This window comes from Schistocerca nitens, chromosome 9 (genome assembly GCF_023898315.1).
Source record: "Schistocerca nitens isolate TAMUIC-IGC-003100 chromosome 9, iqSchNite1.1, whole genome shotgun sequence".
In the NCBI taxonomy this organism is placed as follows: domain Eukaryota; kingdom Metazoa; phylum Arthropoda; class Insecta; order Orthoptera; family Acrididae; genus Schistocerca; species Schistocerca nitens.
Window position 1 is genome coordinate 499,762,371 of NC_064622.1, and position 972,543 is coordinate 500,734,913.

The 972,543-nt window shown below is 45.2% G+C and overlaps 1 protein-coding gene across 1 annotated transcript; it reads right to left on the reverse strand.

Moving 5' to 3' along the window:
* Window positions 1-113,043: 113,043 nt before the first annotated feature.
* Window positions 113,044-945,674, reverse strand: LOC126204373 (GAS2-like protein pickled eggs). Its single transcript, XM_049938746.1, has 11 exons — window positions 945,481-945,674; window positions 808,325-808,518; window positions 580,838-581,169; window positions 538,872-539,073; window positions 208,742-208,849; window positions 179,713-179,806; window positions 173,606-173,690; window positions 143,515-144,113; window positions 136,714-136,828; window positions 134,796-135,000; window positions 113,044-119,022 (listed from the first exon to the last, which is right to left on the reverse strand). The coding sequence occupies exons 2-11, from the start codon at window positions 808,502-808,504 to the stop codon at window positions 118,684-118,686; spliced, it is 2,259 nt and encodes a 752-aa protein (XP_049794703.1). The 5' UTR covers window positions 808,505-808,518; window positions 945,481-945,674; the 3' UTR covers window positions 113,044-118,683.
* Between the last annotated feature and the right edge of the window lie 26,869 nt (window positions 945,675-972,543).

Below are 972,543 nucleotides of genomic sequence, written 5' to 3' on the forward strand. Positions count from 1 at the left end.
GAGTACACCATCGCACCATTGCAGGCGCTCCTGTCTGTGATGCAGCGTCAAGGGTAACCGCAGCCATGGTCTCCATGCTGCTGCAAACGTCGTCGAACTGTTCGTGCAGATGGTTGTTGTCTTTCAAACGTCCCCATGTGTTGACTCAGGGATCGAGACGTGGCTGCACGATCCGTTACAGCCACGCGGATAAGATGCCTGTCATCTCGACTGCTAGTGATACGAGGCCGTTGGGATCCAGCACGGCGTTCCGTATTACCCTCCTGAACCCATCGATTCCGTATTCTGCTAACAGTCATAGGATCTCGACCAACGCGAGCAGCGGTGTCGCGATACGATAAACCGCAATCGTGATAGACTACAATCCGACCTTTATCAAAGTCGGAAACGTGAAGGTACGCATTTCTGCTCCTTACACGAGACATCACAACAACGTTTCACCAGGCAACGCAGGTCAACTGCTGTTTGTGTATGAGAAATCGGTTGGAAACTTTCCTCATGTCAGCACGTTGTAGGTGTCGCCACCGGCGCCAATCTTGTGTGAATGCTCTGAAAAGCTTATCATTTGCATATCACAGCATCTTCTTCCTGTCGGTTAAATTTCGCTTCTGTAGCACGTCCCCTTCGTGGTGTAGCAATTTTAATGGCCAGTAATGTCGCTGATTTCATGTGTGCGTCGTCAGAGGAATTATTATTCTCTTCTCTGACTGGCGTTCGAACACATGTCCTCGTTTTTAATAATGAACGGCGTAATTCTTAAGCGCCGTTGACCTGGTGTCTCGACTCCTCCTGTATTTTATTCGTACACACGTTAAGATCGGTCTACGACTGAGAACCTTTCGGCAGCTGCCTTGTCTCTCACATAGTCGCATTTACTCTATCCCATCAGAAGCACCCAGATATTTATGTAATATGTACTGTGTCCTAACATCGCCCTTATGACGGCTTGAACCCCGCTGGAGACAGTTTCAATGTGGGTATCTGAGGAGAAATGGCCGTCCATTCTTCCTCAAGGGTCTAAACCAGAGAAAGTAGTTATGTTGGACGCAGGGGTCTTGAGCGGTCGACTTGCTAACTCATGCCATAGGTGTTCTATCGGGTCCAGGTGGGGGACTCTAGGCAGGCTAGTACATTTCAGGAATGTCACTGTCTTCAGACAATTGCTTCACAGACAGGGTACATTGTCATGTTGAAACAACCACCATTTCAGAATTGCTTCTCTGTTGTACGAAGCAGATAAAGCTGTAAATGTATTCATGTCCTTTTGCAATTAGCGTTTCCTTCAGTGCCATAAAGGGACCATACCATAAGCACAAGTAACACCCCCTTACCTTAACACCACATAGTCTGTACTTCGCTGCTGGCACAATATGTCACGGTGGGTGGCGCTCTTCAGGCATTCGCCAAACCGAAACCCTTTTATCGGATAGTCACAGAATATAGCGTGATTTTTCGCTCCAAATCGCTCGTTTCCATTCATCCACAGTACGACGGCGTCGCTCTTTACACCCCCTCAAGTGTCGCCGAGCACTGACTGGAGGAACGTACGGAGTTGCTCGACCACTGTACCGCATTCCTTCCAACTCCCTACGCACAGCCATTGTGCCAGCTGTGCTTCGGAGCTCACGATTGGTCTCTTCCACTGATTTGATAGTATTTGTTGTAAACACCCTCCGCAACGCTCCACAGCACGTGAAGTCTGCTTCGACTTGGTTTGGCTGTGGTCGGTGCTTCGCGTTCCCACTTTGTAGCCACGTCAGCAACGTTGGCGTGGGCAGCTGTAGGAGGGCTTAAATGTCCGTGGCGGATTTGCTACCCCGGTGACATCCGATGACTAGTCCACATTCGAAGTCACGGCTTTTCTACTGACAACTCAATACTTCCCGCCTTCTAACTGGCGGGTATGCCTCTCGTGATCGCCGTAGGGGTGCTCGGATACTTTTCAAGTTTATTATCGCAACTGGTTATAATTCAGTCACCGAATAACATTGATGTCTGTATGGTTACCAGTCGAAATGTCGGGGGGGGGGGGGGGGGGAGGAGAAATAATTCTGTCCCGGATGGACGAACAGACGACGGGAGGCACAAAATCCGTTCAGAAATGCCTCACGTGTGCTGTGTGTCATTCGGTGGTGTGTTCCACGCACGTGCGTGGGCGTGTGCGCGTGACGTGCCGGCCTTGTCCGTACGCGTAACGCATTCGCAGCCGCACGCAGAGCCGCGTCGTCGTAAAGACGGGCCGGCCCTGTCACGGGAAAACGACTCCGCGGCCGTCACCCGCGGACGTAAATCTTGCCGAGTCCCGGAATAGCAGTGAGCCGGCGCTCCCCCACCCGAGATGACGCGATCGCTTTCGGGAGCGGATGGCCGGAATCTATAAAAGATTCGCGCACTGTCAGCTCGGTTCGGAACACAATTGCTTCGCATTTTTCTAAAATCAGTACGAATTACACCGGGTCGAAGTAGCAACCTCACCACAGTGGCAGCTCCCAACTGTTTACAGGGAGGAGGATCGCGAAGTACGGTAGCACTGGGTTACGGTGTTCTTCTCGCAAGTGGAGCACTGTCACACGCCGCCCATCTGTAACCACGTTCACACGAGACGCGGAAGACGATCATCCAATTCCGAAATCCGAATGCGAGACCCACTGTCGTGTTTACATGTTAAGCCTGAACCTACTTTGCTAACGCTCTGGCCACTACTGGGACATGTGATGTCCTTTCCTGGTCTCGGGACAGTTATCAGAATGTCCTCTTTCCATTAATCGGAGAACTTCCTAGTCTGCCACATTAAGATTAAAACATTCGAGGAGGACTTCCTTTGACGCCGCGGGACAAATGTCGAAACATGCAGTACCAAATTTGGTCGGGACCGGGTGCAATATCACGAGTATAATTCTAACTCCCACATGGCGAAAGTAGAGTTTTAAGACTCAGGATTTTTGGATCTGAAGTCCAACTTGATCCTCCCTGCAGTGGCACGGTGGCGGTGGAATCCTGGATCGTCGCTGGCATCGGCAGTAATTTTCGCTAAATGCTCTGCCAGCGTCTGAGAGACGGCTCCGGACATTGTTCGGAGACACTCCTCTTTCAGCACTGCTGCTTTTTGTAAGCGGCTGTGTTTGCCATAAATCCTCCGGGTGGCTTCTCATATTTCCATAGAACAGTAGAATGATTGAAGGAGTTCATGTGAGCTTACCGTGATCTTCTGTTGACCTCCTTAATTACGCGTCGAGCCTGCCCCTTACGACATGAAGTGCCGTGAGGTTCTCTGCTGTCAGGCGGCACTTAAACCGTCAAGGACCCGCACGCCTGGCCATAATTTCTGAGTGAACTCACTGGTCGACCAAGCTACAGGCTGCCTCATAAGACGACCTGAGGACTTTGGGATGGCATGATGGAAGTTCAAATAGTCAGCCGGATGAACATTGTCCAGTTAGCTATGCTACATCTACATCTAGGTGATTACTCGACTATTCACAATAAAGTGTCTGGCAGAGGGTTCAACGAATGATCCGTCTCTCTACCGTTCCACTCTCAAACGGCGCGCGGGAAAAACGAGCACTTAAATTTTTCTGTGCGAGCCCTGATTTCTCTTATTTTAACATGATGATCATTTCTCCCTGTGTAGGTGGGTGTCAACATAATGTTTTCGCAATTGGAGAAGAAAATTGGTAATTGAAATTTCGTGAGAAGATCCCGTCACGACGAAGACCGCCTTTTTTTTGTATGTCCAAATGGTTCAAATGGCTCTGAGCATTATGGGACTTAACTGCTGAGGTCATCAGTCCCCTGGAACTTAGAACTACTTAAACCTAACTAACCTAAGGATATCACACACATCCATGCCCGAGGCAGGATTTGAAACTGCGACCATAGCGGTCGCCCGGTTCCAGACTATAGCGCCTAGAACCGCTCGGCGACCCCGGCCGGCTTGTGTGTCCATCCTTTTACCAAGACGTCTCTGGAGCAACGGCCTTTTACTATTGTGACAAACATAAAAACACCTACAGCCGTCCTTATGATTTGATTTTATTTTGTCGCTACCATAAGCATTTGATACTTTGACACGAGACATAGGTCATGTTCCTTCCTTTTACTTCTTTGTGATGTATTTTTTCCTTCCCTTCACCACCTTTTACAGTTATTTTGTCTTACAGTAAGTTATTTCAAGGTTGTGCAGATAATGTATGTCCGACTGTCAAATAAAAATCGTGAATACTATTTATAGAAGTTTTAATAGCTAGTATAATTGTACAATGTATTGAGTGGGAATTCGTGATGGTACATTTTAGATATGTGACAATGGATGTATCTGTTCTTTCTGTCAAAATGTTCGGTGTAAATTCATTTGTAGAGTCTTGCCTTTGTTCTCATTCTATTTTAATCTGTTCCTATGCAACTTGACCGATAATTTGATAATGCTATCTCTAATGTTTTATGCATACGGGCCTGAAGATGACACAATGAAGCGTCGAAACTGGTAGTGACAAAATAAAATAAAATCATAAGTTGTCACAAAAAAACCTTTGTTTTAATGATTGCCACTCCAATTCACGTATCATGTCTGTGGCACTTCGCAGTAATACAAAACGAGCTGCCCTTCTTTGTGATTTTTCGATGTCATCCGTCAGTCCCATCTGATGCGGATTCCACACTGCACAGCGGACAAGCGTGGTGTAATCACTCTTTAATAGACCAGTTGCACCTTCTAAGTGTTCTGCCAATGAATCGTAGTCTTTGGTGTGCTTTACCCACAATATTATCTATGTGATCGTTTCAATTTAGGGTATTTGTAATTGTAATCCCCAAATATTACAGCCTTCATATTTGTGTGACTTATCGCGTAATCGAAAATTAGCGGATTTCTTTTAATACTCATGTGAATAACTTCACACTTTTCTTTATTCAGGGTCAATTGCTACTTTTGGCACGATACAGATATCTTATCTAAATCATTTTACAATTCGTTTTGGTCATCTGGTGACTTTACAAGACGGTAAATGACAGCATCGTCTGCAAACAATCTAAGACGGCTACTGAGGTTGTCTTCTGCTGACCATCTTCAGGTAATGCTCCATCCAGTAGGTGAATGTGGGGTGGGAAGTGATTACTAGAATGAAGGTCGTCAATGAACAGAGTCTATGAGGGCTGTGGAGCAGAAAGACAGGTCTGTGCCTGAGAATGACCCAGCAGAAGCGTAGAAATTGGTGGGAGTACATGTAATCAGGATGGACAGCTCGTGAGATGTCACTTAGCGGTCGAGCCTCACAAAATACAATGGACACTGAAGTCTCCTAGTAGGAGAAATGGTCGGGGGAGTTGTTGCATAAGATCATGAGAGCCTCACAGTCTTTTGCTTCTTGCAGAGGTAACTACAGGAAAAAAACAGTGATCCTACGACGCACATGAATTTCAACGGCAGCTGCTTGGAGGTCTATAGCAAGGGACGGAGCAAAGTAGTGCTGTGATTCACAAACACAGCGACCCCTCTCTTGGCCTGTCAGCTCGTCCTTGCAATGGAGAGCATAGCCCGATGGTACAGGGGCATTAGACGCTTTAAAACGCGATTTTTGTGAACGCAAGTACAGGGGCGTTCCTGTGCTCGTATTTTTAGTTCCTCCACATGTGTCTTGGGAGCGATGTATCGTGGACGTTACACTCTCACCCTGTCTTTCCGACAAGGAGAGGGGCATGTAATGGATGGGGGCTCAGTCTTGGAGTGAGATGGTTGCCCCAGTCCAACATCGAGATCCATTAGCTCTACCTAAAAGACAAGAGAGATGTCAGATAGGATTACATCGACGTCATCGGACAGCTTACGATCTGAGTCCGTTGGTGGTGCACGCTTGGCCTTCAATTTTTTGCCTTGAGTAGGCTTCGGAGCCACAACCGTCACAATTCTAGTGACAGCGGTGGACGGTGGGCCAGATTGAACCTTTGGAGGAGCAGGGACCTCCACAACGTTAGCGACCACGGACTCGTTTGATGTTCTGAGAGGAAGTGTCGGCACTGAAGTAACTGCAGCAGCACAAGTACATACGTGTTAGTGCTGACAGCAGCAACCTCCAACTGGCTGTCCAGGTGTGGTTGCAAAGGAAGTAACAAACTCCGCGGGCTGTGTCGCCTTATAGATCGTTTCGGCCTCACCATATGATATAAACTTAGTTATTTTGATCTCCTGTCTCTTCCTTTCTTCAAGGAAGACACTGCAGTCTCTACTCCAGATAGGGTGATCCTTCGGCGGAGACGAACAACCAACACCTTCATGGGCAGCCTTACCACATCTGCCACAAGTGGCTGCTTCCTTACAACCTACGGTAGTGTGCCCAAAGCGCTGGCATGCGAAGCAGCGCATTCGCACAAATGGCTCTGAGCGCTATGGGACTCAACCGCTGTGGTCATCAGTCCCCTAGAACTTAGAACTACTTAAGGGGCTCCGGAAAGGCTCAAAATCATGAAAAGTTCAATTTTTACTTTTTTGCGTTTTCTGAATCTGCAGACTATTACCTTTTAATAGATATATAATTTATTCAATTCCGAAGACTACAACTATTTTTAAATTTTTTTTTGAAATGTGTTCTACATGGGCGTGACCCACTGTGGCGCTGTCAAACTGCTGTCAAATGGTGTTATTATTAACGTCCGTGTTCATCAGGTACATTTTAGTGATGTGAGATAAAGTATGTGTTGTGGCTAACCTGTGATGGTTCAATATATATCGCTGGTGTGATTGTCGATTGTTTCATGTTTATTTACTCTGTCGTTATCTCGAAAATATTCGTAATTAATTCTGTTTCTTGAGTCTCTGTTTTGTTGAAGTATAATAATGAGTGAAAGTAAAGTTATTAGAAATCCTCTGAAGGCTTTTAAGAAAAGGAGAAATGTTGGAAAGCCAAAGGTATGTGTTATTACTGTAAACAATAAAGACGATAACCAAGTGAGTGAACCTAACCCCTCAAGTACACCTGCCCATAGCAGTCAAAGTGGGAAAGAAAATACTTCACAGAAGAAGCTTGGTTCAATGAGGTGATAAAACCTATTTTCAGAGACTTAGCAGCATCTGAACTGTTGAAAAAGTGTATTCACGGAAAAACTCAAAACCCCAATGAAAGTGTAAATAGTGTTATATGGTCGAGAATCCCCAACACTGTATTTGTTGGAATAGAAACACTTCACTTTGGTGTGTATGATGCTGTTGCGACTTTCAATGATGGCAACATTGTAAGGTGCAAGGTATTTAGAAATATGGGAATGAAGATAGGTTCTAACATGGTACGAGCGATGCTTGCTTTACACAAGGAACGCCTTCGGGCTGCAGACAGGGCTGTAAAGAGTCTAGAAATACAAGCAAGAGTAAACAGGAGGAGGAACAAGAGGAAGCTGGAGGAGGAGTTTGCAGAGGATGAAGATAATCCATCCTATGGACCTGGAATGCACTAAAAAGTTAATCCAATCTTTGTCGCTCGATTCCCAAAACTTTTATTTTCTCATACTAATTACATGTTTTCTAAGGATCTTCCAAACATATTTGTTTCAAACTTTCAGTAAATGTTACACAGTACCTTCTGCATAATTTAACACAGCCTTTTTCCAAAAAACTGTATATTTTTGAATATATAAATAAAAATTGCAAAAAAATGTTGTGAATTTTCATTACAATTGAAAAAAAATCATCTTTAATAACTGAACTAAAATTTTGTAAAATCCCTGTGTTAAGTTGTAGCCCATATTCCAATAAATAATCTGTAAAAAGTTCAACTTCCGACCTCAAATACTTTGTGAGGAAAGATGTAATTTATAAGCGTTATTTTAACATTGCAAGTATAGGGCGTTCCGGAGCCCCTTAAACCTAACTAACCTAAGGACATCACGCACATCCATGCCCGAGGCAGGATTCGAACCTGCGACCGTAGCAGCAGCGCGGCTCCATACTGGAGCGCCTAGAACCGCACGGCCACCGAGGCCAGCGCAGCGCATTGGGTTAGGAAAATAAGTGTGCATGCTGAAGTGAAGGAAATCAGGCCTAACGTGCTCTGGAAGTTCCATGCTGCCGAAAGTAACTATACAAGTGTCAGATTTCATGAGACTGAATGGGTTATGTAAATCTGCTGTTCAGATTTAGTAAGTTGTGTGAAGTGTGATTATCAGAACCTTCGAAGATTTTTTTATTTAATAGAGACGGGAGGCTGCTGAAGACGAAATGTTTAAAAGTATTACCTGTGCGAGACTGTTCTGTTACTGCCGCCGGATCATGCCCATTATGGAAAACAATTGCGAAGTGATCTATGGTTTTATTGCAACCAAACGTTTTATATACTCACAGTGTCCAGAGCAGTGGCGTAGTGTAGGAGATATAATATAGGGTGTATCATAATTAAACGTGTAATATAGGGTGTATCATAATTAAACGTGTAAAGGTAAGCAGCTGAAAGCACACAATACTAGGAGCAAACAACTGTCAGAAAACATGGGCTCTAAAATGCATACTTTAGGAGCTCTGCCCACTTGTTCAGTAGGAGAGGAGTTTCACAGTAGGGATATAAAAACGTGCTCATAGCTCTTAAGGTATACATATTAGAGCATGTTTGTTGGACATTTTTTCTTGTTTTAGTCCATACTAACTCCTCTCAAAAATGGAAAGCAAAGAGCTTGCAGCAGAGGAGATTTGTTTCGCAGTATCGAAGTTGAAGAAATGTTTTAGCTGTTAAGACGTGCGTTTCAGAGCCCATATTTAGTAACACTTTTTTGTTAGTAGCATCGTGTCCTATTAAGTGTATACGTATACACCATTGGTTATGATACACCGTGTGTACTCCCGACCAAGAATATCTCTTGAGTAAGAATCGCTTCTAATGATTTGAAATTTTTATTTCTAAATCCGTATCAGAATGACTTTATCACTATTTTTATTCAATTAATTGTATTCGTTTTATTACTAATCCTTTGCCGTATCATTCTAATCAGTATATTAACTTTTTTATTGGTCCAGCACCTTATATATCATCAAAGTCTGTTTTGATACAGACAGTACCCGCAGTCTTATTGCGTGCCCTGAGATCTACAACAACTAAAGTAATTCGCCATGTGTCGGCTGTGGTATGCAGTACAGCAGCAGGCGACCTCTCAGTAGGAAGTCAGTACCTGTGGCCCACCGCGAGGGGTGGCGCAGTGGTTCGACATTGGACTCGCATTCGGGAGGACGACGGTTCAAACCGACCTCCGGCCTTCCTGATTTAGGTTTTCCGTGATTTCCCTAAATCGCCGGGACGGTTCCTTTGCAATGGCACGGCCGACGTCCTTCCACATTCTTCCCTAATCCGATGGGACCGATCACCTCGCAGTTTGATCTCCTCCCCCAAAACAACGAACCAACCAGCCTGTGTCCCAGTGTTCTCTAGTGAGATACACCGAAGACAGTTGTCATTTGCGGACGTTGTATTCAACCAAACAATGCAATGCGACGTCTCAATGCAGTGCAAGGGCAGACTGTTTGATCAAGAAGGATGGACTTTGGGTCGTGTCGCTGCAGATGCCAATGCCTCTCCTTCTCTCATCCACAGGCTGTAGGCGCTTTACAGGAGACACAAGGCAAGTTGTTCAGGGTCACCGACGCAGATGTCTTGTTCGAGTAAACGGCTTGATGAGACGACAACATTTCGCAGCACACCCTCAGTTCTGCCGTTCCCTTGCGAACTAGCAACTTCGCTACTGGTGAAACGAGTTTTTAGAGACATGTCCAGATTTCCTCTTACGCAAAGCGATGACCGTGTTCGTGTGCGAATATGCTGTGGTGAGTAGTACCTGCCAAATGTTATCCAGGAAATCACAGATTCGGCCAAAGTTCTGCTATGGTGTGTGCAGGCATCAGTGTTGACAACGCCGTTGTCCGTGGTCACGTGACAGCTAGGCAGTACATCGAACAGTTCTTGCTGGACCGTGTGGGGGCTGCTGGCGTCCTGATTGCCATCTCGTGCACGATAGCGCCAAGGACGGTGTGTCCAAGGCAGCAGCGGTGTCTTGTGGACCTTGGACAGCTGTGAGTCCCGACCTAAACTCCAATGACCATGTGTGTAACATGTCAAATGGAACATGTTCGTGGTCATCCTGTTCCGCCACACACTCTCCAAGAACTCACGGGTTCTCACTGAAGAATGGAAACTGATACGATAGGCTGACTTCTGTAAGGTTATACGGAGTATGCCACGTAGGTGACAGGCGCTGATAAACGCTCACGCAGGACATACACCTTATTGAATCGCCCGTAGTCCAACTAAAAGCACCCATGCTAACAGGATGACTGTGTCTACTTTAATTTCGACACCTATCGGACATTTCATTTTTTTTATGTAAACGATCGAGGATGTAATGACGTTTTGTTGTCTATTGAATTTATGAAAAATAAAGGTATAATGTGCTAACACACCTGGCCCTCAATTATTGCACAATGTAGTATGGGAGATGCCGAAAATTATGTTCCCCTAATTATTATGACCAGCCTATACAGTTTCAAATGATCGATCCCACCTTTTCCCTTGTGTGTTGCCGAATATTCTGTCACCAACTAATGATTGTAGACGAAAGAGTTTGCCAGTAAGAGAAAGTGGGTATAATAACTCACCAGGTAGCCTGTTACGAAGTACAATACGGTTCCACCAATAAGGATTTTTTTTGTTAATTCAGAAAATAATTCAGCACTTGTTTATCTTGTTCCAGCAAAGAAAAATAAAAAGTGATTCACCTCAAATAAATAAAGACTTCCTGGTCAGCACAATACTTTTTCTCCTTCGCTCCATACATAATCATTTCATCCAAATATTCAACAGTTTAAAAACATCCATTTTAAACCACGTAATTGTCGCATTGTGCTAGAGATCTGCGAGAAGTCGGCGAGTGTCGTAATAGCTTAGAAATTGTTGCCTGAAAAAACATTTATCTGCATTGTCGACGGAATACTTATTCTGAGCACTTTGCTTCTCATTCTCTGACGCAGAAACTTGATCTCCACTATGCCCGGCTTGGAGTCCGCCCTTCCGTAGTTCACAGACCACACTGCTGTTCAACTTCTAACCCTTCGGCTGCGCTTTCCGTCGCCTTCTCCACCGGTGCGAAAAATCCCCCTCCTCTCACTCACTCTCTCTCTCTCTCTCTCTCTCTCTCTCTCTCTCTCTATATATATATATATATATATATATATATATATATATATATATATATATATCGTCAATAAAATGACTCGCTTTAACGGCAAACCGCTGCGCCTGTCCGCGAAGACGTTTGTCCGCACCCACCTCCCACGCTTGCACTGCGACGTAACAACGCCCGCTGCTTCAACCGGAGCCTGGCTCTGCCTGGTCACGTGACCAAGTTAGCTCCTGTTACTTGCCGAACATAAATAGTGTTCACTCGGAAATGCCCGTGTTACTCGAAAATGTGCACGAAGTATGTTCAAAAATAACGAGAACTTTTTTCTTTTCTTCTTTTGAAAAAGAGTTTTATTTCTCTGTCTACTTCAATGTAATCGAAATTACTCAACGGTTAATCCGGTTCATGATGCAAGGTAGCAGTTACAGGTTGACTGTCTAATGCCTTCCAAACGAACAAAAATTTGATTTTCAATATACCATACAGATGTCGACCGAATTAAAAAATTTTAAATGCTATCGTTATCTACTCATTAAGAAGTATAATCTTACGTTAAAGATATAACACACTAAGATCAGAATTACAGTCAGAAACTGTGTCATGAGACATCGCAGATGCTCAGACTTTATTTATCCAGTACTTGAGAATGTGACTAGTGACTTGCAACAAACTTTTCACACAACTCCAAACCTTCCAGAAACTTTTTATAGCCGACACCACCCACAAAATGATGAAAGTGAAAATTTAATACAGTTTCGCTATTCGTGTATTAAAACTGCCGCGTTTTAATCAATCAGTTCTTTACTGCTAATTCTATTCGCAACACATTTTAACAAATAGATTCCTTTATCATTGATTGAACTTGCAAACTGTACGACACATAATTCGGGGATATGACGTCATAAAGATCGAGATAAGTGTCAAACAAGGTTTTTCTTAAAACAAAGCACGAATTACCCATACTGTATTCATCAGGTATTTCATAATGATGGTTCTTAAAGACTTCCAAAAAACCTTAAACAAAATTTCAGACATTTTCCAAAATTTTTCTCGCTTATATGGTTGACGTCATTTAACACATGGACTCATTTGTTAAGTAATCAGATGAGTTGAAGCTGTTTTATACGAGGGACTTCGAATCTTTGAAGAAGGAGTTGGGAGAGACAGATGGAATTTACTGATCCCCTTAAAAGTACTCCCCTTTAAATGTTATATATTTTTGCCAGGGCTTTTTCGAAACCCCCAAAACACCTCCGAAAATGGATCTATGGCAAAGCTTTCAGCTCTATCAGCGATGCGTTTCCGATCTGATCTATGCTTATAAAATGATCCTTCAAGGTTTTCCTTATTTATGTGAACAGCAGGAAGTCACATTGGACCATGTCTCGTGAGCGTGGAGGGTGGTGCATCATCACAGTTCGGTTTGTGGCTAAAATTTCACGAACAAGCAACGAACTGCGGGCATGTAATGACGAGGGGGAAAGCAGTTGTAAACTAAAACCCAGGGTTGGGTCGTGCAAGCAGGCCCAAAAGAATGCAGGATGCGGTATAGTAGCTATGCAGATAAGAAAGGCCTTGAACAAGGTTGGCTAGCTTGGGGAAATGGATCAGCCCAGTCCCTCGCATGAAGCCTGCTACTGCTACTACTACTAATACTACTAAAACTAAACTTCGCCCGAACAGGTCATGAAGACCCAACGGTACCGACCAGCCGCCATGTCATCCTCAGCCCACAGGCGTCACTGGATGCGGGTTTGGATGAGCATGTGGTCAGCATACCAGTCCGCCTGCCGTATGTCAGTTTACGAGACGGGAGCCGCTACTTCTCAGTCAAGTAGCTCCGCAGTCTGCCTCACAAGGGCTGGGTGCACCCCGCTTGCCAACAGCGCTCAGCAGATCAGATGGTCGCTCATACAAACTACTACCACTACTACTACTACTACTATTACTACTGAATGAAATGAAATGATCGTATGGCATTGTTGGCCGGGAGGCCCCATGCGGGGAAGTTCGGCCGCCGTATTGCAAGTCCTTTTTAGCTGACGCCACTTCGGTGACTTGCGAGTCAATGATGATGAAATAATGAGGAACACACAACACCCAGTCATCACGAGACAGAGAAAAATCCCTGACCCCGCCGGGAATCGAACCCGGGACCCCGCGTGCGGGAAGCGAGAACGCTACCGCAAGACCACGAGCTGCGGACACTATTACTACTACACAATATACATGCTTTGCATATCTTTTCTGACCAAAGGTCATACTGGTAACGATAAAGGACATTAATTTTCGTGATGAGCTCTCATCAGTTTGTTTCACAATAAACAATAAGCAGATATAAGCCTTATAATCTCCTTCCATATTCTGAAAATAGTACATCTGTGAATTGAGTTTTCTCACTTTCCTTCTTTTAAATCGTTGTGATTTATATGCAGCCTATATAAAACTGTCTGCTTCCTGTGTTTCATTGTCTGAGTAAACTTGTAGCTTGTGAAGTTCTATGAAAGATACTGAATTGCATGTTTTGTTTTTAGCAGGTATTGTTTAATGGCAGTTCATCTCTTTTGAAGCAATTTTGGTGTTTTCAAATATTTTACCAGTTGCTTTGCTGTAAGAGTACTAACACCACCTTTTATTTCCACGTCATGTCTGCGATATGGCTTTAGAAACGTCACGGACACTCTCCAAATTAATGCGACAAGATACCCGAGAAGATTTTATTGTGATGACTCTTCGTGCACAACTCATTTTCATAACGTGTCTGATTTTTCAATTCCCTGTGCTCGTTGCTATGTTATCGACATGGAACTGATACATTCTGCTTTCTGCGACGCAGATAAGAAAAAAAACCGCGAACCTCTGTAATATTTTGACTCGTTTGTCATGATGATGATGATATCGTTTTTGTATTTGTTGTGTTCAGTCCGAAGACATTGATGCAGTCTATTATCAGCAAGCTCCTCCATTTCCGAATAACTGCCACAGCCTGCGTTTATCTGAAAACCTGCTCACTGTTTTCCTCGTTTAGCCTCCCTCTGCAATGCTTCCCCCTTCCACACTTTCTTCCTCTACCAAACTAACGGTTCCTTCATATCTCAGGATGTGCCCTGTCAATTGATCCCTTCTTTTCCTCAAGTGCTACAAAAAATTTCTTGTTTTTCATCTCGATTCAGTAGCTCCTCGTTAGATACTCGATCTATCCATTTAATCTTGACCACTTTTCTGTAGCGCCACATATCGAAAGCTCCTATTCTCTGTTTGTCTGAACTGCTTATCGTCCAAGTTTCACTTCCACACATGGCTACACTCCAGACTTTTCAGAACTGGCTTCCTAACGTTTAAATTTATATTAGATGTTAGTCCATCTCTCTTTCTCAGAAGCGCTTTACGTGCCACAGTGACTTTGCGTTTCATTAATACTTCGCCCACCATGAGTTACGTTGCTGCCCAAATAGCAAAACACATCTACCACATTCAGTGCCTCATTTTCTACTCTAATTCCTTCAGCATTACCTAATATAACTTGACTACATTCCATTGCCTTTCTTTTACTTTTGTTGATGTTAGCAGTAAAAAGTCTGGGCTAAGTCACAAAATATTCTCAACAATAATAATTTTATATTTTTTTATTCTAGTGTCTCATGTATGAACATAAATGTGCCATATTCAGTTGGACAGTCCCTTTTGAAATCAAAATTCTTTGCTACTGAGAATGTACCTCTGTACCGTTTCATGCTTTAAGACTGTACACAATTTTGACCAGGGACTGGCAAACCGAGTTAGTCCAAAGATAACGTGACTTCAGCACTACTCGTTTAAGGGTACACTCTAAATGAAACTTTATAAAATTAGCGTGTTAATTCATACAAAGTCCCTTGTAAACGATCAAACTTGTCTGTCAATTTTGCAGTTGACTACCAAAGGGTTTGTCAAAGAAAGGTGGAGACGTAACAATCCAGTTTGTCAAATTTAATGTGACTTTTGAAGCAGCTTGCACGTTGTAGGTATTGTGTCGCAAACAATTTAGATGCTAGTAGACAATGTAGGATACAAGCTTTAAATTTTATAGATGTGGTCCAGTTGCCAGATATCTCAAAGTTATAAACAGCATGCGACAAACATATGGCAATTGTTTGATTAACGCATACGTAAATGGTCACTCTTATTTGTCAAATCGGCGATCAATCAAAATTTCTAAACAAAGCAGCACACTGCCAAATTATGTGACAAACACGTCAAGTTTGACAAACTACTAGATCGTCTTTGTGGGTCTTTATGGATATCCGGAAAAGAGGGAAAAGAGACGTCAACACTTTCGTATTCTTTCCCGTTCTGAGACATTCCTGGTCGTACCTGAGGAGAAAGCTGAACGCTGTATGTGGGGGCACTGGCTCAGAGCACAGGCCATTGGGATGCCACGCCGGGACACTGGTATCACGCACCCGAGGCGCATCTCAGACAAGCGTGACGTCACGCGGGTCACCATCAGTCTTCTTATTTTCTCCAGCTGAAGCTCTTCCGAGCCCGTCGCACTTGACTAAAGCAAACTATGGCCGCAGTCTTTGCAGGAATTAAGCTTGGTCATGCATACAGATACATTTGCTTTCAAGACTAATGCAATGTGTGTTGCTACCTCCGCAATAGGCACTGAGTGGATACTGCAGCAAATAAAACGTGTTTTTTACTTTGTTTGTGACTGCGACTGTTGCCAAAAATCTTCAGGCACCAGGAACAATGTCTGAGATAATCGTGGTCCATATGTGCGCGACGAACCTTCTAACAAACAGGTGGATAAATAGAAATTTACAGTCGAGTAGTACGAGATGGGAGAGGAGGAAAACCTGGCGCCGACGATCAGGATCGTTCTCGCCGAGATTGTGTAATATTTACTTTTTGTAATGTTGCCATTGATGTGTGGAAAAAAATCCCGTTACTGATTTAGGGCTGATCCCAGTCTACAGCGCACTGGATTCTCAGTGAACGATGCCAGAACTGCAACCGACGTTGCTTCATCCGCAGCTGTTTTGGGTAATCTAGCATCCGGTTTCTCTGCAGTAGAGCCAGTTTCACGGAATGTCACGAGAACTTTTACCACAAACACTGTGGGTAATGGGTGGTCTGCTTGGCGGAGTTAGTTGAAGTCTTCTGTCATAACACGAGTACTTCCCTCTCCTCATATCACGACTATCCCAGTTCGACTTGCATTATCACCATTGCTTTTCAATGTCATCTGCAAGGAAGAAACTTTAATCAAATCTCGGAAATGAATAAAGCTATACTCAAACGCAGGGCTCCATTCTTTTTCTCATGTAATCCTCTGTCTGTTTGGTATGAAACATGACCACCTTTCCATTTGAAAGTCACATGTTGCTTCCAAAACGGTGTCTTCCAAGTTGGCCGGCTTGTTGATAACATACCTTCACACATTTCTCCCGTCTCCCATCTCATGTTAGTTGACATTAAATTTATATTACACACCTCTTTTAGTTTTAGAAATGCGCTCCTACACCTATTGCTCACCTAGTACCCAAGATGTTGTATGATCGATGTTGGAAGAAACCAAGTATCTAAATATGAGTTCACCTTAACACTGTAAACAGTAGCAAAGGTCGCTATAAAAGGAAAGGCAGTCCAGAAAACTCACTTTATCTATGAGATTCCATTTTAGAAGGTACTGGAGTTGAAGTGATACATCACAACAAGGATAAGATTAACTTCAAGGAAAAACACATGGAAGGTGAACCCACATACTTCATGAGTTGTTGTTTCATGGAATACACTTAATTGCTTAACAACAATATTATAATTACAATTTAAGAAAAACTTGTTAAAAGAATAACAATACTCACAACTTTTTTAAAAATTTGAACAGGCTCAATTCACTAATAACAAACTTTAACAATTTATACCATTAAGAGCAGAGCTTGAAACCAGGAGTATACAATTCTCAAGTACAAGAGAGAAGTCACACCAATTAGGCGTGGCTGCTAGCGCTTTCAACAAAGAGTTTTATCAGTAAAATGAATTGCAATGACAGGCACTAAATTACTAACAATTTCCAAGCGTGGATAACACGTTACACAAGTGGACAAACGCCCATTCAAAATAAAGAAACGAACATTATGCACAGATTCTGGCTATTGTAAACCCCTTAACAATGTATAACCCTTAATAAAAATACCTTAAATAACAAAATACACAATCCCCCAAAATACAGGCAAAACTGGGAAGGCATACAATTAAAATGTGACTCCCAGCTGGTATACACCAGCAGAAACGTTGACACTGACCTTTAATCAATATAAATTGCCCAAAATACAAGGTAAGCTGAGAACTACATCAGACAGCTGTAACAGCCAACAAGGAGCAAGCAGGCAAGTTTCACAATGAGTGGGGTTAGCTAATGACTACGGATCAAAGGAAAGGTTCAACAGTTTATATTGATAAATAAAAGGCCTTAAATCTTAATGAACTCCAGAAGTAGCAATAAGGGTACAAGGTTGAAACGACTAGTTAAAGAGCAGGAACAGCGAGGAGTAATTTCGGTGTTGCAGAACACGCTTTATAAACCTCTCGAGCTTACTGAACTCACCTGTTGATGCTATGATTAAGACATACTCATCTTAAAGGGTGCTTTGCCTCTGACACAGATTATGCTACAAAATTAATTTCGTCATTTCAATTAATAACAGAAAATACTCGTGCACTTGCACGGAATATGGCCTGGAACAACAAATTGCAATCAGTAACACTAACCGATGATGATACACACAATCACTCGGAGACATGTTAAAACAACAGGTCTAGTTTCACCCCCCCCCCCTGCGGGCCCAGAGGTAGAATAAGCCCGAGGTACTTTTATGTGAGGGACCCTTTTAGGGTTTGACCTCCATTTTTCAAAATTTTCCCGAAGAGCGAGCCAACTGGGGAAGGGCGCCCTACATGGTACATCGTGTCGATCGTGCATTGAGATCTTTTGCCCACTTTCTCGTCGTGGCACTGCAGTCCCGCTCCTACTCCATCTCTTGAGCGAGGACACCTTTCTGGGTGCGTTTTCCTCCACCTGCTATTCAGGGTCGTTTTCTTCGCCGACGAGGAACTTGGAATTCTTTGTACCTCATATCCAGCACGGTAGCCAGTCCGTTGTGGTGGGGCCGCCATGTACCCTGTTGGTTGTAGACCCTGAACACACAGGGATCGCTCTACTGATGCCTGCGCCGTTAACTCCCCACATATGCCAAGGAGTAGATGCCCATCACCCTGGGGCTTTGGTACATGGTCTACCACTGTGATGTCAAGCCATATATCCCTAGCCGAATGCCGTGCTTTAAGTGCTGGAAGTTCGGCCATATGTATTCCCGCTGTACTTCCAGCATCACATGTTGAGATTGTGTACGTCCAACCCATCTCAATACTCCACGTGCCCCCCCCCCCCCCCCTCCCTTCCATTTGTGTCAATTGCAGAGAGTACCATTCCCCTTGCTCACCAGACTGTAGGATTTTACAGCAAGAAAGGAAAATCATGGAATACAAGACTGACCTACAATTTGAGCGCCTACATCCTGTGGCTATGACCTCCTCTTATGCTGCCGCTACGAGAACAGTTGTAGCCCCATCAGTTCTGTGAGTTCTAGTCAGGTCTCAGAACCGGAAGGCTACACCTGTCTCCTTGATGGTGGGGGGCACTGCCCTCCCTGTTGCTCCCACACCCCTCCCTCGAGAGCACTATCCCCCCAACCAATGGGGACACCAGTCCCCACTTCTCAGTCAGAGAAGCATAAGTCTTCTTTGGCTCCTCTCACTATGAATGGGTCCCTTGAGTCACTGCCTTACCAGGTTTCTGCTAGTGGGAAATATGACACCTGCCAGTGCCCAAACGCAGCTGGTCATAGGGATTCAGGATCATCCTCAGACATGGAGACTGAGTCAGTGAAGCCCTTCCAGCCCGAGAAACCCAAGGATCAGCGAGAGAAATCCAGAAACAAGATCGCAAAGACCAAGGGAATTGCAGTGGCACCCACACCAGCACTGCCTACAACCTCTGCGTCTGAGAATGAGGTGAAGATTCTGGCGTCTGCGGAGGACCTAGATCTCGCCAGACCCTCAGACACAATGGATATTGCCTGTTCAGGAAATAAGTCGGTGGCAGCAGGTGACCCTGAGGCATAGACTACCTCATTAAGAGTTTCATGCCTTCCCAGTCTCACGATCACGTCATCCTCCACTGGAATTGCAGCGGTTTCTTCCACCACCTGGCTGAGCCATGGCAACTGTTAAGCATTACACCTGCCTTCTGCATTGCCCTCCAGGAAACCTGGTTCCTGGCAATGCGGACCCCTGCCATTCATGGCTACAGGGGATATTTTAAGAACCATAGCGAATATGATAGATTGTTAGGTGGAGTTCGCATTTATGTCCTGAACTCGGTATGTAGTGCACCTGTGCCCCTTCAAAACTCCTCTTGAAGCTGTGGCTGTCAGTATACAGACGACACAGGAAATAACTGTCTGCAACGTATATCTCCCTCCAGATGGTGTGCCACCCCTGAACGTATTGGCTGCACTGATTGATCGTCTCTAAACCTTTCCTACTTTTGGGAGATTTTAACACCCATAATCCCTTGTAGGGCAGCACTGTGCTTATGGCGTGGCAGAGATGTCGAAAATTTACTGTCCCAACTCGACCTCTGCCTCTTAAATACTGGGGCCGCCACACATTTCAGTGTGGCTCATGCTGGTTACTCGGCCATTGATTTATCAATCTGCAGCCCAGGACTTCTCCCATCTATCCAATGGAGAGCACATGAAGACCTGTGCGGTAGTGAGCGCTTCCCCATCTTCCTGTCACTCCCCCGGCGTCATGTCCATGGACGCCAGATTGACTTTAAATAAGGCAGGCTGGGTAGCCTTCTCCTCTGCTGTCACCGTTGAATCTCCCCCACATGGTGCCATCCATGTTGTGATTGAGCAGGTCACTACAATGATAATTTCTGCGGCGGAAAACGCAATCCCTCATTCTCTAGAGTGCCTCTGACGAAAGACAGACCCTTGGTGGTCGCCGAAGATCGCTCAGGAAGTTAAAGAGCGTCGGCGACCTCTACAGCGACATAAGCGGCACCCTTCCCTGGAGTACCTAATAGTCTTTAAGCGGCTCCGTGCCCGCGTTCGCCTGCTTATAAAATGATGGAAACAGGAGTGCTAGGAGAGGTACGTGTCGACCATTGTGTGCCATGCGTCACCTTCCCAAGTCTGGACGAAGATCAGACGTCTTTTTGGGTACCAGACCCCAACAGGTGCCCCTGGCGTTAACATCAATGGCGTGCTCTCTACACGCAAACTTTGCTGACCACTATGCTCGAGCCTCTGCGTCGGAGAACGACCCCCCCCCCCCCCCCCCCGCTCCCCCCACCGTCTTTCGCACCCTCAAACGGCAGATGGAAAGGAAAGTCCTCTCGTTCACTACACGCCACAGTGAACCCATTTACAGAGTGGGAGCTCCTCAGCGCCCTTGCACATTGCCCTGACACAGCTCCTGGGCCGGATCGGATCCACAGTCAGATGATTAAACGTATCTCATCTTACTACAAGCGATATATCCTCGTCGTCTTCACCTGGATCTGCGATGGCTTCTTTACATCGCAATGGCGGGAGAGCACCATCATTCCGGTGCGAAAACCCGGTAAAAATCCGCTTGAGGCAGACAGCTATCGGCCCATCAGCCTCACCAATGTTCTCTGTAAACTGCTGGAACCCACAGTGTGTCGGTGGTTGGGTCGGGTCCTGGAGTCTGGTGGCTTGCGCAAGGGTCGCTCTACCACTAATAATCTCGTGTCCCTCGAGACTGCCAACCGAACATCCTTTTCCAGACGCCAACATCTGGATGCCGTCTTTTTTGAGTTACATAAGGCATACGACTCGACCTGGCGACATCATATTCTTGCCACATTGTATAAGTGGGGTCTCCGAGGCCCACTCCCGATTTGTATACAAAACTTCCTGTCGCTCCGTACTTTCCGTGTCCAGGTGCCTCCCATAGTCCCCCCTGTATTCAGGAGAATGACGTTCCGCATGGTTCCATATTGAGTGTATCTCTATTTGTGGTGGCCATCAACGGCCTAACAGCAGCTGTAGGACCGTCGGTGTCCCCTTCCCGGTATGCGGATGACTTCTGCATTTCGTACTGCTCCTGCAAAACTGGTGTTGCTGAGCGGCGCCTACAAGGAGCCATTCACAAGGCGCAGTCATGGGCTCTAGCCCACGGTTTCCAGTTGACAGCCACGAAGTCGTGTGTCACGCAGTTCTGTCGGCGTCGTACCGTTCATCCAGAACCTGAACTTTATCTTAATGACGATCCACTCATTCATTGTATTGTATCGATTCTTGGAACTGGTTTCCGACGCCAGATTGACTTGGCTACCTCACCTTTGTCAGGTGCTGGCAGCACCTCATGCCCTCCGCTGCCTGAGGAACACCAACTGGGGTGCAGATCGCTCTACGCTGCTGCAGCTCTACAGAGCCCTTGTTGAATCCTGCCTTGACTATGGGAATCTGGTTTATGGTTCGGCGGCACCCTCTGCGTTGCGTTTACTCGACCCAGTGCTCCACTGCGGCTTTCACCTAGCTTTGGAGCATTTGGAATGAGTGGAGGCTGGAGTACCTCCACTGCGGATCCGACATGCACAGCTGAGCACCGGTTATGTCGCACACATTCGTAGTTCTCCTGAGCATCCGAATTACCGTCTCCTTTTCCCACCTGCGGCAGTTCGTCTCCCGCATCGGCGGCCCAGGTCAGGGCTCGCGATTGCAGTTTGCGTGCGATCTCTTCTCTCTGAACTGGATCCTTAGCTTTACCACCTCTACTTAAGGTCTATTCACGTACACCTCTATGGTGTACACCGCGGCCAAAGCATCGTCTGGGCCTTTTGCATGGCCCTAAGGATTCCGTTGACCCCGCCACTCTCCACTGTCACTTACTCTCGATTCTTGACATGTTTCGGGGCTGTGAAGTTGTTTACACTGACAGCTGGATGGCTGATGGTAATGTGGCTTCGCCTATGTCTACAGGGGCCATATTGAGAGGAATTCCTTGCCCGCTGGCTGCAGTGTATTCACTGCAGAGCTCGTGCACCTCAGTACTTCCGCTCCTGTTCTGGAGAGTCGTTTCTTCTCTGTTCTGACTTCCTGAGCAGCTTACAAGCTATCGACCAGTGCTAACCTCACCATCCTTTGCTAGCGAACATCCAGGAGTAATTTCTGTCCTGGAATGGTCCAGTCGTTCAGTGGTGTTTGTGTGGACCCCAGGACACGTCGGAATCTCAGGCAACGAACTTGCTGACAGGCTGGCCAAACAGGCTACGCAGAAACCGCTCCTGGAGATGAGCATCTCTGAAACTGACCTGCCTTGTGTCTTATGCGGTAAGGTTTTTCGGCTTTGGAAGACGGAGTGGCATAAGAGTATGCACAACAAACTGTGCGTCATTAAGGAGACTACAAATATGTGTAAATCTTTCCTGCGGGCTTCTCGCAGGGAATCAGTTGTCCTCTGTCGACTCCGGATTGGCCATACGTGGCTCACACATAGTTACCTCCTCCGTCGCGAGGACCCACCTCAGTGTCGTTGTGGCTCTCAAATGACGGTCGTCCACCTCTTGCTGAACTGCCGACTTTTAGCCAATTTTAGCTTTTCCAGCACCCTACCTTCGGTGTTTGGCGACAATGCCTCAAAAGCAGCTTTAGTTTTATGCTTCATTCGTAAGGGTTGGTTTTATCATTTGATCCGAGTTTTGGCGCATGTCCTTTGTCCTCCCTAGGGCTTATATAGTGGAGGTTTTAATGTGTTGCAGAGTGGCTGGTTTCTCCTTTTTTATTCTCATGGTCAGCCAGCCATGGTAATGTGCTTTCTTGTTTTTTATCTCCTCTCCCTGTTTCTTGCGTCTCTCTATGGATTCTTGTCCTCTTTTGTCCATTGTAGTGTTTGTTGTCTTTCTATCGTTCTTATGGTTCTTCCTTTCTCCTGTTATTGTGCCGCATGTCTTCTTTATTTTCTTCTTTCCCTTGGGTAATTGTTCTACCGGGAACAAGGGACCGATGATCTCTCAGTTTGGTCCCTTTCCCCCCCTTTGAAAGAACCAACCAACCAATTTCACAGACGTGGCCTTGCAATATCAAGTACCCAAAAAGTAAGAAAACAACACTTAACTCCACTGAGCTGTGAAGGAGCTCTGACTTCTAGGATTCCAAGCTGGGGTGTTATTTCCTCGAATCCGTACAGGCGGTCTTCGAGGTGCCGTAAAATTTACGCTTGCAGAGTAGGCCGCGAACTCGCAGGTTGCACGCGGCGTCCGCTGCTCTTCCCGCAGCTCGCCGCTACCAGCCGGCACAGCTTGCCTCCGACCGATGTAACCAGTTGCGGCGTCTCGACGCCCGTGCCGCACATGCGGAGTCCCCCAAAACCAACAAATTGCCAGCCAGGTGTCCGCCAGCTAACTGACTGTCCCAGAACGCGTGAAACCAACAACACACACCCCGATGAAAGACCCTAGCTCGCGACATAATCAGATCCAAATCAGCAACCCTTGTAGTTAGTGGCACCAGAGGATTGCCATTCCGCGAAAATTAAACCCGACACGGTTCAGGTGGCTAAATACAAAAGTCAGGAAGCAGCTGTAAAATGTTACCTTAGCACATGAAAAACCATAAGGCTACAAAACACACTGACAGCCTTTAACAATGTTACTCTTGTTCCATTTCGCCGAAGCACGGCTAGAGACGGCCAGAGATTACAGTAGAGTCGAATCAAAACGATTTGTTCGGCTTTAACAAATTAACGCTCACCAGATTCAACGTAGTCTGGTTGCGTTGATCAAATTTCAGTAAACCATCAGTGAAATATACCCAGGAAGTTTCAGCGAAGAGTTTAAGGCCTGCTAAGTGGTAACCTTCTGTCCACACAGGCATTACTGTGGCCAAATGCCAACCTCCATCGCCGGCCGCTGTGGACGAGCAGTTCTAGGCGCTTCATTCCGGAACCGCGCTGCTGCTACGGTCGCAGATTCGAATCCTGCCTCGGGCATGGATGTGAGTGATGGGTTAGTTAGGTTTAAGTAGTTCTTAGAGGACTGATGAGCTCAGATGTTAAGTCCCATAGTGCCTAGAACCATTTGAACCATTTTCAACCACCCTCCATCCCAGTACCCCACACTCCAACCCACATGGGATGTGATGAGTCCGATGTGCAGCATACTGCCTCAGCCCTGAAGCGCAATCTACACCAAGAGGCGCACCGAACAAAACAGATCTCGGTCTAAATTTTGTTAGCTTCCTCTTCACAGCCACGAAATCCATCACCCAGCGATAAAGTAACGAGGTATCTGGTGGCAGTACACGGTTCAGTTTTAATGTGATGTGGGTTCACATGCTAACAAAACACGTCAAATACTATTCTCCAATCATAACGAAGCACGACGTTTACGTGACGAGTTGTATGTCGTCTCGGACGTGCCCAGTTGTTGTCTGCGCAAGCAGAGTGTGTGTCGTAGCCCGCTACATAAGCGAACGAATCCGTTCAGCACCAGTTAGGAGGTCAGAACGTGTAATGGATATTAAAGAGAAGCGAGTGTTCCCCAGACCATTTGTTGTGAAGTCTCAAAACTGATAGCTGTTCTCCTTGCAATGAAAATTTCAGGTGACACTGCATTCTAAAAGCTTCCACACCTCCAATTTGCGGAGTTGTCTCTCGTGCTACCAGTCATTATGGAAAACTACTAAAATGTGAATATCAGCGTTTTTCTAGAAAAATACTAATATCATCTGCTACATCAACGCATCATGCAGAGCGAAATACGAAAAAACTTAGTTATAATTTACTGTAACTGCATAAAAATATTTTACCACCACTACAGAAGATAAAGGTTATACATTGAAGCGCCAAAGAAATTGGTATAGGCATACGTGTTCAAATACAGAGATATTTAACTGGCAGAATACGGCGCCGCGGTCGACAAAGCTTACATAAGGCAACAAGTGTCTGGGTGCAGTTGTTACATCGGTTACTGCTGTTACAATGGCAGATCATAAGATCAAAGTGAGTTTGAACGTGGCGTTATAGTAGCCGCAAGAGCGATGGGATACAGCATCTCCGAGGTAGCGATGGGATTTTCCCGAACGACCATTTCATGAGTGTACCGTGAATATCAAGAATCCGATAAAACATCAAATCTGCGACATCGCTGCGTCTGGAAAAAAATCCTGCCAGTACGGGACCAACTAAGGCTGAAGAGAATCGTTCAGCCTGACAGAACAACCCTTCCGCAAATTACTGCAGATTTCAGTGCTGGGGCATCAACAAGTGTCAGCGTGAAAACCAACGAAACATCATCGATATGGGCTTTCGAAGCCGAAGGCCCCTCCTGTACCCGTTGATACCGAGCGAGGTGGCGCAGTTGTTAGCACACTGGACTCGCATTCGGGAGGACAACGGTTCAATCCCGTCTCCGGCCATCCTGATTTAGGTTTTCCGTGATTTCCCTAAATCGCTTCAGGCAAATGCCGGGATGATTCCTTTGAAAGGGCACGGCCGATTTCCTTCCCCATCCTTCCCTAACCCGAGCTTGCGCTCCGTCTCTAGTGACCTCGTTGTCGACGGGACGTTAAACACTAATCTCCTCCTCCTCTGTACCCGTTGATGACTGCACGACACATATTTTTACGCCTCGCCTGGGCCAGTCAACACCGACACTGGACTGTTGATGACTGGAAACATGTTGCCTGGTCGGACGAGTCTCGTTTCAAATTGTTTCAAGCGGATGGACGTGTATGGATATGAAGACAACCCCATGAATCCATGGATCCTGGATGTAAGCAGGGAACTGTTCAAGCTGGAGGAGGCTCTGTAATGGTGTGGAGCGTGTGCAGTTGGAGTGATATGGGGCCCCTGATACGTCTAGATACGACTCTGACAGGTGACACGTACGTAAGCATCCTGTCTGATCACCTGCATCCATTCACGTCCATTGTGCACTCCGACGGACGTGTAAAATTCCAGCAGGACAATGGGCCACTCCGCACGTCCAAAAATTAACGGTTCAAATGGCTCTGAGCACTATGGGACTCAACATCTGTGGTCATAAGTCCCCTTGAACTTAGAACTATTTAAATCTAACTAACCTAAGGACATCACACACATCCATGCCCGAGGCAGGATTCGAACCTGCGACCGTAGCAGTCGCGCGGTTCCTGACTGAGCGCCTAGAACCGCTAGACCACCGCGGCCGGCTTCCGCACGTCCAGAATTACTATAGAGTGGCTCCAGGAACTCCCCAGACATGAACATTATTGAGCATATATTAGATGCATTGTAACGTGCTGTTCAGAAGAGATCTCCAACCTTTCGTACTTATACCGATTTATGGACTGCCGTGAAGGATTCATGGTGTCAGTTCCCTCCAGCACTACTTTAGACAGTAGTCGGGTCCATGCCACGTCGTATTGCGGCACTTCTGCGTGCTCGCGTAGGCCCTAAACGATATTAGGCAAGTATACCAGTTTCTTTTGCTCTTCAGTATAAAAGCGTCTTGAGACCCAGAAAGATTTTTGTTTGATGAATGTGCCACACAGGCTTTTCGCGTGGTGTCCGGTTTGCAGTAGTCCGTGGCCCGGTCCTCGCTCTTCACAAGCTCCGTTCTAATGTATGCTCTTTCACAGGTCGCTCGTGTTGACAAAAGCGTTTACCTCCAATGCTGACTCACTGTGACTGGATTCCTGTCGTCTTTTTTGTGATTCTTTGCATGTCTTGTCACCAGAACCGTGATAGTTCCGACCAGAAAGTAAATATGTAAAACCGGATTTCCAAGTCTTTCAGTATTCGTACGTCAGACTGAGTGCTCGGTTTTACTCTTCTTGCAGCACTGTACAATGTGATTTCTGAATGATCAGTCTACTTATTTGTTGCGCAGAGTTATCGCCCGTACATCACAATCGCCAATACCGAAGGTCGCGGAGCTGTATCGTAAACTCCGGTTCGGTGTCCTCGTTAGCTCGCCGCGTGCGACGAGGTTTCTTGTCGCGCGATAGCGATATCTGCGTGAGCTCGGTCCGTAATTTAAGGGCGACATTTACGCTTCGTCAGGCCGGCGAAGATAAAACACCTGCTGACGTTTTACGGCTGGCGCAGGCGCGGGCACTTGCGCCGAAGAAATGCGGCCGCTTTTGTGTGCGCCGGGACTGCGATAGCGCAGCGCGAGTCGCGGTCGGCGTGGCGGGGTTATCGCACAGCATTCACTGGCCGCGGCTGCGTCCCGGACTCGGCCGGGCATTATCTGCGTGTTTTATTCGACACAATAACCACTGTGGCGTTTGTGTGTCAGTTGCGGCTAGTAGTTACTGAAGTGAATTTTGAGTTACCTCCTTCATATTTATCGATTTAGAACGACCTCAGAATAGATGCCGTCGACGTATGTGGTTCAAAATGGCTCGGAGCACTATGGGACTTAACATCTGAGGTCATCAGGCCCCTAGAACTTAGAACTACTTAAACCTAACTAACCTAAGGACATCACACACATCCATGCCCGAGGCAGGATTCGAACCTGCGACGGTAGCGGTCTCGCGGTTCCAGACTGAAGCGCCTAGAACCGCACGGCCACACTGGCCGGCGACGTATATGGCTACGAAGATTATCCTCCTCCTTGTTTGCACTTCGTAGGCACGCAGGTTAGTCGACACCTAGAAATGAGAAGCTCCCGATGAGTAATACCGTTCAGAAGGACTCTCGCGATCAACTATGTTCGGTATTTTGTTTTTTTTATTGCGCTGTCAGACGAGTGTTTCATACTGCCATAACCAGTTTTGAGTAGCTAGTGATTATCTTCATGAGGAGAGATGGGGACTGTGTGGAAGACGTGTAAGGGCTTCCCACTGAAACTTCTGCACTGAAGTCGAAATGACAGGCACTCCAGCTTCGGGAGAAACACAATGACCTTTGACTTCAAGGACTCACTGGGCATTGACTTTCTGGAACACGGGGCCACAATTAACGCACAGCGGTACGTGGACACTTTGCAAAAATTCAACCTTGTCATCAAGTGCAAATGATGAAGAACGTTGTGATTCTTGAGTTTCTCCCGGCGTATTTGATAGTCAAAATATCCACGGGTGTACTGCCGGTCTACAGTGTCCAACGGGCACAATATTTCGGCGATCATACATGTCGCCATCATCAGGTGAACTGACGGACTGAGCTCCTGTGAACGTGCCGGCACGGAGATCCGTACACTATGGCTGCTCAGGTGGAACTGGGTTCGGTCGCGGCGGCGGCGGATTTAAATACCCTCCGCCCGCGGCGCGCTCACTCCGCCGTCCGCGCCCCGCGCCACGGTCGCGCGGTGGAACAGATTGCGACGGCGTCTGAGATGACGTCGGTGTGATGGCTCCGTCCGCCGTGGTCGTCACAACTATACATTTGCTCGATTTACTCTTGATTAACCCAATCGCTGGTTCCCAAGCCCTGCTAAGATTATAGCCACTGTCACGATTTATGAGGTCGTCATTGGTGCGAATTTCGATGGCCTCTCTAACAACGCTGTCCCAGTATCTCGACGTCTGTACCAGAATCCTCGTGCGTTCATACTCCATAGCGTGATTTTCCGACAAACAATGTTCAGCGACCGCCGACTTGCTCGGATACATCAGTCGAGTGTGCCTCTGGTGTTCACGGCATCGATCCTCGACGGTACGCATCGTCTGACCAATATACGACTTGCCACATTGACACGGAATCTGGTACACGCCGGCCTTCCTCAAACCGAGGTCATCTTTGGCGCACCCCACCAGTGCACGAGTTTTATTCGGAGGACAAAACACCGTTCCGACCCGGTGTTTCTTCAAAATGCGGGCGATCTTTCCCGAGAGTGCGCCTGTATATGGGATAAACGCAGTGCCTACCTCCTCCCTCGTGATTTCATCCATATCCACAGGTTGTGCTGTAGTGGTTGGGCGGAGAGCACGTTGAATCTGCCACTCTGAGTACCCATTTTTTCGAAATACAGTTCTCAGATGTTCCAATTCCTGGGGTAGACTCTCTGCGTCAGAGATAGTGCGCGCCCTATGTACTAGAGTTTTAAGTACCCCATTCCTCTGTGAAGGGTGGTGGCAGCTGTCTGCGTGCAAATACAGATCAGTGTGCGTTGTCTTCCGATACACCCCATGACCTAGGGTGCCGTCAGGCCTTCTCTTGACCAAGACGTCAAGGAAAGGTAGTTTACCCTCCGTTTCAGTCTCCATAGTGAATTTGATGTTGGGGTGTATGGAGTTTAGATGTGTAAGGAAGTCAAGGAGTTTATCCATACCATGTGGCCAGATGACGAAAGTGTCGTCCACGTAACGGAAAAAGCAAGTAGGTTTCCATTCGGATGACGACAGGGCTTCCTCCTCGAAGTTCTCCATGTACAAATTCGCTACCACCGGTGAGAGTGGGCTACCCATGGCGACTCCCTCCGTCTGTTCGTAGTATTCTCCATTAAAAAGAAAATACGTGGAAGTCAAGACATGCCTAAAAAGTTCAGTGGTCTTCTCGTCAAACTTCTGACTAATCAATTCTAGTGACTCTCGCAGGGGTACCCTCGTGAACAAGGAAACCGGAAGATCAGCGTTGACCCTACAAAGAAGGTGGACAACAAGACGAGGTCGCTTCTCAAGGACGCAGATTTACCGGAGGGTGACGCTAAGAAATTGTTACCCCAAGGTCCGGTACCGCCTAGACTATATGGACTCCCGAAGGTTCACAAAGAGGGGGTACCATTACGCCCCATTGTCAGCAACATCAGGGCACCTACATATTTGTTGGCCAAATACCTGACGGGAATATTAAGTCCTTACGTGGGTAAATGCCCTCATCACATCCGTAATTCCGTGGATTTTGTTAAACGCCTTGATAGCTTCACGTTGGGTGAGTCAGATATCATGGTGAGTTTTGACGTCGTTTCCTTGTTCACGAGGGTACCCCTGCGAGAGTCACTAGAATTGATTAGTCAGAAGTTTGACGAGAAGACCACTGAACTTTTTAGGCATGTCTTGACTTCCACGTATTTTCTTTTTAATGGAGAATACTACGAACAGACGGAGGGAGTCGCCATGGGTAGCCCACTCTCACCGGTGGTAGCGAATTTGTACATGGAGAACTTCGAGGAGGAAGCCCTGTCGTCATCCGAATGGAAACCTACTTGCTTTTTCCGTTACGTGGACGACACTTTCGTCATCTGGCCACATGGTATGGATAAACTCCTTGACTTCCTTACACATCTAAACTCCATACACCCCAACATCAAATTCACTATGGAGACTGAAACGGAGGGTAAACTACCTTTCCTTGACGTCTTGGTCAAGAGAAGGCCTGACGGCACCCTAGGTCATGGGGTGTATCGGAAGACAACGCACACTGATCTGTATTTGCACGCAGACAGCTGCCACCACCCTTCACAGAGGAATGGGGTACTTAAAACTCTAGTACATAGGGCGCGCACTATCTCTGACGCAGAGAGTCTACCCCAGGAATTGGAACATCTGAGAACTGTATTTCGAAAAAATGGGTACTCAGAGTGGCAGATTCAACGTGCTCTCCGCCCAACCACTACAGCACAACCTGTGGATATGGATGAAATCACGAGGGAGGAGGTAGGCACTGCGTTTATCCCATATACAGGCGCACTCTCGGGAAAGATCGCCCGCATTTTGAAGAAACACCGGGTCGGAACGGTGTTTTGTCCTCCGAATAAAACTCGTGCACTGGTGGGGTGCGCCAAAGATGACCTCGGTTTGAGGAAGGCCGGCGTGTACCAGATTCCGTGTCAATGTGGCAAGTCGTATATTGGTCAGACGATGCGTACCGTCGAGGATCGATGCCGTGAACACCAGAGGCACACTCGACTGATGTATCCGAGCAAGTCGGCGGTCGCTGAACATTGTTTGTCGGAAAATCACGCTATGGAGTATGAACGCACGAGGATTCTGGTACAGACGTCGAGATACTGGGACAGCGTTGTTAGAGAGGCCATCGAAATTCGCACCAATGACGACCTCATAAATCGTGACAGTGGCTATAATCTTAGCAGGGCTTGGGAACCAGCGATTGGGTTAATCAAGAGTAAATCGAGCAAATGTATAGTTGTGACGACCACGGCGGACGGAGCCATCACACCGACGTCATCTCAGACGCCGTCGCAATCTGTTCCACCGCGCGACCGTGGCGCGGGGCGCGGACGGCGGAGTGAGCGCGCCGCGGGCGGAGGGTATTTAAATCCGCCGCCGCCGCGACCGAACCCAGTTCCACCTGAGCAGCCATAGTGTACGGATCTCCGTGCCGGCACGTTCACAGGAGCTCAGTCCGTCAGTTCACCTGATGATGGCGACATGTATGATCGCCGAAATATTGTGCCCGTTGGACACTGTAGACCGGCAGTACACCCGTGGATATTTTGATGAAGAACGTTGTTGGATGACAGTATTCTGTAGCAGGACATTTCCCGCCCACGTTCTGACAAGGTTATTTCGACTTTACTGCAGCAGTTTCAATCTGGAGCCCTTACACATTGCTACTCCCATACGATTTCTATATTTTTGAAGCCCTTGAAAAAGACGTTTGTGCCCGTCGATTTCCTTCAGACGAAGAGGTTTATACCAGAGTGCAGTGATGGTTCAGTAGACAACTGCAAACATTTTTCCATTAGCACACTGAACTCCTTGTCTGACAGTGGGATAAATGTAGTAGTTATGGTGATTACTTTTGAAACAAAAAACACTTTACTTACTTTGAAACTTCCTGGCGAATTAAAACTGTGTGCCGGACCGACACTCGAACTGTGGACCTTTGCCTTTCGCGGGCAAATGCTCTACCAACTTTTTTATTTTTTAACCTTTTTTTTCTTAATCTCATTTTTGTTCGATATTGATCGTTGTATTTGTTCGGGGCGGACGTCCTATGACACTTCTTGAAGTTCATCGTTGATACATTAACTGAGTTTTTTTTAAATTACAGAGGGCAGTCAACCCTCTGACCGAACACGCTGAGCCATGTAGGAGACGAGGTGCTGGCAGAAGTAAAGCTGTGAGGACGGGGCGTGAGTCGTGTTTGGGTAGCTCAGTTGGAAGCCGACACGGTAGCTCAGCGTGTTCGGTCAGAGGGCTGCGTGCTCGCTCTAATAAAAAAACTGAGTCAAGGAACCAACGATCAATTTAAACGGATGTCTTGTGACGTCCGCCCCGACCAAACGCAACGAACTATATCGAACAAAATGAGTAAAAAAAAAAATGTTGGTAGAGCACTTGCCCGCGAAAGGCAAAGGTCCCGAGTTCGAGTCTCGGTCCGGCACACAGTTTTAATCAGCCAGGAAGTTTCGTATCAGTGCACACTCCGCTGCAGAGTGGAAATATCATTCTGGAGTTTACTTATTTTTTTCCATTTGTCCCCTTTTCATCTGATAGTCGCTTATAGTATTATGACTTGGGTAAAGTAACCTGACACGTATCTATTAACACTGTGTTATCACGTATCAGTACCACCCCACGGCATACCGAGGCTGCTAAAGGAATGGCAAGTTTCTGTCTGAAACCAAAAGCGGCAGCACGGAATCTGCTGGACCCAGTGGTGCGCGCCCAGTGAGCCACGCCTACATCAGCCCTGGACTGGAAGCGCCCTCTGCCACCACAACAGAGGACGGCCGGCGGCAGACGCGCAGCCCGGTCACGTTCGGAGCCATTTCATCGCGTGGGGCTACGCAGACACCGTCTACTCGCTGCTCCGACACCGTAGTTCGTACTTAGTACAGCAAGACTCTTCCTTGTTAAAATTGATTAGATGCACTCTGTTTCTTGCTAGCTTATTTGTAATGAGTCTCTATATAAGTCAAGTAAATCTTCTCTCTGCTGTGTTATCTTTTTCACTAACCATTTCTGCTCCTGTCCAGCTTTCCTACGATGACAGTTGCTTCACCACACTGTAGTCCTCCTCTTCTTACCACTGTGTAACAAGTTGTACACAACACACTCAAAACATATAAAAATTATTTACACTTGGGGGACAGTTGCCTAAATTGTACCCTTTTGATGTTTTGTTTATTATAGCCTCAACAATAAATTTCAAAATTATTTAAACAATGCCATCCTCACTTGCAAGATATTCTTGGTACCTAATTTAAAGAATGAGAATTCTCGGAACAATAAACTGACTACACTGGCTTTTGTAAACATCCGCAAGAAGTTGTACTAATGGATGCATAAATGCTACCACCCTTAACCTATGGCTCAGAGCATGAAGATACGTACTAGTCTTTCGTTTAAGAAATGTTCCATAGTTTGTTCTTACATCACTATTTTCAGGCATTACAATATAATCTTTCCTCTCTTTCCGTCGCTCCTGCACACTTTCCACAAATCCACATTTTGTATTTCATGCATCTCATCATTGTTTTCTATTCCATATTCCTCAATGACCTCGCTGTAAATCTTCTTCGCGCAACTCACTATACCATTCCTATATTTCTGTGTATTCCAAATGATTTCCTGCGGTGGTTTCTCCACGACTCCCAAATTCTCCTTTGCTTCGGTTAACATTTTTTTTCCGTAGCCTACTGCTCAGCTCACAGTCTCCTTGATCAAGCCTTGAAGTTTTGCGTGGAGCTTTCGTCATTTCCCTCGTTTTCGAGATATTTTTTCGATGAGCAGCTTTAGCTACTCAAACTTCTCTACCATGGCTTTTTCTGCTTTGAAATTATGGAGCAGTCAGTATCGTTAAACAGTGTCGGAAGCAAGTTTTCTTACATCGACAAACATAACCTGGATATCATCTCTTCAAATGTAAAAACATCCCCTTCCAACTTGTTTTCCACTTCGTTGGAGAACACCTGAAAGTGGGCAAAAATTTTCGTATATCAGTTTACATTTTATCTTCATTTTTAAAGCGCATCTTAATTGTTGGTTTAGGCACATTATATTAAGTGAGCACATTCACTTAATCCATGATCCTTCTTTAGATAAACCGTTACGTCAAAGTGCCATTCATCTATGCTCCTCTTTCGATTATGATTTAGTGCTGCCATACTGTAATATAAAATAATTATTTAATTAATAACTTATGATAAATAACGCATTAGAAAATTTACCACATCTTTTCTAAACACACTGTTGTCCTAATAAAACTAAATGCATTTTCGAAGATCGCTATACGAGCAAGTTTCTAAAACTGTGCCGTTATAATATCGGAAATTTACAGCGGTACATTAGTCGCTATTTTCTCTTTTTGTCAGTTTCCTACAAACGAATCACGACAAAAACAGATTCATCACTGAAAAGAAGATTATTTCATTTATATTCACCCATAAATAAAACATTATGTTAGCACTTCCATTGTAAAAACAACTCTCTTCGTCACACACACAGAATGGTAGATGACAACTCACAACTGACAATATGGCTTCAAGAACCACATATTTCACGCTGACCTCACTAGATGTTGGATAGGACAAGAGGTATGAATTTTATAGCAGTGGTTCAAATTAGAACCTGGTGCAACATAGGTGACTCTCCCTTACATGTTACTTAAAAACTGTCATGCGCGTTTCGTGTAACTGTACATTGTACTTATTATTGTTAGTATTAATACTGGCTGCTAAAAAAGTTTGGAAATAGTCACTTAAGAATGAACTGTAAGTGAAAATCTGTTCTGTTAAAACGTTAAGGTTGAAACTGTTGGTATAACTTTATAAGTTAATATTAATAAAGCCGTGTTCTTGGCAGGCAAAATGTGTCATTGTGTCGAGCATGTGTGGGAAAAGTAATAAGTTTAGCCTCGTGATGTTTAGTTGTACTACAAGAGGAACTGTATAGAAAGCATTAGTAAAATGTGGAGAGTTGTAGAAAAATACAGAAACAGTTCTAAAACCTGGAATAAATATTGCAAGCAGGAATACCAACCCAATTAGACTATAACTGTGCCAAGAGCCATAGTAAGATGAAATGGACGATGGGAAGATGTTAAGTAAACAAAAATTTTATCAATACTGTCAATTTAAAAATAATGGACACTTCAAATAAGTTGTTCTTATTTGCTGTCAAAGTATGACAAAAATATGCTAATAATAACATCACAAAAGCTAATGTGAGGTTCGGTACATAGAAAAACTTAACTAAATCGTTTTCTTTTGGTGGGTAGGAATGGTAAGGTCTGGAACCGTGGCCTGCTTGAAGGCTGGATCTTAATTCATGGATTTCTTCTGGATGTCGAAGTCTCCGGCGCACGGAATAACAACACAGAGTGCAAATTGATTGGTAGCCACTGCTGCCTGCCTGTTTCATTGCACAACAAATAGTAGGGAGATTTGAGAGACAGTGCGGAAAAATTTTTTGCGTCGTTTTAACTCTCACATTGACTCTAGAAGTCGTCACTTTGAACAGCTCAAGTTGTGATTATATGGTGTAACTGCGACCGTTAGTCCCTCACCTCATTGATCTCAGTTTAAGATCCTCTACAACAGGAACGGATCTTAGGGAGAGGGGCATTTAGTGGGGTCATGATACCTGCCCTCCACACCAAAAGAGAAGAAAGAAAACGGCTATTCTCAGATTACTCAGCTATGTTTCGGTGAGTGAAGTAACATGAAAACTGAGTCTAAAAGTCAAGGAATTGTAGAAAATTATAGACTTCATTTGACGCAGGATATTTTTTAGTTTCTTAAATTTATCCGTGTTTTATGGAATTTGTTGAGGTAGGCGACTATATTAACAGAATTTATAAAATAATTTCTTTAACTTATATTAATATGTGATGAGATTTATTTGCAAGGCGTGCAGTGGAGTTACATAACCTTGCAATCAAAGATTAATTTATTTCAGTGCCCACCTCAAGTGAGTTATATGTTTATACATCTCATTGTTGGAATTACTTACATTTTCACTGGATACGTTTTCCTCTGGTGCACAGAGTCCAAGAGTAAACACCGCCATTAAACTCTTTCATAATGAATTTCTTCAAACATGTCCATACTATGGAATGCTTGTTTTATTAATATAAAGAGACTTTTTTAGTCGAAAAAATTGTCAGTAACCCTGAATAACTAAAAAATCTCCATAATGGTGCTATGTAATATGTGTCCTGGCGTGAATCTCCTTACATAAAAAAGACTGTATTTTTGTTGTTTATACTATTTGAGCAACATAAATAAGTTTTATCTTAACAAATAAGAACATTTGTAATGTAACACACTGAATGTAAAAGTATGGTGTGCGTGTTCATGTTTATTCTTATGCTCTTTTGTGCCAGATCAATATAATATATCCAGAAAAAATATATGTGCAGACATAAATGAGATGACATAAACGAACACTAGCTTAAGATGTGCACCGAAATAAATTAATTTCTCTGCACATAAATTAATTTCCTTCCCCATGAACCATGGACCTTGCCGTTGGTGGGGAGGCTTGCGAGCCTCAGCGATACAGATGGCCGTACCGTAGGTGCAACCACAACGGAGGGGTATCTGTTGAGAGGCCAGACAAACATGTGGTTCCTGAAGAGGGGCAGCAGCCTTTTCAGTAGTTGCAGGGGCAACAGTCTGGATGATTGACTGATCTGGCCTTGTAACATTAACCAAAACGGCCTTGCTGTGCTGGTACTGCGAACGGCTGAAAGCAAGGGGAAACTACAGCCGTAATTTTTCCCGAGGACATGCAGCTTTACTCCATGGAGAGCTGCATCAAACCAGTCTCAGGACTGAAGACCACAACAACAACAAATTAATTTCTGTGCATATCATCACTGGCACACCCAGCAAACTGACCTCATCACACTCAAGAAGAATCTGTAAATAAAAATTAATGTAGATGTAACTGTAAAGCAGTTTCTGAAACACACTATGCTATAATTATCATTAAAGTGTGACATAAGCAGTGAAATTAATTTATACATTTTGATAGTGAATGAGACACACTATATACGCTTATGTTCTACAATAATAATTTACTGAGTTAACCGGTTTTTGGCTTACAAAACGATCATCAGACTTAAACAGTCTATCATCACCAAAGGAGTTACAATGTTTGTTAACAGAAAACTGAATGATCCTCTTACCTCTTACTAGAAGTTTGAATCGACTTATAGAGTCAAAAACACAAGTGACCTCATAGAACTTATCAAAGTTATCCACATACCACTGACAGCTAGATTTGCCTCATATATATTAGATATTGTTAACCTTTACACTAATATCCCAGTAGAAGGAACTATTAAAATAACACAAAATAACCTCCTAAAATATAAAAGTTCAACCTACCTGAAATATATGCGTTCATAGAGATCCCAACACTTGTACTGTCTCATAATTATTTCACTTTTAATAACAAAGTGTACAAAAAAATGATGGGCTTGCAATGGGGAGCAGCCTTCCTGGATTGTTAACAGATATCTACATTAACCATCTCGAGCAATAGTTCTTCTCAGCCAAAAACCAAATAAGCAGTAAAATTATTCACTACAAGAGGTATCTAGATGACATTTCTACTGTTTTATGGTAACAGCAGTGAAACTGTCGTCCTAGCTATAGATCTGAGCAAATTACAGGACAACATCAGATTCATGGTCTAATATGAAACAAACAGTGGAATTAACTTCGTAAACCTTAAAATATGCAACATAAATAACAAATATCACTTTGATGTATTTTGCAAGCCAATGACCATGGAGCATTCCATTAGTAGCACATCCTGCCACCTGAACCAGCTTAAGATGGCCAGATTAATGCTTCATCATAAAATCCCACTCGGCCCCAATGAACAGCAAAAGGAAATTAGTATAATTAAATCAGTTGCCCCTAATAATGTACGAGGGTTGTTTTTTAAGTAAGGGCCGTTTTTATTTTTTTTAAAAGATACAAATACTTTTGTAAAAAAAAAACTTTTATTTTCTGATTCTACACACTTTTAGCTATTTTTCTACATAGTTACCTTGTTTATTTAAGCACTTCTCATACCGTACAACTAAGTTTTTAATTCCCTCTTCAAAGAATTCGGGCGCCTGCTCCGGCAGCCAAGAGTTCACGGACGCGTTCACTTCATCGTCGTCATTGAAGCGCTGCCCACCAAGATGGTGTTTCAGGTACCGGAAAAGGTGAAAATCGCTAGGAGCAAGGTCGGGGCTGTATGGTGCATGGTCCAAAACTTCCCAGCCAAAAGAATCAATCAAATCCCGAGTCTTTTGAGAGGTGTGAGACCTAGCGTTATCGTGCAGGAGCAAAACTCCTTTTGCCAGCATGCCGCGCCTTTTGTTTTGAATTGCTCTGCGGAGCTTCTTTAGAATTGCACAGTAGGTATCTGAGTTGATTGTTGTTCCTCGTGGTATAAAGTCCACTAGCAAAACACCGCGCCAGTCCCAGAACACAGTTGCCATAATCTTGCGCTTTGACAGCGTCTGTTTGGCTTTGACCTTGACGGGTCAGGTTGTGGGTCACCATTCCATCGATTGTCGCTTGCTTTCGGGAGTGATATGGGATACCCATGTTTCATCTCCAGTGACAATTTGACTCAACATGTCATCCCCTTCTTCCTCGTAACGAATCAAAAATTCCAATGAAGTGACAAATCTCTTCCCTTTGTGGTCCTCTGTGAGGAGTCTGGGTACACACCGAGAACACAGTTTCTTAAAGTTTAGGTTTTCAGACACAATTTTGTACAAAACCGATCTTGAAACTTGTGGAAATTCCAAAGAAAGAGTGGAAATTGTGAATCTTCTGTCCTCACGAATCTTTGTTTCGACTGCAGCCACCAAATCATCAGTGATCACAGAGGGCCGGCCTGAGCGTTCTTCGTCATGGACGTTTTGACGGCCATTTTTACTCTCTAACCCACTGACGCACTTTACCTTCACTCATTGCATTCAAGCCATAAACTTCTGTTAACTGACGATGAATATCTGCAGCTGATAGGCTTCTCGCGGTCAAAAAACGTATCACTGACCGTATCTCACACGCGGCGGGCGATTCAATAATCGCAAACATCATAAAGTAGCACAGCGATGCGTACACGTCAGCTACAGAGCTGCAACTTGCATCAGTGAGAACGGGAAGGATGCCGGCAAGTGGCGCGGTGGCTTGTTGCGGCGTCCGCGCGAACTACGGGACTATACGCGCGAACGGCCCTTACTTAAAAAACAACCCTCGTATATGATGATTCAATAATAGATCAGCTGTCCCAGAAAATAAAAGAAAGAACTGCTGACAATAAATCTCTCCAACAAACATCTACAGCAACTGTGAAGTACACAAAATCTACAAAGTATGCAGTCATACCATATTTAGGCCCACTTTCATGTAAAATTTCCAACCTGTTCAAAAAGGAGAATGTTAAAATCAACTTTTCCACCAATAACAGACTTCGACAAAGAGTTGTACACACACTTCCACACATTACTATCACCCAAAATAGTCAGGAATCTATAAACTGAATTGTAATAAGTGTCCATAACTTTACATCTGCCAAACTGCTAGAGAATTTGAAACAAGGTTTAAGGAACACCTAGATGCCCTACGACCGAGCAACTTAAGCAAATCAGCCTTTGGCACCCATGTTGCAGAAAATAATCATAGAATAAACAATACAGAAAACAACCTCTAGATCTTAAACCTTACAGATAAGGGTGGCAGAATGAATCTTCTAGAGGAAATTGAGATTTTCCTCATCTCATTCTGAATGAACAGTCATTCAACACCATGTTCCTAAACAATTTCCGAGAGATATTTTCATTGTTTAAGGCAATGTAATTTTCCCATAGTTGAAGATACGCATAGTACATTATAAGTTATACAATTACTGTTAAATTCATATCTAAAAGATTTCCGTAGTTTGATGTCTTAAAACACTAATATTTATAATGTAAAATGGTACCACAAATTCAGGGTTCAAACTAAGCTTCAACACTATAGTAGAAAATGTGTCTCATTGTGCTTACACATATAAACATTGTTTGGTGTTGTTTATATGTAACCCTTTTATGTAGAATCCTAACCATTCAGCATTTTAAAAACTATAGTGTGTAATTTTACTTCTTTTTCGTTTTTTAAATTAATTCCATGGCAGTAGCAAAGACATGTTTTAATAAGCCCACACACTCTCACAAAATCAGTAACCTAACGTCTTTACGGCTGTAAGATCTTTGAAAACATTGTTCATGTTACTCATATGAAGCTGTGAGCCGCGCTTTGTAAACGTTTATCGTGTGTGCTGCCGCTGAACAGAGAATGGAGTGGAGCACAAATGTGTCAATTTCAAAACTCAAATAAAAATCGCATGGCGATTTAGCCACCCAGAAGCATAGGGCACGTAAGTTTACACCAAATTTCACGTTTTAATCACTTAAAAATCTTTCTATAAATGCTCTGATAGAGGTCGTAAGAAATAAATCTATTGTAAACTTAACCTTATAGTATAGCAACAACGCTTCTCTACATGCCAGTATTCGACAAGGTAGCTAAAAGAAAGTATTTATAATCTTAACAATACAATATATGGAGTAAGAGGCAATCGCTATAAGATAAAAAGAAATTAATAAATACGGGAAAATGGAGGAATATGAGATAACACACAGCCGTGCGTGCCTCGTGTTCCCGCCATCATGTATTTTACACTCTGTTTTCAACGTACTTCCACCTCACTACGTTAATTTAAATCACTACTGTCACTGAGTTGCCTGACCGTGAGCGGCGCTAGCAGCGCATATCGATATATCCCCTCCGTGGTATCTTTGCTCGACTGATATGACTTCCCGGTCGCTGTCTGTCGTCAGGGAGGTCGGGTCGCCAGTCCTGGTCTGCCAGTCAGTTGGGACGTGTCTGGAGCGCAGTCCGGACCTGTTAGTCGGGGAGTTGCAATGCGGCACTAGTGCAGTCGGGTTGGAGCAGAAGTGAGGTCTGCGTCGACATGGCTCGCCCGACCATTGCCGCCACGCATCACTTGAGCCGGGCCGCGGTCTTGGTGGATCGTCGGTCGGTCGTCCTACCGGACGACGTGTTTAGGCTCGCCGGTCGTTCATGAGTCGTGTGTGTGTGTGTGTGTGTGTGTGTGTGTGTGTGTGTGTGTGTGTGTGTTCGTGCGTGCTGATTTACTGTTGGGTATCGTTCAGGTCTTCGTACTTTACTTTTCCGTGTCCATTAACTTGATCTGGTGTTAGAAGGATTTGCCGGTGAAATCTTTCACCGTTTCCAGGGTACGCCCGATTGTGCCTGTCTTCAGTCTTTAGGCTCACAATCTTCTAGGAGGCTCCTTCTTTGTACCCCCAGGTCTTCGTACAAGTTTTGTCAGGTTGTGTGTGTAGTTGGCGTTATTTCCATTGACGACTATTTTAGGTGTTGTAGGCATTTTGAGAGGAGGCGGTCGATTGGTGCGGACCAGGGAGGATATTTCCACCCGGTGCAGTCGGCTGGGTCCGCTCGTGGTCCCTGCGCAGTGTCAGAGCGTGTGTGGAGCTGTCCGATCGCTACCAGCTTCGTGGCTCACCAACCCAGGACATCAAAAATGAGTAGTGGTTTCAGCTACCCAAGCCACGTCCATTCTTGTTGTGTGGTTCGTTTCCGTGGTTCGCTGTTGGGGAGCTTTTTCTGTGAGCAACACCGAGTGTTTGTATTGCCGAAATTTAGCCCCCATGCGGTGGAATTAACTATACTGGTTGACTACAATTCAAGTGCACCAGCGGAATTTTCTGCCTTCTGGCCGTTAGTGTACCGGTTACATGCCCTGGACACTAACGTAATTTCAGGCAGTGTCCTTTCCTCACCTGTTGTCGCTGTCCAACACTGTGTGTAGTTTTGACAGCTTAATACATATACATATTTGATTGTGGATAATTACATCCGTAACATTTTGTGTTTGTGTTCTCATGTACCGATTGGTGGCAAGCAAGTCGTTGTGTCGGTCGGTCCGTGGCTGTTCCCTGGTTGGGTTCTGACGGATCAAGTATGGTTGGGCTCACCACCTGTCTCACCTAAGTGAGCGAGGGCAGACCGACCTCCCTGGAGGCTTCTGAGTGCCGTTGTCTTTACTGTCTTCCTCACCGGTGTTTGTCTGTTTATAATCTCTCATAGCCAATGAATTAGAAAAGGCCTTCAGCCGCGTATAAGTAAGTTTGAATTCCGGGAAGTGGATATTTGCTGAAAGGTTATTGTCGTTGTGTTGTCTTTTCTCTTAGTGCCATTTCAGCCACTTAAAACTTAAGTCTTATGGTTACAGTTTTTTTTTTAATTTTGGAGAATTAATTGTGGTCCTTCAGCCCCTTGGAACCTTATTCTTAAAATTACCTTTCAAGCTTACATACTGCGGCCTTCTGTCCTTAAAGTTTTATGGTATTTTTGGATTTTGGAAAATCAATTGTGGGCCTTCAGCCGCTTAAAACCTTATTCTTAAAATTATCCTTTAAGCAAAGCATTGCGGCCTTCTGCCTTTGAAAGTTTATGGTAATTTATTTTAAAATCTTGAAAATTTTGTTGTGGGCCTTCATCCGTTTCTGTTGCATCTTGTTTATGCTTATATATCCACCTTTGCCGTGAGGGTTTCAGCCTAACTGATATATATATATATATATATATATATATATATATATATATATATATATATATATATATATATATACGTTCTTCGCATGTTTTAGCAGACACCACTATTGTAAAGAGAACCAAAACTCGTTTATTTGAGGAGACCTAAATAATTGTTTATCGACAAGCTGTTGGAATTTCAAGAGAGTGCTCTAGCGCAAGAATTCTGGCACATTTATTGATGAAGAAACTATTATTTATATTCATTATAGCTAAACACTGTTGCAATATGTTTGTTAGTGTGGGAAGCGGTCATGTTAGGTCCAATAATGTCTGCAGAACTAACGAATGATGTGTTTTTGGTGGGGCAGTCTTCAGACAATGGAAAAGCAGACAACGGAAGCCACTGCAACCAAGTGGAGAGAAACTTTTTTGGGTGGTATTCTCGGTGGACCGATTGTGGACACTTTATGTCGAATTCTTGAAGAAGACAGACTTGCCTGTGGTAAAGTAACTTATTCGTTTGTTTAGGTGATTGCTTCTGGGCGGTAAGTGGGCGCTATGATATTCTAACGTCTTACAATTGCATTACCGAATTGAGAGTACATGGAGTGAGACATCGTTCTTGTCATCTCGTAAATCATGTTGACCTCTGAAATATTCTGAGGTGGTGGATATTTAGTGTATTGTGGACTTATTTTTGGTGTACCTTGGATGACTATTTGAGTGGGGATTTTGCTACCATTGTCATAACACTCTCAACGTAACTTTACTGCATTTTATAATTTTATTTCCTGTTTGTACTTTAACTGGGTATCGTAGGCCCAATTTCGGTTTGATGTCCTTTGTTGAATAAACATTATTCAACGTAGTTATCTGTCCTCTATATTAGTTACACACGTTACAATAGACTCCTGTTTCTGTGAGGTGTCGGGGTGGAGAAGAGTTTGTACCTCTTTAATTCAAACGAATTTTGCATGAGAACGAGACATGCACTCGACCCCCTCCTTATCTACAACCTAATTAATTATGCACACAACGGCAACGGAGGAAAATGATGGTGGACCCTGCTAGTTGGTAAAATAAGGAGTGCACACTCACAATAATTTAATAAAAATCGTAATCTAGTCAAAAAAAAGAGAACTTTATCACAATAAACAACATGGGATTCTGCATATATCTACGAAACTATGTGCGGATTAAATATTACAATGAGATTTATTATACATCAGAACATAAATGCAGGTCATTATCGACACACGCAGTAGGTTAAAGGATAGGGTATACTGAAATATTATGAGAATAAGAGTTGGCTCGAGAACAAGGGTCTCCTACTCTCTGTGATGCAACAGATTGACAAAAATGACTGGAGGTCCTAAATGAATCAAATGTTAATCTCCCGACTATATAGCAGTATCGCAATGACTAGTGAGAGCTCAAATGGGATAACATGGAGAAACAAGCAGGGTGGACTTGTAGCAAAGCGAACGCGCGTGCTGCTGAGGGATTCAGTATAAAATTGATTAGGTCATACAATGTCGGAGCCGCAAAATACTGTACCAGTACTGAAATCTGCAGCACGTTGTCGGTAGGCAGCGTCCTGATGATGTAGGCGCCGACTTGTGCCGTGCAGCAGCTCCGTGTCAATTCCTGGCCGCAAAGGCTGTCCGAGATTTCCAAGTTTATCCGAAAACAAGCGACCAGGTCGCAAGACCATCCGACTCCGATGAATATCCCGCACAACGCGAAAGCAAAGACAACATTGCTCAATTCTCTATTATTCTCGAAAACCGCGAATCAGCATTTAGTGCTGATTCCAGAATTCCCCCACACTGTCTCAGAACATCATTAGCGCCAATAGCGACAATTTCCTCCAATTTCAAGCAGGGCTTTATGACGTCAACTAAACTCAGTTTAAGTTGACCAATCGTGCCTCTGCTATTGAGCTGAGGGCACTGAACTTGCCGTTTGACCGGCTACAAAAAGAACATGCCTAGACCACCGACCATCTGGTGCCAGACAGTCGCTGCCAGCAGGGCACGGTCCACAAGTATCTCAGAATCAAGAGGACAACGCAGTCAGTTGGTGCCAGGAGTCTTCGTTCCGGACGCGCCGGAGCGGTAAACACATAAACTGTGGCGATACTCAGACGTCTCGCAGGTCGTTTCGCCCTGCGTACAATAGGCGAAACTCGACCGACGTCCGTCGTTCCGCCAGGCGCTTAAGCCTAATGTACGAACCCTTCAGAATTCAGGGAATTGCAGCGTCCAACCGGAAACGCAGTGTGCCGCGTCCTCCGATGCTCACCTCGCACAAGCCACCCACGGAAGTAAAACAATATGTTTCTGAATCGAGTGAAAAGTATTGTAAGTAGGCTGTTTATGTTTTCTTATTGGCAACGTTACGTAGCGCTCTGTGCTGTGTGCAGCCTGTGGCTAGTTTGCATTGTTGTCTGCCATTGTAGTGTTGGGCAGCGGCAGCTGGATGTTAACAGCGCGTAGCGTTGCGCAGTTGGAGGTGAGCCGCCAGCAGTGGTGGATGTGGGGAGAGAAATGGCGGAGTTTTGATATTCGTAAGAATAGATGTTATGAACTCCTATATATATTATGACTTTTGATGACTATTAAAGTAAATACATTGTTTGTTCTCTATCAAAATCTTTCATTTGCTAACTATGCCTATCAGTAGTTAGTGCCTTCCGTAGTTAGAATCTTTTATTTAGCTGGCAGTAGTGGCGCTCACTGTATTGCAGTAGTTCGAGTAACGAAGATTTTTCTGAGGTAAGTGATTTGTGAAAGGTATAGGTTAATGTTAGTCAGGGCCATTCTTTTGTAGGGATTATTGAAAGTCAGATTGCGTTGCGCTAAAAAAGATTGTGTGTCAGTTTAAGCACAGTCAAGTATATTTGTTTAAAGGGGACGTTTCATATGTCGACCCTTAGCTGAGGGTACCTCACTGGAATCTTCTGATTTTTTCCTTGTAGTTTGTGTAATTAGTATAGCTTTTGTTTATTGCTAGCGCGTAATTGTAGACAAAATCTCCTTTGTAGTTGCAGTCTTTCATTGTTGTACAGTAAAACAGTTGTGGCATGCATGTAGATTTGCACCAAGTATTTCGCAGCTGCAATTAACTAGATATTATTTTCAGTCTTATGTTAATGTGTTCTCTTATTTTGCTCTTCAAATTGTGCTTTTCTGTGTTATCGTGTGAAATATTGTGACAATAATGGCGTGTGAAAAACGTAATACTAGGCTCCAAAGTAAACTGAGAAATGACAGTGAAAACGAAAGCAGTGTGTTAGCGCCACCGAGTAATGAATTAACAGATGTTCAAAGTAGTAATTTGGTAATTGTGCATAGGGAAATGGAGCGGGCTGCAAACAATGGTGTAGACAGTGAAACAATTAGTGAACAGGGAAGCATTATCGATCGATCGGTCGGCAACAGCTCGCCTCAGGAATCCGAAATGACAGAACACAATATTGCAAATACTGTAGACTTAGGTTTTGGGTCCTCAACGTTTTCTCAAATGAGTCAAGACACATTTTCTGCTTGTCAAAACGTGAATGTTGCCGGTGAAAATGCACTGCCAAAAAGCATAGAGAAACAGATTCCAGACACTAATACATTATTATTGCAATTAATGCAACAAATGGAACAAAATCAGAGACAAATGGAACAAAATCTTCAAAAGTTAGACACAATGGAACAACACCAGAGACAAACACAGCAACAGTTAGACGCAATGGAAGAAAAGCTTCAAAAGTTAGACTCAGTGGAACATACGCTTGAACAAACACGTGAAGATTTAACTACTGAGTTACATAACATTGAATCGAAATGTCAAAAAGTCTGTAATGACGTAAAAACACAAATTTGTGAGCATTTTCAACCTATTTTTTCGCGGCATGAAAATGCATTACAGAATCACGAAGCAGCCATAAAAGAACTGCAAGTTATTGTTCATGAAAATCATGAGACCTTGCAAGCTAAATTTGACTCAGTTGCATCTACCGATTCGGTTACGCAACTTGCAAAAACTCAGGAAAACTTAAAGGACACAGTAGATATTCTGAAACTTGGTTCAGAAAAACACACTGAGGAAATAAGTACACTATCGGAGAAAGTAGCCGAACTTTCGGATCAGTTCACTAATTTATCTACGAAGGTAGATGATAATCTGAATGACACAAAACCGGTAGTCTTTAATGACACAGAAGAGTGCGAACAAATTAGGAAACTGAAACAAAATCTGAATCAAATTAATACGCAACACCAAAGTGAAATCCCGGAAGTACAAGATCAGCTGACACAGGTAATACAAGAATTACGTATTTCAGAGGACACTCGCGCTCCAATACGGGAAGAGGGACATAGAAATACGGAACAGCCACAAAATAATTACACAGCGCATTTCGGAAGTTATGAAAGAAATTGGCAAGGTGCACCGAATTTTGAAATGGAACCGCCGACATGACGTAACAATGACCGATATGCTACTCGCCGACACGATGATTTTGACTATAAGCTGTTCATTACTACACGTAAATTCAAAACATTTAAGAATTCTGGCAACGACATTCATCCACAAGCATGGCTCCATCAATTCTCTCATTGTTTTCCTCCCAACTGGTCGTTAGAACACAGATTAGAATTTATGTATGGGTACTTAGAGAATGAACCAGCTGTAAGAATGCGATCGGTCATTCACGATTGTCACAGTGAAGGAGAATTTTATCATGCCTTCCTCTCAGCATATTGGTCTCAAGGTACACAAGACCGAGTAAAACATAGCATCATAATGATGAAACATTTCGAACAATCTGAATTCTCCAGTCTTGTGAAATATTTTGAAGACATGTTGCACAAGAATCAGTACCTGTCAAGCCGGCCGAAGTGGCTGCGCGGTTCTGGCGCTGCAGTCTGGAACCGCGAGACCGCTACGGTCGCAGGTTCGAATCCTGCCTCGGGCATGGATGTGTGTGGTGTCCTTAGGTTAGTTAGGTTTAACTAGTTCTAAGTTCTAGGGGACTAATGACCTCAGCAGTTGAGACTCATAGTGCTCAGAGCCATTTAAACCATTTGAATCAGTACCTGTCAAACCCATACAGCCCCTCAGAACTCATCCGCATTTGCTTAATCAAATTACCTGAACATTTACGACACATTATTTTGGCAGGACGTTGCAAAGACGACATTGAAGCTTTTCAGGGACTCTTACAAGAATTAGAAATTGACACTGACAATCGCGGAACGCGAAAACAGGAACACAACAATTACAGGTCACATCCGTCGCAATTCCGCGATGAAAGAAATAATAACTGGACACGACAAGGCTATTCTTACAACGTAAATCGTGACCAAAACAGACACCACCCGTATGCCAACCGTTGGCAGAATAGTAGTTACAGAGAAAGATCGCATTTCCGTAGTAATGAATATGACAGAGATTACCCTAGAAACAGACAATATGGGAACCAAAACAATTATCAAGGGAGACAGAATAACTTCAGACGCAACAGTTCAGCGCGCAGTTACGATTCAGGAAGAAATTCTCCACCACATGACCGACAAGAAAGAAATTATGAAATCTACCGACATGACGACAGACGAGATAATCATAACGACAGACCTGAATTTCATCAGAACTGGCGGGATTCAAACAGAGCAGGGCACTTTCGACAACGTGAATTTGTAGAAGCTAGGTCTCCTAATCCCAATAACGACGTGCGCCAATAAAGGAACAGATAATAACTCGCACCGCAGGCAGCCACCTGCGCCGGCTGGCTCAGAGAAAAATAACACAGACGCTAACCTTGAGAAAAGATTTAGCATTCCCTACCGACGTATAAAACATGACAATTGCTTTTCAGTTCAAACTCTGAGTACTATGAAGAGTAAAGGATTTCACCACACTTCACATATAAAACCGCTTATTGAGAGATAATCTGCTTTTTAACTTAGTCTTTGCCATAAAACTTTTCACTTTACATTACTAGTATGCTTGTCACACTGAGAAACTGTTGACATGCAACAATGTTTGAAGTTAAATATCCAGTCAAGAACCTAGGGAACATTTTTAAACAGAAATTACGAGTGCATTGTTATAGTGAACAGACTACACAGTGTTGTATTTGTACATTCTTGCTTGTTAGTTGCATGATTACGTAACGACCATCAGGCTTACAGACTTAGGACATATACTGGTACTGCTAATGAGATTTTAATGCAACATTTTGGTTTACTTGAAAATACATTCTGGATTTAAAGTACTTTCTGTGAGATACCAGATGACATAGTGGTTAGTTTATGTGACAACTACACGATTTTATCACGGCGCTACTAATGAGTGACAATTTACAATGTTGCTTTTGCAGTGTTTCTGTTTTATATCTTCACAGTTTTCTGTTTTATTCTGGAAAGTAAAACATGTTTTAGTAGTAACTTTTGTGGTATAGCTACAATGAGACAGCCTTTTCCGTAGCACAACAATACGTTACAGTACAATACTTTCTTCATCACAGCAATAAGCGTAATAACTAAGATATCTATACGCAAAGCATTTCACTTTTGTTTATCATGAGGTAAGTACATTGACTTCTGCAGAACTTAGCTTTCGCAGGACGATAACTACGACACTTCCACAGAGATTATCTTACAACAAGACGCACAGTTTAGCGCTACAGTACACGTATTTGAGTGATTAATTTTGTACTTAAATCATTTATTTTTAAAGATATTTGAAGTACAATGATACACAGGTTTTCCGTGATACATTTCATTCCATTGCTGTAATCTGTAACACCTGAGGGTATAATTATATCCTCAGGGGGGTACACGTTTACTTTGTGTACCATGTGTTTGGCAAGCACAAGGAGCCCTAGCTAATATGGTATTTGCTTATACAACTTTACACATCGGTACCATATTTCTCTAACACATAAATTACACAGCTATCTGATTATTTAACAGAGAAACAAACATTTTTTTATTACATCAGTGACAGATGTTTACGCAATTACACAGTTGGATAACTTCACACTTACGAAATTGTATTTTGTCTGCACTGTGTGAACTGTTCATATTTCTTTTTCGGAACCATTGTGATACTATGAGAGCTTTGAATGATGTATTTGGTAAGGGAGCATGATTTTGAAGTACATTTGAGGTAGATGACACTATTGAAATGAGCAGAGAATTTTCTTTAGGTTTTGATATTATTGGAGGAAACTACGACGATTTTGAGATTTGACTGAGGTGTTATGATATTATTATGACGACCATGTGTATTTTGCTGTTGAGGTATGTTTATAATCAATAAGCTGATGCTATATGAGGAATGTTTATTATGATATGTATTTATTATGATGAAATACTGAAGAAGTGTCGACGAATATTTATATGTGTAATAAGGTAAGGAATAATGAGTAGTGGTTAGGGACTCTGATTTATGAAAAGGATGTTGGAAACCAAGAATCGTACTTTAAGAGTTATGAAATGTGTGTAAATGCGTGAATGTATTACAATGCCGACGAAAATTTTTTGGACACTGTTATATTTATAGGATTTTGTTTCTACACATTTGTAACGCAAATTCTCGACCTTTGAAATTTTTATATGAGACTGTCACTGTAGCGGAAACTGCTGTCGTAAATATTTCGGTAAGAAAGCTAAGTGACCTTGATGTAATGCGTTGTGGCGCCCAGCTGGGCCAGCCGCCTGGAGAAAAAGCCATTAGGTGGAGGAAAAGAAAAAGAGGCCATTAACCTCGCTTCTGACATTCCTTTGTAGAAAGCATTGCAAATACGACACGCTCATTACTTGGAAACATATTGTACTTTCTGATATTTACTGAAATGCCTAATGAAATGACAAGAAATAGTTTGTCTACACACCTGATTATGACTACTGTCTTTCTAGATGAGATTTTTTTTTACTACTTATGAAATGCCACATGGCTATTGAACGATGTTCTTATGCTTTGCTTTGTACATAGTTGCTTATTTCATTTGATATCTAGTTTCTAGCTGCACTGCAGCATTGGTTAAAATAAAATTTTATAGATGTACTAATATAAATATTTTCTGTCTACAGATCGAGTAAATAATAATTTTTTTCAAAAAAATGGGGGAGCACAAAAAGACATTTACCTTCACAGGAACTGCATAATTTTCTTTTCAAATACTTGGTAATCTCTTTTGTAGAATAAATTGTGATGCATCACTCTAGTGTTAAGATGTGACATAGGTATTAGACATGGCCATTTTTAGTGTAATATTTTTTCTGCTTGAACTTTGTCATGTTTAGGTATAAGTTATTTCATTTTATGCTGCTGTTTGCCAGGCGTAGTGCTACTAAATTTCACTTTGCATTACTCTGTTAAGCCAGTTTACTACTGATTTATTTTTCTTGTTTGCTGCTCATTGCCTTATATTAGTTGTAATTTATGCTGCTTGCTTTGCCTTTTGTATTTTTTGTAATTGATTTTTGTGTTAATTGTTTTGTGCTGCTGCATTGCCTCGTCCCTTAGTTTAGCATCTGAGCTCAGTAGATTTAAGTTAGCTTAAGAGAGAGTAGCCTATAAGAGAATGAGTTGCAATGAATTTGAAGAAATGCACTGAGAGGCTATACGAGAAAAGTACAGAAAGCAGGTATAGATAGGACTTTTTGGAAATAATGAAGAACGAAGGGAGATCTCCGAGAAGTAAAGAAAGTTTTGTTTGCAAAATACTGCAGTAAAACAAACCCTGCCCTTTTGTGTTATCCCCCTATGTGTTTGTGTACCCTTGTGTATTTGTGTCTTTCCTGTCTTTATGTGTTTAGCTGATGAGAGCTATGTTGTAGAATTTTTCTAATACTATGTTATTTACTTTGTAAAGATGTTTAGACATTATTTATTCTGTTTTGTTGCTCATATGTGAAGGTGATGTTTCAAAAGTTATTCTGATCTTTATGTATGTACTCATGTCATAATTCCTGTAACACTGATGTATATGTTTATTTCGATTCTTTTGTAAAGCCTGTTTTACTACAAATGTTATCTGTATTGTTATGTTCTTTAATGATGTATTTTGTACCTTTGTTATTGTATTCTTATGTTATAAAATTGTAATTGACACCAGTTCATCAAATTAAGTAACTTGTAAGTTAAATTTCACTGCACACAATTTTGTTGTTCATAGTATATGGACAATATGTGAGAAGTAGGGATTGATAGTGTTTGCACATGTGTTAATAATTCAGCAAGGGACTGGATAACAGCATTGCTGGTTCTAAGGACAATTAAAAAACTTTGTGAGTGCACAAGTGGTGGTTTATGGACTTGCTATATTGTCCGCAAGACTCTTCGATGGTGATTGTGCACCTGCACATTTGCAACAGATGGCCGCTGGCCGTCTCTACAAGGACTACAGTGGGTCTGCATCTTTGATGGCCCACCATTACCGTTATTTCTACAAGGACTACAGTGGGTCTACACCTTTGCTGACTCACCAGTACCATTCTTTCTACAAGGACTGCAGTGGGTCTCCACCTCTGGTGGCCCACCAATACCATAATCTCTACCAGGACTACAGTGGGTCTGCTCTGTGATGACCTACCCACCAATACTCTTCAAAATTTCGACTGACACTGCTGTGGGTTTGCTCTGTTGTGGACCAATAGCTGTCTGCATGTCAAGAGTCAGCACTGTCTTTCCGTTGGAAGGACAACACCACTTCTTCAAGACTGCATGGAAATCCACTACTTCCGTGTGCATTTTCTTCTACTGCTCAGACTTTGAGAAAAGAAACGGCAGTTTAACTGTGATGAATTATCAGGACTGTCTTTATGGACTGTGAGAAAATTTTAGCTTTTGACCAACATTGTATCAATAAATGTGTGCATTTGATTTCTTTGTTGTTGTAATTATGAAAAATTTTATCAAATCATTATTGGCCACTGCCCAAAACAATTTGTAAAATTTTTTGTGGGGAGCATGGGGGCTATGGAAGTAGGCTGTTTATGTTTTCTTATTGGCAACGTTACGTAGCGCTCTGTGCTGTGTGCAGTCTGTGGCTAGTTTGCATTGTTGTCTGCCATTGTAGTGTTGGGCAGCGGCAGCTGGATGTTAACAGCGCGTAGCGTTGCGCAGTTGGAGGTGAGCCGCCAGCAGTGGTGGATGTGGGGAGAGAAATGGCGGAGTTTTGATATTTGTAAGAATTGATGTTATGAACTCCTATATATATTATGACTTTTGATGACTATTAAAGTAAATACATTGTTTGTTCTCTATCAAAATCTTTCATTTGCTAACTATGCCTATCAGTAGTTAGTGCCTTCCGTAGTTTGAATCTTTTATTTAGCTGGCAGTAGTGGCGCTCGCTGTATTGCAGTAGTTCGAGTAACGAAGATTTTTGTGGGGTAAGTGATTTGTGAAAGGTATAGGTTAATGTTAGTCAGGGCCATTCTTTTGTAGGGATTATTGAAAGTCAGATTGCGTAGCGCTAAAAAATATTGTGTGTCAGTTTAAGCACAGTCAAGTATATTTGTTTAAAGGGGACGTTTCAGTATTTTTTGAGCTCTCAGTACAAATACTCTCATTACAATAACCTTATTCGGTCTGTTACTACCGTGCAATGACATAGAACATTAATAAAATTGATAAAAGTGGAAGTAGACGTACAGAAGAGGGCATGGAACCTCTCATTTATAAGGTTATTAATTTTTCATTTATTCTTTATTTCTGTAAATTTTATTAATTCGCCATTGTAGCAAAGTCATACACTATTTGACCGCAGGATCACAGCTACAGGTTATTACCTGCAGCGAGCTAGCTGCTGGGCACGAAAGCACATGGGTGCAGCTCGACCCCATGATTACATCAAGCTGTTCTTTTTAAACAGAGCAGTGCATAGCGCAACAACCTCAGGTGCGAGCAACGTCACGTAGAGTCACAACTGGTCTGCACGTCTGGAGTGCTGTTTAGACAGCCACTACTCAGCAGAAAAGCAGCGTCGTAGCGTTGCCATTGCCACATCACAAATGGTGCCTATTTTCATAGCACGTGATGTGCTCTTATGTGTGTCTATTTTGTGTACGTCTTGTAGGTTGCACGCAGTCGTCTTCTGAAACAATGGAGATACTTAAGAATAACCGTGTAGTAACGTACAAGAGAGTACGCGTCTGCACTTGGCGAGCGATGCGGGAAGGACAAATTGGTGAGTCGCTGGTGTGCGTCGCACGGACGTGGATTTACGACCTGCCGCAACGGCTGTAAGTACGTGTGCTGGCAGTGTATTCCGGCTCCTTTCGAAGCGTTTTATGGACCCGGCGTGGAGCTCGCGTGTGCGCCCCCACCTCATGCATAGCCAGGAGCAGCCGCCCGCTGCGGCCGTAGGAAGTGGGTGCGGGGGTGGGGCCCCACGCAATCGACAAATCCTCATTCGCCCAGACAGCCAGGCAGCTGCAGTGGCGGCCACACGACTGCACTGGTGGAGGCCATTGGCACTTCTGTACTGCTAGAGTATCAGTCGTAAATATTTCTTTTTCCCACGGTGAAATATTAATGTCTGATATACACTACTCGCCATTACAATTACTACACCAAGAAGAAATGCAGATGATAAACGGGCATTCATTGGACAAATATATTATACTGGAACTCACATGTGATTATTTTTTCACGCATTTTGGGTGCATAGATCCTGAGAAATCAGTACCCAGAACAACCACCTCTGGCCGTAATAACGGCCTTGATGACGCCTGGGCATTGAGTCAAACAGAGCTCGGATGGCGTGTACAGGTACAGCTGCCCGTGCAGCTTCAACACGATACCACTGTCCGTCAAGAGTAGTGACTGGCGTATTGTGACGAGCCAGTTGATCGGCCACCATTGACCAGACGTTTTCAATTGGTGAGAGATCTCGAGAATGGGCTGGCCATTGCACAAGTCGAACATTTTCTGTATCCAGTAAGGCCCGTACAGGACTTGCAAGATGCGGTCGTGCATTATCCTGCTGAAATGTAGGGTTTCGCAGGGAACGAATGAAGGGTAGAGCCATGGGTCGTAACACATCTGAAACGTTACGTCCACTGTTCAAAGTGCCGTCAATGCGAACAACAGGTGACTGAGACGTGTAACCAATGGCACTCCATACCATCACGCCATGGCGATGACGAATACACGCTTCCAATGTGAGTTCACCGCGATGTCGCCAAACACGGATGCGACCATCATGATGCTGTTAACAGAACCTGGATTCATCCGAAAAAATGACATTTTGCCATTCGTGCACCCAGGTTCGTCGTTGAGTACACCATCGCAGGCTCTCCTGTCTGTCATACAGCGTCAAGGGTAACCGCAGCCATAGTCTCCGAGCTGATAGTCCATGCTGCTGCAAACGTCGTCGAACTCTTCGTGCAGATGTTTGTTGTCTTGCAAATGTCACCATCTGTTGACTCAGGGATCGAGACGTGGCTGCACTATCCGTTACAGCCATGCGGATAAGATGCCTGTCATGTCGACTGCTAGTGATACGAGGGCGTTGGGATCCAGCACGGCGTTCCGTATTACCCTCCTGAACCGATAAATCCCATATTCTGCTAACAGTCATTGGATCGCGAGCATACGATAAACCGCAATCGCGATAGGCTACAATCCGACCTTTATCAATGTCGGAAACGTGATGGTACGCATTTCTCCTCCTTACACGAGGCATCACAACAACGTTTCACCAGGCAACGCCGGTCAACTGCTGTTTGTGTATCAGAAATCGGATGGAAACTTTCCTCATGTCAGTACGTGGTAGGTGTCGCCACCGGCGCCAACCTTGTGTGAATGCTCTGAAAAGCTAATCATTTGCATATCACAGCACCTTCTTCCTGTTGTCCGCAGCTCGTGGTCGTGCGGTAGCGTTCTCGCTTCCTGCGCACGGGGTCCCGGGTTCGATTCCCGGCGGGGTCAGAGATTTTCTCTACCTCGTGATGACTGGGTGTTGTGTGTTCATCATTATCATTTCATCTTCATTGACGTGCAAGTCGCCGAAGTGGCGTCAACTAAAAAGGACTTGCGATACGGCGGCCGAACTTCCCCGCAAGGGGCCTCCCGGCCAACAATGCCATACGATCTTTTCGTTTCATTTTCTTCCTGTTAGTTACATTTCGTGTCTGTAGCACGTCATCTTCATGGTGTAGCAATTTTAATGGCCAGTAGTGTAAGTGAGGAAAAACATTAACTACAGATTGTTGATGAACGATGCGAGAAGAACGATGAGAGAAAAAAAAATCCTTTTTATTAATATTTTTGGAGGACGTCCAATACGTTTCGTCACCTGAGAACTTCCGAGCCACCACCCAGCTTACAAGCCTACTCGTCGTCACCATTTCGTCCAGATTTGCGGATTATGAAACGTTTGCTATGACATGAAATGGGCAGAAATGGCAGCCGCAGATGGCCGTTTAGAAAAAATTGTATGTTTGACGGTGGTCGGGCGCAGCATGAGCAGTTTACATAAACGTTCTTTCCAGGCAGGGCTTGCCATAGCGGAAAGAGTACAGAACGGTAATTCGAGGGTCGTAGGTCGACACCGTATTCAGAATTATTTTATTTTGAATTTTTGCTTTACTTCCACTGCCAATGAACCGAAACAATGTGCAATATGTTGCATCTACTAATATTTTCATATTAGGCATTGGAAGGAAAGACAAAGAAAAATTTGATACTGAAAATAAATTTCCGAGGACGGAGTTTACGACATAACTTTTCGAGAAGGGACCGTAATTAAAGCGGCCGATCCAACAGGTAAGTCGAGAATTCTCAATCGTCACGGTCAATAAAAGTGCTCTCTTTAACGTCAAGTACAATGAAATGTTTACAAAAATTCAAATGGTTCAAATTGCTCCGAGCACTATGGGACTCAACTGCTGTGGTCATCAGTCCCCTAGAACTTAGAACTACTTAAACCTAACTAACCTAAGGACATCACACACATCCATGTCCGAGGCAGGATTCGAACCTGCGACCGTAGCAGTCGCGCGGTTCCGGACTGAGCGCCTAGAACCGCGAGACCACCGCGGCCGGCACAGAAACTTTGAAACTACCTTGTAATCATAGAAATGCATTGTTTATAATAGTGCAACATGCGTCGAAAATTACCGCTTCGGCTGTTTTTATAATGAACATCAGCCAGCATGTGGCAATCATCAACAGTAAAATAATAAAAATATCTAACCTTGTATACGAAATTATCGTGTACAGCTTTCAGTTCCTTCTGGGAAATATATTTCCAATCCAAAATCTTCTTTTGTCTTTTCTTGTCAAGTCTTTTATGAAAATGTTAATAAATACAATACATTAACCATTACTACGGTTTTTTGCAGTGTAAATAGCTCAAAATTGAAAATAAAAACATTCCTTTTATGAAAATATTAATAAATGCACTATATTAATTATTATTAGGGTTTTTTCTGTGTAAATAGCGCAAGAACTGAAAATAAAGTATCTGCACACGGACTCGGCCCTACCGTCCTTCTTTTCCCTAGGTTAACAGCCAAAGTTTCAACACACAGACCATACTGTTTTTTACGACCTGTCGACCTGCAGGCACGCGTTTCATCGCCTTTTTTTAAACCTTACAACGTGCTGCTGAAAAAAGAATAAAACACTATCCAAGTTAATGCTACATGGCGCTGTCGCCGCCCCTGTAGCAAATTTTTTCCCTTTCTAGTCACTGTAGACAAGAATTTTTTGTTGATTTTTGTTAAAAAAAAGGAGCCTAACAGGACCACAAAAATGAATTACACTTTGTGACAATACTGTCGATAAGGGACCAAGACAATAATATCACAAAGACCAAGTAACTCAACCGATACCTTGACGACGAAACACAAGGCAACCGCAAACACTTCCAGTATGCAGTGACCATACAGTGGTGGAAAGGGAGTAGGTCCCTACCGCCCCCTCCATCTACAAAGCAGTGACCCTACGACCATGCAGTCGTATCTGACTTTGCCCTCGGAAAGTAGAAGTCTGGACGCAGTGGGACGCCAGCCGTAAATACAATCTCAGGCAATCGAGCTATACCAGGTAAACGCTAATTGTTTTTTAGCCAGTGCCAGTTAGCTTCGTGGCCATGACAGGTAAATCTATGTTGTGCGTCTCTATGGCGAGACAGTGACTCCACTGATCCGTGACACTAAGTCCAATACGAAATATGCGCTCAGTGGTAGATAACAGGTTTTGTACCAATTGATACCACGAGGAGTCTATCGCCATTGGTAGATCAGGAAAGCTAACACGAAACCATACCTTCTTCCAACAAGGTTTCGCCAATGCCCGTTCAACAGGCGCCCTGCCGCCAATCCCTCTCCCGTGTATTAACAAAAATGTGGTAGTGAAATGCTGCGTCAATAAAATATCAGCCGTGAATGTGTGGACTGTATGAGAGACAGTAGCCCGGTGTGCCGAGCAAATAACACGATACTTCCCTTTGTATATCGTAAAAACCCAAACACCCGAGAGAAGGCAGACGCTTAACCACCTCATATCGTAATGGGAAAATGTGATGTTTCCGTACACAACGACTAGACAGCAGCTTTACCTTCCTACCTATCATCACGGGGGCGCGGAAGGGAAATACGCTTTGCAAAAGAAGTAGGTATTCAGGAACAGAACTTTTCGAAACGGGTTAAGGAAACGCCATTCATATTCCAGGATTGATCATTGTAGCTTCTCCGTAGCCGACTTGGTGTGGAGATCGATCCGTTATTGCTCCCAATGATTTATATCCAGCACTGTCGCCCACAAAATGTCAGCATTATCAAAACCCCGTAATTTTATCGGTCGACATTTACCTTAGTTGTTGCGGACACCAGACACAAGGCAAAAGGCATCCAAAGTAGAGTAGTAACACCTTCACATCATCCGCGTACGGGCACATCTTGAAACTGGGCAACGATTCTTCAAAGAAGTGGCACAAGTGATAAAACAAACTACGACACTGAAAACGGAATCATCCAAGGAAAACATCTGACGATGTTAGTTGGCCATTGACAGCCACAGACGCTTGGATACCCGTAAACAAATTAGACAAGACCGTGGGCACGACGATTGTGAACCCAGTGGCCTCCAGTACCTGCAAAGGGAAGCCACTGCTGGACCGGTCGAACGCCTTGTCAAAATCCAAAAATACTAGAGCTCCGGGAACAGAAGAAACAGCGACCACCGATATGAAATCACGACATACAGCTACCGGGGTGAGAATAGTAAGACCAGGAATAGATCTTTAACGGTCAACAACAACTTTCCCCAGGAACACAAACAGCCTGCTGTTCACCGCCGTCGCCACAGTCTAACAATCAAAATTTAACAATGTAATCGGGACAAATTTATGTTGCTGCCTGACCAGAGCTTTTAGGAATTAAGACAATTTTGCCAACTTTAGACGAATCGGGCACAATCCACGCCCCCCGCAACACTTCGTTCAAAAACAAAAGTAAAAGTAGGACCAGCAAAGGCCAAAACATTAACTCCTTCGGCTGGCCATCCAGCCCCAGCGACTTACGAGGTGGCAATCTGAAAATAAGCTCGTAGACATCATCACATTGAAAAGCATCTAAAAATGCAGCATTGTGAGCAGGTGTAGGTCTACGATCCAGTGCCAGAGCAAAGGAATCGGATGGTATGTCGACAGAAACGGGTACCTCATACAGTCCAACATAGAATTAACGTATAGCATGCAATGTGTCCTTTTGTGGGTCACATCGTAGCCCCCTCTGTCTTGAGAGACGTGATACATGCATGTCGACGACGAGTCTGGTGTCGAATCTGCTGATATAGAGAAATCAGTTCACGCAGTAGCACAGAATGTGTATTGGATCGCATCCTTGAGGTTTCCAATTGACGCTGTTTCAACCGCAACAGTTGCACCTTTACACGCCTGACAGCTGCCGTGCCTGAGCACTTGCACAAAGGTCATGTAAGAGTAGTAAGATTCTTGCGTCGTCTGAAATTAGCGCAGAACCGTATCAACATTTTTTGGAGCCTCGGCTTTGCCAGTTGAACCCACCTTTCCCAAATGGAGGCGTATCATGCAGTTGAACGGAGAGTACGGTCCCGCACTTCTTAAAATTAGGAAACTGGTCTACAGGACCAACACACAGTTAAAGTCACCACCTACCAAAATTGCTGACTTTTCCGTAACAAATAAACCATGCTTTCCTTATAAAATCTGGAACGATCCAAATTGTGTCTGGTACTAGACGGTGCGTGAAGGAGAACCAAGGTCAGGTGAAGAAAAGTACATCCTACTCCTTTACCATGGTCAGAAACTTCTTTCAGTAAGAATGCCATCCCTATAAAACAACGCAGTCCCCGTGGAACATTAGGGAGCTACATAAACACAGTGCAGAGCCAGGGAGAGAAAAGAGTGTAAATTGTACTTCTTATGAGAGTGCGAAATTCGCACAAAAATCACAGATAAATTGACGCAACGAAATGACCACAGGTATAATTCCACACATTCAAAGAAGGAAACGTATAAGCCTGAAAACTTTAACAATAACAAACGAAATTCGATCTGCTCACCAACAGAAATATGTTCTGAACTCGCTAACGATAATGCATCCTATGGGACCAAACTGCTGACGTCATCGGCCCCTAGGCTTACACCCTACTTAAACTAACTTATGCTACGGACAATACACACACACACCCACGCCCCAGGGAGGACTCGAACCTGCGAAGGGGGGAGCCACGCGAGGCGCGGCAAGGTGCCTCAGAGCGAGCGGTTGCCCCGTGCGGCACAATTACGTCGTCAGTGTGTGTCAAGAGCTGTTACTGAGTCCATTGACGAGTCTCAGGGTGGGGGACATGCACCCAAACCTCTGCAATCTTTACGTTTCTTCTATTTAGCAGCCACCGCACACTCAGGTTGCGTGCATTGCTTACAACGGCTACGAGGAAGTATAGTACCGGCAGTTGGGGACGTAGTTGGTTCTTGAACATTCACCAAAGTAGATGACAAACAAGGAGCCGCACGATGAAATCATTGAGATTCATATCGACGGGCAAAAGAGAGGTCAGGCATCACAACAATTGGGTCGACAGCAACGTCTTCCTATCCACCACTCGCCTCCACTTGAGTATCAGCAGTTGGTCGTCACATGAATGGGTAACATCAAGGGAACAGGTAATTTTAGGGGCGCCTCAGTTTGCTGGTGTCGAATCATTGGAACATCAAAAGGCTCGGCAACTTCCCCATCCTAGGGTGGCTCCGGAGAAATTACGCCAACCGCGGGAGAAATAGTAGGAAAAATACTAGAGGTCTCAGCAATTGTTGTCACACCATTGACTTCGTCAGGAATGCAGCGCTCTGCGACACAGGATACATCAATCGACAAAGATACATCAGGGAGGCGTGGGTGAGGGGCAGATATACCCGATTCCTCAACATCCTCCGACGTCTCGGAAGACTCTCGCAACCGAAGTCGGACGTTATGAGCTGACTATGCCGCTACCAACGGACGCACACAACTACTAACGATACGGACCGACACAGAGGAGAACCTGTCCAGGCGCCCGCAACGCAGCGGTGAGACAGGAAAGCTAACAATCTTCTCCCTATGCAGGTAAGGAATTTGATCGAAAAGCTTCAAAAGTGCTCAAGTCTCATCGAAATAAGAAGAGAAATCACATCGGGAGAAGACTGCATCAAAATACATTCCATTGCACAGGACCCGTTATCATCGCGAATACTTAGCGAAATGCTGCGTTACTCGCGGTTTGCGATGAAAGAGAACCTGTTGTACAAGTAAACAAAATTTGTTATTGTATAGAAACTTTAAAACAACCCTCTAATTGCATAAATGCAGCATTTATTACGTGTGCAACATGTCACGAAAATTACTGCCTCTCCAGTTGTTACAATGAATATCAGCCCAGCAAGTGTAAATCATCAATTGTAAAATAATAAAATTATCTGAATTTTCAGTACGAATCTCTCGTGTACGTTTACGTCTTACAATTTCGAATCTAGAATTTTCTTTTGCCTTTTCTCATAATGCCTCTTATGAAAATATTATTAAATGCAACATATTGGCCATTGTTACAATTTATTTGCAGTGTAAGCAGCGTAAAAACTGAAAACAAAAAAATTTCTTCTAAGAGGGTGTTAACTCGACTACCGCTGGATAGCTGCTCTGTACTCTTTCCACTGCATCAACCGCAGCCTGGAAACGACCCTATCAAAAATGGTTCATCCCCCCCCCCCCTACCGGTGTAAAATGGTTCAAATGGCTTTGAGCACTATGAGACTTAACACATCTGTGGTCATCAGTCCCCTAGAACTTAGAACTACTTAAACCTAACTAACCTAAGGACATCACACACATCCATGCCCGAGGCAGGATTCGAACCTGCGACCGTAGCGGTCACGCGGTTCCAGACTGAAGCGCCTAGAACGGCTCGGCCACATCGGCCGGCGAACTGTGTCAAAAATGCTATTTGCTCTAAATACTTGGCCATCTGGATCTCCCACTTCTCACTTTCACTTCTGTCCAAGCCCAGCATACACCACAAATTTTGACGAAATAGGTGTGATTAGTAGGCGCGGTTCCCTTCCAGGCAATACTGTTTTATTTAGTAGCAGCAGCAGCACTTGTAATGGTAGTACAATTAAAGAGCTAAAATAAAATAATTCACTTACACACGGACTTACATACTTACACATCCAGTTTGACAATGGTGTGACAGGTAGTCGGCCGTGACCTTATATCGTACGATCCATCCTTGCTTTTGCCTGAAGTAATTTAGGGAAACAACGGAAAACCAAAATCAGCAAAACGGGATAAAGACTGAAATGCCCATGCTCCTAAATTCACGGTCAGTCTCTGTAAAACAGTGGTACCTCGTTGAGTTTATTTCTAGTCTACAAAACTCTTACTTAACAACGTAAAAGACTATCGCTAGACTTTTCATTCATTTATGACCGAGACACTGCACACATTACGTACACTATACACACATTATCCCGTAGCCGGCCGGTGTGGCCGTGCGGTTGTGGGCGCTTCAGTCTGGAACCGCGTGACCGCTACGGTCGCAGGTTCGAATCCTGCCTCGGGCATGGATGTGTGTGATGTCCTTGGGTTAGTTAGGTTTAAGTAGTTCTAAGTTCTAGGGGACTGATGACCACAGATGTTAAGTCCCATAGTGCTCAGAGCCATTTGAACCATTATCCCCTAATGTAACATTACACCCACTATCGCCTGACGTTCTGACCGTAGCAATTGTATTTGGTTTTGTCATTTTCTGTCCTGAAAAACTGAATCGGCATCAATGCACAATAAGATGTTGAGCTCAGAAAGAGGATAAGTTATTTTATTATACACTGTACAGCTTTGGGAGTAAGGTTTTCCAGAAGAGATAAAGATGATTAATAAAAAAACATACAGTAAAAGCTTTATGCGAAAAGGTAGATATTTTGTTATTACTACAGTTGTTTTCATTCACTTGTCGTGTGTACAACGTCATACACAATTACCTACACAGGTGGGCTACAAAGTGGGGCGGCAAGAGGCATCGTAGGAAAAGTGGACAGGAGCAGAAATGACTAGTGAACAAGTTAACTCAAATAATGCAGCAAGAAACAGAGCCCAGCTCCCACTGTCAATAAGGAAGAGGCTCCTTAAGCCAAAGCCAAAGCGGCGTCTGCGTAGCGTTACGTACCAAAGAGGGTCCGAGTGCGAATGGGCTATGTGGCTGCCACTGGCCATCCTTTGGTGTGGCGGCAGAAAGCATTCGTGGAACGGAGCCGCTGGGCACATCGTGTGCTCCATTGGGTCCACCAGATGCTATCGGCGGCTGACAGATACTTGCAATACAGTTGCCAACTTTGGCATCCTTGGGATGGTATGTGATACTACACTTGTGCTATGAATGTACTGCATGAGAGGTACTTTTTAACTGCATTTTAGTAATCTTGACGACCTCGTGTGCCATTTATTCTACAGTTTTTTCTTTGTTATTTTGAGTTTTATGTTTAATCTTTCTTGGTAAATATGAGGTCAGTTTAGGTGTTATTGCATTGCCGTTGACAGCAGTGTTACTTTTGCTGTGCATGTTGTTGTTGCTGCTGTGATCTTCAGTCCAAAGACTAGTATGTTGCAGCTCCCTGTGCTACTCTATCCTGTGCATGCCTCATCATCTCCGAGTAACTGCTGCAATCTACATGTTTGTCACTCCGCTTATTGTATTCATCTCTTGATCTCCCCTTCCCCCCCCCCCCCCCCACTTCCCTCCAGTACTCAACTGGAGATCCCTTCATGTCTCAGAATGTGTCCTACCAATCGATACCTTCTTCTAGTCAGGTTGTGCCACAAACTTCTTTGCTCCCCAACTCTGTTCGGTACTTCCTCAGTTACGTGATCTTCTCACCCAATCTTCAGCGTTCTTCTGTAGCACCACGTTTCAAAAGCTTCTAATCTCTTCTTGTCTAAACGTTTACTGTCTGTGTTTGACTTCCACACATGGATACACTGCATACCAATACTTTCAGAAAAGACTTCCTGAGACTTAAATCTACACTTGACGCCAACAAATTTCTCTTCTTCAGAAACGCTTTCGTTGCCATCGCCAGTCTACATTTTATATCTTCTCTACTTCGGCCATCATCAGTTATTTTGCTGCCCAAATAGCAGAACTCATCTACCACTCTATGCGTCTCGTTTTTTAATCTAATTACCGCCGTACCACCTGATTTAATTCCACTATGTTCCATTATCCTTGTGTTGTTTTTGTTTATGTTCATGTTATATCCCACTTTCATTTCGTTCAACAGGTCTTCCCAGTCCTTTGCTGTCTTGGCAGTATTACAAGGTCATCAGCAAACCTCAAAGCTTTTGTATCTTCTCCATGAACTTTAATTCCCACTTAAATTTTTCTTGTGTTTCCCTTACTCACTGTACAGATTGTTTAACATCAGGTATTGGCTGCTTCCCTTTCATACCCTTTCATACTGCTATCCGGTCTCTGTACAAGTTGTAAACTTGAGAGATTCCATGCCCTCTTTTGCATATCGCCTCTCATTTTCATAAAATTTTTTTAATGTTTTATGTCATTGCACGGTGGTAACAGGCCGAATAGGGCTATTGTAACTGGAGAATTTGTACTGAGAGCTCAAAATACTTTTCAATTGATCCGTATGCATGTTGGGTTACTCCCTGGGTGGCCTGTGCGAGGCGAGCACCGGAGGACACGGCACACCGCTTCTCATGTTGGGGGCTGCACTTCTGCTAATACTGAGAGGGTCGTACATCAATAGCCTTAAGCGTCTGGCAGAACTACTGAGGACGGTCGAGTTTTGCCTATTGTATGCATGACGAAACGCACTGTGAGACCATTCCGGTGCGTCCACAACGAAGACTGCTGGCACCGACTGACTGCATTGTCCTCATGATTCTGAGAATACTTGTGGACGGTTCCCTGCTGGCCGCGACTGTCTGGCGCCTGATGGCCGCTGGTCTAGGCATGTTGTTTTCGTAGCCGGTCAAATGGCAAGTTCAGTGCCCTCAGCTGAATAGCGGAAGCATGACTGGTCAACTTAAACTGAGGCTAGTTGACGTCATAAAGCCCTGCTTGAAATTGGAGGGAACGGTCGCTATTGGCGCGAATGATGTTCTGAGACAGTGTGGGGGAATTTTGGAATCAGCACTAAATGCTGATTCGCAGTTCTCGAGAATAATAGGGAGTTGATCAATGTTGGCTTTGCTCTTGCGTTGCGTGGGAGCAGGGCATTCGGGTTCTGATCCTCATCGGAGTCGGGGAGTCGGATGGTTTTGCGACTTAGTCGCACTTTTCCGGCACAACAGAATTCTCGGAAAGCCTTCGAGGCCAGGGGTTGAAACAGAGTTGATGCGCAGCAGAAGTCGGCGGCTACATCATCAGGACGCTGCCTACCGACGACCTGCTACAGAAATACTTTAGTATTTTGCAGCTCCGGCATTGTAGAACCTATAAATTACTCAAGTAATCAACAGCACATGTGCTCGCTTTGCTACAAGTCCATCTTGCTTGTTTCTCCATGTGATCCCATTTGAGCTCTCACTTCTAATCGCCATAATGCAATATAGTCAGGAGACCTCCAGTCATTGTCGCCAATTTATTGCATCACAGAGAGTAGGAGCCCCTTGTTCTCAAGCCAACTCTTATTCTCATAATTGCTCAGCATACACTATCCTCTAACCTACTGCTTGTGTCGATAATCATGTGCCTTTATGTTATGATGTAGAATAAATCTCATTGTAATATTTAATCCGCATATCGTTTCGTAGATATATGCAGAATACTATTTCCTGTTGTCTATTATGATAAAATTGTCTTTTTTTTCTCTGAGTAGATTACGATTTTTGTTAAAGTATTGTGAGTGTGCACTCCTTATTTTACCAACCACCATCATTCCGTTAGCGTTGTGCACATAATTAATTAGGTGGTAGGTAAGGAGGGGTCGAGTGTTGTCTTGTTCTCATACAAATTTCCTCAGAGTTAAAGAGGTACAAACACTTCTCCACCCCAGCACCTTACAGGTATTGGGACGACCTGCGTTCAACCCCAAAGTACCGTTATCAGATATGGCGGCGATTATGTCATCCAAGATGGTGGCCTTGATCTCATCCAAGATGGCGGAATTTGGCGGGAAGTTTGAATTTTGGCGGGAAGATAGGTCAATTGTGCTACCTCCACTAACCAAACCCCCCTCCCAACCCCCACTACCAGAAAATTGGAGGGCACATCAACTTCCAACAGGATAATGAATCACACCACAGTTATCTCTATTAACCTAAGAAAATGGTGAGAAACTCATCCAACAGCTACCTAATCCTAGGAATTCATGGGAAATTTGAATTGGCGGGAAGATAGATCAATTGGGCTATCTCTACTAACCTAAGAAAATGGCAGGAAAGAAAAGACAGATGGGCTACCTCCAGTAACTTAAGTCACCCGACCACCACCTCCTTCCTAGGGATTGGTGGGCATAGGACTCGACCTGTGCTGGACATAAGTCTTTATTATTTTGCTTGCACTATTTTATTTAAACAATTAGAGGCACTACCACCATCCAGTGTGGTCACCAAGGGGTCCGGACTCGAACTGACCTAGAACACAGTACCACCGTCTGAGGGCACTGTCATCCATGACGTAATCCAAGATGGGGTGCCATGATGTCAGCTGATGACACAACTACCATTATCCAAGCTGGCGGAAAGCAGTGTGTTCACCACGAGGTCTGAGTCTAGTACACCACCAGAGAGTGCTGTCGTCCATTCCATGAAGTAATCCGAGATGACGGTCTGGGGTGGGGGAAAATGGCGGGAAAAGGACTCTGCCTGTGCTGGACATAAGTCTTTACTTCGCAGACAGTGTCTCCACCACAAGATCTAGAGTCCAATTGATCTAGTACACAGTATTGCCGCCAGAGGGTGCTGTCATCCCTCCTGTTACATAATCCAAGATGGTGGTCTGGAGGGTGAAAATGGCGCGAAAATGATTCAGCCTGCACTGGGCTGCTGGAGAGAGTAAGGAATGAGTGTACTTCATTTATTTTGGAACAATTTATATAGGGATGTAGGATATTTATCACACTGGTACAGAACACATGCTCTGAAATGTTTGGGGTCACACCACACAGCCCACAGACCTGTAAACTACTCCTAAATAACACTCTGCAGATACTCAAAGAACCCTTAAATTACCGAAATAATTTCAGTATGGACATGCAAACTCCTCCTAAATAATGCAGTACACAGATGTGGAGACACGAAATCAACTCGGAAACTGTCCAAATAGCACATAACACAGCCTACAGATCTGTTCGCAAAATAATGCAACAGACACACAATCAATGCATGGAAGCACTGCCTGCCACCCCCTGTCCACTAGAAGGCACTGGAGGCTACCAGCAGCCCCCTGTGAAGCTATGTGGCTGTCAGCTCTCAAACCATGCACAGGTGCCCGTTCCGGTCCTGCAAGCATGAGGTGGTGACATCTCTTTCATACTTGGTACCTGAGAAATTCCTCTCGAAATATGTGTTCACCTAGGCACCGTTGCTGATGCGACTAGATGGGAGGGAAGACCTATTTGTGAAGCGCGCCGACGCCGCTGCGAGCCGCCACTGGATACTAGCCAGTGCGAGCCATCACTCTCACGCTGCTGCAAGTGAAAATTGGGTTAATTTTTGGGTATACAGACATCTTATACTGAGGTAACAGAACTCCAAGGTGCACACACACCAGTCCCATATGCGAGATACCTCTGGGCAGCACGTGTGTTTACCATTGTTCCTAGCTGGACATCCAAGCTGTGTCTAACATGATTAACTGCCCAATGTGAATGACGTAATGATGTGAAGTGCGCACTTGTAGCTACAAACCATCAGAAGCACATCTAACAAGGTTCTCAAGTCACATGGCTATGTAAAATCAGACCCTTAGTAGACCCTAGTTAGCATTCGAAGGTGGATCCATCATGCCTTGTATCCGGAGCGATGTAGGGATGTATCAACAATAAGCCATGTACGGGATAGGGGTTGAAGATGGATCCCCAAGCACAATGTACGAAGTGGTGTTGGGATGCAGATCCACAATATACCAGCGAACGAGCTACTAGTGCGCAAACCATGTGAAAATACATGTGTTCTTGTAATCTCGGAGTCTGGAGATGTGTGTAGAAGCAAGCAAGCAGGTCCGGACCGGAAACAGTAATGCAGTTGTGCTCAGGGAATGAGCCCGAATTTGTAGAACAGTTCTGAGAGTGACTTCTATCTACTGAGAGCGCTTTGGTCACCCATCGGGGGTGGATGACTGCCTACCTTGGCAGGGGGGGGGGGGGGGGAAATCTAGTGCTATGAGTATATGCTGTGCTGTCTGTCTTCACAGTATATGTACGAAAGATGTAAAAAGTCGATTTTGTATGATCACTACATCGACATGGTACATGGTGATATATTTCTGGGTTGGAGTTCAGTTTCATGCTCTAATTTTCAAGCTCCTGTTCTCAGTGGGAGAGCAGTTTAGTTGAGTAAATGTCTTTCCATATTTGACGATATGTAGGGGCACTCTGCTGGGCTTAACTGTCAGTGCAATATGCCTATCTGTGTAAAATAGTTTTTTACCCGCTGAAAGTCCCAACTACAGAAATAGGCGGATGGTGCTTCCACAGTGGTCTCATCAGTAATTTGGAGAGTAAATTCGATAAGAGCCAATCATAATGCTCGATTCATTCACAAGACATTCTTTTATGCTGGGATATAGGAGTCTCCTCAGAGCGAAGAGAACGTTTTTGTGTGATGAAAGCAGGAAGGGTAACTCATCATGGATGGGGTACCGCGTTAGGACCATGAGTAACACTTTTTTCGATGTTATTCTGCGCTATTTTCGTAAACAGGTTCTGTTAGGGCAAGAATTTCCATGTATGCAAGCTGAGACGTCAAGAAAGCGAGCGCTAACTATTTCTGGGACACTATACAATTTCCTAGAGGTCGACTTGGTTTTGATTTTACATAGCCATGTGACTCGAAAACATTGTTAGATGCACTTCTGACAGTTTGTAGCTACGCACGCGCACTTCACTGCATTGCATCAGTCATGCTGGGAAGTTAAGCACGGTTCGGTGCAGCTCACATGTCCATGTCGGTATAACACTGACTGTATACGCAAAAACAGACCCAAATTTCACCAATGTGGCGTGAGAGCGATGGCTCACACTGGCTTGCATCCAGCGGCATCTCATGGTGGCATTGGCATGCTCTGCAAATAGCTCTTCCCTCCTGTCCAGTCGCATCAGCAAAGGTGCCTAGGTGAACAGATATTTTTAGAGGAATTTCTCAGGTACCAAGTATGAAAGGGATGTCACTGCCTCATGGTTATGAAACCTGAACAGGCACCTGTGCATGGTTTGACAGCTGACGGCTGCATCGCTTTGTGTGGGGCTGCCAGTAGCCTTCTCTCATTTTCCCACAATTTCCCCCATCCCGGACTGTCATCTTGGATTACTTCACAGAATGGGTGACAGTGCCCTCTGGCGGTGGTACCGTGTACTAGGTCAGTTGGAGTCCAGACCCCATGGCGACCACACTGTTTCCTATTTACCACCAGAATCTTGGATTACGTCACAGGAGGGATGACAGCAACATCTGGTGGTGGTGATGAGTACTACGTCAGTTTGAGTCTGGACCCCTTGGCTATTACACTGGATGGTGATAGTGCCTCTAATTGCTTAAATAAAATAGTGCATGCAAAATAATAAAGACTTATGTCCAGCACAGGTCGAGTCCTATGCCTGCCAATCCATAGGAGGAGGTGGCGGTCGGGTGACTTAGGTTAGTGGAGGTAGCCCATCTGCCCTTTCTTTCCTGCCATTTTCTTATGTTAGTAGAGATAGCCCAATTGATCTGTCTTGCCACCAAAATTTAAATTTCCCGCGAATTCCTATGATGAGGTGGTGGTCAGATGATTTAGGTTAGTGGGAGCAGCCCAATTGAACTATTTCCCCGCCATTTTCTTAGTTTAGTAGAGATAACTGTGGTGTGATGCATTATCCTGTTGGAATTTAATGTGCCCTCCATTTTTCTGGTAGTGGGGGTTGGGGGTTCGGTTAGTGGAGGTAGTCCAGTTGAGCTATATTCCCACCAAAAGTCAATCTTCCCGCCAAAATCCGCCATCTTGGATGACATCATCACTGCGATCTTGGATAACAGTATTTTGGGGTAGAACACAGGTTGTCCCAATACTCTCGCAAACAGCCTTTCACTCCCAGTATTTTACCCCTGCTACCCTCAGAATTTCAATGAACTGATTGCTAAATGCACTCAGTTGGTGTAGTCATAACCATTGGGGAGTGGTTTGAACAGATCTGTACAATGAGTTTAGTTACTGTTTTTGGTTACTACTCTAATGAGCCTTTTCTGTACAATAGTTTGAAAACTGTGTTCATATTTTCTGCATTTATTCCACAGCTAAGAATGGAGTATATATATGAACAGCATACAATTAGGACACACTGCCCGTTACACAGTGCTGGCAGCGCTGAACGCTGAGAGATCCATCGGATCAGTGATCGGACTGGAGATCACAACAACTGTACTACAGCAAAATCGTATGGCACTATTGGCTGCGTTTCTCTCATGATGATGTTCAGCATTCTATTTGCAAGTTCTTTGAACTGGACGGCATTTTGGCGACTTGTGTGTCCCTAATCTACCCCTGTTACTCAACCGGACAAAAGTGACGTACAGTTGAACGTGGAATTTGAACCACGTGTCCCTCTGGCGAATCTTGAAATCACTGAGAACTGAGGGCTAGCGTGAAGGAAGAGTGATAAATGCTGGTGTCGGACCAGAATCCGTAGCCATGACCTTCTGGCCCCCACGGTCACTGTTAAACACGAGTCCGCAGAGTCCCACGCAACGACGGTGTAAGCTGTGCGGCACTCGCCGTGTCCGGGCAGGTTTCCCGCGGCGGTGCGGCTGGTGACGGCCGCCGGCTGTTACCGATTCGCTGGCGCCAGAGGCAGTGGCGCGCGGGCGCCCATCTGCACACAATGGGGTCGCCAGCTGCCGGAGCGCGCAAGAAGCGCGGCGCCGCCCGATAAATCCCGCCGGTCCCACACGCCGCGCCGCGCCCCGCCGTGGAGCACAAAGGACCGGCGCTGGGCCACGAGCCCGGCCTGCGTGCGCGTCCTGATACCGCGTCTCACCTGTAGCCTGGCAGGAGCCAAGTAATCCTCACTGTCACCTGAGGTGTAAGTATTAATAGAACCTGGCATACTCGTCGTTAGACATGGAAAGCAACACGGGCCAGTTTTTATTCAGGTAAGTACGTATTAATGAGCTGCTCGGGGGAACAAAATGCTAAGCGCCAAAATCACAGTTTCGAGATACAGCATATCTAAAGTTTCAATTGATCTGCAAATCTGAATAATTTTTTTTGAAGAGTCCTTTTATTCTGTAGTGATTCTAACATCTATCTTCTACTATACAGACATAAATGAAACTCAAAACTGACTAAAACAAATGAAATATACAAAAATTATTACATTACCATACACCATTAACAACACATAGTGATAGAACATTACATATTAAATTTTACAGTAATTCTTCAACACTTTACTGAAACTGCAAAAATCATTCATCAGTCTCATTACTAATGTCTTTTTCATCCAAAACTGTTGGCTTTAGTGACAGGATAAATCCATGGTTGACAGGAGGTATGTAATTTAGGAGCGACATGACGTCAGCAACTTTCTTCTTTTCAATAAGCCTTGGCCCATTGTATTTAAGTCGAAGCATAGGAACTGGTCCTTGCCTTCCACGTTTCCTGAAGCTTATTTCATGCCAAATGTCATGACAAGATGTCTCGCTGATGAATAAAGATGATGGATATTCGGAGGTCACCTTCCACCTACACACTTTCCTTAGGTTGACATCTCGAGCATCAACTGTCTTCTTGCTGAAGACAAACGCTTCTTTAGAGTATCGTATTTGATAGAAATCCTCTCTCTTCATATTATATACAAGCAATGGGTTCTTCTTAGCCGACTTCTTGATGATCTCGCACCACTGATCTGGACTGTAGACATCTTGTACTTATCGGCGAACGTAATTTTCAATTGTCGCGAAATCTCTATCGGACGGCGACATTGTGTGGCCGCTCACGGGGAAGTGGTGTTCAATCACACGAAATCTACCAGTTGAAATTGGATATTTCCAAAACAGTACCATGTTCCACTTCTTATTTTGGCCACAGCAGCACCTTTTCCGAGACAAGCTCTTTGTCTGTTCCTGAATGTTTTCTGCAGGAGCGATACACTGTTCGTTGTTTTGGGAAATCTGATCTGATTCGCTATTAACCTGTATAACAACGACACCACTATTACCGTTATCATTACTATTATTACATGTAACAATATAAATGAGAAATGCGCATTCACACACCTCTTAGCCAAAAAAATGTAGCCATTCTAAAATAACCTCAAAATTAACGTACTTGAGGAACATAATGGTATGTACATGCACTTACCATTATGTTCGTGAAACGTACTAAAGACAGTATATTTACAAAATCACATACCTTTGAGTATTCTGAATCGTTAGGAATGTATTCTGGATCCCTCTCGAAGATATTAGTATCATTGGAAGTATATTTCTCGTCTTCTGCCATGTTCACTGTTGCCATAATCTCGGAGATGTTTTTATTTGCCGCCATTCTCTCTGTCACTTACCATTATGTTTCCGCAATAGACGGACAGTGGCGCTTGCCATTAAGCTCGGCCCTGACACCTGTTGAGTGAATTTGGAACTACGAGTACGTTTACTGCATTGTGCATCCCACAGGTGGTGTCATTAGCCATCTGCCGCAAAATACACGGCGATGGCGCTTACCATTGTGTTCCCCCGAGCAGCTCATTTGTATACAAACTAGAGTGATTCTCGGTGTGAAACTAACGTTGACTGCGTTGGAACGCACCACGATAATGTTTCATCCCACTCATCTGTGATACCAAGGACGAGAGTACATGAACTGAGCTTCAAATTGGTACCTCATTCACCCTGTTCCCACGCGTAGTCCCCAGTCACTTCCTGCTGTTCACTACTTGAAACTTTGGCTTACTGGGAAGAAACTTTCATGAAATGATGGAGTCATGTTTCCAGACAACAGTATTTTGCAGAAACTTCCTAGCAGATTAAAACTGTATGCCGCGCCGAGACTCGAACTCGGGACCTTTGCCTTTCGCGGGCAAGTGCTCTACCAACTGAGCCACCCAAACACGACTCACGCCCCATCCTCACAGCCTTACTTCTGCCAGTACCTCGTCTCCTACCTTCCAAACTTTACAGAAGCTCTCCTGCCAACCTTGCAGAAGGTCCCGAGTTCGAGTCTCGGCCCGGCACACAGTTTTAATCTGCTAGGAAGTTTCATATCAGCGCATACTCCGCTGCAGAGTGAAGATCTCATTCTGGAAGTATTTTTCAGAGTTTGACAGAATCCATTTTTCCGATGGCACGAAGAAGTTAGAGGGTCACTAGACCAAGAAAATATCCTTGGACGGAAACTACGTCGAGAAGTGAGTTGTTTACGAAACAAACATTTTTTCTTGAGTTTTAACCAGCCTTAGGCAAACCTGCGTTTCTAGCATTTGTAGACTTACAGAAAGCCCTTGATAATGTTGACTGGAATACTCTCTTTCAAATTCTGAAGGTGGCAAGGGTGAAATACAGGGAGCAAAAGGCTATTTACAATTTGTACAGAAACCAGAAGGCAGTTATAAGAGTCGAGGGGCATGGAAAGGAAGCAGTGGTTGGGAAGGGAGTGAGACAGGGTTGTAGCCTATCCCCGATGTTATTCAATCTGTATTTTGAGCAAGCAGTAAACGAAAAAAAAAGAAAAATTCGGAGTAGGAATTAAAATACATGGAGAAGAAATAAAAACTTTGAGGTTCGCCGATGACATTGTAATTCCGTCAGAGACAACAAGTACCTAAAAGAGCAGTTGAACAGAATGGACACTGTTTTGGAAGGAGGATATAAGATGAACATCAACAAAAGCAAAACGAGGATAATGGAATGTAGTCGAATTAAATCGGGTGATGCTGCGGGAATTACATTAGGAAATGAGACGCTTAAAGTAGTAAAGGAGTTTTGCTATTTGGGGAGCAAAATAACTGATGATGGTCGAAGTAGAGAGGATATAAAATGGAGACTGGCAATGGCAAGGAAAGCGTTTCTGAAGAAGAGAAATTTGTAGCCATCGAGTATAGATTTAAGTGCCAGGAAGTCGTTTCTGAAAGTATTTGTATGGAGTGTAGCCATGTATGGAAGTGAAATGTGGACGATAAATATTTTAGACAAGAAGAGAATAGAAGCTTTCGAAATGTGCAGCTACAGAAGAATGCTGAAGATTAGATGGTTACAGCACATAAATAATGAGGAGGTATTGAATATAATTGAAGAGAAATTGTGGCAAAACTTGACTAGAAGGGATCGGTTGCTAGGGCATATTCTGAGGCATCAAGGGATCACCAGTTTGGTATTGGATGGCAGCGTGGAGGATAGAAATCGTAGAGGGAGACCAAGAGATGAATACACTAAACAGATTCAGAAGGATGTAGGTTGCAGTAGGTACTGAGAGATGTAGAAGCTTGCACAGGATAGAGTACCATACAGAGCTGCATCAAACCAGTCTCAGGACTGAAGACCACACAAACAACATCAAAGCATTCTTTTGATTAGGTGGTCGCTGCATCCGATACTCCAATTCTTGTCTGTCATATCACCACGTGCTGCCCACGTCAAACAGAACGGTCGCGAAATGGTCAAGCGTTGACTGCAGATGTCTTCAGCAATGCCGCGCGGGATTGCCGCGCGGTCTTGGGCGTCATGTCACGGTCAGTGCGGCTCCCCCCGTCGGAGGCTCGAGTCCTCCCTCGGGCATGGGTGTGTGTGTGTTGTACATAGGGTAATTTAGTTTAAGTTAGATTAAGTAGTGTGTAGGCTCAGGGACAGATGACCTAAGTACAGGGTTATTACAAATGATTGAAGCGATTTCACAGCTCTACAATAGCTTTATTATCTGAGATATTTTCACAATGCTTTGCACACACATACAAAAACTCAAAAAGTTTTTTTAGGCATTCACAAATGGTCGGTATGTGCCCCTTTAGTGATTCGGCAGACATCAAGCCGATAATCAAGTAGCCGGCCGTTGTGGCCGCGCGGTTCTAGGCGCTGCAGTCCGGAACCGCGGGACTGCTACGGTCGCAGGTTCGAATCCTGCCTCGGGCATGGATGTGTGTGATGTCCTTAGGTTAGTTAGGTTTAAGTCGTTCTAAGTTCTAGGGGACTGATGACCTAAGATGTTAAGTCCCATAGTGCTCAGAGCCATTTTAACCATTTTACAACAATGTTGTCTAAAATGTATGTCGGTGGCATTCCATGTTTCATTGGAATAAATTGCTACTTTTATGAGTAACAAAATTTTTCTTTTTCTTTGTTTTTTTGTACTACGTAACTCCTATCTCCATCCACTCCCATGTACCTAGCCTACAGTGTTAGTGTAAAGAGAACGTATGTGTTCCGTGGAAAGAGAAAAAATTCAAAATAAGAAATGTTTAATGAAATGAACGCTAGCCCACCATTAACAACGACATTACTGCTCCATGCTTGCTTAAAGATATCTAAGTAATCCGTTGCACAAAACATTACTAAGTTTTTCCGCCATATTCAAAAATATGAATTCGTCTGGCGGAACAAACGTCATAGATGGTGCACATGACGTAACCGGTTCATCATCATCAACTGTGGCTGACATTGACGAAGCTTCACACGCCATTGCTGGTGGTGAACTGCCAACGTCCGAGTGCTTCTCTGCGGATATTTCCGGTGCGGATCTCTTGCTACCTGCGACGATCGCTCACTGCAGCACGGGAAGCCAGGATCCGTTTACCTTGAGGCTTGCTTCTCTCTTGTTGAAGATATTCCCGTGTTTTTGTAATTCTATAGCTTCTCTGAAGAAGCGGGTGTGATAGTGCTCCCCTACAGCCAGAACTTCCGTGTTGGTGAATTTTACTACGTGGTCGGTCTCACACAGTGCGTGCTCTGCCAAGGCTGATTTCTCCGCCTGCTCCAACCTGCAATGTCGCTTATGTTCTGTGATCCTGGTGCTGATTGATCGTCCAGTCATTCCGACACGAACTTTTCCGCACAAGCATGTTATGCGGTATATTCCCGACGTTGCAAATAGGTCCCTTTTCCCCTCTGCCGATCTGAGACAGTCTTTGATCTTCTTTTTCGGTTTGTAAATGGTGTTTACGCCGTGTTTATAGACATGTAGCTACATATGTATATAGACAGTCCAGATGCTTTGTCTCGTGTGCACATTTAAATACCCTGTTCCTCGATAGTTGCTAACGGCTGACCTTGTTTGGACTGCGTCTTGTTCAGTAATAATAGTCGCAGTAATAACAATGGATAGTGAAAGAATTCATAAGAGGAGACGTTGGTGGATACGCGAATTATTTGCAGAGGGCCTCGCTTCGGTTGTGATATTCTTTCGTCTTTGAAAGTAGAAACACTTTTGATGCTTAATTTTCTTTGGCCAGCTCTTTGTTAACCAACTTCTTGTTGCGATTTCTATATTCGGCATAGCTAACTTCCTGTAAACATTACGCCACATGAAAATCTTCAGTTAGGTGCAACATGTTTGATCAGTGATGCTGAACAATAAGAAAACCAAGAACAATAAGAAACCGACGAAGCAAAGAGAATAACTGGAGGCGAAGTCTACCAACACATCCACACTACGAAATGTTGCGCAACATTATCTAACAATTGTCTCACGTCTCCCACTTCTAACTGGGGCCAAAAGTTCTGCGATTTTGTTGCTATGCCTCTCACTTAATCGCTCGATTGTCTGTATACCAAAATCGCTCGACTTTGTATGCCAGTGTGCACAAGGCCTTAGAACGTGTGGCGGTTGCCGTTGCACTATGACCGCCGTCACGAAAATAGGCACCTCAAGGTCATCTCGCGTCTTACAGAATTACCAGTTAATGGCAATTTCAAATGATACTAAAAATTCAGAAAAAAAATATTAGACACCCCTATTTTTGATTCTAGACCATAATGGAGTACTTTTCAAAAGAGATTTCCTGCCAGCTGTTAAAAAAAAATAACGTTACAAGAACTTTGGGAGAAACATGATTTCTTACTTCATTCTGTTGCATAAAACAGAATTACTGACATATGTGGACCTGGAATTGTTCAGCCTGTGTGTCGGAAAATGTCCCTGATGAATTTGCGTTATGTTGGACTTCTTAGAAACTTCCAACGAGAAAAGTGTTAAGAAGACTATGAAATTAATTTTGGTAACATCTAAGAGATCGTTATTGTATCGTGTCTCGTAAGAACGCATTTTATTTATGGGAGAATTGGTGCGCGACAGCGCGTGACTACTCGTGTGCCGCCCCCAGGATTTTAGCTACGACAGCTCGTCTTAATGCGACCGATAATATTCCTTACCTTCCGAAAAAAATTTTATTTGCAGCTCTTACTAACCCTTCGTCACTGCATCCGTTATCCAAATCACCGATACATACTATAAAAAAAAAGTAGATGTGGGTTTACAGGTCACTAATTCCACTGAAGTGAAGCAAAATATTTTTGTGCGTGTGGTGTTGTGAAACCCAAGATTTATCGAAGAAACAAGACTATTGCCCTCAGCACGCAAATAAGCTCACTGTACACATAACTTCGTTCTTTCTGCTGCAATGGCTCCGCATTCCTCTAAAAAGTTTCGTCCACCATTACACGCTCTGAATCAAAAACCAAGTGAGCGGTTTCCATAGATACCGAACTGGTCTACTCATTAACGTTTTGTTACAATCGAAAAATATTTCCTTTTTCATATACATCCCTCTATCGGAGAATATGCTCGTGTCTAGAGATTCCGCCGATGTTACTGCACTATTAATACAGAATACAGTCGATTCGGAAATACCACAAGGTTTTGTTCTCATTTTACGAACCTGGCAAAATTTGTATTATTCCTGGCTTCTTCACTGTTGGCCAGGTAAGTACAAACACACTTTAGTGCGACCGATACGACAGTTTTAGATTGTTTTCGGATGTATTTTCGCCCTTTACGCACTACACTTAGGCCCTGCTTCTGCATTTCGCTCACTACTAAACACACGTCATTGCACCGTTCCACACGATGTCACGCGGACGCACTGAACATTCAGCTGTCGCTGACCCACTTCAGTGTTGACAACGTGCCAGGGGGCGGGCGAACACTGCGTCCGGCGCCTATGGGCTGCAGGCATAGGTGCGACCTTCAAGTGTCTAATATCGTGATGGCCACTCTAGTGATTGCGATTAAAACAAGGTTCTCCCAAGAGACATTCCATGAAATCACTGTTAGCTTTGACTACAACTTGGCAGTCCTGTCGCACGTAAGACGAACCTCATAGTTCCGTTACTGCAAACCCTTCAATAGTCCGTAATAAAACCATAATTTTAACGCATTAGATCCAGACAATAAATCTGTTACACTCACTGCAACTTTTCTTCATAGATTCGATAGCGAAAGTGAAATAACAAAACTATACTGCGTCAAACTAACCAGGGAAAGGGTATCTTAATTTTATTGAACAATTTTCGTAATCAGTACTTACGAGAGTGCGTCGGATTTCACCTACTACGCTAACAGAGGATATACGTAAACAAACGCATGAAGACTGAGTTCATTTGTACCGCTGTATTAAAACAGAAGATTAAGGCGTCTTTATCCCTTCATTAACAATTTGAAAGACAGAACAATATAATGTTTTCATTCCGGTGTAGAAAAGAACTTAAGATCCGTCTGTTTCAGTTGAAATGTTAGTCATTACTGATGTGAAGGATTCCTTGATGTCTTAACATTACCGATTCATTTTTTTTGTCTGTATCCACGGTACTTTTTAAATGCCGGTCTCCAAAAACAATACTCAAGGTACACTTAACGTTACAGTATATTCATTTTTCACAATAATTTAGATATAACTTTCTTGAGTAATAGGTTGATCTACGTCGAGTTCCAGATTACCGCTCACAGATCATAATTTACGCTGCCTCCGATACTGCTCCCTGTTGGTGCAATTCATTCTTTATCTTGCCCACGATATCACACAAGGAACGCGCTTCCATCGACTGGCAAAAGCTTCTCTCGGCATTCCTCGCCGAAACATAGTTACATACAAATAAACAGAAAACGAAACTTTTAATTTGCTTATCGTCCCATCGCTCAGTTTTATTTATTTCGCTTCCATTTCGGTAACTTATTTGTAATGTTCGAACAAATCCACTAGGAACTCGTTCCTATTAGGGACGAAATGTTGTTGTTGTTGTTGTTGTTGTGGTCTTCAGTCCTGAGACTGGTTTGATGCAGCTCTCCATGCCACTCTATCCTATGCAAGCTTCTTCATTTCCCAGTACCTACTGCAACCTACATCCTTCTGAATCTGCTTAGTGTATTCATCTCCTGGTCTCCAGCTACGATTTTTACCGTCCACGCTTCCCTCAAATAATAAATCGGTTATCCCTGGATGCCTCAGAAAGTGTCCTACCAACCAAACCCTTCTTCTAGTTCAGCTGTACCAAAGATTTCTCTTCTCCCCAATTCAGTTCAGTGCCTCCTCATCTTCTTTTTTTTATGTGATCCACCCATCTAATCTTCAGCAGTCTTCTGTAGCACCACGTTTCGAAAGCTTCTATTCACTTCTTGTCGAAACTGTTTATCGTCCATGTTTCACATCCATACATGGCTACACTCCATACAAATACTTTCAGCAAAGACTTCCTACCACTTAAATCTATACTTGATGTTAAGAAATGCCTCTTCTTCAGAAACTCTTTCCTTGCCATAGCCAGTCTACATTTCACATCCTCTCCACTTCGACCATCATCAGTTATTTTGCCGCGTGATCTGGGGCGCCTTACCACGGCTCGTGCGGCTTCCCCCGTGGGAGGGTCGAGTCGTCGGCCATGGGTGTGTATGTTGTCTTTACCGTAAGTTAAAGTTAAATTACGTAGTGTGTAATCCTAGGGACCGATGACATTAACAGTTTGGTCCCAATAAGCTATTTTGTTTCCCAGATGGCAAAACTCATCTACTACTTTAGGTTTCTTACTTCCTAATCTAATTCCCTCAGCATCACCTGATTTAGTTCGACTACATTCCGTTATCCTCGTTTTCCTTTTGCTAATGCTCATCTTAGATCCTCCTTTCAAGACACTGTCCATTCCGTTCACCTGCTCTTCCAGGTTCTTTCTGTCTCCGACCGATATACAACGTCGTCGGCAAACCTCAAAGTTTTTATTTCTTCTTCATGGTTTTTAATTCCTACTACAAATTTCTCTTTTGTTTCCTTTACTGCTTGCTCAAAACACAGACTGAATAATATGAGGGATAGGCTACAACCCTGTCTCACTCCCTTCTCAATTACTGCATCCCTTTCGTACATATCAACTCTTGTAACGGCCATTTCGTTTCTGTACAAATTGTAAATAGCCTTTCGCTCCCTATATTTTACTCCTAACACCTTCAGAATATGAAAAGCATTCCAGTCAACACTGACAAAAGCTTTCTCTAAGTATACAAATGCTAGAAACGTAGGTTTGCCTTTCCGCAACCTATCGTCCAAGATAAGTCGTAGGATCGGTGTTGCCTCGCGTTTTCCAATACTTCTACGGAATCCAAACTGATCTTCCCCGAGGACGGCTTCTACGAACTTTTTCATTCGTCTGTAAGGAATTCGTGTTAGTATTTTGTATCCGTGACTTATTAAACTGACAGTTCGGTAATTTTCAAACCTGTTTCATTGGAATTGGGATTATTATGTTCTTCTTGAAGTCTGAGGGTTTTTCGCCAGTCTCATACATCTTGCACTATACGTGGAAGAGTTTTGTCATGGCTGACTCACCCAAGGCTATTATTAGTTCTAATGGAATGTTGTCTACTCCCGGGGCCTTGTTTCGGCTTAGGTCTTTCAGTGCTCTGTCAAACTCTTCATGCAGTATCACATCCCCATTTCATCTTGACCTATGTCCTCTTCCATTTCCATAATATTGCCCTCAAGTACAGTACCCTTGTATAGACTCTCTATATACTACTTCCACCTTTCTGGTTTCCCCTCTTTGCTTAGGGCTGGTTTCCCCTCTGACCTCTTAATATTCATACAGGTGGTTCTCTTTTTTCGAAAGCCCTCTTCAACTTTCCTGTAAACAGTACCTTACCCCTGGTGATATACCGTTATACATCCTTAAATTTGTCCTCTAGCTATCCCTGCTTAGCCATTTTGCACTTCCTGTCGATCCCATTTTTGAGATGTTCGTATTCCTTTTCGCCTGTTTCTTTTACTGCATTTTTATATTTTCTCCTTTCATCAATTAAATTCAATGTCTCTTGCGTTACACAAGGATTTCTACTAGCACTCGCCTTTCATCTACTTGATTTTTTGCTGCCTGCACTATTTCATCTCTCAAAGCTACCCATTATTCTTGTATTTTATTTCTTTTCCCTGTTGTTGTCAATCGTTCCCTAATACTCTCTCTGAAACTCTTTAGAACCTCTAGTCCTTTCAGTTTATCCAGATCCCAACTTCTTAAATTCCTACCTTTTTGCAGTTTCTTCAGTTTTAGTCTATAGTTCATAACCAATAAATTGTGGTCAGAGTCCACATCTACCCATTGAAATGTGTTACAATTTAAAACGTGGTTCCTAGATCCCTGTCTTACCATTATATAATCTATCTGAAATCTTCCGGTGTCTCCAGGTCTCTTCCATGTATCCAGTCTTCTTTCATGATTCTTAATCCAAGTGTTAGCTATGATTTAATTATGCTCTGCGCAAAATTCTACGAGGTGGCTTCCTCTTTCATTCTTTTCCTCCAGTTCATATTCATCTACTACTTTAGCTTCTCTTCCTTTTCCTACTATCGATTTCCAGTCCCCCATGACTATTAAACTTTCGTCTCCCTTAACTATCTGAATAATTTATTTTAAAGCATCTTACATTTATTCAGTGTCTTCATCATCTGCGGAACTTGTTGGCATATAAACTTGTACTACTGTCGTAGCTATGGGCATGGTGTATGTCTTGGTTACAATAATGCGTTCACTATGCTTTTCGTTGTAGCTTATCGGCGTTCCAATTATTTTATTCATCATTAAACCTACTCCTGCATTACCCATATTAGATTTTGTATTTATAGCCCTTATTCACCTGACCAGAAGTCTTGTTCTTCCTGCCACGGAACTTCACTAATTCCCTCTATATCTAACTATCCTATCCATTTCCCTTTTTAAATTTTATAACTTACCTGCCCGATTAAGGGATCTGACATTCCACTCTCCGATCCGTAGAACGCCGGTTTTGTTTCTCCTGTCAACAATGTCCTCCTGAGAAGTCCACGCTCGGAGATTCGAATGGGAGACTATGTTACCTGCGGAATATTTTATCCAAGAGGAACGATTATCATTGAAGCATACAGTAAAGCTGCATGCTCTCGGAAAAAAATATGGCTGTAGTTTCCTCTTGCTTTCAGCTGTTCACAGTATCAGCACAGCAAGGGCATTTTGTTTATGTTACAAGGCCAGATCCGTCAATCATCCAGGCAATTGTCCTTGCAACTATTGAAAAGGCTGCTGCCCCCATTCAGGAACCACATATTTCTCTGATCTCTCAATAGACACCCCTTCGCTGTGTTTGCACCTACGGTACAGCTATCTGTATCGTTGAGGCACGCAAACCTCCCCACCAACGGCACGGTCCATGGTTCAAGCAACGAGGGGGTGGGGGTTGGAGGGGGGGAATGGAGGGAGGGAGGAGGGGGCGAAATACACTCGGGGGAAGAAAGAAAAGTTACGTTGCGTCTGTTTACATATGTATTATACCATCTGAAAGGTGCCTATTAGTCAGCGCTTTTATTTCCTTACAATAGATTTTGCCTTTTTGTGTATCGTGGTGCTTTTATTTGCTACAGCCTATGAGATCTTGCTCTGATCAGTTTCGACAGATCGGTACAAGCGCTTTCGAAACCTCTTCAGTTGAATCGCTGTGACAAACTAAAGTCTTTGGAGAGTCGATTTTGCTCCTGGTCAGTGTTTCTGATGTTGAAAGGAAACTGCTTTTGCCTGGCCGTGGTGCGCGATGTTGAGCAGACATTAGAATGCATAATATCGAGTGAGCCCAATTCAGTTCATTTACTGTCATGAAAATTAGTTTTACGTGGCTAAATCATTATATGAATATTTGCTTTTACTGCTCCACGCGTAGGAATCTGTCTGTGTGATCGAGCACCGTGCAATAGTTGATTGAAAGTCGCTGTCACCAACTAGAAGCCGGTTATTCTATCAGATATTGCCATACCTCATTCGTGTTAGTATAAAGTTACCTTTCCTGAACGTAATACTAATTTTTCAAAGAATCACAATCATACAATTCAACAACGTTGCTTTGGTCCGCACCTTGGTATTATAGTTTTGAATGCCCCTATGGGGGTGTTAAGTTTTTCTCTCGTCTTCAAGATCAATAATTGCTTGTTAAACTTGCCTCTCGTGATTTCATTTGCCATAACCCTATCATTCTTTGGGTTTGATCTATATGAATGTGCCGTGCTTGTGGAATGCTATCTTGCTGTGCTACAGAAGCTAATTACGCGAGTCGCAGTCACCCTGGCGAATCGCCACTCAACTTAAGAGGTCGCACTGAGAATTGTGAATAATACTAAATATAATTTCCCTGTATGCTAAGAAGGGTTCTTGTGCTGATAAATGGCGCGTCATCGTATGCTAGGCTGCTGGCTACTGGCACGACACATCTTGTTGTCTCCTATCAAATACAACTGAATTAGGACTCCAATTAATCACTTTATAACTGATTGTATTCTGCATGCTCAGTTTATGTTTGCACAAAAGAGAAACCATGGCTGAACACTGTAAGTAGAAACCTAACTCATGTTCAAAGTGAAACATCCTTATAAATTTTTACTTAAACTGAAATAACAGAGAAGGTGAAACTTCTTAATTTAATTCTGAATCTGCTGAGCGAAAATGAAGTACTGTCTGTTTGCTTGACTTTATAATTACATTTCTGACCTACAGAATTGTTACTGACAAATACAACTCAAACTTGTCCTATGCATTTATTGTCCACAATAGACAAGTGCAACTCAGTCTGACTGCTCAAAAAATGATAACCTGACTTCAAATAATTAATACAAAAGAATGGCCCTGCATTGGAAGACATTCTAACAATAACCCATATATATCATAAGTCACTTACCTCACAGAAAATCTTCGTGACCCGAACTACAGCGATACAAGCGCCAGTATTGCCAGCTAAATAAGAGAATCTAACTACTAAAGGCTCTAACTACTAATAGCCATGTAGATAGCAAAGGAAAGATTTTGTTGCAGAGCAAACAATGTATTTAGCAGATGTTCCCTTAATCAAGAGACAACTAGTTCAAAAAATTATATAATCATCACTAATAAATCTCCATGACTGAGACACATTCAGACCATCCGCTCACGTTAATACTGCAAACCTCCAACACTGCTAATTATTAACCTCTAACCTCCATCACTGCTGACTACTCACTCCCAACTTCCATCACTGCTGGCTGTTCACCTCCAAGTGCTAGTCTGACCAGCCACAGAGTCTCTGACAGAGTGTGCACAGTGCTGTCAGAGTTATTACTGCACAGCGCTAAATAGCGCTGCCAACATACAAACACATAAATGGCCTACCTACATGGCTCCCCGCTCCTCTCAAAAAAATTTACGAAATAGTTTTGGCAGTTTGTTAAAAATTTTTTCATATTACCAATATCAAATACATCAAATGCACGCAGTTAGTAATATACTGTTGGTCAAAACCAAAAATTGTCCTCACAGTCTTAGACAGTCCTAATCATTCATCATAGAGTAGTCTATGAGGAGTAAAAGAAAATGCACACACCAGTAGTGGACCTCCATGCAGATTTTAAGAAGTAGAGTTGTCCTCCCAATGGAAACACATTGCTGACTCTTGACATGAAGACTTCTAATGGGCCACGACAGAGCAAACCCACAGGAGAGTCAGTTGAAGTTTTGAAGAATATTGGTAGAATTGGTAGGTCACCACAGAGCAGACCCACAGTATTCCCTGTAGAAATTGTGGCACTAATGGGCCACCAAAGGTGCTGACCCACTGTAGTCCTTGTAGAGATTATGGTAGTATTGGGCCACCAAAGGTGCAGACCCACTGTAGCCCTTGTAGAGACGGCCAGCAGCCATCCATTGCGACTGTGCTGGTGCACAATCACAATTGAATAGTCTTGATGACAATGTAGCAAATCCATGAACCACCATTTGTGTACTCACTAACTTTTTGCAATATCCTTAGAACCAGCAATGCTGTTAACCAGTCCCTTGCTGTATTATCAACACATGTGCAAGCACTAACACAGTAATATAACTTCTGACATTTTATACATATAGTATGACCAACAGAAATGTGTGCAGTAAAATGAATCCCTATTATTTACTTAACTTGAAGACCTGGTGTCTATACACTTTACAGTTTTACAGCATAACAACACAACTACAAAGGTACAGAAAACATCATTAGTCAAGAACATGATAATACTATTAACATTTGTAGTAATACAGGATTAACAAAAAGAATATAAATAAGTGTATATATGAGTTTTACAGGAATTGACATAAGTAAATAAATGAAAAATAGGAATATCCTTTGAAACATTAACTTGACACATGAGCATTGAAGAAAATATAACAGAATAAATAATGTCCAAACATCTTCCCAAACAAAATTAGATTTGAGTATAACAGTATTCCTCATCACAGTGAATGGAGCTTAATAATAGAATTTTTTAAAAACCTACCAAATTTATCTTTTCAGGTAAACACATAGAAAGAACACAGACACACAATGGTGCACAACCATGTAGTGGAATAAAAAAAGGAAAGGACAGGTTCTGTTTTCAGTGTAACATTTAGTACTGCAGTACTTGTGGAACTTCATTAGCAATCAAAACTTCTTATTTCAATATTTGTTACCACAAAAAAGTCCTATCTAAGCATGCTTTCTGGATTTATACTTTCACATATATTTCTTACCTCATCATTCTTTTCTAAGAAAATCCTACCTAAATATGTTGTCATCATATCCTACTTATCTCTGTTCATTTCTTCTTTCAAAACAATTGTTCCTCATTACATAACACTCTTTGGTCAAACCTTTATCATACATCTTCTCAATGCATTTGTTCCCAACTCACCATAACTCATTATATCGCATACCCTCTTTTAAACTAACTTAAATCTACTGCGTTCAGATACATAAACTAAAGAATCAGGCAATGCAGCGGCACAAAACGATTAACACAAACAGCAATGCCAAAAAATGCAAATTGGCAAAGCAAGCAGCAGCATATTTCAATTAGCATAGCAAATCCGACATTACAACTAATATAAGGCAATATGCAGCAAACAAGAAAAATAAATCATTGGTAAAACTGACTTAATAAAGTAATACAACATAACATTCAGTATACCAATGCCTGACAAATAGCAGCAGAAAATGCAATAACTTAAACCTAAACATGAGGAAGCACAAGCAGAAAAAATATTACAGTAAAGACAACAATGCAGAAAGGGAAATGTCTATTCACATTTTAATGTCTATGTCACATCTTAACACTAGAGTGATGCACCACAACAATGTATTCTACCAAAAAATTATTAAGTCCTTGAAAAGAAAATTATGAATGCAATTCCAGTTACTAGTCACTTTTCCTTCTTACTATATTTTTTCCAACTGCTTCCCCTTTCTTAGGAATATGGATCATAAAATTATTATTTAATGGATCTGTAGACAGAAAGTGTTTACATTAGCATATTATTGAATTTTATTTTATAAAACTAATGCTACAGCGCAGCTAGACACCAAATATCAAATAAAAGAAACAAATATGTACAAAGAATAGCATAAAAACGTCATTCACTAGTCATCTGGCATATTCGTTAATGCTTTCTCACAATTTCATCATATTAAACACATAGCATTCAGTAAAAATTCTCTCAACTCTCATAGAAAGACACTTGTCATAATCAGGTGTGTAGACATAAAAATATTCCTCGTCACTTCATAAGCAATTCATTAAGTAGCCCAAAGTATGAGCTCCAAGATGTAATCATAGGTTTCCAAGTAATAATATGTCATGTTTGTGGTGCGTTCTACAAAGAAATGTCAATAGTGAGGCCTACGGCCTCTCTTTCCTACAGCTGTCCAAGCACTTGTGGAAGTGCAGCGAGCTTCAGAGTGGTACAATTAAAGTTGAAAGTCCACACAACAATAGGTTTCCTTCAAAGTGATTAGCGAGTAGCCCAGCACAGCATAATGTCAAGGTCACATACACTTTTTACCAACATATTTATGACAGCAGTTTCAGCTACAATGACAGTTTGATACCAATAAAAAATTCACAGGTTGAAAATTTACAGGAGAAGTGTTTAAAAACGAAATCTCATCAATAACAGTGTCCAAAAACTTCTGTCGGCATTGTAGTACTCACATTCACATATATACTCACATCTCATAACTCTTAAATACAATTCTTGGTTTCCAACATTTTTTTTCACAAACCAGAGTCCCTAACCCCTACTCATTATTCATTGCCTCATTACACATATACATATTCGTTAATACTTCCTCACAATTTCATCATAATAAACACATAGCATAAAAATATTCCTCATATAGCCTGATTTTATTGATCATAAACGTATCTCAACATCATAATACACATCGTCATCATAGCAGCATCATCATAACAGATCAATCAAATCTCAAACTCGTCGTAGAATCATTCAATAATCTGAAAACCTCTAAAAAAAATTCTCTGCTCGTTTCAATAATGTCATCTACCTCAAACGTACTTCAAAAATCGTGATCCCGTGCAAAATACATCTCTCAAAGCTCCCAAAGTATCACAATGGTTCCAAAAATATATGAACAGGTACCAAAACGCAGATAAAGTACAATTTCATAAGTGTGAAGTAATCCAACTTTGTAATTAACTAGACATGTGTCAGAGATGAAGGAAAAAATATCCATTTCTCTCTGCTAATTTATGTCATTGGTTAACGGTAAAAATGTACCAAGTGTCGTAGTTATCGTGGTTCATAAACAAAGTTCTCCAAAAATCGATGTACTTACCTTTGCCATATATAAAAGTAAAGTACTATGCGTATAAATGTAGTTATTATGCTAACTGCTGTGACCCTGAAACTACAGTACTGTAACATATTGTTGTGTTACGAAAATAACTGTCTCATTGTAACTATGCCACAAAAGTCATTACCAAAACATGTTTTAATTTTCAGAATAATGCAGAAATACTGTACTTACATAAAACAGATACAGCATAAAAGCAATAACAAAAATTGTGTCCCTCATAAATACCATCGTAGTATAATCGTATAGCTGTCAAACAGCCCAAATACTGTGTCGTCTGTGGCCTCTCAGATGTACTTTAAATAAAAATGTCTTCAATTAAAAAACAGTAAATCCTCATTAGCAGTATATGTTCCAAGAATGTGGGCTTTATAGTCGTGACGTAATCCTGCAACTAACAAGCAAAAATGTACACACACTGAGACTGTGTCGTCTGTTCTCAATAAAAGTGGTCTCGTGAAATTACTGAATTAATTGCTATTAATGCCAGCTACGTCGTCAGTTCCATAGGTACGTTTTGTGGCTGCCTGTGGTCTGAGTCATTGTCTATTATCTCTTTGTTGTCGCACGTCGTTACTGGGATTTGGAGGTCTAATTTCTACAATGTAAGCTTGTCGAGAGGGCCATGCCCTATTTGAATCACGCCGGTTCTGATTAAATTCTGTCCTGTTGTCATAACTATAGCGTCTGTCGTCATGTCGGAAATTTCTGAAATTTCTTTCTTGTAGATCACGTAGTGGAGAATTTCTCCCGGAATCGTAATTACGAGGTGGACCGTTGCATCTAAAGTTATTTTGCTCCCTTGATAATTATTCTGGTTCCCATATTGCCTACTTCTACGGTTGTCTCTCTCATAGTCGATACCAAGGAGAGGTGACCTTTACCTTAACTATTGTTATTCTGCCAACGGTTGTCATACGGGTGGTGTCTGTTTTGATGACGATTTGCGTTGTAAGAGTAGCCTTGTGTCCGGTTATTATTTCTGTAGCCACGGAATTGTGACGCATGTGACCTGTAATTATTGTTTTCCTGTTTTCGCTTCATGTGATTGTCTGTGTCAATTTCCAGTTCTTGTAACGGACCCTGAAAAGCTCCGATGTCATCTTTGCAACGTCATCTTTGCAATGTTTTATATGTTCAGGCAACTGAATTAAGCAAATGCGCTTGAGTTCCGCGGGGCTGTGTGGGTTTGACAAATACTGATTTTTGTGCAACATATCTTTAAAATATTTTACAGGACTGGAAAATTCAGACTCTTCGAAATGTTTCGTCATTGTAATGCTGTGTTTTACCCGATCTTGAGCAGCCTGAGATCAATACGCAGAAAGGAAGGCATGATAGGGATCTCCTTCATTGTGACAGTCGCGAATAACCGATCGCATCCTTACAGCTGGTTCATTTTCTAAATAGCCACACATAAATTCCGAACTGTGCTCTAATGACCAATTAGGAGAAAAACAATGAGAAAACTGATAAAGCCAAGCTTGTGGATGTATGACATTACTGGAATTCCTCTGAAATATGTAGTTCTTGTATTACGTATGCCGACTGATCTTGTACTTCCCGCATTTCTCTTTTGTGTTGCGTATTAATTTGATTCTGACTTTGTTTAAATTTCCTAATTTCCTTGTACTCTTCTGTGTCAGTAAGGGCTACCGCTCTTGTATCATTCAAATCATCCTCTACATTTGTTGATAAATTTGTTAACTGATCCGAAAGTTCGGCTGCTTTTTCCGATAATGTGTGGCTTTCCTCCATGTGTTTTTCTGAACCAAATTTTAGAGTATCTACTGTGTCCTTTAAGTTTTCCTGATTTTTGCAAGTTGCGTAACAGTATCGGTAGATGTAACTGAGTCAGTTTTGGCCTGCAAGGTGTCGTGATTTTCATGAACAATAATCTGCAGTTCTTTTATGGCTGCTTCATGATACTGTAAAGTTTTTTCATGTCGCGAAAAAATAGGCTGAAAATGCTCACAAATTTGTGTTTTTACATCTGTACAAATTTTTTGAGATTTCAATTCGATTTTAAGTAGCTCAGCAGTTAACCCTTCACCTGTTTGTTCAAGTGTTGTGTCTAACTTTTGAAGTTGTTGCTGTGTTTGTTTTCGATCTTGTTCCACAGTGTCTAACCCTTGATCAATTTTTTTCATGAATTCTAACAACAATGCATTGGTGATTTAAATATGTTGCTTTGTACGTTTTGGCAGTACATTTGCACCGGCAGTGTTCGAATTTTGAAGAGCAAAGGACGAATCTTGACTTGAATGAGAATTTCACTCTGCAGCGGAGAGTGCACTGATATGAAACTTCCTGGCAGATTAAAACTGTGTGCCGGACCGAGACTCGAACTCGGGACCTTTGCCTTTCGCGGGCAAGTGCTCTATCGAGTGAACTACCCAAGCACTACTCACGCCCCGTCCTCACAGCTTTACTTCTGCCAGTACCTCGTCTCCTACATTCCAAACTTTACAGAAGCTCTCCTGCGAAACTTGCAGAACTAGCACTCCTGAAAGAAAGGATATTGCGGAGACATGGCTTAGCCGCAGCCTGGGGGATGTTTCCAGAATGAGATTTTCACTCTGCAGCGAAGTGTGCGTTGATATGAAACTTTTTGGCAGATTAAAACTGTGTGCCAGGTCGAGTCTCAAACTCGGGGCCTTTGTGAGGATGGGGCGTGAGTCGTGCTTGGGTAGCTCAGTTTGATGCCGGCACGATAGCTCAGTGTGTTCGGTCAGAGAGCCGGTACTGGCAGAAGTAAAGCTGTGAGGACGGGGCGCGAGTCGTGCTTGGGTAGCTCTGTGGGTAGAGCACTTGCCCGCCAAAGGCAAAGGTCCCGAATTCGCGTCTCGGTCCGGCACACAGTTTTAATCTGCCAGGAAGTTTCATGAATCTTAATTGAGAAAAGGGTAATGACGCAAAACTTGTATCTACGGCATTTGCAAGATTTTCTTCTGTTGTTTCATGTTCCTTTGTGCTTTTTGGCACCGACAGTACTCATATTTCGAAAAGCAGAAAGTGTGTCTTGACTTAACTGAGGAAAATGTAATGACACAAAACCTGAATTCACAGTATTTGTAAAATTTTGTTCTGTTGTTTCGCATTCCTCAGGCGAACTGTTACGACCGATCGATCGACAATAGTTCCCTGTTCACTGATTCTCTCACTTTCTAGACCGTTATTTATTGCCTGGCCCATGTCCCTATGCACAATTACCAAATTATTTTGGACATTTGTCACTTCATTACAAGGTGGTGCTGACACGTTTCGCTCATCATTACTATCATTATCATTTCTCAATTTGTTTTGCAGCCTAGTGTTGCGCTTTTCACATGCCATGATTATCATAGAATTTCAAACAAAAACAATATCAAAAGCAAAAATAAGAAGTCACACCCATAATAGCACTTAAAATAAACAATATCTAATTAAATGCAAAGACGACTGCGAGGTACTTGGCGCAAACTCACATGCATGCCACAACTGCTTTGCTCATTACAATACAGTAAAACAATGTGAAACTACAACTACAAAATGAAATTCTTTGTACAATTACGTGCTAGCAATAACAATAACTAATTTCTAACAGGTACTAATTATTCAAAGTACATGAAAAATCAGAAGATCCCAGTGTAGTATGCTCGGCTAAGGGTCGACAGGTGAAACGTCTTTATAAATTTAACTTAAACTGAAATAACTGGGAAGGTGAAACTTCTTAATTTAGTTCTGAAACCGTCTCTTTGCTTGAATTTAGCATTACATTTCTGACCTACAGAATTGTTCCTGACAAATACACCTCAAACTTGTCCTATACCATTATTGTCCACAATAGACAAGTGCAACTCAGTCTGACTGCTCAAAAAATGATAACCTGACTTCAAATAATTAATACAAAAGAATGGCCCTGAATTGGAAGACATTCTAACAATAACCCATATACATCATAAGTCACTTACCTCACAGAAAATCTTCGTGACCCGAACTACAGCGATACAAGCGCCAGTATTGCCAGCTAAATAAGAGAATCTAACTACTAAAGGCTCTAACTACTAATAGCCATGTACGAGTAGATAGCAAAGGAAAGATTTTGTTGCAGAGCAAACAATGTATTTAGCAGATGTTCCCTTAATCAAGAGACAACTAGTTCAAAAAATTATATAATCATCACTAATAAATCTCCATGACTGAGACACATTCAGACCATCCGCTCACGTTAATACTGCAAACCTCCAACACTGCTAATTATTAACCTCTAACCTCCATCACTGCTGACTACTCACTCCCAACTTCCATCACTGCTGGCTGTTCACCTCCAAGTGCTAGTCTGACCAGCCACAGAGTCTCCTACAGATTGCACACAGCGTTGTCAGAGTTATTACTGCATAGCACTACACAGCACTGCCAACATACAAACACATAAACAGTCTACTTACAAAAGTAATATCACTGGTGAGCCAAAACAATATGACCACCTACTTAATAGCTTGTTTGTCCACCTCTGGAACAAAATACACCACTGATTCTGTGTATCAGGGGCCCGACAGCTTGTTGGTACGTTTGTGGAGGTATGTGGCATTAGATGTCTACGCAAAGGCTACATAATTCGCGTAAATAACGGCCCTCTGATTTGCGTAAGCGGTGATGGCGCCCGATAGCGATCCTGATGGATTGCATGGGTTTACATCAGGCGAATTTGGTCACTGAGATATCAACGTGAGTTGACTATAATGCTCCTCAAACCATTGTACCACAGTCCTGGCTCCGAGACACAGAAAGTTATACTGCTGATAGATGACATCGCTGTGGAGGAAGACATCAGGCATAAAGGGATGTGGGTGGACTGCAGCTGTCAGCGTGTCTTCTATTGTTACCACAGATCTGATGCAAGTGCAGCAGAATATCTGCCATAGCATAATACTGCTCCCACATGCCTTTGTCCGAGGTGCGCTGCACATTTTGAGCCATCGTTCACTTCGATGAAGTCAGTGAAGTTTGATCCATTGTTGTTGTGGTCCTCAGTCCAGAGACTGGTTTGATGCAGCTCTCCATGCTACTCCATCCCGTGCAGACTTCTTCATCTCCGAGTAACTACTGCAACCTACATCGTTCTGAATCTGATTAGTCTCCCTTAGTCTCCCTTGGTCTCCCTCTACGATTTTTACCCTCCACACATCCCTCCCTCCGTACCGAGCGAGGTGGCGCAGTGGTTAGACACTGGAGTCGCATTCGGAAGGACGACGGTTCAATCCTGCGTCAGGCCATCCTGATTTAGGTTTTCCGTGATTTCGCTAAATCGATCCAGCAAATGCCGGGATGGTTCCTTTCAAAGGGCACGGCCGACTCCCCCGTCCTTCCCTAATCTGGTGAGACCGATGACCTCGCTGTCTGGTCTCCTTCCCAAAAACAACAACAACAACGACAACTAAATTGGTGATTCCTTGATGCCTCTGAACGTGTCCTATCAACCGATCCATTCTTCTAGAAAAATTATGCCACAAATTCCCCTTCTCCCCAGTTCTATTCTGTACCTCCTCATCAGTTACGCGATCGACCCGTCTAATCTTCAGCATTTTTCTATTACAACGCATTCCGAAAGGTTCTATTATTTATCATAAATGTTTCACTTCCATACGTGGCTACAATCCATACTTCAGAAAAGACTTCCTGACACATATTTCTCTTCTTCAGAAACGTTTTCCTTGTCATGGTGAGTCTACATTTTATATCCTACATCGACTACCATCAGTTATTTGTTCCCCACATAGCAAAAGTCATTTACTACTTTAAGTGTCTCATTTCCTTACCTGATTCCCTCAGCATCACCTGGTTTAATTCGACTACATTCTATTATCTTCGTTTTGCTTTTGTTTATGTTCATTCTATATCCTCCTTTCAAAAAACTGTCCATTCCGTTCCATTGCTCTTCCAGGTCCTTTGCTGTCTCTGACAGAATTACAATGTCATTGGCAAACCTCAAAGTTTTTATTTCTTCAACATCGATGTTAATTCCTACTCCAAATTTTTCTTTTGTTTCCTTTACTGCTTGCTCAATTGAATAACATCAGGGTCACTGACTGCACGGCGCCTCCCAACGGAGGTTCGAGTCCTCCCTCGGGCAAGGGTGTGTGAGTTGTTCTTAGCTTAAGTTAGTTTAAGTAGTGTGTAAGTCTAGGGACGTATGACCTCAACAGTTTGGGCCCATAGGAATTCACAGACATCTGAACATTTTTGAATAACATCGAAGACAAGTTACAACCCTGTCTCACTCCCTTCCCAACCACTGCTTCCCTTTCATTCCCCTCAACTCCTATAATTGCCACCTGGTTTCTGTCCAAATTGTAAATAGGCTTTCGCTCCCTGTATTTGACCCCAGACACCTTCAGAATTTGAAAGAGAGTATTCCAGTCAACACTGTCAAAAGCTTTCTCTAACTCTACATATACTAGATATGCAGGTTTGCTTTTCCTTATTGTATCTTCTAAGATAAATCGTAGGGTCAGTATAGCGTCGCGTGTTCCAACATTTCTGCGGAATCCAAACTGATTTTCCCAAAGGTCTGCTTCCACCAACTTTTCCATTCCTCTGTAAAGAATTCGTATTTTGCGCCCGTTACTTATCAAACTGATATCTAAGTAATTTTTACACCTGTCAACGTCTGCTTTTTTGGTATTGGAATTATTATCTATCTAATGTAGCAAAAATGTGATTCACGCGAAGAGCGGACACGTTTCCATTGATCGACGGTCGAATCCCGATGGTGCAGTGCCCACTGCAATCGTAATTGATGATATCGGTTGGTCAACATGTGAACACGCGGGGGTGGTCTGCTATGGAGCTTCGTGTTCAATAATGTATGATGAATGGTGTGCTCCGAAACACTTGTGCTTGCACCAGCATTATGCTCTTTCGGCAGAGATGCTACAGATCACCATCTGTCCTACTTTAAAAAGCAGACAAGCCTCCTAAACCACGTTCTGTGAAGAGTCGTGGACGCCCAGCTATGTAGCGCCGAGTGGTACTTTCACTGTCATACCTCTTTCTGTAGATGCTCATGACAGTAGTACGTGAACATTCGATTATCTTAGACGTTTTTGAGATAATCTGATGTTTGTCAAAATTGTTTATCTCAATGGATTTCCCCATTTGATGGCTTATCTTCGCTAGTGAGATCACCCGTCCATATCTAGTCCGCTTACATACTTATGATACCACGTCAGATGAGATTAAGATGAGAATACCAAGAAATTTACTAATAGATAATCGTAAGAACACTACATTAAATATTTTCAGGAATTAAGGAAAAATATAATATTAATTATTATACACCTTTCACAGAACTAAAAGCTTCTGTTGAATAATTTACTAGAGCCTTAAAACAAAAGATGTGGAAAAAATTTGAGTTACAAAATGAGTTTGTGTAGTTAAAAATCTTGTTGATTAATATAATAACACAAAACAATCAACAATAAAAATGACACTAAAAGACGTAAACAATGAAAATTTATTGAAAACTGTATATGTAAAAATTTGTTAGCCACTAATGCTAAATATAGAATTGGTGACAAAGTAAGAGTAAGTAAATGAAAAAGAATTTTTGAAGCAGGATATACAGCAAATTTTTGAAATTTTGAAATTGGGGATATTGTTCATTCTAATACAATGCCATGTAAACTGTGAGATTTAAAAGGTGAAATATAAAATGAAATTTTTATGAGCAAGAACTACTGAAACGAATTTTCCAGCTGTATATCTAAATGAGGAAGTGTCAAATTAGAAAGGTAATAAAGTAATGATAAATGGTTTGGTTTTGATAATTCACAGAATAGTTGGGTAAATAAAAGAAATATATTTCTTAAAAATATTAATGAAAAGGTGCGCATATACAGATAGTTATTGAAAAGTTAAACTTGTTTGGTGTTGAATAACGAAAGTCGTTATGCTTATTCTTTGTTAAAGAATATAGAGTATATTGTGATAAAAATAGTTGAACAAAAATGAATTACTGCAAGAAATATTTGAAAATTTTAAATTTAAATTAAAGTAAAAAACTCGTTTTTAATGAATTTGTTTATTAGATGTGTATAAAACTCGTTATGAATGGTATTGTAAATATAGTTGGGAAAAAATTCTTGAAAATTTACTTCATCACTTAACTGTTCTCATGAATAATTATTCAAAATATTGAAATAACTTCGACAGCAATTAATTCTTAAAGTTACTTTTATACATTGATATAAACTTTCTGAATTTGGTACATTATTAAATATTTAGATTATTCTCAGTATGGATGTGTTTTTCTAATAATGTTTATTTCTTTTTAACCTTTTAAAACTGTATTCGAATAATGTAGAAAACACGATTATAATCACATAGCTTTAAAATAACAAAAATAGGTCTTCATTTTCTTCAATTGTTTGCAGAAAAATATGGGTTAATAAAGTACTTATTTGTTAATTTTTTCATATACTTTATCTGTTTTTCTTCATAACTACCGTAATTTTATTTAGATCTTTTACATGGTTTATTGTTAAACATTAATCATTATTTATATTAACTACATTTTCCTACTGAAAGCAAAATATTATGAATACTTCAGTTTTTTAAAATTGTTTGTTTCTTCTTTTATGGATTTTAATATTAAAGAATATAATTCAGCTTCATTCATAAATTTTGTTATTGTTCCATTTTTTTAAGCACATCTCCAGAAAATCTTTAAGTTTTCTAATAGCATAATATAATCCATAATATTTTTGCTAATAGTTTGTTCAGTGTTTTTATATTCCAAAATCTCTGCAACGTCTTTGACTTAATACCAAGGATTATTAGTTTCATCTGTTATCATTTAAACAGTTTCCTCTTTATATATAAGTTTGTTATTTTTTTAGATCTAAAACGAATCCATTTACATAGAATAAAATTTAATAGATTCATATCTTTTAAAATGCCACTTTATTTTTTCTTTATAAATGAAAACAAGAAAAAGAATTTAATAAGGAAATAAAAATTACAAATAAGGTACACCTTCAAAAATTCATTGTACCGATTGTATAAAAAGTAACAAAACCAATATAAAGAAAAATTCAGAACATAAAAAAGAGTTTATTAATAAAGCTAGAATAAAAAACATTTACATATGAAAAATGAAAAAAAAAATTACAATTCTTCTAAATATGTACATAAATGTAACTGGAAATCAACTGATGAAAACAAAAAATGTTTTCGATTACAAGCAACATACCAAAGTTAATATCAAAAAGTGTGATATTCTTGAGGAATTTGGGTTTTTAAACTGTATATCTGAAAAGACTTTAAAAATTACTGTATCATGAACAAATATTAAAAACTGTTTAATTTTTATCCATTATTAGTTTAGTTAACCTTCTGTACAACTGTTTAAGCCTTGTAGAAAGGTATCATCTATTTTTTTATTCTATTATAATTTATAATGTCTGTATCGTAAAGCAGTAATTCCACCTTGTAATGTAATATGTGTATTATAGTTTTATTACACTCAACTTATTACATTTTGTGTTTAAATGATACAATAAAATTCATGTTTCTATATTGTTTTACTTTGTCATCTAAACAACTTTTATAATCATCAAAAGCTATTTCCTATTTTACATCAGATATTTCAACTCATTGAAACTTTTTTTCTTCCTGATCTACTTTCTAAGTATATATTTTCACACTTAAACTAACGCTACTCTAATTTCTCCACAACATTCATGTTTCATTTTTCCTAAAACTTTCGTGTTTACTTGTTGAATCCCTAAAATATTATCTTTTCCAAAATCACTTTCTTCAAATTCATCTATCATCGATTTCACATCTTTATAAAAATCTTTAGTTTTTGTATCATAAATAAAAGAATGTACATCCATAAAACAAAAATGTATATTTTCAACATATTTAGGTATCACAACATTATAATAAAATAATAAATTCATATTTTTTAATATCTAAAATACTTCCTCACTTATAACTTGGTTTATTGAAGTTTCCAAATCTTTTTTTCATATGAACTGCAATGAGATTTTCTGAAAATACAGTTGTATGTACATAATTTGGTTTTGAAATATATTACATATATTTTTCTAGATTTGTTATTTTTTTGATATTTTGTCTGTTACCAAAATTTACCATTGTCTTTGCACATACTAAAATCACTAAATTGTATAAATTTAGAGATTTCCCAACCATTCAAATTATTTGCATCCAAATATTCAATATAAAATCACATCATAAGCATATAATAAATCTAATTTAACTTTTTTATTTTTAACATAGTATCCCAAGATAGAGCAGGAACTGTAAAATATGAAGATGGATCAAGAGTGTAAGATTTAAAACAAATTGTCAAAAATATCTGCCAGTATTAAAACATCAGATTTATTACACACTTTTGTATAATCATTTAAATTCTTAATAATGAATTTTTTTCAAACTAGTTTTGTATGAACATAATTTCATTAGAAATGTTTGATTTATCAAGTCTAGAATAAAAAAATGTTTATTAGGTAATTTTGTTTCTTTTAATTTTTCTTCTCAATTCATGTATTTATAAGGATCAAGTCCCTTTTTAATCATCAAAATATTTTGATGCTCTGTAAATTGCTCTTTTGTAAGATTACAAAATAATTTAACAATACTTGGGGCCATAAATTAAAATGTATCTAAAAAATTTAATATTAATCCGTATTCAGTCTCTTTACCAAAAGAAATATAATTTTGTTCATTATTTGGAATGGTGTTATTATCTTGATTATCTACTGCTAATTATATGATAAACAAATGAACATCATAATTTGCTAAATTTTGAATACAAGCGAATAAAATTAGGGGCTTGGTAATTATGATTACAGATTTCGATATTTTCCTGTTAAATGGCATTGATCTCTTACTTTCTCCTCTTTTAGTAATTTCCTTTTCATTAATAAAATAAGTTTTTGAATTTTTAATACTAATTTAACTTCATTTATCATTATTATTGAAATATTTTGGTCACACATTTAAATAATTCCTCTAGATTCTTGTTTTAATATTTCAATCAATTACATATTTTTAATTATCATCATTAGAATATTAAATCTTTTAAGTAAATGAAAGTGGAATATTTTTTATATTAATAACATAAGCTCCTTCAGGATTTGGTTGACATCTTACAGTGCATCACAGGTGTTTTTATAACCATCATTAGCATATTTAACCTGATACTTAAATTCTAGTGGTTTAACAATATTATCGGTATTATTAATTTCAAAAGTTATTTCTCTTGATTTGGTAGCAGAAACTTCTCAATTTAATCGTTTAGGTGATTTATAAAAGAATCATCTTCAACTAGAATATTGTAACCTGAAAAATTGTTCAGATAGTTCTTTTGTTTATTTTGTGATATTTATCTACTAGAATCTTTTGAGAATAATTTCCATTATCGATGTTATTAGTATTACTCTGCAACCTGTTGATAATATTGATTAATTGTTTTTTAAATTGAGAACAATTTTTAAAATTTCTTGTTTTACAGGCATGACAAACTTCTTTTAAATATTTTTTATTCAATTTGACATCAATATTATTAACATTGTTGTCAGATTTTTTCATAAAATCGATTAATTGTCATTTATTATGATTGGCTTATGCTTTAAATTTTTTGTTTTACATATTTCTTAAAGTTCCTAAACAGATTTTTATTCAATTCGTTGTAGTTATTACTAACAATGTCAAGAGGATTTAGAGTAAGATCGATAATTGTTACCTTTATTAAGTGAATTTTTAAATTTCTTGTTTTACAAAATTATCTAAGTTCTTTTATATGTATATAAATCTTAGTTCTCCCTTCCTAATGTCTTTCATATTAAAATAGTAATTAAATTCCACTAGGTCTTATTTAGTTATGATTGAATACCCTTTCTCTTCAGTATAACTTTCATAAGTCAGCTTAACTCAACGGTTTTCTATCAATAACTTTGTTACTTTTGAAATAGCTCGTCTTTGGAGCACATGTTGTTGTCCTTTCATTTATATGGAAAAAAACTCTTATTATTGAAGTGTATCTTTTGCTTTTTAATTGAAATTTGAATTGATGGTACAAATAGATGGGATTTGACAAAACTTATTTATTAAATTTTCCATTATAAAATAAAATGGGTATTTCGTTTGCAGGTATAGATAAACACTACCATTATTCATAGAGAAAAAGTTTATTCGATTTTTTTATTTTGTAAAATACAATGGAGATATCTTTTGTAGACTGAGATAAACATAATCTAGGAGAACTTATAAGGAATAAATAATTATTAGACTTATTATTCTTATAAAGAAATAAAAATCTGGCTCTGGGATGTAGATAAACACAATTTTGGAGAACTTATTTATAAATAATTATTACATTTTTAGTTTTTGAAATAAATGAAAATTTTGTTTGCACATATAGATAAATTATTAAATAGGCTAAACAACAACACTAAAATCTAAGATTTAAATTTGAGTATTTTTTAAAAATATGCTCTTAATGCAAGAGCCATCATATAGATACTACTAATATGAAGTCCCTTCCACAATGAACTGTTATACTTTGTACCTAACCTCACCAGACAACAAGTTAGTAAGCCCTAGAGAAATCATTACAAGCATCGTTTAATACCATCTAATTTGGATAATGGACTTAATTACCACCTGGATTCAGTTAGGAAGTGGGTCCACATGATTGGACAGGTACATTGTACCCAGGTTAAGTGACTAACTGAGGTTTTGATAGTGCAATAGCACCAAATCGCAAAGATGCTAATGTCAGTGTTTTACCCACTGTTCCAGCATGTACCACAGATATTCTATGGACTTCAAATCAGATGGTTTTGCAGCTCAGTCGAGATATAATAGAGTGGGGGAGTGTTCAGAAAACCATTCATAAATTCTGCCAGGCCAATGAACTTTGCTGTAGTTGTCTTTATGTGCCTTTGTGAGCATGTTGCTAGATGACCAACTAAAAATGTCCATTGCATACAGTTCCCCTTGTATTGTTCTGTCACTAACAGATTGAGATGGACCTACATTCATTCACTGCCTGTAGTAACTGCTGACGAGTTTGGAAGGACCACAATTCTGGTGTGTTTCATGGCCACATATGTTACAGTGTTGCTTGTTGACATGGTCAACATTCCACCACAAGACACTAATGAAACCAGCAGCTTAACACAGTATGGCCATGAGCACAGCCAAACATGACAGCCTCTTTTTGCTTTGCATTTAACCATGTTTATCTGCAATGTCCACTTGAAACATAAATGTCTCATAAGACTCATTTCATGAAGAACTGTTTAGTGCAGCAACCAGTTTCTGCAGTTATATAAAGATACAGTCTTGATTGCTAAGTTATTTTTATTACAAGTAAAGCAGTATGCTTGTTTAAGGCTTTCTCAGATTTGCTAAAAGAAAAGGAAAAGCCAGGATGTAATTATACAAAGTTACATATTAAACATATGAAACCAAATTAATAGTCACAAAACGCTATCAAAGTATTACATATTGCCAGCTCCTAGAGCAGTTAGTCAGAACAATGGTAAGAAATCATCAAAAGGAAGAACCCGATGTATGATGAATTGCACTGACTGCAATCAATCACATACATACATTTCTCTCTATGGGGTTGTCCATTATGAATATAACGATTTTGCAGTTTGTTAGCCATTGCAAGTGTAATACTAGTATTGTATTTTTGAAAGGGTTGGCTAAGCCATACAAACGATTCCCTATGAAGTGGATTCTCATGAGATTGGAGACAGGGTTGGAGGTGTAAGAGTTATGTTGTCATTTGGCATAGAATTCTCACTGTATAAATTGGTAACTTCCACCTGGATATAACTGTCACATAAGGCAATGTACCTAAGATTAGACAGCTCTTTCTCTATGGAAGCTGGAGATAATGGCAGTTCAGAGATATGGTGGATCATAACATTCAAGAAAGAAAGTTTGTAATGGAACTGTTCTCAAGATAACAAATGTATCTGGTAAGGTAAAGGTTTAATTAGCAGGGCACATGGGCTGCTGGAGCGGAATGCTGAACCCTTTTGAGGATACAAAAATTTATTTTCGCCACATTAATTAAAACAGAGCACTGGTAACAACTCAATGATTAATTAGTATTTGCAAATTGCAGTGATCTATACCAATTATTCAATTGTATAAAAGCAATGAAAATAATTGAAAAAATTTTAAAAGAACAACATCCCTATGGCCTCAACGTTGTTATCATAAAAATAACTTTACACAAGTATAACTAGTATATAACAGGCGATCTGAGGTCACTAGTCAATTACAATACTAGTATTATCAGTCCCTGTGAATATGAAAATAACGGTTTGTAAAAGCTATTAGATTAAAAAAAATACCCATATAGCAAGATCTCATAAATACGTGAATTAAATATTATGGAAAACATTCGGCAATATGATGTTATGATAGCCTGAAAGATCTACATGGCAATTAACACATTCTCGATATTTTTCGTTCATATCGGCCACCTGTCTGAATTCTGTGCTAGAGATCTCAAGTGACAAAAACAAGCAGGAGGGCCTGCGAACACCATTAACGGCTTCTAGAATGCACAAACCCAGTATTGATACACAGTTCACTAAAATACTAAAACCAACAGCCAAACACTTGGTAGTGACAACCGCAGTTACTATTAAAGCAATAGTTCATTACACAATCTCCAATGACATGAAATTTCACATGATAAATTTATAAACCACAAGTAGTTCAAAGTGATAATACCCAAACAATCCGCACACAACCTTAAATACCAAAGCACTGTTCAACGATGCAAAATTTTTACTCTTACAGTTGCCAACATAAAAGAAGTTAGCAGTTCCAATTTAAATTCGCTGCTGAAGTTTTATGCTGAGAATAAACTCTGATTCATAAAAATGACCACTTAACATATTAACAATAATAATAAAAGAGGAATCGCCGAGTAGCGTCCATACTTGCAACTCAAGATAAATGCAACGACACGAGGGCACAGTGCAGTTACATTGACTTGCAATACCAAATACTCCGGACCCACGTCCAAGTGGTTTAAGGAATGACAAACGAAAATCAAAGTGACTATATGGAGCAGTCACATCCAAAAGTTAGTCCAGTAGTTACCTGTTAACATGAACGCCAGGGAAAAATCTCGCGCTCTGCCCAGGATTAGAGATAGACACGACTCTTAAACAGAGCCTGTGTTGACCGGTGGCTGCTTCCGCACTCGTTCCGCTCGCCGCTAGACCCAGGCGCTGGAATGTCAACACCGTGCGTCCGCCGACTCACTACTCGCAATGTTCCGTGGGCTGTATTCCTTCTGTCACTGCCGCCGACCGAGTATCCTCCTTCCTCGCAAGCCGCGGCCGTCCTAAATAGAGGGCGCTAGCCAACCAGGACGCCGCAGAGACTCCGACAGAGAAACTTATCCTGCCAATAGCATCGCAGGACGTCACGACAGTATCACTATGCTGCTCACAGTAGGTTTTCAGTAAATATCAAAGTGTATACTACCCCCATTGAGCTGTGCTTGCAAACCTAACCTGTAAAATATGTTATCTTTATCAATCAATCCGTGGGTGAATTTCGTTTTGGAATTTAGTTTAATGAAGGCTTTCATTAACACTTTGAATTTAATAGCCTACCTAATGTATCAGATATTATACAAAACATGGCATTTTTACATGTTCAACTGCTGGGGGCAGCCAGTTGTAACTGTAGTTCGTTGAGATTTGTTCAGTTAATTTTTTATCTGTTGTGACATTGTGTTAATGAGTGAAGGCTCATATCCAATGTTTATCGCGGTGTAACTTCTTTTTTAAATTTATTGAAATAATGTTTAAAAGTTTAGCGCCCCTTAACTTGTAATTTCGTATAATAACATCCTTGCTTTTCCTTCTCTTTTAGAAAATCCGAGGACGCCTTAACCAGGTGAAACGCGTTATTTGTAATAAAAATAACTTTACGGTACTGCTTTCATATTTGTTAATTATTTGTATTTTCGGTTATCAGTCACTTTTTATTTTATTTTACACGTCTAGTTCTGCAGGATCAAATTGAGGAGAAAATCTCCATGGTCATGGAAAGTGTCAGTACGTGAAAGTACAACAGTACAGTAATAACAGATAAAATAAAATGTTTATGAATCCTAAAAAGGCGACAAACTGTAAATTTATATAAACGCAATCAACAATGTAACAGAGTAGTTTAATATAACATATGGCAACGTTTCAGGCCGATTCTGGTCATCATAAGGTGTCTATGCATACAGAAAATTATTTCTTAAAGATAAAATGTTAATGTAAATTAACATAAAACTGTTTTGTTCACTGTTTGTGGCTGGAGTGGCTATGGGGTTATTTGGAAGGAGGTGGGGGCAGTGTGTGGCCAGAATCCGATGTCCATTGGTGTCTAATACTGGTATGGAGCTGTTATCTAGCTGTTTCTTGTGTTTGACACCACAGCCTGTGTGGGATGTGGATAGTTTTGCATCAGCTGTTGTGGTTCAGTAATCGTGTAATACACTTTCTATGGTCAATCGTTCACTTACGGTTTTCGCGTGACAAAGTTTGATTAGCATCGCTGGTACACTGGCGGAGCTGATGTGTGAGATTCTACAGTATTTCACATCTCAATGTGACATCTATTTGGACGTAATTCACTGCACAAACATTTCTGCATAGCCGTGATCAGTGCACACGTGCTGTCTCGCAGCGTGTGGATGAGTATCCACTATCGCACCTTTACAGCGATATTCGAGGAACTAGCAGTCTAGTAGTCGTTTGTTTCACACTGGCACATCTTAAATATGTTGCATAAGCTCAACGCTACTGAAGAATTTCGAGTTTTTGAATTCCATGCTCTCGTTAAGAATATTAATCCCATATTATGCACTACGAATAATAATTTCCATTTGTTCGATGATATCCACTGTTTTATTTCTTCCGATTTTGTGCTAAATTTCTAGGTTCTTTTCGATTATCAAAGAGTGGTCTATGTCTTTAATGTGAGGTGCTACTGCTGATTTTTTAAGTTTCTCCAGTCTGTGGCAGTCTACAAGTTCTTTAAATCGATTTCTGAAATTTGTGCCTGTTTCGCTAAGAGTTATTCGTCCATCCTCGAAGGATGTTTGAGTAGCATCCTTAGTTTGGACTCTGCAACGTCTACTGTGGCTTAAAAATCCCACTCGAGAGTGGCAGTCCAAACTGACGTGAGGGATTTCGAACAGAAGCCGCTCTCCCATTCCGTCTTGTCCTGTTCCTTATTTGTCCTTGTGTGCATTCGTCCTCTGCAAGCTTGATCCCATTTCTCACAGAGTCACCACTTCACTCGCTCATCAGCAGTACTTTCCCACCGACTTGGATTAATGCTGGCCTTGATCATGTCTCTCTTGGGACAACCTTGAAGCGAAGGTGCGGTCTTACCCACTCGCCTCACGCGTCCTGAAGTACTTCGTATAACAGTTTTTTTCGGTATTAGCTCAGGATGCATGCGCCTGACATGTCCCAGTTACCTGAGACGTTGTGCTTGCGAGCTGTAAGACGTCGTGGTTGGTTACTCTACTCCTCCAAGAGATCTGAAGGTTCCTCTAGAGACAGCGGAGATGAAAGCTGTTCAGTCGACATTCGTTCTTAGAAAGAGTTGTACATGCCTCACAGCTGTAGAGAACGGTGCAGATAACACAAGCTTTGTATACTTGTAATTTAGTTTTTATTGTGTGCACTCCATTGTTCCATACACTGTTTTTGAATCTAGTCATGATATATGATGCTTTTGCGACTCAGCTAGTAATCTCAGTGTCGACAGATAAGTTGCTACATATTGTAGATCCCAAGTAGGTATAGTGATCACCTACTTCCAGAGAATTTCCGGCAATGCTGATGGATGGAATGTTAGTGGTGTCCTGCAACACGATCTTAGTCTTTTTGAGGCTGATGATCAGACCAATTTCTTCACATGCATGTGATAATTTGTTACTGGAGCTCATCTTCAATGTTTGCTGTGAGAGCTGCATCGTCTGTATATATTAAATTATGAATAACAGTTGTATTTACCTTCTGGTAAACCTTCCGGGATGTAAGGTCGTGGTCCATGAAACTCTTCAGCTCCTGGGAGCTGAAGAGTTTCATGGACCACGACCTTACATCCCGGAAGGTTTACCAGAAGATATGTCATTCGGTCGTGAAAGCCTTCATACTATGAGTTGTATTTACTTTAGTCTTGGCCTTGAGGCGAACAGAGTTGAAAAGATTTCCAGCAGAGTTAGTATATAAATAAACCCCCTCCTCACAGTTTTCAAAGGCAAATCTCGGCAGAAGGAAAAAGAAGATCCCAAATAATGCAGGAGCTAACACACACCTCTGCATTATACCGCTATTAACAGAGTATGCTTCCAATGATTTACCACTGAAGCAGATTGTTGCGTGCCTTTTCTCATGGAAAGAGGCAGTTATTTGTAGTAGTTTAGGTGGGCATCCAGTCTTCTGCAGTAATTAGAAGAGCCCATTTCTGCTCACTACGTTAAATGCTTTAACAAGGTCAATCAAAGCAATATAAATGTGCCTCTGCCGCTCACGGCACTTCGTTTGCAGCCGTCGAAGACTGGCTCTGAGCACCATGGGACTTAACATCTATGGTCATCAGTCCCCTAGAACTTAGAACTACTTAAACCTAACTAACCTAAGGACATCACACAACACCCAGTCATCACGAGGCAGCCGTCGAAGACAAAAGATCATGTCGACTGTTGTCGAGCCAGGTCTGAAGCCGCTTTGAGAATCTGAGTAGACTACGGAAGCTAGGATTTGGATTAAGATGACTCTTGTACATGCCTTCCTGGCTACACTTAGCAGTGAAATGCTTCGAAAATTGTTGCAGCCACTTCTGTCCCCTTTCTGTTTATACAAAGTAACGATCTTCGAATTCCGCATTCTCAGTGGGACGTGACCTTGAACCTGTTGGTTGTGAGAAGTGAGTGCAAGTGATACAGAAGGACAGACTCGTAACTTAATAACCCCTGCAGAGATCCCATCTTCACATGGAGCCCTTAGCAAAGGTATCTATTGCTCTGCTGAGTTCTTCCATAGTAGGCGTTGCATCTAGTTCCTCCATAACTGTTTGATGGCGTCAATTGCGTAGCTGCTAACTTCATTCACAGTTGCTTACAACTCGAGGTAGTTTTTAAGCCGCATTCCATTTACTTGCCTCCATCAGTAGTTACTTTACCTGTCTTGGACTTCAGAGGAGCTGTTTTTCTGACAGCTGGGTCGTTAGCTTTCTTAATACAGCCATAAATTGCCTTTGTGTTCCCAGAAACGGCCGGTTTTCCGAATATCTCCACATAAATTCAGCCAGTATTTATTTGCACATCTCATGGATCTTTGCTGTGCTCTGTTCTTTGCTTCTCGTAAGTCATCCCGAGATCTTCGATTCGGGTTTCTTTTGTAAGCAAGCAAGGCTTTCCGTTTAGCCTTAATGATTGGTTCCATCTCTTCCAGATGTTGCTCGTACCAGTCCTTGGTTCTTTTTATTCCATGGGCCAATACTGCCGAGTTGTTCCGATATGTTATCAGTATTTCTTTATGTTTGTCAATTTTCTGGTAAAGCGCTTTCAAAATTACTGGCAAATTCCTGTTTTCGTTGTGTCATGGACATGATATGTGTTGGTGGGTGATATCTCGGTTTGGTGTGGTGAGCTTCATTGTAGACGCCTCAATCAGCACTATGACAGCAATGTGTCAGTAACACATTTCTGAGATGTGTACGCCTAGTCATGACAAAATAAAGTTGATAACACTGATGAGACAGTGGGCGTCTCCAGAATGCCTTGTGCCGATCCTTAAACTGAAAACACGTGTTTGTAACGCATATTCCATAAAAGCAGCAAACTTCCAGCAGCCATCGGCCATTTTCATTAATTTTTCCCACTCCATGATGACCCAGGCAAGTCGGCCACATTTAATTATCTGATACAGCTCGAGCTTTAAGGTCCCCTAGAATATATTATAGTGACCCAAAGCCAGGTACTTTGGCTAGTCTGTCGCTGAGTAAATCATAAAACACATGCTTCTCTTCCACGCTGGATGATAAAAGTGTGGGTGTACACATTCAAGAGGTTGATAGTGCCACTTGAAGAGCACATTTGTAAAGTAAAAATCTGCCCTGCCCCACCAGATTGTGACACAATACAGTTCACTAGAGTGTTTTTAACAGCGAATGTCATCCCATGAAGTCTTGGCTCGTCTTGAGACTTCCTCTTCCAGAAGAATGTGTAGTTCGCCTGTCTGGTAGAGCCCATGTCTGGAAGCTGAGTCTCTTGCAGCCCCACAGTGTCCAAATTCAAGCAATGGAGCTTGCTGCCAATTACAGCAGTCTTAAAAATGAAATTAACTTCTTGGGCATCATCATCGTACCTTGGACACATCATACGAAATAGTTATTTCTCTGTTATTTTCTCTTTGCTTTTAGCTGGTATACTATTTCAAGCCACTTGCCGAAGAATACTTCTAATCTCCGAACACCCTATGAAGCAGGCGGGAAGTGGAGAAACGGCACCTTATTGACTGGGTTTTGCCCAGCTTGAGGCGTTCAGTAGGTGTCCAATGTGATCCAGTGATCTCTCCGACCGTCTCGTCGGAAGTAGTCCCTGACACTCAAGTCTTACGCCAGTGAGAAAGGGGTTATAACCAGTCACTGCCTCTTTCCGTGTCGTGCCTGTGTTCTTGGATGTCGCTGAAGTGTCCTCTCCAGAATGCTACACGCCTGAGCGATAAATATGACGTGAGCTTCCCAATGATCACAGTCTCCTTCCCAACGTAAGTGATAATCTCCAGAGAAAAGACGAGCCAGTATAGCCCGTATCACTTCGGTTGGAGAAGCTGCTGGGAGGGGACATAGTGCCCCTTTCAGCCTCAGATTTTCTTTCAGGATTTTTCTCCCTTAGCCTTCATCCCTCTCGAGACTAACCATAAGGCAGTGGTGCGTAAAGTAATTAGAGGAGGAAAAGGAATAATAACTGAGGAAAGGAAAGGGAGCAGTATATTAGGGTATAAGATGGGACATAGTGAAGCACTGTCTGGTTCCTCTGCTGAGACCTGTCCAGCTAGACCGGGCCTGCCATTAGCTATGCTAGCGCCAATATAGCTCTCAGCTTCCTTGGAGCGCACAAACTCTCCTGTTCACACGGACAGTGCTACGATAAGGTGGTGCCTCCTAGGACAGATGTTTCACTATACACTGCAGCTATCTGTTGCATTGGCTTCAGATGATTTTGTAAATGTCAGATGAGTCCTCGTCGACTCGCGGTAGCTTTCTCGCTTCCCGAACACGGGGTCCCGGCTCGATTTCTGGAGGGGTCAGGAATTTTCCCTGCCTCCAGATGACTGGGTATTCTTGTGTCGTCTTCATCATCATCATTCATCTCCATTACGGTCGGAGGAAGGCAATGGCAAACCACTTCCACTAGGACCTTGCCTAGTACGGCGGTGCGGGTCTCCTGCATCGTTACCCTACGCTCTGTCACGGAGTATGGGACTTCATCATTAGATGAGTCAAAATGCGTATCTAGCGGTTGTATATTGTGAATAAGCGTCCCACTTAAGTTGTTGTTTTTGCTGTAGCCGATATTTACATCCGTGTGTTTCGATGCAGATACATATTTAACTGCTGGACTGCTGTCAGGTGTTGTTGTAGTTTGTAGCTTGTTTTTCAGTTCATTTTTTATGTTTTGTGACATTGTATTAATGAGTGAAGGCTCTTATCTACTGTTTACTGCGGTACATTTTATGGTTTTCATTCCTTGTTGGAATTCTAGATGTTGAAGTGGGAATTCATGGTCTCTGTATAGCATTGATCTATATGTCTCTTGTATCTTTTTGTGGGTTAGTTTGAAAGTTTGGTGTACTGGTGTCTGTACGAGCAGGTTTTGTTTGAACATTGAGAGACACTTGTCAAGAAAAGGTATCGTGTTGTTTTCTTTATACATAAAACAAGTAAAAGTACCTGGTAGACGAAAACACAGGTAATTATTCGAGCCAGTCACGGTTCCTAAACTTATCCATCATGGCTATAATTAATTACCTATAGAGTGACATTTTTGGAACAGTGTTCGTTGAGTAGGCTCTCATCACATAATGGAAGTAGCGAATGATTTGAGGGGAGAACAATAATCCTATGTGTCAGCTCTAATCTAATTTTACCTCTTTGCTTTTTTCGTGAGATATGAGAAAGCAAAATGGTGCCTGGTTCTTCTAGGAACGTACACCCTTGCAAATTTTAACAGCAAATCACACCATGGTGCAGATAGCCTCTCCTGCATCTGCCACTGAACTTGGATGAACACTTCCTTGACATTCTCGTGCTTACTAAAAGAATCTGTGGCGAACTGTGCTTCTCTTCTTTGGATCCACTTTATTTCCTCTATCAATCATACCCAGTAAGAATTACAGAAATGGAGTAACACTGAAATATTATTCGAAAGGAAGTCTTGTAAGGTACCTGCTTTGTGGATGGATTACTATTCATCAGGTTCTATCAGACACACGCAACGTGACACTTGCCTGTATGCATATTCCCAGTATTTAACCAGTGTGTCTCTCCAGTGACTGTTCAGCCATGGTGTAGTCTGCCGGTCTGTGCATCAACCGTCGAGCCTCGACATATACAGTATTTCTGCATTTATTATTAGTTTTTTTTTAATTCGCAGCATAGAAACAGGTTTATATGGGCACCGGAAAACCCACATTTTCACCAAGAAATTGAGAACAATCCTCTGCACGTCATGCTTTTGGCCTGTATGACCGATGTACGCATCTTTGATCTGTACTTCTTTGAGGAGTTCGTGACGCAGGTTACTTATCTAGAGACGATGAAGGCTGGCTTCTTCCACAGCTACAGATTATGAACTCAGTTGTTCACGAACAAGTTGGAGTTCCCACTCACTTTGCACTTGCTGTTTGAGAATGCCTGAATGAACTGTTCACTGGCCTGTGGCTAGAATGTGGGTCTCCAAATTCATCAGCCCCTTATCCTCAAGCACCTCAAAAGTCTCGGCCTTACAACACCAGGCCATCTCACTGTGAGGGATCATCAAACTGTATATCAGGAAGAATTGGTGAGTGCACGAGGATGCTCTGCAGGCAAGTGTGCTCGAATTATTCCAACATGTGACACTGCAGTTGCTAAAGTGTTTAAGAAGCAGAAAGTGGAGGTGTATCAGGCTGCGCAGGGATAATGGTAGCGCACATGCGGACATTTTGGATAAATAACTGCAAGTTTTATGTAAGGAATACCAACCCATATCATCAGTGAGCAGATTCGTAGAGCTTCTGATATTATCCAGTAATTTATACAAATTCGTAACAGTAATTATACCATAATACTCTTGGGACATGTTCAAGTTTTCTACAAATTATTTACGATTAAGAATGACTAACTCTACTTAAGTGGCTAGGTATTCTTCAGCCAAGCTACAAATCTGGTCAGATATCCTATGTGGTTTTGTTCATAACGTGACAGAGTTGAACTCTAATACATGTCTTCCAGAAGTCAGGGAACATAGCGTTAACCTCACCAGTATCTACTGAAGCTGAGTCTCGTGAACAAACAGAATGTTACTGGACTGATTTCACATGGAAACGCTTTCACCACACGATATTCGACACGTCACAAAATCACTTCCCTCTCAACATTATGAAGGCAGTGATACATTAAATTCACTAATTCTGGACTGATTACAATCCCAGGATGATAAATATGGGGCAGCCAGTTTAAACACATCTCATTCTAAACTACTAAAATTTCCCGGTAAAAAATTGTAGTCATGCAGATTCTTCAGTGTGCAAATTGACATGTTTTCTGAGAAAAAAGAGGCTCTTGCATTTGAGTTGCGCCTCACAAACCGAACTGCTTACCCAAATGGAACTCGAAATTCATAAAAAAAGGGAACTTCATTCAAGTACAAGATACAGTTTCTTTCCTCTATGGTTATTACATAGTCTCCATAAAGAGCAGAAGCAGATTAATTTATAGTGTGAAAATGGGTAATGCAAATGGCAGATTAATGACCTGAAGTATTTTCAACACAGTACACCATTTCTGGGAGAGTTGAAATGTGAAAATGTATCATGCATGGCTAGGTAACTGCTAAACGAGACACGAATTTTGCAGCTTATATCTGAAAGTCCTTATCAGGATTTTTGATTTATTAAACAACCTCGGACAAGAAGGAGTGGTATGAGATGTTATTTGGGACATTCTTTAAAACAATTCCAGAAGCAGCTATGGAAATATTTGCCGATTTTTGAAAACGAGTTCCTCTTTTTTACTTCAGATGAGTCAAATCTTCTGATATACATTTACACCATATTTATGGTCACTAATGTCATGCTGTTATATGAGCTCATCCCTAATCTTTAAAACTGTAACACAGCAGAGAAATCTGTCGACTACATTTCCCAAAGCAGTTTGAGACATTTTTATAGGAATTTTTTATAAATAAATAATATCGAAAGTTCCGTTAACTAAAGCATATTTATTAACATATTTTCGTGGCAAATGCATGGTACAGTATATAACACAAAAAGTAATAGTTACCTGGTTATTTCTTTGCACATTTGACCAAGACATATTAACTGCATAATATAATAAAATATAATAAATACAAAAATATACAACTTTCAATATCTGTTCTGCAAAACTAAGGTTATAGAAACATGGCCACATTTCCTGGCCACTGGAAAGCTGGGAAATCAGTTGATTTTTGCAAAAACCATACTAATAAGGAAGCTCAAAGAAAATATATTTATTACAATCAGCAAACTGGTAGATTCTCCCAGCCTTACATTAGATGTGATGCAATTCCATTTTCTATCAGTTGACTCTTTCTTACACATATATATTCAGTTGCTTATGACTGTAAACTTAGGCACCTGTTACACTTTGTTTTTAAGATAAGATATTTTTGTTAAAATACATTGTCTCACAAATGTAATAAGTTTATGAAACTACAAAATATTGGCCTAGAAATATAATGGGTCATTTTAATTGATACAAATCCTTGAGCATTCCATCCACATAGGACTAAAATTGGGAGCTCTGTTTCTTTAAAAGGAAGAGGTCTCTTATACAAAACCATATATTTTGATAATTCTTGTTTAGTATAAATCTAGGCACAGAACATCAGTCATTTTACATTAGCCGCATCTAATATGCAGAATGCAGCTTAAGGTTTAATTTCAATTTTGTTATCTTTTCTCATTCAGTAAATGAAGCTTGTCTTTCACTTTGGGTGTTATGCAACAACACATAAGAATCAGATTAATCACAACTGAACAAAACAAGCAAAATTTCAATGCTCTGAGAACATATTGTTTATTCAACTGACACTTTTGCATAAGAAATTCTGTAAAGACTTAGACTGTATATTAGAGTAGTTTTAAAAACATTAATTTTGGCAAGTACAAGATAAGGCATCCTATCCTGATGTTAAATGGATCAAAAATTGATTGATATTATGGTAAAAGGTATAAAAGTCTGTACCACAATAGTACAATGGAAATTGCCTTCTAGAAGTGTTATGAAACATCTCATATTACTGGAAGAGTACATGTAACAATCACCAGCATCCTTCTACATAGCTTGCAGTTCATCATGAACATCACTTCATACAAAAATGAAGCCATTCAGCGCCCACTTTCCCTACATTTCAATAAGTCCTGGTGGCATGTGTGTGTGTGTGTGTTTGTTTGTGTGTGTGTGTGTGAGAGAGAGAGAGACACACACAGAGAGAGAGAGAGAGAGAGAGAGAGAGAGACAGACAGAGTGTTTCAGGTTTTGTCTTTTGAATGTCAGTTTAAAAACATTAACACTTATCATCTATCTACATGAGACATTTTAACACATATATTAAAAACATTTTAAATTTATAAAAACGTTTCTCTGCCCTTCATATCTTCCACATAAAAACTGGACATACAAAATACCCAGATACATATAAGAGCGTAACAATACAAGAATGAGTCACAAAACATAATAAAAGATGAAGGAACATGTATTATATAAACATTTTCTTTGTAAATGACTGACATACATTTCTATTTCACACATAACAACAACAAGAAGTTTCAAAGTTTCTTGAAAATTCTGATGAGGTTGTACAAGCAATGGCAAGGTGAAGAACCAAAGTTACAACTCTGCGAAACAATCATTAAAAGGCATTATTTCAGAGTTGTGACTGTTAATCAGGTAACAATAAAAAGTTGGCATAAATCTATTCATAAATCTAACTGTTAATAAAATTAGTTGTATTACAACGATCTGCAAAATAACACGATTAAACATACGAGCGTGCACCATAATTGCAAAACAAGGAACTAAGTTCCGTACACTTCCATGTTTTCCCACTCAACGCACATCTGGAGTCTGCCTCAATGGAAGAATTCCATGAGGTAAATATTACTATGTGATGCTTAATCACCACACAGGTACAAATGCAGGGACTACTGAGTAAATACAAATCTATGAATAACTAACAGCATTAAAACTTAACTAACTTGTGAGTTATACAGATACGAAAGTGTATCAGTAGAAAGCATTTAATGCAAATTTTACATTTCACTTCAAGTATACAGATGGTCTAGGGCTGAAGACCAAGGTTTTCTTCAAAAGCTATTATTTTTTCATAGAGAATGTAGAGAAGTGGTATACATTCTTTGTATTCACGAGCCCCTATTTATAACTAATGACACAGCTAGCACCAAGTATATCAACCATGCAAGGGAATTAAGTTACATATTTGCATTGCATGTAGAAATATTTCTGTGTCTTGTATTGTTTTCTTAAGTGGAAAATCATATTTTTTAGTGAAACTCCAGTGTAGCTGTTACAGTATTTACAATGAGTAGCAGTAAGCAAACTAAAAAATGTTTGTAAGTCTTAGAGATTACAGTAAGAATTATAGCATGTAATATAAAAACAACTGCATATCATTAGGAGGTTAGCGATGAAAATTACTTGTGATAAATTTTGCATCTGGTGCTCATCGAGGAGATATGGCCAGGGCAAAGCATCACTGAGATTCACAGTTCCAGAGTGATAGATATGACATGGGAGGGACAGGAACTGGCTTTCTGCATTTCCCCCGCTTTCCTATGCTAAGAAGTGATGGAGCACTATGGTTTACCAACACACTCAGATATGATTTAACGATACATCGTTCTCTTTTACTGTCTTGTATCACTGCCACACCCACATTACAGTCTTTAGTTAATTCTCCTCATGCCACACGGGAGTGCAGGTTTTGGTAATATTAGACAAATTTCAGTTGGAAAATGGCTGTAGAGTGCTACAAACAGCTGGTAGATTCCTTTCTGCTGCTAACTACATTTCAGATCTGTTGCTTACAAATAGATCAATAATTTATCCAAGTTTTACAAAATCCCTAACTTTCTTGATAATCCACTCTGTACTATGAAGTACTACACAAGACAATATAAATATGAAGACCATGAACAGAATGAGATATGGACTATAAAACAAAATTGGGAGTAAGTCTTCACTATAATGCAAAATATATATCAACTGGCGCAACTGCATTTATGAGTGTTTATTTTCTACTCACTCTGAATAATAATTATGATGCAACATATTAAGATGCTAGTTCTAATTACCGATTGTCTTCATAAAAAGAAAATGACTTACAGAGAATTGTGTTTATTTTAACAGAAATTTGTGTTTCTCAAACTTTGTCTCTTTGGACAAGTACTCAATACAGCTCTTGTAAAGAGAGGCAGAGTGTATACTTACTAACATTATAAAAGTGACTGGTAATCAGCTTTATAGGTCAGGGCAAAACGTATGTTATTTCTGATACACACACTTAGCAAAATACTGTGGTGTTAACACCAGTCTTTGGGTTCACAACAACTGTGCCTTCCTGCAATTTGTGTGACATATCAGATGCTGCAGTGGATCTTAACCATGTGATGAAGACAGTAGTATGCACAATCTTAAATAGTTTAATGCAGCACACTAGAATTGCTAGTTATAAGTGAGTTTTAAACTGTGTGGGATTATCAGTTCAACAGATTACTGCTGAGCGATATGGCGCAGCTAGGAGCCCATAAGCACACAGAAGATACTGTATGGTCACAATATGAAAGATTTCTATGGAGGGCACTAACCAGAGCAGCTAAATCTAAACAAACGGAATAAATCAAGCAGTATCTGCTACAAACTTCAGCTATTCATCAGTTCTGTGTTGAATGTACCATTCTATAAATAGGACATTTTCACAGTCAGTTACATAAAATTTTTTAGCGGCTTTTAACTCTAATTGCAGATATGCAGGCATATTAAATCCAGTGGTGGCCGCTATCTTCAGCTGCTAACAACTAGGAAGCAGACAGCACGAGTTGACTTCATTCAGTTTCTGTCAATTGTGCCACTGTCATCAGCTGCCTCCCCGAGACTCTTCTTGGACTGTGTGCTTGGTACTGTGACGAGTCAGAAAGTGTCAACCATGTTTTGGAATGGAATTTATCTGTCATCCACCCACCCTCAAAAATCTCACCATTACTATGTCAGCTACAGGAAGTGGCTTTACTGGACAGAGGGAAAGTGTTAGTGCTAACTTCACTGGAAACGTTTTTTTCGCTGTGCTGTGTTTGTCATACGTTGAACCCCAGGGTAAACGAAAGCACACTCAGCGGTATCTTGTCACCTGCACTGAAATCCACTGGCCATTTTAACGCCATTGTAAACAGAGCATACTTTTGTATTGGGAATTTTGTTATTCTAGCAGGAATCGTAGAGTAAGGGATGCTGAAGCACTGGAAGTCTACTTTGTGTTTGAGAATGACTGTGTGGAATGTCCAGCCTATGCGGTTCTCATTTAAAATCTCACTCGGCAGTCACTTTGAGTCCCACTGGAGGTATGCATGTAGTATTGTCATTCATATATGTTGTCGAAACGGGAAAATGTGGAAAATCGTCATAAAATGGGGAGTAAAAGACAATTCGTCTTTCTTAATTGTACTGAATGCCAGAATGAGATTTTCACTCTGCAGCGGAGTGTGTACTGATACTAAACTTACTGGCAGATTAAAACTGTGTGCCAGGCCGAGACTCGAACTCGGGACCTTTGCCTTTTGCGGGCAAGTGCTCTACCATCTGAGCTACCCAAGCACGACCCACGCCCCGTCCTCACAGCTTTACTTCTTCCAGGAAGTTTCGTACTGAAGTGCTAGTGTAATTTGTTCCACGACTGTCAGGATACGTCGATGCAGACTAGTCCATATCATTCGCAGGTCGCACTGACTGGTGGAGAGGTGGAGAGGGCAGCACAGCTGCAGGTCTAGTCAGACACACGAATGGTGAATTATGGACAGCGGGGCCACAACGTGGACCTGGTGTTATGTAGCTTTATCCCAAAGTACCTCCACGGTTTCAGAACACGAGTGGACAAAAACTGCAGTACAACCAGAAACTTGACACGTACCAGAGGATAGAGCGTCTAAAAACGTTTCGATTCGTACCACACTCTGTGGAGTAGTTGCCAGTTGCACCACCAGGGGTCAGACACGCCGGAACATGCAGGCAAATCATCCGGTCACACTGACGCGGGCGCAGATAGGCAACCCAGAGAGCATATTTCCAGAGCGGGATGAAGTTGTTACGCCTTCCCAGACAGCGGCACCAGTAACTTCAACGAATTGTACGCAGGTACTGGTGTTATTGGCGTCATAAATGTCGCACATACTCAGTTCGTGTAATGAAGCTGACGAACGCCCTCTTTCCACTGATATGCGGCTATTTTCTGTACGTCTTGTAGTGTACTCATCTTCTGAAGCCTTAGAGGTACGAGTGAATAACTGTGTAGTCGACGGAGAGTGGTTTAGCTTCTGCAGCAACATATGTGGACGAATAACAACACATGTCGAGTTCCGAGTGACACGACGAACAGATTACAGTGGCAAGAGTTGGTGTATGTACGAGCTGTTGTAGCACCCTCGGCAGTGTGGCAGAAGAGAGCTGGGAGGGGACAGGACTGGACACGGGGTACGGGGGACGGGGGAACACGGCCTGGTCTGGCGTCGCCTCCATCAGCGCGCGGCCTTGGCGCTGGCGCCGCGGCGGAGCACGTCCGTCGGCAGTCAGCTGTCGAGCTGGCGGCTGCCGTAGGAGACGAGCGGCAGCGGCAGCTGGAGCGGCAGCGGCGCCGGGATGCGGCTGCCCTTGGAGTCCTTGCGCGGGCTGGGCCCCACGGCCGCCCCCAGGTCGCCCCCGCACACGGAGGCGGCGCGGCGCGGGAGGCTGCCGTTGCCGTGCACCCACGCCGACGTCAGGTCCAGCTCCTCGGAGGGCGGCCGCGCGGCGCCGGCGTCCACGTCGGCGTCGGCGGCGTCGCCCACCAGGTCGGCGTACTGCCGGATGATCTGGCGCATCTTGTTCAGCACCGTGACGTCGTTGTCCAGCTCCTTCACGGACAGCACCTGCCGGCAGCGGTACAACGTAACACGGTGCGAAAGGCAGCTGCGAGCTGCGAGCTGCCAGAAAATACGTCTAACATACAGGGTCGACAATGTTGACTGGAATACTCTCTAATTCTGAAGGTAGCTGTTGTTGTTGTGGTCTTCAGTCCTGAGACTGGTTTGATGCAGCTCTCCGTGTTACTCTATCCTGTGCAAGCTTCTTCATCTCCCAGTACCTACTGCAGCCTACATCCTTCTGAATCTGCTTAGTGTATTCATCTCTTGGTCTCCCTCTACGATTTTTACCCTCCACGCTGTCCTCCAATGCTAAATTTGTGATCCCTCGATGCCTCAGAACATGTCCTACCAACCGGTCCCTTCTTCTTGTTAAGTTGTGCCACAAACTCCTCTTCTCCCCAATTCTATTCAATACCTCCTCATTAGTTATGTCATCTACCCATCTAATTTTCAGCATTCTTCTGTAGCCCCACATTTCGGAAGCTTCTATTCTCTTCTTGTCCAAACTAGTTGTCCATGTTTCACTTCCTTACATGACTACACTCCATACTAATACTTTCAGAAACGACTTCCTGACACTTAAACCTATATTCGATGTTAACAAATTTCTCTTCTTCAGAAACGGTTTCCTTGCCATTGCCAATCTGCTTTTTATATCCTCTCTACTTCGACCATCATCAGTTATTTTGCTCCCCAAATAGCAAAACTCCTTTACTACTTTAAGTGTCTCATTTTCCAATCTAATTCCCTCAGCATCACCCGACTTAATTCGACTACATTCCATTATCCTCGTTTTGCTTTTGTTGAGGCAGGTGTCACAAATACAGGGAGTGAAAAGCTATTTACAATTTGTACAGAAACCAGATGGCAGTTACAAGAGTCGGTGGACATGAAAGGGAAGCAGTGGTTGAGAATGGAGTGAGACAGGGTTGTAGCCTATTACAATCCATGGAGAAAAAATTAAAACTTATTTGCCGACGACATTGTAATTCTGGCAGAGACAGCAAAGGACCTGGAAGAGCAGCTGAACGGGATGGGCAGTGTTTAGAAAGGAGGATATAAGATGAACATCAACAAAAGCAAAACGAGGATAATGGATTGTAGTCAAATTAAATGAGGTGATGCTGAGGGTATTAGATTAGGTTATGAGACACTTAAAGTAGTAAATGAATTTTGCTATTTTAGGCGTAAAATAAATGATGATGGTCGAAGCAGAGAGGATAAGAAAAGCTTTTCCGAAGAAGAGAAATTTGTTAACATTGAATATAGAGTATCAGGAAGTCTTTTCGGAAAGTATTTGTATCGACTGTAGCGGTGTATGGAAGTGAAACAAGGACAAGTTTAGACAAGAAGAGAACAGAAGCTTTCGAAATGTGGTGCTACAGAAGAATGCTGAAGATTAGATGGGTATATCACGTAATTAATGAGAAGGTTCTGAACAGAATTGGAGAGAAGAGGAATTTCTGCCATTAACATGACTACCGTAGCAGCAGCGCGGTTCCGGACTGAAGCGCCTAGAATCGCACAGCCACAGCGACCGGCCTAGAAGAAGGGATCGGTAGCTAAGCACCAAGGGATCACCGGAGGGAAGCGTGGAGGGTAAAAATCGTAGAGACCAAGAGATGAATACACTGAGCAGATTCAGAAGGACGTAGGTTGCAATATTTATTCGGAGATAAAGAAGCTTGCACAGGATAGAGTAGCATCGAGAGCTGCATCAACCAGTCTCTGGACTGAAGGCCACATCAATAACATTCTAAATGATGGACCCATTTTCAAAATTTCGTATGCATTGGAGCAAAAATCCAAAATGAACAAGCTTTATGCCAGTGAAAAGAAGAAGTTTCAAAGCTTTCTTTGGCCCTCCACCGCAAGGAGTCTGGTAGGTATCTTCTCTGTGCCATACTGCAGGGTCTTTGACTGTGTACACAGCGATTGTTATGTGGGGCTACCCGGAAAACACTATCTCGTTTCACAGATGCCCTGCCGTCATTGTTGGCATGGTTTTCCGTTGTCCCGAATGTCATCTTCCGTGCACAACACGATCGTACGGAAATCTGTTGACAGTTTGTATGATTATATTGTGAACTAGAAAATGGACGGGGAAATAGCGGTTTGTTGCTTGTATTTTAGACACCAGCGTAGAAATACGATTTATGAAAAGAACATCTCAGTTACTCACCCATTACGTCAATAGACCTGGGGAGTACTATTACAGCGTAAAAATATCAATTAAATATGTGGGATGGTGTTCAATGAATTTAAAATGTTGAAGAGTGCGATTGAAATTTAGGGTAAACGTGACACCTCCCATGCAGCTGCGGAAACATCGCAGACAGTGTGTACGTCGCAATGCGAGACCTACGGAGTAGCTTCCACTCTGCACATACTGCAACTTCGCAACCGCTGTTCATCCACGTGGTGTGCCTATGCTAACTATGCAAGCGACTGTGTCATTAGACTGAGGTAGTGTCGAACATTTTCGGCAACTTCTGCCAAGCTGTACAAAGTTTGTTCATCCCTTCTTTCCCGTACACAACAGCCGCATGAAGGGCATGTGAATCAGGCATGTGTTTATGGTGGTTTAGCACACATTAGGATTGTGAGTACTGAAAAAAAATTGTAAAATGCCATCAGATGTTTTGTGAACTGATTTATGGAAAAGTAAGAAAAACAAATGCTTAGAAAAATACTTGACACACGTTTGAATGACGCTCGAAATCATGTACAGCCAATGAGAATCACAGTCTACGTAATCTACCAGACAAATATCCGCCAGCATTCTTTAAAATCGTAAAATTTACATAACTTCATCTCTTTAAAGCCAGGTGTTTGCTCATAAAAAGTTACATTGGTGTGATAATTAATTAGCAAATTCTGAAATAAAAAAGGCTCAAAAACTGTGAAATGTGTGAAAGTAAGGAATGAAATATGTTAGAGAAATAATTGATACATCTTTGAATGATGCCCAAAATCACGTAGAACAGATGAAGTGATGATTGAGAATTTAAAGTTCAGTGTCGTTTTACTTGCACACACACGTCATCCACCTCGCCTCACAGGTGGATATTAATGTAAAGTAATAATTTTCCTCCGTCTGATGGAAGAATATTACTTTAAACGAGTACGTTCTTTTTGTGATGTGTTCCTTACTTTACAAATATCTCTTTATTTATGGATGAGTACTAGTTGGTGGATACCTTGTGTGTTACGTGAAGCGAAAGAGTGGTGCAGATAGCTTCAGAGCAGTTCGAGGACTGCGATGATGGTTATCATTCAGACGATTCTTACGTTTCTTAAGATCACCTGTCAGACTCAGACCACGACAGTCAGGTAGATGTGAATGATGTTCTCAACTCGTCCGAGAATGAACAAGTCAGCGATGCCACTGTTCAGAACAGGGCAAATGATGACATCGAAACCGATGTCTTACCATGGCAAAATGAAGTGTTTCACTTGCAGTTCCGGAGCGCCCATTTGCGGTGCTAAGACACATACAAAAATATAATAAAAATTAGATTGTCGTCATGGTTAGTCCCTGCTAGTCAGTTACGTAACGATCCAGGCCAAGAAGAAATATGGCGTTTGTTTTTCAACAGTGAGATTTTCGATGAGATTGTAGTTCTTACCAACTCAAAACTGCAACTCATAAGGAATAAATTAAAGTATTCTTCCTCTTCCAGTTAGAGATACAGACAAAAATGAAATTGAGGCGCTAATTGGTTTGATGCTTCTATGTTTCATTTTCAAGTCTGGATGTAAAAAACTGGTATCACGTTTTGCAAACGACTCTCCCGAACGTCCCATTTTTCGTGCAACCATGTCTCCGAAACGATGTAAAGTTTTACTGGGGACTCTCAGATTTGATGATGCATTGATGCATCTACTCGCGAACAAAGAAAAAGAGATGATCCTGCGGCGGCTGTGATAACATTTTCAACTTCCCTATTCGTGTCAGAAGGTATACTCCGTTGGAACTCATGTTTGTGTTGACGAGACTCTACTCCCATTTTGAGACAGACGATACAGAATACATGGGCCCAAGAAACCTGCTGAATATAGCATAAAGGTCATGTGCCTCACAGATGCACAGTCATCATATTTATACAGAGTGTAACAAAAATGTACTGCACACATTGCAGGACACATTCCTCACACATAGATGAAGAAATTATTGTGCATGAACATGGGTCTGAAAACGCATTGTTTTCATGTTACAGCTCATTTCCTCCAATTCATTATTCATGGGAAACACACAGGAACAGAATGCAGCAGCATACCATATGCTACTCCTTCTCACAGGAGATGTTCAATATGTCCTCCATGGACACTGATAGATGCGTCACACCACTGTCGTACAGAATCTCGGCTGCTCTAATGTATCTCCTGGATTATTGCATATGGTTTCGCAGCTTTCCATAATAAGGGCATGGATTCTCTGAACACCTTATACTGTGATTCTATGTACCAAAGCTTTCAAATGCTCCCCTACCCCACTAACTCTCCCCCCCCCCCCCCGCCCACAAATAAAATGCTAGTGGGTTTAGGTCGGGAGATCGTGGAGGCCAGCCAATTGGTCCATCTATACCTATCCATCTGTCACCGAATCTGTTCTTTATAAGCCAATGGACAGTGACAGTGAAATGAGGAGGTGCTCCATCGTGCAGGAGGTACATGTTTTGTCACACAGTTAAAGGCACATCTACAACAGAACGTTCTCTACGAAACTATAATAACTTTTCAGTTGAAACTTCCGGGCTGAGAGGCCGTGGTCCATGTATAACATTTCCACCTGACGTTTCGTCTCCATCTGCGGGAGACATCTTCTGAGGCCGTCCGGCTACTACCACTGAGGTTCCAGGTACTGCCGCATTTATAGAGCGCATAGAGGGCACCACCATTCGTCACGTGATGCCGACGGTATGCCTATCTTTGGAAGGCGTCATCATTCTCGATTAAGAGTAATCGATTGTCATTCTGCTGGCGCAACGTCGACATCCGTATTTTGTCTAACTTTAAAACTTTCTCTTTTCTATTAAAATTATTACGGTGTTTGTGAATCTCTATTGCTTCTCAATACATGCCCGCATGATAATGGGATGTTCGTGCTAGAACGCTTGTCTCATTAAATTTAATATTCGTGGTTCCCATCTCGAAAAATATGCTCAGCTACGGCTAATTTTTCGATGTGGCCTAAGCGACAGTTTCTTTTATGTTCGGCTAAGCGGGTGTTTACACTTCTTTTGATTGTTACAATATATACTTGTCCACAACTCCATGGAATTTTGTACATTCCAGGAGTTGTTAGGGGGTGTCGGGCGTCTTTTGCAGTAAACGGATATACCAACAAGGAAACTGATCGAGCCCTCAATCAAAGAAGAAAAGAAACCAGTAGTCGAGAGTAACAACGGTCACCTATTGGAAAAGTTTTCCTACCGTTCATTAATAAAGTCAAGGGCCGTATCGGGAAAGTTATGGCCAAGTATGGGATCGAAACAATCTTCAGATCCACCAAGAAGATTAAGGAATATTTAAGAACTGCAAAAGACGCCCGACACCCCCTAGCAACATCTGGGGCAGTTGTGGACAAGTATATATTGGAACAATGAAAAGATGTGTAAACACCCGCTTAGCCGAACATAAAAGAAACTGTCGCTTAGGACACATCGAAAAATTAGCCGTAGCTGAGCATATTTTTCGAGATGGGAACCACGAATATTAAATTTAATGAGACAAGCGTTCTAGCACGAACATCCCATTATCATGCGGGCATGTATTGAGAAGCAATAGAGATTCACAAACACCGTAATAATTTTAATAGAAAAGAGAAAGTTTTAAAGTTAGACAAAATACGGATGTCGACGTTGCGCCAGCAGAATGACAATCGATTACTCTTAATCGAGAATGATGACGCCTTCCAAAGATAGGCATACCGTCGGCATCACGTGACGAATGGTGGTGCCCTCTATGCGCTCTATAAATGCGGCAGTACCTGGAGCCTCAGTGGCAGTAGCCGGACGACCTCAGAAGATGTCTCCCGCAGATGGAGACGAAACGTCAGGTGGAAATTTTATACATCGACCACGGCCTCTCAGCCCGGAAGTTTCAACTGAAGACAACAACGGCCGTGAAAGCCTACATTGTATGATTATAATAACTTCGTCCATTGAGTCTGAGTGAAAGAAAGTGAGGGCCTAGCAAACAGTCACCAACAATGTTGGCGCCAACACTGACAGAAAATCTTTGTTGATGACTTGCTTCAACGGTTGTGTGAAGATTCGCACCTGTCCATACATGCCGATTGTCAAAATTAACAATGTGATCTCGTTGAAACTACGCCTCGTCGCTGAACAGGGCCGTTGCACTAAAATTAGGGTTGACACTTTGCCGAATAAACAATCCCCAGCAGAGTACCCGCGAGGGAACATCAGCTGCTGGTAGTGCCTGCACACGCCACAAATGGCATGGATACAGCTGGTTCTCGTGTAACACTCGCCAGAAAGTCATGTGGCCAACATTCGGCGTTGCAGCTACACGTCTTGTCCTGACACTAGGGCCGTAGTAAACTGCGGTCCTTCAAGGCCTCCCCCAGTCGCGAGAATCACGCTTAAATGACCCGCGTCCCCTAAGTCGACAACCAGTGACTCTAAACATTTTCCTGTCGGGGCACCATCGTCCTGGAAATCTCTCCCGACACAAACGTTGGGCGCGAGCGTCAGTGCCACCAGAGACTCCATGCATCAAATGGTCATCTGCCATCCCTGCTTTTCTGTACACTGCCGCTGCACGGGCCAAGCCTATGATTAACAGTACGTAGCAAACCCTGTGCTTGCAACGGTCGTACTGGTCGCTGGAACTGTTGATGCTACCTCTAAAGAAGCAATGACGGACGCCGCTTGCAAACAGGGACATGCAAAACAAAACACTGGCGCTGCACAACGTAACCAGTCGTCACCAAGAGTGCATGCTCCCCATGATTCTAATGTTCTGTTCTTGTGTTTCCCACGACTAATGAATTGTAGAAAATGAGTTGCAACAAAGTGTTTCCAAACCCGCGTTCATATAATTTCTTCATCAACCTGTGCCGCACATTTTTGTCACATCCTGTATAATGCTTATATTTATTTGGGAAAAGCTAGTGATGGAGCAACACTATCAAAAGAAGAGAAAAAGTTCCAAAAGTCGGCTCAGTGTGTGATTCGTCTTTCCAGATGTACAGCTGGTACAAACAGGAATATCACAGCATACAATTTGTCTTCCTTTAATAAATTGTGTAAGGAAGTGCTGAAAGACACTAAAATCCAACAAAAGAGAAGTTCCAAAAGAGTCTCTTCCCGACCCAAAGAAAGAAGTGGGCTCCAGTGTTAATGGGTCCAGTAAACATCTTACACTACTGTCTTTTGTTCCAAAAAATGTAAGGCAGTTTAATGCTTTCTTCAACTCTTTGTTTACCGATGAAAAAAGCAACAAACCAGAACTTATTAGCTTCTATAATGCCACGAAATCTGGCGTAGACGCTCTAGACATGAAGTGCAGCAACTGTTCAGCTAGTTGGCGAACGAGAAGGTGGCCACTGGCAATATTTCAGTTTCTAATATCACTGAGCTGCGAAAATGCCTATGTTACGCATTTATATAAGGGTACTATGTGAAGATTTGAGTTCACGAAAAGCATAGGAATGAGATTAATAAGAAGACTTACCGCATGAACACGGGAAACCTATTTCATATATATTGGGTGGAAAACAGCGAGTTAGTAATCCAACAAAAAAAGAAAGAAGCGACAAGCTAGAAAAGAGAAAAACCTAATGTTACTCTCCTTACACACACAACAGAATGAAGGCATACAAGCGAGTGAAATATAAAAAGTCCAGTAGCTTACCGTGTTCCATGGAAATATGTGCAGCAAATTTGAGGCTTTTTCTTTGCTTCCAACAGTGTGTGAAACGTGATAAACCCAGAAGCTTACAATGCTCCACGAGAACAGGTAAAATATGTGAAGAAACTTTGTTGTTCTTTCTCTTTACTTCCATATGCAACGTGGGGCAAATAAATGTGACCTGAATGAGTGGATACTATTTGACGTGATTGTATGCATACTGTGCAGTCCTAAAGCATCGACTGCACATTGACCAGCACAGCGCCGCGAAACGGCATCAAGAAGGCGCTGACCCGCGCGCCAGTGGAAAGAGCGGGCAGCGCAACACCTGAAGGAAGACAGAGTTCAACGCCCCCTCTCAACGCTGGTTGGCCCAGTTCGGTCACAGACTTCTAGAGCATCAGTGCCGAGTAATAGGAAGACATAAGCTGTGACATCGTCTCGAATTGAACAGCGACCCGGATACACGAATGGATTTAATTTCCTTTAGTTCACGTCTACGGTCACAAATTTTCTGTCATCAGACTACCGGTTTCGGTCTATAATGACCATCTTCAGATCTGTTTTACAAAAATATGTCCTAATGTACTGTAGCCATTGTGGCATCGTCAACTGCTAATGTGTTAAGCTGTAGTGGCATCGGCAAATGCCAATGTGTTTAGCATTGGACGATGCCACTTTGGCTCCAGTAGATCTCCAGTCGATCTGGAGATGGTCACTATAGACCGAAGCCGGTAGTCTGATGACAAAACATTTGTGACCATAGACGTGAACTAAAGGAAATTTATAATAGGAAGACGATTTTTAGCCTGTCTCAAGCGAGTAGTAATAGCGGATATATGCAATAGCACGTAGGAGACACAAGAAGTTAAGTTTCATTTCCTTTTAGAAATGAAGTACTCAATTACTCTTAAAGTGTTTTGTACAGATGATTTTGGATTCCTGCCGCCGACCATCGCAGCTTCTCTCCTTCTTTGTTTGCGTCGGCACTGACTCCCACAGCAACCAACATAAATGGCGCCGTGGATTCCAGAAGCAACACTGCCTTCGCTCTTCGCCGCTCCGTCACAGCGCGGCACTAATATTTATCTCTTTTGTTTCAGAGGCACCTTGCTCCTAATTGTGTTTTCTTGCAGACTCACTGCAACGATTTCGCTAATTGTCTATCATTACTTTGTTGCGGCGCTCCTTTCATTAAAATCATCTCTAGCCCGCCTCCTACACCACCTGTGCCTACGCCTCCCGCTGCTACTGGCTTCGGTCTAACGCAGTTTATTCGGTTTAACAACCAACAACCGTCGCACTTGGCGTCGGCAGACGAGTAGCTCATTAATGCACAAGCCGCTCCTTCATCGACTCCGCCACAACAGCCAGCCACATCCATGACGCTGCCGACGTCCATTTCGCTGTTCCGAGCTTTCGATGAACAACAAGAAGAATGGTTCGCCAGAAGTGCAAGATACAGTGAAACTTTCTTATTTCCTGTTAACAGCGAACACAAAATTTTACCGCCTGACTTACAAGTTATTCCCAACTAGTAGGCCGGAGTAGCTAATTTTTGAAGAGATACACTACTGGCCATTAAAATTGCTACACCACGACGTGCTACAGACGCGAAATTTAACCGACAGGAAGAAGATGCTGCGATATGCAAATGATTGGCTTTTCAGAGCATTCACACAAGTTTGGCGCCGGTGGCGACGCCTACAACGTGCTGATATGAGGATTGTAGCATATCGCGATTGCGGTTTATCGTATCGCGACATTGATGCTCGCGTTGGTCGAGATGCAACGACTGATAGCAGAATATGGAATCGGTGGGTTCAAAGAGGGTAATACGGAACGCCGTGTTGGATACCAACGGCCTCGTATCACTAGCAGTCGAGACGACAGGCATCTTATCCGCATGGCTGTAACGGATCGTGCAGCCACGTCTCGATCCCTGAGTCAACAGATGGGGACGTTTGCAAGACAACAACCATCTGCACGAACAGTTCGACGACGTTTGCAGCAGCATGGACTATCAGCTCGGAGACCATGGCTGCGGTTACCCTTGACGCTGCATCACAGGCAGGAGCGCCTGCGATGGTGTACTCAACGACGCACCTGGGTGCACGAATGGCAAAACGTCATTTTTTCGGATGAATCCAGATTCTGTTTACAGCATCATGATGGTCGCATCCGTGTTTGGCGACATCGCGGTGAAAGCACATTGGAAGTGTGTATTCGTCATCGCCATACTGGCGTATCACCCGGCGTGATGGTATGGGGTGCCAGTGGTTACACGTCTCGGTCACCTCTTGTTCGCATTGACGGCACTTTGAACGGTGGATGTTACATTTCAGATGTGTTACGACCCGTGGCTCTACCTTTCATTCGATCCCTGCGAAACCCTACATTTCAGCAGAATAATGCACGACCGCATGATGCAGGTCCTGTACGGGCCTTTCTGGATACAGAAAATGTTCGATTGCTGCCCTGGCCAGCACATTCTCCAGATCTCTCACCAACTGAAAACGTCTGTCAATGGTAGCCGAGCAACTGGCTCGTCACAATACGCCAGTCACTAGTCTTGATGAACTGTGGTATCTTGTTGAAGCTTCATGGGCAGCTGTACCTGTACGCGCCATCCAAGCTCTGTTTGATTCAATGCCCAGGCGTGTCAAGGCCGTTATTACGGCCAGAGGGGGCTGTTCTGAGTACAGATTTCTCAGGATCTACGGACCCAAATTTGCGTGAAAATGTACTCACATGTCAGTTCTAGTATAATATATCTGTCCAATTAATACCCGTTTAATATCTGCATTTCTTCTTGGTGTAGCAATTTTAATGGCCAGAGAATCAGCTATAGGCTGTTGCAGCTCGTTACACATTTTTTCGATGGCGGAAAAAGTCAGGACAGACATACCGTCAGTTGGTCACTGAACTTCAGTATTTGACACGACAGTGTCGGTTTCAATGTCTCTGTCTACAGGACTATAGTGACGTTATGATTCGTGACGCAATTACGTAAAATGTGGCACACAGTCGGATTGGTGAACAAGTGCTCAAATATTCTAATCCTACTTTGAAACAAGTGTTACAATTTACTGAACATGAGGGCTCGTGTCATAGTGCAGTGGAAAACTTCGAGGTAGCTCCCATACGTAGTGTAACGCAAAGTGACAAACAAGTACGGCCTTGTGATCGACCAATGCGCGCAAACGGGCAACCGCGCCTTGGCCACAGTAAACCAGCGTCAACGTGTGTGTCTGCTGTGAAATCGTGTCCCCACCGCTTTTCCACTCATGAAAGACAAAACTGTCCTTCACGGAAAGCGACTTTTGTTTGGACCAAAGAGTGCCGGGACGCATCGCAGGAACTTAAAAATTCCTTTTTGAGTGACAGATGTCTTGTTCATTTCGATCCCACTAAGCCTGTGGTTTTGGCAGTGTTCGATTCTTCGTATGGAATCGGAGCTGTGCTCTCGCACAGATTTCGTTCACAGCACACGTCGATTCCTTTCGCTTCCAAGTTATTGACCAAGACTCAATGTAACTCTATATGTATATATGAAGATGGTATCTGTTCTTTCGGACATGTCCGAAAGAACAGATACCATCGGGGACCATGCAGCTCGTTAGAATGAAATTACAATGAAATGAATATCCCTAGCTGCATACAGGCGTTGATATAACTCAACGGAGAACAGTTAAAAATGTGTGCCCCGACAGGGACTCGAACCCGGGATCTCCTACTTACATGGCAGACGCTCTACCCACGTGAGCCACCGAGGCCACAGAGGATAGAGCGACTGGCACGCCTCCCTTGACACCCACATTCCCAACAACTCCGAAAGAACAGATAGTATCTTCATATATAAGGTTCACCGGCCATTTGATCATCTTTTTCTGTGCGGATGCACAAACGGTGCCCGAACTCTAACGGGAATCGGCGAAAAGCCGCGAGTAATGAGTATAATGGGCAGGGGCACTATGAATATAGTGCGGGACAATAAGTTGGGAATGTGGGTCTCACGGGAGGCGTGCCAGAGATAAGTCCCTGCAGTCGCACTATCCTCTGTGTCCTCGGTGGCTCAGATGGATAGCCGGCACGGTAACTCAGCGCGTTCGGTCAGAGAGCTGGTTGGCGTCTGTAATAAAAAAACTGAGTCAAAGGATCAACAATAAACTTGAATGATTGTCATGTGACGTCCGCAACGACCAAACACAACGACGAACAACGAACAAAAAAGAAAAAAAAAGATTGATAGAGCGTCTGCCATGTCATCACGAGATCCCGGGTTCGAGTCCCGGTCAGGGCATACATTTTCAACTGTGCCCGTTGACTTATATCAACGCCTGTATGCAGCTAGGGGTATTCATTTCATTGTAATTTCGGTGTAAGTCGTCGGCTTATTGTTGTGGACTCTCTTAACAAATATCCGTTTGCAGTGTCCATTAACTCGACGATGTCGCATAGTACCATTCAAGCTTTGCCATCTATTTTTTGCCTGGAAGGTTTACCTGTAGTGCTGGTTACGGACAACGGACCACAGTTTACGGCCCAGGACTTTGAGCAGTTTTATACAGCTAGAGGTATCACTCATCTTACCAGTGCTTCATTTCATCCACAGTTGAACGGAGCGGAGCGGCGTCAAGAAGCTGCTGTGCCGTGCACCAATAGAAAGAGCGGGCAGCGCCACACCGCCAGATTTAACCAGCCGCACATCGCTGGTCGCCCCGGTTCCGTAGCAGATTTCGAGAGCTAAGTACTGAGGCTAATATCAAGGCGTGACTGAACCTGCCTTTTGTGAGTAGTAATAGTGGATAGATGTTATCGCACGCAGCAGGCAAGAGAAGTCAAGTTTCATTCCATGTTAAAGTGTGTTGGATTCCTGCCTCCGAGCATCACAACTTCTCTCCTTTCTTGTTCGTATTGGTGCTGACTCCCTCGGTAGCCAACACAACACATATAACTACACACTGTGATGCGCACACCACGTACACGCCCGCCACGTGATCAACTCCAGTTCAGAGGATAGTGCGAGCTGTGTCAGTCTGGGTGGAGCGGTGGAAAGGGGACGTGGTATTCACAGTGGAGCAGCCGGTGTTCGTTGTGGGCAGTCACGCGACAACAAAGTCGTGCAAACGGTGTGGTCAGTTGGTTGCTGAGAAATACAACGCTTCAAAGTGCCAGCAAACAGTGCCATTCAATGCTTAGTACTAAGACGGCGTCCTTTGAACAAGTGAAAAAACATTCCGAAACGTACCCACACACGAGAAAATGTGTCTGCAGTTGACCAGAAAATGCTTCAGACTCCTACCACATATACTGACGCCTGTTGCAAGAGACGGGCATACCTCGTCGACCAAGCAGACGAATATTCCACTTGGACCTGTTCTCCAGGCCGCTTTCATTTGTCCCAACCTGTATATCAATATACCTGAGAAAACTCGTCATATTTACAAACTATTTCATTGGAAACAACAATATTTATAAAATAATTCATAAAGAAAAGATATGTCATTTTTACACATTGTACCGCAAATTATGATTTAAACACAATGAAAATATTAATGGTAATATTTCATCACGCTTTTGAATTGTTATTTATTTTCGATATATACTAAGTGGCCATAAATTGTAAAATTCAGTAGTTTTAGGTTCCCAGAGGTATGTTACCGTTACAGCACATTTTGTACATGTTACTAACTACGGGATAATAAAATTAGATGCTGATAAACCATATTACTTACACTGTGTTGTAGCACATGTCGAAACGTAACAAATACGTGATATGTACACCTGTCATATCCTGTCACAGCACTACACTGCCGTGACTTCAACCATCTACTGTATTCTGGAGCTTACCAGCCCGTCTCGTTGCCTTGCAGAAACAGAGGGCAAATCAGTGCTTAAACGTTCTTCTGCCCTCTCATCAAAACATGAGACGCACTCAGTTCAACTGTACGCCACAGGCACCATTGAATGACTCCATGAGTTAATGTAATGTCTTTTATTCGATGTGAGTCAGGGTACCTTAATTCAATCAGAGTTAATGGTATGAAGTATGCCATGCCTGGATGGTTGACCGAATTTAATTAGTATAATCACACACTTTTTATAGGAATAAAAACAGTGCTGTTAGTCCTGACGACACGATGATGCGTGTGATGTTGAGGAGTGTAAGGATTTTGGTGTTGTCACTTTCGTGAGGAATTTCCGTCAAGGTAAATATTCAGGAGTGTCAAGAGGAGGGATGCGGGTGATATCGGATGTCCACGATCGCAGTTTCGTAGGGAATTGATGGAGCCTTGTTTCGAGAAGGAAGAGGTAGGCTAGGGTCTAGCTGATGCAATGGGTGGACTTCAGAAATAATTTCTTTGCCTGGGAGGACAAGACAGTTGAAATTTCCCTGGTAACTGACAGAGTGTGTGTGTAGATGGCAAGGTGGGGTGTAACGGAACGTCAGAGATCTCAACAGTGGGTGGCAGGAGGTGGCGCTGCAGGGTGTTCGCAATCGGTTTTGTGGGGCAGGTACACTGGAGCGCCAAATAAACTGGTACACGTGCCTAACATCGTGTAGGGCCCCCGCGAGTACGCAGAAGTGCCGTAAAATGACGTGGCATTGACTCGATTTATGTCTGAAGTAGACGAGGGGTGAAGATCTCTTCTGAACAGCACGTTGCCAGGCATCCCAGATATGCTCAATGATCCAGAGTTAAATTTTCAGTCTGCAGCGGCGTTGTTATGAAACTTCCTGGCAGATTAAAACTGTGTGTCGGGACGAGACTCGAATTCGGGACCTTTGCCTTTCGCGGGCAAGTGCTCTACCACTGAGCTACCCAAGCACGACTAGCGACCCGTCCTCACAGCTTTACTTCCGCCAGTACCTCGTCTCCTACCTTCCAAACTTCACAGAAGCTCTCCTGCGAACCTAGCAGAACTAGCACTGCCAGAAGAAAGGATATTCCGGCACACAGTTTTAATATGCCAGCAGGTTTCATAACAGTGCACACTCTGCTGCAAAGTGAAAATTTCATTCTGGAAACATCCCCCAGGCTGTGGCTAAGCCATGTATTCGCAATATCCTTTCTCCCGGGAGTGCTATTTCTGCAAGGTTCGCAGGAGAGCTTCAGTGAAGTTTGGAAGGTAGGAGACGAGGTACTGGCGGAAGTAAAGCTGTGAGGACGGGTCGCGACTCGTGTTTGGGTAGCTCAGTGGTTGAGCACTTGCTCGCGAAAGGCAAAGGTCCCGAGTTCGAGTCTCGGTCCACCACACAGTTTTAATCTGCCAGAAAGTTTCTTGCTCAATAATGTTCATGTCTGGGGAGTTCGGTGGTCAGCGGAAGTGTTTAAACTCAGAAGAGAGTTCCTGGAGCCACTCTGTAGCAAATCTGGACGTTTGGGGTGTCACATTGTCCTGCTGGAATTGCAGAAGTCCGTCGGAATGCATAATGGACAGGAATGGATGCAGATGATGAGACAGGATGCTTCCGCATGTGTCACCTGTTGCGGTACACTCGTGAAATGGTTGTACGGGAAAAACCCCACTTCATCGCTATGTCTGAGATGCTGTGTCCCATCGCTCGTTCGACGACTATAACACCATGCTGAAATTCACTTACATCTAGATAACCTGCCATTGTAGCAGCAGTAACTGATCTAACAACTGCGCCAGATACTTGTTGTCTTAAACAGGCATTGCAGACCGCAGCGCCGTATTCTGCGTGTTTACATATCTCTGCATTTGAGTACGCACTCCAATACCAGTTTCTTTGGCGCTTCAGTGTAGGACTGGGAAAGCGAGGTAGAGAGCGAGACGCTCGAGGACTCAGAGTGAACGGTAAGACTCGAGGTGGTCGAAAATCGACAGTGGTGTGCGTAGGTGAGTGAGAGTCGGCGTGGCGAGCGTACCTGTTCGATGAGCGGCGATATCTTGGTGGGGGAGCCGGACAGGGAGGCGGGCAGGGAGCCCTTGCCGCCCCCAGCGGCGGCGGCGGCGTGGGGCGGCTGCCTGCGGGGGCTGCAGGGGGCGCTGGCGTGCTGGTAGTTGTTGTTGCTGTGGTGCGGGCGGCCGCCGCCGTAGGCGCCCAGGCTGCGCCGCTGCACCGACGACCGGCTGTGGGCAGGCAGGCGCTGCAGTCACACAACTGGCCCAGCCTAGCCTACTGCACGTGGCGCCGTTATCGAACCACAAGCGCCGAGTGGTTTTGGGGTCTACCGATGTTGTTAACATTTTGCACGAGGACCAGAATACCAATATTTCGTGTACTTTTTTTTAGTAACACAAAAGGTGAATAATTTTTCCTTCTATGGATGCAACTCTGAATGTGTTGATAGAGGAACAGTTGCCTTTCAAAGGTAATCAAAAGTGATGTGAACTGGGAGGCAGCACTTATTGAAATATTGTTTTTCAAAATGTGCCATGGTGGGTCAATTTTCTGTCGAAACCAAACGTTTCGTCCGCTTCCTCAGAGGTGTCTTCAGTAGAGGAGAGGTGGCGGATTGTGCCTTTCTCGCAGGTCTAATGCACAATGTGGCTCGCAACTGACTCAGGGCGTCTTTTGAACCTTTGAAAAAGTCATAACATCCCTTGAATATGTCCTCTGAAAAAGGGAATGAAACATTTGGTTTCGAGAAGAAATTCATCCCACCACGGTTTAATATCCTATAATATTTTAATAAGTGTCAAATTTCTGGCCATGGAACTTTATATTTTAGAACTGGAATAAAAGATACGTTGATGACAAATTCCATATTCTCCTAATCCATGTCTGTTTACCAAATTAAGAATTACAGAGACCTGCAAAGTGAAACTTATTTAGTGAAAGACATTCATTATTGCGGTGTTTAGCACACACTCGCATACCCCACCAAAAGAAAGGAACAGTGAAAGATTAATTAATATAATCAGGTAAACTCTTGATAAAAACAGATGAGAGACGTGTGATGTATTTTGTAGGGATGATACATACTAGAGATGATACACACTGCCAGCATCACACTGGAAAGCAGATGCAAAACAGCAGGTCTGATATCCCAACCCAGTCTGGCACACAGTGTAGAAAACTGCAATCCAAAAAAGTAGGTGTTTCATCAAGGCCTACATTGCCAAACAGTGGGTCTGATACCCCAGCTCAGCGCAGCATAGAATGTGGACACCACAAAGCAGAACAGTAAGTGTGATATCCCATCTAGCCCAGAGTGCAGTGTGAACATTACAGTGGAAAATAGTGGGTCTAATGTTCTGAACTACCTCTGCATGCGGCGTGAACAACAAACAGCAAAACACTGTGTTTGATATCATGTCTCGATACAGTGTGCAGTGTGAACACCGCAATGCAAAACAGAGGGACTGTGGATCTGACTCCATGGCCTGGCCCAGCAAACAGTGTAAAACAGTGGGTCTTATATCGTGACCAAGACATGAGCACACTTTTAACATGGGGTTTGATATCCTCGCCTAGGTACGTATTATCAGCACGACAGTGGGCCCAGTATCCCAGCTCAACACAAATTGTGCCAAACAGTGTGTTGGTCCAGACCACCTGACAGTGCGAACACTGCACCGTGGCTCCGACGTCGTGGTCTGGTCCGGAGGTTGAAGGTGGCTATGATGGGTGAGCACGTAAAGTACGGAGTGAGCACGTAGCTGAACACGTTGTGGACGTACCTGAAGGTGTTCTCGGTGAGCGGCGGGCGAGACTTGGGCGCGGCGCGGCCCTGCCGGCCGGACCACGTGTTGTAGGAGGAGGGGTGGGGGGAGGGCGCCGCGCGGCCCTTGCTCCCACTCTGCTGCTGCTGCTGGCGGCGGGAGGCGGCGGGGGCGAACAGCTCGGCGGGGGCGTCGCTGAAGCCGCACTCCACGGCGCCGCACGTCGACCGGCTGCGAGTCATGGGCGCCGCTGCTACCTGCTGCTGCTGCTGCTGCTGCTGCTGAGGGGACTCTGCAGGAGGGCAACGTGTTCTGCCTCTTACAGGCCGCTCTACATAACTCTCTCTCGTGCACACAGGTCCCCAGATCTGATCCGATAATTAATGTCTTAAGAAAAATATTCAGCTGATTACTCTTACCCATTACAAATGTTTAACAACCTGTGACTCTTTATTCAAAACAAATACAGAAAACTGCAACCAGTTGCTTATTTGAAATAGTTATTTATTCCATAAATCTGTTTCCAACCTTTTCAGGCTCATCATCAGATGGTCCACAGGAAGTTACACTACTGGCCATTATAATTGCTACACCACGGAGATGAAGTGTTACAGACGCAAAATTTAACCGACAGGAAGAAGATGCTGTGATATGCAAATGATTACCTTTTCAGAGCATTCACACAAGGTTGGGGCCGGTGGCGACACCCACAACGTGCTGACGTGAGGAAAGTTTACAACTGATTTCTCATACACAAGTAGCACGTGACAGGCGTTGCCTGGTGAAACGTTGTTGTGATGCCTCGTGTAAGGAGGAGAAATGCGTACCATCACGTTTCCGACTTTGATAAAGATCGGATTGCAGCCTATCGTGATTGCGGTTTATCGTATCGCAACATTGCTGCTCGTGTTGGTCGAGATCCAATGACTGTTAGCAGAATGTGGAATCGGTGGGTTCAGGAGGGTAATACGAAACGCCGTGCTGGATCCCAACGGCCTCGTGTCACTAGCAGTCGAGATGACAGGCATCTTATCCGCATGGCTGTAACGGATCGTGCAGCCACGTCTCGATCCCTGAGTCAACAGATGGGGACGTTTGCAAGACAACAACCATCTGCACGAACAGTTCGATGACGTTTGCAGCAGCACGGACTATCAGCTCGGAGACCATGGTCGCGGTTACCCTTGACGCTGCATCACAGACAGGAGCGCCTGCGATGGTGTACTCAACGACGAACCTGCGTGCACGAACGGCAAAACGTCATTTTTTCGGATGAATCCAGGTTCTGTTTACAGCATCATGATGGTCGTATCCGTGTTTGGCGACATCGCCGTGAACGCACAATGGAAGCGTCTATTCGTAATCGCCATACTGGCGTGTCACCCGGCGTGATGGTATGGGGTGCCATTGGTTACACGTCTCGGTCACCTCTTGTTCGCATTGATGGCACTTTGAACAGTGGACGTTACATTTCAGATGTGTTACGACCCGTGGCTCTACATACGATCCTGCGAAACCCAACATTTCAGCAATATAATGCACGACCGCATGTTACAGATCCTGTACGGGACTTTCTGGATACAGAAATTGTTCGACTGCTGCCCTGGCCAGCACATCCTCCAGATCTCTCACCAATTGAAAACGTCTGGTCAACGGTGACCGAGCAACTGGCTCGTCACAATACGCCAGTCACTACTCTTGATGAACTGTGGTATCGCGTTGAAGCTGCATGGGCAGCTGTACCTGTACACGCCATCCAAGCTATGTTTGACCCAATGCCCAGGCGTATCAAGGCCGTTAATACGGCCAGAGGTGATTGTTCTGGGTACTCATTTCTCAGGATCTCTGCACCCAAATTGCGAGAAAATGTAATCACATGTGAGTTCTAGTACAATATATTTGTCAAATGAATACCCGTTTATCATCTGCATTTCTTCTTGGTGTAGGAATTTTAATGGCCAGTAGTGTAGTTATAAAACTTTGCCAGCGTCCAGCATGTGGTGTACAACTGTTGCTTCTTACAAAGATCTTCATACAAATACAAAGATATAGTATAGGACTACTTTGCTCAGAGAGATTATCGTTTTTGTTTGCATGTAATAAAGTTGACGTATGATCAAATACTTAAATCAAAACTGGTGTTAACGTGAATGCCCAGAAATAAAATAATGTAACGTTACGACATTTGCAGAGAATTGGAGCTTTTTGTAAGACCGTTAACATTACAATTAAAAACAACAAGAATAAAACTTCAAATGAACTGCTGACATGTTTCCGTTCTTATGTTAACGTGATCTGGAATATTAGTAACAGCAGGTTCTGTTTATAGCAGCTAAAGGTAATATGTATATAGCACTGATTTATTTTAACAGTATAGACCTTCTTGAAGAAATCTAAATGTTTATCAAGACAAGTACAGCACCTGACTATCTACTGAATGACCCAACTCAACCGAGAAACCAATTTTTACTTCAGAAAGACGAAGACTTGCTAGTTCAAAACAGGCAATCAGTCAACAAGCCCCTTTACCTAGACCTCACCCACCAGTCTCTCCTCCAATGGCCCCCTCTATCCCTCTCATTACACTGATCTCAACGTAAATATGCTACCACAGAACAAATCCTGTACTATATCTCTAAATTTCCAAGTCTTCTGGTGCTTAAATAAATCTATACTTAGCGAGGCACCCATAAATACCTGCTCGTAAACCCTTGCAGAAGGAAGCCATTACAATTATCGTCCTCCCAACTTCCTTCGTTGATACCTGCTAATGCCAATGAATCCTGCCGCCAAACTCTGCCACATCGTTCACCCTGTGAGCAGACATAGGGCCACCAGACTCCGCAAGGCGCAGTCAAAGCCTAGGCCTAGGTTACTGACGGTGGATGGAATGTAGAAGGCACACGATGCTTGGAAACAAAGGGAAACCACCTATACTTTTTCAAAGCCCTATTTGTAATATAACGAACCGTTTGGATGGAAAGGAGCTACCGATAAACTGGGTGGACGTATGCCATTTGGAAAAGCAGTAACGGCTTGTATCATTGGCCATGTTATATCTGACTGTTTCCGGGGCAACTGATCTCTGACCGTTTCGATTGCTCTTCGTTGCCAAGCTCTTCAGACCAAGTGTAGCACTTACCATGTCCACACTGATTTGTCGGCTATATCAAGTTTCTGTATTTCTCTACATGTTTTGCCCTCTGTTTCCCTCTAGTATCAAGGAAGTTAGAATTTAGTTCTCAGTTTCTTAACACATGTCCTGTGTGTGACCAGTGGCGCAAACTGGACGGGAACTGGTGTCCTAGAAAGGAAGCCGTCCGTCATTAGCTGGAGGCACCGTTCTGCAGCACACCACAGTGAAGCACCACTGCCCTACAGCTGTGAGTCGGTTGGCCTTGCAGTGACTTACCGCACGGCAGGCCTCTTTCGATTCAGTAAGGTCGACAAGGAGATCTTAATTTTCGCCAGAGATAACACTTCACTCAGCTGCCCAGTAAATGATATACGTGTAGGGGCAACTTCATTCAGAAGCCCGTTAGCAATAATTAGTGCATACTAAATCTTCCACGAGTGCGCGGCATCATTAGATGTGCAAAGAAATAGTCTACTTTCCTTGTTTTATTGAAAATATACATTAATTATCCATTTGTTTATTTTTCTGTATGCAGTACCTCATTGCTGGTACCCTTCACGTAGCCTGTTTCCACCCCTACGAAACTGATCATATTTGGTTTACTTTTAACAGTCATGAGCAGCAGAGAGCAGCTGCCTCGACAGGGTCGGGGGACGCCACATACACTCCTGCAAATGGAAAAAAGAACACATTGACACCGGTGTGTCAGACCCACCGTACTTGCTCCGGACACTGCGAGAGGGCTGTACAAGCAATGATCACACGCAAGGCACAGCGGACACACCAGGACCCGCGGTGTTGGCCGTCGAATGGCGCTAGCTGCGCAGCATTTGTGCACCGCCGCCGTCAGTGTCAGCCAGTTTGCCGTGGCATACGGAGCTCCATCGCAGTCTTTAACACTGGTAGCATGCCGCGACAGCGTGGACGTGAACCGTATGTGCAGTTGACGGACTTTGAGCTAGGGCGTATAGTGGGCATGCGGGAGGCCGGGTGGACGTACCGCCGAATTGCTCAACACGTGGGGCGTGAGGTCTCCACAGTACATCGATGTTGTCGCCAGTGGTCGGCGGAAGGTGCACGTGCCCGTCGACCTGGGACCGGACCGCAGCGACGCACGGATGCACGCCAAGACCGTAGGATCCTACGCAGTGCCGTAGGGGACCGCACCGCCACTTCCCAGCAAATTAGGGACACTGTTGCTCCTGGGGTATCGGCGAGGACCATTCGCAACCGTCTCCATGAAGCTGGGCTACGGTCCCGCACACCGTTAGGCCGTCTTCCGCTCACGCCCCAACATCGTGCAGCCCGCCTCCAGTGGTGTCGCGACAGGCGTGAATGGAGGGACGAATGGAGACGTGTCGTCTTCAGCGATGAGAGTCGCTTCTGCCTTGGTGCCAATGATGGTCGTATGCGTGTTTGGCGCCGTGCAGGTGAGCGCCACAATCAGGACTGCATACGACCGAGGCACACAGGGCCAACACCCGGCATCATGGTGTGGGGAGCTATCTCCTACACTGGCCGTACACCAGTGGTGATCGTCGAGGGGACACTGAATGGTGCACGGTACATCCAAACCGTCATCGAACCCATCGTTCTACCATTCCTAGACCGGCAAGGGAACTTGCTGTTCCAACAGGACAATGGACGTCCGCATGTATCCCGTGCCACCCAACGTGCTCTAGAAGGTGTAAGTCAACTACCCTGGCCAGCAAGATCTCCGGATCTGTCCCCCATTGAGCATGTTTGGGACTGGATGAAGCGTCGTCTCACGCGGTCTGCACGTCCAGCACGAACGCTGGTCCAACTGAGGCGCCAGGTGGAAATGGCATGGCAAGCCGTTCCACAGGACTACATCCAGCATCTCTACGATCGTCTCCATGGGAGAATAGCAGCCTGCATTGCTGCGAAAGGTGGATATACACTGTACTAGTGCCGACATTGTGCATGCTCTGTTGCCTGTGTCTATGTGCCTGTGGTTCTGTCAGTGTGATCATGTGATGTATCTGACCCCAGGAATGTGTCAATAAAGTTTCCCCTTCCTGGGACAATGAATTCACGGTGTTCTTATTTCAATTTCCAGGAGTGTATATTGGAGTCTGATGGGAGATCCACAAAAATAGCCTTTACAGTATGCCAGCATCTTTCCTCATACTGAAGGCAAAATATGTGAAAAGCTGTTCACCATCAGTGTCTGTGGTTCTGAAACCGTCCTACGCTCACGTTTGGGAAACAGTAGTAGTAAATGGAAATTCTTCTGGTCGATTAGGTTGCATCACGTTCCTCTTCGAGTTTCAGCTCCAAACTTCGCCGTTTGGCCCCATGTTTCGAGCTTAAGTAGCCGTCTTAGGCTAACCTGTAGGAGACACCAACAGACTGCTTATGAAGACCCTAACATAGGAGTCGGGGCGGCGAGTTTTGCAGAGGAAACGAGCGCTCAACTCTGGGCGGGCCGGTACCTTGGTGCGAGGGCCTCCTGTACTGCGACTGCGGCTTGACCTGCAGCGACGCCATGCGGCGCGGCGACAGCGTCACCTCCGGCAGCTGGTCGCGGCTGTCCCTGTCGCTGCTGGCGCTGCTGCAGGCGCTGCCGGGCCGACGCGGGGGCGGCGGCGGGGGCGGCGGCGGCGTGGGGGCGGCGGGGGCGGCAGCGGGCTCGGCCTCCCGCTCCGGCTCCTGCTGGCGCGGGGTCGCCGCCTCCTCGGAGGTGGACACCACCGAGTCTGGCGAGGTCGCGTGGCGGCTCAGCTCCTGACGCTCTGCCAACACAGCCACCCAACGACCCGTCAGTGCCGACTCCTTCCTCGCAAAACCTCCCCCTGCTTCTCTGCACCACACTGACTATGCCGCATGAAGCAGTGGCACACACGAGTTGCAGTTAAGATCGTACCATCTTGCGCTACCTCAGTAGAGCTTTGCACGTGCGTGGTCTGTTGTGAAATCTTAACGCGATTTCAGTTTGCGGGCGAGAAGGCGGATAAACTTTGCATAACTTGGACGAAGTTAACAACGATGATCGACGCTACTTTCACAAGCTGCGACATCGTCGCGAAAAAACAGTGACCCGTATATGTAATAAGTTTCCTTTAATTTACGTCTATGGTCACAAACTTTCTGTTAACAGATTACCGGTTTCGGTCTTTAATGACCATCATGAGATCTGTTTCATAAAAACTAAGTCCTAATGTACTGCAGCCATTTGACGATGGTACTATGGCTGCAGTACATTACGACGTTTTTTTAAGAAACAGATCTGATGATGGTCATTAAAGAGCGAAACCGGTAGTCTGTTAACAAACGTTTGTGACCGTAGACGTAAATTAAAGGAAACTTATTAGATCGACACTACAATGAACGTTTCCAAGATCAGTTTTCAGTTCCTGCAGAAACTTGCGGGTATAAACTTCTTGTATGTGAAACTTTTTTATGCCTGGCGTTTCGCCCACAACTGTAGTGTCCATCTTCAGAGATGCTCATGGTTCCAATAAATGTTGCCGACTGAAGAGCTGGACAAGAGACATAAATATTGTGAAAATGTCTCCATTCTCTCACGTCTGACCTCTCAGTAGACAAGACTTAGCGGAATCGGGATAACGTCTGAAGATGCCCGACGCATCGTGAACAAAACAGTTTTATGCACCGTGAACTACAAACAAAAAATTAACTTTGAATATTTTAGATTCCATTGAAAACATGGGCGTGGTTAAGTTCGTGGGACATACGTGATTTCCAAAATCCCTCAACTTATAATCCTTTTTTGTTAGTTAGGCAGAAAGAGTTTCAGACCTTCTATTTTTTAAATATGTGCAAAATGAGTGTTAACCACGAATGGGTTAAAAGCCTACCTGAGGCTTGCGCGTCGGGCGCGACGCCGCCGTCCTTGCACTCGTCCGCGGCGACCTCCGAGTCTTCGGCGACCGCCTTGACCCCGACGACGCCGTCGTCGACGCCCTGGGCGGGCGGAGAGCTGGCGGCGGCCACGGTGCCCAGACTGCGGTAGCCCTCGTCCGACACCTCGGAGCCCGAGTCGTTGTGGGCGTCGGCGGCTGTGGAGGCGGTGGCGGGGGCGGGGGCGGAAGCCGGCGCCGGCGCCACCGCGGGGCTGGGGTCCCTGTCCTTGCGCTGCAGCGGCTTGCCGGGGCTGGCGTCCCTGCTGCGCTGCGGCCCGGAGCCGCCTCCAGCTCCAGCTCCAGGGGCGAGCGCGTGCGGCTTGGCGCCGCCGGGGGTGGGCGACCTGGAGCGCGAGCGCCCGGCGGCGGGCCGCGGCGCAGCCAGCGACCGGCGGGGCGTGGGCGAGCGCGAGCGCAGGCCCGTGCCGCCCCCGCCGCCGGGCGACAGCGGCTGCGGCTGCGGGGGCGGCGGGGGCGGCGGCGGCACTGCGGCGCTCGGCGGCCCGCCGCTGCCCACGCTCGACGCCGAGGAGCGGCGCGTGCGCGGCGGCGACCTGCCGCAGACACACACACATACTCACCCTCTCCTAGCTACTAGGGTAGCACAGTGGCAACACTATCGTAACATGACCAGTTCGAGCACCCTGATAGTACTTTTTAGGAAACACGAACAATATGCACGGATCGAGGTTGAAGTGGCACGTGGTCGGAGCGCACAACAATGTTTTCAGGAACTGCCTGAGGCGTGTCGTGATGCAGCATTGACATATCGCACAGTGACGAGACCGGTGAAAGAGTTTCGAGGTGCCTGGGATGTCATTCGAGATCGGCGCCGTTTGGAAAGTACCCCCTCGGAAGCGGCGATTTGCATCTACATCTACATTTGTACTCCGAAAGCTATCCAACGGTGTGTGGCGGAGGGCACTTTACGTGCCAGTGTCACTAACTCCCTTTCCTGTTCCAGTCGCGTATGGTTCGCGGGAAGAACGACTGCCGAAAAGCCTCCGTGCGCGATCGAATTTAATTTCACATTCCTGATCTCCTCTGGAGGTATAAGTAGGGGGAAGCAATATACTCTATACCTCATCCAGAAACGCACCCTCTCGAAACCTGGACAGCAAGCTACACCGCGATGCAGAGCACGTCTCTTGCAGAGTCTGCCACTTGAGTTTGATAAACATCTCCGTAACGCTATCACGCTTACCAAATAACCCTGTGACGAAACGCGCCGCTCTTCTTTGGATCTTCTCTATCTCCTCCGTCAACCCGACCTGGTACGGATCCCACACTGATGAGTAATACTCAAGTATAGGTCGAACGAGTGTTTTGTAAGCCACCTTCTTTGTTGATGGACTACATTTTCTAAGGACTCTCCCAATGATTCTCAACCTGGTACCCGCCTTACCAACAATTAATTTTATATGATCATTCCACTTCAAATCGTTGCACACGCACACTCCCAGATATTTTATAGAAGTAACTGCTACCAGTGTTTGTTCCGCTATCATATAATCATACAATAAAGGATCCTTCTTTCTATGTATTCGCAGTACATTGCATTTGTCTATGTTAAGGGTCAGTTGCCACTCCCTGCACCAAGTGCCTATCCGCTGCAGATCTTCCTGCATTTCACTGCAATTTTCTAATGCTGCAACTTCTCTGTATACTACAGCATCACCCGCGAAAAGCCCGCATCTCGTGGTCGTGCGGTAGCGTTCTCGCTTCCCACGCTCGGGTTCCCGGGTTAGATTCCCGGCGGGGTCAGGGATTTTCTCTGCCTCGTGATGGCTGGGTGTTGTGTGCTGTCCTTAGGTTAGTTAGGTTTAAGTAGTTCTAAGTTCTAGGGGACTTATGACCACAGCAGTTGAGTCCCATAGTGCTCAGAGCCATTTGAACCATCACCCGCGAAAAGCCGCATGGAACTTCCAACACTATCTACTAGGTCGATTAATATATATATTGTGAAAATCAATGGTCCCATAACACTCCCCTTTGGCACGCCAGAGGTTATTTTAACGTCTGCAGATGTCTGTCCATTAAGAACAACATGCTGTGTTCTGTTTGCTAAAAACACTTCAATCCAGCCACACAGCTGGTCTGATATTCCGTAGGCTCTTACTATGTTTACTATGTTGTATCGAACGCCTTCCGGAAGTCAAGGAAAATGGCATCTACCTGGGAGCCTGTATCTAATATTTTCTGGGTCTCTGCTGCTTACGGATCATTGCTGGACTGCATCCCATCATCCTTCGTGACAGTGCACGATGCCACACTGTGAATCCAGTGCAGGAGTTCCTGCGTATTTGAGGGTGGTAGATATTGGAACATCCACCGTACTCAGATGGTATGAGTCCGTGCGGTTACGACATATTCGTCGAAATGATGGACGGTCTGACCTACAACACAAGAGATGACATAATCCGTGCCACAGGGAGCTTCCTGTCAGACATCGACTGAGATGGACGCACTGGCCGTGTAGTGCCCCGTCCGTCTGTGTGGCGAAGGGTGAGCGGCGATTATATTGCGAGCATGTAATACGGTGAACGCCTGTCAGTAAAGTCTCGTATGAAGTATAACACTGTTGCCAAATATGATCGATACTACAACGAAGGCTTTCACTTTTTATCCAGCCCATGTATGAATGGTTACAGTGTCTCCCCAAGTGTTCAACTCACATTACACGTGCTCGGTTGTGGATACCGTTTGTGACGCGGCGAATACTAGTACGTGTCTGCAGTGCACTAAGCCACTATTTGTGCAACGACGGCAGGCCGGTTTGGCTTCCCTACCCGCAGGCGCGAACTAATCCGATGCGACTTTACGGAGCACTCGAGTTCTTTGGATGTTACGACACACCCGCCCCTCAGCGGTGCGCCCTGCAATGACGCCACGGCGCGTCCTGCGATCGAAAGTTTGGTAGATGCTGCCATGAATCTAAATTCTGTATGCCTCGTAGTATTCGTGCAGACGTCGAAACCGTAAAGGTACTCATTCATAACACTCTATCCGGGGTTGCCACAGGTATTGCTACAGGTCATTTGCTATTCTTAATCCGTATAAACAATTTACGAGACATTCTGAAGAGCCCTCTTACATTTTTTAAAGGTCATGCTGTCGTTTAACATCTGCTAAAGTCTTCGGAAGATCAAAACGAATTCCTAAATAATTTACGTGAGATATCGGCGACGTACAAATAGTATCAATCGATCCTTTGAGCCCGAAACGTGAAAATCATCAAGTAGTACACACGAGTATAAAAAAAGTTACATTTCAGTTACATACACGATTTCACAAATTTTAAAGTCGTGATTCAAGTAAGTACATGGGGATGACAATTGCGTTTGAGTGGCACAGTACTTAGAAGACGCAACAAATCTACTAAAGAGACTGCCTGCATTACGTTTGTTCGGCCTCTTTTGGAGTACTGTAGTGCTGATGCACGGGATCGGGACCCCAGCCAGAATTGACGGGGGACACTGAAAAAGTTTTAAAAAAGCGTGTTTCGTGTTTTATTATCGCAGCATGTGAAAGTTACTAGATTTGGACGGGTTACTCCGGTAACCGAAATATCAGATCTGAAGATGGTTCTAGTTGAACCGAAACCGGTGATATGAATAAAAATTTTGCAGTCAAGACGGATTATAAGTAACATTGTAAAATTCACTGACTGTGTAAGTAGGCTGTTTAGGTTTTTATGTTGGTAACGCCACGTAGCGCTCTGTATGAAAATCACTGGCTGTGCTGTGTGCAGTCTGTGGCTGGTTTGCATTGTTGTTCGCTATTGTAGTGTTGGGCGGTTGGCTGTTAACAGCGCGTAGCGTTGCCCAGTTGGAGGTGAGCCGCCAGCAGTGGGGGATGTGGGGAGAGAGACGGCGGAGTTTTCAGAGCGGATGATCTGGACAGAAACTTATTTAGCTGGCAGTATTGGCGCTCGCTGTATTGCAGTAGTTAGAGTAACGAAGATTTTTGTGAGGTAAGAATTCATGAAAGGTATAGGATATTGTTAGTTAGGGCCATTCTTTTGTAGGGATTACTGAAAGTCAGATTGCGTTGCGCTAAAAATATTGTGTCACTTTAGTGAATGTCTGAGTACGTTCAGTTTTGGTCAGCTGTTTGAAAATCAAATAATGTAAGAGGTTTATCAGCACGATCATTTTTCTAAGGGATCGTTTCAACTGCTGCTATCCTATCAGACATTATGTCTGTTTTTGCACAGTTGTGGTACGTTTAATGCGCACACAGCTTACGACAACGTAGCCGGATGATATCTTGAACAGCAAGTGATATTTCAACAGGTGAAAGCCCCGTCACTTTCAAGGCACAAACACAACGAAAGAGCGCTTTCTGAGGGAATTTAAACCACTCTACCATCATCGGCTAGACCGACGACGGATCGTAGTGCAGCAGATACAGAAAGACCACACACGTAACGCGAGCTCCGCTACTGCCACTGTGAAAGGTCACAGCAGATTTCCCATTTATTCTTGCAAAATCAGAGCTCGTACTCCATCGTCGACGGCGGGTTAAATTCTACTTTTCCTTTATGAACCATTCACATTGCACAAGAAACGCATCGTACTCCCTAGCAAGACACAGATTTTGATCGTTTGCGCGGAACGCGGCGGGCACAGGAGAGTTACGTACTCAGCCGCCGGGCCTGCAGAAGGCACTCGCTGCCGCGCACCGCTCTCCGCCTCTCTCTGTAATTGCAGGTCAGCAGATTGCGGCCGGGCCGAAGAGGGCGCCCCCGGCCAGCTGGGAACGACCCGAGAGCGGGTCGAGTGCGCTCCAGGCCGGGGCAGCCCACCCCTCGCTCCACCTGGCCCCTGGCACCTCTGCAGCGGCCCGGCTGCCTCGGGGTTGGAACACTTGCACCGACTGACATTCGCACGGAGTTACACTGGCACGGAACCTGGGCCTCTTGCCGCGCTAACCGGCCATTCACAGGTGCAGCCACACTAAGAAGTCCAGCAGTTCAGCACAACTGCTCGTGCGAGCTGGCTCGCGCTCACACCACAGCAGTGAGCAACCTCGCAACGCTTCAGGGGTGGCTCATTAACGCGTTTCGTAGCAAAATTATTTTTTAAGACTGTTGTATTAATGAGAACTGACAATGAAATTCAAGGTCATGAGAAGTGACAATGACATTCAACGTCTCCTTTGTCCGGCAATGTAGCTGAGTCGACAGCGAGCCGGCTTGTCATGCCGGAAGGGCCGGGTTCGATTCCCGGATGGGTTGGCGATTTTCTCCGCGCAAGGATTGGGTTTTTGTGTCGTCATTTCATCCTCATCGACGTGCAACTCGCCGAAGTGCCGTCACATCAAAAGACTTGCACCAGGTGATCGGACCTACCCGCCCGGAGACCCTCGCCACACGACATTTCATTTCAACACCTCTTTTAATATTTCGATGATGCAAAGAACGGGGCTAAGCTAAGTTAGAAACATGATATTTCTTACGACTGTTGCAGCCTTACTATAACTGCTGCTTCAGGACGAAATTTAAATTGACATATTTATATTTCCTTATCATTTTACACTGAAGAGTTAAAGAAACTGGTACATCTTTCTAATATCCTGTTGGCGACCGCGAACACGCAGAAGTGCTCAACACGACGTGGCATGGACTCGACTAATTTCTGCAGTAATGCTGGAGGGAACTGACATCATGAATCCTGCAGGGCTGTCCATATATCCGTAAGAGTACGAGGGGATGGAGATCTCTTCTGAACGTTGCTAGGCATCCCAGATATGCTCAATAATGTTCTTGTCAGGGGAGTTTCGTGACAAGCGGAAGTGTTTAAACTCATAAGACTGTCCCTGGAGTCACTCTGTAGTAATTCTGGACGTGTGGGGTGACACATTGTCCTGCTGGAATTGCCCAAGTACGTCGGAATGCACAATGGACATGAATGGAAACAGGCGATCAGACAGGATGCTTACGTACGTGTCACCTGTCAAAAAATGGCTCAAATGGCTCTGAGCACTATGGGACTTAACTTCTGAGGTCATCAGTCCCCTAGACTGAACTAAGGACATCACACACATCCATCCGCGAGGCAGGATTCGAACCTGCGACCGTAGCGGTCGCACGGTTCCAGACTGTAGTGCCTAGAACCGCTCGGCGTCACCTGTCAAACCCGTATCTAGACGTATCACGGGTCCCATATCGCTCCAACTGCACACGCTCCACACCAACTCCACCAGCTTGACCACTCCCATCCAGACATGGACCATGGATTCAAGAGGTTGTCCCCATACTCGTCCGACCAGGCAACATGTTTCCTGTCATCAACACTCCAATGTCGGTGTTGACGGGCCCAGGAGAGGCGTAATGGTTTGTGTCGTGCAGTCATCAATGATAAAGGAGTGTGCCTTCGATGATGTTTCGTTGAATGGTTCGCACGCTGATGGCCTAGCATCGAAATCTGCAGAGGTTTGCCGAAGGGTTGCACTTCTGCCACATCAAACAATTCTCTTCAGTCGTCGTTGATCCCGTTCTTGTAAGATCTTTTTCTAGCCGCATCGATGTCGGAGATTTGGTGTTTTACCGGATTCCTGATATTCACGCTACACTCGTGTAGTATGGGAGAATCCCCACTTCATCGCTACGTCGGAGATGTTGTGTCCCATCACTCGCGTCCCGACTGTAACACCAGGTTCAAACTCACTTAAATCTTCATAACCTGCCACTGTGTCAGCAGTAACCGATCTAACAACTGCGCCAGACACCTGTCTCATACAGGCGTTTACATGTCTCTGTATTTGAATAAGCATGCCTGTACCAGTTTCTTTCGCACTTCAGTGTATTTAAACGTCAAACATAAATACACAGAATGTCGATGAAGACTACTTAGTTTGCTTTTCACTAAAAGATCACTGTCCGCTACCACTTTTAGAGTAATGTTAATTCGAAGACAAGCTCGTAACTTGAAGTCTGTCAGTGAGCTTCTAAGGGTGTATTTCTTCCCCTTATTTCACCTCAGTTACACTTACGCGTACCGCAAATGATTCTACCACGCAAACATTTGGGGTTACACTCGTCTGGTATGAGATGTTCCCGGTGGGAACCACTGGGGGCCGAACCGCACAATAACCCTGGGTTCGGTGTGGGGCGGTGATTGGGGTGGGTGGACTGCTGTGGCCTGTTGTGGGGTTCTGAACCACTGAGGGCTACGGCGGAACGAAGCCTGTCTGTCGTTTCTAGGTCCCCGGTTTAATACTTACATACATACATACAAGTCTACATATCGACGTAATCGTAGCTGGAGACTTCTAAAGTCGTGAAAATTTATGTTGAGGAAACAGAAGTCTACGAGACTAATTCTGCTGTGAAACTAATCACGCGAACGACACACAGTGGGTATAAAAATTCTAATTGTAGCCGAGTCTGCACACTGTCAACGAACCAGAAAATTAGTGAAACTTCGCAACACTTTCCAAGCCGAAAAGCAGTATGGTAACTTGATCTAACTGGAGATTCATTCGTTGAATTTCGTTGAGTGTTCATCCTGAAAATACAAATATATTCACGTCGGTTTTTCGTTGTTTGCCAAGTGTCCGTAATCTTTCGCATGGAATCTATTGTAATTTTTTGTTGTGCTCAAAGTTTTGAAGCCCATTAATAGAAAGCTAACCGCTTCAAAACACCATCGCATACAATAAACATATAGACTAGCTATCGTGCACTGATACGTTGATGCTGATGTGTCGGAACGCTTTAACTTTTGAAACCCGACCATAAGTTACTTTTATTGCCTTAAAAACAGCTACTCTCCATTTAAAAGTGGAGACCACCCTATAACTTCAATTTAAAAAAATATAATAAAAATAAAACGATGGCTATTTTAGATCTTTAGCGTGTTTACTCTTAGATCCGAAAACGATTTGGCTGTATTCGAATTACAAGTACGTCTAAGAAATTTTTCAAGTACGGATTGCGTAAGTGTCTCTGGCATATCAAAAGATACCAAAACAAATTTTTATTTCTATCACCGTCAAACGGAACCATCTTTACTCCGAACCTGGCATAAGCTGGGAAAAACACGTTGCAACGTTTCCAGGAAAACTGAAGCGAAACAGTTGGCAGCTAGTCATCGGCAATCAATTACTTTGCACGCTGGCTGTGTAAATGTGAATTTAGGGAATACACTGAAGTCCTGTTCGGTACAATCAACAGTCTCCAAAGAAATAGGTATTGACTTACAATAAAATATCCCTACCACTGCCCCTCCTCAAGAAGACTGTGAAATCCAGAATGAGATTTTCACTCTGCAGCGGAGTGTGCGCTGATATGAAACTTCCTGGCAGATTAAAACTGTGTGCCGGAGCGAGACTCGAACTCGGGACCTTTGCCTTTCGCGGCCAAGTGCTCTACCAAAGGTCCCGAGTTCGAATGGTTCAAATGGCTCTGAGCACTATGGGACTCAACTGCTGAGGTCATTAGTCCCCTAGAACTTAGAACTAGTTAAACCTAACTAACCTAAGGACATCACAAACATCCATGCACGAGGCAGGATTCGAACCTGCGACCGTAGCGGTCTTGCGGTTCCAGACTGCAGCGCCTTTAACCGCACGGCCACTTCGGCCGGCCCCGAGTTCGAGTCTCGGTCCAGCACACAGTTTGCCAGGAAGTTTCATATCAGCGCACACTCCGCTGCAGAGTGATAATCTCATTCTGGAAACATCCCCCAGGCTGTGGCTAAGCCATGTCTCCACAATATCCTTTCTTTCAGGAGTGCTAGTTCTGCAAGGTTCGCAGGAGAGCTTCTGTAAAGTATGGAAGGTAGGAGGCGAGGTACTGGCGCAAGTAAAGCTGTGAGAACGGGGCGTGAGTCGTGCTTGGGTAGCTCAGTTGGTAGAGCACTTGCCCGCGAAAGGCAAAGGTCCCGAGTTCGAGTCTCGGTCCGGCACACAGTTTTAATCTGCCAGGAAGTTTCAAGACTGTGAAATCTTTTTTATTCAGAAAATTGAAGAAAAAAGCTATCCTGATCTTGAAATTACAATTTGAAGCTTCATAAAAGCAGGAAGGGACAACTTTCCGGTGCTGGTGAATTTTAATGGGTATGTGTTTCGTAGTAACATTCATTTTTTGATGAAATGTTAAAACCTTTTTACCCTTAGTTTTTTAAGCTCGGCGACAACGTTAATCATAAATATTAACCAATCTGTATGAAATTATTGCAGGAAAGAGTCTTGATCTGTTTGCTTGCTTCTATCCATTAATATTATCGGAAATAATCATCACATTTATGTACCGATAATTAAAGATTATTTACGGCTGAAATTTGAAATAAACACTGAAAACAAAGTATTAACCTTCACATAAAATGAAACCACAGAATCGTTAAACTATGTCTTGTGAATGTGCCTACAAAATCTGGCACATCAAAGTTTTGGTGGGAGTACGAGAAATTGTTTTAAGGAATACCATTAAATGCACGTTAAAAATTGAAAACTAGAAAATCAATGAAGTTATGAATTTCAAAACTTGGATATTTCCACATCTTTACATGACACACACGATTTTGAAATCTGGTCGCTGTCGGCAGGGTAGAAGAAAAGTTAAATTTTTGGGCGGGGTCTTCCATTTGCACTGCGCCCTGTACACTGCGCGTTCGTATCTAAGGCTATGCCGAACCTAATTGTGGTTATTCGTCTGAGGGCAGCACACAGCTTGCTACTCTCCTGCACTACCAGTCGGCCGCGCTGGTCCATGTAACGACAAGCGAGTGCGAGCGTTGTTGCTCGCCTAGCTGCATCAGAAGGCCTGCTCTAGTCTACGGCATGTGTTACTAGAAATTAGTCTTAACATATGCTGAAAGGTTGTAAAATTTCGAAGAGTCACTTTTTATGGTACACTACTGACCGTTAAAATTGCTACACCACGAAGATGACGTGCTACAGACGCGAAATTTCACCGACAGGAAGAGGGTGCTGTGATATGCAAATGATTAGCTTTTCAGAGCATTCACACAAGGTTGGCGCCGGTGGCGACACCTACAACGTGCTGACATGAGGAAAGTTTCCAACCGATTTCTCATACACAAACAGCAGTTGAGCTGCGTTGCCTGGTGAAACGTTGTTGTGATGCCTCGTGTAAGGAGGGCAAATGCGTACCATCACGTTTCCGACTTTGATAAAGGTGGGACTGTAACCTATCGCGATTGCGGCTTATCGTATCGCGACATTGCTGCTCGCGTTGGTCGATATCCAACGGATGTTAGCAGAATATGGAATCGGTGGGTTCAGAAGGGTAATATGGAACGCCGTGCTGGATCCCAACGGCCTTGTATCACTACCAGTCGAGATGACAGGCATCTTATCCCCATGGGTCTAACGGATCGTGCAGCCACGTATCGATCCCAGAGTCAACAGATGGGGGCGTTTGCAAGACGACAACCATCTGCAAGAACAGTTCCACGACGTTTGCAGCAGCATGGACTATCAGCTCGCAGTCCATGGCGGCGGTTACCCTTGACGCTGCATCACTTGACAGGAGCGCCTGCGATGGTGTATTCGACGACGAACCTACGTGCACGAATGGCAAGACGTCATTTTTTCGGATGAATCCAGCTTCTGTTTACAGCATCATGATGGTCGCATCCGTGTTTGGCGACATCGCGGTGAATGCACATTGGAAGCGTGAATTCGTCATCGCCACACTGGGGTATCACCCGGCATGACGGTTACACGTCTCGGTCACCTCTTGTTCGCATTGACGGCACTTTGAACAGTGGATGTTACATTTCAGACGTCCTTCGACCCGTGGCTCTACCCTTCATTCGATACCTGCGAAACCCTACATTTCAGCAGGATAATGCACGACCGCATGTTGCTTGTCCTGTACGAGCCTTTCCGGATACAGAAAACGTACGACTGCTGCCTTGGCCAGCACTTTCTCCTGTTCTCTCACCAATTGAAAACGTCTGGTCAATGGTGGCCGAGCAGCTCGCTCGTCACAATACGCCAGTCGCTACTCTTAATGAACTGTGGTATCGTGTGGAAGCTGCATGGGCAGCTGTACCTGTACACGCCATCCAAGCTCTGTTTGACTCAATGCCCAGGCGTATCAAGGCCGTTATTACGGCGAGAGTTGCCGGCCGCGGTGGTCTCGCGGTTCTAGGCGCGCAGTCCGGAACCGTGCGACTGCTACGGTCGCAGATTCGAATCCTGCCTCGGACATGGATGTGTGTGATGTCTTTAGGTTAGTTAGGTTTAAGAAGTTCTAAGTTCTAGGGGACTGATAACCACAGCAGTTGAGTCCCATAGTGCTCAGAGCCATTTGAACCATTTTGAACGGCCAGAGTAGGTTGTTCTGAGTACTGATTTCTCAGGATCTACGGACCCAAATTGCGTGAAATTGTAATCATATGTCAGTTCTAGTATAATATATTTGTCCAACGAATACCCGTTTATCATCTGCATTTCTTCTTGGGGTAGCAATTTTAATGGCCAGTAGTGTAAATTATTTTGTCTTTACTAGTTTCATGCCGGTTGAGGAAGTATGGATTGAGCTTCATGCCATCTGCTTGCTTTACCACTGACAACATTTTGTATTCGCTGTCTGCCCGTACAAATGTTGAGTCTAAGAATCCCTCAAGGCTAATGCTGCGAATATTCCCTGGAAAAGGCTTGGCCTTTGAAATAGTCTTGTCAGTCTTCACTAGGGATTACTTAACAAATTTGAAGAGACAATTAGTCGATTTTGTGTCGTTTCCAAGAAACAGCACAAGGAGGGAGCCCTTTTCAGTCCCCCATTACATTTATTTACAATATTTACACGATTGACAATGATTACATTAAACTACTTTTCAATAATTCCGACCTTTTCTTCGTCATTGTAACTTCTGTGTGTAGACTACACAAGTCAGACATGATTTTGAGTTCCCATTATTTTTGAGTTTCTTTAAAGCATTTGCATTCTCTTCGTCAGTCTCCATTCGTGATCTTTTCCTTCTTTCCCCCGAAAAGTTTACAATTCGTCGATTATTAATGTATTTATTCTTCGGTTCCATCCTTTTGAGACGTTATTTGCACGATGGCGCCTTCCACTGCGGTTCCAGATGTCTCTTGGCACATGTTCGTTATCGTGCCATTGGTCCAAGGAGTAGTCAGCGACGTATTCTGGAAGGCCAAAGCCCATTTCCCTCCTCCATGTCCATCCGCCCATGTATTTATTCTTCTCCAGCTAGTTCCATAGTAGCCATATTCTCCCCATCCCGTGAACCCCTCTGAGCCATGCCCTCTCCCTGACCTTCTTCCACCACCTGCCAGCGATCTGGCCTTCTCGACGCGTTAAGAGCCCACACCACTTCAATCTTCTCGCTTTAATCACTGCCACAACTCCTGCAGTTCGCGGTTTTTCCTGTCGGCTCTATCTATCCTTCACTGGTTCAAAAATTATCTCAGTGTTCTCAAATGCTAGGATGTTTCCCTATCTTTTTGGTCAGAGTTCATGTTTCTGCTCCATATAGGTCAACAAGCTGTAGATCCCAATCTCCGTGGATCTCGATAGAAGCCGGTAGCTGAGCAGCTTCCCGACTGGAAACCTCCACCTGCATACTACTTTAATTCTCTCCATTATTTCCAGGTCTATCTTATTTCCCTCAGTGAGTACTGCGCCCAAGATATTTGAACTCTTTTACTCTTTCAAAGATTTTCGTCGTTCTCTCTGCTCATTACGAAATATTTCGTTTCACTCATATTCTTCTTCACTATCCCCTGCCGCTCAATAACAGTTTCCAAATAACTATAGTTTTTTCCCAATAAACCAGGCGCTCTGGCCGTTGTACCACATCAGCAGTAATGCATCCGCAGCACGCATTCGATCCAGATCGTGCTCACCTCCCTGTCTCGCGAGCTAGCACGCCGCGTTTTATGTGAGCAGAAAATCTTTCACTCTTTCAAATCGATGTTGCGTAGTTCTTTAAATCTCTCTGATTGAAGGGCAGATGTGTGTGTTGCAACCTTTACTATAGTAATTCGTGACTTCTACATGGTCATAAGACATTTAGTCAATAATGATTCGTCGAAATTTTCGGGTTAGAACTAAGTCAGTTAATAAAATGTTCCACAGATTATTCGCAACGATCCTACTGAAATAGAGTCAACATAGTTATTAAGCTATGTGCATACGATTTGTTTCCTGAATATGGCTCCATGCTAGATATTTACGAACTAAGAAATAGCACAGCGGCTTCTATTTAATAAAAATTAACGTTTTTTTCACCAGTCATGTTCCAAGGTCTAAAATACTGTAATTAAATTTTCGTTTGCGCATTAGAAATACTTGCCCAGAAAATTTACTTCTGATTAGATTTGAGATTTGCTTTGCTATCTATCGGACTTTTTATGTTATTTGGCAGACGGTAAAATGACTTTTGTGTAAATGTCGAACTCCTTTCAGAGTGAACGAAGTTCATTTCTTGTTTTAATGGTGTAAACTGTGAACATCATTATGCATACGTTCAAATGGTTCAAATGGCTCTGAGCACTATGCGACTTAACTTCTGAGGTCATCAGTCGCCTAGAACTTAGAACTAATTAAACCTAACTAACCTAAGGACATCACACACATCCGTGCCCGCGGCAGGATTCGAACCTGCGACCGTAGCGGTCGCTCGGTTCCAGACTGTAGCGCCCAGAACCGCGCGGCCACTCCAGCCGGCTATGCGTACGTAAATCCTTCGAGACGCATTACATAATGTCGTGTTTCAAGCACCAACCTATGATAGGCAGAGTGAGCTTCTAATTAACTCTTCTAAAGTCGACATTCATGGAAAATTGTAATCACACTGATGTTGCAATAAAAGGTGATTTAGTGACATGCCTGGCTTAATGGAAGAATGTACTGTCCCATTTCTATTTAACACTACCAATTTATGAAGATAGCTTAACCGGTACTGGTAGCGACTGCGTTTAACGGATAAGCATATCCGTGGTGATGAATAAGGCGGAATGACTTTGCTGGAAGCTGCTCGGGGACAACACGCGATTTATTATCCACTTTCCGAGTTTACGAGTTTATCAAATAGTGGCTATCTCGCAGGTCGTACTATCGTAGGCGGCTTTCTAGGAGTGTCTTACACTTTAACTACCCGCTCTACTGAGGCGCCCAGCTACTAGATGCTAGATTCTGTTTCAGTGGCGAAAAAAAAAAACAGTACGGGTGATGCTTTCGCGGGAAAAATAGTCAAACTGTAATAGAGTTTTCCTATATTTTCGGACATTTGACACAGAAAAAGAAGTGGACAAATGTGTGGCAGTCAATGACAAGAACACCGAAGGTGCAAATTGTCTACCCAAGTCATTGGCAACCTGTCGTAAACCCCCATGAAACGGCAAGAAGGAAATACACTCCTGGAAATTGAAATAAGAACACCGTGAATTCATTGTCCCAGGAAGGGGAAACTTTGACACATTCCTGGGGTCAGATACATCACATGATCACACTGATAGAACCACAGGCACATAGACACAGGCAACAGAGCATGCACAATGTCGGCACTAGTACAGTGTATATCCACCTTTCGCAGCAATGCAGGCTGCTATTCTCCCATGGAGACGATCGTAGAGATGCTGGATGTAGTCCTGTGGAACGGCTTGCCATGCCATTTCCACCTGGCGCCTCAGTTGGACCAGCGTTCGTGCTGGACGTGCAGACCGCGTGAGACGACGCTTCATCCAGTCCCAAACATGCTCAATGGGGGACAGATCCGGAGATCTTGCTGGCCAGGGTAGTTGACTTACACCTTCTAGAGCACGTTGGGTGGCACGGGATACATGCGGACGTGCATTGTCCTGTTGGAACAGCAAGTTCCCTTGCCGGTCTAGGAATGGTAGAACGATGGGTTCGATGACGGTTTGGATATACCGTGCACTATTCAGTGTCCCCTCGACGATCACCAGTGGTGTACGGCCAGTGTAGGAGATCGCTCCCCACACCATGATGCCGGGTGTTGGCCCTGTGTGCCTCGGTCGTATGCAGTCCTGATTGTGGCGCTCACCTGCACGGCGCCAAACACGCATACGACCATCATTGGCACCAAGGCAGAAGCGACTCTCATCGCTGAAGACGACACGTCTCCATTCGTCCCTCCATTCACGCCTGTCGCGACACCACTGGAGGCGGGCTGCACGATGTTGGGGCGTGAGCGGAAGACGGCCTAACGGTGTGCGGGACCGTAGCCCAGCTTCATGGAGACGGTTGCGAATGGTCCTCGCCGATACCCCAGGAGCAACAGTGTCCCTAATTTGCTGGGAAGTGGCGGTGCGGTCCCCTACGGCACTGCGTAGGATCCTACGGTCTTGGCGTGCATCCGTGCGTCGCTGCGGTCCGGTCCCAGGTTGACGGGCACGTGCACCTTCCGCCGACCACTGGCGACAACATCGATGTACTGTGGAGACCTCACGCCCCACGTGTTGAGCAATTCGGCGGTACGTCCACCCGGCCTCCCGCATGCCCACTATACGCCCTCGCTCAAAGTCCGTCAACTGCACATACGGTTCACGTCCACGCTGTCGCGGCATGCTACCAGTGTTAAAGACTGCGATGGAGCTCCGTATGCCACGGGAAACTGGCTGACACTGACGGCGGCGGTGCACAAATGCTGCGCAGCTAGCGCCATTCGACGGCCAACACCGCGGTTCCTGGTGTGTCCGCTGTGCCGTGCGTGTGATCATTGCTTGTACAGCCCTCTCGCAGTGTCCGGAGCAAGTATGGTGGGTCTGACACACCGGTGTCAATGTGTTCTTTTTTCCATTTCCAGGAGTGTATTTGGGTAAATTTAGACGTACGTGATGAATTTTATATTACCTGTCTTTTCGGTTTATTCAGGTATCCCACGTCGCTTAATCCCGAGTCCGCAGACGGGCTCAGTCCAGCATTTTTCCGGCGCTCTCATGTGAAATGTATATACACCAGTGGCGGCCCCTGTTAAGTGTTTCTTACGTACCCCACTGCTTGTCCAATCCGGAGCAGGTGGCGGCGCCTGGACAATACCAATGAGCGGGCCCAACGTGTGTTTTGTGCAGAAACACAATCCTCAAATAAACGCCGCGCACCAGTATTCTGAGAGTGATTCGGATCGGATGGTTACTAACCCGCATACGCCTTGCAAGGGACAACATAAATCGCGGATTTCAAGTACTAAAGCTGCATATGGCGTGCGAGCGGCCACATAAGGATTTCAGGTATTAAAATACGACCAGCGCTCCCCCACTTATTGTAGAAGGAGACCAAGTCTAAATGCAGTAGTCATGTTCGAGTGGACGTGGGTTGCAGAGTTGAAGGTGGTCTAGCGTGCGCAGCTGTACCAAACCGAACTAAAAACATCAACAACGCAAATGGTGCTCGGGGACTGTAGGTAAAGTTCTCTGATTTTCCGGCCGTGGTCTTTTCGCGACTCGTATGTGGGAGGAAGTGGTATACTGTCTTCCGCTTCTCAAACGTGCCCTCTCTGAATTTTGGCGGCAAACCTCTCCGTAATGCAAAACGCTGTCTTTATGGTGCCCGCCACAGGATTTCGTTAAGCATGTCAGTGGCGCTCTTGTGCTTTCTGAACGACCGCACCGCAAAATCATCCACTCTTCGGTGGATCTGCTCTGTTTCGTCCTTTACTCCAGTGACTGTCCCACACTGCTGGGCTATACTCCAAAGGTCGGTCGAAACAGTGCTTTATACGTCACTTCTTTAGTCAATGCGTTATATTTCCTTGGGGTTCACCCACTTAGTTAGTTAGTTACATGTTCCGTAGATCGCCGGCCGAAGTGGCCGTGCGGTTAAAGGCGCTGCAGTCTGGAACCGCAAGACCGCTACGGTCGCAGGTTCGAATCCTGCCTCGGGCATGGATGTTTGTGATGTCCGTAGGTTAGTAAGGTTGAACTAGTTCTAAGTTCTAGGGGACTAATGACCTCAGAAGTTGAGTCCCATAGTGCTCAGAGCCATTTGAACCATTTTTTTTTGTTCCGTAGATCATTTGAACACTTCTTTTACCGAAATAATATATACACTAGATTTGGAATTACACTTAAAAACTTGGCTTCTGTTTTACAACCACGGCCTTGCATCTGCTTTCTTCTACAACTTGTAGTTACCTAAATTGTACTATTTTCACTTTGAAAAGAGCCTAGATTTTCGAAAGGCATTCGACACGGTAACACATCACTTATATAGCACCTTGCGAACATGTGATTGCCTCGACGAATACTTAACTAAATAGAATCCAGAACGTTATCCTGGACAGAAAATGTTCTACAGGAATAACGGGTGTGCCCCAATCATGCGTAAAAATTTGGAAATTTGTGGTAAGTTCCTACGGGACCAAACTGCTGAGGTCATCGGTCCACAGGCTTACACACTACTTGATCTACCTTCAACTAACTTACGCCAAGGACAACACACACACTCATACCCGAGGGAGGACTCGAACAGTGACTAAGCGCCCTAGAGCGCACGGCTACCCCGCGCGGCAATTACGCGTAACAGGGCGTCAAATGCTTTCAGTATTCTGTACACAAACTATTTATCGGAATGGACCAGCTGTAGAATAAGGTTGTTCATAGACGGTGTACAAGAAACTATCGGCGTTGGACGACTCGGAAAAATTTTGCACTTGGTGTAATGAATGGCTTTTCCCTTTAAATGTGGATAAATGTAAGATCATGTGTCCATAACAAAGAGAAAGGACTGTGTATTATCTAATAACAAGGTTAATTGTGAAAATCTTGAAAATGTCACACCGCGTAAAGATTTGGAATAATACTAAGAAGCGACACGAAACGGGGCGATCGCGAAGAATCTGTATTAGAGAAGTAGAAAGGAAAACTTAAATTTGTTGGAACAGTTATGGTCAAAACGCAATACATTTGTAAAGGAAATACGAAACGAGACGTCAGTGCGAAACAGTTTTACAATATCTCACGTAGGGCGTGACTGATTGATTTACGGACGGAGACAAAACATATGCGGCCTCGGCCCACTGTTGTCTCCACCGCAACTGAGTTTATGAATTTATTGTGCGGTTTCTCTCGCCGTAACTCTGGTAAAGCCAGTCGGTGCCTTTAAAGGGTAGTGAGACAGTTTCTTTATAAGTTAATGACGCGAATATTCTGTGTCCTTAGCCCTCCAACGCTTTGTATTGGAAGATTAAATGTCGTGCGGTTTCATCCCGTAAACCGCATAGTGTGCACTTAGGGGCTCTTTCCTCTATACCCGTTTTGTGAAGGTGTTTCTGGTAGTTCTCGTGGTCAGTGAGCAGTCATACTGCAAGTTTAATCTGTCATCTACTCAGTCTCAGGATTACACAACTTCTCTTGAAACATGGCTTCGCCAGCATTATTCGGGAGGACGACGGTTCAATCCCGTCTCCGGCCATCCTGATTTAGGTTTTCCGTGATTTCCCTAAATCGCTTCTGGCAAATGCCGGGATGGTTCCTTTGAAAGGGCACGGCCGATTTCCTTCCCCATCCTTCCCTCACCCGAGCTTGCGCTCCGTCTCTAATGACCTCGTTGTCGACGGGACGTTAAACACTAATGTCCTCCTCCTCCTCGCCAGCATTAGCTTGCCGGCCATTGTGGCCGAGCGGTTCTAAGCGCTTCAGTCTGGAACCGCACGACCGCTACGGTCGCAGGTTCCAATCCTGCCTCGGGCATGGATGTGTGTGATGTCCTTAGGTGAGTTAGGTTTAAGTATCCCTAAGTTCTAGGGGACTAACGACATCAGATGTTAAATCCCATAGTGCTCAGAGCCATTTGAACCATCATTAGCTTGTCATAAATTTTATTTTCGCACCTTCTTCGAATATTTTACGTGCAGCCTCCTAAACCAGGTACTTGGTTTTATCCTTAGCATCGCCTTAGTGATGCTTAGGACAGGTTCTGTTCCAACAAATCGAGTCGTCACACCTGTCCCGGCCAGCCTGTCACCTTGTTCATAGCCAGTGGTTCCTCAGCGATAAGGGACCCACAACGGATTCGTGGCATTCTGGAACGATGTTCGTTGTCGTTGCAGGGGCTGATAGAGATGTGACAATTGCTTGTCTTGAAAATTCCTGGCAGATTAAAATTGTGTGTCGGACCGAGACTCGAACTCGGGACCTTTGCCTTCGCGGACAAGTGTTCTATCAACTGAGCTACCCAAGCACGACTCACGACCCGCCTTCACAGCTTTAATTCCGCCAGTACCTCGTTACCTTCGCAAGATAACTTCTGTGAAGTCTGCAAGGTAGGAGACGTGGGCCGGCCGCTGGTGGCCGAGCGGTTCTAGGCGCTTCAGTCTGGAACCGCGCGACCGCTGCGGTCGCAGCTTCGAATCCTGCCTCGGGCATGGATGTGTGTGATGTCCTTAGGTTAGTTAGGTTTAAGTAGTTCTAAGTTCTAGGGGACTGATGACCTGAGACGTTAAGTCCCATAGTGCTCAGAGCCATTTGAACCATTTTTAGGAGACGTGGTACTGGCGGAAGTAAAATTGTGAGGACGGGGTGTGAGTCGTGCTTGGGTAGCTCAGCTGGTAAAGCACTTGCCCGTGAAAAGCAAAGGTCCCGAGCTCGAGTCTCGGTCCGGCAAACAATTTTAATCTGCCACGAAGTTTCAAAAGCAGCGCACACTCCGCTGCAGAGTGAAAATTTCATTCTGGAAACTGCTTGTCTGTTTGCATGAATGCCGGTACCAGGCTGTACCCCTACTCCCCGGTGTTTAGGCACTATGAGGATCAGTTAAAGAGCGGCTAGCGCTTGTACAGAGGTATACAGACAGTCATTTTTGCCTCGCTCAGTACGCGAATAGTTCGTTGGTTGATTCGGGGGAGGGGACCAAACAGCGAGGTCATCGGTCTGATCGGATAAGGAAGGTATGGAGAAGGAGCTCGGCCGTTGCCTTTCAAAGGAACCACCCCGGAATTTGCCTGAAGAGATTTTGGGAAATCACGGAAGACTAAATTACGATGGCTGGACGTGTGTTTGAACCGTCGTCCTCCCGAATGCGAGTCTAGTGTGCTAACCACAGCCACCTCGCTCGGTACACGAATGGTCTAAGGGCGAAAAAAACGGTAATAGTTATAGGATAGTTGTGAAATGTAGAGCGGCTTCTGATCTGTAGATATTAAATGTTATATTTTCAATTTTATATTTGCAATTTAGGAGCCGCAAGGCTTGTGGTATCACTCAGTTGATTTCAGCCTTCAGATCCGCGCTGTACGCTGCCATATCCTCTCTTGCTGGATTCTAGAAAATCGTTGTACATATTCTTTTCACCAGTCACCGTGTAAAGCATTCACGTGGATCTGAGCTATACACAGAAGTTACTTTTGAGTTTGTAACTTAGTTTCTTAGTATTTCCTTTTCTTTAAACAGACCATCCGTGCGACGCGGAAGAAAGTAAAGAAGAGCAGGTAGGACGTAACGCCCTGTCGGAAACGACGGATGAGAAGGTCAGACTGGTGAAGGAGATCGGCCGGCACTCTCCATGGGAACCATCCTAGTATTTGCTGAGAACGCTTCAGGAAAGCAACTTAAGGCCTACAATTGGATGGGCAGATGGGTACTTGAAACGACGTTCCCCGCCGCAATGCAAGTCGAGAGTCTTACCACGACCCCAGCCACCTTGCTACCTTCGTGTTGTCAGTGGCTGTAAAGACACAATTAGGGAAGAATTTTGAAAAAAAAAACTCTATTTAGCCGATGTCCAAGATAAATGTGGACGTCAAAATTTTTGTTATTGGAAGTCTGACATCTGTTCAAATGGCTCTGAGCAATATGCGACTTAACGTCTGAGGTCATCAGTCGCCTAGAACTTAGAACTAATTAAACCTAACTAACCTAAGGACATCACACACATCCAAGCCCGAGGCAGGATTCGAACCTGCGACGTTCCAGACTGTAGCGCCCAGAACCGCACGGCCACTTCGGCCGGCTCTGACGTCTGTCAACATGCCGAAAAACTATCTTTTCGTATTTCGCATTTTCTTACACGCAATAATGGGACCACACTCTAACCACGAACTACGCCCCCGTACCGTGACACAAACTACTCCGTACTTAACTATTGGCGCTACACGTGTTGCCAGGTAAGGCTCTCCACCCAATCGCCAAAAGCCAAACGCTTCAATAGCATTGCCACAGAGTATACCGCAGTTCATCACTCAGAATCAATCGCCTCCAGTCATCCACTGCGGCCGGCCGGTGTGGCCATGCGGTTCTAGGCGCTACAGTCTGGAACCGCGTGACCGCTACGGTCGCAGGTTCGAATCCTGCCTCGGGCATGGATGTGTGTGATGTCGTTAGGTTAGTTAGATTTAAGTATTTCTAAGTTATAGGCGACTGATGACCTCAGAAGTTAAGTCGCATAGTGGTCAGAGCCAATTGAACAATCCACTGCGGCCTGATGACTCGTTTAGCGCAGACGACAGAAACGTATGGGTTAGGAGCAGCTGCTCTACCATTGGACCCCATTCTTTTTAATCGTGTACGCACATTCACTGCGCTAGGTCGACTGCCGGCAGCACTACGGGACTCGCGAGAGATTCCTGCCACTGATGTCAAGTGATTTTTTACAGTATCCTTCCGCAACGCTCCACGATCCCTGTTTGTCACCACATTAGCTCTGCCTGGTCTCGGTTTAGCTGTTGTTGTTCCTTCGTGTTTCCATTCCACAGTCACCAACAGTCGACTTGGGAAACTGTAGAAGGGATTAAATGTCGCCGATGAATTTGAGACGCAGGTGACATTCAATGACTGGGCCACGTTCCAAGTCATTGAGCTCTGCTGGCCGACTCATTCCGTCGTTTCTGCGCCTCCAGTGACAGCACAGTAGTTGCAGCCTACTTTTATACTGGCAGGTCCTCCTCCTGCGACGTCTAGAGGACAATTCCACATACAGGGTGTTACAAAAAGGTACGGCCAAACTTTCAGGAAACATTCCTCACACACAAATAAAGAAAAGATGTTATGTGGACATGTGTCCGGAAACGCTTAATTTCCGTGTTAGAGCTCATTTTAGTTTCTTCAGTATGTACTGTACTTCCTCGATTCACCGCCAGTTGGCCCAATTGAAGGAAGGTAATGTTGACTTCGGTGCTTGTGTTGACATGCGACTCATTGCTCTACAGTACTAGCATCAAGCACATCAGTACGTAGCATCAACAGGTTATGTTCATCACGACCGTGGTTTTGCAGTCAGTGCAATGTTTACAAATGCGGAGTTGGCAGATGCCCATTTGATGTATGGCCGGTTGTGTGGTAGCGTTCTCGCTTCCCACGCCCGGGTTCCCGGGTTCGATTCCCGGCGGGGTCAGGGATTTTCTCTGCCTCGTGATGGCTGGGTGTTGTGTGCTGTCCTTAGGTTAGTTAGGTTTAAGTAGTTCTAAGTTCTAGGGGACTTATGACCACAGCAGTTGAGTCCCATAGCGCTCAGAGCCATTTGAACCATTTGATGTATGGCTTAGCACGTGGCAATAGCCGTGGCGCGGTACGTTTTTATCGAGTCAGATTAACAGAATGAAGGTGTCCCGACAGGAAGACGTTCGAAGCAATTCATCGGCGTCTTAGGGATCACGGAACATTCCATCCTATGACTCGCGACTGGGGAAGACGTAGAACGACGAGGACACCTGCAATGGACGAGGCAATTCTCCGTGCAGTTGACGATAACCCTAATGTCAGCGTCATAGAAGCTGCTGCTGTACAAGGTAACGCTGAGTGCTACGGGAGAACCAGTTCTGCGAATGGTTCATCCAACAATATGTCAATCCTCATTTCAGTGCAAATGTTCTCTTTACGGATGAGGCTTCATTCCAACGTGATCAAATTGTAAATCAACGTTTGGGCTGACGAGAATCCGCACGCAATTGTGCAATCACGTCATCAACACAGATTTTCTGTGAACGTTTGTGCAGGCATTGTTGGTGATGTCTCGATTGGGCCCCATGTTCTTCCACTACGCTCAATGGAGCACGTTATCATGATTTCATACGGGATACTCTTTGATTTGAAGAGAAGTAATAAAATGAGCTCTAACATGGAAAGTAAGCGTTTCCGGACACATGTCCACATAACATATTTTCTTTATTTGTGTGTGAGGAATGTTTCCTGAAAGTTTGGCCGTACCTTTTTGTAACACCCTGTATAAAGCGGTGCGGGGATATTTTCGATCAGATATGCTCTCCACACCACGTCACGTGCCAACGGCGCTACCAGGCGGGCAGTGGTCACCGTGTTTTGCTTTGTCGTGCTGGAAAGAAGATTGGAGCGTCGGGTGCCCGGAGCGTCGCACCGACACGGGCAGCGAGGGGAGGCGGAGCCACTTCCGCTGTGTGTATTCGCCGGCGCCGGAAGGGAGCCAGCCGGCTGACAGGTGACAGCGAACGCCACTCTGGGCCGAGGCGCGGCGGCGCGCGTCACCCACCGATACCGCAGGTACACGGCGGCCGGCGACCTCGCCGCCGTCACTAACCTGCCCCGGCTTACGTGTCCGCTAGCGGCACCGCAGCATTCTGTGTCTACAACCAGCTCCGCCTGTCCTTGCCCGCCGGGAAAAAGAGTTCCGTGGGCAGCGCAGGCATCGAGACCAGCTCTGTAAGCCTGTAGGAAGGGAACTCCCGCGAAAATGGAAGAGAAATGCAATCGAAACAGTTTTGTAGAATTCAAGGGACCATTATTTGCTGTGTATTGTGGAACATTTCTGATTCCTGATCATACCGCTGTGGGGACACTGGACACTCGTTTGGGATTCTAAATCCATTCCTACCTCCCCCATTCCACCTCTGTGCCCCCCCCCCCCCCCGCCCCGTCCCGCACGAATCGCGTCATACCTTCTACATCTAGGTCTATACTCCGCAAGCCATCTTGCAGCCAAATGCTTGTCGGCGAACATCAAACGTTCAAATGTTCATATCTGTGTGAATTCCTAAGGAACCAAACTGCTGAGGCCATCGGTTCCTAGTCTCACACACTTATGCTAAGAACAACTCACACGCCCATGCCCGACGGAGGCCTCGAACCTCCGGCCGGACGGGCCGCGCAATCCGTGACATGGTGCCTCAAACATCGCAGCAACACCACGGGGCTCGGCGAACATACGCTTGGAGGTACTAATATGTTACTTTAACGCTTCTTGCAGCGTAATCTCTCGGCTTGCCAACAGTAGACCTCTCCGAGTCGCAGAACACCCCTCTGGTAGCGTCGGCCACTGGGGTTTGTCGAGCATCTCTGTAACGCTCTCCCGCAGAGTAAACGACTAAGTGACGAAACGCGTCGCTCTTCGTTGGATCTCGCCTATCTCTTCTACTGCCAGGGTTGCCCAGAAAGTAATGCGCAGCACAAGTAAAAGAAAACAGCCCTCGGTCACGATTTTTAACGAACTAACCGGGTTTCAACACTGCTAGGAGTGTCTTCCCCAGAATGTAAATCAAAGAATGGTCTATAACATGGTCACAGAAGTATGACTAAAAACGTATGTAGTCACAATTCTGTGACCATGTTATAGACCATTCTCTGATTTAAATTCTGAGGAAGAAATTCCTAGCAGTGTTGAAACCCGGTTAAATCATTAAAAATAGTGACCGAGGGCTGTTTTCTTTCAATTGCAACTATTCCAGGTCTCTGAACGTGCAGCCATGTGCAAAATATTGTAATGTGCAGCATTTTTTTTCTCAGCCGGAAACAATGCTACAAATTCGAAATGTTACGTATGTATTACTTGAAGTCTCCTGAGTGAGCGCGCCAAGTTTGCGTCACTTCCTACAGATAGCGTAGCTGCAGGACAGTTTCAAAATTGTGGCTGTAGGTAATGTTCAAATGTGTGTGAATTGCTGAGACCAAACTGCAGAGGTCATAGGTCCCTAGACTTACACACTACTTAAACCAACTTAAACTAACTTATGCTGAGGTGGCCATGCGGGTCTAGGCGCTACAGTCTGGAACCGCGCGACCGCTACGGTCGCAGGTTCGACTCCTGCCTCGGGCATGGATGTGTGTGATGTCCTTAGGTTCGTTAGGTTTAAGTAGTTCTAAGTTCTAGGGGATTGATGACCTCAGAAGTTAAGTCCCATAGTGCTCAGAGCCATTTTGAGCTAAATTATGCTAACAAGGGAACATCCCCATCGCACCCCCCTCAGATTTAGTTATAAGTTGGCACAGTGGATAGGCCTTGAAAAACTGAACACAGATCAATCGAGAAAACAGGAAGAAGTTGTGTGGAACTATGAAAAAATAAGCAAAATATACAAACTGGGTCGTCCATGCGTAAGTTAGGCAATATCAAGGGCAATCTGAGGTGAGGAGCGCCGTGGTCCCGTGGTTAGCGTGAACAGCTGCGGAACGAGAGATCTTTAGTTCAAATCTACCCTCGACTGAAAATTTTGCTTTATTTTCGCAAAATTATGATCTGTCCGTTCGTTCATTGACGTCTCTGTTCACTGTAATAAGTTTAGTGTCTGTGTTTTGCGACCGCACCGCAAAACCGTGCGATTAGTAGACGAAAGGACGTGCCTCTCCAATGGGAACCGAAAACATTTGATCGCAAGGTCATAGGTCAACCGATTCCTCCACAGGAAAACACGTCTGATATATTCTATACGACACTGGTGACAGCATGTGCGTCACATGACAGGAATATGTTGTCGACCCACCTAACTAGTACACTTGGCGAATGGGTAAAAAGATTCTTCTACCTTGCCCGATTTAGGTTTTCTTGTGGATGTAATAATCACTCCAAAAAAAGTGATGAAAACATAAGAGTTTGTCACATAAACTGAAAATAAAAAGTTAAAATTTTCGGTCGAGTGAAGATTTGAACCAAAGACCTCACGTTCCGCAGCTGTTCACACTAACCACGGGACCACGGCGCTCATCGTCTCACACTGCCCTTAATATTGCCTATATTACACATGGACGACCCAGTTTGTATATTTTGCTTATTTTTTCATAGTTCCACACAACTTCTTCCTGTTTTCTCGATCGATCTGTGTTCAGTTTTTCAAGACCTATCCACTGTGCCAACTTATAACTAAATCTGAGGGGGGTGCGATGGGGAAGTTCCCTTGTAAGAACAACACACACACACCCATGTCCGAGGGAGGACTCGAACCTCCAGAGGGAGGGGCCGCGCAATCCGTGACATGGCGCCTCTAACAACGTGGTCACTCCCCGCGGCTAGGTGACGTATGTTCCGAGCAACGTGCCGTCATTGAATTTCTCACTGCAGAGAGAGAAATTGTGGGGAATATTCACAAACGCTTGTGCAAAGTCTATGGAGCATCTGCTGTCGACGGAAGTACAGTTGGTCGCTCGGCACGGAGGGTGAGGTCATCAGAAGGCGGTTCGGCGGAGCTCTAAGGTTTATAGTGTTAAGGGAGACCATCCACGGCTGTCAGACCTGCCTCGGACTTCCAATTGTTTGGGCCATTAAAGGCTGCCATTCGTGGAAGACATTTTGAGGACGATGAGGAGGTGATTCACACAGTGAAGCAGTGGCTCCGCCACCAGGACAATGATTGGTACCGACAGGGCACACACGCCCTTCTTTCGCGCTGCAGGAAGGCCATAGAAAGGGATGGAGGTTACGTGGAAAAATAGCGTGTGTAGATAAAGCACCATTCTTTCGTGTGTCTAATCCCATTTCGTTCAATAAAGAATTGTTGAACAAAAAATTGCAGTGCCTTACTTTCTGGGCAACCCTCGTAGTACATGGTAAGAATCCCAGACTGAAGAACAGTACTCAGTAACGGGACGAACGAGTGTCCTGTACGCCACATCCTTCGTGGATGAACTATACTTCCTAACGATCCTTCCTATGAATCTCAATCTGCGATCTGCTTTTCCTACTATTTTTTTATGTGGCCATACCTCATCAGCGGCTCCGGATGGCTGTTCTTGCATGTTCTACGGTAGTTGTTTCTAGTGATTTGTCGCTTGTAATATAAGGCAAGATCAGTGGGTCCCTTCGCCTATTTACGCGGCACACCCTACATTAAATACGTTCACCATCAAGCTTGTACCCATCGTCGATCCTCTGCAGACGTCTTCTAGCTCTTTTCCAAGGTCTTCTGCCGTTGCAACCTTCCTGCAACAGATTCACGTCGGCGACATGGGCCTATAGTTAAGCGCGTCTGCCCGACGGTCTTTCATGAAAACGGAAATGTTCGTCTATTTTTTTCCCAATCGTAAGGAACTCTTCGCTGCTCCAATGACCTGCGATAAACGAGTGCTAGAAGGGGAACAAGTTGTTTCGCATATTCTCTTATGAATCTCACAAGTATCTCATGAGTTCCACAGCGCCCATCGAATTCCAGGTTAAAATGACTAATTTTTTTAGCACTTCTGGCCATGTTCAACTTTTAGTGCATTGATGGGTGTGGACACGTTCTCTTACTACGGTACAATCCATCTTTACCCATTTTCTTCCGTATCCTTTCCCAATCCGAAGTTCCAGTCGGGCTCTAACGACCACGTCATCAACGGGACTTTCAATTCTAATTTTCCTGGTATCCTTGTCGGGCTCATACCGCTGTCCTGACGACCAGCGCACTACGCCTTAAGCCATAGTATACGAGCAGATGACGTGGCATCAACCTTCTACGACTTCAATATAATGAACCTTTCGGAAAATGAGAGTAAGGGCGAATGTGTTTCTAGAGGTATACAAACTCAATTTGGCACTCTTCATATGAACATGGAAAAAAACTAGCGATTAACAGTGGTACAAACTACGATGGCTATGCGGTGGACGCCGTGCAGGGTAGCTCTAAACTCCCGTATACACTTTCAGAGATTCTATTGGGAAGCGACTAGGTGCCGTTTCCTATAGAACAAACTGAACATACACATCTTAAATGTTACGTAATACACTGTCTCTGTTCTTTAAGCTGTGTTCCGCATCTTATTCTCTTACTAAATGAGCGGCGCCACGTTCTATTTCTAATGGAATACGACACCGAGCCGCTGACTTAGCAATGAAATAGAACGCGTTCAGCGTCGGCGACGGATGGCACATTAGTTTTTCTTTTATTTATTTATTTTTTTTTTGAGTCAACTGTATTACGACTGGTTTGATGCGGCCCGCCTCATATTGCTCTCCTGTGCTAACCTCTTCATGTCAGAGTAGCACTTGCAACCTACGCCCTCAATTATTTGCTGAATGTATTCCAATCTCTGTCTTCCTCTACAACTTTTGCCTCTACAGCTCCCTCTACTACCATGGAAGTCATTCCTTGATGCCTTTACAGATGTCCTACCATCCTGTGTTTTCCACGTGTTCCTTTCCTCTCAGATTCTGCGCAGAACCTCCTCATTCCTTACCTTATCAGTCCATCCAACTTTCAACATTCGTCTGTAGCACCACATTTCAAATGCTTCGATTCTCCTCTGTTCCGGTTTTCCCACAGTCCATGTTTCCATGTTTCACTACCAAACAATGCTGTGCTCCAGACGTACATTCCCAGAAATTTCTTCCTCAAATTTGATACTAGTAGACTTCTCTTGGTCAATGCTCTTTCTGCCAGTGCTAGTCTGCTTTTACGTCCTCCTTGGTCCGTCCGTCATTGGTTAGTTTGCTGCCTAGATACCAGAATTTCTTAACTTTATCTACTTCATGACCATCAATCCTCATGTTAAGTTTCTCGCTGTTCTCATTTCTGCTACTTCTCATTTCTTTCGTCTTTCTTCGATGTACTCTCAGTCCATAATCTGTACTCATTAAACTGTTCATTACATTCAGCAGATCATGTAATTCTTCTTGCGAATGCAATAATTCCCAAGTTCACAAGGGACTGTCAACGATCTACGGCCCAGCAGACTATATCATTTCTCGTGTCTGTTACTCCAGCTCGGCGTATTCGAGAGGACGACGGTACAACTCTGCATCCAGCCTTCCAGATTTAAGTTATCCGAGATTTCCCTAAATTGCTTCAAACAAATGACAGAATGGTTCCTTTGAGGAAGCACGGCCAGTTTCCTTCCTCATCATAGACACAATCCGAGGCTCCTTCTTCCTTTGCAGTTCGGCACCGTGCACTACCGGGCAGGAGTATCTGTTGCTTTCGTACGCACTATCTGCCCGTTGAAATCCCTTAAAGTGTGTACAGAGAAATTAGAAACACCATACCAATAACGTCAACAAGTAACTGGGGCATGTACACTGACCGTGTGTACTTCCAAAAACTTGTGCATTTTCAGTAAATTGCAAGGATACTGAATGGGATGGCAGAGGCTATCATGAAATATTAATTTCCCACAGTATTCCCCGCAAATTATTCATGGTGCAATCTTCGCAAAAATCACTTTTGTATTCCAGTAAACTTCTTGTAAAACGTATTTTCCACATACTAACGTACGAAATTATCGTTCGATAAGAGAAGGTCTATCTCTATTACTTTGTATGCAGCTGTTCCTTGGTTAAACACAGCACTTTGTTGTGAACAAAACGCGAGTAATGCCATTATGTTCCCCATGAGCTGTACACTTCCCAGTTTAATTAAGCATGGCTCAATTACGTATATTTCCAATTTGGAAACAGCACACATTTTGTCACGGCTTCATTCGTTTTTTTCTTTTTTTTTCTTTTTTTTCCATTCACAACAGCTAACAAGGAGAAGCACAGCCATTCATCATATGACAAGCACACGCATCCTAACAGAAACGCTCCCAAGGAAGCAGTGCGAACAATCGCGGTAACAAAGCATAAAGGTAATACTAAGTAATTACATTACATCTTCTAAGAATTAACGGCAATAACACGTATTCATCAGTCGATTTCCAATATCTACTCCCTGTAAGTTTTCGAATGTAAAGGACGGCAGCTAGTAAACATCATCCTGCTCGCTAAATAAGTTACAGCGAATGCTGGAACAGTAGTTTCATATCACTAGCCGTCACAAGTTCTGATAGCGCTCCATCTCTAATGACCTAGATGTCGACGGTTAGTTAAAGTCTAGCCTTCCTCTTTTCTCGAGCGAAAGATATTCACGCGACTGTAGCATATTTGCATCGTTATAATGCACTCACACATGCACGCTGCAATTCACTTCTAACTGTTTAGGTTTTAGGAGCTCACCTTTCATAGTGGACCAGTGCGTTGTTCAACTCGATTGCTCCCGTCTGCTTGAGGATCAGTTTCGCCGACAGAGGAGACCGATGAGCTGAAACATACCAACAACACCAGGATTATTTTACATCAGTACAAACTTGCGTACCACCTAAAACTGTTCTCTAAACAGGTGTTCAAGCCGACCTGTGTCTAAATGTTCGTCGGTTCTCCGTGCGGCATCCTACGGTGTGCAGGGCAAGGTACTGCAGGTATCACTGTAATACGTTCCCTTTTATGTCGCATTCGTGAATAGTGCTCGGTGAAAGTAGTTGTCGGTTGGTCTCTGTATGAAATGGAATTTCTATGCATTTTTTCCACTATGATCAATTCGCGAGATACATGTGTCGCTTAACTCTCCTTGTGATATATGATTCCGCAAACAGGGACCTTGGGAAAATCAGCTCGCACTGTTGATCCGTGAATCCAGAGCGCAGTAGAGGTCGACGCCGAGGTCAGTGACCTGTCGCTTCACTTCAGGACGGCATTCGATGCAGTTACGCACTGGAGACTGGTGTACAGAATACGAGTTTAGCGAGTATCACGCCTGGGTTTGTGACTGTACTCAGTACTTCCTTGCACACACAACTCAACACAGCGCTCGTCACTGAACAAAGTCGACAGATAAAACAGACACACATCATCACTAATATACTGACAATCATAGTGAACATGGTCTCTAAAATGCATACCTTGACAGCTACAAGCGCTTCTTTATCTTCAGTATTGTGAAGCAAATGTCTGCTATTGCAACCCCTTTGCTTTTGCATTATGAGAGATGTAACACTGGACCGAAACAAGAAAAGATTGTACAGTAAACATGGAATACCTTTTAACACCTACAAGTTCTTGTTTATCTTCGCTACTGTGAAACACATTTCTCTGCTGAACAAGTGCTCACAGCTAGCAAGATATGCATTTCATTCGAATGATCCTTCTCGTTACATACGTGCATATTGAACAATCCTCCTTGGACACTCTATATTTAGAGAGATTGAAGAGAACAGCTGGATGGACACCAAAAGAAACAAAGAGTAAAAAGGACCTAACGTATTTTGGTAAAGTAATAGGGTTTCGCCGGCACGGTAGCTCAGCGTATTCGGTCAGAGGCTTCGCTGCCCTCTGTAATAAAACTGAGTCAACGGTTCAACACTGAACTTGAACTCGTGTCCTCAACAAATACAACGAACAACATATATATATATATATATATATATATATATATATATATATATATATATATATATATATATATATATCATGCGGTAGACCTCTCTGACAAGGCTTCCCCCCATGACCAGATCTGCCGTAAGGCAGAACACAAAGTTTTTTTTTTTTTCTGATGTATGTGAAGATCACTTAATGGCCTGTTCTAAGATGGATTTGTGAAACGAAAACCTCCTGTACGCCGAGGAGGCGCATTTTGATAATTTCCAAGAAAGGCGAAACAGATCGGAGTACAGACTGGAGTGGTTCCGTAATTCTGACTGTAATGAAAATGAAACTGAAGTTGATAGGTAGCCAGGTGAATGGGTGATCGGTCGACCCAAAATGTTCTCTGCACAATACCGACAGGAAGACTGACAGTGAGCTAGTGAAAGCTGGCTGGCTGGCTGGCTGGCTGCCACCAGAAGAGATGACGGATGGGTACAGCTGTAGACGGCAGTCTGAGGGGAGCTGCGGCGGAGGCCTTTGTTCAGCGGCACGTGATGATGGATCTTGCTTTATCCACTACACGGCAGTTTTTTTTTCCAAGAGCTAAACTGAATTACATGCAACGTTGCTTCAATCTTTATCCTCTACAGATGGTATTACTCGAAGGTGCTGATGTCGGTTTTGGAAACTGGAATCCTTAGTTCTCCTGCAAATAGCAATTCACCTGCCATCACAATCCCGATTATACGCCGTTCCACTACCATCAGCAAAATATTCTTTAAATAAACAGTGATAGGTACCAACACATAGGCCCGTCTGTCAGCTACGAAGGCAAAGCCAATTCGTATAGAAAAAGGTATAAAGATGGGCACAGGTGTAATTATGGGGTATAGGAAGTGCTGCATTCTGGCGACCAGGACTGAAAACGGTGCCTGTTGTTGATAGACGGTAGCAGTGAACAGTTGGAAGCATTGGTTCAAGCAGTGTGCTTACACCGTCGGTTACTGTGTGAATTGGTGTTTGTTCAGGACTGCAAACGTTTGGCATGTATGTGAAATCCTTTTCTTTTTATATGCTTCTGATTAGTTTAAAACAATTTATCAACAACATCCGGAATAACGGAATCCTGAGCTACTTTTAGAAGGACGTTTCACGCTTTCTGGTTGACGTGATAGTGGCCATGTTGCTTAAGAATGGTTGGTGTAAATATGGGCCCATTGGGTTGCTGTAAAAATGGGCCCCTATTTAAGCACGGCCCATAATTACACCATCTCTTCTCTTATATATCTTCTCTAACGTCTGCAGAAAGAGGGGCTACAATCACAGCATTTAAATAATTTTATGGGTGTATGGTTAGTCGAATTTTGTTTAAAGTTCATATAAACAACTCACACAGCAACAAACAAACAAATAGAATTTTCAAATTGTGAAAATAGGCCCTAGTGCTTTTGTTCGGCCTTGCGGAATGCCGAGACGGATGAGGCGCTAAGACTGTAAGAATCAGAGGCATCAGTGGGTAAACTTCAGATGGTACGTGCCATAGCAGCTGTGAAAGCAAAGCAGGCTTCTGAGAAAGGTGCTGCAAGAACATTAGGAGTGCCTCGTACCGCTCTGCAGAGATTTCTTAAACCTGATGAAATCCCTGAGCAAGCGGTTCATGAGGCAAAGCCTGGAGGAAACCGATTTTAAATGCAGATCTCGAAAAACAGCTAGTTTCTTATCTCCTTGAGATGGAGCAAAAATTCTTTGGGGGCAATTTGGTGGATCTGAGAAGAAGCAAACAGTTTGACAACCCCTTTCAAAGGAGGAGAAGCAGGACGAGCTTGAGCTGACCTTTTTCTTGAGAGACACGAGGATCAGCTGTCAACTCGCAAACCTTATGGAACTTCATATGCCAGAACGTTAGGCTTCAATAAAGAGAATCAGATGGATTTTTTTTATTTATTGGCAGACGCTTTCAACAACCACTCGTATCCAGCAGACCGAGTGTATAACGTGGACGACACAGGCCTGTCCATTGTCCAAAGCAAAATTCCAAAAGTGATGGGGATGAAAGGGAGGAAACAAATTGCAGCTCTAACGTCTGCAGTTATGTCCCGCCAATGATAATTTTCCCCAGAATCAACATGTCCCAAGCTCTAATGATAGGCTGCCCCCCTGGTGCAATTGGTGGAGCCCATCCTTCGGGATGGATTCAAAACAATTTGTTCACCGAATGGTTCGTTCACTTCATTGAGAAAACACGTCCGACTGAACAAAGGCCTGTTCTCCTGCTCTTGGATAGTTATTATAGTAACATTCGAACTGCAGACGTGAATGGCTTGGCGAAAGAACACCACGTGACTGTGATCTCTCATCCTCCACACTGCAGCCACAACCTGCAACCTCTAGATAAGACGTTCATGGGACCTCTGAAAACGTATTACAGAGAGGCAGTGAGAGTATGGTTGCATAACAATGGCCGTCCTCTCACACCTTACGACCTTATGGAGGTTTGTAGCCAAGCCTACCTTCGTACCCAATCACCTGAGAGAGCAATAAACGGATTCAAAGTAACTCGGTTATACCCTATGAGCCGTTTTCTCCGACGCTGATTTCATAGCTGCTGAGATAGTTTAAGGAAAAACTTGCTCCACAGTGGAACATAGAGCTAACGTTTCCGAACCAAATGCTCCTGTACTTGCTATCTCTGGATCATCGACATCATCTGCTTCTTCTTCGAGTTATCCTGATGAACAGTCACATCAAGCTCTAGCTATGCCAGTTGATCAATCCATCTAAACACCGGGAAGTTCTCCAGGAACTTCAACAAACGCAGTTTCACCATTCGACATATCTGCTGACCCCAACATTAAGAAGAGAACCACAACGCGGGGACGAAAAGCAGCAACCACCTACCACATCAATGGAACGCCATACAAAAGGTCAGTTGACAATAGTGCTGTCAAGAAGAAGTCGTTGAGTTTCTCTGCGGACGGAGGTGCAAAATCCGAAGGCCTTCAAAAAAAGAAAATTTGTTCCACAAGACTATCTGATTTGTCATCGGACTCTTGAGGCTCCTGCAGCCCTCACCTTCTGGACAGCGATAATGACCTTGATGTGAACGATGGGGATACACGAGACTCAAACGATGCAAGTTGCATCTTTTGTGATGAAAAGTTCTCTCAGGACAGGAGAAGAGAAGTGTGGATTAAATGTGCTATGTGTCAAATATGGGCACACTTAGATTGTGCTGGCGCTGAAGGGGCTACTTACGTTCGCGGCTACTGTAAATAATTTCGGATTTCATGCATGAGTGTACGAAAGTTGCTTTTTGTAGATTACTCTACCATTTTGTATTGTTTTTACCCATTTCATTAAAATATTTCAAAAGATTTTCTTGCACCTTTTTGCGGATGCCCGAATTTGCACCCGCTTTTTATGTTCCATTTTACAAGGTTTTTGCAAATCTTTGTTTTCGAATAGAAGTAATATATATTAATCATTGTTTCGCTTCTCATCATGTCTTAAATTTGTTATCGCTGCAAAAGAAGGTATAAAATTTAGAAATAATGTACCTTTAACTCAAAAACAAAAGAGGGATAACTGATTAGTGAAATTTCGGGAATATAGTTGGCTAGATAACATGTTTCGTGATTAATATTGCAAGATCATAGGTTAACGTAAGCACTAGATAAGCCATAGAAAACGTGAAATGTTCGTACATTAATATCCAGTGTATTCCAATCAATGTTGAATGCTAGCACGCAGACGTGCGTACACTGTGTTGTACAAGTGCTGGATGTCAGTTTGTGGAATGGAGCTCCACACCTGTTGCACTTGGTCGGGCAACACAGGGACGGTTAAAGCTGTCTGTATATGACGGTAGAGATCTCGTCCGATAATGTCCCGTACCTACTCGGCTGGAGACAGAACTGGTGACCGAGCAGGCCAGCATGATGGCAGTGTGTGGGTGCGCGTTGAATGACAGCACATCAGGCGTACAAATCTGCAGTCAGGGTGCGTGGGATAACCGCGAGAGTGCTCCTGCTGTCATAGAAAATCGCACCCCAGACCGTAACTCCACTTGTGGATGCAGTGTGTCTAGCACGCAGACAAGCTGGTTGCAGACACTCAACTGGCCACCTTCTAACGCACTGCCATCACTGGCGCCGCGGCACAACCACCTTTCATCAGAAAACACATCTCCACCCTGTCTTCCAACGGGCTCTCGCTAGATACCAATGGTGGTGGTTTGGAGTCAGTGGAATGTACGCTAGAAGGCGTCTGGCTCTACAGCAATCATGTACTATGGCTACAGCCTTGTCAAGTCCTTCTGCAATATGGCAGAAAGAACATTCAGCTTCTTGTAGCCCTGTTACACCATCCTGTTCAAACACAGTGAGGTGTCGACAACGGTGTCTTTGTCGCCTTAAAGGCATCCTTGACTAACAGCAGGTCACCACGCCCAACCTGAAAGGCAGCTAACGCTCACTTTACAGCGTGTATTTAAAGTAAACCTGGTTTGCATCCTCTTAGTGGCGTCTACTACCGCCACTCTTATATGACTGGCGCGAATTTTGACTCGACGTTTATGCCACAGAACTCCTTCTTGGTGTTGCAATTTATTGTCCATCAGTGTATATGCCTACTTCAAATCAAATTTTGTCTTGTTCGACTTTATGTTCTATGAAAGTAGCCTTTGAAACAACACTCCGCAGAGAAAGTTTCGAACACGTTTACAGTGTTGCACTACTCTCACCAAGAACAATTCCTTAAAGTTACGTGGATCAATAACAACAACTTGGAACTATAAGGGCTAAATTTTATGAATCTTTGGAAATGCGAGATTAATTTATTACTCGCTCAACAGTGTCACAGGAGCCTGACAGTGAGACAACCACTGTCGTTTACAGACAGTGCCACGGTGAGGCGCTACTCACCAGTCTTGCAGCGGCAGGGGTCGTGCTTGTCCAGGTAGTGGGACAGCGTGTCCCAGCCACCGCCCACGCGGACCATCACGTGGCTGCGCAGCACCTGCAACACCACACAAATGGTTCAAATGGCTCTGAGCACTGTGGGACTCAACTGCTGTGGTCATCAGTCCCCTAGAACTTAGAATTACTTATACCTAACTAACCTAAGGACATCACATACACCCATGCCCGAGGCAGGATTCGAACCTGCGACCGTAGCAGCAGCGCGGCTCCGGACTGGAGCGCCTAGAACCGCACGGCCACCTCGGCCGGCTAACACCACACACAAACATACATACATACAGTGGCGGCTGACGGCCGAGTGTGTGGAAAGCAAGTGTGGGCTGTTCAGTGCAGGATGATCGGCAGGGAAAATGTGGATGAGTTTGGGGGTGAGACTGTGCTCAACTCGTGTACAATAATCCAAAGAAGTGTCGTGTGATTTGTGTTCGTTTTAGTTGCACTCTGTCACCTTTATTCACCTCAGATAATATTTGATTCACTGAAGATGAAGGTAATCCCTTTTCAGAAAGATGAATGGAATTTTGCTATTTTTGTATCGAACAGCAGATAATAGTGTGAAAAATGTAGTGATACAAATATATTTTTAGCTCTGACACGACTATACTGTGTAACAGTACATTCAAGACGGGCATTTCTGTGCTGTCGGTGCGGCATCGCCTAGAGATTTACATCATTCTCCACATTCTCGGCGAAGCGTGGAGACTAGAATAAATTTCTGTGGCTCGTTAATCGCGTAGACAAAGGCAAAACCTAAACGTTTGGTAAAGTGTTCAATAACTTCACTTTTCTCTATCTTACGAGCAATTTCCCAGTCTTTGAATCAGACTGGTTTTCCTATTCAGACCTCGATGGATGTTATTACAATGTCTACTGCATCACAGACAATTGCGCATATGCTGAAAATTCGGAAAGTAACATTAACCATCAGTTCATTAGCATATAGTCCGCACATTAATTGTGAACTTGCCACAAATGTTTACAGCACATTGGAAATTAGATTTATGTTGGTGATCGTCATCTTGAACGTCGTACGTGTGGACCGGCTCCTCGTTCAAGTGATTAGTGGGGTCTTCTCGCATCCCGTCGTTCTGTCGCCAGCTGCTTCAGCAAAATCTCTGGAGTTTTGTCGTTGTCCATTCGTTCAATATGCTCTTTCCATTACAATTTATTCTTTGGTACTCTGTAATGTATACTGAAAATATCCAGTTCCTTCCGCTAATCATTGTGTTCTTTTCTTGGGGTTCTGTACCTGAATAACTAACACGGCGCCCTTATGGCATCAGTTTGTTGCCCGTTTGTCTTTCCGCCTGTTAACAACCCTTTTTCTCAGGAACCGGTATATGTATCAAGTTACAATTTCTGTCAAATACTAAGGCCTAGAGTCCCTTGACGGTGCAAAAAATACAGGCTTCTAAGTCAATGCAGTCAAAAGATACAGCCATTTATGTTATATATTTTGATACTCGCAAACTCACCCATCAAAACCTGTATATGAACTACTTATATGCATAGTTAAATTTGTACGAAAGCCTCAGAGTGCGAATCCTACATGTACTTATCAGGGCTTTTTTCTATTTTTGCCCCAGGAGAGTATAGTCTTCGATGTATCACAATAATCTAAGCTCGGAGGTCTGTAATTTCCTCTTGCGTGATACGTTTATTGTGCAGTTTTCACTGCAACGTGTTTACACGAACCTAGCGAGGTGACGCGGTGGTATAATACTCGACTCGCATTTGGGAAGACCGAGGTTCAAATATGTATCCAGATTAAGTTGTTCGTGATATCCCTTAGTTCCTTGAGGCAAATGCTGCATTGGTTTCTTCAGAGAAAACAAAACCGATTTCCTTCCTCGAATCTTGCTCTCCGTCTGTAACTACCTCTTTATCGACAGGACTCAGCTACGCACGAACTACCATCATTTCGTATAACTTGATTTGTGTTGATTTCTGGGTTTGCACAATATTTGCAATTTCATCCATCTTATTGAAAGTAAACTTCAAAAAATGAGGAGGTCTTCTTAAAATAAAACTGGTCCAGAAAGTAATTCATGTACCTTAAGATAGGCAACACAAATGCCTGCGCTACAGGTGAAGTAAGTTTGGTTGCCTACGTTAAGGCGCATGAAATACTTTCACAGTTTCATAAAGAATGATCAAAAAGCTTCCGTTTGCTTCAGCGTATATGCAACGTAGTGCCATTCAGATGCGGTTATATGCAGGCAAGCCATTAATGCGGCATTTGTATCTTTTGGAGGTGTGTGCAGTAAAACCGGAAACGTTAACTATGACGACGTTATTACTAAATGCGTCGAAACATGACCAGTGTACTGTTTTTTTTTTTTTTTTTTTTTTTTTTTTTTTTTTTTTTTTTTTTTTTTTTTTTGCTGCCGAAGGACAAACACCGCTTGACATCCATCGGAGACCGAAGAATTTGTATTGGTCTGTCGGAAACCACCTTTGTGGAAGGTGCCCCAAGTTTGTTGCTGGTCGTGAAGGGACACAAGATGCCGGTCGATCTGTGAGGACAGCTTCATCCACTAGGGACAAGTCGGAGACAGTCGAGCACCGCCCCTCCCCCTCCTCTACCCCCCCCCCCCCACAATAGTCTTGATCTCTTCCCTCCCCACGCGATTACCACGCCTTCGGTCCCTTAAAAAAAGGCCTCGAAGGGTCGGACGAGGATCCGCAGCACGCAGTTACGGACTTCTTAATGCAGAAAGACGCGGTTTTACGCCAAACGGGTACCTGCAATCTAGATCATTCGTGGGATGTTTGTCTCAATCTTCACGGCGATTATGTCCGATTGGTATACCGGATCCGGATTGTAGGACCTTCGAACGGAAATTTTTTCATCGTCATAAACAAGGTGAGAATTATTGAACTATATGAAATGCAATCGTCATAACTTGTGAACCATTTGCGTTAGGAGGTTCAAACTGCAGGACTGGACACGGGGCACGATGAGAATTAGTATGCGGATTGTTGCTCGGTTTAGCAACGAAGCCCATTTTCATTTGGATGGGTTCATCAGTAAGCAAGATTGGCGCGTTTGGGGCACTGAGAACGCGCATTTCGCGATCGAGAAGTGTGTTCACCCTCCAATGGGTGACAGTGTGGTGTGCAATGACCAGTCACGGAATAACCGGTGCGATATTCCTTGATGCCAAGGTGACTACCGATCGGTACGTGAAGGTTTTGGAATATGATTTCATCACCTTTATCCAAAGTGACCCTGATTTCGCCAACATGTGGTTCTTGTACGACGGGGATCGACCCCATCGAAGCAGGGGACTGTTTGATGTGAGAGGAGTACTTTGGGGACCACATTCTGGCTCTGGGGCACCCAGAGGCCACTGACATGGGCCTCGATTGGCCGCCATATCTTCCGGATCTGGACACATACGACTCCTTTTTGTGGGACTATTAAAAACAAGGTGTACAGCAAAAACCCCAAAACCATTGCTGAGCTGAAATCAGCCATTCCGGAGGTCATCACCACATCCATGTTCCGACACTTCAGCGGCTCATGCAGAATTTCATTATTCATCTGCGCCACATCATCGCCAATGATGGCAGCCATATGGAACATGTCATAATCTAAATTCGAATATCTCTACTGACATTTAAACGTTGAAGAAAGTGTGTGCACGCCGCAATTTGTAACTAATTGACTGTTTTTCAGATAGTTCAATAATTGTCTCCCTGTAGCACCCGTATGCGGTAGTCGGATTTTATATTTTACGCGGCCTTTGTTGTAATGGTGGAGTCGGAATAATGTACTTTCTAGATTAATTACGTCGGATTGTTTTCTTTCACATTGACAAATATCCTATTTGCATCTCTTTTATATAACCGAAATACGCTTCATCCGAAACCTATAGAAAAAGGCGCGTAGCAGTATTGTTCTGCTGGAGTGAGCTTCCTGCGCTGGAGTTGACCAGTCAGCTCCGCAGACGACTGCGGCCCCTTGGCCCGCGCTACCCCACAGCGGGCGTCTACGCAGCAGGGCTCTCGCCGCCGCCAGCGACTGCGCCTCCTCCGTTTTCGTTTTGCTCCGCCGACGGCTGTCCGCACGTCGGCCGATGGTATCGCACAGAGGCAGGGCTCGCTTAATGAAGAGCCAGTCGCCTCGCCGACTGCGCGGGAAGGCCGCGTCAGCCGGCTGCGTCCTTCACAGGCGCATCGGTGGCTGTCCGTGTCTAAAGACTGGCGTCCCGCGTAAAGACGGAACGAGTGCGGCATCTCGACATTAATGTTACAAATATCCACAATATTTTAAACAATTCCGCCTTACTAAAATCCAAAACTAAGAAAAATGTCCTGTGAACATACGAGGGCGTTCAATAACCAACGCAACACTTTTTTTTCTCGTCCAATTTCGGTTGAAAAAATGCGGAATTTGCTGTGGGACATCGTGGAATATTCCTCCGTCAGCCCCTATACTTTCACGAAGCTCCGATAGGTGGGGCGCTATACGTTCCAAATGTCTATCATTCAGTTTCTTCATGTGGAAAATCACAGCGTTGCAGATATTCGTATGCGCTTGGAGAATGTCTACGGATACCTGGCAGTGAACAAAAGCACGGTGAGTCGTTGGAAAGGCGTCTGTCATCATCGCAACAACGTCGCACAAACATGTCCATTCTCCCAAGTGCCGGCTGGTCACACACAGCTGTGACTACTGCAGTGTTGGAAATTTATGGTACGATCCTATGGAACCAAACTGCTAAGGTCGTCGGTATCTACTTAAACTAACTTACACTAATGACAACACACACACCCATGCCCGAGGGAGGACTCGAACCTCCGACGGCGGGAAGCCGCGCGGACCGTGACAAGGCGCCCGAGACCGCGCGGCTACCCCGCGTCAGTGTTGAAACGCAAGGCCTCAGACAAGCCTGCGCACCAGAGAGGAGCTCACAAAACTTCACTGATTGTTCTCCTTCATCCGCCGTGCAGCCCGTATCTCGTACCTTCCGGTTACCATGTGTTCGGCCCAGTGAAGGGCGCACTCCTCGGAAGCAGTACGTGGACAATGGGGAGGTTGTTGGTGCAGCGAGGCGTTGGCTCCGACGTCGACCAGCAGAGTGGTGCCATACAGGAATACAGGCCCTCCCAGCAATTTGACGTAAAGCCGTCGCAATGTAGATTGTATTGAGAAATAGGGTCTTCTAGCCAAAAGAGTGAGGAGTTACACGGTGCATTAGATCCTGAATAAAACCAACCTGCTTTCAAAGAATGTGTTCCCCTCGTAAACTGACCACCGCCAATCGCGTGAATGAGAGCAGGTTGGTGGCATTGTAGCCGAGTGACGCGGTAAGGAAAGTACGGAACAGGAGGGGGGATTAATGCGGGAATCATTGTAGAGGCGATACGGGTCGCAAAGGGGGAAATCCACTGTCGTAAAAGAGTGTGACAGAGGGCTCGACTCCTGGGACCGGCCATCTCGGAAACAGCGAAGCCTGGTCACCTGTTCGCGCGCCACTGACGTAATCATCAACGGAAACTCGTCGTAGGGCAATAAAACTGGCTGATGGACGCCGACGCCTTATCACATTACGTGATGGTCGAGGGTTTGCCAACTCGATAAACCTCGATAAGCGGCCGTCTGTGGGACATCTGATGACACAGCACAATCCTGGTGCAACCAAAAAGTGCTCCAGATGCGCTGTTCAGGCCATACTGAGGAACGTGGTGTGCCCCACAGCGGGCTACCCCGACGTGTTGATCCTGCCAGATCTTCTATTACTGCTGTACTGGGCTCGAGATCACCGAGACTGGACCCTGCACCAATGTAAACGTGTCGCTTGGTCGGATGAATCACGTTTCTTTGTTCCACCGGGTCAACAGTCGTGTCTTGACGCACCTCAACCAGGAGAACGACTGTGCACCCTGCCACACACGCACGACACTGCTACTGTTATGCTGTAGGGGGCATCCGCCTGGGTTTTCATGCGGTCCGTGGTAGTAACTGAGGGCATACGTCTGCTGTGGATTACGTGAACCTTGTCGCGGACCACCTGCCTGATGTTTACTCCGGCGGAGACGTTATCTTCCAGCAGCATAACTGTCCGCGTCATAAAGCCAGACTAGTGCTACAATGCTGAGCCGTGGTAAACATTGCTGTTGTGAAGAGCGCGCCGCAGCGCGTAGTGTGAAGCAGTCGCCCTCCGTTTCTGGGGTGGCGCCGCTGTGGCAATCGCAGCTTTGGTGTCTCCCTCTGGTGGGAAAGGGGAAAGGTTGCCTGTTCACGGGCATTTAAGCTGCGCCAAGAGTCAGTCTGGGTCAGTCTCTCGTCCCCAGCTTCCTAGTCTGTCTCTCGCATTTGTTAGGCAGTTAGTGTCTGTCTATCGTTCGTAGTATTTCTGTCGTTCGGATCAATCTTTAATGCCGCCAAAATGAGAGTCTTTCCTCTCCGCCAGTAAGAGAACTCAGCGAGTGGTCGCCGGCCGGGGCTTAGTTCCTGCATATGAGTCTGTGCCCAGGCCGCCAGTGTGCTCGAGTTTGCTCAGGCAATGGTCACTGGCGTTTGGATCGATCAGTTGGTCGGTCGCGCACTGAGACACAAGATGACTTGTCCGTCTTGAGCGTCGGCGAATAGGTGGCCACGTGAGTCCAGTGGGCCGCGCCGTATAGCGAGGGGCAGAGGCTTCGCGGTCGGCACGAGAGCAACAGGAGCCAACCCACGACATCGGTATGGCCGGTGCGAGCTGCGACGCCGTGAGACGGGAGATTGGCGCGCCTTCGTGCGTCCGTTGAAGCGGCTGGCAGCGGACGCTTCGGGAGAGCGATTTGGGGGTGCTGCGCCAGGTCTTCTCGAGAAATCGCAGTTTATTACAAGTGACTGGTGATATGTTCCTTCATTTACTCTTGTTAATTCTTCTCCGCTTGCCCACCCACAGGAAGGTGGTTGTTTATAAATTGGGTGGTCCGTTTTTCCCTTGTGGAACAGGGGCGGGTTAGAGCAACCTGTGGTTCGGGTTGTTCGGTAATCTCCCAATCTACGGTACGTTAGTAGCTACCTCCGTCACGTTGAAACATGTTTTGATCTTGTCTATCATCTTGACAGGCGGTATCTGTGTACTGTAGAGCATCTTAACTATTGTTTGGCCAACCTTGTAGAATTTTATATAAGATTTCATTTCATGGGGTTTTATTTAAATGATCATTTTAGTATATAAAGTTGCCACCCTTTCACCATAAGACTTTTCTTAGAAGTTAAAATCAAGTTGCAATTGGTAGTGTTTTGTACGATTTCCATCCCTCCTACGGGGATGCATAGTTTGTATGCTTGTGTAAATTGCTAAAACTCTTAGTTAAAAGTAATCTGGTGTGTTGCAGATTTGCACCAGTGTAGTCTTTCAGAGGCTGTTGTGAGCGGTCGTAACTACGACCGTGTCAAAAGGGAGCGGCAAGGTTCTCTGCCAGAAAGCTCATACAGTCAAAACTTGTTTCTCTCTGTCTCTGAATAAATTGTAACTTGATATTTAGAGGGTGCTTTCTGATTATAATTTTAAATGTTTCTTTTAAAAAAAATGCTTTTAGGCACTAGTAAAGTGAATAAAATTCCCATTTGTTAAAAGCAATTTGGTTATGATTTCATCAGTTACTCCCTGGCAACTACTTCCATGCTTACATAGTGTCATTAAATGTGTTAATGTTCTTGATGAATCGCTAGTAAATAAAATAAACTCTTAAGAATATTTTTTGAAAATAATTCACGTTCAAATGCCTTGAGGAGCATTACAGTGAACTCATGTTGATATCTTAACCATGAAATCCCCTGATCCGAACCGGTAGGAACACATCTGGTATGCCATTGGGTGCCAGCTCCTCGCTCAGAACCAGCGGCCCGTGGCACAGGAATCACGTGACCTGTGTGTATACGTCTGGTACCACACACTTTCGGGAACCTTCCACCGACGACCATTTTACTTCGTTGGATACGACGAATGCGGTTTTTACTTTCATGTCAGCTGTTTGCTGTCACTATATTAGCTACATGGCGTCTGCTCACATGGTGCGTGGAGTGGTGGCTAGTTTTACACCTCCAGATGTATCTGGCATCAGGCTGTTGGGAACTATGTTCCACCGCGTTGCAACTTAACGTTACAGAGTGGGGTTCAACGTACCACAATGCTTGAAAATGACTATGTGTCCAAACTGCAATGGCCATCAAGAAATTCACACCCAAATGCGGAACATTTACATGGAATAATTATGCTAATACTAGGTTGGAGCGTAAGTTCGTAGCGTTTTTGTTTTGTATGTTGGTATTCAGGTGCTACTGGTTTATTTATCGATTGTCATTGTGTATCTGAGATTACATATTCTCATTTTGACATTTAGAAATAGTGAGCGGAGCCGTGGACGCTAGAAAATGGATTGCGAAGTGGGGAGATTGGAACATTTCCGACATATTCTTCTGTCTGAGCACAGTAGAAGAATGACACAAGCGGAGGCAGCCAGAAACATTTGCGCCATGTATCGATATAATGCCACTGGACAGAGTACGGCAAGAAAATGGTTTTCTAGTTTTAAGGGGGATCGTTTTGACATTAACGACTCTCCACGTTTAGGAATATCGTTTAAACAGATTAATTCACTATTATCGATGTCATTGTATTCGAAAAATGGCTAATGTGAAAAACTGTGATCATCCCAACATCGTGCGACATTTGCGTGCAATGGGAAAGGTTCAAGAATCGGGTGTATGGGTACCGCATACTCTGAGATAACATCACAAAAATCAGTGGGTGACCATATGTGCATCTCTGCTTGCTCGTCATCAATTGGCTCCAGAACAACATACACAAATGGTTCAAATGGCTCTGAGCGCTATGGGACTTAACATCTGAGGTCATCAGTCCCCTAGAACTTAGAACTACTTAAACCTAACTAACCTAAGGACATCACACACATCCATGCCCGAGGCAGGATCCGAACCTGCGACTGTAGCGGTCGCGCGGTTCTAGACTGAAGCGCCTAGAACCGCTCGGCCACTTCGGCCGGCCCAACATCCACAGTTCCTGTCCGGTATCGTTACTGGTGGTGAGTAATGGTGTCTTTATATTAACAACACGGAAAGGAAAGCAATAGTTGAGCCCAAACAAAGTAACAACTCCCCATACAAAGACTTTAGCACAACCACAAAAGATAGTGTTGTGCATCTGGTGCAACAGCGACAGTGTGGTGTACTACGATCGTCTGCTCCAGGTGCAACCACCACTGCTGACATTTATTGTCAACAACTGAGACGCCTTGCAGACTCAGTCGAGGAACAACGACCAGGAGGACTGCCTAAAGTGATAATACCCCACGACAGTGCCCGCCCACATTCTGACAGACCGACAAAAAACACTATACTGGAGTTGGGTAGGAAAGCTACTCCGCACCTACCACATTCACCTGATCTTGCGTCCTTACATTTTAAACGTTTCCGTTCTCTATCGAACAACCTTCAAATAAGTTCCTTTCCAGACGAAAACGCGCTCCGAACATGACGTCTACAGTAGCAATGGAATATTTATACCGGCGTTGGCAGAGTGTTTAAATAGTTAAGGAGAACATATTACCGATAACTAAAGTCTCTGTTACGTGTCTCTGTTGTGTTTTAAAAAAACCTATGGAAAAATACTACGAAATATTTGACGCTAATTTCATATTGCAAACGAATGTTCTTGGTCATTTGCAGCATTTCTCACGTTTTTCCACTTTCAGTTCCGTTGCTCAGCTTTGCACTGGGGGAGTCAGGGACGCAGGGATTAAAGCGGCGCCCCATTTGTAAACGACAATTTGGTTTCTCTGTGTTTACGCTGAACGAGGACGGTTACTCCAAAAATGCCGCGGCAGATTTGCTCCATCATCAGCGTCCAACTAAAGTCTGCCGGAATCAGTGTCGACACTATGTTACATTTCACCGCCATTCAATGAACAACACACTTACCTCTAACCAGAGCGTATATTTTACGATTCAGCAACACGTTTCACATTTCCATATAGCTACAACGAGATGAGTATGAAGTCCACTTTCGACTTTATGGTACAACTCACCGTTAATTAGAAAGCATGCCACGTATTTTCCTGCGTACTGGTCGATTCGTGCTAACATTTTGGAGTTACATCGGTACAGACGACAATGAATGCTGGTGCACATGTATCTGAGCTGTGAACAGCTGTGTGTATGTCCAATTTATGGATACGCATTCTGAGGCCGTGTACATCTGCGACTATGCATGAACTCTGGCGTGGCATGTGACAACTGTTACACAGTTTACAACACCTAGTAGTGCTTCATAAAGTCCTATGTTAAAGGAATGCCAGACGGAAACAATGTCATACTTCAAATTTATCGACGCTGTGGCGCCCATCTAAAAGATATCAAAAGTATCTACACTTTATGCATAAAAAAAATCAGCTGCCGCATGTATGGAATATCGTTGTGTTCGTTATTGTCAAGACAAGGTTTGTATGAAAGAAAAGTTTTGTAAAATCCAACGGGAAAGTCGGAAATTAACATCAGTTGCCGCTTGTATAAAATACAGGGTGTTTCAAAAATGACCGGTATATTTGAAACGGCAATAAAAACTAAACGAGCAGCGACAGAAATACACCGTTTGTTGCAATATGCTTGGGACAACAGTACATTTTCAGGCGGACAAACTTTCGAAATTACAGTAGTTACAATTATCAACAACAGATGGCGCTGCAAGTGATGTGAAAGATATAGAAGACAACGCAGTCTGTGGGTGCGCCATTCTGTACGTCGTCTTTCTGCTGTAAGCGTGTGCTGTTCACAACGTGCAAGTGTGCTGTAGACAACATGGTTTATTCCTTAGAACAGAGGATTTTTCTGGTGTTGGAATTCCACCGCCTAGAACACAGTGTTGTTGCAACAAGACGAAGTTTTCAACGGAGGTTTAATGTAACCAAAGGACCGAAAAGCGATACAATAAAGGATCTGTTTGAAAAATTTCAACGGACTGGGAACGTGACGGATGAACGTCCTGGAAAGGTAGGGCGACCGCGTACGGCAACCACAGAGGGCAACGCGCAGCTAGTGCAGCAGGTGATCCAACAGCGGCCTCGGGTTTCCGTTCGCCGTGTTGCAGCTGCGGTCCAAATGACGCCAAAGTCCACGTATCGTCTCATGCGCCAGAGTTTACACCTCTATCCATACAAAATTCAAACGCGGCAACCCCTCAGCGCCGCTACCATTGCTGCACGAGAGACATTCGCTAACGATATATTGCACAGGATTGATGACGGCTATATGCATGTGGGCAGCATTTGGTTTACTGACGAAGCTTATTTTTACCTGGACGGCTTCGTCAATAAACAGAACTGGCGCATATGGGGAACCGAAAAGCCTCATGTTGCAGTCCCATCGTCCCTGCATCCTCAAAAAGTACTGGTCTGGGCCGCCATTTCTTCCAAAGGAATCATTGGCCCATTTTTCAGATCAGACACGATTACTGCATCACGCTATCTGGACATTCTTCGTGAATTTGTGGCGGTACAAGCTGCCTTAGACGACACTGCGAACACCTCGTGGTTTATGCAAGATGGTGCCCGGCCACATCGCACGGCCGACGTCTTTAATTTCCTGAATGAATATTTCGATGATCGTGTGATTGCTTTGGGCTATCCGAAACATACAGGAGGCGGCGTAGATTGGCCTCCCTATTCGTCAGACATGAACCCCTGTGACTGCTTTCTGTGGGGACACTTGAAAGACCAGGTGTACCGCCAGAATCCAGAAACAATTGAACAGCTGAAGCAGTACATCTCATCTGCATGTGAAGCCATTCCGCCAGACACGTTGTCAAAGGTTTCGGGTAATTTCATTCAGAGACTACGCCATATTATTGCTACGCATGGTGGATATGTGGAAAATATCGTACTATAGAGTTTCCCCAGACCGCAGCGCCATCTGTTGTTGAAAATTGTAACTACTGTAATTTCGAAAGTTTGTCTGCCTGAAAATGTACTGTTGTCCCAAGCATATTGCAACAAACGGTGTATTTCTATCGCGGCTCGTTTAGTTTTTATTGCCGTTTCAAATATACCGGGCATTTTTGAAACACCCTGTATGATCAATTGAAGGCGGTTCGACTGTTTTCGTTCATTTTTGTCTTTCTTGTGTTCATAACTGTCAGGACAAAGTTTGTATAAAAGAAAATTATTGGAAACTTCATCAGAAAAGTCGGGAATTAAAATCAGTTGTGAAAGATCATCACTTGAGAACCTCTCGACCGATCTTTGTTTTCGTATCTGTGGATGGTAATGGTATTTCTGGTATGAAGAAGAAAATTAAAAAAAAATTGCGTTCAGTTTGACAATTCTGCTGTCACATGTTTTCATAACAAAAAATAATCAGTCTTACGTTTACATATAATATACAAAGATATGTACAATATATAAAAGGGAAAATGTTACCCAAAATCTCGAAAAGGTCATGGCCGATATACTACAAACTTTTACACGACATTAACGAACGTTCGGAAGGACATAGACTATATATTTTTGTAATATATTATAGATTTAAATGTATATGTAATACATAAAGTGGAAACGCTGTTTGCAAAAATCTCGAAACGATCTTGAGGGATTTACTTCAAATTTTTACACAATACTCTAGTGAACATTCACACGGAAATGGACATAGGGAGGGCGGGAGATGGAGATGGACAGAGCGAGGGGGCAGCAGGTTGTGCATGGCCAGGGAGAGGGAGGGGCAAGGAATTTAGGACGTATATGCAATTCCCATACATAATTAGCAGTTCCGAAGCATTTCCGGGTTCGCTGGTTTATGATATAACTATTCAAGAGCCTACACGTAACGAGAATATTATTTCAGTTAGCAAGGAACCAATGGTCGAATATGAATATTTAGTTATTATTGACATTAGCGTACATCTTGCAGCAAGAAATTAAGCTCATAGCTGCTTCTCATTGTGGTGACCATCAGCCACATTGCACGAATTACAGAATTCACAGACATACCTGAATAATGGGCTCAAAATAGTTTTGGTCCCATAGCCTGCACACGTTGTCTCTGATATGGTACAGCGGTGTAACTGAAGCTCCACCTCGGCTGTCCACGGTGCTTTCTTCAGTCTGTGATGGCTACCTATCGATGGACGATCTCGCACCTGTGTCTCGTTCCTCTGTAGGTGGCCCTTGCAGAGTTTCATTTTCTAGGCGACACGCGCGACGGTGCAGTAAACATCCTAAATGACCAACATGGACGGTAAATTTGGAGTGGCGCTGGTAACCTCCGCAGCGACCGGTTCGATAGCCGCCCGGTGCGTGTAGCAGCCGCTTGCGTGACCGACACACCACACCACACCAGACCACAACCCTAGCGTTAGCGCTACCGTACATCAAAAGGCCAACAATTCACCAGAGGGTGCTCGCTGCCTGCCCGCTGATCGATGTGAATATCATCCACTCCAGCCCCAAAACGTTAAAGGGCCGACTGCAACATTTACAGCACGTTGTAATTTTCCTGTACACTACTGACTCTTTTGCAACGGCATCTATGAGGATTTCTTTCTATCCGTCGAAGGCCTTATATCCAGGGAAAAAGTTATACATCGCGATAACTTAAGCACTCAGTGATCCATGGCAAGAAAGTATAATTCTCTGCTATTCCCTACAAGTCAAACAAGGGCTAGTAATAATGAAAACGAAAGCTACTGTTGAACGTCGTATGCACGTCGCACTAGTACGTAATAGGGATTTTCCGATATTACTGATAGTAGTATAGAAAATAAAAAAGCATTCCGTCTTCAGGCCCGAGTGGCCTACCGGGACCATCCGACCGCCGTGTCATCCTCAACCGAGGATGCGGATAGGAGCGGCGTGGGGTCAGCACTCCGCTCTCCCGGTCGTTATGATAGTATTCTTGACCGAAGTCGCTACTATTCGGTCGAGTAGTTCCTCAATTGGCATCACGAGACTGAGTGCACCCCAAAAATGGCGGCTGGATGGTCACCCATTCAAGTGCCGGCCACACCCAACAGCGCTTAACTTCGGTGATCTCACGGGAACCGGTTTATCCACTGCGGCAAGGCCGTTGCCCCAGTATAGAAAATAAAGAGGGGAAAATGCTGTTTGGTGCAGACATGGTGAAGAGATGAAAAGAATGCATAGAGGAGTTGTATGCCGGAACATCTCTTTCGGAGGAAGTAACAGGGTCCGCAGCTCGTGGTCGTGCGGTAGCGTTCTCGCTTCCCGCGCACGAGTTCCCGGGTTCGATTCCCGGCGGGGTCAGGGATTTTCTCTGCCTCGTGATGACTGGGTGTTGTGTGATGTCATTAGGTTAGTTAGGTTTACGTAGTTCTAAGTTCTAAGGGACTGATGACCATAGATGTTAAGTCCCATAGTGCTCAGAGCCATTTGAACCATTTTTTTGAAGTAACAGGAAGAGAAGAGCAAGAATACGAAGATGACAAGGGAGATGACATTCTGCAAGAAGAATTTGACAGAGCTCTAAAAGAACTACGGGACAACAAAGCAACGGGTATTGATGACATCCCTGCAAAACTAATAAAGAATGCTGGTGACAGCATGAAAGCGATGCTGCTTATGAGGTCCATCTATAACGCAGGAGAGATACCGACAGACTTCCACAAAAGTATCATTGTTCCTATACCAAAGAAGGCAGTAGCGACAAAACGTGAACAGTACCGAACTCTACGCCTAATATCACATGCATCAAAAATTCTCATAAAAATAGTTCTGAAGAGAATTTAACAGAAGGTGGAGGATATGCTGAGTGAAGATCAGTTTGGTTTCAGAAAGGGATTGGGGACAAGAGAGGCGATTCTGGCACTGAGACTCGTTATCGAAAAGCAATTACAGAAATATAACCCAACTTATATTGCTTTTGTAGACATGGAATAGGCATTTGATACCGTTATCTGGCAAGAGATGTTCAGAGTGCTGAGGAAAAGTGGAATAAAGTACAAAAACATCCGTCTGATACTCAGTTTCTATAATAATGAGGTGGCAGTGATAAGTAACTGTAACCAGGAACAAGAAACAAATATTAGAAAAGGGGTAAGACAAGGATGTGCTCTCTCTCCTCTTATATTCAGTGCTTACATCCAGGAAGCTATAGACCAAGTTCGAGAAACTACTGAGGTGGGAATCGAAATTAATGGGCAGAAGATACACAGCCTACGTTATGCAGATAATATTGCTATACTCACGGAGACAAAAGAAGATCTAGAGGAAATCCTCAGAACAATGGAAAAAGTTCTATGCAGTCAGTATGGAATGAGAACAAACAAGAAAAAGACTAAAGTGATGGTATGCAGTACAGAAGCAGAATATGAACCTCTGAGAATGAGAATTGGAAGAGAGGACATGGAAGTGATAGAGGAATTTACTTACATGGGGAGCAAAATCACAAGGGATGGTAGAAGCCGGAAAGAAATTGCGAGCAGAATACAAAAGGCCACAATGGCATTTAATCGGAGGAGGAACCAGCAATAACATCAGTCTGAAAATAAGGAAGCGTATCATGAAAGGTTTCGTTTGGAGTGCGGCCCTATACGGATCTGAAACTTGGACAATTGGAAGGGAAGAGAAAAGAGAGGCCCTGGAGATATGGTGCAATAGAAGGATGATGAGGATCAGCTGGAGAGACAAAGTAACAAATGAAGAGGAGCTTAGAAGAGTACAGGAAATCAGATCTCTGTGGAGGCACATCCAAACAAGAAGAGACAAACTTGTAGGGCACATCCTACGACACAACATCATTGGATCGATAGCAGAAGGAGCTATTGAGGGAAGGAATTGGCGGGGGCGACCAAGGATATCATACATGCAACAGATCATGAATGACGTTGGATGTAACACACAGGTGGAAAAGAAGAGGAAGGCTGAAAGAAGAGGGGAATGGCGCTCTGCTGCAACAAACCAACCTCAGGGTTGAATACTAAAAAAAAAAAAAAAAAAAAAAAAAAATGTTTCGACAGCAAGTATCAGATATTGTTACTGAGGTATCGACAGAAGTTTTTGTCCTCTTTGCGATACCAAATATCGTGTCCAACATGTAACTGGAATAGTGAATCGACGCCAGTGTAACTCTCTCGGCATATAATTCCACGCCTCGCGGTTTAGTGATTTAATGCAATTGCTTCCAGATTCCTAGCCATGTCGGAGAGTTTCTTCGCTCGGGGACTGGGCGTTTGTGTTGTGATCAACATTTCTTCTTATCTTTACTAACGGACAAGTCGTCGAAGTGGCATCAAGTAGAACACTCCGCGGAATTCCGTGAACAGAATCAGTTAACGTGGAAAAAGTTTTCTGCTTATGGTGACCCGACAATAGGGTGACCTTTATTTAGCCTCGACATTGCTTTCGAAAAATTTTTACGTTCACCCATTAAATGTTTTCTGTTTGGTTAGATTTACTCTGCAAAAGTTTCTTCTCAAGAGGATGACGTGAACCCATGCCGACTAAAGCAACAAATTTTAATATTGGAAATTTTAGATTTTGTAGTTTTTAGTCAGTGTAAAAGTTATTGAGAACTGCATAATATCAAAATTAAATACCACTTGCCTTTAAGAATACGCTGGGTATTCTAGTGAACGTTTACTCTTTCTTGCACTTCCGGTACAGTCTACCATGTTCTTGAACATAACGCTCTTCCAGTTTCCTTCACTCAGATGATGAAAAACTGGTTATATCAGGACTACTTTTTACACCATGGTACTTCAAATTCAAATACATTTTTAAAATAAGTTTAAATATTTTATGAAGGCATGGGAAATACAATAACTTCCTGTCTTCTTTATGCTCACATGAGATTCATGCCCCATTAAGAGGGCCAATGGTTGAGGCAGCCCTACCGCTACAGAGATTTTGAGCAATGTCGCCAGTACCCTAATATATTAATGCATTCCAAACAGCATCCGCTTTTTTTTTAACGACCTGTTCACTGTCTCCGAATGTAACAACCCTTCTTTAGGATCCCTAACATTCAGTGCTGGCAACAGTTCACTATCCCAGTGAACTGCAGAGAGATCATTCCTCATCATTCCTCGAGGACGATTTTATTGTTTCAGATCGTTCTCCTATTTTCTTCTGTCTGATTCTACGAAGAGATGATTTATTAATACGGAGCTCTTCAGTATTGTGAACAAGCGCGTCCGCTCTCTCATTAAAAATATACACACAAAACCTCGTACACTCAGCTGGCACCTAGCCACGCCGGCCGCTAATTCTTCACTAATGAAATATTTGTTTCCTCGCCTTGCAGCGTTCTCCAACAAACTACTCTCAGACGTACGTTCCAAAATCTCAGCATCACCAACGTCAATTTCATCTCAACTTGAAAATTTCTTATGTAAATCTTCAGATGACGAATGAGGTGTGCAGTAGAATATGTAGGAGTAGATACTGTGCACTTCTGCTTCTCTTGCCTTTACTCTTCTTCTGGTTTTCTCTTTCTTGCTCTTCCTTCTTTATCAGCAAGATAGTCTTTACGCCCCGGATCTTTCTGTCGAGGTAAAACCATCCCGTTTTCTTCCAGTTTGAATGTTTACTGATCATTGGCATGTGCGATAGCAGAAAAATTGCCCAAATTATCAACTTCTCTTCATGGCGCTTAGACATATTTTGACAGTTTTCTGCGATTTTTGAAAATTTTCTCCACTCCGAATGCAAGTTGTAAACTTCTTATGAACAATGTTGAATAGTTATTGTCCGATTTCTTGCTTTCTCCCAAAACATATGCACTCGCGAGCCACAAGATAAGCACTTTTACAAACGGTTTCCTTTACCTCCCGTATGTTATAAAATAAAACTCCCAGCACTTTTCTATTTTACGGTAACGTGTGTGGAATGATTTGCTGTTTATCTCTTACTAAAAAGACACGTTCCTTGGCACTTCGCAATTGATGTAACATCTTGGGTAGCGACTGTAAAATACGTTCGCCACCATCGTCAACGAATAAACAAGAGACTGCACTGCACACACATGCTCAAAAGCTGAGGTTATGTCACCGCGAAGTCTGCCAACATTCGCGCCCAAGTTAGCACGGGTTACAGAGTATCGATCGTGACAAAATTTTGTACGGACTTATTTCGTAGACATTCAAACCATATTGGAGAGTGAGCGCTCAAAAATATTGAAGTCGGGAAATAGGTGACACCCTATCGACGTAAAATATATATATCACTGAACAAAAGCGCTGTTTCGGCATGAGTCTACTGATTGTTGTCGACGGTCCACCACATTTTCTCATGACTCCTTTAGTGAGTATGCCATTTCCTCACGACTTCAAACCGTTGATATTAGTCTCCTGTGGTGGGAGGAGCTTTATTAAAATTGGTTTACATTGGTGGATGGAGTGCGCACCTGCTGTTGACTATCAACCTTCCCAGTGTGCACCGTGTCTGGCAGTTATCGGCGAATGGGGTGTGGATTCCTGCCCCCCTCAGGCGGGACGTGGGTGGTGCAGCAGCAGTTCGCCGTCGTTAGCGATACATAACAGCAGGTGCCTACTCCTTCCATCAAAGGAGACCAGTCTAACTAAGGTTCCCACTCTTTCAACCACAGGAGACCAAAATATCAAAGGTTTTGTAATTATGACAAAATGGCATGATTTCCTTTGGTTTTCATTTCCGTTGTTAGCTGCATGTGCAAGTACCAAGTAGGCTGCCGCTGCGATACTTTATCATCATTTATACTGCAAGACCGACATACGTGTGGCACAAATTCTGTTGCTTTGGTATAAATTAACCTGCCGCATGCAACATACGCCGCAAGATGTTGCCTTTTGTAGCATGCTGCAAGGCGACGCACGCCACATTTCCGTAGCATGCCACAATGTTGCAAGACGTCGCTCCAGCGTAAACGAGGCTTTAGAGCCAGGTATGTAGTGTATGGTGGATGTGATGTGTTGCTTACGAAACTAAAACCTGCAATCAGATCCAAACGTCGTGGAAAACTGAAGAGGTGTCATCCTGCAGCAAGATAACGCTCGCCCACATTCTGCTAAACGGACAGCCGTCGCAGAAAGAAGTTGAGATTCGAGGTGCTGGAACATCCGCCATACAGTACAGACCTGGCTCCAAGTGATTTTCACATGTTTGGACCCTTAACGGAAGATTTGAAAGTGATGAAGACGTCATTGCTGCGGTACAAAATTGGTTACAGATGCAACCGAAAAACGTATTTTCTGATGAAATAAAAAAAAAACTCGTAAAACGTCGGGAAAACTACATTAAGTCCAGGGAGGTTACGTAGAAAAATAACGCATGTTTCAGTTTTCTATCATCAGAATAAGTACAGCTTTTCACAAATGTGCCTTTACTTTTTGAATTCCCGTCGTATACCTGTATGTAGATGATTTTGTAAATAAGCTTTACCTATAATGAACTTTTAAAGATATAACAAGGGATGGCTTTTCTGATAGTGCATACGCGTGCTTAGTGAGTTTCGGCATTAACATCTATTTATAAATAACTGTTTAACCATGGGCAACGCCGCGGTCCTAGCTAGTAACATATGTAATTATACTAACCCCCTAAGACATCCCCCCCACTGGTAAAAGCACAAATCGCGCCCTGATGTACGCACGCAAGAAGACCGGCTCCGGACGACCGCGTGGGACTGCCGAGAGGGAAGACCATAGCGTTCAGCCATCGCAGTAGCAATCTGAGCAGCAGTTGGCACCAAAGTGAAGCAACAAACTGTTACAAATCGGCTCCTAGGCACACGACTTGCAGCTTGCATTACACTGACCCGAAGCCACCGTCATTTACGACTTCAGTGGAGGGCAGACTGGTTGATGAAAGCTGGTTGTGCCTCAGTGCGACTGATAACCGACTGTTGGGTACAAGGAGGGCAGTTGAGGGTCCGCAGCCAACCTGTCTGCGTGATAGACACACTGGGTCTACACCTGGATGTATGGTCTAAGGTGCGATTTCGTATGACAGCTATTCGGAAGGAAAGAAAAAAAACGTTTCTTATGAACACGAACAGTAAGCGCTGAGAAACAGGGCGAGCGGAAGTAATGCGAGTGGGAGCATAAAAAGTTCTCGGTTTACTTGCTGCGTCAAATTTGGATAAAATCCCGAGCTTTGGATGACTACCTCCGTCATCTTCGTCAGCGGTCAGTTTCACCCTTGACGAAGATGACGGAGGTAGTCATCGAAAGCTCGGGATTTTATCCAAATTTGACGCGGCAAGTAAACCGAGAACTTTTTATGCAAGGACTCCGTCGAGAAAGACTTCGTAGTCATAATGCGAGTGGGAGAGGGTTTTCCTTCTTCCCGACTGCAGGCCACACAATCCCTGCGGCGCAGCTGAGCTCAGGCGCTTGAGGCGGCTGGCACCACTCCCCCCACCCCCACCCCCACCCTTTCCCTTCCAGCACCCCACGCCATCCTTCCGAGCCGCCTCTTTCAGAACTCGCGAGACCCGTTGTGTAATTATTTAAATTACGCGCTGCGGTGCGGACAGAGTTAATGGCCTAGAGCAGGCTCCCCTAAAACTGCGGCGCCTGGCGGTACTCGGCAGACATTAGCAGCGACGAGAAATCAAACACCAGCTTCTGCGACTCAGGAAGCAATTTACAGTGAGTACTCACGACAAGGGCGGCCGTGTTGTTGCCTTGAAAGAATTCTGCTGGCGCCAACAGCATTTTTTGTTTCAGTGTAGGACTTCCCCGTTGTAGTTAAAACGGGTCACTCACGTTTTATTTACACCTAGTTTGCACACAGTAGCTAGTCCACAACACACATCACTCAGCCATGATAATAATAAACCTCTGGAGAAAGAACGAGCCATCCATTTATTAAGACTATCAGTTTCTCTCTTTTTCCCCGTGAATCAACATGAATGACTGTATTTGAGAGTGAATACATTTTAAAACATCCCACAGGCAACCATAGTTAGCAGCATAGTGGATGAGCATTGCCAACTTAATCTGCTGGAAGGGAACAGCAGCGAGCACAGTAGAAAGGGTAACGTCAGACACGTACGATAGTGCGTTTGCCTCTATTGCCTTTAACGGTGTATCTCCACTCCCGTAGCCTGAGGTGGGAACGGTGCGTTCTGCCCGCTTTTCCCCCACTCTTTCGGAGACTTTGTATTCGTCACGCGGATCTATTACGTCTCGGATCAAGGTGTTCGAATGGAACACTTCACCAGTAATAATGCTTAATCTATTTGTTTCAGCCGCGTTGTATTGGAGCAGACGCTCGCGATCGCTCTTTCTGTATCCATTTATTTGGCTTCTCTACTGAATGTAATTTGAGCTGGTGTGTTTTTTGTTCCTACCGTACCTACTACCCTGTATGGAATTTGTCTGAAGTGCTAGGTTCTCATGAGCTGCCTATCTTTTCCTTTGATTGCTGTTTATTCCTTCAAAAAACCGTTTGATATTTTATAAATAGTGACTGAATTTACTGTATGAGGGTGTTCTGATATGTTTGGAAATTTCTATGAAAGAAGAGAATATTTTTGTTTCCTTCAGGTTGGTAAGCTTTATTATTCCACAGATCGTATAATGTACAGCGTACAGTTCATTGTTGACAGCCGTCTGAACCGACCAGTGTATCATCTGCAATTGAAAATGGACAAAACCGAGTTCTGTGTTGTTACTTAATGTTTTCATCTGCAGGGATGGACAGCCGCCCATATCAAAACGTAACTGAAGACTGTTTACTTCTGAATTAATGAATTTAAACGTCGTCCGGGCATGTACTAAAGACGAAACGAGCTCCGGCCGTCCAATTAACGTCACCACAAAGGAAACCATTGATAAAATCCACGATATGGTAAGGCAAGACCACCAAATAAAAGTTTGTGAGATTGCTGACACTTTGAGTATCTTAACTAAGCGAGTGCATAATATCCTGCACGGAGCATTGGCTATAAACAAGCTGGTGCGAGGTGGGTGCCGCGATTGGTGGCAGTCACCGAAAAATGCGTCGGGGACAACACAATGTCTGGCGATACTTAATCGAGATTTTTTTTGCGCTGACTTGTGACTATTGATGAAAGCTGGGTCCGTCACTAAACACTAGAGTTTACGCGGTAGTCAAAACAATGGACTAAGGCTGCTGAAAGTGCGCCGAAGAAGGCAAAGCATGGATGTGTGTCTTCTCCTTAGGTTAGTTAGGTTTAAGTAGTTCTAAGTCTAGGGGCTGATAACCTCAGATGTTAAGTCCCATAGTGCTTGGAGCCATTTGAACCATTTTTTTGAAGGCAAAGACCATTTTGTCAGCTGGTAAGGTGATGGCCACTGTTTTTTGGAATTCCGAAGGAATAGTCCTCATAGATTACTTGGAAAAAGGAGAACAATAACTCGATCCTCTTATGCTTTATTGTTGGACCGTTTGAAACTTGTGTTGGCTGCGTTGGAACGCACCAGGATAATGCACTATCCCGCACGTCAGGACAACAATGGCGAAAGTGCATGAATTGCGCTTAAAATTGGTTCTTCATCCACCCTATTCACCAGACTTGGCCCCAAGTGACTTCCTACTGTCCACGAACTTGAAACTTTGGGTTACTGGATAGAAATGGTCATGAAATGAAGAAATCATAGTTGCAGTCATCGAGTGTTTTGCTGAGTCTGACAGAACCTATTTCTCCGATGGGATGAAAAAGCTATAGGATCACTGGACCAAGAGTGCATCCATCTTTCGACGAAAACTATATCAAGAAGTAAGGCGAGTTGTTTACGATACAAACATTTATTCTTGCTTTTCAACCAGACTTATAAAATCATTCTTTTGACCGGGTAGCCACTGTATGCAATATTCTAATTTTTGTTCGTCATATCTCCACGTGTTGACCAAGTGGAACAGAACTAATCATGAAAGGGTCAGGTGTTGATTGCAAGTGCCTTTAGCAATATTATGCCTCGCCCACTGACGGTATCTTTTCTCATATTTGGATAACTTGCGGTTTTAGAGAAACAGATGACATATCTTTACTTAGTCACTCTCTGCGATAGCAAACCACGCTACGTCTCCTTGGTTTGATGGCTCCTATTCAGTGCTCTCATGCACATTGTAGAACGCAGAATTACGCACTCAATATTTACCTATATGTTTGGAGAATTTTCTTTCGTCCCCTGTTTTCCCATTTTTAACATTTTTTCCCCTCTGAACGTTTTTACTTGAGTGCTAACTAAGTTCTAGACGTAGATGCTACCTGTTCTCGTTCGATGTGTGCGCGTGAAGTATATGGTCCTCGTACCATCCTTTGTCACGAACACGAGGCTGTTCGGACTTCCAATAGATTCAATGTTTCCGCTGCATCCAATTTTGATATTTATTAGGGCACTCTACATTTAATGAATAAGTGTCACAAAACGGAATCCAATGTTAAATCAGGTGTCCTTTTTGTGCCATAAATACCCTACATCTTGAACTTGTTTTAAAATGTATGTCGGTGGTATTCCGTGCTTCATTAGAATAAATTGCCACTTTTATGAGAGAAAAAATTTTTCTTCTTCGAATTTTTTTTATACTACGTAACTCCTATCTCCATCCGCTCCCATGTAACTTGTCCAAAGTATCAGTATAAACAGAACGTATGTATTCCCTGGAAGAAGAATAAGATTCAAGAAATGTTTAACGAAATGAGTCCTAATACAACATTCACAACGTCATTACTGCTCCATGCTCGCTTAAAGACATCTAAGTAATCCTTCGCACAAAACATTACTGATTTCGTTTTTTCATCATACTCATAAATATGAAATCGTTTAGTAGAAGAAACATCGCAATTGACGTATATGAGGAAGTTCATACGCCGGCTGGTGTGGCCGAGCGGTTCTAGGCGCTTCAGTCTGGAACCGCACGACCGCTACGGTCGCAGGTTCGAATCCTGCCTCGGGCATGGATGTGTGTGATGTCCTTAGGTTAGTCAGGTTTAAGTAGTTCTGAGTTCAAGGGGGCTTATGACCTCAGATGTTAAGTCCTATATTGCTCAGAGCCATTTGAGCCAGAAAATTCATCATCATCAACTGGTTCTTGAATAGAGGCATTATACGTGTAGTCTTTTAAAAAACCAAAAGCACGCTCCTTTCATCATACATCCGTTTCTGGGACCACAAGCGAAGTTAATTAAACGTCGCTACGACGTGTTGTGCTCGAAGAGAACTCGAATCTCGGACTACAGATGCTAGAGGCCCTGTGTGACGTCATTATATTGAAACCATCACTTCGATCAGCACCCATTTGCAGCAGGTGACATCGCATTTCAAATATCTCCACATTTCTATCGACGGCTTAATTTTCTTAGCTCACTAATCCAGTAACGGTCTTGCCCCTGATGCGATGTGACGTGTTGTTTCCACATATAATCTACCGGCCTGGGCATCAAGATTAAGCTATTACTCGCCGATTTCACGACAATATTTCAACAGTCGAATTCGAAAAGAAAGTCTGCACTTTCTCAGACATCGTGGCGTGAAGCTATCAGTACTGGCCACGCCAATTTCTTGTGTCCAGGAACGAGGAAAATGATACCTCGCGGTGCGTTTCAATAAAGTGCCTCTTTGCCCCGAAGCTGCTAGGAGGTTGTTAGTAACACGTTTTATGTTCACATTATACGCGGTGCTTTTTGCGGGAAGAGCACTTGGCTTGCAACTTAATACCCCGTTACAGGCAATATTACCCGATGGAAAATCGTGTAAGGCGCCAGAAGTGGGGAAACGCACACTGTGTAGTGCAGCGCCATGTGTGGGAAGACGCTGCAGCTACGGAGCGAGAGGCGGACGGACGGCTGCCGCCACTGCCACGCCTCAGGCTCGGTGTGACCTCGTGTCCCGACCTGTCGTACCGGCCCGAAACCGCTGCGCCTGGCGCGCGCGCTGCCGCCATTACGCGCTGGGTCGGCACTCATTTGCATGGGGCGTTATTTACGCGCTGCCAAAGCTATTTAATTAACCGCAAGCGCTGATTTTATCGCGTAGTGTTGGCACAGCACGGCGCTTAATGGCTTCCCAATGTACCCCTCCCTCCCCCCCACCCCCATCCATGTCTCTTCACGGCAGCATTCGAATCACAAATTTTCTCAGGGGCAGTTGCGAATTTTTAAATTTTTTCTCAATTTTTTTTATCACTCTATGGTCGCAACTAAGAAAAGTACGGCAGTAATAAAAGGTGCATTTAAATTTAAAAAAAGAGGAACAAGTGCGACTACGGCTCGCGCGCTGAGGATACCGTAAAAGCCGAACTATGTATACTATGCAGATGATAATAATAATAACTTCATGTGGCTGAACGGGCTGATGCAAGTCTTTCTATTGGAATCCGCTTCGGCGACCTGCATATCCTTAACCTACCATAGTTATCGAGCTGACGGAAGAGGACCTATAGTTGATGTGGATTCCCAACAATATGTCGTTTCTGGGAGAATCCTTATATCGTTCAGAAGTGAAGGATAGGTAAAAACGCAATCTGAAAATGCCGTCGGCCGACCGAGATTCCAGCCCAGAAAAGGGCTTCAACGCTGAACAGAACCCCATTATATACATAGTTCATCCACAGGTTTCGGTGCGACAGTTTTGCGAGTATCAAAATATGTGACATTAATCACCGTAACTTGTGACTGCGTTGACTTACAGGCCGAAATTATTTACACTATCAAGGGTAACCAAAAATTTTTTACATAAATTTCAATTTGATATTTCTGCCCGTTCCTCGAGAGAACGGATCTCAACGGAGCTACTGACAGACGAACACCAAACGGAATAAAAGAGTGATACAATACAAATAATCCATTTTCGTATTATTTCATTTACTTGTACTGTGAAACCTTGCCTCTTGTCGTAATTCATGGTTCTAGGTCAATGGGAAGTGCCCTATAGGTTTTGATAACTGAGTTTGCGAGTATTGAAATATCTGACACACACTGGAGTGACCAAAGTCATGGGATAGCGACATGTACATATACAGATGGCGGTTGTATCGCGTACACATAGTATAAAAGGGCAGTATTGGCAGAGTCGTCGTTTGTACTCAGGTTCAAAAATGGTTCAAATGGCTCTGAGCACTATGGGACTTAACATCACTACTACATAATCGCTACTAGTAGTCATTCTCTAGCAGAAGGAGGTTCTTACTCATTGGTCTGAAGATGACCACAGTAGTGGTCGAAACCGATCACCGTACTAAATAAATTGTGATCAAGACTGTTTTTAATAGTAAATATTTGTAACTTATAGATCACTGTCACTCCCATAATGTGTTCAAAAGTGTACCGATCACGGTTATGTTCGGCTACTGGAAGACCATTCATGCACTTCACGTACCCGAAGAACGATGGAATTCTTACAGGCGACAATACTGCATGATACCGGGCCACCGTTGCTCCCGACTGGTTTGTGGACAATTCGAGAGTATGATTTAGGCATCCAGGTCGCCCAACATGAATCCCCTCGAACATTTATGGAACATCGAACAATTCGTGCGGAAAATCCTGCACCGCCAACACTTCCGCAGTTATGGACAGTATCTTTTCACTGTGCTGACTTAAAAGCATTTTTTGTTTTTTTCTTTTTCACGCTGCCAAGGGCTCGTAGCCCTCAGTATGCGGCATAAATTTCAACTTGTTGCCTCTACCCGTCCTTAAGAAAAAGGGATTTGATAGTCGGGCAGACAACAAAGTGATCCCGTAAGGATTCCGTTATTACTGACAGGCACAGAATCCTAAAAAAATGTTAAATAGTATTAAAAAAAAGGAAATTTTGAGAGAGAGCACTTTCCGGGAAGAGTCGGACAGCATATTACTTCCCCCTACATACGTCTCGCGTAATGAGAAGAAAATTGGAGAATTAGAGCAAATACAGAGGCTTACCGACAATCGTTCTTCCAACGCGCTATTCGCGAATGGAACAGGGCTGGACGGCTTAGTTAGTGGTACAAAAAGTACCCTCCGCCACACACCATTAGGTGGCTTGCAGAGTATGATGTAGATGTAGATTAAGCGGTGTCGGAGGGTCACAAGATCTGCAGTTGTGTCCCACCTGCACTGCGTACTATCTTAGTGAACTCTGAATGAACTTTATACACATACCCAGCAGCATTGCTGTACTGCCGAGGGAGACAGTGCAGTAATTTTCACACTGGAGGCACATTCGAGAGTACGTCGGTTCAAATCTGCGTTCGGGCATCCTGAATAAGGTTTTCCGCGATTTCCCTAAATCGCTCCAGGCGAATATCAGGAAGGTTCCTTTGGAAGGGCACCGTCAATTTCCTTCACTATCCCTCCGTAATCCCAGCTTCTGTTTCGTCTCTAATGAACCGAGGTGGCATTAAATGCTAATCTTCCATCCCTTCTGTTCTGTACTGATAGTGAAGGCAGCAATAATGGAATCCGCTACCACTTCGTTAAACTCTCAGACTCGCTGACTGCTGCCCTACGCTGTATATGTCTGAGGAAAGGTGAAGCAGAAAATTGTTTTGGCATTTTCTCTCTATCAGACTTACAAGACTCACTGGAACTGTGTCCGGTTCAACGATATTCGAAACAGAGTTCCCTATTTCTTCCCTTTAGTAACTAAAGAGATTTCTTACCTCGGCAACTGAACGGGTCATGCAGCGTCCCTGACATTTGAAAAGCAATACTTGGGTCGCATAGCGAGGATACACTGCAAATGTCGAGCTTTCATCTTCCTTTTGTGAGTCACTCCTCTGTCATGTGGGCACATGCAGAGGCGTGTGATACCCTCAACAGCGCGCATTCTCTGCCTAATGCTGCGTTGTTGCCTTCAGTCCGTCTCTGGATTGGTGAAGCTTTCCTCGCTAGTCCATCCTGCGCAGGTCTCTTCATTTCTCAACACCCACTGCAAGCTACATCTGTTTGAATCTACTGCCTGCATTTAAGCCTTGGTCTCCTTCAACAATTTTTACACCCTTGCACTTCCCTCCATTACTAAAGTAACTACTACTTGATGAATCAGGATGCATGTTGTCAACCTAGCACTTCTCTTAGTCACGTTGTTCGACAAAGCTCTTTCCTCCTTAGTTCAGTCGAACCATCGAATCTTCCACAGTCTGCCGTAACACGCAATTTCCAAGCATTCTGTTGGCTTCGTCCGTATTTCACTTCTATATTACGCCTTGGTGGCTCAGTGGAAGCCAGACTTCAAAGCACGCCGTCCATCACTCTGTCCCCAACCCCTTTCCCCCGATCTACTTGTAGAAAGAAAAGTTTGCGGATACCACGCTGGCAGTACGAATTCAAATCCTGCCCGTGAACTTCCTCCTTTGTCATTTTCATGGCACAGAATATCATTAAACGGTATATGAGAAAAAGGCGGTAAAGTGATAGACTACAAATCCAAAGATATCGGGTTCGATCCCCAGTGACCCGTCATATTTCTTTACTTGTCACGTACCAGTTCCTTCACCTCTGGCAGTGTCTGTTGATGCGAAAAGTGACGAGATGTACCGTGGTTGGGAATCCACGTAGGACTATAGGTCCCCGGGCAAGTCAGTTCACAGGTCGGAGAAACGTAACGGCAGACCAGTTCCAATAGGACTATGGCGTTCAAAACAGTAATCTTACTGCTGATTGCTTTGCTATTACGACACACTCCAGAAAATTTTTTTGAGAAGAGTCATCCTAACAGGTACATTTGTATACTATGCTAAAAATCTTCTCTTTTTGAGATAAGCTTTCCTTGTTATTGTCAGTCTGCATACTGTAACCTCGTTATTCCTGCTGTTGTCTGATATTCTACTACCCAGATAGCAAACACCATTTAGTGTCTCTAATGTGTTTTCTAATTTAATTTCCCGTGCATCGTCTCATTTACGTCGACTACATTCCATTACCCTCGTTTTGTTTTTGTTGGTGTTCAACTTATAACTTGCAAGACACTTCCTTTTCATTTAGCTAATACTAGACGTCGTTTCTCGTTTCTGACAGAATTACCGAGTCTGTGCGCTACAGGTATGAATCTCCTGTGTGTGTGGTACTCACCCTGACGAAGATTAGCACCTTGGTGTCACCAATGCGGTACTTTCCTTCAGAGACGCGTATCATTGGGAACTGTACGGGACACGAACACCGCTCCACCAAGTCCCGCACCTGGAAAACGAAGAAACACGTGGTTAGCAAGTCCATACGGCACTCTGTCGAAGGTATGAAACTGTGAAAAATCCCCCAAGAAATTACATTTTCAGTCTGAGATATACGGGCATGAAAACTGGCAACTTTAGCAAAACATCGAGCTTACCTCAGAGTCAGAATTACAGCAGGTATACTGTGAGAAATTATACTGCCAGAAAAAGAACAGATAGCAATTTTGTGCATGTAAAGAGCAAAAAAAAAATCTGAAAAAGATGGAACAACAATAAAAATTATGGTGAAAGCAAAACCGCATTATTCACAGAACGTGAGTACGAGGGTGATAGCAGATAATGACAATAATGTTATAATAATGCTCAAATTCACAAGCAAAGGAGGAGGGAAGAAGACATGAAGAACTGCTATAGGTCCATAGTACACTGGGCTACTTGCAGACTGTTCTAGAAAGAAGTAGCTATTACCAAAATCCAGATTGCATGGGGTTTACTCGCATGGACATCAATGACCGTTTGACTCTGTCTCAGTAAAACATGTTTGCTAGCAGCACATTGGAATCAGGGAACATACCCTACCCACACTACTTTGTTGGAGAGGATAAACAGCAAGGCTACTGCTTCTATTAGACCATGTAACGACAGTGAAAAATTGAGGAAGGAATTCACGAAATTTACTTTTTACAGCCTTGACACTAGACTGGGACGGAGAATGAACAGACGTAGATATCATGCCTGAACCGTCTACGATTCGCGGACGGCATTTACTTTGTTTGCTTCGGATCCAGCAAAACTTCATCAAAGGACGGAGGAACCAAAGACAGCAAGTGAGACAGCAGGCCTGAGGGTTAAGAATAGCAAGACGAAAATAGTAAACAAACGGTAAGCCGTTAGGAGACTAAATACACTACTGGCCATTAAAATTGCTACACCACGGAGATGAAGTGTTACAGACGCGAAATTTAAACGACAGGAAGAAGATGCTGTGATATGCAAATGATTAGCTTTTCAGAGCATTCACACAAGGTTGCCGCCGGTGGCGACACCTACAACGTGCTGACTTGAAGAAAGTTTCCAACCGATTTCTCATACACAAACAGCAATTGACCGGCGTTGCCTGGTGAAACGTTGTTGTGATGCCTCGTGTAACGAGGAGAAATGCGTACCATCACCTTTCCGACTTTGATAAAGGTGAGACTGTAACCTATCGCGAACGCGGTTTATCGTATCGCGACATTGCTGCTCGCGTCGTTCGAGATCAAATTACTGTTAGGAGAATACGGAATCGGTGGGTTCAAGAGGGTAATACGGAAGGCCGTGCTGGATCCCAACGGCCTCGTATCACTAGCAGTGGAGATGACAGGCACCTTATCCGCATTGCTGTAACGGATCGTGCAGCCACGTCTCGATCCCTGAGTCAACACATGGGGACGTTTGCAAGACAACAACCACGAACAGTTCGACGAAGTTTGCAGCAGCATGGACTATCAGCTCGGAGACCATGGCTGCGGTTACCCTTGACGCCGCATCACAGACAGGAGCGCCTGCGATGGTGTACTCGACGACGAACCTGGGTGCACGAATGCCAAAACGTCATTTTTTCGGATGAATCCAGGTTCTGTTTACAGCATCATAATGGTCGCATCCGTGTTTGGCGACATCGCGGTGAATGCTCGTTAGAAGCGTGTATTCGTCATCGCCATACTGGCGTATCACCCGGCGTGATGGTATGGGGTGCCATGGGTTACACGTCTCGGTCACCTGTTGTTCGCATTGACGGCACTTTGAACAGTGGACGTTACATTTCAGATGTATTACGACCCGTGGATCTACCCTTCATTCGATCCCTGCGAAACCCTACATTTCAGCAGGATAATGTACGACCGCATGTTGCAGGTCCTGTACGGGCCTTTCTGGATACAGAAAATGTTCGACTGCTGCCCTGGCCAACACATTCTCCAGATCTCTCACCAATTGAAAACGTCTGGTCAATGGTGGCCGAGCAAATGGCTCGTCACAATACGCCTGTAAGTACTCTTGATGAACTGTGGTATCGTGTTGAAGCCGCATGGGCAGCTGTACCTGTACACGCCATCCAAGCTCTGTTTGAGTCAATGCCCAGGCGTATCAAGGCCGTTATTACGACCAGAGGTGGTTGTTCTGTGTACTGATTTCTCAGGATCTATGCACCCAAATTGCGTGAAAATGTAATCGCATGTCAGTTCTAGTATTATATATTCGTGCAATGAATACCCGTTTATCATCTGAATTTCTTCTTGGTGTAGCAATTTTAATGGCCAGTAGTGTATTAATGACGAAGTTAGGGAACAGGTGACGAGTAAACAGGAAGGAGAAAATACAATAATGGAAAAAGTGTTCATACAGCGTTGGTCATGTAAAGTGTCTGCATTTATCAGAACTAAAGACCACACCCAGACATGTCATTTGGTAAACTTACAGTACGAGGTTTCCTTCCTAATCTGTACATTTACGAGCATTAACTAAATCAGCCTTCTGCTGATCTCCGGTCTCCAGCAATGTCATAATACCCGATAATGAGATACGTCTCAAAATGCGACAAATGGGTGACGTCAGAGTTAGAGGGATCAATATCTGTTCAACGACCGTTCTTGAAAACCGGAATGCCGTGTGTTTTGTACCGGTCACTAGAACGTACTTCTTAAAAGGAAGAGGATATGTTCAGTTTGATGAATCGGGTGATTTCCTAGGCCACGAAGTTGCTGGTGTTCCGGCCCCACTCCGCGGAAGGGATGCCAGCTGACACCTGCTGTCCCGCGAGGTATCTCGCGCAGTGTTTAACGGTCGTCCGAGACTGCCTGCACACGACAGAGCGTGGTCGACGCGCGCCAGGGAGAATCCAGCGGCGAGGCGGCGCGGCGAAGCGAAGCGACCCGAGGCGACCCGAACACGGCCGAGCAGACGTGGCGCTTATTTTCCGGCTGTCTGCCCCTGTATGGCCGCCGGCGATCGAGCAGCGCAGCATCTAGGCAGACTCCCGCGGGAGCACTCCGGCGGAAACCGACCACGAGAGCACAGCCGTGCACGAGGGCGCGGCTAAGAGGCGCCGCCGCGGTGGCAGGAGCTCAGAGGCGCGGGGGGCCGCCACTTGGGGCCCGCCGGGGGCCGTAAGGAGCTTAGCGGGCCAGGCAGCAGAGGCGCCGGCCGATCGGCGGGCCCGCATCTCGCAGCAAGAAGGGGGAGGGGGCGAACGAAGACAGCTCTGCTCGGAGGAGCCTACTCTTCTGGAGCACTTACACTTTCCAGGGGGATCGCTACTGAAAATGTGGAGGGGAGACAGAGAGAGAGACAGGTGGAGGGGACACAGTAATACAGACTGAGAAAGAAAGGGGGATCAAGGTTTAACGTCCCGCCACGACGAAGCCATTAGAATCGAATCAAAGAACTCGTCCCTCCCTTCAAACCAACCGCCTAGACACTGACTAAAGCGATGTACGTGTCCAGTGTCTTAGCAGTATCACTTCCACCTTGCTCATAAGAACAGAAACAGAGAAAGACAGAGTACGACAAGTAATTGTAGCATCCACAGTACTCCTCGTTGTATACACTGAGGTGACAAAAGCCGCGCGCTGGCCATAGTGGCCGAGCGGTTCTAGGCGCTACAGTCTGGAACCGTGTGACCGCTACGGTCGCAGGTTCGAATCCTGCCTCGGGCATGGATGTGAGTGTTAGTTAGGTTTAAGTAGTTCTGAGTTCTACGGGACTGATGACCTCAGAAGTTAAGTCCCTTGGTGCTCAGAGCCATTTAAACAAAAAGCCGCGCGACGCCTAGTAATATCGCGTCGAAAGTCCTTTTGGGGGGCGTAGTGCAACAGCTCGACGAGTCATGGACTCAACACATCGATGGAAGAAGCTCCCTGCAGCACAAATATTGAGCCGTGCTACCTCTATAGTCGCCCGTAATGCCGAATCTGTTGCCGGTGCACGAGCTGACCTCTCGATTACATCCCATAAATGTTCGATGGTATTAATGTCGGGCATTATGGGTGGCCAAATCATTCGATCGAATTGTCCAGAAGGTTCTTCCAACCCATCTCGGACACCCGTATCCCGATTACATGGCGCATTGTCATCCATTAAAACTCCATCGTTGTTTGGGAACACGATGTCCCCCAAGAATGGCTGCAAATGCTCTCCAAGTAGCAGAACATAACCATTTCCAATCAATGATCGGTTGGCACCTGAGGACACAGAAACGCAGCCCACACCATCAACGAGCCACCACCAACTTGCACACCGCAATGTTGACAACTTGGGTCCATGACCTTGTGGGGTCTGCGCCATAATCGTACGGGGAAATCCCACTTCATCGCTACCTCGGAGGCGCCGTGTCATATCGCTCGTCCGCCGACTACAAGACCACGTTCAAACTCACTTACATTTTGATAACCTGCCATGGCGGCAGCAGGAACCGTTTTAACAACTGCGCCAGCCACTTGTCATATACAGGCGATTCCGACCGCAGCGCCGTATTCTGCCTGTTTACGTATCTGTGAATGCGCATGCCTATGCCGGTTTCTTTGGCGCTTCAGTTTGCATATAATAAGCACAAAGATAATATGTAATGACATTGTTGTATTATCCGACAGTCCTTTAGTTTGTCATCCACTACTCTGTCGTTCGTCAGTAAATAAGGTCTTTTATTTGTTACGTTCAGCAGCACGGCAACGCATGCCCCTCTGTGATTCGAGGTATCTTACGCTGAAATGGTTCAAACGGCTTTGAGCACTATGGATCTTAACATCTGAGGTCATCAGTCCCCTAGAACTCAGAACTATTTAAACCTAACTAACCTAAGGACATCACACACATCCGTGCCCGAGGCAGGATTCGAACCTGCGACCGTAGCAGTCGCGCGGTTCCGGACTGAAGCGCCTAGAACCGCACGGCCACCGCGGCCGGCTTCTATAGTGCTACTGAGCGTTTTCAGTTTTGCTTAGTTTGGTTGTTGCTATTTGTAGATCTGGCTAAAGCTGTAGACGACAGTTGACGCTGGTAGTTTTATCAAAGCCTGTTTCATCGGCTCTGCGGCAGTGAGCAAGCGTCGAGCCGCGACTGCGCTAAGGGCTGCGCTAGGAGGCGGAAGCGTCGGGCGTCCCCGCGCAGGTTCGAGGATATCGAGGTGCGGTAATGTTTAACCCGGTGGAAGGGACTGTGGATAGCGAGACTAATGTAAGCACACCAGACGTGGGGTTAGTCGTTCCCACCCCGTCCAACATCACCTCCAGCCTTGATAACGGGTTCAGTTCGGCAAGGAAGAGATCCACAATTTTGTTCAGCAGCTGAAATCAGTCACTGATGACTGGATCTTGCGGAGCTGCCAAACTGCAAGAGTTATGCCATTAAGACTGGTTGAGTTTTGGTGCAATGCAATAGGGTGTCTGGGAGTTCGTCACACCAGCAACGAATGCACATCTTTACACGACTGCCGCCACTTTGGAAGAAGGTTGTCCACAGGATACTTACGACGAATATGTACAGCAAAGGACGACGCTTGTCACCGAGAATGTTGCAGCAAACGTCGTGGCTCATCTTCACAGTACCCTGAATGATTGGGCCCGAGTCACTGTGTGAAAAACACTGCAAATACATCACAAAACCACTTCCGCCCTGATCTGTATCTCCCACGCACCGTAGGTTGAACGCCTCATTGGGCCGTTGCTGCCTGCACACACCGCGTTAGTAGGAAATAGGCAAAACAGTTACTTGTCGGACCACGCTACGCGCCGCCAGCCAGCTATTTTTCAGTTCGTGTGTTCTTCGGCCCACTGAAGATGTGCAACTGTCTCTGCTGCTGTGTACAACAGTACTTTTGTCAGGTAAACGACATATGCGTTCACTGACAGCAACGAATAGTTACGAATTTTGGACGCGGTTGCCACTGGTACGGCGCTACAGTCGTCGTCTGGTGCCTGTCAGTTATGAGGTTTCCACGGCCAACATTCTTACGCGATTTAACATCACGGTGAATAGTACGTCGCTCCTCGTGTAGATACGCTGGACAGTCCACGTTGGCACATCAATAAGTCGAGCACCGTCATTCGTGGTACGGTCAAAAGCTCACGCCCCTTTCTCTGCTACGTTACTGCACTGGTTCCTTACAACTTACTGGCACATCCAGTACGCACCACGTCACTGCCACAACTCACGTCAGCGGCTCAGTGTCACGTGACCTCCTGCTATCACCGCTACAGTCTACGGCGCTCCAGGGGCCCAGTGTCCGCTTTTAGGAGGGTGACTAATATTTCCCTGGTGAGCGTAATTCGTGATGACAAAAAACACTCACAAGGTTTTATAGCGCGAGCGTATACGCGTGTGGCGACTTGGCCCTGCCGCTGAGACCCCTCCCCTGCACACACTGCAGTCGCGAGGCGGCGTGGACGGCAGACACGAGCCCCGCTCACGCCCCACTACAGCAGACGGCGGGGAGCAGAGAGAGCACAGTGGAACAAGGCACACATTGTGTCCGCCGGCACTTGACGGAGGCGCGGCAGATGTCAGCATCGAGCTGCGCGCCTCAGCACACGCGTTCGACGCCCCCCCCGCCACGAGCTGGCATTAAAGCGGACCCATCCGGCGACTCCACCTGCCGAGCGTTAACCAACTTGGTCATTCATCTTTCTAAATAAATGAATAATGCTTAGCCTACCGAAAATGTACGAAGGACTACGAAACATCACGAGTGTAAGTACGAGGTACAGGCTGCGCGCCATAGTCCCCAGCCGCTGATGGGGTGCCTTCCGATCTACTTCTGTCGTAAGACCATGCTCTCAGGAAATTGATAGTTTTCACTTAAATTATTATTTATTGTGTCGATATTAACTGGCTAAACGTAGACACATCTGGAGGTTCAGTACTAAGCAGTGGTTCCTGTGCGCATACTCCTGCCATAGTGTGTTGTATACTGTACTATGATAAATTGATAAATAATCTGGTAAAGTCCATTTTCATTTGGCCTCAAAATTCTTATTCATATCAACCATATCACTAACATATGCATTAAAACCTTTACAGAAATTGCGACTTCCGTTGGTGCACTATGAATTAGTACATCTCAGTTATCGACTGAGAGACGAAAGGAGTTAACACTAAAAAAATATTATTGATACTACTTTGTCAACCACATTCTCGCTCATATGGTTTAAAGAACCTGCAGGATGTATTGATATTTAAGCGGCTAATACTGTTCTCCAGTTTTGCATGTAGTACATTATTAATTATATTATAGAAGTTTGTATTATACGCGTCATAGTTTTTTGTCTCTGGTGTTCATTCCGAAGAATGAATGGAGATGCTCTTGGCGTACGTTGTTTCTGTCACGAGACGAAGATCGGAATGATGCAGCTCTGCGTTAATGTCGCTTTAGCAGTACACCTACTGCGTCCGATACCACGTGCGTTCTGATCTGCTCTGCTTACTCATACTTAGGTCAGCTAATGCGATTCTTTCCTTCAGCAAAACGAAATGATGGGAGATGGATAAGCAGATTATGTGTCGTGTTTTTGCCGATTTAATGAAAGCCGTATCGTAAAAATAGCATACGGTCCACAGAGATCCACTCATTAATAGATTAAGTTTTCATTTTTCAAATTATTTTTCATTACGCAATCACATAGGCAACACACAGTGCCGTAACCGACTTCGTCCAGCTAGTGGTCGTCTTCAGGCTATCAGTAGGTAAAAGGAAACAAAGAATCGTTATAGAATATGTAAAATCTGTCAAGCTACTATCTACATAAGGATAAAAAAAGAGTAAAATTATAGCCAAAGCGACATACTACAAGCGGTGACATCGCTCCTGTCGAATAATTTTGCTGTTTAATGTGTTCGCGTCGTCATTTACACTCGTCTACTCACTAAAAATTTCCTCCTTCCCAACTGTTTTACGAATGCTGATATTTAAGAATTTATTTTTCTTATTTTCTTAAAAAATTGTTTACAAAAATCACATCCCATTACAGAAATAAACCACAGATATAAAAAAGCATATATGTATCTGTATATACCGAAGCGCCAAGTGTGTGGCGCAGTTGTTAGATCGGTTACTGCTGTTACAGTGGCAGGTTATCAACATTTAAATGAGTTTGAACGCAGTTTTATAGTGGCGCACGAGCGATGGAACACAGCATCTCCGAGGTAGGGAGGAAGAAGGAATTTTCCCGCACGACAATTTCACGAGTGTACTGTTAGTATCAGGAATCCGGTAAAACATGAAATCTCCGACATCGCTGCAGCCGGAAAAAGATCCTGCAAGAACGGGACCAACGACGATTGAACAGAATCGTTCAGCGTGACAAAGGTGCACCCCTTCCTTAGACTGCTCCAGATTTCAATGCTGGGCCATTAACAAGTGTCAGCGTGCGAACCATTCAACGAAACATCATCAATAGGCGCTTTCGAAGCCGAAGGCCCACTCCTGTACCCTTGATGACTGCACGACACAAAGCTTTACGCCTCGCCTGGGCCCGTCAACACCGACATTGCACTGTTGATGACTGGAAACATGTTGCCTGGTCGGACGAGTCTCGTTTCAAATCGTATGGAACGGATGGACGTGTGTGGGTAGGGAGACAACCTCATGAATCCATCGACCGCCCGCCGGTGTGGCCGTGCGGTTCTAGGCGCGTCAGTCTGGAACCGCGTGACCGCTACGTTCGCAGGATCGAATCCTGCCTCGGGCATGGATGTGTGTGATGTCCGTAGGTTAGTTAGGTTTAAGTAGTTCTAAGTTCTAGGGGACTGATGACCTCAGAAGTTAAGTCCCATAGTGCTCAGAGCCATTCGAACCATTTGAAATCCATGGACCCTGCATGTCAGCAGAGGACTATTCAAGATGGTGGAGGCTACATAATGGTGCGGACTGTGTGCAGTTGGAGTGATATAGCACCCCCGATACTTCTAGATAGGACTCTGACAGGTGACACGTGCGTAAGCATCCTGTCTGATCACGTGCATCCATTCATGTCCATTGTGCATTCCGACGGTCTTGGGCAGTTCCAGGAGGACAATGCGACTCCCCACACGCGTAGAATTGCTACAGAGTGGCTCCAGGAACACTCTTCTGAGTTTAAACACTTCCGCTGCCCACCAAAGTACCCAGACATGAACATTATTGAGCGTATCTGCGATACCGTGCAAAGTGCTGTTCAGAAGGGATCTCCACCTCTTCGTACTCTTGCGAAGTTATGGGCAGCCCTGAAGGATTCACGGTGTCAATTCTCTCCAGAACTACTTCAGACATCAGTCGAGCATCTACGTCGTGTTGCTGCACTTGTGCGTGCTCGCAGGGCTCCTACACGATATTAGGCAGGTGTATGTTTCTTTGGCTCTTCAGTGTATGTATGTTCCACGTGAAGAGGAGGTGGTGGACAGAGAGAGGATGGATATGAAGGTGGAGAGACAAAGGAAAGAGGAGGAGATGGACCGAGACAGGTGGGAGGACCAAGTGACTAAGAGAGGATGGGCAGAGAGTTGCGGAGGAAGAGAGAAAAGCAGTGAGGAGGAGATAGGTAGGCAGCAACATATGTACTCGGAGGGGGAGGGAGGGATGGATAGAAGGGAAAGGAAGAGATGGAGAAAGAGGGGGGAGGGCAGAAAGACATAGACAGGGAGTGGGGGTTGGTGTCTTGTCAAAGACAGGAGGAAGGAAGACATGGGCTAATACAATTGGAATAAATACATAGCCATAAAACTATAAAATCTGCCGAAGTGCTTTCGCGAATACAGGAATAAAAAAAAAGTGTGTGTATAATCTTATGAGACTTAACTGCTAAGGTCATCAGTCCCTAAGCTTACACACTACTTAACGTAAATTATCCTAGGGACAAACGCACACACCCATGCCCGAGGGAGGACTCGAACCTCCGCCGGGACCAGCCGCACAGTCCATGACTGCAGCGCCTTAGACTGAATACAGGCATCCATGAATAGACAAAGGCAGAATTTCACTCTGTCTGCAAAGTCTTATCTTCTTGTCAACTGTTAGCTAGTCTATTCTTGACAGTGCAACGGGAATTTGACATTAGTGCTTGAAGCATGTCCCTTTAGATAGAATTGTATTGTCTTTTCATCATTCCGCAGATTTTACAGACAATGTAATGCTTCTCTGCTCCTCTTTCTACATGTCGGCAGCCTGGAAGAAAGTGGTTAGGGTACTATTTATTGCTCATTTGACTGTATGGTATAAAATGCAAAAAACAAAAAGAAGTTGGACTGAAGCAGGGCACGGAGAAGTTTGGAAAAGCCGGTATCCAGCAGTAGATCAGGAATAATTGATGATGATGACAAAACACTATTCGCCGGCCGATGTGGCCGTGCGATTCTAGGCGCTTCAGTCTGGAACCGCGTGACCGCTACGGTCGCAGGTTCGAATCCTGCCTCTGGCATGGATGTGTGTGATGTCCTTAGTTTAGTTAGGTTTAAGTAGTTCTAAGTTCTAGGGGAATGATGACCACAGATGTTAAGTTCCATAGTGCTCAGAGTCATTTGAACCATTTTTGCATTCACGGTTGCTTTCAGCTGCTGGTTTTGTCGTTGTGGAGCGGGCGAATCCGGACGGCAGCGTGGTGTATAACACCAGCAAACGGCCAGGGGGTGTGTGCGGACGGAGTTCAGTGCCTGCCTATGGCCGCAGACGCAGCCGCCGGCGCCGCTGATGGCGACAGCTTCCACCTGCTGTGGGCAGTCGTGGCCCGCGTATTGTCGTGCCCTGGCCGCCCCTCGCCCCCCGCCCCCGCCCTTATACGGAACGGGACGGGCCCTGCCCGTGGCGCTCCGTGACCGGAGAAAGCCCAGAGAAAAGCCATCCGGAAGGCGGAGTTCCCCAGACCACAGGGGGGAACCGCCGCGACCTCGGCTAACGCCGCGACCCCGGCTAAGCGCCGCGCCGCGCCGGCCCGATAAACGTACGTCGCGCCGTCGGCGTCTGCCGACCGCTTGCGCAACGCGACAGCGCCACACCGGCGCTCTTCTCACTGCGTCCAGACTTCGACCGACTTCACAAAGTGTGAGCGATCGTGGCTGAGCACGTCACCACTGACTAGCGACGTAGCGGACAAGTGACAGGCGACGTAAGCAACGTGCCGACTATAACTCGATCAATTAAGAATGTAAAAAATTGACAGACGGGATGAAGACAAGGAGCTTCAGTGTAGTGTGTTGTGTTTAATCTCGCCCAAGTTAAAGTCGCAAGAGGAAGAGCAAAACGGCTCTGAGCGCTATGGGAGTTAACTACAGAGGTCATCAGTCCCCTAGAACTCAGAACTACTTAAACCTAACTAACCCAAGGACATCACACACATCCATGCCCGAGGCAGGAGTCGAACCTGGGACCGTAGCGGTAGCGCGGTTCCACACTGTGGCGCCTAGAACAGCTCGGCCATTCCGGCCAGCGGAAGAGCAAAATTGAAGAGTGTAATGGCCTACTAATAGGGGGTGGCAGATTTCAGATATTTGCCTACTGAGACTACGTAGCGTATGTGAGCGAGAGCGAACAAAATCTCGGGAAGATGTACAAACCGGTCGCCATAGCAACAAGAAAGCAGCATTACTTACCAATAAACGAAAAACACGACGTATAGAAGTAGGCCACTCTTCACCAGTTCAAGCACCAGAGATGTTGCTACAACTATTACAATCAAATATTGATTAACGTAAGTAAAAGAATTCCTGCTGACTCTGGATGTCTATATACCCTCAGAGATATGTTCGAGTCTAAAACCGCATCACATTCCGCGAAAGCCAAAATCTACAATTATGCTCTACAACTAGTTAGTTAGCAGCACGTTTGTACGATTAATCCAAATGACGTGGCACGAATCATTTTACATTAATTACAGTCATACAATATATGTGGCTGAAAAACCTTCTCCCTGACAAATCCTTCTGCGGCATACATGAATTTCTTACTTTCTAACAAGATGGGTAGCAATCATTAACTCGCAATGGTACTAAAAAAAATTTTAGATCAGCAAGGGGCCAAATTTACACATTAACGTGTAATGTGAATGTAAACTACCTCGTTCCACGTCGTTACTGTTACTCGTACAAATTATCCACGTAACATGAAAGTAACTAACAAACTTACTAGCCGTAGAGACCATGGTTCAGAATCTTGGACACTAACTGAAAGGGAGATGCAAAACACTATAACGTTTGGAAGAAACATGATGTCAAGAATTTAGAACTCGCTGAGGACGTAGATGCCTGGAGAAAAAGGAAGAATACATAGATTTACGAGTTCATGAAACAGCCCAACGTTTTATAATACCGAAAGAGTACACGACTCCAAAAGGTCTGTCTCAATAATCCGTAGTCCAGAGACCCGACTTCCTAAGCGAGCTTTCATTACCCACACGACAACAGACAGACCTCTGTGTAGGTCAAGAATCAGTTGGGAAGACAACCAAAAGAAAGGTGCTGAAACTTTCATGTAATCAGTTGGGACAGCATGGAAACATTGTTCACGCAGCGCAAGGACCAACTGGACGGTGACCGCTGTATAACTCACGATGTACAGTCACCAACGAACAACGGAGCGTGCGACCATGTTGTCAGTCCACTTTTGTATGTGTACACAGTATGCCGCAGTGGTGGGTTTCCTTAGCAGGATGCTAGTAATTCTATCACTTTAATAGTAAATAGTTTAAGACATTCTGCAGAGTAAAATATACCCATCAGCCAGAACATTTCCGGCCGGCGTGGCCGAGCGGTTCTAGGCGCTTCAGTCCAGAACCGCGTGTCTGCTACGGTCGTAGGTTCGAATGCTGCCTCGGGCATGGATGTGTGTGATGTCCTTAGTTTAGTTAGGGTTAAGTAGTTCTAAGTTATATGGGACTGATGACCTCAGAAGTTAAGTCCCATAGTGCTCAGAGCCATTTGAACCATTTGAACCAGAACATTATGACCAGCAAGCGAATAGCCGGTATGTCCCCCTCTGGCATGGATAACAGCGGCGATGCGTCTTGGTATGGAACCAATGAGGCCTTGGGAGGTCGTAGGAGAGAGTCGGCACCACATCTGCACACCCAGGTCACCTAATTCCCGTAAATTCCGGGAAGGCGACCATGAGCTCTGACGCCACGTTCAACCACATCCCAGATGTGTTCGATCGGGTTCAGATCTGTCGAGTTGGAAGGCCAGCACATCAGCTGGAAATCACCACTGTGTTCCTCGAACCACTTCATCACACTCCTGGCCTTGTACAGAACATGGTTCAGAAACTTGGACACTAACTGAAAGGGAGATGCAAAAGATTATAACATTTGGAAGAAACCTGATGTGGAGAATTTCGAGCGCGCTGAGGACGTTTATACCTGGAGAAAAAGGAGTAATACATAGTTTTATGAGTTCATGAAACAGCCCAACGTTTTTGACGAAAAATGCCACTGCCATTGGGAAACATTATCGTCAAGAAGGGGTATACGTGGTCTGCAACGAGTGTACAACACAACTTGGCTATCATGGTCATTTTTATTCGCAAAAAGGAAACTTTAAGTATTTATCAGAAAGAAACCGAACCGAGTATCGTAAAAAAATCAAGCCACAGTTTATTTCCTTATTTTTCAGTTTCACAGTTTTGTATCGTGTCTGCAGACATCACGTCGCATTCAGTGAGTAAAGAGGCACTGTGAAACGCACACCATCGGCAGTAAGGCTTCAGCTGCTACTCTAGCTGAAGGAGCCGGTGGACCATACGACGCTCCCAGTGCAGGGTGGTGTGAGGTATGAGAACACCCTCTACGTCAGCAGCGAGGTACGTACGAAAAGCAGAATTATCCTTGCGCGAAGCAAGTAATCTTGTTTAATAACTATTTGCTAATAAAATTCTCTTTTTCCAATACAGATATAAGCAGAAGCGTACACGTGATAAGTACGTTGTTACAACAGTGGTACAATGTCACAAATCGATAATCTTAACAAATAAACGAGTAATGTCTAAGCTAACGAAAATGTGCGAACGGCTACGAAATGCCACGAGTGTAAGTACAAGGTACAGGCTGTGCGTCATAGTCGCGGATAGGATGCCTTCCCATCTAGTTCTGTCGTAAGACCGTGCTCTCAGGAAATAGTTGTGAGTTAAATCATTACCAACTGTATCTTTATTACTAGTTTATGGAGCTCAGTAAATTAATATGTCATAATGGCATCCGTTTTGAACATTATTCCGAATATTATAGATTACTGATTAATGACTTACAATCACAGGATGCAGAACTACACTTTACAGAGAATCCGACGGCGTTGACATTGCTTCTACTTTGAGAGCTTCTTGGAAAAACAGGTAGAAAGAATCGTTTACGACGACTCACTAAGGTAGTCCAAGGACGGATTGTCTTAACCTCCGCAAAATTCGGATGGATAAGCACGGGGAGTCATAGTGCACGCCTTTTATACCATTCTCTGCGGACTCGTCGGCTAAACTATTTCTGGAGGTTTACTAGAAGTAGGAACGGTTCTTGCAAGTTGTAGTAGGGAGATCAGCGCCTATTAGACACAGGATGCCCGACAGCCGATCAGTTCCAGTCATTCCACCAGGAAGGAGGTACACGGCTCGCGTCCCCATTGTTACTTTGTCCCAGGAAGGGCTCTCAAAAATGGAAGTGTCCAGGCGTCTCGGAGTGAACAAAAGCGATGTTGTTCGGACATGCAGAGAGGCAGGAAATGTCGATGACATGCCTCGCTCAGGTCGCCCAAGGGCTACTACTGCAGTGGATGACCGCTACCTACGGATTATGGCTCGGAGGAAACCTGACAACAGCGCCACCATGTTGAATAATGCTTTTCGTGCAGCCACAGGCCGTCATGTTACTTCTCAAACTGTGCCCAATAGGCTGCATGATGCGCAAGCTTCAATCCCGACGTCCTTGGCGAGGTACATCTTTGCAACCATGACACCACGCAGCGTGGTACAGATGGGTCCAACAAGATGCCGAATGGACCGCTCAGCATTGGCATCACGTTCTCTTCACCGATGAGTGTCGGATATGGCTTCAACCAGACAATCGTCGGAGACGTATTTGGAGGTAACCCTGTCAGGCTGAACGCCTTAGACACACTGTGCAGCAAGGTGGAGGTTCCCTGCTGTTTTGGGGTGGCATTATGTGGGGCCGACGTACGCCACTGGTGGTTATGGAAGGCGCTGTAACGGCTGTACGATACGTTAATGCGATCCTTCGACCGACAGTACAACCATATCGGAAGGTTATTGGCGAGGCATTCGACTTCATGGACGGCAATTCGCGCCTCCATCGTGCACATCTTGTGAATGACTTCCTTCAAGATAACGACATCGCTCGACTCGAGTGGCCAGCATGTTATCCAGTCATGAGCCCTATCGAACATGCCTGGGATACATTGAAAAGGGCTGTTTATAGACGACATGACCCACCAACCACTCTGAGGGAACTACGCCGAATCGCCGTTGAGGAGAGGGAGAATCTTGACCAACAGTGCCTTATGTACTTGAAGATAGTATGCCACAACGAATACAGGCATGTATCAATGCAAGAGGACGTGCTACTGGGTATTAGAGGTACCGGTGTGTACAGCAATCTGGCCCGCCACCTCTGAACGTCTCGCTATATGGTGATGCAACATGCAACGTGCGGTTTTCATAAGCAATGAAAAGGGCGGAAATGATGCTTATGTTGATCTCTATTCCAATTTTCTGTAAAGGTTCCGTAACTCTCGGAACCGAGGTGATGCATAACTTTTTTTGATGTGTGTAGAACACACAGTATGTTGTTTCTCATGCACAGTAGGCATAAAAAACATAATTTCTCTCGAAACCAATGAAAGCAACAAAATGAACAGACAGCACTATAAAGAAAAGCAAAACAAAAAGTGCACCAAGAAGTGACGTCACAGGGGCCGCAGCGATTACGTCGTTGGTGAGAGGCGACGGTTAGCGTCACAAACTGCCGTTGACCTCGACTCATCCCGCATGGCAGCACCGATTAACCGCGCGAGGTGCGAAGGGAGGGAGAGAACAGAAGTCACGAGCGTAGGCGTGTGAGATACGTTTCGGCCCCGAATACTTCGCCGAGGAAAACGTTCGTTTCTCTGCAAAAGGATCAACGTTTGCCGACAAACAGGTACACCAGTTCGTAGAGGGAGAAGGCCGGCCGCGCGCCAGTCCCCTAGGTCCGCCCGCTGCTTACGCTGCAATGCGGTACAATCTCTCAGCAGCCAGAGTACGCCCTCGGCGCCGCAACCTCCGCAGGCAGAAGCCTCTGCGCCCCTACACGCGGTCAGCACCAGACGGTCCGCCCCCGGCCTGGAACCGCCGTGGCTGGCGGTGCGGCAGTAAAGTCGGCACGTTTACGAGCGGAGGAGCCGCTTCCGCTGAATCCGCACGGGCGAGCGCTCTTATCGCAAAGTGCTTTTAGTTTCACACGTGGCACAAATTCGAAGGGTTACGACGCCTGGCGCGCTATGTCTGTATGAGACGCCCCAGATACGCTTTATCGGAAGCTTTTCAAATTATTGAGGACGGCACGTTCACATGTAACAGAACTTCTTTCTGTACATTGTCACTATTCCAGTAGCAGCATGCAACCGAGCGAGGTGGCGCAGTGGTTAGCACACTGGACTTGCATTCGGGAGGACGATGGCTCAAACTCCGTCCAGCCATCCAGATTTAGATTTTCCGTGATTTCCCTAAATCACTTCGGGAAAATCCCAGGATGGTTCCTTTGAAAGGACACGGCCGACTTCCTTCTCCTATCCTTGACCTTGTGCTCCACCTCAGATGATCTCGTGATCTCGATGTCGACGGAACGTTGAACCCAATCTGCCTTCCTTCTTCCTTTCGAAAGTATGCAATTCCTGACAAAACAAATATCTATCACGCCCGTAACAGGAACTAACGATGGACGCGGTATAATGTCCACATCTAAAGTGTTTTTTGTTCATTGTTGTTGCTGTCGTCTTCAGTCCAGAGACTGGTTTGATGCAGCCCTCCATCCTGTGCAAACTTCTTCATCTCCCAGTACCTACTGCAACCTATATCCTTCTGAATCTGCTTAGTGTATTCATCTCTTGGTCTCCCTCTCCGATTTTTACCTTCCACGCTGCCCTCCAGTACTAAATTGGTGATCCCTTGATGCCTCAGAACATGTCCTACCGACCGATCCCTTCTTCTTGTCAAGTTGTGCCACAAGCTCCTCTTCTCCCCAATTCTATTCAGTACCTCCTCATTAGTTATGTGATCGACCCATCTAATCTTCAGCATTCTTCTGTAGCACCACATTTCGAAAGCTTCTATTCTATTCTTCTCCAAACTATTTATCGTCCATGTTTCACTTCCATCCATGGATGGCTACACTCCATACAAATACTTTCAGAAACGACTTCCTGACTCTTAAATCTACACTCGATGTTAACAAATTTCTCTTCTTCAGAAACGCTTTCCTTGCCATTGCCAGTCTACATTTTATATCCTCTCTACTTCGACCATCATCAGTTATTTTACTCCCTAAATAGCAAAACTCCTTTACTACTTTAAGTGTCTCATTTCCTAATCTAATCCCCTCAGCATCACCCGATTTAATTTGACTATATTCCATTATCCTCGTTTTTCTTTTGTTGATGTTCATCTTATATCCTCCTTTCAAGACACAGTCCATTCCCTTCAACTGCTCTTCCAAGTCCTTTGCTGTCTCTGACAGAATTACAATGTCATCAGCGAACCTCAAAGTTTTTATTTCTTCTCATGGGTTTTAATTCCTACTCCGAATTTTTCTTTTGTTTCCTTTACTGCTTGCTCAATATGCAGATTGAATAACTTCAGCGATGGGCTACAACCCTGTCTCACTCCCTTCCCAACCACTGCTTCCCTTTCAAGCCCCTCGACTGTTATAACTGCCACCTGGTTTCTGTACAAATTCTAAATAGCCTTTCGCTTCCTGTATTTTACCCCTGCCACCTTCAGAATTTGAAAGAGAGTATTCCAGTCAGCAAAATAACGACGCTCTTGTCTTCTCTGCGAGTCACTATCTGATTCCGCGCGCAGACATTTCATATCTGGGCACTGTATCGTCCCTTTGCACCATCAAATTACATTGAAACACGTCGTCTCTCACTATGGTGAGATAATTCTGTTCGGTATACATGCGCAAATGGTCCTCCACTGGAAATTTTACACTTCAGCGTATGCTGATATGCTCCTTGTAGCAGACGTTACAACCGATACAGTATCATAGTCCAGTCCTTGCCGTCTTTGACAGAATTACATTGACATCTATGAACCTAAAAATTTATATTTCTTCTCTCTGGACTTCAATTCCCTTTCGAAATTTTTCGTTGATATCTTTTTTATTCTTCATTTCTTCCTGGCTGCTGATGTGCAGATAGAATAACATGGGAGATAGCCTACAACTGTGTCTCACTCCCTCCTCAACTACTTATTCCTTTTATTGTTCTTCAACTGTTATAACTGCAGTCTGGTACGTATAAAAATGTTAATTTGAACATTATGGTCACTGTATTTATCCTCCTTTTTCTATCCTTCTTAGTTTCAAACAGTGTATTGCAGTCAACATTGTCGAAAGCTTTCTCTAAATCAAAAAATGCTAAAAACACAGGTCTGCTCTCTTCCACGAGTCTTCTAAGACATGTGGTAGGGTCACTATTGCTCGCATGTTCCTACATCCGGATCTCCGTTGAGGTCGGCTTCTACCCGTTTTACCAATATTCTGTAAATATGAAACTTCCTGGCATATTAAAACTGTGTGCCCAACCGAGACTCGAACTCGGGACCACTGCCTTTCGCAGGCAAGCGCACTATCGTCTGAGCTACCCAAGCACGACTCACGCCCCGTCCTCACAGCTTTACTTCTGCCAGTACCTGGTCTCCTACCTTCCAAACTTTACAGAAGCTCTCCTGCGAACCCTGCAGAGCTAGCACTCCTGAAAGAAAGGATATTGCGGAGACATGGCTTAGCCAGAGCGTAGGGGATGTTTCCAGAATGAAATTTTCACTCTGCAGCGGAGTGTGCGCTGTTATGAAACCTACTGGCAGATTAAAACTGTGTGCCGGAATATCCTTTCTTCTGGCAGTGCTAGTTCTGCTAAGTTCGCAGGAGAGGTTCTGTGAAGTTTGGAAGGTAGGAGACGAGGTACTGGAGGAAGTAAAGCTGTGAGGACGGGTCGCGATTCATACTTAGGTAACTCAGTGGTAGAGCACTTGCCCGCGAAAGGCAAAGGTCCCGTGTTCGAGTCTCGGTCCGGCAAACACAGTTTTAATCTGCCAGGAAGTTTCATATCAGCGCACACTCCGCTGCAGAGTGAAAATCTCATTCTGGATTCTGTAAATAATTCGTGTCGATATTTCGTTCAGAGGTCTAGCGCGACATCAGATCGGCAGCGTTCAGTAGGCTGCCCCGAGAATTTTGGCCACATGTTGCGTAACGTAAAAAAGCTACTTCTTCGGACACTTCGCGCAAACACGTGTCGGTCTGACAGGCACGAAGTCACTTACTGGCCCTTGCCGCAGAATGGCGTCCAACACGCAGCAGTCGTTACCATCCGAAACGCCGCGTAGAAAGTGAGCGGCGCGGCTTTGGTCGGTGCGCAGGCGGCCACAAGTAACCGCGGAGACCCCTGACCCCGCGCGCTGTTCCCACAGCACCGTCTACTGTCTGCTGTCTAGTGTCTAGTCAGCGGCCGGCGCGCCGCTCCACGAGTTGACGTCGCGGCCGCGGAGGCGTGCGCACGGCGCCGACGCCAGGGGTCATCCGCGGTTCGCTAATGAGCCGCTGCCGGCGCACCTTACGGTAATTACAGCCGCGAGAGCTCCCTGGCGATTGTTCCTCCGCAATATATGAGATAATTAGTCGCGATATTTTTCAGCAGATGCAAATTACACCTCTGCGCGATTAATTTGCGCTCTTTCGTTCCGTCTGGACAATGTTAACGAGCATCTGAGGGGGTGGTTATAGAGGCTTCCCACCACAAAGCGCCTCCCGCTTTCCATTATCAGCTAAGTTCATCGCGGACGCCGTCCGGAGAACACTGCTCTACAAGCTGGGCACTACATACATATGTCGTATTTTCTCGCCCACGTGCGTGACTATACTCCATCTGAACAAATGTCTGGGTCTGTGTCGTATGTGTACAGTGGGTTACTTACGCTGTTAACCTCTTTCATTAGTAATTCTGTTCCTTGTACGGTGAACGTGAAGAAGGGGATTTCTATCGCGTTTCACATTCCCAAATACACTACACAGTGTCGGAGAAACTATAACATTTGGAACTTACAATGTCTCTGTTTTGCACATCAGTCTTATTTATTTAGCGTATGGCTCATAACATCACAGTAAAAATTACAGAAACAACACGATTTAAAAAAAAATCACATATGTATAAACAGAGCAATAAATAACAGTTTGTATATAAGGACACCGCCAATTGTAAATTTACCCTCACAGAAGAGCAATCACAAGCAGACGTCCAGCTTAGATAATAAATAGTCGATTGCCTCTTGGGTCGCCATTAGGAAATCCTGTGGGTCACCCTCATATGCCCTTAGTGGGCACTGCTGCACGATGTGTTTGGCCGTCTGTCTCTCAGCGCCACAGTCGCAAGCGGCCGTAGGAAGTTTACACCATCTGTGTAAGGAGTCGGCGCATCTCCCACAGTTGGTTCTGATGCGATTAAGAGTTGACCAAACTTTGCGAGGGCAATCAAATCGTTTTGGTTTACTAAAGATGCATGGCATACTGTGGCAGTTTACTGCTGTTCTGCTCTCCCATTCCTCTTTCCATCGGTCATTTATTTTAAAGTTGGTTTGGTGCAGAGCCTGTGCGGTCTTTAGTGGAGGATGCCTAGACCTGAGTCGGTTTCCTTGGACGTCGTGAGTATCTTCATGGATTTGTAATTGAGGGTTGGCCATGAATTTTTGAAATACTCTAACCAGAGCGTGTTCACGGCGCAGGTTAGGAGGGGCTATGTTACTGAGAACGGGCAGCCACACTGTAGGAGTTGGCCTGATATAATACGCATTGTTGCATTAAGTTGGCTATCTACCATGTGTGTGTGTTTGCTGTTGAGCCACACTGGGGCACAGTATTCTGCCACTGGATACACCAAGCCAAGTGCGGATGTTCTTAAGGTAGATGCTGTGGAGCCCCAAGTGGTGCCACAGAGCTTCTGCAATATCTTGTTGCGTGTTTTAAGTTTCGCTGCCGTTTTCGTCAGGTGTTCTTTAAATGTTAGTGTCCTATCTAGGGTAACCCCAAGGTACTTTGGGTGTTTGTTGTGATTTAGTAATTTCCCGTCTAGATAGACTTGTAGTTCTCTGTTGGCCATTTTGTTGTTCAAATGGAAGGCAGATACTTCCGTCTTTGTAGCACTAGGTTGTAGCCTCCATTTTCTAAAGTACTCGCTGAGAATCCCTAGGTCACTCGTAAGGATATCTTCGGCAGTTTCTATATTTCTGTGGGCTGTTGCTAGAGCCCAGTCGTCAGCATAACCAAATTTGCGCGATCTGGTTGCAGGCATGTCAGCGATGTAAAGGCAGAAAAGGAGGGGCGCAAGGACAGAGCCTTGTGGGAGTCCATGTCGAGTTTCATCTGTTTACTTCTCTCATTCCCCATTATTACTTGGAAGGTTCTATTTGACAACATATCATCAATGAGGTTGGTTATCTTCTTGCAGGGGACAGCACAGATTAATTTGTACATGAGCCCCTGTTTCCAAACCGTATCATAGGCTGCTGTTAGGTCTATGAATGCTGCAGCTACTTTATGTTTCTTCTGGAACCCCGCCTCTATATATGTTGTCAGTGATAGGACTTGATCTGTACAGCAGCGATATGGACGGAATCCTGCTTGTTCGATAGGGATTTTTTTTAGTTAGTCTGGCCTATTCTGTTGAGGAGCAGTCTTTCTAGTAATTTATAGACCATACTGAGAAGGGCAATGGGGCGGTAACTCTCTGGTCTATCGCCTGGTTTACCAGGTTTCAGGACTGCGATGATCTTTGCTCGTTTAAGTGAGGGAGGAATGTTACCCACTTGGAGAATGTCCGTAAAGAACTTAGCCAACCATTGTTTTGTGTAGGCTCCGACATGTATGAGGAACTCAGGGTGGATACCATCGAAACCCGGAGCTTTGCCTGATTTAACCTACTTCAGGGCATTGGTAACCTCCTCGATGCGAATATCTGATGAATATCCTGAGTCCATTGCACGGGTCCTTTTTAATGTTTTTAAGTCTTTCTTCACTTTTGTTGTGTGCTTTCTATTTGGTGGGGCTCTAGACGCAGAAACTACGCGGGATGCAACCTTGTTGGGAGATATTTCGTCCTTTCTATGTTCAGGTGGATTTGCGCCTCCAAGTTTACGCAGTAGGGACCAGGCTTGTCGGCTTGACTTTGAAAAGTCTAGATTTTCAACAGTATTCTCCCATTTTTGTCGTCTAATAAAGTCGATGTTATATAATAGTTCATCCGCTATTTCCCGGTCCCCATTCTTGATGAACTCCGCGTACAGGTCATCGCATATCCCTGTCCAACCGGGAATGTATTTTTTGCGGTACCCTCTTGAGATTGCTGTTTTCGCAGAGCTAATGACCGCTCCCACAAACCTCTCATAGCTCTTGCTGGTTGGAGGGTCCAGCTCAAGGTATAATCAAGTTGTACAGAGAATTTTGTCCAGTCAGCTTTTGTAAAATTCCACCTTGGTCGAGGGTAAGGCCTTATTATCGGGATGGATATACCCATATTAATAAGCACAGGGCGGTGCTGGCTATGAGGGAAGTTCGTCAGGACCCTTCTAGAGGCTGTCAGTGGTTTATCGTTTGTATCCCTCGAAACAAACCACAGATCCGGGTTATAGTCGCAGTTCCATGCGGCTGATCTGAATGTCCCTCGGTCCTTGGCATCAAAGACCAGATATGTATTTTGTTCCTCGGACTAATCGACCAGCATGTCTCCATTGCTATCATTCGTACTATATCTCCACATTTCGTGGTGATTATTATAGTCCCCAACGTATACGCTTGGGTGTGGGTGGATCTTTATCGCTTCAGCTGGCCATGTAGTAGCAGGAGGTTTATAGATGTTAGTTACTGTAACTTCTTCTATTTTGATGACAACTTCATGGATATCATTTGCAATGGAGGCTTCTCTAGAAAGGCGTCCTCTATGTCCCCACGCACATGTGTCGCAACGCCATAGTGTCTGTCATACGTGGCTCCAAGTAGATCATATCCCAGTATCCTTCCTCCAGTTTCCTGTATGGCTACCAGGTCAATGTCGTTACCGTGTAAAATTCTCTGCAATACTTGACATTTTGCTCTGCTTATGCCCTCAATGTTGAAATGGCAGATTCGGATGCAAGGTCCGAGATCCTTTGTCAGTTGCTTCCTAAAAGGACCGTTGTATGTATCCTGCATAGCGCTTTGTCTGTCGTTCTGTTTCACTGTGTAAAGTTAGTTCGCTTCCACGTGGTGCACCCTGGGTAACGCTAAATGAACTAACACAACTGGCGGCAGACCGAACGAAGAATTCCTGCCCCACATCAGTCTTATTCAAATTCGTTATTTCATACTTAAATAAAGAAGTATGTTGCGTCGGATAGGAAGACACGGAATAAAGGGTAAAATACCAGTATTCTGGGTAATATGGCGCTTCATCTTCCAGCTGAAACTTAAATATGCAGCATCTGGAATGGCGCTTCATCTTCCAGCTGAAACTTGAATATGCAGCATCTGAAACCCGGAACACCCCCCCCCCCCTTTATCGGATCTTTGCTTCGCGGGATTAGCCGAGCGGTCAAAGGCGCTGCAGTCATGGACTGTGCGGATGGTCCTGGGGGAGGTTCGAGTCCTCCCTCGGGCATGGGTGTGTGTGTTTGTCCTTAGGATAATTTAGGTTAAGTAGTGTGGAAGCTTAGGGATTGATGACCTTAGCAGTTAAGTCCCATAAGATTTCACACACATTTGAACATTTTTTCCTCGGATCTTTTGTAGAGTCCCTGCTTGCTTGAACTTACAAGCATAACAGAATGATTCAACTCCGCGATACTGGTATACAAGAGCCTGAGAGAAAAAGCAACTTTCGTCTTCCATGTGCCTTTTCCTTATACGACCTGATTTTTTTTCCGACATGAGCGAATGAAATTCCGCAAGGGAAAACAGTGAGTTCAATTTTCAACAAAACCAATCTTATCCGAAACTACTTGTCTGAGTTGGAAGAATGAAACGCCGTTGAAACCATGTTTTCCAGATGTAGGATACTAGCAACAGAAATTACAGCAGCTCCTTTTGCCGAAACAAGCTGATTTCATCACAGAAGAAGGTTTAGTGTGGACGTCCTTAGAATTTATCAGGGTAACCATATTAAGTGACTCGCCGTCAAAAGAGAGGGAGGGAGGCGGCAAAAGGGAGACACATACCCTCCCCTCCTCTCCCTTGCTGTTGGAAAATTGAGTACGAAGTTTTTATTCACTACACAATTTTCTTATGTTCCTAGAAGTAATATCCCGAGATTCCGATAAAAATTTCGTTTAACCAGTTGGAGCATTATGTGGCTGATCGAAATATTATCGCATCCATATCATGATGATAATACGAGGGTTCTTCAATAAGTAATGCCCCACATTTTTGTAAAAAAAGCCTTTAAACAAACGTCCTTGTTCATGCTTGACATTCGATGTTTGTTCTGTGCGTCGGTGAAGTTTCGAACCGTTCTGGCAGATGTCAGAGACGTAGTACAGCGTTAAAATGGCGTCTATGGAATTCTCGTGTGCAGAAAGACAAACCGTCATGAACATCAATAAACGTTCGTGTGCAGTGTATGGCGATGCAACAGTTGAGAGGAGTACAGTTGGGCGATGGGTAAAGAAAGTCACAGCCTCAGGAAATGCAGTAACAGAACTCCACGCTCAGCCACGCTCGGGACGTCCTGCCACAGCCACTGCTCCAGACATCCTGAATCGTGCGGATACCATCATTCGTGTCGACCGGCGCACCACAACTCGGCAATTGGCTCTACAGCTGTTGGTCAGGATTGGAAGTGCGTGTGGAAGGATCGGGACTCTCGGATATTCAAACACGTGCTCACGATAGGTCCCACGAATGCTCACAGCGGACCACAAGCTTCAAAGAAACACCATTTCATCTGAATTGTCGGAGCTTCGATATTCTCTACAGGGAACACACTTTGAAGATGACGAGAGTGTCAGTCATGCAGTGGAAACATGGCTATGCCTACAGGACAAGAACTTTTACCAGCAGGGAATACATGCTCTCCCACAATGGTGGCGTACGGCCATACAACGTGGTGGAGACTACGTAAAAAAATAGGACGGACAAAACATGTTGATGTATATTGTCTTGACGATAAATACGTTCTGAGACAAAAGTGTACGACCCTCGCCAGAAGAAGATGTACTTTGAAGATAATTATGGACTCTCGCTTACCTTTTATTTAGTGGCACGATATCAAAAATTTCAATTTAGAGTGTTGCCAACCCTTCTTCCCCCACCCTAGATCAACTTCAACTAAATCCCATAGTCACCGTACGCGCACTTGTGTGTGTGTGTGTGTGTGTGTGTGTGTGTGTGTGTGTGCGCGCGCGCGCGCGCGCGCTTGTGTGTAGCGCAACTTGGTACCCAGACGAGTCAGTAAAGTCTCTAGAGAGGTTACAGGCGACTGAGCTACCTGCATGGGCACTTTACGAGGTGCATTAAAGTTCTAAGCCCTCCGATTTTTTTTCTCCGGACTGGAAAGAGATAGAAACATGCGCATTGTTTTAAAATGAGGCCGCGTTCATTGTCAATACGTCCCAGAGATAGCAGCACCGTAGGGCAGGTGGAATTTTACCGCCAGCGGCGAGAATGAGAACATTTTAAATGCTTAAGATGGCGACGTTTTCCTTACTTGAACAGCGTGCAATCATTCGTTTTCTGAATTTGCGTGGTGTGAAACCAATTGAAATTCATCGATAGTTGAAGGAGACATGTGGTGATGGAGTTATGGATGTGTCGAAAGTGCGTTCGTGGGTGCGACAGTTTAATGAAGGCAGAACATCGTCTGACAACAAACCGAAACAACCTCGGGCTCGCACAAGCCGGTCTGACGACATGATCGAGAAAGTGGAGAGAATTGTTTTGGGGGATCGCCTCCAGAGTTGGCATTTCTGTGGGTTCTGTGCACACAATCCTGCATGACGACCTGAAAATGCGAAAAGTGTCATCCAGGTGGGTGCCACGAATGCTGACGGACGACCACATGGCTGCCCGTGTGGCATGTTGCCAAGCAATGTTGACGCGCAACGACAGCATGAATGGGACTTTCTTTTCGTCGGTTGTGACAATGGATGAGACGTGGATGCCATTTTTTAATCCAAAAACAAAGCGCCAGTCAGCTCAATGGAAGCACACAGATTCACCGGCACCAAAAAAATTTCGTTTAACCGCCAGTGCTGAAAAAATGATGGTGCCCATGTTCTGGGACAGCGAGGGCGTAATCCTTACCCATTGCGTTCCAAAGGGCACTACGGTAACAGGTGCATCCTACGAAAATGTTTTTGAAGAACAAATTCCTTCCTGCTTTGCAACAAAAACGTCCGGGAAGGGCTGCGCGTGTGCTGTTTCACCAAGACAACGCACCCGCACATCGAGCTAACGTTACGCAACAGTTTCTTCGTGATAACAACTTTCAAGTGATTCCTCATGCTCCCTACTCACCTGACCTGGCTCCTAGTGACTTTTGGCTTTTTCCAACAATGAAAGAGACTCTCCGTGGCCGCACATTCACCAGCCGTGCTGCTATTGCCTCAGCGATTTTCCAGTGGCCAAAACAGACTCCTCAAGAAGCCTTCGCCGCTGCCATGGAATCATGGCGTCAGCGTTGTGAAAAATGTGTACGTCTGCAGGGCGATTACGTCGAGAAGTAACGCCAGTTTCATCGATTTCGGGTGAGTAGTTAATTAGAAAAAAAATCGGAGGCCTTAGAACTTGAGTGCACCTCGTACTTCGAGCAGTAGCTGTGACCTGACATCCGACGCGTCATCGAACTGGTGACCGCTAGCAAGGTTCAGTTCCACAGTCTGCTCCAAACGAAGGGGGGAAGAGTAGGCCGAGGCGGCGGCGAGCGGCCACCCACAGGACTACTGAGTTCCGCCGTTACAACACCGAAGGCGCTGACCGCAAGGCACTGTGATCATCCAGCCGCCATTTCCTTAATGCGTGCGCCTAATCTCTGAGAGGCATTTACGTTTACCTATTACCTGGAGAAGAAAAGACAGTCGCAGCATCTCTGGTAGAGAAGGGGGGGGGGGGTCATAAGCTAGGTTAAACAATGTCACATATAATTGTGGTACACTCGTAAGTTACTATCTTAAAAAAGTTCTGTGGAAGTAATCCTCTGATAGTGTCAGGCATACTGGGAACAGGACACCTAGAAAAATAAGCATAGGTCTGATACGTTTAGAGCAATCTGAACCACACTTGGTGCACACGATTTACTATCAGTTATGTGCTATACGTTGTTGTCTGGGGATTCAGAACACGACTGCGCGAAAGCGACAAGACGTACAGAAAACAAACACGTTTTAGTGGACTGAGCTTCTCTCCATGTTTCGAATCGTAATGCGAGCCGTGGCGTAGTTGCACTAGGTGGCAGACGAGTCAGGACACGCAGACAAATCCGCTCCGTACTGTCGCACCGAATTTGTTCGCGCCTGCAGGTAGGCAACTCAATGAACAGATTTGTAAAGCGGGCCGCCGTCGCGCCTTCCCGATCAGTTCCTGTCAGCGACTTCAACGAACTGCGTTTCCCGCGTCACAAACGTTCTCCACGCGTAGAACTGTAATGTGAGTTAAAAACTTGAAAAGACGCTCTGTGTACTGATCCTGGAGGCAGCTATGAGTAACGCTGTGCTATAGGAGTTAATCACCCTAGTCCCACTGTGGGTAGTGGTATAGGTGTCAAGAATGTGACACGCACTCGTAAAACTAATCGAGAACTGAGTTGAAACTGCAGTCTTGGACGTCCTTATGATGTGTGGGGACCATTGGGATACCATTTTTTTCCCTTTCACTTACGGTCTGTAGTCTCGTAGATAGTTCACCAGTAATCTGTAATTCCCGTAATGTATATACACGAGCGTTGTGACGTGATTTAGAAGTAAGGAAACGGGGCGCTGGGTGTGCACGCCGTGCAGTGACTCAGCGCATTCGCCGTCATCGGAAGGCTTCCGCCCATTAGGCAGAGTGCTTGCTGTCTGCACAGGCGTGAGCTCGCCCATAGTCTGGCTGCATTCCGCGACTGCGGTCAGCGTCTGCTAGCTGTGACCCCTAACTGAGGCATCTGGTTCCTACAGAGCACTTTCGCGAGATTGACCTTTGGCTGGTTTCTCACGCACTTCTTGTAATGAAAAGTATACACTTGTACTGTAAGAAGTATTGCTTTTCGAGAGCGTTATTATGTTTAATCTTGAATAGTTGCAATTATAAGTCTGTTCTTCCCAAATTTGCTCATCAGTACTACTATAGATCAGTTGTTTCTTGTTCCTTATTTGTGTTCAGGCAACCACGTTTCGTTACTGGTTTCTCACAGTGTTTTTATTGTTTGTCTCGGCTTATACTTCCCGTGCGGTCGTTGAGGCTCAAGACTCAGGTGCGTTTAGACCTGCGCGCCTTACAGATAGTCGCCGTACGGCTGTAGCTTGCCTAACATGGAAGTAGTGGCACCCAGCGTGAATACAGGAGCGAATGGAGTCATTCGCACGCACATGTTGACGAAGACCCAAACGCGTGCCTCTACTTGTGTGTGGGGGGAAGCACAGTCCCACGGCGACTAGGTGTAGGGGTTCAAATGGTTCAAATGGCTCTTTGCACTAAACTTCTGAGGTCTTCAGTCCCCTAGAACTTACAACTACTTAAACCTAACTAACCTAAGGACATCATACACATCCATGCCCGAGGTAGGATTCGAACCTGCGACCGTAGCGGTCGCGCGGTTCCACACTGTAGCGCCTAGAACCGCTCGGCCACTCCGGCCGTCAGGTGTAAGGGCACAGGTGTAAACCCACCGTACTTGTTCAATATGCTGCTAACACCTGTCGTGGGAAGTTCTTTTCGAATACGGGAGAAATACGGAGTGTTTAAGAAAAAATAACACAAGAAGGTGCTGGAGTGCGATCAAACTGAATTTTCGGAGAAAAATCACTTTGTTTCGAATGCCAAATACAAGTAACGTAATAGGTAACGTAACACTTAGTTTTGGCAACGGACTTGCCGCAGTAGTTACACCGATTCCCGTAAGATCACCGAAGTTAAGCGCTGTCGGGCGTGGTCGGCACTTGGATGGGTGACCATCCGGGCCACCATGCGCTGTTGCACTCAGCCTCGTGATGGAAATTAAGGAGCTACTCGACCGAATAGTAGCGGCTTCGGCCAAGAATACCATCATAACGACCGGGAGAGCGGTGTGCTGACCCCCCGCCCCTCCTATCCGCATCCTCCTCAGAGGATGACATGGCGGTCTGGTGGTCCCAGTAGGCCACTCGTGGCCTCAAGACGGAGTGCTGAACACTGAGTTTTAATTTTCTGTTTTTGCCGCACCATTCCGTGCCTGTTATTGATGTACAATGGACAGACAGTAATACGGAAAGGCGCTGCAGTCTGCGGCTGGTCCCGGCGGAGGTTCGAGTCCCCCCTCGGGCATGGGTGTGTGTGTGTTTGTACTTAGGATAATTTAGGTTAAGTAGTGTGTAAGCTTAGGGACTGATGACCTTAGCAGTTAAGCCCCATAAGATTTCACACATATTTGAAACATTTTTAGTAATACGGAAAGACCGCATACACAACGTATTACCAGGCCTAACACGACTTACGAGAGCAGTTGGCATTCAAAACACCTACTAGCCATAGTAACTAAAGGATAAATACAGGTCCTGTATGGTTTTGAAGGGAATCTTACATCATTCTTCCTTCAAAAAAGTGGAAAGATCAGTAATGATGATGGAGATGGATAGCGATCATGCACGCGTCTCTCCAAAGTAGTCGACAATGTCCCAATGACTTTGAGATGCGGTGCTGACGAAACGAGTCCTGTGTGAACAGAGGCCCTGTTGTTTTGGAACACATCATGACCAGTCAGGAACAAACACCGTACCACGGGAAGGACTCATAACCCAAAATTGTCAAACAATCATTGGCACCAGCTGTCTAGGTCATCACGGAACCCCCGCCATGTTTCACTCTCGGCAGCAAGCCACCGTACGCCAGACGTAAGCTGACCCTTAGTTTGGAACAAGACTGAGCCGAGCAAATGACTTGCATCCATTGCTCCACAGTCCAGATTTTATGGCTTCGGCATCATGTTTCCTCTTACGGACATTTGCATCGTTCATGAGTTGCTTTGGAAGTCCAGCTCGTGATGGAATTCCCAACTTACAGAGCTCCCTTCTTGGTGTTGTGCTACTGACAGGGTTCGCGAGAGCGACATTCAGCTCTGCGCTGACTTTTGCAGCTGTCGTCCTCTTGCTTTTCTTCATAATCCTCTTCTATGACCGCCTGTCACGATCACACAACACACATTTCCGATCTTCCGCGTTGTGAATTAGTGGCGTTTTTCCGCTTTCGTGTATACAGTCTAAAGTTTCCATACGCTGGCTATGTTACGGAAGCGCCCACCACAGGAGCACCAACAATTATCCCAAGTTCGGATTCACTTGTTTTCGACACAACGCACTCTCAACTACACAGAACACTGCTGTGACCACGGCTGACGCACGCAGCGCACTGAGCACACGGTGTGCGTGCCGTCCGTGGTCAGACAGAACAGCGCCACCTGCAGGCTTGGACAGCATCTGCATGTATAATCAAGCGTTCACTTCGCTCTGTGTTTCCATATACACTACTGGCCATTAAAATTGTTACACCAAGAAGAAATGCAGATGATAAACGGGTATTCATTGGACAAATATATTATACTAGAACTGACATGTGATTACATTTTCACGCAATTTGGGTGCAAAGATCCTGAGAAATCAGTACCCAAAACAATCACCTCTGGCCGTAATAACGGTCTTCATACGCCTGGGCATTGAGTCAAACAGAGCTTGGATGGCGTGTACAGGTACAGCTGCCCATGCACCTTCAACACGATACCACAGTTCATCAAGAGTAGTGACTGGCGTATTGTGACGAGTCAGTTGCTCGGCCACCATTGACCAGACGTTTTCAGTTGGTGAGAGATCTGGAGATTGTGCTGGCCAGGGCAGCAGTCGAACATTTTCTGTATGCAGATAGGCCCGTACAGGACTTGCAACGTGCGGTCGTGCATTATCCTGCTGAAATGTACGGTTTCGCAGGGATCGAATGAAGGGTACAGCCACGGGTCGTAACAAATCTGAAATGTAACGTCCACTGTTCAAAGTGCTGAGAAGAGGTGACCGAGACGTGTCACCAATGGCACCCCATACCATCACGCCAGTATGTCGATGACGAATACCGCTGCCAATGTGCGTTCACCGCGATGTCGCCAAACACGGATGCGACCATCGTGATGCTGTAAACAGATCCTGGATTCATCCGAAAAAATGACGTTTTGCCATTCATGCAACCAGGTTCGTCGTTGAGTACACCATCGCAAGCGCTCCTGTCTGTGATGCAGCGTCAAGGGCAACCGCAGCCATGGTCTCCGAGCTGATAGTCCATGTTGTTGCAAACGCCATTGAACTGTTCGTGCAGATGGTTGTTGTCTTTCAAACGTCCCTATCTGTTGACTCACGGATCGAGACGTGGCTGCACGATCCGTTACAGCCATGCGGATAAGATGCCTGTCATCTCAACTGCTAGTGATACGAGGCCGTTGGGATCCAGCACGACGTTTCGTATTACCCTCCTGAACCCACCGATTCCACATTTTGCTAACAGTGATTGGATCTCGACCGACGCGAGCAGCAATGTCGCCATACGATAAACCGCAATCGCGATAGGCTACAATCCGAACTTTAGCAAAGTCGGAAACGTGATGGTAAGCATTTCTCCTCCTTACACGAGGCATCACAACAACGTTTTACCAGGCAACACCGGTCAACTGCTGTTTGTGTATGAAAATCGGTTGGAAACTTTCCTCGTGTCAGCACGTTGTAGGTGTCGCCACCGGCGCCAACCTTGTGTGAGTGCTCTGAAAAGCTAATCATTTGCATATCACAGCATCTTCTTTCTGTCGGTTAAATTTCGCGTCTGTAGCACGTCATGTTCGTGGTGTAGCAATTTTAATGGCCAGTAGTGTATTTGTCCAACCCCTGGATGTACTGTACTACTCTATTCGCAACTTCAGCCTTCAACTGACTGGAAAGCCGAAAGCCGGCTCACTATAAAACAAATATTTGTTTTATTTTTGGAACATTAATACTGTGTGTTTCAGGAAAAAAATACATCTGGCTACCGGGTTAATCAACAGTGGCTGCTTTAGTTTTTTTTAACACAAATTCGTTGTTCCTAACCATCCACTTGTATCTGCGTCACTTGCGAGGGAACACAACGGCTAATACACGTAGCAGAACAGTTCGTGTCGTGACCGTCGATGGCGACTTCATAACCGACCCGTTTCTCAACGTCTCGACAGAAACACGTCGTTTACGACAGGATGAAAAGGAGTGTTCTTAGGGGTAATTCCAGGCCTCGTTTTAAAGGCTAATGCAACACGTGGAAGGACCGCGCAGCGATTGTGAAAGCTAACGAGACTAATACGGCGCCTACCGGGTGGTCCTGCGGTACGGAAATTATGCCCGCGGTCGCGACGACAGGGCGCACTTTCTAGGACCATTTTCTCCCCCGGACACTTCCCGGCTCCAGACGTTTACCGTGCAGACCGCAAGGAGGCGGCTGCTGTTACGCAACGAGGCAGCGCGATCGCCTCGCGTGCCGACGGACGCGCGGTTCCGCGGGGAACCTCAGACCGGCCAGAAGCTCCGTCTTATTTCACGCAGCGGAGAAGCATAACGCCGATTTCCCTCACTGTACAGCCGTGACGCATTACCGCTTTCGATTACGACCCAATCGCTACCTTTGAAAACAACTTGCCGACGCATTTGGGCAACTAAAACGTGGTTCTGCGCCCTTCCATTTTTTAAGGGGTTGATGTGTGACGAGAAGGGACGAAAGAGAGTCGCGGAAATACACACTAAAGACTGCAGGATGGTGAACGAGTCAGGCGAAGTATATCAGAGGTGGAAGGAACACTTCGAGTGGTTGTATGAATGGGCAGAAGAAGTCAGGGGATGGAACTATTGGAACAGGAAGTAGCAAGTATAATCAGTGTACAAGAGAACAGACAAAAGATTTTAAGGAGTGAACAACAGCGGATGCAAAACCGAAAGCTACGGGGATTGATGAGCTGCAAGTAGAAAAAATAAAAACCTTAAATGAAATCGGAAACAAACCGCTATTGGGAACATGTTGGGAAATATTCAAACCGAGAGCGTGCTGACGATATCTGGGAATCGACCTCGGTACCCCTCGAAGAGAAAACCAGCGCAAGAAAATGGGGCTTTAAATCCCACACCAAATGCGGCCAATGTTTTACTGGGAGAAGCAGATATAAGGATGTACAGCAAGCTCAAGAGCACCACAAAGGAACACCAAATAGTTGCAGACGCGGGGTAGGCACAAGACTTACTATAAGTATTGCGAGGGAGGTGTATTGAAAACAACATATGCTAGCTTTCGAAAATATTGGTAGTGAACATATCATTACAACTGTTCCGGCGTTAACATCAAGCGACGGCACTTCGGCCCGAAACGTTGAAGCAGAGAAGGCTGTGAGACGACGTCAGCCAGTAGTAAGCTGACTAGGACGACACCACGACAGGAGCGGCCTCTATACGAAGAGAATGTAAGCGCCGCTCCAGGTAGCTTCTGCCGCACTAGAAGAACCGCACTAGAAGGCAGGCACGAAGACCCGCACTAGAAGACGATCAGTAATAAAAAGTCTGTAGCAGTGACTCGTGAATTTGTGTGATTACTTCCATGGAAATTGTATATATCGAAGGACATTGATTATTTACATGTCGCCAATCGCCAGTCGCTTGGGACAACTCTTTATAAAAAGGCAAAGTTAATTATTGTCTATTTACTATCAAAAACAGTCTTGATCACAATTTATTTATTACGGTGACCGGTTTCGACCACTACTGTGGTCATCTTCAGACCAATGAGTATGAACCTCCTTCTGCCGGAAATTTGTAGTGATTTTCCAGAAGAAGGAGGTTCTTACTCATTGGTCTGAAGATGACCACAGTAGTGGTCGAAACCGGTCACCGTAATAAATAAATTGTGATCAAGACTGTTTCTGATAGTAAATATCTGTAACACATTATCTGCCATAATGTGTTCAAAAGTAATTAATTATTGTCAATTTAACTTATTGTAACAAACTCCATTAATAAGATTTGCTTGAATGTTGTCTACATTATAGGCACCCTATAATAGACGAGAATGCAGGATCCCACAACGACATTTTCGAGTACCTTAATCCAACAGACGATAGTTAAAGAATAAAAATATATCATTGTTGACAGTAGAATATAAGATAATAACAGTGTTATAACCTATCGTTAACAAAGCGAAAAAAGCAATAGTTTTGACTGGAGGCCTAACATTTTGGTGAAAATGCTTACCATAATACTGAAAAATTCTGATCAACTGCAGATAACCAACTGGAGCTATACATCACAATGTCACACAGCCTCGTAAACCTCAGCATGTGATACTAAGGATGTCCCGGGTGTTTCAAAGTCTTTGCGACAGACCGCGCCATCCGGAACAGCTTCTGTTCAACACAGTATGTTTGGTGACGCCTCCCAGCGACGCCAGGTGTCCTTCAGTGTTCACCAGTCCTGAGACGGCGAGATTTCACCAAACTAGTAGGGCCTATGAACTAGCTGTGCGGCGTATTGCCTACCCTAATAAACTGGGAGAGTGACTGACAAAGCCGTAAGAGCGAGTTTCTCTAAAATGAGAAAGATATTTAGGAAGTACACCAGGAACGTTGACTGGTTCGCCCTGCCCCCTCTCCAGCGATGCAGGCGACTGATTTTAGGCAACACGCACCGCATACGAATGCAGCAAAGCGACTATGGCCAGCCACCTCTCAGGGGCATAACAAGTCTTAAGGAACCCCTGCAATCGCCGGCAAGCGTCAGCGAACATTGTTCCCTATGAATCCATCTGCCACTCCTAGACGTTAGTCGCAAAGACTTTGAAATATCCTGTATATTTTTTTCTGTTAATAATGTTATAATTATACATATTATGAAGCAGAATTTCTTTGAATGTTATTTGACAGAATGTAAATAAACACACTAGCCTTGATGAAACTTCACTCAAACATGCCTGCGTATTAAACAAGAAGATTTTGTATTTGCTCTACGGAGAATCGCATTTTGCCTAATTATGTATTACGGAGAAAACAGCGACAAAAATTGAGGCTCTACCACAAAATGAACATCTATCGAGATTGAGATAGTGAATGTGTAGGTCGGAACTAACGGGTGATATCGTAACTAAATGGACACCAATGATGTTATACATATTTATTTGCGTCTAAATATTACAAATTCAATGGTAAGGCCCATTATGCACTGATCAGCCAGAGCGTAATGACCACCTACCTAACACCCGGCACGCCCACCTCACGCACGGATAACAATGGCGACGCGTTGTGGAACTGAAGCAGTGTGGGCTCTGTAGTCGCTGGAGGGAGTTGGCACCACATCTGCACACAGGTCACTTAACTGTATAAGGTGCCACGAGTGCTGTACTGGAAGTACTGGAGTTCCAGTACAGTACTCGTGGCTGCCGCATCGCTGTTGCGGAGTGGGGCCTAGGCAGTTTCAGATACGTTTTTACATTCTGACGATAGTTTATGGATTTGTAGTTTTAGCTTGACGATGTCCACTGTGGACAAGCGGTAGTTACTGTTATTCTGAAGAAGGTTGGGTTATCCCGACTGAAACCTAGGTAAACTCTAGGTAAACAGTGCAACTGAGGCTGTTGATTATTAAAATTAAAATTAATAATCCTCGTAAATCCAAGGTGCGAGCGAAGAGCTCTGACGTCACTTTCAATCACATCCCAGATGTGTTCGATCGACTTTACATCTGGCCAGTTGAGAGACCAGTATATCAGGTGGGTGTCTTACACGTGCTCCATCGCACCCATGGAAGCCGACGCGAATGTTCGTCAGAGCATAATGGAGCCGCCGCTAGCTTGTCTTAGTCCCGCAGTACAGGTGTGAAGGAGATTTTCCCCTGGATCACGACGGATTGGCGCCCTCCCATCGGCAGTATGAAGAAGGTACCGCGATTCATCAGAGCAGACCACGTAAAGCTCTGACACTGCGCCCACGTCCAGTGCCGATGGTCCCGTGCCCATTTCAGTGGTGACTGCCGATGTCGTGGCGCTGACATTAGCACAGGCAAGGGTCGTCGTCTGCGGAGAGCTGTTGTTATCGGTGGTCGGTGCACTGTGTGTTAAGACAAACGTGTACACTACCCAGCATTAAAGTCTGATGCCAGTTCCGCCACAGTTGGCCGCCTGTCCTGTTTCACCACTCTGCGCAGCCTACGACGTCCGACATCTGTAATGAGGGGTGGCCGCCCTCCCCTACGACGTCTCCCCTTGCTTTCACCTTGGTCTCGCCACGTGTTGCAGACGCACACCACAGCTCTCCTCGAACACCCGACAAGTCGCGCAGTTTCCGAAATTCTCCTGCCGATGTTCTGTGCCATCACAATGTGACCTCGGTCCAACTCAGACAGACCACGCGGCTTCTACACACGGACAGCACGCTCACAGATACTACATGCACCGTGCGTGTGTCAGACTCGTTGTTCCTCGCGAGGTGCTGCTGTCGCCTCGACGGGTTTATATCGATAGCAGGTCGAGGATCACTATGTTCTGGCTGATCAGCGTATATCTATTTCGTAGAAATACTTCGGTCTTTAGATCTACGACTCGATGAATGAAGAAGATTTTGCGAGAACAAAATACGAACATCTTACTAGCTGAATTTTCAGCACTATGTTCTGCTACTTACAGATGAGTCTTACGTATGTTGCCGGTCTAGAGGGACGTGTCCTCTGTAGCTGGCTGGCGGCTTTCCAAGCGGCGGCCGCCAGTTTGCGAGAAAATCGATACTGACGTTTCATGTGTACCTCCTATAAACGTAACGCTAGTCAGGTTTCGACCGAGCAGCGCAGCGCAGAGACTAAGGTACTTTTCACATGAGCGACTTTCTGGTCAAAATAGAGTAATCGGCCGCTCAAAGTGTGAGCCCCTTTCGTGCCTGCGTGTTAATCAGCACCCGAGCGCGACGGCAGTGTGTCTACGACGTCAGCGATCAGTAGAGTGTGCCGAGTGTGGAGTTCTAAACACCCGAGTATGCGCAGATACACGGGAATTTGGCGGTGTCTGCTAACATCGGAAGTTGGAACCTACTGCGGTCGCTCACTCCTATTAGAGAAATGGTACAAATAATGTAGTTAGACATAAAAAAAAAGCTTGTGGCGCTTACGCCGAGAGAATTACGCCCAGTGGCATATACAGCGAAAATATAAAATTACATTACATATTAGTGAAGCCCACAAACGGTATATATGTCAGAACTTTAAAATTGACAATAATGGCTCTTGTCAAGACAGAATTACGAACACTGGTACACAATCCAGTTAATACACATTCGCAGGGAACCAAAGTTTTAGAGCCAGACAAAATCACATAAGGGCCGATGTAGTGGCAGACATACATCGTGAGAAAACCACAATACATACGGAGTAGAGAGCTTAAAGCATTGAAGGTGCAGCATAGATTCCTGAGGAAATAGACCACTAAGGTCACCAGCATTAATGTTATAACATAAACAGTACAGGTTTAAAGCCTTCCAAAAATTGTCTACAAGCAAGGTTCAACTGGTCGTTCAGTATATATATTACCGTCCTTGAGCTCTAGATGTTTGAAAATTTGTAACCATGGGTAACACAAGAAATACTTCAGTTGATTGATGAAAGGAGAAAGTACAAACATGTTCCAGGAAAATCAGGAATACAGAAATACAAGTCGCTGAGGAATGAAATAAATAGGAAGTGCAGGGAAGCAAAGACGAAATGGCTCCAGGAAAAATGTGAAGACATCGAAAAAGATATGATTGTCGGAAGGACAGACTCAGCATACAGGAAAGCCAAAACAACGTTTGGTGACATTAAAAGCAACGGTGGTAACATTAAGAGTGCAACGGGAATTCCACTGTTAAATGCAGAGGAGAGAGCAGATAGGTGGAAAGAATACATTGAAAGCCTCTATGAGGGTGAAGATTTGTCTGATGTGATAGAAGAAGAAACAGGAGTCGATTTAGAAGAGATAGGGGATCCGGTATTAGAATCGGAATTTAAAAGAGCTTTGGAGGACTTACGGTCAAATAAGGCAGAAGGGATAGATAACATTCCATCAGAATTTCTAAAATCATTGGGGGAAGTGGCAACAAAACGACTATTCACGTTGGTGTGTAGAATATAGGAGTCTGGCGATATACCATCTGACTTTTGGAAAAGCATCATCCACACAATTCCGAAGACGGCAAGAGCTGACAAGTGCGAGAATTATCGCACAATCAGCTTAACAGCTCATGCATCGAAGCTGCTTACAAGAATAATATACAGAAGAATGGAAAAGAAAATTGAGAATGCGCTAGGTGACGATCAGATTGGCTTTAGGAAAAGTAAAGGGACGAGAGAGGCAATTCTGACGTTACGGCTAATAATGGAAGCAAGGCTAAAGAAAAATCAAGACACTTTCATTGGATTTGTCGACCTGGAAAAAGCGTTCGACAATATAAAATGGTGCAAGCTGTTCGAGATTCTGAAAAAAGTAGGGGTAAGCTCTAGGGAGAGACGGGTCATATACAATATGTACAACAACCAAGAGGGAATAATAAGAGTGGACGATCAAGAACGAAGTGCTCGTATTAAGAAGGGTGTGAGACAAGGCTGTAGCCTTTCGCCCCTACTCTTCAATCTGTACATCGAGGAAGCAATGATGGAAATAAAAGAAAGGTTCAGGAGTGGAATTTATATACAAGGTGAAAGGATATCAATGATACGATTCGCTGATGACATTGCTATCCTGAGTGAAAGTGAAGAATAATTAAATGATCTGCTGAACGGAATGAACAGTCTAATGAGTACACAGTATGGTTTGCGAGTAAATCGGAGAAAGACGAAGGTAATGATAAGTAGTAGAAATGGGAACAGCGAGAAACTTAACATCAGGATTGATGGTCACGAATGAAGTTAAGGAATTCTGCTACCTAGGCAGTAAAATAACCAATGACGGACGGAGCAAGGAGGACATCAAAAGCAGACTCGCTATGGCAAAAAAGGCATTTCTGGCCAAGAGAAGCCTACTAATATCAAATACCGGCCTTAATTTGAGGAAGAAATTTCTGAGGATGTACGTCTGGAGTACAGCATTGTATGGTGGTGAAACATGGACTGTGGGAAAACCGGAACAGAAGAGAATCGAAGTATTTGAGATGTGGTGCTATAGACGAATGTTGAAAATTAGGTGGACTGATAAGGTAAGGAATGAGGAGGTTCTACGCAGAATCGGAAAGGAATATGTGGAAAACACTAATAAGAAGAAGGGACAGGATGATAGGACATCTGCTAAGACATGAGGGAATGACTTCCATGGTACTAGAGGGAGCTGTAGAGGGCAAAAACTGTAGAGGAAGACAGAGGGCGGGCCGCATCAAACCAGTCAGTAGATTGACGACCAAAAAAAAAATAAAAAGACCTCTTCCCACAGATCTAATCTACGCCCTTTGACCTCTCTGTGTAGGATAACAGTGTCTTCTACATGTTTAGGCGTATGACCGGCTATAAGGAGGTGTTCAGCAAAAGTAGAGCTGTGTATATTCGCTCCTTTTTTACCTAATAGGTGTTCTTTATATCTTGTTTTCACAGCTCTGCCTATTTGACCAATATAATATGGACAGTTATTACAGGTTAGTTTGTGAATCCCTGAATTGGAAAAGCAATCCCCGGCAATCTCTACTGAATGTACAAGATTTCTTTTTAAACTGTTATCTGTAGAGAAGGAGACGTTAGAGTTATATTTTTTCATTAGAAGACCTTTTATCCTATACGATATATTACCCAAGAAAGGAATAGAAATAAATTTTTTAGCTTCTTTCCTATCAGTGGGGAGGTTGTTGCTCAAAGTCGAACAGTTTTGGGAAGTTTTCTTAGTGAACAAGTAATCAATCACATTCTGATTGTACCCATTATTAACCGCAATCGCTTTGATGACATTCATTTCTTTTTGTTGATCGGCAGGTGATAAAGGAGTAGTTACCATACGGTGAATGGCAGAATGAAAAAATGCCAGTATATGAGCTTTTGGATGAGTTGAGTCAGCAGGGATGACATTGTCCCTATGTTCCGCAGTTCCGGTCGCATGTTCGAATACTGCCTCGGGCATGGATGTGTGTGATGTCTTTAGGTTAGTTAAAGTTTAAGTAGTTCTAAGTTCTAGGGGACTCATGACCACAGAAGTTAAGTCCCATAGTTCTCAGAGCCATTTGAACAATTTTTTTGCCATGCAAAATTATTCAAAAATAGTCCTTGTCGATATACTGACAGTCACGATGGTACTCTTTTTAGATGTCGGTTTCCCACGTTACCACGGCAGCGACGGGGCCGCGTGCGGTCCGTACAGAACGCGACCGCGGCCTGGGGTCGGCGCTGTGACAGACGCTCCGCTGGGCCGCAGCGCCGGCTGCGACAGGCGCGTTCGCTTCCTGGCGGCGCCTCGATGCTATCGGCGGCTGGCATTTCACGGCCGGAACAATGGCGCGGAGAAAACCCGCCGGGCGGCGATTTACATGAGGCCGGCGGCCGGCGCGTCGTGACGCGTCCACACGGCGCTAGACGGGACGAATCGGACGCCGAACAGCCTGGGTCCGGGTGACACCCGACGACGTCTCTCTGCCTTTCCTCCACCAGCCGCGTTTGCTTTCCCTGACGCTACGTCTGGTAGGTGCAGGGTCGCGCGGAAGGGGTAGCGAGGCAGGCGCACGCCAACGGGACACACCAGAAAAACAAACGAGAAAGACAGGAATTAACCGTGGCAGTTCTCGTCCCCCTCGTGTTCCTAGCTGACGCCTGCGGAAAGAAAGAGGCACTCCCTCTGCCCGCGCCGGTAAACGCACACTAGTGTCACAGCGTCATTTCTACTGGCGGGCACGGTGGTCTTGAGGGGAAATGCGTGCCGGTCGAAACCCGGTCGCACCGTCGAAATTTTCAATCACCCTTTGACCTCTACATCTACATCTACAACCATTCTCCGCTAGTCACCTGACGGTGTGTGGCGGAGGGTACCTTGAGTACCTCTATCGGTTCTCCCTTCTAGCCGGCCGCGGTGGTCTAGCGGTTCTAGGCACTCAGTCCGGAACCGCGGGACTGCTACGGTCGCAGGTTCGAATCCTGCCTCGGACATGGATGTGTGTGATGTCCTTAGATTAGTTAGGTTTAAGTAGTTCTAAGTTCTAGGGGACTCATGACCACAGTAGTTAAGTCCCATAGTGCTCAGAGCAATTTAAACCCTCTCCCTTCTATTCCAGTCTCGTATTGTTCGTGGAAAGAAAGATTGTCGGTGTGTGGGCTCGAATCTCTCTGAGTTTATCCTCATGGCCTATTCGACAGATATCCGTACGAGGGAGCTATTACTGCTTCACTCCACCGTGGCCGGCCGGAGTGGCCGTGCGATTCTAGACGCTACAGTCTGGAACCGAGCGACCGCTACGGTCGCAGGTTCGAATCCTGCCTCGGGCATGGATGTGTGTGATGTCCTCAGGTTAGTTAGGTTTAATTAGTTCTAAGTTCTAGGCGACTGATGACCTCAGAAGTTAAGTCGCATAGTGATCAGAGCCATTTGAACCATTTGAACCAACTCCACGGTGAAGGTATGTGCTCGAAACTTCAACAAAAGCCCGTACCGAGCTACTGAGCGTCTCTCTTGCAGAGTCTTTCACTGTAGTTTATCTATCATCTCCGTAACGCTTTCGCAGTTACTAAATGATCCTGTAATGAAGCGCGCTGCTCTCCGTTGGATCTTCTCTAACTCTTCTGTCAACCCTATCTGGTACGGATCCCACACTGGTGCGCAATATTGAAGCAGTGGGCGAACAAGTGTACTGTAACCTACTTCCTTTGTCTTCGGATTGCATTTCCTTAGGATTCTTCCAATGAATGTGAGTCTGGCATCTGCTTTACCGACGACGCCGGCTGGATTGGCCGAGCGGTTCTAGGCGCTACAGTCTGGAACCGCGCGACCGCTACGGTCGCTGGTTCGAATCCTGCCTCGGGCATGGATGTTTGTGATGTCCTTAGGTTGGTTAGGTTTAAGTAGTCCTAAGTTCTAGGGGACTGATGACCTCAGAAGTTAAGTCCCATAGTGCTCAGAGCCATTTGAACCATTTGCTTTACCGACGATCAACTTCATATGATCATTCCATTTTAAATCATCCTAATGCCTACTCCCATATAATTTATGGAATTAACTGCTTCCAGTTGCTGATCTGCTATATTGTAGCTAAATGATAAAGGATCTATCTTTCTATGTATTCGCAGCACATTACAGTTGTCTACAGGGTGACCCTCTTCCCCCTGCGTGGCAGGCATTTCCACAACGGCGACAAGGTTTTTTCGGGGTGGAGCGTTTCCTGAACAGCCAAACTGCTGGCCTACACAACCATGGTCACCGCCAACTCGCTCGTCACTAGGAAAATGTGTCGCATTGCAAGATGAACACGATGAGAACGCGAGCCGTGGACATGTTTCAAGGTCGTAGCTTGATTTGCTCCAGGCGATGATTATAATTGTACGGCTACATGTACTATGCGAATAAGCAGAGGTGGTGTTGGGAAAACCGGCTCTGTGACGTAAACGCACAGCCGCGAGTGTGACCTCGCAGAGTGCTAAGCAGTCCGGGCAAACAGTGAGAGAAGTTCGTTCGACGCGAGCACTGCTTTTAATTTCTAAAAACGACACATTTCCACTGTGTCTACTGAGAAGGGAAGAAAGTGCTGTGGCAGAGTATGCTCTTGGCAGTTGAGTCATTGATAATATTTATTTTTGTTACAATTTTTTCAACATGTTTGCCTGAAAGTGCTTTTTCAGTCAGTTAATGAATGAGAAATTAAAAAGAAGAATATAGGAATAACAACACTTCCAAATAAATACAAACCGTTAGCTATTAATGAAATTGTAGATCTAAACTAATTAATTGTATAAGTTTGTGCTAATATAGTGCACATGACTGCTGGACGTTGTCACCTGTAATCGTGTTATTTGTAGGCCTATGACCAGTAACCCATACCCTGGTTTGATTTTGATTATTATAACTGCGCGTTTTTTATATATTGCAGTAAAATAAAAAAAAACAAAGCAGAACCTGACATATCAAAAACATTACGAAAAAATGGCATAATACAAAGCAATAAACACTTTGAAATGGGAATTATGCCCCGAAATGCGTCGTGTAAAATATGAGTAAAAGAAAATCGTGACTGGGAGCAGAAAGTTATTTACAAACAAACCCATACCCCGATTCTTTAAAGAACTCCTATTTATGAAACAGCATACAAACGATATTGAGAACGATTTACATTTTTCAGAAAACCTAGTTCTTTTCCTGAACTATATGTTATACAATGAATATGTGGTATATGAAGTCGCATAAGGTCTGCAAAAAGGATTGCAGATAGTGTCGGTGGTAAAGAAGTGAGAAATGGAAGAGTTGTGTCCGATACGCTGGAGTTTTATTGCATGAACAGCGAAAATGTAGCAAGAGACAATTCGTTTTCGTCGTTTCGTGAGGGTATCGATGGGAATCAGTTTCGTAGAGGTTTGAAATTGTGAGTAAAGTTTGTTGGAAGTCGCTAAATGCTCTCTCATTCTCAAACACTGGACGAATGTAGTCAGGAAAGTTTGCGCGCCGTGAGTTATGTCGCCTCAAGACATCCAAGTGTAGGAGTTGTCTTACTGTGTTACACCTTCAACACAAGTAGATTATGACGGCATTTTAAATTATTAAATTCGGTCAATAATAACATGAAATACCAAAATGAAATTTTTGTTGCTCCTGGCAGGTGACCTGCAGCTAGGAGCGGTGTTTGTAGCGGTACTCGCCAGTGCATAGACGATGTGTCAAACCTCTTGGATCATACTGAAACAGGTGCGCGTAAGTCCAAAACTGATAATATTGAGACAGGAAACCAATGATCGGAAATGCATATTATTGCGTTACGGACGAACACAGCGTACACCACATAACAACAATGCAGCCAACAGTAATTGGTCAATGGGACGACCGCCAGTCTGAATGCGTGTACTCCAATGGTGCATGGAGTTCTGCCGCGTTCTCCTGCGGAGATATCGGGTGTCTGTTGCACACTGGAGGAGGAAGCGCGCGATAAACAGCGTACGCCCCTAACTACCAGACACAATGTACGCAATTTCGATCCTAGCGCGAGTGTCACGTGACGACCACATTCACCTATGCCACACGCACACCACTATCTGTGGTGCATCAGAGAGCTCGTGATGTGTCGATGGTGAGGAGTTTACTATGTACAGTGTGCATGACGCGTAGTTAAATATGGAACGTTACTCGTCACGGGGGTGGGCAGACACGAAATGACGCGATTTCAAGACGACGGCGCACCATCCAGCCTCATAGCTGGTTTGGAAGCGGAGGTCCCGTCTCGTGGCAGCGCGATCGCCGGATCTCACCCCCCCCCCCCCCCCCCCCGGGCTATTTCCCTTGGAGTGGCGCTCAACATCACACGACCAGTACGCGTTGAGCCAACAAGACCGTGAGTTACGATTGCACTGGGCAACAGCATCACTCAGTTTCCACCGTGGGTCAATAGAAACGTGTCGCCTGTCGAATGAATCGCATCTCTTGTTACACCAGGTCTACGGTTTGGTCCTCACACGCCGTCGTCCAGACTAATGGCTGCAAGAAACATGCACGGCGCCACAGTTGCAGGCCGGACAGGCCAGAATTATGCTATGTGGTGTACTGAGCTTGGCTTCCGTAGCACTCAACTACCCAGTGCGGACGGCCCGCATCGCTTCGTCTTTGAAGTCTGCCCTTACGGCGATGACATCTTGCAGCAGGATATCTGTCCCTGTTGAGGTCGGAATCGTGCTGCAGTGGTTTGAGAGGCATTATGATGAAGTCTTGGCCAGTAAATGCACCTGATCTGTACCCACTGGAACACATGTCGGGCGTCAGCAATGTGCCTGTAAACCACCAACCCATAATTTGCGGGAATGGCTCGACATGTGCGTAGATATCTGATGCCACATACTTCAGGAATCCTGACAAGGACTCGCAAGAATCCATGCCGAGCGGAATCTCTGTTGCACTGCGATTCAAAAGTGGAACAACGCGCCATTAAAGAGGCGGTCTCACAGGTGTTACGTGCAACGAAAACGACAGTGTCAGGAATTTTGGTGTTGTATCTTTTACGTAATGTTGTTTAGCTGCGGTGCGTCGCCAGTGGACTGGGCAGATGGCTGCTGTTGCCGCTTCGGCGGCAGGTTTTTCATTCCGGTTTTGGCGGCGGGGCCCAGCGTGTGGGCGCCTTATATGACGCGCAGAAACGGGCAGACAGCCCGGCGTCTGGCAGCGGCAGCCGGCTGCCCCCCCCCCCCCCCCCCCCCCCCGGCCCAGCACAGTGGCCGGCCGGCCCACCCACGCCGCCTACTGCAGCAGGTTCGTTAGCCCGGCGCAAGCGATCAGCGCAGCCGAGCGTCGCCGCTGCGGCACGTGAGTCGGCCGCTCCACTGGTATCACGGCGACACACACTGCTCCTGCAGCCGAGCGGAGCGTTGCATTCGCTGGCCTGCACGCCTCGCATCATCACGGCCGTAACCCAGAGCTCTCAGCGTCCACGCGCTCTTAGGGCCTCCATACACGGCCGACCGATCTCATGCTATAAGGGTCAGTCAAATGAAAACGAGACACGTGGAAAAACTACGTAAACTGTTGTTGTTGTTGTGGTGGTCTTCAATCCCGAGACTGGTTTGATGCAACTCTCCAAGCTACTCTATCCTGTGCAAGCTTCTTCATCTCCCAGTACTTACTGCAACCTACATTCTTCTGAATTTTCTTAGTGTATTCATCTCTTGGTCTCCCTCTACGATTTTTACCCTCCACGCTGCCCTCCAAAAATAATGGTTCAAATGGCTCTGAGCACTATGGGACAGGTCATCAGCCCCCTAGAACTTAGAACTACTTAAACCTAAGGACATCACACACATTCATGCCCGAGGCAGGATTCCAACCTGTGACCGCAGCGGTCGCGCGGTTCCAGACTGAAGCGCCTAGAGCCGCACGGCCACCAGCGGCCGGCGCTGCCCTCCAATGCTAAATTTGTGATCCCCTGATGCCTCAGAGCATGTCCTACCAACCGATCCCTTCTTCTTGTCAAGTTGTGCCACAAACTCCTCTTCTCCCCAATTCTATTCAATACCTCCTCATTAGCTATGTGATCGACCCATCTAATCTTCAGCATTCTTCTGTATCACCACATTTCGAAAGCTTCTATTCTCTTTTTGTCTAAACTATTTATCGTCCATGTTTCACCTCCATACAAATACTTTCAGAAACGACTTCCTGACTCTTAAATCTACACTCGATGTTAACAAATTTCTCATCTTCAGAAACGCTTACCTTGCCATTGCCAGTCTACATTTTCTATCCCCTCTACTTCGACCATCATCAGTTATTTTGCTCCCCAAATAGCAAAACTCCTTTACTACTTTAAGTGTCTCATTTCCGAATCTAATTCCCTCAGCATCACCCTAGTTAACTCGACCGCATTCCATTATCCTTGTTTTGCTTTTGTTGATGTTCATCTTATATCCTCCTTTCAAGACACTGTCCATTCCCTTCAACGGCTCTTCCAAGTCCTTTGCTGTCTCTGACAGAATTACAGTGTCATCGGCGAACCTCAAAGTTTTTATTCCTTCTCCATGGATTTTAATACCTACTCCGAACTTTTCTTTTGTTTCCTTTACTGCTTGTTCAATATACAGATTGAATAGCATCGGGGAGAGGCTACAACCCTGTCTCACTCCCTTCTCAACCACTGCTACCCTTTCATGCCCCTCGGCACTTATAACTGGCATCTGATTTCTGTACAAATTGTAAACAACCTTTCGCTCCCAGTATTTGACCCCTGCCACCTTCAGAATTTGGAAGAGGGTATTCCAGTGAACAATGTAAAAAGCTTTTTCTAACTCTACAAATGCTAGAAAAGTAGCTTTGCAATTCCTTATTCTATCTTCTAAGATAAGTCGTAAGGTCAGTATTGCCTCACGTGTTCCAACATTTCTACGGAATCCAAACTGATCTTCCCCGAGTTCGGCTTCTGCCAGTTTTTCCATTCGTCTGTAAAGAATTCGCGTTAGTATTTTGCAGCTGTGACTTATTAAACTGATAGTTCGGTAATTATCACATCTGTCAACACCTGCTTTCTTTGGGATTGGAATTATTATATTCTTACAGGTTTATTATTTCAAAAGTAATCGGTATAACACACTTATCCCACGGTGAGACAAGAGGGCCAGTGCCTGCGTAGAAAAATGTTTGTGGTCGACTGCGGAACAGGGACTGTACCCAGGCGTGCACCTCGCCGGCCGCGAATGTCTTTCTTCAAAACTCCAAGAACATGCAAGTCGCATGGGGAGGGAGAGATCAGCACTGTATCACGCCTCGGATAGTCGCGGTTCCGTAAGCAACTGTAAACATTTTCACACGAAGACAGACAGCAAAAGGACATCCTGCACTGTACTGAGAACGTCTGAGCGAGGCACGATCAAATGAATCCATGAAGACTGCGCCCAACCAGAAATCTGTGAAATCTGCGGCCAGTAACTGCTCCCTCTGTACCACGGCTTACCTGCGGCCGTTCCGTCGCAATCACTCTAAACTACCTGCTCCCCAACCATGGCCGAACTGCGCCCCGATAGACCTCCTCTACCACAGTAGCAGACTGAACAAACAGCCTTAGTACCTCTCTAGCTGTCGTAGAGTTGTCATTGTATGAATTGTATTTTTCTGTCACAATAGGTCCGATATGGAAGTTTCAGTGACCATTCGTGGTAAGCCACGTTGCCACTATCAAGGTTATTCTTACATAGTGAAGAGAAGGAAAGAAGATGGGACTGTGGCGCGGCACTGTTCGAGACAGAAAGAAAACCACTGTTGAGGAACGCTTAAAACCAACGATGCGACGGTGCTTTTTTTCACTCGAGCATCAATATGGACCTCCAGATGATGCTCGGTTGGAGGTAAGGAAGACTTTCAACCAGGCAAAGAAAAGGGCACGAGAGGAAGAGACTTATATTTCTAAAATACACACATCACACAAAGTTTCGCATCACCTCGGTTCCAACAGTAAACTGGAATAGAGATCAACATAAACATTATTTCCGCCCTTGTTATTGCTCCTGAAATCCACACACTGCATTATGTACCACCATACAGCGAGAGGTGGTGGTCCAGATTGCTGTACATACCTCTAATACCCAGCAGCATTGATGCATGCCTGTATTCGTCGTGGCATACTATCTCCATCAAGGCACTGTTGGTCCAGGTTGTCGCACTCATTAACGACGATTTGGCGTAGATCCCTCAGAGTGGTTGGTCTATCACGTCGTCCGTAAGCAGCTCTTTTCAATCTATCCGAGATATGTTCCATAGGGTTCATGTCTGGAGAACATGCTGGTCACGCTAGTCGAGCGATGTTATCCTGAAGGAAGTCATTCACAAGATGTGCACGGTGGGGGTGCCAATTGTCGTCCACGAAGACGAATGTCTCGCTAATATGCTGCCGATACGGTTGCACTATCGGTCAGAGGATGGCATTCACGTATCGTACAGCCGTTACGGCGCTTTCCATGACCACCTGCGGTGTACGTCGGCCCCACATAATGCCACCCAGAAACAGCACGGAACCTCCACCTTGCTGCACTCGCTGGACTGTGTGTCTAAGGCGTTCAGCCAGACCGGATTGCGTCCAAACACCTCTGCCAATTGGCTGGTTGAAGGCATACGCGACACTCATCGGTGAAGAGAACGTGATGCCTATCCTGAGCGGTCCGTTTCCTGACAATGGATCTCTTTTGCGGAGAAAACTCAAAGGAGAACAGCCGTCGTGCTATTCTCGCTAGGTATGGCGGATACAAAAAAAGCAACAACAAAGGGACTAAGAGGAGGAAAAAGCACGAAACGCGCTGCTGTCAGGAGTGAACGCCAGCAGACGGCATCATCGTCCTAGCTTTGCTCACGAGAAGTTTGGCGGTGACGTTCCGTGACGATCAGCGTCGATCGACTTTTATGCAAACAGGCCGAGAAGAGCGCATAGGAGAAGGCGGGGGGAGCGGAAACGGGAGGAGCAAAAGCTGCTGGGGGGGGGGGGGGGGGAGCGTGGCGGAAGACCGCAGACAACCGAGTGGTGTCGGCGGGAGTCGATCCGTGGCCCGTGGAGCGCACGCCAGCCGGCCTCCACCAGATCTCGCTCTGCCGCTCTCCACCCTGCGTCCCGGCGGCAAACGAGGTGCAAGTCCAGGTCTCGTTCTTAACAGTGTCCTGCGGAGGAACCAACAGGGATTTTGCAATCAACGATTGTATGAATCACGGCTCGATTCATACACCAGTGCGTGTTCTTCAGTCCAACGACTGGTTTAAAATCTCCGCGCTGAACTATCCTATGCAAGCCTTTTCGTATCTGCATAGCTACTGGCACCTACAACCGACGAATACACACACACACACACACACACACACACACACACACACGACTCCCCTCCACTATCAAACTTATGGTTCCTTGTTGCCTTCTTTTACCCAAGTTTTACAATAAATTCCTTTTTTCCCCTATTTGATTCAGTACCCCCTCATTAATTACACCATCTACTACATATAATTGTCAGTGTACTACTGTACCACAACACTTGTGTTCTCTCCTTGTCAGAGGTGTTTACTTTCCACCTTTCAATTCTGCATATACAGCGTGATTCAGCTGCCCCTGCCATTGGGTTTTATGCAGCCCTCGACGCCTTAAAATACCATGTGCAAGGTTTTCATATTCTCTCAGTCGCTATGCGCAAATTATTAGTCTACAGAAAGAATGAACGACTTTTGTGTAGGAAATTTACTCTAGTTAAGTTCTGTACTAGGATATGTCCTCTTTGGAAGCGACAGTCTTCCATTTATACAAGAAAAACACATTTGAAGGTCATTTTTGTATGTTTTTATTGAAAAATTTGTAAACTACAGCCTCTAGTGAAAACGCATCCCAGTACAAAATGTAATTTAAATTTCCTATAAAAAGATCTTTTTCATTTTCTCTGTATGACCAACAGTTTGCAAATAGCAAGAGGGAGAATACAAAAATCTTGCACATGTTATTTGAAGGCATTGCAGGTTGCATAAAACCCAGCTGTAGGGGCAGCTGCGTCACCTGGTCTAGGGCTATACAGGGCGGTGAGAAGCAGCCTGAAAAGCTTTTAAGGGTGTTGCACGGGAGATTGTGCTGAGAAATAATTGTCAACAACTATTCGGTACTATGTGCCGTTTCCAAGTTACTTAGCACTGAAGTTAACGAATCGTATCGTTGCACACACAAACCCGAGCACTTGCTCGTGCTAAAACGCGATAATGCAGTGTGCATTGGATCCACGAGTTACCACTTATTTTGTTCAAATACTGATACCAGGTAAACTGTGCCTTTTTAGGAACTGCCTCCGCAAACTGCTTGAATTTACGCGTGCGACGACCTGACTGCCCAAAATTTCAGTGCTAAATACCTCGGAAACGGCGAAACGTATCGAACTTTTTTCAAACAATTATTTCTCGGTATAACCTCGCCCCCAACATTGTTAGAAGCTTTTCAGACTGTTTCTGACCACCCCGTACATACGGGGTGAACATTAACAAAACCGACAAACTGCAGCGACGGATTCCTGACTGGAAATGGGCGCAAAAAGGTCCTCAGAAAATGTGTCCGGAAATGTATCGTTGCCACAGTAGATGGCACTGACGAATGGCAGTTCCTCTGACCACGTGCCGCGTCTTCTATGTGTGTTGCAGGCCGTGTGATTGACTCAGCGCACTGTAAGCAGCAGAATGGTCTGCTATTTATATCGGGAACAAGCCGAGATGGTGTTTGTATACGGCCAAGCAGATGGAAACGATCGTGAGGCATCTTGTCTATACCAAAACAAGTACCCTCACAGATATTAACTACATCACATCACACACTTCAAGCCCTTCTTAGGCGATTGTATGATAGTAAGTTCTTTCAAAGACAAGAAAGTACAGGGAAGCGGGGGACACTGAATACACCAGATTTGGAGGAACGGGCTCTGCAGCATATTGAGACGTACCCGAGTACAAGCTCCAAGCAAGTGGCCAACCGACATTTTGTAAGCCAAAGTACGATTATGGATATGCTGCATGACAACGGATACTATCCCTATCAGTTGCAATTCCGTGGAGGCCAGTTTGAACATATTTTGTGAGGTAGATGCGATGCAGCTCTGTACTGTGTTCCGGGCCAGTTAGTTGTCGTTGCACTCAAGTTGTCCATTTCCCGACACATGTTCATAGCAGCTTTTTTCCTCCATTTCCAGTCAGGAATCTGTTCCCGCAGTTAGTCTGTTTTATTAATGTTCGTCCTGTATAAAGTGTCTGGACACCCCCTCACCAATATGTAATGCGGGGCTAACGACTGAAGCTCACAAGAGTCGGAACCTCTATCACAAAAGGATGTGGGGAGCAGCGTGTTGTCGGTGCAGAGCAGTAACAGTGGAATGGGTCGATCAGGAGGGATCGGTGACGTGGATGTAGCATGAGTAACAAATCCATCAGGGACATTTCTAGGCTTCTACAGCTGCACAAGTCGATGTGTCTGTCAAGTGTAAACGTGAAGGAACATCCAACAGGTAAACCAAAATCAGGCAGACCTCGTGCAGCCTCCAACGGACACAGGCTGTCAAGCGCTGTGCATACTGGTTGTAAAATATCGCACGAAATCAGCGACAGGAATCACTCGTGAGTTCCAAAGCGCTACCGGCGGTTCAGCTAGCACAGGGAGTTGAAAACAATAGGGTACAAATTTGCTGCATTCACATCGGGTCTCCAGCCGGAACATCACGTCATTTGGACACAATATTTCGGCGGTCCACCTGCCCGCCATCTTAAGGTGAGGAGGCCGTCGCACTATATCGCCGGAACTGAAATCAAACATGCCGCGGCGGCTGCTTTATACACCGACCGTTGGTCCACCGCACGTGTGTGAACGTAACTGCCCTCTAGTGACAGGTACAACAGCGCACCGGTGGTGAAAGCTCGATATCAAACACTACTGACTGTTTTTGAAGACCTAGACAAGGACCGTTGTTTCTTAATATCAAACAGAACAGGGTTCCAACACTTACTCGGAGGATACCCCTTGTCTATCTGTTGTCAGATAGCCGGATTTCAATGGCTTCTTTCACTGCACAGTCCCAGTGCCGCGACGCAGGGGCGACCACAATCGTACAACATTTTACGTCCTTCCGTAAGACAATGTCCCGCCACCGCAGATTTTTCTCGCTCAAATAAAGGCGTGTGGCGGTGATGCTCCACGCAACGATCTCGTACGAATTGTTTGTCCAATACAGACTTTCCCGCAATGGCAGGCAATCTTGTAGACCCGAGGATTTCTCCAACCTTAATCACCCTTCACTGAGCGCAACAGCGTCTGGTCTTAGCTGGCGGACGGAATACACTTTTAATATTAAATTTCTTTAAAATTCCATCTATTTTTTAATATGCTCCCCGCAAAAGGTAGGAATGGCACCGATTTGCTTGTATACTCCGTTGGTTCCTGCGAAGGTCCAATCTGTAGAGCACCACGGATCAGTAGAACCATTCTGCTTGAACACAGCCTTCAGATGGTCCAGTTCTTGTGTCAAACTATCTCCATCTGAGATGGCGTCAGCTCTTTATACCAATGTACGTAGACCCCGTTGCCTTGGTACGATGGATGACAACTTGATGCATGAAGATATCAGTCCGTATGCGCGCGCTTACGATAAACACTATGCCCTAATGTCTCATCATCCCTCCTGTAGACCAAGACATCGCTTACAGACCCACATCAGAGTACAAACGTCGAAACTAAGCAATAAATTTCTGTAGTGAGTGGTAAGCGACGATTGAGCTGGTGTAAGGGGCGACGCCATTGGACGCTGGACGGTGATTTGGAGTGAAGGACCTCGCTATACGCTGTGGAAATCTGACGGGAGGGTTTGGCTTCGGCGAACCATCAACACGTGTATTGGCAACAGTAAATGATGCAGGAGGTGGCCTTACGGAATTTAGCGGTGTTTTTCTCGGTTAGGGTTGGGTCTCTCCATTGCACTTATGGAAACGCTAAATGTGGAAGGAATGAACGTACTTCACAGCACTGTATGCTGCGTACAGTAGAGGTACAGTTCTGAGGCGGCGACCATTTGCACAGCTGACCGTTGTCATAAAGCAGCATGTGCGACGCGAAGCCGGTCGGAGTGGCCGAGCGGTTCTAGGCGCTACACGCTGGAGCCGGGCGACTGCTTCGGTCGCAGGTTCGAATCCTGCCTCGGGCATGGATGTGGTTGATGTCCTTAGGTTAGTTAGGTTTAACTAGTTCTAAGTTCTAGGGGACTGATGACCTCAGAAGTTAACTCCAATAGTGCTCAGAGCCATTTGAACCATTTTTTGTGAAGCGAAGGTCTGTGGACAGCAACATTCCTGAAACTGACTGGCCTGTCCTTTGTCCCGACCTGAACCAAATGGGACACTTTTGGTGCCAATTATAACGCAGACTTCACTCTGGTTCCGAGCATCAAGCGCCACTACCTTCTCTGGTTTCGGCTCTTGAGGAATAATGGGCAGCCATTCCCCACTAGAGGCCGTCATAAGGGCTGGACAATCCGGATGTTAGTGTCCACTAACAGGTGTCCGGACTATTTTCATGACAGCGTGTATTATTTGTGCTGCCGTAAGCGAACTCTACCTCGGAAACGAATAACGTCGATACTGCTGCGGCGTTACACCTTGACCTCAGGCCCCGTTTCTTTTTGAGCGTATTATTAGCGCGACGCCCTGTGACCGAAGGCGTGCAGGGGCACGGGCAGCTCAAACAGCGACCCGGCCCGTGCCAGCGGCTTTCTCGACTTTCAGTGCGGACAAGAAAGCGCGTGCGCAGACGGAGGCGCGTGCTCAGTCGTGCGGCACGGCGCGCCCGCCGGCCTCAATGGCAGCCACGGCGGGCCGTGACGTCACGTCGCGTAGCGCCGCGTGCTGGCGCTGGCGACACCTGCGATCCACGCATTGCCTGCGTTACACGTCCTCATCAGGATAATCACAACTCCTCCCTGAAGAGACGTTGCCGACGCGACGATTGCTTGCGAGCGTGTCAACAGCTCACGAAGCGTCGGTAAAGAGGTGTTCCATTCGCAAGATGCGGTACGGTGTTTGGTGGCGACTTTCTTGCGCTTTTCAGTCTGAACATTGCTTTGATGCAGTTCTTCAAACAAATCGATCCCTTACAAGTTGAGACATCTGTGAATAACCAAGCCATCCAAAATTCACCTGAACCTGCTTACCGTAGTTCTACAATTTCTGCGTCCACCCCTCTCTACCCTCTCTACACTTCCCTCCGTTAATGTGCGAGTCGGTAACTGTTATGTTCCAAGGAAACAAATATTACGTCCTCGCTGCTAAATATAAGTAGGTGGAATATGACCAGAGGGATCTGTCGCCGTAGGAATGTACAGGGTGTTTCAAAAATGACCGGTATATTTGAAACGGCAATAAAAACTAAACGAGCAGCGATAGAAATACACCGTTTGTTGCAATATGCTTGGGACAACAGTACATTTTCAGGCGAACAAACTTTCGAAATTACAGTAGTTACAATTTTCAACAACAGATGGCGCTGCAAGTGATGTGAAAGATATAGAAGACAACGCAGTCTGTGGGTGCGCCATTCTGTACGTCGTCTTTCTGCTGTAAGCGTGTGCTGTTCACAACGTGCAAGTGTGCTGTAGACAACATGGTTTATTCCTTAGAACAGAGGATTTTTCTGGTGTTGGAATTCCACCGCCTAGAACACAGTGTTGTTGCAACAAGACGAAGTTTTCAACGGAGGTTTAATGTAACCAAAGGACCGAAAAGCGATACAATAAAGGATCTGTTTGACAAATTTCAACGGACTGGGAACGTGACGGATGAACGTGCTGGAAAGGTAGGGCGACCGCGTACGGCAACCACAGAGGGCAACGCGCAGCTAGTGCAGCAGGTGATCCAACAGCGGCCTCGGGTTTCCGTTCGCCGTGTTGCAGCTGCGGTCCAAATGACGCCAACGTCCACGTATCGTCTCATGCGCCAGAGTTTACACCTCTATCCATACAAAATTCAAACGCGGCAACCCCTCAGCGCCGCTACCATTGCTGCACGAGAGACATTCGCTAACGATATAGTGCACAGGATTGATGACGGCGATATGCATGTGGGCAGCATTTGGTTTGCTGACGAAGCTTATTTTTACCTGGGCGGCTTCGTCAATAAACAGAACTGGCGCATATGGGGAACCGAAAAGCCCCATGTTGCAGTCCCATCGTCCCTGCATCCTCAAAAAGTACTGGTCTGGGCCGCCATTTCTTCCAAAGCAATCATTGGCCCATTTTTCAGATCCGAAGCGATTACTGCATCACGTTATCTGGACATTCTTCGTGAATTTGTGGCGGTACAAACCGCCTTAGACGACACTGGTGGTTTATGCAAGATGGTGCCCGGCCACATCGCACGGCCGACGTCTTTAATTTCCTGAATGAATATTTCGATGATCGTGTGATTGCTTTGGGCTATCCGAAACATACAGGAGGCGGCGTGGATTGGCCTCCCTATTCGCCAGACATGATCCCCTGTGACTTTCTGTGGGGACACTTGAAAGACCAGGTGTACCGCCAGAATCCAGAAACAATTGAACAGCTGAAGCAGTACATCTCATCTGCATGTGAAGCCATTCCGCCAGACACGTTGTCAAAGGTTTCGGGTAATTTCATTCAGAGACTACGCCATATTATTGCTACGCATGGTGGCTATGTGGAAAATATCGTACTATAGAGTTTCCCAGACCGCAGCGCCATCTGTTGTTGAAAATTGTAACTACTGTAATTTCGAAAGTTTGTCTGCCTGAAAATGTACTGTTGTGCCAAGCATATTGCAACAAACGGTGTATTTCTATCGCTGCTCGTTTAGTTTTTATTGCCGTTGCAAATATACCGGTCATTTTTGAAACACACTGTAGATAGGCAAGCAACATATTAGTTATTCATGTAATGAAGATAATGGGGAAGGGGCAATACATTAGTACGATGTCGATAACTTGAGAATTTCGGTCCGACGGGAAGCGCATTGCAATGACCACTGTGACCGGATGGCCTAGCGGCCAGTGCAGCTGCCTAGTAAGCAGGATGTCTGGATTCGAATTCCGGTCCGACACAAATTTTCCACTTTCCCCATTGATTTCAATAAATATCCGCTCGCAGCCAATGAAGGTAATTCCTTGTGTCTTAGAAGATTAGTTGGCGAAAGTGCACTTTAAATAAATATATTGTACTCAACTTGTGGATGATGAAATGCTCCTCTTGACAACTTGTGGCAGCCATACGGATGTTGTCTAAGCCGGCCGTGGCTCGTGTTCCCGCCATCATGTATTTTACACCCTGTTTTTAACGTACTTCCACCTCACTACGTTAATTTAAATCACTACTGTCACTGAGTTGCTGCTTTGCCTGACCGTGAGCGGCGCTAGCAGCGCGTATCGATATATCCCCTCTCGTAGTATCTTTGCTCGACTGCTATGACTTCCCGGTCGTTGTTAGTTGGTCGCAGTTAGGATAGCGAGTTCGGGTCGCCAGTTCGGGCGGCCATTCGGTTAAAACGCGTCTGGAGCGCAGTCCGGACCTGCCAGTCGAGGAGTTGCAATGCGGCACTAGTGAAGTCGGGTTGGAGCAGCAGTGAAGTCTGCGTCGACATGGCTCGCCCGACCATTGCCGCCACGCATCACTTGAGCCGGGCCGCGGTCTTGGCGGATCGTCGGTCGGTCGTCCTACCGGACGACGGGTTGTGGCTCGCCGATCGTTCGTGAGTCGGCTGCGTGTGTGTGCATCGACTCCCAATTTGTCTTCGTGCGTGTTATTGTCGCGTATCGTTCAGGTCTTCGTGCATGTGTTTGTCAGGTTGTGTGTGTAGTTGGTGTTATTTGCACTGATGACTGTTTGAGATGTTGTCGGCGTTCTGAGAGGAGTCGGTCGGTTGCCATGGGCCAGGGCTACTAACGTAATTTCAGGCAGCGTCCTTTCCTCACCTGTTATGACTGTCCAACATGGCGTGTAATTTTGACAGCTAATACATACATTTGTAAGACATTCATTTCTTGGATGGATTATCACGTTTGTAAGCCTTTCTGATTTCTCATGAACTGATTGACGGGAAGCAAGTCGTTGTGTCGGTCAGTCCGTGGCTGTCCCCTGGTTGGGTTCCGACGGATCTACTAGAGTTGGGCTCACCATCTGTCTCACCTAAGTGAACGAGGGCAGGCAGACCGACCTCCCTGGAGGCTTTCTGAGTGCCACCGGTGTTTAATTATATGTGGTCCGCTATTTTAAATTGTAGGCTTATGTTTATTTGTTTGTTTTCTTAAAATTTTGCAAAATTAATTTTTAAATTTATCTGTCAAGCTTAAACACTGCGGCCTTCTGCCTTTAAAGATTACGGTAATATATTTTAAAAATTTTAATTTTAATTGTGGCCCTCAGCCATTTGCATTGCACTTTGCGTATGTTGTTTTTTGAATTATTTTATTGCTATCTTAATTGGATTTTTATCTTGTTAAGATTTCTTGTTGGAGGCCTTCAGCCGTGAAAAAGCTGCATTCGTAAAGATTCGGCTATGTGCCGCGTTGTTGTAAGGGTTATTAAACTACAATAAATGACAATTAGAATGTGAAACTGACCCCAACCTTATTTGGCCCTTGCCACAGTCCTAATTACCTGTTCTGCCCAGCGGGTTTAGCGGGCGCTTCATTGTCGACAGTCATTCTGCTGAACGGAACAGGGAAGGAGCCATTAGTTAGTGGTACGAGATGCGCTCTCCGCTACATATGTGTAGGTTAGAGTCATAACTCACATGCTCCAAAATAATGAAAATTGAGATGCCGACATATTCTCATATAGCTTTATACATAGAACATAATTCACGAAACAGTTATTCACACTTGGCACAAGATCCTTGAGAAAACCGGTGTTAAACTTCATCGTCAGTTTGAAAAGTCTCATGATCTGCTGGATCTTGTGGGTTTTGTCCCGTACCTCATCTTGACCAATCAGCGATTAGCTCACTCGGCGCCATTTTCCTGTGTAGCAGTAAATATTGAAGCCAGTGGAGTGTGTTTTCCGTTCTGTTCAGTTACTTTGGGGAATATAATAATACACTGTAGAAGAGAAAGTGGCTTGCGGTCGGAACGAAAAAGTGCTGCATATCGAGTCGCAACACGATAGTTTCCGCGAAACCAACATCGTCCAAACAGCTCAGTACCAAAACTCACAAGATCCAAAATGGGGATTGTCAAAACTAACATGTTCCATAGCTCATTAACAAAACTCACGTGATCCATAATATAACCTTAAATAATTGTAATTTCTAAATAAGCAAACATAATCTGAAATATACATAATGATTTATAGCCATTGTTCTTGCAGATACTGATGTCAATATATGGGACATGAGCATGTCGCATGTAAAACACGTTTTTAGTCATTTGTGAACATTTATGTTTCTGGAGCATGTGAGTTATGCTTCTAACCTACTCATATGTATTAGTAGATGTGTAACAACGTAAACGTTGATTTGCTGCTTACTTGGAACATTTGGATACAAGAAGAATGTCCTGGCGTAAGCTGTCGCTAGCACACTGGTCGGCAAAGAGGTTGCAAGAAGATCGATAATAGGCGTGAATCAAGGGCGCCTATCAGGAGAGGCGCCAAAGCAAACTCGGAGGAACCGCGCCACCAACGCGCCCTCGACCGCCACTATTTGGATCGCCGTCGCGGGCCGGAGGGCAGTCAGTCGCAGCCTGTGTGTCTCAGCCAGAGTCACGGTCTCCAGATCAGAGTCACTCAGCAAATAGCGACCAAAGTAGTTTACACGGCGGGACTTGTACTTCACCAGCAGTGAGACTAACGCGGACTATTACGGAAGAGCTTGTATGTCAACAACTTGCTTAAGATAAGTAGCTCTCTGTTAGGTTGATAAAGGACGCTCTCAATACACGCGTACAGTTGTGTTTTAGAAAGAGGATACCGGCCACCGAACAATATCCTCTCCTCGCTTCCCAGTGCCAACGAGATGACACAAAAGAGAATGTTTGAGAAACTGTTTCTTACAGTCCCACATTTTCGATGCGCCTCTTTCATTTACAGCGGGTACACGATCGGAGCTGACGCCTCTGACAGGTCCGGATTTAGCCCGTCCTCGGGCGGTCGGCGCGTGCAGGAGCGCCGAGTCACCGCCGGTATTAAATAAGCGGGCGCCCGGCGCACGCCATTAGTGAACCGGGCGGGCGGTGAGAGGAGCCAGCCGGCTCCGAGCTCTGCCCCAGGAACGGGCTCGTCAGCGCGAGCCCGGCTGAGCGCCCCGTGACGTAACGACGTTCCGATCGCGCCGTGCGAGATAGCGCCAGCGCGAGGCAATGGAAGGCGCCGAGTCACCGCCGCATCGAGCTATTCCAGCGCGCGTAAGGCTGGCAGCTCAGGCTGCTGATTGACTGACGTGCTCTGTGCGTCGTTAGTGCCGAAATTATAATACTTGTGAAGCGGACTGAGACTCACGCTCACTACCACTGTTATCCCACCAACATCGGCAGCACATTTTTACCACCTATAAAATACTCACTGAAAACGGTATGCTAACGAGGGTCGCATACAGATCCTTCTTCCTACCGCACCTTTTTTTCAATCCAAAGAAGTGACTGGCAATGGCGCAGATTATCGACAATCACTGAAATTTTTCTGTATTCACTGTATATCATACTACAAACAAGTCGCTACCATGTCTTTAAAGTACCTAACGTACGTGACTACAGATAGGAGCAAACAGTCTATTAACAGAGCGGAAAATTTGGAAATTTCATCGATTTTCGTATGTCCTTTCACTCTTTTGCCGCTGTCCGATAATTATTTTTATTCTTTCACTCTGTAATTTCATTTCTTCCTCAGATAAAGCGTCATTTTCCTCTTCTGCAGGTCCTTAACACTCTGTAACAAATCACTATGCGTCATTCTCTTTTGTACCACGCCTTGTCTTTCTACACTCCTGGAAATGGAAAAAAGAACACATTGACACCGGTGTGTCAGACCCACCATACTTGCTCCGGACACTGCGAGAGGGCTGTACAAGCAATGATCACACGCACGGCACAGCGGACACACCAGGACCCGCGGTGTTGGCCGTCGAATGGCGCTAGCTGCGCAGCATTTGTGCACCGCCGCCGTCAGTGTCAGCCAGTTTGCCGTGGCATACGGAGCTCCATCGCAGTCTTTAACACTGGTAGCATGCCGCGACAGCGTGGACGTGAACCGTATGTGCAGTTGACGGACTTTGAGCGAGGGCGTATAGTGCGCATGCGGGAGGCCGGGTGGACGTACCGCCGAATTGCTCAACACGTGGGGCGTGAGGTCTCCACAGTACATCGATGTTGTCGCCAGTGGTCGGCGGAAGGTGCACGTGCCCGTCGACCTGGGACCGGACCGCAGCGACGCACGGATGCACGCCAAGACCGTAGGATCCTACGCAGTGCCGTAGGGGACCGCACCGCCACTTCCCAGCAAATTAGGGACACTGTTGCTCCTGGGGTATCGGCGAGGACCATTCGCAACCGTCTCCATGAAGCTGGGCTACGGTCCCGCACACCGTTAGGCCGTCTTCCGCTCACGCCCCAACATCGTGCAGCCCGCCTCCAGTGGTGTCGCGACAGGCGTGAATGGAGGGACGAATGGAGACGTGTCGTCTTCAGCGATGAGAGTCGCTTCTGCCTTGGTGCCAATGATGGTCGTATGCGTGTTTGGCGCCGTGCAGGTGAGCGTCACAATCAGGACTGCATACGACCGAGGAACACAGAGCCAACACCCGGCATCATGGTGTGGGGAGCGATCTCCTACACTGGCCGTACACCACTGGTGATCGTCGAGGGGACACTGAATAGTGCACGGTACATCCAAACCGTCATCGAACCCATCGTTCTACCATTCCTAGACCGGCAAGGGAATTTGCTGTTCCAACAGGACAATGCACGTCCGCATGTATCCCGTGCCACCCAACGTGCTCTAGAAGGTGTAAGTCAACTACCCTGGCCAGCAAGATCTCCGGATCTGTCCCCCATTGAGCATGTTTGGGACTGGATGAAGCGTCGTCTCACGCGGTCTGCACGTCCAGCACGAACGCTGGTCCAACTGAGGCGCCAGGTGGAAATGGCGTGGCAAGCCGTTCCACAGGACTACATCCAGCATCTCTACGATCGTCTCCATGGGAGAATAGCAGCCTGCATTGCTGCGAAAGGTGGATATACACTGTACTAGTGCCGACATTGTGCATGCTTTCTTGCCTGTGTCTATGTGCCTGTGGTTCTGTCAGTGTGATCATGTGATGTATCTGACCCCAGGAATGTGTCAATAAAGTTTCCCCTTCCTGGGACAATGAATTCACGGTGTTCTTATTTCAATTTCCAGGAGTGTATTATTTCTTTCTTTGCTCTTTGACTGAATTCACTGGTTGCGACTTTTTGATTTTTGACTTCTTACTTCGTCAAACCAATAGAATAATCCAACTAACTGCAAATGTTTAAGTACATACGCATACGTTCCGTCAAGGGAACGTAAACATTATTGTAAAATAATGGGTCATCGTTTAGTTGTGTGCTATATCAGAAAATGGATAGTGCTCCAAATGAAAGTGTAACTAGGCCACCAGGTCAGTGCCCCAGACAGAAAACAACTGACAAATGTCGATAAGATGACAGTTCAGAATGTGTAAGGAATAAAAGACGCTGGTGGCCAAGCGGTTAAAGGCGCTACAGTCTGGAACCGCGCGGCCGCTACGGTCGCAGGTTCGAATCCTGCCTCGGGCATGGATGTGTGTGATGTCCTTAGGTTAATTAGGTTTAATTAGTTCTAAGTTCTAGGCGACTCATGACCGCAGAAGTTAAGTCGCATAGTGCTCAGAGCCATTTGAACCATTTTTGAATAAAAGACGAAAACGGAACTACGGACATTGTCTTAATCCCAAAAATACGTTAAGGCGTGTTCCCGGTCCGACCCGATGGTCTTTTACGAAGTGGTTTTCCTGTCGTTTCGCCAGTACGAGTGGCTCGCATCGTCACAGATTCGTCTCCCAATGCTGGTGGCCGAAGATCCGACAAGAGCACCAACATATCAAGAAGTGGCCCAGTGAGCCGCAACAATTTTGCAAGCACTTGCGCAGACGAACCTAAAACATCTCGACATTAACGAAGTCGTTCCGCATCTGCTTACATTCACGCTCTGATGAAACTTCACTATATTATACAAACATCGTCAGCGAAAGGTAGATGAAGAGAGAGACAAAAAAAGAGACAGAGAGAGAGACTGTGTGATAGGTTTATGACCATTCGAAACATAAAAAAATACACATATCGCATCTCTGCAAGAGCAGTGACAAAATTCAAAAACACAACTCTGATAAAAAAAACTACATAACTAATTCCGCTCAACTTCTATTGAAATAGTATAAGAGTCCTTTAAATTTCAAGTAATTATTTTTGGTAGAAAATTCTACTATATTCTCTACAACAGTAATATTAGTTTGTTCTCATACTCGATTCTTCTCCAGTATTGCATTTTTTAGTTATGTCACAGTTCTTTGCGATGTGCGATATACAGAGGTGATAATAGGATAACTAATATGAAATGTTATAAACGAACATCTGGAGTAGCGATGCAATCTGTCGACTTTCGGGTCGTCAGCAGGAAGTCTTTTCATCCGCCATCTTATGATGTTGCGGGGCATTATTCTGTGATGTGATACCCTGTGGCTCTCAGCACTCACAAAGTGGAGATGGTCGGTTACCCCATTTGTGTAAAGTATATGAGCAGTTGCCATGCTAGGTTCTAATTCTGTTTAGCTCTGACAGTGCTCTGCCTGCCTGGCGAAAACCCGGTGGGTTTTTTTTTTTTTTTTTTTTTTTATACAAGTCATATAGTTATACTGTTGTCCAGTCCATTCTGGAGTGCATGAGTTGGTAAATGTGATCTCACTTTCCACAAGGGACCGATGACCGTTGCAGTCTGGTCCCTTTCATCCCACAAACCAACCAACTTCCCACAGCGGTCCTTGATATTTCTGTTGCTGGTCGTGTGGACAGCAATCGATTATGGTTGGTATCATCACAGATCAATTGCTAGGTTTCTGGTATTTATGATATTTTTGTACTCATTCGTGAGATCACTTATGCTTCGTAATTGAGGGGGTGGAATGTGCCTTAGTACAGGGAGCCGTTGCAATCATTCTCCCGGTCGTATTTAGCTGGACGTCTAACTATCTTCTTCTTCTGCTTTTACGGCCTCATTGGACCACTTCAGTCAATCATTTCTGGTCCTCTTCTTTGGTATTTTCTCCTTCCGAGTGGCCCAGTATCTCTTCATTCGTTCCGATGCTTTTCGTCGTTCCTTATCTGTAAATACCCTTTTCATTGTATGTCGTTTGTCAATTTTTGGTTTAAATCTTATTTGTGTGTCCCTCAACTTCTTTAAATTTGGCGTTTTGTTCTGCAAATCATCCAGAGTTATTTCCAGTTCTTCCAAATCCTCTCTTATTTCCTTAAGCCATCCTCCGTGTTGTTTCAAATTCCAGAGTTTCTCAATAATTTTCCTTGATAATCTGGTTTCTGGTGTCCTCAGAATGTGACCACAAAAAGAGATCCTTTTCTTTCGTATAGTATCAGTGATGGGCTCCAGTTCTCTGTATACCACTTCATTTGGAACTATCCGCCATTGCCCAGCTTTTTGATATTTCTTATTTATGCATGTTCTAGCAATTCTTCTCTCTACTTTTAAAATTTTGTCAATTCTGTTTTTCTGGGTGACTTTAAAAAGAGTTTCACTTCCGTATGTAACCTCTGGTTGAACCACCATCTTGTAATGTTTTAATTTTGTTTTAATTGATAGACATTTTTTATTGTACGTAGACCATGTTAGTTTTTGAGCTTTTATCATTTTATTAGTTCTTGCTCGCCATGCAGGTTTCTCGTCCAATTTATGTGTTATAATTTCACCCAGGTATTTAAATTGTTTCACTATTTTAATTTCCCTATTGTTCACTGTGATGTGATCTATTACAAGTGGATCCGTTACCATTATTTCAGTCTTTTCAAATGATATCTGGAGTCCTAATTTTTGTGCTATATTTTGTAAGCTTGTTATTTGTTTCGTGGCTTCCTGAATATTATTAGCTAGTAATGCTAGGTCATCAGCAAATCCCAAGCAATTTAGGTTTATTTTATCTTTCTTAGTTCCAATTTTAATATTCATAGGATTTTCCTTGTACCATTCTCTCATTACATATTCAAGAGCACAATTGAATAGCAATGGTGATAAACAATCTCCCTGTCTCAACCCTGTTTTAATCGTAAATGGTTCAGATATTTCTCCTCTAAATTTTACTTTGGATTTGGTGTTTGTTAAGGTTAACTGTATCATTTTTATTAATTTAGGATGAAGTCCAAAATTCCTTAATATTTTCATCATTGAAGATCTATGGATGCAATCATACGCCTTTTTGAAATCTACAAAGGTTATGACTAGTTGTTTTTGCCTTCTTTTGTAGACATCCATAACTAACTTCAAGGTGATTATCTGTTCTGGGCAGCTTCTCCAGGGTCTAAATCCTCCTTGATATTCTCCCAGTTCCAGTTCTAGTTGATCTTTACAGCGGTTGTATAGTATTCTTGACATGATCTTATACGTGCAGTCCAAAAGGGAAATTCTTCTATAGTTGTCTGGATTTGATTTTTCTCCTTTCTTATGTAATGGATGTATTATAGCAGTAGTCCAATTTTCTGGTAATTTCTCTTCATTCCAGATTTTTACTATGCATTGGTGTAATGCTATCTTTACTGGTTCTGCTGCATATTTCCAAAGTTCAGCAAACGTTTGATCTTCTCCACTTGCTTTGTAGTTTTTGAGTTATTTCAAAGCTCTGTAGACCTCATTAATTGTAGGTGGATTTATATTTTCTGCTGGTGTTTTAATTGGGGTTTCTGTGTTTATCTGAAGAAGTTCTGTGGGATCTTCACAATTTAGTAACTTGTTAAATGTTTCTGCTAGAATTTCTGTATTTTTACTATTGCTATGGGCTAGGTTATTATCTTTATCTTTTAACATTAATGTTGGAGGATCATATCTTTGTAATTGTCTGCCAAATATTTTGTAATAGTCTCTTGAGTTTGTTTTTTCACTATTTGTTTCTATCATTAGAAGTATATCTTTTTGGTACTGGCGTTTAACTCTCCTTATTATTTTTTGTGTTGTCTTCCTTTGTTTTGTGAGTTCCAAATATGATTTTTCTGTTTTTTCATTTTGATGCCTTAACCAGGCTTGGTGTCGATCCAACACTGCTTCATCACATTCGTCGTTCCACCACTGGTGTTTTTTCCTTGGATTTATAGGGGCAACTTGTTCAGCTATTTGTTTCAATTTGGGAATTATTTCTTCCAGATCATCTGTTATTTTTATATCCCTGGTTTGTGCTTCATAATCCTCATTTGTATCAGTTTATGAGGGTCATAGGTTCTCTTCTTCTTCTGGTGGGATTTTTTCTTTGCTAATGGGGTTAATTTAATTTTAATTTTTATCATGTAATGATCTGATCCGGTATCTGTCCCTCTCAGTACTTTCACATTGTAAATTTCCTTGTGGTAATTCTTATCCATGCAGACATGGTCCAGTTGCCATTCTCCTTTTTTCCAGTCTGGATGTTTCCAAGTTTTTAGTTTACTTGGTCTTCTCTTAAAATACGTCGACTTTGAGATCATGTCATGGTTTCTGCAAAATTCCACTAGTCTTATGCCATTTTGGTTTGTTCTTCTTTGTGCTGTCCATTTCCCTATTATGTCTCTATATCTCTTTTCCCTTCCGAACTGGGCATTGAAGTCTCCAATTAAAATTTTGATGTGATTTTTATTAATGTTATTCGTCGTTTGATCTAAGAGCTCCCAAAATTTTTCTACCTCTTCTCTGTGTTCTTTTTTATTATTTTTATCATTTGTCGGGGCATGGGAATTTATTATTGTGTACATTTTATTTGCAGCTTTTAGAGTTAATGTTGAGAGCCTGGGAGATTGTGCTTTAAATTCTATTATGGACTCTATTATTTTCAGACTCACCACGAATCCTGTTCCAAATTGTGGACACTATTTCATGACTCTTTTCCCTGGTATTCCCTTATAAATCCTATATCCTTGTGATTCTATCGGCTCCTGATCAGTATTTCTCATTTCTTGAAGTCCGGTTATGAGAATCCCCTTGCGATCCATTTCATCCGTCAGAATTTTGAGTTTGCCTGGTTGTATGAGGGAATTTATATTGTGTGTCGCAATGTAGTTTATTTGTCCTGTCTTGAGTTTTGGTCGTCTGTCCGTTTTGGGTATTTTCAGATGCTCCGACTCATCCAAGTTATCTTTCAGGTGACTGCCCACCGTATCCGAGTGCAGTCTTCCTTGGTTATTGCCAAGCGGTGGATTATTCCTTGAAAGATTTCCTTACATGTTTGACTTTCAAAGGTAGTCAACCTTGTATGGAGCAAGCTCCGAGTTACAACTACGGTTGTTAGCCGTAGAGGTTGTTTAGTGTTTGGTCCGCGAGAGCTATTTTATTTCGCTCAAGTCCGCCGGTAAACCGGTGAGGAGCCCCCTATCCGCCACCTGGGACGCGCCACGTCGGAGTATCACCTCTCCGCCTGCTACGACACCGTAGTAGGTTATTTTTTATTTGTATTTTTTTTTTGTGCCTGTGTGCTTTTTAGCCATGCTAGGGCACAATCATCAGCAGTTGAAAAGGTAAGAGCCAGGGCAGAAGAACAGAGATGCCGATGCTCCCCATATTATGCTACATAGCTTTTCGGTGATGTTTCTCGTTATCAGTTTTTCGGCTGTTTTGGGTCAAACGTTTGAGTGGAGATATCCTAGAAATCTCACAATGGACTTTGACCTAACTTTCATAACGAAACAAAGAATGGGAAATATACAACTGGGGTATGAAACCGACCACACAAGGTCTAGTTAAAAAAAAAGTAGCAAGGACATGTTAGCTCCCTTCACACACACACACAGACACACACACACAAAGATAATAACCCTAATTATAATAACATAAATAAATAATTACGAAAGTTAAATAAAGAATAACAAAAAGTATCTTGCAGGAAAAAAGTACTTTACAGGGAAAAATCTCACTCTCTTGCTCGCGCGTATACACATGTATACACGTGCTAAATCTTTCCCTCCCCCACTCCCTCTCTCTCTCTCTCTCTCCACCTTCCTAGTTAGAAAATATAAACGCTAACAGAGCGACAGCAGACGCCACCACCACAATCAAAACGAAAGCATCCCTCAATAGCAAAACAAAGCACGCAAAATGACATGAGGACAGTGCACGGAACTGTAAATGTGTTAAGTACAATGAAAGTGCCGTGTGCAAATGCAGATACTCAACACATATTAGTAGAAGACGAAAAAGAGTGGAATAATTAACAAAAAATCGTAACAAAAAGAATAACAAGTGTCTATAGTAATAAGTAAAGCATATGAACTTGTCAATGGTCAAAACAAACAAAATTGTAAGACAAAAACAATACCGTTACAGTGACCACTGAAGATGCTTTAAAATAAAACGAAAAGCATCTGGTCATAATCTGACTTTCATTACAGTTGCTAAAGAAGGCAATTGACCAATACAACTTGTAAAAAAATTATTTGCTTGAAACTGCTGATTATTTTTTGTTAACTCTCGTGATTAGCGATTTGAGGGCCAATTCGAACATCTCACTAACAGCTCCTGCTAGCTATGTAAACGTAGTGTCGATAACTTCATCTCTTCAAGACCTTTTTACGCATAAGAAGTTACATTGATGCAGAACTTGTGGAATTCTTCCTATCTTGGTAAAAAATAAAATTAATATCAAATTACAGCACAAACTGAACCTTACTTGCTTTCTCTCGATCTATGTACGCTTCATCATAATATAATATCAATCGATATATAACCGTATTATATTTCATCGTTTATGAACAAAACTTATACACTCCTGGAAATGGAAAAAAGAACACATTGACACCGGTGTGTCAGACCCACCATACTTGCTCCGGACACTGCGAGAGGGCTGTACAAGCAATGATCACACGCACGGCACAGCGAACACACCAGGACCCGTGGTGTTGGCCGTCGAATGGCGCTAGCTGCGCAGCATTTGTGCACCGCCGCCGTCAGTGTCAGCCAGTTTGCCGTGCCATACGGAGCTCCATCGCAGTCTTTAACACTGGTAGCATGCCGCAACAGCGTGGACGTGAACCGTATGTGCAGTTGACGGACTTTGAGCGAGGGCGTATAGTGGACATGCGGGAGGCCGGGTGGACGTACCGCCGAATTGCTCAACACGTGGGGCGTGAGGTCTCCACAGTACATCGATGTTGTCGCCAGTGGTCGGCGGAAGGTGCACGTGCCCGTCGACCTGGGACCGGACCGCAGCGACGCACGGATGCACGCCAAGACCGTAGGATCCTACGCAGTGCCGTAGGGGACCGCACCGCCACTTCCCAGCAAATTAGGGACACTGTTGCTCCTGGGGTATCGGCGAGGACCATTCGCAACCGTCTCCATGAAGCTGGGCTACGGTCCCGCACACCGTTAGGCCGTCTTCCGCTCACGCCCCAACATCGTGCAGCCCGCCTCCAGTGGTGTCGCGACAGGCGTGAATGGAGGGACGAATGGAGACGTGTCGTCTTCAGCGATGAGAGTCGCTTCTGCCTTGGAGCCAATGATGGTCGTATGCGTGTTTGGCGCCGTGCAGGTGAGCGCCACAATCAGGACTGCATACGACCGAGGCACACAGGGCCAACACCCGGCATCATGGTGTGGGGAGCGATCTCCTACACTGGCCGTACACCACTGGTGATCGTCGAGGGGACACTGAATAGTGCACGGTACATCCAAACCGTCATCGAACCCATCGTTCTACCATTCCTAGACCGGCAAGGGAACTTGCTGTTCCAACAGGACAATGCACGTCCTCATGTATCCCGTGCCACCCAACGTGCTCTAGAAGGTGTAAGTCAACTACCCTGGCCAGCAAGATCTCTGGATCTGTCCCCCATTGAGCATGTTTGGGACTGGATGAAGCGTCGTCTCACGCGGTATGCACGTCCAGCACGAACGCTGGTCCAACTGAGGCGCCAGGTGGAAATGGCATGGCAAGCCGTTCCACAGGACTACATCCAGCATCTCTATGATCGTCTCCATGGGAGAATAGCAGCCTGCATTGCTGCGAAAGGTGGATATACACTGTACTAGTGCCGACATTGTGCATGCTCTGTTGCCTGTGTCTATGTGCCTGTGGTTCTGTCAGTGTGATCATGTGATGTATCTGACCCCAGGAATGTGTCAATAAAGTTTCCCCTTCCTGGGACAATGAATTCACGGTGTTCTTATTTCAATTTCCAGGAGTGTATATAAGAAAATTTTGAGAAATATTGAGAAATAACTGAGGCGCCCCATTTGTTGTGTATGACTTAGAACCTCATTCAGTGACGTGTCATATGTTTTTCTAATCTATTTTATTTCTTAGCTTTAGTAATTTTGGGGGGGGGGCGGGAGGGGGGGGGGGGGGTAGAGCGTGCGGGTGTTCTCTGACAGAAGTTGTGTGAAGGGCTAATGTCAGCCACTTTGGTTTTTATTGTGTGTATGCGGTGTCTTAAAACTGCATGTTGTGTTTTCTCCCGGCTTGTTTATTATTATGGTGGATGCAGGTGAACTCTGTTTTGAGGGCGTTTGATAGGAGACAGAGATATACAGAAAGAGAGAGAGACGAGCTGTCCAAACACTGATCGAGAAACAGCCGGTCTCAGCCACGTTAGAAACACGGCGGCTGGCTGGGACGCGACTCGACGCGCAGCGTCCGCTGCCTGTCACCTGGGAGACGCAGGTGTGGGTGTGTCGGGGGCGTGGGATCGCAGCCGGGCGTGACCGGCTTCAGCGGCGGCGGGTGGGCCGCTTTCTCGGCCGGCCGTCACCCGCTGGTGCGCCTCATCGACGGCCGGTAGCCATTGTGTGGCGCGTTCCGGCATTCCGGCGCCCGTTATCAGGCGGCGGTGAAAAATGCGCGCCCTTCCTGAGCCGAGCGTACAGATAGGATCGTCTGCGGCCGCGGCTGGAACAGGCGACAAATCACGCTCCTCGTTCTGACGGTCCGACTTTCTAAACAACGCCACACGTGTGACGCAAGCAACACGACACCGTTTCCGGTTGGTGTGGTGTACGTTCGTTTACAACACGGTGGCAGCGTAAACACCACTGTGTTTTCGCTACTTCCGTCGGCAACCAATCGGGAACAGTTTGAGGCGAAACAAGAGCTGCAGCACTGTTAAGAGGTACAGGGGCGATAGAATGTGCCGGGGCTTATCCGAGTTCACTACTACCAGCGCCACGTCATCATAACGCTTCTGCGCTTAACACATAAAGGACTGCACCATACTTTACGAGTGAAATTAAAAATTGAAATAACTTTTCCAGATTTTGTCAATGTATGCATAGGTATATTAATGTCAACATTGCAATCTCAGAATGATCAAATGAATGTTGCGCAAATATTCGATCTTAAGGGAAAAAAAATAAGGGCCGCTGTATAATAAAATTACAAAGCTGAAAATTGCTCAGAATATGCAAATGTATGTCACAATTAAAACTTAGGAGTCTCGCCTTGACGGTCGTTTTTACGAAAAGCTGATGTCACGAAATATTAGACTCAGAAAGCTGAAAATTTGTATGTAGTCTCAGTTTACTGCAAAAGCATTAAATATATGACACCAACAAGCTTCCTCTATTAGTTTTCAAGTAATTTACTAAAACCCAAATTTAGAACGAAAACGTTCTTATTCGTGATAGATTAAGTATAATTTGTATTTGTAACAGAAAGGTCTAATTATAGCACTCGATTACATTAATACAATAATACGGCTGCACCAACTTTCAAGATCTACTATAAGTAACTCCGTTTACAAGGAATCTTAAAGAGCCAGTTCAGAGATCATATTCTACTGCCGGTTCCATTCTAACAATCCTAGCCGGCAAAGTTTAAATGCAGCTGAGTTAAACCTGTTGTTTAACTAAACCATACTTAATTCTATTTGTATAAAAATTAAAATGATTGTACATTGTTAAATGACAGAGCTATTGATTAATACGCGTCAGAGAGAGGGGCTATTTAGATACTGCTACCTTTGTCTAGGACACCTGACAGCAGATGTTCCATTTGGCGGTCCACTGCGCCCCTATATAAAGGCAGCCAGAGAGGCACTGGGAAGAGACACTGCGCATTGAGATATCAAACTGTTCGCGTCTGTCAAAACACCTGCGTGAGTTGTGCCACGGATAACGTCACAGCTGGCGGCAGACTCGAATGCATTTTCGGTAAAAGTAGGAAGTGAACTCGCGAGGACTGTACACAGTCCTGCATCGCTTAGATTTCACGGAGGTAATTGTTTGTATGCCGCCCGTGATGTTGGCAAAAGCGCGTAGCAAGTGGCGAGATTATTTTCCACTTTTAATGCGATCAGATAACTTTTGGTGATTAAAAGTCAGGGCGATAGGCTATTTTACTTGGGACTTCCCGTGGAGGTCGCCTCTGAACTATTAATAGTGCTGTTCCCAATAGGGATATTATTATTATTATTATTATTATTATTATTATTATTATTATTGCAGTTATTCTTAAATTTTGTGTGTGCAAACTTCTACAGAATATATCAGTCAGTTAAAACTCAAAAGTTTTATTTATAGTCATCGTTCCTAATCACGCAGAGTAAATCGTAAGTAGTAACATATCCTTTCAGTGAGTCCAAGGAGTGATGTCGACTTGCAGACTGGAAATTATGGTCAGTATGTTCTCCACCTGTTTCTGGATGACCGCAAAAATAGTTTTCACGCTCTTGTAAACGCCAAAGGCAGGTGTAAGCACGCCGAGACAATTTAAGTGTCTTTTCATAACGGCATAAGGTAAAACCGCCCAATTTTGTTATTCACCCGCCACCCCACAATCAACTGAAGAAATACAGGAGCGACATGCTGTTTACACTTTCATTTGCCCATACGATATTCAGTCTTTGTTCCATCTTTAGCTGCTTTAATCTTGTAATTTAGAGGCGGTTCTTTGTAACACCCCACCCGTCACTTATCTGGTTTTGGTGTGTGTTCACCCCAGGTAATTGACTAACAGATCAACAGAGAGTGCAAAACTGCGGCAATGTCGGATAACGCAAAGAAAGTAATAAGGCCCCGTGACTCCTGATTGAACTGCGGTGGCAGTGTTGACATTAATTTATTCAGAATTGATCGCTTTTAATTAAAAAGGGGTGCACATTGATGTTATATTCAGCTATCGAATACCAGATGCAAATGTTGAACATAAAATTAATTAAGAAAGTGACTTGGGATTTCAACTACTTGATTGAAAACAGATGCAGTCGATTAGCACAGATTTATTTTAACTCACGACCTTCAATCATAACATTACATGACTCTCCTAACAGGAAGTGGTAATAAATTGCATTTGCGTGGAGTAAAGTGCGATAAATCAAAAGTAATTCCTATCGACTGACCCAGGCGTAATGCGAAGTGCGAGAAGAATTCTACAATACACGGCCCATGAAACCCTCGTGGAAACTTTGCCGACGTGATCCAACAAATTAATCAGTGGCCGGAGCGGGCGCAATATCACCGAATTCAGCGTGGCGGAGCGGCGTCGTTGTGTGGACGTCGGCCGACCTTGTGGTGCTGCAAGGCTGCGCTCGTCTATTCACCCCTAGCTATCTTGCTCAGTACATAGCTGAACCAAAACTTCCTATCTCCAAACTCAATCGTTCCCTTAGCTAAGTCCTAAACTGCAGAGATGCTCACTCTTTCTCAGGCAAGCTAAGTCAAGAACGCCACGTCCCCACTCTAGGCAAGCTGGGAACAGAAGACCACGACGGAGACTTCTCACAGTCCACTCTTTGCTTCGGTTTCCCCTCCAGCAAAATCACTTACGCCAATTGCAACGCAAGTCGCGTTAATTATGCGTCACTTCCCAGCGCCAACCAATGCCTGCTCTGGGAAGTGAGCAAATTCCCACAAAATTTCTCTTCCTCTCAACTTCTGTTATTTAGCTCCTCCCAGGCCACCCATCAAGGGTAGTGTCTGCACAAACACCAAGTTTTCCGGAATTCTGACTCCCAGGAGAGTACTTCAAATTCCTCAGTCCTACGTTCCCAGCGGAGGCCGGCGTATTTCATTCTGTCGCTCTTCCCCTGATTTGCTTCAGATTCTGCAGACCGTGAATTCAGCGTGAAGTTGCTATAGTCACATACACACATATTTTGACATCTGTTGACCGCTCCACCGTAGCTTTGCGCAGCTTTCTCGCATGTTTCACAGAAAACGGGACGACGGACATTCATCAACAGGCGTACAAGTTCTCCGTCTGTTTCCTGGTACACCAGCATGGAGTCGGTGTCAACCACCCACTCACTGTCACTCATCTTAAGGCGGTTGGAGGGCGCACCCCGTTACCGCTTTCTCAGAGCTTGAGCCGCCCTAAGCTGCCTATTGTCGCTTCCCTTAGCCGCTCCCCCGGCGACCACGGTCAATTCTGAGTACTTCCCTGGGGTAAACTAGCCTCCAGTAAATCGATGCGTTTCCACAAAGTTTTCATGTCGTATGAATTAGGGTAGACTGGGTACGGTTGTGCCAGGGTACGGTTGTGACAGTCGCCATATTAGCCAAACAAAAAAGAATAACGTGGAGAGTGGGAGGGAGAGAAAAGCGGCGTGCCTGTCTGGACTTGTGTCACAGTATTGCGTCAGCCGTCGCGCGACAATAACGCCAGCAGCGGTCTACATTACTTTTCAACAGTCAAAAGTAAGTTTCTTGATTCCATTTCTTTTCATGATTGTTGCTATATGTGTACTGATACAGTAATGAGAGTTCATTCTCGTTAAACGTTAAACATTAGTAGTTTAATATCAGTGATTACTTCGCACGTAGAAAATTTTGTATTGCCATTGCGATGTTTTTCTTGTGGAGGAGTGCGTTGGGTACGGTTGTGACATATTTCCTGGGTACGGTTGTGACATGTTTTAAGCGTACGGTTGTGACATATTTTCTGGGTACCGTTGTGACACGAAGATAATAATTTTTTTTCTAGATGCCCAGAAAGAAGTTGAGGAAGACTGACAGAGGGCAGTGTGGCATTACAAAATATGAAGACGCTAATAAAGAAGTGAAAAACGGGAGTTCTATACGCAGAGCTGCGGAAAGGCACGAAGTTAATCGCATGTCTTTGCTACGATACATTCGTAAACGCGATGGAGTCACTGCAGGCCAGAATGAAGACAGCGTCAGCATGGGATATGTCGCACATAATAAAGTGTTCTCTGAGGAGCAGGAACTGCAGGTGGCACTTTATATAACACGATGCGCAGAAATGTATTTTGGCCTTTCTCCGAAAGAGGTGCGGAAGCTAGCTTTCGAACTTAGTACTAAATACAATATGAAGCGACCTGCTACTTGGCTCGAGAATGAGATGGTTGGCGAGGAATGGTTTCGTTCATTCATGAATAGAAATCCTTCACCGCGTAGCTCAAGTAACTAGCCTTTCAAGAGCAACGAGCTTTAATAAAACAAATGTAAAAGCTTTTTATGACAATTTGCAAACTGTTATGGACAGACAGAAATATGGCCCACAGGATATATACAATGTTGACGAAACAGGCGTCACTACTGTCCAAAAACCTGACAAGGTAGTAGCAAGACGTGGGGTACGCCACGTGGGAGCTCTTACTTCAGCTGAGCGAGGCACATCAGTCACAGTTGCTTTTGCAGTAAATGCCTTGGGGAATACTATACCTCCTCTATTTATATTTCCACGGGTTCGTTATCGTGATCATTTTGTTAGGGATGGGCCTGTAAGATCAATTGGGACTGCAAATCCTTCAGGATGGATGCAAGATGAATCGTTCTTAGTATTTCTCCAACATTTTAAGAAATTCTCTAATGCTTCTCAAACGCATAAAGTGTTGCTATTGCTGGATAACCATTCCTCACACATCCACATCAACACACTGGATTTTTGTAAAGAAAATGGAATCACATTGCTTTCATATCCTCCACACTGTTCGCACAAACTTCAACCGTTTGATAGATCTGTGTTCGGACCCTTCAAGAAAGCTATAAATGCTGCTTGTGATGGCTGGATGCGGAGTCACCCTGGAAAAACAGTGACAATCTACGATATACCAGGTATTATCAAAACTGCTAGGATTTCACACAATCTAACATTCAGGCTGGTTTTTGCAAAACTGGTATTCACCGCTATAATCGTAATGTATTTCAAGAAACTGACTTTGCATCTTCCTTTGTTACGGACAGAGCAAACCCTGACACAGAAAAGAACACTTGTGCAACACCATCTCTTGAAATGCTCACACCGAACCCTGACACTGGGAAAAACAATGCTGAAGTTAACAATGAAATACCACAGTTTTTAACACAAGAATTTGGCTTATCGCCATCGTCTGAAATAGAAAGACCTGACTCCGGAGACAACAATCCTGAACGCAATGATGAATTGGAGCCACTTTCAGCTTCTTTATTATGCGAATCTTCAATCCCAAGTTCAAGTGCCCGCATCTCGTGGTCGTGCGGTAGCGTTCTCGCTTCCCACACCCGGGTTCCCGGGTTCGATTCCCGGCGGGGTCAGGGATTTTCTCTGCGTCGTGATGGCTGGGTGTTGTGTGCTGTCCTTAGGTTAGTTAGGTTTAAATAGTTCTAAGTTATAGGGGACTGATGACCATAGATGTTAAGTCCCATAGTGCTCAGAGCCATTTGAACCATTTGAACCAAGTTCAAGTAGTATTGAGCTAACTGCGTCATTCTCAGCCACTCCACCTGTTTTCTCGCCTGAAATTGTTCGGCCTTTTCCTAAGGCTCCGCAAAGAAAAACAAGAGGTTCCAGAAATAAAAAGTCAACGACGAAAAAGAAAACCGATTGAAGGCTCAGCAGGTAAAGAAACATCTTACTGAATCAAGAGGAATAAATAAAGGAAAAGGAAAAAACAAAGCAAAGAAAAGGAAGATACCACCATCGTCATCGGATGAAGAAGATTATTTCTGTCTGGTTTGCTTAGGCCCATATTCAAAAAGTAGGCCTGGCAAAAAATGGATGAAATGTCAAGGAAAATGTGAGCTCTGGTCCCACTTGGAGTGCGCAGGTGGCAGTCGGTTTTACATTTGTCACAATTATGATGAGTCACACTAGATCTCAGTGTCGTACTTCTGCACTTTTTGTGGTCATATTTACACAAATGCTTATATTTTCCTTGAATAAGACATTTTAAGATTTCTGTTTCACTGGTTTTTATAATGCCTATTTATTTATATGTTTTGTATTTCAACACATTTATTTATTGTATAGTTTGATATTTTAGTTAAATTCTTTTGCTGATTGTAATATGATGATTGTTATAATAACAGCTATAGATGCTAGAGTTCCTTATTAATTACAAGCTATTAAAGCGTTCCAAGATTATATTTCTTTTGTTGCATAAAAGTTAAATTTTTACAGAAGAAGATTATGTTGCTATTATGTTAGATATTAGTTGCAATAAAACTGATTTTATATTATTTTGATGCAATATTTAACGTGTCACTACCGACCCCAGGTACTGTCACAACCGCCCCTGGGGTGTGGTCGGTTGCGACATTTTTTCATTTTTTTTTTAATTTGCTCCTATGAGATAACCATTGTAACTAGCGACAAAATTTTAATATTTTCATTTAGACAAATGTACACTGTACTATAAAAAACATTTTTACTCCATCTAACTCGCATAGTAACAACAATATAGGGAATCAAATGAAAATTGACACAACCATACCCAGTCTACCCTACTTTAAAAGCATCACCCGACATTAATTATTCCAATACGTCCATACTATACCCTCTACAAGATGCATTGTGCTTTGTCAGTCATTCTTGTTCAGCCCTACTGTTCGCTCAAAGTGAGTTAGGTGATCTTCAATGACTTCATGTAAGGGGCATAGTTCTTGCCATCTTACATCTTATCAACACTGCACTTCGAACTGCGCACTTATCCTTATCCGAGCAGTATCTTCGACCATCCTGTTATTCGGATCATATATTATAAACGATATTGCAAATTATTATGTGTATGCTGCAAATCAAAAGTCAAAGCAGTCCCATTCTCAAGGAGCAGATGCAAGAATCCCGCATCGCTGTTCTAGGCGAAGCCCTAGTTGGTGGTGGACAGCCGTCGCCTGCCTGCGACGGTTTATGAAGTAGTGTCAAGAGCGTACCTGCATTGTGTGGATGGCTGTAACGAGCGCTGGTTCAGTGTAGTGTGGGTGAAGGGAAGGCCTCGCCGGCCAAATGCTGGCAGTGAAAATTTTGCGCCACCAGGATTCGAACCGGCTTACCTCCGAATCGAGCGACACCGGGCAGGCGTCCGTCAGCGATTTCGGCTACCGAAGCATGTAACCTGTAAATGTCGTTAAGCTAAGCTATTAAGATACAATTTACTGTCTCCTTTTCTACGGTCACAAAGATGAAGTTGCTCACATTGCACAACTTCCTCATTAACTTAACTTGCATCTGAAAGAAGGCATTTACGGAAGCGCGCGGCTAATCCTTTTCTCCTTCCGCAGAGAAAGAACCAATGGAAGTACAAATCATCCGTAATCAGAGCGCCATGAGGATGTGCAAATAATCGTGCGTATTTTATGTTTTACAAAACTATAGCTTATACTAAACAGGCACCTTAAAACATGACAATCCAAATGCGGAAAGAGGGATGCCTCCTGCAGCATATTAGGCCGGCGTTTAACAGTTTCGTGACAAATTTGTGTCGTCGTAATTAGGTCGTCCACGAAGGACACTGGAAGGCAGGTTAACGGGCGTCCCACCATTTCTTCCTTGGCATGTATACAAAGGCCCGGCTCACAAAGAAGCCTCTCGGGTCTGTCTCCATCTGGGTATATTTACGCATTTCAGCGTGCTCCGCACTTCTCTGTCCCGAGTTGGAGACTTTCGCATGAGGCCATGCGTCCAACATACTGGGACCGTCTGTTTTTCATTCCGGTGAAAGGCTGAAAGCAATCACCAGTTCCATGTATTTATAGCCTATTGACCACTCCGCGTCTCCTCGTTACTTGCTTTTCTCTGTCACCCAAGGCCAGCCATAAGTATGCTACAATCTTTTTACACAAACAGAATTTTTATCCAGATGTACGAATCATGCTTACAACCCACCAATATCTCACCAAAAACCCACAAACTGCGGTTCTAGGGGCGGATTATCCCTTGTGATAAGCGATTAGTTTAAATTGCTCCAAACTACGCTGATGCGCCAAAACATTCTGCCAATCTGCTTAGTAGCGCGTTGGACCACCTCCGGAATGCCGTACAGTAGTGATCCTGTATGGCATGGAGTCAACACGTCACTGATATGTTTTACGCTCAGGTCAAGCACTTACCGTAAATTATGGGCCGATGGTCGTCTGCGCGGTATGGGCGCCAGATCAGGTTCACATCAGGTGAGTGGCCAAAACATCAACGTGAGTTCACTTTCACGCTCCTCATACCACCGTGCCACCATTCTGGACTTGTAACGCGGTGCCCGCATCTCGTGGTCGTGCGGTAGCGTTCTCGCTTCCCACGCCCGGGTTCCCGGGTTCGATTCCCGGCGGAGTCAGGGATTTTCTCTGCCTCGTGATGGCTGGGTGTTGTGTGATGTCCTTAGGTTAGTTAGGTTTAAGTAGTTCTAAGTTCTAGGGGACTGATGACCATAGATGTTGAGTCCCATAGTGCTCAGAGACATTTGAACCATTTTTTTTGTAACGTGGTCAGTCATCCGGCTGCGGGATACCATCGTCGTCGGGGAAGACACCAAAATGGAGGGATGCAATAATGTTAACGTACTCCATAGCTGTCACGGTGTGTTCGATTGCTACCACAAGTCCCATTACCATGAGTGAATGTTCCCTATGGTATAATGCCTGCATCAGTTTTGATGCCCGTTGTAAATTCAGGCCGGCAGAAGTGGCCGTGCGGTTAAAGGCGCTGCAGTCTGGAGCCGCAAGACCGCTACGGTCGCAGGTTCGAATCCTGCCTCGGGTTTGGATGTTTGTGATGTCCTTAGGTTAGTTAGGTTTAACTAGTTCTAAGTTCTAGGGGACTAATGACCTCAGCAGTTGAGTCCCATAGTGCTCAAAGCCATTTTGGTAAGAGGTCAAGCTTGAGGGCCGGCCGGAGTGGCCGAGCGGTTTTAGGAGCTACAGTCTGGAACCGCGCGACCGCTACGGTCGCCGGTTCGAATCTTGCCTCGGGCATGGATGTGTGTGATGTCCTTAGGTTAGTTAGGTTTAAGTAGTTCTAAGTTCTAGGGGACTGATGACCGTAGAAGTCCCATAGTGCTCAGAGCCATTTGAACAATTTTTGTTCGCTTGAGGCCTTGAACTAACAGCTCGAAATGATTGTCAGAGAATGCGTTTAGCAGAATTTCGAACGATGTTTTACGCTTACTTCCGGATTTAAGCATGTACTTTCGCCAAAATATCGAGGGTCCGCTGCGCAGACCGACATTCGACGACTTGCGCCAAACGGCTTGCTACGAAAATCGCGCGGTCGAACTGCAGGCTGCCGGTGCGGTACCGCTGCACAATTCGCTTGTACCGCGCGACACACAGTCTTCCGATGGCTCTCACCACAACTCGGCCGCTGGGAAACGAACTCGAGGCGTCACCCCAGCATATTTGTCGGTCGACTTACGCAGAGCACCACACAACAGTACTGCGCCTCAATCACGGACCTACCGCCTCGCTGGTCACGTACCACCTCGGAACTGTTGGTGTACAGTTGCGCCGCGCGTGTAGTTTGCCAGCCTTTCGGCCCTGCGTTCGGCTGATGGAAAGTTATTTCCGAGAGTGGACGTCAGCAGTCCAAGCAGACAGGCCACCTCTACTGACCGACGCGCCTGTGCAGGTGCCATACAAGGAGCCGTTCTTGGACTGTTCCTCTACTCTCTCCACAATTCGAGCCTAACCACGAACCTTCAAATTACTCCTTCCGAGAAGTCGATGATGGCCGGTAGTCGTACACCTTCGCTTGCAGGAGGCGTGTTTAGATCTAGACGGCTGGGCAGCGCAGTGGAGGACACGCTTCAATGCGACTAAGAGGCGAGTTGTACTGTTCGTGGTCCAGTGATGCTACAACTGAAGCTCTTTGGCCGGCCTATACAATGGACTGATGACAAAAAGTACTTTGGCGTCACGCTTGACCTTACGCTGACCTGACAAAAGCACGTGCAAGATGTGAAACGGAAGGTGCAGCAACGACGCGGTGTGCTCTCCCCACTCCTGCACGAAGGGTCCACCTCGCCGCCGTCTGCACCGGGAAATGTCTTATAATCTAAAATCTGGTTTCGAACATTCTGTTGCAATATATATTATTCTTTCGTGATTCTTAACCCTCTAGCGGTAAGGTTGGGGTTAGATCCGACCCCAGCGAGTCTGTTTTGTTTATAACTCCCCACTCCCTTTTCTGAGAGCGCTGTGGTTCCCGAGAACGCCGAGGAGGCCACGTCAGTCTGGTGAGTGACCTGCACCTACCCTCTCTATCCGAAACCTACATTACCCGCGCTCCGGTTGGATCCGACCCCACCTTACTGTTTACGTCACACTTATTACTTTCTTTTGTGGGGAGGATTCAACCCCATATTGATGTTTATATTACATCTAAGTTTTGTTTTCTCTCCTAGTATCTTACTAAAATGGCGCATCAACTCTTTAGAACTCCTGAGGAGATATACGAGTTTCTCCGACAGGAGGCTGAGTCAGAGGATGGCGACAATATCGACGCAGAAAACCGTTCAGAAACCACCTATTACATTATGTGTACAAAGACATTTACTATTGAGAAATTTATATTTCGAAACTGCTGACACTATAATTATTTTCTACAAGTAGTAAGAGATGTTTCTCATGTAGTTCCTATCTTTAGAAATTTTAAAGCACTCAAGTTCCTATTTGATGACTGAATCTATTGATTTTTACTATGTTTTCAATTATTTTATAGAGAATATTTCTATTAAGGTATTTTTTTGTAATGAAGTTCCTATTTCTTCCAAAGTACTTTATATTCTTACTTATTGACTATAAAAATAAAAAAAACTTGTTATGACAAATATTATATGTGTTTAATTGATAATAAAACTTTTTCCCATTATTCATTTTTTATTTTACCCCGAAAAATCGATATTTGGAGGGTGGGGCCTGATCCAACCCCACCTTACCGTTTATATCAGGAAACTTCACCTTACCGTTAGAGGGTTAAGCAAGGCGCTGGCGATGATTACATTATGCTCTGTGGGAAATTCTATCAGGTGGCTTCCACTTTCATCCCTTCCCCCAAGCCTTTGTGTTCTTACTGTTTTCGTGTACCTGCTACCGTATCACATTTTAAATTTTTGTCTCGCTTAACTATCTGAATAATCTCTTTTATCGAACACTGTTTCAATGTGTTAGGAGATAGTGAACAATCATGAACGGTAGTCATGAAATCTGTTTATGGTGAAATGAGAAAACTTGAATAATGAAATATGTGAAAGAAAATGAAAATTGGTATGTCTTCACCTTCATGTAGGTGTAAGATATAGTTAATCAAACACACCGGTCGTTTTAGTGGGTCCCGCCCCGTACCTCAGTGGCTGTCCGTCATTGGCTACCACTAGCGTCTGCCGCTTCCAGATGGGAACGCCCATACCGCGGGCCGCCGCGTCAAAGCGGAAAATGCTTGCCGCTGCCGTTGCCGCACGCCGCGCTGTAGTGCGAACCAGCCTTTACGCCTTCGACTCTCTCGGCGGTCATCAGGAGATCCCATCGCTCACTGCGGAGTCCTGCTTCGTGGGGCTCGGCAGCTTCGAACGCTATACGGCAATCCTACTTCAGCGATTAAACCTAGACTCCGAATGAACCTTCTTATTGGTGTATACAATGTAACCTTCTCTGTTGTTCCCTAGAAGCGACTCTTTAGTTTCCTACTACTTGCGTTCCACGTTTACTCCCTTAATAAACTGTTGTTCATCATTACCTGTGGCACATCAATACGTACATATGCAGACTGAAGCGACGAATGAAAATTTTTAGTGAAGCCGGGACTCAAACCCAGATGTCTCGCTCGCTAGACAGATGCACTGACCACTGCTCCGCCTTGGCACAGTGGCTTTGCACAGCTGCCCGTACTACGCTGGCACGACTCCCTTCTCCATCCAAATTGCCGTTCACACCTCATTCCACCCGATAGTCGCCTTAAACTCGAAGTAACTAGGCTGACGTGTCAGTGGACTGAGGAGGGAGGTGTCCTAAGGTAGACCGGGCAAAGCCACTGCGGAAGGACGGTGTAGTGGTTAGCGCATCTGCCTGGTGGGCAGGACACCTGGGATCGAGTCCCGGCCTAGGCACAAATTTTCATTCGTCGTTTCAGTCTGCATGTATACATCGTAGATGTCGGACAATTGAGGAGCTCTCTGGAACCAGATAGTTTCATTACATTAATGAATTTTCCCCCCTTGCGGCCAGAGATATGAAATGATCTAATGTTGCTCTCTGGCATCCAATCTGTCACAGATCTGTCACGCAGTTTGCAGTGGTCACAATATTTTCGCCCATTATTATGTGTGTGTGTGTGTGTGTGTGTGTGTGTGTGTGTGTGTGTGTGTAGTGGCGCAAGCCCATCACCGAACTATTGGCCTCACTGCAGGCAGAGGGGCGTTTCTGCTTGGAGGGGCACAAGGAGGAGGACATGTGACGGGGCCATCGCCCTGGCCACATTACACCCAACCCCGGGAATGATTCCCTTTACACAGCAGTTCGCGTGGATCTGGGGTCGTTCTGGATGGATTGAAACGAGGAAAATTCCCCACCCCAATTCGGGATCGAACCCAGGTCCTCTAGGGTCGGAATCTAGTGCTCTACCCGCTGGACTACAACAGCCACGATACACATTGTTGTACATCCACAATTTTTTTATTGGAAGAATAATTTAAAAATACAGACCGAGTCGGCCGTGCACTTCTCAGCTGAGTGTAAAAGCGTAATACATGTACACGAACCCTCCGCAACAATATTTCCGATTTTCTGTCTTATCATACGAAGGCCATTTCTTCTCAAACTCCGATGGGTCGTGATATTAAAATTACAGCGAAATCCGATCAAGCTTTGTGCAGGTGTGTTGTGGAGGGCCACTACTTTGCTCACAGGTTGCGCCACGTCGCTCTTTTCAGTTCTGATCGAACAGCGAACGAACGTAGCTGTCATGCGGGACCGCGAAGTGCGCCAATGTTGCAGCAAGCCACTGTAGCTGCAACAAAAGCGCTCTTGCAGAATATTCGATGCGAGGTGTTTTGCTTCCCACCGTTCATCTCGGAATTTGCTTCCTCTGATTTTCATATCTTTCCCACACGAGTTGGACTGACACAATTCGTAGAAAGCGCAGGCGGCTCCATTCTATGACGAGGATATTGAAAGGTCTGTACAACGCCACGGCAAATGTGTAAGTCGGAGAGGCGGCTATGTAGAGAATTCGGTAGCTAAATGTTGTAATGAAAAGCACTTTTAATTTTTACTGTGGTTTTCGTTTCGTGACCGATCGGAGGCCGAAAAAAAAAAAAAACCTTGTATTCGGGTACAGAACGGGGTAAGATGAGTGTGTGGACTCCACGGGGTCACGATCCCTAAGCGAGATGTACGATGCTGGCAGCGGAATGGTCACACAGTCTTCTTCGAACAGAGGTTGTTTAAATTGAATGATACTTCCAAGAAATCTCACTTCAGTTCCTCGAACACTGCTGTTACACTCCTATATGGACTGTATCGTGCGCCAGCTTGTTTATCACTGCTGCTCGATAACGGCCCCAGACGCTAGGAGGGCAGTACCCCGGCGCCTCGGGTGCGCCTGCCCTCACAGGGGCGCCGGTCGGGCAGGCCACCGCGGAGCGTCCTCGCTGTGACGTCACGTGAGCGAGCAGAGCAGAGCAGAGCAGGGGACCTGGCGAGGTATCGATCTGCAGCCGCGCGGGCAGCCAGCAGGCGGCAGGGGGGCGGCGCCGGTTAACGACCGGTAAAAGCCCCGAGAGCCGTTCCCGCGCTCAGTTCGACGCCGTTCGCGCCGTTAATTAAGCGGAGCGGGCACTCAGAAACACACCGGCGCCCCGTGCGAGAGGCTTCGGCCTGTGCCGCGCGTCTTCTGACCTTCGCTCCTCTAGTCTTAAGTACTCTCTCAGGGTTTCTGATAGGGTAAATTTTAGGAGGTAGTGCCCCACAGCTTGTAAACATCTGAAAAACGTCACGATTCACTGCAACGAGCTGTCAATAAAAATCTCTCTGCTTTACAACAAGTGTCTGTTCGCACAACATCATCGCCTATCCTGTGAGCCAATGCACAGCACTCGTGAAAAGCACTGTTCAATGTACTGTTAATACACAGCTAACTGATGTACAGCGGCCGTTGTGGCCGTGCGGTTCTAGGCGCTACAGTCTGGAACCGCGCGACCGCTACGGTCGCAGGTTCGAATCCTGCCTCGGGCATTGATGTGTATGATGTCCTAAGGTTAGTTAGGTTTAAGTAGTTCTAAGTTCTAGGAGACTGATGACCTCAGAAGTTAAGTCCCATAGTCCTCAGAGCCATTTGAACCATTTGAAACCTGATGTACATGGCTCTGAACACTATGGGACTCAACATCTGAGGTCATCAGTCCCCCAGAACTTAGAACTACTTAAACCTAACTAACCTAAGGACATGACACACATCCATGCCCGAGGCAGGATTCGAACCTGCGACCGTAGTGGTCGCGCTGTTCCAGACTGTCGCGCGTAGAACCTCTCGGCCACCCTGGCCGGCTGGTGTACATGATTACGAAAAACGCGCATAATAATATGTCATATAGTCATAAACACTGACGAGCCAAAAAATTATGACCACTGCTGAACAGCGTGTTGGGCCATCTTAGTAGCTAAATACATCAGCGACTCGGCGTTATCATCGATTCTACAGTTGGTTAGTAGACTTGCGGAGCTATCTGACACCAGGTGCCCACACACAAGTCGTGTAATTCCCGTCAATAACTGGCCGCTAATTTCCGCACTCGGTGATGGCGCCCGGTAGTGATCCAGATGGGAACCGTCGAATTTGGCGGCCAAGGCATTAACGTGATTTCACTATCACGCTCCTCGAAAGATGGCATCGTCGTCAGGGGAGACATCGAGCGAGAAGGGATGCAGGTAGTTCGCAGCTGACACGGTGTCTTCGATTACCACCACAGGTCCCATGCAAACGCACAAGAATATCTCTCGTAGCACAGCACTGCTCCCACCAATCTGCGTCCGTGGCGCGCTGCACGTTTCGAGCCGCCGTTCACCTCGATGACGACGTTTGTCGACGCGACCATCAACCTAGTGTAGCAAAAATGTGATTCACCTCAAGAGCCGACACGTTTCCAGTGACGCACGATCCAATCTCGATGGTCCCGTGCGCACTACAATCGTAACTGACGAGGTCGTTGGGCCAACATGTGAATACAAAGATTTGGTCTGCTGCAGAGGCCCTTGTTCAATGATGAACGCTGAATGTTGTACTTACGAAACACTTGTGTGTGCACCACCATTGAGCTCCTTTTGGCAGAGATGCCACAGATCGGCTAACCCAACCTTACCTACCATCCATCCTACTTAACGGAGCCTAGTGGTAGTTTCACGGCCCTTCTACTTCTCTCCATCGATGCATACGACAGTAGCACGTGAACATTCGACGAACTTCGCCGTTTCCGAGACACTCGTTCACAGGCTCTGCGTAATAACAATCTGCCCTTTGTCGAAGTCACTTATCGTAATGGATTTCTCCATTTGGAACCCGCATGATGGTTTGGGTGATCCCCCGTCCGTGTCTGCTCCGCTTACATACTTCTGTTACCGCGACACGTGCCTGCAAAGGTACCACTTTGTCTTATCAGTGTATCATATGGTACTGTGAGCATATCTGACAGTCATCAAAGTTTAATGATCTCTATGTTGTATAAGGGACGTTCAAAAAGAAACGAGCCAGAGTCATAATTACAGAAACCAGTACCTGTTTGTTACAAGTATTGACCCTGGCTGTTGAGACACTTCTCTCACTGTGACACAAGGCGGTGAATAGTTTAAAATGGCTCTGAGCACTATGGGACTTAACATCTGAGGTCATCAGTCCCCTAGACTTAGAACTACTTAAACCTAATTAACCTAAGGACAGCACACACATCCATGCCCGAGGCAGGATTCGAACCTGCGACTGTAGCAGCAGCGCGGTTCCGGACTGAAGCGTCGAGAACCACTCGTCCTCAACGGCCGGCGGCGATGAACGGCTGTCTCATACAATTCCCGGGGCTGCGATGTTAACCAGTTCCGCGCGTACAGCTGGACGTCGTCATCAGAGGTGAGTCGTTTGTCCCTCAGAGCCTTTTTAAGGGGAGCAAAAATGGTCTAATAACAGGGAGAAAGGTCCGGACTGTATGGAGGGTGGCCGAGAACCTCCCATTTGAATTTCTGCAGAATTGCCGCGACTACGTTGCCCGTATAAGGCTTCGCATTGTCGTGGAGCAAATGACCCCACGGATGAGACTGCCTGGTCATTTTGATTTGATCGCTTGGCGAAGGGTGGTCAAGGTTTGCGAGTAACGCTGGGCAATCACTGTTGTCGCGTGCTGCAGGAAATGAATCAGAAGGGGCCATCTTAGTCAAAGAAAAACGTCAGGATAAAGGCTCTGAGGGGCAAACGATTCACCTCTGATGACGACGTCCAGGTGTACATGCGGAACTGGTTAACATCGCAGCCCCGGGAATTTTATGAGACAACCATTCACGGCCTAGTGTCGCAGTGGGACAAGTGCCTCAACAGCCAGGGTCAATACTTCTAACATACAGGTACTGGTTCCTGTAATTACGCCTCCGCCTCGTCTCTTTTCGAACGCCCCTTATCTGTAAGAGCACATTATGTGTGCTACAACAACATTTGCGTCGACAGTAATGAAACGCAAGGGAGTGACTATTTTCACTTATACAGGGAAGTAAATCTGTATGTTATACATTGTCGCTGCCTACATACAACATAAAACTACAATAGTTTTAGGGTTCTTGTATAGTAGTTTCGTGTGTGTGTGTGTGTGTGTGTGTGTGTGTGTGTGTGTGTGTGTGTGTGTGTCTACATACAACATAAAACTACAATAGTTTTAGGGTTCTTGTATTGTAGTTTCGTGTCTGGCTGTGTGTGTGTGTGTGTGTGTGTGTGTGTGTGTGTGTGTGTAACTGCTGAGGTCATCGGTCACTACTTAAACTAAACTTATGCTAGTAACAACACACACACCCATGCCAGAGGGAGGACTCGAACCTCCGGCGTGAGGGGCCGCGCAATCCGTGACATGGCGCTTCGAACCACGCGGTCACTCAGCGCGGCTGTAGTTTTATATATTGTTACATCTCTCTGTGTTGCCTGACCAGGAACTCCGTTGCGGACATAAACTCTGCTGTTTAGAAAACGTAGAGGATAGCTACACTGACACGGGTGTGCATCCAAGGAGAGGATCCCAGCTGTCATTTCACTACATTTTTCCGTCTACTAGTTTCCTTGTTTTTCAGCTAATTTTCGGGAAAAGGTAGCACCTTGGAACATTACGTTCCCTGGCGACTGGGGAATATTTTAGGACTGGCTTTTAGCCACAGAATAGCTTAGCCCACCATTTCAAAAGTTGTTGTGGATATATGCACTGTGATTTGCAACACTTTAAAGGACCAGTACTTAAAGGTGAACTTTGTGTAGTTCTTCCAAGTAAGTTTGGACATTATATATATGTGTGTGTGTGTCTGGGGGGGGGGGGGGGGCTACAGAGAACTCAGAATTGTCTGTCGCACGGCCCACACTGCACGAACTTACTCCCCTGTCACTGCCAGTTTCTCTTTTCTGGCATGCTGAAATAAAGCAAGAGATGCAATCAAATCAAACATGAACTTTCGTAAGCTAAGGCATTACGATACCAAAGCAATATCACCATATTACAATTACATTACATGCATACTAATCGGAAAAAAACGATTGCCGACGTACCTTATTATAATAAAGTGGGGTATACATACACCTTTTTTCGCTGTATGCCTGAATTAAGACGCTTAACGCCTCTTTGCTCTATTTCATTTGTAGAATACGAAGCAATCAACAGAAAAAAATAATTTCACAAACAGCTAGTATAAAAGAGAGTCTCCTGACAAATGTTTTTTCTTCATTTATGAAACCTACTTACTGAAAAACGTAAGGAAAATCCCCAACACGAAAATCTGAAATTAGCCATTACCCAGGTAACAATAAGCAAATAACAAGCAGAAAGCACTGCGGTAACGCCTTGTGCGCATGCGCGAGTTATCGCAGCCTTGTGCGCATGCTCGGATTGACGTCAGTTTAAAACTGCTCTCTACTCTGGCACACGGATAATGTGTGTGCTAATTTTCGTAGTTTCACCCGTTCTATCGCTAGACGGCTGTCACGCTAGACCAGTACTATAGAGCCTGTATAGGCAGAGAGTGGCCCCACGGGACGATACGGCGGGCATTTTTCTGCCAAACTGCGGGCGGGACTTTTGAATGGCCAGTAGTGGAGTAGTCGAGTACATACTCACCGAATCAAAAGCACAAGACAATATGGCGAAATCATTCGTTAAATGTCTTTCTTTACAGCTATAATATACTCATAGCAGCCTACTACGTACAGCACAGGAAAATTTGACACAGTGGCTGTAAAAATTATTCGTTACTTGCATTTATCTCCTTTAAAGTTCGTTTACTAGACATATTGCAATCAAAGTAACGTAAATAAAAAAATATAGTGTATAGCATTTGCTTTGTATCGGAAGTGCATAACGCTAAAGATTTGACGTACCTGTATTACGTCAGATGAATGAAAGTCGTAAGCAGTTGTTTACTTGTGACATGCAAAAAGTGTGAGATGTATTAGTTCTTCTTGTCACGTCTTCAAACTTTTTGCATGTCACAAGTAAACAACTGCTTACGACTTTCTTTCATTACTACGAATAATGTTTCAGCAAACACAACAGCGGAAACCGTGCTTACAACTTGCCTGCGTCAACAGTCATGCAATAATACTGAAACCAAAATAATGCCTTGTTTTCTGATTCGGAACGAAATAAAGTTTGACGCTATAAAGTCGAATGAGCATGGCACAACAATTACAGGAATTTCCCATTTTCAGCAAGGACTGTCAGATATTGGCTTCAGAAAAGCTTGTGATGTTACCAGTATGCACGCAAACGCTAATTACGTACTAAAAACGATATACAACTAAATCGAACATGCGTGCACAACGCATAACAAGTCTATCAATAATTCAAATACCTTTTAATCGTTTCCAAAAGTCCTCTGAACTTCAATTCAACTCAAAAGCACGGCGAACATAGGAAGCGCGAGAGACGTTTGGCAGAAACATGGCGCCAAAGCTAATCAACCAATCACGGGCAACTTCACCTATGGCCAGTCTCTCTGTATACAGGCTGTGTAACCAGTACCGTTCGCTGCGTGTCGTCGTGTTAGACCCACTTAACGCTATGCTATCAGGTGCCGATCGGCGTAAATACGTCCAGACCGTTTACCTCGCTTTAGGCGCGCTATAAACAAAAGGGGCCAGGGGAGCGTGCGTGCTTTGGGGGCAGGGGCCGTCCACAAAAGGAGCCGGACTGGCGGCTGTGCGCGTGCGCCGCGCCGCGCCGCGTTGACAAAGCGCGCGCCTAACGGGCAGGCGGGGCCGTTAGCGCGGCCATTGTGTCCCCCCGGCAGGGCAGGTGCCTCAGTCACGCCGCGAAACGTCGCCCTGCAGGCGCCATTCACACGCACCTGTTCCTCGCTGCACAATCACTCGCGGGGCTCGTTGACAATCGTCCCGACGAACCCGCCTAGGCCTAAACAAAGAAAGATTCGTGACGCACTCCGGTATGCAGACAGTGGTCCCACGTTCGCAGGGGTAGCGGATAGTGTCACCGAACGCAGCAGCACGAAGATGAGAAATGTCCACGCGTCGACCGACGGAATTCCCTCGATGCTATCCTTTTAGAATTTTTGGGGGCGTAACGACCAGTAATAGCCACATACGCTGACGACCACAACGTCGTGGCCACTGCACAACGTGAGAAGGATGCCGCCTGGTTGCTCCGCAAGCGCGTGGCGCGATACAGAAAGTTTGTAAGCGGTGCAGAGGCGAATAGGGAATCGCACTAGCGACCAAACGGGCCGCAAATTTGCATCTCCTCTGGGCTCAGCGACGTTCACAGAGCCTGCGAGTAGAGCATCTCAGAAACGGTCAACTCGGTCGGGTCTTTGTGAGCATCTATGGGCGACGAAACCATGACTGGGCGACAAGGTGTTCAAATGGTTCTGAGCACTATGGGACTTAACATCTGAGGTCATCAGTCCCCTAGAACATAGAACTACTTAAACCTAACTAACGTAAGGACATCACACACATCCATGCCCGAGGCAGGATTCGAGCCTGCGCCCGTAGCGGTCGCGCGGTTCCAGACTGAAGCGCCTAGAACCGCTCGGCCACAGCGGCCGGCGATAAGGTGTCGGCCGTCCACTTCTCATTACAAAACGTGGAGGTCGGAGGCTTGCTCACTTTGTAAAGCAGATTCGGCAGCGATCTGTGGCAGATCTGACGACAGAGCACAGTGCTTGTACCGGCGCGCCGTTCAGCGCTCACTGTCGAACGTGGGATTTCGCAGCAGACGACCGCTGCGAGTTGTCGTGTTGACCGGATGACACCGTCAATTACGATTTTAGGGGAAACGGCATCAGTGAGATTGGGCCGTGGACCAGTGGATGCGTGTTACTTGGTCGGACGAACCAGATTTTTTTTTTACATCAGGTCGACGCTCCTGTCCAGATACGCCGTCATCCAGAGGAACGGCTACTCGAAACGTGCACCGCACACTGGACAGGGGATGCTGTAGGCAGTATCGTGCTGTGGGGGGTTGGAACTTGTGGTAGTAATCATAGGAATCGTGGCAGCTCTGGACTACCTACACATTATTGCAGGGTGCATCCTTTCGTGCTTGGTGTTTTCTAAGGAGCATGATAGTCAACTCACTCTGATGTCTTGGCCACTAAATTCGGCTTGTCTGAACCCAATGATCACACCTGCGACTCTACTAGGCTATCCACCAACCCGTAATTTACGGAAGCTGCGTAAGCTGTGCGTAGATATCTTCCCGTGTAGCCCGGCCCGGTCAGTTTAAACACCACGGTGTTTATTGATCCGTCATAGTTACATTTTCCTGTTCTCAGTCTTGATTTTACCTTCAATAAGGACATAAGCTAAAATTTGTGCTATGGTCAGTACTTGAACCCAGGTCTCCTGCTTGCTAGGCCAGATGTGGTGCCCACTACATCAACCTGGTTAAGGTATAAACTTAAGTTTGTGTTAGGGAGGGCATTGGACTTGGGTATTCAGTGCATCTGTACTAGACAAAATACCTGGGTGGTTTAATGGTTGGCACATCTGCGTAGTAAGTAGGAGGCCTGGGTTCATACTCCAGCCTTGGTACAAATCTTAATTCATTACTTCAGCTTCTATCCTTAACCATGGTGTTTACTGCACTGGCTTAGACTTGCCCTCCTCTGGCAGGTACACCCGCCTTAGTCATCCAGCTGTCAGGGAACGCTCAGTTTAACTTTGAATCTGAGCCAAACTACAGGGCGGGATTTTCCATATGTGATACTAAGTAGCGAACCCATATCCAGAAGCGATCTGACATCTAAGTCACAAGATCCATCAACACTGTGGATGTTGAAGAGTGAATGTACTTACAGGAAAGAAACTTATCGACAGGAAAAGTTAATTTGATAATGGCAGAGGTAATTTCTGTAGAGAGACGCAGCGACTGATGGAGTGTTATAGGTGATTGTTTATTTCAGTCACAGTTGCGATTTAATATGAGTGGTTTTCGGTTTAGGCTGTTATCGGCCATCTTTAAACCTACAAAAATTGGAACGAAAGATAATGACAAATATATTGGAAGAGGGAAGATATACTGCTATTTTATTATAGTCGTTTGAAGTACATGTGTATGTATGTATGTGTGTGTGTGTGTGTTCAAAAAATGGTTCTGAGCATTATGGGACTTAAATGCTGAGGTCATCAGTCCCTTAGAACTTAGAACTACTTAAACCTAACTAACCTAAGGACATCACACACATCCATGCCCGAGGCAGGATTCGAACCTGCGACCGTAGCGGTCGCGCGGTTCCAGATTGTAGCGCCTAGAACCGCTCGGCCACCTCGGCCGGCTGTGTGTGTGTGTGTGTGTGTGTGTGTGTGTGTGTGTGTGTGTGTGTGTGTGTGTGTGTTCACGGCCGCTCAATGTCTACATACAAGGCTATGGACCGAAAGGTCTAGGGTTAGACCAGGGTCACCTCTGTTTACGAGAAGAAATGTCGAGCCGCACTGGTTCGGAGGCGACGCTGAAGTGTAATAGCTGACTATAGTCCGATCCACGAACGATGGCGGTTCGCGCAGATCGTGACAAGGACGACGACAACATTGTTTCCGGTGCCAAGCGACAGTTGCGGTACGAACATAGATTTACTCTGCGCTTGATGAAAGCATGTATCCTGCACATTATGTCTCTCGCTTGCATGTGTAGAGTTTAGCGCTCATACCTTCATCTTATTCTGTAGTTGTAAGGACACTGAAACATTATTGTGTCATTGTATCCACCTCACCTTTCTGAGCTTACAGTGGTATTCATATTCTCATTAGTATTTGGCTGAGAGTTGGCTCTGAGCACTATGGGACTCAACTGCTGAGGTCATTAGTCCCCTAGAACTTAAAACTAGTTAAACCTAACTAACCTAAGGACATCACAAACATCCATGCCCGAGGCAGGATTCGAACCTGCGACCGGAGCGGTCTTGCGGTTCCAGACTGCAGCGCCTTTAACCGCACGGCCACTTCGGCCGGCGGCTGAGAGTTATTGTCGAATGTCAGAGAGCTATAAAAAAGTCTCTCAGCTTGTCTGGCACTCCGCCATTTATTGCAGCACTGCCTCCTGCACAAGAGCCACGCGAGCTGCAGCCGCCCAGATTTCCAGCTTACCCATTTCCGGCGACGCTGCTCCTCTCTGCACCTAGCTGGCCAGTACCGGACGCGGATTGAAAGCAAGTCGTAGCAGAGCCATACAAAGAAGAGATTACTAATTTAGATTATACAAAACGTAGAGTGTAGATATTAAAAGACTGACGCTTTAAAAAAATGTGATTCTTTCTTTGGAGTAGCTTAGTTTTAACCAACTGTTGGCGTGACTTTCTGTTAATGTTCTCATCATTCTCTTGGAGTGAATTTGCGAACCTAATAAAACTTAAGTCAGATTGATAACCTTGGATACGAACAAGCCGCTGTAGCTCTCGTCTGCCGTGCATCAGTGCTAATGCATTTCGCTTCTTGGGACTGCAACAAGATCCGATAATCCTGTCAGACATGAAGCACACGTCAATAATTTCTCCGTTGGCGGCACTCTATGGAGGCCAAGAAGCAAACTTACATAACAAGAGAATCGTGTGCCATAAAAGAGGGCTGCACTGTCAGTAAACTGCCAATAAACTATCGAAACGAAGCAACATAAGCGGGATGTAGGACGGGCGCCTTACCTCTATATAGCTCAATTAGCGGGTATGTTCCACTGGCTGCCTAAGGGCCCAGGCGCCATTTCCGATAATCTACTGCCCTAGCGCGTTAAGCCACCTCGTTCTGGCATCGGATTCTCCACAGAGCAGCCATTAAACGGGATTGCTCTCAGCATGATAATGCTCTAGCCATAGTTTAATTAGGACTTATATACCAGGTTCCTGCCCGCCGGCTTGTTGGTATAACACCGAGGAAGCGAGAGATAGTAATGTGTGGGTGTGAGATCAGCATGACAAGCGCATTCATTTGATCAGCAGATATTTCTAGCTTTCTTTCCTACAGTCTGAATGTACACTGGAAAAAAAGGTAACTCGAACAATGTGGTAACATTCAAAAAACATTCATCCGAATTAATTTGTCAAACCGCATAAACGACAAGCTCTGCGTTTCTGTACGGCCAAACTCGAAACGGCTTCGCTCTTTTCACCGTCTGCGAAGACCTACTGGTGGCAGGGTTCAAAGACTTGATTCATAATCGAGTGGACTAGGGTTGAAAAACAGGTGCGAGCAGTGATTGTTTAATTCACAGCTGGTGACTGCCATCGTGGTAAATCACCAATTTTCTCTCTTTAAGACAGACTTTATGATGCCACACCCTGAAAGGGGTAGCGACAGCAAGCTAATAATCAATAAATCAGAGGAAAGTAGAAGATGTTCCTGAGCTAAAAATTAACCGAAAAATACTTAAGTGCGGAATTTCTAATATTAATTTTACGTACGGTCCCGAGGGGACCGAGAGATGATGGTAACATTGTGATATTCCTTAAGTGTTGTTGAGGCATGTCTCTACGTAGTCTAACCTATGAAAGCCCCCTCATCTTCGTGTAACTCCTACGTACATCCCACATCCAGTGCAACCTGTTTACTGCAGTCAAGTCCCGGTCAGTCGCAATTTGTGGCCCACACACTTTCCACCATAATCGACTTAACCGATTTCTTGATGCCACAAAACGTTTCCTGGCCACCGATCCCTTGTTTTATTTAAGTTGTGCCATAAATTCCATGCAGTACTTCCTCATTCGTTATCCGATGTACACATTTAACATTCAGAATTATTCAGGTATAAAGGTCTAATAAGTGCCGGCGTTAGGAAGTTACAAACTATTGCCAACACGGCGATTTCTTTCGAAACGGAACGTCGTTTTCCAGTCTTCACGCGACTTCCTGTAAACTGAAACTGACTGCAAAAAGTCGCCACAGCTCGACAGCAAAACTTCACACAGTTGATCCTTCAGAACTCGTTGCGAAAAGAACCCACTTAGGTTGATCACAAAAAGTAGTTCGACCCTGCCCAATCGATGGCTTAACTTGGAATCGACTCTTTAAATAGCTCTGAGGAAGAAGTGGACCATCGCTTCTGAGCTGGACCTCAGAACACAATACGCCCCTCTGCGATCGGTGTTGTCCGCTACCAGGTGTCTTATCGTGGACATTTTCACTGACTGCGGAAGCTTCGGAAGTACTGGGAACGCAACTCCTGCGACGACCAGTCATTTAGGACGTCTTCGAGTCGCCATAAGTTTTTTCCTAATTTAACGATGGTAGCACGGATGTGCGACCGCAGCTGAGTCTCGAATCGACCGGCCTTCCTCGTTGTAAAACTACTCGCATATCTCTCGCTCGCTCATTTCACTGTCTAATGTCTATTATTAGTTTATAAATTCCTTCTTAAAAAAAATTCGGTTTCCCGATAAACATCTTCCGAAGTTGTTCTTATATTCTTGTTTCATAGACAGGGTTGTAGTCTCTCCCCGATGTTATTCAATCTGTATATTGAGCAAGCAATGAAGGAAACAAAAGAAGAATTCGGAGTAGGTATTAAAATCCATGGAGAAGAAATAAAAACTTTGAGCTTCGCCGATGACATCGTAATTCTGTCAGAGACAGCAAAGGACTTGGAAGAGCAGTTGAACGGAATGGATAGTGTCTTGAAAGAAGGATGTAAGATGAACATCAACAAAAGTAAAACGAGGATAATGGAATGTAGTCGAATTAACTCGGGTGATGCTGAGGGAATTAGATTAGGAAATGAGACACTTAAAGTAGTAAAGGAGTTTTGCTATTTAGGGAGTAAAATAACTGATGATGGTCGAAGTAGAGAGGATATAAAATGGAGACTGGCAATGGCAAGGAAAGCGTTTCTGAAGAAGAGAAATTTGTTAACATCGAGTATAGATTGAAGTGTCAGGAAGTCACTTCTGAAAGTTATTTGTATGGAGTATAGCCATGTATGGAAGTAAAACATGGACGATAAATAGTTTGGACAAGAAGAGAATAGAAGCTTTCGAAATGTGGTGCTACAGAAGAATGCTGAAGATTAGATGGGTAGATCACATAACTAATGAGAAAGTATTGAATAGGATTGGGGAGAAGCGAAGTTTGTGGCACAACTTGACCAGAAGAAGGGATCGGTTGGTAGGACATGTTCTGAGGCATCAAGGGATCACCAATTTAGTATTGGAGGGCAGCGTCGAGGGTAAAAATCGTAGAGGGAGACCAAGAGATGAATACACTAAGCAGATTCAGAAGGATGTAGGTTGCAGTAGGTACTGGGAGATGAAGAAGCTTGCACAGGATAGAGTAGCATGGAGAGCTGCATCAAACCAGTCTCAGGACTGAAGACCACAACAACAACAACAACTTCATTACTCTCTGACAGCTTTTCATTTCGGTTAATACAATTCAATATGTGTGTTCCAATCGTATGTATTTTCCAGAGCCATATTTCTTTTTTTATGCGAGTCTAATTACGACTTTCTTGAGGTCCATTCCTGTTCAGTGAGTTACTTGGAGCTCTAATCGTGTCAAATGTGATTCGGGAGTTCAGTTTTACCGTAGCGTCTATAACGTCGCCAAGCAGCGAATCTTTTCAATTATGTAGTTGAAATGAAGCGAAGACGTGAGTAGAGCAGTCTTCAGCTGCGATTTTAATAAATTTCAAATATGTTTATAAACTTCTCGCTTAGGCCTTCTTTTTTAAAAAAATTAACATTCTTACAGACTAATATGTTAGTATTGTATCCATGGCAGAAATGTACCTTAGGACAGTACGTAAATATTTACATCACAATTTTAAACTTCCAACTAGAAATATTAAGAAATATGACTCCATTTTTAATAAAACAGTTTTATGACATTTTAATAAAAGACCGAAAGACTTATTCTAGCATAGATATATACTTGCACTCGAGTCACAACTCACATATCGATATGATGCACAACATCGTTGACTTTGAAACCATTGTGGTAGTACCACCTCAGCCCATAGAGGACACACTGAGTATACATCGTCTGTACAGTTATCTTAAAGCTTTTACTTGATATTTTATACAATATTTAAATAGTTCTATGGTTGTAAAGAGATTTTATACGTAACTATTTTTATGTTATTATTGTACTTTGTTTTTTCACGTTTTGACGATTATGTGAATCTATTTTATACTGACTGGTTGATGTGAGGTGGAGGGAGAAGAGGTAGGCAAAGCATCTTCGTACTTAAGCGTATGCTCGTCACTTGCTGCCACCAGTTGACATCACAGCAGCTGCGAAGAATGCTCCACCATCTTCGAAGGATGCAATGGGTATAACACGTCTTACTGTATTTTATCCTTATAAGCATTTTGTCTTATTTTATTGTCAATCTAGTAAGGTTTCTATTACTTTCTAAATTAAATTACAGGTCTGACGATGGTCATGTGATATGACCCAAACCGGTCAACTATGTTCTTGTAACATACGTGGTGTGATTAAGACTGAATTTTAGAAACAAAAAATTTTAATTTGTTATCGCTCTCTGGCACTCTGGTGGCGGTAGTAAACAGATGCATCTGCGCGTTCTGGCACTATTCTGGAGAAGCACCTATCGTCCTTCGAATATAGGCCACAAGATGCTTGTATAAAAATGTTATTTATTAATGACAAATACGAAGGATTTCCAAGTACTGTAGTCCTAAAGTTCTAGCACTAGAAAAGAGCAGAGCGTGGCCAGTCGTTTCCTGCCGAGAAGAAAAAGACGACAGTGAGACAAGAGGTAAAATTTTAATTACCATCGAAGTCCTATTGCCTTTGAAGTGTTGACAGAAGAGCCAACACCGTATTGCAAGAGGAGGCCGAAATGCACGCATTTAATTACACGCTGACTGGCGTGAGGTCTGGAACAGGACAATGTCTTGAGAATTGCAAATAAAGTACGTAGATGATGTAATACTTTAATCCATAACTGGTGTACATTGCTCTTGACTGTACATGCTTCAATATAAATATCAATTGAATACGGCGCCTTGCTAGGTCGTAGCAAATGACGTAGCTGAAGGCTATGCTAACTATCGTCTCGGCAAATGAGAGCGTAATTGTCAGTGAACCATTCCTATGAACGTCGGCTGTACAACTGGGCGAGTGCCAGGACGTCTCTCTAGACCTGCCGTGTGGCGGCGCTCGGTCTGCGATCACTGACAGTGGCGACACGCGGGTCCGATGTATACTAATGGACCGCGGTCGATTTAAAGGCTACCACCTAGCAAGTGTGGTGTCTGGCGGTGACACCACAGCCTTCATACAGAGCAGGAATCCAAAGGCAGCAAACACGAGAAAGATGGCACGTTACAAAACGAAATCTGATGTTTTGTTATCAAGGTCCGGAGAGCTGCAAACCCTTCCAAGGGACCACGGAGCATTTTTATTTTCGGTTCCAACGACCGAATACTGGAAAAAGTCCAAAATCTCCCTGCGCAGCCGATTAGGCAACCGTGATGTGTGAATCTTAACTCCACGGAGCTGTGGAGGAACTGAGCAATGTTTCAGCGTGTGTCTGCCGCACCTGAACCCGCAGTCTCGCAGCGCAGAGGAAGCCATTCGCCCGCTTTACGGCCAGCGAGATAACAGCAGGACTCCTGTGCAGAGCGAGCTAACTGCGGGCTTTACGGGCCTATGGGCTGACGCCGCGCATTCCCGCAGCCCTACTCACTGGCATTCCTCACGCGGCCGCTCTTCCCGGAAACCCAGCTCCGTCGCGGGCGAGTCACCCGCCCAGGATAGGCGCGCGAATCGCTTCGGCGCCCGCGACTACCACTCGCAGACGGGCGACTGTCGACGGCGGTCGTGGTGGCTGCTTCGCACTCGTTACTAAAGACGCGTGACCCACGCATTCACCCGCGGCAAAACCAGCAACGATGTCCGTCTGGGGCGTCGCCTTCTACAAAAGTCACGCGATAGCCTTATGCACACATAGAGGTGATGGTAGCATCACGTACACAAGCTACAGAAGGGCAGAGCATTGGTGGAGGTGTTACTTGCACTCAGGTGATTCATGTGTTTCCGACGTAGTTGTGGCCGCACGCCGAGAACTAACAGACTTTGAACGCGGAATGATACACTACTGGCCATTAAAACTGCTACACCAAGAAGGAATGCAGATGATAAACGGGTTTTCATTCGACGAATATATTATACTAGAACTGACATGTGATTACATTTTCACGCAATTTGGGTACATAGATCCTGAAAAATCAGTACCCAGAACCTTGATACGCCTGGACATTGAGTCAAAGAGAGCTTGGATGACGTGTACAGGTACAGCTGCCCATGCAGGTTCAACACGATACCACAGTTCATGAAGAGTAGTGACTGTCGTATTGTGACGAGCCATTTGCTCGGCCACCATTGACCAGACGTTTTCAATTCGTGAGACATCTGGAGAATGTGCTGGGCAGTGCAGCAGTCGAATATTTTCTGTATCCAGAAAGGCCCGTACAGGACCTGCAACAAGCGGTCGTGCATTGTCTTGCTGAAATGTAGGGTTTCGCAGGGATCGAGACGTGGCTGCACGATCCGTTACAGCCATGTCGATAAGATGCCTGTCATCTCGACTGCTAGTGATACGAGGACGCTGGGATCCAGCACGGCGTTCCCTATTACCCTCCTGAACCCACCGATTCCATATTCTGCTAACAGTCATTGGATCTCGACCAACGCGAGCAGCAATGTCGCGATAGGATAAAACGCAATGGCGATAGGCTTCAATCCGACCTTCATCAAAGTCGGAAATGTGATGGTACGCATTTCTCCTCCTTACACGAGGCATCACAACAACGTTTCACCAGGCAACGCCGGTCAACTGCTGTTTGTATATGAGAAATCGGTTGGAAACTTTCCTCATGTCAGCACGTTGTAGGTGTCGCCACCGGTGCCAGCCTTGTGTGAATTCTCTGAAAAGCTAATCATTTGCATGTCACAGTATCTTCTTCCTGTCGGTTAAATTTCGCGTCTGTAGCACGTCATCTTCGTGGTGCAGCAATTTTAATGGCCAGTAGTGAAGTTGGAACTAGACGCAAGGGACATTTCATTTCGGAAATCATTAGAGAAGTCAATACGAAAGCTCAAACCTCTCAGCACGGACAACGCAGTGGCGACGGCCTTCACTAACGGCGGACAGCAGCGGCGTTTGCGTAGAGTTGTCAGTGCTAACAGACAGGCAACTCTATGTAAAGTAACCGCAAAAATCAACATGGGACATACGACGAACTATCCGGTAGGACAGTGCGGCGAAATGTGTCGTTAGTGTGTTGTGGCACCAGACTGTGGCGAGTGCCTTTGCTGAGGGTAAGTCGCCTGCTGAGCCTCTCCTGTTCTCGTGATCATATTGGTTGTTCGCTGGACGACTGGAAAACAATGGCCTGATCAGATGAGTCCAGATTTCAGTTAATAAGAGCTGACGATAGGGTTCGAGTGTGAAGCTGTGGACCCAAGTTGTCAAAAAAGCAGTGTGCAAGTTGGTGGTAGTTCCATAATGGTGTGGACTGGTTTCCTCTGACAATTGGGAGCCATTCATGGACTTTATGTTCCAAAAATAGCGACGGAAATTTCATGGATGATAATGCGCCATATGACGAGATCACAATTCTTCGCTACTGGTTTGAAAAACATTCTGGACAATTCGAGCGAATGTCACCCTGGATGCAGTTACAGTCCCGAATGATCCGCAGCGGTTACGCGACGTTCCGTTTGTAACTATCGAAATTGTACTCTAAGTCAACTTCTACGCGATTTAATACCCTTTCTTTTCTCGTCATGTTATGAAAATACACTCTACGACAAAAAACCGAAAGCTCCACAAGCAAATTATCCGAATGGGACGGAAATCGATAGATGTGATACACATGTAGAGACAAGCAAATGAGTACAGTTTCAGAAAAATTGGATGATTTATTCAAGAGAAAGAGCTTCACAAAATGAGCAAGTTAACAACGCGCCGGTCCACCTGTGGCCGTTACGCAAGCAGTTATTCGGCTTGGCATTGACTGACAGAATCTTTGGATGGCCTTCTGAGGGATATCCTGTCCGATTGGCGCGTTAGATTCTCAAAATCCCGAGCTGGTTGGAGGGCTCTGCCCACAATGGTCCTAACACTCTCAGTTGGGGAGTGATCCAGTGACCTTGCTGGCCAAGGTACTGTTTAGCAAGAACGAAGAGAAGCAATAGAAACTTCCGGCGTGTGCGATCCTGCTTTATATCGCTGAAATATAAGCCCAGGATTGCTTGCAATGAAGGTCAACAGAACGAGACGTTGAACATCGTCGACGAACAGTTTGTGGTCTGAAAAGACATGGCACCCCAGACCATCACTGCCGGTTGTCGGGCTGCATGGCGGACGACAGACAGTTTGGGATCCCATCGCTAGCCGGAGCGCCTCCAGACACATCTTCGGCCAGGAATCTCATTTGTTGGAGTACAATCGTTTACAGTAATGAGTCCCGCTTCGAAATTAGCCCCGATAACTGCCAATCACTTCTGTTGAGGCACTCCGGACAGCAAAGGGGCACCAACCTATCACCCGCCAAACGACCCGACAACCAGGACTGATGGTCCGGAGTGCCATATACACTACCGGCCATTAAAATTGCTACACCACGAAGATGTGCTACAGACGCGAAATTTAACCGACAGAAAGAAGATGCTGTGATATGCAAATGATTAGCTTTTCAGAGCATTCACACAAGGTTGGCGCCGGTGGCGACACCTACAACATGCTGACATGAGGGAAGTTCCCAATCGATTTCTCATACACAAACAGCAGTTGACCGGCGTTGCCTGGTGAAACGTTGCTGTGATGCCTCGTGTAAGGAGGAGAAATGCGTACCATCACGTTTCCGACTTTGATAAAGGTCGGATTGTAGCCTATCGCGATTGCGGTTTATCGTATCGCGGAATTGCTGATCGCGTTCGTTGAGATCCAATGACTGTTAGCAGAATATGGAATTGGTGGGTTCAGGAGGGTAATACGGAACGCCGTCCGGGATCCCAACGGCCTCGTATCACTAGCAGTCGAGATGACAGGCATCTTATCCGCATGGCTGTAACGGATCGTGCAGCCACGTCTCGATCCCTGAGTCAACAGATGGGGACATTTCCAAGACAACAGCCATCTGCACGAACAGTTCGACGACGTTTGCAGCAGCATGGAGTATCAGCTCGGAGACGATGGCTGCGGTTACCCTTGACGCTGTGTCACAGACAGGAGCGCCTGAGATGGTGTACTCAGCGACGAACCTGGGAGCACGAATGGCAAAACGCCATTTTTTCGGATGAATCCAGGTTCTGTTTACAGCATCAAAATGGTCACATCCTTCTTTGGCGACATCGCGGTGAACGCACGCTGGAAGCGTGTATTCTTCATCGCCATACTGGCGTATCACGCGGCGTAATGGTATGGGGTGCCATTGGTTACACGTCTCGGTCACCTCTTGTTCGCATTGGCGGCACTTTGAACAGTGGACGTTACATTTCAGATGTGTTACGATCCGTGGCACTACCCTTCATTCGATCCCTGCGAAACCCTACATTTCAGCAGGATAATGCACGACCGCACGTTGCAGGTCCTGTACGGGCCTTTCTGGATACAGAAAATGTTCGACTGCTGCCCTGGCCAGCACATTCTGCAGATCTCTCAACAACTGAAATCGTCTGGTCAATGGTGGCCGAGTAACTGACTCGTCACAATACGCCAGTCAGTACTCTTGATGAACTGTGGTATCGTGTTGAAGCTGCATGGGCAACTGTACCTGTACACGCCATCCAAGCTCTGACTCAATTGCCAGGCGTACCAGGGCCGTTATTACGGCCCGTGATGGTTTTTCTGGGTACTGATTTCTCAGGATCTATATACCACATGTCAGTTCTAGTATAATATATTTGTCCAATGAACATCCGTTTATCATCTGCATTTCTTCTTGGTGCAGCAACTTTACTGGGCAGTAGTGTATTTTCATAGCAGGACCCCTCTGGTTGTCAACCGCGGCACCCTGGCTACCCATCACTACGTCGACGACACTGTAGGCCCCGTTTTGTTGCCCTTCATGGCACAAGGCGCCCTAGGCTTACATTTCAGCAAGATAATGTCCACCCGCACTCGGCGAGAGTTTCTACTTGTCGTCATGCCTGCCAAGCACCATCCTGGACAGCAAGGTCACCCAATCTCTACTCAACTGAGATCCTGTGGGGTATTATGGGTAAAGCCCTCCAACCAGCTAGGGATTTTGACGAGCTAATGTGCCAATTGCACAGAATTTGGCACGATATCTCACAGTAAGACACCCATCAATCAACGAAAAGACGTTAATTGCTTGCAGAAGGGCCAGATGTGGATCAACGCGTTATAATCATTTGTTTATCTGTACATGTAAATCACATCTACAGATTTCCGTCCCATTTGGATAATTCCTTCGTGGTGCGTCCTTTTGTTTTTGCCTCAGTGTGTAAATCAGAGATGGCCGGAGTGGCCCAGCGGCTCTAGGCGCTACAGTCGAATCCTGCCTCGGGCAGGGATGTGTGTGTTGTCCTTAGCTTAGTTACGTTTCAGTACTTCTAAGTTCTAGGGGACTGATGACCTCAGAAGTTCAGTCCCATAGTGCTCAGAGCCATCTGAACCATTTTTCCACTTCAGACTTGGTGCAACTGTTGATCTGGCAGTATCACATGAAAGCGTATATATTTCTCCTGTGATAAATCACTTTCTATTCGCCAGACAGCATTAACTTGATATTAACGCTGCTGTGAAGTCTCATTGTGGCGCTGTCAAAGCTGTGACCGCGGGAAGAGTTCCCCGCCGCTCAACTAGTGAAGGCTCCGGACTTAAATATTCAAAGATAAAACGACCTCGGAATGAATGCCCACAACATGTCACCACAGATGGTACAGGCCGGGCGTGAAGTCAGCATATCGAAAAAAAAATGTCTCGATCACCTGTTTGGTGTCGGCATTCATTTGCTAAATGGTTCAAATGGCTCTGAGCACTATGGGACTTAACATCTATGGTCATCAGTCCCCTAGACTTAGAACTACTTAAACCTAACTAACCTAAGGACATCACACACATCCATGCCCCAGGCAGGATTCGAACCTGCGACCGTAGCAGTCGCGCGGTTCCGGACTGAGCGCCTAGAACCGCTAGACAACCGCGGCCGGCCATTCATTTGCAGACAACTTCTGGAACACTGTTCAAGTTATCATATTCATAGTATCTTCAGTAAAGATTTCGTTATTACAATGGTCCAATCGTGTACAGGATTTGGCTGCACCGAAAGATATCTGAAAGCAAGCAATTTCACAGATAAATTTGATTTAAGAACAGAAAAAAATCCAAATACATTTTTTAAGTTAGGATATACGTTATCTTCAGTTGTAAAACTTGATGGATGATTAACATTTTGAGTCAATAAAAGTCAGCGTGTTTATGGTTCTTATCTTGATATTGTTTCGGTGTTAAGCAAAGTAATAAAATATTAACGCTTCTTTTTTGTACAGGGTGTATACGGGGACAAGGAAAAAAAATTCCCGGGTTATTCCCGGATTTCTCCCGGATATCCCGTTTAAAAAATACCCTTTTTCCCGGGCGAAAATACACTTTTTCTGTGCTAAGTGACAGTATGTTTTCCGTAGATTTTCCCTCGGAACTGTAAAACTTATCAATTCTTTGAATGGTTAACGTTTTATACAATCGCGTAGAACTTCCCGGAAAAAAAAAAAGAAAAGACGGGCAGAGAAGTTTTGGAGAGACTTTTAATTTAAAAAGAAGGAGAGAAGAGTTGGAAAGATTTGCAGCAACATATACGTTCCATATTTTCGTATTACACCAAACACAGCGCGTTAGTTCGCGGAGCGTTGAAACCGAGGTTGCGATGTCCTTTTGTAAGCGAGTCATATCTCAAGCCACGAGATCTCGTCAGCCGATGGCAGCAGCTATTCAGAGCATAGGACACGTGTTATAGTCAGCCAATAGCAAGATCACTGGTTACATAGCGCGAACACGCAAGAGGAAAAGTTAACGGTTTACATTAATGTACACAGTACCGCATATCTACAAGGAAAGCTAAGCTTTTACATATAATATTAGTCTCTAAGATTAACACGCTACAACAGAAGCTAAGCTTTCACATGTAATATTGATCTTTTTTGCGTGTGTTATGTTTTAAGATACATCACACAAATGTGCCAGTAAATTTAAAATTATGACATAAATGTCTCGGCTCGAAATTCTTGTAAGTGGCTGGTCCTCAAACTGTTCAGTTTCGAACGCTCTGTGATTTAGATATCCATCCCACTTTCTCACACGTAACATAATTCATCTTGCGTAAAAAGAAATTTACTTTGAAAGTAACGCTTTTCTAACCACCGTTCGCAACACTATCCGAAGACTGTTAGAAATAGGTTCGATTTAGGTTTCCAGAGAGCGCCAGAAAACAGGCATTATTGTGCGTGTGCAACTGCAGTGGTGTAGGAAGCCCGTATGTTCGTTTGTATAAAGCGCTAAAAGAGCTTACATTACAATATAAAAGAAACAGGGCATCAGAGGGTGCTCCAAAGAGCATCGGAATTTCGTAAACCATACTAAAATGCATAATTCGGCTTGAAGTGTGAATTGGCTTTTTCCAGATTCACAATGAAGTAGGTCCCATCTGATATTAAGCTTTTCAGTGTGGTTTTTGGGATTTAAATTTTCTTGGAGTACCAGTACTCTACGATCTCATTTTTTGTTCTTTATTACGGCATAATGCCATATATGGCAGAAGATGATAACGTGCACTTGAAATTCAGCGAAAAGTTGGAACTAGCCAATACTGTAGAATGAAACACTTCGTTTCAAATAAAATGACTGCCTCAGCGGAAAGAGTAATAAAGCTAAATTTCTTTAGCAAACTTGCAAAAATAACTTCACTGTTCTGCAAGGCGATTAATGCTTGACTGCTACTAACTTGTAAATAAAATAAAATCAGAAAACTGAAATTAATAATATATTTCTGCCCTCTGTAATTATGTGAATGTATTTTAATTCACTTGATAGCTCCCGGCCACAGAAATCCGTTTTGTTTTCATTTCACTTGGGAGCTGTACACGAAGAGAAGCAGCGAAATCACTTAACGTAAACACGTGTCGCGTGGAGGTTAACCCCCTCCCCACTACAACTCTGTGCAAGCGTGAATCTGGCAGCTAGGGCGCGCGAGAAAAAATTTTCTTGTTTGCATCTGGCTGCTTGCTGCTGCTACCGATACAGCTAACAGCCAAACATCAAGTAGCGGGAGAAGGTACTGCTTATACGCGAGTCAAATGCGCATGCGCAACAGACCACTGGCAATTGGTCAAACGAACCTAATGTGAACAGTTGTGACGTCATGCTCATAGCATGCAGTTTATTGTTACGAAGAATTAGTCTGCGCCCTACGGCCTTTGACATATTTTTGCTATTTGCAAACGCTTGTGCGTGCACGGTTTTTTGTTGTTGTAAATTTCACATTTCCTTTGTCACTAAAGTTTTATTTTTTCCCCTTCTCGTTTATATTTTATTGCTGCAATATAATTCTCCAGCAGCAGGATACAATAACATTCTTTGCTATAGAATCAATTCTGCAGCCAAAAATTTAAAAAATTAACTGAAAGCTAAAACAATGAAAAATTCCCGGAATTCCGAAAAATTCCAGGGTTTTTCCCGGTTTTCTCCCGGATGAAAAAATTCCCGGGTTTTTCCCGGATTTCCCGGGTCGTATACACCCTGCTGTAGAAACCGGGCATTATGGATAAGAATAAAAACCATTTCTCATAAAAGTATAATAAAAGATGTCATACGTATCACTGACGAATTGTCAGGAAACTATATGCTTCTTGGCGAACTGACATATCGTCATCCGCTCCGCAGTGCAACAAAAACAGAATTTCACATAACTACATTTACGTCGTTTGTAAAAAGAAAGAAAGGCCAGTACAATGGTTCCAATAGTTTGATACACTTTCAACTGGCCAAATGCAAGAACTGTAACCATCGAATTAATGTTTAATTTCGAAAAATCAGATTAAGTGTGCTACTACGTGAGTAATATGAACACAAAATGTCGTCCAGTTGTTGAAATCAGTACTGGATTTCACCTATAAAAGAGAAAACCGGAAACTGTAGGCTCGGCTTGGCACAGTGGCTAATGACGCACTCTAGCTGTTTGCCGTCACGTGACTCACATGTTGGTTTCAAGCTTTAACACGGCTACACATAACGCATCTATCGTCTGAGCTTACACCCCAAGGGTTGCTTTTAATAATTCATTTGAGTCTGTATTCGTTCTTATGGAGATATCGATATTCCGCACTACACTGTCGAAGGCTTCGTTGTGGTCCGTAAACGAAAAGAAATGAGACCAAACTGCCGAGGTCATCGGTCCATAGGCTTACACACTACTTAATCAACTTAAACTGACTTATGCTAAGGACAACACACACCCTTGCCCGATGAAGGACTCGAACCTCCGACGGAGGTAGCCGCGCGAACCGTGGCAAGGCGCCCGAGACCGCGCGGCAAACGACAAGAACGGTAAACAGTAATTGACGTGTAGGCAGGATAGTAGACGTAGTAATTGTTGTTAAAAGCTGCGTTCTGAAACTGAGGACACAAAATTTGTTAGAGCAGCGAGACGTCATGATAAAAAAAAATTACTAAAAATAAAAAAGAAGGTGTGAGGTGCGGAAAACGAGACGTACGTTGCATGTATCGCATAATGCTTCGACGGAACTGCAGGTTTTCGCATTTGTCGGGAATCTGCCGGTTCCAGTCCGACTGGCTGAGGCGGAACCGAGCCGAGCCGAGCCGAGCCGTGCAGACATTTGGCTCGGCTGTCTGTTGGACCAAGGCCGGCCGCGGCGTTACGTAACACCAGACGGCTTCCTCGTCCGCGAAGCGCCTGACGTCACGGCAAAGTGCCGCCGATCGGTATTCAGAACGGTCCAGTCTGCCGCCGGCTGACGAAAGACACCTGTTGTGCGGTACTTACTTTCACTGACTGCTGCACCGACGGGAAAAAAAAGGTTCTGCTACCGCGATACCCGCCGCACGCGAGGTCGTGGAACCGGTATTATTTCAGGACTTCCGCAGGTTAAATTACCCCCTCTCAACGTGAGAGATATGGCACGAACGTTTCAGAACCCGCGCAGCGCGAAAAATTGATTTCCCTCGTCACGCCAGTTAGCGTTAGAGGAATCGAAGAACGAACGTAACGGTTGATCAGGTAAGGAGCTTAATTCCAACGCGGCGGTCGAGGAAGAAAACCGGTAGTATTTTTCGTAGCTTTTGCTGAACACGTTACTATGATATCCTCATTGCCAGTGTTGTTTACAGACAGCACCTCACCAATACTTCGGATTGCATGAAAATGTCTTCGCCCTGACACGCAAAACAAATTCACTTCTATACCTACTTATCCGAGGGTCGTTCAATAAGTAATGCTCCACTTTTTTTTTAGCCATTAATATACGAGTACATAGACAAACGTCCTTGTTCGTGCTTCACATCTGATGTTTGTTCTGAGCGCCGATGAGCCATAGTACAGCGTCAAAATGGCGTCAACATACGGCCCACGTTACAACCGTGCTATTATTGAATTCTTGTGTGCAGGAAAAGAAAGCGTTGCGAACATCCACAACCGTTTGTGTGCAGCGTACGGCGATGCTGCAGTTGAGAGGGGTAGAGGTGGGCGGGCGATGGGTAAAGAAAGTCACAGCCTCACGAAATGCGGAAACAGACCTCCACGATCAGCCACGCTCGGGACGTCCTGCCACAGCCACTGCTCCAGACGTGCTGAATCGTGCGGATGCCATTATTCGTGCCGACCGGCGCATCACAACTTGACAACTGGCTCTACAGTTACCGGTCAGCATTGGAACTGTGTCTGCAATGATCGGGACTATCGTATGTTCAAAGGGGTGCTCGCGACGGGTTCTACGAATGCTCACAGCGGATCACAAGATTCACCGAAACGCCATTTCATCTGAATTGTTGTAGCGTTTTGAGACGGACGGAGAGGCCTTTCTGAACACACTTTGAAGATGACGAGAGTGTCAGTCATGCAGTGAGAACAAGAGGACAAGAGCTTTTACCAACAGGGAGTACACGCTCTTCCACACCGTTGGAGTACGGCCGTAGAAAGTGATGGAGACTACGTAGAAAAATAGGATGTAGACAAGACATGTTGATGTATATTGTCACAAAATTCTGTCTTTTAACAACAAATATGTTCTGAGAAAAAAAAATGTGGGGCATTACTTATTGAACGACCCTCGCATATGCATGATCTTAAAATCACGTGAATTGCGTGGCTTAAGATACTTACTGTGGTAAGACAAGTTACTGTTTCCTCCATTCACATTGCGTATGGAGAGTGAAAGATGAATACATAAATGTCTCTGTAATTGGTCTAATTTTGACCATTTTGCACTGCCTGTGTTCTTAAAAAGAACGATGCATAATGAACACTACATCGTTCTTCTTAACAAAGCAGATACTGTAGCATTGTATTTATCCGCCGATGTCAGAGAGCGACTTTCGATTAAAATGTGCTCCGTGTACGGGAACGGCGTGATGGGTGTACGAGCACAGGTTGCGACGCGGGAACGACGACATACGGAAGTCTGGGTCTCGCCGTGGGTCGCGCACGGACAGCCCAAGCGGCTAAGGCGATCGCTCGCGTAAAACGCGGAAGCGGGTTTCGAGTTACCGTCCGGCACAAATTTGCACTGTCGTCATTCCCTTACACAGTTGACGGTTGTTCGTATTCGCAACTGATGATACATATCACGTAGTTTAATTTTGTCTTCACGCTTGCTACGAACCGATACTTCGCAGGTGGAGAATACATTTAGAGTCTTTACTCACCACTGACTCTGAAAACTTTGTAAGTTGGTTTACGCGATTATCTTCAAACGTTTGCCAATTCAGATTTGCTAACATTTCCATGGCGGTCCAGTAAGTCAAATAAACCTGTCACTTTTCCCATCAGTCTTATTCGTATACGTTCAATATCCACTGTTACTCTGCTTCGTATATGTCGCACGCATTTGAGCGATATTCTAAGGTGGGTCGCAAAATGAGATGATGCTTTGTAGCATGACTTCCTGTCCGCAGTATCCTACCTGTACACTGCAGTATGCAACCTGTCTTACCTACCACTGAGTCTATGTGACCATCCCATTTCATATCGCCACCCAGGTATTTGTACCATAATACGATCGTCATTCAATAATTAAAGAGACAAATTGTTCTGGAGAAAAAAAAGCGTTTATTTTTACAAAACATTACTTTTTCTAATTTTCAACATAATCCCCTTGAACATTTACGCACTTGCTCCGACGGGCTACAAGCTTTTTTATTCCAGCTGCAAAGAACTCTTTATCTTGATGTTTGAACCAATTTCCAACAAACTTTTTCACGTCTTCGTTGTCCTGGAACCTCTTTCCACGTAATGCCTCCTTCAGTGCACCAAATAAATGGAAATCACTACGTGCTAAATCAGGACTGTAATGGGGATTATGCCAATGGTTTCACGGGTTAGTTGAGCGATATGAGGGCGTGCGTTGTCTTGCTCGAGAATCACACCTCTCCTCTGAGATCCACGACGTCTCTCTGTCATGGCTGGCTTCACCTTGTACAAAAGCAAATCCGAGTACTATTGGCTGTTCATTGTATGCTGCCCTTCGAGACAATGACAACAAACTGGACCTTCAGAATCCCAAAACAACATCAACATAACGTTTCCTGCTGATGCTTGGGTTTTGAATTTTTTCTTGACCGGAGAGTCGCTGTGCTTCCACACCATGCTTTGCCTTTTTTATCCTGGCTCATAATAGTGAACCCAAGTTTCATCACAAGTTAAAATTTTGTTGGGGATGTGCTCACCTTCTCTTTCATAACGTTCCTTTACCTCTGTGCAGACTCTCATCCTTGCTCCCTTGGGTAGCCGCGTCAACTCCTTTGGGGCCCATCTCGCACATGTTTTGCAGTACTACAGCTTCTTACAGATAATGTTATGAACTGTACCAGAACTAACATGAACCTTATCAACTATCATTTCCACATTCACACGGCGGTCAGCACGAATAATGTCATCACTTCGACGTTCAATTAAGGGAGTTGAAACTGCAACTGGTCCGCCAGAATGGTGTTCGTCAGTCACTGTGTCACAACCATTTTTGAACTGCTCTTTCCACTTGTAAATTCATACAACCTTCACCATAAACCTTCACCATAAACTTTAGACATTCGACAGTATATATTCCCTGGTTTCTCGCCTCCAGCAAGTAAAAAACGAATCACAGAACGTTATCCAACTAATGTGGACGTTTCAAGCAGACTCGCCATCTTGAAATGTATTTTTGACGTCATAAACAAAACAATGTTGATACATCAGCTGATCAGGATTCATCCCAGTGATGCCAACTTAAAGCCATAAAGGTACCAAACGTGCCCTACAAACAGTTTTTTCCCCAAACCAATTTGTCGCATTAATTATCGAATGACCCTCGTAGTTGACTGAATCTAAGATGATTGAAATGGCTCTAAGCACTATGGGACTTAACATATGTCATCAGTCCCCTAGACTTAGAACTACTCAAACCTAACTAACCTAAGGACATCACACACATCCATGCCCGAGGCAGGATTCGAACCTGCGACCATAGCAGCTGCCCGGTTCCGGACTGAAGCGCCTAGAACCGCTCGGTCACAGCGCCCGGCGACTGATTCTAATCCTAAGTCACTGATACTGTAATATTACGATCCTACGGTTTTTTTTTTTTTTTGTGAAGTGCGTAATTTTACATGTATATATAGTCAAAGCAAGTTACCAACCTTTGAATCACTTTGGACTCTTATGAAGGTACGGTTGAAAAATGTGCATCGTTCGTCAGATAATACTTCATTATAGATAACTGCATGACCTGAGAAATGTCTAGGCGCTACAGTCTGGAACCGCGCGGCCGCAGGTCAAATCCTGCCTCGGGCATGGATGTGTGTGATGTCCTTAGGTTAGTTAGGTTTAAGTAGTATTAAGTTCTAGGGGACTGATGACCTCAGAAGTCAAGTCCCATATTGCTCAGAGCCATTTATTGAGAAAAGTCTCAGGTGCCTGTTAATGTTGTCTGCCAGGTCCGTCATATGTAACAGCCGTAGTCGACAACAAAGAAAAGGGCAACACAAAATAAGATGCTGTCTTTTAATGAACTCATTTATTCCGTCTGCCAAATTCGTTTGGAGATAGGAGAGCTTCTGCTGACAATAAATATTGCTCAAACAGAAATGATGTATTTATTTGACCTGAAAAATATTTTTAGTATAAGAAGTGCCACAAGGAATATTTATTGAGTTTAAAATACGAGATAATATTCGTCGCAAATGAATTTTGCTTTAACAGTAAGACATTCGCAAATAACGAATATACGTACATTTTAACGAATTAAATCTAAATATACATTTCCTTCGGTCCTATGAGCAATTGCTAAACTCCATGTGACCGAAGAAATAGAGTTACCAAAAAGGCATTCCACCTGTTACACAAAGTGCTGAAATTATGTGCGCAATTCAGCCTCTGTACCTTCACTTATGTAAATGAGCGCCTTATGAATAATGAATGAAATCCGTGCAGCCATTCATAGAGGAGCTGGTTCCATGCTTCATACATTTCTAACGCAGGTGAACCACTTAATACTGCTCGGATGTGGAGCACCTCAATATTTGGGGGATTTCAGAAAGTTCATTATCGTAGCACGACCCATAACTCTAGCGCGCGATGCCTTTCTTGAGTCGCCCATCGAGTGCAATTTGCGGGTAGTTGCGTTCAGATTTCTATGCAGATGTCCGAGTGGTGGTCATAAAAGCGATGAGACTGCTAGGGCGCTGTCCCCCTGCATGCTTATGTCCACCCAGTTCAGCACAGACCGGTTTGGAACGCTGTCACATGAATCATACTTGGCACAAACTCCTAATTAGTAAACAGCGAAGATCATACACTCCAGCTGAGTCAAGGATTCTTTAAAATATCTTCCCTGCGAACTTAAGCTGAGCTGATTAATTCTTGTTCGCATATAAACAGTAACAATTAGAAACGTCTTCGACAGTTTGGCGCGACCTACGAAATAGTGAGTGTCGTAACAACTCACCCATCTTGTGGAGCGGAACGAGGCTGGGCATGAGAACGATCCATTAAAGTAACTTTTACTGAGGGACTTGCTGAGTAACAACATATTTACGTGTGTGTGTGTGTGTGTGTGTGTGTGTGTGTGTGTGTGTGTGTGTGGGCATGTGTGTGTGCGGGGGGGAGGGGGGGCGTGTGTGTGTGTGTGTGTGTGTGTGTGTGTGTGTGTGTGTGTGTGTGTGTGTGTGTGTGTGTGGTGTGGGTGAGGGGTGGGGGGGGTGGGGGGGAAGCGGTAATACACCTTCCTTGTAACGAATAACACAGGGCCATAATAGATAGTCCATCATTCTATCCAGAGACGTAATTCTACAGAACCTGTTAAAGTGGCAGGTTATCAGGAGTTAAGTGAGTTTGAACGTGGTCGGCGCACGAGCGATGGGACACAGCATCTCCGAGGTCGCGATGAAGTGGGGATTTTCCCGTACAACCATTTCACGAGTGTACCGTGAATATCAGGAATCCGCAAAACATCAAACCTCAGACATCGCTGCTGTCGGAAAAAGATCCTGCAAGGACGGGAACGACGACGACTGAACAGAATCGTTCAACGTGAAACAACTGCAATCCTTCCGTAAACAGCACATTTCAATACTGGGCCGTCAACAAGTGTCAGCGTGCGAACCACTCAAGGAAACATCATCCACATGGGCTTTCGGAGGCGACCGTCCGCTCGTCTACCCTTGATGACTGCACGACACAAAGCTTTGCACCTCGCCTGGGCCCGTAAACGCCGACATTGGACAGTTGATGAACATGTTGACTGATCCGACGAGTCTCATTTCAAATTGCATCGAGCGGATTGACGTGTGTGGGTGTTGAGAACCTCATGAATCCATGGACCCAGCATGGTAGCAGGGGACTGTTCAAGCTGGTGGAGGTTCTGTAATGGTGTGGGGTGTGTGCAGTTGGTGTGGTATGGGAGTCCGGTTACTGCTAGATACGACTCTGACTGGTGACACGTACGTAAGCATCTTGTGTGATCACTTGCATCCTTTCATGTCCACTGTGCTTTCCGACGGGCAGTTCCAGCATGACAATGCGAACAGCCCAAACGTTCAGAATTTCTACAGAGTGCCTCCTGAAACACTCTTCTCAGTATAGACACTTCCGTTGGACACCAAACTCCCCAGACATGGACATTATTCAGCATATCTTGCAACGAGCTGTTCAGAAGAGATCGCCACCCCATCGGATTTATGGACAGCCCTGTAGGATTCACGGTGTCAATTACCTCCAGCTCTACTTCAGACTTTAGTCGAGTCCATCCCATGTCGTGTTGCGGCACTTTTGCGTGCTCGCGGGGGCCCCACACGATATTAGGAAGGTGTACCTGTTTCTTCGGCTCTTCAGTGTTCATAGTGAAGACGCTTTCAGCCTAGGACATAAAGTACTCCTACAAAAAATACAGATATTTCGAGTGCAAGGATATGTGAGACTAGTCGGCAACATGTTACGTAAACATATGTCTCAAATACTATGTTTTTTCGATCAAACTCACACTGAAAAATAAGAAAAGATGAACCAATGGGACAAACAACTATACCACCTTAGTTATTTTGTGCATACGCCCTATTCGGACACTGTGTCTCAAACAGGGAGGACTCAAAGGGTGGCAAATTACTGCTTCTGATAACCGATCTTTAAGAACGTGTAAGAAGGAAGAAAAGCTGCAGTACCTGGCGATAGGGCAGCAGAAGAAGTACTGCGTTTCAGTTGCTTTGTCTGTGAGAGTGGAGATCCGAAAACCTCTCTTATCTGAGCAGCCGACCTGAGGGGAGCTCGCGCTTCGGCAACTTCCGCATTTGCTGTGGCGCGCCTTCCGCTTGTGCACTCTGGAAGGCGTACCTGCAGTGCCCGCCAACACTGGGCACCGTATCTACCGTACCTCACATTCCAAGCTCAGAACGACGCTCCCGGCGTACAGTTCTTTCCGAAGGCGAAAAGGCGAGAAAGGATTGCCATGTACTCGGCAACTCCCTAATGACTTTGTATCTTTGGTTCGATCTCTGTTCTACGATCTTTAGTACGGGGGTCACTCCAAAAGAAATGCACACTATTTTTTTAAAATCCATCTTCTGTTCTACATGTTTCAAAGTTTTACAGTGTGTACATACATCCTTTAGGAACAATATTTTCATTTCTCCACATAATTTCCATCCCTCTCAACTGCCTTACGCCATCTTGGAACCAGCGCCTGTATACCTGCACGGTAAAATTCTGGACCAACCTGTTGGTCTAGCGGTCCTAGGCGCGCAGTCCGGAACCGCGCGACTGCTACGGTCGCAGGTTCGAATCCTGCCTCGGGCAAGGATGTGTGTGATGTCCTTAGGTTAGTTAGGTTTAAGTAGTTCTAAGTTCTAGTGGACTGATGACCACAGATGTTAAGTCCCATAGTGCTCAGAACCATTTGAACCATTTTTTTTTCTCTTGGAGCCACTGTTTGGCAGCGTGTATCATCTTCAAACCTTGTTCCACAAAGAGAGTCTTTCAGTTTCCTAAAGAGATGATAGTCACATGGAGCCAGGTCAGGACTGAAAGGCGGGTGTTTCGGTGTTGTCCATCCGAGTTTTGTGATCGCTTCGATGGTTTTTTGACTGACATGTGTCCGTTCATTGCCGTGCAACAGCAAAACATCATGCTTTTGCCGATGTGGTCGAACACGACTCAGTCGAACTTGAAGTTTCTTCAATGTCGTCACATATGCTTCAGAATTTATGGTGGTTCCACTTGGCATGATGTCCACAAGCAAGAGTCCTTCGGAAACGGAAAACACCGTAGCCATAACTTTTCCAGCAGAAGGTGTGGTTTTGAATTATTTTTCCTTGGGTGAATTTGCATAATGCCACTCCATTGATTGCCTCTTCGTATCTGGTGGATCGTGTACGGCTACCACTGTAAAATAAACCGCATAATTTTCCTTGGTGTTGACGATGGAAAGGACAATTCTCGTGGCGCTGCACGAGCATTAGCACTGTAGGGGGACGTGCTGCACGGCCATTTAGAGCAACAGCAACCTCGTCAATAACTTCCACCTGGATAGGACGCCTTCCTTTTCCAGGTGCCACACCAACCTCACCCGTGGTCACGAATTTCATTATCATTTTCTTCAAACCAATTAATGATATCGTGCCAATCCTCAGGCCTTTCAGTTGACGGTATTCTATTAACGCAGCACTGTGCTGCAGTTCACATAAAACAGTGCACGGTCCCCATTCTCAGTTACCATACTGTTCACTAACGTTATGGCTTGTCAGATGCCAGCGTGGAAATCGTACCGTCATACAAACAGTGTACAGCGCCAGATTTGCACCTGACTTTGAACTAATTTGATTTCCAGCGCATTAGCAGTTCTACTGTGTCGCTACCATGCGATAATTACAGCCCACACTGGACCACCGTGAGTGGCTACACTTTGATGACACTGAGGTGACAAAAGCCATGGGATATCTATTAATGTTGCGTCGGACCTCCTTTTGCTCGGCGCAGCGCAGCAGTTCTACGTGGCGTGGACTCAACGTGTCGCTAGAAGTCCCCTGCAGAAATATTGAGCCGTGCTACCTCTCTACCCGTCCATATCTGCGTGCCGGTGCAGGATTTTGTCCACGAATTCACCTGTCGATTATGTCGCATAAATGTGCGATGGGATTCATGTCGGCCAATATGGGCTAGAGGGTGCTGTCGTCGGTGTCTCTCGTAGAGCCAACCTAGCAGAGCGGACCTACGTTGTGGCATCGTAGCTATTGATACCACACCATTCCCCGTCGTGTGGCCATAATCACGTCGGAAATAGTTTCACATGAATCACGTGAGTACAAAAGACAGCTCCGCCAAAGCACTGCCCTTTTATACTTTCCGTAGGCGATACTACCGTGATCCGCATACGTGCACAGCGCTATCCCAGACTTTCGTCACCTCGGTATATAATCCCCCGGTACGATGACGGCAGGGTTCCAACTCAAAATGTACGCCACCTACTCCAACAACCAGGCCCATTTCACCTTCTCCCGTCTTGACACCGCTCCCTTCCCGCCAACAAGAATCTCTTCCTGCACACCCTTGCCACCCACCGCGTGGATGCCTTCGTCCTCAATGAAACCTTCCTCCAACCCCACCACACTTCGCCCTATCTCCTCCACCGCTCCGATAATCCCCTCCCAATTGCGCGTGGCGGAGTTTCCATTGGTCACCACCGCCAGATCCCCGTTCGGCTCCAACCTCTCCTTCCCGACCCCACCGAACACCTGATCCTTAGTCTCTTCTTCCCCGGACTTACCGTTACCTGCGCCACCATCTATGCCCGCCCCAACGCCCCTATTCCCTTCGACTTCCTCTCCCACATCGACCGTACCTACTCCTCCTACGTGATCGCCGCCGACCTCAACATCCATAGTCGTTCCGCTACCCAGTTACGGCGGTGGCATCGGTTCCTCTCCTCCCTTCAAGGCGACCTCATCCCCATCCCCCAGCACACCCGTCCCGAATCCAACTCCACTCCCGATGTTATCCTCTCCTCCCTCAACCTCCTTGGCCGCATAACCGTGGATGTTCTGGAGCCTATAGGTAGCGACCAACTCCCTGTCCTCCTCACCGTTTCAGACGGTCGTCGCCCCCGCCCCGACCCTCGTAATGACCCTCCCCCTAAGTACGTCCATGACTGTTCCCGTGCCAACTGGAATGCCTACCGGGATACCCTCTCCTCCCAGGTCGATAGCCACCCCTTCACCTACCACCACCCCGACGATGTCACCCATGCCGCCTCCTTTCTCCAGCAGACCTTGTCTGAGGCCGTGGAGGCACACGTCCCTACTGTCGCCATCCACCCCCACCGTCCTACCTCACCCCCACAGGCCATCCTCCTCCTCCGTCTCTACCGTGCCTTCCTCCGCACGCGTGACCCGGACACACTACGACGCCACCGGCAACTCCACCGACACATTCGTAATTTGCTCGCGGCTAGGAAACGCCGGGACTGGCGACAGACATGCACCCGTTTAAATGCTACCCTATCAACTCGTCCAAGTTCTGGTCAGCCTTCCGTCGCCTTACTGGAACTAAACCCTCCCCCTACTATCCTCTTCTCCATGATGATCACCCCTTCCCTGACGCCCTTAGTAAGACCAATCACTTTGCCTCCTACCTGTCCGATGTGTTTTCCATCCCCGATGATCCCCAGTTCGATTACTCCCTCTTCCCGGATATCCGCGAACGAACTGACACCTCTGTCCCTCCCCTCGCTCCTGGTCTCCAGTACTTGGACAACATTGCACACACGGAACTCAATGCCCCTATCACTACACAGGATCTCATTGCTACACTGCGCACAAAACGCAACACCGCTCCTGGTCACTCTCGCGTCACCCACCGTCACCTTCGTGAAGCTCATGTCTCTTTCCTCTCCGTTCTGGCCAGGCTCTACAATGTAGTCCTGTCCACTGGTTACTACCCCGACCTGTGGAAAACCTCCCGCATCCTAATGTTCCTTAAACCTGGCAAACCGCCGTCCGTCGTCCCCTTCTAACGTCCCATCAGCCTTACCTCGGTCTTCAGCAAGGTCCTGGAATCTATCGACGCATCCACCAGCATCTCCGCCAGCACCGCCTCCTTCCCGTTGTCCAGTGTGGCTTTCGGCCGTCCTTCTCTTCCGACGACCTTCTCCTTCACCTTACTCATCTCCTTCAGCTTAATTCCCGTCGCTCCGCAATCTTCCTCTCCCTGGACCTCGAACGTGCTTATGACCGCGTATGGCATTCCGGTCTCCTCTTCAAGCTCCAAACCTTCGCCCTTCCCATTAACTACGTCCGTCTGATCGGCTCCTTTCTCTCCCGCCGTCCTTCCTATGTCACCATCCATAACACAGATTCCTACACTTTTTCCCCTCCGCCGGTGTGCCCCAAGGCTCCGTCCTCTCCCCCCTTCTGTACCTTTTGTACACGGCGGACATGCCTCCGCCGTCACCCCCCGTCCACCTTCTCCTGTTTGCCGATGACACCGCCTTCCTTGCCCTTGCCCTCACCCTGCAGCGCTCCCAACACCTTCTCCAGTCCCATCTTGACCGGTTCACCGCTTGGTGCAACCAGTAGTTGCTCAAGGTCTATCCCCCCAAAACCCAGGCGATCATTGTAGGCAAAACCACCCCTTCCTTCCGCCTCCCTGATTTCTATCTCACCATCTATGGCCGTCCTATCGCCCTCACTCCCACCCTTAAGTACCTTGGCGTCACCCTCGACCGTCGCCTCTCCTGGACTCCCCACCTCCAGACAATCCAAACCAAGGCACGCTCCCACCTCAGTCTCCTCAAGCTCCTCTCCGGCCGTACGTGGGGTCTGGACCCCTCCACCATCCTCTACACCTATAAATCCCTCATCCGCCCTATCCTTTGTTACGCCCATCCAGCCTGGATCTCCGCCCCCCCCCCCCTACCTTTTATAAATCCCTCCAAATCCTTGAACGCCATGCTCTCCGCCTCGCCTATCGCATCCGTCTCCCCTCCCCCACGCGGATCCTGTACGATCTCATCCCCTTTCCCCCACCTCCTCCTTTTCCTTGAAAGGATACGGATTCTATACACCTCCCGCAAACTCGATCCTCCTCACCCGCTGGTCTCCCCGATTCTCTCCCACCCCCGCCCGCTGCCGCGCCTGTATTCCCACATCCCACCCGGTCTCCATCTCTCCACCCTCCTTACCCTCTTCCAAGGTGGCTTCCGCCAGCTCCCTCTCCCTGATGATGCCCTCCTCCCCTCCATCTACCCCTCCTACCAACTTTGATCCTCCCACCCTCCTCCTGTGCTTGCTCCTCTGGGCACCCTCGCTCCCTTCTCTCCCTTTCTCCCCCCTTCTCCCTCGGGCTTTCCCTCCCCTGTCCCTCTCCTCCTGCCCCCGTCTCCTCAGCCATTGGCATCCTTGTTCTCCCCTCTCCCCCAACTCACCCTTGTTCCCCTCTTGGCAGGTCCCCGGACTCGCACACGCTAAGTGGACATTCGCGCGCCGGAGATCATCGCCATGTGTCTCGTGTGTGCCGTCGTGTTTAGTGTTCAGTGTTCACCGTCACACTCCATCGTTCACCAGTGCCATCGTCATCTTCAGTGTTTGTGCTTCGTGTCAACAGTTTGTAGTGTGGATTGTCATCGAGTGTGAACGGCTTCATGTTTTATTATGTTCATGTGTCTACTGTTTTTTCCCGCCGTTTTTCCAAGTGATGCATCTTCTCTGTTTGTATCATTGTACTATCTTCGGCTGAATTCCACAGGTTTTAAACTCTCAATAAAGAAGAAAAATAAAATAAGACGGCAGGGCAGACAGCGTTAGCACTTTGCAGAGACGGCACGGTGTGCTGCCCGCTACTGGAGGCCGGCCGGACTCGCTTCCACGCCGCGCCGGGCAGAACTAATCGGAAGGCGAGGCGGCCGGCGGGCCACGCGCCACGCGGCGCAGATCTGCCGGATAAGCCGGCCGCTTTCACCCGCCGGGGCCGCCGCCACTGTGCACTGTGTGGCGGGATTCGCCACATGCGTGGCCGGCCCTCTGTGAATTCTAAGAGAGCAACTTCCAGCATTGTGGCCAGCGGAGAGGTAACAGTCCTCTGTCAGCGTCCACCAACTGCTGTTAGTGTCCGCCAACTCTAAGAAATACCGGCTGTCGTATGTAAAAGCTGCTCATCGCACGCTACGCAGTAATTACACGACGATCCATCAGCAGCTTTCACCCCCCATGACTCTTTCCTAACAACTCTGAGTCCATCCTATCTAATTATCTAACGCACCACAACACATCAGGGTAATCCTAACGTGCAAACGAGCCAAGCGTAAGCCCAAGGTAGACTAAAACCACTAAAACTGCCGACCTCCACCATCCTGCACACATACTCAGCCTTCATACGTCCTATCCCCCTATCGAACGAGCCTGCATGTTCGCTCACCGACGTTCTGTCACATTCTGCAAATCCTTGAACGTCACGCTCCCTGACTTGCTTTCCGAATCCGTTTAGTCTCCCTTACACGAAACTGTTGCCAGCTAATCACTTCACCATGACACACGTTAAGTGTCTATGTATAACCCACACGACTGTGTAACCTATAAACTGATGAATCAAAGCATTATGACCACCTGCTTAATTATTTGTTTGTACGTCACTGACTCTGCGTATCACGGATCGCACTGATTTGTGTACGCAGTGAAGGCGCCCGATAGCGACCCAGATGGGTTTCATAGGATTTACATTAAGAGAATTTGGTTGCCGCGACATGAACGCGAGTTCACTATAATGTTCCTCAAACCGCTGCAGCATCGTTTTGGCATCGAGTCGCTGACAGTTATACAGCTGAAAGATGACGTGGCCGTCGGGGAAGACATCATGCATGTACAGATGCAAGAGGTTCGCAGCTGCCAGTGTGTCTTCGATCCCATGCAAGCAGGACAATGGCTCCCATAGCATATCTCCCATGTTGCTCCCACCACACTGCGTCCGTGGCGAGCTGCACGTTTCGAGCCGCTCTTCATCACGGTAACGGTGTCTGTGGAAACGACCAGCGACCTAGTGTAGCAAAAAAATGTGACTCACTCGACGGTCGAATCTCGATGGTCCAGCACCCACTGCAGCCGTAACTGACGATGTTGCTGCGTCAACATGTCAACACGTACGGCTGGTCTGCTGCGGAGCTCCATTTTCAATAACATACGATGAACGGTGTGCTCCGAAACACTTCTGCGTGCACCAGCATTTTGCTCATTCCGCAGAGACGTCACAGATCACCTTCTGTCCTACTTTACGGATCAGACAAGCCGCCGAACCCTACGTTCTGTAAAGAGTCGTGGACGTCCAACCATTTAGCGCTTACTAGCAGTTTCACTGTCCTTCTACATCTTTCCGTAGACGCTCACGACAGTAGCAGGTGAACATTCGACCAGTTTCACGCCCCCCCCCCCCCCCCACTCTTCACACCTTGTACACGTCATCCGGCCTCTGGCGATCCTCGCGCCACTGCGTGAGTGTTTTCCGGGTTTCCGCCAGTCAGTCAGACCGTGTCCGGTGCCGCGCGGCTACTCTCAGCCTGCGCGGTCATTGCCGCTTCCATCATTTAAAAAATTAAAAAAAAAAAATTAATTTTAACTACCGCTTTTACCAGATCACGGTATATTGGACGTGAATGGTGGCGAGTGGCTACAAGACAATGTTCAACGTTACCGTCTTATAAATAGCGTATATTGCTTGAGGATGCACCGATAAGTGGTGCGAAACCGGTCGCAGATTTAATAAAAGTCATTGGTACAACCAGTGCGGAATTTTATTTGGAAAACCCCTGTATTTTATTTTCGAAACCCCAAAATTGTTGGAGCTCTCGTTCGGGTTATATATATATATATATATATATATATATATATATATATATATATATATATATATATATATATATATATACTGAAAGCTTCAGTCCTTTAGTGGTGTGAAAATGTTAAGCTTGTAAGTAAATGCGATCAAAAATACGGTAATTTATGTCACGTATTTTGATACTCGAAAACTCACTCCTTGAAATGAAATTCGGCACAAAGAAAGGATTCACAGCAATAGTAGAGGGAAAAACCGGAAAACTTGTTTTCGTCATTTGATGTCCGACTTCAAACTTGAAATCAGAACATTCTCGGAAGTCTTTGAACCTCTGGGGCCGATATCTTGCCAGTACCAATATCGATAAAAGGCAAGAATCTTCAAGATTGTTGATTTCTGGAATCGATTAATTACGTGTACACATAATTAAGTATGTACGGAACTAGCAGTGCGCCAGTTCTGCTCGCATCTGACCATTTTTTCCCTCCGTGGGGTAATAAGTGGAGGAATTCTGAGAAGGCATGAAGGAGCATCATAGTCCATACAGTGAAATAACCATAAGTAAATATACAGGGTGTAAAAGATAACTGTTTAGAGCATAACACAGTGGTGTAGGCAAAGTTGAGGTGGGCAGATCGATATCATATGGGACTCGAGTGGTCTAGCCAGCTGGGAAAAAGACAAGACCTCTAAGCCGTAGCGCATGCGCGCCGCGACAGATTTTCGACAGCCTTTCTCTCTCCCATGGCAACGTTAACATTACTAATTTAAAATTTCCTGTAACGATAATGAAAGAAAAAGACTTTTGTTAACGCTATGCAAAAGCTAATTACTTTTACAATTCTGTCTAAACTTAATCCTTACAAGCACAGTAGTTTCGTAGTGAGAAGACCAGACAAACAAAAAGGATGTAAGTGTTAATTTTATGCTCTGAAAATTTTCAATAATTTTAGGTAAACTGTACACGAAGGTCAATTTTACATTTTGCGAGTGTAAGAACAAAGTGTTTTTAATATCTAAAGAGGACTTTAGTCTGAATTATAAATCAACTCCCATAACGCACACACGGCTTTTGTAGGGCGTGACAGGCCACAAGCGTCCCATATCACTTTATTCGCCCTGACTTTCGCCGCACCATTGTGGCATGTTGTAAACAGGTATCGTCTACACTCGACCATGTACATGTATAGAGTATTGAATTATCTTTAGAACTGAAGAGTTTAAATAACTTAAGTTATTTCCCGTATAAATTTATTTAAGTTAGAACTACAGTATAACATAGGAATCTTGAGAGTTGAAAATATTTACCATTAGGCTATTCTAAGAGTCTATCAGTAGTGTATTGATTTTCGCGTCTGTTCAATTCCTTCTACGACAAATCCTAAGTAACGCAGGAGTTTTAGTTTTTAATTTTTCTATTGAAGTGGGGACATTTATGTTCAATTTTCTGACTGGGTGGTTGAGTTTCCCATTGTGCGTACCTTGCGTGAAAAGGTCGAGGGAAATTTGCAAAAATTGTTTGCTCTAGCTACTCATTGAGACTGTATGGGGCTAATGGACGGAAACGAGACTAAGTGACCAAAAAATGTTCAAATGTGTGTGAAATCTTATGGTACTTAACTGCTAAGGTCATCAGTCCCTAAGCTTACACACTACTTAACCTAAATTATCCTAAGGTCAAACACACACACCCATGCCCGAGGGAGGACTCGAACCTCCGCTGGCACCAGCCACACAGTCCATGACTGCAGCGCCTAGACCGCTCGGCTAATCCCGCGCGGCGACTAAGTGACGTTCCGAAGAACAAATGTAACTGTACATAAGTCATTCGCTTTACTTGTTGCCAATTCTAGCACGTTAGCATGTTTTTCTGCATTACTGAGGTCACCTGAACAGCACGTGAAATTGCGCAAACGACAGAAAGATTCTTATACGGTGCAAGAGCGGATGACGTGCTGCTGTTTGACATAACACTGGAGGAAGACCAGTGTAGGCAACGCGAGATGACATGATATTCCGAAAGCGGGCGTGGCAATAAAACAAAGCTTTTATTGAAAGCCTTTGTGGCTGTCTGTGGTCTCAGTCAACAGTCCTTAATTGAGTAACAATCACGGATTACAGGAAGGAATAGAGTGACATTAAAGCGTTTATTTCAAAGTAAAATATCGGCCTACAGAAGAAAAGGACATGCTTTGAAAACTTTCAGTCTCAGTCTTCTCATCTATTGTCCGACCGAGCGAGGTGGCGCAGTGGCTAGCACACTGGACTCGCATTCGGGAGGACGGCGATTCAATCCCGCGTCCGGCCAACCTGATTTAGGTTTTCCGTGATTTCCCTAAATCGCTCGAGGCAAATGCCGGGATGGTTCCTTTGAAAGGGCACGGCCGACTTCCTTCCCCATCCTTCCCAATCCGATGCGACCGATGACCTCGCTGTTTGGTCTCTTCCCCCAAACAATCCAATACAATCCCAGAAAAGGACTTGCTTTGAAAACTTTGTCTTATCATCTATTGTCCGGTTAAGTACTGTAGTGAGTTGTTGTGACGCGCGTGCAGGCACGTGGCACGTGGCACGTGGGTGGACGAGAGCTGGAAGTGTGGTGAAGCAAGCGTGCGCCGCGCCGGCACGTTACGCCGGTCGCGGGCGGATGCGCGGTGCCAGACGGGGCCGCCGCAGCGCGCCTGCACTCGGCCGCCTGCCTGCCTGCCTGCCTGCCTGCCTGCACCAGTTAGTCACGGCCGGCGCGCGCCGCCGCCGGCTTTCGCGGCCGCTCCGGCGAAACAGAAAGGAAAAGGCGCCGGTTTCGTCAGCGGCGCCGGCAGGTGCCGTTGCGATAGCCAGCCCCCACTGTCTAGCCCACACTAGACCAGCGGCTCGTTCGTCGTACGCCACGGCGGACTCTTCCCCACAACGTGCGGCTTCGGATCAAGTGTCTCACACCTGCCTCTATACTGAAGTGCCAAAGAAACTGCCTAATGCCGTGTAGGGCCCCCGCGAGCACGCACACGTGCCGCAACACGACGTGGCTGTGTGTCAAGTAGAGCTGGAAGGAACTGACACCATGAATCCTGCAGGGCTGTCCATAATTCCGTAAGAGAACGAGGGGGTGGAAATCTCCTCTGAAGAGCACGTTGCAAGCCATCCCAGTTATGCTCAATAATGTCCATGTCTGCGGAGTTTGGTGGCCAGCGGAAGTGTTTAAACTCGGAAGAGTGTTCCTGGAACCACTCTGTAGCAATTTTGGACGTGTGAGGTGTCCCATTGTTCTGCTGACATTGCCCGAGTCCGTCGGAACGCACGATGGACATGAATGGATGCAGATGATCAGACAGGATCCTTACGTACGTGTCACCTGTCACAGTCGTATCTAGACGTATCAGGGGGTCCCATATCACTCCAACAGCACACACCCCGCACCATTACACAGCGTCCACCAGCTTGAACTGTCCCCTGCTGACATGCAGGGTCCGTGGGTTCATCAGCCTGTCTCCACACCCGTACACGATGATCCACTCGAGACAATTTTAAACGAGACTCGTCTGAAAAAAATCTGTGTGAAATCTTATGGAACTTAAGTGCTAAGGTCATCAGTCCCTAAGCTTACACACTACTTAACCTAAATTATCCTAAGGACAAACACACACACCCATGCCCGAAGGAGGACTCGAACCTCCGCCGGGACCACCCGGACTCGTCTGACCAAGCAACATATTTCCAGTCATCAACCGTACAATGTGCGGTTAAAGGCGCTTCAGTCTGGAACCGCGTGACCGCTACGGTCGCAGGTTCGAATCCTGCTTCGGGCATGGATGTGTGTGATGTCCTTAGGTTAGTTAGGTTTAATTAGTTCTAAGTTCTAGGCGACTGATGACCTCAGAAGTTAAGTCGCATAGTGCTCAGAGCCATTTGAACCGTACAATATCGGTATCGACGGATCCAGGACAGCCGTAAAGCATTGTGTCGTGCAGTCATCAACGAAACACGAGTGGTCCATCGCCTCCAAAAGCCCATATCGATGATGTTTCGTCAAATGATTCGCACGCTGAAACTTTTTGATGGTCCAGCATCGAAATCTGCAGCAATTTGCGGGAGGGTTGCACTTCTCTCACGTTGAATGATTCTCTTCAGTCGGCGTTGGTCTCGTTCTTGTAGGATCTTTTTCGGTCGCAGCGATGTCGGAAATTTGATGTTTTACCGAATTCCTGATATTCACGGTACACTCGTGAAATGGTCATACGGCAAAATCCCCACATTCATCGCTACCTCGGAGGTGCTGTGTCCCATCGCTCTTGCACCAACTATAACACCACGTTCAAACTCAGTCAAATCTTGATAATCTGCTATTGTAGAGGCAGTAACCGATCTAACAACTGCGCCAGACACTTATTGTCTTATGTAGACGTTGCGGACTGCAGCACCGTATTTTGCCTGTTTACATATATCTGTATTTGAGTACGCATGCATATAGCAGTTTCTGTGGCGCTTCAGTGTATCTTGTAGTTGGTGGAGATGTGAGACACACATTTTCTGTATGTGGGTTCTGAGACAAACTGGACAGAAACTCAGATGTTCGGTTTACGTTAGTGATTCATATGACTATCACAACAAATTTTTGATGGTGTGCACAGAGGACACATATTAGCCGATAATAGTGCTTCTAGCTTACGGAGTCCTACAATGTACCAAGGACAGTGAACGAAGTGAATCATTGTATTTCCCGTATTCTAATACCTATTTTTAAACATTTTATGCAGTGATTAAACATTTTAAATAATGCCACTTGCACAGCCATTCCACATTTTGTTCATTGCATCTGCGTCACTAAACCAATCGAACTTCACTTCTTCACAACCATAAAAGTGTATTCTAAACAAACGGTGAAAAAAATGGTGCAAAAGGTTCTGAGCACTATGAAACTTAACTTCTGAGGCCATCAGTCCACTAGAACTTAGATCTACGTGAACCTAACTAACCTAAGGACATCAGACACATCCATGCCCGAGGCAGGGTTCGAACCTGCGACCCTATCGGTCGCGCGGTTCCAGACTGTAGCGCCTAGAACCAAACGGTGAAAAAATTTCAACGAGAACATTGGTTGATGACACTGAGACCGTCAGTCAAAGCGAAGAAGAATGAGGGGACACTGTGAGTGAAATGAATCGTGTACTGAGCGTAGAATATGGATTGACGGTAAATCCAAGGAGGAGCAGCAGAAACGAGATTAGTGATACGGTTAATATAAAAACTGCGGACCACAAAGTAGACAAAGTCAAGTCAATCTCGGGCCTTCGAATCGTAATAAAAAATGACGGACGAAGCAAGAAGAGACTAATGGAGGCAAAGAAGTCCTTCTGGCCAAAAGAGTTTTTTACTATCAAACTACGGCCTTAATGCGAGGAAGAAATCTGTCAGAACGCACGTGTAAGGCACAGACTCGTATGGTAAGGGAATCACAAACTGAAGTAAAATCGGAAAAGAAGTCATTCGAAGCGTTTGAGGTACAGTGGTATACAAGAATGATTCTTAGGTGGACTGGTAATAAATAAAGAATCAGTCAGTAGGATCGATGACGACAGACATTTGCGAAAAACTGTGACAAAAAGAATGGAAAGCATCATAGGACATGCGTTAAGACATCGTAATAATTAGATGTTATGGTAATGAAGTAGGAGCAAGGAAAAAATGAACAATTTAACTAGAACGCAGAAAGCACTACGAAAGTGACGCGTGGGTTTTAAGTTAGAATGACGGATAAAAAGTTCAGGGATAACATTTCTAAATATTGCTAATCGATACAACAGATAAAAAAGGAAATTTTAACTTTCGAAAAGTCAGTCTGCAGAAGAAACTGAAAGAAAGTGGAAGAAGTTAGAACTAAAAATGTGATAAACCAGAAGGGGAAAGGGGGGCAGGCAGAGCCGAGAACCGCCGTAAACTTGGAGGTGGCCACCTTTTTACGACCGGCCTGCGGTCAGGTGGCGCCAACCCCCAGCACAGCACGGCACGACGCGCCGGCGCGTCGGAACTTCTCGAGCGGAAACGGAGGAATAAAGTAGGAGCGCAGCACGACCGCCTCTGGCCGGATACCGCACGGCGCCGCGGCCCGGTTCTGCTCGGCCGGCCACGGAGACGCAGGGACCCGCTGATCGGCACCGAGCTAATGGTTGTCACGGTTATTGCAGCCTTCCAGATTCACAAGCTTCTCCGAGAAGCTTATCTGAAGATGGCCTAAGACTAGGCCGATACCACTCATTTTAATAAAATAACCATCGCGATCTACTCTGTTTTCTACTGATTTTACGTACGTTAGAAGATCACTGTTTCCCAAAAATGTTATCAAAAATATTTTTAAATCTATATATACAGAGCAACAAAAAATTCCGGAAAACGTTCTGGGCACATTTGTCACACATACAAGAACAGAAGTGCTGTAATACAGCTGGCCGGGGTGGCCGAGCGGTTCTAGGCGCTACAGTCTGGAACCGCGCGACCGCTACGGTCGCAGGTTCGAACCCTGCCTCGGGCATGGATATGTATGATGTCCTTAGGTTTAACTAGTTCTAAGTTCTAGCGGACTGATGACCTCAGAAGTTAAGTCCCATAGTGCTCAGAGCCATTTGAACCATTTTTTTTGCTGTAATACAGGCCTAAGAAAATTGCAATGCGGGTAATCTTCTATGAATAGCGTAATGGCTGCGTTATCAAGGTACATACAAAGGCCACATGTACCATAGTAGTACAAGTTTATATGTGAATAAGCTCCACTGATGACGAAGAGATTGAATAGGACATTATCAAATAGAAGAAATTATTCGCGTAGTTAAGGGGGACGAAAAGTTAGTTGTGATGGGTGACTAGAATTCGGTAGGAGGGTTAAGGAATAAAATGAAAAATAGTAGGAGAACTTGGAAGGTGAAAGAGATGAAAGGGCAAATCGTCTTTTAGAATTTTCACAGAGCATAATTTAATAGTAGTTAGCTCTTGGTTTAAGAACCACGAAACAAGTTTCTATGCATGGTTATTGCATCCAGCGCTGGAAAACACACACACACACACATACACACACACACACTCACACACATAGGTGCCCACGTACGCACTAACGTACTCTTCGATTTAGTCAGTCTTTTGTTCCCAACCGTGTACCGTCGTTTCGTATACGGTGATTGATTTATTCGTGTACAGCTGTGGATTGTATGTCAAGAGTGTAGCCTTTGGTGACAGGTAAAGCGCTAATTTCCTCTCGGATGCACAGGAGTTTTGGATAAGATGTAAAAGTAGCATGACTGATATGCACAAAGGTACAGTGCTGTGGCTGTATCTATGAATAGTTCTAAATCTTTAGTAGCCATGCGACTCCGAATGAGTGTAGTTTCACTGTATTGCAACGCTGACTCACTGAGGAAGTCTACTTACATTTAAGAGAGCGCCTGGAAACCATAATCTTGTCAGGTGAAATAAACGCGTGAATAAATAAAAATTATGCAGCTTGGCCATGTTTCGGCCGTTGTGAGGCCGGCACCAGATTAGCCGTGACGCGTGCCCCTGTCAGACAGGATGTACGGGGGACCCGCGATCTGGAGCAGACGCCTCCCTATCTGTCGCGATCTGCCCGGCGCGCAGTCACGACGTTTAGCTGCACGATCGCTTTCCCTCTCGACGCAGCCGCGGGGGTTGTTTAGCATTCGCGGAAACTTCGCCGGATCTCCATCACATCTCTCTCTCTCTCTGTCTTCTTGCTCTTCCCGTTTGACACACAGAGTCGCTTCGAGAAAACTTTTGCGCTGAAAAGACCCCACCCGTTGTCCTTGGGACCCTGATTAGACATTTATCAACTATGTAGACATTCCTCTACGACGGAAATAAAATTCTGAATTTTATTCCCGTGCTAAGTATTAAAACAATAAGCAGTTCATTTTCACTTAACGTAATTCCTCACAACTTTGTTAGCTTTTACTGAAAGCAAGAAGAACTACACGTATTTTGTGCCTGAAAGAAAATGTGCTCTCTACTAAACTGAGTGGAAAAGATGAAAACATAAAATTTCTGTTATTGCTTTAGTTCGTTAATGGAAATTTTCAATTCTATAATTCACAAATTACTTCAGTTTCCACAGGAATATACGAGATAGAAATACAAAAAATATTAGCTACTTTTATATTACTGCGTCCAACATAACACACTATTTAACAGCGTGGGTTCTATTTTATAGATGAAAAAATCTCACACGTCTGTATTTACATTTTAGAAAATCTACCATAAAAATAGTTGAAAATCTTGTTATGTATGGAACAAAAAATTAAGACAAAAATGTGTGTGTGATGCGAAAGAGAAATAGTCGTATCGTATTAATGTCGTGTATAATAAATTCTAATGATTTAATCAAAATCACCTAAGTTGTATGCCTTCACGTTTCACGACCGGTCTCGTTCTTAAAGCGTCCTCAGCTTGGGGGTACAGTTGTGCTAAAATGTGCAGATGAAGATGTTTTAAGAACAAAACCGGTCGTAACACACAATACAGCCGAGGTGGTATTTATTAATTACCAAAAAGTAGTGCCAGTTCAGCTATGGCACTCACCATGGTCAAGATTACTGCGTGTATGATTTATACAATTGTTCAGTACATGTTGTTCAGTACATGAACTAACAGTTTTTCCCTTGGATAAGAACACGAAAATTTTCTAGCTTTTCAGTTGGCAAACTGTTTTAAAATACTATCTTCATCTCTGCGTAGCTGCTTCAGCTTCGTCCACTTGAACGTGGTTGCTGTAGTCAGTCCTTGGATTCTCCCTACATTTTCTCATCCCTACCCCTCACTTCCTCCCATTACGAAATTCCTTGTTTTCATCAGGCTCCACCATAAATTTCTTATCCCCCAATTCCATTTCGTACTTCCTCAATAGTTATCTTATCACCCCATCTAATCTTTGGCACTCTTCTGCACTACTACATTGCGAAACCTTCAGCTGTCTACTTGTCTAAATTGCTTATCACACGCGTTTAGGTTCCTTTAAAGACCATACTCCAGGTAAACACGTAAACAATTCTAAAACACTTAAATTTACTTCTACAATCAATATCCATCCTCTGCAAATCACTCGGATATGCGTGGAAGAGGGTTTGTCCCATAGTACCAGTTACTAGGGATTCTTCCCGTTGAATTCACATATGGAGCGAGGGAAGAATGACTGTTCAAATGTTTTTTTGTACGCTGTTACTAGTCTCCTGTTCTCACTATCCCTATGGAAGAAATACGTAGAAGATTGCAACATATTCCTCGAACCATCATTTAATGTTGGCTCTTGAAACTATATAAGTAGACTTTTTCCGTGTAGTTTGCGTGGATCTTGAAGCGTCTGACAATTCAGTTTCTTCAGCATCTCTGTGACACTCTGCGACGGGACAAACAAAAATGTATACGTAGAATGTCTCCTGTTAGTCCTATTGGGTATGGATCCCTCACACTTGAGCAGTATTCTACGATGGGGCACACGAGTGTTTTGTAATCAGTCTCCTTTTCAGACTGTTTTCACCACCCAAGAAACCGAAGTCTGCCACCCGCTTTATCTACGAACGAGCCTTTGTGATCTTTCCATTGCATATCCCTGTTAGTGTTACACGCTAGCATCTGTATGAGTCAAGTGTGATTCGTTGATACTGCAGTCATTGAAAATTACGTTTCTTTCGTTTTGCGAATGGCACAAACTTACATTCCTTAACGTTTAAAGTATGTTGCTAAACTCTGCACCCTTTTTAAACCTTCTCAAGATCTGGTTGAATGTTGATGCAGCTTGTTTGAGACAGTACTTCATTATAATAACTGCATCATTGCTAAAAGTCTGAGATTACTATTAACATTCTCTGCCTCCCTGGGGCACAGCCGAAGTTACTTCTACATCTGTCGATGGGTCTCCATTCAAGATAACATGCTGCGTACTCCCTACCAAAACGTCCTCATGATGATCACGAATCTCGCTTGCTACCTCATAAGATTGTGCTTTTAATAATAAGCGAATGTCTGCTACGGACTCAAATACTTTTCGGAAACGGAAAATACTGCTTTTTCCTGGCTGGTTTCATCCATGGTTTTCTGGGTATCGTGTAAGGATCCTTAATGGGTTTCACATGTTCGAAGTTTTATTGGTCGGCACAAAGGAGGTAATTGTGTTTGAAGTACCTCATTACGTTTGAGCTCAGAATGTGTTCTAAGATTCTACAACAAAAGGATGTCAAGGATACTGGACGGTTGTTTTGCGGATAATTTCAATGTTTACAAATTTATCTTCTTGTGATCTAAAATGTTAGAAAATGCATCGTTTTCTGCGCTCAACCTCCTAATTTACTGTGTATTGTAAAGTAGTATTAATATAATAGGAGCGGTGGGTTGTATAAATAAGAAACAATGACAAACAAACACCGTTGTTCGGAGTCAACGTTAAGCTGTATGTCTGTCTATGGCTGGCTGGAAAAGTCATTTCAAAAGTCGGAGGAAGGTAAAGACGTAGCAGCTGCAGTAGGACCGCGCCTGCGATGCTCAAAGCAACCGCTGGGCTGAGGGCGGCTTCAGTAAATAGGAAATCTGCGAGGCAGCGCGGCGCCTGGGCGACTGAAAACGCCGAACAAGTGGCGGGGTACTCGGAGAGTGCGCATCTCCAACTGAGACGCCATCACTCCGTCTTCCGCGACTGGAAGAGAGGCGGCATTTAGCCCCTCTCGCCGAGTTTATTCCTCAGAGGATTAACGCGACTGCAACGAGACAAAGGAAACAAAGGCCGGCGAAGAGCCGACTGCGCGCGTTTGAAGTCTCGGGCAGGCCATTATCAAAACTTCCACCTTAATGCTTCCGCCAGACGGGCAATAGCGGCCGGCGCGGCAGCAGAGCCCGGCGTTCCTCCCCACGGCGTGCGCGCGCCCCCTGCCACAACTGCCAAAGTATCTCCCCCTCCCTCTCTGCCCCAACAACACTACCTTTCTGTAACTTTTCCCAACGCCATTTTGCGAATTTTGTAGTTCTGTAAGTACGTTTCATAACCTATGATCAGCATAGATAAAGACTTCCTACGCTTTAGGATATGTCAGAGTTCCATTCGCGCTACAATAACTACGAAACACATTATACACAAGTAAGGTGTATTCCTGTCTTACATCAGATACTTGGATAATGCAGCCGTCCACCAATGGCAGAACATAAATTTGTTTACACGAGTATTCAAATTAGACGAACAGAGTATAGTTGTCTGTAGATATACCGACTAACTACTCCCGTTGTATTGTTTATCACCCACAGAAACCTTACTCTTGAATTTTCTTTTATTTAAACAGCTGATCGTACCGACCAAAACTTAAGAACAGCAAAAGTACTGGCTGCAACGGAACGTATGCAACGTATCCCCTCCACCTCCTCTGCTTACTTTATCCACCGTTCCGTCTAGCTGCAATCCTCACTCGGCAAGAATCGGTAAAAATCGAGAGCTTTTGGTCAAATAGAACACTTGATTCAGCACCTGCTCTCTCTCTCGTTTCGGGGCCCACAACACCGTAGCTAAGTAGCAGCAAGAGTTTCGCTCCTGTACATGATAAGAGCTGGTAGGCAGAACTGAATTGTCGTCACAGTACCTCAGAGAGGGACGACAAAATGGAGCTGTACACGTGACACGGTCTCGAACTGAGGGAAACGCTCCTTCTCGTAGGCAGAAGGTAGCGCCCCGAAGGCTAGTAGGTCACCCAGAGAGCGTACAAAAGTCGCCCGTACCTTGGCAAACTTCGCGGTAGATGTGGGAACAACGCTAGTGTATGTGCTGAGGAGGGAGGGGCGGGGAGGGGGATGGGGAGTGAACAGCCACCGCGCAGTGACGGAGTTGCACTCCAGCGTACAAACTATCTTGCATAACTTGAAACCTATAGTTAGTAGTTCTAGAAACGATGGTATGAACGGGTTATGTCAGTAGCACCAATAAGTCGAGCAATATCGATGTTCAGTCAATAGTCTGTCACGAGAGTATCGAAAAAAATAGTCGCACAAAGAAAGGATCAACCAAATCAATATAAGATCGAGCACTTTTTGTTAAAAGAAAATCACATAACAAAAAAGGTAAAAACATAGAGTAATAGACAGTCCGCCATCTTGTGTTAAGTGCATAATGTTTATATGTATGCCGAAACAATCTGTGCAGTGAATTATGTCGGAATACAGTGACAAAATACACAGTGAAATAGTGTGGTTTTATTCCCAGCTCCGCCTTTACACCAGCGATGCAAGTGGATCCACAAGGCGATGAAATCTCTGTGATATCATACATAATCAACTACAAGAAAAAACCAACAGAAGACATCAATTTCTGGCCATCCACTGGACCCCCCCCCCCCCAACATGCCACACCAGTCACTACAGTAACAATGGGCAAAAGTTCTAGGTTAATATAGTTTAAGACAGTTTATTTTTAATCAACACTTCTCTGTATGTATGTATATACAGTTATATACGCCTGAAGATGAACAGATGTTCGAAACGCGTTGTATTATGTTAGGTTAAACAGAAAACAAAAAATAAAAAAGTGACTGGTAGCAGAAATTACAAATAAATAACAGACAGTGTGACTTACCGCGACACTGACGATGCAGACAAAAGAAAATGTGTCACATGGGAATAGTCTGTCAGTCTCCTGACAACCTGTTCATCAATAATACCTAAATACAAAATTTTCTTCTCCTTATTCTGCATCTTTCCGAACCATAGGAGCTTTTTTTCCAACCTACGATCGGTTGCGAAATTATAACCACAGTGAAAATCCGATGAAGCTTTGCGGAGACGTTTTGCGCTGTGTCTCTCGAACGCTTGTCGATCGCGTCACGTGGCAATTTTCAGTTTTGACTGGACAGTGAACACATATAGATGCTTAGAACAACGGAGTCTCCCGCGAAAACCGAGATGTCTGCTGAGGGGTTCCGCATGATTTCGCGAATCCCACATAACGTAAGTCACGCGTTTCCTTCCTCTCGACAATGCTCAGCCGCACATTGTAGGTGCAGCGACGGACCTCCTGCAGCGTTCTGAGTAGGAAGCGGTCGGTCACCCACCGCACGGAAATTCATCTGTTGACTCGCATTAATTGCTGGCTATGAGGAGAGCATTCTGGCACAAATAGCGAACTGCAGATCACCGTAGGGAGTTGGCGGAAAGCATAGGCAGCTGCTTTCTACGACGAGGGTATTGGAAAGTTATAACCACGGTACAACTAAAAGTCTAAGTTGGAACGGAAGGTGTAGCTAAATGTGAGAATAAAACGTCCTTGTAATTTTAAGGCACAACGAAGTTAAAGACATTAGCTGCCAGTGCGCACTCATATCAATGAGGCAAGTTGAAAAGTAGCGCCGGCCCGAGGTCCTACGGCACGTCTCAAACTTACCAGGCAGATGCACCACCCAGAGACAGTGGCCAGCACGACTGCACGCACTACCCCAGTACTCCTCCTGCGAGACCAAAATTCGCAACTGAATCCACACACCACTGAGCAGTGGGCCTGCTCATTAGCAGATAACATTTTTAATTCCTTTGTGTCTTGATTCATAGTGGCCGCTGCATCAAAATTGTCTGAAAGAACAGACACATATATATTATTTTGGCCGTATTTGGCATAAAGAACCGTGTTAATCCACGTGTAGAAAGAGGATACCAGCCACTCATAACAACATCCTCTTGCTTGCTTCCTTACGGTACAAACTCCAGAACTCTACAGGCAGGTGATTGTCAAGAGAGGCAGCCACATCTTCAGAACAAAGGGGTGTGCTCAGGACGAGAATGCGTTTCTGCGCCGATACCATGTTATCTACGTCCTCCGGTTTGTTCCGACTTCCTTCCTCGTTCGTTCTGCGCCCGCCCCGTGACTCCACGGCCCCTCGCTGCGGGCTGACCGCAGCCTCCTGAGGGGTGAGGCGTCGCCTACAAGTGGACGGTGCGCTGGCGGCCACAGGGCCCGGGGGAGGGTCTGGCACGCCCACGCACGCCCACGCACCAGGAGATAACTGCGCCGGAAGGCAGCGCGACGCCGCTTCCTGTGCTAACAGCCCGCGGTCCGAGCACCGGGTTCCGGCCGGGCCGGGATGCGCCCTCGCGGCTGCTTCCCTACCTGCAGAGGCGTCTCTTGTACTGCTGGCGCTCTCCCACAATTTACACTCGCAGCCGATAAGATAAGGGCGGACTGCCTCCTGTCCCGGAGTTCCTCCGTTATTCCGTGTGGTGCCGCTCGGAGGTCAATAGCTGCAACGCTCTGCTGTCCTGCAACGGAATAAGTGTACAGCACAGCAGAACGTGCAGCCCCTGTGGGCCTCAACAGCAACCGCACCACGCAGTACGACACCGCGTGACATCACAGGCCGTCTAAAAAATACACCAACCTCCAGAATGAGATTCTCACTCTGCAGCGGAGTGTGCGTTGATATGAAACTTCCTGGCAGATTAAAACTGTGTGCGGGACTGAGACTCGAAATCGGGACCCTTGTCTTTCGCGGGCAAGTGCTCTACCAACTGAGCTACCCAAGCGTGACTCACGCCCCGTCCTCATATCAGCTCACACTCCGCTGCAGAGTGAAAATCTCATTCTGGAAACATCCCCCAGGCTGTGGCTAAGCCATGTGTCCGCAATATATACTTTCTTTCAGGAGTGCTAGTTCTGAAAGTTTCGCAGGAGACCTTCTGTAATGTTTTCAAAGTAGAAGACGAGGTACAGGCAGAAGTAAAGCTGTGAGGACGGGGCGTGAGTCTGCTTGGGTAGCTCAGCTGGTAGAGCACTTGCCCGCGGAAGGTAAAGGTTCCGAGATCGAGTCACGGTCCAGCACACAGTTTTAATATGTCAGGAAGTTTCAATACACCAACTTGCTAGCTCCCAACACACTTCTCAACCAGATCTCACAAGGCAGGAAGCATTGTTATACTGGACAATCGCGAGCTTCATGTTCATGGGTATATCCCAAGTGCTACATCTGACAGGCTAAAATCCGCCCTACCAGCAACAGAAACTGTCTCAAAAGTTCTTGATGAAGGGTTTGAGATACGCGATGAGGGGGAGGATCTATAGTTCCAGCAAACACCGACGGGGACAAAAGCCGCAGGCCGGGAATTAGATGGAGACAGAAGGCTGCCAAGGATCTCCAGGTAGTGGGAGCAAGAGAAGAAGATGCCGAAGACAGAATACTGTGGAAGAGGCTACTTGACCAGGCCCAAATCCGACTGCGGTTTGAGGGCCAGGAGAGTAAGTAGTTATCGTAGAACACACGGTATTATTATACAGATATAAAAATATAGTAATAATAAAACATAGAGTACAGATATCGTGGATATATAGCAAAGTAGTTTATAATGTTACATTTCATTTCTCAATAAAGTCAATAGCATTCGGAGTCACTGTCAAGCATTCTTTCGCATTTGTTGCGACGCGGCGCTGCCGCAAAACGAGTCGACAATTTTTTCAACTTGCAAGAAAATGTTCGTGCGGTTTTGATTTGCTGGTTTCCAAGTACAGGTGCCAGTCTTGTGCTGGTTTTCAGTACACAATGGAACAGGACGGAACGGCCGATGTTCGACGATTCTTGATGCTGCCACGCATCGCCACGCTGTGTGAAACGTTAAATTAGGTCAAAACGTCGACGAGCGTACAAATTTTCTCGCACCTACGAAACTGATCAAGTATTTGTTCTCCCGAGAAAATGTCGAAGGCAAGTCCCGTCTTTCTACACTTGCGAAGGAATTTGGGCATTTCAGTTCACTGTGAAGTGATAAGGACTGAGGCTTCTTGTCACGGTCCGCGCCGCTGTCCCCGTCGGAGGTTCGAGTCCTGCCTCGGGCATGGAAGTGTGTGTGTGTGTGTGTGTGTGTGTGTGTGTGTGTGTGTGTGTGTGTGTGTGTGTGTGTGTGTGTGTGCCGTCCTTACAGTACAATAGTTTAAGCTAGATTAAATAGTTTGTAAGCTTATGGACCGATGACCGCAGCAGTTTGGTCCCATAAGAGCTTACCACAAATTTCCAAAAATTTTCTCAGAATGTTCAAAATAAAATCTAATGACATCTGGTAGTCCTCAAGAAGCGTAACAAGACTATTAATGCTACTCATTTATACAACGTGTCTGTCACACACCATCTGCAGCACTATGACATTGTCTGACAACAACGCTGTAGTCTATACCATGTTATGATAGTTCAAAAATATTATGAATAGTTCAAAAAAGAAACCAGAACGACTTAGTTGACTATGCCACTCATTGTCAACTACACTGAAACGCCAAAGAAACTAGTACAGACGTGCGTATTCAAATACAGAGATATGTAAACAGGCAGAATACTGCGCTGCGGTTGGCAAAGCCTATATACGGCAACAAGTGTCTGGTGCAGTTGTTAGACCGGTTACTGCTTCTACAATGGCAGGCTACTAAGCTTTAAGTGAGTTTGCATGTGGTGCTATAGTCGACGCATGAGCGATGGAACACAGTATCTCCAAGGCAGCGATGAAGAGGGGATTTTCCATTACGACCATTTCATGAGGGTACCGTGAATATCAGGAATCCGGTAAAACATCAAATCTCAGACATCGCTGCAGTAGGGATAAAGATCCTGCAAGAACGGGACCAACAACGAGTGAAGAGAATCGTTCAACGTGACAGAAGTGCAGCCCTTCCGCAAATTTAAACAGATTTCAATCCTGGGCCCTCAACAAGTGTCAGCGTGCGAAACATCATCGATCTGTGCTTTCAGAGCCGAAGGCCCACTCGTGTACCCTTGATGACTGCACGACACAAAGCTTTACGACTCGCATGGGCCCATCAACACCAACATTGGACTGCTGATGACTGGAAACATGTTGCCTGATCGGACGAGTCTCGTTTCAAATTGTATCTAGTTGATGGAGGTGTACAGGTGTGGAGACAGCCCCATGAATCCACAGACCCAAAGACCCTGCATGTCAGCAGGGCACTGTTCAAGCTGGTGGTGGCTCTGCAATGGCGTGGGGAGAGTGCAGTTGGAGTGATATGGGGCCCCTTATACGCCTTGATACTAGTCTGACAGGTGACACGTACGTAAGCATCCTGTCTTGATCACCTGCATCCATTTATGTCAATTGTGTATTCCGACGGACTTGGGCAATTCCAGCAGCTTAATGCGACACCCCACACGCCCAGAATTGCTACAGAGTGGCTCCAGGAAAATTTTTCTGAGTTTAAACACTTCCGCTGGTCACCAGACTACCCAGACCTGAACATTACTGAGCATATCTGGGATGCCTTGCAACGTGCTGTTCAGAAGAAATCTCCACTCACTCGTACTCTTACGGTTTTATGGACAGCCCTACGGGATTCATGATGTATGTGCAAGTTCCTTTGGCTCTTCAGTGCATGCTGTAGGAACTGCGAGGTTTGGTCTCGATAATAATCTTACAATGTGATTTTGGTGGTAATTCTACTCTTATTACATGGCTGCTTACTTTAGACTTCTATAAATTCCAAATTTCATTCACGGTATCTGTTTGCTGCATGCATGACAAACTTCAGGAACCTGCCACGCTGTTTGAAAGTCGAACTGTAAAATACGGAGCAAAATGAAGTGGAACGAATATTTGGATCTGCTGGGAATATATAAAGCTGTAAGCAGATAATCCGACTCACACATGTATCCATAAAAACAGGAACTGACTAGAAGGAATTTTTCATTCCATTCAGATACAGAATAAGACTTTTGAGTGTTCTAGCCTCACCAAACCGCCAGCTGTCTCCGACTTTCCTGCAAGCTACCTTCGTCTCTCTCAGCGCTTCATTAACGTTGCATTGTACTTGCTCTAGCATACGTTGGGTTACTCGAACTGACGAAGCATGCATGCAAAAAAGAAACTGGTAGGTCTTGTATCTTCTGAATTACGTTCCTCTTCTCCAGCAGTGATCGATAGAAGACACCCGCTTCAACCCCCATCAGCAGGTAGACAGACGTTCACTCCAGCGAGTTAGCGGCGGAGCCAATTAGTGGAGAAATTCCGCAGTTGGGCTCGGGTTCCTGCGGCGTCAAATGGCAGACGGGCCTGAAATTGCCACCGACTGCGTTCTGGAATCTTGCTAATTAATTCGATAAACTAAGCTAGCGTCGGACAGAACTCTGCAGGCGCGCCTCGGAACTCAGCAACCACGAATTGAATGCGTCCTGATTGCGAGCAGAGACGCCACATAAGCTCACATGCGTGGTCCGAAAACTATTTGGTAGGGCTGAGAACAGTAGACGACTGTAGCTACTCGCTTCAATATTTAGCTTGTTCGACTCTCTTAACTCGTAACAGCATTCCACTATGTGTAATGAATAGTGGTGACACCTAAAATTGAAACTGGCAATATGAATGTGCTGTTACTTCTTCCCACGTAAACCTCCACAACGAGAGGATTACAGAAACTGCAGCTAATACTATTCGCGACTGCAGCAGGGGAAGTGATGGTAGCGTCACACCGTAAAGTGGCTTGCGGCATATAGCTGTATGCGGAATGACAACTTCGTCCTGACGGTAACATCATTTTCTCCAAGAGAAGTAGCCCACACAAAGAAATCTGCTAAACCGTCGTTTGCTATAGCTGAGTATGAAGAAGACACGTGGTCGTCGAAGGACGAGGATGGGTTCAGGATCAGTCCTCACACCGCGACGAACCTGCACTCGTCTATATAGGCCTCAGATTACAGTGCTTACCATTCACTACCAATATGACTGACTCTTTGTGCAGTTCCAAGACGATGAATATTGATCATAGGTTGATAGTTAACACTTCATTACCGGAAATTTGTTTCTTCCATCCCACTGAATCTGGTAAAATATTTGAAGTACTTATTTTTGTCCACTTGCATAAAATTTTTAACTAACGTACGCTGCTTCTCGGTGAGAACAAATGCACGATATCGAGAGGTCTCAATACGCCTTCCGCAAGCTCTAACGAGTGGTGGGGAAAACAGAGCGCATGAAAATGAAACCAATATTTTAGTTTCGATAACCGATATTTTTCGGTATTTGTTTGGTTTCGATTGTAACAGTTGCTTTTCATTCTTTACTAACAAGAGAGTATTATTTCTATGAAATAATAAAATAAGAAGGAAATTATGGCAACAAATTAAAAATTTATGAATCATTCATTCATAGTATAAACATAGGAAGTACCTGATTTGCTGCCTGCGTCTACGTAATATTCCTTTTATCAGCTTGTAGGCATTGAAAAGGGACAAACTAACACGAAAAATAAGAGTTCTTCGTCCTCAGTTTCCATTCTTTAGCGCAGACTATTCGCAATGCCCAAATATTGGTATGATCCCCAATTACAATACGATTTGTGTGTAGAGTTTCAAAAAATTAGAAGCAATAGGAGAATACCGGTGAATTTTTGTAATATTCAACGACTTATGACTTTTAGAGAAAAGCAACTGAGTAAAATTTTTTTAATCTTTGTTCGATTTCTAAATTTATTACAAGAAGTAATAGTAATAAACGCGGAAATTCGGTTACTTCAGAGGCTGGTTTTTTGAGCGGATTTAACAGTCAGGTGAAACTGGCGGGAAGAAAAAAACGACAAACCGAAAACCGCTTGTTTCAGCGATAGACGCCATTCCTAGTTCTAAATCCTTCCCTCTTTGTTCTTAACGCTTTATTTCATTGCTCTTTTCTCTTCTTCTATCTGTAGGTTTTTATTGTATTGCGCTTATTATAAGGGCAGCAGATATTATGTGAGACAGTTCAAAAATGGCTGTGAGCACTATGGGACTTAACTTCTGAGGTCATCAGTCCCCTAGAACTACTCAAACCTAACTAACCTAAGGACATCACACACATCCATGCCCGAGGCAGGATTCGAACCTGCGACCGTAGCGGTCACGCGGTTCCAGACTGTAGCGCCTAGAACCGCTCGGCCACTCCGGCCGGCTGTGAGACAGTTACTACAAGTTAAACAATTATCACGCAGAAATACGTAATTCTACACTGTAAATTGTGATGTGTCTGATCCGATGTAAGAGAGAACCTAGCAAAAAAAAATTAAAATCCTTCATTAAAAACGTCACTGTAACTCTGATCCATATTGGCTATGGAACTGCAGCATTCATCCGACCATTTCATATATGTGCTTTCCAATGGATATATTCTTTAAAATCGTAATTTCTTGGGCGTTATGGGCATCTTAAAACCTTATTCGTCTGAGGCACGTCAAATGAGGAGAGGTGACTGCTATGCAGCCCGCCCCCGCCCTACCCCCCTTTCTCCCCCTCCCCAGAACCGAGCTTCCCGTATCCGTCTCTGTTGACGCACAAGGCACACGAAGTCCTAGAGAAAGCAGGGCCACGATGTCCGGTGACTAGGGACCTGCAGGAGACTGGTTAATGAAGCGCTGCATTCCCCCGGCACCGGTAAATCGCCTAATGGACGCGGCGGAGAAAGCGACAATTAAACGCGTGGGAAGGGCAGCTGGGCTGGTGCCTGCCTGACGAATCGACGCCCCCAGCGGAACACAGCAGACCACCCAGCGCCCAGCACCCGGCGCCCGGCTGCAGCGCGTCTTCCAGGGACGCCGACTTCCAGCCTGCTTTTACAGCTGCTCCGCAAGTTACTGCACGGCACTCGCTGGAGCCAGCTTCTCACCGCTTACGTCCACATAGTACGCCAACCGGTTCCCCTAGCCCAACACAAGGCGGGCTTTTACCAAGGCTCATACTCCGTATGTACACTGTATTACTAAAGCGCTATCCCGGTAGCTGGAAACCGGTACCAGTTGCAGAGGTGAGGTCAACAAAAACTCGATTTTCCAAACTCCGCGTAGTTATTGACTGAATTTAAAAATTGTATGTCAAACGGTTAACACAGTAACGACAAATATTATACACTGATGTGACAAAAAGTCGTGGCATAGCAATGTGCAAATATACAGATGGCGGTAGTATCGCGCACACGAAGTATAAAAGGGCAGTGCATTGCCGGAGCCGTCATTGATTCGAGCGAGAGATGTCGAAGCGAACGGAGCTACGTACTGCGAAGGGTGTGGCAGATCGCCGTCCGGCGGAGCCTGCTCCGTCGGCGGCCCCATCTGGCCCCCCACTTATGACGGACCACGCAACGAACGAGGACACGATGGATGTCGCTATGGATGCGCTTACAGTTCCGCTTCCGGAGTCGGAAGAAGACGAACCGTCTGCCGAACCACCACCTCGTCGGCAAACCGGCAAAAGCAGAAGAGGATACAGCCCCTACCGGCGGGCGCAGCTCACCGGCTGAGAAGCGACCGAAACACACGCCTGCTGACGATGCTGACGGATTCACTCGCCCGAAGCGCCGCCATACAGCGCGACGACGGGTGCTGTCCACCCACGAGCCGGCATCCACTGCCAACATTTTTGCTGCCCTTGAGGATGCCCCTCAGGAACCGCCTCGCCCTTCCACGGCGCCAAGGAGGGATGCGCCACTTCCGCCGATCGTTCTGAAATACGAAGGGACCTTCCGGCAGCTGCAACAGCTTCTCAATAGCTGGACGACGGCAGTCTACAATATGAAGGTCGCCGGAAGAGACATGTACAAGATTACGCTGCGCTCAGCCGACGACTACCGACGCGTGACGCACGAGGCGTCTGACAGGGCGATCCCTTTCTTCACTCACGCCACCACACCGGACCGCGTCCTGAAGATTGTCATCCGGCATCTGCCCTTCAACATGGAGCCGGATCACATTAAAGAAGAACTCGAAGAACTCGACTTCAGTGTCAGAACTGTGGTCAAGATGAAGCAGCCCAAATCTCGTGACTACATGCCCCTGTTTCTCGTCATCGCAACCGATACAATCGAGAACAGGAAGCTCTACCAGCTCACCCGACTCGCCAACGTCTCGGTGACCACAGAAGACTTGCGCGAAAAGAGAGGCCCTGTCCAATGCTACCGATGCCAGGGCATCAACCATGTCGCCCGACATTGCTCCATGCCTGAAAAATGTGTGAAATGCGCCGGTGCACACCCAGCGAAGGACTGCCCCATCCCTCGGAAGCAGCAGCCAACGTGCGCTCTCTGTGGGGGCGCTCACGTTGCCAGCTACCGCGGCTGTGTAGCTTGGAGACGCGCCAATGCTCGTCAGCGCGGTCAGCCAGTCGCCGCGAAACAGAAGAAGTCTGCCAAGGCTGAACCTACAATCTCCTACGCCACGGCTGTCGCCAGAGGACGGGCGCCCCGCCGACCCAACAGCGTTGACGCCGACAATGCAGGCCCACGGGCACGTCGCTGCAATGACGACTCTCACACCCGCGATGTTTCTGAAGACGCAGAGGCTCGACATCCACTACTAAAAGGCGCCACTCCACCTGTGCCGAATTCGTCGGAACCGGGCCCCTCCTCTGCTGCTCTACCCGTGACGTCTGATGCACGCCCCCAACGCCGCGGCGGCCGGCGCAAGACGGGGGGTCGCAAAACCGACGCTCCAGAAGAAGCCACATACAATGGCGAAGAGGTGGCCACTTCCATCGGCGCCAGCGAAGTTACGGCTCCTGCCGCCTCCGCCACGGACATCGCCAGTCTGATTACTCAACTAACCGCACTTGTGGCGAGCACGACAAAACTGCTTGCTGTCCTCACGCAGCACCTGACCGCTGCACAGAAGATTGCCGCTCCGGCAGCCACCAGACGCTCCCCCACTACTCACCATGGGAAGTGTTAGAGGACTTACGGTCGTCGCGTGGAACACCCTCTGTCTACGCACACAAGCTGGCGAATTCCGTCAATTTCTTCGCGATGAAGCCGTGGACATCTGTCTGCTCAGCGAAACCCGCCTTAAACCAGGCATTGCAGTCAAAGCGCCGAACTATTCCTGTTACCGTGCTGACAGGCCCACTGCCGGCGGAGGAATGGCCATCTACATACGGAATGGGATCCGTCACCACCAGATTCAACTGCCGCCGCTCGTGACTGGAGGCGATTGGAGTTGTCGCGCACACCTCAGCGGGAGCCATCACCTTCATTGCCATTTACAAACCACCGTCGCATCCATGGGTAGATGCGGACTTAGAATCTCTTCTCCGAGCCGTTAAGGGCGCTACAGTCTGGAACCGCACGACCACTACGGTCGCAGGTTCGAATCCTGCCTCAGGCATGGATGTGTGTGATGTCCTTAGGTTAGTTAGGTTTAAGTAGTTCTAAGTTCTAGGGGACTTATGACCACAGCAGTTGAGTCCCATAGTGCTCAGAGCCATTTGAACCAAGCCAATCTCTTCTCTCCATCGGAGGCAAGCTGTTCATCGCCGGAGACTATAACTCCAAGCACGTCGCTTGGCGTTCACGACTCACCAACAGAGACGGACGCCGCGTCCTGCGAATCGTGGATCGCAATGATGCCGTGGTAGTGGGTCCCTATGATCCCACCATCTTCCCCGCTAATGGCCAACCGGACATCGTCGACTTCGCGGTCGTGAAAGGCATTCCGCACCGCATCCTCGCCTCGACACGGAATGTTCTCTCTTCTGACCATGTGCCAGTTGTCTTTGACGTCGACCTCGACCCACTGCAGCTGCCCAGGCGTGGGGTGCCACTCTCCGGAGTCAACTGGGATCTCTTTCGCCACACCCTGACCGAGTCCCTAGCTGGGATGCCACCTGTCGACGACGCAGAAGCTGAAGATTCCCTCCTCCACTTCACGGACGCCGCCCTCGCCGCAGTCGAAGAAGCGGCTCCGCCCAGACGCGAGCGCCAGGACCACTCTCGACAGCTGCCCCCCGATCTCCTTGCACAAATTGCCGCGAAGAACAGAGTGTACCGCGAATGGCAGCGTACGCGGAACCCCGCCACCAAACGGCAACTTAACCGTATGCGGCGCGAAATCACGGTGGCTGTGGACAATCACCGCAACCGGGAGTGGGCTAGCCGTGTGGCGACTCTCCAGCTTGACGACGGGTCTGCCTGGAGGACCACGAAACATTTCCTACGGCGAACGCAGCGTATGCCGCCTCTCCGAACTGCAACTGGAACTGTCTGCGAACCAAACGCGAAGGCTGATGCACTCGCCGATGTTTTCGAAGCGAACTTCAAGCCTGTAGAGGATACACTGGACGCAGAACATGAAGAGATGGTCGCCGACCGGCTCCCTCGCTACCTGGAAACGGAGGGCGATGACGACATCGAGGCCACAACTCCTGAAGAAGTCTCGACGGCTCTCAAGGCCCTCAACCCAAAGAGAGCTGCAGGCCCTGACGACGTCTCCACTGCCATGCTGAAACAACTGCCTGCGGACGCCTCTACTCACCTGGCTGCAATCTTCAACAAGATCTTTCGGTCCGGCCACTTTCCCCTGCAGTGGAAGCATGCTGAGATTGTGGCCATTCCTAAGATGGGAAAAGATCTCCGGCAGCCGAAGAGCTATCGCCCAATTAGCCTGCTGCCTGCCATCTCGAAAGTTTTCGAGCGCATCTACCTGAAGAGGCTCCAGCAACACGTCACCGCCGAAGCTCTACTCCCAGATGCCCAGTTCGGCTTCCGTAAGGGCCACTCTACGGAGCACCAACTTCTCCGACTCGCGGAAGAAGCCTTCGATTCCCTGGAGAGGCGCGAATACTTCGGAGCAGTCTTCCTTGATGTCTCGCTTTTGACAGCGTCTGGCACGATGGGCTGCTCTTTAAACTTCTTGAAATGGGGGTCCCTGGATCCCACATCCGTCTGCTACGATCCTTCCTCGATGGACGGACTTTTCACGTCCGTGCAGAAACTGGCCTATCAACAGTCCGTCCCATCAGAGCAGGCGTGCCACAAGGGTCGGTCTTGGGGCCGATTCTGTACACGCTCTACACGTCTGATACGCCGACGGTCCCTCGTGTGCACCTAGCGTTGTACGCCGACGACACTGCGCTCTACTCACGAAGTATGCGCGCGGACACACTTCGCCAGAGATTGCAGTACGCTGTCGACACCCTAGCCGATTGGGCCGTCAAGTGGAAACTGCAGTTCAACGGTGCCAAGACGCAATTTCTCATTGCAACCCGTCGTGTCATCCCCGCCGCTCTGCCCCCGCTCGTCGTTGGAGGCAGTCCTGTCAACTGGAGACCGACAGCGCAGTATCTTGGGGTCACCATAGATCGCCGCCTCACCTGGGGCCCACACGTGAAGGGCGTCGTCAACAAAGCAAGGGGTCGACTTCTTCAGCTCTACCCCCTGCTCAACCCGACGTCGACTCTTCCTCCGCGACTGGGCGTCACGTTGTACAGGGCGCTAATCCGCCCTGTCTTCGATTACGCGGCTGTCGTCTGGGGGAATGCGGCAGACGACCACCTGAAGAAGCTACAATCTCTGCAGAACAGGGCTCTCCGCCTCGCGCTGCACCTGCCGAGGGACTTCCCATCTGGACCGCTGCACGACCTCGCTGAGGTCCGCAAAGTCAAGGACCACGTCCGTATGGTTGCCCGCCGCTTCTACGAACAGGCGCGGCGATCCGAGAATCGGCACATACGCTCTCTGGGGCAGAAGATACGGCGCAATGCCAACACACGCTGGCCCCAGCTCCTTACGGCATAGACTGTAACTGAAGAAGAAAACAGAGTGGAAACAACCAGAAGCCAATCGCCTCTAGAAGACGCACCACCAGAATTAATAGGAGGCAAAACATGTATATGTTGCGAACTCCGCCTTACTCGAAGACTGAAGTTTCTTCGCGAAGAAGCCACGCTCGGAGCCGTCATTTGCACTCAGATCATTTCTCTGACAAGGTTTCCGACGTTATTACGGCCACATTATAGAAATTAAAAGACTCTGGACGGGGAATGGCAGTTTTCGCTAGACGCATGGCACATTCTACTTACGAAATCGTTAGGGAATTCAGTACTAAGAGATCCACTGTGCCAAGAGTATGCCGAGAATACCACATTTCAGGCGTTACATATCAGCATCCACAACGCAGTGGCCATCGGCCTTCACTTAATGACCGACATCAGCGGCGTTTCCTTAGAGTTGTCAGTGCTGACAGACAAGCAAAAGTGCGCGAAGCAACCGCAGGAATCAGTGTGGGACGTTCGGCGAACGTATCGGTCAGGACAGTACGGCGAAATCTGGCGTTAAGGATGTGGCGGCGGACGACAGAAGCTACTGGCTTTGCTAAAACAAACCTACGTTTATAGCATATACAGGTTTAGAGGAAGCTCTTGATAATCTTGACTGGAGCACACACTTCAAATTTCTGAACATAGAAGGGGTAATATTTATTTACCACTTGTACCCAAACCAGACTGCAACTATTCGAGTCCATGGACGGGAACCAGCCGTTGAGAAGGGAGCGAGGCGGGATTGTAGCCTATCCCCGATGTTATGCAATCTGTACACTAAGTGAGCGGTAAAGCAAACTGAGGAGAAACTTGGAAAGTGAATTAATGTTCCCTGAGAAAAAATACAGAGTTGGAAGTCTGCCAGTGACATTTTAATTCTGTCAGAGACGGAAAAATACTTGCAATAGTAGCTGAAACGACTGAATATTATAAGATGAACAATAAAATTAAAAAAGGCACTAATGAAGCGTAGTCGAATTAAATTAGTCTAATAACAGCAGTCTTCAGTCCTCAGAAATCATCATCAGACCACCGGCACTGAAGCACTGATACCACCACCACCACGATAGAGCTTCACATTTGTTTTGCCTGTATGTCGCATATCACAGTAAGAGAACAACTCCGCTTCTTTCTTCTTTATCTAGTTTTATCGTCGGTCTGACGACTCCGGCACTGGCGCATTATGATAAAGTCTGTGCAAACGCACTTCCTACGCTTCCTCGTATATGCTCCAGTCGAGATTATCTACTACAGCCTCAATGCAGAAGGCTCATCTCTTATCCACGAACCCGAAATTATTCAAGACACTGACCGTAAAAGGAAATACTCTGAACACTTAGGAGTCCAAGTGAGGTTATTTCCTTTCCTAGTATAAACTTGTTTTGCAACTGATTACATACCGAGGTAAGCAGCACTTACCACGTAGAGCGCTCACAAAGCAGAATGGCAGCGGTATCGTCCCTTACCTGGAAGGAAGAGATAATTGCAATGAACACAGTGAATTCGTATGGCCATTTACACAAAATTCAATCTAGATATCCCGCTGATATACGTTAGGTAAATAAGATTTTTAATCACATCTTTTCGACACAAGTAAACGTATAAAATATGATACATTTTTTTAACTTGGAAAAAACCCATAAAAGATAACAAATTCAAGTGCTTAATTTTAATTTACTATCTGAATATTCCAGTAACAAAGCCATCACTGACTCCTCGACCTGAACGCTCTTTCTGTGCCATTCCCCCGTTCAGCCACTTTCCCGAAGACCTTATCAGCAGGAACCCGACTCCGGCATAGGCTCCCGCATTGTATTAGATAACTGAATAACATCTCCAGCTTCAGAAGACGGGTAATGATATACATGCTAAAGCAACAATAAGGATTACCATTGTCCTCGTACGCGATCGTTGACCTTCTACATAATTCTCAATCCGATCTTTCTTATTTCCCAGTATTCTTAGCGGATGCAGTCTCCTTTAATTTCCTTTCCCGAGAACTCGCAATATCAGAAAACATCTATTTTGTACACTTATACATTTTTCTTACATCTGCCATTATCTTTATTGGTATTATTATTATTTTTATCATTAGTATTATCAATTCTATTGACAGTAGCGCTACTCATCAGGTAGATGAATCTCGTGAGTTTCATTTTTTAGAACTTAATATCTAGATATGTCTTAGTTATATTCAGGGTGAACTCAATAAAAACGACAAACCGCAGGGACGGTCTCCAAACTGGAAATGGAGGAGAAAAGGTCCTATGAACAGGAGTGCGAAAATGGATGGTGTGCGAGCAACGATAAAAAAACGCCCCGGAACACAGTAGAGCTGCATCGCATTCACATCACAACAGATGTTCAAAGTGGCTTCCATGGGACTGCAGGTGATAGAGATGGTAATGATTGTCACACAGTATACACATAATTGTACTCTGGCTTACACACCACGTGAGGGTAGGGGGGGGGGGGCACTTGCCTGGAAACTTGTACTAGGGTTCGTCTCAATACGCTGTAGGACTCGGTCCTCCAAATCTGGTGTACGCACAGTCCGCCGCCTCCTGAAAGGACACATGATCACACAAACACCCAAAGCCGGCTAAAATGTTGTGAGATGTGGCTGGAGCCTGTGAGGGCACTTTTTCTGGTACAGCAGTTCCACCTCTGGACCGTTTCCATCTGCTTGGTCGTACACAAACACCATGTCGGCTTGTTCCCGACATGAATACCAGACCATTCTGCAGCACTCGCACAGCCTCCAGACACAAGGATCACACGGCACGTGGTCAGAGGAACTGTCACCCGCTAGCACCATCTAAAGTGGCAACGACACATTTCCGAACACATGTTCATAGGACCTTTTTCCCTCCATGTCCAGTCAGGAATCCGCCCTTGCAGTTCGTCGGTTTTATTAATGTTCATCATTTTTATGGTGGCCAGTCCCAAATTATTTATCAACGATAAAACGAACACTCGTTCCTAGCTTCTACAGCCCTCGCTGCAACAGAGTATTTACAATGTGGCTATTTTGTGACATCGACAGGTAATGAGCAATAGTTATACCAGTCGTATTAGCTACTATACGAAGTGTTTAAAAGTTTTTGTGACAAACGTCTAGGGCTGATAAGTCACGTCGTAGGGAGCAGTTTTTGTTGAGATGAATCTCTATCTTGTTTATACATTAAGGTGGTTCTTTGTTTAAAAATTACTTTTACTTCTTAATGTTTGTCTAGTTATTGCAGTTCTTCTTTTAATATCCGTTACACTTCAGATGCCATCTCTTATAGTAGTTCCAAAGGAGCAAAATTCATTTGCTGACTTGTATTTTATTTCCGAGCTTAATTTTAGCCATTACCTGTCTGTTAGATTTATATATCACTATTTGTTTTACTCTCAATTGTGTTTATTTTCAGTTTGTCGTTATACAACGCGTCAGACAAAATATTGTAACACACACACAAATATACACTGAGTTGACGAAAGCCATGGGACACTGATATGCTCATACACAGATGGCGGTGTTATCGCGTGCACAAGGCATAAAAGGGCAGTCCACTTCCGGAGCTGTCATTTTCACTTAAGTGATTCGGGATAAAAAGTTTCCGACGTCATTATGGCCGCACGACTAGGGTTTACACACTCTGGACGCGGAATGGTAGTTGGAGCTAGACGCATCGGACATTCCATATCGGAAACCGTTAGGGAATTCAATATTCCGGGATCTACAGAATGCCAGTTTTCCTGCACCACCTCTCACTACGGACAACGCAGTGCCCGACGGCCACTGCTTAATGACCGACAGCAGCGGCCTTTCCCTAGAGTTGTCGGTGTTAACAGACAAGCAACACTGCGTGAAAAATCTGCACAAATCAATATGGGACGTCCGATGAATGTGTCAGTTAGGAAATTACGGTGAAACCTGGCGTTAATGGGCTACGGCAGCGGACGACCGACGCGACTGACTCCGGTAACAACACATCACCTGCAGCGCCTCTCCTGGGCTCTTTACCGTACCAGTTGGATCCTAGACGACTGTAAAACCGTGGCCCTGATCAGAGGAGTCCAGGGTTGGAATGTGGCACAGACCTTACGGAGCCATGGAACCAAGTTGTCAACAAGGCACTGTGGAAGCCGGTGCTGGCTTCACGAGGCTGAGGGCTGAGTTTTCGTGGAATGGAGTGGGTCCTCTGGTCCTACTCAACAGATCAGTGACTGGAAATGGTTATGTTCGGCAACTTGGAGACCATTTGCAACCAAACAACGATGGCGAATGAAGCACTTAATAATTCTTTAAAAAACACTGTTGCTGACTCTCTCACATAATTATAAAACTTATGTAATGTGCAAAAATTAGTAACTTTGGCTGATAAGTGCTACGTATGAGATCAGTAATACACAAAAGGAGTAACTACGTAAACAAAGTGGAATGATGTGATATTTCATGCGTGATTTCTCCTAGTCGCTAAAATTTTCTCCCCTTCTTGTAGCGTTGTTAAAATTACTCAACACTTTTTGCAGAATGGGCATATTATAAGCGAGACGGACCAGTTCAAGTTCCTAGGCGTTCGGATAGATAGTAAGCTGTTGTGGAAAGCTCATGTCCAGGATCTTGTTCAGAAACTAAATGCTGCTTTATTTACCATTAGAATAGTATCTGAAATAAGTGACACTTCAACACGAGAAGTAGTCTACTTCGCATATTTTCATACGCTTATGTCGTATCGTATTATTTTTTGGGGTTGTTCTTCTGATTCGAAAAGGGTAGTTTTGGCTCAAAAACGGGCTGTTCGAGCTATATGTGGTGTAAGTTCGAGAACCTCTTGTCGACCCCTATTCAATAGTCTGGGAATTTTGACATTGCCCTCACAGTATGTATTTTCTTTAATGTCGTTTGTTGTTAGCAATATTAGCCTATTCCCAAGAGTTAGCAGCTTTCACTCAGTTAATACTAGGTAGAAATCAAATCTGCATGTGGAACGCACTTCCTTGACTCTTGTGCAGAAAGAAGTGCAGTATTCTGCTGCATCCATTTTCAATAAGCTACCACAAGAACTCAAAAATCTTAGCAGTAGCCCAAACTCTTTTAAGTCTAAACTGAAGAGTTCATGGCTCACTCCTTCTATTCTGTCGAGGAGCTCCTGGAAGAGCTAAAAAATTAAGCAAATTCTAGTGTTACATTGTTGATTTTCTTTATTTAAACTTACGGCTTGTTGCCTGAATATGTTTTTTATATTTCATTTTATCTGTTTCTAATATCGTGTTATAATTTCATGTATTGACTCGTTCCATGACCATGAAGACTTCTCCTTAATTTGTTCCCACGGAACAATAAATAAATAAATGATTTTATCATAAATTATTGAAATTAGCTGTTTTTCCACGAGAGCATCATCGTCTATAAAAGTAAATGCTTGGGACGGATACAGTACGCCGGCTGGTGGCGTTCTGTTATTAGGGGTTGTATTACGTGGACAGTACAGGTACCCTTCCCAACACGTATCTTTTTCTGAGATCCTGCCACAAGCCAAGATAAAAAGGGGAGTGATGGAGAAGTAACGTCTCCTACAAAAGCTTTGGTCCAACACGTTAGGTGGTCTGTGGGGGCGTATCTTAGCAGGCAGTCGGCAACACCAGGCACAGGATGGAAGCAACAGCCCTCTCTGTAGGGGTTGCTATACAGCGAAACTTCAACGGGGAAGAAACTGACCAGTTCCTGCGTTACCCAACTGTCGCTACCTGAAGCAGTGGTCAGTGTCAATCAGACTATAATTGGTTGATTTGCTTCAGCAGTGAAGAAGTAATAAACTGAAACTCCATCCATGATGCTGATGTTTCACTGCGTGAACAGCGGAACCGTAGTATGCGAGAAACTTTTCCCCTTTCATTATTTTGTGGGGAGTGCCAGCGAGAAAATGTTTCAAAAAGGTTTGGACTTAAGTGTATAGTTCGCTGGTAGTCATTAAGTGCTCTCATTCTCAAATACTGGATCAATATAGTCTGTAATTTCCGCGCCATGAGATACTCTGCCTGAAGACGTTTACAAAATTACTAATACTAGACATATTGTGTTAAACTTTTAACGTAATATTAGACTTCCTCAGCATTTTGTTGTCCCTGGATGCCGTCAGATAGGCAACCTGCATGTGGCTGTGGGTGACCACTTTAGCCCTATGCTGACAGAGACTTGCCTTCCCTTGCACAGAACTGAATGTATACAATCAACAATATGGACAATAAGAAAGTAGAAGCTTCTCAAATGTAGGCCTGCAGAAGAACTGTGAATCTTAAATGCATGGAACTAACAAAGAGGTACTGAACTGAATCGGAAAAAATATTTATGGTACAAGCTAATGAAAATTACCTATACATTGATTCGGTGCATCTTAACTGGTACTGATAGTTAATTCGAAAGGGTGCGGGATGAGAAGGGTGGAGCGGAGCGGGGGGTGTGGGGGTGGGGGGGTGTAGGGTGCAGAATAAAAACTAGAGGACCAAGACTTAGCTACAGTAACCAGGTTCAAGTCCACGTAGGTTCCAGTACTTATTCGGAGATGAAAAGCCTTACACAGGAATGAGTAGCGCGGGACGCTGTACCGCACCAGTGTTCGGACCGAGGAAGGCAGCAACAGCGTTCCATCATTTGTTGCAGTCACTCGAATGATGAAACTATTCCAACAGACCCAAAGAAGGTCGACCTTACGTATAAAAACACGTGTATGTTTATTGGTCAGGTAACTGTTCCTTTTTTTGTTTTTTACTTGATTCATTTCAGCCGTAGGTCACACAAATGGTACTACTGCAGTTTCGATGTATTACGGAGGCGACCTACTTAAAAAGGAAGGAAAAAGTGGTTAGTAAATTACTAGGAGAGGCACTGACAAATCAGATTAACTTCTATACACAACTACAAAAAATTTCAGACATATAGAAGAACCCACAGATAAACATCTTGATATATGATACTATTTCCCTAAGGGATACCATTAGGGTACATTTGAAGAGCTTCAAATTACAGTCATTTTAATAAAGTACCCGCAACAGCTGTTAGATGGACACTGTCATCTCCACTAGAAGGCCTTTTCGAAAGTATTTTCTGATATTTTACGATGTCTCCATCCCCTGTCGTTTGCATTTTCTTTGTTGGCGTTCCTTTTTCTGCTGGACGTCTAATAGTACGACGGTGATTTATCAGTTCTCTCGTAGTAGCAGTTTATTGTAGCAACACTTGTAACCGTCTGTTACCAGTTTTGCACTTGCGGATGGCGTCTGCAAACGGGCGTCGTCGATCCTACTTCTAGTTCACGTCTAGCTTATTTACACAAGTTAGTTAAGTAATTTGTGACTAGTTTTCACATTCGTAAGACTTCCTCTCGCAATTAACTTTATGTCGTGAATATTCTTTATAATATATCTGCGATTTAAGAGTTAACAGCTTTACACTATTACGTAGTCAATGAGAGCGAAGATATGTTTAAACTGTTTCTGGAGGCTTCACCAGACGAATCGCTATGCAACATATTCAAGCACATACAGTTGTGTAAAGGGTTTATTTTGCTTTCTGATTTATTTCCCCATTGTTTTACTATCCCTTTTTTTCAGGAAGATCGTTTGTTTTGGAAATAAATTCTGCCGGCAATACACCATTTGTGTGACCTGGGACTGAAACATACATCGGAAGGTAGACACAGGCGTCATCTCGTTTCCTAAGGCATCAAGCACAGCCGAACTCCGGACTATTCTGGTTACTGCAGACCCAAGACTGCACGGATAACCGAAAGACACTGATAACCCACAATGCCCATGTTCTTACCAGGAACTACTATTTGCTACATTTACAAAACGTGCAACATGTCACATTTGGCAGTCCACTGAATTAGTCACGCGACACTCGCAGGAAACTGATAAATTATTTCGAAAATTACATTTCATTCACATTACATTTAGAATCATTTGCTTTCAGTTCATAATCCTCCATTTCTTCTGTTTCTGTCTTTCCATACATTTCCTTTCCTGAGGACGGTTCTCATTTTCTGTAGAATCAAAAATTGGTATAACGAAACTAACTTTGTCCTGTATACACCAGTAGCAGACTAACGTACTTCAATGTTCGGTAAGAATGATGGAATTCTTACATTGCCTCTTCTTCGCTCTTTTCCTCCAACAATGACACCTTGTTCCACGTCAATTATCTCCTCAAATTCTGGTTCCTGTGCACCGCTACTTAACCATACATGGACGTTTTCGTTATCTACCTCTTCACAACCAGAAATTTGCATTACAAACGCACATATCAGTTCTAAGTATAACAGAATATTGCAGATAAGTTTCTATTTTTTTTTTAAATTTTTGTCAGAACCCATCGAACCTTGCGCAGCAGTTTGCCGTTAATTGTTTCTCTTCTGATGACATAACGTCATCACCATCTGTTAAGTGGTGACCCTGTACTACTTTGCGCTCACTATAACGAACCACTGACGGCGCACCACTTTCTAACGCAGTGTCAACCTTTTAATCCTTTTCGTTTTACTGCCTGTCTGTCATCTGAGCTATCTGAGGTTCTAGCAGGCACAGCTCAGACTGTAGAATGCGTTCTGCTCTGTATTCGTGGCAAAATGGTGAAGGACACTTAATTCTCGACCACGGACAGTATCCGCCTCGGAAACTTTTTATGTAAATTGAAGGTGGAGAGGTAAGAAAAGAAAGGAAAAGGAAGGAACTAAAGATGTCAGCTGTATCTGGACTTTACGTGGAATCAGCAGCGACGATTGAAATGCTTGGGGGACTAAGATTCGAGCCCGGAATGTCCTGCTTACTACACAGCTGCGTTAGCCACTGCGCCATCCAGACTCACTGCTTACTGCAATTGCGAGGACTACCCAAGCGCGCCTCTCGGCCGAAACACACTCCCACCCAGCGGCATCTATCGGCAGCCTTCGTACGTGTCCTCCATGATCGCTAATTTAAGATTCCAGTAAGAGGTCGGAGGTAATTGTGCGTCCGCACTGAAAGTGGTGGATTCATTGCCCATCGAGGCGAATCAATTATATGAATGTCTGTTCTCGTGGACATGTCCCAAACAACACAAATCACGAATTCGTATTTAATCAGAAACTTGTACCGAGGAACTTATTAAAAGGGTGTACCTTTCTATTTGTTCATTTTACTCGTACAGTAGGCTCGTTGCTTTTCAACTAACGTCCCAGGTCTACCCTCATCAGGCTTGTAGTATTTGACCACCAACTGGTGCCATTCATACAAGATGTACGTGTGAATAAGCATCAGACTTAAAGAGTAATGTAATAATGGAAATAAGGTAAAAGCCGACGGCCAGGAATCAGTTTGGGATACAGAGAAGTGTGGGATAATGCGAGGCGATACTGACATCTCAGAAGATACAAGAAACGAAAACGTACGTTTATAGCGTGGGTAGGTTTAGGGAACACTTTTGACAATGTTGTTTCTAGTACATTATTGTAAATCCGGAATGTAGGAGGGATAAAATGCGGGCAAAATAGGCTGTTTACAACTTGTACATAAACCAGACTAACGGATGCACTCAGCTTCGTGAAGCCGTTCGCGAAGCTACTCGACCGAGCGGCAGCGACTCTGCGTCGCGAAAACCGACAACGGCCGAGAGAGCGGCGTCCTGACCGCATATCCGTCCGTACCGCATCCGATGACGCACTGGCGGAGGATGGCACGGCGATCGGTCGGACCGATCGCTCCGTCAAGCGGTGTGGACCGACTTACGTCATATAAACCAACTACAGAAGTCGAGAGACACGAAAGGGAAGCTGTAATGTGGAATGGAGTGAGACAGCGTTGTTCGCTCTTTCCGTGGGTTATTCGAGCTGCACACTGAGCAAGCAGTGAAGAAAAGAGAGGAGCAACTGGGAAAGGGGATCAAATTTCAGAAAGAAGAAATGAAAATTTTGCGGTTTGTAGATGACACTGCATTCTTGGCAGAGACGGGAAAGCACTTAGGAGCAGTTCACCAAAAAGGATAGTGTCTTGAAAACTGGTTGTAATACGATTACTAAAAAAAGGAAAACAGGAATGTAGTCGAATTAAACCGTGTCATGAAAACAGAATTAAATAGGAAAATGAGACAGAAGAAGTAATCGATGAATTTTGGTATTTGGGTAACGGAGTAACATACGATGGCTGAAGTAGAGACGAATGAAATGCACACTGGCAGTCGTAATTAAAAATTTTGAAAAAGGCTACTTTGTAAGCATTTAACAAAAATGGTTCAAATGGCTCTGAGCACTATGGGACAACTTATGAGGTCATCAGTCCTCTAGAACTTAGAACTACGTAAACCTAACTAACCTAAGGACAGCACACACGTCCATGCCCGAGGCAGGATTCGAACCTCCGATCGTAGCGGTCACGCGGTTCCAGACTGTAGCGCCTAGAATCGCACGGCCACCCCGGCCGGCTGCATTTAACACATAAAGAGATGTTAGGAAGTGTTTTCTGAAGGTGTAGACTGGTACGCAAGTGAAACGTGGACGCTGAGCATGTCAGACAATAGAAACTTTTCAGGTGTGGAGCTACGGAAGAACAATGAAAATTAAATGGGTAGATGGAATAACTAATCAGGAAGTAATGAATCAAATTGTGAAGAAAAGAAATTTGTCGTACAACTTGGCTAAACGAAGGGACCAGTTGACACGACACATCCTGAGGCATCGGGGAAATGTCAGTTTGGCAGTGGAGGTAAAAACTGTAGAGGGAGATCAAGGAATGAACACAGCAAGTAGGGTGGAGTGGTTACGCAGAAATGACTCGCGGAGAGGATAGATTGGTACGGAGAGTTCCATCGAGCCAGTGATCGAACTGAAGGCCACAGCAGCAACAATGGCGTTTAGACCCCTGCGAGACACACGTAGAACCACGGAGTGCTGTGCCCACACGGCGGGTACTTTTGCGCCCCGGAGGCAGGTGGTGCCAGACGGGCGGGCAGACGGCGGCGTCGCTGGCGTGCCCGGGGCGCCGCGCGCCGCCAATCGATGCGGCGCGCCGGGCCTGCGGGCCACAGCCACGGCAGGGGCGACGGGACAGGCTGCGCTGCGGGCTGCCGATCAATAGGCGTCGGCCTCGGACAACACGCCGGCCGCGCCGGCTGCCACCGCACGTATAGTGCACACGGCCAATGTCAGCTGGCTCCTGTAGCTCTCGTCCAAAGAATCCGGTCACATATTAGTGGACATTAATACCGAAACATGCCAGACGCAAAATCTCCAAGAATGGCGATCTTTTACAGAAGCTCGAAATTTACCGCGGACTTCAACGCGAGATGCTCATCGTAGTTTCCACAACGAAACTTTGTCTCGAAACCTAGCAGAAAATCCAAAGAGATTCTGGTCGTATGTGAAGTATGCTAGCGGCAAGACACAATCAATGCCTTCTCCACGCTATAGCAACGGAGGTACACTACTGGCCATTAAAATTGCTACACCACGGAGATGAAGTGTTACAGACGCGAAATTTAAACGATAGGAAGCAGATGCTGTGATATGCAAATGATTAGCTTTTCAGAGCATTCAGACAAGGTTGGCGCCGGTGGCGGCCCCTACAACGTGCTGACATGAGGAAAGTTTACAACCGATTTCTCATACACAAACAGCAGTTGACCGGCGTTGCCTGGTGAGACGTTGTTGTGATGCCTCGTGTAAGCAAGAGAAATGCGTACTATCACGTTTCCGACTTTGATAAAGGTCGGATTGTAGCCTATCGCGATTGCGGTTTATCGTATCGTGACATTGCTGCTCGCGTTGGTCGAGATCCAATGACTGTTAGCAGAATATAGAATCCATGGGTTCAGGAGGGTAATACGGAACGCCGTGCAGGAGCCCAACGGCCTCGTATCACTAGCAGTCGAGATGACAGGCATCTTATCCGCATGGCTGTAACGGATCCTGCGGCCACGTCTCGATCCCTCAGTCAACAGATGGGGAAGTTTACAAGACAACAACATTCTGCACGAACAGTTCGATGACGTTTGCAGCAGCATGGACTATCAGCTCGGAGACCATGGCTGCGGTTACCCTTGACGCTGCATCACAGGCGCGCCTGCGATGGTGTACTCAACGACGAACCCGGGTGCACGAATGGCAAAACGTCATTATCTCGGATGAATCTGTTTACAGCATGATGGTCGCATCCGTGTTTGGCGACATGGCGGTGAACGCACATTGGAAGCGTGTATTCGTCATCGCCATACTGGCGTATCACCCGGCATGGTGGTATGGGGTGCCATTGTTTACACGTCTGGGTCACCTCTTCTTCGCATTGACGGCACTTTGAACAGTGGACGTTACATTTCAGATGTGTTACGACCCGTGGCTCTACCCTTCATTCGATCCCTGCGAAACCCTACATTTCAGCAGGATAATGCACGACCGCATGTTGCAGGTCCTGTACGGGTCTTTCTGGATACAGAAAATGTTCGACTGCTGCCCTGGCCAGCACATTCTCCACATCTCTCACCAATTGAAAACGTCTGGTCAATGGTGGCCGAGCAACTGGCTCGTCACAATACGCCATTCACTACTCTTGATGAACTGTGGCATCGTGTTGGAACTGCATGGGCAGCTTTACCTGTACACGCCATCCAAGCTCTGTTTGACTCAATGCCCACGCGTATCAAGGCCGTTATTACGGCCAGAGGTGGTTGTTCTGGGTACTGAATTCTCAGAATCTATGCACCCAAATTGCGTGAAAATGTAATCACATGTCAGTTCTAGTATAATATATTTGTCCAATGAATACCCGTTTATCATCTGCATTTCTTCTTGGTGTAGCAATTTTAATGGCCAGTAGTGTACTTTCGAACACAGTGCAGCCAAGGCAACCCAGCCTTCCGAAATTACTTCGCCAAAGAGGACGAAGTAAATATTCCAGAATTCAAATCAAGAACAGCTGCCAACATGAGTAACCTAGAAGGAGATATGCTTGGAGTAGTGAAGCAAGTTAAATCACTTAATAAAAGCAAGTCTTCCGGTCCAGGCTGTATACCAGTTAGGTTCCTTTCGGAGTATGCTGATGCAATAGGTCCATACTTACCAAGCACACGCAACCGTTCGCTCGACGAAAGATCCGTACCCAAGTCCTGGAAAGTTTCATAGGTCACACCAATATTCAAGAAAGGCAGTAGGAGTAACCCACTAAATTCTAGGCCGATATCATTAGCAACCATATGCAGCAGGATTCTGGAACATATATTGTGTTCGAAAATTATGAATTACTTCGAATAAAACGGCCTATTGACACACAGTCGACACGGATTTAGAAACCAACGTTCTTTTGAAACACAACTATCTCTTTAGTCGCACGAAGTGTTGAGTGCTATTGAAAAGGGATTTAAAATTGATTCCTTATTTGTGGATTTCTGGTAGGCTTTTGACACTGTACCACACAAGCGGCTTGTGATGAAATTGCATGCTTATCGAATACCGTCTCAGTTATGTGATTGGATTCGTGATTTCCTGTCAGAGAGGTCACAGTTCGTAGTAAGGTAATGTTATAGGCCCTTTACTGTTCCTTATGTATATAAACGATTTGGGAGACAATCTGAGCAGGCGTCTTGGGTCGTTTGCAGATAATGCTGTCGTTCATTGTCTAATAAAGTCACCAGAAGATCGAAACGACTTAGAAAAGATATTTGTATGCTGCGAAAATTGGCAATTTGCCCTAAATAACGAAACGTGTGAGCTCAAACACATCAGTGCTAAAAGGAATCCGTTAAACTTCGGTTACACGATGAATCAGTCAAATCTACAGGCCTTAAATTCAACTGAATACCTAGGAATTACAATTACGAACAACTTAAATTGGAAGGAAAACATAGAAAATGTTGTGGGGAAGGCTAACCAAACAGTACGTTTTATTGGACACTTTGAAAATGTAAGAGATCTACTAAGGAAACTGCCTCCACTATGCTTGTCCGTCCTCTTTTAGAATACTGCTGCGCAGTGTGAGACGCTTCCTTGTGGGATTGTCGGATTACATCGAAAAAGTTAAAAGAAGGGCAGCACGTTTTGTATTATCGCGAAATAGAGGAGAGAGTGTCACTAAAATTATACAGGATTTGGGATGGGCATCACTAAAACAAAGACGTTTTTTGTGCAGAGGAATCTTCTCACGAAATTCCGATACATAGGGAGGAACGATCACCACGATAAAATAAGGTAAATCGGAGCTCGTACAGAAAGATATAGGTGTTCGTCCTTTCCTCGCGCTATATGGAATTATAGAGAATTGTGAAGGTGGTTCGATGACCCTTCTGAGGGGCAATTAAATACGATCTGCAGAGTATCGATGTAGATGTAGATGTAATATCAGGTGTGTCCTATGACTCAATAATGGCTTCAACTGTGCTGGAGACACTCCCAGTGAATGCCTGTGGATGAAGGGCAGCACGTTTTTTTGTCAAGAGCCGAAACCGGAGAAGGTACTGATGTCGGACTTTGGGGTCTGCAGTGTAGTGGAAGTTGTAACTTACCCCAAAGGTGTTCCACTGGTTCCAGCTCGGGAGTCCGTTTCAGGAATGTTACTGACCACAAATCATTCCCGCAGTGATTCTGTTTTGTGGGAGGGTACGCTGTCGTGCTGATACAGCCAGTCACCGTCTCGGGACTCTTTCTCTACTGTACGCAGTACACAATACTGTCAAATTATGGATAGGCACCATAGGCGCGGCATAGCAAATGGGACTGCTGACACAGAGCGTCATGCTGAACGTTGATCTGGAAGGCGTTCACCAATTGTACGACACCACCAACGCTTGCGAGCGACAGTCTCACTGGGCAAGAGAGTAGCGGATGGTGGGAGACCACGCGAGTTACGAGTACGTGCTAAAAATGGTTCAAATCGCTCTGAGCACTATGGGACTTAACTTCTGAGGTCATTAGTCCCCTAGAACTTAGAACTACTTAAACCTAACTAACCTAAGGACATCACACACATCCATGCCCGAGGCAGGATTCGAACCTGCGACCGTAGCGATCGCGCGGTTCCAGACTGAAGCGCCTAGAACCGCTCGGCCACACCGGCCGGCCGAGTACGTGCTTCTGAGCTTGAGAAACGGGCTCTTCCTACTACTGATGAAATTCCATGAAACAGTGCGAGAAGAATTGCGAAAAGGGAGGCCCTTAATCACTTTACACGGTTAGGTCTCCAGCATCTCGACAATGTTTCCGAACGGATGGACTTGTCGAGGGGTATCCACTACATGGCAAGTGCGTCGTTTGGGAAATAACTTCCAATATCTGTTTACGAGTCACCACAAGAAGTATGAAATATCCCAGCTGGTACAATTGCACCGGAAATGTATAAACATCCAAGATAAGTCTCTATCCAACTGAGTTCTCACTTCACCCAAGACCTTTGATTGAGGTCTACGGCACATACGTGCTAGGACACAAGCACAATTTGCTGTTGATGTGAGAAATCTGACACGCTAGTACGGTCCGAGATGGATAAATCTGAAATCTGGCGTCCAGAATTACCTGACGTTAATACACTGGATTATTCTTTCTGAGATCATCTCAAAAGTGATGTGTACAGCACTCATTTTCATATGACTGAAGAACGAGTGAGCTTATACTTCATATAAGTGCATGTTTAACCGTTACATGGCGTGTTAGTCTTGTGACTCATTAGCATACTAGTCGTGATACTTGGAACGTTTTAACGTATGTATAACGTTTGCACTCAAAAGTACTAAGCCATACGTCGTGCTCCATATACAACACACGTAAGAGACATGTAGTAAACTTGAGTCCCGGCACTCTACATCCTGTCGCCCCTCTGTCGACAGGCCGCGCCTTCTCTCCCTCTCGATGCGCTCCACGTCCTTTCCCAATGTAACTCCAGTCGCCATCCAGTCCCAGCCCGAGATCTCATTGCCGAGATCTACTCCTCCTTCAGCCATAACATACTCACCATCCGAACACAAATAAAGACTCCAACCAATTCTTTGCTTGCCTACCCATCATTCCACTACCATACCTGTCAACTTTTGAAAAAAGCTGTTAAGTACAACTCACGCGCGACAAAAATCTAACTATTTTCGACATACCCCGGCTTGACGAAAATAATAATACTTCTGGGCTACAAAATGCAATAATTCATGCTTTAAAGCAGGACACTGCTATGAAATTACGTCTACCTATATCATAGGCCACAGATTTGTAGATGAACTTAACAATCAAGAAGAAGTCCTTGTTGAACAGTAGCAAGCGTGGGTAAAAAGTACCAATCATATCAAACAATCAGTTATCGACTATCATAGACATGCCTTCGACCCACGCAAGCAATCGAGTGTATCGAAGTGGGGTGATAATCGAATGATAACGTTCCAAATTTTTGTCCGTGAAGTCGAAAATGTCACCGTTCATGCTGCAATTCCCGTAACTTTTACGGATAAACGGTAAAAAATTGGCAGGTTTGCACTACTGTCCCAACATCTGCATTCCAACTGTCAGTTCTTTCCCACAAATACATCCCTCGTACTTTTACACCCAACATCCTGCCCAATACTTTTCACGCCCCAATTCGTACACACAGTTACCAGGAGTCTACACCACAGATTTCAGGATACACATCACATTATCATCGTCAAACTTCACTGTCTGTAAAGTAATCTCATAAATTGTTCTATTTTTCATTTGTAGCATGTTTATAAAAATCAGCGGCCGAACAGCTACAACATGACGGCTTCCAGTCCTTTTCCCAACCCATTTAGAGAACGTAATTGACTTTTAAATGAAATTGAAGAAAAAAGACGCAGGCAGCTATAGCAATATTTATCACAGAATTTTGACGGCCAAATAGTCAACTAACATTAGTTAAAAATGAGCTAAGACCCAAACTGTGCAATACTGCACAAATAAACGAAATTCAGTAGTTGAAGGCGGCGTGGAGTCATTTGTGCAACCAGTTAGATAAACTTGGTTAGCTTCGCCACCGACATTTTTTAACACTAACGCCGTTCCTCTTCTTGACAACTTGCAATTACATTGTATTAGATCAAAATTCAATTGTTTTAAAAGTTCATAAGCTCATTGTTGCTACGAAAGTCCTTATATGGGAACGCTCTAAGACCTGGCTTGTTTGAACCTCACTAGCGATGCAATCTGTATATGTTCGCATTTAGACAAAGGATGATCTATAACTTGGTCACAGAATAATGACCATGTTATAGAATATAGACCATTCTTTGTTTTAAATTCTGAAGAAGACACTCCTAGCAGTGTTGAAACCAGGGTAATTTGTTAAAAATATTGTGACCGAGGGCTGTTTCTCTTTCCATTGTAGCTATTCACGGTCTCTGAACGTGCAGCCATGTACAAAAGTTTGGAATTCTGACTGGTTTGATGCAGCCTGACATTTTTCAGTTACACGCCACATGTTATGTCTTTAAATCGGTGGTTTCCATTGCCTTCTGCTTCCTCATGCCCTTTATCATTGCTGATTCCTCCTCAATTTATGAGCAGTTTCGCACCCATAGGGTAAAAGGTGCTGTTGTTTAGTTAATGTCGACAGCGAAAAGTTGACATTACGTAAGTGTATCCAGATCTCCATTTTCAGTCTGCGCTATTCATCAGCTACTTTAACGAGGTTCATCTCAAATTTAAGCAAAATACTGATTTATTTTCTCCTCAAAAGCGCATAGAAGAAATATGGTACCTGATTTAAACCAAAAATTACGAAACTGTTTTGACAGAAAATCCACCGATTTCTGATACACAACTCACCGACTTCTGGAAATCCATCATTAAATTCGAAAAGTGACTGAAGTATTCTGTCTACAGTTGTAACGAATGACAGCAAAATTTTGGGGGATTTCACGACTGCAGGAAGCGATTTTCGTTTCACGACAGGAGGAAGGAAAAGTGTAGGAAAGTGCAGGGTGTTGGTTGGTGGGGCGCGCAGTAGTGCGGGCTGCGTGACACACGCCTGGGGATGCGGCCACAGCCACGGCCACGGCCCACACACGCGCGGGCCGCCTGCCTGCCCTGTAATGGACGCCGTGCGGAGCTGCCCGCCTCTCGCCTCGCCTTACCGAGCACAGCGAGCATTCCACCTTCCAGATCCGACACTCCAGATTCCAGGACGAGGCCCGTACCGGCTTTCCTCGCAGCAAGGCCGGACTTCCCTTGTTCGGTCTCTTCCCTCGCTCTTAACACGACGTCCATCACTGTCAGCCGGACGTACAGAGGACGAGGCCGACTGCAAATTCTCGTAGCAGGCCGCAGGTGTGGCTGGAAAAACGGGACTGTTCCGGGTGCCAGTGGAAGGAATGCAGCCCATCAGCCAAACACAACGATTCACGCTGTCGTGGCATAAACGCGTAAGCGAGGCACCTCAACAACTAGTGTTATTAATCACAAAAGGCAGGCTTCCACAAGCGCCGCTTGTATCCTCGGTAATGTTACACGTGGGTTGGTCTTGTTTTTCTGCCTGACGTTGCGTCTGTTGGGTCTGGAGACATCGCCAGGGGCTCACTTAGTAGTTTCAAACTCAAACAAGCTCAACGAGCTGCACTGTTTATACGAAGAGGGCCGTCATGTCATCAGTCGCGAAGCTGACCCGACCTGTGATGTGGAGGGTATAGTGGGGATGAGTTAAAGCTGTTTGCTTTATTATCTACTGAGGACAACAATTTGTCCAACTGAAATCCTTCTTCTTTTCTGTTAAAGTTCTTCTCGTGCTGTACCGTTTCTGTAGCCTCTCTGTAGTAGCGCAATAAGGATTTCATCTTGAAAAAACCGTAGAATCGGAGAAAAAAATTTGGCGTCTGCCTATTCTCACTGTATGACCTGTTGCTGCCGATTTGTCCGTGTTGCTCAAACTGCAGTTGCTAAGATGGCACAGAATTTAAACCAAAAACAAAAGTGCGCGAATACTTCAACATTACAATTAACCATCACCACAGCACTTGCAGTTAAGTGTACATAGCAAATACAAAAAGACGCATGATCACCCGGTTTAAACAACAAAAGAGGAGTTGTTGGCTTGCCAAAAGGGACAAATCGTCAGCAGCAGATCATACAATGGGACAGCAAATTCTTTTCTCCGATTCTACGGTCTTACCAGCTTCCAATCACTGCTATGATACCACGTACAGAGAAGTCACGCAAATTCAAAAGCGCAAAAACAACACTATCAGAAAAGAAGGAACACTGAAATTGGGCAAGTTGTGGGCCTTAGCGATGAATAAAACAGAGAGTAGTCTTCAGTCCGGAGACTGGTCTGACACAACTTTCCATGCTAGTCTATCCTGTGCAATGCTCTTCGTCTCTACACATCTCCCGCAACCGGCATCCGTTTCCACCTCCTTACTGTACTCAAGCCCCACTCTACAGTTTTCACCCACATACCCCATCCACCCAACAGTTCCATCCATTACCAAATTGACGATTCCTTGGCGCCTCAGGACGTGTCCTATCAACCAATCCCTTATTTTAGTCAATCTACGCGATAAATATATTTTTTGACGAATGCGATTAACTACCTTTTCATTAGTTATACAATCCACTCATCAAATCTTCAGCTTTCTTCTATAACGCCTTATTTCAAAAGCATCTATTCTGATCTTGTCTGAACTGCTTATCGTCCAAGATTCACTTGCGTACAACGCTACTCCCGAGCCAAATACCTCCGGAAAAGACTTCCGAACACTGAAACAGATCTTTTTTGCTTATTGTCAGTCTGCATTTTATATCCTCCCTGCTTCGGCCATCATCAATTATTTTACTATCCAAATAGCAAAACTTATCGACTGCTTTAAGTGCCTCGTTTCCTAATTCAATTCCCTCAGCACCGCTTGATTTAATTCGACAACATTCCATTACCCTTGTTTTACTTTTGTTTATTTTCTTCTCATAACTTCTTTCCAAGACAGTATCCATTCCATTCAACTGCTCTTTTAAATCCTTTGCCATCTATGACATAATGTTCCTACTGCATGAATTTTAACGCCCTTTCTAGAATTCTCCTTGGTTTCCCTTCCTGCTAACTCAGTGTACAGTATGAATAACATCTGTGCCAGGCTACAACCCTGTCTCACTCCATTCTCAACCACTTCTTCCCTTTCACTTCCTTCGTCTCTCTTAATTGCAGTCCGATTTCCATACGAATTGTAAGTAACCTTTCACTTCATATATGTTATTCCTGACGCCTCGGATTTTCAAAATTGTCAAAAGCTTTCTCTAAATTTATTGAAGCTATAAATGTAGGTTTGGTTTTTCTTAGCCTATCTTGTAAGATAATTCACAGGGTCAGTATCCCCGAGAACCCAAACTTACGTTCTCTATATTTCGTGTCAATATTGTACAACCATTACATTTAACTGATGGTTCGGTAGTGTTCGCACCTGTTAGCACATGTCTTCTTAGGAGTTGAAAGTATTACGTTCTACCTGAAGTCTGATGGTAATTCCCTCTCTCGTATTTCTTGCACATCATATGGAACAGTTTTACCATGGACGGCTCTCCCAAGAATCCCAGTAAATCTTATGGACTGTCGTCTATTCCACGGGCCTTGTTTCCGCACTACCATCACGACACGACCGTTGCGTATAATCAGTTCGGCTTGCTGAGCTTGTTTGAATTTGAAAATACTTTGTAGACTCTGATGATGTCGACAGCGTTAGGAGGCGAGACAGTAGCCACAATACAGTGGCTTGGTCCACTGCCCATACAACAAAAGTCAAAAAGGGTGAGTATGTCTGGTGCGCGAATTATCGAACGAATGTTAGATTTGTATGTGTGGTAGATCTGACAGTTAGTGTACATACTGCACCACGCAACGACGTGCGGTTGAAAGACCTGGTGTCCCACTACCACTCCCCAACTCCCCTGTTGCACTCGTGATTGGTGCGGTCGGACGAGTGTCGGTAAAGCCTCCGCATGAGTTCCAGTTTCTCCGAGTTTTGCCGTCATTTTCATTCTATACAAATGGGAGGCAATAGTAGCTGCTTCACTCTCCTACGCCCACTCACTTAGGTACATGTTGGACAGGTTTCGTTGTAGGAGGTTACGGCTAAATTGATTCCCCCTTCCTTTTCAAAAAGCTATACTCCGAAATTGTGCTCTGTTTTTTCGTCGTCGAAGAGTGAACACCAGTCTTCACCCATTCCAAAGTGCCACAGTCTACGCGTTTCCACAGCAACATACTCAAGGTCTGGTTTTGGCATGAGAGCCGCGAATTTAACATTTGGAAAAGTGTGTATTCATTGTTATGGATAATTAAAATTCTAATACGAAGCGTGTCCTTCACGTTTTAGCCTAAAAAACTGCAAATAAAACGTATCTTAAAACTAAGAGTTCGGGAACACTTTGTTTGTAACAAATTCAATGAAGAAGAAACTATATTTTCATTGTGTTCTTCAATGTCCTTGTCAAGCCCAAGTGTCATTTCTTTGTTGTGTGTACCTATTTAGAGCGTAACACGAGACAGACTGTCAGTTTAGAACAAATAATGGATGTATTTTATCAACTGACCCATAACAATAGCGGTTGAGCTCCACCGCCCTGGATTGAATTTTTCGAAGAAACACAGCAACCAACTGACCTTTTGTGTAGCTTTATTTTACGCGGACAGGTTTAGGGCTTTCACACATCTTCAACTTGCATTATACCTACACATATTCGTCAGTATACCATATTATCGACTCCTTCTTATTCTATAGGAGTGTTGTGCTGCATCAGTGAACCCAGAGTTGTTTCTGCTATGCACATAAAGGCAGAAAAACAAACCATAAAATGGTTCAAATGGCTCTGAGCACTATGGGACTCAACATCTTAGGTCATAAGTCCCCTAGAACTTAGAACTACTTAAACCTAACTAACCTAAGGACATCACACACACCCATGCCCGAGGCAGGATTCGAACCTGCGACCGTAGCAGTCACGCGGTTCCGGACTGCAGCGCCAGAACCGCTAGATAAATTAGAATAGGCCTTCCCGGATCTTTCTAGGGGGTCCGCGGCCACCTTTCACCAAATCGTGTGAAATAATGAGTAAAATTATTGAATAAAAATGTGAAAAGCAAATTCATCACTTTTTTGTGTGTGAAAAACATGTGTACTTTTACTTCAGGTCGTATTCCCACGCAGCCTTTGCGGTTTCTAAGTAAGAACGGATACACAGTTTAGTGCCGGAGAATGCGGCTTCTCTGATCGACAGTTTCGCAACAATGCGGGGGTAGTTTGTGCGCCGGCTCACGGCGCTAGATGCGCTGAAACCTTTTACGCATGCGCGGAGCGAGCTTTGTCGACCAATCACAGCGCTCGCTGGCACGTATGCGGCCCCAGGCATCATTAAATGTTAAACTTGCTTTGGCAGTGCACTACCTGTTTCATAAGTCGATTTTTGAACAGTTTATTACTTGTAACATGGATCCGTGGCTGAAGTCGGGATCATTGAAGAAGGGTGCAGTTTCTCCATCGCCTTCACAACAAGGGAAGTTTCCAGTTGAAATGAATGAGGAGGGAGGACGACCAAACAATCACAAGAAGCTCCATAGCCGGATTTATTATGTGAAAACGCTGCAAGTACTCCATTGGTTGCAATATCCTGTGGAAGTGGAATAACCAACAAGCGTAAGTACAATGAAAGCTATTTAGAAATGGGCGTTATGGAGACAAAGGAGGGTACAGCTCAGTGTGTAATTTGTGCGCGAGTCCTTCCGAACAGTTCAATGGTTCCAGTTAAATTGCGCCGTCATTCTGAAGGTACTCACCCGGATTTCCAGGCTAAAGACATCGATGTTTTCAAAAGGAAGAGTGCTGAACTAGCTGCTTCTCAGCATTTCATGAAAACTCATGCAGAAAACAATTAATGAAAATTCATTAAAAGCTTCTTTCTTGGTTAGTTATCGAGTGGCTAAAACAGGCAAAGCTCATACCATTGCAGAAAATCTCATAAAGCCGTGTGTTAATGATGTTGTTTCTTGCATGCTATACGAAAATGCAGTAAAGCTTGTATCTTCATTTCCATTATCAAATAATACTGTCAAGAGATGCATTGTTGACATGTCAAATGATGTGAAAAGACACTCTTGTTTCTCGCATCCAAGACAATTCATTTTCTCTGCAGATAGTCGAATCCACTGATGTTGCAGGATTAGCGATTTTATTGCCTTTTGTCCGTTATGAATATTCTGGATGTTTTGAGGAGGACCTCTTATTGTGCAGACCACTACCTGCCAACACAACAGCTGCTGAAATATTCCGTCAATTCTCTATTGGATGATTTTTAAGGACTAACGAAGTTTCACGGTCTAATTGCATAGATGTGTGCACAGATGGTGCAAAAGCTATGATGGGTCCTACAGTCAGAGCAATAACGAAAATAAAAGAAAACGCCAAGAATTGCAGCAGTAGTCATTGTGCTCTTCAGAGATACGCTTTAGCTACGAAACAAATGCCTGTTTCGTTCACGAAAGTTTTAGACGAATCCATTCAAATCATTAACTACACAAAATCAAGGCCGTTGAAGACTTTTCACAATACTGCGTGAAGATATGGGAAGCCTTCACCGTTCCCTGCTTCTCCACACAGAAGTGAGGTGGCTCTCACGTGGGAATGCACTCTCTCGGTTGTACGAATTAGTATTGGAAGTCTTAACTTTCCTTTTGGAGCATAACACCAAATTAGCAGACCTTATTAATGACGAAAATTGGTAGTGTATACTTGCCTATTTGTCATATATTTTCTCCAAAATGAACGAAATGAATATTTCACTTCAAGGGCAAAGTGAAACAAAGGTCACTGCTATTGACAACGAGCATTCAAGAGGAAAATCAATTTTTGGGCAGAGAGTGTCGAAGAGGGGAAGGTCGAGTGTTTTCCTCTTCTCAAGGAGTTTTTGAAAAACAAAACATTGGCACTTGGGAAGAATTTGTTTCATCAAAACCTGGAACATCTCTGAAGGTTGATGTCATTGTTAGAGTATTATTTCCCAACAGCTTAAGATGAGAAGCTGCAAAAATACGAATGGGTGGTCAACCCATTCACTGTATCCAAAAAGCAGAACATTGTATCATCAAATGAATATGAGTTGTTGATAGAAATTGCCACAGACCCTACCTTGAAATCAAGTTTTGACATTGACGCTTACTCACACTTTTTGATCCGTTTGGATAACAAGAAATAGTACCCCCTTGTTGAAAAGGCAAAACGTGTACTTCTTCCGTTTGCCACAACATACATGTGTGAATATGGATTCTCGATGTATGCTGCCCACAAAACTAAGTACCGAAACTGTCTAGACACGGAACCAGACATCTGTCTCCAGTTGTCAAGAATTGAACCCAACTTTTGAAAATTGTGTCAGCAGACGCACCCTCAACTATCACATTAGGATTGCATTATTATTCCTACAGACTCACCTACAGTAAAGAAGAAAGCATTTTTCTTCGTAGATTCTCAGTGAACCTACCTGAACTCTGTACGAATTTTGTTTCTGTCTTCTATCATTTTTAATTATTAATTGAATTTTGTTGGCATTAATATTTTTGTTACGAAAATTAAAATGATCTGTAAGGCTAATTTCTTTTCTTTATAATATATTCCGTCCTCTCAGTTAAAAATATGGCCTGCCTATAATTCAATTACAATTACTCGCTATTACTCTGACACTATATTGTGGCAACTGGCTGCGAGCGTAAACAAATGAGGACTTTTCACGTGCCACCTTGTAAAAGGTAAACCTCCTCTGCCAGAATTGTTTCCTTTGGGAAAAAAAGTCTTACGTTCCGTGAAATGCTTTGTCTTTTTGTATAGAAATAAGAGTCTGTTTGTTTGTTTTCCTAATTTGTTTACAGTCGAGGCTGACTGCCACAGTATAGTGTCCAAGTAGTAGTTGAAGTTATGGCTAAACTGTTGCCACGCCGCCTGCCAGTTGCCAGCTACCAACTGACAGTACACTGTTGCAACGCCGCCTGCTAGCTGCCGGCTATGGACTGACAGCTGCCGTTCAGTAGATACGCAAAGACGTAAAAATAACTAAACTTTCCGAGCTGTTTACTTGGGCACGAAAATCTATTGTGGAACTGGAAAACGGCTTAATAAAAGCAGATTTTGAAGTGTTTACCTGACCAACCAAAAGCGGAACTGGGACATCGGCTTACGAAATCCGGTTTTGGAAACGCATGTAAACTGGGTGAATGTATTCCCACACATTGCACAACAGGTCACAATAGTTCTTTAAAGGCAAGTCCTTGGCCTCTTTTCTTTCATGATGTGTTTGTATCCCGAATCATGGGTCTGCCTCTTTTCTTCACAACCGCGCGCAATGGCAGCGCAGTCTGAGGCGCCATGTAGTCGTGGATTGCGCGGCCGCTCCCGCCGGAGGTTCGAGTCCTCCCTCGGGCATGTGTGTGTGTGTGTGTGTGTGTGTGTGTGTGTGTGTGTGTTTTGTCCTTAGCGGAAGTTAAACTTAGGTCAATAGTGTGTAAGACTAGGGAATTATGACCTCAGCAGTTAAGTCCCATAGACTTTAAATACGTTTGAACACTTTTCTTCGGATTTCACGAAACCCCCTCCCCCCCCCCCACACACACACACACACGACTGTTACGAAATATGCATGCTCCTAACACAACAGTAGCCAAACAGTGGAAGTGAACAGACCACAGGCGGCAGCTTGTGAACAGCGAACAGTTTGGACGTGACGTCGATTGCTCTTGGAGGAAGGCAGCTCCAACGTGTGACATGTCAATTACCAAGTAATATTAATCAGGCTACAGTGTGTTGAACAAAGGAAGTAAATCCACTAATAAGTGTCTCGATATAGTGGAAATTCAAATTGGATCGTTAATTTCAAGTTGTTTTCATTCATCACTAAACCAAAGACTATTGATACTTCGGAAGGGGGGCGGGGGTTCATTGGCAACATGGCACTTGCATTAAGAAGCTTTCAGTTTCCCTGGTTCAGCTCTGAAATTTAAAGTTACTGTGCTCTTGACCGACTAGGGGTCCGCCATGGATTTTCGACTTAAGAAGGGGTCCGCCGGCTGAAAAGGTTGGGAAGCCCTGCATTAGAACATACAGCGGCTGCAGTATTCAAAATGCGCGGCCATACAATAAGCTGCGATATTTGCGTCCCTGGAAACTACCTGCTCACTAAGTCATGGTCTGCCTGCACCCTGAGAGTCTTCGTCCTCCTCAGTGGTCGGACGCTGGAACAATCACGTGTAGTATGACTCTTAAAGTCCGTAGTGTGCAGTTCGTCCAACCTGTGAGTAGTGTACTTAGAGGTGTGGTGTCACGTATTGAGACCACCCCACGTGCGTCTTGTAAGTTGGAAAAGGAACTGCAAGTTCCCGTCAGACGCCGATAGCAGTCGCGCGGGAGCCGCCGGACCCAATGGGGCGCGCCCGATGAGTCACGCCTCCACTGACTCTGGACTAGGAGCGCTGTCTGACGTTCTCTGCAGCCACTCGCACCTGGATCGTGATGCTACGTTGACGCTGCCTAGTCGCGGCTCCGACACCATCGATCGTGTCTTAGTTCAAAGAGCCTCATTCTTGTTAACATTGAGGTTGTTAGAGTCTATTTCTTGATGCATTAATTGTAATGAGTCTTCATACACTTGGAGAAATACAAGATAAGTAAATCTTCTGTCTATTGTGTTAACTTGCTCGCTGATAACTTCTGCTCCTGTCCAGCTTTTCTACGACGACTGTTGCCGCGCCATTCTGTAGCCCACCTTCCCTTAACATGTGTACTAAGTGTTACACTACAAGAGGTTCAATATGCATGTGTCAACTAACGTCGAGGTAAGCCATGTGACATCTATACACGTATATAATAAAATCTTCTTACATCCATATTTAAACTGGATGAAAGTGGGACACAGCTGGTATATTTTTTATTAAAAATGGAATTCCTCCAGCTGTACTTAAGATTTTTTATTTACTTAGCTACTAGTTTCGGCGTTGCGTCAAAGTGCACGGGCCTGAAGATGGCGTTGACGCAACGCCGAAACTAGTAGCGAAGTAAATAAAAAATCTGAAGTACAGCTGGAGGAATTTCATTTTTAATAAAAAAAATATATCATAAAAAGAACTAACGTTGAAGGGACTGCGTTTAGATGCTGCTCAAAACAGAAATGAATGTATTGCTGCGGAATTTTTAAGGGCAAAGACTGTACAATGCTTACCTCAAACGAGCGTCAATGTGAAACTCTAGACGATGGTCGCGTAGAAGTACGTAAGACTCTGAATCAGGCGAAGAAGAGGGCACGAGGAAAGAGACTCGACTTTTTAAAACATATTCCGAGGAGTTAGGTGACGTGCACAATCGACGGTACGATTTTGTTGCTGAAAACTAAGAACATCAAACAACAAAGAGAACGTTATACAGCCACTGGGACAAATGCGTCGGAAATCATAAAGATCCAGAAACCACGGCAAGCAGCTGTGGCGCTAGGAGCAGGAGCAGATGACAGCAGACCTAACTGTTCACCGTTCGCCTCTCCAGCGAACACTTGATTCGATTTGAGCGACCCGCATGTGCGTGACCGGCAGTCGGGCCGCGCGCTGATGGAGGAGCCCTGCTTACAACATTCGATTCTTTACCGTTCGTGCGAATGGGAAGAAAGCGCCCGGAGTGGGAGGAAAGGGGCGGCCTCTGATTGGGAGGCGCTCTGTGATTGCAGTGAGGCTTCGTGACGCGTGTCTGGCCTAACGATGCCGCCGTCCAGCTCTTTCACAGTCAGATACCTGCAGCAGAAGCGCTCACGGCTTATTCAGATATTCCGCGCCACAAGATGTGGTGAGGTCTGAGGAGGTAAGCGGTTCACACAAATCCTTGAATATCTAAATCTCCCCGAATGCGAGTCCGGTGTACGCCGCAGCCATGCCTTAGATCGACAACAATTATTGATTTCGACCCAATTCACTGCCACCAAAACTCACTACATGCAATTAAAAACCTGCAGGAAATTTTCACCCAAACATATAGCCTACATTAAATGCGAATACTGAAGAGGTTGACGTGTTAAATTCTCGGGATTAAAAGATGATAAGAAATTCCGTAGGGAGCAGCATAGCACAAAACTGCTGAATCATCCAATTACATCTTTTTGCTATGTGAGTGCTGGCGGACACAAGTAAAAATTTGAAAGTAACTCGGTTCTCTTCGCTTACTATCATTGCATAATCATACACTGTATCATGTTTTATAATTATTCATCAATCGAAACCAAAATTTCCCAATTGTGACAGCACGTAATATGAATTATTTGTAGTGCGAATTTAAGGACGCTGTCCAAACAAATAGATATACTAACTACTGCTTCTCAGTGTATTTATTAATTAATTGATTTAAACTGAGAACTCACCTGTTGGATCAACACCACGAATAATAACTGTCTTCATAAATGATCACTTACTCTGGCTAAGGCACGTGTCCATTATTCACGATCACATTTTCAGTACCTTCCCAGCAGTTATAAAAAGCTTAGAAGAGTTTAACAGGATCCTAAAGGAGTTACTCGCAGCCCAATTGTTCTACACAATCGACAAATTTCTCACCAGAAGAGACTGTCGTGTACGTTACTAGCGATGCAACACAACATGAATATTATGTAACACATGATTTCGGCATAGCTTTAGTGGGATCTACGTACGTATGCCATGTGAACTGTTTCTGATTTGACTGATAACAACAACACACTCTCTCAAGAACCTCGTATTTAAACATCTGAATCTTTGTGGTGAGGTTTTTAAGAGGGTAGACCAGTGTTGCGCTCTATTTTTGGAACCGATATTCCTGATTTTTTAAAATAAAATAACAAATAAATTACAAAACTGACTTCACACCTTTCTTGTACAGGCTTATGATTGTATTATGTATTTTTAAGTAAACAACTTGCACCCAGAGGACGATACACATCGACGAAAGACCTTCGCCAGTTTGCGGCAGCTCTGACAGCCACAATTTCGAACTTAGAGAAAAATTCTAAAAACTGCTCTGAAACTGATGATACTGTCTAACGTAGTAGGTAGGAATATTTAAAAAATGGTTTTCAATAAAATAGTGGCCCTCACAAATAAAAGTCAAAGTTTTCGGAAAAAAATCGTTATAAAAACGTGCACCAAAACAAGAAATTAAAACATACCGGGAAAGTCCTATGTGCTATAGTAGAAAAGGCGCCGACTCTCAAGTTACGAAAAGGTGAAGGCCTAATGTAAATTCATATATATTTCATGAGTTATGACTCCCGTCAACTTGCAAATGGTGGTTTGAAAAAACAAGTCTTTAAAATTTCAAATCGTATTTTGTAATACTAACATTGAACAAAGAAAGTACTATGAAAAGGATAGATTGCTACTCACCATATAGAGGAAGGCTGAGTCGCAGATAGGCACAACGAAAAGACTGTCCAACAAGTAAGCTTGCGGCCAAAAGGTCTTCTTCCGAATTAGATAACATACAAAATTGAAAAAATGTAACTGGCAACATTTTGAACCAATAAAAATTTGGCTGAAAAAATTTTTATGCAGGTCCGCCATTTAACGAATGTGTAAATTAAAAAATATCATTTTCACTTTTTTCACGTCAGCGAGGACCATCTTAGTTAGAAACTACGGAAGAACGTTAGCACCTCAGTTATTTTGTAAATATGTATTATTTACTTCTGTGTTTGTGACACGTTCCATATGTACTAGTTTCTCCTCTTCGTGTGTCTACGGAGTGAACGGTGTCTCTGATCTAATGTATTCTAATCTAATGTCTGTCTACAGTTGCGGAGAGATGCGATTTTGCTTGTGCCAGCCGTGCAACACGGGGGAAGACTAAGTAAGTTTACTCTGGAAACAAGAGGAAAAGAAGGAAAATTAGTGTCTAACGTCCCGTCGACATCGAGGTCATTAAGAGACGAAGCACGCGCTCGGAGTGTTTCAAGGGTGGGGAAGGAAATCGGTCTTGCTCTTTCAAAGAATCAGTCTCGCCATCGGCCTAATCCGATTCGGACAAAACAAGGCAAACGTAAACGTGGATGTTCGGACGCGGATGTATTCCCTGATGTGAGTCGCCACCGCGATCGCCCGCACAATATCACGCAACACGTCTGCTCAGTTCTGCTATTCACCCAGCACACAAAACGTCGCTAAACATGACGAATACACGACAAGTCTCTCAATATTGTACAGCATCTGTTGCGATTTTCGGATGAGTAACGGATATTTTTCAGTTTTCTCGCTTTAGTCTGATGGTGTTGATCAGCTGTAGGCTTTCAATTACAAATCGCAGCCAAAAGTGGTTCAAGTGGCTCTCAGCACTATGGGACTGAACCTCTCAGGTCATCAGTCCTCTAGAACTTAGAACTACTTAAATCTAACTAACCTAAGGACATCACACACATCCATGCCCGAGGCAGGATTCGAACCTGCGACCGTAGCGGTCGCGCAGTTCAAGACTGTAGCGCCTAGAACCGAATCATAGCCATTCCCAACAGCTGCAATCAATATATAAGAATATACAGCCTACAGTTGCAGGTTAACTTGATCGTTTACCTAGGTTTCAACGTTAGTAATAACGTCTTCTTCCGAACCTGCAAAAAGTTAATACTCTGTGCTAGTAAATTATATTAAATATGGTCATCCTACAGGATGCAACGTGTAGTAGTTACATAAAATATTATTTAAATGTTTGCCTAAAACAAGCCATGTCCTAAGTCAACTTTATAAACTTGATGCATAACCATAAGGTTTTGTCAATTCTATTAAACAAGCTGTAGCAAATTCACTTTGAGCCCGTTGTATGGGCCTCGTCGTGTGACTAGAGACTAGAGACTGCAATCAAGTTTATTCGCCGTATCTGAAGGTGTATATCTTGCACCTTTAGTTCCATAAGAAACCTGCACGCAAAGATCGTTTGAGCTGAGGAACTTGAGCCTCAATACTGAATATTTAGCCAGGCGGCAAAGAGATTTTCAACGAGAAAGAACCTAAAGAAGGATGAATGAGGAAACGGAGGCACCGAGGAAGATTAGAGACACTGTCGTGTCGCCGACTACGTCATCATAGACGAAGCGAGGATGGGAAAGGGAATAAGATGTGCCTTTTGAAAAGAAGTCGTCTTAGTATTCATTTTAATAGAACTAGGGAAGGCACAGAAACGTATATATTGATGGCCGGATTCGGAATCAAACAGCTCCCTTCGAATACGAGTACAGAGGAAGGAAGGGAGGGAGGGAGAGAGAGAGAGAGAGAGAGGCTTTCGCCAGGGCGCGCGCACACACACACACACACACACACACACACACACACACACACACACACACCGTCTGCAGCAGCCGGTGCCCCACTGCTCGGATGCCGACGCGTCACATCCGGCGCCTTAGTCAGCGGCGAGATAGCGGTCTGCCGCTGCAATTACTCGCTGCTCGGCCGCACCGCGGCGGCCTTGGCTCCGTTACGGGGGACAATCGCCGCAATTGTGCAAAAAAGAAAGGAAGCCGCAAACAGCTCCCCTTGACCGCCACTTGCAAAGTTCACTTCACGGAGAATGCACTCTACCTCGAGCGCCATCAAATGTCGGCCTACACGTTATTGTTCCGACACCCGAAAACCCCGCACGTTTGATGCATTACAATCTACATCTACATATACTCTGCAGAACACAACACAGTGCGTGCTGGAATGTAATTCTTACTGAAATCAGCGTGTTGAGCGACGTAAAAACGACGGTCTGTATGCTTCTGTATATACCCTAATTTCTCTTACCTCGTTCTCTTGACCCACACGCGAGTTATACGACAGAATGAAGATATACTGTTTAACGAACACAGGTTCCTTAAATTTGCCTCCAGAGGGTTTCGTGAGCACAACGTCAGATTCCGAGGGCGCCTCTGTTACAGCTTGGTACGGGCAACACTGTCCTGTTACAACCCTAGCTAGGCGTCACTGAATTCTTTGCACTTCTGCTATAACGTGTGCTCTGTAAGGAACAATACTCTGTACTCTCAAGCGGTGTACTCTCAAGGGGCAACTCCTTATTGTGTGTAAGATACTTGCAGAAGACGAACAGCCAAGTTACAGACCACTGCATCGAATGGAAAGGATCTAGCGCTATCACAGGACATCATACTACTGGAGTGCACCCATATATACTTGCACTGCACTGGTATGCTAAACGCACGGTACCGAGCAGATCATACGTAACAGTGGCAAGCCTGAAATTCAGTTACGACGCTTTAACCATCTACATGGACTGGCCACACTGTGAGCGCAGATAGCACGAGTATATCGAGCACGTTGCGCTGGCCTACCAGTGACGAAAGCACGCAGAAGACATGCTACTTCATCAACTGCTGAACACAGGATGCAGCATCACAACGCTTCAGCCTGCCGCAACGATGAACTGCCATCAAACTTCTTTGCTCATCAGTGTGGCATCCGTACCAGGTCGGGTTGACAGAGGAGATAGAGAAGATCTAAAGAAGATCGGCGCGTTTCGTCACAGGGTTATTTGGTAAGCGTGATAGCGTTACGGAGATGTTTAGCAAACTCAAGTGGCAGACTCTGCAAGAGAGGCGCTCTGCATCGCGGTGTAGCTTGCTGTCCAGGTTCCGAGAGGGTGCGTTTCTGGATGAGGTATCGAATATATTGCTTCCCCCTACTTATACCTCCCGAGGAGATCACGAATCTAAAATTAGAGAGATCAGAGCGCGCACGGAGGCTTTCCGGCAGTCGTTCTTCACGCGAACCATACGCGACTGGAACAGGAAAGTGAGGTAATGACAGTGGCACGTAAAGTGCCCTCCGCCACACACCGTTGGGTGGCTTGCGGAGTATAAATGTAGATGTAGAAGTAGACGTACTGTTGATGGTGCGGAGATATGGCAATCAGCCCTTAAAAATATAAAATTTAAAAAAAAGCATGTAAGAAGTTACGCATCGTTGACGCAGCAGATGCAGGCGAGTGAAACACAGAATTTGTAATGTTTGTTCATTAAGTAAATAACTGGCATTTCTCACGATATGATGTGCTGTTCCATGTGATAACTACTCTGTTACCACTACAAGACCAGAAAACGCACAATAGAAAATACATTTCTTGTACTGTTCATTAAGTAAATAAAAGGCATTTATCACGACATGATGTGTTGTTCCATGTGATAGCTACTCTGTTACCACTACAAGACCAGAAAATGCACAATAGAAAATACATTGCTTGTACAGGGTGTTGAAAACATCTAGGGTCAGAATTGTACTTACAGAGTAACAAATGAACGGTCGGCAATGTAGTTGTAGGATAATGGATCAATGGTCAGAAGTGTAATTAGACGATAACACACCAATGAGGAGAATCGTAGTTAGAGTGTAACAAAACCAGTGGGTAGAAATGTAGTTAGAGGATAATGCAACAATGTTCAGTGGTATAGGTGGAGGATGATGCACCAATTGTCGGAAATCTGCTTACAGAATAGCTCAACAGCGCTCGGAAGTGTAGTTAGAAAACAACAATCACTGGTCGGGAGGATTTCGAGGGCAGTGTACATACAGGGCACCACACCAATGACCGCAAATGATTCAAACAGTCAGAGCTTCTGAATGAGTGATTAATCGCAAGACGCATTAGTAAGCTTTTCACGTTTAATAACCAACAATGGCCTTCCTCGTCGACGCCTATGGTGCTATCTTTTAAAAGAATGTACTGTCTTCTGTGATGTGCCCAACACAGTGTTACTCCTGTTTACAATTCACAATGGCTTGTTGAACATTGTACCATTACTTGTTACAGGAATTTCCAGCAAGTATTAAATGTGTGGTGCAATAGGACGTAGTGCGCAGAAAGCCGAACGAATTTGCAGAGAACAGAGAGAAGAATTTATCGACGTGAATAGAAACTTGCGAGAAAGTATGTTATTTAAGCAACGGGGAGCCGCAAGGGTCGGTAACGAGTTGTTCCTTCAGTAGAATTTGAGGAGATATTGTTGAATCGTGTAGCAGAATATTCGCCGTCAACTCTCCCTGGGATCGCATAGTCCCGAGAATACTGTGTGCAAAGTACTAGTGGGGCACCAAGTACACTCCCGTTACAAACAACGGGCGTAAGCCACGAAGGATAAATTATTTTGAAGCCATAATTTAGTGTCTGCCAATGGATTACATCGCAATGCATGGACCGAAATTCGTGGTCTTAACTGAACAGTTTCCATGAGCTAAAATTGCTACTGTAAGCTGTAAGTTGTTTATGTAAGGGAAGAATCAATTTCTCACTATTAGCTCCTTATCTCTTATTACTTAGTGAAGCATCGTGATGATTTGAGCCATTCCGTATGAGACAACTGACTGTGGCAGCGCAACTTTCAGTAAAGTAGGTGCAATTTGGAAACCCGGGCAAATACGGCCTTCTGTACGACGATGTGAATGCAGTCACATAACGCTATCTCTTCTTTGTTGCGCGCACGGTTGGCGTCACAGAAATGTTGTCTGCTACTAAGAAACGTTAGTCGATAAGCGTAGCGCCCACATTCTGCTCACTTGACGAATGATTGGAAACAGCCCGCCTAAACAGCACCAGCTTTCACACAATTTCGTTTCATTGTCTTTTTGTTATTGGAACACCGCACTCACAAATATCATCGAAACTTTTGGTCTAGCTGTGGCCAGCCATACTCACACCCTGCTGTCCCACACCTTGGCTGATTAGAAGAATGAAATGTAAACGAAAATGTGTAGCTGTGGAACTTCTATTTACGAAATCCATTAGCTTTTTTTCCATCCGTCTTCTGGCTTGTTTTGGTTTGATGCGGCCACCACGAACTCCTCTCTTGTGTCAACCTCTTCGTCTCAAGAGTAGAGCTTGCACCCTATGGCACCAGTTATTTGTATATATACCAATCTGTGCCCTCCCCTAGAGCCCCCTCCGGAACCATGGAGGTTATTCCCTCAAGTCTTAACGCATGTCCTACCATTCCGTCCCTTTTTCTTGTCAGTGTTCTCCAGGAGTTCCTTTCTTCGCCGGTTCTTGGGAGATCCACTTGTTTCCTATCCTTATCAGGCCAACTAATTTTCAACATTCGTGTGTAGCGCCACATCTCAAATGCTTCGATTCTCTTGTTTTTTAGTTACGCCGCACTCCACAATTCACTTCCTCACAGTGCAGTGCTCCGAACGTTCATTCACAGAAATTTGTTCCTCAAATTAATACTGCTATCCGGTACAACTACGGACTAGGAAATAAAATTCTCTTTCAGAGATAATGGCGCCTTAATTCACTTAAGGCGAATTCCTGGAGGATTGCTCTGAAAATGACACGGTCGATTTCTTTACACTATCCGAACTTATCGCCCGTCTCTAACGACGTCGTTATCCTCCCGCTTGGACTGTGGGGTACACACCGACGACAGTTTCGTGTACTGTCCCTGGCAGGATCACTAAAACTTCGGTCGTCGCACGCTCAGTGAGCCATGCTTCACCGCCAGACCGTGTCAGGCACAAAAGCATCTCAGCAGAGCTGTCTGCCACTTCCAGCCCAACGTACGCTGCCTCCCAACCGGCAAGAGCAGGGCAGTCAATCTGCACATTTAACACAAACAAAATCCACCTAACCTTACACCCCGTGCGATCAACTTTATGATCAATCGACCGCTCATACGACGACTGTCGCATGTTACAGGCAGCTGGCCCAGAAAACATTAGATGTGCCCAACATCAGCAGTACTTCAGGTCGACACGGACGGATACTCTCTATGACGAGCCTAAGCTACGACACTCGTACCGAATGTTGTACTATACCCTGTAACTAACCACGGTCTGTTGCTACCCGTCCAGACAGTTGCAGAGTATTTTTCCGCCTTGCCGCTCGCCTTGGCACTTTTTTTTCCTCTGCCATAAAACCAGCTACACTTCAAACGCTTTTCATTGACTTGTATCACTTCCATGGGCTCGTGTTAGTGAGCCGCGCGGGGTCGCCGCGCTGTCTTGGGCGCGTTGACACGGTTCGCGCAGCTGCCCCCGTCTGAGGTTCGAGTCCTCACTTGGGCATGGGTGTGTATGTTGTCCTTAGCGTAAGTTAGTTTAAGTAAGACTAAGTAGTGTGTTAGCTAAGGGACCGATGACCTCAGCAGTTTGGTCTCACAGAACTCACCAAAAATTTCCAAATTTTTCGTGTTAGTGGGTAACGGACATCACAAACACGCATCCTGTGAACTGAGCGATTAGTACCAACAAACGCAAATCTTGCAGTACAACTTTTGTGACAGTCATGGTCGCCCCAGGCCACACGGCAGCGAAGATGTTAAGTGCCGACCGGCTGCCGTGTCATCGTCTGCCAATGGCGTCATTCGCATTCGCTCGGGGGGGGGGGGGGGGGGGGGCTACACAAATAAAAAATAAAAAGATTTAAAAATAAATAAATAAAGATGGGGTCAGCACGCCGATCTCCTGGTTGCTGCCTGCTTCCCAGTCCTCGGTGCCGGTAATTCTCGCTCAAGCAGCTCGACAGTTGGCATCACGAACCTGAGTGCAACCCTGTAGCCATTTCATTCAGGAATAAGTCCGTGGCAGTACTGGCCGTAACTGGGTCATCTGCATAACAGACGGACACACCGCGCTTAGCTACGGAGGCGAAGTAAACACTCATCAATCAGAAAATTAAGACCCCCATCGCGATGCGTTGCCGCTGTTATCCGTGACAAAGGTGGCTGTACCCATTGTTAGATATGCAGTGAGGCCCTGGTAGGTTCCTGGCGGGAGTTGGCACCACATCTTCACACACAAGTCTCCCAATTCCCATAAACCCCAGAGAGGGCGGCGATGAGCTCTGACGCCATATGTGTTCGATGGGATTCAGACCTGCCGAGTTGGGGGGGGGGGGGGGAGGAGGAGGGCGAGACATCAGTTGGAATTCGCCAGTGTTCCTCGAACCACTTCATCACACTCTTGGCCTTGTGACATAGCACATTATCTTGCTGAAACATACCACTGCCTACCGAGCGAGGTGGCGCAGTGGTTAGACACTGGACTTGCATTCGGGAGGACGACGGTTCAATCCCGCGTCCGGCCATCCTGATTTAGGTTTTCCGTGATTTTCCTAAATCACTTCAGGCAAATGCCGGGATGGTTCCTTTGAAAAGGCACGGCCGACTTCCTTCCCCGTCCTTCCATAATCCGATGAGACCGATGACCTCGCTGTCTGGTCTCCTTCCCCAAAGAACCCAACCCAACCCCCCATACCATTGCCGTCGAGAAACATGATCGTCCTGAAGGGATGTACGTGGTTTACAACCATGCGTCTCTCCTTGGCCGTCACGGTGTCACGCACGAGCTCCGCTGGACCTATGGATGCCCACGTGAATGGTCCCCAGAGCATAATGGGCAGCCGCCATCTTATTTCTGTCCCACCGTACAGGTGTCCAGTGGCTGTTCCCCTGGAAGACGACGCACTCGCGCCCTTCCATCGGCACGGTCAAGAAGGTACCGTGATCCAGCAGACAGTGCAACGGTCTGCCACTGCGCCAACGTCCAGTGGCGATGGTCACGTGCCTGCCCATTTCAGAAGTGGTTGTCGGTGTCCTGGTGTTAACAACGGCACTTGCCTGGGTCATCGGCTGCGGAGGCACATCATAATGAGTGTTCGGTGCACTCTGTGTTCACATACACTTGTAATCTGCCCAGCATTAAAGTCTGATGTTACACTCCTGGAAATGGAAAAAAGAACACATTGACACCGGTGTGCCAGACCCACCATACTTGCTCCGGACACTGCGAGAGGGCTGTACAAGCAATGATCACACGCACGGCACAGCGGACACACCAGGAACCGCGGTGTTGGCCGTCGAATGGCGCTAGCTGCGCAGCATTTGTGCACCGCCGCCGTCAGTGTCAGCCAGTTTGCCGTGGCATACGGAGCTCCATCGCAGTCTTTAACACTGGTAGCATGCCGCGACAGCGTGGACGTGAACCGTATGTGCAGTTGACGGACTTTGAGCGAGGGCGTATAGTGGGCATGCGGGAGGCCGGGTGGACGTACCGCCGAATTGCTCAACACGTGGGGCGTGAGGTCTCCACAGTACATCGATGTTGTCGCCAGTGGTCGGCGGAAGGTGCACGTGCCCGTCGACCTGGGACCGGACCGCAGCGACGCACGGATGCACGCCAAGACCGTAGGATCCTACGCAGTGCCGTAGGGAACCGCACCGCCACTTCCCAACAAATTAGGGACACTGTTGCTCCTGGGGTATCGGCGAGGACCATTCGCAACCGTCTCCATGAAGCTGGGCTACGGTCCCGCACACCGTTAGGCCGTCTTCCGCTCACGCCCCAACATCGTGCAGCCCGCCTCCAGTGGTGTCGCGACAGGCGTGAATGGAGGGACGAATGGAGACGTGTCGTCTTCAGCGATGAGAGTCGCTTTTGCCTTGGTGCCAATGATGGTCATATGCGTGTTTGGCGCCGTGCAGGTGAGCGCCACAATCAGGACTGCATACGACCGAGGCACACAGGGCCAACACCCGGCATCATGGTGTGGGGAGCGATCTCCTACACTGGCCGTATACCACTGGTGATCGTCGAGGGGACACTGAATAGTGCACGGTACATCCAAACCGTCATCGAACCCATCGTTCTACCATTCCTAGACCGGCAAGGGAACTTGCTGTTCCAACAGGACAATGCACGTCCGCATGTATCCCGTGCCACCCAACGTGCTCTAGAAGGTGTAAGTCAACTACCCTGGCCAGCAAGATCTCCGGATCTGTCCCCCATTGAGCATGTTTGGGACTGGATGAAGCGTCGTCTCACGCGGTCTGCACGTCCAGCACGAACGCTGGTCCAACTGAGGCGCCAGGTGGAAATGGCATGGCAAGCCGTTCCACAGATCCAGCATCTCTACGATCGTCTCCATGGGAGAATAGCAGCCTGCATTGCTGCGAAAGGTGGATATACACTGTACTAGTGCCGACATTGTGCATGCTCTGTTGCCTGTGTCTATGTGCCTGTGGTTCTGTCAGTGTGATCATGTGATGTATCTGACCCCAGGAATGTGTCAATAAAGTTTCCCCTTCCTGGGACAATGAATTCACGGTGTTCTTATTTCAATTTCCAGGAGTGTAGTTCCGCCACAATTCTCCGCCAGTGCTGTTTTACCAGTCTGTCCAGCATACAACGTCCGACGTCTGTAATGAAGTGTGGCCACCCTAGCCCACCATGTCTGGACGCGGTTTTACTTTGGTTTCGCCACGTGTTGAAAACACCACAGCACTCCTCGAACACCCGACAAATGGTGCAGGTTCCGAAATTCTCGTGCCGAGCCTCCGGTCCATCACATCCTGCCCGCAGTCATACTTAGATGCCGCTGTTTTCCCATTCTACAATAAGGCTCTGTATAGGGAAAGTACGGTCAACTTCCCAGTGGCCGTCATTATGGGCCCACTATGCCGCCGGTGATACATTGACTTCTGCAACACCGAGCGAGGTGGCGCAGTGGCTAGCACACTGGACTCGCATTCGGGAGGACGGCGGTTCAATCCAGCGTCCGGTCATCCTCATTTAGGTTTTCCGTGATTTCCCTCAATCGCTCCGGGGAAATGCCGGGATGGTTCCTTTGAAAGGCCATGGCCGACTTCCTTCTCCGTCCATCCCTAATCCGATCACACAGATGACCTCGCTGTCTGGCCTCCTCCCCCAAACAAACCAACCAAACCAACTTCTGCAGCACATTTAGCCGTGTATATTAAAGAAGTGCACTAATAAAACTGATCAGTGGCTTCAAACGGAACATGTCAGATATTTAGTAACAAAAAACTCAACAAATTTAAGTTAAATGAGTCAAAAAGCATTTGCTGTGGCGAGCATGAAACGCAGTTTTTTTTCTCTGCTATCCTTTATTAATAGCGAAAGCAGATTTCGCAGTGCTTATTGCCGTATCGAGTTGGAACACCTGTTTTCGTAATTAGCGTTAAATTGGTCCTATCCAAAAGTCGGCAGGACAAAAGGGAACCAACACTAGTTCGCAAGTGCAAGGAAAAATCCATCGCTAATTTAAAGCTCTATATCGACTTACTTCTTATTCCTGCTACTCGGTACTGCGAAAATTCGACCAATGTATCTTTTGCTATACGAAATAAAGCATTGGATTCAAATATTTATTCGCGGTACCCTAGTAGATAGAATTGTTAGCTGGCCGCTCTGGCTGAGCGGTTCTAGACGCTTCAGTCTGAAACTGCGCGACCGCGTTTGAATCCTGCCTCGGGCATGGATGCGTGTGATGTCCTTAGGTTAGTTAGGTTTAAGTAGTTCTAAGTTCTAGGGGAATGATGATCTCAGATGTTAAGTCCCATAGTGCTCAGAGCCATTTGAACCATTTTAGAATTGTCAAATGTGCCTATATGTTTACGCATACTTTATAATTTTGTCAAATCTATCCCAAAAAATTTTATCTGCAAATTGTTCTATGACATTAGTAGATTACGAAAATGCAACAGAATACCATATTTTTAAAATGTGTTCGAATAAAATTAGGCCTACGGTCAAAAGTAGGCTGTAGGAAACAGTAACAACTGTATTCGTATTAATAAAAAGTAGATTAGCGGACAACTTGGAACAGTAGTAATAGTCTCCTGGTAACGTCAATGATTACTGAATGAAAGGTCGTAGGTTCAGTACCTGCCTAGTGCAATTCTTTTTCTTTTTGTACATTATAGTGTGTGAAAGAATGTACAATTAATTATTTTGAGCATCGTAAGTATAAGTTTAAACCACACTGTACAGTCCATCAGTTCAAATTTTTCACCAGTCATATTAACTTTGTGCGGTACTTCACACTATTTTTCGTTTTATCTGACAGCAAAGGCATTTTTATCTCTAAGATTTCTATTTTGTAATTAAATTACCATTAAACCATCCTATCAGATCTTCTGACTTTTTTTGCTCTTCGAATGGATTGAAAACTAAGTAACAGAAATGTAAAAAGGAGACAAGACAGAAGTCCAGAAATGAATAAAATTAACTGAATGGTTAGGTCGAGTACCTGCAATCTTTCCCACTGCGACCAATACTCTCCTTCTTGTTATATCTCTCCCTTCGGAAAGAATTCGGTACAGTTTTCCTCCCTTTTTGCCACGAAACGAACAGCCAAAAGCACAGCACTGAGGCATTACTCTACTTAAAACTTCGAACATGCACAATACTTGCTACGCTTCACACTTAACGCTTGGGCCCACAATGGCTGCTAATGTCACGTGACGCAGTTTCAGCCAATCCTGAGCTGCGGTAGTTTATATCGGCAGTAGGTCGGTGGTCATAATTTTGTGGCTGACCAGTGTATATACCACTGCAACTTGGAAAATGAAGTCGTGAATCAACAAAATTAAACAGTATTTACACGTGATTCAGCTACTACTGCATATGATCATCATCACAGGAGTTGACACGCTTGAAAAGGTTATCTTGTAGAGGTACAGGACCTTACATAACACCCTTTAGTACCCATCGGCGAAAAATACACACTGTACGACGTTTGACATTGCGGTACTCTGATGGATAACCCACTAACTAAAATGAAGTCTACGTCCCGACTCATGACAGGGCACCAGTTTCTGCTCAATCAATGCTCTGCACAATGTGTCCTTACAAGTGTGCATCTTGTGGACATGTTTTCGGGTACTTACCGACAAATTTTCCACCACGCGCTCTGACAACGCCTTTTAAATTACAAGAGACCACCAGTTTTTAGTGGAGAATCTTGTTCCAGCCTCTGAGGCTTAAATGAGCTAGTTTCCCGCGATTTATTAAACAGTAACTGCTGCAAACCAGAGGAAAATTACTTGTAAGTCCTCTGTAGCCAAAATACATTTGGATACTAGAGTACCTTTGCACTATATAATATAGTGGCTTCCAGGAAGACAGGAAAACCACGGGACAGTTCATTTTTACGTATGGCTGCACCTGAGCGAAAGGTAGCTGTAAACGTGTACTTGGAGCAGTATATCGACAAATTTAACGAACGAGCAGGAGCAGTGGTGCACGCACTGCAATCGCATTCGGGTGATGCGCAGTTCAAACCCACTATAGCAATCTAGATTTAAGAAATATGTTACGGGGAACAGCAGAGTAGCTTCTTGGCCGCTTCCCTGAGTCCACACATTTCCTGCCAGAACGGGTGCTTTGTCATTGGTGATCCCGTCGTCGACTGCAAGCTTGATCTTCTTCTCCTTCATTTCTCAGACAAATTTATCTGTGACTTAGTCTACACTTCGTAACACAGCTCGCTACCTTTTGAGCCTCCTGTTACGCCTCTTGCCTGAGAGACTGAAATCAGAATATGTCTTTCAAGTGGACAAACTTTACGCATTGTTGGACTCGAGTTTCACAATGAACGTTCCTGAGCTTCAGAAACGAGAAAGGTATGTTAAAGCAGTTTTATAATTCCGAACAGCTAAAACGTTAAATCGAGAACGCCAGGGGAGATGCGTGTAGAAAGAAGAACTGGTCTACTTGGCACACTATACTGTGTTCTCGTTCGCGAGTACGAAGAAGGGCAGTGGCTGCGAGAACTTGGAACAAAGGGCCGGAGCGAGCGGACGCGTCTGCGGCCTATCTGCATCGTCTCAGTCCCTTCAAAGGGCCCCACTTGGAGTCTCATAGGTCGGATGAGGCCCTTTGTCAAATATTGGCTCCCTTTTAATATCAAAGCCGTCCAAGAAGGGCCGCGACCTATCGATTCGGCGCGCTACCTTTTGAGGCTCCTGTTACGCCTCTTGCCTGCCTTCGGGCGCACGCCACACAACTAGCGTCTCGGACAACGCAGGGCGCATGTCTTCCTTAGACGTGCCGAGATCACCTTCACGGCGCAAGCATCTCCCTGAGATACGGAACGCAATCACTAACAGGCATAGTCGACAGAGGTGGGGTTAATGTTCGCTCAATTAAATACTAGTATATTAGAGAAGGACGCGGATATTTAACATGTATGAATTAATGATGAGGTAAAATAGATATTTGATGATGATTTTACCTTAAGAATATTAATTAGAGACCGGATTATAAGCAGTTTCATGTTTGATATGTATTTGCATATTTGGCACAATTTCACCAGTTATTGTACGTTTTAACTTAAGACTAGGGCCGGCCGGTGTGGCCGACCGGTTCTAGGCGCTTCAGTCTGGAACCGCGCGACCGCTACGGTCGCAGGTTCGAATCCTGCCTCGGGGATGGATGTGTGTGATGTCCTTAGGTTAGTTAGGTTTAAGTAGTTCTAAGTCACAGCTGCAAAATACTAACGCGAATTCTTTACAGACGAATGGAAAAACTGGTAGAAGCGGACCTCGGGGAAGATCAGTTTGGATTCCGTAGAAATGTTGGAAAACGTGAGGCAATACTAACCTTACGACTTATCTTAGAAGAAAGATTAAGAAAAGGCAAACCTACGTTTCTAGCATTTGTAGACTTACAGAAAGCTTTTGACAACGTTAACTGGAATACTCTCTTTCAAATTCTGAAGGTGGCAGGGGTAAAATACAAGGAGCGAAAGGCTATTGACAATTTGTACAGAAACCAGGTGGCAGTTATAAGAGTCGAGGGGCATGAAAGGGAAGCAGTGGTTGGGAAAGGAGTGAGACAGGGTTGTAGCCTCTCCCCGATGTTATCCAATCTGTATATTGAGCAAGCAGTAAAGGAAACAAAAGAAAAATTCGGAGTAGGTATTAAAATTCATGGAGAAGAAGTAAAAACTTTGAGGTTCGCCGATGACATTGTAATTCTGTCAGAGACAGCAAAGGACTTGGAAGAGCAGTTGAACGGAATGGACAGTGTCTTGAAAGGAGGATATAAGATGAACATCAACAAAAGCAAAACGAGGATAACGGAATGTAGTCAAATTAGTAAAGGAGTTTTGCTATTTGGGGAGCAAAATAACTGATGATGGTCGAAGTAGAGAGGATAGAAAATGTAGACTGGCAATGGCAAGGAAAGCGTTTCTGAAGAAGAGAAATTTGTTAACATCTAGTATAGATTTAAGTGTCAGGAAGTCGTTTCTGAAAGTATTTGTATGGAGTGTAGCCATGTATGGAAGTGAAACATGGACGATAACCAGTTTCGACAAGAACAGAATAGAAGCTTTCAAAATGTGGTGCTACAGAAGAATGCTGAAGATAATGTGGGTAGATCACGTAACTAATGAGGAGGTATTGGAATAGGATTGGGGAGAAGAGAAGTTTGTGGCACAACTTGACTAGAACAAGGGATCGGTTGGTAGGACATGTTTTGAGGCATCAAGGGATCACAAATTTAGCATTGGAGGACAGCGTGGAGGGTAAAAATCGTAGAGGGAGACCAAGAGATCAATACACTAAGCAGATTCAGAAGGATGTAGGTTGCAGTAGGTACTGGGAGATGAAGAAGCTTGCACAGGATAGAGTAGCATGGAGAGCTGCATCAAACCAGTCTCAGGACTGAGGACCTCAACAACAACAACAACAACAAGAATGAGATTTTCACTCTGCAGCGGGGTGTGCGCTGATATGAAACTTCCTGGCAGATTAAAACTGTGTGACCGACCGAGACTCGAACTCGGGACCTTTGCCTTTCGCGGGCAAGTGCTCTACCACTGAGCTACCGAAGCACGACTCACGACCGGTACTTACAGCTTTACTTCTGCCAGTACCTCGTCTCCTACCTTCCAAACTTTACACAAGCTCTCCTGCGAACCTTGCAGAACTAGCACTCCTGAAAGAAAGGATATTGCGGAGACATGGCTTAGCCACAGCCTGGGGGATGTTTCCAGAATGAGATTTTCACTCTGCAGCGGAGTGTGCGCTGATATGAAACTTCCTGGCAGATTAAAACTGTGTGACCGACCGAGACTCGAACTCGGGACCTTTGCCTTTCGCGGGCAAGTGCTCTACCACTGAGCTACCGAAGCACGACTCACGCCCGGTACCCACAGCTTTACTTCTGCCAGTACCTCGTCTCCTACCTTCCAAACTTTACAGAAGCTCTCCTGCGAACCTTGCAGAACTACCACTCCTGAAAGAAAGGATATTGCGGAGACATGGCTTAGCCACAGCCTGGGGGATGTTTCCAGAATGAGATTTTCACTCTGCAGCGGAGTGTGCGCTGATATGAAACTTCCTGGCAGATTAAAACTGTGTGACCGACCGAGACTCAGTGGTAGAGCACTTGCCCGCGAAAGGCAAAGGTCCCGAGTTCGAGTCTCGGTCGGTCACACAGTTTTAATCTGCCAGGAAGTTTCACAACAACAACAAGTCTAGGGGACTGATGACCTCAGAAGTTAAGTCCCATAGTGCTCAGAGCCATTTGAGCCATTTTTAAAACGAGCGATGATGCATATTTTCGCTCAATGTTCACAGTAGTTTAAAAACATAGTCGGGCGGGCTGCAGCTCTTACCTCGTTTCGATGTCTCACAGAGTGACCGCGACCTACAACTGGTTGCGATCCCCAACTGAAAGGCTACTACTGGCTATCGAACCGATTACTGAGCAAGAGCGCGGCCCTCCCGCCGGAGGTTCGAGACCTCCCTCGGGAATGGGTGTTTGAGCGTTGTTCTTAGCATAAGTTAAAGTAGTGTGTTAGTCTAACGACCGATGACCTGAGCAGTTTGGTCCCTTAGGATATCACACACATTTGAACATTTGCACTGAACAAGAAGGCAGAGTCAATGCGCTTAATCCAGTCTCCTGTCATACCGCACGAGTCGGCAACAATTAAGTTGTTAGCTGCACGTCCATTGTTTCAGTTTACTTTTCTTTTTATGCGAACAAAGTTTAACGTATTTACGTATAGTGTGTAAAATGCTGTGCATCATGTCACCAGAAAAAAGAAATGTCGTTTCGTGGATAGCTGACCATAATGGAACATTTACACATGACGGAAATGTTTTATACTGTCGAATCTGCGAGAAAAACGTCTGGTGCGAAAATAAGTTTCAAACAAACCTACGTGTCAGGACAAGTCTTCATATCGCAGGGATGGAAAAAAAGACCTACGACATTCTTTTGACAGAGGTAAGTTGCAGTAGCAGGCATTTAACCTCTAAAGATAACCAAAATAATTGTTCTAACGTGGTCTATGGTTCAAATGGCTCTGAGCACTATGGGACTCAACTGCTGTGGTTATCAGTCCCCTAGAACTTAGAACTACTTAAACCTAACTAACCTAAGGACATCACACACATCAATGCCCGAGGCAGGATTCGAACCTGCGACCGCAGCAGTCGCACGGTTCCGGACTGCGCGCCTAGAACCGCGAGACCACCGAGACGGCCGTGGGTCTATGTGAAGCATTCATAGCAACTAATATTCCTCTTCACAAACTTACAAACCTTATCCTCAAACTTTTCCTGCGCAATTGTTTGTTAAATCACGATATACCACCTAAACTGCGTAAAAAACATACTGAACTCAAGGACAACATTATTTGGATTTCAGTTGACAAAACTACCGACACTTGTAGCCGGAAATTTAATTCTTGGTGCGTTAAAAGGCTTCTTCTTCCTATTTCGTGGCCTGCAAAGAATTCTACGATCGCCAGAATTGTGAATGGTGGTATTAGAAAAATATTTACAGAATGTTCTGCAGACAGGTAGGGTGTTTGTGTTTCTCTCAGGTGCTGCTTCCTATATAATCAAAATAGGAAAAGCCCTTCAAGTATTTTATCCCAATTTGATTCATATGATGCGTTTTGGTTGCGGAGTACATGGAGCTGAAAAAGTGCGATCCGGGTTTCTAAATGTAAATAAATTTATTTCATCCACAAAAGTGTTTCTTAAGGCACCCGCTCGCATCAAGACCTACAAAGAAACACTGCCAAATGTTCCTTTACCTTTAAGCACTGGTAGCTTGTCGGAGTTCGTGGGTCGAAGCTGTGGTGTTTTACAATGAACACTCCGAGGCGATCAGAGGCATAGTAAACGATTTCGGTAGTGCAGAGGCTTTGACAGTTTGCCAGTGCAAGGAAGCAGTTAATGATTCCACATTAAAAATAACCCTGCTGTGATTAGCATTCACTTCTCCCATACACCTGCGACTATTAAAAAGCTTGAAGCACATGATCTGGCATGAAACTTCCTGGCAGATTAAAACTGTGTGCCGGACCGAGACTCGAACTCGGGACCTTTGCCTTTCGCGGGCAAGTGCTCTACCAACTGAGCTACCCAAGCACGACTCACACCCCGTCCTCACAGCTTTACTTCTGCCAGTACCACGTCTCCTACCTTCCAAACTTTACAGAAGCTCTCCTGCGAACCTTGCAGAACTAGCACTCCTGAAAGAAAGGATATTGCGGAGACATGGCTTAGCCACAGCCTGGGGGATGTTTCTAGAATGAAATTTTCACTCTACAGCGGAGTGTGCGCTGATATGAAACTCCCTGGCAGATTAAAACTGTGTGGCGGACCGAGACTCGACCTCGTGCTTGGGTAGCTCAGTTGGTAGAGCACTTGCCCGCGAAAGGCATAGGTCCCGAGTTCGAGTCTCGGTCCGGCACACAGTTTTAATCTGCCAGGAAGTTTCATATCAGCGCACACTCCGCTGTAGAGTGAAAATTTCATTCTAGAAACATGATCTGGCGTTCAATGAATCTATTCGGTTAATGAATAAAATTAGTCCAATGAACTCCTTACTGGCGGATGTGTTCCCGAGAAAACCTAAAGAAAAAGTTTGAAAACATTTTAAACAATCACCCAGCCTTTGAATCTTTGTCCCAAATTGATAGTTTTATTAATAAGACGGGTGGACATCTGGCAGAAACAACAAGTGCCAACATAGCATCCAAATTTAAATACTGCCCAGTTACCTCAGTTGACGTAGAACGGTCGTTTTCTGCTTATAAAAATGTTTTGAGTGATCGAATACGTATTCTTGCTACCCAACATTTGGAACAGTACCTGTTCGTTTATGTTTTTAGTAACAAACGCAAAATAATTCGTAAACGATACTTTGGTCCGATAATATTCATTAAACGTTAATGTTGTTCAAAAATTCCTGGCTGTATGTTGTTTTTGAAATAAAATATTATGCTGTTCCTATGCGTGCTCGTCTGCGTGCGATAAATCTCAAAGTTCAACCTGTGTACATCATTTGTTCTACGGCGACTAACTCGCATTGCATTCGCAGCAATGGCAAAGAAAGAACACTTATTTGAAACACTGTGTGTGTGTCTTCTTTTTGCAATTTTTTTGAAAACTAATCTAAAAAAAACGCCTTATCTCTACCACAAAGTATCAGATCACGACATCAGCATTCTAAATGTTCCGATTCTTCGCGTGGCCGGCGCTCTTCCTCGCAATCTATATGGACTGGTCCACCTTGGAGATATATCGCAGGCAGTAACTACCATGTGTTTTATTATTTGATCTTGCCTGTTTCGACAGTTTTCATACAAAAAAAAAGTTCAAATGTGTGTGAAATCTTATGGGACTTAACTGCTAAGGTCATCAGTCCCTAAGCTTACACACTACTTCACCTAAATTACCCTAAGGACAAACACACACACCCAGGCCCGAGGGAGGACTCGAACATCCGCCGGGACCAGGCACACAGTCCATGAATGATTTTTATTATTTTTCATGCATATTTTCATGTATATTTCGAGCTTTTTATGTTGCATATAATTCGTTCACTAATAATGATTATTTCGACAGAACGATGCTCCCTTTTATGACCTATTTCATGAGATTAAGTTTCCGCCAACTCTTAATTGAAAACAATTGATTTCATTATTTTTGCATAATAGTTTATTCATATTTTTTTAAACTAATTGACTTGGCAGAAAGATAAAACGTTTATTAAATATTAAAATGAGAAAATTAATTATTTATAAAATCATTGAATGTATATACATTCTAGGATAGGAAAAAAATTACGCACCAGGAAGGAATTATTCTAATAGGACGGAATTCGGTAGCTGTGATGCACATGTACAAACAAATGATTACAATTTCAGAAAAAATTGGATGATTTATTCAAGCGAAACCATCTGAAATGTATCGCTCTGCTCTAAGGGTGCCGCGAATGACAACCAAAGGAGTCCTCGTATGTAATGAAATGTCACCATCACTCCTGATTGTTGGGGCTTGTGGCGGGCGAAAGTCACGTTGGTGTCCCACCAGTGTCCCGCGTGTCTTCAGACACGTCTTCGCCGGCCATCGGAGTCCAACTCGAAGGCAGCTCTCCTCCAGTGAATGGGATTCCAAGCCGACGGCATCTGGTGACGCCCCGGACAGCGATGGGATATCGTTCGGACGGCTGGTCGGTGGCGCCTATGTCGCCACGCACGCGGCGCAGGGTCGCCACCGAGAAGGCCCATCACGGGCCAGTTTACAGAGCCTGTGGCAAAGCGCGGCCCGTGGCGAAGTGAGCAGCGTGTGGTGTGTAGCCGCGGGACGATGCCGCTGGCCTTGCCCCTCCCTGCTCTCTAATTGGACGGCAGTTTCACGCCGACCCATTCGATACACCGTTGACGGATTTGTCATGCTTTCGATATTAACAGAAGGAAAGCCGGAGAGGATGTGCCACGTCCCGGTCACGGCAGGCACTCAATTACACGCCGGCTCCGGCACGACACTTCCCCGTGTGGCCCGCTTTCGAGCGAGCCAGACAGGATATAATAAGCGATTTTTAAGAGATTTTTTTAATATCATTTTCGTTAATGTCTTAGAGACAGTGATGTGCAGTCCTGGGAAGGAACCTAATACTATCTTGGGAATCACTCAGCGGAGATGTGGACTTCGTTAATCGGGACGGTCGTATCGTGACTCGAACCCCTTCCCCTCCCTTCACCTGCTGTGCAGGAAGCTCAACCTTTATGATCACCACAGCGGACAATTTTCATGGCCACAACTCGCAGCTTGCCCAGTATGGTGTTCGTACTACAGCATACGAACGCACCTGCTGGTTGAAGAATTACGAGTCCATATTTGCAGAGTATGTAGTAAGTGAGGGCCACGGCTACTAGCCACAGTCCCATCTCCTTCACTTAGTAAACAAAGGCCAAAACTTAACATGTTGGAAGCCCTGGGAATCAACTACTCTGGTCCAGAGTACTGATTTAATATTAAATGACCATACACTGTTCGCCGGCCGCGGTGGTCTAGCGGTTCTAGGCGCTCAGTCCGGAGCCGCGCGACTGCTACGGTCGCAGGTTCGAATCCTGCCTCGGGCATGGATGTGTGTGATGTCCTTAGGTTAGTTAGGTTTAAGTAGTTCTAAGTTCTAGGCGACTTATGACCTCAGCAGTTGAGTCCCATAGTGCTCAGAGCCATTTGAACCATTTTGAACCATACACTCTTCGGTATATCTCCTCTTCAAAGCTTCACTCAATTTTCAGTTTCCTAGTGCCTCCCACACTTTCTGATCCATTCCGTTCCTCCGTTTTTCCTGTATTTATTTTATTTTATTTTTTTTTTTTTGGGGGGGGGAGGGGGAGGTTGATTAGTAGATTTTGGGGAGGAGATCAAACAGCGAGGTCATCGGACTAAGGAAGTATGGGGAAGGAAGTAAGCCGTGCACTTTGAAAGGAACCATCCCGGCATTTGCCTGAAGCGATTTAGGGAAATCACGGAAAACCTACATCAGGATGGCCGGACGCGGGATTGAACCGTTGTCCTCCCGAATGCGAGTCCAGTGTGCTAACCACTGCGCCACCTCGCTCTGTTTTCATTTTGACTCTCTATGTTGTCTACATATTTTGTTGTTACTACTCTCAGTTTTATCGTTTAATCTGATTCTGTATAACTTCTCATATAGCGCTCCAAGCAATTCTTCAGTTCTCTTCTCAGGTATTAATTATATTTTGCTGGGATTCTTAATTTAATTTATATTGCTGTATAGGGATCGTTTTTTCGAGTTTAGTGTTACTGCTTTTTAGTTTTTTCCCTTTACATATATTTATTGTGTAACACTTTAATTGCAAAATGGCTCTGAGCACTATGGGACTCAACTGCTGAGGTCATTAGTCCTCTAGAACTTAGAACTAGTTAAACGTAACTAACCTAAGGACATCACAAACATCCATGCCCGAGGCAGGATTCGAACCTGCGACCGTAGCGGTCTTGCGGTTCCAGACTGCAGCGCCTTTAACCGCATGGCCACTTCGGCAGGCCTTTAATTGCATTTACTGTGCATTCGTACCTCACATTTGATGTCTAACATCTTTTTCAATGGCGTTTACGGATATTGTACTTTCTTTGACGACATCTACAACTACATATATACTCCGCTAGCCACCAATCGGTGTGTTTCGGGGGGCACATATCGCGCCAAAGTCATATCCCCCCCCCCCCCCCCCTCTGTTCCACTCGCGGACCGCATGAAGGAAAAACGACTGTCTGAACGCCTCAGTACGAGCTCTAATATGCCTTATCTTTGAATGGTGATCATTGCGCGAATTGAAAGTTGGTGGTAATAATAGATACTCTACATCCTCGGTGAAGATCGGATTTCGGAATTTAGTGAGCAGCCCCTTTCGTTTAGCGCGTCGACTATCTGTGGGATTTCTAACGCTCTCGCGATGGCTAAATGTACCAGTCACGAATCTTGCTGCTCTTCTTTGGACCTTCTCAATCTCTTGAATCAGACCCAACCGTTAAGGGTCCCATACAGACGAACAATTATCTAAAACTGGACGAACTAACGTATTGTACGCAATTTCTTTTGTTTAACGACTGCATCGCTTCAGGATTCTACCAATAAAACACAATGTAGAGTTCGCTTTCCCCGTTACTTGTGTAATCTGATCATTCCATTTGAGATCATTTCAAATAGTCACACCCAGATACATGACGGACGTTACCGCTTCCAAAGGCTGGGCATTTATTTTGTACTCGTACATCAATGGGGATTTTCGCCTTGTTACACGCAGTAGGTTACACTTACTAATATTGAGAGATAACTGTCAGTCATTACACCACACATTTATTTTCTGCAAATCCTCACTGATTTGTTCACAACTTTCGTGTGATACTACTTTCCTGTAGACCACAGCATCATCGGCAAACAGTCTAATGCCGCTGTCAATACCACGCTGTCACGACCACGAAATTGTAAGTCGGTAACCAAATAAGAATGAAATTAGTAATGTAGAACGTACTTAATAGTGTGCTTCCAGTTCATGATCATAATTAGCTACGTAGCGGAGAAAGGAATTCTGTGGCTCATTTCCATTTAAGTTAGTGTAAGGTATTATTTAAGTGCCATCCACAGTGCTTATGAAATGATTCGTCCAATAAGTATTATCGATTTCCTGACGTGTAGAATGCACAGGGAATCGCAGTAAGTCTAATATTACCAATAACTCTGCTGACACAGATAAAACTGTTTGTGCGCTAATATTAAATAGGTTTTCTACGCTACAAACTTACACGCTATAACTGACCTACCAGTAACTAAGTTAAACTGCTAGAAATGTGTACTCAAGGGCGCTCGAAAACTTGCTATCATCAATTTTTTGAATGTTTTTGGGGATTACATCGAACTGCTTCGAAAAAATGATATCCGGCATTGACGTTAAATTCTAGAAATATGAAGTCGGTATGGTCCCGCTGTCAGTGGATCCACTTGCAGCGCCATCACTACTACTGAGAACATTTACTTCGGGGTAACGGGGAGTCGAACCAGGTTCCCCTGGAAGCCACAACAACCGAACCTCTCAGCCTGTAAGGCTCACTCTTGAGTCCGAGCTGCCGAGCTGCCGAGTCACCCTCAACAACAGCGTCACCGAATACTTTTAGAATTCGTTTCTTTCTTTTGACAGCGATAGGGAGGGGGGGGGGGGGGAGGGACGAGGCAGGGGGGGGGGTTCCCTCTTCGCGGACAGCTTTCAGAGACGGCTGAGTCGTGCTGCTTGTTTACTTTTAATAGAGCGCCAGCTCGGCATTAATTGGGTCAGCAGTGGGCACCACCGGCGCCTTTATTATCTCTCAGAGCTTAATTACACTCCTCGCAAGTGTACCGTCATCGCCCCTCTACATTACTGGATTAGCGCACTTTAATTACGAGACCCAATTAGCATGTTTTTAATTAACTCTGCCGCGAGGGGTCCGTACTTGCCGACTCAGAAATCCGCCTTTAAGAACGAAGAAAGAGCAACGAAATTGGAGTCAAATTCGGAAAGGGTCGCTGTCTAACACCGCAGCTTTGACTAGAAGAACGGTCTAGCCACCGTTCGTTAGGCTTACTCCTGTCCCTATTCTAATGTCTCCCCTTCAAATCAATTTGACTGCTGCACTCTGCAAAGGCCACTGCCGCAGGTTTCTACAGTATTTTTCCTAACTGTGTAGGCCTGTACAGATTCAAGGTTGCACCTCCACTGCTGTCGTTTTGTCACAACACTTTCTGCTGTTTACACAAACATAGAGGCAACGGCAAACGTGTAGCGGCTGAGTTGATGGGATGTGTTGAAGTGGGAGCAGTAGAGTGCAAGAAAAGATTTGGAACTTTGTTGTAAGTTCCTATGGGCCAAACTGCTGAAGTCATTGGTCCCTAGGCCTACACACTACTAATTATAACTAAAACTAACTTATGGTAAGGACAACACATACACTCACGCCCGAGGGAGGTCTCGAACCTCCGCGCGAACCGTGGTAAGGCGCCATAGACCCCACGGCTAAACCGCGCGGCTAGAGTGCAAGGGATGGACACTGGAGGGGAAAGAATGGAGCTTCTGGAGTAGAGTTTGCGAAATATCGAGAATATACGGAGGTGTTGGATGAGTGTGAGGATGTAGGGGAGAGTGATGAGCAGGAGGAGAAGAAAAGGGTGCGGAAGCCAAGGCAGAGTGCGTGGTGTTTAAAGTTTTGGAGTGAGTGGTAGCTGTTCGGCAGGTCGGATATGCAGCCTCATTTTAAACAAGAGGGTGGGACAAATCGAAGAGATTGGTGTAGAGATGCAATCCCCACTTTCGGCCGGCTATTAGTGTTACCTATTGTAGGCTTTCTGTTGGATAATTTATAAGTTGGAACTACGTGTCGAGACTTAATCTGAGATGTTTTAGCACGTTTGTTAGCTGGATACAACAGTCATAAGTGGAAGGAAAAGTCGTAGAGACGGAAACTGCATCGGGAATGCGCACACCATAAGACTCGTAATCTAGCGAAGTAATGGAAGGAAGTATCATTATTAATAACATATATCTGCTGAAGGCAGCGTTTTTGACTGTAACAAAAAACAAAATTAACAATAAATTTAAAACGATAGGCATTTTATTCAGCTGGAACTCTAAGATTCATGTGAATAGGCTGTAAAATGGTTCAAATGGCTCTGAGCACTATGGGACTCAACTGCTGAGGTCATTAGTCCCCTAGAACTTAGAACTAGTGAAACCTAACTAACCTAAGGACATCACAAACATCCATGCCCGAGGCAGGATTCGAACCTGCGACCGTAGCGGTCTTGCGGTTCCAGACTGCAGCGCCTTTAACCGCACGGCCACTTCGGCCGGCTGAATAGGCTGTACTGCTGCTTATTAATACTGCAACACCCCGAACGATACCAAGCAACGAAATAGTAGTTACTGTGCGCCCGTAGTACAGTGGTAAAAGGATTACATTTGGAGGTGATACAGAGTGTAAACTTGGTAGGCTACAAGGAGTGCTAACTCTGGCGCCAACAACGGCTCTAACCTGGATCGGCGTCGAACTGAACTCAGCTTGTATGACAGATACAGGTATGTCATTGGAGAAGGAGGGGTGGGGGAGGTCACAGTTTAACGTCCCGTCGACACCGAGGTCATTAGAGACGGAGCAGAGGCTCGGATTACGGAAGGATGGGGACGGAAATCTACTGTGCCCGATTCAAAGGAACCATCCCGGCGTTTGCCTGGTGCGATATAGGGAAATCGCAAAAACCTAAATCAGAATGGGGATTTGAACCGTCGTCTTAGCGAATTCCGAGTCCAGTGTGCTAACCACTGCTCCACGAGGTACGTCAGTCCATGCTGTTTTATACAAGTGATGAATCGCAGTGGCTGGCGGGTGCTGGCGTGCCAGTCGCTCTGCAACACGTGACCAATTAAATGTGTTTCTCCCGTTCATTTCCTGTCTGGTTCAGCGACAGTAATCAAATTATCAAATAAAATGTTAACTTCCGTTGCAGGTATTTATTTTAAAACTATAGCGTTCTGACCAAGAGTCTATCCAGCGCGTGCTAAATAGCTACTGAGTTTAGTAACTTATAAAAGGAACTTGCCTTAGACAGAGCAAATGTTATCAGTAATTGGCCTGGTGAACGTGCCAGCCAAGGGGGTGAGAAGTCCAAAGCCGTCTGTACCGAGATAGATACGGACATGCGTTATCTTGCTGAAATATAACTTTACAATAATCTCGAAGAGAGTGAGTAACTACTGCCCTTGAGACGTGAGAAATGTACGGGCCGCCGTCAAAATGACCGGCTGTGCGACCTGAAGATGATCTCGATGCGTACCCAAGTGGCACCCCTTAATATCACACCAGATTCTGGGTCTGTAAGACGACGAACAACGCAGTTCGATAACGTATCTTGTGAACAGTGAGACAGAACAAGGTACAAGTGCTGTCTGAAAGTGAAGACATGGTCCAAAACTATAAAAACGACGAACTGTAGAACAATAATAGTTATCTACAGTGGCAAGGAAGTAACTTCAGCGAAACATGTCTGGGTGGAAAAGAAGAAAAAGATTGTCTTCGCTCAAGACGGAATCTATTGGGAACAAACCCACACTACGGGCCATTAAAATCACCAAGAAGATCTGCAGGTGATAAACGGGTATTCATTGGACAAATATATTATACTAGAACTGATATGTCATTACATTTTGACGCAATTTGGGTGCATAGGTCCTGAGAAATCTGTACCCAGAACAACCACCTCTGGCCGTAATAACGGCCTCGATACGTCTGGGCATTGAGTCAAACAGAGCTTGGATGGGGTGTAGAGGTACAGCTGCCCATGCAGCTTCAACACGATACCACAGTTCATCGAGAGTAGTGACTGGCGTATTGTGACGAGCCAGTTCCTGGGCCACCATCGACCAGACATTTTCAGTTGGTGAGAGATCTGGAGAATGTGCTGGCCAGGGCAGTAGTCTACTATTTTCTGTATCCAGAAAGGCCCGTAAAGGACTTGTAACATGCGGTCGTGCATTATCCTGCTGAAATGTAGGGTTTAGCAGGGATCGAGTGAAGGGTAGAGCCACGGGTCGTAACAGATCTGAAATGTAACGTCCACTGTTCAAAGTGCCGTCAATGCCAACAAGAGGTGACCGAGACGTGTAACCAATGGCACCCCATACCATTACGCCGGGTGATACGCCAGTACGGCGATGACGAATATACGCTTCCAATGTGCGTTCACCGTGATGTCGCCAAACACGGATGCGACCATCATGATGCTGTAAACAGAACCTGGATTCATCCGAAAAAAATGACGTTTTGCCATTCGTGCACCCAGGTTCGTTGTTGAGTAGACCGTCGCAGGCGCTCCTGTCTGTGATGCAGCGTCAAGGGTAACCGCAGCCACGGTCTCCGAGCCCATGCTGCTGCAAACGTCGTCTAACTTTTCGTACAGATTGTTGTTGTCTTGCAAACGTCCCCATCTGTTGACTCAGGGATTGAGACGTGGCTGCCCGATCCGTTACAGCCATGCCGATAAGATGCCTGTCATCTCGACTGCTAGTGATACGAGGCCGTTGGGACCCAGCACGGCGTTCCGTATTACCCTCCTGAACCCACCGATTCCATATTCTGCTAACAGTCATTGGATCTGTACCAACGCGAGCAGCAATGTCGCGATACGGTAAACCGCAATCGCGATAGGCTACAATCAGACCTTTATCAAAGTCGGAAACGTGATGGCAAGCATTTCTCCTCCTTACACGAGGCATCACAACAACGTTTCACCAGGCAACGCCTGTCAACTGCTGTTTGTGTATGAGAAATCAGTTGGAAACTTTACTCATGCCAACACGTTATAGGTGTCGCCACCGGCGCCAATCTTGTGTGAATGCTCTGAAAAATTAATCATTTGCATATCACAGCGTCTTCTTTCTGTCGGTTAAATTTCGCGTCTGTAGCACGTCATCTTCGTGGTGTAGCAATTTTAATGGTCAGTAGTGTATTTATCAGACAGAGAAATATATCTTGGTTCAAAATAAAATGGCTCTGAGGACTATGGGACTTAACGTCTAAGGTCATCAGTCCCCTAGACCTTAGAACTACTTAAACGTAACTAACCTACGGATATCACACACATCCATGCCCGAGGCAGGATTCGGACCTGCGACCGTAGTGGTCGCGCGGTTCCAGACTGTAGCGTCTAGAAACCGCGCGGCCACCACGGCCGGCCAATATACAGTATATTGGACCACGGCCTAATTTTTATAATAGAAAAACCACCCAGGACGTTAACGCCCGGCTGCATTGCTACTGGAGCTGTTTTCATGTGCACCAATGCACTCAGAGACGTGCTACCTGCAGGAAGTCAACGGCCGTGCCCGGTGGCGGACCACTCTCCGGGCAGACAGGGACGGCAGGTGAGTCTCGCCTGCCCCGGTGGCCCACAGCGCCCTCGGCCCACCCGCGGCAGGGGAGGGTGCAGCGGCCGCCATAACATCGCAGCTGGCGATCTCCCGAGAGCCCGCCACTGGCGCAATCCGTCATTTTCGCAAGAGGACGCAGTTCGCTGCCCTTCGCTTCCCGCCCCGGGAGCTGCCCCTTTCCAGTTCCAGGCGGCCGGCTGGAGGTTGCCTAGGTCAGCGTAGCCAGCCCGGCGCGATCCGTATCCTCTTGCCCAATAGCTGGCTGTCTGGCTCGCTTTCATCCCCTGCAGTCGGAGAAAGCCGGCGGCGTTAACGAAATTAGATCGCCGGCCAGTTTCCGGCCTAATAAGATAATGAATTCCGTGGTTGCTGCGGGCGTTGCGCAATTGTTCTCCCTGGCGGCTGGCCCCGCGAGCGCAGAAAGCGCACCTCCCACTGGCCCACAATGGACGGCAGCGTCGAGTAATTACGATGTTACTCAACCACCGCGAGCAATTACGTAAAAGTTGGACTTAAACAGTGCGCAAAACAAAGTGAAAAAAAAAGAAAGCATCAAACTTTCGACGCGAATAAGTGTCGCGTGCATGTCCGTCTTCCGACTCATGAGGAAACGTAGAAGTTGCCACGAAAGCTAAAAAATGGCAGTAGGAAACACTTTGTTCATGAAAGACGGAACGACGTGCACTGTGTTTAGCCTCCCATTACTACCGCGAGGTCCCAATTCAAATTGTTCAAATGGCTCTGAGCACTATTGGACTTCTAAGGTCATCAGTCCTCTTGAACTTAGAACTACTTAAACCTAACTAACCTAAGGATATCACACACATCCATGCCCGAGGCAGGATTCGAACCTGCGACCGTAGCGGTCGCGCGGTTCCAGACTGTAGCGCCTAGAACCGCTCGGCCACCCCGGCCGGCGCGAGGTCCCAATTATCCGGCGATTGATTAACCCGCCTACACATTATCCGTCCACAGTTCGGCGATTTAAACAAAACGAAGAACTCTGCTTTAATTATAACTAAAGTAATTGCTTCGAATACACTTTTATGGTTGTGAAGAAGTGAACTTCGATTAGGTAACTGACGCGCATGCAGGGAATTAGGTGTGGAATGGCTGTGCAAGTGCCATTATTTATGAAAAATAATATGTGTGTGAAATCGTATTGGACTTAACTGCTAAGGTCATCAGTCCCTAAGCTTACACACTACTTAACCTAAATTATCCTAAGGACAAACACACACACCCATGCCCGAGGGAGGACTCGAACCTCCGCCGGGACCAGCCGCACAGTCCATGACTGCAGCGCCCTAGACTGCTCGGCTAATCCCGCGCGGCTATGAAAAATAGGTATTAGAATATGAAGAAGTACAATGTCTAAATCTGTTGACTGTACTTGGTACAATTTAGGACATTGTAAACCAAAAGCACTATTACTGGCTACTATGTGCCCTCTCTGTACAGTACCAAAAATTTACTGTGATGATAATATGCATCACTATTGTAAACGGAACATCTGGACACGTTCACACAAATTTTTCTTTCGTTGAAATAAAAAAGGTGTGTAACAAGCATCGTGTACATACTGGACAGCGACCCAGATCTGGACGATTTATTTTACTTGTCAAAAGATGCGGACGGCTGTTGCAAAGTCTCGTATTAAGGCGCCCTCTTCGAGTCTGCCGCCAGCGACAGCGCTGAGACGAACGGCCGGCTGCTAGTTTACGAGCGGACTTCCTGGGGGAGGGCTGGCAGCGCGGCTCGGTGTGTGGAAGCTCCGCGGCCTGGCACCGCTGCCAAGTCCGTAGCGTGACCCCTCCACAGCAAAGGCGACACAGCGCGGCAGAGAGGCGCGGCCGAAAAGTTGGACGCGCCCTCCCCGACTCCAGCCGTTTCCGTTCCTCTTACAGAAAGGAAACAGACCCAGATAAATCTTGCACGAAATTTTACAAGAAAGGCGTACCATCGAGTTCAAAGAGGTGAAGCGGTACACAGCAGTTTGTGAAAGCACCCACTTGACATAGATTCTTATTTGACACTCCGACCTGTAGTCCGATGAAATGAGCCGCAATTGGACGGTCTCCCGGGTTTTCTATTCAACGTAAAAATTGCAATAAATTTGCTCACATTAGTGAGCTTTACTTGTCGGAGAGTGTATAATACTAAGTTTCCTTTAATTTACGTCTATGGTCACAAACGTTTTGTTAACATATTACCGGTTTCGGTGTTTAATGACCATCATCAGATCTGTTTCATAAAAACAAAGCCCTAATGTACTGCAGCCATAGTGGCATCGTCAAATGTAAAATGCGGAATCAGCACCAGCATCGACGATGTCGCAGCTTGTGAAAGTGTATAATACTAATGTGAGAATTTCATGGGCAAGACTCTAGTGCAGACAGTTGACCTGCTTGTACATATATGACACATCCTCTACTACTCACACAAAAAATATTTCGAGATATTTTTGCATAGAGTCACTCAACTTTTCTTTCAATTGACGTGTTTTTATACATGTGAAATAAAGTCTCATATTCCATCTATTCAAAAAATGGTTCAAATGGCTCTGAGCACTATGGGACTTAACATCTTAGGTCATCAGTCCCCTAGAACTTAGAACTACTTAAACCTAACTAACCTAAGGATATCACACACATCCATGCCCGAGACAGGATTCGAACCTGCGACCGTAGCAGTCCCGCGGTTCCGGACTGCAGCGCCTAGAACCGCACGGCCACCACGGCCGGCTCCACCTATTCACTTGCATACCATGCTATTAGGTATTTTCTGCTTCACGTAACTAGCCATTTAGTCGATACCACAATTAACTTCACTATGTACGTGTACGAATTGTTCATCGCAACTGACTTCTGAAATTTTTAGAAGTAAAGGTACTACTTGAAACGTTGTCTTCCTGTACAGCCACACCATTTTTATATAACGACTGATAACACTTGTATAGTACCTAACTACATTTGACAGCCCAGTATCAGATTTTTTAAAGCAGGATTGTTTCCTTTGAAACAACTAACATAATTACAGCAGTTTATCATACGCTCAACAGTGTTCACCCTTTACGCGATACTGCAAGAGCACATTCGTTGACCAGGTGGAACTCAAAGGTTTTCACGAACGAAATGCCACTTTTCCGTTTTATCAATGTATATGAGTTTCCATTTTGGATATAAGTCGACCATCGTCATTTTATTTACTTATTTAATTTTGGAAATGTGGAGGAGAAGTCTAACGGACGAAACTGAAAATTACGTTTGAAGTTCCATGGTACTGTGCCAGTGAAAAGACAATTGCTCTGTTTCAGAAATTAATAAAGACAATTTGACATGCAGAGCGCAGGGCAACAATAGAATCGAATGCGCATAGCACATTAACGACCGTGGATTAACAACATGCGGCTGGTCCCGCCGGAGGTTCGAGTCCTCCCTCGGGCGTGGGTGCGTGTGTTTGTCCTTAGGATAATTTAGGTTAAGCAGTGTGTAAGCTTAGGAACTGATGACCTTAGCAGTTAAGTCCCATAAGATTTCACACATATTTGAACATTAACAACACGGGCTACCCCGGATGTATCTTTTAGGTGGTTTGCTAGGCTAGTTTAGGCCAATATCGGACTGGTTCCCTATCCCGAACCAGAAAACACGGTAGACAAACATTAACGTACGGTAACAGACACAACAATGACTACACGGCTGACAGACAAACTTATCAACCTTTGATCATCCAACGACTGTGGTATTACGGAGCGTAGCTCTGTCCCCAAAATTGCAACAAGCGGTTAATCTATTTTGTGCGTAATAACAGTTTTTGATAAATGGGCTTGTTTCCATGTATTCTGTAATAATGGGAAGAAGACTTCTTGTAATGCAGTAGCTTCGTGTGAAGCACAAACCTTTTAACGTATGACGCCGTTATAGGTTATTTGCGTTGCTGGGTTCATACTAACTAGCGTTACTGTGTGAACACTCAAACGATTACAAGGCTTTAGAAGTGATATTCTAATCTTACCAGTATAAACTGACTGAAAATGGAATGTCTGTCACGATAATATCGTACGAGCAATGATGTTTCGCATACAGCTATTGAGCGATCAAAAATGTCAAACTCTAATTTAAACTTCCAGCTCTGAGATTAGTCAGCTACTGAAAGCGAAACGACAGTAAGCGCAGCAGTGCGTGCATTTTCGCGATGAAATCCGTGAGCGGGTGACGCGGGGAATTTCCTGAGGCGCGCCGACTCAGCGGTTAAATTGGAGCGGCCGGCCCACGACTCAGAGTTCACGGGGAATGCGCGGCTGTGTCTGCAGACGAGGCGCAACTGCCGACTCTCTGCTCTGGCCTCTGCATCTGCCCGCTGCTGTTCCTCCACGTAGGGACTTCTGGGAAGAACCGCAGACAAGTCGAGCTCAATCCATTTTGTGTCATCTGTTCAGACGATTTCCGCGGTTAGTTCACCGTTATGATAAAAAAAAACTGTACTAGAAATACTCCGATGAAGAATAATGCAAGTTTATTGAATAAGCCGCCTGCAGACGAATTCCACGCGTCAGCTGACCTAGATGTCGGTTGCAGTAAGATGACGTCACGCTCGGTCTACGTCACCTCTGGCTCCCAGCTGAGGGCCGGCACGCCAGTCGCAGAGGTCGAAGTGCCCACCGGCCGCCTCTGTCAGTCCCCGGCGGTCCCCGCACAGAAGCCAGCGCCGCGCCGTGCGTGCCTTAATGAGGTATCGACCGGGCCGGGCCGGGCCGGGACGCCTCATTATGCCGACCGCGTCTTCGCCGGCAGTTGTTCCTTCCACCGGAAAATCCAGCCGACTTCAATGTCGCCTGCAGTTGGCAGGTCCAAACCGGGTGCATTTCCTCCACGCAATGTGCGCCGGGCTCTTCAAATCTGAAAACATTCTCTCCATCACAATTCCCAGTTAGATCACTAACTCTTTATCTTTTCGAGCATTATATAGTTCTGTGACTTTCTGCGTGACAGCCCCGTACCAATAACACACGATTTTAAGCGCATTATTTCATTTTAAACGCATTATTTCATCGTGTTTGCTGTTACATCCTCTGATCTGAATATATGAATTTTTTAGCACAACTTATTAATGGATTACTCTTTATAATATTTTCTCCGCATCGTTCCTTCAATACACAGTACTCCTTTCAAACTTTTTTAACTTTATTTGTGACAGCCCAACTAGTAGTGGAAAAATAAAAGAACACATAACAGGGTGAGCCACCTAACATTACCACTGGAAACACCTCCCAAACTACAACAAACACTGAATAACCAATTCCGCAGAACGGAAGTGTGGGGAGGGGCTGACGTAATAGGTTAATACAAACCATTGAGAAACACTTATGTTTTTTTAAAGGGAAACCTGTTATTATTTTTAGCACAACTGAAAATAGAAAAAAGTACTTAATCGATGCCGTTTCTGACGTTGTAAAATGTTAATTATATTCAGAGTAATTTGTAACGTAATGTTGACGCTTGAGTAACACCCCAGCAGTCCAGCCGTGTGTATCGGAGAGAACCGAATTATTTAGGAATACAAAAAGAACAGTGATGTAACGTAGGTACAGAAGAGACATGAGCAGCACGTTACGTCCACATGCTAGCATTTTTATTAGTCTTTTTCTCTGAAGAATACAGTACGGCACTGATTTGTCAGAAAAAAAATGTACATTAAAATGAAAATTTAGTTAAACTTACAAATTTGTTGTCTGTCTACAATTACAGAACGTAAAAGAGTGTGTCCTGACATTTCAGGCCAATAAATGTTCAAAGTGGTGTCCATCATTTGCTGCATACATTTGCAGTCTACCGCGTTCTGAATGTCTTACACGACGCAATACATCTGGTGTAGTGTTGCCACAGGCTGCCTATACACGATGTTTCATATCCTCTGCGGTTGTAGGCACATCACGGTACATGCGCTCCTTTAGCGTACCCCACAGAAAGAAGTTTAAAGGTGTACGATCAGGAAAACGGGCTGGCCAATTTATGCGTCCGCCACGTCCTGTGAAACGCCCGTCGAAAATTCCGTCAAGGGTCGGCCTAGTGTTTATTGCAGAATGTGCAGGAGCGCCATCATGTTTGGGTGCCTTCAGTGGGAAGTGAGGTCCAAGGAGATGGTCGCCAATTACTCGGCACCGTACGTACACATTCCACGGTCGCTCTACTTGTCGAAGCCAGCAAGGATTGTCCACGAGCTAGTAATGCATGTTTCGTAAATTCACTGCACCGTGGTTTGTGAAAACTGCTTCATCGGTAAACAGGTAGAACTGCAACGCATTCTCTGTTAATGCCCATTGACAGAAATTGTCTCGATTATTAAAGTTATCTCCATGCTGATGCAGCGACACATGATACGGGTCAAATTTGTGACGATGAAGTATGCGCATTATACTACTTTGACTCATTGCTCTGTCTCTAGCGATGTCACGTGAACTCATGGGTGGGTTCACGACAACAGCAGCTAACACACCAACTGCACCTGCTTCTCCTGTGATGGGTTTGTTACGGACCCGTTTGCGTGTTACGACCACACCTGTTGCATACAATTGCTTGTAGATGTTTTCAAATGTGCGGCGCGCTGGATGATTTCTGTCCGGGTACTTTTCTACATACAACCTACAGGCTGCAGCTGTATTTTGTCTACACTCGCCAAAGATGAATATCATCTTTGACTTTTCAGAGTTAGAATAAACCATTTTCACAGTTCTTACGACACTGTACACACTGTTGTACTTGCGACCTTCTCACATTGCTACTGTGCGTACTTCTGTTCTTACTTAAACATCGTAGTCTTCGTAAACATACCCCTACTGATCCTGTTTGTTACAACACGCGACAGGAAGTCTGAGGTTTCAAGCGTCAACGTTACGTTACAAATTACTCCGGATGTAATTGACATTTTACAATGTAAGAAACGGCATCGATTAAGTATTTGTTTCTATTTTCAGTTGTGCTAAAAATAATAGCAGGTTTCCAATTAAAAAAAACTTAAGCATGTGTTGAAAATCATACTTCCGTGCATTTCTCAATGGTTTGTATTAACCAATCCCACGAGCCCCTCTCCTCGCTATATATATTCATTCCTTGATTTGAAACTAACGCCTAAATTAAAAAAAAAAAAAAACACTCCCCAGAACCTCACAGTATCCGAACCTCTTACACACCACCATAGCTCAAAATGCTAATCGCAAAATTTATTAAAGCTATGGAACGGCATATACAAAAAAATTGCTTTTGCTCAAACAATGAATGCCATACTGTCAGGCAGAATCTGGGAAATGGGAAGGTAATTCTTCACCTGCTTCCAGATATCGACGAATAGGTCACGAAGCACTTAAAGCCGGCACGAGAATTAGCGTGTTGGCGCAGCGGCTAGTCACCACACCGGACTAATTTAGGTTTCCCGTGATCTCTCTAAATCGCTCTAGGCAAATGCCAGGATGCTTCCTTTGAAAGGGCACGACCGACTTTCTTCCCCATCCTTCTCTGATTCGATGGGACCGATGACCTCGCTGTTTGGTCCCTTCCCCCAAATGAACCAACCAGGCTGAGACGAATTTGCCCATTCTGACAGACAGCTTTGTAGAAAAAAACACAAGTTACCTAGTATATAGCATTAGTTGATGCACTCAATATCTGCACTACAGACTTTTCTTCTCAAGGCTGTTAGATTCAACGGCAGAGTTAGTAACTCTCTCTCTGTTGCACAACACCTGTCTCGTTGTCTCTGCAACTATTCTTTGTTGAGCATCCCCATAACGCTCACTCGCTTACTACAATATCTCATGCCGAAACGTGTCGCTCTTCGGTGCATCTTCTCTGTCTCTTGTAAATTCTATTTCGAAGGGTCCCGCACCGTCGAGCAACACTCAAAATAATTGTTTCGTAAGCCACTTATTTCGTCTATGAATTACATTTCCTCAAGACTCCATTAATAAACCTCAGCCGGCACTTCTTCATACGAGGTATGCTGTGGCAGTTTTTGGAAACTGTGCTACTTTGTCCCTGCAAAAGGATGTGATCTGAATACGACAGTGCGCTAGTCCACAAAGATGTTAAACGTACTGAAAAAGAGACACCCTCATTCTTGTATTGAAAGGGGAGGCCCCTTCCCACGGCCAAGGTGACCATCGGATCTGATCCCTATACATTTTCTCCAGTGAGATTACATCAAGTAGTTGATGTACAAAACCTTATTGTAAATTGAAGAAATTGGTAGAGTCTTAACTCCCTGCCGGCCGATGTGACCGAGCACTTCTAGGCGCTTCAGTCTGGAACCGCGCGACCGCTACGGTCGCAGGTTCGAAACCTGCCTGGGGCATGGATGTGTGTGATGTCCTTAGGTTGGTTAGGTTTAAGTAGCTCTAAGTTGTAGGGGACTGATGACTTCAGATGTTGACTCCCATAGTGGTTCAAATGGCTCTGAGCACTATGGGACTTAACATCTATGGTCATCAGTCCCCTAGAACTTAGAACTACTTAAACCTAACTAACCTAAGGACATCACACAACACCCAGTCATCACGAACTCCCATAGTGCTCAGAGCCATTGGAACCATTTATTTTTTCCTTAACTCCCTGTCTGTTTGCACAACAGGTATATTTAAAGGGCTATAGCAGAATTTTATGTGCCGTCGCACTGCAACCACCAATGTAAAGACACTTATGTTGAAAGAATAATTATGCATGGAGAAAAAATAAAAAGGTGCTGATCATAGAAAGCCATAACACGAAAGCAAATTAGAAGAAAATCGAAATCCTTGTAGTTCCAATAGTAGCAGTCCTACGTCTGGATGGAGAGAATATACATGGGTAGCCATCGTGGCTCATGTCAGGGGATTAATACAGCATTGCACAGCATAAAACAGCACTCAGTAAGAGAAGAAAATACTACAGAGTTCAACAAATACTGGATTAAACACCAGGAAGAAGTATACAAGTACTTTTGTTTGGAGCGTTGTCCTGTATGGCTCGTGTTTGGAGCTTTGTCCTGTATGGCTCGAAGACATGGACAGTACGGTAGCCAGAATGGAAAAGACAATAGGCTATTCAGGCGTTGCGTTTCATCGACAGAGAGGATGATCAAATGAAGAAGTCATCAATAGCACAAGAAATAAAAGATGGTTGTAGAGGACTACCAAGAAACGGACGTCTATGGAGACATTGTCTCCTCGTTGCAAATAGGGGAAAAAAAGAAAGGAACTTGACTGGGAAGAAGGCACGAGAAAGACTAAGACTTCAGTACATCAGGGAGATGAATCTTTAGTTAAGTTATTAAGATACACCCAACAGAACAACTTGTGATAGATAAGGAAAATTGGACAATTGCTGCCGACTAGTCTACGGATTGAGAAGAAAAGAAGAAGTACTGCATGTTTTGGGACTGGTGGGCTTCACTTTGAGCAGCTGCTGTAAGTTTACCTTGTTTCTGCTAACTGTAGACCACTACTCTCTTAGTTTGGGATCCACTGCCACCAGTACAAGTTCGATCCTCACGTGTCGTGGCGCGCTGTCGGTCTGGGCGGCTGTGGAGCGAGTGTCGCGCGTCCGCTTTTGGCTGGGCAGGTGTCGGGTGTCCAGTTGGCGGAGGCGGCCCGCGACTTCCAGAGCACGGCCGGGTCCCGGCGCCCAGCTGGTCGTATATTTAGCGCCGCGGGCGAACCGCCGCTCCAGGACCGCTCGCGCGCCTCTCCTATTGTGACGTGGTCCTGGCAGGCACGTATCTTCCACCACCAATGCACTTCCGAAGGCAAATTTCACCATCGCCCAAATTGTCTCTTTCGGCTCTCCAGAACATCTGGTATTTCAGGGTAGTTAGAGAGTTGCAAAGCTCAGAAAGTACGTACATCAACATCGAGTAGCCGCGCGGGCTGCGGCACCTTGCCACGATTCGCGCGGCTTCCCCCGTCGGAGGTTCGAGTCCTCCCTCGGGTATGGGTGTGTTTACTGTCCTTAGGGTATGTTAGTTTAAGTAGTGTATAAGCCTAGGGACCGATGATCTCACCAGTTTGGTGCCATACGAACTTACCACTAATTTCGAATATCGATATGCATAGTGTGTGTTTCCGGTACCACTGACAATCCCCCCCGCCTCCTTTCCATTCTATCCGCCAACAGTGCGTGGCAAGAACGATCTCTCGTTAAGTTCGAGTTGCGACCTTAATACAGGCACCAGAACCGGCCGCAATCAGCTTGCGACGTTAAATCACAGATTTATGAGTACACACATCATGACCACTTGCTTAACAACGTGTTGGTTCGCTTTCGGACCGCAATACAGAAGCGATACTGCTTGACATGGATTCGACAAGACGTGGATAGGTTTCTGGAGGTGTGTGGTACCAGGTGTCCACGCATGGGTCACGTAATTCCTCTAAATTACCGGTCGGTCGTTTGCGGGGGCGGAGAAGTCGCCAGATAGCGTCTCACATGTCTCCCATCCAGTTGATATCAGGCGAATATGATGAACGAGACAATTGGCTGAGTTCATTATAACGCTCGTCAACCCACTGTTGCAAGAGTAGGTCCTCGTGACTCGGATAATTATTCTGCTGGAAGATCATGTAACTATCGGGAAACACATCAGCACGAAGGGATGCTGGGCACCCGCAGTAATGTTCTGGAAGTCCACAGCCTTCGGTTACTATCACGGGTTCGGTGCAAGGCCAGGTGAATGTGACCCATAGCACAACAAGCCACCAGCCTGACTCCGTGGCGCGACACCTGTTTGGAGGAGCCGTTCGCCTGTATGACGACACATCTCGACACGGTCATCGGCCTGGTGTAACAAGAAACGGGATTCAGTCGACTAAGCGACACGTTTCCAATGATTCACGGAGCAATTTCCAAGGTCCGGCCTGAACTGCAATCGTAACTCACGATGTCAGTGGATCAAGATGGCGACCGTAGTGGTCATCCGTTGCAGAGTTCCACGTTCAACAACGGGCGCCGGACGCTCTGCCCCCAAAACATTTGTGGCAACACCAGGACCGTACTCTGTCGTCAGATCTGCCACGGGTGACGGTCAAGCATCCCGCCTCCACGTTCCGTGGTGAGGGTCGCACGTCCAGCAACTTATCACCTACCCGTGGCTTCGACGTTTATCCTCAGATGCTCGCAGCAGTAGCTCACGAAGAGCAGGACAGCTTCGCCGTTTCCCATTTCCACGTTCCAAATGCTTTAGGTTCATTAGTGTGTATTTAACCATTTTAACTTCGTATTGCTCTTAACACTGATAAAATTGAGAGAACGGGACGAGAATACAGTTCAACACACCTTCGACATCAACGTCATTAGAGACGGAGTACTAATTGCGTTGGACAATAACGTCAAGGAAAAGCGGCTGTGGTGTGTTGACAGCAAGCACCCCAGCATTCTCTTCTGTTTATTTAAGGAAGCTCCAAAAACCGAAATGTGGATGACTGGACATAAATTTGAACCCTGTTTCTCGCAAGTGTGAGTCTGGTGTCTCATTCGCAGTGTATGATCCACTTTCACAACGGATCGTAATTTTTATCACAAACGCTTCAAACACCACAAGGCTCCGAATGCCCTTCGGCATGGGTGTGTGTGTGTGTGTGTGTGTGTGTTGTCCTTAGCCGAAGTTAGTTTAAGTTAGATTAAGTGGTGCGTAAGCTTAGTGACCGCTGACCTCAGCAGTTTGGTCCCATAAGATCTTACCACAAATTTCCAAAATATTTGCTCCCAATGCCAATGTCGTGCGAATCGGGACTTCAACGCCACTACGTTGGTGGTTCGTTCTACCTGCGTTTTAGAATGGGTTCAGAATGACCGTGCCAGACTCTACCTTCTGAAACTTGGTTTTTCATATCTGCGCACTTTATTGTGCGTCAATAACTGGAAAAAAATCCGAAGATGTTCGTCACCAGTAAAAAAAAATACATATTTTTCAGCTTTTAATTAGATACGAAACGGATTCCGTCAAAATCAATATAATAGTATCGCGTTCATTGATTAAACATCGTTTTAGCCTTGTTATAATTGATTGAGGACCTACTTCGGACGAACTTAATGGAACGAAATTGAAAGTTCATACGCACTAGAGGTAAACGGTGGAATGTCTTCAGAAAAATTAATATGGTCAACGAGGTTCCAGCAACACGTATTCTTTCCATGTTTCTGCAGGCCAAGGACCTGAAACCTTCTTCTAGTGCTACTGTGAACCGATATACGATGTGTAATGTCCTCAACTGACTTTTCTCATCAATAAATACAGCGGCATTTTATATTACGACCTGTGTTAAGGGGGCGCAGTATGTCGAAGTGATGTGTGTTTCTGGTAACTATAAAATGTTCAAAGACATAATTGCTTACTAATGCTTTAAATGTCTAAATGTCATTGAAGAAACGTGCTGAGTTACATATTTCGGTTCAAATGCAAGTTGGAGAAGGTCCCGAGTGGAACGTAGGTACTGTCAGGAGGCTTATTAGCAATATCAGTATACTTTCATTTCATTTTACAGTTCTGGTTACATGTCAGAATATTTATCTTCCGAGACTGGTCAAGTATCGCCCACGACTATCGCAACAAAATTCAGTTTATAGTTGCACCATTTTTGAAGTACGTCATCGAACAACGAACGTAATTTTCGATGTACGCTTTAAGTCCATCAACTGAAAGGAAATGTCTGTCTGCAGGTTTCACAATAAGACTCAGTTTATTAAAAAATGCGAAATTCTTAGCGGAAAAAGGAAGGAGATCTCGTCATTAAGGGCCCTGATAACACACGAGTAAGCGTGGTATCGGAAGAAAGAGAGAAATTCTTTTTCGGCTTACAGTTTGGAACTCAGCAAGACTGAGAAGAGCGAGCCAAGACCAGAAGCATTAACCATCCGTCAGAAGCTGTGAGTGAGTTCGGAGCTATCGCGGCGACACCAGACGGGCCTCCACTGGGCTGGCACGGTCGCGCCAGCCTCATACGTTTCGCCGTTCCCGAATCCCCGATTTACTGCCTTTTAGCCTGATGAGATAGCCGAGTGCGCCAGCAATTCCTCTCAGTTTGAAAATAGCTTTCCTTCGAGGGTTAACCGTAAATTTATAAAATGGATGTCACAACTTCAGGTTATACTCGTTTTCAGCAAAGTCAGCATCTAGGTCTCGCTGGGTGTCACTGGGCGCACGGAATCTTCACTTTAAACGCGGAAAAGAGAGCGCTTGCGGGAATGCCGTACACTGGCTTAGAGACGTGCCCGAAAGAAACAGTCGGACATTAATTAGGCTCGACGTCGACTAGTGTGTGGGCGTACATTTCCATCTCGTAGGCGAGCAACCGTCACACAACGACGCAAGACGAACTAGGGCGCGAAACTGCGTTCGTGTGAAAGATATTTGTGCATCAGATTACTTAGACCGCACCGTGCAGCACAGCGGCAAGATACTAGCTGTCAGGAATAATGTTACTATTTTCTTGTACTGCTTGCCAATTTTTGTAGAACCCTCCTCACATTTTTAGATTACCGATGCAGCTCATAACAGATCATAACATGTCTCCCGAGCATAATTTATAACCAGAATCACCTGGCTTAGTGAGGATAAAGAAAAATTGAAATTAAAGAGAAATTGATAGGTTGGGTACCTGTTGTAGAGTGTGTAATGTCCTGTGCATCAGATACGTCGAAACAGAAGAGATGACGGTGAAATGAGCGAGATATTAGTCTTGAAATCTGAACACAAGGTTCATCCGAAGAATTGAAAAAAATATCGAATTATATGAATCCTGATACAATCTACGGTTTATTTTTATTTTCCTTGAAAAGGAATCATAACAAAAGTCGTAAGCGTTAACAGTAAAGAAGGTGGATTTGTCCTCAACTGAAAGGTTAGTTTGAACTAGACGATTCGTGACGAGACGTGGTTCTGTTCGAGATGGCTTCGTCTTGTCTTCCACTAAGCTGTGAGCAAGTCGCCACGCTACGGCAACAGCCACGATTTACAGAACATCGCGGCAGACGAATCTACAATCCCCGAACGCTACTGCTGCACCTAGAATGAAAATTCGCAGAAGAATGCGGAAGTACATCTCGTCACGTGCTAGGCCGATACGTTCGTGGCGAACTATTTCTACCGAAATGCGGTGAGGCACCAGCCGCACAACGCAGCACTTCCGCTGCCGGGACGCTTTTAACGAATCAATTTCATGCAGATGAGGCAGAGGAGACGAGAGCAGCTTCATTTGCGCCGGTAACCAAGGAACCCTCGCTGCTAAAGAGGGCCACCAGGCGTCCGGCAGCGGGGGAGGGGATGTCAGCAGCCTCCTGTCCTCATCCCTGTTGACTGGCCGTGTTCACAGAGTGGCAAGCAGTAACTCAGAAAAAGTCAAGCAAGCGTCCACGTGTTCACAGAGTGGCCAGCAGTAACTCAGAAAAGGTCAAGCAAGCGTCCACCAATCGGATTCCGCTACCTGACCCCCAGACAGAAGAGGGTGTACATAGCGCAAAACGGAGCAGACTGACGATGTTAACGGTTAACCGTTTCTAATTAGTTCATTTTCTGAGGTGGACTGCCTGGCAGAACAAGGAAGCACGCAGAACGCATGGTTGGGTGTCAGTGTAACTTGGACAATGTAACACACCACCAGCGGATGATTAGACCAGCAATCCTCTGTGACGGGTGCAATGGCCACCAGGGGCCACTAGTACGCTTCATGTTTAGTGTTTTTACCAGCCCTGCTAGGGTACATAAGAGGCGAGAACGGGGTCAGATGTCGAGCGATCGGTGTGAAGGATACGCAGATGCACCGTACTCGTGTAGGAGTACTGTACCTGAAACTGTTTGAAAGCAGTCTCACTGTGCGTCTCCACTGGGCCGAGTGGTCCATTCGTGCAATATCCTGATTCCTGGGGCATTCGGATGTGACAGTAGCTCGATATTGGACAGCAGACGAAAAGGGAGGATTACTACATTGTGGACCGAGCATATCGCAGCCCTTCACATCTGTGCCAGCCACCCGAGAGCACGTAATGAACTTCCCGTAACGTTGTGTGTCATCTCGCACATTGGTCGGGGACTTGCAACACCTGGACTCGGGAATTACCGCGTCTCGCGCTGCCATAAATATCTCAACACAAACGGCCGCGTTTAGAATGCCGCAGTCACAAGGAAGCTGGGTTGTATGAACAATGGCGCCGGACTGCGTTCAGCGGTAAATCGCGATTCTGCACTGCTGGCCGGCGGGTGTGGCCGTGCGGTTAAAGGCGCTTCAGTCTGGAACCGCATGACCGCTACGGTCGCAGGTTCGAATCCTGCCTCGGGCATGGATGTGTGTGATGTCCTTAGGTTAGGTTTAATTAGTTCTAGGCGACTGATGACCTCAGAAGTTAAGTCGCATAGTGCTCAGAGCCATTTGAACCATTTTTTGCACTGCTACGGGCGATCACAGTCTGGGAGTGCGCCGACGAGCTGGCGAGGGGTACCGTTCTTCCATTCTTCTGCAGGGGTACTCCGTTGTTGCTCCTCGCGTCATTCTGCGAGGAGCAATTGGTTATAACTTCGAAGCACGACCGGTAAATATTCTGCGAACTCTGATGCCGCAACGGTACGTCACGCGTATCCTGCGATCTCGTGTGTTACCTGTTGTGTGACAGTGCCGTGGTTCCATTTTTCCAGCAGTACAACGCTCCGCCCACATGTGCCACGTATCACTGTGAACTGTCTGCGCGATGGTGAGATACACCTGTGGCCAACAAGGCCTCCGAGCATTTCTTCAGTAGGTGGTCGGTGGTACCAGCTTAGACGTCTGTGGCAGTATGCAGGATATCAAGAACCAGTTGAAACAATTGTGGGCCAGCTTGTCTCAGGGGAGGACACACCAGCTTTATGACACCTGACCAGCGCGGGCCTCCACGTCAGAGGGAGTTAATCGTAAACTTGACTGGAGATTATAATTATACTGAGACGACATCACATATCCTCTCGCCCCACCAATTTTCATTTCGTTTCTTCCTTTCCTTCCGGGTCGTTTAGTTTTGTCGGGCACTGTAGATGTATTTTGTTTACGTGTATTAATAGAATGGCATTTTATTCTATTTTATCAATATTTAAAATTTACGAGGGTCACTCCAAAAGAAATGCACACTATTTTTCTAAAAATACAGTTTTCATTCTGCATGTGTGAAAATTTTACAGTGTGTAGATACATCTTTCCCGCTTGTTTTCAAACTTAGTTCAACCTGTTCCCGTGAGTGGCGCCGTCATAGCATGTCTTCAAGATGGCTGCTACACTTGACGTTCGTCAGAAGCAACGTGCTGTCATAGAATTCCTGTGCTGTGAAAACGAGACAGTGGGAAACATCCACAAGAGGTTGAAAAAGGTGTATGGAGATGCTGCTGTCGATCGCAGTACAGTTAGTCGGCGGGCAAGCAGGTTACGTGATGAAAGCGGGCACGGCAATATTGAGAATTGTCCTCATTGTGGCAGGCCTCGTACTGCAGACACTCCAGACAACGTGCAGAGTTAACGAATTGGTGACTGCTGACAGACACATCACAGAGAACTAATTGGGAAACTGAAACACTCTCTTCGTGGAACAAGGATTGAAGATGATGACTCCCTTGTGCACGCTGCCAAACAGTGGCTCCAAGAGGTTGGTCCAGAATTTTACCGTGCGGGTATACAGGCGCTGGTTCCAAGATGGCGTAAGGCAGTTGACAGGGAAGGAAATTATGTGGAGAAATGAAAATATTGTTTCCAAAGCATGTATCTACATACTGTAAAACTTTCAAGCATGTAGAATAAAAGATGGATTAAAAAATAGTGCCCATTTCCTTTGGAGTCATCCTCGTATTTACTTTAATATAATTACACTTCTTTTGCCAATTTCACAAACTAATAATAAAGTTTCATATTACGCCAGTACTGAGGCAAGACTTATTTTCACCACGGGACAAAATGACAAAATTAATAAATGTCGAACATATTTTTATTCTTAGAATAAAGTACAGTAATACGGCAGTACTGCTATATATTTCTTATTATGTAGTATGTAATGAAGGGATCATTGGGCTTAAAATTAATGCAACTCAAGAACGGTGTGTTTTATCCCCAAAAATCAGACACATATTTTCCCCTTTTAAGTTCTAACAGTCCTCATTCCACTATCTGCTGCATTTGCAACATTATGCTGTCTTCTGGTGTAGGGTTAATGCAAACTTCATAACCTGCAGGACACCGCATTCTATTTTCTTTGGAAGTTTTCCTCTGTTACTTTCGGCACACTTGCCCCTTCTAGTGTGCTTCGCTGTTAACTAACAAAAGTTTCACAAGTGAATTGTCAAACGCGTACTCTTACCATACTGTGGCATTCCCGTTTCCTTTTATTTTTTGTTTTACATCAAAAATACTTAAGTGCAATAGCAGCACCATTTGTTGAAGGTTCTGGTTTTTCATTCTGATGGTCATCACGAGATTTGGGTTGGCCTTCAGGTGCCGCGTCCTGAACAGAAGTATTCTCAGTTTTTGCGTTGTCCGTAACAAGAACACTATATGCGTTTTTCGCCGCGGAAAAATCATGCTCGTTAAATACAAGGGATCAATCATAAGGTTACATGCTACATAGTTCGAACCCATTAACTGCATTATGGACTCCGGCTGCTTAGCAAAACCAGTGATCAAAAAGTAACGGAGTCGTCATCTTGCCCCAGCTGGCTACATTAAAGGCCTTTAATTTTTAGATTAGGATTAACGAGAATACGGCTTGAATGCATCGTGAACGAAACGCACACTGTTTGAGGTTGACATGTATACCAAAGAACAATCAGATATCTACACTGTTATTCCACAAGAGCTTATTTTGTCTTGAAAATAGCAACCCGTCAGCTAACGTGCACTAAGATTACCTCGCGCACACTGAACTGGCGCCACCGGCTTCACTGTGCAGGTTTTTAGCGTCTCAGCTTGTGAAGTGCTCGTAGGACCAGTATGCTGGTGCTACGTATACCCAAGCGTTTAGTCATCTTTCCCTGTTCGTTAACTTGCTCCGGTCTCCACTACATTTGGGCAGACGAATCCGCTTCGTGTTCGTGAACGACAAATGAGCGCGAGAGTGTTCACTCCCGTTTTAACTCCTTGTTTGAATCTGATCACCTGAGCACTTATATTTTTGTGAGAACATAAATCTGGAAAGACACGGGGTGTGTGTGTGTGAACAGTAACGAGAACGCTGTGTCGTTCTGCTAGTGTAGATCGGCGCGATCATCCCTTCTAGATGCTCAGTCCGAGTTTCACCTCCATCAGTGAAGTTCTGTTTTTCATGTGTGTTACAAAAATAGAACAGCGGAATTTAGAGCAACGTTCTGCCATAAAACTTTGTGTTAAACTTGGGGACTCCGCCAGTGCGACCTTTGAAAAGTTGAAACAGACCTATGCGGAACATTCCTTATCAAGAGCACAAGTTTTTCTCTGGCACAAATCATTTTTGGAAGGCTCAGAACACGCTGAAAATTAACCTCTCGCTCAGGGAGAACTTCAACTTAAAAAAGCGACGAAAACGTCAAATGTGTACGTGCTCTTGTGAGAACAGACAGACGTTTCAGAATTAGGATCATGGGTGATCTATTGAACTTAAAACACTTCCATCGTACATGAAATTTTTGACCAAAGATTTGCACATGCGAAAGGTTTGTGCCAAAATGGTGGCTGAAAGTCTCGTAATTGAGCAGGAAAACAGAAGAAATGTGTGCGTTGATATTCTTGAGAGGATTGGCAATGATCACGGATGGTTCAGTCGCGTGACCACATCCTGAATTTTCGAGTACTGTTGAGACAAAACGGTAAAGTTCAGAGTCATACACTGAGACATCTCCTCGACAGCGAAAAAGCTCGAATGAGCAAATCAAGTATCAAAACAATGCTGATTTGCTTTTTGGACACTGGGGATGTCGTGTTCAAAGCTTTGTTCCTCCAGGACAAACTGTCAACCAAATGCTTAACACAGATGTTCTTGAAAGACTCGAGAAAGGCTGAACCGAGTGACTACGAACATTGCAGACAAGTAGATGCTGCATGATGACAGCACCCCACACCACAAGGCTACTTCTACCACGCAATTTTTGACCTAAAAAGGCACTCCTGTTGTTCCACAGCCCCCCATTCATCTCATCTGATTTCTTTTGACCTTTTTCTTTTTCTGAAGTTGAAAAATGTCTTGCAATTGCGTCATTTTAGAATTCTGGAGAACATGTGACTGACGTGTTACAGGCCCTGCCAGTAGAAGCCTTTCAGCGCTGCTACCAAGACTGGCAACGACTCCGCAGGTCTACAGCTGCCGAAGGGGACTACTTTGAAGGGGACAATGTTGGTGTTGAAAGAAAAGCTTTGGTAAACATAAAAATGAGTCTCATTACTTTTCTCACAGATCTCGTGAAACACAACACGACGTGTCATGAACTCGAGTAATGTCTGAAGTAGTGCTGGAGGGAATTGACACCACGAATCCTGCAGGTCTGTCCATAAATTCGTAAGAGTATGAAGGGCGGAAATCTCTTCTGAACAGCGCGTTACAAGGCATCCTAGGTATGCTGAATAATGTTCATGTCTGGGGGGTTTGGTGGCCAGCGGAAGTGTTTAAACTCAGAAGAGTATTTCTGGAGCCACTCTGTAGCAATTCCGGACGTGTAGGGTGTCGCATTGTCCTGCTGGAATTGCCCAAGTCCGTAGGAATGCACGATGGACATGAATGGATGTAGGTGATCAGACAGGATGCTTACGTACGTGTCACCTGTCAGAGTCGTATCTAGACGTACCAAGAGTCCCATATTACTCCAAAATTACAGAGCCTCCACCAGCTTGGACAGTCCTCTGCTGACCTGCAGCGTCCATGAATTCATGACGTTCTCTCCATACCTCTCGATACAATCATCAACAGTCCAATGTCGGTGTTGACGGGCCCAGGCAAGGGAATCATCAAGGGTACACTAGTGGGCCTTCGGCTCCGAAAGCCCATATCGATTATGTTTCATTGAATGGTTCGCATGCTAACACTTGTTGACGGTCCAGCATTGAGATTTGCGGAAGGGTTGCACTTCTGTCACGTTGAACGACTTTCTTCAGTAGTTGTTGGTTCCGTTCTTGCAGGATCTTTTTCCGTTCGCAGCGATGTCGGGGATCTGATGTTTTTCCAGATTCCTGATATTCACGGTACACTCGTGAAATGGTCGTACGGGAAAATCCCCACTTCATCGCTACCACGGAGATGCTGTGTCCCATCGCTCGTGCACCGACTATAGCACCAAACTCACGTAAAGCTTGATAAGCTGCCATCGTGGCAGCAGTAACCGTTCTAACAACTGCACCAGACACTTCTTGTCTTATATAGGCGTTGCCGACTCAGCGCCATATTCTGCCTGTTTACATATCCCAGTATTTGAATACGCATGTCTATACCAGTTTCTTTAGCGATTCAGAGTAATTCCAAATAAAATGTAGTCACCGTCTGTTAACAGCACCACCAAACATAATGTTTAATGCCTGAGTGATTGGCAGGATACGATCGTCAGCTTCTCCCTCCAGAACGGTAGTGCATCACGTCGGTGCCCTCGTCTGCGCGACATCTCTGCTACGTCGTTCCCCCTCCCCCCCCCCCCCCCCCGGCAGAAACTCTTCTCCCTCGGTCTTCGCATTATTCCCTTTTCATACCCGTCGTCTGTGCTACTTAGTTAAGGAGGGCGTATACCATAAAATTTGAAAGAGCGTACTTAATTAATAAGTAGCTAGTGAAAGCGACTTTGTAAACTGCGAAAAGAAAATCCTCTCCAACAAGATATTCTCCTCCGAGCTTTTGAGTAAGAAGGTTGAAGTTTAAAGATAAAGCTGCTTATGTCCACACATACCGCTCCGCGCAAAGAAAAATTGTAGTGGAACGAGTGAATTATTGCGGTAATAAGCCGCTGGAGGATGAATAAATCTTTTTTCTCTTTTTTTCGTGCTCCGCCCGACGAAAGACGTAACGACAATCTGTCCGGTGCAGAGACAAAGGGTTGGACGCGGAAGAAAAACGCGAGCCGTTATGGTAAACAGGTTATTAGGCTGGGCGGACAAGCCAGCACGACAGGCAGAAGCCGGCGCAGAAGTAAGAATACGGCCATGGCGTCTGTCACATTCCCATGCAGCAGGGCACTCCTCACAAAACAACCGTCTGTATGCGTACGTAAAAGTTCGGAGCACATGCATTTCCTTGTGTGCGCCGTACTGCAGCAAACGTAGACGTAACGGCGTGGCATCAGCATTATGGTAATTGATTCTTCATCCTGGTATTTTTGTTTATACAGAAAAAAGCTAGCACCTGTATTGCTACTAAATATTATCAGACCCTCTACAATATTGGGGAAACGTAAGTCATGGTTGAGATTAAATAGAATAATATATTTGATGATTTACCAAGGGCGGCCGCCCGATGAGGCACGCGCACAAAAATATGAACTACCAGTACGAAACGTAGGGCATACCGTACATGGAACAGCAAGACGCTAATGGGAATGCGAATATCATGTGTCGCGAAATACTAACCGAAAATTTCATGAACAAATACAGCCAAACAGTTTTCGAAGCGCTGACTCCACACAGATAAAGCAGAAAAAAGTTTAAGTTCCACAATCCGCAACACATTTAATCACGCGTTATCCCTCAGTCACGTCCATATTATACACGTACGAAACAGTAATACCGCTGAATGAAACGACGTATCAACAGGAGATATAAAACAATTTTATTCGCATGTGGGCTTGATTAAATGAAGTGATCGGTTGATGCGACATCTTATGAGACATCAAGGAGTCGTCAGTTTAGGACTCGAGGCAAGTGTAGAGGGTAAAAACTGCAGAGGTAGACAAAGAGGCGAGTACAGTAAGCAAGTTAAAATGGTTGAGACGGGGTGCAGTGGTTGTTCGGAGATGAAGGGGCTTGCACAGGATAGAGTAGCGTGGAGAGAAATTTAATTTGATATAATCAATCATTCCATAGAGGTATGGCAGTCCTCTTTCATCCAAATTATTCATTAACACTACAAAATGTAGTTTACGTGAAACCTACCTTGTAAAAAAATAAGTACTACCGCAAGTGGGAAAACGCTACCCAATTAATATTCTAAATGGAGAGAGTAAATATTATGTCAGGACTGATTGTGCCTTCAGGAGCTCCAGTTCTTCGCACTATTTAAGCAGTATACCGAGCCTGCAATTTGCTACGCCGATTAATACGGACAACATCTACCTGGTTAACGCTCTTCACACTCCTCAGAATCACTAGTCCTCTTCCCATGCCAGCATAATTTGCAAACGTTACTTGCGAAATAGTGCCACGATATGAGACAGCTATAAGCGCTACCTCTGACAACAGCTTCAGAGACGGGCTACCCACACACAGACACACATTATATATATATATATATATATATATATATATATATATATATATATATATATAGAGAGAGAGAGAGAGAGAGAGAGAGAGAGAGAGAGAGAGAGAGAGAACCACCTGATAATGCCAACGAGTACTGGAATATGCTGAAAGAAGGAATCATTAAAGCAGGACAGCAAAATACAGGATATGTAAAAGGGAAAAGATAAAAAAAACCATGGGTCACACAAGAAATGATTTCCAAGATGGAGGAGAGAAGAAAATTGAAAAACAAGAACACTGAAGATGCAAGAAAGATATACCTAATGTTAAATAATGAACTGCGAAGAGAAACAGAGCAGGCTAGGAAAAAATGGCTAAAAGAGGAATGTGATGAAATTGAAGAACTGGACAGAAAGGGAAGATACGACTTACTATACAACAGAGTAAAGACTATGACATGGGAACAAAACAGAGCAGGAAGTGCTACTATGGAAATTTTGAGTAAAGACGAAGAGGTAGTGTACAAAGATCGTGACGATGTCCTCCAGAGATGGGAAGAATATATAAAAGAGCTATATGACACAAATAGCAAACCAGAAACTCTGGAACTTGAATCACACAACAGTGTAAGTGATGAAGAGAAAGGACCGACCATCATAATGGAAGAAGTAAAGTCTGCCATTGCTGCAATGAAAAATGGCAAAGCAGTAGGTACAGATACAATACCGGGAGAAATACTAAAATGCTTGAAACACAATGGAATAAGAGAAATATTGAGGTTATGTAATAAAATATATGACAGTGGTGAATGGCCTGAGGACTTTCTGACAACAGTAAAAACAAGGAACCAAGAAATGCAGCGAGCACAGGACAATCAGCCTCATTTCACATGCAGCCAAAGTGATGTTAAGAATAATTAATAAAGACTTGAAAAAGTAATAGAGGAGAATCTCGGCGAGGAGCAGTTTGGCTTTAGACGGAATACGGGCACCAGAGATGCAATAGGGCTCCTACGAATCTTGGGAGAAAGGTTTATTGAAAAAGGAAGAGACCTATATATGTGCTTCATCGATTTAGAAAAGGCATTTGACAATGTGGTTTGGGACAAGCTGGCGACTATTATGAGGGAAAAGAGAGTGGACTGGAAAACAAGAAGACTTATAAACTCATTATACTTTAATGAAAAAGTTTCAGTTAAAGTGAGAGGAGAAAGTACAAACTGGATCAGACTATGAAAAGGAGTAAGACAAGGATGCTATCTATCACCTACTCTTTTCAACCTCTACTTGGAAAATATGATTGACCAATGCTCATTAGATGACAAAGGAGTAGAAATTGGAGGAAGAAGAGTAGGGTGCTTGAGATTTGCTGATGACATGGTCATCCTAGCCACAGGGGAAAAAGAATTACAGGATCTGGTGGACACTATTGCAACTCACGGGAAAAAATATGGAATGAAAATTAACACAAATAAAACAAAAGTATTGGCTTGGCAATAGGAGGAAATAAGGAAATAAAAATTGTGCTGAATGGAGAAACACTAGAACAGGTGCAAAATTTTAAGTATCTTGGAAGCAGGATAGACACCGACTGGAAGTGCACCACAGAAATTAAAACAAGGATAGCAATGGCAAAAGAGGCGCTTTATAAGAAAAGAAGAATCTTCTGCAGCGGTCTGGACAGAGAACTCAGAAAGAGACTCATAAAATGTCTTGTATGGAGTGTTCTTCTATATGGCGCTGAAACATGGACTATGAGGAAAAAAGACAGAGAAAGGCTGGAGGCTTTTGAGATCTGGACATGGCGGAGGATGGAAAGAATAAGTTGGACAGAGTAAAAAAATGAAGAGGTACTGAGAAGAGTGGAAGAGAATAGACAGTTACTAGATGTAATAAAGAGAAGAAAAAGAAATTGGATTGGGCATATATTAAGAAAGAATGACGGACTGATAAACACAGTTTTAGAAGGTTATGTAGAAAAGGAAGCGAGGAAGGAAGAGATTCCAGATACTGGATGACATGATGGACGGTACAACATACAGCAGCCTTAAGAAAGAAGCAATGGATCGCAGAAAATGGAGAGGCAAAGGAGCTACTAATATAGTAGATAACTGATGATGAAGATATATGTATGATGAAGATATATGTATACACAAACACAGTAAGAAAGGAACAGTGAAAGTCAGAGGGAAGGCAGGCTAAATTACTGACAATGGCCGTTCTTGGCAGCAGTGAAATGTTCCACTTATCAACAAGTATTCGCTTCTGGGCATATGTTTATAGAACTTATTTTCATATTTTATTGTTTCAAGAATATGGGGCACTTTTTTGCAAACATCCCAGACAGGCGACAGTATTGTATCTAAGTGCTGCTCAATCTTAACCTTTCCCAAGCTATCATGTAACCAGAAGATAATGTCGTGGCAACCCTCCAGAAAAAATTAGAGCGTTTGAACCGAGTTTTATCTTTTAAATCTCTCAATAAACTCACAAAGTTATATTTATGTTCCTTAATGTTTTCCCAGCAGAGAGACTATTCCAATATCTTTCGGAAGCAAGCCAGAGAGATGATGTAATAGAATTATATCAGTTCCACATTATCAACCCAAGGGTGTGCTTGATCAATAGATCTCGTACCCTAGAGTTTAATTAGTAGCCACACAAGTATGTATTTCTTATTTATTTCACAGATTCTGACTTTATGAAAGATACACTGAATTCTAACCACCAGCCAACGACAGGTCACTCAGTTCATCTACTCACGGCCAACGATAGATACCAATCCCATTAATTCAACGACACCGACACGCATGGTTTCTATATTTATGAAAGAGAGACAAATTCTAGACCTCACTCCCCTCCCCCCAGGGAACGTCTGACACCAGACGAGTGTAACCCCTACGTTTGCGTGGTAGAGTAATGGTGGTGTACGCGTACATGGAGAACTTGTCTGCGCAGCAATCGCCGACAAAGTGTAGTTGAGGCGGAACAAGGGGAACCAGCCCGTATTCGCCGAGGCAGATGGAAAACCGCCTAAAAACCATCCGCAGACTGGCCGGCTCACCGGACCTCGACACAAGTCCGCCGGGCGGATTCGTGCTGGGGACCAGGTGCTCCTTCCCAATCCGGAAGGCCGTGCGTTAGAGCGCATGGCTAACCGGGCGGGCTTATACATGGTACTTAGGTTCGATTCCTACAATAATCGGGGCTGCGGACGGGGAGATGGGGGACTTATTTTACACCGAGATGACAAAAGTCGTGGAGTGAATACCTCCTAATATTGTGTCGGACCTCCTTATGCCCGGCTTAGTGCAGCAACTCGAGCGTTGCTGGCGCTTTAGCCGTCCGTAACGGCGAAAATGTTGCCGGTGTAGAATATTCAGCGCGAACTGAACTCTCCCTTCTGTCCCATAAACGTTCGATAGGATTCATGTCGGGCGATTTGCGTGGCCAAATCATTCGCTCGAACTGTCCAGAATGTTCTTCAAACTAATCGCGAACACCTGCGGCCAGGTGACATGGCGCACTGTCACACATAAAAATTCCATCGTTTTTTGGGAACTTGACATCCATGAATGGCTACAAAATAGTGTTCAAGTAGGCGAACATAACTGTTTCCAGTCAATGATCGAGTCCATTCGCACCATAGGACCCAGTCGATCCCATGTAAACACGGCCCACACTGTTGTGGAGCCCTCACCAGCTGGTACAGTTGACAGCATGGGCGCCTGGCTGCGTAGTGTCTGCGCCACACCGGAACCTGACCATCGGCTCTCACCAACTGAAATCGGAACGCCTCACACCAGGCCTCGGTTTTCCAGTCGTCTAGAGTACCGTCGATATGGTCACGAGTCCAGGAGGGGCGCTGCGGGCGATGTCGTGCTGCCACAAAACGCACTCGTGTCGAGCGCCGGCTGCCATAGCGCACTAGCGCCACATTTAGCCGCACTGTCCTAACGGATACATTGGTCGTACGCGTCACATTGATTTCTGTGGTTATTCCACGCAATGTTGCTCGTCTGTTAGCACTGACATCTCTACGCAAATGCCGCTACTCTCGTTCGTTAAGTGAAAGTCGTCGGCTGCCGCGTTATCCATGGTGGGAGGTAATGCTTGAAATGTGGTTCTCATCACACTGTGGATCTCGGAGTATAAATTCCCTAACGATTTCCCAAATGGGTTGCGGCTAGCTCCAATTATCCTCGCCCGTTCAAAGTCTGTTTATTCCGGTCGTGTGGCCATAACCGCGCCGAGAACATTTTTCACATGAATCACGTGAGTACAAATGACGGCTCCGCCAATACGCTGCACTGTTATACCTTGTGCACGCGATGCTGCTGCCGTCTATATATGAAGGGCTTTTTTCCATAGTGGTGCAAGTCCATTTTTGGTCATTTAGAGATACAGAGTCCCAGCGTAAAATGAGCGCTGAAAAATCTGCAGTTGAGATACAGAAATATTCAAGCATATAGCTTCTTGCTACAGATGAACCTTTCTTTCTGTCTGTTTGGACCATTAACGTCAGAAGCATTATAGGCAGAAAAGTGGAGGTAATGGACTTGTACCACTATTGAAATAAGCCCTTCATATGTGGGTATTGCATTCTCACTGCTGTCTGTGAGTCATTATAACTCTGTAGACACAGCATATTCACAAAATCGTTCAAATGGCTGTGAGCACTATGGGACTTAACATCTGAGGTCATCAGTCCCTTACAACTTAGAACTACTTAAACCTAACCAACCGAAGGACATCACACACATCCATGCCCGAGGCAGGATTCGAACCTGCGACCGTAGCGGTCTCGCGGTTCCAAACTGAAGCGCCTAGAACCGCTTGGCCACTCCGGCCGGCAGCATATTCACAACTTGTCAAAATGCGTGTACCACTGTCATCGAACAGGACACGTACGGGGGTTCATTTCGACGAACACGTCCTCCAGCCACAAAGGGCAAGTTGAGCGCAGTGGCATTTTTCGGGCGTTCGCAGTATCGACGAGGCCAGCGGCAGCAGGTAGCTTTTGTTTACGAGGCCGCCGGCGCAGTGCGGCAGACGCCGTTCTGTCGTTTCGACGTCCCCCGCGGCTTAAATGTCGGCCGCGTTCACACAGACGGGAGCGCTTCCAGCCGCCGCGCATCAAAACTAATGGCGGACGTCCAGACCGCCGAGATAGAGGTATCGCCGTGAGCGGCAGCGTGGGGCGAGTTTATCTCCCCGGCTCGGATGACAGGAATTACGCACCTGATTTGTATCTGGCGTACGCGCCGCGATACCATCTTGTTAATTTTATATCCGGTGCTACGTGTTCCAGGTAGGTACTTGACCAGCCGTTTGGACGACGCACACTGTCCGCCTTGTTTTACGTTTAGAGCGAGTCGGGCGCAGAGCAGCCACTTCTCGCTGTTTCTAGGTATTCGAGCCACTGCTTTATTCCCGCGCGCATCACATCCCGGATGAGCGGCGACTCAGTGACACAGGTGTGACTACATAAGGCGGACCGAGGCAGAAAGGAGAGGTGTTGCTACCTGGGAAACCGTGTCATCTGAAGCGACTTGCGTTCCTATTAGCTACTGTAATAAAATGGTAGAGGTATGATCCTCTGGTCTGCGGGTCAAAGCTCTTATTTTATATTATTAATTACAATTAATTTAATATTCTGGCTCTGTTCAAAACTGTATGTGTGAGCCATCTCAATATTGCGATATCATTAGGTAACTGAAACATCATTCCGTAGTGAACTGCATGTAAACAATAGAATTACTTACGAGAGCCGAATCACTTCGGATGTCATCAGCTGAGCCGGAACGGTACCTTAGCCTATTCCCCCACGGGACTGGCCGCCCTGAATATATACAAGGAGAACATAAATTCCGGGAATACTTTCAATTCTTTATTGCACGAAAACCAAACATTGCACAGATACATGTCATTTTGAAGAGATACCTTGAAAGTTTTTTTTTTCCATGTATACCGCCACAGCGTACTTTGGTAATTTGCCGATAGTCAGCGCTAGTCGTAAACATGGCCAGTTCAGGTGCGGAGCGAGTTGTTTCATGAAATGGCCTCCGCGATCACCAGATCTCACTCCGTGTGACTTTTTCTGCGGCGATTCATTAAAGATTTGGTGTATGTAACGCCTCTACCACGTGATGTAGCAGAGCTCCGGTAGAGAATACGGGAAGCGATTGCCTCTGTCAACTCTGGGGGGGGGGGGGGCGGTATGACAAGAATTTGATTACCGTACTGACGTCTGCCGGGTCACTCATGGTTCGCATATCGAACGTGTTGTGAAATAACTTTCAGACATCCGCAAAGAACCACTTAGGACTTGGCAGGTCGAAACAAGAAATGAGACCAATGAAAGCGGTAAAGCGTGTGCCTGAAAACGGAAAAGCCGCAGGACTGATCCCGATCGGTCCACATGTGTTTCCCAGTCTGCCGTTAACCGAACACGCAGCTGTCAATGATGTGAGGATTTGCCAGAAACAACACGCGGTTCAGATACCACGTTGAACTATTTGCCAGAAACGACACGCGCTTACCCACTTGAATACTACACGAAGCTGTTATCAGCTACGTTACGAATGGCTGAGTAGAGAAGTGGTTGGCATCAGACGAGTGCTAACTATTAACTCGGATGGGACGGAGCGCGTATCGTAACATCGGGTACCTGCAAGCAGTGCAGATTATTTTACGAGTTACGTAAAGCGTCGTTTGGTTTGTGATATTTTAATAATATTTGTTATTCATTTGTAAAATAATAAAGAACAGTATTTTTGATTAACGAGAGTGATTGATGAGTTTGCGAGTGATTTGTAGGCGCACACTTGGTTATGCAACGTCGTTGTTCAGCTTGCTATTGTATATAAAGCAATGGCCCAAACGGCTCTGAGCACTATGGGACTTAACATCTGAGGTCATCAGTCCCCTAGAACTTAGAACTACTTAAACCTAACTAACCTAAGGACATCACACACATCCATGCCCGAGGCATCAGTCGAACCTGCGACCGTAGCAGCCGCGTGGTTCCAGACTGAAGCTCCTAGAACCGCTCGACTTAAAACAATGTTTATAGTAGAAAAGATAACATCCCTACAAACTACAGACCTCATTATTTCGGTGAGGTATGAGCCTTAGCTTGTTTCATTCCATGTGTATTACAGCCTCGCAAAGAAGGCACCGTTCTCAAGATCTGCATGCTACCTCTGTGTTGGAACGACAACATCACTTGTAGAGTCCAGGTTGGTCGAAATGTGCTGTGTGCCTTGTTCTGGCGTAGCAAGACAGACCGAGGCCTCTCACACGTCCAGATGGAGACAGGTGCAATCTATGATAACACAGAGAAGGAAATCCACTCTGATTATTTCACTGCGATTAAACGTCGCATGCTGGACTCGTATTTGCGGGACGGCGGTTCCAGTCCCCACCCGTCCACCTAGAGTTAGCTTTTCCCTGATTTCCCGAAATGAGTGAAGGCAAATGCTGTGATGGTTCCTCTGAAGACGGCACGACCGATTTTCTTCCCCATCTTCCCACTTTCTGAACTTCTGCTCTTTCTCTAATAACCTCTACAGTAGACCGACTACGCAAGATCTTTTATCTGAAAGCAACGAGACCTCTTCCAAGAACTGCAATTAGTTTTTATTACTTAGAAAATACATTTCACAACATCATAAGAATCCCAATCGAAATAAGCTACAAAAATTCTGTTAGAGCTACAGACGTTGTTAGCGCTAAACACTAGAGCAAATTATGCATTCTAATCACCTTCTCTTTAACACATGACTGTTGCAAGCAATTCGAAATGAACAATTTAAGTATGATACGAAGAACAACTCAATCATCTCATAAATAAATCAAAAAATTGTGATTTTTTTAAATTTCTACTTGTTCAACACCTTCCACAATTGTTCACGGCAAGAACAAGAACCACAAGAATACATCGATGATGTAGAGACGACATTTTTAAAAACTGCTTAGGCTCAAATGGTTCAAATGGCTCTGAGCACTATGGGACTCAACTGCTGTGATTATCAGTCCCCTAGAACTTAGAACTACTTAAACCTAACTAACCTAAGGACATCACACACATCCATGCCCGAGGCAGGATTCCTGCTTAGGATTCACACAGAAATGTGAATATAAGAAAAGGGATCTGGTTAGTCATCGTGCAAGAAAATCCGACAGAGAACTTATCCAAATTAATTTCAGTCAAACCAAAGAAAAAGTAATGCAATGTTGTCGTATGATGACATGGTTGGAGATTGTCGCTGTTATTTGAAGACAAATGTTGATGGTGTTGAGACAGCACCCAGCCACAAATTTGTTTTCAGTTTCTTTATTCAAAAGGTATCATTACCGTTTTCGAATCGTTATGATTCATCTTCAGACGGTTTTCATGCTTTCATTACAACATGTGGTGCGGTTTTTTTTACAGATTAATTGTCCTAAAATATAAATAATACATGATTATAAGCACGCCACACAGATGGTTGCGTTACAGATTTTCATTGGCTGTGACTTACGTGAAATGTCGGTTTGGAGTGTTTGTTTCATTACATTCGTCGAACCGATGTGAATACAAATTTGTGGCTTGTTGCTGTCTCAACAGCAACATTTGTATTCAAAGAAAAAGTAAATGAGATCTCATGAAATCCAAGAAAAGGACGTGAATAGTAACAGGCAATATGTTGCCTAGTGTGGAAAGTGAAGGGGACGAGGAGCATACGTGAATAAGACAGTGATGCAGGGAAAGGGCTCACAACGCCCGCACTGCGAGGCCGTCTGCCGCCGCTTCTAACGAGTTTCTCCTTCTATCGGAGTAACAACAACGCAAATCCCAGACCTCCGAAACTGATATTTTTCGTAGGATATGTTTCAAACGACAAAGGAATAGAGAGTTCATAGCTCCATGCCCTGAAGTGGCAACAACGGCACCTGCTGCTTGCTTTGGTTTTCAGAAAAGAAACTAGACTTCAGTCCATATTAACTGATACGTTACCGTCCGGTAACTTCATAATAACACTTGCTGAATCACTGCTAAGCCATTCTGATCAATGTGTTATTAATACTCGATTATAAATTTATTAATGCGATAGTGCTGTTTTCACTACCTCTGGTTACTTTGGTTCAAATGGCTCTGAGCACTGTGGGACTTAACATCTATAGTCATCAGTCCCCTAGAACTTAGAACTATTTAAAACTAACTAACCTAAGGACAGCACACAACACCCAGTCATCACGAGGCGGAGAAAATCCCTGACCCCGCCGGGAATCGAACCCGGGAACCCGGGCGCGGACCTCTGGTTACTCCTGTGCTCAGTAAGCTGTCCTAGACGGAGAAGTACCTCCAGTACCTCTTATGATGTGTCACATCCAAGCTATCTCCAGACATATTAATTAATAACGCTACAACAATGTAACTATAGTTGTTGAACAAATATAGCTGAATATAGTTCTGACTACAAGCGTGTTATTTCTTAGAATCATACGATTATAAATGCTGGTGGGCAAAAACTATACTCAATCTTCTTTCTAACGCATCCTTTTGTAACAGGTTAAAGGGGGTCCTTCTGATTCTTATGTGATAATCCATACCAAAAGTTGGAATCATTCCTTGTTGTACATTAGAAGCGTGCATTTTGAGTTCTGGATTTTGTTTCGGTAAAGGAAGCGTATACACACAAATCCTTTTAGATCCAGAGATCTAGGTGGCCAAGAGCAGAATACGGTGACGTCGTGACACAACGGTTCAGAAGATGTCCGATTAAAAATGTGTGAACTTTGTCAGTGAATCACTCTACTTGTGCTACATTGGAAACTGCGAACTTTCTTTTACATTCTCTGTAATTCCTATCTATGGATCGTTACGTATTGAATGGCTACAGCTGTTTCTAATCGCCATTATAATTTTGAATTGCTGTGCATGGTAACGACTGGAGAAGGAAACAAAGTTTTACTTACGTTTCACGAACATTTATCCTAAGTTTCGAATTACAAGCGCATTTTCTAGGATTACATTGCGTAAGAATAACTGAATGTTTTACCAAGGACACTCAGTCAAGTGAATTAAGATGGTTCATGCTAAACCTTCCCCAAAGGACACTGACATGTGTAATACGATCGCAGAGCACGTATTTCCTAGATAAAAGGTTGAGTTCTTGTATATCACTCTGTCGTCGAGTAACAGATCTTCTGAACACTACGTACGAACTTTTACACCGAAATTGGCTGTGCTGTAGTACTTCGTTAACCATACACTGGATAGGTTTTGAGATGGAATACATCTCAGTTTTCTCAAACGTGGTTAGTTTTAGCCAATAATCGGCAACATAATATTTGCATGTTGGCGCCAAACGTGGTAGGTAGCCTCAGAGATAGACGAGTGCTCAACTTCGGGACTTCTCTAGGTGGCGTTACCCTGCACCAAGAACCAAATCGTTCGATTAAGCTTGTTATACCACTGAAGCTACATGTATTTTAAATTTTTGAAAATAGCAACCACTCACCGCCTTATAAATATTCGTGGGAATCTACCGCATGTTACAGCTGAATCAGTAAATGTCTTTCACTTTTTAAGCACGCTCATTTCACTAAGACAACCCGTAACCTTGCAGAAACCAGCCAACCATTCTGTTTACGCACTGAAGATTAATGTTTTAGAGCATCTGTTCCAACTGCGTTCTTCTCCAGGTCAGATGCGAAGTCCACGGCGACTGACGAATGACGCGGTGCCGGCTTGTTCCTGAAGCATCAGGGGTGCACAAAGGAGAATATAGAACAACGCGAGAACCTGCTATCGATCGCTGGAATTACACTGGACATTCCTCTCTCCAGGCAGACAGCCACAAGGACGTCTGCGGCGCAGATAATTAGGTAATTTGTAGGTCAATGCAGAGCCTTAATAGTGTCTCAGCCACTTACTGGGGATCCCGAGCCGTTGTTGCCGGAATAGGAGGCCCCACGCGCCAGATGAGATCGGCCGGCGATGAGTCATGTTCTGGTTTTATGACGCGCAGCCCCGACTTGTCCTGAATGGGGCACATTAGAATGCCATCGGCCCAGGACGGAGCTGCCGATACAGAGGGTCGCAGCGCTTAATTAAACTTATTGTCGCGGTGAAAGTCCGGACCCCCGTCCTGGGCACGGCACCATCGCAGCTGAAAATCAGTTTCACTTCCGAAGCCATATAAATCGTTTCGTCACCTACACTTCGTAGGCCAAAACTCGTGGGAAACATCAACATATGAGGGCTATTCGGAAAGTAAGGTCCCATAGGACGCCAAACGGAAACCGTGGCGAAAATCAAAAACACATTTGTCGTAGCGCTATACCAACGTCATCATAAAAGGCAGCCGCCTGTGCTTTCAGCCAGTTCTCTAGGCTGGTCCACCTTTTCTGTGCCAAAATGTTGTCTTCCTATGCAGTAGTTAATGTGCGCAGAGATTAAACCCAGGGGGAGCCAATTACGGGCTGTATTTTGGGTGATCAAACACTTTGCATCGAAAACGCTGCAGGAGCATCTTCATTGCCCCTCCCGGCCGCGTGTGGCCGAGCGGTTCTAGACGAAATCTTTCACCAGGCCCTGATGCTCGGCAAGAGGCATTATTTTGTAGGCATCTTTGCGTGCTCACTGTACGCTCAGAACCAAAAAGAGTTACGTGACGCGATCGACAGTTATATTAGAGACACTGTCCAACACACCTGTGCAAAGCTTCATCGGATATTCACTGTTGTTTCCATTTTTCGCCACATCGGACCTTATTTTCCGAACAGCCCTTGTAGAAATCATGTATCACAAATGCAACAGAATTTGAGGAGGTAGAGTTGCACTGATAAACAAACGTGTGCTGGTAAAAGTTCCGAAGATTTCGATCTCATAATCTGCTTCTGTGAACAAATAATCCAGCGCAGTATTGCAGTGCTGGACTTGTTTGTGTTCACCGGCACGCCCCATTTTTTGGTGTTTCAATCCAAAACAGCCACATCTCGAAGTGATAAAACTTCATACCTCTCGCTATCAACTTGAGGACTGAAAGTATACGACCTTGATTATAAAATCTTCTGTTAGGCCATGCCGTATTACTTATCAAACTTCTTCACTGCTCGACGTTTCGATCCCTCTACTGGAATCATATTCGGGATTCCACTAGTAACCCTGCACTAGAGATCACTGTCGAAACACATTGTCGCTCTGACTTATCACAGGCACTTCTTCGGAAAAGTGCCCTGATGAGACGCAGTCACTGGTAAATACTGGAAGCAGATACTAACACAGGGGAGGAGGGGGGGAATCCAAACATTATTGCGGTTGTACTGCCTCGCTTGTTTCCCGCAGCTGTGTATGTTCTTCGCAGGCCGTAGTTGGGTGTTTACTTCCGTGACAGCAGACAGCCACGAAGATGGCATTCTGTAGCCGTTATCCCTATTGAAATTATCCTCATTTTTTGATACATGGACTGCTTCGTGGTCTTCCCTTCAACAAATATTACTATGAATAGCATTAGTACGTTCTCAAAATCCGTATGTTGTCAGTTTCTTTCGTTCGAACATAGGCTCACTTTCGAATCTCCAGCTTCACGTTATGCACACTGAGGGCGCCGTCGTGAATCCATGTCGAAATTATGACATCACGTACCATTTTCGCCCGACTACACCAAGGGCTGCGAGAATCTGATTCGTCCGCAACGAGGAGAGCAGACTGTGGTGCTCCAGGGACGCACCGCTGCCTCGATTCGATGAGGCCGCCCTCCATCACGTAAAAGAGAACCCGACGACGACTACTCGAAACACTGGTGATACCGCGGGCTCCCGTACAGTGCACACATCAGACATCATTCTCTGCGCTCTGTGAAGCGAGAGTGTCAAAAGTGATTCGATCTTGAAACTTATTTTACATCCAAACAGTACGTTTCTGGGCATGGGTTCTCTACCAGAAAGTTATCTACAAATTCCGCTCTACGGCGCTTTGAAGTCTGAAATAGTAATGTGAAACAATTTACTTATAATCGCAGAAATATATATAATGAAACCTACGATAGGGTCCTCAAATTTTGAAGTTCAGTTTTGTACAGACTGATGAACGGATGATGTCACAAAATACAGTTGCTAACAGAACTTTCCATTGAACTAAGAGCTACTTTAACAGAAAACTAGTACTTAATTTTTAGAATATGGTACATTCGCGTGTACTGTTAATAAATGTACACAAATTATTTCAATTTATTACCTTCTCGTACTGAGCAACAAATTATTTTTAGAAAGGAGTGTACTCACATTGCAGGTAGGCTAACAGCAGAGAAGATAGGGAAAACTCACCTGTAACAAGAGAAGAAGCACAGATGTTAGCATAGTGTTGCTACAAAATAAAGGTGTGCGTTCTAATGAATGGATATACTCCACAGAGAATGAGGGGCCGCCACGAGGGAAAAATAAGTTCTTGCGTTAATAGAGCTGATACACAGAAAGAACTTGGAATAGCACCAACACCAGTTCCTTAGGGTATTGAACTCCTATGTACAAAACAGCTTCGAATGTCTGATTACTTCGCAGATGAGTTAATGTATTAAATATTTGACGTCAAGCATGTAAAATCTTTGGGTTTTTTTGAGAATCAGCCTTATTCAAACACAAATAGTTTATTTTTATATTTACCCAGACATGTTTCGATACCTATGTGTTATCTTCTGTGGGTCAAATATTTATTTCTTAAAATTACATCGTTAAATGGACTGCATTACTAAACACCAGTTTTTGTGCTCTTTTTCGTCGTTTTTTTTGACAGCATGTCATCTGCAAAATTTTTCGTCCTGTCACGTGTCTGTGGCTGAGGAGACATTTCTGACTCCTTACTCAGTGAGAAGAAGAACATCAAGAGGAGCTTCAAACCTTAGTAAATAGAGGTAAAATCTTTGTTGGCGAAAAATCAAAACAGTAATTTTGTTGGTTTTGTTAGTTTCCGACCATTCACCCATACACTAGCGAAAAGGTCAAAACCAAAACTGGTAAACAAAAACAGTAACATTTATGACGTGATTCTGCAGGTACGTACTGTAGTGTATGTGGGTACTGTCTGCAAAAAGTGTTGTAGATAGTTATTAATAAATAAGTAACAAATTAAAACCTCATGCATCCTACTATAGTTTTACTGCAGGGACAGCGAAACTGTAATAAGCGATAAACTTTCTTCCTTTTATTATTTCGTGGAAGAAGGTTTCGGCGAAAAAAATTTCATAAGATTTGAAACTATGTGTAAAAAAATGGTTCAAATGGCTCTGAGCACTATGGGACTTAACTTCTAAGGTCATCAGTCCCCTAGAACTTAGAACTACTTAAACCTAACTAACCTACGGACATCACACACATCCATGCCCGAGGCAGGATTCGAACCTGCGACCGTAGCGGCCACGCGGTTCCAGACTGTAGCGCCTTTAACCGCTTGGCCACACTGGCCGGCAAACTATGTGTAAAGCTCACAGGAAGTCACTAACTGCTGACAGTCTCAAGTATTGGATGAATATAGTCTGGCTAACTTGCGCGCCTTAGCTTATGCTGCCTCAAGATGTATAGACAAATCTAAGTTTAGAACTTGACTTATTGTGTTGAGCTTTTAACGTTGGATTATACCTCTTAAAGAGTAGATTGTGACAATATTTTAAATATTTAAATTTGGGCAATAATCAAAAATCAAATTTTTGTTTCCCTGGAAGTCGTTAGACAGGCAACCTGGTACTTGGACTGGGTAACGTTTCCCGTTACATAGTAAGTCATGCTGTGATCATTGGCACCTTAATATGTATCCACTTCAGTGTGACAGTCGTTTATTTTCTGCATCTAACAATCCTCCGACAAGAACGTCACAGAATTTGCTACCTCATGTTTTGTGCACGGTCTTAACTGCACCACCAAGTGGACTACGCCCGCTAGTGTAGACGATCCATTTTGTGTGCACGTGTCGACACTTCAGAACCTGAACTGCTGCCCATGGGAAAATAAACATTAACGGTTTCTTGTGCCACTGTACTTGGAGAGCCTAAAACTCACTACACGTAATAACTTTAATTATTAGTTCGCAAATGACGTAAATACTGGTGTCAGGGACAGTTCTAAAATTAACGACATGTGGAGAGAACACGGGGAAGCCTTGATACCGACTCAAGCTCCACACACTATCGACGCTACCTCACCACAACTAAGAATGGAACTGCCTCGCCGCGTATGGAAAACACTCAGCAAAATAAGAAAGTCACATGGCATTTGCCGCGACTCATATTACAAATGAGGAATAACCGATTTACCGAGTTGCAAATGCGGGAAACTTCCTCAGACTGTTCAGCAAACGCTCACCGAATGCACAGCCAGAAGCAAAATGTGATTTCTTTGAAGCCTCGAACTCCGCACTGGACTAGATTAATGATCTCGACATTAAAATATAAATTGATATGTACTCTGCTTTGCCGTTGTGGCTGTATTGTGAAATTATATCGCTTTGTTTTGTACATATTATTTTTATGTATTATATAAAATCCATGTAAGCCACGCGTTAAATAAATAAACAATGTCCAATTAGGGAGCACTCTGTGTTTGTAGATAGTATTAAGTGGACCTGTCGCAAGGCGCTGATAACATTCGGGCCGTTGGATGGCGTCGAAGATGTCCACTGCTGTCAGACGCGGACGGTCAACGCTGGCATACAGGCACCTGTAACGTGTACGCTCTAAGGCATCGCTGGGTGATGTTTCTGGACACGAGTTTCTCTCTTCAACTCGTTTCTCAGGATGTGCTCTACAGCCTTTTGAAATTTGTTGATACCGTATTGTTACATCCTGCCTGGAGTAGCGAGAACATTTTATTTACTCGCGTCCAATTGTACACATTTAAGCATTAGTTCTTTAAGTCAATGATCTCAAATTACGATCCTGTTCCACGTTTTGACCCTAAGGTGGCCGTCACAGAAGCTGCGATTTCGAACGTAACGCGCTACTGACGAGTTTCTAATGTCAGAAAGTGTGAAACGGTCGTTGCAGAGTCTTTCTAAACGTACAATCAATCCGAAGTGTCCGATATTCTCTACGCGCATTCGACACGGACCAGTGAAACGGAAGAATAGCACCTACGTCACACAGTTAACATACCTTTGATTCGTATCAGTACATTGCACAGCTATCTCTGCAGTGCTTGGATGAGATTCAATCACGGCGCCTTCCCCGTTTTTCGCTTTGCTTAAAACTATGAAATCCAGGCACTCGTGAGTGCTATAATTCAGATATTGGAGATTTACTTATTTAATGTTCGCTGGTTGCAAAATTCCAGCAAAGTAGAAAACAATTTCTGTTAGATCGAGAAAATTCAGGATATCATTACCTACGAGCGTTAATAAGACTATACGGTAATTCTCACATGTCCGATAAAATTTACTTTTCGTACATCAATAGCTGAAATGGAGCACAGTGGTACGTCAGCTGGTATAAATTTATATTAAAAATGAAGAAATTCCTCCAGCTGTATTTAAGGTGTCGCTTTTATCTTGGCAACTAGTTTCAACGTTGTAACAACGTCACCTTCAGGCCCATACACTTGTTGATGTGAACTGCGTGCGGCTGATACTAGAAGTCAGTGGTGAGATACGGACGTGCTTCGTGTGGAGGGTGCTTAGTAACTTACCACTAACCACCTTCCACACGGAGCACGTCCGTATCTCTCCACTGACTCCTAGTATCAGCCGCACGCAGTTCACATCAACAAGTGTATGGGCCTGAAGGTGACGTTGTTACAACGTTGAAACTAGTTGCCAAGATAAAAGCGACACCTTAAATACAGCTGGAGGAATTTCTTCATTTTTAATATAAAATTTATTTTAGTTAGGAATTTTCAAATTTGAGCACACACCTACTAAGAATGTGCAATCACCGTTTGTAATGGTTAATTATAACATTGTTTGTAACATTAATGACTATACAAACCTGTTCGTGACCAATATTTTTAGAGGGAAACGCAATTGTTACTTCTGTGTTGAGAAAGTAAGATCCTTTTCTCCTTGGTGAAAGTGAAGAAACATTGTTTAGTTGCAATAAAATAATATGTTCAATTTTACGTTAAAATTTTTCACTATTTGGAATTGTCGGTGGCAAAATAGTGTAATTGTCAAAGGCTACACCGTTGATGGCTAACTAGTGTACTCACGCTGAAGGCCAAATAAAAATAAAAACCCTACGTCCCATGCTGATCTCTTTCCGTTCCGGTACAGACAGGGCATCCTAGATGCTGCCGAATTTTCTCTGTACTGAGGGATACATTTAAAGAAGGGCAGTGTTGTACGATGTGTCAAGGACGAATTACCGACACAAACATTGCCTCACCGGGACTCTATCATAAACAAAAGCAACGTGAAAATGGTTCAAACGGCTCTGAGTACTATGGGACTTAACATCGGAGGTCATCAGTCCCCTAGAACTTAGAACTGCTTAAACCTAAGCTAACATAAGGACATCACTCATATCCATGCCCGAGGCAGGATTCAAACCTGCGACCGTAGCAGTCGCGCGGTTCCAGACTGTAGCGCCTAGAACCGCTCGGGCACACTGGCCTGCAGCAACGTGAATGACCACGTTTTTCATATTTTCTTTAATTTTAGCTAGCATGATAGATACATATCGCACTTGATTGTTTTCAAGGAGTTTTTCGGCGCCTTTCATATGTAATAAAAAAATTATTGTGCTTATTCACTTCTTCCCTGTCTGATGCAAGCATCTAATGAATTTATCGTCTTTCTCACGTCCTTAAATGGACCTTCGAGTCTTTCGGTAGTTTTCTACCAATGGTATTGCTTTTGTATGGGCATTTGTGCTGTGGATCTCTCGAATCCCAGAACAAAGTACGATATCAATGCTCCTCCACATTACATTTCCGTCAGACCACTCAATCTCTTACGCCATTGGCGTCAACGCCGCAAGTGTAGATACGAACGGAGACGAAAACTTTTTGTACTGCTAGCGCGGAAGTGGAGAAGACGCGAACTTCCTTCGATTTTTCATCAAAAGAGCGACGACCAGCGTAACACGAGCGAACGCTAGCGAATGTGAGCCGGAAACGACTGCAGGCCTTACGTTCACGCGTGCCTAGCGTTCGCAGCATGTAGAATTCCGGCGCGCCCGTGTTACGTCAGCCTGAAGAGGCGTGCGCCTGCGACGCTCGGTCTGGTACGTGCCTGCCGGCGCACCTCGCCGGGAGCCTCCGGCCGCCCTCACCTAACACGGCACGTGAGACCCAACGCGCACCCGGCGCCGGACGAGTTTCGCGTTGCCGAGCGCGTGAAACGGACAATCTGGCGCGTTAGGTACTCGCTTCGTGGCTAGGATCGTGGCCTGCGAGTTCGCTTACTACGTCACAAGCAAAACTTGGAAGACGCCGTGCTGGATTACGTCGTTTGCTGTTGAAGCCCGTATCTGGCGGTAACCTACGTGCTATGAATATATTTCTCAACACCGACTTGTCGAGAATTTCTACAAAACGCGACCTTCTTCCTGAGATTAGTTATAATAAAACGACGGAAAACGACATATCGGCGGTTACGGCTTCTCGTATTTGGAGCTTTTCGTATTATAACGTGCACTTTATGAACGTACGCCATTCCGAAGCACCAGCGCACTGAATATTTATCGACTTTTTGAAAAAGTAAAAGTCTTCGGGACATGGTAACATCAAACATAGGCTTAAGGAAGGGACTGTGTTCTGAAATCTGAAGCTTAGTGTCCTGTTTTAAGCCAATATTTTTGTATCCTCTTTAATTTTATCTAAAATAGTTTCACAGTTTCTTATCAATTTCACAGACGTATCTCTGGAATATTCCATGTAATATATAAGTAAGAGCATTATCCGTTCGCCGGCCAGAGTGGCCGAGCGGTTCTAGGCGCTACAGTCGCAGGTTCAAATTCTGCCTCGGGCATGGATGTGTGTGATGTCCTTAGGTTAGTTAGGTTTAAGTATTTCTAAGTTCTAGAGGACTGATGACCTCAGCTGTTAAGTCCCATAGTGGTCAGAACCATTTGAACCATTCTCCGTTCAGGAGTGAATTTGTTCCAGTCTGTGAAGATGCTATGTAACGAGAACCTATGTACTGCAATGTTTGTTGTGTACGTCACTGTGTGATACGTGACAATTCAGTACTGTACTGGAGACAGAAAAACTTCGCTGTCATGTGGGCAACGAGGCAAACGTGTATTTTAATCGAGGAACTGAAAGGGGAGTGGTGTTTGCAAAATGATAAAAGTAACAATTACGACAATAACCACTGCAGAGCCGACACACTTCCCCGCATATTTAAATAAAGTAAAATGCCTTAGGCCATAGTTAACGCCTCGAGAGGAATTTTTAAATACACGTAACAATTCGTTGTTCAGTCCATCGACGGGTCGAAAATCTTTATCGTGATTTTCTCCACCCGTCTTAGCCGATCGCTAACAGAGCTATGATAGTAGTTATTAAATAACGTCCGTTATAATAGGAAGGAAAATACTGCAAACAACATTAAAAGGTCATTTTGTTCAAACTGTACACGCTTTTGTCTACATTTCTACATAATTTCCATCGTTGTTCAAATATTTGTCATGAGGCGCAATATTTTTATTCTGACATTAAAGAAATCTTTAGCTGTGAAGAAACGAAATCCATGGCTGGACTTTTCAGTCCTTCGTTATCACTGAACCGTTTGCCGCCAAGGAAATCCTTCCAGTACCGAAACGAGAGTCTGGACTGTAAGCTGGATGCTCTAGTTGCTCCCATCCAAAAGTCAAAATTACACCTTGTCCTTGCGCAGAACCACTGGGTTTCGCATTGTACGGCACGCTAGGGGTTCTTGAAGTTTCGAATTTCGTATAGTATCTCATAGCCGGCGGGCGACTGAATTTTCTGAAACACTACCAACGTCTAGAGCTCAACACAGAGACACACAATATGGTTGCAAATGTTGTCTAAACGCGGGACAAAGAATGCTGATAGCAGACGTGCATACGCACGGCAACGATAGCATGTCGTTATCACCCTCATTCTAAAAAATAACCTTCGTAGCTATTTTACTTAGGACGATCTTCCCAAACAAATTGCAAGGTTCGTGCGCCTCTGATCGCAAATCACGTTCCAGAGCGTCTTCCGTGTGATGTACCAGCTTTCTTCTGAGCGCGCACCAACCATGATGAAAACCACGCTTGGCTTTCTTCACGATGATAAACACATCCCATATGACGACAGCATTATGTCGGTCAGCAACTCTTCCGTTAAGCCACTTGAGCAGATACAGCAACTAGCTTCTCTTATTTTTCCGTGACGGCCTTTGGTTTCGAAGCAGCGAAGGTTGCTTATGCTTTTCAGCGATTCTCTTTGTATCCTCCTGTGGGGTAATCAGGGCGGGAGGGGTCGGGTGTTGCGACATTGACAAATGCGTGAATAAAACGCCAAAGGGTTCCTCTAAGTCTCCCAGTTCGGCAAAACCCTCGGTGGCACTCGCCCACCTTTATTGAGAATTTTAAAAATGCGGCGAATCCATGGGCGCTTGCAGTCCAGCAACGCCTTCGACACACTCCAATTCTGGATGGCCTACTATGAGGCGCAAGAGCAGCAGCGTAGCCTGCCTGTTGGCGCCTGGACTCTCCTCAAGTCCTCTATCCGTACAGGTATATTTTTAAGGTACTGAACGAAGACAGGTAGGGAGCACCGAGGGTTTTGCTAAGTCGCGGTGTCCTAAGAGGGCTCTTTGCCGTTTTATTCGTGCATGTGCGAATGTCTCATCGCTCTGTGATAGATCCAAAGGAGCACATGAAATAGTGTGAAAGAAAAAGCATGAGCACCCTTTTTCATCAAATGATGTTGAGTGGTCCCTAGTGGTTCAAATCTGTACATGACAGAAAAACTAACGGTCGCACTGCGCTCCAAATGAGCGCGATCAAGTTCGATGGGGATTGCGCCCCACAATGTCCTTAGCGAAGGGCTGCAGTAGTGTCAAAGATTATCAACAACGTCTTCCCGTTGCTCAGCATAATGCGAACTGTCGTTTCCGATCGCGAAATATGTGGGGATCGATGCCCCCAGGAAGAGGGATGTTCTCATTTCATTAAGGTCCTTTATGCCACCCTCTGAGGCCTTTTCGTGTCTCTTCTGCGCGGCGGTGCGTCTGGAATGTTTTCCTCTCCCACTCATAAGAAAACCGCGTGATTACAATGCTGGGCGCCACGGTTGTAGCCCCCATCGTACATGCGTCAAAAGAAGCCGCGATATGTAGATAAGAGGGACTGTGACGACCTTTCCCTCGAGCGACACGTCCACGGTGGCGTTGAGCAGAATTGTGGTGAAGTTTGGTTGCAGTGTGACATATTTTTTTAGAAATTTGTGGTAAGCTTCTTTGGGACCAAACTGCTGAGGTCATCGGTGCCTAGGCTTAACTACTTAATCTAACTTAAACTAACTTACGCTAAGGACAACACACACAGACACAAGCACACAAACACACACACACACACACACACACACACACACACACACACACAAAACCATGCCCGAGGGAGGACTCGAACATCCGACGGAAGGAGCTTTGCGAACCGTTGCAAAGTGCCTAAGACTGTGACATCATTAACCGATAGTACTCATCGCCCGATCTACTGAGCTGTGGCCCTTTTTCCGGCTGTGTCGCCACTCTGCAGTTCGAAGCATCGCCGAACCCGAGGGTGACTCCGCAGGGCGCCACGCTTAACCATTATAGAGAAAGATTGTAGGAACCTTTGAGACAAATTTCAAACTTCTGCATCGCAATGGGTGAGAATTACAAGGTTGTGAAAAGGTCAGCCTTTAATTTTGTTGCCCAATGTAGCTTCGTGGAGTGGTTTAGCAACTCACAAAACCGCGGAGTATGGAGGCAGCTGTCAGAGGGGTTAAAAGTCTAGTGATTTCTGGGGCGGAGGCCGTCGGACTAAACGTGTGTTTCTCAAGTCTTTAACTGGTCATCCTCAGCGATCGAAAACCTTATTTCTTCTCGTAGGGAAACTCTGTAAGAATGGAAAGTGCGTCCCCGCGAGCGAGCGTTGAATCCCGACTAGGGCCTTCGCGCTTTTCTAAAGAAGTGTTGCCTTCAAGTGAGCGTGGACGTGCCCAGCGGGCAGAGCCGTTGCGTCGAATTACCGAGCCAGTGGCGAGCTAGCCGGCAGTACGGTAGTGTTTCGACAAACGAGGCGGACTTGGCGTGGTTTCACAGAAAACAATAAATCATTCTTGAAACTTCCTGGCAGATTAAAACTGTGTGTGCAAGTGCTCTACCAACTGAGCTACCCAAGCACGACTCACGCCTCGTTCTGACAGCTTTACTTCCGCCAGTACCTCGTCTCCTACCTTCCAAACTTTACAGAAGCTCTCCTGCGATCCTTGCAGGACAGCACTCCTGAAAGAAAAGATCGCAAGACAGCTACTGTAAAGTTTGGAAGGTAGGAGACGAGGTACTGGCGGAGTACAGCTGTGAGGAGGGGTCGTGAGTCGTGCTTGGGTAGCTCAGTTGGTTCAGTTCGGAGCTAGCGGCCGTGCGAAGCGGAGGTCCGAAACTTCCGCCTGTGCGGCGTGTGCGAGTGTTTGTTTACTTGTGGACTTAGTCTGCGTGCGGGCTAGTAACAACGATCATGGCGAACAAGTACAGGAAAACTACATTACGATTCAATTTCTGCAAAGACTACGTACGACCAAAGGCTTTAGCAGTGGAACGATTCATTCGAGAGGACGTCAAGATACCGCCAAACGATATTGTCGGAATTCACCTGTCCATCGTTAGTCCCACGGTGTATGTTAAGATGGTAAATGACGCGGCGTATGAGAGAATTCTACAGGCGACAAAAGCAGGTCTCCGATTTTGCCATAGTGACGGGAATGTCGGCACAGTAACTGTAGAACATGCTGGTCTGGGTGTACGGACAATACGTGTTTTAGAGCTACCATTTCAGCTCCCGGCTGACGAAGTTATCGAGGCTTTTAAGCCATACGGCACGGTACATGGTCACACAGCAGAACGCTGGACACAATTCGCCACGTACCCCGTTCTTAACGGAGCGCGACAGATCACTATTGATCTTCAGAAGCATGTACCGTCCTATCTGACAATTGGTGGTTGTCGGGCGGTGGTGATTTACGATGGTCAACCACGTACATGTTCTGGCTGTGGCCAGGAGGGACACCTCAGGTCGAACTGTATGCAACGGCGGATTACGCAACTGCCTTCAGATGTGCGGGAGCCGTCGCCGGCGATGACAGTACTACCGAGCACCTATGCCAAAGCCCTCACTGCATCCGCTGATGACCGAAAGGACGCAGCCCCGGTGGAAGATCAAGATGGCACTCTCCGAAACCTTGTAGCAGACGTCGGGATGACAGAGGATGCTCCTCCATCGAGCATACAATCTACGGCGACAACATCAGATGAGACCGAACTCCCACCAAGCACACCGATAGTACACGAAGCAGTTCCAGCCACTACGGATGCTGTTCCGTCTGGAACGCACTCTGTGACGACAACATCAGTTTCGACCGAACTCCCGCCAAGTACAACGATGGGACTCGAAACACTTCCGGTTCCTACGAATGCTTTTCTGTCGGGCAGCCGTGATTCCCTACAATCTGAGGACACGGAAGGAAGATCACGCAAACAACGTTCCCCGAAAAGGAGGAAACGGCGTCGTCGCACGACATCTCCTAGGGATGACTCCCCTTGCCCCGACGACGATGTGCCTGTGGACCAAGACGACACAACGGCCTCTACGAAACAGGATGAGGCAATGGAAACTGTTCGATCAGACCCGCAGCGGTCTGTCAAATTGACGGTACCGGGACGTGGTGATGCTGAAGAGGAATCACAACCAGTTGGCTCTCCAGACGCAGATGCTGTGGCTATGGACACGAATATATCACTGCCTGCAAAGATGTGGTATGACGATATAGAGGAGGCGCCGGACGTCATACAGAGGCAGCCGGCACTCACGAAGACAGCCTAATAATTGCTGAAGGTGAAGGGAGAGGGGCGAGAGAACGTCTTCTAACTCAGCCCCCAGCGCCGATGCAGGGAGATGTTGTTGCGCATCGACAGAGTGGGATTCAACGCCAAGCGAACCGTATTGCGACATTAAATATAAATGACGTGCGTTCACCGGCCAAAATACACCTACTGAAGGAAACGATTTGGGAATCTGATGTGGATATTGCTTTGCTGAAGGAAGTCCACATAGCTGCACTCCCATACATCGCAGGCTACCAATCCTATTCGTCACATGGAGATCACAATGGGAGTGGGGTGGCAGTTTACGTGCGGGATGGCTTCCCAGTGGAAAACGTGTGTTACCTTCCGTCGGCCAGAGGAATGGCTTTCACGACGTTTGGGACACGCATCATCAATCTTTATGCACCGTCGGGAAACAATCGGCGGCGGGAGAGGGCGCGATTTTATGCAGAAGACATTGCCCCACTTTTCCATGGACGTTATGAATGTGTAATAATTGGTGGAGATTTTAACTGTGTTCTCAGCCAGAAAGACCAATGGCCGCAAGCAAACATCAGCCAGGAGTTGCGAATCGTTGTCAACGACCTTGTACTTAGTGACACGTGGGAATTACGACATGGAGATGCACTGGGATACACCTATGTGACAAGTCATTCGGCGAGCAGGTTAGATCGCATTTATATCTCACGGGCTCATGCAACTGATGTCCAGGACGCGGAACGCTGGCCATTGGCATTTTCCGATCACAGCGCTTACATCTGTACGGTGCTTCTTCCCCGCAGAGAGGTGTGGAACAGTAAGGCCCCGTGGAAATTAAACATTCAACATCTACATGATCCTGAATGCCGTCAACGGATCCTTGAGACATGGACGATGTGCGAGCGAACGGTTGGAAGGTATGCGACGAAGCTTGATTGGTGGCTGACTTGTACTAAACCGGCGCTTCGCCGTACGTTCATCTCATATAGCAGGGAGATGGCAGAATGGCGCCGCCGAACGACCGACTTTTATTTTGCAGCGCTGCGCGACCTGGACGATGGTCCGCCGGGACAGGACGTCTGGATCGAACGCAAAAGGATAAAAGCTAAACTAGTGGCTTTAGCTCTGAAACATCTTCAGGGAACCATGGTGCGCGCCAGATGTCACGATACGATAATGCACGAGATTCCTTCCATGCACCACGTCGTGAATGAACGAAAGCACCGACGACGCGTTTTGGTACGGGAATTAATTACCCGCGAAGACCGAAGAGTGACGCGTCAAGCGGACATTGTCTCTGCATTCGTCGACCATTACCAACACATCTATCAGGAAGAAGCAGCCCCTGTCGATGACCTCGAACGTATAGCCACGTACGTCTCCCGTACACTGACCGTGGAAGCCGCGGGAACCTTACTGGAAGCCATTAGCTGTGAGGAAGTACATGATGCGATCGCAAAGGGCGCGTTGAATCGGTCCCCAGGCATTGATGGACTTCCTGCTGAATTTTATCGAGAATTTCGCAACGAAATGGCACCGCGATGGACGGAAATGTACAACGAGATGTTAAATTCCGATGCGCCTATTCCATCGGCTTTTATGGAAGGCCTCTTGGTGCCAGTACATAAACCGAAACCAGGAATTACGGTCACACATTATCGCCCCATCACCCTGCTTAATGTCGACTATAAGATCTTTGCATGGTTGCTAGCGTCCCGATGTCGTATGTTAATTCGTAGCGTTCTCTCTCCAGAACAGACGACACCGGGTGGATCGGTGAATGTGCAAACAGCTACTGGCGAATGCCGTGATGTGATAGCGCTGGCGGAGGAGTGCCGGCTTAAAGCGGCGATGGTGGCGGTTGATTTTGACAGTGCTTTTGATAAGGTGCGCCACAACTATCTGTACGCTGTATTGGAACAAATGGGATTTCCAGACCGTGTTTCTGGTCTCATTAGAAGGATTTATGGGGGCGCACAATCCTTGGAACAGGTTAATGGGCGTATAGCAGGGCCCATTCAAATTCGACGATCCATTCGCCAGGGCTGCCCTCTTTCGATGCTGCTGTTCGCGATAGCGTTGGAACCATTAATTGGGAGGCTAACCAATTCTCTTTCTGGCATGGAGCTACGGGGCTACACCTTCAAATGTCGTGCCTATGCGGACGACCCCCTGCTGCTCGTTCGTTCTGAGGAAGAGGTGAAGACGGTCCTTGAACTGTTGTTGGACCACAGTGTGACGGCGGGTAGTGCAGTGAACATGAACAAATCGGCGGCAATGCCGGTTGGAAGGGGCCTTACGCCGGAAGAAATCAGTCCGTTTCCTTATGTGCAACGATTCCGCTATCATGGCATAGACTTTACCTCATCTGTAAAACATACTGCGGCAGTTAACTACCGACGTATTTTACAGAAAACACGTACCATGGTCCGACAACATCACCTACGGCGCCTTGATCTTTTGCAGCGAGTCGAATATCTGAACACTTATGTGGTTTCTCGAATGGTGCATATTTCGCAGATCCTGCCCCTACCACTCACGCTCGGACGTCGACTTCAATCAGCACTAGGCTATTTTGTGATGATTGGGTCGCCCCTCAAGGTGCGATACGCAACGCTCACGCTCCCTACGGACAAGGGGGGACTCGGACTTACGAATGTTCACTGCCGAGCGACGGCGCTCCTTCTAGCCACGATGTACAAGCAATGGCGTAGCGGGCGTGATTCCCTTACATCCCACCTACTGTATCTCCTGGTTCCAGCGTCCCTCACACCTCCGGTGGCGGTGGCAACATTACGTCACATTTTGCGCGTGTATCAACATTTATCGTGGAACTTAGTTATATCAGAGACGAGCTTCCGCGCACGAGACCACCGTGCGCGAAGGATTTTTATGTTTGGCTGTTACCACGGATAAGTCGTAATTTGCAGGTTGCATTGGCCGAAGATTTGGAGACATGTGCACCAAAAATTCCTTCCTACCTTCGTTCGGGCACTGTGGTTCTCTGTCGCCTGTGGCAAGTTCAACACCAACCAACGGCTCCATGCAATTGGACTAGTGGAAATGCCCGAAATGTCGCCAAGTGGATGACGACCATCACCGCTTAACTTGTATCGCGGTGGAGGACGTATGGCTCCTAGGAAGACAGATGGTGGCTTGTTACCTCCGTGTGACCCCGCAACATGTTACACCTGCTTCCTTCTTACATCCGGAGAGTAACTACTTTCCGGCGACTAAATCACACTCGATCATCTGGGTCAAAGGTTGGACGATCGCGTACCTCTATAGGGATGCTGCCAAGTCGCGACTTGACTTTTGGTATTTCTTGCAGCAAGCCCACAATGAGGTTCATAGATGGTCACACAATCGGAAAACCTTTGCAAAGTATCTTCAGGCAGTCTTCCTCGACCCCCCACGCAGTTGGGATGTGCCGGGTGCAGTCGGTGTGCACATTTGACAGCTGATAATGAACCTCACGCTTCTCTCGCCGCTCCATATATAATGTACATACTATACCATGAAATGATCTACATGTTCCTTTTAACAGAGTGATCTTTATGGAAAATAAATAAATAAAAACAACATCCCTGTTTCACTGTTCCTTTAAATATGTGATTTGTTTTACAATGATTTTTTATTGCTTTTTTGTTTTTGCAGAGGATGCATTTCATTTAGTGTTTGTGAACTGCCTAATTTTGTATCAAAAAAAAAATGGACTCACTGATGTAATTGCTTCCGCATTTACGAGGGATGTTATAAATCCCAGGTATCCTTAACAGGGAGTAGCATCTTTTTTATTTTTTTTCTTTAAAAAAAAAGTTGGTAGAGCACTTGCCCGCGAAAGGCAAAGATCCCGAGTTCGAGTCTCGGTCCGGCACACAGGTTTAATCTGCCAGGAAGTTTTATATCAGCACACACTCCGCTGCAGAGTGAAAAATCTCATTTTCAATAAATCATTCTTGTTTTACAGGAAATTTTACAATAATGCATTTGTGTCTTTTTTTATTGTCGTTCTTCACACGTGAGTTTTGTAGATACCCTTGGTGATCTCAAATGAGAATCAGTGGAGGGAAGACGAAGCTCTTTTCGCGAAACACAACTGCGAAACTTTAGGGAACCGGCATTTGCAGGTGACTGGAGAACGGTTCTTCTGTCGCCAACGAACATTTCCCGTAACGATCAAGAAGACATCCGAGAAAATAAGGCTTACGGAGGCATAGAGACAGTGTTTTTTCCTTGCTCCATCTGCGAGTGGAACAGGGAAGGACTGTGTCGTAGTGGTACAAGGTATCCTCCACCACGCACCATACATTGGCTCGCGGAGTATGCATGTAGGTGTAGATCTTGTTATGAACCAGCTGAAGACGATTTAGGACCTGTGAGCGGGATACGTTATCCAATCCTGTGATCGGGTCTCGAAGTCTTCTCGAAAGTCTGTTTATTGACACTGGAGTAGTGAGAAGTTTAGCCGCGTCTCGCGCGTCAGAGCGATGCTGATAGTCATTAGTTAGACTAATCTGACACTGGGACTGGGTCCGTCACCAAACGCTTCGAATTAAATACGGAGAACAGAACGTCGCGATGTCAAGTGTGTATTCAGGCTGCGATTGCGACTTCCTGTGATGCTACGACAGCTCCGAAATAAAACGTGAAAAATGTATTTGCAGGGTTGCGCAGAGAGGTTGCATCTTAATCTATCGTGACCAATTTTTGGGAAAAAAAGTTCGTTTTGTATTCGGGCGAATACGGTAATTCTTAGGATACTTGCAGTCGACGTGCGTCTGATGTTTGCCTCTCGCCCACGGCTACATTTCCATTTTGGACTGCTACAGTACAGAGGTTGAACGAAGACAGAATGGGTCATTACGACGAAAGTGGCCTATTAGGCGTTTAAGGAGCTGTTTAGTTTCCTCCCTGCACGCCTCGCACCTGCAGGTTGGTAGGCCTCCCTAATACGAGCAAAGTCCCGAGCTTGGGGGTGCCGGTAGTCTCGCACGTCTGCAGTCGGTCGGTAACTGGAGCCGGCGAAAGGCGGAACGATTGTCGGCCGGCGCTCGCTTTCTGATCGCTTAATAAATGTATTATTGCTTTCACCTGCGCCTTTTGCCATAAAATAGCGGGCGGCGCGCGCGCGTGTAAACCACCCGCCGCGGGGAGCGCGCGCCGTCCATCTCGGAGCAGCCGTGCCCGGCGCGGGCTGTTGCCATTCGGCGCGATAGCATCTGCATCGGCGGGCGGGCGTGTGTGGGGCGTGCTTACGCACCGCCGCCTAACTAGGGGAAAGTTCCGTGACCCGCTCGTAATCTGGGAGGCATCGCCAGGGCGGCCCGCCGGCCGATGCGACCGCCGCAAACCCGCCACGTCCGGAGCTTCGCTGCGCGCATGCGCGTGTTAAAGGTCGCTCCACGAGCCCTGCAAATAGGCGGCGCGCTGCCGATGGGAGATGCCCTGCGAGCGCAGTCGTGTCTGCCAGGTGAAACGAATACCCTATCAGCAGCCACGTGTGTAAGGAAGCTTTCTCTGCTGGAGCGAGGGAATGGCCCCGGCTATCTCATAATGTACGCGGCACGCGAATTTCGTCCGGGAAGTGGCTTCCACGGAGGGAAGATTCTGCACAGTTGAACGTCAGATGGCAATCTGTAGCACCCCCGTCTTCGATTCTTTAAATCGAACTCACCTGTCTTCAAACGTCTGATAACCTTACTATTGATTCAGTCACTTAAATATCTGACGTTAAACACGTAAAACCATTATATCTGAAGATAAAACCGTAATTATGTTGCTGTCATTATTCAATACAGTCAAATAGAAACGAGACAGATGGAAACATGTATATAAAGAGTTTATTTTAAAGGTAATCACCGTAACAGTTGATATACACTATGTGACCAAAATTATCCGGACACCTGGGTGAAAATGACCTACAAGTTCGTGGCGCCCTCCATCGGTAATGCTGGAATTCAGTACGGTATTGGCTCACCCTTAGCATTGATGACAGCGTCCACTCTTCCAGGCATACGTTCAAAGAGGTGCTAGGAGGTTTCTTGGGGAATGGCAGCCCATTCTTCACGGAGTGCTGCACTGAGGAGAGGTATCGATGTCGGTCGGTGAGGCCTGGTACGAAGTCGGCGTTCCAAAACATCCCGAAGGTGTTCTATAGGATTCAGTCAGGACTCTGTGCAGGCCAGTCTATTACAGGGATGTTATTGTCGTGTAACCACTCCGCCACAGCCCGTGCATTATGAACAGGTGCTCGATCGTGTTGAAAGATGCTGTAGGCATACCCGAATTGCTCTTCGACAGTGGGAAGCAAGAGGGAGCTTAAAACGTCATTTTAGGCCTGTGCTGTGATAGTGCCACGCAAAACAACAAGGGATGCAAACCGCCCCCCCCCCCCCCCCCATGAAAAACACGACCACGCTATAACACCACCGACTCCGAATTTTACTGCTGGCACTACACACGCTGGTACATGACGTTCACCGGGCATTCGCCATACCCCCTGCCATCGGATCGCGACATTGTGTAACGTGATTCGTCGCTCCACACAAAGTGTTTCCACTGTTCAGTCGTCCAATGTTTACGCATCTTACACCAAGCGTGGCGTCGTTTGCCATTTACTGGCGTGACGTGTGGCTTATGAGCAGCCGCTCGACCATGAAATCCAAGTTTTCTCACCTCCCGACTGTCATAGTACTTGCAATGGATGCTGATGCAGTTTGGAATTCTTGTGTGATGGTCTGGACAGATGCCTGCCTATTAGGCCTACACTTTACGACTCTCTTCAACTGTCGGCGGTCTCTGTAAGTCAACAGAGGAGGTCGGCCTGTGCGCTTTTGTGCTATACGTGTCCTTTCACGTTTCCACTTCACTATCCCATCGGAAACAATGGACCTTGGGATGTTTAGGAGTGTGGAAATGTCGCGTACAGACGTATGACACAAGTGACACCCAATCATCTGACCACGTTCGAAGTCCGTGAGTTCTGCGTAGCGCCCCATTCTGGTTGACTAGTGAGGCCGCTGATATAGAGTACCTGGCAGTAGGTGGCAGCACAATGCACCTCAACGTATGGTTTTGGGGTGTTCGGATACTGTTGATCACATCAGCAATCAGCACTGTACGGAGGATGTCTAAGGGCTTCCAAACGAAACTTCTACAGCAAGTCGTAACAACCTTGATAACATGTGGGCGGCATTTTGTTGGCAGGTTGTTCCTACCACACTGCAGAAGTTCCGGTGGGAACCTATCACACTCCCACCGTACACTACCGATCTCTTGTCCACGTGATTTTCATATTTTTGCAGCTCTGAAGAACGACATTCGTGGTGTCAGATTTCCTTCGGACAAAGAGGTGCACTATTGGGTACAATCATGGTCCTACAGGCGACCGCAAACATTTTTCCGTGAAAGGACCGACAATATTGTCCCACAGAGCCAATACGTGTAACAGTTACGGCGATTACTTTCGAAATGCTCGTAGCAAACAGTTCACTTACGTGTTTTCCATGTCTCGTATCCATTCCACTGTCCGTCATAATTTTCGGGTTTTTCACTCATACAATAATGGAAAACACAAGACCAAAAGTAGTGAAGGAAAAGACTTAAACTTTTGCTTAATTTGCGCTCCATTTAAAGAGTAGCTAGTTTTTGAAGCATTTCAGTGTTTACGTCATATACGCTGAACTAAGCGTCGAACAATGATATATGTGTAAAACGTATTAGTAGTAAAGAAGTAATAAATTAAAACCTCATTCCTGGTGCTCAAATGTTACAGCATGAACATTATTTTGTGAGTGATATCAACTATAATAAGTTTTGAAATAATGTGTAAGGTTTGTTGCAAGTCGAATAAGTCCTCTCATTCCCAAATACCGCATGAATATAATCTGCGTCATTTGCGAGCCGTGAGTTACAGTCCATCAAGACATGAGCACAGTTTCTGACTTTAATGCTTGCCTTACTGTGTTAGATTATAGCTGGTAATGAGGAGATTATGACTTATGTCAATAATTACATGAAATACTGACAATGAAATTTTCGGATGGGCGCTCTCGCCGCTAAATAACGTACCGCTGCGGCAGCGCGTCTTTGCTCACGTTGGTTGCTAACACATTCACAATGAAAACTAACACACCTCCTTTTACGTCGAAATCGTGATCCCAGTTCTGTGCTTTTCAAACGAGCAACCTGTCCTGGGCGTCAATAAAAAAGAGAATGCGTCTCCTGCTGCAGATATCATTCGACCTTATCCTCACATTTAATGTGGATACAATAAGGACGGAAGGGGACACAACAATTCTGCTTGAATAAGAGCAATCTACAGACAAAATTACATAATATATTTCCAAATACAACCACAAGCATACTAACAAAGATGCCCTCATACCGAATAGAGTAGAAAGGCGCAGAAACAGGTGGCAAAAGTACCTGGACGCCAGAAAGTTATTGCTGGACAGGTAGACAGCGGTAGGTCAATCAACAAAAACTACCCACGTCACGAACAAGACGACACAAATGAAGAAATAGAAACGAAATACGGGGGCGAGCGACAGAGGTACTAATGACGGCAACTGGCAGTGGAACGCGTCAGTTTAGCTCAGCGGCGACTTAGAGGCGTCGCCGATCGTAATAATTACGAGATGATAAAAGATAGATCATCTGACTGTGGCAACTTTCAAGCAAGAAGGTGCGTAGCTACGAGGGTGAGTTAATAAATCAGTCTTTTTAAACTTCGCGCCTCTACATATCTAAAAGATTTCAGCGCACGTCGCATGGAAGGCAGCCGAGACACAGTATTTAGCGGCCAGTCAGATCAAACTGGCAAGTGCGCTACACAGCTAGAACAACGCGATTTCTTTTAGCCGAGGAACTGTTCCCGAAATTCGTCCCACATATGGTTAGAATTTGATTTGATGGAAAGCTGTGTTCAATGAGATACAAGAATTCGGCGAAGGACGGGAAAAAGTCGCAGCGTCCTGGCCGCGCAGGTTACCCAGTGGTGGCACACGGTTTCCGCAAATAGGGGTATTTCGATACCACCAGGACAATTTAAGAACCCAAATAAACTTGTCACATCCCGAGACGTCACTCGTTAGACACTAACACTGCCACACGATTTTTATGCTACAGGCTTCTAACGTCTTGTCAAACGATAAGTGTTTAAGTTTACGCTGAAACAGAAAATAGATTTCACGCTGGTACACGCGGCTCTGATGTCTCTATACCAATCTGCGACTTATTTTTTATTTTTTTAACTGTCCCACACTCGTATTTTTTCGAGTAACCGGCAACCCACTCTCGGCTCTTCTGGTGCTTGTAGCAGTCGACATGGCGCGTGGACGGTCTGGAGACTGACGCAGAACGAGCAGACACGGAATTCCGAAGGAGCCGAGCCGGGTGCCACTGACGCAGAGCTGTTGCTCAGGGGGTTTACTTAACACCTCGGGTTTTTCAAAAGACAAGGAAGTGCCGACTGTGCAGGGGGCTTTAGACGTCATAGCCAGGTCCGCAGCTCGTGGTCGTGCGGTAGCGTTCTCGCTTCCCGCTCCCGGGTTCCCGGTTTCGATTCCCGGCGGGGTCAGGGATTTTCTCTGCCTCGTGATGACTGGGTGTTGTGTGCTGTCCTTAGGTTAGTTAGGTTTAAGTAGTTCTAAGTTATAGGGGACCGATGACTATAGATGTTAAGTCCCATAGTGCTCAGAGCCATTTGAACCGTTTGAACGTCATAGCCAATCTAACTACGCTCATCTGCATAGTTTTGGGAGTTTTGGACAAGCTGATCACCTGTCATAGGTTGTTCTAACGGCCGGGATCGGTTCTGTGGCGCCTTTCTGGTGTATCCAGGCGAGAAGGACCCTTAAAACTTGGCAAAAACAAATTGCTCTCTTACAGCAGAAAAACGCCATCTTAGCAACGATTCTTCTCCGTTAGCGTCAAGTACGAAGAGCAAAACTTACAGCCAATGCCTATAGACCGGGGCATCATTTCTTCTTAGAAGGAAGGTCAGCATTGGCCGTAATTTTGAGCATTTATTAACAGCAAAATCGATTTTCTATCACATAACGATCAGCTTCAGTGCTTTAGCGCACAAATTAAAGCTCGTAGGCACTGATGTCTAGTTATTAGCAGTAACGAAGATATGAAATGATCACAATAACTGGTTAGTTATTGTGATGATTATGTGATCGAAAGTCGATTTTGCTGTTAATAAATCATCAAAATTACGGCCAATGCTCACCTTCCTTCTAATTTTGTTTATCATATGGTCGTTGTGCACACAGCACTCTATGGAGTCGCCAATCACCTCTTCTTATTTGTTAGCTCTTCTTTGACCTCGCAACACACATACAACCAGAAATAAATTTATAGTCAACATTAATTAACACCGTTGCTTGCCTCTAAAGCTTGTTACTATCTGATCAGCCTAATGCTGGGGTGGCGATAATACTTTGTCATCGCTTGAGAATGTGGCATCCCAACCGGACAAAAAATTACCGTCCTTCTCCCCCCTGGACAGGTCACGCTAATACCGCGTAATGCTGCCTGTATCCTCGATATGGCCTCAATTAGGAAAGGGACGGAGTCCGCAAGTGAGCGACAACAGATGAAGCTGGTTACACGTGTTTACGTCCAGTAGAGCAACCGAATTGCGAGGATGTTGATTTCTACTTTTTGTCTGCTCTTAAAGATAATCCTAGATATTTTCTACGGGCTTAAGGTCGGGTAATTCAGCGAGCCAGCCAAGTAGCAATCCGGTGTCTTACTAGGAACGTGAGTGCAGCAGGCCTGGGAAGACGACCGTTGTCTCTGTGGGAGACGGGAGTATCCAGAGCATAGCCATTACGCACAGGAAAGGGCAACACTTTGTAGACGGCATTGCTGAAGTAAACATCGTGGCGCACGTTCACGGTAACACGAATGGGGTTCCAAGCCACGGTACGGAAATCGTTACACGAGAACACCACAGAACCAGCTCCGCCCACAACTACACTCTCCATACAGTGCGGGTTAAATGCGTCATTGTGCAGTTTGTGCAGTCGGCGCCTAGCGTCATTTGCAAGAGAGGTTCAGGATCGCGAATCGTCGGTCCACACTACACAGCTCCATCCGGCCACTGTCCAGTCTCCGTGTTGTTTGACCCACTGAAGTCGCACAGCTTTTAGAGAGATATCAGGCTCCAAATGTCCACTATTCGCGGGTTTTCTTCTTAGTGTTCCCTCGGGAACTGGTTGAGTTGCATCTGTGTTAAGGGGGGTAGGACGTCAAACGGGTCTACTTGGAGCAGGAGAGGCACCACAGGACATTTTAATTTCCACTGTCTATACTTTTACAAATAAATTCATAAAACTTTGAAAGCATGATCAGGAAGGATTCAGGATTCATACTCATAGTAGTGGAAGCTCAAAAACGTAACAAAATACATTTTTTTACATGTGAAATTTCATCATTTTTTCACTTACTACTGGCTATATTTGTTGCTATAGGTATACTTTTCTTCCTAAGTAAGAGAGATTCTTCGATGAATTTTGCACAGCATGCAAACTATAGTTACATGTGTATCAAACTCTAGAGTTTATTTAATTTATGAAAAAATGAATGAACTGTTAAATTTTAAACTTCCTGTTTAGAAAAAACTCAAATTTTGTAGTTAATTATCTCAATTTTTACCCCAGTTTTTAATAGATTTGGAAAATTCTACAGTTTCATACACCTGTAAGTACTGCTTGTATGCTCTGCAAAATTCATCGAAGAATCTCTCTTACTTAGGAAGAAAAGTGTACGTACAGAAACAAATGCAGCCAGTAGCAAGTGAAAAAATGATGAAATTTCACATGCAAAAAAAGGTATTTTCCTACGTTTTTGAACTTCCACTGCTATGAGTGTGAGTCCTCAATCCTTCCTGATCATGCTGACAAAGTTTTATGAATTTATTTGTAAAAGTATAGACAGTAGAAATTAAAATGTCCTGTGGTGTCTCTCCTGCTCCAAGTAGGCCCGTTTGACGTCCTACCCCCCTCAAATGAAAGCCGTAAATCCTGTCGAGTTTGGAACTACTTGTCAGTAGCAAGACGAGACATCTGGTTCCTGTGGCTTAAGATCTTATTGCGAGCACCGTTATTACCCCGTGTCACACGGTTACCAGTGATATATCGTTCCTTAATACACAAGTTGGGCAGTCAATGCCGATATCGCACACCGACACAGCTGACACCTTCATCCACGGTGTGGTTAGTTACGCACACGACAGCTGCTCTCTGCCACTCGGTCACTTCTCCACATCTACCCTGCCTTACTCTGCTGATTTCGTACAGCTGACTGTCGCATTCACACCACGTCACAGCCACTGCTGGAGGGTAAGATGGCCGCCTGGTAAAGACTCTGCACTGCTCCAGAGTGTGATCGTCTAACACGGAGAGTAATGGTTTGTACGGACTTTTATTTATGACTGGCTATAGAGGAATAAAATTCTCGTATTCTTTGCAGAATGAACGCTATATTCATCATTCTCGTTTACCTCCCGAATGGTTTGATGCCTCTCGACCTCCGCACATACACAAAAAAAATTTTATGGACGACACAGTGGAACCACCATACAGTGTAGTATGGCAACTTGTTTCGGTCAGGCCTCCATCTTCGTCTGATTTATCTTTATATATAAAAGACAATGTCCTCACTGACTCACCCACCATCACACGCGCTAACCGCTAAGGACACAAGAAATTCGCAGAGTGCGTTGACCTTATACTGTAAACATCGTTTAAGAAGAGATTTTTTCGAAATTCCACTCCTAAGGAGGTGAAGTAAGGAACTAAAGGTTTAAAAAAAATGCGTCGCTATTAAGGCAATTGGAGCTAAGACTACGAAAATTGGTATTTGGTTTCTCGTTCAGAAATAAATGATTTTTGAACATTCATCCAAAAAAATGGTTCAAATGGCTCTGAGCACTATGGGACTCAACTGCTGAGGTCATTAGTCCCCTAGAACTTAGAACTAGTTAAACCTAACTAACCTAAGGACATCACAAACATCCATGCCCGAGGCAGGATTCGAACCTGCGACCGTAGCGGTCTTGCGGTTCCAGACTGCAGCGCCTTTAACCGCACGGCCACTTCGGCCGGCTCAACATTCATCCATTAACAGGGTAAAACAATTGTCGAATTTTTTAAAATAAATCATTATTAAAGTACTACTAAACCATTTTTAAAGCTATATCTATGAAAACTGGTTTCTCAGTTCTCGCGCAGAAAAAAAACGAGTTTCAGAGTTTTACGAAATTTAACCCATAAGGGGAACAAATACGTGATGGAAATTTTTAAGCACATGTTTCCTCATATTAAGACATTTTTAAAGCTAAATGTATGAAAAATTCCTATTTGATTTCTTGGTTAGAAATAAAGAAATGTGTTAAGGTGATGGAAGTTTCTGTGGAAATATGACCACAGCACTCAGAAGGGAGAATTAACAAAACCCTTAGTAAGTGCGAATAATTTAGAAGGTATTGCAATTTGTGAACAACATAAAAATTCCACTAGACAAAAACAAAAATATCTGTACAGCCCCTTCTGAGGAAAGATAGATGGCGTCTTTTTTTTCTGGCATCAAAATAAGGTAAGTATGGGAACAGCGTTAATTACTTTTGTATAAAGACAGCCTCAGAGGCGTCTCTCTAACTGGAAGGACGGAAGCTGATGGTGAAAGATTCACAAATCTACTGCGACCGGTGATACAGTATTGCTTCCGGCAGGTGAAGGCCTTCACCCGCGCCTGACAGCGCCCGTATGTGGCAGCCAAGGCCTGGTCAAAGGACAAACGCGCCTGCCCTACATGGACACCTCAGCACGTCAATGGCGCACGAGCTACACGGGAAGGCCACGCGACGGGCGAAAGCCTTCACTGCTCCGCCATAAAATTGGCTGTCACTTTCTGACGAAGACTCACTCCGTCCTTAGAGACGAAACTTTATAAGATCATACGCCAAGAAGCAAGATACTGTCGACCAAGAAAACGTGTTCGATAATGTAACAGAAAAATAACTGCTGCATAAGACGCGTAATAAACAACACGCGCAAGAACCAAGATGGAACAATAGCAATGGAAGACCTAGAATAAAGTCCTCCGATTAGAAAAGTTCTAAGATAAGGATCTGGCCTGGTCTGTTCAGTCGATACGTCGAAGAAGTGTTGTCAGAAATAAGAGATTCAGAAGCGGGATTAAAATTCAAAGTGAAAGAAGCGGTAAGATTCGTGACAACTTCGCTATGCTAAGTGAAAGCGAAGTAGAATTATAGGACGTGTTGAATCCACAATCTAGAGACCACAGAATATGGATTGTGAATAAATTGAAGAAAGGCGAAAATAAGAGGATTAGCAGGAATGAGAAGGTGATAAACTGAACGTCAAAACTGATTACCGCGAATTAGAAAAAGAAGGAATTCTGGTACCTTGGAAGCGAAATAAGCCATCATGGACGAGGCAAGGAGGATATAAAATGCATATTAGCACTAACAAAGAGGGCATTCTTAAGCAAGAGAAGTATACCAGTGTAAAATATCGACATAAATCAGATGAAGAAACTTCTGCGAATTTACATTTGGAGCGCAGCATTGTATGATCCGTGGACTGTGAGAAAACCGAAAACGATGGAAGTGGAAGAGTTTGACATGTAATGGTACAGGAAAATTTTGAAAATTCCCCCGAGGGGGAACCTGTTCCCCTACCGGGCGCGTCCCCAGGTGGCGGATAGGGGAAAGCTCTACAGATATGTAGGGTAGGTGGGAAATAAAATACCACCCGTGGACCAACACAGGACCAGAAATCCAAAGGCGACTGTCTCACATTGGGCGGTCTTTGGTCAGCGTCTGTTCCCCAGGTCAGGGGCGGCTGGGAAAAACCTCCAGGGCTAACAACCGTGGTTGTAAATTTGTGGCTCGAAGAGTCACCCCTTACATAATACTATCAATCATGGAAGAGTGTAATGTGAAACAAATTACCCCAGGTGGACAATCCACCGCACCAAGGTGCGCAAGCAGACTATCGGATTCTGGGGAGTCTGCAGCATTGCACAGAGATGAATCGGGACATGATAAGACATCAAGCAAATTGAAATGTAAAAAAAACAAGTTACATAGCTACTTTCAATGTAAACTCTCTTTTAAAAACAGGAAAATTAAAACATCTTACAGATACCCTCAAACATCATAGAATACTCATAACATCACTACAAGAAACTCGATACATAGATGAAAACAATTTTGATTCCGGAGGTTTCAGAATATACAAAGGAAAGGTAGGCAAAAGAATAATGAAAAACACACCCCACCTCGGAACGGGCTTTATAATAGATAAAAGTATTTTAGACTCCATTATCAGCTTTCAATCACAATCGGAAAGACTCTCCACACTCACTTTTAAATCTGCTAATAGAGTATACACAATTGTGAATGCACATGCCCCCATAAATGAAGACAATAGGAAAAATAAGGAAAAGGTGGAACGTTTTTGGGAACAACTAGATGACGCGGTGCAAAAGATCCCAGACAAACACAACATCATACTTACGGGGGACTTCAATGCTCAAGTAGGAAAAGAGAAGAAATACAAAAATATTGTTGGAAACTACCCAGCGCACAATAGAACTAACCAAAATGGAGTCAGATTAGTAGAACTCTGCCAAGCGCATGGCTTGATCCTGAAATCCACAGCCTTTAAGAGACTACCCAGAAAACAGAAGACATGGACCTCACCAAACCCACACTTGGGTGAATTTCAACTTGATCATGTGGCGATAAAATGGAAACACCATACAGAAATACAAAATGTCAAAGTACTCAGAGGAGCAAACTTGGATTCTGATCACTATCTTTCTAAAATAAAACTCAAAATTATCCCCAAAAGGAAAGATAGAAACAGTAAACCCAAAAGCAGAAGATACGATCCAGAAAAGATAATGAATTCGAAGGAGTTTCCCCTCGCGACACAAGATATAAGGAACCAAAATTGGGATCAAATGAAGGAAAGCCTACTAACCAAAGCTGAACAAATAGCACCTATAACCAAAATCAAAAAACACGCATGGTGGACAGAGGAATGTGACAAACTTATTGAGCAAAGAAAGAAAGCATGGCAACAGATGCAATCTCAGAAAAATGAATATAATAGGCAAAATTTCCTGAGTGTAAGAAAACTAGTGAGTAAAAACCTCAAAAGAATTAAAAAAGCACAAGAAGATCAACTCTTTTGCAGATCAACGAAGACTTCAACAAAAACAAGACTAGGAGCTTTTACAGAACTTTTAAACAAAAAATAACCAAGTACAGCCCACCGACACTCCAATTACAAGATAAAAATGGTAATATTGCACACAACAACAGGGATAATTGCAAAATTTTGAGGGAATATTTCAGAAACCTTCTCAACTGTAAAGAACCAATTGAAAAAATGGATTTCAGCAACTCAACTTCAACAAGTCCTAACTCAGAACCACCCACCGTCGAGGAACTACAATCAATCATTTTGAATCTCAAAAACTATAAGGCATCGGGAGAGAACCAAATTACAGCTGAACTGTAGAAAAATGTCAATAGAAATGCCATAGAATCTCTCCAAAACATATTTGAAGAAATATGGAAAACAGAAAGAATTCCGGATGAATGGAAGATGGCCCTCATTCACCCAATTCATAAGAGGGGATCCAGAACAGACCCCAACAATTACAGAGGGATTTCGCTCCTTGACGTAACATACAAAATACTGTCTAAAGTCCTTTTGAACAGAGCAGAACCCCAGCTAGATTGTCAACTTGGAGAATACCAGGCAGGCTTCAGAAAGGGAAGATCCTGCCCAGAACAAATTCTAAACCTCAAAAATCTTATGGCCTACCAAAAATCGAGAGCAAAAGCGTATGTCATCACATTCATTGACTTTCAAAAGGCGTACGACTCCATAGACAGGGAATCTCTAATCTCCATATTAAAAGAATTGAACCTAGACAATAAAACTACAAACCTAATTAGAGAAACCATCACCAACATATACTCCAAAATTAAATTTATGGGAGAACTCTCAGACCTATTTGAGATAAAAACTGGAGTACGACAAGGTGATGGACTCTCTCCATTGTTATTTAACTGTGCCCTAGAAAAAATAGTAAGAGAATGGAACAAGAAAATCAATAGTGGAATCCGACTAGGAACAAAAAACAAAGGCATCAAGGTTAATTGCCTAGCATTTGCAGATGATATGGCCCTACTAGCTGAAACATGGGAAGAAGCCAAAGAACAGATCCTCGAATTACAGAAACAAGCAGAGAAAGTAGGCCTTAAAATTTCTTTTGAAAAAACCAAAATAATCACAAATATAAAAAAGCCAATGAAATATCTTAAAGTAAGAGACCAAAAGATCGAAATTGTTAAAGAATTCAAATATCTTGGTGAATGGATTAGCTGGAACGCCCTTGACAAAAAAGCAATAGAATTAAGAAGAAACAAAGTTGAACTAGCCTTTCAGCTTACTAAAAATACTTATAATAAAAAGTCCCTCTCATGGAATTCAAAAATAAAACATTACAACACTGTCATTAAACCAGAAGCACTATATGCAGCTGAGACATTATCTATCACTAACCATGGCCCAATTGAAAGGCTAGAGATCAAAGAAAGAAAAATATTGAGAAAAATTTTAGGCCCCAAATTTCATAACGACAAACTAATTCATACCAAAAATGAAACACTCTACAAAACCACAGAAAAACTTTCGGATACAATGAGGAAAAGAAGAATTGAGTTTTATGGGCACATTCTCAGAATGAACCCAAATAGACTTACAAAAAGAATGTTTGACTACTTCAGGAATAAAAAATCCAAACCAAATTGGTTTATCCAAACAGAGAAAGACTTAAGAGAACTACACATCACAGAAAAAATGCTCACAGACAGGACCGCAAAAATGATAAGCAAAGACAGAAAAGAGGGATTCCAGCTCCAAAATAGGAAGAAAAGAACGATTGTCATCTCTGATGAGGAAAGAAAAGCAAGATCAGAAAGAATGAAGCAGTACTGGGCGAAAAGAAGGCACAGAACACACAGAAGTGATTGATTCAACGTACCCCAAAGTTGGGTGAAACGAAGAAGAAGAAGAAGAAGAAGAAGAAGTGATAAGGTAAGGAATGAGGAGAATTCCGGCAGAATCGGCCAAGAAAGGAACACATGGAAAGCAGCGACAAGAAGACGGGACACCAAGTCATCAGGGAGTAACTTCCGTGATACTAGAGGGAGCTGCACAGGGTGAAAACTGTAGGGGAAGACAGGAATCGGAATTAATAATAATAATAATAATAATAATAATAACAGTTGAGGGCGTTGGCTGAGGGCGCTGCTATGAGCTGAAGAGGTTGACACCACAGAAGAAGTCGTGGCGTGACAGTCAGTTCACTGACGAAACTCCTCCACGAACGTACAGATATTCGCTGCTTACGACCGCCGTTGATTCTACATTTAAATTTGTCATCATGTTGCTTTGCATGATTCTTCTCAATAAATTAGATGGTACGAGCGTTCCACCGTCGCATTTTAAAGCGGCACTCTGAATATTTTCTTCCTGTCTGTCCTTTAAGCAGCTTTTTTGGCGGCTGAGTCTGGAGCAGGTACACGGGTAGAGCTTTAACGCACTGTCAGCGATGAGATCGTCACAGACGGCGCGCAAGGTCTGGCAGGACAACATTAGAGAAAGGATTTTAGACAGTGATAGTAAATGAGAGCCTAGTGTCTTGATCAGCTGGGTCAGTAGCAAATACAACTTTACACGCAATACGAAAACTTCACTGCAGCTTCCCGACGATAAGTGTGCAGCTTGTGAGTAGCGAATGGTCTGTGGTGCTTCCTTCATACTGTCCTTGAGCGATATAGCAAGATTGTCGGGTCCGTGAAGAAGGAATCTAGACCGCGTCATTCGCCAAGAGCAGAACTACCGAGTAGAAAACTGCAGCCATTATCAGTAATGCACCAGGCTGAAGCCTTTTGCTTACCGTTAGCCTCGGGCGGCCATTGTTCCAGACCGTAATTTCGACGTTACGTTTCCAGCATCACAACTGCCTACGACATATTCGCTAACTGACCGATCAAAAGTTAGCTGAAATTGACGAGAAGCGCGTACATTTTCTCACAAGCTAACGTTGGGCGGAAATGCGGGCAGTGCATTGGTTATCACATACAGTTGTCCATTGATGAAAGGGAAGCCCACTACAGGCATCAAATCTTATTCAGGCAATTCAGGTATTTGATTTTCTCTGTTTCAAATTATTACTGGCCGATATCACAATCTCATTATGAGTTACTATCTTACGTTAAAGATTCAACACACAATTAAAATCAGAAACTGTGTAACTCACGGTGCATAAATTATCGAGACTATTTTAATCCAGTATTTGACAACGAGAGTGCTTAGTGATTTCTGAAAAGCTTTAAATATAATTTCAAACTGTTTCAAATCTTTTTCTCACAGACATCTCCCACTAAATAATGAAAACGAAAACGGTTGTCGCTTAATAAGTTTCCGCTGTTGGTGAAGTAAAACAACAGTATATGCAAGACGTTTTAATTAATTGCTTATTTACTAATCACTAGTTTTGCAACACATTTTGCAGACGTTATTCAAATATACCACTGGATGTACCTGCACAATTGTTTCATTGGACGACAAATAGTTCAGAAGATATGACGTCACAAACATTGAGATGCGTGAAAAATTAGTTTTCGGCTCAATTTCTGATCTTTAAAGCATCGTGGTTGGCGGGTTACTGGTAAATACCTCTATAGCCAAAATGGTTGGTGCGCGATTGTTCTCGGCCCTGCTGGTGCAACGAATTTTCGTCGCGAGTTTATCACCAGACCTATGTCAGTAGCCCGCATTAAATACCAAACCTCTCAAAAATGTCCCATACACTGAGGTCATCTGATACTGGTGGTGGTGTTGTTTGTCGGACGGAGACATTAAGTCCATCGGCGCCGTTCGTACTATGGAAATCAAGTGGTACCGGAGAGCATAGACGAAGTAACAGGTCTACGCAAAGTGCTTATGTACAAGGTGATTGCGCTGCTAGAAGATCCTGCACAAAAAAAATTGAGATTTATTAGCCGAGATCCGGCCAAATGGTGCAATCACTCGGTAGCGTGGTGTAGCTTCACCGTCTGTCTGCTCCACCATTCCGTCAGCCTCTTAGCCATCGCATTCTGCCGACGCGAGTTACACCTTCACAAAACTAACAGGCACAGCATCGGAGTGGGTAGAAATGCTTTACTTCACTTTACCAATGCCCGAAAAAAACGTGCTGTTGTCGAAAAGTAGCACAGAGTTAATGCGACAGATCAAGATACACTTGTTTCTTTACTTGTATTACATTTTATTGGCGTTTGGTTTATCAACCATGGAGGCAGCAGCACATTACTTTGGTAGTACATCTGGAGATTAAAACAAATTTTTGTAAGTACATAGCGCGCACGCCGTAGCAGGTAACATGTCATAACAACACGTCAAGGTAAGGGGCAACAAATACAATTGTTTTAGAATGCTGAGTGTGAAGAAAAAGAAAAAAAAACTCATCCGTGCACTTTCACACGGATACCAAGTACACGCAGACAGATGGGGTACACAAACTGCCTCTTGAGGAGCGGCAGCGAGGTGAAGCGGCAGCGACAAGATGGGCATGCGCCCATCTCATGGGATCAACAATCCACTGCGGCCCCTGCTCCTACCGGATAAAGGCCAAACAAAAAGAAGAATAACAACGCGACTGTGTCTTGCGGTTGTATCATGGCCTGCGAAAGGTGAACACTAGGCAGTAATCTGATATGCAACTGTAGCCTGACGAGGAATTCGTGCTGTGGTACAGAGGTTCTAGTAAATTATACAGCATGTTAAAAAGAAAAGTGTCCCACGTTGTTACAGGGGACATTACTAATCAAAAGTACAATAGAAAAAAAGACCAGTAAACATTCGGAAACGAATACTTATTGAAGTATGGGCCATTCTACTTGGGTCACATTCACTTTAGTTACAGGATTCGACGATGACAGCTGCTGAAGCCTATCAGTAAATGTCACGGGTAAATAAGGTACATTAATCAGTCAGAACATTACGACCACCGACCTGCTATTGATATAAACCCGTCCAGGCGACAGAAGCTTCGCCTGGCGAGGAATCACTGCTAGCATGGTGCATGTAGTATCAGTGAACGCGCAGTCCGTGTATAGAATGGGGAACGCGCGATCTACCTGAGTTCCACCGAGAGCAGATAGCTTGGAGTCTCGGCACGAGTCTTTCCCAAAATGCTTGACGAGGAGGGCTGTGCTGTCTTCAACACGTGGCGAAACGAAGGTGAAACCACGTCCAGAAGTAGCAGCTTGGGCGGCGAACCTTCGTTACAGACGTCAGACGACGTAGGCTGGGCAGACTGGTGAAATAGAACAGGCGGCGAACTGTGGCGGAACTAACATCGGACTTCAATGCTGGGCAGAGTGCGAGAGTGTCTGAACACACAGAGCACCGAACACTCCTACCGTTGGGCCTCCGCAGGCGACGAGCCATGTGTGTGCCGATGTTAACACCACGACACCGGCAACTACCACTGAAATCGGCACGTCACCATCGCATTGGACGTTGGCAGAGTGGCAGAGGGTTGCGCGGTGTTATGAATTCCGATACCTTCTTCCTCATGCCGATGGGAGGGCGCGAATTCGTCGTCTTCCAGGGGAACAGCTGCTTAACACCTGTCCTGCAAGGAAGGAGGCAAAAATGGTTCAAATGGCTCTGAGCACTATGGAGCTTAACATCTAAGGTCATCAGTCCCCTAGAACGTAGAACTATTTAAACCTAACTAACCTAAGGACACCACACACATCCATGCCCGAGGCAGGATTCGAACCTGCGACTGAAGCGGTCGCGCGGTTCCAGACTGAAGCGCCTAGAACCGCTCCGCCACACCGGCCGGCTAAGGAAGGAGACAAGCTGGCAGTGGCTCCATTGTGCTCTGGGGAATATTCACGTGGGCATGCATGGGGTCCAGCGAAGCTCCTACAAGGCACTATGACGGCCAAGGAGTCTCGAACACTGGTTGCAGACCACATACAGCCCTTCATAACGACCATGTTTAGCCGGCCGGTGTGCCTGTACGGCCTAGGCGCTTCAGTCTGGAACCTTGTGACCGCTCCGGTCGCAGGTTCGAATCCTGCCTCGGGCATGGATGTGTGTGATGTCCTTAGGTTAGTTAGGTTTAAGTAGTTCTAAGTTCTACGGGACTGATGACCTAAGATGTTAAGTCCCATAGTGCTCAGAGCCATTTGAACCATTTCGAACGACCACGTTTCCGGACGGCAGTGGCATTTTTCAAGAAGATAATGCGCTATGGCACATGGCCAGGAGTGTGATGGAGTGGTTCAAGGAACACAGTGGCGAATTTCAATTAATGTGCTGGCCCCCCAACTCATCTGATCTGAACCTGAACGAACACATCTGCGATGTGATCGAACGTGGCGTTAGAGATCATCGTCCCGCTCCGCAAATTTAGGGGAAATAGGCGACTTGCGTGTACAGATGTAGTGCCATCTCCCTCATCCATTGCTTCCATACCACGTCGCTGCAGTTATCCGTGCCAGTGATGGACATAGGGGCTGTTAGGTACGTGGTCATAATGTTCTGGCTGATCAGTGTACACGAGCCCGCTGGACGGCATTACTCGTAGCGTACAATGACTGTTAGCAGAGGTCGGCCTGCTGTTTCCACGGCGGTGCGCCCGCTGGCTCGCTCTCCCAGCGCCAGGCAGCCCGGCCCTCGCAGCCTGGGGTGTCCGCGGCGGCAGGTGCGTTGTTAGAGGCGGCTAATTAGCGCCGCTCCGCCACTCGAGGCACGCGCGCTCCTGCCGACACACGGGCTGGAGGCGCGGCACGCGTGCGGGGCGCGTGCCTCGGCCGCCACTTACAGCGAGGGGAGCCGCCGTTCCGCAGCACCTGTCCCCAACAGCTGGCCGCAAGAGCGGGCTTCTACATCCACATACTCCGCAATCCACCATACGCTGCGTGGCGGAGGGTACCTCGTACCACAACTACCATCTTCTCTCCCTGTTCCACTCCCAAACAGAACGAGCGAAAAATGACTGCCTATATGCTTCTGTACGAGCCCTAATCTCATCTTTGTGGTCTTTCCGCGAAATGTAAGTTGGCGGCAGTAAAATCGTACTGCAGTCAGTCTCAAATGCTGGTTCTCTAAATTTCCTCAGTAGCGATTCACGAAAAGAACGCCTCCTTTCCTCTAGAGACTCCCACCGAACTTCCTGAAGCATTTCCGTAACACTCGCGTGATGATCAAAACTATCAGTAACAAATCTGGCAGCCCGCCTCTGATTTGCTTCTATGTCCTCCCTCAATCAGACCTGATAGGGATCCCAAACCCTCGCGCAGTACTCAAAAATAGGTCGTATTAGTGTTTTATAAGCGGTCTCCTTTACAGATGAACCACATCTTCCCAAAATTCTACCAATGAACCGAAGACGACTATCCGCCTTCCCCACTACCGCCATTACATGCTTGTCCCACTTCATATCGCTCTGCATTGCTACGCCCAAATATTTAATCGACACGACTCTGTCAAGCGCTACACTACTAATGGAGTATTCAAACATTACGGGATTCTTTTTGCTATTCATCTGCATTAATTTACATTTATCTATATTTATAGTTAGCTGCCATTCTTTACACCAATCACAAATCCTGCCCAAGTTATCTCGTAACCTCCTACAGTCACTCAACGACGACACCTTCCCGTACACCACAGCATCATCAGCAAACAGCCGCACATTGCTATCCACCCTATCCAAAAGATCATTTATGTAGATAGAGAGCAACAGCGGACCTACCACACTTCCCTGGGGCACTCCAGGCGATACCCTCACCTCCCATGAACACTCACCATCGAGGACACGTACTGGGTTCTATTACTTAAGAAGTCTTCGAGCCACTCACATACTTGGGAACCAATCCCATATGCTCGTACCTTAGTTAGGAGTCTGCAGTGGGGCACCGAGTCAAACGCTTTCCGGAAGTCAAGACTTCTGCCGATCTGATGCCCCGGCCGCCGGATATAGTCTCCCAGATCTGCCCGGAGGCTCGCTACAATTACGCGTTGGTCCTTCTCTGGCCCCTATGCAAGCCGTTACTCCGCATTCATTGATGAAGTTGTTGGATGTCCTCCTGAATGATATCATAACTGGCGCGTTAGATCCTCAAACGCCGAGCTGGTTGGAGGGCGTTGCCCACAAAGCTCCACACTTTCTCAATTGGGGAGAGATCCGGCGACCTTTCCTGGGCATCGTGGGATTTGGCCAGCACGAATAAAAGCAGTAGAAACTGTCGCCGTGTGCAGGCTGCCATTATCTTGCTGAAATGTAAGCCCAAGATGGCTTGCCATGAAGGCCAACAAAACGCTGCGTTGAACATCGTCGACATACCGCTGTCCTGCACCGATCCGCATGTGAACCAAAGGGCTCCTGCCATGGTCATACGGCGGATGACAGTCAAAAGATGGCACCCCACCGATTTCTGGGGCTCTCCACACACGTCTCCGGCCTCACTGGCTCCAGCAGGACTGTCTTCAGCGACGAGTCCCGCTTCCAACTGTCTCCCGATGAGCAACAGAGACGCGTCTCGAGACACCCCGGACAGCCGTGGGAGCCCAACCTATCACCCGTGATATGGGCCGACAACCAGGAGTGTTGGTTCGGGCTGCCATTTACTTTCATAGCAAGTGCCATTTCGTTGTCATCCGCGGCAATCTTACAGCACAGCGTTACGTCGACGGTATTATACGTCCCATTTTGTTGTCCTTCATGGTAAGCCATCCTGGGTTTACATTTCAGCAACATAATGCCCGTCTACACACGGTGAGAATTTCTACTGCTTTTATTCGTGCTGCCCAAACCCTAAATTCGGTTGCAAGGTCGCTGGATCTCTGCCCAAATGCGAAGGTGTGCAGCATTATGTGCGTGGCCTTCCAACTAGCTCGGGATGTCGGCGATCTAAAGCGCCAGTTGGAGAGAATTTGGCACGAAATGCCTTAGGAGGACATCCGACAATTCCATCAATCATTCTGAATCATCAGAGGTGCACCAACGCAATGTTGACATGCTCAATTTGTGGAGGTCTTTCTCTTTGGTGAGTCACCCAATTTTTTTAAACTTGTAATGATTTCTTTTCTGTAAAAATCTTCCGATTTCCGTCCCATTCGGATAATTCCTCCGTGGTGCATCGCTTATTATCATTAGTTTTTTTGTCTTACGGTGTATTTCTCGAATGAAAAATCGCACAAAATTGGTCAAATAATGAACTGCTGAAAAGCAACATTCCAGAATAGGGATCCGACTCAGAATCGTTGACATTCATCTGACACCTGTGAAGGTTCGGCATGTCAGGAAGAAGGCGTTGTTGATCCTTACTAAAGAGAGGTCAGTCGCGATACCCGTAGAAATGCATGTAATACACTTAAGGCTAATACAATAATGAACATAGTCCAAGGAACTTTTTAATGGCACTCATCATAATACTCTTTTGTAGAACTCATCCCCCACTCCCTTTGACACCTTTCTCAAGAGGCTTCCACCTATTTGAGGTATTTTCTGAAATTATTGAAGATATTTTAAATCCGTTTTTGCATCTAAAAGGAAACACGTATTTTGTCAGCAAATGCCTAACTGAAACATTATCAGCGGTTTGTAATGAAACATGAACAGAGTTCGGCTTGCTTGCTAGATCGCTGCACAAGACATTGATTTCACTTACAGTATATTATGTTGGATTTTCGCTCACATTAGGAAACCTCGTCTGCTTGCATGTTCGGCAGCGTTCTTTTCCGTGTAACGCCACATTTCTTTGCAGAAAGGTACATTTACTAATGTGAAATACGACATGCAATCAGACCGCATTTCCTGACAAGAAATACATGTACTGTAAATAAAAAAAGACATCGCCTGCAACGAACTCTTTTTCAGATATAGAAAGCAAAGAAAACGGTAAATATGTTTAGTTACAGATCACTGATTGTGTTTTACTTCAATAAAACAAAACTCATTCAGTGACAAAAATATGCGTTTTTCTGTAATTCCAAAGACGGATTTAAAACATTTACAGTAAGTATAAAGTAATTCCGGGTAGTAAGAGAAGAAGAATTTATTTTTTGAAATCGTGTTTCAAATTTTGTACCTTAGAATTCATTTCACTTTTGTCCACATTGGAATACAGTCTAGAAATGATTCAACCTTTTCTTCGTACACCCTATTTTCCACGTTCCTGCACAACTGTGCGTCCATTTCCACAAACAGATTTTGCGGTCGAATAGTATAAGTTTTTCGATGTAGTTATTGATCTACGACTTGACTGTAGGATCTACGTACTTGTAGCAACTAACACTTGCTGTCACGTGAAGGCCGGCCACTGCGGCACTTCAGTCCGGAACCGCGCTGCTGCTACGGTCGCAGGTTCGAATCCAGCCTCGGGCATGGATGTATGTGATGTCCTTAGGTTAGTTAGGTTTAAGTAGTTCTAAGTTCTAGGGGACTGATGACCTCAGATGTTAAGTCCCATAGTGGCCTCCAGTAAAGAGTAGTCACGGCCTGTAGAATCTGTCAGAAATATCCGCGGGCCGTCACTAAAATCCAGTCGTGTGTGGTCAGCTTATCAAACTACTACAGTCTCTGATGTCAGCAATGGCAAGGAATGCATCGCTTTCTGGAGCAGAGGTTGTGTTATACTGCTCTTAATACGCTCGGAAGGAAATTTATTTCTAAATGAGCGGCTAAAGATGCTTATCAGTACAGCGAAATCTGGTTAATTATGCTTACACGGTGCACACTAAACAAAACAAATTGACGCGTGTCTGCACCGCCGACACAGTAGCGGTGGGGACAATGGTAATTGGGGGTGGTGGCTCCGGCCGTTCCTCAACGGCATACGTTTAAGTTATGGCCTGCACCTAGCGACAAGCGAGACTGCAAAACGATCCAGTTAACAGCTAGTGTCAGTATGACCAATAATTCCACAAATATAGACGTCCATCGCCGGCCAGAGTGGCCGTGCGGTTCTAGGCTCTACAGTCTGGAACCGAGCGACCGCTACGGTCTCAGGTTCGAATCCTGCCTCGGGCATGCATGTGTGTCATGTCCTTAGGTTAGTTAGGTTTAAGTAGTTCTAAGTTCTAGGGGACTGATGACTTCAGCAGTTAAGTCCCATAGTGCTCAGAGCCATTTAGACGTCCAACGCCACAGATGGTCAGTAGCGTACCAAAGACTCAACCACCAACCAATATACGTACAGTCACGCAATGCCAGAAAAAAATTTCATCTAACAAAAAGGAGTAAAATGTAGTGTAAGAGATAACATCACTTACTACAATACTGAAAATGTGAAATAATGAACAAAGATAAAGAGAATGTTGTGTGCCAGTAACCTGACAATCCGTCTGGCAATATCACCCAAAACTTCTTCCACTTCTTTCCCAAGTAGTGAAGTCTTGTGAAATACTTGCAGTTATGTTTCTTATTCTTCTTCTTCAAGTCTAGCTAGCAGTCCCTGTAATCCTCTCAAATACAATTTTTAATGGGATTTTTGCTTGCTCGTTACCTATTCCAACACAAATTTAATGTTACTGCATATAATCACACATGTCTGACTACAGTTTCAACGCTTGGAATTTATCAGCATATCCATTCAGCGAAAACGTATGGCAATACAAAATTAAACTAGAGGTGCTACTATTTTTTCTCTAGGACCAGAAGATCACGCAAAGACAGGGTAAGAATACCGAAAATCTCGCGCAACTTGCGTGCGCTGTACCTTAGGTAATTTCTGTAGGCCAATTTGAAGTAATTTTCTGACGCCATAGACCGCAAGTGTTCAGTATTATATAGTTCTTCTCAACTTCCTCTGCACTTCTGTGGTTCGTTGTTAACAATGACAATGTTTGAATAATGCAGAAAATAAAAAAGCAATGTACATTAGACGTGCTCTATCTCGAGAACCGTTTGTTCACTGTCACTAATTCTATCACCTCCTGACTCACCCTGTGTTTGCAGGTTGGCTCGCATCAGCCAACCTTCGGAACAATGGTGTGCATTCGCCCAGTAGTCAGGAAAAAAATATGTTTCTGTCCAGATGCCACTTCATTTTGCACTAGCTCTAGCCTGTCACAAAGCCTTGTGTAACTTTCCGTTGTCACTTAAAGATGAGTGTCGTGTGACATTTTAGCCACAAGGTAAACATGGTGTAGGTACATGGGTAAAGCACCTTCTTTGTTCCTCTGGTTCTTGTTATGCTTCTTCTTTTCCTTATCCTCTCCTCTTTTCCTTCTCCTCCTCTTCCCTTTCTTCTTCTTTCTTCCCCCTTCTCTTCTTATTTCTCCTTCTACTACCCCCACTTCCTACTCAGACTCCACTCTTTCTCATTTTCTCTTTAGACTTGTCCTCGTGTTTTTCTCCTCATCCTGTTCATTATTCCGATTTCTCTTCATTCTCATACTTTTCTATTGCTCTTTCTCCTGTCCTACTTTCTCCTCTGCTTCTTCTCGTTCTCTGCATCTTCTTTTATTTCTGATACTACCATTTCTGCTCCTACAAATTTTTCCTCATTCTCCTTCTTTTTCCTCTGCGCTTTCTCCTCTTCTTTTTTCGTCTCCATGTGTGTTTCTCCTCATTGTTTCCTCCTTCTTCACACATCATCTCCCCTTCTCTTCATACAAGTTCTTTCTCTTCCTTATCTTTCTTCTTACCTCTAAACTCCAGCTTCTATTTTCAAGTTTTCTCCCGTCATTACTAAGTATTCTCGTAGGTGGACTGTCATAACCGAGATTTACAGAGGCTGTTAAGAGTAGCTATATGTAAAATTGAATGTGCATACAATCTTATTTTCCTTCCAGTCTTTCATGAGGCAGGTAACTTCTGTAAATATTTCGAATCGCGTCGAGTCAGTATTCCAATGTTCTTGTTTTATTGTAGCTTCAACATTCAGTCTTTCCCCCATTCAAATGGTTCAAATGGCTCTGAGCACTATGGGACTCAACTGCTGTGGTCATAAGTCCCCTAGAACTTAGAACTACTTAAACCTAACTAACCTAAGGACAGCACACAACACCCAGCCATCACGAGGCAGAGAAAATCCCTGACCCCGCCGGGAATCGAACCCGGGAACCCGGGCGTGGGAAGCGAGAACGCTACCGCACGACCACGAGATGCGGGCTTTCCCCCATTCTTTTTACAACGTTTACATATTTGATATTTGATTCATTTAAAATATTTGTAGCACTCTTTGATACTGCTACAGTTTCAACGCTTGGAAGTTATCAGCATATCCATTCGTAAGGCTAGTTGACTGTAAAGTACACAAGAGTATTAAGACGATGAAGCATTGCGGCATTTGCATTTCTGTATAGTTCTTTTAATATTCTAGCATCAAAAGAGGACGAGTCTAAATAGAAAATGAGAAACAGTGGAGTATGAGTTGGAATTGGAGGGTAGTAGTAGGAGAAATAAGACAAGGAGGGGAGACGACAGAGGAAGAAGAAGAAGAAGAAGAAGAGGAAAAAGAGGAAAGAATCGCGAAAAGAAGGAGCATAACAAGAACCAGAAGCATTCCAAGTTTATCAATTTAAGAACATTTTATTAGTGTTTTCTGTTCACAAAATTTTTACCAACAATGTAAACATGGTGTAGATACTTTGGTAAAGCACCTTTTTATTCTCATGGTCTTTGTTTTGCTTCTTCTTTTCCTGATCCTTTCCGCTTTTTCCTCCTACGCCCTGTTTTGGGTGATATTTTCTACTGATTCATACACAGCCATAATTGCAAAGTCTATGGGCATGAGAAATTGACGAGCGTAATATCACTTACCCTGTAATAGCAATTCCTGTGGTAGCTGTGTAACATTTGCAAAGCTGTGAACAAGCACATTTTTCCCAAATGGGCAGACATGTTGTCACCGACTGAAGCTCTCCGGTATTGTCTCTTGACTCGTTTTTCTTCAGGTAACAATGAAATTTGATAGGACGTTTGAAGAAGTTAAGCACTTTTACTTTCACTAAAAGTGTGCCACCAGCTGTGCTATCCGAACACGCCTCACACCGCCAGCCTCTCCCTGGCTCCCCTCTAGCATATCTCAGTTCCAAAGAGGTTCTCCAACGATGCTGTACGCCGCGCAGAGGCATGAAGTAGCAGGGAGTTTGCTCACACACAGTCTGAGAACTCTCTTGTTACAACAAGAATGTATGCGGGTCAATTTGAGTATTTCAAAGTTCCAGTCGGTTTGTAAGGCTGTTCGAGTGACGTAAATGCTGACACACTGCTCGTAAAAGGCAGGAATCCCGATACGAGCTGCAGTCCGATACAGCGTCCTTACTTGTTCCATGCCACAAGACAGCGCATCCTCTGTTCAGAATAACACAATTTCATTTCGACATGAATTTTTGCTTGTCCATCACTGTAGGTCATCACATTTTCGGGGTTACATTCATAAACCAACACAGTCCCACCTAAAGAATTTGTAAAGTATGTTGTTTTTAATCCACCAAACAGCAGAAGGCCTATTACAGGACAATTAAAACAATGAACCAATAGCAGAAAAAGATCACACTGCTCCTCGAGTATGTTGGTTATAGAAACAATAAAGACCACTATACGAATAAAAAATGGAATACAAGCTTTCTATGTACTTTCGGTGATGTGCAACATGGAATCAGGAAGGATGACGACGGAATCGGCCGTGTTCTGCTCACAGGAATCAACCTGGCATTTATGTTAAGCAATTTAGAGAAAGCACTGAAAAATCTGGGTGTCTGGACGGAAATCTGACCCGCCGTGCGCCCCATTATTGTACCACATTGCTTTATCGACATCATCTCGTAAAAACTTTTGCGGGCTTCTCATCTTTAAACGTTTTCTTTTAAAGCGAGTCGCAGACCGATTTCCGTTGACAGTACCTGATGATCCATCTTTGTTCACTGTCAAGAGCAGGTGTACAAGCAGCAATAATAACAATACCGGAAAGTGAGAGAAAGCCACTTGATGGCACTTCGCGTGGGATAAATAGTAATGAGTGTTTTACAGTAAAAACCTCCTGCTGTTCGTGGAGTCTTCTAAAGCACCCGCGTGCCTATGTGCCATTTCATCACACGAGCCGCACTGGACAAGACAACCACGAAGGCAGTGCCCGGCTAAGTAACGTGCTTATGTAAACGTCGGCAGGTAGCGAAGGAAATAAAACAATCTGGCTTTAATGGTCAGGACACTCGTTCTTATAAGCCAGCCAGAAGCCACAAGAATTTCCTGCACTGCCAGCATATTGCAGGTAAGCTGACGTGGAAGGTCATTGGTTCGGAGAATTACTTAACACCTAGCGACGTGCCAACGTTGCGATGGTCCGAACTGGCTTCGTCGTTTCCCGTCCATTCACCTCAAGGCATTTCCCCTCACGATGATATCTGATTCAGGTTAGAAAAGTTTTCCTGCAAAGTGTACAGCACGCAATAGAGACGTAACTCCTTAATTAAAAAAAAAAAAAACTTGAGGAAAAGTGCATCAGGGGTCAGTGTGGCAGTGGCCATCACAAGGCCGACGTGACGCTCCTACCAGACAGTCAGCGCTCTCGAAGACTGCCTGGTTGGGATCAACGGTATTTCTGCTACGAAGCCGAAGCTGGTGGCACTTGGCAGTACGTACTTCCCCACCGATCAGTATATGCTAAGCCATTATGAACAGAAGAAAACACTGTTGAAGTAAAACGATGTCTGGCTGTTATTATACTCAGGCTATAGCTGTAAAATTTATGGTTGCTTCAATTTACTTAACTGTAGTAATCGGCATTTATCTTAAAGATACAACAACAAAAACAAAATTACAATGTCGGTCAGTTGCGCCGACGGCATATTAATGGAACTTCACAACAACGTCCAATGTCTCGCCCGAGATCTATTCTACAAAATTATGCCTGGTTAACAAGCTTAACATTTGGTTATTCATTAAACCTTACCATACGACTGACACTGTATCTTAACTATAATGGCATCATATCACAAACTTTTTTTAGGATCGCTGCGTAAAGTTCTCATTTTTAATGTAGATCCCACACTTTTATTTTCTGTCCGCGATGACTATTTAGCAATGACAGTAAAAGCCTGATCCATGTTTAGCACGAAAATGATAAAACTCTATAGCGCAGCTTAAGCTATTGAAGATTGTGTTTCTTAAATAATAATCTTAATTTGTTTGTGTAGTTAAAAAAATTAACTAACTGATGATAGAGCATCATGCAGTGGAATATACACATAATGGATGGCTGAACGGTCGCGAAGGCGAGAGGCAATTTGTAATTTTTTAACAAAGAACTAAAGAAACTTGTACACCAGTCAACAGAAAATTATTGATAATTTATGAACATCTTTTTCACGTGTGTTAACCAATGTACAATTAATTAGTTCCCAGTGTTTGTTCCTATTCGCAGGTTTTCATTTATGTTCAGTAAGTGAAGTGAACGGTTTCGTTTGATTTGACTGTCAGTCATGAGAGTAGACCGATCTTCCCAATTCTAAATTTGAAAGAAATTCTGGGTCTGCTTTGGTTCTGCTGCTTTTATCAGTACACTTGTTACTATTTAATCGTTAAATTCTTTACGTGAAAGCTAAAAGACATTACTCATTCAGTTGAAATACTGGAACAAATTCGGCAGAAGGCAGTAAAAAAGCTTTTCATTCGATGTCTGTTGAATATAAGTAGGCAGTGAAATATCCGTCGTTAATTGTGACATTTACGAAAATCTTCTCATTATTTAACCTGGCTCTGTCGAGAGGACGCTCAAAAAGACCGGACAAAGTAGTCAGGACTTTAATGAGATAAACTGCTGCGTCCGTCCAAATTATGCCGTCGAGTACCTTAAAAGGGGCGCGCCGTGTTTCGTCTGCTCTGTTTGCTCTTCTCCGAGGCTCAACACTCGTTCCAGCATGCTTCAAATCCCCAGCCTCGAGATTAACGGGCCGTGTTGTCGCTTGGACCGTCTGAACCTAATGAAGATCGAAGGAAATTGGATTGCCGTCGAAGGTGATTATCTTAACGGCGGCGCAAGTAAATGGATTTCGCAGCGGCTGTCAGGAGCCTCTGTTCCCCGCGCATGCGCAGATTGCCGCTTATCGCGGAAGCCGGTATGGGCGGCACGTCGCCGCTGTTCATCATCTAAAGTGGGCACAAAAATTCATTCTGCGCTGCTAGAGGTTTCTCCACAAAGAAAAAAAGACCGACGATTTATTAGGGCCCAATCTGCCACATGCTGCAGTTACTCAGAAACCTGCCGGCCACGGTGGTCTCGCGGTTCTAGGCGCGCAGTCCGGAACCGTGCGACTGCTACGGTCGCAGGTTCGAATCCTGCCTCGGGCATGGATGTGTGTGATGTCCTTAGGTTAGTTAGGTTTAAGTAGTTCTAAGTTCTAGGGGACTAATGACCACAGCAGTTGAGTCCCATAGTGCTCAGAGCCATTTTTTTTCAGAAACCTGGTGTGGTTCGGCCGTGTGTCTTTTCCGCCGATCCCTCAACCTCTAGCCAATAAAACTGATTCTACCAACTTCACCACTACGCCGTACCCTCATAAACCTAACGGGCACAGTACAGGGTGTTTCAACATGAACTTTACAACTTTGAAAATTCATGTAAATAATTCATAGTACCTACAGAGATGACTGTATTGTCAATTTGAAGGAAATACATCACGTTTTGTCTCGCGTAGTTCGCTAATGCCGAATCGCACTGTAAGGAGCGCTAGCGGCAGTTGCGTTAAGGTTGGCGCCTTCAGTGGACCGGAGCGTGGTAGCAGTGTGTTTTGGTTTGAAGAATCGAAGTAGGTGACAACAGTGCGACGTAATTTCCGTATCAACACTGCAACATGTTCCTGATAGCCCTAAACTGAACGTTTTTTGTGCACTGAGCAAGAACAAAGTGTATGCCCCCTTTTTTTTCGGCGAGAGAACCATCGACGGGCTAGTGTACCTGGATATGTTACAACAGTTTTCGATATCATGGATCGATTAGGATTACCGAGAACGAAATATCTGCTTCATCGAAGATAGTGCACCACGCCATTGCCTGGTTGACGTCCGGGATTTTCTCAGTGACCCTCTCCAGATCAATGGATTGGCCGTGATGCGCCAATTGCATGGCCCCCCACGTTCCCGAGACCTGACTCCACTCGATATTTTTTTTCATGGGTATTCATCGAGGATATCGTGTTTGTACCTCCTGTGCCGGCTTCTCTACCTGAATTTAGAGCAAGATACACCTGCAATGCTACAGCTAGCTTGGGAAGAAGTTGACTTCTGATGGAATGTGTGCAGAATAGCCAATGGAAGCCACATACAACATCTTTAGTTGAAGGTAAAAAAAAAAACTTTATCTGTTTCCCTACAAAATAACACTAACCCCAACTCTATACCTTCTTTCAATAAATTTATATGAATTTTTAAAGTTGTAAATTTCTTTTTGAAACACCCTTTGCTGGAATCTGACAATGCTTTATTAAATTTACAGAAGCCGGAAAAAAATTAACAGCTATCTAGAAATACTGGCTGATGAGCGCAAGAGATACAAAAGACATATGTTTCTTTCCATTAATTTTATTTTATTGGCATTTGATGTATATACCACGCAGCCCAAACAATCTCGGTTACTGTTTGCCTCGCTGGCAGGTGCTTTTCACGTTCTGGTTCATCAGTTCTGTCTACGCATCAGTGTTATTAACTAATGTTCCGCCAGTTTCTACAAGCCGTCACTGCTCCGACTTGTCGGCAGCTTTCCTCCATCTTTTAGAATCTCGTGCTACTCTTCTCAGGGGTACGTACCCTGCTGTACCAGGGGTGCCGGCACCGAGCTTCACCCTCTCGCTTCTCTCATCAGCAGCATCATCATCATTATCGTCATCAGCAACAACACAAACACGACGACAGACTGTCCTACATTTTTCACAATAATGTCTGCGAAACACCTGCGAGTATCTGTCCATATACTAGCGGACGTTAACACTGGGCGTGTCCGGCCTTAGCCTTTATGACGGCTTGAACTCTGTTGGGGACGCTTCCACTGGGGTGCCTGAGAGTATGTGGAAGGACGGCAGCCCATTCTTCCCCAAGTCGACATTCTAACTCATCCCACCGCCGCTTCACTGGGTTCAGGCCTCCCATTTCGGGAATGTTACAGCCTACAAACTATTGCCTCACACAGGCTGCTTTTATGACAGGGAGATTTGTCATGCTGACATAAACAGTCATCACCTCCAAGCTTCGCCTGTACTGTACGAAGTATATAAGGCTGCACATGTGTCCGTATCCTTCCGTATTTTGCGTTTTCTTAAGTGCAATAAGGGGACCGCGAGAAACATTAGTAATGATACATCCTACATACTTCGCTGTTGCCACTATTCACAATGACAGCTGACGTTCTGCAAACATTCGGCAAATCCAAAGTCTTCCGTCGGATTGCTGCTGGATACAATGTGAATCGTCACTGCCAATGACTTGTTCCTAGTCATCCACTGTCCAATGGCGTCGCTATTTACACCACCTCAAGCGTGACTACAGAAACGTGTAGCCTATGTGAAAAGTCCTGCCATTGTACTCCATTCTTTTTTAATTCCCTGAGCACATCACTGTGCCTGCCGAACTGCTGGTGGCGATTCGGAATTCACGAATGATCCCTTAAGCTGACTTCACGCTATTTCTTGCACCCACCCTCTGCAGTGCTCGACGATTCCTGTCCGCCAGTATTCGAGATTTGGCTGATCTCGATTTAGCTGTGGATGTTCCATCGCGTTCCCATTTTACTCACATCACCAACAGTCGACTTGAGCCGCTTTAGAAGGGTCAAAATGTCCCTGACGCATTTGTTACTCACGTGACATTCAGTGACTAGTCCACGTTTGAAGTCACCAGTCGTCTCCTGATCGGCCCATGCTCCTGTTGCCGCTCCTCTACTGACAACACAATACTCTCCGCCCCATTTTACACTGACGTGTCAGGTTGTCATGAAATGTATTTGTCAGTTTTGCATTACATACGAGTGTCTGGATAATTTGACCAGATAGTGTAAGCAGGGGCAACTGTACCACACAGTGTTTGAATCCGGATTTCCTGTTTATCCCACTAACAAGTGTCCATGTGGCTCAATGGAACTAGTCCACCGCATTGCTATTTCTCTGTGTTGTGCCGTGTCCGTCGCTAAGGAATAGTTATCGATGTTAAAGTGAAGTACATACGCAGGGGATGTGCTATTCTTCAGGATGATTGGTATGATTGAAGTGAGAATCGAAAATCATTAACTGCATTTGATAACAGTTCTTTAGTTGCATGAATTTATTTATTCTGATTTTAGGGCCAATCTATGGCTGCGGAGTGTCAATATGAGCCGCGCGGAATGGCTGCGCGGTTAGAGGCGCCATGCCACGGATTGCATGCCCCTCCTGCCGGATCATAACAAGAAAAAAATGTTCAGTAAACGTGGGGTCTAAAATGCGTTCCTTAAGAGCAATGGCCACTTGTTCCCTAAAAGAAAGGTGCGTCATAGCAGAGAAGATGAACAAGTGCTCATACCTCTTTAAGGTATTAATTTTAGAGCCCATGCCTCTGAAAGTTGCGTGTGCTACTATCCCAGCAACAAGTTTACCGGTACATGTATTCCAATGTCAGAGACAGACTTTCGACTCGGTCGTTTCCGGACCAGGGTCTGTTACCCAAAACTGATACATTTACCGTTCTCCATCATCCCTGAAAGTTGGTAACATCGTTACGGACTTGCCCAGCATTACATATATTATTTACCTTTTTTTTCGCGTAGAATAACGTGAGTTCTCGAAAAAGATTTCAAAACCTGTTGACCAGATGTTTCCACGTGCCCCCTCCTCTCGCCTCGCCTTGAACATACGTGAATAGGACAGCTCCAGTTGTCAGTACATTGCACAGTACTTGGCGCTCGGCTTCGGCTGTAATGGGGGCGGAGTGTGGCAAACAACCGGTTCAAAAGCTGTACATTCAGAAGATCATAACTGCGTACTATCGGAAGTTTTCGCGCAGCGTTACTGCTGGGGCTGACATCTTATAGGTGAACTTTTTCTGTCCTTAAAATACGAGGCGGAGTTGGCGATGTTCCGTTGTAAGAGACAGAGCGGCCACGGGCAGCGCGTAGGCCGGGAGGTGCGTGCCCTGCAGCGTTGGCAGGACTGCGAGATGAAGACGCCGAGGCGGCGCAAGTGGCCTCAACTGCGTACATAACAGCCCGGCCCACCGGCACCGGCAAAAAGGCGGCCCGCCGCCCGCAAAAAGGGCCGGCCGCGGTTTAGTGCGAGCACAGCAGAGCCGGCCTGCGCCGCTCTGCACGGCGGAGGACCGCCGCTAAACGCACGCCAGCAGCGGCGTGCGGGCCGCGCAGCTGCACACCAGGGGGCGACTCCGTTCAAAGGCGACCGCGGCCTGACCCGCACAGTCGCGAAGCTTCTGCTCGTGTGCCGTATAGCGAAGAACACAGACGAAACAGGACATATTGCCGCTACAGATAACGACTTTAAAGTGCAATCAGCCTCAGTAAATAACTGCAACAAGGACATCTTGCCGGCCGCGGTAGCCGAGCGGTTCTAGGCGCTCAGTCCAGAACCGCGCGACTGCTACGGTCGCAGGTTCGAATCCTGCCTCGGGCATGGATGTGTGAGATGTCCTTAGGTTAGTTAGGTTTAAGTAGTTCTTGGTTCTACGGGACTGATGACCTCCGCAGTTAAGTCCCATAGTGCTCAGAGCCATTTGAACCATTTTTTCAGCTGCCCCTACCGGTAGGTTTTATGCAACCCGCAATGCCTTCAAAAACCACTTGCGAGATTATCATATTCTCAAACTATTCTCATGCACTCTTTTAATCGTACAGAAAAATGAACAGGACGTTGCTGTAGTTAAATTTTGTAATGGTAGCATTTTTCCTGGAAGCCACAGTTTTCGAGTTACCTAATAAAAACGCGCTTGAGCATGCCCTTCGTATGTTTTTCTTGAATAATTCGTAACTGTAGTCCTTGGTCGAAATGTATTCTCCTAGAAAATGTAACTACATTAAATTTCCTACAAAAAGATCCTGGTCATTTCTTCTGTAGGACTAATACATTGCCAGAAAAAAATTGGTACACCCTTTTACAGGTTTCCAATCCACTCAAGACTTATTGTTGCAACAGTGCATGAAATGATTACATTTGCAGATCAGTAGCACAAGCGGTTCTGAGGTGCTCATGTTGAAACGCCCATGTCGCCTCTACAGGCGACAATGCAGGCGCTGATTTTGGCATCCAGTCGACCATACAGATGGCGAGTACTGTCCTGGGATACGTCATGCCACGGCTGCTCGACCTGTAGAAGTTGTCGGCTGACCAGCTGCCCAAGTCACTTCTCGTCCCGTCATACGCCTTCACAAGGTAAACAGGAGGCAAGTCCAGAGATTGTCCTGACCAGGGAGCCTCTGGACGTCTGGCAGAGCACGCTGTTTCACAGGCAGACCGTGGGCGAGCATTGTCCTATTGGAACAATACATCTCCTTCCTGTTGCAAGAACGGCAAAAGAAAGGGTCTAATAACTTCCTGCACGTACCGAGTGCTGGTTAGCGTCCCCTCCGGAAACACAAAATGTAAACGAGATTTGTAGCTTATCACACCTCCGCACACGCAATTGATCGTGTAGTCACTGAGGGATTCTCTTCAACGTTGCTGTACGGCCTCCTTCTGCACCACAGTCACGCCTAGTAACAGTGAAGGTACCCCTTTCTCGAAGCTGTTGCATAGCTGTGGCGAGAAGGGTACCCGATGGAGTCAAACGTTGTGGGTAACGACCGCTGTGGATCGATGAAAGCGACGAGCAGCTCTTCCACAGCCGTGAGCTTCGCCTACAGAAGGATCGTGTCAGCGTATGCTGCAAACGTGTAGTTAACTATGTTCGTCTAACACTCACAGGCACGGGGATGAGGCTCGAGCCAGGTCGGAGATATAGGGCAGAATTCAAACGACATCAGCCAATCCCACGTAGCCACCATGACTACCCTGCTGTATACCTACCTAGCAGACATATTTTCAAACGGCTGTAGCACGCAAACGGTACGTTTCCGGACATGGGTTCGATTCAAAATATTATGAACTCAGTCCCCTCTACAAGTCCTACAAGTTTTTGATCGGAATTTCCGAACACCCTGTAGACAAATGCATGATCTAGAAACTGCCTTATGGAGCTTCCGACGACTGCGTTTCATTGGCACAACACTTAGAAAATGTAACAGACCTACTAAGGAGACTGCCTACACTACACTTGTCCATCCTCTTTTAGAATACTGCTGCGCTTTGTGGGATCCTTACCATACAGGACTGACTGAGTACATCGAAAAAGTTCAAAGAAAGGTAGCACGTTTTGTATTATCGCGAAATATGGGAGAGAATGTCAGAGAAATGATACAGAATTTGGGCTGGAAATCGTTAGAAAAAAGGCGTTTTACGTTGCGTCGGAATCTACTCTCGAAATTCCAATCAGCAAATTCCTCCTCCGAATGCGAAAATATTTTGTTGACACCGACCTAGATGGGGAGGAACGAACACCACGATAAAATAAGGGGAATCAGAGCTCGTGCGGAAATATATAGGTGTTCATTCTTTTCGCGCGCTATACGAGATTGGAATAATACAGAATTGTGAAGGTGGTTCGATGAACCCTCTGCCAGGCACTTAAACGTGATTTGCAGAGTATCCATGTAGATGCAGATGTAGATGTACTAAATCGGTTACATGCGCTGTAGACACTAATGGTTCTATCGCACTTCCTCGAGCCAGTCCTGAAATTACCGTTACATGTGTCGATTTTGTGAGCGATGTGTAGAGTATTTAACTGCAATGCAGTCCTGAATCAGGTCATAAATTTGGTCTGATGCTCTGTAAGACGTTAATTTCTAATTCACTTAATTGCAGTGTGCAACTGTATCAAATGCCTTTCTGAAGACAAGAAACGCAGCATCCGTCCGGTCGCCTATATCTACAGAGGTGTGGGTTACGTACGAACACAGCGTACTTGAGTCGGCAAGTTGTTCGTTTGCGGAATGCATGTAAATTTTTGTAGAGGAGATGGCCGTTCACCAAAAACGTCGTAATACGTGGATGTAAAACACTTTTCGCAGCTGTAACCTGAATATACCCTACTGGCCATTAAAATTGCTACACCATGAAGGTGAGGTGCTATAGACGCGAAATTTAACCGACAGGAAGAAGATGCTATAATATGGAAATGATTAGCTTTTCAGACCGTTCACACAAGGTTGGCGCCGGTGGCGACACCTACAACGTGCTGACATGAGGAAAGTTTCCAACCGATTTCTCATAAACAAACAGTAGTTGACCGGCGTTGCCTGGTGAAACGTTGTTGCGATGCCTCATGTAAGGAGGAGAAATGCGTACCATCACGTTTCCGACTTTCATATAGGTCGGATTGTAGCCTATCGCGATTTCGGTTTATCGTATCGTGACATTGCTGCTCGCGTTGGTCGAGATCCAATGACTGTTAGCAGAATATGGAATCGGTGGGTTCAGGAGGGTAATACGGAACGCCGTGCTGGATCCCAACGGCCTCGTATCACTAGCGGTCGAGATGACAGGCATCTTATCCGCATTGCTGTAACTGATCGTGCAGCCACTTCTCGATCCCTGAGTCAACAGATGGGGACGTTTGAAAGACAACGACCATCGGCACGAACAGTTCGACGACGTTTGCAGCTTCATGGACTATCAGCTGGGAGACCATGGCTGCGGTTACCCTTGACGCTGCATCACAGACAGGAGCGGCTGCGATGGTGTACTCAACGACGAACCTGGGTGCACGAATGGCAAAACGTCATTTTTTCGAATGATCCAGGTTCTGTTCACAGCATCTTGATGGTCGCATTCGTGTTTGGCGACATCGCGGTGAGCGCACATTGGAAGCGTGTATTCGTCATCGCCATACTGGCGTATCACCCTGGGTGATGGTATCGGGTGCCATTGGTTACACGTCTCGGTCACCTCCTGTTCGCATTGACGGCACTTTGAACAGTGGACGTTACATTTCAGATGTGTTACGACCCGTGGCTCTACCCTTCATTCGATCCCTGTGAAACTCTACATTTCAGCAGGATAATGCACGACCGCACGGGCCTTTCTTGATACAGAGAATGTTCGACTACTGCCCTGGCCAGCACATTCTCCAGGTCTCTAACCAATTGAAAACGTTTGGTCAATGGTGGATGAGCAACTGGCTCGTCACAATACGCCAGTTACTACTCTTGATGAACTGTGGTATCGTGTTGAAGCTGCATGGGCGGCTGTACCTGTACACGCCATCCAAGCTGTGTTTGACTCAATGCCCAGGCGTATCAAGGCCGTTATTACGGTCAGAGGTGGTTGTTCTGGGTACTGATTTCTCAGGATCTGCTCCCCCAAACTGCGTGAAAATGTATTCTCATGTCAGTTCTAGTGTAATATTGTCCAATGAATACCCGTTTAACATCTCCATTTTTCTTGGTGTAGCAATTTTAATGGCTAGTAGTGTAGTTTCGATACTGTAGCCTTCACGCGGCTAACCGGAAGCGGTATTTGCGAACCGATTTAAGCGAAACTGCAGACGCGGTGACGGAGCCCGCGACCTGAACAGCTGGAGCCGCAGTGGTGCCGTTACTTAACACAAGTCAGCTCAGATCACGGCCCGGCCGGGCACGCTGGGCGATAATTGCCCGGGCTCTGCCAAATACCGCCGGGCCGCACCGCCGCCTCTTACGGTCGGCGCCATTTTTTCTCTCTTGCGGTACAAGCATCTCTGTTCCTGCCAAGTGATCGGGTTCCTATACAGCGTCTCGACGTGTCCCGGAAACCTCAAACATGTGGAGGTACACAGGATCCACCACCACACTTTCAAAATTTCTGCTTCTCTACTTCTGTCGTCTTTCATTACTAAATACGATGATGCCGATTAATCCAATAAATGTGATACTGGCTCGGATATCCAGATGAGGAGCATTTCAGTGTAGACGCATTACGTCGGTAAGAGGGACAACACCGACGCCCACTCAGTATATACGAGAAGATTACGCAGCGCGTTTCTCATTCAGTGACTGTACTTGAAAGTCGCCTATTTGTGACGGGGTCGCGTTACACGTCTAGCGGCAGGAACGAGGCCTGTCCACTGAGCAGTTTATATTTTTGCGATATTGCTGCTCGTGTTCGTCATGACTGCCATCCGAATATGGAATCGATACGTCTACATCTACATCTACATTTATACTCCGCAAGCCACCCAACGGTGTATGGCGGAGGGCACTTTACGTGCCACTGTCATTACCTCCCTTTCCTGTTCCAGTCGCGTATGGTTCGCGGGAAGAACGACTGTCTGAAAGCCTCCGTGCGCGCTCGAATCTCTCTAATTTTACATTCGTGATCTCCTCGGGAGGTATAAGTAGGGGGAAGCAATATATTCGATACCTCATCCAGAAACGCACCCTCTCGAAATCTGGACAGCAAGCTACACCGCGATGCAGAGCGCCTCTCTTGCAGAGTCTGCCACTTGAGTTTGCTAAACATCTCCGTAACGCTATCACGCTTACCAAATAACCCTGTGACGAAACGCGCCGCTCTTCTCTGGATCCTCTCCACTCCTCTGTCAACCCGACCTGGTACGGATCCCACATTGATGAGCAATACTCAAGTATTGGTCGAACGAGTGTTTTCTAAGCCACCTCCTTTGTTGATGGAATACATTTTCTGAGGACTCTCCCAATGAATCTCAACCTGGCACCCGCCTTACCAACAATTCATTTTATATGATCATTCCACTTCAAATCGTTCCGTACGCATACTCCCAGATATTTTACAGAAGTAACTGCTACCAGTGTTTGTTCCGCTATCATATAATCATACAGTAAAGGATCCTTCTTTCTATGTATTCGCAATACATTACACTTGTCTATGTTAAGGGTCAGTTGCCACTCCCTGCACCAAGTGCCTATCCGCTGCAGATCTTCCTGCATTTCGCTACAATTTTCTAATGCTGCAACTTCTCTGTATCCGCGAAAAGCCGCATGGAACTTCCGACACTATCTACTAGGTCGTTTATATATATACTGTGAAAAGCAATACTCTCATAACATTCCCCTGTGTCAAGCCAGAGGTTACTTTAACGTCTGTAGACGTCTCTCCATTGAGAACAACATGCTGTGCTCTGTTTGCTAAAAACTCTTCAATCCAGCCACAGCAGGTCTGATATTGCGTAGGCTCTTACTTTGTTTATCAGGCGGCAGTGCGGAACAGTATCGAACACCTTCCGGAAGTCAAGGAAAATGGCATCTACCTGGGAGCCTGTATCTAATATTTTCTGGGTCTCATGAACAAATAAAGCGAGTTGGGTCTCACACGATCGTCCAGGAGAACTATACTCGATAGGGCACTATATCTCAAATACCAAAGCAGATAGCCACTGACGGGACAAACATATTGTTCGCTAGGCTGCGCACGATCGTCCAATCACTTCACGGACGTTGTTTTAGAAAATAGATTTAGAAAATGGGTTGTTCACCGCAAGACATTGTTATTGTATGTCATGTGATCGGATACATACGACAATCACATCTGTTTCGCGTGGGCGCTAATTTGGACATCAGCTGTTATGTATTAGACGTGTTAAGTGCGGTGGCTGTGCGCTTCCTTTGAGGTCTCCGCAGCGTTATCTTTCAATCAAACATCGCAGGAGCACATTTTGCTCTGGCTGTACCGATCGACGACGACACACAAGCCCTTACACTGTTCTCCTGGCCAGTATCATCTCAATATGTCTCTGAACACGACTAAACTAGCATGGTAATATCCTTAAACGACAGCATCTGATGATGTGTGCCACAGAACTGGAACAAAATAAAATACGCACTGTACTTATATGGACACGGAGGCCAGGCAAGATAGAGCCCTTCTTACTGTCAGAGGTGGCAGCCATTTTCACTAAATTACCTACTCAGCGGGCCAAAATGACGTATACTACAATCGAGCAATAAACAAAATTTGTCGTTTGCTATCCTTCCACATGTTTCAAGTTTGATGCCCAGCAGTGTAAAATGGCACACTTTGTTTCCTCCCTCATGTTGTAAGTTTGATGCCCAGTAGTGTAAAATGGCACACATTGTTTCGGCACAGATGCCACCGCTAGGAGAAGCACAAATGTATTATATTAAATGTTGCCACAGCACACTTTTACTTATAACGCGTGTGTTCTTTCACTCTACTTTGTCACAAGGCTACGAAAATAACAAACATTTCCCAGCGGAGACTTACTAGGCTCTAGAAGACTGTTTAGCATATACTAAATGCTTTTTCTACATGTCTGCCTACCGTTGTCGTCAGACTGTTGTCACAGACAATTACTCAGCCCCACCCAAACGGGGCGACAAGCTGCATTCCACAAGACGTCACCTCGACAGACGAAACAATATATACTCTGCATGTCTACACTGATAAACTGTTCAACCCTGTTCAACACTTGCTTCCAGAAGAAAGTGATTCTTTGATGCCTCACGATATCTCGTATCACCCGATCCCTTATTTTTTTAGCCCAGTTCCGTCACATATTTCTCCTTTCCCAAATCGATTCAGTACCTCCTTGTACTATCCACGCATTTAATTCAAATCAAATGGCTCTGAGCACTATGGGACTTAACATCTGTGGTCATCAGTCCCCTAGAACTTAGAACTACTTAAACCTAACTAACCTAAGGACATCACACACATCCATGCCCGAGGCAGGATTCGAACCTGCGACCGTACCGGTCGCGCGGTTCCAGACAGAAGCGCCTAGAACCGCTCGGCCACAGCAGCCGGCACACGCATTTAATTGCTACCAGTCTTCTGTAGCACCACATTTCGAAAGCTTCTGTTCTCTTGCTGTATGCAGTGCTTGTCGTTAGCGTTTTACCTCCGTACGAAGCTACACTCGACTTCGTAACCCTTAAATCTACATTCGATATCAATTTTTTCTCAATCTGAATTTTACATCCTCTCTTTTTCGTCCATCGTCAGTAATTTTGCTGCCCAAATAACAAAACTCATCTACAGCTTTCTCTCAATTGCTGATATAATTTCCTCTCTCACCCAATTTCGTTGGAGTACATTTCATTACCTTTGTTTTTCATTGCTGTACATACATCTTACAACCTCTTTTCAAGACACTACCGGTACTGCTCCTCCATCTCTAACAGAATTAAAGTGCGAACGGAAAAACTTTTTATTGCTTCTCCCTGAACTACAATGACCATGCGAAATTTCTCATTGGTTTCCTTTAATGTATTCTCAATGTACACTTGCTACAATTGTCGTTTCCTGTCCCGTAAAAGGAAGTTATTCTGCAATGGTGTAGGCTGCGAATTTAACTCTCGCCAAGTGTACGATGGTGAACTTGGGAATGCTCCCTTTCCCACGGTTCTCCAATCGGAGCCTGTGCTCCACCCGTAAAGCCCTCATTGTCGAAGGAGCAATGAAACGTGGATCTTCCTTCCTTCGTTACGAGAGAAATACGGCTGTTTTCCGAGAGACAGCAGACGCTACGCCACACTGCCAGCCACTTTGAGGCGTTCCTTACCGTTGTCTTGCTGATCTGTTCCGCGCCTGTTATTTGTCCGCACCAGTTCGCACCGTGTAAGTTGGTCCGTGCCTTGCGTCCCACCTGCTGGCGCAACTGGTTCGAGAAAAACTCGCGACCTCGGCTGGCGACGCCGTTTCTACGGTTCCGGCAGTGCTGCTGGTGCTACGAGACAGTGGGCGGGCTGGTCCACTGTACTCCGCGTTATCTCGGCCGCGCGGCCGGGTCTCGTTTTTGCGGCCGCGCTCTCAGGAAGCGCGGGTCAGCGGCGGGTCGTCGCGAGAGTATTTTTAGGCTCGCCTTCTCGCCCGCAGCTGGCCACTGCCGCGGTTCCTAGCGCAACACACAGCCGTGTACCGCAAGTCTCTAGAGGAACGGAACGTTGCAAATGATTGGAAAAGAGCACAGGTAGTTCCAGTTTTTGTGGTTGTGCGGTAGCGTTCTCGCTTCCCGTTCCGGGTTCCCGGGTTCGATTCCCGGCGGGGTCAGGGATTTTCTCTGCCTCGTGATGACTGGGTGTTGTGTGATGTCCCTAGGTTAGTTTAAGTAGTTCTAAGTTCTAGGGGACTGATGACCATAGATGTTAAGTCCCATAGTGCTCAGAGCCATTTGAAGTTCCAGTCTTCAAGGTCGTCGAGCAGATACGCAAAACTATAGGCCTATATCTCTGACCTCGATCTGTTGTAGAATTTAGAACATGTTTTTTGCTCGCGTGTCATGTCATTTCTGGAAACCCAGAATCTACTCTGTAGAAATCAACATGGATTCCGGAAACAGCGATCGTGTGAGACCCAACTCGCTTTATTTGTTCACGAGACCCAGAAAATATTTGATACAGGCTCCCAGGTAGATTCCTGTGGTGTGCGTACTGTAGGACCTTCGGTACACACACAATCAGATTATTTGACTTGTCACTCTAACGAAGTAGGCGACTGTCAGCAATATGTCTCGTGGTCCTATCGTGGCGTGTTTATCTTCAGCCGTTAGGTCAAACGATAGAAATGCCACTTGCATGCTTAGAGTAGCAGATTGACGGTGACCAACTTTAAACAGAACTTGCTTAATTTTCACTCACATTTATTAAAATAATAAAAAGCATAGACATTACATAACTTGATTCTGGATGCTGTTTACAATTGACAATCTGAAGTTTCTTTCGTCTTGGTACATTAATCTTATTCTCACATATCTCTGATACTTGACAAAGTTTCTATTCATTTATCTTCATGGCTATGTACAGGAATATGGTAATCTTATTACACTCCTGGAAATGGAATAAAGAACACATTGACACCGGTGTGTCAGACCCACCATACTTGCTCCGGACACTGCGAGACGGCTGTACAAGCAATGATCACACGCACGCCACAGCGGACACACCAGGACCCGCGGTGTTGGCCGTCGAATGGCGCTAGCTGCGCAGCATTTGTGCACCGCCGCCGTCAGTGTCAGCCAGTTTGCCGTGGCATACGGACCTCCATCGCAGGCTTTAACACTGGTAGCATGCCGCGACAGCGTGGACGTGAACCGTATGTGCAGCTGACGGACTTTGAGCGAGGGCGTATAGTGGGCATGTGGGAGGCCGGGTGGACGTACCGCCGAATTGCTCAACACGTGGGGCGTGAGGTCTCCACAGTACATCGATGTTGTCGCCAATGGTCGGCGGAAGGTGCACGTGCCCGTCGACCTGGGACCGGACCGCAGCGACGCACGGATGCACGCCAAGACCGTAGGATCCTACGCAGTGCCGTAGGGGACCGCACCGCCACTTCCCAGCAAATTAGGGACACTGTTGCTCCTGGGGTATCGGCGAGGACCATTCGCAACCGTCTCCATGAAGCTGGGCTACGGTCCCGCACACCGTTAGGCCGTCTTCCGCTCACGCCCCAACATCGTGCAGCCCGCCTCCAGTGGTGTCGCGACAGGCGTGAATGGAGGGACGAATGGAGACGTGTCGTCTTCAGCGATGAGAGTCGCTTCTGCCTTGGTGCCAATGATGGTCGTATGCGTGTTTGGCGCCGTGCAGGTGAGCGCCACAATCAGGACTGCATACGACCGAGGCACACAGGGCCAACACTCGGCATCATGGTGTGGGGAGCGATCTCCTACACTTGCCGTACACCACTGGTGATCGTCGAGGGGACACTGAATAGTGCACGGTACATCCAAACCGTCATCGAACCCATCGTTCTACCATTCCTAGACCGGCAAGGGAACTTGCTGTTCCAACAGGACAATGCACGTCCGCATGTATCCCGTGCCACCCAACGTGCTCTAGAAGGTGTAAGTCAACTACCCTGGCCAGCAAGATCTCCGGATCTGTCCCCCATTGAGCATGTTTGGGACTGGATGAAGCGTCGTCTCACGCGGTCTGCACGTCCAGCACGAACGCTGGTCCAACTGAGGCGCCAGGTGGAAATGGCATGGCAAGCCGTTCCACAGGACTACATCCAGCATCTCTACGATCGTCTCCATGGGAGAATAGCAGCCTGCATTGCTGCGAAAGGTGGATATACACTGTACTAGTGCCGACATTGTGCATGCTCTGTTGCCTGTGTCTATGTGCCTGTGGTTCTGTCAGTGTGATCATGTGATGTATCTGACCCCAGGAATGTGTCAATAAAGTTTCCCCTTCCTGGGACAATGAATTCACGGTGTTCTTATTTCAATTTCCAGGAGTGTAGGTGCAGACTGAAACTTGACCATAGACTGGTACAGACTAATGCAGACTGGTACAGACTGGTGCAGACAAATGCAGACTGACTAATCGGAGGTCTATACACTCGTTATAATAACTCGCGCGTTCAGGTATCACTGCGCGAGTGTGATCCGCGAGGAGAAAAGGTTCTACGTTAGCAGCAGACTCACTGGCTGCGTTAAATATTAATACGCGGATCGGCGGAAGCAGAATTTGGTCCGTCTCTAAGGCAACGCCATCTCGTAGTGCGGAGACGGACGAGCGCTGCGCGTGCGCTGTTGTACTTAGCGCGGCGCGCTCTAGTTGGAAAGTTGTGTACGCGCTGACTACGCGGAACTATGTACGCAACAATGCCATTTTCCTTGACTTTCGGTAGGCGCTCGATACAGCTCCGCACTGTCGCCTGATAAACAAAGTAAGAGGCTACGGAATACCAGACCAGCTGTGTGGCTGGGTTAAAGAGTTTTTAGCAAACAGAACACAGCATGTTGTTCTCAATGGAGAGACGTCTACAGACGTTAAAGTAACCTTTGGCTTGCCACAGGGGAGTGTTATGGGACCATTGCTTTTCACAATATATATAAATGACCTAGTAGGTAGTGTCGGAAGTTCTATGCGGCTTTTTGCGGATGATGCTGTAATATACAGAGAAGCTGCAGCATTAGAAAATTACAGCGAAATGCAGGAAGATCTGCAGCGGATAGGCACTTGGTGCAGGGAGTGGCAACTGACCCTTAACATAGACAAATGTAATGTATTGCGAATACAGGGAAAGAAGGATCCTTTATTGTATGCTTATATGATAGGGGAACAAACACTGGTAGCAGTTACTTCTGCAAAATATCTGGGAGTATGCGTGGGGAACGATTTGAAGTGGAATGATCATATAAAATTAATTGTTGGTAAGGCGGGTGCCAGGTTGAGATTCATTGGGAGAGTCCTTAGAAAATGTAGTCCATCAACAAAGGAGGTGGCTTACGAAACACTCGTTCAACCTATACTTGAGTATTGCTCATCAGTGTGGGATCGGTACCAGGTCTTGTTGACAGAGGATATGGAGAAGATCCAAAGAAGAGCAGCGCGTTTCGTCACAGAGTTATTTGGTAAGCGTGATAGCGTTACGGAAATGTTTAGGAAACTCAAGTGGCAGACTCTGCAAGAGAGGCGCTCTGCATCGCGGTGTAGCTTGCTGTCCAGGTTTCAAGAGGGTGCGTTTCTGGATGAGGTATCGAATATATTGCTTCCCCCTACTTATACCTCCCGAGGAGATCGCGAATGTAAAATTAGAGAGATTCGAGAGCGCACGGAGGCTTTCCGACAGTCGTTCTTCCCGCGAACCAAACGCGACTGGAACAGGAAAGGGAGGTAATGACAGTGGCACGTAAAGTGCCCTCCGCCACACACCGCTGGTGGCATGCGGAGTATGAATGTAGATGTAGACAGCTACCGACACTTCGCGATCCCCTCGAAAACGGGGGCTGTCCTATTAGCCGTGACTATTTTGAGGAAGTTTTGGCATAAATGTGAATGAAACTGCGAATTTGACAATTATACTCAATCTCTACAATATCGATATAATCGTATTCTTTGTTAGACTTTTTGAGACGCGAGATTTTGATCAGAGAGGTTATCTTTGCTTTGTCAGAGTAAGTGAGAGAGTAACGGCAGCAGAGCGTGTCGGTCAGTGTGGCAACGTACTTGGTTAAAAAAGGATGGAAGCTGGCCTGCTATGTTATGGAGGCAGCATTATTTAAAAAGGATTTTCTAATAATATGTTTTCAGCAAATGAGATTTTGTTACTGTAAGAACGATAAAAGCCATCTTTTAAGGTGATTCAGTTCTTTTTTTATATATATTTGTAACTGTGTAGCTTCACATTGTCAGAATATTGCGTATGGTTGCGTGTTTTGTACTGAAGCATACGGTCTTGTCTTAGTTCAAACAAGTCTCAGAGGAGGCAACAGCACACAGGAGAGTTGTTATGAAATGTTTTACTAACCTATCTACCTGTGATAACTTTATGAAAAGGTGTGTTGCTGTTATGGGTTAGTGAAGCATAGTTAAACTTGGAGTCTTTCTTCTCATTTATCAGTCGTTAAGATTATCCCCCGTTTTCATTTACTTTCGTGACTGTTTGCACACTCGCGTTGCACATCCCGAGTAGTGTACTGAGAAGCATTTTATGAAATCTGCTAAGATACCGTCTTGCGCTGCACATGGCAAGTACGGATAGTGAAATTTGATTTTCGACAGTGACATCACTATTCCTACTACCATCAAGTTGCATAGCAGACGAACGTTCCGTGCGCACAGGTAGACCAATAAATTCAATTCCATGAACATGAAGTGACTGATTATCTTACTTTATTATTAGGGTTCAGTGCATCAATCGGCAAAATCCGAATCCTTGTAGGATCACTTTTTGACCGTCTATCTGTATGTTTGCCCGACTGTTCAGAACCCTTTTTCTCAGGAACGAGTACAGCTGTCAATTTGAAATTTGTGTCACTAAAGTGTACGACTTCTTCCCGAAGAAAGAACTTGAAGCTTTCAAGTGAGTGTAATCAGAAGATACGACCACTTATCACATGTTTTGATACTCTCAGACTCACTCATCAAAAGGGGCCTCGCACCTGTCCGGTTTTCTTTATGGTCGCCTGACAAAACATGTGAAGCACCCAGAAGAGTAGGAGGAAACGGAATGGAACTTGACGAGCTGAGAGAGCACGCGATGTGATCGCAGCGCCAACTGTACAAACAAGATGGCAGCACGAGCCCACTTGTCAGAATGACGTTGCACCCCTTCTGGCCTGTATGCACGCACATATTCGGTTACGAAGAGTGTCAGTTAGTCGTTGTATCATCACTGCTGTAACTGCTCCCCCACATTCTGAATACTGACACTGCGATAGAGTTGACGCCCGAGATGTCCGCACGCGTCATCTGGCGTGGAAATATCTGGGCTCCTTGCTGGCCGTCGCAGTACGTCAACATCACGTACACAGTTCATAGACATACGCCATGCGTGAACGAGCATTGTCCTGTTGAAAAATGGAACCATGATACTGTCAAGAGAGAGATCGCAGAATATACGTGACGTAACGTTGTGCCGTCAGAGTTCTCCCGACCTCCACTACCCGTGACCTGAATCTACGCCCGTTTGTTGCTCACACAGTGACGCCAGAAACAACACCACTGCGCCTCTGTGAGACACTGCGAGGCTGGGGCCCCTCCCAGCTCGCCGCCACACCCGCCGACGTCTGCTGTCCGGTGTGGCGCAGAACCAGTGCTCATCGCTCGATACAATGCGACACCGCCCCCGATCACGGGACCGTTCCTAATGTCGCCGTCTGCGCTGTGTGTTAACGACAGCCTACGCACAGGGCGACAGTTCCCTAGTCTGGCTGTTCACAGTCTCCAACCGACGGTGCAGGATGACGCGTAATTTTGCAGGAAGTCCACTGCTCGTTCCGCGATGGGCGGCAGCATGTGGAGAGGTTACGACATGTCTGTTCCACAGTACGGCGCTCATCGCTAATGGTGGTCAGACGCGGTCGACCGGAACCTCGACGACGTGTCTGTCTACCTTTACGTTTCGACCCAGCCCGACATCAGCCAACTGATGCATCCAAATTCCACACAAATCTGGATGTTGCGCGATTCCCCTTGCGAAAACACGGGGACCCACAATGAGACCTCTCTCATATCATATTGGTTCCTGATAGCGCTGTCTCACAAGAGTACGTGGCATCTCCTTGGCCTTCAGTCATAGCTCAACGCCCGTTATACAGCCTACCAGGCCCGTCATACACACTACCTACAATAGTAAACACGAACTACACTCAGATACTTCTACTTCTAACAGAGAATTCCAACTCGTATCACTTACATACCCACCGATGGTGTGTGTAAATTGGAAATCTGCGGTAAGTTCCTATGGGACCAAACTGATGAGGTCATCGGTCCCTAAGCTTACACTACTTAATCTAACTACACTACTTAACCAACACGCACACCCATGTCCGAGGGAGGACTCGAACCTCCGACAGGGGAAGCCACACGGACCGTGACAAGGCGCCAAAGACCGTGCGGCTACCGCGCGCGCGCGCGCGCGCGCGCGCGCGCGCGCGCGTGTGTGTGTGTGTGTGTGTGTGTGTGTGTGTGTGTGTGTGTGTTCTAATTTACACTCACATCCAACCCTCTCTTCTGTGTGTTTCACTTTTCTTATGAGTTGGGTTTGGTTGGGGGGTTGTTTCGGGGAGGAGACCAAACAGCGAGGTCATCGGTCTCATCGGATTAGGGAAGGATAGGAAGTCGGCCGTGCCCTTTCAAAGGAACCATCCCGGCAATTACCTGAAGCGATTTAGGGAAATCACGGAAAACCTAAATCAGGATGGCCGGACGCCGGGTTGAACCTTCGTCCTCCCGAATGCGAGTCCAGTGTGCTAGCCACTGCGCCACCTCGTTCGGTTTTTTCTTATGAGGCTGTGTAGAAGCTAACGTTATTTGCACTTCTCTCTAGTGATTCTACGCTTGGCAAACAAAGGACTGAAACAGATAGCTAGGAAAACCATAAGTACCCTGCATTGCGTACCTCATCTATACCAGTCCGCAGCTCGTGGTCTCGCGGTCGCGTTCTCGCTTCCCGAGCACAGGGTCCCGGGTTCGATTCCCGGCGGGGTCAGATTTTCACCTGCCTCAAGATGACTGGGTGTTTGTGTTGTCCTCATCATTTCATCATCATTCAAGAAAGTGGCGACATTGGGCTGAGCAAAGGTTGAGAATTTGTACGGGCGCTGACAACTGCGCAGTTGAGCGCCCCACAAACCAAACATCATCATCACCATCATCCATAGCAAACATTACAGACGAATCACGAAACAAAAAGAAACATGTCACCTGAAGGCGTGGAGAGGAAGCCAAATTACGCAACATACCAGATGCTGTCTATCGAGACAGACTCGAAAGGAAATGAAATCCCTGCTCCTAAACTAGCATCCGAATCACATATTTATGCCTCTTAACCAAGGCCTTGAAGAGGCTCGAAATTGAATGTTTCAAAACAGCCAAATATTTGGGAACCATTCCATGTATACGGAAGCAGAAGGAAACGTGTTATATGGACTGGGTCTGGAAACGCTTTACTTCCAACCTATAGATGGGTTTCTGCAACACTTGATACTGCACTAATCACGGGAAACACAAAGGAACGGAACGCAGCAGGAAATGTTCATTTGCCCTCCTTTAGCAATGATAAACACACCATCACATTGAATCTCAAATACCTGGAGAATTACGTCTTGTTTTTCATCTCACTATACGGCCACGAAGATACTCCGCACCTTGTTCGATTGCAGAAAAAGCTTTCAAATGCTCGCACAAATAAAAGTCTAGTGAGTTTACATACGGAGGATACGGAGGCCAGAAAATCGATGCACCTTCTTCTGTTATGTAGAAGCTGGCGGGACATCAGTACTGAAATGTGGAGAGGCTCCATCATGCATGAAGCTCATTTTCCATCACACTCATTAAGTCGCATCTTCTAGCACGTCAGGTAGACTATTCTCTGACAAACCATCCTAATTTCGTCTGTTGATCCTTGTTAGAAAAAAAACTACATTGTAACAGCATAGATAATGTCAGCCCAAACATTGGCAGAAACGTTCGGTGCTGACGCACTTCAACAGTTCCGAGAAAGTACTTCCTGATCGTGAAAATTTACAACTTGATTACGGTGAAACGACACCGCATTCTTGAACAATATGGTTGTAGTACAGAAAGTTCGAAGAAGTAAAGTATTTCGTAATAAGTGTCTACGTATTTTTACTTCCATGTGCAGGAATGGGTGCTCAAATTTTGCGAGTATGTTTTCGGTGCACCCTGTTACATCCCGGATGGCTGAAAAAAAAAACCTTTCTCGACAGAAGCTGCATAAGATAATAGGCTCCTGATTTTGGTCCCATAGCGACCAATAGTCGTCAATATTCAACTACTTAATATGATGTTATTAAATACCAAGTATCAAGCACTGGAAAATAAGCGAATAAAAATTATCACAGAAAAAAGAAATAATATCCAAACCTATCACCTTACAAGCTTTGAATGAAACCAATATACCCCAGCGGTACCATGACTGAGAACTACCTCATTTCTTTCGTAAAGAATTGATAGAAGTAGTAAATCTTCCGTAGAAAGGAACGCAGCTGAAGAATAAAAGAGACAGGGAAAAGCGAGAAGAAGCGAAACTACAGCGACTCAATCCACGACAAGGCGTTAAATCACTTGTCACGAAAATGTTGTCACTCTTTGCAAAACCAATTCACGTGGTGCGAGGACGCACAGCATATGGCACTAAGAGAACGGTTTTAAGTATACAGTTTATACATGTTTCCCGTATTCAGCAGTAGTCAGACACACGAAATCAATTGAAACTGTATTGACATAAAGAGGAAATAAAGCCTCTGGAACAAAGCCAGAGAGCACACCGAGGGCCTTGATTCACATCACAGCAACTTTAATGTTACCGGCAATCAGAACTTGTTACATAGCCACAGTCTTTGCTAGTCGCGTCTCTAATAGAGAACGGAACATTGTGTCAAGAGGTAAAAACAGAATCTGTTCAAGGAGCCACTGAAATTTATTTTGTTTTTGGCGCGTAATGCTATCCGAGATGTGCGAACTGTCGGAGGACTTCATTTATCCGTTTCCGGAAGCCAATGTTTGTCTTTATGACACCTTTAACGACAAGACTTTCAAAAAGTAACGTTTTTGTGAATCTTCTTGTGCCCCACGTCTGCAAATGCTTCTTCCGAGTTTGAAAATATTGTGATTCAGGACAAAGAATTAAGAGATACGTCCGTTTCGGACGTATGGCAACATTACAAGTTTAGCCACAATATTATGATTCGTGTTACTAGACAGGAGCTGATGCAGATACCGTGAGGTGACGAAAGTCTTAGGACAACGATACGCACATATACAGATGACGATAGTATCGCGTACACAACGTATCAAAAGGGCAGTTCATTGGCGGAGCTTTCATTTGTACTCATGCGAAAAGGTTTCCAACGTCGATTACGGCGGCGCGACGTGAATTAACAGACTTCGAACGCGTAATAATAGTTGGAGCTAGACGCATGGAATGTTCCATTTCGGAATTCAGTATTCCGAGATCCACGGTGACGACAGTGTGCCGAGGTTACCAAGTTTCAGACATTAGCTCTCACCACGGACAACGCAATGAACGACGGCCTTCACTTACGACCTACAACAGCCCCGTTTGCGTACGGTTGTCACTGATAACAGAAAAGCAAAACTGCGTGAAATCAATGCTGGATGTACGACGAACGTATCCATTAGGACATAGCGGCATTAATGGGCTATGGCGGCAGACGACACAGAGGCGAGTGCCTCTAGTGCATTCGTAACCAAACCGGCTGGACACTAGACGACTGTAAAACCGTGGCCCAGTCAGATGAGTCACGATTTCATTGGAAAGAGCTAATGGTAGGGTTCAAGTGTGGTGCAGACCTCACGAAGCCGCGTCCTAAGTTGTCAACAAGGCAATGTGCAAGCTGGTGGTGGTTCCACAACGGTGTGGGCTGTGTTTACATGGAAACGACTGAGTGCTCTGGTCCAACTGAACCTATCACTGACTGGAAATTGTTATGTTCGTCTACTTGGAGACCAGTTGCAGCCATTTATGGACTTCATGCTCCTAAACAACGATGGAATTTTCATGGATGACAAATGCGACATTTCACTAGGCCAAAATTGTTTGCGACTGCTTTGAAGAACATTCTGGACAATTCGAGAGAATGATTTGCCCACTCAGATTGCCCTACATGAATCACATCGAACCTTTACTGGAAATAATCGAGAGGACTGTTCATGCTAGAGAGGTACCATGGCTCAGTGATTCTGCAGGGGACATCCAAAGACTTGTTGAGTCTATGGCACTTCGAGATGCTGCGCTACGCCGTGAAAAGGGAGGTCCGACACGATATTAGCGGGTTTCCCGTGACTTTTGTCACCTCAGTGTCATGTACGCTACTTAGCGGTGGTCAACAAGTACTGTAGGTAGCAAGTAGGAATCGTGGCAGAACAGGACCTGTCAAAAGAGCTGCGTACGGGACACGGGCGTGCTATCGAACGTCCCAGCTGTAAAGGTTACAAGGAAAAAAAAAATCAGTGCGCGTTTCAGAGGAACGTGCGAGAAGCTATGAAGTTAATGAAAGCCCAGATAATGTTAAATGATAAGATCGGTAAAAGCTGCCAGCTCGGTGGTTTTCGTTTAAAAGGAAGTTCGCTATCGAGCACTCAAGTGCATTTTTTACGAAAAAACACGGAATTTCCAACTAGTATGACGAATGCAGTTGGCAGCTAAGCTGCGCAGCCGACTGAGAAGAAAACTTCAAGTCGAAGCGTCGGGAGAAGATTACATTATAACTATTTCTATCGTTCGACTTTGTGGTACCATGGTGGAAAATGCCCGTCGAATGGAGAGATCACCAAACCGTATACCAACGTCCTAGGTTAACTACTAAACCTAATCAAATTCCATAGAGAGGGTAACTGTAGGTCCGCCTCCCTCGATAGGTTTACTGGAGTATGGTATGAACATGCAAGTCGCCGAACGATTTACGCGAAATTATCATTATTATTATTATTATTATTATTATTAGTAGTAGTAGTAGTAGTAGTAGTAGTATTGTACGTTACCTGACTCGAAACTTCAGCATCTCCTAGTTTTAAAGAGTACAACTTGTAACAGGACACACGTGTCGACTGATTGCAGTTAACACAAATACTCTCTGATTCGGTGTCAGTCCAGCATTTGTCTTTTGTCCAACTGAATTTACGTCCTCAGTCCACCTCATAAACGGTGTGAAGTACTTGGCTATTTGAGTATGACACACGAACAACGATGAAGAGCGGCCATACTGTTTCTAGAAATGTTAAGACTAGCTAAGTAATTAACGCAGCATTTGCGGTCCATACCAAATATAAGGCGAACAACCCGATTAAATTATATTAGTTGAGGCCGACACTATGATTTATTTTATTTCCACAAAAATTCTTTTATTCTGGACCATACTTAACACGACTGTACTTACCGTACGGTTCAAATGGCTCTGAGCACTATGGGACCTAACATCTGAGGTCATCAGTCCCCTAGAACTTAGAACTACATAAACCTAACTAACCGAAGGACATCACACACATCCATGCCCGAGGCAGGATTCGAACCTGCGACCGTAGCAGTCGACTGAAGCGCCTAGAACCGCTCGGCCACTCCGGCCGGCGTACCATTCGGAACCTTTCCCCTAAAAAATTAACATTCTATCATCACACATTAAGATTTCAGGAAAATGGAGTACACACACAGGCAACTGTGACTAGTCAGCTAAGAAATACTTGTTCGTTTCCATTGACCAGTGTTTAATGGATATAAGTCACTGTCGGAGGTATTTGTATATACATTCAATCAACATACAGTAGGGTGTTCTTTATTGTGCGACGTCAGTGCTGTCTGAATGCCTCTGAAAGATGAATGAAAAAAATCTTGAAGCGGTCGAAGCATTGCAACCCTTGGCGACTTAAGCACCGACTCGCGCGAGGATTGTGATCTGGCACACTGTTCGCAGATGTCGGGCTGACGTCATCTCAAGTACAGTGCAGTCTGTTGTTTATTTGTTACCGATCGTGTCGCATTACATTTTTGGAGGAAGCAAAAATTCTGTCTGGAGCTATTCAGTATTGTTGGCAAAAACTTATTAACCTGCATTCGTAATGGAGAAAATTGCAAGAAGCACGAAAAAGTGACAAGAAGTGTGTAAGCGCTGTGTAGTTTATGAATAATTTGGACAATTTATTTGATACCGCACTTGCCAATGCTCCACAGAAAATCAGGTTGGAAGAGGACGGGATGTTGTTACTTCGTCAGAGAGAGCCAGGGCGTAAAAAGCTGCTTTGCAGGAATAGACCGAGTAATTGCCAAGTACAAAAGTAAGAGCGTGTGCAAAGGAAACTGGAAGAAGAAGAAAAAAGGTATGAGAAACACACAGCAGCGTCAATCGAACCTACCGATACTGGATGTCAGCTTTAACCGTGACGTAAATGCGACACGTGACGATAAGCGATGCGAAAAGAGAAAGAGATGCGGCACTGAAAACACTTGCTTTCGCCTTTATTGCTTTTCGGGATGTAGCTTGTGGTGCGAGATTGAGCTACAGCGAGGCCCGAGGACCACGTTAGACTGAAATGTGACAGTTTGGCAGCGAGCCGGTGAAGCGGTATCGAACGCTTCAGTTGACACGCGTGTCACGCATGCCGCCGTGACTGCTGGGCCGGCGAGCTGACGCACGCCGCACGCTGAGTCACGGCCGCGCCGAGCAGCCGGGAAGGAAGGCGGAAGGCCCCGCTGGCCGGCAGTGTACGGAGGAGGGCGCGGATTCTAGTTAGACATCAGAGTTTCAGCAGCACTGCCCGCTGGCGATGCCGCTATCTACAGGGAAGTTTCAACGATTGTTAGACAATGCAAACAGACTTGGATACTATTTCAACTCGGTGTGATGAGTGACAGCTCCTTTTCAGCCTTTCACGGTTGATGGGACAGGTTGTACCATTAAAGTAGTGCACTGTTTTGAGAAGCGGGGCATCTGTATCCCGTATCTGTCCCCTGCCACGACCTAGCGAGAAGCTGAAGGGAATTGCAGAAAAATACTACGCACCAAGGAATATATATATATATATATATATATATATATATATATATATATATATATATAGTACAACATGTCGTGGCCTGCGCGAACAGAAGCCAGTAGTCCACTGGCGCAACCCGAACAGATGCCTGCTGCCTGCCTGGGGGGAGCGTGTTCGATGCCCGCTGCTGACCTTACCAGGCTGGGGCTGCCCCGCCATTGTCCGCCTAATCAGAGCGGTGAATCACACAGCCGCCTGGCTCTGGATTTCCGACGCCGAACGGGAGGGAAGGGAAAAAGAGTGTGCCTGCTGCTCGACTGATGAACAGCTAAGCCCCCGTCCGGGGCTCGGCGAGCAGCGCAAGCAGACGGCAGCCAGGTCGTCCGCACAATGCGTGCTTCATTAGGCCTCGCGGCGCGGCCCGCCTTTACGCATTCGGTAGGCAGGGCCGCGCGCTAAGACGCGACGCATTGTGACGCGCGACGCACAATGGGTGGCTCTGCGTGGGGAGCTCTGACGTCCCGGCAATGAAGCGACACACACGACGGGCGACAGCCCGCTCCGGCGACCATACGGTCGTCCGGGCACGCAACGCGTGTCCGTATGCGTCCGCTGTAAGGCGATCACGTCTCCCCGCCGATTACGTGCCCCTGGAAGCTGCATTTGTTCCGCAGGGTACCGAAGAACTGACGTATAACGGGAAAGAATGAACATTCCGCAATCAATAATCACTTCGTCCGTCGGCGAGATCCGCAAGACAGACTCGTAATAGCATTCCTTGACGTCCAGAACTCGTTCGATACACATACGCACTGTTGCGAAACGAACAAAATTCGAGAGTACGGCGTGCCAGACCAGCTTTGGGATTGGATGGATGAATTCCCATTGGGTAGAACACATCATGTCATTCTCAGCATAAACAAATAGACAGACTTAAAGAAAGCTCTGTGGATACTGTAAAGGACTACACTACTGGCCATTAAAATCTCTACACGAAAAAGAAATGCAAATGATAAACGGGTATCATCGGACAAATATACTAGAACTGACATGGGATTACATTTCCACGCAATTTGGGTCCATATATCCTGAGAAATCAGTACCCAGAACAACCAACTCTGGCCGTAATAACGGCCTTGATACGCCTGGGCATTGAGTCAAACAGAGCTTGGATGCCGTGTACAGGTACAGCTGCCCATGCAGCTTCAACACGATACCACAAGTTCATCGAGAGTAGTGACTGGAGTATTGTGACGAGCCAGTTGGTCGGCCACTATTGACCAGACGTTTTCAATTGGTGAGAGATCTGGAGAATGTGCTGGCCAGGGCAGCAGTCGAACATTTTCTGTATCCAGACTGCGGTCGTGCATTATCCGGCTGAAATGTAGGGTTTCGCAGGGATAGAATGAAGGGTAGAGCCACGGGTCGTAACACATCTGAAATGTAACGTCCACTGTTCAAAGTGCCGTCAATGCGAACAAGAGGTGACCGAGACGTGTAACCAATGGCACCCCATACAATCACGCTTCCAATGTGCGTTCACAACGATGTCGACAAACACGGATGCGACCATCATGATGCTGTAAACAGAACATAGATTCATCCGAAAAAATGACGTTTTGCCATTCGTGCACCCAGGTTCGTCGTTGAGTACACCATCGCAGGCGCGCCTGTGATGCAGCGTCAAGGGTAATCGCAGCCATGGTCTCCGAGCTGATAGTCCATGCTGCCGCAAACGTCGTCGAACTGTTCGTGCAGATGGTTGTTGTCTTACAAACGTCCCCATCTGTTGACTCAGGGATCGAGACGTGGCTGCACGATCCGTTACAGCCATGCGGATAAGATGCCTGTCATCTCGACTGCTAGTGATACGAGGCCGTTGTGATCCAGCACGGCGTTCCGTATTACCCTCCTGAACCCATCGATTCCATATTCTGCTAACAGTCATTGGATCTCGACCAATGCGAGCTGCAATGTCGCGATACGATAAACCGCAATCGCGATAGGCTACAACCCGATCTTTATCAAAGTCAGAAACGTGTTGGTACGCATTTTTCTTCCTTACACGAGGCATCACAGCAACGTTTCACCAGGCAACGCCGGTCAACTGCTGTTTGTGTATGAGAAATCGGTTGGAAACTTTCCTCATGTCAGCACGTTGTAGGTGTCGCCAACGGCGCCAACCTTCTGTGAATGTTCCGCAAAGCTAATCATTTGCATATCAAAGCATCTTCTTCCTGTCGGTTAAATTTCGCGTCAGTAGCACGTCATCTTGGTGGGGTAACAATTTTAATGGCCAGTAGTGTATTATGAGACTATTACTTTTCACTACATAAACTAACTTGTGGAACGGATTCCTGACTGGAAATAAGGGAAAAAGGTCCTACGAACATCTTTCGGAAATGCATGGTTGCCACGGTAGATGGCGCTGACGAATGGAAGTTCCTTTGACCATATGACGCATGTTGCTTGTGTGTTGCAGGCTGTGTGATTGACGCAGCGTACTGGAAGCAGAAGGATGCTTCGGTTTCATGTCGTAAACAAGCCGAGGCTGTGTTTGTGTACCACAAGCAGATGGAAACGGTCGAGAGGCAGCACAGCTGTACCAAAAGAAGTATCCACGCAGACAGCAACCACATCACACAACATTTCAAGCGCTTTTTCGGCATGGGTCCTTTCAGGCAGACGAATGTTCAGGTTAGCTGCAGACTGTGCTTATACCAGATGTGGAGGTCCGGGTTCTACGGAATATTGAGACGAACCCTAGTACAAGATCCAGGCAACTGGCCCGCCAACGCGTTCGTCTAACTGTAAGGACCAATGGTCACACAAACGCCCAAAAAGGGCTTCAAATGTTGTCTGATGCGACTGTTGTCTGCGTAGGGACTTGTTTTGGTATAGCTGTGCTGCCCCTCGACCGTTTGCATCTGCTTGGCCGTACACAAACACCGTCTCGACTTGTTCCCGACATGAATACCGGACTATTCTGCTGCTTACAGTACGCAAAACTAACCACAGAAAAGACAGACTGAGGTTCATTGAGGTTGTGACATGGTTTACAAAACCGCTGTTCTGCCGGGTATTTCTCCCCACAATTGGACCGCTACCAGGTAGGGCTGATGGTGGAAATACACTCCTGGAAATGGAAAAAAGAACACATTGACACCGGTGTGTCAGACCCACCATACTTGCTCCGGACACTGTGAGAGGGCTGTACAAGCAATGACCACACGCACGGCACAGCGGACACACCAGGAACCGCGGTGTTGGCCGTCGAATGGCGCTAGCTGCGCAGCATTTGTGCACCGCCGCCGTCAGTGTCAGCCAGTTTGCCGTGGCATACGGAGCTCCATCGCAGTCTTTAACACTGGTAGCATGCCGCGACAGCGTGGACGTGAACCGTATGTGCAGTTGACGGACTTTGAGCGAGGGCGTATAGTGGGCATGCGGGAGGCCGGGTGGACGTACCGCCGAATTGCTCAACACGTGGGGCGTGAGGTCTCCACAGTACATCGATGTTGTCGCCAGTGGTCGGCGGAAGGTGCACGTGCCCGTCGACCTGGGACCGGACCGCAGCGACGCACGGATGCACGCCAAGACCGTAGGATCCTACGCAGTGCCGTAGGGGACCGCACCGCCACTTCCCAGCAAATTAGGGACACAGTTGCTCCTGGGGTATCGGCGAGGACCATTCGCAACCGTCTCCATGAAGCTGGGCTACGGTCCCGCACACCGTTAGGCCGTCTTCCGCTCACGCCCCAACATCGTGCAGCCCGCCTCCAGTGGTGTCGCGACAGGCGTGAATGGAGGGACGAATGGAGACGTGTCGTCTTCAGCGATGAGAGTCGCTTCTGCCTTGGTGCCAATGATGGTCGTATGCGTGTTTGGCGCCGTGCAGGTGAGCGCCACAATCAGGACTGCATACGACCGAGGCACACAGGGCCAACATCCGGCATCATGGTGTGGGGAGCGATCTCCTACACTGGCCGTACACCACTGGTGATCGTCGAGGGGACACTGAATAGTGCACGGTACATCCAAACCGTCATCGAACCCATCGTTCTACCATTCCTAGACCGGCAAGGGAACTTGCTGTTCCAACAGGACAATGCACGTTCGCATGCATCCCGTGCCACCCAACGTGCTCTAGAAGGTGTAAGTCAACTACCCTGGCCAGCAAGATCTCCGGATCTGTCCCCCATTGAGCATGTTTGGGACTGGATGAAGCGTCGTCTCACGCGGTCTGCACGTCCAGCACGAACGCTGGTCCAACTGAGGCGCCAGGTGGAAATGGCATGGCAAGCCGTTCCACAGGACTACATCCAGCATCTCTACGATCGTCTCCATGGGAGAATAGCAGCCTGCATTGCTGCGAAAGGTGGATATACACTGTACTAGCGCCGACATTGTGCATGCTCTGTTGCCTGTGTCTATGTGCCTGTGGTTCTGTCAGTGTGATCATGTGATGTATCTGACCCCAGGAATGTGTCAATAAAGTTTCCCCTTCCTGGGACAATGAATTCACGGTGTTCTTATTTCAATTTCCAGGAGTGTAGAAAAGACAGGAGCACCGCGCTCCGAAAGCGCCACAGACCCCAACGGCAGACGCTACAAGGCACATTATGCATCTCTGCATCTACATCTACATCTACATGGATACTCTGCAAATCACATTTAAGTGCCTGGCAGAGGGTTCATCGAACCACCTTCACAATTCTCTATTATTCCAATCTCGTATAGCGTGCGGAAAGAATGAACACCTATATCTTTCCGTACGAGCTCTGATTTCCCTTATTTTATTGTGGTGATCGTTCGTCCCAATGTAGGTCGGTGTTAACAAAATATTTTCGCATTCGGAGGAGAAAGTTGGTGATTGGAATTTCGTGAGAAGATTCCGTCGCAACGAAAAACGCCTTTCTTTTAATGATTTCCAGCCCAAATCCTGTATCATTTCTGTGACACTCTCTCCCATATTTCGCGATAATAGAAAACGTGCTGCCTTTCTTTGAACTTTTTCGATGTACTTCGTCAGTCCTATCTGGTAAGGATCCCACACCGCGCAGCAGTATTCTAAAAGAGGATGGACAAGCGTAGTGTAGGCAGTCTCGTTAGTAGGTCTGTTACTTTTTCTAAGTGTCCTGCCAATAAAACGCAGTCTTTGGTTAGTCTTCCCCACAACATTTTCTATGTATGCATCGCATACTATCCAAATTCCGAGACCATAAGTTCCTTGTAGAGTCCACCAACATACACTGTCCAACTACAATAATGTGATCACCTGTCAGAATCCTATATAACGAACTTCTGCAGCGCGGTCCACTGCGAGATGTGCAGTGAGAGTCATCGAGGTTCTGGTAGGTACAGACACGGGTGTGCAGCCATGCCGATTCCGGTGCTGTGGTCTGATACACTAGGTTGAGGATCGATTGTGCGAACAACACAATCAAAGTAGTCCCAAAGATCCTCGATTGGGTTTAAGTCCGGGGAGCTTAGTGGCCAGGGGGGTACGGTAAAGTCGTCCGCGTGCTCATGGAACTACGCACATACCTTGCGAGCTGTGACACGCTGCATTGCCCTGCTGGTAAATGCCGTTGTGCCGAGAAAAATCAAGCTGTATGTGGAGATGGATATGGCCCCCAAGGATATATGCATATTTGAGTTGATCCATTATGCCTTCTAGAATTGCGAGATCATCGATGGAATGCCGATAAAACAGTCCCTTCTCCTGCCTAAACCCTCCCAGCAATTGTAGCAGGTTGCTTGCTTTAGAAGCTTTACGCCGTACACGTCAGCGTACATCTATCACCTTAAAAGGCCACATGCCGCAATTCAGTTGACGTCCAGTTGAGGTCCTAGGGTGTAATTCCAACCTTCGTCGCCTATGAACAGGAGTCAGCACGGGGGCATAAACCAGGCGGCTGCTGCAGACGCCGAAATGCAGCAACGTTCGCTGAACGATTGTTGAGAGGACTCTGTTACTACATCTCGGTTCATCTGTGGAACGAGTTACTCAACAGGTGACCTTTTATCCGCCCGTACACGTCGCCGCAGACATCGTTCAGCCCTTTATCTAACGCCCATGCTGTATCACAGTTGCCTCGGCGTCGGTTTTGCATAGCACCACTTTAATGCGCACAGTATACTTTAATCACGGCACCACGCGAATAGTTTACGAATCGTTCCGGACATTCTTATACCTTTGGCCCGAAATCGAATGAACATGCCCTTTGCACGTCAGATAAACAGTTCCGTTCCCGCATTACGACAGCGACTGCACACTTTGCCGTGTCACCCCGACGCGTTTATATACGCCCCACTGCTAGTGTTACGAGCTGCCGCATGTGAGTGGTTACTGCACGTTGCCGTCGAGCACGGGGTGAGGTCACATTAATGTGACAGCATCGTGCATTTCTTTCTTCTACACGTATCTCGTGCTCATACCATGCAGCTGAAATGAGAGACTCTCCAGCTCAGGTGGAGGCTGATGGACAACAGTCACTGTCGCGTACCGTTCGCCACTGGAACACGAACGGGGGGAGTGGCAATCATACACAAAGTATCGTCCGCGACTGGCTCTGGGTTTCAGAGTACAACTGCACATGTAGTAGATGTAGCATGACTTTCTGTGCAGTCACCTACTGCCTACAGCGTCGCCTCAGGAGACTAAACTGTCCATCAGATGTACAGGGTTAATCATTAGTACCTCTGGGATTTCAGAAGTCGACTGCGCGGTAACTACAAAACACCGCAGGGCTAAGGCGTCTCAGAGCATGTATCCGTATTCTCGCATCGAATTACTTCGCGCCTGCACATAGGCAGGCCAGAGAACGGATTTCGCGCGCTCACTGCATTCGTTGCTCCTTCCCAGGCAGCAGCAGCATCGACTGCACGTAATGACATTCGCCACGCCATAAACAGAGCCCACAGTAAGCACCTCTAATGGGAGTTAAGAAGTGCGAAAGACGCTCTATACTAATATGTGTCTGTATTCTGCATTTCATGTAGTTTTCACGCAGTTGTCTTCTGAAACCCCGTTGGCATCTATGAATAACCCATTATAAAATACTGAGATCTGTCGTTTCCATCGTAAATTACAGCGCATCAACGAGGAGTTTTTTACTTGCGAAAGAAGCTCATCCGGCAAAGTACAGGGTGTTTCAAAATGAGCATATCAGTTTTAAGGCGTTGTAGCATTTATTACGGTCGACTTACAATTGCAAATAATACACCAAATGAAAGAGCAACTCAACCAATTTTCTTTGTATACCTGTGCGCAATGGAAAATGTTATAGAATGAGAAAGAGTGACTGAAAAACGTCTTTGCCCCAATAAATATCCCCGCGGAAAGTTTATGGGCCTTTCTTTTTCGGTGATTCAACTGTAACTGATGTTTCTAATCTTCATGTGCTACAGCTATGGCCCGTGCTTCAATGGGAAGAAGTTGAACAACACATCTTTATTTGGGAGCAGGATGGTGCGCCGTCTCACAGGCGCAACTCAGTAAGCGACTGGTTAAACGACGTTGTATCTGACCGGTGGATTGGACGCAAGGGGCCGGTTGACACAGCATTTTATGCAAGACCTCCACGTTCACACACGATCATGTGAATGTGCCTCCGATACCAGGTGATCTATCGGACAGTGTTATAGCAACAGTTATTCCTGACACACTGATCAAGGTTTCAGAACAACTCGCCTGTCGAATCGATGTGTGACCGGTGTTACCACTGAATAAGTGTAAGAAAAACTGTTTGTCTTTCTCTTTCATTTGGTGTATTATTTATAATTGTAAGGTGAATGTATTATGTGCTACAAAGCATTAACCCGTATATTCATTTTGAAACACCCTGTATTTACTGTCTACATTTTTGTACCGTGAAACACCTAAAAAAGCCCGAAAACAACTGTAGTTCACTGCGTCACGGAATCCACGAGCGTGTGCTGGTACCGGATACAGTGGTCAACAACTTCTCATTTAACATCTGCTGCAGGTCTCCCACGCTGCTTGCATACGAAGTGTGCGGGATTTCGTGAAGAGAAGACTTGTGACAGGTACCCATCTGCCTCATTCCGGTCACAGTGGACGCAAGATCCGCTGCTTAGGTGGACAGGCACGATATGCTACAGTTCTTATTCTGGCGATCTGTCAACTGAGAAACCATGTTGTACAGGTTTAATACATCCCGCACAAGCCTCAATTAGTTATCTATTCTCTTTATGGATTAACCGTTTCGGCAAGCAGCACCGAGAGGGGAACTTTATCCCGCGGCAGTCATGATAACTTAAGTTTTTAGCACAACGTTCTTATAGTTAAGATTCAAGGCAAGGCTTAATGAGTAACCAAATACTAACCTCCTTAAAATAGGGTAATTTTGTAGAAATTTTTCTCGGGCGAGATGTCGGTTGTCGTACTGAAATTTCCGCGTTATTTCATCAGCGCAACGGAGCTGGATCATAATTTTCTTTTAGTTGTTGTTGTAACTCTTAGACTAATGTCCATTAGTGCCATGAGGTAAATTAAAGAAGCTATAAATTTTACAGCCATAGCGTCAGTACGACAATATCCAGACACCGTTTAGTTTAAAAATGCTTTTTTATTCATAGTGACGTCGCACATACTGATTTATCGCGAACTAATTACTGCCAAGTCAAGCTCGCTTCAGCTTCTTAACGGAAATGCTGCCGATGCCAGCCAAGTAGCCTTCGAGAGCCCTACGAATGTTTCGCCGGCCTTGTGGGGGCTATGAAGGCCGACAGTTTCCGGGAAAGCTTTCCTCACCTGAATCAGGTATCATTTGGAGGGGAAATGCCTTGAGATGTAAGAATGGGTAACGATGCAGTCAGTTCGGACCACCGGAACGTTGGCATGTCGCTAGGTGTAAAGTAGTTCTCCGAACCAATGACCTTCCCCGTCGGCGTACCTACAATTTGCAGCCACTGCAAGACATTTTTGTGGCTTCTGGCTGGCTTATAAGATTGAGTGTCCCGACCATTAAAGCGGAATCGGTTTATTTCCTCTCCTACCTGCAGACATTTACATAAACACGTTCCTTAGCCGGGCATTGCCTTCATGACTGTCTTGCCTAGTGCGGCATGTCTGATGAAAAGTTAGATGGCTTCAGAGAAGCTTCGGTGAACGGAGGGAGGTATTTACTGCAAAACACAAGTTACATACCCCAAACGAAGTGCCCTCAAGTGACTTTTTTCTGGGTATTGTTATTATTACTGCGTCTTTTACAGCCACTGTTGACGATGAACAAAGATGGCTCATTAGGTTCTCTATGTGATACCTACAGTCAACCGAAAACGCTGCCCCAGTTCTCATTAAAAGAAATGTTAGAGAGTGATACACCACAAACGGTGTTTTGTTTGACTTGTGTTTATTCACTGCTAGCCCCTCTACGGTTTATTAGGCAAGGATATGGTAACGACTGACCAGTGTTCACAAAGACGCTCTAACGTAACAAACGTTATGACTACACAGTTTCTCGTCATAATAAGAGCTCTTAATGAGTGTTATGTGCTAATAGCATTACAACTAACTTTCGTTTAGCCAACTAAGGAGTTACCTTACTACAGTGTGTTACAAATTTCGAGAAAATGACGAAGTTAAGAGCGGTTATATTATTACGGTTTGACGTTCCAAACTCGTTAATTTCATCAATATCCGTAAAGTCTATATTTAAAAAACATCATTAATAGGTAAGTGGAGGTGACAAGTATCACTCAGAACTCTCGATGTGGCACTGTGAGCCGGCGATATAACTGTCGTTGTCTTCCCGTCGAATAACCGCAATGTGCTGCACACTGAGGTGATAAAAGTCATGGCGTACCTCATAATACCTTGTCGGACCTCCTTTTACCCCGCCTAGTGCAGGAGTTCGACGTGACGTAGACTCACAAGTCCCCTGCAGAAATATTGGGCCATGTTGCCTCTACAGCAGTCCATAGTTACGAATGGATATTGTGCACCAACTGACCTCTCGATTACGTCATATAAAATATTCGAAACGATTCAATTCGGGTGATCTGGGTTGACAAATCATTCGCTCGAATTGTCCAGAATGTTCTCCAAACCAATCGCGAACAACTGTGGCCCTTTAACAAGGCACATTGTCATCCATAAAAATTCTATCGTTGTTTGGGAACATGAATTCCACGAGTGATAACAAATGGTCCGCAAGTTGCCGAACATAACCTTTTCCAGTTAGTGTTCAGTTCAGTTTGGCCAGAAGATCCAGTCCATTCCAAGTGAACACAGCCCAATCAATTATGGTGCGTCCGGCCGGTGTGGCCGTGCGGTTCTAGGGGCTTCAGTCTGGAACCGCGTGACCGCTACGGTCGCAGGTTCGATTCCTGCCTCGGCCATGGGTGTGTGTGATGTCCTTAGGTTTAAGTAGTCTAAGTTCTAGGGGACTGATGACCACAGATGTTAAGTCCCATAGTGCTCAGAGCCATTTGAACCAATTATGGGGCTTGCACAGTGCCTTGTTGACAGGTCCACGGTTTCGCGGGGTCTGCGCCACATTCGAACCCTACCACCAGCTTTTATCAACTGAAATCTGGACTCTTCTCACCAGGCCACGGTTTTCCAGTCGTCTAGGGTCCAACCGATGTGGTCACGAGCCCAAGAGAGGCGCTGCAGGCGATGTCGTGCAAAGGCGCTCGCGTCCGTCGTCTGCTGCCATAGCTGGTTAACGCCAAGTTTTCGCCGCACTGTCCAAACGGAGACATTCGTCGTACGTTCGACATTGATTTTTGCGGTTATTTCAAGCAATGTCGCTTTTCTGTTAGCATTGACAAGTCTATGCAAACGCCGCTGCTTTTCGTAAGCAAGGACCGCCGGCCACTGTGTTGTCCGTGGTGAGAGGTAATGCCTGAAATCTGGTATTCTCGGCACATTCCTGACACTGAAGACTGCGAAATATTTCATTTCTAAATGTATGTGTCATTCCGAAATACGATGCAATGTTCCTTTGGATATGCATGCAAACAACATTACATCGTAATCCGGAATAACATGGCCACTGCATTGTCGTATTTGCCCGCCGACTCCAGGCAAGCGACTTTCAAGTAAAACGGCTCCCCTGAATAGAAATATACATACTGGATGTACGAGTACAGCTTGTAGACACATGGTTGACGACACATGGAAAGTCGTGAGTCGTTCTCGGATAACCTACTAATAAGGCGACCGCTATCCATAAGCGAGAAGTCCGCTGCGAATATGTTTAATGTATTTCCGAAATAGAACGGCCCATGCGTCTGGCTCTAATTAACATTCCGCGTTCAGAGTGTTAGTTCCCGTCGTACGGCCACAATCACGTCGGAAACATTTTGATATGAATCATCTGAATATAAATCACAGCTCCGCCAAAGCACTGTCCTTTTATACCTTGTGATGCGATACTACCGCCATTTGTATATTTGAATATCGCTAACCCATGACTTTTGTCATTTCTTTGCACTTTTCTTGTGGCACTTATTACTAGCAAGCTTTTACTGGACCGCTTTACGCTTCATGTTGATTACTGCACATTCCTGCGTGCCTATGTTACGATCATAAACTTTATTCAGTTGAAACGCCTTGAGCTTTAGATGTGCTGTTTACTTGCACATTATTCTTTTAAGACATTTATTTATTTGATTTTCTCGTAGAATAATATTTTTATAAGAACGCAAGGCTATAACAATTGCAGTTAGAAATTATGCATGTGCCAGAGTGTTTGAACGATATCGGTAAAGCGTTAGAGGAAGTCGTTAACAACTAGCTATGGTATTAAAATGTCTGTCAAAAACTATAATTTATCATTCGAAAATTTGCAAGGTTGACAGAATGGTGTTCGGCGAAATGAAGGCCTTCTGGTGTAAATCTCGTCCAACACAGACAAGGAGTGAGAAGAGCAGGGTATACTGCGTCACGACGTGCAGGCCGACAGGTCGCTTTCGTCTCTTGCCACAGACACTTGCTCTTATTGCTCCCCTAGTTAATATCGTAGTGGTCGCTATCAGTCGTTACCTGAACGTGCTAAATAATCGAGCCCAGTGGCGACATACTCCAAGTCTCTGGAGACGCACTCCGGAGGACGCTGGTTGATAACCTAAGCGCCCGTGCAGATTTCAGATTTTCGGTGGTTTCCCAAGTCTCTAAAGGCAAATACTGGGCTGGATCGTTTGAAAAAGAAGAGAGGTTGAACGCTAATCATCCTTCCTTCTACGGATTCCTAACACGCCGAAAAGAGCTTTGTACCGGAATCAATACTAGTGCGAGAAACGCAGTTTGTGCGCTTGACATCCGTTTACAGAACTGTTCTACCACAAAGGAACGCTAGAGTGCATATAGGTACGTAAAATATTACCTAATTTGTAAATGTAACCTCTTAGTCGAGAAAGGGAACTGAAATAAGTCGCGTGACATTCACTGGAAGGATACATATAGGTGGTGACAGGAAACAAGTGAAGTTATGTCGTAGTATATCATTTCCTGATCTCCCTCTCTGCTCGTTCTGTCACATAAGCCAGATTACGGATCCAGTGGGGCGTTTTTGTTCGGCCTGATCAAAGGTCGATCTTTCCTCGATCCTCATAAATGCGTGGTGTTCGGTTGCGACTAGGACGATTTCAAGGGTGAGTAATGTTCCCACGAGTTGTGGCGTTTTGCGACACCCACTGCAGAGAGACTTCTGCATGTCAACCCAGCAAACAGCACCTCGCAGAAATGCCTTAAGCAGAAGCCGAAGATAGCCAATGAAAATGACTACATCCAGCTCCTAATTCCGACTGTCTTGAACGCTTAAATGTTAAATAATGTCTTGGTGAATTTATGGGAGCTCCTGAAATCGAGGACTGCACTGACCGCTCGCAGGGGGTGTAGAAGTCGTGAACCCCCTGGTGCGAATATATCAACGGGGCAGTCGAGAGACGGCGCAAGCGCGTTTCCGTGCGCTTTCAGGTTTTTTGAGGGGAGTATTGCCGTTTAGCTTGCGTACAGGTGCTGAGCAGGCAGACACCTTGAGCAGTGGTAAAAATTGCTGTTTTGAAGAGCGCGCCGCAGCGCGTAGTGTGAAGCAGTCGCCCTCCGTTTCTGGCGGTGGCGCCGCTGTGGCAATCGCAGCTTTGGTGTCTCCCTCTGGTGGGAAAGCGGAAAGGTTGCCTGTTCACGTGCATTTAAGGGGCGCTATGAGCTCGCCTGGGTCACTGCCGATGCGGCTGAGCTCCGTACGCTCCTGCGTTCGTTGAGCCAGCTGCTCGAGCAGCTTCCGGTGCTCGTCACCGCCGTCACGTCCGCCCTCCAGGCCGGCGTTGTTCCTACTGACCACCATGGAAAATGAGCATATCCATGGGCTCACCGTGTGCTGTTTCAACGCCCGCGGCTTGGTTCCCCAACAAGGGGAATTCCGCCAATTCCTCCGGGATGAGGCGATAGACATTTGTCTCGTCTGCGAGACGTTTCTGAAGCCTGGTGTGGCCGTCGGGGTGGCGAACTATCGCTGCTACCGTACCGACCGGCCCACCCATGGCGGAGGCACCGCTGTCTATGTGAAGGCTTCGCTGAAGCACCATGCCGTCCTGCTGCCGCCTCTCACCGCCGTGGAGGCCACTGGGGTGGCTATCACCACCACGGCTGGGGTCATTACATTCATAGCCGTCTACAGGCCCCCAAGGGGCCACCTCCTGGAGGCCGACCTTGATGCCCTGCTGACGCTGCGTGGGAAGCTGTTCATCGCGGGTGACTTGAACGCCAAGAGCCCGCAGTGGAACTCCCGAGTCACCAACGTCAGCGGGCGGCGCCTTCTCCACGTCACACAGCGTCATGGCGCTGTTGTTCTCGGTCCATTTGACCACACCTTCTTCCCCGTCCGCGGCCAGTCCGACGTGCTCGACGTAGCGGTCCTGAAAGGCGTCGGGCACTTTACGTCGGCTACTGTCCGCTGCGCCCTGTCCTCCGACCACCTTCCGGTGGTCTACGACATGGACGTCGTCGGCGCCTCCCTGCCGCCCGACCGCCGTACCTTCCGCGGCATTGACGAGGCCCGCTTTCAGGCTGACCTGCTCGGTCGATTCGGTGATGCTCCGGATCCTGCCCTGGAGGGGGCCGATGCTGCGCTGGCCTTTTTTACGCGGCACACACTCAGCGCTGCCGCCGCTGCGTCACCCCGCCAGCCACGGCGGCCTCGCGAGATGTCCCGGCAGCTTCCGCCGGACATCTTGGGGGCTATAACGGCCAAAAACCGTCTCTTCCGTGAGTGGCAGCTGACTCGCCAGCCTGCGACCAAGCGCCGCCTCAATCGGGCGCGGCGCGAACTCCGGGCCGCTATCGACCACCAGCGCAACCGTGACTGGGCTTGCCTTGTGGCCACCCTGAACACGACTGATGGGAGTGGCTGGCGGACCGCCAAGCGCTTCCTCCGCCGCCGTCAGCCTGTTCCTCCGCTCCACGTCGGCGGCGAGGTTATCTGTGCCCCGGATGCCAAGGCCAACGCCCTCGCCGACGTGTTTGCCGACAACTTCCGCCCGGTCGCGGACGTCTTCGATCCCGACCACGTCCGTCTCGTGGAGGACCGCCTGCCGGCTTTCCTCGCCGCCAGGGCTGCTGACGATGTGATCGCCCCCATCACCGCCGATGAGGTTGGACTCCAGCTCCGCCGCCTCAACCCTAAGAAGGCGGGTGGCTCCGATGGTGTCACGAACCGCCTCCTGCGGTTATTGCCGGCGGCACTCCATCAGCCACTGGCAGACACCTTTAACTGCATTCTCCGCTCCGGGATCTTCCCTTCCGCGTGGAAACACGCGGAAGTGGTGGCTATCCCGAAGGCCGGCAAGGATCCGCGTCGGGTGGAGCACTACCGGCCGATCAGCCTGCTCCCGTCTCTCTCCAAGATCTTTGAGAGACTGTACGTGGAGCGGCTGTGGCGCCACGTCACCGCCGAAGGGCTCCTTCCAGCGGAGCAAGTCGGATTCCGGCGGGGCCACTCGACCGCGCACCGGCTCTTACGCCTGGTGGAACAGGCGATGCGGGCGCTGGAGTCGCGGGAGTACCTTGGGGCGGTACTCCTAGACGTCTCCAAAGCGTTCGACTGCGTGTGGCACGAGGGCCTCGTGTACAAGCTTCTTGTACATGGGGTCCCGACGTCCCACGCCCTTCTGCTGCGGTCCTACCTCGCGGGCCGCACCTTCCACGTCCGGGCCGCCGGCGGCACCTCCACCGACCGGCCGATTCGTGCGGGTGTACCGCAGGGGTCGGTTCTTGGCCCCCTGCTGTACACCTTGTACACCGCTGACGCACCGCGGGTGGCGCGCGTGGAGTTGGCTCTTTATGCCGATGACACTGCGTTGTTCACCCGCAGCCTGAACGTGGTCGCGATGTGCCGCCGGCTGCAACTAGCGTGCGACGTCCTGGGGGCGTGGTCCACCAAGTGGCGCCTCAAATTTAACCCCGCCAAGAGCCAGGCGGTCGTCTTCACCCGGAGACGGCTGCCTCCTGCCCTGCCGCCTGTCTCGATCTCGGGAGGCCCCATCCCGTGGTCGCCGGCCGGCCGATACCTCGGTGTGACGCTAGACAGGCGCCTCACCTGGCTGCCGCACATCCGTGACATCAGGGGGTGGGCGATTGGGCGTCTCCGGGCGCTCTACCCGCTGCTGAACCCCACATCCACCCTCCCACCTCGGCACGGCCTGACCGTGTACTTGGCCCTCGTCCGGCCGGTACTCGAGTACGCCGCCGTCGTGTGGGGCAATGCCGCACCGTCGCACGTTGCGATGCTCCAGCGTGTCCAGAACCGGGCACTGCGACTCGCACTCCACAAGCCGCCTCGTTACTCCACGCGGCTGCTTCATGAGGAAGCTGGCGTCCCGTTACTGCGGGATCGCATCAGGCAGTCCGCCAGGGTGTTCTACGCTTCTGCAGAACACTCTGGCAGTCGTCTTATACGCGGTCTGGGACACCAAGTCCACCGCCGGCCGACCACGCGTTGGCCTGATCTGCTGCGGGAGTAGTTTACTCCGCAGGCCCTATGACGCTTTAGACGCAGCGTCCGCCCCCGCGCGGCCGCTCACATAGGCCAATCCTAACTGTGAGGCCAACCCCTCGTTCCTGAGGTCCACACAGGAATAGCAGCTTCGCTGCTTAGCCTGTCCCCCTCCTGGTAGATGAAACCAGAGACTTACAGTGCAGTGCAGTGCGCCTGGGTCAGTCTCTCGTCCCCAGCGTGCTAGTCTGTCTCGTCCGCGTTTGTTAGGCAGTTAGTGTCTGTCTTCAAAGCCGGCAAAAGTCTTTCCACTCCGCCAGTAAGAGAACTCAGCGAGTGGTCGCCCGGTTGGGGCTTAGTTCCTGCATCTGAGTCTGCGCCTAGGCCGCCAGTCTGCTCGAGTTTGCTCAGGCAGTGGTCATTGGCGGTTGGATCGATCGGTTGGTCGGTCGCGCACTGAGACACAAGATGACTTGTCCGTCTTGAGCGTCGGCGCATGTGATGTCGCCACGTGAGTCCAGTGGGCCGCGGCGTATAGCGAGGGGTAGTGACTTCGCGGTCGACGCGGAGTCAAACCACGACATCAGTCTGGCCGGTGCGAGTTGCGAAGCCGTGAGACGGGAGATCGGCGCGCCTTCCTGCGTCCGTTGAAGCGGCTGGCAGCGGACGGTTCGGGAGAGCGATTTGGGGGTGCTGCGCCATGTCTTCTCAAGAAATCGCAGTTTATTAGAAGTTAAGTGACTGTTGATATCTTGTTTGATTTACTCGTGGTAAATTCTATTTGTTTTCTTGGTGAGGTCACCAACCGTTTTGCTTTGGGGTCGTCCTACCATTCTTCTCCGTTTCCCCCACCCGCGGGAAGGTGGTTGTTTATAAATTGGGTGGTCCGTTTTTCCCTTGTGGAGTAGGGTTGGGTTAGAGCAACCTGCGGTTCGGGTTGTTCGGTAATCTCCCTATCAATCTACCGTATGTCAGTAGCTGCATCTGCCATGTTTGTCGGATTTGGTGTGTTAACGAATTTATTGCTGGGAGTTTAACGGCCTAATACCTGAAATATGTTTTGATCTTTGGAAACTTTGATATCATTGCCTATGATTTTGAGAGGCGGTATCTGTGTACTGTAGAAGATCTTAACTATTGTTTGTCCAACCTTGTAGAATTTAATATAAGATTGCATTTCATGGGCTTTTATTTAAATGATCATTTTAGTATATAATGTTGCCACCGTAAGACTTTTCTTGGAAGTTAAAATCAAGTTAAAACTTCGGTGGCAAGGTTAATGTTTTAATTGTTAGTGTTTTCTACCATTCCTATCGCTCCTACGGGGGGGGGGGGGGGGGGTGCATAGTTTGTGTGTTTGTGTAAATTGTTAAAACTCTTAGTTTAAAGTTATCTGGTGTGTTGCAGATTTGCACCAGTCTAGTCTTTCAGAGGCTGTTGTGAGCGGTCGTAACTACGGCCGTGTCAAAAGGGAGCGGCGAGGTTCTCTGACCAAAAGCTCATACAGTCAAAACTTGTTTCTTTCTGATTCTGAATAAATTTTAACTTTGATATTTAGACGGTGCTATCTGATTATAATTTTAGATCTGTTTCTTTTGAAAAAATGCTTTTAGGGACTATTAAAGTTAATGAAATTCCCATTTGTTAAAAGGAATTTCGTTATGATTTCATCAGTTACTCCCTGGCAGCTACTTCGATGCTTACATTGTGTAATTAAATGTGTTAATGTTCCTTGATGAATCGCTAGTAAATAAAATAAATTCTTAAGAATATTCTTTGAAAATAAAGCATGGTTAACACCTCACGTTTGGTTGTCAAGCCGAGTAGTTAGCTCGACGATGATGTTTGGTGAGGTTTTCATTGCACCCAATGAATTATATTCGTTTCCGTGGAAATTTGAATGTAGTATACTGGTTTGGGTGTTGTGGTAGTGATTATCGGCGGGAGCCGCTAGTAGGGGCCAGTAGCAGGCTGTGTACGAGCTGTTAGCGGTGTACACATTACAGTCCAGGGCTCTCGGAATGTATCTGAAAGTGGTTGAATTGCTACAGGACTTTCCACTATTCGCTTTGAAATGGTTAGTAGTTAATCTTATTTCCACTGTACACTGATTTTCGACGTGAAGCAGTGCAGAAAATTCATCCGGGTCCTCCAAGAAACATTTCCTATCACATCTGCGGAGCAGTTCGAGGCGTAATGTGTCCCGCGCCACGCACGCACACCGCCGTGGACTGCGGCCGCGAGGCGACGCCGCTGACGCCACAGAGAGGCTCCGAAGTGCCGAGTCCCGCCGCGGCTGTCGGCGGCTGGCTGTGCTGCGGTGTGTGGCGGCGGCCGGCGACTACTCACCATTTCGTCGAGGCTCTTGAGGTCGTTGGTGACGATCTGCGGCACGGGCCCGACGGGCGCGTCGAAGTCGTCGTCGTCGTCGTCGCTGTCGGCGCTCTCGGTGGCGACGCTGCTGGCGCGCTGCAGCGCCCGCTGCTCGGCCGCCATCTCGCGGTCGATCTCGCGCTCGAAGCGCACCAGCATCGGCGCCGCCATGCCGAACCTGCGGCACGCGTCCCCAGTCACACACGAGCTTATTCTACATTGGTCTGCTTGGTTCAAATGGCTTTCAGCACTATGAGACTTAACATCGGAGGTCATCAGTTCCCTACAACTTAGAACTACTTAAACCTAACTAACCTAAGGACAACACACACAACCATGCCCGAGGCAGGATTCGAACCTTCGACCGTAGCGGTCGCGCGGTTCCACAATGAAGCGCCTAGAACCGCTCGGCCATTTTGGTCTGGGACAACAGGCGACACTGTCCCGGGTATAAACTGAAAACGGGGCAAACGCCTGGCTCCGACCTAGGTATCAGGGAGGCTCCCGTTGGTCATCTAACGAATGCTGCAGCTGCAAAACCTGTCCCAAAATTCTGAATACTGACAATCGGGAACGACACACTTCCACCATCACTTTACTGGGCTGCTATTTTGAAAAGAACAAGTTCCTACAATAGCCACCAACGTCTCATGGCCAGTGAATCACTAAAAAAAAAAAAAAATAAAAAAATAAAAAAAAATAAAAAAAAATGGAGGCCACTCAGCGTTGGAGACATCGGCGTGATCCACATTGAATCATCATAAATCCGCCTCCCTTATCGCCGGCCGGAGTGGCCGAGCGGTTCTAGGCCCTACAGTCTGGAGCCGCGCGACCGTTACGGTCGCAGATTCGAATCCTGCCTGGGGCATGGATGTTTGTGATGTCCTTAGGTTAGTTAGGTTTAAGTAGTTCTAAGTTCTAGGGGACTGATGACCTCAGAAGTCCCATAGTGCTCAGAGCCATTTGAACCATTTGAACCTCCCTTGTCGGAGGAAGAAAATGCTAACGCACAAGAGCGTTCTCTGAGCTGTCGCGTACTTTATGTTCTAGTAAATTAGGGCATAAATACAGAAACTAATAACAGTTTATCTACCAGAAAGCGCTTTCTAGCCGTACATAGCGAACTACATGATACTAGCTTGTGGCGTACTCGAAAACACGTCAGGTAAAACTAGAATTCTAATCGTAACAAATTTGTGTATTTTCACTTTCTTCTGCCAACCCCTTCAACTAGGTTCTAACTAACAATGACAACACACAACGCATATCAGGCTCTATTGATTGGTGTCTTCATTCATTCCTGTCACCAACAACTCATTTCCTGAGTAATTATCTTCCTGCGTACATGTGCTCGTTTGCTTTCTGTGGAGAGGTCATTTTGATTCCAAAAGGACAAACTGTGCGTACTGTTACACCCGATTGTTCCTCATTAAAGGATCCAATTTATTTACGTGTAGTACGAATGACAACTTACAACGTTCAATAGTGATAAAAAATGAAAACGAATATTGGTACTTTTCGTGTTAAAACTGAACTTCCTACAATAGTGGCGAGTTTTAGTCTCACTGACGTCGAACTTTTCATGGCCATAAGAGGACTCTCTTTCTCTTTCTGTGTGTGTGTGTGTGTGTGTGTGTTTGTGTGTGTGTGTGTGTGTGTGAGTAAAAAACGAAGTTACCCAACATATGGATTTTTCTAATACTGATGATCCTCATTCGTTACGGCTATTGTGCAGCGCACTGTTTACACTTACTATAGTCTTCATGTATCAATATTTGTGTGTCACAATTTGCTTGTATTTTTCGTGAGGACTGTTTAATAAAGCTGTTAGATGGATCTAGGTTCATTCTTTATTACTTGGGTGTTTAGTCCAATAGTACACCTGTCGAACTAGAGCCCATGGTGCCTTTGGCATATTTTTGAGGAAATTCAGTGCACTGGACGGTACTTTTGAACGTACCCGTAGGGTATCAGACAGTTTTCACTTAGCCCACTAGCCTGCAAAGGAACCCGCGCTGCCAGAATTTTAACGCCAAGCCTCTCCAGTGAGTGACGTCTGCCACTGACGCTGGACGAGCGTCTCCGTAACTCACTAGCGCTTGCTGAACGGATCCGTGACGAAACGCGCTGCTCTTCTTTTCATTTTCCCTGCTTCCTGTAGCAGACCCTTTATTTGTGCGTCTGAAACTGACGTGCTTTAAAGTATCAGTCGAAGGAGAGTTTCGTAAGCTACATTCTCCATGGGTCAACTACGTCTCTTCAAGATTATTGCAACGAACTGAAAGAAAGTAAGTACTACGCTGCTGAAGTATACAAACCAGACGACCGAATGAGTTGAGGGACTGCAGTATTTATGAACCAGAAGGTCATTCATCGTTTACGACTCAAAGTGCACAGCGAATGCCCTAACCAGTCAGAAGAATGGGACACACTACGTAGCCTACAGCAGGACTCATTGAGAAATCCGATAAGTCGGAGAACCGTCGTGCCGGCCAATCTGGACGTGGCTTTTAGGCGGTTTCCCACACCCGGGTTGGTACCTATGCTCCGCCTCACTTATACCATTCGCAAATATTTAGAAAATTCTCGCACGCTTTCATGTGATGCGACACTAGAAGCAGACAGCTGGCATAGTCAGATCCCGTCCCGCTGGAAGAAGTCGTGAGAGAGGGCAGAAGGGGTCGCGACAATCCACCGACTCTCTACCACCGGCATTGGCGAATCCGCAAGTTAACACGCCGACCCCGTGCAGATACGGGATAAAGGCCAGAAAAGAGAAGAAGAATAAGTTAATGAACATTTCGTCGTAAGGGACGACATTATGAGGGCTGCGACTGTTGATAAATAAAACAGTTTCTGCGTTAGTCAGCTATTTATTTGCCACTACGCGTTTCGATGGTTCACATCATCATCTTGAAGTGGAGAACTGTTTATTTACATAGCTGGTACGACACTCAGACTGAACGTCAGAGATTCGTGCTTTTTTAACTTCAAACTTGCCTTTTCTAAATAAATGATTTTATTGTAAGCAAAAGAATCAAAATTACCTATACTGCCCTTGGTCTGCTACTGTGCAAAGAAGTCTGTACTCTTCATCAACACCAATTACGTAAAGAAACAATTCTCCAACTGAAGATAATGATTTGAACGAACGAAACGAGTAGTGGCAAAATAAAAAATTGTGTGATGCAGGAGCCGGCCGGGGTGGCCGAGCGGTTCTAGGCGCTACAGTCTGGAACCGTGCGACCGCTACGGTCGCAGGTTCGAATCCTGCCTCGGGCATGGATGTGTGTGATGTCCTTAGGTTAGTTAGGTTTAAGTAGTTCTAAGTTCTAGGGGACTGACGACCTCAGATGTTGAGTCCCATAGTGCTCAGAGCCATTTGAACCATTTGACTGATGCAGGAACTGTTTTATTTGTGGAATACTTTAAGCTTTTCTTTTCTTGTTTTGTATCTGGATTTAACCAATGGGTTGTATGATCTTCGTTAGTCTAAAATTCTATAGACAACATTTGAAGCTAATTAAATACAATCAAATACAATCTTGGCGCTGATAACGGTCAGGTAGTGTGCCTCCCCCCCCCCCTCTCTCTAGGATATTTCTCAGCTGCGGTTATGCCACTGTGGGGGGTACTACAGTTGGCCTTGTCCGGTAGCAACGCCAGTAGCATAGCGCCCCTACCGCCTGTGTGAAACCTCAGTACAGCGGCGCCGTAAAGACATGCAGGCGCCCGCCGTCCTCTTACGTGACAGGCAGACGGACGGACAGACAGGCAACGGGGCGGCACCAGAGCCCCGTCATTATAAACACGCCCCCTGTTTACGGAACGGACCCAGTTGTTTGCTCCGGCGTCAGCCCAGACAGGAAGCGGGCCCTAATGAACGCTCCAGGCTCACCACCACACGCACGGAAATAAAACGGACCGAGGAGACACCATACTAATTCTCCAGAACACACTTCCTGTCCACGAGGAAATACAAAAACACAAGGCGCCTGTCCGCCCCTTAGTCCGGCAGTTTAAGGCAACGCGCCAACCGACCTCTGCTGCACTTCGTCGTATAGTCCTACGCACAGTGCCTGCAGCGTTACAAATGTCTGTGCACTTTTGCATACCGCTTCTGCCGAGAAGATGGGAGGAGTTATGGTTGAAAAACTATAAAAAAGAGTAACACTCTTATTCTTCCTCATGATGTGTAGGTGGAGTCCTCACAAACAACAACTACTCGTCAAGTTTCCCAAGCAACACCCTGAAACGGAATATTTGGCGTTCCGTCGTTAACGATAAGAGAATTCAATTGATTTATACGATACTCCAACCCCACTCCCACCTTCCGCCACCCCAGAAATAACAGACATTCTTCTATACAATTCACAATGAAACAATACACCGACATACACTTCATTCAATCAAAATTATGCTTGAAACTCAGCAAAGGTTACTCGTTGTACTGCGTGAAAATACAACCAATACGCGACACACGTAACGAACTATCCAAAAAAAACCTAAAGCTCTTCTGTATCTCTCGCTTACTGAATTTCTAGTTCCCTTTGCCGTGTAATCAAAAGATGAAGTAAGTTTGTTACAAGCAATTATATACTGGACATGAGTTTCAAAATGTGTAATTATTCAACATGTTATCTATAATGTGAACGAAATACATTTCATTATACGGATGTATCAGAAAATGAAAATAAACTGAGAAACTTTCACTGTGTTGTAACTTAACCCTGAAATTTTGTTTAATAGCAACTGTCCCATAATCGTTACCAACAACTATTTTAGTCTACGTACTTTTGTTAATATTTAACGTCCGTAAACATGATGATGATGATATTTACTGTCCTAAAGCCATATTAATTTCCAGTTTAGTTCCTAAAAAATAAAACCACACGTGAAATGAAATCATCATATAAAATACATTAAATGACAGTTCTGATTCCTCACTTGCGTTCCTTAGAACTATCAACTTTTCGCTCCTTCTCCGCCTCTCTCGAGAGTTCAATCTCCTTATCAAACTGTCGATTGTAGAACGCCAATCCTGTTTAATTCTTCGCCAGGTGCAGCCCTCCAGAGACAGAAACAGGGATCATCGGCGAGACCTAGGAATGTTTTATTCCATTTCAAAGCAATATTAACGACACACGTCGTTCTGCTACTCAGGTAGTAACTACATGTTGCCTACATGGTGACCGAGCGAGGTGGCGCAGTGGTTAACACACTGCACTCGCATTCGGGAGGACGACGGTTCAATACCGCGTCCGACCACCCTGATTTAGTTTTTCCGTGATTTCCCTAAATCGCTGCAGGCAAATGCCGGGATGGCTCCTTTGAAAGGGCAGGGCCGACTTCCTTCCCCGCCCTTCCCTAATCCGATGAGACCGATGACCTCACTGTCTGGTCTCCTTCCCCAAAGAACCCAACCCAGCCCCTACATGGTGACTTTACGAGTCATTAACCGCAGTGTCTCTGGTGTTTCGGTAGGCATTTGCTATTTCGATTTTGTAATGATGTGTTTCATGCGACATTTCGTTACAATTGTTTTCAAAAGGTGATATTTTATTTGCGCATTCGACAGAGCGGTCCTACATTAGTTTAGTAAGATGCTGGGTTTATCGCTAAGTATTAACAGGGACGGTGAAAAGGAAAGAATAAACACGACTCCAGCAGGGCAGTAAGAGTGGCCATGGTGCGGGCAGCACACGGCGCGAGGGGTAATGACTGACGAGGACTACACGCTACTGCAACTGGCTGTCTCTTGATACCAGACAACAGGAAAGTACAGCAGACATCACAACTGCAAATGTTCCTAACGACTTTGCACAAGCTGTGATGACAAGAACGTACAGAACTGCACTGGGCGTGGGAGAGATCAGAAAGTACTTGAGCGCAAGAGTTTTGATCCGCCTGTACGGTTTTTCTGCACACTGTAGGGTGCTCTGCTGTGGCGACAGCAAATTTTAATGCTAGGCCATCAACAAGTGTCACCATGCGAACCATTCAACGAAACATCATCGATATGTGCTTTCGGAGCCGAAGGCTCACTCGCGTACCCTTGATGACTGCGCGACACGAAGCTTTGCCTGGGCCCGTCAACACCGACATTGGACTTTGATGAGTGGAAACATGTTGTCTTTTCAAATTGTATCGAACGGATGGACGTGTACGGGTAGGGAGACAGCCTCATGAATCCATGGACCCTGCATGTGAGCAGAGGACTGTTTAAGCTGGTGGAGGCTACATAATGGTGTGGAGCGTGTGCAGTTGGATTGATATGGCACCCCCGATACGTCTAGATACGACTCTGACAGGTAACACGTACGTAAGCATCCTGTCTGATCACCTGCATCCACTCATGTCCATTGTGCATTCCGGCGGACTTGCGCAATTCCAACAGGACGATGCAACACTCCACACGTGCATAATTGCTACAGTAGCACTCTTCTGAGTTTAAACACTTCCGCTGACCACTTAACTCCCCAGATATGAACATAACTGAGCATATCTGGGATACCTTGCAACGTGTTGTTCAGAAGAGGTCTCCACCCCCTCGTACTGTTACGGATTTATGGACAGACCTCCAGGATTAATGGTGTCAGTTCTCTCCAGCACTACTTCTGATATTAGTCGAGTCCATGTCACGTTGTGTTGCGGCACTTCTGCTTGCGCGCGGGCAGCTGTACCAGTTTATTTGGCTCTTGAGTGTATTATTCATTCGTCCACAGAACCGCCCATAACTGGACAAGTGCGTGGTACGGCTGAGTAACGGGAGCGCCGCCGGCCTGTGATGTGGTCCGCGAGTCGTACTGCTGCATAGCTGACGTCGCGGGTACGCCAGCGGCGTTTAGACGCGTCGCCCGGCCGCAGCTGTGGCACGTTTTTTCTGCGCCGTCTGCCTGCCTGTTAATTTCGGTCAGCAGGCCTGCCAACAAGGCCCACAGCTGCAGCTGGCGGAGCCCGTGTCGACGACCGTGCAGTGCCCATTCTGGGCTCTGCTGCCGCTGACGTGTGGCGGTGATGCAGGGCCCTCGGCGAAGCAGTGATAACCCGGCGGGCAGGTGCGCCGGACGCGGGCCCAACGCGAAAACAACGCACCCTCCGAGGCTCGTGTTTGCGGAAACGCGGCGCTCGACTGAATTCACAAAGGATTCCTCGCAGCCCTATTCATAAACTCTGCCGGCCTTTAACATACAACTTTCGAGACATTATTCGTGCCTCTAGGTAATTTTTCGGCATCAACACATATTTCTAACCCATACCTTTATGGTAATATTGGCGCAAAGAATAGAAACATTGCCTCCCAGTGTCAGATTATTCAAATTTTAAATATTTATTTTGTTCCACTGCAAAATACGAAGCCTCTTTTCCAAGTTCCTGTGAGTCACAAAATGCAAACCTCAACAAAAATAAAAAATGTTTTATTTGCGACATTTAGCTACAACTTGCACCAAACTTACATTTGTCGTAGCGTGGTACCAGCTTTCCAATACCCTCATCATTCCGCCCGTTCTCAACGCGTCTGCAACTCACTGTCTGTGCCAAAATGCTAAACTCATAGCCAGCCGTCCACGTAAACGAAGAGAATGGGAATCAGATGAAGCCAAGTCAAGGCTATATGGTGGGTGGTTAAGCACTTCCCATCGAAAACGGTGCAGGGGCGTCTTCGTTGCAGCTGCAGTGCTCCCGATCATTGTCACAGAGGGCGACACCCCTCTTCGCTTGTTCTGAGCTGCTCTTCGTACACGGTTCCCACGAATCACCTGATCCTCCCGATGAGCAAGGTCATCAGCTGAGACTCGCTTCCCTCCCTGATCGCTCGCATCATGAACGTCTATTCGTCCTGCTTCAAAGTTCCTACACCACTGCCACACTTCTTTGTAACGAATGACAGTTATGTGGGCTGCATGAAATCAGAGGAACCCTCAGCATGGGGAAATAGAATGACAGCACGCACTTCACGTTCGATGGGAAACACTGTTGTTCTAGGCTTCTTCGCAATACATCTGTACAAAGTGACATCGGATTTCCACTTTCGTTTTAATTTCAAGACAGATCGCACCTTGAATAAAAGTACGCTATTCCAATGCCAGTGTTATTCTGATTACGACGCAAAGTTCCTTTGAATATGAATGCATGTCCAAAGGAAGAGCCACTGTGGCGACTACAGTCGTTATGAAATACATTAAATGTATTCGCAGTTGCCAATAAGGACAACCACCAGTTGTAGAATGGAATGCAAATTTTCATCGTCGTCACTGAATAAAAGTAGCCCTCGTACCTTTATTTACCTTCAGTGTAATGTTCGCACAGTGTGTTTAGAAAAAGAGACATATTCCTACAGGAGGCTGTGTTGGTCAAAACTAGAATAAAAGTTCCAATACCTGTCGAGATATGAGCCGTTTTGGATGTAACGACTATTGTATAACATTCGCTAATGTAGGCCGTCTTATTCTTGCACTTCACTGAAGATGTCTGAATCCCTGAATGATTGCAATTTTCAGGAGACTCGTATGGGCCCTGGCAGCAGGCATAGCCGTGCACAAATCTGTCACATCACTGAGTTGAGGTTGTGCTGCCCGTCCATTGCCTTAAAAGAAGTCATCCGTGACGGACAAGTCCAGATGCTTCGGTGGCATGACCTCTCCGTCAACCGGATTTGAATTCGTTGGATTTCTGGTTATGACGATATCTACAGACATTGACGTCCAGCTCATCGACAATATGTAAACAAGACCGTGTGATCCATGCCTGTGACGAATCGGAAGCAGCCAACTGCATTTGTAAGAGTGCATGATTCTCTGCGGAGGAGGGCTAAAGGACGCGTTGGGATACACGGTAACCACATGCAGCACAGTCCAAAGCGTCTAGTTCTGCGTAACAGAGAGATGAAAATCAGGTTACGGATTAGTCCATATATGAAGAGGTACTGATTTTCGGACGCGTCACTATTGGTATCTTTCTTCTAGTTACTACCTTCAGCAAGAATATGTGACGCTGTTTCTAAAACTGCCTGTACATCTCTTAGGTGACCCTAAACTGGTCCGGGACCTCGCGTACAGCCCATAACTTCTATTTTCTTCACATTTATAGGATATGATGGTCAGTTCCCGGATAACAGTTTCGTAAGGCAGTACGGCGATGTTCTCTAACAAACAGTCTTTCAAGATTTAAAGAGTTCGGAACCAGTGTGAAGCACAAACCACTTCGAACGCTTCCACAGAGCCGTTGACAGCCGAGTGGTTAGCGTTAAGTCTTATAAGGGCGAAGATGCAGATCAGATTTTCGACAGTATCAATATTTGTTTTACATTTGATTTAATTCTATACATATTTTCTACCTAAAAGTCAGTTAACAGGTACTGAATCACATTTTCGGAACAAAAATAACATATTTCTATTGTTGTTTCACATTTGATTTAATTCTATACATATTTTCAACCTAAAAGTCAGTTAACAGGTACTGAATCACATTTTTGGAACAAAAATAACATCTTTCTATTATTGATTAGCTTTTTACCCGTGGCTTCCCCGGCGTGACGGCAATGTCACATGTATTATATTCATGTAGGCATGATTCTCTGCTGTTTACATCACACGATTCCAAAGATGTGTGGTATTCACAAAATTATTGGTTCGCTGCAGTGCTCATTCTCGCAAACTGGTTGACACTCTGAGTGGCACAAATAAGAGACGAATTGGACTTCATAATTTTAAAGTACTCCACGGGCATATAAGGTTAAACGATTCCTACGAGACAATCTACGTCTGGATCCCCTGGACATCTACACTCCTGGAAATTGAAGTAAGAACACCGTGAATTCATTGTCCCAGGAAGGGGAAACTTTATTGACACATTCCTGGGGTCAGATACATCACATGATCACACTGACAGAACCACAGGCACATAGACACAGGCAACAGAGCAGCACAATGTCGGCACTAGTACAGTGTATATGCACCTTTCGCAGCAATGCAGGCTGCTATTCTCCCATGGAGACGATCGTAGAGATGCTGGATGTAGTCCTGTGGAACGGCTTGCCATGTCATTTCCACCTAGCGCCTCAGTTGGACCAGCGTTCGTGCTGGACGTGCAGACCGCGTGAGACGACGCTTCATCCAGTCCCAAACATGCTCAATGGGGGACAGATCCGGAGATCTTGCTGGCCAGGGTAGTTGCCTTACACCTTCTAGAGCACGTTGGGTGGCACGGGATACATGCGGACGTGCATTGTCCTGTTGGAACAGCAAGTTCCCTTGCCGGTCTAGGAATGGTAGAACGATGGGTTCGATGACGGTTTGGATGTACCGTGCACTATTCAGTGTCCCCTCGACGATCACCAGTGGTGTACGGCCAGTGTAGGAGATCGCTCCCCACACCATGATGCCGGGCGTTGGCCCTGTGTGCCTCGGTCGTATGCAGTCTTGATTGTGGCGCTCACCTGCACGGCGCCAAACACGCATACGACCATCATTGGCACCAAGGCAGAAGCGACTCTCATCGCTGAAGACGACACGTCTCCATTCGTCCCTCCATTCACGCCTGTCGCGACACCACTGGAGGCGGGCTGCACGATGTTGGGGCGTGAGCGGAAGACGGCCTAACGGTGTGCGGGACCGTAGCCCAGCTTCATGGAGACGGTTGCGAATGGTTCTCGCCGATACCCCAGGAGCAACAGTGTCCCTAATTTGCTGGGAAGTGGCGGTGCGGTCCCCTACGGCACTGCGTAGGATCCTACGGTCTTGGCGTGCATCCGTGCGTCGCTGCGGTCCGGTCCCAGGTCGACGGGCACGTGCACCTTCCGCCGACCACTGGCGACAACATCGATGTACTGTGGAGACCTCACGCCCCACGTGTTGAGCAATTCGGCGGTACGTCCACCCGGCCTCCCGCATGCCCACTATACGCCCTCGCTCAAAGTCCGTCAACTGCACATACGGTTCACGTCCACGCTGTCGCGGCATGCTACCAGTGTTAAAGACTGCGATGGAGCTCCGTATGCCACGCCAAACTGGCTGACACTGACGGCGGCGGTGCACAAATGCTGCGCAGCTAGCGCCATTCGACGGCCAACACCGCGGTTCCTGGTGTGTCCGCTGTGCCGTGCGTGTGATCATTGCTTGTACAGCCCTCTCGCAGTGTCCGGAGCAAGTATGGTGGGTCTGACACACCGGTGTCAATGTGTTCTTTTTTCCATTTCCAGGAGTGTACTTCTCAATGACAGCCAGTGCCATTTACGTCAAGACGGTAAACACCTAGGTGTGCACAACTGCAATGAATAAGTTGGTCAACTCACAAAAGTCCCAACACTCCAATTGTCACATCGTAGTGATTACATTGGACCACGTGGGCTTGGCATTGTTTGAAGTCACCTTTGGGGTGTCGACCCACGTCGTAACTGCGGCCTTCCAGCCGTGAGATTTACGAGGGTTGTCCAGAAAGTAAGTTCCGATCGGTCACGTAATGGAAACCACTGGGAAAACCCGGTAAAGCTTTGCACATATGTGTTGGGCAATGTGTCTAGTATGCCCGTCGATCGTGTCGCGTCGCTCTTTTCAGTTTTGAGTGAACAGTGAGCACGTGAAGATGCGTAGGGAATAGCGTCTCCCGCCAAGCATGAGGGCCTGGTTAGAGATTTCGCTTGTGTCATGCAGACCACGTAACACAACTGTCGAGCAGTTCCTTCTTCATGCCAATTCTCGGCCGCACACTGCAGGGGCAATGAAGACGCTCCTGCAGCGTTTCCGATGAGAAGTGTTTGATCACCTACAATACAGTCAGTAATTGGCTCCCTCTGTGCCCCATCTCTGCTCACAAGAACCTCTGGCTATAAAGACAAAACTTTTGTACAGACAACAAGCTGCAGACAAGTGCAGATAACTGGCCGAAAGCACAGATGACCAAGATATTGGAAAGTTGATACTGCACTATGACAAAACTCGAAGTTGGAGCGGCGAATAAGTAGAGAAGTAGGTAAAAGGTGTACGTAACTGTTGCAAATAAAACGTTTCTGGTTTTCACTGGTTTCCATTTCGCGACCGTTCGGAACTTACTTCTTGGACAACGCTCGTATAAGGTGTGTAAATAAAAATCGAAGTGAGAAAACTGTCCTAACTGGTGACCAGCAGTTTCCATGGGATGTACGATGGCGAATCACGGGGTTCCGGTGCAGCAGTGGTTCAGCAACGGAGGCCAAATGATTCTGAACCTGTCGCAATGAACGCACTAAGCGTCACTGCTAGGCGTCACTTTCGATAGCAGTATGAACTTAACCTGTTGTTTTACGCCATTAGTCGTTTACACGAATAAGAAACTAAATATTCATTTCCGACACAGTTTAGGATCGAGGACTATTTGTATAATTTCCACCCTAAAAATTAGGACAACTCGCATAATAATACCAATTGATATTGTCGTAGCTCTACAGAGCTGTACCCCAAGAATTATCTACTTACGTGTGAACTCCTTCGATATGAAGCAGGTGACATATTGCTTCACTCTGAAAGAAAAGGGGAAATTCATCCCAACCCCCCCCCACCCCTCATTCTTTCTATCATATGAATAATACCGCAAAATTTCCCTAACTCAAATTTACCCTGCAGCTTCGCTGCCACAGGAATGACAAATTTTCTCGACCTATTTATATACGCTTACATCCGACGTCTTGAGCCTTTTACCATGTTTTTGCCGTAAATGTTGCATTTGACACGCTTATTAATATTTCCACCCCAAGTCCGGAATTCGACAGTCTATTACTGAGTTTGTTGTCTGGACAAAGTAATATATCGTTTGAATGTGGTGAGGCAGTATGCTTGATACATCAATAGAGGGTCGAGTGCTGCATTTCGTGTCTGCTGGAAAATATATGAGGTAATAGATGAACGTGTATGTGAGAGATGCTGCCACACCAATCACATCACACAATATTTGGAACCCGTTGTGGGCGTTTCAGACACGCGAACGTACAGGGAGGCGTCGGACTGTCCGTGAACCAGATTCAACAGTATATTGAGACGAACTGTAATACAAGCTCCAGACAAGTGGCTCGCCAACATGGTGTGAGCCAAGTCCTGCCACTATCCCTGTCACCTGCAGCGAGTACAAGGATTATCACCAGCGGTCACAGGAACTCTCATTCGTCAGCGCTAACTACCGTGCCAGCGATGCATTTGTGGACACATGGCCACAGCACCTTCTTTTCCCCAATTTTCAGCCAAGAATCGATCCCTGCAGTTTGTCTGTTTCACCTTGTAGATTCGTTACAATAACTATCGGCGATTCTCCGCTATTGTTCTTTAAATTGATTATCTTCACCTCTAGTCATTATAATTCGTAGTTCGGTTTTCACTCGAATATGTTTCACGCTCTTTACCTGTAGAGAACAGAATAACGGGTTCGCCTCTACAACGCTAGGGGATGTTCTGCTAAACCCGTAACAGTGTGTTCCGGCCAGTCTTGTTCCACGGTCGTGCCTAGCTGCATCGTCAGCACCGCCTGTAGCCTTGACCGGCTCGTTCTTGGCCTTATAACGCTCCTGATGAAGTGTATTGCTTCATTATCCGGCACTTGATACAGTGCAGCAGTTAATGGCGCCAGCTCTTCTGTGACCTTAAACGCGCGATATCTGACCGTGAAGTCCGTCTGCTCACCGCAGGCACGCAATACCGTGCTAATAAACAGTGGAGAGACTTTATTACGGCTCCGACAAGTCCTTCAGGACTGGGGAGGCCAGCGCTTGTAACCTGGATTTGTTCGTTCCCGGGAAAGGGCAAGGTCTCAGTACAACAGCTCCGTTCAGCACCCGCGCCCGCTTGCAGAAGCAATAGGTTAGTGCAAAGTGTGGCTGCAGGCGGGACCCTCCGACCTGTTCATTTCCAGCAGTCAGACATCAGCCCAACGCAGAGACCGTATGGCAAACAGGACACCACGCTTGGTTATCCGTTTCTGCACACCGCAATCGGTGAAGAAGGCGTAGTTTCTGACTCATAGCGAAGACTTTTAAAATAACTGGTGACATGCCGATTGAGTGTGTTGAATGAAAGTCATTCTCGATATATGTGTATGACAGAAGTGTTATTGTGAAAGACGTCGAATTTAACATAACGATTGGTCTAATAGGGTGACCAGTAACATCAGCAAATGGCTTTTGGAGAAGAAATTAAAGCTTATCTGTAACGAAACGAAATGCTTATAATTTCTGACACGGAGCTCTTGTAAGGGCGAAATTTTATTGTCTCAAGGATTTCAGTCAGTGAAATCGACAGTATTCATTTCAAACGACTGATGGTAGGTAGAAGGGTTTCTTGGAAGTATCACGTTCAAGGCACTGTGCAGAAACTGAATGTTACTATCTCGACTGTAAGAATGGTCTCCACTGTATGTGACACTGAAACACAGAGGGTTGTCTACTTTGATTATTTTCCCTATATTGCCTCGTATGGTGTTACATTTTGGGGAAACTCTGTATACTCGTGGAGAATATTCTGAGCCGTCAAAATGGCGGACAGACTGACCAGCGACGTCACTTGGCGAACTTCACGTAGGCCGTTGTGTCCAGCCGTCTCGGAATTCTAACTTTGCGGTCGCTGTATGTATATTCAGTCATAGGGTATACTCATTCATGCAGAAGAAACTGCGGTATTCATTCAGACGGAATAACGATATGCACTTGGATAACATGCGTACTTTTCAGTAGGCTTCATTTTCAACAGGCTTCTTGCAGAATAGAAGAAATTGAGTAACAAATCCCAAGAAGTCACATCCAAGTTAAAAGGTTTCCTTGTGCAAAGTTTTTCTGTTCTGTGCTCGAGTTTCTTGTGGTAGTACAGAACGTCCCCCTGTAATGTATTACATAGACGGTGGACAGAAATATGGGAAGGCCAAAATCATAACATACTACCATGCCTAACACGATACAGCAGAAAGCGTCGCCACACAAAACAGCTTCCAGTAGTATCGGAATACATAAATACTGATCCTGTCTTCAGTAGGCTATGTTTGGAACTGAGGGTGGTGTTCATACATAGTTGGAGAAATACGATAAAACATGTACGTGTAATGCATTTTATGCAGCTGAGTATTTTTATGTAAGCACTGTATAGTTTTGACAATGTTTGTACGTCTCTGTATTCATTTTTGTATAGCGTTTCTAACAATTTTGGTTCTGTCATATATTAGCTTGCGGCTAATGGTGGGAGTAACGTCTGATACTAGACTGACAATATATATATATATATATATATATATATATATATATATATATATATAGAGAGAGAGAGAGAGAGAGAGAGAGAGAGAGAGAGAGAGAGAGAGCAGTGATAAAACTCTTCTATTTGGTGCGCAAGATGTATGAGACATGAGACAGGCTAAATACCCTCAGATTTCAAGAAAGATATAATCACAACAATCAACAATTCCAGAAGCAGTTGGTGCTCACAGGCGTGAAAATTACCGAACTATCAGTTTAATGAGTCATGGTTGCAAAATACTAACTCAAATTCTTTACAGAAGAATAGAAAAACTGGTAGAGCTCGACTTCGGGGAAGATCCTGGAGCAATGTAGAAACATGTGAGGGAATATTGTCCATACCACTTATTTTAGAAGATAAGTTGAGGAAAGGCAAACGTATGTTTATAGCATTTGTAGACATAGAGAAAGTTTCTGACAATGGTGACCAGAATACCGTCTTTGAAACTCTGAATGGTGCGAAAGGCTATTTACAACTGGTATAGAAACTAGACGGCAGCTATAACAGTTGATGGGCATGAAAGGGAAATTGTAAATTTGTGGTTAGTTCCTATGGGACCAAACTGCTGAGGTCATGGGTCCCTAGTCTTACACATTACTTAATCTAACTTAAACTAACTTACCCTAAGGACAAAACACACACCCATGCCCGAGGGAGGACTCGAACCTCCGACGGGGGAAGCACCGCGAACCGTGGCAAGGCGCCCATGACCGCACGGCTACCCCGCGCGGCGCATGAAAGGGAAGTCTTGGTTGAGAAGGGAGTGAGACAAGAATGTAGTCTATCGCCGATGGAACTGAACCTGTACTCTGAGCAAGCAGCAAAGGAAACCAAAGAAAAATTTGAAGCAGTAATTAAAGTTCAGGGAGAAGAAACAAATGCCTTGACCTTTGTCAGTCACTCTGTAATTCTGTCAGAGTGTGTTGAAAGGATGATATAAAATGAACATCAACAAAAGGAAAACAAAAATAATGGAATGCGGTTGTGCTGAGGGAATTAGATTAGAAAACGAGAAGTAGACGAGTTTTTCTGCTTGGGCAACAAAATAACGAAGTAGAGAGGATATAAAATGTAGACTGGCAACGGCAAGAAAAGCGTTTCTGAAGAAGAGAAATTTGTTAACATCGAGTATAGATTTAATTGCTAGGGAGTCTTTCCTGAAAGTATTTGTACGGATTGTAGCTACGTATGGAAGTGGAACATTGACGATAAGCAGTTTAGACTGAAAGAAAATAGAAGCTTTCTAAATGTGTTGCTACAGAAGGATGCTAAAGAGTAGATGAGTGGATCACGTAAATAAAGAGGAGATAGTGAATAGAAATGGGGAGAAAATAACATTGTGACGCAACCTGACTAAAAGAAGGGATCGGCTGTTAGGCACATTTTGAGATATCAAGAGATCATCAACTTAGTTCAAAAATGGTTCACATGGCTCTGAGCACTATGGGACTTAACATCTGAGGTCATCAGTCCCGTAGAACTTAGAACTACTTAAACCTAACTAACCTAAGGACATCACACACATCCATGCCCGAGGCAGGATTCGAACCTGGGACAGTAGTGGTCGCGCGGTTCCAGACTGTAGCGCCTAGAACCGCTCGGCCCCTCCGGCCGGCCATCAGCTTTAGTGCTGGAAGGAAGTGTGGCTGGTAAAAATGGTAGGGGGAGACCAAGAGATGAATATTGTAAGCAGGTTCACTAGCGTGTAAGTTGAGTCGTTATTCTGGGAAGAAGAAGCTTGCGCAGGATAGAGTACCGTGGTGAGCAGCATCAAACCAGTCTCTGGACTGAAGACCACATCATCATCATCATCATTAACAACAACCACTGTTTCTGGTAAAATGGGCTTTTAACTAAAACGAATTAAATAAAAATAAATGCGATACGACGTTGCAGCAGGTGACTGGTGTGAGGGGAGAGGCTGGGACCGCTTTGGCCTCTCTACCTGGTTCGGTAAACTGCGCCATAAAGTCCGCACTGGGCAGACGGGGCTGGAGGCGCACGTCGCACTGCACAATGGCGGCAGGCGGGCGATTTGTTTACCGGCCGGCCCGCCACGTTAGCCGGGCGCTCTGTGTTCACGGGTTTGGGCGCAGGGCGACGCAGAGCGGCAGTAGAGCCGCGAGCCAGCTCGTGATGGAGGGCCGGTAATTCCCGCAGAGTCGCTACCCCGGGGAGGCGGGCCCTCTAATTCCCGCCACCGCCATTGAATTTAATGGGGCCGTGAGCTACGGCCGAGCTGTGTGGGAACTCCACCCAGCGCCATTCACAAAGAGCTTCCCATGCTGTCCACGCTTTGTGTAGTCCCTCGTTCTGTACTTTACAATAACTACAAGCACTCAGAGTTCATAACCACTGCAGGTGCTACACACGGTAACATCCATACCACATGTGCGAACCACCATCCCGTCACAAATTCCAGTTCCCCCACAGACGGAGATCTACACAACACACACACACACACACACACACACACACACACATTATACATATACCAAAACAACCCACTCAGTGATTTTTGAGATTTGAGAGGGGACAATGAAAAGCTTATGGCTTTGCAGAAAAGTAGTGGTACGTGAGTTTTGACAGTCGACATCACTTATTGAATATATGTTTCCCCCTACCCCCGTCCCCGAATCGGACGCCCTTGTCAATTCGAAAAGAAACCACTGTGAGCCACCCCTGAGCAATATAGCACTGTCAAAATGGCACCCTCTCCGGTTAAGAAATAAATAGCATTTTGCATGGGCAGGAATTAGATTAGGAAATCAGACACTTAAAGTAGTAAAGGAGTTTTGCTATTTAGGGAGTAAAATAACTGATGATGGTCGAAGTAGAGAGGATATAAAATGTAGACTGGCAATGGCAAGGAAAGCGTTTCTGAAGAAGAGAAATTTGTTAACATCGAGTATAGATTTAAGTGTCAGGAAGTCGTTTCTGAAAGTATTTGTATGGAGTGTAGCCATGTATGGAAGTGAAACATGGACGATAACCAGTTTGGACAAGAAGAGAATAGAAGCTTTCGAAATGTGGTGCTACAGAAGAATGCTGAAGATAAGGTGGGTAGATCACGTAACTAATGAGGAGGTATTGAATAGGATTGGGGAGAAGAGAAGTTTGTGGCACAACTTGACTAGAAGAAGGGATCGGTTGGTAGGACATGTTTTGAGGCATCAAGGGATCACAAATTTAGCATTGGAGGGCAGTGTGGAGGGTAAAAATCGTAGAGGGAGACCAAGAGATCAATACACTAAGCAGATTCAGAAGGATGTAGGTTGCAGGAGGTACTGGGAGATGAAGAAGCTTGCACAGGATAGAGTAGCATGGAGAGCTGCATCAAACCAGTCTCAGGACTGAAGACCACAACAACAACAACAACAAAGCTAAATCTACATGTATACTGCGCAAAGCTCTGCCAAGAAAATGGCAGAGGGTGCGTCCCGTTATACGAGTTTAGGGCTTTTTTCCGTTACAGTAACGTACGGAACATGGGAAGAATGATTGTTTAAATGTCTCTGTACCCACTGTAATTAATCTGATCTTCTTCTCACGATCCCTACGGGGGCGATACTTACAGGATTTTGGCATATTGCTAGAGTTATTATTTAAAGTCGGTTTTTGAAACTTTGTAAGTACGTTTTGTCGGAATAGGTTAAGTCGTCCTTCAGGAGTCTGGCAGTACAGTTTCTCCAAAATATCTCCCACGGGTCAATATCCGCTGTAAGTCCCATTTGGTACCAGTCCCGCACACTTGAACAATATCTAGGATGGGTCGCACGAGTGTCTTGTAAGCAATCTGCTTTCTAGACTGATTCTGTTTCCGTAGTAATCTACCAACGAACCGCAGTCTGCCACCTGCTTGAACTAAGGTTTATGTAATCGTTCCAATTCACATCCCTACAAATTGTTACACGCAGGTATTTGTATGAGTGGATATCATCGGCTCGCTGATATTATAGTGACAGGATACTACGTAATAAATACACTACTGGCCATTAAAATTGCTACACCACGAAGATGACACGCTGCAAGCGAGAAATTTAACCGGCAGGAAGAAGATGCTGCGATATGCAAATGATTAGCTTTTCAGAGCATTCACACAAGGTCGCCGCTGGTGGCGACACCTACAACGTGCTGACATGAGGTAAGTTTCCAACCGATTTCTCATACACAAACAGCAGTTGACCGGCGTTGCCTGGTGAAACGTTGTTGTGGTGCCTCGTGTAAGGAGGGGAAATGCGTACCATCACGTTTCCGACTTTGATAAAGCTCGGATTGTAGCCTATCGCGATTGCGGTTTATCGTATCGCGACATTGCTGCTCGCGTTGGTCGAGATCCAATGACTGATAGCAGAATATGGAATTGGTGGGTTCAGGAGGGTAATACGGAACGCCGTGTTGGATCCCAACGGCGTCGTATCACTAGCAGTCGAGATGACACGCATCTCATCCGCATGGCTGTAACGGATCGTGCAGCCACGTCTCGATCCCTGAGTCAACAGATGGGGACGTTTGCAAGACAACAACCATCTGCACCAACAGTTCGACGACGTTTGCAGCAGCATGGACTATCAGCTCGGAGACCGTGGCTGCGGTTACCCTTGACGCTGTATCACAGACAGGAGCGCCTGTGATGGTGTACTCAACGACGAACCTGGATGCACGAATGGCAAAACGTCATTTTTTTGTACGAATACAGGTTCTGTTTACAGCATCCGTGTTTGGCGACATCGCGGTCAACGCACATTTTGGAAGCGTGTATTCGTCATCGCCACACTGGCGTATCACCCGGCGTGATGGTATGGGGTGCCATTGGTTACACGTCTCGGTCACCTGTTATCCGCATTGACGGTACTTTTAACAGTGGACGTTACATTTCAGATGTGTTACGACCCGTGGCTCTACCCTACATTCGATCCCTGCGAAACCCTACATTTCAGCATGATAATGCACGACCGCATGTTGCAGGTCTTGTACGGGCGTTTCTGGATACAGAAAATGGTCGACTGCTGCCCTGGCCTGCACATTCTCCAGATCTCTCACCAATTGGAGACGTCTGTCCAATGGTGGCCGAGCAACTGGCTCGTCACAATACGCCAGTCACTACTTTTGATGAACTGTGGTATCGTGTTGAAGCTACATGGGCAGCTGTACCTGTACACACCATCCAAGCTCTGTTTGACTCAATGCCCAGGGGTATCAAGGCCGTTATTACGGCCAGTGGTGGTTTTTCTGGGTACTGATTTCTCAGGATCTATGCATCCAAACTGCGTGAATATGTAATCACATGTCAGTTCTAGTATAATATATTTGTCCAATGAATACGAGTTGATCATCTGCATTTCTTCTTGGTGTAGCAATTTTAATGGCCGGTAGTGTAAATATTAGTTGTCGGAGCGCGGAGAGCTGTCACATCGTGTGACACTTGCGTCGCCACGAAAGCAGTGTCATCGCTTCGGTGACCGAGCAGGAAAACGTGGAAGTGCCTGCGTATAAACGAGTGGTCGAACTTTACGAGACACGCGGCTCCCTCCAGACGCCCGCGCTGCCCGCTACTTCCCACTCTGCTCCACGGCGGCCTCCACACCGTGCACCCGGCCCCTCAAGCAGGCAGCATTACTATGCTGACGCGAGCACGCCCAGGCGACAATACGGCGCCGGCCATTTTCTGTCGCCTTATGAGTTTCCGAACAAAACAAGCACGCGGACGAGCCCGCGTCCGAAACACGCGGAATGCGCAGGCCGGCAGCGGAAGGCTCCAGCGAGGCTACGGTCAGGTGAATCCGTTCGGCTCTGAAGCTGGAGCTCATCGTTCCCCTCTCCGGAATTTACGGGAATTAGGTGGCTTGTGCGTGCAGCTGTGGTGCCAACTCCCTCCAACGACCTACCATGCCAAGAAGCATCGCCGCTCTTATGCATGCCAAAATTGGTTCAAATGGTTCAAATGTCTCTGAGCACTATGGGACTTAACATCTGTGGTCATCAGTTGCCTAAGGACATCACACACATCCATGCCCGAGGCACGATTCGAACCTGCGACCGTAACGGTTGCGCAGTTCCAGACTGAGGCCCCGAGAACCGCTCGGCCACACCGGAAGGCTCCAAAATTGGACACATCGGCTATTATATAGGTGATCATAATATTCTGACTGATGTTTATATATTGTTTATGAGATTATGGTGATACAACACAAACCTACATCAATATTTTGAAGCTAAGTAAGATATTCTACACCGCCGATATCTTGGAAATCATGTGCTGAGGTAGTGAAGCGCATCATCTCGGTGTTTTAAACTTAACATGTCAAATGGAAGAGTTGCGGTACTGTCGGCTATTTACCTGGAGAGTGAACGCAGTCAGTCGCCGCTTCCCCAGTACTTTATTCCCTGTGCCTTACTTGACACTGACAATAAAGCACAGTAAATGAACACCGACATTTTTTATGTAAAAAATTATGACCGCTATCTTTAACGGTGAAAAAAAAAACACTTCAAAGTACAATTGCAGAGCACTTTCCAGCCCAGAGCTCCAAGCATGGTTACTTATCGTGAAGACAGCTTACAGGCTGGAGAGCAGAAACCAGCGTGTGGTCACGGATGGAAGCAACGGAAATGCGGTAAGGTGTGAGATAACGTGTTTTTAGAGATTGCAGGCGTATCCTGTTCCACTCTGATTAGAGGTTATCTGTGTTTGCGAATTTGTCAAAGGTTCGGTCTGGTGAAAACCCCTTCCGCAAACAAGTATACTGTCAAGCAACTCTTTGGTCATAGATACATACAAAGGCAAAATGAGAACTGCTGGGAAATAAACGGAGAAAAACGAGTTTACTTTTCGTTTCCATAAGAAAGTGTTAGTTAAGGACCGTATTCTTTCGTATGAATAAATTCGCCAAATAAAATGCAGCGAATCTGCACGAAAGTGAAATAGTATACTTCCGTCGCAAACTTCGCCACTAAATGCTACCCACGGCTGATCTCGTTTGCGGTTTCCATAGTTCTAAATATCTACTGCGAAAAGAATTCCGCGATTAGTCAAAGCTGAGTAATTTCCATTCCCGTTCAGGAGAGCAGGTTAATTCACTACTGTGGGCGAAACCCTCTTCAATAATTGTGGCAATAGTGTGAATAACAAACGAGAAAGTTAAATGTCGTAACCGAAACAATGTGATTACGAATCTGGAGGATAATGAGCACAGTACAGAACCCGGACATATAGTCGTACTTTATAGAACACTGTTGGAGAATTCTCCTCGATTCCCCCCCCCCCCTTTTCAACACTACCCTAACTGGCTGGCTGAACAACTTCGAAGAACAGGGGAAGGGGCAGTCCTATAGCGAAGCACAACCATAGCAGACTATGCACTGAAGAAACCATTCTGCAAGATTACAACTGTACTACTAGATAAGAATCCCAATGTTTCTGTCTGTTACGAGTGCAGCACTTTCGAAGGAGTGGTAACAGTGCTACTTTCTCTCTCATCTATTCGGCTCGTCGTGTATCCTCTGAATCATGGCGGTCGATGTGCCATACTCTTCGAAGAAGAGTGACCTCCGCTGATAGTTTCAATTGTCTGCAGTAAAATGACAACAAGTACAAGGAACGTCGAGAAAGATGTAAGTATATCTTTGACCGCGAAACGCAGTAGTTAAGACGGCCCGATTGAAAGAAGACATTAGCTGGTACGAGGCATTCCGTGACGCCAAGGAATCGTCGGCTCGGTAATGGAGGGAGGTGGTGAGAGTGTAAATTATAAAGGAAGATCAAGGGAAGAATGCAGTTAGTAGGTTCAAATGGATGTAGTTTGCAGCAGTTACGCAAAGGACTGATTAGCATGGTCAGCTGGATCAGACCAGTCTTTGGACTGAAGGCCACAACAGCATGAGTCGGTCATCCACAGTTGCAGTTCGTGACACTGGGCCTGGACCCCTTTCATCAACATCTCATAGACCAGGGTGCCCTATTTTGGCCGTAGCGGCTTTTCCCGTAACCAGGTAGCCTCAGCACCTTCATGGCCCGACGGTTCACGAAACATCGAGTGTCTGTACGACGTCGGAGATGGAACGTCCCACGCGTCGTTTACCCACGACACTGGTGCTGAGTGTCTTGCTCACACAGCGGTCAAATGTCACACTGACGGCCTTTGCTGTCGCCTGCTCGCGTAGCATGCCAGACTGTTCTGTTTCTCACGGTGAAAGACGTTCTCCCTCTTCAACAGAGGAAGTTTCTCCAAATGGTGCAAATGGCTCTAAGCACTATGGGACTTGACTTCTGAGGTCATCAGTCCCCTAGAACTTAGAACTACTTAAACCTAACCAACCTAAGGACATCACACACATCCATGCCCGAGGCAGGATTCGAACCTGCGACCGTAGCAGCAGCGCGGTTGTGGACTGAAGCGCCTAGAACCGCCCTGCCACAGCGGCCGGATGAAGTTTCTCCAATCCAATAGCTTATAAGACTACTTGTTTTAAGTGAGGGTGAAGATGTATCCCACGATTCGCAGTCACTGTGCATAACTTAACTGTGGCACGCGAGTGTGAGGCACGTCTGTAAATATGTGCCGGCCGGAGTGGCCGTGCGGTTCTAGGCGCTACAGTCTGGAGCCGAGCGACCGCTACGGTCGCAGGTTCGAATCCTGCCTCGGGCATGGATGTGTGTGATGTCCTTAGGTTAGTTAGGTTTATTTAGTTCTAAGTTCTAGGCGACTGATGCCCTCAGAAGTTGTCGCATAGTGCTCAGAGCCATTTGAACCATTTGTAAATATGTGCGCACAGTTGCATGTTGCTGCAGTGAGATCACTGGGACACGCCAGTGACGCAGATGTGTGGAAGCGAGCGCTCTGCCCCCCATTACTCTCGCTTGAGGCCTGTGACAAGTGGCGCTCGCATTCAACCACACCACGTCTCTCTTAATCTGCAGAGTTCTCGGGGTCAACACTTGGCGTCCAGATTCCGACTCCATCTGCGTTGCGCTCCAGCACCGTCGTGTCTCACAGAACTCGTGTCTCTATTCGATTCTGGGGTGAGGCTCAGTTTCTGATAACAGAGTAAGTTCACGAGTGGGACCACACGCACGGACGGTTACTTACCTGGCAGGCCCTCTTCCTCACGGAGACTGTCCGCCAGTAATAGATGCCCCTGAGCATAAGTGTGGCCTGAGGTTGACTCTGAGGCCTGGCTCCGAACACAAGACCGTGCTGCAAGAAGATGATATGGATGGTTTTCTGGACTGGTAAGTTGGAACTCATTTGTTGGTCAGCGGGATAAAGTCGGAAGAGGTGCTATCCATCCTCTCCACCATTTGTGGCCACTCTCCCTATACAGAGAAGCTCTGTAGGCGCGTGGGCTATCCGCGTGGACCGCGCGCGGCTGCGGTGTGCCAGAGAGAAGGCAAATACACTTCGCGAATGTTGGCGACGGTGCCAGAAGATGACCGACGCTATCTCGCCTCATAACGCAGCCGCGTGGAAGTCACAGCTCGTCTACCATCACGTGCTTGCTCTTACTTGCATAGTGGCTGCGAATTGGTAGTGTGCGCATGCACGTTGCGCTACGCTTATCACTAGACTTTACGCTTCCTACCTTTTTCCGATCAGTGCCCTTAACATTATCGACTACAGTCGATAAACCCAAAAAGAAGGCGATAGAAGAATTTCAGAAACAAAATATAGGGGAAAAAAATTATCAGGTGATAGGACAGTGTGAACCGAAACAGGTAGGCACACAACGAGCCCTGGGTGGGGAAAAATTGGGGAGATATTCGAAACGAGTACCAGAAGGTACACAAGCTTTGTACAATGTTTTTCATGTTCCAACAAAAAATTCTGCAAAATAGGCACTAGTCCCTCTTGACTGTGTGTCCGTGCGAACACACAACCACACATATGGACACATGCATGACAAAAAGTTACTTCCGAAATGAACCTCAGATTTCGGAACGCTTGTGTGAATATGAGTGCAGGTGACATTAGACCGTTCACCACATTCACAGGTCCATATATTACGGATGTAGTGAAAGTATGCTTTGAGTTGGGAACAAAATGCAGATGTATGAATGCATCCGAGTTACTGTGAAATCCACCCATTTCGCGCTCAGTTGCATCACGTTCCAATGGTTCTAGAGATGAGGTACTGTCAGAAGTAGTGAAAGCTGTACAGAATTAATGCAACGCGGCTACAACCGACGTTTGGACCGAGAATTTCACAAAAGTCTCTATTTGAGTAAGTATGAGTTGGATAGACCAGAACTGGAATCTCATTAATAAAATTCTATTCACCAGAAAATTCTTTAATGAATGTCAGACATCATTACCGGAAAGAGAAAAAATGGGGGTAACATTTGAAATGTCGAGACTAGGCTGCTCGCTGCTTCGCCAGCCTGCCCACCGTCAGTAGCGGTGCGCTGAGCAGCAGCAGGAACCCGCCGTGTATCGTGACCGGCAAATGCCAGCGATGCGCACGTGATAGGACGGCCCTCACCTGCCCATCCTGTTGCCTGTTCCTGGTTTCTCGCCTCTCCTCGCACTTTCACCCTCGCTGTCGACACCGTCGAGTTTACATTCATCGCAGCCGATGCATCCGGCGGCCTGCGTGCGCATCCAACACCGTACCGCTACCGTGACGGCGCCTTCAGTCGCAACACTAGTTTCGAGCAACCCTCGACGCCCCTCTATCCTGTGCAACTCTCTTCACCTCTGCGCAAAAGTGCAACGTACGTCCATTTCAAGCTGCTTACCGTATTCATCCCCTGATCTCTTCTACAATACTTACTCCCTCACATTTCTATTACCAAACTGATTTCCCTCGTGCCTCAGGATATGTCCCATCAACTGATCCTTTCTTTTGATCAATTTGTGCCACAAATTTCCTTTCTTCCCATTTCAGTTCAATACCTACTCATTAGTTGTTGGGGCGACGCATCTTATTATGAAACTACATGTAATGTTTTTTAAATCCGTCTTTGCAACTACATCTTGTAGTCCTTAAATTCGACTATGTCTTATAGTTTTTGAATCAGTCTTTGCAACTACGTCTTATATTTGCAAATACGGCTTTAAAATACCTTCAACATTTATAAAGAATCTACGGACAAAATAGACAAACAAGTGAAGAATACTCATATTAGGTTCAGCATTCTTCTGTAGCACCGCATTTCAAAAGGACCTATTCCTGCGATTGCCAAACCCCTCAGAAGTAATACATGCCGCTTAGGCAGGCGTAGTTACGTTAAATTTGTATTACCGGGTTTGGGAGAACCATTCAACAACTGACTGGGCAATTTTTGCTGTGATAGATGCATAGTACGAAGTATATGTGTGGTGGGTGGACTATGTGAGGAACAGTTCAGACATTCATATCACAAGCTGCAGGTACCAGTGTGTTACATGTTAATGCTAGTATTTGAAAGAAAAATTAATTAAAATTAATTATTTGTATCTTACGTAATGAATATTAGAATCTTACGCAATAGTGATAATAGTAATAATCTTTGAAAAAGTAAGTTACTGTGACGAACGAAAAACAATAAAAGCTTATTGTTATTATCCATGAAAAATTGGGTCGATGAGCAAAGCTGAGATGCATGTTGGCAACTGCGTGTGCTGCTAATATTACTACTACTACTACTGTCATCAGCAAAGCCGCGCGGGTTAGCTGCGCGGTCTAGGCGCCTTGTCGCGGTAAACGCGGCTCCCCCCGTCGGAGGTTCGAGCCCTTCCTCGGGGATGGATGTTTGTGTTGTCCTTAGTGTAAGTTAGTTTAAGTTAGATTAAGTAGTGCGTAAGCTTAGGGACCGACGAGCTCAGTAGTTTGGCCCCATAAGATCTTACGAAAAATTTCCAAATTTTCATCAACGAGCTTCTGCTAACAGCACGACTTAGTCTCCCTGAACTTTAATTCCGTTTCGAAATTTTGCCTTTGTCTCACTTACCACTTGCTCTGTGTACAGACCGAATAACATGGGGTATGGACTAAAGTCCGAATCAATCCATTCCCTGCAACGCTTTCATTTCCGTCGACAAGTTGACTTTTCTTCGCTTGGAGAAGCTAGTGTTACTAAGGTTTGACCTTCAGCGTAAATACATTAGCAGCACATGAAGAACGGATGCTTCCAAAGCATCAGCCCTATCATCAACTCTTACCAACTGAAACCGGGATTCGTCTGTCCAGTTGTCTACGGTAAAAGCGATATGGTGATGACAGTAGGAGAGGTTTGTACAAGCGATGTCGTGCTGTTAGCATCGGCCGTCTGTTGGCATAACCCAGTAACGTAAAATTCCGTCGCACAGTCCTAACGGATGTGTTCGTCCTACATCCCAAATTGATTTCTACAGTTCTTCTCATTGTTGTTTGTGGGTTAGCTCCGACAACTCGGCCGTTAAGTGAAGGCCCTCGACCTCTCCGTTGTCCGTAGAGAGAGGTAATGCCTGAAATAGGGTATTCTCGGCACACTTTGACACTGTGGATTTCCAAATGTTGAATTCACTAACGATTTCCGAAATGGAAAGTCCCATGCGTCTAGCTACAACTATTAGTTCCCGCCATGCGCCCATAATCGCGCCGGCCACCTTTTCACATGAATCGCCTGAGTACAAATGATAGCTCCGCCTGTGCTCTGTTCTTCTTCACCTTGTGTACGCCATAGTACTGCTGCCTGCTGCCTGCTATCGCTATCCCGTCACTTCTGTCTCTCAGTGTCGCAAACGGCTCGTTTTCGCGCCCATGTTTACTGGACCATTTCAGCTTCTATTATCGTGTTCTGTGACCTGTGTTAGTTTTCACTGTTAATTATGATACAAACTTTATAGAAAAAGTTGACAGCAATACTTACGTAATCAAATGATGCGCTGTAAATCATTTAATTATTACGCAGATATTTTGTAAATGTCTCTATGTACAGGAACAAAAATCTTAATAATTTAGGAAACAAAAGCCGGCCGAGGTGGCCGAGCGGTGGTAGGCGCTACAATCTGGAACCGCGCGACCGCTACGGTCGCAGATTCGAATCCTGCTCGGGCATGGATGTGTGTGATGTCCTTAGGTTAGTTAGGTTTAAGTAGTTCTAAGTCCTAGGGCACTGATGACCTTAGAAGTTTAGTGCTCAGCGCCATTTCAACCATTTTTTTTAAGAAACAAAAAATTACCTGGGTTAAAAACGTTGAAATCAAGTATTTTCACGCACACCACAGTCAGCGCTCAGACAGTAATCGTAGTAGTAATACTAGCAGTACACGCAGGTGCCAACATGCATCTCAGCTTTGCTCATCAACCAAAACGAACAGTTGTTGAATGATTTTTCCAAACCTGGTAATACATTCTGCTTGCACAGGGGTATTTACGCTAAATTTGTTTTATAGTCCCTGCAAGCCTGCGGAGAATCTCTCATAATTTTGAAACATCCTATAGAAGGAATTGCAACAGAAAAACAAAAATTTTCAGAACTATAGTAGCACTGAAGTTTCAAGACAAATGATTTTATCCATGAGGCAAACGGGATTGCGTTGTTAAACTCTATGTTAAAATGTATGCTAAACCACCTTTCACAATGCACAAGCACTCAAACTGAGCCTTCATCATGAGAGTAATTTTCCAAGAATCTTAAAAAACTGATAAAGAAAAACATGAATCAAAATATAAATGTTTTGATATTCACGACACAGAGCTGTATCAATACCTTTTCATAGCAAATTCATTTTTTTTAATCGAAAATTCGTAGTGACAATGTAATAATACAGCTCTGTATCATGTATTTCAAAAAATATGTTTCCGGCGTTCTAAGTCACCTGGAAATGTGTTCAAAAGTATTAAAAATTTCTGATCACTTCCCTTGCATTCGTGTCTTCCTAAATTGTACTTTAATATACTCGACGAGTCGGTAAAACTAAATAAAATGAATGGATGTAAGTAGTCCGTGAACATATTCAGAGTCGCGGTAACAGCTATTCGCGTGCATGGCTTGCATACGTCCAGAAAAGACACACCTGCAATTCAAACACATATGTAGCGCAAATAAACACTACGTGTGCATAATCAAGAAACCGACTGGACCATCAGCAGTGATGTAAGATAAAGCACATCCCTGCGGAGATGACTGGGAGTTCCGTCAAGCAACGTCAACAGATCACTAAAAAGTAGCTAACCACATAGATTCTGATATTACAGCAGATAACCAAAATTTTAAGAAAACGTTCTTTTCGTCTCCTGTGATGTGTGCATGAAACGTGTTTTCGTTTTTACCACTTTGTACCACAATTTATAAGTGTTCCATTAGATTAGTGTGCAAAACAGTAAGGGCTTCCAACTTCCCACAAAGAGTAACCCGTCTCATGAATATGTATCGCTACGGTCGACTTTTAGAAATTAAGCCGAAAAGCGTCCTTATGCTTCAGCTTGAAGGATCTACCAGTATGACCGGTGTAGATCACTATGCAGTTGTTGCACTGAATTTTGTAGACACCAGCTTTATAACACCTACTGTTTCCAATTATTTCTTAATTTACACCGTAACGTCTACTTTGTTAAACGGACAACACAGAGCACATATTCTTCCAGCGGGTACAAGGACACAGCCAGGGAAAGGATTGTGTGGATTTGGGCAGCAAGGAAGCCCAATACATGATGTTTTCTAGATGAAGCCATGGGCACAAAACGGGTTAGTTAAATTCCAGACACCAATACTGGGCGATTAATTCACGGCGTGGCACAGTCCTGCCCGTCACCTGCCACCTTACCTGGCGTCGTTCTCTCCTGTGGATATTAAGCATTACGAAACTGACGAAATGGTATCCCTCGCCATTAGGTCTCAGCGCAAAGTAAAAAAGAAAACATCGTCTCTCGGTCTGGACCTATGATCCTCAGAGCAATTTGTTTCAGACGAAGCAATTAATCAAGCGTGCCAAACAGCCGCCACGTCGTGATTCACCAAAGTTAGTGATAATTATCTCGTCGCGTCTGAAATACGGCGCGACCCGGTGTAGCGTCGCGCTAGAGAAAAACGACCAAGTCGCGTGACGTCACAAGGTGACGGACTGTGATGGATGGCAAAAAAAGGCCTGCGGTGGGAGGGCGACTCGGGAAGTCGAACGTATTCGTTACCCAGGAACGCGTACTCCAAACTCTCCCAACTTTCCTTTCGTTACTGACTGAAAGGCTTTGCTACTAACATGTTTTCTTCCCCGCACGCAGTTCGTGCCGTACTCAGGCCAAGTCCATAGTTTTCCTACTCTTTTTTATTCTCACTGGAGCAAATCGATAGAGACGCGGCATAACGATTACATGTTAATAAGCTGATGCGGATTGCGTCAACATCGTTCAAGTAGTTGTTAAACAGGGTTGCTTCCGCTTTTTGAGTCATCAGTCTTCTGACTGGTTTGATGCGGCCCGCCACGAATTTCTCACCTCTGCAAATCTCTTCATCTCAGAGTAGCACTTGCAACCTACGTCCTCAATTATCTGCTGGATATATTCCAATCTCTGTCTTCCTCTACAGTTTTTGCCCTCTACAGCTCCCTCTAGTACCATGGAAGTCAGTCCCTCACGTCTTAACAAATGTCCTATCATCCTGTCCCTTCTCCTTGTCAGTGTTTTCCACATATTCCCTTCCTCACCGATTCTCCACAGGACCTCCTAATCTTATCGGTCCACCTAATTTTTAACATTCGTCTGTAGCACCACATCTCAAATGCTTCGATTTTCTTCTGTTCCGGTTTTCCCACAGTCCATGTTTCACTACCCTACCAAACACATATTCCCGGAAATTTCTTCCTCAAGGTCTGTGTTTGACACTAGTAGACTTCTCTTGGTCATGAGTGCCCTTTTTGCCAGTGCTAGTCTGCTTCTGATGTCCTCCTTGCTCCGTCCGTCGTTAGTTATTTTGCTGCCTAGGTAGCAGAATTCCTAAACCATCTACTTCGTGACCATCAATCGCTGTTCTCATTTCTGCTACTACTCATTAATTCCGTCTTTCTTCGATTTACTCTCAATCCATATTCTGTACTCATTAGACTGTCCATATCACTCAGCAGACAATGTAATTCTTCTTCACTTTCACTCAGGATAGCAATGTTTTCAGCGAATGGTATCATTGGTACACTTCCACCTTGAATTTTAATTCCACTCCTGAATCTTTCTTTTATTTCTATCATAGCTTCTTCGTCCGCCCCTGGTAGCTGAGTGGTCAGCTCGACGGAATGTCATTCCTAACTGCCCGGGTTCGATTCACGGCTGGGTCGGAGATTTTCTCCGCTCAGGGACTGGGTGTTGTGTTGTCCTTATCAGCATCATTTCATCCCCACCGACACGCAAGTCGCCGAAGTGGCGTCAACTCGGAAGACTTGCACCAGGCGAACGGTCTGCCCAACGGGAGGCCCTAGCCACACGGCATTTGTATTTCCACATTGCTTCTTCAAAATACAGATTGAACAGTAGGGGCGAAAGACTACATCCCTGTCTTACTTCCTTTTTAATCCGAGCACTTCGTTCTTGGTCGTCGACTCCTATTACTCCCTCTTACTTCTTGTACATACTGTTTATTACCCCTCTTTTTCTCAGAATTTCGAACATCTTGCACCATTTTACATTGTCGAAAGCTTTTTCTAGGTCGACAAATCCGCCTATCAAATTAGTTATTTTCTATTTAATGCAATTGCGAGATTGGTATTACAAATCTTCAGACAGCTGAAAGCGTACCACAAACAGTGGTTCACGAGAACCATCGTTTATTCTGCATAAAATACAGAAATCGTGTGAGGCCGGTGCTTATAAGTCTCAAACACCCACACAGGCATAAATACAGCCTCTAGTCCGAAAAAGAAGAGTGTGCGAACGGTATCCGAGTCATACAGTACAGGAACATTTTTTCTTACGTTCGTATGATCCCGCTAGATAGTTATCCATGTATCATATTAATTTTTACCTAATAATATGAACGTGTGAAATGTGTTTCTGTGCGGTTTTTATCTGGTTTTGTGATTACTAGCGTACCTTATGACTCGGACAGCGTTCGTATTCGATCGATGTTGGAACTAGTGGCGGTATTTATGCCTGTGTGGATATATGTATTTGAGATCGATCACACACAGTTTTGTATTGTACACAGAACACACCCTTATTTTTTTGTAGTACGCTTGCAGCTCCATAAGATGAGTACTAACTTGAAATACCAATCGTAATGAATAGAAAAATAAATTATCTGACAGCAGTATATGGAAAAAAGCTATGTTTCATGAATACATTTTGACATTCGCTACGTTTTCTTCCCAAGAAGCAACTCGTGGCCAATACGGGCGGAATAGACAGTGTTGGTGACCCTTCAGTTCCTTCGTTTCAGATGCAGCGCTTTCCGCCATACGACGAACCGGCAGCTTTTCGAAAGTCCACGGCGTTAGGCGGGCGTTTTACCAGGACTACAGCAATTGGTGAGAACACAGGCCTCGCCACCGCAGAGGCCGCGTCTGCCTGGAGTTATTTCTCAGTGACAACAAGCTGAACTCATGCAATTTCAGTTGTTAACATTAATGACAGTCTAGATATTGTGACTGTTCATCCGTGCCAGAAGAGAAACTTCTGTTTCTGTCGTAATTCACTCGCGGCTGCTTCCAAATCGCAGAGCGACTGCTGTTCTTCGCGACAGTACGAGAAGTATAAACACCACACTTTCTAAGTTAACATTACCCAAATACTATAATTAGGTTGTCATTGAACAGTAAGATTCTACCAGGTAGGCACAAGAAAAAACTGGCCCGAAAAGTATTTCCTGGACCCTAAGATAAGAAAAGCAATTTGGATTATCCGCTTCTAGGACTGAACCCGTAACAATAAATAGCTATGGCGTTGTTGGGGAATACTGTAAATGAAGTTTGAAAGTGTGAGGAGCTACTTCATCTGTTCCACTTTGCCCGTAGAGAAACCGATGCGCGTGCGTACATCACACTGTTAATGACAATGTGGCCAGAGACAGAAATAAAGTTATAACTATTATCTCGTAGAAATATAAAAGTACGTCATTAATTCTTCGTTACTTTTTCAGGTACGTGTCTGCAAATCCCCGTGCCATAGTACTGTAGGGTGCCGGTAGAAGAGCCAAAACGAAACGGTTCGGCCCACTGACAGGGTGGCGTGTTGTGCAGTGATTGGTTTTCGGTGGCAGCAGACATGATGCAGACCAGTGCGGGTGTCTTGTTCTGCCATGTCGCTCGCGCCTGTCCTGGCTTGGCACAGCTGCCTGCGTCGCCAATCTGTAGAGGCGCCTGCCGCGTAGGCAACCTCCCAAACTCTTACAACAGGCGGCATACGAAACGAAAACGAAAAGTTAAATAAATAACGGAGTGGAAAAGACGCCACCGAGACTGTCAGTACGCATAATTTCCCTATTCGGAAACTCCTAGCGTAGCTCAACTGTGCAGCGTACTGACAATGACTAAGAGACTAAACTTGTTTCAGATTCCAAGTCGGTCATCCTGATTATTCTGTTCTTTCTCTTAATTACTTCATCGTACAAAACATGGTATTTTTCTTATGGTAAGGCCATTGCCCATTGCTCACCACACCGAGAACATCTACAGCTTCCATTTATCCTACTCTTTTTTTCTTTTTTTTACCCCCAGATCACACAGAGAGTATCATAACCGATTTTGACGCATTACCAAGTCATAACAAGATGACCTGTTTGAAAAGAAAGAAAAGGAAGATTCCTAGACTACTAGGAAGGTAAATTACATATCAAATTTCTATTCACAGCCAAGCGAACTTGTGTACGTTACACAGTAGTTCGTCAACGGAAGAGGGCCGGAGAAATGCCCACGATGCTAATATATCTGCCCTCTCACTGTTGGAGCTGACGGCTTCATTCGACTGCGTTACAGTATAAACTCTTAACAGTATAAACGCCTAAACCGAAAATTTAAGATTAAATTATTGTCAACGTAAAACTGTATGAGAAATCCTTCCCAAAGTAAGTTGTAGAAAATTACATAACTACTGCTGTAGATAGATGGGGCCCGCCTTCAGACGCCATTCTCGACTGACAAACTGTAACTTAGTCGTCGTAAGTGACCACTAAACAGTCCGGATCGATCAAGCTACTAATAATCAAGTGCGAGACGGCTGAACGAGGGAACCCTACAAAGTAAATTCGTAACTTCTTTAGTCACTTCAAAAGAAGGTGTACATTCTTTCAGCGCAGTAGTACTTAATAATACATGGCGTTTCATAGGAAATGTCATTAAGAGACATTCGGTGTAGAATATTCCGCAGACGGCTTAAGTTATTCGAATGATCTGTTCACGCTTTCAGCACAAGAAATGTTACAGTCGATTTTAAGGACGGAGAATGACTTGTGTTTTGTAGCAGACGCACAATCGAAACACTGCCTTCCCGATCTTTGTATCTCATAGACTTTCAATACTGTTTTCCTCGAAAATAATACTATAAGTGACAAAAAAGAAACGATTATGTACGTAAGAAAGGTCTCTTTAAAGCCTCTGTCGCAAACGACCTCGGAGTAGTTTTCAGAATTCTTCTATGGATTTCGAGTTCACGAGTTAGCATATCCACTCCCTCTTCCTCCGCTAATGGAGACGGGCCATACAGAAATTGACGTCCATGTCACAACACTTTCTCGGACTTTCGCCGGGGTCGGAATGGGAACTGGAGTGCGCGCTAAATGAGTTTCGCTGAGACCCACGGGACGGCCGAGTCGCGGCCTGTAATTCCGATGAAGCCTTCTAAAGACCCGGGAGGCGCGATCCCATCAGCGCCTCCTCCGCAGCTACCGGTGACGGCGCCTTTCTCGTGAAGCGCCGCACAGGATCACAGTGTGCGGCGTGGCCAGATCTCGCCTTATGTCAGCAGCCAGTGTCCGACGGACGAATGTGTGCAAATTTTTATTTTTATTTCTTTGTTTTCTGGAATGAGACTGAGAAAGTCTCCCCAACGTTCGGGTTTAACAGATTTTAACCTGCTTGACACGAACCTTGGGCCTTTCCTCCGTCGGTGGGATGGCTTGGCATGCCTCAGCGATACCGTAGGTGTAACCACAAAGGGCGGGTATCTACTGAGGGGCCAAACAAACGTGTGGTTCCTGGAGAGAGGCAGCAGCCTTTTCAGCAGGTGCAGAGCGAACTGGATGACCGACTGATCTGACTTTGACACACCAACCAAAAACAGTCTTGCTGTGCTGGTACTGTGAACGTCTGAAAGCAAGAGGAAACTACGGCCGAAATTTTTCCCGAGGGCACGCAGCTCTACTTTGTGGTGAACTGATGATGGCGTCCTTTTGGGTAAAATATTCCCGAGGTAAATTAGTTCCACATTCGGACTACACCGAAAGATGTCATCAGCAGAAACAAAACTGGCGTTCTACAGACCGGAGCGTGGAAAGTTAGAGTCCTTAATAGGCAAGCGGATTGGAAAATTTAAAAAGCGAAATGGATAGGTTGAAATTAGATGTAGTAAGTATTGATTAGTGAAGGTCGGTAGCAGGAGGAACAGGACTTCTCGTCAGGTGAATATAGGCTCACAAATACAAAGTCTCATAGGGGTAAGTGAGTTTAATTATGAATAAGAAAACATGAATGCGGGTAAGCATACTGAACGCATTGTCGTAGGCAAGATAGACACGGAGCTCACGCCGACCAAAGTAGTACAAGTTTACATACCAACAAACTCCGCTGGTGATGAAGAGACTGAAGAAACGTATGATGATATAAAAGAAATTATTCACATACTTAAGGGAGACGAAAACTTAATTGTGATCGGGGACTGGAATTCGAGAGTACAAAAAGAAAAAGAAAGAAAAACGGTGGGTGTAGAAGGACGGGAGGAAAGCAATGAAAGAGGAACTGGACTCAAAGAGGAAGCCATTGGAAGAATTTTGCACAGAGCGTTATTTAATCATCGCTAACACTTGGTTTGAGAATTCATGAAAGAAGGTTATATACATGGAAGAGACCAGGACAGCGGAAGGTTTAATATGGGTTTTATAACGGGAAGAGAGACAATTCGGATCCAGATTTTTAATCGTAAGACATTTGCAATGGGAGATGTGGTTTCAGATCCCAATTTATTGAATGTGAACTGTACATTAAAACTGAAGAAACTGCAAAAAAGGTAGGTGGGCTAAGGCGAAGTTAAAGAACTAGAGGCTGTTGAAAGTTTCAGAGGGAGCATTAGGCAACTGTTGACTACAACAGGGAAAGGAGTGTAGTGGAAGACGCATCGGTACCTTTAAGAGATGAAATAGTGAAGACAGCAGAGGATCACATAGGTAAAAAGACAACGCCTACTACAAATATTTGGATACCATAGGAGAGAAAAGAATTTAATTGATGAAGAGACAAAATATAAAAATGCAGCAAATAAAGTAGGTGAAAGGGAAAACAAACCTTTAAAAAAAGGAAAAGTACAAAATGGTTAAGCAGGAATGGCTAGAGGACAGATGTAAGGATATACAACTAGGGGAAAAATAGGTACCACCTACAGAAAAATTACAGACGCCTTTTGCAGAAAATATTATCATGTGTACGACTATCAAGAGCTCAGATGAAAAACCATTCCTAACTAAAGAAGAGAAAGCTGAAAGGTGAAAGGAGTATGTAGAGGGTCTATATAGGGGAAATCAGCTTGAAGGCAGTACTACAGAAATGGAAGATGACGTAGATGAGTATTAGATGGGTTATATGATACTGCGAGAAGAATTTATTGGAGCAGTGAAAAAGTCGAAACAAGGCTCCGGGAGTAGACGACATTCCATCAGAACTACTGAGAGCCTTGGGAGACCCTACCGTGACAAAAGCTCCATTTGGTGAGCAAGATGCATGAGACGGGCGAAATATCTCAAATTTCAAAAATAATTTCACAATTCCAATTCCAGAGAAAGCAGGTGCTGGATTCGGCGATGATGAGTCAGTGAGTGAGTTAGTCAGTCGCGACGTTGCCTTGTATGAATAAAGATTACACCTTAAGTTTAAATACACAGATAACGAGGTATTATGTTGATGGATCTCTATATTTTTATACAGATACGAGTCAGGCTTTCTTGAGAACGGCCTCGAATATCTAGATGTACAGCGTTGTTGAAGAGTAGTCCTGGGGTTTAAGAAGACGAACGCGCGAAAACAGACAATAGCCAAAGGTCAGAGGAAAGAGCAGCTCTCTAAGTTAGGTGGAGTTGCGCGAGGAGACACACGTGTAGACAAGCTGCCGAATCTGTACTGTTGCGCCTGTATACAGGCAACCCAACAAACAGACCTCCAGAGCGTGCTGATGTCGTTGCGACTTCTGGAACTGCAGCAGCAGCGGCTCGACGAACGAATTGTACGCGCTTATTGACGGTTGCTACGAGGGCTATTCCGAAAGTAAGGTCCGATAGGTCGCGAAATGGAAACCACGGTAAAAATCAAAAATGTTTTATTTGCAACAGTTAGATACACCTTGCAGCTACTTATCTCCATATTCGCCGACCCGACTTAGACGTGTATCGTAGCGTTGTACCAACTTTCCCATACCCTCGCTATAGAAGGCAGCCGCCAGTGCTCTCCGCCAATTCTCTACGCTGGCCTACGGCTCGTTGTCTTGTGCCGAAATGTTGTCTTCATAACCAGCGGTTCATGTGACCTGAGCTGAAACTCAGAGGGAGACAATTACGGGCTGTATTGTGGGTAATCTCACATTTCCATTTGAAAACGATGCAGGAGCATCTTCATTGCCCCTGCAGAATGCGGCTGCGAATTGTCTTGAAGACGAAACAGCACGACAGTTATGTAATGTTAGCTGCATAGCTTCAGGGGAAATTTCTCACCAGGCCCCCGTACTTGGCGGCAGACACTATTTTCTAGACATCTTTACGCACTCACTGCGAGCTCAGAAATGAGAAGAGCGACGTGATGCCAACTGGGGTTATACTAGAGACACTACCCAACACATCTGTGCAAAGCTTTATCGGATTTTCATAGTCGTTTCCATTTCGTGACCGATCGGACCTTACTTTCGGAATAGCCCTCGTATATCACAAACGGTGGCCATATTGAGCGCCCGCAATGTAAGTTAAGAGCTTGGGCAGGTGTTCTCTCTACTGTCACGTATCTGTTTTCTGTGCGCCTTGTTGTTTTCACGCAGTCTTCTTTTGAAGTCCCAGAGGTATTTACGAATACCATCGAATTTAATGGTCGAATATTGGTGACTCACAGTTTGCTTACATGTTGGTTCGAGCATTATACGTAATGTTACGAAACGGTTAACAATTGTATTTATGTTTCAGAAACACTTGACAGCAGCCTAAGCGCCGTATCTGCAGGAGGGTATTGATAAATAAAACATTAGACACGTTGGTAGGAAAATGATGTCCTTTAGAAGAATTCAGTTTGACCGGCGTGCCCCGATCACCTGCAGTCTACATCTACATCTACATCTACATACATACTCCGCTAGCCAGCAAGCGGCGTGTGGCGGAGAGCACAATTCGCGCCAAAGTCATATTTCCCCATCTCTGTTCCGTTCGCGGATCGCGCGAGGGAAAAACGACTGTCTGAACGCCTCAGTACGAGCTCTTATTTCCCTTATCTTTGAAAGGTGATCATTGCGCGATTTGAAAGTTGGTGGTAATAATATATGCTCTACATCCTCGGTGAAGATCGAAATTATGGAATTTAGTGGGCAGCGCCGTCTACCAGCAAGTGTGTCGCACTTCAAACTTTCTATCAGATTTGTAAAGCTCTCGCGATGGCTAAATGTACCAGCAACGAATCTTGCCGCTCTTCTTTGGACCTTCTCAATCTCTTGAATCAGACCCAACTGCTAAGGGTCCCATACAGACGAACAATACTCCGAGACTGGACGAACTAACGTATTGTAAGCTATTTCCTTTGTTGAAGGACTGCATCGCTTTAGGATTCTACCAATAAACCGCAATCTAGACTTCGCCTTACCCGTTACTTGTGTAATCTGATCATTCCATTTGAGATCATTTCGAATAGTCACAGCCAGATACTTGATGGACGTTACCGCTTCCAAAGACTGGGAATTTGTTTTGTAGTCGTACATCAATGGGGATTTTCGCCTTGTTATACACAGGAGCTAGATCGCGAGCGCGTCATGAAGTAGGAGTGCGAGTTTTGTAAGTATCCTGTTTGTATGTTGGCAGCGCTGTAGGCTGCGTTAATATCGCTGACAGCGCTCTGCGCCATCGGCAAGAGATTCTGTGGTTGGACGGACCAACAGTTAGCAAGTGGATAGGAAAGTGTGTAGAGATGGTATTCTTAGTGGAGACTGTGTTGGTAGGACATGCATTGTAAAGTGACATGAAAAGATGTGTTAGTAAGAAAATACGCAAGGAAATGTATGACGATGGATGTCTGGTTGATAATGCGTGGGCAGTGGAATTACCGTCAACTATATAATTTTTGGAACTGGATGCCACATGAATAAGGTAATATTTTCTAAATACATTGTTTGCTCTTCAACAAAATCTTTCTTTCACTAAGCATATTCCTGCTAGTAGTTAGAAATTATAGTAGTTAGAATCTTTTTATTTAGCTGGCCGTAGTTGGTACTTGCTGTAATTGCTGTAGTTCGTGTTATGAAGATTTTCTGCGAGGTAAGTGACTTATGAAAAAAATGGGATTTACACTGTCGGGATTCGTGATTGAAATGAGTATAGGCAATTAGCAGAGTTGGCGGTAGTTTCACACTTCTTTAATTTCATATTTTTTGGATTTCTATTATTGTTGACATTTCTTGCAATTCAGAGCCATTCTTTTGTGTTAGTTATTGGAAGTCATGGTTGAGCCGTGGCTGGCTCATGCTATGCGCTGGATTAAACCTTCATTGCGATTCTGTCTTTAGTGTCTCGCGGTTATCTTCTGCCTCGTGGCCGTCAACGTTCCGGTTACCTGCCCTGACCGATGACGTAAATTTCAGGCAGTGTAGTTTCCTCATCGTGTTGTTGCTCACCAGCACGGTGTGTAGTTTGACAGCTTCGTGTATGACAGGTTGTGGACGCCAATATCTTCTACGTTGTTCCGTTGAACTTCCTGTTGTGGCCTGGTCGGCGTTGGGTCCGCTGACTGTCGGTCGGTTGGGTTGTCGTCGGATCGTGAATGGCTGGACCGACTGCCTGTCTCACCTAAGCGAGCTTTAGTGTTTGGATTACAGGCCGACCCTCGAACATCTGGCCGCCCTTGTGTGTACTGCCTTACTTTATTTTAATTTGTTCTTGTTGTTGGTACTTGTATGGCTTCTACCGATTTTGTGTTTTAAATTAGAGTTGTTTTACTCTTAAGGCCTTTAGCCTAGTTTAAAGTACTTTCAGGTAAGCCCTTTGGCAGTTAAATTTTTTTTAATTATTAAGTCTTCGGCCTTCAGCCGATTTTTTTTTTTTAATTATTAAGTCTTCGGCCTTCAGCCGATTTGAATTTAACTTGTTTACTTAAACCTATTGAATTTTTAAGTCTTCGGCCTTCAGCCAGTTTGTGTTTCAGTTGTTTGTTTTTAAGGCCTTCAGCCTAAATTAAAGAACTGTTTCACGTAAGGACTTTTGGTATATATAAAAAAAATGCTTTGGAGTTTTAATTGTTCGGCCTTCAGCCGGTTTGAATTTAACTTGTTTACTTCAGTCTAACTACAGAACTGTTTTAAGATACGGCTTGCCTTTTAAATATCTGATTACGTTATTAATTTAAATTTCTGATTATGTTATTATGATTAAGTTATTGGCCTTCAGCCGATTTTAAATTAAAGTGGCTTTCAGCCGGTAATTAAGGTCCAAGGATTAAAGCTGTGTTTTTTTTTTTTTCTTAACGAAATATTTTTGGCGATCTTGTAATGTTTAGTCAAATAATAAAGTTGTATGTAGAGTGTAACTGACAGCCCTTATTTTGGCCCCTTTCCACAATTTATTCAATCTGTCCTGTCCTGTGGGTTAAGCAGGGCATCACAATGTTGTCAATGTACCGGGTGATCAAAAAGTCAGTATAAATTTGAAAACTGAGTAAATCACAGAATAATGTAGATAGAGAGGTACAAATTGGCACACATTCTTGGAATGACATAGGGTTTTATTAGAACAAACGAAAAAATACAAACGGTCAAAAAATGTCGGACAGATGGCGCTTCATCTGATCAGAATAGCAATAATTAGCATAACAAATGAAATGCTCAATATGTCCACCATCATTCCTCAACAATAGCTGTAGTCGAAGAATAATGTTGTAAACAGCACTGAAAAGCATGTCCGGAGTTATGGTGAGGCATGTTGTCTTTCACAATCCCTAGAGATATCGGTCGATCACGTTACGCTTGCGACTTCAGGCACCCCAAAGCCAATAATCGCACGGACTGAGGTCTGGGGACCTGGGAGGCCAAGCATGACGAAAGTGGCGGCTGAGGACACGATCATCACCAAACGACGCGCGCAAGAGATCTTTCACGCGTCTAGCAATATGGTTTTTTTTTTTTTTTGTTCTAATAAAACTCCATGTCATTCCAAGCATATGTGTCAATTTTTACCTCTCTATCTACATTATTCCGTGGTTTATTAAGTTTTCAAATTTATACTCACTATTTGATCACCCGGTATAACAGTCAGACAGCGTTGGGCGTGTATTTTGTGAGTAATAAATCAATAGGTTTAGTTTGAGTTGTCTTTTTCGGTGAAAATTCTGTACGTCAGTTTTAATTAAGGAGTCAGTTTGAGTTTGTACTCACTTGGCGCCGCGGCGCGCGACGTCGAGCAGGCAGAGGATGACGTTGCGCTCGTTCTTGCGCAGGATGAGGTCGTCGGTCTCGAAGAGCAGGCACTCGAAGACGCCGAGCGCGTGCCGGCACCAGCGGATGAAGTTGGAGACGTTGTCGCGCGCGAAGAAGGTCCCCGGCTGGGCGGCGGGCAGGAAGTGGACGGCGCCGGCCTCGATGACGGGCCTCGCTATGGAGCCGGTGGCGGACAGCGACGCGCTCATCAGGCTGGCGCTGCTGGCCGAGCGGCGCGCCAGCCGCCGAGCCATGTACTCCTCGGCCGCCGTGCGCACGTTGTTGGCGTGCTGCGGGCACACAGGACGCAGTCCGGTCAGGGAGGCCGCGCAGCGGGTACAACTGCACGTACACTACTGGCCATTAAAATTGCTACACCACCAAGATGACGTGCTACAGACGAGAAATTTAACCGACACGAACAAAATGCTGTGATATGCAAATGATTAGCTTTTCAGAGCATTCACACGGTTGGCGCCGGTGGCGACCGCTTATGCACTTTAACATTGCGTCACATGCTCGCAACGCTACCAGGCGGCATCCAACGTCGCGATGGGCACTGGTCATAATGTTTTGCATTATCAGTGGAAACGACTCACTTTCCTATAATGAAGCACGAAGTTAGGCTGCTGCAGCGTACACAGATGCATGCATGCACCATACGAGAAGGGAAGGGGAAGGAACCAGAGCAACTGGTACAATGGTGAAAACCTTCCACCATGCACTTGACAGTGATTTGACCAGTAGGGATGGAGGTATGTAGATGCAGACGTCATAGAGTGAACACTATATAATTCGCCGGTGGCGACATCTACAACGTGCCGACATGAGGAAAGTTTCCAACCGATTTCTCATACACAAACAGCAGTTGACCGGCGAACGGTGCAAGTCTTTCGATTTGACGACAGGAAGAAGATGCTGTGTTATGCAAATGATTAGCTTCTCAGAGCATTCACACAAGGTTGGCGCCGGTGGGGATGGGAATTGTTAACAATACCACATTCTTCCGTCATTATCCATTGCTGATACGTTGCCTGGTGAAACGTTGTTGTGATGCCTCGTGTAAGGAGGAGAAATGCGGTTTCCGACTTTGATAAAGGTCAGATTGTAGCCTATCGCCATTGCGGTTTATCGTATCGCGACATTGCTGCTCGCGTTGGTCGAGATCCAATGACTGATAGCAGAATATGGAATCGGTGGGTTCAGGAGGGTAATACGGAACGCCGTGCTGGATCCCAACGGCCTCGTATCACTAGCAGTCGAGATGACAGGCATCTTATCCGCATGGATGTAACGGATCGTGCAGCCACGTCTCGATCCCTGAGTCAACAGATGGGGACATTTGCAAGACAAGAACCATCTACGCGAACAGTTCGACGACGTTTGCAGCAGCATGGACTATCAGCTCGGAGACCATGGCTGCGGTTACCCTTGACGCTGCATCACAGACACAGGAGCCCCTGTGATGGTGTACTCAACGACGAACCTGGGTGCACGAATGGCAAAACGTCATTTTTTTCGGATGAATCCAGGTTCTGTTTACAGCATCATGATGGTCGCATCCGTGTTTGCCGAAGTCGCGGTGAACGCACATTCGAAGCGTGTATTCGTCATCGACATACTGGCATATCAGCTGGCGTGATGGTATGGGGTGCCATTGGTTACACGTCTCGGTCACCTCTTGTTCGCATTGACGGCATTTTCAACAGTGGACGTTACATTTCAGATGTGTTACTACCCGTGGCACTGCCCTTCACTCTATCCCTGCGAAACCGTACATTTCAGCAGCATAATGAACGACCGCATGTTGCAGGTCCTGTACGGGCCATTCTGGATACAGAAAATGTTCGACAGCTGCCCTGGCCAGCACATTCTCCAGATCTCTCACCAACTGAAAACATCTGGTCAATGGTGGGCGAGCGACCGGCTCATCACAATACGCCAGCCACTACTCTTGATGAACTGTGGTATTATGTTGAAGCTGCATGGGCAGCTGTACCTGTACACGCCATCGAAACTCTGCTTGACTCAATGCCCAGGCGTATGAAGGCCGTTATTACGGCCAGAGGTAGTTGTTCTGGGTACTGGTTTCTCAGGATCTATGCACCCAAATTGCGTGAATATGTAATCACATGTCAGTTCTAGTATAATATATTTCTCCAATGAATACCCGTTTATCATCTTCATTTCTTCTTGGTGTAGCAATTTTAATCGCCAGTAGTGTAAATCCTATGGCACCCATGTGGGTCGCTATCGGGCGCCATCACGGCGTACGCCCGTTATTTACGCGAATTACATGATCCGTGCGTAGACATCTAATATCATGTATCTCCACAAACATAGCAACGAATTGGCGGATCCCTGATACGCAGAAGCTGTGATGTATTTCGTTCTAAATACGGACAAAGAAGCTACTAAGTGGGTGGACATAATGTTTTAGCTCATCACTGTATGCATAGACTACTGAGATGATCGGCGGTGCGGTCTTACTTCTACGCTTCGTCGGGGCACAGCCGTCGCATCTTTCGCTTCCCCAGTACTCGTCATCCTCAAGCAAGGTCTCAAACGACTCCGCGTACGACTGAAAATGGTGTCAGTAAGCGAGCTGCTGAGTAAACGCGCGTGAATCAACTCGCGGATCGGGGTCAGCTACTCCCGCGGCCTCGCCGGCTGACGGACTGTCGCCGGCGACACGTGTGCACACGGCACGGGGCGGAGCCGCGGCGGTCCGAGCGGCGGGCCTCGCCGCCCCGCACGTGGCGCACGCGTGTGGAAGAGACGCGCCTTCGGTGGGGGCGGCGCCGGGCTCCGCTGCGGGCGGCGACGCGGGAGAAACGGCGCTTGGCGGCCGCGCAGGCGGCGAGGCGACCTAGCCCTGCCCGGCGTCGCCTCGGTGACGGCGCCGCGCCGGAAGATCACCGTGCCAAGGACGAGGCTGGCCTGGCAGCGGGAGCAGCTGGCGGCGTACCGTGTCAGGCACTGAGCCACGCACACGGCGCTCCGCCACAGTCCTCTCTCCCCTGAAAGCATCCTTGGCTGCACTCGCCTCACCCACAAGACCGGACTGCCACGTACTCGGCTTTGGAGGATCCAGCATATCTGTTCGGTATTCCGGCTGCAAAAGGGTCTACAGCCATCACAGAGTATCTGAATGACATCATTCCGCGCACTGACTGCCACTGGATGCATTAAGACATTCCTTTAAGTTACGCGAATAGTGATGTGTGGGAAAACCAGAAAAGAAGGGAATCGAAACTTTTGATATGTGGTGCTGTAGAAGGATACTGAAAATTACACGCTGTCATAAGACAGGAAGCGAAGAGGTTCTCCGAGAAATCGGTACATTGACAGTAAGAAAGTGTGCGATAGGACGTTTCAATACATCAAAGACTAACTTGCCGTGAATGCCTACATTCGTCTCATACTCCCTTTCCTTTTATGTGCGTCGACGATGGCAAGTGCAGTGTCTTTTCTATGCAAGTCATAGAAAGTCTACCCCTAGTCGTATTTTATACTTGATAACTTCCGGCCTTCAAACAGTGTATTTCAGTCGACTTTTTCAAAACTGCAATACAGCAAAATGGCGTATATAAAGACACGGGTCATCCTGTTCGCGGATTATCTGTGCAATATTTGTCGATTTTTGAAATTTGAAAAACGACGCCAGAAATCTGCCGAAGTAGTCAAAATGAACATTTTTCGTGTAAAATACGCTATTATGCATTTAATTCATGTTTCAACACGAACACAGTTTTCGCTGCTGAAAGCTCATAAGTAGTCCGCAATGGAACATAACTGTATAATGCACTTTTTATGTATATGTAGATGCATTATGTATATACACATACATAAAAACTGCATTATACAGTGTTCGCTGCTGCAATATCATAACCCGTCTGCAATGGAACATAATGGCGCGGATTCTTCATCGTAACTAACCGAAACATCTTCCCTTTACTAATTTGTTTACCTCACTTAAAATCGTTGTGAGGCACAACTATAGTTAAAAAGACATTGTCTCACATCTTGTTTTGGTTGTAGGGCACACCAACCCCAAGGAAATTTTGTCAGTTAGGGAAACAAAAGACGAAAGCTAATGTAAAACGTGAACTAGCTGTCAGAAGACAAACCTGTCGATTCGAAACCGGTAACGGTGCTGTTTAAATAAATAAATAGCATTGGAAAAAGTGGTTGTTTGTTGCTGCAACCTTCTATGTAAGCGTCAACCTATATTTTGTACACAGCCAGGGGCTCAAAATGTCAGTTTTTGACAAAATAGCACTAAGAAAATAGGTTAACAAAACTGGTTCAAATGGCTCTGAGCACTATGGGACTTAACATCTGAGGTCATCAGTCCCCTAGAACTTAGAACTACTTAAACCTAACTAACCTAAGGGCATCACACACATCCATGCCCGAGGCAGGATTCGAACCTGCGACCGCAGTAGCAGCGCGGTTCCGGACTGAAGCGAATAGGTTAACGAAAGGGAAGTCTAATTTTATATCATTTGTGGACTTAGGGAAAGTTTGACAGTGTTGACTGGAATACTCTCTTTGAAATTCTAAAGGTAGCAGGTATAAAATACAGGCAGCGAAAGGCTATTTACAATCTTCACGGAAACCAGATGGCAGTTATAATAGTCGTGGGCCATGAAAGGAAAGCAATGGTTGGGAATGGAGTGAGACAGGGTTGTAGCCTATCCCCGATGTTATTCAATCTGCATATTGAGTAAACAGTAAAGGAAACAAAAGTAAAATATGGAGTAGGAATTAGAGTCCAGGGAAAAGAAATAAAAACTGCTAGGTATGCCGATGACATTATAATTTTGTGAGAGACAGCAAAGGACCTGGAAGAGCAGTTGATCGGAATGGACAGGTTCTTAAAAGGAGGATTAAGATGAACATCAACAAAAGCGAAACGAGGATAATGGAATGTTATCGAATTAAATCAGGTGATGCAGTGGGAATTAGATTAGGAAGTGAGACACTTAAAGTAGTAAAGGAGTTTTGCTATTTGGGGAGCAAAATAACTGATGATGGTCGAAGTAGAGAGGATATAAAATGTAGACTGGCAATGGCAAGAAAAGAGTTTTTGAAGAAGAGGAATATGTTAACATCGAGTATAGATTTAAATGGTAGTTTCTGAAAGTATTTGTATGGAGTGTGGCCATGTATGGAAGTGAAACATGGACGATAAATAGTTTGGACAAGAAGAGAATAGAAGCTTTTGAAATGAGGTGGTACAGAAGAATGCTTAAGGTTATATCGGTAGATCACATAACTAATGAAGAGGTACTGATCTGAATAGGGGAGAAAAGAAATTTGTGGCGCAAGCTGACTAGAAGAAGGGATCAGATTACAGGACACATTCTGAAACAGTAAGGGATCACCAATTTAGTATTAGAGGGAAGTGTGCGGGGAAAATTGTAGCGGGAGACCAAGAGACAAATACAGCGAGCAGATTCAGAGAGATGAAAGTTGTAGTAGTTATTCGGAGATGAAGGGGCTTGCACAGGGTAGAGTAGCATGAAAAGTTGCATCAAACCAGTCTTCGGATTGGAGACTACAACAACAGCATCTCACTTATTTCAGTGTCCTCAGATCTAGTTATTTAATAAACTGTCCACTCAGGCAAAAGCATATAGCGTAAGCTATGACAACCAGTGTACTTTTGTCCTGAAACCTCCAGAGAGAGACAGATTCTAGCTTGCACCTGTACTGCGCAGCGTTCAAAAAATGGTTCAAATGGCTCTGAGCACTATGGGACTTAACTTCAGAGGTCATCAGTCCCCTAGAACTTAAGAACTACATAAACCTAATTAACCTAAGGACATCACACACATCCATGCCCGAGGCAGGATTCGAACCTGCGACCATAGCGGAAGCGCGGTTCCAGACTGAAGCGCCTAGAACCGCTCGGCCACTCGGGCCGGCTGCGCAGCGTTAACGGAGACCTTTGACACTGCGGAGAATACGCCTTTATAGTTTCAGCGGTGAAGGACTCTGGTATTCCCGTTCTCAGTGCCGTGGTCTTCAACGTGCCTTTAGCCCGCCCGCTAGGAGCAGATACACGGCAGTGAGTTAACGGCTCAGGCCTCTTTCTCTCTCTTTCTCTCTCTCTCTCTGCCCCCTGTCTGCTCTAATCGGCCGCCCATTACTGGCACCGTGACTGGCCGTTTCTGTTGCGGCCACTTCCGCCCGACGCAGCGACACGGGTTCGCGATTGAAAATTAATTGCCGCGTCAGCGGGCCGAACGAGCAAGGCGAATCTAGCGGCAGCGTGGCTGGGCCATTGCCGGCAGCGCTGCGGCTACGCTGACTGACCCACTGATTGGCTGAGCTGTCCCGCACCCCGCCTCTAAGAGCGCAGCGAACTTAGCCGGCCGAATGCGTAAATAGTGTGTAGCGAGGGGCGTTGCCTACGGGATACATAACGCCTGCGCGTACAGCTGCTTTTCCGAGCTGTAATTTGGCACCGCGCCCGTAGTTCCGACACGATCAGTCGATGTGGTCGTATTTCTCTGTACTTTATTACCTGTTTAAATGGCATAATATTGGAAATCTTTATATTATTTCAAAAATTGGATGAAAGTTAAAGAGTGCGTAGTAAAAGTCGTTACTGTCTCCCTCAGATTAGTTTCATGTGAAATATAAACACAGGCAATTAAACGACAGGATATGGTTCAAATGACTCTGAGCACTATGGGACTCAACTGCTGAGGTCATTAGTCCCCTAGAACTTAGAACTAGTTAAACCGAACTAACCTAAGGACATCACAAACATCCATGCCCGAGGCAGGATTCGAACCTGCGACCGTAGCGGTCTTGCGGTTCCAGACTGCAGCGCCTTTAACCGCACGGCCACTTCGGCCGGCAAAACGACAGGATAATATTGTACTAATTCGGAACACTACGTTTATTACTATGAGTTCACACTTTTTTTTAATTTTTAGCTTGGAGTTTTACCGTTAGTGTTCTATTTTCTGCACGCAGCCTAGCCATAATTTTGTTCTTCCGCCCTGAATAATGCTTCCCCACATTCCCATAAGAAGAGCACAAACTCTTACAAGGTACTCGTATGTCCACTTGAAATCCCGCCTCTACTTTATTGAAAGCGTCGTTGTCAATGTCAGCTGTAGTTTCTACTACCACATTATCAGGGGCAGTGTGGGACAAATGCCCGAGACTACTTACGTGCGCATTGAAGAAAGTTTTAAAGTAATTTCGTTTTCTGTGTGGATTTTCAGGTTTTGCCTGCTTATATGATGGGTACCCAGGGAAAATTAATGAAATAAAATTGCGAAAACTCTACTTTTGGAACAAACACTAATGCAGCTATCATCAAAATGCTGACTACGTACTACCGAGTTTTTGAAAGGCTAGCAAATACTCTTTTTCTCTGCTGCCTGTCACGATACAGCTCTAAAACATTTTTCATGCAAGTCGCCATTTGCCGGAAATTTAGAGAATGAGGCATCAACCACCTGAGTCTTCGTTTTTAAACAATGGAACGCAACAATACACCATTATTGCTTCTTTTCTGATAAGTCGTTCAATAAATGTATTTCTTAGTGTTACCCTGCAATAAATACAGAAAAGTAAGACCTGTTCGGTATAGGACATAATCCAAACTCTATAAAATATCTAGAGATGTGAAGTGTATTATATTGTAAGAACACGTTTCTTTTACACAACGCACATGGAGGATAAATGCTCCGATTTTATTGAACTCTGTGGCCGCGCGGTTCTAGGCGCTTCAGTCCGGAACCGCGCGCCTGCTACGGTCGCAGGTTCGAATCCTGCCTCGGGCATGGGTGTGTGTGATGACCTTGGGTTAGGTAGGTTTAAATAGTTCTCAATCTAGGGGACTGATGACCTCAGGTGTTAGGTCCCATAGTGCTTAGAGCCATTTGAAGCATTTTGTAATGCGTCTTTCAATATCGTTTCCAGTAACGACGTCGGCACAGCACCCATTCGAAATTTAGTCAGCGCCATTTCGCCGCATCCTCACTGCACTGAGTCAAGCGTACGCAGAAACAGGCTTAACAGATACGCAGCAAGACATATCTTATCTTCCTGGCTCAAAAAGCGATGTTAGTGCTAAAAGAAACTGTTATCGCCACACAAGAATTATATCAGTACTAAATGTACGCGCCAAAGCCATATATATCAAGAAATGAGTGTAGTAGAGAAATGGAAAACATGTACAAGGTGAGTAAAGGTGTACTCTCAAGTGCACAGCTGAGTTATTGAGTTTGGTGCGTATAGTGGAGCCAACAACAAGGCGCCACTCTCGAGAGCGCACCGATAGTAAATTACCAGGAAAATAACGAAAAGAAATTCTCAGCAAATGTTAACCGGGTTGATTCGCGTAATGTTGTTGTAAGAACAGTGCACCATATGTTTTTTGTCGTCGAAATTTTTCAGAAAAATATGCAAGAAATGTACCAAAATTGAAAGGTAGGGCTATTGAGGTGTTAACACAGACAAGTGAGGCCCCAGAATTTTGTAGCACAGTTTAGAGAAGACACAGCTTTACGATCTGTTATTTACTGTTTACGAGACCAGTGGGTCAAGAGAATGCACCAGAGACCGTTTCGGAGGCGTTCACAAATGTGCTACATCACGCGTTAAGAAGAAAGAAAGCACTTCTAGTTTCAATTGTTTCGTGATATTTGCGTTCAACTCTCCTGAAATATCGTTCAAAAAACATCAAAGTCCCACTGAGGTTGTCTGTTGTTTGAATAAAATGTTTTATTTGTTAATAATGGCCAGTTTAGAACATAGGATCAATATCAAATACCATGCGATAGCAGATCGTATATGCTGTCACAAATGGTGGTCGATACGTGGTTCGCACATGCATATGACAGTTAATAACCATGCGGTCGAAACGTCCCTACTGATAACATAAGTTGTAAATAATATTATGGCAGTAGAACTACATTCTCTTTTAACCGACTTCCTGCGAGTTTTTTCCGCCTTAGTTCTGGGCATGAAGGAAGAGGTTTCGATGTACGAGGGTTCACTGAAAAGTAATGCTTCCATCTTCGTAACTCTTCAACAGTTGGCAGCATTGGTATGCAGCAGGTACTGGCTTGTTCCGTAGCCTCTTCTCTAAAGCTCCAGTTGGCGGTAAACCTTAGCATTGAACGGTTGTGTTGTTAGAGTGTTCAGTATGGAACCCTTCGCAGACGGTCGGTCAATGTTGTTTAAGCAACGTGCAGTCACTCAATTCTTGACAGCAGAAGGTGTCACCTCAAAGGAGATTCATCAGAGAACGAAAGCAGTTTGTGGTGATTGTGTTGATGTGAGTACTGTGCGTCGTTGGGCGAGTAAGTTTAAAGACGTTGAGGCGGGAACACCTGACCTGCGTGACAAAGAGTTGGACGTCCTGTGACAGCAACCACCGAGTTTCACAAACAAAATGTTGACAGACTGTTTCAGGACGGTCGTCATATCCCTCAGAGAAACTGCAAGCACAATCGGCATTTTACAACAACGTGTGGGTCTCATTATTGCTTTGCTTGACTATTGGAAGATCTGTGCACGATGGGTACCCCGGATACTGACTAATGAAATGAAAGCGCACATACTTAAAATTTGCCAGGAACGCCTCTCGCGTTACGAGAATGGAGACGCACAGCACTCACATCAACACAATCACCATAAACTGCTTTCATCCTCGGATGTATCTCCTTTGGGGTGACACCTTCTGCTGTCAAGAATTCAATGACTGCACGTTGTTTAAATCGCATTGACCGACCGTCTGCTCAGGGTTCCATACTTAACACTGTAACAACACGACCGTTCAATGCTATGGCTTCCCGCAAACTGGAGCTGTAGAGAAGAGGCTACGGAACAAGCCAGTACCTGCACATACCAATGCTGCCAACCGTTGAAGAGTTACGAAGGTGGAGGCATTACTTTTCAGTCAACTCTCGTAAGATCGTCGGGCTGCAGCTCCACTTTTAATACACTTAGTGTCAAAGTTAAGAAGGTGAACGTCGGTGTTGGTGTCGGATAAGAGGGCGGATTAGGCGGCGGGACAATTTTGGAGCCTGCGAGAACCTCGCTGAAGGGGGCGCGATGGGAAATCCACAACAGTATCAAATTTCATGAGAATGACAGCGGTAGAGATGGAAGAAATACTCTTCATAATTGGACTGAAAATTGGCAATCTAAATATCATTATGACTAAATCCATTACTGTTAAAGACAGACTGCCTGTGACACTAAGATTTCTAGCATCAGCTGTGACACTAAGATTTCTAGCATCAGCTACGGTTAATTGGGTTTAATATTAGGTAAAATAGCAAAGACGATGAAATAACATTAGACAAATTTCATCTCGATACCCACAGAAGTTCAAAAGCCAAATAGGGCAGATATCTGATATAGGAAGCATTTCCGGACGTACATTTATCTAAATGTTCTACTTGTATTCATTTAAGGAACCACTCGTAAATTCCTGAGGTCCTTTCTCCAACAGCCAATGTAGAAACATAATAAATACCACGTCATATAAAATTATAGGCACAGATGCGTTACTTGAAGTTACAAGGCAATTTTCCGAGTTCCAAAACGACTACTTTCAACATCACTTGGATCTATTGGGTAATTAAGCTATGTTATAAAACTACTCTGCCTAGTCCCTTAAGCAATGGATATTCTTTTATGGAGCTGTTAGAAACTGTGCCGGCCGCTGGTGGCCGAGCGGTTCTGGCGCTACAGTCTGGAACCGCGCGACCGCTACGGTCGCAGGTTCGAATCCTGCCTCGGGCATGGATGTGTGTGTTGTCCTTAGGTTAGTTAGGTTTAATTAGTTATAAGTTCTAGGGGACTTATGACCTCAGCAGTTGGGTCCCATAGTGCTCAGAGCCATTTTTTTGTTAGAAACTGTAGCCCTTTCAGCAAACAAACTTCGCTTCTCCCGCAGTCCAGTGAACTGTACATTTCATAACGCTGGCGGTAGCGTTCTCGCTTCCCACGCCCGGGTTCCCGGGTTCGATTCCCGGCGGGGTCAGGGATTTTCTCTGCCTCGTGATGGCTGGGTGTTGTGTGCTGTCCTTAGGTTAGTTAGGTTTAAGTAGTTCTAAGTTCTAGGGGACTTATGACCACAGCAGTTGAGTCCCATAGTGCTCAGAGCCATTTGAACCATTTGAACCATAACGCTGGCCTTTCCTCGTACAAGCTAATTAAATGTACAACATGGTGCTGAGTCCACTTCCTGGAAGGTTTCTTCGGTACCTTTTTGCCGACCCAGCGCCGATATTCAGTCACGGAGCGTGAGTAACCATCCCTCTACACGTGCAGAGAGAGGCAGGTTGCACTGTTAATGTGGCGAACAAGTAGCGCGCTAGATTTTCATTCATATTTTCTTATTTACACGGGACCGAGTCACTTCAATAACTTTTTCTTTTTATTTCTGTTTCTTAATTCTGCACAGTATGTCTATGGTATTTGCTGCGTAGTGCCGTTTAAGTGTAGAACATACGAAATAGGCAAATCGCTCGTGCTGTTCGGAGATGAAACGGGCGATTTCTTCTGTCAGAAACATGTCACGGCCACATATTATCGGTCAAAACAGGCAGTTTTATTTAACGTGCACGACAAAATTCTATTACAAAGATGTGGTAGTGTACAAACTGCGAAATCTGGGACGCAAATTGGCCGCTCAGCACTCTCCGATTACTCTCAGCTCTGCCAACAGCGCCGCTATAATTTTTCTTATCTGAGAGCTACGGCGAGCAGCTCTCGAGATAATATGGTGGTTGCCGTCTACAGGAGACGTCTGAACTCGCAGAGTGCGACTACCTGAGATCTCGCCCCAGTCTCGGACACCGCAGGCGAGTGACTCTCGGCGCTGTTTATGCGACAGATATTGCCCGCAACAGCTCCCTGAGGGACTAAAACTGTCACGTGTATACCTAGCTCAGGCACAGCGTCTGGCGACGTAACGCACACGATGAGGGGCGCGGAATCCCGCACGTTGGATAATGCCGCCATAACGCTGGCGCCACTTCCCGAGTGTACGGCAAACACAATGAGGCAACCGGCAGGGAGAAAGTGAGCGCGCGCCGCTGTATAGGTGGGCCCTCGGGCCGGGCGCTCTCGCGTTTGGCGACTGCGGCCTGCTTTCGCAACCTTTCTCGGCGACGATCAGCGGGTCGCGAGGAGAGCTCTTCTGCAACAACTCGCTGCGTCACGCGTTGCATGTAACCCACCTGACGCATGCTGGTTCCACGACGCGGAGGTAGCCAGTTCGAGTCTACTGCTAGAAGAAATTCGACCCGTACGCCGAAAAATCAGCGAACGAAGGGAAAAAAATATTGCGGAAGAGAACTTCGAGGGAGACTGATACGCCGACGATATAGGTCTTCCGGCCGGATGTTCGGAAGGGTTCCGACCTCGTAGATAGGGGAGAGGGGAGGGAGGGGGGGGGAGATACTTATCACAGCTTATGGATAAACAAAGAAAAGGCGACGACGGTGAAGAGTTTTATATAGGTAGACGGAGCCTGGTGCCATATTTGTTTCGCAGTACAGTGTTCTATTGGACGGAGCAGGCAGGCGCCGCAGTGCAGCGACCCAGTGCGACCCGGGAAGGCCGGCGGCGGCACCTGGCTGCGGCTGGTAACCTAGCAACCGGCCCACGCGCGGCGCGGCAGGCGTGAGCGGTGCGTGGGGACGGAATGCGCGGCCACGCCCGGCACGCAACCACTGCGACTGCCGACTGCCGACTGCCGCCCAGCGAAAAGCTCCCCGCCTCGCCTACCTGCCTGCTCCCTGCGGCAGCCAGATCACTAAACTCCTCCCACAAAATAACACAGTGGCTGTCGAAAATCAGATTTGAACCGAGCAGTTACAGCTTTACACTATGTTAACAGTTAACGGCTGAGTGCTGTCGAGATTTTATTCGCGTGACGGAGGAAACTATACGTACACCGCGACGCAAAACTTGTATTAAAATTCTCAGTGTTAAATTTTTGTTGTAATAAACGATTCAGTATAGTTTGTAAAGCTATTATTAATAAATTTCTTTAAGAAGAACTTCGGGCTGAACACAGACAGAAGAGCAGCTCTCCGAAGTTCTCATCCAAACACTAGCGCAAGCGAGTCTGATTTCATAAATACACGGACACAGAAAGACGACAGACCCTTAGCGAGAGGATGTATTTATTAGACAGGAGGAACACTAAAGCTGCAGATAATGGTCTGCGATTTCTTTACCGGGGCCACAGCAACTAATAACAGTACCGACAATCAGTTCTGGGTGCCACTGGACGCGGCGATGTGCAAGCAGCATTTCGAGGGTCTTTTTCTGAGTTTCCTTTGTGGCGGCATTATTTTCATTATCTCAGAATGGTCTCTCTTCCGCTCGTCAGACCAAGCTGTTCCAGACTTGTTGGGATTTTCTGCCAGTCCAACTGTCCAGGCTCGATGTTTTTCCTGAAAGTGTTTGAGTCTGGTATATCAAGCTGCGTTATCCCTGCCTCCTCCAGGTCTTCTCTTCCTGCAGTGATCCATTACATTGTTCCAATTTTAGCTTTACTCAGGATTTCATAGAATTGTAAAACCTGTCTAGTTAAAACGGTTGCTTCCATTCTTTTAATGTGCCCGTACAATTGTAGGAGTAAATGTCGGTATACTTTTCAATATCTTGTTTCTTAGTCTGTATGTTCCTTTTCTAGCGTAATTTGGGCCTAAATTTTTCCCGAAGATGTTTCGTTCTCTCTTTTGGATTTCTTCAATGTCCCTCTTTCTGATTACAGTGAGTGTTTCAGTCGCCTTAAAGACACTCTGGTTTGATTACTGTGTTGTAGTTTCTCACTCTGGTGTGCTTCGAGATGAATTATTGCGTAGAGTCGTCTCAACCTGAAAGCTGTTTCCCTTTCGTGATAACGAATTTCGTAACCAACCTTTTCCAGGCCAGTTTCCTGAATGGTTACACTTAAATGGTTGAACTGACAAACTTTCTCGATTATTGTTTTTTTAACTACAATTTTGGGTGCCAGGTTGTTGCTACGCATGTACTTTGGGTTTTGTTCTTTAAACCGGCAATTGGAGCCCATATCTTTCCGCTGTTTATTTAAGAACATTTGCCGGCCACGGTGGCCGAGCGGTTCTAGGCGCTTCAGTCTGGAACCGCGCGACTGCTACGGTCGCAGGTTGGAATCATGCCTCGGGCATCGATGTGTGTGATGTCCTTAGGTTGGTTAGGTTTAAGTAGTTCTAAGTTCTACGGGACTGATGACCTCAGATGTTAAATGACATAGTGCTCAGAGCCATTTTAAGAACATTTATTTTTTTTTTTTTTTTTTTTTTTTGTGCTGTATGAATGTCTTGACAGAGAAGCGACAGGTCGTCAACAGGAGCTAAGCAGTCTGTCCTAGTACTGGTTATTCCTAATTTGCTTCGTCAGACAATCTTAAGCACTTATACGAATTTTCCCCAGCCTCTTATTACTTTTTCCTAGACACAATCGAAAAGGTGTGGAGAGAGTTCTTCACCTTGTTTCACTCCTGTTTTAATTTCAAAATGTTGCGAAATTTCACCACCGCATTTTACTTTAGAATTTTCGCTAATAATAATAATAAGAACTACATTAAAAATGTTGTTGGAAAAGTCGCCGGAGTGCGAGTGGGAGTGGGACGGGGCTTGCTCAGCGCCGCCGTGTTGTCCGCAGGCCTGACGCGTCCACCTGCCTGCGCCCAGGACAAAAGACGGGCGCGCATTGTCTGCAGCCGCAGCGCCCGCGGGCGCCAAGACACCTGCCACGCTCACCGCCTCGCAACCAGAGGCAGGAGGAGCGAGCGGCGCGGGCTGGCTGCTGGCTACAGCTGATCCCACACCGCACGCGTAAGCAAACGCGCGCGTCGAGCTGCTCCAGTTGTGTGACGCCACGACGTGCAATCTCACGCCGCGGAGCGTTCCCGAGCGTGAAAGCCAGAATAAGACGCGTCATTTTTTGCATCGCGGAGAGTAACGTTGCCAATAAGATGCTAGATTGCTTCCTACATTACAAACTGAACTCAGCAGACGATACGTACGCATTTGATAACAGGGTGAGTCAAATGAAAACCTTAAATATTTTTTTAAATATTATTTATTGTGTAAGAGTGGTACAAAGCTGTATCATTTTTCAACATAATCTCCCCCACGCTGAATGTAAGTCCTCCACCTCTTACAAAGTGCATAAATTCCTTTAGAAAAAAATTCTTTTGGTAGTCCGCGCAACCACTCATGCACCGCGTGGCATACCTCTTCATCAGAACGAAACTTCTTTCCTCCCATTGCGTCTCTGAGTGGTCCAAACATATGGAAATCACTTGGGACAAGGTCTTCAAAAAATGGTTCAAATGGTTCTGAGCACTATGGGACTTAACATCTGTGGTCATCAGTCCCCTAGAACTTAGAACTACTTAAACCTAACTAACCTAAGGACATCACACACATCCAAGCCCGAGGCAGGATTCGAACCTGCGACCGTAGCAGTCGCGCGGTTCCGGACTAGAACCGCTAGACCACCGCGGCCGGCGGGCAAGGTCTGGTGAGTATGGTGGATGAGGAAGACACTCAAAATGCAGGTCTGTGATTGTTCCAACTGTTGTACGGGCAGTGTGGGGCCTTGCATTGTCATGTTGCAAAAGGACACCTGCTGACAGCAATCCACGTCTCTCTGATTTGATTGCAGGCCGCAGATGATTTTTTAGGAGATCTGTGTATGATGCACTGGTGACAGTGGTCCCTCTAGGCATGTAATGCTCCAAAATGACGTCTGCTTCGTCCCAAAAGAGAGTCAGCATAACCTTCCCTGCTGATGGTTCTGTTCGAAACTTCTTTGGTTTTGGTGATGAGGAATGGCGCCATTCCTTGCTCGCTCTCTTCGCTTCCGGTTGGTGGAAGTGAACCCAGGTTTCATCATCAGTAACGACTCTTGCAAGGAAGCCATCACCTACTCGTTCAAAGCGCCGAAGAAGTTCTTCACAAGCATCAACACGTCGTTCTCTCATTTCAGGAGTCAGCTGCCGTGGCACCCATCTTGCAGACACTTTGTGAAACTGGAGCACATCGTGCCCAATGTGGTGTGCTGACCCACGACTAATCTGTAAACATGCTGCAATGTCATTCAGTGTCACTCGGCGGGTTTCCTTCACTATGGCTTCAACTGCTGCAATGTTCTGTGGAGTCACAACTCGTTGTGCCTGACCTAGACGAGGAGCATTTTCCACTGAGTCACACCATTTGCGAACTTCCTACTTCATTCGTAGACTTTCTGCTGTGACAAACATGCATCACCGTACTGAACCATCATTCGTCGATGAATTTTAATAGGTTTCACACCTTCACTACGCAAAAACCGAATAACAGAACACTGTTCTTCCCTGGTGCAAGTCGCAAGTGGGGCGGCCATCTTTATACTGATACTGCGACGGTATGTGTGAATCTGCACTATGCTGCTACCTATAGGCCATTCTGCACGCTGTTTGTAGCAATCTTACCAACTTACAGGATATCGGCGCGAAATTTCGATTTGTTATTACAAATTTAAGGTTTTTATTTGACTCACCCTTTTATATGCTTTTACAAAGTATCGCCACATTCTAAAACGCGTTGTTTTTTGTACCACTAGTACGGAGAGAATGGCGGGAAAGACATATCGGTGGTGAGAGCCTTTTCGTATTTGGTGTTTTTCGTATTATAACTTGTGTGCTATGAAACTACGCTGTTAGAAGGCACCAGTGCATTGAAGAACTATCAAAAATTTGTCGCTTTTGGTACGATCTGTTACAATAAAATGTCAAGCAGTGGTATATCGGCTGTTAAACCACTTATACCATAGTAACATCAAAGGCATTAACTAACGGAACATTTGTGAACTGTGGTGTAATGCTCAGCGACGCAGGTTGCATACTGAATGTGATGTTTATATGGAGAGTGAAGCGACGAATGAAAATTTGTACCGAGGTTGGGATCCTCATAGGCGGACCCGCTAACCACTACGCCACCCTGTAACAGTGACTTCGATCTGCATAGATACATCACAGATCTTTGAGACTCGAAAATGTCTGTGGAACCGTATAGCTTCATTTGATTAAAAGACCTGTGCTTCGGTTTCACGCAGAATCCCACATTTCTTTCGATGCTAAGGGGCTACTCCAGTACAGTTGAAGAGCCTCTGCGTGAAGAGTCGATGCGTGAATGGGAATGTGGACTGAGGGGGGACGCATGCTAGGGTTGTCCGTGCAGTTGTGCAAAGCCAATAGCGGTTAACACATCTGCCCACTGAGCCAGAGACCCGGGTTCGAAATTCGGTCTTGGTACAAATTTTCATTCATCGCTTCAGCTTGCATGTATATATCACACATGTTTGAAACTTGAAAAGGTCTCTTGCATCTTATAGTCACATTTGATGTGCTGAATAGTTGATGGTTCGTGTCCTGCTCACTAAAACCAATTTTTAGTCCCCTCCATTGTTTCTAAACGCTTCTGGTTATTTCCTGCTGATTTGACGGCAGAACGATCTGACATATTCCATAATAAATATAAATAACTGTACTAACAGCAGTATGTTCTGACTGTTCGATAATAAGATACATATGAGTGTTAGCAATAATATTTTCTGAACAATTCGATATTATGTATAAATAAGTGCGCTAACAGCAATGTATTCTGAATTATTATGAATAAATATGAGGGCTCTCCGTTCAGAAGTCAGTCGCTTCGACTTTGTGCATGTGTAGCAGAGCATGGACCAATGAATTGCAAGAGTGGTCTCTACGTGACTGGCTGATTTCCGCGTAATTTAGTACAGCGTATACTATAGATTATATTAATAAACGCCTAAAACGGACACCTGCACACCTGGTCTCAGTTACAGACTATCTATTTAACGGCTTCGACGGGCAACAACATTTTGATTTTCATTATTTCATACAATTATTCGCCGAGTTTAAAAATTTACAATGATGCCATAATCTACAAGTTAAAAGGTATAGCCTTACGTTAAAGCTTTAACAGAGTAGTCCGCGTTCGGAGTAGAGCGGCCTTGCGGAGGTCCCGAGCTCGATTTCTGGTACTGTCAAACACTCTTCCTTGGCGAGAAGACAGGTAAGGGACGCGCTCGGCCTCACGATGCCAAATGAGGAGCAACTTGTTTCACAAGAAGCGACTCCACGGCAGAGCGGCGTCTTGGCCACATGGGAGTGGATGACACGGCGGCCGGTCGACTTCCTTTAGGCCCTCGTGGCCTGCACGAGGAGCTCGTTTTAAAAGAAAAATTTGAGTATTAAAGTCTGATACTATAAACAGACATCAAAAAACGTTTTGCATTACCCTGGTTCCCAGAAGTTCTGAAGGTAAACGTTGACTGTGGATACTGTATCACAGACACAGTCCCTTAGGCTGTTCAGAGCTGTCACTAAACCCGCCGAAAGATGTAAACAACCATACATGGCAGCACCTATTGACGGGACGCGTCCGACAGCCGATCAGTTCCGGTCATTCCACCAGGAAGGAGGTACACGGCTCGTGTTGTCTCTTGTTCAACAATGCCTAGACGGTCAACACCGCGGTTCGATTGCGTCCGCATTGTTACTTTGTGCCAGGAAGGGTTCTCAATAAAGGAAGTGTCCAGGCGTCTCGGAGTGAACCAAAGCGATGTTGTTCGCACATGGAGGAGATACAGAGAAACAGGAACTGTCGATGACATGCCTCGCTCAAGCCACGCAAGGGGTACTACTGCAGTTGATGACCGCTACCTACGGATTATGGCTCGGAGAAAGCCTGACAGCAACGGATCCATGTTGAATAATGCTTTCCGTGCAGCACCAGGACGTCGTGTTACGACTCAAACTGAGCGCAATAGGATGCATGATGCTCAACTCAACTCCCGACGTCCACGGCGAGGTCCTTCTTTGCAATCACGACACCATGCAGCGCGGTACAGATGGACCCAACAACATGCCGAATTGACCGCTCAGGATTGACATGACGTTCTCTTCACCGATGAGTGTCGCATATGCCTTCAATCAGACAATCGTCGGAGACGTGTTTGGAGGCAACCCGGGCAGGCTGAACGCCTTTGACACACTGTCCAGCGAGTGCAGCAAGATGGAGGTTCCCAGCTGTTTTGGGGTGGTCATGGAAGGCGCCGTAACGGCTGTACGATACGTGAATGCCATCCTTCGACCGATAGTGCAACCATATCGACAGCGTATCGGCGAGATATTCGTCTTCATGGAGGACAATTCGCGCCCTCATCGTGCACATCTTGTGAATGACTTCCTTCACGACAACGGCATGCTCGGCTAGAGTGGCCAGCATGTTCTCCAGACATAAGCCCATCGAACATGCCTGGGATAGATTGAAAAGGGCTGTTTATGGACGACGTGACCCACCCTTGAGGAGTAGGACAATCTGGACCAACAGTGCCTTGGTGAACTTGTGGATACTTGTCAAACGACCATCTGAATAATTTACCACCAGCAACACCCCCCCCCCTCTCTCCCATCACCCCCGACTCTTTAAAGTGAGTAATTCTTGAAATGGGCCTACGTAATAATGGCACACATTTTTCAGAATATTAACGCACTAGTTTTTAGATAAAATTATTTTCTGCAATTTTAGCGCAACTCCACTTCTTGAGAAGGAGACGCATTCAAAATTGTATTAAATAATTTGTGTAATAAGAGTTAATACTCCATGGAATGTGGCAACCATCATCTAATTGGGTACGAATAGGCGTCGGATTTTCGTAGCACGTTGATACTCTGTTTTTAGATAATCGCTCCACGATTTATTTCACAATTAAATAGTCCCACATTTCTTCACCATTTCAGAATTTTTACATCGCATCACCGTTATAACTACAACATAAAGTGTATTTTTACACCTAGGAAAATCATTTGCGCGCAGTTGCTGTTATGCAAAGACAGTCTAATCGCGAAGAAACATAACAATAATGTAGCTCTTCCTAGAGCCAGATACAGGCTGCGTTTTTTCACGCGAATTCGGCAACATTTACAACTTAATTGGCTTCCAGAGTGTTCTAGATATTTCTTTATCAAATTAATTACTGTAATAACATCCGGTTTCACAAATAGTAAAAATATGGATAACAATGTACCTTTTTCCACAATTAGAGAAATCTGAGATTCCAAATAGTTCCAAGTGATATTTTATACGGCCCTGCAATAAAATTAAGAAGTTTATTGCAAGTGATAGCGTTTGTTTACATTCTAACAAATCATACTTTTGAACGAGGGGAAATGATTTTAGGCGAAATTAACTGAGTTCTTCGAATACGCTGAAGGCTATTTATCTAATGAACAATGAATTACAATTGAAATTTGGAATATTGTTAAGCGGTTATCTCCTCTATATAAATTGCGTAAATGAAATGAAAACAATTACATTTCTTTTAAATATACATATTCTTGTATGATTTTATTTACTTACGAATTGAAATTTATAGGGTGACCACCTTTCGTAATTTTACGTTTTCACAATGAAACTTACAAAAACGATTTTGTACATTATAGACAAATTTTTAAAGATATAATTTCGGATATTATTTAAAGAATGGGTAAAACAGCTTGAAATTTCTATTTACGTTACAAACGACTTCATGTGCCAGATATTTGCCGTTAAGTATGTAAGACCTTATGTTTGAAGACACAAAACCGGAATTGTCTTTGTTTTATTAATTTTGAATTATTCATCGATAGACTAATGAAAATGTCAGAGCAAAACCAAATGGTTCAGATGGCTCTGAGCACCATGGGACTTAACAACCTGCCGTTATGTAGACAGGAGTGACACCACCAGCAGTCGACCCCTACGTCCGGTTCAAACCGGTTGGCGGTATAATAAAAATAAATGTGATTAACACTGTTTTTGAATAATTGACACTCTGCAGCAATTCACCTGTCAGAGTCGTATCTAGACGTATCAGGGGTCCCGTATGACTCCAACTGCACACGCCCCACACCATTAATGAGCCTCCACTAGCTTGAATAGACCCCTGCCGACATGCAGGGTCCATGGACTGATGAGGTTGTCTCCATACCCGTACACGTCCATCCGCTCAAATGGTTCAAATGGCTCTGAGCACTATGGGACTCAACTGCTGAGGTCATTAGTCCCCTAGAACTTAGAACTAGTTAAACCTAACTAACCTAAGGACATCACAAACATCCACGCCCGAGGCAGGATTCGAACCTGCGACCGTAGCGGTCTTGCGGTTCCAGACTGCAGCGCCTTTAACCGCACGGCCACTTCGGCCGGCCCCATCCGCTCAATAGAGACTCGTCCGAACAGACAACATGTTTCCAGTCATCAACAGTCCAATGTCGGTGATGACGTGCCCAGGCGAGGCGAAAAGCTTTCTGTCATGCAGTCATCAAGGGTACACGAGTGGGCCTTCGGCTCCGAAAGACCATATCGATGATGTTCCTTTGAATGGTTCGCACGCTGACGTTTGTTGATGGCTCAGCACTGAAATGTGCAGCAATTTGCGGAATCGTTGCACTTCTGTCACGTTGAACGATTCTTTTTTGTCGTCGTTTGTTGCTTTTTTGCAGGATCTTTTTCCGGCCGCAGTGAAATCTGATGTTTTACCAAATTCCTGATATTCACGGTACACTCGTGAAATGGTTGTACGGGAAAATCCCCATTTCATAGTTACCTCGGAGAGCTGTGTCCACCGCCTATGCGCCAACTATGACACCATTGTTAAACTCACTTGATAACGTGCCATTGTAGTAGCAGTACCCGATCTAACAACTGAGGCAGACAGTTGTCTTATATAGGCGTTGCCGACTGCAGCGCCGTATCCAAATGTGTGTGACATCTTATGGGACTTCTGCTAAGGTCATCAGTCCCTCAGCTTACACACCTCTTAATCTAAATTATCCTAAGGACAAACACACGCATCCATGCCCGAGGGAGGACTCGAACCTCTGCCGGGACCAGCCGCAGAGTCCAAGACTGCGGCGCCCTAGACCGATCGGCTAATCCCGCATGGCGCAGCGCCGTACTCTGCAGTTGACGTATCTCTGTATTCGTATAAGCATACCCATAACCGTTTCTTTGGCGCTTCAGTGTATGTAAAGCAAACGTATCGACCTGTCGCGTTCCACGCCGCTTCAGCTGAAAAGCAGGCGGCAGCTTGTGGCTTGTGAAGCGTGACGGTCCACGGGGAATGCGGCGCGGGCGTAAACAGCCAATCAATTAGCCGGCCCTCCGCCCCTGCCGCCGCCGTGACGAACGCTAACTGGCCGCCTCCGGCCTTGTCACAACAGCGGCAGCGGCAGCGGCGCGCCCCGCCAGCAGGCACTGCGCCACAGGCTGCGACGTCGCCACCCGCTTACCTCTCTGCTGCACTGCGAACATGTATGTGTACAATACGTGCAGGTAAACGCCGTAAGTGGGGTCAACTTCATTACATCCTGACATCCAGTTCCTGAGTATTGCAGATGACGTTGCAAAAACAAAATCAGAAACTTTTTCTTCAGACGCGCGACGTCTACGTTCAGAGCAGACGCTCTGGATGAACTGAGCATAAGTTCTGAATCGCGTGTTACTAATTTTCCCCGCTTGAGGAGTCACTCCAGATGAATCTATTGATTGGTACGGACAATGTTAGAAGCCGATGTAATACTTCTAGGAAGATCATATGCATAATAAAGATGTCATTTCCTGAGAGCAAATGGCACGAACGTGGTAGGAATCCGCCTTTCAGAGCGAACGCTCCTTTAATAGCCAAATCCGTTGATGGCCGTGGGTCACCGCGTTTCTCTTAAGCACGAGAATGCCATCGACGATGGGGTAAATTTGGGAGCCACAACTAATTGCACCAATCCTCCTATACGAAATTCATAAGGTAATTCCGTTTTCAATAATATACACACTACCTGACAAAAAAATGTGAAGGACCCAGAAGGGTAAGAGAAAACGAAATGAAACTTCATTGGTTGAGAGGGTACGCCATGTTATTCCAGTGATTACGATATCGAGTCAAATTCACAAAGAACGCTACAAGCCCACTTATCACTACGAAAGTGCAACCCCGTCTGTCCTAAGTAAATGCACTGCTTCGGCTGGGAACTTGTATCCTATCCAGAAGCAAGATAGCCCACAATTGTTGCAACTGGTCCTCGATATCGTGCCTTATGGGACACAGCGATGGAATTTGTTCTGTGTTGGCAGAAGAGCCAACACCGTATTGCTAGAGGATGCCGAAATGCACGCGTTCAATTACACGCAGACTGGCGTGAGGTCTGGAACAGGTCAGAGAAATGAGAACTTAGAAAAACGGACGCAGTTGCTGTAATACTTAACTTTAATCCATAATTGGATTACATCGCTCTTGACGGTACATTAATATGCTCAATATAAACTGGTAATGGCGCCTTGCTAGGTCGTAGCAAATGACGTAGCTGAAGGCTATGCTAACTATCGTCTCGGCAAATGAGAGCGTATTTGTCAGTGTAGCATCGCTAGCAAAGTCGGCTGTACAACTGGGGCGAGTGCTAGGAAGTCTCTCTAGACCTGCCGTGTGGTGGCGCTCGGTCTGCAATCACTGACAATGGCGACACGCGGGTCCGACGTATACTAGCGGACCGCGGCCGATTTAAAGGCTACCACCTAGCAAGTGTGGTGTCTGGCGGTGACACCACAGAATTAACGTCCGAGATGGCCGCATACGCGTTCCACCAGAAACAGAACTGGAGATCTTGCTGCGCAGGACTACCTCAACGTAACACGGGCGCTTCATGGCGACGTGTGCCGCGTGTCTCGTTGGAAAATGGCACCACGGAACAGTAACACGAGACTACACAGGATGTTAACGCACCGTCGAGCTGTCAGAGTTCCCTCACCCACTACCAGCCGTGACCTGAACTCACGCTCAACGGCTACGGACAATATGACGCCGAGAGTAACACCAGAGTGCCTCCCCAAAAAACTGCAAGAACTGGAATTCTGGACAGTCATCTGGTAATGCGACGCCACTGATCAGCAATCCATGCCTCCCAGTCACGGGAGCTCTCTAGATGCAACCGTCTGTATTGTTACTGAAAGCTGTACAACTTTCAGTGACTCTACCTACGCTGTGGAACCAGTCCTTATTAAAATTTTGGGTTCGTTTCTATTGAGTTGTTAAAGGGAAACTACACATGGGACGGTAGTTCCCTAGCCCATATGCTGCTAGTCTCCAGTAAACTGAGTGGAATCCCAGCTGACATCGGCGCCACACGGAAGTCAACTAAACGGTTCCCAAAATCTGTACGGCGTATTTCATGTCAATTGCAGATTCCGCAATCAAGAGTCTTCAAACCGCTTAAGTTCAAGAAGCGTGCATATCATTTTCAAGGCTTACACCAAATCCATGACAGCGGCATGCATAGCGATGTGCATAGGTTTGTTGGAATGTGTGAAGACTGATGGTTCATTGTCAAATGTATTATCTAGTAATGAACTAATCTTTCATGTCAGTGGACACGTCAACCGGCGTAACTATCACATTTGGGATGAGACGCCTGAGTTGATTGAGCATACCAGGGACAGTCCAAAGACCAACGTGTGATTGGGAATCATGCGGACGAAGGTCTATGGACCACTCCTTTTCAGAGACAAACCCATTAATGGTGCATGATGCTTCGATATGCTACGAAATTTCTGCAGCCACAATTGCAACAATTGACACTGTTGTTTGTCATCATGATACTGCCTGATGCCACAATGCAATAATGGTCAGAGCCTACCTGAAAGAAGTATTTCCCAACCGCTGGATGGGACGAGGAGGCCGTAGACCACCGGCGAGAAGGCGCCCTAACCTTAAACTTTTTGGTATGGGGATTTGTTAAATCGAAAGTCTACAGAACGACAGTGGCTAACATTGATGAGCTGACGGCTAGAATCCGTGATTCTGTGTCCCTAATCACGCCGCAACACCTGCGAAATGCATTTCGTAAAACCGTGCGCGGACGGGAACTGTGCAGAGACTTCACTGGCGGTCATGTTCAAATGAACCAGTGAGGTGTAGCAAATGGGAAAACAATATAAAAGATGTCTGTAGTGCACAGAAAACGTATAAAGTCTGAAATACATTGTTTTCAAGGAAACGGTTACCAATTTTGTGGGCACCATATACATACTGTTGAGTCAAAATATTATGACCACCCGCTTAACACCGCCCTGTTCCACCACGCTGGTTCCCCATGACCGCCTCAGAAAACTCGATACACAAAGAGTTAAAAATAAGATAACAGACAGGTCATAGTTCACAAGATTCCGACACCTCATCCATTACGTTAACTGCTCCGATTTTGTCCTATATGGCGCCAATGTTTCCATCTGTATGTAACTGCTACACTACACTCAAGACGCTCTATAATCCATTTATGCGTACTATAGTCTCTGTCTGCCCCCATTGGATTTTTTCATTTTTTTTAGTAGGCCTACCCCTTAATTTCGTACAATATCTGTCCATTTCTCACATTTTCCGATACCACCTGAGGTAACTTGCTTCGACAGCCCACGTTACACTTTTCGGGCTCATGTAGCACTTGCACGGGCGACCACCCGGTCTGCCGAATTCTGTTGGCAAAAGAGATGCACTCAGCACTTGTGAGGCCAACTGAGGAGCTGCTCGACTGAGAAGTAGCGACTCTGATCTCGTAAACTGACAAAACTGCCTGGAGTGCGGTGTCCTTCCATATTGGCATCCAATGACACCTAGAGGCTGAGGATGACACGGCGGTCAGTCGGTGCCATTGGTCCTTCCGAGGTCTGCTGGGACAGAGCACGTTACACTTTTAAAGAAGAAGAAAGAGCCCAACACGAGTCTCACTGGTGTACTGTGTGATCCCGAGGCGACCGTGGAAAGACGAAGAAGGAGACTGATGACGCAGCGTTCTGAAATAAGGGTCTTTTTCCTAGAGTCCTTCATCTAAATGTGGTACACTCCTACGCGACCCACGTTTTCACAAACGTCCCTCCACTGTTGCTCGTCTCCCCGGCAGTAAGCAATTACGTTACAACAGAACAGTCGCTGCGACGCTCGTCTTTCGCAACACACGCATACACGGCCGCCGCTGCTGAATGGTACAGGGGCGCCGGCCTGTGCAGCGTGAATGCAGCGCGCCTCGGAGCGCTAATGACGCGCACTTAGCGCCGCTGCTCCGTTCGCCCGCACCGTTTCGCAACACGCGGCCCCCTACTGCTGCAGCCGCCATTTCTGTGCTCAGACGGAGTCTGCCTTGGAAGTCAGGACGCCTCCCGGAACTCATCCACTGACTACTCAATGCCGTCTGCCGAACGGACTGGTGCATTTTCTTTTACTTCGTTAAGCAACTGGACAGCCCTTACTTCCCACTTGGTAATAGCAAGAATTCTTCGTCCGGTCCATTGCAAGTTTATTAGCGCTCCAGCAGTCAGCTGACATATTATAAGCATATAAAGTTGTTTACAATACGATGGAATGTTTGAGTACCACACTGCTTCACTGCCGTGGTCCTATACGAAGTTCGTCTTCTTGTTTTCGCCCGACTTTTAAACTGAATTACCCAAAAAATGGTTCAAATGACTCTGACCACTATGGGACTTAACTGCTGAGGTCGTCAGTCCCCTAGAACTTAGAACTACTTAAACCTAACCGAAGGACATCACATACATCCATGCCCGAGGCAGGATTCGAACCTGCGACCGTAGCGGACACGCAGTTCCAGACTGTAGCGCCTAGAACCGCTCGGCCACACCTGGCCGGCTGTTCAACATTGTTATTGAGTTTTATTCGTAATTTATGCACTGGCGGTGGTCGAACCCGGGGCTCAGAACGTTTCGATTACTTCTCAAAGACGCTACCTCTATGATACTTAAATTTTAATCATTCTGTTTGCACTTTAACACTGAACGTCCACGGGGCTTTGACTTTTATAAAGTGTGTGTTTAATGAACTTAAATTAAGTGGCAATTTAACTGCCCTTCAACTCCCAAAACAGTATTGTTCTATTTTCCTGAACTGACTTATTTTATGTTTTATTTCAGTACTATACTTTCTGTGGCGCCTTTGGGCGAAATATCAACATCAATGTAGAGGTACTCTGCAAAATAGCTTCAAACACCGTGATTTAAGAGTAGCGTTGTTGCATCGGAAGCTACGGTCATGGGTTCCAGTCCAACCTTACCTACGGGTGTCGGTTTTAAATGTCACTACCGTCTGCTTATCGTCAGTAGCTGATAAAACATTTACAAAATGACAATACATCTCTGTATGGTGACGCAGAAGCTTGGAAACTCCGTCAAGCTGGTTGAATGGCTCTGAGCACTATGGGACTTAACATCTGAGGTCATCAGTCCCCTAGAACTACTTACACCTAACACCTAACTGAACTAAGGACATAACACACACAAATGTCCGAGGCAGGATTCGAACCTGCGACCGTGCCGGTCGCGCGGTTCCCGACTGGGGCGCCTAGAACCGCTCGGCCACACCGGCCAGCAAGAATAGAAAAGCTGGTAGAAGTCGACCTCGGGGAAGATCAGGTGGGATCCCGGAGCAATGTAGGAACATGTGAGGGAATATTGTCCGTACCACTTATTTAGAAGATAAGTTGAGGAAAGACAAACGTATGTTTATAGCATTTGTAGACATAGAGAAAGTTTTTGACTACGCTGACCAGAATACCCTCTTTGTCGCGTGGTTCCGGACAAGCGCCTTGAACCGCTCGGCTACCGCGGCCGGCGCTGGTTGAATCCCCGTATACATACAAACGAGCCTAAGAGTTTTAGGTGAGTTTTGTTACTTGGGCAGCAAGACAGGTAACAATGGCTGCAGTAGGGATGACATAAAATGCAGACTAAGATTACAAAAAAAAGCATTTATGAAGAAGAGAATAAAAATTTAGCTGTTAGAAATCTTTTCTGAAGGTGTTTTCCTAAAATGAAGAATTTACGGAAATGTACACGACACCCAGTTCACACAAGAACAGAGCAAAAGTTTATGAAATGTGGTGCTATAGCAGTAAGCCGTAAATCATATGGGTTGATCGAATAACCAGTCGATAGGTACTGAATGGAGAAGCAAACGAAATTTATGGCAAATGTTGAGCAGAAAAAAGGATTGGCTGATTGGATGCAGCCTGAGGTATTAAGGAATAATAAATTTGGTACAGGAGGTAAGTGGTGGGAGTGACAACTGTAGAGGAACACCAATGCCGGGCAGGTTGCAGAAATCATGCAGAGGCGAAGACGCTCGTACAGGACGCAGTAGCGAGACAAGGTGGCTCCAACCAGGGCCACAACAACATACACTGTCAACTGCTGCTGTGATCCTCCTGTTTGTATCCCTAGTGAATCCACAACGTAGACTGACTGATCGTTTGACACTGAACTCAGCAAATACACTGAAGCGCCAAAGAAATTTCTATACCCATGCGTATTCCAATACAGAGATATGTAAACAGGCAGAATAAGGCGCTGCGGTCAGCAACACCAATAGAAGACAAGTGTCTGGCGCAGTTGTTACTACTGCTACAGTCTGTCAAGATTTAAGTGAGCTTGAACGTAGTGTTATAAGCGGCGGACGACTGATTGGACAGAGAATCTTCGAGGTAGCGATGAAGTGAGGATTTTCCCGTACGACCATTTCACCAGTGTACCGAGAAAATCAGGAACCTGTTAAAACATCAAATATCCGACATCATTGCGGCCGGAAAAAGATCCCGCAAGAACGAGACCAACGACAATGGAAGAGAATCGTTCAGAGGGACAGAAGTGCTACCCTTCCGCATATAGCTGCAGATTTCAATGCTGGGCCGTAAACATGTGTCAGAGTGCGAACCATTCCATGAAACATCATTGATATGGGTTTTTGGAGCCGAAGGCCCACTCGTGTATCCTTGATCACTGCACGACACAAAACTTTACGCTTCGCCTGGGCTCCACAAACACCGACATTGGACTGTTGATGACTGGAAACATGCTGCCTAGTCGGACGAGTCTCGTTTCAAATTGTATCGAGCGGTTGGACGTGTACGGGTATGGAGACAACGTCATGAATCCACGGATCCTGCATGTCAGTAGGGGACTATTCATGATGATGGAGGCTCTGTATTGGTGCGAGGCGAGTGCAGTTGGAGTCTAGATACGTCTAGATACGACTCTGACAGGTGACACGTACGTAAGCATCCTGCCTGATCACCTGCATCCATTCATTTCCATTGTGCATTCCGACGGACTTTGGCAATTCCAGCAGGACAATGCGACACCCCACAGGTCCAGAATTGCTACAGAGCGGCTCCAAGAACACCCTTCTAAGTTTAAAATCTTCCTCTGCCCACCAAACTTCCCAGACATGAATATTATTGAGCATATCTGGGATATCTTGCAACGTGCTGTTCAGAAGAGATCTTGACCCCCGCGTACTCATACGGATTTATGGACAGCATGGTGCCAATTCCCTCCAGCACTACCTCAGACGTTAGAAACGTCCATGCTTCGTTGTGTTGCGGCACATCTGCGTGCTCGCCGGGACACACTATATCAGGCAGGTGTACAGTTTCTTTGGCTCTTCAGTGTATATGACAGGGACAGACAGACAGGGAGGGAGGGAGGGAGGGAGGGAGGGAGGGAGGGAGGGAGAGGGAGGGAGAGGCAGAGAGAAAAAGGGAGAGACAGACAGAGATACCAGCCTGTTTGTATCTAAATTTGTGTGTCACTACATCAGTATCTGAGAACGGTTTGAGAGCTACAGTGTTGTTTATGTAGGCAATCACTTCTTGAGTTTTGTGACATATTTGTTATTTTGATGCTTCTGTAATTACATACCAGTCTCTCTCCCTCTCTCTTTAAGGCCAAACTTTTTAATTGGTGCCCGAAGAGGTCTCTTACGGCATCCAATAAAACAAACAAGTTGTCTAGATTGCGACAACGCCACAGCAACGTCGCAAGTTACTTACAGATCGTAATGTGAGGAAAAGCAGAAGACAAAGAGCCACTGAGTAAAATTTACACATCGCATAAAACCAAGAAAAGAGGCCCGCGTCTTTTGCTGTTTCCACTACTCACCTTCACCTCCAAGTACGACTTAATCTCACCTGCCGAGAAGTGTCCCTTTAATCTTGTTTGTGTGTAAAGGAGCTAGCACCGCCGCCGTAAGGGTCGTCCTATCAGGAGGTTATCGGAAAGGGCAGGACCGTGTCTGAGAGAGAAAACACGCGTGTTTATCCGTTCTTAAATAAGTTTTCGCCCTCCCCCGAGTCAACAGGGGAGCGGCCAGACTAAACAGAGGCACGCGGGGTTCATATTTCTCCCGGAACCCTCGTGTCAGCCACGCCGCTGTAGCCCACGTTCTTCTGCAGGCGTTAGGCGAGTGACGTGCCAGCCCTCTAACAAGGGGAAGGCCTCAGACACGGCCAACCGACTCGGCTCAAATTTGGCAGGTCGCTTGTGTACAACCTAAAACGAAGGAATCTGCGATATTTTGGGTCAACACCCCCGCGTTTTTGAGAAAGTCACCCCTAAAGGTTATGACGAGCAATCGACACAAAATTGGCGGGATCGATAGATAATTGTAAATAGAGCATTTTTCATAATCAGGTATGGGGTCCGAAAAAGCATACTTTTCCAGAAATCGAGGTAAGAAACTTTTAGAACTGCCGCTTCTGTACCCACATGGTACACGCTGTTCACCGACTAGTTTGTTTTATTACTTTTAAATGTCAGCTGAAAATTATGTACTACTGTGGAATGTTATTGAAAAAAAAACGGCCAAGGCAACTGGCTGGCAATCGGAGAACTCGGGTTCGAATCTCAGGGATAGGAGGGTTAATAAGGTATGTATCAATAAGGAATGATAATAATAAGGTGCCCGCATCTCGTGGTCGTGCGGTAGCGTTCTCGCTTCCCACGCCCGGGATCCCGGGTTCGATTCCCGGCGGGGTCAGGGATTTTCTCTGCCTCGTGACGGCTGGATGTTGTGTGATGTCCTTAGGTTAGTTAGGTTTAAGTAGTTCTAAGTTCTAGGGGACTGATGACCATTGCTGTTAAGTCCCATAGTGCTCAGAGCCATTTGAACCAATAATAAGGTAGGCAAATAAATTTCTCAAACCTCTTGGGATAGTAAACAACTAAAATGTTACTCCAGGTCACTTTACAATGGCTCTTCCACTCACTGTTACGTGTCCTCACTTTTCTTCGAACAACTAGATGGATGGTACTTGTCATACAAACATTCGAAACAAATATACTCACGGCACCAAGAACATGTAATGAATGCAATCTTTCGACAGCTACACTGTTCCTTCCGAAGAGTCAGCGGGAAAGAAACATGGTTTACATTTAAAAATGTGTCTTTTTTCAGGAATTAATTTTGATGCGCACCACGCATACGATATCATTGCCTGAATAATCGATGCTGAAAGTTGGTTATGAATTTTGCTGTGAATAGTTATTGCATCCGTGCAGTTGTGCCATCCCCGCTGGGTTTCCAGAAGCACACTGCAAGCCTGGAAATAAAGTTTTTAACCTGGCGATAGAAATAAACATCACACAGCTGGCACACAGGTGCGCAGTTTGGCGGTATTACTTTTACTGTGCACGTCGGCTCACCCTCTTCATATGTTACTTACGGAAGAACACTGTATTCATTCAAAAACGTATTTCATTCGGCGCATTAGCGATGGAAAAATCACTACGTCCATCCGACAGGTTCGCGGCAGCCTAATGACGGAAAACAACTCTTTCAGATTGACTTCTATAAGGCTCGTGCTGGACACCTTCACTCTTGCAGGTTCACAACTATGATATGACGAAGAGGCTACCGGAACAACATAACTCTCCCACGTGCATTGTGTCCTGTGCCTCGCTGTAAGCCGGCCGCGGTGGCCGTGCGGTTCTAGCGCTGCAGTCCGGAACCGCGGGGCTGCTACGGTCGCAGGTTCGAATCCTGCCTCGGGCATGGATGTGTGTGATGTCCTTAGGTTAGTTAGGTTTAAGTAGTTCTAAGTTCTAGGGGACTGATGACCTAAGATGTTAAGTCCCATAGTGCTAAGACCCATTTGAACCAACCTCGCTGTAAACAAGCGTCGCGCGGTTAGCTATCTGTGATTCCTCGTGAGGAATTCGTAGCACTCTTACTCGGAGTTATTTCATATGACAAGGCTTAAAAGTTGAATACTTTACTAACTCACGGCGTTTGGGAAATTAGTTTGCCTACCTTATTATTATTGATTTACTTATTTTATTAACCCTCCTATCTCTATCAATTGTGATATGGAAAAATACAAACGAAAAGAATAACATCCGCTAGGTTTTTACGAGATTTGAACCAGGGGTTTCCGATTCCCAGCCAGTTACCTTAGCCGTTGCGCTAAGGGCGCTGTCGGCGAAAAGCGTGTACTATGTGGGTACAGAAGCGGCAGCTGTAAAAGTTTCTTTCCTCGATTTCTGGAAAACCTTGCGTTTGCGCACCCGATACCTGATTATGAAAAATGCTCTATGTACAATTATCTATCGATCCCGCCAATTTTGTGTCAATCGCTCGTCATAACCTTTAGGGGTGATTTTCTCAAAAACGCGGGGGTGTTGACCCAAAATAGATTCCTTCGTTTTAGGTTGTACTCAAGCGACCTGTCAAATTTGAGCCAAATCGGTTGGCCGTCTCTGAGGCCTTCCCCTTGTAAGCCTCCGAGTGCACGATCTGAAACGTGTACTGTGCGTGTTGAGCTGGCTCTATCGCGACACTTGAGGTCTGCGAAGCCCTTGACTGCACAGCACCCGCAACTAGTAATCATTCGCGATCTGTTCAGAAGTATACACTCATGAGCCAGATATGGACTGCTAATGGGGAAATTCGTTGAGATAAGTGACTCTGACAAAGGATAGATTATTAACATTCAGGGCCTGTGAATGAATATCTCGAAAACGGCAAGACTGGTTGGATGGTGACGTGTTACTGTTGTGAGCATCTACGCAAAGAGGTAGAAGTACTGTGAAACCATCAGTAGCCGCTATACAGTTGGACGCCCAAGTCTCATCACGCAACGTAGGGGTTCGGAGGCTTGTCTGCACTGTTAAATAGGGTAGAAGATGATCTGTGACTTCTGTACATCTCTGGTGCACACACAAGTGTTGCAGAGCACACCGTTCATCGCATGTTCTTGAAAATGAAGCTCTGCAGGCAACCACCACCAAATTTTCACATGCTGAGCTAACGACGTCGTCAGTTACGCTAGCACTGGACACGGGAACGGGACCTTCGGGATTCGACCGTCGATCGATGGAAACGTGTCGACTCTTCGGGTGAATCCCTAGGTCGATGGGCGTCTCCACAAACGCTGTCATCGAGGTGAACGGCGGCTCGAAACATGCGGCGCGCCACGGATGTAGGCTGGTGGGAACAGTATTATGCTATGGGAGACATTCTCCTGCGCTTGCATGGGACCCGTAGTAGTAATCGAATACACAATGACAGCTGCGAACCACCTACATTTCCTCAACCTTGCTGTCTTCTCCGACGGCTATGTCATCTTCCAGGAGTACAATCGTTCATGTCTCGCAGCCAGAACCGTGTTGCAGTGTTTTGAAGAGCATTATAGTGAACTCACGTTGATGTCTCGACGACGACATTCGACTGATGTAAATCCTATGGAACCCATCTGGGTCGCTATCGGGCGGCATAGTCGCGTACGCGAATCAGGGGCCCATTTTTCACGCGAATCAGGTGATCTGTGCGTAGACATGTAATGCCACATACCTTCCAAAACCTACCAACAAACTGTCGGACCCCTGATACGCAGAATCAGTGGTGTATTTCGTTTCAAAGATGGACAAGCAAACCTTTAAGCACGCAGTGATAATGTTTTGGCCCTTCAGTGTACATATCCTTTAAGGGCTAATCGCTGAACAGGGAAGCACAAAGTGACAATAAGCGGCTATGGGGGAATCGGCAAAGCGCCTATGGGGAATAGTGTACCAGTAAGCGGCTCACTCCGTGTTGCGGAGAACCCAGAGAACCCTAAGGAGCTGTGCGACACTTCAGCGCAATGTCGACTAATAACAAAAACACAGTCGTGCGTAACGTCTTGCCAGACATGCTATAGGGACGAAGAATTATTGCATCACAGAAATCACGCACAATAAATAAAAAAGGACTCGGAAGAGCAGATGAATGGAACGGAACCACTAAAAAACTACGGTAATCGACTGTTGTCGATTTAAATCAGGTGATGCTATGGGGCTAAGATTAGGAAATGCGACACTAACAGTAGCAGATGAGTATTATAGTTTCGGTAGTATAATAACTGAAGGGCGCCGCAGACAGGTACAGTAATAAAAAGCTTTAGAAGAAGAAAAAATATTTTTACGCTTACGCCTAATACAAATTTCAGTGTTGAGAAGTATTTTCTCAACACATCTGCCGAGAGAGAAGCTTCAAATGGAAGTGAAGCATGAATAACGAATAGTGCAGACAAGAAACTTCTGAAGTGTGCAGCTATAGAAGAATGGTGAAGACTGGATGGACAGGTCGGATAACTAATAACGATGTACTTAATCTAACTGGGGAACAAATAAATAAATTGTACAAATCGACTGGAACAAGGGATCGATTGGTAAGACATATACTTAAGCAAAACTGAATCGTTAATTTGGTGATGAAATAAAGTGTGGAAGGTAAAACACTGTACTGTGAGGCCAGAGCTTGAATACAGTAAGCAGGTAGAAGTGGACGCAGGTTGCAGTAGTTATCCAGAGATGAAGAGGCTTGCACAGCGTAGAGTAGCGTAGAGCGCTTCATCAAAGTCTTCGGGCTGAAGATCACAAAAGCAACAATGACAACCATTGGAACTGGCGCGATACATGGCGGCCAAAGACCAACAGAAGCTTGTAACGTCGTATAAATAGCCAGAGGATAACAATACATAGGTACCGGGAATTATGATCGAGTGAACTACTAAAATTTCTAGCACCAAAAGCGAATGGAAGAATAGGATCTGTTGAGAGAATTCTGGAAAAATGCACTACATACTACAAGGAAATTACATACAAGACTTGAGTGCTATCTATTCTCGAACACTTTTCAATGAATGGGGCTCTTATCAATCAGGGCTGGGATAGCACGACGAGAAATTGAGGGACGTACTGCAAGGGTCGTAGCAGATCGGTATAGGTCATTCCAAAGTGTAGTGTCTATAGCTGGGGGAATCGTTGGGAGAAAGGCGATGTCGCCTAAAATTGGGAAAACAGGCATGTTCGCATCGTATACGTCGTGTAGATGTGATATCCGAGGTGATGAGCGAGGTATCGCATTGTTCGAGACACTGGACTCATTCGAGAATAAGTCGGTTCGAATTCGCGTACGGCAATACAGATTTAGGTCCCGTTAATCTCTTAAAGCAAACACTGGGATGACTATTTTGAAACGCATATCACCTTTCCCAATTCTAACTAGTGATCCATTTCTAACGACCTCATCGTCGACGGAATTCTAAACAGTAAAAAATATCTCTCCTCGACGTGTCGGGACAATGAGAATAAGAAGGATGCCGACAATCGTTTTTTCCTCGCTTCCTGGAGTAGAACAATGTCGATAAGACATTCGTTGTACAGAGTTCTGAGGGATGTGTCTGAAGACCCTGACGAGTAGCAACGGTGCTGCACAGAATGGTGAACCGACGTGCGGATGGCCGATGAGCGTACAAACAACCGGGCTCATTACGACAAATTAATTTAATGGCATTGCGAGAGTTCGAGAGCGTCTTGACAGAATGACACACTGTCAAGCTGCTAAACGTTACCCGTTGTCTCATTTTCAAAGTTTTATCCCACAGCAATCGTTTGTTTTCTCGCTGAGTTTCGATTACCTGAGACGCGGGCAGAGCCGTGTGACGTGGACCGGCCGCCGAATGACAGGTCCAACACTCACGCTCGACAAGACGGGAACAAGTGGGAGCCTCGACTTGACCGCTACATCGACGTCAACAGGGAGGGCTCCGTTCGAGACTGGCCAGCCGCCCACCGCCCGCTGCGTGCCAGCCGGGGAAACACTGATCGCCCGGTGGATACCTGCATTACGAAATGGGTCTCCAACTTGCACCGCGGTCGATTCCCTTCGTCTGAGTTACTGCCCACAGTGACCATAAACTCGGCTGCGTTCACTTTCAGAGAAAGCCTGTAATCAGCGCAGAGTCGTCATCGAGGCCAATTAACGGGAGAGCAAGACCCAATTAGAGTCTTCCAGCAGCACGGTCACCGATGGCTGAATTACGGCTGGCGGTGTCTGCCCGAGGTCGTCCCGGCAGCCGCGGTGTGATACCGGCCAGAGTCCACTACTTACAATCTGCAGCGTACGACCACGATTTTTTTGGATTTGTGCCATTAGTACCGACAGTATAACGTTATTACATCAGTTTCAACCGATCTGAACTTTAATTATCAAAATGTTAAAAGTTATGAAAAGGTTACAAGTTACATGTTCATACAATAGTGCTGGTCACAGTGGTGATACAGTCAGAACGGAGAAATACATTAACAGATACGCAATGCGTAAAGGAAGGCTGAAATCAATGCCATGAAGAGTAGTAGAAGAGAGAATAATGGAATACTTAACATTAAAATAGGATAAGATTTGACTGTACTAATGATACAATTCTAAATAAGAAGCGACACTACGCAATAAGCAGGGAAAATATTATAAACGGATTCGCGTAGGTACTACAAGAAGAGGACTTCGCAAATGTCAAATGCCCTGTCGGTACCAGTCCTCGTCCTGGTGGCGGAGCCAGTGCTTCACTGTGTGAATCACCTCCTCATCGTCCTCAAAATGTCTTCCACGAATGGCATCCTTTAATGGCCCACACAAGTGGGGGCAAAGTCAGGGCTGCCAGGTGTGACAGCCGTGGATGGTCTCCCCGACTTCTGCAAACCGTGGAGCTCCCCCGAACCGCCTCCTGATGACCTCACCCTCCGTGTCCAGCGACTAACTGTACTTCTGTCGACAGCAAATGCTCCATAGGCCTTGCACAAGCGTTTGTGAATATTCCCCAGTTTCTTTCTCTGCAGTGAGAAATTCAATGACGGCACGTTGCTTGTAACGTACATCATCTACAGACATCATTTTTAAACTGTCCTGCAGGTACGCTATGCGTCGGGAGTGACGGAAACCTGGCGCGCTCACTCAAGAGACTTCAGATAATACACACGTAACGTTTGGTATTCGTAGCACTGTTTTCGTCTGAGAAAAAATGCATTACTTTCTGGGCAACCCTCGTATTGGGTGTACAACTTAGCTTCCGCCGTTTTTTCTCGAAATTCGAGCCCTTAATGTGAAAATCTTAACAAAAAATTTAACATTCAAAGTGTTGACCATCGCTGGTCACTAGTTTCACTCCATCTCTCGTGCAGCATACGAATCCCGTGGCGGAAGAACTGGACGTCATTCGAGGAGATCCATGAATCGATCCAATTTTGGGCTGGTTTATATGGCCAGATGTACTGGTCAGCAGTGCCGTGTGGCATTCATCGAAAAAGGTGGAGTCAACAGGGAGCAGTGCCTGGGGAATACGAAGGGCGGGGCGGTATTTCCCATTTCAATGTTTCCAAGTATGTTTTGACGGGCTTTGCGACATGCAAAATCACTTTTTCGTGTCGATCGCTGTATTGTGACCGTTTGTTTTTCACTGATCGGCTCCAACGCATCAGCAGCCTTCGATAACGATCTCCTGCGTTTGTTTCCGTCGGTTTCAGTAGCTTAGAAAACTTTCTATCTTGCACCGCCATGCCGGTCTTCGACGACAAAATCGCCGTTTTTGAAACGTTGAAGCCATTCTCTGCACGTTCTTTCACTAATAGGTGCGTCACAGTAGGCCTTGTACGGACGTCAGCCGCGGATTTCTTCATGTTGAAGCAGAAAATTAAAACTTCCCGCAAATGAGGAGAACTGGGCTCGTTGTTGACATATTCAGTCGAGAATAATTTTATGACGCAAGAACAAATCGATACAAATTATAAAAATAGATGTACATATATACACTACTGTTTGTAAAAAGTGAAGGAACACGCCACCACAGAAAAGGACGTGTAGGACAGTGGAACCACAACGAGTGGTTTAAATGGCTGAGAGATGGCGTGCACGTACGCTGAACAGCGCCCTCTTTCCTGGGACCGGACAGGTCAGTGTTACGCAATGCACAGTCGGTGCGGAGGTGTCATACGAAGTGGAAACGTGTAACCGAGTGCCACTACGCCTCGCCGACATGACAGGCTGCAACATCGGCATGTGATTGCGTTCGAACGGGGCGGCATGATTCGTCTGTGGCAGGTCTGTCGTTCCGTGACACTGCGGCTCCTACAGGGCACGCTGCTTCAACACTGAGCCGTATGTGGAACCAGAGGAGAGAAGAGGGCCGTTCGCAGCGCCAACACGGTGCTGGATGACACAATGTGACCACAGCGCGAGATGATGACCGTCTTGTCCGCTTGCCCATAGCGGACAGAACACCTTCGTGCACAGTGCTGAGGCCACGTTGGAGAACTGCAACGAGTGTGGACATGTCTACGTCGACGGTTCGATACCGTCTTCTGCGGTCTGGACTTATGACATGCGTGCCACTGCATCTGCTTCCGTTGACCAGAACCCACAAACGCTGCAGACTCCAATGAGCCCGTGAACGCCGACACTGGCACGCTGAGTGTCATCGGACGAGTCCCGCTTTAACTCGTCCTACAGCGATGGCCGCATACGCGTTCGACGCCTCCGTGATGAACGCAACCGGGTTGATTTGTTGAGTGACAGAGCCGACAAATGACAATTGTGACGATTTGGGGTGCCGTTGTCAGTAACGAGATCTCGCCACCTACGTCTTGAGGGCAATCTGTACGGCTACTGCTGTATCAGGGAGGTTTTACAGGCCAAGACAGTCCCCCTCCTATAGGCCGTTCCACATGCCAGATTTTAGAAGGACAACGCCTGGTTACATACGGTGAAGAATGTGCAAGGATAATGTACGAGAAAAACGACAGGTGCCACTGCTTCCTTGGCCTGTCCAATCGCCTGACACGTCGCCATCGAGCATGTCTGGGATATGGTCGGTTGGTAGCTTGTTCTTTCAGGTCTTCCTACAGCCACAGAACGCGCCTACGAACCGCATACCAGACAGGTGAAGCATTGCCGCGGTGTTTAGGCGTCGAGGTAAAGTCTGACGAGATGGGGCTGTACGCTGCCGCCTCTCCTTCTCACTCAAACACTGTACTCTGATTACTGCCGCCTCGGGACACACAGCTCACGCGCTGCCAGTCCGCCGTTGCCAGTGGGCCTCAGTGGAGCGCCAGTCCACTGGCAGTGCCCGCGTGTAACAGCGCACTGGCTCATTTCACTGTCTCCAGCCTTTAGCGGCAAACAAAACACGTCCTGGCCGTTCCTGAGGAGGCAACGTGGCGTTGAAAATAAATTACATTGATTTACGCGCAAGATAACCAGGAGTTAGCGCCCTTACTAAAACATGGATGAGACAAGTGCGGTGTAAACTAACACATCTTTGGAACGTCAACAAGAGCCCAGAAGCTTTAAGTGCAGTCCATACACTACACAAAATTTTTAAATCTTTAGCACACTCTTCCCGGCGCCAGGTAAACTAGACATGAGCTCCCCATTTGAATTTGATTTTGTCCTGACATAAAATGCACTCAGTTAAAATGTAACGTAGAGTGATTTGCGCGTCACACGCATCTCGGACAAGGTGGTCCTCCCATAGCACCATTTAAGCGACGCGTTGGTGGACGGCAGAGCTGAAGCGCCCACACGTCACAAACGTCCAGCGACAAGTAGGTGTAACAGAAGTGTGGTGACGTGTCACGAGCAGGATTCGAACCGACTACCTCCAAGTCGCCCGATACCATTGTAGCATGCATTACTGCTACAAAATCGGGTCGAATGCGAGCTAATTTTGTTTACATGTCCAGAATCAATAATACTAAACATGTGCGCAGCTAGTAATCAATCTGTAAAGCACGTTTTACACGAGTGATTTACTGGTCGACTACTTTCGTCCCTCTGTGTGAATCAGCATCAGCAGCCAACCACGTCGCAAATGTTTATGACGTCAATGATCTATAGATGGTGCCGAGTGCGGAATTGTTAATTGCCGAGTAGACTGTAACTGCGCGTGCACAGAAACGAGGGACTACAGCTGCGTCTGCTAACATCGCAATTTAACCTAATCTGGTCGACCTTTTCAGTCTCCTTCACCTTTACTGCGCTGTTTGTTTCCATGACACACCGAGAAGGTTATCCTGAGACCTGGCGTTCTTTCTGCTAGTGTTCTTCTAATAGTCTGCCATATCATTTTACATGCACAAGTAGTATTGTCCTTGTCCTTCTGCTACCTTTGTACTTTGGAGATGGAAATAATTACGAGACGCAGGATGCATACCTTGTGATAAATTAAATCATTCTCCACTTGCTGTGCGACTCTTTACTTGATTTAAGCAGCTTATCTATAGATCTGCGCATATTTACTGCAGTGGTCCCTAGACTAGTATGCGAATTTACGTCGTACCTTCATTAAAAAGGAGCTGTTCACTGCGTTCCAGATACTGTTTGATGTCTTTGCAAGAATATACTTTCTCGAGCAAATAAATGAGTACAACATGCACTTTGAATTTTGGTTTGGTCATTAATAAACTCTATTATCACTGCTTATTCCTACATTGGTTACTATTTGTCTGTTTTTTCGAGGAAAGGATAGTCACTCATAACCTCAGTTTCACCGTTCAGGTGCAAAACGGAATATCAGAGAATGAAGTCGTATGGCATGAATGGCTCGGAGACCCCGAAGGACAGATTCAGCCGCCCAACAGGTAAGACTTTTGCTATCCTTCGCACCCACAGACACCTTTCTTTCGCGAAGTGTGAGAGCAGTGTGCGTAAGAGTATCTTTCAAGTGTAGATTACTGGAATGTGTGTGTGTGAACTGTAGTGTCCGTGTTGGAGATTATGAGAGAAGGGACAAGGTGAACCCCCGAGCCGGCACGTAGTCTACATCTCTGCAAGAGCACCATGGAGCCCGCCGAACTCAACGTAACCAGCCGCCTGACGCAACGCCATCAAGAGGGCCGCATCTGCTCACTCAGTGAGACACAGTGGGGAGGTTTGGAACTGAACTCAGGACATGGACGCAAAGACTAGTGATCAGGGACTTTACGCCACCACCCCTCCTGTCCTCCCTGCCGTAAAGGCGAGGGAAAATTGTCAACAGCGTGCGGCGCGGTTGCCTATCCCAGTACTCACCATGCCCGACGAGGGTTAATATGTGTGACCTGAGGGAAACCGGTGTATTCACCTCGGCACGGCCGTTGATGCATTTGTCTCTACTAAACAACTGAATCAAGAAAATCGATCGTTTGAAAGGAGCTCAAGACATCGTCCATTCATATCGTGACAGCCGCGCGGGGTAGCCGCCCCGTATACGGCGCATTGCTACGGTTCGTGCGGGTCTCCCCCGTCGGAGGTTCGAGTCCTTCCTCGGGCATGAGTGTGCGTGTGTTGTCCTTAGCGTAAGTTAGTTTAAGTTAGATTAAGTAGTGTGCAAGCCTTGGGACCGATGGCCTCAGCAGTTTGGTCCCATAGGAACTTATCACAAATTTCCATATCGTGACTCATATGTCAGCCCCGACAAAGTTTTGCAGCAAACCTAAACTTCACATTGATAACGAAAACTAAACACTCCTGTTTTAAAATTAAGGACGATGAATAATATTTAATTAACATTCACCCAAAATAGAGGTGTTTGTGACATTGTTGGTAGAGCTTCTTTGTCAGATCCCTTTCTGTATTCTGTTTGGTGTCAGCCAACGCACGTCGAAAGTCGTACTCCAGGCTGATCGAGATCCTGCCTTTTTTTTCCATTGTTACCAAATCTGGAAATCCAGTTGCACACCTGTAAGCGCTGCCGAATGAAATCAATATTCTCAAGGCTTTCGGCTAACACTAACCTGAGTGTTGCCACCGCTGCCAAATACTATTTCCTCTGTCGCAGCGAAAGCCAAGGAATCATATAATGGTTCTAATGTGACTGTCTGATAATATATCCATCACGTTCTTGTCAATTTCGTACTTCAGAAAACTAACCGCTAATAAAACTCTAGGGACATCGAACTGTCCTCAGTTTCAGCCCTGAGTTAGTAAAGCTCAAATCTCAAAAAATGGTTCAAATGGCTCTGAGCACTATGGGACTCAACTGCTGAGGTCATTAGTGCCCTAGAACTTAGAACTAGTGAAACCTAACTAACCTAAGGACATCAGAAACATCCATGCCCGAGGCAGGATTCGAACCTGCGACCGTAGCAGTCTTGCGGTTCCAGACTGCAGCGCCTTTAACCGCACGGCCACTTCGGCCGGCAAGCTCAAATCTGACAAGAAAACTGGCAACAGTACTTTTAACGAAATATTGGAAGACAAGTGCAGCATATTCTTCAAAGAAATTTGTGAGACATGCCAGTTTCGAAGTACCTTAAATTACCTTCTGTTTCAGCTCAGACGGTGCGGCAAGCGTGGCTGTAAGTCGACGTAACAACCAGTGATGCCGGTCGCGGTAGGTTGCGGTCGCCGTGCAAGGCGCGCGAATTCCAAACAACTTCGTTCCACAAGCTGCTGGCTATGTTGTTACATCGCGAATGCTATCCAAGACTTTTAGCTGATTATCTAATGAATATTAGAGCAAACTTAAAAATGAAAACGACAATGAAATTAGCTATTTACAAATATTCCAGTGGAACTTATAATGGCGATGTGAACGAGATGTGGCGAAGACTGGAGAAAGGAAACATCATAGAGAAATATATGCTGTGATCCAGACAACTTATTGGTATACAAAGATAACCGCGTCAAGAGTATTTCATACAACCCTAGTTAGCATGAAACATAGAAATACAAAAGGAAGATCAGTGTTTAACGTCTCGTCGACGACGAGGTCATAAGCGATAGAGTACGCAAAAAAGCAGAACACGAAAGGGACATACACGTTTTAGTGCTTAAATACAGCGAATTTAACTTTTTGCTACAGATTTATTAAATTTAAGCTACTTATTTTGGAAATGAATTGATTTTTTCCCTCTGCAGTACAGCAATATTGGTACGCAGATAACTCTCAAAACGGACTATTGTTATTATGTATAGGGTAAATTATAGACGGCTTTATGGTCACGAACCAAAGGTCAACAATGAAAAAAATATTAGTCTCAAACGAAATAGTGTCGGTAATGATGAATTTTACAAACAATTTAGTTTCGTGAATGGACGATAATGGGAACCCCATTTTATTTATGCCTTAGGAAATTTCAATTAGGTTGGAGCTCCACCGCTTTAGAGCGATGGCCTCCACACAGAGCTGAGGCAGAGGGCATCCGTGCCGCAGTTCCTCGTGCCTGGTAAAGACTGCCCACCGCAACTCAACATCACCACGGCGATGAGTGAATAAAACGCAGCACCTAGGAAGTCTCAGAGCCCGTACCTACAGTATATACTACAGCTGTGGCCGGCCGGTTAAGTATGAATGAATGGCGCCTTCCCCAGGCAGTGTGGGTGAGTCACCCACCGCTCACCTGCTCGCTAACTCACCTGTTCGTTAGAACAAGACTGCACGTATTGTGAGCGCGGCGCCGATGTGGTAGCGTAAAGAAGCTACCTCACTTGGCACTGCTGCTACAGTCAAGTTCCAGTACAAAGCAGCACGCGTCGTACCTCTCAGTGCGAGCGCGAGAACTGTTGGAGGAAGCTGCGACAACTTGCTGTGAACATCATTAATCGTACTGACAGCGTTTATCGATGACCCGCAAATTATAGAAGGTGGCGCACTATGTTGAATGGAGTAGTATTCAAACACTGGCACCAAACAAGAACGAGGAAAATGCACACCATAATATTTGATCGATGATATAGATATCTGTGTAATTACACTAATTTCTGCGATACTTTGAGCAATACTAGGAAACACCCATGACTGCAAAAATTTCACAATTTTTGTTACAAATAACTGATATTCTAGGTTAGCAAAAACACTCTTGAGAAAAGACTTTTACATCTATTGCATCTGATTTTGAAAGATGCCAAAATGCACGAGTCATTAAGTGCGGAGAAAGGAACTACCACATATGACGTCAAGCAAACGATATCTCTTCAATGATTGTGATATATCTAAATAATCCGTAGCCGCGAGTGAACTCAACTGCTTCAGTCTAGTGACCGATTTTAGAATGATGAGAAAGTATGAGAACCAGAGACACCCACAACCAGTTCCCTGCATTTTCGCCTGTCTTTGTTGTTGTGAGACATGAGGTTGTGTTTTGTGCAGCATTTGTAAACATCTTTACTTCTACACATTTAGGTGCTACATGGTACGACGGTTGAATGAAAAGTAATGCTCAAAAATGGTTCAAATGGCTCTGAGCACTATGGGACTCAACTGCTGAGGTCATTAGTCCCCTAGAACTTAGAACTAGTTAAACCTAACTAACCTAAGGACATCACAAACATCCATGCCCGAGGCAGGATTCGAACCTGCGACCGTAGCGGTCTTGCGGTTCCAGACTGCAGCGCCTTTAACCGCATGGAAAAGTAATGCCTCCACCTTCGATAACTAGGTTTGGATGGGAATATCTTCATACATCAAACGCTGAAATACTCGTTAGAACGTGATCTTTAATTATCAATATTCACTTTTCCACATAATCACCAGCCAATCGGATACATTTATGCCAACGATGAAAAAGTTGTCTGAAGCCGTCACGGAAGAAGTCGATACTCTGTTTACGCAACCACAGTCTCAGAGTTCTCTCAACGCCTTCATCAGACGCATAATAATGCCCCCGCAGATCGTCTTTCACTATCGGGAACAAATGGAAGTCAGACGGTGTTAACTCTGGACTGTATGGAGGATGCCGTAAGGTGGTGAGATTCATTCGCTGAAGTTCTGCTGTGATGACACGTAAAGCGTGTCGTTTGGCATTGTCATGCTGCAGGGAAACATTTCCCTTTTCCTTTCGGACCCTTGTGAGCCGTCGTTTCAGAGTTCGCAGCGTCGTGATGTAACGCTCTGAATTTACTGTTGTTCCACGATCAAGGAAATCAACATGGAGAACACCATCTGCGTCCCAGAACACTGTGGCCATGATTTTTCCAGCTGAGGGCTGCGTCTTGAATTTCTTTTTCTGGGCACGTCTTTGTGTCGATATTTCATAGACTGACATTTCGTCTCCGGGTCGTAAAGGTGTACCCACGTTTCGTCTCCTGTCCCAATTGAATGGAGAAAGGCGTCACCTCCATTCTCGTAAAGCGAGAGGTGTTCCTGGCAAATTTCAAGACTGTGCGCTTTCGTTTCAGGAGTCAGCATCCGGGGTACCCATCTTGCACAGGTCTTCCGATAGTCCCAAGCAAAGCAATAATGTGACGCACACGTTCTTGTGAAATGCCGATTGTGCTTGCAATTTGTCTCTGAGTGATACGACGCTCGTCCTGAATCAATCTGTCAACTTTTTGCTTGTGAAACTCGGTGGTTACTGTCACAGGACGTCCAACTCTTTGTTTTTCACGCAGGTCAGACGTTCCCTAACCAACATCTTTAACCTTACTCGCCCAACGACGCACATTAATCACATCAACACAATCACCATAAACTGCTTTCATTCTATGATGAATCTCCTTTGGGGTGACACCTTCTGCTGTGACGAATTCAATGACTGCACGTTGTTTAAACCACACTGACCGACCGTCTGCGCAGGACTCCATACTTTACACTGTAACAACACAAACGTTCAGTGCTAAGGCTTCCCGCCAACTGGAGCTGTAGAGAAGAGGCTACGGTCAGTAAAATTCTATATATTTTTAAAATAGTTGTACATGCGGATGTTTAAACTATACTTCTTCAGCCGTGCACTATTTTTTACTTTGAAATGAATAAGGTCTTTCACCATAGTACGCGTATTATTTGCAAATAAAATGGGATTATTTAATGTCTTAACAACTATACCTGCCATCAGATTGGAAATTTATACTATTTTCAATAGCTTCTGTTTAAAAACGTATTTAACTTCTAGCCGGTTTTTGATAATAATGTTACTTAATTTGATTTCACTTTCTAATGTAACAGATAGACTAGTGCTGGCCGGGGCGGCCGAGCGGTTCTAGGCGCTACAGTCTGGAACCGCGCGACCGTTACGGTCGCAGGTTCGAATCCTGCCTCGGGCATGGGTGTGTGTGATGTCCTCAGGTTAGTTAGGTTTAAGTAGTTCTAAGTTCTAGGGGACTGATGACCTCAGACGTTAAGTCCCATAGTGCTGAGAGCCATTTGAACCATTTTTGATAGACTAGTAAATACAGTATTGGCGAGATTTTCTCGATTGCAATGCTTTCAGATTTCAACAGAATATTAAGTACAAGGTACATGACCATTCTGTAGCTTGGAACAGATTATCACTCTCGTAAAAACCTTAATTACCTTAAGTAATATTTTGTAATTTCAGAAAAAGAATGCAGCACATTAAAAGTGAATGCTGTCACTTAAAAATCGAACAGGAAAATATACTGAATTTGTATTACAAAGTTGGTTAGAGGCGCAAGTTTAAAAAGTGTTGTGCGGTACAAAACCCTCATCTAGTGGAGTCTACCTTCCCTGCCCGCCTCTCGGACGTAAAAGCTAGTGTTCGTACCCTTGGCTCAGTGCCGTTTCAGTTCATAAATAACTTCTTATGGTTTGTTTGTACTGAAACGTGCCTAGCTGGCTCGGTGGGTAAAGTTCCAGACAACAAATCTAAAGGTGTGGGGTTCGAGCCCCTGTTGGTCTTACTATTTTCTCTGTTACTTATGGCCATTGTTTAGAAAATACATTCATTGTAAGGAAACAACAGCAGAATATTGGAAAATAAATCGCCAGGAAACGACGATGGCTTTGTTCAAGGAACCATTCAAGGTTTCGCCTCAAGTGACTCACAGAGATCTTAAGAACCCTGTATGAGGATAGTTGCCGGATTGGACACCCGCGCATATTGCTGAGTACTCGCCCCATAAGATGAATAACTCAGTTATTATAGTGAAGCACACAGCGTTGTTCATCCATGCCCTATGCCCTCTTTTAGTATATAAGCTGAGAGTGATGGCTGTCGCTATCCGATTACCTATTTCCGCAACAGTGGAATTTCCTGATGGAAATATGCGCAAAATGCACTGTGCAATCCTCCATAAACTTAACAGCGCTACGCGGAAACATAAACTGTTGTTTGTAGCCGAATTTAAGACTCACTTTCTCGCTGCTAAGCTTCCCGGAAGACTGACTAAGCTACTCAACGTTCCACAAGATAAGGCACCGCCACGTCATCGGCTCGCAAACACTGGGGCTCACCACAGACAATGCACCGCCTTACGTCAAACTCGCCTCCACTACAGCGAGTTGGACATTCCATCGAGCAGCCTCGCTATCAAGTGCAGCAAAACAGAACAAATGATACTCCCACAGTACTAGGGAAACACTATGCGCTAGAATACATGAAGCTCCGCACAAAATTTGGTATTGATTCTCTTTTTGATGCGGCTGAATTATATGAGACGTTTATCTTAATTATACTTTCACACATCATCAAGCCTTATTTCGAATGCTAAATAATTCTCTGATGAATGACATCGAGTTTAAAAAGATGATCAGATATAGCTTATTATTTTGCTAAGTATGCATTGTAACTTATAATACTTTATTTTAAAATAAAGTAGGCAAATTAAAGGATAAAGTGATGACCCAAATAAAACTTTATTTTTTTTATACTGTGTATTAAATAAATAAAATGTAATCAATGCATTCCAGAAGTTGTCAAAATTTTATTAAAGATGTTCCAAAGTAAAATTTATTATTGAGGATTTAGTTCAGTCTCCTGATCTGTAATAGCGTAATTAGTCTTACGAAAAACTTTTTTAAAGAAATAAGATGAAATTACAGTACCTTCAATGTCTACATTAACTAAAATTCCTGTACTGGTGAAATTTATTTGTATTTGGCTTGACATACGTCAATAGAAATCACCTTTTCTCTATTTCTGAAAGAACAATTTTCTTTTTTTAAAATAGGTTAATTGGAAAGGTATTATTGAATAAAACTTTCTCATCCTAGAAAATTGTTTTGTAAAATTCAATGATATTTTAAAATATTTTCAACATTTCGCGGCCTGTCAGCAACTGTACAAATATTAATTTTAATAACCAACAGTCTCAGTTGCAATGTTTACCTAGATTTACCTAGGTTTCAGTCGACATAACCCAACCTTCTTCAGAATAAAAGTAACTACCGTTTGTCCAAAGTTCCAGTACAGCACTCGTGGCTGCTGCATCGTGGTCGCGAAGTGGGGCCGAGGCAGATTCAGATAATTTTTTTTTACAGTCTGACGATAATTTATGGATTTGTAGTTTTACTTGACGATGTGCACTATGGACAAACGGTAGTTACTTTTATTCTGAGGAAGACTACTTTTATTCTGAAGAATGTTGGGTTATCCCGACTGAAACCTAGGTAAATCAAGGTAAACATTGCAACTGAGGCTTTTGGTTATTAAAATTAAAATTAATAATATTTGTATAATCGACACCGTATTTTCGTAATCATAATTTTCATGTTCCTAAAAAATAACTGGACTCGCATTCGGGAGGACGACCGTTCAAAGTCGCGTCCGGCCATCCTGATTTAGGTTTTCCCTGATTTCCGTAAATCGCTTCATGCAAATGCCGGGATGGTTCGTTTGAAAGGACGCTGCCGACTTCCTTCCCCATGCTTCCCTAATCCGATGAGACCGATGACCTCGCTGTTTGTTCCCCTCCCCCAAATCAACGAATAAACCAACCAACCAAAAATTATACTTTTGTCAAAATTAATGTGCTAATATTCGCATAATGTGATTGAAATTAAAAAATTTCTTGTTCCGAGGAAATTTTCGAAGGAAATACGAGATTCTAAATACGTGCGCAAAACACAAATTCAGGGAGTCTGTGTTCAGCTTCTGACATGTGATTAACTATGCCAGACAGTCTGTGGTTGACTTACTACTTGAAAAATAGTATGCCACTCGTCTGAAGATGCTTGTCATTTGTCTGACTTGTCTGTAGCAGTTGAGTCGTGAACCACCGATCTGCTCATAATGACTGACGGAAAAGGCGAAGAAACGTGTTTCAATCCTCACATTACAAACACGACCTCAGATAAAGAGCAGCAAAAATAGAGAAGGATAAGTAAAACGTACTTTCTAATTATTTTTTTCCTGGTGATAATTAAGTAGTGCAAGAGCGGTGAATACTTACACCTAAAACGCATTTACGGCGACTGATGTTCAGTTTTGTTACATGCTGATTGGGATGGAATACTGTGGTGTTCCTGTGGGATCTGCTGGCGCAGTCAGCGAGACTACGTACTTCCAGCACGATAGCGCAGCACAGCGGCTCGTCACCAGCGTCCGTGAGCGCCTGAGAGACAGGCGCCGTCAGCGCTCAATCGGAAGGGGAGGTTTCCCGTCGCCATACCTAACTGGGTCCTCGTCGGGACTCCCTCAGGCGGGGGTGTAGAAATGAGGCAAAATATTTACTTAATATAATTACTTTTTATTTGGAACACAATTACATGGACCTTGTTGCGGCGGAACTAGTGAGTGTCATATTTTTTCGGAAGATTTCACCTTTTTCAGAAAGCTGTAAGGGATCCGTGATCCCACGAACATAGATGCTAGTATCCAACGCCCAGGTCGATAGTAGACAGGAGTCGATCGTCGAGTGCTGCAGTAGGCAGTGAGACGAGTGTCGAGTGCAGAGTAGTACTGGAGAGTGTCGAGTGAAAAGGAGTGCGGGAAAGACGGGCAAGAACGGTGGTCGAGTGAGTTGTAAACGGTAAAATTCACCGGAGTATGACGAGTGAGCACGTCCCCCTGATCGTCGTGGGGTGGACCCTCATCAATACCGATTCGCGAGTGATATGAAACCGAAAGTGACAAGTGCCGAATTACGTGTTTCGCGTCGGCCAGCAACAACCATGGATTGCAGTGAGGATTGTTGTGAATGTTAAACATCAGCATTGCGTGTGACGAAGTACTGAAAATCAACAACCAATAAAAAGATATAACCGTAATTAGACGTGTAAGGCGAAGGTAGCAACTGCCTCAGCATTTGTGTGTTAGTAGGAAATATATATATATATATATATATATATATATATATATATATATATATATATATATATTATTAGCGAATGTCCCCATGGGACATATATATATATATATATATATATATATATATATATATATATCAGTTTCTACATCGCAACCTTTGCGGTCCTTAATAATAGACAAACTTTCTATCAATGCCACTATTCAATCTCAGAACAGCCGCACTCTGTTGAAATACCCCTGAAACCAGCAGAAAAACCGATAGCCTTTCTTCCATTAAGCACACGGTCATATAATCATAATAATTAACTGTTTGGCGGCTTCGGTAAGTTATACAAAACCCGATAAAGAATTAAACGGGGGGTGTTTCAAAGTCTATTTTCTCTTTTCGTATTTATAAAACTGCATGAAAGGCAGTTTGTAGTTAAACTGGCACTGTAAGATTGATTCCACAGTCCCTGGCAGCAGTCGATTTCCTTCATCGGTCCAATGGGCCAAAATCAGTTAAAATACTCTTTCCACACTGGCGTTGTGAGCAGCAATAGAAAACAAATATTCGCATAATTTTAGCAGTTAGCATTTGCGTGCAGGATTTTTGGTTTCCTCAAGAAAGTAAATCCACCTTTCTTCATCGGAGTGCTTAGACTTAAATTCTTCAGAGTAACGCTTGGATCTAATAAGCTCTTCAGATACATACATTCCTGAAAACAATTGTTGCCTGAAATCATCACATCATTTTCAATCAGATATATAACAGTGTTTTCAATTATCACTCGATCTGGGGTTTCAGATAGCGTCATCCAATCAAATACTTGATATTTATTGAAAGAAATGGACCGTTTTTCTAAATAATCAAACGTTATGGTATAGAAATCCATTGTCTCTTCCTCAAATTTCGAAATGAAATACATTATTTCTTGGTTGGGGTTCTCAGTCTTTAATTTGTTCAAATTCATCTTAGTTTGTATGCCAGTAAAACTGGTAGCCTTCCTGTCATTCAGGCATCTTTCAGTGTCGATTAATGTGCTTTTCATTTCAATTCTCGAGAATTTATTCTTCTTCACGCTTTTTATATTTTTGTCAAACAGAGCCATCTTTTGGCTTCAGAAACACGAAGTAAATTTCACTGATCGGAAAAAAAAATCTGAAATTGCAATTTTGTCATATGATGACATGCTGGAGACCGTGGCTGTTATTTGAAGACAAATGTTGATGGTGTTGAGACAGCAACCAGCCACAAATTTATTTTCAGTTCCTTTATTCAAAGAGTTCCGTTGCCGGTTTCGAAACGTTATGATTCATCTTCAGACGCTTTTCATGCTTTCATTACAACGATTTTTTACAGATTAATTGTCCTAAAATATAAATAATACATAATTATAAACACGCCACACACATGGTTGCGTTACAGATTTTCATTCGATGTGACTTACGTGAAATGTCGGTTTGTAGTGTTTGTTTTCATCACATTCGTCCAACAGATCTGAATACATTCCCACTGCATTCTTATTGTTGCACACGTAAATTTTTCTCGCTGAACACTTTAGATTTGTCACAGAAAAGATTTCTAGCACACACCACATGTTTTGATACAATACAAAGTGCTTACAAACATATGAGTGACAAAGATGCTATGATATTATCGTAACATCATGAAGATGTCCCACGTCTGGAAGAAGATCATAAATTCACTTATGGAACTGAAACGCTTTTTACACTAGTACAGAGAGACAATGATTTCATGAGCTTTAGAGCGAATACTGTTACATTCATTACAAAGTTGATCCTTTTTTTTTTAGTACTGTATAGGTAAGACAATACATTATTTATTTACATTTAGCATCATGAGAATTATAGTAACATATAAATTTGCTACTTGATCTGCAGATACGCGTAGGAATATTATTTGCTTTAGAGGGTGGAAAATAATTTTTGGAAATTTTTCAGGAGTGGGGTGTTAGCTAATTCGGTTTGTTCGTTAAGGATATAGTCTGGGGTGCTATTTTTTTGTGTGTGTATTGCAATTTCTTCTAATGTATTCATAGGGGTTCCTTTTTCTGCTAGATGTAAAATTATTAAGTTGTTCTCAATGTTTCTCACTGAATGGTTTTCTTCAGCGATATGAGCTGCAAATACAGATTTGTTCAAGTTGCCAAGCCTTAAAGCATCAACGTGTTCTTTGTATCTAACTTCAACACTTCTGCCTGTCTCTCCAATGTACAATTTTGGGCACGTATCGCATTGGAGTTTGTATATTCCTGATTTACTTAGGGACTCTTGGAGGTATTTACATCATGGATTACTTTTTGTTATAATTTATTATTTGTGAAAAAGCTGATTGTGATTATTTTCTTTTTAAATAAGTTTGCTATTTGGTATGATAGTGGGCCTATGTATTTGAGAGTAGCATATTTAGGTTTTGCTTCTGTGGCACACTGATTTGGCTTGAAGTGACTGCTGTGAAGTGGATCTGTGGTTTTTGGTCTGCATTTTGTTGTGGAGTTTTTCTATTATTATGGGTTTATATCCATTATTATGAGGAACTGTTTTAATTATATTGCTTTCATTTTGTTGGTCTGTGTCACTCATTGGTACTTTTTCATTTCGATGCACCATCGCTCTGAAATATTCCATTTTTTGGTTGGCGGGTGTGGCAAGATGAGTTGATAAAAAAGTACCAAAGTTTCTCACGATAAAACAGTAGTACATAGTGAAAATGAAACATTTACAAATAGATGTATTTATGTAATGGCAAATATTTAGTGAGTAACTGGTAAAGACTTTTTGTTCAATGGATTAGGTATTCAACATTGGAGAAGCTTTTAACGACGTTAATATTATTACTTTCAAGCCTTTCATTAACATATATCCATGTGCTATGCCATGAATGAATACTGCCAATTCTTCATAAAAATACGTTTACTGTCCCGGTTGTTTATTTTTCTATTGCTGATTTGTTATAGTTGTTAATGTGGCAGGCATTTAAATGTCCACTGTATTTTTTTTTTTAATGACTCGCTCGGTTTGGACTACATAGAGGGCTTTGCAGGTACTACACACTGTTTTATAAATGCCTGATTGTGAGTGTTATCTGTATGTGTATTAATATTGTGTGCTGCAGTTTGTTATGTGCTGTGAAGGCAAGCTATCTTATTTTATACTTTTTCTTTCTTTGGCTGAGGCCGTCAAATAGCGCGCCATTTGCTGTAGTCGTTTGTTTGATTGTACTGAGCTCACCAAGGTTAGCATATTTATCCAAAGGTATACTGCTAGCTCTGTTGACTAATGCTGTGTAAGCGGCATAATTGTGTGAATAGGACTGACTCATACCAATGCACAATACTGCGCGAATAAATTCATAAGATGTCCGTCTATCTTCGTCAATCATTGTTGGAAGAGGAGCAATATTTACATCGGTAATTACATTTTTCCGGCGTCCTTCATGAAATTCATCACTAAGAAAAACTGATCTCTTTTGAATTCGTTGTACGAATTATAAATTGAATTTAAAACTGTAGCAAGTCATAGCAGGGAAATGCTGTCCAATCAAATTCATTCTTCGGTGCACAAAAAGTCTTTAAATGAGGAAAATAAATAAACTTTTATAGCAAATCGAATAAACTACACAGAAATAAACTCGCAGCACATTAGGAGACAGCTGTCAAATACAAGGAAATTTCATCCGTTTTAGAACCATAGCATTCCAAACATTTTCAAACTCTTCATCGCAAAGAATACGTCGTGAGCAACTGAATATTTGTGCCCGACCGTTATTCGACCCTACGGTTCCTGCTTGCTCAGAGCAGCTTTTTTCGAAAGTACTTCGTTATACTGCTTGTTCCAGCAATACTTCTACAAACTTTGGCGACAAGTTCCTTACAACAAACCAAGAGAAATATGTGTAGCAAACAGATATGAGCACTTGTTCATCTCCTATGCCGTGAAACATTTCTCTTCTCTTCAACAAGTGTTCTTAGCTCTGAAGGTGGGCATTTTAGAGCCCACGTTAATGAAACTTTGTCTTCTTGTTTTGCTGTAAGGAACCTGTTTGCAAAGTTTGTGAAAGTATTTTTGAAACACACTGCATCATCTGCGAAAAGTCTACGTTACTATTAACGTTACCTGTCAGGTCATTCATATCCAACACGGACATCAAGGGTCGCAGTTCAAAAAATGGTTCAAATGGCTCTGAGGACTATGGGACTTAACATCTGTGGTCATCAGTCCCCTACAACTTAGAACTACTTAAACCTAACTAACCTAAGGACGTCACACACATCCATGCCCGAGGCAAGATTCGAACCTGCGACCGTAGCGGTCGCGCGGCTCCGGACTGAGCGCCTAGAACCGCTAGACCACCGCGGCCGGCGTCGCAGTTCACTTCGCTCGGATATCCCTGATGTTGATCGAACGCCAGACACTGAGCTAAGGTGCCAGATTAAACCACAGACCTCTCATAGCACAAAGCCGTGTGACACTTTAGCGCCCGTCCGTCCTTCGGATGGGGGACGTTTAGCTCTGCGGCCCTCACAGCGCAGGAATGTCATGGGTGGGAACGTGAGTGACAAGCAAAGTTTCGAGCGACCTGTTATGGCGACATGTCTCGAACGGCTGGAAATCCGGACTGGAGTGTGGCCGTGGCACGAGTTCTTTCCCCTGCCAGGCTGTGGCCTTTGATGCGCTGCGCAGTCCTCCCCTGGTCCCCGTCGCGGCCGGAGGCAGGAAGCGCCCGCTACGTGTGACACACGTGTGTCGCAGCTGGCCGCCAGCTGCAGACCACGCCACGCTGCCAGTCGCAGTCCTCCCACACGTTGCTTTGTGTCCACAAAACTCAGTGCCTGAAGGTAACTGATTCGTTATCAAACTTCCTGGCAGATTAAAACTGTGTGCCGGACCGAGACTCGAACTCGGGACCTTTGCCTTTCGCGGGCAAGTGCTCTACCACCTGAGCTACCCAAGCACGACTCACGCCCCGTCCTCACAGCTTTACTTCTGCCAGTACCTTGTCTCCTACCTTCCAAATTTTACAGAAGCTCTCCTGCGAACCTTGCAGAACTAGCACTCCTGAAAGAAAGGATATTGTGGAGACATGGTTGTGAGGACCGGGCGTTCGTGCTTCGGTAGCTCAGATGGTAGAGCGCTTGCCCGTGAAAGGCAAAGGTCCCGAGTTCCAGTCTTGGTCCGGCACACAGTTTTAATCTGCCAGGAAGTTTCATATCAGCGCACACTCCGCTGTAGCGTGAAAATTTCATTCTGATTCGTTATCCGTTGGTAGTAATTTGTTCTTCCTCCTCAGCTAGAAGATTATTCACTTTGTCTAGTTATTGGATAAGCTATCACGTAGTGACAGGAGAGACGAATGGCAACAGCACTTGTGTAGAATAAAGAGTATATACTACGCATGGCGTATGTTCGTTGCGAAAAGCACGTTCGTTCTCTACAACGAGACGCCGCTGGCCTTCCGTGTCTTGGATCCTAGCATTACGGTGATTGATCCTACAGTTCTTGTAGAACTTCGTCTCATTATTGAGCACTAAATTATTCGTTAAACCATCCTCTTCGAACAGGTTCTGCATTTCAGTGTAGGGGACAGCTCGTTCTGGAATAACTGCGCGTCTCATTGCTTACGCATGTTGCACTTTGTGTGGCTCGCACGATACGTCTGCGGTCAGACCTCTCACCTTCGCCCAGCTTCTCACTAGTGACGGTGAGCCGTTCGTTGGAAGATCATCAGCCTGGCGACCACTTTCGACCGGTAGAGCGGTTCACCTTCTTGTTCGACATTAACAATAGTAACGTAACATAATTCTCTGCATACAAACACACACACACACACACACACACACACATACACAGACTAGCCGCGCGGGATTAGCCGAGCGGCCTAAGGCGCTGCAGTCATGGACTGAGCGGCTGGTCCCGGGGGAGGTTGGAGTCCTCCCTCGGGCATGGGTGTGTGTGTTTGTTCTTAGGATAATTTAGGTTAAGTACTGTGTAAGCTTAGGGACTGATGACCTTAGCAGTTAAGTACCATAAGATTTCACACACATTTGAACATTTTTACACACACTGTCTTATCTGTATCAAAACTCTGCTTATTGTCTTACTAGAAATATTTTTAAAAAATCTCATTTTAATGAATCAGTTTTCATTATCTGTACTTATTTATGCTGCCATTTATTTCAACATAATTGGGCTTTACGTTCGCCGCAGAAGGAGGCGCAGTCCTGCTGGCCTAAACTGTTGATAAGTGCATACCACGGGCCGCGGCCCCATGTGGACACTGGGTTGTGAGAGCTGGTCGACAGCCCAAGACAAGATAACAACTACCTGGAACTTCATGGGTTTCGCTCGTCAGGCGTCAAGGTTTCGCTAGTCAGTCCTCAAACTCAGCGACAACATAACGAAACAAGAGTTCAAATGCTTGCCAGCTTTCTAAATGATGAAAAATGCCGGGCAGTCCGGCGGCTGGAAGTGTACCCTCCCACAGCCTGCGCTGCTGGGCTAGTAGCGGCCGGCCTTGGCTAGCTGCTCATGGCGTTAACTCCTAACGTTACAAAATCCGATCGTAATTTGTCGAGTTGGTAGTTTCTCGGACACAACTTTCCAGAAGAACGACTCGCTTGGAATTTGCTCGTTTAATATCCTGAAACAAGAAGAAGGGAGGACCATTAGTTTTTTACGATCTGTCCACGGCTACGAGAGACGGAGGTTTGCTTGGACTTCTTACTACTTGAGGAGGAGGAAGCAGCCATGGCGGCATTTGCATGGAGTGACGTGGGCGATCGCAGCACAACTAGTATCTAGGTGGCCGACCCGAGAACTGAACCCGGGTCTCTTGAACACGTGTTGAGAGTGTTAGCCACTGCACCACTTCACACATTGGTGAATTACTATTCACTGATACACTGCACGACTTTCCCGACAGAGTTACTGTGTGGACAAGACTTTTCAACTACAATTCCTTTGAAAAATAAGTACAGGAATAGTTTGAATGTAGATAATGATTTGCAGTTTTAATCGAGGTATTGATTCTCTCGCAAATGACAAAAAATGTTAAAAATTCCATTGAGTTCTTTTTAACACTGACAACCCAAGTTTGATTTTCCATCTAGTTCTAACAGCTACTGGCCGAGCGGTTCTAGGCGTTTCAGTCTGGAACCGCGCGACCGCTACGGTCGCAGGTTCGAATCCTGCCTCGGGCATGGATGTGTGTGATGTCCTTAGGTTAGTTAGGTTTAATTAGTTCTAAGTTCTAGGGGACTGATGACCTCAGATGTTAAGTCCCATAGTGCTCAGAGGCATTTGAACCATTTTTGTAACAGCTACATGACTACAATAAAATTCTTTTCCTTATAAAAAATATAAATATTCCTCGATCCTTCTCGTACTGCATGTTTCAGTAAATAGGCTTCTGTGTGTGTGGGTGTGTGTGTGTGTGTGTTCAAAATGGCTCTAAACCCTATTGGACTTAACGTCTGAGGTCATCAGTCCCCTGGACTTAGAACTACTTAAACCTATCTAACCTAAGGACATCGCACACATCCATGGCCGAGGCAGGATTCGAACCTGCGACCGCAGCAGGAGCACGGTTCCGGACTGAAGCGCCTAGAACCGCTCGGCCACATCGGCCGGTTGTGTGTGTGTGTGTGTGTGTGTGTGTGTGTGTGTGTGTGTGTGTGTGTGTGTGTGTGTGTGTGTGTAGCGGCCCAACCGCTGTTGTTCTATGTCACGGCCTATAATGAAAATACTCTTAAAAATTATTCTTAAAAAGTTACGTGAACGAATAACGGTGGCGTCACAAAACTGAAGCCGTTCGCATCTTTTCAAATGGCCTCTTGCATAGCTGTCACGAGCTTTCGTTTGCCCGCCATATGCTGGTGCCTATCCACATACCGTCAGCTACCGCTTGACAATGTCGAAATTGACGGATGGTCGTATTTTCGACCATCCGTCAATTTCGACATTGTCAGCCGATGTCGTTACTGGCTGGCTCTGAGCACTATGCGACTTAACTGCTGAGGTCATCAGTCCCCTAGAACTTAGAACTACTTAAACCTAACTAACCTAAGGACATCACACACATCCATGCCCGAGGCAGGATTCGAACGTGCGACCGTAACGATCGCTCGGCTCCAGACAGAAGCGCCTAGAACCGTACGCCCACTCCGGCCGGCGGTGTCGGTACTGTTGCAGTTTTAGAAACGTCAGGGTCCTTCTGGGTTCCGCAACCGACAGGGGGCAGCAAGGCTCTTACAGCCGAATTCTCTTGCGATTCACGCACGAATGATCAAATTTTTTCCGACCGCCGCAATTTGATGTGCTCCTTTGACAAGGCGAAGAAACTGGTCTAATTTCAGATTTTGAAGTTGGCTAAAGCTTTCAGGATCGAGTGTTCCGTCAGCATTCATACGTCATTATCCTCTCAGAGGCTGAACTCGAGGAAAACAGAAACACGGCTAACCTTCGAACAGCGCGATAGACACGCATCCTGCTGCCGCGGCTGCAGCGGGTAAGACGCGCCGCGCGACGTCACGGCGAGTGAGCGCCGGCCACGGCTGCTGCCGCAAACAAGAAAGTGGAGAGGCGCGCGTTCTCGTAAACAGCGCCCTTATCTAGATGCTGAATTTTTAGTGAGCCGCGGGGTGAGGCAACTGCCGGGCGCCGTAAAGGCTGATCCTCGATCTCCGAGGACAGTGCGGCCGTCCGGTCCCGGCGCAACTCTTGCGAAAGAAGAGTCAGCGGCGGGCGAGCTGAGCTGCCGGCTGCCGGCTGTCGGCTCCCAGCCGCCGGTCAAGGCCGCGCACCGCGATACGCCACACTGCAGGCCGCTGCGCAAACTGCGAATGCGTGCACGGCGTACACTCGACTGTACGAAAATATGTCCGGAAACGTTTTATTCCCATGCTGAAAGCAATAGTCTAGAACCCAGCGAAGTAGAGGTCGGTACACACGTGTCGAACCGACCGTGTAAAACAAACATAAATGGATAACCAGAAATTATAGGTCAAGTAGTAAGCCTGTGAGATGGCGGAGGGGTGAACCGATTGAGGCGCTATGTAGGGAGTTACAGGTATAGGTAAAGACATTGTGATAATTGGTACCACTCGTCAGGGGAGCCGAGAGCGCTAATGCACTGCTTCCTGGACTCGGGTAGGCGCGCCGGCCCCGGATCGAATCCGCCCGGCGGATTAACGACGAGGGCCGGTATGCCGGCCAGCCTGAATGTGGTTTTTAGGCGGTTTTCCACATTTCGCTAGGTGAATACCGGGCTGGTCCCCAAGTTCCGCCTCAGTTACAAGACTCACAGACATTTGACAAAGTTCGAACTTTTTCATGACTTCCACTAGATGCAGACAGCTGGGGGTACACTACTTCCGTCCTGGGGGGGTTCGAGGTGGCGTCAGGAACGGCATCCGGCCACCCTCTGCAATTAACACAGCCAAAGCCGACCCCGCGTTGGAGCGGGACAAAGGCCCCGAGAAAGAATTGTGATAATTGGTACTCTAATATCTAGCTATTTCTGTGTGTTAGTTGTTTTTTATCTGCGTCTAACAGTCTTCCCGCAAACACGACACATAATTTACTATTTGTTGTTTTCGGCACGGCCATGACTACACCGTGGAGTACATCTGCCAATACACACCGACCGTTTTGCACACTTCAGTACCTGATCTGCTGCCCACGGCAAAACAAACATTATCTTCTGTCACGCGCACGTGGTGGTACTAACCAAATAGCTTCAATTATTACTATGCAAATGAAATACATACTGACGTAATGTTGTTCAGTATACTGTCCTCAGTCAACCACACAAATATCTGCACTTATACACCTAACATCCAGTACAGTATTGCAATTTCCACATCCGATGTAAGAAATTCAAATGAAATGAAAATGTGGCACTGATGGCCGGAAGGCCACAACTGGGAACGTTCGGCCGCCGGATTGCAAGTATTATATAAATTGACGCCACACTGGGCGACTTGCGTGTCCGTGATGATGAGGACAACACAACGTACAGTCCACGAGCGGACAAAATCTCCAACGAGACCTCGAATCGAACCCGGGACCTTTCGACGGTAGGCAAACACGTTACCACTCAGCAAGCCAGGCGCAGAGAAATTCAACATCTCTGCTGATATAGCATGTACCTGTCTGTTTCCCATGGTTGATGCACTATGTGCAAGTATATAAAATGAGATGTATTTTATTTTTCTGTGCCTGAATTGCGTATTCTAAGCTGATCGCATATAAAAACGTCACGCACAAATTAATAATATGGATAATCGTTATCCCTAGTGAACCGAAATTTTGCAGATGGAAGCACTGGTCCTTTGAAAATGCCGTTCAATACATGTCCACATATGCAGGCCACCTTAAGATGTGTGGCGCAGGAACTTCTGTGTGATGTTGATTCTTGCTTTCAGTTTTTCGGATGTTTTTGTCAGGTGCTCCCTGCAACACAGAGTTCTTCTGTCACGAATTACGCCACATGGTTCAAATGGCTCTGAGCACTATGAGACTTAACTGCTGTGGTCATCAGTCCCCTAGAACTTAGAACTACTTAAACCTAACTAACCTAAGGACATCACACACATCCATGCCCGAGGATGATTCGAACCTGCGACCGTAGCGGTCACGCGGCTCCAGACTGTAGCGCCTAGAACCGCACGGCCACTGCGGCCGGCTACGCCACATGGTTTGGTGCTTTATTGTAAGCGCAATGTTTTCAAACTGTATGTTGAGTTTTCTTCCGCCGAGCCTAGTACTTAGTTGGAAGCAGGACGCCTCCACATTTGCGAAAGTAATTGCCTACAACGCCTAGATCCACCGTTATCATTCTTCTGACTATTCGGAAGAGGTAAGCATTGTTGCAAGCACCCAGCGTCAGTGTAACCAAACTTTCTCGATCTCGTCGCTGACATTTCTGCAGTGTACAAGCTGAACACAAGTTGAGCACGGACTGATAGCTGAGGAATAGAGTTCTTTGATTGCCGATTTCGGATGCCACGAGTGCTTGGAACACTCTGTTCTTTTCGCACGCTACGATATGTTAAGCAGTTGGTTTGTAAGAAATTACAAGAAGCAACTCGAATTCCGTGCCTTCTGTCCAAAATTTATCGGAGGTCGCTGGTAGGTCAATGAATTTAGATGAGGGTTTAAGTTTCCTTTGAGCTCCTTCCTCGATGCAGAACAGTGCGAAGCTAGTTCGCCTCCGTAGTGGAAGGCTAGACGTGCGTCATCCGTAACGCTAAATGAACTAGTAAATACCGGCAGCCAGATAAACTTGAGCTCTTCTGGCCATAGAACATATTCTACGCAAATCACGACAGCTGCACGTGAATCCAAATACAGCTTCTGACTCCCGCATACGGGAGCCCTAGTGCCTTACCTAAGCATGCTCCATCCCGCTGGATGGTACAACATTGGGCCTGAACTTTTCTAGTCAAGCTGCGTGTCACTCTTTCCTATTTGTTCATAACATATCAAAATCTGATAATAGTTGTTCCGCGTTGGATAAACTTAATCACAATCGCTTCCCAATAACCCGAGAAAATGTCACCATTAAACGACTGCATGACCTGGCATGGGCGGGTTGTTCCCGCGTTGACGCTATCACTATCCCCATTGTACTGAGGCTGTTTTGCTCCTGAGGTAGAACCATTACGGAGATCACCACACAAACCACCAGTCGAGAGACCCACAGAGTTCAATATTGTCGGTATTCCGACTACTGGAGTAGCGTCAACACAGTTCCTTTCGCTGTACTTGCAAACTGTATGACCTGTCTCGCGGCGACCAAACTGTCACTATCGGTGAGTTCATACATGACTGGCGTATTGTAATCAGCTGTGACAAGCGGTACTCTGCCTCGACCTGCCTGGTCCTGAATGTTGCAGTCACACCGCTGAGAGACGCGAAGCTATCCAGTATTACTTGGGCTCACTGTGCTCTTCCAAAAGAGTAGTAGTTACTTACTGTGAATGCATGTTGCTGGGTAATCGCGGTAATTCGACCACTTCTGACTTCAAGAAGTAAGGTGTTACGCTGTTCATCCGTGAAGGCTTACCTGAAACAACAGGAAATAAAAATTAGGTTCTGTGATGCAGCAGCATTACTTCTACAATATTTCATTTTCTTGGTACTTAATATCACAAAACTGCAGTGCTTTTTCGTTACTTTCTGGTACGATGCTGTGAGTTTGCTACGAAATTGGCATAGTATGTATTTCACCCACGGAGTTTGAAGTAAATATGGAGGTATAAGAGTAGTAAGATACGGTCCTCCAAGACTGTTTTACATCCACTCTACGTTACAACTGCCTTTTTCTTATTCCCTTTTTACGCTTTTGAACATGCTGCAAAGCCTAGCCCGTACCAAGATGTTGATATCGTGCTAACTAATGTAAATGTCTCTGCTCCAAAGAATTGGCAAGCTGCCACTGAACTATTTCCAAGTGCACACAACGAAAGTCAGTTAAAGCAAATTTGAAGCGGATTGTGGGAACTGCACGGATGACAGTATGGTACGACAGCGTGCTGAAACGTAATGCCTCCGAACTTTTTATGTGAAAACTATTAAAGCTATTTAAACAAACCAAATGTTGTGACTTTGTTCACGGAGTCACGACCTCACCTCTTCATGCACCGCTTCATTACTATCAAACTGAAGACCTCGAAGGTATTCTTTAAGTTTCAGAAGCAGATGAAAATCGGATGGGGAAAAGTCGGCACTGTATGGCGGATGATCGATGTCAGTCAACCTAAGGCGCAGGACTGTTGCAGATGTGGCAGCGCTCGTGTGTCGTCTGGCAACATCGGTGCTCCGTGTGTGGACCAACTCCACTAGTTCGGAACTCGACTACATCCCCGCCGTTTCTCACGCACCGACGTCTCACACCGCCATCTAACACCCTACATTTCAGAACCCTCTAGCTTGTTTTATTTAAGAGGTTTAAAGAGTTTTCACATAAAAAATTCGGATACATTAGTTGTCACTGAACGTAGCCGCAAAGTTATATCATTGTACGACGGGTAGTTCTGGAGATACGGCGTCGTAAACGTTGAGACGTGTCAAAACATCGTTCTGTTTGTAAAGGGGCGAAAAATTAGAGGAACTATCTTTACCCAGTGTTTCATGATGAGAGAACTTATCCATTTCCAACATCCTTTGAACATAGTTTCAAACATTTTCTAAACTTCTTGTTTCTTACAACTCGACAGTTTTGGTTTCGACTTTCTTTTTACTCTATGGGTCAGTAAACCGAAAATGATAAAATGAACATAACTAACGTAAATATGTAACACATAAACTCATTTGTACATTGATTAGGCGTGTACACGTGTGAGTTTGATTCTTTGAAGAATCGTGGGTGGCTGGGTTACTGGCCTGAGCAGAACCTGCGGAATCTCTTGACTCCTGTCTCGTCGAAGCAGGTGTTCACGAGGTGGGCCGCTGTGCTCGTACGTTATCGTCTTGAAAGACGGATTCATCGCCGAAATGTTGACTGTGTGTTTCGGATAGTAAGTTGGAGGTAAGGCAGGATGGTGCCTAGCCCTCAGAGTACCCTATATGCTATAACGATTAGAAGCGCACGACACGTCGCTTAAACAACAGAATGTATACAACACACTGCATTGACGCCTGGTTACCTCCATTCTCTTCTACGACGATCACCAGTCGTCGGACAAGTACTGCTCTCTTGAGTGAAGAAGACACGGTGCTACTGTCCGCCTTATTCATCTATTTCTACATCTACATGACTACTCTGCAAATCATACTTAAGTGCCTGGCAGAGGTATCATCGAGCCACCTTCACAATAATTCTCTATTGTTCAACTCTCGAACAGCGTGCGGAAAAAACGAACTCCTATATATTTCCGTGCAAGTTCTGATTTCCATCATTTTATTGTGATGATCGTTTCTAGCTATCTAGGTCTGCGTCAACAAAATATTTTCGCATTTGGAGTAGAAAGTTGGTGGCTGAAATTTTGTGACAAGCTCCTGCCGCAACGAAAAACGCTTTTGCTTCATTGATGTCCATCGCAAATCCTGTATCTGCCCGTGACACTCTCTCCCCTACTCTGCGGTAATGCTAAGCACCGCGCAGCACTACTCCAAAAGAGGAAGGACAACTGTGGTGTACGCAGACTCCTTAGTAGATCTGTTTCTTCTTCTAAGTGTTCTGGCAATAAAACGCAGTCTTTGGTTCTCCTTCCCCACAACATTTTCTATGTGTCATTTCCACTTCAAGTTGATCGTAATTGTAATTCCTAGGAATTAGTTGACTTTACTGCCTTTAGATTTGACTGATTTGTCGTCTAACGGAAGTTTAACGGATTCCTTTTAGCACTCATATGGATTACCTCATAATTTACATTATTTAGGGTCAACTGTCAATTTTCGCACCCTACAGATGTCTTATCTAAATCGTTTTGCAGTTGGTTTTGATCTTCTGAGGACAGTGGGCCTATAACGCTGCACTGAGAAACGTCAGAAATAACTTCTGTTTTACTCGATGACTTGCCGTCAATTACTACGTTCTGCGACCACTCTGACGGGAAACAGCGAGTCCAGTCGCGCAACTGAGACGATATTCCATACGCTCGCAATTTGATTACAAGCCTTTCTTGACGTATGGTGTCAAAATGATTCAGCTGGCTCTGAGCACTATGGGACTTAACTTCTGAGGTCACCAGTCCCCTAGACTTAGAACTACTTAAACCTAACTAACCTAAGGACATCACACACATCCATGCCCGAGGCAGGATTCGAACCTGCGACCGTAGCAGCAGCGCGGTTCCGGACTGAAGCGCCTAGAACCGCTCGGCCACTCCGACCGGCTATGGTGTCAGAAGGCTTTTGAAAATCTAGAAATAGAAAATCAGTTTGAAACCCCTTATCGACAACACTCAAGCAGAGTGGTGACTGAGTTTCTAATGCAGATCGAGGCCAAATTAGTAGTGCGGAGGCGGTTGCGTACTGCCTGCGTCGACACAGGCGGCAAGCTGCGGCCAACACACACATACACACACACACACACACACACACACACACAGGACAGACACCTCGTAGCCACCAGACGCGTGGAGGCGCTCACCTTACGAACGCACCGCAGCACACCGAGTCGTTCATAAAAATGGAGATTTGTGGCGGCGCCGGCCGGCTGTGAGCGCGTGCCGTGCCGCCCGCCGGCCGCCACGGCCGCACACGCCGGCTACCGCCACACGGCGTTTCATTTACATTCGGAAATTAAACGCCGCGCCGCGCCGATACGACTCACGAGACTTTCAGTCGACGGCAGTCAGAGAGCAACGATCGCTAGCACAGCAGTCTGCAAGTTTCAGTTTCTGCGGAGCGGCTAAGATTAAACTGGCCTGGAAAATATTTCATACATCTTAAGATAGGCATTCCAACTTACGTTCTCAAACGAGGAGCGTATGCAAGAAGTACGAGCAGTCCCTACCTAATAAGGATGCAACAGAAACCGTGCAAGAGACAGAAACTGATCCATTGCAGCCTCCCCTTAGTCAGTCAGGCTTCCCGTCTCCTTTCTCGTACTACTCTCTGCTTTCCTCTCTGTAGCCACAGCCTACCTTCCATCCTATGTCTCATACGATACATTTTCCCAGACAATACGTCCCGAAATACCACCCGGAGCCTTGTTTCATAGTCATGATAGAGGTGTTTCTGCAGTGACCATCAATATTACTCACGTGGATAACCAAGTATTAAACGTACCCCAGTATGCATCCTGAAATACCAGTCCGAGTGTTGTTCCATTGTCAGGAGAGCTCTGAGTGTAGTAATTATCAAGGTCTTTTATGTGAATAACTAGTTAGTCATACCACCCAGTTAATATCGACTTCGTTTTGAACTGATCTTTACTATATGTTCGATGACCATTTTCGGTTATTATTGTTATGGCTTCTTTTCTTAGTTTAAAAAATGTGGTGTTCATATATGTTACCTGTACTGCACGAGGTTCCTAAAAGGTGGAATGTCAAACCCTCCCCCCCCCTTAAAAAACATAACTATATCCTCTCTCTCTGTCTCCCCCCCTCTCCCTCCCTGTCTCTCTCTCTCTCTCTCTCTCTCTCTCTCACACACACACACACACACAAAAGTGTACACGACTAGAAGACTAGGAAAAAATTGCATTCACAAGGTTGGTAACAGTCATAACCTCACAGAAAACATTAAAAAAAACACTGTGCTGCGTGAGGGACACGTGGAACTGCGGTATTAATTCTCTTGCGGAGTTTGTAAAAGTGAGGTAAAGTGGGTGGAAACACAAACGCAGCGTAAGAAAACAGGTGTTCATAAAAGCCGCATAACAGCGAAGAGTGAATGTGCAGCCAGCGTTTTTCCAGGGTTTTTTCCATTTCAACCTCCACTAACAACGAAGAAAAAAGCAGCGACTTCAGCAAATGTCAACAAGAGGCAAAACACCGTATGCACATTGTGTGCCAGTTTTATAAAGAAATCCTGTTTGTAATGTATACATATCAACATTTGGAGACGTATTATGGGTACTAGATTCCCACATGACCATTGATTTCTAAATAAAACCGAACTGCATCTGGTGAAAAACACTCTTAAACTTCAAAGAGCTTCATACGGAGAAGCTAATAATGATTGTTTGGGACAGAACTCGATACCGCGGTAGGGTTAGCAGATGAACGCACTGCAGAGAACGCGTGGTCCTCAGGAGTGTAGCGTCGCCAGACAGCCGCGCAGGCCCGCCCTGTGAGCTGCGCAGCCGAATCGAATCGGATAGGTGTGGCGCGCAGACGCACGCACACACACACACACACACACGGGCTGCGTGCCGCGCTCGCGACTGGCGGAGCGTGAAATGCGCCGTGCAGGAAGTGGCAGTCTCAGCAGGGAACAGCACAGAACAGTGCGGCACGGCCCAGCCAGGCCCCGGTTCTGGTAGCGGCCGCGGGCGTTACCCCGCTGAAGAGGCCGCGCCGCTTGTCAGTCTCGCTCTCGGACGTTTCTACGCGAAAGAAATTCATTACGTGTCCAGTCTACTTGACGGCAGCAGACAGTCAATTATTCGTTGCGTCCAACAACAATAACATCGGTCTGCCAACCTGTGCCACTCCTGGGAGAACAACTCATACAGACTGCAATAAGACGACGCTATCGCTATTGTCCTCCGCTATCCCTCTCTCCCCACCCCGCTCCCCACCGCCACCCCACACCATCTCTTTTTCCCACTATCTCGCTACGTGTGTCTGTGTGCGTGTGTGTGTATTCTCAGGGAGCATATCTGTCACTGCAACTTAATAAAAAAGTCTCTTAAGCAGCATCTATCAGCTTGGTGCATAGGTTCGTACCGTTTATCCATAAACACAACATATACACTTAAGACAGACTTCAGTTATTAATAACACACACATAAAAATTTTTTGAGTCACCTCGGTTCCGAGAGTACCGAACCTGTGCAGAAAATTGGAACAGAGATCAACGTAAACGTCATTTCCGCCCTGTCTGTTACACACGTTGCATGTTGTACCACCATACAGCGAGACCTTCAGAGGTGGTGGTCCCGATTGCTGTACACACCGGTACCTGTAATACCCAGTAGCACGTCCTCTTGCATTGATGCATGCCTGTATTCGTCGTGGCATACTATCCACAAGCTCACCATGGCACTGTCGGTCCAAAATTTCCCAATAATCCTCAACGGCGATTCGGCGTAGATCCCTCAGAGTCTTTGGTGCGTCACGTCGTCCATAAACAACCCTTTTCAATTTATCCCACGCATTGTCGATAGGGTTCATATCTGGAGAACATGCTGGCCACTCTAGCCGAGCGATGTCGTAATCCTGAAGGAAGTCATTCACAAGACGTGCACGATGGGGGCGCGAATTGTCGTCCATGAAGACGAATCCCTCGCCAATATGCTGGCGATAAGGTTGTACTGCCGGCAGGACAATGGCATTCACGTATCGTACAGCCGTTAAGGCGCCTTCCATGACCACCAGAGGCGTACGTCGGCCCCACATAATGCCACCCCACCCACCTTGCTGCACTCACTGGACAGTGTGTCTACGACGTTCAGCCTGACTGGGTTGGCTCCAAACAGGTCTCCGTGCGACTGTCTGGTGGAAGGCATATGCGACACGAATCGGTGAAGAGAACGTGATGCCAAGTGGCATGTTGTTAGCTTGGGCCCACCTGTACATCACTGCATGGTGTCGTGGTTCCAAAGATGCACCCTGCCATGGACGTCTGGAGTGAATTTGCGCATCATCTATTGCGCACAGTTTGAAACGTAACACGACGTCCTGTGGCTGCACTAAAAGCATCATTCAAAATGGTGGCGTTGCTGTCATGGTTCCTCCAAGCCGTAATCCATAGGTAGTGGTCATCCACTGCAGTAGTAGCCCTTGGGCGGCCTGAGCGAGGCATGCCATCGACAGTTCCTGTCTCTCTATATCTCCTCCATGTCCGAACAACATCGCTTTGGTTCAGTCCGAGACGCTTACCTTGTTGAGAGCCCTTCCCGGCACAAAGTAACAATGTGGACCCGATCTAACCGCGGTATTGACCGTCTAGGCATGGTTGAACAAGAGACAACATGAGCCGTGTACCTCCTTCCTGGTGGAATGATTGGAACTGATCGGCTGTCGGACCCCCTCCGTCTAATAGACGCTGCTCATGCATGGTTGTTTACATCTCTGGGCGGGTTTAGTGACATCTGTGAACAGTCAAAGGGACTGTGTCTGTGATACAATATCCACAGTCAACGTCTATCTTCAGGAGTTCTGGGAACCGGGGCGATGCAAAACTTTTTTTGATGTGACTGTATTCTCCTTCACTACGTGCAACAGTCTGCCAACGCTGGGGTGACTTTTCGATGTAGAAACCACGTGGTTTTGAGGCGAAGAACTCGTCGAGCCATGTGCGGAGCGCATTTTCACCGCGAAATAAGTTTCTTTGAAAGTTGTTCGATAGAGAGCAGAAAAGGTGAAAAACTGATGGCGCAACATCAGATGAATAAGGTGGGTGTGGAATGACTCCCCCACCTAAATATTGTACAGTATTTTTTGTCAGCGTAACATCGCTTCATGCAGTCTTCTCGGTCGTTGTTCTCGGATTGCCTATGCAGGACATCTCCGTCGCTGGCAATAAATGTCAGCAGTGATGGTTACACCTCGGGGAAGTAATTCGTAGCACACCACACTGTCACTGCTCCACCACACGCATAGCATTATCTTCTGTGGATGGGCGCAAGGAGGTGTTCCTACGGGAAGTTGCTGCTTTGTTTGGGCTCAACTGTCCCTTTTATTCCCTTTCCTTATCTCAGCATGCAGACACCATTTCTGGACACCAGTAACGGTACAGAATAGGAATGGTCGATGTCGTTCACGAACCAGCTGATGACGAGCAAGGAGAGATGCACATGTGTGTTGGCCATCCTTTGATTTTTGTGATTTTAGCTTAGAGCATGCGGCGCCCATACACCCGACTTTTGAACCTTCACCATTGCATGAAAATGTCGCACGATACTGCAATGATCACAGTTCATCACATTTGGCAGTTCTTGAGTACAACGATGTGGATCATTGTGGATTAACGCGTTTAAACGATCTTAATCAAACGCCGAAGGTCTTCCTGAACGTGGAGAGTCACTAATGTCAAAATGATCCTCCTTAAAACGTGAAAGCCACTTCCTTGCCGTGTTCTGTCGAGTGGCATTATCCCATTACTCGGCATAAATGTTTCTGGCTACCTCCGCTGCTGTCACACCTCTACTGAACTTAAACATAAAATGCTCCGACTTCTCCACTTGGCACGCCATTTTCTAGCGTCCACAGCTCCGCTCACTGTCTCCAAATGACAATATGTAAACTCAAAAAACAACAGTGAAGTACAGATAAAAAATGGCATTCGATCAATAAATCAATAGTAACCGGAATGACTGCAAACAAAACAAAATCTCTACGAACATATGCACCAACCTAATACCACTTAAACCTTGAGACTACTTTTATTGCACGATTTACAGCCTGTCCCAAGACACTAAGGTTAAAATTTACATACGGTTGAGGATAGAAAAAGCAGCACTTGACGATACTGAACCAGCGAAGTAAAGAGTACTTAGGTTTCTTAATTGTCATAAACATCTGACATCTTACAGCAACTGTTCAAAGCATAAGTCTCACTGCACGCGTTTCAACGGAGTCTGCTGACATATGCGAACGTTGGGCTGAAATTCATTTGGTCCCACGGCTTGCAAACGTTATCTTAGGGGACTCTCTGCTACTGCCCCAGTACTGTCCACAGGGTACTCTCGAAGTGTTTTGGATACTTACTGAGGAGTTTAACCCGCAACATTAAGTCGTGTTGGACCCCTGCGAACATTGTACTGAAAAACCAACCACGTCCTTATCACGGATATAGCTCGCAACTAACAAGAGTTCATTTGTTGTTATACGATGAGCACCAACTTCGTCACTTGACACAATACTCTGTACTAAGTTTTTCTCTGATATTCTAATTATTGACTCAATCAGAAATGCCTTAATAACCAAAAAGGGGAATCCCGTTGTAAGTTACTTAAGGCGGTGATAACGACCTGCTCACTTATGCTTATTGATGAATCTCCTACAGGGTGCAACGATCACCAAAACATCTACTTTGCCAACATTTCTTTGACAAGAATCTTGGCCACCACACTTTAGTTCTTCGTTAGTTTCTACCTGTGGCGATAAATTTCTTCCAGTGTGGATGATATGTGTTGGAAAGTTTTCTCGGGACCTTCGTTTGGCTTCTTTCAACGAACGAAGCAACTTACAACAATTTTAAAATAGGCTTGACAGTTGCCACTGGGCCAAAGTTAATACATAAGCAGAAGAATATCGAATAGACAGTAATCCAATTCAATATTGCAGTCAGATAATAAGCGATAACTTTCCGTATTTGGAACAAATGACGATGATAAATATAGGACAGTAAAGTAATAGACAAGTGAATACAAGTGCCTTAATTGCTTTCGGTAAATAATATAGTTTACAAAAATTGTCGAGTGTAAGACTGTAATTAAAATGCAATGGCAGTGCGTGGGACATGTCGCTAGATGAAGCGACCGTAGACGAATCAAGTAAATCGTTTGATAGATCCCAAGACACAGAACAGACGCCGAATGGACAAGCAGGTGACAACAACAACATGCGGGTCCAAGAAAGGTGTGTATGTATGGAGACCATGACGTTCCAAAATGTCCAGCAGTTCACGTCAGATCCATGACAATGAAGATGATACATATTATCCAATATTCGCCGTGGTTTACAATTGAATGTTCATCCAGATTTCTAACACGGAGACCTTTCTCGGTAAGTGCCCTTGTGATTGAGCTATCACAACTGGCTTCCTTTATATGATTGAGCAACAGGTGCTATGGTTGTATAAGATCTTCTCGGTGTGTAAACCGAAACCAATCTGAGTTATAGCTCGAGTTTCCGAAGACAATCAGCACCTCTCATTTACACTGACGTCACAGAAGTCATTGAATATCCTGTAATATCGTGGCGTACCTCCTTCTCCCCGGCGTATTGCAGCCGCTCGACGTGGCATGAACTCAACAAGTTGTTACAAGTCTCCTGCAGAAATACTGAATCACGCTGTCGCTATAGCCGTCCATAATTGAGAAAGAGTTGCCCGTGCAGCGTTTTGTGGACGAGCTGACCTTTCGATTATGTACCATAATGTTCGATGGGATTCATGTGGGATGATCTGTTTGGCCATATCATTCGCTCGAATTGTCCATAATGTTCTTCGACCAATAGCTAACAACCGAGCTCCAGTGACAGGCGCATTGTCAGCCTCAAACATTCCATCGTTGTTAGGGAACATAAAGTTCATGAATGGCTGCAAATGGTCTCCAACTAGCCGAACATAACCATTTCCAGTCAATGATCGGTTCAGTTGGACCACAGGACCCAGTCCAGTCCACGGGAAAACAGCCCACACCATTATGAGGCCATTACCAGCTTGGACAGTGCCTTGTTGAGAACCTAGGTCCATGGCTATGAGGCGTTGCGCCACACTCGAAGCCTACGATCAGCTACCACTAACTGAAATAGGGACTCGTGTGACCAGGTCATGGTTTTCCAGCCGTCTAGGGTTATCTGTTAGCACTGACAACTCTACGCAAAAGCCGCTGTTCTCGGTCGTTAAGTGAAGGCTGTCAGCCAATGCGTTGTCCGTGGTGAGAGGTAATGCCAGAAATTTGGTATTCTCGGCACACTCTTGACACTGAAGCTCTCGTCCATGCGTCTAGCTCCAAGTACCATTCTGCCTTCAAAGTGTGTTAATCCCCGTCGTGCACGCATTATCACGTCGGACACCTTCTCACACGAATCACCAGACTAAAAATGAAGGCTCCGGCAGTGCACCGCCCTTTCATATCTTGTGTACGCGCTACTAGCGCCACCTGTGTATGTGCGCATCGCTATCCCGCGACTCTTTGTCTCTTCAGTGTACACTGGCGTTCGTGCGCGTAAGTGGTCGGGCGGCACGCTCAGTATTCCAACTTGTACGGGCGAGAGTTTGAAGGTCCTCTCCAAAGCATCGACTTACTGTGCTCTGTGATAAAAGAGGCGGTAGAAATTCGCACGTGCTCCAAAACTTTTCACAAAGACGGGAGTTGCAATCTCAATGATCCCTGGAGACGAAGACTTGAGACGGAGCGCCGTCATAGAAATAAATCCACAAACCGTAATTATTATGACGATTTGTGACGTTGGAAGCGGCCTCCGTCCCCTTCCGCCCCTGAGTCGCAACCTGGTGGGGGAGGGGGGTTTTACTGCCTCATTACAGATTTCCTGCAATTGTGCATGCCAATACCGCCCTCCAGGTGACTGAGTTGCTGCTTTGCCCGACCGTGAGCGACGCTAGCAACGCGTATCGATATATCCCCTTTCGTACTATCTTTGCTCGACTGCTATTACTTGCTGGTCGTTGTCTGTCGTAGGGTAGTTCGGGTCGCGAGTTCGGGCTGCCAGTCAGTTGGAACGCGTCTGGAGCGCAGTCCGGACCTGCCAGTCGAGAAATTGCACAGCCGGGTTCGAGCAGCAGTGAGGTCTGCATCGACATGGCTCGCCCGACCACTGCCGCCTCGCATCACTTAAGCCGGGCCACGGACTTGATGGATCGTCGGTCGGTCGTCCTACCGCACGACGCGTCTTGGTTCGCCGATCGTTCATGAGTCGGCTGTGTGTGTGTGTGTGTGTGTGTGTGTGTGTGTGTGTGTGTGTGCGTGTGTGCATCGACTCCCAATTTGTCTTCGTGTGTGTTTAGTTACTGTTGCGTATCGTTCAGGCCTTTGTGCAAGTGTTTGTCAGGTGTGTGTGTAGTGGGCGTTATCTCCTGACGACTATTTTAGATGTCGGCATTCTGCGGCAAGTCGGTCGCCTGCTGCGGACCAGGGTGCGGTGCAGTAGGGTGGGTCCGCTGGTGGTCCCTGCGCAGTGTCGGAGCGTGTGTGGAGCTGTGCGATCGCTACGAGCTCCGTGGTTCACCAACCCAGGACATCAAAGTTCAGTAGTGATTTCAACTACCCAAGCCACGTCCGTTCATGTTGTGGTGGTTCGTTTCGGTGGTTTGCTGTTGGCGAGGTTTTCCTGTGAGCAACACCGAGTGTTTCTATTACTGAAATTTAGCCACCATGCGGTGCAATTAACTATTTTGGTTGACTATAATTCGAGTGCACCAGTGGAATTTTCTGTCTTGTGGCCGTTAGTGTTCTGGTTACCTGCCCTGGGCACTGACGTAAATTCAGGCAGTGTTCTTTTGAGCGAGTTAACTATTGCCGTTTCAAGTGTACCAGCAGAATTTTCTGCCTAGTGACCGTTAGTGTTCCGGTTACCTGCACTGGCCACTAACGTAATTTCAGGCAGCGTCCTTTCCTCACATGTTGTCGCTGTCCAACATGCTGTGTAATTTTGACAACTAGTACATACTCCATTGTGGATTATCACGTTTGTAACCTTTTATGTTTGACTTCTCATGTACTGATTGATGGGAAGTTAGTCGCTGTGTCGGTCGGTCCGTGGCTGCCCCCTGGTTGGGTTCCGACGGATCAAGTGTAGCTGGGCCCACCACCTGTCTCACCTAAGTGAACGAGGGCAGATCGACCTCCCTGGAGGCTTCTGAGGCCCGTTGTCTTTATTGTCTTTCCCACCGGTGTTTAATTATCTGTTTTCAGCTACTTAAAATTTAAGGCTTACGTTTTTTTTTTCCTTAAAAATTTTCCAAAATTAATAGTAGGCTTTCAGCCTTGCAGCTTTATTCTTAAAATTATCTTTCAAGCTTAAACATTGAGGCCTTCTGCCTTTTAAAAGATTATGGTAATATATTTTAAAATTTTGAAACTTAATTGTGGCCTTCAGCCATTTGTATTGCACCTTGCACACGTTTGTTTTATCTACTTTTTTGAGGCTTTCCACCTAGCTGTGATAATTTTTTTTAAATTATTTTATTTGCTATTTTAATTGGATTTTTATCTTGTTGGTTTTTAAGAGTTCTTGTTTGGAGGACTTCAGCCGTGAAAGAGTTGCATTTGGTAAAGGTTCGGCTATGTGCCGCTTTGGTTGTAAATGTGTTATTAAATTACAATTAGAAGGTGAAACTGACGCCAACCTTATTTGGCCCTTTCCACAATCCTAATTACCTGTTCTGCCCAGCGGGTTTAGCGGGCGTTTCAGTGGCGTGATTTTGCCAATTAAACTTCGGATTCTGAGCGACGTCACCAGAGCAATGAGAAGCTTGAACGCCACTGTAAAGGAGGCTTACTTTGCTCCAGAAACAGAGTTATTTCCCGAGCAAGATAATCACCATTATCTTCAAAAGCACGAGTTTTAACTGCGATTTGACGCGATCTGAACCCCGAGATGATTCTATAGACGGATGTCGCAGCGAAAATCTTCGATAACTGATTAGACAGAGCTCTGGGAGGCACCACAAGACGTACGTTTCACGATTACAGAAATAAAAAATCGTAGCCCCAGTACGGCCGGCGGTAATATTTGCGGCCCTGGTTGGAGACGACGGCAAGTGGACGGCTGTCCAAACGTGGGCTGGGCCGGGCTGTTGACCGGCGTATTAACGCTGGCAGCTAGCGGCTGGCAGCCAGCACGGTGTGCCCGCGCTGCTAGAGGAGTCAACACGGCAGCCGAGCCGCGACCGGGAGAAGCGCAGCGCCTGTTTGTACGCGGGATCGCAGCGGGCACCTCTGTTTGGCGGCGGCTTCCGTCAACACAGGTGGTCGGTCGCCTGCCTCTGTCAACCGCGAGCGCTCGCTCGTCAGTGGGCACATGCACACTGCGGGCGAAAGGATCTCATCGCAAGACAGCGAGCCGTACACCGAATGTTCTGCACGTAGACCAACGGGACTCCCAGCTGTCGGATTAAAATTATTTGATAGTTGACACTTCGCCGGCCGCGGTGGCCGAGCGGTTCTAGGCGCTTCAGTCTGGAACCGCGCGACTGCTACGGTCGCAGGTTCCAATCCTGCCTCAGCCATGGATGAGTGTGATGTTCAAAAATGGTTCAAATGGCTCTGAGCACTATGGGACTTAACTTCTGAGGTCATCAGTCCTCTAGAACTTAGAACTACTTAAACCTAACTAACCTAAGGACATCACACACATCCATGTCCGAGGTAGGATTCGAACCTGCGACCGTACCAGTCGCGCGGCTCCAGACTGAAGCGCCTAGAACCGCTCGGCCACTCCGGCCGGCTGTGTGTGATGTCCTTAGGTCAGTTAGGTTTAATCAGTTCTAAGTTCTAGGGGACTGATGACCTCAGATGTTAAGTCCCATAGTGCTCAGAGCCATTTGAACCATTTTGAAGTTGACACTTCACTGGCTGGAGCTGGTTCCCTCCAATAAGAGCGCTCAACGTCACGCCCGAGCCATTCGCAGTTGCCAACCTGCCACAACAGTAGGTCAGTTCCCATTGTCCGGCTTTCTTTCTCGTTTTTGGATCCCGAATCCTCTATCCGACTCGTTAATTTCGTATTCCATCACATATGATAACCACAAACACAAACAGAACGATGCTTAGGATATACACGCGTTTCATACACAGCACTAACCAAACAGCACTGGACTCTTCCGCACCGGATGCGATTCAGCGCCACACATACAGTTATTGTAATCACAAAGATCGTCTTACGCTAGAAACGTTTCGCACGACATTACATGAAACCAAATTTTCTACGGCTGCAATTCATCGTTGCTACTGGATTATCAGAGTGAGAAATATAACGGAATTATGCATCGTAACGTCGTAACGCAGTTGTTAGAGCATAAGCTTGCCGTGTAGAAGGTCGTAGATTCTAAACTAGTGACACAGCGATTTTTTTTTATTTTTGACATAATCAAAAGATTTTCATTATTTTTTCATCCATTTAATTCGTCTTTATGTATCATTTTTTAAATTTCTGATATCTTGCCGTGTCATTTTCACTATCGTATTGACTGTTTTATTTGTCCTTATTTTTATTCCTATCATTCTTTTCTTAATTTGGAATTTACCAGTATCGTGTATAATCTACACCCAAGCACCAACCAAAACTGCTAATCGGTTGGTAATGCAGCAATTCTTGTAGCCAATGTGAGGATAACCACTGAATTGTACCACGAAATTACAATTTGCTGTTTAGCGCTGACACTCAAATTTTTCTGTCTTCAGTTTGCTCGTAGAGGTTGGCTGTAATCGCCGTTAAACAAACCGATCGTGACTTTAGTTATGTAGCAAATTGCTGGCCTTCGTTTTGTCAGATAAATTGCACATCACGAGATTTTGTTTAGGTGAGCAAATGAATTGAAATGCATGGGTACAAAACGCGTCGTCTGTTGCAGTTCAGTCATTGGGCACTTAATACCAGCTGCCGTCAGAGACTCTCGCATTTCCGACGCACCTTGCGGGGACCGCTTCCAACATTTCTCCGCGTTATAGATTAACAGCATTTGTGAAGTGACTTGCCGTGTTTGTGTGTCTCCTATAACGGAGTGACAGCCCGCAGTCGATGTGGCAGCGAGTGACAGACGTCAATTATCGAGTAATTTTAATCGGACCATAGTCACCCAAGTCTTACGCTCCCTACACCGGAGATCAGGTGTGTCTGTGACGCCACCACATCGTTACTTCATCATCGTCGTCGTCATCAGATGCTCGGGATGTAATAATTTATACGTACATCTGCAGATAGTTATACTCTACCAGTCACTATCAAGTGGATGGCAGATGGTACTTCGCATCGATATTAGCGATTATCTTCCCCACTCTATTCGCGCACGTGCCGAAAGGGAAATGAATGGTTGCAGAGGTTACGTACCTTGGTAAACGCCCCGCCTCGTCTTATGTTCGTCGACATTACGCGAGTTAACTCAGCGGAGGCGGCAAAATTATGCGTAGTCTTCATCAGTTGGCACCTACGAGAACAACATCGACGGTCATGTACAAATTCCCGTCAGAATTCCGTGAGCATCTGTTACAGTTTCGATTGAGGTACACCGATATATTACGATCCCGCAACCGCAATCTGAATTTCTTCGATGCCTGCCGTGAGCACTGGAGCAGTACTAGGAATTGCTCACACTAGCATCTTGTACGTGGTTTGTTTCTCAGGAGCGCGCCACTCTCCCAGAAACTGTCCAAAGAAATCCAAGTTTTCCACTCGTCTTCCCTACTACTGATCTTTAAGTGTTAGTTCTATTCCACACACCTCGCTACTGTTGTTGTTGTGGTCTTCAGTCCTGAGACTGGTTTGATGCAGCTCTCCATGCTACTCTATCCTGTGCAAGCTTCTTCATCTCCCAGTACCTACTGCAACCTACATCCTTCTGAATCTGCTTACTGTATTCATCTCTTGGTCTCCCTCTACGATTTTTACCCTCCACGCTGCCCTCCAATACTAAATTGGTGATCCCTTGATGCCTCAGAACATGTCCTACCAACCGATCCCGTCTTCTGGTCAAGTTGTGCCACAAACTTCTCTTCTCCCCAATCCTATTCAGTACTTCCTCACTAGTTATGTGATCTACCCATCTAATCCTCAGCATTCTTCTGTAGCACCACATTTCGAAAGCTTCTATTCTCTTCTTGTCCAAACTATTTATCGTCCATGTTTCACTTCCATACATGGCTACACTCCATACAAATACTTTCAGAAATGACTTCCTGACACTTAAATCTATACTCGATGTTAAGAAATTTCTCTTCTTCAGAAAAGCTTTCCTTGCCATTGCCAGTCTACATTTTATATCCTCTCTACTTCGACCATCATCAGTTATTTTGCTCCCCAAGTAGCAAAACTCCTTTACTACTTTAAGTGTCTCATTTCCTAATCTAATTCCCTCAGTATCACCCGACTTAATTCGACTACATTCCATTATCCTCGTTTTGCTTTTGTTGATGTTCATCTTATATCCTCCTTTCAAGACACTGTCCATTCCATTCAACTGCTCTTCCAAGTCCTTTGCTGTCTTTGACAATTACAATGTCATCGGCGAACCTCACACTTTTTACTTCTTCTCCATGAATTTTAATACCTACTCCGAATTTTTCTTTTGTTTCCTTTACTGCTTGCTCAATATACAGATTGAATAAGATCGGGGAGAGGCTACAACCCTGTCTCACTCCTTTCCCAACCACTGCTTCCCTTTCATGCCCCTCGACTCTTATAACTGCCATCTGGTTTCTGTACAAATTGTAAATAGCCTTTCGCTCCCTGTATTTTACCCCTGCCACCTTTAGAATTTGAAAGAGAGTATTCCAGTCAACATTGTCAAAAGCTTTCACTAAGTCTACAAATGCTAGAAACGTAGGTTTGCCTTTCCTTAATCTTTCTTCTAAGATAAGTCGTAAGGTCAGTATTGCCTCACGTGTTCCAGTGTTTCTACGGAATCCAAACTGATCTTCCCCGAGGTTGGCTTCTATTAATTTTTCCATTCGTCTGTAAAGAATTCGTGTTAGTATTTTGCATCCGTGACTTATTAAACTGATGGTTCGGTAATTTTCACATCTGTCAACACCTGCTTTCTTTGGGATTGGAATTATTATATTCTTCTCGAAGTCTGAGGGTATTTCGCCTGTTTCATACATCTTGCTCACCAGATGGTAGAGTTTTGTCAGGACTGGCTCTCCCAAGGCCGTCAGTAGTTCCAATGGAATGTTGTCTACTCCGGGGGCCTTGTTTCGACTCAGGTCTTTCAGTGCTCTGTCAAACTCTTCACGCAGTATCATATCTCCCATTTCATCTTCATCTACATCCTCTTCCATTTCCATAATATTGTCCTCAAGTACATACCTACTACTAGCTCCAATATCTGAAGATTGTTAATGAACTCCATAAGTTCAAGATTGAAGTGAATAACGAAAACACTGTTTCGCACGATTTGTATGATATGCTCGAAGAACAGTCTTAGGAAGAGGCAACGTCCGTCAAGTATCTGGCTGTGACTATTCGAAATGATCTCAACTGGAATGACCAGATTACACAAGTAAAGGGTAAGGAGAACTCTAGATTGCGGTTTATTGGTAGAATCCTGAAGCGATGCAGTCCTTCAACAAAGGAAATAGCTTACAATACGTTAGTTCGTCCAGCCTAGGAGTATTGTTCGTCTGTATGGGACCGTTACCAGTTGGGTCTGATTCAAAAATGGCTCTGAGCACTATGCGACTTAACTTCTGAGGCCATCAGTCGCCTAGAACTTAGAACTAATTAAACCTAACTACCCTAAGGACATCACACACATCCATGCCCGAGGCAGGATTCGAACCTGCGACCCTAGCGGTCACGCGGTTCCAGACTGAAGCGCCTAGAACCGCACGGGTCTGATTCATAAGATTGAAAAGGTCCAAAGAAGAGCGGCAAGATTCGTGACTGGTACATTTAGCCATCGCGAGAGCGTTACAAATCTCATAGAAAATTTGAAGTGGGACACACTTGCAGTTAGACGGCGCGCTCAACAGAAGGGACTGCTCACTAAATTCCGAAATCTGATCTTCACCGAGGATGTAGAGCATATATTATTACGACCAAGTCCTAAATCGTGCAATGATCACGATTCAAAGATAAGGGAAATAAGAGCTGGTATCGAGGCGTTCAGATTGTCGTTTCTTCCTCGCGCGATCCGCGAGTGGAACAGAGGGGGGGGGGGGGAATATGTATTTGGCGCGAATTGTGCCCTCCGCCACACATCGCTTGGTGGCTAGGGGAGTATATGTGTAGAACAGTTTTGCGCTGGTTATTCGAGACTCAAAAACAGCACGAGTCCTCCCGTGATCAAGGATAAACAGTGTTATCAAAACATACTTCCATCGCACTGTCTTCCCAAACTCTCTTGTCAAGACTCGGATATTAATACTTGAGAAACTCAAGCGACACGACATACAGTATGATTCAGATGCCACTACCCATATTGTTTTATGCAAGCAACAATGCTATACCTAGGCTGCAAAAGACATGCGCGAGATTTTCATATTCTTTTGCTCGCTACCCGAAAACCATTAATCATATGCTAAGTTTCCGCTTATTCAAGAAAACCTACAAAAGTGCTCATGAAACGCACCCCCACTCCCACACTCAGCCCCCACCGGTCAGGATTTGTGGTATGTTGTTCGCGGCACTCCCTCCTACCACTGTACAAAAATTTCCGACTACACGAACTATTCCCGATAGTCGACATTCCCTGGTCTCTATTCATTGAGCTATTACATCCCCAGCATAGTCAGCTATACCGTTAACATTATCAATCTGAACGTGCCCCCCTTGAAGGCAATGAAACAAAAACGACTTTCGTAAACGTAACGCTAAAACTAATTACGAAATTTAACCCTTATAAGCACCATAGTTTCGAAGTCAGAAGACCTCACGAATACAACTATGTAATTGTTTATTTTATGCTGTTAAAATTCAAAAAATTGGTAGGTAAAATCTACACAGACTTCAGTTTTACAATTTGTAAGCGCTCGACTAAGCCGGTGGCGTAATAAGGTCAGAGGTCGCAGATTTCTTTACAGGGGTAGTAGGGAGTGCCATGAACAACAGACTAGAAATCCTGACTGGTGGGGATTCAGTGTGGAAACGGGAGGAGTTTGAAGGCCACTTTTGCACGTTTTGTTTGAATAACTCGAAAACTATGGCCTCTAGCGAAAACGTATCCCAGTATAAAATTAAACAATAACTTTCCTAAAAAAAGGTCCCGTTCATTTTTTCCTGTAGAACTAATAGTTTGCGCGTAGCGAATTAGAGAATACGGAAAACTCGCTTGTGGTTTTTGAAGGCCGGGTACAGAGCTGCGGGTTGCTTAAAGAGCGATCTGCAGGCGTAGCTGAATCAATCTGCATACAGGCTCTTTACCGATAACTTCCGTTTAATGCAACCGTCTTTTCGACGAAACTTCTGAAAGCGTATTACTTTTTACTTGAGGCACAGCTATTCGTACAGAGGATGGCTTCTGCATACTATCGGCTTCTACGTACTACTGACCGCCGACGACGGATAGGAGGAAGCACTGGGGTAAGAAAGTAAAATATACTTCATATGGAGCGCGATAGGAGAGCGTCCGCAGGGAGACGGCGAATTAAAAGAGTTAATCACAAGAACCTACGAGAGTTTCCCAGAAAGTTATGCACCGCATTTTTTTTTTTTTTGGCCGAAAACAATGCTACGAATGCGAAACGTTACTTATGTTTTATTCGAAGTCTCCTCAGTGACCGCGCCAAGTTTCCGTCACTTCCGACAGATAGCGTAGCTGTAGGACAGTCTCAAGTGGCGTCTGTAGGTGACGTACGTTACAAGCAACGTGCCGTCAGTGAATTTCTCACTGCAGAGGAAGAAACCGTGGGGAATATTCAAAAACACTTGTGCAAAGTGTACGGAGCATCTGTTGTCGACAGAAGTACAGTTAGTCGCAAGGGTACGGAGGGTGAGGTCAACAGAAGGCGGTTCGGCGGAGCTCCACGATTTGCAGCGGTCGGGGAACCCATTCACGGCTGTCACACTTGACATGTTGCAGTGAGCTTCCACTTCTTTGGTCCATTAAAGGATGCCATTCATTGAAGACACTTTGAGGACGATGAGGAGGTGATTCACACAGTGAAGCGCTGGCTCCGCCACCAGGAGAAGGTTTGGTACCGACAGGGCATGCGCACCGTTGTTTCGCGCTGGAGGAAGGCCATAGAACGCGATGGAGATTGCCTGGAAAAATATGGTGTGTACATAAAACAGCATTCTTTCGTATGTATAATTCTCACTTTGTTCAATAGAGAATTGTTGAAGAAAAAAATGCGGTGCATTACTTTCTAGGCAACCCTCGTAGGAATATACTGTCGGTGACGATATTCGGAAAGGGGGTCACACTGGGGTCATAGGCGAAGGCTGACTTTCAGTCCAGGAGTTGGGGCCCGAATAACGAGAAATAGGGTCCGGGGGACCGGGAGCAGAAACAGAGGCCGTCCGCCCGCTCTGAAGTCTGGATTTCAGGAGCGTCCGAGGGCTGGACACCAAGATTGAGAAGCAACTTTGTTCTCGCCTCCAGAACCACCCAACTGGCTGTTCGTTAAACCGATGGTGCGGAATCACCAGGAAATTCAGCAGGGGCTGATGGCATCTCTTATCAGAGGCTTTAACTGGACAGAACTGCCTCAGTTCTGAAAGGCAGGCAACTTTCATCACGTAGACACAAGTTCCACTGGCCGAACGTTTGTAAGATACTTCGCTGGGGCCTTCGAAGTAAAACTATTTAAACGGAATCCCTAAATATTCCTTGTCTGGCTGGACATGCTGCACAAAACTTAGGTAAGTGTCCCGTCGATGACGACGGCGTTAGAGACGCTCGGACACGACACAATAGTTGCCTGGCTTGCAAATACACGCCATTATATTGTACAGCACACGCTCTTGTTAGGGTGCCGTCTGCGATGCTATTCCAGCACTTGTAGTGCTGCTTCAGAGTCCGACAGTATAATTTCAGATCAAACTTCTGAAAAGCGTACTGCAGAGCCACTAAAATTACTGATGAAGGCGACATGTATGATCGCCGAAATATTGTGCCCGTTGGACACTGTAGACCGGCAGTACACCCGTGGATATTTTGATTACTAAAATTACTGTTTATTGTACCATAATCGAAGTTTGTGGGGCGAGTTTATGGGTAATTCCACATCTACATACACATAAGTAACCCGCAACCCACCATACGGTGCATGGCGGAGGATGCCTAGTACTGCTGCTATTCATTCCGTTTCCTGTCGCACTCGTAAATGGAGAGACGGAAAAATAAGTATCTATACGCCTCCGTCTTTCTTTATTTTGCTTGTGCCGTTTTTCCCGCGGATACGTAGGGTCAGCATGGTTAATCGGATGTGGCAATGTTAGTTTTTAAGGGGTTGGCGGATGCCCTTCCTGCCGCCACCCCATACTCCCCGGGGAGGAATTAGTGTACCCCAACTGTCTGCGACTAGTGTAATCCACGGAATAGTGCGAAAGTGTTCAGATGTCGGCGAGGCGTGTAACTGAGGCGGGACGTGGGGACCACCTCAGTATTCACCTAGGAGGATGTGGAAAACCGCCTAAAAACCACATCCAGGCTGGCCGGCACACCGGCCCTCGTCGTTAATCCGCCGGGCGGATTCGATCCGGGCCCGGCGCTTCTACCCGAGTCCAGGAAGCAGCGTGTTAGCACTCTCGGCTAACCTGGCGGGTATCTATACGACTCCGCACCTGTCCTAATTTCTCTTACCATCGCGGTCCTTACACGAAAAGTGCGTCGGCGGCAGTAGAATAGTTTTGCAGTCTGTCGCAAATGTCGGATATCTGAAGATAATACTGTTTCGAGAAAAGAACGTCTTCTTCCCTCCAGGGATCCCCATTTGAGTTCACGGAGAATTTAAGCACTCTTTCTCCCTCGTTAATCGAAACAACAGCAGCACCCAATCGATTGCTTCCACGTTTTCCTTTACCCTACCTGGTGTGGATCCCAAACGCACGAGCAGTACTCGATACTAGGTCTAACAAGTTGTTCTTTAGGCAGTCCTAAACTTTCCTAGAATCGTCCCTGTACGCCGAAGTCAACGACTCGCCTTCCCTACAGTCGACCTTACGCTCTCGTTCCATATCGACTCACTTTGCAACGTTACACTTGGAGATATTTGGTGGACGTGACTGCGTGAAGCAGCGCAGCACATATTGTTTTTGCTACTCACCTGTATTAACTTGCATTTTTCCACATTTAGAACAAGCTGCCTGTCTGCACGCCAAACTGAAATGCTGTGTATCCTACAGGCGCGCTGACAACGGGAAGGTAAATACTTTTTCTTTTTTTTTTTAAAAAAAATTCTTTATTATCAAAACCATTATAATTATACAAGTTTAACCCACTATCTTAGTACATTAGTGGGTCCTAACAGTGATAGATTTATATTAAATTTTTGCAGCTTAGTGTAGTTATTAGTGGGTGAGCTACAGTTAACATTAGTAACAATGGGCATCTAATATCTACTTATATTATTTATGCCTAATTCCTATTACTAATGTAATTTAATTTATATATGTATTCTGCAGCGTCACATATGTGCCAGTGAAGATATAAACCTACTTTTACTTGCCCTCTTCTTCGAGCTAACCCCGAAGACCGTGCCCCTGGCACTGGGCGGGCCTCGATGTTAAATACTTAGTCATCCTTCTTCGGTCACTCAATGACGATACTATAGCCTCATCAGATTACTGCTCAGCCTGTCCGGCAACTCATTTACGTTCTCGGAGAACAAGAGTCGTCACACCACACTTCTCTGATGCACTGCTGACGATGCCCTAGTCTCTGATGAAAACTCGCCATCCACGACATCGTACTGGGTTCTTTTACTTCACTTTAATGCCACTGCAACTGATTTGCCTTACGGAAGTGGCGACTATGGCGGCATTTCGTAACTGGTACGCCGCCCCGTTACGCAAGAGCGGAGCTAGTGGTGCGTCCCGGGGCAGGTGGACGCCCACAGAGGCCCGCCTCCGGCAGCCGAGGCCGGCCGCACTCTGCTCGCCGAGGGGCTGCCAACGACGGAGAAAGCACGCCGCCTCAGCTTCTGCCTAAGGTCAAGGCGCGCCCTTCTTTCCGGGCTGCGGAAATCGAGAGCGGCCAGCATATTTACGACAGTTATAAACCGCGCGCGTACGGTTTTTGCGCCGTAAAATTAGCCAAACGAGCTTTTCGCCGCACATAAACAGAGATCAGATGCCGCCAAATGAGTAGTGCACGGCGCACTTGAAAAGGCGGCCGTATTTCACGCGGCAGTGCTGTAGTGCTCTGCTGCTTACAGCTCTGTCCTGGCAGCCGGCCCCCGGGGTCACGGACTCGGCCCGCGGCTCGCGTCCCCGCGGAAACAACAGCCGATAACCTCCAGGGGGAGCGCAAGAAAGCTCACACACTGCCGACATTAACGTAACGGCGGTACGCTCCTCCTCCACTTCTGTCAGTGTCCCGACAAGTCAGGCGTCTACCTTTGCGTCCGCGAGCAAAGCGGTAGGTGCGACGTTCTTCCGACTCAGATTCAGATTCATTGTGAAATTTCGCTGTGTAACCCAACTTCCATTTCTGCCGGTGTGATATTGTTTACTTGTCCATTTATACGTTGTGCAGATGTTTGTTCCGGATGGCACGGATTGTATCTGCTAAGAAAATACGCAGGATGCAAATATATTTATTTTGTGTGTCAACCAGAGCCTTCCCTATATCCTATCCGTTTCCCCGTATAACCTGTCCAAAGTGTGAATGTGCCTGTCATGGAAGTACAGATATTCTTGTGCATTCTGTGCCCATTCTGCTACTTCGACCTGTTCACGTTCAGTCTAACATAGCTGTTTCCTTGCTAATCAAAACGCTTCCCACTTTTTTACACCGAGCATTCCGTCCCCCTCGTCCCCCCCCCCCCCCCCCGCCCGCGCCACCACCAACTTAGAGAAACGGACTGAGGGATCGACAGCCTCCGCCGGCTTTTTGGAAACACTGTAGGCCCCGTCGCTGCCGTGCTTAGAACTAATATTCCTTGGAACACATCTCGGTATAATTTTGTTTCTGTTAGTCGGGTTGTTATTGTTAATCACGAATAGTTTCATTTAAATCGTCAACTATTCGGAAGCACTTTTTTCTTCGTTCTGTTGAGTTTTTCCGCTAATTTTCGTGACTAATGCTCCTATTGGTACTTCGACCTGTTCACGCGACAGCAAGCAGGTGTTTCGTTTAAGAATAACGTTTCCTTTATAAGTCACAAAAGTTATGGTTTTATTGTGATCATTTCGTACGTTTTAACAAGATTGAGGTTCTGAAGGGACGAACCACGCGTAGACGATGTAACGATGTTGCAAGCACAGGCTATTTTATTGTATACAACAGCATATTCTGTGCAAAATAAACCCCAATTCCAACATCTCTCGATTGGTTAAACAAATATGGAATTTACATTTTTTAGTGGGAGATTGTGATTTTTTTACTTTGTGTCAAAATGAGCTCTTCTTCCTTTTAATCATTTATATGTGAGTATAGTAAATACTTAATTCGGGATTATCTACTCTTTATGCACTTCCTAACTTCTCTTATCCCTGTCCTTACGTTGAACATGCTGGAATCTCCGCGTAATTTGAGTTTCAAACGCGAGGATTCTGTAAAGAAGGGACTGTAGTTTCACTTTGCTTTCAATGTTAGTTCATGTATGTAATGTGAGGTATTAAACACCTAAATAAGAAGTAACAGTGAGAAACGTTTTACGAATATTCCGCATTTCACTTTTATTCGCATACACAATACATTGAGTATGAGAGATAAGGGAATTTCTTGAGGCATGCAATATCTGTGTGAAGTAGGACCGACTCATTGGGTCGATTCTGTTGCATTATTTAATATCAGGGTTTTTCATGAACAGTGTTGATCGGTGGACATTGCACACACGGTAGGTGAGCACAAAGTATAGTTGCGTGAGCTACTCGTTCCCTACTATTAATGAATCAGGGCAAGTACTTTATCCGTGATATATGGCAGCTTCCTTGTCTACACGATATTGAATTCAGTTAACGACCTCCAAGTTGATTGATGCAAAGAGAGACGAATAATCTATAAGTCCCATTAACCAACACCTAGCATGATCTTCATGGAGACAGACGAAGCAGACAGCCTGCAGTGGCACTGGACTGGTTCTGCAAAGAATAATCACTTATCTGTGATAGGAATACAGTCAATTTGTACCCACCAATGAGACTTGCAAATATATCTGAAAGTTGTTTAACGTTAACAGATGAGGCTTTAAAATTATCTGAATTACACAACTATCGCAAAAAATTTACATATATTCTCTACGGATGACTATGAAGTGACTGTCAAACTGTATTCTTTATCGTACCACGCATTAAGGTCTATTCCCATTCCATGATGCACCTACGTCTACGTCACACAAGTTACCTTACGATGTGTCGCGCCGGACACCATTTGCCCCTTTCTCTGTTGTGTATGGTTCATGTGAAGAATGATTGTTGTTAAGTCACAGTATGAGCTCAATTTATCTCATTTTCTCGTCGTGGTCGTTTAGTAAGAAGTATATTGCACGAAGTATTATGTAGGTGCGTGAGTTCGTATCGTTTCCGTCGTGCATGTTGGTCTTTCGGTTGCTATGGGTTTATTTATCGATTCTCATTTCTTATTTGTATTTCACTGTTGTTATTTGAGTTTACATATAGTCATTTGGAGACAGTGAGCGGACGCCAGAAGTGCCAAGTGGAGAAGTCTGAACATTTCCGACATATTATTCTGTATGAGTTCAACAGAGGGGTGACAGCAGCGGATGCAGCCAGAAACATTTATGCCGAGTATGGGGATAATGCCGTTGGACAGAGCACGCCAAGGAAATAGTTTTCTCGTTTTAAGGAGGGTCATTTTGACATTAGTGACTCTCTACGTCCATGACGACCCAGAAATATGATCAGATCATAAAATTATGTAGGAGAGGGAAAAATCGAGGCACTGAAGCCAGAGCCGAGAAATAATGTAAGGCAAAGTGGAGGTGCTTGGGTCGGCCGGTACGTAGGTGACAACACACGAGGTGTCCGCCAGGCTTCATTTGTGACGAGAGAAACTCCACCCCTATATGACACACGTCGACGCGATTGAGGGCGAAGACTGCAGTCATGGACTGTGCCGCTGGTCCCGGCGGAGGTTCGAGTCCTCCCTCGGGCATGGGTGTGTGTGTTTGTCCTTAGGATAATTTAGGTTAAGTAGTGTGTAAGCTTAGGGACTGATGACCTTAGCAGTTAAGTCCCGTAAGCTTTCAGACACATTAGAACATTTGAGGGCGAAGATCGTATAAAGTACAGAATGCTTTGTAGCCGGGAGATTAAGTAAAATCGAAAAGGCTAAAAACGTAGCCGACCTCAGTTGGACCGCTAAAAATAAAACAAGGTGAGAGAAATAAACAGGTCAGCAGGAGGGCAGGGGCCGCATCTCCCACAACACTGCCAGCCCCGGTCGGTTACTGAGGGAGGCAGCGCCCACTATTCATCGGAGAGCTACCCCTAAAGCTGAAAATGAGGTGCAGCAAGAAAAAAAGGGACCAACCGCAAGGAATTAAAATGGAGGCAGCTGGCAAGGGACGTAGTGTCGAGGGTTGCAGCCACTTCTGTTGTGAATTAGTAATTACTTTCCTCAAGGTTATCCGTATGATCTGAGCCATTTACCTGATCTTCCTGCACTCGCTTATATGTGATTATTTCACTTAGCAGAACGGTGCTCAAAACGAAGTGCGACAGCTAAGATCTGGAGAGCGTCTCCACAGAATGTGTACAAAACAGTAACTAGTACCAGGGACACGGTAATGACCATATGTATACATACCCCGCAAACCACTGTTAAAAGCGCTTGGCAGTGGTTACTTACCAGCGGATCACACGTGGAGGTTTCTTAACGGTCCAGGCGCCTATGGAGCACAGAAAGAATAAGTGCTTAAATACGTCTGTGCGTGCCGTAGTTGGTCTAAAAATGTCTTCACGCACCCCACGGAAGCGATACGTAGAGAACTGGACGCTATCTCAAGATTTTTCATTTATTACTTGTTACTGGACAAGGCATCACGGGATAATTTACGTCCGCCACGTGTCTGTCTGTGCAGGTTTTTCAACATTTCCATGACGCCCTCCGCTCAATGTAGGCCTACATATTGAGTAACATCGGGGATAGACTACAAGCCTGTCACATTCCCTTTTCAACTACTGGTTCCCTTCCATGCCACTCGAGTCTTACATCTGGTTTCTGTGTAATAAATAGCCTTTCGTTCCCTGTACTTCATGGGTTCACTCTTACACAGAAGATTACAGCAACCAGCCACTTCTTACAATGCTATTTAAACAGCGCCGTTACCGGTTTCGAACCGCCACGTTCATCTTCAGACGGCCAGTTAACGTTTCACATTAGATTTCGCCTTTTGCTTCCCCACCTGACGAAATTTCCTTCGGGTGGTGATGCCCTATAACCAAAACAAGATGTGAGACAATGTCTTTTTAACCGTAATTGTGCCTCACCACGATTTTAAGGATGTAAGCAAATTCTTATTATTAAAGGCAAGATGTTTCGGTTACTTACGATGAAGAATCTGCGCCATTAAGCTCCACTGCAGGTTGCTCATCGCTTTGCAGCAGCGAAAACTGTATAATGCACTTTTTTGTGTGTATATATATGCACATAATGTAAGGCCCCCCTCACACACTAAGAAGTTTCATCACATGGAGGTATGTATACAAACATGACGATATTACAAACATAACAATCCAAAAGACTTCCACTCTCAGGGATATTTCATAATGTACGTATACGTGACAGTAGAAATTTATAAATTGCTAATTTTACATTGCTTAGTATTTACATTGAACGGGAACTGATTAAAATTAAGATAAACAAATGAAGCAGTCAGTTATAAAGTGTTACCGCAGTGATATTACGTAAATATTTCGGTCTACATTGGAATAAAAGTAAATGATAAGGGCCAGATGTACATAAATAAATATTAAAACTATGAACATATTATGACATACATGAAAGCACAGTAAATGGGTTGGGATGGATGTGAATATATAAATATTACAACGGCGGACTTTCCTTTTAACCTTAAATTGGAAAGCAGGTGAATGAAGTTTTGAAGAGAGGTTGCACTAGTTAACTCGGTTTGTTCATTGAGGAGATTTTGTGGTGATTTGCTTTTATGTACACACTTTTCAATCTCCTCAAGCAAATTCATAAGGCTCAGCATGGTGCAATACTTGTACATGGTCTTCAATGCTCTTTATTCCAAAACAGTTAGTAGTTTTGTGCATGGCAAATGTGGCTTTTGAAATGTTGTTCAAACGTATGGCATCTCTAACCCCTTTGAACTGTGACTTTAAGCTTCTTCCAATATGTAGTATATAGGAAGAGGTGCAACTCAGACAGCTGAGTTTGTGTATACCAGATTTTTTGTATGAGGGGTTCTTATTCTTTAAGTTGTGAGCTGTTAACTGCTGGAGTTTGTTGTTTGTGTGGAATCTTATTTTAATGATTGTGTTTTTAAATAGGTTACTTGTTTTATAGGATATGCTACGTAAGAAAGATAGTGCAATATATTTTCTGCTGTTTTCTACTGGGTCCTGTGTAAGAAGTATAAAACATGTCGTTCAGTCGTAATGATAGTTAAATCAAAACGTATGGACAATAGAACAACTGAATACTAAAATGACAAAATAAAAATTACCCTCCGCAGTTTACTTCATAGTGTATTGCAGAGTATATATGTAGACGCTTTGAAATATTTCTCCTAAATTAGAAAATTCAAAAGTGTCAGCGATAAATTATCCACAGCAAGAACACTGTTCACTGTATTCTTATTATTGTTTTCTCGTCTGGGCAAAAGGACTTGAACTTAGCGGTATGAAATTGGTGCGCCAGTTGACCGTCAAGCTAAATAAATCTAACACGTTCGGCGTAAACAGGTATAAGGGGTCATTACTGTTCGATTACACTGTTATCACTGGAAACAGTAAAAGCAGTAACATTTCGTTCATCGCTTCTTCCATACACAGGTTGTTACTTACACCCTTTTTAAAGTGAGCCCTTCTCTCTTTCTCCTGTATTCATACTGTTTACTTTTGGTTCTTGTGCAAATTGTTTTAATTTTCGTAATTAACCGCCTCTCCTCGTTTATTCAGAGGACGACAGTGGTCGTAGTGTCGACCCTTGAGGAACATTCCTCGTTCTATCGTTCCACGGAATGGACAGTGTCTTGAAAGGAGGGTATAAGATGAACATCAACAAAAGCAAAACGAGGATAATGGAATGTAGTCGAATTAAGTCGGGTGATGCTGAGGGAATTAGATTAGGAAAAGACACACTTAAAGTAGTGAAGGAGTTTTGCTATTTGGGGAGCAAAATAAGTGATGATGGTCGAAGTAGAGAGGATATAAAATGTAGACTGGCAATGGCAAGGAAAGCGTTTCTTAAGAAGAGAAATTTAACATCGAGTTTGACTTAAGTGTCAGGAAGTCGTTTCTCAAAGTATTTGCATGGAGTGTAGCCATGTATGGAAGTGAAACGTGGACGATAAATAGCTTAGACAAGAAGAGAATAAAAGATTTCGAAATGTGGTGCTGCAGAACAACGCTAAAGATTAGATGGGTTTATCACATAACTAATGAGGAGGTATTGAATAGAACTGGGGAGAAGAGGAGCTTGTGGCACAACGTGACTAGAAGAAGGGATCGGTTGGTAGGACATGTTCTGAGACATCGAGGGATCACCAATTTAGTATTGGAGGGCAGCGTGGAGGGTAAAAATCGTAGAAGGAGACGAAGAGATGAATACACTAAGCAGATTCAGAAGGATGTAGGTTGCAGTAGGTACTGGGAGATGATGAAGCTTGCACAGGATGGAGTAGCGTGGAGAGCTGCATCAAACCGGTCTCAGGACTGAAGACCACAACAACAACAACAACATCGTGCCACGACGTCTTTTGCGGTCCCTTCACTACCCATTATTGGTAATCTTGCGAGTATTCTGAAATTTCCTTTCCGTTACGCTCTGAGAATAGGTGTGAAAACGTTTTCAGCGTTAGAGGGGCTACATTTCTATTGCTGGGGCGACGTCTCGATTGATTTCCGGAGAACTCCTCGCAGTGTTACCGTGGCTCCCAGCGAAAACATGCGGCCCGGCCGGCTCAACGTCCGCAGGGCTCATTTGTACAGCGCGAACCGCCATCAGGAGCAAAACACGCGAACGGGGCAATAAATATAACGAGGCGCGCATGCGCAGCTCACACACGCGACGACACTGCATCAGTCCTCAGCGCGAGGCGGGACGCTGTATCGTGTGGCTAATGGCTCCTGCGACGACCCTACGGATCGCCACGCCGCGCTGGACAGTCGCCCCTTCCGCAGAAGGAAGCCAACTACCCGGTTAGAAGTGCAGCCACGCCCAACTGGGTTCGGACGCAGGAACGCCCGCGAGGCGGCGCGGGTAGAAACACCGCCGCCCCTGGTCTCCGTGCCGCTGTGCGATAAAAATTGTGAATTCTCAGAAGGCCCGTTGCTGCACATTAATGCCTCCTATTTGTGTCGATCGTGACGACAGAGGCGATTGGGTTATAGCGTTATTCTTACTGAAAGTGAACAAGAATTATAGGAAGTGTTCAGTGGAGTGAACAGCACTCCATTAACTGCAGAACGTGAACTGAGAGGAATCCTAAGATATATGATGAGTAAAATTAGCGTTAAATGTCGCATTATTTTGATTCGAAATGAAGACCACAAGGGAAACGAAATTGACTCCATTCTTCAACCTTGGAAGCAAAATAACACAAGACGAACAAAGGAAGGCGAATATAAAACGGCAGAGTATCATAGGAAAAGAAGACATTACTGGCCAAAATAATCCTAGTAGTATCAAATATAGGCCTTAATTTGACAAAGGAATTTCCAGTTACAAACATCTGGACCATAGCATGTTATGGAGCGAACCACAGAGTGTGAGAAATGCTGAAAAGAACAAAATCGGACCCCACGTAGAAAATGAATGCACATCATTTAGTATGATCGACGCAGAGGAGTTATGACCAAAGTTTAAACGGATTGTAAATCACGCCCTGAAGACCGATGTGCCGAGTAAGTGGATTAAGTGTTGTGGTTGGCAAGAGAGCCAACACCGTTTTACTAAAGGAGGCCGAAATGCACGCGTTTTAGCTCACGCAGGCTGGCGTGAGGTCTGGAACATGACAAGGAAATTAGAATTTAGAAAAACGGACGTAGCTGGTGGAATACTTAACTTTAATCCATTAATGATGAACGTCGCTGTTGACGGTACATGATTCACAATATCAATAGTAACTGAATCTGGCGCCTTGCTAAGTCGTAGCAAATGACTTAGCTGAAGGCTATGCTAAACTATCGTCTCGGCAAATGAGAACGTATTTTGTCAGTGAACCATCGGTAGCAAAGTCGGCTGTACAACTGGGGCGAGTGCTAGGTAGTCTCTCTAGTGTCTGGCGGTGACACCACATTAAGGACGGAGAAGATCCATCGTGGGTTGATAACAAAATTTGGAAATTGCTGAGGACGTAGAGACCGTCCTACTAACGGTTCAAAAAAGAACGTGCAAACGACAATCGGCAAAAGTTAGTAGTGATCTATGCGCGAAGCATAGAACAACTACCTCCGTCATACCTTAGCAAAATATCTTGACGAGGTCCCGAGAAAATTCTGTCGTGCGTAAATTCGCTAAGCGGGTCTAAAGCTTCTTCCAGTCTGAAGTTTTAAATTACGCGTTTAGGAAATTACTCTCGCAGGCGGATCTGTCTCTTCACCGTTGTACAGACTCCCTTATGGAAGACATAGTAATAGCCATCCCTGCCGTAGAGAAGCAACTGAAAGAATTTACATCCAATAAGCCAGCAGAGCAGGTTTGGCTTTATGGAGAGTGCTCTACGACATTGACCTCCGACCTAGCTTGCATTTGTCGCAAATCTTTCCCCCAGCTTAAAGTCACAAGCAACTGGAAAGAAGCACATGTGACTCCTCTATATATGAAGCGTAAACGAACGGACCCGCAAAATTACAGACCAGTATTCTCAACATCGGTTTGCTGCAGAGTTCTGGAACATATTCCGAGTTCAAATATAATAAATTTCATTGAAACGGAAATCACAAATCAACACGCATTCATAACCATCAATCCTATGAAACAAAGTTTGTCCCTGTCTCACATGATATCCTGCGGTTCATCGACATTCCTAGATGTCTGAAAAGCGTGTGACATGGTGCCCCACTGCAGATTGTTAATGAAGGTGCGAGGATTCCCAGATATACGAATGGCTCGGCGATAGAACCCACTACGTTGTCCTCGACGACGAGTGTTCATCGGAGATAAGGGAATCGTCAGGATGTCCCAGAGATTTGTGATAGGACCACTTATTCTCTATATACATAAATAATTTGGCCGACAGTGTGATGATTAACCTGCGGTTGTTTGCTGATGATGCTGTGTTGTACGGAGAGGTGTCATGGTGGAGTGATTGTAGGAAGATACAAGATGACTTACACAAAATTCCTAATTGGTGTGATGAATGGCAGCCATCTCTAAATGAGGAAAAATTTAAGTTAACGCGGATGAGTAAGAAAAACATTCCCATAACTTTCGAATGCAGTATCAGTAGTGTCCTGCTTGATACAGTCAGTTCGTTCAGTTACCTGGACGTAACGCTACAGAACGGTATTAGGTGGAACGAGCATGGGAGAAGTGTGGTAGGGAAGCAGAATGGTCGACGTCGGTTTATTGGGAGAATTGTAGGAAAGGGTGGTTCAGCTTTAAAGGAGACAGAGTACAGAACATCGTGTGACCTATTCTTGAGTACTGCTCGAGTCTTTGGGATCGGCACCAGGTCCGACTGAAGGAAGACAGCGAAGCAATTCAGAGGGGACGGCTAGATTTGTTACCGGTAGGTTATATCAACACGCGAATATTACAGAGATGAGTGGTAACAGGATAGAAAATGACTAGCAGCGGTATAAGGTACCCTCCGCCATACACCATAACGTGGCTTGCAAAGATGTATGTAGATGTAACTGCAGTATCATTAGAATGTAGCAAATTACCGTATGCGGGCGCAATACTCGCTGTTGTGATATAGTGGAACATTCAGTGAGCAATGCATGTGATTATAGTGTGTGGAGACCGCGACCGTCCTCGACCGGATACCAAACACGAGTGTTTTCCTTCACCTAATTTCTGACGACTGTCGCAGAAACTGTTCGCCGCACGAGGAAGTGAGTCGCTGTTATTAAAACCGTGACCGAATGGCGGCTAAAGACCACCTGCAGGAATGCAATACTTTTCTCCGTCGTCGACTAAGATCGCTGTCAAGTTGAAGAGCCTGCTTTCATAGCTAGAAACCCGCACATCGGGAATGTCAGTTCTCCCTTGCGCACGCATAATGCCTGCGGTACAAACATCGCCGAACAATTTAGACGCTCGAGTGTTTCATCTGGAAAGCTAATCGTCAATTAAGCATCCGCAGTGGTAGCGCTTACAAAGAAAGAAAATCCATCTTTCATTGAGCGGGCGCGGCTCGGGGCTGCCGGCTGGAAGACAATGGCGCTCTGGATGAGGTGTGCGGCGGCGGGGCCCGGCGACACGGCCTCCGCGAGAACAGGCAGCCGACCTGATGGCGCAGCATCGACCCCGACGATAAGTCGGGAGCGTGCAGGGTGGTTATGATTAAACTTTCCCTACTTGTGCAGTCTAGACGGAGAGCTATTAACCTCATGGGTATCCAACTTGATGCGAACGATGTCCAGACCGCGCGCTGCACGATTTGAGTCGTTAGTAGTGCTAGTGTCATGACTTGCCTTTGGAAGCCTCTACGGGTACGGCGATGTATAATTTAAACAGAAACATCAGCGTTCATTACAGCTGCAGAGCCACGCGCCGGCCGCTGTGGCCGAGCGGTTCTAGGCGCTTCAGTCCGGAACCGCGCTGCTGCTACGGTCGCAGGTCCGAATCCTGCCTCGGGCATGGATGTGTGTGATGTCCTCAGGTTAGTTAGGTTTAAGTAGTTCTAAGTCTAGGGGACTGATGACCTCAGATGTTAAGCCCCATAGTGCTTACAGCCATTTGAACCATTTGAAGAGCCGCGCGGGGTAGCCGCGCGGTTCCTCCATCGGATGTTTGAGTCCTTAGCGGAGTTAGTTTACGAGTAAGTAGTGTGTAAGGCTAGGGACCGATGACCTCAGTAGTTCGGTCTCATAGGAACTTGCCACCGCCACCATTTTTGCACTTGCAGACAATCGAGATGTGTCTGGACAAGGTGCAGGGCTTTACTCGTAAAGCTGTTTTATCAAAACAACACCAACAGCGCTCCTACTCTTCGCGAGTATCGACGCGTTAAAGGAACACGGTGCCTCTTTCTCCACGTGGGATGAACAACATGTTTACGAAGTTAGAATTAAATGGCGATTTGGTAATTGCTAGTGGGAGAGGCCGACGGCCAACTGTGCCACAAACTGTAGAAGAAGCTGTTGTCACGGCTCAGAACACTGGACGCAAGGTGCGATCTTCAAGCGATGAATAAGGTGTGTTCAACATTCCTTGGTCCACCGTTCGAAAAGTGCTGCGAACAATTGTGCAATGGTATTTCAAAGGGCGCTTCCGGGCTGCCGTGGGTGCACATGGTCGTCACATTGTGCTACGTTTGTTAGCTGGAACGCAAAAATGGTACGCAGTTAACAAATATTTCCCTCTCTTGTGGAAATTAAATGTGCTTCTTTCAATGGTTTATTTCTTATTTCTCTTCTGCATGTCCTTGGAAATGTTTCAAAGTTTCATTGTCCCACGATCACTTGTTTTTCATGGGGACCCTCTCAAGTAGCGCACGATTAATTATAACCTCCCTGTACATACAATATCAAGAGGCGCTACTGGCAGTATAAAGTGTTTTGACTGTGCACAGAAATTTGTATCATCATTCTCTCATAATTCTCTAGTGAAGCTTATCACCGTCTTAGCATCATCGACTTGTGGTAGGATTTTGCAACATACACGGTGTTCCTACATTATGAAGAACCTCGAAGGAAATTATATCTAGACACACAGCTAGCGCGATTCATAAAACATCGGTCTTGTCAAAAACAACTGGCTCTTAATGGGAGTTATCGACAGGGAACCTCAGGTTGATTCGATGGTTTCTGACACTGTTCTTCAGAATCGGATTCTAATCAAATAGCGTACCTGTGGAGTATCGACTCTGTTCTGCGGCTAGATCTGTTATTTCTAGTCAGAAGAGCCGCATTTCATAATAACTGATGGGAAGTCATGCAGTCTAACCGAAGTTACATCTGAGCTGCCTTCTTAGTTTATTCGTATGTTATGCTGTTCTTTGCCGTCTACTTAAGACATTAGAAAATAATGTAGAATTATAAAATAATGTAGATAAGATATCTGTAAGGTGGTAGCTGACTCTGAACAACAAAAAGCGTGGGAGGCTCCTTATGAGAACTAAAACAATTCCGTTAAATTTCGTTACCAAACTTATAGGTTGTAGATTCAACTAAATATCACGGGATTAAAATTAGTAACAACTTTAACTGAAATCGTCACACAGAAAATGTTGGAGAGAAGAACCAAAGAATTCGTGTCATTGTCAGAACACTTATAAAATGCAACAAATTTACTAAAGATACTGCCTTCACCACGCTTGTCCGTCCTCTTCTGGGTACGGGATCCTAACCAGATATGATTGACGGAGGGGATCGAGAAAACTGAATGGATCGCACCTCTTTTTTATTATATAAGGGACAGAGGGTCAAAGATACAGTATGATAAGCGAGTTGGGATGACACTCATTACAACAAGGGCTTTTTTAATTCCAATGAGATTTTACCATGAAATTTCAATCACCAACTTTCTGCTCCGAAAGCCAAACTTACAAGTCAAACTCCGAAGCCAAATTTTGATGCCACCTACAGAGGGAGAGATGGACATCGCAATAAAATAAGAGAATCACATTTCAACACGGTAAGATTTTCCCCAAGTACTATTCGAGAGTTGAGCCGCAGAGAAATAGTCTGAACGTGGTTGTATGAACCCTCTGCCAAGCACTTAAGTATGATTTGGACAATAGTTAAGTAGACGTAGATCGGCTGTTTTGAATCCTATAAGGAACTCTAGTTTATTTCATCATTTACTTGACGTACAGTAACAACTGATTTCGACCCTTGCAGGTTACCAAGTGCTTCACGCACGACACAAATGAAAACTCCACGGAAATTTCAGAGCCCCTGGAACAAGACTGTAGTACAAATATAATTATGTACCGTAAGGGCACTATCTCCTGCACATGATTTTAGCCTTGGGACAGTATGTTTCACATAAGTGTGAAATGAAGAGGTTCAATCACACTCGCCGGTTGTTCCAATGCTTGTGAAATTTAGAGAAAAAGATTTTTATCTCATTTGAAGCAGCTGATAACGGTCAGGGCTGTTAGTATATGACGATTAAAATAAAATAAAAAGCATTCATCAAATATTGAGAAGAGCCGAAGGAGTTAAAATGGTTTACATGTTCATACAGTTGACTGTAACTGAGGGCCCAAGCAACTAATCGTTCCATTCCTTTTGTGTCAGGCTGAGTATACGGCAACACAACGCAAGGCACTGCCACTGAGCCGATCCACTCTGACGAAACGTGTCGCAACGAGAGGAGACAGTTCCAGGTTGCCCAGAATACGGAACGGCAAATACCAGGTTGAAACTGAAGTTAAAATCTTCAAATAACTGCTGGAATCTTCTTCATGATCTTGTAGTGTCCACTGTAGATTGTAGACTGAGCACTCAAGTGCTCAATCAACAGTTCAAATGGCTCTGAGCACTATGGGACCCAACATCTCAGGTCATCAGTCCCCTAGAACTTACAACTACTTAAACCTAACTAACCTAAGGACAGCACACACGTCCATGCCCGAGGCAGGATTCGAACCTGCGACCGTAGCGGTAACGCGGTTCCAGACTGAAGCGCCTAGAACCGCTCGTCCACCAAAGGCCGGCGCTCAATCAACAGTGAACTGCACTAGATCCTGAAGAAGATCCCAGCAGATGGATTGAAACGTCGATTGTTTGAAGAAATATGACGCGGCCGAACAACACAGAAGATTTTAACTTCCGTGACAACGGCCACGAAAGCCTGCAGACTTACATAAATACGAGGTTATTTACAAGTACGTCCGCGGATTCAGAAGGTGACTGCGCTAAAAATATCAGACGTACAGAAACAATACACACACCAGTGGATAGAGCACCTCCCCAAATTTCGATTTGTGATACTCGTCGTGACAAAGTTGCACACAGGGGCAGAAGTGTCAGAACACGTGGAGACAAATCGTCCGCTCCGTATTGTCGCATTAAATTAGATGGCGCCCCCATACAGGTGAACCAATTAAAGTATTTCCAAAGGGGGCCGCTGTCGCGCCTTTCCGGGCAGTTCGTGTCGGCGACTTCACTGAACTACTCGCACGTACTGACGTCATCGCATCATAAAGAGTATCCACGGTGAGCACGTTAATGTGCGTTAATAACTAGGAGTGCTGAGAAAATTAGCCGGCCGGAGTGGCCGTGCGGTTCTAGGCGCTACAGTCTGGAACCGCGAGACCGCTACGATCGCAGGTTCGAATCCTGCCTCGGGCATGGATGTGTGTGATGTCCTTAGGTTGGTTAGGTTTAAGTAGTTATAAGTTCTAGGGGACTGATGAGCTCAGAAGTTGAGTCCCATAGTGCTCAGAGCCACTTCAACCATTTTTTTTTTTTTGAGAAAATTATGAATAACCCTGCAGTTTAAGCATAAACGTTGGTTCTCTTTTTTATCTCCAGGCTTCGTAGCTTGTTTTAATGAGAGAAGATGGCGCACAGAAATGCGACCTAAGCAAGAGCCAATTAGCAATATTGGGTAAGAACAAAGAAGGAAGGACAGAGCTTAACGTCTGGCCGACGTGGATGCCGTTTGAGCCGCAGCACTAGCTCATTGGGACAGTGATGGGGAAGGACACGAGAGTAGTCTGTGGAATCACTGCATCACTTGAGGTCCCCTGGAATCAGCTGGTCGAAAACAAGGGGATCTGAACCGCTGGTATGAACCGCATTGCTGCGGAACGAAGCTTACTGAGCATCAATACTTGAAACCGAACAGAAAAGTATAAGAAACCATGTTATCTGGATTCTCGTTGCGAACAACACATTATTTGACGTGTTATTTTTGTGGGCACGCCGCAGTGACCTCAAGTATGCATTGTGACATACTATGTTCCAAGATGTTTTTGGTGGTGGCAGAAAACCGAAGAATACATAGCAGCAGCAACTGCCTGAGACCTCGCCACAATATAGCCACACTCGGTCGCTGCTGGAAGCGCTGCTTCCTTTTGTCGCCTTTTTCTGTAACCAACAACAGAAATCCTGAAAGGGATAGTCCAAGTCCGTATAAACTATCCTCTTCCCCTCCTCTCCCAGACATCTTTCTTTCCACCACCGAACCTCGACTGTGTTGTGTGTGTGTGCCTTGCCACCAGTGTTGTAAACGCTTTATTTTGTCTGTCTCCATCGAAAGTTCTTGTTCAGGTAGTGGATACAGTTGGCCGAAGTTCCAATTACCAGCGCTTTCATTGGTCCCAGCACCTAATTTGGAGAACCTCAGCCGACCCTGGGAAACGTGTTCGCCCCGGGCGCACGCACAGCCTTACAATTAGCTTCTGGGCTGACACCTGCGGCGCCTCGTCTGTCACGTGATAAACGGCTATTACATCTCTGATGCAGGCCGTCCAATTCCAGAGGCGCGCCTTATTTTCCGTAACAAGCCAGCGCACGGCAGAACATCACACCTCAGTAGGAGCTAATCTGACGAGATCATTATTATTATTATTATTATTTCTGGGACGCGGCTGGGAGGATGGCTAAGGAGACACGCAAGCTACCTGATGTAGTTCCGCTCCGCTTCTTCACGCTACACCAAATGCACACACTCATCGCGAGGCCTAAAATTAACGTAGCCGTATTACCACTGCTACACGTCTCCACACCAATTCACTCACAGCATGAAGTAGTGATTTTTCTAGTGTCCGTAGCGTTACTAGGTACGAGACACCTAATGCCCAGCATTTCACACCACCACAAACAGCTTCTGGAGCACCTCAAGGCCCTCACTGTTCGTGGCAGACTTTCGGAAAGATCAACACAATCCCGAAGAGAGAAAGGGCACATGAATGCGAGGACAATCGCCGAATCACCTTAACACCTCATCCATCCAAGTCGCGGGCAAGAATAAATACAGGAGAATGGAAAAGAAAATAAAGGAAGTTGAAGATCAGTTGACTCTACGAAAACTGCAAACGGTTGGTTCTGAGTTTGAGCTTAAAAACGGAAGTTAGATTTAATAAAAATCAAGACACATTCGTGGGGTCTGTAGATCTGGAAAAAGCGTTCTACATTGTAGTGTAAATGGTCCAAGAGGTTTGAAATTCTGAGAAAATGGGGGTACGCTGTGTACGAAGACGGGTGACGTACAGTATGTACAATAACCAAAAAGGAACAAGAATGAAAGAACAGGAAGGAAAATATGTAAGACAGGGATTCAATCTTTTAGCGCTACTGTTTAATACATACATCAAAGAAGTAATAACTGGAAATGAAGGAACGTTTCAGAAGCAGGATTAGAATTCAGGATGAAAGGATATGAAAGATAAGTTTTGTTGATGGCATTACTATCCCCAGTGAAAGTGGGGAAGAGGACAGGATCTGTTGAATGAATGAGCAATCTGATGCGTAGAGATAATTGTTTGAGAATGAACTGAAGAATGCCGAAAGTAATGATGAGTAACAAAAATAAGATTGTCGATATACTTAACATAAAAATTGGGGCCAACGAAGTAACCGAAATCACGTTATTTTGCTACCTTAGAAGCAAGGAGGATATAAAAAGCAAACCATCGCATGCAAAGAGGGCACTCCTGGCCAAAATAAGTTCATTGGTATCAAACATCGACCTTAATTTGACGAAGTTTGGAACACAGCACCGTACAGTAGTCATTCATGAACTTTGTGAAAACCGGAAAACAAGACAGTGAAAAAGTTTGAGATGTGGTGCTACAGAACGAACTGGAGGAACAGTGACAAGAATGAGAGAGAGGATGATAGGACAAAAATTTGTTACGGCATCAGGTACTAGAGGGAGCTGCACAGGCTAAAAGGTGTAGGGTAAGACAGAGGCTGGAATAAATCCAATAAATCAGTGAGGACACAGGATGTGTTGTGTACGACTCCATGCACAACAGTAAGGAGAGGTGAGCTACAGACTGGCGCACTACCTGCCGTTGTAGGAAAGCTGGAGAGGAGCAGAAGTGATTAGCGAACAAGTTAAGACAGCAAACAGAAGTCTTGCTTAACTTGTATTTCTCCAAGCGTACGAAGTCTCAGTACACACAATGCAGAAAGAAGTAGAGTCCAGCTCTCAGTGTCAACAAGGAGGAGGCTACCTGAACTAAGCACAAGCGATGGTGTCGTAGCAAAGACGCTCCCCCTGCGAGCGGACTGTGTGGCTGTATTTCGGCGGCAGGGGACGCCCGCAGTCGCAGACCCAACACTCCTGAAAGAGAGGATATTGCGGAGCTTAGCCAGGAGAGCTTCTGTAAAGTTTGGAAGGTAGGAGAGGAGGTACTGGCAGAAGTAAAGCTGTGAGGACGGGGCGTGAGTCGTGCTTGGGTAGCTCAGATGGTAGAGCACTTGCCCGCGAAAGGCAAAGGTCCCGAGTTCGAGTCTCGGTCTGGCACACAGTTTTAATCTGCCAGGAAGTTTCATATCAGTGCACACTCCGCTGCAACGTGAAAATCTCATTCTGTAATGTTCAATACATTTATAAATAATCTGGTGCATAACATAAACCTGTGAGGCTTTCCATGAGTAGTATAAGGAAAAGTAGCAACGGCAGAAGACTCTTGCGGAATTCAGGAAGAGTTGCTAAGCATCTGTACTTGATACAGTGACTGGTAGTTGATGTTCAGTGTAAATACGTGTAATGTATTGTGCATACATGACAGGAAGACTCTTTTTTTTCAGTTTCAACATTTTTTTGACAGGGAAACAGCAACTTTATTAAATTTCTTAGAGTGATTATTAACTATTCCAGTCAGCAGTTGCAATAATTACATTAGGCGACTAATTTCCAACCTTACAGGTTCATTTTCAAGCCTGGTATACTGAGACTGCAATGACAGTGCATGATCTTAATAATGAACGTCAAAGTGGCAACACATGACATAAATGTTTGCAGACTGCTATGCCGCAATCCACACGCGTCCCTTACCAAGTCAACATCAAATGTTAACAATTCTGACTTTGTAACAGACGCGTGTGGATTGTGTCATTCAGTCTGCAAACAATTATAAAGCATGTGTTGACATTTTGATGTTTATTATTAAGATCATGCACTGTCGGTGCAGCCTCAGTAGACCTGACTCGAAAATGAACCTGTAAGGTTCGAAACTAGTCGCCTAATGCAATTATTGTAACTGTTGACTGGAATAGTTAATAAACGCTTTAAGAAAGACCCATTACTCATTACACCGTTAGCGGCCAGTCACTGGAAACAGTAACAAAGTACGTAGTTGAACTCTAATGAAACCGTATTCATCCACAAATGAGGTGCCTTAGAGATGACTCCGCCGACTGGTTCCTCAGAACTGCTCATCATTGCCGTATCCTCAGAGAGCAAAGTTAATAAAGGAAACAGAGAAGATTCCGAGAGGAATGGAGCACTTTGAGACGGGCGCGTTTGGTAAGCGCGAAGGCGTTGCAAAGATGATTACCAGACTGCAGAGGCAGACGATACAAGCCGCGCGGGATTAGCCGAGCGGTCTCGGGCGCTGCAGTCATGGACTGTGCGGCTGGTCCCGGCGGTGGTTCGAGTCCTCCCTCGGGCATGGGTGTGTGTGTTTGTCCTTAGGATGATTTAGGTTCAAATGGCTCTGAGCACTATGGGACTTAACATCTGTGGTCATCAGTCCCGTAGAACTTAGAACTACTTAAACCTAACTAACCTAAGGACATCACACACATCCATGCCCGAGGCAGGATTCGAACCTGCGACCGGATAATTTAGGTTAAGCAGTGTGAAAGCTTAGGGACTGATGACCTTAGCAGTTAAGTCCCATAAGATTTCACACACATTTTTTGAGACGGCACAAGACAACGGCACATCGTGGAGAGGTTTGCTGTCGGAATTCCGAAACTGGACGCTCCAGGAAGAGCCGGACAGCGTATTGCTTCGCCCTGGGTGCACGGCGCGAGACGACCGTGGCAGGTAGGTGAAAAGAGCTCACAGGACGCTTGTGGTCTGGCGTTCCTCCCACGCACAATTCGAGAGAGGAACAGCAAAGGAATGATAGTGGTGCAGGAAACATCCACCGCCACACACCGTTAAGTAGGTAGCAGGATATATTGGCAGACAGTAGCACCTCGTCGTCGATTGTAAAAGTCGATGCAAATCTGCCTTGTACGAGAAATCTAAAGCGTCTCACCCGCCGCTTGCTGCAACACAATCTACCGACAAGCCACAAGACAGTTGCATTTTCAACATCTTTTTGTAATATGAAAATTTTCGCTCAAGCTATTATCGTGAACCACAGATTCTGATTGAATTACATCGTAATTATTTAAGTAATTTTTTTAATGTTAAACGTTTTAAACCGAACTAAAAAGTATTAAACAATTTAATCTAGCCCGGTGCAGATTCCTAACCCAATACAGATAATCCTGAAAACATGTGCTTGTGAATTTTTAATAGCTGAGAATACTTGCAAAATTTAAAATGAAAAACGTAAGGCGCGTGCAATACATAATACATGCATGAATAGTTTACTTAATTCACTAACAATTTTATTGCACCGCGTATGATATGTACTACTGTGTGATTTTTCAACAACAGTTCTTACTATTATCTACTGCATACGCCACAGGTTTTTCGTTTTTGATTTTACTGGTATTGACATAGCTATTAAAAATTGACAAGTACAAATTTTTAGTACTATCAGTATGGAGCCAGGAATCTATATGGGGCTAGGAGCAACTACTTTATAAGTTTTGGTCTGTTTTAAAAACATGTTACATTAAAAAATTATTTATTTAAGTAATTATTTTCTGCTTTTAGCCTTGCGTGTGTGAAACTTTCCAACTGATTTCTACATTTTTATGAGATTACAATACACATGTGGTAAATTTCATGTTTAGTTCAGTTTCTCTTCAAAACAATGTCCAAATTCAGTCCGCATATCGCTTCCGTTCAGTTACGTATCATCGGTTTCGGGCCAGATATTATTACTTCGAATTACAAATGATTTGTAATTTCAGCTTGTAAAAGCTTGGTGATAATTAAGAAATTTGTGCAACGTACGATTCGTTCCAGTTACAGAGTAGCCTGCCGCGCATTTCCCATTCTACACAGCGACGGAACGCTCACTCATTCTAAAATCATAACAAGCCGTGTACCAGTCTCCTGCGCGCGATTTATCTGAGTTTGGCCGAGGGCGCGCTGTGGCGGCCCGGAGGCTCGGCACAAGCATTTCGGAAACTGCGCTACTTGTCGGGTTTTCGAGGAACGCTGTGGTGAGTGTTTTCAGCACGTGGCGAGACCAGAGTGAAACCGTGTCCAGACGTCGTGGAATTGGGCGCTCACCCTTCATTATAGATTTCGAACGTCGCGTCGCAGGATGGACGGATGGGTAAAACAGGACAAACGGCGAACTGTGGCGGAACTAACATCAGCCTCTAACACTGGGCACAGTGCCAGTTTGTCTGAACACACAGAGCACCAAACGCTCCTAACGACGCGCCTCCACAGCCGACGACCCGTGCATGTGTCAATGTTAACACCATGTCATCGTCAACTACGACTGAAGTTGGCACGTGACCATCGGCATTGGACACTGGCGCGGTGGATGAGTGTTTCACGGTCTGATGAATCCTACCACTTTCTCCATCATGCCGATAGGATGGCGCGAATCCGTCGTCTTCCAGGGGAACATCTTCTTGACGCCTGTACAACAGGATGAAGACAAGCTGGCGGTGGCTCCATTATGCTCTTGGGAACATTCACGTGGACATCCATGGGTGAAGTTGTGCTCGTGCAAGGCACCACGACAGTCAAGAAGTATCGTACACCGGTTGCAGACCGCATGCACCTCTTCATGACGGTCACGATTCCCGACGGCAGTGGCATTTTTAAACAAGATAATGCGTCATGTCGCAAAGCCAGAAATGTGGTGGAGTGATTTGAGGAACACAGTCGCGAGTTCCAGTTGATGTCCTGACCCCCCCCCCCTCCAACTCGCCACATCGGAGCCCGATCGAACGCATTTGGGATGTGACTGAACGTGGCATCAGAGCACATCGGCTCCCTGCCTGGAATTCACGTGTCCAGATGTGGTGTCAGCTCCCTCCAGCGACATACCGTGGCCTCACTGCTTCCACGCCACGACGCGTCGTCGCTGATATCTGTGCGAAAGGCTACTAGGTAGGCGCTCATAGCGTTCTGCCTGATCAGTGTACGTTTATTTATTGTCTACGTTCGACTTGTGTTTTTATACCTGGGCAACGATATTGTTGAGCTTTATAGATGAAATGAAATATCGTCGTCAGTTCCGAAACAGTGTCTTCTAGTTTCGTATGAATGAAACAGCTCCCAGTACAAATAACTTTGCCGGAACAAACCAATACAAAAATTCGTGAAATATAGATCCATGCTAGCCAAATGACGTAATTCATTTTACAACTGGCCGAAACAGCGGGGTCCCAGTGCGTGGAAGGCAATGGCGTATAGAGGAGATAAATCAGGAGCGGGCAGAGTGGGAGAGAGAGAGAGAGAGAGAGAGAGAGAGAGAGAGAGAGGCAGAGCAGCAGCGGACCTTACGAAACAGTGGATGACATTCTATTATGCCGTCTGCGTGTCCCGGTCCGGTTTGCGTCGCTCAATTTATTATCGTCATCACGAACAGCAGTATAGCCAATATGTTGTGAGCAGCACGAAATGGGTCATTGTGTAGCGCGCGTGGATTAATAAATCAGGACGGCCCGTGCGATTCATCATCGGATCTCTAATCCACTCACGCAGTCGCCTCTGGACGGGCAGCCGCGAGTGGTAACATGGCCACACGTGTCCACTTGCCGTCCGCGTAATGCAACGACACGGCACTTGATTTCTATCGGGGGCCAACTTGCCCACGACGAATTCATTTGATTGTGCCAAGTTCCGATAGTTTACGTTCCACACTCGGTTACTGCAAACGCGCGAACTGTATAGTTGGAGTAAAACACAGGCCAATCGAGTTTGCAAGTAAGGCAGGATAAGTAATGCACAAAACTATTGTCCAGTTTTAGAACGTATTCTGATGTAAAACGTAATTAGTTTTCTCCGAAAGAATGACCTTCTCAATGGGAATCGGCACGGATTCCGAAAAACATCGCTCATGCGAAAGTCAACTAATGTTTTTCTAACACGATACCTTGAAAGCCATGGATCAAACCAATCAAGTGGCTGCAAAGCATTTGACTCAGAACTACAACAGGTAGGACTGAGTGAAATATCAAACGAAATATCTGACTGAACTGATAATTACTTCGTAGGTGGGAAGCAGCATGTTACCTCTGATGAAGAGTCATCAACAGATGTGGAAGTAACTTCAAGCGTGCCCATGGCAGCTGTGTTGGAAACATTGCTGCTCATGTTGTATAAGTAGCAGTGAAATGAAAAAGACACAGATGTAAAAAAATAAGTAAACTGCTTTATAAACAAATTTCTTTATTCTCCATCTTTATAATATACATATGCAACACGCCACCTTACATTATTAGTGGGTCCTAAGATGTTACAATATCATTACTGTTAGTAGCTAATTACAGTTATTACAAGTGAGCTACAGTACAGTTTTAGAATGGGCGCTTTGTATTCTATTAGTACTCTACTTGGTCATAATGGCTACTTATGACTAAGACCTGTACTGCCTGCAGCGGCACAGGTGTGTCAGTGATTGTACAAACCCACTGTGCGGCCTCGCCCACCGAGCTAACACCGATGAGCGTGCCCCTGACACCAGCCAGGCCAAGGATGACTTGAACCGCTGCAGGTTCAAGAAGAATATAATAATTGCAATCCCAAAGAAAGCAGGTGTTGACAGATGTGAAAATTACCGAACTATCAGTTTAATAAGCCACAGCTGCAAAATACTAACGCGAATTCTTTACAGACGAATGGGAAAACTAGTAGAAGCCAACCTTGGGGAAGATCAGTTTGGATTCCGTAGAAATATTGGAACACGTGAGGCAATACTGACCTTAAGATTTATCTTAGAAAAAAGAACAAGGAAAGGCAAACCTACGTTTCTAGCATTTGTAGACTTACAGAAAGCTTTTGACAATGTTGACTGGAATACTCTCTTTCAAATTCTAAAGGTGGCGGGGGTAAAATACAGGGAGTAAAAGGCTGTTTACAATTTGTACAGAAAGCAGATGGCAGTTATAAGAGTCGAGGGGCATGAAAGGGTAGCAGTGGTTGGGAAGGGAGTGAGACAGGATTGTAGCCTCTCCCCGATGTTATTCAATCTGTATATTGAGCAAGCAGTGAAGGAAACAAAAGAAAAATTCGGAGTAGGTATTAAAATCAATGGAGAAGAAATAAAAACTTTGAGGTTCGCCGATGACATTGTAATTCCGTCAGAGACAGCAAAGGACTTGGAAGAGCAGTTGAACGGAATGGACAGTGTCTTAAAAGGAGGATATAAGATGAACATCAACAAAAGCAAAACGAGGATAATGGAATGTAGTCGAATTAAGTCTGGTGATGCTGAGGGAATTAGATTAGGAAATGACACACTTAAGGTAGTAAAGGAGTTTTGCTATTTGGCGAGCAAAATAACTGATGATGGTCGAAGTAGAGAGGATATAAAATGTAGACTGGCAATGGCAAGAAAAGCGTTTCTGAAGAAGAGAAATTTGTTAACATCGAGTATAGATTTAAGTGTCAGGAAGTCGTTTCTGAAAGTATTTGTATGGAGTGTAGCCATGTATGGAAGTGAAACATGGACGATAAATAGTTTAGACAAGAAGAGAATAGAAGCTTTCGAAATGTGGTGCTACAGAAGAATGCTGAAGATTAGATGGGTAGATCACATAACTAATGAGGAGGTATTGAATAGAATTGGGAAGAAGAGGAGCTTGTGGCACAACTTGACAAGAAGAAGGGATCGGTTGGTAGGACATGTTCTGAGGCATCAAGGGATCACAAATTTAGCATTGGAGGGCAGTGTGAAGGGTAAAAATCATAGAGGGCGACCAAGAGATGAATACACTAAGCAAATTCAGAAGGACGTAGGTTGCAGCAAGTACTGGTAGATGAAGAAGCTTGCACAGGATAGAGTAGCATGGAGAGCTCTATCAAACCAGTCTCAGGACAGAAGACCACAACAACAACAAGTCCTACTAACTAAGATCCTATCCTACGTCAAGTCCGGTGCATGCCACAATTCGGTTTGTTGTACCCTATCCTCCTAGCCCTGCACGTGGCGGATTGTAACCGTATTGTGAGTCGACCTATCCGCGCACAGGCGGTACTGGATCAGGGTACTGTGGACACATTTAGCTATTTGCTGCTATTCCCGGTTTTCCCTCAGATATTCTGTTAAAACTTTCCATGATACCCCGTTGGCTAGTTTGTTCAGAGTTCGAAATGTCTCCTCACGTCTCAGTAGGAAGTACGTGTCATTGTTGGGTAGTTAAAGTCGTAACGCGGCAGCTACGAGATGCATTCAAGCTCTAAGGCCTCCGATTTTTTTTCTCCGGACTCGAAAGAGATAGAAACATGCGCAATGTTTTAAAATGAGGCCGCGTTCATTGTCAATACGTCCCAGAGATGGCAGCACCGTTCTGCAGATGGAATTTTACCGCCAGCGGCGAGAATGAGAACTGTTTTAAATACTTAAAATGGCGACGTTTTCCTTACTTGAACAGCGTGCAATCATTCGTTTTCTGAATTTGCGTGGTGTGAAACCAATTGAAATTCATCGACAGTTGAAGGAGACATGTGGTGATAGCGTTATGGATGTGTCGAAAGTGCATTCGTGGGTACGACAGTTTAATGAAGGCAGAACATCGAGTGACAACAAACCGAAACAACCTCGGGCTCGCACAAGCCGGTCTGACGACACGATCGAGAAAGTGGAGAGAATTGTTTTGGGGGATCGCCGAATGACTGTTGAACAGATCGCCTCCAGAGTTGGCATTTCTGTGGGTTCTGTGCACACAATCCTGCATGACGACCTGAAAATGCGAAAAGTGTCATCCAGGTGGGTGCCACGAATGCTGACGGACGACCACATGGCTGCCCGTGTGGCATGTTGCCAAGCAATGTTGACGCGCAACGACAGCATGAATGGGACTTTCTTTTCGTCGGTTGTGAGACGTGGATGCCATTTTTCAATCCAGAAACAAAGCGCCAGTCAGCTCAATGGAAGCACACAGATTCACCGCCACCAAAAAAATTTCGGGTAACCGCCAGTGCTGAAAAAATGATGGTGTCCATGTTCTGGGACAGCGAGGGCGTAATCCTTACCCATTGCGTTCCAAAGGGCACTACGGTAACAGGTGCATCCCACGAAAATGTTTTTAAGAACAAATTCCTTCCTGCACTGCAACAAAAACTTCCGGAAAGGGCTGCGCGTGTGCTGTTTCACCAAGACAACGCACCCGCACATCGAGCTAACGTTACACAAAAGTTTCTTCGTGATAACAACTTTGAAGTGATTCCCCATGCTCCCTACTCACCTGACCTGGCTCCTAGTGACTATTGGCTTTTTCAAACAATGAAAGACACTCTCCGTGGCCGCACATTCACCAGCCGTGCTGCTATTGCCTCAGCGATTTTCCAGTGGTCAAAACAAACTCCTAAAGAAGCCTTCGCCGCTGCCATGGAATCATGGCGTCAGCGTTGTGAAAAATGTGTACGTCTGCAGGGCGATTACGTCGAGAAGTAACGCCAGTTTCATCGATTTCGGGTGAGTAGTTAATTAGAAAAAAAATCGGAGGCCTTGAATGCACCTCGTACATCATTGAAAAGGGGGCACTCGTAAACGACATGGTCCGAAGTACACTCTGGTGCGCCAGTCACAAACCGACATACATATGTCGGATAGGGCCCATGACCAGTGAGAAAGTGGAACAGTTCCCGAGTTGGCTCAAAGTACTTTCTTTCACGTCCGGCAGAAGCTGAAATGTTCTATGACCAGTATCATCAGTGTCCCACGATTCCTGCCACACTTCCTCACCTCTTCTCCTAATCGCACCCTTGTCCCCAACCCAAACATCCAGAATGTCCTCTGTTTTCTCAATATTCCCTTTCTTAGCCCAGAACCATCTGCGTGCTCTCTAATGTTGATGTCCAGAGGGCAGAGCCCCATTATCACTAACAGGACCCCACCTGGAGATGTCCTGTAGGCCCCCACTGACCTTAATATCATATCCTCTGCACTCTTCTCACTGACATGGCGGGCACGACTGTCGCGAGTCTGTGCGCCCACACTCCCGACCTGTAACCCATTATTGACGTTAATATGCTGTTGTGATGTAGTTTCATCAAATGAGGACGAAGATGAAATCTTTTGTGACCAATGGAGATAAGGTTATTAAGTACTTGTAGTGCTCTTTGGGTTACAGTTTCGATGTGCTTTCCAAAGTTCCACCTTTCATCAATGATGATTCCCAAGTAGCGTGCCTCGCATCGGCGGCCACGAATGTCTTTCTTCAGGGCTCCAAAAATACGGAAATCGTATGGAGAGAGATGGGGACTCTATGGAGGATGTGAAAGGGCTTCCCAGCGAACATGTGAGCGACCCCACATGTTGTCAAACCTGTTCTGACTACGCTGCAGAAGTTTCGCTTTGAAGCCGTCAGATGTGCTCCATAAAATGCCGCTCTCTCCCCATGCGATTTCATATGTTTGGAGCCCTGACGGAAGACATTTCTGGCCATCGATCTACTTCGGACAAAAAGATGCTCGCCTGTGTACAACGATGGTTCTGTAACCAACCGCAAACATTTTTCCACGAAGGTACTGACCATCTTGTCTCACAGTGGATAAATTAACAATTGTTATTGAAATAATGAACGGTTCACTAATTTTTTCCCATCTGTCTTTTTTTTTATTTGACTGCGTCTTATACAATAAGAAGTTGACAGAGAATAATAACAGCAAGCAACTTCAGACACTTTGCGGATGACGTGGTTGCACGCAAGAAGTGCTACCTGAAAAAGGCTTCACTATTGTGCAGTTGTGTCTTGATAAGTTTTCAGAGTGGTTGGCAATTTCCTTCAGGTGTTCAGAAATGTAAAATTATACACATTATTAAACACGAGAACGTTGCACGGAACTATAATACCAATGACTGACGTTATCAGTCGACTCATACCAATAGGAAGATGTCCAATTTGAGGAGGTATGGAATGGAATCATCACATAGACTCAGTGGATGATATAGTCGTTCGCGGACTTCTATTCATTGGCAGTATCCTAAGAAAATGCAATACGTATACAAAGGAGATTGCTTGCAAACGAACTCGTGCGACGAATCCTAGAATATTGCTTAAGTGTATGGGACGTATAACAGGAGATACTGAACGTATGGAAAGAATTGCCCCAGGTTTGTCTGAAACACGAGAGAGTGTCACAGATATGCTGAGAAACCTGACAAACTGTCAGACGCTTCACGTTAGACGTCAGCTACCCCGCGCTGTTACAAAGTTAGACAACCAATATGAAGTGAGGAATCGCGCTCCATACTTCACTGGAAGAGAAAGAACGCGCAGTAAGTAGCACAGTGGGCAGTAGCCCAAGCCTTGTGATTTGTCGAGTACTGGTGTAGACGTAGATATAGAAGGACGAAACGCCATTTCCGCGTCAAACAGACATGTACGCTACTCTCCCGTAAGGCAGATGGCGCGCTTACTTGCAGTCTACACACAGAAAGAGTGGTCAAAGGTGATACCAATGCTGAATGGTTGACAGCTCAGGACACCATACTTTTACATAACTTATGTTTTCACTGTGGCTTCAGTACCGGAACTTACACCGTGGCATGATTATTTGCAGGTAGAAATACAGAAAGTCTTGGTGCATTTCTCCATATCCTTCTGTCCGTTTATTTTACGTAATTTAACACCGATAAAAGAAACGAATTGTAAGTAGAATCTGCGGAGACTGATATTACACTTTCACACGAATTTGTGTAGCCCTCGTTTTCATTGCTAAGGGCTTGAATGAATGTAGCTGAAAACGCTTACGTAATTTTAAAAAAAATAAAGAGCAATTCCAAATTGATCTATATTTACTGTAAAGACATTGCAGTGGCATTTTTGATAAATGAAGAAAGACGCATCCAATGGGTAGTTAACTTCATCTGAATGATATGTATACATGGCGTCCCAGAAAAGTTGCGATAAACTTAGAGGAGCTGTAGAGGGCAGCTCGAGGGACAAATCGAGTACACGAACCCGTGTCCGAAAACATCATCCGACGACGCTACAGGGCGTCGAAATTAGAGGTGTCAGAGCCTGCCACTAGGCAGCAAACGTAGCTTTGTACACTGACTGAGGGTACGCGGAACGTCTCGCAGTGTTGTTCGTTATTCTATGAACGGGACTGATTCCCATAATTACCGATGGAGAAGATGGAGCCAGCTGCTGCTTAGACACGCCTTGTCTCCTATGAATGCCATGCTCTGCTGCCTTGGTAGCAGATTGTAGAGGACTTCTGCAGATGGAAACCCTTGTCTGAAACCGTCATCAACCGATGTAAAAGAGCATCACGCTCAAAGGAGACAAGGCTTTTCTACGTCTCAGCTAGCTCCATTTTCTCCAGTCGTAATCGTGGCATTCACCCGCCATCACTCAATAGCAAACAACATTGCGAGACGTCCCGCCTACGGTCCGTGAGTGTACAAAATTTGCTGCCGAAGGGCAGTGGATAATGGCAGGCGCTGGCGCCTGTTAAATTCGACGCTCTGTAGCGTTTCCGGACACGAATTCCTATCCTGGGTTTGTCTCTTAAGACGCCCTCTACAGCCCCTCGAAGTTTATCGCAATATTACTGGAAAGCCTGTACGATCTCATTTGGGATCACATTCAGATATCAATTCACGCTTCAGTGCTTACAGTAATCTACACTGGCCGCAGGTAATTCATGAGTATACTGATGCATCAGACTTTGGCGGTAGGATGTGCATTTCTTGTCTCCAAGCTGAAATATCCCGAGCAATTTCGTTTGTCTCTGTACTGTTCAATTTTTAACTCGGTAGAAATAGCGACTTGAGAAGCTCTTAATTTTTTTTTTATTATCATGCGGAGCTAGAGAGCTTGCTGATACTATCAGACTCAAAAACCATATTACAATGTACTGAAAGCCGAAATGGAACAGTAAGGTGAATATTTTAAAAATGGAATTATACGAGAATCTTTACAAAATAGACGAAGAGGTATAACGAAAGGGTATGAAGATCTCCTTTCTATAGCCTCCAGCTCAGGTATGATTGGTGTACAATGACAAGGTCCACTAGCTGGTGAAGGAGTTTAGCGTAATGAATGTCATTTTACCATCGTTAGAGTTCATGTTATGAATTGCGGCAAGCGGCCGAGGAAGAATGGACACAGGATTGGCGGCTTACAGTCTGCCACAAAGATCAACACTACGCTGCAATCCAATCAGAAGGACTCGCTGGTTTCGAAAATTTCAGTCGAAAAAGAAGCTGACAGCTGCTTCGGTACAAATGTGTACCAGCCGTTGTTCAACTTCTTTCCACCTACATCGCATGAGTACAAGAATAATCTTTTCTGCAAGAATCAGAGGAAAGGTGAAGGAGATGTCAACCACGTGCTGCTTTCCTGCAGTTTCGTTGAAACGCAGCGAAACCTCTTAGGAAATGTTGTGTGGCGCTCTTGTTTTCTTATGCCATGGCGCTCCTCGAACGTAAGAAGCCATTTTTCATTGTCTGCGAAATTGTAGCCTGAATATAGGATTTTTATTTTGTTCTATCTGTGGTTGCATAAACAATCTAATCTCCAAGAGTATGCTTCCCAATCTCTGTTAAATCGTTTTTATTGTCTGTAGTACTAAGAGAGACTTAGATATATGTATTGTACCTATGTGAAGACTGTAAAATAATTTTAAATCGTTGTTCAAACTTTTTATTTTTGTGATATCTCTCTATACATGTTCTAGATTTGTACCAAGCTGTCTGTAGTACGGTTCGATGAACCAAAAAATAAAAAAAAATAAAAATTAACCAGGAAGGTGAGAATAGTAAAGGCTGCCTGGAAACCGATATTTTGTGCTGTGACATGCCATTGCAAACGTCCAACCAGTAACACAGCTGCGTCTGCTGCTGTTGCGAGACTATTCACACTTGTGGTGACGCTGGATCGCCGCACTTGCCGCCTGGGAGTCGGCCACACACAGGGGACACAGCTGTATTGCCGAGGCGGCGCCCTGCGGGCCACGGCCGATCACGTCGTAAGGCGGAAGCGGCGCCGCGGATGTGACGACAGCAAAGGGAGGAGGGAGGAGGGCTCAGCCGGGCTGTGCTGCCCGCGCCGGCCAGGCGGCCGTCCCCGCTGCGCTACGAGCAAGCCCTCAAAACTAACTACAGGCCTAATCAGTCCGCTTCACAACGATTTTCAGCGAAGATTACACGAGAAAACATCTGGTCTGAAGAACACTCCAGATTTCGGAAAGGCACCCGTCCACACTGCAACTTCTTCATGTGACAGAATAAATCGCTGTCGCCTTCGACAAGAGGAATATTGCGGCGCCACCTTACTGGACACGCCCCGGGCTTTAGATTGCATCTGGCCTTAGGGACTGCCCGCTAGCTGTTCACACCGGGGTTTCACACCCAAATACGCTCCGACAGCAGTTCTGCAATGTGAAACTGTTGCAGTTCGTTTATTGTTAATTAATACCATCACTTTTGAATGTTCGCACTGTATTACAAGAACTCTCTATAAATGTTTATGACAATTTGTTTCCTTTTTTATTTCTTCGCCAATTTTATTTTTCTGTCATACTGTATAATCCGACCGCAAAAGGAAATGTGGGTGAGAGAATCTGTGACACGCTATATTCATTCTTTTGCACTGACACCCATAGTTTTAGTGTTAAAAAGAGTCTCGTGGTACGTTTTATACCCTTAAAGCACGCCTACAATGTGTTCCGTTTAACTTGCAAGGGTTTCCTACCTCATCAGTAAATTGAGATATATAAGAATAGTCAAACTACGTCTGCAAAGTATCAATATCATGCTGCGGCCTCAAATCATAAGTCATGTCTTGGTGAGAATTGATTTACTGAATGTAAGAATGAACATGTTGATACGCAGATCGTTCCAATAATTACATGGTTCCATGAAATACTGTGGCAACGAAAAATGTTGATCCATAAACTGCATCAGCAATAGGGAGAGTGTGCCGCTTCGCTCCTTTCATGTTAACGTTTTGTGAGAAAATGACAATTAAAGAAGACTCCCGCGGTTAGTCATAAATTAATTATAAATTAATATTCACTTTGGGTTTTCGCTATCGACTGGTAATATCCAAAACTAGGACCGATTGCACAACCTTGGTTAATCAAGTTAGACATTTTGTCGAATATTGACACCACTTCAGTACTTGTTTGTTCGTATCACTCGTAATACTCGCGTGTTTCTTCCATCCTCGACATTCCGTCCCAAATGATAAATTTCTCAGTACTTTGCACGCACTTCATCCGTCATCGCTGCCCGACTCACCGGCCTGGTGCCCCTTCAACTGGGTGCGTCTACAATCACGTGGACAGTACGCAAGGATTGACAGCAACAAAACATGCACCTTTCACGTGATCTTCAGAGGAGTGCAGCAGTCCTCTCAACACTTCCTGGTTCTATACTCAAACTATCATCGACGAGGCGAATTTAGACATACAAATAAACAATTTAAATAACAAACATGCTATGTGACTGGGCGGTTATCGCAGGAAAAGCGACTTCAGTATCCAGACCGACTGAAAACGACGTTCCGCAGGGTTCAATACCTGGGCCACTACTGGACTGTACTCATTTCGCACTGCTGACCTGCACGAGACACTTTGGGCGACCGGAGCAGTATACGCAGATGACACTGCACTCCTAACGCGTAACTGCGGAACACCACAGGCTGCAGGAACCATCCACCGATCTAGAAATCTGGACAGCAAAATAGAGGATCGGCCTCAGCGCGATGAAACGCCTGGTCGTAGTTTTCACCGAGCGACGACACTCTTTTTAACACAAACACTGAGAAAGAAGCGAAATACTGTATGTCTCTGTCAACTGCGACTCAAAGCTCAGCTGGTGCAACCTTATTCAGGACACCCAGCACGAGACTCTGCAAAGATTAGGTCACACTAGCCCTTACATGACGACGGAAGACCTGACTCTCCGTCCAGAATCTCTCGTGCCTTCATCAGACCAATGGAGCAGCGTGCGTGGAAACTTAGCGTGGCTCCACTCCTGAACGCTCCAGTAACTTCACAGCCGCGTGGTCTAGGGCGCCTTGCCACGGTTCGCGCGGCTCCCCCTGTCGAAGGTACCGAGTCCTCCGTCGGACATGGGTGTGCGTGTGTTGTCCTTAGCATAAGTTACTGTAAGTTAGATTAAGTAGTGTGTAGACCTAGGGACCGATGACCTCAGCAGCTTGGTCCATAGGAACTTACCACCACCACAGATACTTCAGAACAAGGCGCTAAGACGAATACTTCCCGTGCCACCACGTTTCCCAGATACCTGCCCGCAGGAGAATCAACAGTCCTTCTACGATTGCACGAAAACTTCAGGAAAACCTACGCACGTTCAAGAAGAATTGCAAACAGACTCGTCAGTAAACTAAAGGACAACCTAGCGTCGAAGGCGGCCCGTGGCCTTACTCGACAGACAGCGACGCCCTCACAATCTGATACTTAGTCGCCGGCCACCTAGGTGTGAATAAATAAACAGTATTCTGCACACAGATAGTTTCAGTAGATTCCACACAGTAAACGCTTCTCTAAATTGCTGCAGCTACAGAGAAGAGTGCGCGCGCGCGAATCGGTTTTCTCCCACAAACACTGTCTTCCCAAAGGGCAGGCAGCCTACAAAAAAATATAAAAGAAAAGGAACTGTGTTTCTACAAAAGCATAGGTAAGGATGCTTCAACCCAGGCACAACCAATAACGGTATTTAGGAATATTTCGTAAGTATTTTAGTACGGGGGACCCGTGCTTCGCCGGCCGGAGTGGCCGAGTGGTTCTAGGCGCTACAGTGTGGAGCCGAGCGACCGCTACGGTCGCAGGTTCGAATCCTGCCCCTGGCATGGATGTGTGTGATGTCCTTAGGTTAGTTAGGTTTAATTAGTTCTAAGTTCTAGGCGACTGATGACCTCAGAAGTTAAGTCCCATAGTGCTCAGAGTCATTTGAACCATTTTGAACCCGTGCTTCCCGGTAGCTCTTAACACTGTAACTGCATTTTCCTCCTTCCTCGGTTTGCCTGATACTTTAGTGGTGACTGGTTTCTTTAATACTATCATTCTCGTTAAATGTATTTTCCATTGTTCCTGTGCTTCATTATTTCTTCATTCACATTAAATGTTTTTAACTCTGTCGTGGTACCTTCAGTTCTGTCAAGCAAAGTGTGCCCAGCCACTGCTCTCAGAAATCGCACCTGTGCACTCTCTGTCCCTCTGATGTGTCGTTTATAATAAAACAGTACTACTCCCATTACTTTCTACAGCTCAAGCAACGTGCTCTTCCACTGCTTTAAAATGCCGTTTGGTTACGCTACGTACCTACTGGAATTCTGTAGCTTTCTATTGACATCATTTGATATGTAATATCACACTCACGATAAAATAATTTAACTTGTTCTATTGCTACGTTATTAATGGCTATTTTGGGCTTTACAGATTAACATCCTCTAAATGCCTCATTGGCGTATTTCACTGCGTAAAATACAAAAACTCATCAGCTGATTGCATGCTTTCACCAGTAATTTGTACAATTTTCTTTTCGTTGTTTTAATATACAATATTTTAATCTTATTACAACTTGTTTGGAAGCCTGCTGCCATAGTTACACGCTTCATTTTTCCCGTTATACGTTAAAATCTATTTTCACTAAAAGCAAAGATTACAATGAAAGTGTATGTTCACGGTAGAATGTAACTGGAGAGTTGGCTCTGTTCTAAGTAAGCACCCCACGCCTCTCCCTTCTTACCATTTAAAGGGTACTTTAAAAGTGTCGAATTCCGTAAATTACGACAATACGCACTTGTGGGCAGATACAAATCCTCGAGCAGTCAGTATCGGCGTACAGGTAGGACCTGTCGGTGCCACACACTTTACCAACCCGATTAACAGGTTCTGCGTATCATCGATTTCCGCGCGATGAATTACCAGCTCTATTGGAGAACGCTCCCATTGCAGAAAGACAAGGATCGTAGTTTATGCGCGGCGGTTTTCTGTGGATTGTGCGACAGCAGCTCACCGCAGCGTTTCATGGACGATGCTTGGGCCGAGGAGCTCCTGTAGGAATGGCCTCCCCGTTCCCTCGGATCTGTGGTTGTTGAGGTCATTTATGGGTACTGGCGTATCCCACCCTATCGCAGACGGTACAGGAGCGCGTGGCCAATGCACGTGACGCAATCGAAACGGTGCCACGTCTGTTTGGAGAGTGCGTGATTTGTCGCGAAGGAGGGCTAAAGGATGGGTCAGGATGCGTGGTAACCACATGCAGAAACTGTCTACAGTGTCTACTTCTACGTCAGAGGCAGGTGGGAATGAGAGAACAGGTACAGGTTTCCAGACACATCATTATAGAAAGTTTTTTAGTTTCGACCGAGACTACCTCCTGCAATTATATGTGACACTGTGTTTTAAACGCCCTGTCGAGTCGGCCCGCCTACTGTCAAAGATATCCGCTTCCTCTAGGATATCTGTGGAATGCTAACTCGGAACGCGCAGAAACATCACACCTATCTCCTGTGACAACTTTATCGAGGCAAGTTCTCGAAATGAAACTGTATCAAGCGGCGGCCGTAGGAATGTCTCTCTCGTCCCCTCGCTGTTTCTGTGACGCCTTATCTGTAATCTCCAAGTCATGACATGTTACCTGCTAAGATTATCACGTTGTTACGCGATAAACACGGCTTACATCTGTTATCTTCGAGTGTAGGGCAACGCACGGATGTTCGAGACAAGAAGCTCAGCTGTTTACGGAGAGATGTCACGAAAACGCTGGAGTGCTAAAACACTGCCACACCGACGCACGCTTCTATTGAGCACTACGCCAGTTACCATTTCGTTTACAAAGAGACCCCTTGGGCGTTCGCGGCACGTATGAACCGCATACCGATTGGCCGGATGAGGAAATGTGGGAGAAACGCAGTCTATAATTTCAATGGACGCAGCTACAGTAAAAACTCTGATTTCGATTGCGAACCAACCTGATCTACATCAGAGAGTAGCTGCAGAACAGTAACTACCAGTCTGTTCCTCAACTCTACTGCATACTCAGCTGTCTTAAGTCAGAAGTTCGCCTGTTGTGTTTCATTCCAGTTATCGAAAAGGAAACTATCCGTTATAACACAACCAGGGAACTCACAACTTTGAAATGGCACTGCAAACAGCCGCAGAAAGTAACTCTATAATCACAATGGCGACTCCGCCGTCACCACTACTTTCCCTACCTTCGCTACCATAATTACCTAATACTGTTGATTAAAATGACTACTATACCTTAAGAAGTTGAGATTGTCTTTGCCTTGTCATCATGTTTATCTCTCCATTATCATCATTGGGAATCAGTACTGTACTTGAAAAAGGGCATATAACCCGAAACCTAAGCTGTGCAATAACATTAATAATAATGAATTGTGAAACAAGGCTACAAAACGGTGTTTTTTTTAATAAAGATTTCTCAATATTATGATACGTATATTTATCGAAATGTTAGACGATAATGCAATTATTGTTTTCCTAGTTTGCTAATGTTAAGATTCAGTACTGTTGCCATCTTATATTCTGCTGCCAATATAGAACTGTTATTTTATTCTTTAACAATCGTTTGTGAGGTTAAAGTATAAATTTTCAAAAATGTTCAGGCATCTGTTGGTCATGAATGTATGATGAAGGATGTCGGGGGTGGGCAATGGGTAGTACTTTCTGTTCATTCTGCTTTTTCGTGCCTCTACAGGATATGTAAAGTGTAACGTCAAACCAGCAATATTATACTGTGTATCAATATTCATCATTTCTGTCATCTTGTTTTGTGTGGCTCGGACGGGAATTTCGAATTCTGTAATGACACCAGGCTCTGAGGATTTTCTCTCTCTCTCTCTCTCTCTCTCTCTCTCTCTCTCTCTCTCTCTCTGTGTGTGTGTGTGTGTGTGTGTGTGTGTGTGTGTGTGTGTTCATCTTTTTATTTTCTTTCTATCATGGCTAGTTGTATACCACAACTTTTTATTCTGTTATAAGTTTCTGTGGAGGATCTTTGCCGGATTTAAGAATTTTTAGTTCCATGTTTGTGTCTGTTGGTCGGTGTCTCATATCCATAAATTAGTATGTAACTGTAGAATGATTGCTGTTACTCTTATGTGCCCTTCTGTGCTCAGTGTATCTGATGCTGACGTTTCTAACTGTCAGTCTAAAACAAACTGAGTTGCAATCTTGACATGCGATAGATTCCTCAGTTTCTTTTGTATGGAGTTATCAGTTCTGTAGCCTATCTTCAGTCATTCTGGCCAACACTGTGAGCTGCTTTGTTGTTGCAGATGAATGTGTGCCCTTTGTTGTTCTGGATGTTTCTTGTTCAGGTGTGTTGTGTGTGTTTGTGTTATACATGTTTAAGTTTTGTGTGCCTGTGTATGTTGGTGTTTGTTGAAATTATCTCTTCCATTTTTAATTAAACTTTGTGGTTTTGTTTGTCAATCATGTTTGTTTCTTAACCATTTTCAATAGCTATTTGTTTGAGAGTTTGCAGCTCATTCTTGTAGTTGTCCTTACTGAATAAAGTTTTATTCGAGCTGTGTAGCATGCATTGGATACTGGATTGTTTGTGTGTTACTTGTGGTTTGAGTTATCGCGTAGCACTTTGCTAGTGGTGGTGGGTTTCCTCAAGGCAGCACAATATTGCGGCCACGAGATGAGTAACTACAACTGCCAGCACTGGTGTACACACGACAGATTTCCCCAGAGCGATTCATTTTTACGTTAGCAAGACCAAGGAATCCGTTAGACCCAGCCCAAGCAAATAAAGAGCCTTTCGTATCCAGATAATTAAATTCCGATCGAAGAATCTGGCATCTGATGAAATTACTGCAATCGCGAGTCGGTTACATCTCTATTAAGCATGTACATAAGCATAATATGCAAATCTCTGATCGACAATCAGTTATGCACTAAGTTCTGAAAGTAACAATGTATGGTGGAACAATTGAACTATCAGACAGCGGCGTGGGAAACATTACGTGGTTATCATAAATGACTTTTATTAAAGTTCCTAATATGGCAGTGGTTGTCAGGGAAAGCAGTTTACATTCAAATTTTGTGTGTGGTCCACGCGTTCGTGATGGGAGGCTTTTAACTGCGTGGCTTCAGGTTAGCGCCATGAGGAGAGTGCAGCCCTACAGCTACAAAGGTCCTCAGTCAGACATAAAAGAGATAACACAGCCAGGTGAGTGCAGCTGTGCTGTAGGTCTGGGAGCACAAACTACTTTTTTTAGCTATAGAGGCACACCACCCACGTTACAATACGCTGGACACACCGCGATCCGCCTGGCTCGTTTCTCGTCAAAGTGTAAATTGGCGCAGAGTCTGCCTCCGTGCCAGGTAGCGTCCGCTACCGTGACTCTGGAACCAGACTGCGACAGAGCTTCCTAACTACAAACTCCGTCGCACAGCGAGGCTGTGGCTTCACCCGAGGCCTGAGTAGAGACCGCACACGCCTGGCATCGATGCTACGGTTTGCCGCCCACCTAATATACTTCGCTGAGGCGTAGGTGAGCGCTAGGGTCTATGTCGCCACTTCCATAGAATCCGCAGAACCCTCTTGGCTAGCTAACAACTCCCATTCAGTTTCCCCCACGCAGAGTAATAAAAGTCGAACGATTTTCTTTGTTTCTTACACAAGCCTGGGGCCGCTGTCGCCTTGTCGTTCTGTCACTAAAGTGCTCTGGACTGGAGTAAGCGAATTTCTCTATCAATATTGTACTTATTCTGTTCTAATAACTTCGCATGTGTGACTTGGCTGTTTCCAAAAATAATCCTGTACTGTGGATTAGTGACTGCCAAAATGGAAAGACTACCTCACCTTTCATTGGTACCGAAGAATATAGCTCATTCAGGTAGAAATTCTGCGAACTGTTCATTGTCAGTAACCGTTCTACTTGTCCCAGTATATGGCTCTAAGCACTATGGGACTTAACATCTGAGGTCATCAGTCTCATAGAACCAACCTAAGGACACCACACACATCCATGCCCGAGGCAGGATTCGAACCTGCGACCGTAGCAGTCGCGTGGTTCCGGACTGAAGGCCTAGAACAGCTCGACCACAGCGGCCGGCTGTCCCAGTATATTGAGGCAGCTTGTTTCGGCAGAAACACCTGCAGTTAGACGAGAAATTCGACGCTGCCGCGGTAATGGTGACAGGAGGAACGCCCCGGACAAAGACTGACAGGCAAGGTGTACAAGTTCAGCAGGATGACCTCCCCCCAATCCGCCGCCCACGCCCGCCACCCTAATGAAGCGGACGGGTCCAGACGAGCAGCCCGCCTGCGTTGCGGCTGCCCGCCTTCAGGACACGCCAGGCTGAGGAAACACGGCGCGCCTCCGCTGACGGCATTCCAGGCGTCAGGTCGTCTCTGGAGCCGGAACTTACCTCTCTGCCTGTCATCTGGCATTCTGATCTAGCGATACGTTCAACTTTACGCTTCTTTCCGCCAGCTTTTAACTCGTCTCGTACAGGGTCCGCTTTTTCAGGATTTGGCAATTTTAATTTTATCTTACTATTTAACTTTCTGTCCGGATGCCCTTCCTGACGCCACAGTCGTGAAGGCGACCCAAAGCCGTTCCCCGTCGCGTAGCACGCCAGAGGTGATTGCTGCACGCTCTGAAACCACCTGCCTACGTGTCACTGAACGCAACGCGCTCGTCATCGTCATATGCGACCGACGGCCTCCCCAGCGGAAGTTACCCGTTGCCTCTGGCGCGCTTATCACACAGTTTCCTTACGAAAATGGACGCGCGTTAACCCTGTTGTCGATCGTCGAAGAAATAAAGAGTCAGCCACTGACGTAGAGGACAGTCTTGCAATTCATTGACCAATGTTCTCCGGCACTTTGACAAAATCGAACAAACTCTGTCCTGGACAGAGAGCGTTCTTATTTATAATAAAATAACACAGGGTATTTCAGAGCACACTTCTATTAAATTAATAAGAAAGCCCCACAATGTTTTACAGAACATAACGTGAACAGTAATGCAGGTATCTAGACACTAAACTATCACCTTTTCCTTCATGACAATGTCAGTTAGCTACGGTTCTTGCATCAGTGTCTAATTATACAAACTTCTAAGAGCTGCAGATGTCATTATTCCTTATTTAACAGAAACAAAATGTACCAGAAACGACGCGCTTTTGACAAACCACCAATGGTTCGCAGGACTGAAATAGCATACATTGATAGTACGGAAATTATAGTATGCAAAACATCAAATACAGATTTCTACTCCATATTACTTAATCCAATATGGCGTCCTTTAACTACCGACACATAGTTTTCTGTCTTCTTTTTTTAATAACAAATCGTACTTACGACGACGCGTTTCCAGACATCCTACGTGTGCCGCTGCTTTGAAACACCACATTATCCACAACACCTCGATATAATACAAAAACCACCGAAGACGGACTTCTACTATACAAGACCCAATATGGCGTCCCCTAAATTTTGCTTGTGACGTCCTGTCCACGAACCAGAAACCCGACTTGTCATATTCTTCTTTTCACGCTTCGCAGTGTTGTGGAACGTGGAATTCCACGCTGTGACGTCATTAAAGTGGACCAGGTAGTCGTCCGCAAACGCTTCCACGACACGTCAGAGGAAGGTCTAAGCAAGGGATGTCGCGTGCACCACCGATCCGTGAATCGTGCAGTCTTCGTTCTGTGTCTCGCCGTATCGTAACTGTTAATGTACCGTATTCTCTGAAGCGGAATTTGGGCACCCGACCAGCATTCTCCTGAAGGAGCGTCTAAAGACCACACCCACCGCGCTGCGTACCAGTACACGCTAGTTAACGCGGCGCGACGGTCCGATCCGCAGTCTGGCACATCTCCCTGTCTCTACGTTGCACAAGCAGTTCAGCACGGTGGGCAGGTGTTCCCTGTACACCGGTACCCTTCAACCTTTTACTTGTACTTTCCCTTGTACCTTTCTTCGATGTCTGTCGGCAGTTTTGATCCTGTGGGCGGTTTCCTTTGACCTGCCGGACCGTATCTGCATATACCTTCTCGAGCGTTATCTCTGCAGTTTAATGCGTGTGGTAAAAATCTATTCTTTTTTTCCTTTTTAAAAGGACATTTATAATTGACGACATGTCATTAAGTCTCCTATATGTTTCCAGGTATAGTACGCACTTGCATTCACCAAGCCCATTTTTGAAGAAATACTTATTAGTAAGTTTACAAATTATTGTACATAATAACATTACAACAAAAATTAACATTCAGAAGTATAATACAAAATTTACCCTGTGCTGTTACCTCGACGCTGAAACATTTCAGTATTAGTCGTCCTTTGTAGCTGCTTCCTTTCCTTTCTATTGCATAGTTTTCTACGTTTGTAAATTTACAGTAAAGTACTTGTTAATAATAATGTGATGAGTGAGATGATTACTGCAGACTGTTAATAATGAGCAGGAACAAGAAAAGGTGATTCCAATGGCGTTTGTTTCCTGTTGCGGTGGTGTAATCGTTATATTGAGGACGTTGCCAAAAAATTCTGCAAAACTTCTGATTCATTCGTATTGTTTGATGCTCTAACTCTATGAACGAGAAATAATCATTCAAAGTGGCATTTATGTATCCAGGCTGGTAACAACATGTTCTTGAAACTCAGAAACCTCTTTCAGTGACCATCGTTTTAATACTAGAACACCAAAAGGGGGGGAAGGGGAAATGTTACACTGTTAATAAACTACCGTAAATATTGGTTCAAATGGCTCTGAGCACTATGCGACTTAACTTCTGAGGTCATCAGTCGCCTAGAACTAAACCTAACTAACCTAAGGACATCACACACATCCATGCCAGAGGCAGGATTCGAACCTGCGACCGTAGCGGTCGCTCGGCTCCAGACTGTAGCGCCTAGAACCGCACGGCCCCTCAGGCCGGCCCGTAAATATTACTTCAACAAATTTTATTCTGTACTGTTTAATCGACAATATCCGATTCGTGGGAACCGCGAAATGGTACGAACCACAATCGCAAATTTTAGCAGGGTTTACGGGTCTAGGACTACTGTTATTGAAACTGTTACGTTGCAAGAAGTAAGTGAAACACAACGAAGGGAGTTACACCAAACCGCGCCGTCCGTTGTGGCGGAGCGATTCTAAGCGCTTCAGTCCGGAACCGCTCTGCTGCTACGGTCGCAGGTTCGAATCCTGCCTCGGGCATGGATGTGTGTAATGTAGTTCGGTTTAAGTAGTTCTAAGTCGAGGGGACTGATGACCTCAGATGTTAAAGTCCCATAGTGCTCAGAGCCATCTGAACACCAAGCCGCCACGAAGGGTAATACGTTTTCAGAATACCGCGATCTTTCCGGATACTTTAACACGTCCGCAATGGCGAAAAATAAGCACCATTTTTAGGATCCACAATAGGAGAGATTAAACAAACTCACTGAGCGCTGAAGGACACGTTGTTGTTTCTCTCTAGTCGCCAATTACCGGGACGTGCGCTAGGTTCTTCAGAAGGTGGCATGCTTACGAACGAATCGCACATCCTGTCGTTCAACATTCTGTGGGTTCACAGTTCGTGAAACTCTGAATGACGTCACTAACGCTGCCGAGGGGCAAGCATGGCGAGTGGGTGCCGCCATCGCCGCGAGCGAGGTTTCATTCGCCGTGGCGGCCTCTCCGACACCAAGCGCCGTTTACACGCCACCTGTACCTTGGCCGAGGACATCCTGGTGGTGGTTGGCTTCCACACAAAGGAGACACGGAGCCATTTCGAATCTGACAGCATGATATTAGTTGTGAATTCCCCGTGCCCGGATAGGCTGCACTCATGCTAGTGACCCACAGGAATTACATATTACGTCGATTATTCGGTTTGCTTCTTAGTCGATAGTAAACGCTGGGCTCTGGAAGAGTTCTCTCGCTCGTCACACGCCTACGTAGATAAAGGTGCTGATATGTATATGCATTTCGATTGCAGGCCTCTGGTCCTGCACTGGTGCATTTCCGTTTGGAATGTCTAGTACGAAAGGACTCATTGCCCTCTCCTAATTTCTCCTCCGCAACCCTCACGCGAAAATACTTTATTCCGTATTACTTTGCGAAGCGCACCAGGCAAAATGTAAATGTCGTGTAACTAGGGCCTCCCGCCGGGTAGACCGTTCGCCGGATGCAAGTCTTTCGATTTGACGCCACTTGATATTCAGTAATACTTTACAAGGAGCAAGTGAGCTGCAGCCCTTTTGACTGGTCGAGACGTACGTATGCCCGCTGCTGCGTGTCCAGGCTACCTTAGGCACCTGCTCTCAACGGGTGGTCGGCAGTGCTTGAGTGAGCAAAGGACCTGGAGAGTCCAGTTCCCCACACACGGCAGGGAAGGGATGATACTGGACAGACTCACCTGTCCAGTTTGCAGAATGCCACTTGGAGTGGTTAGTGAGTTACGAAACTCAACAACATGACCCATTATTGTGGCGCTCGATTCGCATCGAAATTTGGTTTACAGTAAAGCAAAAATGTCCAGTTCTAGGTCCACAAGAGGAGCACATCACTAGAAGGCCTCTACCAAAAGTTTGAAATGTGTCTATTGTTTTAGTTACCTAGCCGTCCATTTAGCTACTCACAATAATTTCAGCCAATGTATTAGAGAGAAAGTATACAAGCAGAAAATAGATCTTATTTTGTAGTTACGGGTAATTACACGAATAACACAACTAAAATTCATTTATATGACCAATTGTTATATGTGAATCTTAAGTTTGGGCAATGGCAGGAACGGACTAAAACAGCCTCAGTGGACTTGGAGAAAAAATCCTACGAAATGTTTATGGGTCTCTGAGTGGAGGATACGATATAACCACGAATTACAGAAACTTACAATGCAGGAAGATGTACTTAAATACATGCAAATCTGCCAAATTCCTGGCTGTTGTCACCGAACGCAAAATATTTAGACTGTTAGGCGCTTCATGTTTCTCTTCAAATTACTTCTTCGCGATCCACATTTCGACTCTCTGATCGTCCTCAAGAAGTGTGAACCCACAGAATGTTGAAAGACAGGATGTGCGACGCGTTCGTAAGCATGCCACACCTTCTCAAGAACCTGGCGCACATCCCGGTAATTGGCGACTAAAGCGAAACAACAACGTGTTCTTCAGCGTTTAGTGAGTTTGTTTAATCTCTCCTATTGTTGATCCTGTCCCCACTTAGCAGAACACTGTTCACCAGAAGTTGCCGAAGACGATCCCAGAGGAGGGGTGGAAATGTCAACTGTGAATGAGAAATTTAAAGAGGAATATTTCCTACACTGCAGCTAAATTTATCAGATCTCGGAGAATATTTCGGTAAGGAATGTAAATATGACAGATAACACAATGTCCAAAACAATGATGAAAGGGAGTCTGTATTCCACGAGGGCGCAGGACGGGTGAACAATGCGTTGGCCAACCTTAGGAAGATGGAGAAACACGGACGACAGAGAAAAGGAGAACACAGATATGTGTGCAGACAGAAGTTTTTGAGGTGGCCAAGGCCTCTGACGTGACAGCGCTGAGCTGCTCGGCCGCCACCGCTCGCCCTTGGCAGTGACCCGGCCAGGGCCGGCGGCCGCCCGCCTCCCCAGGGTGACCCTGGCCGACGAAGCAGAGCCCCCTCAACTGGCAGAGGGGCGGCTAGGAAGCCAGCCAGCCATCCGCTCCCAGGCGGGCGGCCGGGACGCCTCCACACAAACAACCCGCACCCCCACTGGCCCATTCCTCCCCCCGAACGAGCTCCCCGCTCCTACACAAAAACTGACTCCCTTCACAAGTAGTATTTATTGCACATTATGCAAGAACTCAGAAACATTACGACTCCCCCCCCCCCCAATCCCCCCTTCTTATTTTTCTTCTTCACTTCATGTATTATTCGACTAATTTCGTGTTGCGCTATTGGCTTCCTACATTTCTCCTTCCACTACATTTATAGTTGACAGTCTTTACCGGGAAACCTTTTCCATCCATATATACATGTTCCGGGTACCGTGGTCTAGCGGTAGCGTCTTTCATTCGTAATCAAAATCGTCTTCGGTCCCGGGTTCGATCCCCGCCACTGCCTAAATTTGATAAATAATCAGCATTGGTGGCCGAAGACTTCCGGCATAAGAAGTCAGCCTCATTCTGCCAACGGCCTTGTCAAAGAGGGCGGAGGAGCGGATAGACGTTCAGGGCACTCTCATGTCCTAGGGGTGGGAAATTGCCCCTAAAGGCGGAAGAATCAGCAATGATCAACGACATGAGGATGCAGAAGGCAATGGAAACCACTGCATTAAAGACACGTAACGTGTATCCACAGGACATGTGGCCTGTAATTGAAGAAGTGTCATGATGATCTCTCCATTGGCAAAAGATTCCGGAATAGTCCCCCATTCGAATCTCCGGGAGGGGACTGCCAAGGGGGTAGTTACCATGAGAAAAAGGTTGAATAATCAACGAAAGGATAACGTTCTACGAGTCGGGGCGTGGAATGTCAGAAGCTTGAACGTGGTAGGGAAACTAGAAAATCTGAAAAGGGAAATGCAAAGGCTCAATCTAGATATAGTAGGAGTCAGTGAAATGGAAGGAAGACAAGGATTTCTGGTCAGATGAGTATCGGGTAATATCAACAGCAGCAGAAAATGGTATAACAGGTGTAGGATTCGTTATGAATAGGAAGGTAGGGCAGAGGGTGTGTTACTATGAACAGTTCAGTGACTGGGTTGTTCTAATCAGAATCGACATCAGACCAACACCGACAACGATAGTTCAGGTATACATGCCGACGTCGCAAGCTGAAGATGAACAGATAGAGAAAGTGTATGAGGATATTGAAAGGGTAATGCAGTAAGTAAAGGGGGACGAAAATCTAATAGTCATGGGCGATTGGAATGCAGTTGCAGGAGAAGGAGTAGAAGAAAAGGTTACAGGAGAATATCGGCTTGGGACAAGGAATGAAAGAGGAGAAATACTAATTGAGTTCTATAACAAGTTTCAGCTAATAATAGCGAATACCCTGTTCAAGAATCACAAGAGGAGGAGGTATACTTGGAAAAGGTCGGGAGACACGGGAAGATTTCAATTAGATTACATCATGGTCAGACAGAGATTCCGAAATCAGATACTGGATTGTAAGGCGTACCCAGGAACAGATATAGACTCAGATCACAATATAGTAGTGATGAAGAGTAGGCTGAAGTTCAAGACATTAGTCAGGAAGATCAATACGCAAAGAAGAGGGATACGGAAGTACTAATGAATGACGAGATACGTTTGAAGTTCTCTAACGCTATAGATACAGCAATAAGGAATAGCGCAGTAGGCAGTAAAGTTGAAGAGGAATGGACATCTCTAAAAAGGGCCATCACAGAAGTTGGGAAGGAAAACATAGGTACAAAGAAGGTAGCTGCGAAGAAACCATGGGTAACAGAAGAAATACTTCAGTTGATTGATGAAAGGTGGAAGCACAAACATGTTCCGGGAAAATCAGGAATACAGAAATACAAGTCGCTGAGGAATGAAATAAATAGGACGTGCAGGGAAGCTAAGACGAAATGGCTGCAGGAAAAATGTGAAGACATCGAAAAAGATATGATTGTCGGAAGGACAGACTCAGCATACAGGAAAGTCAAAACAACCTTTGGTGACATTAAAAGCAACGGTCGTAACATTAAGAGTGCAACGGGAATTCCACTGTTAAATGCAGAGGAGAGAGCAGATAGGTGGAAAGAATACATTGAAAGCCTCTATGAGGGTGAAGATTTGTCTGATGTGATAGAAGAAGAAACAGGAGTCGATTTAGAAGAGATAGGGGATCCAGTATTAGAATCGGAATTTAAAAGAGCTTTGGAGGACTTACGGTCAAATAAGGCAGAAGGATACATAACATTCCATCAGCATTTCTAAAATCATTGGGGGAAGTGGCAACAAAACGACTATTCGCGTTGGTGTGTAGAATATACGAGTCTGGCGACATACCATCTGACTTTCGGAAAAGCATCATCCACACAATTCCGAAGACGGCAAGAGCTGACAAGTGCGAGAATTATCGCACAATCAGCTTAACAGCTCATGCATCGAAGCTGCTTACAAGAATAATATGCAGAAGAATGGAAAAGAAAATTGAGAATGCGCTAGGTGACGATCAGTTTGGCTTTAGGAAAAGTGAAGGGACGAGAGAGGCAATTCTGACGTTACGGCTAATAATGGAAGCAAGGCTAAAAAAAAACAAAAAAAAAAAAAAAACAAGACACTTTCATAGGATTAGTCGACCTGGAAAAAGCGTTCGACAATATAAAATGGTGCAAGCTGTTCGAGATTCTGAAAAAAGTAGGGGTAAGCTATAGGGAGAGACGGGTCATATACAATATGTACAACAACCAAGAGGGAATAATAAGAGTGGACGATCAAGAACGAAGTGCTCGTATTAAGAAGGGTGTAAGACAAGGCTGTAGCCTTTCGCCCCTACTCTTCAATCTGTACATCGAGGAAGCAATGATGGAAATAAAAGAAAGGTTCAGGAGTGGAATTAAAATACAAGGTGAAAGGATATCAATGATACGATTCGCTGATGACATTGCTATCCTGAGTGAAAGTGAAGAAGAATTAAATGATCTGCTGAACGGAATGGTCTAATGAGTACACAGCATGGTTTGAGAGTAAATCGGAGAAAGACGAAGATAACGAGAAGTAGTAGAAATGAGAACAGCGAGAAACTTAACATCAGGATTAATGGTCACGAAGTCAATGAAGTTAAGGAATTCTGCTACCTAGGCAATAAAATAACCAATGACGGACGGAGCAAGGAGGACATCAAAAGCAGACTCGCTATGGCAAAAAAGGCATTTCTGGCCAAGAGAAGTCTACTAATATCAAATACCGGCCTTAATTTGAGGAAGAAATTTCTGAGGATGTACGTCTGGAGTACAGCATTGTATGGTAGTGAAACATGGACTGTGGGAAAACCGGAACAGAAGAGAATCGAAGCAATTGAGATGTGGTGCTATAGACGAATGTTGAAAATTAGGTGGACTGATAAGGTAAGGAATGAGGAGGTTCTACGCAGAATCGGAGAGGGAAGGAATATGTGAAAAACACTGATAAGGAGAAGGGACAGGATGATAGGACATCTGCTAAGACATGAGGGAATGACTTCCATGGTACTAGAGGGAGCTGTAGAGGGCAAAAACTGTAGAGGAAGACAGAGATTGGAATACGTCAAGCAAATAATTTAGGACGTAGGTTGCAAGTGATACTCTGAGATGAAGAGGTTAGCACAGGAAAGGAATTCGTGGCGGGCCGCATCAAACCAGTCAGTAGACTAATGAAAAAAAAAAAAAAAAAAAAAAAAGGATACATGTTCCTTCCATTTTTTCCTATTTTCTTTTATATTTTTCGTTTAGGTTACATGCTCCTAAAACTTTCCTTATAATTATCCCTATTTCTTTAATGATCTTCTCTAGTATACCCTTCCACTCTCCTTAGAAACCTCATATCTTCAGCTTGCATTCTACGTTCTTGGTGTCTTCTCATCATGCAAGCTTCTCTTCCAAAAGTAAGGATCGCTACTTCTATGATTACGTAAAACTTCAGCTGTTTTTTTCCTCGTCCTGCTGGGTTTTTTTCCTTGTCCTATTTTGCACATTTTTTACAGTTGTTCAACATATGCAAGTAAATTTATTTAATTTTTGGAACACATCGTGGCTGTATTCGTATGTGACGTCGCATCTTAGTTATTTAAAATGTTTAACTTGCTCCAAGATTTTATTATTCAAGACGACTGCTGATCTTACTGGTTTCGTGCCCTGACACGCCATCACTTTTGTTTTATCTAGACACAATTTTTATGTGTTACAAGTTACAGGCTCTCATCTGAAGATCGTCTTTAGGCTCCGCAATCAGTGTTAGGTCGTGAGCATATAGGACTGCATTTAGTCTAGTGTCTGATCTAATAATATGGATATCCAATGCACAAAAACAAATTTTGCGCTGCGAGGCATTGCAAGTCAACGTATCCTTTATCACTATCTCTTGTATCACTATTCCAGGAATTTTACTCACGGATAAAGACAGATTCTTCCTATTTCCTGTTTATCTTCTTGTTTCGTACATAGTCCCGCCTAGTCACAAAACATATCATGAAATGAAATGAATATTAATTACGTACACATATTATTAATAAATGTGAATATAGCTGAAGTGTTCAACAGACGATACAGTACTTCAAAGCTAATTGCTGTTCTGCACGGGTGCCCTGTACGGTATTTCCCTATCGCTGTACGGCACTTCCCCGGCACGCTTCCACCAAGTTTAGAATCCAATCGCTCCGCTTAATACTCAGTTTACGTTTTCGTCCCACTTAATGTCAGTTAACGACGCCGTTTAACGATCTGACGGTCTCCACATGTTCGTCACTATCTTTGTAATCGGATACCATCGGCTTCTTTCTCTCCACAGTTACGGGTACAGTTCGTATCGCAGCCGACGGACGCTGTTTCACTGTCCTGTATGAAATAACCACTTCCGATAAACTGTTCACTTATTTATCAAATGATACTTGACATTTCCTTTTAGCGTTTACCCTTTTTATTCACTATTAAAGTTTCAGCATTTGTGCCATTTTCAAGCATATACAAAGCATAGGGGAAACATACCTAAGAGTGCGCATTTAAGTAATATCCGTAAATATCTGGGTTATTATCAATAGGAAAACAAAATCATTTTAGGTTTATGTTTATTAACACAAAATCTACATGTTCGGAAAACTACAGCAGCAGGGAGGTAATGCTTTCATTGAACTTGTAAAAAATAAAAAAATGAAAACGGGAAATGCGCACTCTTTCGTTCACCTGCGCCCAAGAGTACGCAAAACATGCCCACAGAGTAAGCATTTAGCAAATGTCTCAAATGAATGCAACATCATCCTCAAATGAAGAGCACTGTTCGTACCACAATTTCCCACACATAATGCACTGGATCCAGTCATCTGGAAACGCCGAAATCTATGTTCTCTACTCACAGCTTTCAGTGTTTCAGAAATAAAACTTTTCGAGATTTGCCGATCACACTTTAATTCTGTCAGAACCAGCAGGTGACTTGGAATAATGTTATGGATAGTGTTTTGAAAAGAGGTTAGAAGATAAAGAGCAATAAAAGTAGAATAAGGGTAACGACATGTACCTGAATTAAATCACATGATGGTGACAAAATTACATCAGGCCATGGGACACTAATAGTAGTAGCTGAATTTTGCGTTTGTGCAGCAAATCAACTGAACGTAGTCGAAGAAAAGAGGATGTAAAATCCAGCGAGAAAAGCGTTCCCGAAGAAGAAGAATTTTTTAGCATCGAATGTGAATGTTACTGTTGTGAAGCCTTTCCCGAAGATATTTGGCCGGATGCAGTATTCTACGGAATTGAAGCGTTGATGGCAAACAGGTCAGGCAAGAAGAGAACAGAAGGGCTCGAAATGTGGTGCTATAGAAGTGGGCTGATGATGACACAGGTAGACCGAATACTTAATGAGGGGGTACTGAATCGAATTAGGGGGAAAATTACAGCACAGCTTGACTAAAGGAAGGGACCGGCTGATACGTCACATCCTGAGGTATCGCGGAATCGTCAGTCTGTTAATGCAGAGAAGTGTGGGGAGTGGAACAGGTAGACGTACAGCGAGACACGAATGAAGTAAGCAGGTCCAGCTAGACGAAGGTTGCGGTACTTATTGCAATGTTGAAGAGGCCCGCACAGGATAAAGTAGCGCGGAGAGCTGCATCGAACCGTTCATTGGACTGAAGACCGCGAAAACGACAATCACGGAGAAAAAGAGGTACGAGAGGTCGACGATGGCGCTCGTTAGTTACAGCTGCGGCGCTACTGCTTCACTGTGGTTGATCTCTTGTGCACCCCTGAACGGGACGCAGGGGCGGGGGCGGGGTGCGCCGGCCTCCCCGCCCTCGGAGGGGCCGCGGGGGCGGCGCCGCCCACGCACTGCGCAGCCGGCGGCGCTGGAACAGCGGGAGCCTCGCGGCTGTGGACGAGGCGGCCAGCTGCCGTGCGCGTTGCCAGTCCTGGCTACGTGGCAGGTACGGGATCACACGACGCTGACTGTGAGCCTAAGTGGTTGCGGATGAGTTTGTTTATAAAATAACTGCTGCCGGACAAGATTTTCTTTTTACTTACCTTTCGGAAGACGCGTTTAGGGAAATGATTCCAATTTTCGAGGGCTTGTTTTGTCTATTATGCCATTTGCAAATGGAATTGATCAACAGAGGATACTGGACACGAGGGAACAGCAGTACGATTCTACATAGAGTACGCGAAAGAACTTCGCTTCCAGCAATAGTACGCCATAGGTCGTTGGGGGAGCGAAGCGTTCCAGATGATTGAAAAAAAAAAAGGACCGCAGGTCATTCCTGTTTTCAAGATATGTCGTCCAACAGACACCTAGAACTATAGACCTATATGTCCGACGTCGGATTATTGAAGAATATTGGAACATACTTTATGGTCCTGTATTATGACTGTTGTGGAAACCGAAAATTTCCTTTGTAGAAATTAACATCACGATCGTGTGAAAACCACGAGACCAAGAAAGCTGTGTACACTGGCGCTCTAGTTCATTCGATTTCCTTCACTTCTGGAAGAAGTTCCATGCAGTTCCGCACTGTCGGCTGGAGAACAATATCAAACCAGCTCTGTGAGTGGATCGAAGAGTTTCTAGCAAACAGGTCAAACCCACCGTGTCATTCTGAGCGGACAGAAATCTTCAGATGTAACAGTAACTCCAGGCGTACCCCAACGGAGTGCCATAGTGCTATTAATTTTCACAAAATATATGTAAGCGACCTAGAGGAGAACGACGGAACTTCCGTCACGCCCTTCGCGGCTGATACTGTTGGATACGCAGAAGCCGTAAAGCCAGCAAATTGTAGTGAAACGCAGGAAGACCTACAAAGGATCCACGATTGGCGCATGGAGCGGCGGCTCAATATGTGTATTACGCATAAATAGGAAGAAAGTCGCACGACTGCAGAAAGATCACTGGAAGCTGTTACCTCGATAAAATAAAAAATGGCTCTGAGCACTATGGGACTCAACTGCTGAGGTCATTAGTCCCCTAGAACTTAGAACTAGTTAAACCTAACTAACCTAAGGACATCACAAACATCCATGCCCTAGGCAGGATTCGAACCTGCGACCGTAGCGGTCTTGCGGTTCCAGACTGCAGCGCCTTTAACCGCATGGCCACTTCGGCCGGCTTCGATAAAATATCTGACAGTATCTGTACAAAAACATTTAACGTGGGACGACAACATAAAATTATTCGCAGGTAAAGTAGATCACAGACAGAGATTCATTGGAAGAACCCTCGGGAAATGTAATCGCCCTTCGAAGGCAGTTGCTTCCAAAAGCGTCGTTCGACCAATACTTGATAATAGCCAGTCAGTATGGGATCCGTACCGGATAGAATTGATCGAGGAAATAGAGAACATCTGAAGAAGAGCAACGCGTTTCGTCACAGGTTCATTTACACTGAAGCGCCAAAGAAACCGGTATAGGCATGCGTATTCATATACAGAGATATGTGAACACGCAGAATACGGCGCTGGGGTCGGGGCAACAAGTGTCTGGCGAAGTTGTTAGATCGGTTACTGCTGCTACAATGGCGCGTTATCAAGATTGAAGTGACTTTGAATGTGGTACTATAGGCGGCGCACGAGCGATCGGACACCGAATCTCCGCGGTAGCGATGAAACGGGGATTTCCCGTGCGATCATATTAATATCAGTAATGCAGTAAAAGATAAATCTCCGACATCACTGGAAAAAGATCCTGCAAGAACGGGACCAACGACGACTGAAGAGAATCGTTCACCTTGACAGTAGTGCAACCCTTCCGCAAATTGCTGCAGATTTCAATGCTGGGCTATCAACAAGTAGATGCACGACACAAAGCTTTACGCCTCGCATGGGCCCGTCAACACCGACATTGGACTGTTCATGACTGGAAACATGTTACCTGGTCGGACGAGTCTCGTTTCAAATTGTATCGAGCGGATGGACGTGTACGGGTATAGAGACAACCTCACGAATCCATGGAACCTGCATGTTAGCAAGGGACTGTTCAGGCTGGTGGAGGCTCTGTAAAGGTGTGGGGCGTGTGCAGTTGGAGTGATATGGGATCCCTGATACATCTAGACACGACTCTGACAGGTGACACGTACGTAAGCATCCCGTCTGGTTACCTGCATAGATTCATGTCCATTGTGCATTCCGACGGACTTCAGCAATTCCAGCAGCACAATGCGACACTCCGCCCAGAATTGCTACAGAGTGGCTCCAGGAAGACTCTTCTGAGTTTAAACACTTCCGCTGGCCACCAAAATCTCCAGACATGAACATTTGGAAGTAGGCTGTTTAGGTTTTTATGTTGGTAACGCCACTTAGGGCTCTGTATGACAATCACTGAGTGTTGTGTGTGCAGTATGTGGCTGGTTGGACTCATTGTTAGAATATTCGCTTGTGTGGTGTTGGGCACTTGGATGGGAACAGCGCGTAGCGTTGTGCAGTTGGAGGTGAGCTGCCAGCAGTGGTGGATGTGGAGAGAGAGAGAGAGAGACAGGCTAGAGGATTTAGAGGTTGCTATAAGCGGACGATCTGGACGTGTGTCCGCCAGAAAAAGAAAATTTGTAAAGATAGAGGTCATGAATTGATATACACTCGTGGAAATTGAAATAAGAACACCGTGAATTCATTGTCCCAGGAAGGGGAAACTTTATTGACACATTCCTGGGGTCATATACATCACATGATCACACCGACAGAACCACAGGCACATAGACACAGGCAACAGAGCATGCACAATGTCGGCACTAGTACAGTGTATATCCACCTTTCGCAGCAATGCAGGCTGCTATTCTCCCATGGAGACGATCGTAGAGATGCTGGATGTAGTCCTGTGGAACGGCTTGCCATGCCATTTCCACCTGGCGCCTCAGTTGGACCAGCGTTCGTGCTGCACGTGCAGACCGCGTGAGACGACGCTTCATCCAGTCCCAAACATGCTCAATGGGGGACAGATCCGGAGATCTTGCTGGCCAGGGTAGTTGACTTACACCTTCTAGAGCACGTTGGGTGGCAAGGGATACATGCGGACGTGCATTGTCCTGTTGGAACAGCAAGTTCCCTTGCCGGTCTAGGAATGGTAGAACGATGGGTTCGATGACGGTTTGGATGTACCGTGCACTATTCAGTGTCCCCTCGACGATCACCAGTGGTGTACGGCCAGTGTAGGAGATCGCTCCCCACACCATGATGCCGGGTGTTGGCCCTGTGTGCCTCGGTCGTATGCAGTCCTGATTGTGGCGCTCACCTGCACGGCGCCAAACACGCATACGACCATCATTGGCACCAAGGCAGAAGCGACTCTCATCGCTGAAGACGACACGTCTCCATTCGTCCCTCCATTCACGCCTGTCGCGACACCACTGGAGGCGGGCTGCACGATGTTGGGGCGTGAGCGGAAGACGGCCTAACGGTGTGCGGGACCGTAGCCCAGCTTCATGGAGACGGTTGCGAATGGTCCTCGCCGATACCCCAGGAGCAACAGTGTCCCTAATTTGCTGGGAAGTGGCGGTGCGGTCCCCTACGGCACTGCGTAGGATCCTACGGTCTTGGCGTGCATCCGTGCGTCGCTGCGGTCCGGTCCCAGGTCGACGGGCACGTGCACCTTCCGCCGACCACTGGCGACAACATCGATGTACTGTGGAGACCTCACGCCCCACGTGTTGAGCAATTCGGCGGTACGTCCACCCGGCCTCCCGCATGCCCACTATACGCCCTCGCTCAAAGTCCGTCAACTCCACATACGGTTCACGTCCACGCTGTCGCGGCATGCTACCAGTGTTAAAGACTGCGATGGAGCTCCGTATGCCACGGCAAACTGGCTGACACTGACGGCGGCGGTGCACAAATGCTGCGCAGCTAGCGCCATTCGACGGCCAACACCGCGGTTCCTGGTGTGTCCGCTGTGCCGTGCGTGTGATCATTGCTTGTACAGCCCTCTCGCAGTGTCCGGAGCAAGTATGGTGGGTCTGACACACCGGTGTCAATGTGTTCTTTTTTCCATTTCCAGGAGTGTATATATCATGACTTTTGAACATTATTAAGGTAAATACATTGTTTGTTTCTATCAAAATCTTTCATTTGCTAACTACGCCTGTCAGTAGTTAGTGCCTTCAGTAGTCAGAATCTTTTATTTAGCTGGCAGTATTGATGCTCACTGTATTGCAGTAGTTCGGCTAACGAAGATTTTTGTGAGGTAAGTGATTCATGAAAGGTATAGGTTATTGTTGGTCATGGCCAGTCTTTTGTGGGGATTATTGAATGTCAGATTTCTTTGCGCTAAAAATATTGTGTGTCAGTTTAGTGATGATCAGAATAAGTAAAGATAGAAATAGAAATATCTGAGTACGTTCAGTTTTACTCAGCCGTTTGAAAATCATTCATAATTTTTCTAAGGGGCCGTTTCACATTATTGAACATTGGGATGCCTTGCAACGTGCTGTTCAGAAGAGATCTCCACCCCAAAAGACTGTCTTACAGATTTATGGTCAGTCGTGCAGGTTTCATGCTGTCAATTCCCTCTAGCACTACTTAAGACTTTAGTCGAGTCCATGCCACGTCGTGTTGCGCCACTTGCCGGCCGCGGTGGTGTAGCGGTTCTGGCGCTGCAGTCCGGAACCGCGGGACTGCTACGGTCGCAGGTTCGAATCCTGCCTCGGGCATGGGTGTGTGTGATGTCCTTAGGTTAGTTAGGTTTAAGTAGTTCTAAGTTCTAGGGGACTTATGACCTAAGATGTTGAGTCCCATAGTGCTCAGAGCCATTTTTTTGCGCCACTTCTGCGTGTTCTCGGGGGCCCTACACGATATTAGACATGTGTACTAGTTTCTTTGGCTCTTCACTGTAGCATGCAAGGGAAATGCTCAAACAGCAGTGGCAGACGCTGCAAGAGATTCGTCAGTATCACGGTGTGGTTTACTCTTAAAGTGCCAAGATCGTACGTCCGTAGAAGAGACAAGCAATATATTGCTTGCTCCTACGTATATCTGGCGTAATGACCAAGAACGTAAAATTAGAGAGTTTCGACTTCACACGTGGGTTTACTAACAACTGTTGTTCCCGCAAATCATTCGTGACTGTAACAGGAGGGGCGGGAAGTGACGATGCTGCGCAAAGTAACCTGCAGCACAGGCTGCAACGTACATACGTACGTGTAAACGCTGACGTAGATGTTGTCGCCTGCAACCAGTTACGCTTCTGACTTAAACCGTGGAAGGTGTAGTCCGCTTTAAGGTGGGATGTAATTGCCCCAACGTCGGCAAGCTGAATACAGCCGCAGGTAAACACAAGTGGGGGCGAGCCGCGCGGCGATGCTGCCCCTGCGCCTGCGACAGCTCTGGGCACAGCACGGCCGGCGTCTACTCCCACGCTCCCGCTGGGGGTGGGGGGCGGGGGGTGCTAGCAGTGGTGGCAGCCAGCAGTGATTTAAAGGGCACAAAGGGAGCCGTTCTCCGGCCGCGGTGGCGGTGGCGGCAATAAAACGCAGGCCGCCACCACACCCTCCTCGTCATGCCGCAGTGTTTGCGTTCCCAGAGGCCGCTCCGCACCGCACAGTGTCCATACTGTTCGTCACTGACAGCTGTCGCGCACTGACCTCTGTTTGCTTCAGTCTTATCTGGCAACGCTGAGGCTCCGGCCCGAGCCAGCGGCGCCCTGGTTGTCAGACCCTGACGCCTTTCGAGGGCAGTCACTCACTGAGAACTCGCCTTTCAAAATTCGGGACAAATTACACATGTAAGGTGTAACAAAACGGGCTGGTAGAATTGTTTATTAAAAGTTGAAATGGCTTATTACGTGTGTGTGTCTACCTAAACTCGTCTACTGTATAACGCCATAATTTAAACCTGGCAATTAATAAATGATGTACATTCCCCAATTACGGCGGTCGTTCGATACATAATGCCCCACATTTTTTCCTCAGTACTTATTTCCACTTACCAAATAGGATTTGGTGACAGTCTTAGTCAAAATTTCCTTTACGTGCACTATTTTCCTCCACCGTCTCCATCACGTAGCGCCTGCTGGTAAAGACTTTTATGTTGTACTCGTACCCACGTTTTCACTGCACGAATTACGCTCTCATCATCTTCAGAGTGCGCTCCACGTAGAGAATTCTTAAGTGCCCCCAACAGATACAAGTGACAGGTATGTGTGACAGGGGGAATCGGCCGAGGGTGTCCGACCCAATTTGCCGATGTCTTTCTGGGTTCTGAGATTTGTGTGTGTGGGTATGCACTATCGTGTTGGAGCAAGATTTCTTTCGTTTTCTTGTCAGACCCATGATGCAGCAAATAGTTACTTAGTTTGTTCAGTTCTTGAGTTTGTACAAAGTCTTCAAAGGTGCCTCTGGATTAATGGTTGTGAAACGTGGTGGTAGTCAAGGGAAGGCAGGATTCGGTTACGATTGTGGACGGGGCCGTAATCGGGCGCAGCCCCGAATCCTCCAGAAACCAGGTAGGTAAACAGGTAACAGGACCGAATCCTCCCAAACTGACACATTGTATCTTGTATTATAGACAATAATATAATTATCTCTGCCATTTTCCTAATCTCCTTCCCCTGCCCCTCCCATGTTTTAAACGAAAAATAGATTCACTTATGCACACTTTGCGAGTGACCTTGAGCAGGACTTAGTCCCTGGCGCTGTGCCCGCTGGACTTTATCTCATAAGATAAAGGGTAAAACTTTTAAACATACAATACACGCGAAAAATATGTACATCTTCTACTGTAGCTTGCCTGCTTGGAGTATTCGTAACGCTTAGAACTGCTACCTGCTTCAAACGGGAGGAGTCGGTCCCATCGTTTTTCACACCCTTGCGGGCTTGGGAGGATTCGGGGCTGAGCCCCCGTAATCAGTTACTATTCGTTGCCTTTTACAATTACACACAATTTATTTTAAACCAGTAATTGCAGACTCAACAATAGATAAAAATACCACACGTTATTAATGAAGGAATAAAGAACAGTGTAAATAATAGTGTTTTCAGTGAGTTACAATTTAGCAGATCACCATTAAATACAAATACAACAGATAATGTTTTAAAAGCAAGCCACTGTGAACTGGGCAGAAGGCCTTACACGCCAGGAATGGCATGAAATTAAGAATTGTTTAAAACTCGCTGCAACTTACAAATTACAGGTATTTAAATATTAAAGGCAAGTCGCCACAAACACAGCAGACGGCATCAGACGCCAGGAATGGCAGTAAATAAGATTCTAAAGGCTTCCTGCGTAAATACAAATATCAAATTAGAATTTTACGGCAAGCGACCACAATCACGGCTGAGGGCCTTACACGCCAGGAACGGCAATAATATAAAAAAAATTTGAAACCTGCTGTAAAACAGCAAATACAATAGCAAAAGATAATTAAAAAAAGAAGCAACTGCTCCAGACGGTGCTCCAGGAATCGACCTCTGAGAAGGTCCGGCAACAAACACTTTCGCGAGCGATGAGATAGGCAGCCAAGAGTTGCATTCACTTCACAAGATGGTAACTCAGACTAGTGGCAGTCTAACGAATGACTAATGACAATCTTGCTGAAGCTACCTGACGTTCGATAAACCAAATGCAACGATGGAACAATACGCCAAAGCCGGAACCGGCAGTCTGCACTACGTCCCCAGAATACTGTCCTTAGAGCGCCCGAAACGAGAAAGGAATCACTACCACCAGAGTAGAAGAATCACCAATCGGCCTACAATCAAGAAAGCTGTCAAAACTACACACCTTACCCGACAGCAGCGGCAAGGCGAGGAAACGTACACTGTCATTACATACACTAACCCCCAGGACAGGTAACTGGGGCGATAGCGGCCACCAGGCAAGAAAAATTACCGCTGGTTGAACTTAACAAACTGCATCAAGTTGAATGCAGTAAATAATAATAAGAAGTCGAGGAAAGCTAGTGAGATCCGCCTTCCCCAAGCACTCCTCTCGCCGCTCTTCGCCTCGGCGACACTACGAGCAGCAACATGAACCCAAATCACTGGAGAATCGCGAGATATCACAATGATGGAGGTTTCTCTACTTGGATTGAATTGCACTCATCTTACAGCTTGCTGGATCCGGTTTACGAGGAAGTCGTGCACCCGCGTGAACACAGCCCTTCCATCATGCAGTCCATTCTTGCCGCCAGCAGTCCCGGGGTTTTCTCGCACTGTGCGGACCTGACTTCTCCTCAGTGCCACTCACACGGCCCGGCCAAACAACGACGTCGCCCCAAAGATAGGGCAACAGTTACTGCATATCGATAACCGCCGCTGCTGCCAGTAGCGGACAGGCAACGCTTGTGAAACCGAGTGGCGCCAGTCAACACGAGAAGAAGACAAACAACCGCAACCGTGCCAACTAAACGATACCGTCTGGCCTCCAACAGAGGGCGGAAACCTACAAACAGCACCAACGCGAGCTGCAGCACGGCTCAGGTTGACCCTTTTGGCAACACAACCACGAGAATGACACCAATATTACTCCAAAAGACTGTCACCTTGTCTTTGCCAGCACAAGTAGTAGCCTTAATTTTTACTGCGTGATGCCACTCCAGCGACTGCCCTTTTGTTTCCAGCTCACAATGAGCCACCCAGGAGTCGTCAGCGCTAATGATCAGTGACAGAGTTCTGTTCAAGTTCGCCGGCCGGAGTGGCCGTGCGGTTCTAGGCGCTACAGTCTGGAACCGAGCGACCGCTACATCCGCAGGTTCGAATCCTGCCTCGGGCATGGATGTGTGTGATGTCCTTAGGTTAGTTAGGTTTGAGTAGTTCTAAGTTCTAGGGGACTGATGACCACAGACGTTAAGCCCCATAGTGCTCAGAGCCATTCGAACCATTTTATTGTTCAAGTTCTGTTCACTGGCCTCAAATTCCTCCTACAGTTCAGATTAAATGCCCATCCTTAGACTCTTGTAGTCTGGTGTGAGCAAATGTGCTCAGCTTGAAAAAAATGGCTCTAAGGACTATGGGACTTAACATCTGAGGTCATCAGTCCCCTAGACTTATAACTACTTAAACCTAACTAAGCTAAGGACATCACACACATCCATGCCCAAGGCAGGATTCGAACTTGCGACCGTAGCAGCCGCGCGGTTCCAGACTCAAGCGCCTAGAACCGCTAGGTCACAGCGGCCGGCTGCTCATCTTGAGCACACCTTTGAATATACAAGATTGTCAATCATTAAAAGCGGTACAGATTACAGCAATCAGTCGCAAACAATGTTAATTGCAAATCCGGATTGGTAAACTGTGTGGCGATCTTCAGTAGTCAAGAAAACACAAAAATCCAGTTACAGTAAGGCAACATGCACTGGTTAGTTCACACTGTCGCCACCACATACGTATAACAGTAAAACTTTTGACACTGTTATTACTTACAACCATGTTATTTGTTTCATGTGTATAGGGTTTTTTTAAAACCATAAAATAATAAATAAAATGATAAAATATGCGGATTGCAAAATGAAGGTAATATATTTTATGAATGCAGCACACTTGTAGAAAGCACTGTAGATCGGTGTGGCGTACACTGACCCCTGCCGTGTAATGTCTGTACACAGAGAGATCAGCGCCAAATCCGTCTTTCAGCTGGTAGTTCACTTGTTAGTATGTGTAAGTAAGACTGGCTGTAATGCTCTAACTTAACATTTGCTGGTATATATTTTATTATTGCCTCTCATGTAAAGCTTACACAACTGTAGATACAGTGCGACATTATTGTAGCTGAAGGTGGCCACACAGTGACCGAAACTGGGTTTGCAATAAACATTATTTCCGACTGATTGCCGTTCTCTTTATCATTTGAAATAAATACAGCCGCTGGGCACATCTGTTTCCACATGGAATCAAACCTGATTCAAGGCAATGTCATATGCGAGTTGAAAAACATCCCACAGAAGGACTTTTCTGGCAGTTTGACATGGTTTCATGTGCATTGTACTCCAGTGGGAGCAGGTTATGCAGAAAGCCTGAGACATTAAAACGTGCATCTCAACTTCTTCAGAGTATCACAAACTTGTTAAGTGATCATTTCTTCTGGCAAATAAACGTGAACCAATCATAGATTCTTGTGTGTCAGTTTGCGTACATCATGTTCGTGTTCCGTCGACATTCAGGAAAACGTATAACGAGGGTTAATTTAAGCTAAGTTCCACTATGCAATACGAATATTGAATGTCTCAATTTTCCAGAAACAGTCGAGGATAGACAAGATCATAAGACAACATTATCAACATGGGCTTCGGTTTGTCTGGAGTCAGAAAATTCGCTTTTTGACAGCGAGACTGTATGGACCGACGCTGGGCTCGTAGCACGACGACCTTTGTTGCAGCTTCCACTAAAGCGGCAGCAGTGCGAATTTTGACACGTCGAAGTGTGTGGCGATGTTTATATATGTGATACACAAAATTCCTTTCTGTATCTTTCTGCCAATAAGTCCTCGTAGTGGACCTAACTCTCTACTATGCAATTGGAGAGAGTTAAATTTTTTTCACGAGTGTCATCAAAGTGCTTTGTGTACTTGTTGGCAATGAATTAGTCCACGAAGAGAAATCCACTACTGTACAGCTACACTACTGGTGATAAACAGCTGCAGATGGAATCTGCCGTAAAATATCTAGGCGTAACTATCCAGAGCTACCTTAAGTGGAATGACCATATAAAACAGATAGTGGGAAAAGCAGACACAAGACTCAGGTTCATCAGAAGGATCTTAAGGAAATGTAACTCATCCACGAAAGAAGTGGCTTATAAGGCGCTTGTTCGCCCGACTCTTGAGTATTGCTCATCTATTTGGGATCCCTATCAGGTAGGACTGATAGAGGAGATAAGAGAAGATCCAACAAGGAGCGGCGCATTTCGTCACGGGATCGTTTACCTGGCGAGAGAGCGTTGCGGAAATGCTAAAGACGTTGCAAGAGAGGCGTTGTGCATCACGGAGAGATTTACTATTGAAATTTCGGGACACCGTTTATTCAGGAGGAGTGAGACAACATATTACTTGCCCCCACAAACATCTCGCGTATTGACCACGAGGAGAAAATTCAAGAAATTAGAGCCTATAGAGAGACTTGCTGACAATCGTTCTTCCCACGCACTATTCGCGAGTGGAACAGGGTTAGAGGGATCAGATAGTCGTACCGAAAGTACCCTCCGCCACACACCATTAGGTGGCTGGAGGAGTATGATGTAGATGTAGAAGAGAGAAACGAATTTAGAGCCTACGATCTGCCAAGCAATCGCACAGGTAATTCCTGTCGGCTCGCAGGGCATAGGCGTCAGTCGATTTCTGCGTCGACAAATAACGACCCGTGGGTATACGGAAACCAGACTTTCGCATTTATTAGCTCGGCTGGCGTGCCGATCCTTCATCGCGGCCATAACGCGGAAGCCGCAGCAGGTAACGGGGCGCACAGCCACATCTCGGCGCGGAACGTGGGACGCTGGGGTGGGCGTCGTGCGCAGTAAATAATGGTAATAACGGCCGAGCCATTCTTATTAATGTGTGTCGTGTGTGAGATGCAAAAGAACGCGTTTCGTATTACGCATTCAAGGACGGAGCGTGGCGCGCCGTTTACAGACGCCCCAACAACGACATCATTGTCTGGCTGCGTCGGGAACGCGACTGCAGGAACCCGCCACCGGCGATCTCGTTGTTCCACGCCGCACGCATTCAGCCCGACTCGATTTGCATCTGGATGGGCACTCGTGCCGCGGGATGCCGAGGTGTCTCTCAGAGCCCGGCACACCCGCTGCGCAATTCTTGCTTTCTCCGAGCCGCGATCTGTCCGCCGTACCCAAGTCGCTTCGACGGCCAACATCTGCAACTGTTCTCGCAAATACGTCTCCTCCGCGGCTATATAAAGCGGTATGATACCGTAGCTGCATCAACATTACTAATCCAGGTGAGAAGCGCTGTTGATTAACTTAGTTACCGAATCCGTGTCCGCAGAGTCCAGTAATCATGTTTCACTTTTGCTCATATTGATCTGATAATTTATTTTCAAGATGCTGTGTCGTCCGAACAAGACACAGGCAGAGCAAAAGCAGCACAGGCGCAAAGATGCGAGCTGGTGCCACTGCCATAGGGACTCGGGCGGCGCTGAGGATGAACATATCGACTTCGCCTCGGCCATTTGCCGGCCGCGTACAATCCGCCAATGGCCGGACGACAACGCACAGAAGCCTACTCGTAAGACAGAAGAGCAGCTCTCGCCCACTTGGTTACAGATCATCGCCCAGCGCTGACTTACAAGGAGGCGGCACGACCGTGGGGTCGGGGATTTGTCCGAACTTTTGTGTAGTAAAAGAGGACCCCTAACACCTCAAGTGGTTAAAATATTAGGACGCACTACTCGGAGAATCCCGGGAAAAATCACTCCAAAGTTTCTTAGGTGCCTTATGAGTATAACATGTTAATCCACTGCCGACCCGCTGTCTGGCCTACATCGTTAGCGCTCGGACTCTTAAGCCAGAGGTCTCGGGTTCGATTCCTCCTCCGACACTTTTTTTTTCTTCTGTTGCTTGCAAAATTGCAGCGAATTGTTACACAAGAATCGTGAAATTAATTCCTGGGAAGACTGTATAAAAGTTCATTCTATAATTCACCGTCAATTGTCGTCACCAATATTCCGAGACATGATTCAATATGCCTGGTTTGCCTCAAAATTATCAGAAACTCAAAACATTTTCGAAAATGTTAATGAGGCATGTATTTGTACAGATTTATTCCAAACGCTGTGTGATTAAAAAAACTCCGCCATTATATGTTGCGCAAGATGTCGCAAAAATTATTGCTTTCTTTGTTTTTACGATAATTACCTCTGCGGTTCTTGTTTATAATTATTATATGTATAAAAACTAAATGTTTCCCAATCGACTTTGTTATTCTGATTAAAAACCCAGTGTTTCCCCTCATATAATTTACAGTTAAAAATGGAAAACCCACCGCCATGAATTGTGTTGTTGGACAAAAAGAAAATAATTTTTATACAATAATGTAACTAATTTGTTAAAGATAATGTAGGTTTGGGAAACTTTCTGAATAACTGGTGGAATAACAAAAGAAAATGAAACAGATGAAAAAAGATGTGCCGGAGGAGGAATCGAACCCGAATCCTCTGGCATAATACTCCGAGGCCTAAACATCGAGGCCAGACGGCGGCTCGGCAGTGGACTAACATTTTATACTCATAAGGCACCTAAGAAACTTTGGATCGATTTTTCCTGGGATTTTCCGGGTAGTGCGTCCTAATATTCCAACCACGTTAGGTGGTAGGGGTCCTCTTTCACCACACAAAATTTCGGAGAAATCCCCGACCCCACGGTCGTGTCGTCTCCTTGTTAGACATGGAACGTCGTATAGTGAACTTTTAGAAGTGAACAGACACGTGATGACTGGGTGTTGTGTGATGTCCTTAGGTTAGTTAGGTTTAAGTAGTTCTAAGTTCTAGGGGACTGATGACCATAGATGTTAAGTCCCATAGTGCTCAGAGCCATTTTTTTTTTTTTTTTTTTGAACAGACAGTTGTAAATTGCATTTGCTTTGTACTGTGAAGTTTACCTATGATTATTTGCACTTAGCCTTTGAGGGCCTTTTTTGTTATATTAAAAGCAGTGTTGCAGACTCATATTTCAACAAGTCACAAAGATAAGTAAAGCTTTTAATTCATTTGTGTGGCTTTGTTAATAATTTGTTGGAATGTTGTAGAACCTTCGTTGTCCTATGTTATTGCCTGACCCTGGGGCATAGCCGTGTAGTAGTGGCAGGGAGAAATCATCTTAGTGGTGTACTGCACCAGAAACTCACAAACTCGGCCTACAGTAATAGTGACAATTCGGCCTCCACAGCAGTAGTGTCGAGGGTTTACAAACCAAGAGACTATCCATTACCGGTCAACTGCTCTTCCATCTCCTCTTCTGTCTCTGTCAGGAGTAAAGTATCACAGTCAATCGCCAAACTTCATATTTCTGCTATTTCAACTTAAATTCCCCTCGCAAAATTCTCTTTGGTTTACCTTACAGTCTGCTGAATGTACAGGTTCAATACCTTAGTGAATAGGCTACCGCCCTGTCTCACTCCCTTCTCAATTACTGCTTCCCTTTCCTAACCTTCGAGTGTTATAGTTATTGTCTGAATTCTATACGGCCTTTCTAACCCTGATCTTGAAAATCTCGAAAACTATATTCCACTCAGTATCGTGAAAAGCTTTCTCTAAAACTGCAAATGATATAAACATGGGTTTGGTTTTCTTCGACCTATCAGCTGAGATTAGTCTTGGGGTCAGCACTGCCTCCGGTGTTGCTACATTTCTCCGTAACCGAAACTGATCTTCCCAGAGTTCGGCGCCTAACTCTTTTTCGGTTCTTTTTTAAATCAGCCGTGTCAGTAATCTGCAAACATTACTTATGAAACTGAGGGGGCGGTAGTCCCACGCCCTCTCGTGCGCTTAGACTAGGCCTAGCATCCTGCATTAAGTGCAACACCCAGTTGGTAACAGGCTACACGTACTGCTGCCACACTTCGCACCGCAGGGGTCAAACAGTTCTGTCGTTCAAACAGGCCGGAAGGGAACCCTCGACGGCTCGAGTGTCGTCGTACAAATTAATAAAGCGGCGAGGGAGGAGGGGCCGAGCCGTGTCTGCTGCCAGCAGCTGCGGTCGGCCGGCCGGCGACCGCCGACAAAAAATGACGACAGAGTTGAGCAGAGCGGGGGTGGGGGGGGGGGAGGGAGGGAGGGGCACCAGGGCGACGCCGCGTCGCTGCGCCGTAATTACAGGCGGCGGCCGCGCCGGCACTCAGGCTCGCACCTCGAGACGCGCTGTGGGTTTAGGCCTAAGTGGCCGCGCCGGCTGCTCCGGGGCCCGCCCAGTGCCACTGCTCCACCTGCACACGGCTGTCCAGTATACAGTTCCGCTTTCCTGCCCTAGAAGGGCCCGACCGACCGCCGTATCGTCCTCTGCCACTCTTGTCATCGAGGAAATTGGAAATTTGTGGTAAGATCTTATGGGACCAAACTGATGAGCTCATGGGTCCCTAAGCTTACACACTACTTAATCTAACTTAAACTATAATATTACTTGAAAATACAGCTCTTCGGTTGCACAGGTAAAAAATTTTCAACTTTACCTAGGTTTCAACTGCTCTAAGGCAGCCTTCATCAGAAGTAAAAAATTTTTACATTACTTTACAAATTTTTTACTTCTGATGAAGGCTGCCTTAGAGCAGTTGAAAACTAGGTAAAGTTGAAAATTTTTTACCTGTGCAACCGATGAGCTATATTTTCAAGTAATATTATAAATTTCGTCTACGGTTGCTGCATTATCGGCCATGTTCAAAATTGTAACTTAAACTAACTTACGCTAAGGACGACACACACATACCCATACCCGAGGGAGGATTCGAACCCCCGACGGAGGGAACCGCGCGGACCCTGACCAGGCGCCACAAACCGCGCGGCTACCCCGCGCAGCGGGTATGGAGGGTCACGTCGTCAGCACATCGCTCTCCGTGTGGAGGGCGCATTTCTTCACCTTGTAACCGCTACTACTTGGTCGAGTAGCTGCTAAGTTTGCCTCACGAGGATAAGTGCACCCCGTACCAGTCCTCCCACAAAGGAAAAATCACTCGCAGTGGCGGGAATCGAACCTCTCTCCCCTGCATGGAAGTTAGCTACGAGGTGGGCGTCGTTCACATAAGATGAAGCTATTTGCACGCCATATAGGATGGTACCAACACGCAGAGGATTGGGGCGGTTGTAACAAGCACCGCACCTATTTCCTTGTTTCTGTGGGCCCGCCTTTCCCTGATCCTCTAAATGTGTCGTAGTCTGGCCAAAAACAGTAGCTTAGGAAAGTACTAAAATTAGGACCAAGAAATAGCAAATGAAAATGCCTACAGTCTGTTCCTGATACTGAATGTCTGGAAGGCCCAAATGCAAATAATTTCAGGATTATCTAGGGAGCTCCTGAAACCGGGATTCGGCGAGCAGCTGTGGTGGGCCGTTTGCGGTGGCTGCGGTGTTGTCGCAATGCGTTTCACAACTCAGATGTCGTCATCCAAATCATTTCCTCCAGTATAGAAACTGAGAGCTTCCAAAAAAGCGTGGCGTGTGCGGCCGTTGATTTTGGATCGAACCATTCCGGTTGTTTGACGAGTGAGCTAGTACGTGCTCTGTAGGCCAATCGCCGATCCAGTAGCTAGCTAGCTGGACGACAATGTCTCAGTGAACGAGACAGACCTGAAGGAATTCGGCAGAAGCTAAAACGTTACATTGGTTTCCTTGGAAATTTAGGAGTGTTCTTGTGTGACTCTTTTCCCTATTTATATTGAACTGTATTCCTGTCTCAGTGTTGTGGAGAAGATCGCGGGCCCAGTGGGAGGCGATACATGAACTTTCCGTAGTGTGGATATCGCTTCTCCCAATCCCACCCCAAAAGTAGAAAGGTAGCTACAGGCTTCGCAGTTGTGGGAATTTTTACTATGCCCTGCGTATGAAAGAGTGGTTTGCGATGATTACTTAGACCGATTTGATAGCGTGGCACGGCGGAGACATAATTCCATCTGCCAATAAACTATTATAGTATACTGAATATCCACGGCCAAAAGTCGACAAACGATATCGTATACGAAATTACAGATTTCAAGAAATCACATTTCTTCAGCAACTTCAGTACTGATGAACAGAGAGAAAATATGTAACGATTAAGAATATGTATGATGCTCTTTTCCAGCGACAATGCCTATGTAATTGTTTAGAACAATTTTTGTACTGTCTTTATGAACATCAAATTGCTACAGTCACTGTCATTGTGACTGTCATTGTGCTGTCCACGTGCCCCTCCTCCATACCCGTCGTCCTAAATCCAACTTCTGTTTTTTTCCGCCATCTTGTTTCTACTAATCAGTACAGTTGATTTTGATGACGTGTTTTAAGAATCCTTTGCAAGTTTCTAAACAGTGGTTAACAATATCCAAGGAGCCACAGCAGTAAAGGTAACACGGCACAAGAGGACTTTTTGCGTATGAACGAGGTCAGCGATTACCCTTTTTTTTAAAAAAAAAAAAAAAAAACGTCAACAGCAACCGAACAAACGAACCGAACATTGCCTCATACTAGACTATCCTTCTATTTTTTCGCAGGATGGCCACAACAGATTACCAAGACTGTAAGGAGCGGCTTCAGTACCTACGTTCATATTTTAAAAGGAATGTTTTTTGTTATTGTAGCTTGAATAGGTTTGTGTCACCAGATATGTTGCTTTATTAAATAATTTATGTAAAACGAAACAATTTCTAACTGGTAGCGGTCTCTGGAAAACCTGTCGATACGAACACTGTGCTCCGTTCTGCGCTGGTCTGCGCCGAGCACGTGTGTCCGGTGTTGGTTTACGCGTTCATTTCGGAGCTTAAACAGAATGCGCCCAGATGCGCCGACTGTGGTGCGTCAGAAGACGTTTTGCAACTGTGCAAAGGTGCCGACGCGCACCCAAGAAGTGGCTTCGAGGAGAAACAAAGCAGGATATGGTAACTTGGTGCAAGTGAATGCTTTTGTTCGAACAGTATGAACTGAAGCCGCGTCGTTTTGACATCAGAAGTGCAGATTATAAGAACAGGAACAAACCTGCTACAGATTTAAACGAAATGTTAAGAGAATAGGTCGGAGACAACAACAGACGAAATTCGAAAGAAAAGAAGAACTCTGAATTCACAGAGCTGAAGAAGGTGACACGTCATTGTGAAGAGAAGTGCCGTTGGCAATGCGGGTCTCTACGCAGCAAAAGTATAAGTTTGAAAAGAAAAAAAAAAGTATATTTGCGCGGTCAGCTGTGGAATCGTGTATTTATTTTCTACCGGTTTCAGTTATACCAGCCATCTTCACAGGAGAAAAACAGTGTACATCAATGGATAAAAAATTCATTTTCGTGGTGGTGGTGGTAAGTTCCTATGTGACCAAACTGCTGAGGTCACCGGTCCCTAGGCTTACACACGACTTAATCTAACTTAAACTAAAGTACGCTTAGAACAACACACACAGCCATGCCAGAGGGAGGACTCGAACCTCCGACGAGGGGTTCCGCACGATATTGCTTTTTATATGTAAAGATCTGGCAACCTTTTGTGGTATATCTGGCCACATTTTATTATTGTAGCTTCAGGAACTTAGGTTTGAATCCCGTTTACTGTTCGATTCTCTCCTTTTAGTAAAATGCTGTGTCAACAGACTAAATTTACAGTCTGATTACTTTAATCCTTTAGAAACACGAACACGGTCAAGTAATCCCAAAAAAGGGTTACGGCTTACTAGATTTGTGCATCAGTAGGCAGTCTTATACGTGCCTCTACTGTTATAGGACTGTGTTTAGCCGGCCGGTGTGGCCGAGCGGTTCTAGGCGCTTCAGTCTGGAACCGCGCGACCGATACGGTCGCAGGTTCGAATCCTGCGTCGGGCATGGATGTGTGTGATGTCTTTAGGTTAGTTAGGTTTAAGTAATTCTAAGTTCTAGGCGACTGATGACCTCAGATGTTGAGTCCCATAGTGCTCAGAGCCATTTGAACCATTTGACTGTGTTTCATGTGGCGTTAGGATAACTGAGAGGCGTGTTATGCAGTGGTCTATACTCAGGGATGGGCTTCACAAATTGGAAATTTGTGGTACTACTTAATCTAACTTATGCTAAGGACAACACTCACACCCATGCCCGAGAGAGGACTCGAATCTCCGACGGGTGGAGCCGCGCGAACCGTGGCAAAGCGCCTCAGAACGCGCGGCTACATTTTCGTCGAACACAACACAACGTGACGTAGAAGATACGTAACTGTCATAAGAATCTGTTCGAACGTATTCGATAGAACGTGCTGTACATCATAATTGCAGCAACAGTTTTTTGACTGAGTGCGATTCCCCTGTGGCATTGCACGGAATTTGAGAATAATCGCCAATTTACAGCAATAACCAATCGATCTTCTCATCATAGTATCCTGCTGCTTTAACTCCTGCGGCCGGGTCTAGTAGGAATTCTCGAAACAACTTATTTTCGAAGCCACGTCAGGCTTCGCCCTCTTCTCCCGCTTGCTCGTCCATTTTTTTCGCCCATAATGAAGGTCTTCCTCTCTTCACGATGTTCACTACCACTTCATACACTGCAGCGACTGTAGGGAAAGCAAGAATTGCCGATTCCCTATCACCACTCGACGCGACGCCCGCGGTAGGTGTACTGCCCGACCAGGACATTACTGCACTTGCCCTTTCGTGACCGTTACCGGAAACAAGCGGCGACATAGCAGACAATTAGTGGTGACTTCCCTGTGGGGCAAGCACGCCCCACGGCGACTAACCGCAGGGCGTACGGTCGTAAACGCGTCGTAACAAAACACATCGCACTGGGAATCCTCCCAGGACAGTTGTACATTTACTGTCAAGCGGGTGAGCGTGTCGTCGTGAAATATCCCGACCGACGCACTCTCACTCCCGGGTAGCCGACTAGTACTTGCGACTCTTCCCGCTCGCTTTAGCGCGCCATTTACCGCGCTTTTTAAGGAACGTGTAAACGGGCAGTGAGGCCCCCGTAACAGGTGCCAGCGCTGCACTGCGAAGCGCAAATGGTTGCGGGCGAAGGCAATAGTCGTCTATGGAGCTGCGACGACAATGAGGCAGAGACGTACACAACACAGTGTTACGTGACTGCTTAAAGCAGGCGCACGAAATAGCCGCGCCAAGCCCACTGCATCTGCCTGGAAACTCTAGTCTATGCAAAAGACGAGAACCGTCGGAAGAGAGGCTTATTTACGTGAACTGTTGCTCTCTTTACTGGTTTTGGTAGCTGCCGGCACTCTCCGCTGTGCTATCTGCCATCGGATCGCCTCGTAACGAGGTGGGGCGGCGCCGCGGCAGACACGGCGCCCCCATCAAAGGAGCCGCTGCCGGCCGCCGGCCGCCGGCCGCGCCCAGCCCGTGTTTGTCCTGCGGAGGCGGCCGCCCCAGCAGCCGGGCAGCACCGCGGCGGCTGCCCCGCGCGCTCCGCCAGGTAGGCGGGACCCCCTGCTAGCCTGCTTTACACCGCAGCCGAAAGGAGCGGCTACCACAGGACGTCAATTCTCTCTGCTGTTATCGCTAGGTGCGCGCGAGCAAACGGCATTCGCTCTGCTGGGCTCACATTCGCAGACTCTCGGTCTTTAAGCGAGCGGTCAAAGGGCAGGCCGGGGTGGCCGACCGGTTCTAGGCGCTACAGTCTGGAACCGCGCGACTGCTACGGCCGCAGGTTCGAACCCTGCCTCGGCCATAGATGTGTGTGATGTCCTTAGGTTAGTTAGGTTTAAGTAGTTCTGAGTTCTAGGGGACTGATGACCTCAGTAGAGCTCAGAGCCATTTGAACCATTTTTGAGCTGTCAAAGGAAGTTCGCGTCCTCTCCACTTCTGCACTAGCACTAAGAAAAGCTTTCATCTGCTATCTTGTCCACTTCCGTTGTTGACACGAGTTGTGTGAGGGATGAGGTGGATCTCAAGTGACTGTAACGTTGCCGATACAACAATATCGTAGATGCTCCTGGAATCCGAAGGAAAATGAAGCACAACTGGTAGAAAATTACCGAAGCACGTGAGGAAGAGGATGGTTTCATTTGATTCTTCTCGCATCATATTTTATTGGACTGAATAAGCACAAGGTCTGCATTTGTGTTTATTAAAAAGGATCTGATCCTTCTCGTTGCTTATGTTCACTTTAGCTGCAATTACGTGGCGTTAGAGATTTTACCCGGGATGACGCTATCTGTCCTCTAACAAATTACACCGCAGATTTTATCAAATAGTCATTGTGACAGCTACTACGTGCATTTCTCATTTCATTAACCGTATTTTATTGACGTTATTCCCCTTATGCGTAGTTTAATAAAATCCTCAAACTCCTTCACATATATGATTGCAGTCATCAGAAACTACCTCACATATAGCAGCTATTAAAATGCGAGACAATCACTACCGTAAATGCCGCGGGGGATTAGCCGAGCGGTCTAAGGCACTGAAGTCATGGACTGTGCGGCTGATCCCGGCGGAGGTTCGAGTCCTCCCTCGGGCATGGGTGTGTGTGTTTTTCCTTAGGATAATATAGGTTAAGTAGTGTGTAAGCTTAGGAACTGATGACCTTAGCAGTTAAGTCCCATAAGATTTCACACACATTTGAACACTACCGTAAGTGTCTTTCGTTACTAATAACGACAGTGTAAATGTTTTCGGTTTGTGTCGCTCATCTGTAACTCGTGTTCTTCTTTTAAATTTGCTCCTTTGCTGTAACGGGAAGTCACCGAAAAGTGTCAATCGACATACCTGCAACGATTTGGAATAATGCTGAAGTTCAGCAGCTAAGCGTTAAGTGCACGAGCGAATTCCCACATTTAAATTCTATTTTCTTACGCCATTTTGCCTACGTCGTCAAAAACAGTGTGCCCAGAACGCAACACAATCCTCTCTGAATATGAGAGTTTTCCATCATGACTCTAACTAAATATAGAGTTGTATCCCGTCTGCGCAAAAGAAAACAATAACGCATCGTTCACATGCTCTTCTCTTCCGTTCCCTCCAGAGTGCACGCTTGTTCACGGGATGGCGGCGAACACTGGCGAACTGTCTGGCAGTGCTCGCTCGCTTGCTTCAGCCTCCTTTCGCTACGATCCAAACCATTCTTCAGACTGTCTCCACGTCCAGCCTACGGAATTTATGCGTCACTCTATAGGTCCTAGTTTTCTCCCAGTGTCCGTTCCGACTATCTTCTCAGATCCTGCAGTTTATACACCAAATATTCACCTACGAGCCGGTTCTACTTCAATCAAATCCCAAATGTGTTCGATCGGGTTCAGATCTGGCGAGGAAGGGGGCCGTCACATCAAGTAGCACTCGCCAGTGTGTTCCCCGAACCACTCCATTGCACTCCTGCCCTTGTGAGATGGCGCGTTATCTTGTTAAAAAATGCCACTGCCGTCGAGAAATATTATCGTCGCGAAAGGAAGTATGTGGTTTGCAACCAGTGTACGATACCCATTGTCCCTCATGGTGCCTTGCACGAGCTCCACTGAACACATGACACATAGATGCCCATGTAACGTTCCCCAGAGCATAATGGAGCCGCCGCCAGCTTGTCTAGCCGGCCGGTGTGGCCGAGCGGTTCTAGGCGCTTCAGTCTGGAACCACGTGACTGCTACGGTCGCAGGTTGGAATCCTGCCTCGGGCATGGATGTGTGTGATGTCCTTAGGTTAGTTAGGTTTAAGTAGTTCTAAGTTCTAGGGGACTGATGACCTCAGAAGTTAAGTCCCATAGTGCTCAGAGCCATTTGAACCAACCAGCTTGTCTCCGTCCCGCAGCACAGGTAACAATGAGCTGTTCCAGTGGAAGACGACGGACTGCCTCTCCTCCCCTCCCCCCATTCATCGGCATTATGGACGTATCGCGATTCATCAATCACACCACGCAACGCTCTGCCGATCTCGTGATGTTAACATTGGCACATGCGAGGGTCGTCGGCTGCGGGGGCCCGTCGTAATGAATATTCGGTGCAATGCGTATTCACGCACACTTGTAAACTGCCCAGCATTAAAGTCTGCCCTGTCTACGACGTCTGACATTTGGTGGCCGCCAAACCCCACGACCCGTGGACGTGGTTTCACCTCGGTTTCGCCACGTGTTGAACGCACTCACCACAGCACTCCTCGAACACCCGATGTGTCGTGCTGTTTCCGAAATGCTCGTGGCGAGCTTCCCGGCCTTCACAATCTGCCCTCGGTCAGACTCATTCTACTCTACACTAACGCGCGTGTGTCTGACTAGCAGCCATTCCTCGCCAGGTGATGCTGCTATCGCCTGAATGGCGGTCGGTGGTCATAATGTTCTGGCTGGTCGCCGTATGACACCATGTAGCATGTTTTTTTTCTCAAAAATTTGTGGAGTCCATTTTCAGAGACTCAGTTAATAATTCTTTGGAAAATATCGTTTACTAACTCTGTTTCTTTCTATCTAAGACTGTTTACTTACAGACGTCACTAAGCTGTAGAAAAAAGGAAAAGAAAAGAAGAAGATACGAATCATCTGTCACGTACTTAGCACCATCGTACGCCTACATTAAATAACAAGTAAGAGAAACTGAAATCAGAGGATATCATATTACAAGTAAGACCACGTGCAACTCAGAACTCTTCCGACCATTGTAACTAAAGACTGGCGAATCACTGAACATATGCACGGTGTTAAATGCGACGCAAACTGTCCGGTTTCTCAGTTGCACTACGGTTCAAAAGTACTTGCTGTTGGATCTTGCCCACTGGTTGTTTATAGGGTATAAAGGAGTCTGCGTTCTCGGAATGGTATACAACAATTCGAACAAATAATATCAGTAGTTTTACTGCTATAAGCAGCTTGACAATACTTAGCTTTGGAGTTAAATCGGTGTCGAAAGTGACATGCAAACAGTAATAGTCTTCGCTGTAGGCAAAGTCCAGACAAGTAACTGGTAAGGATCACAACTAGTTGTTCTTGTAGCTCGCTCCGCAAATACGGTCCACTGGTGTCAGTACACTGAGGCGACCTGAGCGGGCGAGGTTGGCAGGAGAGCGGCGCTTTTATTCACTTCTTGCGGGGGCGCGCGGCGCGGTCCAATTCCGCGCACCATTGGCCGGCGTTTCCACACCTTCTCTGGTCTTGCGTGCCGCATCTTCGTTCCGCCGATTGTGCTTACGCCAGAACACTTGCGTCATTACAGCTGCTAATTCTGCACATTTTCATTTCTGTCTGTTGATACTGGATTCATCCAGAAACATGCGCAGGTGGTAATAAGTTAAATGTGGGTGTAGCTCTATGACGTTTGTGAATATGATTTCATTCATCAAATGCTTGTTTATTGCATAGCTGGTACCGACAGAATGTTGGATCAAAAGAATACGTAGTCAAATATTTCCAGTCAAAAATCTGATAAAACTGAAGCAAAAAAGCAGAGGCAGGCGAAGGAAAAGATGCGTATGCAAACGGATAAATGCGTAATGAGGTATCTATCTAGACAAATACAGTAAACACTACTAAATGTACATAATCAGCGTTCACAGCATCACTTACCACTCAGAACGCGACAGTCTAAACGGGTAACGTCAGCAGCAAATGTATTCATTTGTCTGGTGGTGTCCTTCAGCCGCAAACTGGTCCTCGACTGAATGCATCTGGCACTTGTTTCTGTGACCCGATGGCCTTCGTGATGCGCCATTCCGCCATTAGCTTGCCTAAGGAACGTCGCGTGCGTTATCTGCCTGTAAATCGTTTACATTCCGTACTAGGCGTTGGAAATCGCATAGTAATTACATATATGCTGTCCAGCGTACTACCACATCTTTAGCCGTTAATGCACTCCTGACCATTCGATCTGGACCTGCATCACGTACAGAGAGACACACATTCTTCAAACCACGTCAGAAGGTACTCAGAACGGTACCACTTGTTGGGGTTTCTTGCCGTTCCAATCACGTGTAGCGCGGGAAAAATAACTTCTAAAACGCCTCTGTGCGCGCTGCTGTCGGAGTAATTCTGTCTTAACGCACTTACTGAAGCAACACGTAGAGAGAAGAAGAGTATATCTAGATTTTTCATTTCATACTGAGTCTTAAATTTAGTAGGTAGTTTTTCGCGGGACAGTTTCCGCCTGTCTTCAAGAACCTGCCAGTTCATGATTTTCAAGATGGGAGAAGCAAACAACTATCACCATCATAAACTAAACTCTACCCGAACAGGCCATGAAGGCGCAACGGCACCGACCGGCCGCCATGTCATCCTCAGCCTATAGCCGTCACTGGATGCAGATATGGAGGGGTTTGTGGCCAGCACACCGCCCTCCGGCCGTATGTCAGTTAACGAGACCGGAGCCGCTACTTCTACATCTACATCTACATGGTTACTCTGCAATTCACACTTAAGTGCCTGGCAGAGGATTCATCGTGTGGTGTCACAGCCAGACACCACACGTGCTAGGTGGTAGCTTAAATCGGCCGCGGTCCTGTAGTATATGTCGGACCCGCGTGTCGCCACTGTGTGATCGCAAACCTAGCGCCACCACAAGGCAGGTCTCGAGAGACTGACTCGAACTCAGCCCAGTTGTACGGACGACAGAGATAGCGACTAGACGTACGAAGCCTTTCTCTCTCATTAGCCGAGAGACAGAATAGCCTTCAGCTAAGTTAATGGCTACGAACTAGCCAGGCGCCATTAGCCTTACAGTGATTGTAATTAAAGTCTCCTTTGTGCGATGTACCACAATGATTGATTAAAGATAAGTATTATACCAGCTACGTACTTTTCTTCATAGCATTAATTACGTATCCTGTTCCAGTACTTCACGCCCGTCTGCGTTAGCCTAGCGTGCCTTTTAAGCCACCTCTATCTACAAGGTGTTGGCCCAGCTGCCGACACATCACATCGAACCATTTTCATACTACTTCTCTACCATTCCACTCACGAATGGCGCGTGGGAAAAAGGAACTCCTAAATCTTTCCGTTCGAGCTCCGATTTCTCTTATTTTATTATGATTATCATTTCTCCCTACGTAGGTGGGTGCCAACAAAATATTTTCGCATTCGGAAGAGAAAGTTGGTGATTGAAATTTCGTAAATAGATCTCGCCGCAAAGAAAACCGCCATTGTTTCAGTGACTGCCACCCCAACTCGCGTATCATACCAGTGACACTCTCACCCCTATTGCGCGATAACACGAAACGAGCTGCCCTTCTTTGCACTTTTTCGATGTCCTCCGTCAATCCTCCCTGGTAAGGATCCCACACCGCGCAGCAATATTCCAGCAGAGGACGGACAAGTGTAATGTAGGCTGTTTCTTTAGTGCGTTTGTCGCATCTTCTAAGTGTTCTGCCAACAAAGCGCACTCTTTGTTTCGCCTTCCTCACAGTATTATCTATGTGGTCTTTCCTATTTAATTTGCTCGTAATTATAATTCCTAGGTATTTAGTCGAATTGACAGCCCATATTTGTCCGATCTATTGTATACTCAAAATTTATCGGATTTCTTTTAGTACTCATGTAGATGATCTCGCACTTCTCTTTGTTTAGTGCCAATTGCCACTTTTCGCACCATACAGAAATTCTCTCTAGATCATTTTGGAATTGATCGTCTGATCATTTTACTTGACGGTAAATTACAGCATCACCTGCAAACAATCTAAGGGGGCTACTGACATTATCACCTAGATCATTTATGTAAATCTGTCTCAGTCAAGTAGCTCCTCACTCTGCCTGACAAGGGCTGAGTGTACCCGCTTGCCAACAGCGCTCGGCAGACCGGATGGTCACCCATCCAAGTGCTAGCCCAGCCCGACAGCGCTCAGCATCGGTCCTCAGACGGGAACCGGTGTTACCACTGGGGCAAGGCCGGTAGCTACTACCACCGTCATACCGAAGCAAAATGTCTTGCCGAGAACCCGAGAAATTTCTGGTCCTACATCAAATCGTTAAGCTGTCGAAGGCATCTACCCAACCATTCGTTAATCAGTTTGGTGTGCCAATAGAAGACAGCAAAAGGAAAATCGAAATTTTAAATTTAGCGTTTAGGAAGTCATTCACGCAGGGGCATTGTGCAGACGTACTGTCATTTGACCACTGCACAGACTCCCGTATGGAGGACACAGTAATAGGCGTCGCTGGCGTGGAGAGGCAACTGAAAGAGTTGAAAACAAATAAGTCGCCAGAACCGGATGGGATCTCAATTCGGCTCTACAGAGAATACTGTATGGTATTAATCTCGTACTTACATCGCATTTATCGCGAATCTCCCGCCCAGTACAAAGCGCCAAGCGATTGGGAAAAAGCACAGGTCACTCCTGTGCGTAAGAAAAATAAAAGAACTCACCCGCCAAATTACAGACTAATATTCTGTCATAGGCTTGCTCCAGATTTCTTGAACACATTCTGAATTTGACAATGATTAATTTTCTTGAAACAGAAGAGCTTCTGTCGACAAATTAGCATCGTTCGTGGAAAACTCAGCTTCCTTTTTCTCATAGCACCACGGATGAAAGGCAATAGGCAGGTTTCATATTCCTAGATGACCCGGTACCCCACTGCATACTCTTAAAGTAGGTTCGAGCATACGGAATAGGTTTCCAGATATGTGAGTGGCTCGGAGACTTTTTAAGTAACGGCGCCCAGTGTGTTGTCCTCGACGGTGAGTGTTCATCAGACACGAGGCTATCGTCAGCAGCGGTGCAGGCAAGTACGACAGGACCGTTCATATTTTCTATATACATAAATGGTCTGACGGACAGGGAAAAGGGGGGGGGGGGGGGCGCAGCAATCTGCGGTTGTTTGCTGATGATGCTGCCGTGTAGGAGACGGTGACGTCGATGCCTGACCATAGGACGAGACAATGAGTTAGAATTTCTAGTTGGTTAGTGAACGACATTTTGCTTTCAGTGTGGACAAGTGTAAGTTAATGCAGATCAGTAGGAGAAACATACTCGAGCGTGCTGCTTAACACAATCACAGATATTAAATACCTAGGCGAAAGATTACAAAGCGATACGGAGTGAATGGAACACGTAAGAAAATTGGTAGGGAAGGCGAATGGATGAATTCGATTTATTGGGAGAACTTTAGGGGGGTGTGGTTGTTCTGTAAGGAAGACCGTGTGTAGCCCGCCAGTGAGCCTCATTCTTGAGCACTGCTCGACTGTTAGGGATCCGCACCAGGTCGGATACAGGAAGACATCGAAGCTTCTTACCGGTAGGTTCCATCAACACACGAGTACTACGGAGATGCTTCGTCAACTCAAATGGAAATCCCCAGACAGAAGATGACGTTCTTTCCGAGAAACGCCAGGGAGAAAATTATGAAGCTGACTGCAGAACGATTCTACTGCCACCAATGTACATTCCAGGTAAAGACCGCGAAGATCAAATGAGAGAAATTAGAGCCCGTAAGGAGGCATATAGACACTCGTTTTTCCGTCGCTGTGTTTGCGAGGGAACAGGAAGGGAAATGACCAGCAGTGTTACATGGTGCCACAATGTGGATTGCGGAGTACGTATGTAGACGCAGATGTATTCAAGATTTCCGCGACGCTCTCCCACTCGTCAAAGAAACCGGTAACAACTTGTACTGTTCGTCTTTGCGTACGCCAGTATCCCCTGTTGATCATATTTGGTACTAGTCTCACACACCTGAGAAATATTCTAAGATGGGACGCATTTTCACTGTACACTGACTGCATTTCCCGAATATGTCTGCCATCTGCCTTACCTACCAGTGAGCCTCTGTGATCACTTCATTTCCATCCCTACACATTTTTACACACAGGTATTTGTGTGAGCTGACTTGTCGGTCACAGCACACTACGTTTCCTCGTTTGGTACAAAAAGCAATCGTTGATGAGGTACCGAGTACAAATGCTCTATAAACTCGAGAAATACTATATCAGCAGCCCACGGAAAAAACGCGCTAAGTCACAATGTGCACATTTATGAAGAGCCAATTTAAGGTTTCAAGATTACAAAAAATACATAAAACACTCCAGTCGAGTGTAACCAATATAATTATGATGCCCAATTTGGTGGCTATGGAGGATGAAGAAATAACAATTGAAATTATAGGATAAAAAAGGCAATACATGCAAAGCAAGTACTACTTGAGCATGCAAAGAACATTGTAAGACTGTCAATTTTTGGTAGGCTCAAAAGGTTCAAATGGCTCTGAGCACTATGGGACTCAACTTCTGAGGCCATTAGTCCCCTAGAACTTAGAACTACTTAAACCTAACTAACCGAAGGACATCACAAACATCCATGCCCAAGGCAGGATTCGAACCTGCGACCGTAGCGGTCTCGCGGTTCCAGACTGCAGCGCCTTTAACCGTTTTGGTAGGCCACCGTCCCTTCTTTGTGTTGTTTAATACTGGAAGTTTCTTTTTTTTAGTCCTGATTTTGGTTCGTTATGTGGTGGACTGTAATAGCAATTTTTTGCGTATTGGCCACACTACTTTTTATGTTCTTGAATGTCTGCATATTTTTCATAACGTATTGGCAGCAGCTCTGATAGTATACCCCTAGAATTAGTTATTTGCAAAAGAGCCACGTTTCCCGTATAATAACTTTCATGTTACAACATTCTTACTATTACTTTTTCTATGAGGCAATAAGAATTTGTCAAGTCCCTGTGACTGGTACTGTGGCTCGATGCCTACGTCCATAGATCACCAGAATGCTCTAAATCTACTGGTTTCCAGAGTCCATCGTAACTAACCATATATTTAAACAGCTTACCTTCCTTCATAACCAGAGCTTTCTGAGTGGTCTTGAAATAACATCGGTTTGTAACATGCTTTTAAGAAGATCGTCCAATGTCGTACAATTTGTTGCTGAATTGGGATGACTTTTTAAGGTCTCTGACTCACTCTTGCCGTTTGAAAAGCATTAAACCATTTATTGGAAATACTACTTTGACACTGTCTAATCTCTTAATGGCATGAACGAGATAGTGAAGTTAAAAACACTGTACGGTTCTTATTCTGTCCTGAGCACGAATCACGGAATATACAACAACCCTTAGTTTTGGATCAAGAATTTTACTCACATAATTGTGCACAAATCTAATAACTACATTCGCTGCTTTATTGTCTAAATCTTCAGAGTAACTATAAAATACTGCATCTCTGTTGGACATTTGCTGAATGTTGAAACTACAAATCAATGAAATCCTTTTGACAAACAGGGATTTCACTCATAGAATCATTTCGTTTTTTTTTTCTTACAATGTATCGGAAAGAGAATTCTCTGGCATCTTAAATGTTATGGTTAGGCCTTCTACGAGCAATTAATGTCGCAGAAATTAACCTGGTTAAATAGGAATATTGATCGTCCACTTACTTAACAAATTAAAATTCTTAATCAGCCGTTCTCCTTCCTGGGGTTTCATTTGTTTGAAACATTGAAACCATGAGCATTTGATGTCACTGTCTAGCTCATGTGACACTGCCCTAAGGCCCCTAGGAAGGTTCAATAACAGATGGCCTCTCGCATTCATCTTGAGATGACCCACGCGTTTTAAAGATCCGAAGGGAACCACACTACTATCAGACTTCAAATCAAACGGTATCACTATAAGGAAACGACACAGGGTAAGAAACTCAACAGATCACATTTGGAGTCGCAACCTACCTGACATAACAGATGTAATGCATACAGTGGAAGCAAACCTTCGAGAGTCCGCAGCTCGTGGTCGTGCGGTAGCGTTCTCGCTTCCCACGCCCGGGTTCCCGGGTTCGATTCCCGGCGGGGTCAGGGATTTTCTCTGCCTCGTGATGACTGGGTGTTGTGTGCTGTCCTTAGGTTAGTTCGGTTTAAGTAGTTCTAAGTTCTAGGGGACTGATGACCATAGATGTTAAGTCCCATAGTGCTCAGAGCCATTTTGAAACCTTCGAGTTCCCCCATTTTTTCCTTGAGGAGACCCAAACTTAGAATGTTCTTTCCGTTACCACTAAAAGTAAAACCTTCTGTACCTCGCTGGCTTGCCATGCTATTCGGAAGTCATTTCAACTGCCTTGTAGTACCGATGGCTGGCCATCAGACTATGACATAAACTCATTTCCTAATTAAGTGGATTTACTCCGTTTCTTCCGTGGGTGCTTCATATATCGAATTTCCTTGATCCAGGCTACCATTATGTTGTAATGAAAGTGGATGTTGAGCTCCGCACGGTCAATGTTTTCGGAATCCACCCTGGTTCGCACGCTACAATTATATGAGAAAGTAGGAAAAATTTTCTGCAAACAACTTGCGGCAGGTAGCTACTTAAAGCTCGCCGTCGGGACCTCCCATCATGCCTGTGGCAAACGACTAGCTGAGTCAGCGCTGTTTCTCGTAAGCCGCTCCTTCCAGCAGCGATGACCGGCCGGTGTCTTCACCGGTGAAAACAGTTTACGTGGGAAACAGTCAGGTAACATTGGAGCGTCGGAAGAGAAAGCGAGATGACATCAGCGGCTGCCAGTGGAAGCGGTGCCCGATTATCGGTTAATTGCGGAGGCGGCAGTGGCGGGCGCCGATTCCGTTAATTACACATTTTCGATCGGAATGTCGCCTAATCCCCGGGCGGGCGGTGCGCGGGGCACGTGGGGGCGCCGGGGCTTATTACCGGAGCTGACGCCCGGCGCACCCGTCTGATGTCACCGCCGCTGACGCAACGCGGCGGCGCTGCAGGTGCTGACCTCTGCCTGCCGCTGTCAACCTGGCCGCCCAGCCCGAGGTCCACCAGGCAGACGAAACGTTGCGGAAGAACAGGCTGGGCAAAACACAACCTGCCCAGAAAGTGCACTGAACAGCCAAAGAATGTAGGGCCCCCGCGACGACGTGGCATGGACGTAGTGCTGGAGGGAACTGACACCATGAATCCTACAGGGCTGTCCATAAATCCGTAAGAGTACGAGGGGGTGGAGATCTCTTCTGAACAGCACGTTGCAAGCCATCCCAGATATGCTTAATAATGTTCATGTCTGGGGAGCTTTGTTGCCAACGGAAGTGTTTAAACTCAGCAGAGTGTTCCTGGAGCCACACTGTAGCAGTTCTGGATGTCTGGGGTGTCGCGTCGTCGTCCTGGAATTGCCGACGTCCGTCGGAATGCACAACGTTCATGGACGGATGCAGGTGATCAGACAGGATACTTACGTACGTGTCACTCAGTCGCACCTAGACGCATTAGGGGTCCCACACCACTCCAACTGCACACGCGCCACACCATTACAGAGCCTCCACCAGCTTGAACAGCCCCCTGCTGACATGCAGGGTGCATGGATTGGAGAGGTTGTCTCCATACCTGTACACGTCCATCCACTCGATAGAATCTGAAACGAGACTCGTCCGACCAGGCGACATGTTTCCAATCATCAACAGTCCAATGTCGGTGTAAAGCTTTGTGTCGTGCAGTCATCAAGGGTACATGAGTGGGCCTTCGGCTCCAAAAGCCATACCGATGATGTTTCGTTGAACGGTTCGCGCGCTGACACTTGTTGATAGCTCAGTAGTGAAATCTGCCGCAATTTGCGGAAGGGTTGCACATCCGTCCCTTTGAACGATTCTCTTCAGTAGTCGTTGATCCCGTTCTTGAAGGATCTTTTTCCGACAGCAGCGATGTCGGAGATTTTATGTTTTACCGGACTGCCGATATTTACAGTACACTTGTGAAACGGTAGTACGGGAAAATCTCCACTTCATCGCTACCTCGGAGATGCTGTGTTCCATCGCTCGTTCGCCGACTATAATACCGCTTTCAAACTTCTTGATAACCTGCCACTGTAGCAGCAGTAACCGATCTAAAAACTGTGCCACACATTTGTTGTCTTATATAGGCGTTGCCGACCGTAGCGCCGTCTTCTGCCTGTTTACATATCTCCGTATTTGAACACGCATGCCTATACCAGTTTCTTTGGCGCTTGAATGTATGTAAATTTTGTGATAATATGGAAACACGCTGACAGGTATTTTGCAGTCATCACATATTTATGGCGAGGCGTACTATGTCCTCAAGTCAGTAAAGAAAGCAATGCCATAGTGAATAATTCCTAGACCATCCTAAAGTAGTTAACACTGCATAGTCCTAGTAAAACTTTTTTTAAATACTACTGGAACAATTACATCTGAGGTACGTTATGCTCAAAGACGAAGTGAAAACATAACCAACTTCTATACAGACCTTGGACATAAACAGTGAAAAGTAACGTCGTGTGGCTGGTTCATGGAGCTCTATCAACTTACAAATGGCAATCTGTCAGTTATCGACGTGAGACGATACTGAAATTAGTTTTCGGTCCATCAAGACTATTCGTCAAAATTTCTAGTATTCACAATACGTCAAAAAGCGCCCTCAGACAGTCAGTGTATTGACGGTTTGACAGTGTTATTGAACGTGTGAGAGCCCCTTAAAGGATTGAAGTCGGGGTACCTGGAGGTACGGGATTGTCCAATCAAGACTGGAGAGCTTATCGTCGATACGCTATTTGCTAGTACTTAGGTATGCAGCACGATAATACTATCAGTCAAGTCACTTCATCACTTTGTAATTTCGCCTCGCTTGCGATCTTTCGACGTAAACGTCGCCTTAGACATGAACAGTCACGTAACATTGGCAGGACTGCATTTGTGCTTACATAGTGGTTTCTGGACCTATGAGAATATTTGCTCGCTTCATTGTCCTCTAGTAGCCAAACAAATTGTACCTGTGACAGTGATAAACAGTCCGTGTAGAAAACGATCTGCAAGCGTTTGAGGATGACGCTGTGCTGTAGGTGGTGAGTGACTCTGGGAGGACGCAGGATGGGTTGGACAGAATTTCTTTTCTACTGTGATGTGCTGTTTGACACAGCTACATCGATCAAATGTCTCGGCGTGAGGTTGCAAAACGATACGAAACAGAACGTGCACGTAAGGTCAGTACTGGAGAAGGCGCCTCGACCTCGGTTTATTGGCAGAATTTTAGGAAAGTGTGGTTTACCTGTAAAGGAGACCGCATACAGGAAACGAATGTTCTTGAGTGCTGCTCGAGTGTTTGGTATCTCCACCAGGTCGGATTAAAAGCAATTCAGAGGCGTGATGCTAGATTTTTTACCGGTAGATTCGAACAATGCGCGAGTGTAACGAACACGCTCAGTCAACTCAAATGTAATCTCTGCAGGACACAAGACGTTCTTTTCAGGAAACGCTGTTGACAAAGTTTAGAGAACCGGAATTTGCAGCTGACTGCAGAACGATGCTACAGCCACCAACGTACATCGTGCGGAAGGACCGCGAAGCAAGACGAGAGAAATTAGGGCTTTTACGGATGCATACAAATTTTGCGATTGGAACCGGAAAGGGAACACGCGTATAAGGTACCCTTCTATATGCATCATAGATGGCTTGCGGAGCACGTATGTAGGTGTATTTAGTCGTTCCAGATGATCAGGCTGTGCTCCAACGACGTGTGTTGACCGCTAAACGTCCCCGCAGCATCCCACGTAGTGAGAATACGTGAAATAGTCAGCTGTGACTCGTCCGGCAGAAAGGAAAGTGAGGCACTTTCGACCTCGTCGATGCTGTGATATCTCTGGTTTCCTCGCCGCGCTCGATTAGCAGTACGCTTCCAGGCGTCCAGACGAGTTGTTGATTCAGTTTTTCTGCACAGCATCTGGCTTATCGACCTAGTCGCCTTCTTCACGCGCTGCGAATTGTACTGTTAACCGCGTTTTCGTCGGCTGTACTCCATCCAAACTGTGAAGTTCATCTAGACACCATCAGTCAATCACGCCAAGAAATCCAGAGAGGCCACGTCACTTTCAGTGGAGGGGAGGTTTCGCAACGCACACAATTTGCTTGAGCTCCTCCGGGAGAAACGTCCACTTCTCGGCACTCTGACCGGCTCTCGAACCACGAACCTTTACCTTTCGCTGACAAAGTTCTGCCGATCGAGCTATCCAAGCTGGAATCACGACCCTCTCTCACAGCATCACCGTATCTCTCTCCTGCGTTCCACACTCCACAGAAGTTCTCATGCATGCACGCCGGGAAGGAAGGATGTAGTGGAGAAATGGGTCAGAAACGGCCAAGTATGGAAGAACTAGAGCGTCAATTTTGTAGAGATGGGTCAAGGTGTTCATGGTGCAACATTTTCCATTTATGTCAATTTATTAAGTGCAGCGAATATCTACTATAGATGTCGAAGGATGTCACATGGGAAATTAAACAAACCCATGTTTCTAGAGGCTCAATCGTTGTAAAGTATTTATCCGATCCCACGTCACGTTTTGATTACGTTTTCCAATAATATGTTCCACTGTCTTTAGAAACCAGTCACGTAAATCGAAGTTATTGTTTCAACTAATAATTAATAAGAAGTTGCTGGTGGAGAACTTTAACGTAACTTCACACATTATACCATTAATATTTCTTTAAAAATCTGTATTCAATTATGAAGTCACTTATATTGATCGTTTCTGAAAGATATGTGAAGAATGTTGGCAGAGAGGTAACAGACATCTACAGCATAATACTGGCGTCCGTAATGCACCGCACCGAACGATGTAAACTGTGGGGGATTTACGACGTAGCAGGCAATTACGTTATTATTTGACACTGTCGAATCGGAAGACAAGGGATCTGTTATGTTAAAATGTGTGGATACAAATCGTGGGTCAAGGTCGCTAAAAATCATTACTAGTTTCAGTTCATTGACGAGCCATCTTCAGATCCAAAATATACGAAATTGCATAAAAGACGTGAACAATAGGAAAAATATATTTTATACTTATACTTTCATACTATGACACACACCAATGAAAATGATTACTCAGTTCAGTGTGTATCAGCCAACAGGTATTACAGGTCGCCATAACATACTGAGCTGAATCGCTATTGTTGTCACGTGCTCACTGAAAATTTTTTAGATCGTGACAAAAATAAAGACATATAAAGTACATCTGTAAGTGTCGTAAAGCTATAACCTTACCAAAAGTAGGACTTCATGGCTACATAATGGTATTTTAGCTATCTTGACCTAGGATTTTCGTTCCCACATTTTAGCAGGTAATTGTTTCAGTGACAAATTCCGTCGAGAATGCTTAACAATCCAAGATATAACACGAGTAACAGATCTACACAAACGATCACTTCGCAGCCTGAATTTATAATTATTACACCATTGCGACGCAGTGTGATTTATATGCGGCTACTGATAGCAGCATATTTAATGCCTGAATGTGTCTTGTAGGATCTGTTCGGTGAAAAATGCTACTACTACTCACTGACGTCTCGCAACATAACAAACATGCTTGGTACTCACAACAAAATTTTGATGATCAAGCGCAACTTCCACGTCAAGCAGGCAGAAGCTAACAAACCTGCAACAAAAAAGAAAAATACAGGATAAAAGATCAAAAAATTATTAAAATTCAGTGGAATTACAGGTAGCACAGCTCTAACAACAGTTTCTGAAAAGAAATTACAGTAGAATAACATTCTCTATAAAAATTGCGAGCCAAGATGCTCGTATTTCGGCGTTTACTTTCATTTATTTCACTGTAGAACAACGTTGTCCAAGTAACAACTACATGGCGAACTCAGTGGTTGCTGCAAGTGCATTATTAATTTCTATCTAGTTGCAGTGGTTTATAATTGAGAATAAAACTATGGTAAAGGTACGTTGAACGTTATGTTTTGAGTGAATATGTAGCTTATTTTTATGTAACATTAGTTGATGACTCTATGTTGCCCTGTCGTCTATTTATGTCAATTTTAAAGAACATACACGTATGTGAAAGAGATTCGCACGCTTAATTCTTCTAGAAGATTCTGCAAAGTTCCATTCGTTGGTAAGACTTTCCAGAAAAGTTGTGTTCGACTCAAGCATTCCCACCCCCATCCACAATTTTTGGAATGCTAAGGGTGTGTTACTTCCATCATACTCTTGTTTTCGTGTAGTCAGTGACACGTGTGCTAAGCTTGGCTGAAATTGTTCGATGTTTTGCAGACTACATCTGCATATATACTCTACAAACTACTGTGAAGAGCACGGAAGAGGATAGTTCCCACCGCTCCAGTTATAAGAGCTTCATCCCGTTCCACTTGCTTTTGGAGGATGCGAAGAATGAAGGCCTAAACGCCTCTGTGCGTGACGTAATTACTCTGATCTCGTCTTCAAGATCCCTACAGGAGTGCTAAGCACTGGATGAAGAATATCTTTTGGTTCTTGAAATTTTCCAAGAAGCCTTTTTGCGGATAAATTGGATCTGTCTTCAACAGCCCGCCAGTTGAGGTTTTTCGGCATTTCCTTGGCGCTGTCCCGTGACTCAGGCACACCTGTAAGCATTCGCGCTGCCCTCCTTTGTATATGTTCACTGTACCCTGTTGGTCCTTTCTGCTAAAGGTCCGACACGTTTGAGCAATATTCTAGGATGGGTCGCACGACTGTTTTGTTAGCATGGGTCGCACGACTGTTTTGTAAGCAATCTTCTTTGTAGCCAAATTGCATTTATCCCCTATTGTACCAACGAAGTGAAGTCTGCCACTTGCTTTACCTGCGACGGAGCCGTTGCGATTTGTTATTTCTGATCCTTACAATTTGTTACACGCAGGTATTTGTAGAAGTTGACTGATTCCAAATGTAACTCACTGATACTGTAGTCATGGGATGCTAAGCTTTTTTTTCCTTGGCTGGAACGCTCACTCGTATACACACAGAGACAAATTTACAGATTGAAATTTAGGCAAAAAGAAATAGGCGAGTATACAGAGGGGTCCAAAAAACTATATCCGCTGTTTAAAAGTCCATAACTTGCAAAGTAACTGTCGGAGTTGTCTCATTTTTGGTGAAAGTGTAGCTTAAAGTCCATCTTAAAGATATCACTGTAGGTGTTCGAAAAGGTCACCATTAACATCCACACGCAAACTATGCCGCCCAGCTGCAGCACGAACTACTGACTGCAACGTGTTCAGTTGGATATTTGCACATGAATGTAGGATGGATTCTCGAAGTTCATCCATTGTGCGTGGCTTTTGTCGATAAACGACATCCTTTAGTGTTTCGAAGACAGCAAAGTGGAAATGCTACATCCCACGATTGCTACACGCAGTGAACCAGGACGACCCAGATCGTAGAATGTAGTACTGCGAGTGGTTTACTAACATGGTGCGCAACGATGAAGAGTTTGCAGAGATGATTTTGTGGTCTGATGAGGCACAGTTCAAACTCAATGGTACAGTAAATCGCCACAATTGCACCTACTGGGGCCGGCCTGGGTGGCCGAGCGGTTCTAGGCGCTTCAGTCTGGAACCTCGCGACCGCTACGGTCGCAGGTTCGAATCCTGTCTCGGGCATGGATGTGTGTGATGTCCTTAGGTTAAATAGGTTTGAGTAGTTCTAAGTTCTAGGGGACTGATGACCTCAGCTGTTGAGTCCCATAGTGCTCAGAGCCATCTGAACCATTTTGAACCATCTACTGGGCCGCCGAAAATCCGAACGTCCATGTAGACAAAGCCATGAATTTGCGAGGAGTAAATGTGTGGTGTGGGTTGTCCAACTGGGGCTTGATTGGGCCATTCTTCTTTGACGTCAGAGTTACCGGTGAGGTGTACCTTCAGAGGCTTCAGACATCCATTTTACCTGCCATCCGAGACTTGTATGGAGACGGATGAGTTTACTTTCAACAACATGATGCCCCAGCCGACTACCAAAATCGTGTTAGGGCGTATCTCGACGAAAATCTACCAAGAAGATGGATAGGCCGTAGAGGTGCTGTGGAGTGTCCACCACGTTCCCCAGACCTAGCTCCTCTGGACTTCTACCTGTGGCGAACACTAAAGGACGTCATTTATCGACAAAAGCCACGCACATTGGATTAACTTCGAGAATTCATCCTACATTCATGTGCAAATATCCAACTGAATTCGTTGCAGTCAGTAGTTCGTGCTGCAGTTCGGCGGCATCGTTTGCGTGTGGATGTTAATGGTGAACCATTTCGAACACCTGCAGTGATATCTTTAAGTTGGACTTTAAGCTACACTTTCACCAAAAATGAGACAACTTCGTGAATTAGTTTGCAAGTTATGAACTTTTGAACAGTGGATACATTTTTTTGGACCCCTCTGTATATTCCAATGCCAAAAAGCCCTACGCTAAAGTTGAATAAAATCATCCGACCTCCATGGTTTTTATTCACATTACCCTCGTCTCTTGCTGCAGTTCTGTAACTCCTTTTTGTCCGTTCCTATCTCGTCTTCGGCATTTAACACAGTCTACCGCTGCAATAAATTTGATAAAAATAAACAGGCACTTCTGCCGTTATTATTATTGTTAATCACGGTTATTTGCGAGTTGGAAGTGGCTGACGCCATCCAATTCAAATGCTACGCGTTTTTCCCGAGACACGAAGTGTCGCTCGTTTTGCTGAAAGTGCTGGCGTAACGCTACTTAATAAACCGGCGGCGACTCTCTCTGATTTAGCAAAACATTTGCGGCGCGAGCTGCCGGCTGGGCAAGGCCGCGCCGCCGCGTCGCCTCGTGGGCATGCGCTGCACCTGAGCCACGGCGTTGCTGCTGCCTCAGAGGCTCGCAGCCGGTCGGGCCTGTATGCAAACGAGCCCGCCACAGCCAGCGCGCGCCCACGGCGCCGGCGTCACAGCGCGCGTTCGCGAGCAACCGAATCGCTTTTTCTTCTCACTTCCGGATGGCCATCGACACTGTTCCACAGCATCGCCTTACGAACGAAATACGAGAGCACAGAATATCAGAGCTGCTTACCGGCTGGACTCGCAATAGATGACGGGGTGATAGGAAAACAATTAAAATCGCTCAAAAGAGGAAAGGCCGCTGGACCGGATGGGATACCAGTTCGATTTTACACAGAGTACGCGAAGGAACTTTCCCCCCTTCTTGCAGTGGTGTACCGTAGGTCTCTAGAAGAGCGTAGCGTTCCAAAAGATTGGAAAGGGCACAGGTCATCCCCGTATTCAAGAAGGGACGTCGAACAGATGTGCAGAACTACAGACCTATATCTCTAACGTCGATCAGTTGTAGAATTTTGGAACACGTTTTATGTTCGAGTATAATGACTTTTCTGGAGACTAGAAATCTACTCTGTAGGAATCAGCACGGGTTTCGAAAAAGACGATCGTCTGAAACCCAGCTCGCGCTATTCGTCCACAAGACTCAGAGGGCCACAGACACGGGTTCCCGGGTAGATGCCGTGTTTCTTGACTTCCGCAAGGCGTTTGATACAGTTCCCCACAGTCGTTTAATGAACAAAGTAAGAGCATACGGACTATCAGACCAATTGTGTGATTGGATTGAAGAGTTCCTAGATAACAGAACGCAACATGTTATTCTCAATGGAGAGAAGCCTTCCGAAGTAAGAGTGATTTCAGGTGTGCCGCAGGGGGGTGTCGCAGGACCGTTGCTATTCACAATATATATAAATGACCTTGTGGATAACATCGGAAGTTCACTGAGGCTTTTTGCGGATGACGCTGTAGTATATCGAGAGGTTGTAACAACGCAAAATTGTACTGAAATGGAGGAGGATCTGCAACGAAGTGACGCATGGTGCAGGGAATGGCAATTGAATCTGAACGTAGACAAGTGTACTGTTGCTCCGAATACATAGAAAGAAAGATGCTTTATCATTTAGCTACAATATAGCAGGTCAGCAACTGGAAGCAGTTAATTCCATACATTTGGGAGTACGCATTAGGAGTGATTTAAAATGGAATGATCATATAAAGTTGATCGTCGGTAAAGCAGATGCCAGACTGAGATTCATTGGAAGAATCCTAAGGAAATGCAGTCCGAAAACAAAGGAAGTAGGTTACAGTACGCTTGTTCCCCCACTGCTTTAACACTGTTAACCGGTGTGGGATCTGTACCAGATGGGGTTGATAGAAGAGATGGAGAAGATCCAACGCAGAGCAGGATGGAGAAGATCCAACGCAGAACAGCGCGCTTCGTTACAGGATCATTTAGTAATCGCGAAAGCGTTACCGAGATGATCGATAAACTCCAGTGGAAGGTTCTGAAAGAGAGACGCTCAGTAGCTCGGTACGGCCTTTTGTTGAAGTTTCGAGAACATACCTTCACCGAGGAGTCAAGCAGTATATTGCTCCCTGCTACGTATATCTCGCGAAGAGACCATGAGGATAAAATCAGAGAGATTAGAGCCCACACAGAGGCATACCGACAATCTTTCTTTCGACGAACAATACGGGACTGGAATAGAAGGGAAAACCGATAGATGTACTCAAGGTAACCTCCGCCACACACCGTCAGGTGGCTTGCGGAGTATGGATGTAGATGTAGATGTAGATTCAATCGGTCCCTCTTCAGAGAGATAAATTCTCAGACGTAAAGGCAACTTCGAGAGAACCGCAATGTAGTGTCATAGGACCATTACTTTTCAAAACATTTTTAAATGGTATAGTAAATAACATCGCAACTTCCACCAAGCTTTTCGCGAACGGTGTTGCCGTATACAGAGAAGCCGCAAAGCTAGAAATTTGCAGCGAAACACAGGGAGACCTGGAGGGTAACGACGCTTCCTGCAAGGATTCACGTTTGACCCTCAACGTACACAAAAGTAACGTACTGCGCAAACACAGGCAGAAAGACCCATCTCGTATTATCTGATTACACGGCTGTAAACAATCACTGGCAGCAATCACACCCGTAAAATACAGGGCGACAATTATTGAACTATATGAAATAAAATCGTCATAACTTCTGAACTGTTTGCGTTAGGACCTTCAATATGCACGGTTGGCCGCGGGGCACGATGGGAACTAGTATTCCTGGGTCTTTCTGTCTGTGTTTGCGCAGTACGTTACTTTTGTGTACGTTGAGGGTCAAACGTGAATCCTTGCAGGAAGCGTCGTTACCCTCCAGGTCTCCCTGTGTTTCGCTGCAAATTTCTAGCGACAAAGCTCACTTTCATTTCCATCGGTCTGTCAATAGCAAAATCGGCGCATTTGGAGGACTGAGAATCCGCATTTCGCGATCGAGAAGTCTCTTCACCCTCCTACGGGTGATTACTTGGTCTGCAAGGTCCAGTCACGGAGTAATCGGTGCGGTATTCCTTGATGGCACGGTGACTAGCGAACCGTGCATAAAGGTTTTGGAAGATGATTTCATCCCCACTATCCGAAGTGACCCTGATTTCGACAAGATGTGGTTCATACAAAACGGAGCTCGACCCCATCGAAGCAGGAGAGTGTTTGATGTACTGGAGCAGCACTTTGGGCCCGCATTCTGGCTCTGGGGTACCCAGAGGCCACTGGCATGGACCTCGATTGCCCACCATATTCTACGGATCGGAACACATGCAACTCCTTTTTGTGGGGCTGTATTAAAGACAAAGCATACAGCAATAACCCCAAAACCATTGCTCAGCTGAAAACAGCCATTCACGAGGTCACCGACAGCACCGATGTTCCGACACTTCAGCGGGTCATGCAGGATTTCGCTATTCGCCACCGCCACACCATCGCCAATGATGGCAGGCATATCGGACATGTCATAACCTAAAACCGAATATCTGTAATATGTGCAGTGACGTTTACGTGTTGAATGAAGTGAGTGCACGCCGTAGTTTGTAACAAGTTTACGATTTTTTTTTACATAGTTCAATGATTGTCACATTGTATATGGCAGTATGTCTTTGGACCGATCTCAAGTGGAACGACCACATAAAACTAATGGCAGGGGAAGCAGAGACAGATTCATTGGAGGACTTCGTGGGCAATTTACCTTACAAAAGCCTGATACTTGAATAGTGCTCGTCAGTTTGGCGGCCGTACTGCATACAGCATTTGAGGAGGTAGACAATATCCGAAGAGAAGCAGCACGTTTCGTCACACATTTATTTAGTAAGCGCGAAAGCGTCTCGGAGAGTCCGAGCCAATTCCAGCGGAAGACGCTGCGAGAAAGCCTAGAAGAGTCAATGAATATGTTGCTTCCTCCTACCTATATGTCGCGAAAATATCACGAACGTAAAATTCGAGAGAGATTCGAGCTGACACCGCCAATCGTTGTCTTTCCAAACCATTCGCGACTATGAAAAGCAAGGGGAAGTGAGAGTGGTACACAAAAGTACACTCCGCAACACATCTTAAGCTGACTTGCAGAGTATACGCTGAGGGGACAGTAGTCGTGGATAGCGATTTGCAGATATACAGACGGCAGTAACATGATGTAAAAGGGCAGTGCTTCGCCAGAGCAGTCATTTGTACTCACGTGATTCACGTGAAAATGTTTACGACGTGATTATATACGCACGGCAACAATTAACAGGTTTTGAACGGGGAATGGTATTTGGAGCTAGATGCATGGGACATTCCATGTCGGAAATCGTTAGGAAATTCCGTATTCCGAGATACACAGTGTCGAGAGCGTGCGGAGAGTACCAAATTTCCGGCATTACCTCTCACCACGGACAAGGCATTAGCCGATGTCCTCCACTTAACGACCGAGTGCAACCGCGTTCTCAAAGGCTTGTATCGCAGTTGGCCAACATAATTATCCATATCCTCTTTAAGTGACCTCATTGTTGAAATGGAAAGTCGAGTATAACGAATTCTGAGAAGGAATGGTAAAAAACATAAAACAATGGCAGCACAAAAGGTCTGTTACGTGCTGTGCTGCGAGAGGGTAGGAATTTATTGAATGCGTGTTGAACTACATTGTACCGAATCGCCGTACGTAATCAGTTTCGCAAAAACGTAAAGTATTAGATGATGACTAAACGTTAACTATTTAACTAACACTGAACTGGTAATGATTGGATGTGCTGAATGATGAATGAATGTGTGTTGTCTATTTTTATGTCGCATCTTCTATGAAGAATCAGCGTTTTATTCTTTCTAAGTTATTGCGATTGGCGTTGGATAAAGCAGCGATTCTTTGGTGCTCCCTTAGAAGAATTCAGTGGGTTCAGCTTTCGGTTACAAAATAACGTAAATTTAGCAGTATTTCTGAGGAACAAATTAACTTTTCAGACACTTAATTAAGCACGTAATTTTACTGAAGTACCTCTTGTCGAAAGAGGAGCTGTTATCGGAATATCGAGTGAATTTCCAGTATACTCGCGGAGTTAAGTGGAGCAAAATGGACAGCGAAATCCGATTATTCCTCGCGTATTAACGTACTCCAACGAAGCACATATAGCCGAGCGATGAATTATTAGTCCGTCGCTGGGCTAAGTTATTGTATTACAGAGCCGGCTGGCAGTAATTAGACGCTTTCAGTGTGGGAGGTTCGCGTGTATATGACAGTACAAGCGAGAGGTGGCCATTGCTGATAGCGGTGAGCAAACGGGCAGGGTCGCCTCAGAGACGGGCGTTTCGCGTTACGGTTGAGAACCACTCGCTTTTCCGTCCTTTCCAGGTCTAGTCGCGCTGTGAATGTTTCAGTCCCAACTGCGCATCTGTCACAGGTCTCTCAAGAACCGCGTGTCTCCTACGGCGCTACTAGAGGATTTTCACCGTTTTAAGATTGCAGATAAGGCGTTCAGTAGTTACTCCACGTCTGACCGATCAGAGGATCTCTACAAATTCAAATGATGTAACAGGCAGTTACTGTGGTGCGTGCGTGTGTGTGTGTGTGTGTGTGTGTGTGTGTGTGTGTGTGTGTGTGTGTTGTAGCACGTCGGATGCAATGACCTAGTGAACGCTTAATAATGATCAAACCTATCGCCTGCAGTAGGTATCCAATGTCAGACATAAGGCATAAGGCTTGTTATTAATGTACCGTCTTTGTGGCTGACCAAGCAAAGCGCGTAAGTGCTTAACCAGCCTTTACATTACTCGTCATTACCTTCCAGCTCCGCTGCGCTGTGCAATGCAAACAGCATTTGCGAGGCACGTGAGCGAGGAAGGTAATGAGCGAGGATTTTATTCAAGAAGCATAATTTTTTTCTGTAAGCCCGTCCTTGCGATTCATTGCCGTACCGTGTTCAGAGATCGCATCAACAGGTACTTCCACGTTTGTCTCTCTAGTCTGCTGGCTCTGACGTGACTTAACTGACCACGACTGGGGACAAAACAGTCGTTGCACGGGAAAGAAATACAGTAATTGCAAATACTTTTATCTGTAGGATCTGTCTTTGCGACTGAAACACAGACTCTAAAATCGTTTCATTTATTTTTGCAGAATTCTCGGTGGGCTGTACTAGAATGAATATGCAGAAGTAGGTATGTGAAATTTTACCTCGTGGGAGTCTCTGTGGTGTCGTACACTGCGGACACGACGCCAGTGGTCAGCAGTAAGCTGCCAGTCAGCGGCCGGCTGGTACACGCACGCGCGAGTAGAAAGGGGGATGTAATAGATTTTGGTCCAAAAAATATACTTTTCAAAAATATTATTTTCTTGATCCACACGGTTTAATCTATGTTATGTGAGAATTTTATCGTGATAGCACCTTTAGATATGTCTTTAAATTGTTAAACTGATTAAATCTGCACAGGCGGCCATTCCCACCTTTTCCGACATTTGGGAAACTGCTTGCTTCAGCGGATTTTTTGTCACTGCGAACGCTATTTTCTTTCGATATATTTGGCTGACATCTATATCTCTGCCTGACATCTATATCTTTGAAACTTTCTTGCATGTGGTTTACTTACGTTTCGACAATACTAACACATAATAGTAGGTGCAATGTTCAATTCGTCATTTACGTGGAAGTCAAAATTTATGCATAATGGGTGGTGGTAAAACTGTGTTTAGGAAATGGAGGTTTCATGGAAATCGGTTTACCAACAAAAAAGAGGAAGCAGCTCGAAATGAAGAACATAAGCTCTCTGCTTCAGCATCGAAACTTACGAGAATTGTACAGGTGCGTGAATGATGTTGATATGGATTCCATTGGATTCAGACTTATTGATTTAGAGCTTCTCTGCCAGTCTATAAAGTGTTCATATTCATGTGTTAGCTGTAAAAATACGAAGTGCATGATTGTTGTTGAACAAGAACAGTGGGAATAGCTTGCGATTTTAAATTAATTTGTAATTCGTGTGGCTATTAATTTTCATTTTCATCCACCAAAAACACTGACACTGGTACCTATGAAAGCAATTTTAGTTTAGCACATACTCTGAGATGCCTTGAACAGGGAAGGGAAGGAGGTAATTTATTGTGTTCTTTTCTGAACGTGTCTCCTCCTTGTGCAAGGTCTGAAAAAATAAATGAAGAACTGTCTGATGCTGTATGCGATACTGCCAAAATTTCTATGAAGAAAGCAGTGCAGGAACTGGTGGAAATAAACCAAAAAGAAATAGATCGGGGTAGATATGCATAACTGTGAATGTCCTACAAACGTTACTGACCTGTGTGTGTCTCTAAATGCGACCTGTATGGAGTTGCATCTGTTATTGGTATTGACTCAGGTAAAGTTTAAGATGTAGAAATTATGTCTAAATATTGCCACCAGCGTGCAACAAGGAAAATTTCCAACAATGACGACAGTAAGAGAAGCATGTAGTAGCATCCTCAAGTGGGGGCGTGGAGGCTGCTGCAGTCGTGAGGATGTTCTCCAGATCTGAGGACCAGTATGGTGTTAGATATACTAAAGTGGCTCAAGTGGGGGCATGGAGGCTGCTGCAGTCGTGAGGATGTTCTCCAGATCTGAGGACCAGTATGGTGTTAGATATACTAAAGTGGCTCAAGTGGGGGCGTGGAGGCTGCTGCAGTCGTGATGATGTTCTCCAGATCTCAGGACCAGTATGGTGTTAGATACACTAAAGTGGCTTAAGTGGGGGCGTGGAGGCTGCTGCAGTTGTGAGGATGTTCTCCAGATCTCAGGACCAGTATGGTGTTAGATATACTAAAGTGGCTCAAGTGGGGGCATGGAAGCTGCTGCAGTCGTGAGGATGTTCTCCAGATCTGAGGACCAGTATGGTGTTAGATATACTAAAGTGGCTCAAGTGGGGGCGTGGAGGCTGCTGCAGTTGTGATGGTGTTCTCCAGATCTCAGGACCAGTATGGTGTTAGATATACTAAAGTGGCTCAAGTGGGGGTGTGGAGGCTGCTGCAGTTGTGAGGATGTTCTCCAGATGTCAGGACCAGTATGGTGTTAGATATACTAAAGTGGCTCAAGTGGGGGCGTGGAGGCTGCTGCAGTTGTGAGGATGTTCTCCAGATCTCAGGACCAGTATGGTGTTAGATATACTAAAGTGGCTCAAGTGGGGGCGTGGAGGCTGCTGCAGTCGTGAGGATGTTCTCCAGATCTCGTGTTAGATATACTAAATACCCTGGTGATGGGGACACCTCTTCGTTCAAAGCTGTAACAGATAAAAATCCGTACCATACAACAGTAGAAAAATTGGAATGTGCTGGCCACATCCAAAAGAGGCTTGGTGGTAGGCTTCGTCGCTTGCTGAAAGAGAAGATGGTGAAGTACTTGAGAATGGAAAGCCACTAAGAGGAAATGGCAGGCTTACTCTGAAAGAAATTGATTCGCTTCAGTTATTTTATGGGAGAGCTATCAGGAAAAACACACATAATTTAGAGGCAAATGGGGGGGGTGCTGTGTGGGAAATTTTTTCCCACAAACTATCCACTGACCGAACACCAATGCACAGTCCGTGTCCGAAAGACGATTGGTGTAAGTTCAGCAACAGAAATGAGACGTATTCATATAAACACTCATTATCATAACCTGTTACGAATGCAATTAAGCCCACATTCAGTTTTCTTGCAAACCCTGATTTACTGAGGAAGTGTCTTCACGGAAAGACACAAAACGCAAACGGTCGCAGGTTCGAATCCTGCCTCGGGTATGGATGTGTGTGATGTCCTTAGGTTAGTTAGGTTTAATTAGTTCTAAGTTCTAGGCGACTGATGACCTCAGAAGTTAAGTCGCATACTGCTCAGAGCCATTTGAACCATTTGAACCACAAAAAGGACAATCCGTGGACTTTAAGTGCTCAAAATAGACGTCTACGACGCAGTTTTATGTTACAATAACGGAAATAATGACAGAATTGAAATGCTGAAGAGAGTTGGTATGGATCTTGGTGTGTTTACACCATCGACGAGAGCACGGTCAAGAAAGCTAACAGATCAGTGACTTACCTGCAAATACAGGCCAGGCAGATTCGAAGAGGAGAGAAGAGAAACATGGAGGATGAGGAGTATCGGTAAGGAGGATTTTAAAATTGAGGTAAGCTTATTACATGTAGAAGTATGAGAAGAAAATCTTTGAACCTCACTTTCTCTGTTTTACATTTTTTACGTTGTTAGTAGCCTTTTCTCAAAAAGTATATGCGCTAATGCTATGAAATTTTGAGGAACTGTTCGCAACGTGTTGCTGTTTCCCTGCAACTATAAAATACGAGATCCTGCGATTACATTCTGATTTTTTGATGATTGTATGCAGAAAAAAAGTTAATTTTGGATGTGCAAAATTAAAAACTCTGTTAATGATACAATTTGTACCATAAATTAATAACTGCAGTTCAGGGTTCTTATAACCTTCTCAGGACACTACAATAAAATTTTCAGATTAATTGCATGATTAGAATTTGAGTTACGGCTTTTTATAAAAAAAAGACAAAAAAATTAAAAATTAAAAATTCTGGCAAAATATTAATCCTGCATATTTTATTATATTCGTCAGTTAAAACACAGCCCTTTTGCTTTAGAATGCAAAATTTTAGATTTGTACATAGCTGTAATGATGTTTAAATAAATGTTCACATTTTCCATTACATCCCTCCTTAACGAGACGCCGTTATAATAGTGCATTTCACTTGAAGCCTTCGCAGCGTTCCTAAGCAGCCTTTCTGTTACTGTTCTTATTTGAGAAGAACGAACTTGTATAACGGACTAGCGTGAAATATTGTTTGGACTTGCAGGATAAAGTTAAGTTTACAACGTTACGTACATGTTAAGGGTGGTTCTTATTATTATTTTACTCTCTGTCTCAGCACCCAACCATTCCTCGGCATCCACCCCTGGATCAACCCATCAGTTTCTGTGATTAGATATTGAGGTACTTGTATGGCGAGCGCGACCTCCATGTCTGTCCCTGATGGAACGTGTGAGGCACCAGCTCGGACGTCGACTCCGTCCCAGTTCCATTATCCAGGATATCGAGGACCAGTTACTTGAGCTGTGCGTCAGCTTGCCTCAGGAGGGGATACAACCGCTTTAGGATGTGCTTCCGAAACGGACCCATGCACGTATACGGGAGAGAGAGGCTTGCAACGTCAGCTGAACAGTGGACTCACACTTCCAAGTGCAGAGTGACAATTATTCAACTATATGAAATAAAATCATCATAACTTCAGAACTGTTTGCGTTAGGACGTTAAAAGTGCACGGTTGGCCGCGGGACATGATGGGAGTTAGTATGCGCATGTATGGTTTGGTTTAGCGACGAAGCCCACTTTCATTTAGATGGGTTCGTCAAGAAGCAAAACTGGCGCATTTGGGGGACTCAGAATCCGCATTTCGCGATCGAGAAGTCTCGTTACCCTCAACGGGTGATTGTGTGGTGTGAACTGTCCGGTCACGGAGTAATCAGTGCGTATTCCCTGATGGCGAAATAACTACCGAACGGTACCTGAAGGTTTCGGAAGATGCTTTCATCCCTGTTATCCAAAACGACCCTGATTTCGACAAGATGTGGTTTATGCAAGACAGAGTTCGACCCCATCGAAGCAGGAGAGTCTTTAATGTCCTGGAGGAGCACTTCGGGGATCGCATTCTGGCTCTGGGGTGCCCAGGGGCCACTGGCATTGGCCTCGATTGGCGGCCATATTCTCCGATGCGATGTAACTCCAATTTTCGTGAGGCTATATTAAAGACAAGGTGTACACCAATAACCCCAAAACCATTGCTGAGCTGAAAGCAGCCATTGAGGAGGTCATCGAAAGCATCGATGTTCCGACGCTTCAGCGGGTCATGCAGAATTTCACCAATCGTCTGCACCACATCATCGCCAATGATGGCAAGCATATCGAGCATTTCATAAACTAAATCCGAATATTGTAGTGACGTTTACATGTTGAATAAAGTGTGTGCACGCCGTAGTTTCTAACTAATTTACGATTGTTTTTACACAGTTCAATGACTGTCACCCTGTCCTCTCCAAATTGTACTCGTCATATTCATTAGCGAAATAATGTAAAACTCCCTCTCAACCCTTGAAATTTCTTTTCCTCTTCCAGCCTTTTTTATCAGGCAGTGTATGTTAGTGTGCAACTTTCTGCATTGTCTGTGCGTGGCTAAACGAACTCTATGGTATTTATATTCTTTAATGCAGTGTTTTAGGCAGAAGTGATTGGCACAAGTTTTGTCGGTGTAAAAGTTTGGACTCACGACCGGTGTCACGTACTGGGATGTAAAACGTGTCAACCCTACCGACCGTTAGGTGTACGTTTCACGTTGTTACTCGATGTGCAACAGTCTGCGGCGACAGCTTTCTGCGTGGGCACGTTTTTATGTTTCTACAATCATGTGACTTGGCTACAATGAAACACGTAAGCTTTCTGTTAACAAGCCCCGCAACTTCGTAAACTGAAATCTGTACGAGTACCGCAAGTGGCAGGCAGGGAACTGTGCGCCGCACTGTGACGTCATTTACGACTTGTGACAGGCCAGCCGGATCCGGCATCGCGCGCGTCCAGTCGCCCACCGGTTCGTGCTGACGGACGGCCTTGGCAGATGGCTTCTGCGTGTGTACATTACATCCTCCCAATGGCCGGAATTTCGCAGCGGAACGTCGGAGCGACAGAACTGCAGAATCACCACCAACGCTGATAACGTGTTAGAATGTTGGAAAGCTGCACTATAACAGACTCCCACTCTGATGAACGACGACATTGTCACCAACGCCCACTGCGAGATTGGAAGTCGCCTGGGGCGTTGCTGACACGTGACGCGGTAACGAAAGTATATACGCGGAGCAGTGACGAACAGGTAACCATTTTAGCGACGATGCGGGCCACAAATCTGGAAATCCACTGACATAAGCGACTCTGGAAAAGTCCAGTTTGTTATGATCCCGCTCCTGGAACGAACCTCTCGAAGCTGGTCAAGCTGATCAGCTGTACGCGTACCACTGTCGTCAGCATCTAGGAAAAGTGGTCGAAGGGCGGTGAAACCACGAACTGGCAATGAGACGATGGACGTCCACGCCTCACCACACAATGAGGAGGCCGGAGGCGTGCCCGCTCTTTAAAGCAGGATAGGCGGCTTTCTGTTGCAGGTCTGATGACAGAGTACAGTGCTGGTGCAGGCATCAAGTGCTTCGGAGCACACCGTTCAGAGCGCACTGTTCAGCATGGGGCTCCACAGCAGACAACGCCCCACGTGTTCCCAAGCTAACCCGACGACGACGTCAGCTGCCATTGGAGTGGACACAGGATCAACCAGATTACACCGTGGATCGAGGGAACGTCGCTGCGCACGAGACTTACTTGTTAAACCGGGTCGATGGTTGTGTCCGGGTATTCCGTCATCCAGGGGAACGGCAGCTCCAGACAAGCACCACACCACGGACGCAGGCCCTGGGAGCAGTGCTAGCAGTGGGGCACATTGCCCTAGGTTTTCCTGGGACCTGCGCTAGTAATCGAAGGCACCGAACAGCTGTGGGCTGCGTGAAATTGCTGCCGACCACCTGCAGCCCCGCAAGTTGACGTCTTCTCTGGTCTTCCAGAACGATAACTGTCCTCGTCCCAAGACCAGAATCGTGCTGGAGTGGATCGAGGAGCGTGATATTGAACTCACGTTGTCTTGGCTACCAAACTGGCGTGATCTGAACCCCGTGGTAGCCTGTCGGGCGCCAGCTCCGCGCTCACAAATTACCGGTCTGTGCGGGTGATGTCACACACATAAAGAAACTCACCAAGCAGCTGTCAATCCATACCACGCAGAATCTCTATTGTGCTTCTATGATGGACCGACACCCTGGCGATGATACTTTGGCTCATCAGCGTAAGTACGTAGTCTGTCGCAGAACAAGACAGTTTCAATATGAAATTCCAGGCACGCGGCAGCAATATTGTGTAATACATTGCAGTGTTAGGCCTTTACCGAGGCGGTTTTTATCACAGCAACCTGTATAGAACCGTGGCTTCTACATGCTGTAGGAAATGCTTCTGACTGGTGAATCTGGAAATGTCTAGCCTTGTATCTGAGAGTGTCACACTGCACTGCGGCCCCTAGACACGCTGCCAATCAGCGCCGACCAGTCCCGACCGCGCCATCTCAATCAGGGCTGTTGTTTCTCTATATGGTTCTTTTATCCAAACATCGGGACTCGCGCAATCACACGCTTTTGTGAAGATCGTGCTGCCGCCACGCCGGGCATGGAATATCTCACAATCCTTTTCCTGATTACCTGACCACTCTTTCAGCGAACGACAGCAATAATTATTGACGAAAGTGAAATAGTATGTTAGTTACAGCTTGTGCAAATCGTGTTTCTCCTGAAGTAGTCAAACGACTTCGCGGAACGCAGCCGGGTAACGTCCTCGACAACCGGCGATATTTGCACAGGTGAGCACTCCGTCACTTTCGAGGCACAAGTGGCCTCATAACCAGAGGCGGACGTCTTTGCTTTGGATTCCGTCTCCCTCACCTTTTGAACAGAGGGCCACAGCTAACGCTATTTGTTCACCTGTTGATCGTCAACGTTTAATTGTCGATAACACCTGATTCTGGTGACCTGCGGTTGTCTCCTGGGGCTAGTTCCCTGCTGTGTGTGTGTGTATGTTGTCTTTCTGTATACGCCGTGTTTCGGTTGCCTAGTAGGTGCAATCCCGACCAAGAACGATTTCAGTACTTGTTGGAACTGCAGAAATTGAACTATTGATATTTCATTTATTATAAATCACGCGTGCAGCCAAGTCGCTGTATGAAACTTCCTGGCACATTAAAACTATGTGCCGGACTGAGACTCGAACTCGGGACCTTTGTCTTTCGCTGGCAAGTGCTCTACCATCTGAGCTACCGAAGCACGACTCACGTCCGGCCCTCACAGCTTTAATTCCGCCAGTATCTCGTCTCCAAACTTCCAAAGCCGTGAGGACGGGGCGTGAGTCGTGCTTGGGTAGCTCAGTTGGTAGAGCACTTGCCCGCGAAAGGCAAAGGTCCCGAGTTCGAGTCTCGGTCCGGCACATAGTTTTAATCTGCCAGGAAGTTCAATATCAGCGCACACTCCGCTGTAGAGTGAAAATTTCATTCTAAGTCGCTGTATGTTACTGTGCCCACTTCATTGCACTCTGAAACAGTATAAATTAGAGTACTAGAGCATTTCCAAAGCGAATACTTTCTGTAGCGTTCTTTCCACTGTTTAATCTAATTAAGATTCTTTTTCTTAGTTTTCGTATAAAAGGCAATCAATGGACAGCTGATTAACACTAAAGAAAAGATTAACACCTTTCTTTAACATGTCTCAATTACTCATATCCTGTATGTTCTCTGTTCTTTTCATCTGATTTAAACCACGTTAACAGAAGCACGTTAAATGCGGCACTTACTGAAATACGCGAACTTATACTGTTGCACCACTGTTCAGCAGTGCATTTAAAACTTGAAACAAGAAATATTGTTAGGCAGATCGTCAACATAACTAATGTAAACAGCAATTATCTTGACACCTGTTAATAAACGCCTTGAGACTAGACAGGAGAACAAGATAACTATAGAATAATTTAATTATACAATATATACGCCAGAAACTTTTAGCCAGTTTTTCTCACACCGACGCTGCTATTAAATCTCGGCGCACTGGCGCACGCAGTGACCAGTTATGCAAAGAAGCGACACCCACGGGCGACCGCTCACACAGCAAACACGAGGATGACGGAGTGCCGAGCGCATGCCGGGCGGCTCGCTTTGTTGCAAACATCACGTTTTATGTAATCCTGGTCCGCAGCCGAGGCCGCTAGTGCCGCGGTGGTGCTCGATCCGTGTGTTCCAGTTCAGTTTATGATATTGGAAACCATTTCCATTTTGAGTATTTAGCCGACGTGGGGAGTAGAGGCGATGATGTACAGTTCACGAACACATGACCTCGCACAAATGTCCTTCGTTCAGTCTCAGACGTCTTTGCGGAATTCCGTCCAAACTGCCATCATTAGTAATGTAACCATCACATTCGTAAGGCATCTTTCCAGACACATCAAACTGTGCCGTCGTCAGATCTCTCGTTACCAGAGGTACTAATACAACTATCGGCCTGCTTCACTAACACTTTCCGTCTGAAAACTAATGTACTCAGAACTGTATATCTATAAATACGAGGTTCTAAATCAGTCGCAATATGACTTCAAGAAGGGCGTGTCCACTGAATATGCCAGCTACTATTTCATCTATGCGCGGTGAATATCTGAATCACAAACTCCATCTACGGATTTTTTTTTTTTTTTTTTTTTTTTTTTTTTTGCAATTTCTCTATGACTGTGCAAACCACATACTTCATTAGGAGACATTTAAAGTTTATGGCTACACATCCAGTCAATAAGAGGCGAACTTCAATTTAACTAAAACGAAGGAAAGTTTAATGTTAGATATCTCGTACAGTCTTATTTATGAATTTTCTCCTGGGAGCGAACGAATTACTAATGGTGTTCCATAGGGTTTGATATTGGCACCGTTCATATTGCGGCTTCGTTAACTAAGCAATGTAAGTGCACACCAGGCTCATGACTCATGATTTGCCGTGAGTGGCACACAACTCTAGCTCCGGCGACCACCCTACTACCGTACTACGCTATCGCTAATGAGTTTTTCCTTTTCGCTACAACGCGTTTTCTATCATTTAGTTTATTAAACTACTCGATTTCTTTTGTCATCCTCATAATCCCCACAGCTTTTTTTGAAATCGGAAACTCCTTTCTGAAAATTCTTTTGACCACAGGAAATGAGAAGGTGTAATAAGGCTAAAAGTAACGGTGCTGTTTCAGCGCAGTTCCGAGTGTGCTGGAAGTACAATCGTGAATGGTGAAATATTGCTTCTTTGCACTGTTTATCCTGTTAATAAAGCTCAAAGGTGTCCTTTAAACTGTTCCCAGTGAAATTTGCGCCCATAATAGGTCGAGGAAAGGCCGGCTAATACCGTTGTCCGAAGCCCGCAACTTCCCCGGCGTTTCCCCGGGTAACACTTCACTGCGGACGTACGTGGCGCTTCCATTGGACGAGGAGTCTCTGGATGCAGGTAGGAAGGGCGTGACCTAGTGATCAGGCAGTTTCCAAAAATACTAAGCGCAAATTTCGCAGATTAGAATACGGACGCAAATTTCAGTGGTTATAACTATACTTTCCCCATTTAACACGTTGTAGCACCGAAACTAATTACTGTACGAGTACCAAACCTGGTATCATTAATGTCAAGGACATGGGGAAGAGAAATAATGCAGAATCAGTTCGACTGAAACACTTTTTTGTGCTGCTACGGTACATCATACCATTACATTCCGGTACCATTACTGCAACAAAAAGGGGTCAATATGGCACCCATCACTGTCCAGAAGAGTCTGAAAGCGCAGAATTGCATTCTGCACAGCAAAACGAAGCAAGTTCGTACGTATGCTGGCTAGTTCTCTTGATATGCTGAGCTTCAGATCAGCACATGTGTGAATGTTGCCTCCTCCGCCGGAGTCCTCCCTCGGGCACGAGTGTGTGTGTTGTTCTTAGCGTAAGTTAGTTTACGTTAGTTTAAATAGTGTGTAAGTCTAGGGAGCGATGTCCTCAGCAGTTTGGTTCCTTAGGAATTCACAGGCAATTGAACATTTTTGTGAATGTTCCCCGGGTAAACCGTCCTTTAGGTAGCCCCACTACCGGAAATCACACGGAGTGAGATCAGGTGCTCGTACGGGCCAAGCATTTTGAAATGGTCGGCTGATAATTCGATCGTTTCCATATGTGTTGAGTTAAATGCGTCTCTTTCCTGCAGGGCGGGTATGACATGCTGGCGAAACATATCGCAGTAACGCTGTCCAGTCACACTGCACATCTTTGGTCCTTGAGCGCCAATCTGTTCAAAAAAGAATGGGCCAATGACGAACGTAGCCGTGAAGCTACACCATACGGTGACGCGTTCACCATACAGAGCAACTTCACACCCAGTGACTGCAGGTGAGTATCTCCAACTCGGCAATTCTGTGTGTTTGCCTCACCTGTCGGAGAAAAATGAGCTTCGTCTGTCCGTAGGATGGTCCACGGCCAGTCGTCGTGAACTTAGGTCCTCGCGAGAAAGGAGAGCGAAGTCAGCACGGATACCGTTTGAGAATGGTTCGAAGCACCTTCCGTACAGTGGACCACGGGATATTCGACCGTCGTGACGCAGCACGTGCACTGTCTGGCAATAGGGATTTGCGCGCAGCGTTGTTTGCCGTAGCTACAGCGATTTCATCGCCCTCTTCCCGGAGCGGCTCCCAGTTCTCCAGTTGACCCCAACTTCTTCATCAAGCTCCGCACACCACATGGGGAAAGAGGACCCTTCCGTCATCCTTTCAGCCGGCGATACTGTCGAAGTATCGCTGCAGCATTACTGTTGTTTTGATAACAGAGCACCAATAATACCCTGCTCCTTTTGTCCATGTTGACATATCAACAAGCGCACTGCGACTGGTCAGGTGTATGCGACTATGAATCACGATGTCTGATCACGCACCTGATGGTCATAATTGGAACTGGACGGTGGTGTTGTGTAAGTCATGCACCACATACTCTGGACATTAATGCTACCAAGTTGGGTACTCGTACGGTAATTAGTTCCAGGTTATCACACGTCAAATAGGGAAAGTTTAATTATAACGACTCGGTATAGGGGCGAGTGGCGGCCTCCGCTGTGTGCCTACGTGCTGGCAGCTTGGGGCGCGGAGCAGGTTGCTCTCGCCGCTCTGCCCACGCCGGCAGCCGCCGCGCCGTGTGTAAACGCCGACCCGCAGCTCTTCAGCCATCCGGCAGCTGCCATTAAAAACTATCTTGCCGTGTGCGTGTGTGTGTGTGTGTGTGTGTGTGTGTGTGTGGAGGCGACGCACGAGGCGCGCGGACGGGCCGAGGCGGGTCGTAAACAGCTCCAGAAAAGGCCGGCGTAAATTACGCGCGCGAATGGCTAGCTCAAAGCTGCATCCACAGACAGGTCGCGAACGCAGACAAAGGACTTCCTGCGGTGCGGTGTCTCGTATTGTCGGCGCCGGCAGGTGTCGCCAGCTCGCGGGGTCGCCCGGTTCCCCGCAACGCTACAGCCCGATACATCCGACATCTGCACAGACGAGTCGGCTCGCAACGCGTCTGCCTCGTGAAATCCCAACAAAGGAATCACAGCCTTCGTTACGGGACCGATTCGAGCTGAGTGCTCGACTGTTCCACAGGTCGCAGCAGCCAGCGAACAGATTGCTTTCGAATGTGGGACGCCAAGTTTACAGACGGGTGCTACGTGGATCGACCTGCACCGAGAATAAACTAGTTTTCGCGGCAAAACATTCTATACGAATCTGAACAGATCAAACATACCGAAACCTCAGGAGCTTAAAAGCTAGTTATACATGGTGACCACCGCCTATGTTCGACGTCGACGTCCAATAACCACTCGCAGACGCCAGGTGGCAACATTAGAATTAGGGCACATGTAAAGCGTGTCGGGAAGACGCGGAAGACAGTACAGTCGTTATTGTAATGGGGAAACGGAGCGATTTATCTGACGTCCAAAAGGGCACGATCATTGGCCTTCGGAATTAAGGGTGGAAGCATTTCCCAAACGGCTAAGTTTGTAAACTGTTCGGGTGGCGCCGTGGTTGACGTACACCGTGGATGGCACTTTGGTGCTATCCAAAACCGGGGCCGAGGCAAGTGTGGTCCACCACGAGCCACAAATGATACGGGTGCACCACGGCTGAAGATATGTGTGCAGGCGAATGGACGTGAACTGTTGAGATGAACCAGGAGGCAGCGAAAGTTGCTGCGTCTGAGTCTCGACAGCAGGCGCCTGTTCAAGCACCCACGCTGACTGTTATTCGCCGCAGACTATGGCTGGAATTTGCACGCCATTATCGCAATTGGGAGTCTACTGTGAGTGGCGACATGTGGCCTTTTACAGATGAGTCACGTTTCATGCTCAATCGCACAGATGGCCACTGGTGTGTGTAGAGGACTGGCCGTCTCTCTAATGAAAAAAATAAGTGTTCAATGATGGGATTTCTGCCGTGTCATACGACATCCGCGCAGAAAAAACGAAGAAAAATGATGAAGGCAAGCAGATAGCACGACCAAAAAAAGTCGTACAGTGCCACACTACAAATCTCGCGTTCGATCCGCAGTCAGATTTATGATTTTTATCTGCCACTTACTAGTTCTCTCACCTCTGGCAATGTTTGTCGATATGAAAGAGGCCGAGTTGCACCGTGGTTCGGAAATTACGTTAAATGCATGTCCCCTTGTCAATGGGTGGGTAACTCAGTTCAAAGGCAACGGCATAACACTTCCAGGTTGTGCCTGTAACGGCGGACAGTTGCCAGAACAGCGATTGTAAAAGTATGTAACGACTGAGAACAAGTATGTCACTCGTCAGTTTCAGTGTGTAACTACGCCGTTGTTGTTGTCGCCTTCAATCCTAAGACTGGTTTGATACATTTCTCCACGCTAGTCTTCCCCGAGCAAGCCTCTCCCATGTCTGCACAACTATTTCAACCTACATCTGCTTGAACCCGCTTACTCTATTCCTGTATTGATCTTTCCTTACAATTTTTACGCTAGAGAGTTCCCTTCATCGCCAAATTGAAGATTCCTCGATGCATCAGAATGTGCCCTGGCAACCGATAAGTTGTTTTAGTCAAGTTGTACCATTTTCGTACTCCTAAAATCTCGGCGCAATTGGGATCCGTTAAGGGCAGGTGTTTACGGAATTCCGTGCGAATACGGCAAGTCTTACGCAGCGCAAACGACGCGCACAGTGTAGCGGCGTACTCGCCTCCTCCGAGCCAATAAGCATGTTATCGTCGAACATTTTATCACCACTGGTCATTTGATAAAATACAATCAAACGAAAATTGTGGCCCATACGTCAAAGCTTCTGGAGCTCCGTCATCAATGAATCAGTGGAAATACTACTGTCGGAGTCCTTTCATAATCGAGACGGCGGTTTCCAGTAAAATTCTGCATGTAATCCCATCGTAGAAAAACTTGTGCTCTCCGTAGCCGGCGTCGTTGACCATACGAGACAATCGACCTGAAATCGATGAGACCAGCTCTCAGCACGCAGGGCGCGCGGCACAGCGCACAGACTCGCACACGAAGAGCGCAAGCGCGACGCCCAAGGGACACACCACGCATGTGCCGGCGGCGTCTTACATACGTGGGCTCAGTGTCTTCCCTGTCTGTATTCACCCGAAGGTTGCCAGAAGACTCTGCGCCGGAATATCGTGGCAGTAAGTCGCAGACATCCGGCAGTTCTCCCGAAATTGTATGGAACAAGTTGTACCATAAATTTCTTTTCTCCCCGATGCGGTTCAGTACCTCCTCATTTCTTATTCGATATTCGAATGTAACGTTCAGCATTTTTATGTAGCAGCACATTTCAGAAGCTTCTATTCTCTTCTTTTCTGAGCAGATTATTTCCCACGTTTACCTTCTGGACAACGCAAATGCTTTCACAACAACTTTCCTATATTTTAAATTTATATTCGCTTTCAACAGATTTCTGTTTTTCAAAGAACTTTTGCTGCTATCGCCAGTGTGCATTTTATATCCACCCTCCTTTGGCCTCCATCGCTTAGTTTGCTGCCGAAATAGCAAAACTCCTTCACTAGTGAGTTTTAGAGTCTCATGTACTCATGTAATTAATTGACGTTTCTTTCTCGCTGCGCAAATATTTCCGTCTGCCTTTGCCATTTCGCTATGGCTCGGTTTACGTACTGTATAGTAGGTGCGACCATGTTAATTGGCATGCCACGGGCGGTCGCATAGCTTCTGGATGAGCACCACGGAACTGCATTAATCCAACAGAGCGCCTCATGACGACATCTCGGCGTGTTGGACTGTGAATTTTTGTCTTTCCCGCGTAGCACGATTTTGAGCTGCTGTCGAACATTCTGGCCCGGCTAGCCGGTGCAGTGGTTCACATTGAAGTCCACGAGCGACGACGCAGATTTAGATATTCCGTGTTTTCCCTAAAGGTAAATGCCGGGACGGCTCCTTTACGAAGCCACCACCGGTATCTTTCTCCATCCTTCTCCACTGATCTTGTGCTGCGTCTGTAATGACCTCGTCGTCGACGCATCCTTAAACGCAAAAATTTCTTTCTTCGGGTATTCTTCCGAGGCAACGCTACGAGGTGAGTACCCGAAAAAAGAGCAGAAACAACTCGTTGTGTTGTCGAAATATTGTGCTTTCCTGCCAGAGGGATAGGTCACGGGATCGAGAGACTTCCATTCGTGACGAACGCCACGAAGAATGAAAATAAACTGGAGAGAATACCGGCCGACTTGTGGAGACTGCCCCGCAAGAAGTGCCACGATACTGCTCGCCGGTAACGACTCAGTGAGAGAAGGAAACAGTAGGTCGGCGCAGACCGACCGCTGCTCCCGCCGCCAGCAGATGACGGAGACGCGCAGAGAAGCTGCGCGTGTTTACAGGCATTCCTGTGCGCAGTGACGTCAGCCGCGGGACGGAACGCTTGCCCACGCCGCAGTGGGGTCTCGCTTGCAAACAATGCGGCCGCCTAGCCTATCGCGTTATCACTCGGGGCGGCTGCCAATTGCACCGGCGCGCTGTATCGCGAACGACCTCGCAGGCTGGACCAGCGGCTGCTCCCGCTAAACGTGTGCCATTCCGCCACGGCGCGCGACTCACTCTCCGGAGAGTGGGCACGCTGCATTCCTCCGGAGCAGCGCCGTGTCTGGCAGCTGAACCTGTGGCACGGGATCCGCCAGGGAAACCAAGTGGCTCTGAGCACTATGGGACTTAACATCTATGGTCATCAGTCCCCTAGAACTTAGAACTACTTAAACCTAACTAACCTAAGGACATCACATAACACCCAGCCATCACGAGGCAGAGAAAATCCCTGACCCCGCCGGGAATCGAACCCGGGAATCCGGGCGTGGGAAGCGAGAACGCTACCGCACGACCACGAGCTGCTGGCCCAGGGAAACCAGCAAAGTAAAAACCAAATTCACACTCATATTACAAACCTGATTGCGTCGCTCTCTCTGTTACGCTTTCACGATTGAACCGCTGAACCAATTTCCATGCCCTAACGGCGTGAAGTAAGGAATATAACCTATTTTCTTACATCTATCAACGTAACCCACATTAAAAAACTTAGCGTACACTTTGTGTAATGTACAGCACCACGCTGTTGGCCACACCCCTCCGAACGCAAGGTTCGGCAGTGACGCCGAGCGTGCCGCCGTGTCGTGCGTCCCGGCAGTTGGCGGGGGAGGAGGGAGGAGAGAGGCGCACTTTACGAGCTATCCTTACTTGAACCGGCGGACACGTGAGGGCAGCTGATGCCATTCACGTCGAATAGCTTACTTACCATAACTCATCGTAACAAAACTACTAACGTACAGTGATGGCCCAAAACATTATGCTTCAAATGGCTCTGAGCACTATGGGACTTAACGTCTGAGGTCATCAGTCCCCTAGACCTTACAACAACTTAAACCTAACTAACGTAAGGACATCATACTCATCCATGCCCGAGGCAGCATTCGAACCTGCGACCGTAGCGGTCGCGCGGTTCCAGACTGAAACGGCTAAAACCGCTCGGCCACAACGGTCGGCTTACTGAGAGACAATTGCTGCTTTTCGCACCATACAGAAACTGCGTCTACGTCATTTTGGAACTGATAATGATGTTCTGATGACTTTAGTAGACGGTAAACGACAGCCTCATCTGCAAGCAGTCTAAGAGGGCTCCTCAGCTTATCTCTTAAATTGTTTATGTAGATCAGGAACAGCAGAGGCCTACAACAATTTCTTGAGGAACGCCGGCTTTCACTTGTGTTTTACTTGATGATTTTCGGTCGATTACTATGTACCTTTCTCAGAACAAACCACTGATCTAGTAGCACAACTGAAGCGATATGCTACAGCCACTCAATTTGATTTTACTATCTTGTGGGGACAAGTGTCAATAGCCTTCTGGAAGTCTAGAAATATGGAGTTAGTTTGACATCCCCTGTCGACAGTACTAATTATTTCGTGCAAATAAAGAGCTAATTGTGTTTCACAAGAACGATGTTTCCTGAATACTTGCTGACTCTGCGCCAATGAAGGTAATTCACACCAATCTAAAACAGTATACATTCCGCAACTCTACTGCAAATCTTATGTTTTCACTACACGTATCCATTGAGGAAAAAGTACGCCTCGTCAGTGAACCAAATATGGTACTGTTCTGCGATTCCATGGAGTCAACAAATGACCAAAACCATGTCCTGTACAATAGACACTTTCCTTTGTCAAGCGCTTTCAGTTCCTTTATACTAAGAACACTGTACGTACAACCGTTTTAGTTGTGCATCACTTTGTGAGCACGACCGTATGTAATCTGAGAACGGATTAAGAGCCTCCAACATTTTCCAAGGCGAACACACATCAGATCCCTCACCTCAGTTTAGCGTTCTGTTTGGCGGCTCTCTTATTGGTTGCAACTGATCCACAGTCCCGGAAACAGGCGGTTAATCTCGTTACTGCTGAAACGTTCGGTACTTCCGCGTCTGGACATTTTGCACGAAATGCGTCTACAACACGTGCATACGAACGACTAGCAAAATATTGTTCAGAGACGAAAATTTGTGGCTCTTAGAAAAACGACATCTTAAGCAAGCAATGAACTGAGCGATACAGCGGACGTAATGTGACATGCACCCATTACATTGTTGTCGGTAATATCGTAATATTCGTGGCTAATCGAATGACTGCAATGCAACTCCTATTAATACATACATAAACATATAGTTTCGTGTGAGCGACTTTTCGACCGTATTGTATGATATGACCTCATACATATGTATGTTGCTCTTGCTCCGGTTGTTTTAACGTTTAAATCCTACTTTTTCCCCTTTTATGGTGAATACTTTGTCCTGATACGAAAATCATATTTAGCATTGTCACCATAACATTTTTTTTTTGTGTTACGTAAAGTTATTTTACTATGTATACCCTGTCCACTTGAGAATCTCTTACTTAATACCCAATTTCATAATGCTCTCTTAGCTTCCACTTGGTAGTAACGGCTATGATATGCAGAATTACAACCATCATCTCATACTCATCGACATGCAAGACGCCGAAGTGGCGTCAACTCAAAAGACTTGCACCAGGCGAACGGTCTACCCGACAGGAGGCCCTACTCACACATTTCCAACCTCCAGTTGTAAAGGAACTTTCTTAATGTTTTAAACACACATTTAGTGCTGGGTGTGGGAAGAGAAGCTATGTGTAACTTAACATTGTTCAGCCAGAACATAGCGACCACCGACCTAGTGTCGATATGAACCCGTCCACCTGACAGCAACGTCACCTGTGGAGGAATGGCTGCTAGTCGGAGGGACGCACGTTGCATGTAGTATCTGTGGACGTGCTGTACATGTGTGGAATGGGGAAGGCGGACGAGCTATCTGAGTTCGACCGAGGCGGAGGCTCGGCTCGAGCGTTGTGGAAACTGCACGACTTTTCTGGTGTTCGATGAGTGCTGTGGTGAGTGTCTTCAACACGTAGCGAGTCCAGACGTCGTGGTGTTGGACCAGCCCTCGTTACAGGTGTCGGACGTCGTAGACTGGGAAAACTGGTCAAATTGGACAGGCGGCGAACTGTGGAGGAACTAAGATCATACTTCAATGCTGGGCAGAGTACAACTGTGTGTGAACATGCAGCGCACAGAACGCTCCTAAGATGGGCATCCGCAGCCGGCGACCTGTGCAAATTCCAATGTTAACACCACGACATCGGCAACTACGACAGAAATGGGTAAGTGACCATCGTCACTGGACGTTGGCGCACTGGCAGAGCGTTGCATGGTTTGATTAATCCCGACACCTTCTTCGTCACGCCGATGGGAGAGCGCGAATCTCTCGCCTTACACGGGAACATCTCCTTGACACCTGTGCTGCGGGACGGAGACAAGCTGGTGGCGGATCCATTACGCTCTGGGAAACATTCACGTGGGCGTCCATGGATCTAGTGGAGGTCATGCAAGGCACCATGTCGACAAAGAAGTATCGTACACTGGTGGCAGACCGCGCCCCTTCATGACGATCGTGTTTCCGTACGGCAGTGGCATTTTTCAATAAGATAATGCGCCATCAGTGTGACGGAGTGGTCGAGGAACACAGTGGCGAGTTCCAATTAATGTACTGGCCACCCAACCTGATAAGTCTGAACCCGACTGAACACATCTGGGATGTGATTAAATGTGGCGTCAGAGCTCATCGGCCCCCTCCCTGTAATTTACGGGAATTATATTCAAATGGCTCTGAGCACTATGGGACTCAACATCTGAGGTCATCAGTCCCCTAGACCTTACAACAACTTAAACCTAACTAACGTAAGGACGTCACACACATCCATGCCCGAGGCAGGATTCGAACCTGCGACCGTAGCAGCCACGCGGTTCCGGACTGAAGTGCCTAGAACCGCACGGCCACCGCGGCCGGCACGGGAATTAGGTGACGTATGTGTAGATGTGGTGCCATACTGGCTATTAGGTACACGGTCATAACGCTGTGGCTGGTTAGTATATGTCATGAACGTATGTGCATAATCCTGATCTTTTTGTTAGTATGGCAACGCAGTTTATGTATGTTAGATGTGCATCTGCCGACCCACAGCTATGGACCATATTAGTTGTATTTCGTTTCTCATACTGGCACACCTCCTACAGGTTCATTACTTAAGCCTGTAGTGGCTGAAACCCGTCATAGATAAGAAATAAATTAGTAACCTAGACAGGGTTACTCAGTTTCAGTACACATGACAGCGCAATGCTGTCTTTTTGTAGTATGGAAAAATCAGGAAAAAATCGAGATCACATGGAGGCTTCTCATGCACCATTCGCGAATGATACACGAAAAGGGGTGAAATGACAGCCCAAATACTCGCAACCGCACACCATCTGGTGGCCTGCGAAGTATAGATACAGGTAAATGTGTATATGTGTGAATTATGTTTATTAACGACAAACGCACAAACTTCGGCAGTGATACAGTAACAGCCCTAGCGCACAAAACACAAGATGAAAAAAATTCTGACGACACAAGGTTCTCAATTCGAGATGCACCAGTAGGCCTGCTCCAGTACTTCGTCCAATTCTTTCTCGAACATCTATTCGGGAAACGTACTAAAGGTGTTTCTCTTACTCATTTTATTTTTACTGTCCCAGCATTCAACGTCGTTTAGATAAGGTTACGACCAATAAAATACTGACGCTACGGAACAGGATAATTAGGATTCACGGTAATAAACTTGACTGTAAGTATTTGTAACCCGGCATTACGATGCGTTGGCTCACAGTTCAGAGATTTCGTGATTAATGCTAATTGGATAGTCTCCAGCAAAATGAGCGTAAATACCATGTTAACACCTCTGACCAGAACGAAATTTTTAGTTTAGCAAATTTATTTTCACTGGCGACAGGGATATGAAGTCGTACATCTCCAGACATACGCTTACAGTTAAACGCATAAACACACACCACATTACTATTGGATCCATAAGGTTCAATGAGCAACAGAATTCGCAATGTTAGATTCACAATCGACATTACAGATTATCATAATCTAAAGAATCGTCGCAAAACAGAAATCACATGTAGATATGGCACGGTTTTACTACAATGGAACTGAACGAATCTACCGAGCGCAAACGCTACGTATCGCTCGAGGAATATCGCGTTGCCTACTATTATAGGATCGCTCACGGAATGTTGAAACATGAATCACACCGTGATGCACGTACCTCCCTCCTCTGAAGATTGACGAGTATCTACATAACAAAACGAACCAGTGACGAAACGTGCTGCTTAATTTTACAATTTGCCTCCTTCGTGGGTGGACTGCGGTTGACGCCTGAACTCACCTGGCACGCAAATTCCGCAACTGACCGTTTACAGTGCCTATTCAAATGTTCAAATGAGTGTGACCAAACTGCTGAGGTCATCGGTTCATAGACTTACACACTACTTAAACTGACTTATGCTAAGAACGACACGCACACCCATGCCCGAGGGAGGACTCGAACCTCCGGCGGGTGTGGCCGCGCAATCCGTGACATGGCGCCTTCAACCGCGCGACCACTCCGCGCGGCACTGGCTATTCGGCGATCTTGTAATCAAATAATAGCACGTCTTTCCGCCTATTAATAAGCAGTACGCGCCATTTGTTTATTTTTAAGACCAACTGCCAGTTCCTACACCAGCCATAGATCGTCTGCAGCTGTTGCTGCTCCTTCGTTCCAATATTCCCGCGTTGCCATCTGTTTGTGTATACACGGCGGCATCGTCAGCGAAAAATCTGAAGAAGCTTACTTCGTCGTCTACTAGGTCAATTATACGTATTATGAACAATAAGCATGGTATAACATTTCCTCAGAGCCGCAAAACTAATATTATGTCTTAAAGTTTTGATTCGTATGTAACGTTCTATTTACTATGAACTCAATACAATTACGCAACTTGTCTGATATTCCGACGACTTGTTTTTCGGTCATTAGTTGACAAAGTGGAGCTTTCGCAAACAATGGCTGTACATGTGATCTAATACATGCGTGGCGTCTTTAGATCAAACAGCAGTGAAAGTCCGGAAGCGACTAACCATATGGGGTTTGTAACCCGCCCCTCTACTTTATTGATTTTTTAAAATGGAATATCTGATTAATACTTGCTGTAGTCTGGCAGGTTGGAAAACTAGGCATCGGAAATTTATAAATAGAGGGCGAACTTACTCCCGAAATACATACACTTATAATTAATTATCTGACCTTGAGCGTGAGACGTATGACCTCTCCATTCCCCCATACTGGTTTATAGATTCTGTCTCACTAGGGGCAAGATAGATACTGCCTACAGGAAAATTAAAGAGACCTTTGGAGAGAAGAGAACCACTTGTATGAATATCAAGAGCTCAGATGGCAACCCAGTTCTAAGCAAAGAAGGGAAGGCAGAAAGGTGGAAGGAGTATATAGAGGGTTTATACAACGGCGATGTACTTGAGGACAATATTATGGAAATGGAAGAGGATGTAGATGAAGACGAAACGGGAGATAAGATACTGCGTGAAGAGTTTGACAGAGCACTGAAAGACCTGAGTCGAAACAAGGCCCCGGGAGTAGACAACATTCCATTAGAACTACTGATGGCCTTGGGAGAGCCAGTCATGACAAAACTCTACCATCTGGTGAGCAAGATGTATGAGACAGGCGAAATACCCACAGACTTCAAGAAGAATATAATAATTCCAATCCCAAAGAAAGCAGGTGTTGACAGATGTGAAAATTACCGAACTATCAGTTTAATAAGTCACAGTTGCAAAATACTAACGCGGATTCTTTACAGACGAATGGAAAAACTGGTAGAAGCGGAACTCGGGGAAGATCAGTTTGGATTCCGTAGAAATGTTGGAACACGTGAGGCAATACTAACCTTACGACTTATCTTAGAAGCTAGATTAAGAACCTACGTTTCTAGCATTTGTAGACTTAGAGAAAGCTTTTGACAATGTTAACTGGAATACTCTCTTTCAAATTCTGAAGGTGGCAGGGGTAAAATACAGGGAGCGGAAGGCTATTTACAATTTGTACAGATACCAGATGGCAGTTATAAGAGTCCAGGGGCATGAAAGGGAAGCAGTGGTTGGGAAAGGAGTGAGACAGGGTTGTAGCCTCTCCCCGATGTTATTCAATCTGTATATTGAGCAAGCAGTAAAGGAAACAAAAGCAAAATTCGGAGTAGGTATTAAAATCCAGGGAGAAGAAGTAAAAACTTTGAGGTTCGCCGATGACATTGTAATTCTGTCAGAGACAGCAAAGGACTTGGGAGAGCAGTTGAACGGAATGGACAGTGTCTTGAAAGGAGGATATAAGATGAACATCAACAAAAGCAAAACGAGGATAATGGAATGTAGTCAAATTAAATCTGGTGATGCTGAGGGAATTAGATTAGGAAATGAGACACTTAAAGTAGTAAAGGAGTTTTGCTATTTAGGGAGTAAAAATAACTGATGATGGTCGAAGTAGAGAGGATATAAAATGTAGACTGGCAATGGCAAGGAAATCGTTTCTGAAGAAGAGAAATTTGTTAACATCGAGTATAGATTTAAGTGTGAGGAAGTCGTTTCTGAAAGTATTTGTATGGAGTGTAGACATATATGGAAGTGAAACATGGACGATAACTAGTTTGGACAAGAAGAGAATAGAAGCTTTCGAAATGTGGTGCTACAGAAGAATGCTGAAGATAAGGTGGGTAGATCACGTAACTAATGAGGAGGTACTGAATAGGATTGGGGAGAAGAGAAGTTTGTGGCACAACTTGACTAGAAGAAGGGATCGGTTGGTAGGACATGTCCTGAGGCATCAAGGGATCACAAATTTAGCATTGTAGGGCAGCGTGGAGGGTAAAAATCGTAGAGGGAGACCAAGAGATGAGTACACTAAGCAGATTCAGAAGGATGTAGGTTGCAGTAGGTAGTGGGAGATGAAGAAGCTTGCACATGATAGAGTAGCATGGAGAGCTGCATCAAACCAGTCTCAGGACTGAAGACCACAACAACAACAACAGATTCTGTCCCTTCAAAAATATTCTATTGATATTAAATAGGTTGTAATAGGTAAACAGTTTCGTGCAACACAGTTAATTTTATTCCGCTTTAATTCCTGTAACAAGTCATTTATTGCCCTGATTGCAATCACTCTACAGTTGCAGTCGCTCATTTATCAAGAGCTTGTACGAGTTTACCATTGGCGTTTCATTTCTGTACGAACGTCTTTAATAACACAACAACTTCTCCGGATAGGAATATCATTCTGTGCTCCAACATTCTAACTTTGCTGACACACATATGCGTTCTCCTGCCGTTTTGACGCTGGTGCGACGATCAGTATAATTTTTCCACTAACTTCAATTTTATGAGCGATCCCTAGAAGCGCGGACGCTCGGGGTCTGCCCTATAAGCACGCTCCGGCTCGACTCACTCCTTCACGCCGAAAGCTCTCCAGGCGCCAACTGCTCCCTTCTGGAACGATGGGGCGGCCCCGTCAGCCATGCTGCTGCACTTTAGCAAAAGAGCGTGAGGGAGATTCAGTTCTCCAAGTATAGGATAGATACCTGCACCTTTACATGTTTTTTTGGGAGTGTGGTTGCTGGGTGCCCAGACATTCACTTGAGCAACAGTCACGGATCTGCTGCGAGAGTGGGTGTGCACTGAGGTGACAGGAGTCATCGGATACGTCCCAATATCGTGTCGGACGTTCATTTTGCCCGACGTAGTGCAGCAAATCGACGATGGACTCAAAAACTCGTTGGAAGTCCCCTGCAGAAATACTGAGCCATGCTTCGTCTACCGCCGTCCATCAATGCGGTGCAGGATTTTGCGCACAAACTGATCTCACGTCGGGTGACCTGGGTGGCCAAATCACTCGCTCTAATTGTCCAGAATGTTCTTCAAACCAGTAGCGAACAGGTGTGGCCCGGTCACATGGTGCATTATCATCCATAAAAATTCCATCGTTATTTGGGAACATAAAGTCCGTGAATGGCTGCAAACGGTCTCCAAGTAGCCGAACATAACCATTTCCAATGATCGGTTCAGTGGGACCGGAGGACCCAGTGCATTCCATGTAAACAAGAGCCGACAGCCCACACCATTACTGAGCCACCACCAGCTTGCACACAGTCTCGTTGACAATTTGGGTCCATGGCCTCGGTGGGTCTGCGCCACGCTCGGACGCTCTTGCCTGATCGCACTGTCAACTCTACGCAAACGCCGCTGCAACGCAAATGCTTTAATCAAGTCCTGAGTACTGTATTGTATTGTATGTTAACGGGGACCTAGAAGCGACGGAGAGGCTCCGTCCCCGCTGCAGCCGCAGTGGTCCACAACCCCACGACTACCGCAGTCCAATTCACCCCTCCGCCGCCCCTCACCGAACCCAGGGTTATTGTGCGGTTCAGCCCCCGGTGGACCTCCCAGGGAACGTCTCACAGCAGACGACTGTAGCCCCTATGTTTGCGTGGTAGAGTAATGATAGTGTACGCGTACGTGGAGAACTTGTTTGCGCAGCAAACGCCGACATAGTGTAACTGAGGCGGAATAAGGGGAACTAGCCCGCATTCGCCGAGGGAGATTGATAACCGCCTAAAAACCATCCACAGACTGGCCGGTCCGCCGGGCGGATTGGTGCCGGGGACAAGGCGCTCCTTCCCGCCCGGAAAGCCGTGCGTTACACCGCACGGCCAACCAGGCGGGCTGCGCTGAGTACGGGACAAGTGAAACTACAGCAACAATTCTGTGACAAAAAGTTTTGTCTTTACAAACGTGAAGTGCAAATGCAGAAAAAACAACGGATTAGTAGCAACCGAAAAATTGCGAAGGATGGAAGCGAGACGAGTTTTTTTTTTTTTTTTTTTTTTTTTGTGTGTGTGTGTTCAATACCCGCAAACAACGTGGGGAAAACCAGTGGACTTCAAAACACGTAAAAAAGGAGTTAAACATCAATGTCCACTGACGGTGTTTTGTAGGTGAAAGTGCAACGGAAATGATGAAAAATACTCTAAAATTGCAGTAAGTTTAAGACGAAAAAAACTGTTTCGGAAATGCGCTGTAATGTCCCGAATGTGGCCCTTTTTGGCACTAGTGTAGCCCAGAGGTCCCGATTCTCACTGAAGGTCCAGAAAGGGTCGATTCAGCGTCAGCTGGCGAACGGCAAAGAAAGGCGGAGGCTGTGGGTCGGACAACATCTTACACACACGTAACCGGGAAGTGGCGAGTAGTGGCGCCTCAGAAGGGCAATTAGCGCTCGACGTAATGGCCCGGCGGCCGTAATTACCCCAGCGACGGCGGGCTTCACTCCACGGCGTCAGCTTTAGTCGTGGCGCCTGCGTTCCACGCGGCCCATTAAGATGCGTATCTCTGGCCGGGGAATCATTCAGAGGTACGGCGTGGGCGGTATCGGCTAATATCAGAGATCTCGCCGTAACCTGCATGTCGAACCTCGGCTGTCTGAGAACGCCGATCACACGTCCTCACACTTCGCATCTTGCCTAACTACAGGCTGGCCATAATAAAACTGGACCCCAAAATACGGATGGGGCACTGGCGCTTGTCAGTGAACGTCACACAAGATGCTGGAAAGTGCCATCGTCGACTTCGACGCAGCGCTCTGATCGATTGATCGAACTGTGAACAGCTCTGCCTGAAGAACAGCAGCAACAGCAGTTTCAGTGTTCTGTTGTAGCTCTTCCAGTGTGTGAGGATTATTCGAGTACAGCCGACACTTGAATTTGCACCACACTTAAAAATGACCACGTGATCGAGATGGCTGGCTGAACTCTCCTCACCGAACATCCCGTACAATTGGGATAAGGTGATAGAGGTGGTATGTAAATGTTACGTTCCGCCAGTACCTCGTCTCCTTCCTTCCAAACTTCACAGAAGCTCTCCTGCGAACCTTGCAGAACTAGCCCTCTGGAAGAAAGAATATTGGGCTTAGCCACAGCCTGAGGGATGTTTTCAGAATGAGCTGTGAGGACGGGTCGTCAGTCGTGCTTGGATAGCTCAGTTGGTAGAGCACTTGCCCGCGAAGGCCAAAGGTCCCGAATTAGAGGCTCGGTCCGGCACACAGTTTTAATCTGACAAGAAGTTTCATATCAGCGGACACTCCGCTGCAGAGTGAAAATCTCATTCTGGAAAGAGACATGTTTACAGTGTGACAGCTGATGGATTTCAGGTATAGAGTTACAAACGTATGCCAGTCTTCTGCAGGAAATGCGTCATCACAATTTTAATTTGTAAGTTAGCCCTAATTTTCTGTTGCCATTTGCATGAACAAAATCATATCAGGAAGCGTCAAAAATTCAATGCGAAAAAAAGACGTATTCCGATTACCAGGAACACCCCATCAACCACCCCCCCCCCTCCCCCCGATTGTTTGTAGAACTGAACTGCCATGTATAAAACACCGTCAAACGTCTTATTACAAATGAGTTAACGTGTTACTTGACGTTAAGCATATAAAATATTTGTGGTTGAAGATACAAAACCTTTAAGTATGTTGGTTTCATTAATTACGGTTACTCCCGCACAAATTGATAAAATTATGTTTAAGCTTTGCTGGAAGCCGCCAAGTGCTCCGTTTAGTGTTTGTGACGTCGCATGCCCTCTGCTATGTGTCGTACAACGATATAATTTTACAGTTTCAGTCAATGTTATTATGTCAATATTGTCTGCAAAAACTGTTGCGAATACAGTTCGTATTAATGAAGTTAGAAATAAATTTGGCTACAACGGATTTTTGTCATTTCTTTTAGCAGCCTCTCTGTATACGGACTCTCCTTCCCTCCACCCCCCCCCTCTCTCTCTCTCTCTCCCTCCCTCTCTCCTTCAGTATCTTCTCTAAACGCTCTCTCATACGCTGTTCGTTTTTTTCCTGTAGACCGCTAACTACGTCTGAGAATACGGGGGAATTCAGTTTACAGATAAGTTATAAGCAAACTGATCCTCTAATTTTCGGCAATTTATTTTCATTTTTGTTCGTTTTCTTTAACAGGTAGCCACAGTCTGACTGCACGCTGTGAAAGTGGTCAGCTCTAGTGCACGGTAAAAACCAGTCGAGCGAGATCAGTCACGTCTACAGCAACGGAGAGAAAACTGACTACATCATCAGTTATCTTTCCAAATATGGAAATTCTAAACACTTTGCTCCGTTAAATCGAGGCGCCCCACACAATGCGTTAATTGCCTGACGAAACAGACATCATTTGGATGAAGGTAAAGCACGTCTGACTTTCGCCTTGGGAACGATGCTGCCTGGCAGAGGCGGTGGACGACACGGTCGACATCATTCTTATGAAACAACGTGACACTGGAATTTCCGTATCCAGTAGCACACAGCATGTCCCACACAAAGTTTCTGACACTGTTTCTTGCTCGAATGGAAAGGGAATTAATACTACGCCTAGTCAAAACACTGCATCACAAGTCAGTCGTCAATGTGCGGCTGACAAGGAGTATAATGAGGGTGGAATTCTGTTACAGAAAAGGTCACAGGAATGTTACTGGCCTGTGTACCTAGCGCGAAACATGCCTAGGAAGAACTATTCATCACAACCAGCAAGCCCGACAAGAGGAGGAGATACGGTGGAATAAAAGTAAGCAAGCATCAGGCGTTACATCACTATCCCGCCGAACGCCTTTGCTCCACCTTACAGATTCCACGCCACAGACTGGGGACATATGGCGCTGTTCATGGCGATTCATTTATCGGAAGTGAAAGTTTAGTTCAGCGGCTCTCCTGGTGCTAATCGAGAAAACGTGTATGTGTCAGCACTTCTTTGGAGGGGAAGGGAGGCTTCAACGATTTCCACCCTTGTGCCGGTCTTTTTATCTGAGGGTAACTCCTACACCGCACGTCCTCAACTATTTGTCCTGTCTGTTTATTTTAATCTCTGCCTTCTTCTACAATTTCTGCACCTACAGCTCCCTCTAGCTCAATGGAAGTATTTCACTGATTTCTTAACTATATGTCCTGCCATCCTGTGTCTTCTTTTAGTGTTTTCCATATATCCCTTGCCACGTTTTTTATGTTAATAGTCCTCTTAATTTGCAACATACTTCAGTAAGAGCACGTCTCCAATGGTTAAAATTTTTTCTTCTCCTGTTTCGCTACAATCCATTAATCGCCTCTACACAACGCTTTGCTCCAAACGTGCATTCTCAGAAATTTCTTTGTCGTATTAAAGTCTGTATCCGATCGGTGTGCACACCTTTAGGCGAAGAATGCCGTGTTTGCCTGTGGTGGCCTGCTTCTGGTATCCTTCTTTCTGCAATGCGCACGTTTTCGGTAAGTCAGCGTAAACAAATAGAGGAGAGAAGGACGGTGTAGCGTTCCGTCCAAGACGAGATGATCTAGACGGAGCACAAGCTACCGAGCTGTGAGAAGTAAAGAAGGAAGTTTGGGGTGTAAGACTGTGTCGACAATCGGATGAAGGGACGCAGTGAGAGGTTGGCAGGACCCATGCCTTCCCAATAAGTCTCGGCCCTTCGTGCCTCGCGGGACTCGTACTCTCTGTCTAGAGCAGATCGCTTCGCACTGAACATATCATCCGACGCTGTTGCAGTTACTGTGAATAGAAACAGAAAGAAAATGCTGCTTCAGGAAAGTTACGTTTTCGGATTCCAAAAATTGTTGAAATGTAGTTCAGCGCTAAGGACGCGCAACATTAAAGAGTGCAAAAGTTTTACTAAAACTGCCTCCATTGCAGACATCTGAGGGTCAGGACGACCACAGCCTTGCAGTTCGTGATCTGAAAGGGAAAACTAAGGAATATATATGTTAGAGACCATAAAGGCTTATATATAACCAGCTAAAAGCACAACACATGGGGAAGATAATCATTAAAAATGTCGACAGCTTTCTATTCACAAAGCTAGGCGCAAAATGCTATCGAAATTACCTTCAAGAATTGAGGAGGTGCACGTTGTTCTGAACGCAGTAAGTGTGAAAAATGCAAATGGGCCGGATTTGGTGTTGCACAATGATGCTGATAAGAACGTTGTAATATTCTATAAAGCTGAAAACTTATTACTCAGTGTCATATCATATACACTCCTGGAAATGGAAAAAAGAGCACATTGACACCGGTGTGTCAGACCCACCATACTTGCTCCGGACACTGCGAGACGGCTGTACAAGCAATGATCACACGCACGGCACAGCGGACACACCAGGAACCGCGGTGTTGGCCGTCGAATGGCGCTAGCTGCGCAGCATTTGTGCACCGCCGCCGTCAGTGTCAGCCAGTTTGCCGTGGCATACGGAGCTCCATCGCAGTCTTTAACACTGGTAGCATGCCGCGACAGCGTGGACGTGAACCGTATATGCAGTTGACGGACTTTGAGCGAGGGCGTATAGTGGGCATGCGGGAGGCCGGGTGGACGTACCGCCGAATTGCTCAACACGTGGGGCGTGAGGTCTCCACAGTACATCGATGTTGTCGCCAGTGGTCGGCGGAAGGTGCACGTGCCCGTCGACCTGGGACCGGACCGCAGCGACGCACGGATGCACGCCAAGACCGTAGGATCCTACGCAGTGCCGTAGGGGACCGCACCGCCACTTCCCAGCAAATTAGGGACACTGTTTCTCCTGGGTTATCGGCGAGGACCATTCGCAACCGTCTCCATGAAGCTGGGCTACGGTCCCGCACACCGTTAGGCCGTCTTCCGCTCACGCCCCAACATCGTGCAGCCCGCCTCCAGTGGTGTCGCGACAGGCGTGAATGGAGGGACGAATGGAGACGTGTCGTCTTCAGCGATGAGAGTCGCTTCTGCCTTGGTGCCAATGATGGTCGTATGCGTGTTTGGCGCCGTGCAGGTGAGCGCCACAATCAGGACTGCATACGACCGAGGCACACAGGGCCAACACCCGGCATCATGGTGTGGGGAGCGATCTCCTACACTGGCCGTACACCACTGGTGATCGTCGAGGGGACACTGAATAGTGCACGGTACATCCAAACCGTCATCGAACCCATCGTTCTACCATTCCTAGACCGGCAAGGGAACTTGCTGTTCCAACAGGACAATGCACGTCCGCATGTATCCCGTGCCACCCAACGTGCTCTAGAAGGTGTAAGTCAACTACCCTGGCCAGCAAGATCTCCGGATCTGTCCCCCATTGAGCATGTTTGGGACTGGATGAAGCGTCGTCTCACGCGGTCTGCACGTCCAGCACGAACGCTGGTCCAACTGAGGCGCCAGGTGGAAATGGCATGGCAAGCCGTTCCACAGACTACATCCAGCATCTCTACGATCGTCTCCATGGGAGAATAGCAGCCTGCATTGCTGCGAAAGGTGGATATACACTGTACTAGTGCCGACATTGTGCATGCTCTGTTGGCTGTGTCTATGTGCCTGTGGTTCTGTCAGTGTGATCATGTGATGTATCTGACCCCAGGAATGTGTCAATAAAGTTTCCCCTTCCTGGGACAATGAATTCACGGTGTTCTTATTTCAATTTCCAGGAGTGTATGTTGATGGATCTTTTAAATCACAAAGTTTTTTGTCGGCTATTTACGATCCATGAGACTGTTGTTGCACATTATATTCCAATTCCCTCCAGGGTTTCCCCCTTGTACTACCGAAGCATCTCGGTAACACGCCCGTGTTGTTCGAACCTACCAGTGACTGATATAGCAACCCGCCTCTTAATCGCCTCGATGTCCTGCTTCAATCCTACCTGATACGGATCCGAAACACTCGAGGAATACTCAAGAACAGGTCGCACCAGCGTCCCATATGCGGTCTCCTTTACGGGTGAACCACACTTCCCTAAAATTCTCCGAACAGACCTTCCCTACCACAGTTCTCACACGCTCTTTCCATTTCATATCCCTTTGCAACGTTACGCCCAGATATTTAAACGACTTGACTGTATCAAGGAGGACACTACTACTACTGTATCCAAACATTACAGGTTTGTTCTTCCCACTCACCTGCATTAACTTAAAATTTTGTACATTTAGAGCTAACTCCTATTCATCACACCAACTACAAATTTTGTCTAGGTCGTCTTGTATATTCCTACAGTCGTTCAACTTCAGCACCTAACCGTACACCATAGCATAATTAGCAAAAAATCGCTTATTGCTGCTCACCCAGTCCGCCAAATCATCTGTGTGTATACAGAACAAGAGCCGCCCTGTCACACTTCTCTGGGGCCACACCTGATGATACCCTTGCCTCTGATGAACTCTCGCTGTCGAGGACAACATACTGGGTTCCATTACTTAGGAAGTCTACGAGCCACTCACATACCTGTGAACTTGTTCCATATGCTCCTACCTTCGTTAACTGCCTGCAATGGGGCGCCATCTCAAATGCCCGGAAAAGAAGGGAGAACCGATAGAGGTACTCAAAGTACCCTCCGCCATACACCGTCAGGTGGCTTGAGGAGTATGGACGTAGATGTAGAATCTAGAAATATGGGATCTGTCTGTTGCCCTTCACCCATAGTTCGCAGTATACAATGTGAGAAAAGGACAATATCGCACGAGCCATGCTTTCTAAAACGATGCTGATTCGTGGACATAAGCTTTACAACGTCAAGAGAGTTTATTATGTTCGAACTGTTGAAGTATTCTGTATCAAACCGAAGTTAGGAATATTGGTCTGTAATTTTGCAGGTCCGTTCTTTTACACTTCTTATATACTGCGCCTTCTTTCCAGTCGCTTGGGACTCTGTGCTGGGCGAGTGATTCACGATAAACGCAGGCTGGGTAAGGGGCCAACGACGTAGGACCTGGTCATTTATTTGCTTTCAGATCTTTCAGTCGTTTCACTACACCACTGATCTTTATTACTATGTTGTCCATACGAGAGTCTGTCCGATGGTGAAACGACGGTATGTTTGTTCGGTTCTCCTGTGAGAGCGATTTCTTCCTGAACGTGAAATTTAAAACTTCGGCTTTTGATTTATTATCTTCAACTGCCACACCACATTGGTCAAGATTCCCGTATTAGACACGGCCAGGTGTTGTGTCTCCATATTTTTGCCCGCGCGCTGTATGTGCCCGCGGTTTGTAGTGTGCTTGAGAAACGACCTGCAGGAAGACGGCCAGGCAGCCTTTCGAGACATCCGGGAGTCCGGCTGCAGCTGCAGCTGGTGCCTGCGGACTTTTGCCGTTCAGTCACGTCGGCGCACCGCTCGCGGTCCTCACCGTAATTTTAAGGCTGCGGCGTCCAACGGCGGCCATTACGCCGAACGCCGTTTTGCTGAAAAGCTGTCTCCGATTTGGCGACGCGTTTACGACTCCCCGGAGCGGCCTTTGGCTGCTGACGGCCAGTAATTACCCATCGGGCGCTGCTGTCTGTTGCCTCCCTGTCGCATTCTGGTGACCGGACTTTCTCCGTCTGGTGCTGACCGTGACGGCTGCCCGCAGGGAGAGCGCACTTGCTGGGGAGACCGTGCTTTAGCGTCTTGTGAATGCTTCCATCTTCCGCCCATGTAGTGTCCTATCTTCCGATGTGTCTAAAGTCTAAGTTTAGCAGGTAACATCTTCTCTGGCTACAAATAAGGTCAGCGTACAATGGAAGATTTTGCTTGGATCAAATGTACTGAGTCGAGATGAGGCTAATCCGATGGATATCAAAAATGAATCTGGAAACATTCATTCATCCCTCAAACTTCATCGTAAATACCTGACGAGCAAGAAGAGGAGAAACCAACGCCCTTCCGCAGTGGTAACACCGGTTCCCGTCAGATCACCGAAGTTAAGCGCTGTCGGGCTGGGCCAGCACTTGGATGGGTGACCATCCTGTTCGCAGAACGCTGTTGGCAAGCGGGGTGCACTCAGCCCCTGTGAAGCAAAACTGAGGAGCTACTTGATTGAGAAGTAGCGGCTCCGGTCTCGGAGAGCGGTATGCTGATCACATGCCCCTCCATATCGGCATGCAGTGACGCATGTGGGCTGAGGTCGAAACCGTTGGGCCTTCCAAGACCTGTTCGGACGGAAATAGAAGAGGAGAGGTGGTGGCGTAAAATTCTTGGTTATCCTGCGGTATTATACCCTACGCTTCGACTTAATTAACAGTTCCTGGCTCTTTAATGCCTTGGCCAACTGTGCCTGCCCCTCGCTGAGACAGTGGAAGCTGAGACCGCAAGATCGATGTCACTCTGCTACTCGTCAGCAAGCAATCCTTCGAACATACGATCAAGAAAGCTGGAACCGTGAACGGCATGTACCTCAGCAACATAAGGGCACACACTCCGCCGCCTTACACCACCTATCTCTGAGCACTATGGGACTTAACATCTATGGTCATCAGTCCCCTAGAACTTAGAATTACTTAAACCTAACTAACCTAAGGACATCACACACATCCATGCCCGAGGCAGGATTCGAACCTGCGACCGTAGCAGCAGCGCAGTTCCGGACTGGAGCGCCTAGAACCGCTCGGCCTAACCGGCCGGCGACCGACCCTAGTACAAGATCAAGACAACTGGCCCACCATCTTGGTGAAAGCATAAGTACAATTATCTATATCCTGCATGACAGCCGTTACTAGCCTTATCACCTGCAATCCCATGGAGGCCACTCTGAACGTCTACTGTGTCATGGACGCGATACAGCTCTGTACTGTGTTTCCGGATAATTTGTTGTCGTTGTGCGCACACCGTCCATTTTCGGACACATGTTCATATAACCTTTTTTCCTCCATTTCCATTCAGGAATCCGTCCCTGCGGTTTGTCAGTTTTATTAATGTTCACAGACGTATAAAGTATTTTTATATAATAGTAATATTACATTCAATAATTGCTGTTCTGATACGTATACAGTTTCAGAAGTATCTGTATTTATCGTGCAACTGATTTAACAGCTGTAATACCGAAAAACGCGAACAACTCTGACAAAGTCATAATTTAGAGCATGTACATTAGAATCGAAATGTGCACTCATTATTGTCAGTATCTCACTTAGGGCGTCAGTCGTGAACACAGCTCTATACACTATGGGTATACACGCTGATAAATGGGGAGGGGGACGCTGTTTTTTTCAGTCGTTTCCGCCAACATTCGGGAAAGTCACTCTCCCTGTTATTTCTTCTTAATAGAGGATCTCTTCTTGCTTCTCTTGCTCAATTTTCTATATTCTCATGGATTCAGTATGTGGCCTTGGTAATTACCACTAGGCTAGTAGGTTAGCCTGTGAATGGGCGACTTTATCGGCCTGCAATGTTTGCTCCAGCCAGTAGACTAACCCTGCAACTGAAATGTCTTCTGCTAAATGAAATCTCGTATGGGATATCCCCCGAGTGGGTTCAGCCGTCAAGGACATTAGCCCCTTCTCTCGCGGGTATGTGGACGTTGTGTCGCACGCGTATTTGTGCAGTGTAGGTGAGAGTAACAGATGATGAGAGAAGGGAGTACCCGAGACCCACGAGAAAGGCACGTCTCGACACGTACGCCGCAACACGTGACACTACAGGTCTTACGAGGGCCAGCAGCCGCCTCTGGCGGGGAGCGAGTAACTGTTTAGGACGAGTTTAATAACTGACTGCATGCAAGCTCTCGAAAGCACGCGGCGGAGTTATGGCGTATAGTGGGTATATTTTCGCTGACATATCGATTTCCCGTGGGGCCTGTACGGAGTCGAGCGTTCGCGTTGTATGGTAGGCCTGCCGACTTTTGTGAAGACAAAAGATCGTTGTGGGGCCCGTATTTCTCGTGGTGCCGGCACACTGACAGCTCCTCTCGAATAGGGCTTAACGTTCCCATCAGACAGACAGATCACCATCAAGAGCGTCACATGTCTCACTTCATGCGACACTCGCAGAGGTTTGGAATTTAACCCAGGATGGGGAACTTGGCGCCACAAACTCTCCTCGCAGCTACCGCCAGTGACTCGGGAGGGGTTGCGAGCCCACGATGCCCTCCACGCGTACATGTCTCGGCATGTGACACCGTCGTTGGCGGCGGCCCGTCGCCAGGACGGGCGCGTTAATTTGAACGGCCCTGTGGGAGTCGCCTTTGTTCCTGCACCAGGTTCGACTCTTCTTGCTCTCGCTTCGATACGGACAACAGCAACACGGCACTCTTTTTTAACATTTACATTTCGTGGGCGGCAAATATCTTACATGTGGATGTTCGTCCTAGTCTCCATACTTCCTGCACCTATCGTTTCTCCCTGTTCCCTATGTAGCGCCGGCCAGAGTGGCCGAGGGGTTCTAGGCGCTACAGTCTGGAGCCGCGCGACCGCTGCGGTCGCAGGTTCGAATCCTTCCTCGGGCATGGATGTGTGTGATGTTCTTAGGTTAGTTAGGTTTAAGTAGTTCTAAGTTCTAGGGGACTGATGACTTCAGAAGTTAAGTCCCATCGTGCTCAGAGCCATTTGAACCGTATGTAGCGAGCTTTTCTGTACTTCCCCGCTGCACAGTACAGTTGTAGGAAGTTAGCGTTTGCGTGGGACGAGTTGCCTGATGCCCGTGCAGTCCTCTTCCGGTGTGTCACCCACGCATGCAGCCGGCCAGTAAGTAAAGTAGGTGAGTAGCGACGCCGGCGGCCGCCGAAACGTCTCGGCCGGCCAGCCAGCCGCTCTCGCGGAAGTGTCGCAACGCCCCACAGCGGCACGTGACGCCTAGCGGCGCATCCTGCGCGCCAAAAGCAGCCACGAAAGCCCGGGCCGCGTGGGCACCGCTACAGTACAACACTGTGCTTCTCCCTGGTTAGCCGGCAACCTTGCTCGGGTACAAGCAGGGAATGTTGCCAGGAAAAATAAACATGTAATAAACTTTTGGAAAAAATTACTGTTCGCGGGGAGAGACGTGCACGTAATGCTTTGTTTGACGCTGTCACGTAAAAGTTTTATACTGTTACCCCGTATCGGCCGAAAACGGCCATCGTTAAAAGTAGAAAAAGGAAGGAGTAATTTCCGTTTACTGCACTTAAATGGTTCTGTAGCTTTCAATATTTTCGTTAATAGTTCTGCAGTAGTTGTTCTCCACAAGTTTTACATTCTGACGAAAATTGTAGACGGTGATTACTTTCAGATCCTAATCCTTGTTAACTGTGACGCACATGACATCTGAGAATGAGAAGTTCATGTCTTAAACAAATGCTATTGTCATGGTTGTTTGGGGCTATTTTATATTTACATTTACAGATTTAATCAGGTGCGTGGTTCGATCCAGGTTCATCATCACAATCAGTAAGACGCTGCGAATAATTTCTGCCTCCTTATCGATACAACTTTCAACAGATTAAAAACGTTAGCACCTGGATAAGTAAAGAGTATTACAATAAAGAAAAACACCGTTTGCTACAACCTCTTACAGAAACCGTCGCATCGAGTACGTGATCCCGTAACGTGTCCGCGTTATCTGGCACAGCTATAGTTTGATTCGAATTAGTTGGCATATGACGTTTAATGTCCAAGATTTCGACGTTTTAGCGACAAGCTCTTTCAGCTCTTTGGTGCGATATAAATTCACCTTGAAGTCTCTTTCACCTACAAATATCAAATAAAATATCTTGGAGCGACGTGCGGTATGGAGCTCTAGCGTGTCTCTACAAAATCAAATATCTGTTGTTTATTTTAATTAAGGTCAGCGCTATGCATTATCTCTTTTCTTTTCAAAAGATGATATTTTTGTAACCGGGAAATAGCTTCAAGCTCATCATACCGTATCTAGAAACCTACTGTACTCCCGGAACTAGCACTTTTTCTTTTTTTTACGAAAATACATCGCTCGGCAAGCATCTTTCCGAAGTTGTATATCATCGCTCTACGTTTTACTCATACAAGCCACGGAAAACAGTATTTTTGCAATTTTGGTAAAGAAAAATCGTAACAAATGTGAAGTCTACAGTTTCCGTCTCCAACAGAAATCACATAAAATTCTGCAACTGACATATGGTATGAGTAGCGTCTCTAAGCGTGCTAAATGTTACGGCGGGAAGCCAGCGCAGGCACGCCAGTAGGGAACGATGGAGCAGACAGGGCTGTGAAGAAGACGTCAGCCAGCGGCACGCTGACCGACCCCTCTCCAGGATGACAACGCAATGGCAGCGGCCCATGCGTGAACGGGACATAAGCGCCGCGACCGAATGGGCGAGGACAGTCGAAGAGCAGCTTCAAGAGTAGGCACTCGTATAACAGCGACTTGGGAATCGTTTATACTGAAGAGGCTTGTTTATTTTGTCTGTCGCCCTTTGCTTGCGACGCATCTGTGTAACACAAAGTTAAGTATTGTATTTTTTTCATTTTGTAATAAAACTCTTTAATACGATTTGTTTCAATCGTTGTCCAGCGATATGAGAAAGCAGGTTTCCTAGACACCGCATATTTGACGACGACTATGCTGGATTTTACACTAGATATCTGTTCTTAATTTTGAATAAGACTAGAGCAATGTTTTTTTCACGACATTTCCGGATCCAGAAAGGTTTCCTGCACAACTGCCAGGTACAAAGCATTGCACAACGGAAGAAGCAACACAGTGGTAGCCGACAGTACCAATACTCATTACCAAATAATTTTGGATGCTGCGACTGCGAATTGTCACCTGTTTGCGACACCCAAAAATGTGTGCCTCACTGGGACTCGAACCCAAATCTCCCGGTTATAGCGAGCAGTGTCCTTGACCACTTTGGCTACCCGAGCACGCCTCCAGGACCGACCCAAACTTGCTCACAATCCTTATGGTCGTACAATTCGTGCCTCCCGTACAGCGAGGCAAACATTATAGCGTCGCTGTAGCCCGTCGAAGCATGTATATATCACTGATGGTTACGATATACAGTGTCTGTATCTTCACAATACAGTGTTCTTCAATGTCTAAAGGACATTGTACTGTAAGGATGCAGACACTATATAAACACAGAAAGTGACAATGGTCTGCAGCTGCCGCTGGTGTATCGCTGGCGGCTCAAGTCCGACCCGCTACCTGCAGTACATTGAGAAGAGATCCTGCAGTAAGGAGCAGGTATGGGCGGCCTACCGGTGCCACTTGTATCTCGTGTGAATGGTTGCAGCAGAATAAAAGGACTACCTCGCTGCCGCCTTTTCCATTAGCGCACACGTCAACACCTGCCACGTGCGTATCGAACTGCGCAACTCGCTAATGGGAAACACGGTGAGAGCCCGGGCGAGAAGGCTCCGCGGTCGCGGTGGCGGCCAGCTGAGACGTGACCCAGCTACGCTGCCAGGCCACCGAGGCGCGCAGCCTGTCCACAAACACGTTCGCCGTCCGCTGCTTGCGTGCCCCGCGCACTGTCCGACACTACAGTGTTGAAATCCTGAGTCTGCTGCAAAGGTTGACGCAGAAGTGCCTAATAGAACACTCGAATATACAGGATGCCCACGAAGTCCCGCTATTATTAAAAAAATCAAACTCGGACAGTTTAGAGACTAAGAAAGCGTTTATCACCTCTCGCAGTTTTTCCCCCTTGTCCTTTGTCGTAGATTTCACTCGGAGTGCATAAAAATGGCGACCAGGAGAAGGCGCATCTGCTATACAGGATCCATGTCTGAGACAACGGTACTGCGACACCAGTATGGGGCGGCACTAACGTCAAAACAAGCACAAATGGTTCAAATGGCTCTAAGCAATATGGGACTTAATATCTGTGGTCATTAGTCCCCTAGACTTAGAATTGCATAAGCCTAACTAACCTAAGGACATCACACACATCCATGCCCGAGGCAGGATTCGAACCTGCGACCGTCGTAGCCGCGCGGTTCGGGACTGAAGCGCCTAGAACCGCTCGGCCATATTGGCCGGCATTTATGATAAAAAGAGGACGTATATTTATTGCATACTGTCATACCCTCCACTGTAAGCATGCTGTATTTTTACAAAATCCTAATTTTTGAAAGTTGGATTTATTTGTATATGCATATTTCTAGGTAATAGGAGTTCTGAAGAAGGCCCATTTACATGGGTTGAAAGATAGGTCAAGAGCTTTTGACTACCACCTTCCGCAACTGGTGGCTGTTTTTATTACTTATACTGTATACACTGAGGAGCCAAAGAAACTGGTACATCTGCCTAATATCGTGTAGGGCCCCCGCGAGCACGCAGAAGTGGCGAAAGACGACGTGGCATTGACTCGACTAATGTCTGGAGGGAACTGACACCATGAATCCCGCATTGCTGTCCATAAATCCGTAACAGAACGAGGGGGTCCAGTCTCTTCTGGACAACATGTTGCAAGGCATGCCAGATATGCTCAATAATGTTCATGTCAGGTGAGCTTGGTGGCCAACGGAACTGTTTAATATAAGAAGAGTGTTCCTGGAGCCACTTTTTAGTAATTCTGGACGTGTGCGGTGTCGCATTGTCCTGCTGCAATTGCCCAAGTCCGTCGCAATGCACGCTGGACATGAATGGGTGCAGGAGATCGGACAGAATCTAGACGTATCGGGTGTCCCATATCACTCCAACTGCTCACGCCCCACGCCATTACAGAGCCTCCACCAGCTTGAACAGTCCCCTGTTGACATGCAGGGTCCATGGATTCATGAGGATGACTCCATATTGTTACAACTCCATCAGGTGGTTACAATTTGAAACGAGACTCCTCCGACCAGGCAACATTCCAGCCATCAACAGGCCTATATCGGTGTTGACGGGTCCAGGCGAGACCTAAAGCCTTTGTGTCAACGGTACACGAGTGGGCCTTCGGTTCCGAAAGCCCATAACGATGATGTTTCGTTGAATGATTCGTACGTTGACACTTGTTGATGGCCAAGCATTGAAATCTCCAGAAACTTAAGGAAGGGTTGCACTTCTGTGACGCTGAACGATTCTCTTCAGTCGTCGTTGGTCCCGTTCTTGGAAAATCTTTTTCAGGCCGCAGCGATGTCGGAGATTTGATGTTGTATCGGTTTCCTGATATTCACGATACACTCGTGAAATGGTCGTACGGGAAAATTCCCATTTCATCGCTACTTCTGAGATGGTGTGTCCCATCGCTCGTGCGCCGACTATAACACCACACTCAAACTCACTCAAATCTTGATAACCTGTCATTATAACAGCAGTAACCGATCTAACAACTGCGCCAGACACTTGTCTTATATAGGCGTTGTCGATCGCAGTGCCGTATTATGCCTGTTTACATATCTCTGTATTTGAATTCGCAAGCCTATACCAGTTTCTTTGGCGCTTCAGTGTATATAAACCTCGTGGTACGGTGGTTCTTCCTGGTCCGAAATTAATCCTACATCACGAAATTTGACTTACAGCAATTATTGTGGCGTGGCCCCTGCTCGCCAGCTTGCTGGCTGGAAACTCAGACGAGGCGTCAGCGTGGCCCAGCTCGGGCTGTAAACATTAGCCGAGGACCAACAAGGGAGTGGCCGCCGCGGCGCTCCCACGTGCACAATCACCACACGCTCGGTGCGACTCGGGAAAGGTCGGCCGAGCTAAGCAGCTCGGCGCCCAGTAAGCTGTGCCGCACGACGCAGAGCTCGGTGGTGGAGCGGCGCGCCGCAGCTGGAGAGACAGCAGCGTCTGTCCGAGGCTGCTCCCGGTCCTGCGGTCCTGCTCTTTACACCGCCACCGACAGAGGGGGGCACTCCGCTAAGGGAACAGCGACACTGATCAGGCAGAGCGACCCACATACCTCCTGGATAACTGCACGAAGACTACTGGAGAGAAATCTTTTTCACCGTTGTCATTGTCCCCGCAGTTCTGCGCAGTAGGATCAAAAGAGTATCCCGACACATGAGGGAGTGCGGTCAGCATAACGTCAGTTTATTTATCCCTGCATATGTGGTAGTTATTGTTGTAGTTGTTGTCCTCAGACTTCGGTATGGTGTGATGCAGCTCTCCACTGCAGTCTATCCTGTGCAAGCTTCCTGATTTCTGGGTAACTACTGCAGCCTACATCCACTTGAACCTGCTTACCGTGTGTGTGTATTGAACCGGGGACCTAGAAACGACGGAGAGGCTTCGTCCCGCCGCAGCCCTCAGTGGTTCACAACAGGCTACACCACTCCACTCATCGTCCCACAGCCTCCCCACACCGAACCCAGGGTTATTGTGCGGTTCAGAAACGCGGCATCTGCCTGGGAACCAGTGTCTATGGCCCTCTGAGTCTAGAGGACGAATAGCGCGAGCTGGGTTTCACACGATCGTCTTTTTCGAAACCCATGCTGATTCCTACAGAGTAGATTTCTAGTCTCCAGAGAAGTCATTATACTCGAAAATAATACGTGTTCCAAAATTCTACAACTGATCGACGTTACAGATATAGGTCTATAGTTCTGCACATCTGTTCGCCGGCCGCGGTGGCCGTGCGGTTCTAGGCTCTGCAGTCTGGAACCGCGGGACTGCTACGGTCGCAGGTTCGAATCCTGCCTCGGGCACGGATGTGTGTGATGTCCTTAGGTTAGTTAGGTTTAAGTAGTTCTAAGTTCTAGGGGACTGATGACCTAAGATGTTAAGTCCCATAGTGCTCAGAGCCATTTTTGAACATCTGTTCGACGTCCCTTCTTAAAAACGGGGATGACCTGTTCCCTTTTCGAATCCTTTGGAACGCTACGCTCTTCTAGAGACCTACGGTACACAACTGCAAAGAAGGGGCAAGTTCCTTCGCGTACACTGTGTAAAATCGAACTGCTATCCCATTAGGTCCAGCAGCCTTTCCTCTTTTGAACGATTTTAATTGTTTCTCTATCCCTCTGTCATCTATTTCGATATCTACCATTTTGTCATATGTGCGACAATCTAGAGAAGGAACTACAGTGCAATCTTCCTCTGTGGAAAAAGACATTTAGTATTTCGGCCTTTAGTCTGTCATCCTCTGTTTCAGTACCATTTTGGTCACAGAGTGTCTGGACATTTTGTTTTGATCCACCTACCGTTTTGACATAAGACCAAAATTTCTTAGGATTTTCTACCAAGTCAGTACATAGAACTTTACTTTCGAATTCATTGAACGCCTCTCGCATAGCCCTCCTCACACTACATTTCGCTTCGCGTAATTTTTGTTTGTCTGCAAGGCTTTGGCTATATTTATGCATTAGTCTTATGTATGCAAGTCTGAATACGAATAAATCATTTATAGTAGACCTGTACCTAAAGAAAACACGAGTCTAACATTTAAATTTATATCCAATGTTAACATATTTCTGTTTTTCACAAATGTTGTACTAACTACTGACACTTTGCTATTGCTTCTGGACTTCTGACGCAGCTGTTCTCTGCTGCACAAACAGCAGAACACATCCACTACTTCTGGCGTCTCATTTCGTAATCTAATTTTCTCAGCCTCATGTGATATCTGTTGACTAAATTCGGTCACCCTTATTTAACTTTTATTGCTCTTCATGTTATAACCTCTTTGCGAGATACTATCCATCCTCCTGAACTCATCTTCCAAAAGTTCATGGTTATGTGTTACACAACTACAGTGTTATCGGGAATGTTCAAAGTTTTTATTTCTTGGCCTCAACTTCAATTACATTTCCAGATTCCTCCTTGGTTTCGTTTACTGCCTCCTTAATGTAAAGACTGAATAAAAGCTTGGAGAAGCTACAACCCTATCTCACTGTCGTCTCAACTACAACTTCCTCTCGTGTCCTTCGACTCTTTTAATTGCTGTCTGGTTTCTATACGAGCTGTAAATAGTTTTTGGCTGTCCACATTATCCATTCTACGTTCAGAATTTCACAGAGCGTGTTCCAGTTAAGACTGTCAAACGCTTTCTCTGAATCTGGAAGTGCTATAGACGTAGGTTTGCCATCCTGTAGCCTATCTGCTAAAGTAGCTCGTTGGTTCACTATTGCTTCAGATCTTCCTACGTTTCTGCAGAACCCAATACAAGACACTTATAAAATTATAGAGACAAGTGCAGAAACGAACACGAGATTCATAACTGCAGTACAACTATAAAATTCACAAAACTACGTCAACATTACATGAGAACAGCGACTTTTATCGGACGGTAGCTATATACCTCTCAATGTACTTGCAAACCACGTTGGTCGTGGGCACGCAGGGGCAGCGACCAGTCTCCTGCTGCTTTCATTCGCCAATCGGCATACTTTAACCAGTCTTGCATAGTGACGAAGCACGCCTAGTTACGATGTTGTTGTGGTTAACATTGTACTTAGATACCTATTACAGAGTAAGCGTGGTAATTTTTTTACTATTTTTAATGTTTCAATAGTTTCAGAAAAATGTACGTTTTTTAAATATTGTGCTGCTTGTTTCCATAGATCGGATAGTGACTGCTGGTCAATCGAAACCCGTTATTATCTAGTTACTATTACACTGTACTGGGAGCAAGACCATTGCCTCAGTTGACGATGTCAGATTTACTAAGTACCGATGACACAGGGTTCTGCAGACCGCCCCAGCGCACACATCCTGCGCCAGCCCAGCTGGCATTTTGGGCTGCCGCGACTCTGTTCGGCCCGCGCTTCGGCGCCAGACGGCGGCGGAAATTGAGCGCCGGCGCGCTGGAACGAGCGCCGCGAATGCAGTCAAGCGGGCAACGAGGCGTTCGCAAGCGGCCCGCCGCTGCCGTGTCCAATCTACCGCTCCTCTCCATTTGCTCCGTTGTGAGGATGGGACTCGTGTGAAATCCGCGAAACTTTCCCTAACTGGCGAGAAATGAACGCAGTCTGCTCCTCCAGCAACTATATTTGACTGTATTAACCGGTAAGCGCTTTTTAGGCCGAATGCATTCTGAACACCTCTTGATGACAGTGTGTTGCTGTAACTCGAAACTCCTATTACGAAGTTTTCCCTTTTCGTTTCGCCTACCTTATGACGGATAATGGAATCATTTTTAGTTTATTTAGTTTCGTATTATTTACTTGCAATTTCACTCAGCCGTCTTTTGACGTCGTGATGTACCGTGTATCCCCCTGTCCCTTTCCACTCGATCGTGCGGTTTGCCACCCTCCTCCTCCTCCCCCCCCCCCCTTTCCTTTGCCTAACAGAATCTCTTGCCTTGCTTCCAATTGACATGAACGATTGCCGGCCGAAGTGGCCGCGCGGTTCTGGCGCTGCAGTCTGGAACCGCGAGACCGCTACGGTCGCAGGTTCGAATCCTGCCTCGGGCATGGATGTGTGTGATGTCCTTAGGTTAGTTAGGTTTAACTAGTTCTAAGTTCTAGGGGTCTAATGACCTCAGCAGTTGAGTCCCATAGTGCTCAGAGCCATTTGAACCATTTTTTTTGACATGAACGATTCTGCACGTTCTACACCATGTATTTTCTTGTTTACACTGCCACTCGGCGGCAGTAGGTCGAGGCACATGTAATTGAGTTTTGTTGAGACAAAGGCTCAAAAAATTATTCAAATGGCTCTGAGCACTATAGGATTTGACATCTGAGGTCATCAGTCCCCTTGAAACTTATAACTACTTAAACCTAACTGACCTAAGGACATCACACACATCCATGCCCGAGGCACGATTCGAACCTGCGACCGTAGCGGTCGCGCGGTTCCAGACTGCAGCGCCTAGAACCGGTCGACCACAGCGGCCGGCGAGACAAAGGCACCACGCCATCGTCACGTCAGTACCCCGTAATTATAATAGCTTTAAATTTAGTTGTGTCGGCCATCTGCCCGGCATGGTTGTTAGGAGAGGAGCGTGTAATGTTGTGCTGGCGACAGTTGTTGGTAATCCGATGTCTATGCACAGTAATTTTGCCTTAATTTTGTACTCCTACGATTGTGCGAGTTAGGTCTTTACTGCACAACTTCAGCCAAGAGTACACGGTAGTTTACTCCCTCTTTCACTGCTTCTCACGCATCTTTCTCTGCGAACGCTTTCAAGCAAATTATATCATCTCACTTATGTCACGCACAATTCTAATTCAAAAACGCATGCCTCTCAAAATTTTCCTTTCCGTCCACCGATTCCTTAGCTGAAAAATAGTCAGTTCAGGGTGGTCATCATCGACCCTGAAGCTTAATAGCTATCTGTAAAAGCCCGTAGCACCTACTCGTCTTTACGAAATTCTTATGTCGCGAATGCCACTCCAAAACCGTGCTATTGTCGCAAGTGATACGTGACGTAAGGTTGCCTGGTTCCCTCGCAACAAACTGTAGCAAAAGCTAAGCAGAAATACTCTTTTATAAAGTAAAATTAAGGAATATTGTCGTAATTTAATTGTCGCGCACAAGACGACTGGAGCTGATAAGCAACTGGAACAGCTGAAAGTGACGAAAGCTGCGGTGGCGCATGCATAACCCGTGTCAGACTGAGCACAGAATCTGCGGCTCAGTCAGCCCTCTTTTAATAATAATAATATACCGTAGATTCCTCGAACAGAAAACTGTTTCCGTTAATTCGAAGACAGTATAGGTCACATTCGTCTACAAGAGGGCAGCAGAAGTGATCCACGTATCTACAATATCTTTGACATCCAACTGATCTACAATCATAAAAGATATTCTGAGCTCACATGTAATGAGATATGTCGAAAAAAAGTTATCTCCTCCATGCCAACCAGCACCGATTCCGAAATATCGGTGGTAAGAAAGCCAACTCGCTCTTTCCTCCGACGACATTCTGAAAGCCATGGTTCAACGAAGTCAGAGAGATACGGTATGTCTTCATTTCCGAAACGCATTTTACTGCGTAGCATGAAATGCTTTTCTGCTGCTATAAGGTATCAAACTAAATTTGCAACTGCGTTGAGGATTTTTCGGTAAGGAAGGCGTAGTGTGTTATTTTGGATGTGAAGTCATCGACAAATCATCCTCCGATGAAGATATAATGGAGAGCACTATGAATGGTCACAGGTTTCCCTCAGTCACGTACGACCGTTACAGAAATTCCGAAAAACTTGTACTACCTGACGCTTGAAGATAGACGCCAGCTATCCTAGGGAAACCTTGTCGCAAAGTTTTCTCATCCTTCAGTTTTGAGTTTAAATGAGGTATCTACCTACCCGATATACCATAGCACCATGCCTATCGTTTCGGTACGGGCCACGAACACAAGATCAGACTAACTACAGAGAGCATAGAGGCAGTTAAGCAGCAATTCTTCCCGAATACCATAAGCGAATGTGACGATAAGAAATCCCTATGTTTGATGCAATGGAAAGTACCCTCTGACATGGGCTTCGCAGTAGTTTACAGCGTATGGATGCAGGTCCAGAACGCACATATTGGCTACAAAGTTTCAAGAAGCACTATTAAGCGAGGCATCCAGGAACACACTACAGCCTCCCTTCTGGGCCGCTATATACTACAGCCCAGAAGAACTGTACTGACACCGCTACGACGAGATGCAGAGGATGGAAGTGGTCAGTGTGAGCAGACGTACCTTGCAGAGTGCGACGCCAGTGTCGAGCCGGTCCATGAAGTTGTGCACGCTGATGCAGAGCTCCGGGTAGAGCGTCTGCAGCCACTCGGCGAGGTCCTCCTTCATGGCGTACAGGTACTCCTCGCTGGACTTGAAGGGCCGCAGGGACCGGGAGTCCCTCAGCACGGGCGTCACCTCCATCGCGAGGCCGGGCTCTGCAACCGACAACACAGGACCACTCAGTCACGTCCACCTGTGTGCCGAAGTGAGTAGCTCTCGCCTTTAGGTTGCAATACAGTACCTCTGGGATTAGATAAGAGAGCGACACGACACCAACAAGGGTAATGACACGTATCAGAGCACAGAGTATCTTCCAAGTATCAAATCGTAACACACTGCGTGGCGTAGTTGCAGTGCACACAACCCAGGGGAATGCTTGCCAGAACGTGTAGACCAGGAGCGTTCAAGATTACGGTTCGCAGGCCGTGCCCAGGCCAGGGTGCCAAAGCACTCAACCTGGGCGGCACATTTACCCCACCCCCAATCTGAGCGCGAGGAGAGGACAGAGGGAAAAACGCGCCGCATTTCTGTGGCAGTACAGTTGTGCTGCATACGACTTGCTTTTATATTTCACATTTGCCAAGAAGATAGGTCACAAACAAAACTAGTTTCCAGTATCATTTAATTATTTTTGGCGCGCTAAAGACATAATATAATTCTTATCTGGTGCAAACTGCTGGCATACGGGCAGACAGTTTCACAGACTTTCGCAGTCAAGTTGAAACGTAAGCGTTACTTATTTCGTTTCATAATCGAGAAAAGATTTTTCGCGGAAATATGTCGATCGAAATATTGTAGCATTTTTTGCAGCCTCATTATGGAGACTTGGAAACTCTACTAGAGGGAAGCAATTTAGACATATTGGACACTTTTAACGTATAAGGATTTGTCATTAAAACAGAAATTACCCTGTAGGTAATCAGTTACATTTGCACATGTACAGCGCCGCTTTCAACTGAAACGGCAAACTGTCGCAAAAACAGCTCGAAAACACGTCTAAGACTGGCAGTGTCCTCAAAACGTTTAGGAAACTATCCTCGTAATTCTTTCAAGACCACAATGAATTCCTGAAACTTTGTGTTTTCTTTAACGGCAGTGATCTTAGGGAATTGGATTGACTTCTTCAAATGTGTCTCTTCTACAATGCGATTTTCTTTTTAAATATGTCTCCGTCAAATCAGAAAGAAGTTTCCCTGATATGTATTTCTGTGACCAGTGTACAGCCAAGTCCATTTAAAATCCGAATACCCCATTCCATTCCGAACGTTCTAATTTTCGTTCCTGCGCTCCTTTTTCCTTTATAAATTTAACACTAGCGAGTTTTAAACCGGAAAGTCGTTCAGCCATGGCCGTTGACTTAACCTACGTACTCTGCAGTAACATGTGAAGTCTCTGTACTCTTCGTTCAGCTCCATTAAAAAGCGTTGCAGCTAACAATGGAATAATGAGTGCAACTTCAGAAATTTTACTATTCGTACCACCAGTTTCTTCACGTGCTCCAGGCATGCAAATTTAACACAAAATTCTTTTTGATATACAGCATAAACAATACCGTCTGCCGGTCGGTGTACTTTTTTGCTCTTTCATTGTCAACTAAATCTTTAAATTCTTTCTGCACGTTATTGTAGCGTCGTTTCACAGCAAATATGCGAATTGAGGATTCTTATCGCTCTCCTCCGTCATTCCTATTCATTTTGAAGAATTGCGACGACAGATCGCCGGACTGTTTCTTTTTCTGCAAATATCCACTAAACCGGTCAACTTCCTTCACGCCACGAACAAGTAGCGAAGATTAAACAGCGCGGACAGCACAATTCTGCCGAACTCAGCGCACTGTGCCGACCGAAAAACGCCGCACCGCAATGCTAAATGAGATATCGCATGTTCTGGGTACTCCCGAATAGGACCGAACAAAGCCGAGCGCGGGTCGCACTAGCTGCAGCGTGAAGTTTGGTACGCTGCGTCCGGCCCTTAATGTAGATAAAATCACCTTCTCCGTATTCTCACACGAAACTAGTTCGCGCCTGCAGATAGACCACCCAATAGTACGCTACATCCAGATAGCAGCGACTCCAATGAACTCGTGTCACAAATAGTGCCCATGTTGAGCATTTGTAATGCGAGTTAAGAACTTGGACAGATGCTCTGTCCCCTAATATGTATATATTTTCTGTACGCCTTGCAGTTTTCATGCCGCTGTCTCCTGAAAACCCGAGGGTACTGGTGAGTAGCGCTGCCCGCCGGCCAGACGAGACGCCCAGCTACAGCAGCTGCATAACGTCAGAAGCGCGGGCAGTTCTACGGCGTAAGCCACAGGGCGTCCCACGAGCGTCTGTTGTACGTCCACCTCAAAGCGGACTCTATGCGTACTGTCAGCCTCGAGTCAAAGCACATTTTCTCAAAGACAGAGGGGGCAAAAGGATACGTCCAAAAGATACGGGACATCAACACTCAATGCACGAGGGACTACTTGCCAAGGCACTGTGTGCCTTCTAGGAATAACTTTCTTGGCAGTTCTCTGCCGTCTTTCTCCCCTGGGAAATGTACGCAGCAGTTCAGAAAGTTGCGTAAATATTTTAACTGGACCGAAAAAGAGCTTGTCATTCGGTAGTGTGACCGCTGGAGATTCTCTTTCTAGTGGCGACAGATAATGGGCACACCGTTTTTCATTAGTATAAATCAAAAGAGCTCAGGTAGTTTGAGAGAAGAATTTCTTAAGTATTTATAGCCTGGTCCAAAACACTGTTGTCAGTCAGAACAAAACTTTGTGACAATGTAAATACGTTATTGCGGCTGACGCTCCCAATATCTTTATTTGTTATGCAAATGCCTCAACCAAGTGAAAACAAAATTAAATGATAATTAACAAACCCAGTTTGTTGTCCTCGACGACGACTGTTCATCTGAGACAAAGGTATCAGGTGTGCCAGAGGGAAATGTGATAGGACCGCTGTTGTTCTGTATATACATAGATGATTTGGCGGACTGGGTGAGCAGCAATAAGCGTTTGTTTGCTAAACATGCTGTGGTGTACGGTAAGGTGCCGAAGTTAAATGACTGAAGGAAGATACAAGACGACCTAGACAAAATTTGTAGTTGGTGTGATGAATGGCAGCTAGCTCTAAATGTATAAAATGTTAAGTTAATGCAGGTGAGTAAGAAGTACAAAGCTGTAATGTTTGGATACAGCAGTAGTAGTGTCCTCCTTGACTCAGTCAAGTTGTTTAAATACCTGGCCGTAACGTTGCAGAGCGATATGAAATCGAACTAGCATGTGAGAACTGTGGTAGGGAAGGCGAATGGTCGACTTCTGTCATTGGGAGAATTCTACGAAAGAGCATGTCATTCTCAATGGAGAGTGATTTCAGGTGTGCCGCAGGGGAGTGTCGTAGGACCGTTGCTATTCACAATATACATAAATGACCTTGTGGATGACATCGGAAGTTCACTGAGGCTTTTTGCGGATGATGCTGTAGCATATCGAGAGGTTGTAACAATGGAAAATTGTACTGAAATGCAGGAGGATCTGCAACGAATCGGCGCATGGTGCAGGGAATGGCAATTGAATCTCAATGTAGACAAGTGTAATGTGCTGCGAATACATAGAAAGAAAGATCCTTTATCATTTAGCTACAATATAGCAGGTCAGCAACTGGAAGTACTTAATTCCATAAATTATCTGGAAGTAGGCATTAGGAGTGATTTAAAATGGAATGATCATATAAAATTAATCGTCGGTAAAGCAGATGCCAGACTGAGATTCATTGGAAGAATCCTAAGGAAATGCAGTCCGAAAACAAAGGGAGTAGGTTACAGTACACTTGTTCGCCCACTGCCTGAATACTGCTCACCAGTGTGGGATCCGTACCAGATAGGGTTGATACAAGAGATAAAAATGTTCAAATGTGTGTGAAATGTTATGGGACTTAACTGCTAAGGTCATCAGTCCCTAAGCTTACATACTACTTAACCTAAATTACCCTAAGGACAAACACACACAACCATGCCCGAGGGAGGACTCGAACCTCCGCCGGGACCAGCCGCACAGTCCATGACGGTAGCGCCTTACACCGATCGGCTAATCCCACGCGGCATAGAAGAGATAGAGGAGATCAAAGGGAGACCACCGCGCTTCGTTACAGGATCATTTAGTAATCGCCGTAACGCTTTCGCGATGATAGATAAACTCCAGTGGAAGACTCTGCAAGAGAGACGCTCAGTAGCTCGGTACGGGCTTTTGTTGGAGTTTCGAGAACATACGTTCACCGAGGAGTCAAGCAGTATATTGCTCCCTCCTACGTATATCTCGCGAAGAGACCATGAGGATAAGATCAGAGAGATTAGAGCCCACACAGAGGCATACTGACAATCTTTCTTCCTACGAACAATACGAGACTGGAATAGATGGGAGAACCGATAGAGGTACTCAAAGTACCCTCCGCCACACACCGTCAGGTGGCTTGCGGGGTACAGATGTAGATGTAGAGTGGTCCACCTGTAAAGGACACCGCATGTAGGATGCTTTAGGACCTGTTCTTGAGTATTCCTCGAGTGTTTGGATCCGTACCCGTTCGCATTAAGTGAAGACATACAAGCAACTCGGAGGCAGGCTGCTAGATTCGTTACCGGTAGGTTCGAACAACACGGAAGTATTACGGAGATGTTTCGAGAACTCAAACGGGAAAGCCTGGAGGGAAGGCGACGTTCTTTTCAAGGAACACTACGGAGAAAATTTAGACAACCGGCATTTGAAGCTGACTGACGAACGATTCCACTGCCTCCAACATACATGGCGCGTAAGCACCACGAAGATAAGATACGAGAAATTAGGGCTCATACGGAGACATATAGACAGTCGTTGTCGCTTTTCCCTCGTTCTATTTGCGAGTGGAACAGGAAAGAAAATGACTAGCAGTACGGTGGATTGCGGAGTATAAATGTAGATGTGGATAAATGTTAAGAAAATCCGTCCACTACAAGATTACTGGAATGAGTGTGTATATAGTTTAGATCGTGTCGATGGCAGTGGTGGTGATGGTGGTAATGATGATGATAGTAATGAGAGAAGCGGGAGCACACAGTCTGCTTCTCTCTATCAACACGAGCTTTATGACCCCATCCGAAGGACGTAACGCCATCAACAGTGTCAATGCCCTCATTCCACGAGACAACGCGCAGGGGTTTCGAATTTGAGACCAGAACCTCGGCGTGGACCATTACCTGCACGACACCACCTCCTCTCCCCTGTGCGCAAGTGAAAATTTTGGCAAACGTGGGACGAAATGGAAGTAGACACTAAGCCAGTCCATGATGACTGATGACTTAAAAATATGTAACTTCTATCAGTATCCCCCGCATACATAAAGAAAATAAAGCAAATTTAGCGAGGCAACCGACGTAGATCGACAGGCAGCTAGCGAAGATCAGAAGCGTCCCAGTTCACGGCAGCGAGGGCAATTAGCCTGCTCTCAGAAGCGCACAATCATTATTCTGTATGGGCAATTTCAAACTTCGCTGCCGCTCCGAGCTGGTTGAAGTAATCAGAACGGCAGTTGGCAAGCGAATAAATTTCACCACTTGAGAAATTATCCTTCGGAAAGCAAGTTTCACATTCCCAGTAGCTACAACGTCAATCTGCGTATGCATATTCTTTCAGCTTTCGAAGAGAACGGTGCTCTCTCGAAAAAGTATAGCAGGCTGTAGCACCGAATCCTCTGCGCCCCTCCATCCCCCCGCCACCCCTTTCTCTCTCTCTCTCTGTCTCTTTCTTTCTTTCTCATGCACGCACGTCACGTCAGACAGCCTTATTACGTAGCATACGCTCTGCACGTTTGGTGTTATGAACAAGAACTCAGATAAAGAGCTGCCTTTTCCAAACCGAAATATTCATAGTGCGCCCTCCATTCGATAAACAGCAATTCTGTTGCTTGTTCTGTAAAAATCATTATATTCAAATTAAAACTACTGTTCTGTTTGACAGTCAGTTTTTCTGATGAAAGTCAAGTTTACAAATTGCAAAATGATTTAGGCCTGATATCTGTATGGCGTGAAAGATTTCAGTTGACCCTAAGCAATAAAATGTGTGGTCACTGAGAAAAGTCTTTTAAGCATCAGTTACACGATACGTCCCATAGATGTAAAGGCTGTCGACTCCACGAAATACCTAGGCGTTACAATTACGAATAACCTACAGTGAAAACCCTCATACAGAAAACGTTATGGGAAAGGCGAACCAAAGACTGCATTACTGGCAGAACATTCAGAAGATGCAACAAATCTAACAAATCTACTACACACACTGTACAAGCGGTACTGACTGGTCAGTCTAGGCTCATTAACCCGAAATATCGGGGATCCCTACCATATTTAATCCTAAATGGGACGTAAATCATCTTCTATCCCTCAGCAAAAAGAGTCTAGGAGACGGACCTAATAATAGATGAAAATTTAATTCGACTGAGCACGTAACTGCAATGTGCAAGAAGGTATTAGCATCTCTCCGTGATCTACAAAAATCTTCACCTAAAAAACAAACTTGTACAAACACTTATACTTGCAGTTGCTGATTACGCGATGTTAACCTGCAAATCCTTTCTCGGGAAATCTCACTGAGTCTGGAACTGGTTATGAATACCTTCGTTCGTTACATCTGTGATGTTCGACTCTTTGAGGTCTCAACGTGAATGGGATCATCTAAAGCGCGGGACGCCTCAGGGAATCGTTGACCTTCTTGATACACGTCGATGATCTGCCACTAAACACGACAGATTTTTTCTCCAGATCAGAGAAGAATTATTGCGAAAGACGAACAATGTAATGTAAATGATCTAGCAAATAGGGTACCTAATAATACCAGCTCGGTAGCTTTCAGAGAACAGATTAACCCTTAAACACAACAAAAAGCAATGTATACCGTTTCTAGCACGGAACTTTTCTAAAAGCGAAGCTGTATTGTCCCGAAATGGTCAGTCAGCGAAGTAGGTCATTTTAAATCATACATAAGGGGATGGAAGGCTTTCAAGGAACAGCTAGGTTCACGGTCATTTTCAGAAACTGAACGCTGCCATTCCAGTACAAGAATGACCTCCACTGTATCTGACACTGAAACGAAACGCGAAGGCTTGTTTACCTTGCTTTATCTTCTGTTTTCTTGTATGATGTTACATTGTGGGAACCTCTGTGCACTCACCGAGAACATTCTTAGAGCGCTCAGGCTGATCTGCGATGTCAGTTCGCAAACTTGGTGCAGACCGTTGCCCAGGTTTCTCGCAGTACTAACTCTACTGTCCCTCAACAGGGAATAATATAACTTGTTGACAACATTTGCCTCATTCAGAAGAAACTGCAACATTCACTCAGTGAACGCTATACGATGAGACGATCTATACTTAAGTAACAATTCACTAAGCATTATAGAGAAAGGGGTGAAGTTTCCGGCAGGTCTCGTTTTCAACACGTTTCGAGGAGGACCGAAAAAACGGAGTAATAAATCGCGAGTCTTCAAATCTAAATTGAAAGGTTTCCTTGTGCCACATACTTTCTACTCTGTTCAGGAGTTCCTCGCACTAGTTGTCAACTTTTCTCTGCAATGTGTTATTTATTAAAAACCCACGCACGATTTTTTGTGTTTTATACAGAGTTTCGTTTATTTTTTATAAATTTTCTAATCCGCATTCTGTAAACTTTGTATAGCGTGGTTTCACGATCAAGAAGCTTTGGCTCTCACTGTCTCACTAAACGTCACGAATATATGTAAATATTTATTATTATTATATTTGCTGGTCTCAAAGTAATGTGTGTCGGATGATCTGCAATCTGCTTACACGTATGTCTAAGGCCTCGAGACTCAGTGAACAGAGTATCTGCTCGAAGTTTTGGGAAAGAACGTTAAAAAACACTGAAAGTGCAATGATATACACACAGGTATACTCACAAGTGTCTCTAGGGATCAGAATACGACTGTGCGAAAGTAAAAGATGTGCTGTTAAATAACACACACAGGTGGGTGGAGCATCTCTGCTAGTTTCCTTTCGTTATAACTGCCTTAGCGTAAATACACTACAAGGCATTCGTGTCTGAACACGTAGACAAAAATCCGCCTATTGATAGACAAAACGGTGAACAGACGTCGCTCCTACCTGAACAGTTCGCGTCAATGACTTCCATGAACTTAACGCAGTCATTGACCTTCGCCATATCACATGCGGTGCTCATACTGAGCATCGGCAATATAAGTTAAAAACTTGGGAGAGACGCTCTATATACTGATACGCGTCAGTTTTCTGTATTTGTAGTTTTAGCACAATTCTCTTCTGAATCCCCCGACATACTTGCTTAGTAAGAATATGTTAGTGAAGAAATCTCAAACTTATGGAAAATATGATAAACCGAGATTATGAACAACCAGCCGCCCAACCCTACTGGACTTTGAACGTCGCTGACTTCTCACCAACCGACGCAGCAGCAAGTTACGACGTCGAACAGCTTCCACAGCGACACATGCCTCATCAGGCGCGAGTTATTGCCGTCGCGGAGCACCTAATTGGCATTACGGAGCTGCTGCGTGCTCTGTCCACCTGAAGACGCCGCGCTCGCGGCACCCGAAACGCGGTACTTCGGCGTGGTGGCTGCGCTCGTTTACGGTCAGCCGGCGGCCCTTTTACGGGAGCCGGGCGGCAATTAGCCGGCGACATCCGCGGAACCCCTGCCCCCCGGCTAATTAAGCCGTCTCCCTCTCGCCACGCCAGCCGCCGACGCCTCGTACAAGCCCATCCATTATCTCTCGCGGACGGGACGGTCCTAACAATTGTGCACCTAACAAACAGTGTCGCTACCCTTCACAGAGCCCATTCCGTTTTACGTCCCGTCCACCGGTCACTGACAAATTGGGCTAACGGGGAACCAGCTGTACAGCTGGCGTTTCCCTGTACGTTACGCCTTCCTGGGAATGGGGCAATGCGTGACGCTGTGTTAAGTGCCGAAGAGTAGGTAAACAAGTGCAGTCTTTGTAGATTACACAACAGAGACCGAGTGTCGGGTGGATCCATTAGGAATCCTTTTCGAGAAGCGGAGCTACGACTGCCGTCTACTCGCCTTCTTCTCGATAGCGATCCCCACGGTTGTCGTCCTCACACAGGGCGCGTTCCCCACCGTGAAGCAGGCTGAGATTTGCTGTCGCCGCGCTCTCCAGCGGCACTTGTCGGCTGTATCTGGCTCGCAAATCACACTGTTTGCGAAAATGAGTTCGCTATTAAAACTCACTTCCTCCCTTCTCCACACGGCAGCCGAGTCCTTCTGGCTGTATCATACACAAATAAAACCTTCGGTATGCATAAACATCATACAGGGAACACAGGAAAATTCCCTTTCCAGTCACTGAGAATATAAGCATTTAAAACTTCTAGTACAAATAGTGCGACATGTATTTACAGTTGTCTTCCACATAAGATAAAAATTATTTCACAATTCTCACTTCTTAACAAAATTCTAGATGTGAAATTGAAGAGTTTAAACAAGGAATTGCAAAATCTCCTACAGCAAGCAGTGTTAGCTCCCTTGTACGTAAACCCAAAAAATCATATACTTACTGCAATATTACTGTTAAATTTTCTGTACTGCATATCTGTGTGTGTGCGTGTGTGTGTGTGTGTATGCATGCGTTTGGACGCATGTGTCAGCTCACAATCATACACAATATTTCTAAAAAAAATTACCGACCGCACAGCCTGGAAAGTATTTTGAGTGAATAAATATTGAAAAGCTTTCGAATTATGCAGTGACGTAGAAAGTAACCTTGCAATTCGTTGTTCCCTGGCATGTTCATAAAGCCAAAAAAACTCAATTCTGAGGGAGAGCGCTCTGTGTACGTGACATCCAGTATTACATAATATAATGCTGTTAACGTAATAACGCGTCACTGAATTAAAAAAATTGCAAAAAGCAGGTGCCGAGAAAATGACATTCAACTTTTGAACCGTCCTCTACACTAGAGTGTATAGTGAACTGCTGCCACGTGTGCCTACACTGAGGTGACTAAGTAACAGAACAGCGATATGCGGATACACAGGCGGCGGCAACATCGCGTGCACAACGTGTAAAGTGGCGTTGCTTTGGCAGAGCAGCCGTTTGTACTCGGGTGATTCACGTGAAAAGGTTTCCGCAGTGATTATAACCGTACGGCAACAATTACCAGACTTAGAACGCGGAATATGTTTCCAAACAGCGATAGAACTTTTGTGGATGAGAATGTACCACGTCACCAGGACAAAATTGTTCACGATCGGTTTCAAGAACATTCTCGACAATTAGAGCGAATGATCTGGCCATCCAGATCACCCTACATGTCCACAGAACATTTATGGGACACATCTCAGAGGTCACTTCGCACTCAAAATCCTGCACCCACAACACCCTCGTAATTATAAACGGCTATAGCGGCAGCATGACTCAATATTTCTGCAGGGGCTTCCCACGACTTCTTGACGACTTATTGAATCCGTGCCACGTCGAGTCGCTGCTCTATGCTGGGCAAAAGGAGGCCCGACACGACATTAGGAGGCATCCGATGACTTTCGTCACCTCAGTATATGCCTCTGATGTTACGATATCCTGAAGGTTCTATCGCCAATATGCATTAACTGACATTTGATTACAACTAATCATACCTAGAACGATGTGTTTTTGATAAATCTTCAGTGCGCAGTAGCCTTTAAACAACATGCTTTCATAACAAGCAAGTTCTAATACGAAAATCACGGAATACGAAAATTCTTTAATCATCAGTTTAACGTTTCGCGTCATGTTATTACAACAAATCGTACGATATACTACGCATTTTCAAGAAATTCTCAATGTACTGGTGCTATGAGATAGATTATCTTCGTAGGACGTAAGTTATAATATAAAACGTACCAAATATAGTTTTCAACCGCAAACGACATAATCCATTATGCCATCTCGCCAGTTCTGCTTGTGACGTAGCACGTGAACCTAGATCTCATTGGCGAGTTTACCCTCCACGAATCAAAAATCTGACGTCGTTTTCTGTCTTTTACGATACGGTGCGACGTGCAACGTGGAGACCACAAACGCTTTCACTTCCCGTGTGAGGACGGCGTGACGTAAGGCAGTGAAGGGACGAACGGAACGGCGCACGGTTATGCCCAGTAGTGCGAGCGTGCAGCACCGCTTCCGCCTGACTGAATCCCCTCTACAGGAATCAAAGAGATCAGGCTTCAGCGACCCGTTGACGACAAGCTCACTGGAGACAGAGCAGGAGCTCCAACTGGGAGAGGGGTATGCAGGGAAATCGGCCGTGTCCTTCCCAAGGAACCGTCCCGATGCTTGCCTCAAGAGACTCAGGGAAACGACATTAAAACCTAAATCTGGATCACCGGAAGGCATTTCCACCGTCGTAGCCTAGAAACGGAGCATCATCAGTAATTTATAAATACCAAAAGTCGGCGACTACTTTCAGTCTCTCATTTCCTAATCCAGCTCCCCCAGCATCACCTGATGTAATTCGACTACACTACAATACCCCGGTTTTCATTTTGTTAACGATCATATTGCAACCTCTTTTCAGGACACTATCCATCACGAATGAGCTCCAATTTCTCTGATTTTCCCGTCGTGATCATGAGGTAATACGCTACCCGAGTGTTCTGGCAACATACACTCCTGTAACCCCAATATTAAAACTATCCACCATCCACATACCATCTCTTATGGCACCTGCGACGTCGCATACATCTATTTAATTTAATTTTCTAACCTCTAATCTCGAGGCTACCTTATAATTCCATTAAATTATGCGATACCTTCGGACGTTAATTTAACATATGTTTGAAGGATGAGAGAGATTGCGGGGGGGATCCACGCACTGCATCACGACCTGGGGAGCCGTAGCCAACCGTGGCGGCACCCGTCTGGTGCTTCTTGAGGGAACACAGCACACTGCTGCCTACACCCAGCACATTCCGCTGCCTTTGTTACACCGTCAGGAAGATACGGTCATCCAGTAGGTCAACGTCCATGCACACAATGACCGTGCTACACAAACGACATCTCCAAGATTATTCTTTTACTTCCTCGAACAGACTTACACCAAAGCTGACCCTCAACGAGTATTTACCGATCCAACTGCTGCAGTGGACTCCTATGTGGTGCGATATTTATCTCTTTACCTTTGCACCTCCTCCTCTCGCAAGTTAGCGCCCTATGATATATGCTATACCAGCAGGTATTGTGCAATGTTTATAATACTATGAAATGCCGTAAATCACTTAAGAACGGCGTAGCATGATCAGCTGAACGGAACAGGCAGTGTCTCTAAACGAGATCATAAGACGAAAATCAGCAACAGTATAAAGAAGGTAATGGAATGTACTCAAATGAAATCAGGCGATGCTGAGGGAATTAGCTAAAAAGCAGGTAGATGAATTCTTGTATCTGTCATGTCTGTCCGAAACAACAGATACCGCGCATATATATAGATATACGCATATATAAATATACTTGTATATGCCTTGACGGCCTTTGAGATAATTTTACTGCGAAAATGCAACGTGAGGCTGCGAGCATCGAGTAGGGTGGACAAGGTCCGCTACGTACGCAGTGTGCGATAAGATGGGAATTTGGGTCGGACGGAAAGCGTAAAGCGGAATAGCCGAAGCTGATATAATTGTGTTGGCTTCCGCGGACAGAGTCAGTCGACATAAAAGTTTTCTGGGTATGTTACCGCGTCACGATGTAGCAAACTGCTGCTGCTGGAGGAAAACCAACGTTTCAGCCACGGTTGCAGCGGCCTTCTTCTGGGTCTACCATCAGCAGAAGGCCGAAGATTGTATGGGTAGCTCGAGTAACTATTGAAGAGATAACTATTGAAGAGGCAACGAACTGAACAGCGGAGAAAATATGTTTATGGTACAGCCTGGGTAAAACAAAGGGTCGACTGTTAGCACGCAACCTGAGGTATCAAGGCATCGTCGTTTTGGTAATGTGGGGAAGTGTGAGGGGTAAAAATAATACAGGGAGACCAAGGTAAACACTGGTGAAAAGGCTTGCACAGGGTGAAATGGCGTGGAAAGCTGCATCAGACCATGTTTCGGGCTGATGACCACAACAACGACACTGCCAACATTGATTCAGACTGTTCATTTGCACTTACTATCCACATACAAATGGAAACACCGGTCCTTGTATTTTAAAAGAGCTTTTAAGAAATTCTTGAAAGCTCCTAGCTATCAGTTTGGATGCATAACAACGCAAGCTGAGTACGAGTTAATTATGTACGCAAAACACCGAAGGTCTCAATCATGTCGTCGACGTGATCATTAGAGACGCAGGAAGAGAAACTGCTCCAGTGCACGCGCTGATCGAGCTAGAGAAAATACATAAAACATAATCTAGAGTAGCGGGCGTGGATTTGAAGTTCACTCTTGCTGAACGCGCCACCTCACCTGGTCAACAGAGAGCTGAGTTCAAGCACTGTTCAGTCGAGTATGTGGAAGTGTCTTGCAGTGTGTCGAAGTGTCCTACTTGTTTTTCCCACTGGAAACAAAGTAATTCCCAGTGTCTAGGTCACCACCGACGTGTGGCTGACGCAACATGTAAACTAGAGATAAATTTAATTGCGCTGTCGACTGCCGCCATCACGATAGTACCAAACGCATAACACGGCCTTGGATATTGGCAGGCAAATGCACTGGCAAAACAGATCAATGAATTCTTTAGACACAGAAGTTCCTATTCATTTCAGGGATTAAAATCAAATGCTGGCTGTTCACTCGTCGTAACTCTTTTCTTTCCTTTCCTTATGAGCCCACGAAATAAGCAAACCCTTGCGAGAAATGAGACATCTGAAAATGTAGTTACGTACTGAGACACTAAAACGACAAAATACGTGTAATGTCGTTGTTGTTGTGACCTTGAGTTCAGCGACTGGTTGGATGCAGTTCTCTACGCTTGTCTGCCCTTCTGCGGGCCTCCTTCATCCGTACATAGTCAGGGCAACCTACATGCAATCGCACCTACTTACTATAGTCAACCTTTGGTCACCCTCTATAACTTTTATCCTTTGCCCTCTCCTCACACACTTCCCTCCATTATCGAACTGAAAATGCCCTAGGACGCATCTTATCGCTTGTTTTAGTCAATTTGTGCTACAAATTTATTTTCTCCCGCCGGCCGGGTTGGCCGAGCGGTTCTAGGCGCTACAGTCTGGAACCGCGCGACCGCTACGGTCGCAGGTTCGAATCCTGCCTCGGGCATGGATGTGTGTGATGTCCTTAGGTTAGTTAGGTTTAAGTTCTAGGGGACTGATGACCTCAGAAGTTAAGTCCCATAGTGCTCAGAGCCATTTGAACCATTTGTTTTCTCCCCAATTTAATTCAGTAATTCTTCATCAGTCTTTCGCTCTACCTATCTCATCTTCTGTAGCACTATATTTCATAAGCTTCGCTTCTCTCCCATTTCTTCTTGCTTGAACTGTTTGCCGTGTACATTTCACTTTCATAAAAGGTCTCACACGCGATAAATGTCTTCAGAAAAGATTTCGTAACACATTTATATGAGTTGGTAAAAAAATGTTCAAATGTGTGTGAAACCTTATGGGACTTAACTGCTAAGGTCATCAGTCCTTAAGCTTACACACTACTTAACCTAAATTATCCTAAGGACAAACACACCCACCCATGCCCGAGGGAGGAGTCGAACCTCCGCCGTGACCAGCCGCACAATCCATGACTGCCTTAGATATTCGATGGTAACAAATTTTCCTTTCTCAAAAATTCTTTTCTCGATATTGGTAGTCGGCGTTTCATATTCTCTCAACTTCGGCCATCATCACATATGTTGCCCGCCAAATAGGAAAATTCATCTCCCAGTATCAGTGTCTCATTTCCTAATTTAGTTCCGTCAACATTGTCTGAATTATTTCGACTGCATTCCATTATTCACGTTTTACTTTTTTTAATACTCATCTTATTACCTCTTCTCCATTCCATTACCATGTCTGACAAAATAACAGCGTCATCGATAGACGTTAAGGGGCTCTGGAAAGGCTCAAAATCATGAAAAGTTCGATTTTTACTTTTTTGCGTTTTCTGAATCTGCAGACTATTTATTACCTTTTAATAGATATATAATTTATTCAATTCCGAAGACTACAGAAGACAGTTGGTGTAAATATAACAAAGGATTGCTAACTGGTGAAGTGTACACTCATAAGCATAGTCTGCCTCATGCAATAATGGAGGTGATAAAACCTATTTTCAGAGACTTAGCAGCAGCTGAACTGTTGAAAAAGTGTATTCACGGAAAAACTCAAAACCCCAATGAAAGTGTAAATAGTGTTATATGGTCGAGAATCCCCAAGACTGTATTTGTTGGAATAGGAACACTTCACTTTGGTGTGTATGACGCTGTTGCGACTTTCAATGATGGCAACATTGTAAGGTGCAAGGTATTTAGAAATATGGGAATGAAGATAGGTTCTAACATGGTACGAGCGATGCTTGCTTTAGACAAGGAACGCCTTCGGGCTGCAGACAGGGCTGTAAAGAGTCTAGAAATACAAGCAAGAGTAAACAGGAGGAGGAACAAGAGGAAGCTGGAGGAGGAGTTTGCAGAGGATGAAGATAATCCATCGTATGGACCTGGAATGCACTAAAAAGTTAATCCAATCTTTGTCGCTCGATTCCCAAAACTTTTATTTTCTCATACTAATTACATGTTTTCTAAGGATCTTCCAAACATATTTGTTTCAAACTTTCAGTAAATATTACACAGTACTTTCTGCATAATTTAACACAGCCTTTTTCCAAAAAACTGTATATTTTTGAATATATAAATAAAAAATTGCAAAAAAATGTTGTGAATTTTCATTACAATTGAAAAAAAATCATCTTTAATAACTGAACTAAAATTTTGTAAAATCCCTGTGTTAAGTTGTAGCCCATATTCCAATAAATAATCTGTAAAAAGTTCAACTTCCTACCTCAAATACTTTGTGAGGAAAGATGTAATTTATGGGCGTTATTTTAACATTGCAAGTATAGGGCATTCCGGAGCCCCTTAAAGTTCGTATTTGTTATGCTTGAAGTTTAATGCTTTTTCCAGATTTCCTCTCGGTTTCCTTTACTGCTTGCTCAAATGTGCACACTGAATAACATCGAGTACAGGCTGCAACCCGGTCTTGCTCCTATCTCAAGTAGTGTATAACAATGTAGCCGAAAAATGGCATCGTTTCGTGTGAATATGATCTTTAATGTCACAGCTTGATCACTCGGCGTACTGAATTTCATTCTACAATCAATAGTTCTAATGTGGAACTCATTTATGTTACTGACTGACGGCGGATTACATATCAGAAGTATATTCAGAATGTTTCACGCTATATTTCACTACCGATCACAAAATGCGAGCGTCTAGTCGTGACGTGTTTCCTTTTTGCACTGTCCTATGGGTCTCTGTAACAACATATTAATACCAGATGACAAAACGACAGAGACCGCACGACGTTGTTAACAATCACTCCAGACAAACGCCTGGACGGTTCCTTTGAAAAAGCCACAGCCGAATTGTTTCCCCGTCCGTCCCTAATTCGACCTAGTCTCTAATGATTTCGTCGTCGGCGCGACGTTAAACCCTAAGGTAACATTTTTGTTTGCACTTGTTCCTCTGCGTTTACGTGGGACACGTGATGAGTTTCCGGAAAATGAGTGTTGTTCCCTGTGTATCACCGAAACCTGTGTCACTCTTCTACCAGCATGCCAACGAACTGTCCACCTGGCACAAAGTTTCGTTCGTACGCACCTGTCTACACAAGTCTGCCTGTTTCTATATGTTGCTCCCTCTTTCTCTTCACACACACACACAAACACACACACACACACACACACACACACACACAGGGGCGCGTGTGTCGCCAGGAAGAAATAAATTTGTTCAGTAAACGCCACAGTTTTCTACTATGTAAGTATACAATATACAAACGTAGCTCTGGGAAGCCAAAGGGGGCTCTTTCCTTCGCCTTCGCGGCTCATTGTGATGCTTTTGCACTGCCGCTGCCGCCAGCATCACTTATCGTAATGTGTGTCGACAGCCTGCTCCAATTATCGATCGGCCACTTTCGAAGTAGGCCGGCTCGCACTGCGGCCCCCTGCGTTGCGTCACTTATTTCACAGAACAGATCATTTCACAGAAGACGAAGCAATTACTTCCTTTTACATTCTTGGACTACTCATTCTGTTCAACAGGAAACCAAGTCCCTCCTGCCAGTTCAAGTTACATCTATGACTCATACTATCGCTACGAAGCCAAACAGTAGCTTCCACGATTCTCACGGTAACTCTCATTTTTTAATCATTAACCTTAACAGTAAGTAACGTTCTGTCACTCTGTTGCAAGTAAACGTTCTCTCACATTAACAGTACAGTGAACACTATCCTAACGTACCGTCGTTGCTAAGTCATTGGAGGCGGCATATTAAAACGACAATGTGCGAACAATAAGTGGGCCAGTGCCACACTACAAACCCAAAAGTCGAAAGTTCAATCCTCAATCGATGCTACAATTTATTTCTATTCTGCATCGATTCTTTCGCAATTGTCAATTATGTAAGATACGCCAAGTTGCACAGTGTTTCGAGGACCACGTTAAACTGTTTGCCGTGCTGTAACTGACTGGAAAAATCAGATGAAAGGTGAAAAGAAGGCAAGGGTACCGCCTCCAATAGCAGCACGACTAGCCAATCACTGGCTGTCGACTATAAACTTGGGGTTGAGGCCAGCTTTATCTTTATAAACAACAGTTGAATACAGTACAGAGAAATTCTAATTTTAGATACGGTATGCGTCTGTGTCGAATACGTTGTGACCAGTTTCGTAAAGTCGCGTCTTATTTCTGATTCCTCACTGAACTGTAGGTTCTCCCTGTAACTTGTAGAGTGGTCGATGCCCATTGAACAGGAAATATAAGTTATCCCAAGTCCAGTAGAACCACGTGCATTAAAACACTGCCGACATTCCGGCTTCTCTTACACTTACTATCACGTCAAACTCCATCGCTTCCAACTGAGCTCATTTTTCTCTATAGGAATGTTCTGTGTCTGACTGACATTCAACAGTACGTGTTTTTCAGCACTATCCTGTGGACTACACTTGCATAAACGTCTGTACCCTCATCGCTCCTGTTATTACAATGAAGGAGATTCCTTTCTCTGATGAGTAAAGTAATGAGATATTACAAAAAACACTAAAATTCTCGAGGCTATTATGATGTGGTCGTTGGGACACCGGAACAATAGTTAATTCTAAGAGTCAGGAACAGCACTATTCTATTTACGTCCAGTGAAGAGAATGTTTCCTATATTTAGCAAGTTGCACTATAAGGCCGCGTGTCTGAACATTTTTGACGTCACACGCCCACGGTGTACTATTCAACTCTCACATCCCGGACGCGATTTCAATGCGGACAACATACTGAGAAGATGCTACACCACAGAACAGTTGAACCGTTTTTGTAACGATGCCTAGCAAAAATGAAATCGGAGCAGTAAATTTCTTCCTCGCGAAAATCGTGATTTGCATAATTCGCTCCGCTGCCGCGCTCTAAATTCTTTCCACGTTCTCCGCAGCGCGAGTGGAACGCAGAGCGTTCGGCCTGACTGTGTAAATTATTGTAGGAGAGTCCGTGCTAAGAATGCCAATGTGTCTCAGCGGTGTATACGAGGATGGTGGAGGGGGGACGGTGGGGGGGGGGGGGGGGGGAGGGCGACTCGTGGCGCGTTGCCCCTGCCGTGAGAGGCTCGAAGAATCTCAAAACTGAAAAGAGTATCCGCTGGTAATGAAGCAGCTGTATCCAGCAGATGTAATAGCCAAATGTCCAAATTTCTTACGGCGTTTTAAAAAGGAGAAGTAACTAATAGTTGCTACCAACTAATTCTATAGTAAGCGATAGGGCGAGAGAAATAGTCAAAGAGGCAATGTAGAAGGCATCCAATCCAGTGACCTGAGGAAAGGTGAGGAAGGAAACTGTCCGCGACGTTTCAAAGGAAACATTCCGGCAATCGCCTTAAATGATTCAGGAAATCACGCGAAACCTAAATCTGAATTTGAACCGCCTATTTCCCGAATGTCTGTGCCATACCACAGTGCCAGCTCGTTCAGTCAGAAGAAGAGAATGAGGGACAGGGGAGACAGAAAGAGACACAGTGCGTTAGAGAGGAAGAGAGAGAAATGCGAAGAGGGAGAAGGAGGGGAAGAGGAGGAGGGAGAGGGGCAGAAACAGAGACGAAGAGGGATGGGTAAGGGGACGGCGATGGAGGGAGGGAAGGGTAGGAGGGAAGATGGGCGATTCACACACACACGCATTTAAAGAGAGTGAGAGAGACAGCAAAGTTAGAGGAACACACGGAGAATGAGAGAGACAAGACGCACAGACAGACAGACAGGAAAATAGCGACGAGAGAGACGCTGGACAGAAATAGACAGACGGGAACAGAGAGACGGAAAGACGCAAATATACAGAGAAGACAGAAGTGGTAAACTGGAAGCGAGAGAAACGAAGACACGGATATAAATGTACAGCGATAGAGGTGGGGAAGAGGGAGCGGCTGGTGATGGGCAGCGTTTCCCTGCGACCTCTTCTCCACTGCTGTCCGAATCCTAGCCCTTAAAACTGTTTTCCTCATTGTGATTTGAAATAGATACATACTGGTGAGTGCCAAACCAATAGAGTGCTAACTTGTCCTCCGTCATTGACTCATGCCAAGAACTGTAATTGTTGAGTGTTGAACTAACTCTGTAAGGAGTTCACTGGGTGACGACGGAATGATCACGGTGACGATATGCTTAATATACAACCACAGGGATAGTATGCGGTTCCTTGATGAGAATTATAGTCAGTAGTGCCAGGTGGTGGTGGAGGTTGGAAATTGTTTGCAAGTGGGCCGGTGACAGTAAGACGAAGGTACTGCCGGGCGCATTTCATCCCTGAGGCTAATCCCGCTGTAGGCTCTGTAATGTGGGGAACTGCGAATAAGCCTCGGTAGTGGATCCTACTGGGCGATTCTACATGACGGGGATACATCAACATTTCGGTGAGAAACTAACACATTTTCTTTATCAAATACCAATTGTTAAGAGTCCACGTTTGGTTTAATAACTCTAGGGTGAGCCTAAGCGTCATTAGAGCTTCGCTCCTACAGAACCACAGTGTAGTGAGAGGAAACAAATAACAATCATTATACTCTCGACAATGTACAAACAGCCGCCATGATAGTTTCCGAAGGACGGTTTCGCGCCAGGAAAGGCTTCAAGGCTTCAGGAGGCGTGGCCTTATCGTCACGCTTAACAGACCAATGTTCAGCCAACTGGAGGGGCGACACCATCGAGCTTGACTGATTTATTATACGTTCCACTCCGACAACAGCCCTAGCCATTAACAAAGTTGCTCTGGCACGTTTTATGTGATTCCCATAACAGATTCGCGTACGTGTCGCAAAGAGCGACAGCGAAATGTTCGGCGGCTACAGAAGATACCGATATTTGGCATCACATGAACACACAGACACACACACACATACACACACTCACTCACACACACACACACACACACACACACACACATATGATAGTCTTCATAAAGTGGATGCTACTTTCTTTTGGAGTGTAACGAGGAACGTTTTAACAGCACTCAGACACTCTTGAAGTTAAGAGTACAGTGAGATAACGCTGATTACTGTTGCGGTGAAATTTTCCGTATAATTATCCTGGATATGGTAAACGCGAAGGGATGTCGGCGTCCTCTTTATACGATATTTATGTGGCAACAGAGTGTTGGATTCCTTCGTCATCGCTCTCACATTTAGCATAACGGAAACCAACTGAAACAGAACTCATAAATTTTTTTGAAGAAAATAGAAAAAGGGGCAAATGTTTTGTGGATTAATGTTGTAACAGTAATAAGTAAATTAGGTTACAGAAGCATTTGACACGGCTTAAATGATGCTCGGAATCACGTACAGTAACTGAGACGCTCATACGTTAGTGAAATAAGGAGACCGCTGGGTGAAATTTCACTAGGTAATATCTTCTAGTACTCTTTAAAATTCTAAGGTCTTTAGTTAAACATTTAACTTCAAATTCACAACCGGCTCCTCGTTTGCTGTGCTTGATTTTGTGTATCATTCAGAGGCTCTCCAAATGCTTCTGTAAGCTATTTTATTTCTCACATTTGGACAAATCTACAAAACCTTTGACCCTTTTTTTCAATTTTTGTTCGGGAAACCAAATATAACACATTTAAATGTCGAATTTGATATTTTTTGACACCTCATTTACGTACTGCAGCTGCGAGCAAGCTGTTCGTGAAATATTTCGATATTCCATCAAATCACTAATAAAGATTTTGTTAATTACCCTCATTACTTTCAAGAAATTACACTATTTTCAAAATTACACCTAACGCTGGTCAATTTTGTGCACCATTTGTTCATTTCATTTGGCAATGAAAATTCGGACATAAATCTATTGTGTGATTTGTAGAGAATCTTCTTTTTGCTCGGGTCAAACATTTGATGGAAAGGAGAAAATACGAAGAAGATAATGACGTCTCTTTGACATCTAGTCAATAGAGACGGAGTGCTACCTATGACAGGGCCACGATAGAATTCCGCGGTGGCTTTATCGAAGGAAGCATCTCAGCTTTCACTAGAATCAATTTGGGGACGCCATGGCATCCTAAATGTAGGTTGGTTCAAATGGCTCTGAGCACTATGGGACTTAACAGCTATGGTCATCAGTCCCCTAGAACTTAGAACTACTTAAACCTAACTAACGTAAGGACATCACACAACACCCAGGCATCACGACGCAGAGAAAATCCCTGACCCCGCCGGGAATCGAACCCGGGAACCCGGGTGCGGGAAGCGAGAACGCTACCGCACGACCACGAGCTGCGGCCTAAATGTAGGTCGTGGAACTCAGATCTTGCAGTCCCTTCCCCGTTAGGACGAGTACAGGAAATATTATCATGGATCCAATCGCCTATTACTCCGTTTCGCCCGCTAGGTCTTTTTTTGTTTTCAGAAGTCCGGTTCACCACTCATGTAAATAACGAAAAATGTTCAAATGTGTGTGAAATCTTATGGGACTTAACTGCTAAGGTCATTAGACCCTAAGCTTACACACTACTTAACCTAAATTATCCTAAAGATAAACACACACACCCATGCCCGAGGGAGGACTCGAACCTCCGCCGGGACCAGCCGCACAGTCCATGACTGCAGCGCCTAAGACCGCCCGGCTAATCCCGCGCGGCTGTAAATAACGCAAATGCGTTGCGCACATACTCAACGCATGTTCATTACCTCGAGCATGTAAATGGAATTGTTAATTTCTTTCACCCAGGAATTTATGTCATGCCTTACATGAGGGCGGAAACATTTTCATTACGGACCGTAATTAAAAAACTCCTTTGTTTCGCCGGGTGTAGAAACTCAGCTGTATTACGCGATTATGAGGGTCCCCTGCAGCGGCAGTATGGCGTTCATCCCTCTTTTCGCGAAAATACTGGGCAAAGTTTCTGTAACTGCGCGCCCAGAGGATAAGTCCGCAAAATTAAACGCGCCTCGCTGAACGGCGTGGCCGGGACGCGCTGGCCGCGGCGCCGCCGCCGCCGCCGCCGCCGCCGCCACACGACACGCTCTCCTCTGGTTTTGTTGTCTGCTGTAGTCGGGCCGAGGAGCGAGCTCCGTCACACCTGTCGCCAGTGAGTTAATCTGATTACACTGTGTCTCATTCGTTCCGTTCTGTATGAAACACCTCCCGTACTCTCCAAAACCTGTCATTTCAGTAATTAGTAGGTAGTGTGTGGTACTTAGTTCGTTAAAAACACTTTCACAATTGTTTGCTACAACTGGAAAGACTGAAACAGTTGAGTTTTTAGTAAGCCACATCTCCATCGCCAACAGTTGTTGGAAACCAAAGCAACGTCGATCTGCCACTTGGTAGCAATGAATATAAGCAAAAGCGGTATTACCAAATGGTATCGCTAACTCAAGAGTTTGAGAAAAGGAATTCATAATTTCGAACAGAAGGTTTTAGCTTTGAAAAAGAAGATAGCGGGTGACGTTCGAAATGTACTTTCCTTGTAAGAATACTGATCCTGTGCCGCGTGGGATTAGCTGAGCGGTCTTGGGCGCTGCAGTCATGGACTGAGCGGCTGATCCCGGCGGAGGTTCGAGTCCTCCCTCGGGCATGGGTGTGTGTGTTTGTCTTTAGGATAATTTAGGTTAAGTAGTGTGTAAGCTTAGGGACTGATGACCTTAGCAGTTACGTCCCATAAGATTTCGCACACATTTGAATGGGTCAAATGGCTCAAATGGTTCTGAGCACTATAGGAATTAACATCTGTGGTCATCTGTCCCCTAGAACTTAGAACTACTTAAACCTAACTAACCTAAGGACATCGCACACATCCATGCCCGAGGCAGGATTTGAACCTGCGACCGTAGCCACATTCGAACATTTTTGAACTGATCCTGTTCGGGTTCCCATAATCCGCGCTATAGTCGGGACAAACCGGGTCCCTGGGGTACTGCATGAAACTGTATAAACAAAACTGTGTACAAGAAATAATTGCTGAAGACTCATGTAGAGGAAGAAGGTATGCGAACTCATGAAGTTAACGAGGATGTTTAAGAATCCCGCGGATGTCAGATGAATGCTATTTGCACTTAACAAAATTTGATCTCTGTGTCGTCAGCACGAAGTGGTTTGTTATGACAGAAGTGAAACATAGGTTCTATGTGTAAACCGTCACTTCAGTTCTACAGTAGCGGCTCATTTTGTGATGACGAAAGATCCGAGTAAGGTCGCATAGGCTGGAGTTGATCCGATCACACGGTAATTGCCGTGCGGCCGAGAGGTCACGGAAACTGTTGTTAAGCGACGATGGTTGCTGATTTTTCATGCATATCCTCTGATTAATTTATCACTAATTTAAGGTATTATATCCTGAAATATATGAAATATAAACCGTAAATGAATTTGGATACGAAAGATGGAATTTCAGTATGTAAAAGAATTTCACTTGATAACCACATGAGCAAGTTAGACGCGTTTTTTCGCTATCACGCCGCAGGAAAATCGTTGTGGTTAGTGAATCAATTGAAAGACTTTCATGCACGAGTTAGTTTTTGAGTTAGGACAACAAAGAAATTTTTTTTTTCAAAATTAATTCACTGACTGTGAATTCCTTGACATCAGCTGTATTAGATATAGATCTGCTATCACACAGTGGCACATGAAAATTTCTCCTGGACTGGGACCGGAGCACGGGGTTATCCGCTTATCGCGAACGATCGCCTTAACCACTTCGGTTATCCGTGCACGCTTCCTCAACCGACCTAAACTTCTGCTATGTTACACTGTCTACATCCTTATATTGTAGACCTATCAATTCGTCACCTAATGTAGGCAATATTTCTAGGAGATATTACATATTCAAACGGCCTCACGACGATAACATTGGTTTGGACTTCCCGTTGTCTCATTTTCCCTGTTGCGAGATTTCAAGTAACATTGCGCGGTTTAAGTGATTAATCCAGTGGACTACGATATAAGGACGTAGACAGAGTGGCATACAGAAGTTTGGGTCAGTCTGGGAAGCTTGCCCAGTTAGCCGAAGTGGTTAAGCCGGCTGCTGACGATCTTATGCAGCTGGTGTCAAGGAATTCGCAATCACGCAGCTGTGGATCGTTAACAGTGTCTGTTCTTTCAGACATGCCTGCAAGAAAAAAAATTGATAAAATTTCCGTAATTTCAAAAGGTGTTGATGCTAGACCCCCGTTGCAGTGTCACATCATATGCAGCAACTCTTTATTCCATAAACGCTTTATTCACTGCCCCACTGCATTTTTTTAAATTCTAAAATCTTGCATTCGTGCTTGTAATGCGTTCTGACAACTGCAGGGCGTTGCCATTCGCTTATTGACAGATTATTCAGTCGTTGACTTCTTGTACCTCAACTGCACCAAGTACTTTCCACGGGGTCCCGGGTTCGACTCCCGGCCGGGTTGCGGATTTTCTCTGCCCGGGGACAGAGTTTTTGTATTATCCTCATCATTTCATCGCCATCATTATCGACATTCGTGACATTGGCTAGATTAAATTGTGTAAAAAGCTGGCCTGCGCAAAAATTGAGACTCTGTGCGGGCGCTGATGACCGCGCAGTTGAGCGCACACAAACCAAACACCATCACCATCGCCAAGCACTTCCAGATCTCTCTCTGATAATGAAGTTACCGACTGCTGACATGACGAGGTCTTCACAGACAGATGGAGTTAAGAATTTTCCATTGCCTGCCATCGACATGCTCGTAAACGACAACGAAAGGTATTATAGAATTCACAAAGATAGTGGTGAGGAAATGTAACGTCTAGAGCTGGTTAAAACTAGCAAAAACTTTTAAACGCATCTTAATATATTATTTCCCACCCACTTTCATGACCAAGGATACTGTGCATTTTGTAATACCTCTGACGTTCAATATATGATTCACCTGCAAACTGTCGTCCTTGTGGAGTAAGTCAGTTTTATCTGATAGTGGCTTAATGACCTGAATCCAGATGCGTAACTAAATAAATTAATGCACAGAAATGAGTCATATAAACACTTCACCACCTTCTTTGTGCATTAAACATGTTGGAAGACAGTGAAACCAGTTTTTTTAAAAAAATTCAACATTTCTGCACAGTATTCCAGTGACGAATTTGTGAATAGATAATACACTCCTGGAAATGGAAAAAAGAACACATTGACACCGGTGTGTCAGACCCACCATACTTGCTCCGGACACTGCGAGAGGGCTGTACAAGCAATGATCACACGCACGGCACAGCGGACACACCAGGAACCGCGGTGTTGGCCGTCGAATGGCGCTAGCTGCGCAGCATTTGTGCACCGCCGCCGTCAGTGTCAGCCAGTTTGCCGTGGCATACGGAGCTCCATCGCAGTCTTTAACACTGGTAGCATGCCGCGACAGCGTGGACGTGAACCGTATGTGCAGTTGACGGACTTTGAGCGAGGGCGTATAGTGGGCATGCGGGAGGCCGGGTGGACGTACCGCCGAATTGCTCAACACGTGGGGCGTGAGGTCTCCACATCGATGTTGTCGCCAGTGGTCGGCGGAAGGTGCACGTGCCCGTCGACCTGGGACCGGACCGCAGCGACGCACGGATGCACGCCAAGACCGTAGGATCCTACGCAGTGCCGTAGGAGACCGCACCGCCACTTCCCAGCAAATTAGGGACACTGTTGCTCCTGGGGTATCGGCGAGGACCATTCGCAACCGTCTCCATGAAGCTGGGCTACGGTCCCGCACACCGTTAGGCCGTCTTCCGCTCACGCCCCAACATCGTGCAGCCCGCCTCCAGTGGTGTCGCGACAGGCGTGAATGGAGGGACGAATGGAGACGTGTCGTCTTCAGCGATGAGAGTCGCTTCTGCCTCGGTGCCAATGATGGTCGTATGCGTGTTTGGCGCCGTGCAGGTGAGCGCCACAATCAGGACTGCATACGACCGAGGCACACAGGGCCAACACCCGGCATCATGGTGTGGGGAGCGATCTCCTACACTGGCCGTACACCACTGGTGATCGTCGAGGGGACACTGAATAGTGCACGGTACATCCAAACCGTCATCGAACCCATCGTTCTACCATTCCTAGACAGGCAAGGGAACTTGCTGTTCCAACAGGACAATGCACGTCCGCATGTATCCCGTGCCACCCAACGTGCTCTAGAAGGTGTAAGTCAACTACCCTGGCCAGCAAGATCTCCGGATCTGTCCCCCATTGAGCATGTTTGGGACTGGATGAAGCGTCGTCTCACGCGGTCTGCACGTCCAGCACGAACGCTGGTCCAACTGAGGCGCCAGGTGGAAATGGCATGGCAAGCCGTTCCACAGGACTACATCCAGCATCTCTACGATCGTCTCCATGGGAGAATAGCAGCCTGCATTGCTGCGAAAGGTGGATATACACTGTACTAGTGCCGACATTGTGCATGCTCTGTTGGCTGTGTCTATGTGCCTGTGGTTCTGTCAGTGTGATCATGTGATGTATCTGACCCCAGGAATGTGTCAATAAAGTTTCCCCTTCCTGGGACAATGAATTCACGGTGTTCTTATTTCAATTTCCAGGAGTGTATATACGTGTGGTTGAGTTAAATTTATTAAATTTTATTGTTGATTAACAAAAAGTAAAAACCCAATTTCGCAAATGACCAGCATACAGCCATATTTGCACTGAGAAGATATATAGCGGAAACTTCCCGCCTCATAGTGAGTTGTCGCAAATACTGTCTACGGGTCATGACAACAACTAACTAAATGACTCATTGAAATTTCAAATTTTTAACTCTTGTGGGAAATAAGGTGCTCTCGTTCCGTTTTCCAGTAACCGCTCCTTCTTCGGTGATTATTTTAAAGTGGGATACTAGAAATAATGTTTGACCAACGAGATTGCTCCCAGGAAACGTCTGTTGTAAAAAAACTTCAAGAGCGCCGCATCGAACGCTTCTTTGAAACTGATAACACAGGCGCCGAATGACGCTCGTTCAGTGAACGACGCTTCATCATTAACCGAGATCTGAGAAAGGAAGGACACTTCGCAGAGGTGAGTTATCAAGCAGCTCGCTGTCAGCGCCACGGGTGAGTGATAAGGACATGTAAACAACAACTACTGGATTTTATGTTTTGGTGTCTAGGAACAAATCTAACAATACTTAAACGTTTCCTTCCAGTGGACCCATCGGCCTTAGAACAGGACAACAAGCGAGTTACTGCCAATTCGAGCAGGACGTTCTTTTTCCCCTTACTGTTGGCGTCGTCAAACGGGCCACCCGGAGTGTCTCGCAACGGTTTTCACGTATACGCAACAGTAGTGTACCAGGGCGCCGGGTGGCGTTCAGGGCTCTGATTGGTGGAACTAAGAGCCAATTAAGAAGCGATTTTAAGAAGATTATAGTACAGTGACTGATGACAGCAGGAGCCTAATAAAAGATACCAAAAGAAAAATCGAATTGCCCAAATAAGTCTGCAGACGCGCAAGTAACGGGCAGCCTCTGAAGTGCAAAAACAAGGAAAAAAATTGTCATTAGTTGAAGTGTTCAAAGCTTTGGTTGTGAATCGTCTACTCTTAGGAGACAGAAAAGCAACAGTTTAAAAGTAGTAGAGACAAATCGAAAGAAAAACAAATGAAGCAGTATTAAAGGTAATCAAAGAAAAACAAGGATACTGCCTCACACCACACAAAAAAGGAAAACCGAATTAATATCGGATTCGGTACAGCGACTGCTTACAGAACTTAATGTCGTCGAAGAAAAAATACTGTGAAGAAAACTTGAGAACCAGCATTGAACACCAATTGCGCATCTTCAGTTGAGCGGAGTGAAAAGTAAAGAACCAGAACCACATGGTACATCTGGGTGGCAGGGAACAGACAAGGACGGCGAAGCCACTCTTTACATACAGTATGTGCGTTGTTATTACATTAAGTATCCTCCGTAATACGTCTCACTTATTCTAACTTGTGACAATCCTTATAGTAGTTTAATTCTTCGTGAGGATAACTTGAAACACAGCCTATCTGCTGCATAAATGAAAGGTTTACTCAAACTCCTTGACCTACGTTTCGAACTCTTTAAAAACGTCTTCTTAAGGATGATCAGTGCTCAACTGGTTACACAGTATTGTGGAGGAACGTTCAAATTTTGGCCATAAGGCACCAAGCGAAAGATAACATACCGTTTTAACGTGCTTCCGTCTCTGATGACTACGTACTCGACGGGACATTAAACCCCAACATTCCTTTATTCTTAAGATTCATACTTAAGCTATCAGCTTGGCTTTTAATATTCTTTTGCAGCGCAACATTCCAAATATTTCCAGTCTTCTTTTCCGGATTTCTCACGCCCACATTGAGTTTCATACAATACTGTGGCGGAAGTACACTTTCAAGAACTTTTTGTTTAATTCCGCGTCTCTTCCAGAAACTGGTAGTCGAGCTATTTTCACCAACGAAGATTCCTTCCTCAGCGCCAGTATCTTTTCGATTGGTAGTTTATTGGAATTTCATATTCACAATGCGCGACAAAACGAAGAAGGAAATCGTACATAAGAGACGTGTTTTCCCCTTACTGCACTCATGAATAACTACCTTCCGTACACTGTTTTCGCTTCAGCGTCTAGTGAGAGTGTTAAATGACAGAACACAGCCAAACCACTTGGGAAAAAAGTCACTTGTGTGACAAGATAATATACAAGAAACGTCACTTACACGACAACGCCCTTTGTTATCAGGATAAGGAAACAGAGACCTCTTCATATATTTTGTAAACACAGAAGATAATCGTTACTTAAATCACGGTAGTAGCAACAAAACCTCTTCTTACAGTTGAAAGATACGAAAGCTCCCATAATTTACTTCAATTTTCGCTGTTTTACAGCGAAAACTTCAATGAATGAACTTCCATCATCAAACAGAAATCTTTCTTAAAATGTCCCCTTGAATGCAAAATTAAAAACGTCAATGACGGATTATTGTCTGACGATAACGAACAGTCTCGTATTTAGTATAGTTCCTCAAATTACGGATATTGGGGTCCCGAAATAGTACCAAAGCGAATTTGACGGATTTTGAAACGCTTTCAACTCAGTAGCAAACCAACGCTTGCTGCAGAAGACACGTTTGTATGCGACAGGCACCCAGGTTGGCGATAGGTTGGAAACTGCTTGACAAGCAATCATCCACTAACATTGGAGTCATTTAGGGTTTGGTTCAGAGAACGTCGATGGGGAGAATACTATGTTTGCCATACTATTAACAGAAAACAGCAACGGGCACATGCCTATGAACAGTAAAGTTTACTGCAGAGAAATGCTAGTGTAACACCTTCAGTGGCTACACTAGTGTTCACTGATGCGGAATTTCCAGTAGCTGATGGATAATTCTTGGCTTAATGCTGTATTAATTTATGCTAGGAGTGAATTTTTGTGTAACTCTCTTTGCTTTAACAATTGGAGGTTTCACGCGCGTGTCTGACTGCGATATACTTCACTGTTAATATTTTAGTTGCAATTTCAGAACTTCTCGCAGGTGACGGGTTTATTTATGAGGAAATGACAAGTAGGTCTTAATGCTGTATTTGGTTGGTGCATACGTTCGTAGCGCTATTCCATAAGTTTAATAAACACGACACGAACACAAAACAGAGACTTCAGTCACCAGTGACATATTCACCTTCACTATTTACAACAGTCTGCCAACGTTGGGGTAACTTTTCGATTCCGCGACTGCAGCAATCACGTGGTCTGGAGGCGAAGACCACGTCGTGCGACGTTCCTTGAAGACTGTTCGATAGAGAGCGGAAATTTTGAAAAATGAGGGCGCGAGATCAGATGAATAAGGAGGGTGGAGAACGACTTTCGAACCCGACTCCTGTATAGCGTTTTCAGTCTAGCAGAATGCGTGCGGGCGTTATGGTGGAGTAGCATCAAAATGGTTCAAATGGCTCTGAGCACTATGCGACTCAACTTCTGAGGTCATCCGTCCCCTAGAACTTAGAACTACTTAAACCTAACTAAGCTAAGGCCATCGCACACATCCATGCCCCAGGCAGGATTCGAACCTGCGACCGTAGCGGTCACGCCTAGAACCGCTCGGCCACACCGGCCGGCCATGCGGTACTCATACATCCGATTTTTCAACCTTCCCCACTGCATGAAAATGTCATACGTTGGCGGAATGGTCGCAGTTCATCACATTTGCGAGTTCTCGAGTACACCGACATGGACCATTGTGGGTTAATGCGTTTAAATGATCTTCATCAAACTTCGAAGGTCTTCCTCAACATGGAGTGTCATTTATGTCAAAACGGTCCTCCTTAATAAGAGGAAACAATTTTCTAGCCGTGCTCTGCCCAACGGCATTACTCCCATACAGGGGCAAATGTTTCTGGCCGTCTCCACTGCTGTCATTCCTGTAGTGAACTCAAACGGAAGAATATGTTCCAATTTCTCTGCTCGGCGCTCCATTTTCTAGCGTCCACAACTCCATTTCCTACCTCCAAATGCAAAATGACAATATGTAGACTCAAATAGCAACACTGAACTACAAATAAAAAATGACAATCGATAAGTAAAGCCAGAGCAGCCGGAATACCATCATGGACCAACGTAATACTCCACGTATTGTAAAAATGTAGTACCTTCGGTTACACGATTGATGAGTCACAACTGGACGCAGCCACTGATTCGCGATGATGTGAAGCGGAATGATCACGTAGTCTCAGTTGTACCTAAAGGAAGAGATAAGGCTGCGTTTACTGGTAGTGGACGTGGACACTCCAGACTGACTGCGCCAGCGCTCGCTTCTGAGACATTCTTATATCGTTTCGTGGAACGGAGCAACACAAACGCTGCAACTGCTCAACATTCGGGGATTAAAGACTTACGTATCTCGCGAAAAAATCTACTTACTGTATTTCAAGATCCGGTGGTTAGGACGAGGTCTAGGAAAACTTCCTTAGTCATGTGCGAACGATCAAGCACAAATTCTAAAACAGGAACTGAGTAAACCACAGCGTTCACAGAAGTACAGAAGCAATTTTTCTTCTCACGCTATATCTGGAAGAAAAAGCTTAACAAATGGTGTAATAAAACGTACCGTCCGTTACGCACTGTGTGGAAGGAAACTAGTTCATACAAGTATCATGGCGTAAAGAATTCTCTGCACCTGATGGTGATGGTTAATTACTGCGAACGTTCAGCGGAAGAGGAGGAGATACCGTTTTCGACAGCGTGCGAACACTGGTCGCCTCTGAGCACCGCTGAGGGCGCTGCACTCGCCACACGGGACGCTGCAGATCTAAAAACTCCTGCCAGAGGAGTGCGGCAGACTTACCGGCTGGTGTGAGCGAGCGCCGCTTCGCCCGCCCGCCGCGCCACACGACGCGACCCACAGCGCTGACAGCACACCACTGTCTGCCCGTCTGTCTAAATACGATTAAGGCTCGGTTGTGTAACGAACGCGGCGATAAATCCCGAATCCGGCGACCGCCGCGCCTCGCTGATAGCGGTCGCCGGCATCAACTGCAGCCGCTGTTCACTAACATCTCTGGTCACAGTACCTAGCCATCGCTAGTTCCACAAGTAGTAAAACTGAAGAGCCAAGGAAACTGGTACACGTGCCTAATATCGTGAAGGGTCCCCGCGAGCTCGCAGAAGTGCCACAACACGACGTGGCATGAACTCTACTAATGTCTGAAGTAGTGCTGCAGGAAGCTGACACCAAGAATCTTACAGCGCTGTCGATAAATCCATAAGAGTACGACGGGGTTGACATCTCTTCTGAAGAGCACGTTGCAAGGAATCCCAAAAAAATGGTTCAAATGGCTCTGAGCACTATGGGACTCACCTGCTGTGGTCATCAGTCCCCTAGAACTTAGAACTACTTAAACCTAACTAACCTAAGGACATCACCCACATCCATGCCCGAGGCAGGACTCGAACCTGCGACCGTAGCAGTCGCACGGTTCCGGACTGCGCGCCTAGAACCGCGAGACCACCGCGGCCGGCAAGGAATCCCAGATACGCTCGATAACGTTAATGTCTGGGGAGTTTGGTGGCCAGCGGAGGTGTTAGATGAGTGTTCCTGGAGCCACTCTGTGGCAATTCTAGAGGTGGAGGGCGTCGCATTGTGCTAAAATTGACCAAGTCTGTCGAAATGCACATTGCACATGAATGGACGCAGGTGACCAGACAGGATGCTTACGTACGTGTCACCTGTCAGAGTCGCATCTACACGTATTAGGCGTCCCGTATCACTCCAACTGCAGACCCTCCACGCCATTAAAAAGCCTCAACCAGCTTCAACAGTTCCCTACTGACATGCAGGGGCCATCGATTCATAAGATTGACTCCATACTCGTACACGTCCATCTCCTCGATACAATTTGAAACGAGACTCGTCCGACCAGGCAACCTGTTTCCAGTCATCAACAGTCCAATGTCGGTGTTGATGGACACAGGAGAGGCGTAAAGCTTTGTGTCGTTCAGTCAGAAAGGGTACACGAGTGGGCCATCGCCTCCGAAAGCCCATGTCGATGATGTTTCGTTGAATGGTTCGCACGCTGACACTTGTTGATAGCCCGGCATTTATATCTGCAGGAATTTGCTGAAGTGTTGCACTTCTCTCACGTTGAACGATTATGTTCAGTCGTCATTCGTCCCGTTCTTCCAGGATCTTTTTCCGGCCGCAGCCCTGTCGGAGGTCTGATGTTTTACCAGGTTCCTGATATTCACGGTTCACTCGTGAAATGGTCGTATGGGAAAATTCCCACTTCATCGCTGCCTCGGAGATACTGTGTCCCATCGCACGTGCACCAACTGTAACACCACGTTCAAACTCAAACTAAGGCGCCTTGCCACGGTTCGTGCGGTTCCCCCCGTCGTAGGTTCAATCCAAACTGAGGCGCCTTGCCACGGTTCGCGCGGTTTCCCCCCGTCTGAGGTTCGAGTTCTCCCTCGGGTATGGGTTTGTGTGTTGTCCTTAGCGTTAAGTTTTTTCAAGTTAGATTAAGTAGTGTGTAAGCATACGGACCGATGACCTCTGCAGTTTGGACGCATAGGAACTTACCACCAACACCACCACCAGTTAAATCTTGCCATTGTAGCAGCAGTAGCCGATCAACAACTGCGCCAGACATTTATCTTATACGTATACGCGTTGCCGACCGCAGCGCCGTATTCTGCCTGTTTACATATATTTGTATTTGAATATGCATGCCTATACCAGATAATTTGGCGCTTCAGTGTAATACGAAATGAAAGTTACCAAAAATTAATAACATTTGTACTAATAACAATAATATAATTTATCATTAAATAAATCGAGAAAGATATAAAATTCGTCTGATCGGCTGATGTAAATTATGATATATTTACAGTACTTATTTGCAGTCGTAATCCGCGACATGACAACTGTGCCCCACTTTCGAATAACGCCTCTATCTGTGGCTCAAGCTTAATATTGTGCACCGTGAAACCAGTGACCGGTAGCTAAACTGCATGTCGAGCTCACGTGCCTGAGCGTAACAGCCAAAGCTCCTCGCAATTCGTTTCTTGCCTACGACGTAGCTAAAAAAAAAATGGCTCTAAGCACTATGGGACTTAACATCTGAGGTCATCAGTCCCCTAGTCTTACAACTACTTAAACCTAACGAGATCACACACATCCATGCCCGAGGCAGGATTCGAACCTGCGACCGTAGCAGCAGCGCGCTTCCGGACTGAAGCGCCTAGAACCGCTCGGCCACAGCGGCCGGTTAGAAGAACGCGACTACGAAATGTCGCTAGAACTGAAAAGAAAATATTGTCGGTTTCCGCGCCCACACAATCCTGTTATACCGGATGTTTCAGATGTCTGGAGAGATGACCCACAACTGGAGCAGATGGTGAAATCGTGAAACTGTGACAGTTGTGCCGCACCATTGCAAAAGCTGAGTGTTATCCCGAGTCGGCAGCTTTGGCCGAGCGGTTCTAGGCGCTTCAGTCCGGAACCGCGCTGCTGCTATGGTCGCAGGTTCGAATCCTGCCTCGGGCATTGATGTGTGTGATGTCCTTAGGTTACTTAGGTTTAAGTAGTTCTAATTTCTAGGGGACTGATGACCTCAGATGTTAAGTCCCGTAGTGCTCAGAGCCATTTCAACCATTTGTTACGCCCATCATAAAATTGATTATCCTGTACTTCACATATGATTTACTCACGCATTCCGTAGTCGTGCAAATAAATAGTAGAAACTGATAAATTAGGCACTACGTTCACCAAACCTTTAAGTAGCTACAGTTCGTAGAAAAAAGTGTCGTCAGCAATGCAGAATCCTCTTGGAAAAAGTTTATTTGTTTTATAAGTTAATCGCCTTTTACTTGCTGTAATATTGATATATAATTTCGAATTGCGTTTCACATTTTATATTACAGGCATTATCAGTCTAGAATAATATAAAACATGGTTCAAAAGGCTCTGAGTACTATGGGACTTAACATCTGAGGTCATCAGTCCCCTAGACCTTAGAACTACTTAAACCTAACTAACCTAAGGACATCACATATATCCATGTCCGAGGCAGGATACGAACCTGTGACCGTAGCAGTCGCGCGTTTCCGGACTGAAGCGCCTATAACCGCTCGGCCACCGCGGCCGGCCTCGAATAATATCAAGTAGGGTTATTTTGCGTGTGTTACTTCCAGGTTTGAAACAGTTAATCACTTTTTTTTTACTTAAATGGAATGTTATTTACAGCTATCTTTTAATTGTATTTACAATTTATGCGATTTGTCGCAGTGGTTATAGGTTAAGATACGCTCTTACACATCAATTGATAAATTCGTAACACTTAAATAAAATGAATGGCCGTTTCAGCCTGATGCTCAGTGGATAAGCGTGACACAGCAGATCCAAAAATGTACGGTCCGATCAACAGTCGCTCTTTGATTTTATCGCTTTTACACCGCCAGAAATGTACTGTCAATGTGAAAAATGCTGAGTTTCACCACGCATGGCAATCTACATTAAAGTGCCCGTTCCGCCTCAAATACGTGAGCTCAAAGATGTGAAGAAGGTAACGGCCCGTTTCCTCGTCCATGAACGTGTCTAGGAAAGCAATGAGCTGCTCGGAACAACCTTTGCTGCTGACCAGAGACTTAGTTACCTTTGAAATGCAGCAGCCTGCTGTTTTCGACCATAATACTGTGCGGCAATGTTCCAGGTTACATCGCAAACGTCAGCAACAATAGACGTGTACCGTGAGAAGTTCAGGCTCACACATCAGAGTCATCCAAACGGTCTGTATCAGTAAATTTAAAAAAGCCTAGAGTCTGTTGAAGGTTGCCTAGATAGCTGCTTCCAGGGGCAACAAAATTTATCGACCGAATTTGAAAAATTACAATGGTGGCATAATTTACTCATTAAAAGGTATAACCTCACGTCGGAGGCTTAACACAATACGTCAGGTGTTAAAGTTACAAACTGTATATATATCTTGAGGTACGAAAACTCATGCCGCGCAAATTACCCACACTACATTCATCCAGTACTTGAGGATGAGAGCGCTATGCGGCTTCCATGAACCTTACACATAAGCTGAAACCCTTCACAAAATACTGAAAGGTAAAAAAGTCTATCGCTTACTGCATTTTCGCTGTTCATACAATAAAGCTTTATCGTCAGGGATGACTTTTTAATTTATTACTTCTTTACTGCTAACACGTTTTGCAGACAATATTCACATATATCACTGAATATACTTGCGAAGTTATATCACTGCAGAACATATAGTTCAGAACATATGATGTCGTAAACACCGAGATGCGTGAAAAATTAGCTCTTCTTAAAACGGAGCGATTCCATTCGTTAAACAATTGTGGATGAGGGGTTATTGGTGCTGTATTAACAGAAATCAACGACATCAATACGGAAAGCATCAGATCTGGAGAAGAAGTTGAGATTGGTAAGTAATGGTGTAAAATTAACATAAGAGAAATGCGGAAAAGAAACAAAAATACACAGTGGTGAAGAGATTTAGGTGGCGTTGATAACATGACAGAAGTACTGGTACAGAAACAGCACTGGCGGACAAGGCGCCATAGGGAGTAACGGTTGCAGGCGGTATTTACTCAGTCTGATCGGGAACGGCGGTGCACAGGGTTGCGTTCGCGAGCACGCGGAAGGGCGACCCGGCCCAGGGAGTTGGCTGGCGCCCCGCAGCCGGCCGCAGAGAACCCTAATCAGGACGGGTGGGTGCCGGCAGAGGACGCGCAGGTCGTGCGCCGCCCCTGTCATTATGGCTGCGCCGTGCCGCACATGCAAATCGCGCGATGCGGCAAACTGCTAACAGTCCACCGCCTGGTGCAGAGCAGTATCGCCGTGAAAGGCAAACGCGTGCAGTAGCCGGCCACCGCGGCAGCGTAGCTTGATGTGGATGTGTGTGTGTGCATGTGCGTGTGTGTGTGTGTGTGGGTGTGTGTGTGTGTCAGGGAGAGGCTGCGACCCTGTCTGGCCAGTGTCAAACAGGCCATGGAAGGGCGGCCGCGGTGGGATGCTGTCACTACGCCGCTGAGATCCGTAAAGGTAAACGATCAAACAGTTTGTCAAACTTAACTATGCTTGCCAAACATTTGACCCTGTACGGTGCAGTTTGATGTGTTTGTCAAACATAAGACCAATAGGCATACAGTGAAATACAAGCGGGGTGGAATGAAATAAAAGAAATCGAAGTGTTCCGGTTCTTCCACGGACGTGTGGGCTATATGTTTCCACGTTGCAGTATTTTAATGACCTGTCGTTAAAGGTCGAAGTAGAAGAGAATAAATTTTCGCATACTCCTGTCTTCTTCAGTGTGAGGGTGAAGTAACGCTGAACAAGTTGTTAAACGTTTAAATGTCCATCCGCAGAAAATGGATGTAATTATAAGGTTCCGAGTGAAACATTTCCATTAACAGGTTTCCAGTTGTATGTTTGTCAATTTAAACCATTCCCTGGACCAGCGTTTTGTTTTCTTATTCTGTTCAAATGGTTCTAATGGCTCTGAGCACTATGGAACTAAACTTCTGAGCTCTTCAGTCCCCTAGAACTCAGAACCACTTAAACCTAACTAACCTAAGGACATCACACACATCAATGCCCGTGGCAGGATTCGAACCTGCGACCGTAGCGATCGCGCGGTTCCAGACAGAAGCGCCTATAACCGCTCGGCCACCCCGGCCGGCTTCTTATTCTGTAACACTGTGCCAGAGGCAACGTTAAAAATGTTTGGACTGAATTTGTAGCCATTCCCACCAGTACACGAAAAGTGTCTGCTTCAAAAGTAAGGTTAAATTCACAATCTTTCTTAGTAAATGTACGGGTTTGTTTGACACCGAACTTGAGAGGCAAGTTTGCTCTTTTAGGAGGGCCTTAATACATTTTAAAAAGTTTATTTGTTCACTCGAAGAAAGTTGATGTAATCATCGGGTTCTCAAAGTAATATTTCCTTTTCGTTTTCGTGGGTAAATGTCCCATTTTAAGACATTCCCTGGACCAGAATCTTGTTTCCTTCTTCTTCTTTAAATACAGCGCCAATTTCAATGCCAGAATTACTTTTTCTGCTTTTCTTCTCACTCCTCTCAAAATACACACGGACACGAATAGAGTCTGCTTCAAAGTGAGGCTAAACTGACAAACATTGTTTGAACGTGTAAGGGCTTGCTTGGCAAACCCGTGCCTAGATAAGAGCGGTTCTGTCAAACACGTTTGATCGTTTACGGGGGCCCGAACACCCACCTGTCCACCGCCGTCCGGCTGCGAGGTCCAAGCTTCGTAGCACCGAATCCACATCCTCACGTCCCAAACCACTGTGAAGTACGAGGCAGAGGGGTACTTCCCATCGCACCACATATCGGAGATCCTCCTATTCCGTTCGTGAATGGAGCGCGAGGAGAATGAGTGTTTTGGGCGCTACAGCTGACCTACAGTTGTCTTCGCGACCCTTACGCGAGCGATACATAGAAGCTTGCACTGTATTTCTAGATTCATCACTTAATACTGGTTCTTTCACTGTACAGTTTGCGTCTCTCTTCAAGCGTTCACCAGTTCAGTTTTCTAAGCATCTCCTCTGTACGGCTAAGCGCACACTGAGACGCCTACAGCACGTGTGAAGTGACACGACACTACAACGTGACGCGCACGTGCACCGCTAGTCCTGCGCATATTGACACGCGTACACGTTCTTTGCACGCGCTGTTGGCAACACACTGCGCTGACAATCAAACGATTTTACAGAAATTACTCAGTAAAAAATTTGATTTTTGTCTTACTTGTAGCACTATAGGTGTCTCCGATCTCGAGAAAATGGATCCTATGTAGCGCGTTCACTTCCGATCAAACGCACGCGAGAATGAAATACTCACAAGATCCCCCATGTCTCCTAAAACGCTAGAGACATCGAAACGAGATTTTGGCGAATGATAGCACACAAGGAGGAGAGTATTTTGCCAATTCGTAAACACACGGAATTTTCTTATCCATAGTGATATATCACAAGTTGTACTTTCTATTTCATTTTTGTCCCTACAGTAACTGTGATTTTTTAAGAGTTAGCGACAGCTAGTGAAACAAGAGTTTCCTAATATGAAAATAGACATGAAATTGCTTCTCTCATGTTACTGTAAACCGACACAAGGAGATTTTTCGAAAGCTATTGAGCACTCTGGTCGTCAATTACTTGTTTAATGAGACACTCTGTTTCAGAATTCTGTCGCGATAGCTGCTGCGAGATGAGTTTGTGCAAATCATACTGTGTTTTGGCAAAAGAAATACAGTTAAACCTGTCAACAAGAGCAATGTGGCCGTTACTCACAAATGGTGATGCTTCTTAGAATGAGAAAAGACTAACAATTCACACAAAAATAAATCGTCAATTCTGTCAGAATTTTGGTTGAATCTCTGTAACCCAACGGTTTTTTAACACTGAACGACTGGAATGGAAACTTAACGAGGGATTTTATTCCTTTTCTTCATCCGAGCAGTATTAGAATAATGATGAGCGTACACTTCAGACAGAGTGACATGCACATGCCAGATGCTGGTTACTTACGTACTGCTTGCCAAACTTGACAATGTGTGATTCGCGATTAAAATAGTTGTTATTGAGAAAAGTTAACAATTGATCCTTCACACAACACAGTGGTCAATGTATTGTCAGCACCTGAGAATAATGCGCGCGACAGGAATGCGGAAGCTAGCCACGTCTGCCTTGTGAGAGGACGAGATAACGTCAAATTTTATCCATATTTCGCAGCTTCAAACGTGACTCTATTCAATACACTGGAGGTATGAATTAAAAAACGTCTTCTGCATTTCGGATCGTGTGGATCCATCATCAGCTGTAATTCGTCCTAATACATGCTCGAATGAGGTGAAATGCACGAAAAGATTTGGTGTTAGGTTATGAATTTCGTAAGTCAAACGCGGGAAATATGTGCGAAATAGTGTGAAAGATAAACAGTGTAAACTTACCACATAATTCAAGAAAACCGTTTTTAACGTTTTAGCACCAGCATACAATCTTTTCAAATGGTTCAAATGGCTCTGAGCACTATGGGACTTAACTTCTGAGGTCATCAGTCCCCTAGAACTTAGAACTTCTTAAACCTAACTAACCTAAGGACATCACACACATCCATGCCCGAGGCAGGATTCGAACTTGCGACCGTAGCGGTCGCGCGGTTCCAGACTGTAGCACCTAGAACCACTCGGCCACTCCGGCCGGCACGTTCTTTTCTCCGTCGGTTTTGTACACATCACTTCATTCAAGAGGCACATTTGCATACACGTGTTTGTAAACACTTCACAGATGATTTTGTACTTGGCGTGAGCAATGGTGAATTTATTTGTGATGTTAGATATAATTATTAAACAATTGACATATGCAAGAAACAGCTTTAGAGCCGGCCGTGTGGCCGAGCGGTTCTAGGCGCTACAGTCTGGAACCGCGCGACCGCTACGGTCGCAGGTTCGAATCCTGCCTCGATCATGGATGTGTGTGATGTCCTTAGGTTAGTTAGGTTTAAGTAGTTCTAGGGGACTGATGACCTCAGAACTTAAGTCCCATAGTGCTCAGAGCGATTTGAGCCAAAACAGCTTTAGAATAAGTCTTTAAAATTACTGAAGTGACTGTGGCTTGCGGAATCTGTTTGTTCATTTAACATAGATTCTGGTTTTTTGATTTTGTGGTGGTATATCTCCAGTTCTTCTAACAGATTTAGGGTCTTACCATTGGCTTCATTATGTAGGACTACCAAATTGTTTTCCAGATTGTTGATGACATGTTTCGTTTCCAACATATGTTGTGCAATGACTGATTTTTCAAAGTGGTTGAGCCTGAAAGCACTTACGTGTTCTTGGAAACGGGTTTTCATGTTTCTGCCTGTTTTCCCTGCGTAGTAGGCAGGACAACTGAGACGTGATACTTTGTACGCTGCACTGTTGTATGTTTGCGTATTTGATTTTATGTTATAAAATCATAATATGACACGTTATATTCCAGACAAGCACAATTAAAAGACACTTACACGTTAGTTCTCGGCCACATCCTTCTTCAGAAAAAGAAAGAGAGAAACATACGATTCATTCACACCAGCAAGCAAACGTCACGCACACATGGTCGCCAACTCCGCTGGTCCTTCTGAAGAAGGCTATGGCCGAGATCTAACGTGTAAGCGTCTTTTAATTGTGCCTGTCTGGAATTTAACGTGTCATCTTTGCGGTAAGTAGCAGTCTATCTTTTCCCTTCTCGTTGATATTCCAACTTGGAATTTCCATTGTTTCATTTATCCGAATGGCTTTTCTTCAATCCCACGACTCTGTGATATTTTCCGTTGTCACTGTTCTCTATAGCATTACTCTTCTCAATGTCTATTCTTCCTCTTCTTTACTGTGTTTATTACCCAGCAGCAGATATTCATTTCATTTGTTCAAAGATGCGTACTTGCGAATCGCGCGTCTTTCGTTGGTTACTCATTTGTTGATTTTTTGTTCGAATCTACGCTCACACGTTCGCAAATATGCCGGCGGTTCAAAACTTTTTATGGGCAGGCTGTTCTCTCAACCGGACAATGCACACACAGGTTAAAAAAAAAACAAGGGAAGGAAGAAGTGTGTGCTGCTCTGCAGAGCCACTAGCAGAGGCGAGGCCATCCCGCGGCGCTCTAACCAGGAGAGCAAACCAGCCGAGCTTTTGCGCAGCGCGGAGCGGCGTCCTCTCAATTCAGCGCCCGCAGGCGCGTTCCTCTCCACGTGAGCCACTTTCCTTCACTGAGGGCACTTCTTTTAACTAAACGCAGCACACAGCCACGTAGACGGCTTCTCGAGGCTCCGCTACGGAAGTTACTTAGCTATTAGCGAAAAGAACAGTCAACAAAACATACGGAAAAAAACTGTGCAAATACTACAGGGTATAAAGACGAGCCAGTCTTCTCAAAAACATTTTTTAAAAAAAAGAACAGGGCACCTAACTCTGAGCTACAGTCGACAGAATTCACGAAACTTGAAACTTCTTGAAGACAGACTTAGAAAAACGTATGACAGTTAATAAATTAAGCCTACAAAATTTATTTCAGTCAATTAGAAAAGGGGGCATAGTGGAGAGCCGAAGAATTGCAGGTAGCCGGCCGAAGTGGCCGTGCCGGTCTAGGCGCTACAGTCTGGAACCGCGTGACCGCTACGGTCGCAGGTTCGAATCCTGCCTCGAGCAGGGATGTGTGTGATGTCCTTAGGTTAGTTAGGTTTAAGTAGTTCTAAGTTCTAGGGGACTGATGAACACAGCAGTCAAGTCCTATAGTGCTCAGAGCCATTTGCCAATTGCAGGTAAGGAAGACGTAAATGGCGTATCTGTTGACTAGATTTCTGCAACTAAAGACCCAAATGGTTCAAATGGCTCTGAGCACTATGGGACAACACCTGTGGTCATCAGTCCCCTAGAACTTAGAACTACTTAAACCTAACTAACCTAAGGAAATTCCACACATCCATACCCGAGGCAGGATTCGAACTTGCGACCGTAGCGGTCACACGGTTCCAGACTGAAGCGCCTAGAACCACACGGCCACACCGGCCGGCAACTACAGACCCAATACGCGATGAAAGGATATCAATGATAAGACTCGCTAATGACATTGTCATCCTCAGAGAAAGTAAGCAAGACTTGCAGGTCCCGTTGAATGGAATGAACAGTCTAATGAGCACACACAATGGATTGGGAGCACACCGGGTGAAATCAGGAGTATTAGAAATCAAACTAGCAGTGACGTTAACATCGAAAATGGCAACCAAGAACTAGACGAAATGAAGGAAGGTAGCCGACCGGAGTGGCCGAGCGGTTCTAGGCGCTTCAGTCTGGAACCGTGACCGCTACGGTCGCAGGTTCGAATCCTGCCTCGGGCATGGATGTGTGTGATGTCCTTAGGTTAGTTAGGTTTAAGTAGTTCTAAGTTCTAGGGGACTGATGACCTCAGATGTTAAGTCCAATAGTGCTCAGAGCCATTTGGACCATCTGAAGGAAGGTACTTTGCTACTTTGGAAGCAATACAACTCATGATGAAAGAAGCATTCAGAACATAAAAAATTAGACCAGCGCAGGGAAGGTGGGCATTCCCGCCCAGAACAAGTCTACTAGTTTAAGCGTAGACCTTAATTTGAAGTATAAACTTCTGACAATGTACGTCTGGAGCACAGCATTGCATGGAAGTGCATCAGGGACCGTGTGAAGACGAGAAAACTAGGGAATCGATGCGTGTGAGATGTGGTGTTACAGACGGAATGAGGAGGTTGTGCGCAGAATCGGCGAGGATAGAACTATGTGGAAAACACTGTCGAGAAGAGACAGGATGACAAGACACGTGTTGAGAATTCAGAGAATACTTCCATGGTACTAGAGTGAACTGTAGAGGGAAAAAATATCGCAGGAAGAAGGAGATTGGAGTACATTCAACAAATAATTGAGGAAGTTGCGTGGAACAACTGCTTTGAGATGAAGAGGTTTGCACAAAAAAGACAATCTAGTCGACGATGGTTAGGCGACTTAAACAAACACCAAAAATTTGGATGCTGCAAGCTGGAGAGATCTCTATCCGGCAATGTGTGACGAATTCCAAATAATATTATATATGCTGCTTGTAAGGTATCAGGCAAATCCAACACCTTCCATGAAAACCCTGACATGATAAGCAAATCCAGTAGTATGTCACATAGCTCCGAATAAATCGTGACATTAAATTAACCAAAGTAATACGAGTAACGAGTGAGCAAATGGAATACCACAGACTAACACAAGAATGCCTAAATGCATGTCATACCTTCCCACCGTGAGACAGACGCAGTTCTGAGGGGAGAAACGAGAACAGAAGCCGAGAGCAGAACCATGCTAAGCTGGAAGGCCCTACGATAAGGGACGGACGGACACCCACGTCGCCAGCTAACCGCTAGGACCACCCCCAGCCCATGTTAAAAGCTAGAGCCCTCCAGAAGAACAGTATAGATCTTACGATAACACTAAAAGGACCACACCAGCTGAAAGTTTTAGCGTGAGACTTTTTCGCTTCTCTGTTACGTTGCAAACTTTAAAAACATTGCCCCACCACAAGAAGTATAACGTTTCTCATTGGATAGACAGAATTTTTGTAGGCGGAGCTTAAGGTTAACATTGAGACCCTGATTGGTCAGATGAAAACACAGCCAGATAGTTTTTTTTTAAACCAACTTCGGTAAATTGTAGTAAGGAGAAGTTAGGAGAGAGTTGCTTCCGAGACGGCGAGGTGCGTGGAGCTGTGCCGTCCGCCGCCCCCTGACGAACACCGACAAGGTAATGAACGCACGCGATGCCGCATAACAGCGCATAAAGCTTCACTCAGAACTGCAGAAGTCTCATCTGTTACACCCCCTTTTTGAGTAATACTAGTGTCGATCGTCAATTAAAGCTCATGGTGTTCACATTTGCCAGTTGAAGTAAAAATCTGAAACTCGATTATTTTTCTGTTATATAGTTATTGAGAAGTCACATCAGCCACTGTAATTTACGACAAGTTAGATAAGTAATTAAAGATAATTGAGGGTCAGTGTAGACCATTTTGATAGTTTTCTCTCTAGTGAAACTTAATTTAAACCTACATTATTGATGTGATATGGCATAGGTCATCCTCCGATCCATTGTAGAACTTGGAAACCCACTCAGGGAATATTCGTTCACATTTTTGTTGAACGCAATTGGTTTTTATCATCTTGTATTAAAACATTTCCTTTTATCAATAGTGCAATTTATAAACAATGTTTTGTGAGTAGAATAAAATTTCCAATGGTAAACTTAACTGCTTTTTCGACGTTATTTTACCAGCTAACTAAAAATAGGAAAGCCTTGAACCCCTTCCACTAAATTTAGTTAGTATTAAGATTCTTTTACAGGGAGTGCAGTGGAGCTGACGCTGAAATCATTACGTATTTGGTTATATCATCGCTAGTCTCACTGAACTCTTCTGAACTCTACATGTCATGTGTGGTCTGGCGTCTCCTTACCAGCAACAGGTCCCAGGTTCAAACTAGTCAATTCCCTAAAAAACACGATCAGAGCGTCGTTGCGGGAAAGTGGTAGGGAGACACGACATAGAAGAAACAGACACCACGCAGAATGTTAGATGCTGTTTCCCGTTATAAACAGTTCTATACATTACGTAACTTCCGCCAGTACAATTGGGGAGAGCTTAATTGTTTTCTTTTGTAATTCCGTTATTTGCCACCGGGCGCAGCGCTTTCAGCCGGACACGACAGAATGGAGGCACCTTTGTCACTGAACACGCCACAAGGTTTCCTGTTTCCCACCGCAGCGAAAAAGCCACAAAGACACAGAAACGGCCGAGGGTTACGTAAGTGCTATTTGTAGAACATGAAAGAGTTTCGATCCGGCGCACGTACGCCACTCTCCGCCGTGGACCGACTGTCTCCTTATAAGACCGGGGAACGGCTCTGCACGGTGGTGCTCCTAGCGCGCCTAGACCGGGTAAATAAGGCGACCGGCGCGCCGGCTTTTTCCGTCACGTCCCGCGTCAGCCGACAAGGCCTACCCACTTGCAGAGGATGCACATGTGACAAGACAGAGGTAATTGCTCCCATCCTACAGTTATACTCAGCAAGCCACCTTACGGTGTGTGGCGGAGGGTGCTTCTCCCCTTCTCTGTTCCATTCACAAATGGCGCGTGGGAGAATGACAGCCGGTAAACATCGCTATTAGCTCTAATTCTTCAGATTCTCTCGTTGTGGTCATTTTGCGAGAAGTGTGTGGAGCAAATAATATGCTGCATCACTCTCCTTAACGTACACCTCTACTTGATACACAGCGCGTTTGCTGTAAAGTCTACCACTGGAGTTTATTGAGCATCCCCGTACAGATAAAAAGCTTCCTATAGCCAAGATCGCATAAATACTTCCTTATTTTCGACAACCGTTTTCGATGGACTTCGCTGTCATCTTCTGGTCTTCAAAAGTTTTTGTTACAATTTTTGAAGGCCACAAGATGACAGTAATGTCTGTCAAAATTGGCTGTCGAAACTAAAGAAGTATTTATGCGATCCTGCCTATAGAGAGTTATTTACCAGGTAAAACAGGTCGCTCCTTCTCAAATTCTCAACGTGGGAACATTCAATCTGCGTAATGCTCTCGCGCTTATTAAACGACCCTGCGACGAACCGCGCCACTCGTCACCGGATCTTCTTTGCTTCATCTGTTAATGCAGCATGGTGAATACTGTTTAACTGGCGAACAGTACTCAAAAATCGGTCGAAAAAGTGTTTTGTAACCTGTCTCTTTCGTGGATGACTTACATTCCCTTAAGGTTCTTCCAGATCAAACTTGCAGCTACTTCATCTTCTGTTTGTTTTATGCGGTCATTCTAGTTAAGATCGCTTCATAAGGTTACTTCCACGGATTTTACGGTAGTTAATGTTTTGGATTTCCTCGCCTACTTTACATTTGTTTACATTCACGGTGAACTTCCAGTTCCTACACCAACCACAGGTCGCGTGCAGATCTCGGTGCGGTCTTCTTTCTCACAGGCCACCGCATCGTCCTCGTGCAACCTCGCCATGGGGCTTTCGCTGCTGTCCACTAGACTCTGATCGTTTCCGGTACAATCAAGTCCTCCGGGGTTCACCAATAGACAAATGTCGACAAACTATATGCCGCTCGGCACGGCCTATCCCAAATGGCGTTCCACGATGGAGAGAACCAACCACCAGATCCGAAAATTGGGGAGAGCTTGGACTTCGAAATCACAGTCTTGAGGGTTTGAAGTTACATCACCGTCGGCGCCATTAGGAACGGAACACTTGCTCGGACGAGGACCAGGACAATATTCTCGAACCGTCACAGAATTCCCATCAACTGTTTTGATGAAAGGACGAGAAACTAGATCTGTCTAATTGAATGATGACTTGCACCGCTTCCCACGAGTCCGGTGTGCCAAGAACTGCGGCGCTTCGCTCACCAGCACATTAAACAGCCCACAGGCCGTGTTCACTGAATGCACCAATCATTAACACTGCAAGACGACGTTGGTATACAAAGAGGTACGACCGATTTTTTAAACCTAAAAGACAGCGAATGGAAAACGATAGTACAGCTCAAGGACTGCAAGCAGTGCCTTGACAGGCGCTAGCATCTGATACGAGAATGAAACCGTGGCCAGCTACCAGTATTCAGGCTCACGCACGAAAAGAAATGCAGACTCTTCATCGAGGAGAAAAACATTATGCACTTCGCATGAATACTTCCTCTAAATTTTACAAGAATTGGAATCATATGCTCGCCACGCAATAAAAATTTCGCTTTTTCTAAATCGATTATGACGAATTCCGGAATGGTTCCTTTGAAACATGTCCGATTTCGCTCCACGGATTCCCCAATCTGTCTCTAATGTTCCCGTCGTCGATGGCACATCAAATCCTATTCTTCCTTCCTTCTTATTTCTGCTATTGTTGGTTGGTTGTTTTTTTTTGGGGGGGGGGGGGGGAAGAGACCAAACAGCGAGGTTATCGGTCTATTTCTGCTATTCAAATGAATTGTAACTCTAACTGGAAACCCACTCCCAAAATGAATACACGTCTACGAAAAATACAGAAATATTTCACTAAACAAAGTCAGTTTCAAACTTGGATTTTGTTTCTTTTAACGAACTTCAGTAGAAACCTATGTCTGTTAATGACATTGTCGCTTGCACCTAATACACGAAGAGACCCTTTTCCTCTCACAACGACAGATACTGCATATTACCGGTATAGATACTTGTGCAGTAGATGATTACTTACTATGTGCAATATTGTATACAGCTGTGGGCAATACCTGTCGAGCGTAACAACACAATATAAGGCCATGATAGCAGAAACTGATTGTCCAAATAAATGTGACTGCGCGGTTAGAAACAGGGCCCCCTTTATATGTCTGAAGATGAGCGGCATCCAATAGTTCCCTGAAAAATCATTTTAAATTCAAACTTACGTAGCTCGGTAAACTTCGTGGCGGTCTCTTTCATATAAAATACTTGACGAAAAAGTGAATCATGTGTATTTAGCACGTTGCGCTAAAAAACAATAACATTCGAATTAGACAGGGTGTGACACAGCGTTCAGAAAGGTAAAGGAAATAACAACAACAGCAACAACAACAATGATAATAATAATAATAATACTGTAAATCGTTCTAAGTGAAAGGAAAAGCACAGAAAAAGTGATACCACCAAAACAGCGCGAACATTTAATTTTAAATAATACATTAAGTAACTAAAATAAAAAATACGTACAAGAGAGGCTTTCGAGGACGTGACAGAAGAGGCAGGCAGAAAATATTTAACACGGAAAATGCCAGAAATAAACGCGTAGTGAGCGAGTAAAAGAGGTTAGAGTTTTAAGAAACAGCAAACATTGGGAAGGCATGTCATTATTAACAGAAAAAACTGCGTGCACGCATAAAAGATGAATACGAAACGAAAGAACATGTGAAGGAACAAAAATTAACAAAACCGAAACAATGGTAAAATATCAGGGAACGCGGAAATATTGCAGACCGCTAGTCTTGTGGGTCGACACTTCAGATGGATTAAAGACCAGTAATTCAGAATTCGATAAACACTTGGTAGGGCCATTTTTTAAAATTAACACACAAGGATCAAGTTTCAACATCTGCATATCCTCCTTTCTTTGTATTTCCAATATACTTTCGCCATTTCATCGGTTTTCTTTTTTGGTCTACACCGCTGCTATTATCGTAATTTTTCCAATGAGTAACCCTTCGAAATGTAGTACCTTACTGTCAGAAAGTGTTTTCCACGCTGTTACGACTTGCGTATTATTCCCCTGCAGATATTTTTGAATGATTCTGAATCAAGCTATTAGTGATTCATTTTTCCTAAAGAAAATACTGAAGTATTTTTGTGGTTATTCTGTCCTCATTCAAATATGTCCAGCTATCACTTAGACATTACCTACCATGTTCTCTTTATATTTTGCTAAATTTATCAAAATTATCATTTTCTTATCATCTTCGACCATATTATCACATTATTTTCCTTGCAATTTCACTTTGAAGACTGTATATAAATGACTTCAAAAACATGCTACAAGAACCAAAATGGAAAACACAGCAGGCTGAACGATAGTACGTCTACGATCGCACATGATAATTCTTTTAGGCAGTTGCGTTAAGGTTATAGCAGTATTTCTTAAGTTTTTATTCCGTTTCCCCCTCTTTTCTTAAACCTCTTTACGACAGAGAAAAGTTACAGCTAAACTTGGATCTACGAAAATCCCTCAAAGAGGTCTGAGCCACCATAAATGAGCATCAGCGCAAATGAGAAATCTTTTTACGCAAGGGAAAGTTCCTGGGGCCTTGAACTTTTATTAATCCGGGTTCGACTGTACATGTGTTATTACAAACGTCCGCGGTTACAACCAAGCGCTATTCCACTTCTACTGTCTTCCTTCTATCGTAACTCCTTCCAATAATTTTCTCTTACAATACCTCCCTGGTATACGAAATTTTTTTACTTTTCTCTGTTACTCGTTTTACACACCATGTATTTCATACAAATTTTTCCTATTTGTTATGTATTTTATTCTCTTTCTGCAGCGATTGTCACACCGGCTCTGCGGGCTGTTGCCTCTAAAAGCGTTATTCGTTTATTGACGTCACGCACGGATTCGTTCCTTCCCATACTCAGTACACGAGCAAAATGACCCTAGCAGCGAAGTACGGACTGCAGGCCGAGGCGCTGCATACCGTCGCAAATGGCGAACAGGGACGGATTTCCCATGCATTTCCGCGCCGGCAGCTCTGGTATGTGCAGAGGTGTGCGCCTGCAGGACAGGGGACGGCTGGCGGCAGCCACAAGACTGCCCGTAACAGGTTTCCCGCAAAAACTGTGTACCCAGCGTAATCGGCTGAGCGCACACGCCACTCCGCGCCGCCGCTTCTAGCAGCTGCCGCGCTGGGGTGGCCGTCGTTTGGGAGGGACGCCGCCACAGGCCGTGCGTGGCTCCCAAACTGTGTGTCGTCGTCAGCTTCTCTCCAGGAGGGAGGGAGGGAGGGAGAGAGAGAGATTTGTTGTTGTTCAGAGTGTAGACAACTTTCATTATAGATTCTGGTTGTCCAAAGTTAATGTCTTCCCCCCACCCCTCCCCCCCCCCACTCCGGACCCTCCTCCTCCTACCATACACACAAACACACTGAAGAGCCAAAGCGACTGGTACACCTGCCTAATATCGTGTAGGGCCTCAGCGAGCATGCCGAAGTGCCTAAACACGACGTGATATAGACTCGACTAACGTCTGAAGTCGTGCTGGAGGGAACTGACACCATGAATCCTGCGGGGCTATCCATAAATCTGTATGAGGACGTAGAGACCTCTTCTGAGCAGCACCTTGCAAGGCATCCCAGATGTGCTCAATAATGTTCATGTCTGGGGAGTTTGATGGCCAGCGGAAGTGTTAGAAGAGTCTTCCTGGACCCACTCTGTAGCAATCCTGGGCGTGAGGAGTGTCGCATTGGCCTGCTTGTCCAAGTGCGTCGGAATGTACGATGGACATGAATGGATGCAGGTGATTAGACAGGATACTTACGTACTTGTCACCTGTCAGAGTCGTATCTAGACGTATCAAGGGTCCCATATCACTCCAACTGCACACGCCCCACGCCATTACAGAGCCTCCACCAGCCCGAACAGTCTACTGCTGACACGCAGGTTCCATGTATTCATCAGGTTGTTTCCATACCCGTACACGTATATCCGTTCGATACAATTTGAAACGAGACTCGGTCCTACCAGGCAACATGTTTCCAGTCATCAACAGTCCAATGTCGGTGCTGACGGACCCAGACGAGGCGTAAAGCTTTCTGTCGTGCATTCATCAAGGGTACACGAGTGGGTTTTCGGCTCCGACATTCCATATCGATGATGTCTCGTTCAATGTTTCGCTCGCTGACACTTGTTGATGTCCCAGCATTGAAATCTGCAGCAATTTGCGGAAGCGTTGCACTTCCGTGACGTTGAACGATCCTCTTTAGTCGTCGTTGGTACCGTTCTTGCGGGATCTTTTTCTGGCCGCAGCGCTGTCGGATGTCTGATGTTTTAACTGGTTCCTGATATTCACGGTACACTCGTGAAATGGTCGTACGGGAAAATCCCCACTTCATCGCTACCTCGGAGATACTGTGTCCCATATCTCGGCGCCACACCACGTTCAAACTCACTTAAATCCTTACAGCATGCCTCTGTAGAAGCAGTAACCAATTTAACAAGTGTGCCAGACACTTGTTGTGTTATGTAGGCGTTGCCGACCGCAGCACCATATTCTGCCTGTTTACACATCTCTGTATTTGGCTTCAGTGGACAACGTGCCGTCACACCCAGTTTTAAGATGTCACAGAAGCCTAGGATTTTAATAAAGTCAAGAACAACAGATAGACAAAATCTTTGAAGGTAAAGATAGGCTACTGTCGACTCGTAAGTTCCTGTGAACATCACAAAGCTTTAGTATGTATTATATGTAAAGTGAAAGTGGAAGTGAGGAAAGAGGAGAGGAAAGGCATTACTGATATCAGCTGCATTCATATAATTTAATAGTACTGTTGAAGGAAGTATAACCTTGCATTCCTCTTTAACTGGACTGTCTATTGTACCATTCATCCTCCGGGAATCTACAGCATCACAGAATTTCAAATGCATATAATAATCGTTTCTGTGTACTTCGCTATTCAACTTCTTCGAACTACGACAGCGGAATATGCGTCATTCTACGTTCAGATTCGAAGAATGTCATCTTTTCATTGTTTATTCGACCCTCTACACATGGTTACCCGCCCCTGTGTAACTCGTCAGTCGTTTCCGTAGGCAGACCGTCGTTTCTTTCCAAAAACACTTTAGTGGCCTTGGTCGTGGATACGCTACAGAACAGCAAACCGAGAAAAATCCAAATTCGTAGTCCGCGCGGCGGAATGAAACAAATGAATGTCGGTGACCGGGCAGCTGGAGCAGGTGGCAGGTGGTGGTAGGCGGGCGGTGCACGTGGGTGGCTGGCCACGCCCTGATTGGTCGCGCCTGGATCTGGCCAGGCGCGTGGGCCCGTCTCGACAGGGTACCGTTTTGTTGCCGACTGCGCGTTTATAGCCTGCCGTGTCGCGCGCGATAAAAGAAATGGGCTCGTACTGCGGTCCGGTGTTGATAAAGTACTCCCGAAATTCTGGGGGCCGGCAGGTGGCTAGCGTTTGTCTCAGCCGTGGGTCCGTATAATGTACGGTGCCGCTACTCGCGTCTGGCCTCGGTTTCCACACGTGGGTACACTCGAGTCGTCGCCAACTCGTCTCCCACGGGCGCGCTTGCTCGCAGCAATTGGCACAGACGGCGTCTGGAAGCCAACAACTGAGCGAGGCCTTCAGTATGCAGCAACTTTTCCATTCGTCTACGATCGTATCGAGCGAAATGGCTTCACTGGCACTGACACTTTCTGTAAGTGTAATATCCGACCAGACGCTTTTTAAATACTGTTTGCATATTGTACCTACGCAAAGTGGCAATTTAAATCACAGTTGCTGTTTGCCGTCCAGAATGCAGATGACGACTTCAGTCGCATTCTGCAGATGTGAGATACATATCCCCATCGTGCCATAAACATCCTGTCGGATCTTGACAAGATTTAAAAGTGGTGTAAAGATTGGCAACTTGGCTTCAGTGTTGAGCAGTGTGAAATTGTGCCTTCAAAAACGAAAGAAACGTAGTAAAATGTTTCAAATGGCTCTGAGCCCTATGGGACTTCTGAGGTCATCAGTCCCCTAGAACTTAGAACTAATTAAACCTAGCTAACGTAAGGACATCACACACATCCATGCCCGAGGCAGGATTCGAACCTGCGACCGTAGAGGTCGCGCGGTTCCAGACTATAGCTCCTAGAACCGCTCGGCCACTCCGGCCGGCAAAACGTAGTATTCTATGTATACATTATCAGTTAGTCACATCTGGTACTGTCAACTCGTACAGCTACCTGGCTCGAGTAATTTGTAGGAATATGAAGTGGTACGATCGCACACACTGAGTCGTATGTAAAGCAGATCTCAGATTTCGGTACAGTAGTAGAATACGAGTAGTAGGAGTACGCAGTGCGTCTGCAAAGAGAAAGCGTATCAAACACTCGTGGGAATCAACCCAGAATACTGACCAAGTACTTGGGGATCATAAAGGGGCAAGTTGAAGGGCGGCACGAATGGTTACACGTTTTTTTGACCCATGGGACAGTGTCCTAGAGATGCTAGAGAAAGTGAAGTGGCAGGCGCCTGAAGCTACACGCGAACTATCCTGTCCAAACCCACTAATGAAGTTTCATGAACCAACACTAAAAGAGAAATCTAGGAAGAGATACACAAGAATACCCTACGTACCGCTCTCGTGGGGATCGCCAAACCGAGGCGGGACTGATCACAGCACAGTACAGAAACCAGTAAGCAGCCTTCTACCCGACTGGAATGGAAGACGCCCTAATAACTGATACTCTGGGAAGTACAAAGCGGTTTGCAAAGAACACATGTAGATCTGAGACAGCGGAGAAGCGCGCTCGCGTCAGTTAGTCTCATAAACCCCTCGGCTCGCACTGGCTGACAGGTGCGACCGCGGTAACAGGACGCCGTCCACCCTGGGACCAGAACCGCGAACGCCCAGAAGCGCCGCCACTCGCACCGCAGAGCCGCCGCCACGCCGACCGCAGCCCGGCTGGGTTCCCCTCCCACCAGACGAGACGAGCTGACAGCTTCACCCTCCCCTCCCCGCGCTTCACCGCCCGTCTTCCGCGGCACGAAGGCCAGCAAACCACAATTACGGAGCGCGTTTTACGTCCACGCACTATGACTATTCGAGAGATGAAAATCCTCTGTATAAAAGTCTACGAGTGGACCTCAAAACGTAAATTAAACATTATTATGGCAGGCCAAATAACTTCTTGATCACGGAGGCATTAGGGACCTGCTGTGGACATCATCAACGTCGCAATAAATCGCCTCCCGTTAGCATCACCCGCTTCTGGGCGGCCTGTCAGATTGCTGGCACCGTTCCACTACGGCTTGACGCGAGATTGCATTCGGTTCATATACCACCAGAATTTCACAGTAAATCACTGTGCAATTTACACTACTGGCCATTAAAATTGCTACACCAAGAACAAATGCAGATGATAAACGGGTATTCATTGGACAAATATATTATACTAGAATTGACACATGATTACATTTTCATGAAATTTGGGTGCATAGATCCCGAGAAATCAGTACGCAGATGCTGTGTTGGCAGAAGAGCCAACACCGTGTTGCTAGAGGAGGCCGAAATACACGCGTGGCGTGAGGTCTGGAACAATTAAGGGAGTTGGGTCTAATAAATAAAGAACGTAGTGGCTTCAATACTTAACTTTAAAACATAATTGGTGTACATCGCTCTTGACGGTACATGTTTCATAAATTTCAATATTACCTGGTAATGGCGCCTTGCTAGGTCGTAGCAAATGACATAGCTGAAGGCTATGCTAACTATCGTCTCGGCAAATGAGAGCGTAATTGTCAGTGATCCATCTCTGGCAAACTCTGCTGTACAACTGGGGCGAGTGCTAGTAAGTCTCTCTAGACCTGCCGTGTGGCGGCGCTCGGTCTGCAATCACTGACAGTGGCGACACGCGGATCCGACGTATACTAATGGACCGCGGCCGATTTAAAGGCTACCACCTAGCAAGTGTGGTGTCTGGCGGTGACACCACAGCAGAACAACCACCACTGGCCGTAATAACGGCCTTGATACGCCTGGGCATTGAGTCAAAGAGAGCTTGGATGCCTTGTACAGGTACAGGTGCCCATGCAACTTCAACACGATACCACAGTTCATCAAGAGTAGTGACTGGCGTACTGTGACGAGCCAGTTGCTCGGCCACCATTGACCAGACGTTTTCAATTGGTGAGAGATCTGGAGAATGTGCTGGTCAGGGCAGCAGTCGAACATTTTCTGTATCCAGAAAGGCCCGTAGGGTTTCGCAGGGATCGAATGAAGGGTACAGCCACGGGTCGTAACACATCTGAAATGTAACGTCCACTGTTCAAAGTGCCGGCAACGTGAACAAGAGGTGACCGAGACATGTAACCAATGGCACCCCATACCATCACGCCGGGTGATACGTCAGTATCGCGATGACGAATACACGCTTCCAATGTGCGTTCACCGCGATGTCGCCAAACACGGATGCGACCATCATGATGCTGTAAACAGAACATGGATTCATCCGAAAAAATGACGTTTTGCCATTCGTGCTCCCACGTTCGTCGTTGAGTACACCATCGCAGGCGCTCCTATCTGTGATGCAGCGTCAGGGGTAACCGCAGCCATGGTCTCCGAACTGATGGTCCGTGCTGCTGCAAACGTCGTCGAACTGTTCGTGCAGATGGTTGTTGTCTTACAAACGTACCCATCTGTTGACTCAGGGATCGAGACGTGCCTGCACGATCCGTTACAGCCACGCGGATAAGATGCCTGTCATCTCGACTGCTAGTGATACAAGGCCGTTGGGATCCAGCACGGCGTACCGTATTACCCTCCTGAAACCACCGATTCCATATTCTGCTAACAGTCAGTGGATCTCGACCAACGCGAGCAGCAATGTCGCGATACGATAAACCACGATGGCGATAGGCTACAATCCGACCTTTATCAAAGTCGGAAACGTGATGACACGCATTTCTCCTCCTTACACGAGGCATCACAACAACGTTTCACCAGGCAACGCCGGTGAATTGGTGTTTGTGTATGAGAAATGGGTTGGAAACTTTTCTCATGTTAGCACGTTGTAGGTGTCGCCACCGAAGCCAACCTTGTGTGAATGCTCTGAAAAGCTAATCGTTTTGCATATCACAGCGTCTTCTTCCTGTCGGTTAAATTTCGCGTCTGTAGCACGTCATCTTCGTCGTTTAGCAATTTTAATGGGCAGTAGTGTATACCATTTACCACAAGAATCGTACTGCACCGCATACTTCAACTTTGGAGGTCGTTTCAGCTTGTCGCGCCATTTCACGCTCGCACACAGCGGTGCATCTGTTATCCGTACCCACTCGAACTGTCTCTGCAGGAAACCCGGAACGTGTAGCCTCTTCTGACAGTCTGCCACTCTCGTTGTACAGTGGCCTTAGCGTGGTGCGACGCTGCATCACAGATACGAGTACTAAGCAAACAGCGATCTTGCAAAACTCTGCCCACTGTTCGTCCGTGAGGTCGACAGCGTCGTTGACAGCAGCGCCAGGTTCGTGCCGTGTTCCTTGACTCCAGGAAGGCGTTCCATGTCGTTTACTTTACAGAATACAAGCTTATCGAGCGTTGCACCAGATTCGTGATCTGATTGGAGACTTCCTTGCAGATACGTAGCAACGTCAGAAGAACTGCAGGAAGACCTCCGATGAATCAGTGATTGGTGCGGGCATTGGCAGTTGGCCCTGAACGTAAGTAAATACAACGCATAAATAGACGAAGACATCGACTACTGTACAACTACGATGACCAATTTCTGGAAACAAAAACTGCTGTAAAATACCTAGCTGCAACCATCCGGAGCCATCTAAAGTGGAATGACTTCATGAGATAAACAGTAGGAAAGCAGACGCCAACCTGAAACTCATTCTGAGAATCTTACGGGAAATGTATTTCATCCACGATAAAACTACCTTACACAAAAAAACATTCGTTGGCCTGATGCTTGAATATTTGTCATCAGTCTGTGACTCTAACCGAGTAGAATTCATTTACTCAGTAGGATTAAAGAAGAAGTTGATAAGATCCAACAAAAAGCGACGTCTTCATCAAGCCATCGATCAGTCAGCCCGAAAGCATTACGCAGATGCTCAATAAACTGCAATGGGTGATGCTCCAAAGGAGGCGTTGTCCGTCAAGGAGAAGTTAAGTTCTAAGAAGAGTCGGGAAACATACTAGTCCCGCGAAATGATCACATACAGACATAACACGTAATTACAAATGAAGGCAGGGTCTGTTCCCGAAAGAACAGATACCACCGATGACCGTGCAGCTTCTCTAGAATGAAATGATAATTAAATGGACACCCTAGCTGCAAACAGGCGATGATATACATCATTGGGGATATGTTGAAAATGTGTGCCCCGACCGGGACTCGAACATGGGATCTCCTATCCTACTTATATGGCAGACGCTCTATCCATCAGCGCAAACATCTATTAGGCTCACTACGAATTTAGTGGTGTGGACATGTTGGGAATGTGGGTCTCACAGGGAGCGTGCAAGGGATAAGTCCCTGCAGGCGCACTATCCTCTGTGCCCTCGGTTGCTCAGATGGAGAGAGCGTCTGCCATGTGAGCAGCAGATCCCGGGTTCGAGTCCCGGTCGGGGCACACATTTTCAATATGTCCCCAATGATGTATATCAAAGCCTATTTGCAGCTAGGGTGTCGATTTAATAATAATTTGATTACGCGTAATGTTTACCAAAATTCCTTTTTTCCCCTGCGTGCCATTTGTGAACGGAACAGGTAACGGCAGGATTGGCAAAGGTCACTGAAGCACACTTCGCTACACACGTTCAGGTGGCTTACGCAGTATAGTTGACGTTGCGAGGCGGAATTAGTGGATTTAAAACAAAGGCATTTTCATCATATATAGTTGTACGGGTACACTTCCTGATAGGAATATGCACCAGTTTCCATATTAAGCGCCGAACCTTCGTACTCTGCCCCACGGAGACATCAGTTTCATGACTCATTTGACATCCGCTGCTGAATGAAGGATTGCTCTTCAACGTTCACCAGCTATTCGCATCCATGTTGTTCATGCCTGGTTTATGGTGTTAGCTACATTTCTGTAGACTACGACAACAGAAACCAAATGTCAACAGCAAACAATGTAACAAACCATCAAGTTTGAGCAAATCAGGTACACAGGTAACCCGAAACGTGCTACAACACTTTCCACCCTCGATTACGTATCACAGCCACTTCCTCTCATTCTTAAGTCAAACGTCAGTCTTTAACTCGCTCTCATAGAAATGAAAATACATCGTACAGAAGAAGAAATTAAGTCCTACATACAACGCTATTTTTTACAAATGACACGTGCCACTAGAGCATATCACCGCCTATGGCTCTTTATTGTTCAGTATCTTTGCGCTTACCCACATAAGGAGCAGGAACTAAAGATCTGAGGAGGAAAAGGGAAGGCGGTAGTCAGCTCACCTGTCACTCCGGCTGGTCCCGGCGGATATTCGAGTCCTCCCTCAGGCATGGGTGTGTGTGTTTGTCCTTAGGATAATTTAGGTTAAGTAGTGTGTAAGCTTAGGGACTGATGACCTTAGCAGTTAAGTACCATAAGATTTCACATACATCTGAACATCACCTCTCACGCGGTGGAATCCAGCGAGGAAGTTTTTCGGGCCAGCTTACCAACTCGATCCATTCGTCCGGCTACACGTCCCGCCCACCTTCATTTCTTTTTTCATTACAGTCGTAATTACAAACTTTGTCAAATGGTGATCATCAACAGCCGTAATATATTTTATAAGGTTCATGCTGTACATGCTGCTTGGAAATGTATAGTTATTCCGCGACCAGTTTCGATCTCATATCTTCCTCACAGCGTTCATACCTTCAATTATACGAATGCATCATAAATTCATACACTACAGTTGTGAAACCGGCCGTGGAATAAAGATTTAGTTTCGATGGAACAATACAGAGTGAATGAATAATCTACATGATCTAACAGGCCTGCCCCTTAGTGGTGTGTACTCTACAGCTCAGCCATGGTGCGTACTGTAAATATAAACTTGAAAAGGTGCTCTATCCACTGACATGTGAGTGGATTTTCTGTATGTACCGTAGTTCTTATGCAGTCGTCTTCTGAAACGCTGCAGGCAATCGTAGAATGTAACTGCAGTGGGTGATCGGGTAGTTTGTGCTTGCTAGTGATGGTGAGCCCACGGCATTTGTTTGGGTTAATTCGGAAGAAGAAAGACGACGGTTTTTAGGTTATGGAGCTGCTGACGCGTTTTAACATCAAGTCAAATTTCAATTAGTTTTCCTCCATAAGAAACTAATAAGCTGAAAGTAGCCAGAAGAAACGCCCTAACATGGGAAGAAAATGGACAAACATTGTTAGTAGCAGAATGAGATTTTCACTCTGCAGCGGAGTGTGCGCTGATATGAAACTTGCTGGCAGATTAAAACTGTGTGCCAGGAAGTGTCATTGCTAGTAGCAATTAGAGTACATTAGAAATGAACATCTAGTAAACAATGAGGTCATTAGAGACAGAGGCAGATTTGGGGTGGAATAACGGAAGAATTCTGAAACTGCCGATAAGCTGACCTAGATGATCACAAAGTGGCCTAAACCTAGATCCGCCCCCCAAGGACTTAATCGCTGTCATGAACCACGAACCTCTCTCACAGCGAAACATATGATTTAAAGTATAGGTGTTTTCTTTGCTGAAAACCCGCCTATAACTTTTTAGTAGTGTGCACCTGCGGCGGCCAAAAGTAGAGACTGTGGGGATGGGGAATGCGCAGTAGCAAGGTGCAGCGTATCACATGACGCTGCGGCCAATAGCGTCAGCCTGCAACCTGGGCTCCAGGCTGAGCGTGGACCATTTTTTATGTATGGTGAGGGTACTTAGCCACTATAGTGTGGACTAAGAGCGCCATAACGCAAACAACGCAAGTATTACATTAAAAAACAACAGCGATAGGTTTCTGAGCATATATTATTAATCCAGGCAGTGCCAGAAGCAGAAACCGTATCCCACAGTAGTGCTTAGCCCAGCGTTGCCAGCAACCAGGGCAGGCGACAGCTGAAGATGATGATGATGATGATGATGATGATGTCTGGGTTGTGGGGCGCTCAACTGTGCGGTTATCAGCGCCCGTGCAAATTCCCAACCTTTTCTCAGTCCAATCCTGTCACTTGCATGAATGATGATGAAATGATGAGGACAACTCAAAAACCCAGTCATCTCGAGGCAGGTGAAAAATCCCACCGGGACCCCGAACCCGGGACCCCGTGCTCGACAACTGAAGAGACAGAGGAAACACTGGCAACGCTGCAAATGTCTCTGTTTAGTTACACTCATCGGCTAAAGCAAAAGCTGTGATGTATTACGTGTCTATATTTCATCGCCTGCTCTCGATAAGATCAGAAATATGGTATCACTGATCGATACCACCCCACAGCAGGTTTCCGTCAGACGCTGACTGCTATTGCGCGAGATCTGGCGGACCCAGTGGTGCGCGCGTCTCCAGCGACGGGATACAGGACGGCCGGTGGCAGACATTCGCTCACTTGCGCGCGGAGCTACCTCGCTATGCAGACGTCACGTAGTAGCGGCTCCGACTCGATCGTTTGTGCTTTAGTACAGAGAGCCTGATCCTTCTTGACAATGAGAGCTGAACTTTATTTCTTACCGTAGTGAGTCTTTGTTCACTTGCAGAAACACTAGTTAAGTAAACCTTCTGTTTGTCATGTTAACTTGTTTGCTAATCATATCTGCTCCTTCCCGTTGTGTACGGACTCGTACACAACAAAAAATGAAGAGGTTCTCCACAGAACTGGCGCAGAGAAAAACAATGACAAGAAGAAGGGGCAGGGTGACAGAACTTACATTACGACATCTGGGGACAACTTCCTTGGTATGAAGATAGAGGGAGCGGCAGAGATTGGAATACATCCTGCTAATAATAGTGGACGTTGGGTGCAAGAACTACTACGAGACGAAAAGGTTGGCACAAGACAGGAATTCGTGTTGCGCCGCAACATACCAACCAGAAGACTGATTTCCCCCACTCTCTCTCCTTCCTGCCGCCAAAAAACAAGAAAAACAAACGCTTCGCAGTGTGCATCCAGTAAGCGCCTTCTTTCTACATCTACATCTACATGGTTACTCTGGAATTCACACTTAAGTGCCTGCCAGAGGGTTTATCGAACCATTTTCATACTACTTCTCTACCATTCCACTCTCGAATGGCGCGTGGGAAAAAGGAACACTTAAATCTTTCCGTTCGAGCTCTGATTTCTCTTATTTTATTATTATAATCATTTCTCCCAAAGTAGGTGGGTGTCAACAAAAATATTTTCGCATTCGGAAGAGAAAGTTGATGATTGAAATTTCGTAAATAGATCTCGCCATAAAGAAAACCGCCTTTGTTTCAGTGACTGCCACCCCAACTCGCGTATCATATCAGTGACACTCTCACGTCTATTGAGCGATAACACGAAACGAGCTGCCCTTCTTTGCACTTTTTCGATGTCCTCCGTCAATCCTACCTGGTAAGGATCCCACACCGCGCAGCAATATTCCAGCAGAGGACGGACAAGTGTAATGTAGGCTGTCTCTTTAGTGGGTTTCTCGCATCTTCTAAGTATTTCTGCCAACAAAGCGCAGTCTTTGTTTCGCCTTCCCCACAATATTGCCGGCCGGGGTGGCCGTGTGGTTCTAGGCGCTTCAGTCTGGAACCGTGTGACCGCTACGGTCGCAGGTTCGAATCCTGCCTCGGGCATGGATGTGTGTGATGTCCTTAGGTTAATTAGATTTAAGTGCAAGTTCTAGGAGACTGACGACCTCAGAAGTTAAGTCCCATAGTGCTCAGAGCCATTTGAACCATTTTGAACCACAATATTATCTATGTGGTCTTTCCAATTTAAGTTGCTCGTAATTGTAATTCATGGGTATTTAGTCGAATTGACAGCCCTTAGATTTGTGCGACTTATCGTATACCCAAAATTTATCGGAATTCTTTTAGTACCCATGAGGATGACCTCGCACTTTTCTTTGTTTAGTGCCAGTTGCCACTTTTGGCACCATACAGAAATTCTCTCTAGATCATTTTGTAATTGGAGTTGATCGTCTGATGATTTCAGTAGACGGTAAATTACAGCGTCATATGCAAACAATGTAAGGGGTCTTTTCAGATTATCACCTACATCATTTATGTAAATCAGGAACAGCAGAGGGCCTATAACACTACCTTGCAGAACGCCAGATATAACTTCTGTTCTACTCGATGATTTACCGTCTATTACTACGAACTGTGACCTCTCTGAGAGGAAATCACGAATCCAATCACACAACTGAGACGAATCTCTATATGCACGCAATTTGATTCATAGTCGCTTGTGAGGAACGCTATCAAAAGCCTTCTGGAAACCTTGGAATATGGAATCGATCTGAGATCCCTTGTCGACAGCACTCATTACTTCATGGCAATAAAGAGCTAGCTGTGTTGCATAAGAACGATATTTTCTGAATCCGTGTTGGTTATGTATCAATAAGCCATTTTCTTCAAGGCGATTCGTAATGTTCGAGTACTGTATATGCTCCAAACTCCTACTGAAAATTGAGGTCAGTGATATGGGTCTGTAATTCAATGGGTTACTCCTATTTCCCTTCTTGAATATTGGTGTGACCTGTGCTACTTTCCAGTCTTTAGGAACAGACCTTTTGTCAAGTGAACGGTTGTGTATGACTGCTAAGAAAGGCGCTATTGTGTTTGCATACTCTGAAAGGAACCTGATTGGTACTCTTGCATACCACTATAGTATGCATCTTTCAATACTTCCTCCGCCTAATTTCATTGCTCAGTAACAACAGAGGGCCCGAATATTTTGTCAGCGCAGCATAGCAACCAGTTTTTGACCTGTGATCAGGTTTCTCGTAGGGGATTGATTTCTGATTTCCTCTACTTCCACGTAAGCCATTGAGAGACACTTTGTAAGAATGAGGGCTCCCTCGGATGTTCTGTGGAATAACCGACCAGCAGCCGACCGGTTATTTCTCTCGGCCTTGTGAATCAAAGAGCGCTGTTTAATTACACTCATCAGTCTAGCCGTAAAGCAAAAACTTTAAGCAGTTACGCAGACATATTACGTGTCCGTATTTCATAGTGCGCACCTGTCAGCGCATTGGAAAGTGCCTGTCGCTGCGGTAACTGATGCATATCCTCAGTACTAGAAATGAGACAGCACGCCGGCTCGCCATATCTGTTGTGCCAATCATTCTGTCGACGTCTTATTCTGCCCCTATCCATCACTGTGTTTGCTTGTAGCTGTGTCTCAATTCTCGACAGCTTACTGCGGCGCTAAGACTAACTCTAGCATTCTTTGTCAATGAATCATTATAATCTTCATAATTAACGCAGCAAACCAGAAAAATAAAAAAAGTGTTGGTGAATAACGCAACCCGACACAGATTTGTAGCTGCTTCCGTTATTCATCAACAATCAATAAAGGCCTCAGTGTTAACAAGATCGAACATCGTTAAAATAACATTAAAACAATGCGTGAAAAATTTGCTGCGAATAGTTACTTACGAAAATGCACCTGTTACACGTGGCGCATAGAAATTCAACAGCTCTGCGATACAAATTTGCTACGTTTCCATAGAAGTGCAGAAAGCTCTATATTTGATAGAAATGGTTTCACAGAGATTTTATGAATTCTCTAAACTCACGACCTAGTCCAGCTGATCTGGCTTCCTCGGTTTCATTGCACTCATAGCCTTTTTTAAATTCCAGTCCAGTAAAGGTGAAGATGAAATGCTAGGGGTTACGGTTAGCGTGTCGTCTATTGTGTCAAAAAAATGGTTCAAATGGCTCTGAGCACTATGGGACTTAACATCTGTGGTCATCAGTCCCCTAGAACTTAGAACTACTTAAACCTAACTAACCTAAGGACATCACACACATCCATGCCCGAGGCAGGATTCGAACCTGCGACCGTAGCGGTCACGCGGTTCCAGACTGAAGCGCCAGAACCGCACGGCCACACCGGCCGGCGTCTATTGTGTCCTAGACTCTCTCACACGTCTTACATGCCTGCAACAGTCGCACTGTACCGAGCTTAAGAAATGGCAGCAGTCACCCGGACAATATATCTAGACGAATGAGGACGTATTGCCACAGCAGATCCGGAGAAGCTGAATCAGTATCAATGCGCGTCGGAAGCAAAGTAGCATCCGTCAAAACTGAAAAAAGGCAAAAACAGTACTATGTTCAAAAAATGTGACGAAACAGTTTGCCACAACAACAGAGGAATAAGACTACTTACCACAACTTACAAACCCTACGCCAGAATTATAAACTGCAGGCTCAGAGCAGTAGCTCAATATTTGCTTCTTGAAGAACAAATGGGTTTCACGACAGGACGTTCAATCACTGACGCTATTTTTACTTTACGACAGTTTATTTGAAAACACCGGGATCTTAACCAAGGAACATACTTGATATTTACTGATTTTTGAAACAACTTTGCATAATAAGGGGAAAAAATGGCTCTGAGCACTATGCGACTTAACTTCTGAGGTCATCAGTCCCCTAGAACTTAGAACTAATTAAACCTAACTAACCTAACACATCCATGCCCGAGGCAGGATTCGAACCTGCGACCGTAGCGTACTCTGTGTAGAATCGAATTGGTATCCCGTCAGGTCCAGTGGACTTTCCTCTGTTGAGTGATTCCAGTTGCTTTCTATTCCTTGGACACTTATTTCGATGTCAGCCATTTTATCGTTTGTGCGAGGATTTAGAGAAGGAACTGCAGTGCGGTCTTCCTCTGTGAAACAGCTTTGGAAAAAGGTGTTTAGTATTTCAGCTTTACGTGCGTCATCCTCTGTTTCGATGCCATCATCATCCCGGAGTGTCTGGATATACTGTTTAGAGCCACTTACTGATTTAACGTAAGACCAGAACTTCCTAGGATTTTCTGTCAAGTCGGTACATAAAATTTTACCTTCGAGTTCACTGAACGCTTCACGCATAGCCCTCCTTACGCTAACTTCGACATCGTTTAGCTTCTGTTTGTCTGAGAGGTTTTGGTTGCGTTTAAACTTGCAGTGAAGCTCTCTTTGCTTTCGCAGTAGTTTCCTAACTTTGTTGTTGAACCACTGTGGGTTTTTCCCGTCCCTCACAGTTTTACTCGGCACGTACCTGTCTAAAACGCATTTTACGATTGCCTAGAACTTTTTCCATAAACACTCAACATTGTCAGTGTCGGAACAGAAATTTTCGTTTTGATCTGTTAGGTAGTCTGAAATCTGCCTTCTATTACTCTCGCTAAACAGATAAACCTTCCTCCCTTTTTTTATATTCCTATTTACTTCCATATTCAGGGAAGCTGCAACGGCCATATGACCACTGATTCCCTGTTCTGCACATACAGAGTCGAAAAGTTCGGGTCTGTTTGTTATCAGTAGGTCCAAGATGTTATCTCCACGAGTCGGTTCTCTGTTTAGTTGCTCGAGGTAATTTTCGGATAGTGCACTCAGTATAATGTCACTCGATGCTCTGTCCCTACCACCCGTCCTAAACATCTGAGTGTCCCAGTCTATATCCGGTAAATTGAAATCTCCACCTAAGACTATAACATGCTGAGAAAATTTATGTGAAATGTATTCCAGATTTTCGGTCAGTTGTTCTGCCACTAATGCTGCTAAGTCGGGAGGTCGGTAAAAGAAGCCAATTATTAACCTAGATCGGTTGTTGAGTGTAACCTCCACCCATAATAATTCACAGGAACTATCCACTTCTACTTCACTACACGATAAACTACTACTGACAGCGACAAACACGCCACCACCGGTTGCATGCAATCTATCCTTTCTAAACACCGTCTGTGCCTTTGTAAAAATTTCGGCAGAATTTATCTCTGGCTTCAGCCAGCTTTCTGTACCTATAACGATTTCAGCTTCGGTGCTTTCTATTAGCGCTTGAAGTTCTGGTACTTTACCAATGCAGCTTCGACAGTTTACAATTACAATACCGATTGCTGCTTGGTCCCCGCATGTCCTGACTTTGCCCCGCACCCTTTGAGGCTGTTGCCCTTTCTGTACTTGCCCGAGGCCATCTAACCTAAAAAAACCGCCCAGTCCACGCCGCACAACCCCTGCTACCCTTGTAGCCGCCTGCTGCGTGTAGTGGACTCCTGACCTATCCAGCGGAACCCGAAACCCCACCACCCTCTGGCGCAAGTCGAGGAATCTGCAACCCACACGGTCGCACAACCGTCTCAGCCTCTGATTCAGACCCTCCACTCAGCTCTGTACCAAAGGTCCGCAGTCAGTCCTGTCGACGATGCTGCAGATGGTGAGCTCTGCTTTCATCCCGCTAGCGAGACTGGCAGTCTTCACCAAATCAGATAGCCGCCGGAAGCCAGAGAGGATTTCCTCCGATCCATAGCGACACACATCATTGGTGCCGACATGAGCGCCCATCTGCAGATGGGTGAACCCCAGTTGACGATGAAATTATCTGGACTTAACATTAATATAACGCAGATTTCCGAGTTCAGCTTGCCCAGAGTTCATTTTTTGTGCTAATCTAAGATCAGCTGCTCGATGCAGTCGGCCGTTAGAATGATAAACCCTTAACCGTAAAATACCTGCCTTCATTTATGTACATTAATAGAGATTTGCTGTCAAATACCGGCACTGACTCTGTTACGAATCTTTTATTCCTTCTTATTTCCAACGCCTGCACAAAAAGTGCCTGGCAGCGAAATCTCTCGACGCGCCGGGCCGTCGGGCCAGCTTGAATGGTCGATACGAGAGCGCGATTGTATAAAAAGAAGAAGAATGGAAGCTTTTGGGCGCCGTTTATTATTACTGCAGCAAGAAAGAAAGACAGGAAAGAAGAATAAAAGGACGAGGGAGCGGCTGCGGTCGCGGTGGTGCGGTCTTTCCGCGACCGCCGAGCAGCCCCCGGGGGCAGTCGTGGTCAGTGGCGGCGCACGCGCGGCTGCCTCCGGACCCCGGGCAAGGAAAACCGCGGCCGGCCTTCCCAAAGTTCCCTGATGATGTCATTCTCTCCGGCGAGGCTACGACCGTCATGTGGCACTCGCAAAAACACCTATCGCTGCCCACTTGCTCGTAATTTTTTCGAATTTCAGTCGCTCTTACCGAACAATCTTCAGAATTACTACCGACACATTTAAATCTGTAATTTACAAACTGAGCGGAAGTCGCATTTGATCCATGTATTCTACCATTTCACACTGTGCTATCGTCAGAGCTCAACTAAACTCAACGCCTTGTGATACTATCCGCCGTCACGGGGTTCGACAGCCGATCAGTTCCAGTCATTCCACCAGAAAGGAGGTACACGGCTCGTGTTGTTCAACGATACCTTGATGGACTTGTGGATAGTATGCCTCGACGAATACAGGCATGCATCAATGCAAGAGGACGTGCTACTTGGATTACAGCTACCGGTGTGTACAGCAATCTGAAGGTCTCGCTGTATGGTGATACAACATGCAACTTGTGGTTTTCATGAGCAATAAAAAGGGCGGAAATGATGTTTACGTTGATCTCTATTTTAATTTTCTGAACACGTTACGTAACTCTCGGAACCGAGGTGATGCAAAACTATTTTAGATATATATAGCACTCCGTCTTCAGGCCACGAGTGGCCTACCGGGACCATCCGACCGCCGTGTCATCCTCAGAGGAGGATGCGGTTAGGAGGGGCGTGTGGTCAGCACACCGCTCTCCCGGTCGTTATGATGGTATTCTTGACCGACGTCGCTACTATTCGGTCGAGTAGCTCCTCAATTGGCATCACGAGGCTGAGTGCACCCCGAAAAATGGCAACGGTGCATGGCGGCTGGATGTTCACCCATCCAAGTGCCGGCCACGCCCAACAGCGCTTAACATCGTTGATCTCACGGGAACCCGTGTATCCACTGCGGCAAGGCCGTTGCCGGTGTACATATATAGGGTAACAATTATTGAAATATATGAAAAAATGTAAATTAGTGAGAAACTACGGCGTGCACACGCTTTATTCAAAATTTGTACGTCACTACAGATATTCGGATTTAGGTTATAAAATGCTCGATATGCCTGCCATCATTGGCGATGATATGGCGCAGACGAATAGCGAAATTCTGCATGATCCGCTGAAGAGGCGGACCATCGAAGCTGTCGATGACCTCCTGAATGCCTATTTTCAGCTCAACGATGTTTTTGGGGTTATTGCCGTACACCTTTTCTTTTTATATAGCCCGATAAAAACGAGTCGTACGTGTTCAGATCCGGAGAATATGGAAGCCAATTCCAGTGGCATCTCTGTACCCCAGAGGCAGAATGCGGTCCCCAAAGTGCTCCTGCAGGACATCAAACAGTCTGCTGATTCGATGGTGTCGAGCTCCATCGTGCATGAACTACATCTTGTTGAAATCAGGGTCACTCTGGATAATTTTCCAGAATCTTCGCGCACCGTTCGGTAGTGAACGTGCCATCAAGGAATTTCGCACCAATTGTTCTGTAACCGGACATTGCACAACATACGGTCACCCGTGGAGGGTGAAGAGACTTCTCGATCGCGAAATGGGGATTCTCAGTCCTCCAAATGAGCCAAGTTTGCATACTGACGAGCCCATCCAAATAAAAGTGGGCTTCGTCGCTAAACCAAACCACATTAACACCAAAGTCCTGTTCGTCAGTTCTGTGGACAATTGTATTGGCGAAACACAACCGCTGTTCCATGGCCCTGGGGCTTAATGGCTGACGTGTTTGAATTTTGTATGCGAAGATACCTATTTCTCAATAAAGTCTTCCTAGCGACGAATATCTTTCTCCTAACGAGACACCAGTTTATTGATATGGTTACTGTAGAATGTTTTAGTTTGTTCACGGAGCCACAACATCATCTCTACTTGCATCGCTTCATCAGTATAAACGTGAAGTCTTCGAAGGTGAACTTTAACTTTTGGAAACATACGAAAATCGGATAGGGCTAGTCGGAACTGTACGGAAGATAATCGATGACAGAGAAGCCAAGGCGTCGGACTGTTGCAGATGTCGCAGCGCTCGTGTGTGGTCAGGCATCGTCATACTGAAGAAGAGGATGCTGCATGCACGGCCGAGCTCTTCGAATGTGGAGCTCGATTACAGCACGCTGTTCCTCATGCACCGACATAGTTACATTTCACAGCGCCATGTTACACGCTATAATTCGGAGCCCTCTAGCGGTAGGGATGCAAATATATACATGTGAGGAATAAAGATGTACAATGCTAATACCGTGTGTTTTATTTGAAAATCTGTAAAGCTTTTCACACAATAAATTTTAGAGCATTACTTTTCAGGAAGCCCTTGTTATGATTTTTATTTTCTTCAGATTTAGCGTTAGGCCAACTTTTTCACTTCTTTCCCACATTTTTCGAGCATATTTTTTATGTCTTCTTCACTGCCTGCTATAAGTTTTTGATCAAATGACCCCCAATGCTAATTCAGCTTGCACAGCTTGTTGCATATGCAGTTCTCATATATTCTATATTTCTACGTAAAGTATGTTACTTTAATACCTATTTGTGATAATTATGACGCAGCTGCTATGACCACTCCTAAACAAGTTTCGAGTTACTTCCTTGTAAACTTGGATCTAACATTTATTTCAGTTTTATACCGGCATAAAGCACTGTATTCTGGGTGAACGGAGGTTCAGCATACATGTGAATACACGCTTTCCCGGCGATTTCGACAGTTCAAATCTTCTCGCATTATCAGCCGAGTACCAACGTCGCCTTGGCTAAACTTTACAGTGAGTTTGCTACCCCTTAACTATGCCTGCGGAACAAGTAACTCGTTGAAACGTTGCTCCAGTGCTACGATACCACTACGAGAACATAAAATCACAGTTGTGTAAATAGGTAGGTAGGATTTACCTCTAGGGTTGCGAATCGATGAGCGGAGGTTTCCAAACCAAATGGTTTACTGCTAACAGAGATACAAAAGTGGGCGGCAGGTAAAAAAAGGTTGATTGCTCTACATGGAATGGCGTTTGATTTGATTTATAACATCTAAATTTTGCGTATTTGGGTTAAAAGTCGTATGTAGTCACAGCCGCAAAGAACACAGGTTTTGCCTGTTCCAAGAACATTTTATAGCACTTCAGCGAAATATGGCGTCATATGCGTAAGAAAGAACCATGCGCACATGAAGCACGTGAACTGCGGCTAACCCGAATGTAGGTCAAGTACAGAGGGGCGCCGTAAACAAAGCAGCCCCAGTGTCCTTCCAGGGAAGCGGCCTCGCTAGGGTTGCGGTTTCCGCCGGCAACTGGAGCGTCGTCTTCAGCACACACTGCCCTATCGGCGACCGTATCGCGTCATTCGTACGGAAACAGAGAACTCCTGCGGCTTCTGAAACGTACACTCTACGACAACGAAAAGGAAACAACGGCGTACCACGAAGGAATTATCCGAATGGGACGTAAATCGGTAGACGTGATGTAAATGTTCAAACAAATGGATGATTTATTCAACAGAGCTTCACAAATTGAGCAAGTCAATAACGTGTTGGTCCACCTCTGACCCTTATGCAAGGAGTTATTTGGCTTTGGACTGAAAGAGTTGTCGGACGTTCTCCTGAGGAATATCGTGCCAAATTCTGTCCATCTGGAGCGTTAGATTAGTTTGGAGGGCCGTGTCCATAATGGGCTCCATGGGGAGATTCCGACGAACTTGTTGGCCAAGGTAGGCTTTGGCGAGCACTAACACAAGCAGTTATCAGGGCTGAATGCGAAGCCGGCTCGTCACTGAAGACAATTCTGCTCCAGTCAGCGAGATTCCAGACCGAATACCTGTCTGGAGACGTCCCGGACAGGTGTGCGATACCAAGCCGACTGTCGCCCGTCGTACGGCCCGACAACGAGGAATGGTGTACTCGGATGCCACTTCTTTTCACAGCATCTGTGGCATCCTTACAGCACAGCTGTATGTCGGCGATGTTCGACGCCCCATTTTCCTACCCTCCATGGCAAGTCATCCTCAGCTTGCATATCAGCAAGATAGTGTCGGCCTGCACACGGCGAGGGTTTCTACTGCTTGTCTTCGTGTTTGCGAAACCCTACCTTGGCCAGCAAGGTCGCCGGATTTCTCCCCAATTGAGAACGTTTGGAGCATTATGGGCAGCCCTCCCACCAGTTCGGCATTTTGACTATTTAAGGCGCCAACAGGACAGAATTTTGCACGGTATCTCTCAGGAGGGCATGCGGCAACTCTGTCAATCACTGCCAAGCCGAATAACTGCCTGCATAAGGACCAGCGGTGGTTCAACGGGTTACTGACTTACTCAATTTGTGAAGCTCTTTCTCTTGCATAAATCATCTAATTTTTCTGAAACTACTCATTTCTTCGTCTTTACATGCACATCACATCTACCGATTTCCGTCCCATTCGGGTAACTCCAATATCATGATGTCTTCGTGCTGGGTAAATTAAATGATCTTCAAAACAAACAGATATACAGGGTGGTCCATTGATCGTGATTGGGCCAAATATCACACGAAATAAGCGGCAAACGAAAAAACTACAAAGAACGAAACTTGTCTAGCTGAAGGGGGAAGCCAGATGGCGCTATGGTTGGCCCGCTAGATGGCGCTGCCAAGGGCTCAAACGGATATCAACTGCGTCTTTTTTTAAAATAGGAACCCCCATTTTTATTACATATTCGTGTAGTACGTAAAAAAATATGAATGTTTTCGCTTTGTGATAGATGGCGCTGTAATAGTCACAAACATATGGCTCATAATTTTAGACGAACAGTTGGTAACAGGTAGGTTTTTTAAATTAAAATACAGAATGTAGGTACGTTTCAACATTTTATTTCGGTTGTTCCAAAGTGATTCATGTACCTTTGTGAACTTATCATTTCTGAGAACGCATGCTGTTACAGCGTGATTACCTTTAAATACTACATTAATGCAATAAATGCTCAAAACGATGTCCGTCAACCTCAATGCAGTTGGCAATACGTGTAATGACATTCCTCCCAACAGCGAGTAGTTCGCCTTCCGTAATGTTCGAACATGCATTGACAATGCGCTGACGCATGTCGTCAGGCGTCGTCGGTGGATCATGATAGCAAATATCTTTCAACTTTCCTCACAGAAAGAAATCTGGGGACGTCAGATCCGGTGAACGTGCGGGCCATGGTATGGTGCTTCGACGACCAATCCACCTGTCATGAAATATGCTATTCAATACCGTTTCACGTGTCCGCATTCACCGCACGCACCTCGGTAAGACACAAATGCAACACTAATCCCTTGCCTACATGTCGGTGCTTCTATACCAGCATCGGAGTCGCGCAACATTGCGTATACACTGCAGCAACGTCCTCAAACGGAAAGAATTTGATCGCCTCTTATGTAATATTAGGAGGAATGGAAAACGAGATGGAGGAGAATTTGTCAGAAGGTCCGTTTGGCTTCAGCAGAGGAAGGGAAATAGGTGAGTTTGTAAGAGAGGGGACATTGATGGAAAGACTGAATTCAGTAGATAGATACACGTATACTCTAGAGCAGGGCTTCCCAACGTGTGGTCCGCGGATCCGTTAGGGGCCCGCCGGCTCTTTCTAGGGGGTCCGCGGTTACCTTTCACCAAAACGTGTAAAATAACGAGCAGAATTATTGAATAAAAATGTGAAAATTAAATTCATCATTTTTTTTCTTTGAAAAACATGTGTATAGCACTCGAAAGTTGGCAGTAATATTCGATCTTTGGCAATAATATTTGACAGTCGGCAACACAAACGAAAACATTGGTGCGGCTCCCGCTGTCGGAGATTCGAGTCCTCCCTCGGGCACGTGTGTGTGTGTGTGTGTGTTGTCCTTAGCGGAAGTTAAACTGAGGTTAATAGTGTGTGAGACTAGGGACTGATGACGTCAGCAAAAAAAAAATGGTTCAAATGGCTCTGAGCACTATGGGACTTAAGTGCTGAGGTGATCAGTCGCCTAGAACTTAGAACCACTTAAACCTAACTAACCTAAGGACATCACACACATCCATGCCCGAAGCAGGATTCGAACCTGCGATCACGCGGTTCCAGAGTGAAGCGCCTAGAACCGCACGGCCACTTCGGCCGGCCGATGACCTCAGCAGTAAGTCTCGTAGACTTAATACATTTGAACATTCTTCTTCGAATTTCACGAAAAACCACACACACACACACACACACACACACACACACACACACACACACACAAACACACACACGACTGTTACGAAATATGCATGCTCCTTGCACAACAGTAGCCAAATAGTGGAAGTGAACAGACGATAAGCGGCAGCTTGTCAACAGCGAACAGTTTGGACGTGACGTCGATTGCTCTTGGAGGAAGGCAGCTCCAACGTGTGAAATGTCAATTACCAAGTAATATTAATCAGGCTATAGTGTGTTGAACAAAGGGAGTAAATCCACTAGTAAGTGTCTGGATACAGTGGGAATTCAAATTGGATCGTTAATTCCAAGTTGTTTTTATTCATCTCTAAACGAAAGACTATTTATACTTCGGGGCGGGGGGGGGGGGGGGGGGGAGGATTCATTGGGAACATTGTACTTGCATTAAGAAGCTTTCAGTTCCCATGGGTTTTGCTCTGAAATTTAAAGTTCCTGTGCTCTTGACTGACTAGGAGTCCGCCATGAGTTTTCGTCTGAAGAATGGGTCCGCCAGCTGAAAAGGTTGGGAGGCCATGCTCTAGAGGAAGAGCTTTGGTGGAATGAAATGGAAAATATGTTTTAAAAAGTATAAGGGAATAGGAGTAGACAGGAAGGGTGAGGGCCTAACAGAGAGGTGGTAAGGCACAGTGGCTCCCTCTGCCACTGCCAGCTGCGGACCACGCCTCGCACGGGAACGCGGCGCGGCTCGGTGGCGCCCTCGCGCCGGTTAATCGCCCGCTGCCGCTGCCGCTGCCGCTGTCACAGAACAGTAGCGCCGGGATAAGCATCTCGCATTCCCCGGCCGCCGCGCCTTGCGTCACACACGTCGCCGCCGACACCACAAGCACCACGCGTCGCTGCAGAGCAACGCGCGCTTTCCTGCTCCGCATCTGATACGCGTCGAAGGCTGTCGACTGTTTCCTCCATTCTTTCGATATGCGTCTCGGATATCGATATGCAAGAAAATGCATTTGCATTCTAGACAGACGTGGCCTAGATTCTTTAAGAACTCGTGGAAACAGAGTGGCGAGTACTCAGGCAGGCTGAACGAGTTGCTTTCCGGCTGAGCGAGTAAACCACGGGTCCCAATAAGTAACCCGGTCAATCCGAGAAAGTAGCCAGTCTGTTATGGCGAACTTCGCAACAACAATGTTTTGTAAGGACATCGAACAAAATACTGGCCACCCGCAGAAGGCATTTCGCTGGTTCCGCGTAACAACGCCTCCGTACAACACAGCTTCAATTTGAATAGCAACAGTCCACAAGTTTCTACAGGTATGTGACATCCAGCTGAAGCCACTCACAAGGCGAGTGCGACCACACGGCAGTCGGTTCAAATGGTTCAAATGGCTCTGAGCACTATGGGAATCAACAAATGGCTCTGAGCACTATGGGACTCAACAACTTAGGTCATAAGTCCCCTAGAACTTAGAACTACTTAAACCTAACTAACCTAAGGACATCACACACACCCATGCCCGAGGCAGGATTCGAACCTGCGACCGTAGCAGTCCCGCGGTTCCGGACTGCAGCGCCAGAACCGCTAGACCACCGCGGCCGGCTGGGAATCAACATCTGACGTCAAAAGCTCCCTAGAACTTAGAACTACTTAAACCTAACTAATCTAAGGACATCACACACATCCATGCCCGAGGCAGGATTCGAACCTGCGACCGTAGCGGTCGCGCGGTTCCAGACTGAAGCGCCTATAACCGCTCGACCACACTGGCCGGCGTGGCAGTCGGGTTTTTGTATTTTTCTGTAATTACTATTTCATAACTCAAATACCCCAAAAGATATCGATCCAACTCTCAAAAGCCGGCCGTTGTGGCCGAGCGGTTCTAGGCGCTTCAATCTGGAACCGCGCGACCGCTAAGGTCGCAGGTTCAATTCCTGCCTCGGGCATGGATGTGTGTGATGTCCTTAGGTTAGTTAGCTTTAAGTAGTTCTAAGTTCTAGGGGGCTGTTGACCTCAGATGTTAAGTCCTATAGTTCTCAGAGCCAACTCTCAAAAATTATTGAGAAAATCGATTCTGAAGTTTCCCGACCATGTGTAATATGGTAAAGTAAGGTCTTTTTTACCATCAAGCAATATGACTTTGTGGTAGAGCCGTCGCCTGATATTTGAGTCACTTGGGATTCGATATCTTTCGAAATCCAATACTTAAACAAAAATTTATATTCTATGAGCTTCTCCGTGAAGTATAAGATAGATAAAGATGAAAAAAAAATAATTCGCAATGTCTTTATAGACTTAAACACTCTTTGCAAACAATATTTTATAAAAAATCGGTATTTAAAAATTATCTTTGCACTGAAAACTAACTTTCTGTGTGCAACATGAAATTAGTAATAAGAAGACGTATATTTTTTTATAAAAATGACAATTAGATGTGTTAATTAACATATATTTGACGAATTTTATATTAAAATTTTGTAGGCATTGGAACTGAACGGAAATAAATAAGATTTAATGACCGAAACGAGATTCAATCACGACATTAGCAGTGTCGAAGGCTACTGATTTTTCTCGATCTTTAGGTGTTCTAAGCCTCAAGGAAATGTTTAAGAATTTGTTTCTGCAGCGAACAGAATCCAGACTCCCGATGTGAGAAGCGAGCTCTATACCACAGCTGCACGATGTATGTCGAAAAACAGATCTTATTTTAGCATACTAAAGACAGTCGGAAAACAAAGTCGATTTTTAGAGAATGGCTGACAGTTGCATCGAACTGCAGTGGTGGAGTTCTGAACTTTACGTACAATAAATATAAAAAAGATACGAAAGTCCGGTTGCAGTGTGGTGACTAGATTCTCTGGAGCTACCACACTGCTGGTGTGTGGACTGATACGTTTCTCTGCTGTTCCAAGTAGCCCCAGACATTTCCTATCAAATTAAGCTTCGTCGAAATAGCTGATCAGTCGAGGAGCCATGGGGTGCCGGACAAGTCGTCAGACCAGGAACGTTTGTGTGCTGCTCTGTGAACACGACTTCGTCCGCTTGCATGATGGGAGTGTCTACAGCAAACGAATGATTAAGATGCAGAAGAAAGGGCAGCACTTGGTCACCAAACACGTCGGTTCGCATTCACGGTCAACTGAGCGAGCAGCCTCAAGTCATGTTACGAGAATCACCTCCCAAACATTACACGATACACGCTGCGAGCTACCCACTACTGTCCAGCTGCTGTGTTGTGCGGTCCACTGAAGAATTCCAGCTGTGAGCAGGCATCTAACTACAAATGTCCGCTCATGCAGTTCTCCCCGCCATGTTCGCTCGTAATCTGGTTGAGATGGACCTGTATCCATTCGCAACAGCAATTTCTGCCTCGTTTGAAACCGACTATCTTTGACAATGCTTTACACACGTCTCCGGTCCTTTTCTGTCAGTGTCCTTCTACAAGCACTGTTATTACGCCCTGTTACATGGCTGTGACCACTACATTATTCCTTGTAGACACATCTGACAATCCGAGTTGATGCGACAACAAATCGGGCACGTCCGAACACGACACCTCCTTTCCGCCAACTGTCGCGTTTCACGCCGATACGCCGGACCCCCCCCCCCCCCCCCCCCCCTTCCCCACACGAGTGGCTGGCACATAAACTTCACGGTCACCACTTAACGGTCACATTGTCGCCTGGTAAGAGTTTTGCACCATCTGCAGCGATCTAAGGCGACCGGTGCGCTCTTTTACAGTGGTAACTAATATTTTATCCGATGAGCTTACATGTGAATAACGGGCAACTTACTGTGGTCCGGACTGCACGTGATTCTGTAAATCCTCCGGCTGTATTGACAACTTTGGACATCAGCTTAGACCTATAACGTAACTATGTTGTGAGATGTGACAGCATACCTATACAAATAGGGACAGAGAGTACACGGACAATACTTATTGTGCTCACACATTACTTTTGAATGAGTGTTGTCGCGGCGACTTGAGGCCACAGCTAGGTAGGAAGGTGACAGTTCGGTGGTGAGTTGTCCAAGCCTACGAATGTGACACAACACAAAATTCAGATTCTGAAACGGAAGTTGTGGCCACAGTCTGAACAGTCGCCGAACCCAAAATCTATGTTGCGTTGAAAGCCTCTCTTTCCAAATGTGATGCAACTAAGTATTTCCGATTGTCGACATACATGGTTGCAATTTCGCCTTCCTCGATAGGTTCAATTTTCTTCAGGCCCTCTTTCCAATATATGGCAGATTCTATTGTCATTGGATCCTGTCTCTTACACTCTCGTTCGTCTGCAGCTTACCGTAGCCGAAGCTGTGTACACACTCTACTACTTGTACATCTACATCTACGCTATACTCTGTAATTCACACTTAAAAAGTGTTTGACAGGAACAGACTATTTGTCTACGCTTCCATACTCGAGGAACACATGAAAAAACTCAACACTCGTTTGAGATCAGATTTCTCTTTCGCCCAATGTAGGTAGGCGTACACAAAATATTTGAGCTTTCGGAGGAAAAAGTTGATGATTGAAATTTAGCAAAAAAGAAATTGTGCCAACGAAACACGCCGTTGTCTAAATGACTGCCACCCAATTTCGGTTATATATCCTTGACGATCTCTTCCCTTTCGCGATAATACAAAACGAGCTCCCCTTCTTCGAACTCTTCAAATATCCTCCGTGAAACCTATCTGGCAAGTATCCCATATCGCCAGGCACTACTCCAGAAGAGGACTGACAAGCGTAGTGTAGGCGGTTTCTTTAGTACTTTTTTGCTTCTTCTTTGTGTTCCGCCAACAAAACGTTTCGCCTTCCCAACAACGCTTTCTGCGCGACTATTCCTGGCTATTCAGTTGAATTAAAAAAACTAAAATTCTGTGAATCATTGAGTGCGCGAAGATAACGAAATGTTTTAATATTACTCAGGATGACATCACATTTTTTAATTATTTAGAGCCAACTGCCATTTTTCACACCATACAGACATCTTGTCTAAATCATTATGCAGTTCGTTTTGATCTCCTGAAACGAGAGCGTCATCTGCAAACAATCTAAGGGGGCTTCTTCTCAGGTTGTCTTCTAAATCGTTTATGTCGATTAAGAACAGCAGAGGGTCAATAACCCTTCCTCGGTGAACCCCTGATTTCAGTTTTGCTTCACTCGACGATCTCCCGACAGTTACGACGAACTATGACCTTCCGACCGGAAATCACGAATCAACGAGGGTCGTTCCGAAAGTAATGCCTCTCATTTTTTTGTGGCCACTTTGGAGATCCGTGTATGTCGTTGGTGTAGTGCTAACGCTTGAACCTTCCTCTTTCATTTGCAGGTGATTCTGTTGTTCTGCGGTTGTTGGCGTCAGCAGAGGAGTGTTCCAAAATGGATTCTGTTATGGACGCGCGTATAAAACAGCGATGTGTGGTTGAATTCCGCACTGCTGAAGAAATTGCGCCGACTGAAATCCACCGACGCTTGCTAAAGGTGTATGGAGACGATACAATAGACGTGAGCAATTTTCGAGGTGGTAAAAAGGGTGTGCATGAGCAGCGACGGCCCGGTCGACCCTACACGCAATAAAGAGCGTCTTGATCAACTCATCCGTACTGATCGGCGGATAACGACCGGATAATTGTGCGCAAAGCTGAAAGTTGGCTGTAATGCCTTGCAAATGTTGGGACATCTTGGTTATCGCAAAGTCTGTGCGAGATGGGTCCCGCGGATGATTATAGAAGAACGCAAATTTGTCCGGAGCTAAAGGTGACAATTTTCTGAATAGCGTCGTCACCGAATGTGAATGCCAGAATCCAAAAGACAGTCAATAGAATACCGATATCCGAATTCTCCGTCAAAGAAGAAATTCAAGACACAGCCGTCTGCTGGCAAAGTGATGTGCACAGTCTTCTGGGATAGCCCGAGTGAGGTTTTATGGATGTCATGGAGACGGAGACACTGTCAATTCAGCACGCTACACGACGTCACTGACTAAGCTGAAGGCCCGAGTTTCTAGGGTAAGGCTAGAGAGAAACACCAACTTTCACCTGCAACATGATAACGCCAGGCCCCAAGCCAGTTTTGCGATCACGCAGCTCATTGCAAAATTCGCTTGGACTGTCATACCACATCCACCGTACAGTCCCGATTAAGCGCCTTCAGCGCCTTCAGACTTCCATCTCTTTGGGCCTCTGAAAGATGGACTACATGGCGAACATTTTCAAGACTCGGATGCTGTTGCCAAAGTTGTAAGGAAATGGTTAGCCTCAGCTGGTTCCGATTTTTACAAGCGCGGCACGCAGGCTCCTGTTCATCGTTGGCAAAGGTGTATAATGAATGGTGGTACGTGGAAAAATGACAGTCTGTAGCTGTAATATTGCTCTATTTAGCAGTGCTGTTATGATTTACGTATCTGCTGTAGTTTTCATGAATAAAAATAGGAGGCATTTACTTTCGGAACGTGCCTCATAATCACACAGCTGAGACGATGCTCCATACACCCGCAGTTCGATTAGACACCGCTCCTGAGGACCTGTGTGACAAGTCTTCTGGGAATCGAGAAACAAGAAATCGACTTGAATCCCCTGTGGATAGCACTCGGCAGAACCGGTCGCTCGGCGGCCACCTTCAGCGCAACGCGGGACTCCTGGACGCCTGTCGTGTGAGGGCCCGCAGAGCCGCTGACGTCGCCAGTGCTGTACTACGAAGGCCCGCAACCGTCTGCAAAGGCGGCGGTGGCACAACCCGCGAGAGCCGGCCAGCTTATTCCCCATCCATTTCAAACACGCCTTTTCTTTTTTCCGTCTTGACACACTTTCGCTTTCTACATATGTAACCCCGCTTTCAGGAAGGGTAATCAAAGAGACGCAATAAACTACAGGCCTTTATCGCTGACGACGTGTCGCAGAACAGAACATATGGTATGCTCGCGTATTATACGATCTCTGGAGACCGAAAATGTCTTCTGTAGGAGTCAATATGGAAACCGTAAACAACGGTCGTGGGAGACCCAGCTTGGTCTATTCGCCCTCGAGACTCAGTTACTGACAACCGGGTTACTACCGTGGTCCTTCACTTCCAGAGGGCGTTCGATATACACTGAAGAGCCAAAGAAACTGATACACCTGCCTAATATCGTGTATGGCATCCGCGAGCATGCAGAAGTGCCGCAACACGACGTGACATGGACTCGACTAATGTCTGAAGTAGTGCTGGAGGGAACTGACACCAAGAATCTTGCAGGGATACCCATAAATCCGTAAGTGTACGAAGGGTAGAGATCTCTTCTGAAGAGCTCGTTGCAAGGTATCCCAGATATGCTCAATAATGTTCACGTCTGGGGAATTTGATGGCCAGCGGAAGTGCTGAAATTCAGAAGAGTCTTCCTGGAGCCACTCTGTAGCACTTCTGGACGTGTGGGGTGTCGCATTGTCTTGCTAGAATTGCCCAAGCACATCGGAATGCACAATGATATGAGTGGATGCAGGTGATCAGACAGGATGCTTACGTACGTGTCACCTCTCAGAGTTGTATCTAGACGTGTCAGAGGTCCCATATCACTCCAACTGCACACGCCCATTACAGAGCCTCCACCAGCTTGAACAGTCCCCTGCTCACATACAGGGTCCTTGGATTCATGAGATTGTCTCCATACTTGTAGATGTCCATCCGCAACATGTTTCCAGTCATCAACAGTCCAATGTCAGTGTTGATCGGCCCAGGCAAGCTTTGTGCGTGCAGTCATTAAGGGCACGCGAGTGGGCCTTTGGCTCCCAAACCCATATCGATCATGTTTCGTTGAATAGTTCGCACGCTGACACTTCTTGATAGCGGAGTACTGAAATAAGCCGCAGTTTGCGGAAGGATTGCACTTCTGTTACGTTGAACGATACTCTTCAGTCGTCATTGATCCCGTTATTGCAAGATCTTTTTCCGGCCGCAGCGATGTCGGAGATTTGATATTTTACCGGATTCCTGATATTCACGGTAAACTCGTGAAATGGTCGTACGAGAAAATCCCCACTGTGTGTCCGCAGCTCGTGGTCTAGCGGCTAGCGTTGCTGCCTCTGGATCACGGGGTCTCGGGTTCGATTCCCGGCCGGGTTGGGAATTTTCTCTGCCCGGGAACTGGGTGTTTATGTTGTCCTCATCATTTCATCATCATCATCATTTGTGACTGTGGCTAGATTGGACTGCGCTGATGACCGTGCAGTTAAGCGCCCCCCCCCCCCCCCCCCCCAAGCCAGACATCATCGGAGATGTGTCCCATCGGTCGTGTGCCGACTACAACACCACGTTGAAACTCACTTAAATCTTAATAATCTGTCATTGTAGCGGCAGTAACCGATCTAACAACTGCTCGAGACTCTTGTCGTCTTATATAGGCGCTGCCTGCTTACATATCTCTGTATTTGAATAAGCGTGCTTATAGCAGTTTCTTTGGCACTTGAACGTAGTTCAGCACTGCAGTCCGATGAACAAAGTGCGAGCCACGGAGTATCAAAACAACTATGTGACTGAACCGAGGGGTACCTGCCACACTAAACATCCTGCTGCCCGACTCGCTGCGGGCCGCGTGCTTGTCCTCGGTCGTCTCGCTTGTCCAATCATCCGAACATGTCGGTAGGCGGGAAGGGAAGCGAAGCCCAAGGGGAGCCGAAATCTCGCATGCTTGCCGCCATCGCAAAGCATCGACTGCTGCAATGTTTGGTTTCCAGCTACCGTAAGTGTCTCTCCGCGCGCGCCTCAATGCTGCAAGTCTCACCACATAGACATGCCACTCCAAACCTTTGCAGCACCTCTCAAAGTCGCTGTGGGTGCGAAACAAACTGCACGTGCCATTCAAGTTGAGTGACCCACCCGATGCCAGTTCGACACCATAAAATCGCTACAAACTGTATTTACCATTAACTATTCCAGAATTAGTCGCGCAGATCTGTTAATCCATTAAGGGTAAAGTAATTACCATCTAGTTTTCATGCCTTCAGAAAATAGTAAACTTTTCAGCGTCACAAACGACTCAGATTTTATCGTGACTAAGTTTTACTCCAAACTGTGCAACTATGTGGAGAGAAACGTCGGTGCATTGCCTGCAGAAAGAGAAATCACAGATAGCGGAATAGACAGGAAATGAGTATTATGTGCAATGGTGGAAAATGTAAGCAGGAAATGCGTCTAGCATGTCCTAGTAGCATCCTGTGTACCACATAGACAACAACATAGGCCACAACTTAACCGTTCAGTCTACAGAAAACATGGGTATGATAAATAACTAAAATTCCGTTCACTTCTTCCGTAACGGACGTCTGATTTTAGAATTTAATAAACAGTGAATACCAGATATACAGTACCGAATAATTTTCCTGCAAACGATTTCACTCGCAATTATTTTTGCTACTCCTTTAAGGTGATTTGAAAGGTGAACGTCTCATCTCATGGAAACTGATGCAAACTGCAGAAGCGAATTATGAAATGTAATGCCAGTACTGTAGGAAATAACTCTCAAAATTGAAAACAAGTTTCAAAGAATCTTCGTGGTACTGACGCGCTGAACAACTGTTAAAGAAAGAAACATATATGTGTGGGTTGATGGATGTATTTAGTACACGCCCTCGTTAATAGCGTATTGAGGAATCGACTTCTTATTGCATACAAAGCTTTAAATAATTCTGAATGTAATGCTTCTGTTAAAGCTAATAACGCTATTTAAGGTTTTGATGGCTGAGTTTAACGACAGTGACTTGAGATCCGGACACAGAAACTTATGTACGCAACAGACCACTGACGTACCTACAGCTGAATGGTAGAAATAACACTGCCACTGAATGTTTCAGTTTATTTGTACACAGTCCTCCACGTTTACGTCTTGCTTATTGGCTTAAGTGAAAGAGCTGTAGGAATAGGGGGGTTTCACCGAACCAGACTGCAATCTGCTCCTGGCGCACAGTGTCAGTATAGGGAAGAAAGTGAATGATCGCTTACACGCTTCTCGCATAATACGTGTCGAAAGTGGGACAGCATGTCAGAGCGTATATCGCTCGCTGCGAAACGGATTGCGCGTAATCCGTGCCGCGCAGAGCACACCAGTCGTTAACTGCAGCAGCGGCCGTGCCGTCCATCAAGAAACAGTGTAGTGCGCGGTTGCCCGTCCGTAAGGCGCTACCTCACTCGCCCCTTTGTTACTCGCCTTAGATCTTAGATCAGCGGTTCCCAAGGCTAATTACCCCTGAGGTGTAAAATTAAATTTGTTTCTGGGTACAAAACAAAAAGGTTCGATTGCGTCTCAGTAACGAAACTATTTTTAAAAGATCATTATTATTGTTATCATAAATGTAATATTGTTAACATAAGTTCCAATAAAGACTTCCCCCCCCCCCCCCAAATACCAGCATTAATCCGTGATGGATTCTGTGGAGGTTACAGCTTGTGAAACGAATGTAATAATATCATTCTCTTCGTACATTCATTCCCTACACAGGTACTTTGTGCTTCTATAAAAATAAAAATGCGACAGACATGTAACATGTGCAAAATATCTCATGAAATTTTTTCCCAGTTGTAGATGCTCCCCGTAATGGCCGAAAAACTGCTTCATTACTCACTTTGAAACAGATCAACGAAGTAACAGATAGCACAACACAACAGCAACTACATAATGGCTTCTGTACACAGTATTATTATTTTTTTCTTTACTTTCTCAGACGTTAAGTCTGGTTGAGAATGGAAAGTGACGCGGACCTTGATCAAGCGTCACTTCCTTTTAACTGTATGGTATGTGTTATATTGCATTTAGGAACTTTCGGGTAATTGAACATGTATCAATAATTACTGATTTCTGTAGTTGTATACATACGTTTGGATGTAGCTCTATTGCATTGATGTACTGGTGGATATTGTGTGGTATGACTCCTGTAGTTGATAGTATAATTGGTATGATGTCAACTTTATCCTGATGCCACATGTCTTTGACTTCCTCAGCCAGTTGGATGTATTTTTCAATTTTTTCTCCTGTTTTCTTTTGTATATTTGTTGTATTGGGTATGGATATTTCGATTAGTTGTGTTAATTTCTTCTTTTTATTGGTGAGTATGATGTCAGGTTTGTTATGTGGCGTTGTTTTATCTGTTATAATGGTTCTGTTCCAGTATAATTTGTATTCATCATTCTCCAGTACATTTTGTGGTGCATACTTGTATGTAGGAACTTGTTGTTTTAAAAGTTTATGTTGTAAGGCAAGCTGTTGATGTATTATTTTTGCGACATTGTCATGTCTTCTGGGGTATTCGGTATTTGCTAGTATTGTACATCCGCTTGTGATGTGATCTACTGTTTCTATTTGTTGTTTACAAAGTCTGCATTTATCTGTTGTGGTATTGGGATCTTTAATAATATGCTTGCTGTAATACCTGGTGTTTATTGTTTGATCCTGTATTGCAATCATGAATCCTTCTGTCTCACTGTATATATTGCCTTTTCTTAGCCATGTGTTGGATGCGTCTTGATCGATGTGTGGCTGTGTTAGATGATACGGGTGCTTGCCATGAAGTGTTTTCTTTTTCCAATTTACTTTCTTCGTATCTGTTGATGTTATGTGGTCTAAAGGGTTGTAGAGGTGGTTATTAAATTGTAGTGGTGTAGCCGATGTATTTATATGAGTGATTGCTTTGTGTATTTTGCTAGTTTCTGCTCGTTCTATAAAGAATTTTCTTAAATTGTCTACCTGTCCATAATGTAGGTTTTTTATATCGATAAATCCCCTTCCTCCTTCCTTTCTGCTTAATGTGAATCTTTCTGTTGCTGAATGTATGTGATGTATTCTATATTTGTGGCATTGTGAGCGTGTAAGTGTATTGAGTGCTTCTAGGTCTGTGTTACTCCATTTCACTACTCCAAATGAGTAGGTCAATATTGGTATGGCATAAGTGTTTATAGCTTTTGTCTTGTTTCTTGCTGTCAACTCTGTTGTCAGTATTTTTGTTAATCTTTGTCTATATTTTTCTTTTAGTTCTTCTTTAATATTTGTATTATCTATTCCTATTTTTTGTCTGTATCCTAGATATTTATAGGCATCCGTTTTTTCCATCGCTTCTATGCAGTCGCTGTGGTTATCCAATATGTAATCTTCTTGTTTAGTGTGTTTTCCCTTGACTATGCTATTTTTCTTACATTTGTCTGTTCCAAAAGCCATACTTATATCATTGCTGAATACTTCTGTTATCTTTAGTAATTGGTTGAGTTGTTGATTTGTTGCTGCCAGTAGTTTTAGATCATCCATGTATAGCAAATGTGTGATTTTGTGTGGGTATGTTCCAGTAATATTGTATCCATAATTTGTATTATTTAGCATGTTGGATAGTGGGTTCAGAGCAAGGCAGAACCAGAAAGGACTTAATGAGTCTCCTTGGTATATTCCACGCTTAATCTGTATTGGCTGTGATGTGATATTATTTGAATTTGTTTGGATATTAAGTGTGGTTTTCCAATTTTTCATTACTATGTTTAGGAACTGTATCAATTTAGGATCTACTTTGTATATTTCCAATATTTGTAGTAACCATGAGTGGGGTACACTATCAAAAGCTTTTTGGTAATCAATGTATGCGTAGTGTAGCGACCTTTGTTTAGTTTTAGCTTGATATGTCACCTCTGCATCTATTATCAGTTGCTCTTTACATCCTCGTGCTCCTTTGCAACAGCCTTTTTGTTCTTCATTTATAATTTTGTTCTGTGTTGTATGTGTCATTAATTTCTGTTTAATGATTGAAGTTAATATTTTGTATATTGTTGGTAGGCATGTTATGGGGCGATATTTAGCTGGGTTCGCTGTGTCTGCTTGATCTTTAGGTTTCAGATAAGTTATTCCATGTGTAAGTGTATCAGGGAATGTGTGTGGGTCTGCAATGTAACTGTTAAATAATTTAGTTAGATGTGAATGTGTTGAGGTGAACTTCTTTAACCAGAAATTTGCTATTTTATCATTTCCAGCGGCTTTCCAATTGTGAGTAGAATTAATTGCTTGGGTGACTTCATGTTGCAAAATTATCACTTCAGGCATTTGTGGTATCATCTTGTATGTGTCTGTTTCTCCTTGTATCCACCGTGCATGCCTGTTATGTTGTACCGGGTTAGACCATATGTTGCTCCAGAAGTGTTCCATGTCTGTTATGTTTGGTGGATTGTTTATTTTAATGTGTGTGTTATCTATTGTCTGGTAAAATTTCTTTTGGTTTGTGTTGAATGTTTGGTTTTGTTTCCTTCTATTTTCACTTTTTTTGTATCTTCTGAGTCGTTTAGCTAATGCTTGTAATTTCTGCTTCTTTTCGTCTAATTGCTCTGTCGCTTCTTGTTGTGAGATTTTACCTAACCTTTTTCGTTTTTTTTCCGAGATTTCATTTCTTATAAATTGTGTTAGCTGTCCGATGTCTTTTCTCAGTTTTTCTATTCTGATCTGTAACCTGTGTTGCCATGCTGGTTTTGTGGGTTTCTTCTGTGTGTTGGTTGGTTCTGATCTCTGTCTAGTGTGTATATTTAGTGTAGTGAGTGCTCCTATATAAACCAGTAGTTGTAACTCTTCCATAGTTGTGTTTTCATTTATTTTGTTGTGTATGATTGTGTTGATAGTTTTTATTGTTGTTTCGACTTGTGGGTTATTTGGTGGTCTATGCAAGAATGGTCTTATGTCTGTATTTGTGTCTTTGTATTCTATATATGTCAGTTGAAATTTTTCTTCTATATCTAACATGTGTGTCACTTCGTGTTCTATTTGTGCTTGTTCTGGTGGCTGTCTTAAGATTTCGTTTTCCTCTGATTGTTTAATTGGTGCGTGTTGTTCTTTGTTTGTTTGCTCTGGGAGGTTTGAGTCCATTACTGTATTTTCTTCTTCTTCTGATTGCACATTATTTTGTTCCAGTATTTGTTGTACTTCTTGTCTGATGTTTTCTAATTCTGACTGGGGTATCCTGTTATTTTTGATTATTACACGGATCTGATCAGCTAGTCGTTGTTCTGTTAAAAATTTTAATTCTGGGTATCTGGTAATAATGTTGTGTATACTTGTGATCTGTATCCAGTTGTGTTGGTTCCTAGGTTTGTTGCTTGGTAATAACAGAACATGAGGTGTCGATTAACTTCATCTGACCATCTCATCCTCTGTCTTTGTTTTCCTTCTAGGGTGGTTGCAGGAAGCATATCCTGCAAAACACCTCTATTTGGATTTAGATCATTTTCCAGTTGGCTAGCAGTGTCGTTACCATTGTGGGCGGGCATAGGGTTCAAGCGTCGTCCCCGACCATGACGGCGCTTGTCCGAGGCTTCTTTAGTTCTGTCCTGAACCAACTAATCACACTAAAAGGGGGGTTAGCCCTATTATTGGTTTGTTCTTTTCGTCGCCTTTTACGACTGGCAGAACATACCGGAGGCCTATTCTTTTCCCGGGCCTCCACGGGTTGTATTATTATTATTATTGTATTATTATTGTATTATTATTATTATTATTATTATTATTATTATTATTATTATTATTATTAGTGGCGGAGGTGAGAGACAAAGCATTGGCAGTCTGCAGTCTTTCAGATATCGCCAGTTAAGAAGTAAGGTTCAAAAATGGCTCTGAGCACTATGGGACTTAACATCTGAGGTCATCAGTCCCCTAGAACTTAGAACTACTTAAACCTAACTAACCTAAGGACATCACACACATCCATGCCCGAGGCAGGATTCGAACCTGCGACCGTAGCGGTCGCGCGGTTCCAGTGCCTAGAACCGCTCGGCCACCCCGGCCGGCAAGAAGTAAGGACTTCAGTAATCAAGTCTGGTGGCTTGCAGAGTATGGATGTAGATGTAGATCTACATACAGTGAGTGTAGGTAGTGGTTGATTTCAAATGGGGTTGCAGGATGTCGGTGAGCCAACTGTCGCAAGGAACAGGAGTGGTGCAGAGGAAGCATGTTTTGTAACAAATGTCCACCCTCACTATGGAAAGATAGCTGTCTTTGTACGTAGTACTCACAACATACTGTGAAATACTTCATCATTCATTCTAATGCACACTCCATTCGAACACAGCCCTGCGGAAAAAAACGTGGCATTCAGTATTTATAAATGATAATTAATCGAAACCCTCAGCTGCCGGCAGGTGTTGATATTCCTCGATAGGGACAGCTAAAAATGTGAGCTCCGACAGGGACTCGAACCCGGGACCTCCTGCTTACATGGCAGACGCTCTATCCATCTGAGCCACTGAGGACACAGATGAATACCGCGACTGCAGGGACTTATCCCTTGCACGCTTCCGTGAGACCCACATTCCCAACTGTCCACAATTCTACATATGTAATGTACCCAATAGATATTTGCCCATCCACTCATTACTCGCGCACACTTTGGCGATTCCCGTAAGAGTTCGGAATATCAACAATACTTGTCTGCAGCTGTGGGTTTCAATTAATTATCATTTATTCTAGAGAAGCTGCACGGCCATTAATGGTATCTGTTCTTTCGAGAGCAGTTACTATCTTCATACATATAGTTAAAGGCTACCCAGCCATTGACCTTCGTCTGTGCGGATTCGCAAAGGTTGCCTGAACTCTTACGGGAATCGTCATCTTAGTATGTGCGAGTAATGAGTGGATGGGAAAATATCTGTTGGGTACATTACATATGTAGAATTGTGGACAGTTGGGAATGTGGGTCTCACGTGAAGCGTGGAAGGCATAAGTCTCCGCAGTCACGATATTCATCTGTGTCCTCGGCGGCTCAGATGTATAGAACGTCTGCCATGTAAGCAGGAGGTCCCGGGTTCGAGTCCCGGTCGTGGCACACATTTTCAGCTGTCCCCATCGAGGAATATCATCAACACCTGTCGGCAGGCGAGGGCTTCAATTAATTATCATTTATTCTAGAGAAGCTGCACGGTCATCAATGGTATCTCTTCTTTCGAGAACAGTTACTATCTTTATATTGTGGCAGTGATATTTTTCATGTCTGGTGCAAAGTGATATCAAAAGTGCGCGAGACTTCTTTTTTTTGGTCATGTGTTGTTTTTTATCTTTGCCGTAAGACTATAGAATCTCCTAGTTTTTGTTACTTCTCTGTTGTTTTTTTTTTTAGTTTCTTCTCATTGTGAGTTTTCACGAATAAATATTTTTTCGTTAACTCATTATACCGGACGGCTATGCAATTATTTGTTGTAGGCAAGTCGCCTACATAATTGGTGACTTTCGATTAAGGAACTTTAAATCTTTCGTTAGCTACGTCGAACATTAACTGCAAAAGCAATGAACGACGACGGCAAACGATACGGTTCGATAACGGAAGAAATTCATAGGCTTCAGAATAAGATAGAAACTTTACAGTTGCATATTTCGAAAGATATGAACTTAAAGCATATACCGGACCAAAGGAATGACGTTGGTTCAACAACCATGGCAGCACAACCACAGCAAGTAACAGCAATGGAAGTACCCGCTGGTTTCAACGCTTCACCAACTCAACGGTTGCAATTACGGGCGCCCCCATTCATGCCTTCTCAGCCACACACATGGTTCGCGGTAATGGAAAATATATTTATACAAAAAAAAAAAAAATATTCTCTCGCGCACTTTTGATATCACTTTGCACCAGACATGAAAAATATCACTGCCACAATATATACAATATTTATAAATTCCTAAGTAGATATTCGACTATCATAGTAAGGAAAACCAAAACAAGGAACCGAATGAACTTGGTGCACAGAGAACAAACCAAATATAAAAAAACGTTGTTCGCAGTAAGCATTTCCTTAATGACTCATTAGTTCTTGGTTTAATAAAACATTTACAAAAATGAGTATCATTTGTCTTTCATTTTCTGTTCAAAATAAAAGTGTACAAAAGCATCGTTTTCATTCTATAGTTTATGATGTGTCGGCAGCTGGGCCAACACCTTGTAGATCGAAGTGGCTGAAAGTGCACGCTAAACTAACGCAGACGGGCGTGAAGTACTGGAACATGAGACTTATTAATGAATAAGAAGAAAAGTACGTAGCTGGAATAATATACTTAACTTTATTCTCTTGTTGGAATACATCTCTTGAATAGTAGTAAGCTATAAGCACTGATACAAATGGCGCCTTGCTAGGTAGTAGCTATGGAATAAGCTGAAGGCTATTCTATCAGTCTCTCGGCAAATGAGAGGAAGACTTGGTAGGTCTGGTCGCAAGCTATGTCGTCCGTACAACTGGGGCGAGGTCATGTCCGTGTCTTGTGACCTGCCATGTGGTGGCGCTAGGTTTGCGATTACACAGTGGCGACACGCGGGTCTGACATGTACTACAGGACCGCGGCCGATTTAAGTTACCACCTAGCAAGTGTGGTGTCTAGCGGTGACACCACAGTTTACTTAGGCGCTTATGTTGGTAATGGTAGAAGGAGTGGGGGCCGGGCTACCAGCTAATATCTGCCTACACTCGGGGATAATGGTCTCAGGAAAATTGAGAACCGCTGATGACATAGACCTCACATGGTCTTCTTATATTGAAACCAATATCTCGGCCGGCCGAAGTGGCCGAGCGGTTCTAGGCGCTTCAGTCTGGAACCGCGAGACCGCTACGGTCGCAGGTTCGAATCCTGCCCCGGGCATGGATGTGTGTGACGTCCTTAGGTTAGTTGGGTTTAAGTAGTTCTACGTTCTAGGGGATTGATGCCCTCAGAAGTTCGAATCCTGCCCCGGGCATGGATGTGTGTGATGTCCTTAGGTTAGTTAGGTTTAAGTAGTTCTACGTTCTAGGGGATTGATGCCCTCAGAAGTTAAGTCCCATAGTGCTCAGAGCCATTTGAACCAATATCTCGATCCGCTGACTAATAGCAGCAACCATTTGTAGGCGACTTCTGTAGCTTAATTGTATTTTCAGTAAACCTTTCTCTGTTAGCAAGCGAAATCTTGTGCAGCGTTTGCACTGGAAGATATGTGAAAGGATATAGTATTTCATTCCACATTTAAATCACAAAAAAGTCTTTCATTTTCCTCAGCATTTTTCATATAAAAAAATAAAAAGAAAAGCAGAATACTAAATGCTCGCTGTCCCTCTGATATTCCACCTTCTATTTCGGTGGAGTACTCGCGGAGAAACTGTAATCCTGTCGCTTATAAGAAGAAAGGACTTTCCAAACGGTTCGTTACCGTTTCACGTGGCCAAATATAAAAACGATAACCGTCTCATTTCTACTGAGAATTTAAGAGAAATCAGGTTAATTATTATATATTACCGCTTGCGTAGTGGCAACAAAACAAGTCATTCAGTTATTAAAATCAGTACTTGATCTCAGCTATAAACGAGAAAAACTGTAAGCGTCTTGACAGTAAGTAATGACAGAAACTCGGTATTCTCCCTCCGTCACGTGACGGAGATGTTGATTTCAAACCTTAACACGGCAGAGGTAGGGCAGTACGCGCTCTGTATGTTCTAAGATCGAAGGTGCCCCCCATGCGTTGTTATTGCTTTCCTGCAATTACCACAAGAAATACCGAGAGGACTTTTCCCTCGGTGGTCAGCAGTTCCCAAGTCCCGCATGTCTTGTCGGATTCGGGGAGCGCCCTCCCACCTCGGAAAATTCCAGAGAGCAAATTTAGTCATGCGTGAGAGCCTTTAGTAATGCACGCATAGCTTCCGCCTACAGCCTACAGCCTCTAAATAGTAAATCCCTACATTCCGCAAACTTTGGAGGGGGTAAGTTGGGCTCATCACATACTGTATAAAGAGGGCTTCACAGCAAACAGGCTCCGCGAGCAGACGGTGTGAGCAGCCCTGTGACACACGGTGGGGAGCCGTATAGATGCTTGCGAAAACGAGCAAATCTATCGCGAGGAAATGCTTGGAGAAATCTACATCTACATCTACATGGATACTCTGCAAATCACATTTAAGTGCCTGGCAGACGGTTCATAGAACCACCTTCAGAATTCTCTATTATTCCAATCTCGTACAGCGCGCGGAAAGAATGAACACCTATATTTTCCCGTACGAGCTCTGATTTCCCTTATTTTCTCGTGATGATCGTTCCTTCCTATGTAGGTCGGTATCAACAAAATATTTTCGCATTCGGAGGAGAAAATTGGTGATTGGAATTTAGCGAGAAGATTCCGTCGCAACGAAAAACGCCTTTCTTTTAATGATGTCCAGCCCAAATCCCGTACCATTTCTGTCATATTTCGCGATAATACAAAACATGCTGCCTCTCTTCGAACTTTTTCGATGTACTCCGTCAGTCCTATCTTGTAAAGATCCCACACCGCACAGCGGTATTCTAAAAGAGGACGGACAAGCGTAATGTAGGCAGTCTCCTTAGTAGATTTGTCACATTTTCTAAGTGTCCTGCGAAGAAAACGCAGTCTTTGGTTAGCCTCCCTCACAACATTTTCTATATGTTCCTTCCAATTTAAGTTGTTCGTAACTGTAATACCTAGGTTTTTAGGTTAGACTGATTTATCGTGTAACCGAAGTTTAACGAGTTCCTTTTAGCAGTCATGTGGATGACCTCACACTTTTCGTTATTTAGGGTCAACTACCACTTTTCGCACCATTCAGATATCTTTTCTAAATCGTTTTGCAGTTTGTTTTGGTCTTCTGATGACTTTATTAGTCGACAAACGACAGCGTCACCTGCAAACAACCGAAGACGGCTGCTCAGATTGTCTCCAAAATCGTTAATATGGATAAGGAATAGCAAAGGGCCAATCTAAACTGCCTTTATATTCCCTGTCGCATTACGGAGCAAGTACTTCCGACTGTGAATCGGCGCTAATTGCCTATTGCATGTTTTTTCATTTTCCATTCAGTTTCACTACAAATCCTGGTTTTCTTCTCAACATCACTGCCACTGTGTAGATACATAAGCTAACAAAGATCCATCTGTGCGTTTGTGATATTTATACATTCATAAAACGTTAAAGAAACTATAATAAACTCTTTGCAAAGATTTTTCAAGCTGGCTATGAACGTCGGAAGGCCTTAACTTGTTTGTGACGCGTGATTGTCATGTTTGATAATGGCACCACGTGAAAGCGCACTACCTGAAGTGGACATAAATCTTCAGCTTGCATCTACCAAGCATTCGTTTATTAAATCAGCATCTGTGAAAGGCGCAAGTACTTTGCTAAAAGTAGAGCAATTTTGTAGCTCGTCCGCACGGCAGACTTAGTCGAATTTTTTTTCTCTCTCTCTCTTCAGAAAGCTTGGTCCAAAGTGGTCCAAACGGCTCTGAGCACTATGGGACTTAACAGCTGAGGTCATCAGTCCCCTAGAACTTAGAACTACTTAAACCTAACTAACCTAAGGACATCGCACACATCCATGCCCGAGGCAGGATTCGAACCTGCGACCGTAGCGGTCCAGAAAGCTTGGTATTAAGTCTTAAACCCCCTTGTACACGTTCAGGTTCTTCACCTTTTCCGTTCCCGTATTTATTTAAGCGGTAAGACATGCAGTGCCTTTTTAAAATGAACTTCCTGAAAATATGCTCTTAACACTTTGCCAACCATCAGTTTGTGTAAAATTTTACACACTGCCGACAAGCCATTGCTGCTGTTACATGGCACCGCTCTCAGCTGTTGCTGAGCTACCACGTGGTGTGCGCTCGTTCCCCTCACTCCCCAACACGCCGAAAACGCTCTGCTCGCGAGCAAGCGTGAGTCCTCCCGCTCAAAATCAGCGAGTTCTTGAACCCTCGTGTAAAGTATTCATTTACCTACAGATTAACAAAATCTCCGGAGACAAGAAAATAACATTGTCAAAAACAAAACGTACATAATACAGCTAGATTACCACGACACAGTAGCAGACTGAAGAATTTCGGCGTGCATTATTTCAAAGAGACAAAATGTCAACTGGAAACTGATTTACAATATTTCGTGTTTTTCTCATTAGAATGTTCGGTAGGAATTAATAGTCACGCGGATGTACACAGCTAAGCATGGCTACATGCCCAGTTTCAGATATTTAATTTTGCCGCCTTGTGTTTCGTACTCGTATACGAATCCAGCGTGTTAACCGATGACATACTTGGTATAAAACACTGAACGGCTCTCTGAAATAGGCAAACTCTCGAATTTCCATGTAAACGAGTGTAATTCATTGGTTTCTATGAAACCTTGGCGAGTCCGTCTCGTTCACTGGCCCCTGGCGCCATAACCCGCTGTAAGGGCTCTCCGAACCGGACACTTACACGCTCACTTAAAAACAACACTCGCCAAGACAATCGGGAGGTGCCTACGCGTAATTCCGTGCTGCCTCACGGGGACCCACTTTGATTCTTGTAGCTTTGCGTGCTGGGATAAATCTTTTGGTTATCACTCACGATCACCAGCTACTGATGTTAGAAACGCACTTTAGAACACCACCTCCAACGTCACACGACACCACCTACACCCACGGGGCTGCCGGACGACTCCTCGATGCCGCAAGAACTCAAAACACCGGGTGATCAAAAAATCAGAATAAATTTGAAAACTGAATAAATCACGGAATAATGTAGATAGAGAGGTACAAATTGACACACATACTTGGAATGACATGGGGTTTTATTAGAACCAAAACAATACAAAAGTTCAAAAAATGTCCGACAGATGGCGCTTCATCTGATCAGAATAGCAATAATTAGCATAACAAAGTAAGACAAAGCAAAGATGATGGCTCTGAGCACTATGGTGGGACTTAACATCTATGGTCATCAGTCCCCTAGAACTTAGAACTACTTAAACCTAACTAACCTAAGGACATCACACAACACCCAGTCATCACGAGGCAGAGGAAATCCCAGACCCCGCCGGGAATCGAACCCGGGAACCCGGGCGCGGGAAGCGAGAACGCTGCCGCACTAAAAGATGATGTTCTTTACAGGAAATGCTCAATATGTCCACCATCATTCCTCAACGATAGCTGTAGTCGAGGAATAATGTTGTGATCAACACTGTAAAGCATGTCCGAAGTTATAGTGAGGCAATGGCGTCGGATGTTGTCTTTCAGCATCCCTAGAGATGTCGGTCGATCACGATACACTTGCGACTTCAGGTAACCCCAAAGCCAATAATCACACGGACTGAGGTCTGGGGACCTGGGAGGCCAAACACGACGAAAATGGCGACTGAGCACACGATCATCACCAAACGATGCGCGCAGGAGATCTTTCAAGCGTCTAGCAATATGGCGTGGTTCTAATAAAACCCCATGTCATTCCAAGCATTTGTGTCAATTTTTACCTCTCTATCTACATTATTCCGTGGTTTATTAAGTTTTCAAATCTATACTGACTTTTTGATCACCCGGTATTTAGCGCTCTATAAGCTGCTGCTTTCTGCCAGAACATTTAAAAGTTTCTCTGGAACGGGTGTTGGAAAGTACTGGTCGTCTCGCGAAAATTACTTATCCTGAGAACACCTAGTCGGGTCCGACCACCACCCATTTTGGAAGATTAGGAAAGACCAACCTATCATCTCCAGGCAGAATAAATACTCCCTTCCTTGCCGCAATCGGAAACAGCTCGTGCGACTACCATAGCGAACGGGACTGTAGATAGCGGCACGGCCACGAAATGTTATGTTAGAGAAAGAAAAAAAATAGAAAAAGCAATGTAAGAAGGATGATGGAAGAGGATGATGAGGAGAACAAATTGAAGTAACGGAAGAGGAGGATGAGGAGAAAGAATTGAAGTAACAAGAAGTGGTTGGGGAGCAGAGGGAGACGAATGAGGGGTCGGAGTAGGTTCAAATTTTAAATGGCTCTGAGCACTATGGGACTTAACAGCTGAGGTCATCAGTCCCCTAGAACACAACTACTTAAACGTAACTAACCTAAGGAAATCACACACGTCCATGCCCGAGGCAGGATTCGAACCTACGACCGCAGCGGTCGCGCGGTTCCAGACTGAAGCGCCTAAAACCGCTCGGCCACACCGGCCAGCGGTCGGAGTAGGAAAAAGAGCAGGACGAGTAGATTACAGCGGAAGAAAAGAATAAAACGAAGTAGAGAAAAAAATGAGTGTTCTAGTAGCAGAACTGGTAACAGGAGGCGAAGGAAAAGCACAAGTAGTGAAAGGAGGGTGAGATGAACAAAAGAGGAGCAGAAGAAGTGTCCGAGAAGGAGAAATGGCGAATATGGGGCCATAAGACTTATGTCGTCGCGTGGAAAGTTCGTCGACCCGATAGTGTGTGGAGTCGCTGGGAAAGCCACGGCGTCACCCGAAGGACGTCTGGAGCGGCGACTTTCGCGAAGCCCGCTTCCGGCCGCCGTGGGCCGTTAATTGGCTATCGTGCTGAGAACTTCCCCTGCAGCTCGGACAATTATTGGACGCCCCGGAGCGTGTCCCGGAAGGCCGCGGTTACTCCTCCGTGGTAACGCCCGCCGCGGGAAACCATCCCCGCTCTCATCACACCACGCCGCCGGCTTTTCCACTGTTACCTGCACAGTTCGCTGCCCTCGCGTACGACGTTGTTGTCTGTCCGGACCCGAGTCGCGATACACCTCCAAGTGGATCGCTTCCGTCGTCGAGGCCGCTGGTGCACGCTAGTGGCGCGCATCCCCTTGGGAGGCAGCCTGTTCGAATACTGGTGACGAAATAAATTTTCTTCATTACTTGAGGGGAGGAAAGCTCGTTCAGTGCAGAAGTCCCTGCGCCGTCGTCCCAAACCTCTCTGCAGTGTCACGGTGTGGAGAAAGGGAATAAGGATAGGACTTAACGTTTCATCGATAATGAAATCATTATAGACGGAGCACAAGCCTGCACTGGGAAGGGGTGGGACCGGAAACTGCCCCGAGACGCTCAGCGAACTGCAACGACAGACGCTACAGGACAGGCATTGTGCTTCAGGGTGTGCATTGCTAGAAGAGTCTTTCTTTTCCTTAGCTTTTATCCCGTGTAATAAAGGGTCCACTTTTACAGGATCTGGCAAAATGTATTTTATAATTTAACTGTGTGGCCGGATGCCTTTACTAACGCTTCATTCGTCAATGTAAACTAAGGGAGAGAAATCGTGTGCTCCACCTGTGTGCGAATCGTTGTAAACTGTGTTCTGTGTGTTGTATTCTCTGAGGCTGAACTTGCGGACAACTCACCTGAACGAGGCGTCGAAAGCCGCATGAGGAGAAACACTCAGACTGGATGGTATATCAGGAGATGGTATTTTCCAACAAGTTGAAGTAATTCATTCTCTATTTTCTGATCGTTTATTACAATTTTACTAGGGTCCCAGTCTCGACTTTTAAAAGCCACGAATTTTATTTTATTTATTTATTTATTTTTTTTTTTGAGAGGGGGGGCTCTGTGGGGAGGGGGTGGGGGAGGTCAAATATTTGTAACGTTCGGCAGTTTCATTTATAAACTGCTTTTTGAAGGGTGTTCTCAATGTCAGTTATACGAAGTTGGTCATCAACAAGGAAATAACTTCGTGGTTTAACGTTATAGGTGTAAAACTCGATATTTCTTTTAGCCATTGTCTCAACATATTAGCAAGGTAGATATTAAAAAGTATCGAAAACAAACTGCATCCTTGTCATAAGCCAAAATCTGTTGTTACGAGGGTGTCGTGAAAAGTAATGACTCCGAATTTTTTAATGTGAAAACCATCAAAGCTTTTTAAGTAAATCAAAATTTATTAACAGTCTACATCTTCATTCTTCATTTCAACATTTTTATTTCTCAATATAGTCACTGTGGCGACCGACACCGAGACCATTTGTTGATAGCGGCACTATATAATGTTTGTCTTTGTTGACGGAGTCACAACCTCAAAATTGCTTGCAACGCTTCATCATTAAAAAAGTGAGTCCTCGAAGGCGTTCTTTAAGTTTTGGAAACAGACAGAAATCGAGTGCGGCCAAGTCGGGACCGTATGGAGGACGACCGACAACAAATAACCAAAGGCGTCGGATTGTTGTAGATGTCGCAGCGCCTGTGTATGGTCTTGCATTGTGATGCTGCGCGAGCGGGGTGCTCCATGAGTGGACCAACTCTTCGAGTTAGAAATTCAATAACAGCATGCTGCTTCTCACTTTCCGACACAGTTAAGTTTCACATAGCTATGTTATACCCTAGTCTGCGGAGACTTCTAGCGGTACAGTAGTGCAAATATGCAGATACGAAGAATAATGTTAACAACGTGTATTTTATTTAAAAAGCTGTAAGGGTTTCCACATAAAAATCGGAGGCTTACTTTTCAGCGCGCCCTCATACTTTAACGTTCTCCTTTCCGGAGGTGGTTATTTTGGAGTAAGCTTGCTTCATTACTCTTAATAAGTGGCGTGGTGTGCCTCCCCAGTTTAGTATTCCCCACAAAATGCTCCTACCTACATTGTCAAAGGCTTTCTCGTAGACTATAAACAGCAGATTTGTTTCCCTGTTTAATTCCACATGCTTTTCAACTGTTTGTCAGATGACAAATGTGTTTCCTGAATAGGGCCTACCATTCCTGAACCCAGTTGCTGCTCCACTAAGATATCTTTCAAAATTACTGCAGGTCTCTGCGTAAATATTTTACATCCAGGGTTGAAGAAATTAATGACACTATAATCCTCACAGCGTTTGCTTTACCCATCCTTAAATACGTGTGTTAAATTGGTGCATAAGTTCGTAGCGTTTTTAATGTTGGTATTACGGCAGCTATGGGTTTACTTATCGACTGTCCTTTTTTTAATTTTTAGTTCACTGTTGCCATTTGAGTTTACATATTGTTATTTCGTCATTTGGGGACAATGAGTGAAGAGGTGGACACTAGAAAATGGAGTGCCAAGTGGAGAGATCGGAATATTTCTGATGTATTCTTATCTTTGAGTTCAGTACAGGAGTGACAGCGGCGGAGGTAGCAACAAATATCTGCGCCGTGCATGATAATGCCACTGGACAGAGAACGGCAAGAAAATGGTTTTCTCGTTTTACGGAGGATCGTTTTGACATTAATTACTCTTCACATCCACGAAGACCTTCAAGGCTTAACGTATTAATCCACAATGATCCACGTCAGTGTAGTGGAGAACTGGCAAATTTGATGGACTGTGAACATTCTACTATCGTGTGACACCTGCATGCAATGCGAAAGCTTTTAAAATTGGTTGTATGGATACCCTATGCTCTTAGCCAAAATCACAAAAATCAGTGGGTGGTGATATGTGGAGCTCTGCTTGCTCGCAATCAATTGGCTCGTGAACAACACCGATTACTCCTACCCTGTATCGTTACTGGTGACGAGAAATGGTGTCTTTAGGCTAACATAACGAAAAGAAAGGGGGTGCTTGAGCGCAAACAAAGCAGCAACTCCCCTACACAAAAGATAATGTCACGCATGTGGTGGAACAGCGAGGCTGTGGTGTTCTGGGAATTGCTTCCCCCGTGTAACCATCACTGCTGGCTGACATTTACCGTCAACAACTGAGACCTCTTGCAGACGCAGTCCAAGAACCACGACAAGGAAGACTGTGTGAAGTGGTGTTACTCCATGACAACGACCGCATTTTGCTAGACTAACAATAAACAGTATACAGGTGCTGGATTTACAAGTCATTTCGCACGCTCCTTATTCTGATATTTCGCCTTTCGATTTTCACCTTTTACGTTCTCTGTCGAACAGCCTTTAAGGAACTTCCTTTCCGGATGAAAATGCCTTCCGAACATGACGAGTTCTTCACCGCAAAACCATGTGATTTCTACAGTAGGGGAATCGAAAAATTACCGCAGCGTTGGCAGATGTTGTAAACAGCGAATGAGAATATATTACTAATTACTAAAGTCATTGTTATGCGTATCCGTTGTGATTATTTAACTTATGGAAAACCTAATAGTACAGTTAATTTCCAGCTGTCCGGTATGTTTATTCACGAAAAGAAGGAACCTATATTTCATACGAGCAGACGCATACCTCAGCAGTTCGCTGCTTCTGTTGTCGCTTTCTGTTGCTTTCCTATGGTTCACTGTTTCTGCTATTTCGGAAGGTACTAAGTTTTTCCCGTAAATCACGCGTGCCATCTCTCATTTATCGACATTGAACTCATTACCCCAACTGGATATTCTGAGCAAATTGTTCGAAAGAAACAGATGAATAAGAATAAGAAGAAGAAGGAGGAGGAGGAGGAGGAGGAGGAGGAAGGCAATAAGAGTTCAACGTCCCGTTGACAATGAGATCCTTATGGACGGAGCATAACTCCGATTAGGGAAGAATGGGGAAGAAACTCTGCAGCGTCGTTTTTAAAGGAATCAACCCCGCAATCACCTTAATGGATTTAGCGAAATTTAGCGAAATTACTTTAGATAGCACTTGGTTTTCTTTTACTGTTCTTCTTATGTTCCATTCTCTGAGCACGGACTCTCACTTTTAGTTTCAGACACCACAAATCAGACACGGCTGTCAGTCTCGCTGTTCCTGGACTGAACGTCTTACAGACACTTTCTCATTTAGCGAAACTGCTCACTAGCAACTCCACATTCATCAGCAGATATTGTCCGATCTCTGTTCCTTTGTTTAGGAGACTAATTGTCCAGCCGTTAAAGTGCACTTCTCTTTCTCTCTCCCGCCTTCAACAACCTGCCTGACATATTCCGATGCACGGCGGATACACTGGATTCACATTCACGCTGCTGATACTTGGAACGCGCCCTGTGGCTTAACCGTTTTTCTCCCTGGCATAGCAAGTAGCCCCGTTCGCAGATAACAAAAGTGATCCCTGTGCGTCAACACAGCGGATGCCGAATCACTGAAGCGATCTTTTTTGTGAGACTTTCAGAATGTCGACACAGATCTGCTGCCCGCCTCCGTTTAACTGGATTCGCGTGCTCTTTCGATGACGTCACACGCAGCATGACAATTTATTGAGTGACCTGCGCATGTCATTCGAAGTCTCTTGGTTAGTCTCGCTTCTGCTGCGTACGCGATGGATAGAAGCAGCGTGCAGTTTCCAGCATAGTATATGTTTATTAAATGTTGCATATAATTCCGACCAAATTAATTTCAACGAAGGGTGCATGTTATTTATTAAACCACGTCACGCGCAGGGTGGTTATGATTAAACTTTCGCTACTTGGGAGGATCCCCACGACAAACTAGTGATCGTAGGACAATAAAACTTTGTACATACATTTTTCTAAGGACATGCAGAAGAGAAATAACTAATAAACTATTGATAGATACCCATTTTAATTTTCACAAAGCGACGACCATCTGCATTCTAGACAGCCTAGAATCGCACTAGAGATTGCTCTGCTGCTGTCCGTAGAATCCTCAGCTGTCACGACACAGCTCGTGTACTGCTTGAAGACCGCACACTGCATCCAGCACTCTCAGCCACGAGAACAGCAACTTTGAAAGGAGGCTGTTTTATTTGCCATGACAATTTTCGGGTAGTTTTCGCCATAAATGTGAATGAAGCTGCGAATTTGCTAAATGTATTCAACCTCCGTAGTATCGATACAACCATTTTTTTTGTAAGTCCCTTCCTGAGACCACGTACTGTATCTTGGTCAGACAGGTTAGTTTTACTTTCTCAGAATAGCAGGCAGCGTGTGATAGTCAGTCTGGCAACGTACTTTGTTCGAGAAGGATGGAAGCTGTGCAGTGAAGGCAGCAGTATTTAGAAGGGATTTTGTTTTGATGAAAAATACTGAGTATGTTGGATTGTATTAATGGAGGAATTATGTAAGGCAACGTGTAAGGTAATTCAGTTTTTTGTATTTGTAATTGTGTAGTTTCTTAGTGTAACAACATTCCGTAAGGTTGAAGTTTACTTTAGAAATATCATAATGCAATATAGGTTTTGAATTATAACTGAAACAAGTGTCAACGAAAGTAATTGTACGCAAGGAAAATTATTAAGAAATATTTTGCTGACTTGTGCAGTTGTGAAAACTTTATGGAAGGGTGTATTGTTGTTATGACTTAATGAAGCGTAGTTATACTTGGCGTCTTTGTTCTCATGTGTCAGTCGTTAAGTTTAGTTCCTCATTTTTCATTCTTTACCTTTGTGAATGTGTTTGTATCCTCGCATTGCACATCGCGAATTGTGTGTTGCTGAATCATTTTTATGAAAAGTGATCAGATTCCGTCTTGCACTGCACATCGCAAGTACAGTAAATGAAATTCGATTTCTGACAGTTTCCTGTCTTACCAGTGACAGGTTACAAAACATACGAGCTTCACGAGTCACCGAGGCTCAGATGCATAGAGCGTCTGCCATGTAAGCAGGAGATCCCGGGGTCGAGTTCCGGTAGGGGCACACATTTTCAGCTGTCCCCATCGAGGTATATGAAAAACACGTGCAGTCAGCTGAGTGTTTCAATTAATTATCAGAAGAAATAAGGACTCTGAGGTTTCCCGATGACATTGTTAATTCCCTTAGAGACGGCAAACCACTTGGAAGTCCAGTTGAAAGGACTGGATAGTTCAAAATGGTTCAAATGGCTCTGAGCACTATGGGACAACTGCTGAGGTCATCAGTCGCCTAGAACTTAGAACAACTTAAACCTAAGTAACCTAAGGACGTCACACACATCCATGCCCGAGGCAGGATTCGAACCTGCGACCGTAGCGGTCGCGCGGTTCCAGACTGTAGCGCCTAGAACCGCTCGGCCACCCGGCCGGCGACTGGATAGTGTTCTCAGAAGAGTATTTAAGGTGAACATCTACAGTAATAAAACAAGGGTAATGGAATGTAGTCGAATTGCATTACGCAGTGCTCAGGTAATTAGATTAGGAAAAAAATGTTCGAATGTGTGCCAAATCTTATGGGAGTCAACTGCTAAGGTCATCAGTCCCTAAGCTTACACACTACTTAACCTAAATCATCCTAAGGACAAACACACACACCCATGCCCGAGGGAGGACTCGAACCTCCGCCGGGACCAACCGCACAGTCCATGACTGCAGCACCTTAGATTAGGAAGTGAGACAGCAAAATAACTGACGATGGCCGAACTAGCGAGGATATAAAATGCAATTGGAAATAGCGAAAGAAAGCAGTACCTGAAAAGGAAGTAATTTGTTAACAAGGACTATAAATTTATATTTTAGGAAGGCTTCTCTGTAGCTATTTGTCTCGACTACAGCCTCGTACGGAAATGAAACGTGGGCGTTAATCACTTCTGACAACAAGAGAACATAAGCTTTTGAAATGTGGTACTACTGAATAATGCTGAAAACCAGGTGAGTAGATCAAGTAACTAATGAGGAATTAATTATTTTGATAACATATTTGGGATAGGAGCTATCTAAATTCCTGATCGCCAAAAAGAAGAGGTTTTATTAATGGTAACCGGTTTCAATCCATACAGATCATCTTGAGATCGTAAGGCATCTTCTTCAGTGATCCGCAGTGTATGGTCGAAGGCATTTTCGTCAAGGGCTCACTATGATCCGACAGCTGACGAATGCGTCTCCGCTCAGCGTCCGCGTGGGTCACTGAAGGAGATGCCTTATGGTCTGAAGATGATCTGTATACAGTGAAACCTGCCATTCTTTTTTGCGATCAAGACTCCTTATTTTATTATAATGAGGAGGTACTAAACCGAATTATCGAAAAATAAACATACAACACAATTTGACTAAAAGAAGGGATCGGTTAATCGGAAACATTAAGGAATCATAAATTTATTGTTGGAGGGAAGTGTGGGGAATAAAAATTGTAGAGGGAGACCGAGATAGGAATACAATAAGCTGTTCAAATTGATGTAGGTTGCAGTAGTTATTCAGATAGGACGAGGCTTGCACAGGATAGACTGGCGTATAGAGCTACATCAAACAGGGTTTGCCAAGAATGTTAGGTACACAGTCAAAAGATTATACGACATTGTGAACTGTTCATTTACAATTCCATGGTCTGAGTGAACCGTTACCTGTCTGTGATTGTGCGCTATCCTCAAACCAGACAGTAAGGCTCCTATGGTAAGTGCAACAGCAGTAAATGTAGTAAGGCGACTCAGTCTGACAGCATTCAGCGCCTAGGCGCTGGAGGGATGTAACACAGTGCAGAAGGAGTGATTTCGGAATCATCACTAGTGATTTAAAGAAAGCGTTATGAGGCTGGAAACGGCGCTACACCGCTGGTTCACGCCGAACATCCTACCGCGGAGTCACAGTGTAGCTATAAGAGCCTAAGTGCTGCTTCTCACGCCGAGTTAGTAGTAAGCAGTATTTACGCACACTAATCCGCGTTAGCACCTCTCTGTCTGAAGTAACAGGGTACTCGATTTCGCGCTCAACGATTTGGTTTATGTTTCGCGCCATCTAAAGGCGGTTGCGACAGCATCACTCCTTCTGACCTCAAAGGAATTCTCGCAACGGTCTCGGCAGGCTTTTGATCGAAGGTGTGTACTTACGATTGTTAGTGGTTGTACGGCGTCCGCAATATCCTTGGTTACTCAAGAATGTTGTTTCAGCTTCCTTCACCTACTATAACGTGGCAACTAGTTTAGAATTCACGCACAGAACTTTTTCTCTTAAACTGTGTTTTCATGAGAGTCGAAGCAAAGTTGATGCTATACGTTCGAAACAAGAGGAGAAAAAAACAAGATTTGCATTCTGACGAATAAAAATGACGGAAGCAGTGCTAAATGTTCGTACAGTTTTTGCTCCCCCCTACAAACAGTCAATAAATGTAATCGACAGGGTGTTACAAAAAGGTACGGCCAAACTTTCAGGAGACATTCCTCACACACAAAGAAAGAAAATATGTTATGTGGACTTGTGTCCGGAAACGCTTACTTTCCATGTTAGAGCTCATTTTATTACTTCTCTTCAAATCACATTAATCGTGGAATGGAAACACACAGCAACAGAACGTACCAGCGTGACTTCAAACACTTTGTTACAGGAAATGTTCAAAATGTCCTCCGTTACATGCATCCAACCTCCGTCGCATGGAATCCCTGATGCGCTGATGCAGCCCTGGAGAATGGCGTATTGCATCACAGCCGTCCACAATACGAGCACGAAGAGTCTCTACATTTGGTACCGGGGTTGCGTAGACAAGAGCTTTCAAATGCCCCCATAAATGAAAGTCAAGAGGGTTGAGGTCAGGAGAGCGTGGAGGCCATGTGGAATTGGTCCGCCTCTACCAATCCATCGGTCACCGAATCTGTTGTTGAGAAGTGTACGAACACTTCGACTGAAATGTGCAGGAGCTCCATCGAGCATGAACCACATGTTGTGTCGTACTTGTAAAGGCACATGTTCTAGCAGCACAGGTAGAGTATCCCGTATGAAATCATGATAACGTGCTCCATTGAGCGTAGGTGGGAGAACATGGGGCCCAATGGAGACATCACCAACAATGCCTGCCCAAACGTTCACAGAAAATCTGTGTTGATGACGTGATTGCACAATTGCGTGCGGATTCTCGTCAGCCCACACATGTTGATTATGAAAATTTACAATTTGATCACGTTGGAATGAAGCCTCATCCGTAAAGAGAACATTTGCACTGAAATAAGGATTGACAGATTGTTGGATGAACCATTCGCAGAAGTGTACCCGTGTAGGCCAATCAGCTGCTGATAGTGCCTGCACACGCTGTACATGGTACGGAAACAACTGGTTCTCCCGTAGCACTCTCCATACAGTAACGTGGTCAACGTTACCTTGTACAGCAGCAACTTCTCTGACGCTGACATTAGGGTTATCGTCAACTGCACGAAGAATTGCCTCGTCCATTGCAGGTGTCCTCGTCGTTCTAGGTCTTCCCCGGTCGCTTGTCATAGGCTGGAATATTCCGTGCTCCCTAGGACGCCGATCAATTGCTTCGAACGTCTTTCTGTCGGGACACTACGTACTGATGTGCTTGATGCTAGTACTGTAGAGCAATGAGTCGCATGTCAACACAAGCACCGAAGTCAACATTACCTTCCTTCAATTGGGCCAACTGGCCGTGAATCGAAGAAGTACAGTACATACTGACGAAACTAAAATGAGCTATAACATGGAAATTAAGCGTTTCCGGACACATGTCCACATAACATCTTTTCTTTATTTGTGTGTGAGGAATGTTTCCTGGAAGTTTGGCCATACCTTTTTGTAACACCCTGTATATCACCACCATCATACGTGGTATTGAATGTCTTGAACGAATGTCCAACTATTGAAGCTGTGTTCGTTACTTCTACGATGTTATGAAGAAAAACTGGACAAAGTACGTCATAGTTTCTATAAGGCGAAGTCAAATGAAGAGGAAGCTAGAAAAAAAAAAAAAAGGTGAGCAAACTTTACCATTTCGAAAATAATCGCCATAACTGTTAATACATTTATCCCATAATGAGACAAGATCATCAGTGCCTTCTTGGACAAATGTTTGCAGCTGTCTGTGGAAGCACGATTGTACCCAAGCGTGCACCCCTCAGTCCGAACCAAATCGACAGCGACGAATGGCGAGAGATCGAGACTTTATGGAGGCTGTGTTAGGGTTTCCCAGCGAAACCTGCGCAGCGTCAACAACCTTGGCAACGCGTTTAAACCTCCACTGCCAGAAAGCGAAGTAGTGGTCTAAGGTTGCAGCCTGCAGCTGGTTCACTGCTCGCAAGCGGCTCTTATCTCGGGGGGCGGAACCGGACGGATGACGCCGAGATAAGGCGGAACTGTTTCCGCCGCACAGCACTCGCGTGTGGAGAGGAGCTCGAGTCAGCTAGAACCACGTTCTGTTGTATCTCGTATTGTCTACTTAGTGCAATTACGCGGAACGTAATAAGGGCACGATGTATTACAGTTATTCTGTGTAGTAGCAGAGCCAGCATATTACTGAACTGCTCAAGGAATCCGTCGAGATGTCCTGGCGCATTCTAGGGAGTGCATGTTTGAACAGCTTGAGGACGACCGCTCACCATTGCTACAGGAAAGTGTAAAACGCCATCCCACCCACCTGCTTTACGCGCACTGTACAAGTAAGCTGCGTCGGCTGCTGCGGGCGGACCACAGGCACAATTCACTCTCAAGTCCCGCTTGCGAAGAGCGGAGATTTTTTCTTTCTTCACAGGCAGAAATTCTGTTATCATCTTATGAATGGTAATCTGTGTAAGCACACCAGACAAAAGAATTGCCTGCCAGGAGTAGAGTCCACGAGTTTCTTTAGGTGTGGTATCGCCAGCTGAACCCACTCACTGACGATTAGGTCCTGTACGGCTCCCCAATTACACGGATGTTGGCTGCAACGTTCACTCGCTGTTCCAAATAGTCCGAAGAATTTTCTATGGGCTTTACATAAGATGATTTAGCTCCCTGTCGATTAGAACATTTGTCGCGGCCACAGTTCATAAGCGAAGTTACAACGTTGTGAGTGTTTCACCATTCTGGTCAATTTCCATCACCATGTCATGCACACGCCCAAACACGACAGATTTCTTCTGCCACGTCTCCACGTTGGCGGACCTTACTGTGCTGATTCTATTCAACCGACTGACTGACGTACACACCATGTCACTGCCGTCACACACGTCACTGCTGGAAGGTTACATGACCGCCTGGTTCCACAACGCTCAAAGTGACCAGCGTGCCCCTTCAAACGGACGAGCTTACTTGATACTAATGTTAATATGTACAGATTACGGATGGATCTACTCTGGTCAGCCAGAACATTACGGCCGCCTACCTAATAGCCGGTATGTCCACCTTTGGCACGGATGACAGTGGCGATGCGTCGTGGCATGGAAGCAATGGGGCCTCGGTAGGTCGCTGGAGGGAGTCGGCACCACATCTGCACACACACAAGTCAGTTAATTCGCATAAATTCCAGGGAGGGCAGCGAGGACCTCTGACGCCACGTTCAAACACGTCCCAAATTGTTCGATAGGGTTCAGATACAGCACACCAATTGCAACTCGCCACTGTGTTCCTCGAACCACTCCATAACGCTGCTGGCCATGTAATATGGAGCATTTTTTTTATTTTTATTTTTATTTATTTTTTTTTGTGTCATCAGTCTACTGACTGGTTTGATGCGGTCCCCAACGAATTCCTTTCCTGTGCTAACCTCTTCATCTCAGAGTAGCACTTGCAACCTACGTCGTCAATTATTTGCTTGACGTATTCCAATCTCTGTCTTCCTCTACAGTTTTTGCCCTCTACAGCTCCCTCTAGTACCATGGAAGTCATTCCCTCATGTCTCAGTAGATGTCCTATCATCATGTCCCTTCTCCTTATCAGTGTTTTCCACATATTCCTTTCCTCTCCGATTCTTCGCAGAACCTCCTCATTCCTTACCTTATCAGTCCACCTAATTTTCTACATTCGTCTATAGCACCACATCTCAAATGCTTCGATTCTCTTCTGTTCCGGTTTTTCCACAGTCCATGTTTCACTACCATACAATGCTGTACTCCAGACGTACATCCTCAGAAATTTCTTCCTCAAATTAAGGCCGGTATTTGATATTAGTAGACTTCTCTTGGCCAGAAATGCCTTTTTTGCCATAGCGAGTCTGCTTTTGATGTCCTCCTTGCTCCGTCATTGGTTATTTTACTGCCCAGGTAGCAGAATTCCTTAACTTCATTGACTTCGTGACCATCAATCCTGATGTTAAGTTTCTCGCTGTTCTCATTTCTACTACTTCTCATTACCTTCGTCTTTCTCCGATTTACTCTCAAACCATACTGTGTACTCATTAGACTGTTCATTCCGTTCAGCAGATCATTTAGTTCTTCTTCACTTTCACTCAGGATAGCACTGTCATCAGCGAATCGTATCATTCATATCCCTTCACCTTGTATTTTAATTCCACTCCTGAACATTTCTTTTATTTCCATCATTGCTTCCTCGATGTACAGATTGAAGAGTAGGGGCGAAAGGCTACAGCCTTGTCTTACACCCTTCTTAATACGAGCACTTCGTTCTTGATCGTCCACTCTTATTATTCCCTGTTGGTTGTTGTACATATTGTATATGACCCGTCTCTCCCTATAGCTTACCCATACTTTTTTTCAGAATGTCGAACAGCTTGCACCATTTTATATTGTCGAACACTTTTTCCAGGTCGACAAATCCTATGAAAGTGTCTTGATTTTTCTTTAGCCTTGCTTCCATTATTAGCCGTAACGTCAGAATTGCCTCTCTCGTCCCTTTACTTTTCCTAAAGCCAAACTGATCGTCACCTAGCGCATTCTCAATTTTCTTTTCCATTCTTCTGTATATTATTCTTGTAAGCAGCTTCGATGCATGAGCTGTTAAGCTGATTGTGCGATAATTCTCGCACTTGTCAGCTCTTGCCGTCTTCGGAATTGTGTGGATGATGCTTTTCCGAAAGTCAGATGGTATGTCGCCAGACTCATATATTCTACACACTAACGTGAATAGTCGTTTTGTTGCCACTTCCCCCAATGATTTTAGAAATTCTGATGGAATGTTATCTATCCCTTCTGACTTATTTGACCGTAAGTCCTCCAAAGCTCTTTTAAATTCCGATTCTAATACTGGAACCCCTATCTCTTCTAAATCGACTCCTGTTTCTTCTTCTATCACATCAGACAAATCTTCACCCTCATAGAGGCATTCAATGTATTCTTTCCACCTATCTGCTCTCTCCTCTGCATTTAACAGTGGAATTCCCGTTGCACTCTTAATGTTACTACCGTTGCTTTTAATGTCACCAAAGGTTGTTTTGACTTTCCTGTATGCTGAGTCTGTCCTTCCGACAATCATATCTTTTTCGATGTCTTCACATTTTTCCTGCAGCCATTTCGTCTTAGCTTCCCTGCACTTCCTATTTATTTCATTCCTCAGCGACTTGTATTTCTGTATTCCTGATTTTCCCGGAACATGTTTGTACTTACTCCTTTCATCAATCAACTGAAGTATTTCTTCTGTTACCCATGGTTTCTTCGCAGCTACCTTCTTTGTACCTATGTTTTCCTTCGCAACTTCTGTGATGGCCCTTTTTAGAGATGTCCATTCCTCTTCAACTGGCGCATTATCATGGTGAAAAATGCCACTGCTGTCGGGAATCACGATCGTCATGAAGAGATGTACGTAGTCTGCAACCAGTGTACGATACTTCTAGGTCGTCATGGTGACTTGCACGAACTGCACTGGACACTTGGATGCCTACGTGAATGTTATCCAGAGCGTAATGTAGCCGCAGCCACCTTGTATCCGACCCGCAGTGCATTGTCAAGGAGCTGTTGCGATTTTCATCTGACCGTGCAACACTCTGCCACTGCGCTAACGTCCAGTGCAATGGTCACGTGGCCGTTTCAGTCGTAGTTGCCGATGTCCTGGTGTTAACACTGGCACATGGGTGAGTTGTCGACTGCGGAGGCACATTATTAGGTGTGCTCGGTGCTCTGAGTGTTCACACACACTTGTACTCTGCCCGGCGTTAATGGCCGATGTTAGTTCCGCCACAGTTCGCCGCCTGTCCTGTTTCACCAGTCTGCCCAGCCTATGACGTCCGACATCTGTAATGATGGCTGGTCGCCCAACCGCACAAATGGGCGTGGTTTCATATTGGTTTCGCCACGTGCTGAAGAGTAACGGACCCACTTCCTTTGCCCATGTCGCTAACGCACGCCCGTGTGGCGGCGCTCGACTCGGAATTAAGCCGGTTGGAATCTTGGTGGTGGAAAATAATCGAAGCCAGTAATTGTTCGACAGAGGAAAGAGAAGTGGTGGCGTAAAGTTCCTAATCACTAATCTTTGCGTCAATGTTCTGCATTAAATTCCGGAACTCTCTCAAAAAGTGTGAGCACGTGACATCCATCCATCCATCCATCCATCCATCGGATGAGGACGTTAACTTCAGCGGGCCCCCTAGGTGTGATCTCTTGAGCCATAGCAACACAGACCCAACACTACACAGCATTCGTCACACTTATCCACACGTGTCACATACACAACTGACAATTCATAGCACCTCAGAGGAAAGAAATGACAAACCCATCGCATGGGCGGCGGTGCAGGATTCCTGCACCTGCTGGCCTACACTCATTCCCTCAGTAAGGGACCACTTTGATTTCAACACTTTTTTGTGTGGTCATGAAACGAAAAACTATTAATAAAGAAAAACAAGCTAAAATGCGCCTATAGTGCACACATAAAATATGCGAGAATCGGCTTATGTGCAGCACCTCCACGACATCGTAAACGGTTCATTGACGAGAACCACGATTTCTTACGTCAGACTGAAGCATTTATCCTTGACCTGTGAAAGGGTAATTAATAATTTAAAATTATCAATGTCGGTTTACACTTCCGAAAGTATGTATGTCCCAGGTTCTCGACAAAGAATATAGTTTCCGTAGTGTGTTCAGTGGCCGTGAAGCGAAACAGTATCCAGTCAGAAGCATAAGGCTAGAGTGACCACGAAACAGCCAATCACAACTGAGAACTGCCCGGTAAAGGTCGGCCTCCGGAACAATACCGACTGCTCATCTTCGTCTAGCTAGGGGAATCTGAAGTAAGGTGGGATGGGCAGATCTGCTGCGAGTCAAATGCACCGCTACGGAACGTGTTCACACGGACCACATTTTACGGCAATGTGTGGTAGCGGTACTGTTGCCATCAACATTGCAGAACACGGCAATATTCCTGTACGGTCCGCCCACACTGCTGAAGTAGCTGGCTGTTGTTGGTGAGGTGCTGTCCACCAAGCGTCGAGAATATTTCGTATGAGCATGCCGCATCCACTACTGCCCTTGCCTGTAATTGCTTCCTCCCTCCCTCTCTCTCTCTCTCTCTCTTTCTCCTTCCTTCTTACTCTGTGGCGTGAAACTGTATTATTTTGCTTCAGTTCGAAAGTAAGCGCGCAAAGGAAGAGGCACTCGATACGTATGTTCTTTATAAGAATGTTCAAGTGGGCGCATAAGTTTCGTGTGCACATCTACGGCGAGAGGTACGAAACGTTGGAAGTAATATGAGCGATGACCGCAATCTGAAAAAAGGATTTTGTGGCAACAACAGACGTAGTACATCATCTACAGCAGTGAGACATAATTCCATCTTAAATAGGTTAAGAGTTCTAAACTTTCTAGAGCTTCGTCCCTTGGGTTTCCGTGTTCATAGATAGCAACTTGTTAACTGACCTAAAAAAAAAAAAAAAAAAAAAAAAAAAAAAAAAAAAAAAAAAAAAAAAAGGAAGAGGAACGCACCACCAAGGAGTTATTTGAATGGGACGGAATCGGTAGATGTCATGTACATGTACGATTACAATTTCAGAAAAATTTGGTGATTTATTCAAGATAAGGACCTTCACAAATGCAAAAAGTACGAACGCATTGGTCCACCACTGGTCCTCTCCGAGACACGTCTTTGCTCATCATCGGAGCTCTGTTCGAAGCGGGACTCATCACTGAATTCTTCTCCAAGAGAAATGTTCTCAAAAATTAGTAATTCTAGTCAAGTCAATGAGATTCCAGACCGAAGTCGCATCTGGAGACGCCCCCGGACAGAGGTGGGGTACCAACCTGATTGTTGCACGCCATACGTCCCGAGAACAACGTGTGATAGTCTGGGGTGCAATTTCTTCTCATAGCAGGACCCCTTTGTTTGTCATCCGCGGCACCCTCGCAGCACAGCCGTACGTCGGCGACATTTTACGCCCCGTTCTGCTCCCATCATGGCAAGCCATCCTGGGCTTACATTTCAGCAAGATAATGGTCGCCCGCACACCACGAGATTTTCTACTGCCTGTCCTTGTGTTTGTAAAACCGTACCTTGGCTATCAAGGTACCCGAATCTCTCCCCGACTCTATCAATTAATGCCAAGCCGAATAAATGCTTTCATAAGGCCAGAGGTGAACCAACACTCTTTCCGTTGAATAAATTCTCAAATTTTTCTTAAATTGTAATCATATATGAGCTTCACATCTACCAGTTTCCGTTACACTCGGTAAGTCTTTCGTTGTCTGTAATTTTTTTTCTTTTTTGGCTTAGAGTGTATTAACATAAGCATCGTATCGTTAATTCAAACTAACTTAACGAATTCCTTCAGTCCAGCCACCAAGGTGTGACAAACATCTGGTACCAACAGGCACATCTATGCAAAGTGCACTTTGAAGAGGTACACGAAACTTCTGTATCAATCACTAGTCGCCAAAAACCGATAGGCAATTCCCAATTTTGCTGTCAGCTAGTGCACAATGTTTCACTTTGTTACTAATCTTACCGGTTGTCGGACCAATTGCTTTTACCATATAGTCAAAACCGCGTCTCCACGTTCTGGAATGGATATCTATCCAGCATCGCCTCACGAGTTACTAAGTTTCGGAAGTAGTTAATGGCTCTGAGCACTATGGGACTTAACTTCTGATGTCATCAGTCACCTAGAACTACTTAAACCTAACCTAAGGACATCACCCACATCCACGCCCGAGGCAGGATTCGAACCTGCGACCGTAGCAGTCGCGCGGTTCCAGACTGTAGCGGCTAGAATCGCTCGGCCACCACGGCCGGCCTCGGAAGTATTTAGCTTACCTAAAAATCACTGGACAAGTGCGAGTAGCACTCGCGCTCTGAGGGTTTCGTGCAAACTTAATTATGTATATTATTAATAACAATTCATTGTGGCTCAATGCCTGGTGCAAGTCTTTCTACTGGGCGCCAGTCGGTGACTTGCGTGCCCCTAGCCTATACCTGTTATCCAACCGGGGAAAGGGGACCTAGAGTGTAACGTGGAATCTGAACCACGTGTTGTTTCTGACGACTCCTCACATCACTGAGAGGTGAATGCTAGGTTAAAACGTGGACACTGGAAAATCCTTGCCCGACCGAGATCCGATCCCGCATCTTCTCGGTTTCCAGGCACGCGCTTTACCGCTAAACCAGCGCGCTCGACATATATATAGGTAAATAGGTACCGTACTTCATCTATACGTTCTGATGAGTGAGTCCGCGAGTATCAAAATATGTGATGTATACGACTGTATCTTTTTGTTGCATTAGCTTAGAAGCTTAATTTTTTAGACCGCCAAGAGACCGTACAACTTAGTGTTAGACATAAATTTCAATTTGACACCTCAACCCGTTCCTGACAACAACTGCTCATATCAGGCGGATGGACAGACAGACAGATAGACAGACAGGCAGACGGACGGACGGTTAGACAGACTGACAACAAACGGCAAGAAAAATATTTTGTACACTGCTGGCCACCGTAAATGCAACACCCTGAAGGAAGCATCCGAATCAAGTGAAATTTACACCATAGGTTTGCAGCGATGAGATATGCAACTGATTAGAATTTCAGCGCAGACGCACATCACGCGCGCCTGTGGCGCCACCTCATAGCGCCATTTAAGGCTTGGCGATTTCGACGAGTGTACGTTCGGCACGTGTGTTTACCTTGTGGTTGTTTCACAAGACGATCAGTTATGCCTCGTAGACAACAGCGAACATCGTTTGATCAAGTATCCGACAGAGGAAGGATAGTGGCTTACTGAGATTGTGGATTATCATACAGAGAAATCGCTAGTCGTGTTGGACGAAACCAAACAACTGTAATGCGGATATGTGACCGTTGGATGCAGGAGGGTACGACGGACCGACGTGGTCGATCGCATTCACCTCGATGCACCACTGCACGTGCTGATAGGCAAATTGTGCGCATGGCAGTGACGGATCGCTCAGTGACATCCCGAACCATAGCACAGCACATTGCGTCTGTAACGCATCATCCAGTGTCTGCGCGTACCATTCGACGCAGTTTACAGCAGAGTGGTCTGTCCGCAAGACGTCCATTGCTTCGTCTACCATTGACGCAGAACCACAGACGTCTCCGTCGCCAATGGTGTGATGACAGACGGATGTGGACGGCAGAATGGAATGACGTTGTCTTTACTGACGAGGCACGCTTCTGTCTGCAGCACCACGATGGTCGGATTCGAGTGTGGGGACACCGTGGAGAGAGGATGCTGGACAGCTGCATTATGCACCGCCACACTGGTCTTGCACCGGGTATTATGGTATGGGGCGGTATTGGATATTACTCTCGCACGCCTCTAGTACCCATTGCCGGTACTTTAAATAGCCGGCGCTACATATCCGAGGTGCTGGAGCCAGTTGTCCTTCCTTACCTTCAGGGCTCGGCCACAGCCATATTTCAACAGGATAATGCGCGACCACACGTGGCAAGCATTGTCCAAAGGTTCTTCGTCAATAACCAGATTGAATTGCTTCCCTGGCCGGCTCGCTCTCCGGATCTTTCGCCGATAGAAAACATGTGGTCCACGGTTGCTCAACGAGTGACCCAGATTACATCCCCAGCTGCCACACCAGATGATCTTTGGCAACGTGTGGAAGCTGCTTGGGCTGCTGTACCCCAGGAACACATCCAACGTCTCTTTGACTCAATGCCGAGACGTGTGGCAGCGGTGATCTCCAATAATGGCGGCTACTCTGGCTACTGATTCTGGCAGGAACCACATGTCACAGACGTCTGTTAACGTAATCATTTGATACTTGGTCAACATGTTATCTACAACATAAATTTTGTTGTGCTACCTCTTGTCATTCTTGGTGTTGCATTTACGGTGGCCAGCAGTGTATGTGATGTAATTACAAATTAATAATTTTCGGATTTTTTCCCTTTACTTGTACTTTTAAACATTGCTTCTTGCCAAATTTCATGAGTCTAGGTCAAGGGGAAGTACTCTACAGATTTTGATGAGTGTGTTTGTATCAAAATATGTGGCTTAAATGACCGTATCTTTTGATTGCAGTCCGCAGCTCGTGGTCGTGCGGTAGCGTTCTCGCTTCCCGCGCCCGTGTTCGATTCCCGGCGGGGTCAGGGATTTTCTCTGCCTCGTGATGACTGGGTGTTGTGTGCTGTCCTTAAGTTAGTTAGGTTTAAATAGTTCTAAGTTCTAGGGGACTGATGACCATAGATGTTAAGTCCCATAGTGCTCAGAGCCATTTGAACCTTTCTTATTTTTTGATTGCACTCACTCAGAAACTTAAAATTTTTACACCGCTAGATCATCATAGCCCTTAGTTCAAATGGTTCAAATGGCTCTGAGCACTATGGGACTCAACTGCTGAGGTCATTAGTCCCCTAGAACTTAGAACTAGTTAAACCTAACTAACCTAAGGACATCACAAACATCCATGCCCGAGGCAGGATTCGAACCTGCGACCGTAGCGGTCTTGCGGTTCCAGACTGCAGCGCCTTTAACCGCACGGCCACTTCGGCCGGCTCATAGCCCTTAGTATTTGACATAAATTTCAACCACTACCCGTTCGTGAGAAAAGGGGGTTTTAACACTCAGACAAATGGAGAGACAGGCAAACAAGAAACTGAAACTAAAAAGGACTCGCCCGCAAATTGAGATTCCTCTTTTCCTTGCTACCATTTTTCCCTGTGGAAAAGCAGGAGAGTCCCAGTCTTTCCCCACAGATCGCTTTCGTCTATATCACTGCGATACTGTGGCACGTGTTAAAACTTCCGGCCCGCAAACATTTCTGAACAGCGGCCGGCTATGTTGCCGACATGTGGCTGCAATACGTGTGTTTGGCAATGTTGCCCGACAACACAGACTGGCTATATTGTCGGCAAAATGCGATTACTACAGCCCGCAGAAACGTACCCTGAGGTTCGATGGGTTTTTTTCACGGTCGCCGGCGAGCAGCGAGAATGCAGCACAGACGTGCCCTTTCGGTTATCTGTCCACAGGGGACTTGCCGTAGACGGGGCGTTGAGGCCATAAGAAAGACGGAATCACGACGCACACCTAGACTGCGGGCCCGGCGTCGGCGCGAGGCCAACTCAGCGGGGGCCAGTCACGGCGAACGCGCTCCAAATAAAGTCAACTGGAACGAGCCAAGGCGCCGGCCCCGACCACCGGCGCTCTCGCTCTCATCTGCCTGCCTCTCACACTCTCACCGTCTTCAGTGAGAGGCAGCGTCCGCTCCGTGCCCCGAACGTAAACAAATCATCCACACTGGCTGCAGAGGGTCGATTAAAAACGAAGATGGAGCTCACAGGTGGAGAGCGACCTTGAACACGAGGGCACTCTCAAGGTTTCGAAAATGGTCACCCGTTGCAGGCTGACCTGCTTCCAATCAGCTGATAGGCTTCTACTGCTCCAGATCGGCTAGATTTGGCGATTTAATCTTCCGAAGAGCATTCGGTACGGCAGCAAATGCTCCCCCCCCCCCCCCCCCCCCCAACAAAATACGATCGCACGGCGTAAGTTTACGTACCCTGGCTTCGGTTTAAATAACCTCGAGAAGTGAAATCAGAACCGTTTCCTGGACGGACACTCGTCCACTGACAGAGTGTCAATTACAGGTACACCGCGGCATAATGTCATATGGACACTACAGTTCATATTATACCTTAATGATATAACTAAAAGCAACTTAACATCAGGATTGATGGTCACGAAGCAGATGAAGTTAAGGTATTCTGCTACCTAGGCAGCAAAATAAGCGATGGCGGACGGAGCAAGGAGGACATCAAAAGCAGGCTGTCCATCGCAAAAAAAAAAAAAAAAAACAAAAAACATTCCTGGCAAAGAGAAGTCTACTAGTATCAAACATAGGCCTTCATTTAGGGAAATTTCTGTACGTTTGGAGCAAAGCATTGTATGGTAGTGAAACATGAACTGTGGGTAAAGTGGAGCAGAAGAGAGTCTAAGCGTTTGAGATGTGGTGCTACAGACGAATGTTGAAAATTGTTTGGACTAATAAGGTAACGAATGAGGAGGTTCTGCGCAGAATCGGAGAGGAAAGGTATATATATATGGAAAACACAAGCAGAAGCGACAGGTTGATATGACATCTGTTAAGACATGAGGGAATGACTTCCATGGCGCTAGAGGGAGCTGTAGAGGGCAAAAACTGTAGAGGAAGATTAGAATACATCCATCAAATAATTGAGACGTAGGTTCAAAGTGCTACTCTGAGATGAAGAGGTTGGCAAAAAATGGTTCAAATGGCTCTGAGCACTATGGGAGTTAACATCTGAGGTCATCAGTCCCCTAGAACTTAGAACTACTTAAACCTAACTAACCTAAGGACATCACACCCATCCATGCCCGAGGCAGGATTCGAACCTGCGACCGTAGCGGTCGCGCGGTTCCAGACTGAAGCGCCTTGAACCGCTCGGCCACAACGGCCGGAGAGGTTGGCAAAGGAGAGGAATTGGTGGCGGGCCGTATCAAACGAGTCAGAAGACTGATGACATGTAACGTTAGACTTTTAGAGGATTATGTTTATATGGAAACGATGGTCTGCAAAACGTCTTCCACAATACCAGGTCAGTGCAGAGTGAGGCTCATAGCTCAACAGGCACAGAAATGCAACGCTGTGCAGTTCGCGAACGTGAAAATATGACAGCATTTCAATATACACTTAAGGAAACAGCTCTGTCGTTTATATTGCACATATGAGGGGCGATCATACAGACGAAATTTCGGACAGCGCCAATTTAAGATTTTGATTTACTAGTAGAATACGCGAAACTATAATTTATTTACAGGAGATATTCCTTAGAAAACACTTTTATCGCCAGAGCTGCTAACTGAAATGGCGCAGGCTCGCGCGCGCACACAAACACACACACAATAGTAACGACACACTTAAAACATACGCTGATGCCTGGATCAGTAATAAACGCACTACCTTCACTCAATGACGCGGCAACTGTTCCCCGAGACTCGAATATCCTTCAGCCTCTATGTATCCCTGTCTTTATTGACCAAGAACCTCTCTTAATACTAGTGAACAGTAAGTGTCCACAAAGAGTAATGTGATACCTAGGCCCTATAGCAACACGTCTAATGGTTTCAATGTCATGAGAACTTTAACTTACGTTAGTGTAACGTCCGATAGTACATTCAACAGACATGCGACAAATAAAGAGAACTTCTGCTTGATAATGAACTCCACATGGTAATCAGCGTATAGCAATATATGTTTTGAACTAAGTGACATCTGTTAGAGGATGTGAGAACTTCAGATTAATAAGGATCTCATTAAGATATTGACGGACCTACATGATTACGTTATGAACCACCCCGATAACAGCCCGTATCGTCGTCTACAAACTGCAGACTCCGAATCTGGAGGTGCTGACTTCGATTCTAGGAGACCAACTGCTTTCTATCTGGTAGAAATTTCTGGTACGGGTAACACACCATCTTAAAAAAAAAAAATAATGTGGGGGCGATCACTCCAGCTATTCTCGACGTCCGAACGCAGATACTAGAACACTAATAATTCAAATGGGCAATTTCCAAGAATGGTTGCCTATCGAAGCCGCGGACTCCAACCGATGCATATCGAACGTGCGATTCTAAATCGATCACGCGACTGTGGTGGCGGACATTATGAGCACGTTTATAGTGGTCACTACAGCAACGACAAAAGAACAGCGTTACTAAAATAGTTGTAATTACAAATGTAACGTCTTACCTCACTCGTCGTTGACGTTGTCGTCATGAGAAAGTCCATTTGACGTGTATGCTACGGGAAGCATTCCCTTCTTGCCATAACCTGGATAGACTCTGCCAATGTCACGCAAAAATATGGGTAGTGTGTCACATTTTCGACAAAAATTCAAACAAATTTCTACATTGCATAAGCATGGAATTAGATTCTTCCACTTCAGGCAATCGGCCGAAGAAACGTCTACAACACCAGACATCACACTCACTACCGTCACAAATCGTTTGGGTTTTCCTAGCATCTCACAAATACTTTATCATAACGTCCGCCACCACCGTCGCGTGATCGATTTAGAATCGCACGTTCGATATATATCGTTTGCAGCCTGCGGCTTCGATAGGTAAACATTCTTGGAAATTACCTTCAAATGTTACAAGTTTGAAATAAATAGTCTGAACAGTAAAATTATAAATGAAAACTCACCTCTTTTATAAAGCTGGTAATAAAATTGCCGGACAAGTCTTTTGACAAGCAATGAATAGAAGAAATGTGAGAGAAATGTGCTATCATTTGTTGAGTCTCTTCCAGCCAAACAATTGAACGTGATATCGCAGCAAAGTTATGAGCTGTAAATGAGATTTCTAACTGATCTCTGAATTAAATGTTGCAAATCATCTACAATGTGTATTTGAAGGGGAAGGTCTCTCTCGAGGTTTTCGGGAGATTAAACTGGAAATCGTACTACATTTATTTATTTATTTATTTTATTGAGATAAAGGCGACAACTTCGTTTTCGTAAATGGAATTACCATCATCAATAGAAATTCACGATGGAAAAAAATTCAGATTTCGTAATTACGAATACCGCATCACTCATGAACAATGTCATTCTCATCGAAAATGTGCAACGCTGAGTGAAGATATATTTGATTAATAATGTAGTGCCATTCGTATGATTTAAAGGAAATGCAGTGGAACTTCTGTTTTGTAGATCAGTGGTGTTGCGAGGTATGTCGAAGTTCACTTACAGTATGCTCTTTCTAGCCCATTAACATTATAGAAATATTAATTTGTAAATCAGTTTCAGATACAGGACTTTTTTAAAGTGAAACTTGGTTGACTTGGTAAGATGTAACGACGGCCAAGTTTGTTGTGAACTTGGTCGTTACGCACGAAACGATAGGTGTCTCTGGAGGCTGCTCACTGCACTCACGGTGCTGTAACCTTTTGCAGCGGAAGTATTCAAAATGGATTTTGCGGCGAAGTACTGAAAGAGTTTTGGAAGTTTCCAAATAGGTGTGTCGCATGCTAAATGGATCCACGAAAGTTTTCGTTGCCAATATAGCATCCTTCGTCACTGAAGTTTCCGTGATGCAATTGACTGGAGGCTCCTGTTTTTTTCGGTACATGAGAAGGTGAACGCCTGGGAAAGAACTGAACTGTGCCAGGTTTGCGGATGCAAATCAGAAAAGAAAAGTTCTCCATAACATAGGCAGTAACATGGGCTTACTATGAGTACAGGGACTCTGAGATTACACAATGTAGCCTTCGAAAACAAATCCAAATTGAAAAGGAAACTAACTACAGGTTTGTAAAGCAACGTGCTCACAAAGATAATAAAGATATTGTCTAAGATGAAGAATACTTACAAAACATTCGCGTGCCTCATCTTAAATTTTTTTTCTCAAACATGTGGGACCGATACCAAATAGGACTAACAGAAAATGCCAATGGCTTATCGAAATTAAAGCGGACTCCGTACTAAGGTGGCACTTATTTTTTTCATCAACAAATCGTTGCCAAAAAAGAAAGAAGCGATAAATGAAAAAAAAAGAAATACTGAATCAATGCAGAATTGAACCCCAGACCTTTCGGTCAGCGACGTTTGCTAATCGACCTACCAAATCTGGTAAGTATCAACAGATAATCATGCGGATACAGTTGTTAACTAGTCTGAATGAAGTTGGCAGGATCTCAGTTCTAAACTTGTAATCAAAATGGTACCTCAGTTTACAACGAGCTGTCGCTTTACCTCGGCTGAAAAAATGGCAATCGCAGTGTAGGATCAGTATACTCTTGGTCGAAGAGACATCTGGCGGCGCGTCTGGTTAGTCAGGGCCCGGAGCCTGTCTCTGCTACTGCAGCGGTGAGTCCATCCATCACGTGACACCCGGAGAAACAGCTGCCGTCAGCGAAGCGATCTCTCACCAAGGACGCTGGTGACACAGCTTGGTCTCTGCCCAGTCACGCGCGATGCTCGCATCTGGCGGCTTCGCCAGCCCGTCACATCGCGGAGGATATTGCAGTAACAAGGACGTGCTCGCCTAAGAATAGTGTGCTAGATAGTGTGTACAGCCGAGAACCTAAGTATGTACAGTGTGCCACAGGACTCTCATTAGATCAATGTCATAAATAAAGCCCACACTATCCGGACGAATGGCTAAGTACCAGAAATGTAAGCATTCTTTATCAGCCTCCTCTTTCGTCCAGAAGCAAAACATGTATAAAGTAAAAGATGTTTAGCTGACAGGGGAACATTAACCAGCATGATCGTTGTACAGTACTGTCGTAATTTTACGCGAATTCTACAACAACAGCGTTGCTTCGGTTTGAAACATCCCGTTTCCTGAAGCGTCACATCGAGACGAGAAAACATCCGCCGAAGAGGAGCGTTCCTGTCAGGATATCGTTTTCCGTGGAGTTCCTCTGCTCGAGTGTCATTGTGCATACCTCCAGAAAAACAATAACACAAACGTAATGATGCAGTTTTTAATCGAGGACTCCTTTTGTAGTGTCGGCAGACTTGCCAACACTACGCACACTAATTGAAAGAGGCGGCCAAGATGCACGCGCTAACTCACGAAGGATGGAGTGATGTCTGAAACAGGATACGTAATGAATGCTATAAAGAAAAGTACGTAGCTTCTTGAATACTTAACTTTTAATCCATCCTTTGTATACATCGTTCTTGATGAGACATCTGGAGATTGTGGCGATACAAGTGAGACTCTTTAGATACAAGCTATCTAAGGCTAATGGCGCCTTGCTAGGTCGTAGACATGGACTTAGCTGAAGGCTATTCTAACTGTCTCTCGGCAAATGAGAGAAAGGCTTCGTCAGTGTAGTCGCTAGCTAAGTCGTCCGTACAACTGGGGCGAGTGCTAGTCCGTCTCTCGAGACCTGCCGTGTGGTGGCGCTCGGTCTGCGATCCCTGCCAGTGGCGACACGCGGGTCCGACATGTACTAATGGACCGCGGCCGATTTAAAGCTACCACCTAGCAAGTGTGGTGTCTGGCGGTGACACCACACCTTTTATTGTACACAACACTTCGTTTAAAAGTACTACAGTATTTTACTAGATATACCTGTATTGCAAATAACTTTTGGTGCTATCTTACATTTTCCAAGGATGAGTACCATTTGTACTTTCCCTTCGCCGGTGTCCACTCGCCTCACACAAACATTCAACTGAAGACTGTTGACAGAAAGCCGGTGTGCATTTTCCTCATGTTTCCATTAGTTTACTGTCAACTCCAGCAAGTGGACGAGTTACCTTACCCCGTGTATGTGACTGTGCGCTGATGCAGCAGTGTCGAAGTCAATTTTGTTTTACGTTTTTGATAGTGCCTCGTTTATGTGAACGGTACATTTGATGCGTTTTTCAACTGGTACTGCAGAGGAAATGAATTAACAAATAAAAATATATTTTTTTATTTTGGTTCTGGATAAAAAATTATTCGAGGCTAAACTGTTACACAATTGTAACTAGTATAAGATCCGATATCCAATATTTTTGTATATGGCACCTTCATATGTACACACATGAGTGTGTTGATTGTGTTTTCTAAGACTTGATGTTTTCTGCGTGGTCGTAACTACACCGCTACGTGGAGTACGCCTGTCCGTACAGACTAACCTTTTTGCGTTCACGCGTCCACAAGTCAGCCTCTGACCTGCTGCCAGGGAAAAAGAACTGTTAATGGATTGCTGTTGCCACATGTACTCAGAGGCAATATATATATACGAGGGCCGTTCAGAAAGTAACCTCCGGTTGATTTAAAAAAATACACCAAGTTAAATAAAAATATTTTAATATATACATCTTACAACTACATCTTTGCACTATTTTTCTACATAGTCTCCATAGCGATTGAGGTACTTATCGTATCTCTTCACAAGCTTTGAAATTCCTTCTGCATAAAAATCACCCGCTTGTGCCTGGAGCCAGCCTGTGACCGCATCTTTGAGCTCTTCGTCGTCATCAAACCGCTGTGACCCGAGCCATTTCTTCAAATGCATGAAGAGGTGATAATCACTTGGCGCCAGGTCTGGGCTGTAAGGTGGATGGTTGATAACGTCCCACTTGAAGGACTCAAGAAGGGCCGTTGTTCTGCGAGCAGAGTGAGGACGGGCGTTATCGTGCAAAAAAACGATACCGGAAGTCAGCATACCACGGCGTTTGTTCTGTATAGCCCGTCGTAACTTTTTTATTGTTTCACAGTACACGTCTTGATTAATGGTCGTACCACGTTCCATGAATTCAACCAACAACACCCCTTTGGCATCCCAAAACACCGTTGCCATCAGTTTTCTGGCAGAAAAATCTTGCGAGGCTTTTCTTGGTTTGGTAGGCGAATTTGAATGTGCCCACATCTTTGATTGTTCTTTTGTCTCAGGGTTCACGTACTTAATCCAGGTTTCGTCACCGGTCACGATTCTGTTTAACAATGGTTCTCCTTCGTCCTCATAACGTGACAGAAAGTCTAATGCAGAGGCCATTCTTTGAGTTTTGTGGTGGTCGGTAAGAATTTTGGGCACCCATCGTGCACAGAACTTACGGTAACCCAATCCTGCTGTCACTATCTCGTACAAGAGAGTCTTAGAAATCTGTGGAAAACCAGTAGACAAATTCGACATTGACAAACGTCGATTTTCACGAACTTTTGCATCAACTGTCTGAACGAGTTCGTCAGTCACCAATGATGGTCTACCACTCCTCTCTTCATCATGAACGTTTTCCCGTCCACTTTTAAATAAACGTACCCATTCACGGACAACTCCTTCACTCATAACTCTTGGTCCGTACACGGCACAAAGCTCACGATGAATAGCTGCTGCAGCATATCCTTTGGCTGTAAAAAACCTTATGACAGCACGCACTTCACATTTGGCGGGGTTTTCTATTGCAGCACACATTTCAAACTGCCACAAAAACTAAACTAGCGCAGGTACGACGTTCACTCGACCACGGCTTGATGCCGACTGACCTGTTGAGTGCGTGAACGCACAGATGGCGTCGCTACTCCCCCCACAACCCGCACTGTGACCAATCGGAGGTTACTTTCTGAACCGCCCTCATATATATATATATATATATATATATATATATATATATATATATATATATATATATAACCTACTTTTAATAGCTACGGTATAGTTCTTAGTCTGCAAATGACGTAAATTCTGACATAATGTTGTTGAGTACATTGCCCTCAGTCCCCAATAGAAATATCTGCACTGATAGCCGTTGCACCCTGCATACAATCATCATACAGGAGGCTGCCTTCATGCTGCGTATACAGCATTTGCCATTTTTTTTAGGTCTGAAGACTGCTCTTAACGGCCGCCTTCATGCTCTGTATATTTCTCATTTCTTGTAGATCGAAGATTGCCCTTAACGCCCGAAATCATTAAGTGGATTATATCATAACTGTGCCTGCACGCAGGAACTGTTTTCAGTAGAACCAGTAAACCAACCCCCGTTTCTTAAAGGAATCAAACTCTCATGTATAAAACACCTTCAAATGTCGGATTACTTCACAAATGACTTTATGTGTTAAACATTTCCCGTTAAGCGTTTAAGCGAGAAAAAGGTTTGAAATTATGTTCGAAGTTTGCTGGATATTGCTAAGTGCTTTCATTATCAGACACTCGATGTTTTGCGCTCCCTTTTAAGCAAAAGCTAGTTTTTCACGCATGTCAGTGTCTATGACGTCATATCTCCAGAACTGTGTGTCGCACAACGGTATACTTTTACAGCTACGTTCACTGGTATATTTGGGTACTGTCCGCAAAATGAGTTGCGAATAGAATGAGTAGCGAAGAAGTAATAAATCACAGTCTCATGTCTTATGCTGAAGTTTTAGTTCATTAACAGCTAAAATGTAGTTCAAATGGCTCTGAGCACTATGGGACTTAACTTTCTCATTCTGAAATACTGCTACAGTCGGGTAATTTGCGTGCAATGAGTTGCGCTGCCTCGAGACGTATACGCAGTTCTGCTGTAATACATGCCTTACTGTGATAAACCTTTAATATGAGACTATGCCTCTTAATCAGTAGCATATATATATATATATATATATATATATATATATATATATATATATATATATATATATATATTGCCTCCGAGTACATGTGGCAACAGCAATCCATTAACAGTTCTTTTTCCCTGGCAGCAGGTCAGAGGCTGACTTGTGAACGCAAAAAGGTTAGTCTGTACGGACAGGCGTACTCCACGTAGCGGTGTAGTTACGGGCCGTGCGAATTCTTGCAGTCGTTTTCCCCTGTATCCACGCACGAATGGAACATTAAAGGGAGTAGATACTACTGGCGTGAAGTAACCCGCAAAAATTCATACAGGGATGGGGAAAGAATCCAAACTACCATCTTTCATATTAATAAGTTGTCATGCCACAAGAGCTAAATTTTATAGGTGACGCAAAAAACTCGTTATATACCAGAGAACTGCTGGTTATGTGCTCACTTCCGAAACTGTGTGACACTTCTGTAATACACTCTGTAATCCAGATTCTACGGGTTTGGGGGGTTGGGGGCGCAAGTGCTCCCTCGTTCCGACGGCTATGGGCATTGTCAAGTACCAGAAGTACTGTGGCTCGCTCGGTTGTTTTCTTTTCTCATGAAATCATCCGTGTTCCGATTACACCGATGCTATCCACTGCATTTCCTTGTACTGCGGTAACCTTGTGATCCGCACGTAACAGCCACACCCCGTGTCGTGTACAGCCTGGTCTACGTCCGCGACTGCTCTTTTCCCCATGCACTTCTTCCAGCTCCAGATGGCTGCCTGTCCCTTCTTCTGCACACACACTCTCCACACCACAGTGAAGTGCGTGGCAGAGGGTAGTTAGAGTCTCTTCCAGATCGAACTGCGTATGGAACGCAAGAAGAAAGGGCCCTTAAACGCTTCTGTCGGGCTTGCAATTAACCTTATTTTGTCTTCACGCAACCTACGGGAGCGATACGCAAGGCGGGTGAGAAGGATCTCGAGATTCTACACTCAGTACTGGCTCAGTAGGCTTTCGCGGGATAATTTGTGTCTGTCTTCAAGAGTCTGCTAATGAACGTTTTTCGACGTTTCCGTGACGCTCTCGCACGAATCACAATCCTGTGACCACTCGTGCCGCCATTCTTCGTATACATTTAATGTCCGCTGTTGGTCCTCGTTCGTGTGGCGCCCCATACACGTAAGCAATGTTCTAAGACGACTACAGAACAAGGTCATAGGATAGCGAAGTGTACTTGTACAGGTGGCGATAGTATCGCGTACACAAAGTATAAAAAGACAGTGCATTGGCACAGTTGTCGTTTGTATTCAGGTGATGCTTGTGGAAAGGCTGCCGACGTTATTATGCCCAACACGACGTGAATTAGCAGACTCTGAACGCGGAATACTAGTTGCAGCTAGACACATGGGCACTCACTTTCGGAAACCGTTAGGGAATGCGATATTCCGAGAACCACGGCGTCAAGAGTGTGCCGAGGATATCAAATTTCAGGGATTACCTCTCCCCACGGACAACACACGGCCTTCTCTTAACGACCGAGAGCAGCGGCGTTTGCGTAGAGCTGTCAGTGCTAACAGACAAGCAATACTGCGTGAAATAACTGCAGAAGTCAATGTGGGACGTGCGGCGAGCGTATCCGTTAGGACAGTGCGGCTAAGTCTGACGTTGCTGGGCTGCGGCCTTTCCTAACAGCACGACATCGCCTGCAGCGCCTCTCCTGAGCTCGTAGCCGACTGGGCACTAGACGACTTGAAAACGGTGCCCTGGTCAGACGAGTCCCGATTTTAGTTGGTAAGAGCTGATGATTGGGTTCGAGTGTGGCACGGAGCCCACCAAGCCACGGACCCGAGGCACTGTGGAAACTGGTGGTGGCGCCGTGATGTTGTGGGTTGTGTTTACATGGAATGTACTGGGTCGTAGTTATGTTCGATTACTTGGAGAACATTTGCAGCTAGACATTGACTTCATGTTCCCAAACAATAACAATGGAATTTTTATGAATGACAACGCACCGTGTGACCAGGTCACAATTGTTTTCGTTTGGATTGAGGAACATTCTGGACAATTCGAGCGAATTATCAGGCCATCCCGATCGCCCGACATGAATCTCACCCATTGTTTACTATCCATAATCTAGAGGCCAGTTAGGGCACAATATCCTGTACCGGCAGCACCTTCGCAATTGCGGGCAGCTGTAGAGGCAGAATGGCTCAACATTTCTGCACGGGACTTGCAACGATTTCTTACACTACGTCGGACAAAGGCAGGTCAGAAACAATATTAGGAGGTATTCCACGACTTCTCTCGCCTCAAGTGTGTCTTGTAAGCAGTCTCCTTCGTAGACTGAGTGCGTTTCCCGAGTATCCTACCAATGAACCGATTTCTGAGACTCACCTTACCTACGACTACGGATATCTGATCGTTCCATTTGATACCCCTATAAATTGTTGTCCAAAATATCTTCAGGAGTTGGGTGATTCTAATTGTGAAGCGTTGATATTGCAGCCATTGGATATTACGATTTTTCTTTTGTGTAGTCCGTAATTGTACATTTCTGTACATTTAATGGTAAGTCTGAACGGTCCCAAACAACTAACGCAGTTCAACAAGACATGCCGTTTCCCCATTACTTTTTATCACAACCATGAATGAAGTTACAAAAGGAATGAAGCGGAACGGCAATAAGGAGATCGACCCATTTCCATTCACAAATGATGCAGTAGTTTGGGGTGTACCGAAAAAGACGTCGAAGATTGGCTCAGCACCTGGAATGACGCCGGCCGTTGTGGCCGTGCGGTTCTGGGCGCTGCAGTCTGGAACCGCGAGACCGCTACGGTCGCAGGTTCGAATCGTGCCTAGGGCATGGATGTGTATGATGTCCTTAGATTAGTTAGGTTTAACTAGTTCTAAGTTCTAGGGGACTAATGACCGCAGAAGTTGAGTCCCATAGTGCTCAGAGCCATTTGAACCATTTGAACCTGGAATGACCATCCAAAAGTACACCGATTAGCAGTAAGTAATTCGGAAACGGTTGTGATGTCAACATGCAGAAAAAGAAAGGTAAAATAAGACTGGAAAATACGCTGCTGGAAATAGCAGACCAGTACAAATATCGTTGAGGGCATCATTTCAAGCGATAACAAAACGGAACATGGAATCAATACCAAACTAAAAAACTAACTCATACCATCAAGTTCGGAATCCACTCTACAACGAATAAGTCCCCTTAAAGCCAAAACACAATCACCAGAAACCTCCACAACAAGCAAACACGTCGACAACAAAATGCAAGCCGTAAAAATGAAGTTCTTTCGAACTATGCTCCCAGAAAACTAGAAGGGGTAGGATAAGAAATGAAAACAATTGGTGAAGATGTTTTGGCGACGTCAAACGAATGGACGAGTGAAGCATAGGATACACGTAGATATGGCTGCTAGAAGACCGATAGGAAGACCAAGGAAGATGGTGGCCGAACCTAGCGAAGGAGGACATACAAACAGAGGGACTCAACTGGGATGTACTGCTGAGAGAAGAATGAGACATGGACGGACACAAATGCACAGCGGAAAACCGATGAGAACGTTCACTTAAAGCAAGTTGTCAATCTCTGCAGCTCTTTGAAATCTTACCAAGATGTGAATGAATATTTGTGTGGCTTTTCCCAAAGAACTTAATTACAGACAACTGCGTCATCTGCGAAGAGTCTGAGCTGGCTATTAGCATTATCTGTCGGGTGACTGATATGCAACATGCACAGCACTAGTCCTAACACACTACCTCAAGTTAATACAGTGGAACCTCGCGTAGCGAGGGTAATTCGTTGCAGAATCTTACTCATAGTGCGAAACACTCGTTAACCGAAACAATTTATCCCTTATAAATTAATGTAAAATACGATAATGCTTTCTATGCAGAAAAAGTACTAAAAGTTTTATCTTATTCGTGCCATTTATTAAAAGAAAATTTACATCCAGTATTACGTACTTTATTATTCACGATACATAACTAATTCCTTTTTACTAGGAAGCTATCTATAGACATTTGTTTCTGCCGACGCTTCAACTCCTGGCGAAAATGCAACATACCAATATCGTGAAATAAATTTGTAGCTCGCGTAGCCACTGCTTTATTGGGGTGATGGTTTTCAATGTATGATGCAAACGATTGCCATGCTTTCAGCATTTCTCTTGTTGCGCCAGAACATTGCCGCTTTGTTGTTACTACCTCCACCTCTTCCTCTGAAGAACTGCTTTCCACAACTTCCTGCTGTGAAACACACTGCAACTCCATAAGCTCTTCGGCGGACATTTCTTGGCTGTGATCTTCCACAAGCTCATCGATACCATTGTTATCCACATTTTGTCCCATGCTATTGTCCAAAGACACAATCTCGTTCACTACAGTCTGCACAGGTATTGGCTCAAATGCCTCAGAGTCACATTCGACGACGGACTCCGGCCAAAGCTTCTTCCAAGCAGAAGTGGGAGTTCTCTTGGTAACCCCTTCCCACGTCTTTTCGATCATCTTGATGCAGGCAACGATGTTGAAGTGATACTTTCAAAACTCTCTGAGAGTGATATTGGTAGCTTCAGTCAACTCAAAGCAATGCTCGAAGAGTGCTTCAGTGTAGAGCTAATTACAGTTAGAAATAATCTCGTGATCCATAGGCTGGAGTAACAGAGTGGTGTTGGGAGGCAGAAGCTGGATTTTTATGAATTGAAATTCTTCAAGGATGTGGTCTTGTAGGCCTACAGAATGGGCAGGCGCGTTGTCCATTACAAGCAAGACATGTAGTGGCAGATTCATCTCGAGCAAATAATTTTTCACCAAAGGACCAAACACTTCATTGATCCAATCACAAAACAGAACACGTGTCACTTAAGCCTTGTTGTTGGAGCTGCACATCACATCTGAACTGTTCTTCTGGACTTTACACTTCTTGACGGCCCGTTTCTGTATGGTAAACAAGCAGCAGTTTAATTTTCAAATCGCCGATTGCGTTAGGTCAGAATAGCTGTGTGAGACGGCCTTTCATTGCCTTGTGACTGGGCAATGCATTCTCCTCTGCTATTACGAATGTTTCCAAAACAGACCCGTCTTGTCACAATTAAAAACCAGTTGCGGAAAATAGCCCTCAGAATCTACGAGCATATTGAAAAAAAAAAAGTTCAAATGGGTCTGAGCAGTACGGGGTCTTAACATCTGAGGTCATCAGTCCTCTAGAACTTATGGCTCTGAGCACTATGGGACTTAACTTCTGAGGCCATCAGTCTCCTAGAACTACTTAAACCTAGCTAACCTAAGGACATCACACACATCCATGCCAGAGGCAGGATTCGAACCTGCGACCGTTGCGGTCTCGCGGTTCCAGACTGAAGCGCCTATAACCGCTCGGCCACACCGGCCGGCTAGCATATTGAAGATGCTGATGACGTTCTCTGCTGCCTTTGAGTCGGAGCTGGCTGCTTCGTCGTCCCTCACAACGATGTGGATGCCGGTTCTGCTCTTAAACTTGTCGAACCACCCACGGCTTCCCTTAAACACTTCTTCCGCCGCTGATGATCCTGGCGTCTTCTTATCAAGGTCGGCGAAAATCATTCTCGCCTTCTCACAAATGATGTCCTCGTTAGTAGCGTCGCCTTGCAATTGTTTTTCATTTATCCGTATAAGGGGGCAACAATTCAACATCATTCAGAAAACGAAACCGTTGTTTAGATACTCTTGTCATTCCCTTTGAAAAATGTATCTTCTTAATCTTGTCCTTATTCTCGAGGGTAGTGCAAATAATTGATGTAGGCCGATTGTATGTGCGTGCTAAATCAGCAACGCTCACACCACGTTCGCCTTTTTCAGTGATTTTACGTTTCATTTCTAAGTTCTTATTGTCCTCTTCTTGCGATTTCTTCAGGGGCATTTCCACGAAGGTTATTAAAAAACGCTGTGTCAACTCAATTTTAGAAAAATGTGTGATCACAGGCTGCACTAAGATGACAGCAGAAAGAGCGCTGAACCCAGACTTGCAGTACGTACTAAAGACATTGTTCATACGCCGCTGCCGACAGCGAAAAGTGTGTTCATATTGTTGAACGTATCCTCCGCTGCGCGCGAACGGCTGGTGACATCACACTAAACCGTCGTCACTCGTTATGCTAAACATCGCTCGTTAGGTGAGTCTTTTTTCTTACAATTTGTTTCGCTCGTTATGTGAATAGCGCGTTATGGGAGGTGCTCGTTAAGCCAGTTTCTGCTGTACTTCTGGCGATGAGTCCAAGGAATCCTCAACCGTGTCGTAAATTCAGTTTCGATACCTCATATGACTAACGACTGACAACAAACTAGGGTGCGGTACCGCGTGACACGCGCTTGTCGGGATGCGGGCGCCACGCCCCCGCTGCGGAGCCCGCCGCCTGCCGAGCGACCGGACCGGAGTGTCCGGCAGCTGGCCGGGCGACTCTCGCTTTCGTTACGAGCCAGCCAGCTGGCCGGCGGGGGCGCTTCTGCCGCCGACTCCCTCCCCAGCCATCACACTACGGCCGGCCCCACGACACCCCCTCTGCACGCTGCCCGCTCAGCAAGAGCGGGCGCTGCCCCTCCGAACCGCCGTTGCGTCAGTGCTAATCCAAACAAACGCCAGTCGTTTTGGTGACTTGAAGGACTAACAAATGTTTTAAGGTATCATCTGTTTCAGTTACCCATGTCTTCAGTTAACCAGTCGGAATAACATGGGACAATGTATTACGGAAACAATACAATCAGAAAATTGAGGCTACTTTGCACTCTTGCAGGTTGTTAAGAATTCTCTACTTACAAAAACAACTTCAGAAGACTACTATTTCCTAACACGACCAGTTGCAGAAAAACTTCCATGAATCGAACACAAGACCCTGACGTCAAGAGGTAACGACGCTAACCTCTACACCACGAGGTGCGCAGAAAACGCTAGAATATCGCAGCAACACGCAGATAAACCTCCAGAGCACTCGAGGCCTGGTGCAGAAATTGGCAGTTGACCCCGGACAAAAGGTAAGGTATTACGACTAAATATGCGGAATGAGCCACTACTGTTCGGTTGAACGTTTGACAATGCGTCACTGGGAATAACAACAACCGTACAATACCTAGAAGCATGCGGGACGAGAAATCTAAACTGAAATGCGGGTACCAAAGTCAGACTTGTCGAGCACTTCTCGGCACTTTGGTATCCGTATCCGGAAGAGTTAGTACAGAAGATCCAAAGAAGAGTATTGCATTTCGTCGCAGATTCTTTTTGGTAAGCACGTGAGCCTCGCTGAGATTGTCTTACGGTTCCACCGACAGACACTGCAAGACGGCCGTAGTCCGCCAAGGGAGGGTTAGGCTCGCTGCTAAAATTCCGAGGGCACATCTTACCAGAAGAGTGAAGCAACGTACTGCTCCTCTCCTCGTACATCTCGAGAAGTGACTTTACGGAAAAACCAGGGAGATTCCAGTTCATAAGGAGCTCTGCCGGCAAATCTTTCTTCACACGCGCCATCCGCGAACGAAACATGTAAGATGATGGGAAACGCAGGAAAACTCAAAAGTATCCTCCGGAACACACCGTATGGGGACTTGCGGAGTACAAATGTTACACAAGAAGAAACTTTTGCGCTCGTCTTAGACAACTGCAATGCCTGATAGTATGTTCCCTCGAATCAAGCCTATCATTCTTAACAACATTTCTCTCGCCGAAATGTGCCCGACTGTGTACACGTATAATTGCTCCGAAGAGAGGGAAGAAAACAAATCACATAAGAAGACTATGATGGTGACAACCACATAATGCCAAGCGAGTTTTCAACGTATGAAGACTTAAAACAAAAAGCACACGGCAAAATTTTTACGGTTCGCGACCATTGATGTACGTGACTGACTATTCATCCCATAGTAAGTAACGATGCTGGGACAGGCATGAGTGAGCTTCGAAGATGATTCAGTTCAGAGAGAGAGTCACTTCAAGCAACATACACTATTTACTCTCCAAATTAAAAAAAAGCGAAAAAACTTGCACCTGATGCGTATTACTTCGCTTAGAATACGAGTTGTACAGCAGGGGGAAGCATTAGGCACAATTTACGGCTGCCCGCACGCGACATCGGACTGTTTTAGCGGGCGACGGTAACAGAGTTTACGCGATACTTTAGAAAATACGGAGGGACCGAGTTCGCGCAGGAACACAAATTGACAAATAAATATCGCTCCCACCATCTGCGGCGCTCTGTTCCATTTCTCTCTTTGGAGACGTCCCACCTGTCGGCGGCAGGCGCGAGAAATGTAATACACGCAAATGCGGTGAACCGCGTCTTTAGCGGGCAGAGAAGCCAGGCTCTTCGGCTCGTATAATCCCAGCGCCAGTCCGTTCTGAAAAGGGTGTAGCCAGGACTTTTTGTCAAAGGTAAGGATCAGATTTGTTAAAGATGACCTTAATAAGGCTCATGTTTTTAATTTATTCTGATAACACTTTATTTATTACGTGTACATAATAAAAAAGTAGAATGCGATAGCTACATTTCATCGCCAAACGAATTAAAATTCTAGTATCACGTATTCCCTCTTTGCAAACAAAACACAGCTCAGTCTTCTACCATAACGTCCACTACCCCACTGCACAAGAATCTTAACGCTGGAACTTACAAAATGAAAAGGCTTCAAACCTCTTTTGACAGTAGCTATCTTTCTCATATTACATCCTTGTACTTAAATTTATGGCTTATCTGAAACTACATCAAAGCATCCCAAGCTTTTCAGTTCAGTCTCAAACTTTAAATTGAAATTCTTCAATTTTCTTGAGTGATAAAGAACTACTTTTCAAATTATTATTTCAACGGTCAACTTGAAACTATAGCAAGCAATTTTATTTATAAAACAAAACTGAATACAAGAATACTAAGAGACAAAGTTTTGTGATCTTAACATTGATTCAGGTATTGTGTTGAATTACACTTGTAACTTATGCGACGTCGTAAAGGAGTTTGTTTATCCATAATAATATCGTCAATACAGTCTTTGATGCTAATAAGCTCCTCTACGATGTACAACAGACGTTGTTGTTTATATGACGTTTATTTACAAATACGTTAGAGTTGCGAAGTTGGCTTCAATGTTCCTAGGATATTACGAATAAGACATTTTACAGCAGAACAGACATATACCACAGTTCCAGAAGTGAACCATCTTTATGCATAGATACATCGTACAAAATAACGACCGCTAGCTGCCTTCCAATGTAAATATCGCTGGACTACGCATACTGCCGAAACCATACGCACCAACGTTAATCTTAAGTACTGTTTGCCCTAGAAATAAATAACTACTCCTGAAACCGAGATAAGTACGATCACAAAAGTAACGAAAAAATTATTATTCATATCACGATATCTACAACTTAAAAACATTCAATTTTGAAAGATAATCAGAGATCATCTGAAAAAGCTTCAGTTATTATAGTGTTACAAGAGAACAGACATATACCACAGTTCCAGAAGTGAACCATCTTTATGCATAGATACATCGTACAAAATAACGACCGCTAGAAGCTAAGAGCGTAAATAGCTTATGGACGAATGGTGTGTGTGTGTGTGGGGGGGGGGGGGGGGGAGGCGAGCGAGGGGGGTAGGACAGGGATGCAGGGCGCATTCGGCTACGATGATTTCAAGCAATCCGCTGAAAAAACACTCTTAGAAACGAGAACGTGCTGTCATCACATACTCCTAACGCTCTCCACTAAACCCATCCCACCGTTCCGTATCGTAGCAAGTTTTCATAGCTGAGTACTGCCCGGTTGTGCAGATTGCGCGATATTTTGCCATTTCGGCCTACAAATGATAGAATTTTGTCTAATTATTTTAAAGAAATGCAAGCATCGCCGACTGGGCGATATTTTTGTTGATAGACGCTATTTTTGGGCGACACTTGTAAACCCAAGCGTATTTTAAGACACTGATTTTAATTTAATGTTATTTATAGTGACGTTTACCGACTCCGCTGCCTTGTGAAATGTTGAAATATTGCTACCTCCGAAGTTCTACCAGCCTCTAAATAATGACTCCAGTGCTAACATTAAACTGCTACAGATAGGTAATCAGGCTATTATAATAGTGCTTGCATATTTTTAGCTTACCATAACGCTAGTGGAGGAATCAGAAGCGGTTTTCAGCTTCTTTCTTGTTACAAACTTATTCATAATTAGACACTATCACAACAGTTCACAGAACAAAAGCTATAAAATGCAGCAGTTACATTAAATTCGACTGCAAGTAAGAAGAGAACTAATTAACAAAATTACAACTAAGCACAAGTAAGGCCAAGAATTAATTACTATAATTTGTCTTGCTAGTTTAAATCTATCGATGGCATTGTCGACTATCGATAGTGCGTAACCATTTCTCGTCATCTGGCTGAAAATTAAAATATCTTTTAATTTGTCTATACGGAACTAGGTCGTGTGTAATTCCACTGAGGCTATGTCCTTGGTCTGCACTAGGAAGATGTTGATGAACGCAATTATTGCGGTGCGGCGTAGCACCTAGTACTGCTATCACTGCGAATAATAGATTGTAGTTGCGTCGAACTCTGCTCTTCTGGCTCGCTCTTTAGCGTTAAAAGCACGGCACATAAATTATGACCGTAATTTACGAATTTCACCACCAGTTTCACCGGGAACTTGTTTTACGAACATTGAACGCAGTTCCCCATTGCTTGGGTTAACAATAGTCGACTATAGAACACTGCTTGGAAAAAAAAAAAAAAAAAAAAAAAAAAAAAAAAAAAAAAAAAAAACCATTCAACCGTATAACAATCCTCCGTGTTTCTACACATATGAATGATTATCTTCACCACTGAAATGGTTCGAAAACAAAGGCATTGTTTACGTCTGCAGTCGTGCCGCGGCCTCCCAATAATGACTAGTTTTTGCAAATAAATTAAACCCAATCCCGGCAGCGTCACAACACTGGCTATCCTCGAAACACTCGTATGTACTGGGACGACAATGGATCGTCACATCAGTTTTATTCCCATAATTTTGAAGCCACCAAATGGCGTACTACGTGTTTTTGAACCTACGTTGTTGACGTTTGTTGCCTACAATCTACATCTCGAACTCGCGGACTAGGTAATTCCCTCGGCCAAAGAGACAAAGACCAATCATTTTTCACGCAAAATGATGTATTTTTGGAAAAAGAAGCTCCACTTTATCGGCATTTAGAAGAAGAATCAGTGACATTTTTCGGCTAGATGTCTCTCACACCGCAGATCAGACGCTCTTCTGCTTACAACTCTGATCACATATGAGCGGTATGGCATCCCTCTTCTAAATGCGAAAAGAACCTTTAAAAATACAGCGTAAAAATTACAATATACTTGTACTCACCAAATTTTGTTGACAATTTTATTTCCAAAAAGGTGCTACGACGTCCGCTCCTCTGGTTTTACGCACAGACAGTATTAAGCCCAAGCACTTCCCATTACAGTAAACGCAAAATACACATAAAAGTAACGAGACGTTCTCCTCAAACAGCACGCGATAGCGCCATAACGTGAAATTCGCAACGCGCCGCAACACGGTCGAACCTCTGCAATGGCGAAACGTGAACTGAACTCGCGCTGTCTCCGGCTCGTGTTTTTGTATACCGCCGCCAGCTGACTGGAGACCGACCAGCGAGCGCAGCGGTGCCACCTAACGGCCGACCGGCGAACTAGCAAAAAAATCAGCTGATTGTAGATGCTTACTGTCAATGTACAATGCCATCTGTTGCCTACACGCGGAAACTTGCTAGTCAACGAAGTGGTGCCAGCGAGACGCTGACGGGTTACGGCATTATGTCTATAGGAGATCCTTTCCCTGGTTGATGTGCGTAGAGGAACTGGCATGAGTAACGCATTCGCCCACAAAGCTGGAAATTATTGCAGCTTGTGAGTTCATGTTCGTGACAAAGTTGCAATGCAGAACATTCGTCATCAGAAAGGATATAATAATGTTCTGCAAGTAATTACGTTTGTACAAGAAGTCTTGTAATGCAAGGGCAATCTTACACGCAGAAGCTTCCCACAATAGCATAAAAAAATGAAAAATTGCTGAATTTTTTTGCTTATAACAAACGCAAATATACTTTTACATTGGCTTGACACAGGTTACGAGAGTCGGTTTCGCTTATGCGCAACTTAGCAACAAATTCCGTCGGAAATTTCTGAAAAACATGTATGAATAATGTACGCTAGACGGCAGCTTATTGTAAAAGACAGCAAATGTAGCTGGCAGTTGCCTACACGTTGCACGTTACGACTGGCCATAAAAGAAGTGGATGCCAGATTTACTGTTCAGTTAGTTAGAGCACAGTTCGAGTAATTAAATACCACCCTGGGAACAGAGTGCTGCCTGCAACAGCACTACTGTTACAATTACTGTGTAATCCAACTGTCATCTTCAAAAAGTGGAAATAATATGCCCCAGACACTGAACTACAGAAAACGAGTACCATCATACATTAGCAAGTTAAACATTTGAATGAACTGAATTGATTATGGTGGTACGAGGGAACTCTTGGAAAGAAGTGCCAGACGCTGGGGAGGGGCAACACTTACATCTCATGCTGTGGAGGAAACAAAGTACAGTTTCTTACAAAATAAAATTAAAAATTATTGAACAACTGTATTTTTCAATAAAAAAACATACCAATGCTACCACTATAAAACGAGTACTTTGTGCAGTTTTTATGAGGTTTGTACACAGTTTTTTGCTGTTAGGCAAGTAATGTTCAGATACATGCAAATCCTTTCTATGTACACACTTTAGTATATTTTGACACTGCATGGTAACATAAGAAAGAACATCATTAATTAGAAGAATTAGAATCTATAGCCATCACACACTTCCAATTACATGGAGAATAATCAATAAAAAGTTATGATATTTCATGAGATACAGCTGTGTACAGAGTCGGCAGCAGTCAAAACCCTGAATATGAGCTGGCTCCCTCCTGACTGATACTGGATAATTGTTACATATGTTTGTGTGGCAGGGGAGGATGCAAATGCAGTTTGCAAAATCATAATTAAGTTTTTTTTTTTCTTTTCCAAGGCTTGAAAAGCATCTTACAGAATGTATTCACAAGCCATTACTCATTTTTTTGCAAATAACTGTCACCATACAGCTAAAAACAAAACTGTACGATCCTAGGCTATATCTTTCGTCTTCATTGGGCAGTTCTTTCTTATTTACGTTTCTCTATTGGCAAATGAGCACAAGCAAATTAAATACATCAGTAAAATATAGTAGTATGATGCACCTGATATTCTGCAACCTGTCGGTCAAGTACATGGCCAATTCCTTCACAATTTAAGCCCTCTCACTACCAGCATTTCTCAGCTCTATGAGTGCATACTGTTCTATTGTGTGACAGTTTGATTCCTGCCGTACACCTGACATACTAGTGGTAAGTAGCAACACCTGCTGTAGTGGTATTAATGTAGACACACTTGTAAAAAAAAATAAAAATAAAAATAAAAAAAATAAACAACATGAAGTGGACTTGCCCAATGTGACCAGTATCTGTGGTATGAATTGCTGTAAATATAATACCAGATAAAAATTTATTAGCATGTTGACAGCAGTAACCTCAGATGAGATATTTTAGTCCAGTTTTAAGCTGTAGCATAAATATGACATATCATCTAATTACACCAGAAATTAGAAATCTCTGAGACCAGAAACCTTTGCAGTGTTGGTGGCAAGTGAGCGTAGGCTGAAGCAATGAATCAAAATTTATACAAAGACCATGATTCAAACCCGTGTCTCCTGCTCACTAGGCAGATGCTCTAACCACTGTGCCACCTTCCCTAATACAAACTCTAATTTGTGACGGCCCAGCCAGAATTAGCACATATAATGAAGACCTTGCCAAATAGCAAGGATTCTGAAAACATTGATCATACAAAAAGCCTAACTCACACTTCTCTAATGTTACATCCTGAAAGCCATGGTTTGCACCATAAGGTTGATGTATTTCTAGAGTTCCAAAACATACTGGACTCAGTACCATATGAATGCTCAATAACAAAAGTATGATCATGTGTGTTATTAAATGAGATTTGTGACTAAATTGAAGATTTCTTGATAGAAAGAGTAGAATATGTCATCTTGGCTGGGGAGTTGTGGACAGATGTAGAAGAAGTAACTGCAATAATGCCCCAGGGAAGTATGTTGGGACCCTTACTGTTCGTGTTGTACATTCAGGACCTTGAAGGCAATATCAGGAGCAATACCAGAATTTTTGCATACGATGCAGCTGCTGATAACGAAAAACTGTCTGACAAAAGCTGTGCAAACATTCAGTTCAAGCTTGGTAAGATTTCAAAGGTGCACAAAGACTGTGACCTTGCTTTAAGTATTAAAAGCTAAGTACTAATTAACTGTTTGTGTACAGTAGTTTATTTAAGAACTTTAGTAGTCTTCAACCGGTGTTCTTGGTGTTTTCCGGTGAAATAACTTCAGAAGAAATTTTTGCGAACTGCGTCATTAGACGTTTGATTTTCTTTCTGTGTTAGTATTTTGTTATATTCTCATTTGTTGTTGATTAATACTGTCAATAATAGTAGTTACTTCCCTTGTAGAGCAAGTTTGTGATTATTGTAGTCAGTTTTTAACATCTTCTTATTGTAGTAGCGGAACTTAGATAAAGTTTTTTTTTGTTTCAATAATTGTAAAATTTTACCATGAGTGAGAAGTGTGGGCTTTGCCGTAGGTTTGTGAGTAGTGGATTGCGGTGTGAGACTTGTTCGAAGTTTTTTCACTGGGGGGAATGCAGTGGGGAAGCCAGTGGGCATTCTGGTGAGATCCTCTCCTGGAACTGCAGGTTATGTAGCAAGAGTAAGTTGATAGAGGAGCAGGAGCGTAAGATCTGTGTCCTTCAGGTGCAGTTGAAAAACGCACAGGAGGAGCTAGATAGGATGAGGAGGGAGAAGGGGGGTTGGGGAATGGGAGCTGGCTGTTGGCAAGAGATCTGCTAGGAGAAGGAGATTTTCAGATAGTTTTACTATTGGTGTTTGTAATAGATATGACCAACTGTCAGAGTCTAGTGGAGAGGAATCTCTAGTAGCTGTAGATGTAGGAAGTATGCAGCAGACCTCAGCAGTTACGGTGGCTAGGACAGTTGCAAAGTCTAAGAGAAAGAAGAAGGTTCTGCTGTTAGGTAGTTCTCATGGTAGAGGTGTAGGCCAGCAATTGCAGGAAGTTTTGGGGAGTGAGTACCAGGTCACCAGCATTGTGAAACCTAATGCAGGATTGGCTCAGGTGACTTTTAACATAGGGGGGTTACGTAGGGATTTTACTAAAGAGGATCAGGTAGTGATTGTGGGTGGGGCTGGTAATAGTATTGATAGGGATGGGGAGTATGACATAGATGGTGACCTGGAAAAGATAGCCACTCAGACTGGCAACACGAATGTGCGTTTCGTGGAACTGTTTCAGCGTCACGATCGGCCTCATCTTAATACAGCCATCAGACGTAATAAAATGAGACTTGGGGGTGCGCTGATGACAGAAAGCATGGGTCACATTTCAGTGGTGTCGGTGGAGTCTATCAGCAGGACGGGTTTCACTAGACATGGCCTGCACCTCAACAGGTATGGGAAGGGGAGGTTGGCAAAACTTATAGGTGACAGCATAGGTGGGGGTGGTGGGATCACTCATGGGAAAATTCCGGTAGTTGTGGGTGTTAGAGCTGTACCTTTTTTAGATTGAAGTCAGCTGATAGGTATTCCTGCTTAAGGGAAGTCTCTCTAACAAAGAAACCACTTTCTACAAAGCTTGGGTATCCGATTAATGAGGGAATTAGTATATTTCATCAAAATATACAAGGTATTAGAGATAAAGTTAGTGAACTGCTTATAGATGTTGACTCTGAAATTATTGGTATATCTGAACACTTCTTAAATAAGGAGATAATTCAGAGGCTTCCTTTACCAGGATACAGGTTGGCTGGCAGCTTTTCTAGGAGCTCTTTGCGGTGTGGGGGAGTAGCCATGTATGTGAAAAATGGTATCCCATTTGAGTCAATTGATGTTTCAAAGTACTGCACTGAAAAGGTGTTTGAATGTTGTGCAGGTGTGGTTAAATTTAGTGGAGCTAAACTTCTTACTGTTGTTATTTATAGATCCCCAGACTCTGATTTCACAACATTTTTGCTAAAGCTAGAGGAGGTTCTTGGTTCACTTTATAGGAAATACAAAAAGTTAGTTATATGTGGTGACTTCAATATTAATTGTATAAGTGATTGTGCAAGGAAAAGGATGCTGGTAGACCTCCTTAATTCATATAATCTTATGCAAACCGTATTCTTTCCAACGAGAGTGCAAGGGAACAGTAGAACAACCATAGACAATATTTTTGTTCATTCGTCATTATTAGAAGGGCATTCTGTTAGCAAAAAGGTGAATGGCCTTTCAGATCATGATGCACAAATTTTAAGTCTAAAAGATTTTTGTGCTGCAACACATGTTAAATATAGTTACCAACTTTTTAGGAAAGCTGATCCAGTTGCTGTACAGACTTTTGTAAACCTTATCAAGGAACAAGAGTGGCAAGATTTTTATAGTGCTGATACAGTAGACGATAAATATAATGCTTTCCTCAAGACTTTTCTCGTGCTCTTTGAAAGTTGCTTTCCGTTAGAACGTTCAAAACAGGGTACTAGCACAAACAGGCAGCCTGGGTGGCTGACTAATGGGATAAGAATATCTTGTAGAACAAAGTGGCAATTATATCAAAACGTTAGAAACAGTCAAAATCTAAATGCAGCAGCCCATTACAAACAGTATTGTAAGGTGTTTAAAAAAGTTATTAGGAAGGCAAAAAGTATGTGGTATGCCGATAGAATAGCTAAGTCTCAGGATAAAATTAAAACCATATGGTCAGTCGTAAAGGAAGTGGCTGGTCTGCAGAGACAGGTCGAGAATATAGAATCAATGCGTAGTGGGGATGTCCGTGTTACTGATAAGTCGCATATATGTACAGTACTTAATAATCACTTTCTGAATATAGCAGGTGAACTAAATAGAAACCTAGTCCCAACAGGGAATCATATAGCGCTCTTAGAAAAAAGTGTTCCGAGACTGTTACCTGAAATGCTCCTCCATGATACTGACAAGAGGGAGATTGAGTTAATAATTAAATCACTAAAGACCAAGAACTCTCATGGATATGACGGGGTATCTAGCAGAATACTGAAGTATTGTTCCACGTATGTTAGCTCAGTACTTAGCCATATCTGTAACTTTTCCTTTAGGAGTGGTCGGTTTCCTGACCAATTAAAGTACTCGGTAGTGAAGCCACTTTATAAAAAGGGAGACAGGGATAATGTTGACAATTATAGACCTATTTCTATGCCATCGGTGTTTGCTAAAGTTATCGAGAGGGTTGTATATACAAGGTTACTGCAGCATTTAAATTCACATAATTTGCTGTCAAATGTACAGTTTGGTTTTAGAAATGGCTTAACAACTGAAAATGCTATAGTCTCTTTTCTCTGTGAGGTTTTGGATGGATTAAATAAAAGGTTGCGAACGTTAGGTGTTTTCTTTGATTTAACGAAGGCTTTTGACTGTGTTGACCACAAAATATTACTGCAGAAGTTGGAACATTATGGAGTAAGGGGAGTAGCTTACAATTGGTTCGCCTCCTACTTTAAGAACAGAAAGCAGAAGGTAATCCTCCACAATATTGAGAGTGGTAATGATGTTCAGTCCCAATGGGGCACTGTTAAATGGGGCGTTCCCCAGGGGTCGGTGCTGGGGCCACTGCTGTTTCTTGTTTATATAAATGATATGCCTTCTAGTATTACAGGTGATTCAAAAATATTTCTGTTTGCTGATGACACCACCTTGGTAGTGAAGGATCTTGTGTGTAATATTGAAACATTATCAAATAATGTAGTTCATGATATAAGTTCGTGGTTTGTGGAAAATAATTTGATGCTAAATCACAGTAAGACTCAGTTTTTACAGTTTCTAACTCACAATTCAACAAGAACTGACATTTTAATCAGACAGAATGGGCATGTTATAAGCGAGACGGAACAGTTCAAGTTCCTAGGCGTACGGATAGATAGTAAGCTGCTGTGGAAAGCCCATGTTCAGGATCTTGTTCAGAAACTAAATGCCGCTTTATTTACCATTAGAACAGTATCTGAAATAAGTGACATTTCAACACGAAAAGTAGTATACTTCGCATATTTTCATACGCTTATGTCATATGGTATTATTTTTTGTGGTAATTCTTCTGATTCAAAAAGGGTATTTTTGGCTCAAAAACGGGCTGTTCGAGCTATTTATGGTGTAAGTTCGAAAACCTCTTGTCGACCCCTATTCAATAGTCTGGGAATTTTGACATTGCCCTCACAGTATGTATTTTCTTTAATGTCGTTTGTTGTTAGCAATATTAGCTTATTCCCAAGAGTTAGCAGCTTTCACTCAGTTAATACTAGGCAGAAATCAAATCTGCATGTGGAATGCACTTCCTTGACTCTTGTGCAGAAAGGAGTGCAGTATTCTGCTGCATCCATTTTCAATAAGCTACCACAAGAACTCAAAAATCTTAGCAGTAGCCCAAACACTTTTAAGTCTAAACTGAAGAGTTTCCTCATGGCTCACTCCTTCTATTCTGTCGAGGAGCTCCTGGAAGAGCTAAAAAATTAAGCAAATTCCAGTGTTACATTCTTGATTTTCTTTATTTAAATTAACGACTTGTTGCCTGAATATGTTTCTTATATTTCATTTTATCTGTTTCTACAATCGTGTTACAATTTCATGTATTGACTCGTTCCATGACCATGGAGACTTCTCCTAAATGTGGTCCCACGGAACAATAAATAAATAAATAAAAAATAAATAAAAGAAATGAACACAGAATGCAAAACTATAGTAGCTTATGACTACAATAATGGTGAGTCACAAATAGTATCAGCCAACTCATACAAATATGTTACTGTAACCACTTGGAGGGATACATTAGTGTAACCACTTGAAGGGATATGGAATGACATTATCGCATAGGCTCAGTCACAGGTAAAACAACTGGCAGACTTTGATTCATTGACAAACTACTGAGAAAATGCAATCAGTACACAAATTTGATTGCTAAAAACCACTCGTGCGGTCAGTCTTAGAATATTTTTTAGTGTATTGCCCCATAGCAAACTGATGAAACTGAACATATGCAAAGAAGGGCAACACAGTTGGTCACAGGTTTCCCAACCCACTGGAAAGCCTCATCCACACACTGAAAATACTGAACTGTCAGAAGCTCGAAGATTGTGCAAACTATCTGGCAAATGATGTTTCCAGAATGAGATTTTCACTCTGCAGCAGAGTTTCATATCTGGCAAAAGCTTAATTACAAATTTGCAGAACCAGAATTACCTGAAGAATATACGAACATACTTAAACCCCAAACATATCACTGTCAAAGGGACCACTCAGACAAGATTACCTAATTACAGCGCACTGAGGCATTTACTATTTGCGCACTCCAGGCAGACGTTCAGAGCATTGGCTGACAAGAGCAAGCGTAAAGCAGTCTGCCATTTATGGTCACGTGTATCAGCCAATCTGTTGATTACCATTTTGAATTGCACGAATAGTATGAGATAGTTCTTCCAGCACTCCATACACTTACGGAATGGGGAAAAAAACGAGACTTTGCAAGATGTGGTACTAATGGATGTAACCTCTGTTATGTACTTCACAGTGGTTTTCAGGATACAGATATGGATGTAGGTGAGTAGATGGGACGTTGCTGAGCATTTCCTATTGTCACTCTAGTGATGATAAATGGAGCAGTTACCACCTAACAGTTGAGTCACAGTGTTCATAGGACGTTGTTGGATCAATGGTTTGTAGGAGGAAATTGGTAACATCTGTGGTAACATGACAGGGGCAGATATGCTTCTGTTAAGTTTTGTGAAGTTAAGCAGTTGCTTCTTGGTCGAATATGTCTATGACTTTCCCGGGGGACTACTCAGGAGGACGTCGTTATCAGGAGAAAGAAAACTGGCGTTCTACGGATCGGAGCGTGGAATGTCAGATCCCTTAATCGGGCAGGTAGGTTAGAAAATTTAAAAAGGGAAATGGATAGGTTAAAGTTAGATATAGTGGGAATTAGTGAAGTTCGGTGGCAGGAGGAACAAGACTTTTGGTCAGGTGATTACAGGGTTATAAATACAAAATCAAATAGGGGTAATGCAGCAGTAGGTTTAATAATGAATAAAAAAATAGGAATGCGGGTTAGCTACTACAAACAGCATAGTGAACGCATTATTGTGGCCAAGATAGACACAAAGCCCATGCCTACTACAGTAGCACAAGTTTATATGCCAACTAGCTCTGCAGATGATGAAGAAATTGATGAAATGTATGACAAGATAAAAGAAATTATTCAGGTAGTGAAGGGAGACGAAAATTTAATAGTCATGGGTGACTGGAATTCGTCAGTAGGAAAAGGGAGAGAAGGAAACATAGTAGGTGAATATGGATTGGGGGGAAGAAATGAAAGAGGAAGCCGCCTTGTAGAATTTTGCACAGAGCATAACTTAATCATAGCTAACACTTGGTTCAAGAATCATAAAAGAAGGTTATATACCTGGAAGAATCCTGGAGATACTAAAAGGTATCAGATAGATTATATAATGGTAAGACAGAGATTTAGAAACCAGGTTTTAAATTGTAAGACATTTCCAGGGGCAGATGTGGATTCTGACCACAATCTATTGGTTATGAACTGCAGATTGAAACTGAAGAAACTGCAAAAAGGTGGGAATTTAAGGAGATGGGACCTGGATAAACTGAAAGAACCAGAGGTTGTAGAGAGTTTCAGGGAGAGCATAAGGGAACAATTGACAGGAATGGGGGAAAGAAATACAGTAGAAGAAGAATGGGTAGCTTTGAGGGATGAAATAGTGAAGGCAGCAGAGGATCAAGTAGGTAAAAAGATGAGGGCTAATAGAAATCCTTGGGTAACAGAAGAAATATTGAATTTAATTGATGAAAGGAGAAAATATAAAAATGCAGTAAATGAAGCAGGCAAAAAGGAATACAAACGTCTCAAAAATGAGATCGACAGGAAGTGCAAAATGGCTAAGCAGGGATGGCTAGAGAGGACAAATGTAAGGATGTAGAGGCTTGTCTCACTAGGGGTAAGATAGATACTGCCTACAGGAAAATTAAAGAGACCTTTGGAGAGAAGAGAACCACTTGTATGAATATCAAGAGCTCAGATGGCAACCCAGTTCTAAGCAAAGAAGGGAAGGCAGAAAGGTGGAAGGAGTATATAGAGGGTTTATACAAGGGCGATGTACTTGAGGACAATATTATGGAAATGGAGGAAGATGTAGATGAAGATGAAATGGGAGATAAGATACTGCGTGAAGAGTTTGACAGGGCACTGAAAGACCTGAGTCGAAAAAAGGCCCCGGGAGTAGACAACATTCCATTAGAACTACTGATGGCTTTGGGAGAGCCATTCATGACAAAACTCTACCATCTGGTGAGCAAGATGTATGAGACAGGCGAAATATTCACAGACTTCAAGAAGAATATAATAATTCCAATCCCAAAGAAAGCAGGTGTTGACAGATGTGAAAATTACCGAACTATCAGTTTAATAAGTCACAGCTGCAAAATACTAACGCAAATTCTTTACAGACGAATGGAAAAACTGGTAGAAGCAGACCTCGGGGAAGATCAGTTTGGATTCCGTAGAAATGTTGGAACACGTGAGGCAATACTAACCTTACAACTTATCTTAGAAGAAAGATTAAGAAAAGGCAAACCTACGTTTCTAGCATTTGTAGATTTAGAGAAAGCTTTTGACAACGTTAACTGGAATACTCTCTTTCAAATTCTGAAGGTGGCAGGGGTAAAATACAAGGAGCGAAAGGGTATTTACAATTTGTACAGAAACCAGATGGCAGTTATAAGAGTCGAGGGGCATGAAAGGGAAGCAGTGGTTGGGAAAGAAGTGAGACAGGGTTGTAGCCTCTCCCCGATGTTATTCAATCTGTATATTGAGCACGCAGTAAAGGAAACAAAAGAAAAATTCGGAGTAGGTATTAAAATTCATGGAGAAGAAGTAAAAACTTTGAGGTTCGCCGATGACATTGTAATTCTGTCAGAGACAGCAAAGGACTTGGAAGAGCAGTTGAACGGAATGGACAGTGTCTTGAAAGGAGGATATAAGATGAACATCAACAAAAGCAAAACGAGGATAATGGAATGTAGTCAAATTAAATCGGGTGATGCTGAGGGGATTAGATTAGGAAATGAGACACTTAAAGTAGTAAAGGAGTTTTGCTATTTAGGGAGTAAAATAACTGATGATGGTCGAAGTAGAGAGGATATAAAATGTAGACTGGCAATGGCAAGGAAATCTTTTCTGAAGAAGAGAAATTTGTTAACATCGAGTATAGATTTAAGTGTCAGGAAGTCGTTTCTGAAAGTATTTGTATGGAGTGTAGCCATGTATGGAAGTGAAACATGGATGATAACCAGTTTGGACAAGAAGAGAATAGAAGCTTTCGAAATGTGGTGCTACAGAAAAATGCTGAAGATAAGGTGGGTAGAGCACTTAACTAATGAGGAGGTATTGAATAGGATTGGGGAGAAGAGAAGTTTGTGGCACAACTTGACTAGAAGAAGGGATCGGTTGGTAGGACATGTTTTGAGGCATCAAGGGATCACAAATTTAGCATTGGAGGGCAGCGTGGAGGGTAAAAATCGTAGAGGGAGACCAAGAGATCAATACACTAAGCAGATTCAGAAGGATGTAGGTTGCAGCAGGTACTGGGAGATGAAGAAGCTTGCACAGGATAGAGTAGCATGGAGAGCTGCATCAAACCAGTCTCAGGACTGAGGACCACAACAACAACAACAACCTTATAATGAGCAAAGATGTCAGCCAATGCATTCATGTTAATTTGTTATAATATAGAGGCATATTTTGTAAAGAAGATTCTACCACAACACAGTGCTGGTAACTGCTATCCACTGTTCTAGACAGCAGTGAAGAGATTGTCCCGTCATTATTAACTAAATATAAAAATCCCTGTACAAACTACACTGAAGAGCCAAATAAACTAGTACACCTGCCTAACATCATGTAAGGCCCTCGTGAGCACGCAGAAGTGCCACAACACGACGTGATGTGGACTCGACTAATGTCTGATATAGTGCTGGAGGGAACTGACACCATAAATCCTGCAGGGCTGTCCATAAATCCATAAGAGTACGAGGTATCCCGAGGTATCCCGGATATGCTCAATAATTTTCATGTCTGGAGAGTTTGGTGGCCAGTGGAAGTGTTTAAACTAATAAGAGTGTTCCTGGGGCCACTCTTTATCAATTCTGGATGTATGGGGTGTCTCACTGTCCTGCTGGAACTGCCCAAGTCCGTCCGAATGCACAATGGAAATGAATGGATGCAGGTGATCAGGCAGGATGCTTACGTACGTGTCACCTGTCAGTCGTATCTGGACATATCAGGGGTCACATATGACTCCAAATGGACACGCCTCACACTAATACAGAGCTTCCACCAGCTTGAACAGCCCCCTGCTCACATACAGGGTCCATGAATTCATGACGTTATCTCTGTACCTGCACACGTCCATCAAGTCAATACAATTTGAAGAGAGACTCATCCAAAAAGGCAACTTGTTTCCGGTCATCAACAGTCCAATGTCGGTGTTGATGGGCCAGGCAAGACGTAAAGCTTTGTGTTGTGCACTTATCATGGGTACACGAATGGGTCTTCAGCTCCAAATGTCCATATCAATTATGTTTCATTGAATGGTTCATACACCGACACTTGTTGATGGCCCCACATAGAAATCTGCAGCAGTTTGCATAAAGGTTGCACTTCTGTACCGCTGAATGATTCTCATCAGTCATCATTGGTCCGTTCTTGCAGGATCCTTTCCCGGATGCAGCGGTGTCTGAGATTTGATGTTTTACTAGATTCCTGATATTCACAGTACACTCGTGAAATGGTCGTACAGGAAAATCCCCACTTCATCGCTACCTCTGAGATACTGTGTCCCAGTGTTCGTCGCAGACTGTAACACCACGAGCAAACTCACTTAAATCTTAATAACCTGTCATTGTAGCTGCAGTAACTGATCTAACAACCATGCCAGGCACTCTTTGTCTTACATAGGTGTTGCCAACCGCTGAATTGTATTCTGCCTGTTTATGAATCTCTGTATTTGAATATACATGCCTATAGCAGTTTCTCTGGCACTTCAGTGTATTTTAATACATTTTTTGTACCTCACTTTATTGTCTGTCTTTCTGTCTGTTCGGTACAGCTCCTTGCCTCATGCCATCCGCCATCTGCCCCACTAACTGCTATCGATAATTGATAATCGGACTCGCTGTGGCTGCTGCAGTGTGCATCTCTGTCTCTGTGAATGTGTGTGCTTTTACTACAGAATGAGCAAGAGCTCAAAAGCCACTATAAATACTGTTTTCTGTTATGCATTTTCATTTGCAAGGAGAATGTACCAAATGACAAATTAGTTTTGCAAAAGGGAAAGGGGGTGAGGGGGGGGGGGATGTTTGGTGTCTGGCAGGGCAGAACTACCCTGATCCTTTCTGGGTGCTAATGGCTGAAAAATAGTGGCAGACTAAATTTCCAAAACAAACACTAAGTTTAACAGAAGTACATTAAGTGAAACGGTATGAAGCAATGCTAACATGTCGGCTGTGGGTGTTTGTGATGCACAGCAGTTAACAAAAATTGGCAGTAACCTTGTGGACTACAGGCTTGTAGGAAATTCAGGTATGGAAATCAGTTAGGACCAAGTCTGGGGAGATTTCGTGATTTTTTTTATTTTTTTAAACATATTTTTGTACCAGTCCATTGATGATTACAGCCGTATCGGCAATCCCTTCTGTTATCATTGTGAACATTCATCATTTCATGAAGCATGGGAAGTAGTGACAGGAAGAGAAAGTCTTTATGCAGACCCATGCAGTATTTCAGTGTGCTTACAGTTGCGAGAGAGAGAGAAAGCCAGGTTATTTCTCGTTTACCTACAGTAGTTAAACAATGCATCTGAAAAGCCCATAAAATGTGAAATGAATTTTGTAATATGGTATTTAGTGGCAAAAAATCTCAGTAGCTATCGACAATTATCACAAAATTTTTTGCTGTATACAGATTAAATGTGATGAGTGAAGGTATTCAGTCCATGGCTCTCAAGTCTGCTCCTCGCTCACATTTTGTGTACTCATCAATATTTCTTTGAGTAACTGCTCAATATCATAGCTGGGCAGTAGCTGCTTGCTGCTTTCTACTTGCTAACTGTAACCAGCAGCTGGAAAACTTGCAACAGTGGTTAATTTTTAAGAGTGAAAGGACATATGTCATGGTGATTAGAAGTGATTATCTGTTTTCCAATGTCAAGAAGAAACTAGTACAGAAAACTGATTGGGGAGGTTGGGGGGACACTAAAAACCATCCCAGACTTGGATCCTAGTCATTTCCATCTTGACACCCGTGTGAAAAAGTGGCCCAGCTCCCAATGCTTTGAGTCTGAAGAAATAGAAGATGCCGACACATGCTGGCTGCAATCTGAGGAGGCAGAATTTTATGCAAATGGAACTTGTCACTTCTTTAAAGGCAATTAAGTCTGAATGGTGACTGTGTAGATAAGTAATACAAAGATGTAGTTTTAAGATTTTTCAAATTTGCTTAAATTATTCTAGTATTTTATTTATAGCCTAACATATGTTACTTTCTAGTTAGCTTCCATGTGCATAAGACCATAGGCAGCTTCTAATCTGGTAACACACATTTATGTTGTTATACAATGCAGGCTTCTAGTTTATACCCTTGGTGATTTTATAACGGGGTGCTCAAAAGTAATAGCTCCAAATTTTGTATTTGAAAACTCTTAAAGCTTTTTAAATAAAACAAACTTATTAACCTTCTACATCTTTATTCTTCATGTCTACATATTTATTTGTCAACACAGTCACCATGCCAACAAACACATTTCTCACAATAAGAGACCAGTTTGCTGATACGGTCACTGTAAAATGTTTGACTTTGTTGAGAGAGCCACATCACCACCTCTGCTTGCACCACTTCATCACTATTGAAGTGAAGTCATCGATGATGGTGTTTAAGTTTTGGAAATAGATGAAAAGCGGTTGAGGCCGAGTCGGGACTGTACGGAGGATGATAGATCACAGGGAACACAAGGTGTCTGATTGTTGCAGATGACATTGATTGTGCATGGTCTGTCATAGTCATGCTGAAAGAGACAGTGCTCCATATAAGGACGAACTCTTTGAATGGGAAACTCCGTTACAGTGTGTTGTTTCTCACACACCAACATAGTTGAATTATTCATCACACACACACACACACACACACACACACACACACACACACACACACAGTTATGTGGGTAATAGGCTATCACCCATGGTACGTTTCTGTGCATTTCTTACAACATGTTAAGTAAAGAAGCATGCCTATGATCAAGACCTAATACCGACATAACTAAAAATCACTAATGGTATTACTACTACTACTACTACTACTACTATTACTATTATATTATTATTATTATTATTTCTTTACTTTCTCAGACGTTAAGTCTGGTTAAGAATGGAAAGTGACGCGGACCTTGATCAAGCGTCACTTCCTATTAACTGTACGGTATGTGTTATATTGCATTTAGGAACTTTCGGGTAATTGAACATGTATCAATAGTTATGGATTTCTGTAGTTGTATATATATGTTTGGATGTAGCTGTATTGAATTGATGTACTGGTGGATATTGTGTGGTATGACTCCTGTAGTTGATAGTATAATTGGTATGATGTCAACTTTATCCTGATGCCACATGTCTTTGACTTCCTCAGCCAGTTGGATGTATTTTTCAATTTTTTCTCCTGTTTTCTTTTGTATATTTGTTGTATTGGGTATGGATATTTCGATTATTTGTGTTAATTTCTTCTTTTTATTGGTGAGTATGATGTCAGGTTTGTTATGTGGCGTTGTTTTATCTGTTATAATGGTTCTGTTCCAGTATAATTTGTATTCATCATTCTCCAGTACATTTTGTGGTGCATACTTGTATGTAGGAACTTGTTGTTTTAAAAGTTTATGTTGTAAGGCAAGCCGTTGATGTATTATTTTTGCGACATTGTCATGTCTTCTGGGGTATTCTGTATTTGCTAGTATAGTACATCCGCTTGTGATGTGATCTACTGTTTCTATTTGTTGTTTACAAAGTCTGCATTTATCTGTTGTGGTATTGGGATCTTTAATAATATGCTTGCTGTAATACCTGGTGTTTATTGTTTGATCCTGTATTGCAATCATGAATCCTTCTGTCTCACTGTATATATTGCCTTTTCTTAGCCATGTGTTGGATGCGTCTTGATCGATGTGTGGCTGTGTTAGATGATACGGGTGCTTGCCATGAAGTGTTTTCTTTTTCCAATTTACTTTCTTCATATCTGTTGATGTTATGTGATCTAAAGGGTTGTAGAAGTGGTTATGAAATTGCAGTGGTGTAGCCGATGTATTTATATGAGTGATTGCCTTGTGTACTTTGCTAGTTTTTGCTCGTTCTAGAAAAAATTTTCTTAAATTGTCTACCTGTCCATAATGTAGGTTTTTTATGTCGATAAATCCCCTTCCTCCTTCCTTTCTGCTTAATGTGAATCTTTCTGTTGCTGAACGTATGTGATGTATTCTATATTTGTGGCATTGTGATCGTGTAAGTGTATTGAGTGCTTCTAGGTCTGTGTTACTCCATTTCACTACTCCAAATGAGTAGGTCAATATTGGTATGGCATAAGTATTTATAGCTTTTGTCTTGTTTCTTGCTGTCAATTCTGTTTTCAGTATTTTTGTTAGTCTTTGTCTATATTTTTCTTTTAGTTCTTCTTTAATATTTGTATTATCTATTCCTATTTTTTGTCTGTATCCTAGATATTTATAGGCATCCGTTTTTTCCATCGCTTCTATGCAGTCGCTGTGGTTATCCAATATGTAATCTTCTTGTTTAGTGTGTTTTCCCTTGACTATGCTATTTTTCTTACATTTGTCTGTTCCAAAAGCCATACTTATATCATTGCTGAATACTTCTGTTATCTTTAGTAATTGGTTGAGTTGTTGATTTGTTGCTGCCAGTAGTTTTAGATCATCCATGTATAGCAAATGTGTGATTTTGTGTGGGTATGTTCCAGTAATATTGTATCCATAATTTGTATTATTTAGCATGTTGGATAGTGGGTTCAGAGCAAGGCAGAACCAGAAAGGACTTAATGAGTCTCCTTGGTATATTCCACGCTTAATCTGTATTGGCTGTGATGTGATATTATTTGAATTTGTTTGGATATTAAGTGTGGTTTTCCAATTTTTCATTACTATGTTTAGGAACTGTATCAATTTAGGATCTACATTGTATATTTCCAATATTTGTAGTAACCATGAGTGGGGTACACTATCACAAGCTTTTTGGTAATCAATGTATGCGTAGTGTAGCGACCTTTGTTTAGTTTTAGCTTGATATGTCACCTCTGCATCTATTATCAGTTGCTCTTTACATCCTCGTGCTCCTTTGCAACAGCCTTTTTGTTCTTCATTTATAATTTTGTTCTGTGTTGTATGTGTCATTAATTTCTGTTAAATGACTGAAGTTAATATTTTGTATATTGTTGGTAGGCATGTTATGGGGCGATATTTAGCTGGGTTCGCTGTGTCTGCTTGATCTTTAGGTTTCAGATAAGTTATTCCATGTGTAAGTGTATCAGGGAATGTGTATGGGTCTGCAATGTAACGGTTAAATAATTTAGTTAGATGTGAATGTGTTGAGGTGAACGTCTTTAACCAGAAATTTGCTATTTTATCATTTCCAGGGGCTTTCCAATTGTGAGTAGAATTAATTTCTTGGGTGACTTCATGTTGCAAAATTATCACTTCAGGCATTATTATTATTATTATTATTTTCCTATTCATTTTCTGAGTCTGAAAGACCAGGCAAACCAAAGCTACTTGACCATGGAACAAGTAGCTACATAATTCACAGAATACCAATTGAATACTCTGGATAAAAACGAAAAATTAAAAATGATGCCCAGAAACAAGGTATCTGTAACAGTATGCCACCTTCACACAAAATAAATTAGGCTGCTCGCATTACCAAGGAATTTTATTGGTGTAAACTTTTCCTACCTTTAACCACACTTGTCTGCTGCACCAAGTTTCATCAAAATCAATCAACCCATGGGCAGTGGGCAAGCAGAAGTATTCTACTATAGCTGTGTTTTTGTTGTCCATTGTCAAAAGAAATGAGACTAGTGCTGCAGACCTGTGTATTTGCCACATGCATTCAATTAGTGGTCATCACCTTCAAAGTAAAGTCTTGGAGAGTCAACAAACATCCACATTTGTTCTTTCAACTGCTCAAAACATTGCTGCATATTGTTTCCGGTGAGGCTTCACACAAGCTGCACTGTTTTCCTCTTCTAATGGAGCCTGTACATTGTTTGTGGAAAACTGCTGTTACTGAGACAATTTTGGTAAAAATAGAGAAAATTTAAGGACTACTTGTGGTCGAGAAACTGAAGGGCACAAGTTTTTTTTGTCATCAGTCTACTGATTGGTTTGATGCGGCCCGCCACGAATTCCTTTCCTGTGCTAACCTCTTCATCTCAGAGTAGCACTGGCAACCTACGTCCTCAATTATTTGCTTGACGTATTCCAATCTCTGTCTTCCTCTACAGTTTTTGCCCTCTACAGCTCCCTCTAGTACCATGGAAATCATTCCCTCATGTCTTAGCAGATGTCCTATCATCCTGTCCCTTCTCCTTATCAGTGTTTTCCACATATTCCTTTCCTCTCCGATTCTGCGTAGAACCTCCTCATTCCTTACCTTATCAGTCCACCTAATTTTCAACATTCGTCTATAGCACCACATCTCAAATGCTTCGATTCTCTTCTGTTCCGGTTTTCCCACAGTCCATGTTTCACTACCATACAATGCTGTAAACCAGACGTACATCCTCAGAAATTTCTTCCTCAAATTAAGGCCGGTATTTGATATTAGTAGACTTCTCTTGGCCAGAAATGCCTTTTTTGCCATAGCGAGTCTGCTTTTGATGTCCTCCTTGCTCCGTCCGTCATTGGTTATTTTAGTGCCTAGGTAGCAGAATTCCTTAACTTCATTGACTTCGTGACCATCAATCCTGATGTTAAGTTTCTCGCTGTTCTCATTTCTACTACTTCTCATTACCTTCGTCTTTCTCCGATTTACTCTCAAACCGTACTGTGTACTCATTAGATTGTTCATTCCGTTCAGCAGATCATTTAATTCTTCTTCACTTTCACACAGGATAGCGATGTCATCAGCGAATTGTATCATTGATATCCTTTCACCTTGTATTTTAATTCCACTCCTGAACCTTTCTTTTATTTCCATCATTGCTTCCTCGATGTACAGATTGAAGAGTAGGGGCGAAAGGCTACAGCCTTGTCTTACACCCTTCTTAATACGAGCACTTCGTTCTTGATCGTCCACTCTTATTATTCCCTCTTGGTTGTTGTACATATTGTATAAGACCCGTCTCTCCCTATAGCTTACCCCTACTTTTTTCAGAATCTCGAACAGCTTGCACCATTTTATATTGTTGAACATTTTATCCAGGTTGACAAATCCAATGAAAGTGTCTTGATTTTTCTTTAGCCTTGCTTCCATTATTAGCCGTAGTGGCAGAATTGCCTCTCTCGTCCCTTTACTTTTCCTAAAGCCAAACTGATTGTCACCTAGCGCATTCTCAATTTTCTTTTACATTCTTCTGTATATTATTCTTGTAAGCAGCTTCGATGCATGAGCTGCTAAGCTTGTCAGCTCTTGCCGTCTTCGGAATTGTGTGGATGATGATTTTCCAAAAGTCAGATGGTATGTCGCCAGACTCATATATTCTACACACCAACATGAATAGTCGTTTTGTTGCCACTTCCCCCAATGATTTTAGAAATTCTGATGGAATGTTATCTATCCCTTCTGCCTTATTTGACTATAAGTCCTCCAAAGCTCTTTTAAATTCCGATTCTAATACTGGATCCCCTATCTCTTCTAAATCGACTCCTGTTTCTTCTTCTATCACATCCGCCAAATCATCACTCTCATAGAGGCTTTCAATGTATTCTTTCCACCTATCTGCTCTCTCCTCTGCATTTAACAGTGGAATTCCCGTTGCACTCTTAATGTTACCACCGTTGCTTTTAATGTCACCAAAGGTTGTTTTGACTTTCCTGTATGCTGAGTCTGTCCTTCCGACAATCATATCTTTTTCGATGTCTTCACATTTTTCCTGCAGCCATTTCGTCTTAGCTTCCCTGCACTTCCTATTTATTTCATTCTTCAGCGACTTGTATTTCTGTATTCCTGATTTTCCTGGAACATGTTTGTACTTCCTCCTTTCATCAATCAACTGAGGTATTTCTTCTGTTACCCATGGTTTCTTCGCAGCTACCTTATTTGTACCTATGTTTTCCTTCCCAACTTCTGTGATGGCCCTTTTTAGGTATGTCCATTCCTCTTCAACTGTACTGCCTACTGCGCTATTCCTTATTGCTGTATCTATAGTGTTAGAGAACTTCACATGTATCTTGTCATTCCTTAGTACTTCCGTATCCCACTTCTTTGCATATTGGTTCTTCCTGACTAATGTCTTGAACTTCAGCCTACTCTTCATCACTACTATATTGTGATCTGAGTCTATATCTGCTCCTGGGTACGCCTTACAATCCAGTATCTGATTTCGGAATCTCTGTCTGACCATGATGTAATCTAATTGAGATCTTCCTGTATCTCCTGGCCTTTTCCAAGTATACCTCCTCCTCTTGCGATTTTTGAACAGGGTATTCGCTATTACTAGCTGAAACTTGTTACAGATCTCAATTAGTCTTTCTCCTCTTTCATTCCTTGTCCCAAGCCCATATTCTCCTGTAACCTTTTCTTCTACTCCTTCCCCTACAACAGTATTCCAGTCGCCCATGACTATTAGATTTTCGTCCCCCTTTACACACTGCATTACCCTTTCAATATCCTCATACACTTTCTCTATCTGTTCGTCTTCAGCTTGCGACGTCGGCATGTATAACTGAACTATTGTTGTCGGTGTTGGTCTGCTGTCGATTCTGATTAGAACAACCCGGTCACTGAACTGTTCACAGTAACACACCTTCTGCCCTACCTTCCTATTCATAACAAATCCTACACCTGTTATACCATTTTCTGCTGCTGTCGATATTACCCGATACTCATCTGACCAGAAATCCTCGTCTTCCTTCCACTTCACTTCGCTGACCCCTACTATATCTAGATTGAGCCTTTGCATTTCCCTTTTCAGATTTTCTAGTTTCCCTACCACGTTCAAGCTTCTGACATTCCACTCCCCAACTCGTAGAATGTTATCCTTTCGTTGATTATTCAACCTTTTTCTCATGGTAACCTCCCCCTTGGCAGTCCCCTCCCGGAGATCGGAATGGGGGACTATTCCGGAATCTTTTGCCAATGGAGAGATCATCATGATACTTCTTCAATTACAGGCCACATGTCCTGTGGATACACGTTACATGTCTTTAATGCAGTGGTTTCCATTGCCTTCTGCATCCTCATGTCGTTGATCATTGCTGATTCTTCCGCCTTTAGGGGCAATTTCCCACCCCTAGGACAAGAGAGTGCCCTGAACCTCTATCCGCTCCTCCGCCCTCTTTGACAAGGCCATTGGCAGAATGAGGCTGACTTCTTATGCCGGAAGTCTTCAGCCACCAATGCTGATTATTTATCAAAATTTAGGCAGTGGCGGGGATCGAACCCGGGAACGAAGACGTTTTGATTATGAATCAAAGACGCTACCCCTAGACCACGGGTGTACAAGTATGTTACAATAAAAATGTCCTCAGTAAGGTGATTACTTTTTGATTCTTTTGTGTGAAGGAATGTATGAGTAACACCATACAGAGAGAGAGGCTCTGAACTACAGCAATGTACATTCTTTGCCTTCAATATTGCCTATAGATGACTGCACAGCTAAAGAGGCCATACATCTAAATATTTTGTTTATCACCTATGAATATAGTTCTGCCTTGATTCGTTTTATTATTAATATGCAGTCCAACCAGGACCACACGGAGGCACCACATAGGCATAGGGGTGTGTGTGTGTGTGTGTGTGTGTGTGTGTGTGTGTGTGTGTGTGTGTGTGTGTTTTCTTAATATATATGCACCATGATCTGTCAAGCAACTATTACTGGTCTTATTTGTGGATCTTAACTTTACTTCTTGGTAGAACAATTCAATATTTAAGGTTGAATAAAAAGTATACTGTTTTTGTTCTACTAATTTTTGTTTATTTCAAACAAGTTTTCGGCTTATTAGGAAATAACTGACTAGTGTCTGTAATGGACACTGGTTCTTAGGTAACCAAATTTTACAGGCAAAGATATGATCACTTGATTAGAGTTTTGTGCATCAAACTTGTCTCTTAATGTTGAAATTAAACTTTACACAGTGGACAATGTTAAGCTCAATAAATAACTGAACTACACACTATTACAGGTTAAATGGACTTTTTTCTGTGATACTGTTAAACTGAGTCCTTCTCATTTACGTTGTGCAACAAACTAATTATATTGTAAACTTTGGAGTATTATACACAATAATTACAATACATAATCTTTTCAGAATGAGATTTTCACTCTGCAGCGGAGTGTGCGCTGATAAGAAACTTCCTGGCAGATTAAAACTGTGTGCCGGACCGAGACTCGAACTCAGGACCTTTGCCTTTCGCGGGCATTTTTACATAATTTTTTGTTATAACAAGATATATGGTTATGGTGCCATATTTGAGCTCTAGCAACTTATATTGAGAAACAAACATGTTTTGCATTGTAAATAAAATTTTTATGCAGTGGGCTAATATAACAACAAAAATCAATTATTGATATTTATGCTTTGGGCAATACTGAACATAGTACACGGTTGAAATACACAGTGTTAAAGTATTAGAAGTTATATTGTTGAAGTTTGTGGGGTAAGGAATAGGATAGTATGTTACGTTTTAATTTTGTGTAGCAGCATGTACCATTGTGGCAGTTTGTGGGTATGTGCCTGGTTGATAGTATCATGTGTAGCTCATAAGTGGTGACGTAGCTAAGCTGTAATTGATCTTTCAGAACCAGCTGGGAATTTTGAGCTAAATGTCTGTTTATCCCATGTGCCTCTAACAGGCTTACTTTTCTCCCTTTGTTGGCTACATGTGTGGATTTGGTATTTGTGTTATTTCTTCAGAACATGCTGGTTTCTGACTTACGCAATCTCCAGCTGAATTTGTTTTCAATCAGCGTAATTGTTATGGCCCTGCCTGTCTGATCAATACACAGTTTGTTGCAGTGATTGCAACTGATTTTCTAAACGCAACTGTTGCTTAATAAATCTGTTTCGTCCTTGCTGTTGACTAGAATATGGACTGTAGCACCTCTTACATAAAATGAAGTTTTGTGATTGCAGCATTTGAGGGTTTTGGCTGATTTGCCAGATAGCTTTTCTAAATATGGGATAGTACAACAGTTGGCTTTAGGTATGACTACTGTGGTTGCAGAGGGGCCATACTCATGGGGTAACATTTTTCTTCTTTGTTTTTTGTGTAAAATGTTGTCATCTAATTCAGGGGTGTAGCCATTGTTTCATGCAATACATTTATTGGTGTCTAATTCTGTTGGCTCTTGGTACAACAATGTTATATTAAATGAAAAGCACTAGTTTGCTTTTGTTCTACTGTAGAATGCCTTTCATTTATTATTATATTTTGACATTGGTATGGATGTAAGACGCTGTACTGTAGAATGGAAGGCTGCATGTTTGTGTGATATTGGGTGCTGTGAACACGAGGGTATTACAGTGTATATTTTTGAGGTGGATTTTCTGTGAATTCTGAAACTTGTGTTTATTTGTAGTGATATCTATGTTGAGGTCTAATAAGTTAATGGATTTTCACCAACCTCCATGATGAACTGTATGTTTTTGTGTTGTGAGTTTAGATATTCAACAAATGTGTTCAGTTGTCTTTTGGTTCCAGTCCACAAACATAGTACCACAGCACATCAAAGTACACACACACACACACACACACACACACACACACACACACACACACACACACACACACACACACACAGTACTTTGGTTCTCATGGACTAAAGTGATTATGTTGAGAAAGTGCAAAAACTCCTTACACCCCATTCCTACCACATACTCACCAAAGATCGCACCAGAACGTTCGACAAAGAAATCCAAAACGTAACCGAGATCTGGAAAAGTATAATACCTGATTATGAAGCTAAGTATTTGTTCAATATGAACCCAGCATCTCCTAAACTATGTGGAATTCCTAAACTACACAAGAAAGGCCAACCTTTACAACTTCTTCTATCAACCTGCATCACACCAAACTACAAAATTACCAAAGAATTACTTTTCTGTGTCAAATCTAAGTTTGAAATTGTATATTCAGTGGACCTCATTAACAAAATTAAAGACATTCCACATAGTGTGGAACTAGTATCTTTTGATGTTAGCAGTTTATTTACAAACATACAAGGGAAAGAATGCCTCAATATATTGACAGAACTACTATACAGGGCAGGTGTCATCCCTGCATAAGTAGAAGATATAAACTTATCCACCCAGACATATTTACAACACAATTATTTTCAATTTGAATGTACTCTATAAAAACAGATAGCTGCCTTGGCAATGGGGTCACCTCTCAGTCCTCTTTTAGCAGAAATCTTCATGGATCATTTTGAAAAATGGTTCCTTCATAATGAGCCTATCAGTGATAATATTAAATATTGGTACAGATATGTAGATGATGTGCTGTGTCTGTGGACTGGAACCAAAAGACAACTGAACACATTCCGTGAACATCTAAACTCACAACATAAAAACGTACAGTTCACCATGGAGATTGGTGAAAAATACATTAACTTCTTGGATCTCAACATAGATATCATGACAAATACATAGTTTCAAAATTTACAGGAAACCCACCACAGACAAACACCATTTAAGTAATGAATTATACTGATACTTAGAAGTTTTGGCAATATTGAAATCTGATGAAAAGTTAAAAATAATCCGTTTAACCTGTAATAGTGTCTAGTTTAATTATTTATTGTTCTTAACATTGTCCACTGTATAACATGTAATTTCAACATTAAGAAACACATTTGATGCACAACACACTATGCAAGTGATCGTGTATTGCCTATAATGTTTGGTTACCTAAGAACCAGTGTCCCTTACAGACACTAGTCAGTTGTTTCATGAAGTTGGCCTAATAAGCCCAAAACTAGTTCGAAATAAACAAAAATCAGTAGGACAAATTAGTGTATTTATTAGTCAACCTTAAATAAATTATTACTAATTTTTGGTCAAGAGGTCCAATGTGAGAAAAATCTATGAATGTGCTACAGTTTACCTACACTTTGGTTGTGAAGTATACTGTCCTTATGAAGTAAGAGGATTTGAGTAGATCCGTCACAAAATTGGATAGATGTCTTTCATAAGGGTAAAATTCAGCACAATGCCAAGTTTGTAGAAGAAAATCCTATAATATGAACTACGGAGATTGGTAGAGGATCAGTTCCAAAAGGTTATTCAATGAAAATTACAACATTTTTGAGCAGCCTTAAAATATTTTGTTCTGTATAGTGTATTGAACTGTCAATACATCTGAATGAAAAACTGCATTTACTTTTTAATAATGCCTTGCATAGAAAGCAGGTAAGGTACACCTGTCTAATGGAAGCCTTAGTATTTACACCCTACATAAGTGACTTTCTATGTAAAACGTGTGCCAGACAATAACCAACTTGAAGAGGGTGTGCTACTGTTCTCTGATTCTACACTGTTGAACACTCTACTGGAAGGGCTTGGAAGAGGCTTCATAACAGCTGATGGATTAAAATATTATGATCAAAATCATTCTTTCAATAATGGTAATTGAAATTGTATGTTACACCAGCATCCACAAAAATGAACTTTTGTATATATGGCAATTTTCATAGGATATCTGAAGGGAGCTATCAATAAAAAGGAGGTGTCACAGTCTTGAAAGCAGACATGAAAGCTATTTCCACCATTTAGGTAATGAATTATACAGATACTTAGAAGTTTTGGCAATATTTAAATCTGATGAAAAGTTAAAAAAGTAAATAAAAAACAGCTGCAAGACACATTTCGCATCTAATGTTAATCATATTTCAAGGGACAAAATCTCCTTTCTGCTATTCATTCATTGTGTTGTGAAGACTTGTTCATCTAGGAAAACCTTGAAGGGTGCAGAATCAGTAACATACACATTAATAAAGTGAAGCAGCTCTTAAAAAACACATTAATAATTCAATGCTAATAAATTGGTACATAATATTTATATTTCCTTGAGTTATGTTCAATATAGTAAAATTAACAGGAAAGCCACAATTTTGTACACAGTTGGTGTATCCACAGTTATCAGAAAACAATACTTGTTTAACATTTGCACAGAATCCTGTTTACAACGAACATTCTTTCTTAAATCAAACAAATTTTTTTACATGGGTATTCCAGCAGAGCTGCAATTTATTGTTTTTGATGTTATTTTATTATTCCACTACTGAGTGTGGTTCATTTTCAAGTGGTGCATAAAATTAATTGTGAATTATAACATTTTGCTTTCTCATATTTATGATGTAGCTGCTCAACTTCCATGTTATTGATCTATTTATATATCAGAGATACAATCTGTAATTACACTTCATCATCCTTGATAAAATTCTGTATTCATTAAATATAAAATTTAGGTTTACTTCTTGTTTTGGATAACTTAATACTCAGAAAATTTTTCTTAAAGTTTGGTTTGTTATTTAAAACTTGGATTTTTCACCAAATTTGTATAGATCTGTATCTCCTCTAGAACATTAATATAGCTAAGATTTTCCACTATGAGAAACTTAATTATTACTGCCCATGTCTACTGTAGGGTGTCATTTTTCTCTAAAATGCATACTAAATATGTAAAGGTTATAGTTTATATGTTCTTTCTATCTTGTATTAATTACTGTCCCCTCTGTCTGATGTAGAACATGTCACATAAAATGAGTAAATTGTAGCTCTGGTGCAACACACACACACACACACACACACACACACAAGTGCATTTCTTCTAAATCAGCCAACAGCAATATTTGCTTAGTCACTAGATGATTTATACAAGGAATGGCTGGTAAAGTATGTTTTCAATTTCATTTTAAATTGCTCCTAGAATACAGACCACTAACTCTGAACATAAGACAAGGAAATCAATTTTTGCC

What these genes read in the sequence shown, in the direction of transcription:
- LOC126204373 (XM_049938746.1), bottom strand. Translation starts at nt 808,504, where the DNA reads ATGGAGGTGACGCCCGTGCTGAGGGACTCCCGGTCCCTGCGGCCCTTC. An exon ending in CCCCTGCCGCTGCAAGACTG is followed by an intron (nt 173,691 to 179,712) that starts GTGAGTAGCGCC and finishes GGTATGTTTCAG; the next exon opens with CTCATCGGTCTCCTCTGTCG. An exon ending in GCCCGACGCGCAAGCCTCAG is followed by an intron (nt 136,829 to 143,514) that starts GTAGGCTTTTAA and finishes GCCCTCCTGCAG; the next exon opens with AGTCCCCTCAGCAGCAGCAG.